This window comes from Eubalaena glacialis, chromosome 1, assembly GCF_028564815.1.
Source record: "Eubalaena glacialis isolate mEubGla1 chromosome 1, mEubGla1.1.hap2.+ XY, whole genome shotgun sequence".
NCBI lineage: Eukaryota > Metazoa > Chordata > Mammalia > Artiodactyla > Balaenidae > Eubalaena > Eubalaena glacialis.
Genome location: NC_083716.1, coordinates 60,354,475 through 61,378,388, shown reverse-complemented (window position 1 = coordinate 61,378,388; position 1,023,914 = coordinate 60,354,475). Strand labels below are relative to the sequence as shown.

General features: G+C 38.3%; 10 protein-coding genes and 1 long non-coding RNA gene across 18 annotated transcripts; 5 read left to right on the top strand and 6 right to left on the bottom strand.

Moving 5' to 3' along the window:
• The first annotated feature begins 12,484 nt into the window (after window positions 1-12,484).
• PLAU (plasminogen activator, urokinase) lies at window positions 12,485-19,128 on the top strand. The gene is made up of 11 exons (XM_061180327.1): window positions 12,485-12,594; window positions 12,927-13,014; window positions 13,486-13,519; window positions 13,663-13,770; window positions 14,090-14,264; window positions 14,453-14,544; window positions 14,747-14,960; window positions 15,178-15,326; window positions 15,949-16,089; window positions 16,428-16,576; window positions 17,262-19,128. Exons 2-11 carry the CDS (start codon window positions 12,958-12,960, stop codon window positions 17,436-17,438), a joined length of 1,296 nt encoding a protein of 431 aa, XP_061036310.1. The 5' UTR covers window positions 12,485-12,594; window positions 12,927-12,957; the 3' UTR covers window positions 17,439-19,128.
• A 69,002-nt stretch (window positions 19,129-88,130) lies between these two features.
• VCL (vinculin) lies at window positions 88,131-183,788 on the top strand. Of its 2 annotated transcripts, XM_061180314.1 has the most exons (22): window positions 88,131-88,443; window positions 117,106-117,176; window positions 138,508-138,658; window positions 138,838-138,946; window positions 141,860-141,982; window positions 143,398-143,558; window positions 151,337-151,427; window positions 152,410-152,557; window positions 155,609-155,762; window positions 156,611-156,786; window positions 158,929-159,119; window positions 160,339-160,538; window positions 162,419-162,547; window positions 166,291-166,440; window positions 168,387-168,495; window positions 169,631-169,933; window positions 171,540-171,664; window positions 173,307-173,492; window positions 176,486-176,689; window positions 178,702-178,905; window positions 179,304-179,408; window positions 181,702-183,788. In XM_061180314.1, the coding sequence occupies exons 1-22, from the start codon at window positions 88,276-88,278 to the stop codon at window positions 181,846-181,848; spliced, it is 3,405 nt and encodes a 1,134-aa protein (XP_061036297.1). In that variant the 5' UTR covers window positions 88,131-88,275; the 3' UTR covers window positions 181,849-183,788. The 2 variants fall into 2 exon arrangements, with proteins under 2 accessions (XP_061036297.1, XP_061036287.1); XM_061180304.1 differs by lacking the exon at window positions 176,486-176,689 and having other exon boundaries at window positions 88,134-88,443; window positions 181,702-183,787.
• A 175-nt stretch (window positions 183,789-183,963) lies between these two features.
• On the bottom strand, window positions 183,964-208,335 carry AP3M1 (adaptor related protein complex 3 subunit mu 1). Of its 5 annotated transcripts, none has more exons than XM_061180264.1 (10): window positions 208,209-208,335; window positions 202,685-202,779; window positions 198,501-198,776; window positions 197,631-197,802; window positions 193,658-193,795; window positions 191,497-191,582; window positions 190,366-190,499; window positions 189,284-189,491; window positions 187,684-187,828; window positions 183,964-187,213 (listed from the first exon to the last, which is right to left on the bottom strand). In XM_061180264.1, the coding sequence occupies exons 3-10, from the start codon at window positions 198,771-198,773 to the stop codon at window positions 187,113-187,115; spliced, it is 1,257 nt and encodes a 418-aa protein (XP_061036247.1). In that variant the 5' UTR covers window positions 198,774-198,776; window positions 202,685-202,779; window positions 208,209-208,335; the 3' UTR covers window positions 183,964-187,112. The 5 variants fall into 5 exon arrangements, with proteins under 5 accessions (XP_061036247.1, XP_061036257.1, XP_061036237.1 ...); XM_061180274.1 differs by lacking the exon at window positions 208,209-208,335 and adding an exon at window positions 207,734-207,805; XM_061180254.1 differs by lacking the exon at window positions 202,685-202,779 and having other exon boundaries at window positions 208,209-208,334.
• Window positions 208,336-208,684: 349 nt separating this feature from the next.
• On the top strand, window positions 208,685-712,503 carry ADK (adenosine kinase). 2 transcript variants are annotated; one of them, XM_061197285.1, is made up of 11 exons: window positions 208,685-208,787; window positions 257,970-258,044; window positions 283,091-283,144; window positions 398,356-398,434; window positions 479,031-479,203; window positions 482,079-482,187; window positions 571,256-571,426; window positions 627,595-627,630; window positions 636,661-636,775; window positions 682,582-682,668; window positions 711,846-712,501. In XM_061197285.1, exons 1-11 carry the CDS (start codon window positions 208,723-208,725, stop codon window positions 711,968-711,970), a joined length of 1,089 nt encoding a protein of 362 aa, XP_061053268.1. In that variant the 5' UTR covers window positions 208,685-208,722; the 3' UTR covers window positions 711,971-712,501. The 2 variants fall into 2 exon arrangements, with proteins under 2 accessions (XP_061053268.1, XP_061053279.1); XM_061197296.1 differs by lacking the exon at window positions 208,685-208,787 and adding an exon at window positions 235,420-235,548 and having other exon boundaries at window positions 711,846-712,503.
• Window positions 220,500-220,765, bottom strand: LOC133095577 (small ribosomal subunit protein uS14-like). The gene has a single exon (XM_061197271.1). It carries the CDS (start codon window positions 220,739-220,741, stop codon window positions 220,571-220,573), a length of 171 nt encoding a protein of 56 aa, XP_061053254.1. The 5' UTR covers window positions 220,742-220,765; the 3' UTR covers window positions 220,500-220,570.
• Window positions 420,499-421,038, bottom strand: LOC133095572 (proteolipid protein 2-like). The gene has a single exon (XM_061197257.1). It carries the CDS (start codon window positions 420,997-420,999, stop codon window positions 420,541-420,543), a length of 459 nt encoding a protein of 152 aa, XP_061053240.1. The 5' UTR covers window positions 421,000-421,038; the 3' UTR covers window positions 420,499-420,540.
• An 86,093-nt stretch (window positions 712,504-798,596) lies between the features above and the next one.
• LOC133095567 (uncharacterized) lies at window positions 798,597-811,711 on the top strand. The gene is made up of 3 exons (XR_009701637.1): window positions 798,597-798,767; window positions 808,530-808,599; window positions 811,629-811,711. It is a non-coding gene; the product is annotated as an uncharacterized LOC133095567 (long non-coding RNA).
• Window positions 811,712-811,780: 69 nt separating this feature from the next.
• KAT6B (lysine acetyltransferase 6B) lies at window positions 811,781-981,746 on the top strand. The gene is given in 18 exon segments (XM_061180240.1): window positions 811,781-812,507; window positions 916,863-916,971; window positions 926,271-926,386; window positions 926,614-926,695; window positions 929,164-929,296; window positions 932,141-932,726; window positions 932,728-932,761; window positions 932,764-933,072; window positions 934,063-934,184; window positions 935,743-935,858; window positions 937,956-938,097; window positions 941,320-941,481; window positions 944,596-944,689; window positions 971,726-971,957; window positions 972,274-972,433; window positions 973,022-973,354; window positions 975,621-975,912; window positions 978,573-981,746. Coding segments are annotated over 18 exon segments (6,177 nt in total). The 5' UTR covers window positions 811,781-811,886; the 3' UTR covers window positions 981,107-981,746.
• LOC133095562 (ATP-dependent 6-phosphofructokinase, muscle type-like) lies at window positions 840,349-842,737 on the bottom strand. The gene is given in 2 exon segments (XM_061197237.1): window positions 840,349-842,484; window positions 842,486-842,737. Coding segments are annotated over 2 exon segments (2,343 nt in total). The 5' UTR covers window positions 842,693-842,737.
• Window positions 871,001-872,547, bottom strand: LOC133095559 (heterogeneous nuclear ribonucleoprotein A3). The gene has a single exon (XM_061197222.1). It carries the CDS (start codon window positions 872,515-872,517, stop codon window positions 871,381-871,383), a length of 1,137 nt encoding a protein of 378 aa, XP_061053205.1. The 5' UTR covers window positions 872,518-872,547; the 3' UTR covers window positions 871,001-871,380.
• Window positions 981,747-987,892: 6,146 nt separating the features above from the next.
• Window positions 987,893-1,023,036, bottom strand: DUSP29 (dual specificity phosphatase 29). Of its 2 annotated transcripts, XM_061197207.1 has the most exons (4): window positions 1,022,969-1,023,036; window positions 1,011,124-1,011,357; window positions 997,155-997,375; window positions 987,893-988,137 (listed from the first exon to the last, which is right to left on the bottom strand). In XM_061197207.1, the coding sequence occupies exons 2-4, from the start codon at window positions 1,011,321-1,011,323 to the stop codon at window positions 987,893-987,895; spliced, it is 666 nt and encodes a 221-aa protein (XP_061053190.1). In that variant the 5' UTR covers window positions 1,011,324-1,011,357; window positions 1,022,969-1,023,036. The 2 variants fall into 2 exon arrangements, with proteins under 2 accessions (XP_061053190.1, XP_061053180.1); XM_061197197.1 differs by lacking the exon at window positions 1,022,969-1,023,036 and having other exon boundaries at window positions 1,011,124-1,011,365.
• Between the last annotated feature and the right edge of the window lie 878 nt (window positions 1,023,037-1,023,914).

Below are 1,023,914 nucleotides of genomic sequence, written 5' to 3'. Positions count from 1 at the left end.
TGTCTTTTTCCATGACTCTTGCTTAGAACTTCTTTTTTCCTGCTCTCTACCAATCCTAATATGACCCATCTTTTAAGATTTGTTCAGGTCCAGGAAATCTCTAATTTCAGTGTCTCTGTTCTCTAAGTTTTTACTGCATTTACGGTCAGTGTTCAGAATGTTTAATGTTAACAGGTTTTTTTTGTAATTGTGGTAAAAAAAACACATAACCTAGAGTTTACCATCTTAATTCTTTTTAAGTGTACAGTTCAGTAGTGTTAAGTATATTCACTTTGTTGTGCAACAGATCTCCAGAACCTCTTCATCTTGCAAAACTAAAGCTCTAAGACAGAGAGGGCCCAAATAAATAAAATCAGAAATGAAAGAGGAGAAGTTACAATTGACACCCAGAAATACAAAGGATCATAAGAGATTACTACGAACAATTATATGCCAAAAAATTGGACAACCTAGAAGAAATGGATAAATTCCTAGAAACATACAATCTCCCAAGACTGAATCAGGAAGAAATAGAAAATATGAGCAGACTGATTACCAGTAATAATATTCAATCAGTAATCAAAAAACTCCTAACAAACAAAAGTCCAGGACCAGACAGCTTCTCAGGTGAATTCTACCAAACATTTACAGAAGAGTAAACACCCATCCTTCTCAAACTATTCCAAAAAATTGAAAGGAAAGGCATGGTTCTAAACTCATTCTATGAAACCAGCATCATCCTGATACCAAAACCAGGCAAAGACACCACACAAAAAAGAAAATTGCAGGTCAATATCACTAACTAACACATATGCAAAAATTCTCAACAAAATATTAACAAACTGAATTCAACAATACATTAAAAGGATCATACCCCATGATCAACTGGGATTTATGCCAGGTATGCAAGGATGGTTCAATATCCATAAATCAAACAATGTGATACACCACATTAACAAAATGAAGAATCAAAATCATATAAGCATCTCAGTAGATGCAGAAAAAGCTTTTGACAAAATTCAGCATCCATTCATGATAAAAACTCTCGAAAAAGTTGGTATAGAGGGAATATACCTCAACATAATAAAGGCCATATATGACAGAACCACAGCCAACGTCACACTCAATGGTAAAATGCTGAAAGCATTTCCTCTAAGATAAGGAATAAGACAAGAATGCTTATTCTCATCACTTTTAGTCAACATAGTATTGTAAGTCCTAGCCACAGCAGTCATACAAGAAAAAGAAATAAAAGGCATCCAAATTGGAAATGAAGAAGTAAAACTGTCACTATTTGCAGATGACATGATGTGATTTATAGAAAACCCTAAAGACTCCACCAAAAAGCTATTAGAACTGAAAAATGAATTTAGTAAAGTTGCAGGATACAAAATTAATATACAGAAACCTGTTGCACTTCTAGACACTAATAACAAACTATTAGAAAGATAAATTAAGAAAACAATGCCATTTACAATTGCATCAAAAAGAATAAAATATGTAGGAACAAATCTAACCAAGAGGTGAAAGACCTGTACTCTGAAAACCATAAGACATGGATGAAAGAAATTGAAGATGACACAAACAAATGGAATGATATACCATGCTCATTGACTGGAAGAATTAATACTGTTAAAATGTCCGTACTACCCAAGGCAATCTACAGATTCAATGCAATCCTTACCAAAATACCAAAAACATTTTTCACCAAACTAGAACAATCAATCCTAAAATTTGTATGGAAACACAAAAGACCCCAATTGGCCAAAGCAATCTTAAGAAAGAAGAACAAAGCTGGTGATAACACAGTCCCTGATTTCAAACTACACTAGAAAGCTACAGTAATCAAAACAGTATGATACTGGCACAAAAACAGACACATAGATCAATGGAATAGACAGCCCAGAAATAAACTTATTCTTATATGGCCAATTAATCTACAAGAAAGGAGGCAAGAATATACAGCCACTTCAATAAATGGTGCTGGGAAAACTGGACAGCTACATGCAAAAGAATGAAACTGGACCACTTTCTAAAACCATATACAAAAATACACTCAAAATGGATTAAAGATTTAAATGCAAGACTTGAAACTATAAAACTTCTAGAGGAAAACATAGGCAGTACATTCTTTTTTTTTTTTTAATAAATTTATTTATTTATTTATTTATGTTTGGCTGCATTGGGTCTTCATTGCTGCGTGCGGGCTTTCTCTAGTTGCGGTGAGTGGGGGCTACTTTTCGTTATGGTGCACGGGTTTCTCATTGCAGTGGCTTCTCTCGTTGCGGAGCACGGGCTCTAGGCACGCGTGGGGTGTGGCCTCAGTAGTTGTGGCTCACAGGCTCTAGAGCTCAGGCTCAGTCGTTGTGGTGCACAGGCTTAGTTGCTCTGCAGCACGTGGGATCTTCCTGGACCAGGGCTTAAACCCGTGTCCCCTGCATTGGCAGGCGGATTCTTAACCACTGTGCCACCAGGGAAGTCCTAGGCAGTACACTCTTCAACATCTGTCTTAGCAATATTTTTTTGGATCTGTCTCCTCAGGCAAGAAAGACAAAAGCAAAAATAAACAAATGGGAGTACATCAAACTACAAAGCTTTGTACAGTGAAGGAAACCATCAAAAAAAATGAAAAATCAGCCTACTGAATGGGAGGAGATATTTGCAAATTATATATTTGATAAGGAGTTAATATCCAAGATATATAAAGAACTCATACAACCCAGTATTAAAAAAAAGTTTGATTAAAAAATGGGCAAAGGACCTAAATAGACATTTTTTCAAAGACGACATGCAGGTGGTCAACAGACACATGAAAAGATGCACATCACTAATCATCAAGTGATGATTAGTGATCATCAATCATCACTAAAAATCAAAACCACAATGAGATACCATCTGATACCCATCAGAATGACTATTAACAAGAAGACAACAAATAACAGGTGTTGGCGAGGATGCGGAAAAAAGGGAACCCTCATGCATTGTTGGTGGGACTGTAAACTGGTTAGCCATTATGGAAAAGAGTATGATGTTCCTCAAAAAAATAAAAATTGGGCTTCCCTGGTGGCGCAGTGGTTAAGAATCCTCCTGCCAATGCAGGGGACACGGGTTCGAGCCCTGGTCTGGGAAGATCCCACATGCCGCGGAGCAACTAAGCCCATGCGCCACAACTACTGAGTGTGTACTCTAGAGCCCGTGCTCCACAACAAGAGAAGCCACTACAATGAGAAGCCCACGCACCACAAAGAAGAGTAGCCCCCGCTCGCCGCAACTAGAGAAAGCCCGCACGCAGCAACGAAGACCCAATGCAGCCAAAAATAAATAAATTAAATAAATTTTAAAAATAAATAAATAAAAATTGGAACTACTATACAATCCAGGAATTTTACTTCTGGATATTTACCTGAAGAAAACAAAAACACTAATTCAAAAAGATATTTGCACCCTTATGTTCATTGCAGCATTATTTACAATAGCTAAGATATGGAAGCAACCTAAGTGTCCATCAGTAGATGAATGGATAAAGAAGATGTGGTGTACTTATACAATGAAATATTACTCAGTCATAAAAAAATCTTGCCATTTGCAATAACATGGATGGATCTAGAGGGTATCATGCTAAGTGAAATAAGTCAGAGAAAGACAAACACCAAATTATTTAACTTATATGTGGAATCTAAAAAACAAAACAAACAAATAAGTAAAACAAAATGAAAACAGGCTCACAGATACAGAGAACAAATGGGTGGCTGCCAGAGGGGAAAAGGGTGGGGGGTTGAGCGAAATAGGTGAAGAGAATTAAGGTGTTCAAATTTCCAGTTATAAAATAAATAAGTCACAGAGATGAAATATACAGAATAAGGAGTATGGTCAATAATATTGTAATAACTTTGTATGTGGACAGATGGTTACTAGATTATTATGGTGATCATTTCATAGTATATTTAAATGTTAGATCACTATGTGGTATACCTGAAACTAACATAACATTGTACATCACTATATTTCAATTAAAAACAAACAGAACTTCCCTGGTGGTGCAGTGGATGAGAAGCTGCTTGCCAATGCAGGGGACACGGGTTCGATCCCTGGTCTGGGAAGGTCCCACATGCTGAGAAGCAACTAAGCCTGTGCGCCACAACTACTGAGCCTGAGCTCTAGAGCCCGCGTGCCACAATTACTGAAGCCCGCACGCCTAGAGCCCATGCTCCGCAACAAGAGAAGCCACTGCAATGAGAAGCCCATGCATTGTAACAAAGAGTAGCCCCTGCTCGCCACAACTAGAGAAAGCCCACGCGCAGCAATGAAGAACCAACACAGCCAAACATAAATAAAATTAAATCTAAAAAAAACCAAACACAAACAAACAAACAAAAAACTGAAGCTTTATAGCTATTAAACAACAGCTCCCCAATTCTCCCTCTCACCAGCCCCTGGTAACCACCATTCTTTGTCTCTTCAAATTTGACTACTTTGGATACCTCTATATCTATAGATATGTGTGGAATCATATATGTCCATATATGATTTTTGTGACTGGCTTATTTCAATTAGCATAATGTCCTCAAGGTTTATTGATGTTATACAGCAAGTGACAAGATTTCCTTCCTTTTAACGACTGAATAGGGCTTCCCTGGTGGCGCAGTGGTTAAGAATCCGCCTGCCAATGCAGGGGGCATGGGTTTGAGCCCTGGTCTGGGAAGATCCCACATGCTGCGGAGCAACCAAACCCGTGTGCCACAACTACTGAAGCCTGCGCGCCTAGAGCCCGTGCTCCACAATAAGAGAAGCCACCGCAATGAGAAGCCCGTGCACCGAAACGAAGAGTAGCCCCCGCTCGCTGCAACTAGAAGAAGCCTGCACGCAGCAACCAAGACCCAATGCAGCCAAAAATAAATAAATAAAATAAATAGATTTATTTAAAAAAAAAGAAAAAAAAAGAAATAAGGAGATGCTTTAAAAAAATAAAAAATGAAGACTGAATAATATTCCATTGAATGTATACACCACCTTTGCTTATCTCTTCATCTGTCAGTGGACACTTGGGCTGCTTCCACTTCTTGGCTATTGTGAGTAGTGCTGCTATGACATGAGTGTACAACTATTTCTTCAAGACTCTGGTTAAGTTCTTTTCGATATATACCCAGAAGTGGGATTGAGGGGCTATTTGATAGTCCTAGATTTGATTTTTTGAGGAACTGCCACACCAGTTTTCATTGTGGTTTGCAACATCTTACAATCCCACCAGCAGTGCACAAGAGTTTTAATTTCTCTGTATCCTTTGCCAACACTTGTTATTTTCTGGCTTGTTTTTTTTTTTTTAGTAGCCATCTTACCTAGTGGCTTTTTAATCATTTCATGTGTATTCATTTTTTCTTCTTTACAAGATTTTAAACTTCTTCAGGGTGGGGATCATGTCTGTTCTGTGTGCCCTCAGAGACTAGCATAGTGCTTGGCACACCTTAGGTATTTGAAAGTAATTTTTAGTTCATTGAATGAAATGAACAGTCTGAGTTGAGCTCAGTTCTTTTATTTTTAGAACTTAGGGTCGAATTTTCTTTACGAATAGAATAGGCTGACTGCCACGATACAGACTGAATAAGTCTTTAGGACACTATGCAATGGAGCAGAGGGTCTGCATGGGGAGAATGACACTGTTACTTCCTTCTTGACTACAAATGCAAACGCTGTGGTCATCCCACAAGCTGCTGGGTCCACTGGTGATGGGCATAGTTCCCACACTCCTGCAAAGGGACAATGCTCTGGAATCCCAGTTCTATTCAGGTGGAACCAGAAGAGCCTAGGGGAAAACAAACAAACTGACCCTGAGAGCTCAGAATTTGGGCCAGCACAGGAAATGTGAGGAAATATCACAGATAGAAAAGTACCAGTAAGTACAAGTATTCTCAATTCTGCTTTGTTCTCACGTTTACTCAGTTTCTCCCAATTTTCCTGAAGTCTTGGGGAGTCAATTTCTTATCCACTGCCATGACTTTGAGGGTTACTCTAATTCCCCAAGTTCTTTTAGCTTCTACATGGAAAAGTCCCTCCATTAGCCATCCATTTGGCATTTTTTAAATGAAACTATCATTAGGATCTGAAAAAAGAACAAGTACAGAGGTGCTGAAGAAATTAACTTTCTGAGAACAGATTCTTTAGAAATATCACCTCAGGGTGGCTGGGTTGGCACAAGGCTCAGGTGTACATCCCCTCCTTGATTCATCTCTGTGAAACTCTGTCCAAAAGTCAGCCTTCCTGCCCTGAACCTTTCCCACCTCTGCGTTCTCCTTTGGCCCCCACCTCAAAGGATGGGGTTAAAGTAGAAACCCCAGTCGATAGAAAATTTGTGATTTAGCTGGGCATTCCTAGGTGAAAAATAAACTAACACTCCCTAGGTATGCATTGGCTGACATTTTCTCCAAACTTGTTTGGTGGTAAGAATCCTCTGGGACGTATATTAAGAATCACTCCTGGGCCCCCTCCTGGACTTAATGAATCAGAAAAGGAAGTAACCTGAGATTCTGTATTCTTTAAACCTTTAAGCCAGGTGATTCTTATCATCAGACAAGTTTGGAAAACATAACATTAGTGAATATTATTACAGATTCCCGGGCACCTACATAACAGGGTAACTTTTTTTTTTCCTCAGGAAAGGGTAAAGGGACACCATTGATATTGGCTTGGTTGTGTGTCCTTAACCTCTGAGGGCTTCAGTTCCTTATCCATTAAGTGGGGTTGATATTACATCTCCCTCACTGAGGATTAAATGAGAGAATGCACACAGAACGGTTACCAAATGCCTGCTAAATAAAATGCATGTTCAATATAGAGATGCTATTGTTATTTCCCCACAGAAAACCCCTAGGTATCCCTGTCATATAAATATGGCTGAATAACGGCTTTGAAGAAGGGAAAACTGACAATTGATGTTTCCAGAGATCTACACAGATATATAAGCACAGGCAGAAGACCCAGTGATCACTTCTCTGACTAGACCCCGCAGATACAACTGTGGCTGGCTTTACTAAGCAAAAGGAGGAACATTTTAATCAAAGTCTGGCTTGAGCTACATAGACAGGAATCAACCCAGACATGACTTGGACAGCTGGGGCCACTCTGGGATAACAACATGGGTTAGAATAGGGAGATTCCCTATTAGGTATAAGGACCAGCACCCCCACCTTCCTGAATGAATGTGATATTGCCTCAGAGGTAGTTCTCCAACCCCTGGAATCAACCAACTCTGGGTGTGAGTCCCAACCCTACCATATACCTACAGCGTGACCTTGGATAAACTGCTTAAATTCTGGGAGCCTCAGTTTTCTCATCCACAAAATGGTGATATTAATAGTACCTTCCTTAAAGGTTGTTGTTAAGATTGAAAAATAAAATGAATGTAGGTAAATAAAAGTTGGCTATTATAATCTGTCTTCAACAAGGGATAGATTATAATAGTCCCTTGGAGAGAACAGACTTCCTTAGTTTCTGTCATATTCCCCACCATCTCTGTTCTCAGAGTAAACAGGAGCCTCCTGGTTAGATTATCCACATACTATTCCTTCTCTTCACTCTGCATACACACCTATTTAAGGGGCTCCCTGCCATGCCCCTGCTCCCTCTTCTCATAGACTTCCACACATTTCATCCTCTAGTACCTTCTAAAAGGACACTGACCTCTCCCCAAGACTTGGCTGCCTCATCACACTGTTATCAATCACTGCTTGGAGAAAAGAAGCACCTTCTGCAGGTGGGTAGGAAGACAAAGAGACTGAGGGTGGGAATTGAGGGTGGTCAGGATGGGAGGAGAGAGGATTCAGAATAGGAGGGGGAGGGGGGGAAATGTGTCACGAAGTTCCTCAAAATCGGTGAATTCTCAGTCTCATCATTTTCAGTGAATGAACTCAGATGATTCACTTCCCTTCATCAGCCCTCTATTTTCCTCTCTGTGTAATGGAAAGGGAAGTGCTTGCACTTGTGTTAAAGGCAGAGAAGCATATAGAATCCAGCTTGGGAGAGTCATGAGCCCATGAAATTATACATCATACGGGCTGTGGATGTTATGTTGGTTTTCTTCTGAACAATATTTTTGAGTATACGAGCTCCTGGCTGAACATATTTCCTTTAATATCATTGACTTTTTGGCAGTTTTTAGCAAAACCACCGGTTCCTGGTTTCCCATTCCAGCCCTTTTTTCCTGGGTATCCCATTTAGCTTCCGGTTAAGCAGCCATTGCCATCCAGCATGGTAGCCTGGGCTCTAAGCAGAAGTTCTAGGACCAGGGCCTAGCTTTTGTTCTGGTGGGGGCCTCAGAATCCAGAAGGTCTGGAAAGCCACGACCAACATTCTTTGAGATAGTAAGTTCCTGATTTAGGGAGTAACCAGGTTTAGATTAGGGACAAAGGAAAATCTGGCCAAGGCTCAAAATACTCATGCAGAGGTCTGAGCTCACTGGCTTGGGTGGGGCTAGGAATTGGGCCAGAGATGATGAGGCGGAAACGATGAGAAAGGGTAGGGGTCATAGGCTGAAGCTGGAGGGTCCAACTTGGCCCCTCTGTTCACTGACGAAAGAGTATAACCTCAGGGTGCAGCCCCTGTGCTCTTTGCTTTCCATGAGTAAGGAAGCAATTATGTGGCTTCCCCCGCCCTACTCCTGCCACAGGCCGCTGGGGGCCTAGCAGCTCCAACACCTCCCCTATCATGTTACAGGCCCCAAATGTGGCTTCCAGTGCCTGCTGTGAGACAGTATCCTTTCCCTCAGCATTAAACATGCAGAGAGAAGGAGTCCTCAGACCCAAGCAAACTATGTGACCAGCATTCACCGCCTCCTTCCCAGGACTGCAGAGGAGTCTGTGCCCCCCATGAGTAGGCGAGAAAGAAGAGCTTCAGGCCACGAACAACTGGAGAGGAGGAGGAGAGAGTGGGAGTCAGGGATGTGGGGGTGAGCAGTGCACACAGCTGGCCAGTTGCTGGGAACTGTTGGTTAAGGACACAGCATCCCCACTTGACTGGAATCCTGGGATGGACTCCCAGGAATGGCCTGGACTTCTGGGCCAGGACAGTCATAGACAGGAAGGCAAGGCAGGCACTCAAGGTAGGAATTACAGTTTACAAAGTTCATCCGTGTGTCTCTAGCATCTAGAACTGCGCCTGACACATGTTAGGCCCATGATAAATCCTTGGTGAGTGAATAAAGGAATGAATGAATGATTTCACACACAAGTATGATCTCATTCAATCTGCAAAGTGAGGCAGGGGCAGGGCAGGCGTTGCCTCTTTTTGTAGATGGGGAACCGAGACCAAGAGAATTAAGCATCTTGCCTGAGGTCATTAGACTTGGATGTGGCTGACCTGTGGCTAGACACTGTACTCTCCACACAGTACCAAACTGAACATTCTTGGTATAGCAACCCAGGAAAACATCCTGTGACTCGACATGAACTTCCCTTTGGGTCCTGCTGGTCAGAAAATAGCCCTTCAGTGGTCCTGTTTCCTGGACACAGTCTCAGGGCCAAGTTCGACATCCTGGTCCTCCTGGCACACCTGGCATCTGCCTGCTTTTTTATGAGCCGCTCCAGGAAATGGGGCTTCTCCAGTAGTCTCTGTTGCCACATCTAACATGGGAGATCTGGACCACTAAGATGTGGAGGCAGGAGGCTGGTGGTTTTACTCTGAGACTCAGGAACAGAATGAAACCACATGTATTCAGTTCCTTATTCTCTCACACTTGATAGAAACTTCAGATAGCCTAGACCACCAAGTTAGTTTCTGGAACTTAGGCAAGCAACTAACTCATATTATAGCCAGGGTCTCCCAGGAGCTCAGAGCCCATAGTCCTAGGCACGTTTCTGGAAGGAGGTCTCCAAAGCCAGCAAGAAGGCTCCCCTGAGCTGGAACATCTTACAGCATCTGGCCCTTCTCTTCACAGCCTTCTGTTCTGAATCCTTCTCTTTGGAGGCAGTGAGGTATAGAGCACAGGAACAAGGATCAGAAAACCTGGGTTCTAGCGCTGGCTTTGCCACTCATCAACTATGTATCTTCTCTCCACCTCATTTTCCTCATCTGTGAAATGGGAATAACGATTCCCAGCTACGTAAGGCAGTTGTGAGTTTAAAGAGGAATGGTTTGTATCAAGGTGCTTTTTAGCAAAAGACAGAAATGATGTCAGTACTATTTTTTTATGGCAAGGAAAAAAAAAAAGACAAGGAGAAGGGAAACTTCCAGGGAGACCCAAAGCGCTCTGTTCTCACCTGTTCACGGATTCATTCATAATAAAGCACCTAGGTGAACAAGGCATGCACCAGGTGCTGAGGGAGAGAAAGATATTTAAGATGTAGTCTCTGCCCTAAAAGAACTGAAAGATAGCACAGACTGTGCACCAAAAGACGGACACAGATTTCAGAGAGTGCCAAAGATCACAGAGTGGAAAGGATATTCTGTCTTCACAGAGGCTCTAGGATTGTTCAACCAGGTGAAGAGCCCACAAGAGGAAGGAGGGGGAAGAGGGGTGTCATGCTGCCTAACGGTCTCCAAAGTCTCTTTGTCCGGGAGGAAATGAGGTCATCCTGCTCTCAGAATCAGCATGACAGCCTCCAGCCAAGTAATCTGGAGTCATGAGAGCTGCCGGGGAAGCTCAGTGAATCACAAGAGTCAGTGGGGAATTTCCTGATAACTAACCTAAGAGTTTCAGGGTAAGTCCTCAGGCTGCAGCTCTGTTTACATTTTGATCACGTTTATTTACAATTAATGTGTTCTAACTCCAAACAAAACATATCACAGTCTTCTAGAGGAAGTAGCCCGGCTGGTTCTGAAGCCTCTAGCACCTCTGACTCAGTCCATCCCCTGGGAGGCTGGCAGCTCAGAGCTGGGCACAGAAAAACTCTCTCTCCGGAGGATGATGGGTCACCTGCCTCCTAAGCTGGACGGTTAACTTGTACTTTCCCCAGGCAGAGGCTGGCATCCTGAGACCTCTGGCTGGGGCAGAGCAAAGAGGCTTTCCTTCTTCCTGCCCTCCTGGCACTTTCTCTGCCCTCTTCCTGCCCCTCTCAAGGGGACCCAGACCCAAGGTCCAGGTTTGCCAGGCAGCAAAACGCTGTAGGCCTCGGCAGGCAGAGGGACAAGCCTTGGGCCCCTTAGTGAGTTACAGGGAGTCAACCTCCTCCCCTTCCATTGAGGGAGACAGTCCTTCAGGGTGGACTTAAGTGACCCCAAGCCCTGGTTCCCAACACTAGGGGAAAGGGATGGGGGTGACTGAACTTCAGAGTCCCTACTGTAGTTCTTCAGCTCTGCCTGAGAGATATGTGTGTGTGCATGGACTTGTGCGTGTGAACACAACTGTGTGCGCTCACTCTCAAGCAGGAAGCATAGGTGGAGTCCTTTACACATGGTCTGTCTTTCTGGAGGCCAATCTTATTTGATGAGCAAATATTTTATCTTATTAGAAACAAGGCTCTATGATGAAGTAGAATACTAAATACACCTGCATTTAAAAATCTGTAATTATCTTTTTGGAACGGGTGATACAAGGATGTGTTTTCAAAAATTTAAACAGTGTAAAAGGCCATACAGTGAAAAATAAATCTTCTCATTCTTGTCCTCCAGTTCCCCAATTTCTCTCTTCAGAGGTGAAAATAGAACTTTCTACGTTAATAAGGCTTTACTATTCTATTGTCTTTATTAAGTGACAATACTATGGCCCAGGCAAATAAATGAATAGTTCAATTTAGGAACTTCCTGAAAAACCTATCAACACTTCAGTAGAAAGCGTCAACAGTTTGTGCCCTAAGACTTTGTTCTCACAATCCTACAATATCATATCACGACTCTTATCCAATCCTTATCAGACCCTCACTTTCAAAGACCTGCCTTATACCAAACTGCAAATTCTCAATAAAATCCGACCCCCTCCCCCACCACTACCAAACTACCTTACCGCAGTAAGCAATAAACTAAGCTTTGTCTTATCCACTGGTTGTGTCGATTTTCGGGGAGCTGGCATACTACTTGGAGGCAGCCCCTGTGAACACGCTTTTTGTCTGTTTCAGCGACCTGTATTTTCACATTGAGAAAGAGACTTCACAGCTGTACGAGCTGCAGACTATGCCTCTAAGCCCAGGGGTCCGAATCAGTGTCCTAGGCAGTTGGGGGCCGAGGGTGGAGAAGAGGTTTAGGGGATCTGGGAAGAGGCATCAGAGCTGGAGGAGAGCGTCTCCCTAGCGCCTCTCCTTTTGGCAAATCGGGGGATGGGGGGTGCTGCACGGGGGCGGGGCTCAGGCCAGGTGAATGGGAGGAGGGGGCGGAGAATTTACATGTCTCTCATACCTCAGTTCAGACCTGGTTCGTCCCCTCCAATGGGGACCGCGCTGCCCCTCACAGTTTAGGTTGTGGAAGCCTGCGGGGTCCAAGTCGCGGCGGGTCCTCAGGGAAGGGGAGGGAAGGGAGTGGACGGGGCGATCCCGGGCTGGGGCGGGGCCAGGGCTGGGGCGAGTCGTAATATAGAGCCAGCACTGCCCGCTAGCAGCACAGCGCGGAGACTGGAGCCCTAGGGCCCGCCCGAGCATCAGAGTGTCCACTAGTCCCCGCTATCCCGGCCCTGCGCCCCTCCGGCCATAGCTGCGGGTGAGTGTGGACCTCCCTAAGAGCGCAGGGTGGATGCGGGCGACCCAGCTCTTGCCGGCTTTACTTCTCCTTACTCGCTGCCCCGGCTCGGCTGCGGCTGCACGCTGAGTCACCGCGCTCCGTGCCCATGTGTTCCCCTGCGGGGACCAGTGCAGGCTACGCCACGACCTCTGAGCCTCCAGAGAGGATAGACGGCCGGGCCTGGGGAGCCTGGTCACCGCGGGCTCTTCCCGCAGGGGACTTAGGGGCTCCAGCCCTGAACTGCAGTAACCCACCCGGTCCGCCTTCGCGCGCTCCTGCGCTTCTTCCCCTGACTTCTCCTTCCCTTGTAGAGCCGCTGTCTAGAGCCCCAGCCTCGCCACCATGAGAGTCCTGCTGGCATGCCTGCTCCTCTGCGCCCTGGTCGTGAGCGACTCCGAGGTGAGTGGCTTCCCTGCTTTTGACTCTTGGCGGCAGGAGGAGGGGGCTTGCAAGACCCCTGAAAAGTGCTGGGGAAGGAAGGGGCTGCATAGGAAGCTGGAGTCCTCCGAATTCCATCAACAGCAGGGCCAGACCCTCCCCGGGAAATAGAACAGGTGTGGCATTGGGGCCTTGAGAACCAAGGGAGCTTGCACTTTTTGGCAAGGGAGGAAGAAGCCGCAGGGACTGCCCCAACCTGCTGGTATCTGATTTGTGAAGCTTGCTTGAGTCAATTCATTTCTCCCTGCTAGAAGCTGATGATCTTCCATTTGAGGGATAGTTAGACATGAACAGGGTAAGGAGAGAGGGAACTGGAGGGAAGGCTGAGTTTGGGGATTGGGGCCAGTTTATCCTCACCCTGGGGTCCCAGGAACATGGGTCCTTTGGTGAACTTTTCCTTTCAATCTCTCCCCCCACCTGCATCTCTTCCAGGGCACCCATGAACTTCATCAAGTGTCTGGTGCATGTGAGTATCCACCCCTTGCACAATATCTGGTTGCACAGATATCTTGGAAAAGCCTCAGGAGGCAGCCCCTCCCTGTCCCTGCTGGCTCCCCCTTTGCCTCCGCCTATGCTCCTTGCTTACCCCCCAACCTTTGTGTTCTCCAGCGAAGTGTGGCTGTCTGAATGGAGGAAAATGTGTGTCCTACAAATACTTCTCCAACATTCAGCGATGCAACTGCCCAAAGAAATTCCAAGGGGAACACTGTGAGATAGGTATGGGGATCCTGACTCCAACTGGGGAGGAGGGGGCACCAGAGACGTGGGGGCAGGGAGACATGGGTGGGATGCAAGAGCAGGCAGGAGTTAGGAGGTAGAGTGGGGGGCATCCTTATCCTCATGTGATTCACAGTCAAACATGAACACACACTATCTCATGAAGCTGGGGCTGCACAAATGTGAGGTGGGGATGGAAGGAGGCCCTTTCTAGTATCTTCTGCCTCACTGAAATCATGTGAGGCCTGACAGGATCTCTAAAATGCCTGTCTGAACTTCCTTCTCTTTCTAATATTCTCATCCTCACATCCTCCCGTAGATACATCGAAAACCTGCTATCAGGGGAATGGTCACTCTTACCGAGGGAAGGCCAACACTGACACCAGCGGCCGGCCCTGCCTGGCCTGGAACTCTGCCACCGTCCTTCTGAAAACGTACCATGCCCACAGACCTGATGCCCTTCAGCTGGGACTGGGGAAACACAATTATTGCAGGTGAGGTGGGGGCAGCAAGGACCCTCCTCATGGCCTCACAGAAACCCTCGTTACCATCTTTTCTGCTTGCCAAGTGCTGGCCATAGCATGAGAAAATTAAGGCCTCTGGCTGAGTCTTCCCTGGAGGGGAGGACACAGGAAAGGCATTCTGGGTTGGAATGGCACCCTTCTCCCCTCTGTATTGCCAGGAACCCAGACAATCAGAGAAGGCCCTGGTGCTATGTGAAGGTTGGCCTAATGCAGATTGTCCAGGAGTGCGTGGTGCACAACTGCTCTTCTGGTGAGTGTCACTGGCCTGTTTATGATGGTGGGTGGAAGGGGACAAACTCATTTGTTCCCTTATTCCATCATAGGAGGGATGAGGAGGGAGGCCTGCAGGAGGAAGGCCTGCCTGGCCCTGAAAAACTGGAAGGTCAGAGGACCAGGAGAAGGACACTTTATCCTCCTTCCCTCCCCAAGATATCACTTTCTTTCTCCTCCAGGAAAAAGTGCCCTCTCTCCTCCAGAAAAGTTACAGTGCAGCCAGAAGGCTCTGAGGCCCCGCTTTAAGATTGTTGGGGGAGAATTCACCACCATCGAGAACCAGCCTTGGTTTGCAGCCATCTATAGGAGGCACCGTGCAGCCTCTGTCACCTACGTGTGCGGTGGCAGCCTCATCAGCCCCTGCTGGGTGGTCAGCGCCACACACTGCTTCATGTATGTCCCTCTGTCTCTTCTCCCTGACCCTCCTGCCCTACCCCAAACAAATCCCTTCCTCCTTCCCAGCAAAAGATTCCCCTTAGTTCTACCCCCTCGGCCTCTCTCTCTATGGCCCATGGCCTTGGGGACAAGTGATGCTCTGAGGTCGCTGTGGTGGGGAGGGGGAAGTGACAGGATCTCATGAGATCAGACTGACTGATCTCCCCTCCCACAGTGATTACCAAAAGAAGGAGGACTACATTGTCTACCTGGGTCGGTCAAAGCTTAACTCCATCACGCCTGGCGAGATGAAGTTTGAGGTGGAAAAGCTCATCTTACATGAGGACTACAGTGCTGACACCCTTGCTCACCACAATGATATTGGTGAGTGGAAAACCCTCATCTGCCGTGATGATGATAGCTGTGGGAGTGGGGGTCTGAGAAGAGACCCAAGTGTGAAGTTGGGGTTGTAGGGGAACTTGAAGACCCTGCTTTACACAACAAAGGAGTGGTGGGGAAGGGTTCAGAGTGGAAAACATGAGGGGCCTGGTGCTCCTCTGTAGAGTCCCTGAATTTCCAAACAGGTATCCTCCTCTGGGTGGCAATGGTCCTGATGGCATATAGCTTGGGCTGGGATGCCCCTTCCATTGCTGGATGGAACCTCTGTCTGTCCCAGGATATAGAACTTGGAGAGATTATTGGGCTGGATTTCAGCCCAGCTACCTCAGCCAGGGCTTTATGAGCTGTTTTTTGCAGGAAAAAACTCATACAGCTGTATGCAGTTGCCCTGGCTGTCCAAGGCTTTGTCAGCAGCTGGAACAAAGTCCTTGAAGCATGGGACAGGCGAGACTTGTTTCAGGTGACAAGCTACCAGCAGACCTCCCAGGATGACCTCTGACTCTGACATAGGGATAGACAGCCATTCCCTCAGGGTTTGGAGGGGAGAGATGGTGACCACCTGACTAGGTGGTGATCTTTCCCCTCTGACCCCTTCCTGCTCCCCCAGCCTTGCTGAAGATCCGTTCCAGCACGGGCCAGTGTGCACAGCCATCCCGGTCCATACAGGTCATCTGCCTGCCCCCAGCGAATGAGGATGCCCATTTTGGCACAAGCTGTGAGATTACTGGCTTTGGAAAAGAGAATCCCTGTAAGTGACATTTGGGTCTGGCTGAGAGGGTCCTGAGGGAGTGTTGTAACCTGGAAGTGAGCTCAGCTTGATCAAGGGAGGACTGTGGATGTAGAGATGGGAGCACCGTGGAGGCAGCAGGTGGGTCCAGGGATGGAGTAGGGAGCATTGTTTAGGGAATGATGAGCCATAAAGTTAAGTGGGTGAGGGATGAGAGAGTATAGGTGGGGTAAAGACTTAGATGTGGGTGGAAAAAAATAAGGGCTTTCCCTGGTAGGGACACTTTTTCATCCCCTCCCTGGCAGACAGTCCCAATAGACACATTTTAATGTACATTCCTCCCTGTTTCCTCCATCTAGCTGACTATATCTATCCAGAGCAGCTGAAAATGACTGTTGTGAAGCTGGTTTCCCACGAGGAGTGTCAGCAGCCCCACTACTATGGCACTGAAGTCACCAACAAAATGCTGTGTGCGGCTGACCCACAGTGGGAAACAGATTCCTGCCAGGTGAGAGTTCCAAGCATCTTTCTCCATCACCCCTAGATCTCCCAGGGCTCCTGGGCCTGTCCCTACCAGCTTTGGGGAGCCTCTCTCCAGTCAAAATCCCAAGAAGCCAGGACCAGGGGTTCAGGTCTTAGAAGGTTTAAACCAGTCCTTATGTATTTACCAAACATTTGTCAAGAGCCTGGCTCTATGCTAGGCACTTCAGACTCAGGAAGGGAGGGGGACTAAGACCCTAAGAAAGAGAAAACAACAGAAAATAACACAATTCAGTGCTCAGAGTGTGGTGTGAATTATAAATGATCAGCTGTTTAGGAGAGGGATGTGAGCACCAACTAGATGGTCACCGAGGGGGGCACTTTAGAGAGAATGTGACTCAATAGGAATTTGAGGAGGCAGAGGAAAGAAAAGAGAGCATTTCAGTTGCAAGATACAAAAATGAGAATGAGCACGGCATATTTTGGGATGGGAAGGAGAAGTAGGGTCTGAAAATGTAGGTGGAACTGTAGATAACAGGACTTTGAAAGCCAAGCAGGGGATTTTTAAACTTGATGTGGTAGGAGATGGGGAGTCACTAAGGACTTTGACACTAGGAAACTCTCCCTTCTCTCTCGGGCATGACTGGGTGGTAGGATCAGATGCCCCTTCTCACTTCTCCCAGGGCTCACCTTTTGTGTCTTTGGCTTAACAGGGAGACTCAGGGGGGCCGCTGGTCTGCTTCACCCAAGGCCGCATGACTCTGACTGGGATTGTGAGCTGGGGCCGTGAATGTGCCATGAAGGAAAAGCCAGGCGTCTACACAAGGGTCTCAAGCTTCATGCCCTGGATACACACTCACATTGGGGGAGAGAATGGCCTAGCCCTCTGAGGGCCCCCAGAGAACCAAGGGAAGAGACGGGTACCACCCACTCCCACAGTGACCGTCACTTTTGCAGTAGGGCCATCTGCACAGCTATATGTAACGAAGAGACTGAGGAAGATGAGCTCTGCAGAGGTGGTTTTGCTTGTGCTGCCCATCAGGGTGAGTGACAGTAGCTTCACCCTCAGATACACGTCTGGGTGCTGGACACCCAGATCTCCCCTGGCTAGGATGGAAGGGTGGTCCTCAACCAGAATGGTATTGTCATTTTCTGGACTAAAGCTTCCTGGAGTTAAAAATGGCATCTTCTGTGCATAGGTGGAAGGAGAGCCAGCTCCCTGGCAGTGGGCCATTCATGAGGCCCACTGTTGGGAAATGAATAATTTCCCAATTAGGAAGTGTAACAGAACTGAGGTCTCTTGAGAGAGCTTGGCCAATGCAGGAACAGTGGTTTGGAGAGTAAGGACACTAAATGACTTGAGGGAAGGGCTCTGACATTCCATGAATGTATCAGGAAATGTTATATACGCGTGTGTATGTTGGCACACTTGTGCACAGGCTGTGTCAGTGTAAGAGCTGGTGTTCTGTGTCTGACTGCACGTCTAGATACTTCCCCAAATCGTATGGACTGTGACATCACACAGAATGGCCTGTTTGGAGAGGTTGTGGGGCCTCTTGGGTCTCCCAGGCAATGATACATATAAATGTATCATTCTGGGGCACAGACTGTGACCAGCACTAAATTTCCAGTTTCACATTCACATAGATGTCCATTCTTGGCCAGTTATCCCTTCTGACCTTCCAGCCGAGTTCATCCAATCCTCACTGAGTGAGGTGAGGACCATTCCTGTACACTGAATATTTAATAATTATATTCTGGTATTTTTATTTATATCTATTTTTGTAATTTTGAATAAGTATGATTGATCAAATGTGATTTTTCTGAAGATTTTGGCTCTTCCCTCGTGCTTGTATGGGAGGGAGTTGGGAGCATAAAAAGTAGAAAATGACGATGGTGGAATGCACCCGAGTTTCCTGTGGGGCTATATCTGGACTTAATGGGGCTTTGGGAGGAGAAGCTAGGAGACTTGTAGAACAGACCCTCCATAGCACATAAGGTACAAAAATGTGCCCCAGGCCAGAAGTCCACAGCTTGGTAAATGGTGTGCAGGCTTTGTCAACTCCCAGTTCCCTCCTCAGCCTGATGCCTTTGTGCAGTGCACATCTTGTACAACTTTACACGGTGATCCTACCATATACTCTTCACTCTGCCCCCAACAATCCTTGGGCTGACTTCAACCAAGGGGGACATGTGCATGAGTGAAAATTGATGATCCCAAACCCAGCCCAGCTTGAGTCTGTGGCATTCAGGAAACAGAAGACATAATTTCCCATCATCTGTGCATGGGGCTGGTGCTGAGTTTCCTCAGTGTGTGTTAATGAAGCTCATGACCAGCCTTTGCTATCCCTAATATCAGGGAGCTCAGAATCTAAAGCTGGGTGATATCCTAATGGGCGTGTACATATATTTTGAACCAAACATCAGCTTCTTAAGAACTGGATGTAGAAGGCAGGTCAGGAGTTACAGTTGGATGCCAAAATTTTGGAATTTCCAAGCTATGCTAGTGAGTTTTGGCAGTGTTTGTTAGCCAAGTCACCTGCGAACTTAAAAAAAAAAAAAAAAAAAAAAAAATATATATATATATATATATATATATTTATATGTTTATGCTCCACCCACAGAGATTGTGATTCAGGTCAGGGCTGGTGCCAGGGCTCGTGATTTTAGAAAAATTCCCTAGATGTTTCTGATATGCAGCCCTGATTGAGATCCATTGGCGACAATTGGCCAGATTATGTGAAGGGCCCAATAAATTCAAGATGTGGTCAGCATATGTTCTCTGCATGAACAGTTAGATTTCTGAGTGGGGTTTGGGGGCACAAGGTCTCCTGGGCTTCCTGTTCAGAGGATCCCTAGACAATGGACCCCTGGAGGGCAAGGACCCAGAGCATTCAGCTTTTAATCCCCATAATCTGGCATGTTTCATTCAGTATGATGCAGTGGTTCAGAGCATAGATTTTGGAGTCAGGTGGCCTGGACTAGATTCCTGGCTCTAAAATACTAGCTGTATGACTTGGGAAAAACTCTTAACCTTTTGTGCCTCAGTTTCCTCATCTGTATAAAAGAGATATCTACCTCCTAGGATTGTTATAAGGATTCATGCGTTCATAAATCTCTTAGCCATAATCCTGGCACCTAGTAAAGGCACAAAAACAGTGGCTACTATTACAAAACTCTGTAAATTCTCATAGAACTGAATGGGAACCCCTTCCCCTCTTTACCCCAGGATTGCATAGGTGTATTTTGTGGAAGCTGAAACCTGCTAGGAGAGAAAAGGCAAGATGTGAAGCTAAGGAGCCCAGCCCAGGCTGAGTTGCTGCTCAGCCTCTGCATACCCCCCAGGGGCCAAGAAAGATCTTGTTCCAACATGAACAGCGCCAGCATCAGGGCTCACAGACACTGAAAACAGGAAGTATGAGCCCCACTGGTGGGTTGAGCAATGCACTGCTAACAATCTTCAGACCATTTCCCAGCCACCTGACCGACCCCCAGCCAGCTGCTACCTCTTCCCAGTCACAGACCTCACTCCGGGCTAGCAGGGATCAGCCACTTCTCCAGCAACCAGTTTCAAGGCTCCAGATACGACCCTGTCACTCACTTTAGGGACTGCCTTTTTCTAGTGCTCCCTAAGTGCTGGACATTGTGCTAAGTTCTTCACCTATTATCTGGTTTAATCCTTATAACAATCCTATGGGGAAGGTGCCATCCTTAGCCCCATTTAACAGCAGAGAAAATGGAGATACAGAGAGATTAGGTGACTTGCCCAAGGCAACGTGGCTGGTAAGTAGCAGAGCAAGGGTTCAGACCCAGGCAGCTGGCTCCAGAGTGCACAGGCCCAGCACTCTCAGCAGGGCCCAACCTGAGGGAAGGTTAGCAGCCCTCTTTTCAAGCTCCCTACTTCAGGGATGCTGGGTGCAGGGAGGCTAAGTGTATCAGAATTTCAACCCTGGCCTAGATTATAATTCTTTCCTCTTAAAAGATTCCCAGGCCAAATGAGCAAATCACACTCAGCCACCAGTTTCAAAGTAAAACTTTACCCTTCTCAAGCAAACCTCAGCCTTTTTGGTTGAAACCTGATTTCATTGAAGTGGTTTTTGTTTTCACCAGAACCCCTCCTTCTGAAATAGTCTGTGGCTCATTCTATTATCAGGACTCAACTTGATTTCCACTCATGCTCTGCCTTTCCCAAGCCAACCCCGCACAACAACAACACCCCTGAATACACACCTCCACCCTCACCCCTGTTTGTCCACCTTCCTCCCCAGCTGCTGACATTTGAGCCTGCCCTTTGAATCACAGTGAGAGGAGTTTGCTGAGGCGTTCTTTAAATAACAGTACTACTGAGGTATACTAAATCACATAGCATACAATTCACCCATTTAAAGTGTGCAACTCAATGATTTTTAGTATATTCACAGAGTTGTGCAACTATCACCACAATCAATTTTAGAACATTTTCATCACCTCAAAAAGAAACCCCATACCGGGGAAGAGGGATAAATCAGGAGCTTGGGATTAACATACACACACTACTATATATAAGATAGATAACCAACAAGGACCTACTGTATAGCACAGGGAACTCTACACAATATTCTGTGATAACCTATATGAGAAAAGAATCGGAAAAAGAATGAATATATGTATATGTATAACTGAATCACTTTGCTGTACACCTGAAACTAACACAACATTGTAAATCAACTATAATCCAATAAAATTTTAAAAAAAGAAACCCTATACCTATTAGTAATCACTCCGATTTTCTCCCCAACCCCCTCAGCCCCTAATCTACTTTCTGTCTCTATGAGTTTGCCTATTCTGGACATTTCATATAAATAGAATCATATAACACCTAGTCTTTTGTGACTGACTTCTCTCCCTACCATGTTTTCCAGTTTCATCCATGTTGCAGCATGTATTAGTACTGATGCTGAGTTTTAAGTAGCAAATTGGGAGAAAAGATAGTCTAGGCCCCCTTCCGACCTTGCAGTCCCATTGGGAGTCATTCAACAACCTTAAAAAAATTTTTTTTTTAAGGATCTTGACACCAGGCACTGTTTTAGATGCTGGGGATACAGGAATAGTGCTAGTCCTCAAGGAGCTCACAACTTTGCGAAGGAGACAGAACGATGACCACAGTTTAATGTGATAAAAATTGTAATATTTTTGCTATAATAAAAGTATGTATAAATGTGTGGAACAATGATGAGGAAGCAAGTAATTCTGCCTTGGCAAATCAAGGGAGACTTTCCAGAGGAGGTGATATTTTACCTGGGCCTGCAAAGATGCAAAGAAATTTGCCAAACAAGGAGGAGAAAGGCATTCCAGGCATAGGGAAGATAATGAAGGCATGAAAAGAAAAGCAAGGTGTTCTCAAGAAGTGATGAATAAACTGTTGTGGTAGAGGAAAGAGTTGGAGGGGCAGTGAGCAAGCATGGAGTAGGGGTGGGGGTAAGGAGCTGCTGGGATCCAGCAGGTGAGGACCCTTAGGCAGGGCTGATACTTAGTAGCAGGTGCCAGTACTGCTCAATCTCTAAAACACTGATGTCCCAAGATCCACACACACCCCACCCCTGACATGGTCCCCTGCCACCCAGCCTCTTTCCAGTTCTTCATAATCCAGCAACCACAGGGTTAATGCCTGGCAAAGGGCCCCTAGCAGGGGCCTCTGAGATTCCTTCCCTCCTCCAGCTGCCTTCCATGTGTTGGTACTCTGAAGTCCTGCTAGTTAAGTATTTTGAATATCACTTCTTGCCCTCAGGTAGTAAATCTAGAAGGTTAATTAAGGTCAAGGAGGCATAAAAAGTTTTTTTTTCTCTGAACTAAAAATTTCCACCCAATTGTAAAAGTAACTATAAAAGTAAAATGCTTCCATAGCATTCCACAGCCATTTTTTAAAATTAATTTTTATTGGAGTATAGTTGCTTTACAAGGTTGTGTTAGTTTCTGCTGTGCAGCAAAGTGAATCAGTTATATGTATACATATATCCACTCTATTTTAGATTTCCTTCCCATTTAGTTCACCACAGAGTATTGAGTAGAGTTCCCTGTACTATACAGTAGGCTCTCATTAGTTACCTATTTTATACATAGTAGTGTATATATGTCAATCCCAATCTCCCAGTTCATCCCCCCTTCACCCCCCCAGCCATTGTTAACATCTCTAGCTTCTTGGGTCTCCTTTGCCATCTCAACCTCCTCTACTTGGCCCTGAACATTGGGTTCCCCAAGACCAGACCCTAGACCAGCTCCTCTTCCCACCCTAAACTTTCTCCCACACAGTCTTATTCACACCCAGGCTTAAATTACCATCAATCAACAGTTGATTTACAATGATTATCTCCAGCCAGACCTCTCCTCTGAGATCCAAACCCTTACTTTCCATTGTCTACTTGACGTCCTCTTTTGGTTTTCACATATAGGGCACTTCAAACTCAACCTGCCCCGAACCAGCCCTGTCTTCAGGCCCCAACCCGATGGGCTTCTTCCATTACTCTCTGTCTCGGGTAATGGCACCACTTCCATTCACATCCAGAAACCTAAGAGTCATCCAGATGCTTCTCTCCTTTCACCGCGCACCCCCTACCATCCCATCCATCTCCAAATCCTGGCAATTTGCCTAAGAGTTCTTTAAATTTATTTTATTTATTTATTTATTTTTGGCCCTGTTGGGTCTTCGTTGCTGCGCGTGGGCTTTCCTCTAGTTGCGGCAAGCGCGGGCCACTCCTCGCAGCGGTGTGCAGGCCTCTCATCGTGGTGGCCACTTCTGTTGTGGAGCATGGGCTCCAGGTGCGCGGGCTTCAGCAGTTGTGGCGCACGGGCCTAGTTGCTCCGTGGCAGGTGGGATCTTCCCGGACCAGGGCTCGAACCCGTGTCCCCTTCATTGGCAGGAGGATTCTTAACCACTGCACCACCAGGGAAGCCCTGCTTAAGAGTTCTTGAGGTCATCCATGTCTCTCCATTTTCACCACCACCATTAGCTGAGCCCATCCCACCATCAACTCTTGCCTAGACCACCACAATAGCTTCCCAACTGGCCTCCCCCATTGACTATCTCTCTTTTCACTCTCCCCACACCCCCACCAATCCATTCTGCTCATCTGAAGCAAGAAATCTTTGAAAATGCAAATGTGCTTAATAACTCCCATTGCTCCTGGCTGGCTAGCTTGGGCAGGGTCCAGCCCCTACCTCCTCTTTAGCTCCACCTGGCACCAACCTCTCCCAGGCTTGCCCTACTCAGCCATTCTCTTACTCATCAGTTCCTCTCTCACCACAGGGCCCTTGTTAGTCATGTTCCTTCTGAGTGGGACTTTCTTTGACTGGTTAAGTTCTTCCTCATGCTTCAGAGATCTCTTTGCCAAGGAAGTCTTTCCTGGGTTGCCTCTAACTATAGAAGGTCTCACTATTTTGTCTACAGTCTCATTACACTATGTATCATCTCTTTGATGCACTTGTCACTGTTGCAATTTTACTTCTGCTGCATCACTATTTGATTAATGTTTGCTTTTCCCCACCAAAATGTAACCTCCATGAGGGACAGTGTGTGGTTTTTTTGGGGTTTTTAAATTAGTTATTTATTTATTTTTGGCTGCGTTGGGTCTTCGTTGCTGTGCTCCAGTTTTCTCTAGCTGTGGCGAGTGGGGGCTACTCTTCATTGTGGTGCACAGGCTTCTCATTGTGGTGGCTTCTCTTTGGCTTCTCTTGCTGCAGAGCATGGGCTCTAGGCACGCGGGCTTCAGTAGTTGTGGCACATGGGCTCAGTAGTTGTGGCTCGCGGGCTCTAGAGTGCAGGCTCAGTAGTTTGTGGTGCACGGGCTTAGTTGCTCTGCAGCATGTGGGATCTTCCTGGACCGGGGATCGAACCTGTGTCCCATGCATTGGCAGGCAGGTTCGTTAACCACTGCACCACCAGGGAAGTCCTGACAGTGTGTTTTGATCACTACTAAATCCCCAGCATCAAGCATGATGTCTAGAATATGGCAGATATTTAATAAATGTTTACTGAATGAATGCATTCTGATGTTTCCATTTTTTCTCTGTTTCTTTTTTACATAGTTGTGTTCACACTCTATACATAATTTTGTATCTTGTCCTTTGCTTTTGTCATATTTTGTCATAAGCCATTTCCTGTGGTATTGCAAATCTCTCCAAGAGAGAGATTATGTACAATGTAGTTAATAACACCCATCCAACCTACCTTTCTGGATTGAGGCATCATAAAGTATGTGAAAGTTATTTGTAATCTATATGTACATATGAGACAGTATTATTTGCATTTAAAAGGAAATGGGGGTGAAATTTCTCTCTGGTGCCCTCCCCACCATTGCCCTTATACCTCTTTTCCTCAGGCATTTCTTTTTTTTTTTTTTTGGTGCCCTTGTTCTGCCTGACCACCTTGTTAAGGTCTAAAATAACTCATTAACTTTAATATGCTACCAGCCCAAAGAGTTTACATTTTTTAAAAGGACTTCTAAATGAAGGGCATTACAGCCAATTTGGTGAGGTTTGGGGGCTGAGAGAGGACTCAAGATATTCACTGATTCATTGATTTATTCTCACTCATTTCACTCATTCATTTAACAAACATTTATCGAGAGTTGGTCATGGGCCTGGCACTGTGCTGTGTACTGGGTGTAGAGATGAAAGCCCCAGTCTCAGCTTCAATGGGCTAAAGGTAAAGTGAGGGACAGACAAGCAAATGAACAGACTACAGTGAGAGCATAGCTATGAGGAAGATGTGTGAGATGGGCATGGAGGGCTAACAGTGGAGTCTCAAAGGGCAAATATGGAAGGGACAAATGACAATCTGAGTACAGGAAACAGTATGTGCAAACGTAAAGAGGAAGGAGAATGCATGGAGCCCTCAAGGAACTGCACGTAGTTCAAGTGGATGGGCTATACAGGGCCAATGTTAGAGAGGCAATTTGGCTGGAGGAATTGCCGAGAGCTGAAACCTGAGGGCCTAGAGGACCCTGCCTGCCACATGAAGGACTTTGGATTTTATTGTAATGGGGAGTCATTAGAAAGTTTGGAGCATGTGACAGCAGTGTGAAAGATTTGAGTAAAAGAAGATTCTTTGGCCTAGATGAGACTATGGGCAGGGAAAACCAGCTCAGAGACTAGTACAATTAGCCAGGTAGGAGCTGAAGAGTGTCTGAACCAGGGCAGTGGCAGTGATGTGGGAGGGGAGGGTACAGATATAGGAGATGTGGGGGGGATAGAATAGACTTGGAGTCTGGATGGGGTGAAAGGAGGAGAAGGACGTATCATTTGGTTTAGCCTCCTGCCTTTGGATAAGTAAGATACTGCATAATTTTACAGGTGAGAAACTGAGGTTTCACTGTAAGTGATTTCCCTAAAGCCATATCTAGTAGGTAGTTGACCGAACTAGAGTTACTACTGGTGCAATTTTGAGGATCAGTATCTACAGGGCAAGCTAGACCTGCTGATGATGGCCTATGTGACTCTGTCCACTCAATTGGAAAAATCCTCATCACCATAATCACCAAGTGGTGATGTCATCCAAACCTGTGGGGGTTGACGCTTGTTTCCTAAACATCCCAGGTCTGTTCAGCCCTGTGACTGTGGTTCTGACTGAAGGAATTTCTCCAAAACCTCCCAGTCCTGTGATGCACTGTCAGTGAACTGGTGGATGGGTCTGTGGTATGTATAAGGGGATTAGCAGATGCTGTATCTAGCTGTTTGCCTTATGGCTTCCTAGAACTGAGACATGACTTCTGGTGTTCGGGAAGATCATATGCACTTGGCACATAACCAAGTTCTGCATGCAGGGTGTGAAGGTGAAGTCGATTTTGTAAGAACTCTGGCTGATGGTGTTTTCAACCCAACCCCTCCATCCCCCTTTTCTGTGGTCTGCCAATTGCCTTTACTTTCTCACTCCCTCTGAATATAAAGGAAAGGGAATGACTTTCCTTTCTCACCTGGCTCTTCTCATCCTCGCTCTGCAGTCTCTTTAGCTCTCTCTTTCCAGAGCTGGCGTCAGTGCCATGGGTGAACAGGACTCTAGCTCCAGTTGGGCTTTCCCCCTGATTAGCCTGCTGACATGGGTCAGCCCCTACCTCAGATTTTCTCTTACTCCTCACTACACCTGTATACCTCTTTCCATCACAGGCTGAGAGGCTCTGCCTGGGGAACTCTAAGCTTTTGAGCCCCAGGGGAGCTGGACATATATGTGGAGTTAACAGCTATCGATCAGATCACTTTTATTCTCCACTGGAATTTGGCCACCATCCCTGGCCTTGGAGAGCTATTAGAATTCTGCCAGATGCCCCAATGGTAAGCTTACCAGAAGTCCTGCTCTGACAGCCGCCCCTTCTTGTAGCCCCATCACATCAACACTCCCTCAGGCACTTACCTCAGCCCTTTCTCTCTCCTTACCTGGACTACTTCATGGCTGAGAGAATGAGGAGGAAGGATGGACAGAGGCACGGGGTGGGATAAACACTTTGCTTAGAACATCCATCTAAAGCAGTGGCTCTCCAAGTACGGTCCTTAAATCAGCAACTTCAGATCACCTAGCACATGTTAGAAGTGCAAAATTATCAGGTCCCACTCAAACCTACTGAATCAGCAACTCTAGAGGTGGGGCCCAGCAATCTGTGTTTTAACAAGACCTCCAGGTGATTCTGTAACATACTCAAGTTTGAGAACCACCCATCTAAGGCACTGATTCTCAGACTTCAGTATGCACACTGAACCACCTGGGGAGCTTGTTAACCATAACGTGGTTAAACAAAACTGGATTGGTATCTGGGCAACTGTATTTTTAGCAAGCTCCCTAGGTGATTCTGGTATTCATCAAAGATTGAGAATCACTGATCTAAGAAATTCATTTTACCAGTTAGCTGAGTCTCCTGGGGAGGGAGCAGACAGAAGGCTGTGGAAATGTCTCTCAAAGTTCCAAATGCCACCTGCATCTGAACTTCTGGGGAGCTTGTTAGAAAAGCAGGATCTGAGTATCAGATGTATTGACCCCAAATCTCTGGACCTGAGGACCTGGCAGCCACATTCAGAGTTCTCCAGGTGATTCTTATGCATGTGAAAGGTCCGCAGGCATTCTGAATGATGGATGCATGTTAGAATCACCTGGGGAACTTTAACAGTGACCTGATATCTGAACCCCACCTCCAGAGAGTCTGATTTAATTGGTCTGGGATGGGGCTTCAATATTTTATACAAGTCGTCCCTCCCACCCCACCCAAGTGATTTTAATGTATTGTTAGGGTTAAGAACCATCAGGTTAAAGGATGATGCAGATCTGGGAAGAATCAGGAAACAAGAGAAAGCGAAGGAGTGCCAAGGAAACAATTGGTGGAATCCTGTGGGGGAGGTTAGAAATGTCAAGTTGGAAATCCGGGAGGAGATAGAAAGGTGGGAAGGGCCTCAGGTGGGAGGGGGAGCAGGTTGGCTTGAGTGGTGTGGAGCTTGGTGTAGGAAAAGTGTTAGTGTATTAGTTTTCTACTGCTGCTGTAACACATTACCACAAATTTAGTGACTTAAAATAACATAAAGGCATTATTTTACAATTCTGGGGGTCAGAAATCCCAAATGGGTCAGCAGGGCTGAATTCCTTCTGGAGATTCTAGGGGAGCAGAATCCATTTCCTTGCCTTTTCTAGCTTCTAGAGGCTACCCACATTCCTTAGCTCATGACTCCACATCACTCTGACCTTTGCTTCTGGCATCACATCTCCCTCTCTCACTCTGACTCACCTGTTTCCCTCTTACAAAGATCCCCTTATACATTGTGATTATGTCAGTCCTACCCAGATAATCTAGAATAATCTCCCCATCTCAAGATCCTTAACTTAATCACATCTGCAAAGTCCCTTTTTTCATGTAAGTTAACATAGTCATAGATTCCAGGGATTAGGATGTGGATATTCTTGAGGGTCATTATTTGGCCTACAACAGTCCGCTCTCTGGCCCCCAAAGATTCACAATCATCACATATACAAAATACACTCACCCCCATTCCAACATTCTCCCAAATCTCGACCCATTAGAGCATGAACTCAAAGCCTAAAATCTCATCACCTCAAAAGCCCCAACTTTCATTATCTAAATATTCTTAAATAAGGTATGAGTGAGGCACTGGATATAATCCATCCTAAGACCCATGTTCTCTCCATCTATGAACCTGTGAAACTCAAGAAACAAGTTATCTGCTTCTAGGAATAGGCATAGGATAATAGTTATAGACATTCTCATTTAAGAAGGGAGAAAATGGAAGGAAAAAAGAAGTCACTGGTCCCAAGAAATGTCAAAATACTGCTGGGCAAACTCCCTTAGGTTTCAAGGACTGAGAATAATCCTCTGTGGCTCAAGGTTCTGTCCTCTGGGGTTGCCCCTCCTCTCTCAGAGTCATTCTTCCTTTTACTTGAAGGGTAACTTATGTTTGCAGCAAGAACTTTTATCACCCTGTTTCCTGCCTGTGGAATGTTGAGAGTCTGATAATCTTCTTTCATTTTGTCTTCTCTGTCACTTTCAGTCCAAATTGACAGTGTTTCTACTGATATAACATTCTTAAGAACCTTGTGGGTCTCCCATGTATGTCATAGGCATTCACTCCATTAGATAAAAGTCTCCTCCACAGATTTTTCTTGGATGATCCCATCTCTATCTCTGGATTCTGCTGAGATGGTTGTGGGGATCCATGAGTAACATGCCCAATCCATTGTAAGAGCATTTTGTAGTAATAAATGCTCTTTTTGTATTAGCAGAAGGTCGTCCAGCCACAAATTAGACTTTCTCTCTAGAGTATTGTTTCCTGAGAGTGAATCTGCTAATTATAACATCTTTTCCAATCTGGATAGGGTGAGAATTTCCCAGACCACTAAGTCCTGGTTCCTTTTTATTCAGAGTTCTTCCCTCAATTTACTTCTTTCCTCTCACATTTTACTATAAAGATCAAACATAAATCAGATTGCACCTTCAACACTTTGCTTGGAAATCTCCTAAGCTAAAAACCCAAGTTCATTCCTCACAAGTTCTGCTTTCCATAAAACTATAGGATACAATTCAGCTAAGTTTCTGCCACTATATAACAAAGACATCCCCCTCTCCAGTTTCCAATCAAATATTCCTCACTTCCAGGCCTTCACCAGCTGTACCTTCAATGTCCATATTTTTACAAATATTCTGTTTATGATTTAGATATTATCTAAAACAATATAAGTTTTCTCTACTGTGCTCTTCACTTTCTTCTTATCCCTCACCAGTAGAGTTTTTAACATCCATAGTTCTACTAACAGGCTGTTCAAGACAACCTAGGCTTTTTCTATCATGCTTCTAAAAATTCTTCCATTCACTGCCTACTGCCCAATTCCAAAGCCACTTAGTTTTTAGGGTATTTGTTACATCAGTGCCCTACTCCTGGTACCAAAATCTACATTAGTTTCCAATTTCTACTATAACAAAGGACCACAAATATAGTAGCTTAGAATAATACAAATATATTATCTTACAGTTCTAGAGGTCAAAAGTCAAAAATGAATCAGCAGGACTGGAGGGTCTAGGTGGAATCTATTTCCTTGCCTTTTCCAGCTTCTAAAGGCTGCCCACATTCCTTGGCTCATGGTCCCATAACACTCTGACCTCTGCTTCCTTCATTACATCCCTTCCTCTCACTCTGGTCCTTCTGTTTCCGTCTAAAGGACCCTTGTGATTATATTGGGTCCACCTGGATAATTCAGGACAATCTCCCCATCTCAAGATCCTTAACTTAATCATATCTGCAAAGTCTCCTTTGCCATATAAGGTAACATATTCATAAGTCCCAGGGATTAGGATGTTGACATCTTTGGGAGGCCAGTATTTGTCTACTATAGTTAGCACAGCTTAATGGGAGTGGAAATAGTTGCTTCAGGGACACTGAAAGTCAAGCAGAGGTGAAGGTCCCCAGTCTGCAATCCAGCTTCTCCCAGGGCTGGGTTGGTCATGTCTGGCTGGCTCCAGGAAGCCCCTGGCGTGGCTGAGATGTTTGGTCAGTCACATGTTTATTGGGGTTCCTCAGGCCCTGGACTTTCTCCTCTACTCAGAGAGAGGAGAAGGGAAATAACATTTACTGAGGGCCCACCAAGTGCCTGGAACATAGACAGGCAAAGGAGCCCCAGATTCTTGATTCTCTATCCTAAGGCCTTGCCCCTGGCCTGGGACTCCAAAGTCCCTCGTAGAGCAGGGGTTCTTAGCATCCACAATCAGACTTGTAGTGGTCCCTGCAACCCCCAACGGCTAATCTCCTTCCTGGGCAGGCAGTTGTGTCATGTTGGGCAGCACCTTTCCCTCCCAGGCACCTGTGTGTGACTCAGACCCCCAGGTAAAGCCCAACCCAATGGGAAGTGACTAAGCATTGAACTTGCTTCCTCTTATTGGGGAGAGAGGAGGAAGCCTGAAGCTGGGCCTGGCCCTCCCCCTCACTCAGATTTCTCAAGATAGTCAGGGAGAGGGTGGGGCTTTGCAGGTGACCGCACCAGGGAAGGTCCCCTAGAGCATCCCCACACTTCTGCTTTTACTGTGTGTGTGTGTGTGTGTGTGTGTGTGTGTGTGTGTGTGTGTGTTTGTACAGTTTAGGAGATTTGAGGGTGGTGGGCATGCTGGGATCTACCAGATTTTCCCACCTTCTACCTTGCTGCCTTTGAGGAGAGTCTAAAGTTTGTTTCCTGCACCCAATGAGACAATTTTCTTGAGTATGGAAAGTGGGATTTGGGGAATCAGGAGGACTCTTGCCTATTGCCCAGGCTGGAGTCCTGACAGTGCTACATTACAAAGGCTCTGTTTAAAATGCATAGTTGGACATCTCTGGAAGGTTGCATGGTACTGTAGTTGTCTCTAGGAAGGGAAAGTGGGTGGTTGGAGGACAGGAAAGGGAGCCTTACTTTTCTCTCTTACTCTTCTTTGATAACTTTTAAATTTTGTTCCATTTGCAAGTACTCCCTATTCAAACAGAAAGAATAATACATGGTTACCCGAGAAAGAAGAGAAAAAGAGAATCCTTTTCCATATTAGTGTTAAAGTAATTCACAGTGTTAGTCATTGACTGGACAAGCACTATGGCATCCTGTTGGACATCAGGCACTGTACTAGGTACTGAAGACTCTGCAGAGAGCAATGCAGCATCCCTCGCTTCACAGAGATCCCCGTCGGGAGAGTGATTGAGACAGAGAACCAGGCAATGACCACGCAATGTCAGAAGCGTGATGATGGGGAAGGTGCAAAGAAGGCTCCTCTGGCCAGACTCGGGGAGAGGAAGCCTTCCTGGACCTGGTGCTGTCCATGCTGAGACTCGAAGTGTACACAGGAGTTAGCCAGGGGAGAAGAGAGAACCAGGCATATGGAACATCACAACAAGTACAAAGACTGCAGGGGCCATAAAAAAATCTTGGTTGCTTCCCTGGAATTGCAAGCACTCGATAGCTCTGGAGTGTGGAGTTTGGAGGGAGTGTTGGAGAAATGAAGTTAAAGAGGTAAGGTCAGATCATGAAGTGTTTTATAAACAAGTTTAAGATCAGTTAGTGGTCACTTTGAAGGCAGGTGTGGAGCACCTAGGGACAGGGGTTAATAATAACCCACAGGTATTGGAATGCACTTTTATGCCAAGCACTATAATCTTTTTACATAAGTTTCTTCATTTAATCCTCCCAGCAAGCCTGAGATATTTACCATTATTTTTTCTCTATTTTATGAGTGAGGAAACTGAGGCTTAGAGAGGTTAAATTCAGTGGGAAACATTACAGGGTCACACAGGAAATACTATAGATGTCTCAGCACACAGCTAGCCCAGGGCAAAGCTGGGGTCTCTCCGAGGCACTCACTCAGTCTGCAATGCTACTTCCTCATTCAGATAGAGCAGTGGTTCTCAACAGGGAGTGATTTTGCCCCTCAGGAGACATCTGGCAGTGTCTGGAAACATTTTTGGTTGTTACAGCTAGGGGGATGCTACTGGCATCTAGTGGGTAACTAACATCCTACAAAAGACAGTCACACACAGCAAAGAATTATCTGGTCCCAAATGTCAATAGTGCCAAGGTTGAGAAATCCTGAGACAGAGAATGAATTGTAAAGGGCAAACATAGGGAGGTAGCCAGAGGGTGAGCGTGAGAGTTTTAGAAAAAACTTTTTTTTTAAGGACTTGTGTATACTGTACTTACAGCAGCAAGAGACAGGGGTCAGTGGCAACAAAGCCCCGGATGGACCGGACACATCCTTTTCCCAGTATGCTCCTGCTGCTCCCAAGCACCACTTTTAAGAGTTCAGAGAAAACCAATGATGAATTATCCTAGAGTTACCCAGAGCTAACTCTGAAGAGTTTCCCGCCACCTGATGGACCCAGGACTGTTAAGGGATATTAGCCAAGATGACTGCCTCCTCACAACCCTATTCTGATAGGCCAGGGCTCCCAGCTCTGATCCCGATGACACATGGTATTGGAGCCCAACATTTTTGGTCAATGCATAATTTCAACAAATGATAACAAGCAGCAGCCAAGAGACCAGAGACACAAGAAGAATATTGCAAACCTTATTGCCTGAATATGCTATTCTCACAAGTATCCCTTCCACCTGGGTCAAGAGAGAATATTAGGTGGGTTACCTGCCTATTCACTGATTTAACACACAGGCCAGGAGCCCTCCCTTGTCCTTCTACCTGTAAACTCCAGACTCCTATAAAGTGGGTCTTTATAGGAAGCATGTAAAAACTCAGAGGATGAGGCAAAACACTGCCTTAGTTTCGAGGATGTTTCGTGTTGGGTACTTGTACTCCTGAGTGCTTTAGATCAGCGGTCCCCAGCTTTTTTGGCACCAGGGGCCGGTTTCATGGAAAACAATTTTTCCACGGACCAGGGGTGGGGGTATGGTTCTGGCAGTAATGCAAGCGACGGTTCAGGCGGTAATGCTAGCGATGGAGAGTGATGGGGAGCGGCAGATGAACTTCGCTGGCTCGCTCTCCCTCCACTCACCTCCTGCTGTGCGGCCCGGTTTGGTTCCTAACAGGCCAAGGACAGGTGGTTGGGGACCCCTGCTTTAGATCCTGCATATCTCTCGGTTTCCAATCTTTACCTGAACTCTTAACTGTTTCCCTCCTGGTTCTTGTCTGGCTCTGCGGTTTGACTCTCAACAGATGTGTCTGTCCTAATTGGGCTTTCCAGCAGACCTTGTCCCTGTTCCAGGCCTACATGAGTCATCAAAGTCTTGCCTCTGTCTTCCCTATTATAGCTTTTCATCTTGCCCACTGTCTTAGCCCTGAGAGTGAGGAAAAGTTGTCCCTAGGGCCTAGGATCTAAGAGTGCTCAGGAAGATCCACCTTTTCCTACATCTGAGAGTCCATTCTTAGACAGTTAAATTCTTCTAAACATCCTGTGTTTCCCAAAGTGTCCACATGGAAATTCCGGGAGATGTTAGTAGATACTAAGTGGAACAAAGATTTTTGTAGCCAAATAAGTTTGGGGAATGCTCTATGGACTTAGTTTCTTGTCTACAACAAGGCTTCTCAGAGCCCTTGAAATACTATGTTCAGAATAAAGGTCCAATAAGGGCATTTATACAGTTCACAATCCATTACCCCAAACCCTTGGGATGAGATGTATTTGGAATTCAGAATTTTTCAGATTTCAATAAGGTAATGTGGTGAATATGCTATTTATCCCCTAGCATCCCCAGCAGAGTGGGACAGGCCCTGTAATCACATATTTCTGCAGAAAAACTTCTGGATAGTCACACTAAGTAGGTTAAATAAAGAATCTGAAAACTTACAGATCAATTTAGGTCAGGTTCTGTCCCTGAGTTATGAAAAAACTTTTGGTTTTCAGGACTTTTTGGACTTTAACATTGTGGATAAAGGATTGCGAACCTGTGTATGAAGCCCCACCAAATATATTTTGAACCCCCCTTTTCCAGGAGCATGCAGTAGGAATAGCATCCCCAGACTCTTGACACCCGAGCTATTGGTTTGCAAAGCAACTTTCCCAGGGGAGGGAACACACTGTGGCCTCGCCAGGCACTCACATTAGCCTCATCATCTCTGGTGACAACTAGATGAGATGTGGATTCTAATAGCTGAACAAGGAGGTGGAGGTTGAAAGACTGAGCACCCACCAGACACAGCAGATCTGGTTGGGTAGTCATGGTGCTCAGCCTTCAGGTCCTGGGTGGAAAAAAGGGGCATGAGGAAGAGCAGCACTGTGGAAACATGGGCTAGTGCTTTCCTCCTAGCACTCTTCCACATTTTTCAAATTGCTTTAAAAAACTTCACTTTTTTCCCTCCCTGGTTATTGTTTTCTGCTGCAAGGAGTTGTTCTGAGTGCTGCTGAGGGACAGAGGCAGGCCCAGTGCTGATGTTCACCCTGAGGGCAAGATGCTGGGTCCCTGGGAAGATGGCTTCCTGTTGCTCTGGCATCATTGTTCTAGCCCAGAGTTGAGGTGCGGTTGTGGGGCGCACATGAGGCCAGTGTCCCCTGGGTTAGGAGGAGGATGCTGGATTTCTGGAATATTTCCAGGAAGACTTCCTGCTTTGACAAAAACAACACAAACACAGGAAAAGGGTCTGGGGCCTAAGGGGAGGGAATAATGAACCAGAGTGGAGACTTTGGGATGGAGGCTTGTACAGAGAACAGCCAGGTACAGAGAAGCTTTCCCCTCGCCATCCAGCTATGCTCCTCCCGCCAGCGGAGAGCATTTCTCCACTGAGGGTGACAGGTTGGGAGCTGGAAGAGGGGGACCAGTAACTCTTGAACCCTCTCCACCTTCCTCTTATCCACTCTGCACTTAGTGTCATATTTCACTGTGGCCTGGTCCATGGAGGGTGGGGGTGGAGAGGGGACAGTGGACCAGTGGCCATTTAGCTAGGGCCTCACGTTTATGAAGGGCCTCAAATACAGACCTTAAATGTGTGGGGTTTTAGATCCATCAAAGAGCTACACTCAGCCTCACTCACTGGGATTAGCAGAAAACATGCATCCCAAACTTGTCCCATTACCAGATCACCAGCTGTAGTGTGCTGTAAACGATTATTATTTTCATATGGCTTGTGAATTGCACCATTATGCTGCATTATATGTGTGTATGTATGTGTGTATGGGGGGGGTCACAAGCTTTAATTTACTAAGTATAAACATTTGAAATAGACCACAATTTAGTAACTATTTTTTGGCAATTAAAAAACATCAGGAGCCAAAAAATATGGAAGTAGTAAACATATTTTAAAAAATAATAAAATGGAAATAGTCTGGCCCTATCTTCACATCTGAGAAGGATAAGGGGAACTCCAAGCAGGAGGCTCAGAGCGCTTGTCCCAGCTGGGTGCTTGGACTCAGAGCTTCTAGAGGACAGGGTATTCTGCCAGCCTCTGGGACCTCCTTTCACTGCTCTGGCCAACTCTGGCTTCATCTGCATCACTCTAGCGGCCTCTGCTGGGTTGGGGGTGAAAGGCGACCAAGGATCAGGTGGCGCTCAGAACTCTGGCTGGGAAGCTGGGTGGAATTGCCTAATGGGCAGTGCGAGGGCCTTGGTATCAGAAGGGACTCAAAGAAGATAAGATCTGATGACCTCAAGGTTGTTTATGCCATGCTCCGGTTTAACAAACTGTTCTGATAGTGGTGCTGAGGAAGGGAGGCAAGTCCAGATCTGAAGGCAAGATGGCTGCACCCAGGAAGAGAAATATTCTACTGCTGGGTGGGGATTCATGACCCAATTTCTTCTCTTCTGACTCCTTTCTCCATATAATGACCACCAAAGGGCCTGGCCTCTCTGAGAAGGGCAGCCATCCCCCTCCATACAGCTGGTCATGACCCCTCGGATTCAGAGAGAGAGACCAGGAAGACTTGCTGAGGCCTCCTGGCCACGGCTGAGTTCTGTGATCCAGCTTTTACTAAGGGACCTTGTTCTGAGGGCAAGTGGGAGCCTTACCCAGCCAGTTAATGAAAATCCTTCTTGTGCATGTGGCATTTATCCCTGTGAGGTAGATGGTAGCGTTCAGGCCCCCAAACCCTTCTTTGAACATACTGGTGACCAAGTGGGTCTCAGTGAGTATTGGGGATAAAAATAACACACGGGGGCCCACAGCTTAGTGCAGCTGCCGTGGCTAGTGACAGAAGCTGGTATCAGGTTATTGAGAAAAGAGAGCCTTTTAGGTCTGGCCAAGGCTCACTTCAAACAGAGAGGTTGTCATCATCATGAGTAAAGCAGTTTACACCCCAACAGCTTGCTTTCCCTCTTCACTCTGTTTCTCATTCAACATTGCAGATGGAAACTTTAAACTGTAGAAAAAGCAGCTTAGTTTCATATGGACTAAGAACACTTATGTGTGAACTTTGGGTCCTTAAGTCACTAGTGGTAGCAGCCTTCCCCAGTTCTGCCTGTTTCTCTTGCTTTGTATATTACCCAGGGCCTATGAGAGCTGTGGCAGAGCTAACCCCTCAAGGCCATGGGCAGGTTCAGAGGTTTCTGAAATCATGCCATTCCTCTACTCATATGCCCGGGTCAGCCCGGGCTGCTTGATGGCACAGGGCCTTATCACAGTTGTGGATTTCACAGAACAGAGACGGTGGCTCAACCACAAAACGGTGGTTGGCTTTATCAATGGATAGTAAAGAGGAAAAGCATATTTACAGTAATTGAAAAAACCTATTTCTGGAGCAGTCTGTATCTAGGAATCAGATTTGCTCAGACTCAGGATTACTACCTGCAATGTACAGGAAACTCCCGAAGATCAACAAGAAAAAAGACCAGAAATCCAATGGAAAAGTGAGCAATGGATAAATTAGGAAATCATAGAAGGGAAATCAGAAGAGCTGGCAAGTGTGTAAAGATATGCTCAACCTTAGAAGCATTCTGAGTGATGCAAATTAAAACATGATATCACTTTGCATCATTAGATTGGCAAAAATTAGACAAGTCATATATCACTTACCAAGTGTTGGCAAGGATGTGGGGAAAACGGAACCATTGCTGGTGGGAGTATAAACTTGTAGAACTATTCTAGAAGCCATCTGACTCTATTTCATGAATTTAAATATGCTATACCCAAAGAGCCAGCGATCCCACTCTTGGGTATATTGCTCGCCCAAAACTCTCAAACAGGCCCATAATGGAACATAAACAAGTATATTTGTCGGAGGATTGTGTGTGGAGGCAAACCTGGGTGTCATCCCTGGAGAAATGAAGCAGTGAAATGTGTGGATGCATGCTTGGAAGTACTGTGTAGCCACCAGACACAATGAACCAGAGGTACTTAGAGCCACACATCAATCTTAAAAACATGTGTCATGTAAAGAAGAAATACAATAAGATCTATGGTACAATAACATTTATGTAGACTGAAGTCACATCTATCCATAAAAGAGCACTATGTATCTTTTAGGAATACCTATATACCTGTGGACGTACATTACACATATTATAGTGAGTGCCCTTTATAGGGTGGGGAGAAAAATAAATGGTTAGGGGAATGAATGGGAAAAAAATAAAAGAGGGCACCTACCTACCAATGATGAAATGATGTACCATCAACTGAAGAGATTTGTCCAACTCTCTGTGCCAGAGACAAAAAAAAAATTGCTGTCAGAAATTTTCATACAGGGATTTCCCTGGTGGGGCACTGGTTAAGAATCCGCCTGCCAATACAGGGGACACGGGTTCAATCCCTGGTCTGGGAAGATCCCACATGCTGCGGAGCAACTAAGCCTGTGCACCACAACTACTGAGCCTGCGTTCTAGAGCCTGTGAGCCACAACTACTGAGCCCGCATGCCACAACTACTGAAGCCCGCGTGCCTAGAGCCGGTGCTCCACAACAAGAGAAGCCACTGCAATGAGAAGCCCGCGCACCACAACGAAGAGTAGACCCCGCTCGCTACAACTAGAGAAAGCCCACGCACAGCAACAAAGAACCAACGCAGCCAAAAAATAAATAAATAAATTTATTAAAAAAATTTTTTTTCATACAGATGGTCGAAAATAAGGGCATCTGGAGCTTCCCCTAATGATTTGAAGAGTTGGTGGCTATATAAAGTTTGGATACACATTTCAAAGGAAGGACCACGAAGATCATCACAAAATGCTTCAGGCATCTTGGAGGCATTTTAAGGTGATGCAGGGATTGTATGAATGAGAAAGCAGGTAAAGGGTTAGGCCCCCAGGTGACATGCCCAGGGAAGTCATGGAGTGAAATTACAGTGGAAAGTATAGGGAAGATGCACAATGAGGGAAGCCAGAACACAGTGGGTCCAGTCCTGTCCTGGGTGAGATGTCTCCTGATGGGCAAACCTCTGGCTCCTGGAAGCAGTCTACTCAGAGAGGGGGCAGTGAGCAGGATTTGTTTGACTAAAGGAATCTTCATGGAGACCTCATATCTATCGGGTCCCTAAAGGCAGTCTATGGAGAAGCACATAAGGAAAGCAAATGATTGGCCTGAAAGCAAGGTGATAGAAAAATGAAGGAAGGCACTCTGACCCCAGGTTAGTGCTACATGTGGGGAAAGAAAGGGAGCAACTTAAGAAGCAGGTGAAATTTGTGAAAACTTATTTGTCCCAATGCAATGTGGTATGCTGGACCAGAAAAAGGACATAAGTACACAAAAATCTGAACAGTGTCTGAATTTACATTTATAGTACAGTACTAATGTTAATTTCTTAGTTTTGACAAGTGGACCATTCTTAGGTGTATGTAAGGTGTTAATATTAGGGCAAGGTGAGTGAAGTTCAGACAGGAACTCTCTCCTTGCAAATTTTCTGTAAATCTAAAATTATTTCAAAATAAAAATTTTTTAAAGGTAAAAGCTCCAGTCCAAAGGCATTTAAAAAGAAATGGAAATAAGTAAATATATCAATCAGGTATATATTATATCTAAGATGTGTGCATACATATGTGTTTATATGCACATATATATGTGCATATATATGTGTTTATAAACGTGTGAATTTTAAAGTTTGGGAGAATTTACACCAATATGTTATTAACTCTAGGTCATATTATAACTAGGATGTGGATGCTATAGGTTATTGATTCTTTTCTTCATAGTTTTTTGTATTGTCTGAATATTTTAAAATAAAAATGTGTAAATGTTATAATTATGAGAAAAATACCTCATCTGGGTCTGCCTGAAAGAACAGGGTGCCAGGCTCAGAAACTTCCCTGGATGTCTTGCACAGATTCCAACCCCCACTGGGTCCCAGGCTCCATTTCTCCCAGGGCCAGGTTTGAGCAAATCTCCTGCAGATGAGCAGCCTTCCACTCCCTCTGCGAGGTCATCGGTGAAAATGCGTGGTCCTGTGGGTGTTCAGGGAGAAGCACTGATGCTCTTATGGGTGGTCAGAGAGCTATGAGCATGTTCACATTCTGCCTGTTACTGGGCATGTGTGGGATGCAGAGTGTGGACTGTATGTATAGACTGATAGTGTTTATTCCTCCTTTCTCTCTCTTTTTTTTTTAACATCTTTATTGGAGTATAATCGCTTTGCAATGGTGTGTTAGTTTCTGCTGTATAACAAAGTGAATCAGCTATACATATACATACATCCCCATATCTCGTCCCTCTTGCATCTTCCTCCCACCCTCCCTATCCCACCCCTCCAGGTGGACACAAAGCACCGAGCTGATCTCCTTGTGCTATGCGGCTGCTTCCCACTAGCTATCTATTTTACATTTGGTAGTATATATAAGTCCATGCCACTCTCTTACTTCATCCCAGCTTATTCTTCCCCCTCCCCTTGTCCTCAAGTCCATTCTCTATGTCTGCGTCTTTATTCCTGTCCTGCCCCTAGGTTATTCAGAACCTTTTTTTTTTTTTTTTTAAGATTCCATATATATGTGTTAGCATACGGTATTTGTTTTTCTCTTTCTGACTTACTCCACTCTGTATGACAGTCTCTAGGTCCATCCACCTCGCTACAAATACCTCAATTTCGTTTCTTTTTATGGCTGAGTAATATTCCATTGCATATATGTGCCACATCTTCTTTATCCATTCATCTGTCGATGGACACTTAGGTTGCTTCCATGTCCTGGCTATTGTAAATAGAGCTGCAATGAACATTGGGGTACATGACTCTTTTTGAATTATGGTTTTCTCAGGGTATATGCCCAGTAGTGGGATTGCTGGGTCATATGGTAGTTCTATTTTTAGTTTTTTGAGGAACCTCCATACTGTTCTCCATAGTGGCTGTATCAATTTACATTCCCACCAATGGTGCAAGAGGGTTCCCTTTTCTCCACACCCTCTCCAGCATTTATTGTTTCTAGATTTTTTGATGATGGCCATTATGACCGGTGTGAGGTGATACCTCATTGTAGTTTTGATTTGCATTTCTCTAATGATTAGTGATGTTGAGCATCCTTTCATGTGTTTGTTGGCAATCTGTGTATCTTCTTTGGAGAAATGTCTATTTAAGTCTTCTGCCCATTTTTGGATTGGGTTGTTTGTTTTTTTGATATTGAGCTGCATGAGCTGCTTGTATATTTTGGAGATGAATCCTCTGTCCGTTGATTCGTTTGCAAATATTTTCTCCCATTCTGAGGGTTGTCTTTTCATCTTGTTTATGGTTTCCTTTGCTGTGTAAAAGCTTTTAAGTTACATTAGGTCCCATTTATTTATTTTTGTTTTTATTTCCATTTCTCTAGGAGGTGGGTCAAAAAGGATCTTGCTGTGATTTATGTCATAGAGTGTTCTGTCCATGTTTTTCTCTAAGAGTTTTATAATGTCTGACCTTACATTTAGGTCTTTAATCCATTTTGAGTTTATTTTTGTGTATGGTGTTAGGGAGTGTTCTAATTTCATTCTTTTACATGTAGCTGTCCAGTTTTCCCAGCACCACTTATTGAAGAGGCTGTCTTTTCTCCATTGTATAGTCTTGCCTCCTTTATCAAAGATAAGGTGACCATATGTGCATGGGTATATCTCTGGGCTTTCTATCCTGTTCCATTGATCTATATTTCTGTTTTTGTGCAGTACCATACTGTCTTGATTATTGTAGCTTTGTAGTATAGTCTGAAGTCCAGAAGCCTGATTCCTCCAGCTCCATTTTTCTTTCTCAAGATTGCTTTGGCTATTCGGGGTCTTTTGTATTTCCATACAAATTGTGAAATTTTTTGTTTTAGTTCTGTGAAAAATGCCATTGGTAGTTTGACAGGGATTGCATTGAATCTGTAGATTGCTTTGGGTAGTATAGTCATTTTCACAGTGTTGATTCTTCCAATCCAAGAACATGGTATATCTCTCCATCTGTTTGTATCATCTTTAATTTCTTTCATCAGTGTCTTATAGTTTTCTGCATACAGGTCTTTTTTCTCCCTAGGTAGGTTTATTCCTAGGTATTTTACTCTTTTAGTTGCAGTTGTAAATGGGAGTGTTTCCTTAATTTCTCTTTCAGATTTTTCATCATTAGTGTATAGGGATGCAAGAGATTTCTGTGCATTAATTTTGTATCCTGCTACTCTACCAAATTCATTGATTAGCTCAAGTAGTTTTCTGGTACCACCTTTAGGATTCTCTATGTATAGTATCATGTCATCTGCAAACAGTGACAGTTTTACTTCTTCTTTTCTGATTTGGATTCCTTTTACTTCTTTTTCTTCTCTGATTGCTGTGGCTAAAACTTCCAAACTTCTGTTGAATAATAGTGGTAAGAGTGGGCAACCTTTTCTTCTTCCTGATCTTAGTGGAAATGGTTTCAGTTTTTCACCATTGAGAACGATGTTGGCTGTGGGTTTGTCATATATGGCCTTTATTATGTTGAGGTAAGTTCCCTCTATGCCTACTTTCTGGAAGGTTTTTATCTTCTTTTCTCTTTTGATCTTTAGTATTTCTTAATTACAAAAGTAATTAATAGATGTGCCCTCTAACAAATTTAGAAAACATGAATGTGTAAATAAAAAAGTAGAAATCCCCCATATATGGCTCAAGCACGTTTTCAAAAATAGACTTTTTTAAAGAAAAGTTTTAAATTTACAACAAAATTGAGTGGAAGTTACAGAGATTTCCCATATACTCCCTACCCCCATCCACACACAGCCTCCCCCAGTATCAACATCCCCCACCAGAGCAGTATATTTGTTACAGTTGATGAACCTGTGCTGACACATCACAATCACCCAAAGTCCATAGTTGACATTAGGGTTCACTCTTGGTGTTGTACATTCTATGGGTTTTGACAAATGTATAGTGACATATATCCACCATTTTCATATCATACAGAGTAATTTCACTGCCCTAAAAATCCTCTGTGCTCTGCCTATTCATTTCTCCCTTGACATTTTTCATATCAGTAAATGTATATATTTGTCATTCCTTTGAATGGTTACATAGTATTCTATTGAATGATGTACCATAATGTAGGCATTTTCTAAGCCTCTGCTAATACAAATGCATCTATGCACATACTTGCACCTGTATCTTGGGCAGTCATGCTATTTCTGTGGGAGAGATTCTTTCCGTGGGACTATTGAGTCACACATTTACAATTTTGAAAGAGATTGCCCTCTAAAGGCATTCGTTCATTCAACAAATATTTATTGGGTACTATTTTGCATCAGACATTTATGAGACCCTAGGAATTCAGCTATGAATAAAACACAGTTCCTAGTAGAGGACGTTATCACTAAACAAATAATCACACATACCAATATTATTGCAATTGTAACTTCTCTGAAAGAAAAGAAAAGGTTGTTGGAGAATGTAGACAGAGGAACCTAATTTATACTGGGGGTTCAGAGACAGCCTCCATCAGGCTGAGAATTCAAGGATGAATAGGAATAGACTAGGAAGAGTGGGGGTCCAGGAGATGACTGGGAGAGAAGGGGCCTTCCAGACAAAGGGAAGGCCTGTGTGGAGGCCCTGAGGTGGACAGTGTGCTGAGTTGGAGGAACATGAGGGCCAGTGTCAGGGAAATAATCTAGAAGCGAGGCTAAAGAGGAAGGCTGGGCCAGGTCATGCTTGGTCCTCTAGGCTGCCTGATTTACAGTCTCCCTAACAGAGCAGGAAGGGTTCCATTTCCTGTACCTTTTAGACCAGCAATGCTTAGAGGTGTTTTCTTCCCTCCATTCTATTACTGTGTGAACATTCCTTGATTGTGGCCATGACTTGATTTTCAATACGAGCCTTTTTGAGAAGTGTGTAACAGCTCATGTTGAGATTGCCAGATTCAAAATGCACATCAAATGTACTTCACAAAGTTAACCAAATTCCCCAAATCCCTGTGCATCCCAGCATATTTATTCTATTTTAGGACTTAAAGTATGAGAGAAATTTCCTGTTTCTGTAAAACCAATCTGTTCATCTAAAGCAAATGGTACTTGTTCCATTCAGCTCACGTTCCAGAAGCTCTCTCTGGGGGTCCTGGATCCTGCCTTGTTCCAGACAATGACATGCAAGACCTGTGTGGGAGGAAGAGTGCTGGGCAGCTGGCCTTTTTGAGTCACGCTTTCAAGTTCCACTCTTGTTACTGCAGGTGCTGCTGTCAAATACCGGCCTCCCAGTCTGTGTGTCCCCTCTGGGCTCCCACAGCATCCTGGGATAAACCTGTCATCGCAAGGTCCACACTGTTATTTAATCTTTCCTATTGGTGCTCAATAAGTGTTTATGGAACAGATATATTGCATTAGCAGAAGGTAGAAAACATCTAAATCATGGTATATCATTTAATGGAATACTATGCAAGCATCAAAAAGGGTGGGGTAGATATATATTTACTGATGTAGAAAGATGTCCATGAGCTACTAGGTGAAAAAAGCAAGTTACAGAACACATATAGTACAGTCTTCTTTTTCTTTTTTAAAATTGTACACACACATATATACTTACATGTATGGAAGACATTTATGTTTTTATTTATACATTTCTGTATTGTCTGAATTTGTTACAGTGCACAGATGTGAGTTTTGTAATTAAAATGAATAAAGGAATGAATGAATAAGGGACTTTTTAGGATTTTCAGAGGGGTGAACGGAAAAGAAAACTCACTCTTCAGGTTCCTCTCCCTGACCTATTTACCAAGTCTGAGACTTGTTCTTTCAACTTCTGTTTGAATAATATTTTTTAAAAAAATTACTAAAAGGGACTTCCCTGGTGGCACAGTGGTTAAGAATCCGCCTGCCAATGCAGGGGACACGGGTTCAAGCCCTGGTCTGGGAAGATCCCACGTGCCGCGGAGCAACTTAGCTCGTGTGCCACAACTACTGAGCCTGTGTTCTAGAGCCCGTGAGTCACAACCACTGAGCCTGCGTGCTACAACTACTGAAGCTCGCATGCCTAGAGCCCGTGATCTGCAACAAGAGAAGCCACTGCAATGAGAAGCCCACGCACAGCCATGAAGAGTAGCCCCCGCTCGCCACAACTAGAGAAAGCCCGTGCGAAGCAATGAAGACCCAACGCAGCCAAAAATAAATAAATAAAATAAACAAAAAATTTTAAAAAATTACTAAAGGGTGTTCATAATATAATAAGTAAAAAACAGGCTCAGAAAACCTGAGAAAAATTTGTATATGTATAGAAAAAGGTCTCAGAGCAAACTGCTTATAGAGCTATCCCTGGGTATGGGGTGGATTAGGGGAAATCTTTACTTCTATTGCTTGAATATTTTGCAATATGTATATATTTCTTTTATATATATAATAATAATGAAGGGTTAATTTCCTTTTTTTTACTATTTCCATACTTCCTTTTCATTCAAGATTTATTCATTCATCCAGTAAATATTTACTGAGCAACCGCTATCAGCCTGACACAGTGCTAGAAGTTTTTCTTCTTTTTTTAAAGTAAAAAAAAATTTTTTTTTATTTAGCCATTCTAGTAAGTGGTACCTCATTTTTTTAGTTTTGATTTGCACTTCCCTAATAACTAATGAGGCTGATCATCTTTTCATGTGCTTATTGACCATCTGTATGACTCCTTTAGAGAAATGTCTATTCAAATCCTTTGCCCTATTTTTTTTTTTTTTTTTTTTTGGCCACACTGCATGATTTGTGGGATTTTAGTTCCCCAACCAGGGATCAAACCTGGGCCCTCCACAGTGAGAGCGCCGAGTCCCAACCCACTGGACCTCCGGGGAATTCCCCAGAGGATTTTTCTTTAGGAGCTCATGGTCTAGTGGAGAAGACTCACAAGAAAACAGTGCGATGTGAGAGGATGTATAACACCAAGTGTTATGGGGGTCTCCATCTGCCAGGAGAGTCAAAGAATGACCAGGGAGCGTTTCATAGAGGAGATGGTGCTTATGCTGAGTCTTAAAGAATGAGGAGGTGGTTGCCATTTGGACAAGGTGAGGAAGGGTATTCCACAGGAAGAGAATACCTTGTATGAAAACACCTTTTATAAAAATCTAGAGGAGAAAAAGAGGCTAGCCTGCTCATGAACATTAAATAGGTCAGTGTGGTGGAGACACAGGGGACGTGGGGAGAAGATGGGCTGGAGAAAGACACCCTAGGAAGAGTAAGAATCCTTTGAAGAACCTTGTGTGAGCTATAGAGCAGCTATATAGCTGCCCATTTAATAATTGAATAAACTGAGTCACAGAAGGGCTAAATGACTTGCCCAAGCCCACATTACAAGAGGAGGCCAAGCTGCAACATAGTTCTAGGGTTTTTATGCTTCAGGCTACAGTGCTTCCTGGGCCAGGCCCTATCCTTGAGAGCGTTCTGATGTTCTGGCTTGAACCACTCCAAGTTGTTAGCAAAGAAGAACAGGCCGACCTCACAGTAGGCTCTGACCACACTGGCCACATACTTGGCACACCCTTGTACCAGAAGCCACAGGAGAGCTTTCTCTAAGAGAGCTTTTCCTAGAAAATGACATATGCACACTCAATCTTGAAGTTGGTGGACACCCCTCAGAAATGATGGAGGAGGCACCTTCCTGGCACCCAGCTGTCCTGGGGAGCCACTTTCCATTCTTGCTGCCAGCATGTAAGTGGTACTTAGGCCACTTGTTCCCACCCAAGCCAGAGAGCCATGGATGTAGCAGTTGCTCAGATCCAGAGCTTGATGATGCTGCACAGGCTCTGAAATCAGAAAGAGGTATTTCTCACACTCACTCTAATGGCTAAAATGAAAAGACTGACAATTCCATGTGTTGACAAGGACACGGAGAAACTAAATGATTTGGCAGTATTTAATAATGTTAAATATATTCCTACCTAAGAAAAATGTTCATGACAGTATTATTCAAAATGGCCTAAAACTGGAAACAACCTAAATATTCACCAACAGGAGAATGGATAAATAAATTAGGTATATTCATAAAATCATATACTATTCAGCAATAAAAAGGAACAAACTCCTGATACATACAACAATGTGGATAAATCTTAGACGTACTGTATTGAGCAAAAGAATCCAGAAACAAGAGTATGATTCCATTCATACAAAGTTCAAGAATAGGAATCAAGAATTTCATTTTGAAGTTCTAATCAAATCTATGAGGATAGAAGCCAGAATATTGGTTACCTTGGAAGTTAGAGGGAGTGGGTATTTGCTGGAAAGGGGCATAAGGGAATGGAAGTGTTCTGATTTTGATCTGGGTGGTGGCCACATGGGTATATGTATATTAAGTGTATTAAGGGACAGTGCAATACAGTACTGTGAGAGAGAGAGAGGGAGAGAGAGAGAGAGAGAGAGAGAGAGGGAAGTAAGTCTTGATTCTAGTTCCCAGTTCTACTACTGTGGCTTCTGGGCAAGTTACTTAACACTTATGATCCCCTTGTCTCATCCATAAAATGGGGATAATAGTACCCCTCTCATAGGGTAGTTCTTAAATTAAATTTTTATTTTTATTTTATTGTGGTAAGAACACTTAACATGAGATCTACTCTCTTAAGAGATTTTTCAGTGTGTAGTACAATATAGTTAATTATAGTCATGATGCTATACAGCAGATCTAGAACTTATTCATTTTGCATTACTGAAGCCTTAAACCTATTGATTAGCAGCTCTTCATTTCCCCCTCCAGCCTGCCTCTGGCAAGCACTGTTCTGCTTTCTGCTTCTATGAGTTTCACTATTTAAATTCCTTATACAAGTAGAATCATAGAGTATTTGTCCTTCTGTAACTGACTTATTTCACTTAGTATAATGTCCTCAAGGCTCCACCATGTTGTCACATGTTTTTAGGATTTCCTTCTTTTTTAAGGTTGAATAATATTCCATTGTATATATGTACCACATATTCTTTATCCATTCATCCTTTAATGGACATTTAGATTGTTTCCACATCTTGACTATTGTGAACAGTGCTGCAGTGAACATGGCAGTGCTAATACCTCTTTGAGATTCTGACTTCAATTCTTTTGGATAGATACCCAGGAGTGGGATTGCTAGATCATATGGCAGTTCTATTTTTAATTTTTGAGGAACCTCCACACTGCTTTCCATAGTGGCTGCACCATTTTGCATTCCCACCAACAATGTACAAGGGGTCTAATTTTACATCCTTGCCAACACTTTTTTGCCTCAGGTAATTTTAAGAGTCGAATGAGATAATGCACAAAACTCTCTTAGTCCAAGAGCCTGAAAAAAAAAAACTGAGTTTGGCAAAAGTTATTCTCACTGTTGCTTCTCATCCACCACTTACCTCACCAGGAACAGGTCCCTGAAGCCTCACCCCCCAAAAAAATAATTCATCACTGGGTTGTGTCAGATCCCCAGGCAGCGCTCCCAAGCCCCACAGCACTAAATGTTGTCACACTTGCATTATCCATGAAGCTCCAGTGACTAGAAAGAAGTTTCATTGAGTTCTGAACAGGAAGCAGCAGTGGCAGCTGGTAATCTGTGACCTGAATATAGCTATCCATTATCTCACTGTGGTTTCTTGTTTCCCTGACAGAGGAAACGCCTACGACTTTCTTGAAGTTATTCTAAACACTCGGTTCCTTGTTTAGCTCTGGCAGGATAATGTTACCCCTGGGCACTCCTATGCTTTGGGCTGTGGCCTCCCTGCCAGCCTGGAGGTCCCAGCTCAGTAGCCAACCTGTGGGGTAACTGTCCCCTTTGCTTGGGAGGGTGGTGACAGGAGCAAAAGGGGAAAGAGGCCAACAGTATCTCTAGCCGTTGGAAGAGAAAAATAAAATAAAGCAAGAAACATTTACCACAATATCCCCTTTTTGTTCCTCTTTAAGAAACCAGCCAGGCAGAACTGGCTGGGAGGGAGGGTGTCACCAGTTTCTTCTCATCACCACTAGTTTCTGAAATGCTCTCCATCTCCAGTTGCTTCTCTCTGGTTCTGTTCTTCTCAGGGAAGTAAATCTGTCCTCCTGGTGAGTCCGCCCTCCAGTGAGGAGCAGAGCCGATGCCCAAGCTTCAGACTTGAGCAGGAGAGCCCTGTTGAATCTTGTCCTTGTGAAACTCAGAGCCCAGGAGGCTCTGGGACAAATTGCAAATGAGGCAAAGTTTGTCTTTGGCTTCTCATCCCCCTGGCTGCCCCATGACCAGCCTGTTCTCGACCAAAGCTTTTATGATACCAACTCATTTATCACTGCATCTGGGGGATCATTCATTCTGAAGAATTAAGGATTTCAGGTATTACCTCTCTTAGGAGTGCTTATATTTTAAAAGAGAACTCGAGATAGTAATGCTTAAATCAAAGGACTACATCTCTGACATCTGGGGAGCTGTGTTTGGTGGGGAGGGGAAGGCCTTTGGGCTTTTTGCACCATTCCTAGTAGTTCTGCTTCTCTGATTAAACACTGACTGATACAGGCATTAAGAAGAAAACCAGAGACTTCCCTGGTGGTGCAGTTGTTAAGAATCCGCCTGCCAATGCCAGGGACACGGGTTCGAGCCCTGGTCTGGGAAGATCCCACATGCCGTGGAGCAACTAAGCCCGTATGCCACAACTACTGAGCCCATGTGCCACATCTATTGAAGCCTGCACGCCTAGAGCCCGTGCTCCGCAACACGAGAAGCCACCGCAATGAGAAGCCCGTGCACCACAACGAAGAGTAGCCCCCACTCGCCGCAACTAGAGAAAGCCCGCGCGCAGCAACGAAGACCCAACGCAGCCAAAAAAAAAAAAAATCAATCAATAAATAAAATAAATTTATAAAAAAGATAGAAGTTTATTATAAAGATTTGACATTTTGCAATTGTGGGAGCTGGTTTAACAGCTTGTGTGTGACTGTTGCGTATGCTTCTGGTGCTGGGCCTGAAGTCAGGGGGGCAGGTGGTCAGGAAGAGTAGCTAGACATGAAGTATGGGAGAACAAAGTCAAACTGGAACTTGCAAAAAAAAAATGTGGTACCCACAGGGTGAATTGGAAGCTGTGTTAGTCTCTTACTGGGTCCTTTGTCATGGAGCTAAACATACATTTGGCCCAGGAGTTGGAAAGCCTGAAGGATGAGATTTGGTGGGAACTGAAGGAGTTGTGGGCCTAACTGCTATCCCAGGGCCAACAAGGTGAGCCAGCAGAACTGAGACAATGTGTGTGAGATACAACAGTGCCTGATTCTACACCTGACCATAAACATGGGTGTTTTGCTTCTGCTCTCCAGACATTGTGCAAATGTTCTTGTGGGCAACCCTAGCCCAGAACCAGACAAGGAAAGCAATTCTGTAAAACATAGTTCGAACATTTAGCTAAGTTGACATAGTACAAATCTACCATGATTCCTTTCTATATTTGCCAAACCTTCTTCGATTAGCATGTATTACTTTAATAACCAGGGAAAACAACTTTAAAGAGTCCCTAAAATATTTAAATGTCTAATAAATATATGAAAGGGTACTCAATTCACTAACAAGCAGGAAAATGCAAATGAAAAGCACGATAGGATATCCCTACACACCCACCAAAATGGCCAAAATGAAAAAGACAGACAACACTAAGTGTTAGTGAGAATATGAGCAACTGGAACTCTCATTCATTGCTCGTGGGAGTGTAAGTTGGTACAACTACTTTGGAAAACTGTTTGGCAATATCTGCCAAAGTTGAACATATGTGTACCCTATGATTAGCAATTACATTTCTAGAAATACAATACCAAAAGACACGTATAAGAATATTCACAGCAGCACTATTTGTAATAGCTAAAAACGAGGAGCAATTCAAACGTCCACCAACAATAGAATAGATAAATAATCCACGGTGAATTCATGTAATCCACTATCCAACAATGAGATAACTACATACAACAATAAGGGTGAATATCACAAATATAACATTAGGTGGAAGAAATCAAACACAAAAGAATACATAGTCACAATTCCATTTATGTTGAGTTCAAAAACAGGAAAAATTAATCTATGCCTTTAATCTATGAATAGGGATTTCCTTTGAGTGATTAGTGGCTAGAATGGGGTCAAAAGAGGGCTTCTGAGGTGCTAGTGATGTTCTGTTTCTTCATTTAGGTTTTGGATACATAGCAATGTTTGCCTTTTGAAAATTTATAGAGCTGTATATTTATGATTTGTGTACATTTCTGTATATATGTTATACTTCCACAAAACGTTTTAAAAAATTAGTAATCCCTGGTTTAGGGAACTAAGGATAACTACTCTTATTATATCACAAGTTGAGAGGATCAAATTCCACAATGTATATTACAGTGCTTGGGGAAAAAAAGAACCTGACGAATATGCAGACACAGGAATAAGGAGAGAAAATAGAATATTTAATTTGGGTTGGTACCTTTAAAAAAATTGTGGTAAAATTTCTGCAACATAAAATTCACCACTTTATAATTTTTTAAAGAGAATGTGTGTGGTTGTGTGTGTAGCAGGGGAGGTACTGGTTAGCGGGAGGTGGGAAGGAAAGATAGGTTTCCTGAGCTCCTGATGTGACAAGCATTTGCTCTGCTTGCTAAGCTAAGGTCTTGTGACCAAACAGGGAAATGTCACTGCCCCCTGAAGTCAGTCCTTTTGTTGGCTAGGGGTGACTCTCCAACCCCCTGAAGCCAGGCTGGACCAGATGACAGGAGTAACTGTAAGTTCTAGAAATGTCACTGAATCCAGGTCCCACTCTGCTCCCTCTAGTCCCACAACACACATTCATCCTCAGCTGTGACTACCTCTGTCCCCAAAGCTTCTTTCTTCATTAGCAGCCATGAGAAAGATCAGGATTACAAGTTCAGCAAGGGCTTTAAGTGGCAGTCCCAGGACAGCAGTGGTAGCATTCATTTTGCTGTCCAGAGTGATGACATGTCTGCACTTCTAGGCTCACTGGGGCAGCTGGATTTTTATTTGGCTCCAACACTGGCACCAGCACCATTTGGAGAGGGAAGGCACTCACAGCTCCTAAATACCTACACTGGAGCAGAGGCCAAAGATCCCAGAAGAATCTGTCCCTTACAGTACCACTGGAGAGAATTAATTGAGTGCTTACTGTGTGCTTGGCATGACACTCCCAGGAAGACATCTGAGCCTCTCGGACACCAGCAGAGGGCCTGGGACTCAGCCAACGTTCCCTGACCTAGAGCTTTTTAAGGGGAAGAGAAATCTGGATCAATTACAGTGGGTGACTCATTCTCCCTCTTCCTAGAAGCCTAACCAACCCCAGACTTTATTCTACTAAAATCAGGTTAAAATGAACACCACACACATGTATGTAAAGAGAAGTCTGGAAGGACAATAGCAGAGGTTACCTTTGAGTCCTGGTGTGGAGTTGATATCTCTCTCTCCTTTGTACTTTTTAAGGTAGCGTATGTAATACTTAAGCACACGGCCTTCAGAGAGCAAACACTTGTGTTCAAATCTCAGCCTTGCTGTGTACTAGCTGCATGACTTTGGGCAATTTACCTCACCTGTATGAACTTTAATCTTCTTATCTGTAAAAGGGAATGAAAATAAACCTGCTTCATAGGGATATTATGAAGTGTGAATGAAATGATGCACATTAAGTGCTTTAATACTGTGTCTTATGCAGAGAAAACTCTCCATAAATGGGAACTGTTACTGTTATATTTCTATACTGTTTGATTTTGTTTTCAACAACACATATTTTTAAAATAAAAACAGTAAAGTTTTTTTTTTGTTTTCATTTTTAAAGAAAAGAAGAATAAGGATAGCTGTTAGGGGAAGAGAGTTTGTAAGATTGTAAGAGGGCATGTGGAGACTTAGCGGGATCTGGGCAGAAGGAGGGCAGGCTCAGACATGGAGATGGGGGCGTGGCTGAAGGGGACTGTGAGCCTTTTTTTTTTGGCCTCCAGCTGAGGAGCCATCTCTTCCTGCTCTGGGATACTGCCCCCTGCACTCTCAGCTCAGACATAAGAGCAATTACCCCAATTAGCTCTACCCTGGCAACATCTCTGATTCTCAGAGAATCCTGGGGCGCACCGGCCACCAGAGGGTTTCTTGTCATGATCTGGGTCCAGGGTGACCTGGCCAGCTCAAGCACAGGCTGGTATGATTTCATCTCCTGTTCTGACAGGCTGTGTCTGTGAGCACTGCCCTAAAAGGTTAGCCTCTTGAAGATGCTCCTCGTTTGTCCCTGAAGCTCAGGATTCATTTTAATTTTAATAAGAAATTCACTGCCATGACATCATCAAGATAACTCTATACAAGGGACAGTCCTTAGGGGTGGCAGCCTCTCTCCCCTTTCCTAAGGTTTTCTGTTTCTGTTAAGTGGATGCTGGCTCTGGCCTTCCACATCTGGCCTGGAGCTCAGCACACACCGTGGGTTTGCCTTTTGTCACACTGAGCATGCCTCTTGCAACCGTGGCTGGGGCACACATTCTCCCATATTTGGGAGTAAGCCGGAGACTTGTCGGCATGTGGGTTTCTGTTTAAAATTCCAAAGCCAGCGGGGCGTATATTATCCATTTCCTCAAATCCAACATGCTGTAAAGCATGAGTCAGAGTTGGATAAGCTTCTTCCCAGGGGAAGTTGTGTCAGTTGGTTAGTGAATGTAATTAAACAAGGATAATGTTCACTGGCATTAGCTGCAGATTAATGCACAGAAAAACAGAATCTCCATCTTGAGTTTACAATATTCCTGCCAAGATAAGACAACTTCCCCAAGTGTCACTGATCAGAGAAAGCAATCCATCCTTCATGTAATTTGAGGGGCACAGGAAGACCCCACAGCAACACTCTCCTTCCACATAAATAAATAATGCAGATAATAGGACCTCTGAGGGGAGAGATGTATATTCTGATTATTTAAAGGTATTTTTGTGAGTGGGGCTACATGTCAGTAAATATCAAGGAAGGTTATTTTATCTGATTTGATCCATCATCACCAAGGGCCAGGTGGTTGCAGGCAGGCTCTGGGGGAATGGAACATGGGACAGATAAGATTTGATAAGCACTGGGGATAATATCCAGTTTATTATGCTTTGCTTACCAATGGGCCCTTTAGGAGGTTCCTCCAGGAAGCCAGAAAGCAGCACTAAAGCCCTGAACTCCAGAAGGACTGAGAGGGCAGGGGTACCAAGAGGGAAGTTAGGAAACGAGGGGTGGGTCTAGAGAACATCAGAAACCCATGGTTTTTATAGCATATTTTAGCCTAGACAAGCCCTTTCCTCAATCATGGAAACCATAAATAGAAAGTCAATTCTGGAAAGGCTGTTGGAAGTCATTTAGTCCAACCCCTCTTCAGAGAAGAGCAAACTGAGGTCTACTCAGAGAGGTTAATTAAGTTGCCCAAGTTCACCCAGCAAGTTAGTGGCAGACTTGAGACTTAAGTCTCCTCTTTTTATTTTTCTACCAAACCGCTCCCAGGCAGTTTCTAGGAATGACAGGAGCCAACACTCAGGCTGACCTCACTGGCCCATATCTGCAAATATCTACCCTGCCTTTTCAAATATAACCTCTACTCAGGGTGTGAGAAGCAATGCTAAACCATATCCGAAAAGGTATAGTCTTTTGCCGGCATAAATCAACAATTTCAAAATGTATTTTTTCTTAACTCCAGTAAAAAGTGTGCTCAATTTCATATAACTGAGATTTAAAGCTTATTGCTAACCAGAAAAGCATCTGGAGTTAAAGAAAAAGCGATGTGTGAATGTTCTTTTACTCTCTGATGAAGCAATCTCATCCCCCGCCCCTCACCTTCCACCTGAAAAAGCATTTAGAAATATACTTGATCTTTTTGGCATATCTCTGTGTTTTAGTGTTTTCGAGTGCCCCTTCTGATTCAGGTCAAAGCATCTTGTTTTTCTTAAATGTGAGATTGTATTCTTTCTGCCCAAAGAGGATGGAAAAGACTTTTCCAAATAAGGAAGTTTTGCTGGAGTGTGTGTGGCCCAGGCAGCAGTAGTTGCTGGAGTCTTAACTTAGTCACATACGGTAGCTCCACTAAGCCGGGAAGCATTTAGGGACTCATTAGCACTACTGCACAGCAGAACCATGGGGGTCGGGGGTGCTGCCAGCAAGTGATTGTGGTAACCAGGGGCATGAGAAAAGTTTGTAGAGAAGGCAAAGTTTGGTTTTGCACAGCCCTGCTCTCCCCACTCCCTCCTTCCCAGCCCCAGAGTCCCACTAGTGTCTGCTCTCTATTCAGAACAGAAAGAGGATGCTCCGATTCTTTGGAATCAGATAGACTTGAATTAAAATCCTACCTCCTTACATAGAATCTTTGTGACCTTCAGTAAATTACTTAACTTTTTGAACCTTTTTCCTTTCTTTTAAACTAAAAATAATAGTGCTTATCTTATGGAGTTGTTATGAGGAGTAAATAATCTAATAAATGTAATGTGTATAGCACGTTCTAAATTCCCCTTTTTAGGTTCTAAAATTACAGTTGACCCTTCAACAACTCAGAGGTTAGGGGCATTGACCCTCAGCACAGTCAAAAATCTGGGTATAGTCAGCCCTCTGTATATGTGGTTCCTCCGTATCTGCACTTTCCCATCCATGTATTCAACAAATCACGGATGCTATAGTACTGCAGTTTTTACCACTGAAAAAATATTTGTGGATAAGTGGACCCGTGAAGTTCAAACCTTGTTGTTCAAGAATCAACTGTCCTCTTCCTTCCTTTCTTTAGTACCTCCTCTACTATCAGAACACCTTAGTTTGAGTCAACTGTATTTAACCGGGGGTTAGGAGGAAAATGTGATTATTAAAGTAATTTGTGCTAAGGTGTGAGTGACTACAATAAAAATTTATTAGCCCATGGGACTTCCCTGGCAGTCCAGTGGTCAGGGCTCTGTGCTTCCACTGCAAGGGGCACAGGTTTGATCCCTGGTCGGGGAACTAAGATCCCACATGTCACGTGAGCGGCCAAAAAAAAAGAATGTATGTAAATACTGAATTTCACTAAAACCATATATTAAAAAAAATAAATGAAAAAAATTTATTAGCCCATATGAACTTCTGACTTCTGTAACCAGGAACGTTGTTATATTGTAAATGAGATGAAGAATTTCCTTGCGATACTGGGGACATTTTATTTTGTAATGCCCCTTAATTTATACCACTATGCCTTGTCCACCTGCCGCTAAAGCCTACTCAGCTTCTCAGGGTGAGAAGAAGCAAGTGCTCCATAAGAGTCTATAGTATTCTGGAAACTTGATAAATAGGTTCATTCTTTTTCTTTCTAAACAGTGGAATGCTAATCATTTTATTTTTTTAACTTTAAAAAAGGGTAGGGCTTCCCTGGTGGCGCAGTGGTTGAGAATCTGCCTGCTAATGCGGGGGACACGGGTTCGAGCCCTGGTCTGGGAGGATCCCACATGCCACGGAGCAACTACGCCCGTGAGCCACAATCACTGAGCCTCCGCGTCTGGAGCCTGTGCTCCACAACAAGAGAGGCCGCGATAGTGAAGAGGCCCGCGCACCGTGATGAAGAGTGGCCCCCGCTTGCCGCAGCTAGAGAAAGCCCTCTCACAGAAACGAAGACCCAACACAGCCAAAAATAAATTAAAAAAAAAAAAAAAAAAAGGGTGAAAATCTTTGACAGAAGTTTCTTACCTGAACAGCAAAGGCCTGTTCCCGAGTCCATACCCAAATGGAACAATTAACCCCAGACCAAGTAGACCTTAAGATAGCCTTGATGTAAAATGGTACAGCCACTTTGGAAAACAGTTTGGCAGTTTCTCAAAAGGTTAAACATAGAGTTACCATATGACCCAGTAATTCCACTACTAGGTATATACCCAAGAGAAATGAAAACATATGTTTGGGACTTCCCTGGAGGTCCAGTGGTTAAGACTTTGCCTTCCAATGCAGGGGGTGTCGGTTCGATCCCTGGTCAGGGAGCTGAGATCCCACATGCCTCAGGGCCAAGGAAAAACAAAACATAAAACAGAAACAATATTGTAACGAGTTCAATAAAAAGACTTTAAAAAATGGCCCACATCATTTGTATGGAAACACAAAAGACCCCGAATAGCCAAAGCAATCTTGAGAAAGAAAAACAGAGCTGGAGGAATCAGGCTCCCTGACTTCAGACTATACTACAAAGCTACAGTAATCAAGACAGTATGGTACTGGCACAAAAACAGAAATATAGATCAGTGGTTCAGGATAGAAAGCCCAGAGATAATCCCACGCACATATGGTCACCTAATTTATGACAAAGGAGGCAAGAACATTCAATGGAGAAAAGACAGCCTCTTCAATAAGTGGTGCTGGGGAAACTGGACAGCTACATGTAGAAGAATGAAATTAGAACACTTCCTAACACCATACACAAAAATTAACTCAAAATGGATTAAAGACCTAAATGTAAGGGTAGATACTATAAAACTCTTAGAGGAAAACATAGGCAGAAAACTCTATGACGTAAATCACAGCAAGATCCTTTTTGACCCAGCTCCTAGAGAAATGGAAATAGAAACAAAAATAAACAAATGGGACCTAACGAAACTTAAAAGCTTTTGCACAGCAAAGAAAACCATAAAAGAGACAAAAAGACAACCCTCAGAATGGGAGAAAATATTTGTAAATGAAGCAACAGACAAAGGATTAATCTCCAAAATTTACAAGCAGCTCATGCAGCTCAATATCAAAAAAACAAACAACCCAATCCAAAAATGGGCAGAAGACTTAAATAGACATTTCTCCAAAGAAGATACACAGATTGCCAACAAACACATGAAAGGATGCTCAACATCACTAATCATTAGAGAAATGCAAATCAAAACTACAATGAGGTATCACCTCACACCGATCAGAATGGCCATCATCAAAAAATCTAGAAACAATAAATGCTGGAGAGGGTGTGGAGAAAAGGGAACCCTCTTGCACTGTTGGTGGGAATGTAAATTGATACAGCCACTACGGAGAACAGTATGGAGGTTCCTCAAAAAACTAAAAATAGAACTACCATATGACCCAGCAATCCCACTACTGCGCATATACCCTGAGAAAACCATAATTCAAAAAGAGTCATGTACCACAACGTTCACTGCAGCTCTATTTACAATGGCCAGGACATGGAAGCAACCTAAGTGTCCATCGACAGATGAATGGATAAAGAAGATGTGGCACATATATACAATGGAATATTACTCAGCCATAAAAAGAAACGAAATTGAGTTATTTGTAGTGAGGTGGATGAACCTAGAGTCTGTCATACAGAGTGAAGTAAGTCAGAAAGAGAAAAACAAATACTGTATGCTAACACATATTTACGGAATCTAAAAAAAAAAAAATGATTATGAAGAACCTAGGGGCAGGACAGGAATAAAGACGCAGACATAGAGAATGGACTTGAGGACATGGGGAGGGGCAAGGGTAAGCTGGGATGAAGTAAGAGAGTGGCATGGACTTATATATACTACCAAATGTAAAATAGATAGCTAGTGGGAAGCCGTCGCATAGCACAGGGAGATCAACTTGGTGCTTTGTGACCACCTAGAGGGGTGGGATAGGGAAGGTGGGAGGGGGACGCAAGAGGGAGGAGATACAGGGATATATGTAAATGTATAGCCGATTCACTATGTTATAAAGCAGAAACTAACACACCATTGTGAAGCAATTATACTCCAATAAAGATGTTAAAAAAAAAGGTCTACATCAAAAAAAAAATCTTAAAAAAAATAAAAGAAAACATATGTTCACACAAAAACTTTCACATGAATGTTCACAGCAGCATTATTCACAGTAGCTAAGTAGAAACAACCCAAATGTCCATCAACTGATGAATGGATAAACAAAATGTGGTATACCTATACAATGGAATATCATTCAGCCTTAAAAGGGAATGAAGTACTGATATATGCTACAACATAATGAATGGGCCTCTAAAGCATTATGCTAAGTGGAAGAAGTCTGACGCAAAAGGCCACATATTATATGATGCCATTTATATGAAATTTACAGAATAGGTAAATTCACAGAGACAGAAAATAGATTAGCGCTTGCCTAGAGCTGGGACGAAAAGGGGAGTATTGTTATTTGGTATGGGGTTTCTACGTGGGGTGATGAAAATGTTCTAAAATTGATTGTGGTGATGGCTGTACAACTCTGTGAATATAGTAAAAACCATTGACTTGTACACTTTAAGTGGGTGAATTGCATAGTATATAAACTATATCTCAATAAAGCTGTTATATACACACATAAAGATAGCCTTAAGAACAGTACTTGTTACCTTGTAGGTACTTACAGGTTGGTTGGTTAAAAGGCTACAGGTCTCCTAAGGTCTTGAAAATGGTCCTGGTGTCTTGTTTGGAGATCCTAGTGAGTGGTAACTTATGAGTCGAAGCATGGGTGGTGGGAGGAACCAGGGTGAGGACCTCATAAGCTCTTCATTCTGTACTCCTGTTCTTCTGACCAGAAACATGAATAAAACAGTAGAAAATAGGCCAGAAAATGGCTTCTAGAGTACATTTTAATAGTTATTTCTAGTATTGCTGCTGTTTTTTCTTAAAAATCTAATTTCTCTTTAAGCCCCATAAATGGAACAAGCCTTATTAGATGGATATTATTATTTAAGATTGGAGTCACTGGAGAAATCATATGATTACTAGCTCCACAGGCAACGAATTAAAATGGGATGCTCAAATCAGCTATAGGGAGTTGAGACAGGATCTTTGGCAAGATGCTAGATTATTAACAGAGTTCTTTTGCACTAAAATGAAAAAGCCTTAGGAGTCAGAAAAAGTAGTTAGAACTGCTTTGCTTCAAAGATCCAAGTGATTGATGGAATAATAAAGGCAATTCTTTGTAGACTAGGAAATTTAATATTATTAGTATTTGTTTCAGGATCAATTTTGGTAAAAATGGCACCACAGCTTCATGAATTTTTATTATTTTGCCCAGGAAATTCTCCCTCTTTGATTTGTAAAATGGAAAAGAATAACTAAAGCACAATTCGGACCTTAAGCCATTAGTCTCCATTTCCTTAGTGAATCTAAAACGCAGGCACAAAGGAAGCTGGATCAAATCTCTATTTTCCAGCTTGAAATGGTAATATGAGTATTTTTTGGTAATATGAGTGCATTTAAATTAGTAAACATGCAATATTAAGGTTGACTTCACACATTTTAAAATTGCTTTTAAAATTTCAAATGCAATGCATGGTCATAATAAAAATGTAAAACTGTGGCAGTATATAAGTTATTAATAAAAATTACTAACAATGAATACATATTTACATTGTGCCCAGCACTAGGTTTAGAGGTACCTACTTTAATCCTCACAGTGCTCTTATGAGGTAGTTATTATTATTATATTTTCCTCCATTTTGCAGACAAAGAAACTGAAGCTCAGAGAGGTTAAGTAACTTGCCTAAGGTCACACATCTTGCAAGTGGTAAAATCAGGATTTTAAACCAGGCAATTATATTTCAATAGCTAAGCTAAGTTCCTTTATACTTTGAGTGAAGTTCTTATCAACTTCTCCAATCCTCTTCCCCCAGATTATTATTTGCAGTTCACTGTACATTAGAAAGATGAAGTTTAATAACTGGAAAATAACCATTAGCTTTCTCATAAAAAAATCAATGGATCCAGGCATATTATACAATATATAAAACTAATTAAACATATAAATGTAATTAAATACAATTAATTATATATAATTAATTGTATAAAATTAATTAAATATATAAAAGTAATGTATTATAAAATACATCAAAATATTCACAGGCCCAGGACTTCCCTGGTGCCGCAGTGGTTAAGAATCCAGCTGCCAATGCAGGGGACACGGGTTCTAGCCCTGGTCCGGGAAGATCCCACATGCCGCGGAGCAACTAAGCCCGTGTGCCACAACTACTGAGCCTGTGCTCTAGAGGCCGCGAGCCACAGCTACTGAGCCCGTGTGCCACAACTACTGAAGCCCGCACACCTAGAGCCCATGCTCTGCAACAAGAGTAGCCACCGCAATGAGAAGCCCGCTCATTGCAATGAAGAGTAGCCGCCGCTCGTGGCAACTAGAGAAAACCCGCGCCCAGCAACGAAGACCCAATGCAGCCAAAAATAAATAAATAAATAAATTTATTTTTTTTAAAAATTCATAGGCCCAGATACCAACACCCCACAATGAAAACCCACATTCACACAAAAATGTGTACATAAATGTTCATAGTGGCATTATTCATAATAGCCCAAAAGTGGAAACAATTCAAATGCCCATGAACTGCTGATTGATAAACAAAATGTGGTGTACCCACATAGTGGAATATTATTCAGCAATAAAAAGGAATGAAGTACTGATACATGCTACAACAGGGATAAAACTTGAAAACATTATGCTAATTGAAAGAAACGAGTCATAAGTGAGCACATATTGTATGATTCCATTTATATAAATTGTCCAGAACGGGTAAATCAATAGAGACAGAAAGTAGATTAGTGGTACCTACTAACCTGGGAGTGGGTAAATGGGGAGTTACTAAAAACAGGTAGCAGGTTTCTTTTGGGGGTGATGAAAATATTCTAAAACTGATTGTTGTGATGGTTACATAACTCTGTAAACATACTAAAAACCACTGAACTGTATATTTTAAATGTATGAATTTTATAGTATTTAAATTATATTTCGATAAAGCTGCTAAAACTTCATTCATGATAGTGAATGTAATAATCAAAATCCATTTGGTTATTTCAACCTGTCCTTGAAACCTAAGGAATAAATAAAAATATAATCAAGAATACCTTCATAAGGACTTCCCTGGTGGTCCAGTGGTTAAGACGTCACCTTCCAATGCGGGGGGTGCGGGTTTGATCCCCGGTCAGGGCACTAAGATCCCACATGCCTTGGGGCCAAAAAACCAAACCATAAAACAGAAGCAGTATTGTAACAAATTCAATAAAGACTTTAAAAATGGTCCACATCAAAAAAAATCTTAAAAAAAAAAAAGAATACCGTCATAAATCAAGGTAGTTTGCTGTTCAGATATGACAAGGTTATAATGAGAAGAGAAAGCAAAATTTTAAAAACCACAAGAAACAACCACAACTTACATACTAGTCACATAGAAGGAAGAAGAGGTGGCTTGTACAAAAATCTAGAGCATGTCTCAGCTTTATATTGCTTTACTTCACATTTGGCTTTTAAAAGACTACATACTTATTTAACATGATTTTGAAATATAACACATTTTTGGCAAGGAGACTGGTAAATTAGCTGTGATGGTGTGGCAGCTAAGCCCCAAAGATGGCCCCTGATACACCTCCTGCTATTCATGCTTTTGTGTAGTCCCCTCCCACATAGAATCTGGATTGACCCTGTGACTCAATTTTTTTTAACTACTAATAATTTAAATTTGATTTAAAATGTCATACAAAAATTTGAAGCTAGGTGATGGGTACATGAAAGCTCATGTACTTTTAATATGTTTGAATATTTCCCCAATTTTTTTGTTTTGTTTTAACCAATAGAGCACAGTTAAAGTGATGACTAGCTCTAGACCTAAGCCTTAAGAATACGTGGCAATTTCTGCTTTTGCACTTTTGAAAAGAGTCTTGAAATGCCATGTAAGAAGTCTGGCTACCCGCTGGAGAGATCACGTGGAGAAGTGACTTAGAAAGGTCATGTAGAAAGAGAGAGACCCTGAGACTGAACGGAGAAAGAGGCCCAACCATCCCAGCAGCCCATCTGAGTCCAGCCTTCCAACCGTCCTCACCAAGGCACCAGACATGTGAATGTGCTGTCTTGGATGTTCCAGCCTCACGCATCCCCCAGATAACTGCAGCCCTATCTGACATCTCATGGAGCAGAACTGCCCAGCTGAGGCCAATCAATCTGCAGAATCATGACAGGTAATATATTGAAGCCACTGAATTTTGGAGTGGTTTATTATGCAGCCATAAATAACTGAAGCGAATATTTTTGTTTTGTTTTTCCTAAACCTCCACAGGTGTTTGTGGGCTTTGCTGTTCTTAGAGCTATTCGGGGAATAAACTGCCATAGTTTTTCATTTTTAAAACTTTTTATTTGGAAATAATTTCAAATTTACCAAAAAAAAAAAAAAGTTGCACAATAGTACACAGATCTTCCAAATATTCACCCTGATTCTCTACTTATTATTTCTGAATCATTTGGGAATAAGTTGTAGACACGATGTGCCATTACCCTTTAACATCTCAATTTGTGTATCTTGAGTGTAAGGATACAGTACAACAATCAAAATCAGGAAATTAACATTAATCCAATAATATCATCTAATCTACAGACCCAATTTAAATATCACCTAATGTCTCAACAGTGTCCCTTACAGGTCCAGGATTCAATCTAGGGTCTCATGTTGCCTTTAGTTGTCATGTTTCTTTAGTCTTCTTCAATCTGGAGTAGTTTCTCAGTTATCTTTCATGATCTTAATAGCTTTGAAGAAACCAAGCTAACTGTTTTGAGAATGTTCCTCGATTATGGGGGTTTGCCTGATGTTTATAATTTTTTTTTTTTGGCAGGAATGTCACAGAAGTGAGGCTGTGTTAGTCTCTGGGCATCGTATGAGGAGGCACATAATGTCATTGTTCCATTATTGGGGATGTTAACTGTCATCACTTAGTTAAGATGGTATCTGCCAGGTTTTCCACTATAAAGTAATGAATAATTATTCTGTGGCAATAATCTTTGAGATCATGTGACTATCTTGTTTCTCATCAAAATTTCCCGAGTTTTAGCATCCATTAATGATTCTAACCTGAATAAATTATTACTCAGATGATCACCAAATGGGGATTTTCTAATCCTATCATTCCTTCTATATTTATTAGATAGGATAGGGTTTTCTTTTCTCCCTAATTAAGTAATTAATTAATATCATGATTAATTACCTAATTACGTAGGGACTCATGATTTCTCTTTTACTCACAGGGCTACAATCTGTTATCATTTTTTTTTTTTGAGACTTAAATTGTCCCAGACTTGGCCAGTGAGAGCCCCTTCAAGCTGGTTACTTATAGACATGTCCCCATCATTCTTCGAGCACTTCTTTACTTTCTGGTGTCATAAAATGTTACTAACACACCTTGTGTTTTCCCTGCTCCAGTCCTGGAGTCAGCCATTTAATTAAGAGTCCTGGTTCTTTTTAGTGGATAATGGTATCTAGAAACCAAGATCTAAATATGCTCATTGTTATTGGAATGCTATTGCTTCTAGACCCTCTCAGTAAACAAACAAAACACACACACACACTCACATAAAACTATATTTGTCTATCTGTCTAATCAGACCACGATACTGGCATCTCCAATTCCTATGCAACACTCCAAGGTATATTCTACACTTCTCAGTTTCCATAGTTGTAATTCTTTTCCCAGTGAGAAATCTGTATTCATTTATTTGCTTAACCCCAGACATGCGAACCTCCTTACAGGGTACCAGTGGAAAGGTTGGCCCCAATGAAGGGGAAGAGGAAGAAAAAAGGCTTTTATTCCTTAGTGTGTCAGAAACTTAAGCAATATATTGCAAACATTTATATATATTCAACTATTTTGACCATGCAGTTCAGAGACCATTCATCTTCTTAAATAACAAAAAGGACAATTAAGTTTGCTTAAATCTCCATATATTATCATTAACAAAGATTTTAGCAAACTAGATTTTGTTTTCTTTGTTTTTGTTTCTTTTTTTTTTTTTTGGCTGCACCACACGGTTTGTGGGATTTAGTTTCCCGACCAGGGATGGAACCCCGGCCCTCGGCAGTGAGAGGGTGGAGTCCTAACCACTGGACTGCCAGGGAATTCCCAAACGAGATTTTTTTTTTTCCTTTTTTAAAAAGAATTTATTTATTTTTATTTATTTATTATTTTTGGCTGTGTTGGGTCTTCGTTGCTGCACGCAGGCTTTCTCTAGTTGTGGCGAGCGGGGCTACTCTTCACTGTGGTGCGCGGGCTTCTCTTGCTGCGGAGCACAGGCTCTAGAGCGCTTGGGCTTCAGTAGATGTGGTGAGTGGGCTCAATAGTTCTGGCTCGTGGGCTCTAGAGCGCAGGCTCAGTAGTTGTGGCGCATGGCCTTAGTTGCTCTGCAGCATGTGGGATCTTCCATGAGCAGGGCTCGAACCCGTCTCCCCTGCATTGGCAGGCAGATTCTTAACCACTGTGCCACCAGGGAAGCCCATGCCTTTCTTTTTTTTTTTTTTTTTTTTTATACAGCAGGTTCTTATTAGTCATCCATTTTATACACATCAGTGTGTACATGTCAATCCCAATCACCCAACTCATCACACCACCCCCACCCCCCCCCCGCCGCTTTCCCCCCTTGGTGTCCATACATTTGTTCTCTACATCTGCGTCTCAATTTCGTCCCTGCAAACCAGTTCATCGGTACCATTTTTCTAGGTTCCACATATGTGCGTTAATATACGATATTTGTTTTTCTCTTTCTGACTTACTTCACTCTGTATGACAGTCTCTAGATCCATCCACGTCTCAACAAATGACCCAATTTCATTCCTTTTTATGGCTGAGTAATATTCCATTGTATATATGTACCACATCTTCTTTACCCATACGTCTGTCGATGGGCATTTAGGTTGCTTCCATGACCTGGCTATTGTAAATAGTGCTGCAATGAACATTGCGGTGCATGTGTCTTTTTGAATTATGCTTTTCTCTGGGTATATGCCCAGTAGTGGGATTGCTGGATCATATGGTAATTCTATTTTTAGTTTTTTAAGGAACCTCCATACTGTTCTCCATAGTGGCTGTATCAATTTACATTCCCACCAACAGTGCAAGAGGGTTCCCTTTTCTCCACACCCTCTCCAGCATTTGTTGTTTGTAGATTTTCTGATGATGCCCATTCTAACTGGTGTGAGGTGATACCTCATTGTAGTTTTGATTTGCATTTCTCTAATAATTAGTGATGTTGAGCAGCTTTTCATGTGCTTCTTGGCCATCTGTATGTCTTCTTTGGAGAAATGTCTGTTTAGGTCTTCTGCCCATTTTTGGATTGGGCTGTTTGTTTTTTTAATATTGAGCTGCATGAGCTGTTTATATATTTTGGAGATTAATCCTTTGTCCATTGATTCATTTGCAAATATTTTCTCCCATTCTGAGGGTTGTCTTTTCATCTTGTTTATGGTTTCTTTTGCTGTGCAAAAGCTTTGAAGTTTCATTAGGTCCCATTTGTTTATTTTTGTTTTTATTTCCATTACTCTAGGAGATGGATCAAAAAAGATCTTGCTGTGATTTATGTCAAAGAGTGTTCTTCCTGTGTTTTCCTCTAAGAGTTTTATAGTGTCCGGTGTTACATTTAGGTCTCTAATCCATTTTGAGTTTATTTTTGTGTATGGTGTTAGGGAGTGTTCTAATTTCATTCTTTTACATGTAGCTGTCCAGTTTTCCCAGCACCACTTATTGAAGAGACTGTCTTTTCTCCATTGTATATCCTTGCCTCCTTTGTCACAGATTAGTTGACCATAGGTGCGTGGGTTTATCTCTGGGCTTTCTATCTTGTTCCATTGATCTATGTTTCTGTTTTTGTGCCAGTACCATATTGTCTTAATTACTGTAGCTTTATAGTATAGTCTGAAGTCAGGGAGTCTGATTCCTCCAGCTCCGTTTTTTTCCCTCAAGACTGCTTTGGCTATTCGGGGTCTTTTGTGTCCCCATACAAATTTTAAGATTTTTTGTTCTAGTTCTGTAAAAAAGGCCATTGGTAATTTGATAGGGATTGCATTGAATCTGTAGATTGCTTTGGGTAGTATAGTCATTTTCACAATGTTGATTCTTCCAATCCAAGAACATGATATATCTCTCCATCTGTTTGTATCAGCTTTAATTTCTCTCATCAGTGTCTTATAGTTTTCTGCATACAGGTCTTCTGTCTCCCTAGGTAGGTTTATTGCTAGGCATTTTATTCTTTTTGTTGCAGTGGTAAATGGGAGTGTTTCCTTAATTTCTCTTTCAGATTTTTCATCATTAGTGTATAGGAATGCAAGAGATTTCTGTGCATTAATTTTGTATCCTGCAACTTTACCAAATTCATTGATTAGCTCTAGTAGTTTTCTGGTGGCATCTTTAGGATTCTCTATGTATAGTATCATGTCATCTGCACACAGTGACAGTTTTACTTCTTCTTTTCCAATTTGTATTCCTTTTATTTCTTTTTCTTCTCTGATTGCTGTGGCTAGGACTTCCAAAGCTATGTTGAATAATAGTGGCGAGAGTGGACATCCTGTCTTGTTCTTGATCTTAGAGGAAATGCTTTCAGTTTTTCACCATTGGGAATGATGTTTGCTGTGGGTTTGTCATATATGGCCTTTATTATGTTGAGGTAGGTTCCCTCAATGCCCACTTTCTGGAGAGTTTTTATCATAAATGGGTGTTGAATTTTGTCAAAAGCTTTTTCTGCATCTATTGAGATGATCATATGGTTTCTATTCTTCAATTTGTTAATATGGTGTATCACATTGATTGATTTGTGTATATTGAAGAATCCTTGCATCCCTGGGATAAATCCCACTTGGTCATGGTGTATGATCCTTTTAATGTGTTGTTGGATTCTGTTTGCTAGTATTTTGTTGAGGATTTTTGCCTCTATATTCATCAGTGATATTGGTCTGTAATTTTCTTTTTTTGTAGTATCTTTGTCTGGTTTTGGTATCAGGGTGATGGTAGCCTCATAGAATGAGTTTGGGAGTGTTCCGTCCTCCACAATTTTTTGGAAGAGTTTGAGAAGGATGGGTGTTAGCTCTTCTCTAAATGTTTGATAGAATTCACCTGTGAAGCCATCTGGTCCTGGACTTTTGTTTGTTGGAAGATTTTTAATCACAGTTTCAATTTCATTGCTAGTGATTGGTCTGCTCATATTTTCTATTTCTTCCTGGTTCAGTCTTGGAAGGTTATAGCTTTCTAAGAATTTGTCCATTTCTTCCAGGTTGTCCATTTTATTGGCATAGAGTTGCTTGTAGTAGTCTCTTAGAATGCTTTGCATTTCTACGGTGTCTGTTGTAACTTCTCCTTTTTCATTTCTAATTTTATTGATTCAAGTCCTCTCTCTTTTTTTTTTTAAATTTTATTTATTTATTTATTTATGGCTGTGTTTGGTCTTCGTTTCTGTGCAAGGGCTTTCTCTAGTTGCGGCAAGTGGGGGCCACTCTTCATCGCGGTACACAGGTCTCTCACTATCGCGGCCTCTCTTGTTGCGGAGCACAGGCTCCAGACGCTCAGGCTCAGTAATTGTGGCTCATGGGCCTAGTTGCTCCGCGGCATGTGGGATCTTCCCAGACCAGGGCTCGAACCCGTGTCCCCTGCATTGGCAGGCAGATTCTCAACCACTGCGCCACCAGGGAAGTCCCCTCTCCCTCTTTTTTTGATGAGTCTGGCTAATGGTTTATTAATTTTGTTTACCTTCTCAAAGAACCAGCTTTTAGCTTTATTGATCTTTGCTATTGTTTTCTTAGTTTCTATTTCATTTATTTCTGCTCTGATCTTTATGATTTTTTTCCTTCTGCTAACTTTGGGTTTTGTTTGTTCTTCTTTCTCTAGTTCCTTTAGGTGTAAGGTTAAATTGTTTATTTGAGATTTTTCTTGTTTCTTGAGGTAGGCTTGTATAGCTATAAACTTCCCTCTTAGAACTGCTTTTGCTGCATCCCATAGGTTTTGGATCATCGTGTTCTCATTGTCAGTTGTCTCTAGGTATTTTTTGATTTCCTCTTTGATTTCTTCAGTGATCTCTTGGTTATTTAGTAACATATTGTTTAGCCTCCATGTGTTTGTGTTTTTTACGTTTTTTCCCCTGTAATTCATTTCTAATCTCATAGCGTTGTGGTTAGAAAAGATGCTTGATATGATTTCAATTTTCTTAAATTTACTGAGGCTTGATTTGTGACCCAAGATGTGATCTATCCTGGAGAATGTTCCGTGCGCACTTGAGAAGAAAGTGTAGTCTGCTGTTTTTGGATGGAATGTCCTATAAATATCAATTAAATCTATCTGGTCTACTGTGTCATTTAAAGCTTCTGTTTCCTTATTTATTTTCATTTTGGATGATCTGTCCATTGGTGTAAGTGAGGTGTTAAAGTCCCCCACTATTATTGTGTTACTGTCAATTTCCTCTTTTATAGCTGTTAGCAGTTGCCTTATGTATTGAGGTGCTCCTATGTTGGGTGCATATATATTTATAATTGTTATATCTTCTTCTTGGATTGATCCCCTGATCATTACGTAGTGTCCTTCCTTGTCTCTTGTAACATTGTTTATTTTAAAGTCTATTTTATCTGATATGAGTATTGTTACTCCAGCTTTCTTTTGATTTCCATTTGCATGCAATATCTTATTCCATCCCCTCACTTTCAGTCTGTATGTGTCCCTAGATCTGAAGTGGGTCTCCTGTAGACAGCATATATATGGGTCTTGTTTTTGTATCCATTCAGCAAGCCTGTGTCTTTTGGTTGGAGCATTTAATCCATTCACGTTTAGGGTAATTATCAATATATATGTTCCTATTATCATTTTCTTAATTGTTTTGGGTTTGTTTTTGTAGGTCCTTTTCTTGTCTTGTGTTTCCCACTTAGAGAAGTTCCTTTAGCATTTTTGTAGAGCTGGTTTGGTGGTGCTGAATTCTCTTAGCTTTTGCTTGTCTGTAAAGCTTTTGATTTCTGCATCAAATCTGAAAGAGATCCTTGCCGGGTAGAGTAATCTTGGCTGTAGGTTCTTCCCTTTCATCACTTTAAGTATATCATGCCACTCCCTTTTGGCTTGTAGAGTTTCTGCTGAGAAATCAGCTGTTAACCTTATGGGAGTTCCCTTGTATGTTATTTGTTGTTTTTCCCTTGCTGCTTTTAATAATTTTTCTTTGTCTTTAATTTTTGCCAATATGATTTCTATGTGTCTCAGTGTGTTTCTCCTTGGGTTTATCCTGTATGGGACTCTCTGTGTTTCCTGGACTTGGGTGGCTATTTCCTTTCCCATGTTAGGGAAGTTTTCGACTATAATCTCTTGAAATATTTTCTCTGGTCCTTTCTCTCTCTCTTCTCCTTCTGGGACCCCTATAATGTGAATGTTGTTGCGTTTAATGTTGTCCCAGAGGTTTCTTAGGCTGTCTTCATTTCTTTTCATTCTTTTTTCTTTATTTTGTTCCACAGCAGTGAATTCCACCATTCTGTCTTCCAGGTCACTTATCCGTTCTTCTGCCTCAGTTATTCTGCTCTTGATTCCTTCTAGTGTAGTTTTCATTTCAGTTATTGTATTGTTCATCTCTGTTTGTTTGTTCTTTAATTCTTCTAGGTCTTTGTTAAACATTTCTTGCATCTTCTCGATCGTTGCCTCCATTCTTTTCCCAAGGTCCTGGATCATCTTCACTATCATTATTCTGAATTCTTTTTATGGAAGGTTGCCTATCTCCACTTCATTTAGTTGTTTTTCTGGGGTTTTATCTTGGTCCTTCATCTGGTACATAGCCCTCTGCCTTTTCATCTTGTCTATCTTTTTGTGAATCCAAACAAGATTTTTAATAGCATCTCTGAAAGCAGTGGAAAGACATGAGATTGTGAGCTAGAAGGAGCTGGGTTTAATTTCTGTCTCTAAGACTTAGTGGAGCAATCTTAGGTAAATTTCCTAATTTCTCTGAAATGTAGTTTCCTCTTCTGTAAAATGGAGATGAATGAAAGACATAATTATTTTTAGGATTAAATGAGACAATATATGTGCAGTGATTATCTTGATAGAGACTGGATTTTGAAATTTGTAAAGTGGAATAAAAACAGTAACTTAAAATTTACAAGCAGTTCCTTCCTGGTAAGAAGTGAAGATTTGGATACACATTGAGAATCCACTGCCCTCTTTTCTGGAAGAGTTGCCACTTTGTTTTTAAATTATGCAAATGTACACAAACTATCCACCCATTGTTCTTGGGAGAAAAATTGAATACAGTGACAGAACTCAAATATAGTGGTTTTCCATAAAGAAATTATGTGTTTGATAATGTAAATTGAGTGTACCTTTTAGCTACCTTGAAGGGGAATCTCTCCTTTCCTCTATGAATTTAGGCTGCCTTTTGCCCTATAAATTATTGCTCACTCTTGGAGAAGAGTGTAATTTTTTCCAGTTGTTTTTTATGAGGGAACCCTGAGAACTGTAGGAGGGACTGCAGGCATGAACTTCATCTCATGTCGGAGGAGAAACTGTACACAGTGACAGCTGTTGTCAATTGCTGACCTTCACAGAGTAGTATTTTTGTTTTTTGTTTTTTTTTGAGTGGCTCAAACAACAGAAATTTATTTTCTCCTGGTTCTGGAGGCTGTGAGTCCAAGATTAAGGTGTCGGCAGGCTTGCTTTCTCCCAAGGCTTGTCCTTGGCTTGAGACGGCTGTCTTCTCCATGTCACAGAGTAGTTTTTAAGACACAATAATCCAGAATGTACTGATGCTGGATGTGTTAGTCCAGGTCCTCTGAGAAGCAGAATCAAGATGGTATTAAATGTGTAAGAAATGCATTAAGGAAGATGTCTGACAGAAAATGGGGAGGGAACCAAGAGAGCTGGGGCAGTCATTTTCATACTGTGGATGAAAAAGGAAAGAGAGTCAGTACAGAGGGAGGAGAATGAAGCAGGAGCCCTGAGAAGATACAGATATAGATAGATATCTGCCATTGTACTCGACCACTCCATAATCCCTTTTGTTCTGTCACTGATGAGGCTAGGCTGTACCTCCTAACTTTGATTCTTTGAGATATTCTTCTATCTATGCAACACATGTCTTTTTTGGGTTTGTTTGTTTAAGTGCATTTGACTCCTAAGAACTGCCACGTGTGGGAGAGGTAGATAAGAGCAGAGCAACACCCCTTTCCTGATGCCAGACCGTGGATACCCGTGGGGAGAACTGGGGCAGAGGTGTCCCCTGCCTTGATGGTCTCATCAAGGTCCCTGAAAGAGACCACAAGGTGAGGAGGCCAAAGCAGAAGAATCCTACAGATCTATTCCTGACCCCTCAAGAGATAGCCCTTCTCACCAGGTCATATTGAAAAGGTGACTTTTTGGCATTCGGAGGAATGAGTATTAAGTATTTGTTTTAGTATTAATGGACACACGGCTGAAATTTGTAACCTTAGGCTGATGAAACCCAAGCATTTGGGTTACCTACGTAAAACGAGCGCTTCACAACAGGCCTATAATTAACGCTAGTTATTTTCCACCTCCTTTCCAAGATTCTCTGTCATTCTATAAAATGCCATGCTCCAGGGTCGATTTATCTACGAATCCACTCTGATTTCTGGAGAAATCACTTCTGAGCACATAAAGAGTAATGCAAGTCTCCCTTGCTTAGGAGAATGAATTGCATTTTAGGAATTTTGCTAAGTGGCTTACATTCTCTCGTTGACTTCCATTAAAAAATTACCAAATCAGGGCTTCCCTGGTGGCGCAGTGGTTGAGAATCTGCCTGCCGATGCAGGGGACACGGGTTCGAGCCCTGGTCTGGGAGGATCCCACATGCTGTGGAGCAACTAGGCCCGTGAGCCACAATCACTGAGCCTGCGCGTCTGGAGCCTGTGCTCCGCAACAAGAGAGGCCGCGATGGTGAGAGGCCCGCGCACCGCGATGAGGAGTGGCCCCCGCTTGCCGCAACTGGAGAAAGCCCTCGTGCAGAAACGAAGACCCAACACAGCCATAAATAAATAAATAAAAATTAAAAAAAAAAATCTTAAAAAAAAAAAAATTACCAAATCAGGGGGCTCTAAAACATGCTGATTATAAGTATCCTTAGAAAACGTTTCAAAATAAAAATAAAACCTCTTTATAAAAAGCAAGGTTTGTATAGGTCACATATTGGAGAGAAAACAAGAGTTCTCTTAGAAAAGATAGTAATATAATTATTCACAATACTCCAAACTATAATACTGTGCCGTTCTCAAAATGAGTCCTCAAATAAAAATATTAAATGTGTGCCTGATGCTGTAGGGTGTGTATTGGGGGTGGTAGGAAAAGGGAAGAAATACCTCTCCTGTTTGGGTGATTTGAATACCTTTATCTTCTCAAGCTGGTGCAAGCCATTTAGTATACAGTTTTTTCCCTTTTCTAAGGCTAGGGACACAGACAAGACTGGGGAATAGCAATGTGTGTTAACCAGGGCTCTTCTGACTGCTGATGAGAGAATCCTAACTTAACTTAGCTAAAGCCAAAGGACATTTATTGGTTCTTACATTTGAGTGGTTCAGGGCAGGCTCTGGCTTTAAGCATAACTGGATTCAGGGGCTCAAACAATGGGACAAGGTTTTCTTCTTTCCCTGTCTTTGTGCCTTGCTTCTCTCTGTGGTTTGGCCTCATTTTTTTCTACTCTAGATAGGACTCTGGGGAAATTGTCTTCAACAACTCCAGTTTCACATCTTTCAAGTTTAGAAGGTCCAATAGAGAATTTCTCTCTGTCTCTCACAATATCCATAAGTCAATTTCAGGGAAGGGTTTAGATTGGCTCTGCTAGGGTTGTGTGTCCATTCTTGAATGGTTGACTATTACCAAAGAGGTGGGATATTATGATTGGCCGGTCCTTGGTATAGTCACTCTACTTTGGTAATCGTGAGGGGAAAAGGTTAGAGAAAAGGGAAAACTGTAATTAAGAGCCCCACCAGGTCATATGAAGTAGGAGAGGAATTCTCCAAAGCAAAAGGGTATGTACATTAGGAGGAGGATAGAAGAAACATACTGAGTGTTAAATGTTATAGCTCCCAGAGGGTAAAAGGTGGAATCCAATCTAGGTTTTTCTACCTTTGGTCTCTCTATGTCTCAGTTTCTTGGGTTGATTATAATTTGCTTAAGCTGATGAGATTCTTTTCTTTAGTTCCAAACCACATGATAAAATACTTTTTTGTTTTTTCTTCCTATAGCTTTTGAACTTACTGCTCCTTCCAGACTCCTCTGCTCAGAAATATCTATACAAATTGTTAAGTTACCTTTGGACTTGAAGAGACAGTGGCATCTAACTTCAAGATGTAAAGTCTGTGAGAAATGAATTGGGTTTTAATTTTATTTTTTATATTTATTTATTTATTTATATTTATTTTTGGCTGCGTTGGGTCTTCGTTGCTGCACTGGGCTTTCTCTAGTTGTGGCGAGCGGGGGCTACTCTTTGTTGCGGTGCGCGGCCTTCTCCTTATGGTAGCTTCTCTTGTTGTGCAGCGTGGGCTTTAGGCATGAGGGCTTCAGTAGTTGTAGCACATGGGCTCAGCAGTTGTGGCGCATGGGCTTAGTTGCTCCGTGGCATGTGGGATCTTCCCGGACCAGGGCTCAAACCCATGTCCCTTGCATTGGCAGGCAGATTCTTATCCACTGCGCCACCAGGGAAGTCCCTGGTTTTTTATTTTAAAGCCCTAATCAAGTTTCTTCAACTTTCCTTCTGCTTTGACCAAAGGCTACTTAGAAAAGATGCAAGAACAAAGGCAATGACAGGAAGTACGTGGATGCTATGCTGTGTGTGAACATTTTACCAAATTTATAGATTTCAGGCTTTCTCTTAAGTGAATTTCTGAAAATCACAGCATTCCTGTACCAGCCAAGAAAGTTTTCTTTATAGACACATAGAAATCCACACTGTAGCAAGTATTGTTCTTACAGATGGAGTGGGTAGCTTCCTAGGTTAGTGTTTACCAAATGCCAGAGCTGGGACTGACTGTGTCGGGATCACCAAGGGATCTTACTAACAATACAGATACTTTGGCCCCATTACAGACCTACTGAGTCAGAGTATTCTGGGCAGAGCCTAGAAATTTGTATTTTGAAGAAACTCCCTTTGTTGATTCCAAGGTGTAGTCAAATTTTAAAACTACTGACCTAGATGTCTGGAAGACTCCATGCCCCTAAATATTTTGCCTGTCGTCCTACCACAATGCCTGAAATTCTCATGTTACACTTAAATACTGAAGATTACAATTGACATGCAAATGTTATCAGTGTGTTTTAATCAGGGCTCCTTCAGTTGTCAGTGATACAAACCTAACTTAGAGCAAATTGGCTGACACAACTGAGAAGAGGAAGGAAAGGTTTTTCAGTCATGGCTTGCTTTAGTGATTCAAATGATGTCATCAAGGATTGGATCTTTCCCCGCTCTTAGACAGCTCTCTCCATGTAATGGGGAAGAAAGCTGTTGTCAGGCCATGATTCACAACGTGGATGGGGGGTGGGGGAGGGAAGAGAGAGAAATTGTCCAATAGCTCAGCATGAGAGTACCCAAGAATCTTTGGCCAGTCAGAGGTCACATGCTTATTTATCATTGAGTGGGAAAAGGGGTGTGGTCAGCCTCATCTGGACCATCTTGAATACGTTCTCTTTAGGGAAGAAGGGTTTTGTCACCAAATAAAGATGAATGTGATGCTGGGAAGTCAAAATAAGAGATGAATGCTACAATATGGTATGATAGGGGCAAGGAACACATGAGCATGGACCAGTGGTTCAAAGTATAGTCTAGAGACCTCTTAGAGTCTCTAAAACAGTTTCAGGGGCCCACATTATTTTTCATAAAAATTATGTTATTTATGTTAACATATGGTGGGTTTATTATGGTTATTTTAAAATGAATAAATAAATATGTAAAAGTTTGATAATTTCTTTAAAGCAGTAAATATTGATAAATATAGTCACATAAACAAAAGATCTTTGGGGTCCCCAACAATTCTTAGGAGTGTATAGAGGTCCTGAGACCAAAAAGCTTGAGAACTGCTGGCATATGCCGAAATTAGTTAATCAACACTTTTGCTATGTAGTGGCTTTACTCACTAGGGTTAATCTGGGATGTGCAAAAACATTGCTGAAAGTTCTCTGTGCATAAAAATCTAGGACTGAAAGTTCCATTTGATGGATTAAGAAAATCCGTGAGAATGAGTAAGATATAAAGAACTCATCTGCACACCTAAAAAAACAGAGCGTCCTCTGATTATTCCTTTACCATTATAAGTACTTGTACAAATTAAGCGTTGTTTAGAGATGCTTAAAAGGTATGATTGCGTTTACAGTCATTTTCAAAAGAATAGCAGGACAAATTAATAAGTAAAATATCAGAGTAGGCAGTTGCATGGGAAAGTTAGAAGCAGCAAGAAATATTACATGAAAAAATGGCTTCTGGACTTCCCTGGTGGTGCAGTGGTTAAGAATCCACCTGCCAATGCAGGGGACAAGTGTTCGAGCCATGGTCTGGGAAGATCCCGCATGCCGCGGAGCAACAAAGCCCGTGCGCCACGACTACTGAGCCTGCGCTCTAGAGCCCAAAAGCCACAACTACTGAGCCCACGTGCTACAACTACTGAAGCCTGTGTGCCTAAAGCCCGTGCTCTGCAACAAGAGAAGCCACCACAATGAGAAGCCCGCACACCGCAACGAAGAGTAGCCCCCGTTTGCTGCAACTAGAGAAAGCCCGGGTGCAGCAATGAAGACCCAATGCAGCCAAAAAATAAAATAAAATAAATAAAATTTATTAAAAAAAAAATAAGGGAGTTACCTTTTAAAAAGAAATGGCTTCTAAGAAAAATGAGTGTATCTCTCCAACCAAAAGACATATATGAGTGTTCATAGAAGTTTTATTCATATATAGCCAAAATTTGGGAAAAAAATCAAATGTCCACCAACAGCAGAAAGGCTAAATTTTGGTATATTCATGAAATGAAATACCATACAACAACAAAGAACAGAATACTGCAGGATGTAAGCATCTGGATGAACCTCACAGCTATAATGATGAGTGGAAGAAGCCAGGCACAAAAGAGTACATACTGTGTGATTCCATTTGTATAAATATCAAGAACAGGCAACACTAATCTACGATGATGATAGAAATCAGATTAGTGAGTACTTCTGGGGGAGGGGTGTATTAGATATCTATTCCTGTGTATCAAATTACCCAAAATCTTAATGGCATAAAACAACAAAAACCATTTATTATCTCACATAAATTTCTCTGGGTCAGGGATTTGGGAACAGCTTATCTGGGTGGTTCTGATTCGGGGTCTCTCATGAGACTGTAGTCAAGATGTCAACCAGGCTGCAGTTACCTGAATGTTATGTTTTAATAACATTTTTTTTTTTTAAAACAATGACCTTCCTACACACGCTGCTAGACTGTAAGCTCTGTCTTCATCACCACTTCTGTGCACCTGGCACAGTCTAGCACACAATAGGTGCCCTGTATCAAGTTAGCCTCTTTTGGTTGCAAGTGAAAGAAAATCAAATCAGGGAGTTCCCTGGTGGTCCAGTGGTTAACGCTCCGAGCTTCCACTGCAGGGGGTGTGGGTTTGATCCCTGGTGGGGGAACTAAGATCCTGCCTTTCATGTGGTGTGGCCAAAAGAAAAGAAAACCCAAATCAAACTGACTTAAACCACAAGACTAATTTGCTCAGTGTGCTGGTTAATTTTGTGCCATCTAGACTGGGCCATGAGGTGCCCAGATATTTGATCATTTTTCTGGGTGTTTCTGTGAGGGTGTTTTTGGATGAGATTAACATTTAACTTGGTAGACTGAGTCAAGCAGATTGCCTTCCCTAATGTGAGTGGGTCTCATCCAATCAACTGAAGGCCTGAATAGAACAAAAAGGGTGAACACCGCCCAGGGAACAGAGAATTCTTTCCTGCTTGCCTTCCAACTGGGACAAGGCGTTTTTCCCTGCCTTTGGACTAGAACTGAAACATGAGCTTTTCCTGGGTCTTGAGCCAGCCAGCCCTTGACAGGAATTATACCACTGGCTCTCCTGGTTCTCAGGCCTTCAGACTTGGACTAGAACTAAATCACTCTCCTGGGTCTCTGGATTGCCAATTCACCCTGCAGATCATGGGACTTGTCCTCCTCCATAATGAGCCAATTCCTTACAATAAATCTCTTTGGTTTCTACTGGTTCTGTTTCTCTGGAGAACCTTGATCAATATACTCAGTAACTGAAAAATCCTCAGGTTAGACTGGCATCAGGTGAGAATTGAGTCCAAAATAAAAATTTCACTGAGGACATATTTCTCTCTTTCTCGCTTTCTTTCTCCACAGTGTTGCCTTCATGTTCAAGCTCTTTATGGTGTTCCTCAGAGCTCCAGACTCTCCCACCATGGAAGGGAAATGGCTGCATATGCTTCCATTTTTACACCATACCTTGAGGGAAAAGAAAGCATGTCTCTGGTAGCTCCTATACCTGGGAGTCACTCTTTCTCATATTGGAACAAATTGGATTAATTGCTTACTTTTTTTTTTTAACATCTTTATTGGAGTATAATTGCTTTAAAATGTTGTGTTAGTTTCTGCCGTACAACAAAGTGAATCAGCTATAAGTATACATATATCCCCTTATCCCCTCCCTCTTGAGCCTCCCTCCAACCCTCCCTGTCCCACCCCTCTAGGTCATCACAAAGCATCAAGCTGATCTCCCTGTGCTATGCAGCAGCTTCCCACTAGCCATCCATATTACATTTGGTAGTGTATATATGTCAATGCTACTCTCTCACTTCGTCCCAGCTTCTCCTTCCCCCACTGTGTCCTCAAGTCCATTCTCTACATCTGCTTTTTTATTCCTGCCCTGCCACTAGGTTCATCAGTACCGTTTTTCTGGATTCTATACATATGCGTTAGCATATGGTATTTGTTTTTCTCTTTCTGACTTACTTCACTCTGTATGACAGACTCTAGGTCCATCTACCTCATTACAAGTAACTTAATTTTGTTCCTTTTAATGGCTGAGTAATATTCCATTGCATATATGTGCCACATCTTCTTTATCCATTCATCTGTCATGGACATTTAGGTTGCTTCCATGTCCTGGCTATTGTAAATAGAGCTGCAATGAACGTTGTGGTACATGACTCTTTTTGAATTATGGTTTTCTCAGGGTATATGCCCAGTAGTGGGATTACTGGGTCATATGGTAGTTCTATTTTTAGTTTTTTAAGGAACCTCCATACTGTTCTCCATAGTGGCTTAGTTCTCCAAATTGAATGTATCAATTTACATTCCCACCAACAGTGCAGGAAGGTTCCTTTTCTCCACAGCCTCTCCAGCATTTATTGTTTCTAGGTTTTTTGATGATGGCCATTATAACCGGTGAAGTGATACCTCATTGTGGTTTTGATTTGCATTTCTCTAATGATTAGTGATGTTGAGCATCATTTCATGCGTTTGTTGGCCATCTGTATATCTTCTTTGGAGAAATGTCTGTTTAGGTTTTGTGCCCATTTTTGGATTGGGTTGTTTGATTTTTTGATATTGAGCTGCATGGGCTGCTTGTATATTTTGGAGATTAATCCTTTGTCTGTTGCTTCATTTGCAAATATTTTCTCCCATTCTGAGGGTTGTCTTTTCATCTTGTTTATGGTTTCCCTTGCTGTGCAAAAGCTTTTAAGTTTCATTAGGTCCCATTTGTTTATTTTTGTTTTTATTTCCATTTCTCCAGGAGGTGGGTCAAAAAGGTACCTGTTGTGATTTATGTCATAGAGTGTTCTGCCTATGTTTTCCTCTAAGAATTATATAGTGTCTGGCCTTACATTTAGGTATTTAATCCATTTTGAGTTTATTTTTGTGTATGGTGTTAGGAAGTGTTCTAATTTCTTTCTTTTACATGTAGCTGTCCAGTTTTCCCAGCACTACTTATTGAAGAGGCTGTCTTTTCTCCATTGTATATCCTTGCCTCCTTTGTCAAAGATAAGTTGACCATATGTGCGTGAGTTCACCTCTGGGCTTTGTATCCTGTTCCATTGATCTATATTTCTCTTTTTGTGCCAGTACCATACTGTACTGATTACTGTAGCTTTGTAGTATAGTCTGAAGTCAGGGAGCCTGATTCCTCCAGCTCTGTTTTTCTTTCTCAGGATTGCTTTGGCTATTCGGGGTCTTTTGTGTTTCCATACAAACTGTAAAATTTCTTGTTCTAGTTCTGTGAAAAATGCCATTGGTATTTTGATAGGGATTGCATTGAATCTGTAGATTGCTTTGGGTAGTACAGTCATTTTCACAATGTTGATTCTTCCAATCCAAGAATATGGTATATCTTTCCATCTGTTTGCATTGTCTTTGATTTCTTTCCTCAGTGTCTTATAGCTTTCTGCATACAGATCTTTTGTCTCCTTAGGTAGGTTTATTCCTAGGTATTTTATTCTTTTTGTCAATTGCTTACTTTTGAACCAATCACTATGAGCAGGTGTAGAGACTGTATTGATTGACTCATGTCCATCAAGGACTACCCCTGGAGCTATGTTCTTGTGCATTAGAAAGGGGCAAGTATCTATCTCAGAAAAGCAAAAGGTTTTTTAGATCTCTGAGTTTGGTTTCATTGGGCAGAATTGATCCCTTGGCTATTCTAGCTGCAAGAAAGCCTGGGTAATTTAGTATAGTTAGCTGAGTTCTGATAGGAGGAAGGGGAAATACATTTTGGGTGGACAACTAGTGGTATCTTTTATACCAACAACAAAGAGTGGGATTATCATACTTGGTTCAGAGAAAGCATTGTTCATCCCTTAGGTTTGGGGAGGGGCCCACCTTCTCTCAGCATATTTGCCTCCTTTGACAGATAACACTTTTCAAATGTTCTCCTTAAATGTGAATTGATACTTCTCCATCAAGAAGTGGGTCTATGTTCCCTTCCTGGAATCTGGGAGGACTCATGTATGATTCAGGTGAGAAGTGATATTTGTGACTTTCAAGGCTAGGTTAGAAAAGGCAATACAGCTTCTGCATAGCTCTTGATCTCTTGGGAGATGTGCCTTTGGAATTCTGAGTCCTGTAAAGAAGTCTGGCTACCCTGAAATCATCATGCTTGAGAGCCCATGGGAGGGACCACATAGAAATAGAAAGAAATGCTTGAAGGGCTCCATCACTTAAGCCCCCATGGTCTTCGAGTCTTCCTAGTCCAGGTATCAGACATATGATTGAAGAAGCTTTTGAGATGACCCCAGCTGTAGCTACTATCTGACTGCAGCCTCATGAGAGACTCTGAGCTAGAACTTCCCAGCCAAGTTACTTCCAAATTCCTGAACCACAGAAAACATGAGAGAATAAAAGATTATTGTTTTGGAGTAATTTACATACAGCAATAGATAACTAATATACTTCTCCAAAGTATTAGATTCTACAAGCTAAGGATGAAGGAGAGAATGCCTACTGAGTAGGTAACCAATGGTGTTTGTTCAACTCATAAGTAGTAAAGGTGTTAAAGCAACAATTCAATGCATATGAAAATAAAAACTCAAGGCTATTTTTCAAAGCACTATTTACAATAATAAAAAGTTGGAGACAACCTAAATGTCCAAAACTAGAAAGTTGTTTAAATAAATTATGGTTCTTGCACACTTTAAATGTAATATGTCTATAAACTGACTACAAAAATCAAGGTTTGAAGAATATTCAATGTCATGGGCATATGTTCTTGATATAATAATGTTAAGGTGAAAATAGCAGGAATAAAAATTGAACACTATATTTTAAAAGGGTGAATTTTATAGTATGTAAATTATCTCAGAAAAAAATTGTATAAGAAAAAATTTAACATACACATAAAAATATATATGAACAGAAAAAAAGGCTAAAAGGGAATATATTAAAATGTTATTAGTAGTTATCTTTGGAAGCTGAAATTCTACATAATATTTAATACCATTCTTTGTAGCTTTCTCACACAGTGAAGAAGGTTGAAGTGCAATAAAAAACTGAGAAAACTGGAAAAAGGTGTAAAGTTGAAAATGATTTAAATTCACATTGAATTTTTAAAAGCTTGGTCAAGAAAGAGCAGGATCATATGGTAGTTCTATTTTTAATTTTTGAGGATGCTCCATACTGGTTTCCATAATGGCTGTACCAATTCACATTCCCAAAAGTGTATAAGGATTCACTTTTCTCCACATCCTCACCAACACTTGTTATTTTCTGACTTTTTGATAGGAGCCATTCTAACAGATATGAGGTGATATCTGTGTGGTTTTGATTTGCAGTTCCCTGTTGATTATTGATATTGAGCACCTTTTTGGATGTCTTCTTTAGAAAATGTAATTCTACTTCTGGGTATATATCCAAAGGAAACAAAATCTAACTCTTGAAAAGATATCTGCACTCCCACGTTCATTGCAGCATTATTCACAATAGCCAAGACATGGAAAGAACCTATGTGTCCATGCAATGATAAAGAAAATGTGGTATATGTATACAGTGGAATATTATTCAGCATTAAAAAAGAAGGAAATTCTGCCATTTGCAACAACATGGATGAAACTGGAAGACAGTATGCTAAGTGAAATAAGCCAGACACAGAAAGATAAATACTGCATGATCTCACTTACATGTAATATCTAAAAAAGTCAAACTCGTAGAAACAAAGAGTAGAAGGGTGGTTACTATGGGATGGGATGGACGGAGTGGGAGAAATGGGGAGATGTTGATCAAAGTGTACAAACTTTCAGTTATAAGATGAGTAAGTTTTGGAGACCTAATGTACAGTGTGGTGACTATAGTTAATAATACTGTATACTGTTAATGTATTGTTAATGTATTGTATACTTGAAATTTTCTGAGTAGATCTTAAGTATTCTCAACATACGTGAAAAATAGTAACTATATGCGATGATGGATGTGTTAATTAGCTTGATTGTTGTGATCATTTCACAATGTATCTGTATATCAAAACACCACATTGTACACTATAAATATATATATACATATATGATACCATATATTTTATGTAAATAAATAAATAAATAGTCTTTATTTGTGAATTATACCTTATTAAAGCTAGGGGTAAAAAAAAAGAACCACATTGTTTTCAAAATGATGGCGGAAGTGGTTGTGGTTTTGGGTGGGGGTGGAGGGTGGGGTGGAGTGTGCATGCAGCATTTGGGGAAGGAAAGGAAGAACTACTGATTGAGCCACTGTGTGGTTCTTATGTGGGGACAGCGTGGGGAAGGGGCTGGTGACGTGTTCTAGAGAGAGAAGGTACATCCGTGGTGAGATGGGGGAATGCAGTGTGTATGTGTAAGTTGTAGATTGACCCATGTGGGCGTAAAGTGCACTGGAGTGTACTGAGTAGGTGTAAGTAAATCCTTAGACACATGACCGACATACAGCAGTCCAAAACCTCATCAGGAGGAGAACACAAACACGGAGCGAAACTGAGCATCCCAACTAAATATAGAAGAATCTCTATCCTTGACTAAGATTTCCACAAATTGTACTCACACTGACAGTTGCTACTATGTCTCAATTTCCCAGTCTGTGTAACAAAAGAGAACTGTACTTCTTGTTTTCTACCTACCTCAGAGAATTGCTATGGACTTAAAAGAATCTAAAGTTTCCCATGTCATTGGCACTGTGTAAAATAACTGCCAGCATCGAAAACTCTTCCCCAGTTTCTTCTAACTGGAAAATGCTAAATTTTTACATATCTTACAATGTTCCCTATCATTAGTGGCCTTCAGACTAATTACACGGCAAAGAGTAATGTTGAGCTAGCCACGACCACAAGCAAATGTCACGCAGTCCTTAACCTCTGTAGATTATAATCTTGTGGAAATTTACCTTTTCACCTTTATCTTTGAGTTGTATGAACATTCACTTCCGTCTAACTAATTTGATCACTCTCCCGAACATGCTTCCCTCCAGGTCTTGCTCATTCTGGAATGTCTGCCGCCTTGCCTGCCTAACCAAACATTATTCTTCCTTTGAGGCCAGATTTAATTCCACTATCCCGTAAACTCTTTCTTACCCTCAGGCCCATGGTGAGCTCCTCTTGCTTGGAACTTGATCACATGATCTTCACCACATTATTTTTGACTTACTTTCATGATGGTTCTTAGTCTAGTGCAGGTTATGAATTGACCTCTCTCTCTCTGGTAACATTTTTTGAGTGCTTATTATGTGCTAATTCTTTGTATTCAGTAAGACTGAAAACATTATTATCCCCATTTTAGAGATGAGAAAACCGAAGCTTTGTAACTTGCCAAGTGTCAATTTGAAACCGTGTGGCTAAGTGCCCAGCTATAAATCTGGGGTTCTGTTATTATAGAGGAAGAGCAGAACAGATATTGGGGACATCTAGCAGCCTCTGTCATAGAGAGATGTGAGAGAAATGTAAAACGGTCATCTAATAAACGGAAAATTGTGATAAGTGCTATGAAGCAGAAAGGATTGTATAAAGAGCTCATGCCAGGGCTTTGCAGTGGGAAGTCATAGAGAAAGAACTAGAAGTGGGCCTTGAAGATAGGTGCATTAGTTATTCTATTGCTATGTAACAAATTACCTCACAACGCCCATTTTTTTATTTTTTATATCAATTTATTTATTTATTTTTGGCTGCGTTGGGTCTTTGTTGCTGCGCGCAGGCTTTCTCTAGTTGTGGCGAGCAGGGGCTACTCTTTGTTGTGGTGCTCAGGCTTCTCATTGCGGTGGCTTCTCTTGTTGTGGAGCACGGGCTCTAGGCGCGCAGGCTTCAGTAGTTGTGGCATGTGGGCTCAGTACTTGTGGCTCGCAGGCTCTAGAGCGCAGACTCAGTAGTTGTGGCACATGGGCTTAGTTGCTCCGCGGCATGTGGGATCTTCCCGGACCAGGGCTCGAACCCATGTCCCCTGAATTGGCAGGTGGATTCTTAACCACTGTGCCACCAGGGAAGCCCACAACGCCCATTTATTATCTCAAAATTGTATATGTCAGAAGTCCTGTGTGGTGAGGCTGGGTTCTCTGCTCAGTATCACAAGGCTGTAATCAAGGTGCCAAATGGACTGAGTTCTCATTTGGAAGCTTTGGGGCGAATCTGTTACCAAGATCATTCTTCTTGTTGGCAGAATTCAGTTCCTTGCGGCTGTGGGAATGAGGTCCATGTTTTCCTGCTGTCAGCCAGGGCCAGGCTTAGCTCCTAGAAGCTGCCTGCACTCCTTGATATGTGGCCTCTTGCATCTTTAATCCAGCAATAGCTTGTCAAATCCTTCTTGTGCTTCTAATTTTTAATTTCCTCTTCTGTGACCAGCTGGAGAAAATTCTCTGCTTTAAGGGGGCTAATGCGATTAGGCAAGGACTGCCTCGATAACCTCCCCATCTTAAATTCAACTGTACTATATAACGTCATCTAATCATGGGAGTAAAATCTATTATAGTCATAGTCCTGGGGATTAGACCAGGGGCCGTAAATCTAGGGGACATCTTAGAATTTTACCTACCAGAGTAGATAAGACATAGACAAGTAGAGAGAAATTTCTAGGTGGGAAAGAAATGCAGGCAAAACTCAAAAGTGAAACTCCACCACAGATTTTTGGATATTAGAATATGTCTGTTTGTGACTGCTCCAATAATAATAATAGCTTCCTTTTACTGAGGTCTCCTTGGTGTTTACACAAATTCATTCACCAATCTGTATATCAGCTCTGTGAGGGTGGTATCATTTCACTTTTACAAAGAAAGATATTCAGGCAGAGAGAAGAAAAGCCACTCACCAGAGTTCTATCCCAATCAAGTTGTAAAGCTGGGATTACGGCTTGAGCTCTGGATGACTTCCGAGTTTGTGCTCTTTGCATTGTGTAACCCACCTGACTGTGGGTCTGGATGGGAAAGCAGAAGGCAGTAATGTCGGTCTGAGCCCAGTCTGTGGAGGTATTGACGTTAAAATGTATTAAAATGTGTTAACAGGTGCCATGGAAGATTTTAGAGGGTGCATGTGAATTGTGGGGGAGAAAGGGGACAGAAGTGGATATGGATGTGGATGGAGGGGAACACATAGACTGGATATGCAATATGGTATTTTAGGGAGGTTAATATGGTCAGTCAGGAGGAGCCTGGATTACAAGATTGTAGGCAGGGATCATATGTTACAGTTGACAACTACATGATCGAGCCTCTGAATCTCGCTGCCAACTTGCAGGAAATTCACAGGACAGAAGAACGTGTTAAACAGCACATAAGTATACAATCAGCAAAGTGGAGGCAGCGTGAGGATTATAGAAAACAAATCGTATACAGTTCCATCACCCAAATGTTATTATTACTAATGTGAAATAGTGAACAGAGAAAAGAGCTTTGGTAGCTATGGTAGGACTAGAGAAAAATTTTAATAGATTTGATAAGAAACTCCATAAGGAATGGAAGTTCCTAGGGAGCTGTTTAGTAATTAAGTCAGTCATGGTCAGACCTATGTTACCAGCTATGTAACTAGGGTCAGGTTCATGAGTGCGCAATCAGTGTAGTTACACAGGGCCCTGCACTCAGAACTTCACATTTGGGGTCAAATGCTCTGCAATCATTGTCTTTATTCTCAATAATTTTATCTTTGAGTTTGTATTTTAGAAGAGAAGTCCAATGGGACAATTGGAACAGGCACTGGGGGCTTGGAACCTCAGCTTCTACATGGTCCTCCCTTCTACCACCTCTCTTGGATGGGTTTTCAGCTGCTTGCTCTCCCAACCTCTGGCCCCCTGACCTCACCCAGCCTCCCCTGCCCTTGTTCAGTGACTACTTCTACCCTCTACTCTACCTTGGGCAGGGCTCTGTGTGTGCCACCGATAGTATCTAGGGGTTAGGCAAGAAGGTGGTCATTCTCAACCCAAGGTATCAGTGTCACTGCATTTTTTTGTGCTTGACTTGGTGGGGGGTGAGTCTCTTGCCTTCCTTTGTCCAGTTATTGAGAGAGTCTCAGTGTGGAGGTTGTAATACCTTTGGAGGTCACCCATTTGCTGTGGGTTGGGAAGGCAGGCCTGTGGTAAGGGGAGATGCCTGGTTTGGCCTCCTGTCCCTTGCTGGGAATAGTATGTCAGTCCAGCGGCTAGCAGGAGGGGGCTTCAGGCAGCCAGTGGGTTGCATGGGCCCCCAACTTCCTATGGGGGAATCTGTATTTATCCCAAAGGTATCTCCCTGCCCAGGAGTGTGACATTAGATAGCAAATAAAAAATACTATGACAGGTTGAGAGACAGAACACCAAAGAAAGGAGTAAGCTTTACATTTTAGTATCTTTAACAGCACTTTTTTCTGCTTTTTGATCCACATTTTTATTTTGCACTGGGTCCCACAAATTGAGTAGCTCGTCCTATGTGTGACCTTAGAAATTACAAAGTACCAAATTTAAAGTTTCTTAGAATTTAGAAAGTACCAAATAAACGTTAGCTTAAAATAGAGAGAGAAAGAAATCCATTGCCTCTAAGGACATGAAAGCAGTAACAAAAAAGTGGAAGTATTATGAGAAGGAAAAGTACAGGACTTGGTAACACACACAGCAGAAACAGGGGATATATACCACTAGGCAAAAATAATTTCAAGAATTGCACAGGGCAACACACACTAGTTTAGTCTCTTGCAAAACATGGGTGCTTGAGAAATATTTGCATTTCACTTGAGTATCTTCAGCTTGGAGGTATCAGCGAAACTGTTTCCTCTTGGAATGGGGAAGCTTAGGCAAAAGAGATTTTGAGGTGAGGCAGACATTTAGAAGATGTCTTCTACATAGCATGCTGTGAGAGGAATAGGCAATTTGGTCTTATCTATCAAAATGTAAAATGTACATAGTTTTGCATTTTCACTTCATTTCTAGGTCCTCGTTAAATACACATGTGTACAATACAGAAGCAAGTACAATGATATTCATGCAGAATTGTTGAATAGCAAAAAACAAAAACCAACCTAAATGTCCATAACTAGGAAACTGTTCGATTTCAGGCAATGGCGTACCATGCAGCCATTAAAAAGAATGAGGTAGACCTGGACCTATATTTACCAGGAGTGAGACAACCAGGGGATTTTAATTAAGGGGAAAAAATATCAAGTTCCAGGAAAATGATTAATCCCATTTACTTAGAAAATATATATGTACAAGATAATGAGTAGATAAAGGTCTAGAAGCCTGAACACCAAACTTTAAACTGTGAATATCTCTGAGCTCGGGAGTGGGTGGAGTGTGTGTGTGAATGAATGGGACGCTTATGCTTTCTCTGTGCACTTCTGTGTTTGAATGTATTACTAAGAGGAAATGGAAAGTGTATTTTGAGGGCGTCGTGTGAAGGGAAAAGTTGGGGAGCAGGGTGAAGACTTACAGCTCCCTGATCTCTTCAGACTCCAGCGCCGTCTGAGGTGAGGAGACCCCGCCCCGCTGAGGTGATTCTGCAGAGGGGCGGAGCTCTGCAGAGCCAACACTGGAGGCGGCCCCGGGGGGCGGGGCCCCGACTCCAGCCGCACGCTCCGCTCCCACCATGCCCTTATAAGGAGCGCCCGGCGTTAGGGCTCGGGAATCCGGTCGCAAAACCCGCGGCTCAGCCCCAATCCCAGGCCCCTCCCTTGGGAATGGGGGCGCGGCGGGGCCTTGGCGGCGCGGTTGCGTGGGCGGAGCATCTCAAAGCGGGGCCAATAGGAGTGGAGGCCCGGGTCTGAGCGGCGCTGCCATTGGGCGCGGCGACGAGAGGGGGCGGGGCGCCCGCGAGGCTGGTTACGCCGAGGGAAGCCCGGACTCCGTAGTCGCTGCTCAGGGTCCGTCTCTCCGCGGATTCCCGGCCCCGCCGTTCTCAGTTCTCTGTAGCCCGCGGTTCGCCGCCCCGCTCGCCGCCGCGATGCCGGTGTTTCATACGCGCACGATTGAGAGCATTCTGGAGCCGGTGGCGCAGCAGATCTCGCACCTGGTGATCATGCACGAGGAAGGCGAGGTGGACGGCAAAGCCATCCCTGACCTCACCGCGCCTGTGGCCGCCGTGCAGGCGGCCGTCAGTAACCTCGTTCGGGTGAGCGCGCTGGGCCTGGGATGGGGAACGGGGGCGGGAGACGTCCCTGGGGTTCCTGCTCGCCTCGCGGCTCCCCTGCGCTGCCTGTGGCTTTGCCGGTGGGCTCGGGAGCCAGACCGCCTCGGGTTTGAATCCTGACGCCCCCGCGTTGTGACCTTGAGCAAGCCCCCGAGCCTCTCTGGGTTTCAGTTTCCTCATCTATAAAATGGGGGCAATCATAATAATGCCTGCCTTGCGGGTTTGTTGTGAAGATTCAGCGAGGTGGTATTTATAAAGTGGCTAGCGCAGCTTATGACCCATAGTAAGCGCTCAATAAATGATAGGCGTTAGGATATCTGATAGCCCCTTTCCCTCAGCAGGCTGTCGCCCCTCCCGTTGCCAGCCTTGCTTTCAGCTCCTTTTTAGGCCTCCCCAGTCTGGCCTCTGGGCTGGCGGGCTCCTCTGCTGATTCCCTGCCTTTCCTTCCAGGGATTCTTATTTAAGCCACGTTGTTCTCCTTTCTAATACTTCTGCCCCTCACCTTGAAACCCGCCTCACCCACCTCTGAGCCCTCCCCAGAGCTCCCCGCGTCCGGCCCTTCTGTCCACTTGTCTTAGTGGCCACTCGTCCCTGTCTCCTCCTTTCCCGGGCATTCTACTTCTGCTCACACCTCTGGCACTCACAAACACCGGGTGATCTCTTTATGCAGTAATGCATGACTACGAATCCCTTTTCCCCTTTCGCTTAACCCTGTTGCCTTTCATCCGCCTCCTCCCCCTCCAACTCCCGTGGAGATTTCCACCTGGCTTTACCTGCTGTCAAACGGCTTCCTCCCACTGGGGCCTTTCCAGACTCGGGGGCCCTCCTCGTCGGCCCCTCCTCCTGGCAGGAAGCAAGATGGAGCTGCTGGGAGAGGCCTGTGGAATCTGGGATCTGCGGCCCCTGCCGGAGAAAAGAACGGGGCGTCTCCTCCCCGAGCCACAACTTTCCTAGATGGCGAAGTGGCTCTGCAGACCCCTGTAGCCCACAGCTGTGACTAATAACTGAGGTGATTCCTGGAGGAGGCGGAGTCCACTTCTGAAAGGGGAAAAGAGGTGCTGTGACCAGTCTCCTAACGCTCCGCTGGCTAATAGCACACTTTTCTTTCCCACCCTGGGTGGGTGACTCAGGCTGCTGCTGCCTGTGAGGAACAAGTTTGGAAAAATTTTATACGGCTTCCCCACTGAGCTGTGTAACTAGTGTGTTCCAGGGTAGTTAGGAGGCTGGTAGGCAACTGTGGGTCTGGGTGGGGCTTGGGCTCCTTATCTGATTAGAGCACTGCAGCGCACTTCAGTTGCTGAAAGTCTTCCTCAGTCTTCAGGGGCCCAGTTCAGGAGACAGTTCAGGAGACGGGTAACTAGGAGGACGCTACTGACCAAATTCCCCATCTGCCTTCTGTGTAGATTTAGTTAGACTGTATTCAGGAAGAATACTGAATTCATTCAAAACGTCTAGTTCTACACTGTTCTTGTTCTTTTTATAACTAATTTTAATCTAAGACTCCGGAGTACATTCTTATGTAGTGTTGTCTAACATGGCTGCATTCCAGGCCTCCATTTCTCAACAAATAGAAAACAATGTAAAGAGACAAGGTAATAGTGTCCCTCCAAGGAGTACTTCAGGAAATGAAATCTTAAAACCACATGTTGCACTTGGAACACAGCTAGTGTATAGTCTAGTGGCTGATATCTGGTTAGGCTATTTAGAAAAAAGTTATTTATGAGCTTCAATGCATGAATTAATAAGAATTGAATGTCTGCTATATAGGGAGCATTTTAATAAATCAGTGGTTCTTAGGTTGAGATGTGTATCAGAATCACCAGTGGGGCTTTTTAGAAATAAAGATGTCCAGCTCCCACCCCAGACTTACTGAGGAGCTGTTTAGGGGGTCAGGTCAAGGCCTTTGTGTTTTTGAGAAGCTCCATAGGTGGCTTTGATATAGTCCCTTAGTTAGGAAACACTAATAGATACTGTGAGACAAATACCAAAAAAATGAGGCCATTGATAAACTGAAAACAAAATTACATGTAATTGCAAACTTCCCAATACATTACAAAAGAAGGGACTTGAGATTGGTGGTAGATAGGAGTTAGCAGAGAGAAAGTGGGGAGGGTTGTGTTGATAAGTAGTTAATCATGAATAAAGGTACTTGTGAATAAGTGACTTCCAGATTACAGCAAGTAGATTGTCTTGCTTAGCTCAGGAGGCAAGTTGGAGAGAAACTGGAGATGAAATTGGTGCATGCCATATGGGCACTTTAACAGAAGTCCATTAAGACGAACAAAGAGAATGGAAGGGATAGGATGAGGACAGTGTGTGAGGGAGACTGTATAGATTGTGTTCTGGGGAGGCCCGAGGACCTACCCATTGCTTGGAATCCTGGGTGTCAGTTGTGGCCCTGTGTATATGCTGCTGAATATTGTGATGAATCGTGTACATGTATCAAGTTCCCAACTAGATTGTGTCTGGAGAACAGGCCTCATATGATAGGTATGTGCTTCCCAGTTCCTACCCTCAACATTGGCACATGGGATGGCTTGATATCTTTGAAGGAAAGAAGGAACTATGGGAAGGAAGATAAATTAGGAGACTTTTAAAATTGGTTGGTCATGAGGAAAATGAGGGCCTGGACTTTGGGTGTGGCAGGGAAAATGGAGCAGGAATTAAAACCATATTAGAAATACAGTAGAAGAAGAATTAGTAGAGCTTGATAATAGAACTCTCAGGAAAAAAACACACGGTGCTACTATAAATTAATGAATCTGATTTTTGAACAAATATTCTGGAATTTATACAATTCAGGTTTCTTTCAGTTACCTTGGGAGGCTATATCCTTATTCCAGTGCTTCTCTTTGGGAATTTCTTACTGATTATTTACATACATATGTCAAATTAATTTGTTTTATTTTGGTCAAGAAAATTTTGCCTGCAGTGGGCATTTCTTAACCCTACTACTTTATGTACCATTCTTGAGTCTAAAGTGACTTTTGGATATTTCCAAAATTAAAATTTACCAGGTGATGATGAAATTCTGAATTGTTAAGCTATAGTCATCCACTTATCAGGTAGGTATTTATTGAGACACCCCCCTTCTAACATCAAAGCGATAAGTATGATATTGGGCAGAATAAGTATAATACTGGATTGAAGGTCCTAAGTGGCCCGGAGGAAGTGAAGTATCATGGAAGTTCAGAGGAAGGTAAGGTTACTCTTCTTGAGAGCATGGGGAAGGCTTCATGGAGGAGGTAACCTCTGAGCTGGCCTTAAAGAAGGTGGGATTGGAACTTTTAAAGACATGGTAAGAAAGGCATTACAAGTGGAAAGAATACCTAAACAAAGGCATAGAATTATTGAGAATCTGAGGACCAAGTTTTGACTTAGGAAATCATTAAGCAAGACTCATTTGGATTTGTAATTTTTCATGTGTATTTGTTAAACAAAAGTAGTCTGGTCACTTTATATATATATATATCATCACAATTGAGTCATCACTTTTACTCCACCCTTAGGGAGAGGGTAGGATGGGATTATTTACATGTCCTTTTTTCAACTGAATAAGACGATTTTTTAAAAAACAGCTTTGTTGATATATAATTCACATACCATACAATTCACTCATTTAAACACTCAATTCAGTGTTTTTTTTTTTTTTTAGTATATTTACAGAATTGTACAACATCACTACAGTCTAATTTTAGGACAGTTTTGTTCCCTCAAAAAGGAACTTCATACCCATTACAGTCACTGATTCTCTCCCATCCCCCAGCACCCCAGCCCTAGGCAACCACCAGTCTGCTTTCTGTCTTTGTGGATTTGCCCTTTCTGGACATTTCATATAAATAGAATCAGAAAATATGTGGCCTTTTGTGTAGGACTTTTCACTTAGCATAATGTTTTCAAGGTTCATCTGTGGTGTAGTATGTGTCAGAAATTCATTCCTTTTTGTTGATGAATAATATTCCATTGTATAAAATAAGGCCATTTTAAACACAGAGAATGATTCTAATGCAGTAACAAAACAAGGAGGGGGCCTAGGAGAAAGATGGATAGGAGAGGAAAAATAGAGGAGGGGTACAGGTTCCAAGGATGGGATTCAGTCAGCAGTGTGAAAAATTCAGAAGTCTTAGACTGTCTGTCTTGTAGCATGGTATATAAGTTTTTCTTTTTTCCCATTGAAGTGGCCCATAGAAATCTGACAGTCTTTGTGACCATATAGTCGTGCCAGTTTTATTAATGGGGGTTCATACACTTTGCTTTCTCCATTGCATCTGAGGGCATGTGTTGTAACTACTCCTGGGGCTCATGAAATATTTATTTCAGACGTTTTTGTGGCCTTTACTTTTATGAGCCTCAACCATATATCATACCCTGTTGGGACCAGCTCTGGGACAAATAGCAGCATTGTCTTTAAACTGATAGATGGGAAAGACTGTTCTGCTCTTAAAAAGAAATCAATTTTGTCGTTTATAAATTATCTATATTAACATCTGAAATTATTCCTACTTTAATTTCTTTTGGTTGATGTTGGACTTATTTCAATTAAAATAAATAACAGTGTTTGGGTAACAGGCCTGTGAGTGATTTTCTTCTTCATATTCTGTATTTTCCAATTTTTAAAATGAACATATAAATTCCTATATTAAGGAAAAAATTAATAAGGTAAATAATAAGAATGTATAATTCTTTATGGTTTATAAAATGCTTTCATATGTGTAATCTCATAGCAGTCCTTTAAGGTAGGTATTGCTATGGTCTGAATTTTACAGATGAAGATACTGTAGATCAGGGAAGTTAAGTAACCTGCCCACAGTGGCACAGCTAGTTAGTGGTGGAGCTTAGACTTGAACTCTGTTTCTCTTACTCTGGACCCTCTGCTCTTTTCACTCCACCATTCTGTGTCCACTTAGAACAAAGTTGTTAAATATCACTGGAAGTTTTCTAGCTTGAATCAGAAGCAAAGAGAATGTTGTTAGTCAAAGAGTTTCCATTTGTCCTGGTCTTGGCAAGATTATCTGTTTAAAGGCTGGCTTTGGCATGGCCTGTGTGAAGGGCCTATATTAAAAAAAATGATGTGAAGGTAGTGTTCTGTTTCACAGTGACATTCAATTTTGCAGCATTAAAAAAAAAAAGAATAGATACAGATAACACAAAAGTATTTATGTCTGCCAAACACGTAAAGGCTTTTCTAGTATTTATGGCTGCTTAGCTTGAAGTCTATGAGAACTAAATAGTATTTAAAGTAGGTTTGTAGGATTTCTGTATTTAAATAGTATTTATAGTAGGTTTGTGGATTCTTTGGGGAATCGTGAAGTTTCATTTGAAACACTTTGTTTCTAGATCAAAAGAGATATACAAGTAGGACTTAGCATTTACTCATGATCGAGAGAATGGAAGTTTTGGAGATTGTATGTTTCTACAACTATGTTTATAATTTTAATGGAGCCCCAATTTAAATATTTGTTTATATATATTGACACGGTGGAAAGTTGGGCTTTTCTAAAGCTGTTTTATAAATAGCACTGGTATAACAATGGACAAAATAAAAGTTATTTTATATTTTATGGACAAAATAAAAGTTAGAGTAAAAGTTTTGTGGTATCAACCACAGTATCATAAGTTGACTCCTTCTGCTATAGTCAGGAGTAAGGGCAGCATTAAGGCAACTGTTTTTATGGAGATGGGACTTATTTGGATTTTAATATTTCTGGTATATTGGTTAAAAAAGGAGTCTGGTTATTTTATATACTTAGTTACCGGACACATATATATATACATATATGTGTGTGTATGTGTATATGTATATATAAAATACGTTTTATATGTATCACAACTGAGAGGGTCATTATTTTAAAAGCTTTCTGACAACTTCCTGGTCTTTTACTGGCACACCTAGAAAGAGGGTAGGATGGGAATATCTTAATTATCCACAGTCTAAAGTCCAGCATAGCATGTATTTTTTTCTCTTGTGACAGTCATTATACTTGGTCAGTGTTTGTCTTCATTGGGTTGTAAGTTTCTCAGTGGCAGGGGCCATGTCTGTTGTGTTTGCCCCTTTCAATGTCAGGCTGGTCATAGGTGTGCAATATAACTTTTTTTTTAAACGAACTAACTATATATATATATGTGTGTGTGTATACATATATATATATGGCATTCATTTTTTAAAAAATAAACTTATTTATTTTTATTTATTTATTTTTGGCTGTGTTGGGTCTTCGTTGCTGCGGGCCGGCTTTCTCTAGTTGCGTGAGCAGGGGCTACTCTTCGTTGAGGTGCGCAGGCTTCTCATTGCGGTGGCTTCTGTTGTTGCAGAGCACGGGCTCTAGGTGCGCGGGCTTCAGTAGTTGTGGCATGTGGGCTCAGTAGTTGTGGCTTGCAGGCTCTAGAGTGCAGGCTCAGTACTTGTGGCGCACGGGCTTAGTTGCTCCACAGTATGTGGGATCTTCCCAGACCAGGGCTCAAACCCGTGTCCCCTGCATTGGCAGGCGGATTCTTAACCACTGTGCCACCAGGGAAGCCCATCATTCATTTTTTTATGCACAAAATATTGTAATAGGAATTTTTGTGCAGTGACAATTTTCCATCCCCAGCTTTCAGACATCCGGTATAGCTGAATTTGAACAGTCTCTTCAAATTTATAATGGGCCTTGTCTGAAACAAGTAGAATATATACTAAGAGGGAGGAATGAATGGCTAACTGCCCATTGTTTGAGATAACAAAAGTGTTCAGGCTATTTTGGGTTGTGGTTCTCTGTTTCAGAGTCATTTCAACTATGCAGGCCACTTACTAAATTCATAATGTGAGAATATGTTGCCTCCTATCTGAAAGTGGCATTGGGATTTTGCATTCTTTTTGTCTTTTTAAAACATAACAGTTTAGACCAGGTGTTGATATATTATTTGAAACTCTGCTGGTTACAGTGTAGTATCATACGGAGTCATGAATTCCTCATTAAGAGATCTTTATTTTCTTGAACCATATGGCAGGAGACAAAAGATATCAGAAAGTTGATCTGCTGCTTTTTTGTTTTTTGGCTGATCCAGGCCCAACCTTTTCACTGAACCTTATGTCATGGTCATGACAGTGGGGTATACTTTTTACATAATAAACCAGCATTAGAGCAGTATCAAAAGAAGTAGCAGTCCTTAAAGAGTGAATATCAGAGATTAGCTGGTATCCCAGCAAGGTTTCTCTCTAGGATAATGCTCTGTGCTCAGGACTGTTGCTGAAAAAGGGCCGTTCTATTAGTTTATGTTGCTTTCAGGCCAGTCTGCTCTTAAACCTTCCCATATAGACAGGACTAAAAGAAGAAAACAAATTTCAGCCTTGGCTTTTTTAAGCTCCAATAGCCTTCAATGCTATGTAGTATAAATACTTCAGAGTGAAATTTAAGGAGTAAAGTTCAAATCTGTAATAAGACTCTGAAACACCCAGAGACAAAAGTTGGTATATGGGAGGAAGGACCTCCCATTGCAGGCTTTCATCTGTCTTTCTGTTCCTTGTACATTGGACCTGTAGAATTCTTACAATATGCATTTGGGTAGATTGGGCCAGATAGACAGTTTAGTTTGGATAACGTAAGTTTTGAGTTATCTAGGCGCCTGCTTCTCTGTTTTTTTCTGTCATTTTCGTATTTGTTCAGTTTCCGTTGGGAATGATTATGAGAGGAAGGCTATCTTACCTGTTTCTTCTTAACAATCTGCAAAAAGGTTTGTTAGGGAAGGAAGTTGAAATAAATATATAAGTAGGGGATTTTTGTTCATTTGTGTTTTTATCATCATTAACGTTTTATCTTTAACACTAAAAATAATACTAGTGAACAGTATACTATTAATAATCATTTTTGTCATGCTGAGCTTCCTATAGTCTTTCAAAAAGAACAAAATTTCTCTTGTTACAAAAGTATTACATTTTTATTGTTGAAATTTATAAAAATCTATCTTCAGTCACAGTCGTCTCACAGTGTTTCTCAGCCTTTTACAGTCTATTTGAACTTGATTTGTCTTTTTGTCTTTTCTCTCTACTCCAAACCAATTTGTTTCCCTAGATATAAATACAAACTTCACTATATATAGATGCACCAGCTCTTATCCCTTTTCACCATTAACACCCTTCCCCCTGCAAACTGTTTAATTCACTTTCCTGCTCAAGAATTTGCAAAGAAAAGTGAGGAAACCCAGTCAGTTACAACAACCCATGACTTTCTCTGTCATGTGCTGTTTAGGGAGCCATGCTGTACTTGGCTAACTGCTCTTTCAGTAAGTGTGGAATGAAATGAGTTCAAAATAATGGGCTAGATCCTGAAAGAACTTCTAATTTCAACATCCTTATTAAAGATATGGGGTCTTTACATTGATTAAATCTATTTAAGTATGTGCATTATGTGCAGACAAAGGGATAGAGTATGATAGAGTAATGGATAAAAGGGGACTTGTATAATTAGACATAGGCAGTTGGGGATTCCTCGCCTTCCTTCCAGTCTCTTGGTAAGGCTTTGTAGGTCTTGTGTCCTTGTATGCTGGGTCATCAGTCTTTGGATGATTGAGTTTATTGTGTGTTTGTTTGTTTGTTTTCCCCTCCTTCCTTACTCCCCTAGGGTGTCTCCCTTTAAGACTGTTGGTTTCTGGAGGACAAGGACTGGGTTATATTCTTCTTGATATCCCTGGTGCCGTGCTTATCCCAGTTTCTTGATCGTGGTATTCCTTTGATAAGTGTGTTGTGCCTTGATACTCTGTATACCTGCTAGTCATTCTAGGCTCATTCATGACGAAGCTAGCTCACTATCTCTTGCCTCCATTGGATGGCTTGATGACTCTTCTTCTGCGCTCAAATGTTGCTATATGCAGATGCCTGCATAATCTGCCGTGTTTGCCCCTGATTTTCAGCACCCATCAGAGTGCTTGGCACATAGTAGAGTCTTGAGGAATAATTGTTGAACAAACAAGTGGGAAGACCGTTTGCTGCTTCCGTACCCCAAACTGTTTTATGCTTCTTTAGACAAATGTATATCATGCTGTGGGTGAATCTTGGTGAAATTTAACTGCGATTAGGAAGCAGCAGCAAATCATTGCTTAGCACAGGGTATTGCATGCAGTAGGATCATCCAATTCATGTTTCCTGAATGAATTAATTCCAGGCATAGAGTCCTGGAGTGCAGATGGCGATAATCCTGCCCAACATAGGATTATGCAGGATATGTAAGTTTAAAGAAATATAGAACATGGGTTTGGGATTCTCTATTAGTTTTGATGCTTTGCAAATGAACAGAATAGCCGACTTTGGCAAAGTGCATCTGGTATGAGTTGGCAAATACCAAAGTCAGACTTTAGATATAGATATAAGATAAATCACCTATAGTGTAATGGTTAAGTGTAAAGGCTGTAGAGCTGAACTCCTGAGGTTTAAATCCTACCACTGACTGACACCTGCAAAGTATGTAACATTGGAGAAAGTATTTAATTTCTGTTTCTCATAGTCCTCTTCTGTAAAACAAAGCTAATCATAGTATCTGACTTGGAGTGTATTATTGTGAAGATTAATGAGTTTGTAAAAATGTTTAGAACTATGCCTGACACATAGTTAAAGATTTCAGTGAGTGTTAGATATATTAATATATTTTTCCATGATTTTTAAGTCATTTTAAATGTTAGTCTAATGAAAAGGCAGTGTTGATTTTTTTCTTTTTTAATGTCTAAGTATAACTTCTAACTTTTACTCAACAAGGCAAAGTGCCAGTGAAAGCTTTCAGTAGAATTCCATATGTTGTGGAATATACAGTTTTATCAACTGTGGGGAAAATATCATTCACAGTTTAGGTGCCTGAGCCTTTGATTGCCAGTTTCCCATGAAAAATTCAGACATCTGAATTTATGATTGATATCTCCTTTGTTTGGAGCAATAGTGAGGGTAAAATTGTATCTCTCCCCTCTTCCACCCCAGTTTAAAAGCAAAAATTGGGACTTAGGATTTGGGATTTATCCCAAACATTCATTGTCCTATTTTCTAAAAAAGAAAAAACTGAAGGGGTAGTCACTAAAGTAAATGGAATCGGCCCTTCCAGGTAGAGTTAAAAAGTACAATGCATTTGTGAAATAGAATTCATCTTGTTCTGGAACAGCCAAATTAATTTAACAAATATTTAATGACTACATATTATGCTGGATACTGGAAGAGGTTAGTATCTCTAGCCTGAAAGGAGGGATAGAATCTCTTTCAGATGTCCTATTGATATAGGAGTAATAGAGTTGAATGTAAAGGTCAGGAGACCTTAACTACTAGTTTGGAAGGTATACCTGTCTGAATAAGTGAAAAATTTACCTGGTTCAAAATTTAAAAGGTACAGCAAGGTATATAGTGAATAGTCTCCCTCCCACCCTTGAACTCCAGCCACCTGGTTTCCCTCCTCATAGGAAACTAATGGACAAAGGAAACCAAATGTCTTGGGTGTGTTTCTAGAGATAGTTATGCATATTTAGGCAATATGTATTCCTCTTTTATACAAAAGATGACCTGTTATACTGTCGTGTTCCTTGATTTTTTTTCCCTTAACCTATTTGGGAGAACATTTCTTATCAGTTTGTATAGAGCTTTCTCTTCTTTTTTATTTTATTTTATATTTATTTATTTTTAATTTTTGGCTGTGCTGCATGGCATGTGGGATCTTAGTTCCCTGACCAGGGATCAAACCTGCACCCCCTGCAGTGGAAGTGCAGAGTTCTAACCACTGGACCACCAGGGAAGTCCCGTCTTCTTTTTTTTTAAATTGAAGTATAGTTGACGTACAATATTATATGTTATAGGTGTACAATAGAGTGATTCACAATTTTTAAAGGTTATAGTCCATTTATAGTTATTATAAAATATTGGCTATATTCCCTGTGCTGTATTACAATATATCCTTGTAGCTTATTATATACAAGCTTTCTCTTCTTTTGATAGTTACATAATATAATCCATTGGTGGTTGTAACAATTTATTTAACTAGACCCTTGTGGAAGGACCTTATGTTACTTATGATCTTTTACTAATTCAGACAGTGTGGTAATGAATGACATAGATATGTCATTTTATGCACGTGCAAGTACATTTATAGGATAATTTCTAGAAGGGGAACATTCTAAGCACTGGATGTCAGGCAATGGAGGGATTTTAAGCTGAGGTATAACGTGGATAGCTTTGGGTTTTGGTAAGATATCCCTGGTAGTGGCGAGGAGATAGATTGGCAAGTCAGACACAGGAGCTGGAGAGCCATCCATCTAAGATGGTAAAGGTTGCCTCAAGCAGTGGGAAGAATGCAGATAAAGAGGGCCAAATTCTAGAGACAGCCTCTTTATTACTTAATTTACATTTGGATTCATAGTATTCTCAATGTCAAAAATACATCAGTAAAACAAATTATTTTATTTATCCTCAATTATTTTATTTATACTATGTGGTTATTACTCTCATTTTACAGGTGGGGTAACTAAGGCTTATAGAGCCTTGAGCTAGTTAGTGGCAGGACCAGAGCTTAAGTATTTTAATTATACAAATGAGATCACTTTGAAATTCAGGACAGAAAACCTAGAGTCCTTATCAAATTTAAAAGAAGTCAACAGCGATTTTATTGACACAACAAGTTATACCCATACCTTTTTGTTCTCATGTGGATGCAAGAAAAATCTTGGAAAAAGACAAAGAAAAGATCAAATTGAAATTGGGAGCTCAAAGGAAGGTCTGTAAGGGAAGGGCTATACTTACCCTTGAACTCAGGTATGCCAGTGGTTTTTAATCATTCCAATGTATATTCCGAGCTGGCATGGAAAGATATCTATGCTAAGATGTTATGCAAAAAACAGGAGGCGGATATGTTTAGAATGATCCCATTTTGTATTATTTTATATGTGAAAGAGCATATACTAAAATGTGGTGGGATTGAGTGGTGGGGTTTCAGGTTAAAATTTTTTGTTTTTCTTACCATAATTCATGTTTGTCTCCTAACAATAAACATGTACCACTTTTGAGGTAAAAAAATAAGTCCAGTGTTTTCCCACGTCTTTTTATTGTTATTATTTGCACTATTCTCACTGCCTGGAATTATTCTTCCTCTCATGTTAAAATGGGCCCAGTGTTGATGCCACTTTCTCTATGAAGCTCTGTCCAGGCTGCTTAATTGAAATTAATGTCTCCTTTTGCTGTGTTTCGGTGAGGTTTGACTATGTTTCCTATCAAATTCTACCATGAGTTAGAGCTACTATGTGCATGTCTGTTTGCACCCCTTCTTCCTCCAGCCCCACTCAGCTTCCAAATTTGAGTTCTAGAAAGCATGTAGTGCTTCCATCGAGTTGGATTACTCACACTTGATAGACACTTGAATGTTGAATTGGTTGTATTTGCAGCAGTGCAGTTTTTTCCTCTGTCAGAGCAAGGAAAGATAGATATAAATTCTGAGTCACAGTCAGCAGGGTGATTTTAAAATTCTCAAGGCAATGATATATCTAGGTACACTGGATGAATACTCTTTCCTAATTTGTGAAGGCTGCTGAAAATTCTCTGGAGTAAAAGGAGCCATAAATAAATAAACATAATCTCTAAAACTGCCATATCTATTGCATCTCTAAAACCAAAACATGAAGGCTACATTTTACCTGATACATACCCGAGAACTCTTATCTTGGAACTGGAAATTCCAACTTGGGCTGTTTGTTTGAAAGCTTCCACAAAAAGGCAAATTCCTTAATCTGCTGCAGTCATATACTCTACTGAAGGCACTGAGGAATGGCAATGCAAAAATCACCTTTTCCCCCCTTCTTGTCTGGAAATTGACCTCTTTTATTACGTTCGTGAAATAAACCTTTTCCTCATCTTTTTTCAAGTAGTATTTTGTTGATTCTTCCATATCTTTTTTTTTTCTCCTTTCTCAAAGCTACCAGCCTAGATTAGGCTTAATATTTTCAGTTCTTGATAGTTATCTACTAATCTCTCACTCCCATCCATTATTGCTACATAAAGCTTCTAATACAACTCTGATCTCAACACTTTCTTCCCAGAAATTGGCACCTCCTCCCATTGTTTTCTAAATTAAATTCCTTTTTCTAGCTCTTTTTAAAAATTGGATATATTTGCTATAACATTGTTAAAATTTAAGGTATACAATGTTTCTTTGATACATTTATTTATTGCAATATGATTGCTGTTGTGATATTTATCACATTATATTATTATAGTACAATATTGTCTATCTTATTCTAGCTCTTGAGGGCTATTACACGCTATCCCTTTCTGTTCTTATTTCTCTGTGGAGTGGAGAAACCAGCCTACAGCCTGTGGGCCAAATTTTATACTGCCCAGGAGCTAAGAATAGTGTTTACATTTTCAAGTATTTGAAAAAAATCAAGAGAAGAATAATGTTTTGCTGCACATGAACTTATATAAAATTAAAATTTTAATATCCATAAATAAAGCTGTATTGGAACACAGCCATTCCCATTCATTTACATATTTTCTGTGACTGCTTTCACACTACAGTAGTGTTGAGAAGTTGTGGCAGAGACCATATGACCCACAAAGCCTAAAATATTTACTCTCTGGCCCTTTATGGAAAAAATTGCTAACCCTCAACCTAGAGTCATAGAGTTATAAAGTTGGAAATAAGATCTCAGAGATCTTCTGATCCAACTCTCTCGTTTTAAAAATGAGAAAATGTATTCTCAGATGTAATCAACAATATGTCTAAGGCAGGTACCTTTGGCAGTGGAAAAGCCAAAATCAGAGTTCATTGCTGGTCCTACTCCACCGTATTGCCCCTCCTATGAAGCCTGTACTAGCCCAGTAGGACTGCTGGCTGTTTCATGAACAAACTCCAGGTTGTCTCACCTCTGCTTCTATGTACATGCTGCATTTCCTTCCATCTAAGATGCCTTCTTCCCTCCAGAAATTTTATCTGTGCCTTAAGGCTCAGCTCAAATACTGAAAACTGCCCTTATCTCAGCAACTGGTTGAGCTGTCTGTCCACATGCCCCCAGTAGTGCTAAGTTCTGTCTCCCCATTAGCACTCACCAGAGTCATTTATGTAGTTCTGATGCTATTCCAGGCCATAAACTTCCCAACTGTGCATCTTTATGTCACCTGAGGAAGTATCACATGCACATTGCCTTACACACAGAATTCTTAGGACATAATTTAAAGAATGAACCAATCTAAAAATGTAAGGATACCAGAGACACCTTCAAGATCTCTGGTGTACTTCTCTTCTATTAAAAAAGAAAGAAAGACTATAACACCACTGAGTAATATTTTTTGATGGGATCAGCTATATAGAAGAATTCGTAGGGAGTTTACTTACACCATGTCCACCTAGCAATTGATGAAGTATATACACCCTGGAGAGAGAACTTGGATTTGTCCTAAGGAGGATTACCTAATTGTGTGATGATTATTTAAGCCTTTAGTATATTTGTTGATTACTAGGCTTATAGAAACTTACCTGCTAAGGTAGGAATTCACACAAATTCAACAATGAAAACCTTCCACATTCTCTTTCAATCTCCAGGGATTCTCTGCTGTTATACCTTCCATATAAACTCTCAGTTTGGGATGGTTTCCATCTATGAACTAAATATAGACTTGTATTGTTCTGTGATGAACCATTAGGAGTGAACTTGATATTTAGTAAGGACTGAAGATAAAAGAAATGTAATTTAGTGTTTAGGTGCATTGCCAGCATTGTCTTTACTTTCCTTAAAACAATAACAACAACAAAACAAAGCCACCCCCCCAAATAAAAAAACAGATGAATGGATTCTTATTATGCTGTAATTCTCTCAGTTCTAATTCTATTTCTTCCTTTTGCCCAACTGGGAATAAGTTATCTAAGATGGTAGAGCCAGAACTTACTAAAGGTTTAGTTGTCTGTGGCAACTGTTGAACATCTAGGCTGCATCATTGATAGTTTGTATTAGGAAGCAAGTGAAACAAAAGGAAATCAACTTTAATATTCCTGTAAAAGTCTTTCTGTTGGTTAGACAGAGGCTATGTCTAATTTGTTAATGTTATACGAAGAATGGTGATGAAATGCAATCTGCAAAACGCACAAACATGACTAGTTGCTGGGGATGGTTGATAGCTTTTTTCTGTCTGTACATCTTAGCCAGTTTGGTCTGGATGTGCTGTAGCTGTTCTCTTATTTCACTTTTCAGCATGTTTAGAATTAAGTCTGTGTTCAGCCCATATGTAGTCACACTAAATTATATTTGTAGTTGTTGAGAAGAAAAAGTAAAAACATTAAGAAGAAAAGCCTAAAGGTAAAACTTTGGGGATTTTCTAGGTACCATAAAACAGGAGTTTTCCCTATGAGCATTATAATTGGCAGCCTTAACCATTTGACACATTGATGTTACAAAACACTGAATTTCCAGTTCTGGCTGCTTGTAAGAAGTGTGTTTGTAGCTTGAGCTAAGAAATAGAGTAATTTTACTTATGGCCCTAATTTAATGGGTCAGAGTGTCTCTTACAGCCTAGAGCCAAATTCAGTTACTGTACTGTAAAAGTGACTCTGAATAATCTCCAATTACCAAGCAGGATGGTTCCCAACAGTAGTAACAATACTTACTTTTGCCATTGGGTTACTATTTCAAGTTTTGACCACACCTATTAAAAAAAACAAAAAGGTTGCATTGTTAGTCCTGGTTCAATTTTGAAAGCTAGTTGCAGCCAGGTTCACTCAGTTGATCATCTCTAAGCAAATAACAGTTAAGGAGCTTAAGCAGCTGAACCCCTAGTGACCCTGACCCATGTTGTTGTGGAAACCTTCCAGCTTCTGGGGAGGAAAATCAAACAATTGGACATCAGTAGTTTAAACTGCATCTTGATGGTTTATATTTGCCCGTTGTGAGCTTGAAGTTTTTATATTTGCCTGGTTGTGAGCTTGAAGTTTTCTTATCCTTCTTGCCATCTGAAAGTGCCAAAGAATTGTAAAATCATGCAGTATTACAGCAGAAAACTTTAGGCATCATTAAATTTGTTTTCCTCATTTTTGAAAAACAGTATAGTGGCTTAGGATTAGAGCATGGATATGCTGAAGTCAACACCACTATCTGAGTGATTTTAGGCAAATCAATTAACCTCTCTGTGCCTCTGTTCTTCATCTGTAAAATGAGATAGCAGTGGTACCTCCCTCATAGAGTTGTTAGAGGGATTTAATGAGGTAATAAGGGGGCTCCTGACTTATAGCATGTGCTCAATTAAAAAAAATTTTTTTTCCTTTTAAAGGATAAAATGGAAGTCACAAATGAGTACCGCAATGGCAGAGGGAAAGAAAACAATGTTTATTTAGCACTGTTATCTTTCAGGCCGTGGAAGATGCGTATGTATTAGGTGATTTACATGTGTATTACTATATCCTTTAGCCATGAGAGACATTTTACTTTTTCCATTTTACTGATAAGGAGACTGAGGCTTAAAGAGATTGTTGCTTGCCCCAGGACACAGAACTAGTAATAACAGAGCAAGGTAAGATTCATTCCAAAGCCCCAATTCTTTTCCCACCACTCTATGTTACCTTCCAGGATGGGCCCTCCGTCTCAGTTTTCCAAACATAAAAATGGGCGATGTTTCAAAATTCATTTACAAATGGATTTGGAGTTATTTTTCCATAGGGACAATGTTACAAACGATATGTTATATACCCAGGCTTATCTGCAAAAGCTGCAATGTAATTGAAATCCTTCACATTTGTGAGCTAAATCTGTTAAGAAAAAAATGCATTTGCTAAAAAAAGTGCATCTAGCTATTAAAGTAGGAAAACAAGAAAAATAAGAGTGTATTTTAAGTTCTGTGGAATGTTTGAGAAAAGCAGATTTGGTTAGAGGGCAGTGAGGAAGATACAGACTGTTTTGATGCTGATGGGGCCTCTGGGATACTTAAGGGACTAAACATTTATATAACACAGAGACATCCTGCATTTGATAACACCTTAATAGTGTACAAACACATTCGTATGCATTATTTCCTTATAATCATGTATGAGACAGGACAGATGGTAGAGTTGACCTAATTTCTCTTAGCAATATTTAGCTTTCTTTTTTTTTTTTAACGTTTTTAATCCATGATTTTTGTTTAATGGCCTGTGGGAGCCCAGCTAGTCATCTTAATAGAGCCATAGAGGATTAGTTTATAGGTATGTTGAAGAAATAATGATAATAAGAGAATGGAAGATCTTTCTGAGTTAATTGTGGGAGAAAGTGGGTGATGGGGAGAAGTTTCCTGTGCTGATGATTTGCTTGCTTGTTAAATTGGTGGCCACCCAGAGCACAGGTGTCTGTGGTTGTGTCTACAGAAGAATCCTGAGTTGAGGGAGAGAATAAAGTATTTGCAAATTGGAAGCCTGCCCACAGTATCTTCATAAATAGGGATCTGGTGAGCAGGGCTTCTCTGCTAACATTTATCTAGCCTTAATTGATACACTCAATCTCATGTTGTGTTAGAATAAGCAGCTGCTGCCAAGGCAGCTTAACACTAGTTGTAAGGAAAGTATGTTGCATCAAATGAGCTTGCTTGACATTAGAACTTGCCACCCATGTAGTTCACCTGCTCTTTAACCCATTTGATTGTGTTCTTATTGATGCACATTTAAGTTTTTGGCAGTTGGTCAAAATTTGAACCTTTTAGGCACTGGTGGTGTCTCACTTTATAGATTGTTGTGTACCAAGAATATTGTTAGTACATTTTAGAAATTTAACATATATTTTTCTGATTATGAAGGCATTGTATACTCATTTTTTAAAAAATTTGGAAAGTTGGATAAGGATTAAGAAGAAAATAAAAATCATCTGAAGGTCTACTCTCCATGTTGTAATTCCTTCCAGTCTTTTTTTTTTTGATGTGGCTATATATTGGGGAGAGAGTGGGATGTTTCATTATTAGTGAAATAGCTGAGGCATAAGTAAAGTTTTACATGACACTCATGATATTGCGGAGCTTGCCTCCTGTACTGTGCTAATTAAGAACGGAATCTTTTTGCTAAATCAGGTGGCACAAACTCAAATACCTGCAGGGTCAAATAGGTAATAGGTAATGAGTGAATCAGGTGGGTTATAGGGCACCAGGGAGTGGTAGGGACTGTGGTAAATTGAAAAATGCAGGCCCTGATTGAAGAAAGCTGCTATCTTCAGCTTATTGTTGCCATATGGTAACAGGACCTAGTGTTACCAGATCTTCCTGATAGTCAATAAAATCTGGAAATCTCTATTTCTTTCAATGTGAAATTGCCCATTTAAAAAGAATACTGTGCAGGTCAAACAAAATAGGTCTGTGGGTTGCACTTGCCCCATACACTCTCATTTTGTCATTCCTGACATAAATACTTCTCAGTCTTTCTCATAGCTCTCACAAGAGGAGCACTTTTAGAAAATATTTAGAGAGGAGCTGGATAAGGATTTTCTAAGAGTGGCTTCAGGAACTTTTCACTGTGTAGACACTGAGAGGGTTGCCTAGTACCGGAGTGAAAAACTCGGATACTCACAGGGACCAGGCAGTGACATAAACAAGTGAAATGGTCTGGATGTTAAGATTTTAGGGAGTGATGCAGGAAGTATATTCCCCATATGGAACATTTGGGTTCCTGCACATTGTTTCCTTACTGGAATGCAGATCTCATATGGCCAAATCTTTTGATATTTCAAGAGATGTCAGAAATTTGAATTGTTGTGAAGTTTTTTGTTTTTGTTTTTAAAAAGGACCAAACAAAAATCACCCTTGGCCCAAATTCTGCACAGAGGCCACTAGTTTGCAACTCCTGGCCTAGATCACCATTTCCCTAAGTATATCCTACAAATTCTAATTCCGCCATAGGTTAGTAGGTGTTAGAAAAGAAATAATTCTTGGTCAAATGAATTTGGAAAATAATGGATTAAACAAAATTAAACCGATTTCTTGTCTGAAGGTTATCTTAGATCCTTAAATATACTAATATGCCTTGTAAATTCCTAAGAAGAACATATAGCCCATAGACTCCACAGTTATAGTTATCTCCCTATCTCCACTTATTTCTCCCACTACCCCCTTTGCCTCTTGAGGAAGAGGTGGCTTTCTTTCTGGTAAAGGCTGGTCTCTCTACCTACTCTTCAGATTCTATCCCTGCCTCTTCAGAGTCCTTGCTTCATAATCAGGGTCTGGTTTCCTGCCTCCTTTCTTTCACCCTATCAACATGCTTAATTTTCTCCTATTTAAACAAAATAATAACCCTTTCCTTACACCATACACAAAAATTAACACCAAATAGATCATGGACCTAAATGTAAGAGCTAAAATTATAGAATTCTTAAAAAACAAAGGAATAAATCTTCGTGACCTTGGTTAGGCAAAACCTAAGATACTGTATCAAAAGCACAAGCAACAAAAGAAAAAAATAGATAAATTGAACTTCATCAAAATTAAAAACTTCTGTGTTGCAAAAGGCACTATCAAGAAAACAAAAAGACAACTCACAGAGTGGGAGAAAATATTTGCAAAAGACACATCACCTAATTAAAATATGAGTAAATGGTTTATTTATTTATTTATTTACTTATTTATTGGCTGCACCACTTGGCTTGTGGGATCTTAGTTCCCCTCCCTTGGCAGTGAAAGCGCAGAGTGCTAACCACTGGACCGCCAGGGAATTCCCCTGAGTTAAGGGTTTAAATAGACATTTTTCCAAAGAAGATATACATATAGTCAATAAGCACATATAAAGATATTCAACATGATTAGCCATTAGGAACATGCAAATCAAAACCACAGTGAGACACCACTGCACTAGAATCGTTATAGTAATAAGAAAGGCAGCTAATAACAAGTATTGCCAAGGATGTGGAGAAACTTGAACCCTCATACATCACCTGTGGGAATGTTAAATGGTGCAGCCTCTTTGGAAAACAGTCTAGCTGTTTGTCAAGTGGTTAAACATAGAGTTACCATATGATCCAGCAATTCTACATCTAGGTATATGCTCAAGAGAAATGAAAACATATGTCTACCCAAAAACATTTACACTAATGTTCATAGTAGCATTATTCAAAATAGCTAAAAAGTGGAAATAATCCAGATGTCCATCAGCTGATGAATGATAAACAAAATGTGGTATAACCCCCATGCAATGGCATATTATTTGGCAATAAAAGGCAATGAAGTACTGATGCATGCTACAACATGAAAGAAACCATTCATTAAAGACCACGTATTGTATGATTTCATTTACATCAAATATCTAGAATAGACAAATCTATAGAGACAAAGTAGATTAGTGGTTGCCTAAGGCTGGATGGAGATGGGGAAAGGCTGGGGATAAATGAAGGGGGTGGCTGCTAATGAGTTTCTTTTTGGGGTGATGAAAGTGTTCAAAAGTTGATTGTGGTGATGGTTGTATAACTCTGTGAATATGCTAGAAACCATTAACGTCTCTCTAGCAGTCGACACTGTTTTTCACTTTCTTGAAACTCTCTACTCCTTTGGCTTTCATGACACACAGTTCTACCATTCCCCCTACCCTGCTCTCAGACATTCCCTTCTCAGCTCTTTTCATCAGCTGGTTCTTCCACCAGCCGCAATCTATTTCTTCAGCCCAGGCAAGTAAACGGAGGAACCGTCTCTATGATTCCTCCTCTAACATTTCCTTATCTCCATCTGAACATCCCATACTTTCTGATTAGTTTCTTTCTCAGAGCTGGCTTTCTTCCTCCATTGCATGTATTACCAAGTCACTTGAGTCAGGAGTCTGGGTGTCTCCATTACCCTCTATGTGGACTGAGTGTCATGTAGATGGATTTCTTACATCTACCCTCATATCCATCCATACTGCTGCTGCTTTAGTTCATCTTTCACTAAGACTCTAAGCTCCATGAAGTCAGGGGCCATGTGTATTTTTTTCACCACTGTCTTAATATTTGGCACTGGTATGTTATATAAATATTTGATTGAATAAATGAACTAACAAGTGAACTTGTATTCCTAGTTTTCTTCCCTCTGCTCCATTCTTGCTGCTGAGTTTATCTTGCTGAAATGTAAACCTAAGAATGTCTTTTGCTTAGAACCATGAAATAATTTCCCACTGCTTAGAGAGTAAAGTCTAAGCACATTGCACACAGGGCCCTCCCTGATGTGGCATCTTTCTGCTTCTTCAACTTCCTATTCTCTATACCTCTTCTCCACCCAATACCCTGTGTTCCAGCCAGGTGGGTCTGTGTTCCCTGAACTGGCCATACTTTCACATATGCTTCTCCACTATTGGAAACCTCTCCTTTTTCCCCCAAATCCCATTATTCCTGGAGAACTCTTATCAGCCTTCCTAGAGTTTCTTTTCCTCTGTGAAACTTGGATATAACTCTTGTTAGAGCATTACCCTGTGTTACAATGATTTGTTTAAGCATTTGTCCTGTCTGTGAAGGGCGAGGCCTGAGTCTCACTTATTTTTTGTATTCCCATCACACACAGTGTTGTACATAGTGCCTACCACATGGGAAGTTCTCAATAAGTGCTTGATTAAATGAATGAGTGAGTTGGAAATCAGAGTAGCTTAGAGAGTCCTGGTTTTTCTGGTATATATGGCTTTTTTAAACACTTGGCTCTGGTGTGTTCTCTGTGAATGATACAAAAGGTACGAGTGAGGGGGTGGATAGATCACAAGTCCATCACCAAGCACTGCAGGAAAACAACCAAAAGTGTTGCTGATGTTGGGTCACATACATTATTATTATCCTTGTATGACCCACGCGTGGTACTGGACACAGCTGCCTATCAGAATGGCTGTTCAGTATAATAGATTGATACTTATGCCATGAGAAACACTGATTTGAGCCAAACTAATAGGCAGATGGATGCACACTCCCTTGTCTGGTCATAATCAGTTGGTCAGTCAGTTGACCCCATAGCTTGGCTTGGCCTACTGTAACTTTAAGTTAGGCTTACATTTTCATCATTTGTATCTTCTTGTCTAAATACATTAGCAACTTCTGTTGATTACCATCTCCCTGCCACCTTTTTAACATAATGCTCTATAGTTACCACTTATACTGTACAAATCGCTAACACAAGTCCTCCCTGCTGTGTTTTGTCTTCCTGTTTTCTTATACTTAGTCTAGCTAAGGGAGACATCTACATTAACATATTTTTTAGTCTGGGTAGTGACTTGAACCAGCCAAGGTTTTTTTTTTTTGCTGGAAAGAAACCAAACTCTCTACTGAATTACTGAACCAAATCGGAGTAGATGGTGATAAAAGGAGTAATAACAACAGCAGAAGACAAAAGGCCTCTCATGTAGAATTTTGAACTAAAGTCATGTAGTGAACAAAAGATATTTAAATTAACTATGGAACAAAGTAAGAGCTCTTCAAAAGAAACATCTTCCTGCCAAGCCCCCTAAAATGCCCCCAGGCCTTTTACTCATTCACTACCATTATTTCAGTTCCTATGTCTAAGGATGCTTTATTTCTTATCTCATTCTCTTCCCACCACCTAGTGGACACATAGTTGGCACTTACTGCCTGTTTATTGAATTGAATGGAATTGGGCCTCAGGAGTTAGAAGCAATTCTCTGAAGAAGAAAATAAAAGATATAATTTTAACAGTGAATAGAACCAACAAATCTGAGTTTCAGCAATGGAATAAAGTTTGGAAGCAATAAAATGTATTTACTGTAAAGTTAGATTACTTTGAAAGGGTTGTTGTTAAATGCTGACCTGGAAAACCTGCTGAGAACTTAAGACTATAACTAAGACCTATTTGTCATTCTTTTCTCTGGGTTTTTTTTTTTTTTTTTTTTAAGTCCTTTAACATATAGGTCTTTTTTTCAGAAGGAATAAGACTTATTTTAAGGTTAAAAAAATCAGGCATCTACTTTAGTTTAATCTCACACTCATAAAACATACAGATAAAATGTGTGGGAAGTGAGAGCTTTTAAATTTTGTATTTATTAATCGTTTTATACCTTGTTCTGCAAAAGAATTTGAGGTAGAAAATGAGGACTTAAGGTAGAAAATATAAATTTAAAAGTAAGTTTTCTTCATCAGAGAGCTAAAAGGGAGTTTGGCCAACACACAGTAGACAAGTAAGAAGACCCCCAAAGAGATCACGTAGTATAGAAGAAATAATTGAGTAATCAAATGATTTATTTGAGGTTACATAGCCGTTTATTAGCTAAGCTGGAACTAGAAATCAAGTCACCAAATTCCCATACATGTGCTCTTAACATGTATGTAGCAAAAACACTTGGCTTAACTAGCCAAGAATTTTGATGACCTGGTGCTGCACAGGTTCGAGAAGCATTTGTCAAGTTGATCACTTCCCGCTTGTTTGCAAAGTTGTGGCCTGTACTAGGCATATGCTTCCCCATACTAAGGTTGACCTCCAGGAATAATGTTTTACCACAAGCCATGAAGATTCCTGCTAGTTAACAAAGAGCATTTTGTGAATCCCTTTCTGAATTGCTCTACTGTTTTTATTTGGAAAAGATGGCTGCTGTAGAAACTTTTTGTTTTGATAGTGTGGGGAGAGAGGAGGAAAGCTCATTTCCTGTCATCTCCTGGTCGATGGCTTAAAAAACGGGAAGTTTTGTCTCCAGCTCTCCTCAATAGGTTTTGCCAGCTGTTTACACATAGAAGATGCGTTTCTGGTCCTGCATATCTTTAGAAACTGGCTTCTTTGGAAGTTCTTGACTTGATACTTGATACAGCGATAGAACACTGAATTGAAAAGATCTAGATCTAGAACAAAGGATGACAGCCTTTGAATAAATGGGCAGGTTAAGTTACATAATCCTCTCTGCCTTCCCTTGGTACACAAAGCCCTTCCCAGGCTGACTCCAGCTTTCCTTTCTAGCCTCATTTCCTTTGCTGAAGGCACACCAGCCTGTTTTTCTTGTCTAGTCAACCGTGTGTGCTCAAACACATTTGAGGCTTGGCCTGTGCTCTTCTTTGTGCTTGGGCTGTCTGATCCCTCTCTCCTCCATGTGGCAACTGCTGTCTCTCTAGGCCCAGCTCCCTTCTTCTCTGAAGACATCACGTAGCAAAGGTAAAAGCAAGGTTAATCTAGCAGCCGTGTGAAGAGTAAATTAGAAGAAGGAAGTCTGGAGGCAGGAAGACCAGTTTTAGGAGACAGTGCAAGTCCCATAGACCTGAGCTGTCCAGTATGGTAGGCACGTGTGGAATTTAAATTCAAATTAAATTAAAGAAGACGACCTGAAAAGGCTATATACTTTATGATTCTAACTATATGACGTTCAGGAAGAGGCAAAACTATGGAGACAGTAAAAAGATAAGTGGTTTTCAGAGGTTTGGGGTAGAGGGATGAATAGGCAGAGCACAGGATTTTTACGGCAAAACCCTGTGTCATACCATGATCACGGATACCTGTCATTATACATGTGTCCAAACCCATAGAATGTGCAACACCAAGAGTGGAATGTAATGTAAACTATGAATTTGGGGGTGATTATGATGTGTCAATGGTAGGTTCATCAGTTGTAACAAAATGTACCACTCTGGTGTGGGGCATTGATAGTGGAGGAGGCTATTGGTATGGGGGTGGGGAGTATATGGGAAATCTCTGTATCTTCTCAATTTTGCTGTAAACCTAAAATGGCTGTTTAAAAAATAGTGTTAATAAAAAAGATTAAAATTAATTAAAATTAAATAAAAGTAATAATTCAGTTTTTCAGTTGCACTAGCCATATTTCAAGTGCTCAGTAGCCACAAGTGGCTAATGGCTACTGTATTGGATAGCACAAATTAAATAGAACATAAATAGAACATTTCCATCATAACAGAAAGTTCTATTGGACAGCATTGCCAAAAATCAATTCCCCAAGTAAAAATGGCATTCATTCTACATAGTCACGTTTTATGTGTTATGCCTTAAAAACAGGACCATTCATTGTGTGTAACCTAATTATAGGCTGAGTGTATTGAAGATCAAAGTGATTATGGATACTGTCACTGCAGTTATGAATGCAGCTTAGAATAATAAATCACATTTAGTGCCCATCACTTAAATACTTAAAAATAGTTTTAAAATAAGTAGCCCTTGAGTATGTTTTTATTGTCTATTTCTGTTTCCTCACCTACCCCCTACCTTTACAAAAGAGACCTAAAATAGTTAAATAGAATTCATTCTTTAGTAATTACCTCTACTGGGGTCAGAATAGTTGCTATTGAAAAACTGTTTCAGTGGTTTTGCCTGGTTTACTCATGATTGTTTTATCCTTTCATGTTAAATCTTTGCTATACATCAGCCTTTTAGCATTGCTGCTTTTGAAGACATTTTACTTAATTGATCTATGTGTTATTTTAAATTTTTCTTTCCCTCAGTCCACTCCCCAACCCCTACTTCACCCATTCCCAGAGCAAGTCCCATTAGCTCTTCCTCCAAAAGAACTAATTCTCCATGTCCACTTTCGCGTCTTGTTTTAAGTCACTACCGTCATTCCCCTGGATGACTACAGTAGCCTCCTAACTGGTCACTCTGCTTCTCCTTGCTTGCTAAGATCACTTCTCTTTATAACAGGCAAAATGACCTTTAAAAAAAAAAAAATCATGTCAGTCTCTTGTTTAGCACTTCTGCTTTCTGTTGTACTTAGGAAAGATTCCAGACACCTTAACTTGGCCTAAAAGGCTCTTTTGTGATCTGACCCTTGCCTTCTTACCGAACCTCATCACCACATCTCCCCCCCTCACTGAGCTTCAGCCACTCTGGCCTCCTTAAGGCTCCTTTAGTATACCCAAACTTTCCTGCCTTTGGGCCTTTTTCTTGCTTCTCCCTCTTGATTGTTCTTTCCCAGCTCTTACATGAGTGGTTCCTTTTCAGCTTCAGAATCTCAGCTCCAATGTTATTTCTTTGTCCACTGTTTTTTTTTTTTTTTTAATTGGATTGTTTGTTTTATCACTATTGAGTTTTTAAAAAAATTTATTTAATTTATTTTTATTTTTGGCTACATTGGGTCTTCGTTGCTGTGCAACGGGCTTTCTCTAGTTGTGGCGAGCGGGGGCTACTCTTTGTTGGGGTGCGCGGGCTTCTCATTGCCGTGGCGTCTCTTGTTGCGGAGCACGGGCTCTAGGCATGTGGGCTTCAGTAGTTGTGGCACATGGGCTCAGTAGTTGTGGCTTATGAGCTCTAGAGCGCAGGCTTAGTAGTTGCGGCGCACGGGCTTAGTTGCTCCGCGGCATGTGGGATCTTCTCGGACCAGGGCTCGAATCCGTGTCCCCTGCACTGGCAAGTGGATTCTTAACCATTGCGCCACCAGGGAAGCCCTGTCCACACTTTTTAAAGTAGGCTCCCTCTACTCCTACCCCATACTCTTTGTAGCATCATCTTTACTATTACCTGGAATGATTTTGTTTATTTATTTATTTATTTACGTGTGTGCTCTCTCTCTGTCTACTCCCACTGGAATATAACTTCTATGAGGGAAGGAAACTTATTTTTACTCCCGCTCTGTCTAAAGTACCTGGAACAGTGACTGGCACATGTAGTTGCATTCAATAAATGTTTAATAACACTGAATAACTGAATACTTTCTAAAGCAGATATAAGAGGAATTCTCCCCACTCCCCTGGCTTGCTCACTCTCTCTCTTTCTCTCTGCCCCTGTCTCTCTTTGGCTCTCTCTATGTATGTACACATGGGGTGTAAAATAAAAGGAATTGCCATTGCTCTAAGTGTGAATATCCTTCTAGACCCTTTATGCTTAGTATGAACTAGTGACTTTGTTGCTGCACTTCATCTTTTCCTTCATGAAGTCATGGCCCACAGCTTTTTGAATGGCTGATTTTTGTTAGAAACTATGGTGAACAATACATCTGGAAATATTCTGTCATGTTTTGATCTGAGGAACTCTAGAGAACCAGCTGCTGATTTGAAAGGGTTTTATTATGATACAGACAGTCTATTGTCTACAAAAGCACTGGCTATTACACAGTGGTATATGTGTCTTGCTTTTTTCTGAGCTATTAACTTGAGAGAAAAAACTTGTATTTATTAACTCATGCCTGACTGGTATTCCCTGAGAATAGTTTATTGTGTTATTTGCTTTAGCTGCTTTACTGTGCGTTTAGGAATTTTTTAAACTCGTTTTTCTTCTTTAAACTCAATAAAAGTTAAACAGTTAAATAATAGGATTGAGATACTTTCCATTCTGGATTTTAAAAATTTCACAGATTTCTGCATTAAAATGTGGTTTATATTTATGATTTAATATTCCTAAATAACTTTATATTGATAAAAGGGTGAATTTCACTATTCCTTATATTAAAGTTTACTTCTTTTAGAGTGCTTTGTAATATATGATATAGTTAAAGAAAAATTGACATCCAAGCCCTACATAGGAATGACTTTAAAGAAAGTGAGTATGTATACCATTTGTGGTATAATAAATACATGTGTACATGCACACAATCTGGTCAGTGTGGCAGTATTTTGATATGTTTTTAAAATTTTGGGCCATTACTTTTGGGGAAGAGTTATATAAAATGACAGATAATTAATAAAATTTTTAGGTAGGAAATAATTACACTTAAGTAACCGAGAGTAACATTTTAGTATTACATTTTAAATTATAAAAATTATATATTCTCATTTTAGAAAATTAGAAAACAGGAAATACAGATACAAATTCACTCAAAATTTCGCAAACATTAATAAACACATTTTGTTTTATATTCTTTCAGTATTTTGCCTTGTACATAATGAGTTTTGGGTTTGTTGTAATCATAGTGTATTTATTATTTTTTATTCCTCCTTTTAAACGAAGTATAATGTCATAAACATTTTCCCATAGTGCTGAGTCTTTATAACCATTGTTTTAATGGCCCCGTAGTACTAAGTCTAAAGATATATCTTAATTTACTTAACTGTTCCTCATTGTTGGATAAGTTATTTTGAAAATGTTTTTGCTTTTTTAACTAACATGATAGTGAATATTTTTGTAAATATTGTGGTTACCACACTTGGTATTATTGCTTATAGGGTATATTCTCATAAGTGGAATTCCTAGATAGGACGTTTTTGTCTGTTAACACATACTAGCAAATGATTTTCCAAAGAGAATATACCAGTTTACATCGCTACCAGCAGGGTGTAATACTATTCCATTGCAACATTTAGCATTATATATTATTTCTTTTTAAGTTGCTCTATGATTAGGGAAAACATCATGTTGATTACTAGTGAAGTTGTGTACTTTCATATGTTTGGTTTCTAGTTTCAGATATTCACATATTTTCCCAGTTCCAGTAATGTCAATTTTTTTCTGAATAGACATTTTAGCCTACCTAACTGGATTCATGTACTTCATGTACTCTTTCAGAGGTGTAGCAGTTTGTCATTAAACATAAATATACACAAACATATATATTCTCAATGATGAATTTTTTTTTCTCACTGTGCTCAATGATGCCTTCAAATTAATTACTCTGGAACAGGGTTAATACATTATATTTGCACTCTATATTGTTATCCAGGTGTATTATGGAAGCATATGTGGGAGCAATCTTGATAATTTCAAAAAATCCAGAAATTTTCTTCAAATCTATCATTTTCAATGATAGAGTATGTGTAATGTATGTGTTTCAAATATGTTTAAATAATAGTTTTAAAAGTCTGAGAATTTAAATTTGAATTGTGAATCTTTTTTCCCTGTAGGTTGGAAAAGAGACTGTTCAGACCACTGAGGATCAGATTTTGAAGAGAGATATGCCACCAGCATTTATTAAGTAAGTAATTAAAACATTCTTCTATTGCTAAGCAGGATAATCCTCTTGTTAGGAAAGGAAATATACTGACTGTAGGAGCAATTTTTTTTTTTTTAAATATAAAGCTCTGTTTACAGTTGAAATTGCAATTTTTCATTTTTCAACAGTCAAATTTCCTACTGTTGATTTTATTCATTGGTGTTAGGCATTTTTGACATAATTTTTAATCAAACTATGACTTCTGAATTTTGTTTTTCAGAATGGAAGGGATTCAGAAACATTCTGACCTTAGCATGCATGAGTCTGGATTGTGTACTAAATACCTTTGCTTGGAGATAACAGTGGATACAAACTTAAAAAAAAAAATGTGTTTTGTTACGTATTTCAGTAGCGTTTTAAATTTAAGTTATATTTACATATCACTTAATACTCCTACAAATAATTTCTAGACATTTTGGCCTATCCTATGTAAAGTAAGCAGAGATGCTAACTTTTGATTAGTTAAAGCTTCTCAGGTTCTTGATTATGTTGTCTTTGATTAATGACTTTGTTTTTTATGGCAGTCAAGTCCTAAGTAAAAGTAAAGCCTGATGCATAAGACAAAAAAAAAAAAAAAAAAAGGTAGAACCTCTACAAGTCAATAAGAAAGAGATAAGTCTATTCAGTTTTAAAAAACAAGGGCAAAGAATTTGAATAGGCACTTTAAAAGAGAGGAAATCCAAATGGCCAGTAAACCTGTGAGAAGGTGCTCTATCTCAGTAGTCATCAGAGAAGTGCAAATTGTTCTATTATAAGCTCCTAAATTAAGAAGTCTGATAATGTCAGTTGTTGGTGTGGATGTGGAGCAATTGGGACACTGCTGCTGGGAATGTGAATTGGTGCAGCCACGTTGGGAAACAGTTGGGCATTAGTAAAGTGGAAGATAGGCAATTTCACTGCCTCCCAGTATATTCCCTAAAGAAACTTATGCCCACGTACACTAGGATCCATATACAAAAATACTGGTATCAACATTGCTCATGATGATACCACTGGTCTATCTACAGTAGAATGGATAAAAACGATCATGGTATAGTCATCAATTGGAATATTAATCAGTAATAAAAAGGAATGAGAATATTTCATTTTAAAATGGTTAATTTTATGAATTAAAGAAAGAATGAATGAATCTGAAAAATAATTAAGGGAAGTGAATGATAGAGATATAGATATGTAGATAGGTTCCATTTATTTAAAGTTCAAAAACATGTAGAAATAAACTGTTGTTTAGGGATGCCTATTTATAAGGTAAAAAGATAAAGACGAATAAGGAAGTAATGAACACAGAAGTCTGGGTAGTGGTATCTCCGGGAGGAAGGAAGAGGGCTGTACTCAGGGAGAGGCATGCAGGGGCTTCTAAAGTGGTAATAATGTTCTATTTCTTGATTTAACTGTTCAGTTACGTGAGTGGTGGTTTTATAATCACTCATTATATTATACATATGTTTTGTGCAATTTTCTGTATGTATGTTATATATCACAATTTAAAATAAAGCAAAAAGTGTTCCTTTATTTTTATCCTCCTTATGGTCTATTATTTTCATTCAACAGATGAGAATTTCACCCATATTGGTATCTTCTTATTTCTAACTTACTTTAGTGGGTGCTTCTACAGAACTATGTTTCTCTTAATTCTGCAAAATGTTCATATGTCAGGAAGTAAGGTACCAGAAGCATCTGTTTTTTGCAGAGTCTGTTTTGTGGGAGTCTCTTTTTAAACTTGCCCTCTTTGGACTTGGTGGCATCCTGGGTTTCTTCCAGCTCTAACCAGTACGAGCCTACTTTGTTTACGTGCCATTTCATCAGCATGGTAATATTAAGAGTCCTATGCTGTCAGTTAAACATAGTATAATTAAACTTGCATTTACTGTACATTAAAAACACAGCTCTAGGGCTTCCCTGGTGGTGCAGTGGTTGAGAATCTGCCTGCCAATGCAGGGGACACGGGTTCGAGCCCTGGTCTGGGAAGATCCCACATGCCGCGGAGCAACTGGGCCTGTGAGCCACAGCTACTGAGCCTGCGTGTCTGGAGCCTGTGCTCTGCAACAGGAGAGGCCGCGATAGTGAGAGGCCCGCGCACCGCGATGAAGAGTGGCCCCTGCTCGCCGCAACTAGAGAAAGCCCTCGCACAGAAACGAAGACCCACAGCCAAAAAAAAAAAAAAAAAAAAAGTTAGTTTTCAAAGAGCTTTAAACAAAAAAAACAAAAAAACACAGCTCTAGCTTGTACCCATTTGCCCCTCACCCCCTGGAAGGTACAGAGCATGGTGAGATAGTGTATAGGGAGATTCAATATCAGGGAAGTATGTATATGTATAGCTGATTCACTTTGTTATAAAGCAGAAACTAACACACCATTGTAAAGCAATTATACTCCAATAAAGCTGTTAAAAAAAAATATTGGGGAAGTTGGACTTGATGACCCTATAAAAAGTTCTTTTTAACCCTTCACATTCAAGCCTATGAATATCATTTGGTAGATGAATTTCTTCAGGAAACTCATTTCTACTTATTCCCAGAGATATACCTTTGAAATATGCTATGTGCTCTCTCACAGGCTTCCTTGGGGACTTAGAAAAATTAAGGAGTATGCTAGTTGTGATGATATTTTCAGAAAAGTGGGTAACTTTAAAACAAAACAAAACTTCATTGATCACCCTTGGTGGTAACTAGGACACCAGCCCCTTACTCTGGTAATGGGAAATTTAAAGAAAAGAGGCATTTGTCCTATCTTTCCAGAGGTTCGTCAAAAAATTAAAAATAGATATATCACATGATCCAGCAATTCCACTTCTGGGTATTTATCCTTTTTTTTTTTAATTTTTAAATTTTATTTTTTTATTTTTGGCTGTGTTGGGTCTTTGTTGCTGCGTGCGGGCTTTCTCTAGTTGCGGCGAGCGGGGGCTACTCTTCGTTGCGGTGCGTGGGCTTATTGCAGTGGCTTCTCTTGTTGCGGAGCATGGGCTCTAGGTGCGCGGGCTTCAGTATTTGTGGCCCTCGGGCTCCATAGTTGTGGCTCGCGGGCTCTAGAGCGCAGGCTCAGTAGTTGTGGCGCACGGGCTTAGTTGCTCCGCGGCATGTGGGATCCTCCTGAACCAGGGCTCAAACCTGTGTCCCCTGCATTGGCAGGTGGATTCTTTTTTTTTTTTTTTTTTTCTGCAAAGCCCAAGAAGGGCGAGCCCCGGGCACCGGCAGCAGCCTGTAAATAACTGCACAGACGGCCACCACAGGGCCCCCATCCCTCCCAAATAACAGCACGTCACTTGCCGAGCAAACTGCTCACCTTAGGGATTCAGGGCACCAGATTTGGCAATGGAGGCCTGATCCTCAACACTAACAGCAGCAACAATAATAAAAATATTAATGATTGCAAATACTTAGTGCCTACTATACACCGGCACTTTCTAACAGGTTTACATATTATCATTTTATCTTCGTAAGAGCCCGAAGAGGTAGGTTCTATTATTACCCCCTCTTACAGATGAGGAAACTGGCCCAGAAAGATTAAAGACGTTGCTTTGCGTCACACAGCCAATAAGCGGAGGAGACCAGATTTAAATCCTAACGCGAGTACAACGGCTCAACCCCCCAAAGCGCACCCGGTGGCCCAGGCGTCTTCATTGCTCCGCAACCCAGTTCCTGAGAGTAACCTCAGGGGTGTCCCGAGCCCCGTCGGAAGGTGCTCACACTGCCTGAGACCTTTCCTCACCTCACCTGGTATGTGCGCAGTCCCCCACCTCCTTGCGCGTACCCTCACTCGCAAACGTTGCCCTGCCGGCCCAACCTGGCAGGTGGATTCTTAACAACTGCACCACCAGGGAAGTCCCTGGGTATTTATCTTAAGGAAATAAAATCACTTATCTTGAAAAAAATATCTGCACCCCATGTTGATTGCAGCATTATTTACAATAGTCAAGATATGGAAACAACCTAAGTGTCCATCAATGGGTGAATTGATAAAGATGTGATATATATATAATATATTATTCAGCCACAGAAAAGAAGGAAATCCTGCTGTTTGTAACAACATGGATGGACCCTGAGGGCATTATGCTAAGTGAAATAAGTCAGAGAGAGACAAATAACTATATGATTTATATGTAGAATATTTAAAAAAATGAATTCATAGGTACAGAGAACAGGTGGGTGGTTGCCAGAGGTCGGGCGGTGGGGGGCTGTGCAAGATGGGGAAGGGAGTCAAAAAGTACAAACTTGCAGTTATAAATAAGTCATGAAGATATAATGTACAGCATGGTGAATATAGTTAATAATACTGTATTATATATTTGAAAGTTGCTGAGAGTAGATCTTAAAAGTTCTCATCAGAAGAAAAAAAAATTGTAACTATCCTTTCTCTCTTAGGCATACTTTATTTCGCAGTAACCTAATAGCTCTAGTTGATGGGGGAAATTCTAACCAATAAAAGTGGAATAAATGACAGAATTAGAAAGTCATGATTACACAATGTTTAATGAAACCACTGATTTAGGTAAGGATCATCAATGGATATGAAACCATTTAGAGGTTTTAACCTTTATCATGCCATGCGGGGAGAACCCTGGTCACCTTGAGGAGTCAGGGAAAAACATTGTGTTATGAGCAACTGAAATATTTACTGAGCAGTGTTTAAAAAGTACACGACTTAATATGCCACACTCTGAAATGTTACCTGAAAATAGCCTGGAGTACAAAAACAATATGGCTGTGGTTATCAAACAAATTTGGGGGACAAATAAGTATTCTGCAGTTTAAAACATGAGGGCTCTTTATGCTTTTCTTTAGAATGCAAAATGAAGCAAAAAATAACTTCACTAGGATGGGGAAGGGACAGAGAGGGAAACAGATGGAAGCAATTAATGACATCCTTGGAACTGTTGAGTAGGACATTCTTTTGGGCTGTTTGGTTGATGTTTGGAAGTTTCCAGGGCATGACAGACTGATGCTTCTGCTGTCTCTACTTTCACAAGGACTTCTAAATAGTGTCTGCTTTGACAACGCTAAAAAATAAGTTTAAAAATTTATTCTTAGACCAATCTCTATTCCTAGAATGTTAGAATGTCAGGGCTAGAGAAAACAGAAGACTGTTGATCTATAGATGGATTTATACATAAGCAATCTGATGTAGATTTAGAGATTTTTCAGGGAAGGATATGTCATTTTCAGAATTTTTGACATTTTCAGGATTTGGGGGGGTCTCAAAATCAAACCATAGTCTATTTGTGTGACTGGCAATTAAGGGCACGTTGCAATGTTGGAGAATGGTTTAATATCAGTTAAAGATCATACATTTGGGTTGTAACTGTTGATGAGGGACTCCAATGCTTGGGCAATTCCTTACTGTAAAAGTGAGGGCCATTTTAATATAGAACAAGATTTGCATTGTCACAGGAAAGCTTTCTCTTGGGTGGAGCAAAAGTTATCTGATCCCTGACTGCACTGGCAAATAGAGTTTACAATTTACTAATTTTACCAGATTGCATTAATAGCCACAGTGTTGCACAAGAGGTGTAGGGTTGCGTGATGATTGCCACAGAAACTGCTGTGATCTTTATAGACTTCAGGAGTGCCACGGTCATGCTGTACTGTTAAAATAGTGGTTAGACTCACCCTATAAGAAGTCATTTGTTCCTTTAGAGACTGTCCGCAAGAGATTCAGCTACTGTTCTTTGTGTTTGTACTTTGCGTCATCGTCATCAATCATTATCATCAGGCAGCTGCAGCAGCTGTAATAGTTATGTGCGATTGATTAATGGGCTAGACACACTAATTGGTTAATAGAATATCTATTGATTGCTTTCTATGTGTCTAGCATGCTAAGTGCTACATAGAATAGCAGTTTTTAATCGTTCTTATTATGAATGATCACTTGTAAGATGTATTACAAGTTATTTATTAATAGTAATAAAGTGCCAAAGTTTGCAAATGCTTTATTTAAAAAAAAAAAAGTAAATTGAGCATATTCGAGATCACCTATATAATAACATTCCTCTCATTCCCACTCACTAGGTTTTGGTTTTTTCCTTTTAACTTTTATTGAAATATAATATATTCACTGGCTTTTTATTATGCTTTCTTTAGTGCAGGAGAAATTAGTGGAAATATCGCTGTTGTGGCTGGAAATTGTGCATAATCGCAGGTACACCCAAAGGGGTAGGTCATATATTGAGAGTTTTATTCTTCTGTGTATCATGGAGGCACTAAGGTGAACTGCTGCTACAGAGAGATTTTTAAGAAAGTGCTTTAAGAAATTTCAAATTGAAGAGCTGTAAAACAGACTGACTTTATAATAGGAATTCAGAGAAGGAGTGCTATCATTGTAGGTAGGAATAGTAGAAAGAGGCTCATGTAGGAAGTGGGACTTGGGAGGACAGATGTAGGGAAAAAGGAAAGTACTGGAAGTGGGGACAGGTGTGGGAAGAAAGGAAAATACTCCAGGTGGAATGAGCAGCATGGGTCAGTCATGGGGGCTTTGAGGAGAGGAACAGTCATGGTGGGGGTGGTAGGAACTAAGCTTAGGTAGTTGGGTCAGGTGATGAAGCCCTTGAAAGCCAGGCAGAGGAATTTGGAATTGGGTGATAGGGAAGCTTTGCGCTTCTTGAGCAGTAACTCGAATGACAAGATGAAGGTGGTTTTTCAGGAAGAGTCATAGCCAATACAGGATGAATAATAGGTGCTAGTGAAGGAGAGTAAGCTGTGTGTCAGACTGACCAGATTCATTTCCTGTCAGCAGGGATTTGCTTCAAGCTGATTTCTTAATAGGTAAAAAATGTTTGTGGCAAACTTTTATTAGCCTCGGAAAAACTGCTATTGCAGTATACAGTGGAATTTCATTCTTATTTCTGCAATGGAGCAGAAATGGATAAGGAAGGCAGTTCTTGGCCCGTATCCAGGGGTGTTCAGTATCTGAATGTACCAAAAGGTGTCACTTGTGAGGTGGTCTCCTGGTATGAACTCCTTAAAAAGGGCATAATGCGCTTTGTCTGTTGGCAGGCAAATAGTTTCATTTTAGAACTGTGAAGTGTTACCACTCTGTCTCAGTACTGCTCTGAACAGTCTGCTTGAAATCATCAAAACTTGGATTGATTCACCAGTTTGGACTATTTTTGAAACATATTGTAATGTCTAAGCCTATTGAATAAAAGAGTGTTCCTAAAATACTTTGTGAAAGGGTGTATGTAGTGGCAATCTACATGATTGCCATTAATCATATTTCCTAGGAAATTGCCATGTTTTAACCCTTAAACTTTATTAGTTAAGCACAATTATGGTCTGTATTTGTACAATTTTACCTTGACTGATATTCATGTACAAAGAAGAAATTTGAAAAGGATTTAAACATGCTTACACTTAATTTAGATTTCTTTTCACTTAAAGTGGTAGTGTCATATTTTTAGATCATAAGCCCTCATATTTAGCTTTTTTCTTTCCTTTTGATCTTGAACACTGAGAATAATTTGTGATGAAATTTGAATTTTCAAACACTTTTTGGTGAAAGTGGCCAGAATATCTTTTTAAAGTATTAATTCTTTGAGCATGCACTGTGCTTCTCTGGGGCTAATGTGTGATTCTAATTTTTGTTTTTTAAACTTTGAGTTTTTAGTGATCCTTCCATTGCTACTTTAAGAGAAGATTTTTGTTACTTAACATAGATGACCAAGTAACTATGAGATAATTATTCACATCTGTCAGCTGACTTGTTGCACTTTTGACCTAGAGCAAGCACTCAAACTTTAAATAGTTCACCTTTGAACTTGCCACATTAAACATAGTTGAGTACTACTATTTTTCACTTTCTCAAGCAAAAATGATTTAAGTTTTGAGTCTTCTCAGTAATGAACTCTGGGTATTTTATTAACTTGTGGAAGAGTTCTAAACAACTTGGCAGGGATTTAACCCTTATTTTACTTTGTATACACTTCATGATTAAGAAGTAAGCAAATAATACTTTAAACATGTAATACTTTGGTTTCCATTGTCAACAGAGTGATCAGTCACATGATTGAAGGGAACTCAAGGGGCCGAGGGAACTCACATTTATTAAGTATGTATTATTGGGAGAGGTACTTACATATTTTTATTTTCTCATGTAATTCTGAGAACATCAACTTCAAGGTATTAATACATTCATCTTACAGATATGAAAACTGAGGTTTGACAAACTTTAACTCACCCAAGTTTGCTCAGCATGTAAGTGGCAGAACGTGTTTCCTGTTGGTGGTCTCGTGGCATCCAAGTCCATGTTCTTTCCATAATCTGACTTCCAAGAAGTCAGGTGGTCCACCCCTCTCTTTCCAGGCACTACTAACTTTATACCACTCTTAGAGGATAACGATTTACAGTTTTCCTGAGTATTTCCAAAGAAGGAATTTTATGGATGTAATTTGTGATGTACTGCAGTGTCTTACACCTCCTTAAGCTATAAAGAAGTTAAAGTCATAATATTTTAAAGTTAAAAAGAATCATAGAGATTATTTAATCCAACTACTTTATTTTATAGATGAATTGAGGCCATTGGCTGCCCCAACCCTACCCTGCAAATACAAACAGAAACACTAAAAGTAATTAGACACTAGTATTCCCTTAATGATTACCTTGACTATATAGGTCCAATCTCAAATTAAGAAGTTCTCAAGGTTTAAGTTTTTTTTTCCTACCTCTATTTAAAATCTTTATTGTTCTTTCCTTCATAGAAGCAAAAGAGCCTTATAAAAATAGCTCTATTTCTTGAGTACCTTTTATGAGCTGGGTACTTTATATTGTGTTTTTTAATGCACCTCATCTTGCAGATGAGGAAGCTGAGAGTCAGAGAAGCTCACAGTAACTTGTTGAAAGTTACCTAGTACATAAATGTCAGAGGTAAGATTCAAACCCTAAACTATCTGACACCCAGGCTTGTACTCAATCCAGTATGCTAAGACTCTTTCTCACCCTTCCTTATAAGAATCTCTTCTCATAATGTAATAGTTATTGTGAGGCTTAAATGAGTGAGATAATGTATGTGAAAGTACCTGAAAAAAAAGATATTTGGTGAAAATTAGCTTTCTTCTTGAGCTTCTCAATCTTTTTTCTCAATCATTTTCTCCAAATAAACTCAGTTACTTTTTAAGCTTTTTCATAGAAAAATTTCCTCTCATTTATTGTCTCCTGTAGTAAGACCTTGTAAAAAAAAAAAATCACGATTGCTTGTTTTTATTTAATACTTTTTCTGTATCTGTTGAGATAATCATGCAGTTTTTATTCTTTCCTCTATAAGATGGTCTCTGGTCTACTCCATAAGTATCAACTTTTCTGATGGTGAACCGTCTATGCATTTCTTTCTTTCTTTCTTTTTTTTTTTCGGCCACACTGCACAGCTTGCGGGATCTTAGTTCCCCGACCAGGGATCGAACCCCGGGCCCCGGCAGTCAAAGCATTGAGTTCCCCCATCTATGCATTTCTAAGATAAACCCTATGTAGTAGTGATTTAGAAAAGAAAATACAATGGTAAATCCAACTTTAATGTTTTAAAAAGATTTTGCTTCTTTGTTCATGAAGGGTCTTGATCTTTAATTTTCTTATTCTGTTTCTTATTCTGTTATCAAGGTTATTTTAGTTTCATAAAATAAGATTTCTAGTCTTTGAAACATTTTATATAAGAAAAGGATTGTCTGTTCTTGAAAGTTGGGCAAAACTTGCATCTAAAACTTTCTCTGGGTCTGGTGTCCTTTAGAGGAAGTAATTTGATTACTCTTTCAGATTCCTTTTATTATCTAATTCAGGTTTTAAATTCGTTTTGAGTCAACTTTGATAATCTGATACTTTTCTAAGAAATTATGCATTTCCTCTATCCTTTTTTGTTCAGTATTATCTATTTCTGCCTTTTTCTTTTCTTATCACTCTTATGGGGGATTTATGTTTTATTAGTTTTTCCCCCAAAGATCTATTTCATTAAATTCTGTTCTTAGGTTCATTATTTATTTTGTTAAGTTTATTATTTGAATATCTTATTTTCAATATTTCTGTCTTTATGTTTGGTATTTCTTGTTTTTAAATAAATATAATATTTTGGGCTCTCAATTTTGCTCTGACTACAAGTTTAGAAACAGCCGTATAGATACTTTAATAGTTGTTCAGCCCTAAATATTTTGTAATTTTGGTGTGAATTCCTCTTACCCATGTGCATTATTTAGTAGTACATTTAAAGATTCTTTTTACTACAGGCATACTTCAGAGATGTTGCGTGTTCAGTTCCAGATTACCACAATATTCGCAATAAAACAAGTCACATGAATTTTTTGGTTTCCCAGTGCATATAAAAGTTGTTTATACTACACTGTAGTCTGTTAAGTGTGCAATAGCATATGTCTAAAAAAAAATGTACATACCTTAATTTAAAAATATTTTCTTGCTAAAAAATGCCAAAACAATTACAGTAATAACATCACAGGTCACCATGACAAATATCATAACAATGAAAAATTTTGAAATATTGTGAGAATTACCAAAATGTGACACAGAGACATGAAGTGAGCAAATGATGTTGGGAAAACGATGCCTGTAGTCTTGCTCAACACAGGGGCCACAAACCTTCTAATTTGTAAAAAACACAGGATCTGCTAAGTGCAATGAAGTGAAGTGCAATAAAATGAGGTATGCCTATATCTTTTAATTGTTATATTTCTAATTTAATTGCTTTGTGCCCAGAAGTCTTGGTTGGTATGTTATCAATTCTTCGAAATTATTCTGTGACATAATAAGTGGTCAGTGTTGGTAAGTGTACTGTGTGTGCTTAAAAAGAAAGTGTATTCTCTTCTGCTTGGGTATAGGGTTCTCTTTTTATCAATTAGGTCAACATATAAGTATTATTGATCAGACTTTTATAGTCTTACTATAAATCATAAACTGTTTATGATTGAGGTCTGTTGAAATCTATAATAATTGTAGATTTGTCAATTTTCCTCATAATTGTTAGTTTTAACTTTATATATTTCAAAGCAATATTATAAGTGGTTACAAGCTTATGATTCTCTTGGATCCTAAATTCTCTTAATTATTTTGTTATTATCTTTTTTAGGATGATTGCTGACTGATGTTAAGCCTACTGTTGACTTTTATCTCCAGATTTTGTTCTTTTTTTTTTTTTAAACCACATCCTAGTTTTTGTCAGTTTTCTTCATAAGTAAAAATATTCTCTTATTGTGTGTCTATTCCACTTCACTTTGTGTTTAGGTATTTACACCTCTAGCTCATTCATTACATTCTGCTGTAGAACAGTGATTGTCAACTTTTTTCAGCATAAGGACCTTCAAATAATAATGGTGAGACTCTTTATTATTAGTTGATTAAGAATGTATAAGAATGAAAGTCACAATGAATTTGTAATGTTTTAAAATAGATTTTTATTTTATTCATCACGACAGCATCAACATACATTTGAAAACTACTAGTATCTGTAAGACACACTTGCTTATATGTTTATCTGTTTCTGCTGTAACCGCAGCATGAGATGGAGGAAGGACCAGGGGAGCTGATAGACCTGTAGGTAGCAGAGTTCTTGATTGAACCTTGCAGGATCAGAATCTCTTCTCCCTTCACAGATGCTAGATTTGAACAAGGGGTGAAAGAAGGTGGGGAGAAAGACTAGGACTAGTCATTCAGGCTTTAAAGGATTCAAAGGTTGTGACTCATACTCTGCCTTTCAAATAAGCTGCCACCAAGACTTGAGGAGGATGTAGCTTGGGCAGCAGTGACACTTCGAACCTTCCCATCCCCGACATGCTGCTTCCCTTTCAGTTATCTCTGGGCTCTGGCAGAATCCTGTTTTGTTTGAAGGGAAGTTGAAACTGGCTACATACCCTCCTAATCTCATCTGAAATAAAAGAATTTAGTAAGCCTTTGATGTTTATGTGTGTTTTAGCTTTGTTATCTCAATGTACATGTTCTAGCAAAAAGAGTGTGGTGTTGCTGTTAAAGGGTTTTGAATGTTTTCAGTATGACTCATTGTGGTTTTTAATTTTAGTTTTGGGTGTACACATGCAGTGTCCGGTACTGTCACTGAGTTAGGTCAGGGAAAGGAATAATTTGTGGATGAGGCCTGTAGGATCTTTCAATCTAGGAGCACAGGGTTGGAACAGCATGTTTTAGTGTTACCACACAGTATACACAGGGGTGAGTTGGTGCTGGGCACTTGCTACTTGAACTAGATTAAAGTTTGTCATTGTACTCAGTGTTCCTAACTCCCTCCTAAAAACTGTAACTGCTTGTAGCCTTCACTCAGGTTTCTGAATGACTAATGGCCAAGACTCCTTGACCTTTCTCAAAATGGCAGTGCCAGGAGCAAAGCGTATTGGCTGGTACTGGGAAGCCACGGAATGACTCTGCTTTTTGCTATTTTAAAGTGAAATTAGTGCCAAATGGCTAGTATATAAAAGAATACTTTATTTTCACACATCTCCCTGAGTCTTTTGAAATCTTTACATATATTATCAGTTTTAAAATCATATGTATATGCACAGAAAGATACGAGGATGGAATGAGTTGATTATAGAGGCCATACTTCCTATTTGAGGGATACTAGAAAGACTGCATTATCAGTTGCTAATACCTGGAATTTCATTAGAGCTCATTCTTCAGGTTAACAGTTTAAATGCTTGAATACATAGTGAAGGGAGAATCTTTGAGTCATCAGCAGTCATTTTTACTGATCTGGAGTTAGGTTCTAAATGTGGGGAAGCAGAGTATTTGAGGGCCTGCCCCTTACCCCCAACCCCTGGCCTCTCACCCAGGCCTTATATTTATGAAGGGCCTAGACGTCAATATTTTCTTCAAATGATATATGTAGTCATAGAGGAAGAGAGGGATTCTTAAAAGAAGATGTTTATCATGCAATTAAAATTATTCAATGTAAAGACTTAAATATACCACCATGTTTATGACCCTGTTTTGGCATTTCTTCATTTTTAAATATGATGGGCTTCTCAAACTTGGAAGTAATCTGGGCCTTTCTTGATCTCTCAGAGACCCTGCCCAGATAGGAAGGGAAGGAGAGTCTCAACATGGGTTAAGAAGACAGCAGGAATAGCCCGGCCAGTCGATTTTGCCTGCCAGATAAATTATGCCAGGGCCAGCCTGGTTGGAAATGGACATGCTGGGTGCCATGGCCACAGTGGCGGAAAGCCTCACCCACCAGCTGACTGTGTTCTTTCTTCCTCCCACCTGTTTTCTTCCTATCTACCAAGTGTTGTCTGTGCTTTTTGTGATCGGATATGCTTGTGGTCTGACCAGCTCTCTCGAAAGGACAGGTCCCAAGATGTAAACACCTGCTTCCTTGGATGTGCTCCAGGGTAATCTGACTTCCATGATGTCAGATTTTCAGGTGTTCTGCTCCATAGCACTGCAGTCTTTAGTAAGCAGAATGCATTTTTTGTGACAGTGTTTATAACCTAAACGACTATACTGTCTAAGGTCAGGTTTTATTAAAACAGTGAATTTGGTATGGGGTAGTTTCCACCACCCCCCTCCAACATGTTTTTTGGGGGTGGGGTGAAAGTTTAACTTGTTGAATGTTTTAGAGAGCTTTTTGATTTAAAGTTATGCAGCAGTATATGTCTAAATAGGCCCATCAGACTCTCTCCTTTAAGGAGGTGTACCTTGTTTCATTGCACTTAACTTTATTGTGCTTTGCAGATACTGCATTTTTCACAAATTGAAGGTTTGTAGGAACCCTACACTGTCAGATGATGGTTAGCATTTTTTAGCAATAAAGTATTTTATAATTAAGGTATATACATTGTTTTTCTTGGGCATAATGCTATTGCATGCTTAATAGACTACAGTGGAGTGTAAACATAACTTTTATATGCATAACATTTATAGACTACAGTGGAGTGTAGGCATAACTTTTATATGTGTGTATATGCACACAAAACATTTGTGTGTCTCACTTTATTGTGATATTTGCTTTATTTCTGTGGGCTGGAACCAAACCCTCAATATCTCCAAGGTCTGCCTGTATTCTTTTGTCCAAAGCTGTCTCTCTCCCTTCCTCATCTAAATCAGTGAGCTGGGATATGATAACTGATTTTGACAGAAGCCGACTGAGATTGTTTGGCTTCAGGGTGAGGAAGTTACCTGTCCTTTGTGATAGTGAACTGCCCTCCCTAGTCAAACCAGGTCTATTGCAAATGCATGTTATTGTTCACAGAAAGGACTCTCGACTGTGTGCGTGCATGTGTGTGTTCGTGTGTGTATGTGTGTGTGTGTGTGTGTGTGTGTGAGAGAGAGAGAGGTGGGGGGAGCGGAGAGAATGTTATTCCATTGGAAAAACAACTCAAAGAGATGCTGTGAGGAGAATCATCATTATAAGTAGTGCTGAACTTCTGAGGGCAGAAGCAGTGTCGTCTTCACCTTCTCTACCACAACTGTCCTAATCTCTTAGGTAAAAGTGACTACTTCCACTTTTGTGTCCCCTCAGCATGTGCTGGGCATACTTTTAAATACTAATTTGTATTTGTTTATATGTATGTCTTGTCCTACCAAGGTGGTAACCCCTTAAAAGTAGGGACTTAAAGTCTAGGGAGTTCCCTGGTGGTCCAGTGGTTAGGACTCGGCACTTTCACTGCTGTGGGCCTGGGTTCAATCCCTGGTCGGGGAACTAAGATCCCACAAGCCGTGCAGTGTGCCCCCCCGCCCCCCGCAAATCTAGTTCTAGGACTTGTGTAGCGTGTAGTAGGTCCTCAGTATGTTAAATGAACAAATATATGAAAGAATTAAACTAAAGGAATTTAAGATTCTCACTTCTGGATGCAGTCTAGAAGAACCTTTAAAAATGTCTTGTGGCAGTGAATCTTTATAATCTCTAGATCTGTTTTCCTCTTATTTTTCTTAAATAAAAAATTCAGCATAAGTTAAAGCGTCTTGATTAGTGATAATTGAAATCACATGGAACTGAGTAGTTTGGAACCTTTCCATCTCTTAAATTGTATGGGCTTATATCATGTAGTAATTCTGTGAAGAATGGATTAGAGGGTTATGAGTGGGTCCTGTGAAGCTGTCATTGGTCCATTGATCTAAAGCATAAGAGCTTCCTATTAACTTAGGTTGAAGACTCAGAGGCAGAGGGAAGCCTTAAAATGTGCTAGTTGATTGGTTTAAAGTAGCTGAATCAATATTATTAGTATATAGTCAAGATTTATAATTATTTAGGAAATGGACTTTATCCCTACTGTCATTCTCTAAAATGCTTTTTAAAAATTCAGATTTGTATTAAAAAGTAGAAGATCACTTTAAGAAGCCAGGCAGCTTGAATGTTTAAATAAAATCTCATTTTCCACAGACAAGACAGACTCCTTCCTGTTTCTGCCTACTGGTTAGTCATGGTGGGATTTGTTTGGCTTTATGAATGCCATTAAATTTTAATGTACAGATCAGATGTCTCATTGTAGGTAAAAGGAAAGGGCGTAGTGTCTGTTTTGGCCCTATCATTTTACCACACAAGGGAACCATTAGTGGAGAATCAAATTGATTCCTGTAAAGCTTTTCCATTTCATCTTTTTTTTTTTTTCTTGTTTCCTTTCTCCATGATGGTTATTCCTTCCATTTATTTTTTGCTTTTTCCAAATTTGAAACACTTGTGCAGTAACTGTATCCTTTCAAATAGGTGTAGTGTGATAGTTGCATTCTGTGGTGCTTATGTTTGTTTGCTATAATTTCATCAAGGTTCATGTTACCTGGAAATAAAATTAAGTTTGTGACCTTTTAAAGTTAATGATTTCTATGGCCAGATGGTTTCATGATCTCCTGTACTTGGTGAAAATCCATTCATTCATTCAATAAATGTTTACTGAGCATTTATTATGTGTCAGGGATTGTACTCTGTGAATATAGGATATATAGGGTCCTTGACCTTGCTGAACTTACAGTCTTGTGGGAGATAGAGAAAACAAAATTGGGAGGGTTTATGTCTCATGGGAGCACATAAGAAAGGTACTTATAGATTTTGGATGGTTTCATGAAGGAACAGTCATTTAAAAATGGCACCTAAAAGAATAAGTAGGGGTTAGTCAAGCAAAAGAGGGGAGAGAGAGAGAGAGAGGGAGGGAGAGAGAGAGAGGGAGAGGGAGAGGGGGAGAGGTGTTTCAGCTAGAGGGAATGGCTGTAAAAAAATACCTTGAAGCAGGAGGCCAGTGCTCTTCAACTAGTGGTCTTCAATAAGTGGCTGACATCCCTAAAAGACTTTCGAAACACTTGAATATTTTTGAATACCTTGAATATTTTAAAGTTTTCATTTAAATATTTTTAAATCATAAGTTTAGTTGCAAAGCATGTGTTTTCTGCCATGTTGTGTGTTATATACACATCTTAAATATGTTTCCCTGTAAATTTAGCTCATTTACTTTGTGGAAAACATCTGCCACAGTCATTGGCAAAACCAGTTCTCATTGTCTAACTAGTCAGCCGAATCAGATTTACTTTTTTTTAACTTTGTGTTTTAAAAAAGTTCTTGCTTTAGTCAGTCAATTATCTTTTAAAGATTTAAATAATAAGAAGAAATGTGTTTATATGTTGATGCACATATTTACCATTTTGTGCTCTTCATTTGTTTCTGTAAATCCAAACTTCTATCTGGTATAATTTTCTTTCTTCATGAGGGACTTCCTTTAACCTTTCTTATAGTTCAGATCTGCTGGGTGATGAATTCTTTTAACCTTTACATAGCTGAAAAAGTCTTTATTTTGCCTTAATTCTTGAAATATTTTCTTTGGGTCTACTCAAAGTTCTTTCAGTGCTTTGCTCTACTGTTCTCTGGGTTGCATTGTTTCCAGTGAGAAGTCTGTTGTTACTCTTATCTTTGTTCCTCTGTAATATAAAGTGTCTCATTTTTCTCTGGCTGCTTTTAATATTTTCTCTTCATTATTGGTTTTAAGCAACTTCATTATGATGTACCTTGTTGTAATTCCCTTGATATTTTTTGTGCTTGGGTTTTACTGAGCTTTTTGGACTTGGGGCTTTATAGTTTTCATTAAATTTGTAAAAATTGTGGCCATTATTTCTTCAAATATTCTTTTCTGTCCCCTTTTCTGTCCTTTGGGGACTTCAATTGCACACATATTAGGCTGCTTGGAGTTGTGCCACAGCTCACTGATGCTCTGTTCATTTTCTTTTAAGTTTTGTTTTCTCCCATTTTAGATAATTTTCATTGCTAGCACTTCAGTTTCAATAATCTTCTTCATGCAATATCTTATCTGCTAGTAATCTATCCAGTGTATTTTTGTATCTCTAGTTGTTCTATTTCAGTATTTTTTATATCTTTCATTTATCTACTCAGTCTTTCCTTTAGCTTTTGAACATATAGAATACAGTTATAGTAACTATTTTAATGTTCTTGTCTACTAATTCTGTCATCTGTCATTTCTGGGTTGGTTTTGAATGATTGTTTTTTCCTCTTTGTTATGGGTGGTATTTTCATGCCTTTTTGTATGCCTGGTAAATTTCAATTGGATGCCAGTGTCATATTACTCTTGTAACAAACACAGTACAAATGTTTTATCTTACAATTCTGGAGGTCTGAAGCCCAGAATGAGTTAGCAGAGTTGTGTTCCTTCTGGAGATTCTAGGAATGGATCCATTTCTTTGCCTTTTCCAGCCACTAGAAGCTGTCCGAATTCCTTGGCTTATAGCCTGCATCACTCCAACCTCTGCTTCTGTTACATCACTTTCTGGTTCTGTTGTCAAATTATAGTGAGGTAATACCTTCAATGTGCTGATAAAATAATTGTCAACCAGAATTCTGTACTACTGAAGTAGTCTTTGAAGGATGAGGACAAAGTAGGCATTTTCAAACAAACCAAAATGGATATATTTTGTCACCAGCAGACTCTTACTAGAGGAAATGCTAAAGAATGTCCTTCAGACAATAGTCAGATGATTCCAGGTATAAGGCCTGAGATACAAGAGGGAATGATTAGCCAACATATTGGACAGTTTGTTGGTAAATATAAACAAACTTTGACTTATATAATAATGTAATGCCTAACAAGATTTAAAAGTTGAAAATAAAAGATGCAGCATTTTGTACCTGAAAACAATAACATAAACATGAAACAAAACTTGAAAACAATAGCATAAACGTCAGGAAAGGGATGATTGGGAATTAAGTATGTTAAGATCATTCTGTTGTTTGGGGAGGAAGTAAAATTATTGACTCATTTTATTTTATTTATTTATTTTAAAAATTAATTAATTTATTTTTGGCTGCGTTGGGTCTTCGTTGCTGTGCATGGGTTTTCTCTAGTTGCGGCGAGAGGACGCTACTCTTCGTTGCGGTGTGTAGGCTTCTCATTGTGGTGGCTTCTCTTGTGGAGCACAGGCTCTAGGTGCGTGGGATTCAGTAGTTGTGGCACGCGAACTCTAGATTGTAGGCTCAGTAGTCATGGCACATGGGCTTAGTTGCTCCACGGCATGTGGGATCTTCCCGGACCAGGGCTCAAACCCATGTCCCCTGCATTGACAGGCGGATTCTTAACCACTGTGCCACCAGCGAAGTCCTCATTGACTCATTTTAGATTGTTACCATGCCAAGTATGCATGCTAAACTATTTAATGAACCACAAAAGTAATAAAAAATAAAGTATATGACCTATAAAATAGTAAAGGGAATAAAAAAATATAGAAAAAGACTCTCAATCCGCCCCCCGAAATATATCAATAATAATAAATTTAAATGAGCTAAGTTATTAAGTTAAAAGTTGCTAACCTGGATTAAAACTGTGTACTTATATGTATATATGTAGTTATAAAGACACATCTAAAATATAAGGATACTGAGAGTTAGAAAGTTATATACCAGTCAAATAAAATAGTCAAAGAAAGCTGGTTTACAATATTAATATCAGCAACAAACATTATTGGAGATATAGAGAGGTGTCACATGATGATAAATAGGTTCAGATTACAAGAAAGATATAATAATTGTAAATTTATATGTACCTAATAAGTTAGCCTCAATATATATAAAACAAAAACAGAGCTGCAAGGGGATATGGACAAATCTGTTGTTATGGTGCGAGATTTTATCATTCAGTAATTGATAGATAAAACAGACCAAAAAAATCAGCAAGGATATAGAAGATTTGAACAGCACAATTAACAAGCTTGAGCTAATAGAATATGTGAAATATTTCACCTAAAAATTAGAGCAAACTCATTCTTTTCAAGCACACAGAAAATTATACCCTTTAAAATTACTAATTGTATATTATATAAATTTTACCTCAAACTATATTGAAGTCAATTTTGGTCTATCATACTGGTAAAGATACATAAGTCTGATTATACATTGAGTTGTTGAATCTGTGAGGAAACAGGTACTGTCATCCACTGTGGTGGGAGTGTAAATTGATAACTTCTGTGGATGGCAATATGGCAACGTTTGTCAAAATTATTAATGTCCATACCTATGACTCAGCAGTTCCATTTCTAGATAGTATCCTACAGACATATACATTTAAAAATGATATTTATTGGGAATTCCCTGGTGGTCCAGTGGTTAGGACTTGGGGCTTTCACTGCCGGGGCCCGGGTTCAATCCCTGGTTGGGAAACTAAGATCCCACAAGCTATGTAGCACGGCCAAAAAAAAAAAAAAGATGTTTATTCAAAGTGATTCATTGCAGCAGGCTAATAAATTAGGGACTAGTTATGTAGCTGTATAAAACAATGAGGAGGCTCTTTGGGTACTTCTACTAGAACATCTCCAAGTTAAATTAAGTGAAAAAATCAGAATGCAGAGAGTATGCATAGTATTATCCTATTCGTGTAAAAAAGGTGGAAGCCTATGCTTTTGTTTCTTTGGGCATAAAGTGTCTTTATTTTGAAGAATACAGAGGAAACACATAACATTGGTTGCAAGTAGATGGAATTTGAATGCCTAGGGGATAGTGGAGGGAAGAAAAATTTTCACTGTATGCCTTAGGGTTTTATATATGTGTATATGTTTTTGTCATATGTATGGGTATATATATATATATATATATAATGTAATTTCAAATTAAATTTTAATTTTAATTTAAAAATTTAAGAGGAACAGAAAATAACCAGTCATCTAAGACTGATCAAAAGCCACGTCAGTGAGGTCTTGCTCTTTGCTGATATTTATTATGTGCTGCCTTATGGCTCTGAAGTTTGTGAATTACCAAAGTATGCTTCTTGAGAGTTAGAATAGTGTTTTTTGCATCTTTATATACATACCTATAGTGTCCATAGGCCAATGCTTTTTATGTAGTTGAAATTGATATGTTGGTTTAATTCTATTTTTTAACAGTGCAAGACTGTGTTATACTTGTTGAGTTTTTATATTATTTCATTTGATATAACTCGCTGTGAAGTGGGCTTTTATTTGCATGGGACATTTTCTGTGTTTCCAAATAAGAATGTGTAATTTTGGCTAAATATTTTAACTTAAAGTAATTTGTTGCATGTAAGTTACTCAGTGATAACATAATGGATTTACTGAATATGAGGAAATGATCTGTTAGGTCCTTTTCAACTCTGTATAGAAGAATAATTGAATGAATGAATACATTTTAGTAGTACAAGAGGGTCAAGGAGAATACTTGCTTTATGCATTTCGGGTTCCTTTTTTAAATGACCCGTTCCGCCCCCCCCCAAAAAAAGACACCTTTGGCTGATCAGGTCATCTGTGTTATTAAACTATATTATATTAAACTATTACTAACTGATTCAGTTATTAATGCCAGTGACATTTTAATTAACAGCATAGTTTTATAGGGTTGTTTTCAAACTGTCCAGTTTGTCAAACAAATCCATTTGGCTAGATGAAAGAAAAATTTATGCATTACCTCATACTTTTGCTTTGTGTTTCCTCCTATTTCTTTGGTTTGTCTGATTATTAAATTTCACTTAACACAGTGCTTTGGTATTTTATTTCCAGATGTTGAATCTGAAACTGTTGTCAGGGATATCAGTTCTTTGTGTAAGTGTCTTTTAATGGCAGTGTATGTAGGGTGAACAGGAAGGAAACAAAGGAGTTACAGAGATATAGCAACCTAAAGTAAAAGGTCCAAAACTTTTTCTCATTATTTTTTGTTGCCAGGAAATAATGAAGAACCAGGGCTTAGTGCAGTGAATGAAAGAATGTGCTGCCCTTAATTGTAAATTTTAAAAGCTGGAAACTTAGGTTCTATTATAAATTGGTCTTGGCTATTTTCCATATAGGAAAAAAATGTGAATTTATGTCCATTTACATTCTTTGCATTTGCATGTGATATTCTTCTGCTTGGTTCTGCCAGTGAGTTAACTCCATGTTCCTCCCCACAGGGTGGAGAATGCTTGCACCAAGCTTGTCCAGGCAGCCCAGATGCTTCAGTCAGACCCTTACTCAGTGCCTGCTCGAGATTATCTAATTGATGGATCAAGGGGCATCCTCTCCGGCACATCAGACCTGCTCCTCACCTTCGATGAGGCTGAGGTAGGCAACCTGAGGCCCATGCAGACCTCTTCCAGACAAAAAGCCCAGCCTTAAAGATAATAATGGAGGATTGAGGATTGTTTAGGATGACAAAATGTTGACTAGCTATACATCTGAATTATTGTGTTTTCTACTTATCGTTTACTCAATTGACTGAATACTCTGAAATATATTTTCAGGTTCGTAAAATTATTAGAGTTTGCAAAGGAATTTTGGAATATCTTACAGTGGCAGAGGTGGTGGAAACTATGGAAGATTTGGTCACTTACACAAAGAATCTTGGACCAGGTTAGTCATACCCTATTTTTATAACAGAATTTTTTATGGATTGTCCATGTTTGATCAAGAGGAAAGGGGCACTCCTCCCTACTTTTTTTGTGGAAGATAGGTAATGATGCATTGAACTTTTAGTTGTCTCTACTCTGTTGATGGAGCTGACTCTGTGCTTCTACTGAAGAGATATCATTGTCTCTGAAAGCTGAATCTGCTTTCTACAGATCCTGGCCCTGTCTAATAAACTAAACTAGACATTGCAAATGTTGCTGGAGAATGTAGGAAATACTTTTCTATTACTGCAGTGCTTAAGGCCACCCTGAATCCTGACCTCTTCATTCCACATTATACAGCATTCCTTCACTGTCTGCCAGCTGGCCTGTAGCTCTCTGTGACCTCTTAGCTTGCTAATTAGCCTGCCTACCATTATGGATTCATGCCCTTGCCCAAGGCTGCATAATATAATCAGACCTAGAAGGAGAGAAGAACTTCTGTGGCTAAATTTCTGATTGTGTAGTCATCTGAGAATTCAGTATTCAAAATACATGAACAGATACCAGCTTTTGGTGTTATAGACATATAACATGAACTTGAGGCTCCTTAAAGTATGAATGAGACCAATGACAAGACATATCAGATGTTTAATTTGTTAGTATTCAGAATCACATATTACCTTATAAAATTCTTTTGTCTTACATAAAATGTATTTTCTTGAGGTTTCAGTGCAGTCATCCTGTAAACTTATGGCAGTTAAGAATTTCTCTGAGCTGTCATTGAAAATCGCTGGGAAATAGCTTTAGAGCAGTACCCTTTAAACTTTCTCCTAGCACTGTGAAGAAATTTTATTTCTTCAAATGAAATCTTATGCAGATGAATTGGGAGATTGGGATTGACATATATATACTGCTATGTATAAAATAGATAACTAATGAGAACCTACTGTATAGCACAGGGAACTCGGTGCTCTCTGGTGACCTAAATGGGAAGAAAATCCAAAAAAGAGGGGATATATGTATATGTATGGCTGATTCACTTTGCTGTACAGCAGAAACTGACACAGCAGTGTAAAGCAACTCTACTCCAATTAAAAAATAAAATAAAATAGACAAGCAACAAGGATATATTGTATAGCAGGGAATTACAGCCATTACCTTGTAATAACTTTTAATGGAGTATAATCTGTAAAATACTGAATCACTATGCTGTATACCTGAAACTAATATTGTAAATCAGCTATACTTCAATTAAAAAATCTAATGAAATAATGAAAAAAAAAATCTTTGCAGAATCCCAACATATAAAAGACAGAAATGGAGCTACTCTGGATGAAGCAGAGGCAGCCCCACCCTTTCCATCTCCCTTTGGGTGCCCCTTGACAATCTGTGAACCTGCTTAAGAAATTCTAAGAGCAGTTTGAAAACCAAAGTGTTAGAGAATCACATAGTACCCTTGAATAATAACCAAAGTAAACAAAACGTGCTAGCATGCTAACTCCAAAACACCAGATGCTTTCAAATGCTGTCATCACCATAATTATTATTATTATTATTATTATTATTTTTTAAATTTATTGTATTTATTTTTGGCTGCATTGCTGTGCGTGGGCTTTCTCTAGTTGCGGCGAGCGGGGCTACTCTTCGTTGCGGTGGGCGGGCTTCTCACTGCAGTGGTTTCTCTTGTTGCGGAGCACGGGCTCTAGGCGCGCGGGCTTCAGTAGTTGTGGCACACGAGCTCCAGAGCGCAGGCTCAGTAGTTGTGGCACACGGGCTTAGTTGCTCTGTGGCATGTGGGATCTTCCCAGACCAGGGATCGAGCCCATGTCCCCTGCATTGGCAGGCAGATTCTTAACCACTGCGCCACCAGGGAAGCCCCCATAATTATTTTTATTTGTTTCTAATTATAAAAGTGATACATCCTTATTTTGGATAAATTGGAAAGTATAGAAAAATTTAAAGATGAAAACAAAACACATTATTGTAATTCTTAAGATTTTTTTCAGCCGCTAGATTCTTAGCCCAGGCACACCTTGCTTCACTTTCTTGCGCTTCACACATACTGCGTTCTTACAAATTGAAGGTTTGTGGCAACCCTGTCTCAAGCAAGTCTTTTGGCGCCATTTTTCCAACAGCATTTGTTCACTTCATGTCTCTGTGTCACATTTTGGTAATTCTCACAATATTTCAAATTTTTTTCATTATTATTATATTGTTATGGTGATCTGTGATCACTGATCTTTGATGTTACTACTGAAAAGATTATGATTCATTGAAGGCTTAGATGATAGTTGGCATTTTTTAGCAATAAAGTATTTTTAAATTAAGGTATGTACATTGTTTTTTTAGACATAGTGCTATTGCACACTTAATAGACTACAGTATAGTGTAGATATAACTTTTATATGCACTGGGAAACCAAAACATGCCTGTGACTCGTTTTATTATGATATTCACTTTATTGCAGTGGTCTGGAACTGAATCCGCAGTATCTTTGAGGTGTGCCTGTACTAGGCTCACATGAGATTCTTATACACATAGGCTCAGTGGCCAGGTACATGGCATGAAAGCTGGTATGGTAGCCAGGCAAAGTATTTTTCCCCCCACTTGTGAATTTTTTTTCAAATATATATTTACTAATTTCAACATTTAAAAAATATTTGTGAATGTATTTATGTCAAATGTGTGAAAATTATGTCACATTTAGGATTTATATTTAATAAATTGCTTTTAATGAGAAGAAGAAAGTTGCATTAATTTAGAACTGTCCTGAAAAATTCTATGTCATAAATGTTAGAGTTCAGTGATAGTATCTGTTGTTTAATGGCTTTTATGTTTGGACTTACACAGTAATTCATAATGGATTTAGGCTCAGAAAGCCAGACTCTGGATTGTTTCACTGCTCACTCTGTACAATTTATTCCCTGTGCCCCAGGAATGACTAAGATGGCCAAGATGATTGATGAGAGGCAGCAGGAACTGACTCACCAGGAGCACCGAGTGATGTTGGTGAACTCAATGAACACCGTGAAGGAGTTGCTGCCAGTTCTCATTTCAGGTATTTTCTGTCTGTACTTTATTTTTCAGAAAAAAAACACGTTAACATGTTCTAAACTCTGATGTTTATTTTCTTTTGCTGTTTAGTTGCATGTCTTTCAGCCTGAGTAAAAATGCAGCTGATTAGCTAAGAACCAGTATTTATCTTCTCTAATGCTCTCCTTCTCTTGCTCTTTGTTTGAAACTGCTCTCCTGTTGCCTCGTACTGTTCTCTTGAAGTTCTAACAGGCCCTTTTCTCCTCTAGAAACTCTAGTTTTGGATGTATGGATTTTGACACCTTTATTTGTACTCAGAAAAATCATTTAGGAGCTGGAATGGATATTATAGAGCACTGTATAGTAAGGAAGTGAACCCACAGCCCTTTCCTAGAAGATATTTAAGTCTTCTCTACGTTGAAGAGCAGGTGGTGTACACCAACTAGGACCACGTTCTCATTGGGCAGAGCCCAGAAATGCAAACATGGTGGCTGCTCTCTCAACTAGCAAAAGGGAGTTGCACTTATTGAGTGTCTAGTATGTACCAGACATCTCATGGTTTATGTAAATTATCTTAGTCAAGTTATGGGTTAGTTGGTTTAAGTCTCAGAGGGCAGCTTTATTTTCAGAATTTTATAAGGCATGTCACTGTAATCCGCCAGCTACTGCCTTCCTGCTTTGTAATTTCAAGTAGTAGCTAAAATAGGAGATGTGAGTGTAAGAGTTCAGAAAGCCCTTACATGAACTAGAAAACAAAAATTTGTAAATAGCGCCTTATAATCTTCTCAAAAATATGTTTTTGAGACCAACTGTTCCATATGGCAGAAAGGTTGTTGGGAAGAATCTTTCTTTCTAATCTGGGTAACTCAATAAAGTGTTGATTAATCTTTGTTTTTATAATTTAACTTAGTTTATAAGAAGATATTCTCTTCTCTAATGTTTCGTTATTATTTTCTTCTTCTTCACTTTTAGGGGTTAGATAGTCCCTGCTATATGTTAAGAGAAATCATGGAAGATAAACTCAACACTTTGGGATCTTCCACTAGGATTGGGTCAAGCAGCATACTTTGGTTACAGTTTTACTGACTGTTTTTATCTCGTCCCATTAGGTTTGTGTTTGATGGGGCCAGTGTTAGGGCTGGGATGATAATTGAGTTAGAAGGATAGTGGATATTTTGTGACTGTGGATCTTCAGTATATGTATGTTAAATTAGTTTTCTGATCATGATGTGGTAATGTTTTGTACCTTGAGCTTTCTTAACAGTGAAGGTTGCTGATACTGGAACTTTAATGGCAGACCTGCAGTGTTTGTTTTCATATTCTTTTTAAGACCTTAGAAGCCCAAAACATGTTCACAGTGTGGAACATCTTGTGTGAATATTGTAATACAGCAAGATTAAATTCCAAGCTTAGTTTCTGATCTTTTGTTTATTTTTACAGCTATGAAGATTTTTGTAACAACTAAAAACTCAAAAAACCAAGGAATTGAAGAAGCTTTGAAAAATCGTAATTTTACTGTAGAAAAGATGAGCGCTGAAATTAATGAGATCATTCGTGTATTACAACTCACTTCTTGGGACGAAGATGCCTGGGCCAGCAAGGTAGGTGTTATTGGGGGAGAAATAAGCAAAATCCCCAATTTTCCCTTCCTGGGGATGTGACTGTCTCACATTTTTTCTTGTAATTGTGTGTAGCATAAGACTACTTAGATATTATGAAAGTAATTTCTTCTTTACTTTTGTAAAATAAAGGGTTATGGGTTACTTCCTGCTTTTGCACTTTTCCTTTGCTCTGAGGTAGAACAAACAAGTAGGTATGCGGGGTGAACGTTGGTTGAAAGCTGAGATGTATAGCTTTTCCTTCAAGCTGGAGTCTCATGGATTGGGCTGGTGGAGAAATTCTGTTGTGGTGTATACTCCCCTGGGTGGGAGCCTTGCCTTTCATGTGGGTGGTTGTTGCTAGGTGACTAAGTAAGATACAGAATATGCCTATGACTGAATTTTATGGAAAACTTTTCTTAACCAATTTTTGACCCAGAGAAATCTACAAAGGAGACTCTTGGCATTTCTAGGTGTGTCCCTTCATCATTCTGTTTTCCCTAAAGAGAGCTTAACTGAAATATTAGTTTTCACGTTTGTCAGTTAGTTTGAGGGGGCCCTTTACCCTTGGTCTAGAATTTCCTCTTGAATTCCAGAAGGGTTGGTGGATTCCTCCTAGAGCCCAGCAGCGGTGGTTTGAGGTGCTGCTGCTCTGGTCTGCTTCTCCTTGTCTAGTGATTGGGAACAGAGACACTTGGGTTTACACTTCCCTTGTAGGAGCCCAAGATGCAGGCAGTGGGGGGAACACATTGTCTCCAGGATCCAGCTTCCCCCACCGTGTGGACCCAAATGCTATCTCCAGGGCCACCCAGCAGGCTGGTGGCAGACTACAGAGGGGATTTGGTAGTATGATTTCCACTGGGTGCCCAGTAGGGCTCTGTTTGTCCTCCAGGACACCTATAAGGTAAGGTCAAAGCTGGGGCTAAGATCACCAACTCTTTCTTTTGTTGACCAGAAAGTTAAACTAAGATTGGAGGAGAAATTAGTCAGCTTATCTTAACTATGGATTTGTTTTCAGAGGCATGAAGTTCTTGAACAAGTTCTAAGACTGTACTTTAAATCCATATTGTAAAATCATGTAACGTCTTTGATATTTTACTTAATTTTGCTTTTGCATATTTGATAACTTTCACTTCCCTGTTATGACTTCTTTATGCATCTTTTTTTTGTTCTCTTGTTTGTTTTATTCTTTTTCTCACGTTTAGAAGGTAAGCTTTCTCTTGCCCTCTAGTTTCTTTTTTGCTTAAAAAGAGAAAAAGCATGTCTGTGAGGTTTTCTTGTGCTGTGTGCCGTGCCTTATTCCGTGTGCCGGTGTGTAACACTGTGCTCGAATATGCGTCAGAATTTGACTTAATACGGGACTCGGGGCTGTGCTGGGCAGACTGTTTGGCTCATGTTTGGAGCTGTTTCTTTGGGGAAAGCAAAAGGAAAGACATTACTATGGGATGTCAGGCTTTCTATATTTGGTGGGTGCTTTCCTCTCTTTGAGCAGGCTCCTTGGAACTGTTTTGGTCTGGTCATTCCCAGTGACTTCATCTGAGGGGCAGATTTCCCCAGGTAGCTGGGTGACCCCTAAGTTACCAGTGGACCTTGCTCTTAGGAAAGGAAACTTCCAGCTGATGCTATCTCTGTATTTGCCTCTCCTACCAGTTTCCTTTGCAGGCTCTGGAATTTGACTTTTGGAGATGCATCACTGAGGTTTTAAGCCATAATGAAAATGGCTAGGCTAGAGAGTTTAGATGGAGCACCTGTCCTTCACAATAATCCTAGCATTAAAAATCAAAAGGAAAAAAGTCAGGTGTACCTAAAGTTTTTCCTAACTTCAGTACCTGGCTCACTGCATGTTCTGCTATCTAAACTGTGAATCAGCTGTAGTTCTCCATGATCTCATGTTCCCCTAATCTAATCTCTTTCCTTATTCTCTTCCCTTTGCTCCTAGCAGATGAGAAATAGTAGAAAAAGAAAAGCAGGCCTTGCAACCTTAATGTTTCTCTATTTTTGGAGGGGAAAAGTCATCCATCAATTAGTAACTAAGTGTGACTGAGCTTTATTTTGTGCAAGTGCCGACAGCTGCTTCTTTAAAAACCAAAACCAAAACCAAAACCAAAACCGTGGTCAGTTGAGTTTTTCAGGAGGAAGATTAGGCATTTGGGGGCATATACAAGGGAAATATAAATCTGGTCCCCACTGTGTACAGTCTAATAGCTATCTCAGTTTTATGCTGATGTGGAAGGAACCAGACTGTTAGGATGCTGTAAAACTATCAGAATGAAAGGAAATAAATAAAATTAGTTCAGCTAAAAGAAGCTTAAGTACATAATGACATCAGAATGAGCAAGAAATGTTTATTTTTTAACTTCATTTTGCTTTTGTTTTACATTTACCTGATTCAAATATCAAAATGCTATAAAGGGACTTCCCTGGTGGCGCAGTGGTTAAGACTCCGTGCTCCCAATGCAGGAGGCCTGGGTTCAATCCCTGGTCAGGGAACTAGATCCCATATGCATGCTGCAACTAAGAGTTCACATGCCACAACTAAGGAGGCTGCCTGCCACAACTAAGGAGCTGGCGAGCCACAACTAAGACCTGGCACAACCAAATAAATAAATAAACAAACAAACAAACAAATAAATAAATATTGAAAAAATGCTATAAAAGGATATGCGTGACACAGCTCACTCTCGTCCCCATCCCTATCCACTCTACCTCCCTTACCCCCTAAGAGTAATTGTTTTTATTAGTTGCAAGAATATTTAGAAAAAATTTTACCCTGAAAATGGAAATTGGTAACTAGGGTTTGGTTATTTTTCAGTTTAGTAGCATTATGCATCTTTCATTGCTCTACTGTAAGCAGTGAATTAATCAGACCTTGTGTCTGTCTGTGACCCCTGGGTTCCCATTCTGTTTAATACATACGATATCTTTTACCTCCTCTCACCCCTGCCAATAAAGAATTAACTTTGTCTTACCATACTTGTTTCATGCTTCCCCACTGGTGCAGTTTTCTCCTGGAAAGTGATGGTTCCTCTAGAAAAGTGGGGGAAGAAAGTAAGTGGAAAAAATTCTTGGTAAAAGTGCGTCTTGCCGAATAAGATTTTAAAGAGGCAATGCAACAGCTGATTATTTTACGTTTTATACCTACATTCAAATGGCCGATTTACAAGTTTACAAGTACTTTGACTTTAAACACTTCATTGTATTTTGAAAATAAAAAATTTCCCCTCCTAAATCAACAATCATAATGATTATTAAAAACTATTTTCGCATTTTTCCTGGGAATACATTATGAGACAAAAGAATTTGGGGTTTAAACACAGTTCTAATTTTACCCTTTGTAAATTTAGCAATCTATATTTAATCTCTTTTTTTTTGGTATTTATATTACTTGTATCTTGATGCATGCTGAGAATAAAGAGGAAGTGAGAAAAATTTAAAAAGCATTTCATTGCTAAGAATCTTTGAACCCTATGTAGGTGTTCCTGTAACTGCATCTTGAGTCATTAGATACTATTATTCAGAATTCGTCCCTGTGGTGTGTCTCCTACCACTGTGGGCCTAGGTTGGTGGTGGGTAAATGTAGTGAGTGACTCAGATGTCTTGCACAGATTACTCTAGTCTACCAAAGAAGGAAATACTGGTTAGAACATGCGATCCTATAATAACTTGCCCTTACTGCAGACCATTGAGGATTTAAGGGTTGATTTTTATTTGTTTTGAAAAAAATAAGGTTATATATGAGCTTTTTATGAGTCTTTTTAGTATTCTATTATGCAGTATTAGTTTTAGTATTCTAGTATGCAGCTAATACAACAAAGGATTTATCTTTTGGAGTTTGAGATAAATAGTTAATTTAGGCATTTATAATATTTTATCCTCTCCCCCCAGCCAAAGGAGAAAAGCCCGACATGTTACCGGAATTGACATTTCCCTTCTGATCCAAGTGATCTTTTAGTTGGTATAACTGATTGTGTGTGCATAGGTGGCACAGAAGCCCTGAGAAGGTATTCTTGGAGGTGAGGAACTGATGCCTGGGAGGGTAGGTTGCCTGAAGGCTCAGGGCTAGGTGACTTTCTCTCCAAGGTTAAATGTAGTTTATAAGATTTTGTTCTACTGCCCAATTTATCTTTCCAGAAACATCTTTGTTTAAAACACGGACTTGAGGGTAGAAATGTGGTCAGGAATGGGCTGGAGTGGGAAGGGTGGGGGCAGGAGGTGTTAGTGGAAAAGGGAGAGTAGCTTGGGCAGTGAATGAGAGGGGGTCCTTAGTCCCAAATTTAAAATTTTCAAGAGCCTGGGAATGCAGAAGCTCACTTTCCCTACCGCAGTTCCTCTTGATCGTCTGTGGGAGGAACTCAGTGGTTCTTGGTATTATTCAGTGTTCTTTAGGTCTGACTTTATATTAAATTTCAGAAGTGTTTCAGTTCCTGGAAAAGCATGTAAAAAGGAGTCTTTTAGGTTGTCCTTCTGACTTTTGGTATATGTGGCAGAGTGCCAAGGCACTCTGGTGCCTTGCACTATAGTGCCTGGCACTATGGTTTTTCTCATTTAAAACTTGAACTCATCAGAGTTTTACAGTAAAAGGGACCAGAGCAGGAGGGTGTCAGATACCTGACAGCTGTCCCCAAAGCTACATGACTAGATCTGGTCTTTTTTATATTCACTCTTTAAAAAAAAGAACAACAACAACAACAAAAACAGAGAAGAGATTGGTGGAGACTTTTCTTGTTCCCAAATTTGAGATTTTACAGAGAACAGTACTTATTGAGGGTACAGTTTTTTTCTCTTCTATTTCATACCCAGAGTGTATTCTGAGTACTTAGACCTACATGACAAGGTTTAACAAAAACCTTTATGGTACATAGTGTAGTTGACCCCAGAGTTATGATTATTTTTACCCTTTATAAATATATCTCCAAATTGCTTCTTAGTCCTAGTTGTTCATTGAATTTGTTTATATTATAGCCGGTGTTAGTATACTTCTTTTGTTGCTTATGTCAGAATTCTGTCAATTCCATAACAAACAGTACCCTTCAAAAGAAATTCTTATGAGATTCTTAGGAGACCAAAATATTTGTTCCCATAGACATTTTTGCTTTTAATAGATATGACATTAAAATGTATTGTGTTTAAATGATTATTTACAATTTGCTCTATTCCAGAAAGAATTTAAGGTGGCCCTCTCAGTAACTGTTTTAAAGCTCCAAAATTGTCTAAAATTCATGCTATTAAAAACTTTGGTAACTAATTGAAATTCCCAGTGTTAAAATGCAGCTTCATTGCAAATTTGCCATTGATTATTTTTAGGAGAAAATGAGCATCTCTTAATGTTAAGTTCTTGATATTCTCACATCTCATACTCAGGACTAAATTAGTCACATCCTGAGAATCAGATTCTTTCCTTGAAGCATGTTGACCACGCTTTATTAGGGAGAAAAAAGCAGTGACTTTTGAGGATACTGAATAGAGCAAAACCAGTTTTTCTATTGTGTTTCAAATCATTTTGGGGCAGTGGAGAATAAAAGCAGTTATTTAGGTTAGTGAGGATTATGAATTTGATTTATAGAGCTAATTTTCTGGGCAGTATTAACCAAGCCAAAATTGGCAAGGCAAAAGATTTGCTGACTACTGTAAAAGGTTAGTGGAATCTTTGGCAACTCTCTTTGGTAAAAGAAAAAAATTCTTGAATTTCATCTAATAGAAAATAATGAGGTTTGAGATCAAACTGTGTTTCTATGACTGAGCCGCTTAATTTATAAAATTAAATTACATTAAAAATTGAAGTTCAATGAAGCAATGAGGGAAAAAATGCCTAAAGTAGAACCTAACATGTAGGAAGTGCTCAGTTAAGATTAGTTTCCTAACTAGTAGCCTTTAATGCTAGAATAGACACTGAAAAATTTCTGATCTTTGTTTCCCCTTGAATTGAGATTTTTGAAATGTAATAAGTATCTATTGTTTTTTTTCACTGAAAATATAAGTGTATTAGAGAAATGGTTATTAATAGATTTTAAATTAAGTATTTTTACATGGCTATAATTTCTCTTCTTCAGAGTGTGCACAATACTTCCTAGGTGAGAGATCATGAATTTTTTTTTTAATCTGTATCTAGACAAAGTCCTATAACTTGTATTAGACCTTAAAGGCTATCCAGCTCTCTGAGGTTGGGTGTTGCCTGAGACTCTCTTTAAAAAGATATTGATTTGGGCCTTGCTAATTTGGAATTAAGCTAAAGTTGACTTTTGAAGACAAGGTTTGCTGTACAGATTAATTTGAACTAGATGAAGGGAGAGCAAATATTTAAACCATTTGAGAATCAAAGCACTTAAAAAATGCCACTTGTCTACTTACAGTACTAATTACAGATGGATTTTGAAATAGATCCTCTTATGACTGCCTTTTATTGATAGATAGCTATCATAATTTCATATAACTTGATAATAAAAATATTTTATTTCCATTTTTTCAGTAATTTAGTTCACTTCTTTTCAGTTGCCATGGCTGAGAATTTGTTATTTAGAGCCTTAGATAGCCAAATCTGTATCTGTTTAGATGGGGAAAGAGGGAGTCCAAAGCTGAGAGTCCTGTAATTTGAATAGGTACTTTGGAAAAGCTGGGGTCAGGCTGCTGACCTTAAGCCTAATTATGAGTGCTCCCAATGCTTATTGGTGCTGCTGCTGGGTTTTGTTTGAATTCGAAGTGGGGATGCTCCTAGTGCCCCCATGTGGAAAACTGGTGGCACCACACCTTGAAGAACCCCGGTTTGCAGGACTGGAAATTGAAAAAAGGTAGGGATTTAAGGCATTGCCTAGAGTTTCAGAGGTTAACTCTGTGCTTTGATGGATGGACTCTGTAAGAGCCAGTTCCCTAAGCAAAAGGGAGAGAGGCTGTCTTTTAAGGTGTTAAATAGACTTAAGAGATGGCCAGTCTGTCAGTTGTGAGGATGGGTACGTGCATATTTGTTATATTGTTTTCTGTATATCTATTTACTTAAAAAACTTTATTAAAATATATATATATCTTAAAAGTGATTACTCTGTTGTTTGGACTTCTCATGCTACATCCTGGGAGATTTTATGCTAGTTTTATGCAAGTCATTATGAATCCTGATTGTAAACAATAAATTGAGACCCACTTATTTTATCCTGCCTCTTCTTCCAGGTTAGGGACGGTAAGGGAACTAAGGATGAGGAGTGGCAGGGAAGGCCCGAAAGACACTTCTTTCTTGTACTACATTTAGTGGTTTATTTGTGGAATTAAAACTAAATTGCTAGATTAAAATTTTCAGTTTTCTTCCAACCAGTAATTCCAGGTTTTTCAGATTAAACATAGTGAAACATCAAGCAGTGTGTGTATATTTCAAAACAAGATGTAGAAGAACTGTGGTTTGTGGTGCCACATGCTAATGAGGCTTCCCTGAAGCCGGGAGAGCTTTGGCAGGGCTGCAGTAGATGATTGTTGACTAGTGGAAAGGCTGATAATGAGGCATGTGACAAGAGGGCTTTTTCTGGCTGAAGACATTGAACATCTTTTGGCTTGAGCAGTTTTACCAGTTTTCACAGTTTAGCAATAGGGAGACTAGGAAACAGAATTAACTGAAGATTTGCATGCAAGATGCTGCATTTTGACAGAAATAAGCGTTATGCTGTGATGAGAATATTTTTAAGGCTGTTGTAGGACTACTGTAGCTATTGTATGTTAATGGTGTAACTTCTCTGTCTTACTTTGTATCATGGTATCTTAGTTTTTGCAAAGAAAATACTTGTGGTATTTTTCTTCAAAAGGACACTGAAGCCATGAAGAGAGCGTTGGCCTCCATAGACTCCAAACTGAACCAGGCTAAAGGTTGGCTCCGTGACCCCAGTGCCTCCCCAGGTAACCCTCTGGTTCTACTTTTCTGATAGATACAGCAAAAAGCTAAAAACCAGGCAAACAAAAGAAAAAGAAAAAAAAAAGAAAAATCATTTCATAATCTCATAATCCTGAGATAACTACTGCAACATTTAGGGGCATACTCCATTCTCTGATAGTTTTGACTAATTGAAGTATTACTGGTCCTTAAAAGGATGAAGGGCATAGACTACCTCTCATCACGGAGGAATAAACCAAAGTAAACTGGGCATTCTTTGCCAAATTATTGGTTCACCCCTTCCCTGAATCAGAAAGGTAATTACTTTGAATAAAAGCTCTTCTTTTCTAGTTCCCATTGGGCAGATTTCCATTTACGTCAACAGAGTACTTAATTAAGCAGATGAAATGATGACGCTAATAAGAATTGGGAAGCAAAGTTGACTTGTATAAAGATAAGACCCAAATAGGTTATTGAGCTAGGCATTATGGATTTTCTAATCTAATATTTATTCAGTTTTAGATTAATATTTGAATGAATGTGAAAAGCCTAATGGAGTTTAGAGGCGTTGAGTACTATTAAATTGTTAGAGTCTACTTTCATCATTCACATGCTTGCCACAAACTGCTTATTATCTCCAGATGGGTATGGTTCCAAGGATCTTTTTGAGCAGTCTCTGTGGTTAAAACCTCACCCTATGGTTGTAAGGGCAGTGCTTGGCTGTTAGCTATCAGATGTATTGCTTTCTATTCACTTGTCTTTTCATTTAAAATCATCCATTCCTTCATGAATGAAATGACTTGTAAAGCATCCTTTCTAAATAATTAATGGATCAACAATGTAGATATTGAACAGCTCTCTCTCTCGTTTTTTTTTTTTGGCTGTGCCACCTGGCTTGAGGGATCTCGGTTCCCTGACCAGGGATCGAACCCAGGCCACGGTAGTTAAAGCCTGGAATCCTAACCACTAGGCCACCAGGGAACTCCCTTGAAAATCTCTTTGTTTTAGGTGATGCTGGTGAACAGGCCATCAGGCAGATCTTAGATGAAGCTGGAAAAGTTGGTGAACTCTGTGCAGGCAAAGAACGCAGGGAGATCCTGGGAACCTGCAAAATGCTAGGGCAGATGACTGATCAAGTGGCTGACCTCCGAGCCAGGTAAAGTTCCTCTGCTCTCACCAGAGCAGTAGTGGTAACAGTTGGGATCTCGCTCCTGATGGAGTGATTCAGAAAACAAGTTTCTGTGAATTTTACTGAGTTCTCTTTGGCTAATAGATAACGTAGATATTATATTCTACTAATTCTTTTGAGATTGGAGTGAATTTTCCTTTTGTTGAACTTTTAAAATATGTAGATGCCTTATCGTAAAGTTGAAATTGAAATAGAAATCTGTTTTTTTAGTTTCTAGCCATAGGCTTATGAAAAATAAGGTGCATAGATATCTTTGAAGGCTGGATAGAAAAAAAACATAAAGAGTGAAAACGTTGGAATTATTTCACATGTCATTTTAAAAATCAGTTAAATAGATTGTCCTCTACGTTGGTCATTTCTAGGCTCTTTTGAGTTTCTATTTCATCATTATTCATTTGGTTTTATAATTCTTTTACCTATCTCTTACCCACCTCAAGTCTTGGCTTTTAGGATCCACCCCCATTCCCCCAAATTAAATATGTATAGTTTGCTATTAAGAAAACTCAGTATAATATAGGTTTGTTTGGAACTCATACATATAGTTAATGAAGTTCTAAAAGATTCTCATCTTTATGGAATTTTATAGTATGGACATTGTGAAAAATTGAGGTATGATGACACACTAGTATAAATGAAATTTAATTTTGCTTCAAGATTGTCATGAAACATCTTGAGATAATTGGAATACAGTATAGGGTCTCCCTACAAACTAAGGCTTCAGGAACACGCCTTGACGTGTTGCACACCGTTACACCTGGCCTCAAATGTATTAACATAATGGACTTAAGAATATAGTTCTTAAAGGAGTGGTTCCTGACCTTTTTTGGACCAAGGTCATTTTTATAATTTGATGAAAGCCATTAATCTCTACCTAAAAAGACACATATAAATATGCCCGTACAATATTATATGTAATTTCCAGAGGTTCATGGATTCACTGTAGCCCTGGAAGCTCCACGGGCTTCAGGTTAAGAGCCTTTACCTTAAAGGGAAGAAGGAACAGCATAAATAAATGTGATCTCATTGAGTGCAGTGGGCCTTTTCTCTTGCTGTGAAGCAGTCTCCTCTGCCACGAGCATGCCAAGAACTTTACAGAAAGGACAAAAAAGAAGTTCTGTTCCCATTTGGAGAAATGCCAATGCAGTTTGACAAGATTCTTGGCTCTTCTGATTTCTCACTGCTGGCTCTTTTGTCTGCAGCCTTTTCACAGTGTGGTAGACAGTTTTCAGTTGGAATTCTCAAATACACAGTTGTATGTATTTAGAGAAAGATGAATCTGAGCAAGAGAACGAGGTAGTTGCTGTACGGGATCGACCATAAATCTGTAAAGAGAAAAGGTTGGAACAGTGAGGAGCCCCAGTGGGCCTGCTTCACACTGGAGTCTGCAATAGCCTCTCACAATGAAAGATTACAAAGCTGTCTCCTTGTTATCCTTTCTTAAATATGCCTAGCTTTCTAACAGCTTAGTGGCTGAAACTCAGTAACAGTTTCCTCTTTGGTATTCTTCTATTCAGTCACCTAGAGTTTCTAGGGTTGTGAGTATATATTTTCCCCTCCATGGTACTCAAACTTCTTATTTTGAATGAAAAATTATGTAGCCCATAAATATTTTTACTTTTTCACAGTTGGACTCTTATACAAACAATGTTCCTCATAATGAATTACTAGATTTGAAGGAAAAAAGCAAATTAAAACATAAAAAGTGTATTTCCAAAAGTCTTAGACTCCTCTGCCATGTAAAAGGGAGGTGTCAAGTACAAGTAAAAGGTATATATATATACCTTTTATATACCTGGCAATAAATATTATTGAGTTCACTACCTCAAATATTGGTATACATGAAAAACATATAAATTTAAAAAGAGGATAGATAGATGAATGACAAACCCATACTATTATTAAGGGAAGCAAAGATGTTTTGTAGTTTATCCTAAAATCAGAAGCTCAGATTATGATGATCAGCCATTCCATTCAACCAAATGATAAAGTTGTCACCCCTATCATTGAGTTTACCAGGCTGGGTGGATTCAAAAATGTGAGTATAAAAAGATGGCAAATCTTACTTTGCTATGACCTGGGAAGTCTCTTACAAAGGGAAAACAAGTTTCTACTAACTCACATCATTTTTTTGTGGTAGTAGCATACCACTTCTGAGAGAGGAAAATAGTGAAATTAGTTCTTTAGGAACATGATGAGAAATAACGGTTTCTTGTCCCTGTGTGCCCTTTTCCCTCAGTACTATCTGGTTTGGATACTTATAGGTTGCATAGGAGTGGAAGGTAGATATTTAAGGTTACCATTAGGTTATGATAATGACAATTCTGTAATAACAATAGTTACATATGTGTATTGCTTTATTGCCAAAGTATTTTCAAGTATTTCTTTTTGCTTGACGCCACTCTGTTTGATGAGCAGGGCCAGTATTATTACCTACCCACCCCTCATTTTCTAAGTTAGAAAACTGAAGCCCAAGGAAGTTAAACATTGTACCCAAGGTTCCTCAGGTAGCAGGAGCCAGGATTTGAACAGAGATCTACTTGGTCCCAGTGTGGTGCTTTCAGTAGCACTATGCGTGCTGCCTCCTGAAACATTTTCAATGTATACTTGCCCATAAGTAAGATAATCTAATGGGCTGTTTATTTCTAAAGCATACATACTATGGTAACAAAACCCTCCATAGCAATAAGGTCACAAGCACATTTCCCCCCTGAAGATTAGGTTTGATTATGTAATCACCACCAAGAGGAAAATCATTATTATCAAAATGTGCAAGTCTGGTCTTTAAAGTGGTTATGCAGTTCCTTGAAGCTACTGTGTATTATTTTTAAGAGCAAAGGAGAAATTAGATGGTTTGGGTGTTTGCTTTGTCTCTCTCTGTGTTTCCTTGTGTTATCGCAGATTTAGTAGAAAAGGAAAAGGACAAACATGTTAGTAAAAGAACATATACTGTGCTTTTAGTAATATTTTGCCATTAAGAATTTGAGAGAGTACAACAGCGGCATCTATCTGTTTGAGTAGAGGACAAGGAGCCTCACCGGTGGCCATGCAGAAAGCCCAGCAGGTGTCTCAGGGTCTGGATGTGCTCACAGCAAAAGTGGAAAATGCAGCCCGCAAGCTGGAAGCCATGACCAACTCAAAGCAGAGCATTGCGAAGAAGATCGATGCTGCTCAGGTAGCGATGACGATTTTTAGGAAGGGTGGGAAGTAAAGGAGAAAGAGAAATGTTCCATAAATATCCTGTATCCCTCCCCCCCTAATTTCTATGGGTGGATAATGGGTGTTTCTAAGTGATGACTGATACCCAGTAGTTGCTAATGTTAACACGTCCCCTACCACCACAGGCTTAAGACTAATGTTTATCCATATTTTGAAATAGAGATCTTAATTTTGAATACTTCAGTTAGTTAAAAGTAAGCATTCTGAGTACCATTCTCCTAGTTCCTGATGGAGATTACAGTATGTTAAACCTGTTCTTCATCTCAGAATCCACAACTGTGTTTGGTCATAGCAATGTAAAAGGGTTAAAGCTTTCTGATATTACTCTACTGTAAAATGATTTTCAAGCATTTCATGAAGAAACATAAATGTTTAAGAAAATGAAGAATTAATAAGGTGTGATTAATTCAAAGATAAAGGTCATGAAGATATTTTATCCTAATGAGAAAGAGAAAAATCATTTTTAAAAAGATGAAGGGGGACTTCCCTGGCAGTCCAGTGGTTAAGACTCCGAGCTTCCACTGCAGGGGGGTGGGTTCGATCCCTGGTCTGGGAACTAGGATCCTGCATGCCACACGTGCAAATATTAATATCTCTATAAATAAATAAATAAATAGCTGAAGGATTGATTTGGTTTTGCCTGAGTAAGAACTGATGTAAAATAATAAGGATCAGCATTATAAAAACAATTGCTGGTATGCCTTATGATTACTTTTGAAATATTTCTGATGGCCTTGTTAAGTTTAGTAAAATTGGTTCATGAGTAGATCACAGCGTGCTTCTTTTCTATTTCTGTGTTTGTAGAATTGGCTTGCAGATCCAAATGGTGGACCAGAAGGGGAAGAACAGATTCGAGGGGCTTTGGCTGAAGCTCGGAAAATAGCAGAATTATGTGATGATCCTAAAGAGAGAGATGACATTCTACGTTCTCTTGGAGAAATATCTGCTCTGACTTCTAAATTAGCAGATCTACGAAGACAGTATGTATTTAATCAATTAAATTGTCCTTTAATCTCTCTCTTTTTCCCCCTAAGCACGTATATTGTTGAAATTTATAGGTTAAATGCACATATGATACTCCTCCATTGTATTCTTATTGATTCTGTGTGACGTGGTGAGGGCAGATATTTTTAAATTAATAATTTTAGGATACTAAGAACTATTTTTTAAAAAAATATTTTTAAGAGATCTATTTTTTTTAAAATTATTTATTTATTTATTTATTTATTTGGCTGCGCCGGGTCTTCATTGCGGCATGCGGGATCTTTAGCTGCAGCATGCGAACTCTTAGTTGCGGCATGAAGGATATAGTTCCTTGACCAGGGATTGAACCCAGACCCCCTGCATCGAGAGCACAGAGTCTTAGCCACTGGACCACCAGGGAAATCCCTGAGATCCATTTTTTTAAATTTCTAAGCTAGGACGTAGTACTACACCATGTTTGTGACTTGTCTGTTTCCCAGGCATATGAGGAAAATAACTTTTGTGGCTAGCTATGAAAAGCTTTGTGTGCGTGTGTGTGTGTGTGTGTGTGTGTGTGTGTGTTAGGGGGTGGGATGGGGAGGCATAAGAAGATACTTTCTTCCTGGACCAGCAGTGTTACTTCTTATGTAGCAATTATAAAAGATCCTTAAATATGACATCCTCACTGCAGGTTCTTCTCTTAAGGGGAGTTTTTTGTTTTAATCGGTGAGACAGATAAGGCTTTCATAGCATCTACTTTGATTGTATAGAAAAGAAGTGTCACTTTCTCCTTTTGAAAGATATTTTTCTGTCTTAGAAAAAAAAACAACTGCATCATATGCTAAAAGAACATTAAAAAAGTGTACAACGGCAAAAGTAAGAGTTGCTTCTCTCCCACCTCAGTCCTCCAGTCACTTCTCCAGGAATAACCATAGTCAAGTATCTTGTGAGATTTGACTTTTCATTTAACTTGTGTATTTCACTTCTTATTCTTCCACAGGAGAGTGCCTAACCTTTTCCCAAAGAGGTACTTTAGAGTCCTTTCAAATCTTATATTGGCTAAGAGACCAACGTTAGCTAAGAAAGCAAACTTCTGCCTCAGACCTTGAAATAAGAATGAGTGGGAGCAGGGTGGACATACTTTAGGCAGGAGGTTGTGGTGATAGAGAGCAGCTTAAGTAATAGCTCAAGTTTGATTCTATATCAAGCTCAGTCATTTGGGGGGTCACTATTTTATACCCCAAATATAAAATTATGTAGGTGGGAAAATGTATAATTGGACAATTGTAAAATAATATATGTCTACAAATTTTGGTCTCTGTTTATTAACATTAGCTAATTAATATAGTCTTTACATTTTTACTAGATTTAAAAATACTCAGAGGAGGAAACTATGTTCTCAGGATCCTAACACAAGTCCATATATATAGCAGGCACTCATTAATGTTTCTTAATGATGAAGAGAGAATTAATGATAATAGTGATAACAGCAGACCAAGTTTGGTCACATGCCATCATTACTTATTCCTATTATCTATCTATCTATCTATCTATCTATCTATCTATCTATCTTTCTATCCATCTATCTGTCTATCTAAAACTTCCTGGCAGCAGGAGTAGCTATGATCAGAACCATAGTAATTACCTTCTTTGTCCAGCTTTATAATGGAGAAAGTATGAAAGTTTAGAATCATAAAGGAACTCTTAAGATAGTATCTAAATTAGTCATTCTGTCAGGTAGACTAATATTTGCCTTTTTATCGGTGAGCCAGATATGATTATCCTGAAGTTTACTTTTCTATGACCTAGTGGACTGGAGATATAAAATGAGTCAGACTTGAGATGGCAGGCTCAGGGGTCAGCTAACCTAGTGATGACTGATCGAGCTCAGCTTACCAAATGGTTGAGCTTGGTTGAGCCAGACTGACCAAACTCATATTTAACTACAACATATTTAACTGTCTTAATGAGGCAAAACAATCAGAATTTATATTATTAATTGCTTATTTAAGGGTCAAATAGATAAATCCCTCTCCTTTCAAACCAAGTTAATAATAATCATTAGCAGTTTGTCATCTCATTAGCATTTGTATTAGCAATTAAGTCATCTCAATGTAAAGAGTGTCTTTGTGACAGGATGGCTATATTTTTCTCTGCAGGGGAAAAGGAGATTCCCCAGAGGCCCGAGCATTGGCCAAACAGGTGGCCACGGCCCTACAGAACTTGCAGACCAAAACCAACAAGGCTGTGGCCAACAGCAGACCTGCCAAAGCAGCTGTCCACCTTGAGGGCAAGATTGAGCAGGCACAGCGGTGGATTGATAATCCCACAGTGGATGACCGGGGAGTTGGTAAGATCATCACTGCACTTAATCCTCATTAAACTTATTTCAGTGAAGATAAGCAAGTTGTTGATAGAGATCCTGTATCATCTGTAATTAGGTACAGAAGGGATTCTTTAGCCACTGGTGAGTAAGTCATTCCACAGTGTGACTCCATCTCCAAATGTAGCCAATAAAATTCCTGTGATTTAATCAAGAAGTATTAATAAATAAATGATTTTGCTGCAGGCAAATAGAAAAGTCCTCAGGTTGCAGTTGAAACTTTCAGCTAATTATTTCCAGTCTATGTATACTTTCATTCTGTTGTATTTCTGTTATTACAGTCCTTAGTAAGTTCACAGTTAAATATAATTTTTGAAAATAAGTAAAAGACACTTAACTACCAAGGTTGTTTTCAGTTGTGAGGGCTCCTGTACCACACAATCACCTGTAGAATTGATAACCTAAAATTTTGATTTTTGAGAGATTTTAGGAATGCATCTATAAGAATTTAGGTCGTTTTATGATAGCAAGCCTGTTGAAGCTGAAAGATCTATTTATTTCATTTGCTGTATTCATTGGAAAAAGATAAAATTTTTAATTGGTGATTCCCAGTGTTGGGGAATCAGGCAGACATATAATTTACTGGTGGAGGAATAAATTGGTACAAATTTTCTGAGTGGCAATTTGGAATTATATGTCAAGAGCTTTAAAAAAGTTCATACCCATTGACTCAGCGATTTGACTTACAGGAATTTATTCTAAAAATAATTAGAGATGTTTCTAAGGAGTTACATATGAGAATATGTAAATAGCGTAAATATTTAATAATATTAACAATTATGGTTCATATGATAAAATGTTGCATAGATTTTAGATCATGGTTTTTGAATAATATTTAATGATGTAGAAAAATGCTCACGTTAAATAAAAAGAAGCAAGGAATAAAAATTAATGTATAGTATGATCCTGGTTTTGTAAAAGAGAAATGTATGTATGTATAGGAGCATGCAATGCATTAAAAAAGACTGGAAGGAAATGTCAAATATATCAGTCTCCAAGTGATGGGATATGGGTGGTTTATATTTTTTTACGTTTTTTATATTCCCCCAGTTTTTTGTCTTGATAGGGGAAAAAACCCCACTAACCCCACTAAATGTGTTATTAAGAAAAGAAATCCTTACCAGAATGGCACGGTGGTTGGCTTCTCCTGGTCTATGTGAGTTTCAGTGTTTTCCTCTTGGTGCAGGTCAGGCTGCCATCCGAGGGCTTGTGGCCGAAGGTCATCGTCTGGCAAATGTCATGATGGGGCCTTATCGCCAAGATCTTCTTGCAAAGTGTGACCGAGTGGACCAGCTGACGGCCCAGCTGGCTGACCTGGCTGCCAGAGGGGAAGGGGAGAGTCCTCAGGCGAGAGCCCTTGCATCTCAGCTCCAAGACTCTTTAAAGGTAGAACTTGGGAGCACATATCATTACATTTCTTTCTTTCTTTTTTTTTTTTTAAAAATAAATTTATTTATTTAATTTTTGGCTGCGTTGGGTCTTCGTTGTTGCACGCAGGCTTTCTCTAGTTGTGGCGAGCGGGGGCTGCTCTTTATTGCAGTGCGCGGGCTTCTCATTACGGTAGCTTCTCTTGTTGCAGAGCTTGGGCTCTAGGCGTACGGGCTTCAGTAGTTGTGGTGCACGGGCTTCAGTAGGTGTGGCACGCGAGCTCAGTAGTTGTGGCTCGCGGGCTCTAGAGCTCAGGCTCAGTAGTTGTGGCGCACGGGCTTAGTTGCTCCGCAACATGTGGGATCTTCCTGGACCAGGGCTCAAACCCATGTCCCCTGCATTGACAGGCGGATTCTTAACCACTGAGCCACCAGGGAAGTCCCTCATTACATTTCTTATGCTTACTATTATTCAAAAACTAGGAGGGAGAGTTTTTAAAAAATATAATTTCTTGAGTCTAGGGAAAGTGAAAAAGGTGTGACCAAGAATATAAGGAAATCCATGGACTTCCCTGGTGGCGCAGTGGTTAAGAATCCGCCTGCCAATGCAGGGGACACGGGTTCGAGCCCTGGTCCAGGAAGATCCCACATGCTGTGGAGCAACTAAGCCCGTGCGCCACAACTACTGAGCCTGTGCTCTAGAGCCTGTGAGCCGCCACTACTGAGCCCGCGTGCCACTACTGAAACCCACACGCCTAGAGCCCGAGCTCTGCAAGAAGAGAAGCCACCACAATGAGAAGCCCGCGCACCGCAACGAAGAGTAGCCCCTGCTCGCCACAACTAGAGAAAGCCTGTGCACAACAACGAAGACCCAACGCAGCCAAAAATTAAATAAATTAAAAAAAAAAAAGAATATAAGGAAATCCAGAGCTTATTAAGGAAAAGCTTACTAGTGTGTGATAGCAATTAAAATTGTGTTTCTCAAGCTTCACTCAATCAAGAGCTCTTTCATATTTGCTCTACCATGTATCACCTATACTTTTTTATTTAGTCAGTATTTTTCTTAAAATGGACTCCTTTTTTAAACTTTATTTAAAAGAAAAGTTTATAAAAATCCTGAAATCAAGAGTTTGAGGAGTTAGTTATATTTTTTCTAATATTCTGTAAAAGAAACACACAATTATTAAAATAAAAACATTTGTCTGTATAACACCTAAAATCATCTCAGATACTACCAGCCAGTGCATGCCACCCACCTTGAGAAACAATGGGGGTGATTGATCCTTCTTCGAGTATTAATCTAGAATAAAACTTAGATTGGACAAAGTGTGATAATTATGAAAAGGAGTTTTTTCATGACTTCTGAGGATCCTCTTCTTTTGACCCATGTTAAAATAAAAAATGGATTCATATATTGGTTATCAAGTTTTTCTAGAAACTTATTTGAAATATCCAGAAAAATTCCATTATTGATTTCTTTCCTCTCAATATAAGAAATTGCTTAGAAATTTGGCACTGCACCCACCAAACAATCCTTACAGTTACTGTAATCATGTCAGGCCCCTCCAGCACTGGGATTGGTGAGGAACTCTGTCTCATCTCCTGGTCTTCTTTGGGCTCAACCCCATGATTCTTAGTATTATTCTTAGGGGCCATCAAGAAAGAAAGTAAGATTTCTTGTTTGGGTGGAACAGTCTAGGGAAATGTGGGTCATGTGGGCAGGATTCACTTCTTACACCTGTTTCATACTAGCTCAGTGCTTTGTACACAGTTGATACTCATAGCTGATAAAGTTGAATGAAACACTGAATGAATGAATGTGTCAGTGAAGAAAGGACAATGGTGGATGTGCTTTTTGGATATTTCTGGAAATTTTCATTTTTAAACAATGTTTTTAAGGATCTGAAAGCCCGGATGCAGGAGGCCATGACTCAGGAGGTGTCAGATGTTTTCAGTGATACTACAACTCCCATCAAGCTGTTGGCAGTGGCAGCCACTGCCCCTCCTGATGCACCCAATAGGGAAGAGGTGGGTATCTGAGGTCTTCCATTTCTTCTGTTGGCCAGCCATATGTGTATGTATATGTATGTGTATATGTATGTGTATATGTATATGTATATGCATGTGTATGTGTATGTGTATGTGTATGTGTGTGTGTGTAAAGGTAAAATATGACTGCAGTGTATGTCAGGAGTGGTTGGGAAATTGTGGATGAAGGGTGGAAAGGTAGAAGAGGGAAGAAAGGCCTTGCTACTTCTTCTTTCAGTCACCAAGTATGTCACATAGGAATGTCTTTAGGACATGTCTTCACTTGCAAGCAGTAGAAGACCTGACCATCAGAGATGAAAACAAATGGGTTTTATTTTCATCACATAACAAGAAACATGGAGCTAGGTAGCCTTGGCATTGGTTCAGCAGCTTGATGCCATGAAAGCTGGCATCTCTTTGATTTTCTTGATCTTTTCCTCATGATGTGAGATGCTGATGCAGCCCTAGGCATTATGTTCAAGGCAGTAAGAAATGAGCAATGGGGGCATTCCAGTCACAACTAGAATAACTGTCCCTCTAGATATAACCTTCCCTTTAGTCTTCCCTTAGGACACTTTATTCTCCAGACAGAAGTCAGGGCAATTCTTTTAAATCATTTGATGTCATTCTTTTACTGAAACCCTTCAGATTACTCCTCCCTGTCCCAGAGTGAAGCCAGAGTCCTTACAATGAACAGTAAGGCCAGTGATGTACTGGTAGACACAGGAAAAAACAAAACAAAACAGAAACAAAAAACAAAAGGCCCTGATTTGTAATGTTTGTTAATTTCCATGATGTAAATATTCCCATGATGGCTGTTTCAATGTGAAGTCACCGTAAGCAGAGTCGGGAAGAGATGGGCACGTTTGGCTCTTATGAGCTTGTGTGAGTTGGTACCAGCAGCTTCGTCACACCACTGCATCTGGTCCCCCATCTACTTCTCTGACCTCATGTGGTGCCTCTCTTCCCCCTCATGCTCCTGTCTCTGCATTGACCTTCTTGCGTTGTATTCCCAGTATTCCTTGTTTATGTTTGTATGTTCTAACCTTGGGGCCCTTGCTGTTGTTCTCTCTGGTCCTCCCACAGATAACTGCAGGTATTGTTCACTCACTTTCTTCAGCTGTCTACTGAAATGTCACTTTGGGGTCACCACCTAAGATAGCAACCCCACCCTAAACCCATCCCAAGGAATTCCCTAATCTCCATATCCTACGTTTCTCCTTCGTGTTTATCAACACTTACATATTTACCTCATTTTCCTCACGTTAGCATGAAAGCTCCATGTGGGCAGGGATTTTGTTTTGTCATTACTTTATTCCCATTTCTTAGAATAATGTCTGACACATCATTGGTGCTGAATAAATGAAAGTAAACGCTCTCCCAGAAACCCTCCAGGAGACTTTTGTGCATGTCTCATTGGCTAGAATGCTGTCACATGGCTACCTCACTGCAAAGGAATCTAGGAAAGCAAGTATTTGGTTTTCCATCCTCTATAGTATTGGTAGTGAAGGAGAAGGGGTTGGGTCAGGCACCCAAGACAATGTAGAACTGGTGAGCAGAGGTTTATGTTATTCTTATTTGATAATGACCCCCCTTTTCTTTCTCTAGCCTAGGCTACTGGGCAGTTCAGCTCATGGTCCCCTTAGGCTGGGGTGATGTGCTGTGTTTTCATTCCAGACATCTGAGTGTCAGATGAGCAGACAAAACTGTCTGCTGGTAATCTCTACCTAGATGCTGCATGGGTACCTCAGCATGTGTTGTCCTCCTGTTTTCTTCCAACTGGAAATTTGTGAGTCGCCACTGACTCTTCCCTTCATCTTCCCACATCTATAATGTAAGACAAGCTAATTTGATCTCACAAATACTTCTTGAATTCTCTCTAATTTCTATTCATGTTGCCACAGCTCTAGTTCTGATCCTTGTTCCTTGCTGCCTTTGTAACTACACAGCTGAGACTGGTCTTTGAATCCATCACTAGGGCACGAATAAAATAAAAATATGGATCTGACCCTGATATTTTCCTGCTTAAACCTTTCATCGGCCCTTCCTTTTCACATAGGAGAAAGCCAGAGCTCTGTGATCTGGCTTCTAATACCCCTCTACCCCTGTTTCCCACAAACCCCGCCTCTCAGTTCATGCCCCAGCAATACCTCATTGCTTATAGTTTCCTGCGTACTCTGTCCTTTCTTTTCTCCATGTCTTTGTTCTTTCTGTCTCTCTACCTAATGATTGTCCCCTTATCTCTTTTGGCTAATTTCTGTTTATCCTTTATTCTAGTATCCTTTACTTCCTGGATAGTCTAAGTGCCTTTCTTTTTCCTCCCAAGTGTCAATGCTTAGTTTTATTATTGCACATAGGACACAACTATTGTAGGTATCTGTTTATGGGCCTTTTTAACCCTGCTAGGACGTGAGATCCTTGAGATGCAGAAATTATGTCTTATTCATCTTTGTATCTTCAGCACCTGTTCCAGGGCCTGGCACATAGTAGGTGCTCAGTACAGTTTTGTTGAGTGACAAGGAAAGCAAGCTAAGCAGTAGGTTAAATCAGAGGGAGCAGCAGACATAGACTGGGGTTGAGATGGTCAACCAAAGTTGGCAAAGCGTTATAGATTCAGAGTGTGGGAGACCAGCCATGGAAAGAAACAAGGATTGAGGCCAGGAGAAGAGGACCAGGAGGTTAGAGATTTAGGAAGAGATCCTGAGCATTAAATGGCAAGAACCCAGTTGGCTGAATCCAAAAAAGAGGTCAGAATGGGGAAGAGACTTGAGTGCATAAACATAGAACCCTGGCAATGAGACTAAGAGCCTGCTGTTGGGCCAAGAGACCTTCAGAGATTGTCTGCTGGGAGCCAAAACTTGTCTCCAAGTATGGGCTGGTAGACCTCCAGGAGGAGGCAAAGAAGAGGGTAGATTCTGCCAGGCAGTTCCTAATGTGCTCTGTGTATGATATAAAGCTCACCCAGGGCTGTTGGATATACCTTGCCTCAAGCATCAATTCTAATAATGTGATCCAAACAAATGACAGAAGAACTTTTGTCGTCTAAGTTAAATTGTCCCCTTCATGGTATGTGACCTTGCATAATATCCATGTCGAAGAAAAAGTTAACTTTTTAAAAATGTGTGAACTGAATGAACAATTCAGTAGATGGTTTTGCATTTGGGGTGATGGAAGTCAGCCATCCTTACCCTTGTGTCAGGCCTGGGTGTGAGCACCAGCTATCGTTTTTCCCATAGAGGTCAGGGGCAGAGCTTTTACAACATTAATGGTAATGGGATATGTGAGGGAAGCTGCCCGGAGGAGGCTGGAGCTCTGGTTAGGACTCTGGATATTCTTGGCCTTCAATGCATCCAGCCACCTGCACTGGAACCTGGAGTAGGTTTTTCTATACTCTTCAAACTAGAGGATAAGCCTTTTGTGAACAGGGATTATTTAAGTCTTTGGATTCTGTGAACTCCTTATTGCAGACTGCACAGCACTGTATGTCCTGTTTGCACTTGGTAAGCATTGATTGCACTGAAATTCAACGGTGTGTGTGCGCTTGCCTGCATGCTTGTGATGCTTATGGCCAAACCTCTGAGGAGATACGGCAAGGCCGAGACTCGATGTGACTGTTGTCTTATTAACTTGTGAAGTCTTTGCTGAAGCAGTGGCTGCCTCTGCTTAAAGAGAGACTTTTTCTCAGGCTGCCTGACCCATTTAATTGCAATAAATTTTCTTAATGTCTTTGTTTGTTCCTCAAGGTATTTGATGAGAGGGCAGCTAACTTTGAAAACCATTCAGGAAGGCTTGGGGCCACGGCAGAGAAGGCGGCTGCTGTTGGAACTGCTAATAAATCAACGGTGGAAGGCATTCAGGCCTCAGTGAAGACAGCCCGAGAACTCACACCCCAGGTGGGTTTCACTCCCCCTTCATCATGTCAGTACACACCATATTGAGTAAAGAAGGTTAACTACAGAACAGTTTCTATACATTTTTGAACGCTTACTATAAAATATCATGAAAAAACCCACACATACCCTTAATGTCGAAATCATTTTTATATTGTTTGAATTTTTTACAGTGATCATGATTAGTTTTGAAAGTAGAAAAAACTAGTAAAGCACCCCCCTCCCATGCATAATTAGGGAAAAATTCCATAATCTTGAGAGGTTCGTTTGTTTTGATTTTAGAGCTTATGCCTTTCCCCACATTTCTTTGATGGTATTTAAAAAATTTTAGATGTGTCCATAATTTTTCTTTTCTCTTTAATTATATAACCAAGAGGTAGCTAATGTACTGTAAACAGAATATTGGAAGAGTGGGAACAAAAGAAAACAACTTGGACAGGAATTAAAGTTCTAGTACATGATAGATGTTCTTAAAAGATCACTTCAACATCGTTTAGTGTGATGTTTGTGCATTTTTTTCTTCCAATAAAATTACAGAAAATTCATTATCTTTTCACTCATTTATTCAGCAGATATTTCTTGAATGCCTGTGATACATTAGGAACTGTCTGGGCTTTAGAAATCTGTGATACTAGATTTGGTGGGGAGCTTGTAGGCAGAGACAGGGGAAATAAGCTTGTCTCTTAATTGTTCAACTTTTGCCCATGTGGCATGTTAACAAGTTAGATTCTCTTGAAAAATCATACTTGTATAGCTTTTTAAAAAAAAGTCCATAAAATATGAACATGTCTAACTTTCCTTAAAAATTTCCATAAAACATAGAACATAAAACATAGGATTTCTCTATAAAACCGAGATTTCTAAAAAAAACAGAAACAGAGCACTAGGCTTAAGACACCAACTATGGAAAGAGCAAGGACTTTGGAGACAGATCTGGACTCGAATCCTCTGTCACTTTGAGTTTCCTTGTGTAAAATGCAGATAATCCCTTCCTAGTGGATTGTTTTGAGGATTAAGAAGATGCTTGTACAGCCTGTAACTTATCAAATACTCAGTAAGTGTTAGTTCCTTCCCCAAGTGCTGCAACTGACTAGCTGGGAGCTCTTGAGCAAGTCACTTAAATTTTCTGCGTCTTGGTTTTTGCAGCTGTGAAGTGGAGAAATTACTGTCCTGTCTCTTTCACAGGCTTGTTGTGAGGATTCAGTAAGACATTGGATGTGAAAGCACTTTGTTAACTGTGGACAGTTATTATTTTTTTAAAGGAACATTTATTTATTTATTTATTTATTTATTTGCTGCATTTCTCTAGTTGCGGCGAGTGGGGGCTACTCTTTGTTGTGGTGCACGGGCTTCTCATTGCAGTGGCTTCTCTTGTTGCGGAGCACGGGCTCTAGGCGTGCAGGCTTCAGTAGTTGTGGCACGTGGGCTCAGTAGTTGTGGCTCGTGGGCTCTAGAGCGCAGGCTCTGTAGTTGTGGCACATGGGCTTAGTTGCTCCGCGGCACGTGGGATCTTCCCAGACCTGGGATCGAACCCGTGTCCCCTGCATTGGCAGGTAGATTCTTAACCACTGCGCCACCAGGAAAGTCTGACAGTTATTTTTAATAAATATTCGTAAATCTGTTTTAAGTAATCTTTAGTATCTTTCTTAATGGTGCTTTTTAAGATGAGGACATCAAGGGCTTAAGTATCACTCCATTTTGTGTATGTTCAGAAGTATCAAGCAAACACCCGTTTACTTTGTCACTTTATTACCTTCTTAAAATCAGGCTGTGACTGTAAAATCTTCTGTGAGGGCCCATTCTGGGGAGCTGTTTATGAGACCAAAACTAAAGGGCTTGGTCTGAAAAGAGACTTGCTGATTTTTGGCCTTATAGTGCCACCTGTAGGTCAAGAGGGGGAAGCTTTGCTGAAGGTTTATATTTGAGTGGTGTTGTTTTGTCATTGCCAGGTCGTCTCAGCGGCTCGCATCTTACTTAGGAATCCCGGAAATCAAGCTGCTTATGAACATTTTGAGACCATGAAGAACCAGTGGATCGATAATGTTGAAAAAATGACAGGTAGAGTTGTGTTCAAGATTCTTGCTGTCTGATCCATGAGAAATGAGTTCTGAGAAACTCAAACAGGACCAGTTATGTTACTCAGCCGTAATTGGATAAAGGGACCGTCATGTGCTCGACAGTGTACTTGGCCCTGATTAAGGCCGCTGAGCAGCAGCGGCTTCTCATTCAAGCCTTGCAACTTTGTCCGAAGAGAGACTCTTTGAGTCTCTTTGATTTTAATGTGGCCCTCCCGGTGTGATGTTTATTGTTACAGCTCCTATCTTCTCTGAATAGTGTCTTTTCTCTGTCTGAGCCAGAGTTTGGTTTCAGAGGCTGAGAGGCAGTGTTTGTGGATACAGTAAGTGTCCCTGTCATTTTCAGCAGGTTCACATTTCAAGGAACCACAATAGCTACCATTTAATACAACTTGTCTCAGAGTTTCCTCCAACTTATCAACTACGTAGTTTTTTTTTTAAAAAAAGGAGACACCAACAACTGACAAACCTGTGTCTGTGCGATTGAGGTGGCACCTCTGAATCTTCTTCATTCTCTGTGGAGGGAGGGATGGGAGAGGAAGAGATGAGGAATGTAGGCTCTTCGGCTTCCCTGCAGAACCTGCTGGGACAGGGGTCCATAGCAGCCAGAGATGAAAGTGGAGCTCCTGAGGTGTCTGAAGAGAGGTAACAGAAACAAGAAACAGGCTGTTAGGGTTATTGGAATCCTCTGTGTGGCTCATCTTGGGCACTACAAGCTGCCAATAAGCAACAGATGGCTGGGGAGTGAGACGGGAAGGGAGAAAATACTGTTAACAGATAATGTGGTGCTGATGCGGTGAAGGTTTCAGACGCAATCCTTGTTTCCTCCTGATGTCAAAGCGTTTCTGGTTGTCTATGGTAGATACAAGAAGGCTGGCGACCACGGTTGGTATAAATGCTGTGAGTCTGTATGGCCTCCTGGGCTACATTCTCACTTTTTTTTTTTTTTTTTACAATGGTGATCACCTGGAAGCTTTTGATTGTAAGAAGGGTTTTGAGCTGAAGGTGAGAATTATGGGTGTTGTACTTTCACATGAGAAATTTGAGTGGACAACAGGGTTTTGGAGTCTCTGTTCTTCTAAAATAGAAACTAAATTCCCTTTCTGTTCTCCGGACAGGGCTGGTGGACGAAGCCATTGACACCAAATCTCTGTTGGATGCTTCCGAAGAAGCAATTAAAAAAGACCTGGACAAGTGTAAAGTCGCCATGGCCAATATTCAGCCTCAGATGCTGGTCGCTGGGGCAACCAGCATTGCTCGTCGGGCCAACCGGATCCTGCTGGTTGCTAAGAGGGAGGTGGAGAACTCTGAGGATCCCAAGTTCCGAGAGGCCGTGAAAGCCGCCTCTGACGAATTGAGCAAAACCATCTCCCCAATGGTGGTGGATGCAAAGGCTGTGGCAGGAAACATTTCTGACCCTGGTAAGCAATGCATGGTGTGGTTCACCTCAGCTCAGAGGTTAATTCAGGAAGCTGACAGGGTGGGGAGAGAAGATGTACCCCACAACCACGACATGCAAAGTCTGGGAGCAAAAACTACAGATACTTAGTTTGAGGATACTATATTAATCTTTTTCTGTTCAAAATATGTTGGACAGAATATTTTCTGCAATATTGGCAGGGTTATTGCAAGTTAGTTTCTCTGGACCGACCTCTCTGTGCTTTTTTTAAAATTTTTTTTTAAATTTGTTCTTGGCTGCGTTGGGTCTTCGTTGCTGTGCGTGGGCTTTCTCTAGTTGCGGCGAGCGGGGGCTACTCTTCATCACGGTATGTGGGCTTCACATTGCTGTGGCTTCGCTTGTGGAGTATGGGCTCTAGGCACGTGGGCTTCACTAGTTGTGGCTCGCGGGCTCAGTCGTTGTGGCTTGTGGGCTCTAGAGCGCAGGCTCAGTAGTTGTGGCGCATGGGCTTAGTTGCTCCGTGGCATGTGGGATCTTCCCGGCCCAGGGATTGAACCCGTGTCCCCTGCATTGGCAGGTGGATTCTTAACCACTGCGCCATCAGGGAAGTCCCTCTGTGCTTTCTTAATGTCTGATTAAATAACTCCTGGTCCTGTTTAGTCATTATTTTGGAAATTTCTCAAAAGATGCATAATAACCAATTTATCAACCATTTAGCTTATGTAACTGGCATACCTTCTGCTTTTCTTAAAATGCTTTTTCTCTGGACAACATTCTTTATTTCTGTCAAATCTGGAAGGCCTAAGTTAACCTGTGGGTCTCCTAGGTGATTATCTTGATCCTACACCAAAGAATTTGGGTTTTCTTTAGCTGAATTTTGATCATTTTTTCATTACTACTAAAGATGTAACCACTCCTTTTTGGTCGGAAACATCTGAATTCCTTCCTCCTGTGAGCCTCTAGTGTTTCTAGCCTCTTCTATGAGTGGAATCCACTCAGTGTGAGAGAGTGGGAAGGAGGGGCTGCCTTGTTCGTCCCTAGCCCAGGTAAAATCTTTCTGGTTTTCTCAACCCACCATCACTGAGGACGTGCTCAGTTTCCTAATTGGAGTTTCTAATAGCTTGAGTAGATTCCTTAATTCTGGGTGACTGGACACAGTAGCAGCAGCTCATTGTAGGGGTTAATGTGCTGAATGCCAAGTGGAGCAAAGGAGTAGGGAGAAAGGTGAGAAGTACTCCAGGGAATGTGTGCCCCATCTGAAACTTGACATCTCCCCTGTTCTGAGTGGGGCAGGCTTATCTCTCGACTGCTTTATCATGAGAGGTGATGAGCACCACCTGAGCCCAAAGTGTTCATGGCCCAGGAATGTGCTGAGTACTTGTTAGCTGTACAGGCAAGAAGGCACCCTGAGCCCTACAGGGATCAGCTTGTTTGTGCCACTTCTAACTCTTTGCAGGCCTCAGGGCATCTGCCTGGCTCTTACCTCCCTTCCCCTTCAGGCACTGCCTGTGCTGCTTACTGGCAGCTTCATATCCAGCTTTTGTTACTGGAAACCAGTTCTTCTCCTGGACAGACAGTGCTCCAGGGCACTGACCTACCCAACTGAAAGTGAGGGCGTCTGTGTTTAGGCCTGCAAAAGAGCTTCCTGGACTCAGGATACCGGATCCTGGGAGCAGTGGCCAAGGTCAGAGAAGCCTTCCAACCTCAGGAGCCTGACTTCCCGCCTCCTCCGCCAGACCTTGAACAGCTCCGAGTAAGTAAATTCAGAGAGTTTGGGAGAATTGAGCAGCAGGGTGTCGGGACTGTAGCAAGAGAGAGGTAGGCTGTTCTGGAGCCTCGGTCACTAGGTAGCTTTGTTTAACTTTTACTTGAAGCTCAGTCAGAGGCACAACTCGACTTTCATTCTTGAATCTGGCGGGGTATTAACCGAGTGCTTATGCATGGAGTGTGCTGGGTAAGTGGGGGTCTTTGGTGTTGGCCTGCTCTGATGGGAAGTGACTGGAGCAGAGGAGCTGGCTGTGGTAAGTGTGGGTGTGATGAGTGATGAGTTAGTGGGGCAAGTTAGTGAGGAGTGGGAAAATAATCTGCACAGTTTGTGGTGAGAATTTATGTGTTCCCAGTTGACGATGACAAAACTGAGGTGGTTAGACTCTTGTGTACATTCTTCTTTCCTTCATTTGACTTTTTTTAGTAGCAAAAGTAATAAAATCCTTTTTTAAAAAAGAAAAGTTAATTTTTCCCTAACTATAATTTAAAATCTTTTGATGCCCCACAAAGTACCATGAGTTTTTTCTTCCATAGGTAGATGGTTTAGGGGGAGGAAAGCTGAGCAAGAGCTTGCAGATACAAATCCTAGAATCAGAAATAGTCATTATTTTTAGACATTTTCTCTGACAGTATTGGAAATAGCTTGTCCTTGGGAATAGCTTATCAAGGCAATAATTTGATTTACTGTCCCTGATATACTTTCCCATATTTAATGTCCCAAATTTACTTTTCCATATTTAAGTTTCTAAGTTTGTTGAGGACAAAATTGGGTCACTGTGCCCATAGCTAATGAACAGTGCTTCCCTAGCCTTCAATGCTTCTTTTTTTTTTTAAAATTTATTTATTTATTTATTTTTGGCTGCGTTGGGTCTTCGATTCTGTGCGAGGGCTTTCTCTAGTTGTGGCAAGTGGGGCCACTCTTCATCGTGGTGCGCGGGCCTCTCACTATTGTGGCCTCTCTTGTTGCGGAGCACAGGCTCCAGACGCGCAGGCTCAGTAATTGTGGCTCACGGGCCCAGTTGCTCCGCGGCATGTGGGATCTTCCCAGACCAGGGCTCGAACCCGTGTTCCCTGCATTAGCAGGCAGATTCTCAACCACTGCGCCACCAGGGAAGCCCCAATGCTTCTTTTTTGATTTGACTTGATTCTTTTCAGCTGGGCTGTTGGTGGGTGGTAAGGGAGGGCTGTTCTGGGGAATGGATTCTTATGTGATCAATAGAATCCTGACATTTGGAATCAAGAACTTAGAGGTCATTTGGTCTAGATATTCCTCATTGATAAATGAGGAACGCAAGGCCCAGGGGAGAAGTTGTATGCTTATGCAGCTGCCCGTCAACAGAGTCAGGACCAGAACTTAGATCTCCTTTGAGGATCCTTGGCCCGGTAGTGCTGTGCATGCCTCCCTGGGATATGTGCAAAACAGTAGGTGCTAACTTTTTGTGGAGAAAAAAGGAAGAAAATATGCTTCTGTTGAGATTGAAACAGGTGGTCCTTATGATCAGTGTGGATGGTCTGAAATGGAGTGAATGTGGGTGGCTTTTTTGGGGATGCTTTTTAAAGGAAAGGAAAGAATTCTGGTGGGGAGTAGTTCCTAGAGCCTTACTTACAACCTGGTAATTCTTTCTTAGCTGACAGATGAGCTTGCTCCTCCCAAACCACCTCTGCCTGAGGGTGAGGTCCCTCCTCCCAGGCCCCCACCACCAGAGGAGAAGGATGAAGAGTTCCCTGAGCAGAAAGCTGGGGAGGTGATTAACCAGCCAATGATGATGGCTGCCAGGCAGCTCCATGATGAAGCTCGCAAATGGTCCAGCAAGGTAAGTAACGAAGCTCTTCTTGTTGAGAAAGGATGAAGAACCATGCACACAGCCCAGGAAGTCTATTTGGAAAATCATCCTCTCTCTGCTTTGGTTCCTGTTATTGCCAATAGCACAATCCTCTTCTTTCTTGTGGTTTAGTGAGATGTTTCTGGTACTTGATGGTTTCTCCTTCTAGCAGCTAAGGTGAGAGCTAGGATACCTGTAGTTAGAGATGAAAGTTCTTTTCCTTCTGTCCTCTAGAGTGTCAGCTGCCCTGATGCTGGACATTTGCTCTTTTAGAAATTGCTCTTCTTTCTTGGGGTCACTGAATGTTTTTAGATGTTCTCGTGCTAATTATCCACACTACAAACATGGCACAGTCTTCTGTAGGCTCTGCTATAGCTACATGAAATATTTGCATTTTCCTTCTCTTTTCTCATAGAAGCAGGTAGATTGGTGTCTTAGAAGCCATGTGCTTTGTCCCTTTCTCAGAATCATCTTACCCTTCAACTCAAGACAGCTCCAGGCTAACTCCTACTAAACAATCTGGAAGTGTAAATATTAACATGGTTGGTGAAAATTTGGATGCTGCAGCAGTCATGCCTCGTGAGTGATGAAAAGTGAGTGGTAGCTTTTCTAGACAAGAGCTAAATATTATTGTTAACCCTGCAGTGGAAGGTGGTTCTAAGTCAGTTCTAAACTGTTTCTACCATGAACCTACATCTTTATTCCCAACATCTATTGGCCTGTGTTCATTTCACACCTTCAGCCACCTCAAGCTCTTGTAGTGAATGTAGTTCCCCAGGGACCTCCTGCACATGCAGCTGATCTTGGGTTTTTTCAGGCTGGGAATTTGACCTTGGTTTTTTAACTCTGTATTTTTCTGAACTGTTAGCTGTGAGCCCACGTCCCAAGAAGGAATGGTGACCTTGCTGGTGTTGGACCTGACCCGTGGAATCACGTATAATCATCTCTCTCCAGCTGGGGCACGCACACCCCTGGGACCATTAGCAGAGTCCCAGTGCACATGGGGAGTGGGGTGGGGGTGAAAGTGAAGGTTGGTTTTACTTAAAGATTTTAAAGAAAATTTTTATTTATTTATTTGTTTGTTTGGCTGTGCCACGCAGCTTGTGGGATTTTAGTTCCCTGACCAGGGATTGCACCTGGGCACCCGGCATTGAAAGTGCCGAGTCCTAACCACTGGACCGCCAGGGAATTCCCTAAGGAAAATTTAAATTTCTTTATAAACCCAGATATACTCTAAATTATGGATGTTAAAGATTTGAAATGTTTTGTACTTTTATTTTTATTTCTTACACTCTTTTCTTTTATATTGATATCTTGCCCACATTTTAAATAAATGTACTTTTGAACTTAAAAAAAAAACCAACGCAGATACATTGTGCAGTGGAACACAAAATATACATGAATTTAAAGACAAACAAAACTTAAGGGGCAGACAGCACTGGCCTACATGTTTATCCCACTCTGCCATTTGTCGCCAAAAATCCTTAGGTCTGACTGTCTCTGGAGGTTTGGAGCATCTGGGGATTGCTGACTTTGAGCTGTGTGAAGTCAGGAGCTACTTGAACCATGTGTGTTTAGGGAGGACGGGTGGTGGTATGTGTTTGTGTATCTGTCGGTCTGCCTTGTACTTTGGGACTCTGAACCCCAGCAGAAGTGGGCTGGCCTCTCCTCTAAGGAATGGGGGTGAGTTGAGTCCTGGTTGAGACAGTTTAGGTGAAAGGATTTAGAAGGTACCCAAACCCCTTGTTGGCCCTGAATCCTCCAACTTAATAGTCAGCTTTTGGAGGCAGGCTTCCTGTGCGGATTAAGACTTTCAGGAGTCGTAGCAACCTCAAATAAAATTCCACACAAACTCTTACTTCCTCTTCGTTAGAGATGTTTGATATAAAGAACCTGTGCATATAAGTGGTTTGGCTTCATTGGGGCAATTCCTTTCATTCTCTTTCCCCCTTAGCCTATTTTCAGCATCTGATCTCTCTGCTTCCTTCCTGGCCTTTCAGAATGCCCATGCCTGGTATTAAATTAATTCTCTCCCCCATCATGGGTCCTGTTTTCTCATGGGCACCAGTTTTGAGCTCCTCTGAACTCAGCTTTGGTCAGTTGACAAGTCCACGTGTTATCTGTGAAATATCAATAAATTGAGTTTGGGGTAAGTGCAACTGGAGAGATTCAGGGTGTACCCGAAGAACAGCTTTCTTCGTCGGCTAGTTACGGATGCAATGTGAAATTGTGAAGTGTTGTCTCTGTAGACCTTAGATAGGGAGAGCTGCTCTGAAGTGTGGGTTTTCCCTAAGGTGGTTGCTGGATGAGATGTCTTCTTGAGGCTCCTTCTAGCTGGGTGATTGTGGGGTATTTGATAAGTCCTCTTCACTCACCATTGTGTTTTTCTTGCCTCTTTCCTGGTTTGATATCTGTTGCCTCAAATTTATCATTTTCAATTCTGGAAGTTTTAACCCCTGAAGGAAGTAATCTGTGTCTGGCAGCTGCAGAGCTGACCCAAGACACTTTCTGTTTCCTGGAAGCTGTGGAACAGTGTTCATATGAGCCAGCAGTTGTTCACATTGTTCTGTTCAAAGCAACTTGTGTGGTTCCATTTACTTTTTCCCTCTGGATTCCTTTTAAAGTTAATAAGCTACTATTGTTTGGTCGTTTGGCTTCTCAAAAATGTTCTGACCTGAGAATTACTCTTTGGTAGTAAGTGTATACAAAAGGAATGCCACTTTCTTTCTTTGTATAAATATTTCTCTGGAAACCGTTTGCTACTGGCGTAAGCCTCTTTCCTTTACTGTGAACAGGCCGGTGCCGGAGGCTGAGAATTCCCCCTTCTGTGGAGCTCGGTTCATCTGACTCCTGGAGAGTCTCCATTTTCTTTCCCATCCTAGGCAAGCTTTGGTTACTAAACCAGCTGAAGCTCAGTTGCCCAAGCCCTATACTGCTCTTACTAACACTGTCCCTGTTTCTCACCCTTCCTGCCATCGACCAAGCCGGGTAACCCAGCCGCTGAGGTGGGTGTAAGTGCTGTAGCTGAGGCAGATGCGGCTGCTGCTGTTGGGTCCCCTGTCCCCCCTGACATGGAAGACGATTACGAACCTGAGCTGCTGCTAGTGCCATCCAGTCAGCCGGTCAACCAGCCCATTCTGGCAGCGGCTCAGTCATTGCATCGGGAAGCTACCAAGTGGTCTAGTAAGGTACTGATTAGCGCCCCCAGCTGGGGCTGCTCCATATGCATCTGGCCATGTGCAGCCTTGACACATTGCATCACTCATGATCTGTGCGGGTCCTGTGAGTCTGAGCCGGGCGGGCATCTGTCTCTCTGCACCTTGTTGTTAGGACTGGCTTCACAAGTTTGATAGGTCTGCTAATGGCAGATTAACTGGATTGCATTTATGTTTGGGGGTTAGAGAGATGGGGTCACTTTTTGAAAGGATTCCTTTTCTTACTGACCTTGTGGCCAATATTGGAACCTTAAACCCCTTGGGAAGCCGTGGACGCCTCTCTCAGTGACTTTCAGGTCAGGAATCATTGTAGACCATTAAGAGGTCATCTGGCCTGATCACTGGACTTTGCCTGTCCCCCACCCATCCCTCCTCCCCGCTGACCTCTCACTGATGGCTCAGGCAGAGTTGATCAGCGTGAGGAGGGTTTCTGGGGAGGGCTGCTTGCTGTCCTGCACTTGGCTGTGGGGCAGATGCTGGCCTTCATGGGAGCCCACGGGGAAGGGGGCTTCACTGACTGGCTTGTTCAGGGGTTTCAGTGGGAGAGGGGGTGTGAGTGGGGAACAGATAGCGCTCAAGTCTGCAGGACAGGAACCAATGGAGCTTTGGCCTTAGGGAGTGGGGGATGGGGGCAATCACTTTTTTCCCTTTGAAGGTGGCATGTTGCAAGAAGAAAGGGTTTGAAGAGTGATGGGTAATAAATAACTAACCCTGGCACTACACTAACCAAGTGGTCCTCTAACCAAGGTCACGAAATCCTGGAATGATCCCAGGTCTGCACTGGAAGAGGTGGGCCCAGCCAGCCTTGTCTAACATACCCCTATTCTCATGAGTTCTTCCCATGCCTGTGTTCTCTCTGGCCTCAATTACTGCCCGAGATGTTACACACCCTCCAGCGTAAATGATCAGCCACTCATGGTACCTGTGGAGGTTTCTCACAGAGCACCCTGCAGTGGCATGGTTTGTGTATGTCTCACTGCATTGTCTAGAAATTGAAAAGCATGAGGGGAAAAATGCATAGGGCCTGGCCTTTTAGGTAGTTTTGAACATTGCATTTGTTATTTTTGGTTGTTATCAGCCAAAATATCCGCCTTTTGAAGGCATAAATTACTTGTACATTTCCTTATTATGACCCATGAGGGTTTTAATGAACCAAAATGCCCAGTGTAAGATAAACTGCTGTTAGTTGGAGTGAGGGTTGCATTTACGGCTTGACTCACGATTTTTATTTTCCCAGCGCCTCCTCTGGCATCCTCTTAACTGTGAAAGTTTCTTTAACTGAAGCCACTTAGCTGAGAGGACTGAAGAACTGATTCTTGGCCTTTTTAAACGTGAAAAATTAAAATAACATGTTCCTTTAGGCTGAGAGTACAGACAAGAGGCAGTTGAGGGAGGGCAGGAGCAGACTAGGTCAGAAAAAAATTTTTTTTCACCAAGGCTAATAGTTACTTGGTTTAAATTCTAGTTCAGCAGCGACAATCATTGGCTGCTGTTTGTAACAAGGGTAAGGATAAAGAGAATGATTTCAGCATCTGGAAAGGCTCATCTGTATTTTTCCCTTCAGGCCAGCTGTACTGCTTTCCCCCCACAGAAAGGAAAATGCCTGTTTAACCAACTTCTTGGGCCCATCCCCAATTTATTGACATGATTAACCTGGAAATGCTGAAATGCTTGTTTAGTGCTATGCCTGGGGCTCACATGTTGCCCTTTCAGATTAATATCCAAGTCTTTTTTGGTCCGGTGACCTCTCTCTCTCTCTCTCTCACTCTCTCACTGAGTGCTGGGGTGAGTACCCTGGCTCACTCTTCTCTTTATTTCTCCTGTGCTATCCATATCACTCAAGAATAGTCTGTATATCTTCTTCTCACCCTTCCAGAGGACTGCTAGAGCAGCAGGCTCCCTCCTCTCTTCTCTGTGCTTCTACTTCCTTCCCTAACTTGGCCAGAGTATGGGCTGAGCTCACACTGTATCTTGCTTCTCTCTAGGGCAATGACATCATTGCAGCAGCCAAGCGCATGGCTCTGCTGATGGCTGAGATGTCTCGGCTGGTCAGAGGGGGCAGCGGTACCAAGCGGGCACTGATTCAGTGTGCCAAGGACATAGCCAAGGCCTCAGATGAGGTGACTCGGTTGGCCAAGGAGGTTGCCAAGCAGTGCACAGATAAGCGGATTAGAACCAACCTCTTACAGGTACTTAGGAAAAGTGTGTGTGTGTGTGTGTGTGTGTGTGTGGTCGGGGGGGGGCAGGGGGTAGGGTGAAAAGCAGGAGAGAGAAAACTGGGTGAGCAAGGAGGAGGAGGTACTTCAGAATGGGAAGAAATAGCAGAAAGGGGAAATACACATGTGTATTTGGGAAAGACAGGTACAGGCAAGTTTATTTCTGAATCAAATGAAAGAATTTTAACGCTTCCATGTCTGGACAGAAGGACTATACTGATCCTAGGGGGAAAACAATTGGAATCCTGCTGCTGATTTACTGAATGCTTTCTGCTTGCCAGCCACTGAGAATACAGAGGTGAATTAAGTCTCGTCCTCAGGGAGCTTGTGGACAAGAAAAACAAACATACTAAATTAAATTTTCGTTTTAGGTATGCGAGCGAATCCCAACCATAAGCACCCAGCTCAAAATCCTGTCCACGGTGAAGGCCACCATGCTGGGCCGGACCAACATAAGCGACGAGGAGTCTGAGCAGGTATGTGCTTCTGACTTCTCGCCAGCAGCTTCTATGCCACTTGATAGCAATTTAATTCAGTCTTGAGGAAATGTTACCTGTGAAATGGGTATTCAGTATGTAGGATGGAGTCTTCAATTCTCTCAGAAGGGCATCTATGTTGGAGAGATGCATCAGAAATTTGGAAAGGGAAGTAAAAAGCTCTTGTGCAACTCTTGTCATTTTACAGATGAGAAATTGAGGCCTTGGGAGGTTAGGGAGGTTAAGTGAATCAGCAGCAGTTAGGACTCTACTTGGTTCTTTTCCTCCCTGGAATAGGTTTGGCTCTGTCGAGGCCTCCAATGCCTGTTCAGTCCTGCTCACTCTATCCTTCTGGCTGGAGAATTTCTGTTTCCTTGTTGTCTGGGTGATAAGTACCTCAGGGAGGATGAATAGTGTAGGCTTTTCAGGGGCATGAGGTGGTTAGGCCTGTGCTGAGGCTGAAATGACATCTCAAACGAGGTGCTTCTCTTTTGGTTTCTTTGACAGAGAATGAAATAAAGATGGTGGGAGTGTTTGCTTAAGTGTTTCTTGTATGCATCTCGGCAGTCACAGTTTTTTCTCTTCCCTGCCTCCTGGAAACGTGGCTCAGGTCTTCTCAGAAAGCCCTCATTCATTTGAGCACCTCTCCCTCTCCTTATTTCCTCTCTAGTAGGCTCTGCTATGAGCCAGACTTACAATTTCTTCTTATGGAAGGTAGCACATCTTTTGTTGAACTGCTCAGACAAGGCTCATCATGCAATGGGATATGTATGTGGCACTGTATTACATACTACGTAGGGGAGTTAACGAAATAGACACAATCCCTCTCCTTGTCCAGGCCAGGAGACAGAGGTTAGGAGCACTTTAGAGGAACGAGGAGGCTACTTCTCTTGGTGTCAGTAGTGCTGACATGGTAGTCTCTTAACTACCATGTTTTAATTCAACAGCTCTCACCACAGCCCTCTCTTCTCCCAAACCATGGGAACTGGATTTTAACCTTTAACTTCCACGTATTCTAGGCAGGGTTTGGGCACTAGGCTATTTCCTGTCATGTGATCTCTCCTGCCCCAAGAAAAGGAAATAGAAAAAACAGGGAAGAAAGGGTAAGACTCAGAGTTTCCGACCTTATCAGTTAATCAATTAGCCAACAAAAATGTATCTTGGGAGTATCTACTATGTTCCATTAAATATTCCAGTTAAAAAAAAGGAAGAAACTGACAGTGTGGTAGAATGGAAGAAACACAGGATTGCAAGTCAGAAGTTTTGAGGCTCATCCTGACTGTTGTGTGAGTTGGGCTGGCAAGTCCCCGAATCACGCTGGGCCTCAGCCTCTTTGTTGACCAAGCAAAAAGATTAACTGATTGGGAATTCTAGTCCATAGTTATGCCTCTCAGAGCCCATGAACCCTCTGAAATTGCACGTACAAATTTTGTGCACGTGAGCAATTTTTTCTGGGGAGAATCCACAGCCTTCATTAAACCCTCAAAGGGTCTGTAGCTCAAAAATATTTAAGAATTAAAAAAAAAAATTACTGAGTTAATGGATTGATAAGTTAGTTACTAGTGTGATCTCAGTCCTGTATTTTGTATGTTTACAAGATTTACTTATTTAGATTTTCATGGATTTATAAGGTGGTTGGTTCACTTGGTTATTTTTCATGTGTTAATTAAATGTTTATGGAATACCTCATGTGACAGGCACTGACGTAACACTAGGGTACAGCAGAGAACAAAATTGACAAAAATTGCTGCCCTCATGGAACTTAAATTTTAGATAAAATTAAATAAAACATAGATAAATAACCTAGTTAAAACATATAGTACATCAATTAGTGATGGTAAGTTCTGTAGAGAAAAGTGAAGAAAGAATTGGAGGATGAGGCATGCTGGGAGTTGGGAAGGTAGTTTGTGATTTAAAATAAGGTGAGCAGGAAAAGCCTCAGCAAGGTGACAACTGGGCAAAGATCTGAAGGAGGTGAGAGGTGAGCCATGGGATACCTGGGGGAAGAGCATTCTAGGTAGAGGGGACTGCAAGAGCCCGAGGTAGGGGCTTGTTTGAACACCAGGAAAGGAGTATACACTAGAAGCCATCTGAGGGTACAGTATACAATCAGTGATGGTCCAGTTTTGGGTTCTTTTTGGTGATCCAGCTATAGACCACCAGTGATGTGACAAATAGAAGGAATGCCAGGTACAGGTAGGGTAAACTGAGTTCCATTCCTGGCTTAAGCCTGTTTCAGAGGCAGGGCTCCATCAGGGACTGTTAGTAATGGAGAGCTCCTCTTTCCTTACAGGCCACAGAGATGCTGGTTCACAATGCCCAGAACCTCATGCAGTCTGTGAAGGAGACTGTTCGAGAAGCAGAAGCAGCTTCAATCAAAATTCGAACAGATGCTGGATTTACACTGCGCTGGGTTAGAAAGACTCCATGGTACCAGTAGACACCTGGTTGAACCTGGCTAACACAGAAGCCCCTGCTGAACAGAATGAAAATGATCGGAGTCCCAGGAGCCACCCAAGATTATTGGGGGGTTGAAAGCCACATCTTGGCCTGACATAACAGAAAGGAATGGGGCCTCTTCACATTAGAAAACATTTATACTCTTGTCATGGACACTTTGAAATGTGTCTCCGTATAAAGCCTGTATTCTTGAACACGGCTTTACTTGTGCACACTCTGTCCCAATAGGCAGATGGGGTTTCTAGCCCATGGACTTCACATAAGCTCAGAATCCAAGAGTGAACACTAGCCAGACATCCTGTTCTGCCCTTGTTCCCTAAAGGACAGTTCCCTTTCTGCCCCTGTCCCCCATTCTTTCCGCCAGGCTCCCAAGACCCAGGGCCCAGGCAAGTCAGTTAAGGAAATCACTGTGCCTCCAAAATTTTTTTGGGCTTTCCATGTTGCTGCTGACCCTGCCTGCCTTCCCTGGCTGTGCTACCTTGGTCCTTTTCAGGAGTGAGCTTCGCTGTTGCAGGGGAAGGTGGCCTCTGGGGAGCCCCAGCATGTGGGGCCTGGATTCACTTCCTGCCCTTCCCCAATTTAATCCTTCTAGTTTCCCACAGTACAAAACCAAATTTCACTTTGTCAGGAGGAAATCACCAAATCATGTGATTCTGTCTTTACCTCGCTCCAGAGCAATGTCTGTGCTAGGGAAACTTTCCGTCCCATATCCTGCCTCGGCCTGCCAAGGTAGCCATCCCAAAAACACACTGTGTGTCCTGGTGCTCTCTGCCACTGGAGAGGCAGAGTGGCCGGGGCGTGGCCCTGCCCATCCTCCCAGCAGGGCCACTCCCAGGCACTCCACGCTTTGTCACTGCCTGCAGAGATCTATGCTGAGGCCTTATCATTCATTCTTAGCTCTTATTGTTCTTTCTGAGCTGAAATGCTGCATTTAATTTTTAACCAAATCATGTCTCCTGTCCTGGCTTTTGTATTCTTCCCACACCCTTCCTAAGCAAGGTTTTAAAGATATATGTTTGTTCTATAATTTTGAAAGATCGTTTTTATCCTTTTGAAATTCAGTCCTGAGAATTGGTGCTTGTCCCCAGGAGTGTCTAATGGAAAGGCAGTCCTGTCTGAAGGACACTTCCTACCTAAGGGAGGTGGTACTTGCAGACTGGAATTCTGGCACTGCTGGGGATGAATCGATGGGAAATAGTCCTCAGTGATTCCTACCTCCCTCAGCCAACAACAGCCAAGCCCCTTGCATCCTACCCTCCCTCCTAAGTACAGTTGTTAAGAGAGTAATGGGTATAATATTTAATTATCATCACCATAGTAAGTTTCCTATTAGCAAAGTGAGAGAAGGCAATTTTTCCTTTCTTGTACTTATCACTGCTGTCTAAGCATTCCCCAGCACATGAAACTATATTTCTTCCCAAAGCCAGAACTGGATGAGTAAAGGAGTAAGAACCCTTGCCTGAATGTCCTCCCCACCTCCAGTGTGTGTTAGACCCTAACATCAAATGTGTAAAACTTGTCTTAAGTTGGTACTGTACACTCAGGCTTCCTCTGTTTCCTTTTAACTGATGATTATTTTCAAGGCCCTCAGCATCCTTGTATAGTTGCTTACCTGATATAAATGCAATATTAATGCCTTTAAAGTATGAATCGATGCCAAAGATCACCTTTTGTTTTACTAAAGACTACTTAGAGGAAATAAGAAAAATCATGTTTGCTCTCCAAGTTCCTCCAGTGTTTTGAGACACTGGTTTACACTTTATGCCAATGTGCTTTTCTCTAATATCAGTGCTCAAGACACAGTGAAGCAAATTAAAAAAAAAAAAAAAAAAAAATCCCTGAATGCTGATTAGACATCACCACTAAAAAACTACATTTATAAGCTAGGATTTGTTATATGCAAATATTTTCTGCCTCTTCTGTTTAAAACAATAAAGTGCATTTATATAAATAATGCTTTAAATGATGGGTGTTATTTCAGCAAGAGCTTTTAGATCAGGTTTCTCCTTTGTTTTGAAGAATAGCCAGTGAAGCTAATCCTCAAAATGTGGGAACTAAAGATTTTTATTTAACCCAAATATTGTACTGGAAGAAGTAGAAACCAGCGGTAATATATTTACTTAACAAGATCTTTGTAATAAAGGACAACACTGGGGATTATAAACTAGAAGCAGCAGAAGTGACAAAAGGTTAGCAGTAAGAGGAAAACAGCCAGATGATATAGATCATCCCCTGGTTGAAGTAGTCCATCTTAGAAGATTCTGGCTGTATGTGGAGGCCATCACTATCCCCTAAGCTAAAGCTATTACATGTGCAGGAATATTGCAGGTCTGTATTTAATATTCTAAAGCCCAATACAGAACAACAGGGTTGTCAGGGATCCACCAGAGTTATGAGGCAGAGCTAGCTTTTGGGCACATATTCCTCTTCTTGCTTGAGGAAGCTCTAAGAGTAGGAACAGGTTCTTGAAGTAGAGCTGGGACATCAGTATTTTTGCCTTATTTTCCAGATCTGAAAGTGGTAAATATCACTAAAGGGGGATAGTACTGACTACATTTATCACTGCTTTAACTTAGAAAAGTTGCTGACTAGGGAGGCAGATTCCAGCTGTCTGAGTTAAAGGGAACTGTCCAGAGGTACTGAATTAGCTCAGCAATATCTGAAAACAGTGTTCATGGTCTCATTTTTTCTATTTACCATACGTTCACTGGTGCTGCCTTCCTGCTGCATTATAGTTTTTCTCAAGTCAGATGACTCTAAGGACACCAGGACCAGTATTTTCCAAGGTTCTTCTATAGCAGCACTTAAGGAATGAACCCATCATATGAACTCCCTTTGAATAAAATGATGGTGACTCCTTTATGCAGAAAATGAGCTTTTGGGTTATACTCCTTTAAGAATTTAGAAAATGAGGCTATTCTGGAATTATCTGGAATTCTGTGCTTGAAAAATATTTCAATACTACTAAGAATTCATGGATCTTTGTTGTTAGTAGGTGGTGGTAGGGAGAGTAGCTTTCATCACTTATTGTTCAGTCTGTGGCTAAAAGGGTGATGGTTAGAGAAAGTATATAAGGCTGAGGTCAAGAGAGGAGCACTTGGAAGTGCTCTGCAGCAACCCTCACACCTTGTGTGATGATGCAGAGTAAAATGTGACCACGTTCAGCCTGCCCTAACACTGAGGCATGCCCAGCTGAGAATGCTCAATTAACCGTCAAGCTAAAAAATCAACTTGTTGCTTTCATCTTTTTATTGACAGTGTAGCCAGAGCTAGAGAAAGGACTTACTGGATTCAATCAAATTAATAAATACAATAATTTAATTGTAAAAGGAAACAGTCTACTTGGAAGTTTTAGCAGAAATTGCTAGAAGCAAGGGACTCTTGGCATACAATCTGCTTGTATATGAGAAGATAGCACAGAAAGAAAATTAGTCCATATATGGATGATTGAGATTAGGGATTCTGCAGAAAGAAAAGTAAATGTATTGATTGCTCTTTTGAGGTATGAACTTTGAAGAGGAAGACATTAAAATGAAAAGCAATTGAACTGGGTATCCAATCTTAGGCAAAGGGAATAAATATTTGGCAACATCTTAATTTTAGCTGCCAAGCTGATATTGGTTACCCTAGAAATTACTAAGTTGCAAAAAGTAACCTTTCCTATTAGATGAAAGGCAGGCTGGGTGCCCTAGGCAGGCAAAGGTAAGAATGCTGCTGTACAGTGGGCTCCCTGTACCAGCACCAACCACTAGCCCTGACAGCAGAATGGGATGAGTGTAAGGGCTACGGTTAGCATGATAACGGTAAGGGATAAGTTGACAGTGAAAAGAATGGACTCACAAAGAGAAAGCTAATAGCAAGAACAAGCACTTACATCTTAACTTTCTCCATTCTTCATGTCTAATGAAGCAAAATAACTGGGCAAGGACTTCTAAGTCAATCAAGTTAAATGATAACAACTGTGGACTGACTTGCCAACCATGAAGATCAATACAGGTTTATCAATGTTACTGAGGATTTTGTTTCTGCCTCATTATAGTGTACTTTCATGTACTTTGTCAGTACAGTAGAGACATTTAAGTACTCCAGTGACAGTTACAACAATAGTTTCAGGAAGGAATCTACTGACTTTTCATATTGTGAAAAGATTAGGGAATTGGGAAGCACAAAATATGAAAAGGGAGTTCCCCTGAAGACAAGGAGTGTGGGCAAGTTGAAACCCTTAAGAACAACAACAAAAAGAGATAAAAGCTTAAAAAAAAAAAAAAAAAGATTGACAACAGTGAGGCAGGCACATTTTCTTCCTTTAGCTGAACTAGGGCATGAGGCCTTCAGGCTAACTGGTTTTAAGTGGTGTTGGATAAGCTTTATAAAACATGAAGATGGCAAAGGTTCACTTAAGTTTCTCTTTTACTACATTAATTTGCTTAAAATCTCAAATGCTTGTGCTTGCAATAACTTCCTAAAAGCAGAAGTAGTGTTCCCTTTTATTACCTTAAAGCATTCGCCCCTTTGATACAAATCATTTTTACTGTGCTAACAGCTGAACCAAGTGGCACAAAACTGAGATGGTACTTACTGCAGCAAGGTCCCTATAAATCAAAATCTGAGCTTTACATAAAAATCTTATTTATAAAAAATACAATATCAAATACAGTGAGAATGGAGCATGGAGCAGCAGTGCTCCCTGCCAGGGCCATGTGAAGTGGCTTTTGCTACAGTGCTTGCTTAATGGCATAAGTGAAAAGCTGAATAAGGCAAACACTTGAAGAGGCAGTTTTCTGTAAACTTTTTGGGGTGGGAGGAATTTTTCCTGTGTTGGGACAGAAGATTAGGGATGGCTAAGATCAAGTGTGACATTTGGCTGCACTTGATACATCAATTACAGACTAAGATAGCTCCTGCTGAGACCAGCTCACTTGTTTTAGGAGAGAGGTTATCACTGTAGACTTTTGCCTTGACTGTTAAAATATGCAGCCTCCAGCTGGTGTCTCCCTATGGAGGAAATCACCTCTACAATCTTCCTAAGTGACAAGATACAAATAAGCTAAGTCATTCAGAAGTTTCCTTAGCTTAAAGCTCCTTAAGAACCCTACATTGATTACTAAGCAACTCTGTTAGCGGTGTGTGGCTTGACACAAATGCTTTAACTAGAATATGTATTCCCATCCAATTGGTACCTAATGGTAATAAACTGTAATGACACTTGAAAACAAACATATCTTGAGGAATTCTGGCCTCTTCTCATGTCCTCACTTGGAACTTTCCAGCTTTCGTGACATATTTGACTCCTTTAAATGGCTTATATTTCTCCCCATACATGTCCAAGCGGTTTACTTTTAAGCCTGTGTCAAAAAGAATAGGTAAGGAAAGGAATAAATTACTATCCTGGTAACACCAACCAATACAATATTTGCTTAGCAAATAGAGTTTACTACACAGTAAATCTGACATTAACCAGTGTCCTTGTCACCATTTGGAAGCAATGTTCCTTCTACCATTCACAGATTATAGCACTATGGAAGTATGGTTTTAGTTCAGATTCCCATGTGGACAAGCAGTGTCTTTTAGGATAATTCTACTTTCTGTGAGTATGAATGACTCCTTTCTTTGTGCTTGAATGAGGGTAGGGGTGAAGGGAAGCTGTGTGAAATAAGGTGCTCTCCAAAATCACTGTACGCATAGCACAGAGTGAAAGGCATGCTGCAGCTGTTGCTCTTTGTAGAGACGGAATGTCAGTTACCCTTCTAAGATCCTAGTAGCTGACCTCAGCAAACCTCAATTACCCTTAAACACAAGTCAAATTTCTCCTTACCTGAAATGGCAAGCTGCTGGATCTTGAACTGTATGTTGAGGCTTGGATTCTCTTCTGGCTTGGGTGCTCCAGATTGTAAATTTACCAGTCCTTTAAGACTGGGGAGCTTTTGTGGAGTGATTTTTCCCACATCCCACGTTAGTACCTTAAAAAGACAAAAAACAAAAACATTCTGAACTATTTATTAAAGACATATGTTCAAAGACAAGGTGCAAAGACACCATAAACTTCTGTACAAAATAAAGCACAGTGTCTTGGAAACAGACCTGGGATTTCCACTGAGTTTTATCACTAATTAGTTCTGTGACTCTGAATGGAGAGTGAGGGTAGAGAACCAATGTTTGTTAAGCATCTACTTTTGGATATAGCACTGTGCTTAGCACTATTCATATGCTGTCTCATAGAAGACCTGTAATGTGAATTTTGTCTTCTTTTAACAAAGAGGAAACTAAAGCTCTGAGGTCAAATGACTTGCTCAAGGTCACACGGCTAGTTAGGGGCAAGGCTGGGATTTGAACCTACAGCTCTCTGGTATCAAATGTTCTTTCCACTATACCACCTTTACTGTTTATCTCTGGGCCTAAGTTTATTTTTCCGTAAAATAAGAAGATGGGCCTAAATTGGTGTTTTTAAACTTTTAGTGATGGAACCCTTTGTTCAAATGAAATCTTTAGTGAGGAAGCTCAGTAACAGATGAGAAAGTGAAGCTATTATGTTTGAAGCTGCGGTGAAGGGCCAGGGATCTGGAGCTCCCCCTTCACTTCTCAGCCCTGTGTGGTCTCTGGGGAGATTCTTCAAATCCTCAGGATTGAATTAGATTATCTTTAACATTCAATGATTTTACTAAAAAAAAAACCAAAACCCCTTTTCATTTACCAGGTAGCTCAATGACTCTACTGAGGAAAAGAATCATTTTTTACCCAAGCAGGAAGCAGAGAGAAAAATCATCTTTTACAATTCCTCTGAAATCCTTCTGCTAGAGGCAAATATATGTAGGGTGAGAAGGCAGCTTTCCTAGCCAACATCCTCTGTGGAAGAGTATGAAACAATGCTTTTAAATTAGAAAGGAAGAGAAAGGTCTTAATTTCTACAGAAAATTTAACAATTAACAGATAATAGCTATTAATAATTAATAGATCATTATATCCACATAATGCTTTTCTCTTTTTAAAAAGTTTTTTACCAGATAGCCTTAGGTTCAAATCCCAACCTTGCCTCTAACTAGCTGTGTGACCTTGAGCAAGTCACTTGACCTCAGAGCTTTAGTTTCCTTGTTTGTTAAAGGAAGACAAAATTTATATCACAGGCTTCTATGAGACATCTTCCTCATTGAAGAGTGAGTGAATCTCTGGATAAGTAAAGGCAGACTCTGAAGGAAGAAAGAATGAGTCTCACTTTTCTGTTCGTCGACTCAGCAGCAGATGCAGGATTCCCTCTTCAGGCAGTGGCAGAAGCACAGCACAGTACGCATTCTAGGTTTTGTTAGGAACTTTAATTTTAACCAAGACATTAGACCCTTCCCTCTGTCCACCCACATCCCCAAAGCACAAAATAAAGATTGCAGAAACACTTGCTCACTCTTGATTTTAGGTGGCTGTACCTTGGTAACTGGATCAAATGTATAGCTGCCTTGTGTTGGTGTCAGGTTCATATTCAACACAACCTTTGGCATGTGAACTGTCACTGTGATTCCTTCAATAGTTTTCCCCATATTTTGCTTTGGTCCAATTGTAATATCAAATCTACCACAAGAACTGTTCTCCTTAAAACTGATGCTATGTTTCACATATACTGGTATTGCCACTAGACTAAAAAGAGAAAGAAAGACACAACCACAAAAACATACAATTAATAGTGTGAGTTCCAGAGGTGGCCTGAAAACCTCAGTCCAGAGTATCCTATACCCCCAGAACTGCAGATTGAGTATGTGTACCAGGGCAGGTTGAGTATAGCACAGTGTTCTGGAACCACTCTGCTAGGAATTATACAATTTCTGAGCAGTAAGTATACAAATCAAGATACAAATCTGAAGCTTAATTATAGTATAAACAATTGGGGCAAATAGCCCTAGTTTAAAGAAATGAATTAAGATCCCATAGAAAGATAATTTAAAATTATACATACTAAATAAATCAGTTTCTATGTGGTAAGGGCCAAGAAACAATTCCTCTGCTTTTAAGTCCTGTTCTGATGTTACCAAAATACTCTGATATTTTCAAGGGACAAACCAGCTACAACCCACGATGCTAAATCATTTAAATCATTCATTTAAACTTCAGTGCAGAGAAGAGTGACTTCAAGCCAGTTAGTTGAAGAATGTCCTGGAGAGCTACAGGTAAGTCTGTCTCCTTCTATCAGCCATGACGTCCACAGACCACAGTAAAATTATGGCATGGGTTCACAGTTTCGCCCAGGTTATGCATGGTCCAAAATGTTTGCTCTCAGGTATATATTTTTACTACAGTCTAATTTACTACTACTCTATACTCTTAAGATTCGAAGTATACTGATTATGTTAGACACACATTTTCACCAGTTCTTCCTGGGTCTCCTGGTGAGCAATGGCTAAAGGGAGCAATGATGAATTCAAGTACCCAACTTGTCAGAATGAAACAGGGAAAAGTGAGTTCTATGCAGTACACTGATATACGACAGGAGATTCTGATTGATGCATCAACATACTTTTGTGAGCTGACACGATATGATATGAGTCGGAAGTTTCCATCTGGAGGAATAAATGACAAAACTCTTTCAGATTCCCAACGCTTGAACCGGATGCAGGGGTGGAAGCTGACATCATCTAGAAGCCTTGGGTTCTGCCAGGGAAACAGAAGACAACTATATTTATAAAGTATAATGGGGCTTCCCTGGTGGCGCAGTGGTTGAGAATCTGCCTGCCAATGCGGGGGACACGGGTTCGAGCCCTGGTCTGGGAAGATCCCACATGCCGCGGAGCAACTAGGCCCGTGAGCCACAGCTACTGAGCCTGCGCGTCTGGAGCTTGTGCTCCGCAACAAGAGAGGTCGCGACAGTGAGAGGCCCGCGCACCGCAATGAAGAGTGGCCGCCGCTCGCCGCAACTAGAGAAAGCCCTCGCACAGAAACCCAACTCGTACAGAAGACCCAACACAGCCAAAAATAAATAAATAAATATTAAAAAAAAAAAAGTATAATGAATATTGCAACTCTAATTCAGATATTGTGAGAAATTAATATGCTTCATCAAGATAGAGAAGTCATGTAAGAGTTTATTATGATCACATCAACACAACTTTACAGTTTCACAATGCTTTAAAGTCTGCAAATATTTTATATACATTATTTTATTTGAATTTCAATAACTCTATGAGGTAGAAAATGTGAGTGGTATCATTTCCATTTCATAGATGAAAAAACAGAGGTTCAAAGAGCTCAGGGTCAGGACAAGTTAGAGGCAGAGGTAGCATCAGAGCTCAGTTCTCTTTACGGTTCTTAGTAGTGTATCATGCTGTATCTAAAATGATGCAAAAGATCAATGCCCTTTCATGTCAACAAAGCATGTAATAATTCAGGAAAAGCAGCACCGCACATTTGCAGACGCCAGCCAGCCATTTAAGCTACTTCTAGCATACTCAGAGGCAAAGACCCCTCCTCAGCCTTTCCATAAAGGCAATGCTCACCATGTAAGCTACTGTCTTTGGAAGCTGTGTTAGGAATATTTCTTAGATAATCCTTTGCAATCTAAAACAAACATGTCTCAGTATTTATCATTTCATTTAGTACTTCACATGTATTAGGCTTGCAAGGAGCTACAAAACAGGAGAAAAAAACTTACCATGAAAGAAAGGGAAAGGTCAGGCATTCCAGATAGCTTAATGCAAGCATCAATTACCCCCTGAATTTCTGCAAAGACTGTAGATCCTAAAGAAAGAAATAAAGGTGATAACATCATTGGAATCTGTATCTTTACTAGAGCTATCACTGTATCTGAAGTAATGGAGATATCTCCTGGGTGTCAGGCATACTGAAGCTTTGCACATCTATTAAAAGGTTAGTGGACAGAGGACCCATTACACTAGTTCAGATAGCTTCTTTACTGAGTGCCATGGCCTGTACCTATCTCTGGTTAGAATATAATAATTCTAAGGAAAATCAAACCTGTCCCTATCTTTATAGCATCAACCTTGTAAGACTGCTGGATGTGAAGTTAAAATACTTTTTTTCCAGTGATTTTTAAAATTAAAAAAAAATTTTATTCAATTTTTAAAGGTTACTTTTCATTTACAGTTATTATATTAACTGTAAATTAAACAGTTAAAACATTGGCTATATTCCCTGTGTTGTACAATACATTCTTGAGCTTCTCTTACACCCAATAGTTTGTGTCTCCCATTCTCCCACCCCACCCCACAATGGTAACCACTAATTTGTTCTCTATATCTGTGAGTCTGCTTCTTTTTTGTTAAATTCAATAGTTTGTTGTATTTTTTAAGATTCCACATATAAGTGATATCATACAGTATTTGTCTTTCTTTATCTGGCTTATTTCACTTAGCATAATGACCTCCAAGTCCATCCATATTGCTGCAAATAGCAAAATTTCATTCTTTTTTATGGCTGAGTAGTATTCCACTGTGTATACATCTTCTTTATCCATTTATCTGTTGATGAACACTTAGGTTGCTTCCATATCTTGGCAATTGTAAATAATGCTATGAACACTGGGGTGCATGTATCTTTTCAAATTAGTGTTTTTGTTTTCAAAATTAAAATATTTTAATGACCTTTTTTTTTTTTTTAGATTCCATATATATGTGTTAGCATAGGGTATTTGTTTTTCTCTTTCTGACTTACTTCACTCTGTATGACAGACTCTAGGTCCATCCACCTCACTACAAATAGTTCAATTTCGTTCCTTTTTATGGCTGAGTAATATTCCATTGTATATATGTGCCACATCTTCTTTATCCATTCATCTGTCGATGGACACTTAGGTTGCTTCCATGTCCTGGCTATTGTAAATAGAGCTGCAGTGAACATTGTGGTATGTGACTCTTCTTGAATTATGGTTTTCTCAGGGTATATGCCCAGTAGTGGGATTGCTGGGTCGTATGGTAGTTCTATTTTTAGTTTTTTAAGGAACCTCCATACTGTTTTCCATAGTGGCTGTATCAATTTACATTCCCACCAACAGTGTATGAGGGTTCCCTTTTCTCCACACCCTCTCCAGCATTTATTGTTTGTAATGGCTCCTATTTCTTAAAAGTTAACAGGAAGCTTAGTCCATTTCATTAGAAACTTGGCTAATGTTATTTAAAATATTTTAACAATAAATCAAAGTTAAAATATTTTAAATAAAATTAGCCAAGTTTCTAATGAAATGGACTAAGCTAGCTGTTAACTTTTAAGAAATAGGAGCCATTATTCTTTAATAGTACAGCTATTATTCCATACAATGGAATTTTATAATAAAAAGGGCACTCACTGTAGAGATAGTGTCTATAATTCACAGTAACTCATATTCACACACCAACTAGCTGTGTGACCTTGAACAGATTACTTAACTCTTCTAAGCCTCAGTTTCCCCATGTATAAAATGTGAGGGTTGGACTAGATGTTTTTAATAAAACGTTATGATTCTAATACAGTACTGTTCTTTAGTCTGGGGTCTTTACTAGAAGGACTGCACATAAAGTGGTAGCAAAAAGTATGGTGCATAGTAGATATACAACAAATATTAAACTGAATAAATGGCAAGATGGAAATGAATATAGGGTAATAATTGGCTTAAAGTAAGGTGGCATGAGATCTGATTTACAAAGGTTTGGCATTTCTCAACTAGAGGTTATGAAAATAATATGTAACCTCTGGACAAAATAAACAGATTTGAAAATGAATGCCTTTCCACTGAAATGCATACTGCCAAGGGATTTCGGTTTTCTATTCAGCTTATGTCAGCTGAACTGTTTTTTCCCTGATAATATGCACACAATTACCTGATTTATCTATAATTGCATCTATTTCTTCAACGACATCAAAATAGGCTTCATTGTTTGTGTACTTTACCCCTGCTCGGCGCCATGGGATGTTGGACAGCTGCCCAGTGGGGAGTGTGTCCCCAACATTACTACTGCCTAGAAACCAGAAAAACAGAAAGCAAAGCTAACACATAAGATGCTCATGAGAAAAGCTCTTAACAGAAAAAAAACTCAAGTACTTTAGCTGCTTCTTTAGTGTTTGGGTTTTTCTCCACTGAAGTTGTGGATGGTTTACAGAATTGTCAGAGACATATCCATACCAATGTGATCAAATTTCTAGAAGACAGAAATAGGCCATGTGGTCCTGTGTCTATCTGCCAAACCAGGTTAAATTCATTTACTTATCTTTTGCTTCCTGTGTGTTAACAGTAACCTAACCTAATTCCAGTGGCTCAACAACAGAATCTCATCCTGCTACCACTGATGAAAAAAGAGGCTGGTTGTTTCAAAACCCTCTGCTGATAAAATGTCTGCACTGAGAATACAGAGTGATAAGTAGGCCATTTGGTATTCAGCGTAAATTATACATGAGATGCCGCCAAGCAGAGTTAACTGGCTGAAGAACATACTCTGGCCGTTTCCCATTTTAAGGTCAGCACACCCATATGGCACATCCACATGCAATATGGCTAATGTTCAAAATCTGGCTAATTTCCTGGTAAACTGACATATGTCTGAAAATAAGTCTGGTTGTCCAAAACATACACCCTTGAGCTGTGACATATTTAACATTCTGGTTAATTTACTTTTCCAACTCAAAAGTAGTACATGCTTAACAATAACAACATGTGAAAAGTTCAGAAAAGTAGCTAAAAAAAAATCTATCTTCCTATCACCGAAATACAACTACCATTAACGTTTTGGTATATTTCTTTAAACATTTCCCTCAGAACAGGTTGCATTTATTATTTTTTTCTATTTTGATAATTTTGCTTTTTTCAAATTTCACTTTAAAATATACAATTGGCCCTTGGGACTTCCCTGGTGGCGCAGTAGTTAAGAATCCACCTGCCAATGCAGGGGACGCGGGTTCGATCCCTGGTCTGGGAAGATCCCACATGCCTCGGAGCAACTAAGCCCGTGCGCCACAACTACTGAAGCCCGCGTGCCACAACTAATGAAGCCTGTGTTCCTAGAGCCCGTGCTCCGCAACAAGAGAAGCCACCGCAATGAGAGCCTGCTCGCCGCAACTAGAGAAAGCCCACGCGCAGCAACGAAGACCCAACGCAGCCTAAATAAATAAATAAAATAAATAAAAATTTATTAAAAATAATAAATAAAAATACAGTTGACCTTTGAACAACGCAGGGTTTAGGGGTGCTGATCCCTGTGCAGTTGAAAATCCATGTATAATTTTACAGTTGGTGTTCTGTACACATGGTTCTGCATCAACAGATTCAACCAACTGCGGATTGTGTAGTACTATAATATGTATTTATTGAAAAAAATCTGACTTTAAGTGGACTTGGGCAGTTCAAACCCGTGTTTGATTGTAGTTGCAGTCAAAGTACGCATACAACTTTGTAGTGTAATTGTGGTTGGTGTTCCTGTCTCCAACCCTGTTGCCTTCCAGAATTTTCTAAAAACACTGCTTTAATCTTCCTGTTCAAAAACTTTAAACGTTTCCCCACTGGCTTTATGATTAAAGCTAAATATTTAGACTAGCGTTCTAGGACTTCCTCAACTTAACTTTTTAATTTTATCTCACTACTCAACTGAAAAACAGCTCTGCTTCTATTAAACAGGTTAATACAATTCAAGATTTTTCACTGTGTGTTTTTTCTCATACAGTTCCATCTATGAAGAATGTTCTTATTCCTCCCTCTCTTCCTAAATTCTATTGATTCTCCAGGACCCTGTCCTAGGGCCACCCACTACAGTTCAGGAGAGATTACTTTATCCACTGAACCACTCTCTTGATCTTTATAATGTATTGCCTTAACAATCCATGTTATGGGACTTCCCTGGTGGTCCAGTGGTTAAGACTCAGCGCTCCCAGTTCAGGGGGCCCGAGCTCGATCCCTGGTCAGGGAATTAGACCCTGCATGCATGCTGCAACTAAGAGTTCGCATGCAGCAACTAAGAAACCCACATGCAGCAACTAAGAAGCCCGCATGCTGCAACTAAGATCCCACATGCTGCAACTAAAGATCCCACGTGCTGCAACTAAGATCCGGAGCAGCTAAATAAATAAAAATAAAATAAATAAATATTAAAAAAAATAAATTTTAAAAAATTTTATATTTCACTAATTTTTTTCTGACTATAAAATACATGTTCATTTTGGAAATCAGAAAGTATAATGCAAAAATAAAGATAACATGTAGTTCCTTAGCTGGAGATGGTATTATAAACTTTAGAACATTTTTTGTGGGAATATTTATGTATAATTAAGAGTAACTTTTTATGGTTGTGTGCTTTTTTTTTTTTTCTTTTTTGGCCACGCTGCACAGCTTGTGCAATCTTAGTTCCCCGACCAGGGACTGAACCCGGGCTCCAGCAGTGAAAGCAAGAAGTCCTAACCACTGGACTGCCAGGGAATTCCCTGTTTGTTTGTTTTTTTCCATTTAATATTACACCATGTGTACCCTCCAGTGTCACTACACTATCTATAAAGTATGGAATTGCTTTTCAAAATCTTATACTGTTATTTATGTGTTTTAATTTTTTTTTCCCAGTTTCTCATCCAGAGTTTATGTTTTAGGAGCAAAGACACCCCATCTTATCTTTCCTTAAATTTCTCCTGACACTCAGTCTTGCCCAGAGGATGAATAAAGGAATGATCACTTTCTTATAGGCCTCTCTTACCCCATTTTTTAGGTCAGTGCACTTGGAAAGGGGTTTGCAATGGTGGACAGTATAGCTGAAGTGGCATATAACATTTCACAGAAATCTTTCTCTAGAAGACTTTGATACTTTCAAAAGTATATCGTCCTCTGGATGTACCTAATTTCTAGCTATACTCAAGAATTAAACCAAAATTAGAAGTTTGTAACACAAATACAAGGCCCACAATGCATGAAATCTCACAAATAGACTAATTTTCTCTTTTTAATATATCTTCTATATGTACAAAATAAAGACTTGGAGAAGATGGCATGTACTCTGTGGTGCAGTCTTAAATTTTCTATACTCTAGTAATTGTGGGGTATGCAGCATAATGCCAGTTTTATAATGCTATTTTTTTTTTTAAATTTAATTTATTTATTTATTTATGGCTGTGTTGGGTCTTCGTTTCTGTGCGAGGGCTTTCTCTAGTTGTGGCAAGCGGGGGCCACTCTTCATCGTGATGCGTGGGCCTCTCACTATCGCGGCCTCTCTTGTTGCGGAGCACAGGCTCCAGACGCGCAGGCTCAGTAATTGTGGCTCATGGGCCCAGCTGCTCAGCGGCATGTGGGATCTTCCCAGACCAGGGCCCGAACCCGTGTCCCCTGCATTGGCAGGCAGATTCTCAACCACTGCGCCACCAGGGAAGCCCTATAATGCTATTTTTTAATTTTATTTTTTTCCCAGCTTTACTGAGATATAATTGACATATAACATTGTATTAGTTTAAGGTACACAACATAATGATTTGATATATGCATATATTACAAAATGATTACCACAATAGTTAACAGCCGTCACTACATTGGCTTCTTTATGATTAACTGGGATAATTTATTCAGTCTTACTAGTTAGTGTTAAACAATAGTAATAATATTTTTGTAGTCTTGTAGCAAAATAACAGAAGAGTAATAACCAAAAGTTCTGTATCATTTAAGATATAGTCTCTTTTCATGAAAAGAAATATACATCCATTTTAACATTATCACTAACTATAATTCTGGCCAAAATGGACTACCTTAATAATCTGCCAGATCATAAGCAAAAATGAATTGTTTATGAAGTTTTAATGGCTCAGTTCCTAACAGAGTGTGTTTCACCTTACCTGTAATAGAGTTGACGACAGAACGCAGAATTGTTGGTGGTTTAATCAATTCTTTCAAAATGTTAGATTCAGTAGCCAGTGGAAATCCATTGTCTAACATTTCTTCCAAGAGCTCATATACTATGACCACATTATCCTTAATTGCAGCCTCCGAACACTCACCAAAGTAGTCCTAACAAAATGTACATAACATTGCACAATGGAAGACATGAAGACAGGCTTGCTAAATACTTTTTGTTCTAAAGGGTAAGCTTACAGTAGCGTAATTCATTGTTTAAGATGTTGAAAATATGTAAAACAGAGGGAAAAAAACCTCCATAGTTCTATATACTATTTCTCAATATTTCCTTAATATTTTTAAATTGAATTGAATTCCTATTACATATTATGCCAGAAAGTACACTGAAATGTTAAAACAGAATGTGAACTATAAACTTCATTCCCCGATTAGGTACTCCAAAAAACAAAGATCAGTTTAAAATTATTGGTATATTCAGCAAGACAAGAAAAAAATAAAGTGTAAGTATTAGAAGATTTCATAACCAGTAAAAATCGTGGTACTATTCAGAGAAATGTATGTGGAGGGCACTATTATTTCCTGATGACATAATTTATAATACATAAAAAAAATACAGCTTCTATGACCATGAGATTGTTTTGTTCTTCTAAAACAGTAACTGGAGCACCATGTGTACTACTGTATGCCCTACTAAAAAGGTTTATGTTTATGAACTTATGCTTAGTTGAAAAGAAGAGGGAGAGAGAGACAGAGAAACAGACAGACTACACACCAAAAACTGGGTATTTAAAGAATATAATCATAATATAACTTGGATAATTCAAATTCAAAATATCTGATGAATAACCAACCTGAAAAGTATCAGCAACTCGATGTAGGAACTCAATTACAAAGAGAGGTGGCACTTCAGTCTGTATGACAGAGACAAAGAAGAGCTTATCCCGGTAGATACTGATGAGGTAGTGGTGAGGTGTTGAAATAACAGGTGGTACATTTTCAACATCAGCTGCTTTCTCTTGAGCTTCAAAGAAATAATCACAGACAGACTGGCTCACAACACTCTTCCAGTGTTTCTCTAGAAATATGTCACCGGAACAGTTTATGAGAAATAGACTGTGGATCATTTTCTGGGGGAGGAAAAAAGTTTAAATTTAGTATATTTCAAAAAAGTATCCTTGTATTATCTGGACACCAAAACCAGACAAAGGCAATACAAGAAACTACAGACCAATATCAGTTAAGACTATAGGTGTAAAAATCCTCAACAAAATACTAGCAAACTGAATCCAGCAACATATAAAAAAAGATTATAACCCTGACCAAGTGGGATTTATTCAAGAATGCAAGGTTCGTTCAACATATGAAAATCAATCAACACAATATACAATATTCATAAAATAAAAAACAAAAAATATAATCATTTCAAAAGGCGCAGAAAAATCATTTGACAAAATCCAACAACCTTTTTTAATTAAAAACATTTAAACTAGGAATTGAAAGAAACTTCCTCAACCTGATAAAGAGCATCTATGAAAATCCCATAGCTAGGGACTTCCCTGGTGGCGCAGTGGTTAAGAATCCGCCTGCCAATGCAGGGGACATGTGTTCGAGCCGTGGTCCGGGAAGATCTCACATGCTGCAGAGCAACTAAGTCTGTGCGCCACAACTACTGAGCCTGCGCTCTAGAGCCAATGTGCCAAAACTACTGAGCCCGTGTGCCACAACTACTGAGCCTGCACCCTAGAACCCATGCTCCGCAACAAGAGAAGCCACCGCAATGAGAAGCCCGCGCTCTGCAACGAAGAGTAGCCCCCGCTCTCCGCAACTAGAGGAAGCCCGCGCACAGCAACGAAGACCCAGTGCAGCCAAAAATAAATAAATAAATAAATAAATAAATTTAAAAAAAAAAAGAAAAGAAAATCCCATAGCTAACATTTAATACTTAAAGACCAAAAGCTTTCCACTTAACATAAAGAACAAACAATGATGTCATTTTCACCACTTCTATTCAACGTGGTACTGGAGGTTCTAGCCAGGGCAATTAAGCAAGAAAATGAAACAGAAGGCTTCCAAATTGGAAAGGAAGAAGCAAAACGATCTCTATTTCCAGATGATATTATCTTGCATGTAGAAAATTCTAAGAATTACACATACACACGCACACACTAATTACTAGAGCAATAAATGAGTTAAGCAAGGTTGCAAAATATAAAATTAATATAAAATATCAAGTATTTCTACGCATTAGCAATGAATAATCTGAAAATGAAATTGAGAAAGCAATTCAAAAGCATCAAAAAGATCAAAATATTTAGGAAAAAATTTAACAAAAGAAGTGTAAGACCTGTACATTGAATATTATAGAACATCACTGAAAGAAATTTAAAAGACCTAAAAAAATGGGAAGACCTTTCATGCTTACGGATTGGAAGACTTAATACTGTTAAGATGACATGACTCCCCAAATTGATCTACAGATTCAATGCAATCCCTATTAGTATACCAGCTGCCTTTTTTTAATGGAAACTGAGAGGCTGATCCTGAAATTCATATGGAGATGAAAGAGACCAAGAATAACCAAAACAATCTTGAAAAAGAAGAACAAATTTGGAGGACTCACACTTCCTGATTTCAAAACTTGATGTAAGGTACAGTGAGGTGCTGGCACAAAGAGAGTCATACAGATCAATGGAATAGAATTGAAGGTTCTTAAAATAACCCTTACGTATACGGTCAACTGATTTTTGACAAGAGTGCTAAGACCATTCAGTGGGGGAGAGGATAGTCTTTTCAACAAATGGTGCTGGGACAACTGGATTTCCACATGCATAATAAAGAAGTTGGACTGCTATCTCACACCATATACAAAAATTAATACAAAATATATCAAAGACCTAAATATAAGAGCTACAACAATAAAACTCTTAGAAAAAATATATGCATAAATCTTCATGACCCTGGATTAGAAAATGTTTTTAAGATATGACATCAAAAGCACAAGGAACAAAGGAAAAAAACAGATAACCCAGACTTACATCAGAATTAAAACCTCTGTGCTTCAAAAGGCATTATCAAGAAAGTAAAAAGACAACCTTCAGAATGAGAAAATAATTGCAAACCATACATCTTACAAGGGACTACTATCCAGAATATATAAAGAACTCTTACAACTCAATAATAAAAAGACAAATAACCCAATAAAAAATGTGCAAAGAATTTGAAAAGACATTTCTCCAAAGAAGATATACAAACAAGTGGCTGATACGCACTAGAGAAGATGCTCACTATCTTTTCAAAATATGAACTAAAATCACAATGAGATAACATTTCATATTCTCTAGGCTAGATATAATCAAATCAAAAGGCAGACAATAACAAGTGTAGACAAGTTTGTGAAGAAACTGGAACCCTCATACATTGCTGGTAGGAATGTAAAACAGTGCAGCTGTGTGGAAAGCAGTTTTGAGTTCTTTAGAAAGTTAAAGACTGAGTTACCAAATGACCCAACAATTCTACTCCTAGGTATACACCCAAGAGAACTGGAAACATATGTCCATACAAAAACTTGTACACGAATGTTCTCAGCAACATTATTTATAATAGTCAAAAAGTGGAAACAATCTAAATGTCTATCAACTGATGAATGGATTCATCAACTGATGAATGGATTCATCAACCAATGAATGGATAAATAATAAATATCCAAAATGAAATGTTATTCAGCCATAAAAAGAAATGAAGTACCAGTACATGCTACAACAGGATGAACCTTTAAAACATTATGCTAAGTGAAAGAAACCAGATACAAAAGATCACATATTGTATGATTCCATTTGTATGAAATGTCTAGGATTCAGGCAGATGCACAGAGACAGAAAGTAGATTAGTGGTTGCCAGGGGCTGCTGGGTAGAGGGGGAAGAATGGGGAGTTACTGGTTTTTGTATTTCTTTTTGAGGTGATAAAAATCTTCTGGAATTAGAGGAACTTCCCTGGTGGTGCAGTGGTTAAGAATCTGCCTGCCAATGCAGGGGACACGGGTTCGAGCCCTGTTCTGGGAGGATCCCACATGCTGCGGGGCAGCTAAGCCCGTGAGCCACAACTACTGAGCCTGTGATCTAGGGCCCATGAGCCACAACTACTGAAGCCCATGTGCCTAGAGCCCCTGTTCCGCAACAAGAGAAGCCACTGCAATGAGAAGCCCGCGTACTGCAACGAAAAGTAGTCCCCGCTTGCTGCAACTAGACAAAGCCCATGCGCAGCAACGAAGACCCAACACAGCCAAAAATAAATAAATAAAATAAATTTATAAAAAAATAAAAATAAAAAATCTTCTGGAATTAGAGATTTGTGAATATACCGAAAACTACTAAACTTCACATTTTTAGAAAACTGCAGTTTAGTAGTTTTCAGTCTAAAAAATGCTTAGTTTTAATATAATTATTTTTTCAATTAATAAAAAGTATTCTTTAATACTTTGTAACACACAAATCCACTCCCAGGTGGATTAACAGAAATGCGTACAAATGTGCACAAAAAACATGTATAAAAACATACTGTAATAGTGAAAACTATTATTATTTATTAATAGTACAATGGGAAAATAAACTAGTGTGTTATTAAAGGGAAATACACAGCAATGAAAATGAATCAACTATTGCTACATGAAACAAATATGGACGAATCTTACAAACACAATATTGAACAAAGCCAGACACAAAAGGATACATACAGTATGATTCTATTTATATGAAGTTCTAGAACAGACAAAGCTAATCTATAGTTTGAGAAATCAAATGGTTTCTTTTAGGAAGGAGAGTGGGGGTGATGACTGAGACAGGAACAGGGTTGGTCTCCTAAGGTGCCGGTAATGTTTTATTTCTTGATCTAGATGATGGTTACAAGTTGCGTTCATTTTGTGATAATTCATTGGGCTTTATGTTATGGCTTGTATACTTTTCTGAGTGTTAGTTATGCTTCAAATAAAAAGTTTATTGTCCTTGTAATATGGGAGACAGTGGACAAATATCTAATTACCTTAACTTGCTCCTTTCTTTTATATAGATAACATCAGTATCAGGTGTTTAGTGGTCCATTCATTCAAAATTACAGTAGTGAATGATAAATGTAGCCTAAGGAGAAAGAATATAAAATCTATGAATATAATAATTTCTATGTATGAAGATAAATTCCAAAGAGGAAAGGAAGAGTTTCCAGAATGAATTCATTCAATTCTATTGACACAGAAAACAATGACATCAACCTGACCAGTTCTTTTTATAGGAAGTCATTTACTTAATGAAAGCAGTTGACATTTAAAGACTATTTGGTGATGATTTCCTCTTCCCATTTGGTGAATGTTCAATAGTTATTAAGTAAATAATACTAATTACTAAGATGTGCTTTAGCAATTATTGTATTAATAAAGTATGGATGCTGTTAATATTGATACTTTAGGGTTCCAGTTTATTAGAAAAAGAAAATGTTTCTTTGTTCAAAGGCACCTCTATTTAGCCAAGTAATCAACCTGAGGTGGCAGCAATAAACGCTGATACCTCAGGCTTTGGACCTACTAAATTTTTCCGGATTAATATCTGGAACCTCCTAAATCTTTCCACTTTATCTAGTCAGATGCTTTGTTTAATAGGTTTGCTTTGTGTCAGTTTCTATTTGAGTGTTAAAATAGTGCCACTGGAATACAGAGAACCTACTGACTTTTAACCTCTGTTCTCTGATACACTTTAAAAAAATAGAACAGGAGTACCCAGCAATAAGATCTGCAACTAAATTTGCATTATGATGCCTTTTGTGGAATAAAATTTTCATCTGAAATATAAAGTACGATTTAAAGTGGAACATTGGAATCAACTCAATGAGACCCATATTTGAGCACTTCAGGTGAGCCCCCTATGGAATACAGCATCCTTCACAATAATTAATTTTCAGCTTCATTCAAAGTGTTTTATTCATTAAAGATAAATGAATTAATAATATCTAAAATTGAGTACTTACTGTGGGCCAGACACTATCCTAGGCACTTTTCTTATATTATCTTATTTAATCCTCACAACTCAATGCTATAATACTGTTCTTATCCCCATTTTACAGATAAGACAATAAAGTCTTGGAAATGATAAGTCAATTATCTAAGATGATACAATAAGTATCAGAGCTAGGATTCAAACCCAGATCTAGTTGAATCTTGAGCTCCTGTTCTTACCTGCCTCTTAGAAACTAATTATCAGGAACACACTCTATTGCATCAGTGTCCAGTACAATTTACTGCAATAATGGACATGTCCTCTATCTGTGCTGTCCGATACAGCAGCCACTAGTCACATGTGAGCACCTGAAATGTGGCTAATGCAACTGAGGTACTGAAGTTTTAATTTTAATTAAATTTAAATAACTACACGGAGCTAGCTGTTATCATATTGGACTGGGCAGCAAATGTGCTGTTTGAGCTTATAATTTAAGAGGAAGAGTTGAAGGATATGCCTCTTGTTTAGTTAGAAACCAAAATGTATTCTAATAAATTATTTAGACCAGAAATTATATTTAAGAGAGCTGACATAGGTTATCTTCTTAAACTATTCATCCTAAAGAAAGTGTAGTTCACATGGATCTGTGGTACTCCATTGCCACAATATACCCTAAAAAAGCTGCTTATTCTTGAAGCAAGTGACTTTGTAGTTTCTTTATTTGAGCCGCCAGATTCCTACTCATCCTCTTAAGCTGGTGAAAAATTCTTTCCAGGAAAAGTTTCCACCAAAGTTGTTTTCATTGGCAGTAGTTCAGGTCTCAGAAGAATAGAGCAAGTTAAACTGCCATCTGGATTTATTGCTGTTCTCCTCAGTGCTGAGATGAAAGCACAGCACTTGTAGCTTTCAACAGTGCTTAGCTTCAAAACCTATCTTAACCTTCTATTATAGGAAAAGAAAGCTTATTTCTTCTAACCATGTTAAGACCAAGGACTTAATGCAAAAAACAAATACCACATGCAGCAGTGTAAATTTGCTTGTTTCTTTAGCTACTTATCCTTTGAGTAGCTGCAGTTCTCTTTCATTATTTTAATAAACTTTCTGGGAAAGCTACCACCACAACTATCTTTTTGTTCCTAGTGACTTCTGAGTCAGAAAACAGAATTCTCCAAGCTTATTTTAAAGCCACTTAAGAAACTGTGTTCAGAGGCAGTTCCATCAGAGCTTTGACTGCAGCTTAAATACTTCGTAAACCCTCTTTACTGAACGTTGAACACACTCACCGTGTTGATTCACAAGCAGTGCAATTACAATAGTCAAAATATCCTTGGAAGAGAGTGTCTAAAAAAGAAAATGTATTCCTTCTGTATATAACAGAATGGAGGCATAGAAGGGCCTGTATCTAAGGTGAGAAAATGAAACCAGAATATAATCTAGCTATTCTGATTTTTAACCAATATTTTGACCCTGTTCATTCAACAGTTTTGAATGTTTTATATATTAAGCAATGGGGATACAAGGTGAACAAAATAAGAGTCCCTGAACTCACAGCATTTAGAGTTCAGTAAAGAAGGCAAACAATTTAATACAGTAAGATGATAGGGGAAATACAGTGTGCTATAAAAATCCACAAGGCTTCAAGGTGAGAAAGAACATAAGACAAAGAAATCCAGTACAAATTTAGCAACTTCAGAAGGAGGATGGAAGTGATGAGATGAGAATGGAGAAGAAGATAAGCAGAGATTGGTTCACTTTATTCTCAGTGCAATGTAAAATCATTTTTTATGGTTTTATGCAGGGGATTCATGCAACCCAATTTACAGTTTTAAGATCGCACTGTGGAAACTGGATAATTGGGCAACTGAATGTTGTGACACTAGTTGAGAGATGAGTTATGTGGTGGTCTAGACTAGAGTGTTGATAATAGGGATGGAGTAAAATGAAAAGATAAGAGAAACATTTAGGGTTGAGAAAAGTTTGGGGGGTGGGGAACAGGCAGTGGAGATGAGAGGGAAAACGAGGGATTCAGCCCTGGTCCTATATAATCTGACCCAATTCTAGATATATTTGACCCCAATGGATATATTCAAAAGACCATTGTATATATAGGTCTGGTGCTTCAGAGAGAAGCCAAACTGGAGGTAGATTTCTGAGTACTGTAATCATGATTTTTTATTAATGCAAAATATAACTATAAGGAGACTAAAACTACAAAGAGAGAATGTGTATAGTAGAAGAGAACCTATGGAAGGAACTTCAAAATCTGAGTAGCATGTGGGTCAAGGAAGTGGACCTGGAAAAAGACTGAGAAGACATGGCTGAAGAGGGATAAGCAAAAAAAAAGGGGGGTGGGGAGTTTACTAACCAGAGTATGTTAGTGTGTTTCCAGAAAAAAGGAGTGGTAAACATTTTAAATGGCACAAAGAGGTCAAGCTACAAGGAAAACTGAAAATGTCTGTTATTTTACAGTGTTTCTCAACTTTCATTATTGCATCCTAAGGTGTCTTTTCAGACTCCCCTTCACTCACACCCCTCCTCCATAAAATTTTAATACCACAGAATATTTCTGTACACCTCTTTATGTACCATAAATACCTGTGCTTTATACATAAAAGTATGATTTTTTTTTTTTTGGCCTCAAAGGAAGCAAATTTTCAGCCTGATGAGAACGTACAATTTAACACATAGAGGCCATTTGGCGATCTTAGTAAGGGCAGTTTCAGTGGTAGCTCAGTGGAATGGTGGAAACAAGATATACTGCAGTGGGCTGAGAAATAAATAGCAAGAAGTTGGAAAAACAGAGATGAGAGTAGATGATCCATTCAAGAACTATAGCTATGAAGGAGAGAAAAAGACAAGAAAATAAATGGGAATAGTTCATAAAGTTAAGAAAGAATATTTTTAAATGCTGAAGGAAAAATGTGAGTAGAAGGGGAAAGGCTGATGAATTAGAGAGAGGAAATAACTTAACCAAAAAAAAAAAAAAAAAAGACCCTGAGAAGGTAGGAGAGAATGGCACTGGGAAACTAGGTGAAAGGATTTGCCTTCCCTAAGGAGAAGGGACACTTTTTCCTCTTTAAACAGAAGGGTAGTAGATTTGTATATTTGGTTGCAAGAAGATGATGGCTTCTATTTTCTCTGTGTAATAGGAGAGAAGGTCATTTGTTGAGAGAGAGTGAATTCCTTTTCTCTACAAATACCATTCGTTATGTATGAATTGAAATATTATTGGGCTACTTAAAAATATCTAGTCTGCAGGGAACTCCAATAGTCTATTATGTTGACTGTTTAAAAACATTGTAAAATCCTAAGATTCAGTAAGAAAAGCTAATCTTATTGCCAAGAGAGCATTCCTACTAAAGGTATGTTAAGATTCAGGTAATTTTTCATTCATTTCAATCCTCCACTTTTCCTATGGTCTCAAATGAAAGTGTCCTCCGTTCTTCCTAACACTAATTTTTCCACTTGTAATTTTGATCCCATATCCTTTTCTCTCTTCCCAAGTCTTATCTCCTGTTTCTTGAATGTTTAATGTTATACATTAGTTACTTGCTTTCTGCTCTCACACAGAACAAACAAACCCCAAACCTTTTAGGGACCTTGCCAACCATCTTTCACTTCATGCTCCAAAAGAAGAAGCATTAGTCTACACTTGCAGTCTCTCCTCTCAATAACTGACTCTATTAAAGCAGTTCTCTCAAATGACCCAATGACTTCCTAATCATCAAATCCAACGACCTATTCTCAGACTTCAACTTCCTCCTTTGATCCTTGCAGCATTTCATGTCACTGATAAGTTTCCCCAAAACAAAACAAATACTTCTTACCAAATTATACGGAACTTCACCTGTCTTGGTTCTCCCCTGGAAAGTTTCTTTCTGGCTTACTTAACAGGATTTTTTTTAAAAATAAACTTTTCTTTCATCTTCATCTAAACTACTGTTTCAAACTCGATATATTCCAAGCTCCACAAAATTCCTCCTTCTCATGTGAGGACTCCTAATTTTATACAGATATCAAGTTCTTAATCAAGCTTCAGCTTCGGGTTCAAGCCAAATCCACCAAATCCAACCAAGCACACCGTTTATCACTTTTCCATACTCACTGTCACCTCCTCAGTTTAGAATCCTATCAACTCGTTTCTGAAGAACTGCAACACCGTCCTCACCGCATTACCCCAGGCTCATCCAGGCGCCACCCTCTAACAGGACGTCCGCTCAGGACAGTTAAGGATTTTGTCCTCCACAGCAGAAGCCTAGGGCTGAGGTCCGAGTCGTCGGTACTTCAGCTCTCCGTGGGTGACAAGACCTTTTTCCCGCGTCAGAGCACGGTGAGGGACCCCAATGAGCCTGAACCTCTTGAGTCTGAGGGCCTGAAAACACTGGGCTGCAGGTGCACCGTTCCCTTCCGGCCCAGCTGGCAAGAAAGACCGGAAGACCGGGAGGGAGGCGCGGCCCCGGGCCACAGCACCGGAGACGCTCCCGCACCCCAGACAGCAGTCCGGAGCCCGAGCTATTCAGCCTACGTCCCAGTTTTCGTGATGCCCCCCTGTCCGCAGACCCCCAGCCCCCCACACTCACCCCGACTCCTGGGCCAGTCAGTGATTCGACGCGGGGTCCTCTCCGGACGGAGGCCGAGGCAGCTGAGATCGTGAGGACCCCGCAGTTGGGATGCCGGATAGATTGCCTGACTAACAGCTTCAAAGTAACCAACAGTATTGAAAAGAGTAAATGAGTGAGAAGACGTTGAATGAGGAGAAAGACGTCTTTTGAATTTTAGGATATAATCTTCTAGATCATCCAGAGTCTAGATGAATGGGAGCTTTCACATCTTCTGGACTTAGGCGCTCATCCGCAGCCTAAACCAGTCAGGGTGTCCCCACAGTCGGGAGGGCGGGGTTAGGAGGAGCTGTGTACTAGCCAATGGGTGAGGCCGAGAGGTAGAGCCAAATGGCTGTGGCTGGGAGAGGCACGAACTGGGAGGAGCCGAGAGGGGCGGGGTTTCGAGACGAGGAGGTGATGCGAGGGGGCGGGGCCTTCGAGAGCCGAAGGGGTGGGGCGAGCGCTGGAGCTTAAGTGAGGTGGGAGTGCGAAAATGGCAGCGGCTGAGGAGGAGCCGAAGCCCAAAAAGCTGAAGGTGGAGGCGCCTCGAGCGCTGAGGTGAGCGCTACCTGACATGGGTGGAGGGTGACTGTGCCTGCTGCTAACCAGGGACCACGTGGGGTTGCGCGACCGAGGCGCCGGGTGGTAGCCTCACCGCTGGCATGGGGCGAACACACGTGACCGGTTGCTCGGGTAGCTGCCCGCCTGGCTGCGACCTTTTGCCCGACGCCCTCCCAGTTTGGCCGAGTCGCCGCCGGCTCCGGAGACGTTCCGCCGCCCTTGGCCAATCAGAACGCCGGCCGGGGGTGCAGAGCCGGCTTTGGGCAGGCTGTGGGCGCCACGTGGGAGCCCGCCCGCGCTGAGCTGGTGCGACCCGGGAGGACCGGACCCGACCTGAGCCGAGTCACTCGCGGCCACCTCCTCTTCCTTGGGGGATGTCGAGGAGAATGCCCAGCGACTGCTCTACCCTGGGGCAAAGACAGAATTCTTGGGATTTTTCGTAAAGGTCGCGGAAGGGCGCCTTGACCTTCCTTTTCGTACGTACATCGAACCGAACGGTGTTATCTTTGGAGACCCTCTACCGGGGACCAAGACTCCCCCTCCGAGGCTTTGCGGAGGTGGCATTTGCCTAAACGGTTAGGAAAGCTTGATTTTTCTTTTTTTCTTTGCACTTTTGGCAGCAGTGGAGATAGTTCTGCACCTAACATTTGTTTCACATATGATTTGATATTGCAACTTTTACTTACAAAAAGTTATTGGTTAAAATAGTCCTTCCTAATAAGTATAAGGTGCAGTATGCCCATTCCTTGATGATTTTGAAATGTTCCTTGGAAGGCAAAGATTTTTGTATCTAAAAATAGACATCAAACTGATTGAAAACTGTTGGGACACTCCTGATTATACAAGGCAAATCTCATTTCTAACAGCATTACCCTTCTTCACCTCTGAAAAAACGAATCTTTCATAATTGACAGGAGAAGATCACTTAGGGATTTGGTGGTGTGTTAACGCTGTTTTGAATGGATGGTGACCAAATCCCTGCCAGTGCCTTTAATGTATTCCTATTACTTTCAAAGGGTCAAAGGGTTAGTGTGCCTGCCTTATGTGAAGAAAATAAACTTTTTTTTTTTTTTTAAACGACTCAGGATGTTCCTTTTTCGTTTTAAGCTTTCAAACTATAGACTAAAGCAAAGGCTTTTGAATCACACCTACCTGGGTTCAAGGCATGTGCTTTCCCTGGTTGGCCCATTTTTAGAGTATTTCCTTAAAAAGTACCTTCTTCACAAAGTTTCCTCTACCAAATTGGAAGACAGCTGCAACTTTCCCCTGCTGTCCTACAAAACATACAGCCCTTAGATTTTCTCGTATGGTAATCTGTTTTCAAAGTGCTTTCCTATTTTACAGATGAGAAAATGGAAGCCCAAATGAAACAATTAGTTAAGGAACTGAAGTTTGAACATAGAGCATCTGGGTGCAAGTTCATTGTTTGACTTTACTGTGCCTACTTTTATACAACCGCCCAAGATACGCTTCTCTTCGCCTATGCAGCCTTAAAAATAACGATAAATAATAATGTTTAATATGTATTGTTTCAGCATTTTATCTATTTTAACTCATTCAATCCCACAACAACCCTACAAGGTAGACACTATAATTATATACATTTTAGCAAGGAGGAAACAGGTATAGAGAGGTTAAGTAACTTGATCAAGGTCAACTTTATTAACCTCACACAGTTTGTCCAAAAGGCCTAGTGAACTGTTCACTCCGCTTTTGTTTCTCTACTTTCCCATCTGTTCTTTGTTTTGTTTTGTGGTTAGTGTACATAACTTTTTATGTTGTTGCAATATATGGGTATATGATACATAAGAATTCTCAAACAGGTATAATGTTATTTTACATGTCATTAGTGTCTATGTAAAACTTGTAAAAGTCCTTAGGCAACTAAAACTCATTTTATAAAATATGTAGTTAGTACCACCTGTAGCCATGAAGTCAGGATTAGACACTTGAGTACTGGGATAAATCTCCTCATTTTGTGTGAAGACCTTTTGGGATTGGCTATTCCTACTTTCATTACATTAGTTTGGCTTTAAGGGTCTCAGTGTGGTAATGCACTGAGTGGTTAGACTGCATGCATGATCTATGATGACAGTTTTGGTTAACTTTTAAGAGAACGGCTTATAGATTGGGATTGACATGTATACACTGATGTGTATAAAATTGATGACTAATAAGAACCTGCAGTATAAAAAAACAAACAAAACAACTAATAAAAAAAGAGAACGGCTTATAAAGTCTAAGCATGATTTAATGTGTAGAATCAGTTCCTAGGGAACAAATAAATTTATAATATATATTTGTAGATGTCAAGAAAAGGATTTAGGGCTTTGTGAGAATTTCAGTTAGTTCTAGGGTAATAGTTCTCAAGCAGGGGAAGTATTGCCCCCCAAGGGACATTTGGCAAAGTCTGGAGACATATTTGGTGGGGAGGGCTAATGGCACCAAGTGGATGGAATTCAAGGATGCTGCTAAACATCCTACAATGCCTGGGAAGCCCCCTAAACCAAAGAATTATCCAGACAGAAGTGACAATAGTGTGAGGCTGGAAAAAACTCTGCTTCATGGAGAGCATCTGACAAGTCTAACTTCCCTTTCTCAAATATCCATTCTTTTTCTAGGCTTTTTAGGGTATAGCAGTTACTGAAGTTGCAAAGAAATAAGCTAGCTCTATCATGTTTTCACATTGGGTTGAGGAACATTAATTGAGTGCCATACATTATACTAGGTGCTTTATTTATGCTATCTCATTTAATCTTCCCAGCAACATGTGAAGTAGGAATAATGATCCTTGTGTTACAGATGATGTATTTAGGCCTGAAAGAAGTCGAGAAGCATTTTTGGGAACTGCTCCCTAGATGAAAATGTTCCATGATGATTACCTGTATTTAGGACCACTTAACTTTCTTTTCTCTCCTTTGGAAATATCATCCAAGTTAATTTCTTCAACGGTCACCTCTAAGAGGATGGAGTTCCTTCCAAGGCTTGTTGAGCACATGCCAAGTCTGTTCTTTTAGTCAGCCTTTCAAATGCCTGCTATTTTAGGCATGGTGCTAAAAATAAGGTACATAGAGTGAGAGAGCTAAGACCCAGGTACCATCCTCTTGGTGGAAAATGAGTAGGGTTTGGGAAAATGATACCTGAGCATACTGAAAGATGACAGAGAGCTAACCAGGTGTGAAGTAGGGTGTCTGGCTTTATAGAAAAGTTTGTTTGGAGGTAGAAATGGCAGAGAGCTGCCTCTGTTGGGGAACTACATTTGTTTGGTCTGACTGAAGCAGAAGGTGTAGGAGGGTCCAGGCTTTGTACTGAACACTTTCACTTGTGTGATCTTTCTATCTCTGTATCCTTCAGCTCTCAGACCCTAATTTTAACTGTCTGCTGAATATCTCCTTCTGAGTGTCTTGCTGACACTTCAAAGTCATATATATCAAACTAAATCCATCTGCTGTCCTAAATCTGCACCTTCTTCCATGGTCCCTACATCTGTTAACGGCACCACTAACTTCTCTTACTCCGAAGTTTGGAACCTAGATACCTGATTCATCTTCCCTCTGCGTATGGTTATCAAAGTTGGTCTTTTCTTCTTCAGTTATGTCTGATAAATTCCTTTTCTTTTCCATCCCTGCTGCCACAACTCAAGTTTAGACTTTATTTTGCTTAGACTTGGTATTGGCTTCTTAACCAGTCTCTCCACCTACAGGTTCAAGTTCTGCCTAATCTTCTTCAGGAGTAGCTCTACTTATTCATCATAGCAAATATTCATAAGCTCTGAAGTCGATGTTAGGAAGGGTTGAATCTGAAGAGCCCACATTGTAACTGTCTCTGATGTTTTAGCAATTACACATTGTTCTGGATCATGACTTTTAATTTTATATAATTTATATATATATAAATTATATATAATTTTAATCTCTATTAAAAAGGAGACAAACTGCACTTCTCCAGTCAGCAAATGTTGCGCTTTTCTCAAATTATTGCTTCCTAACCATTTCACTTTCATGGACTCCTTTTAGTCTTTCCTTCTGTCTTTTACCTCTCACTAGGACCCTGTGTTTTAAAATTGTGTATTAAACCTAGGAATAAAAGTCTGTAAGTATTTTAGATGACCAAGCAACAGTTTTAGTAACCTCTTCTTTTTTTTTTGGTGTTTATTTATTTATTTTTTAAATACATATTTATTGGAGTAAAATTGCTTCACGATGTTTTGTTAGTTTCTGCCATACAACAAAGTGAATCAGCTATATGTACACACATATCCCCATATCCCCTCCCTCTTGAGCCTCCCTCCCACCCTCCCTATCTCGCCCCTCTAGGTGGTCACAGAGCACCTAGCTGATCTCCCTGTGCTATGCAGCAGCTTCCCACCAGCCATCCATTTTACATTTGGTAGTGTATGTATGTCCGTGCTACTCTCTCACTACGTCCCAGCCTCCCCTTCCCCCATGTCCTCAAGTCCATTCTCAACGTCTGACCTCTTCTTTTAAAACACATTTTTTTTCTATTTCAGGAAATTCTCCAGAAGATGATTTTTATAAACTGAGCATACTGTTCCCGGAGTGGCCTGTTGTGAGGATTAAATGAGGAAAATGTATGCATACTAGAAAAGAGAAAGGATGATCGATTGTGCATCCGTAGTGTATTGCTCAGTGCCTGGTCCTTAGGAGCTATTCAGTTAATGTTTGTTGGATAAATTATCAGTGCAGCATAGAGTGGGACTGATAATCTTTACTTTTCTAGACCTTATATTTTTAACAATGAAGCCTAAAATTGAGTTTGGCTCTTTTCGGGTGATATTGCATGTTGTTCACTTATATTTACAAATTTAATCCTTTAAGATTAAAACTTTGGTTATGAAGGAAAATGAAAAATGGAAGTCTCCTGAGGTACTTTCTATGAATCCCTTAATAAGGTCCTTTACTAGACATTATATACTAGGGCAGAGTGAGGGTGGTGAAAAGGCAGAGTCAGAGGAAAGCCTGCATGGATTGTCCTGGGTATCTAGAGGTAAACATGAAATGCTTGGAGCCCAGGGAAAGTGAGAAGGGCTTTTGGTAAAAAGACAGGCATTGAAACTATGTTTCTGGTTTTAGGTATAGGCCTAGACTGAATAACACTAAAACATGAGGCCAATATGCTACTTTCTACCTGGAATATGGCTCTACTTCCCTTCCATCGATTAAAATCCTGCCTGTATGCAAAATGTTCAGAGTTAAGTGGGAAAAAAAATAAGAGAGAGAATCAAAATTCTGAAGAGTGTTCTGGTCAGGATGGAAGCCATTAGAGCAGTGGTTAAGACCTTTGGTTTGACTCTTGGTCCTTATTAGCTGGTAATCTTGGAAAGATTGTTTACTGGCCCCATGCCTCTGTTTTCTCATCTTTGAAATGGGTATAATAAAAATACCTACCTCAAAAGATTGTTGAGAGGATTTCATGAAAAAATAAATATAAAATTGGCACATAGTATGTTTTCAGTAAAAGTTAGCTGTTGTTATTATGGTACTCTTTATCCTGCTTTTAGCTCCCTACCCTGCTCCAAACACTGCAATTACAAATTTAAAAAGAAAAAGAAAAGATATAGGTATACTCAAGAACAAGATAACCATCTCCATGGACTGAAATAGACAGCAAACATGCATTTAGATCCTGGGTTCAGGAGCAAGTGGAAATAACTTTGTGCAGGGGAACTGGAGTCAGATACCCTGGATGAAACTTGGAGCTGGGTTGGGGCTGGATGAAAAGAAGGCTGAAAGCCTCTGCTCCTGGCTGTTGCTTTAAAAAGCTGTGGCTCTGAAATGGCGACACAGAAGTGGCTGAGCTGCCACATGGCTCAGAGATGGGAACTGTAATTTCTCCACTATCACCTGGTACAAGAGCACTGAGCTTGGAGGTCATGGGCTCTCGAAGAGGGGTGGCTTACCTCAAAACCATTGGAAAAAGGAAGGGAAAGTCTGAGCCTGCAAACAGATGAGGAAGACTATTACTTAGAAAATAACAAAAGCACTAGGAGATAAACTCACTTAAAATCTAATGGAGCAATTTCAAAATGACTTTTAAGTATTTTAAATATCTTTAAAAAGATAAAAGAAGTAATAGTTATAAAAAAAGCATGTTAAAAATAAACAATAGGTAAATGTGAAGTAAATGGCTATATAAAAGAAAAAATGGTGAAAAATTTAAAAAATTTTAAAAAGTTGGTTAAACTCTGGTCCAAACGTATTTAAAGCAAAAATTAGTGAGTTGGAAGATAGTACTGAGTAATTCACCCTGATGTAGCACAGAGAAATCAAGAAAACTCAAGAGAATATTATATATATATAAACACATACATATATTGAGAGGCACCAACTAACATCTAACTGGGAGTTCCAAAAAGAGGAAAGAGTGTGAATGGTGGAGAGGCCTTGTTAGAAGAGATGATGACTGAGAATTTTCCAGAATTTAAGAAAGATCAAAGTCCTCAGGTTGAGAGGGTATTCCAGGTGCATATAAGTGATATCATACAGTATTTGTCTTTCTCTTTCTGACTTACTTCACTTAGTATGATAATCTCTGGGTCCATCCATGTACCTGAAAATGGCATTATTTCATTCTTTTTTTTATGGCTGAGTAATATTCCATTTTGTGTGTGTGTGTGTGTGTGTGTGTGTATGTGTGTATATCTAATATCTTTATCTATTGATCTCTCTATGGACATTTAGGTTGTTTCCATGGCTTGGCTGTTGTAAATAGTGCTGCTATGAACATGGGTGTGCATGTATCTTTTCAAATTATAGTTTTCTCTGGGTATATGCCCAGGAGTGGAATTGCTGGATCATATGGTAACTCTATTTTTAGTTTTTGGAGGAACCTCCATACTGTTCTCCATAGTGGCTGCACCAATTTACATTCGGATTGTGGGTTATTTTATTTTCTTTATTCTTTTTTTTTTTTTTGTATTTTCCAACTTTTCTACACTGAACATATATATTAGGACTCTTGATTTTAAGCTGGAGGAACTTGATGTGCATTAAATACATATTTTGGCCAAGTGCTGAGTGGCTAAATATCATCATTACAGAATGGACCTCTGGGATACTAAGTAAATCTGAAACTTTGTAAAACAAGTATTAGGATTTTATTATAGGTTGTAATCTTTTCATCTGTATTTCTGAAATCCCAAAAGCTCTGAAAACTGGAAATTAAAAAAAAAGTTTGAGATGAATTAATTTGGCAGCAAAACTTTAATGGGTTTGAGGCCCCCTGTAGTATTTATTTGTCTGACACAAATGTGTATGTTTTGCTGTAGAAATATGTGTTTGTTAATGGCATGCTGAGTGAAACCTTCCTGGGCAGTTTATAAAATATATAGTACATACAGTGCATTACCTTCCTAAAATTGACAAATTTCTAAATCCCATAAAATTCTGGCCTCAGAACATATCTTGCCCCAGGATTCAATAATAGGATTGAGGGCCTTTCTAAAAATTTAAATATTCAGTTTTTAAAAGCTTGCTATTGTGCAGGAACGACAATTTCTCATCAGAATCACTTGCTAAAATTTTCCTGCAGTCCCCATTCTACATGTTGATGATACTAAATAGATGCTTATTTCAATGGTCTTGTTTGGCTAGTTCTACCATAATACTGGTGCTGGTTATGTAATTGAGTTATTAGGCTTTTCTTCCTTTCAAAGAGTAACTGACTAAGGTAAAGACTTCTCTTCAATTTTTGGACTTCAAGATTTGGAAAGCTCATTTCACTGAAGTGGTCTCATGAACTAAAGTTTCACATACTGCTTGAAGATGATACTTTTTGAATATTTTCCAAAGTAGATTTAAAGTTGTTGCCCTCACTTATATGTTTTATTTCTTATGTTTTTGTTTGTACTTGTTTGTACTTGTGCCCTCATATGATTTCTTTAAAAATGTATTCATCTAGGAAACAATAATTAGCTTTCAACATAAGAACATCTTGAGTTTCCATTTGCATTTTGGCTTTCATTGCATACATGCTGATTTCAGCATCTTCTGTAGAATAGAATAAGAAAATATGTACAGCAATTATGTAAGAAACTCTTACCTTCTCAAGACACAGTTTGGTTACTGTATTAACAGGATCTCACAATTTTGTCAGCAAACCACATTTAGTTACTAATAAGCCCCGCTATTTTGCTATGTTAGGCAAATACAGGATTATAGGTATGAAGGTAGCATATGTGATTACTGATCACTCACAAAATTAGGGGTTATCAGAAATGATACTGAAGTGGTTACTTGGCTTTTTGCCTTCTAGAGGCTGAGGCTGGACTTTGGTGTATCCCTAGTAGAACCATTAAGTCTCTAAGAGACTCAGTTGACTAAAAGCAGGAAGTCTAGCCAAATATGACTCATTTTAGGAGTGCATCTCTTGCCTCTATTGTCCTCTGGTATTGAATTCATTTCTCACACAGCCCATCTTAATGTAACAAGAAAGATGGCATTTTTCATCCCTAAGCCAAAAATCTCATGAGCCCAAAGGCAGAGACTTTCCACATCTGTGTATCAGTTTTGAGATTACTCTGATTAGTCCTGCCTGGGTTACATACCCACCATTGAACCAATTAGTGTATCAGAGGTGGGGATTTTGGCCAGCCTTGGATATACTCTCAGCCATTTTCCTGTGTGCACGTGTGCGTGCTTGCGCGCACACCAATGGTGTTTATATATGTGGGGGAGTGCATGGATGTTGAGGAGGACGCTCTAATCAACAGCTCCACCAGCACCTTGTAGGGTGTAGGAGGTGAGGTGGTATCATTCTCTCAGCAAGAGAAAAGTTCATTATAGCATATATAGAATATATTTATGAAAACCTCATTCCTCAAGGTCCAGCCACAGTCTGTCTTCCCTATAAAACTTTCCTAATCACCGAGCCTGGAAACAGCTCCTTCACTGGTTGTTTGTACTTTATACTTTGCATTATTGCAGTGCACAGTGTATGCATGTTTTATCTCGTCTAGTGCTACTTGAAGTAGGGAAACTAGTTGAATAACTCTTAATGCCTTATAACTAATTACTTCATTGCAACATAGGCTCTAAAATTTTATTCAGTGAATTAATTCTTAAACTCTTTAAAGATGTTTTAAGGTTATGTTTGTAGTACTCAGTGGCACATAATGGATTCATGTATTGGCTGTAAATTCTTATCTATTCATAAGAGTTGATAGAACTCGTACCTGAAAACATTTCATGGTTCTTGGACCTTTCTTTTTTCTTGTTACATGGAGTGAGCTTGTGTGTGAAATAAATCCAATACTGGAAGACAGAGGCCAAGAGATGCACTCCTAGATTACATTTCTGTTCTTTCTGGTGACTATAGTGAGCCTTGACTATAATAATCATTTCTTGCATTTGTCCATGGGGAAAATTCCCTCAGAATATATATATTACTCCTATATAAATAGTAACATTTTATTTTATTTTTTTATAAATGTATTTATTTACTTATTTATTTTTGGGTGTGTTGGGTCTTCGTTTCTGCGCGAGGGCTTTCTCCAGTTGTGGCGAGAGGGGGCCACTCTTCATCGCGGTGCGCGGGCCTCTCACTGTCGCGGCCTCTCTTGTTGCGGAGCACAGGCTCCAGACGCGCAGGCTCAGTAGTTGTGGCTCACGGGCCTAGTTGCTCCGCGGCATGTGGGATCTTCCCAGACCAGGGCTCGAACCCGTGTCCCCTGCATTGGCAGGCAGATTCTCAACCACTGTGCCACCAGGGAAGCCCAATAGTAACATTTTATTAAGGCCATGTGGTCAGTGTTTTCTTTCTTAAAAAAAAAAATGTAGTAGAATTGCTTATTTGGTGGAGAAATAAATTTTCTGAAAGTGAATTTGCAAAGAAGAACTCAGTGACCTATCAGAATGATCAGTCTTTTCCCTATGGGTTAGCAGGTCCTTAATTAGTGAGCTTATTTGCATTGTAATTAGAACTCCAAAAGCACTGAAGGTCAGCAACATTGTTCTTAATTTCATAGCATACTGTGTAACAGTGTACTATGTAACCAATAGGTAATACCGCAAAATGGTCTTTTTAAGAAATTTGTCTGTTGACTCATCCAAGAGGGGTCACTGGAAAACAAAATATAGCAAAAGAATCAAATTCACATGTCTTAGGGTTCTCAAATTCCTTTAAGCTTGATGTAGCAAAATAAATAGTTTTACTCTTTGAGCCCTTGAGCTGAAGTCTGGAAAGCCACATTAAATTTCTGAGTAAACAAATTGAAAAACAAGAAAACTATCTTTAAAAAAAAAAAAACCGGTTCAAATGTGTTGTCTTTGAAGTTAACCACATTAGAGATTTGAACATTTTCTTGTTTTATAGGCATGACTGAGGAGGTCTTGGGTTCCTCCTAAAACAGAGTTTTTCAGAAATTGTTTTTCCTATGCAGAGCTGAGACCTTAGCTATCATTTTTAGTTCTTAGTTTTGGTGAAGATTAGAGCTGTTAAGCTGTAGAAGTGATGCAGATTTACACCCTTGGTTATGTCTCTGTTCTCACATACTCAAGATGAACTGATTATATAACATTTTAGCATGGGATAGCATGTTGATCCCATTCAAGTATACTGACAATTCTACTTTGTCTTGTTTTACATAGCACTTGCTTATCCAAATGTACAGAGCTGGATTGTTTAGATTTGAAATATTATAATAAAACATAGTTACATTATTAAATTAAGTAGTACTAATATTTAGTATTAAAAAATAGTATTTTAGTAAAAAATAGCTTGAAAAGATTTTTTTTTTTTTGAAGGTACGGGAGTTAGGTTCTTCTCTACATGGTAGGTTTGACTTCTTTGGGTATATTCATCCCTCAGTTTGAATATTGTAAAGATGCTCTGTAGAGAAATATATAAATTTCTAGACTTACACTCACAAATCCTTAGAATTGGGAGCAATGTTAAGTTATCTTTGCCCAGCCTCCTGCATTAGACAGGAATCCCTTCGTTAGTACCCCTCTTTCCCTATTTGTGTAGCATTCCTCCCCTAGATTCAGCGCAAATAAGGGAAAAGGAGTACATTTTTTCACTAATGGAAAACACACACACACGAGACCTTTGATCTCACTTCTACGTGAAGCTTGAATAAACTACATTCCTTAGAAAACTTGTTAGTATCCTGTAGCTATCAAGTCAGATTCAGAGCTCTTTAAATGATTTCTTGTTGGTCAAGATATTGCTTCTTTATACTCATAAAACAGGTTAAAGCAGGCTTTCTTAGCCTTTGCCTTTTAGAAGCTACTTTGGTATTTCCAAAGGCTGCTTGGGAATGCTGGTGGGAGCAGGAATGGGAGGAGATGGCTGGGTGTGCAAATCCTGAGGTTGGGTAGGATCTTCTATAGCTGAAGTTTCCAACAAATCATGGAGCTGAAGTGTGAAAACAACAGCAAATCTCAGTATTAGCCAGATGTGGCTTTGAGATGGTAATTTACAATTTCATGTGATTTTTGAAAACTCTTTGAACATGTTTTAGACTCTTTAGATTGTTGGTGCCTGAGGAGGTACTTAAAAATCAAAGTCTGATATTTACATGGTTGTGTTTAGAGAATTGAAGCCCAGTGAGGTTAAATGTCAATCAGGTAACAGCTAGTAAGTATCTGAGGTGAAATTTGATCCGAAGTCTTATAACTTCTCATTGTCCTACTTTCTAGAACAAGAAGTGAAGTTTAATTTTTTTTTGAAGTTTAAAAATTTTTATTTTATATACAAAGAGTTGTTATTGTTTCTGAGGAAGGTAGATATGCGTGATGACCCATTCAAGAAGTTCACACTTAGTCCAACGTAATGAAGCCAATGTCCTTCGCGTACTGGCGGAAACACTGGCGGCACATATTGAGGCCGTATTTCCGGATCAGACCGTGCCGGTTTGAGCAGACGCGGCAAGAACGAGAACCCTGGCCGAATTTTCTCCGATGGCTCCAGTAGAGCTGCTGGTGCCCCATGTTGCTTTCTCGGCTGCAACGAGGCAAAAGGCAATTTTTTTTTTTTAAAGATAAAAATAACATATTTAGGACTTCCCTGGTGGTCCAGTGGTTAGGACTCCGTGCTCCCAATGCAGGGGGCCCGGGTTCGATCCTTGGTCAGGGAACTAGATCCCACATGCTGCAACTAAGACCTGGCACAGCCAAATAAATAAATAAATGTTAAAAACAAACAAATAACATATTAAAGAATATGTCAAGCACTTTTACCTTTTCTTACGGATCCTCATAAGGCCACCAGGTAACTGCCTTCATCTGAGGAAATAGACCCAGAGAAGTTAAGCATCCCTAAGTACTAAGCTCTCATTCTACACTCAGGACATCTGATTCACATTTCTTGCTGTTTGTATTACACTATGAAGACACAAGTTGAGAACTTGTCAAAGTGAACTCTGTATGTGCTAGATAAGCACACTATTTAAAGAAATTCTGTGGTAATGTGTTTAGTGTTTAGTAACCTTGTTTAGATTTTTGTCTTTCAAGTTCTCTTATTCACACATGTAGGTACCCTCCCACCCCCACCAAGAATAAATATCCCCTTGTGGGATATACTTAATTGTATGCTTTGTAATGGATTAACTCACTAAACTTCAGTTTTGAGCAGGTTGTGTTTTCCGTTAAAAGCCTTGGGCAAACCAATTTTGCTTATGTTTAAGAGTCAAAATGTTCCAGTTAAGAGAACAATTTCTGGTAAGTTTTTATTTACTTCAGAGATTTTGAAATTTTCCCTGATATTGATAATTTGAATCTTATGACTTAGCATTATTAATTATTATAATTATATGGGATAACCGTTACTGTTCACATAGTTTAATATGCTCAAGATTATACAATAAGTGGCAGAGATAGGATTCAAACCTGAATCTGATTTATTTTTAGTGATTAGCTCAAATATTCAGGTATTGTATAAACAATAGAACAGGAATCAACAGTGATTTGTGTGATCAAAAAAAAAAAAAGCAAGCCCTTTGCTTCAAAAAATACTATGTTATATATGAAACAATTACTAGTAATCAGCTAAAAAGCTGTTAATCTTTTAATATTATTAATTCAAATTTTATGAAAATGTTCTACCAGATCTGAGATGGCAGTGATGAGAATTCTGTTTCATTAAAAATGACCTACAGCCACAACTAGTCTTGGACCTCATACAAAAAAAAAAAAGCAACATTTTTAGAGAAATGATAAAATGTTCAGTTAGCCTACTTTTAAGAATATGACTATAACATTTCATTAAGTTCAACTAATATTTAAAAACCTTAGTTTTATAATGCTTGATAACCATAGGAAAAAGGAAGTAGGGGTAGGAAAATACAGATCTGTGAAAAGAAGGGGGGAAGTAAAGGGAAGTGATAAAAAAGGAAAAGGCTCATTCCTCTTAGCTATTTCTGATTTTTACATAACTTCCAACATCAGACATCTCTGCTTTTCAGCTTTTCACTCAGCTCTGAGGTGTGTATGTGAGTTTGTCAGAAGCTTCTTATTATGAACCTGTGGGCTGTTAGCATGGGGCAAGGAAAAAGAGCTTTGTATTAGGAATCAGAACACCTGGGTCCTATTAAGGTTTCTGTCTAGATTTGTGTATGCACCTGTGAAGTGAGTAGAACATTAAAATGCTTTTCAGACTAGATCATGAATCAATTTGGGTGTAGAAAAAGTGGTATTTTATAAAAGGAAAATAGAAAAGGTCAATGCATTGAATATGGTAAAGGTAAGTATTGCTTTGTGAAACGTTTCCATTATGTATATTTATGGAGTATTAGTTGCAATGCAAAATGTATTTTTCACAATGAGTTTGGTTTTCTGTCCTAAAATTTAGTGGCTTAAAAGAACAGCCATTTTATTAGAGTTCATGGTTTTGTGGGTCAGGAGTAGCTGGTTGATTCTTCTGCTGCATGTGCTATTGACTAGGATCACTTGGAGGTATTTAGCTGATAACAGGTCTGGTGTGAGGGTACAAGTTGTCTTTCTCATTTGCCTGGTGTTTTGGTAGTGGTGGCTGGCAATCTTGGCTTAGCTGGGTTCCTCTCTTTCTCTGTGTGGTTTGAGGGCCTCTCCATGTAGTTTCCTCAACCTGGTAGTTGGACCTCTTAGATGGCAGCTCAGGGCTCCAAGAGACCAAGGCAGGAGCTGGCAGTCCTTTAAGGCTAGCCTGGAATCTGGTCAAAGGAGTCATAGTTTAGCCCATATTTAAGGGGAGGGGACACAGACTCTTGTCTCCAAGAAACTGTGGCCATTTTTAATCTGCCACAATTATAGTAAAATAATTTTGAAAACCATGACTGAATTTATCCAACCTTTTAATTCTGTTATTGCCCTTTGAAAGATGATTAATTTCAATAGTCTACTCCCCTGCACCCTGCCACGCGTACCCCTAACATTGGAAAATGTGTCAATTTTTGATTTCAAAGTGCAGAGTTTAATTTCAATATGTATAGTATTTTTCCATGGAACTGTGAGTTTTAGGTTTTGTAGAAATAATTTAAGGTCTAAAAATTTCTGTGGAGTTTTAAGATAAGTTTGCTACCTAACACTACCTAAAAAGTCTATTTGGCATTCAGTAAGAACTGCCTTCTTACAATACCTGAAGATTACATTTGGATTTAATTACTTCTTCCCTTCACGTACAGGCAGTCTGAAGCTGTTATGTTTTTGTTGAAATCTGAAAAGGTGAGAAATCTGCTCCCCCCAACCCCCATTCCACCCCTCAGTAAAGAAAACAAAACCATTAAACGTTTTTGTTAAAAATCTAGAAGTTGTTATCACAAGAAAAAAATCTTTGTAACTATTTATGGTTATGGATGTTAACTAGACTTATTGTGATGATCATTTTGCAATATATACAAATACTGAATCATTACGTTGTACATCTGAAGCTAATATAATGTTATATGTCAGTCATACCTCAAAAAAAAAAGCATTAATTCTTGTAAAATGCAGGTTTTGTGGTGTACTGTATCTTTAGGTGACAGAGTGGTTTCCAGAAGAGGACTATTCCCTGTGACAGAGCTGTAGGGATTTGAGGAAATGTCCATGTCAGAATATCTGCTCATATTTGGAATATTAATAGCACTTTCTTAAGATATAAGCAAAAGGACTTATCTTCTCATACCCTTGGCTATTTAGAATCCCAGATCTTGAAGCAGTGTTTGGGTTTAACCCCTGGCTTTTGGGGAATGGGTTGGGCTGGTTGTTTGACTAGTTATGCTGCAGAGTCATTCTTCTTTGCCTCTGTCTGCAGACAAACGTCCTGTTTTTCAGATAAACCACATTCATCTTAATGCTCCTCCACCCCAGTCTATTTTTTTTCCCACCGAGGAAGACATGATGATGGTCAAGATTTCCTTCAAAGTAATTAAGGAGGAGAATGTGAAAAATTATAAGAGCTTAGAATGAAATTCTGTGGGTTTAGATGCTAGTATTTAAAAATGACTATTTAAACCCACCCCCAAATGAAATGGGAATGGGAGAACTTATGTGTATTTTAAACTTATAAACAGGCATATGAGGATAAATGTCTTATAGATGCTTAGTTACACCAAAATAACAACTTTTGGAATCATATTATATATACATACATACCTATGTACATAGTTTGTGTATGTGAACATATATCAAACCCTGATATTGGTAGTCCCATCACATTGCATTTCTTGATGAACTTATATAACTATTGAGGCAATAAAAAAAATTTGTTCTTAACGTTTCCTATATCTGATTCTCTCATATATGTAATGAATCATTAGGAAATCTGCACGACGACCCACCCCAAAAGCTAATGATCCTTCCCCTTTAACTTGAGATTACATGATCACATTAAGTAACCACTGGGTGAAGTAATCTCCATTGAAAGCACTCCAAGGAGTGCTATGGTATATATACTATATTTATATCTATAATTTTAATTCTACTTGACTGTTGTGCTGCATAAGGAAAGACACTTCAAAGATTACATTTTCCCCAATACAACAGTTTTGGTGGGCTCTTTGCACTTCTCTCCCTCCCAGGTTTCGCAGTAACACTGAGACTACTATCACTACCACCTCCACCACCATCACCACTGTATAAACTTCCAAGTCTTTCAATTTTAAATATCTAGTTATTGCAGAAAAGCAGTCTACCCTATTTCCACAAGGAGGGGTTACACTCTAAATATTTCACTATTTCTCTCTGCACCCTGAAATCCAATTTCAGGTCAGTCTTTAGGCAGATGAGAGCCAGTACCAGTCTGTGTCCTGTCCCACAGACTGTGAGAGAAGATGGCCCTCTGCCCATGTAGTAGGGTGGAAGATAGGGCCTTCAAATCTAGGTCAGTCCTCATCAGCGGAGACTATGAAATTGCTGATTCCTATTATTAGGATACTCTCTTAGAAAAAAAACCCCCAAAAAACATTGAATAAAAGAAAACTTTTTATAAAACCAGTTCCATCATTTCTCAAGCAACCCGTTAGAAATTTCTATTTCTTAGGACTCTTTTTGGATAAAACTGCCTGTTTAATTTGAGACCACATTTATTTTTACTCTTATATAGTAGAACATGATAGGCACTAGGAGTTAGAGGATATACCCAAGGACTAATATAAGTAAAAAAAAATTTGTTTTTTTTACAGTGGAACCTTTTGTGGACATTTGTGGTTTCAACTTATGAGTCTTGAAAGATCTTGATAAGAAATAATTTGTAATTTTACTGAAGCCTAAATTTGATTTGCATAAAGTAAATGGCTGGGGTGGGAGACTTACTTAGTTTTATAGTAAATTTAACCACTTGCTATTCATTGTGTGCCCCTAAATTCTTGCAGAGTGGTAAAAAAGATGTTTTTCTTTGTCAAAAATCAGTCTTGTGATTTTGACAGAAATGAAATTGTGGTTGAAATTTTTAAAAATGAAGAGGTCTAAGAAATGATTCTTGGTGGCAATTAGGAGTCTTGGCTAAATTAAAGACAAAAATGGCAGATTCATTGGCTGCTCAGATTTAATCTCTGAATAAGCACATATGGAAATAAAGGAAGCAATTTCTGAAAGTATTTCATATGATGCTCCGGCTAGTAAGAAAGCTGTTACTGGACTACTACATCTTATGGGTTGAAGTCATAGTGTGGTGTTCTGAAATTTGGGTGTTTATAAAAGTCTCAGACTTATGTCAGTCTGTCTTGGGTTTACTTTGGTAACACTGTACAGTGGTAATTAGCCCCAGTTCTGGAGTCAGGCTACCAGAGTTTGGATTTCTGTTCTGTAACATGTGACTTTCAGCAAATTATTTAACCTCTTTGAGCTTCAATTTCTTTACATGTAAAATGGTGATAATAAAATATCTTCTGATAAGGTTTTTGTAAATTCAAATGAGATAGTACTTGAAACATATATAGCATGGTGTCTGGCACATATTAAGCACTCATTAAGTTTTACCTGTTATTTTACTTATATACATATTTAGTGGCTGCTAGCAGGTGACTGCTAAGGTAGAATGGTTCCCCTCTTAGGGTGTTGATCAAATGAAACTGCATATACAATTCTGGACAACTATTTTTAGTCTATTAATAGAAAGCAGTAGGCACTACAGAGTAAGAAAGACTAGAAAGAAAAATCTGTTTCCCAAGTCTTTATCCCTGACCTCCCCTGGAACTTGTCCTTTGAACTTCTTTCTTGTCTTTCCCTTTTATCTCAGTAACAGCAGCGCCATTTACTCAATTTAGTCCAAATTTATCCAATTTAGTCTAAAATCTAGGAGTTACTCTTGACTCCTTTATTTTCCTTAGTCCCCCATATTCCTGTCATTCTATTGGATTGGCCAAAAAGTTCCTTCGGTTTTTAAGTAAAAAAAGACACATTTTTCATTTTCACCAAGAACTTTATTGAACAGCGTATTCCCCATTTTGTTCCACTACCTTCTGCCATATTTCACGCAACTTCACAATGCCATCTTCCCAAAACTTTTTATCTTTTTGAGCAAAAAACTGTTCCAGGTCCCTTTTACAGTCTTCCAGGGAATTGAAATTTTTTCCATTAAGAATTTTGTAAAGACTGAAATAGATGGAAATCTGAAGGTGCAATGTCTGGTGAATACGGCGGATGATTCAGAACTTCCCAGCCAAGCTGTAACGGTTTTTGCCTGGTCATCAAAGAAACATGTGGTCTTGTGTTATCCTGATGGAAGATTATGTGTTTTCTGTTGACTAATTCCAGACCCTTTTCGTTGGGTGCTGCTTTCAGTTGGTCTAATTGTGGGTGGTACTTGTTGAAATTAATCCCTTGGTTTTCCAGAAGGAGCACATAATAGGGGACTCCCTTCCAATCCCACCATATACACAACATCACCTTCTTTTGATGAAGACCGGCCTTTGGTGTGGTTGGTGGTGGTTCATTTCATTTGCCCCACGATCTCTTCTGTTCCACATTGTACAGTATCCACTTTTCATCGCCTGTCACAATTTGTTTTAAAAACGGAATGTTTTTGTTATGTTTAGGTAGAGAATCGCATGTGGAAATATGGTCAAGAAGGTTTTTTTTTGCTTAACTTATGTAGAACCCAAACATCAGAGCGATTAACATAACCAAGCTGGTGCAAATGATTTTCAACACTTGATTTGGATATTTTGAGTATGTCAGCTATCTCCTGTGTGGTATAATGTTGATTGTTCTCAATTAACGTCTTGATTTGATCGCTATCAACTTCATCGGGTCTACCCAACCGTGGAGCATCGTCCACGAGAAATCTCCAGCACGAAACTTCGCAAACCACTTTTGACACATTCGATCAGTCACAGTACCTTCTCCATACACTGCAGAAATCTTTTTTTGTGTTTCAGTTGCATTTTTACCTTTCTTGAAATAATAAAGCATAATATGCTGAAAATGTTGCTTTTTTTCCTTCCAACTTCAGTATTAAAATGGCTACACAAAAATTCACCAATTTTGATGTTTTTTTAAAAAATGCACTCTGATATGACAGCTGTCGCAATACAATCTAACAAAATTGTTTCGAATGAAGTTAAAGACAACTAAGGGCTACTAGAGCCATCTTATGGAAAAAACCGCAAGAACCTTTTGGCCAACCCAATACCTCCAAAATGTCCATTTACATCTTTCTATGTCCACCACTATCTTCATTGTTCAAACCACAATTATTTGTCATCTTTATTACTGTAATAGGCTTTTAATTTAGTCTTTCTGCTTTCATGCTCCTTTGATCCATTCTCTACAGTATAACCAGGTTGATCTTTTAAAACAAAATCAGATCATGTCATTCCTCTGTTTAGAACTTAATTACAGTGGCTTCCTGTCTTGCTTATAACAAAGTCTAAACTTCTTAGGCTCATCAAAGCTAAGACGTTCTGCTTCTTTCTCTGACCACAACCTTTTGCCCCTCCCCTTTTTTTCACACTGGCCTTCCAGTTATTTTAGTGCTGTCTGTCTGTCTGGAATCCCTTCCCCCACCTTGCTCTTCCTTGTCATTCAGTTTTCTCCTACTGGAGGTCTTCCCTGACTACCCACTCTAAAGAGCCTTTCTCTATGTTATCTGCTGGTTTTAATTCTCTGCATAGCACTTATGATCATTTAATGTTCTTGTTTATTTGATTATCTATATCTCCTCACTAGAATATAAGTTCTATAAGGGCAGTACATGTTCTTGGTCATTGCTGAATCTCTAGTATTGAGTAGTAGAGAAGATCTCAATAAATATTTGTTGAGGGCTTCCCTGGTGGCGCAGTGGTGAAGAATCCGCCTGCCAATGCAGGGGACACGGGTTCGAGCCCTGGTCCGGGAAGATCCCACATGCTGCAGAGCAACTAAGCTCGTGCGCCACAACTACTGAGCCTGTGCTCTAGAGCCCGCGAGCCACAACTACTGAGCCTGCGTGCCACAACTTCTGAGCCTGCGTGCCACAACTACTGAAGCCCGCGCGCCTAGAGCCTGTGCTCCGCAACAAGAGAAGCCCCCACAATGAGAAGCCCGCGCACCACAGTGAAGAGTAACCCCCGCTCGCCACAACTAGAGAAAGCCCGTGCGCAGCAATGAAGACCCAATGCAGCCAAAAATAAATAAATAAAAATAAATGAATCTATTTAAAAAAAAAAAATTTGTTGAGTTAATGAGTGATTGATTCCTTTTTTTTTTCTTTTGGCTGCATGGCGGCTTGTGGGATCTTAGTTCCCCAACCAGGGACTGAATCCGTGCCCTCAGCAGTCAAAGCACGGAGTCCTAACCACTGGACTGCCAGGGAATTCCCAAGTGATTGATTCCTAAAAGCTTGTTTGTGAAGTACCAGATTTATGGTAAAATAAGAAAAATCTTTTATATAGAAAATATACTTCATAAGGTTACCAGCAATACTTCAGGTAGTGCTGTTTGTTCTGTGATGTCCTTTTTACATTTTTATGTTAAAATGCCCTTTTGTGAAATGATAGTGATATATTCAATTATATAGTTTCAAAATATATTCTTGGCAGCATAAATAATTGGGACGCACTGTTGTCCTATACTTCTATTTTTTTATTTTATTTTTTAAAGAATCAATTATTTATTTATTTTATTTTTTGGTTGCGTTGGGTCTTCGTTGCTGCATGCCGGCTTCCTCTAGTTGCCGCGAGCGGGGGCTACTCTTCGTTGCGGTGCATGGGCTTCTCACTGCAGTGGCTTCTCTTGTTGCGGAGCATGGGCTGTAAGCACGCGGGCTTCAGTAGTTGTGGCACGCAGGCTCAGTAGTTGTGGCTCACGGGCTCTAGAGCACAGGCTCAGTAGTTGTGGCACACGGGCTTAGTTGCTCCGCAGCATGTGGGATCTTCCCGGACCAGGGCTCGAACCCATTTCCCCTGCATTGGCAGGTGGATTCTTAACCACTGCACCACCAGGGAAGTCCCTGTCCTATACTTTTAGATTGGAAGTTTTCTTTGACTTTTAAAGATTTGTGGTTCACTGAAAATATAGAAGCACTGTGTAGGTGTTCTTGGGAGGGAGTTTTGCTAAGAATTCTTAGTAAGTAAAGTTCAGTCAGTCAAATGTTATTATATTCTTCAAATTCTCCTGGGAAATAAATTGTCAGGTTCCATTTAAAGATTATATTCTGTTTGAATATGTCATGTTAAAGTGAAATGTGACATAAGAATCTACAGATAATAATTAAAAGGAAATAAAAATAGTGAACCTCTTATAATATTTTTTGGGGTAATACATTTAGCAATGTTTCTTTGAATAACTTTGTCCATAATGAAAGCTAAGTAAAATTGCATGTGTTTTATTTTCATTAAAACTGATCAACTCTTAAAAAAGCAACCCAATTTGTATTGTTACAAGTGGACAGTTTTTTTCTTCCACTGTCCATTAAGAACTGAAAGGGACCTGAGATGTCACCTGTAACAAACTACCTGGTGTTTCAGATAAGGAAACTGATGGTCAAAGGACATACATTTTTTTGGTAGGCCTGGGATTAGAATTCCCATCTCTTTATTCCCTGGCTCCTGAACTTTACTCTGTGGCACTAATTATTTTAGGGAGACAAGTCTTAAGAAATTTCTCTTTTTGGAGTATGGTATAGATTGCTTTAAAATCTTATTTTATCAGTATTTTCTTTTCGTTTTAAAAATATTTATTTATTTGGTTGCACCGGATCTTAGTTGTGGCAGGTGGGCTCTCCAGTTGCGGCATGTGAACTCTTAGCTGTGGCATGCATGTGAGATCTAGTTCCCTGACCAGGGATCAAACCCTGGCTCCCTGCATTGGGAGTCTTAACCACTGCGCCACCAGGGAAGTCCCAGTATTTTCATTCATATGAAATGAGAAGATGTATTTTTAAGTAACATGCAGGGAAAATATTCCACATTCAATCTTGTGACAGCTGGCCTCTTAAAGGCTATGCAAAGCTCTAAAAGTGGTACTTATGCTTTTAATTTTTGTCAAGTTAAGATTTAAAATTAAATAAGAAAATCATAAAGACATTTTATTTTTGTTATTCCTGTCTTAAAGAATCTTTACACATGAAAAGATGAGACATTTATAAAGTAAGCGTAATTCCTCTAAAAATAAGGGTAGTTTTGATGGTTGTGATTTAAAAAGACACAGGTTTTAAAAAAGAGCAGGAATAAGTTTTGTATTTTTAAACCATTTCAGAAAGGCCATTAAAATTTAATAATACAAAAATTTTATGCTAATAAAACCAACATGTAGTAGAAAATTTATAAAGTAGATCAATATAAATAATAAAGTCAAAACGACACATAATTCTACTTTCCAGAGAATCCAGTAATAACATTTTGGTGTGTTTCTTTCCAGTCTTTTTTCTGTGTATATATGGCATATATATATATTTTTAACATAGTCAAGATTATACTCTACATTCCTTTTGTTGGATTGTTTTGCTTTTTTCACTTAAGATTATATCATGAGCATTTTCCTCTGTCCTTAAAAAGTCTATGAAAACATTTTATAGTAGCTTCATAACATTCTTCTGTAATTTATTTAACCATTACTCTATTTTTGCTTATTTAGGGATATAATAAATTTTTGCTACTATTAATGTGAAATGAATAACTAGGTATACACATCTTCTTTCATGTTTGTTCTATTTTATCTATGATAGTTGCCTATAAAGTGGAATTGGTGACACATATTGCCACAAAGCTTTCTAGAAATGTACTAATATATGAAAATACTTGTTTTATTGCACACTTAACAACAAACTGGTTGTGTTTGAAGAGAACTTTGCTATTATTTTGGGTTTGGAAGCATTTGTTGAAAAGGTTAGTCTACATATTTGTTATGCTATCCATAAACATATTTGTTTAACTATTTGGGGTTAGCTATCTAGGTGCTTTTAGTGGCAGACTAACCACATGATTAGGTAAAGTAGATAGAATATTTACTTATCTATCTTTCCAAGAGCAAACTATTCTGACCCACTGATCTTGATTCAACTATTTGAATTAGAAGAAAGTTAATGAAGGTTAATAATTCAAACTGACTGCTTTTCCCTAAAGTGAAGAATAGGATTGAAATAAATTGCTTAAAAAATTGATTGAAAGAGTTTTTTAGTGGTTACTCGGTAGCTAACTGTGTGTGTGTGTGTGTGTGTGTGTGTGTGTGTTTGAGAAAAATTGGGTGGAAGAGAAAAAAAGCATGAAAGGCTGAGGAAAGGAACGTGCTGTGAATTAAAAAAGCCGCTGTCTTTATTTGGAAAAACATGTCTTTTATCTCTACCTGATTGACTCTGAAAGAACAATCACACGTGAGCCCTGTTTACTGAAATAGCATTTTTGTATCTGTACCTGCTGAAATGAACCGTTACCTACGTACATTTTAAGTAATACACTTTTTGAAAGTTGTGTTGACTGATTATGAGTAAAAAAAATCAAAGTTTTGATTGTTAGATGCAAAGTGTCACTTCTCAAAAATAAGTAGCTTTTTAAAAAATCTTTGAATGTGATATGGCTTTAATTGATTGAATATTTGAATATTGCAGGCTTTTATCATCCCTTAATGACATAGAATATACTGTATTTGTTAAAAAGCAAAGTTTCAAATCTAGCTGTTTTGGTACCACAATTAGTTTTTTGTTAAAAATCAAAAATAGGAGTCAACAAAGTATGTTAGGCATGAGTAAAAGTTCATTTATTTTTCACAAGGCCAAGTTCATGTTAGCTTTCATATCATGCTTCCCAGAGATGTAATTTTAAGAAGTGTGGTAACAATGAAGTAATAATCATGTCATGTGCTGAGGACTCTATTAGACTTTACTAGAATTAAGTTTTAATCTTCCCAATGCCCTGAAAAGCATGTAATGTGTAAACGGAGGGACACATAGGTTAAGAACCAGCCCAAGGTCATGCAGGAAGTCAAGCAGGGGTTCCAAGTCACTTCTGTCTTGCTATCTTTACAATCTTGCTACTTCCCTTTACAGCCTTGCTACTTAGCATGGCCCACGGACCAGAAGCAATTGGCAAAATCTGGGAACATAAAGGAATGCAAAATCTTGACCATAGAGACTCGCTGAATCAAACCCTTACTTTAACAAGATCACTCAAGTGATGTGTATGTATATTAAAGTTTGAAAAGCACCATACTCCATCCCATATTAAAAGTTACATGGAGGTTTTGAAATTTGTTCTAAGGATTATTCCTGGTTTTACTTTAGTTCATGTGGGTTACCTATTAACATTTTCCATTAGAGGAGGAGGCAAACTGTTGAATTAGTCAGTGTCTCCCCTGCTTCAAATTGCTATTCTGCTGCTGCTTTGATTCAGATCTTGTTTAATCCAGAGGAACAATTGACTAGTTCTGCTTGTGGACATTTGGTCAAAGTCCCAATCAGCCAAGTATAGCTCTGTTTTTGATAGCATTTACTCATGGACTGAACACATCAGATTTATAGTACATGGCTTCATTCTAGGTAGGATTTTCCAAACTAAAGAGAAAAATGCTAAAAAAAAAGCGCATTTTCGAAGGAAACTTGAAATCTTTTGGAATACTTGATGTTGCAGATGGTTAGTAAGGAACGACAGATTTGTATAAATTGGTCTCTACTAATTTCATTTAGTGAACATAATTATTCTGTCACGGGGCAATGATAAGTAAGAAAAAAGCAAGGCTAACTTAGTAGAACAGCACTGTCAGGTAGAAATATAATGCAAGACATAAAATTAAAAAATTTCTAGTAGCCACATGAAAAAAGTAAAAAGAAACAGTTTAATTTAATCTTAATATATTTTATTTAACCCAGTGTAGCTAAGTATTATTTCAACATGTAATCAATACAAAATTTATTACTGAGATATTCTGTATTTTTTTTGTACTAAGTCTTGAAAAATTCAGTATGTATTTTATATTTACAGTGTCTCAGTTTGGATGCTAAATTTTTCACAGTTAAAAGGTGAAATGTAGTGCAATGAAAACAAAATTGTGTTTAATGGAAAAATATTTTACCTTTTGGTTTTAAAATTTAAGCTAATTAAAATTAAATAAAAATTCAGTTCCTTCAGTCACAGTATGCACACTTCAATATCACATGTTGGATTGTGTTTTTTTTTTTTATTTACTTTATTATTTATTTATTTTTGGCTCGTTGGGCCTTCGTTGCTGTGCGGGCTTTCTCTAGTTGCAGCGAGTGGGGGCTACTCTTTGTTGTGGTGCATGGGGCTTCCCATTGTGGTAGCTTCTCTTGTTGCAGAGTGTGGCTCTAGGTGCGCGGACTTCAGTAGTTGTGGCACGCAGGCCCAGTAGTTGCGGCTCGCGGGCTCTAGAACACAGGCTCAGTAGCTGTGGCTCACGGGTTTAGCTGCTCTGCAGCATGTGAGATCTTCCCCCATGGGGGCTTGAACCCATGTGTCCTGCATTGGCAGGTGAATTCTTAACCACTGCGCCACCAGGGAAGCCCTGGATTGTGTTTCTAATGTAACTGATTTCACACTTATGGACTTGATCACCATCCAAATGGTTAGTAAATGAATGCCACTGGAGGTTGTGGTCTATTTATATAAATATTTGCACAGAGAATAAAGAGGGAATAAATAAAAGCTATTTAGGTCATAAAGCGCTTACTGATTATCCTCCATTCTGTCCTTCCCGCAGTTGGAATTGTTTTACCTGTCTTATTTATTTATTTATTTATTTTTGGCTGCGTTGGGTCTTCGATGGTCACATCGAACCCGTGCCCCCTGCATTGGCAGGCGGATTCTTAACCGCTGCACCACAAGGAAAGCCCCTTACCTGTCTTTTATTAGTGGTTCAGAATCAGTTTCTTAAATCCTTTAACCCCCACTAAATTGTAAGGCTAGCTCCAAGAGTTAGGGTTCTTCCAATTTTTCCCTATGGCATTAGATGCTTACTTCAGAGCGCTTCGTACTTTTCAGAAAAGTGAGGAAGTCTGACAATTAGTGTGTCAAGCAGGTAGTCTGAGTGGGCTAGTTTGGCCCAGAGGCTTTAAAACTTTACACGTGTACCTGGATCACCCGGGAACTTGCTAAAAATACCAATGTATGGGCCTCACCTTTCTAGGTTCTGATTCACAGGTTTATAGTGAGACCGTGGACACTTCTGTATTAAAGAGCCTGTTTTAAGTGTTTCTGAATTTCAAAAACGTTTGGGGACCACAAGACTCAGCATTTGACTCTTAAAAGGCTGCGAGTTCGAATTAAAACATGTGCTGCTGTTGCCACGCGATCGCTTCTACCCGGGCTGAGGTTTCCCAGGCGGCTGCTGCTTTTCTGCAGATGGGTTTTCAGGCTGTTAAACCCCATCCCCGAAGATTGCCCTGACTCCGTCCCTGTCCCAAGTCCTGTTAAAGCGACCTGGGCTGGCCGAGGTAGACAGGGCCATGTGACTGACAAGCCGGTTGCCTTTCGGGGCGGCCATTTTTGAGGCGGGCACCCATCCTCGTGCCCCGTAAGCCAGGAGTAGGGGGGAACTCCGTTACCAGGACTCAAGATGGCCACCGCACCCGCTAGCCACCCCGATAGCCCGCGCGCCGGCGAACCTGCACGAGACGCGCGGGCGACTTGCAGTTGCCCGAGGCGGCCTCGGCTAGTCTCGGGCCGCGGGCCCGGGGCGGAGCGCCCGCCCCTTCCGGGCTCGGCCAATCAGCGCGTGCGGCTGGCTTAGCGGGGGCCGCCCGCGCGCGGGGTGTGTGAGGACGCGCTCCCCGTTGCTGAGTGCCTGAGCCCAGGAGCAGTGGCTGTGGTACCTGCTGCTGCCGTCCGTGCGGACGCAGAGCATCGGACGCAGAGCATCGGACGCGAACGCTGTTGCGTGGGGCAGGAAGGTGAAGCCATGACGGCCATCAGGTAATGAGAGCGGCAGCCTAAACTGCGCGCTTGCTGGGCATTAGCCTCCTGGCTGCCGGAGAACTGTCGCCCCTTCTCTTGGGTGTTCTGGAGCCTCCCAGTGCCACCGGTCCCCCTCATGTTGGAGGCTCTCTCTGCACTTTTCATTTGGTCATTTCTGCCTTCCTCAGAAGTTTTGGGGGCTGAGGCACATGGCGGAGCCCTGCGAGTAGCCGCACCGCTGAGGTGACCCTTACCCAGATTACAGGGTTTGAAGCTTGCTGGTGAGCGTAGTGGGTTTCTTGTGAAAATGTAGCTATTTTCCCTCCCCCGGGATAGCCCGAGGCCTGGGGAAGTGTGACGTGCACCGGGCGTGTCCATGCCCGCGTGTCATGCCTTCTGACAACTTCGTTGGTGGCCCAGTGCAGACCTGCAAAGTTGGCCCTTTGATGCAGGTAGATTGCTACCAAGTTGTGAAATTGTGTGTCCCAAAAATGTTTGCTTATGACTGGAATTAGTACTCTGGTTCCCCAGGTACCATCTGTTTACCTACTTTTATGTGAGAGTCACACGCAATATGGGTTTCATGAGGTAGTAGGTATACAATGAGATCAATAAAAGTGAGGCTTCCTTCAGTTGCTCTTCCAGAGTTTGGAAGGTTCTTTTTTGGTAATGGCGACAGAATAATGGCCCTGTCCAATGTCTGCGGGTAGCATTGACTGAATGTTTACCTTATGCTAATGAAACTATTTATAAAAAGAGATAAATTGCCTTATTTACTCAGTGTTCTGAACTGCCTCTTTTATAGTAGACCTTGGCCTTCATTGTCCCAGAGAAAGGGAGGCCCCAGCACAAATGTGAAGAGAATAAAATTAGTTAAATTTTGGTCTGTGAGCTTCCAGCAGCCTAAGTCGTGGTGATTTAATGGTTTCTCAGTGGTGAATTTGACTACACAATGTTTAAGAAATGACTTGAGAACCTGACCCTCAGGGAAGTTAAAGTAAGATACGTTAACTGTGCTGAACTGGGATGCAGTTTCTCTTAATCGGCGTAATTCTATATTAACACAAAGAGTATTTACCTCATTATGCAGAAGGAGGAATTGGGGTACTGAAGTGTGGAGATCAACATGGAAAGATTTCACAATAAATTGTATTGGGACATATAAGTCTAGCTTTTAATGCTAACAGTATTTTATGATGAATTAGGATTATGCTGTTAAACCTAGTCAGTGCTCCCTCTTCCCACTCCCAACTCCCATCATTGTAGCCAGCTACTAAGGAGTAGCTGTGGGTCAAATACTTTCTAGGAGTGTGGGTCAAATACTTTCCATGTTAAGGGCCACTTCTTATGTGGAGTCAATATTAATCCATCATCGTATTCCTGGCTACTCTTCAGTGGAGAAAAACCCAAATATAAAGCTTCTGCTGCTCGGCCAGTGACAGTAGGATGTATTTTTTAACGTAGGGGTTGAATGGTGGTTGTATTAAAAAGACTGATTTAAAGGTTAATACCAGCCTTATTTGACTTGTGGAAGGATAGGTAACTACTAATAGTTACATTTATTCTTGTTTCTTCAGATGTTAGTCTACATTTTACGTAGACTTCAACTATAGTGACATGACTCAAAAAAAGATTTTTAGATATTATCTAAACCCAGCTACCACATTTATACCTGAGGAAACTGAGACCAAGAAGACTTGAGTGCCTTGTGCAAAATAAGTTAGTGGCAGAGTTAGGAACTGAATCCAGATATCCATGATATAGTGCTCTGCATGATACCTTTATAAAAACAACATACTAAAATTTCCTGAAAAAACTGCTTCTGTGAACAAAAATTTTAGAGTATTCTGAGAGACATCTATAGTAACTCTCTTGCTTTCTGTAGTCCTCCAAGGAACTTAATAACTTAGGTTTAGGAGTAGGCAGGGAGACTACTGAAGTTGAAGCAACTCTATATATGTGGTGACAGTTTTAAATGGGTTGGTAATCCTACAGATAGCAGCTGGTTCCCAGTGAGGACTGCATTTAATGCAATTTTGTCATACCTTTAGTTTTCACGTTTATGATGTTAGGCATATACCCATTTTGTACCCAGTTTAACGGTAGCCGAAAGGATGGGTACTACCTACTTGCTTTTAATACTGGTGCGGAGAATGATCAAGGTCACCAAGCTATCAAAATCTGACTTTGTGTCTAATGTTGTTTTTTATACCACACTTAAAATAATTGCTGCTAAATATAGTAATATGTGACTCCTCGCAATGACTACGACAGAATACATCAATAGGATTGGAAACAAGTGAGGGCCAGCGGTCAACATACCTAGGTTCTAATTGAGGGTATTTTTCTGAGTTACTGATCTTCTTTTTCTCTTTTTTCCTTCTCTGGACATTTGTTTAATGAAATACTCAGTGATGGTGATACAAATATGTATTCCACAGCGTTGCTGGTTAGATATGAAAGTGTTCTTATATTTTAAGGCGTTTTATAAATGGAGTATTCTCTTCTTGTTGAAAGCAATTTGGTCCCCTTAGAGAATGGTGTCGTCTGAAAATAAATGTTTAAATCTTAGATTTTTTAAACAGGAAGTGAACTGACCTAATTCCCTCATTTTACAGTTGAAGAAACTGAAGCCAAGAGATACTGTGATTTGTTCAGGTTCACACAAGTAGTTGCATATCTTGAACTAGAACCCAGATCTCTAGATACCTAGTTCAGTGCCCTTTCCAGTATAGCATTCAACTATTATGAATTCCTAAATATTTAAATCAAAAGAATTTAAAAAAAAATTTTAAATCTTTGAATAAGTTTGGCTGGAGAATTTCACTCTTTGACTTTTACTATTATTTGTATTCTACTCTACTACACCATTACTAATGAAGAGTTTACATCCTGTAAAGCCGATTATCAGATTACGTATATCAGATTCCAGCTTGTCTTCATGTGAGAAATAATAAAACATTTTTAATTGCCCCAACAGGAAAGTTGACACTTGAGTTAAAATTCAGGAGACATAGGAAAATGTAGAATGTCAGGACTAGAAGAGAATCTTAGAGAGCATTTTACTCTTTTTTTTTTTTCTCTTAATTTTTTTTTTTTTTAATTTTATTTATTTTTGGCTGCGTTGGCTCTTAGTTGCTGTGTATGGGCTTTTCTCTAGTTGCGGCGAGCGGGGGCTACTCTTTGTTGTGGTGCAGTGGCTTCTGTTGCGGAACACGGGCTCTAGGTACGTGGGCTTCAGTAGTTGGGGCACGCAGGCTCAGTAGTTGTGGCTCGCGGGCTCTAGAGCACAGGCTCAGTAGTTGTGGTGCACGGGCTTAGTTGCTCGGCGGCATGTGGGATCTTCCCCAACCAGGGATCGAACCCTTGTCCCTTGCATTGGCAGGTGGATTTTTAACCACTGCACCACCAGGGAAGTCACCATTTTACTCTTTTTCTTTTTCTATACTGGACCTTGAGGCCCAAAGTGAAGTGATATATCCTAGTTTGGCAGTGATAGAGCTTAAGAGAGAATTTAGGTCTCCTAACTCCTACATTATGCACTTTTCAGTGAGCCAACAGTATTTCAAAATACTCCTATGAATATTGCCTTCCTGACATGAATGTCTCATCTGGTTTTGGGCATTGCTTACAGCTTGAGTTTGTGCCAGGGAAGACTGGGAAAATGAGGTAGGGAGACAGGGAGGGTGTTTGCTGTAGAGCTGAGGAACCCAATTCTTTGGCTTTCCCAGACAGGTCAGGTTTGGTTTAAGACTATTCTGGGACTTGACATGACTGCCCTACATGATAATTCTGTAACCACTTCTGTGGGTTAAGCCTACATTGGGAAATTTATGTGGGCTGTGGGTGGGGTCCTGGGGTATTTTTCTCCTAACACTCAAGACTTTGAGGTACATCCAGTAGGATCTGCCAAGCCACTCAGATGGAGAACATTCATATCGAGACTAAATTCTGGCTAAGACTGAAACTGCCTTGTTTTGTTGATTTGGTATCTTTAGAACCTTTAAACAGAATTTTCAAACTCACTTCAGGACTTGTGTCTTAAGAATTATAAATTTCATATTACTGTACGAACTTTTTTATGCCATGAGACTTCTTAGTGAGGCTAATGAGTTTTTAAAATAAAATGAAAAATGAAATTGTTTCATTTATGAAATATTTTGAAGAACTAAAGCAGGAATCCTTCCCTTGGAGAACTGCAATGTCAGCTGTTAATACTCATTTATAAATAGGTCATCTTTGTTTGAAAAAGCATACAAGGTTTTCTAATTCCAAATCTTTCCAGCCACAGTATTGCTATATTAAGCAGAACTGTCAAAGATGAAATGGAACCAAAATGTGTAGACTGTTTAAATGTTAACCCTTTCCTGTAACATTGGTTAACTGCCTATTTACCTCTTCATACCTACTCGGTTTTAAAACATTATTTTAAAAAATACTGTAATAAAACGTAAGTCTGAATTCTTATTTTCACATAGCATAGCTGGCTTATAAATAGGATGACCATATGTCCCAGTTTGCCCAAGACAGTCCTGGATCATGCCTTTTATCCTGGCATAATTATTAATAGCTCTTCCTTTATTCTCAAAAGTATCCCATTTGGATAATAAATTATCTAGTTACCTACTTACACACTATAATAATTTTGTTGTAGTAGATTTTGGTTGTTTAAATGTTACTTGAAATACGACCATAAGGTGATGGAATATTAGCTTATTTTGGCTAGATTTGGATATTTTGCATTGGTCGGACATTTTTATTGTGTTGAGAGTTCTTACTGTCTCAGAGTAGTATATTGAACAAGAAAGCACATGATTTGAAGTTAGGTATCATTTATTTGTTGTCTGATCTTTGGCAGGTTATAGAACTTTGCTGAACCTTTTGTTTCTCTTAAACAGATAATAGCAATACCTACACTACAGGGTTATTGTGAGGATTTAAAGGCAATAACATACATAAAAATGCTTTATAAGCTGCAAATTGCTATGTAATTGTTAGTCATTAGTATGTCACACATGTGCTCCTGAAAATTGAATTTTAAATTAATGAGTTTATCTTGTTTAGGGAACCTTGCTATTTAATAGCACAATCTTTTAGAAGTGTTTTTACTGTAATGGGGAGCAGGGAAATAATAGTTGGAGATATATGTGTCTTTGAGGTTTTTTGGGAGGGAGGGGCAGAAGTTTCAGCATATTTGTATGCTGAAAAGAATGATACAGTAGAAAGTGAAAAAACAGATGATGCTGGACAGAGGGAAGAGATTATTTCCTTGAGTTTGCAAGAAGGCATGCCAGTATGCACAGGCTTAAATGGAAGGACTGGCCTTACATAGCCTAAGGGACACAGATATTTTCCTAGTTTGTTTACTTTTTAAAAAATGTCAACAATATAGTTCATATATAGTAAAATCACAGATCCTAAGTTCACTGTATTTTGGGGGAAAAAAAGTATTTGTGTAAAACACCACCCAGATCAACTTACAAGACATGTTCATCTCCTAGAAAGTTCTTTCCTGCGTCTTTTCTTTTTTAAAAAATATTTATTTATTTATGTATTTATTTATTTTGGCTGCGCCCAGTCTTAGTTGCTGCATGTGGGCTTCTTAGTTGCAGCATGCTGACTTCTTAGTTGCTACATGCGAACTCTTAGTTGTGGCATGCATGCGGGATCTAGTTCCCTGACCAGGGATCGAACCCAGGCCCCCTGCATTGGGAACCCGGAGTCTTACCCACTGGACCACCAGGGAAGTCCCTCCTGCCTCTTTTCAATCAATCTCATTCCCTGCACCATCCAGGCAATCATTTTCTGGCTTCTATTAGTAGAGATTAGTTTTGTATATTCTATAACTTCATATAAATGGAATCATACGGTAAGTACTATTTGTGTCTGATTACTTTTATCTGATTACTGTTGTTCAATAACAATTTTGATATTCATCCATTTTGATGTGTGTGTTAATAGTTTGTTCCTTTTCACTGCTGAGTAAGATTCCATTATATGGATATAGCAACAATTCTGTTGATGGACTTAGGCTTGTTTTCAGGGTTTGGTTATTGTAAATGAAGCTGCCATGAACATTCGTGTGGACGTGGGTAAATGCCCAGGTGTGGAATTGCTGTGTTCTAGGGTAGATGGATGTTTAACTTCAGAAACCACCGAACTGTTTTCTAAAATAGAAAACAGAATACATTAAACATTCAGTGTTATAAGAGTTCCAGTTACTCCACTTTCTTGACAATGTTTGGCATTTTTGATTTTAGCCATTCTGATGGGCGTGTAGTTATATTTCATTTGTAGTTTTAGTTCATTGATTGCTAATAATGTGATTATAGACCATTTGCTTATCTTTTCTTTTGAACTGCCAGTTCAAGTCTTACCCATATTTGTAAATATGGTATTTGTAAGTATAAGTTGTCTTTTTGTTGCTGATTTGTAATTCTTTCAATACTTCAGATACAAGTTATTTGTTAGATATTACAAACAAACATACATACCTTCCTATGTAGCAAATATTTTCTCCCTGAGCCATGTCTTTTCATTTTCGTAACAGTGTCTTTTGAGAGCAGAAGTTTTAAAATTGAATTCATTGATTTATTTTATTTTATGTATATTACTTTTTGGGTTCTTAGAAATCTTTCCTTCTTCTATCCCAAGGTTGTGAAACTGTTCTCTTATGTTTTCTTGTGGAAGCCTTGTAGTTTCAACCTTCACATTTAGGTCTAAGATCCATCTTAAGCTGATTTTTTGCTATGGTGTAAGGGTTTCCTCAAAAGGATTCTCAGTCAGTAGATTAGATAGATGTAGGACTTTCCTGGACTCACTGTTCTGATCTGTTGACCTATTTGTATATTGTTACACCAATACCACACTTTCTTAATTATTGTAGCTTTGTAAGCTTGGTACTCTTTCTTTAAATTTTTGATAGAATTCAGCAGTGAAGCCAACTGGGCCTGGAATATATTTTGGATGAAGGGGTGAAAGGTTTTAAATTACAGATTTCAATTTCTTATTAAAGAAATGATAAATGAGTATTCAGATTTAACATTTTTTCCTGTGTCAGTTTTGGTAAGTTGCATTTTTAAAGAAATTTATTCTGAATTGTTGGATTGTTAAAAAGTTGTTTATAGTATACTATTACTGCCTGTAGGAACTGTTTTATGTCCCCTTTTTCATTCCTGGTATTAGTACTCCTCCCACGCCTTTTTTTTTTTTTTTTTTTTAACTTTTTGGGATCATTCTTGTTAGGGGTTTATCAAACGTATTAATCTTTTCAAAAGCCCAGATTTGGGTTTTGTTGAACTTCTATTTTTGTAATAGTTTTCTATTTCGTTCATTCATTCATTTATTTAATCGATTTCATTTATTTTTGCTGTCATATTTTTATTTTCTTCTCTTTTGGATTTAATTTACTCTTTTTCCATTTTGTTTTGAGTTAGAAGTTTAGACCATTGATTTTAAACCTTTCTTGTTTTCTAACATGTGCATTTCATATATAAAATGTTCCCCTCAGTACTTTTTTAACTACATCATACAAATTTTGATATGTGTGTTTGGTTCAAATTATTTTCTAATTTCTAGTATGATTTCTGTCATCCACAGGTCATTTAGAAGTTTACTGTTTAATTTCTAAATATTTGGGGAGTTTTAAGTTATTTTTAAAAATTGATTTTCTATTTAATTCCATGATATTTGGAGAATATATTGTTTACACATTATAAGCATATATCTGTATTATATGTATAGAGAGAGAACATAGTGTTACGTTTCAGTCCTTTGATATCTATTGAGATGAGTTTTATAGTCTCATCTATGGTCTGTTTTGGTGAATGTTACATGTGTGTTTTTTTTTAAATTTATTTATTTTTGACTGTGTTGGGTCTTCATTGCTGCATGCAGGCCTTCTCTTGTTGCGGCGAGCGGGGGTTCTCTTCATTGCGGCGCGCGGGCTTCTCATTGCGTTGGCTTCTCTTGTTGGGGAGCACGGGCTCTAGGCACGCGGGCTTCAGTAGTTGTGGCTCACGGGCTCTAGAGCACAGGCTCAGTAGTTGTGGTGCATGGGCTTAGTTGCTCTGCGGCATGTGGGATCTTCCTGGACCAGGGCTTGAACCCGTGCCCCCTGCGTTGGCAGGTGGATTCTTAACCACTGTGCCACCAGGGAAGCCCTACATGTGTTTTTAAAGTCTTTAATTTCACTCAGCAATATTTTGAGGTTTTCAGTGTAGTTGTTTTACACATCGTTTATTCAGTAAATGAATATTGCAGTTGTTGGGTGTATTGTTCTATAAATACCAATTAGTTTAATTGTTTTATTTACTTAATTATTAACTAATTATTATTAATTATTAAATTGTGATATAATTCACATGCCATAAAATGTACCATTTAAAACTGTACAGCTCAGTGGTTTTTAGGATATTCAGGGTTTTGCCTCCATCACTACTATCTAATTTCAGAACTTTTTCATCATCCCCAAATGAAGCCTCATACCTGTTAGCAGTTACTCTCCATTTCCCCTGCCCATCCCCTGGTAACCACTAATCTACCTTGTCTCTGTCAATTTGCCATATTCTGGACATTTCATAAGTGGAATCATATATTTGGGCTTTTGTGCCTGGCTTCCTTCACTGAGTATAATGTTTTCAAAGTTCATCTATGTTGTTACATGTATCAGTATTTCATTCCTTGTTATGGCTGAATAATATTCCATTGTATGTATAGACCACATTTTGTTTATCCATCAGTTGATTGATATTTTTATTTCCACTTTTTGGCTGTTATGAATAATGCTGCTATAAACATTCATGTCCAAGTTTTTGGACTTAGGAGTGGAATTGCTGGGTCATATGGTAACTTTATGTTTATTTTTTTGAAGAATTGCCAAACTTTTTTGCCAAGCTGGCAGCATCATTTTATGTCTCCACCAGCAATGTGGATTCCAGTTTTTCTGCGTTCTTGCCAATACTTGTTTTTGTCTAGCAGTATCTGCTGAGAGGCTGTATGTGCTTGATGAGGCATACCTTCAGTGCCCAGCCAGGCTTACAATGCTGCCATAGCCTCTATTTGCTGCTTGTGCAGAGCCTCATGCTCAGAGATGATTGCTTAGTACCTTTTCAGGTCTTTCTTGAGCATGCCCACAGGCCAGGGCATATGTATAATACATGGTCTCCTAGATTCTCAGGAATATTCAGAACTTTTCAAAACCCCTTATGGATAGCTCATGCCCCACTTTTCCTTTTAAGTTTTTTTGGTTAGCTGCTTGTTTGCCCCAACTGCTTCAGATGGCTGGGGTGTTAAACAATTGCAGCTGATTGTTTTTGACAAATGCCCCGGGGGAAAAGGCTGTTAGTACTGGGGAAACTCTTAGTCAGGTCAAGTAATGAGAAGTTTTGGAGTAGGAGTTTTTCGGGTAACTGCCAGTAAGCTCAAATAATAGCACTTTTCTGAAAATGGGGCTTTGAAAGAGCTCCAGTTCTGTTCCAACTCATCCAGTGGCTGGTAGGCCCCTGGTTTCCACTGTGTTTTGGGGCTGTTGCTTTTAAGGCTGCCTTGGAGCTGGGGAGGGGGGATGGGAATAGGGCAAGTTAAAATGCCACAAAGCTTGCTGTTTTTACTGAGATTCAGCCTTTTTTTTCCCCTTGAATAAATGTTCCTCAGGTGTTGCAAGCCTTTGGTTAATATGTGGAGTTCTGAAAGTGTTGATTTTGACTTTTTTTGCTAGTGTTCTTGTTGCTTTTATGGAAGAGAGGAGTTTTGGAGGCCCTTATTCTGCCATTCCTGATGTTATCACCCTAATTGTTTCTTAAACATTTAAAAATATTACTACTTTTTCCTTATTTTAAAATACAAGTTTCTTTTTTTTTTTTAATTTTGAAAGACTCACAAGAAGTTGCAAAAAGAGTACAGAGAGTTCCTATGCACTCTTCACCCAACTTCCCCCAATGATAAATCTTACATAACCACAGTATCTTACCAAAACCAGGAAATTGATGTTGGTTTAGTACTATTAAGTTGACTGTAGATGTTATTAGAATATCACCAGCATTTGCATACACTGTCTTTTATTGACATGGCGGTGGTGTGTAGTTCCTCGAAATTTTATCATGTCCAGATTCCAGATTAACACAATTAGGGTATTAAACTGTTCTGTCACCACAAAGAAACTCCTTTGTGTTATCCGTATATGGTCACACCCTCCCCCCCAGCCTTAACAGTTGGCAACTCCTGATCCGTTCTCAGTCAATGTAATTTTGTCATTTTGAGAGTCGTATATAAATAGAATTTTACAGTAGGTAACACATAGATAAGGCTTTTATTTTCACTCACTACAGTGCCTTTGAGATCCATCCAAGTTGTATCATAGTTCATTCCTTTTTAATGCTGAATATTAGTCCATTGTATGGGTGTACCACAGTTTGTTTACCTAGTTACCTATTGAAGGACATTTGGGTTGTTTCCAATTTTTTACTATTAACAGTAAAGCTGTTATGAACATTTGTGTACACATTTCTGTGTAAACTTAAGTTTTCATTTCTCTAGGATAAATATCCAGTAGTGTGATTCCCTACCTTATTTTTGTGTTGTTTGTTTTACTAACTACTAAAAGAGGGGTGTTACAATTAACTAAGACTGTGAATTTGTCTATTTCTTGTGTTTCTCTCAGGTTTTCTTTTTTTTTTTCCAAGTATTTTGAAGGCATTTATTTTGTTTCTTGGTGAATTGACCTGCTTATTTTTATGAAATCCTTTTATATCTGGTGATGTCTGCCTTGTTTGATATTAATTATAGCCACTGTAGGTTTTTTATGATTAGTGTTTGCATGGTATGTCTTTTTATCCAACCTTTTTGTTTTGTTTTTTTTTTTAAAAACATCTTTATTGAGGTATAATTGCTTTACAATGGTGTGTTAGTTTCTGCTTTATAACAAAGTGAATCCGTTATACATATACATATGTTCCCATATCTCTTCCCTCTTGCATCTCCCTCCCTCCCACCCTCCCCATCCCACCCCTCTAGGTGGTCACAAAGCACCGAGCTGATCTCCCTGTGCTATGCGGCCGCTTCCCACTAGCTATCTATTGTACATCTGGTAGTGTATATATGTCCATGACACTCTCTCACCCTGTCACATCTCACCCTTCCCCCTCCCCATATCCTCAAGTCCATTCTCTAGTAGGTCTGTGTCTTTATTCCCGTCTTGCCACTAGGTTCTTCATGGCCTTTTTTTTTTTTTTTTCCTTAGAGTCCATATATATGTGTTAGCATACTGTATTTGTTTTTCTCTTTCTGACTTACTTCACTCTGTATGACAGACTCTAACTCCATCCACCTCATTACAAATACCTCCATTTCATTTCTTTTTATGGCTGAGTAATATTCCATTGTATATATGTGCCACATCTTCTTTATCCATTCATCCGATGATGGACACTTAGGTTGCTTCCATGTCCTGGCTATTGTAAATAGAGCTGCAATGAACATTTTGGTACATGACTCTTTTTGAACTATGGTTTTCTCAGGGTATATGCCCAGTAGTGGGATTGCTGGGTCGTATGGTAGTTCTATTTGTAGTTTTTTAAGGAACCTCCATACTGTTCTCCATAGTGGCTGTATCAATTTACATTCCCACCAAGAGTGCAAGAGGGTTCCCTTTTCTCCACACCCTCTCCAGCATTTATTGTTTCTAGATTTTTTGATGATGGCCAATCTGACCGGTGTGAGATGATATCTCATTGTAGTTTTGATTTGCATTTCTCTAATGATTAATGATGTTGAGCATTCTTTCATGTGTCTGTTGGCCATCTGTATATCTTCTTTGGAGAAATGTCTATTTAGGTCTTCTGCCCATTTTTGGATTGGGTTGTTTGCTTTTTTGTTATTGAGCTGCATGAGCTGCTTGTAAATCTTGGAGATTAATCCTTTGTCAGTTGTTTCATTTGCAAATATTTTCTCCCATTCTGAGGGTTGTCTTTTGGTCTTGTTTATGGTTTCCTTTGCTGTGCAAAAGCTTTTAAGTTTCGTTAGGTCCCATTTGTTTATTTGTGTTTTTATTTCCATTTCTCTAGGAGCTGGGTCAAAAAGAATCTTGCTGTGATTTATGTCATAGAGTGTTCTGCCTATGTTTTCCTCTAAGAGTTTGATAGTGTCTGGCCTTACACTTAGGTCTTTAATCCATTTTGAGTTTATTTTTGTGTATGGTGTCAGGGAATGTTCTAATTTCATACTTTTACATGTACCTGTCCAATTTTCCCAGCACCACTTATTGAAGAGGCTGTCTTTTCTCCACTGTATATGCTTGCCTCCTTTATCAAAGATAAGGTGACCATATGTGCGTGGGTTTATCTCTGGGCTTTCTATCCTGTTCCATTGATCTATATTTCTGTTTTTGTGCCAGTACCAAACTGTCTTGATTACTGTAGCTTTGTAGTATAGTCTGAAGTCAGGGAGCCTGATTCCTCCAGCTCCATTTTCATTCTCAAGATTGCTTTGGCTATTCGGGGTCTTTTGTGTTTCCATACAAATTGTGAAATTTTTTGTTCTAGTTCTGTGAAAAATGCCAGTGGTAGTTTGATAGGGATTGCATTGAATCTGTAGATTGCTTTGGGTAGTAGAGTCATTTTCACAATGTTGATTCTTCCAATCCAAGAACATGGTATATCTCTCCATCTATTTGTATCATCTTTAATTTCTTTCATCAGTGTCTTATAATTTTCTGCATACAGGTCTTTTGTCTCCTTAGGTAGGTTTATTCCTAGATATTTTATTCTTTTTGTTGCAGTGGTAAACGGGAGTGTTTTCTTAATTTCACTTTCAGATTTTTCATCATTAGTGTATAGGAATGCAAGAGATTTCTGTGCATTAATTTTGTATCCTGCTACTTTACCAAATTCATTGATTAGCTCTAGTAGTTTTCTGGTAGCATCTTTAGGATTCTCTATGTATAGTATCCTGTCATCTGCAAACAGTGACAGCTTTACCTCTTCTTTTCCGATTTGGATTCCTTTTATTTCTTTTTCTTCTCTGATTGCTGTGGCTAACACTTCCAAAACTGTGTTGAATAATAGTGGTGAGAGTGGGCAACCTTGTCTTGTTCCTGATCGTAGTGGAAATGGTTTCAGTTTTTCACCATTGAGGACAATATTGGCTGGGGGTTTGTCATATATGGCCTTTATTATGTTGAGGAAAGTTCCCTCTATGCCTACTTTCTGCAGGGCTTTTATCATAAATGGGTGTTGAATTTTGTCAAAAGCTTTCTCTGCATCTATTGAGATGATCATATGGTTTTTCTCTTTCAATTTGTTAATATGGTGTATCATGTTGATTGATTGGCGTATATTGAAGAATCCTTGCATTCCTGGGATAAACCCCACTTGATCATGGTGTATGATCCTTTTAATGTGCTGTTGGATTCTGTTTGCTAGTATTTTGTTGAGGATTTTTGCATCTATGTTCATCAGTGATATTGGCCTGTAGTTTTCTTTCTTTGTGACATCTTTGTCTGGTTTTGGTATCAGGGTGATGGTGGCCTCGTAGAATGAGTTTGGGAGTGTTCCTCCCTCTGCAATATTTTGGAAGAGTTTGAGAAGGACAGGTGTTAGCTCTTCTCTAAATGTTTGATAGAATTCGCCTGTGAAGCCATCTGGTCCTGGGCTTTTGTTTGTTGGAAGATTTTTAATCACAGTTTCAATTTCAGTGCTTGTGATTGGTCTGTTCATATTTTCTATTTCTTCCTGGTTCAGTCTTGGCAGGTTGTGCATTTCTAAGAATCTGTCCGTTTCTTCCAGGTTGTACATTTTATTGGCATAGAGTTGCTTGTAGTAATCTCTCATGATCCTTTGTATTTCTGCAGTGTCAGTGGTTACTTCTCCTTTTTTATTTCTAATTCTATTGATTTGAGTCTTCTCCCTTTTTCTCTTGATGAGTCTGGCTAATGGTTTATCAATTTTGTTTATCTTCTCAAAGAACCAGCTTTTAGTTTCATTGATTTTTGCTATTGTTTCCTTCATTTCTTTTTCATTTATTTCTGACCTGATCGTTATGATTTCTTTCCTTCTGCTAGCTTTGGGGTTTTTTGGTTCTTCTTTCTCTAATTGCTTCAGGTGCAAGGTTAGGTTGTTTATTCGAGATGTTTCCTGTTTCTTGAGGTAGGCTTGTATTGCTATAAACTTCCCTCTTAGCACTGCTTTTGCTGCGTCCCACAGGTTTTGGGTCGTCGTGTCTCCATTGTCATTTGTTTCTAGGTAGTTTTTGATTTCCCCTTTGATTTCTTCAGTGATCACTTCGTTATTAAGTAGTGTATTGTGTAGTCTCCATGTGTTTGTATTTTTTACAGATCTTTTCCTGTAATTGATATCTAGTCTCATAGCGTTGTGGTCGGAAAAGATACTTGATACGATTTCAATTTTCCTAAATTTACCAAGGCTTGATTTGTGACCCAAGATATGATCTATCCTGGAGAATGTTCCATGAACACTTGAGAAGAATGTGTATTCTGTTGTTTTGGGGTGGAATGTCCTATAAGTGTCAATTAAGTCCATCTTGTTTAATGTATCATTTAAAGCTTGTGTTTCCTTATTTATTTTCATTTTGGATGATCTGTCCATTGGTGAAAGTGGGGTGTTAAAGTCCCCTACTATGATTGTGTTGCTGTCATTTCCCCTTTTATGGCTGTTAGTATTTGCCTTATGTATTGAGGTGCTCCTATGTTGGGTGCATAAATATTTGCAATTGTTATACCTTCCTCTTGGATCGATCCCTTGATCATTATATAGTGTCCTTCTTTGTCTCTTGTAATAGTCTTTATTTTAAAGTCTATTTTGTCTGATATGAGAATTGCTACTCCAGCTTTCTTTTGATTTCCATTTGCATGGAATACTTTTTTCCATCCCCTCACTTTCAGTCTGTATGTGTCTCTAGGTCTGAAGTGGGTCTCTTGTAGACAGCATATATATGGGTCTTGTTTTTGTATCCATTCAGCCAGTCTGTGTCTTTTGGTGGGAGCATTTAATCCATTTACATTTAAGGTAATTATCGATATGTATGTTCCTATTCCCATTTTCTTAAATGTTTAGGGTTTGTTATTGTAGGTGTTTTCCTTCTCTTGTGTTTCTTGCCTAGAGAAGTTCCTTTAGCATTTGTTGTAAAGCTGGTTTGGTGGTGCTGAACTCTCTCAGCTTTTGCTTGTCTGTAAAGGTTTTAATTTCTCCATCCAATCTGAATGAGATCCTTGCTGGGTAGATTAATCTTGGTTGTAGGTTTTTCTCCTTCATCACTTTAAGTATATCCTGCCACTCCCTTCTGGCTTGCAGAGTTTCTGCTGAAAGATCAGCTGTTAACCTGATGGGGATTCCCTTGTGTGTTATTTGTTGTTTTTCCCTTGCTGCTTTTAATGTGTTTTCTTTATATTTAATTTTTGAGAGTTTGATTAATATGTGTCTTGGCGTGTTTCTCCTTGGATTTATCATGTATGGGACTCTCTGTGCTTCCAGGACTTGATTAACTATTTCCTTTCCCATATTAGGGAAGTTTTCAACTATAATCTCTTAAATATTTTCTCAGTCCCTTTCTTTTTCTCTTCTTCTTCTGGGATCCCTATAATTCGAATGTTGGTGCATTTAATGTTGTCCCAGAGGTCTCTGAGACTGTCCTCAGTTCTTTTCATTCTTTTTTCTTTATTCTGGTCTGCAGTAGTTATTTCCACCATTTTATCTTCCAGGTCACTTATCCGTTCTTCTGCCTCAGTTATTCTGCTATTGATCCCATCTAGAGTATTTTTAATTTCATTTATTGTGTTTTTCATCGTTGCTTGGTTCCTCTTTAGTTCTTCTACGTCCTTGTTAAATGTTTCTTGCATTTTGTCTATTCTATTTCCAAGATTTTGGATCATCCTTACTATCATTATTCTGAATTCTTTTTCAAGTAGACTACCTATTTCCTCTTCATTTGTTAGGTCTGGTGTGTTTTGACCCTGCTCCTTCATTTGCTGTGTGTTTTTCTGTCGTCTCATTTTGCTTATCTTACTGTGTTTGGGGTCTCCTTTTCACAGGCTGCAGGTTCGTAGTTCCCGTTGTTTTTGGTATCTGTCTCCAGTGGCTAAGGTTGGTTCAGTGGGTTGTGTAGGCTTCCTGGTGGAGGGAACTAGTGCCTGTGTTCTGGTGGATGAGGCTGGATCTTGTCTTTCTGGTGGGCACGTCCACGTCTGGTGGTGTATTTTGGGGTGTCTGTGGCCTTATTATGATTTTAGGCAGCCTCTCTGCTAATGGATGGGGCTGTGTTCCTGTTTTGCTAGTTGTTTGGCATAGGGTGTCCAGCACTGTAGCTTGCTGGTCGTTGAGTGAAGCTGGGTCTTGATGTTGAGATGGAGATCTCTCAGAGATTTTCGCCGTTTGGTATTACGTGGAGCTGGGAGGTCTCTTGTGGACCAGTGTCCTGAAGTTGGCTCTCCCACCTCAGAGGCACAGCCCTGATGCCTGGCTGGAGCACCAAGAGCCTTTCATCCACACGGCTCAGAGTAAAAGGGAGAAAAAATAGAAAGAAAGAAAGAAAGAGGATAAAATATAGTGAAGTAAAATAAAGCTATTATAAAGCAAAGCTATACAGACAAAATCTCACCCAGAAGCATATACATATACACTCAAAAAAAAAAAGGAAAAGGGGAAAAATTAATATATCCTGCTCCCAAAGTCCACCTCCTGAATTTGGGATGATTCGTTGTCTATTCAGGTATTCAACAGATGCAGGCACATCAAGTTGTTTGTGAAGTTTTAATCCGCTGCTTCTGAGGCTGCTGGGAGAGATTTCCCTTTCTCTTCTTTGTTCGCACAGCTCCCGGGGTTCAGCTTTGGATTTGGAGCCGCCTCTGCTTGTAGGTCGCCTGAGGGCGTCTGTTCCCCGCCCAGACAGAATGGGGTTAAAGGAGCAGCTGCTTCGGGGGCTCTGGCTCACTCAGGCGGGGGGAGGGAGGGATACGGATGCGGGGCGAGCCTGCGGCGGCAGAAGCCGGCCTGACGTTGCACCAGCCTGAGGCGCGCCGTGCGTTCTCCTGGGGAAGTTGTCCCCTGATCACGGGAGCCTGGCCGTGGCGGGCTGCACCGGCTCCCGGGAGGGGCGGTGTGGAGAGTGACCTGTGCTCGCACACAGGTTTTTGGTGGCGGCAGCAGCAGCCTTAGCGTCTCATGCCTGTCTCTGGGGTCCGCGCTGATAGCCGCGGCTCGCGCCTGTCTCTGGAGCTCGTTTAGGCGGCGCTCTGAATCCCCTCTCCTTGCGCGCCGCGAAAGAAAGAGGCAAGAAAAAGTCTCTTGCCTCTTCGGCAGCTGCAGACTTTTTCCCAGACTCCCTCCCGGCTAGCTGTGGTGCGCTAACCCCTTCAGGCTGTGTTCACGCTGTCAACCCCAGTCCTCTCCCTGCGATCCGACCGAAGCCCGAGCCTCAGCTCCCAGCCCCCGCCCGCCCAGGCGGGTGAGCAGACAAGCCTCTCGGGCTGGTGAGTGCAGGTCGGCACCGCGCCTCTGTGCGGGAATCTCTCCACTTTTCCCTCTGCGCTCCTGTTGCTGTGGGATCCGCGCTGATAGCCGCGGCTCGCGCCCGTCTCTGGAGCTCGTTTAGGCGGCGCTCTGAATCCCCTCTCCTCGCGCACCGCGAAACAAAGAGGGAAGAAAAAGTCTCTTGCCTCTTCAGCAGCTGCAGACTTTTTCCCGGACTCCCTCCCGGCTAGCTGTGGTGCACTAACCCCTTCAGGCTGTGTTCACGCTGCCAACCCCAGTCCTCTCCCTGCGATCCGAAGCCCGAGCCTCAGCTCCCAGCCCCCGTCCGCCCCGGCGGGTGAGCAGACAAGCCTCTCGGGCTGGTGAGTGCTGCTCGGTGCCGATCCTCTGTGCGGGAGTCTCTCCGTTTTGCCCTCCGCACCCCTGTGGCTGCGCTCTCCTCCGTGGCTCTGAAGCTTCCCCCCTCTGCCACCCGCAGTCTCTGCCCACGAAGGGGCTTCCTAGTGCGTGGAAACCTTTCCTCCTTCACGGCTCCCTCCCACAGGTGCAGGTCCCGTCCCTATTCTTTTGTCTCTGTTATTTCTTTTTTCTTTTGCCCTACCCAAGTACGTGGGGAGTTTCTTGCCTATTGGGAGGTCTGACGTTTTCTGCCAGCGTTCAGTGGGTGTTCTGTAGGAGCAGTTCCACGTGTAGATGTATTTCTAATGTATCTGTGGGAAGGAAGGTGATCTCCGCGTCTTACTCTTCCGCCATCTTCTTCTCCCCGCCTCAAGTAGTCAACCTTTTTGTTTTTAAACTCTCTCTGTCTTTATATTTAAAGTGTATCTCTAGTAAATGGCATTTTTTTTTTAATCCTGTGTGACAGTCTTTATTTTCTAATTGCAGTGGTTATCCATTTACATTTAGTGTGACTACTAATATGGTTGGGTTTGACTATACCATCTTTTGCTTTCCATTTATCCTGTGTGTTATTATGTCTTTCCTGCTTTTTTTTTCTAAATTGACTATATTTTAATTTTTCATTTTATGTTGTTTATTGGGTTTTTTAGCTATACCTTGTTGTGTTATCATTTGGTGATTGCTTTAGGAAGTGCAATATTCATTTTTAACTTATCACAACCTATTTTTTGTTGTTGTTGTTGTTGCTTTCTTGTTGGCCATGCTGCGCAGCTTGTGGGATCTCAGTTCCCTGACCAGGGATTGAACCCGGGCCACGGCAGTGAAGGCCTGGAATCCTAGCCACTAGGCCATCAGGGAACTCTATTACAACCTATTTTGAATTAGTGTTCTATTATTTAACCTTTGACGTAAGTATCTTTAAAATTTAACCTTACTCTAGACCCAGCCCTGATCTATGGGAGCCTGAGATAAGCAGCAGTCTGTTGATAGAAGTCAGAACCTAGAATCGCAAAATCCCTCAAGGCCCTTGTGATTATCATATGCCAGCCATTGAGAATACAAATGTAATTAAGGTTAAAAAGACAAACAAACAAAAACTTTACCTTTTATGTTGAGATAAGTTGATTGAGATAAAGTACAAAGCAACCCTTAAAATCAATTAAAAGTTCATCAAAGAACTTAACAGAACCTAGGGAGGAGGAATGAGTAAAACTAGGAGGTGGGCAGCAGTGCCTTAGTTTATAGGAGCTATCATTCACATTGTGAACTGCACCCTTTGAAGTTGTGCAGGGGACAGCCTGTATACTTTTACTTGGGAACCCTTGGTACGAGTTGGGCAGAAAAGATTTTCTAAGAGAGCTGGCATACGAGAAATTTTAAAAAGATGAATGGGCGTTTGCTAGGCACAGAAGTATAGGGGAAGGACCTTACAGTCAGTCTTTTTCAGGGCACAGTGAAGTATTATGATTAGAAAATGGATTGTATGCGTTAGAATGGTGAGAGATAAAGTTAGAGAGGCACTGTATTTCAGTGGTTGTAATATGCACATTTCTTCACATTTTAACAACCCTTAGATGCATTTATGCCTTGCAATCTCCATGGGAAGTTGGAATTTTATGATTCATGGCATCTCAGATTTGATGAAATATTGTAGGTTCCAGCTAGACTCAATGTCCTTTATGTTAAAAAAGGCTTTTGTATTTTATCCTCTACATAGTTGTAAGGGGAATAACTTTTAAGTGGAAAAATATCATTATTTGTTTAAATAATATAGTTCGGTGATATTGTACAGGATTTATTGTGGCTAAAAAAATAGCAGCAGTGTAGGAATTTAGGCAAGGTCTGTAGAGGACCTAGTTAAAGGCAGCGCCAGTCGGATATTGTGGGGTTCCTGGTAGATGAACTGTTGGAACAAACCAAGAAGATGCAGTCACTACTAAGAATGGTGCTTATTGATGGAGGGAGAGGAATCACATATGAAGTTGAGTTTTCTGAATTTAAAAAGGGGATGATTGCTGTAACAGTTAAGGACACTCATCAATAGTGTTTATTCTGGCACCAGATGTAACTAAATATTTTCGCTGACCAGAGGGCTAATCAATATAAATATATCAATAAACAAGACAAAGTTTTCTCAGGATCTTTTACTGTAATATCTATGTCGGTATATAGTGTTTGTAGGTTGTCTAACAAAATAATAATTATAGTATAGGTTTATGTTGGATGGAGCCTGAATTATGAGACACTTCAAAATTACTGACCAAAAAAAAAAAAAAGAAAGAAAGAAAAAGTCATCCAGAATCTTTCACCCTAGCATCCATTCCAGGAAAAAGACATTGCTAACATTTGGAACAAAATAATAATCCTAGTATGGGTTAGTCATAGTTTTTGGCCATAGACCAGCCCCCATCTTGTTCACATCTAATAGGACAAGTTCAAAATAAATGCTTACTTAAATAGTATCTTTATTGTTTAAGAAGGGTGATACAGTATTTACTGGCCTGGACACTAGTTTATATTTAGGAAACTAGCCATTTTGAAGAATTAGTGTTTTTAACAAAGTTAATTTGTTATATTAGAATGAAATCATAATAGTTTCTCATTTACGTACAGTGATGGAGAGGAAAACGACGTGAATAGTTTAAACTTATTTGCTTTTGGAAATAATTGTATAGTTTTTACTTAACTTACTGTTTGAAGACACCTTTTATCTGCTATTTTAAATTTTATTGTCTCCACCTGTTACCTTAGCCACTGTTGCTGCAACAGGTTCCACACAGGCTCCGGACAATTCCAACTTGACAGCATCTCTCATCAGGGCCCATGCTGTGTACTTCTTGCAGTGAGGAACAGTAGTCAGTGTATAAGTTCTTCCTCTTTTGTCCTTTACACACGGAGCTCTGAATCACATTTTACATATTCTTGTCCATTTTTGTTCATAAGCAAAGGTTTTGTTGGACAAATAAGTTTAGGAATGAGTTTAAACATGGTTATTGTGATTCAGTGTGCTCATTTTCCCCCATAATTCTTTGTAGAAACCATAGGCCCAGAGAGGTTGAATTAATTTGGTAATATTATTTTTAATAAATTTTCAAATAGAGTGTAATGAACTATTTTGAGAATGCAGGAGATGTGCAAAGGACTGACTTCTTAAAAAGAAGTATCACAGTTACATTCCTTAAAACCAAGAGGGGACCAGTTGGGGGTGGAGAGACTGACATGGGGACAGGAGGATATTTTTTTGTGATGATGGAAATGTTTCATATTTTGATTTTGGTGGTGGTTACATTACTGTATATATTGAACTGAACACTTAAAAAGTGTGAATAAAAAGAAACAACGAAGCAGCTCCCCTGTGCTTTTTTAAAGAAAAATAAACAAGTTTTAAGAGTTTTTATTGTTTGACTAATAATACACAAATCAGGCAGAGAAGTCCCTAATGAAATGATGGTCACGTTTTACTGTATCTGCCTGTTGATCCTTCATTTTCTAAGCACTTATTTTCTTTTTATATTAGACTTTTATTTTGATTACAAATGCCTGTGTGAATAAATAAATGCATTGTCTTTTATCCCTCCCCCATCATCTTTCTTTAAATAGAAAAAGGGACAAATTTCTCTTAATTGCATATTCAGCCATAGTTGCCCAATCTGTGATTCTAATAAGAGACTGTAATTCAGTCTTCTAAATCATTTTACACTATAATTGTAGGCTATACCTCATTCTCCTAAAGAAACTTTTGGGTATCAGTCCTATTGATATTACTAATAATCTCCAAATGGTGAGGATGGTAACTGGTTTGGAGGCAACTGGAAGAGAGCTTGAGCAAACTAGATACCAATGGGAAATTACACAGAGGCAAATTTTATTGCATAAACTAGAAGAATGGCCCTCATTGAGGCTGACCCAGCTATGGCCTCTGGTCCATTTCTTGCTGTCAGTTGTTATCAGTTGTGGTGGAGTTCTGTCTTTCCCTCAGTTTTGAGCCGTATTGTAATCAGTTATGGAAAACAGACTCCCTCAAAGTCTGTTAAATGTAACTGAAAATTACACTATCTATGATACCCATTGTGAAGGTCCCACCCCAGTCATTCAGTTTTTCAAGGGTAAGGCTGTTGCCTGGATTCCTCCAGGACTTGCTGTATGCTCCCTAATAAACTTTCATTAGTTCAGTATTTTACTGTCTAGAGAGAGTTAAATATCTATCATGTTTGTTGAGTATAAAACTTTATTGTGATAGACCTTAAAAAAAAATTGAATTTAATTAGCTTTAGTCATTAGCTGTTAAATATTGTGGAAAAAAATCACATGATCTGGTTTCTTCTTTTGTTATGTTTTATTTCATCCAGTTTAAAAGTCATTTTCCTTTCTAAATGGCTTTGTGCTTCCTCTAAAATGTTGTCCTACATGTAATAGGCAAATCAGAGGTTTAATAAACTAGTATGTTAAGTTTATTTCCAAGGTAAAGTGAAGATATTTATTTTTATATTTGTGCATTTTACACATCACTTTACTTTCAGAAGTATTTCTAACTTGTGCTTGTATTTTGTGTTTTTTTAGTGAAAATATTCTCTTTGGACTGGGAAATCCTCTTCTTGACATCACTGCTGTGGTGGATAAGGATTTCCTTGATAAGTAAGTATTAAGCTCTTTGTATGTACTATGTGAAACTTACATCTAAAGAAAAACTGAAAATTTTGGAATTGAATTTACTGTTTAACATCTTCAATTGGAGGAAAATTCAGGAAATTTAAATCTGATAATAGCAAGTGCACCATTATTATTTATTGAGTAATTGACCGTAGTTCTCCCTGGGAAAACTTAGGTACATTTGTTCATTCCTGTTGCTACTTTCACTTGAAATTTATTTTTTTATTCTTTGCAAGGAAGAAGTATGTGAATTACCTAATGATTTGATTTCCACATTTTAAAATTACTGTCAATGAACTAAATCTATAATGGTGCCATAACATATGGGAGAAGGAATAGGATTAGAGAGGGCAAGAAGAATATGTAGGACTTAATTCAAACACCATGAATCTCCACTATTTCCCCCTAATAATAACTTTTGATGTTGTTAATTTAGCTGAGAAATCATTTTGTGTTTATTTATCTGTGATGATTTGGTGCAAGGAAAAAAAAAAGTACTAAAAAATATTTAATAATGAGAAATTAAGATCCCCTTCCCCTTGAACACCCCAAGTTCTATGCCCAGGGGCAACCACTTTAAAAAAAATATTATTGAGGTAAAATTTACTTAAAATTAAATCATAATTTAAACTATTTTAGAGTGTATGATTCAGTGACTGCTAGAACATTTGCAGTGTTGTGCAACCGTCACCACTATCTAACTCCAGGACATTTCATCACCCCAAAAAGAAACTCGTAGCCATTAAGTGGTCATTTCAGTATTCCCACCTGCCCTCCCCACCTCTCCCCAATCTCCTGGGAGCTACCAGTCTGTTTTCTGTCTCCATGGATTTGCCTGTTCTGGATATTTTATTTCATATAAGTGGAGACATACAATATGTGGCCTTTTGTGTCTGGCTTATTTTATTTAACATGATGTTTTTCAGTGCTCTTCCATGTATCATCAAAAGTTACTATTAGGGGGAAATAGTGGAGATTCATGGTGTTTGAATTGTGTCCTACATATTCTTCCTGCCCTCTCTAATCCATGTTGTAGCATGTGTCAGTACTTCATTCCTTTTAAGGCAGAATAATACTCCATTGTTTGTATATACCACAGTTCATTTATGCATTCATCAGTTGGTGGAGCCATTGGTTGATGGACACTTGGATTGTTTCGGTTTTTGTCTATTATGAAGAAAGCTGCTGTGAACGTTCATGTACAAGTTTTTGCATGGGTATATATTTTCATTTCTTTTGCGTATATATATTGGAGTGGAATTGCTAAGTCAGATGGTAATTCTGTGTTTAGCTTTTTGAGGAAGCATGTCCTCACCAAAACGTGGTCTTTTCCCTTTTTAAAATTATAGCCATCCTGGGACTTCCCTGGTGGTCCAGTGGTTAAGACTGTGCTTTCATTGCAGGGGTCACGGGTTCGATCCCTGGTTGGGGAACTAAGATCCCACATGCCGCGTGGCATGGCCAGAAAAAAAAAAAGGAGAAAAAATAAAATTATAGCCATCCTAGTGGGTGTAAAGTAATATTGTGGTTTTGATTTACATTTTTCTAATTACTAATGATGCTGAGCATCTTTTCATGTGCTTATTGGCCATTTGTATATTTTTGGAAAAATGTGTATTGAAGTTCTTCACCCCTTTTTTAAATTGTTTTTTGTTGTGGTTGTAAGAATTCTTTATATACTCTTAATACTAGACCCTTAATAGATTTATGATTTGCAGACACTTTCTCCTATTCTGTGGTTTATTTTGACTTTCTTGAGAGTATCCTTTAATGTGTAAGTTTTAAATTTTGATGAAGTCCAGTTTATTTTTTCTTTTGTTGCTGTGCTTTTGCTGTCATATCTGAAAATCTGTTGCTAAATCTAAGGTCACAATGATTTATGCCTATGTTTTCTTCTAGGAGTTTTAGTTTTAGCTCTTAAATTTAGGGCTTTGATCCATTTTGAGTTAATTTTTGTATCAGATGTGTGGTAAGGGTTCACTTCATTTTTTTGCATGTGGAAATCTAGTTGTCCCCACACCATTTGTTGAAGAGCATTTTCTTTTCCCCATTGAGTGGTCTTGGCCCTCTTAAAAATCAGTTGACCATAGGTGTTTGGGTTAATTTCTGGATTCTCGGTTCTATTCCATAAGTCTGTATGCTTGTCCTTATTCCAGTACCATGCTGTTTTGGTTACTGTAGGTTTGTAGTAAGTTTTGAAGTCAGGAAGTGTGAGCCCTCCAACTTTGTTGTTGTCTTTCAAGGTTGTTTTGGCTATTCAGAGTCCCTTGCAATTCCATATTAATTTTAGGATCAACTTGTCCATTCCTGTAAAAAAGGCAGTTGGAATTTAGAATGGGATTGCACTGAATCTGTAGATCAGTTTTAGAAGCATTGCCATTTTAACAATATTAAGTCTTCCAATTCATGAACAGGAGATGTCTTTCTTTAAGTTGTTTCAACAGTGTTTAGTAGTTTTAAGTTTAGAAGTCTCGCATTTCCTTGGTTAAATTTAATCCTAAGTATTTCATTATTTTTGATGCTACTGTAAATGGAATTGTTTTCTTAATTTCATTTTTGGATTGTTCATTGCTAATACATAGAAATACAACTGATTTTGGGGGATAACCATTTTTAACAAATTCTGTTTTTTAATGTCTTGGAGATTATCTCTATAACTCTTTATCTGTATAAACTCAAGTGTCAAAGGATCAGGCAAGAATTTATAAATGTGTAAATTTGGCCTATTGTAATATAATAGGAAATAGGTTGAGGCGCCAAGGACTAACTGGAGAATGTGTCTTATCCTAAGAAATTCAGATACAAATTTTTAAAATATACTTTGCTAATCAGAAACACTCCTGCATACAATTATGGTAATGGTTTTACTTCTGGTTACCTTGTACTTTTAAATGATATAATATACACACATTAAAATTTTTTCTTGTATCAACTTTCAATAGAATCCTTAGACTCCTTATTATATAGAATTAGAAGTGCCTCTATTCTTCCATCTGCTGCTTCCCTACTTTTAAGTTCTGTTAACCTTCTACTTTAACTCCTGACTCTAACTTCTACTCTAACTTTTTTTTTTTTTTACTTTAACTTTTTACTTTCTAACTTCTGTTTAACTATATTTTTTATTTTAATAAAGATTGATATGTTTTCATTCTGTTAGCTATCTATCATTGTCTTACCAACTTTGAATACAAAGTGGTAGTGAAGATTGAAAATCACTTAAACATACTTAATACTAGTATCACTGTATTTATCCCTTTTTTCAGAATTAAATAGTGTACTAAGAATGTAGAGTAGGTGTAACATTTGGAATGTAATTAGAGCACTTAACTCTATTAACAAACTAAAGAAAGAAAAATCACATAGTCATCTCAATAGATAGAAAAACCATTTGCCAAAACTACTATCTATTCCTGATAAAGTTTCTTATAGCATTCTTAGAATAGAAGGGAACTCCTTTAACCTCATAAAGTTTAGGTTAGGGAAAAGCCTACTAATAACATAATTCCTAATGGTGAAAGTCTGCATGCTTTCCCTTAAGATCAGAAACAATTCAAGGATGTCCGCTCTGACCACTTCAAAATGTATACAGTGGTCCTGAAGATTCTGTTCAGGACAATCAGGCAAGAAGAAGTAAAAGACATCCAGGTTGCAAAGGAAGGAATAAACTGTTTTTATTTCCAAAAGGCATGATCATTTATGTAGAATAACTGATGGAATCTACAAAAAAAGCTACTACCTGATTTCTAGAATTATTATAAAGCTGCAGTAATCAAAACAGTGATATCAGTGTAAAGTTTGATGGCATAGAATAGAAAGTCCAGAAATAGACCCACACAGAAATGGATGACTGATTTTTTTAAAATTAATTAATTAATTAATTTTTGGCTACGTTGTGTCTTCGTTGCTGCACGCGGGCTTTCTCTAGTCGCAGCGAGCGGGGGCTACTCTTCGTTGCGGTGCGTGGGCTTCTTATTGCCATGGCTTCTTGTTGTGGAGCACGGACTTCAGTAGTTGTGGCACGCGGGCTCAGTAGTTGTGGCTTGCAGGCTCTAGAGCTCAGGCTCATTAGCTGTGGCGCAAGGGCTTAGTTGCTCAGCGGCATATGGGATCTTCCTGGACCAGGGCTCGAACCCGTGTCCCCTGCATTGGCAGGCGGATTCTTAACCACTGTGCCACTAGGGGAGTCCCTGGACGACTGATTTTTGACAAAGGTGCAAGGCAGTTCAGTGGAGAAAGGATTGTCTTTTCAACAAATCGTGCTGGAACAATTGGATATCAACATGCATAAAAATGAATTTGGATCTGTATTTTGTACCATATACAAAATTAACTGATAGAACTAAATGTCAAGCCTAAAAGTATAACACTTCTGGATGATAATATAGGAGAAAATCTTTGTGATTGTGGTTTAAACCAGAATTTCTTAAATATAGAACACCAGAAGTATGTTCTATAAAAGAAAAATTGATAAGCTGGACCTTTTCAAAATGAAAATTTTTACTATTGGAAAGATACTGTTATAAGAATTAAAAGGACAAACCACAGGTTTGGAGAAAATCTTTGCAAAGCATATGTCTGATAAAGGACTACCAGTCAGAATACATAATGAACTCTCCAAACTCAATCAGAAAAGAAACAACCCAATAAAAAAATGGGCAAGGGATTTGAACATTCACCAAAGATATATGGATGGTAAATAACCACATGGAAAGGTACTCAGTCTCTTTCATTATTAGGGAAATGTAAATTAAAGATACAGTGAAGTACTACCACACAGTTGTTAGAATGGCTAAAATTTTAAAACAGAGCATACCAAATGTTGGCTAGATAATGGAGGAACTACAACTTTCTTCTCATGAGGAGTTAAAATGCTGCACTGAATTTTCAGTATAAAAAGTTAAACACACATCTATTTGATAAAACCATTTCATTCTTAGATATTTACCCAAGAGAAGAGAAAACGTGTGTCCATACAAAGACGTGTTCACTAATGTTCATGGTGATTTTTGTTTTTAATAGCTAGAACCTGAAAGTTATCTAAATGTCTATCAACAGGTGAATCATTAAACAGATTGTTTACCCATACATTAGAATTCTAGTCAGAAATAAAATAGGAATAGAGTATTGTTTGGATGAAACTCAGAATAATTGTGTTCATTGAAAGAAGCCAGACAAAAAAGAATACGTACTGTATCATTCCATTTATATTGAGATTATAGGGAATTCAATTTATAGTGACAGAAAGCAGATCATTGGTTTCCTGTGCATGTGCCAGGGTGTGGTGGAGGGCAGGAAGGAGAGATTACAGAGAGACAGGAGGGAGCTTTTAGGAGTGTGTTCATTATCTTGATTGTATAATGATTTGATGAGCATATACATGTATCAAAACTTATTAAATTGTATACTTTAAATAGGTAAGATGTATGATGTATGTCAGTTACATGTCAGGAAAGCTTTATAAATAAAACAAAATAGAATCAATTGACATGAATTTATGCATTTGAAGTCAGAACTCCTTTGTTTGCTTAGTGTGAGATGTTTTGTCCAGGAAATCAACTAATTGATTGTCACTGTTTTAAAAAAATTCTAATAGCATATAAAAGTACAAAGAGAAAGTAAAAAATTTGAAATTTTATGACGCGTAACCAGTGTTAAACTGTTTTGATGAACATGCCCCAGACATCTATGTATAACCCAGAGAGATATTGTATATGTTTGTGTTTATGGGATAATACTATGTGTAGTCCTAGGATATTAGCTTTTTTTTCACTGTATACTATGTTTTTAAAGGTTCATGCAAATATGATCAGAGTGATTATGATCTGGCAGCTGTGTGCTGACACTATTGGGAACTCAAATAGCTTGTTTCACTAGCAGCTGATCCTAAATGGCCAGCTGAAGTCTTATTCTTTTATTTTGGGAGGGTTTTAATCAGTAAAACTGACTTTTGAAATCAGTACTTGGAGATAAAAAGCACGTTTTTGAACTCTAATCATAAAAAGTAGAGCATTCTCTTTCTTATATTCCTGACCATTTCTTCCATAATACACTTGAAAGTGTTCCTTATCATTTCAACAGACTATGTTTAACTTACATTTTAGACCATGTTTAGATGAGTGTTTTATATTTGCACTGTGTAAAAATAAATTATCCAGGAATAATTTGCTAGGTACTATAACAAATGAATTAAATATATACTTATTAGTATCTTACACTATAAAAATGAGTTAACTGTTAAAATTCTTATAAAGTATTTGTTTTTCTGATTCTGAGTTGTTTTAAAAAAGTATTTGGCCTTTTCAGTTAAAAAAATAATTATTGTAAAACTAATACTAGTTAAAAAGTAAGCTAGTACTGAAGGTTTTTAAGGAAAAAATCAGTTCTTTGCTGCATCTTCCATCTTTCCCCTTGCTTTTACCCCATTCTGCATAAGTGCTGTTTTTCCAGAAGATTTTAAATTCTATTAGCTGTTTTTTCCTGCTGTCTGCCTATTTCTAAATAATATGCTAGTATTTGTGTGATTTTTCATAAGGGTGATTGATTGGAGAGGCAAAGGATAAAAGTTCCTTTAATGTAAGGAAAGGATACAAGAACATGATTCCATTAGGAAGGATTCCAGAATAGAGGATACAATAGCACTGTGTGGAGGGGCACACTTGGTCTTCAAGTCACTAGGAGAGTAGATGACCAAATCTTGTTACTGGGTGATGGTGGAGAGGATTCCCTCTGACCTTCTGAGAACTTTGCTTTTGCCATTCTCAACAGGATTTATACACTCTCTTGATTTTTTTTTTTTTTTTAAATTGTTGGAGGATCTCTGATTACTTTTGTCCTTGCTGACCAGGTTCTGGTTACTTGTCAGAACTCCTGTGCATTCCTGAATGCTTACTGGGAGAATAGGTGAATTGGAGGTTAATGTCTCATGAATACCCATCCACCTAGCTGTCCTAAGCTTAGGGCTTTCTGAGGTCTCTCTCTCTAGCTATTTCAATATTATATATAGTCTCTGTTATGATACCTAAGGATTTAGCTCTCTTTTACTCACACCATTTCCTCTTCTTCGTCTTCCCCATTTTGTTATATTACATTAAAACATTTTAAAAAAGGGTACAAATGAACCTATTTACAAAACAGAAATTGAATCACAGATGTAGAAAACAAACTACGGTTACCAAGGGGGAAAGGGGTGGGGGGAGGGGTAAATTGGGAGATTGGGATTGACATATACACACTACTGTATATAAAATAGATAACTAGTAAGAACCTACTGTATAGCACAGGGAACTCTACTCAGTACTCTGTAATGACCTATATGGTAATAGAATCTGAAAAAGAGTGGATATATATATATGTATAACTGACTCACTTTGCTGTACAGCGGAAAATAACACAACATTGTAAATCAACTCTATGCCAATAAAATAATTAATTAATAAAAATAAATAAAATTAAAAAAAAACCAGATCAGTAATCATTGTGAACAGAATTGTAGACTTTGATTACTTATAAAACTTTTTTTTTCTTTCAGTGACTTATTGCATCCTGTGTTCATTTGCACTATTTTCTGTACACTTATTCAAATTTTCAATGGCCACTCTGTTAAGTCTGTCATGTGCCTAATAACCATTCTCCCCTCTACCCCTCCTCCTCAAAATCAGTAAGTCTATCAACCTCTTTTCCTCTGGTGACCTCCCTTCTTCAGTTCTCCATCTTTGTGCTCCAAACTGAACTGGTTGTGTTGCTAGACCTGTCTTTTTTTTTTTTTTTTTTTCCTTTTTTTCCCTTTTAAACAGCAGTCTTCCTTTATCTCATATCTTCTTTATTGGTTTTCTGTGTGTGTGTGTATGTGTGTGTGTGTGTGTGTATAGCATATCCTTCAGAGAAAGAGTGCATAAGCACATGTAAGGTAATTTTTTGAATCTTTGTATATGCCTGATGATCTTTTAAATTTTTTTCCCGTCACGTCTTATTGATTGGTTAGTATAGAGTTTTCTTTGAGAATTTTGAAGGCATGTGCCATTGTCTTCCAGCATCTAATAGATCTCTTTATATCACCAGTTTTTTCTCTATGGAAGCTTTTAGAATTTTTTTTTTGACTTTGGTATTAGTAAATTATCATTATGTAACATTTTGTTCTTGTGTTATGGATGCATTTTTTTCCCTTGTCTGTCTAAGTATATTAATTAGAGTTGGTTTTGTTTGGTTTTTGAATGTCTTTTCTTTCCTGCTTTATCTTTGTTCCCTGTGGATTGCTCTTTTCTGGTTGTTTATTGTGGCCTTTCTCCTTTATGGTGGAGACTTTCCTCCAATATTAGGTGATCTTTGGCTGTCTGTTCTTATTTAAGGGTAAGACATTAAAAAAGCTTATTCTGTTTATTTGCAAAGGAATAAGAAAAAGTCTGGAAGGATATGTTCTAAACTCCAGTGGTCATGGGAGGGTGGGTTGGCTAGGGTGGGTACTTTTATTTCAGAATTCTATACAATTTAATATTTTTGTAACAATCCTTAATTGCTTTTATGAGTTTTTTTTCTTAAAGCTTTAATGAAGTTATCTGTTGCTGTGTAATAATAGTTACCTATTGCTATGTAATACATAACCACAAAACTTGGCAGCTTAAAGTAACAAACATTTAGTCTTTCACACAGTTTCTGAGGGTCAGGAATTTGAGAGTGTAGCATCGCTGGGTGGTTCTGGCTTAGTGTCTCTGATGAAGTTGTAGTCAGTCTGTTTGCCAGGGTGGCAATCATTTCAAGGCTCAACTGTGGCTTCCAAGCTCGTTGATACTGTTGGCTGGCCTCAGTTTCTTAAGCGCTGTTGGAGTGAGGGCCTCAGTCCCTCACTTCATAAATCTCAGAGTGTCCTAAAAATGTGGCAGCTGTTTGCCCTATTGTGAGTGACTTGAGAGAGAGTAATAGTGTAATTTTCCCTAGATGGAAGCTGCAGTCTTTTTTATAACCTATTCTTGGAAGTAACATGTCATCATTTTTGCCATATGCTTGTTATTGGTTATACAAACCAAACCTGGTATAATGTGGGAGGGCACTACACATGGATTTGAAAAATAGGAGGCAGGGATCCTTGGGGGCCAGAAGGCAGGCTATGATAGTCAGCCTCCAAGATGGCTCCTGATGATCCCCTCTTCCTGGCATTCTCTTGAGTAGTTCCCTCCCACATTGCACCATGGCTGATCTGTGTAACCAGTGGCATATGGCAGAAGTGATGGTATCCTACTTCAGAGATTATGTTGTAAAAGACTGTGTCGTCCATTGTGGCTGCTCTCTTCTTTCTCTCTCTCGGACATTCAGACACCTTGTGAGAGGCTCAAATGACTGGAGGTAGAAGCCTCAGGCCTATAGCTAGTGAGGAACTGAGACTTGCCAACAACCATGTAAGTGAGCTGAGAAGTCGATTCTCCATTCTCTGTTGAGCCCTGAGATGATTGCAGCTCTGGCTGACAGCTTGACTGCAACCACGTGAGAGACCTGGAGCCAGAAAAACTCAGCTAAGCTACTCCTGGATTCCTGACCCTCAGAAACTGTGTGGGATAATGACTGTTGTTTTAACCTTCCAGGTTTTGGGTGAATTTGTTACATAGCCAAAGAGCACTAATAAATAAAGCCAAAAATTTTTTTTTCAAACACACATACACACCCATACCCCACATTCAGAACCTCATTGGCAGGTTGGTATATGTGGGTTTGAAACCGCTAGGTGGCGTTTCAGGGGGCTCCGAGGAGCTCCGGTTCTTTATGTCTCAGCACAAAAAGAAGTCAGTGAGAGGGAAAATGATAGATAAGAAGTGAGTTATTAGAGTAGGGCGCTTGTGAGGCTTTCAAGTGGGCAGGTGAGAAGGTGCTGTGCCCCGAGAACTTAGTGGGCTACAGTTTTATAATCAAAGAAAAAGTGGGAGGGGGAGAAGACCACCTTCTTTCTCATTCTTGAGTAGACATCACACTTCCATCATCAGTTCCTTCTCTGTGTCGGGCGGGGGAGTTTTCTTGCCCCTACGTGGTCAAACCGGGACTGTCATGGCACTATGGAAAAATTATTCCGTGTCTCAGTACAATGAGGGTCTTTCACTTTGAAATGTCACCTTTCCATAAATTACTGTTTTTTATGTGTGCAGAGAGCATGTCCAAGGGGTCATTAACTTACTGAGCTCACTGAGCAGGATGTGGGTCTCATGCCACCATTGTTTTATTGTGGGGGCATGTCTCATGCTTCTGTTGCATGGTTTTGTTGCTAAGCAAGCCAGCTTGGTTTTGTGGTTAAGCAAACCTTCTTTCTTGAGTGATCAATAACTTATAGGGGTCTCCCATACTTTTTTCTTTACTTACAATCCTCTAGTAGGATTAACTATTTCATTACCTACTTCGTCCCTTTACTCTGTCCCTATCAGGTTGGACTTGTTGACTGATGGGACTTTATTGTGGCTTGGTTATGCTAAAAACCTATTTTGGGGGGCTGGGGTGTGACCCTTAATGTTAGTATCTGGAAGTCTAAAGAGTCTGTTCAGTTTCTTTACAGAAAAGTCTTCCATTTTCCTTTCTGAAGGTTTAAGCTTGGCTGCTTTATTCTGAGTTGGCCAGGGAAAGGGGGCTAGAGGTACCATAATTAAGTAGGCAGTTTCACCTGTCCCTCCCTACTCCCCCTGGTTTGCCTGTTGTTCCTTAGTTCCGAGGTGCTTCTCTTTGGTTTCTTGAGGGAATAAACCTCTAATTTATCTCTGATTTACTTTAGGAATTGTAAGTTGTGATGGTGAGATGGTAGTCCATTCCCTTACTTGTAGCTCCATGCCTTATCTGTATCCTCTGAGATTTAGGGTTTCTGCAGGTGGACTAGTCTTGCTTATCATAAGTAGCCTCTTTCAGTTGCAAATGAGATTTTAGTTTCTTTAGCGCTGCTGAGTTCCTCAGCTGCTTTCCTTTTTCTGAAAATTTGTGGAAACCTTTTGACCATTAATGCTTAATTACATTAGTATTCTTTTTGATCCTGTAGGTGTTTGCCCTTTTTGTGCCTTTATTATCATTTTAACAGTCTTGGAAGGAAGAGTAGATAATCTTTCTGCCTTATATAAGTGGAAGTCCAAGGAGTGTGAGTGTGTGTATTTCACTATTATTATATGTACTATAGCAGGAAATGTATAACCATGGACTCATAGGATTTTTGAGACAAATTGGAATTTGGAGATAATTTAGTCCTCTTTATTCATTTTACAACAGAGGAACAGGCTCAGCAAAGTTAGATGTTTTGCCCTTGATTACAGTTAGCAGTGCAAGCCTGAGATGGAATCTGTATCTCCTGACCCTATTTGTTCCTTTTTCTACCATGCCACACTAACTACCTTTATTTTTTAAACAGATGATTAAATTATTAACAATTTAAACCTATTGTACAAACTAAGAATTAATAACTACATGCCAGATTTTGGGGATTCAAAATGGGTAAGCCTGGTTTCTATGTCAGAGCAATCTCTGGATAAATAAAAATGATTTTCTTACTTTCCTTTAGTTCATATCTTTTGTTGATTACTGGCCTCATCTTTTGTTTTAACTATTTAACAATTTGTGTAATTTATGTGATGATCTTAACTTACGATTTGTCAGACAAGCAGTGTTTTGAATAAAAGAGAGGTTTTTTTCCCTTTAATTTACAATTTCCTTTGACTTTCTTGGCTCTCATTACTCTCTTCTGCTTTCTAGTTTCTTGAGAGGAAGCTCAATATTATTTTTTTGTACTAGGTTTATAATTAAATATCCATAGTATAAGCCTTGCATGCAGCGTTTATAAACATTGCTGGGGAGAGAGGCAATTAAGGAAAGTATCTTAGTAAATCTTTTCTATAGACAGTAAGCTCTTGGTGCAAAGGAACTGCACTATGCTTTTTTCTTACATGACCCTTAGCATGGTGCTGGATACATGTTAGGCACTTGGTAAATAGCGTTTGACTGAAAAACATTTTTTTATGAAAGGCCTTTTTAAAGTGGAATTTTAAGTGTTCAGTGTTAAAAGTTAATGAGAGAATTGATATTTTCTTCACATACATTTTTGTGAAGATATATTTTTCACATGCTATGTTTGTCAAGCTTTTCAGAGCAGTTTTTTAAAGAACAAGAAACATCATATTCTAATGGTCTTTGCACACTGGACTGGTATACAACAAAGGGTTGAATCTAAAGAAGGGCCATGGAGAATCCATCTGAAAAACTTTCAAGAGTAAGGAGGAAAATAAGAGTATAATAATTTTTAACAATTATTATCTGACAATAAAGCATTTATTCAACATGTATTAGGTACATTTTTATATGGTATTAGTTTAGTCCTCATGACAACTTTGTGAGGTAGTTATCCTCGTGAAAAATAACAGAGCTTAAGACATTTGTTCATACCAAAAAATGTATCAGTCATTGTGCAGTAATTTGAAATACATGCTTGTTTTAATTGTAAAACCTGTATTCTTTATTCTCTACTATCTTACTATGGAAGTATTAATTTGAAAGTGAAAAACTCAATTATACATCCAGATTTTTTGAGTGTAAATTAAGTAGATACATAAAGGCTCATAAACTTAATGAAATTCTATTTTCCTTTTAGTATAGATATAGTGTAGATGAGAAAAATGTGTGTAGTTTGCTCCAAAAATTGTTAACATTTAGTTTTAATTAGTGCATCAGAGTAGATTAATAATTTCTTTGTGAGAGATTGAAAGACTCAACAATTCTCTTTTTGACTGAACTTTCAAAACAATGCATTTCTTATGTTGGGAGGGTGGTGTGTTGTCTACAATTGACCTGTTTCCAGAATAGAGCAAGCATTGCCATGATTCAGAAATATCAACTAGATAATTATTTGATATTCAAAAATTAAATTTCTTCTAGAGTATGCTAGTCTTTATTTGAAGATTGTAAAGCTGGTTTTTCCCTTGAATAAGAAAAAATTAGGATCTGAGAAAAGCAGAATTAAGTTAGTTAGTTTTGATGTATCCAATTTGCCAAAATATTACAACTGAAAATAAGTAAGACACTTGTGGTAGGAAGTAGGCTATTGAGAATAATCTTTTCCAGCATATTGAAGAGACACAGTGGGTGTGAGGGGAGGAGGAAATATGGAACATATAAATACTTCCAGATGAGTATTGGTGTAATTATGGGGAATAAAGGAAAGGAATGTATTAATAGGGATGGAAAACAGAGGGAAGGAGTATGTAAGACAGATTTGCCTTAATTTTTCCTGACACCAGATAAATACCACAGAAGTAAGAGGAATGAGAGAATTAATGAAATGGTAATTGGGAAATAAAAATCATCATTAGAAATAAAAATACTCAGTTTTAAGAAGGGAAGCTAGAGTAGTTCACGAAATGTGTTTCTCTCACAGACATAAATCCTTAATAATATAATGATATGAACCTTAGGTAAATCTTGATTAATGTAAGCATACATGAAAGATATTACTTAATGTTTACTCCAAAAATACTCCAAGTAATAATAGTTGGTCATAAATTTCAACGCTGATTATTCAATGCCAGAAATTTACAGGTGAATTATTTGTATAAGTTAAGGTGAATTACTTTGATAAATTATGTATATTAGGTTTGAAGGTGAAACAATATTTGGAGTGTCAAGTGAGACTCCTTATATACAGTTAAAAGGTATCAGTGTTTTGTTTAAAACTAATTGTGAGATGCTCTGACACTTTTGTAGTTAAGTCTCGATATAGCTACTTTGCAATATTTTCTTCTACAAGTTGTAACATTATGCTTTGTGTATTTAGGTCCTTAATTGATCCTGAATTGATTTTTGTATATGTTGTGAGGTAGGGATCTAGTTTTTAAAAAGGTTTTCCTTTGAGGGAATCAGCTATTATATTACTATATTGTGAATAGGCCAACTTCTACCCACTGATCTGCAATGCCAGTTTTTATTTATCTATAGTTTGGTTTCTGGCTTCTTAATTTTTTTTTTTCCCCCCTTCTGGTCTGTTTGTCTCTCCTTGAACTAATACAGCCCTATTTTTATTTTGTTACTAAAGCTTTACACTAAGTCTTGATGTCTGATAGGGCAAGTCCCTCCACTTCGTTTTTATTCAAGAATTTTCTTAGTTGTTCTTGGCTCTTTTCTTTTGTCCACAGATTTTAGAATAAGCTTGTCAGGTTCTACAAAAATTCTTTCTGGGATTTTGTTTGGAATTGCATTACCTTTATAGATGAATTTGGGAAAAATGAGATCTTTAACATATGAGTTTTTCTATCTATACATGTATTTCTCCATTTAGTTTATGTATTCTTTTATATATTTCAATAACACATAGGCTCTAAGTACATTAAATACAGGGTTGCAAAATGAATAGTTTTATTTTTAGACTTACACATCTTATGGAGTGATCATTGCTAAATTTGTTAGCTTCAAAAATTATAAAAATAAATGATTCTTGGAAAAAATTCAAACCATGTAGAGGCGATTAAAAGTAAAAATGAAATCTGGGGTAACTTACTGTCTCTGCAGCAGCGGTCCACTAGTACTTTCTGCAGTGCTGGAAATGTTGTATATCTGTGTTTTCCAATATGGTAACCAGTAGTCACATTTAGCTTTGAATGTTTGAAGTGTGGTTAGTGCAACTGATGTGTTTTTTTTTTGGGCTGCGCCGCAAGGCCTGTGGGATCTTAGTTCCCCGACCAGGGATCAAACCCGTTCCCCCTGTAGTGGAAGCCCAGAGTCTTAACCACTGGACCGCCAGGGAAGTCTGACCACTGATGTATTGAATTTTTAAATTTTATTTTATTTTAATTAATTTAAATTCAAATAGTAATGTGGTTAGTGGTTATAGTATTAGACACTGTAGCTTAGGTCTTATTGCAAAATTTCGTTTTCTTCATAAGTGTACATTTTCGTTAGGTTTATTCTAGGTATTTTTAAAATATAGTTGTTGCTACTGTGAGTAGAATTTTTTTTCAATAACTTTTTTAGATTATTCGTGGTATTTGGAAAGGCTACTGAATTTTGAATATTTCCTTTAACTTAGTTACCTTTGCCCTTCATTAAAAGAAAGATGATCTTCGGCTATTTTGATTTTTTTTTAATGAATTCTAGATTCTTAGAATTTGAAATAAACTGGTATTGAAATTTGAATTTGAAATAAACTCTGAATCTTTATATTATTTCATATTAAGTAATTGGTTTTGAGTTGTTCTGGAGCTTCTTCAAATAAGACCTAAATTATGGATGCTGAATGAACACAGACTCATTTATGAAGACTTCATTTTGCCCCAGATATTATAAGACAGTATTCCTTGTGGCTTCTCTGATTTTCAGACCTGACTTTTTTTTTTAAACAACCTTGGCCTTTTTTTTTTTTTTTTAATATTTATTTATTTATTTGGCTGCACTGGGTCATTAGTTGCGGCATATGGGACCTTTAGTTGCGACATGTGGGATCTAGTTCCCGAACCAGGGATCGAACGCAGGCCCCCTGCATTGGGAGCACAGAGTCTTAGCCACTGGACCACCAGGGAAGTACCTCCAGACCTGACTTTGAATATTGAGGAAAATGGTATTCCTGAGGCTTACCTAAGCATGGATTCATTTTTAACAGTTCATTTGAGCTCAGTATACATTTTTTGGAGCACCTGCTTTGTGGTCAGCATTTTTCCAAATACTAGGACTACAGTGTTAAATAAGTTTCTTGCCTTTAGGCAGCTAGAAGTGTAATTGAGGAGACAAATGTAGAAAGAAATTGATTCATATACTGTGGCATTATAGAATATAGGTTAAGATTGTGCTCTGGAGTGACTTGTAGTTGTGTGACTTTTGTTATATTTCTTAATCTGTGGAAGCTCAGTTTCCTTGTGAATAAAATAGGAGTATTATAGTAGGAATATTAAAATAGGAATATTATAATGTGAGGATTGAATGAGATAATTTATGTATTTGCCATATGCTAGCTAATATTATTGGCTACTAGAGAGCTTGGAATGTCTCACATCTCTTTTACAGACAATGGAGACAACTTGAGGGGGGTTAATAAGCAGGCGGATGACATGGTCAGATTCACGTTTAGAATTCTATAAATCACTGTGTCTGCAGTAGGTCAGGGAATTTGAAGAGATAAATTAGAGGAGGCTGTAGTGATAGACGTGTTGAGAGATGGTGACCTAATCATTACAGTTAGGAGAGAATGGGAGAAAGTTCAATAATACTTCAGTGTTATAAAGGTAAGACTTGATGATTGATTTAATGAAAAGGGCAAAGGAGTCAGGGATGACATTCCAATGTTTAGTTTTGGTGAATGACTAGATGTTGTTATTTATAACTGAGTTAGGGAGTATGGGAGGGGGAGGACCTGTTAGAGGGGATGGAGAGATTGAGTTGTTTTGTTCATGCATGAGATGAATGTGTGATATCTAAGTGGGTATATTTAGGAGAGAGTTTGATTTATGTTTCTGGTGGGTAGAGGATTCATGGTGGAAGAGACGTGTAATAAACATTATATTTAACTGTAATTTGACATAATGCCGTTCAATAAATGTTAGCTATTGTTACCATTATCATCATCATCATCATCACCACCACTGCTGCCACCATTATTATATACGTAGTGTTTAAAGCAACCAATAGATAAGCCTTTCTAGAGGAAGGGCATAAAGTAAAAGGAGAAGTGGGGTGAAGATAGAAGATAATGGATGGGTAGATGAAGAAGTATGGTAGGAGATGGAGAAGAAATGGTGAGCTTGTAGCAGGAGAACTAAGATAAGGTCTCACAAAGAATAGTGACTTTGTATGACAGAGTGGTTAATAATATCAGATGTAACAGATTGTTAACATAAAGCCTACAGGAGTCCACTGGATTTGACAGTCGGATGTCAGTGGTGACCTCAGCTAAGTAAATCACAGTGGAGTGACATGTAGGGACAGAATCCAGATTAAAATGTACTTAGAAATATATAGGAAGTGTGATACAAAGTGGGCTAGTTTTGTTCAGGTGGCCCAAGAGCCAAGTGGTGACATCTTACAAGTACCAAATTTAAAAAATTTCCTTTAATGAAAATATGTGGCTGGTTGTTATGAATAATTATCAACGATTTTTTTTAAATACAAAGAGTATAGTTCTATGTGTTTAGGTTTAAATCTAGCTTAATTATTATTTCCTCCAGCTTTCTCTAATTGAGTTTTAATCCTCATCTAGTTTTTTAATGAGAATTTAAGATATTATTTTCATAAACCTTGTAACTTATTGCGGTTATTTGCATTCTAACCCCATGGTTTACTTTAAAAAAAAAATTAATTAATTAACTTTTGGCTGCCTTGGGTCTTTGTTGCTGCCTGAGGGCTTTCTTTAGTTGCGGTGAGCGGGGGCTACTCTTCGTTGCGGTGCGCGGGCTTCTCATTGCGGTGGCTTCTCTTGTCGCGGAGCATGGGCTCTAGGTGCACAGGCTTCAGTAATTGTGGCTCGCAGGCTCTAGAGCACAGGCTCAGTAGTTGTGGTGCACAGGCTTAGTTGCTCTGTGGCATGTGGGATCTTCCTGGACCAGGGCTTGAACCCATGTCCCCTGCATTGGCAGGCGGATTCTTAACCAGTGTGCCATGAGGGAAGCCCCCCATTGTTTACTCTTAATCTGTTTCTTTATAAGCCTCTTAAATTTCAACTTCAGTGAAAGCTGAAAGATTAGTGGATTAACACTTTTGATCTCCTTTTTCTTCCTTTCTAATGTTTTTTTTTGTATTTTTTTAAATTGAAGTATAGTTGATTTACAATGTTGTGTTAATTACTGTTGTACAGTAAAGTGGTTCAGTTATACATATATATACCTTCCTTTTTTAATATTCTTTTCCATTATGGTTTATCGCAGGATATTGAATATAGTTCTCTGTGCTTTCTAATATGGTTTTTTTTTTTTTAATTTGCTTTTTTTTTTGGCCGCACCACGCACTTTGCGGGATCTTAGTTCCCTGACCACGGATTGAACCTGGCCCCCAGGCAGTGAAAGCACAGAGTCCTAACCACTGGACTGCCAGGGAATTCCCTCTAGTATGTTTTTTTAAAAAAATATTTATTTTGGCTGCACTGGGTCTTAGTTGCACCATGCGGGATCTTCGTTGCAGCATGCGGGATCTTTAGTTGTGGCATGCGGGATCTTTAGTTGTGGCATGTGAACTTCTTAGTTGCACCATGCAACCTCTTAGTTGTAGCATGCATGCAGGATCTAGTTCCCCGATCAGGGATCAAACTGGGGCCCCTGCATTGGGAGTGTGGAGTCTTACCCACTGGACCACCAGGGAAGTCCCTCTAATATGTTTGAATCAACTTTTATTTTACAATTGCAAGAGCCATTTAAACGTTACGTTGCTTAAAATCTCACTATATCCACACTATCTGTATGATTGATTCTGTCAACTTTATAAAACTTAACAGGAACCATTAGGGTTCTTTGGTTTATATGGTAATATTTGTAGATTTCTATAATTTTACTCATTTAATTCTCAGAGGGCAATCTTAGTTGCAAGTATTTATGGAATATTTTATTATCATCCTGCTATATAGCAAGTCTTAGCTTGACATTACTATCTGTGACATTGGTAGGGCATTTCATTTATGACTGGGCTGTTTCTGGACTTCACAGTCTCTTCAAGGACCTTTCTGAGCCTGAAATTCTAAGTTATGCTAATCTTCAGGGAAAGAACACATTTGAATAAATAGTGTCTGTTTCAGTCTTACAAAAGGCTCCAACTTTGTTTTATTACTGTTAGTTGTATACTACTGTTGTTCTAGCGTATCTCAATAGTTATCTATAATGTATTAATACATTTTATTTATGTGTTCTGATATTTAATTATAAACCTAAATAACAGTACCATTTTCCCATTGCCCATGGTAGGAATGCCATTATTGGATTTTATTCTTTTTTTTTGCTTCAAAAGTGTCTTCCTTAAATAGCTCAGACAGGATTGAGGGAAGTATTTCTCCTTCTCCTCTCCCCTCCTCCTGTGTCCCCTCTCCCCCTCCTTTTCCCTCCCTTCCCACTTCCCTTCTTCCTACTTACTTGTCACCTGTTGCTGTCAATATTTATAAATAAAGTATTTAAATTAATTTAAATTTTTTTGTACAAGAAAAGTTTTCATGTAATCTTTGGAGGCTTACAAGTTCATTGGTTGAAAAGTTTAAGTGGAAACTGTATCCGGATGAGTATCATAACCACATTCTAAAGTGTTGTATGTAATTGTTTTTAATATATTTTTTCTAATTTCAAAATAATATCCTTATTATGTACATTTTAAAAACACAAAAAAATAAAAATCATATGCAATGATATATAATATTTTGATATATATGTTTCCAATTCTTTTTGGGAGTATATTGCAATCTTTTTCTTTTTTTAAAAAAAAATTATTCATTCATTCATTTATTCATTCATTCTGGCCGTGCTGGGTCTTAGTTGCGGCATGCGGGATTTTTTTTTTTATAAATTTGTTTATTTTATTTATTTATTTTTGGCTGCGTTGGGTCTTCGTTGCTGCTCATGGGCTTTCTCTAGTTTCAGTGAGTGGAGGCTACTCTTCGTCGGTGCGCGGGCTTCTCATTGCAGTGGCTTCTCTTGCTGCGGAACACGGGCTCTAGGCTGCGGGCTTCAGTAGTTGTTGCACACAGGCTCAGTAGTTGTGGTGCACAGACTTAGTTGCTCTGCGGCATGTGGGATCTTCCTGGACCAGGGATCGAGCCCGTGTCCCCTGCATTGGCAGGTGGATTCTTAACCACTGCGCCACCAGGGAAGTTCCAGGATTTTTTATTTTTTAGTTGTGGCACGCGGACTTCTTACTTGTGGCATGCGAACTCTTAGTTGCAGCATTTGTGCGGGATCTAGTTTCCCGACCAGGGATCAAACCTGGGCCCCCTGCACTGGGAGCACGGAGTCTTACCCACTGGACCACTAGGGAAGTCCCTCTCCTTTTTTTTTTTAAAAACAATATTGAACCATTTCCCCATGGTTGAACTGTAATTTACTGATGCAGTTGGGTACTTTTTGGATGGTGTAATAGTTTACAGTTTTACTTTTCCATAAATTATGCTGTAGTTGACATCCTTGTATACAACTGTCTGATGTTTCCTTAATGGAAATTTGTAGTTGTGCAGTTGTTTCAGAACAAGTGAAACACTTTAACGACCCCCGCAATCTATTTTTGAGCTAATTTAATTATTCATTTGGTAGAGGTGGAGGCATTCCAAGAAAGGGGGAGGGGTGAGCATTTATACCTGTTAAATAATGTGCTGGCCCCTTTTCAAGTATTATCTTTTTTTTTTTTTTTTTAAATTTGTTTATTTTATTTATTTTTGGCTGTGTTGGGTCTTCGTTGCTGCCCGGGGACTTTCTCTAGTTGTGGCGAGTGGGGGCTACTCTTCGTTGTGGTGCGTGGGCTTCTCATTGGAGTGGCTTCTGTTGTTGTGGAGCACAGGCTCTAGGGGCACAGGCTTCAGTAGTTGTGGCACATGGGCTCAGTAGTTGTGACACATGGGCTTAGTTGCTCCGCGGCATGTGGGATCTTCCCAGACCAGGGATCGAACCCGTGTCGCCTGCATTGGCAGGCGGATTCTTAACCACTGCACCGCCACCAGGGAAGCCCCCTGAAGTATTATCTTTTTTGATCCACATAGCAACCCTGTCACATAGGTAGTTTTATCCTCTTTAGAGAAATTAAATGGCTTGTCTACTTACTGGCAGAATCAGGACAATGACACAGGTCTTAGACTTTCAGTCTAATGTAGTTTCATTGACTCAGAGGCTGTCTTTGTGGAGACTAGAGGCAGGGTAAAGAGGGCCCTTCCCTGTGCTCTCTCCTGCTTCCTCATTTTCTGCTGATTGGTGTGTATTTCTTTTCCCTCTGGTAAATTCACGTAGAAAAAAGGTTGAGAACTACCACTATACCATTTTGCTGTCTCTGGCTTTTTTAGGGACTATGTTCATGTTTGAATCAAGAAATGGATATAAAAGCAGAACATCTGTTTAATCACGTTTTTAGGAAACAAAACCCAACTAAAAAATAGTCTGTGCTTTGTATTATTCTGGAAAAGACATAGTAGAAAGTTGAAGTATAGCGCTCTACTTTCTACTTCCTACTAAGTTGAATTTTCCCTTTGACGTTTAGTAATTTAAAACTGAATATTCAGAGAATAAGTTAAATGTAATAGATTCAAAAGGCTGTGTATCTTTTTTTTCTGCCAACAGCAGTTAGGTTGGCAGAACAGCATACATTAAATGAAAATAAGAACTACATATAATTATAGCCCCACATTTAAACAAACATTTAACAAACATTAACATTAAATGTTTCAGTGAGAAATAGCTCCATTTCATTAGTAAGAATTATGGACCTGATGATATATTTACTTTTACATTTATAATTCTAATTTATATCTTGCCTACTTCCAAAATAAATTTGAGGCAGTCCTTTTAGTATATAACTGTGTCCTCAAACCTAGCAGTTTGGCTGATTCTGGGTAGTATATGTATAGGTCAGGTTCTTAAGAAGAAGGGTGCAAGAGTTAAGGAAGAGATAAGCAAGATAAAATTGATAAAAAGCAGCAAAGATGAAGAAAAGTAAAGGTTATTGAGATCTGATGGAAAATTCCCTGGTTTGGGGCAGGGGAAAATCAGATCAGAGAAAGAAATACTATGGGAAGACTGAACATTTTGAAGTTTGGGGTTAGAGAACTAATTTGCCTGGAGGATAGTGCAAAATGGATCTTGCAGATTTATTGTTGAGGACCTGAAGATGTACTCTGTGAATCTGGAGAGTAGAATTTCCCTTTGGGTGATTTGATCACAATTAGGCTATCCTAGTCTGCTTCTTGCCTATACTATGGATCTTTTTTACGGGCCACCTTAACTATTCCCTTCAGATTCTTGTCCTCAGACTTTAAAAGGGAAGGTTGTTCATGGGGAAGGAGCAAAGAAGAGATGAAATGGGAGAGGAAGAGAAAGTTGGGCAACAGATAAAAGCTGTCCATTTTTTGACTCTCTTATGAAGGAGACTTATTACTCCCTCTTTTGTTTATTATAATAAACATTATACATTGTACTTAACTTTATTGTAATACTTATCACACTGTGAGCAGTTACTTTTATTCTGATTTGTCTACTAAATTGTGAGGTCCTTAAGGGCAAGAAATGTTTGTTCTTTCCCTTTTACTAGCCAGCTAGAGAAAGAAGGAAAGTAACATTGATTGAGTTCCTATTTTATATGTACCAAGCACTTTGCTAAGACATAGATATCATCAAATCCACTGGTTGCAAACTTTTTAACTTCCATAAAAATATTTTGATGAACAAGTACTTCCTCACTCATTAAGTGAATATTTATGATTTTTATATTGTAACATTAAATAAAACTGATAAATCACTCTTAGTGGATGCTAAATACCATTGTGGTTTGATATCTACCATTATTCATTTATAAAAAGACACAAACAGGCTCTTTTTAAACATTTAAAAAATTTATATTCCTTTCTCTGTTTAAATTCTTATCTCTATTACACTTTTCCCCACCAGATTTTATCCTTATGTGGTGTATTTTTATGCATGGATTATGTTTTGCATGTAATATACTATGCATACATTATGAAGGCAATATATTTTTATGCATGAAAGCCTTTCGTGCATATTGATCACCCTATTGTATGTCTCTGCAACATATATATATGTGAAGTCACGTTTAAAAAAAATTTCCTAGTTTTTAAATTGTAATTAGCATATAGTTAGTAAAACAACATAAATGTATTAAAATGTTAAATCATTATTAAACAAGAAAATAAGAAGTTATTGGAAATGCATGTTTGAATGAGATGGGTGAAGCTGATCTTCAGTGTTTTTCAATTAATTCAACTTTTTGTAGATAAATAATACTCAATGCTGCAATAAGACAATGGTCAGCATCAATTTTATTTCCCCCTTTTTTCTTTAAGAGGTGTAAATTCTGAGCAATTTGTTTACATAATTAATTGAATGGTAATGCACAGTTTTGTTTCAGCAGTTGTCACTCAGTTATTTGAACTCTTCTGTCATCAAATGATTTATCATCAAAATTATTTTTATTTATCTGTCAGCTGATAATTTAAGTCCTTCTTCAGTTTCGTTGAAAGCAAAGACTAGAAACCACCTGACTTGCCAGGGTCATTAGAGTCATTAGAGACATGCAATTCCGGGAAGTATACCAAAAAAGGCTTTATTAAGTCTTCTTAATAAAATTATATTAAGTAGTAATTATATCTGTTAGTGTTTTACTTATAGGTATTGTTCAGGAGGTATTGAGAAAAGCTAAATATTGTTAACTTCAGTATACCTATGTCAAAAGGATTTTTTTTGATAAGATGTTTTTATCAGGTGCCTTAAACATGTTTTAACCAAAGCCATTTATTCAGTTTAAAGCCATTGTCTGCCTTGGAACCTTGTTGGCAAAACTGTTCTTTCATTGTCAAACCAATCAGATTTACTTTCATGATATAAGAAGTCTGACTTTATTTTTCAGTTCAAATAAATGATTTGATTTGTGTTCCTGTGACAACCATGTTTGATATTTAATCCTTGGTAGATAAATGGAAGGCAGGGAGACTTGTTTTAAAAGTGTGTTGCTTGGAAGAACTGTCTTTCTTGTTCTTTTTAGAAACTCTCTGAGTTTTGCTTCACAGAACTCTCCCTGAAAAGTAATGTATTCTTTGATGATGAACATGGGCTAGAAATGATGAACTTTTTAAATAAAAATTGTAACCAACTTCTGCCCCATTCTATAATATATCTGAAAATAGAACATCCTATCACAATTACTCATTTTTAATTTCTATCTTCATTCTTTACAGTAATAATGTATAGAACAGGAAGCCCTATAGTCAGTTTATAGTACTTTAAGTAAAGAAGGCTTTGCAGACAAAATATTATGAATCATTCCTTGTTTAATACTTCAGAGATTTTTATACCTAGGCAATGCAGTACGGTTTCAGTCAGGATGGACAAGAGGTATGCCATTCTTTTTATAAAGTGAGTAAAGACTTGTGGAAGGGGAGTCAAGTAAGGAGAATTTGGATGACCTCTCCGTTTGGACCTCTGATCCATTGTCAGGCAGATTAGTTTTAGGAAAGGAATGAATACAAGTGGAAATTGAAGACCTGTCCATTGTTGTTTATCTATTTCTGTGTACTCCTCAGAGAGTCTGTTTACCTTCAGTAGTGTAAATATATGATATTGGAAGATCCCTGTTCTAATATTTATGGTAGCCTCTATTTTATAGCCAGGGAAACTTAGACTTAAAGAGGTGAAAGAATTGGCTGTGGTCATTAAGCTAGTGAATGGTTTAGTCAAGAACTCCAAAACTTACTTTTCCTCATGTGTCTCACTACCTAGTACATAGTCTGGTACACATAGATGTTTGCTATGTATTTAATAAAAGAATAACTTCATATTGTTTTGTGAACTATTAAATACTTAACATTGTAGTAGTCTCTTGAATTGTGAACTGCTGGGTGAAAGTAACATAGATGATTCACTACAGAAGAATATTGAGGATAACTCATATTTTTAAAGCATGATCAAGTTCATCTCCCTTTAGTTCTTGAGGTGGTGTCTGTGGAAGTGACTAATAGACCATCAGAGAACTTAGGCACTTTGGGAGACTTCCCTGGTGGTCCAGTGGGTATCCGTGCTCCCAATGCAGGGGGCCTGGGTTCGATCCCTAGTCAGGGAACTGGATCCCGCATACATGCCACAACTAAGAAGTCTGCATGCTGCAACTAAAAGATACTGTGTGCTGCAATGAAGGTCCCACGTGCCTCAACTAAGACCCGGTGCATCCTAAATAAATAAATAAATACTAAAAAAAAAAAGAACTTAGGCAGTTTTAAATGTTTTATCAATTAAGATAGAGACCTGTTAACAGTGTAGTAGTGTTTATTTGATAGGGGTCAACTGGCTGTATGTTGATACCACAGTCAGATGTCCACGAGGCAAACATATGTTTATATGACCAGTATATTTTTGTTTCTGTGTTAACAGGTATTCTCTTAAACTGAATGACCAAATCTTGGCTGAAGAGAAACACAAGGAACTGTAAGTGCATTAAACTCTAGGCTGTACATAATTTACTCTGTCTATGGAGTAGATGCATGTAAACAATCTGATTTTTAAAATTCTGTGGGGTATAAAATATAAAGATGTAATCAATATTATGATCTTAATCCTAGTAGGATTAGCATAATTTAAACTACAGAAGGTTAACACAGGAAATAATTCTTCCTATGCACACATTAGAATATGGAGTATTGTATCCCATCCTCTAGACTAAGGGCATATTCGGAAATAGGTCGTTTCATTTTCTTTCCCCAGATAAAATGTTAAACTGTCATTGTTAATTTTGCCTCTTGCTCAGTTGACTTCCACCCTGTGCTTAAGGTGGAGAAATATGATTTTGTTTGTTGTCTTATGAAAAAGTAAATGCCTAACTCTGTTTAGCACACGGTAAAACACTTTAAATATAAAGTTTTAAATGTGAATAAAATTTTGTTCCTTTAAAAAATTTTAATGTTTGTAGGATCCTATCTTTCAGGTAGGATAGCTGTATACATGATTCTGGGATATCTCTGTTGCTATTTTTCTGCCCTGTGGTAGTATCTAAAAAGATTACTACCTCACAGGAACTGTGAGGTTTTTAGTTAAAAATTACAGACTTGGGAGTTTTAAAAATTCATCTCTGGGACTTCCCTGGCGGTCCATTGGTTAAGACTTCGCCTTCCAATGCAGGGGGTGCGGGTTCGATCCCTGGTCAGGGAGCTAAGATCCCTCATGCCTCAGGGCTAAAAAACGAAAACATACAAAACAAAAGCAATATTGTAACAAATTCAATAAGGACTTGAAAAAAAATGGTCCACATCAAAAAAAAAAAATCTTAAAAAAAAAAATTTCATCTCTTTTCAATATCATAGGATTGTCCAAAGAGGGAAGGTAAAATAAAGTATATGCTTCTGTTTTCTAGTAGGCTACTTTTTTTTCTCCATTGTGCATAAGAAAGTTCTGATAATTGTAATTATTATTGAAACACCTAATGTCAAATAATAATGTAGAATTAAGTTTGAGGAATTTGAGGCTAACTACACCTACAGGTTGGACCTCACTTATTATTATTATTATTATTATTTTAATTGAAGTATAGTTGATTTACAGTGTTGTACGGACTGCGCTTATTATTGATGATAGTCAAGGTTCTATCTGTCCTTTTCATAAATACATTGGTGAATTTTACAAACTTCCTTGGGAGTTCCCTTAATGTTTGACACTCCCTTATGTTAAAGATACTTTGATATCTAACTCAAGTCCCTCGTGGTTTAGTTTAAATGTAATCTTCATTTGTACTCAAGTTATGGAGAATAACTTTTTCTGTAGATTGAGTGCTTCAAGACTATTATTTTCTTCTCAAGGTTAAGTAATGATTTTTCTGAGTACTTTTTAAGGTGCTATTTAAAAACTCTGTCCTGAATCTTTTCCAAATTATTTTCTTTCCTCTGTCTTATAGAAGAGATTATAGTAAGTGTTAATCGTAAAATGGTAGGCTCAATGTTTAAGAAAAGGATTTAAGAGTTCTTAGAGTTGATATATCCCATTGTTATGCTAGCCTTTCATCAGTATTTTTATATTTGTTATGTCTTCATTTGATTATAATCTCCATCGTGGGTTCTCAAATTTATTGTTAAGGAATTTTATATACTTTCTTTCTTTACTGCCTAGTCAATGAGGGTAGGTGATTGTCACTGTACCGTTGGTTGGTTGCTTACTTATAGGTTTGGTAACAGAACTTTTTTGTTTTGGGAATTAGGTAGTCAACCTAGAGGTTCCTTTGGCCCTTGGAGACTATGACCAATATTAAAAATACCAGAAAACTGCAATACTGTGAATATTTTCATATTATTTAATATGTAACCCATATGAATGTGTTAATTCATTTACAGTTTCTTTAGCTGTCTGTGATATAGTTCACCCTCATGGATAGACTGATTTTTTTTCTTAGATTTTATTATGAAAAATTTTAAATGTATATTATGTAACTACCCATATACTCACCACCTAGATTTTATCATTAACATTTTACTCTCTTTTTCACCTTATCCATTCTTTTGTCTATCCATTACTTCATCTGCTTTTTGAATGCATTTCAAAAGTAAATTGCAGACATCAATATGTTTCCCCATAAATATTTCAACATGCATACCATCACCTAGAATTCAATAGTTTAGAGTTTTTTGTCTTTACCTGTAAATATTTTCATACAGTGAAATGCACAAATCTTAAGTGTACATTTGCTGAGTTTTGAGAAGTGCATAAATGTTCGTAACCCAGTCCTCTATCAAGAAATTCCCTTATGCCTCTTTGTAGTCACTCTCTGCTCCTACCCTCCGAGAGGTAACCCTTATTATGATTTTTTTTCTACTGTAGATTAAGTTTTTCCTGTTCTGGAATTTCTTATTAATGGAATCATATGTATGTTATGTTTTATATAATACTTCTTTCACTCAGTATAATATTTTTTAGATTCTTTCATGTTGTTGCATATATTAGTTAATTTTTTTTATCACTGATTAACATTCCATGGTTTATCTGTTCTCTTATTGGTGGACGTCTAGGCTGTTTCCTTTCGTTTGGCTACTATGAATAAAGTTGCTGTTAATATTTTTGTATAAGTCTTTGTGAACATGTTTTTATTTCTCATAGATAATTACTCAGGAATAGATTTGCTGCTGAGTCACGAGGGTAATAGTATATTTGGTTCTATAAGGAACTACTAGATTTTCTTTCTTTTTTTTTTTTAATTTACTTATTTATTTTTGGCTGCGTTGGGTCTTCGTTTCTGTGCAAGGGCTTTCTCTAGTTGCGGCGAGCAGGGGCCACTCCTCATCGCGGTGCGCGGGCCTCTCAGTATCGCGGCCTCTCTTGTTGTGGAGCACAGGCTCCAGACGTGCAGGCTCAGTAGTTGTGGCTCACGGGCCCAGTTGCTCCGCGGCATGTGAGATCTTCCCAGACCAGGGCTCAAACCCGTGTCCCCTGCATTGGCAGGCGGATTCTCAACCGCTGCACCACCAGGGAAGCCCCTAGATTTTCTTTTAAAGTGGTACCGTTTTACGTTCCTACCAGCAATATATGAGAGTTCTAGTTGTTCTACATCCTCATCAACATTTGGTATTTGTTGGTCTTGCTAATTTTAGCTATTCTGGTGAATATGTAATGGTATCTCAGAGTGGTTTAATTTGCATTTCCATGATGACTAATGATATTGAGTACTTTTTCATTAGCTTATTGGCCATGTATATTTTCTTTGGTGAAGAGTCTGTTCACATCTTTTGCTGATGAAAAAAATTAGATTGTTTTGGCCTTTTATTGATGAGTTGTTGGAATTCTTTATATATTCTGGATACCAATCAATGTCAGATGTATGTTTTACAATTTTTTTTCTCTGGTCCCAGGCTTACCATTTTTTCTTAATAGTGCCTTTTGATAAGCAAATTTTAAATTTTTATAAAGTCTAATTTATCAGTTTTTGCCTTTATGATTATTACTTTGTTCATCTAAAAAACCTTTGCCCTCAATTTATGAAGATACTCTTATTTATATTTTTCTTTAAAAACTGTATGGTTTGAGCTGTTTTGTTTAGGTCTGTGATCTATTATGCATTAATATTTGTATATGATGTGAGGTAGATGTCGATGTTCATTCTCCTTTATCTATATGGATATCTAGTTATTTCAGTACCATTTGCTGAATAGACTTTATTTGTCCACTGAATTGTTTTGATGCCTTTGTTGAAAATAAAATAACTGTAGAAATATGGGTTTATCCTGTTCCGTTGATTTACTTGTCACTCTTTATGCTAGTCACACAGTATAGTAAGTATTGAAGTCAGTTGCTGTAAGTCCTCCCACTTTGTTCTTCATTTACAAGATTGCTTTGGATGTACTAGATCCTTTACATTGCCATATATTTTAGAATCAGCGTATCAGTTTCCTCAGAAAAACCTTTTGGTATTATCATGGGGATGTTGAATCTATTTGAGAGAGAATTGACATTTTAACAGTATTTAGTCCATCTTTAATTTCTCTCAGCAGTGCTTTGTAGTTCTCAGTGAAGAAGTTTTGCTTGTCTTTAGGCCAAATGAATTTTAATACCAGCCTTGCTTTATGACTATGAATTTCGAAACAAAAGATTGAGGGTTTCAAATTATATTTTCACCTAGAATGTGTTAAATTTGGATAGATGATTTTTTTCTTCTCACAGTGCCTAATACGTCTTCTGGATATTCCGTACCAGACTTTTGGTAGGGCAATCCTGTCTCGTTAACAGTATCAGGTATAAAACATACTAGCTGAGTGTAAATAATATGTACTTTTCCAGAATTTTCTTTCTTTTATGTTAGGCCACTTGGAATATCTTCTGGATTTGATTGTTATATACTTTTTCTTATCATTCTTCTTGCAGATTTTTATTCCTCTTTGAATATATTACATAGTAATTATTTTATAAGTTAGCATTTATCACTAAAAGTATATTGGAGTTATTATTTTTCTACCATAACTACATATTTAGCTGTGTAGGAAAATTAGTGATGTCCCTAATCTTTGCCAGTTATGGTTAAAATGAATATCATTAGGCCATACCACAGACTAGAAAAGAGAGGTAGGTATTTAGCTTAAATCTGTCATAATTCTTAGAGAAACTCTTCAAGGCATGTAGTGTGATGATAGATTAATAGCTCAAATTTTTATTTATTTATTTATTTATTTATTTATTTTTGGCTGTGTTGGGTGTTCGTTGCTGCGCGTGGGCTTTCTCTAGTTGCAGAGAGCGGGGGCTACTCTTCGTTGCAGTGCGCGGGCTTCTCATTGCAGTGGCTTCTCTCATTGTGGAGCACGGGCTGTAGGCGCGTGGGCTTCCGTAGTTGCGGCACATAGGCTCAGTAGTTGTGGCTCACGGGCTCTAGAGCACAGGCTCAGTAGTTGTGGTGCACTGGCTTAGTTGCTCCGTGGCATGTGGGATCTTCCCAGGCCAGGGCTTGAACCCGTGTCCCCTGCATTGGCAGGCGGATTCTCAACCACTGCGCTACCAGGGAAGCCCCTCAAATTTTTAATCTAATGGAAGTGCTCTGGAAAAAAAATTGTATGGCATTATGACAGGAAAATACATTTTATTGATTGAAGCAGATTTTCAGGTTAGACCTTTTCTTTTCTCACTATTTAGCATTAAAAAATCACATCTTTTCTAGGTTACTCTTTGCTTTAATTACTTTATTTCAATTAAAAAAAGATGTTGGAAAGGAGTCTAAATCTTATTAGGAGCCAAATGACCTGTCTTTTAATACTTAATATATACACATTTTACAGAAAACACAAAATTTTCAATTCTCTTAAAAGGCAAGTGCCATACTATTGGATTAATCTTAAATGAACTATTCTCTTTTTCTAGTGCAATTAACTAAATTAACTCTGTGGAATATTATGCAGTTACTTATTTTATTTTATTTTCTTTAACATCTTTATTGGAGTATAATTGCTTTACAGTGGTGTGTTAGTTTCTGCTTTATAACAAAGTGAAACAGCTATACATATACATATATCCCCATATCTCCTCCCTCTTGTATCTCCCTCCCTCCCACCCTCCCTATCCCACCTTTCTAGGTGGTCACAAAGCACCGAGCTGATCTCCCTGTGCTATGCGGCTGCTTCCCACTAGCCATCGATTTTACATTTGGTAGTGTATATATGTCCATGCCACTCTCTCACTTTGTCCCAGCTTACCCTTCCCCCTCCCCATGTCCTCAAGTCCATTCTCTAGTAGGTCTGCGTCTTTATTCCTGTAGTGCCCCTAGATTCTTCATAACCTTTTTTTTTTTTTAGATTCCATATATATGTGTTAGCATACGGTATTTGTTTTTCTCTTTCTATGCAGTTATTAAAATGTTTTTAGGAAAATATTTAATACCGTGATGATTTAAGTAGGTGAAAAAGATTGCTTGTAGATATCATAAAAGAGAATTGTAGTAGAATAGTAGATCTGTGGGTGATTGATAATGGGTGAATTTTAATTTTTTTCTTTGTACTTTTATGTGTGTTTTATTTATTTGTTTGTTTATTTATTTATTTATGGCTGCATTGGGTCTTCGTTGCTGCACGCGGGCTTTTCTCTAGTTGCGGCAAGTGGGGGCTACTCTTCGTTGTGGTGTGTGGGCTTCTCACTGCAGTGGCTTCTGTTGTTGTGGAGCATGGGCTCTAGGCGCACGGGCTTCAGTAGTTGTGGCATGCGGGCTCAGTAGTTGTGGCACACGGGTTTAGTTGCTCGGCGGCATGTGGGATCTTCCCAGACCAGGGCTCGAACCTGTGTCTCCTGCATTGGCAGGCGGATTCTTAACCACTGCTCCACCAGGGAAGCCCTTTAGGTGTGTTTTATGTGTGCTTTTCTAATGGGTTGTGTTATTTCTATAACCAGAAAAAGTAAAGAATGAAAGAAATTATAAATTCCCTAAATTTTAATTGGTTATTAAATATACTTATCTATTACAAGATGAACTTTTTCTATTTTATAATCATAATTGGTGAACTAAGTTAAGAAACATAATGAACGTCTAGAGGTTGAAAGGGTACAACTTAATTTTTTTTTTTTTAAGTATAACATGAATTCTTGTTTCTTAATGACTAGTGCTTATATAACAAGGATCTTACACTTGTTAGTATATGCTTGATTGATTTGGCATTGGTTGATTATCTTAATTCTTTTGGCTGCTGGCTCTCTGCTTTGTAGTTTTTGACCTGTACACTAAAGAAAATTCTTAGATGAGTATGCCTCTATAAGAGCAGAATATTAATTAAAAAAAACTCAACACCAGCCCTTCATGAAAGCTGCTCATAAATAATTTCATTTGTGTTTTTACACTTAAAATAGCTAAGATCTCTTTGTGCTCAAGACCAAGCTTTTAAAAATATCATAAGAAATGTAGCTATAAAACAAAAATAATAATCCAATTAATAATTCCATGCTTTATTCTCCTAAAACATTATTTGCTTCTTAGTTCTAATCTGCTGAAGGTAATCTTGATTCATCATGATATTGTAAAAATGCATTGGCACCATTACATTAGCTGGCTTTTTGAAAGTGTACCTTGATTCTTTGTATACCAATAGGAGAGTATAACTCTAATTATTTTGATATTATTTATGTGGTAAATATTAACTATGCTTTTATTTAAAATATTCTTAGTTCCCCAGATGTTGTGACTCAGATTCCATATACACTTAGCCACTCATGCCTCATACTTCTACTTGTTATTTCCCTGTCTGGGGAAGACTGACATGCAAGGAAACAGGGAAGATTGGTCAGCAACGAAAGTGACACTTGCTTCTTTAAGCATAATGGTTTTTCTCAGGTTCTTGTTTTCTGTTTTTCTACATACTGAAGATTCTGAGGGATAATTTTTAAGTAGGGAAGGCCAAGAAATTAAATTTGTGATCTGATTAATCCAAAACTATGGAATTTATACTTTGCTCTGTATGTGGTCCAACAATGAACTGGTTCCATTAGTCTTCTACAAATTTTTCTCAGTCTATCAGAGATTTAGTTTTCTAAGTGGAGATATTTAAAATAAATTAGAAAAATATCACTATTTCATTGAATAAATATTTTTTTTACCTACTTACCAGTTGCTATGCTAGACACTATTTAAAGGAAAGATACTGACTTCATTTATCAATGTAGACTTACTCTCCAATTAATATTATTTCACATTTTAAAACAGTTTCGTAGTTGGAGATTTTGTAATAGTGGGTTTTCTTATTGTTGGACATATCTGCAGTTACAGAAGATAGAACCCTTTTCATTTATGAATATCTAAATTCTGTATTACGTTGAATAGAATATTGAGATCAGAACATAAAGATTGAGATAAGGAAAGATAAAAATTGGCTGGAGTAAGAGACAAATTCCAAAGGCAAATATAAATAAATTCAGAAGTATCCATGCCACTTAACACAGACAGAAATAACTTGATATCTGAGAATTTTTTTCAGTTTGCTGTACTACATAAAGCATGGGGAAAGCCTCTTCTTAAAAGAGATTCACATTTATTTACTTGGCTTTTCAAGATAGCTCCCAAGATAAAGGATGAATTTTTACAAGCAGTTTATGCTGTTCTAATTTATTTATTTTATTTATTTATTTTTGGCTGTGTTGGGTCTTTGTTGCTGCATGCGGGCTTTCTCTAGTTGCAGCGAGCGGAGGCTACTCTTCATTGTGGTGCGTGGGCTTCTCATTGTGGTGGCTTCTCTTGTTGTGGAGCATGGGCTCTAGGCGCCCGGGCTTCAGTAGTTGTGGCACATGGGCTCAGTAGTTGTGGCACACGGGCTCAGTAGTTGTGGTGCGCGGGCTTTAGAGTGCAGGCTCAGTAGTTATGGCACACAGTAGTTATGGCACACGGGCTTAGTTGCTCGGCGGCGTGTGGGATCTTCCTGGACCAGGGCTCGAACCCGTGTCCCCTGCATTGGCAGGCGGATTCTTAACCACTGTGCCACCAGGGAAGCCCTATGCTGTTCTAGATATGAAGTATATTTTCCCTTTTGTTACTGAATGAATTCTCCTTATTGACTATTCTTTTATGTCAAAATTGAATTATTTTGTTAGAATTACCCCTTGAATTTAAAGATTTTATCTTGGAATACGTATGTTTAAGTTTTTATTGGTTTAGGATTATGATGAAATGGGAGAAAATAAATGAATTATGTAAGAGGTATGAAGCAGGAGTATTGGAAAGGACACTCTTAGACCTTAATCTTTGGTTCAGTGTAAAAATATTATAATTTCTTAGAGAACAATGCCAATTTCTAAACCAGCAGGGGAGATTTTTAAGTATTTAAGTGGCATGTTTCAGAACATGTTCAGAGCCCTTAGAGACAATCAGTAACATCTGATATGCTCTTAAATTCATTATTATTGATGGTGTGGCTTAGTAATTCTTTGAAAATATCAAGATTGTCTTGTAAGAGTAGCGTGAGAACTGATTGCCTATAAAGCTGCTAGAATTTGTTCATGGCAAATGCCAAAGAGAAAAAAAAAGCCTGGGAAGTGAAAAGTCAAAATTGAAATAAAGAACATCTAGGACCAGCAACAAGGTTAAGTGGTTAATATGATTTCAATATTCATAAAAGCTGCAGTATTTTAAATACCATGAACATTTTTATGATCCCTTTCTCAGGGCCCACTTTCTTTTACGTATTTTAAATTATAGAATTTAAGATTCTAGAAATGAACCCTAGAACTAATTATTGATATTTTATGATGAATGGGTGAGATACACATGATAAAGTGACTTGCTATAGGTTACATTGCTCTTTAATGGCAACGCTGGACCAGAATTCAAGTCTTGTGATTCCCATTTAAATGCTTTTTCTATCACACCAAGCAGCTCCCTAAAAATACAATAATTTTTTTAAATAAAAAGGATTGATATTCAGTGCAAGTCCCAGTACTAACTGATTATAATGAACCCAGTGGCTATATCAAGGCTCTCAATGGCTGATTAATTTTACAGTATTATATTATGGTTTAGAAACCACCTCAGACTCATTGAGTGAGTTGAGGAGAGTCAGGTATACATAGTATTCCAAATGCAAGGCACTTCTCATTCTTCCAAGGAGATGGTATAATACAAAGCTTTTTGGCCAAGTTGACTCTAAAAGCTTTTAGAGAAGTTTATGAAATAAGTCAAATTTATACTCGTAATTTAGGTTAGTTATATACATTTTACAACCACATATTATGTGAAATAATTTTAAAATTCTTTTTTCTTTTTTACTTCTCATTTGTTTGAACATTCAGAATTTTCATAATCTTTGTTACCAGTAGAAGAATCCTTTTCTCTAGAACACAGCAATCTTCTTTGATCGAAGTTGTTTGATTTCACGTATGATCCTTTCATTGGACATTTTATCCTAAGCTACAAATGCCTCTTACATGGGAAACATTTTTGTTGTTGTTGTTGTTTGTGAAACATTTTTGTAGTTGATTTTTTAATATATAGTCATGATCTTTGTACGGTAGCTGTTTACTGTATTGCTTTTTAAATTGATCTTTAAAAAGCTCTGCAATAACATTCACCATTTGTGCTTATGAAGCTGTGCCTCCAGGAATAAGTACTAAATGTGTGTTCAAATTCTTTGCTCTTTGTTTTTTTTTTACTAATATCATCAGGTGACTTCTGTAAGAATCCCAAACTAGCATTGATTGAATTCATTCCAGGCAACTACTAATGGTTCTAAGCTAATCTGTGACCAGAGTTCACCCCTTTGGTGAACTTTTGACTGTGCTCTCACTTTAGAATTCTAGGATTTCATAATTTCTTCTTATCTGTTGTTAAAACTGGATTATGAAACTTTCGAAAGGTTTGCTTAAATATTGTTTAAAAGAAAATTATTAACCCTGACATAAAGAAGTACTCATTACAAGAGATAATTTTAGTATTAAACTTTGTCATATATTCATGCATACATGATAGATGAATGAAAAATGTATGTTATTAGTGGTAAAACCTTAAAAGCCTCAAAGGATTAATCCTAAATTACCACCTTCTGTTTTTGAAGAAATGTATGGTGCTCTGGATTTAGCACTAGAAGAAACTGAGTTTATGTATGTTTTGCCACAGATTGTATCCTTGGTGTATCAGGTAAGATTCAATTATACTATGAGTAATAAGAAATAAGAAACCTATTATAGGGATTAAACCTTATTCATTGCGAGAAAAACTAGGGAAGTAGAGGTCCAGAAAGGATTAGAGAAAAGTCACTAACCAGTCCTGGTGTGTGGATTAATGAATTGGAGCTTTCAAGAAGCAGCTAGGCATGTCTGTCTGCTGGAGTGAACTGTGAGGAGAGTTGGTGGATTGTTGGCTCTTTGAAGCTACCACTTCTGTGAGTTTTCAGTGGAGCATTTGGTGATGGGCTTAGGCCTAGTTGGAAAGGTAAGCTGGAGGTGGAGTGGGGATACATAAGGATAAATTGGAATTCCTCCCATACCTTTCTGTCTTCACTACCTCTAACCAGTAACTACCCTTGGAGTGAAACAGCCGCTGCTTCACTTGTACCTCCCAAATTGTACACAAATTTCTCTTGTGGCTAATCCCAACCTAAAACCACATAGGGAAGGAAATTTCTGGGGATTGTAGTTTTTAGTTGACACAGTATAAAACTACCATACTTGGGTTAATCACTTAATCTCTTGAATATAACATCGTCATTTGTAAAATAGTGATAATTTCATTTTATCTTGTTAGGTTTAATGAGGATTAGATGAAATTATATATGTGAAAAAGTTTTGATCTACAAAGAATCATAAAGGTTAGTTGTGATGTAGGTTTTTTTGAGTATGATGATGTTTATAAAAACACTCTTGAACTGGCTTCGGCTCTTAGAGAAGCTTAGCTGTCTATATCTAAGCTCTTAGAGAAGCTTAGCTGTCACATATCACTGTGGGTTTAGATTAGTGCTTTGCTATTTCGTTATTATCCATTAAGCAAATAGTTTCTTTAATTAGCTACTTCTCTTTTAGTCTATTCCGTAATCCCTCTGAATATAGTTTTCGAGTTTCAGGCATAAAATTGTTCAGAAAAAAATGGTAGTGGTCTTTTTTGCTTTCTACCTCTTTGATTTTTTTAGTGGGGAAGGGTAAGGTGGTTCCTGAAACTTTATCCAGACCTTTTCAGTCCAAGTGTAGTTCATTGATCTTTTGCTACAAATAATTTACTTGACAGTATTTTACTATGTGGTACCAATGGGGTGAATTTATTAGGGTCAACATGGGTTGGAGAGAGTAGAAATTGCTGTGTTGAATTCTTTTTTCTTCTTGGTCTACAACAGACGCAAGAATATTTTGAGAGTGCAGCTATGACAGATTATCTACCTGAAAAACAATGTAAGGGTTATGCCGACATGGTCTATATTCCCTTAAGGATTGAGTCAGACTATTTGGGAATGATATGAATTTAGGAGTTTTGGGGAACTTTTAGTATCTGTTAGCAGCTAATCTAGTTCTTGAAAACTACTAACTATATATAATTAGTATTTTCTCTACTAACTATAATTAATGTTTTCTTTTTGGAAAGTATTGAAAAATTGAATAACACAAAAGAGCAAGGAAAGAGGGCATTACTTTAATTACTCTTATGCTCTAATTTAATCCTCACAGCAACCCTGTGAGGTAGGTATTATAATCATTCCCATTTTACAGGAAACTAAGGCTTGGAGAGACTCTATTACTTTTCTTATAGTAGGAAAGGTAGGCTCCAATTTGATTTCAGATCTTTTTTATTGCTTTTTACTTTGCCTAAGTTCAGTGACTTAGGAAAAAGAATATTCTAAAAAATTCTTTAGAAGAATATTATTTAAAACACACATTTACGTCACAAACTGTATTTATGGTGGATGTTATATTTCATTAGTTTTAATATGATTTACTAGAAAAATACCATAGTTTGTAGGTAATACTGTGGTTTTTGGGGGTTGGCTGATGGCTAAGGTGTAAAACCTTAGAGGATAATCTGAGCTTATGTTGATGACTAGAAATCCAGTATTTCCAACCAAGTAGGTCTTTTCTTGAAGTTCTGTGTATTATAAATTTATTCCTTGTGATGCTAGCTCCCTCTGTAGAACTTCATTAAGATTGCAACTTGGCTTTTTCAATCATTTTGCAAAGTGATTGAAGCATTATCTAGAATAGATTTTAAATTTTTCTTATAAAATTTTACTTTATATTCTAATCACTTCCAAGTGTTTTTTCTTGTGAAGATGTTACCTTTTTAAAAATGTCTCACTTTGTATATACTAAATTTTAGTAGCATATACAAAGGGAAACCATCTTCCCCAAATATTCCTACTACTTTAATGTTTTTTTGTTTGTGAAAGCCAGAGACACTTGTGATTTCTAGGTCTGTAGGGTCTGTGTTGGGTAAGACCAGAGGAGGTAGAAAAAAACCAGTGGAAGATTTGAAAAAAAAATGTTTTTGGAAGTGTAACTGGTTTCCATATATCATATTTGAAATGATCTTTTTTAAGGAGTTTTTTCATTGTTAAATTGGATGAGAAAATGGTCATTAAGGGAATTTTTTTGGGGAGAGCGTCTTGCAGAAAAGGAGACAAACAGAATTTCTGCGTGCTAGAAAGATTCATTTCTTTTCAAATTGAATTCAACAAAAAAATTCAAAGAAATGCAGAAAATATGCTTCACATACACAGTTTCCATAAACTTATGTTCTTGTAGGAAAATCCTTTATTATCACATCCTACCACCAATTTTCCTCTGTGTGAGTGTGGATACTTCTTTCATCACTACTTTTTCTCCTTTCTCTTCCAAATTATTTTCTATTTAAATATTAAATTGTATAATTATCTCTTCAGAGATGCTTTCCCCACTAGAATGAAGGCAGAGGGAATGTGACTAGCTTCCAAGATGGAATTTGGAAAAATGGGCGAACTGATGTCAACTTTAAAGCTAGGGACTAAAACATAATATGAGGATAGGAAAGAACTAAAATATATATGCTCTTTCAATTAAAACGAATTAACTATACTCTATTCTAAATAGGATTGAGGGACATTATTAGGATGATGCACGAATTGGCTTTTAAACAATTTTGTAAGATAATTACCTTTGAACCTTTTGTTAATTCTAAACGTATTTATTCTGTTAAAGTATAATATAGTTTACACAAACACAGGCGTGCATTATGGTGGCACAAATAACATCAAGGATGATTCTTATTTCTTTTTTATACTTGTTTAGCTTGACTGAATTTGATAACAGAATTGTTTGAAAGAATAGAATTGAGCTATTTTATTAATATAACAGTATCCTTCATTATCTATAAAAACATTGAGATATAACTGACATGTAATGTTGTATTAGTTTCAGATGTACAATATAATGATTTGATATATGTATATGTTGTTTTTTTATTAAGTATTTTTTTTTTAACATCTTTATTGGAGTATAATTGCTTTACAGTGGTGTGTTAGTTTCTGCTGTATAAGGAAGTGAATCAGGGGCTTCCCTGGTGGCACAGTGGTTGAGAATCTGCCTGCCAATGCAGGGGACACGGGTTCGAGCCCTGGTCTGGGAAGATCCCACATGCCGCGGAGCAACTAGGCCCGTGAGCCACAACTACTGAGCCTGCGCATCTGGAGCCTGTGTTCCGCAACAAGAGAGGCCGCCATAGTGAGAGGCCCGCGCACCGCGATGAAGAGTGGCCCCCGCTCGCCGCAACTAGAGAAAGCCCTCGCACAGAAACGAAGACCCAACACAGCCAAAAATAAATAAATAAATAAATAAATTTATAAAAAAAAAAAAAAGAAAGTGAATCAGCTATATGTATACATACATCCCCTTATCCCCTCCCTCTTGCATATTAATTATTGATTTACAATGTTAATTTTTTTGTACAGTAAAGTGATTCAGTTATACATATATATACATTCTTTTTTTAATATTCTTTTGCTTTATGGTTTATGATAGGATATTGAAGATATATGTGTATATTGTAAAATGATCACCACAATACTCTAGTTAACATCCATTACCACATATAGTTGCAGATTTTTTTTCTTGTGACGAGAACTTTTAAGATCTACTCTCTTAGCAACTTTCAGATATACAGTTGACCTTTGAACAATAGTGGGGGTTAGGGGTGCCCACCCTTCTTACAGTGGAAATTCCACATATAATTTATAGTCTGTATACGTGATTCCTCTATATTTGCAGTTCCACACCTGTGAATGCAGTCAACCTTGGATTGTGTAGTACTATAGTATACAGTGGACCCAAGCGTGTATAAGTGGACCTGCACATTTCAGACCACTGTTGTCCAAGGGACAACTGTACAATACGGTATTACCATATTATATCCCTATGACCTATTTATTTTATAACTGCACGTTTGTACCTTTTGACCATCTTCATTATCTTTAAAGCATATATTACACCCTTGAAACAGTACTGTTGTTTTACTTTATTAGTAAAAAATTGTAGTGCTATATAAGCATTTTTCTAGAGGTACTAATAGTTTTTATTTTATTTATTTATTTATTTATTCATTCATTCATTCATTCATTCATGCTGCCCTGGGTCTTAGATGCAGCACACAGGATCTCCCTTGTGGCATGTTTAGTTGTGGCATGTGGGCTCTTAGTTGTGGCATGCATGTGGGATCTAGTTCCCTGACCCTGGATCGAACCCAGGCCCCCTGCGTTGGGAGCGTGGAGTCTTACCCAGTGGATCACCAGGGAAGTCCCGAGACTTTTGTTTTTATATCTGTCTTTGAATATAATCAAATTTAACAGCAGGCTTCTTCAAGAAAATCAGATAGACTCCTAAGATACAATTAGGGGCCTATCTTGTTATTCCTTAAATATTACCAATTTAAGTTTTGTTAGCAGAGAACAAAATCCTTCTGTTTTTTCTCCAACAATTGGAATGACTTTGTATATAAGTACCTCTAATTCTAGCAGCCAGCTAGTGTCAGTGATCAAGTTTGGAATAACTTCTATGCCTGCCCTTTTAAGTCTGGATTCTGAGAGAATTTTTTTAATGCCAGTTTTAGGTTTCTTTAATTATAATCTTTTTCCTTTAAAATATGTGGTAGGTGAAAGCATAAACTTTTTCAGAACTGGTTTTCTCTAAAGTCAGGAGATTTATATACTACCTATATTGTGATGCCTTTGGTCGTGAGTAACGGACACTCAAAACAAAATGACTTTATATATAGAAAATTTTATTATTTAACCCAATTTTATTATTTTATTATTTAACCAACCCTTATATGGAGGTAAGGGTTGGTTAATTCGGTGCTTCAGGAACATCATCAGGGAGACCTGGGCCTTTTTGTTTTTCTGCTTACCATCCCCAGTGTTCTTTTAGGCTGTTTACTCCTCATGGTTACAAATGGCTATTTGCAGTTCCAGAGGTCAGATGTAGTTGATGATATCTAGAGACGCTCAGGAAAATCTTGTTCTTTTTTAAGTGCAAGAAGAGCTTTCCCAGAATTACCCCAGCAGACTTCTCCTTAATTTATCATTGACTTCCATTGCATTATATATTCATTCCTAAACCTCTGACTGGCAAAGAAGATAGAATTACCATGATTCTAATCAAGAGTCACTCCATGGGTCAAAGCACAGGCTCCCTAATAACTGAACAAAATTTGGGGTTCTTCTGGAAAAGGGAAATAGCTGTTGGTTGGAGAATTAACAATGCATTGCTTACAATGCTTAAAAATAAAATGGCTATGTCACATTTCCCTGGGTACACAGCAACCAGAGTCAAACTTGCAAACTGCCTCAGTGAGAGATTTTGTAAAACTGTTTTCTGCTGCAGTCTTTATTCCTTGTTACTGTGCACATTGAAGAAAATTAAAATTTTTAAGAATTGAAAATTTAAACCCATTCCCTGATAGTAGCCAAGATATAAAAGTGTGTGAATTTGAGTGAATATTTGTTTAAAGCATGGGACATTTGTGTTATACTCAGACTTGAAAGGGGATATGCACAATTATGTGACCTCATGGGAACTATTGCTTCCTTTTGTCTGACGTAATTTTCAGCCTTTTCTTTGATTTCTTTGATCATCCTCAGCAATCCAGAAGGACACCTTTAAAAATAAAGAAACAAAATTATTTACTGTTCTCTAAACCAGGAGAGGTAGAAAAATACATTCAGAAGAATGGTATACAGTGTAAACTGCTGCTTTGGTTAGTGCTCTATATTTGATATGCTCTATATATATATTTTTTTTTGATATGCTCTATATTTGATATATATATTTATATTGAGATGTGTATTTTTAGAGGATCATAATGGGGAATATTTCTACTGCTTCCTGAAAACATCATTATAATATGGTTTTTTTTGTGTGTTTTTTTTAAAGTTTTAGTAGTTTGGGGAATTTTATTCCAGACTATTATAAATTATTATTCAATATCTTGTTTCAGAATTATTTTACTGAGTCACCTGACAAAGGTAGGATTATATCTTTTCCATAAAATGAAGAATATTATCTCCTATTGCAAAGAGGTATAGATTTGCCATGGATGAGAGCAATGACTCTGGCTTCAGTCTACTTTGAAGAAAGAATAAAAGTAGAATTGAGTAATCTGTGGAAAAAGGAAGATGGACTGTCATATTCTAGTACTTACTATATTAAGAATGTTTAATATTAGTAGGTGATTTTATAATTAAAGTATTCTAATTTAGGGTATCTTTGTTTTTTGTTTTTTGTTTTTGTTTTTTTTTTAAACATCTTTATTGAAGTATAATTGCTTTACAATGGTGTGTTACTTTCTGCTTTATAACAAAGTGAATCAGTTATACATATACATATGTTCCCATATCTCTTCCCTCTTGCATCTCCTTCCCTCCCACCCTCCCTATCCCACCCCGCTAGGTGGTCACAAAGCACCGAGCTGATCTCCCTGTGCTATGCGGCTGCTTCCCACTAGCTATCTATTTTACATTTGGTAGTGTATATATGTCCATGACACTCTCTCACCCTGTCACATCTCACCCCTCCCCCTCCCCCTATCCTCAAGTCCATTCTCTAGTAGGTCTGTGTCTTTATTCCCGTCTTGCCACTAGGTTCTTCATGACCTTTTTTTTTTTTTTTCCCCTTAGATTCCATATATATGTGTTAGCATACTGTATTTGTTTTTCTCTTTCTGACTTACTTCACTCTGTATGACAGACTCTAACTCCATCCACCTCATTACAAATACCTCCATTTCATTTCTTTCTATGGCTGAGTAATATTCCATTGTATATATGTGCCACATCTTCTTTATCCATTCATCCGATGATGGACATCTATGTTGCTTCCATGTCCTGGCTATTGTAAACAGAGCTGCAATGAATATTTTGGTACATGACTCTTTCTGAATTATGGTTTTCTCAGGGTATATGCCCAGTAGTGGGATTGCTGGGTCGTATGGTAGTTCTATTTTTAGTTTTTTAAGGAACCTCCATACTGTTCTCCATAGTGGCTGTATCAATTTACATTCCCACCAACAGTGCAAGAGGGTTCCCTTTTCTCCACACCCTCTCCAGCATTTATTGTTTCTAGATTTTTTGATGATGTCCATTCTGACCGGTGTGAGATGATACCTCATTGTAGTTTTGATTTGCATTTCTCTAATGATTAATGATGTTGAGCATTCTTTCATGTGTCTGTTGGCAATCTGTATCTCTTCTTTGGAGAAATGTCTATTTAGGTCTTCTGCCCATTTTTGGATTGGGTTGTTTGTTTTTTTGTTATTGAGCTGCATGAGCTGCTTGTAAATCTTGGAGATTAATCCTTTGTCCGTTGCTTCATTTGCAAATATTTTCTCCCATTCTGAGGGTTGTCTTTTGGTCTTGTTTATGGTTTCCTTTGCTGTGCAAAAGCTTTTAAGTTTCATTAGGTCCCATTTGTTTATTTGTGTTTTTATTTCCATTTCTCTAGGAGCTGGGTCAAAAAGGATCTTGCTGTGATTTATGTCATAGAGTGTTCTGCCTATGTTTTCCTCTAAGAGTTTGATAGTGTCTGGCCTTACACTTAGGTCTTTAATCCATTTTGAGTTTATTTTTGTGTATGGTGTTAGGGAGTGTTCTAATTTCATACTTTTACATGTACCTGTCCAATTTTCCCAGCACCACTTATTGAAGAGGCTGTCTTTTCTCCACTGTATATGCTTGCCTCCTTTATCTAAGATAAGGTGACCATATGTGCGTGGGCTTATCTCTGGGCTTTCTATCCTGTTCCATTGATCTATATTTCTGTTTTTGTGCCAGTACCAAACTGTCTTGATTATGGTCAGTGTATTTTTAATATGAAAGCTGTATAAATTGAGATGTTCAATTCCTTTACATTAGGAAACAACAGCATAATTAAAAGGGAGATGAATTGCTCCATCTGCAAGGTGCTCAGAAAGTGGAGAGAAAGATAGCTACATTGTAAGCTCCATGAGAGAATGGGTTTACATCTTTGTGTATTTGTCTTTCCTTTCCATTGTATACATAGTGCCTAACTTTGTGTAATGTAGTGTGTGGTTAACCAATAGTTATTGAAAAAATATAATATGTAATTTAAAAAATCATTTTAGATAGAAAGTACATCAAGAAATATGCTACCCTCTTTTGGGCTTTTTAGTATTTTGATCCTGCTCTCATTCTCCATTTCACCTTTAAAAGCCTGTAATTAATGTCCTGATTTTTGTCTTTAGTTTGTTTATATTCCTTTTCATAGTTGTTACTGTTAGCTCATAAAATTATGACCTAATTTATGTTTTCACCATTATCCAGCACAGTTAGTATTCAGAAAGATTTTATTGTTAATCAACCTTGAGATCAGCCTTAACTAATTTCAGTTGATTTGGACACACCTATTTTTTTAAAAAATCAACCCTGATATAAACACAAACAACAGAGAACACTGTCTTTTCTGAAGATTATGTTCACGTTTCATCCTCTTCATTGAGTAGTGTAGATGTATTATTTCAAAAATAAAAATTATTTTTTGTATTAAAAATTGACATTTCTTTTCTTTTTTTTAAACTAAGACCACAAGGTTCTGAGGAGATTTTATCCCGAATGATCTTAGAATAATGGTTAACTTCTTAGTAATTAAAAAACAAAATAATGCTGCAACCTTGGTTCAGTTTTCAAGTATACTTTTGCTTGCTAGTCAAGCCATTTTTTATTATTCATTTGTAGTACTTTAAAATGAGTCCCTATTGTTGTGCAGGTTTTCCAAAATAGTATTAATAATGTAAATGTAGAAATTTATTTTAAAACTAAGGTGATACCCACCAGATGGTGCTGTTTTGCCTGTTTTGTCTGTGAAAAAAAAAAAAAAAAGGAAGATGGATGAATACAGAACTTTTAAAAAGTGTATGGAATATCTCCTAATATTTTGGGGGACATAATATTTTGGGGATAGAGGAGTTCAATGGAGAGAAGTATTCAAGTGTTATAAACTTACAGAATGTAGAATAAATTTACATATATGTTATACTAATATGTTTATCTTAATAAAGGTAGAGACCATTGCTAGAATTAACATGGCTGAGAACTTTCTATTTAGTGTAAAAATATTAAGTAGATATTCTTAAGGTTTACATAATGCAAATGCTATCAACTGTCATAATTCCATAATCATGAAAAATGTAATTATTTATAAAAGGAGGTATTACCAAAATTTATATTTCAGTTTTCTTTTTATTTTGAAGTAAACAGTATTACTGTCCAGCGGAGTTACGTAGTTATTTACAAATAAGAAAACATTTTGATTATTTTTTATGTTCTTGAATATTTCTCAGATCAAGGAGAGAAGATTAGGCTTGAATTCATTATTTTTACAAAGGAAAAATAACTCTTCTAAATTAATTTGTATATTAGGAAGAAGGCAGCCATGCGGCACACTAGTCATTTAGATGCTGCAATTGAGTGATTGACTATCCATTATAGTTTAATTGGCTAGCTAATATACTTTTCAGTGATGTATGAAAGATTCAGCCAGTGTTTCTAGGATTTTAATATACTTTTTTCTGCTCTTATTATCACTCTGTATTTGCATCTGGCCATGAGACTGAAGCATAAAGGTGTGTAGGTGCTGTTATAAGTATTTGCCAAAGTCATTGTTGATTATAACAACAATGATTTTATTTGCATGTGTGAAATTAGAGATTAAACTTGCTTTTATGTCTTACATTTGAATTTTTCTCCTGGAAAGGTATGTGTATTACTTTGTAGGGGAGGAAGATTTTTTCCTCTACTCTTCTTAGTTATTTTGGCTGGTCTGCTAATTCAGTTGACAAAAGACGATTAACAGGAGAAAAACAAATTTAATTACGTAGGTATGGGAGCCCCATAAAAATATGAAACCCAAGGGCGAGTCTGGCAGTTGAGGCCTTCCTGAGCTAAGGAATGGGATAGGGGACTGGGGCTTTAAAGGGGAGGAGGGGTAATTCACAGGACAATAAGAAGAGCAGATGTTTGGTAATTAGATGCCATACAGATAGGTCTTTCAGATAAACTGTTATCTCTGGTAGCTCTCTCTCTGAGCCAGGCCCCTTATGCAAATATTTTTAGGTACTTAAGGGAGAGGTAAAAAGGTCTTCCTGAGTCTTTTGGGCCTTGGTTGTCTTCAGTTCAAAGTAATCCAAATGCCAAAGTGGCACATTTTGGGGAGGCTTGTTCTGAACCCCTTCAACTTTGGATTCAGTGAATGGAACTTACCTCTATAGGCTAGAAAATACAGATAGTAGATTTTCTTGTATTTCTAGACTCTGTGAATGAATAGTTTAATCATAACTATATTAACATTGTTGACATTCTCATAACAACCTGAAGATTCTGAACCACCATATTGCTTTATCTTAACTTGTTTTATAGCATTTTAAAAAAACTTTGGGTTATAGTTTTTGAGTATACCTCAGATCTCTCTTGCAAGAGTATAAAGTTCTTCCTGCTTTATTTCCCTCACTCCACTTAGCACAGTGCTTTATATATAGTAGATGTTCTGTGTATATTTATTACAAAAAAGAGTTAATTTTTTCATGCCTAGTATTAGTAGTAGTATTATAATACAAAGGAAGTTATTTAGATAGCTTTTCCTCCTTGTAGGGATTTCCATAGTAACAGAGTATACTATATTCTGTTATTTTTAATCTTAAACATCTTTTCTTATATGACTTTTTATAGTTGGTTTAAAAGGACCATCTCACCAAAATCTCTTAAAATCGTACTAGTGATGCATTCTATCCTGGTGAAGATAAGTGTATTTTCAGTTTTCTTAAAAATAAAAAATCTTGTCATCAGTCTAGTTTCATGTGGATCTTGAGAATTAAGAGATGGTCTGGTCCAGTAGTTCTCAAAGTGTGGTTCAGGGCCTCTTGGGGGGGTTCCTAAGACCTTTTCAAGGGGGTCCACGGGGACAGAGCTATTTTCAAAATGATAGTAAGACATTGTTTGCTTTTTCATACTCACTCTGTCATGAATGTAAGTAGTTTTCCAGAGGTTACATGACATGCGATATTGATTGAATGTGTAAGCATATGAGAATGTAGCTGTCTTCTATTAAGCCAGACATTAAAGAGAGTTGCAAAAATTATAAAACAATGTAACCCTTGGCACTAAATATTTTTAGTTTGGAAATAGTTTTTTTTTTTTTCTTCTATAAAACGTTACTTGTTTGACATTTAATGCTTCTATTATTAAAAATAATAAATTAATAAACATTTTAAAATATGTTTTAATTTCTAATATGGTAACCAGGGATAGATATAAAAGCTCTTTGAAGTATTCAATACTTTTTTTTAAAGTATAAAGAGGTCCTAAGATCAAAGCATATAAGAACTTCTGATCCTAATTCTTTATCTTCATTTCACAGATGAGGGTACTCAGTGGCCAGAGAGGTGAAGTGGTTTAATCAGGTATACTCAGCCAGTTTTTGGCTTAGCTGGTACTTGTGTCACTGACTTCTGACTGCTTTGATTTATTTTATTAGCTGTTTTGATATTTAGGTATTTTCCAACCTAATACCAGTTCTGAGTTCCTTAAACTGTTTTTTAGTTTGATATTTTAATTGACTTTATTCAGTATATGAATAAATTGGGAATATTGACCTGATTTTTCAGCTACAATAAAAAAGTTTTTTTAACACATAAAATATCTAGTATAACCTTGCTATAAAGTATGAACTTCCTAGCAAGGAAAGGGAATTGATAGATGAAAAAGTGTAGCCTTAGTGTCAAAAAAAATAAAGTTGAGGGCAAAGAGGTAGCCTCTTGTGTTTTAGAGACTCTTTTACTACTCTTTACTTGTTTTCTTCCCATTCATCCACAATAAAACATTGGTTACAGGCTTCCCTTGACATTTATGGCAGTCCACTCATAGAAGAATGAAGTGTTCTATTCTTAGGTTTCAAAAATTAATAGTATAATAATTCTACATTGCTATTTTGGTGGATATGCATTATTTCTCATGTTGAATTTCATGCTTAGAGGATTGAATTCTAAAACATTCTCCGTTTTTTGAAATTGTTGAAGGAATTTAAAACCACATCATGAAGATAGATTGAAAACCTGGATAGTCTGAGCTTGAAGAGAGAAAATCAGGAGATCATATATTAGCCATCTTCATTTGAAGGAATTTCTTTATGTGGAAATAAGATTAGATTTATTGATTTATATGTGAAACCTCAAGGATAGAAGAACCAATGGGTGTGTGACACAGACTGAATCATTTTAGCTCGTTAAAGGGAAAGTCTCTAGAAGTAAAGAAATACAAAAATAGAATCAGCTTGTATTGGAGGTAATAATTTCCCTGTGTCAGGAGGTGTTAAATTGCAGACCAGATTCCCTGGTAGGAATGTTGGCAAATGAATAAAGGAGTTCTGGTTAATTGGGTTAGATGACCTTTCGTAAGATTCTTTCTATTATTATCTGTTTTGGTATACTTGTTGAAAATAACTTGTTTTAATGATAAGAGTTTATTTTAAAAAGGTAATTGGTTTAGCAGATATATTCTACTTTTATATTAACTAGTCAATAAACTTTATGGATCTGTGGTCTTGCCATGAGCAGTATAATTGATTCTCCTAGAAGGAGTGTGTGTTTTCTTTGTTCCTTTTATTGCAAGCCATTTGAAGAGATGATGGATTGGTAGCAGAAATTTAGAAGCGAAAGGAATGATAAACGTTAGAAAGGAAGATGAAAGCCATTTTGAAGATGTACATTGAATTGATGATATTTTGAGATTTATTTTAGTATTTGCTCATTGATCACAAATATTTTCTGCCTTTTGTTACTACTCTTTTCCTGTCTGTTCCTTTTCCAAGTATTCCAACAAAGTAAACTATTCCGTAACTAATATTTTTGTGAAATTCTTTCAGTTGTTGCTGGTTTTATGAGTTGTAGGCTCCTTTATAATATAATCAAAATGATGACTGCATTAAAACATTCTTAATTTAACAGAGTATGGGTCAGGGGAGGATCTAGGCTAATATTTTTAACTCTTTTTCTTGGCATACTAGATGAAAAGGCATGTTCTTACTATTCCTAGAAGTAAATGGATTATAGCAAAATATTTGCCTTTATTTTCATTTGTGAGTGGGTGTCTGTGTTTTTGTGTCTATGCATGTATCTTTCTCTATATATCATGTATATTCTTAATACTTCCAAAAATAATTTGAGATCTTATAATGTCTTAAGGTACACATACACACACACACACAGTGTGATTCATTTTTCATCAGACATTTATTGAGGGCCTGGCATAGGAGTTAAATTAAATTATTACAGGGTTCAGGTAGGAAATGAATGGGGGAAATGAGCCAAGTTGGAGCAATAGATTTTGATTGATAGGTAGATTATAGCCTCTCTTCAAAATAAGATTTGTCGCACTGTGGAATCTTGCCCTCTGTTATACAATGTAAATAACATTGTTGTATGTGATATTTAAATAGTTAAGAAATTCTACCAGAACTTAATGAAAGGACTTCTTGGTCAACTTGTCATTAGACAAATTAAGTAATATACCCATTCTTCAAGTATGCTGAGGTTTTAAAAAATTTATTAATTCATGTATTTATTCATTTCATTAACATTTATTAATCTCCTACAATGTGTAAAGCCTACTTTAGACATTGGATGCAGTATCAGACAGTAATTTTCCTTCACTCATAGCATTTATAGTCTAATGGGGAAGACATATTTGAGCATTAAATTTCTTATTCAATAAATATTTCTAGTAAAGCATAAGTAAAAAAGCAGAGAACTTGGAGTCTAATGATTTGAGTTCTTTCTTTTTTTCTTTTTCTTTTTTTGATTTTATTTATTTATCTATTTTTGGCTGCGTTAGGTCTTCATTGCTGCGTGCAAGCTTTCTCTAGTTGTGGCGCACGGGCTTCTCATTGCGGTGGCTTCTACAGGCTCTAGGCACGCTGGCTTCAGTAGTTGTGGCTCGTGGACTCTAGAGTGCAGGCTCAGTAGTTGTGGCACACAGGCTTAGTTGCTGCGCGGCATGTGGGATCTTCCCGGACCAGGGCTCGAATCTGTGTCCCCTGCATTGGCAGGTGGGTTCTTAACCACTGTGCCACTGGGGAAGTCCCTGATTTGAGTTCTTATTCAGCTACTATTTACCTCTTCATCCAGTTAATGCTTGTTATTAAGTGTTTATTATATATACCCGAAATGTGGAAATTAGTAAGATATAATTCTGCCCTGAACAAGTTCGGTGTCTCCAAGATTATAGACAGGCAATAGGTAGTGATAACTTCTGTGGTTGAATTATGTATAAAATCCTACAAGAGTAGTACATTCCTCTAGCTATGAGGGATACAAGAACCTATCTCAAAAAGCTGATATTTGAGCTAGGCCTTGAAGGATGAGTAGAAATTATTTGGGAACAGAGGAATCCGTGTGAACAAAGGAGGAGTTACCCTTGTTGACTGAACAAAAAAAAAACACCCCACAATGTGAGGGCAATGAGTTCAGTTTTATTTGGGACTTACGGAGGAGTATAGCACGGGAGACAGCCTCTCAGCTCTGAGGAGCTGCTTCGAAGAGGTAGTGGGGGAGGTCATTATATATGTGATTTTGGTCAAGGGGGTATGTGCAACCAAGCACACATCTAAGCAGAAGGTTGCTGCTAGTCACAAGAAGGTTGCTTCTAGTCACAAGGAGCAGATGTCTTCGTTAATGATTTAAGTGCTTTTCTAGGTATGAGAATGTGCAAGAAACTGGATTCATAAAATTTTCTACTGAAAATATCTAACCAACTGAAGGTCTGTTCTGCCAGTTTTTCTCAGAGCACAGAGTACCTCATTCCTGATCTCCACCATGAAATCCTTTCAGGGTGTGTTAAAGTTCTGGGACTACAGTGGCTAGTGACTTCATTCTCTCTCTCTCTTTTTTTTTTAAAATTATATTTTATTTTTGGCTGCGTCGGGTCTTCATTGCTGTGTGCAGGCTTTCTCTAGTTGCGGCGAGCGGGGGCTACTCTTCGTTGTAGTGCGCGGGCTTCTCATTGCGGTGGCTTCTCTTGTTGCGGAGCACGGGCTCTAGGCGCGCGGGCTTCAGTAGTTGCAGCATGCATGCTCAGTAGGTGTGGCATGTGGGCCCTAGAGCGTGCGGGCATCAGTAGTTGTGGCGCGTGGGCTTAGTAGTTGTGGTACACGGGCTCTAGGGCACGCAGGCTTCAGTAGTTGTGGCACGCGGACTCTAGAGCGCAGGCTCGGTAGTTGGCGCGCAGGCTTAGTTGCTTCGCCACATGTGGGGTCTTCCCAGACCAGGGATTGAACCCATGTCCCCTGCACTGGCAAGCGTATTCTTTTTATTTTTTTCTTTTAATTGGAGTAAAATTGCTTTACAATGTTGTGTTAGTTTCTGCTGTACAATGAAGTGAATTAGCCATATGTATACCTATATCCCCTCCCTCTTGGACCTCCCTCCCACCCATCTAGGTCGTCACAGAGCACTGAGCTGAGCTCCCTATGCTATACAGCAGGTACCCACTAGCTGTCTATTTTACACATGGTAGTGTATTTATGTCAAACCTAATCTCCCAATTCATCCCACCCTCTCCTTCCCCCCTGTGTCCACATGTCCGTTCTCTACGTCTGCGTCTCTATTCCTGCCCTATTTAGGTTCATCTGTACCATTTTTCTAGATTCCACGTATATGTGTTAATATATGATAATTTGTTTTTCTCTTTCTGGCTTACTTCACTCTGTATGAGAGACTGACTCTAGGTCCCTCCACATCTCTGCAAATGACCCAATTTCGTTCCTTTTCATGGCTGAGTAATATTCCATTGTATATATGTATCACATCTTCTTTACCCATTCATCTGTTGTTGGACATTTAGGTTGTTTCCATGTCCTGGCTATTGTAAATAGTGCTACAATGAACATTGGGGTACACATGTCCTTTTGAATTATGGTTTTCTCACGGTATATGCCCAGTAGTGGGATTGCTGGGTCATATGGTAGTTCTGTTTTTAGTTTTTTAAGGAACCTCCGTACTGTTCTCCATAGTAGCTGTATCAATTTACATTCCCACCAGCAGTGCAGAAGGGTTCCCTTTTCTCCACATTCTCTCCAGCATTTATTGGTTGTAGATTTTTTGATGATGGCCATTCTGACCGATGTGAGGTGATACCATGTTGTAGTTTTGATTTGCATTTCTCTAATAGTTAGTGATGTTGAGCATCTTTTCATGTGCCTCTTGGCCATCTGTAGATCTTCTTCAGTGAAATATGTATTTAGGTCTTCTGCCCACTTTTTATTCGGTTGTATGTTTTTTTTTGATATTGAGCTCCATGAGCTGTTTGTATATTTTGGAGATTAATCCTTTGTCCGTTGCTTCATTTGAAAATATTTTCTCCCATTCTGAGAGTTATCTTTTCATCCTGTTTATGGTTTCCTTTGCTGTGCAAAAGCTTTTAAGTTTAATTAGGCCCCATTTGTTTATTTTTGTTTTTATTTTCATTACTCTAGGAGGTGGGTCAGAAAAGATCTTGCTGTGGTTTATGTCAAAGCGTGTTTTTCCTATGTTTTCCTCTAAGAGTTTTGTAGTGTCCGGTCTTATATTTAGGTCTTTAATCCATTTGGAGTTAATTTTTGTGTATGGTGTTAGGTTGTGTTCTAAGTTCTTTTACATGTAGCTGTCCAGTTTTCCCAGCACCACTTATTGAAGAGGCTGTCTTTTCTCTGTTGTATGTTCTTGCCTCCTTTGTCATAAATTAGGTGACAATATGGGCATGGGTTTATCTCTGGGCTTTCTATCCTGTACCATTGATCTATATTTCTGTTTTTGTGCCAGTACCATACTGTCTTGATTACTGTAGCTTTGTAGTATAGTTTGAAGTCAGTGAGCCTAATTCCTCCAGCTCCATTTTTCTTTCTCAAGATTGCTTTGGCTATTCAGGGTCTTTTATGTTTCCATACGTATTTATTTTATTTATTTATTTTTGGTTGTGTTGGGTCTCATTGCTGCACACGGGCTCTCTGTAGTTGCAGCTAACAGGGGCTACTCTTCATTGCAGTGTGCGGGCTTCTCATTGCAGTGGCTTCTCTTGTTGCGGATCACGGGCTCTAGGTGCGCAGGCTTCAGTAGTTGTGGCGTGCAACCTCAGTAGTTGTGGCGCATGGGCTTAGTTGTTACCCGGCATGTGGGATGCTCCCGGACCAGGGATTGAACCTGTGTCCTCTGCATTCGCAGGCGGATTCTTAACCACTATGCCACCAGGTAAGTCCCTTGTGTTTCCATACAAATTGTAAAATTTTTTGTTCTAATTCTGTGAAGAATGCCATTGGTAGTTTGATAGGGATTGCATTGAATCTGTAGATTGCTTTGGGTAGTATAGTCAGTTTCACAATATTGATTCTTCTAATCCAAGAGCATGGTGTATTTCTCCATCTGTTTATGTCATCTTTGATTTCTTTCATCAGTGTTTTATAGTTTTCTGAGTACAAGTCTTTTGCCTCCTTAGGTAGGTTTATTCCTAGGTATATTATTCTTTTCGTTGCTATGGTAAATGGGATTGTTTCCTTAATTTCTCTTTCTGGTCTTTTGTTGTTAGTGTACAGGCATACCAGAGATTTCTGTGCATTAATTTTGTTTCCTGCAACCTTAACAAATAAATTGATTAGTTCTAGTAGTTTTCTGGTGGCATCTTTAGGATTTTCTACATATAGTGTCATGTGTCTGCAAACAGTGATAGTTTTACTACTTCTTTTCCAATTTGTATTCGTTTTATTTCTTTTTTTTCTCTGATTGCCGTGGCTAGGACTTCCAAAGCTATGTTGAATTGATAGTGGCTAGAGTGGACATCCTTGTCTTGTTCCTGCTCTTAGAGGAAATGCTTTCAGTTTTTCACCATTGAGAATGATGTTTGCTGTGGGGTTCTCATATATGGCCTTTATTATGTTGAGATAGGTTCCCTCCATGCCCACTTTCTGGAGAGTTTTTATCATAAATGGGTGTTGAATTTTGTCAGAAGCTTTTTCTGCATCTATTGAGATGATCATATGGTTTTTATTCCTTAATTTGTTAATATGGTGTATCACATTGATTGTGTATATTGAGGAATCCTTGCATTCCTGGGATAAATCCCACTTGATCATGGTGTGTGATCCTTTTAATGTGTTGTTGGATTCTGCTTGCTAGTATTTTGTTCAGGATTTTTGCATCTATGTTCATAAGTGATAGTGGTCTGTAATTTTCTTTTTTTGTGATACCTTTGTCTGGTTTTGGTATCAAAGTGATGGTGGCTTTGTAGAACGAATTTGGGAGTGTTCCTCCCTCTGCAATATTTTGGAAGAGTTTGAGAAAGATGGGTGTTAGCTCTTCTCTAAATGTTTGATAGAATTTGCCTGTGAAGCCATCTGGTCCTGGACTTTTGTTTGTTGGAAGATTTTAAATTAAGGTTTCAATTTCATTACTTGTGATAGTTCTGTTTATATTTTCTAATTCTTCCTGGTTCAGTCTTGGAAAGTTGTACCTTTCCAAGAATTTGTCCATTTCTTCGTGGTTGTCCATTTTATTGGCATATAGTTGGTTGTAGTAGTCTCTTATAATCCTTTGTATTTCTGCGGTGTCCGTTGTGATTTCTCCGTTTTCATTTCTAATTTTATTGATTTGCGTCCTCTCCCTTTTTTTCTTGATGAGTCTGGTTAAAGGTTTATCAATTTTGTTTATCTTTTCAACGGACCAACTTTTAGTTTTATTGATCTTTTCTGTTTTCTTCGTTTCTATTTCATATATTTCTGCTCTGATCTTTGATTTCTTTCCTTCTACTGACTTTGTGTTTTCTTTGTTCTTCTTTCTCTAGTTGCTTTAGGTGTAAGGTTAGCTTGTTTATTTGAGATTTTTCTTGTTTCTTAAGGTGAGATTGAATTGCTATAAACTTCCCTCTTAGAACTGCTTTTGCTGCGTCCCATAGGTTTTGGGTTGTCGTGTTTTCGTTGTCATTTGTTTCTACGTATTTTTTTATTTCTTTGATTTTTTCAGTGATCTCTTGGTTATTTAGTAGTGCACTGTTTAGCCTCTATGTATTTGTGTTTTTTACAGGTTTTTTCCTGTAATTGATTTCCAATCGTATAGTGTGGTGGTCTGAAAAGATGCTTGATGTGATCTTAATTTTCTTAAATTTTTCGAGGCTTGATTTGTGACCCAAGATGTGATCTATCCTGGAGAATGTTCCCTGTGCACTTGAGAAGAAAGTGTGTTCTGCTACTTTAGGGTGGAATGTCCTATAAATGTCTCTCCTGTTAAATCTGTCTGGTCTGTTGTGTCATTTAAAGCTTGTGTTTCCTTATTTATTTTCTTCTTGGATGATCTCTCCATTGGTGTAAGTGGGGTGTTAAAATCCCTTACTGTTATTGTGTTAATGTCAGTTTCCTCTTTTATGGTTGTTAGCATTTGCCTTTTGTATTCAGGTGCTCCTATGTTGGGTGCATAAATATTTATAATTGTTGTATCATCTTCTTGGATTGATCCCTTGATCATTATGTAGTGTCCTTCCTTATCTCTTTTAAGAGTCTTTATTTTAAAGTCTATTTTATCGGATACGAGTATTGCTACTCCAGCTTTCTTTTGATTTCCATTTGCATGGAATATCTTTTTCCATCCCTTCACTTTCAGTCTGTATGTGTCCCTAGGTCTGAAGTGGGTCTCTTGTAGACAGCATATATATGGGTCTTGTTTTTATATCCATTCAGCCAGTCTCTGTCTTTTGGTTGGAGCATTTAATCCATTTACATTCAAGGTTATTATTGATATGTATGTTCCTTTTACCATTTTCTTAATTGTTTTGGGTTTCTTTTTGTGGGTCTTTTTCTTCTCTTCTGTTTTCTGCCTAGAGACGTTCCGTTAGCATCTGTTTTAAAGCTGGTTTGGTGGTGCTGAATTCTCTTAGCTTTTGCTTGTCTGTAAAGCTTTTGATTTCTTTGTAGAATCTGAATGAGATCCTTGCCGGGTAGAGTAATCTTGGTTGTAGGTTTTTCTCTTTCATCACTTTAAGTATATTTTGCCACTCCCTTCAGGCCTGCAGAGTTTCTGATGAAAAATCAGCTGATAACCTTATGGGGATCCCTTTGTATGTTATTCTTTGCTTTTCCCTTGCTGCTTTTAATATTTTTTCTTTGAATTTAATTTTTGTTAGTTTGATTAATATGTGTCTTGGTGTGTTTCGCCTAAGGTTTATACTGTATGGGACTCTGTGCTTCCTGAACTTGGGTGACTATTTCCTTTCCTGTGTTAGGGAAGTTTTCCACTATAATCTCTTCAGATATTTTCTCAGACCCTTTCTTTTTCTGTTCTTCTCGGGAACCCCTATAATTCGAATGTTGGTGCCTTTAGTGTTGTCCCAGAGGTCTCTGAGATTGTCTTCAATTCCTTTCACTCTTTTTTTCTTTATTCTCCTCCTTGGCAGTTATTTCCATCATTCTGTCTTGCAGCTCACTTATTCGTTCTTCTGCCTCAGTTATTCTGTAATTGGTTCCTTCTAGTGTATTTTTCATTTCAGTATTGTGTTGTTCATCTCTCTTCTTTAGTTCTTCTAGATCTTTGTTAAACATTTCTTGTATTTTCTCAATCCGTTCCTCCATTCTATTTCTGAGATTCTGGATCATCTTTACTGTTGTTACTCTGAATTCTTTTTCAGGTGAGTTGCCTATTTCCTCTTCATTTATGTGGTCTTGTAGGTTTTTACCTTGCTCCTTCATCTGTGACATATTTTTTTGTCATCTCATTTTTTGTTTTTTGATGGGTGGGATTGTGTTCCTGTCTTACTGGTTGTTTGGCCTGTGACTTCCAGCACTGGAGTTTGTAGGTTGTTGGGTAGAGCTGGGTCTTGGTGCCGAGATGAGGACCTCCAGGAGGTCTCACTCTGGTGAATATTCCCTGGGGTCTGAGGTTCTCTGTTAGTCTGGTGGTTCATACTCAGAGCGCTCACCGCAGGAGCTCTGGCCTGACCCCCGGCTCGTGAAGCAAGATCCCGCAAGCCATGTGGGGCAGCGAAAAAAGAAAAAAGAAAAAAAGGAGCAGAACAACAACATAGAGTAAAAAATAAAATAAGATTAGAAAACTAACCAATATCTTAGAAAGTAAAAAAATTAAAATATAGATGAAACAACAACTGGAAGGTAAAACAGAACCACAATAGTAAAAAAGAGGAGGGGGGCAAAAAAGAAGCCGGAAAAGGCCTTGTCTGTAGGGGGTGGGGTGTAGGTAGGGGTGGGATTTAGGTGGTGGATGGGGCCTATGCTTAGGACCCACAGGGCTGGAAAAGGCCCTGGGGGTGGGGGTGGGAGGTGGGGCTTAGGAAGCCATAGGGTCCCAGGAGTGCCTCTGGCCTTGGAGGGCTGAGGACCAGGTCCAGGACCCCAGCAGGCTCAATGGGCCCGAGTGGGTGGGCTAAACACTAGGTGTGTTCCCCCATCCTGCAGTCCTGGAGGGCCCCTCCCCGTTGGCCTTTTTCTCCCCCAACCCATGCCCCTAGGACCCACGTGGCCGGAGGGGGTCCCAGAAGGCAGGGCACCAGTCCCAGAAGCCCAGCAGGCTTCCTGGGGCCCAAGTGGGTGGGGGAAACACCCGTAGCATCGCCCCTGATCCTGTGGTCCTGGAGGGTCCACCCCCCACCGTCCGCCTCTCCTCCTCTTCCCCCTCCTCCCGCCCTCCCATGCCCCTAGCACCCACGAGGCCGGAGGGGGCCCCGGAGAACAGAGGACCAGGCCCGGGAGCCCAGGAGGTTTCCCAGGGCCCGAGTGTGCAGGGAAAACACCCTCTGTGCCTCCCCTGATCCTCCGATCCTGGAGCGCCCCCCTCCGTCCGCCTCTCCTCTTCTCCCCCCACTACCTCCTGCCTCCCTCCTGTGCCCCCACGACCAACATGGCCCGGAGGGGGCCTCAGAGGGCGAAGGACACAGCTGGGAGCCCCGCAGGCTTCCCGGGCCCGATTGGGCAGGGGAAATGCTAGGCATGCTCCCCCCTGATCCTCTGAACCCCTCAGCGTCCCTCCAGGTGTAGGAACCCCTCCCCCTTCTCATCCACCCCTCAGTGGTGCCAGTCCTGTCTGTCCTCCACCACTTCTCCCCCCTCACTCCCCCCACATCCTCCCTAGTCGCTTGGGTGTTCCTCTTGTCTCCTTGGGCGTCGAGGTCCCCCACCAGCATCTGGCAGGCGCCCTAGTTGTGGGGAGACGTGCCTGGCAGACTGATTCTTAGCTGCTGTGCCACCAGGGAAGTCCTGTGACTTCATTCTTTAGAACCAGATGGCAAGTGACATTCTTTAGTTTGCACCCCTATGCCCCAGATAGAGGGATCGACGTGAACACACAGAAGCATGAATGAGCAAGGTGTATGTAGAGAATGAGGAAGTATTGTTTAGTTTGGTTTTAACGTTAGGTATGCTATGGAAGGAGAGGTAAGGGAAGAAGCTACACATGTAGGTTGGAGCCAAATTATGAGAGAGGTCTTATATACTAGGCTAAGTTTTTGGGTAAAGTTGAGAGGTATGTGGGACCTGTGAAGGCTTTAAAGCAGGCAAACCTGCTTAGTCTGCATTTTACAAAGATAATTGATAGAATACAGGATGAAGTGGAGAGAAGTTGAGGCTGGAGATGGGTGTACTAGTTTAAAAACTCTTCATAATAGATATGAATGAGATACTGAGGATCTCTTACAGGGTAGTAGTAATGACTTCAGAACACAGGGAATGAATTTGAAATATAATTCAGAGGTTGAATTGACAGGATTTAGTGACTGATGAGGAGCAAGGACATCCAGGAAGGTTTTGAATTTTTGTCTTTGGCATCTGTATAGGTAAATGATGATGCTATTAAATTTGAAAGGAAAAGCAACTTGATTTGGGGGAAGTAATAAATTTGGTTTTGTAATGTTGAGTTTGGAGGAGTGAACCTAAAAGGAATGCTATAAGGTATTTAAGTTGTTAAGTGGATAAAATGCCTATTATAGAGAAAGAAGAGTTAGGAGAGAGATAGCTAGCTGTTAGGTATGTCGTTGAATCTCTTAAATTCTCAGTTGAGCAATTCTCAGTTGTTATTTATAAACTATGGGAGGTGGGATCAGTAATTTTTATGGTTTGGAAATAAGCAATGTTTTAGTTATCACAAGTTCTAAATTAGTGGTGCAAAAATCACAATAATTATGTATGTTATAGACTAATAATATTAGTTAAAATTTATCGAGTGAGTTAAAATTGAGTGCTTCCTATGAAGCTTAGCTGAAATGCTAAGCATTTTATGTTCATAATCCTGTTTAATTCCCATAGCAGCATGAATTAAATATTACTACTATCTGAATTTTCAGAAGAGAGAACAGGAAATAAGTGGCAGGATGGGTATTCAAACCCAGGTTAGTCTAACTTTAAAATCCAGGCTCTTAACCAGTATGCTGATTGCCTGTCTTTTAGAACATGAGAGCTGTAATAGATCTAAAGACATTATCTAGCCATGCCCTATAATCCAATATATGTCATAGCTAAAATCTGTAACTAATGTTAAGATTAGCTCTCCAATTTACTTAATAAAAAGCTTACCCAGCAGCCATTCATTACTGCTGTTGTCCTTGAGGCAGATCTTTCTTGTGTGTGTGTGTGTGTGTGTGTGTGTGTGTGTGTGTTTACCCCTCTACTGTGTGACTTGAGTAAAATCCTTATCAGTCTAGGCCAGTCATGGTTTGTCCCATTTTTTTGTGCTAGTAATTAGTTAAGATGTGGGCATGTGACTCATATCTGGCCAGTGAGAAATGAGGGGAGGTTTGATGAGGGGCTTCTGGGAAAGTTTTTTCCCCACATATTTCTGGATGTTATCCATCTCTGTGGGTACTTGGAATTGTGGGGGTTATTTTGTAACCATTTGAGGACTAGTTGAGCATAAAAAAACAAAAACAAAAAAACCCCACTGTATGGCAGAGTGAAAAGTTGGAGAGAACCTGGATCCTTAATGATTTTGTTGAGCTGCTAGATTACCCAACCTTAAAGCTACTCTGCCTCAGGACTACTAAGTCTTATGTGAAATTCGAGGAAATTTCTTACGCTATGTGAAATAAATAAGGAAATTTACTAGGCCATTTTGTTTTTTTTTTTTTATTTTATTTTTTTTTAATTTTTAAAAAAAAAATTTTTTTTATTTTATTTAATTAATTAATTTATTTATGGCTGTGTTGGGTCTTCGTTTCTGTGCGAGGGCTTTCTCTAGTTGCGGCAAGCGGGGGCCACTCTTCATCGCGGTGCGCGGGCCTCTCACTATGGCGGCCTCTCTTGTTGCGGAGCACAGGCTCCAGACGCGCAGGCTCAGTAATTGTGGCTCACGGGCCCAGTTGCTCCGCGGCATGTGGGATCCTCCCAGACCGGGGCTCGAACCCGTGTCCCCTGCACTGGCAGGCAGACTCCCAACCACTGCGCCACCAGGGAAGCCCTACTAGGCCATTTTGAATTGGATTTTTCTTTTTTTTCATAAGTACCACTGAAGGAAACCCAATTGGAGTCTAAACTATTTACCCTTGATCTGAAGTACAATAGAAAACATTACAAGGCTTGCATTACTATTAAGGTACAATTAAAACAGGAATAATAGTTTTTAGTGTCAGTGTGCCTAATTTAAATGGGGTAGAAGCTAGAGATGATTATGTTCTAGAAAATAGATGTTATAGGTTAAAGTAGGAACGTGTCATTGAGGAAATAAGGCTGCTTTTCTTGACAGTTTCTGTAGTTAAAAGGAATAGAAAATAGGTCTTCAAATTAGCATAGGGAATAGAGTTGGATTTACTTTGTAGTCAGTTAACTTAAGTTTCAGGGTTTCTCACTTACATAGGCCTTTCCAAGGCCCTGAGAGGATCCCAAGCAATGTGTTTGCATAGTTTTTTGTTTGTTTGTTTTTTGTTTTTTTTTTTTGTAAAATTTGCAAGTGTTAGATATTTTAACCAGTTAAAACTGTTGTCTCTTTTCATTTTGACTTTCCCTCTGTCTAGCACCCTCATTGGAATGGCATTAGAGTGGCCAGAGGCACTTTTGGGATCTAGTTAAAGGGAAGTTTAGTAGTGGACATATTTATATGGAGTATGTGGTTTGCAGTTTTTTCTGTGTATAGTTATTACTAGCCATTCTGGCATAGGTATGACTTACAGGAATATTCTTATTTTCCACTGATACATAGATGCAGGGCCAAGGGTCTTAGAGCAATGAGTACGTTCTTTGTGTCTGGTACCAGAAGTATCTAGGCTAAGGAAGGGAAACATGATTTAAGTATATGGAGTCAGAAGCTAGTCTGGAAAAAATTTCCAAATCTTAGAAAGATTGAAATATATGAAAGAAACTTTGATAGGGGTTTTCCTAAATCCAACATTTCTAACAATGCACATGACCTTATCTGTAGTAAGTTGTAAAACTGATATAAACTTTCCTAAATTATTAATTGTAATCATTGATCAAATACACTAGCAGAAAGAATTGTCTTTCTATTCTCTTGATATTACAAAACTGTTATATGAAGAGGCAATAGAATATGCAACCAGAAAAGTAGGAAATACGAGCATTAGAGAGGTTGGTCAGGTAGTTGATAAGAATATGCCATTCTTTCTGAAATTTATGACGTTTGTGGCCTCTGCCAGCTTTTTAAAGTTTGTAATTTGTTGTAATTTATTTTCACATTCTAATTAAATGTTTACTTCATACCAAATTTTGTATTCTTTTCCTTAAAGAGAATTCCCCAAGTTGTAAAAGATTCTGGCCCACAAAACCTGGATCCATTCCTCATAGGAAACAAAAGCTAAGATTTGTTTCGTAGAAGTGTTGAAATAACCAAGTCAAATGACAGTTAAGCGAGTCCCATGTTTCATTATTACGGCAGAATAAGATAGAGGTAAAAAGTTAGAAATGAACACAGAGAATTGGGGGGTTTTAATAGCTATGGTGGGTTTGAATGATAATAGTTTCCCTTAACATTTTGTCAGATTATTTCCGGTACATGGCTGTGGCAGCCTTGATGATATTTTCCTTTTTTTTTTGATCTTATGACATAATTATCTTATTTTCATCATGTCTTATGTTTTCAAGTATAAGGCTGGAGTCTGATTCTTTATTGTTATCCCAAAATACACAGCATATTATCTTGTTCATGGTAAAAATACAATAAATATTTGCTAAATGAATGACAGTCTCCATTGTTTTGCTTTCTTAAAAAAAAAAAGCAGTCATTTGTAGCTGCTTTAAAGTGACAGGTTGTTTTAGCCATCTTAGACTTTATCTCAACCACTAAACTATGCCCTTGACTAAGATGTAAAAAGGAATAGTTTAAGGAGATACTTTCTTCACTAATATTCTTCAGGAATTGGAATGGGAGATATTTGATGAGCGGAAAGAAGGCCTCTACTGCGTGCCAGCTAATGAAGAACAGACAGAATCACTCTCTGTTGTATAATAAAGAATTTGTTTGGTTTTTAGTTGCTGGGTCCTGGGTTCCTGGTACTGAGCAACTAAAACCCTTGGAATTTCCCAAGTGATGGAAGTGTCTTTGTTATTCATGAGCTGCTTGGATCACTGTACTATCACTGTCATGCTAATGAGGTGATGCAGGGTGGGCCCCTAGATAGCTTCAGGTGGGGGTGCGCTGGTCCCCTGGGAAGACCAGGCCATGTGATTCCAGGGTTGGGACTTTGAACCACCCCACCTCTGGGAAGGGGGCTTGTAGATTGTGTTCAGTCATGTGGCCAGTGATTTAATCATTCACTGTACATGAAATCCCAACTCTGGGCATTGAAGCTCAGTGGGATTTCCTTGTTAGTAAACAAAGTAGGTGCCAGGAATGTGTCCAGGCCTGATTCCACAGGGGGAGAGGGCATGGAAGCTCCCTGTTTGGGATCCTTCCAGAGCTTATCTTATATGTCTCTTCATTTGGCTGTTTCTGAGTTGTATCACAGGAAAACTGTAAGTATGGTGCTTTCCTGAGTTGTGTGAGTCTTTTTGTGAATTATTCAACCTGAGAGGGTAACGGAAACCCCTAAATTTGTAGGCCGTCAGTCAGAAGTGTGCGTGGCATCTTATGAGAGGAAATCCTGCTATGAACAGTGTCCTTTAACTTGTGGGGTCTGCACTAACTCTGGGTGGTTGGTGTCAGAATTGAATTGCAGTACCCAGTTGAAATTGGAGGAGAATACCTCCAGAAAGACAGATTCTAAAATTAGGTGCCAAAATACTGAACACAATTTAGGACTTAGTGGTTTGCAGCACCAAAACAAAAAACCTGAACGGACAACTCACATATGAGAAGATGTTCAACCTCATTCATAAGAGATGGAACTTTTTATTTTTTGTTCTATTATGTGTTTCAGTGTTTCATTTTCAGGAGAATGTTAATCACCAGTTCACACTGTAACCGAGCAGGAAACTATGGGGCCTTCCCAGGACAGGCCTTCCCCCAAATCCTCTGCTTTAGCTCCTCTCTAAAGTACCTAGATAATAATATTTGATGCAAATTTCCTGAGTTGTTTTGCAGATGTGAACCGCCCCCCCACCCCCCCCCAAAAAAATGGAAGAACTACTTGATGATCATGAGCACATAGCCCTAGGCCTCCTGGAGCCTAAGGACTGATAATGTTAACCCCTGCGACACCACCCTGCAGTCTCACCATCAGCCAATCAGAGAATTGTGCACAACTGATCACGTATGCTGCGACACCCTCTCTCCTGGCCTTTAAAAATGCTTTGCAGAAACCCTTTGGGGAGCTCGAGGCTTTTCAGGGCATGAGCCACCTCATCTCCTTGCATGGCCTTGCAATAAACCTTTGTCTGCTCCAAACTCCGGCGTTTCAGTGTTTTTGACCTCACTGTGCGTCAGGCACACGAACTTGTGTTAACAACATGTTATGTCAGTTAGGGTTGAGTTTGCATATACTAGGAAGTCCAAAATCACAGTGACATAAACAAGATAGAACTTCATTTTTCTTTCATGTAAAAGATATCTAGAGGTTAGCTAGTCCAGGTTGGTGTAATAGCTGCGCAGTTATCAGGAGCCCAAGCTCCATTTTCTCTGTGCTGGCTTCCATTTTCAGGTTCACTTCATGGTGACTGTTACTTCAAGAGATGTTAAGTCTTGTGCCTGGTCCTGTCGTTAGAGTAGTCTGTAAAAAGACCAAGTCCCTGACCTCCTGGAGTTTATAATGAGCGAAGAAGCAGCTTGTAAAATTGAAGATGTAGTAGTAGGCATCAAATAGTGGCTTCTCCTGGGGAAGGCAGCTAAGGAGAAGGTGATTTCTGAATAGGGTAGATTAGGAGCAAAAGTAGCGATAATTATAATATAATCAGAGAACTGTGAGTGAATTTAATTTAAACAAACAACAGTAAGATAATCATATAGTATGCTAAACGAAATAATAAAGGAATTTGTATATGATACCAAGCCAGCTTTGAGGAAGGAATGATTAACTTTGTTGGGGTATGATCAATGATTCAAGATCAACAGGGCAGTCTTTCAAATGACTTGAAAACCTCTATCTAGTTTCTTCCTTAGCCTCTTATTTATTCAGGCTTTCATTTTCTGGTTAGCCTCAGGTACACTATTTGCAGTTTCTTTTTTTTTTTTTTAATAATTTTTTTATAGATTTATTTATTTTTATTCGTTTATTTTTTTGGCTGCGTGGGGTCTTCGTTGCTGCGAGTGGGCTTTCTCTAGTTGTGGCGAGCGGGGGCTACTCTTCGTTGCAGTGTGCAGGCTTCTCATTGAGGTGGCTTCTCTTGTGGAGCACAGGCTCTAGGCGCGCGGGCTTCAGTAGTTGTGGCACACGGACTCAGTAGTTGTGGCTCGCGGTCTGTAGAGCGCAGGCTCAGTAGTTGCGGTGCATGGGCTTAGTTGCTCCGCGACATGTGGGATCTTCCCGGATCAGGGCTCGAACCCGTGTCCCCTGCATTGGCAGGCGGATTCTTAACCTCTGCGCCAGCAGGGAAGTCCCTATTTGCAGTTTCTTGATTGTGCCCTGACTTCACTGCTTATATGTAATTCTCTGCCTGGAAGTTCTCCCCACAAGGCTAATTTCTGTTTGTTCTTGAAAATTCAGAATTCCTTAAAAGGTTACCTGAAAGCCTTTCCCCTGTCTTCCTCCCTCCATCGTGCTAACCTCTCCTGCATTCCCATAGCATGTTATTGCTTTTTTGCATTGTATTTAAGCTGTTTTCAGTTTGTTGCTTCCTAAAAATTGTGTATTATTTGAACATAGAACCTGTGTTTGAATTATTTCATCTCTTCTGGAAATAGTAAAACATTTACATGAAAAAAATTTTTTTAATGTGGTGTACTCACCTGTACATGCTTTCTCACTGTCTCTGTATGTCTAAATATATAAAGAACTACTATAATCTTTAAATATCTTAAAGTATAATTTTCTTAAAATATCTGGGCCTTTTGGTCACTTTTGTACCACGTAAGTTATGTAATTTTATAAAATCTATTTAAATGCATTTGTACTGAACATGTACATAAAAGTTTTGTTGTACATTTGAAAAATACTAGTATAACCAAACTATTAATAGCTTTCTCTCTGGAGAGTGTGAATGCAGTAAACTCTCATTCTATTTCTTATTTTTTAATTATTTTAAATTACAGTTGCAAAATTAGAAAAATTCATTATTCTTTGGTTCCAGATACAAGCATATTGCATGTTCCTTGTGAAGGATCAAGATGATTCATAAATATATAGAAAGCAGAAGTTCCCCACAATTCCTTATCCATGAGACAACCAATGCCAATAACTTGGTATATATTTTTCGAACATCTTCCTTAAAAGTATTTGATATAAACAAAATAATAGGTGTAAGCCAGGCAGAGAAAGACAAATACTATGTGTGTTCGCTTATATGTGGGATCTAAAACACAAAACAAATGAATAAATATAACAAAACAGAAACAGGCTCACAGATACAGAGAACAAACTAGTGGTTGCCAAAAGTGGAGGGGGGTGAGGGGTTGAGTGAAATAGGTGAAGAGGTACAGACTACCAGTTAAAAAGTAAATAAGTCACAGGGATGTAATGTACAGCAGAGGGAATATAGTCAATAATATTGTAATAACATTGTATGGTGCATAACTATAAAAATAACAAATCACTCACACAAAAAGAATATGTATAATGTTGTGAAGCATACTAATGAAACTGTCATGGACCCATCACCCAGTTTAAGAAGTAAAATGTTTTTAATAGCTTTGAGACTCCTTGTGTGCTCCCTGTGGGTCATACTCTCTAAAATCCCCCACAGAGGTAACCATTCTCCAGAATATAGGGTTTTTTTTTTGAGGGCGGGGTTTGTTCTTACAGTTCCCTTTCTGTGTAGTTTTATTATCAATGTATATTCCTAAACAATATGTTCTTTAGTTTTGCTTGTTTTGAAACTGTAAAATTAATACATTTTTGTGTTTCTCTGATTTATCGTTGTTGATACATATAGCTGAAGTTCATTGATTTTCATTGTTGAGTAACTCGTATTCCATTGCATGAACATACATCACTTTATTTTTCTATTCACTGGTTGATGGACATTTATGTCATTTCCAGTTGTGTGATTATGAACAGTAATTCTGTGAACATTCTTATTTGTGACTCCTGTTGTACATATGCAAGAGTTTTATTTAGGGTAGTGCTTATCAAAATACTGTGAACTGCAACTTGGAGCAAGAAACACATTTTACATTTCAGTGCATGCATGCACACACACACTCCTACAATTGGAACTAACTGCTTACTATTACTAAATATAATAAAATAAAAATATAAAAAGTTAATGACAAATATGATTTTAAAATCTCCAGAATGAGCAATAAAGAAATTAATGTTTAGAAATATTTTGTTTTGGAACTATTTATACAGTTTTCGAAATTTTTATTATAGATATTCTTGCCTATTCATAAATTCATTTCAATTCACTGCATAGAAAAACAATGTAGTATGTTTAGTTGGTACACTACTAGTATGAAATCCTTGTTCATTCTAGTAGGTTGTTGTCAAGTGGTAATATGCTCTTTCTACTTAGAAATTTCTTTTTGGTCCTAATCTAAAATAATTCATTCTGTTCGGGCATCAAATTTAATGTAATGATTGATTCAAGGTTTAAAAAACTGGATCTATTATCCAAATGTTTTTCTTTAAAGTTTCAAATTTCTCATTCAGAAATTAATCATGAAATGTTTTACACAGAGAAGTAAGAATTTACAATACAACTATTTAGTTCAAACCTGTCTTCGTTAATGTTCTCTTCAGTAAGCTAGGGAACACTGTCTTTTGGTGTCCTTGGCTATGTCTGTTTTATTAAAATATATCATTACTTGTTCCCTACAGTTTGACATTTATTTAAGAGTGTTGAAAATAATCAAATATGCCTATTTTGTCCCCCCAGGTTTTCAGTAATATTTGCCAGAAAAGATTTTTTTTCACTTGAATAAAAAAAAAAAGGTATCTTATTGCTGCATTTCATATCATCCCCTCTGCTTAGTATTTTCTTTCTCAACAACCAATAAATGCACTTCAAATGTAATTCTAAGTGGGTATAGTTAGTTCCAATCTCTGAACAAAATATTTTAGAAAGTCAGCTATTCAGTTTGCCTCTTTTCATTACATTAACAGCTTTTATTACATTTTACCCATGAGATTTGGTGGAATTTCTGTGCTAAAGCTTTACTACATAGAACTGTGATTCCAACCAACTCTTTGTTTTAGTAGCCTCGTAATTTTTAAGAATAACTCTGTTCTTTTCCAGACAGATTTGCTGCTCCATCACTTATAATTCCTGTAAATTTTTTTTAGTTTAATTTATATTGATCAGCAGTGCACTTTATTTAAAATTTTTTTTTTACATTTTCTGTAGTTTTATTGGAAATTATTCTAGTAATTTGTCCTAAATATATTGTCTAGTGTATCTGTAGTAGACCTTTGATATTCATGAGGGTTATACCCGTTATCTTTATGAAACCCCAGACTACCAAATGCTTCTCTAGCATATATTATCACCCATAAAATGAAACCAAGTACAACTCAAAAACGTATACGCGACTCTTTTAGGTCCCGTTCTATAAATAAGGAACTAAACCGTTAATAAAGCTGTTAAGTGTTGCCAAAGCAATTGGATGAATTGTTTCTCTTGTTTGCTTTGGACTTTATCACATCAGAGGGCTGAGCCACCTCTGAATGCTACCTTTTTAATAAACCCAGTCATCTGAAATTTAACATGTCCAAACCTGTTCCTCCCACAGTCTGCCTCACTTTAATAGATAATTCCACAGCAGAAAACTGGAAGCTATCCATGGCACCACCCTCTCTCTCATTCCCCACCTGCAGTCCAACAGCATGTTTTGTATATTCTTCTTTCAAAATGCCCGAAGTCCGCATACCTCTTTGTATCTCCACCTGCACCACTCCAGCCTCTTCTCTTTCAAGAGCCTCCTGTCTTCCTCTTGCTAACACTGCACTTTATAATTCAATAAATATATTTAAGCCAGTTGTATGAGAGGTTAAAATTGCTACAGTACAAAAATCTTACATTAAATGATCTTCCCACATGTATCTGAGATAAATTGAAGGAATTCTTATCAAGTTGGGTCATGAAATTTATGCCAGACTAAAACTGAGAAGTAAACACTGTTTCTTGATATTTTGCAGTAGTACAGATTTTATGTAGTTTAGTAGTATATCATCACCAAAAGATATAGCTATTAATTTATCAGCTCTTTCAAAAAAATACATTTTTTGCCTGTATAATGCTAAAAGTAAAAAAATGTTCAGTGGCTGTATGAGTCATTTTCTTTTGCCAGAAGTTAGGCAACTAAATGATGATAATAAGAATGACTAAGAATTGGTCTTAACTGTCTTTTTTCTTTCTCTGAAACTATTTCAGGAATGTAGAACATGCTATTTTTCCAAGTATCTTTACTTTTGAAGAGTTTAATCTTTTGTTTATAAAATATCATTATACTCTTGGGTTTACCATTTTTATTAATTTATTGATTTTTTTGTACAGTACTTTCAGTATTTACCCTTCTGGGTCCAGCAACTGAATTTGAATATGCGTCTTTATTTTTTACTTCATTTTTTCTTCTAAAAATAAAACAATCTATTTTAATGTCAGTGTATTTTTTTAATTAATTAATTAATTGTTTTGGCTGCATTGGGTCTTTGTTGCTGAGTGCGGACTTTCTCTAGTTGCAGGAAGCACGGGCTACTCTTCGTTGCAGCGCATTGCGGTGGCTTCTCTTACTGTGGAGCAGGGGCTCTAGGTGCGCGGGCTGCAGTAGTTGTGGCGCGCAGGCTCCAGTAGTTGTGGCGCGCAGGCTCAGTAGTTGTGGCGCACGGGCTTAGTTACTCCGCGGCATGTGGGATCTTCCCGGACCAGGTCTCAAACCCGTGTCCCCTGCATTGGCAGGCGGTTTCTTAACCACTGAGCCACCAGGGAAGTCCCAGTGTCAGTGTATTTTTGTTTAAGATGTTTAATGTTAAAATTGTTGTGAACTTGAAAAAAGTTATTATAGAATATACTTCAAAAACGATTTTTAAGCAAAACATGGTTGATACTTTTGTGGCTGATGGATAATAATTGTTCCAAACTTTTTCATAACTCTAGTGAATTTTGTTAATATTAAATTACGCTATACGATATTAACCCTCATTATAGTGATGGTAAAAATGAACTATCAAAAAATTAGATGAGACATCAGTGAGCAAAATATTGAACAACCTATTTTCGTCTGGTATGTATATTGATGACAACATTTTCACTATATTAATGCCATCCCTAGACCCTCTCACAGCTCTCTCTTGGCATTTAATAGATCTTAGTTGAACAAATGAAAGTGGGGAATAAATGAACTGAATGTCACATAACTTTAAGTTAATTTTTATCAGAATTGCCACCAACAAACTGACTAACATTTGGTACTAAAAGGAACTAATAGAGCAAACTTAACTTTTGCAGTTATATCTCCATGAACTGTCAGGACAGTTATTCTTCATTTATCAAAACAAAACATCTCTAAGACCATTCATTTGGCACTATAGAATGTTAGTTATTTTTCTAGACATTTATTTGTTTATTAGTCACCTAATATCAAGTGCAAGGGATTCAGAGGTAAATAAGGCAGTGTCTCCTTTTTGAGGAGCTCCTAGTTTAGTGGGTAGCCAATGAACTGTCACAGTGCAGATGTGGAATTAGTGTTTAAGGGAGTACAAAACTCTGTGGGTGTTGTTACCAGACAGGCAAAGCTTCACAGTGGAGAAGGACTTAGGCTTAGTTGAAAGAAGAGTAAGATTTCATGAAGTGGAGGTGGAAGAGATAGCCTTCTGACATAGACAGCATGTGAAAAGGCAGGGAAGCCTGAATGCAGCATTTTTATTAGTTGTGTCTCCCTGGAGCATTTTGTAACTTGTATTGAGTATTCTGAGATGACAGAAAAGTGGGCAGGGTTCAGTTCATAGAGGGTGATGCTAAGAAAATTAGAGTATTGTAAGCAGGTGATGTGTTCAAATTTTTTAAAAAATAATTTTAATTAATTAATTTATTTTTGGCTGTGTTGGGTCTTCGTTCCTGCGCATGGGCTTTCTTTAGTTGCGGTGAGTGGGCTTCTCATTGCGGTGGCTTCTCTTTTTGTGGAGCACGGGCTCTAGGTGTGTGGGCTTCAGTAGTTGTGGCACGCGGGCTCAGTAGTTGTGGCTTGTGGGCTCTGGAGCGCAGGCTCAGTAGTTGTGGTGCACGGGCTTAGTTGCTCCTCGGCATGTGGGATCTTCCTGGACCAGGGCTCAAACCCTTGTCCCCTGCATTGGCAGGCAGATTCTTAATCACTGCGCCACCAGGGAAGCCTGATGTGTTCAAATTTGCAGTTTTGAAAGGGTGCTTGATATTATCCTGGTTATACTTTTGGCAGTTTTGGCAGGAACTGATTTTTACGATTTGATAGTAAATTAATACAAAAAGGAATTTGGAATTCTCTTTGTCTTCAGACACCATGAACATTATCTAACCTAACTTTATAAACTACTTAGTGAGTTAGATGTCTTTAAGAAAAAAAATTTTTTTTCTGAAATTTTAAACATTTAAACCTTTTCAAGGTTTATCTTTCTCAGATAATTGGACTAATGAGTTACGAGCAGAAATGTGTTTTTCTGGGCTGGAGCATTTAATTACCAGTGCAGTTCTGTCCAGAGCTCTCTTTCTATCTATCCTGATGACTGGCAGAGCTTGAGATGGTGATTGCTGCATCATCTTGGGAAGTGAGATGAAAAGCCATGGAATGGAGCCTTTAGGAAGACCCATGAACATCTAGTGTAAGTGAGAAAAGGACCTTACCATCTTAAGCCACTGAAATTTTGCAGTTTTTACCTGATAAATGTTACCTGAACCTAGCCTGGCCTTTCTTCATTGATGCAACCTGTATATTAAAAGTCTTAGCTTATAAATAAAAATATTTTAGAAGGAATCATTGTAATATAAAAATATGTAGATAAAATATTCCTATCTGATTTAGAGATATTTAAACCACAATAATTCATGTATGTTGTAATGTAAAAGTTTTCATAATATATGTAGACTATGAGTTATTGCAAGTATCTATAAGAAAAGTCATTTTGAAAGAGATTAAAATGACCTTATCTTTAATTTTTAGGATAAATACAGTAAATGTGATATAAATCCATTACAAAACTGGGTAAAAATTGGAGACAACTGCAATTTTATAAGGCACTGAATTAATTTTTACACTCGATAATTATTTTCCAGTAAGTATTTACATAATCAGGAACTTAAGGGGTTCGTATGTACTTTGATATTCAGAGTTCCAAAGTAATCTATAGGTACATTTTAAAATAAGGAGTGTGATGGTGTTAATATTTATTTGAAAATAAGAGTTACTAAAGCAGTTCACACTTCATTGACATCATGTAATCATTTTGGATAATCATCATTATCCAGTATCATTAGGATAATCATCTATATAGATATAGGTAACTTAATCTTTATATAAGACACTTTTGTGATATTTTGGTTATTATCCTAATAATAAATAATGAGTAAAAATTTTACTACAAAATGTACAAACCAATATATGCTTAGGATTGTTACCATTTACTGATAGTAAATTAGATTTCCACACTAAATGATTTCTGCTTATCTAGGCAATACATTTAAACTATAGGAAAAAAATGCAGTGTAACTTGTACTGTAAATAAAATATTAGTAATGAGCATCACAGTGAGAGCTGGTAGTATATGAATTATTCACTGCAAACTTATTATCTCTATGTCATTAGCATGTAAGATAATGAACCTAATTACCATGGCTTTAAACTCAGGGGAGTTAGCAGTTTATGTGTGGAACTTTCTGGGCTGTAGTTACCACGCACAAGGGTATTGAGAGAACTGCAGATACTACTTTTGTGTTTTGTTGCTGAGATACTCTTTCTCCTTACTTGCTTCTTTGTTGGTAAATTAGTTTTCGTTTATTTTTAGGTTAAGACGAGATTTTTCTGTTTGAATACCTTTTAAAGGAGTTACGAGAAATATTCAAATAGTTTAATATGGTTTTTTTTTAGTGTAATTTAAGGTAGTAGGTAGACAAAATATTATTGGTATGCTTTCATTAACCCACATAGGTTAGCATCACCTATTATAGTAGATTACCATAAATAGTGTAATTACTTGAAAAATCTAGGCTAAAAGGTTAATCAATTTTTTCCTTTTATAGAACTTGGGGTAAAATGCTTTACTTTCAAAGTACTTGGTATTAGCAAATAGCCCTTTCAAATCTATGATATTGCGTCTCCGATCTTAATTTAAGGTTTTGATGAACTTCTTGATTTTTATTTTCTTATATTATAGTGTAAATTATCTGTAATAAGCCATTTTAATTAAAGTTGGTACATCTACAACTGCTTCAATTATACACTAATCAATTCTACACTAATTTAATTCTACTTAGCAGGGTACGGCACATCATTAATCGGTTTCAGGCTTAATACAACAGATTTAGAAGTACTCAATAAAAATTTTTTTTTAATTAATTTATTTATTGGCTGTGTTGGGTCTTTGTTGCTGTGCGCGGGGGCTACTCTTCATTGCGGTGCACGGGCTTCTCATTGCAGTGGCTTATCTTGTTGCGGAGCATGGGCTCTAGGCGCACGGACTTCAGTAGTTGTGGCACACGGGCTCAGTAGTTGTGGCTCGTGGGCTTAGTTGCTCCGCGGCATGTGGGATCTTCCCGGACCAGGGCTGGAACCTGTGTCCCCTGCATTGGCAGGCAGATTCTTAACCACTGCACCGCCAGGGAAGCCTGAAGTAATCAAAATTTTTGAAGTATTTTATTTAGCTGGGACAAAGTGAAGGATCATAATGTCAAGTAATTCACATATTGATTCTGCTAAACTAAGAGGTTCATCACTTTAAAAATGAAGGCATGCAGCTGCGATTTATGTTCATTGTTGAGTGCTGTGGGCTGCGAGAGTGATTATATAATATCTTTAGATATTAATAATATAGTAGTTTTATATTCTACCCTTAAAATTTTTGTTACCAACTTAATTTCTATAGCATGGTTTTATCTCTGTATCTTATATGTATATTATATATATAAATAATATATGAGTATACCTTAATTCATTGCTTTTCAACCTTCTCCTTGTCATGGCCCACACAGAATATTTATTAGTAGTTGGTTTTGAACATGTAAGCATGTGCTAAAGTGTATTTTTTCCAGAATTATGTTAAAGAAATAAGGTGATTAAATATAATTAACTTAAGTCTTTAGCAAAGTGATCTTTTGTTATGGTTTTATCCTTGTTGAAGTGGTGACTTAAGTGTGCCTCAGAAGTCTTAGGAATGAGTTATGAACTCAGTGTAATAACTTTTCTCAATTAACTGCTCACTGAATTAAATGATTCAGATTAAATTTCATTATTCATTCATTCTCTGCATGTTCATATTATTAGGAATACTCCTTGCCCTGCCCAGCTTTCTTCCCAATAAATTCTTTGTAAGAATATTATAGATGGGGGTTTTCTAGGTTGTGAAGACTGTGTTAAATGCATTCCACTCTTTTGAAAAAGTTATTTTTGGTAACAAGTTTAAGGGAACCCCATGGGCCTTTGATCCATTATATCTCAGGGCCACTGTAAAAAAAACTCCAAGTTAATATATGCACATGGTTAGAATTCAGATAGAACAGATGGTCTTATAATGAAAAACAAGAGAAATCCTACCCCACATTTCCTCTTCTCACTCCCCCAAAGGCAGCTACTTCTAACTCAATCTGTTTTGAGTGTTTGTTGTGGTTATCTCTACCTATGGTAGAGATTGTATATTATTTCTTGATATTTCTGCTCTTCTATGTTTTTCTGTGATTAGATGAATCTTTGTCTCATACAATCTCTACCTTTCCTAGTTTTGATCAGTTTGTTCTTAAATTGTTTACTTTGTATTTGAAATAATAATGGGAATGTTACATTTCATGTTTTATTAGCTGTTCCCTGATTTCTTTCTCTCAGCTTCTTTTAATTTTAACATTATCAAAGTTGATAATATCAATACTAAGAATGTTTTTGTATTAAAATAATTCTTGGCCTTCCCTGGTTGCACAGTGGTTAAGAATCCTCCTGCCAATGCAGGGGACACGGGTTCGAGGCCTGGTCTGGGAAGATCCCACATGCCACGGAGCAACTAAGTCTGTGCGCCACAACTACTGAGCCTGAGCTCTAGAGCCCGTTGAGCCACAACTACTGAGCCCGTGTGCCACAACTATGAATCCCGTGGGCCTAGACCCCATGCTCCACAACAAGAGAAGCCACCTCAATGAGAACCCTGCGCACGGCAACAAAGAGTAGCCCCCGCTTGCCACAACTAGAGAAAGCCTGCTCACAGTAACGAAGACCCAATGCAGCCAAAAAATAAATAAATAAAATTAATTAATTAATTAAAAAAAAAAAGAAAGAAAACTGGATACCCTTAAAAAAAAATAATTCTTGCATATAGGTAAAAAACTGATTAGTGCCAAAAGGTTTACAATAAAATATAGCAGTTTCCTACCTTCCCCTCAGTTTTCTAGAAGCAACCGCTTTTAATGCTGTTAGTTTCTTCCTTATTATACCACTTTATTTCTAAATAATATGGTTATTCAGCTTTTCTTGATTAACCAATTTTAGATGTAATCTATTGACCTTTTTATGGCAATTTGTGATTTGGATCATATTATGCACCTACTCCTCCAGTTTAAAATATATATATATATATAATAATTTTGGTTAAATCTGTGAATAATCTGTAGTTAATATTTACATTATAATGACCTCGTAAGCATTGAATAACTAATGCACTATATTACATCCATTAACTTAAGCAAATGTTTGTGTCCTTTCCACCTCCTGTATGGTTTATTGCCTTGGTTATTCATTTGCTTAGTTTCCTGTGGACTAATTTGCTAATTTTTCCCTCTGTTTCAACAGATCTCTTAGGCACTGCTCAATTTTTTGTGTTTAAGTGTAGTTGTAAAAGCTCAGTTTTTTATTTCCCCTAGAGCTTTCTCTCCCTCAACCTAATGTTTTGCTTCAGTCTTTTTTTCCCAGTTTCCACAGCCCTGATCCTGATCCTCTGACTTGCTTTTGTTGGATAATTTGCTTTTTTGGTGGTGTTCTCTCTTATTAGTTTATTCCCTCATTTTACTGAAGCATATCTTTTGAAGATTACTAAAGAAAGAATGTGTGGAAAAAAATTTTTTTGAGGACTTGGAAGTCTTAAATGTCTTCATTCTTTCTCCACATTCGATTGGTATTTCAACTAGGTATGGAATTGTAGGTTGAAAGCAATTTTTCCTCAAAAATTTGAAGGCCTTGCTTCATTACTAGCTAGTGTTGCCCATGAGCTTTTATACATGACCTGCTTTTTCTCTTAGGAAACATTTTGCTAGAATCTTTTCTTTCTCTCTGGTATTCTGAAATATCTTTATGTGATTTTTCTTAGGAGGATTTGATAGGCCCTTACTATCCACAAACTTTAATGTCCTTCCTGCCATTTTTTTTTTTTTCTTTTGGCTGTGCTGCACAGCATGTGGGATTTTAGTTACCCACCCAGGGATTGAACCCACGCCCCCTGTATTGAAAGGCAGATTCTTAACCACTGGACCACCAGGGAGTTCTCCTTCCTGCTATTTTTGGTAATTTCCTCTCTACCATTTTCTCTGTTCTTTCTCTGTAGAACTGTCAATTATCTTTATTAACCAGTTTTCTATTAATGAACACTTTGTGTTTTTTTAGTTTTTCATTACCAAAAGTACATTTATTATCTTCTTGCATGTATTTTTACACAATTGTGTCAGTTTTTAAATAAGATATAACTTAAAAGGATACACGTTCTAACTCTTGAGAGATGCCAAATTGTCTTTCATAGAAGTTGTATCACTTATGATAGAGTATAATGGTGTATATTTACACATGCTGCCAATGTGACAGGTGAAAATATGACATTTATCAGTTCTAATAAGCTTTCTTTCCCCTGATTGTTGCTGAGGTTGAGAACATTTTTGTTTTATTGGCCATTTATAATTATATATTTTGCCAATTGTACTCAGTCTGCAGGCAGACCTTTTGGGCCATTTTCTTCTATATTTATAACCTGTGATTGGTATTAGCCTTCTAATAGGGAGAAACATCATGAGAGAATCTATTCAAGTGTTAATGGGGCAAGGAAAAGATCTCTTTTCCTTTAGGGTGAGAGTGGCTGGCCTAAACCATCCATTCCAAGCCTTTCTCCTGGCTTTGTCATTTTTCAGACAGAGGGATTGTTCCCAAGTTTAAATGTACCAGCAGAACGGAGCACTGACAGAAGACCTGGCTATAAAACACGAGATTTTAACCTTAAAATCGGGATTGGGCTTTCACCCTGTTTATCAGTGCTTCCTCTGAGAGGTGGAGGGTTGGGGGGCAGAAGGCAGAGAGAGGGAGAAGTTTTGAGGTTCTCCTACTCATATTCTGGTGTGAAGCTCCAACATGTAGAATTACTTTTTCAAACATGTTTATTTTCAGTTTTTCATATTATTTTGTCCTATCAAGTCATGAAGCATAACAAACCAACATGGAACACATTTGATACTGATAATAGATAGTTTCATTCATTGATTATTCATTTATTCATTCAGTCACTTACAGTAACACTATACTTGATCTCATGGAACGTACAGTCCTAGGGATTGGTAGGAGTCTAATTGGCAAAACATGTAGTTTGTGCTTCTTGACAATAGAAGGATTGAATAATTCAGGAAAACTTGAATCGGACACAGACTTGCTTTAAAGTGGAATGTCATATTTGCTTGTTTGTATTTTCATAAATACATTTCTTAGGTTTTGATTTTTAAAGCTAGGAGAGAGCAGAGTGTCTTGGTAGAAAGACCTAATGTGTGATCCTTATGAGTTTCTCAATTGTTGCAAAACATAAAACATGTAATAAGGCATTCAACAAAGTAGATTAAATGTTATTTAAAACATAGCTTATAGTTGACCTAATGGCTAAATGGCCTGGTTTATGAATCTATGAATTATTCCAAGGGTAATTCTTATGTAGCAAAGTTTTTTGTTTTGTTTTGTTTTCATGCTGAAATACTTGATTTCTACAAATACTACATAGGGACTTGAATAAGAAGTCAAAAAGTCATAAGAAAAAGAGAAACCTTGCCTTTTTAGTGCTTTAGCTAAGACATAGAGAACGATTTTAGTTAACAGGCTACGCTTCATTGTGAAAATACAGTTGGGTGTTTTAGGCCTTCACAAATTTGATTTCATTGTGTTCAGTGATAAATGTTAGTAAGCTGAATGAGATGGGAAGAAATTAAACAGGAACTCTCAGACTGTCATGTGGTTGTGTTGTACAGTTTGTAGCATGGATTTTCTTGTTTTTAGATTTTCCTTATGAAATATTTTTAGTATAGAAGAATTTAACAATACTGAAACATGCACCCATGTACCCAGTATCATAACACTGTGCTATGTTTGTTGACGGTTTGAGTGTGGCAGCAAGAGGGAACAAAACAGATACAGATACAGTTAGGACTTTGTATATGCCAGTCTGCAATCCCATTCTCCCTCTTATCCCAGGTCACTGGTATTTTTAGCTGTTTTACATGTTTTTTGTTGTAATACATTTCTTAATACTTAAAGTGAATATATATGTATCCATAAACAATATCAGGGGTTGATTTGAAGGTTCTAAAACATTATGTAAATGCTGTTTTACTGTGTCCTTCATGTTTTTTTTTGGTACAGTATTATATTTTGAGATTTATATATGTTAAAATATTATTAGTATGTTGTATATATTTTATGAATATATATGTTATAAAATATTTATTTTCTATATAGTACTGTATGAATGTGTCACAATTTATACTCTGGTTGAAGACTTTAAAAGTTTTTCAGTTTTAGAAACTTCACTGCATTTAAGGTTCTTATATTTACCAATGTATGAGTATGTGAAGGATTCTCTAGGACTTACTGTCCACTACAGTAGCTACTAGTCACATGTGGATATTTAAATTTAAATTAACTAAAATTTAATAAAATTAATTAAGTTCCTCAGTTGCACTAGACACATTACAAGTGCTCAGAAGCCATATGTAGCTAGCAGCTAATGTACTGGGTATTGTAGATATAGAATATTTCCATTTTTCCAGAAAGCTCTGTAGGACAGTGCTGCCACAGATTTATACCTGTGTGTAAAATTGTTGGTTGTGCACATCTTGCACTTTACTACATATTGCTGAATTGTTTTTGCCAACAGCATCTGAGCATTCCCTTTCTCAACTGTCGTGCGAAGAATTGCTGTCAATAGAAATTTTAATTTATTTTTATTTTGATAGGTGTGAAATGTGTCTCATTGTGGTTTTCACATGCACTTTAAAAATGTCTGGTGAGGTTGAGCATATTTTCCTACATGTATATTTGCCTAAAGATTCCTGTTTTGTGATTGCCTCTTAGTGTCCTTTGCTCACTTTCTTTTTTTGCTATAATATTTAAAATTACTAATTTATATATTTTTGTATTTTATGGATGCTCATTCTTTGATTGTATTTGTTACATATATCTGTCTGTGCCCTGTGTGTGACTTGTCTTTGTGGTATCTTTTGTTTCATGTAAGTTTTATAATTTGATGTAACTAAATTTACCAGTGTTTTTCTTTTATGCTTTATGTTCTTATGCTTTGTTTAAGAAATTCCTTCCTACCTCCAGGTCAAAGAATTTCCTATATATGCTCTACAGAGTTTGATCTTTCATCCATTTGAATATAATTTTTGTGTATGGTGTAAGGTAGAGTTTGAGACTGAATTTCTTTGTATGTGTATAACCATTTATTCTGGCATAATTTTTTGAACAGTCCACTGTCATATATTGAGTTTATAAATATGTGTGAGTCTGTTTCTGGGTTTTTATCTGTTTCATTTGTCCACTTATCCCTATACCAATATTTCTTTTTAATTTTCTTAAAAGAACAATAGTGGTTAAGTCTAAGTCCTCCAGATCCCAGAGTTGATTTAACTGATGTTAAGATGGAGGATAATACAAAATATTAGAAAATGATATTAGTATACCCAACAGAAGTGAACAAAAACTTGTGATGGTATTTGAGGAAAGCTTGGCTTAATTTTTGAGGATTGGGAAAAAAAAGGATAACATTTTGAAAGTCAGAACTTCTAGACACTTTAAAGTGGTAGATTAAATTTTTTAAAATCTTATTTTCACTTTTAGTGCCTTTTGTTTTCTTCTGATACACAGCTGAATCACTTGTTACCAGTTTTATAAATTGAGTTTGTGGTTTGGTCATAGTATGAAAAGGAGAATTAAGAAAAAGCAACATGGGTCTTATGAGTAGTAATTAAGCAAATGGGTTTTGGAGTCTTACTGTCTGTCCAATGATTTGTGATCTTGGGCATGTGAATGGGATACTCAGAGTAGTGACTTCACAGAGTACTTGTGATGATGACCTACATTAAGCACCAAGTGCCTGGCAAAGGTAATGGGCATTCTAAACAATTGTTCCTAAAGTATCTGGACAATTATTGAGAGAAGGATGAGGGGAGACTTAGGATAACATGTATGTACATATGAATAATAAAGCAGTGGACTTTGGAATAGTTATTAAATACAGAACAACAATAGGAGACTAGCCTTTGCTTTAGCTGCAAAGGGAAGTAGAAGACAGTGAGTCTCAGATAGTGACCAGTGCAGGACACTAGGTGGTGCCATTAGTCTAGACTGCTTATTTGATCTCTCTGGAGGCTGAATAGCCTCAGGGTAGAAAGATAGAAAGGCAGTCACAAATTAAAAGGTTAGTCAGGAATTGCTTGTATATTAAAGTGTGAATTGTTTTATTAAGTATATTTCAAAGTAATATGATAGTTCTTGATATTTTTTCCTCCAGTGATCATTTTGAAAAATTTTGTTTTAAAGCAGTTTGTTACTTTTTAAATAGTTTATTTGGTGGACAATCATTTGTTTCTAATTTTAAATTAAAGATTATATATAAAAATGTATTTCTATTTAGAATTCATGGTAAAACAACAGGTTTTCAATTGAGATGATAAAGTCAAAAGGAATTTGGTGTTTTAATAAGGTTTAGTGACCTTATCTCGGATTGGTGTACAATTCCATTAAACTTTTTGAAATACTGAAAATAGTTTGTTGATTCCTGTTAATTTCTTTTAAGATTCCAGATTGAGAATAATTAAATGCATTATTTGATTTCTGTGGATGATTTACACCACTAAGTTTTTATTGAAACATGCATTGAACAAGTGACAGAAACCCCCAATTCAGACTGGCTTAAGCAAATTTATTGGGTCATGTAATTTAAAAGATCATGGCATTGCTGATTTTGGGTGAAGCTTGATCCAGTGGTTTAAATAACGTTTTTGGACCCTCTTCAACTGTTAGCTGTGTTTCTCTTGGTATTGGCTCCTTTTGCGAATAGGCTCTCATCTCCTGGAGGTAGGGTAGCTCTCAGCAGCTATAGGTTTATATCCTTCTCATGTTTTTGCATCTAATTGCTACAAGAAAAGTTGTAGCATTAGATCATGTTAAGTCTGTTTGGCTTGGCTTGGGCTACATATCTGCTCCTGTGATTGGAGATAGAATTAGCACTCCTGGAAATTTAGGAATTAAGAGTGTTGGAGGGATGGTTTCTCAAAAGCAAATTTGAATCTTGTTATGGGAATAAAGAATGGTTGTAAAATGACAGTCATTTCATTAAGAAGGTTGTCTTTAAAACTGTTTTCATTCCTTTGATTTTATTTTTCCTAGAGTTTGTTTTTACTTTAATCCCATGTCTGCTATTTATTAGTTGTGCAACTTCTCAGAATCCATTTCCTCATTGGCAAAAGTGGGAATATGACACCTATTGCTATAGTTATTGTGATGATGAAATAAGATAATATTTGTGAAATACCTAGTCGAGTGCCTGGAATATATTAGATATTCCAGAAATGTTTGTTTACCACTAAGCATGGCTATTAGCCAGACACTTTTGGGTTTAATCAACACTTAATGTGTATCTCATATTAGTCTATAATCAGTAAATATTTTAAGTGTAGTAACTTTCAATGATAAATTTCTAAATTCTTAATGTAATTTATTGATTACCACTTTAAGTGATTAAAATGATAGTTGATAGATACCATCCTATTCATGACTTACCTGTATTTTTTTAATATATATAAATTTATTTATTTATTTTTGGCTGCATTGGGTCTTTGTTGCTGCGTGCAGGCTTTCTCTAGTTGCAATGAGCGGGGGCTACTCTTGGTTGCGGTGTGCGGGCTTCTCGTTGTGGTGGCTTCTTTTGTTGCAGAGACGGGCTCTAGGTGTGCAGGCTTCAGTAGTTGTGGCACGTGGGCTCAGTAGTTGTGGCTCACGGGCTCTAGAGCGCAGGCTCAGTAGTTGTGGCGCGTGTGGCACACGGGCTTAGTTGCTCCGCGGCATGTGGGATCTTCCTGGACCGGGTCTCGAACCCGTGTCCCCTGCGTTGGCAGGCGGATTCTTAACCACTGCACCACCAGGGAAGCCCCTACTTACCTGTATTTTTATATTTGCATTGAATGTGCAGATTTAGCTCATGAAGATTTTTGTGATTAATCTATGTTGGGAAATATTAATTATCTTTAAAGACAGCAATAAATATAGTGAAATTATGATAAATGTTTTCATTGTTTGGGGAAATAATATAAACCGTTTCATGTGTTTGAAGAATAGAAGGAAGTTGGCAGCGAGAGAGAAAGATGAATGATTATGGTTTAAACTTGTTTTTTTAATTAAGGTGCTTTGTGCTGTGTGCAGTATTCAGAAATGTATTTTAAATGTAACATTAATTTTCAACTACCATTAATCTTTATTAGAAAATATTACTTATATTTATCATAATATTTTTTCACCAACTGTATGGCTTTTATAATCCATTTAGGTTAACTGGTGTGTAGTCTCAAGAAAAGAACTTCTGTAATGGTTTTTAAAGTATTTGAACATTAGATATTTGGTAACCTACATTTCTAATAACTAGCAATATACATAAAACTCTTGATAGTGATGGCATAGAACTAATTACTTTCTTTATAGTATAACATAGTGGTAAATGTAGTTAGCAATAAACTGTGTTATACTGAAATGTTTTATTCAGAAGTGACAAATATCAATGACAAATAAAAAATATTTCACTATATAAAATTTTGTAACCAAAAATAAAGGCACATCAGATCAAGGGATATTGTAAACTGATGTGGCCCATCATTTTATTATTGGTTATTGTGTTTATTTATTTGTTTGTGTCTTAATTGCAATTTATTTTTTAAAACACTGTATTAAGTATATATAAAAGCAGTAAAAATATAAAGTGCTAATAAGGAGAGAGGTATCAATCTGATGGTAATTATAAGTAGAGAAAATTTTTTTAATTGAAAATGGTGAGGGCTTCCTTGGTGGCACAGTGGTTAAGAATCCACCTGCCCATGCAGGGGACACGGGTTCGAGCCCTGGTCTGGGAAGATCCCACATGTCGCGGGGCAGCTAAGCCCGTGCGCCACAACTACTGAGCCTGTGTGCCACAACCACTGAGCCCACATGCCACAACTACTGAATCCTGCACGCCTAGAGCCCGTGCTCTGCAACAAGAGAAGCCACCACAATGAGAAGCCCGCACTCCGCAACGAAGAGTAGCCCCCGCTGTCCGCAAGTAGAGAAAGCCTGCGCACAGCAATGAAGACCCAATGCAGCCAAAAATAAATAAATTAAAAAAAAAAAAAAAGGGAAGTGATGAAAAATTAGTTTGTGCAACAACAGGAATTATTTTGAAGACAAAGCCAGTAATTAAGTATGTGAAAAGTAGTGTGCCTGTGCCCCAGAGAGCTCTTGCTTCTTGGTTATATCTCTTGATATTTACCATATCAGAAACTAACACGAAGACATTTAAATTACTTATTAATACATTTAAAGATAGCTGTAATAAACCCATTATATGTTAATATAAGTAACATATTTTGTGAAAAATGATTATGTTTTCCAAACAGAAAATAATATAAAAAGATTGGTATTGTTTTACTTTTTTTTGTTTGTTTTACATTTTTGCTAATCTTTTTAATGTCTGACATAATATATCATAATAGAAGCAGGTGGATTCTCATCTTCTACATTCAGTCTCTTGCAATATATTGTTTTGATTGAAGTATACGGATGAAATAATGGCCTCACACCGAGATTATAGCAGGTATAGCTAGTAAGAGCACATTATAGAAGTAGCAAGAACAAATTTATTAGTTAATCTTTGAAAATGCACATATTAACATCCTAGGTATATTACCTTAAAAACGTCTCAAAACAAAATGGAACACAAATACATAATCATTCATTCCATTAGCCACCAGAGTGATGTCATCACGTATGTAGCCTCTGCAAAACTTTGCTATATAATCGTGCAAGAATAAGTTATAAAAGGAAAATAATTTTAACCTGTGGATTCTCTGATAGAATTGTAGGGACTCCTGTGGTCCATGGACCACACTTGTGAGAATTGCTAGCCTACACAATTTAAAATAATCACTATGAGGCATTGGTAGAAATTCTTTCTAATTTACAGTAAAGTTTGGGAGTTAATATTAGATGTCTGTTGATTTTATGTTAAAAGACTAAGCGTTTGAGAATTTAAAGTCCAATGCACAGTGTGTGTGCTGCTGATCACATTTGTCACAGCCAGGGATAGTCCTTTAGGGTTAAGGCCCTTTAAATTTATGTGATACCCAAGTAAGTGGCGAGGCAGCGATTGTGGATACCATAGCTGCTAAAAAGTTTCGTATGACACTTGTGCAGAAATCATCAAGAAGAGAGAAATTACGTCATGACCAATTTTTACTGTGACCAAAACTGGAATATTTTGGAGAAAGAGGCCAAATTAGAATACATGTACCAGCAAGTTAGGATTAGAGGATAACAATGTATTCTTCTGTTTGACAGGGCTCTATATAGGAGCTGGACATGTTTGATTAAGAAACAAATGGGATTGAACCTACTTAACATATATGGGCTTCTGTATTGAGATCTTTTCTTAGTATAACATAGATTCACCCCAATATCAAGTTGTGGGGGATTTTGATACCTCCAAACTGGCAGTTGTTCAGCTGAGGCATGGAGACAAAACAGACCTTGGTTAATATCTTGCAGTAATTGTCATTTCTAATGTTGGAAATTTTAGCTCTTAACACTACTGGTTAAACAATTTAACATTTATGTTTTCATGCTTAGAGATTAAAAGTATTTCTGTTAATCTTAGAGATTAAAAGTATTTCTTTTATCAGGTATGTTTTAAGGCAATTTTCTTTTAAGTGTATCGTTTGTTTTTCTTTCTTAATAGTGTTTATCAAAACTAATTATTTGGTATGACAAAGCTACTTGGCACTGTCATATTAGCTTAAACTTCCCTTTGTTATGTCCAGCAAATAAATACTTGCTTTTCCTGAGTAGAACTCAACTATACTGTAAATCCATTGATACTAAATTATTGCGGAGATTTATCATGTAGGGAAACCTTAATTATGCAGAATATACTTATGTTATGAAGAGTAGATGATTTGTTTATTGTCTTTAACTCAGTCAAAATACATATAGATATCTGCATAAAAGCAAAGTGTCGCTAATATATTTTGCATTACTTAATGTAAAATTAATTTTCCTTGCAAGAGATGTGAGATCTGGCAAGATCTGAAAGTGCTGGCTTATCAGCTTTCAGTCTCAAGTATTTACATAATTGTTTAACAATCAACAACAGATTAAGTAGGAGGAAGAATGGTTGATCCTGACAGAGACACTTTGAATATAACTCTTACCTCACTTAAGAGCACTCTTGCTCACAATGCTTCAATGATGCTGATCTTTGTTTTGTTTCTTGAACAGCTGCTGATTCCTACATTGGGAACTTTGCATATGTTTCCTTTTTCTGGAATACTCTTCCTTTTGGTTTTTTTGGGCTTCCTTCAGTTCTCAGTTTAAATGACACTTCTCATAGCACTTACCGATATCTGAAGTGACTTTGTTTCCTTGTTTATTATGTGTCTCGAGTATAAGCTCCTTGAAGGTAGGAGCTCTGCCAATTGACTTCTATATATATTCTGCTTCTAGGAGTGGCGGGCACACAGTAGGACCTTAAATATTGTTGTAAGAAGAAAGGTTATATTTAAGTGTTATAAGATGAAATCATTTAAAAATGCCTTATTTTCTAATTCTCATTATAATTAAAAGATAGTATTATAAATGCTTAATTTTATAGCCTCCAAATAGTGATATTTTACTGTTACTTGTTGTGATGGATAAATTATAAGCCATCCTGTGTTTAATTCTAGTTGGGTTTAGTGGAAAAATTTTCTACTTTCAGAAGTTTGCTGTTAGATCATTTTGTCAACTATTCTTATGTAATTACTTATTTCATTTACAGGCTTAGCTAACAATTTACAAATAAACTTAGGTCGGTAGGGCCTCCTGTTGCTCCTTCTACCCATATGCAACTTCAGTTTGCCCACAGTCTGTAGTGTACCTCTTGTGAGGTCTTTACAGTGCAGAGCTTATCTGCTTGGGCTTTTGCCTTAAGCAAGCACAAGAGTATAATTAGAAGTAGAAAAGAGGAGAAGGGAGTAAAGTGGAAGAAGGAGAGGATTTTCAGAATGGATGAAATGGGTTCCTAAGTGGAAGCATGGTAGACATGGAGCTGTGCAGCCCAGATCCTTCTTCAAGGAAGAATTACAGCCCAGATGTGCAGAAGAAGGTAATCAGAAAGGCTTCAGCTGTCAGCTCCGTCAAGGTTAGCCTCTGGTAGAGACAGCCTCCTTGCCTAAGGTCCTGCCTTTCCCAGGGCACCTCTCATCATGCAACTGAGCAAGGCAGAGGTATAAAGGCCCAGCCCTTTTGTTCATACCTGAGACAACTCTGACAAATAGTTACCTCCAGAGATCCCTGCCAGGTTTCCTGAGGCTTTGTGAGGTCTGTATTGTAATTTGACTTCTCTATCTCTCTGCAATCCTGCTTCTCCCCCTCCCCCCGACCCCCTTCCTTTCACAGGAATGATCCCTAGTAAACATCTTGTACCCCAAACTATTTTCAGTGTCTGATTTTAGAGAATCCTGGTTGCAACAGAGAGGTGTATGGGCATCATGTTGTCCTTGAATCTTCAATAAAATTTATGCAAATTTGTGTGTGTGTGTGTGTGTGTATGTGTGTGTGTATCATTCTGAGAGGGTCTACAGCTTTCATGCTATTCTTAAAGCTAGATGGAAAACTACAGGTCTTTTTTATCAAGGAATTAAGGAGGAAAGGCTTTTGATTTTTTTGGATTCAGTGTCAAAGTAAATATTGTGAACCTCTGATTTTGGTTAACATGTAAGCCAGAGCTCTGTTGAGAGGGGAGCATTCTCCAGTGATGTAGCAATGTAAGCACCCTGGCAAAAGCCATTGGAGCTGGTTCTAATATGCTGCTGTAGTGGCTCTTGGAAGCTTGGGAAAAGTGATGGCCAATGTTAATTGAAGTAGATATGTGAGAGCTGCATGGCAGACAGTGGGGCAAGGGATCAACAGGCTCAGAGAAGTGAGCATGCTAGAATGGACCTACTTTATGAGACTGGAAAAACACTCTGTTTATCAATAATGTACAAGGAAATGCAATAATGAGGGGGCACCAGCATCATAGAGAAGCCTCAAGTGGCTGTTTACTGTAGATGGAGGCTGATGGTAGAAGATGCCTTTACAAAACTGGACTCTCTAGTAGCAAGGGAGAAGATGGGATCCTGGAATAGTAAACCCTAGGGAGCAGCAATTAACTGTCAAGCAAGGAAGGTATATTAGTTTTCTGTTGCTGCCATACAAATTGCCACTAATTTAGCAGCTTAAAACAACACCCATTTATTATTTCATAGCTCTATAAGTCAGAAGTAGATACAGTGTATCTCACTGAACTGGTTCTCTGCTTCAGGTTTCATCAGACTGAAATCAAAATGTTGGCAGGACAACATTCCTTTCTGGGGTCTCTAGAGGTGAATGCTTCCATGCTCATTCAAGTTGCTTGCTGAATTCAGTTACTTGGAGTTGTAGGACTGAGGTCCCATTTGCTTGCTTGCTGTTGACCACAAACTTGTATCTGTTGAATCTCTGTTGTTTCTGTAGTTATACATGTGTGTGTTTTCTAAATTGATCTCTGTTGTACCTTGCTTTCTGTTTCCTTGATTTGTGCTCTTATTTCCTTCTTTTTACTTTCTTTGGCTTATCTATTGTTCCTTTTCTAACATCAATGAACACTTGGCTTATTCATTTACAGATTTAGTTTTTTTCCTTTTCTAAGATTTGCAATACAGGCTATACGTTTTTCTCAGAACACCTTTAGTGTGGTATCATCTACATTTTGAGAGATAGTGTTCTAATTATCATTCATTTCTAAGTATTTTAAATTTCCCTTAACAATTTCTTTTTGACTCTTTAATTGGGAATCTTTTAAAATTTGAAAAATGGGCTTTAAAGAAATTATCTATTTGTTTTTTAATTTAATTCCAAATCGTAGTTACAGAACAAGTTACATGGGATATTTGCTCTTAGAAATTTTTGTAATTTGTCTTATGTCCCAGTATACAATTACTTTTGTAATGTTTTATGTATACTTGATAAGGATATACATTCTCTAATTGTTGGATGAAAAATTCCGTATATCATTATATGATCCACTCATGGTCTTATTATTTCTTGCATATGTGTGTGTGTGTGTGTGTGTGTATTTGTTTATGTGCTTGACTGATCAATAATGGAAAGAGGTGTGTAGAAATCTACTGTGATGCTAGATTTTCAAATTTCTTTTTCAGATTCTTTTATTTTTGTTTAATATAGTTGACCATTTTATTAGGTGCCATATACTTTTAGAATTACTATTCTTCCTTGTAAACTGAGCTTTTAAAAAATCATTATGTAGTGACCCTTTCTATCCTAATTGATATCTTTATTGTAAAGTTTATCTGATAATAGTTACAGTTAAACTTATTTCTTTTCATTAACATTTGACCAGTATATCCTTTTCCTCTTTTTACATTAGAACGTTAGATGTCCTTATGCTTTTTTGTAAACACATTTCTTTCTTTATTTTTGGCTGCATTGGGTCTTCGTGGCCTTTCTTTTTAGTTGGCGGCAAGCGGGGGCTACTCTTCGTTGCGGTGTGCTGGCTTCTCATTGCGGTGGCTTCTCTTGTTGCAGAGCATGGGCTGTAGGCGCACAGGCTTCAGTAGTTGTGGTGTGAGGCCTTCAATAGTGTGGCTCGTGGGCTGTAGAGCACAGGCTCAGTAGTTGTGGTACATGGGCTTAGTTGCTCTGCCGCATGTGGGATCTTCCCAGACCAGGGCTCAAACCCGTGTCCCCTGCAGTGGCAGGCGGAGTCTTAACCACTGTGCCACCAGGGAAGCCCTGTCCTTATGCTTTTGATGTATCTTTTATAACAGCCATTAGTTGAATTTTTTCTTTATCTTAAAATCTTTCTCCTTTAGCATGTAATTGTGCCTTTAAAATTTGTCTTCTCTTTTTTTCTCTTTTCTTGCCTTTTTTAAAAAAAAATTGAGTGCCTTTAACCTGGAGTCTCACCAACAGAGTTGTTAAACTTCTGATTTCTTTTTTCCAACTTAATCACTAAAAAAGATGGTGTTTCAGCCTACTTCTAATTTGTGTGTTTTTAAAATGAGTGAAGTTGAGGATCTTATTTAAAAACCATTTGCTTCTCTCTCTCTGTGTAATGTTTGCTCATGTATTCTACACCACACTTTCTCTTTTGGTGAATTGTTGATTTTTTTTAATGGTTTCTGGGAGCTTTTTATATGTTAGGAACTATAAGTTCTTTGTTTGGATATGTGTTACAGACATTTTTACAAGATTATAATTTAGATTTTTTATTTTGCTAATTTCATTTTTATTGTTATACAGTTGGCCTTATTATTTCTTTTAAGACTTGTAAATTCAGTTTTTTACTCTTAAATATTTGATCCATTTATAATTTATCTTTATACATAGTATAGGATGTGGATCCTACTTTATTTTTCATAACTGGTCATTTAGTTGTTCCATACTGTTTACTGACTACTCCATTACTTCCTCATTATTTTGAGATACCACTTTAGCCATGTTACTGTCATATCTAAATTTCCATGTTTATTTTGTTTTACTTTTGGACTTTCTACTATTTTCCATTGGTATGGCTTTTTATTCATGTGCCAGTTTAATTATTGAAGGTATAGTAGCTTTATTCTTAATTGGGCTACCCCCTCTTCTTAGCTTTAGTTTTTCAGAGTTTCTCATTTTATCCTTATTTGCTTATTTTTCAACATTTGATCATGTTGTCTCATCTGCACCACCCATCCCACAAAAAACAGACAAAAACCCTGAAACCTGTTGCTCTTGATATGGTTATTATGTTAAATTTAGAAATTAACTGAATGTAAATTGACATCTTAACATTGAGTCTTCCTAAGCAAGAGAATGCTGTGTCCTTTTATTGCTTCACGCCTTCTGTTAATGCCTTCAGGAGTGTTTTAAATTTATTTTCTTATAGGTATTATAAATTTTTAAAGTCTATTATCTTTTTTATTGGTATTGTGAATCAAGATCTTTTAAAACTGGCTTTGGTTTATATAAATGAAAGTTACTGACTTTTATATGTATTAATTTTTTAACCCATTTCCCTTATCATATTCTCTTATTTTCTTTATTTATTTTCTTTATGTTTTTGGCTGCGTCGAGTCTTAATTGCGGCATGCAGGATCTTTTGTTGCAGCGTGCAGGCTCTTCCTTGTGATGAATGGGCTTCTCTCTAGTTGTGGTGCACGGGCTTCTATCTAGTTGTGGCATGAGGGTTTTCTCTCTCTAGTTGTGGCGCGCAGGCTCCAGGGCGCGCGAGCTCAGTAGTTGCGGTGCGTGGGCTTAGTTGCCCCGCGGAATGTGGTATCCTAGCTCCCCGACCAGGGATCAAACCCGTGTCCCCTGCACTGGAACGTGGATTCTTTACCACTGGACCACCAGGGAAGTCCCACCACATTCTCTTATTGTTCGTAAGTTTTCTATTAATTCTTTTTCAATTTTTTTTAGCTATGCAATTATTTTAAACTATGACAACATATTCCAACATATCCCAATATTTATACCTCCAATTTCCTTCATTTTGTTTAATGTTGTGGGCTAGTATTCTAGTATGATGGTAAATGGTGATAATAGACTTTCTTGTTTTATTTCTAACTTAGTAAATGAGTGGTATGTTATGCGTTTCATGGTACCCCTCCCACCTTCAAAAAGTATATTTTCACAAACTCGTTTCAGGGAATTTCCACCAGTGAACTGCCTTGCCACACTTTGTGCTTTCCTTCCTACTGCATGGCAGTTGCTTTTGATAGCTTACAGTGTGTACTTTTAGTTGTTCCATACCATCATTGATTACTCCATCTTTTTCTTATTAATTTGCAGTAGTATTTGTCTCCTACTTTTACTGAAAATAAGGTGCTGTTTTCATTATCCTTGATGTTGCATGATTTCCAGTAGGAGGAACAGAGTGTTCCATGAACATTAGAAGTTCTAGTCAGAAGTTTCTAGTAGACTTGGGAGCATCCTACATTAAACCACAGCTCCATTTTTCTTGTTCTCTGTATAGAATTGAAATATTTAGAGTTGCCGAGATTTGAGTGCTCTTACTCCTTTCTTGGAGTACTGGCTATTGTAAAACCAGCTTACTCGAGGCGAACATTTTTGGTGCAAAGCTATTCTAAATCTCAGTAGTGTATTTTTTGCCAAAATTGCCTTTGTGTTTTCAAGGCAATGCTCCATTATCTTCGAGCTTTCAGTGTTGCTGTGATGAAATCCGATGCCATTCCAATTCTTTATCCTTTGTTCAAAACAGTTGTTTTTTTTCTGCAGAAAGCCTTTAGGCTTTGTCCTGATAATGTCTTTGTATGAGTCTCTTTTCATCCATTTTGCTGGACACATTGGTGGTGGATTCTTTTGATATGAATCATGTCCTGGAGTTCTGAGAAATGTTCTTGAATCATTTATATGATTTATTCCTATTTTCTCTATTCTCTTTTTGGTTGGGGACTCCAGTTATTTGGATATTGGACATCTTGGATTGGTCCTCTAAATTTTCTCCTCTAATTTTGTTTACTTTTTGAGAAACTTTGATTTTTACTGTCATATTTTTGATTTCAAAGTGTTCTTATTTATTCTGATACTTTTTTTTTTAGTAACATCTGTTCTTGTCTCATAGATGCAATATCTTATCTTTGAGGATTTTAATGATAAGATAGGTTACTTATCAAGGTTTTTTTCTAATGTAGGTCTCCCTTTCTTCCAAGTTGTTATTTAAATTTTTTGTTTGTTTTGGCTTTTGTCTTTCACAGTGGAGAGTTTCAGATGTCTCGCAATATTCACCTCTTTATTTTTAAGAGTGGGAAATTGAAAGGCAATAACTGTGCATGGGTAGGAGTTGGTCACTGTTAAATGATCTGCTGTGCTGTTTTGTAGCAGAATTCCATATTGATGTCATTAGACCATTTCTTAGACTAGGTTGATTATAGGAAGGTTCCTTTTCCAACTTCCTGCCTTCTGGAGCCAAGAAGAAGAAAATTGGAGGCCTGAAAGTTTAGTATATCAACTTTTGGTTAATCCTTGTGTTTTCAATATGTTTCCAGCACCCTCCTGTCTGTTTTAGAAAATGGGCCTCTAGTCTTCTGCATGGCTGAGAAAGAGGGGCATGTTCCCTGATGTGCAGAGTACAGGGAGGGATCTTAAGCAAACCTTTATGCCCTACCTTCACTCCCATTCCTAGAAATTCCCAGTGCTACCTAGTGTGGTGCCTTTTGGGAGTATGGCAGTGTAAATTTGATTACTCCCTGTTTCCTTCTGCCTTTTCCACTGTTGTTTGCTTTAACTTCCTTGGGTCTGGAAAGTGAATCACTACCCCCCACTCTGTTTTCTAGTGTCCAGATTTTTGTCACCATTGTTTCCTTTTCTGTAATTTTTGTCCTTGAGAATAGTTTTAGTGGGGTTCAGGAGGAATCAGAAGTTAATGCAAGTATTCAATTCCTTTTTTATTTCCTGAAAGTATGACACATTATTGCTTTAACTTATTTTGTCTCTGTTAATTTAGATGGAAAATTATTGCATTATAGTTTGTTTTTTTAACATCTTTATTGGAGTATAATTGCTTTACAATGGTGTGTTACTTTCTGCTTTATAACAAAGTGAATCAGCTATACATAGACATATATCCCCATATCTCCTCCCTCTTGCGTCTCCCTCCCATCCTCCCTATCCCACCCCTCTAGGTGGTCACAAAGCACCGAGCTGATCTCCCTGTACTATGCAGCTGCTTCCCACTAGCTATCTACTTTACATTTGGTAGTGTATATATGTCCATGCCACTCTCTCACTTCATCCCAGCTTACCCTTCCCCCTCCTGGTGTCCTCAAGTCCATTCTCTACATCTGCGTCTTTATACCTGTCCTGCCCCTAGGTGCTTCAGAACCTTTTTTTTTTTTTTTTTTTTGCATTATAGTTTTCTAGTGAGATATTCAGTTAATCAGAGTTGAGATTTTAAGAGTTACAAAGAGGGTTTTCCATATTGTTATATATAATGTTCATTTGAAGTATGTAAAGGAAATAATGATTCTTGTATATTATATGCAGTGTATGAAAGTAGTGTTAATTTGATGCTTCACTTTTTTTTTTTTAATAAATTTATTTATTTTATTTATTTATTTTTGGTTGCATTGGTTCTTTGTTGCTGTGTGCGGTCTTTTCTCTAGTTGCGGTGAGCGGGGGCTACTCTTCGTTGCGGTGCGCGGGCTTCTCACTGCGGTGGCTTCTCTTGTTGTGCAGCACAGGCTCTAGGTGCACAGGCTCAGTAGTTGTGGCTCGCGGGCTCTAGAGCACAGGCTCGGTAGTTGTGGCGCACGGGCTTGGTTGCTCCATGGCATGTGGGATCTTCCCGGACCAGGGTTTGAACCCGTGTCCCCTGCATTGGCAGGCGGATTCTTAACCACTGCGCCACCAGGGAAGCCTGATGCTTCACTTTTTATACAGTTGCTTTGATACTTAGTTTTTATCACTTATCAGATGCCCATGTGCTTTATGGGAAGCTAGGTTTTTCTTTACCTTCAGGGGCTGAATCTGAATTAGTCTAAGCCGATCATTGTTTTTATTTTTTTAATTTTTAAAATTTTATTATTTATTTTCATTGTGCCGGGTCTTAGTTGTAGCAGGCGGGCCCCTTAGTTGTGGCATGCAAACTCTTAGTTGCAGAATGCATATGGGATCTAGTTCCCTGACCAGGGATCAACCCGTGTTCCCTGCATTGGAATGCGGATTCTTAACCACTGCGCCACCAGGGAAGTCCCATAAGCTAATCATTGTTATTTCATTCCTTTTGATTAACTTAGTAACAAGTGGCCAATGACACTTGAAGAAATTTATTGGGAAAGTTTTTCTTCACTTTTTTTTTTTTTCTTTTTTTTAATGTAATGCATAAGGAAGGGACCGTCTCTCTCCTGATCTTTGGACGTTAGGTAAAGTGATAACTGTAACTATTGCCGCTATCTTGGACCATTAAAGGACAAAAGTCATCACACTAAGGATGGCACAGAGAACACATAGAAACAACCTAGGTCAATGATGATGATGTTGAGTCATAAATTAACTAATCCTGGAGCTGCTCCAATTCTGGTGCTTTTTATGTGAGATGATAACTCCTCTAATTGTCTTAAAAAAATAATCAAAATAACCATTACTTGTAGCTAGGTAAAAAAAAGAATCCTTAGTAAATAAACATTCTAAAGTTCAAATTACATAAATGTTAAAGCTTAAAACTGCAGGTTTCTGAGAAGTTTGTGGTTCCCCCCCCGCCAAGTAAGCTGAATTGGGAATCGGGAATTTATATTGCATTCTTTCATTAGTACTGTCTTTGCCCATAACTTGTGTGGCTCTGACATTTTAGTTGTTTGGTAAAACTGGTAATTTTATTCTTTTGTTGTGGTGTGATTCAGGTTGACCTGACGTTTTAATAAATCTGACTCCTAGGACTGATTAAAGAAACATCTTATTTCTTGAAATATGTACATTTTCTTCATGAAATTGGTTGCTTTTTTTTTTTTTTCTTTTTTTTTGTGACTTGCCGTGCCAAAGCTTTGGGATCATATGTTTTTGATACTGACATTACATTTTTTTCCTTTTTTTAAAAAAAATAATTAATTAATTAATTTTGGCTGCATTGGGTCTTCATTGCTGCACACAGGCTTTCTCTAGTTGTGGCGAGTGGGGACTACTCTTCATTGCAGTGCGTGGGCTTCTCATTGTAGTGGCTTCTCTTGTTGCAGAGCACAGGCTCTAAGCGTGCGGCTTCAGTAGTTGTGGCACATGGGCTCTAGAGCGCAGGCTCAGTAGTTGTGGTACACGGGCTTAGTTGCTCTGCGGCATGTGAGACCTTCCCGGACCACGGATCGAACCCGTGTCCCCTGCATTGGCAGGCGGATTCTTAACCACTGCGCCACCAGGGAAGTCCCTGATGTTACATTTTTAATTAATATTTAAATGCAAAAGATGACAGGTTAAAAGATAGTCTTGTTAGTGACTTATCCTTAAAAGCAAGTGTCATTTGGTTTTATTTTACAATAGAATTTAATCTTACATGTTTTTTGTTATAGTAATGTTACCAAAAAATCTCTTATTGAACTATTTGTGGTGAGCTTTTTAAGGATGTTTAAGATTTCACATGCAGTTTAACTGATCACAGATGAAGTTGTAAATTAATACCTCATGAGTGTATTTGACTACAGAGCATTGTTTGTGAATCAAAACTCCTTTCTTCCTGTAAACTGTGAAAGAGGTTTAAGCATATGGATTAGAATTGCCTGGTGATTCCAGTGTACTTATGAAAAGACACTGTAGTTGGATCATTTAAAATGTACTAAAATATTATGAACAGCCATAAATCGTAATAATTCCCTTAAGCTTTTAAGGGTTGTAAGGTTTAGTTGTATTCCTTTGTTGGATTTAACCACCTTAATAAGAAATTGTTTTGTTGCTTTTAAAGCTGTACATAGTAATAAGAATAACCATTGATATAGTATGGTGGTAATAAGAATAGCTGAAGTTTCTTAGAGAACACTTAGAGAACATGTATTTTTACAGAAGTGTTCACAGTTGTATCAAATACACACGTGAAGTTTTTTCTTGTTTTCATGTAAGTCATTCTGTTAATAAAACCTGTAGAGTGAATAATTGTTCATTGATACCTTCTAGTATAAGATTATTAAATGAGCATTGTTCAGTGTAAAATCAGATTTTTTTTTTTTTTTTTTTTTTTTGCTGTAATATTTGTTTTACAGTATGTGAAAGTCACCCGATGTGGATTGTGCTCTTCTGGTTATGACAGACTGTCACGTATTTATTGAAAAAAATATCAAAAAACAGGGACTTCTGGAAGGCAGTGATAGGTTAGAGGAAGCAGAAAGAAGCTTTAGTTAACTTCTTTGAGCAAATAAGGCAAACACTAGATCTTACTAGGAAAGGTGGTTGGGAAGCTTTTGGGGTTCTGATATGTGTCACCCCTTTAGGCTCCTTCATTCTTTGAAAACTTTGGTACCTGTTTTACAAATATTCTCTTTTCTGCTGTCTTCTTAGTTCCCATGTGGATGACATTTCCAGTACCAGTCATCACACTTCCTTAAACTCCTCTATTATAACTACCATTTTGTTCATTCCACTTGAGCAACCCTCTTTTCACATTCTGAACTTACTCCCTGCCCAGAACTGCTTTAACAAAAAAGATTCTATATTTTCCTTTTTCATTCCTATTTTCACCTTCTTCTCTTTATCTAGCCTGAGTGGCATGGTTAGTTATTTCAACTACATCTTACCATTATCTTCAATTCTCTCTCCCCTTTGACCAAGCCAATTTCTAAACCTGGGTCAATTTGTGTGCCTTGCTTTTTTTTTTTTCTTTTTTCTTTTTTATTAATTTATTTATTTTTGGCTGTGTTGGGTCTTCGTTTCTGTGCGAGGACTTTCTCTAGTTGCGGCAAGCGGGGGCCACTCTTCATCGGGGTGCGCGGGCCACTCACTATCATGGCCTCTCTTGTTGCGGAGCACAGGCTCCAGATGCGCAGTCTCAGTAGTTGTGGCTCACGGGCCCAGTTGCTCCACGGCATGTGGGATCTTCCCAGACCAGGGCTCGAACCCGTGTCCCCTGCATTGGCAGGCAGACTCTCAACCACTGCGCCACCAGGGAAGCCCTGTGCCTTGCTTTTTGACTTCTTATCACAATTAACTTATTTTGTCATACTAGACATTTTCAACCATCTTTAATCCTTCTCCTTAAGCCTTCATAAGCAGGTTGTTCACCATCTGTTATTACCATCTGAAATGGATATCAAATCTCACCTCTCTTTGCAACTTTCATGTTTACTACCCATATTATCTCTTGGATTAAGTACTGTAGCCCTCTCCTCTCTGGTTTTATTTCTCCAGTGGTTCTCTCTTTCCACTTTTTCTCTCCCAACAATATATAAGGGATTAGATCTCTAACCCTTTCCCCCCTAAATTAAGAGAGTCTCCCTTCAGTAGTAATTCTCAATTGAGGTGCCAAATCCTCTAGGTCTCTGTGGGGTATGTATTTGGTTTTGAAAACATCATAAAAGCAATTCTCTTCTTTCTGAAATGTCTGTTGCAGGACTTCCTTAATTGCATCATCTGTAGTGCTACAGAAGTCGTCTTTCTGAAACACGGATTTTTTTTTTTTTTGGGAACCAGGGATTGACCCTGGGCTCTGGCAGTGAAAGTGCCAAGTCCTAACCACTGGACTGTCAGGGAATTCACTGAAACATGGATTTAGTTCATTTTACAAATGTACAGCCACTTATTTTTTGCCATGTACTAGATTAGCTGCTGGAGTAAGGAAGATGAATGCTAAGGCGTTTGTCTTTTTTTTTTTTTTTTTTTTAAATAAATTTATTTATTTATTTATTTATGGCTGTGTTGGGTCTTCGTTTCTGTGCGAGGGCCTTCTCCAGTTGTGGCGAGTGGGGGCCACTCTTCATCGCGGTGTGCGGGCCTCTCACTGTCGCAGCCTCTCCCGTTGAGGAGCACAGGCTCCAGACGCGCAGGCTCAGTAGTTGTGGCTCACGGGCTTAGTTGCTCCGCGGCATGTGGGATCTTCCCAGACCAGGGCTCGAACCCGTGTGCCCTGCATTGGCAGGCAGATTCTTAACCACTGCGCCACCAGGGAAGCCCTAAGGCGTTTGTCTTTAAGAAAAATATTAATGTCACAGTACATCTGTCATTTAGTGGAACTTTAACAGGTACTTCCTGCACTTGTCTTTATAATAGTCCTTCAGTGTAGATATTGTTAGTTGCTCTACAGATGAGCAAACTGAGTCTCAGTGAATTCTAAGTAATAAACAAGTGATTAATGTTATGATAAATACTTGAAAAGGTACCTATGAGAGCATCAAGGAGGGATATCTAGTCTACGATTAGAAGATTAACAGTTAAGGTTGGCTTCACAGAGAAGATGGTGTCTTAAGCTGAGTCTTTAAAGACAAGTATGAAGTTAGACAAAGAAAGTGATAGGTAAGAAGGTATGTGTGTAGCATGGTTATACTGTGAACAGCCTTTGCAAAAGACATGCAGAGACATGAGAAAGCATTTTATGGGAACACCTCAGTATGACTGAAGCATAGTGCATGAGTTGGGGAACTGAGAATGACTTTAGTAGATAAAAGATGTTAAACCAGGCTGCATTTTATATATATATAAAATTCAGCCTGGGGTGTGTGTGTGTGTGTGTGTGTGTGTGTGTGAGAATCCTGCTAAAACGTTTAGATTTGTTTTTAGTAAGTGATGGGAATGATTTTAAATAGGAGAGTTAATTGATTAAACAGTGTGGAGAATGGATTAGGATTAGACGAAGGCCTTTCTGCAATCATGAAGACATCTTAGACTGTTGGAATACCCCAAATAAGAAATATGGAGGCCCTGAAATGTGGCAGTGAGATTGAAGGGGAAAGAGGTGGAATTTAAAGGCTATTTGGGAGCTGAAATCAAAAGACTTGGTATAAAAAGTGAGTGAGAGGAATGATTTCTCAGGTTATATTCAGTGTGGGAGAGTGGTTGTGTCAATCTGAGATAAAGCATGTTAATAATATATAGTACGTAATGTAGACGTGCTTAAGGCATTAATAGGCTCCGAATAAATATTTGTGGAAGCTGCTTCCTAAATTGTCTCTCAATTTTTATTGGAGTGTGTTCTTAAACATCTGTACAGCTGTGGCCACTAAGCCTTTTCATTTATCAAACCTTAACTAAATAAAATACCTAGGGCCCAGTTATACTGTGGTTCCTGGGCGGGGTGGGGGTGTGTGGGGGGCACAATAGAAGTTCTAGGACTTGCCTATCTAATTGAAATTCTTGAGTTTAAGCAGCTTAGGAACTTCCAGTTTTCATTTTCTCCAGCACTGAAAACTAACTTACTGGAGGTCATGTAAGTCACTATTGTGGTTTAAAAAAAAAAAAAAAAAGTGACCATAATATGTAGAAGGAAACTTTTAAAACTTCACTATAAAGGCGTTTACCTGAAAGTCTCATTGTTTTTTGCCAAAATTTATATACTATTAAAATATTACAGTGAAGATGAGCTGTATTAAAGTTATCTCTTTAGATACCTCTGGAGTGGAACCTTTATAACTAATATAGTAGAAAATATGATCTAAAATGGGTAACAGGGTTACTTCACTTTTCTTTTAATATCCATGGAAATTAGTTGGCCTTAAGTTATTTGAGAGATTGTTTACATGAAAAACAAGTAATGTTTTATAAGCCTCTGTTGCAACTGATTAAGGCAGGAAAAGAGGAGAAAATTTTCTCCTCTCGTTTTTGCCTTAGTGCAGAGACTAGGATCTCCAAGCATAACATTCAGACTGGGGGACGGTGAGTACTTTGAAAATTATGTCAATAGGTAGGAAATGAAAATATCAGAATGAAGCAGTTTACACGTCATTGTTGAATTGAGCCATAAGGTTGTGGCATAATGCCTGGATTAAACTTTACTGCAACTCAAACATGCCTCACACATACACACATATACACACACATACACACATATACACACACATACACACATATACACACACACACGCACACACACTCTAAGCACATATATATTCACTGAGGTCTATGGTTTCTTCCATGAACTATCGCTGCAACAGAGAACTTCAGAGCCAAGTTTTTTGAAAAGCGCCAATGTAAGAAAGTAAATTGATAGCATGTCACTTTTTTTTATGACACTCTTCTTTACATATAGTCAGTATTTGATAAACATTTGTTGAATTGAACTAAATAAACACTTTACTTCTCAAAGTTATGTGAAGATTAAGCCTAAGTAAGGATGTCTGTTGAACCACGATGAAGGTTAAAATTACATGAAATGTACTCTTAATTAAAAAGTAACGTTTCTTTCTGATTGTTGAGAATTTGGCAAATACATAAAAATACAACAGAAAATATAAAGATCATCAGTAATTCCACCATGAATAAAGTACTTCTGTTACCATTTTGTATTCTCTTCCAACTAATTTTTCTGTTAAAAATGGTACTACAAACTTGCAGTTACAAAATAAATGAGTCATGGGGATGAAATGTAGAGTGTGGGGAATGTAGCCAATAATAATATAATATCTTTGTATTGCTTAAGGTGGTAACTAGACTGTGGTGATCATTTTGTAGTGTATAGAATTGTTGAATCACTATGTTGTGTATCAGGAACTAACATAGTGTTGTAGGTCAATAGTACTGTAAAAAACAAATGAACAAACTTATAGAAAACGAGATCAGATTTGTTATTACCGGAGGTGGAGGTGGGAGGAGGGTGTTAGGGAGGGGGAATTGGATGAAGGTAGTCAAAAAGTATAAACTTCCAGTTATAAGATAAGTAAGTACTAGGGATGTAATGTATAACATGATTAATATAATTAATACATTAATTTCACATATGTTAATATGCAAAAGTTGTTGAGAGTAAATTCTAAGAGTTTTCATCACATGGAAAAAATATATTTTTTCTTTTTATTTGGTATCTATATGAGATGATGGATAGTCACTAACTTACTGTGGTAATCATTTCATGATGTATGTAAGTCAAATTGTTATGCTCTACACCTTAAACTTATACAGTGCTGTTTGTCAATTATATCTCAATAAAACTGGAAGAAAAAAAGTGGTACTACAGTTTTGAAAGAGATGAGTACTTCAGGAAAGTTGCCGTCAATTTACTTTCTTACATTGGTGCTTTTCAAAATTTGGCTCTGAAGTTGTCTCCTGTAGTGAGTCTTATTTTGATGCTTAAAAAAACCCAAAAAACTGGCCCCTTCCCCTAAAATAAAGGAAATGAAGTTCTCCTTTGTGGAAAAAAGAGAAGATGGAAAATATGTATGTCATCATATACCTGAAAATTGATGCATTTCTGTAAATATATGGACAATTAGTAGTTTACTCTTTCTTAAAATAGTATTTTTACATTCTATTAAGATTTTTGGGTACATGTGACAGTAAACTTAACTAGCACTAGCTTAGTCTAAAAACGGAACTTAGCAACTAGTCACTAAAACTGCATGCCGACAAAAAGTATGTGTACAGGTTGGGCCTTATTAGTTCTTTCCTTTGTCTCTGAGAGTTATTTTCAGTTTGTCAGACTTCTGTGTTTTGACTTTGACTTACTGTGTGTGCGTGTTATGGTCTTCTGCTGGCTTTCCTTCTTGCTTATTTGAAAAGCTGTCAGTACTGTTGATTAGTAATTTCAGATATTATTTTTTACATTTTTATTTTATTTTACTTTTTTAAAATTAAAAAAATGTATTTACTTATTATTTAGTTAGGTATTTTGGCTGCACTGGGTCTTAGTTGCGGCACGTGGGATCTACATTGCGGCACACGGGATCTTTATTTGCGACATGCGGGATATTTTAGTTGTGGCATTCAGACTTCTTAGTTGCGGCATGCAGAGTCTTAGTTGTGGCATACATGTGGGATCTAGTTCCCCAACCAGGGATCGAACCCGGGCCCCCTGCATTGGGAGCGCAGAGTCTTACGCACTGGACCACCAGGAAAGTCCCTACATTTTTATTTTATTTTATTTTTAAAATTTATGTATGTATGTATGGCTGCGTTGGGTCTTCATTGCTGCGTGCGGGCTTTCTTTAGTTGTGGTGAGTGGGGGCTACTCTTCAGTGTACGGGCTTCTCATTGTGGTGGCTTCTCCTGTTGTGGAGCACAGGCTCTAGGCGCGCGGGCTTCAGTAGGTGTGGCTCGCGGGCTCTAGAGTGCAGGCTCAGTAGTTGTGGTGCACGGGCTTTGTTGCTCCGCAGCATGTGGGATCTTCGCGGAACAGGGCTTGAACTGGTGTCCCCTGCACTGGCAGGCGGATTCTTAACCACTGCGCCACCAGGGAAGTCCCTACATTTTTGTTTTATATGCAAGGTAAATATCCAGAAAAAATAATTTGATTTGATATTTTTGTAAGATTTATGGTGTATTTCATTATTCTTCCTCAGAAGAGTAATTTCAAGTGAAATAACCATGACTGGAGTCTCATTTGTTTAATGGCTGAAAAAGCCTTTCAATTTACACTAGGGACCAGCTGATAAATTTTAGTATTTGTGACACCAGTATTCATATTCTGAGGTGTTAAAATGCTTTTATGAAAGAGGTTAAGTGTTTTACTTAAAGAATGAGGAAAAAGATTCATTTTTGTTTTTTGTAATTTGCAGTGTTTTTCCATTTTTTGCTGAATGCTTTAAAAAAAAAAAAAGCTTTGCATTGTTCCAGGTTTTTCTTCTTGCTGATCAACTAATGTGCTAAATGTGTTTTGTTAAGGTGACCCTTTAAGATCGCTCTTATAGACTAAGGAGAGGTGCTGAATTTTCTAATGTTGTAGAAGAGATTATATTTAGTTGTTGGTATTTCAAGTAGGAACACTTCATTCTACTTTGCCTTTAGTTAATGAGTCATCTGGAGAAAATGGGCGACCTCTTGCTTTTAGGAAGAGTCTGTAGCAAATAATAAGTTAAACGCTGTGGGAGATATTCTGCCAAATAAACTTAAAATGGAAAATGTTTCGTAATACATTTTAATGCCCATATGTAAGATATAAGCTAAAGGATATAGAAGCATTTTGCTCATTATTATCTTCAGCTGATAAAAACAAACAAAACATAATCCTGATGTCACATATAACAAAAAGAAAGCTTTTTTTTTTTTTTCTTTTTAAACCAAAGCACTTTCTGGATTGTTATCAGTTACAGACAAGTGGGAAGCCAGCTTAGCTCTATGAAACTCTTTGATATACAGGATATACTGCAGTGGTCAAATCTGAATAATTTTCAGGGATTGGGGAAAGTATTGTGATGATAGAAGTACTGACTTTTTAAAAAATATTTTTATATTATATCTGCTTAATTTTTACCCATTTAAAAAAATTGTGGTAAAATACATATAAAATTTGCCATCTTAACCATTTTTAAATGTACAGTGGTATTGAATACAGTCATAATGTTGTGCAGTCATCACCACCATCCATCTCATAACTCTTTTCATCTTGTAAAACTGAGTCTCTATGCCCATTAAACAATAACTCCTCTTTTTCCCTTTCCCCAGCCCCTGGCAACCACCATTCTGCTTTCTGTCTCTATGGTTTTGATTACTCTAAGTACCTCATAGAAATGGAATTATACAGTGTATGTCTTTTTCTGACTGTCTTATTTCACTCAGCATAATATTCTTGAAATTTATCCATGCTGTAGTATGTGTCAGAACTTGCTTCTTTTTTAAGCCTGAATAATATTTCATTGTCTTTATATTACCACATTTTGCTTATCCATTCATCTTTTGATGGACACTTAAGTTGTTTCCATGTTTTAGCTATTCAGTAAATAATGCTGCTCTGAATATGGATGTCCAAGTATCTCTTTGATATCAGTTGTTTTGTGTATATACCCAGAAGTGAAATTGCTGAATCATATTGTAATTGTTCTTTTAATTTTTTGTGGAATCATTATACTGTTTTCCACAGTGGCTATACCATTTTACATTCCCACCAACAGTGTACAAGTGCTCCAAATTCTCCCTGTTCTTGTGGAACACTTACTGTTTTCTGGTTTTTTGATAGTAGCCATCCTAAGAGGTATAAGGTAGTATCTCATTATAATTTCGATTTGCATTTATCTAATGATTAGTGTTGTTGAACATCTTTTCCTGTGCTTATTGGCCATTTCTGTAATATGTTTTTTGAAAAATGTTTTATTCAGGTCCTTTGCCTGTTTTGAATCAGGCTGTTTGGTTGTTTCCTGTTGCATTTTAGGAGTTCTCCGTAAATTCTGGATCATAATCCTTTATCAAATATATGACTTATAAATATTTTCTTGCATTCTGTGGGTTCTCTTTTTTACTCTGTGGAAATTATCTTTTTTTGTTGTTTAATTTAATTTTATTTTTGGCTGTGTTGGGTCTTTGTTGCTGCACGTGAGCTTTCTCTGGTTGTGGCGAGCGGGAGCTACTCTCCATTGTGGTGTGCTGGCTTCTCATTGCAGTGGCTTCTCTTGTTGTGGAGCATGGGCTCTAGGCGCGCGGGCTTCAGTACTTGTGGCACGTGGGCTCAGTAGTTGTGGTGCATGAGCTCTAGGACGTGTGGGCTTCAGTACTTGTGGCACGTGGGCTCTAGAGCAAAGGCTCAGTAGTTGTGTTGCATGGGCTTAGTTGCTCCACAGCATGTGGGATCTTCCCTGACCAGGGATTGAACCTGTGTCCCCTGCATTGGCAGGTGGATTCTCAACCACTGTGCCACCAGGGAAGTCCCACTCCGTTGATATTATCTTTTGATGTACAAAAGGTTTTAATTTTCACAAAGTCTAATTTGTCTATTTGTTGTTGTTGTTGCCTGTTCTTTTGGTGTCGTATCCAAGAAATTATTGCCAAAGCCAATGTCATGAATCCTTTGCCTGTGTTTTCTTCTAAGAGTTCATAGTTTTAGATCTTAAACTTAGATCTTTGATCCATTATGAGTTAATTTTATATGTAGTGTTAGGTAGTCCAACTGCATTCTGTTGCATGTAGATATCCAGTTTCCCTAGCACAATTTGTTGAAAAGACTGTTCTTTCTTCATTAAGTGCTCTTGGCACCCTTGTCAAAAATCATTTGACCATATATGCAAGAGTTTATTTCTGGATTCTTTATTGTATTCCATTGGTCTATATCTCTGTCTTTATGCCAGTTCACACTATTTGATTATTGTAGCTTTGTAGGAAGTTTTGAAATCAGGAAATGAGTCCTCCATCTTTGTTCTTTTCAAGATTTTTTTGGCTATTTGGGGTCCCTTGAGATCTCATATGGATTTTAAGGTGTGTCTTTTTTATTTCTGAAAAAAAGGTCATTGGAATTTTGAAAATGTTCTAAATTTTTATAGTTTTCTTCGTTTCTTCGTATTTGGTTTAGTATGACAGCTTTGCAATGTTAGCAATTCTTTGAGAGAGTAGCAAAGGATGTGGGAGATACTGATTCTAATTTTGGTTACCTTTATGTTATTTTACTTTAGTTTTCTCATCTGTGCAATGGGATATTTGCAACTTTAGTTTACTCATCTGTGCAATGGGATAAAGAAAAATATATCATATTGAAAAACAGGAAGTTTTAAGATCTTAGAGTTCAAATTTTTAATACAAAATGTCTCTTTTGAAGTAAACTTTCCAAGTCTTCCCTTGGGCACAGAATGACTACATCACTAGCACCATGAACTGTGAGGTTTTTTCCCCGTTTCTCAAATGTATTTATTTAACACGCATCCATCTACCTATGTATCTATCTATCTATCTATCTATCTATCTATCTATCTATCTATCTATCTATCTATCTGTCTGTGACTATTGTGAGCCTAGTGTTGTCTGCTATACCAAGGATACCAGTCCTATACTCATTCTATTCATTTACAAAGATCATATGGAATATACTGGAGGGGAATTTGGGTCTTTTGGTTCTGCCGTAGTAAAGCCTGCATTTTGGTTCACCCTGCACATGGCAGTCCAAATATAGGACGGTTTCTGCCATAGAAAGATGGCACCTGCTGTGACGTCTCTATCCTTTTTGGTGGATCTCATGGATCATTTCTTTGCAGTGAAGTAGAGTGTCCTATGACATAATTCTGTCCTTAATCATAGCAATTTTGGAATATTGGAGAATCAGTCATGTTTGAGAGATTTTCTAATTGGTTTGTTCTTTCAGCATTTATTTAATGAATGTGCTTGTATTTTTGATATCCTAAACTCAACATATCCCAAACTGAACTCCTGACCTTTCTCCAAAACCTGTTCCACCTGCAGCCTTCTTTTTTTCACTTCATGACAACTTTATCCTTCAGGTTGTTCAGGCTAAAAAACCTTAGCGTTATTCTTGATTCTTCTCTTTCTCTGATAGCGCATATACAATCCTTCACAAATCCTACTGGACCACCTTAAAATATATCCTGAGTCTAGTCAGTTGTTTTTTTATTTAAATTTAATTTTATTTATTTATTTTTATACAGCAGGTTCTTATTAGTTATCTATTTTATACATATTAATGTATATATGTCAATCCCAATCTCCCAATTCATCCCACCACCACCACCATCCCCCCACCACTTTCCCCCCTTGGTGTCCATACGTTTGTTCTCTACATCTGTTTCTCTATTTCTGCCCTGCGAACTGGTTCATCTGTACAATTTTTCTAGGTTCCACATACGTGTGTTAATATACGATATTTGTTTTTGTCTTTCTGACTTACTTCACTCCATATGACAGTCTCTAGATCCATCCACGTCTCTACAAATGACCCAGTTTCGTTCCTTTTTATGGCTGAGTAATATTTCGTTGTATATATGTACCACATCTTCTTTATCCATTCGTCTGTCTATGGGCATTTAGGTTGCTTCCATGACCTGGCTATTGTAAATAGTGCTGCAGTGAACATTGGGGTGTTGGTGTCTTTTTGAATTATGGTTTTCTCTGGGTATATGCCCAGTAGTGGGATTGCTAGGTCATATGGTAATTCTATTTTTAGTTTTTTAAGGAACCTCCCCACTGTTCTCCGTAATGGCTGTATCAATTTACATTCCCACCAGCAGTGCAAGAGGGTTCCCTTTTGGCCACACCCTCTCCAGCATTTATTGTTTGTAGATTTTCTTATGATGCCCATTCTAACTGGCGTGAGGTGATACTTCATTGTAGTTTTGATTCCCATTTCTCTAATAATTAGTGTTGTTCAGCAGCTTTTCATGTGCTTCTTGACTATCTGTATGTCTTCTTTGGAGAAATGTCTATTTAGGTCTTCTGCCCATTTTTGGATTGGGTTGTTTGTTTTTTTTAGTATTGAGCTGCATGAGCTGTTTATATATTTTGGAGATTAATCCTTTGTCCGTTGATTTGTTTGCAAATATTTTCTCCCATTCTGAGGGTTGTCTTTTCATCTTGTTTGTAGTTTCCTTTGCTTTGCAAAAGGTTTTAAGTTTCATTAGGCCCCATTTGTTTATTTTTGTTTTTATTTCCATTACTCTAGGAGGTGGATCAAAAAAGATCTTGCTGTGATTTATGTCAATGAGTGTTCTTCCTATGTTTTCATCTAGGAGTTTTATAGTGTCCGGTCTTACATTTACATCTCTAATCCATTTTGAGTTTATTTTTGTGTATGGTGTTAGGGAGTGTTCTAATTTCATTCTTTTACATGTAGCTGTCCAGTTTTCCCAGCACCACTTACTGAAGAGACTGGCTTTTCTCCTTTGTATATCCTTGTCTCCTTTGTCATAGATTAGTTGACCATAGGTGTGTGGGTTTATCACTGGGCTTTCTATCCTGTTTCACTGATCTATATTTCTGTTTTTGTGCCAGTACCATATTGTCTTGATTACTGTAGCTTTGTAGTATAGTCTGAAGTCAGGGAGTCTGATTCCTCCAGCTCTGTTTGTTTCCCTCAAGGCTGCTTTGGCTATTTGGGGTCTTTTGTGTCTCCATACAAATTTTAAGATTTTTCTGTTCCAGTTCTGTAAACAATGCCACTGGTATTTGGATAAGGATTGCATTGAATCTGTAGATTGCTTTGGGTAGTATAGTCATTTTCACAATATTGATTCTTCCAATCCAAGAACATGGTATATCTCTCCATCTGTTGGTGTCATCCTTGTTTTCTTTCATCAGTGTCTTATAGTTTTCTGAGTACAGTTTTTTTTTAATTTTTATTTATTTATTATTTATTTATTATTTATTTATTATTTATTTTTGGCTGTGTTGGGTCTTCGTTTCTGTGTGAGGGCTTTCTCTAGTTGTGGCAAGTGGAGGCCACTCTTCATCGCGGTGCGCGGGCCTCTCACTATCGTGGCCTCTCTTGTTGCGGGGCACAGGCTCCAGACGCGCAGGCTCAGTAGTTGTGGCTCACGGGCCTAGTTGCTCCGCGGCATGTGGGATCCTCCCAGACCAGGGCTCGAACCCGTGTCCCCTGCATTGGCAGGCAGATTCTGAACCACTGCGCCACCTGGGAAGCCCCTGAGTACAGTTTTTTTACCTCCTTAGGTAGGTTTATTCCTAGGTATTTTATTCTTTTTGTTGCATTGGTGAATGGGATTGTTTCCTTAATTTCTCTTTCTGGTCTTCCTTGTTAGTGTATAGGAATGCAAGAGATTTCTGTGCATGAATTTTGTATCCTGCAGCTAATTCTACTTCTAACTAATTCTAACTAATTCTAACTAATTTCTCTTTGTCTCTTTGTCCTTTACCAAATTCATTGATTAGCTCTAGTAGTTTTCTGTTGGCATCTTTAGGATTCTCTATGTATAGTGTCATGTCATCTGCAAACAGTGACAGTTTTACTTCTTCTTTTCCAAATTGTATTCCTTTTATTTCTTTTTCTTCTCTGATTGCCATGGCTAGGACTTCCAAAGCTATGTTGAATTGATAGTGGCTAGAGTGGACATCCTTGTCTTGTTCCTGCTCTTAGAGGAAATGCTTTCAGTTTTTCACCATTGAGAATGATGTTTGCTGTGGGTTTCTCATATATGGCCTTTATTATGTTGAGGTAGGTTCCCTCTATGCCCACTTCCTGGAGCGTTTTTTATCATAAATGGGTGTTGAATTTTGTCAGAAGCTTTTTCTGCATCTATTGAGATGATCATATGGTTTTTCTTCTTCAGTTTGTTAATGTGGTGTATCACATTGATTGATTTGCATATATTGAAGGATCCTTGCATCCCTGGGATAAATCCCAATTGGTCAGGGTGTATGATCCTTTTAATGTGTTGTTGGATTCTGTTTGCTAGTATTTTGTTGAGGATTTTTGCATCTGTATTCATCAATGATATTCGTCTGTAATTTTCTTTTTTTGTAGTATCTTTGTCTGGTTTTGGTATCAGGGAGATGGTGGTCTCATAGAATGAGTTTGGGAGAGTTCCTCCCTCTGCTATATTTTGGAAGAGTTTGAGAAGGGTAGGTGTTAACTCTTCTTTAAATGTTTGATAGAATTCACCTGTGAGGCCACCTGGTCCTGGACTTTTGTTTGTTGGAAGATTTTTAATCACAGTCTCAGTTTCAGTGCTTGTGATTGGTCTGTTCATATTTTCTATTTCTTCCTGGTTCAGTGTTGGAAGGTTATATCTTTCTAAGAGTTTGTCCAGTTCTTCCTGGTTGTCCATTTTATTGGCATAGAGTTGCTTGTAGTAGTCTCTTAGGATGCTTTGTGTTTCTGCTGTGTCCGTGGTAACTTCTCCTTTTTCATTTCTAATTTTATTGATATGAGTTCTCTCCCTGCTTTTCTTGATGAGTCTGCCTAAAGGTTTATCAATTTTATCTTCTCAAAGAACCAGCTTTTAGTTTTCTTGATCTTTGTTATTATTTTCTTTGTTTCTATTTCATTTATTTCCGCTCTGATCTTTATGATTTCTTTCCTTCTACTAACTTTGGGTTTTGTTTGTTCTTCTTTCTCTAGTTCCTTTAGATGTAAGGTTAGATTGTTTATTTGAGATGTTTGTTGTTTCTTGAGGTAGGATTGTATTGCTATGAACTTTCCTCTTAGAACTGCTTTTGCTACATCCCATAGGTTTTGGATTGTCGTGTTTGCGTTGTCATTTGTCTCTAGGTATTTTTTGATTTCCTCTTAGATTTCTTCAGTGATCTCTTGGTTATCTAGTAACGTATTGTTTAGCCTCCATGTGGTTGTGTTTTTTATGTTTTTTTCCCTGTAACTGATTTCTAATCTCATAGCGTTGTGGTCAGATAAGATGCTTGATGTGATTTCAATATTCTTAAATTTACTGAGGCTTGATTTGTGACTCAAGATGTGATATGTCCTGGGACTCAAGATGTGATCTGTCCTGGAGACTGTTCCTTGTGCACTTGAGGAGAAAGTGTAATCTGCTGTTTTTGGATGGAATGTCCTATAAATATCAATTAAATCTATCTGGTCTATTGTGTCATTTAAAGCTTGTGTTTCCTTATTAATTTTCTGTCTGGATGATCTGTCCATTGGTGTAAGTGAGGTGTTAAATTCCCCCACTATTATTGTGTTACTGTCGATTTCCTCTTTTATAGCTGTTAGCAGTTGTCTTATGTATTGAGGTGCTCCTATGTTGGGAGCATATATATTTATAATTGTTATATCTTCTTGAAGACATACCTATTATATCTTCTTGATCATTATGTAGTGTTGTTCCTTGCCTCTTGTAACATTCTTTATTTTAAAGTCTATTTAATCTGATATGAATATTGCTAGTCCAGCTTTCTTTTGATTTCCATTTGCATGGAATATCTTTTTCCATCCCCTCAGTTTCAGTCTGTATGTGTCCCTAGGTCTGAAGTGGGTCTCTTGTAGACATCATATATATGGGTCTTGTTTTTGTATACCTTCAGTGAGTCTGTGTCTTTTGGTTGGAGGATTTAATCCATTTACGTTTAAGGTAATTATGGATATGTATGTTCCTTTTACCATTTTCGTAATTGTTATGGGTTGTTTTTATAGGTCCTTTTCTTCTCTTGTGTTTCCCACTTAGAGAAGTTCCTTTAGCATTTGTTTTAGAGCTGATTTGGTGGTGCTGAATTCTCTTAGCTTTTGCTTGTCTGTAAAGCTTTTGAGTTTTCTTTCAAATCTGAATGAGGTTCTTGCTGGGTAGAGTAATCTTCGTTGTAGGTTCTTCCCTTTCATCACTTTAAATATATCATGCCACTCCTTTCTGGCTTGTAGAGTTTCTGCTGAGAAATCAGCTATTAACCTTATGGGAGTTCCTTTGTATGTTATTTGTCGTTTTTCACTTGTTGCTTTCAGTAATTTCTCTTTGTCTTTATCTTTTGTCAGTTTGATTACTGTGTGTCTCGGCATGTTTCTCTTTGGGTTTATCCTGCCTGGGACTCTCTGTGCTTCCTGGCCTTGGGTGGCTATTTCCTTTCCCATGTTAGGGAAGTTTTCGACTACAATCTCTTCAAATATTTTCTCCAGTCCTTTCTGTCTCTCTTCTCCTTCTTGGACCCCTATAATGCAAATGTTGTTGTGTTTAATGTTGTCCCAGAGGTCTCTTAGGCTGTCTTCATTTCTTTTCATTCTTTTTTCTTTATTCTGTTCCATGGCAGTGAATTCCACCATTCTGTCTTCCAGGTCACTCATCCGTTTTTCTGCCTCAGTTATTGTGTTATTGATGCCTTCTAGGGTATTTTTCATTTCAGTTATTGTATTGTTCATCTGTTTGTTTGTTCTTTAATTCTTCTAGGTGTGTGTTCTTTCATTCTTCTAGGTCTTTGTTAAACATGTCTTTCATCTTTTCGATCTTTGCGTCCATTCTTTTTCCGAGGTCCTAATTCATCTTCACTATCATTAGTCTCAATTCTTTTTCTGGGAGATTGCCTATCTCCACTTGATTTAGTTGTTTCTCTGCCTTTTCATTTTTTCTCTCTTTCTGTGAATGTGGTTTTTCTTCCACAGGCTGCAGAATTGTAGTTCTTCTTGTTTCCGCTGTCTGCCCTCTGGTCTGTAGTCACTTCTTAACCATCAACACCACTACAGTCATCTGTCCCTTGCTTTGTGCCACCATCATTCTTTGCCTAGGTTGTTTTAGTAGTCTCTGTTAGTCTCTCTTTTTCTATCCTTCCCACCTTCATTATGTTCTTGGCACAGCAGATGGGTTGAGTTTTTAAAAACAAAAGTTAGATCATGATGGTCTGATAAAAATAAGGTATAGAAATGGTAAAGAAAGGAAATATTATTTGCAGGTGAAATGACTGTTTTTGTAAAACTCAAAAAAAGTGAACTGACAAATAATTAGAAACAACATTTACTTGGTGGAGGATTATAGAATTGATACATAAAAAATATTTTTTATACTTTTCTGTATACAAAGAACCATAAATGATAAATTAACAGCAAATGAACAGAGTACAACTAAATACCAAGAGAGTAGTACCAGTGGGGTTTATTCTAAAATGAAACGATCATTCAGAATTAGGGAATCGATGAATATCATTTACCATGCTGTCCCCAGCTGCTTCCCAGAGGTTATTATTGTTCACTCGTCAACTCCAGACCAGCTAAACCAACGAACCCTGCTATCTGGTGGCTGAACCACACCTTCTGAAGTGAAGTGTGATCCTTTACACGTTTTTTCCTTCCTTAGGCATTCTTCAGTCAACCCTACAGTACAATATGGAGCTTTCTTGTATCTTATAGTTACTCTTTTATCATAGTTAATCCTTTGTGTTAAAATTCCCCCATTTAATTTACTGTGGTTTTAATCTTTTTATTGATCAAACTACTGCACTATATTTAGTAGGTTTTTGGAGAAATTTTATATGATTATTTTCAAAGATGCTAACAGTACATTTTCAAAACTCAAGATTCATTCTTTTATTAACTTTTTATGAATTGAAGTATAACACACATAGAAAAGTATACAAATCATAAGTGTACACCTGAAAGAATTACCGCAGAGTAAACATACTGTTTAACTGCCATCCAGTTCTAGCAATAGAACTTGGCCAGCAGCCCAGAAGCACCCCTGGTCCCCCTCTTTCTTCCCCAAAGGTATCCACTATCCTGACTTAAACACCAGAGAGTAGTTTTGCTGTTTTTGAACTTTAAATAAATGGAAACATATAGTATGTATTTTTTGTCTCTTGCTTCTCTGGCTCATCTACGTGTGATTTATCCACATCATTTTTGGTAGTAGTGCTTTATTCATTTTCTTTTCTATGTCCTATTCAACTGTAGAAATACATCTTAGTTTACTTTTGTATTCTACTGTTGATGGATGTTTGGGTTGTTTCTAGTATGGGTCTATTTGAAATAATGCTAGTGATGAACATTATTGTATGTATCTTTCGGTGTTCATGTGCACACATTTCTATTGGAATTATATGTAGCATTGGAAATACTGGGTCACTGAGTATGCTTGTCTTAAATTTTACTAGGTACCATCAAAAAGATTTCCAAAGTTTTGTATTCCCATCAGCAGGACTGAGAATTCTAGTTTTTCCACTGGTGTTTTCAGTCTTTAAAACTTTTGTTTTAGCCATACTGTTGGGTGGGTTGTGGTGTCTCATTAGTGTTTAATTGTATTTCCTTGACCATGATCACTAATGAAGTTAAGCATTTTCTTTTTTGTTTATTTACTGTTTGTATATACTTGTCTGTGCATTGCATGTTTAAGTTCTTTCCTCCAGTTTTCCCTTGGGTGTTTAATAATATTTGATTGATTCGTAGGAAATTTCTATATATTCAGGTTATGGCCCCTTTTGGTTGGCAAATGCCTTCTGTGACTTTGAGACTTGCCTTTTCACTCTTTTAAAGGTATCTTTTTATAAATAAATGTTCTTCATTTTAATCTGGATCCTCCTTTTGGTGTTCTTCTCTGTTTTTACTCTATGATTTTGACTGTCATTGGTGTTATTTCATTCTAAAATGTTGTGTAGAATTTAGTGATAATGCTATCTCGACCTGGAGTTTTCTTTGTGGGAATATTCCATTAAAAATAGGTAAAGGACTTTTTATATTTTTCTATTTATTCTTATACCACTTTTGGTAAGATTTGTATTTATAAGTATTAGTACATTTTGTCTAAATATTAAAATGTGTTGGCATACCCTTGTTCATAATATCTTCCTGTGATTCTTTTAATTTGTATATAATCTATGGAGATGTACCCTTTTGCATTTCTTCTACTGGTTATTTGTTACTCCTAAGGGTTGATCAATTTTATAAACCTTTTCAAAGAACCAACTTTGGCTTTGTTGTTCCCCTACAGAGCATGCTTGTTTTCTGTTTCTACTTATTCAGCTCTTTGTTATTTTCTTTTTTCTACTTCCTTTGGGTTTAGTTTGCAGTTCTTTCTTTTTACCTTCTGGAATAGACACTTGACCATAAAAAAAATTTTTTTTTATACATGGCAAAAAGTTTGCATAAAGTCAGAAGACAATTTACAAACTGATTAAAATAGTTGCCAATTAAATCAGAGTCCAGGTCCTAATTCTTTAATATGTAAAGAGCTTCTAGAAGTCAATATGAAAAGAACAATTACATATTAATAATGAGCAATGTCTATGAACAGATAGATGATGGATAGAAAAGTTAATATTAATGGCACTTAAGCATATGAAAGGATGTTCATCCTCTCTCATAAGAGGAATTCAAAATAAACATATTGTGATAATTCTTATATAATATATTGGCAAGGATATAGAGAATAGGCACTTGCATAATATGGTGGGGATATAAACTGCCACAACCTCTTTGAAGGAACAATTTATATTATTTATCAAAATTTTAAAAGCCCTTTAATCTATGAATTTTATGTATGCATAAGGATGTTGGTTCCCTTATTAACCGTAAAAGCAAAAAAAAAAAAGCTTAGAAAACACCTATATGTTTATGTAGCTATGCAATGGAGCTATGAAGCCACTGAAAAGAGGTAGACTGTAGGCGCTGGTTGTTATGGAACAAGCTCTAGGAAAGATTGGTTGCTGAAAAATGTATCTTGTTAAAAGAGTTTATGGGTGAAGTGTCTGTGTTTCATGTGTGCATAGTGAATTTCTGAAGTGCCAGTTAGTGTCCGTTGTGCAAGGTAAAGGCTGTTTGTTTTATGTTTATGGAATTGAATTGACTTCATCTGGTATTTCACACAGGCTATTCAGCATTTCTTTTAGTTATGTTGTATTTTCTCACTTATATTGTAAACTCAATGAAAATAGAAGATATGGACCATGTTGTATGCTCATTATGTGCTCTACACTGCCTGGCATAATACATTGAATGCTGTACAGTCAGTATTTTGTGAATGCAAAATAGAATTAGTTGACACTCAGACACTCATTTATTTTATAGTTTCAGAACCTGGTCACATATTTAGCCCCCTGTGGTAGATAGATACAGCAGTCATTATTTTATTTTCATGTTTCAGAAGAGTGAACTGAGCCCAAGTGATTAAGTGATTTATCTAAAGCAGGGATTGGTAAAGCCTGTGGGACAAATCTGTGCCATCACCTGTTTTTGTATGGTCTATAAGCTAAGAATGGTTTTTATATTTTTTAATGACTGGGGGGAAAAAGAATAATATTTTATGACATGAAAGTTATATGAAGTACAAATTTCAGTGTCCATAATTAAAGTTTATTAAAAGATATCATAAACATTCATTTATGTATTGTCTGTGGCTGCTTTCCCACCACTGTGGCTGAGTTGAGTAGTTGCAGTAGAGATTTGACGTGGTATTCTCATTGATTGCTTCATTCACACTGCTGCCTGACACACTGCACATCTCAGTGATGCAGTTGTGATTCAGTGGTGTTTCAGGTGTCATGCATATTGCTGTGCCATACACTTTATTTTTTATTACTGTTGCATATCCCATTATGTCAAAACAAGAAAAGGAGAGAAAAGGGGGCTTTGAATCTTACGGTTTTAAGGGAGCATGGACTGTGGATTATTTTATTAAACTAGATGGTAAAACATTGGGTTTATTATGCTCTATTAAAAGAATATAATATACACTGCCATTACCAGGCTAAGTACTTACAGTCCAAACACAGGAAAGCAACTCTCATAAAAGTTAGAAAATTTAAAATATTTCATCATAGCAGATTTTTTCCACAAGTACAAAAATGGTGAAAATGAGTTGGCAGTCAAAGTAAGGTTTGGAGTGGCTCATTTGTTAGCCAAGCAAAGAGAACCACTTACCAACGGTGAGCTAATTAAACTGTGTTTTTTTGTAGTAGCCAAAGAAATGTGTTCAGAAAAAATAAATTTGTTGAAGACTATTAGCCTTTTGGCGACAATAATTGCTTTAAGAATCAAGGACATTGGTAGCAACATCAGTAGTCAATTAAAGAAGAGGATAATGATTTAGACTGGTTTTCCTGACTCTTGATGAGTCAACAGATGTTTACTGAGAGTGTTCAGTTGTGTATTCAAAGAGGTAATGCTAAGTTTCAAATGACTGAAGAATTAATTAGCCTCCATGATAAGTGTTTGTAGAACAACTGCAGGCAAGATTATTTTCAAAGAAGTTGACAACATTATTTCAGTATAGTCTGAAGTAGAATATTAAGATGTGTTACAAGTGATGGCGGTAAAAAATAATTGTGGAACAGAAAAAAAGTTATTTGGACAAATTTACAAAGTTTGTGAAAATGTAAAGTTTTTAAAGCCTATGGTTATTCATTGTATTATTATGATTACAAAATTGTGGAAAACATTTGTGTTTGTCATTTATTATTGAACCAGTAATATAAATAGTGAACTTCATTTGATTTCATGAAGAGAGAGTTCCAGTTTTTGTCAGAAATTTGAGCTATTTGACATGGCCTACCCCCGTAAGTTTGATAATTACAATTTTTTGACCTCACGGTCAAGATTCAAATTTTTCTAGACATGAACACGCTCGTTTTACTACTCTTACGGAACACTGAATGGCTTGAACATTACCTTTTGCTTCAGTCTTTATATTGTTTCTTACCGATATAATTGATAGTGTTTCTTAATTATGAGGCAAACCAGCTCTTATATGTGAAACTTACACCATGGTAGTCATTTGACAGCGACTGAGGTAGTTTGAATTACAAGTAGTATCAATCTGTATACGTCACATTCCGTCAGAAGTTAAAGCAAAGAGTCATATCTCCATTCACACACACATTTGTAGCAGATACATTTTCCAGGCTGAAACTACAGTTCCAACAGTATTTTTCAGACCTTGATGGAAGTGCAAAGAAACTTCCTTATTTCAGAATCTTCTAACCATGCAGTTGAGGAGCCTCTACTTAACCTTAAGTTAGAAGTGATTGATCTAAAATGTAGTGACATGCTAAAAGGCAAATATCAAGAGACCTCTGTAATAGAATTCTGTAAATGCCTTCTAAGTGATGAATATACTCAATTAAAATCATATGCTTGTGGATTGATATCAGTATTTGGCAGTATATCTGTGTGAAAAGACATTTTCAAAGTTGAAATATGTAAAATCTCATTATAGATCAGTGTTAGTAGGTGAACATTTGCACTCATTTTTGATGATAGCGAGCAGTAACTTTGAACACCCATTAAATGAAATGTTATTCCCCACAAAAGAATTACGTTCTACTACTAATAGTAGACCTGAATTACCAAAAATTTTTTGGAAATTTTTTTCTCTTATTTTATAACTACCTAAATAATACTGTTATTATTTGTTTTTCTCTTTATCCACAAAGCCCAAAATATTTATTACCTGACTTTTTACAGAGAAACTTTTCTGAACCCACTCTCCCCCTGAAGGAATAATAGTATGTCTAATTAGAAACCAGTTATGCATTGAATTGATTGTCTTTTATTCTCATTTTAGATTTCTTGCATTTAGAAAATACTAAAAATGTTCAAATTTGGAAAAGTTTATTGTCTATGTAATGTAATTTAAATCTCTGAAGTGTTGGAAACAAAATTCACCTGTAAATTATGTCAGTAGAGTATATCCTATAGGGTTTCTTGCAACAAACACTATTCTGTAGTAGCTGTCTAACTTTGGAATTCACAGCTTTGCCTTCTTTACCTTTTTTTGTTTGCTTTTGCTTCCAAATTGACTGATGACCATTGTTCAAAGTTTTTTACTTCTGAAATCCAGTATATACTGAAAAGGATTTTTATTCCACATTATGCTGAGTCTAATGTTGGCGGTTGTTTTAAAAAACAGTATGGGGACTTCCCTGTTGGTGCGGTGGTTAAGAATCTGCCTACCAATGCAGGGGGCATGGGTTTGAGCCCTGGTCCGGGAAGATCCCACATGCCACGGAGCAACCAAGCCCGTGTGCCACAACTACTGAGCCTGCGCTCTAGAGCCAGTGAACCGCAACTGCTGAAGCCTGCACACCTAGAGCCCGTGCTCTGCAACAAGAGAAGCCACCGCAGTGAGAAGCCTGCGCACTGCAATGAAGAGTAGCCCTCACTCGCCACAACTAGAGAAAGCCCGCACGCAGCAACGAAGACCCAAATGCAGCCAAAAATAGATTAATCAAGTTAAAAAAAAAGTATGAATACCTCCTGCAAATTACTAAGCTTCATGGGCAGTTTTATTTTAAATTCTGTGAGAAATAAGAGTTTTAGGATCTCATATAACATGCCTTGATACATTCTATAATATATATATTGGTAAATAATCTTTTATGAAACACATTTACATTCATATCTTGATGCAAAAGAACAATACATCTTCAGGTTTTTAATATAAATTAATCCATTTTTTCCTTACAGTAGCTTTCTGAGAGCTTATTGCTATCTCTTGAGAGTTTACATCTTTGACAAGAATATTTGTAATTTGAACTCATCACCCAATATTGTTCAGTTAGCAATTACAAAGGATTATTGACAGTCACCTTCTGGTCGCTGATCCTTTTAAAATCGTTATATTATCATGATTATTTTGTAATTAAGTCCTATATATTGAGCCCTAGTGTTTGTTTTTCAAGTTTTCTTTTATGGAGCAGTTTTGTCTTTTGGTACTTTACTTCTGAATTATAGTTCCTTTTTTCTTTTTTTAAGTCTGTTTATATTCAGTGGGATTAAAAACACACTTCCACTTTTAGAGCAGATTTATCATCTACCCTTCAGGCTGTTCTTTAACATGGAACTCTTAAGAATGAATATCTTAAGATATTCCCCAGATGTTTTAAACTCCAGCAAACTTGTGGTTTTCTTTATTGGAATCTCTGTTGGTAGTATTCAGAAGATGAAAGAAAACATCTCCTCAGTCTCTAAACACTTTTCATACTGATTTTAGTGTCTTTTGCTGGGAAGACATGCATAAAATAAAACTTCTATACTGATAAATTTTCAGAATCCTTCTTTTAAAATGTAATATCAAAATGAGAATTGCATTAACAATAATGTAAAAAATAATATTGTGTGTTGCATGTGCTTTTGAATCAACTTTGTTATGTGATTCGTTTTTGGTTTTTTATAGCTGTGACATTTGGTCAGTTGTTTAACGGGTTATGCAATAGATTTTATTCTTCATTACTTAGTAGAGATTGAGGATGTTTTGCTTCAAGTGTTTTTCCGAAATGTTGGGAAGTTTGAATTTAAACTTTTAAAGATGTCAGTCATTTAGTTCTTTTTTTAGAGGGTAGCCAAATTGCAAAGTCTTTGAAAAATCAGCAACTAAATTATTCCTCCATAGTTATAAAGATAGTTGGTAACATTTATTGAGTGCTTACTATGTTCAAGGCACTGGCATAATACTCCCAACAGAGTGGTAATCGAAAGATAATAAAGTGTTAATAAATGAAAGAGTGAAATAGTGCACTACAAACACAGGGGCTTTTCTCATCTTGAGCCTGTTGTAAAGGAAGCAAGTAGGAGCATCTTATCTGATCTCAGTTGTTTAGAAATAATCTGATTTTTTTCTCACCAGGTAACATCATATCTAAGTGTTAACCTAAAATTTGTCTTACAGTTAAATTTCTCTCTAATAACAATGTTCTACATTCTTTTTTTTCTTTTTTTTTTTTGAGTTCTTTTGCCTTCATAGTCCACCTCGTGTCTAGTAGGTATGTGGGACATAGGCAAAATCACAATCAATGTCAATATTGGGTTCTTTTAAAAAATACTTAATTTCCTTAAAATGTGTACAGGTTGGTAATCTGTACCTTCTTAAAAATCCAACACCACCAGCAGCAGTAGCAAGAAGACTCTCATTTAATCCTTCCAGAGTTCATCCATCCATTTATTTATCAAACTACTTTTTGGCGTGTATGTGGCGTGTCAGGCACTATGCTTAAATATTGTGGAATGCAAAAACAGATAGGGTCTTTAATACCATGTTTTATGAATGAGGAAACCTAATCTTAAAAAATAAATTCCTTGCCCCATGTCAGACTACTAGATGAACATGAAGTTAAAGCCAGGTCTGTCTATACCAGAGCCTTTGCTTGAGGAACACTGCCTGTCCTGATGCCTTGCAGTGTAAAATCATATTTTGACCATATTGGTATCAAATTTGTCTTATATGTCCTTAGTAAGGAATTTGACTATGCTGGATCGACCTTCCTTCATCCCTCCCTCCCTTCCTCCTTTCCCCCCCTGCCTTCCTCCTTCCCCTCCCTCCCTTCCTCCTTCCCCTCCCTCCCTTCCTCCTTCCCCTCCCTCCCTTCCTCCTTCCCCTCCCCCTCCCCCTCCCCTCCCCCTCCCTCCCTCCCTTCTTTCCTTCCTTCCTTCCTTCCTTCCACCTTTTCCTCTTAAATACTGATATTCCACCTAGTTCCACCCTCTGGGTTCTTCTCATTTGTCTGGGCATGGATTTCTTTGGCTTTATAATATTTGGGTTTTTTGAGCTTCTTAAGCCTGTAAGAGTGTGTCTTTAATCAAATTTGGGAAGTTTTAATAATATGTTATTTCTTCAAAACTTTTTTCTGCACTGCATTTTTTCTCTTCTCCTGACACTCTCTGGTAACATAAATGTTAGCTCTTTTAGTATTATTTCATAGGTATCTGAGTATTTGTTCATGTAAAAAAAATCATTTTTCTCTCTGTTGTTCAGACTGTAACATTTTTATTGATCTGTCTTCAAGTATACTGAGTTTTAATTCTGTCTTCTCCATTTTGCTGTGGAGTCCATCTAGTGAGTTTTAAATTTTCACTTATTTAATTTTTATTTGGTCTTCTTTACATCTTATATTTCTTTGCTGAGTCTTTCTTTTTTTCCAGATATTTCAAGAGTTTTAGTAGTTTTGGTTCCATGGAGTTCTCCTCTTTGGTCCTCTAGCCAGAGAGCTGGGGCTTTATTTTCCCAGTTCTGCCACAAACTTCCGTGACTGAGACTTGTCTGGGGCTAAGTAATAGGAAGATATAGAGAGAATATTCTAGGTTTAAACTTACTCAATAAATTCTTAAACTCATATATCAAATTATTCAGTTCTAGATGTTTACTCTTTTTTACAATTTTAATCCTCTGTTGAAATTCTACATTTTTTCATCTAGTTTATGCATTCTTTTCTTTACTTCCAGTATCTAAATCATTTTGAAAACTTTTTCTAATTTTGTTTTGTTTTGTTTTTAGTTTTTAATCAAATTATTTTGCCTCTTTCCATAACGATCAGTTGTTTATTGTTTGCCAGACACTTTATATAAGAACTGTTGATCCTTCAGATTGTATATTCTACCAGCGTGTTCACCCTTTTGTATACAAGGCTGATGTGGAGTGACAGGAGAGCTGATCACCTTAATAAAGTTAAGGATTAAAGCTAGGTCAAAGGTGATTTTCAGTTTTGATAGATTCAGTCTACACTATTTGCCTCTGTTTCTAGAGCTTGACTCTCTAGGACTCTTAGTTTAGACCACTGGGGTCTTTGTCTCATCAGCTGTGTGAAACAGTTCACCAGAGCTGCTCTCAGAGGTTTCTAGCTTAATTCTTCATCCTTCTGCCCAGCACACCTTCAAAATTTGGCAAATAGCTCAAGTGGGAGACTGACATTAAAAAATTTTTTTTTTAAAAATTGAAGTGTAGTTGATTTACAATGTTGGGTTAGTTTCACCAGTACAGGACAGTGATTCACTAATACATATATTCTTTTCCAGATTCTTTTCCCTCATAGGTTATTAAAAAATATTGAGTATAGTTCCCTGTGCTATACAGTATGTCTTTGTTAGTTATCTATTTTATTAATAATAGTGTGTATATAATAATCCCAACCTCCTAATTTATCCCTCCACCCCCTTTCCGCTTTGGTAACCATATGACATTTTGTTTTAGACCCTCAGTTTCCAATTTTATCACTTTAGTACTATGTAATAACTAAAATTCCAACTTTTTTTTTAAACCCCCTTGCCTTCCACCTCCATACCATTGTTCTGCTAAACCCAAAGTCTGAATTTTAAGCTTCTAGATATAACCAGGATAGATACATGTCCTCTCCCAGTCCCCAGCAGAAGAGTGTCTTAGTTTTTATTCTCCACTCTTCCTAGGGATTTCATTTCTTGCCTATCATGTTTTTAGTTCCTTTCCTCTTGGCCTTTGTTTTGTATGCACTGCCAAACTGGGCAAACTTTCTGGTTTTTAGGTGATTTGGGTTAACCCTCTTAGCTTACATTTCATTTTCAGAATTCAGCAAATGTGTTATGGGACAAACCAGCTGTGTGTTTGAGGTCCCTGAAATGTCAAATTTTGTCTTTCTAGCCTCATGCTGCTGAGTAGAAATTTGGACAGGTCAGGCAAACAGCTACCAGTGCTGGCCTACCCTTTGAACAGTTCTAACCTCCCTGGAAATTTATTCATTTGGTGCTCGTTGCTTCCATAGATCTTTTCTACCTTTAATGATTTATAATTTGCATGACTTTTCTAGTTGTTGTCAGTAGGAGTGCTGCTTATGACCCACTATATGGTACTCAGAATCAAAAGTTCTATATGTTATGTTTGGATAAGAGATTTAAATGTTTGAGTGTTTCTGATGAGTGATATTTTTTATAGTTGTGTAGAGAAAAATGATTAATTATTGCTTGAATACTATCCATATCTGTTACATATGTTTATAGACTTTTGCACTCAGAGTAACTAAGGCCCATTACAAACCATGTATTCTGTGATAGAAATAACAGCCAAAACCAAAGCAGTAAAGGAGGGAAAAAGTATAATTTGTGTTTTGGAAATTCCTGTGGACATACGGATGACATTCTAGGTTTATCAAGAGACTATTCATCTCATTTTGAGAAACACTGTCTTACAGTATTTCTCTTTTCCTTATATATGGCTTTTTCCTGTATAGTTTAAGAGTAAATATCAAACAGTTTTACTGTTTAATGAAAATTATACTTTGGTTTAGTGAAATTTTGTTGTGTGTTTGTATAATGGGTAGAAACCTAATGCATATGCCGTGCATCTGAATTTAGGAATAATTCATTTTATCTTAATCATCTATACTTATATACAAAGTACTTTTCAACAGTATATTTGATTATTTCATGTGCAAAAATCTTCACCTTCAGAGTTATAAATGGGAATAATTAAAAACTAAAACATTTTAGAATTGAATAAGGACTTATCTAAGCAACACATGCTTAAAACTGCTTTCTTATCAAAGAAAATAAAATTAGAGGTTGGAGAAATACCTTTAAATTACAATCCTTATGAACTAATAGCTTAACCCTGGTTTTGAATGACTGTTACTTTTTCCATCTTTTAAAAATATGCTTAAATATAAACACATGTGGGAAATGTTCTTTTGGCTTTTATCAAACTGACATTTAAGTGAATTTTTTTGAACCTCACTAAACATTCGTGGTAAAAGATTTCAAAGCTTTGAATCTTTCTATTTGCCTATGGATTTTTTCCCCCTGTGTTATTCTATTAACATTTGGTCTTAATAAGTATAACCTGTTTAGAATTACTGATGTTTTTTCATTTATTATTTGTTTAGATGAGAAGTTTAGGAAAGAACTTCATCAAAAACCCTACTTGGCAGTTATGAATGCTTTCTTAAGGAAGTTAAATTTTTTGAGTTTTACTCTAACGATTTTACTTGTGTCTTATCCCTAATATGTCTTCTTTATGAAGTTTTCAAAATCGTTGATGTTTGGTTTCTGTGCCATGATGTTAGCACAATGTGAGATCTCCTTTATCTTATGATGTATGATGAGCTCTCTCTCTCTCTTTTTTCCCTCCAAGACTGGGGTAAAAGAGGCTGTAGTTAACTGTGAAAGTGGGAAGCAATTGCCCTAAAATAGAACTAGAAATTATAAAGGATGGTTTTATGGACACTTTCCTATTGATATTCTTTCTTATATTTTACTTATAAGGACTTTTTTTTTTTTTTTTTTTGCTTAAGGATGATTGGTCCTACATTAGGGTAGAATCATGAAATCTTTCTCATTTCAAGTAGTATTTGTTTAATATCAGATAACTAGAAAAATTACACATTAAAATTTAAGGAGCTATTTCTATTCTTTAATTTCTTCTCTCCCATTTTTTTTTTTTCCTTATCATTCTTCCTTTTATTTTTCTGGCTTTTTAGAATGATTTTCTGGATTCATCTTAAAAACAAGCCCCCAACTGCCTTTTTATTAAAAAGTAATTCATTTAGTTTTGGGCCACAAGGTGTTTTATTCTAAATAGTCTTATTTTTATTTTATATGATTTTAATTTTTTCTTAATTTTTGGATGGATCTCCTAGTCCTGAGTCTGCCACTTACTAATTGTGAGAAATTCATCAAAAATCATTTAACTGGGCTTGGAGGATAAGGAAGGTGGATTTACTCATTCTTCTTAAAACAAGGAACACAAATAGAATCACACATAACCTGCACTTCAGAATTGCTAGGAGACAGATCATACTAAGAACTCAAATTTCTTATAAGTATTGGAAGAAACATCATGTTGCAATAGAGCAAGCTCTTACTTACTCCTGTACATCTTTACCGCTGGAGAGCAGGGGTGGAGGGTGGAGGGCCTTAAGAGCCTATGAAAAAGAAGGGAGAGATGTGGAGAATGTAGTTCAAGAACAGACACAATCATTCCTGAAAAGAAAAAGTCCAACACATGTTCCAGACCTGTGTTTTAAACGTGGAGCAGGATCAGACAGGCCCTCTCACCAGTCAGTGCGCCATCCCCAATCCATTCCAGTTAGATTTCTCTTTTTGCCCTTTAAGTGGCTTGCTTAGGAAAGCCACTGAACCCTGTCCTGATCCTTAGAGCAAGGGATCTCATTATTGAAGAGAGAGAGTTTTGGGGAATTTCCTTTGGTGCCCCCCTAGATACTATGTTCTTTTTTTTTCTTAATTTAGTTTTTAAATTTATTTATTTGTTTATTTATTTATGGCTGTGTTGGGTCTTTGTTGCTGTGCGTGGGCTTTCTCTAGTTGTGGCGAGCGGGGGCTACTCTTCGTTGCGGTGTGTGGGCTTCTCATTGCAGTGGCTTCTCTTGTTGCGGAGCACTTGCTCTAGGCATGCAGGTTTCAGTAGTTGCAGCACGCGGACTCAGTAGTTGTAGCTCGTGGGCTCTAGACCGCAGGCTCAGTCGTTGTGGTGCACAGGCTTAGTTGCTCCGCGGCATGTGGGATCTTCCTGGAACAGGGCTTGAACCTGTGTCCCCTGCATTGGCAGGCGGATTCTTAACCAGTGCGCCACCAGGGAAGTCCTTTTTTTTTTTTTTAAATAAGTCAGGTTTATTGAGGTATATTGAGATATACTTGACATAGAGTAAAACTCACTGTTTTTATATGTAATATTCTATGAGTTTTCACAAATGTACACCGTTGTGTAACCAACATCACCAAATTAGGACATTTCTGTTGTCCTCCAAACTCATACTTCTTTGTAGTCATTTTCTCCTCTCTGATTCAGTTCCTGACAATCACTACTCTGATTCCTGTCCCGATAGCCTTGCCTTATCCAGAATGTCAAATAGATGGGATCATATTGTTTGTAGCCCTTTTATGTCTGGCTTCTTTCACATGGCGTAATACTTTTGAGATCCACCCATGTTCTTGAATGTGTGGATGTACCACAATTAGTTTATCCATTCACTGATGGACATTTGGGTTATTTCAAGAGTTTGATGATTATAAATAAGGCTGTTATAAACAGTCACGTACTTGAGTCAGCTGGTAAGTATATGTTTAACTTTTTTTAGAAATTGCCAAATTGTTTTCTGAAGAGACTGTACCCATTTTTCATTTCTGTCAGCAATGTGTGAGTTTCAGTTACGCTGCATCCTTGTCAGCACTTAGTATTGTTATTTTTTTAAAAGCCATTCTAATAGCTGTATCTCCTTGTGGTTTTAATTTGGATTTCCCTAATGACTGTTGATGTTAGAATCTATGCTTATTTGCTGTCTATATCCTTTCTTTGGAAATGTTTCTATTAATCTTTTGCCCAGTTTTTTTTATTGGATTGTTTGTTTTCTCATTACTGAATTTTGAGAGTTCTTTATGTATTCTGGATAGTATATACTTCTCAAAGTTAATATTTATAATAAATGTTGAAAAGTATTTTTATAACAATAAGTATATTTTTGAAATGGTAGGTCAGTACTGTTTAAGTCATTATGAATTATGAACACTGCTTTAGCACCCTTAGTTGCTAGGTTCACTATGACATATTCAGACTGAGCATAGCTTGTCAGACTTGTCAGGAATTAATATTATATAATATGAAAAATATCATTACTTGGTAAGTCACTTTTTTCAGGAATGTTAGAGAATAAAAAGTTTATATTTCTAAAGTTTTCTTTTAAAATTCTCACATTTATATCTTTGCCATTTGTCTTACCAATTTACATCATTGATTGGGTAATTTATTTAGAGTTTAAAAAGAGGTATATTTGGAAGAAATTTCTTAACCTAAAAACCGAGTGATGATAGGAATTAAAAATGCCCTAAATTCTAAAACTTTCTTTGGATCTTATAAATTGAACTAGATGATGTTTGATCCTCAGATTACAGGAATAAGACTTAGTTTTTCATTCATATCCTTATGTGTGGGTCACAGTCAGTGGAATTAAGCGTACTGTGATTGTTTTTCTAAGATATAGTGAATATGCATTGTTTTATTATCATCTTCCAACAAGTACTGTTCTCCTTACTCTTCACACTCCTGATTTTCTTTACTTGTGTGTGGTGGGTATTCTTTATTCTTGAGTGCTAAATTTTCTGAGCAGAACATAATATATCCCATTGGATATATTATGTTAGACTCTGCTTGTGTTTACTTCTTACAACTCATTGAAAAATCATTCACTGTTTGTTCCTCACTCTAACTTTGTAAAGTAGAAACTAGTTGGAAATTTTATGAAACGAACAGTACACTATATTAACAAGCAGCAAAATGTAGATGCTTTCTTCAGTATAGCATCATAATGCTCTTCCATTAAATTTTTCAGTTATTGACTTTCCCATAACCTATCTGACCATGTTGTAGTTAGTATAATAATTACTGTTTTTGAAAAGGTGAATCTCTTTGTAGTATACTATCCTGCATTTATTTCCATTAATACTTGTGGCTTGACTTCAATGCCAAAATGACTTTTATGCTAAAGGATGGATTATGTTAGCTAAGGATGGATTATGTTAGCTTGCCTATGTTTACTTTGGTCATTTAGTCACTGCCCAGCTGTTCCACAATTAGAAGCTCTTGCTGCTGTGAGTAGCATGCTTACGATCATCAGTATTATTTTTATTTTTATCAGAAGTCTGTGCTATCTTTTTTTTCAATTTATTTTATTGAAGTATAGTTGATTTACAATGTTGTGTTAATTTCTACTGTATCGCAAAGTGACTCAGTTATACATATATATATATATGTATTTTTTTTTTATATATACATTCTTTTAAAAAAATTTGTTTTGGAGTTTAGCTACTTTACAATGTCCTATTAGTTTCTTCTGCACAGCAACTTGTATCAGCTATACATATACATATATACCCTCTTTTTCTGGTTTTCCTTCGCATTTAGGTCACCACAGAGCATTGAGTAGAGTTCCCTGTGCTATACAGTTATGTTCTCATTAGTTATCTCTTTATTATACATAGTATCAATAGTGTATATATGTCAATCCCAATATCCCAGTTCATCTCACCCCAGCCCTCCTTGGTATCCATACATTTGTTTTCTATGTCTGTGTCTTTATTTCTGCTTTGCAAATAAGATCATCTATACCATTTTTCTAGATTCCACATATGTGTGTTAACATATGATATTTGTTTTTCTCTTTCTGACTTATTTTACTCTGTATGACAGTCTCTAGGTCCATCCACATCTCTGCAAATGACCCAATTTCATTCCTTTTAATGGCTGAGTAATATTCTATTGTATATATGTACCACATCTTCTTTATCCATTCCTCTGTTGATGGACATTTAGCTTGTTTCCATGTCCTGGCTATTGTAAATAGTGCTGCAATGAACATTGGGGTGCATGTGTCTTTTTGAATTGTGGTTTTCTCTGAGTATATGCCCGGGAGTGGGATTGTTGGGTCATATGGTAGTTATATTTTTAGTTTTTTAAGGACCCTCCATACTGTTCTCCATAGTGGCTGTATCAATTTACATTCCCACCAACAGTGCAAAAGGGTTCCCTTTTCTCCACCCTCTCTCCAGCATTTATTGTTGTAGATTTTTTGATGATGGCCATTCTGACTGCTGTGAGGTGATACCTCACTGTTTTGATTTGCATTTCTCTAATAATTAGTGATGTTGAGCATCTTTTCATGTGTTGGCCATCTGTATGTCTTCTTTGGAGAAATGTCTATTTAGGTCTTCCACCCATTTTTTGATTGGGTTGTTTTTTTGATATTATGTTCTATCTTTTAATAGACTTTAAATATTCATATTTGATCATTTTCATATGATACCTTTTCTGTGCATACTACCATTCTGAGGTATGGTCTAATACTAAACCAGGATTAAAAGACTAGTATTTAGTCATTGCTTTCCCTACCACATTAGTGTTTGAAATCTTCTCCACTCTCTTGTATTTTACTTTTCTTCTCAGAAACAAAGCAGATATATAGATAGCTTTCATATTATTGTCAAGAATTATCAATTGTTTATAAAGTATTTAATAATATGTGATATGAGAGTGGAAAGCATTACTTAGAATTTAAATTCTCCTATATACTATCAGCACAAGTATTAAAAATTCTTTATAAGTATATGGTGTATTGCTTTCTGCTTTTTCCATAAGGTTAGTCTTCCAAGAAATTCTGAACTACATTCCAGTGACATTCATTTTTATTTAAAAGTTTTCTTTAATAAAAATACTTCCATTTAAAAATGAATATAAATACATGATCAAATTGTAGAAAGTATCGAAAAGGAAAAGGCTTATGTCTAAAACACTGATGGGCTGTTAATGCAGTTCTTCTGTTCATTTTTGTTAAATTCTAACGAAAAATACTGAACATTTTGTTAAATTCTAACGAAAAATACTGAATACCTTTTTATATTCTGATAATCTCTTTGAACAGTAAATATAAGAACATCCCTTATTATATTTTGGTTTTCATAAACTACAAATGTTCATTTCTTACATTTTGTGTTCTTTCGACTTTATCTTAATTTGCTACCTATATTTTCAATGTCATTTTCATACATTTGTTTATTTACTCACTCTATTTTAATTGTATCATCATAAGCTGCCAGAATTCCTTCCTAGAATAGTACAGCATATAAACAATTATAATATGAACTATATTATATTCTGTCCAATGATAATCATTATAATTTAATCCTTCCACTATTTTTGAATATTTTGTTTTAAATTTTACTTTATTATATCTTATGGTAATATGTTCAGCTCTTGCATATAGCATTATTTATGATTTGGATTACTTCCTTAGGGTAGAGTCCTAGAAATGGATTTTTATGATAATAGTATATAAAAATTTTTGTGATTCTTGATATGTATTGCTAAATTACCTTCCAAAAGAGTTCTGTCACTAACACTGTATGGTTATATCAGCTTTTTCACATCTCTAGTAATGCTGAGTATTAATTTTTAGTGTGCAATTTAATGTGCAGAAATCTGTTTACATGTTTTTGATTACTAGTGATTACTAGTGAATCATGTTTTTGATTACTAGTGAACGAAGCTGATTCTTTTTCAACATTTATCATTTTTCTTTTGTTTATTGTTCATTTGTCCATTTATATGAGCCATAATAGTTTCTTTTTCTCATATGAGAATATTAAAATAGTATTTAAAAACTATTGAATCAATAAATTCATTAAAAGTTAATGTTAAAATATATAAAACGATAATTAAAATATTTTAAAAATCTTTTGGGTAAAGATAACCATTTTTCATATTTGTTAAACAGTTCTTATCCTTTATATTTTAAGTTTTTAATTTGTTTGAATTTGCTTTTATTTAGAAATGCTTTAAATATTTTTGTTATCAAATTTGTTGTTCTTATTCTTTGTTTGCTTCTGTCAACTGCAAACTCTCATCCAGAAGTTTGATAAGCACTGGATCCAGTTTTCTCTGGCATTTTATTTAAGTAATGTTGCCTCTGGAATTTTTTAGCATCATAAGACCTGCATACTTTATTAATTTGAGCTTCATAAATCCTACCAGATTGCTGGTAGGAAAATGTATCAGCTACTGTTCTTTCAATTGTGTTTTTTGTTTGTTTGTTTGTTTGTTTTTGGCTGCATTGGGTCGTCATTGCTGTACATGGGTTTTCTCTAGTTGCGGCGAGCGGGGGCTCTTCTTCGTTGCGGTGCATGGGCTTCTCTTGTTGCGGAGCACAGGCTCTAGGCACACAGGCTTAAGTAGTTGCAGCACGTGGGCTCTCGAGTGTAGGCTCATTAGTTGTGGCGCATGGGCTTAGTTGCTCCACGGCATGTGGGATCTTCCCGGACCAGGGAACGAACCTGTGTCCCGTGCATTGGCAGGTGGATTCTTAACCACTGTGCCAACAAGGAAGTCCCAGTTGTGTTTTTTGATTGAGGTGTTTGATATGCCTACTCCATTCCCACAGAGAAGCTCAACCAAATGGAGAAAGTAAGAATGTATCTATAAAGTACTAAAATTGCCACACATCTCTCCCTATAGAAAAAAATCACGTACTGGAAATATATAGAAGTTCCCTGCAAAATATAAAGACATCATAAACTCTGTCATCACTAAACAACTTAGAAAATAAGGTTTTTATATAATTGATTATATCCCTATAAAGCTGTAATCATGGTTTTGAGGCTTATTAATGTTTTAGCCTGAACTTTTTTGTTCTTTCATTAAAGATACACAGTCCTTCATCTTTTCCTAGCATTTTCCACTGTGTACACTGATAGTTTTGACACAGATAATGTGGACCATTCATACACAAACCGGAGATTTTGTATCAACTAGAAAAGTGTGTAGAGAAAATGTGCCGAATCCATGCAAGAGATTAAAGAAACTAAATTTTTCCTCAATGCAGTTAGTTCCGTAAACAGAAAATTTTCTGGGTTTGATAATCAACTACTTAGGAGTTCCCTTTTTTTATATATGATTTTTCTTCTCTCCTCTATTTCCTTTCCTAACACCATCCAACTGATCATCCGAAGTAGAGGTCTCAGAATTGTTTTCCCTCTGCCACATCTTTCACCTCCAGTTATTTATCACATCTGATGTCTTAAACTTCAGAAATGATTCCTTAGCTTGATCACTTCCCTGTAGCCCCTTAACTCAGCATCTGATCTTCGGTATGAACTTCTCCAAAGGCTGGCGATCTGCCTCTTTTTATTCTACCCTGTCCTCAGAAGAGTGCTATCATCATTCAAAAAAAAAAAATCTGCCTTTCACACTATTAGTAAACAGATGTTAAAAATTCCTAGTTGCCTACTGAAGAATGTCTAAATTGATTAGCCTGGCACAGAGAGTTTTGTCAGTTTTTACTATTTTACCTACATTACCTGTAACTTATTTTCTGAATATGTTAGAGTTTTTGTTTTACCCCTACCGTTGAATATTTTTTCTCCCTTATTTGTCAAATTATTGTTCAAATGTTAAACTTTCCCTACCTGTTTCATTCGGAAACACTTACTTCTCTGCTCTGTGTTTTGTTCTGTATATAGTTCTATTTATATAATTGTATGGAAAGTTGCTGTTTTCTTCCATTATAAGATGAAGTAGATTTTAAAATGTTTTTATTAGAAAACAATTTATATGCTGATTACACAATCAAAACAAATGTATATAAGATCCATAATTGCTTGTACTTTGGAGCGAACCACTGTTAACACCTTGGTTGTAGTCTTCCAGGTCCTTTTTAGTACACATGTATATTGGATAATTTTGTTTGCAATATACATATATATATTGCACTTTTCTTGGATTATATTGTGCGTATGTTTTGGTTAATTAATATTTCTAAATTGAAATATATGGAAAATATCTATCAGTAGTATAAGTCTACAACATTTAAAAATATTTAACTCTTTAGTAGAAGCAATGCATACACACAGTAAAAATAAATCAAAGTGAAAAATTAAGCATTTCTCTCTAAGACTTCCAGTTTTCTGAAATGGACCTACCCTATCATTCATCAGAATTCATCAGGATTTATAAGGCCAAAATTTGGAATAAGCCTAATTTGTCCATTGATTCTCACTGCTATTTATTCTCTGTGCATATTATGCTGGAGGTTGTAGTGTCTGCACTAAGGCAGGAAAAGAGGAGAAAAAATTTTTTTCCTTATTCACAATTGATGACTATATATGTATGGCAAAAACACAGATAAATCATTGCTATTAATTAGAGATGTTAGCAACTTGGTTGGAAAAAAATATTGATGTAAAGATTATATTTCTAAATACCAGCAACAAATAAAAATTAGGTTTAAACAAATATCATTTACAGTACTGTTAAAACGTAGGAAGTATGAAGTCGTGACTATAAGAGAGGAGCAGCATTTATGGCATGAATTATGAAACTAATAGATGTTAAAGACCTAAATAAATATACTGTGGTATATACCGTAATCATGGATTGGACAATTGTCGGGGTGGTGGGGGGGCTTGCTTCATGGATCTTAATTGTGCAGCATGTCAGCTACAAGTGGACAATTTAATATTGGAAAGATATCACTTTTCCTTGTGTGTGTGTGTGTGTGTGTATATATATATATATATATAAAATTGTAATCCTAGTCAAAATTCTGACAAGTTTTGTTTTTTGTTTTTTTTTTGGAAATTGACATCTAGTTGTGCATTTATGTGGAGGTCCAAGAGGGCCAAGAATAGTCAAAGCACTCATGAAGAAGAACATGAAGAGGGCACTTGTCCTTCCATTAAGACTGATAAAACAATAATATATAAACAGAAATGGAATTTTCGCAGGGCATATAGATAGGCATATAGATCAATGAGTCAGAATAAAGAGCGCCCCCCCCTTCTATACACACACACACACATATAGTTGTCTGTCTATTTGTCTGTCTGTCGGTCTTTGGTAGTGGTGATGGTCATGGTAGTTACACAAGCGCTGAATTTCAAAATACTATTTTTAAGTTGTATATTTATTTCAGATACCTTTAAGAAATTTATAAAAAATAAAACAACTAAAAACGAAGAAACAATTTTAAAAAAACCTTCCCTTCTCCACTCCATACAGGGGCAAACACTAACAGGTTTTATTTTTTAATTAAAAAAAATCAGTTAATTAATTTATTTTTGGCTGCGTTTGGGTCTTCGTTGCTGTGTGTGGGCTTTTTCTAGTTGCAGTGAGGAGGGGCTACTCTTCATTGGGGTGTGCGGGCTTCTCATTGCGGTGGCTTCTCTTGTTGCGGAACACGGGCTCTAGGCACGCGGGCTCAGTAGTTGTGGCTCGCGAGCTTAGTTGCTCCACGGCATGTGGGATCTTCCCGGAGCAGGGCTCAAACCAGTGTCCCCTGAATTGGCAGGCGGATTCTTAACCACTGTGCCACCAGGGAAGTACAACAGTTTGTTTTTAATAGTTTACCGTTATAAATATAAACAATGTAGTTATGCCCCATTTTTTGAAGTAACAGAGTTACTTATCTATTGACTCATCTGAAAGCTGAAGAATATAGTGCACATATTACTGTTTTTTCTTTTTCCTGCCTCATTGTCTTACTTATGTTATTTTAGATATTTTAATTTTTCTACTGACTTATTTATTTATTTATTTATTTATTTATTTATTTTAAAGCTTAGGGGAAGTCAAGCGACTTCTTCGCAACGGGATGGAAATTTTATTTTATTTTTTATTTATTTATTTATTTTTGGTTCCGTTGGGTCTTCATTGCACACGGGCTTTCTCTAGTTGCATCAAGTGGGGGCTACTCTTTGTTGCGGTGTGCGGGCTTCTCATTGCGCTGCTTTCTCTTGTTGCAGAGCACAGGCTCTATGTGCGCGGGCTTCAGTAGTTGTGGCACACGGGCTCAGTAGTTGTGGCACATGGGCTTAGTTGCTCCGCGGCATGTGGGATCTTCCCAGACCAGGGATCGAACCCGTGTCCCCTGCATTGGCAGGCGGATTCTTAACCACTGCGCCACCAGGGGAGTCCTGTGACTTTATGACTTTAAGCAATATACTTAAAGCCTCTTTTTTAAAAAGTTGATCATTAACATGAGATACTTGTGGACTCTTTTCAAATGAAGGAATGAGAATAAGAAAACTTTACATCTCTCCATTCTTCCATCTTCAAAATGTCAGTGTTATAGATAATGTTTTTACATTCTGTTTTATAAGTATAATTAAATGTTACATATTTTATCTCTGCATAGATTCCAAAGTTGAAAACCAAACAAAACATCATTACTGAATGACTAGGTAGATATTTTTCTCTGTAGAACCAAGTAGTGTGATTGAATGAACTCTTAGAAGAGAAAATACAATCCTTTGTTATTAAAATTTTTACTGTGTAGGGGAGAATTTTACATGAAAAAAATATAATAGACCCTCATTTAAATTTCTTTCAAAATACACTTTTCCAAAGTCATACACAGTTGTCACTTTTTCCTTTTTTTTAAAAAACCCCATGCAATTGTTTTTCTTCCTCCCTTCCTCCTTTCCTTTCTTGCTTTCTATCTTTCTTGGCCGTGCTTCAGGGCTTGTGGGATCTTAGTTTCTTAGTTCCCCGACCAGGGATTGAACCCCGGGCCCTCAGCAGTGAAAGCACCAAGTCCTGGACCACCAGGGAATTCCCTCTTATGTTTCTTTTTGATTTATACACCAGCATAGAGTACAGTAGTTCGTTGTCTTTTAGCTTTCTATATTAAGTCTGGTGTTATTCTGATTCTTATTCCTTTTTATGTAGTGTGTTATTTTTCACCCCAGAAGCTTTTAAGTTTTCTCTTAATATGAGAGTTCTGAAATTTAACAAGGTACGTCCAAGTGTGGATTCCAGTCCCTACTTCCGAGTATAATTGCTTGGTGTTTGGAGATATCTGAATATTATATATATACATTTTTTCTCTTTTGATGACTTCTTTTTTTCCTAGTGTTTCTTTCTTACCCTTCATTATCTCTGTTCTCCTTTTCTGTCATTCATATTAAATGGATCTTGGACCATCTAATTCATTCTCTGTTCCTTTTAAGTTTTCTTTCATACTTTTCATCTCTTACATTTTTGATCCAATTTCTGGGTATTTTTCTTAATTTCAGTTTCGTTCTCTTCATCTTTTTAAAATCTGTGTCCATTTTAATTGCTTAGGTCATTGATTCAACTATTAATTTTAAAAATTCAATGGTGGTGAAGTTAATTTATAGCAGCTCTGTTATTCTCTAATTGTTCTTTTTTCATATAACTAGACAGGTAGGTTTCCCCGAATTGTCTCTGAGAAAAAACTAGGCAGAAAGTGAGAAACAGTGTGAGAGTTCCTCAAAAAGTTAGACTTAGAGTTACCATTTGACCCAGCAGTTCTACTCCTATGTATATACCCAACAGAAATGAAAATGTTATATCTACATAAAACCTCATACATGAATGTTCATAGCAGCATTATTCCCAATAGCCAAAAGATGAAGGCAACCCAAGTGTCCATTGTTGGATGAAGGACTAAACAAAATATGGTATATCTATAATGGAATGTTATTCAGCAATTAAGAGGAATAAAGTACTTATATATTCTGTAGCATATATGAATCATGATAACATTATGCTAAGTGAAAGAATCCAGTCAACAATGCCATACACATATATATTATTCCATTTATGTAAAGTGTCCAGAATAGGTAGAAATACAGAAGATAGAAAGTAAATTAGTGTTTGTTTAGGTCGGGGGAAGATGATGTAAGATTGGGTTTTGATAGCTAAAGGGTATGGGGTTTCTTTCTGAGTTAATGAAAATATTCTAAAATTGATAGTGATGATGGTTACAGAAGTATAAATATATTTTAAATGATCAGATTGTAGACTTCATATGGTTGAATTGTATGATATGTGAATTATATCTCAATAAAGCTGTTATCAGAAAAATAAAGAAAAAAGAAAAAGGCAGGTGAGGAATCTACACAGTTGCTAGATAAAAGAGGACTTTTTCATGACATTAGAGCATGTAAACAGATCTGACTCTTGTGGGTAAGGTAGGAGTGGTTGGGCAGCTACCCTCGTGTACCAAATATAGTATTTAAAGAAATTGCTCTTGCTGTTATGTCTCCTGTCACTGCTTTGTCAATTCTGTTACATTTGCTTTCTGTTAAATTAGAATTTATTTCTCAAATTCGTTGTCTGTGCGTGGCATCTTTCCTTGCTTTGTGGTGCTGTTATACTTTTGTTCATTTTCATATATAAAAAACATACTTTTTGACATTCAGTCAGATTTGGAAGGGGAAGCAAACATACGCTTCCTCTTCCATCCTGAAATGTGAGGTTCTATAATTTTTATACCCCTTGAACTAATTTTAGAGATAACATTAATAAGCAAAATTTTGGTTTCTGTAGAAAACTCTTAGTTGACTGGAATGAGGAGAAATACACTGATTTCTATGTGTTTGTAATTAACAAGTAATTCTGAGACTGCAGTTCTGAATTTGACTAACCAGTGAGTTGTATGTGACCTTTGTTGGACAGTCTGCTCAAATACTTTATGCCTCACTTTCCTTGTTTGTTTGTTTGTTTGTTTTTAAATGGCAGACATAGTGAGGCCGGCGAAGCCTCAGCCACATCCTTCTGTTGCTTCTTTTTTTAAATTTTATTTATTTATTTATTTATTTATTTATGGCTGTGTTGGGTCTTCGTTTCTGTGCGAGGGCTTTCTGTAGTTGCGGCGAGCGGGGGCCACTCTTCATCGCGGTGCGCGGGCCTCTCCCTATTGCGGCCTCTCTTGTTGCAGAGCACAGGCTCCAGACGCGCAGGCTCAGTAATTATGGCTTACGGGCCTAGTTGCTCCGCGGCATGTGGGATCTTCCCAGACCAGGACTCGAACCCGTGTCCCCTGCATTGGCAGGCAGATTCTCAACCACTGCGCCACCAGGGAAGCCCCTCCTTGTTTGTTAAATAAAGGCATTCTGTTTATCCCTTTTAGTTTTAAAATTGATCATGTTTACAGTTGACCCTTGAACAACATATGTTGAACTGTGTTGGATCCACTTAATAAGTGGATTTTTTTTTCAATAAACATAGTTTACAGGTCTTTAAGTGTGGGGAAAAGTTTGTGTTTGGTTAGAGATTACAGTATGTGGAATCAAAAGAACTAGGGTTTGAATCCTGATTTTATCCAAACTGCTTTAGCATCCTGCCCTTGGGTGAGTCATTTATCAATTCCTTTATTTTTGAGGCAGAGATAACTGTCCCCGGGTTTTTCCGCAGAGGGGTCGGGGATTGGTGTGTTGACGCCCCTCTTCCCCTTCTATCCTGCCTGAACAACTCGCAGTGGAAGACCTTCACATAACTTTTACAGTCTGCCTTCAGTGTCCATGGTTTTACATCCATGGATTCAACTAACTGTGGATTGTGTTGTACTGTAGTATGCAGGTATTTATTGAAAAAAAAATTGAAAAATATAGGAGCTAATAGTACCCACCTCATAAAGTTGTGAGCATTTTAAAAAATGATGATTTGGAAAAAATGTTTAAAACAATAATTTTTGGCACACATAATAAATATTGTATAAATGTTAGCTGTGGAACCTCACCCTAAAACGTCAGAGGGTTCTGAAATCCTGTAAGTTTTAGAAAAACTGAATAATAGTCAAACAGGTTTCTTTGTTTCAGATATCTCAGTGCCTTTAATATGCTGATATGCACTATGAAAATTCAAGATGGAAATAGAGTACACACATTTACTACGCTTATTTGGTCACATAATCCTTTTTCTCTAGAGCGTCTTGCAAAGCTAGTGTTCTTTTTAAACCGTAATAGTCTAGAACCATGTTGGTCCAGTAAGGTAGCGGCTAGCCTTGAGGTTATAGATACTCAAATTTAAGTTAATAAAGTTAAATAAAGTTTAAAATTTTATTTAAGGTAAAACTCATCAGTCACACTAGCCACCTTTCAAGTGTTCAATAGCCACGTGTGTCTAGTGGCTCTCAAACTGGACGCACAGATACAGAACATTCCCACTGGAGTCAGAAAGTTCTGTTGGATGGTGCTGGTAGAATTTGATAACAAAAACAAAGTAAACAATAGAGTATGTAGTTGGTTTACTGTAATTTTAGTATCTATAATAAATTTACGCTCATCTAGTTCTTCCCGAAATATTATAGTTGTTTGATTCTTAGTCATTGGAAGGAAGAAATTAATGATGATGGAACGCAGAAGACTATAACTTAAGGAAAGTTCTTGAGAAAGTGAGAAAGGATGGTGTTGCTGTAACGACAACAGACTGGGTGGCCTACAACAGAAATTTATTCTCTCAGTATTCTTGGGAGGCAGAAGTCTGAAATCAAGGTGATAGCATGCTTGCACTCCTTGTGACGAGCCTAGGGGAGAATCCATCCTTGCCTCTTCCAGCTTTTGGTGGGTGTTGGCATTCCTTGGCTTCCTTGGCATATGGCCACATCACTCCCATCTCTGTCTCCATTTTCACCTCGTCTTCTCCTCTCTGTCTTCTCTTTTGTCCATTGTAAGAAGACCTGGCATTGGATTTAGGGCTCACCTGGGTAATTCAGGAGGGAGGATCTTACCTGAAGATCCTGAACTTAATTATGTCTGCAAAGACCTTTTTTTCAAATAAGATTACATTCACAGTTTCTGGGGGGACATATCTTTTTGGAGAAATTGGCTTTTGAAAGTGGAATGACCTCAAACGAACATGGCAGTTGATCACTGTATGTTTACTTTGTCTATTCATTCTTCCTTTCTCCTCCAGTCTCTAATATCACTCTTAGCTGTTACATAGTTCAGAAAGTAATTAGAAGAGAACATTTCCTAAACTACCACAACTAGCCACCTATCTGCATCTGGGACTATGTGCTTTGTTTTCTCTCCTGTTAGTATTAGGTGAATATTATTAGTGGTATACAAATAACTGCTGTCAGCATTTTGGCAGGTTTGCTAATTGTGTTTATTGGCATCTCAGGGTTTTATAGATGGGATCTGAAGGCAATTGGAAGTATGGAAGTGGGTATAATAACTGTGTTTTTCCTACTCCTAATGTAACCATCTCTGTATTTATCTCTTTTTATATTTGGAAGTTCTGTGAAATGTTTCATTTGAGTAAAAAGATCTACTTCCATACTTAAAAATTTAAAGTTTTGAAAATACTTTCCAAGACTGGCATCTTTTTTGAATACTCTATTCACATCCCAATCTCTCTCTTCTTTGACTGATCTTCTGTAGCACTTGCTGTCTACGTTGCATACATTTTGTTGGTTGATAACTTGGTATTTTAAAATTTTCTTTTTCATGTGTATTCATCCTTTTGTCCCTCCAAAGCTTGTAAATTCTTTGAAATTAAAGTGTATACGTATGCCCTTTGGTTGTCTCCCACAGCGTCTAACATGTTAGAGACATGTAGTAGGGAATATTGACTTGTGATCTGGATTATTAAATGCTATGTAATTTGAGACTTATTAGAATCAGTATCCATAGCCCTTTGTCTGGGTATGTGTAATTCTAGGGGTTTATATGGATCATCTTGTATGAAAAGTTTTATGTATAGTTAGTATATGTATTTTCCTGGAGAGAAGTTCTCTAGCTTTTATCAGATGCCAAAGTAATGAAGTATCAAAGGTTTAGTTCGTCTCTCTCTGCCCCTGTATTTGGCAGATACAGAAATTGTGTCACTAAGCAACTTTCCTAGAATCACACAACCCAATGTAATTTCCCAATTCTTTAAGTTATAAACCAATAGCCTTTATGATATCTAAAACTTTTAGAACTTATTAGAATATACATGTGTAAGGATTTTAGAGTTCAACACTTAATATAGGAAGATATGCATTGCTTATAAATAATAATTTACAAAGTTTTATTTTTACGTTCTGTTTAGTTTAATGGCTAATTATGGTCAGCCTATATATTTTAAATTCTTATAGTTGTACACTTGTAGAAAAAATTTCTTAAGTATGGAAATTTAGCAAAGTTGTTTTTTATACAACATTTTAATTCATTTATTCAACATTATTATGTAGTTCCAAAAGTTTCACTAAATGTGATTTAACGAACTTCTAATCAGAAAAATTTGCATTGTGACAACTGACAAATGCTAACTTACTTTTTTCTACTGTGATTTCCTTTTAGGTTTGATGAACTTGTAAAAAAATTCAAAGTTGAATATCATGCTGGTGGCTCTACCCAGAATTCAATTAAAGTGGCCCAGGTTGGTTAATTATTTTAAAGGTGATAAAGAAATGGATTCAGAATGATTCTAGACTTTTGGTCATTGTGCATAATTATTCCAATCTATATTTTGTTGCTATATAATATTTTTGTTGGTTTTGAATGTTTATTATTCATTTACATTTCTTCTTAATTTCTTGTGGAATCCTTTGATTATTATTTTATATTTCATGTTATTGATTTGTAGAAATTCTGCATATTTTATAGATAGTATTCTTTTTTATTCTATAAATTGGAAGTATTCCTTATTTGTCATTTGTACTTTAACCCTGCTTATCATGTCTTTTACTTTGCCAAAGTTCTTAGTTTTTTTTAATATAGTTAAACTTTATGGCTTCTGCATTTCATATAATACTTAGAATGGACGTTCTTACAACAAGATACTATAAGTTTTCTTGTTGTATATATAAATACATACATACCTATATATCTACATAGTTGTATGTATGTATGTGTAAATTTATGTATCTGTGTCTATATCTATATACGTCTTCCAGAGGGTAGTTGGATAAACTCATTTTGACATATACTCTACAAGTTACCAGTGTGACCTAATTTTAAGTGGGAGTGTTAGTGTTCTATTTAAAGTTCCAATTATGAAGGACGTGAAAAAGCTTTACAAACTTCTGGTTCTTACCTCTACGATTTGTAAACTAGCTCAAAATCCCACTAACTGCAGTCAAAGGTCAACTCTGAGGGACTCAGGTCATTTTGATTGTTTTATTGATTAATGCTTTCCCTTTGAATTTTAATTATGGGCCAGAGAAGTGGAAAATTGACAAACAAAGGTTGAACAATTTCTGGTTTTTTGAACTAACTTTTATTAGATTTAGACATACACTGTAATTATCCTTCATACTTCCAAAGCTCAAATTTAATCATAGTATTAAAATATTGTAGGTTGTAAAATATTGTGTGCAGTGGCCTGAGGAGATGAGGTCTTTGTATTTGTCAGCTGATTTTGTTTGTTTGTTTGTTTAACATTCTGGTGGTCACTTTGAGAGCTCAGGTTAATGGAAAAAAGACAGTTTACTTCTGTATTAGTTTTCTCAGGCTGCTGTAACAAAATACCACTGACTGGTTAGCTTCAACAACAGAAATTTATTTTATTACAGTTTTGGAGGCTGGTGCCATCTAAGATGAAGGTGCTTCCTGGCTTGTAGATGGCTGCCTTCCTGGCTTATAGATGGCTGCCTTCTCACTGTGTCCTCATGTGGGGGTGGGGTGGTAGGGGGAGCGTTCGGTTCTCCAGGAACCAAATCAACTGTATCTTAATCTTGGATTTTCCAGCCTCCAAAAAAATTTTTGTTGTTGTTCAAGCCATCCAGTCTATAATATTTTGTTATGGCAGCCTGGGCAGACTAAGACAAGTTATATACCCAAAAGAATTGAAAGCAGGGTGTGGAAGACATACGTGTAAACCCATGTTCATAGCAGCATTATATTCACAATAGCTAAAATGTGGAAGCAACCCAAATGTCCTTCAGTGAAAGAATGGATAAACAAAATGTGGTATATGCACACAATGGTATATTTTTCAACCTTAAAAATAAGGAAATTCTACCACATACTACAATATGGGTGAATCTTGAGCATATATACTAAGTGAAATAACCCAGTCACAGAAGGACTAATGATGATGATTCCAGTTATAGGAGGTACCTAGGTTAGTCAAATTCATAGAGATGGGAAATAGAATGGTGGTTGCCAGGAGTTGTGGGAAGGGGAAATGAAGAGTTATTGCTTAATGGGCATAGCGTTTCACTTTTACAAGATGAAAAGAGTTGTAGAGATAAATAGTGGTGATGGTTGTACAACAATGCGAATGTACTGTATGCTTTAAAATGATTAAAAAGGTAAATTTTGTATATGTCTGTTTTACTACATTTAAAAAATAAATCAAAAGTAGATTCTAGAAATGCTTCAAAAGGGAGTGATAACAACTTGATTCAAGTTGTTGAATCAAGTTGATTTCATTTGTTTATTCAGTAATCAGTGAGGTGACATAACAAGTCAAAAGCATGGGCTTGCTCTTGGGGTCATAGGAATACATTAGAACTGGGTTTGAGTTCAAGCTTTGTCACTTTATTGGCTATGAAAGCATGAGCAACTTTTATGGGCCTTTCACCTGTAAATGGAGGTTAATGCTTATTGCAGGTGGAAGTTGTAAGGATTTATGAGATAATGAATGCTTAAAAAAATTATGCTTCTTTTTGTTTTAATTAATTAATTTATTTATTAATTTTTTTTGGCTGTGTTGGTCTTCGTTGCTGCGCGCAGGCTTTCTCCAGTTGCGGCGCACGGGCTTTCTCTAGTTGCAGTGAGCAGGGGCTACTCTTCATTGCAGTGGCTTCTCTTGTTGCAGAGCACGGGCTCTAGGCATACGGGCTTCAGTAGTTGTGGCACATGGGCTCAGCAGTTGTGGCTCACGGGCTCTAGAGTGCCGGCTCAGCAGTTGTGGCGCACGGGCTTAGTTGCTCCGTGGCATGTGGGATCTTCCCCGACCAGGGCTCGAACTCATGTCCCCTGCATTGGCAGGCAAACTCTTAACCACTGCACCACCAGGGAAGTCCCTATCCTACTTTTCAAAAGAAAGTTTGGAAAGTTTGGAAAGGGCTTTTTTCCCCCCATTTTTCTGAATTTTCTTCATCTTAACAGAATGTAAATTTACCCATTCATGAACAGAACAACCAGATTTTTGGCTCTCATTCACTTAAAAATACTTATTTCAATCTAGTCTTCAGTTGAACATCTTGTTCGGGTTTTTAGTTCCCCTACTATTTTGAGAGGGCTTTTCCTTTCCATCTGATTGATGACTCAACTACATAATTGCCCAGTTATAATTTATGACTAGGGTAACCACAGAGTTTTGAAAAACATTCCTTTAGAAGTACTCTTCTTTAGAAGGAGAATTCTTAAGATTTTCCTTGGCAGTTATTAATAGGAAGAACTGATTCCTTTGTACATAAAGCAGATATTTATTGGGCATCTGCTATGTGCTAGTCATTGTGCTACGTAGTAGCTGGTGACATAAGCTATGCCATCTAAATTTTAAGTAAAATGTGATAAAATATTTAGAGCCTTAGAGTGAACAATCTTGATATAATCTTGCTTGAATCTATTGTGGTGAATGAATGAGGTTGAGCTTTATGCTGTTTAAAAAGTCTCGCCAGGGACAGCCCATCCGGGAAGGTTCTGGTTTTTGTTTTCTGTTAATGCACTTGATTGGTTGATTTTGGGCTTTTGTGTTCTTTTCTTATTCATTTGTGTCTCCTTCACCTCTGAGAACAACTGGATTACAGTCTTCCATTTTCTCTATCACTCTAGGTTACTGAAGAAGCAAATACTGGACAACAAATACCAGTTCAGCGTAGCTACACTAACTGAATGTATGCTAGGTGCTGTGAACTGTAGATCTAAAATTAGGGCCAAGAATAAGAGTAAGAATTCAATCATCATCAAAGTATTCATAAACCATTTTTTTTAAGATTTTTTTTTTTTTTTGATGTGGACCATTTTTAAAGTTTTTACTGAATTTGTTACAGTATTGCTTCTGTTTTATGTTTTGGTTTATTGGCCGCGAGGCATGTGGGATCTTAGCTCCCAGACCAGGGATCGAACCTGCACCCCCTGCATTGGAAGGCAAACTCTTAACCGCTGGACCGCCAGGGAAGTCCCCATAAACCACTTAATTCTATATGTTTTTCGTTAGCATGTGCCATCTGTAATATGTGTTTTTTGTTACAGGTATTTTGAAAATAATTCAATTCTTCTGTAAAGACAAGAAGAATAACAAGATAGATGAAATTCATAGATAGTAACCTGGTAGCTTTTAAGATTGAGGCAAAACTCATAGGATATTTTAAGTATAGATAGTAAATAAACAAGTAGCTTGGGAAACGGGCAAAGTTGATACAATTTGTTAAATATAAATAGCAAGTAAGTTTGTAACCTGTAAGACTGCTAAAGACAGAATAAAGAAAAACTGTGTTGTAACAAACAAGAGTATTACTGATAAATACAAAGAGATGGAAAGACCGTATTATGATCATATACCACTAGGCTCACCTCTCCAAAGATCACTCATTAGTGAAACTTACTATGTTCTCATTCTAACCTCCACATGCATATAACCCAGGAAAGGCAAATAAAGCCATGACTGTTCAGGCTCTTTTCCAAAGTGTTCCTGATTTTTAATATCTCCCAGGGACTCCTGTCTGTGGCCCCCTTGCTCAAACTGTGGCCCTGTTCTCATAATGATACCATCATCATCAGGGAAGGCAGATGAGGTGAAAAGCAGATGATGTTTGAACATTCAGGCAGTGTGGTCCTTAATACTTGTTTGCACCCTGTGTGTTAATTTATTCCAACTCTCTCCCTTGCTTCTTGTGTGTTTTAAATGGATACATCTGTGATTTAAGCATCTTAATTTGGTTGGTAGGCCTTTTCCGTCCTGTGTGCTCTGGGATAGTTTGCTTATGTATGTATTGATACTTGGAGTCTACCAGGGCTTTAAGATGATTTCCCCACATCACACCAGGTTTAGATCGATTTTTCCTTGTTCGGTAGTTTAACAACAATAACTCATGGTAGCTATGGAAAAATATGCTGAAACATTGAAAGAGAATGTTACTTGGCAAAAATCATCACCTCTATGAAAGAAGAACTGGAAGTCATATGAAGAGTAAAGGTTAACATTGACAATGTAGAGCTCATTCTGTCAGATCTTACCAACAATCATACTTTGATATATCAAGTGATGTGACAAATCATGTCAACAAGAAAATCTTCCCATAAGCTCTTAGATAATTTAATTTGTTAAAACATGTTTTTGAAGATTTTAATGAAACCACAGGCAACATAAAACAGTATTGTTGATATCATGTCCAAATATAATTTCTAGACTTTTCTCACCTACATATTTGACAGTGCAAATTTAAATTTTGACAAATTCTATTCAGTGTAAACTTGTTACTGAAAATAAAGATTTTATCTTCTAAATATCCTGCACACCTTGTATACAACACTGCTAAAAAAAGGGATGTGATTTGCTTACCTATGATATTGATGCTTTCATAGTGAACGTTTTTGGTCACTTTTCTGTTTTTTTAAAAAGTACAGATGCACTTAATGTGATTTTTGACTTAAAAAAAATGGAAGGAGATGGCCTCCTTGGACATGTGCCTAAAAGATGGCTATAATTGTTGCTGGACCTAGAAAATATGTCCTGCAGTATAATATTTTTAGAATGTGAGACAAGAAGAATGTCCTTATCTAATGTGGCAATACATTGAAGATGAGAATGCAGAGAAAGATTACAGTAAAACAAAAATTTATATGCCATTTCTCCAAAAGTGTTTGATGATATTTGAAGAGGCCATAAGGAGGCTAGGAAAAACTCATACAACAAACAAATGGCTCGTTTTTGTGTAATATGACTGCTTTATATCTCAAGAGGGGGAAAAGTTCACTATAGAAGGGCAGCCAACTTAAATAGGGCTTTCTCAATGTCTTAACTAAAACTGTAAGTTACTTGGAATCCAGCTTTGATAACAGAAATTGCAATCACCATTGTAGTTTGGAGTGTTTTGAAATAATGTTCATTTTAGGCATGGATAGTATATGTAATGAATCTATAAATGCAAAGGACATGATTGAATAAGCAGTTGGAATACCAAAACAAGCATTTAGATAGATTCAAGGTAGATGAATATTTTGTAGAGCTAGAAACTAATTCTTGTATATGTAAATGCTTGCTATTGCTAGTAAATAAAATCCTAAGTATTCCATGCTCAAATGCTTTTGTTGAAAGAATATTTAGCTTGATGTCATCACGTTGGACTGACACCAAGAATGTGGAGATAACAGCAGAGCCATAAGTCAAAGTGAAATTTACTTTTAACTATATTCAGTTTTACCACACATTAAAGAAGGTGTCCTATGGTTTTAATCAGTTCAGAGAAGTATTATTGGAAAGGAAACACACATTCTTTTATTTCATGGGACAAAAAGGAACACGTCATTGTTATTTTTGTCTAAATTTTCTAAATTTTGGTAACATCTGTTTAATCCAACTGTACTTACTCTTCTTTTTAAAAATCTTATATTTATGTACGTTAAGAACATACAATATGGCCTATAGAAATTTAAATACGTAATAGTTTAAAAAAGTTAAAATAAGTTGCTATATTTATTTAAACAAAAGAAATGACTGTTATATTTTCCCATACATATACTGTTTAGTTAGTCCTTCTTTTAATTATTACTAATTGCCACTTGTTAATTATTCATATTGTTTCATTTAAATAATAGCACTTATGTAACAGAAAAGGAAATAATACAGAATAGTATATAATTTCAATTAAGTACTGTATAGGTTTGCTCAGGCTGCCATAATAACCATGGACTGGGTGGCTTAAACAAGGGAAATTAATTTTCTCACAGATCAAGGAAGCTTCGAAGTCTAAGATCAAGGTGTTGGCTACTTTGATTTCTTCAGGGTCCTTTCTTCTCTTGCTGCTTCTTCAAATATTTGTCCTTCTGTGCATACCCTTCGTGTCTCTCTGTGTGCTCCTATTAATTCTTATAAAGACACCAGTCAGATTGGATTAGGGCCTAACATAAATGCCTCATTTTAACTTAATGACTCCTTTAAAGCCCCAATCTCCAAATATAGTTGCATTCTGAAATCTTGGAGGTTAGGGCTTCAACATACGAATTTTGGGAGGACACAGTTAGTCCATGACAAGTACTCATTTGTTTATATTTTTTATTTTTGGTAGTATACCATTTTGATTCCCATCCTCTTTACTTTTTTGTATGTGTTTTAGTTATTTTCTTGGTTAATTTGAGGATTACAATTAACATTCTAAACTTATAACAACCTAGTTTGAATAGTACCAACTTAGTTTCAGTGGCGTAAACACTGTGCCCCTTTATATCTCCATCTTCCCCCTTTATATTGTTGTTGTCCCTGATTATATCTTTATACATTGTGTGCTCATTAACACAGATTTATAATTATTGTATAATTCATTTTACCTTTTAAATCCTCTAGGAATAAAAGAGGAGTTGCAGACCAAAAGTGTGGTAATACTGGCTTTTTTTTTTTTTTTTTTTTTTTTTTTTTGGCCTTAGAATTCTTCATTTATTTTCTTCTTCAGGGACTACTTGGCCATTTTAAAGGCACATCAAGTTTTTTTTTTTTTTTTTAACATCTTTATTGGAGTATAATTGCTTTACAATGGTGTGTTAGTTTCTGCTTTATAACAAAATGAATCAGTTATACATATACATATGTCCCCGTATCTCTTCCCTCTTGCGTCTCCCACCCTCCCTATCCCACCCCTCTAGGTGGTCACAAAGCACCGAGCTGATCTCCCTGTGCTATGCGGCTGCTTCCCACTAGCTATCTATTTTACGTTTGGTAGTGTATATATGCCCATGCCACTCTCTCACTTTGTCCCAGCTTACCCTTCCTCCTCCCCATATCCTCAAGTCCATTCTCTAGTAGGTCTGCGTCTTTATTCCCATCTTGCCTCTAGGTTCTTCATGACCATTTTTTTCTTTTTTTTTTAAGATTCCATATATATGTGTTAGCATACGGTATTTGTTTTTCTCTTTCTGACTTACTTCACTCTGTTCAGCCACTAGGGAGAACAGTATGGAGGTTCCTTAAAAAACTAAAAATAGAACTACCATACGACCCAGCAATCCCACTACTGGGCATATACCCTGAGAAAACCATAATTCAAAAAGAGTCATGTAGTGCTTCCCTGGTGGCGCAGTGGTTGAGAGTCTGCCTGCCAATGCAGGGGACACGGGTTCGAGCCCTGGCCTGGGAAGATCCCATATGCCGCGGAGCAACTAGGCCCGTGAGCCAAAAACTACTGAGCCTGCGCGTTTGGAGCTTGTGCTCCGCAACAAGAAAGGCCGCGATAGTGAGAGGCCTGCGCACCGCGATGAGGAGTGGCCCCCACTTGCCGCAACTGGAGGAGGCCCTCGCACAGAAACGAAGACCCAACACAGCCATAAATAAATAAATAAATAAATAAAGGGGTTCCTTTAAAAAAAAAAAAAAAAAAAAAGAGTCATGTACCAAAATGTTCATTGCAGCTCTGTTTACAATAGCCAGGACATGGACGCAACCTCAGTGTCCATCAACAGATGAATGGATAAAGAAGATGTGGCACATATATACAATACTGGCTTTTATATTTTCCTATGTAGTTACCTTCATCACTGTTCTTTATTTCTTGTTATGTTTTTAGGTTACTGTCTAGTGTCCTTTCATTTCAGTCTGTAGGACTCCTTTTAGCATTTCTTGTAGGGCAGGTCACTATTAACTACCTCCTTAAGCTTTTGTGTTTATCTGGGAATGTCTTAATTTATCCTTTATTCTTATTTATTTATGTATTCGCTGTGCTGCACAGCTTGTGGGATCTCAGGTCCCCAACCAGGGATTGAACCTGGGCCACAGCAGTGAAAGCCCGGAATCCTAACCACTAGGCCACCAGGGAACTCCCTATCCTTTACTCTTAAAGGATAGTTTTGCCAGATGTAGAATTCTTGGTTGATAGTTCTTTTATTACTTGAAATATGTCATAGCGTTGCCTTCTGGATTCCATGGTTTCTGATGAGAAATCAGCTTGCTTGCTTATTTATTTATTTATTTATTTATTTATTTATTTATTTATTATTTTTGGCTGCATTGGGTCTTTGTTGCTGTGCACGGGCTTTCTCTAGTTGCAGCGAGTGGGGGCTACTGTTCATTGCGGTGCGGGGGCTTCTCACTGTGGTGGCTTCTCATTGCGGAACACGGGCTCTAGGCACGCAGGCTTCAGTAGTTGTGGCGCACGGGCTTAGTTGCTCCGTGGCATGTGGGATCTTCCCGGACCAGGGCTTGAACCCATGTCCCCTGCATTGGCAGGCGAATTCTTAACCACTGTGCCACCAGGGAAGCCCTAGAAATATTATTAATATTATCGAGGACCCCTTATTCTTGACAAATTGCTTCTCTCAGCTTTTAAGATTCTTTCTCTATCTTTTGATAATTTAGTCAAGTCTTGGTGTGAATCTGTTTGGGTTTATTCTCCTTGGAGTTCATTGAGCTTCTTGGATGTATATGTTCATGTATTTCATCAATTTGGGAATTTTTTGGCCATATGTCTTCAAATATTTTTTTCTGCTCCTTTCTCTCTTCTGCAATTCCTACAGTACATATGTTGGTGTACTTGATAGGGTTTTGTTTGTTTATTTTTGTTTTAATGCTTCTTTGGAAAGAGTTTGGAGCTGCATACCCCATTAAGTTGCTCCATAATTATCATTATATATGTATTTTTTGGTCTGTTATATTTGTTCCTGTGTTGGGATTCTAAAAAGTTGGTCACTGTTTTAAGGCCAGTGGCCTATTGTTTCTATTCTTATGCTGGGCTATTGGTTTTCATAAACCTTACCTACTTAACTTATTTGTATTACCTCTTTGCAATCTTTATTTTATACTATTGTATGCTCTCTCAACCTTTAGAGCCTCATAACAGCCTGTGAGATAGGAAAAAAGATGTGATCTCATTTTAATGAAAAGGATTCTGATTATATAAGATAGATAAAAATGCCATGGTTGGTAACTAAGCAGATCAGAATTAGAACCCAGGTGTTCTAACTGGAAACTTCTGATTGCTCTCCTTACTGGAGATTTCTCTCTCTTCCTTAATGGACTTCAGTTTTGACTTGTCCATATATGTTAGATTTGAGTAGCATTTCACATACTCTCTCCAGTTTTTACAGTCTGCTTCAATTTGGGAAGAATTGGAGGTTGTCAGAGAGAATCAAGTAGCCATCATTTTTAATACAGTTCTAATTAAACCAACTCTTTCCTTCATGCTTCTGAGGGACAGCAGTTTTTTTGGTGTTTGGATATCTTTTTGCTCCATGGCAGTATATGCTTTTTTCTGACTCGTGTTTTTCAGAAGCCTCATGACCAGCTACATGTGGTATTCCTATATTGTTTTAAGTTATATAAGTTCATTATTAAGCTTCCTGCAAATTGATTTACTGATCTTTCTAATGTTCTATACCTGTTAAAAATTAGTCATTTTTGCATATGTTCTGGGCATCTAATCAAATATTTTAAGTGCCTTCTTAGTCTGTTACCTGAAGTATAAGTAGATCATCGTTGGAATCAATTATTTCTTCTTCCTCTCATCCCCCAAAGTGTTGAGGCTATATGGATTTTTATGATTTGCTATTCAATAATAAAGAGTAATCATTTTCTTATTGCTTTAATAACTGCCATTTTTTCTAAATAAAGTAGATTTTTCTTATTTAAAGCAAAGATCTTAGGGATAAAATAGTACTTCTTTCTTTGCTGTAACTGAAATCATTTATTGAAAACTGCTAAATGTGTATATGTTCCTTGCCAAATAGCCCTCTCTCCTCCATTTTTCTTCAGGAAGTAAAATATGTTCCTAATTACAAATTTTCTTCCTTAATCATTTATATAAATCCATCAGTAACAGATTTGATTCTTTTCTTCACATAAATATTAAATGTTTCTCTTGGTCACTTGAATTCTTATATCCTCACTTCTAATTCCTCACCTGGTTCTCTCATTATTGACTTTTCAATCTTTCTTTTTCTCATCTCTCTCACAGTTAGATAAGCCTCTATGTTTAACTTCTAGTGAAATTTTAACCAAGCTTTTGTTTTGTTTTGTTTTGTTTTGTTTTGTTTTGTTTTTAATGAAATTTTGAGAGAACTGTCTTGTGCCAGTATTTTTATGTTTTATACAGGATGGCTGCTGGGGTGTGTGGAGGGGGGAGGGGTGCTTTAATTGTTTTTTTCATACAAACATCATGTAATGAACCAGTTTTCAGAATTGTGTTTTAAAGTTTTCCCAAACTCTTTGTATATTGAATACCTAAAAACATTTTTTATAAAGTTTATACAATTATGTTTGAATGAATAGAAACATGTTCAACCCAGAATTGTAAAGTTGATATTTTAAGAACCATGTAGCATTTCCAATTAAGTCATAGTATTTAGAAATTAAAGTTGATGAAAATTGAGAGCCTCATGTTTTCTTTTTTAGACCTTTTTTTTTAAAAAAAAACAGTTAATCTGTGTGGCTTTCCTGTATGAATAAATATTATTCTGATTATCTCTTTTTATGACCTATTTCACCTGAAAAAACTATATAGAGATTAAAAGGCATTTTAGTAGATATATCTCGGAATCTGGGAACAGTGCAGACTGCTTAGATCTAAAGAGAAGAAACGACATTGGAGTGATCAAAGAGAATTCTCCCTTCTAATGCCTTACACCTGGAGCAGTTGCAGAACTGTCAATAGCACAACTACATTTATAAATATCAGAGCAGGATGTGGCAGACGGTGATACAACACAGAGTCTTGCCAAACCTTTATGTCACTAAAGAGGAGGTTCCTTTTAGTGCCAATTTTAAGATTAATGAATAATTTTAGGTAACTTAGGTCTTACAAAATAAAGTTGACTATTAAAATTGTGAATTTCTCCTTGCAATTGAAAAATTTAAGTATGAATTAACACCTCCCTTCTTTGGTAATCTTTTTCTTTGTTGAATAAGACTGTGAGAGATTTTAGTAGCTAAACTAAGGTGAAGAAAGTAGTGTTTTGTTTTCCTGAAGGATATTTTTAATGTGTTTGTGACATCCTTCTATGTTAAGTCAGATTCTTTAATGTAAAGCAAAACCTATATTTTCTTTCTTCCTTCCTTATCTCCCCCTCCTCTTTTCTCTTTCCTTCTTCTTTTCTTTCTGCTTTTTGTCCTTAAGCCTTATTTTATGTCTTGTGTTAAGGGATTCTTTTGCCACTGTTAGTAAAACATGCTTTTAGTTTTGTCTCAGTAGTTAAGGTGTGCTCTGAGGTTGTATAGTATAAATCTACACCTACACATCATAAACTATCCACTTTGTGAAAGAAAGCATACCTTTTACACTTATGAACCTTAATGTGGTGCATTGTCCTGCAGTATGACATTAAACACGGGTACAGTTTGAGACTGTGTCTCTCCTGCCTAAGAGCAAAGCAACAAGTGCTTCAGTAAGGAAAACCACAAGTTGCAGGATCTTATTTCATTCAGGGGATAAAATTCTTGCCTTGATTCCATTCCTTTTCATTCTATTTTGTAATTAGATTTCAGGAACTTTTAAAAATAAATGTCTTGTTAATTAATATATTTATTTGAACTGAAAAATAAAATCAAATCTCTTCTGGGAGAGAAAAATGTCTCATTTGTTTGGTTGGTTGGGCAATGAATATGGTGTTTGCCATTTAAATTACATAGTGGTACTGTCAACTGCCATGTTTTTTAAGACAAGCTTTTCTAGAGTATTTCTGTTTTCTTTGGTACTTTTGGCGTTAAGATACTTGAGAGAAAGTAAAAAAATAGTCTAAATTTTAGCTTAGCACAGCGTAGTGGCTTAGGGAATGTGCTGTGCAATAAGCAAAGCTGGGCAAGTACAAACTTGGGCAAGTCACCTAACCTTTTTTTCCTGTAATAATATGTTTTATTTATTTATTATTTATATTTTATTTATTTATTTTTTCACACACACACACACACACACACACACACACACTATATTTTATTTTTACAAGAGATAAATAGACTGACACCAAGCATTGTACATGGATGACCACAACAAAAACAACAATGATTGCAATAACCAAACATGAAACACACTCATACTATGTCATAATATTGACATTCAGTCCAGTAATCCTCCACTGTAACAGCTCCTTTACTTTGCAGTGAAAATTGATTTGTATATTCTTTGCCTCTGAGTCCTTGTGGGATTTTTTCTTTTTTTAAATTCAAACAGAAAGTCACAAAAATTATACTCATCCTCATCAGTTCACTCAGTCCCATGTAATTAATTTTTTTTTTTCATCTTGATCTTTTGTTAGCACTTTTATGAGCTCATCAGTTTTTCATTAGAGTTCTGAAAATGCTTATTCATTCAGTTCAGCAGTACAGTCAGGTACCAGAAACCTGTACTTGTCAGAGTCTTTTCCATGAATTTCCTGAAGATGAAACCCTTTTATAGGAACATATTTACAAAAGCATCAGAGTACACCCAGAACTGTCTGTAAATGACAAAAGACTTAAAAATGACCACGGTTAAAGATTTGATGAAAGTTCATAATAATGCAGTTGACAAGAAAATTAGTTATTTCTGAGATATACATTTTAAAGTAATAACTAGGATTATGACTTATAACATTATACCAGAACATATAAGATTTTTAGAAATTTCATGTAATGTCTGAAACATTTATATTAACATATTTCCATACAAATAACCCAATGAAAGTTTAGTATTAGTTGTTTTGTTTGTTTGTTTGTTTATACTGCAGGTTCTTATTAGTCATCAATTTTATACACATCAGTGTATACATGTCAATCCCAATCGCCCAATTCAGCACACCACCATCCCCACCCCACCGCAGATTTCCCCCCTTGGTGTCCATATGTTTGTTCTCTACATCTGTGTCTCAACTTCTGCCCTGCAAACCGGCTCATCTGTACCATTTTTCTAGGTTCCACATACATGCGTTACTATACGATATTTGTTTTTCTCTTTCTGACTTACTTCACTCTGTATGACAGTCTCTAGATCCATCCACGTCTCAACAAATGACTCAATTTCGTTCCTTTTTATGGCTGAGTAATATTCCATTGTATATATGTACCACAACTTCTTTATCTATTCGTCTGTTGATGGGCATTTAGGTTGCTTCCATGACCTGACTATTGTAAATAGTGCTGCAATGAACATTCGGGTGCATGTGTCTTTTTGAATTACGGTTTTCTCTGGTTATATGCCCAGTAGTGGGATTGCTGGGTCATATGGTAATTCTATTTTTAGTTTTTTAAGGAACCTCCATATTGTTCTCCATAGTGGCTGTATCAATTTACATTCCCACCAACAGTGCAAGAGGGTTCCCTTTTCTCCACACCCTCTCCAGCATTTGTTGTTTGTAGATTTTCTGATGATGCCCATTCTGACTGGTGTGAGGTGATACCTCATTGTAGTTTTGATTTGCATTTCTCTAATAATTAGTGATGTTGAGCATCTTTTCATGTGCTTCGTGGCCGTCTGTATGTCTTCTTTGGAGAAATGTCTATTTAGGTCTTCTGCCCATTTTTGGATTGGGGTGTTTGTTTCTTTAATATTGAGCTGAATGAGCTGTTTATATATTTTGGAGATTAATCCTTTGTCCGTTGATTCGTTTGCAAATATTTTCTCCCATTCTGAGGGTTGTCTTTTCGTCTTGTTTATGGTTTCCTTTGCTGTGCAAAAGCTTTGAAGTTTCATTAGGTCCCATTTGTTTATTTTTGTTTTTATTTCCATTACTCTAGGAGGTGGATCAAAAAAGATCTTGCTGTGATTTATGTCAAAGAGTGTTCTTCCTATGTTTTCCTCTAAGAGTTTTATAGTGTCCAGTCTTACATTTAGGTCTCTAATCCATTTTGAGTTTATTTTTGTGTATGGTGTTAGGGAGTATTCTAATTTCATTCTTTTACATGTAGCTGTCCAGTTTTCCCAGCACCACTTATTGAAGAGACTGTCTTTTCTCCATCGTATATCTTTGCCTCCTTTGTCATAGATTAGTTGACCATAGGTGCGTGGGTTTATCTCTGGGCTTTCTATCTTGTTCCATTGATCTATGTTTCTGTTTTTGTGCCAGTACCATATTGTCTTGATTACTGTAGCTTTGTAGTATAGTCTGAAGTCAGGGAGTCTGATTCCTCCAGCTCCGTTTTTTCCCCTCAAGACTGCTTTGGCTATTCGGGGTCTTTTGTGTCTCCATACAAATTTTAAGATGATTTCTTCTAGCTCCGTAAAAAATGCCATTGGTAATTTGATAGGGATTGCATTGAATCTGTAGATTGCTTTGGGTAGTATAGTCATTTTCACAATGTTGATTCTTCCAATCCAAGAACATGGTATATCCCTCCATCTGTTGGTATCATCTTTAATTTCTTTCATCAGTGTCTTATAGTTTTCTGCATACAGGTCTTTTGTCTCCCTAGGTAGGTTTATTGCTAGGTATTTTATTCTTTTTGTTGCAACGGTAAATGGGAGTGTTTCCATAATTTCTCTTTCAGATTTTTCATCATTAGTGTATAGGAATGCAAGACATTTCTGTGCATTAATTTTGTATCCTGCAACTTTACCATATTCATTAATTAGCTCTAGCAGTTTCCTGGTGGCAGTTTTAGGATTCTCTATGTATAGTATCATGTCATCTGCAAACAGTGACAGTTTTACTTCTTTTCCAATTTGTATTCCTTTTATTTCTTTTTCTTCTCTGATTGCCGTGGCTAGGACTTCCAGAACTATGTTGAATAATAGTGGTGAGAGTGGACATCCTTGTCTCGTTCCTGATCTTAGAGGAAATGCTTTCAGTTTTTCACCATTGAGAATGATGTTTGCTGTGGGTTTGTCATATATGGCCTTTATTATGTTGAGGTAGGTTCCCTCTATGCCCACTTTCTGGAGAGTCTTTATCATAAATGGGTGTTGAATTTTGTCAAAAGCTTTTTCTGCATCTATTGAGAGGATCATATGGTTTTTATTCTTCAATTTGTTAATATGGTGTAGCACATTGATTGATTTGCATATATTGAAGAATCCTTGCGTCCCTGGGATAAATCCCACTTGATCGTGGTGTATGATCCTTTTAATGTGTTGTTGGATTTTGTTTGCTAGTATTTTGTTGAGGATTTTTGCATCTATATTCATCAGTTATATTGGTCTGTAATTTTCTTTTTTTGTAGTGTCTTTGTCTGGTTTTGGTATCAGGGTGATGGTGGCCTCATAGAATGAGTTTGGGAGTGTTCCTTCCTCTGCAATTTTTTGGAAGAGTTTGAGAAGGATAGGTGTTAGCTCTTCTCTAGATGTTTGATAGAATTCACCTGTGAAGCCATCTGGTCCTGGACTTTTGTTTGTTGGAAGATTTTTAATCACAGTTTCAATTTCATTACTTGTGATTGGTCTGTTCATATTTTCTGCTTCTTCCTGGTTCAGTCTTGGAAGGTTATACCTTTCTAAGAATTTGTCCATTTCTTCCAGCTTGTCCATTTTATTGGCATAAAGTTGCTTGTAGTAGTCTCTTAGGATGCTTTGTATTTCTGCGGTGTCTGTTGTAACTTCTCCTTTTTCATTTCTGATTTTATTGATTTGAGTCCTCTCCCTCTTTTTCTTGATGAGTCTGGCTAATGGCTTATCAATTTTGTTTATCTTCTCAAAGAACCAGCTTTTAGTTTTATTGATCTTTGCTATTGTTTTCTTTGTTTCTATTTCATTTATTTCCGCTCTGATCTTTATGATTTCTTTCCTTCTGCTAACTTTGGGTTTTGTTTGTTCTTCTTTCTCTAGTTTCTTTAGGTGTAAGGTTAGATTGTTTACTTGAGATTTTTCTTGTTTCTTTAGGTAGGCTTGTATAGCGATAAACTTCCCTCTTAGAACTGCTTTTGCTGCATCCCATAGGTTTTGGGTCGTCGTGTTTTCATTGTCATTTGTCTCTAGGTATTTTTTGATTTCCTCTTTGATTTCTTCAGTGATCTCTTGGCTATTTAATAACGTATTGTTTAGCCTCCATGTGTTTGTGTTTTTTACGTTTTTTCCCCTATAATTCATTTCTAATCTCATAGCGTTGTGGTCAGAAAAGATGCTTGATATGATTTCAATTTTCTTAAATTTACTGAGGCTTGATTTGTGACCCAAGATGTGATCTATCCTGGAGAATGTTCCGTGCGCACTTGAGAAGAACGTGTAATCTGCTGTTTTTGGATGGAATGTCCCATAAATATCAATTAAATCTATCTGGTCTATTGTGTCATTTAAAGCTTCTGTTTCCTTATTTATTTTCATTTTGGATGATCTGTCCATTGGTGTAAGTGAGGTGTTAAAGTCCCCCACTATTATTGTGTTACTGTCGATTTCCTCTTTTATAGCTGTTAGCAGTTGCCTTATGTAATGAGGTGCTCCTATGTTGGGTGCATATATATTTATAATTGTTATATCTTCTTCTTGGAGTGATCCCTTGATCATTATGTAGTGTCTTTCCTTGTCTCTTGTAACATTCTTTAGTTTAAAGTCTATTTTATCTGATATGAGTATAGCTACTCCAGCTTTCTTTTGATTTCCATTTGCATGGAGTATCTTTTTCCATCCCCTCACTTTCAGTCTGTATGTGTCCCTAGGTCTAAAGTGGGTCTCTTGTAGACAGCATATATATGGGTCTTGTTTTTGTATCCATTCAGCAAGCCTGTGTCTTTTGGCTGGAGCATTTAATCCATTCACGTTTAAGGTAATTATTGATATGTATGTTCCTATGACCATTTTCTTAATTGTTTTGGGTTTGTTTTTGTAGGTCCTTTTCTTCTCTTCACTTAGAGAAGTTCCTTTAACATTTGTTGTAGAGCTGGTTTGGTGGTGCTGAATTCTCTTAGCTTTTGCTTGTCTGTAAAGCTTTTGATTTCTCCATCAAGTCTAAATGAGATCCTTGCTGGGTAGAGTAATCTTGGTTGTAGGTTCTTCCCTTTCATCACTTGAAGTATATCATGCCACTCCCTTCTGGCTTGTAGAGTTTCTGCTGAGAAATCAGCTGTTAACCTATGGGAGTTCCCTGGTATGTTATTTGTCGTTTTTCCCTTGCTGCTTTCAATAATTTTTCTTTGTCTTTAATTTTTGCCACTTTGATTACTATGTGTCTCGGCGTGCTTCTCCTTGGGTTTATCCTGTATGGGACTCGCTGCGCTTCCTGGACTTGGGTGGCTATTTCCTTTCCCATGTTAGGGAAGTTTTCGGCTATAATCTCTTCAAATATTTTCTCTGGTCCTTTCTCTCTCTCTTCTCCTTCTGGAACCCCTATAATGCGAATGTTGTTGCATTTAATGTTGTCCCAGAGGTCTCTTAGGCTGTCTTCATTTCTTTTCATTCTTTTTTCTTTAGTCTGTTCCACAGCAGTGAATTCCACCATTCTGTCTTCCAGGTCACTTATCCGTTCTTCTTCCTCAGTTATTCTACTATTGATTCCTTCTAGTGTAGTTTTCATTTCAGTTATTGTATTGTTCATCTCTGTTTGTTTGTTCTTTAATTCTTCTAGGTCTTTGTTAATCATTTCTTGCATCTTCTCAATCTTTGCCTCCATTCTTATTCCAAGGTCCTGGATCATCTTCACTATCATTATTCTGAATTCTTTTTCTGGAAGGTTGCCTATCTCCACTTCATTTAGTTGTTTTTCTGGGTTTTTTTCTTGTTCCTTCATCTGGTATATAGCCCTCTGCCTTTTCATCTTGTCTGTCTTTCTGTAAATGTGGTTTCTGTTCCACAGGCTGCAGGACTGTGGTTTTTCTTGCTTCTCTATATTTTATTTATTTATTTATTTGTTTTTAAAATTTTGTTTTTGGCTGCGTTGGGTCTACTTTGCTAAGCTCAGGCTTTCTCTAGTTGCAGTGAGCTGGGGCTACTCTTCGTTGCGGTGTGCTTCTCATTGCAGTGGCTTCTCCTGTTGCAGAGCACAGGCTCTAGGCACGTGGGCTTCAGTAGTTGCAGCACGCGGGCTCAGTAGTTGCGGTACGTGGGCCCTAGAGCGTGCGGGCTTCGGTAGTTGTGGTGTGTGTGCTCAGTAGTTGTGGCACGCAGCCTCAGTAGTTGTGGTGCACGGGTTAGTTACTCCACGACATGTGGGATCTTCCCGGACCAGGGGTCAAACCCATGTCCCCTGCATTGGCAGGCGGATTCTTAACCACTGCGCAACCAGGGAAGTCTCAAGTCACCTAACCTTTTCAAGTTTCAGTTTCCTCTTCTGTAAAATGGGAATAATGATAGTACTTTTATAGGCTAACATTCTTAAAAGGGAAAATGGGACTCTCAGATATGAAATGAACACATGTCAACAATTTTATTTAACTCTAATTAGTGTACAGGTAAGATGTTGCAATTTATTTAAAGGGGAATTCAAAGACTGGAGATATGTGTGATCCATGAAATCAATCTACAAATATTAGAAAACTGACTTTGGTGGGGTGGCGGATTTCATTTGTGTCTCTACAGGGCAGATTTTATTTTCTGATTTTTTTTTTATAGGCAATAATTATTGCTATAAGTATTATACAATTTACAAACTCATGAAATAGCTCAAACATATATGCTTCATGATAGGGAAGAATAATTCTAATCCTTGTATTTTCACAGATTTTATTAAGAATAGTTGTTGAGTTGGTAACATAATTGTTTTCCCTTTTTAGCCTATTGCTATAATTTATTATTTTAATATTTTTCCTTCTTTTATTAGTTTTGTATTCATTAAAATATAAGCATCATGAGGGCAGGCACTTTGTTTTGTTCCCTACTGTGTGTCCTCAACATCTCCAATAATCTCTATGACTTGGAAGACTTTCAGTGAATACATTTTGAGTGATTGAAGTGATTAATAGATATAACCCTGTATGAGAAAGTTGTATTTTTCTTTACTGCTCGATTCTCTGGTTTGTATTAGTTTTATTTAGTGTTTTGACAGGGCAAAAGCACAATTTCTGTACAAGCATAGGTATTTATTTTAATCTAATTATTGAATTTTTTTCTTTTAATGTCATGCGTTGGTGTATTTTGACAGCAATATAAACAAAGTTTATAATGAAGAGTATAATCTTTGGAGGCAAAGATCTGGATTCTAGACCTGGTTCTTCTCTTTCATACTGAGTGGCCGTCAACTCTTTGAGCAGTAGTTTCTTCACAAGTAAAATGAGATGATAACTCAAAACACTATAACCTTGTAGTTTATTAAGAGAACTAAATGTGGTAATACACATAAATTACCTAGGAAGGTTCATGGCACATGGTAAATGATCAAAAAAGCTTAGCTGTGCTGTTAAACTATTATTATTTTAGTTGGGTTTGATTTTTGGTGTGTTATTTCATGGAATTGTAAAAGTTTATATTTATTCTGTAAAAGCAGTCATTTCAATAGTGTCCTAAAAATCTGTGCTTATATATACAGTTAGTTATATAACTGTCTCTGATTTGAAGGACTCACACGTGTAATGTAATACAATGGTGATTTGTCACATAAATAATAGATACGATAAAGTAAAATGTGGGACCCTAATGAATACCCTTCTATAAGTTGGTATTCAAGATGTTTACATTCTTTTTAATACATGCTCTCATAAGATATTCACCATACTGAATGAAATAACATTGTGATTGTTACTTGGAACAATGAACAATTTAGCTAACTTCTGAGGCTTAAATCAAAGGTTTGAATTTTGCTTAACAATACATTTTGTGCTATATAAATAAGGAATTTTAAAGCATTTGCTAATCATCTAAGGTTCCCCATTAACCCTGAATTTAGTTGATAATATCCAAGACAAAGCGTATAGGAAAATAATGGTTTTTTAAAATTTTAAGTTGAGTATTATTGCAAAATGTTCTTGATTCCACTGGAAGAAATTCAAATTATGTAAAAGAAAATGTTTAAGACAGTTTTTATTGTAACAGTACTTTATGAATAGGCTCTTGAATATAACAGCTTATTGATAAAAATTTTGAATTTGTAAGTGAATCAGGCATCTGTCTTAAATCTTAGGAAATTGCTCTTCATTCTTCATAGATATAGTCTGTGTATTGCAGTTCACTATCAACTTCTGGAATCTATAATAATGAATTGTCAAATTGAGAATCTGTGATACTACTTTCCAGGTTCTACTAATTTGCCTGCTAGTCATCTTTAACTGTAAGAAAGTGAGCCAAAATGCTGGCTTCCTAGGTACTACCCTGTGCATTGCTGCTTATAGGTGACCAAATACTGAGAACCCATATTCCCTACTTCTTGTCTTTTGTTTTCCCCCTCAGAGGCATTGTTGCCATCCATTAAGAGTCAGTAACTTCCTATTTTCTAATTTTATTTCTGTACCAGTCAATATTCTTATTCCATCTTCGGCATTTTCAGGAGCATGTATTCACATTGATTCATAAAGTTATTTAAATATGTACCTGTTTAATATTTATATTATTAGGAAATGAAAGGCCTGATCTTCTGTTAATGAAATTTGAAATAAGTGCAAGGTAAATAGGATGAGGTATATTTTCTCTTTTTGAAATTAAACTATGTGTATGTTTGGCCCTAAAGATAAATATGTATGCATGTATACACGGAGTTTGTGAGGTAAAATGAAGAATTGACCTAAGGAACCTTATCTCATTCTACTGTCCTGCCTGGATCCCTCCCATGTAAAGCGTTTAGAATCCAGTATGCAGTGATACAATCCTTGGCCTCATTTTCATAGACCTTACTTGGTAGTAGTTGCTGTCCATCCCATCATGACAGCTATAATTTCCTTCTTTCACAAAATCTCTACGTGAAAATTAACGGCTATGCAGTGGGCTTTTCAAATAAGGGAGAAGAAGATTGGCTGGATGGGTGGAAGTTAGCTCACCATTGAGAAGCTCTGTTCTTGGTAGGCGTAGCAGGTTGATTGCATGTGGTGTCTAGTTAAATTGAAGAACTTTGCCGTTTACTGTTTGTGTATTTAGAACTGATTTAACAACATGTGACAGAAAACTGAAAATTTTGAGGATTTAAAAATTTGAGATCTGGCAAAATAAGAAACTTAGAGAGGTTTGATTTTTTTTTCCCCCTAATAATCTACTTATTATTTATTTATTCCTCCACAGAGCCCCCTTCCCCCACCCCCACCCCCCCACACACACACACGGACACTGAGGAGGTTGTTTGGAATGGGTTACAACCTGGGGCCTGGAGTCTTGAAATCTGAGGCACCCTCTTCCGTCATTTTGTGGCTTAGGTGGGGGCATTGTCGAGGCAGAACTGGTGTCTCCGTTTGGATACTGCAGAAGGAAGGGGAACCTAGGCACACCCATAAAGGTGGCCATACCCAGAGGAGTTGATTGGCAGTCTGGAAGACAAATTTTCTCGATAAAGGCACTTTTACCTCAGTTGTGAGCTGGGAGGAATTATTTCGATGGCGGTGTTATTTGCAGGTTGCTGAGAGAAATGAAGGGAGTTCACCTACGTTGGGCCATCTGCAGGGTCAGTAGGGGCTGCTGTATGTCTTTGCTGCTGCAAGGGGAAGGTAATGTAGGCATCATAGCCAAAGAGGCATGCAGGGATTAGGCCCAGTACCCCTGCGACGATTTTGGAGTGGTTTCCTCTCTCAACAAGCACAACAATGGAGGTGATCAGGTAGAGGATGACCGCTATGAGGGTTCGGAAGAAATCACTCCAAGGCCAGTTGATGATCTGTATCTTGGTGTGCAGGTCACACATGTAGACGACAAAGAAGAGAGTAGCAAAGATCATCTCTATCACTGACAAGGAGGAGTATCCTGATGTCGAGGCACCGAAGCAGATCAGAATCACCAGGCACAATATAATTTCAGCAAACAGGAGAATTCCGTGTCGGGTGCGTGAGAAGTTGGAGCAGGCGGCCCAGCAGCCGGGGGCCGAGAGGCGCTCGGAATCCGCCATGGCGTGGACCGGAGTCCTGAGAGGCGCAGAGGATCTGCTCTCTTGTGGGTTCGAGGACGGTGCACACCCAGCCGTCTTGCCTGCCATCCCCCCGGGACGGGGGCCCCAGGGCGAAGGGAGAGGTTTGATTTTATGAAAGCAATACCAGTTATAGTCCTTTATGAAGATGGCATACAATTTAGGCAAATATGAACAATTAAATAATATGTTTCATTAGATAGATCAGATTACTTTCAGTTATGTTCAGAATAGTAATTATTCATATTTATGGACCACTAGAGATTCGTGCTTTATGTAACAGTTGTCACCTTCTCTCTCTCTTTTTTTTTAAATAAATTTATTTATTTTTGGCTGCGTTGGGTCTTTGTTGCTTTTTGCACAGGCTTTCTCTAGTTGCGGCGTGTGGGTTTCTCGTTGCGGTGGCTTTTCGTTGCGGAGCATGGGCTCTAGGTGCGTGGGCTTCAGTAGTTGTGGCATGCGGGCTGAGTAGTTGTGGCTCACAGGCTCTAGAGCGCAGGCTCAGTAGTTGTGGCGCACGGGCTTAGTTGCTCCGCGGCATGTGGGATCTTCCTGGACCAGGGCTTGAATCCGTGCCCCCTGCATTGGCAGGCGGATTGTTAACCACTGTGCCACCAGGGAAGTCCCAGTATTATAATTTGTTTAATGAATCTCTTACTGTTTAACATTTAGATGGTTTACAAAGATACTTTAGGAGTACCTTAATATGCATGTTATTTTCCATCTGTATATCTTTTTTTTTTCCTATGTGGGAGTCACATAGAAGGTTACATCTGAATAGGTTTTTTTGTTTTTGTTTTTTAATATTTATTTATTTGGCTGTGCCAGGTCTTAGTTGTAGCACACAGGATCTTCGTTGTGGCATGCAGGATCTTTAGTTGCAGCATGCAAACTCTTAGTTGCAGCATGTGGGATCTAGTTCCCTGACGAGGGATCGAACCTGGGCCCCCTGCATTAGGAGCGCGGAGTCTTAGCCACTGGACCATCAGGGAAGTCCCTTCCATCTGTGTATGTTTATAATTTAGTCCTAGAAATAAGAATTGCTGGCTGAAAGAGCATAAGCATGGTAAATTTTTATACAAATTGTCAAATTTGTCCACATAAACATTTTACCAATTATCATTTCTATCAGAACTGAATGCATATGTTTGTTTTAATACATCCTTACCAATTCAGAATATAATCAGGGTCTTCTTTATCAGTATGATGTGTAAAAAGTAAGGTCTCATTGGAAGTTTACATTTACATTTCTCTGGATGACATGAATTACTTGGATGGAGTGAACTATTTTCTGAGAGAAATAAATTACCAAAATTCATTCTAAAAAGAGAAAAATCTGTGTGGTGTAATGCTCATATAAGAAATAGAGCAGATTATCAAAGAGCCTCCTCTCCACAAGAGTAAAAATCCTAGGTGACTTCACTTGGCAAATACACCAGACTTGTGAACATCAGATTATTCTAAGATAATTAAACCATTGGGCAGCATAGGAGAAAAAAAACCCTTCCAGATTCTTTTCTTTCAAGCTGGTCTCCTATTGATACCATAAACCAACAAGGATAGCAGAAAGAAAAATAAGGAAGCCTAAAACTAAAAGTATAGATTAATACTATTTATGACTGTTGTGAAAAAAAGCCCAAATACAATATTTGGAAATAAATTTAGTACCACATTAATAATTGTCAGTGACCAAGTTGAGAAGTTAATTCTGGGAATGCAAGGATGGTTCAGAGTTACAAAATCTGTAATTTGGTCTCATAGCAATAAAACAAAAGAGAAATAGGATCTTCTATGGAGATGCTAAAACAACTTTCATTAAAGAAAATAGATATATGTTTTCTTAGTAGAATCTGTCTCTCTCAACTCCAATGCCAGTATCATATTTTATAGATAAAATAGGAAAATAAAATTAACACTACCTTTGTTGAGTCTGTTTTGGAAAACCCCAATAGAATGAAGTGAATACTGTTGTAAACAAAGAATTAATAAATTAGGTGGATTTAAAATTAAAATATTTAGGTGCTTAAATTAATAGACGGGATAAACAAACTATAAACCTCATTTACAATAGCAACCAAAAAGATAAATACCTTTTGGACAGCCATTGTTTTTATTCTGGTTTTCTGCAGTCTCTCCCCCACCACCCCCCCTTTCATATTTCCTGTTTTTATTTAAGCGTACTTTTTCTTTCCTCTTATTTTTATTTCTATTTGTTTTCTGTCTCTATCCTTCCATTGTCATGTGACTTTATATATTTATTGCTTTGAGCTATAAGAATAATTTAATACCAGAAACATTACAGGTAGCAATATTACAATGCATACAGAAAATGTAGTTAATATAATTTACTATTGTAGCTTACATCAAAAAGTACAAAAATAAGCTAATTCTTGGGCTAATTTTTGTTTTTTACAGATGCAGGGAAATGCCTGAATTTCAATCTTATATACCACAATGTGTTTTGAAAGTTTCGTATCATGCTTCTAGTTTTGAAAACCATTCTTAATTTTTATTTCTCAGAAATATGATACTCTAAAATAAATATATTGATAAATGATTATTTAAGTCATTCTACTTCAATTGAAGTAGGAAAGCCAGAATAATTTAATATCCCAGAAGAATAACAAAATAAAAATCAGTGGTAATTCTATGTAACATTAGCCTATATTTCTATTTCTTTAATTTGAAATCGTTTGTTGCCTTTAGCTGGATCACATTTCTTGAGTTTTACTTTAATAGTAATTTTGCTAATGTAAAAATTTACTATATAATGTCATTAGTAATGCCATACTCTATCAAGCTGATGTTCTCTTAAAAATTGTTGATGATAACAATATGAAATGAGGGAGGTATATGTAGTTATGAAAGACCTTAACATTACTGTGTATCTTTTTATTTAAGTGCAAAGTATACTCATATTGTTTCTATCACCAGTATTTTTTTTTTAATGGTATAAGCACAAAGAACTATATTATGATGGTGAGACTATGAAAAGGTAAATTTATGGTTAGCTTCCAAATCTGCTCTAGTGTTTATTACCATCTGGTCTCTTTGGAGACTATTATAATTATTCATGGGAGTGTTTTCAACACAAAAAAAGGATAGTTTGTGTATTGGCAGAAAGCAAAAAATACCAGTGGTTTAAACCATATGTAGTTTTCTTAGAATTAGGCAAGGGAAATGAACTGAAGAACTAATTGAGAATCATTAGTAGTTATGTGGTTTATCTCAATTTTGTCAGAATTCATTCATAAAGGACAAAATATTGTACAAGAAAAACTGAAGGTAGTAGAAATACAACAAAAACTCCATTTGGCATATTATTTTATTTTCGTTTTAATCAGTGAAATGTTAAGATGGTCTCAAATCTTGATGTAAACCTCAGAAATAAAATGAGGAATATATGTCAAATTTGAGGACTTTTTAAAAATAAAAACAAAAAGATATTCATGTTAAAATAATTATAGAGATGAACACTTGAAGAATGCCTTTATTAAAGGTATTTGTCTTGAATTTAATGCAAACATATTATTTTAAATAATTTTATGTGTGTCCTGGACTTACACCACTCTTAAGGAGTAGAAGTAGTTTACAGTGTTTTAAGCTTAAGTTGATTTAATAGTAAAAGGATAAAAAGAAATATCTTTTCACTTTTCCATTCTAAAAGTTGGAGAGAGCTCTATAAAAAAAATGAGATGACAAGTCAAAAAATTGAATTCATCTATTTTTATTCAGCAGTTTTAAACAAAAAATGTCTGGGGGGCTGGGAATATACAGGAAATTTAAATTTGTGATCAAGAATAAGAAATGCATTTGTGGTTTAAAAAAGAAATACCAGCATGTCACATTAAAGTTATGGTGTCTACAGTATTGTACAGTTAGCAGGAAAATGTATTACATCAGGGGGTATGTTGCACTTTAGAGAGCTAGTGTGGGGATGCGGATGAAGAGAATAACTCCATAGAAGGCACAACCATTAATAATCCAGTCAGAGAGGAAGAATTTTGCTGTCTCTCATGTAACATAAAACAGATGTTACATTCTATTAAAAACCTTCTTAACTAAAATGAATGTTTAGATCACTGGCCAATAGGAGAAACATGAACAATGGCAATTTAATGATTTTGAAAATTTATTGTTTGTCAGTTAATATTGGTAGGGAGGGTGAAGGGAAACTTGCTAAATGTTATGGTATTTTGGATATCTTAATTTAGAAAGCTGAAAGGCAACAGTGAACTATATTTTTAATTTATTTTACAAATTTAATTTAAGCTATTTTCTTTCTCAGAAATTGTTGTAAAAACCAAGAGATTTAGAAACTGTGAGTTCTGATTTAATAAGTCTGAATAGGTGATTTAAATATATCTAAAAGTGTTTAATTTATTAACTTTGAATGAATGCTGGAAACATTGTTAAGTAGTTGGCAATCGAAAGAAGACATATGGAGAAAAGGCCACTGGGGATGTTTCCGCAAAGTCCTAGGTATTGTTTCCTTTTCTTTTTTAAAAGATTTACCTTTTTTCCCCCACTATTGTTTTGCATAAAAAAATTTTAGGTGTAACGTACATAAAATAAAATTGACCTTTTTAATGTACAGTTGTATAAGTTCTGACATAAGCACACAGTCATGTAGCCACTACCAGGAGCAAGATATGTTTTAGTTCCAGCACCCTAAAACTTCCCCTGTGCTCTTTTTTAGTCAGCCTTTCCCCACTGCAGCTCCTAGCGATCACTGCTGTGTTTTTGTTGGCAGAGACAGACCTCCTTGCTTGGTGTGCCAAGACTGTAAGGCTCTGACTGCTCTCTTTCCTAGGACATTTCTCAGTATTATTTATATAGCTGGTGGACTTAAAACATGAGGTAACTGTCTCTCCCCAGACAAAGAGCAGACTTAGTTACTGTTTGCTATAAAATTGGTAGATTCCCCAAGCTTTATGTTCCTCACCTGCCAGTGCAAACCCAGTGAGTGCATACATAGCATCTATCTGAACCATCCTGTTACCTGCATAGGACTTGGGGCAAGGGGAACTGGTGCAAATATGCCCATGTTCGTGTGCCTTGACTTGAGTAAAATACAATCTTTTGCCTTTCACCCAGGGGTCTCGTGTCTTCTGCCCTTGTCTGTGAATCAGCATCAAACCTTTTTTGTTGTTGTTAGCTTTTAAAACAAGGTAAAATCAAATTCCATATCATAGTTTTCTGTTTCTACAGTTTTGCGTTTTCCAGTGTTTCACATTGATGAATTTAGCTCCTGGCCAAAAACCTGTGTGTGATTTTTCAGGCCAATCATAGGGATCTACAAAGGTTTTACTTGGTGGGGTTTATGTGGGAAAGCTGCCTTCCCCACACCAGACTCGGTGTAAAGCCAATGAATTGCTGTCTCTGAAGGGAGTTGCAGTCAAGGACTCATCCCACCTGGCCAGCTATGCTCTTACACATGTCAGTATTCCTAGCCCAAGCACCTTCATTTGGAGGCCCCTTTATCTGGGGCTTTTCTTTGAGGCCTGGCTTAGATGCCTCTGTCAAGACTTTTTTATTAGGGAAGTGACAAAGAACTTTGGAGACACCTTTCTGTACTGTGATTTAGAACTCAATACTATTCTACACCTAGCTCTCCCCCTTCCATCTTACCCCAGACCCAGGGTCTTAAAACTGCAGGACCCTTTTTTGGGGGCTCCCTTGGCAGTGAAACAACTCCCGCATCTGTGCAGATTCACCTGATCCTTGACCAGTGTACTGGTCCTTGGGGGAAAGTGGAGCAGTGGGGAGCTGACACTTTCTCTGATTCACCATCTTTCTTATAGTATCACAGTAAGTGATGAAAGACTTAATTATTACTTTCACTTTGGCTTGTCTTTTTTTTTTTTTTCTTATGTCGCGAGGCTTGTGCGATCTTAGTTCCCCGACCAGGAATTGAACCTCACCCTGAGCAGTGAAAGCGCAGAGTCCTAACAACTGGACCACCAGGGAATTCCCTGGCTTATTGTCTTAATCGACTACTCTGAAACCTGGCAGCTCGCCTCTCTCCAACTCACTTGAGTTCCTGACACATATAAATAGAATCATATAGTGCATAGCTTTTGAATCTTGTTTCGTTTAGTTGGCATAAGTGCATCAGAGATTGTCATCCCTTTTGTTGAGTATCCGTAATTTGTTTCTTTTATGGCTGAGTAGTATTCCGTCATGTTGATGTACTGCAACTTGTATATCCATCCCCAATGAAGGAATATTTAGATTGTTTCCAGTTTTGGTGATTACTAATAAATCTGCTATAAACATTTCTGTATAAGTTTCTTTATACAGACATACATTTTCATTCCACTAGAAGTAAGATTGCTGGATCACATGCTTCATAAGGAACTGCCAAAGTGGCTGTATCATTTTACATTCCCACCAGCAGTGTATGAACAGTTTTATTGGCTTCACATTCTTGCCAGCACTTGGTATTGTTAGCTTTTGTTATTTATTCACTGTAACAGGGGTAAAGTAGTATCTCATTGTTTTAATTTACACTTCCTAATGATGTTGAACATATTTTTATGTTTTTTTTGCTATCTGTGTATCTTCTTTAGAGCAGCGTTCAGATCTTTTTAAAAAATCGTGTTGTTCATTTTATTATTGAGTTTTGAGATTTGTTTATATTTTCTGAATATGTCTTTTGTCAGATATATGATTTGCAAGTATTTTCTCCCATTATATTCTTGTCTGTTAATTTTCTTAACAGTATCTTTCAATGAGCAGAAGTTTTTACCAATTTATCAGTCTGTTTTTTACAGATAATGTTTTTATGTGATACTCTTTGCCTAATTGAGGGTCAGAAAGATATTCTTCTATATTTTCTTCTACAAATTTTATAGTTTTAGTTTTTACATTTAGGTCTGTGTTCCATTTTGAGTTAATTTTTGTGTCTGTAGGATGAGATATGGAACAGTGTTCTTTTTTTAATCCCCACTTTGGCATATGGGTATCCACTTGTTCCAGCCAGTACCCTTTCCTCAAGTCTTTTTAAATCGCTTTAATTGCCTTTGTACTTTTTTCAAAAATCAATTATATGGTTGTTTTTCTATACTGTGTGTTCTGTTCCATTGATCTATATGTCTATCCTGTCTCCAATATGCTGCCCTGATTACTGCAGCTTTCTAATAACCCTTGATGTGTTTGTTTTCTGTGGTCTCTATAATCATGTTACATTGAATCTAGAAGTTGAAATTATTACATTTCACAGGTTGAAAATTTCTTACATTTGTAGTCATAAGCATCTATAAATTTTCACTATTGAATTTTGATTTAATTTACGTATTAGAAATTGTTTCAGTATGCAAAGTGCTGTTAACTTACAGTTGAAGAGTTTTGTAATAGTGACTTTATTTAATACTAATAAGTAGAAAAATTAAATAGATAAAGGAAAATTTATACATCTTATTGTCACTACTTTTTTGTCACTACTTTTTTAAAATGTTTTTATTTTTAATGAGACTTACTTTGTTTTTGTGGGTGGTTTAATTTTTATAGGTTTTCCCAGCAGCAGAACCTAGAACAAGGATTTTAAAACAAATAGCCAATTTGGAAGATGTAGGTAACTTTGGCAAGGGTGGCAGGAGGTGATTCAGGGAACACAAAGCAGCTAATAAAAAGTCATTAATCGAACTACCACGATAAGTTACTGGGGCTTTATCCTGTGGGGAAATTTTGAGAAAAATCAGTGTTGAAATCGATTTCAAAATTAACTCACTGGAAATGCAAGTATATTTCCTGTTATTGGCTGTGGAGTGCAATTTGGAAGGCTGTGCACCTGCCTAGTGCCCAGGTGGGCATAGCAGCTTTCACCAGTTCAGGAGAAAATCCCTCTGGCACAGAGAGGAAGCTTCTAGCTTTTGGAAGCCTGGAGCCAGGGGAAATTGTTAGGTCCAAAGGATATGGGAGGGGCACTGACAGCATCTGATGCGTGCCCTATGACTTTTAAGTCCCTTTTCTGGGTTATCATAATAAATAGCTTTAATCAAATGATCCCTATAATGATATTTTCTAAATAAATTAGATTATATTTTCTGTACTTATGTGTCTGTCTCCACTTTTTATTCATAAAGCTTCATTAACTTTTTGTATATTTATCCTTCTCATACTATGTAAAAGAGCTTATTAACTACGCACTTGGAAATATTGTATATTCCCTTTTCAGGTAATGTTAAAATGTTAAATGATAAAGGAGGATACATAAGATGGCAAATAAGCATACAAAACATTTTCAATATCTTTAGCCATCAGAAGAGTGCAAATTTAGAACATGTGATAATTAGCTAAAATTTTTAAATGATGACAGTTACAAGTGCTGATGAGAATGCAGAATGACTGGATCTCTCATACATTGCTGGTGGGAATGTAAAATGACACAGCCACTCTGGAAACAGCTTGGCATTTCTTATAAAATTGAACATACATTTTCATGACTCATCAGTCAGATTCCTGACCATTTGTCATAGAGAAATGAAAACTTACGTTCACGCAAAAACTTGCTACACATATAGTCATAGCACTTTGTTATTGCCCCAAACTGGAAACAGTACGAATAACCTTCAACAAGTGAATGGATAAACAAACTGTGATACATCTGTACAATGGAATACTACTCAGCTTTAAAAAGGAATAAAATATTGCTACAGACAACTTGCATGGATTTCAAGGGGGTTACACTGAGTGAAAAAAGCCAATGGCACATATTTACATTCTGTATGATTCCAATTATATAATGTTCTTGAAATGAAAAAAAAATTACAGTCTTAGAAAATGTTACAGTGGTTGTCAGAGGTTAAGGATGAAGGTGAAAGGTAGATAGTGTGAATGTAAAGGAGTTGCACAAGGGACTTTCTTGGTGGTGATGGAAGAGTTCTATGTCTTAACTGTGGTAATGGTTTCACAAACCCATACAGCGTATAAGATCTCAGAAACTGTACACATACAGAAATGAGAGCGCATGTAAAAACTAGTGAAATCTGAATGGGGTCTGCAGTTTAGTATTGTACCAATGTCAAGTTCTTGGATTTGAAAATGGACTATGGTTATGTAATACGTTATCTTTAGGGGAAGCTGGGGGAAGGTAATGTGGGAGCCTTCTATATTATTTTTGCAACTTCTTGTGAATCTAAAATTAGTATTTGGTCACTCAGTATGTTCTATTTATTGACATTCTTTATGTCTTATATTTAAGCTGATTATTTCTTCATGACAGAATAATCTCATGATATGTACTTAAAATTTTTTTTAAAGTTAGGGCTTAAAAGACTATGAAACTAATTGTATGAAAATTAATTTTGTAAACTATTTTTCCCTTGGGTGTTACTTTTTTAACCTTTTCACAGAATTTCAAGATTGCAAATATAATTAGAATAGTTTTATTTATTTATTTATTTATTTAATTTTTATTTATTTATTTATTTGTTTGTTTGTTTTTGGCTGTGTTGGGTCTTCGTTTCTGTGTGAGGGCTTTCTCTAGTTGCGGCAAGCGGGGGCCACTCTTCATCGCGGTGCGCGGGCCTCTCATTATCGCGGCCTCTCTTGTTGCGGAGCACAGGCTCCAGACGCGCAGGCTCAGCAATTGTGGCTCACGGGCCTAGCTGCTCCGCGGCATGTGGGATCCTCCCAGACCAGGGCTCAAACCCGCGTCCCCCGCACTGGCAGGCAGACTCTCAACCACTGCGCCACCAGGGAAGCCCATAGAATAGTTTTATTTTTTAAATGAACTCCTTTATAGACTATATTAGAGGACACTCATGATGTCTTCAGAATTCTAGGCTATAAATCAAAACTTTTGGGGGTGACCCATCTCATTGATATAAACATGTAATTTTCTCTTCCTGTAACATTCTTTTCCTTCATTTGACCAATTTGTGCCCATTTCATATGTCTCAGCTTAAATGTGACTTTCTTGTGGAGGTCTTACTTCTGACACTCCTCTTTCCCCCAAAATCTGTCTTTGGTGCTACTCAGGTATGCTCCTATACCAAGTTGGATTCATTTTACAGACGTACAAAGTGACCAGATAATGGGCAAGTTAATCAGCCAACTGAGACGGTGGCATTTGGCATAAAATTTCAGAATACATCCTAAATCTTAAATGTGTGAATCAATTATTTAAAACAGGAGACCACCCAGCCTATTCTAGTGATGCTTAACAGAGATGTATTTGTAACTGGTAGAAGAAGAATCACTCCCTGGGTACAAGATCAGTTGCTGTTCATTTTATTCACCTTAAGATAAATTGCTTTCTCAGATTTTGCAGACTTCCTTTTCCTAAAAAAATGATTTATTAAAGTGGAGGTTCCTTTATTACATCAATGCTGGCTTATTCTTCGCTTTATAATACTTTTATATTGAAGGAAGCCCAGAGGTCAACAGTAAGTAGTGTTGTCTCTTCTGCTCTTTATTTCACTGTTATTTTTAAACCAGTTGGTGAAATTCCCTTCCATTTTGAAGAGCCATTTTTCACCTACATATGAGGGAATTTAAACTATTTGAGCTGATATTAACATTCTATTACTATAAATTATCTTTGGTTTGTTAAAAAAATATATATATATATATAAATTTATTAAGTGTAATTTTAGGATTCAGATCTATTGACCAGAAAAAATAGTGTTTTTTGGTATGAGGGAAAGAAAAGGTATAAAATACTGGTTAATAATCTAAGGAAATGTTTTCAATGTTTCATTGTGTATCTGAATTTTGCATTGTTTATATTATATGAGAAAAACTTGGTTGTTTCCCTATGTTCCCATATATTTTTTGACAGTTTGAGAAGTATGACAGTTTTCATTTCTGCACCTAGTAACTTTTCATTCTTAAAATATATTTTTAAAAATATTTATTCATTTAAATATTTGTTTATTTAAATATTTAAATAAATATTTTATATATATATATATATATATAGCTAGCTGCACCAGGTCTTAGTTGCGGGACATGGGATCTTCGTTGCGGCATGCGGAATCTTCAGTTGAGGCATGTGGAATATAGTTCCCTGATCAGGGATCTAACCCAGGCCCCCTGCATTGGGAGCATGGAGTCTTAGCCACTGGACCACCAGGGAAGTCCCTTAAAATATTTTTTAAACAAGGTTTCAGAAGATGTATTCTGGTTCCTAGTTTGGGAACTCTGAATGTTACTATTCAAAACTGTAAGCAAATAGATCTTTTATGAAAATGAGGGCATATGTCCCATTTGCTTTGATAAAGTGAATAGAAATATGGGCTATTTTGGAAAATCTAGGATATATAGTTTCAATGTATATATATAATCTAGGTACATAGATTAACATTGGGGGATCAAAATAGAGTCAAGAAATAAGCTCAAATAGAAATGGAAATTCAGGAAGAATATATATAAAACTGGCAACCAGTGGAGGAAAACTAAGGAATTGCTATTTGTGGGAGAATTTTTTTCCACTCATAGTGTGCTTTCTTACTGTTTTAATCATTTTTATAACATGCTGTGTATTACCAATTTTAAATAAGTACATAATTTTGAAAAATTAAAATGAGTGGCAAATTTTTATAGGAGCAATTTATTTAATCAATATTCAATTGTCCATTTGCAAAATATAATTATACCAGGATTAGTATGATCTGTAGAACATTGGATGCTGTCTTTCAAATACTTTTTAAAAAAATAGTCAACCTTCTTCCATAAAAAATATTTCTTAGTAATTAACTCTATTCATTAGACATTTACCATTATCCTTTTTTTTAAATAAACTTTTTTTTTTTTGATTAATTAATTTATTTATTTTTGGCTGTGTTGGGTCTTCGTTTCTGTGCGAGGGCTTTCTCTAGTGGTGGCAAGCGGCGGCCACTCTTCATTGCGGTGCGCGGGCCTCTCACTATCGTGGCCTCTCTTGCTGCGGAGGACAGGCTCCAGACGCGCAGGCTCAGTAGTTGTGGCTCACGGGCCTAGTTGCTCCGCGGCATGTGGGATCTTCCCAGACCAGGGCCCGAACCCGTGTCCCCTGCATTGGCAGGCAGATTCTCAGCCACTGCGCCACCAGCGAGGCCCTACCATTATCCTTTATGTCAGAAATTTAGAATGAGAGAAATTTTATGACGACCTGATTGATGAACATTTGTCATCATTTTCTTGTGCTATAGCCTTTGTGACATCCAAAGTTACAGTCTTCTACTTACAGTTTTTTCCCTTCTCTTTGGTAGTATACTAACACAAGTATATTCAAAGTAATGTCTGTCTTACTTTCTTTTCAAAGTAATGTCAAAAATCATTTAAATTTTAATTTTTACTATGCTTTTGCCAAAATTTCTTATACTTGCCATAGTGTATTTTACACATTGAAATAATTTTTGAAATTATTACTTTTGCTTCTTGCTGTCTCTGGTTTTGTTTGTTTGTTCATTTGTTTTGCTGTCTATTTATGCCCTTTTCAGAGTTTTATATGTGTTTGGACTTACTTATTGCAAAATCCACCATGTGTTAGCTCTCCTAATAGTTCCCCATGTCATGCAGTTGCTTACATAATACAAGTAACTGTTCTTGGAGTTTTGTATATTTACTTATTTGGCTGTCATTTTATTGAAAATTGTTTGACAGTTGTTTATTTATGAACTTCCTTAGTACAGAAATATGCAGTGCAAGACCAGTGTGCTCAGGTTTGTGCTGTTGTGGTTAATTGTTGCTATATGTGTATTTTCAAATTTTTGAAGACTTAAAGAACAGTAAAACATATACTTAGCATAAATGTTACTGCTCCTTGGTACCTTTAAACTGTTCTTTAACTTTTTAAACCTTTGTTCTCATTCTACTTTAAAAAATAGTTTTATGGCAATATAATCCACATACCATACATTTCATCATTTAAAGGGTACAATTCCATGGTTTTTAGTATATTCATAAATATGTGTAGCTACCACCAGTGTCAATTTTAGTACATTTTCATCACCTCAAAAAGAAACCCCATACTCTTTAGTTATCACTCCCTGGTCCTCCCCCATCCCTATTCCACATGAATTTTGGAATCAGCTTGTTCATTTCTACAAAAAATACAGCTTGGACTCTAACTAGGATCAATACAGGTATTATTGACCGTATTAACAGTGTGAAGTCTTCTGATTCATAACATGGGGTGTTTTTCCATTTATTTAGATCTTTAAATTCTTTCAACAGTGTTTTGAATTTTCAGAGTATAAGTTTTGCACGTTAAAGGAAATATTTGGTATTTCCAAATATTTTTTCTTTTTGATGTTATTGTAAATTGAATTGTTTTCTTAATTTCATTTTTGGATTGTTCATTGCAAGTGTATAACGACACAATTCATTACTTAAATATTGATCTTGTTTCCTGTACCTTTCTGAACTCATTTATCAGTTCTAATATTTTTCAGTGAATTCTTTAGAGTTTTCTGTGTACTAAATATGTCATCTACGAATAGAGAGTTTTACTTCTTCCTTTCCGATTTGGAAGACATTTATTTATTTACTTATTTATTTATTTTGCTTAATTGCTTTGACTAACACCTGTAGGCCTCTAGTATAATGTTGAAGAGAAGTGGTGAGAGTAGACATCCTTGTGTTGTTCCTCGTCTGAGGGCAAAGGTATCCTGTCATTCACTATGTTGTTTACTGTGGGTTTTTCTTAAATGCCCTTTATTATATGCAGGAAGTTCCCTTCTATTACTAGTTTGCTGAGTCTGTTTAACTTGAAACAGTGTTAGATTTTGCCAGATGCTTTTTCTGCATCTGTTGTCATAATCATGTGAGTTTTGTTTTCTGTGCTATTGATATGATTATTATATTAATTGATTTTGGGATGTTAAGCCAACCTTGCATTCCTGGGATTAAATCTCACATGATGGTGTTATGTAATTCTTTTCATATGTGTCGGATTCATTTTTGCTACATAGAATTTTGAGAAGTGGAACAAAAAGGGTATATTGTCCTTAGAAGGATTTTTAGCATTGCCCAACTTTTTCATTAAGATATTTAGCCCTTCTGACTCAGCACTGTCTCATTTTTTTCTTTTATAATTTAGTTAGTTGTTTTTATCTTCAGTTGAAATTTGGACAGTTGATCCATATCTTTTCTAATTTTCATTATATTTAAAATAGGTTTCCTCAGTTTTATTTTCTTAAGCATTTATTTGTTGGTAAACATTAGGTACTATTTATAAATTCCCAATTCTTGGGTATAGTGCTACTTATTAATCTTATGATATTACTAAATGCATATGTTTGTCAATCCGCACTAAGAAATGCAGTTTACATTACTTCCAAGGATGCCTATGTGTGTATATATGACTGAATAATTCTTACCTTTGGTACCTTGCAGTACATTTTGATTTTTTTATTGTATTCTGTTACATGTAAAAATGATGGTTGTGAAAAATTACAGTTAACATCCACTAGCACATCACAGACTACAGCTTGAAAGTCACTATAAAAGAGGTTGATTCGTATAAATGGAGGAATCTTTCTCATCTTGTTTGTATAGGAGAGGTTATTAGGTTATTTCATGGGATACTCACTTCATAGGATGGTTTGTATCTTGTTATACATTGTGGGGTTTTTTCCATTTTTTCCTTTTGTACCAAGTGAATCAGGAGCACTCTTGTTCTGTGCATCTCTAGCAAGCCTAGTGCAATTCCTCCTTTCTCAAATAGTTAATTATTCCATATGCTAGACACTTTATTAGGCACCTTACTTCTAAACCTTTTAATACTTCAGTGTAACTTTACTATATCTATTACCCCCATTTACAAATGGCTGAATGTTGGGAGATAATTCATGGATTTCTCATATTCCTGCACAGTCTGTGTCTTCTAAGCAAGGGCATTTACAGTTCCCATGTTTGTATAAGTATAAATTCCTGGATAGTAAAACTAGTACCATGTCCCTCCTTGGAGACATCCCAAGGAATTAAATATAAAAGACCTCAGTTTTCCATCTCCATAGGAGATTTGTGTAAACAAATCTTCCTCGATTTACAATGGGGTTACATCCCGGTAAACCCATAATAAGTTGAAAATACATTTAATACACCTAACCCACTGAACATTATAGCTTAACCTAGTCTACCTAAAACATCAGCCTGCAGTTATGCAAAATTATGTAACGCAAAGCCTATTTTATAATAAAGTGTTGAATGCCTCATGTAAATTATTGAATACTGTACTAAAAGTGAAAAACCATGTTTGCATGGGTTCAGAATGGTTGTAAGTGTATCTGTTGTTTACCCTTGTGACTGGGTGCCTGATTGGGAGCTGCAGTTGCCCAGTATCAGGAGAGAGTATCATACACCATATAGCTAGCCTGGGAAAAATCAAAATTCAAAATACAAAGTACAGTTTCTAATGAATGTGTATAGCTTTCACACCATCATAAAGTCAAGAAATCATAAGTCGAACCATCATAAGTCAGGGACTGTCTGTATTACTAGAGAAATGAATAATCTTTCTTTCTGGAGCAGAAACCCTGTGAAGATCAGTTTCTAAATTTTGGGATTACTCTCCTGAGATGCTCTTCGCTGGCACTAGTAACATCCAGCCCTCACTGCATGCCCCATGAGGATTGGTGCTCAGGGAAGCAGCACTAAGATATTGCTCTTGCTGCTGTTTTTGCCATGAGTAATAAATTGTCTTTGTCTCTGATCCAGAGGTCTCATGTCTTTCTGTTTCTTTGTGTGTGTGTGTGTGTGCGTGCGCATGCACACTCATGTGCCTGGATATAGAAAAGGGGAGAAAGAGACAGATAGGCAAACACTGGCTGACTACTTTGTTAGCATGTAAGTACAGTTAAATAGCAGACCCTTGATGGTTTTTGAATTAACACTTGTTTATAGAAGAAGTGCAGGGCCTCATGCTTAGTAAGTAGCAGAACTGCAATTTGCACCTATACCTTACGTAGGTGGATAATATAACTAGAAAATATGGTGCTAATGACTAGAGTTTGGTGTAAGCAGACAGAATAAATATTTTATATCACATTTGCATATTTTTGATCTATGACTCATGAGCAGTGTGAATGTTTTTCTTCTCATCCCCATATGTTAAACTAAAAAAGTGATAGGCTGAGCCTGGAATATCTAGGGGTGAAATTATTTTTATAAGAATAAAGTTTCCTATATATGTACGTACATTTCAGAACATATTGAAAAATAAAAGTGTAATGACCTTGAATAAAAAAAGTTTGTTAAAAGAATCTAATCCCCACAGAATAAAAGTACTTCTAGAATTTTTTAATTTAATATTTTTTTCAGTAGCTAAGATTGTAATGCAAAGTAAAAAACTGGACTTAATTCACCAATTATTTATGATAAAAAGTTTTAAAACTAAAATTTTTTCATGATTGTGACAGATGTAAAATCTTTAAGGAATTCCCTGGAGGTCAGTGGTTAGGACTCTGTGCCTCCACTGCAGGGGGCACGGGTTCAGTCCCTGGTTGGAGAACTAAGATCCTGCATGCCGTGCAGCCAAAAAAAAAAATTAGAATATATCTTTATACTTGTTATGGAAGTACCATGAGGTAATATCCACAAATAATTGATTTTAAGTGACCCTCCTTATGTGATATTCTAGGTATTAATCCTGTGTTTTGAGGAGTAATTTGTAATATGTTATCCTTATAGAACACTTAAGAGAAAAAGCCCTTAATTTAGCATTAGCATAGGCTTCTAAAACGAAGTGTGATGTGTTAAAATGGTTGATTTAACATTATCTGGGTCTAATACAAACCTATGGGCCATTTATTTCAAATTTCATTGTAGGATATCTATATCTATATCTATATCGAGATTAAGTTTGTGGCCAGAAGAATATAGCTCATTCTATTTTGAGAATGTAGAAAATAGTTTACACAAAAGCATACGGATTACTTCTATATGAATATGGTTTTATATTAAAAACCCTTTCACAATGTATATATAGAATATAAATTTCACATTATATATAGTTCATAGTAGGAGATAAGAAACAGACTAACGCTTGCTTCCTCAGAGTGAGGAATTCTTTATCCTATATTTGGCTGCAGGAGGAGGGCAAAGGTGTTTTTGTTTTAAATAAGCTCTCATCAACAAATACTTATATCTGTCTGTACAGATCCATTCAATATAGCCACATTTTCTGAAATACAGGAGGAACTGTCTAATGTGGTTAATTATGAAAAAAATTTAAGCAGCATATGTAATTTGTAAATATTGTCTAGTTATTTGTGGTATTCTGAATCATAGTTATTTGAAATTGCATATCTTGCCAGAGGAATCAGGGTGATAGCAGAATAAGTGATGGGTAGAGACTTGCATACAACCATGCTGTTTGTACATAGGCAAAGTAACTCAGTTTTCCAGACTAAGTTGGGCCCTGAACCTTCTTTTCTTTTCTCTTTTTTTCTTTCTTTCTTTTTTTCTTTCTTTCTTTCTTTCTTTCTTTCTTTCTTTCTTTCTTTCTTTCTTTCTTTCTTTCTTTCTTTCTTTCTTTCTTTTTCTTTCTTTCTTTCTTTCTTTAATGGAGGTATCATTAATTTAGAGTGTTGTGTTAGTTTCAAGTGTACAGCAAAGTGATTCAGTTTATGTATATATGTATTATATATATAGATACTCTATATATTCATTCTTTTTTAGCTTGTTTTCCATTATAGCTTATTACAAGATACTGAGTATAGTTCTCTGTGCTATACAGTAGGTCCTTGTTCTTTACCTGTTTTCTATATAGTAGCGTGTATATGTTAATCCCAAGCTCCTAATTTATCCCCTTTGGTAACCATAAGTTTATTTTCTATGTTTTGTGAGTCTCTTTCTGTTTTGTAAATAAGTTCATTTTTATCGTTTTTTAAAAGTCCACAAATAAGTAATACCATATGATATTTGTCTTTGTCTGACTTACTTCACTTAATATGATAATCTCTAGGTTCATCCATATTGCTGCAGATGGCATTATTTCATTCTTTTTTATGTCTGAGTAATATTCTGTTGTATACATATACCACATCCATTCATCTGTCGATGGACATTTAGGTTGCTTCCATGTCTTGGCTATTGTAAATAGTGCTGCTATGAACATTGGGGTGTTCAAATTAGAGTTTTCTCTGGATATATGCCCAGGAGTGGGATTGTATGATCATATGGTGACTCTATTTTTAGTTTTTTAAGGAAACTCCATAATGTTCTCCATAGTGGCTGCACCAATTTACATTCCCACCAGCAGTGTAGGACGTGAACCTTCTTTTCAATTCTTTATTTTGCTTGTAGTTAGCTTTCTCTCTTATTTTCTCTAGAATTTATGTTAATAATTTATTCCTATCCCCACATCTACCCAGTCTCCTATCCCTCTATCAGGAGACAACTTCCCAACTTCTCAACCAAGCAACATTTTGGCTTCAAGAAGTGTTTTCAGTGTCTTGTGCAGTCACACTTAATTACATCCATACCTTTACTTTATTGTTTCTACCTAATATGTGAGAATTAGTTATTCCCCTTCTTTCATTTTATTTCTGACATCCCTTATTTGTGCTTTTCTTCTCATCTTTGAGTCTACCTTCAAATCTTATACCCTCCCTGACCTTCACTATCTTTGTTAAAAATGTGCTTTAATTCTCTCCCATCCCAATATAAAATAAGAAAATCTCTCTCCAACATCTGCCTTATGTGTCCTCTTTCCTTTTTGGTTGAATTTCTTGAAAATGTAGTCTATACTTCTGTATCTCTTAATTGCTCTTACCACTGCTCTGAAACCTAGGTAGTAGGAGCCACATTGTCAAATCCACTGAACACTTTTTAGTTCTCACCTCATGTGACTCATCTATGGCATTTATCACTGTTGACCCTACCACCAGTTTGAAACTTTTTTCCTCTCTGGCTTAGCTTCTGTGATACCTCTTCTTCAGACTTTCTTCCTTTTCTGATTCCTCTATCTTTTCCATAGCTGGATCTTCCTATTGTTTTAGCTCCTACAGTGTTTCTTTCCTTCTCCTTTAAATCTTTACTCCACATTTTCTCTTGGGTTCTCATAGCCTCTCTCTTTTTTTTTGTTTGTAACATCTTTATTGGAGTATAATTGCTTTACAATGTTGTATTAGTGTCTGCTGTATAACAAAGTGAATCAGCTATACGTATACATATATACCCATATCCCCTCCCTCTTGTGTCTCCCTCCCACCCTCCCTATCCCACCCCTCTAGGTGGTCAAAATGCACTGAGCTGATCTCCCTGTGCTATGCGGCTGCTTCCCACTAGTTATCTATTTTACATTTGGTAGCGTATATATGTCCATGCCAGTCTCTCACTTCGCCCCAGCTTACCCTTCCCACTCCCCATGTCCTCAAGTCCCTTCTCTACGTCTGCGTCTTTATTCCTGTCCTGCCCCTAGCTTCTTCAGAACCTTTTTTTTTTTTTTTTTTTTTTAGATTCCATATGTATGTGTTAGCATACGGTATTTGTTTTTCTCTTTATGACTTCACTCTGTATGACAGACTCTAGGTCCATCCACCTCACTACAAATAACTCAATTTCATTTCTTTTTGTGGCTGAGTAATACTCCATTGTATATATGTGCCACATCTTTATCCATTCATCTGTTGATGGACACTTAGGTTGCTTCCATGTCCTGGCTATTGTAAATAGAGCTGCAGTGAACATTGTGGTACATGACTCTTTTTGAATTATGATTTTCTCAGGGTATATGCCCAGTAGTGGGATTGCTGGGTCGTATGGGAGTTCTATTTTTAGTTTTTTAAGGAACCTCCATACTGTTCTCCATAGTGGCTGTATCAATTTACATTCCCACCAAGAGTGCAAGAGGGTTCCCTTTTCTCCACACCCTCTCCAGCATTTATTGTTTGTAGATTTTTGATGATGGCCATTCTGACTGGTGTGAGGTGATACCTCACTGTAGTTTTGATTTGCATTTCTCTAATGATTAATGATGTTGAGCATTCTTTCATGTATTTGTTGGCATCCTGTATATTTTCTTTAGAGAAATGTCTATTTAGGTCTTCTGCCTATTTTTAATTGGGTTGTTTGTTTTTTTGATATTGAGCTGCATGAGCTGCTTGTAAATTTTGGAGATTATTCCTTTGTCAGTTGCTTCATTTGCAAATATTTTCTCCCATTCTGAGGGTTATCTTTTCATCTTGTTTATGTTTTCCTTTGCTGTGCAAAAACTTTTAAGTTTCATTAGGTCCCATTTGTTTATTTTTGTTTTTATTTCCATTTCTCTAGGAGGTGGGTCAAAAAGGATCTTGATGAGATTTATGTCATGGAGTGTTCTTCCTATGTTTTCCTCTAAGAGTTTTATAGTGTCTGGCCTTACATTTAGGTCTTTAATCCATTTTGAGTTTATTTTTGTGTATGGTGTTAGGGAGTGTTCTAATTTCATTCTTTTACATGTAGCTGTCCAGTTTTCCCAGCACCACTTATTGAAGACGCTGTCTTTTCTCCATTGTATAGTCTTGCCTCCTTTATCAAAGATAAGGTGACCGTATGTGCGTGAGTTTATCTCTGGGCTTTCTATCCTGTACCGTTGATCTATATTTCTATTTTTGTGCAGTACTATACTGTCTTGATTACTGTAGCTTTGTAGTATAGTCTGAAGTCCACAAGCCTGATTCCTCCTGCCCTGTTTTTCTTTCTCAAGATTGCTTTGGCTATTCGGGCACTTTTGTGTTTCCATACAAATTGTGAAATTTTTTGTTCTAGTTCTGTGAAAAATGCCATTGGTAGTTTGATAGTGATTGCATTGAATCTATAGATTGCTTTGGGCAGTATAGTCATTTTCACAATGTTGATTCTTCCAATCTAAGAACATGGTATATCTCTCCATCTGTTTGTATCATCTTTAATTTCTTTCTTCAGTGTCTTATAGTTTTCTGCATACAGGTCTTTTGTCTCCTTAGGTAGGTTTATTCTAGGTATTTTATTCTTTTTGTTGCAGTGGTAAATGGGAGTGTTTCTTTCATTTCTCTTTCAGATTTTTCATCATTAGTGTATAGGAATGCAAGACATTTCTGTGCATTAATTTTGTATCCTGCAACTTTACCAAATTCATTGATTAGCTCTAGTAGTTTTCTGGTAGCATCTTTAGGATTCTCTATGTATAGTATGTCATCTGCAAACAGTGACAGCTTTACTTCTTCCTTTCTGATTTGGATTCATTTTATTTCTTTTTCTTCTCTGATTGCTGTGGCTAAAACTTCCAAAACTATGTTGAATAATAGTGGTGAGAGTGGGCAACCTTGTCTTGTTCCTGATCTTAGAAGAAATGGTTTCAGTTTTTCACCATTGAGAACGATGTTGGCTGGGGGTTTATCATATATGGCCTTTATTATGTTGAGGTAAGTTCCCTCTGTGCCTACTTTCTGGAGGGTTTTTATCAAAAATGGGTGTTGAATTTTGTTGAAAGCTTTTTCTGCATCCATTGTGCTGATCATATGGTTTTTCTCCTTCAATTTTTTAATATGGTTTATCACATTGATTGATTTGCATATATTGAAGAATCCTTGCATTCCTGGGATAAACCCCATTTGATCATGGTGTATGATCCTTTTAATGTTTTGTTGGACTCTGCTAGTATTTTGTTGAGGATTTTTGCATCTGTGTTCATCAGTGATATTGGCCTGTAGTTTTCTTTCTTTGTGACATGTTTGTCTGGTTTTGGTATCAGGGTGATGGTGGCCTCGTAGAATGAGTTTGGGAGTGTTCTTCCCTCTGCTATATTTTGGAAGAGTTTGAGAAGGATAGGTGTTAGCTCTTCTCTAGATGTTTGATAGAATTCACCTGTGAAGCCATCTGGTCCTGGACTTTTGTTTGTTGGAAGATTTTTAATCACAGTCTCAATTTCAGTGCTTGTGATTGGTCTGTTTATATTTTCTATTTCTCCCTGGTTCAGTCTCAGAAGGTTGTGCTTTTCTAAGAATTTGTCCATTTCTTCCAGGTTGTCCATTTTATTGGCATATAGTTGCTTGTAGTAATCTCTCATGATCCTTTGTATTTCTGCAGTGTCAGTTGTTACTTCCTTCCCCTCATTTTCAGTCTGTATGTGTCCCTAGGTCTGAAGTGGGTCTCTTATCAACAGCATATATACGGGTCTTGTTTTTGTATCCATTCAGCCAGTCTGTGTCTTTTGGTGGGAGCATTAAATCCATTTACGTTTAAGGTAGTTATCGATATGTATGTTCCTATTACCATTTTCTTAATTGTTTTGGGTTTGTTATTGTAGGTCTTTTCCTTCTCTTGTGTTTCCTGCCTAGAGAAGTTCCTTTAGCATTTGTTGTAAAACTGGTTTGGTGGTGCTGAATTCTCTTAGCTTTTGCTTGTCTGTAAAGGTTTTAATTTCTCTATCTAATCTGAATGAGCTCCTTGCTGGGTAGAGTAATCTTGGTTGTAGGTTTTTCCCTTTCATCACTTTAAATATGTCCTGTCACTCCCTTCTGGGTTGCAGAGCTTCTGCTGAAAGATCAGCTGTTAATCTTATGGGGATTCCCTTGTATGTTATTTGTTGTTTTTCCCTTGCTGCTTTTAATATTTTTTCTTTGTATTTAATTTTTGATAGTTTGATTAATATGTGTTTTGGAGTGTTTCTCCTTAGATTTATCCTGTATGGGACTCTCTGTACTTCCTCGACTTGATTGACTATTTCCTTTCCCATATTAGGGAAGTTTTCAACTATAATCTCTTCAAATATTTTCTCAGTCCCTTTCTTTTTCTCTTCTTCTTCTGGGACCCCTATAATTCGAATGTTGGTGTGTTTAATGTTGTCCCAGAGGTCTCTGAGACTGTCCTCAATTCTTTTCATTCTTTTTTCTTTATTCTGCTCTGCGGTAGTTATTTCCACTATTTTATCTTCCAGATCACTTATCTGTTCTTGTGCCTCAGTTATTCTGCTATTGATTCCTTCTAGAGAATTCTTTATTTCATTTATTGTGTTGTTCATAATGGTTTGTTTGCTCTTTAGTTCTTCTAGGTCCTTGTTAAACGTTTCTTGTATTTTCTCCATTCTGTTTCCAAGATTTTGGATCATCTTTACTATCATTACTCTGAATTCTTTTTCAGGTAGACTGCCTATTTCCTCTTCATTTGTTTGGTCTGGTGGGTTTTTACCTTGCTTCTTCATCTGCTGTGTGTTTCTCTGTCTTCTCATTTTGCTTAACTTACCGTGTTTGGGGTCTCCTTTTCGCCGACTGCAGGTTCGTAGTTCCCATTGTTTTTGGTATCTGCCTCCAGTGGCTAAGGTTGGTTCAGTGGGTTGTGTAGGCTTCCTGGTGGAGGGGACTGGTGCCTGTGTTCTGGTGGATGAGGCTGGAGCTTGTCTGTCTGGTGGGCAGGACTGCGTCCTGTGGTGTGTTTTGGGGTGTCTGTGACCTTATTATGATTTTAGGCAGCCTCTCTGCTAATGGGTGGGGTTGTGTTCCAGACTTGCTAGTTGTTTGGTATAGGGTGTCCAGCACTGTAGCTTGCTGGTAATTGAGTGGAGCTGGATCTTAGCGTTGAGATGGAGATCTCTGGGAGAGCTTTGGCTGTTTGATATTATGTGGAGCCGGGAGGTCTCTGGTGGACCAATGTCCTGAACTCAGCTGTCCCCCCCTCAGAGGCACAGGCCTGACACGTGGCCGGAGCAACAAGACTCTGTCAGCCACACGGCTCAGAAGAAAAGGAAGAAAAATAGAATGAAAAAAATAAAATAAAGTTATTAAAATAAAAAATTTAAAAATTATTAAAAATAAAAAAGTTTAAAAGTAATAAAATAAAAGAAAAAAATGGACAGACAGAACCCTGGGACAAATGGTAAAAGCAAAGCTATACAGACAAAATCACACAAAGAAGCATACACATACACACTCACAGAAAGAGAAAAAGGAAAAAAAAATATATGTCTTTTGGGAAGTCTGAGGTCTTCTGCCAGCATTCAGTAGGTGTTCTGTAGGAGCTGTTCCACATGTAGATATATTTCTGATGTATTTGTGAGGAGGAAGGTGATCTCCACGTCTTACTCCTCCACCATCTTGAAGGTCTCTCATAGCCTCTTAGCAAATGAATTCCAACTCTTTTTCTGATATATTCTATCACTAAGCTGGAGTGTCACAGGCCCTCTTTGTGATTTCCTTTCCTTTATCTGCCTGGCAGTCTTAGAAAGTCTCCCCCTGGGTATCACTGTTCCCCACTATCTTTCTCTGACACTCCTTCCTCCCTTACCCTAGTTTGTTCTCTTCTCTTCCAGGTTATAGAATGATTTTCCTCTGTTTTATCTTCAGCTAATGTGGCTCTCCACCAATTTGTCTTCTAATGGAGCTGCTGAAAACCCTACTAAAAGACAAATTTTGTCATGTTACTCCTTCAGAATGCTTCAGTGGGTAACATTAATAGTTAGGATAAAGGGTCTTATCTTTCTTTTTTATGTTCTTTTTTTTACTGAGGTAAAAATTCATATATCATACATCACTTAAAGTGCAATTCAGTAGAATATACTGCGTTCACAGTGTTGTACAATCATACCCCCATCTAGTTCCAAGATGTGTTTTTATCTCTCTAAATGGAAATCCCAGAATGAAAGCAGTCATTCCCCTTTCTCCCCTCCTGCCAGCCCCTGACAGCCACTGGTAGGTTATCTTTCACTATGGATTTACCAATTCTGAGTGTTTCATGTAAATGAAATCATTGCTTTATATGACCTTTCCTATTTGGCTTCTGTGACTTAATAATATTTTTGAGGTTCATCTAGGTTGTCATATGTATTAGCACTTCATTCATTTCTGTAGCTGAATAATACTCCATCGTATGGATATATTCTGTTACCTGTTAGTCGATGGACATTTGGGTTGTTTAGATAATTTAAATGCCTCTTTTTGATTCGTATGATTATATACCTAGGAATTTAATTGCTGGATCATATGGTAAATCTGCATTTAACTTTTCAAGGAACCACCAAACTGTTACCACAGTGGCAGCAGTAGTATACGTTTTCACCAGCAATGTATGAGGGTTCCAATTTGTACACATTCTTGCCAGCACTATCCCCCCACCATTTCTTTTTTCTTTTTTCTTTTAATTATGAACAACCTTATGGTTATGAAGTGGTATTTCATCATCATGTTTTTATTTCCCTTAATGACTAATCATATTGAACATCTTTTTATGCACTTGTTGGCCATTTGTATATTTTCTTTGGGGTAATGTGTATTCAACTTATTTAACCATTTTTTATTAGATTTGTGTTTTGTTTTTAACTCAGAAGTACCTTTTAAATGATCAGATCCACCATATTTCTAGACTTAATGATTATCAAAGAAGAGTTACATTTTGATCTTTGAAGTTCTTTATTATTATAGTCTCATTTTTAATAACTATTTGAACATTATCAGCGTGTCTGGACCCTCTGTACTTAAAATGCAGCAAATTATTTTTTAATCTTAGTACTAAAATATCCAGTACCTTTTGATAGTTTTAATATAGAACATTTCCACTTAACAGTTCTTCATACCCTAATGAACAGTTATATAAAGGGTGTAATTTCCCTTGTCGATTAACTAGCAGTCATTGGTTAATGCTCAAGTAATTGGTGATATTTCTCCATTGTTCACGTTTTTCTCTTTTTAAAAAATACTACTTGCTTTCTTGTTAGTACTTCAGAAACATTTACCAGATTAATGTGTCAGTTGTAAATCAGATATAAAGGTGTTTTTGGCAGTCATACTTTTGGTGGGGGGGGGGTGGCTAAAGGGATAATGGATTACAGTCAACAATTTTAGATATTTCATATGGCAAGAACCAAATAAATTATAAAGCTGATGTAAATATTAATGTGCTGTGAAACCTCATAGCTTGTGTTCATATTACGAGAACTGGAGCATTTTAAGAGCAAGAAGAGCTTTCTAAATTAATATATGTATTGTTTTTCTACTTATGTTCTGTAGATTTTTTTAAAATAGTAATTCTGCAAGAAAAATTTGTTCTGGAAAGCATGAAAGCCAGAAATTTGTTTTAATCTCTATGACACTATGTATTTTATCTAGTTGGTAAACACCACTATGCACTTTCATTCAGAAAATGTAAGCTGATGGTAGGGACAGCAGTGAGTGTTTTGTGAATTTGAAGAGTTAGGTAGTAGTTGAAATCTAAAATGGTTATCAAGGGGTGCTTTAAAAATTCTTTTCCTAGAGCCTCTAAAGCTGGCATTTTAGAAACTATGGTTTAGATTGTCAGTTGTAGTGGAGGTCTGTTTATGGACCTATAGGAAGTCCATAAATCCACTGAAATTATAATTTTTAATGTGATTTTAAAAGGAAAATACAATACTTGTATCATATTCTCAAATGAATCCAAGATTTTATAATTGGTTACAAACCACTGATTTAAAATGTTGGTAAAGGCCCACTATATATACAACTGATCCTCGTTATTTGTAGATTCCGTTTTTGTGGCTTCATCTATGCAGTAAAAATTTATTTGTAGATGCAAAATTAGTACAAGGGGCACTTTTATAGTCACTGATGTGCACAATACTGTGTGAAGTCAAACAAGGTGACACTTTGCCTTTTTGTTTCAAGTATCTTCTTCGAGGTGTGTTTAACGCTATGTTTTTTGCATTTCTTTTTGTGGATGATTTTGTTGCTTAATATTGGCCCCAAGCATAGTGCTGAAATGCTCTCTATTGTTTCTAAGATCTAGAAGACTGTGATGTGCCTTATGGAGAAAATACTGTTAAGTACACATTTTTCAGACATGAGTTATAGTGCTGTTGACCACAAAATCAATGTTAATGAGCCAAATATAAATTTGTGCATATATACAGATAAATATTTTACATGCAGTTATGATTATATATAGATATATTTATATAAGTATAAATATGTGTCTAAACCGAAACACACGTAAAACAAAGTTATGTATTGATGTTGGTTGGAACAGTGGTTCAGTATTCATGAATTCAGTGTTCATAATAACTTTGTACAACGTAAGTACCTTGAATAACAAGAATTAACTGTAATTGGTTAGAGCCAGCGAGGCTTATCTAGTTGACCTTTTGAAGTCTTTTTTTTAACTTAATATTTCTTTATTTTTCTGTGAACATTTATATAAATGAGGCTATGCATCATTCATCTCTTAATATCACACATCAAATGCTTCTAACATAATCATGATAAATGCTTTTGACGTAAGTGAGCTTCATATTTACACTTTCTACCTCTGCCAGAATTCACTGGTCTACTTCAAATTTCTGTTTGAAATGTTATTACCACTCATCATACAGTATGTTGGAATATAATACATGTACCATATTTTGCTATGGGATATTGGTAACTGTTCATACTGACATTAGCCATTTTATCTAAGGGCCTGTTAATTCATTAACAGTTAAAGAGTGAGAAGTGGGTCTTTAGCAAATATTAGCTGTGTATTTGCATACTTACTTTTTGATTCAGTGAATGCACTTATCTTTTTCATTATTCACAACTAAAGGAATTTGGGGCTCCCTTTTTCTAACAAGATGGAGTAACAAGTACTGGATTTACCCTCTCACCTGAAATAATGATCAAGGGAAAACCATATGATCATGTCTTATAGATGCAGAAAAAATAGTTGACAAAATCCAACATCCATTTCTCTTAAAATCCATGAAGAACCAATGGTAACACTGTACTTATTGTTGAAAGACTAAATGCTTCCCTGTTAAGATTAGGAAGAAGACTAGGATGTCCACTTTCACCACTTCTGTTCAAAACTGTACTGGAGGTTCTAGCTAGAGCCATTAGTCAATAAAAAGTAAAGCATCTAGATTAGAAAAGCTGAAGTAAATCTGTCATCGTTGGTCAGTGATACGATCATTTCTGTTCATTATCCTATAGAATCTACAAAAAGTTACTAGAACTGATAATTGAGTTTTAGCACGCTTATAGGATTCAAGATCAACATTTTAAAATCAGGTGTATTTTTCTCTATTAGCAACAACAAATTTGAAATTTAGTAAAAGCAATGTTTACCATAATGTCCATAATATAAAACACTTGGGGACAAATCTTTCAAAAGATGTACAAGACCTGTATATATACATAGGTCAGAACCTACACAATTTTATACCTTATATTCATATAAATAAATTTGTATCATTTAAACCTCTGTGAAACGATTTAATCAACAAACACCGGAGAAAAGTAAAGGAATTTGTGTCAACATAACAGTAAGTGAGTTGACTAAAGTCAACTCAATTTTTAATCACAAGATCTCTAAAAAATGACTAAACATCACTGAACAAAAGTTATGAGTGTAGTATAGAGTGTTGGATACCAGTCAACATTATTTCTTTGCAAAGCACAACTAGCTTGAGTATTCATAGCCTTGACCAATTTGTTTTCTTGTTAAGTGTGATGTTTTGGGTCAGCATTCCAAAATTTGAGTGAGCAACATCTTTTGAACCTTTTTGACTGTTTTCCAGTTTCTTCTGGTATACAGTTTGTCTAACAGATTAGGGTTAGAGGTGAGTTTGAGATATGTGTGTTTAGTGTAGAGGATATTTAAGAATTATTTATTATTAAGAATCTTTGATTAATATTTTTGAAGATTATATAGAGTAATTTTGAGGTAATTTGAAAATAATAAATTGCAATTTGTTATCATGGAGATGTGTTAAACTGTTGGTTTGGGTGTACCTTTACTGATTGTCTAGTATGTTTTTAATCATGGTGTTTCCTTTTCAAGCAACAGATTGTGATGAAAAGTAAATTCACAATGAAATGTATATATTAGCAATTGTAACTTTTGGATTTGGAAAGGAAAAATTATAATCTGAAGTTTTCTTCACCCCCCACCCCAAAGATAGTAAATTACCCTCAACTTTCTGAAGTGTTTTAGATTAGATTTCTAACATACAGATTTTGAAAGGTCATATATTTATTTTGACTTATGTTCAGGAAAAACTGAAAGGCTTAGCCATAATGCTAAATGCATGAAAGAGATAAGGTTTTGCAAGAGAGAATTCATATATCCTTTAATATCTTTTATGTTACCTCCAAATTTTTCAAAGATGTAATAAATCTGACATCTACTACTTTCCAAATGAAAAGTTTGTAGATATAACATTTTTCTGCTTTATCTAAAGGGTTTACTTTACAAACTTAATTTGAATGTCTGTTCTCTGTCATTGCATGTAATTTCTGGAGACTAATTACATCTTTTTGTTTGTTTGTTTGTGGCTTTTAAAAATTACATCTTTTAATAAGGTATATGTCTTAGCTATCAGGGAATTTTCACCATGTACCAGTTATTTCTGAGAAATGGGCAATGAATTATTCGGGAACAGAAACATTCTATTTTTTGTCTACTTTTCCAAGTAGCAGTTTCTCTGAATAATGGGCTTTTTTGGTGTCTATTAATTGGTAACTTTTGATATCAGTTGACTCCTGGGAAAGTGTTTGTAGTTGTTAAAAGTTAACTAAATGAAGAATTATAATCCTTGATGTAATAGTTGTCTGTTTTATACTCTATTTTTAGTTATTGAGTGCCCCATGATCATTTGTTACTCTTATTTAAATCCTTAACTTATCTAATAAATGGGACATTTATGATAATCAGTATTTTTTATTTTAGTAAAAATTCCATTCATATTTTCACATCACTTATACTGTCAGTTATTGTTTTTTCTTGCTCTGCTCAGAACAATGACGATATTCAATCCCAGCATTATTTTGTACATATGTTTCAGATCCTTCTATTCTGAGTCAGTATGCATTTATTGAATGCTTAGTATTTCTTTATAGCATTGGTTTAGAATATGTTTCTTGAACGTTCAAATCACTTACCTTACTTTTTTGAAGAAATAAAACATTTTTATGAATAAATACTTTCAGTTCAAGTTAATGATACTAGACATTATTTGAAAAACAAAGAATATAATGTGAAATGGTGATCTTGATCTAATATCCCTTTTCAAGACAATTTAACATTTCCCTCTTTTGGCAATCATTTTTTTAAATTGTATATTTCTTATTGGTCCAACAGAAGCAGGAAAAATGCACATTTTAATTTTCCTTTTATATTTTTGAAGTCTAAAGATCTTTAAGTGAATTTTATTGTGGCTTGTAAAGGTATCTATCTAGAATTTCCCAACCAGAAGGTAAGGGATAATTTAGCTGTTATGAACCCAGCCATCATCCATTTTCAGAGTTTGTTGAACCTGGTTCTTTTTAAATCATTCTCTATCATGTCTACATGCTGTACACTGTCATCCCTTACAGTTCTATGCATGAAATCTAAAAATCTCATGTTCTGTGATGACATAGAATTCTCCTAACCCTTGCACCTCTAAGTGTCACTGCCCCCAAATCTGCCATTTCACTGCACTTAGTGCATTTGAGTGCACTTAATTTTCTCTCAAACTTATGTAAACAAATTCTCTCAATTTTTGTGTCCTTTTATTTCACAGTGCCTAGCCACCAATTCTAGGTCAGTCCAACTTACCATCTACCACTCTTACTCCTTGGGTATTGAGATTATTAGATGAAAATCATAGTACTATTTTATGGGTGGATCCTGTTTCAAATTCCTGGTCTCCAAACCCGCACTTAGTTCTGCCTGTAACATTTTTTGAAATGGTAGCTTTTATTTCTAGAAATTCTTTTGAAGATTAATATTAAAGTCTTATATAATTTAAGTAAATACTTCGTTATCTATCCACTTGGAGGATACTGACTTCCAAAATAGGAATACATTCTAGACAGTTGAAGAATATACAGTTGACCCTTGAACATTGCAGGTGTTAGGGGTGCCGACTCTCCACCTATAACCTTATAGTCTACCCTCTGTATCCCCAATGTGCACCAACCATGGATTGTGTAGTACTGTAGTATTTATTACTGAAAAAAATCTGTGTATAAGTGGACCTGTGTAGTTCAAACCCATGTTGTTCAAGGGTCCACTGTAATTGATATGTGAAAACACTACTCTTTTTTTTACTCTGCTTGCAAATGGAAATGTATCCTTTTATTTATCACTTGAGTTGAATATCAACAAACCATGTCAAAGAAATTTTGCAAAAAAAAATGTTACTTCATGACACAGAGAAGATTTTTATGATATGTGGAACAAACACTTCAAAACATGAAAGCAATTTCATGATTTTGATAATTTTATTATTGTTATATAATGTGTTAATTTTATTATAAACATGTTAATATAACATGTGAAAGGTATATGAGAATTCTCTGTATTATTTCTGCAACTTTTCTATAAGTATAAAATATTTCAAACTAAAATGTTAAAAAATAAAAAAAAACTATTACTTCATTTTTAGTTTTTTAAAATAAACTTATTAAAATTTTATTTTATATTGAACTATAGTTGATTTACGGTGTTAGTTTCAGGTATACTGCAAAGTGATTCAGTTATACATATACATATATCTTTTCTTTTTCAAATTGTTTTCTCATTTAGGTTATTACAGAATATGGAGCAGAGTTCCCTGTGCTATACAGTAGGTCCTTGTTGGTTATCTATTTTAAATATAGACAGTGTGTACATGTCACTCCCAGACTCCCAATCTATCCCTCCCCCCAACTCATTCCCCCGGTAACCATAAGTTTGTTCTCTACGTCTGTGAGTCTGTTTTGTAAATAAGTTCATTTATATCATTTTTTTTTAGATTCCACATGTAAGTGATATCAATGATATCTGTCTTTCTATGTCTGACTTACTTCAATTCGTACGATAATCTCCAGGTCGATCCATGTTGCTGCAGATGGCATTATTTCATTCTTTTTAATGGCTGAGTAATATTCCATTGTAATGTGTACCACATCTTCTTTATCCATTCATCTGCTGATGGACATTTAGGTTGCTTCCATGCCTTGGCTATTGTGAACAGCACTACAATGAACATTGGAGTGCATGAATCCTTTTGAACCATGGTTTTCTTCAGATATATGCCCAGGAGTAGGATTGCTGGATCACATGGTAGCTCTGTTTTTAGTTTTTTAAGGAACCTCCATACTATTCTCCATAGTGGTTATACCAATTTACATTCCCACCAACAGTGTAGGAGGGTAAACTTCTTATTTGGAATAATTTTAGATTTACAGAAAAATTTTGAAATAGTACAGAGTTCCTATGTAATCCTCACCTAATTTCTTCTCAGTGTTAGCTTATTAAATAAAAATATCATTTTCAGTGTACATTTAGTAGCTGAATACATTTAGTAAAGTCTTTATTCTAACTCCATTTAGATATAAGCTTTACCATTAATTAGCAATTTTAATACTTTTTACTTTTGCTTCTATTATGGAAATGATTTATTGACAATTATTCCTGGTAATATAGTTTAGATAGAAACTTGACTGATTAAAAATTTTTTTCTTATATTATACAATATAATATTTTAAGTTATTATTTCTAGGGTTATATATGTATTAAAGTATTATTAAATGCCTTGAGAAGTTAAAGATTCCATTTTTTAAAAAATTTTATTTATTTATTTTTGGCTGTGCTGGGTCTTCGTTTCTGTGCGAGGGCTTTCTCTAGTTGCGGTGAGCGGGGGCCACTCTTTATCGCGGTGCGGGGGCCTCTCACTATCGCGGCCTCTCTTGTTGCGGAGCACAAGCTCCAGACGCGCAGGCTCAGTAATTGTGGCTCACGGGCCCAGTTGCTCCGCGGCATGTGGGATCTTCCCAGACCAGGGCTCAAACCCGTGTCCCCTGCATTGGCAGGCAGATTCTCAACCCCTGCGCCACCAGGGAAGCCCAAAGATTCCATTTTTAATGACATTTACAAATTTTAATAGCTGCCACTTCAGCAACTTGCCAAGCCCTTATCTGAAAGTTTTTATCTGATTCTATAGAAATTAAACAAAGTAGAATTATATGTTCTTCTTGGGAAATCATGTTACCATGTAATCATCATATTAGTGTACTGGTTTACATAAAACTTATATATTAAAAACTAATATAAAAACTAAGTTTCCTGAAGCATGTATATTTTTTGGTTATCCAAAATTTGGTCATATTTTATACTCATTCATTGAGCCTGTCTATATGTAAGCATTTTCTAGGCATTGTAAGGGACTCACACATGTCTGCATCTACAATAATTTCAGTTTCTACTCCAACTCTCATTTCCTTTCTGTTTGTTCAAATCTTTCTCAGTCTCCTGTACCATATTACCCTACTCTCAGCAAGCTACTTCATCCTACTCTATAAATATAACAGAAATCATCAGGTTTCAACTTCTTCACCTTCTCTCCCCATTGCCTTCAAACTTGTTTATATAATTTTGTTTTTAAAATTCTATTCCATTTTCTTTCTCATTCTCTAGAACTGCAAATTGTTATCCTTTCCCCCTTCACTTCATTGCCAGATGTCTAGACAGAGTAGTTTACCTTCATTTTCACCACGGCTTTACTTCCCACTCATTCTTTATTCACTAACTGCATGTGGGATCTCAACCTTATCTCTCTTCAGAAACATTTTTTTTTTAACAAAAGTCACTAATAATATAATTGCCAAAACCAAAGACCATTTAAAAATCTGAATCCTAATTGACCCACTTGAGGTTATTTCATTTGATGATTACTTCCTCAATTTTAAAACTTTCTTTCTTCCCTTAGCTTTCAGGACAGATAGCAGTCTTTCTTTGTTCTTACTAACTCTTTCAGTTATCCTGTCTCTTTACCTTTACTGGCTTATCTTCCTTTGTCAGTTTCTTACTGTTGTTTCTAATCTATAAGTCATAAAGATTAAAGTACATAAAAATACAAAAACAAAAGTAGGTGAAAAAAATCATAAACAAAGATGAAATGAAAGAAAATATTTGTAAGATGTATCAGGTAAAGAGTTAATGTCCCTAACATGTGAACTGATTCTTGGGATCTTGGCAGCATTAAGAAAAGAAAAACCCAACTGAAAAAGTAAACAGGGGCTTCCCTGGTGGTGCAGTGGCTAAGAATCCTCCTGCCAATGCAGGGGACATGCTTTCGAGCCCTGGTCCGGGAAGATCCCACATGCTGCGGAGTAACTAAGCCCGCGAGCGACAACTACTTAGCCTGCGTGCCACAACCACTGAAGCCCACGCGCCTAGAGCCCGTACTCTGCAACGAGAGAAGCCACTGCAATGAGAAGGCCACGCACCACAATGAAGAGTAGCCCCCGCTCACCGCAACTAGAGAAAACCCGCGTGCAGCAACGAAGACCCAATGCAGCCATAAATAAATAAATAAACTCTATCTTTAAAAAGAAAAAGTAAACAAAGGATATGATGAGTAATTCAATTCATATAAGAAAAAATATGAATTGCTAGTAAGTAAATGAAAAGCTCCTCAACCTAATTAACAATAAAAAATGCAAGTTAAAATAAAAGTCACCATATTTGCATATTACTTTGTTGAAAATAAACTGATTAGAATTCAGTGTAGAGAGATTTAAAAGCAAAGGACAGGGGACTTCCCTGGCGGCACAGTGGTTAAGAATATGCCTGCCAATGCAGGGGACACTGGTTTGAGCCCTGGTCCGGGAAGAACCTACATGCTGTGGAGCAACTAAGCCTGTGCGCCACAACTACTGAGCCTGCGCTCTAGAGCCTGTGAGCCATAGCTACTGAGCCCGAGTGCCACAACTACTGAAGCCTACAAGCCTAGAGTCGGTGCTCCGCAGCAAGAGAAGCCACCGCAGTGAGAAGCCTGTGCACCACAACGAAGAGTGCCCCCGCTTGCCACAACTAGAGAAAGCCCACACGCAGCAACGAAGACCCAACACAACCAAAAATAAATAAAAACCAAAAATAAATAAATAACAGCAAAGGGCACTTTTATACCCTTCTGTATGGGCATGAAAACAAGGTACACCTTATTGTAGAGCCGTTTGGCAGTATTATTACAAATTTTATATGTACATAATCTTTGACTCAGTAATTCCTAGTTTAGGTATCCTATAGTAATAGTTAGATATGTGCATAAGTAATATGTAAATATATTTAGACAGTGTTTATAATAAAGTAATCTGAAGACAATCTAAACATTCAGCAATAGGGGAAAATTACAGTCATGATATATTTGTGTATGGAATGCTAATTTTCCAATGATAAAAAAATTATGCCACTAGCATTTATTGAATGTCAGTTTTATATTAAATCTGTGTATTTAAAAATCCATTGGTAAGACAAAAGTTAACGTTAAGCTCACAGAGATTTTCTCCCGTTTTCTTCTGGAAGTTTTATAGTTTTAGGTTTTGCATTTAGATCTATGATCCATTCAGAAGTATTTTTGTTTATGGTATGAGGAGCGAATGGAAATTTTTGTATATGACTATCCAATAATTCTAGCACCATTTGTTGAAAAAGCTATTTTTTCTCCAGTGATTTACTTTTGTACCTTTGTCAGATTTAGTTGTCATAGATTTGAGGGTACAGAAATAAATTCATCCATTTAAGGTTAACTGATTTCTGACAAGAATATCAAGACAATCCAGTAGAGAAAGAATGGCCTTTTTAACAAATGATGCTGTGAAAACTAGATATCTACATACAGTAGAATGAAGTTGTACCTCTACCTCACACCATATATAAAAATTTTGGTGAGGATGTTGAGAAACTGAGCTGGTATGATTATAAAATGGTGCAGCTGCTTTGGTATATAGTCTGGCAATTCCTCAAAAGACTAAAGATAGAGTTAACCATATGACTCAGCAATTCTAGGTATATACCCAAGAGAGGTGAAAACATATCTTTACATTAAAAGTTGTACATGAATATTCATAGCAGTATTATTCATAATAGCAAAGTGGAAAAAAATACAAGTGTCCATCAACTGAGGAATGAATAAACAAGATGTGAAGTATCTATACCACAGAATATTGGCAATAAGTAGGAATGAAATACTGATTCATGCCACAATATGGATGAATCTTGAAAACATTGTGGGAAGTGAAAAAAACCACTCACAAAAGTCCACATATTTTATGATTCTATTTCTGTGAAATGTCCTCAGTATGCATATTTATGGTGACAGAAAATACAGTAGTTGTTTCCTGGGGTTTGTGGGAATGGGGGTTTGGGTGTATGATGGCTAAGTGATGAGGGATTCTTTTTGGGGTATTGAAATGTTCTAAAATTGATGTGGTGACCCTTGCACAACTCTGTGAATATACTAAATGCTATTGAATTGTTCACTTTAAGTGTGAATTGTATGTATGTGGACTGTATCTCAACAAAGCTGTCATGTTAAAAAATATATATCCTTCTCTTTAACTCTTTGGATAGAAATTCTGCCCACACGTGACTTTTACTGTGGTGCATTGGTCATTTGTAAAGTTTTTGTTCATTAAATTATGCAGATCTTCCAAATGTAAAATGTCTCATTTGTCGATATCACTACCAATTTCAAGAAAAGAGTCTTTTATGTATTGGGAATCTCACAGTGGTGAATATGTGATTTACACAATTATAATTTTCAGTTGAAAGCTCAAATTTTATTATTAGCAATAAATCCTAACAGTTATTTTTTTAAATGACAGGCTTAACTTTTTTTCATTTTTAAGAAAATATCTGCCAAATACTCAAGTCTGAATAACTATCATTTGTCTGTCAATCATTATTTCAAACAAAAATAGTTTTCCATAAAGAAAGCAGTTGGTTCATGTACAATAGAAACTCAACAGCACAAGTGTTTTTCCTCAGGAAACCATTTTACTTCATTCATACTTTCCAATTTGTTACACAGATTATTAAAAAGATGTGTATTTAAAGCTCACTGTTTAATAAAAATCAATGATTTTTGCTGCTTCAAAAAATTCTTAAATTAGCATCTTTAAAAAAATATTTTTTCCTTCCAGTTTTATTGAGATATAATTGACATACAGCACTGTGCAAGTTTAAGGTGTACAGCATAGTATTTAGACTTACATACAACATGAAATGATTACTACAATATTTTTAGTGAACATCAACCATCTCATACAGATACAAAAAGAAAAAGAAAAAGATTATTTCCTTGTGATGAGAACTCTTAGGATTTATTTTCTTAACTTTTATATATAACATACAGCAGTGTTAATTATACTAATCATGTTGTACATTACATCCCTAGTACTTACTTATCTTATAACTGCAAGTTTGTACCTTTGACTGCCTTCATCCAATTCCTCCCCCCCCTTACCTCCTGCCTCTAGTAATCACAATTCTGATATCTTTTTCTGTGAGTTTGTTTTTGAAGTATAATTGACCTACAATACTATGTTAGTTCCTGGTGCTCAATATAATGATTCAATACTTCTATACATTACAAAATGATCACCATGATAAGTCTAGTTACCATCTGTCACCATACAGAGATATTATATCATTATTGAATATATTCCCCATGCTGTATGTTTCATAAATTGGTATCATTATTTATTTTAATTAATTAATTTATTTATTTTTGGGCTGTGTTGGGTCTTTGTTGCTGTGCGCGGGCTTTCTCTAGTTGTGGTGAGCGGAGGTTACTCTTCGTTGTGGTGCACGGGCTTCTCATTGCGTTGGCTTCTCTTGTTGCGGAGCACGGGCTCTAGGCGTGCGGGCTTCAGTAGTGGCACGCGGGCTCAGTAGTTGTGGCTCGCGAGCTCTAGAGCACAGGCTCAGTATTTGTGGCGCACAGGCTTAGTTGCTCCGCGGCTTCCCGGACCCGGGATCAAACCCATGTCCCCTGCATTGGCAGGCAGGTTCTTAACTGCTGTGCCACCAGGGAAATCCCTCGCTCATTGTATTTTGTTTCCATGCTGCTTCCTCCACTAGAATATGAATTCTTCAAGGTCTTAATTTGAGATTGTATTTCTTCACAGAGGACTTTAGATATAATAAGGGCTTGATAGAAGTTTATTGGATTAATAAGTGTATAATTCCATGGTGGGTGCCCAGTAACATTTTTATTTTGATGATGGTATAACTGAGCTGCTAATAAGATTCTCCTTGCAATCTCTGAATGTAAATCTTTTCCCTAAAAAACACTATACATTTTAATTATTTGATGCTACTGTGTAATTATCTGATGTTACTGTGCAAAAAATACACATATTTATTGTTGATTGCTATTGAATATTTCATTTTAAGAATAGATACAGGTGGGCTAAAGCATAGGCTTGTCAGAGATACGGCTATGCCTGAGAAATTATCCTTTGATTCACGTGGCCTCACAGATGATATAGTTGTTACCACTTATTCACACTCGGTGGATAGACAGGCTGAAAGCTAAAATCTCTGAGTCAATCAGGAGGGGCCAGAATTGCATAAGCACTTCAGCAGTATGACGAGGATGGCAAGGGTAGCTTCTTGAAAGACATATGGCATCCTCCCTCTGAACAGGAAGTAGCATCAACAGTGGTGTCCTTAATGCAGATTTGAAAGCCAGTGAAGTTTTCTTGTTTTTACAGTGTTGCTGATTCTTACTGTGTACAGCCTCTTGATATTTTAAATGCTTGTATTCTTTACTTACATTAAAGGAATATATGTATTATTGCCTAGGTATATGGGCATCACTCTGTCAAGCACCACCATCCTTGTGACAACCTTGCACATTTTTTTCTTATTGATTTTTGAGAGTGCTTTGTACCTTAAGAATACTGACCTCTCCCCACCCCCTGCCCCTCTCTCCTCCTGTGTAATGATCTTAAGTTTAAATCTAGTCACAGCTATCAATATTTTTCTTTATAGTATTTGGCGTTCATGCCATGGTTAAGGAAATCTTTCTTTGTCTTAAAGTTATTTTTGAAGTAGCTGAATTTTCTACCTTCTGGTTTTCTTCTTTACATTTTTTGGTTAAAATATGAGGAGAGGGAATTCCCTGGCGGTCCAGTGGTTAGGACTCCACTCTTCGACTGCTGGGGGCCAGAGTTTACCTAGTCGGGGAACTGAGAACTAGCAAGTTGCGCGGCAGGGCCAAAAAAAAAAAAAGTAAAATAAAATTATTAGCGGAAAGAATCATACCCCTACCCCCTGCCACACACCAAAGGCTGTGTAGTTAACCTGGCTCACTGTATTGAATAACTCCCTTTTTCCCCATCTTAGCAAAATGTCATCTGTATCCTATGCTGTGTTGCCATCAGTACATGAATCTGTGTTTGAACTCTTTTTTTCTTTTTCCATTGATTTCTTTCGATGTCAATACCAAATAGTTTCAATTACAGTTGCCAAATAATACATTTTAATGCCTGGTAGTAAAGCCTCCCCTCCCCCCATCATTATGTACTTTCCTATTATCCGCTCAGGTGAATTTAAGGACCATATTAATATTTTCAAAATATCACATTAGGGTTTATAGGGTTCATTGGGATGAAATAACATTTTTATAATAAATTTTTTAGGGTAAATGTCTTTTTGTCTTACATTAATATTTTCATTTTAATTTCCCATTTTGTATATATATTTATATTTTTAACATTTTATTATAGGAAATTTCAGACCTGCATAGAAGGATAGAGAATAGTATAATGACCTCCATGTACCCATTATCTAGCTTCAATAATTATCAATATTTTGCCAAACTTGTTTTATATTTCTCCTATGAAGCAAATTCTAGGTATCTTGTCATTTATCTATAAATCCTTCAGTTTGTCTCTCCAAGAATGACACTTTAAAAAACCCAATAATACCATACTGTTACCTTAAAATGTTAATTTCTTAATGTTATTTAATACCCAATTCAGAATTCAAATTTTCATAATTGTTAAAAATCCATTTGTGATAGTTTTATTTGAATCAGAATCTAAACAAGAATTCAAACAGTGTGTTTATACCTTATATGTATTAGTTAGCTGTTATCTTGCTTTTCTCCTTGTTAAAGAGTCAGTGACTTTTTTTTTTTCTTTAAGAGCAAATGGGTTATTTGTACTGTAGACTGTCTCACTTTCTGGATTTGGTCTATTGCTTCATATTTAATGTTTGCTTGTAGTTAGTGCTAGAGGTTTAGTTAGTTGCAGATTTGTTTCTTTAGGCAAGAATCTTTTAAAAGTGCTATTCTATCATTTTATTATATCTCCTTTGTAATCCATCATGTCTGGTTGTTCCACTTTTAGCAATCTAAGATTAAGCAGTGGGTTCAAGTTTGGTTTCTTCTTGCTGCCATTATATGTAGTATTTGTACCTTTTTTGATTTGTTTGTTTTAACATTTTTTCCAGTTTTATTGAGATATAATTGACATACAACACTTTGAGTTTCAGGTGTACAGCATAAAAGTTTGACTTACATATTTTGTGAAATGATTACCGCAGTGAGCTTCGTTAACATCCACCACGTCAGAAAAGCGCAGTAAAAAGAAATGGGAAAAACAAAAAATTCTCCTGTGATAAGAACTCTTAGAATCTACTCTCTTAGCAACTTTCATGTATATCATATAGCAATGGTAACTACAGTCATCATGTTGTACATTACATCTCTTTATTTTTTTCCTAATAAGTTACGATTAGTATTTGGGGAAGTTTTTAAAGCACATGTTTTAGTAACTGAACATATTACCAAACTTTCTTTACTATTTCTAATAATTTTTTGTGGATCCTCTTCGGTGACCATTACAGAAAAGTGGTTAAGACATGGGCCTTGTTGGTACAGTGTCTAGATTTAAGTCCTAGGGAGCTTATTTGACTCAGTTTCTTCATCTGTAAAAGGGAGATTAGTGAGTTATTTCCCATAATAGGCAGAAAATAAATTGTGTTTGTTTGTTTGTTTATGGGGTTTTTTGTTTTTGTTTTTGACCACACTGTGTGGCTTGCGGGATCTCAGCTCCCCGACCAAGGATTGAACAGCGCCCTTGGCAATTAAAGTGCAGTCCTAACCACGGGACCACCAGGAATTCCCAAAGTGTGTGTGTGTTTGTGTGTTTGTGTTTTTAATGTCCTTTTCTTTTTCAGATTGTGACATTATATTTTCACCTTTCAACCTTTTTAGTGCTTTACTTAATTTTACAATGTAATTATACTGGCTGTGACAGTGTTAAATAATGGCAGTGTTAACATGCAACCTCCAATAATATTAATAGCTAATATTTATTGAAGTATTATCTTATTCTTGTTTTACTCTTATTCTTGTTGTATAATAAATAAATGTGTTATTTTAGGAATATGCAATGATATCATCAAAATAAAGTTTTTGGTATCTACTGATCCGCTAATAAGATACTATTAATCAAATACCTATTGGGTATCTACTGTGTGTCACTTGCTGGGGATACATTGATGAGAAAACAAATAAAAATTCCTACCTTCATGTAGCTCATATTTTAGTGGGAGGGAGAAATACAAATAATGTCATATGTAAGTGTTGACCTAAAAAATATTTCTTTAGCAAAATGGGTTTATTCAGGATCAACAAAGAATTGCAGTTGGGCATCTGCAACCATGACAAGCCTTGTGCAAGTCTCTGCACATGAAGGAGGGAAGGACTCTTAAAGAGGTGAAAAAGAAGTTGGGGGGGGCTATAGTAAAGGAAGAGTCCATTGGAGGAACTGAGAGGTCGAAGTAAAGTAATTGAGGTTTCTGTTTATTAAATTTTACATAAGCAAAATAATAAAAAGTAGAAGAGTATGGTATTGGGAGTGTTGGAACAAAAAGAACATTTTACAATATTAAATAGAGTGTGTGTGGAACAGTTTTGTTGTGATTTGAGTAAAGACTTTCGAGATGAGGCAATAGCTTTCTGGCTCACTGGGGAATTCCGGTCTAGTAGAGATGTCAGTAGTTGCTACGGGAGAACATGCTTGGCATGTTTCAAAATCCTGCATGGAGTTCATTGTGGTTGGAGCAAGATATGAAGAGTAGCAGAAGATGAGGTTAGAGAGGCAGGAGGAGGTAAAGAAGAGTGGCTTGAACCTGTAGGGCCTCACAGACTAATGCAAGGAGTTTTGCTTCTTACTGAGTGATCTGGAGAGCATTGCAGGGTTTTGAGCAAATAAATGACATCTGCTGATTTACGTTTTAAAAGGAAAATGTCAAGAAAGGAGGCAAGGAGATCAGGAAACTATTGCAGTAATCCAGGCAAGAGATTATGGTAACTTGGATGGGTGGTAGCAGTGGAATTAACAAAAAGTGTTTGGGAAAAAAAGTAGTTAAAATCTGGAAATATTATGAGGATAGAGCCAATAAACTTTCCCAAAGGACTGGATGTGGGATGTGAGAAACACCCTCCTAACTGATCTCTTTGTTGCCTCCGTTTATGTATACTATAAAAATCCTTTTATATACAATAGCAAAATTGATCCTCATTTAAATTTGATAATTTGGCTTTGTTATTTAAAACCCTTCAGTGGCATTCTGTTGCACCCTGTATAAAATTTATTCTCCTTACCATAGTCAGTAAGGTGTACCTGATCTGGAACCTACGTATTTATAAAAACTTAGCTACTATAAAAAAAAAAAATTTTTTTTTCTTCAGTTTTTTGAATATATGCCAACCTCTTACGTGCCTTAGAAGTTTTACACTTGCTTCTCTTTCTGTTTGGAAGAGTCCCCAACCTCCAAGCTTATTTTTTGCCTGTTTTAGCTTATTTTGCATATTTTATGTCTCAGCTTAGTTTCTTAGACCTATTTAAAGTAGATTATTTCCTTGCATCTGTCTTCCACCCCATTGTCCTTTTCAGCCATTTTTTTTCCTTCATGGCATTTCGTGCAATTATTTTGTTTCTCTGTTTAATGTTTTTGTTTTGTTTGCTTTGCATTTGTTTGTTTGTTTGGGATCTCCATGAAGCAGAGACTATGTCTAACTTGTTCAACCTTGTGTTTCAGTGCTAGCCAGGTGTCTGGCTCATAGACTTATTCAATAAATAGCTTTAGATTGGATTGACTGACTATATTAATGAACAAATGAACAAACAAAATGTTTACTTTATATGCCAGAGTAGCAGCCCTGGACATTACACCTAACTTAGATTTTAATTTAGTCTTGTTATTTTGATACTCCTTCCTTAATCAGCCATCGCATATTGCTAATTGTAAGATGGTCATACATGATTCTTTATCACTAGAAGAAAATTTCTTCCTTGAATTTCATTTAGTTATTAACATGTAGGCAAATCCTTATATTTCAGAAGGTAACTATAGTCATATAGTTATACTACCTGTCACGGAGATGTGTCAAAGGAAATGTGAAGTAGCAGCTTTAAAGATGTCCCCTACTCCCACCCCTTTTTTCCCTTGAAGCTGTTATCCTAAAGGAAGGAAGGGAAGAAAGAGAAATCTATGGTGTGAGTTCAGGTTTACTACTGTAAGTGTTTAAGAAAGGCCCCTGTTACCATGACAACAAATGCATGTATTTCAAGTGGAAAATTTTCAGCATAGGGGACTGATAAAATTATAGCATCCCTATTCTCTTAGTATAGAATTGCTCTTTGTCAAGTTAAAAAAAAATTCTGAAATCCCCTATTAAAATTAATTTTTAAATGTTCCTATAATATTGTTTTAAAGTCATTTATTATGACTTAAAATTATATCAAAAGAATATACTTTCATAGATCTGTCATGCAGAAAGTTAAGCATTTGATTTGACATTAAAAATTACTTTTCTAATCTGTACTAGATCTTTGCTTAAATGGTAAATAGTTTACTGTATTGGGAGTTTTTGACAATAGAAAATGAGCTGCCACTTTATAGATTCCTTTGCCTTAAATGCTATCTAACTCCAGTGGAGGAAAGCTGTTAAGCTTTAAGTGCTCTGTCATATTTGCAGGCTTTTATAGTCGAAGAGAACAGCAGTGAGCAATGATGATGGAAAACGATGGAAGGTAGACTTAAAACACCATAAAACACAGATGATTGTGTGTAATGCCTTGAATTGAATCCTTTTTGAATGAAATGATCAGCCATATGTGCCACCCTTATGGACCCTGTAAGAAGAGGAGAAGAAATGTGCCCTGATGCTAACTGTGCATGAAATTGCAGTGTTAGGAGATATTGACCAGATGTTTCAATCTCAACAAATAGCTTGTTATGTGACTGAGTGAAAATATCTTTGCTGCTTTGATCACATACACCTTGAAGGAAGAGGTAATTTAATAGAAGCTGTCATAGTTCATCATTGTCAATAAACTTTGACTTGACCTTTGCCTTATGCTTTTGATGTTGCTTCTGGTAAGTGTTGATGGGCAGATGTTTACTGCCTTGAGGGATTTTTCTTTTTATAAGGTGTATGCTAGAAATAGTAAAGGAGAAGGATTTTTCTCAATTCTTCTCTTGCTCTTTGGTTATTAGTTGGCATGTTTTTCTGTGGATTTTGTAGAATTTCTGGGCAAGTGCATCTGAGTGACATTTTTACCTCTAAAGACCCACTGTGGGTTTTTCTCTAAAGGTTTCTTACTCTGCTCACCTCTCTGTCCCAGTTTTAATTGGCCACAGTAAGCTTCTGTGGTGATTTTTTTTTTCTTATTTCATATACCGTACATTCTTCTGTTTTTTTCGTAGCTTGAAGTGATGGATCTCTTAGAAAATCACCGTAATTTCCTGACTTTTACACTTGAGAACAAAGATAGCTAGAGAGATTACGCTACTTTTTCAAGGTCACATGGTTACTCTTTTCGAGGCCAGCTGTATTTCTGAGAACTGATGACACTCTTTCCAGTAAGATTTTCTTTACTTCCCTTTCTTGCCTATATCTAGAGTAGTGATTGAGAGTATACCTTCTAAAATCATACAGACTTGAGCCTGCCACTGACATACTTTCCTCATCTGTGAAATTGGAATAGTAAGTATCTGCATTGTGTTTGGTGGTTCAGATTAGCTGAGATAAGGTAGTAGGTAAAGAATTAGCAAATTGAAGTACTCAAAGTAAGTACTCACTAATTTAGCTCTTAATTATGTTTTTGTTTCTAACTCATCTTTGGTTAATTATAGTGTTTTTTAGCTGAACTTTTGGTTTATATTTGTTTTTGTTTTATAAATTTATTTATTTTTGTCTGCGTTGGGTCTCGTTGCTACGCGCGGGCTTTCTCTAGTTGTGGCTAGCGGGGGCTACTCTTAGTTGCGCACGGGCTTCTTATTGTGGTGCCTTCTCTAGTTGCGGAGCACGGGCTCTAGGTGCACGGGCTTCAGTAGTTGTGGCTCGCAGGCCCTAGAGCGCAGGCTCAGTAGCTGTGGCGCAGGGGCTTAGTTGCTCCGCGGCATGTGGGATCTTCCCGGACCAGGGCTTGAACCCGTGTCCTCTGCATTGGCAGGAGGATTCTTAACCACTGCGCCACCAGGGAAGCCCCTTATATTTGGTTTTCAGTGCAGTTTTTCTGAAATTGTCAGGGGGAAGGAAGTATTTAGACTATATGGGGAAAATGAAAATGATTTTAGAAATTATTTTTAAATTATGGTAAATATATAGATAAATAAAATGTCCTTTAAACTAGAGCAGCCGTTGCTACCATCTCCTTTACTTTGAAGTTTCTTGAGGATTGTAGGGAAGGAAAAATTTTCCTTGACCCTCTTAGGGTCCTGGCTGGGTCTGAAAATTAAACTGATAAAACATACAAATTTATTTAGTATAAGTTTTATGTGACATGGGAGCCTTCATAAGGAAATGAAGACCCAAAGAAACAGCTTGACCTGAGTAGCTAGGTTCAATCAGAAATATGATATAGGTCAGAGAGTATGAAGCAAGTGTTAACTGGGGAAAACTTAGCAAGGTCTTTTTGTTAGGATTCTTCTGTGCATCCCTTTGTCTTTGGAGATAAATGTGCTCTTTTCCTGCAGATACTGTGAAGGCACCTCTCACGTGAGGGTTTTATGACCTGTATCAGGAGAGAAGGAGAGCGATGGTCAGAGGGACCTTTCTACTTCTGCCATTTTCTCAGATTCCTTTAGCCAGTATGCCATAATTTGGAGTAGTGTGTCCTACACCCCCTCAGCGTTTTGCCGTATATATTTACAACATCATTTCACTATGTAAGGGAATTTAACAATTTCAGTTAATGTTGTGGAAATGCTATATTGAATTCTGTTTCTGCAGACACTTTCTGGCAGGTTTTTTTTTTTTTTAAATTACAGATCTCATTTCTCCTTATGAGATATCTTTATTCCAACCTAAAAGTGAGACTTCATTGTGCATAGCAAGAAACTTAAAGAAAAGATAGGCATGATTTTTAAAATCTTGGGAGAATTAGAAATAGAATATATATTATCCATTGGGTAGAAATCTTGTTGCTTAAAGGCTTCTGTTGAAAGGCAGATTGAATAAAAAACTGAAGCCTGTTGTAGCACCATATTCAGGTGCTGTGTTATTTTTTATCGCCTAATTTTGGAGACTTTTGGAAATAAATCTAGGCTACTTATTTTTGGTAGCCAAAGAAATTGAGTAACAATTTCAGTTAATATAAGTTGTTTAAAAAACATAACATACAGTATTTTCTAATTTAGATAAATAGCTTTGGATCAATGGTTTTCTTGGTTAATTTGGTGCAGTCCTATTAGAAAGAAAAAGGCGTCCACCCTAGCTATAGCTGTATTCTCCCTATACCATTCCTCTTCCCCCCTCCTTCCTCTCTGGTGTGAGTGGCCTAATCCCTTTTAGGAATCTGATCAAATTCATGAATCTTCTCCTCTGAAAAATACATAAAAATTTCCTTACATTTCAGGGAGTTAATGGATTCCCTGCTTCCTCGCACATATACCTTGCCCTGATTGGGGCCCACAGACATAGTACAGGCTACAAATCTCCTTAGAAAATAAAATTCAAACTCCTTCCTAGAATTCTAAATATTTAACAATTTGCCTTAGAAATAATAGTGTTATTGCTACTCATATAATAATTACAATAGTAGTAATTATAAGAATAGTTAAAATTTATTCTTTGCCAACCTTATGCCAGGTCTTCTGCTGAACCTTTAACCTGGACTAATGGTTATATTATTAATGATATCTCCATGTGGACTATATCCAGTTTGCATTTATCGTGTGCTTTAGAAAATATTGTATCTTTAGAATACAAATTGAAAGAGGAGATTATAAGCATTTTGATTCTAACACCTTATTTATGTTCATTCATTGCATTTATAAGGTATCAAAATCCTTTTTGGAATACTGAATTTATTTTTAGTTCTTTAATTCCAGTACTCTCTTTTTTGCTTCTGAGCCTCTTTGTCATTCTTCTTCCATGGAAAATGAACTATCCCACCCAACACCCACCATGTCCCTTAATTCCTACAAATTTCAGTTTGGACACAGGTTCTCATATTTCCCTTAGGAGATCTTCTTTGGTCACTCTCCAAAGTCTAATGTACTTGCTACTCCCATGTGCTGCAATAACATTCTCATTCTCTCTCTCTCTGTCTCTCTCGCTCTTGTTACCTATCTATCTATCTGTCTATCTAAATAGATAGGGTGTGAAGAGAATCCAGGCTGGGGAACACTCAAGAATGGGGAGAAGAAAACAAGCCTACAAAAGAGATAGAGAAATGTTTCTTTATCTGTTATTTACTACAGTAATGTCCAACAGATGGTAAGTGATCAAAAAATATTTATGGAATGAGTTAAATGACGTTACGCTAAAATTTATTTTTATCATATCTCAGTGCCCTGTTATTAACAGCAGCAGCAGCACTCTTTAATAGGCACTACTTTAGGCACTTTGCTTGCATTATCTTACTCAAGTCTCACAATAATTCTGCAAGAAATATAATTTCTCACAGAGTATATAATTTATCATCCTATGACTAGATGAACTTACATATATCTGAGTCTAAAGTTTTTTTTTTTTCTAGTAGGCCAAAGTTTCCCAAAATCTCTTCTGAGCAATAGATGTTAACAGGTATTTAACAACAAAAATAACTAAAAAAACTATTGCTGGGATAATAGTAGGATTATTGGGAATCAATTTTACTAATAGGATGCATGCCAGCAGGTGAAAATGGAGCAGTTTTGGCAGGAAAGGAGGCTAACGTTACTAGTTACTGAGGGAGAATGGATTCTTAATAATATTTATGAAAATTTTCTGTTTCACCCTGACTCACTTGGTAGCTTAGCCGTCATCTGAGAGAATCAATCCTTTAAGCTTTGTGATATATGCTCTTGTCCTAACCAACTACTTCAGTTTTGATTTCTTCATCACCCTTTGCAATCTGCTTGTTCCTGTTATTTCCCAGTTTTGACATTTAATTTCTTTTAGTTGTGCTTTACAGTTTTCTTGAAACGCCTCATTGGGTTTTCTTGTATAAAATTTCTTAGGCTTATCTTGCAATTATTTTAGTATCTAGGTGTCTTTCTTTATTATTCTGTTATGGATTGAATTAAAGTACATAGCATTATTTTAGAAGTGGCTGGTTCTTGAGCATCATTGTCATTTATATTGTCCTAAATACTGCATTTAGGTGACAAAGCGGAAATTCATCTGGAAGGTGAAGTTAATATTAATAGAAATCTTTCCATATGTTGTTAAAGACTCTTGATGTGAAGCTCAAAATGTGAAGCTCATTTTTTCAGCCCCTGTTTAAATTCAGTTGTAAATTTTCTCCTCTTGGTTTCTTACCTTAATGAGGTATCATCTCTTATCACCTAACTTCTTTGCTCAAAAACCCTCCTGTGCACCCTTCTATCTACAGAATGCCACCTAAACTTCTTTAAGTGGTATTTAATGATCTGGCATAGATCTTTTCTCCATTAGTCTCTTCCCTCACACATAGTGCTCTGTCATACTCCTAACTGACAAATGTTTATTTTCCTTTATTTCTCTTTCTTATTATTTTTGTTAACACTATACTTCTTTTATTTCTCAAACTGTGTGCTAAGGCCTCTTCGCTGCAGACCCACTTTGGTTCCATAGGATATTTTAAATTTTCTAGGGAAACAGTGACATCTATCAGGTACAGCACAAACCACTAACTTCAGATATTTTCATTTTAAAATTAGGTTGCTACATTCCTTTTGGTGATCATATACTTTGTAAAACTGGGTTTCTGTGATTAGAAAAAATAAGCACTGCTCAGAAATCAATGTGAGACAGGAAATGAGGGTGGTGGTGACCAGCCTGATTCCAAGGTTTGAGAATTTTGCAGTGCTAGACAAGTACTAAATTGTTAGGAAATAAATACTTAAGTTGTTTAGAACTAACTACTTAATAAATAGAATTTCTTTTGCCTTAGGGACACCATGATAAAATTCATAACACAGTACAGGAGGCATGTGCTCTATGCTTCTACTTTCTTTCCAGTTCATAGCCATTTTTAAAAATTATACCTATCCTTCAAAGACTACTCGATAATGTCACCCATCTCTGGAAGCCTTTTCTGAGCCCCCAGCCGCAATTAATCTCCCTCCTGGGTGTTTTCTGATAACATTGTAGCTTTACTATTGCTGTTAAAATTGAATTCAACTAATTATTTATTTAAAGTTAACAGTAATGGCTTTCTGGTTCTCTATTTAGGTGTAGTTACTTACAGTATAGTGAGAGCCCTTTCATCCTCTGTGTAAAAGTGAAACAACTATATTATTAGGTATCATTTACTGAACTAGAGTGCGTGTCTTGATAGTCTGTTTCTAATTCTTAAGCATCTTTACAAGATCACAGGTTATATTTTACACATTTTATATTTGAAGAAATTGGAATTTAGCAATGTTGGTTTCTGTCACACTGACATACCTCCTAACCTTTGGCTATTCTAGTTACTTCTCCTTTTACTGTTGATAGAATCAGCTTTTTGATATCCGCAAAAATCCTATTGAGATTTTGACTGGGGTTTGCAATGACTCTATGAATCTATTAGGGGAGAATTGCTGTTTTAAGAATATTAAGTTTTCGGGAATTCCCTGGCAGTCCAGCGGTTAGGACTCCGCGCTTTGACTGCTGAGGGCCCAGGTTCAGTCTCTGGTTAGGGAACTGAGATCTTGCAAACTGCGTAGGACGGCCCCCCAAAAAAACCAAAAAAAAAGAGTATTGAGTTTTCCAATTCGTACACATAGGCTCTCCATTTATATAGGTGGGGGTTTTTTTCCCCCTCAGCAAACGTATATATAGTGTTCTGTGCATAGGTCTTGCACGTGTTTTCTTAAATTTTTCCCAATATGTTTCATTTTTTGATGTTATTATAGATGACACTGTTTTCTTAATTTTAATTTTCAACTGTTCCTTGGTAGTATATAGAATCACATTAGATTTTTTCTTGAGTCCTGAGACCTTGATAAACTGACTTTCTAATCCTGGAGCATTTATATAAGATTCTTTGTGATCTCATATATTCCGTAAGCATGCACAGATAGGTCCCCAGCCAAAGCCTCAAGAGTTACTCTATATGGATTTCAGCTCATTCCTCTCTGAAACTCTTTTTTGCCATTTCCAGTCTCCTGACTCCTTGAACACTTATCTCTGTCTGCTTAATTCAGTGAGAATGCCAGGCTCTGTTTGGCTTCTTCCTCCCTGCTCCACAGTCTGGAAATGGCCTCCTGGCAGAGAGTCTGCATGATGTCAGGGCTCACCTTCTGTCTTTTCTATCAGAGATTACAGTCCAGTTCTGCCTGTTGGCCAATGTCTGAAAATTCTGTAGTCGTTCCCTTTGGCTTTTCTTTTTAGTTATTCAGAACACAGGGGTAGTTCTGGACCCTGCTACTCCCTCAGGGCTAGACTGGAAGTTAAAGATAGGTGTTTAACGATGTTCTGTCTGTATATAAACAAAGAAAAGTTGGGCAGTTTGTTTTACCTAAAAAAAGGCAGCATAATCAGGTTATGAACAAAGTTGAATCTCTTTTCTAGAGAATCTGACACTGTAAAGATTTTGATTTCGTATTAGGGACACTGTCATTTTCATCATTTTTTTCTCTAGTATACATGTATTAAATGTTTACTGATCGCATGTCAGAAGGGTAGGAAACAGATTGGTCACGTGTTGGTAACATTGTGTTTGAGACAAAGTTGGTGTACTACAGTTTTAACAGAATTTAAATTATTTATACCTCCTTAGGTAGGTTTATTCCTAGGTATTTTATTCTTTTTGTTGCAGTGTGAATGGGATTGTTTCCTTAATTTCTCTTTCTGATCTTTCCTTGTTAGTGTATAGGTATGCAAGAGATTTCTGTGCATTAATTTTGTATCCTGCAACTTTACCAAGTTCATTGATTAGCTCTAGTAGTTTTCTGGTGGCATCTTTAGGAATATCTCTGTATAGTATCATGTCATCTGCAAACAGTGACAGTTTTACTTCTTCTTTTCCAATTTGTATTCCTCTATTTCTTTTTCTTCTCTGATTGCCTATACTCAGAAAGCTGTAAGACACTGATGAAAGAAATCAAAGTTAACACAAACAGATGGAGAGATATACCATGTTCTTGGATTGGAAAAATCAATATTGTGACAATGACTTTACTACCCAAAGCAATCTACAGATTCAACGCAATCCCCATCAAATTACCAATGACATTTTTTACAGACCTAGAACAAAAAACCTTAAAATTTGTATGGAGACACAAAAGACCCCGAGTAGCCAAAGCAATCTTGAGGGAAAAAAATGGAGCTGGAGGAATCAGACTCCCTGACTTCAGACTGTACTACAAAGTTACAGTAATCAAGACAGTATGGTACTGGCACAAAAACAGAAGTATAGTTCACTGGCACAGGATACAAAGCCCAGAGATAAACCCACGCACCTGTGGTCAACTAATCTATAACAAAGGAGGCAAGGATATACAATGGAGAAAAGCCAGTCTCGTCAATAAGTGGTGCTGGGAAAACTGGACAGCTACATATAAAAGAATGAAATTAGAACACTCCCTAACACCATACACAAAAATAAGCTCAAAATGGATTAAAGACCTAAATGTAAGAACAGACACTATAAAACTCTTCAACGAAAACATAGGAAGAACACTCTGAGATAAATCACAGCAAGATCCTTTTTGACCCACCTCCTAGAGAAATGGAAATAAAAACAAAAATAAACAAATGGGACCTAATGAAACTTAAAAGCTTTTGCACAGCAAAGGAAACTATAAACAAGATGAAAAGACAACCCTCAGAATGGGAGAAAATATTTTCAAATGAATCAGTGGACAAAGGTTTAATATCCAAAATACATAAACAGCTCATGCAGCTCAGTATTAAAAAAAACAAACAACCCAATCCAAAAATGGGCAGAAGACCTAAACAGACGTTTCTCCAAAGAAGACATACAGATGGCCAAGAGGCACATGAAAAGCTGCTCAACATCACTAATTGTTAGAGAAATGCAAATCAAAACTACATGAGGTATCACCTCACACCGGTCAGAATGGGCATCATCAGAAAATCTACAAACAACAAATGCTGGAGAGGGTGTGGAGAAAAGGGAACCCTGTTACTAAGTGAGAGAGTGGCATGGACATATATACACTACTAAATGTAAAATAGATAGCTAGTGGGAAGCAGCCACATAGCACAGGGAGATCAGCTCAGTGCTTTATGACCATGTAGATGGGTGGGATAGGGAGGGTGGGAGGGAGACGCAAGAGGGAGAAGATATGGAGATATATGTATATGTATAGCTGATTCACTTTGTTATAAAGCAGAAACTAACCCACCATTGTAAAGCAATTATACTCCAATAAAGATGTTAAAAAAAAAAAAAGGGAACCCTCTTGCACTATTGGTGGAAATATGAATTGATACAGCCACTATGGAGGACAGTATGGAGGTTCCTTAAAAAACTAAAAATAGAATTACCATATGACCCTACTATGGGCATATGGTAATTCGACTGGGCATATACCCAGAGAAAACCATAATTCAAAAAGACACATGCAAGCCAATGTTCATGGTAGCACTCTTTACAATAGCCAGGTCACGGAAGCAACCTAAATGCCCATCAACAGACAAATGGATAAAGAAGATGTGGTATGTATATACAATGGAATATTACTCAGCCCTAAAAAGGAACGAAATTGGTTCATTTGTAGAGACGTGGATGGATCTCTAGACTGTAATACAGGGTGAAGTAAGTCAGAAAGAGAAAAACAAATATCGTATATTAACGCATATATGTGGAACCTAGAAAAATGGTACAGATGAGCCGGTTTGCAGGGCAGAAATACAGACACAGATGTAGAGAACAAAGGTATGGACACCAAGGGGGGAAAGTGGCGGGGGGGGGGATGAATTGGGCGATTGGGATTGATATATATATACTAATATGTATAAAATAGATAACTAATAAGAACCTGCTGTATAAAAAATAATAAAATAAAATTTAAAAAATTTTTTAAAAATTATGAACTTTTAAAAATTTATATATTTAATCTTTTTCAACTTTCTTGATTATAACATCTTGATTTATTCAACTAGATTAACTGAGTACTTTGAACAGTGAACATTGCTTCTGTTTCTTTAGTGTGTCTGCTTTGGCTTACTAAACTTTCATTTTAGATTGACTAACTTTTGAGTGGAAATCACTGATCAAGAGTAAGGGTATCATATTTTGTTAGTATGCTGATAATCAGATATTTCCAGAATGTTAGCCAGTTTCCTGTGATGAAATACTCAATAGTGGAATTATAACAACCTGCTTAACAGTTCTATTATTTGTCCATTTTTTTGTCTTGCAGGTTCAAGTAGTATTGATTTGTAAAGGAAACATTTCCATTCATTTAAATCCTGCTTATGGAAGGGTTGAAAGTCAGATTTAAGCCCGATAGTGAGTTGTTATAGCCCTTTTTTTCAGACTAGTTTGAACATGTGAACTTTGATTATAATTAAGCTGAGTTACATTATAATAACGTCACTTTCACTGATGTTTCCTTTTATTTTGATGGCATTTTAAGTTATTTAAATAATCATAGTAAAATTTGCTATTGACTTCGCCTTTTTTTATTTTACTACCTAAAGCAGACATGGTTCATCATTTAACCATGCTTCTACATGAATAAAAGTAAATTATAGAACAACATACAGGTATTTTCTACTGTTAAATGTATTATTTACCTAAGCATGGTTTAAAGGATTTAAAAGCTATTAGGTATGGATATTGATGCATTTTAAGATATTAACTGCTTCATGTGACGGACTCATTTTAATAAATTGATTGATAATATTAAAGACTGAATAAGCTAATTTTAAATTATTGTTATTTTTAAATGGAATGTTTGATTTCATTACAATATCTTTAACCCATCCTTTAATTTTGAAAATTTTCTAACTTACATAGAAGTATAAAAAACAGTAAAAGGAACTTCTGTATACCTGTCATAGATCTACCAATTTTCATTTTATTTTATTTTATTTTTTGTTTTTTTTAACATCTTTATTGGAGTATAATTGCCTTACAATGGTGTGTTAGTTTCTGCTTTATAACAAAGTGAATCAGCTATACATATCATATATCCCCATATCTCCTTCTTCTTGCGTCTCCCTCCCATCCTCCCTATCCCACCCCTCTAGGTGGTCACAAAGCACCGAGCTGATCTCCCTGTGCTATGCTGCTGCTACTTCCCACTAGCTATCTATTTTACATTTGGTAGTATACGTATGTCCATGCCACTGTCACTTCATCCCAACTTACACTTCCCCCTCCCCGTGTCCTCAAGTCTCTTCTCTACGTCTGCGTTTTTATTCCTGTCCTGCCCCTAGGTTCTTCAGAACCATTTTTTGTTGTTGTTGTTGTTTTTTAAAGATTCCATATATATGTGTTAGCATACGGTATTTGTTTTTCTCTTTCTGACTTACTTCACTCTGTATGACAGACTCTAGGTCCATCCACCTCACTACAAATAACTCAATTTCATTTCTTTTTATGGCTGAGTAATATTCCATTGTATATATGTGCCACATCTTTATCCATTCTTCTGTCGATGGACACTTAGGTTGCTTCCATGTCCTGGCTATTGTAAATAGAGCTGCAGTGAACATTGTGGTACATGACTGTTTTTTTTTGTTTTTTATTTTTTTAACATCTTTATTAGAGTATAATTGCTTTACAATAGTGTGTTAGTTTCTGCTTTATAACAAAGTGAATCAGCTATACATATACATATATCCCCATATCTCCTCCCTCTTGCGTCTCCCTACCACCACCCCTATCCCACGCCTCTAGGTGGTCACAAAGCAATGGAGCTGATCTCCCTGTGCTATGCAGCTGCTTCCCACTAGCTAGCTATTTTACATTTGTTAGTATATATAAGTCCATGCCACTCTCTCACTTCGTCCCAGCTTACCCTTCCCCCTCCCCGTGTATGTGACTGTTTTTGAATTATGATTTTCTTGGGGTATATGCCCAGTAGTGGGATTGCTGGGTCGTATGGTAGTTCTATTTTTAGTTTTTTAAGGAATCTCCATACTGTTCTCCATAGTGGCTGTATCAATTTACATTCCCACCAACAGTGCAAGAGGGTTCCGTTTTCTCCACACCCTCTCCAGCATTTATTGTTTGTAGATTTTTTTGATGATGGCCATTCTGACTAGTGTGAGGTGATACCTCATTGTAGTTTTGATTTGCATTTCTCTAATGGTTAATGATATTGAGCATCCTTTCATGTGTTTGTTGGCAATCTGTATATCTTCTTTGGACAAATGTATATTTATGTCTTCTGCCATTTATGGATTGGGTGGTTTGTTTTTTTGATATTGAGCTACATGAGCTGCTTGTAAATTTTGGAGATTAATCCTTTGTCAGTTGCTTCATTTGCAAATATTTTCTCCCATTCCGAGGGTTGTCTTTTCATCTTTACTGTGGTTTCCTTTGCTGTGCCAAAGCTTTTAAGTTTCATTAGGTCCCGTTTGTTTATTTTTGTTTTTATTTCCATTTCTCTAGGAGGTGGGTCAAAAAGGATCTTGTTGTGATTTATGACATAGAGTGTTCTGCCTATGTTTTCTCTAAGAGTTTTACAGTGTCTGGCCTTACATTCAGATCTTTAATCCATTTTGAGTTTATTTTTGTGTATGGTGTTAGGGAGTGTTCTAATTTCATTCTTTTACATGTAGCTGTCCCGTTTTCCCAGCACCACTTTGAAGAGGCTGTCTTTTCTCCATTGTATACTCTTGCCTCCTGTATCAAAGATAATGTGACCATATGTGTGTGGGTTTATCTCTGGGCCTTCTATCCTGTTCCCTTGATCTATATTTCTCTTTTTGTGCCAGTACCATATTGTCTTGATTACTGTATCTTTGTAGTATAGTCTGAAGTCAGGGAGCCTGATTCCTCCAGGTCAGTTTTTCTTTCTCAAGATTGCTTTGGCTGTTCAGGGTCTTTTGTGTTTCCATACAAATTGTGAAATTTTATGTTCTAGTTCTGTGAAAAATGCCATTGGATCTACCAGTTTTTAGCATTTCAACATTTGCTTTCTCTTTCTTTATATAAATAAATATATATATTTTTTCCCCTGAACGATTTTGAAGTATTTATCCTCTGTTTGAGAAATTTAGAATTTATACAATCCTGTTTTCTGATATATTATAGATATTCCAATCTCAGTGATTATTCTAATAGTCTTTTATAGCTGTTTGATTTTATTCTCAGTCCAGCATCTAGTAATGATTACATGTTGCATTTATTTGTTGTATTTCAAACGGCTTTTCTTGTTCTTTTTTAAATTGTTGTGTTGTATTCCATTGATTGGATTTATCATATTTTATTCAACCAGTCTTCTATGGATGGACATTTTGTTTCCAACATTTTGCCATTACAAATAATGTCTCAAACAATACTTCTGTATATGTTGTTTTATATTTGTGGACATGTATCTTCAGGATAAAGCCCTAGAAGTAGAATTGGACTACTAGATCATCAGTTACTGTATCTTTATCTTACAGATTTCTCCTTGTTACCTTTTGTTACTTTCCTCATCCCTTTAACACTAAATATACATGCATTTCTTTTATACTCCAGATATTTGGAAGTAATGTAAGATTTTGATATCTTTTGACTTTGCATATTGAGTATTTTGCTAAAAAGTCCTAGAAAAAAATAGATGCTGTTTACAATAACTAATACAAGTATTAGAAACCTCAGGAATTTGAGCCTAATTATAAAAGATAACATACAAGGGAAAAGTATGCATTTTAAAATAAATACACTGTGATTAATTTATAACAAAGAAAGTTTTATGAGACTAATGAATTAGAATTTTTAATACTGTTTATTTCTGAATAAATAAGTTGTTTGTTTATTTATTTATTTTTGGCTTCGTTGGGTCTTCATTGCTGCGCGAGGGCTTTCTCTAGTTGCAGCGAGCGAGGGCTACTCTTTGTTGCAGTGCATGGACTTCTCATTGCGGTGGCTTCTCTTGTTGTGGAGCATGGGCTGTAGGCGCGCGGGCTTCAGTAGTTGTGGAGCGTGGGCTCAGTAGTTGTGGCTCGCGTGCTGTAGAACACAGGCTTAGTAGTTGTGGCACTTGGGCTTGGTTGCTCCACAGCATGTGGGGTCTTCCCAGACCAGGGCTTGAACCCGTGTCCCCTGAATTGACAGGTGGATTCTTAACCACTGCGCCACTGGTGAAGTCCAATAACTTGTTTTTTAAACAACTTATTAGACATGAACGTAGTTTAGCATATATATATATGTGTATATATATACACACACACACATATATATATGAAGTACAATAATAGTGACAACCACAGCTAATATACATCATCTACTTTGTGCCTGGTACCATAATGCATATACATTAACTTAAATTACTTAATTTAATCCCCAACAGCTTTATGAGGTGTATTTATAATTATTTTCCTCATTTACATATGAGGACAATGAGGCATAGAAATGTTAAGTGACATGGTCTTACTTATGCAGCTAATTAGTGGCAGAGGCAAGATTTGAACCCACACAGTATTCAGTATAGATTCTGGGCTTTTAATGACAGCGCTTCACTACTTCTTTTGGACTCAGTATTATTTTTCTGTATCAAGCCAGTATTGACCTAAGGTCTGTGTATGACTTTGAGTTCTTAACCACTGTGTTCTCTTTCTTTCCCTGAAGGAAGTATAATAAGATTTTATGTGGTTGTTATATCAAATTTGTTATCATAAGTGGTGATACAGGATTGAAATTCCATTCCTAACAGCCACAGCTGCTAACAAAGCAACCCTTTTATGACACCGTCCTTGGCAGAATACTGAACTATGTGTACCATTTTTCTGACCCATTAAAATTATTTATGTTCCTATTTTTCAGTGGATGATTCAGCAGCCACACAAAGCAGCAACATTTTTTGGATGCATCGGGATAGATAAATTTGGGGAGATCCTGAAGAAAAAAGCTGCCGAAGCCCATGTGGATGCTCATTACTATGAACAGAATGAGCAGCCAACAGGAACTTGTGCTGCATGCATCACTGGTGGCAACAGGTCAGTGTTATTTCAAGGGAAGCACTGTACTAATTGACTGTTTAACCACTTTTAAAATCTGAATTCAAATCTGAGTTTGGAATTTAGACCTCATGTTTGTAATTGATTTTAATGTTTAATAAACTCTTCTTCCTAGTATCACTTTTCCTTAAAAACTTTTTTTTTACCTTTCTTGAACCTGTTATCTTCATGAAGCGTAATGAAATGAAAATTTTGAGATTATCTAGTCCAGCCTCTACTTTTTATAATTAGGGTCAGAAAAGGAGCGCATTTTATTTAGTGTTTTGTAGCTAGGTTCTTGCCGAACTGGCATTAGGAAGAATGTTCTTTTCAACCTATCCTGAGATTGGAATATTAAAATACATATATACACATATATATTTTTTAACATGTATAAAATATTACATTATATCCAGCCTCATATAAATCTAAAGCATTTCTGGCAAACAGTCATCTGTCCATACTAAACAACTTCCGTCGTGGGTAATACACCACTCAAAAAACAATCTATTACATTTCTATACAACTTTGCTTATCAGAAAGTTTTTCTTTGTGTGAACTTGAACTCTGTCTCTCAGAACCTTCCATGCATTGCTTTTTTTGGTGCCTTTTGCAGCTACATGGAGGTATATCTTCAGTACATTCATGCTTTGCTAACATCATTATTAGCATACTGCTTATCAGCATGGGCTTTTTTCTCCTTTGGAAAGGAAAAAAAATAATTTTCCTAGTTATTATATTGTTAGAATCACCAAAGATGATCTCTTTTAAAATGGTGATTTACTAGATACTTTACATCCCTTATAGCTAAAAATATTGTCTGTCCTCCACCATTTCCTATCTCCCTTTCTTCCCCTTCTTTCTTATTTGCCTCTTTGTCTTCTTTTCCTTATTTCCTCCCTTATCTCTCCTCCCCTTGCTCCATTCCTCCTTTTTACCTCATTTGTTTTTGCTCACTCTTTGACCTCTCAAATGTATGTTAAAGACCTGACACTATTCTGGACAGTAGTCATTAAATAACTAAAATGAAACTTTCAAAAACAATTAGGGTACCAAAGCCATTTTCAAACTTTCCTGTAACTTTATTTTTTGGGTGTAGGAGAAATTTATGATTTTAAGGTTTTAATAAATAAAACCGTCAGTTCAAACACTGAGATATACTTATTTAGACCTTTTCCCTTTTCAGTTTTTCTAAAAACCAACTTTAGTAGGCAGGTGCAGAGTTTTCCCATTGGTGAGAAATGTGTCAACTTTTGCCTCTGATACCACTCTGGCTACAGTAAAATTGCTAACTTGTTTTTGTATGTTAAGTTGTTATTTTAAAGAACAGGTATGATAATATTAGGTCTTCCAGATTTCAGCAGCTTAATTTATATACTCATATAATGGTTATGGTGATCAGTATTAATTAGGTGCTATTGGAAGTCAGAAACTGAGGGAAACCCTCGCTGTCTAATTCATTATGCAAATTGTTGAACCTAATAGATTTGGATAAGTTGTTTTAAATAGAACTAGGAACTCTCACTTCCAGTGTCCCAAACTCAGGTTAAGGGAATATTCTTAATCCACAGAATAAGAATCTTCTTATTCTCCACAAACTCTGAACCAGATAGATATACTTGGATAGTAAGAATACCTGTATTTTCTTTTGGAGGAACTATTTAGTTTCCTATGAAAGAGTAGTTTTTTTTAATCAAAATAGAGTTTAGTAGCTCATACCAGAAGTATTTGCTTTTATTTAGTAACCATTTTTTGTCAACATTTTGCAAGAGTCATGATTACTAAAATATTTTTTATAAATTAATTATCCTTAAATTTGTAATATATTTTGCATATACATGTATTGATGAATATCACTCTTATTTTCATTAATTTAATTGAGCATAAACAGAATGTATCCTTCAGTTAGTCAGATGGCATATGAGTGAGTAGATATATGTTTTGGAAGAGAACTGATTTGTTTTTTTCAAAAGAGAATCTAGCCATATTACCAAAATCTTAAGTGATGAGATGATGTATTTGTGGGATGTTTTTAACCACAACTGTTACTAAAAAAAATTTGAAAAATTGGCAAGTTTTCTTTTTTTAATTTGTGGGTCAGAAGGAGGGGGAAAAGTGTTTTTATTTCTTTGTCTGTAACATAAATAATTATTGTATTAAGTTTAATTGTTGGGCAATAATAAAATGCTCTGTGTGGCACTTGGAACAAGATTTTAAGTGTAGTATTCTGCTTAGATTTTCAGCTACAAAACTGGAACAGCGCAGGGAGTTTTCAACTATGAAAACTAATTTTAATTTATTCTAGTCCATAAAATGTAATGGTTTTATGTAATGTAATGTAAAATGTAATGGATTAATAAAATTAATCCCTCATAGTAAATATGGTCTACATTTATATGTGTGTTTTGTAAAATTAATCCCATACTTGGCTTTTAAAGCATTAGATTAAATATCAGTGGATAGTGTGTTGATACTTGAAAACTGAAGTTTTTAGTTGCATATATATTTTTTTGTGTGTAACTACATAGTAGCTATTTCTTAACTGCATTTTGAACTATTAAAAATGTAGAAAGTAGATAATTTTATCATTTTAGTATCAAAAGGAAGCTTAAATGCCAGTTTCTCAAAATACCAGATGATATTTAGAGCAAGGATTAATGTCCTTGTTTATCTCAAAGGCAACAGAGAAGTCTTGAAAAGTTTTCAAAACAAAAGTAACTTTATTTACATTTATTAAAATCAGTATACGGCAGTTTGAAGAATTAAGAATAAAATTAAAACAAAATTTACAAAAATGTTTTTAGTTAACTGTATAGTTATAAGACAAGTTTGACTGTATGTAAAACTTACTTACTTTTTGTTATTGTTGTTTTAGATCCCTTGTAGCTAATCTTGCTGCTGCCAATTGTTATAAAAAGGAAAATCATCTTGATATGGAGAAAAACTGGATGTTGGTAGACAAAGCAAGAGTTTATTATATAGCAGTAAGTATTTGCCTAATTCAAATTTCTGGTACATATTTACACTATAAATTATAGTTGTTAGCTGATGTACATTTAAAAATAATTGTCTCTTATTATCCTGTAAATTCTTTACCCATCTCAAAGCATATGCTAGGTTCACTATTACAAATACAGAACAGAAATATGATCATTCTGTGGTAAGGTGATTTGTATTATTTACCTTCAAATATACCTCTTTTTGCATACATTATACATAGATGTTTTTAAACCAAGTATCAAATTCTATATTAAATCTTAAGGTCTTTTGAAGTAATTCTGGAAATTTATATTTTGTATTTTTAAGCTACTTGTTGTGAATGATGCCATGCATTGTGTGCGGAAATATTATTAGCAATATAAATATTCACTGCAAACAGTTTGAGCTTATTTGATGAAAAAACTTAATTACTATTTATTCCATAGTAATTACCATGACACCTTTTAAGTTAATATTTTAGAAACATTGATCATGACAAATCTTTTAAATATCAGAATATGGGCAGCATGTAATTTGAATTATTAAGCCTTCTGGCATAAAAAATAATTGGTTAAGAATTCATTTCTAAAATAAGACTGTACTAAAAATTCTCCTGAATTAATCACCCTATGAATACCTTGTTTTTATTTAATATGAGTTAAATGTGGCTCATCACAAATACTAAGTAGATACCTATGAAAAATTAAAAGCACTTCATTTGCATATACGGTTTTGATATAACAGCTGCTGCCATTTACTACCTGAGCTGTGAAACAGCTGGTAAGATGCATAAAAAATTGATTATCCAGTAGGAACATGTTTATTGAAAATATAATTATTTCTTTCAGTCTAGTGTTAATGTCTCCTACAGCATGTTTATGTGCACTGCTGTAGGCTTTACAAGGTTATTGATTCCTCTGTGTAGCAAATCCTACCCCTTTATAACTGTCAAGTAAATGCTTACATTGAGAGGATTATATAGAGGAAAGTCATGTTATCTCTTCTTCCAGCCATCTTACATTTGAAAGTCAAAGAGCGTATGGTTTAAAGTTTGGTGTTATTTATGTTATATGTACTGACTGAAACATGACAATATATTAAGTTAGAAAAATATTTTTATCCTGACAATTACAACTCTTTGTATGTCAGTATATAGTAATTGGGCCCCAAATTAATGAGCTAACTTGGAAACAAGTCATAATTTTAACACTTACGTACATGTAACACATCTAGCCAGTTTTGTGTGAATGAAATTTTTGTAGCAGTATAGACCCAGCTTGTAACCAAGTAATAGTTTTAACAATCATGTAACTATAACTCATCTAGCCAACTTTGGGTGGATGGAACTTTTATAGTAGTGTTAACTTTTCAAGTACAGTTTTGTATAAAGTGTAGAGTGATCAGTTTTGGTCAAATTAATAAAATTGAATTACTTTTGAGACTTGTGTGGTATATTCAGCCAGAAACAAGTATCAAAATGTATTCCAGTTGATATATCTGATTGTAGCTGTTAGCTCTTAGTTTCTGTTTCAGCTGTTTCATAAAAGAATGCTCTTTCACATTGCCAGGTAAATCTATAGTTTGTTCAGAGTTTGGCTATTTTTAAATAGTTCTGAAAATAGTAGACTCATACTGGATACTTGGGATGCTGTAGATGCTGTATATTCTTGGTGAACATTCAACAAATATTTATTCTGCTAACAACTAAGAACATACTTCTTATTCATCAAAATCTGTGAAATTTCTTCTGAAATGTAAAATTATTTCCACAGACTTTCAGCATTTCTTTTAAATCTTTAATTCCCTTTCAGCTCAGAGCATCCAGTCTAGTCTTAATAAGAAAACTGCAAATTTAGATAGAGTAGATATGTATGTCTATACTTATTTCAAGAAATCAGGTTGGCTTCTCTACACTTTCAGGTTCTGTAGTGTCAGCAGTCGTCTTACATCATCATCATAAACTTCAGAGGTTCAACAACTTGAAATTGTGGGAGCTCTTTATACAAAAGGTTCTTGATCTGAAGAAGCAGCTCAATATATCTAACACATTTCCATAAGTAAGATGTCTATCTGCATTACCTAAAATAAACTAGATCTACATACTCAACTCTTCTTCTCACTGTTCCATGAATTAATAATGGTCACAAGCGTTAAGAAAATTCAAAACCTTCCTCATATTCTCTGTCACATAATGCATTGAATCTGCAATTCACAGCAAAAACTTTCCTAATAAAAAGTCGAAATGGAATATGCATATACCAGTATTCTCGTTCGGTTTAAATGAAGTGTTGTCATCTTTTTTACCTTCATAGCAGGTGTCCCACTTACGGCATATAAACTCAGTTTTTCCATGTTTAAACTGAATTCTTTGTTAGTAGGTTTTTAGGAATTACTGGTTATGTCAATAGCTAATTACATGTTGAAAACTTAAATCTTAGTTGCTCTTTACCTTTATAATCAGATTGGCATATGTCTGTTTCTTCTCTTATATGAAATATTTCTTACACTGGCCCTCTAAGACTGTGATATTTAGGAAAGGTTTATGAAAAAGATGAGGAAATTGGAGCCATTAAATTTCTAAACCATATATTTTCTTTTTTAAGCAATATTAATGTGCTGTGAAAAGTGAGAAAATTAGCACTCTAATTTCATCCTGCCTCTTGATATTTGTAGTTATTTTCATTTTATTTTTATATTTTCAGTGTTTAAACATTTGGGCCTTTTTTTTACTCCTGCTCTGTCTGCTTTACATACTCGTGTTGCTGTCTCCCATTTCTAAAGTTACGGGATATAGTTGTAACACCTGTTTTAATGCCCTTGTCTGCAAATTCTATCATATGTGTTTTTTTCTGGTTCTTGCCATGGCATTGGGTTGTTTCCTCATGCACATGTGCTAAAGACTTGGGAAAGTCCTGCAGATCTTGAGTTCTCATTTTGTACCTCTTTCTTCAAATGGCTCTCTCCTTTCCAGTATGCTGCCCTTGCACGTGCTAGCTACCTTGGCTTTCCTGAATGGAGACTACTGGACTCTGTTTAGGTTCTCTCTGCCCTGACTGCAATCTGGAAATTCTCTCTAGGAATTAAGTTTGAATAATTGTAGGGATCACCTTATCTTGCCCCTTATTTGATTATTGTCCAATTTCTCAAAATTGATATTTCCTATATTTTGTCCAATTTTATAGTTGTGTAAGTTGTTTAAATCCATTCCTCATTCTTTTTGTCTTGGTTGGAATTAGAAATTTCCTGGTTGGTTTTGTTTTTCCTTTTTTTTAGATGACTCTCTGTTTCTGCCAGATTGCCTGACTTTTTCTTTGAATTTGAACAGTCTTAAGGTTGATTCAACCTAAGAAACTCCCTAAATTACTGTTGTAGATTCTATAAAATTCTGTCACTTTATCATTTAAAAATAAATTTAAAAGCTCTTAGCTAGTAGATAACTGTTCATCCATGTATAATTACTAATGTTATAGTAATTTTTCTAATATTGTCAGTCAGTCCTTAATAGTGTTTTGAACTACATTGTGAGTACAGTGGGATTTGGCACAGAAATTTATGCATTATTTCTAAAGACTTTTTAATGAGAAAAAGGTTCCAAGTTTCAAATACATGGTAAAACACTAAGTAGCTTGCAAGTTTAGGCCTATATAGGGAGAAATTTTAACTTTAGAGATCAAACAGATATTTAAGAAATAGGTTAACAAAAGCTTCCAGTGCCATGTGACTTACTTTGCATAAACTGTCACCCAATGTGTGTTCTTTTTTACTGATTCAAAATTAAGCACTGTAATGGAAGAATAGGGAATCATAGTTTGTCAATAATTGTTTGAGAATACGGGACCAGTAGTTTGAATTTTCCTTTGACTCCTATGCATATTTCCTTCTTTCTGTGATTTTTCCAGTTCCAGTGGCTTATTACAGATCTTCTTTTACCCTGTCTGTCTTTAATTTATAACTCCATCTGACCGCTTTTATCTCTTTTCAGTCTACAGTCTTACCATTTTGGTTAATATAGTTTTTGTGAAGGTAAGGTTTTAAATGTTACTAATATTTGCTTCTGGAATAACGGGAGATATGATCATGGATAATTGGAGGAAACATGGTTTGGAGAAGTGTACAACCTTGGAGGAAAGGAATAGAGTTCCCATATTTGGTAAGAAATAGGAGTTTTTGCATGTAAAGGACAAGCAGTAATCAATAACATCTATTTAGGTCTTACATCTCTCACTTTGTTTGTCCTGGTTGGGTTTTCTACTAAAATTCTTAATGACTCCATGAGTAATAATTTATCTTAGAACTGTTACTTAGACTCACAATTAAATATCTTTGTCAGTAATGTGAAAGCAATAACTAAATTCATTAAAATGAGGTGATAAATTATAAGAAATCTAGTCTATGAGATCATTATTTGGAATTTTACATATTAGAAATTTTTTCAGTGAATGTTGAATAACAAATTAGAATGAATGTATAATGAAATAATATAATTGCTGTTTTTTTAGGATTTGGTTTTCTTTTGATAGCATTTACTAAAAAATACTCTACAGTATAACATGATTAGGAATTTTAAAAGACATTGGATTATGTTCAAAATTGTATCATCTAACATTCTAACTTTGTCATGAAAAAATTTGAGAAAGGTTCTAATGAAAGGGAATGAATTTGTCTTGTAATGGTGACCTAACAGAAATTAGAGTAATGTACAAGGAAATGAAAGATACCTATTAATTTAATATATATGTATGAGATTTGTACTACTCCCTCCCCCCCAAAAAAAAATCTGGATAGGTGAAAATAGAAAAGTTTTGCTCACTTATGGACAATTACTTAAACTCGTTGCCATAAAACCTTATTACACCATAGAAAAAGCCTTTGTAATATCATCTTGTGAGCGCTGTACTATTATAATGAATGTACTTTGGCAAAATAAGTAAACAAATGGATTTTTTTTAAGTTTAAGCTATTTAATTGTGAATGATAATTGATTTAATAGGTCACCGTTCTTTATAAAGCATTTAGCTATGAATGAATTCAAGGCATTTTTGGAATTTATTAATCTTCATAATAGTCTTCTGAGATTATTAGTTAAGGAGTTGGATGGTTGAACTACCTCTGACTTTTCATTTTATCAGTGTTCTAAATGCAGTTTTTGAACACTTATGTATTGGAGCTCCCATTGTATTGGTCAAATCAAAGATCATCATTTGGCTTTATTTCTGCATTTTTTTACTTCAGGTTTTTGACTATACTATTCTGGATTGCTTCACTGACTTCATTAGGGAGTAATTGTGAATTTTTAAGCCTTTTTTAAAATTTTTAAAAATATCCTTATAGGTGACATTAACTATTACATTTATAAATTCAAAAAATAAAATAAGAAAAATGTGTTTTTTTCCCTTCTATCTGGAGCATTACATGTTTGTATATAATTCCTGACATTTAGTATAGTAGTACACCCAACCCCTGCCCCTCCTTCCAACCCTTATCCGCCGTTCTACTTTTTGTGGTTTCAGTTACCCATGATCAACTTCAACCTGAAAATAGTAAATGGAAAATTCCAGCAATAAACAATTTATAAGTTTAAATTGTGCACCATTCTGAGTAGGCTGATGAAATCTTGTGCCATCCTGCTCTGTCCTTTGTCCAGCATACCCACACTGTACTCTACCTGCCCTTTAGTCACTTAGTAGCTGTCTCAGTTATCAGATCAGTTGTTGCAGTATCACAGTGCTTGTGTTCAAATAACCCTTATCTTACTTCATAATGGCCGCAAAGTGCAAGAATAGTGCTGATGAAAAAAACGTAGTATATAAAGGGTTCAGTACTGTTGGCAGTTGCAGGTATACACTGGCGTTCTTGGAACGTATTCCCCACAGATAAAGGGGTGGTTGTATATATATGAATCTTTGTCTTGCAGGAATTTAGAGTTTTATGTACCAATTTGATACCCCTTCAAGTAAAGCCCAAAACTATGTGGTAAAAATGTCTATCTTTAGCTTGGATATAATATAGAGAGAAAGAAAAAGACTGTTAATTGTATTGCTTCTTAAGCATTAGTATTAGAGTTTAATTTTTAACTTAAAAAAATTTTTCCTTATGTTATTGATGTCCAGTGAGTTACACAAATGATTACTGTTCTTACTTCTTCCTTATTAGAGACAATCTTTGATTCATACTAGAAAATTTTTCAAACAAGAATGTGATTTTTAGAAATTCTATTTGTACTTATTTTCAGTTTGTCTAGAATTTTTTTCTGGCAAGTTAAACTCTAACAGTATCATTTTTTAGACTAATACTTTGAATTTTTATAGATAAATATTTTCTCCAAGTTGAGCAGTTTACTCCTATATTCCTGTAATTTTTCTTAAGTCTTATTTTTAGCAGTTGTCAAAAATAAAACTCTACTAGGAGGAGGGAATCTATGAAATATTAAAGTAAGGTTATTTTCAGCTAAACAGAATAATCTTTTTACTTAGTAGAAAAGTAAGAGTGTTGATTAAAGAAGCTTTGGGCTCTAAAGATAAAGATAGGAAGTTTTTGTGTTTTGGATTTGTGACATTATAATGAAGTCTTGGAATTTTATGTGAGGTTGGAAACCACACTATGTGCTAATTGCCTTAGAAGGTAAGAAAATAAACGTATGTATGGCAATTAGTTATTAAGACAGTAGGTTCTTATATAGAGCCTCAAATGAATTAACAAACCATCTACTGAAATATTTACACTTCAGTTTACTTTATTTATATATTTCAGACCACTCAGCAATTGCTTGAGAAAATGTTTACTAAATCTCTTTAATAAACATCTTTGAGAGGGAAAATTTATAGACATTGTGATGACAGTATACATTTTTTTTTTTGACAGTATACATTTTTATGTGCTAGTTGTCACATGTTTGAAATTGTGTATAAATTGGACATAGTCTAGTATCTGTAGAAGTATATCTGTTTTCTAACATATTTTACTGTATACAATCTTTATAGCTTAATATGATTTAACCCATATGTTCTGTTGTCTCTATTCTTCTAGATAAATTGGATTTAATCTCTTTATAGCAGCTTTATTGAGATATTTATATACTGTAAAGTTCACTGGTTTAAAGTGTACAATTCAGTGATTGTTAGTATATTCATGGAGTTCTGCAACCATCACTGTAATCTAATTTTAGAACTTGAACATCACCACAAAAAGAAACTTTGTACCAATTAGCAATTATTCTCCATGGTCCCTGCATTCAATCTTTTATCCACATCTCATAATGGTTTCAGTGATATTCAGGTATTATGGCTATAAATTATATAATTGTTCCTAATTAGACAAATAATGAATTTATGTCTTTGTTCTTTGACATATGTAGTGGAAGTCATAAGAAGTCTTTTTTGTTTTCTTCCTATTACCTCTTTCTCTTTTGCAGGTACTCTAAAGAGTGTCTTCTAAGCTTTTGTTCTCATTTATTTGTTCTAGATACAATGTTACCGTGATTTGGGGTCAGTTCTTTAAAATGTCACTTCATTTTTTTTTTTCTGATTTGGGTGAATGACATGTAGTAGATGAAGATTTTAAAATTATATTTGGTAAAGTGGGATGAAAAATGAGAAAACAGTGTTCTTCTTTCCAGTACTTACTCAGGCATATTAAATCCATATTTGCTGTTATCCAGCTTCAGACCAATACAGGTTTCTCAGCTTTATAACAGGGCTCATTTGACTCTAACCTCTTGTGTCTGTCATGTGTTTTCTCTCTACCACTTGGACATATTCATGTTAACTTTTTCACTGACATTGTCCTGATACAGTTAGAAACATTAACAAATCCTAAATAGTTGAAGATATTCTGAAAGATAGATTGCTGCTTTTCCAAATTGCATTCCTCTTGTACTCTATACAGATTGCTGACACAAGTTTTTCTTTAAATTTTGATAAACCCTTGAACACTTTTCCCTGTAACTCTCTCCCATCTTTCCCTATAATACCCTTAGCCCAAACATAAATTTTGTGTAACCTCCCACCCCTGTTTAACTCTGCTGTCCTGACTAGTCATTTTGTGTATTCATTTTTCGAAGTATTATTTCTTTCTTCATTCTATAAACAATTTAAGACCAACTTTATTATTGTTAAGTTTAAGGGACATGACATAAACTGTCACTATCAAATAAAATATAAAATGTATAGTAACCCACCAAAAATATTTTGATTCAGTCTTTTCAGAAAGATGCACATATACAAAATAAAAGAGCACCATATATTCTGTTACTCATCCTACAAAAATAATTATTTTTACAGATATGTAGCTCCTTTAAGGTTAACATTTGACAGCTATAATAAACTAAATTGAATCTTAAAAATATTATTTTGCTTAAGAATGTTGACTAGCGTTTCTGAGGTAGATTGATGTGCTTAGTGTAGTAGATTTTAATCTTTTCTGAGTTTTGAACCATTCCAGAAAAATTTATTTACTCATAAAATTTTTATATAATTTTTGGTAGTTCATAGATTCAAAAAGCTTTCTGCTAATTAATGGAGCCCAGGTCAAGAACCTCTGTTATAGTAAATAGTGAATTAAATGATACATTATTCAATTATAGTTCCATATTAGAAAATGTCCATGCTGGATTTCTAAAACTTTTCTAGTGTGACTCTATACTTGTTTCCTTATATCAGTCAAGAATTGTTTTTTGTAAAACTGTGTTAAAGTGGAGAATCAGACTTAGTGGTGAAATGATGTATTTAGTGCCAGTGATAGAAGAGCAGAATTTATAAAATTATTCAAATATCTTTGAATCATTTGCTCTCTTTTAAAAATATCTATGTTTTCATTACCTGAATATAACCAAAGACCTAATAATGCTAGTGCTTCTTTGTAAATATTCCCTAAAGTCATTTTTATTTCAGTCTGTCAAGGTGGTCATTGTGATGTTTTCAGGTAGACTGTAGCATTTTTACTTCCTCAGATGAGCCGAATTGGGACTATACTTTGTGGAAAGTTTTTTTAATATAGTATGTAGACATTGGTAAGAATCGGAATGTCCACTGACTTATTAGTTTCACAGATGCTTCCATAATACTTAGTGTACCCTTGGGTATGTTAAATTATCATATCCTGACAGCAATCCTGAAACATGCCAGTCTTATAAAGCCATATTTCTGAGAACTAAAGCAAGGTTTCAGCGAACCATCTCTGACGTGCCATGTTAATTTCCATAACTATCATTACTGGAAGTGGTAGTATTTCTAAGGCATGGAGAATCTTGATAAATCTACCAAGTAAAAAAAAATGACAAAATATCTACCTTATCACTGGGTTTCCAATTATGAGGTTTGGTTTCTTTCAATCCCAATTGAATCATTTCAAAAATAATGATAAGCATATTTTTTCTCTTACCTTGAGTTATAGAATAGTTATTTAAGTGTACAATATATCAAAACACAATAACTTAAATTAGTCTATTTTCATTGTATCTAGTGTTCATATTGTGAATGAAAACCTCATTCTGTCATCTCATAGTATATTTACATATACACATGATTTTTGCCTTAAGTAGAAAAGAAACAGCTGACAGATATATAGGTTAATTTCCTTTTTAAAATTGCAGCAAACTGTTCTATGATTCTTTTGTGTGTTTGGGGCTGTTTTGTGGAGAAAGAATTTGTCAAGCAACATTTGAGGGACATTGGCCTTTTGTACCCTTTCCTAAATAAAGTTAAACAGAAACCTGTCAACTCAAGAATAAAATATTTCTTTGTAAATTCTCACCTGCAAATTATTGATAATGGAAGGAGCACCTTTTTAATCCTTATATCCCCCTACTCCTCAACAGCTTTTAGATTGTAGATAAACTTCCCAGCTCAGTAATTAACTGAGCTCAGTCATCGCACCCCATATCATGTGATTTTTTTTTTTTTCAGTAGAATACATTAGTAGAGCACTTACACAGCCAGTCTAGCTGCAGCAGCCCAGGCGGCAACAGCAGTGCCATTTTTCACAAAGGAAATGTTGAACAGGAGCCAAATGTTTGGTGGCAGTCTGTTGCTAGGAAATCAAGGTCCTGAGGCGATTAATGACAAAGCAAGCAATAACAAGAAGGCAGAATTACAGATTTAAAAGAGAAAAAAGTGGTTGGTGTTATAATTACCCAAAGAAATCCGCACTCATTAAATTGGCTGTTTTTATGATTGACTTTAATTGGAGGTTAGCTCAGATATTTAGCTCCTTTCCCACCCCTTTAAACACACACAGGCACATAATCTGTAGAACTGCAGACTTGTTTTTCTAAGCATTGAGAGGAGCTTGCCCTGTAATTTGATCCCCACTGACAGATGCATTTTCTATGCTGCCATTTTGAATTAACCTATTGTAGAACAATTTTCTTCAGCCCTGTTGAATAAAACATCTAGTCTGATTACCTCCGATGGATTTGATAGAGTAAAAGAATGTACTTCTCATTGAAGTAGATTGTTTGCATGGACTCTACTGATTTTGAACTCTGCCAGTAAGCACAATCATTTGTAATTAATTTTTGAAGAAATTTGTGGGGAGGAGGTAATGAGAGTCACCCTTTTATAGTTTAATGTTTGGGCATCTGCATCAAAACAGTATTATTCTTACAAGAAAGTGTTATTTTTCCAGTAAGATGTTCATATGCATTTGAAAATTTTTTGTGAATCTTCATCTATACTGTTGATAATTTTAGGAATAGAATCTTGTACTTATGTGCTCTAAAATGACCATTCTTCCTCCCCACCCACAGTATTTTAATTATAGGACTCAATATGCTTCAAAACAACCTATTGTGAAACTGTTTTTAATATATAAAATATTTAATTAAAATGATTTTAAGATGTGCCTGCTTCAATAAATCTTTGATGTATGTATCAAAAAAAAAATTCCTTTATTTAAATTTTCTATGGTTTGATAAAATATATTACCAGAAAATCATTGATCAGTCTTTCATGTACAATACCAGACGAAGCATCACAGTTTATTTACCTTTCAGAGGCCTTAAGAATAAAGTTACATGATGCCACTGCTCTCCAGATTTTTAATCAAACCCTGGAACAAAAGAGCCAAGCACATTCTATCTGACAATACACACAGTGCTAATCAGATGCCAATGCCAAGCTGTCTGCTTTGTTAAATACTTAGCTTCCTAGAGGCAGGAAGACAGCTGCTATAAGTATGATGAAATTTGGTAGTTCAATCTATTTTTACTACCCTTGGGCTGCTAAGATACCGTTAATTTAGACCACCCCAATTGGTACACTTTAGGAAGTTTTTTAAAGAGTTTGTCATTAAGATGATAAAACATCGTTATTACATTGAAAACCTTCTGTAAGTTTTACATTTGACAGATACCTACTGAGATAACCCCAGCATGTAATTTACAATGATATAATGGTTGTAATTGCATTTTGGAAAAAAAAAAAAGAGGAACTATAGGAGACAAGTGCTTCCTTTAGAAGAGGCCAAATATTATTTAAAACGTTAACACAGATACTACCACCAGGGGGAGAAAGCTAAACTTGAAGTCTTTAACTGGTGATAATACTGCCAGTAAGTGGATTGTGCTGCTTAGAACCATATAGTTAACCATATCTCCAGATGATACTGCCTTTGGGGACATGATTCTCAAATTGTATGTGAAATCTGTACTGATTTAACAGACTACTTAAATGTAAGTAAAATGGAAACTTCCAAACCTCATTTTTTTTTTCTTTTAAGAGAAGGTACAAATAAGCAAGCTGAAGATTTTTATTATATTTTTTTAACTGTCAATCTACTTGAGCTATCCTTCTGAAATTGAATTCTTCAGATCTATGATATTGGGTAGCTGTCAGTGTATCCACTAAGATTAAATAGTCACATAATTGATATACCAAATTGAGTAGTCTGTAAGATAATTTTCTAGTTTATTGTCCCTACACTGTAGTTGTGGGTTTGTTTTTGTTTTTGTTTTTTAAAATGTTTCTAGTAAACCATTTACAATTCAATCCTAAACATTTGTGTGAGAAAAGCTTAGAGGGTCCTTTCTTGGAGAATATTTTCTAAATGTATAAAATAGTTGCTTGGGACTAGAACCCAACTCCCAACCATGAACAATGTCAAAGTTGATCTCATACTCTCACATGTCTTTTCTCCAGTCTAGAACTCTGAAGTGATAGATTATAAGCACTCAACCATAACTTTTAAGCATTGACTCTCCTCACAGTTTTAGGTTTTATTTTGTGAAGAATCATGAGTTTTAATTTTTACACTCTGATTTTTAATCATTGAGATGTTAAAATTACAAGTGATGGGGAAAGAAAATCATTAACTACAAAGAAGACACACAGGTTAATTTTTTGGGTGATAGAACTGTTCTTGTATGGTACTATAGTGGTAGGTACGTGATTCTGTGCATTTGTTAAAGCCCATAGAACTGTACATCACAACAAGTTAACTTGCAAATGCTTTTAATGTTGGGAATCCTAGGATTAATGCAGACTTTGACAAATGAATCAACCGGTGTTACAAATATATGACATCACCTCACTGAAGGGGCGTAGAAAAAAGGAGCTGACCTAAGTAACTTTGGAAAATGGTGTCTTGACTGGAAAATGTTAAGTTAAATACAGAGGAACACTATAGAAACACTGTATTCTACTGGGCAGATTTGTTTCTTATAGGAGTATGAGTTTTAATAATTCTGAGCCCACTTTGCATATATACTGGGGTTGGATAGATATCTAAATAGATGATGGATGGTGGGATTCAGGTTTCTCACTGTCAGAGAGTGATGTTACAGATAAACAAGATAAGCCGGGGGGAAGGCTAAAATAAACCCTGTGGTACTGAGTTCGAGTTGGAGATAATAGTATGAATTCATGTTCAGCTTAATATGTATAAATGGGTAGATGCAGAAATAATTACAGGTACATGTGTACACATGGGTTAGTGTACATACATATATTTCCTAGCTCTGTCACCTGAGAAGGCTTAGAAGCAGTGATACCCCAATAGCAACAGACACACCCAGCACCCCGATCTGGGTTTGAAAATACTATTCTCCACTAACAGGATCCAGGGTTCCTTGGAGAAATGGCTGATTCTAGGACAGGGAAGATGAACTTGTAGTATCTTGTATTCTTCCATGAAACCCATAGCCCTGATCTAATCATGAGAGCATCAGACAAATCCAAACTGATGGAAATTCTACAGAATACCAAACAGTACTCCTCAGAACTCTAAAGGTTATAAAAAAATAAGGAAAGACTAAGAACTTGTCACTGATAAGAGGAGACTAAAGAGATATAACAACTAAGTACAAAGTGGTTTCCTGGATTGGAACCAGAACAAAAAAGGACATTAGTGTAAAAACTGGTGAAATCTGAATTAGGTCTGGACTTTAGTTAATAGTAATACACCAAAGTTGATTTCTTAGTTTGGACAAATGTGCCATGGTAATGGAAGATGTTAACATTAGGGCAAACTGAATGAAGGGCATATGCAAACTCTCTTTATTATGTTTGGAGTTTTTCTATAAATATAAAATTATTCCCAAATAAAACTTTATTTAAAAATTAAAAACCTGGGGACTTCCCTGGTGGCGCAGTGGTTTAGAATCCACCTGCCAATGCAGGGGACACGGGTTCGAGCCCTGGTCCGGGAAGATCCCACATGCCGTGGAGCAACTAAGCCCATGCGCCACAACTACTGAGCCTGTGCTCTAGAGCCCGCAAGCCACAACTGCTGAGCCCGTGTGCCACAACTACTAAAGCCTGCGCGCCTAGAGCCTGGGCTCCGCAACAAGAGAGGCCACCACAGTGAGAAGCCCGCGCACGGCAACAAAGAGCTCCCGCTCTCCACAGCTAGAGAAAGCCTGTGGGCAGCAACTAAGACCCAATGCAGCCAAAAATAAATAAATAAATAATTTAAAAACCTGTGTACCCACCACCCATCTTAGGAAACAGAACATTACCAGTATCTTTGAATCTCTATGTGATCCTTATGATCCCATGTCTCTTTCCACCCCCAATGTAACCATTATCTTGAATTTTATGAATATTATTCCCATGTTTTTCTTTATAGATTAACCACATATGTATCCCTAGTCATTCTATCACATCCCTTAACCTTTTAACATAATTTGTCTTCTTTGCTACTTTCTGGATAATTTCTTCAGATCTATATTCTGATGTTTCTAATTGTGTCTTCAGTAGTGTCTAATATTCTTTTATGCCTGTCCATTGAGTTTTAATATCCAATACTTTATTTTTCACTTTCATTTCTTTCAGATGTGCTTCTTGTTTCATCATTTTGATAAACTCTGACTCCTTTCTTCTGTTTCTAATCCTTTCATTTCTTTACATACATTAATCTTATTTTCTATTTTGTGCCTAGCCTAATAGTTAAAACTTTTGCAGTTCTGATTTTGTTGTCTATTGGTTCTGCTGACTCTTACTCAGGCTCCCTTATGTTTTGTTTGTGAGCTGATATTCATTATTTGTAGTAATTTTGAGGCTGAGATGAAGATACGTTTCCTGAGAGAGGATTTGCATGGGAATCTGCCAAAAGCCTGGGGATACTGGTGGCCTGGGAACGCATTCAAATAAATTTTAGGCTTAAAGTTTTGTGGGCTGCATAGGTAACATGAGTTGTAGACACATAAACTTTCATGAGGGTGGGCTTGTGGTTAAATTTTCAGGGAAGATATTTTTACCTCCACCTAGCATCAAGTTTGAAACAGGCGAATTTCCTTGTGATTCTTTCTTTGGGAAAGGCATACTTCTGTTTCACTCTTACACTAAGTGTGCAGCTCTTCAGAGTTCCAGCTTTATGTGGAGATCTCTATAGACTCCCTATCTTTGATATACCTAGGATTTCTCTCCTAAACCTTGGGCTTAGTAGTGTGCTGGTAAATACTTTGAAACTTGCTCTCTAGAGGGAAAAAAAAAGTCCTGATATTTAATATTTTCTAATTTTATATTACGGCTGATTTCAAGCTACCAGTGTGAAGTCATTGAACATGAATTTGGAAAAGATATGTATAGTTTGCTTTCACAAGCCGTTTTCAGCACACTACTGGCAGCTCTATACATGGCTGTGAAACCTAAAGCTCAGTTCACGGGATTTGGCATGTCCCCAGAATGAAAGACATTTGAGTATTTGCTTATCTCCCTGGATTTCCATTTTTACTTTGCTTTAGCTTTCTGAGTATTCTGTGTTAACCTAACAATGCATTTCAAAACAAAAAAGTTTTTTTTTTTTAACTCATCTTTGTTGTTGTTTTCAGCAAAAGGGCTATGTTATGATAACTGAGTCAGCTTGACTACCAAAAATAGAACTCTTCCTTCTAATAATATAATTTGTGTTTTATTTTTCTATTACAAGCATAATACATGATGATTACATTAAACTTGAGACATGTAAAAAAGTATAGAGAAGAATATTAAAATCCCCCATAATCCCATCACACATTTATTTTTTTGTGCATACATTTGTCCCTTTGAGTTTTTATATAATTTACATCATACTGTATCTACTGTTTCATAATATGGTTTTTGTTTCTTAATATTTAATGAATGTTTGCTTGTCATTAAATATTCCTCCACAAGACCCCCACACCCCATTACACATGAGAGTAAAGAAAAACATCTGCACAGATAGGAATTAGTTTAATCCAGGAATCCAATCCTTATGGCATATTAAAATAATTTGCTAAGGTTATTTATTGCAGCATTTATAATTTAGAAATATTAGAATCTATATAAATGACCAATCATAGGAGATTCGTTGAATAAACTATGGTACATACACACTATAGAGTACTATGCAGCTTTTTTATAAACAGATGTGGATTGATTTCCAGGAAATATGACGCAAAAAGCGCAAAAGAACATATATAGTGTTACCTTTTGTGTAAGAAAAAGGGAAAATAAAAAATGCATATATGCAGGAAGGGTAAAGTAGAAAACAATACAATCAGTAACCTATATGTGGCAGAAAGAGTGATGGAAGAGATGTGGGTGAGCATGACACTTCTTGGAGTTTATTTTTTTGGTATAGTTTCAAATTTTGATAGCATGTTAATACCCTGCCTATTCAAAGGTTAAAGGAAAATGAATGACATTGGTAGGATAGGGGATGTAAAATTGTAAGCATACTAAAACAAATTAACTTAATTGTTTATCAAAAGTCAAATGAATACTGTATACCGAAGGATAAAGAAGAAAGAAGGGAGGACTCAGCCAAGTAATTTATGAACACAATATTGGATTATATGTCCTCAGTTTGGGGCAGAGTGGGAGAGGAGAAAAGTATTGCATATAAATCCTGAACTTTTTTTTTTTAAGGTTTGTTTATTTTGGTGGTATGGGCAAACTAATGCTGAAACTATTTTGAGCAAATGAGTAAGTGACTTAATATTGTTTGGATCCTGCATTATCACTGTGGAAAAATGGACACACAAATATAGAATGAGAGAAGACAGAAAAGAATGCTGTGAGAATGGATTGGATTAGAGGTATCTGTGTAAATATATACATTCCTGTGTATAAGTGATTTATGTGTGTGTGTACTTGTATATGTGTGTGTTTTTATGTGACTATATATGTGTTTATTTCCTAGCTCTCTTGCCAAATGGGCAAAAGAGCAAAGTCGCTCAAGTAGTAATGACACAGCTAGCACTATTTCCCACTCTATTAGTTTCCTAGGGCTGCTGTAACAAATTACCAGAAACTTAAACAACAGAAATTTATTCTCTCACAGTTCAAGAGTCCAGACATTCGAAATCAAGGTGTTGACAGGGTTGGTTAATTCTTGATCTTGGAGAGACAAAGGGGGAATCTGTCCCATGCCTCTCTCCTAACTTCTAGTGGTTGCCTGCAATTCTTGAAGTTCCTTGGCCTGTGGCAACATAACTCTAGTCTCTGCCTCCATTGTCACGTGCATTTTCCATGTGTCCATGTCCAGATTTCCCTCTTCTTATAAAGACATCAGTTATTGGATTAGGGCCCACACAGTGTGATCTCATCTTGGTATGTCTGCAAAAACTCTATTTCCAAGTTAAGCCTGCAGTCACAAGTAATACCAGCAGTTAGGCCTTAAACATATCTTTCTTGTGGGACACAATTCACAACACCTCTAAAAGGAACCAGGACTCAATGTTGAAATGGCAGGTTCCAGGTCTAGGGCCAAATACATACAAGGTGAACATCTTGTAATGTCAACAAAGGAAGTGCTCAAAACAATGATGGAGGGTTTATCTTAATTATATAGGAGATAGCTTGAAGGTATCCCATTGGCGAAATCTGGGACAGTTTGAGCATCGATATAATTAAATACAGTAATGAATTATAAACCACTGGGAAAAAAAGAGTTTTATGAGATTATGCCAATCATAGGTGGAAGGGAGGAAGAAAAAGGAAGGAAAGAAGGAAAAGGAAGGCATCTTGCCGACAGTAGAATGCTGAAAGTTGAATGGCAAATGTGAAAGGTGTGGTGGAGTTGGAAAAAAACAAAAATGAAAACAAACCCGATATTATTTTTGGATAAAGATTAGATCAGGCAAAAATCATCAGTAGATACAACATCTAAGAGGACGGGTTGATGAGGAGCAGGATGTTTGCATGGTCTTAAAGTGGCTCCCCAAAGAATGTTTATTAGTTGTAGGGGCAAAAAGAAATAGCAGTAATGCATTGGTTATGTCAGACCCTAGTGATCAAAATTATGATCACCAGTGAGGGTCGGATGGCCATTGTGTGCCTACTGATGAGGTTCTCTGAGGAGGACACAACTTCACCTATGCAATATTCTGGCTTAGAATGCATAATCTCAACTTAATCACAAGGACATATTAGAAAAATACACTCAAATAGAGAAGGAATACTAGCAAGTGCAAATAAATAAGGCAAATGAGGTAAAAATATTAACAGGGGAATCTGGGTAAAAGGCACATGTATAGGGGTGTTCCTGTACAATTTTTATTTTTGGAACTTTTTTACATTTGAAATTATTTCCAATCAAAAATTTAGATAAATTATTCTTTAGTAACAGAGGAGAAATTGAGGAGAAAAACATTTTAAAGTGCACTCAGATAGTGGAGAGTCCCAAATGACACTTAGCCAACCTTCTAAGTGAATATTATTCAAACTATTCAATTAGGAAACTGATTTTGGTGTAATTGTGAAATGTCTTATTACACTGACTTTATGCTTCTTACAGCATCAAATTATGTTACCTAGAATCACCTTGAGATTTAACATGATAGCAGTTTAATATGTGGTTATATGTATAGTTAATATATATTATATATATAGTTTAGAGTTAATATATAATTACACAGTCGTCTCCCAGTATCTGTGGGGAATCGGTTCAGGAGCCACGTCCCCCCACCAAGGATACCAAAATCCTTGGATGCTAAAATCTCTTACATAAAATGGTGTGGTACAATCAGCCCTCCATATCAAGGTGTTTCTGCATCCACAGATACAGAAGGCTGGCTATATAGTCAATATATGCTTGTACTGTAACTTGAAACAAAATATCTCAATTCTTTCCATTAATTCTGATCAATTTTTATATGCATAAAAGAGATTGTTAGAATTATTTGAAGAAACCTGCAAATTCTTAAGTGGCCTTATTAACCACAATTCATATCTGTAGTAGATATAGAGAAGAAAGAGATTAAAAATATACCCATCAGCTCTTTCAATCAAGTTGGATATAATATGAATGGATGTTAAGCCAAGAAAGATTTCATGAGAAGGGAAGAAGGAGAAACTCTCTAATACAGAGGAAAATTTTTGTGGTCATCCATAATCAGTTATACAAATATAAAAACAAAGTTTGACAGGTGATATTCTCAAACTTGGAGATTCAGAAGAGTGAATTTATCAGTGTACTAGAAGCAAATACATCTCTCAGGAGCATTCATTTGTTCAAGTGCTTATCATGTGCTAGACAGTGTTTTAGGCACTTAGAACATAGTTGAGAATAAGGATTGTATTTATAATAGACAATATAACAGAAAATATTCTCTGAAGAATTGTTAATAGTAGATCATATTTGTGTAGCACTTACTCTGTGCCACATACCGTTCTAAGATCTTTACATATATTAATTAATTTACCTTAAATAACCTTATGAGTATAGATACTGTTACCACCTCCATTTAATAGTTGAAGAAACAGAAGCATGGAGATGTTAATTAACTTGCTCCAGGTCTCACAGCTAGTAAGTGGCTAACCCAGGATTTGAACACATCGTGTAGGCTCCTGTGTCCAAGCCCTTTTTTTTTTTTTGAATTTTGGTAGGAACTTTATAAATTTATTTATTTATTTTTGCTGTGTTGGGTCTTCGTTTCTGTGCGAGGGCTTTCTCTAGTTGCGGCAAGCGGGGGCCACTCTTCATCGCGGTGCGTGGGCCTCTCACTATCGCAGCCTCTGTTGTTGCGAACAGGCTCCAGACGCGCAGGCTCAGTAGTTGTGGCTCACGGGCCCAGTTGCTCCGCAGCATGTGGGATCTTCCCAGACCAGGGCTCGAACCCGTGTCCCCTGCATTGGCAGGCAGATTCCCAACCACTGCGCCACCAGGGAAGCCCCCAAAGCCCTTTTTTTAAATAAAATTTTTGTTTTGAAATCATTGAAGATTCACGTCATCGTAAGAAGTAATACAGAGAGATCTCATATACCCTTTACACAGTTTCCCAAAGTTAATCTCTTATAAAGCTATAATACAATTTCACAGCCATCGTAATGACAGTGATATAATTCAGATACCAAACATATCCATCACAAGAATCTCTCATTAAGAATGCTCAACATCATTAGTCATTAGAGAAATGCAAATCAAAACTACAATGAGATATCATCTCACACCGCTCAGAATGGCCATCATCAAAAAATCTACAAACAATAAATGCTGGAGAGGGTGTGGAGAAAAGGGAACCCTCTTGCACTCTTGGTGGGAATGTAAATTGATACAGCCACTATGGAGAACAGTATGGAGGTTCCTTGAAAAACTAAAAGTAGAACTACCATATGACCCAGCAATCCCACTACTGGGCATATACCGTGAGAAAACCATAATTCAAAAAGAGTCATGTACCAAAATGTTCATTGCAGCTCTATTTACAATAGCCAGGACGTGGAAGCAACCTAAGTGTCCATCGACAGATGAATGGATAAAGAAGATGTGGCACATATATACAATGGAATATTACTTAGCCATAAAAAGAAACGAAATTGAGTTATTTGTAGTGAGGTGGATGGACCTAGAGTCTGTCATACAGAGTGAAGTAAGTCAGAAAGAGAAAAACAAATACCGTATGCTAACACATATATATAGAATCTAAAAAAAAAAAAAAAAATGGTCATGAGGAACCTAGGGGCAAGACGGGAATAAAGACACAGACCTACTAGAGAATGGACTTGAGGATATGGGGAGGGGGAAGGGTAAGCTGTGACAAAGTGAGAGAGTGGCATGGACATATATACACTACCAAACGTAAAATAGATAGCTAGTGGGAAGCAGCCGCATAGCACAGGGAGATCAGCTTGGTGCTTTGTGACCACCTAGAGGGGTGGGATAGGGAGGGTGGGAGGGAGGGAGATGGAAGAGGAAAGAGATATGGGAACATATGTATATGTATAACTGATTCACTTTGTTATAAAGCAGAAACTAACACACCATTGTAAAGCAATTATACTCCAATAAAGATGTTAAAAATAATAATAATGCAATAAACAAAAAGCGTCTCTCATTGTCTTAGTTCAGGCTACTATATTAAAATGCCACAGACTGGTTGGCTTAAACAATAGGAATTTATTTCTCACAATTCTGGAGGCTGGGAAGTCCAAGGTCAGGGTGACAGCATAACATGGTTGAGTTCTGATGAAGACCTTTTTCCTGACTTGCAGATGGCCACCTTCTTGCTGTAGCCTTACATGGTGGAGAGAAAGGACTGTCTCTCTTGTCTATTCTTATAAAGGCACTAATCCTATTCATGAGGCTTCCACCCTCATGATCTAATAGCCTTGAAAGGCCTCACTTCAAAAACATCACACTGGGGATTAGGGCTTCAACATACCAATTTGGGGGGGGGGGAGGACACAGACATTCAGTACCTAGCACTTATGTTGCCCCTTTATAGCTACACCCGCTTACCTTCTGCCCCACCCCCTTAACCCTGGCAACCACTAGTCTTTTCTCTATAATTCTGTCATTTCAAGAATGTATAAGTGGAATCATACAGTATTTCACTTTTGAGATTGGCTTTTTTCACTCAGCATAATCCTGTGGAGAATCATCCAGATTCTTGCATATATCAGTAGTTCATTCTCTTCTATTAATAAATAGTATTCCGTGGTATGGAAGTGCCACAATTTGTTTGTTCACTCATTAAAGGACCTGTACATTGTTTCTAGTTTGGGGCTATTACAAACAAGTTGTTATAAACATTAGTTTATATTTGTTTTTATTTTTCTGAGCTGCTTTTAAGCTTTATCCATCCCATTTTACCATCTCTCAATAAATTGAATGGAGAATGACTTGCTGGTAAGGTGACATTGAAAAGAAGCCTGAGGAATTAAGGGAAAATGCCATGTAGCTCTCTGAGGAAAGCACATGTCAAGCAGGCGGAAGCAGTGCAGAGACCTTGACGTGGGAATATGCCTTTAGTATTTGCAACACAGCAAAGGAGGACAGTGAGACACACTGCAAGGAGAATGGAAGGAGATGAGCTCTGAAAGGCAGCTGTGAGTTAGATCTCTAAGATACATAAGGTTTTAAATTTTTCCAAAGTGAGACAGGCAACTATTGAAGAGTTTGAGTAAAGGAGTGGCATATTCTGTATTATATTTTAAAATCACTGTAGCTCCTTGAAAGAAAATAGATGGTACTTATGCCAGGGAGAACAATTAGGAGGCTGTTACAATAGTACTTGCAAATACATGATGGTGGCTTACACTAGTGGTGGAGATGTTTAAGATGGGTCAGATTCTGGATATATATATATATATTTTTTTTAATAAATTTATATGTATATATATTTTTTGGTTGTGTTGGGTCTTCGTTGCTGTGCGCGGGCTTTCTCTAGTTGTGGCGAGAGGGGGCTACTCTTCGTTGCAGTGCACGGTCTTCTCATTGCGGTGGCTTCTCTTGTTGCGGATCACGGGCTCTAGGCACGCAGGCTTCAGTAGTTGTGGCACGCGGGCTCTAGAACGCAGGCTCAGTAGTTGTGGCGCATGGGCTTAGTGCTCCTGGACCAGGGCTCGAACCTGTGTCCCCTGCATTGTTAGCAGGCGGATTCTTAACCGCTGCACCACCAGGGAAGTCCTGGATATATTTTTGATAGGCTGGTTGTTGGATAAGAGGAAGAGAGGTGACAGGGATGATTCAATTTACCAAGTTCAAAGTGATATGTGAAAACCAATAGATCACCTTACTCTTTTACAGTAGGAAACATAATTATCACATTGCCCAGATATTTGTGTTTGCTTAATCTGCACATTCTCTAACCATGGATAAGTTTGCATTGGAAATTAATATTTTGTCTCTGATGATGTAGAGTCAGAGGAAGGAGACTTCAATAAATTCATCTTCAGTAGCACATGAATGTGACACATTTATCTCATCAATAGTGACCTAAAAAATTAAAGTTCATGGACCTCAGTTCCTGAGCTCTTGTTTAATAGGTAGTATTAACATTTGCCTTTCCCTTTCTTTCATAACCTATCAACACTAACATAACTCCTAACTTCAACATAGTCTTTCTCTAGATCTGTTCATGTATTTAGATAGGCCATATTGCCTATCTCATCCTACTTTATTGTTTTATGGTTGACTAAAAGGCAGTCTGAATATTTCTTATTACATGTTATTGAGGGATGTCTCACACTGCATCATTGTACTGGCAACAGTGATAAAATGACTAGACTTTTTTTTCATTTGGATAAATTTAGTATTGCAATTAGTATTATTGAAACTTTGTTCAGCGATATATCATTTATCCAGAATTGTCAAGGACAGCAGTGAATCTTAACAAACAAACGAAATATTGAGTGAGACCTTTTCTAAATTTTTTCTTTCAGATAAAGATGTAGCTGTATAAATTCATGGTCTTCTTTATTTATCAATTCTATGAATATAATTGTTTTTCTCCATGTCTCAAGATTGTGATATACAATATCTGTTATTATATTGATATGTTCTACGGTACATTTATTTGCTTTTAAGTGGCTCCAAACTGCTATGTATTTTGAATATATATAGATACTTTGTAATAATTTTACCACTTCTGGAGCTGGTAATGTATCATCCTTAACCAAACTCCTTTTAGTATTTCTAATTTTTTAGGGTGTGAAAAATCTAATTAGGTAGGTGGCATTTTTAGAGAAGAGTAAATAAATCCAGTACTAAATATTTAAGTATTTAAATACTCTGGGAACTTTTCTGCTTCCTGATTCTCTTTTGTACTCTGCATTTCTGAGGTTTCCTTTCATTAAGTGTAAGGCTTTACAAGGTAACTCAGCAATAGCTCCATTTATCATTTAGTTGGAAGTCCTTTGGTTCAGTGGAAGCAAATACTGCCCATTATAAGCAACCCGACAAAGAATTATTCTGTTGATGAGAAAATTAGCAAATTGTATCATCCATAACTGTTTATACTGCCAACAGTGTATCAGAAATGTCATAATCTCATTTCATTAAGAAATTTACATACACACAGATTTTAGAGTACTCATTCATGATGAAAGTCTACTTGCACCCTGTTTGTGTTTGGAAACATTCAATAGCCAGGCTTGAATTTAAAAATTTAATTGAATGCTTAAAGAATTACAAGTGTTCCTTTCCTTAGCTCTAATGCTAACCAGAGTGCTTTTCTAAACTGCTGAGAATGGACTGAAGATTCTGCTGAGGGCTGTAGATACTTATCTGCCTAATTGAGCCATCATTTGTTGACAGGAGGAAAAAACCACGTGACCTGCTTTAATGCATCTCTCAGTAACAGCAGGAGGCTAGAATGTGGTTCATCCAAGAGTAAAACCAGCAGCAGTGTTACTAGACATGGGAAAATAGCATTGGTTATGGAGTGGTTTTAGTAAAAGAAGAATAGTAATATAAAAGCATATAATCATAAACAGTATAGAGAGTGATTTTTTAATTTTCAAAGTTATTTTGAATCCAGATATTTTAATCATTTAAGTTAGTCATTCATTAACTATTTACTGATGTTTACACTTGCTAGGTATGTTAAGGGAATTGTTGACTTGTCAGAATGATTTGTTTAAGTTAGTGGTAAAATTTGAAATTGGTGCTATATCACAGTGTGCTAAACCAATTAAATAGTATTGAAAGTTTTTGAGTAGATAGGGAAGTAGTTGGATCAAAACTTTACTGGCTACATTAACCTGACCTGGAGTGAGAGACATTGGTTACAAGGACATTAATCAGCAAAGTGTTACTTTAGTGGAGGTCAAGGCAAGAGAGTATAAGAACCTTAACTAAGATACCAGTAAGAAAGCAGGAGATAATATAAAAGCCTTTGGAAAAGAATGTGTGTGGCAAACTAAAACAAATTAGAGATTACCCTCTTGAATGACTTGAGAGAATCGTGGCTCCATTAGTAAATCCAGAGGGAGAAATGATTTTCTAGATACACAGTAAGTTTGATTTAGGACATGTTGAATTAGAAATACCAATGAGATACCCATAAGTAATCTAAATGCAACTATGGTTCTTGGGAAGTGAGTTGGAGCTAAAGGTGCAGCTATGGGAGTCAGCCATAATGATGGATTTGGTAAAGCTTCTAGAGTATTGAGATTATCAAGAGAAAGAATATAGAAGAAGAATACCAAAAGCAGTACTTTGAAAAGTGCTTCCTAATTGGTGAATGAAGAAATTAAAACTAAGAAGGTAGAGAAGAATGGTTCTGAAAGATAAGAGTTCATCACTGAGTAAACCAACTTACAGACTTTGATTATATCACTGGTGACAGTTTAAAATAAAAAAATCACTAGAGCAGAGTGTAGTTTGGGAAACATTTGATCCCAGTCTGCAGTGAATTAAATACAGAAATCAAGAGTAATTATTTAGAAGCTTTTTAGCAAGTTTATGTTGCTAAATGTCAGTTCAATTCCTCATTGAATAGGGAATGGACAACTTCAAATGTTGGGAAACATTGTGGTGAGTTTCCTGTAGTACAGTCTCTAAACAAGTCACGTACAGTAGTGCTATATATGGGTTCATGCTGCAGTGGGTTAAAAAACCCAACTTGTCTTTCACCACAGAGACTTTGAGATGTACTACACCAAAGAGATGGTGATAGTAGGCAGATTCCATAGAGTTAAAGGGTATTGGATGAGAAGAAAGGTTTGTTTAAAGACATAAGAGATCTGAGTTTGTATATTGTCTGAAGAAGATATGATAGAAGTCTGATGATGCAGTATGGAAGAATGATAACTAATAGATGGAATGAGATGAAAGGCATATAGATGAAGGCTTTATTGCTGGGGGAAAATTTACACTTAATATTTTGTGTGTTGTTTTTATTAGATGTTTATTTTGGTCCTTACAGGAATCCAGTGAGTTAGGTGGAGTATAATTGGTATAATTCATTCCCTTTTTCATGGAAGGAAATTGAGGGAAAAAAAAAAATTTAAGTGCCTTATCCATGATAACGTGGTTAAAGAATGGAAATATTTTGATGCCAAGTTCTATACTAATAACTACTATCATGTCTGAAAGTAAGAACAAAAAAGATATTTGAAGAAATAATGGCTGAAAACTTCCTAAATTTATTGAAAAACATTAATCAACACGTCTTAGAGTCTCACTGAATGCCAAGTAGGATAAATGCAAAGAGTAGATAAATGTAAAGACACACGATAGTCAAAATGTTGAAAAACAATCACAAAAAGGAAATTGTGAAAGCAGCAAGGAAAAAAAAAGTCATCCCCTAAAAGGGAGCACCATTAAGATTTTAAGCTGGCTTTTCATCAGAATCAATGGAGACCAGAATGCAGCGAGATGACATATTTAAAGTGCTGAAAGAAAAAAATTATCAACAAGTAATCTTCTGTCCAGCAGAAATACCTCAGAAATACAAGCAAAATAAAGACTTCCCTAGATAAGCAAATCCAAGAGCATTTGTTGCTAGCAGCTCTATCTGCCTTACAAGAAATGCTAAAGAAAGTTCTTCAAGGTGAAGGTGACAACAGACAGTAATTCAAATTTATACACACTAGAACAAAGAGCACCAATAAAGGTATTATGTAAGTAATTATTATAAAAGACAATGTAATTGCCTACTTCTTTTTTTCTCTTAACTCATTTAAAAGCAAATGCATACAACAATATGTATGTAATGTATTGTTAGCCCTATAACATATCAGAATGTAATATATATGACGATAACAGCACAGAGGGGGTGAGTGGCAACAAAGCAGTATTGAAGTAAGAAAATGATACCAGATGGTAACCTAAATCCACAGGAAGAAATGAAGAAAACCAAAATGATAAATAAGAAGGTTAATATAACAAACGCCATAAATACATACTTGCTCTCCTTTCTTCTCTAAGAGACATAAAATTATATAAAGTAATACATATAAAAATGTATTGCTGGGTTTGTCACATACATATAGGCTTAATATGTAATAATAATAACACAAGAGAGAGGAGGGAATAGAGCTATATAGAAATAAAGTTTCTATATCTTACTAGAATTAAGTTAATATGAATCTGATGTAGATGTAGTTAAGATGTATATTGTAAGCCTTGGGACAACCAATGAGAAAATCACAAAAATTATAGTTAATCATTAAAAGACCCATATAAATATGTTCAACTAATTTTTGACAAAAGTACAAAATCAATTCAATGGAGGAAGGATAGTCTTTTCAAAACATTGCATCAGGAATAGGACATTCATAGGCCAAACAATGAGCCTTATATAGAAATCCTCATACCTTATACAAAAATCAAATCAAAATGGGTCACAGACTTAAATATAAAATGTAAACTATAAAACTTTTAGAAAACAAGTGGGTGAAAATCTTCTTGATCTAAGGCTAAGCAAATTTCTATTCTACATTGTACTAGAAGTTCTAGTCAAAGCAATTAAGGAGGAAAAATAAACGACATCTAGAACAGAAGGTAAAGCTATCTGCTATAGGTTATTTGTGTCCCTCCAAAATTCATGTGTTGAATGTTAATAATGTAATCCCCAATGGTATAGTATTCGGAGGTATGGTTTTTGAGAGGTGATTGGGTCTTGAGGACAGAACCCTCATGAGTGGTATTAGTGCACTTAAAAAAGAGGCCCCAGAGGCATCCCTTGCCCCTTCTGCCATGTAAGGACACAGCAAAAAGATGGCCATCTATGAAACAGGAAAGAGGCCCTCACCAAACACTTGATATTGGTCTTCCCAGACTCCAGAAATGTGAGAAATAAATTTGTTTTTTTACAAGCCACTCAGTCTATGGTATTTTTGTGATAGCAGTCTGAATGGACTAAGACATTGTATTTGCAGATAATATGATTTTGCATATAGACGATCTTAAAACATCCACTAAGGAAAAGAAAAAAATGAGGGAAGGGATATGATAAACATAAGTACAGAAAGTAATGAAATAGAAAATTAGATAAATCTAAAACCTGGCTTTTATAAAATGAGTAATCAAAATAGATAATATTAATTATCTGATAATATTAATCAAGTGAAAAAAGGAAAAGCACATTAGCAATGTTAGAAATGAAAGTGATGTTTAATCAGTAAAAAGAAGAAAAAATTGGGGCCAATATGTTTAAAAGTTTGACACATTCTGAAATTTTCTCATTTATTTATATATTATCTTCACTTAATCTTAGCCATACTCATGGCTATAAATACCATTCATAGAGTGATGATTTCCAAATATATTTTTTAGTGCATATCTCTTTTCTAATCTCCCACTGGTTACTTGATTATATGCAAACAGAAGTCTTGAAGTACACTGTTGATCTTGTTTCTCCCTCGCATCTATTGATAATACATCTCTGTACATGGTATCACTGTAGGGTTTTGCTCAAGGCTCTCTGGCCAAACGCTAAGAGTCATCCTTGATTATTCCCTTTCCTTCAGGAAGTATCTATCTTTAAAGTTTATCTGGAATCCAGCTATTTTTCGTTTATCTGCAATTACCTTTCTATTATAAGACATCAGTATTTTACTCTAGGCCTACTGCAATAACTGGTCTCCTTACTTTTTCCTGTTAACTCTTTCCAAACCATTCTCCACAGAATAATAGGAGTGATCTTTTAAAAATGCAAATCAGCATAAGACACTTTGGTGTTTAAATTCCTTGCATGGCTGCCAGTTGCTTATAGAATCAAGTCCAAACTTCATGCAATGATATATAAGACCCGACATGTCTTATGGCTTTCTCTTACCAGTCATACTGTTTTATGCCATTCCTCCCTCACTGACCGTTTCTTAAACATCTAAGCTCTTTTCCTTTTCAAGTTCTTCACTCTTATTCCTTCTTCCTAGAATTCACCTGTCTAAAATTGCTTCTCCTGCTTTTTCTTGCTCCTGTTATTATACATCTCCAACATACTCCCCACCTGCCCTATAATCATGTTTGTTACCTTTATTGAGTTATCTCAATTGGTAATTATCTTGTCTTGATTCCTCCTAAGATGCTAACTAGATGAGAAGGTAAAGAAAGTCCTTGCCTGTCTTAACCACATTACCTCTAGCAACTAGCATAGTGCTTAGTATTTAATGAATGTTCAGTATGCATTTGTAGAATCTTATTTTTCTTTTTATATACTCCACAGTGCTAACCACATTGTTGGCAGCCAGGTATTGAGAGCGAGAGAGAGAGAAATATTGTATTTCTCTTGATTTTCTTTGTTGTTTTATAGTGGGTCCCTTCCTTCCTTTCTCCCTTCTTTTTTAGATCATATAATCATTTGTATTATTGATTTGTCTTCAGTTTCATGTGGGCCTGTTCAAATGCATACCTATGACCAGTATTCTTTTCTCCCTAATTATATGTCTTCTGAATAAAAATTCTTGTCTTTCTATCATGATCACCTTTTAAAGAATTCTTTTATGTATTCTACAGAATGCCTCCTATTTTTTGTTCTTGTTGTTAGGTTAGACTGCCCAATTCGGTGTCAGATGGATTTGCTGCCTTTGGTACATGTTCTGAACCAAAATTTAATTCTAGAGCTTGGGATCAGCATTTTTCCAAATGTGTTAAACTGTAATCCTTTATAAAATGTTATATGTAAAATAGTGAGCAATTTTGAATTTACTAAAAGCTGAGAAAGTTATTACTTTAGCTTTCACCAAGATGACTTAAAGTTTATCAAAAAGGATTATATAAAGAACAGATTTATAGCAACTGTCTGATATATGACCAGAATCCCCATGTTCAACTAAAACAGACTTGCCCTAGGCTTTCTAGAGCATAATGCCCTTAGCAAGTAGCTTTCAACAGCTTTTTCAGGAAGCAATATTTTCCTTCAGTAAAAGGGTCACTGTACTGTTTTTCTTTTTCTTTCCCCTGTCTTATCTTTTGAGTTCAGGAAGTACTTTAAATTTACAGGCAGCTTTGAAGGCATGAAGCAAGTTCAGGCCCAGAAGTATTTCCTGTTATGGCATTAATCTAATTCCATGAAAGTAGAGCTGATTTTTCATCTGTAAAGTAGATAAAGTGCCTAGAGCAGCCGACCATTATTCTGGGTTATCATGATAAAGAGGCTTAGTTTTGACACGAAAGAGTTTATCAACCTAACCAGTGGAAGATTTCATCCTTTTTGTTGAAAGATATATTAATGGATTATAATCTGTCTTGGCTTCCAAAAGAAAGTTCTCCTTCATATTGAAAATGTTTACTTAATTCAGCAAATATGGTTCTCATGTTTATAAAGTATATAATATACAATAAATCAAGCAAACATATTAAGGGCATCACATAAAATTAAATGTTAAACCTGTTAAACCATTTTTTGTTACTTAGTGTTCAAATTAATGTCCCGATTTGAAATATTCACAACTTTTTCTTACAAATCCATATGACTAATTTCAGTATATAGACATGCATAATTTCTTCTAAGCATTTATGTTTGATATTAGTAGCTCATGTTATTAGGTCCTATAAACTCTTCTGTCAACTTATAAGTATTTTTCTCATAACAATATATTCCATTTAATAGTCAAGTAATTAAAGTTATTTGTTTATGTTTTTGTTGACTTACTTTGAGTATATAAAACATGCAAATAATATGTAATTCAAAAAGTACAAGTTCATCTTTTTCCCATGTCTGTCACCTAGTTCCCCACCAAGCTAAGATGTTTGGATTAATCCTAGTAGCTTGGTATAGGTTAAAGAATTTTTTTGTTTCAAAATTGATTCCATATTGGACATACTTACAACGTTTCCTTGAATGATAATAGCTTACTTCAACATATCCTGCTACACCCCAGTACATTACATATTTATTCCCCTTGATAGCCCTCTGAGTTAACTTCTTTTATCTACTTGAAAAATACAGAAACTGAAGTTATGAGAGGTTAAATAGTTTGCTCAAGGTCACCCAACTAGTAAGTGGTAGATTTGGGATTGGAACTCAGGCCCTCATTATAGGTTCATGGAAGTAAACAGTCATTCCCCAATTCTGCCTCTTATACTTGATAGGAACAAAGATTCTACTCATCACTTATTTCACAGTTAATGAGAAAATTAATTAAGCTTTACCATATCTTAATGAGATGGTACCTAGTTTTATGTTCATTTTGTTTAAAATAAGTGAACTACCTATTCATCTCGTAAACCAAAATAAAGACATTGCTTTGTTACTGAAATGAATATTTTAAAACCTAGATCATCTGAACCAGAAAAATCTCTGGCCTAATCAAAGACATACTGAGCAGTAAACTTGGGATTAGGAAATTTGGAGTTTTGTTTTGGTCTCACTAATTCAAAGCATAATTGTCTGTGATCATCATTTTTCACATGGAATTTGAATACTATCAGTCCATTATATCTTAGAGGTATTTGTGAAGTTAATATGGGAACACATGTTAAATTTATTAATTTAAACATCATTCATTGAGTCTGCCTACTGTGTGTATTCTATTAAGTAATGGGACAGGTACAAAGATGTAGAAAACATGGGTGCTGTCTTTATTAAACTACCAATCTTCTAGGAAGGATAAGATCTATTGCAATATAAATTAGAGTGATGAGTGCTTACTTAGTATATGTGAGGGTTTCCTCAGCTAAGCTGTCAAAAGTAACAAGTTAACTGTAATTCCATCGCCTTTGTACTAATCTATAGCTCTACAAACTCAAGACCTTACATCCACTTTCTGAAAACACATACATACATATATACACAAAGTAGAGGTTTTAACAAACACATGAAAAAATGTTCAACATCATCAGGCATCAGAGAAATGTAAACCAAAACCACAATGAGATTCAATTTCCCACTCACTAAGATTGCTGTAATCAAAAAGACAGATGGGATTTCCCTGGTGGTCCAGTGTTTAAGACTTCATGCTTCCACTGCAGGGGGTGCGGGTTCGATCCCTGGTGGGGAACTAAGATCGCACATGCAGAACGGTGTGGCCAAAAAAAAAAAAAAGACAGATAATAGGGGAATTCCCTGGCAGTTCAGTGGTTAGGGCTCCACGCTTTCACTGCCGAGGGCCCGGGTTCGATCCCTTGTCAGGGAACTAAGATCCCACAAGCTGCATGGCATGGTCAAAAAAAACAAAAACAAAAGACAGATAATAACAAGTGTTGACAAGGATGTGGAGAAAGTGGAACTCATGAACTACTGGTGGGAATGTGCCAGTTCCTCAGGAGGCTAAACATAGCGTTACCATATGACCCAGCAATTCCACTCTGGCTGTATACCCAAAAGAAATGAAAGCCTTTGTCTACATAAAAATTTGAACACAAATGTTCATAACAGCATTATTCATAATAGCCAAAATTAGAAACAACTCAAATGTCCATCAACTGAAGAATGAATAAATAAAATGTATTATAATCTATGGATTTATACACTGGAATATTATTCAGCAATAAAGAGGATCAAGTACTGACACATGCTACAACGTGAATAAACCTTGAAAATATTATGCTCAGTGAAAGAAGCCATTTACAAAGTGCCACAAATGCATGATCCCACTTATGTGAAAATTCCAGAATAGTTAATTGGTGGAGACAGAAGTTAGGTTGGAAGTTGCCTGGTGGGGCGGGGGGGATGGGGAGTAACTACTAATGGGTACAGACTTTCTTTTTGGGGTTACGGAAGCGTTCTAAAATTGATCATGGTGATGATTACACATCTCTGTGAATATACTAAAACCACTGAATTGTGTAAATGTGTGCATTGTATGGTATGTGAATTAGAGCTCAATAAAGCTGGGATTAAAAATAATAATAAACATGATGTTGCAGAATGTTTAGACTACTTAGACCACTTGGCACACCTAAGAACAAAGCATCTAAGAGATTAGTACATAGAAGTATGTTTATTTGTAGTATTAAAGGCATAGAGTTAGAGAGGGACACCTTGGAGAAATGTATAATGTAAAAGTAGGGCTTCCCTGGTGGCGCAGTGGTTGAGAGTCTGCCTGCTAATGCAGGGGACACGGGTTCGAGCCCTGGTCTGGGAAGATCCCACATGCCGCGGAGCAACTGGGTCCGTGAGCCACAATTACTGAGCCTGCGCGTCTGGAGCCTGTGCTCCGCAACAAGAGAGGCCACGATAGTGAGAGGCCCGCGCACCGCGATGAAGAGTGGCCCCCGCTTGCCTCAACTAGAGAAAGCCCTCGCACAGAAACGAAGACCCAACGCAGCCAAAAATAAATTAATTAATTAATTAATTTTTAAAAAAAAGTATTATTACTGTTGTTTTATTTACTATTTTCATCAAAACCATGGTGGTGGTAATTTACTCATTCCACTGTAGTCCCTATTGGTTAAATACATGATAGTATTTAGAATGAACTCAAATGTTGGTGATCCAGTGAGGAAGAATTGATATCAGAATTTTATAGATCATCTGTCACTTGCCTCTCCATCTCAGGTATATGCAGCTGACCTACCTATTAATACGATGATCTCTTTGGCACTTCATCAGTCATTTGCCAGATGATCCAGTGTGAACAAATGAGCAACATGCCCAAAGTTTATTTGTAGTTTAGTTGTTTGGAGCTTAAAATGCATTTCCCCACAGAAATTATCCCCCTGTGCAGATGCTGGTTAGTTCCCCACACTATTTCATAAATGCTTAATGCTTAATACAGCTAAATTAAAGCATTAATTAGGTAGGAGGGAGTGAAAGAGGAGGAAGAAAAGTCTCTCCTGAGGATAAATCCTGGCCCCAAGGTTTTGCACTTTTAATGGGAAATATTTGTCTGTTTTTTTGAGGAACACATATTTCGGAGTTAAATAGACTCACTGGTCTTCTGTTTGATCCCAGTCATATAACTGATATGAACCTCTATAGAGTAAACATCTCTAATTTGTTCTCTAGCCTTCCCTGTTAGAATGAAAGGCTTCTTTCTTTCTGGAGTCTTTTGAAGTGAAATGAGTAGACATGGAAAAGTAGCAAGGGATGGTAGGAATGTACTCTAAGGCAGCTTCTCCCTTGGGCAACATCTCTTCTATGACTATAGTAGTATCAACAAGTTATAATGTGGTAAAAAGATGATTTGGTCTTTAAATTCAGAGTTAAGGGGTTTTGATCCTTTTTCTTCAGCATCCAGCAGTGAGTTCAGGGGTGGTGGTCATTAATATCTTGATCCATTACTTTTCATAAAAAAATACAATTTTTTTCTGATAATGGTTCATTTGTCTGACTGCTTTATTTCCCACCAGAAATCACAAAATCCATTTCCTATGACAGTATAATAATTTTCATAACATCTGATTATAGTGGCACATACACACAGAAGATTAAAAATATGGGTTAGAAAAGAAGTAATAAGACATTGAGAATAAATATCCTGGTAGAATTAATTTTTTTAAAGTCATAATCACTAATTTAGAAAAACAAATGTAAACAATGGGTGTAAATAGATTGTTTGGTATTTTTCTAAAGAATTAGTTCTTTGCATACACACTTAGTTTTTACACACTTGCCCAGAAGTTTTTCCAAAAAAGTTTTTCCTCTCCCTATTCTGACATGAAAATTGCAGATGTAATGCACAGCCTCTGTTGAAAAGACCTTCTGTTAAAATCAGCTGCCCCTTGACAAATCTTGAGTACTTAATGATTAACATGTTAATAACAAGTGTGAATATCATTAATGTATCTACATTTAATTTCATTACTAACACCTCATGTTTCTTATTATTCATTCCTCAGAATGAAGAAATTGCCAGTTTGTAACTAAGTGGTAATTATATTTCTTTAATTTAATAAAGAATAATTTGCTGCTGATAGTATTAATAAAAACTCCTATATTTGTTTATAACATGCTTTTTATATTCATTCTTTTATGTATTTCTCCACTATTATGCCATATTTTTAAGTGCCTTTGAGTGAATGAAAGTGGTTGAAATGTAAAAGAAGCTACTTGGAATGTCTGTAATATCACATGCCCCTCATATGTTTACACCTGCTTGAAGGAGAGAGTAAATTATTTCCTGAGAACCCCACAGTTATATAGCTAGTCTCACCACTGATCTGCTCTGAGGCATTTAACCTCTCTTAACCTTGGTTTCCTTATTTAGAGGAAGTGGCTGTTGAGCTTTACCTAAATCATAGAGTGAGTGCAAGTAATTGTTTACTGAGAATTCTAAGAAAGGGTAATGGAAAATGTCAAGTATAAATGAAAGAGTTATAACTGCTCTCCTCTCTTGAAGGAATTACAGTTCACTGATTGAACTATCATTTTTAAAACTTCTACCTTTTAAAAAAAAGAGCTGTTTAAATATAAATACATAAATGAATATATATGGTGTTTTGATTTGTTATCTCAATAGTGATTTTGAATTAATTGAAGAATACAGCATAAACATGTTTTTTATTACATGTAAATAGTAGGTTAGCCAAAACCCAGTAAGTAATTTTGGAATAGGTTCTGCCAGGTGAATGGTAAAATGGATGGTAGGTACTTTAAAGGGCTTTAACTTTTCTTTTATACTGATTTAAGACTGATATTTTTTCTCCTTACTCATTCTAATTACTTGAAATTGGGGGGAGGGAGGGTGGTCTGCCACTAATTGTGTGACCATTGTGTAAGTTACTTTCTCAGAAATCCTTCCAACCTTCCCCCTCCCCTTAATATGCTAATGTTCATTTTGAATTTGCACGAGGGAGCTATGATATGCAGCTCTTAAAATCTATTTGCCACTCAAGCCTTTTTTCAAAGACAGCTTATTAACCTCTCCTGTGGAACAGATTGTGAAATACTAAGATAGGTTGCATGGTGAAGAATGGTAGGAGGTGGTGGTAGAAAAGTAGATGACGGTAGGAAATATAAAAGTTGGGAGGACCTTATATCCCATGGTTGAAAGTATAAACTCCATAGTATGAGCAGTTGTAACCGTAACATCTTTTGAAGAAGGAATGTGGTATAAGAATGTAATTTGGAAGAATACTAGTGAGAGGTTAGATAATTGTACATTTGTATTTAACCCTTAATGCTAGTGGTTCCCAAATATGTACGTGAATGAAATGTAGAAGAAAGGTCTTCAACTATTCCTGTTTCATCAACTATATTTTCTCTATTTTAAATATTACAATGATTTTAAGCAAACTTTTACATTGATTTTATAAGCCAAAAGTATATATGGTTAGTCTCAAAGCACCTCATGTTCCTCATTAATTGATTTTCATTGAGGAAGCTTTGGGTTTTTGTTTTTGTTTTTTTTATTGCTTTACTGAAAGCATTTCACATCTTCTACCCTTCCAGTTATAATTTCTATCAAACATCTCTTATTATGTTTGTGATGATTGTTAACTTAGTAGTTATACTATATATTTATTTATTCATTTATTTGGCTGCACCGAGTCTTAGTTGCGGCATGTGGGTTTCTTTAGTTGCCGCATGCGGGCTCTTAGTTGCTGACTTGCAGGATCTAATTCCCTGACCAGGGATTTAACACGGGCCCCCTGCTTTGGGAGTGCGGAGTCTTAACCACTGGACCACCAGGGGAGTCCCAAAAGGTGCTGTAGTTTTCTCCTACTGAGTATAAATATTTGTTTGGATTAAAGGTTTATTAGATAGATGGTTTAAAGGGGTTTTTTGGGTTTGTTTTGTTTTGTTTTTGTTCTTGTTTTTTGGCCGCACAGTGTGGCTTGCGGGATCTCAGTTCCCTGACCCAGGCCACGGCAGTGAAAGCCCAGAATCCTAACCACTAGGCAACCAGGGAACTCCCCTAAATGGTTTAAAGATTAATTAACTGTGCTATCTTTTTACCTTCCTATTTCATTTGTAGGTCAGTCGTCTGTTAATACACAGAAATTGCCTTATTTCCCACTGTGTTCCCACTTCTAAGTATCAAAAATATCAAAGGAAAAACAACTGGACATTTTTTTCCTTTTTTGTGCTTTTAAAATTTTTAAGAATTATGGCTCTACTGCTTATTTTTTGTAGTTAAATTAATTTTTTCCTGGGATCTTGTGAAAAAAGTAAAATATTGGTTCCATTTATTTAATGATTTTCTTTTCAATTTCCTGATTTTATAATATCTAATCAATTGGATACTATAGAGATTTCCTTGTGGGGAGCAGGAGGGAGCAAAGAATATCTTACTCTGATGGCTGTTTAGTGATTTTATTACTAGAAAGAGAGACATTGCTTTATTGTTTATTTTAGCCAGTAAAGTTGTCTGCAAACTAGGTAACAAAATGCAAAGCAGTGTATTTACTTTTCCACCTTTCCGCAAAGAGACAATAAAAGCAGTGTTCCAGTGAAACAATTCGCTAACTGCGCTTTCTTGGCAGGTACTGGTAGCTTTTATCACATGATTATAGATATAGTGAAAAATGCTAATGATGAAAGATGACTATGATTTCTATTCCTTGAAATATGACTAAAAATTTAGAAATGAAACCTGTTTTTCTGAGGCGACATCTAGATTTGCAGTTCATTTTCAACAGATGACCTGATCCACTTTTTTCAGCAATTCAGAAAAAAAGGTGAGAGTGGGAGGGCTAATATATAGCAAAGCTACTAAAGTGACTGAGTATTTCATTCCATCTGTCAGAGCTTCACTGGTATCAAGAATTTGACAGAAATGGATGTAATTCATTTGCTTTTTACAAAAAAGTAAATGATGGAACAGAACTACCCTAAAATGAAGGAGTAAAATGCCAGAAAGAGTGAAAGTGAAAAGAAAACTAAACATGGTATTCTTTAAAAGAATAACTCTTAATGTAAAAATAATGATTATTTTAGTGATTATTTGCTTTTTTCTGTATTTGGTATTTTGGGGAAAGGAACTTGAAAGTACTTGATCGGAAAGTACTTGATTAAACATTGATTAAACATCTCATTTGACTGTTTTGCTTGTTAATGGTGGACCAGCTATAATTAATTATTCAGAGTACAGACATGATGTGTTGCACAAAAATTAAGCTATGTATAATCATGCATAATTAAAAGAAAGATACACCTTACCTTGAACAAATAATAGTTATTTTAGTAAATTTGCAACTAAGAAAATAGACTTGGTTGACAAGAAAATATGAAAGATATATTTCAGATAAATGTATTTAAAATTTTCAGATTAAGCTATAATTTTATCTGCATTTGGATTATGTCATTAGCTAAAATGTAGAACTAGGCATTCATTCTACTTTTTTCTTAAATTTATTTATTTTATTTATTTATTTTTGGCTGCACTGGGTCTTTGTTGCTGCACGCAGACTTTCTCTAGTTGCAGCGAGCGGGGGCTACTCTTCGTTGCAGTGAGCAGGCTTCTCATTGTGGTGGCTTCTCGTTGTGGAGCACAGGCTCTAGGCGCGTGGGCTTCAGTAGTTGTGGCTCGCATGGGCTTCAGTAGTTGTGGCATGCGGCCTCAGTAGTTGTGGCTCACGGGCTCGAGAGCGCAGGCTCAGTAGTTGTGGCGCACGGGCTTATTTGCTCCGCGGCATGTGGGATCTTCCCAGACCAGGACTCGAACCTGTGTCCCCTGCATTAGCAGGCGGATTCTTAACCACCGCGCCACCAGGGAAGTCCTGGCATTCATTCTACTTATTGACAGCTTTTAAAGTACTGAATTTATGGTATAAAGCTTTTTGGTGCTGCCTTCTTTTTAGCTGTTAATGATTTGCTGTTTCTTAAACAATTTTTGAAGTCAGTCTGTAATTAATTGATCAACACACTTGAATGTGGTAGGAAGAAATGAGGTTAGGCATATAACCTTTATTTTTATTTCAACACTATAAAACCATGAATTTATAAATAGTTATAGAAATAAAATCCTTTGGATATATTTCAGGAAATTTATAAATGAGAGCTTCATTTTGCTGTAGAACAGTAATAATAAGAATTCTTTTCAGTTGTTTTCAACAGCACTCTTTCATGGCCAGTTGATTCTGGTTGAACATTTTCATGTTAATTCTAGTTTATCTTATGACTGGCCACAAGTTTTTAATATAAACATTTAATTTTAACTACCACATACACTTAGTGGTTATAATTAGAATAGCTCTTAAATGAAAAAATTCATTTTGAACAAGTAATGGACAAATTTGGTTTGCTTCTTGCTGTAGACTTAAGAATTTTTCCCGATTTTTTTTAGGTTACTATAACCTCTAAAGTTTAAAGCAATGAGAGTGATAAGTGTCTAGATTTTACTGTAATAAAATTTAGAAAAACTTATATAAGCTTCGTACTTTATAGATGTATATAAATACTTAATCAGATATACTAATTTTTAAATTGTCTTCATTTTGCAATTATTTTACTTTTGTGCAAACCATGGTTTATCATATGGACAAGTGATTAGTTTCATGGTAACAGATATGTTTAACTAAAAATCAAGCAAATTTTATAAATCTTTCTGAAAATCATACAAACGAGATGATTTCTTACAGGTTCAAGAAGTTATTAAATTTTTAAAGTATAAACACCTGGTACCATCCAGATGTTTCATTGAAATTTTCTTTTAGCATAAGTCCAACTAGTGAATAGCTTAATTCATTCAACATTTAAGATGCATTTCTGTAGGACTAAGAACCTGCACCCCATCTCCTTGACTATGGTTCTAATTACCTCAGCTTGGACTGATCAATATTTGATCTTTTTCCCACCATGGAAACATGTTACTTTGTCTCTTTCTCTTCCTTTTGGATAATTTGCAGCCATGTGAGAATGGTTCATTTTGTTTGTTCGCTCTGGCTAGAGGCCAGGGGTCTCTTATTAGTATAATGCAGTTCATTGATGTGAATTTGTTGATCTCCTGGGTAGTTTTTCACAAATTTAAGGCAATTAAAAGCTTTTATATGGCATTTCACTTGAAGTTATTAGTGGCCTTTCAGTGATTTTGCTTTTAATAATTACTTCATCATTTTATGATTATTTCCTTTCCTTCTCATTTCTCTCCCCTTTCCAACCTATAAAACTCCAGAAAAAAGGTTTGAAACAACCGTTTCATTGATTGATTTCATAAAAAGTAACAACTTATAAACTTGTAATTCAGTAATTTAGTATTTTAATTAACAGTTTTTACAGGACTAATGAAATTTTTTGTTTTGTTTTATAAGACTTGTTTATTTTAAGCTTATGGATGTTCATAATAGAAGCCATAATGAATCTGGAGAACAACAACAGGAATTGGATCTAAAAATTATTTAGTAAGTGCTTTTAAAAAAGCACATGTGTATATATATATTTCAAGCTTTTGAGGCAGTATGCTTTCTAAATTAGAGCTATATTAATACCTTAACATTTTCTTATATGTAGCAGATGTCCATATTTTTGGTTCCTTAACTTTTGCAGTGAATGGACCTTTCTTTACCACATCAGAAGTAAGAAATGTTGAAGACCACCTAAGTCTTTAGGAATGCTATAGCATTGATTAAATTAAAATCTTTTGGCTTCATTTGTACATATTGGGAATCATTGCTACGATTTCTCTATTCTTTTCCCATTAAAAAATTGTTTATTAAGAGTTGTTTTCTTGGTGTTTGTGAATTTACAGTACTTGACTCAGTTTGTTTCATTAGTATACTTGATTATCGTAAAGAAACCAAAACTAGAGAGCATCTGAGGTAACTTGGAAAAGTTTTGAAGTATTGCAATCAGTATATGAAATGTCATATTCATTTATAGAAATATTCTTGATGTTTTACACTTTTTATTTGAAAATATGTATAAAAATAATAGCAAATACTTAATAGGAACTTCCTGCTATATTAAGGCAAGAATGCATTGTATTGGTTGAGAGGGTATGCCTTGGAGTTAAACTATCAGGATATAAATCCAAGTATCACTACTGAACTAACTATGTGAGCTTGGGCAAATTAACTTCTGAACCTCATGTTCTTCATCTCCAAAATAATACGTATCTTATACAGATAAATTGAGATAATATATGTAGGTTGTTAAAACATGGTGTGGCCCACAGGAAATACTCAGCAAATGTTTGCTCTGAAGATATTTTTATTATTTGCCAGACTCTATGTTAAATTTTATACATGTTTAGGGGAATTCCCGGGTGGTCCAGTGGTAAGGACTCCGAGCTTCCAATGCCGGGGGCACTGGGTTCAGTCCCTGGTCGGGGAACTAAGATCCCTGAATGCCACGCAGCACGGCCAAAAAAATTAAATGAATAAATAAAACGTCTTTAAAAAAATTTTATGCAGGTTTATTCCAAAATTAAGGGTATACCAAAAGAGATAAGTTGAATCCCAATAAAAAGAAAATCTATACATAAAAAAAAAATAACATTTGACAAGTAGCTTATTTGGTATAATAAAAAGAGTTCATTATACTTCATTGAAGTCGAACTGTGTACAAAGGAAGTTCACAATTTAGAAAATATAGTTAACTCTTTGACTTATGATTGAGCTATAGTGAGTAAATAGCATCTGTCTATTCCTTGGCTGATCAGGAGCACCTCAGAGAGTTGACATCTTTTTTATACAAAAAGTAAAGTTATTTGTTAATTTGAACAATATGATCAGAAGCTTCAGGTTTGATTTCATGATTCATAAGTGAATTTCATTCATGTAGCATAGGAAATATTTAACTTTCTTTTTCAAAAATATTGCTTCATCTAAATTAAATGAGTATTTCTGAAGTGATTGTTATTATCTTGCATTGCAATGGCCTGCCTTTAAGATGCATAAAACTATCATCTGCCTCTTCCTCTAAGCAAATCTTTAAGGGAGAATTTAATGTAAAAATCTTTTTGACTTCCAAAAAAGGCCTTTCCTTGACTGATTTCTACCTGCCTCTCTTGCCTGTCTTCAGACAGTGTTCTCTGAGCTCCAGCCACACTGGACTTCTTTCAGGTTTTATTCTTCTCTGCTGAAACAAGTCTCTCATGTTCTCACCTTCCATTATCTAGTTAACTCTACAGTTCTATCAGATTTCATCTCAGTCATCACTTCCTGACTTGGTTAGTTTCATTTAATATACTCTTGTTATCCTACCAACAACATTCACGCTTTCAACAGCAGATATTAAATGAGTCCATACTGTATGCTAGGTACCGTGTATATACTTCAGGAACAGAAATTTTTGCTCCCAGGAATATTTCATTCTAGAGAGGCAGGGGAAGGGGGGGTAGGGCACAACAATTATATAGTATATATATTCAGGTGGTAGTAGTACTTTATGGAAGTCATGTGGCAATAAGTACTTTATAAAAGAATAAATCAGGGAAATTGATTAGCATTTGACAGGCAGGATTGGGAATGTTCTCTTTTAAACATGGTATTCTTAGAAGATCTCTTTAAGGAAAGGATTTTTGGCAGAGACAAAAATTTTTTGAGGCGAAAATCATGTATGTATCTGAATGTTCCAGGCAGATAGAACAGAGAATACAGCATGCTTGATGTTTTTGAGGAACAAGAAACCTTTGTGATGAGAAGGGTGGCAATATTTTGTGGCCCTTAAAATAGTGGTTAGCACATAACCAGTAAATATTTGTTGAATGATAGACTGATATTTGAAACACTGGCCCAGATCATTATTTTCCTAGCAAAACAAACAGATTGTTTATTTAATAACTGTTCTCTTGATCAACTTAAGCCCCTGCCTTTCAAACTGGCTTGAAAAATATCAGAAGTTTGTCACATCTTCTTGGATGTAAAATTGGGAGTAAATGATTTCTTAAATGTTGTATGAAAACATTTTAATGCAGAATTCTCATGATTTTTTAGAATGATGACCAAGAATTTTTAACTTATGATTTATCCCTCAGATTCCTCATGTTCCCACCACATCCCAGTTTGAAGTTTCTACTGTTTTCTATCATTCACAAGTGAGTACTCTGAGACCTATTCCAGAGGAAAGCTGTATATCATCATTCAGCTTGGCTTTAGAAATTTTTTTTTTTAGTCTTTTCTCAAAGCTTTTTATTTTATTTTATTTTTAGATTACAAAATCCATTTATTTATTTAAGCTTAGTTTTATAACTAGCATCACCAAATCAGACTGATCACAGATATCTGATGTATTCTGAAGGTATGACTTTGGAAATTTTTTGTGCCATACTTTATAGTAAGGTCCTGTAGATCCAGATTGGTGTAGGCCGTTCCATTTACCACACCTGTACTACTAGCTCCCACTTGTCTCAGCTCCCAAAACAAACAACTTCTTTTTCATACTGCTTTCTGAAATACTCATCTACCCTACCTTTGGGACCAGCTCACAGACCACCTGGTGGTTCTTCCCTAACCACAGAATTCTTTAGATTAGTTAATATTTAACATGAGAAAGATCAAGAAATGATAAAGCAAAACTTGATTAAAAGATTTTTTTCTTTAAACATACATGTATATACCCTACCTTAACATATGATGAAAAGCAGTTTTTCCTAAATTATATTCCATGAGAAAACAGTTTCATTTCCAAATTGCTGGAAAAATTTAAGGATAGGCAAAAATTGAACAGATTTCTTTACTGTGGAACAAAACCCTTTTTTCACGGAACATCTTTTTACATGTCAAGGGACACTAGAGTTCAGCAGGACACTATTTGGAAAATACTAGTACAAAAAGAATAAGCTCTCCGTAGTCAAGAGTCAAACATTTTCACTGCTAAAATAAGGCAGATTTTTTTTTTTCTCCTTGCTTAATTGCCATACCAACCTTTATTGGTTCTTTCTTCTCTTACAATGATTTAATAAAGAAAAAATACCTAAATATGTTCCCACCCCATCCCCAACCTCATGATCACTTCTTGTTTTTAGCTTCCCTCCAAGACTATTTCTCCCATTAATTGCTCTCACTTTAAGAAATGGAAGACAGCCTGTTTTATTTTGAAATTACAAATTAGAAAGAGATTTGGGTTTGGAAGCTGTTTCTCTGGCTGCCTAACTGTTCCTCTACCCCAAGGGGAAAATACTGTGAAAGAACACCTGCTATTGAGTGCTCTTTGAACATTATTCTCCCACGCTTACCTCAGATAAAGCAGGGGTTTTTTTAATGGAAAACAAACAAACAAAAAAAGCCTTGTGATACCTGTGTACCAAAAGGTCCTTTTGACATAAGCTGTGTGATACTAACATAACACACACACACACACACAAACTCATTTTGGTTGTTGTGGGTGGGGAGCTTATTTCATTTGTTGTGCTTATGAGTCTGCTGTTCTGCAGTTGTGAAATCTCAGTTATTAGTATATCCAATTTGTTGGTTTGATATTTATTTATTTATTCATTTATTTATGGCTGCGTTGGGTCTTCATTGCTGTGCACGGGCTTCTCATTGCAGCAGCTTCTCTTGTTGCAGAGCACAGACTCTAGGCACACGGGCTTCAGTAGTTGTGGCATGCGGGCTCAGTAGTTGTGGCACATGGGCTCAGTAGTTGTGGCTCGCAGGCTCAGTAGTTGTGGCGCACGGGCTCTAGAGCGCAGGCTCAGTAGTTGTGGCACACGGGCTTAGTTGCTCCGCAGCATGTGGGATCTTCCCAGACCAGGGCTTGAACCCTTGTCCCCTGCATTGGCAGGCAGATTCTTAACCACTGCGCCACCAGGGAAGTCCTGTTGGTTTGATTTTTATTTCTTACCTCACTCACATGTGTAGTATTGTTGCTATTTTTTTACAAAAAAGTTGCATGGATGTAAAAAGGTTGTAGTTTTTTTAGATGTTCATTAACCCCATTAGTTTTTTTGTATAATTCAAATAATGAAGAGATTTCTATTCAAGGATGCTTAGTTTTTCCTAAAACTTCAGTTATGATTTTATATTCAGTGTAATTGGTTCCATCTCAGTGCCAGATTATCCTATTTGCCTTATCAAATAGGCATGTACAATTTAGACACTGCAAACAACTGTAGTATAAGCAAAATTGTTCCTAGCAAACATGAAATCTGCAAAGTTTGTGTTTGTTCGTAACTTTTCCTCTGTCAGGTTGTCCCTCCAGGGTAACATGATATGATGTGGATGTTCTAGTGGAGTGTTCCTTTTGTTTTGTTTTTTTAAATCATTATTGGAGTATAATTGCTTCACAATACTGTGTTAGTTTCTGTTGCACAACAAAGCGAATCAGCCATATGCATACACATGTCCCCATATCCCCTCCCTCTTGAGCCTCCCTCCTGTCCTCCCTATCCCACCCCTCTAGGTCATCGCAAAGCACCAAGCTCATCTCCCTGTGATTAGTCCTGGTGGTCTCCATTTTATTGAGAATACCTTTGTCAGAAATTATGTCATCACAATGGACTGTTAGCCAGGAAGTTCTGTCAAGCAGATGAATTAGGAGTACTGATTTATAAAAGACGCTACTGTAATATTGAAAAACTGCTGATGGGGGTTGCCAGTTTTCTGTCTTTAAATTTACAGAACATCTTCTGTGATTAAGGTAAGGAATACTTAGAATAAGTCCTTAGAGTAAACCAACTCTAAACTTGAGAAACCAGAAATAGAAAATGATATTTCCTTTTAATAATGCCATTTAAGTTCCCAACTTCTCTTGCTTCAGCTGCCAGACACTTGTTTCTGTGTCTCAAAAACTGCTAGCAAAAAACAATAAATATACTTCTTGTTTTACTCAGCTAACATCTGATTTTATCTGTACATTGATTCCATTTTAAAACTTTTCTCACCTTCCTAGTCTGAATGGCTTATGTAGCCCTGTATTGTTACGATTGTCAGAACAAAGACTTTCATTCTTTATTTTGGGAAGGAAAAATATCCTGACAGTACTATTTGCACTTCATTTAATTGTTTCCTTCCAATTTAAAATATGAACAATTTTAGATACTTCTCTGATCCTTCCCTATCTGAGTATTCATTTTTTTGGTAATTCCTATTGCAGTAGCATAACATCTTGCAAACATATATCCCCTTTATGAATGACATAGAGCTTTACATATAGCAGTATTCAGCATAATGGAAGGTGATTTGGAACTCATACATTTTCTAGGCTAAATATAACCTGCTGTTTCATCTACTTTCTTAACTAGATTTATTTTAACAGTTACTAGACTTCACGGGTTTCTACAATTAATGGTAAATTCATTATGCATTATCTTCTGTAGTAAACGTAAAAAAATGTTTTTGCAATATTGTTCCCCAAATCTTAGCTTCCTGACTAATAGTAAAATATCTTATATGTACTAGAGTTTTATTGTACAATAATTACAGCTTTTTCTTGTGCTATATCATAGCCTGTTAACTAAAAATAAATGGGTACTTAAAATGGAAAATGAAATTATCCTGTTGCTTGAAAATATCTGAACTCGGGTTTTACTACAGGTTGCATATGGTATCTGTTAGAACTTTGAACCTATCTTGGTTGTTGAATTATTATGTGGATTAACTGTTGCATTTGAAAGTTCTTGACTTTAAGAGTATTTATCTGTTTTAAATCTTATACAAATGCTTTACAGGGTTTGAGAAGAATCTAATCTCTTTGCTGTATATCTTTTTTGTTTGTTTGTTTTGTCTTTATACCAGAACTCCAAGTCCTAAGCACCAGCAAATTTAGGACATTGCTTTGTATAATATGGTATTATTAATATATTTTTTAAATTAGATAAAGTCTATCTACATTATTGATGTATTATAGGGAACATGACTAAAATTTTAACAGTTTGGAAAAATGAGGAGAAGTTATACAGCATAGTAAGAAAACAGTCTTATCATGGCACTCCCAGGAGAAATAAAACCTCTTTAAGAGTACATTTGAGGAACTTTTCTAAAATTCTGTAGGTTAATCTACAGAGAAAAAAGTATAGGAAAAAAGTTTTTAAAAAATATGGAGAGACTGCATTTTCTCCTAAAATTAACTACTGAAGTTTCGGAAAGTAATTTTATTAAATAATGTGTGTTTCATATCTAATTTCAAAAATCCAAGTAATTTTTATTTTGGCTATCAGGTAGAAATCTTACAGTTTAGTCATGGTTGAGTGGGTCATCCACTTCAAAATGAAAGAACAAGATAGTTCTTGCCATTCACAAATTTAGCTTTCACAGTTTGACTCACCTTTGCCATGATTTTAGGTGATGAATGAGTCTAGTCAACTATCTAGCATCCAGTGTGACATATTTTGTTGTTCCCTACGGCTTATCAAATAGCAATTGCCCTTCTGAAATGATGAGAATTTGGATTCTTTCTGAAAAATTACCTTTCAATGAGAAGAGTAGATTATGGTAGGGTTAAAAACTGATTAGCTTTAAGTTTAGAGATGCACATTAAGGAAAGATGACTCTCATACAAAATTTAGGATAAAAACAATTTTTAATTAACTTCTCCATAATTCATAGATTTAAGGATTTGTGATGGTCTCCAACTGTCTTCTGGAATTCCAAGAAAGCGATGACTCAGATTTCATCAATAAACATGGAAAACTACATGTTTCTGAGAAATTCTTGAGAAATTTCTACCTAATGTGATTATTTCATCTTCTCATTTTTAAAACAGAGAACCTCTATACTGTTTACAGTTTGCCAGGCTTTGTACATTTTCAATTGTTTCAATGTATTTTTCCTTTTTCTCATGGTTATTAGAAAACTAAAAGCAAATCTCTCTTGTGCAGCTTATGACATTAAAGGTTTATTCTGTTTTCTTCTTTACCACTAACTTTTAGTCATGATCTTATCTTTTTTACATTCTTCTCAAACACCTTAATCCTCAAGGAATTAGGCAAAGTGTAAATAAAATACTTACAAAACTCAAGGAAATGTTTTTAGATTGTTAATTGCCAACATATAAGATCCTAAATATAAGAGAAAAATCATAAGCAAAACTTATTAAAGCAGTGTTTACTGAGTTAGAAAGTGCTGTTACTTTTATGATTACTCTGAATCGGTGTATTCTTATAGACACCCAAAGATTCCTGTATACGTGTGTTCCTTGTGTGCTTCCAAAGTTATACATATAAGGCATTTGTACTAACAATGACCAGTAAGAAAATTTTCAGGAATACACTTAGGATATATTTTATATGTGACACCTTTTCCTGTGTCCTTTGTGTTCTAGTTTCTAGAAATTTTCATCTTTTTAAGAATAGTATTTAAGTGTTTTCTTAATTCTATGTAAATAAGAATCTGTAAACAAACAATTCATGGAATGATATTATTTTAGAGTTTTACTTTATATTTGTTTCCATCATACTTTGAGAGAATATTTCATGAACTTTTAGTCATTTTTATTCAGGAGGTACATGAAATAAGTTCAAAAGATACCTTACCTTTAGAAATGTACTTAAATTTAAACATTGTTTTATGTGTTTAATTCATTCCTATTACAAGCTTACTATGTACCTGGCACTTTTTATAGGTGCTAAAAATATAGTAGTGACCAAAACAAATAAAAATCGCTGCCCCCAAGGAGCTTACGTTTTAGTGTATAAAGACTTCAACCAAAATATATAATGTATTAGATGATAATAAGAACTATGGAGGAAAATAAAATGGAAAAGGAGTGCAAAGGAGTCCTGGGGTCTGGAGAGAGGGATTGTACTTTCAAATAGCCCCATTAGAGAAAGTCTCATTCAAGAAGGCAACATTTAAATAAAAATTGATGAAGTTAAATGAGCCAGTCATGCACATCTTAGGGAGAAAAACAATCAAGACACAGGGAACAGATAGCAAGTATAAAGACTCTTTGGGCCTTCCCTGGTGGCGCAGTGGTTAAGAATCCACCTGCCAATGCAGGAGACACGGGTTATAGCCCTGGTCTGGGAAGATCCCACATGCTGCGGAGCAACTAAGCCAGTGCGCCACAACTACTGAGCCTGCGCTCTAGAGCCGGCAAGCCACAACTACTGAAGCCCGTGCGCCTAGAGCCCGTGCTCCCTAGGCCTACCGCAACAAAGAGTAGGCCCCGCTCGCCACAACTAGAGAAAGCCCGCGCACGCAACGAAGACCCAGCGCAGCCAAAAATAAATAAATTAAATAAATAAATTTATTTTTAAAAAAAGACTGTGCGGGGGGAGCATAGCATATTTCAGGAACAACAAGGAGGCAAATCTGGCTGGAGTGGAGTAAGAAATGGGCAAAGTAGTAGGAGATGTAGTTATAGAGGGAAAGAGTTGAGAGGCATATTGAATATGACTTTACACACCATAGTAAAAACTTTATTTTTTTTTACTCTCAATGAAATAAAAAGTCTTTAGAGGGTTTTGTGTGGAGGAGCAACATAACCTGACATATTTTAGTGTAGGGTTATTCTGGCTGCTCTATGGACAAGAAACTGAATGGGGCAAAGATAGAAGACAGGAGATAAATTTGAAGGGCATTGCAGTAATGCAGGGAAGAGATATGGTGGCTTGAACTTGGATATTGGCAGTGGAAGTGGTGAGAAGTGATCCGGTTCTGAATATAGTTTGCAGGTAGACGTAATAGAATTTGCTGTTGGATTGGAAGTAAGGTATGAGAGAAAGAAAGAAGTAAAAGTTGGAACATCCATTAACTGAGATGGGGGAAATGGGGAAAATTTGGTCCAGTTTTATATAAACTATGGAAAGTTTTAGTCTCATAGCCCAGTGTCCTATGGCTGATACAGTCCCTTGTCCACAGTGAATGAGTGATAAGTCATTTAATATTTCTTTTTGTCTCAGACTTGGTTTAGACTTAGACTTTGATAAACTTCTATGTTTATGATGAGGAAACTGGTCTTTTTAAGTTCATTGATTCTATTATTTCTATTTTATAATGGAATTTGAGGCACCTTAGTAGAAACACAGCTTGAAGTTCTTTTCTTTCCTTACTAACATTAAAAACAAAAACAAGTATATATAATGTCTTTTGTCTTACTAACATATTTGTACACCCTCCCCCTTCTTGGCAAACTTGTTTGAAAGTCTAGTGTTACACATTATGTCATGGGTATACTGGAGCACATGTGTTCAATACAGTTCATAAGTGGAAGCAGCTGGTTTCCTGTGCAGTTAAGAGAAGGCATGCACACAGCTGAGGTCTTCAAACTTCAGAATTCGTTGGATTCATTTTCTATCTTGTGTAATCATGCTGTGATTTCAATTAGTACAAATGTGTAACAAGTTACCTTAATGGCTTAAAAAACTATTTTGTTTCAATAGTTGAACTGCTAAACCTGGTTAATGTTCTTTCCTCCTGCCCTGTCCTAACTCACCCATCCTACCTCTTAAAAAAGCACATTACACCTATAGTCTTAGTTTTATATTTGATTCTGAAAAGGCCTGGGCAAGGGGAAAAAAAGTTATCATCTCTAAGGGAAAAGCTGAATTCATACACAGGAACTGCAGGATTACTTTGGCGTTTTACTAGTCCCTTGTAACACTAGCAAGTCCCATAAATACCTAATGGAAAAACAGCAGAAAATGAGATCTGCAGCAGCCTTTTGAGATCGAATTTATGTTGCTGAACATTTTTCTGAGTTTGAGTGTAAAGGTCAAAAGAAAGTGGATAGATTAAAGTTGCTGATTTTTGTAAACTTAAGGCCATGTTTAAAGGTTCCTCTTTCTGTAGCAAGAAAATTTCAAGATAAATGGCTTTGCTTCATTAGCTGAAATGTCATGTCTTCATTTAATATCTGTTATATGAGACATTTGGTGATTTAGTAGTATTTACATGCAGTAAATAAAATCCTCAGTCCAATTTAACAAATGTAGATAAAGAAACTAGTTATTTAAAATCCCAAGAGGAGTAAGACAATAAGTGAATATATATGATTGTGTTAATGTGTTTGTATATTTTTTAAATGAATGATTTTAGATATTTTTGGTAAGTATAGAAGGAAAAGATAGAAGTCAAGGTTTTCCCTTTTGTTAGTATAGGTTATTGATCCAGCAATAAAATTACCATCCTCCTTTTAAAAAAAATTATTTTATCTATTATACTATTTCAGTGAAGGTAAATGACCTCAAAGAAAGGACAGTGGCATCTTTTAGCATTAAAATAAAATTCATAGATGTTTTTACTGGTCCCTTTACCTTTTGAATAACCTTCTATCACTATATCACTGTTGTAAGTCTGTATGAAAGAAAATGTGAGTTACCAGCGTACTTCAGACTTGGTACAGTGAAAAACATTGAACTACCGTCTGGACGCCTCTATCTTGAGTTGATAGTACACAAAGCCACAACAAATATTAACCTAAAATTATGGATTATTTATATCTCCAGGGCTTTCCTTGTGTCTTTGATTCCACAGTCTAGATTGCCAGTCATTGATACTTAGACTCCAAAAGAATAAAATAAAATTTTTTGACCTATTACATTCAGTGCTACATTACAGTAAAAAATTATAGAATAATATATTAAATCTTTTTTTTTTAACAGTAGTTGAGAATTACTAGTAAAACTATTCATTTTTATCTCTAGGAAGTGGGATTATGGACAACTTTTCACTTTCTATTTTATGTTTTTCTCTATTTGCAGTTTTCATGGTAAACACCTTTATAAGGACAGTATTAATTTTCATTATTCATTTTTTTTAAACATCAGCTGATCTTATAGTACCCTGGAATCACAATTTATATAAAAAGTTATTTTTGTGTGATAGGTGAGTTTGCAGTCTCAAATGATCTCTATTAAATAAGGTATCTTCTTTTTGCAGCTAGATAGAGGTCACATCTCATGACACTGACAGCTGGTTCTTAAACCCAGGTACCCTATCTTTTTTCCTTTATACCACATTTCCTCATTAGTTCTCACTGCACTATACAGGCAATTTCCTCCTCTTAACTTTCTGTATTTTATTACGCTGTTAAAGCAGAACTATGCTTCTCTTCTCAAGTTCCCTTTTCCATTCAGTACTGTTTCTATTCAAGGGTCCCAAGTGGTCAGTGATTCTGACTGGGGAGAGGGAGCGGGTGGTATTGTAGCTAGTGGGATTAAAAGGTCCTCAGGAAAGCAGGTAGATGTACACTTATGCCTCTTAAAAAGAGCCTCCTCTCACGTTCTCAAGACAAAGGCTGTGCCTTAACTGACTTATTGCCATTCTTATTTATGAAGCCACCCATTGGGGACGTCTTCGGACTGTTATTGAGGTGAGGAACTCAAAGAAAAATGAACCAAAGGTCCTTTACTTTTACAGTTTTAATAAACTTATGTTCTCCACACTTTCACAAGTCATGTTTAGGGATCCTTTCAAAAAGTATGACATACTGTCATTTCAGTTTTTAGTGATAATTGTTAATGGAACAATTTTAAGTATTGTAGTATTAAGTAGTATTTAAGTATTAATCATAGTTTTGTCACTAATTTATATTATGTGCAAGTTTAATAAACTTTCTAGGCCTACATTTCTCATAAAATTGGAAGGTGAATAGGGTTATCTTTAAAGTTTCTTTCAGCTCTAGAAATCTGTAATTATTTGAACATTTTATTATGGAAAAATTGAAATCATACACAAAAATAAAATAGCATAATGAACTCCTATATTCCCATTACCCACATTCATATGTTATCAACATGAACAGTAGCCCCTAGTGTATTCAAATATCTGGTCCATATTAAAATTTTCATATCATCTCAGTAAAAATAATTTTCATTTCACAATTGTTTTGTTCAAATCATAATCCAAATAAGGTGTGTGTATTTATCATCTAGTTTTTTGTTTTGTGTGTGTGTGTATTCAAAAACACCTAACATAAAATTTATCTTCTTATCCATTTTTTCATGTACAGTGCTGTAGTGTTAACTATAAGCACATTGTTGTGAAACAGATCTCTAGAACTTTTTCATCTTTCAAGACTAAAACTCTATATCCATTAAACAACAACTTCTCTTCTTCCCCCAGCCCCTGGCAACTACCATTCTACTTTCTGTTTCTAAGAGTTTGACTGTTTCAGATACCTGGTATGAGTGGAATCATCTGTATTTTTTTTTTTTTTTTTGTCACTGGCTTATTTCACTTAGCATAATGTCCTCGAGGTTTCCCCATGCTGTAGCATATGACAAGACTTCATTCTTTTTTAAGGCTGAATAATATTCCACTGTACATATATATCACATTTTTTTTTTTTAAACATCTTTATTGAAGTATAATTGCCCCACAATGGTGTGCTAGCTTCTGCTTTACAACAAAGTGAATCAGTTACACATACACATATGTTGCCATATCTCTTCCCTCTTGCATCTCCCTCCCTCCCACCCTCCCTATCCCACCCCTCTAGGTGGTCACAAAGCACCGAGCTGATCTCCCTGTGCTATGCGGCTGCTTCCCACTAGTTATCTATTTCACATTTGGTAGTGTATATATGTCCATGACACCCTCTCACCCTGTCACATCTCACCCCTCCCCCTCCCCATATCCTCAAGTCCATTCTCTAGTAGGTCTGTGTCTTTATTCCCATCTTGCCACTAGGTTCTTCATGACCTCTTTTTTTTTTTTTTTCCCCTTAGATTCCATATATATGTGTTAGCATACTGTATTTGTTTTTCTCTTTCTGACTTACTTCACTCTGTATGACAGACTCTAACTCCATCCACCTCATTACAAACACCTCCATTTCATTTCTTTTTATGGCTGAGTAATATTCCATTGTATATATGTGCCACATCTTCTTTATCCATTCATCCGATGATGGACACCTAGGTTGCTTCCATGTCCTGGCTATTGTAAACAGAGCTGCAATGAATATTTTGGTACATGACTCTTTCTGAATTATGGTTTTCTCAGGGTATATGCCCAGTAGTGGGATTGCTGGGTCATATGGTAGTTCTATTTTTAGTTTTTTAAGGAACCTCCATACTGTTCTCCATAGTGGCTGTATCAATTTACATTCCCACGAACAGTGCAAGAGGGTTCCCTTTTCTCCACACCCTCTCCAGCATTTATTGTTTCTAGATTTTTTGATGATGTCCATTCTGACCGGTGTGAGATGATACCTCATTGTAGTTTTGATTTGCATTTCTCTAATGATTAATGATGTTGAGCATTCTTTCATGTGTCTGTTGGCAATCTGTATCTCTTCTTTGGAGAAATGTCTATTTAGGTCTCCTGCCCATTTTTGGATTGGGTTGTTTGTTTTTTTGTTATTGAGCTGCATGAGCTGCTTGTAAATCTTGGAGATTAATCCTTTGTCCGTTGCTTCATTTGCAAATATTTTCTCCCATTCTGAGGGTTGTCTTTTGGTCTTGTTTATGGTTTCCTTTGCTGTGCAAAAGCTTTTAAGTTTCATTAGGTCCCATTTGTTTATTTGTGTTTTTATTTCCATTTCTCTAGGACCTGGGTCAAAAAGGATCTTGCTGTGACTTATGTCATAGAGTGTTCTGCCTATGTTTTCCTCTAAGAGTTTGATAGTGTCTGGCCTTACACTTAGGTCTTTAATCCATTTTGAGTTTATTTTTGTGTATGGTGTTAGGGAGTGTTCTAATTTCATACTTTTACATGTACCTGTCCAATTTTCCCAGCACCACTTATTGAAGAGGCTGTCTTTTCTCCACTGTATATGCTTGCCTCCTTTATCAAAGATAAGGTGACCATATGTGCGTGGGCTTATCTCTGGGCTTTCTATCCTGTTCCATTGATCTATATTTCTGTTTTTGTGCCAGTACCAAACTGTCTTGATTACTGTAGCTTTGTAATATAGTCTGAAGTCAGGGAGCCTGATTCCTCCAGCTCCATTTTTCGTTCTCAAGATTGCTTTGGCTATTCGGGGTCTTTTGTGTTTCCATACAAATTGTGAAATTTTTTGTTCTAGTTCTGTGAAAAATGCCAGTGGTAGTTTGATAGGGATTGCATTGAATCTGTAGATTGCTTTGGGTAGCAGAGTCATTTTCACAATGTTGATTCTTCCAATCCAAGAACATGGTATATCTCTCCATCTATTTGTATCATCTTTAATTTCTTTCATCAGTGTCCTATAATTTTCTGCATACAGGTCTTTTGTCTCCTTAGGTAGGTTTATTCCTAGGTATTTTATTCTTTTTGTTGCAATGGTAAACGGGAGTGTTTTCTTAATTTCACTTTCAGATTTTTCATCATTAGTATACAGGAATGCAAGAGATTTCTGTGCATTAATTTTGTATCCTGCTACTTTACCAAATTCATTGATTAGCTCTAGTAGTTTTCTGGTAGCATCTTTTGGATTCTCTATGTATAGTATCATGTCATCTGCAAACAGTGACAGCTTTACTTCTTCTTTTCCGATTTGGATTCCTTTTATTTCTTTTTCGTCTCTGATTGCTGTGGCTAACACTTCCAAAACTATGTTGAATAATAGTGGTGAGAGTGGGCAACCTTGTCTTGTTCCTGATCTTAGTGGAAATGGTTTCAGTTTTTCACCATTGAGGACAATGTTGGCTGTGGGTTTGTCATATACGGCCTTTATTATGTTGAGGAAAGTTCCCTCTATGCCTACTTTCTGCAGGGCTTTTATCATAAATGGGTGTTGAATTTTGTCGAAAGCTTTCTCTGCATCTATTGAGATGATCATATGGTTTTTCTCCTTCAATTTGTTAATATGATGTATCACGTTGATTGATTTGCGTATATTGAAGAATCCTTGCATTCCTGGAATAAACCCCACTTGATCATGGTGTATGATCCTTTTAATGTGCTGTTGGATTCTGTTTGCTAGTATTTTGTTGAGGATTTTTGCATCTATGTTCATCAGTGATATTGGCCTGTAGTTTTCTTTCTTTGTGACATCTTTGCCTGGTTTTGGTATCAGGGTGATGGTGGCCTCGTAGAATGAGTTGGGGAGTGTTCCTCCCTCTGCAATATTTTGGAAGAGTTTGAGAAGGATAGGTGTTAGCTCTTCTCTAAATGTTTGATAGAATTCGCCTGTGAAGCCATCTGGTCCTGGGCTTTTGTGTGTTGGAAGATTTTTAATCACAGTTTCAATTTCAGTGCTTGTGATTGGTCTGTTCATATTTTCTATTTCTTCCTGGTTCAGTCTCGGCAGGTTGTGCATTTCTAAGAATCTGTCCATTTCTTCCAGGTTGTCCATTTTATTAGCATAGAGTTGCTTGTAGTAATCTCTTATGATCGTTTGTATTTCTGCAGTGTCAGTGGTTACTTCTCCTTTTTCATTTCTAATTCTATTAATTTGAGTCTTCTCCTTTTTTCTCTTGATGAGTCTGGCTAATGGTTTATCAATTTTGTTTATCTTCTCAAAGAACCAGCTTTTAGTTTCATTGATTTTTGCTATTGTTTCCTTCATTTCTTTTTCATTTATTTCTGATCTGATCTTTATGATTTCTTTCCTTCTGCTAGCTTTGGGGTTTTTTTGTTCTTCTTTCTCTAATTGCTTCAGGTGCAAGGTTAGGTTGTTTATTCGAGATGTTTCCTGTTTCTTGATGTAGGCTTGTATTGCTATAAACTTCCCTCTTAGAACTGCTTTTGCTGCATCCCATAGGTTTTGGATCGTCGTGTCTCCATTGTCATTTGTTTCTAGGTATTTTTTGATTTCCCCTTTGATTTCTTCAGTGATCACTTCGTTATTAAGTAGTGTATTGTGTAGCCTCCATGTGTTTGTATTTTTTACAGATCTTTTCCTGTAATTGATATCTAGTCTCATAGCGTTGTGGTCGGAAAAGATACTTGATACGATTTCAATTTTTTTAAATTTACCAAGGCTTGATTTGTGACCCAAGATATGATCTATCCTGGAGAATGTTCCATGAGCACTTGAGAAAAATGTGTATTCTGTTGTTTTTGGGTGGAATGTCCTATAAATATCAATTAAGTCCATCTTGTTTAATGTATCATTTAAAGCTTGTGTTTCCTTATTTATTTTCATTTTGGATGATCTGTCCATTGGTGAAAGTGGGGTGTTAAAGTCCCCTACTATGATTGTGTTACTGTCGATTTCCCCTTTTATGGCTGTTAGTATTTGCCTTATGTATTGAGGTGCTCCTATGTTGGGTGCATAAATATTTACAATTGTTATACCTTCCTCTTGGATCGATCCCTTGATCATTATATAGTGTCCGTCTTTGTCTCTTGTAATTGTCTTTATTTTAAAGTCTATTTTGTCTGATATGAGAATTGCTACTCCAGCTTTCTTTTGATTCCCATTTGCATGGAATATCTTTTTCCATCCCCTCACTTTCAGTCTGTATGTGTCTCTAGGTCTGAAGTGGGTCTCTTGTAGACAGCATATATATGGGTCTTGTTTTTGTATCCATTCAGCCAGTCTGTGTCTTTTGGTGGGAGCATTTAATCCATTTACATTTAAGGTAATTATCGATATGTATGTTCCTATTCCCATTTTCTTAAATGTTTTGGGTTTGTTATTGTAGGTGTTTTCCTTCTCTTGTGTTTCTTGCCTAGAGAAGTTCCTTTAGCATTTGTTGTAAAGCTGGTTTGGTAGTGCTGAACTCTCTCAGCTTTTGCTTGTCTGTAAAGGTTTTAATTTCTCCATCAAATCTGAATGAGATCCTTGCTGGGCAGAGTAATCTTGGTTGTAGGTTTTTCTCCTTCATCACTTTAAGTATATCCTGCCACTCCCTTCTGGCTTGCAGCGTTTCTGCTGAAAGATCAGCTGTTAACCTTATGGGGATGCCCTTGTGTGTTATCTGTTGTTTTTCCCTTGCTGCTTTTAATATGTTTTCTTTATATTTAATTTTTGATAGTTTGATTAATATGTGTCTTGGTGTGTTTCTCCTTGGATTTATCCTGTATGGGACTCTCTGTGCTTCCAGGACTTGATTAACTATTTCCTTTCCCATATTAGGGAAGTTTTCAACTATAATCTCTTCAAATATTTTCTCAGTCCCTTTCTTTTTCTCTTCTTCTTCTGGGACCCCTATAATTCGAATGTTGGTGCGTTTAATGTTGTCCCAGAGGTCTCTGAGACTGTCCTCAGTTCTTTTCATTCTTTTTTCTTTATTCTGGTCTGCAGTAGTTATTTCCACCATTTTATCTTCCAGGTCACTTATCCGTTCTTCTGCCTCAGTTATTCTGCTATTGATCCCATCTAGAGTATTTTTAATTTCATTTATTGTGCTTGTCATCGTTTCTTGGTTCCTCTTTAGTTCTTCTACGTCCTTGTTAAATGTTTCTTGCATTTTGTCTATTCTATTTCCAAGACTTTGGATCATCCTTACTATCATTATTCTGAATTCTTTTTCAGGTAGACTACCTATTTCCTCTTCATTTGTTAGGTCTGGTGTGTTTTGACCCTGCTCCTTCATCTGCTGTGTGTTTTTCTGTCTTCTCATTTTGCTTATCTTACTGTGTTTGGGGTCTCCTTTTCACAGGCTGCAGGTTCGTAGTTCCCGTTGTTTCTGGTATCTGTCCCCAGTGGCTAAGGTTGGTTCAGTGGGTTGTGTAGGTTTCCTGGTGGAGGGAACTAGTGCCTGTGTTCTGGTGGATGAGGCTGGATGTTGTCTTTCTGGTGGGTTCGTCCACGTCTGGTGGTGTATTTTGGGGTGTCTGTGGCCTTATTATGATTTTAGGCAGCCTCTCTGTTAATGGATGGGGCTGTGTTCCTCTCTTGCTAGTTGTTTGGCATAGGGTGTCCAGCACTGTAGCTTGCTGGTCGTTGAGTGAAGCTGGGTCTTGATGTTGAGATGGAGATCTCTAAGAGATTTTCGCCGTTTGGTATTACGTGGAGCTGGGAGGTCTCTTGTGGACCAGTGTCCTGAAGTTGGCTCTCCCACCTCAGAGGCACAGCCCTGATGCCTGGCTGGAGCACCAAGAGCCTTTCATCCACACGGCTCAGAATAAAAGGGAGAAAAAATGGAAAGAAAGAAAAAAAAAAAAAAAAGAGGATAAAATAAAATAAAATAAAGCAATTATAATAAAAAATAAGAAAAAAAATTATTAAGAGTAAATTTATTAAGAAAAAAAATTTTTTTAATTTTTAAAAATAGATTTATTAATTTTTTATACTAAAAATAAGAAAAAAATTATTTAGAAAAAATTTATTAAGAAAAAAAATTTTTTAATTTTTTTAAAATAAAAAATATGAAAAAACTTATTAAAAATTTTTTTAAAAATAGAAAATAAGGAAAAAATTATTAAGAAAACATTTATTAGGGAAAAAAAAATTTTTTAAGCCAAAAAAAAAAAAAAAAAAAAACGGACGGACCTAACCCTAGGACTAACGGTGAGAGCAAAGCTATACAGACAAAATCTCACCCAGAAGCATACACATCTACACTCACAAAAAAAAGGAAAAGGGGAAAAGTTAATATATCCTGCTCCCAAAGTCCATCTCCTAAATTTGGGATGATTCGTTGTCTATTCAGGTATTCAACAGATGCAGGCACATCAAGTTGTTTGTGGAGCTTTAATCCGCTGCTTCTGAGGCTGCTGGGAGAGATTTCCCTTTCTCTTCTTTGTTCGTACAGCTCCCGGGCTTCAGCTTTGGATTTGGACCCGCCTCTGCATGTAGGTCCCCTGAGGGCGTCTGTTCCCCGCCCAGACAGAACGGGGTTAAAGGAGCAGCTGATTCGGGGGCTCTGGCTCAGTCAGGCCGGGGGGAGGGAGCGGTACGGAGGAGGCGGGGCGAGCCTGCGGCGGCAGAAGCCGGCGCGACGTTGCAGCAGCCTGAGGCGCGCCGTGCGCTTTCCCGGGGAAGTTGTCCCCGGATTACGGGAGCCTGGCCGTGGCGGGCTGCACAGGCTCCCGGGAGGGGCGGTGTGGAGAATGACCTGTGCTCGCCCACAGGCTGTTTGGTGGCGGCAGCAGCAGCCTTAGCGTCTCATGCCCGTCTCTGGGGTCCGCGCTGATAGCCGCGGCTCGCGCCCGTCTCTGGAGTTCATTTAAGTGGCGCTCTGAATCCCCTCTCCTTGCACGCCGCGAAACAAAGAGGCAAGAAAAAGTCTCCTGCCTCTTCGGCAGCTGCAGACTTTTTCTCGTGCACCCTCCCGGCTAGTTGTGGTGCGCTAGACCCTTCAGGCTGTGTTCACGCAGCCAACCCCAGTCCTCTCCCTGGGATCCAACTGAAGCCCGCGCCTCAGCTCCCAGCCCCCGCCCGCCCCGGCGGGTGAGCAGACAAGCCTCTCGGGCTGGTGAGTGCTGCTTGGCGCCGAGCCTCCGTGCGGGAATCTCTCCGTTTTTCCCTCTGCGTCCCTGTTGCTGTGGGATCCGCGCTGATAGCCGCGGCTCGCGCCCGTCTCTGGAGCTCGTTTAGGCGGCGCTCTGAATCCCCTCTCCTTGCGCGCCACGAAACAAAGAGGCAAGAAAAATTCTCTTGCCTCTTTGGCAGCTGCAGTCTTTTTCCCGGACTCCCTCCCGGCTAGCACCGAAGCCCGAGCCCCAGCTCCCAGGCCCCGCCCGCCCCGGCGGCTGAGCAGACAAGCCTCTTGGGCTGGTGAGTGCTGGTCGGCACCGCTCCTCTGTGCGGGAATCTCCGCTTTGCCCTCCGCACCAATGTGGCTGCGCTCTCCTCCGTGGCTCCGAAGCTTCCCCCCTCTGCTACCCGCAGTCTCTGCCCACGAAGGGGCTTCCTAGTGTGTGGAAACCTTTCCTCCTTCACAGCTCCCTCCCACTGGTGCAGGTCCCGTCCCTATTCTTTTGTCTCTGTTATTTCTTTTTTCTTTTGCCCTACCCAAGTACGTGGGGATTTTCTTGCCTTTTGGGAGGTCTGACGTCTTCTGCCAGCGTTCAGTGGGTGTTCTGTAGGAGCAGTTCCACGTGTAGATGTATTTCTCATGTATCTGTGGGGAGGAAGGTGATCTCCGCGTCTTACTCTTCCGCCATCTTGCCCCTCCCCCTGATTTTTATATCACATTTTTATACCACATTTTATCCATTTATCTCTTGATGGACATTTAGATTGGTTCCACCTCTTGGCTATTGTGAATAATGCTTCATTGACACTGGTGTGCAAATATATCTTCAAGATCTTGCTTTTAGTTCTTTTGGATATATAATCAGAAATGGGATTGATGGATCATTTGGTAATTCTATTTTTGTTTCTTTGAGTAGCCTTCATACTGTTTTTTCATAGTGGTTACCATTTCACATTCCCACCAACAGCATACAAGTGTTCCAATTTCTCCAGATCCTCATCGACACTTGTTATTTCTTTTCTTCTTTTTTCATAGTAGTTATTCTAACAGATGTGAGGTGATACTTCATTATGATTTTGACTTGCATTTTCCTGATGATTAGCAATGTTGAGCATCTTTTCAGGTGCTTATTGGCCACTTGAATATCTTCTTTGGAGAAATGTCTATTCAAGTCTTTTACTCATTTTACAATTGGATTGTTTTTTGTTTGTTGAGTTGTAGGAGTTCATTATATATTCTGGATAATAATCTCTTATTAGATATAAGATTTGAAGTTTCATGTAGTCCCGTTTGTCTATTTTTGCTTTTGTTGTCTGTGCTTTTTGTGTCATATGCAAGAAATCATTACCAAATTCAATGTCATGAAGCTTTCCCCCATGTTTTCCTATAGTAGTTTTGTACTTTCAGGTCTTATATTTAGGTCTTCAATCCATTTTGAGTTACTTTATATACGGTTTAAGGTAAAAGTCCAACTTTGTTCTTTTGCATGTGTCTATCCAGTTTTCCCATTGCCATTTATTGAAGAGACCATCCTTTCCCTGTTGTGTAGACTTGGCACCTTTGTCAAAAATCATTTGACCATATACATGAGTTTGTTTGTGGGTTCTCTATTCTGTTCAAAATAGAGACAGAACACATCTATCACCCTAAAAATTCAAAAGTATGGCTCCTTTATAAATAATCCCTTCCCCCATTCAACTCCTGGAAAGCATGAATCTGTTTTTCTTTCTCTATAGTTTGGTATTTTCTAGCATGTCACTTAAATGGAATCATAAATATATAGCATGTTGGATTTGGCTTCTTCACTTAGCAAAATGCATTTAAGATTCACCCTTGTTGTGTGAATCAGTCATGTTTATTATGTAAAATATATAGTTAAAGCAGATATTTTGGGGATGAGTTCTGTAATTTTATATTATGCTTTCTGTTTATGAGGTTTTTTTTGTTTTTACCTTTCATATGGTCTCTTTTCCTTCTCCCTAACCCCCCTACTTCCACCCTGGTTTGGTTTGTTTGTGTGTGTTTTCCATAAATTTTTAAGGCTTGTATTTTTATTCTAATGATTCCCTTGTGATCTGTAACTTCATATAAAATAATTAAGTATTTTTTTTGTATATTAACTGTTGCTTCTTAGAAATTCCACATTCTCTTTTCTTACACAGTGTTTTTTTTTTCTTCTCCTTTGTATTTTTAAGTATACTTAGACTACAATTACATGGTTTATCAGCTTTTCCGAATCTCCTTGACCCCTGACTTTGAAAGAAGAGGAAATCTTAGTTAATATCATTGTTTCTCACCGTTCTCTCAATTACTGAGAGGAAGAGAGAGCATGCATGCATCAGGTTTTATAACATTTACATTCTGATCTATAACCATAACCACTCATCCACCCAAAATTTTTGGTCTTATTCTTAACAGTTAAAAAGAGTCAACATTCATTGCCAAGCTTTTCGTAATAGTAGTCAGGTCATCTCTAGTTTGCTAAAGTTTATTCTCAGTGATTTCTTCAGAAAGTCACTAGACACTGTATTCCCCTAGTTCTTTTAGTTCAAAGATTTTGTCATTTCATTTATACTTAGCTGGTAATTTAATCAGAAATAAATTTCTTTAACTAAGGAGTTTCTTTCCTTGAGGAGGGGATGACCATTGCTTCATTATCTTGCAGCTTTAGATGATGCTTTGAAGAGTCTGCACACTCACATATATTTCTTCTCTCTTCATGGGTAACTCTTTTCCTTTACCCGGTTTCATTTTTCTACCGTCTGGTGTTATGTATTTCTTGGTTTATTTGTTTGTTGTCTGTCTCCATCCGATAGAATGAAAACATCAATAATAAAGGGATTTGGTATGATTTGTTCACCGCTGAATTCCAAGAACTTCTGTTAGTGTTCACTACTTAGTTTCTATCTAATAAACATTTGTTGAATTAATGAGATCAAACTGATTCTGTCCCATATTCCAATTCTCTAGGTAGCTTGATGTTTTTGCTGGTTCACCAGAGGATTTTTTTTTAATTACTGTACCTTTACTAGGGAAGAAAGGAGCTAACTTAAATAAGGCGGCAAACAGTACTTTTTTTAGATACCATAAGGCTAAAGACATAAAGAACTGTGCATATATACACTGTACTTTCACTGATTAATTTGTTTATCAAAGGTACAATTTAGCAATTTTTCAACTACTTTACAGGTACACCAGTAAAGTTAAGTTCTACTATTACTATTTATTCTGTGCCCTGGTAATACTGAAGACATGGTCATGTATTTTATTTGCATTGCTTGTTGTTACTGTGGCCTATTGAGAGAAGATGAATAGAAGTTTAGTGTAGGGGGAATGCTGTTATCTCGAAATACATTTTTAACTATTTTTCTGTTCTACTGTTTTATGTTTCTAACTTGTAGTCTTACCGCTCTCCTCAAGCACTTTATATTAGATTTCTTTTCTGTTAAGCCTTGATGATATCTGGGGAAAATTTGCCATAGTTTTTTAATCACTTTCAGCTATTATGGAAGTACTCTTATTTTTGGCCATTAAAATTTTAAGTCTAGTATCAAATACCTCAGTCTTATACTATTCATAAACTGAAAATTTTAATGTCATTAAAAAGGTCAGTTCTTCCTACAGTGAGACATAGAGTCAATGCCATTACCATCAAAATTAAAATGTTTTGGGAAACTTTACCATAAGTTTTATGGAATAGCAAAAGCCAAAAAAATAAAGATACTCCTGAAGAAAGACAGTGAGGGGAGGTGTGACATAGCCTACCATATACCCAAACTATTGGGTATTGGCACAGAGGCGGAACATTGGAATAGGATAGAGAGGACAGAGATAGACCCCCTCATACATAGTAACTTGATTTATGAAAGAGCTGGCATTGCAGCTTGGTGAGGAAATGGTTGATATTCAATAACTGTTGCTGGGATAATTATTTTTTCATAAAAAATGAAACTGAATTCCTGTTTCTAAAACAAACACAGAAAACAATTTCAAGTGGATTGTCGATCTAAATATTTAAGTAAAAACAGCAGAGCTTCTAGAAGGTAACATTGAAGACTACTTTTATGACTTTGTGGATAAAGAATGACTTTTTTTTTTAACATCTTTATTGGAGTATAATTGCTTTACAATGGTATGTTAGTTTCTGCTTTATAACAAAGTGAATCAGCTATACATATACATATATCCCCATATCTCCTCCCTCTTGCGTCTCCCTCCCATCCTCCCTATCCCACCCATCCTCCCTATCCCACCCCTCTAGGTGTTCAGAAAGCACCGAGCTGATCTCCCTGTGCTATGCTGCTGCTTCCCACTAGCTATCTATTTTACATTTGGTAGTGTATATATGTCCATGCCACTCTCTCACTTCGTCCTAGCTTACCCTTCCCCCTCCCTGTGTCCTCAAGTCCCTTCTCTACATCTGCATCTTTATTCCTGTGCTGCCCCTGGGTTCTTCAGAACCAGTTTTTGTTGTTATTGTTTTAAAGATTCCATATATATGTGTTAGCATACTGTATTTGTTTTTCTCTTTCTGACTTACTTCACTCTGTATGACAGACTCTAGGTCCATCCACCTCACTACAAATAACTCAATTTCGTTTCTTTTTATGGCTGAGTAATATTCCATTGTATATATGTGCCACATCTTCTTTATCCATTCATCTGTCGATGGACACTTAGGTTGCTTCCACGTCCTGGCTATTGTAAATAGAGCTGCAGTGAACATTGTGGTACATGACTCTTCTTGAATTATGGTTTTCTCAGGGTATATGCCCAGTAGTGGGATTGCTGGGTCGTATGGTAGTTCTATTTTTAGTTTTTTAAGGAACCCCCATACTGTTCTCCATAGTGGCTGTATCAATTTACATTCCCACCAAGAGTGCAAGAGGGTTCCCTTTTCTCCACACCCTCTCCAGCATTTATTGTTTGTAGATTTTTTGATGATGGCCATTGTGACCGGTGTGAGGTAATACCTCATTGCAGTTTTGATTTGCATTTCTCTAATGATTAGTGATGTTGAGCATCCTTTCATGTGTTTGTTGGCAATCTGTATATCTTCTTTGGAGAAATGTCTATTTAGGTCTTCTGCCCATTTTTGGATTGGGTGGTTTGTTTTTTTGATATTGAGCTGCATGAGCTGCTTGTAAATTTTGGAGATTAATCCTTTGTCAGTTGCTTCATTTGCAAATATTTTCTCCCATTCTGAGGGTTGTCTTTTCGTCTTGTTTATGGTTTCCTTTGCTGTGCAAAAAGCTTTTAAGTTTCACTAGGTCCCATTTGTTTATTTTTGTTTTTATTTCAATTTCTCTAGGAGGTGGGTCAAAAAGGATCTTGCTGTGATTTATGTCATACAGTGTTCTGCCTATGTTTTCCTCTAAGAGTTTTATAGAGGAATGACTTCTTGGGGAAGATACAGAAAAACATAAAGGAAAAGATTTTTAAATTTTTATATTTCTAAATGTTGTCAAAATTAGGATTAATAACTCTTACATATTTTTGAAATAATGAAAGTAAGGGAAGTTCCAAAGAGAAAATTGCAAGAAATAGTAGAACAGTTAAAAGAGTATATTGAAGCTCTAATAGAAAATTATCTTTCACAGTCAACATATTATTTGGCTTATCTAAAAATCATATATTTTTAACCAACCAGGAGTTTTAGTCATTATATATAATCAGTTAGAAAGGGAACCTTATATAAAAATTAGGGAGTTACCCTAACCACGTGATTTCAGTATAACATCTTTAATAATAACTTAATGTGTTTCCCAAGGCATACAGTGAGAAGTACAAAACATCACCTTCTACATTGCCTAGAACACTGAAGTATTAGACCGGTTTTGACTGTGGAGCATTCCATAAGACAATGGCCTAGAATCTCAAAAATGCCACTCTCGTGAAAGACACAGGGGAGAGGGTAGAAGGAGTCTTTCAGAATAAGGGACACTGAAGAGACTTGACAAGCAAATTCAATAGTTGATTCTTGATGAACCTGCATCAAAAATTTTTCAGTGGAAGAAAGGAACTTGCTGCAAAGAACATTTTTGAGATGGTTGGAAAATGTTAGGTATGGACTGTATGTTAGATAATATTATTGTATCACTGTTATATTTTGTGTTTATATGGGAAAATGTCTTTGGTCTTTAAGGAGATAAATACTAAAGGACTTAAGGGTCATGATGTTTGGAACTTATTTGCCAGCAGTTCAGGGAGAAAAAAAAGCCCTGTGTCAAACATGTTGCAGTCGGTAAATACAGATGCTCTAAGAGTGTTCATTGCACTATTCTCTCAACCTTTTCTGTAAGTTTGTTATTTTTTCGAAACCAAGAGTGGATGAATAACCTACAAGGTAAAAAATACATTTTCAAATATGGTAGCAATAATAATAATAAATTAATACACTAAATATACTTTTGTAACTTTTATGAGTTATATTTTTAGAAATCATGTTTATATGGCAAAGATTTTTCCCTCTTGGTAACTTTTTAAAAATAATTTTCCAAACTTCCGATACTGGAAATGGAGGAATCCAAAAAATGTTTTTCATTTCACATCTAAATGCTAATGAAAACTGGCCTTTTAAAACATTAAAGGCATTTAATTTATCTAACTGGGATTCAGTGTTTAGCTTTGTTCAACAGGTAGTATTGAACATTTAGGTGCTGTGGAAAGTGGCTAATCTCTATAACTGTCCAGGTTTATACCCTGATGCACTGTAGCACAGGGGAGTCTTCTGATGTCAGTGGCGTCTGTGCCTTAGTCTCCTCAAATATCAAATAGGGTAAGTATAGCACCTATCTCCTAGAGTTTTAGTAATGATTAAATGAGTTAATATATTTGGAGCACTTATAAGTGTTTTAAAAAGTAGAGTTGCTGCTGCTGCTGTTGTTGTTATAACCTGGATCTTTGCTAAGAAAGGGTAAGACTATAAGACTGGACTGCCACTGAGGAGTTCATAGTGTAGTAGTTTGACTCAAAAACAAGGTAATTATACATTTTATATTAGAAGTTCATATGGAAAGTTCATATAGAACACTGCTCATATGCTTAGTCATGTTTTCAATCAGATACTGAGTTCTACAATATAAAACATAGCTTTCAGCTCAAGAAACAGGTAAGGATATACTTAGCAGAGAGTTTATAAGTGTCAAAATAATACTACTCCGAGAAATTCAATGAATTAGCATCAATAAAGGAAGTTCATGAATTTTGGATAAAGATTAGAGAAATGCTGAAAGGAGACATTGCCAGCTGGGATAATGAGTTGGGGAAGGGTACAGATACATGTAGTACATCCAGTGGATTAGAATGTGTGTGTGTGTGTTTGTGTGTGTGTGTGTGTAAATGTATATGAAAATAATCTTCAGAATGTTTAGATTTGAATTAAATTCTGATTTTAAGACTTCATTTTCTGTAAGCATCCCATTTTTGATAGCATTCTGTTTCCTAAGTCATACTTTGAAACAGGGATACATCTAGTCCTGAAAATGCTGCTATTATTGTGCCAGAATCAGAACAGGATAGGATACTTTTCTGATTATTCTCCAATTGGATCACAGTATGATGGCTCAACCTAAGTTCTATGCATAACTACTAAATGCTGACTCACAGAATTAAACCTATTTACATTTTACTCTGTCAAAATGGAATTCCCAGATTCTACTTTTTTAGACCTAACACACACCTTATATATATAACTTACTGAGACCACCAAAGTTCAGGCAGGAAAAAGTCTTGTGTAAATAGGAATAATATACTGGGGTTTGAAATGCTCTTCTAAGAGACTCTTTAAAAATCATATAAAATGATTTGAGTTTTTATAAGTTTCTTGGAACACAAATGGCCCACATTAATGTTATCTTATTATAATAATGTTTTAGCCCATATTTTTGAACATGTTAGAGCATTTTACCAAATATTCTGAAAATGAATCATTTTTCCAATCATAATCTCTATACTTAAGAATTCCTTCCCTTTATTCCTTCTTTTCAAATTCATAGCATCTATATTTGGAAAATATTTCAATAAGGAAGAAAATAAGCATTTTTAATGTGTTAGAAAAGATTTTCCAAATTAGATAAAAATGGTTGACAAAATAAAATATGCATGCATGCATTGCAATACTGATTTTATCAATGTGTTTCTGAAAAGATACTTACATAGTAACTTTGAATAAGTTCAACATATGGTATATGTTATATAATTAATGATAGTATAGAACTATGTTAACCCACAAAATATTGTCAGAGATTTACCAAAGCCACAAATTATATAGAAGAAAATTGCAGTTGAAAATGCAGTCTTTTTGTCTTTTTACATTCTCTCTTTATATCTAGATGGTACCAGAGATATTATATCCCTATGCAGTATGTGATCTCCAGAATACATTGCCAAAATTAGAACAAAGCTTCAGAGCCTAATAGTTAAAATTATTTTCATAGTGCTAGTAAATAAGAGGAAAAACATCTTTGATCTAGTGTCTCAGCCTAGATCTCCTAATTTAAATGATCCAAAAGTCCAGAGATTTCAGTACCATTCATCTCTGCCTAATAACAAAGTTTTTTGTTTTTGTTTTATCCTTGGGCATGTCACTCAGTTCATCTGTGTCTTGGTTGTCTTAGTTTTCTGCTGGTAGGGTTGAACAAGGTGATCCTCAAAGCTTCCTCTAGCTTGAGAATTCTGTTGATTTTTCTCTGTTAACTCACAGATAGCTTCCCAGGATAAAAGTAGTATTGTACACCCTGAGATATCAGATATTCAATCAGATTTGCACCCATAGATCTGTGGCTATTTTAATTTTTACTTGTTACTTACAGGAATTGTATACTTCTATGGAATGTAATGTCTTCTTTTTATTTCAAAAATATGACACATTGAGTCACCAAAATAATGACCCCATAGGATTCTAATAGTAAGCTTTTATCAGTTAAATATTACTGTGTCAGCTTAAAATGAGCATAAGGAAAAAACATTTCTTTACTACTTAAGCTATTTATAAAAGTCTTGATAGTTCTAATCTGAGATAAAGATCATACAGTGCATTTTTTCACAGTGCCTGGTAGACAGAAGATACTCAATTGAGTGTTTGTTAAGTAAATAAAATGTCATTTCATTTGGTGCATTCCATTTCCTTAAATTTTCATTTTATTACAAAAGTTTTCAAAGATACACACAAAATTGCAAAAGTTCTATAATGAATCCACGTCTACCCATTACTAAGGTTCAACAGTTACTAAGATTTTGCCATCTTGCCTTTATAAACATTTTTACATTCAAAGATTTGCTTCAAAATACTTGACCTCTTTCCTTTTTACCCTATATACTTCATATTTTAAAGAAGGTAGTAATAATTTTTTACTTTCTTTTTTCTTTTTTTCCTGAAGACCTTCCTTCTGAGACCCTTCATTTCTCTGCTTCAAGCTTTTACTTTTCCTTCACTATCATCCTGAAATTCCGTTCATCTCTGATCTGTGTTGAATCCTTAGTTTCTAGAATCCCGTGAGTTCTTCCCTAGTTAAATTCTTGTTTGAAAGACACACATTCTCTGTTAACTTTCTGAGAAAAATACAAGGGAGATAAATACTTGGAGACCTAATATTTCAATCTCTACCATTTACTCTCACTCTAGATTAATAGTTTGGCTGCATATGGAATTCTAGAAAGAATATTTCATTTTGAATGTTGAAATAATTGCTCTATTATATTCTAACCTCAAATGTTGTTTTTGAGAAGTCTCAGTTCATTTGTTTCCTAAGCTATTGTATGTGATCTGATTTTTCTCTAAAAGCATTTATAATCTATCTTTATCTCTGGTTTTCTAAAATTTCCTGATAAGTAGTAATGGCATAGGTCTCTTTTAATTCATTGTGTTAACTTACTGGTTCCTATAAATCTAGGCAATAAGAAAGTTCTGGTGAATTTTAAAATGTAATTTCTTTTAAAATTTCCTTCCTACAATTTTTCTATTCTTTCTTTTTGCAATTTGTGATAGAAATTTGACTTCCTGGAATGACCCTTTACTATTCTCATTCTTTTTCTCTTGATTTTTTTCCCCCATTTTTTCTGTTCATTGGGATTCCTTTTTTATATCTTCACTTTTTGTTGGAGACTCTTCTCAAGTATCTGGTAATCCTGGTTGTCCATTTATATTTAGGAGTGATGCATTAAATGCCTCATTAGACTTTGCACAAGATGGGACGTTTTGACCTTCTTAGAGTATTGGAATAAAAGACAGCTTTTTCATGGGAGAGGTAATTTGTGTCTTTCCAGGGCTATTTAGTTTCTCCAGAGTAGATTGGATCCTCCAGTTTTCTGTTTGGGTGAACTTGAGCCTGAATGCTAGCCAGGAAAAGTGTCTGAAGGGCTGACAATTTAGTATATAGATTTTCACATAACCACCTTCACCTTGGCCTGATTTTAGCATAGCACTTCATCCTGAATCCTATCTTCCTTTATGCTTGGAGTTCCTGAACTTGAAGCTTTTCCAGTTCTTTCCTAGCGTACCTTCTCTCCATTGTCCTTCAGAGATAATGGAGGAAATCAGGAAAGATATTTGGCTCTATGGGGTGTGAATGGGAACCTGAAAGTTCAGCTCTTAATCATCTCCCCAATTTTTCAGCCCCACTAGATAAATGGTACTACCACTTCCTGAACTTCACAGGGTTCTTAGGATGAATCAGCTTGTTTCTTGTTGGAATCTCTGCCAGCATTTATACTTTAGCTTTCTTTACTCTGCTAATCTAGGTACTACTTCTCTGTATACTTTCTGCCTTTAGATATTATAACCCATAATTGCCAATATCTCCTAGTTTTATTTACAAAGGTGTTTTGTTTTAGTTTCTCATTCTCTTTATTATTTTGAGGTAATTTTTGACAAGAGACTGTAGGAAATGTCTATACTCTGGCATCAGAAATGCTATCTTAAAACCAACTCCATATCTTTCAATTATCTCTCATTAAAGTCTGTCAATAGTTAGAAATAGCTATAATAAATGAAGTTTTCCTTAATCTTTGACTTTTAATGATCTAATCCATTGAAATAAGTATTTAAGAATCAATAATATTTTATGGTTGGAGATGGGTAATATTCTATTTGATCAGAGCAAAATATGACATTGTTTTGGCAGCATTTTTCAATTAAAATAATAACATACTGTTAACATTTGCCAAAAACAATGATCTATCTCATTTCCATATACATTTATGAATCACCTACTATTTGCCAGAAACAGTGGTGTTTCTTGCTCATTGAGTATGTGTAGTCCTGCCTAGAGAGAAGAAATGACTTTTTTGAATGTTATTACTCAGTTCACTTATTAAGTTTGCCTATGAAAAAAAACAAAACTTTGTTTGTAAATTAAAAATTAAATGTTTTGTGTGTATTTATTGAGTTTATTTATATTTTGGTTTTAGTGGTTACTGTTATACTTACACATTTTCTAATGTTCTTTTCCGAGTCCTCTTATTTTATTTAACCTGTTACTATCTGGTTTATCTGGTTTTATTGGTATCCTGTAACTCTCATCTATCGCCTGTGTTGAGCTTATTCTGTTTCCTTCTCTCTCTTTTCTTCCCTTTGTTAGTTACATTATTTCTACTTTCTCCCAACATATAAAATGTGTACTTTAGTCTTTTATATTTATTCCTGTTTTTGTTTTAGTTATAGATGTACATGTATATTTTTTTTTAAATTTTATTTATTTATGGCTGCGTTGGTTCCCCGCCTCTGTGCGAGGGCCCCCTCCAGCTGCGGCAAGCAGGGGCCACTCTTCATCGCGGTGCGCGGGCCTCTCACTATCGCGGCCTCTCTTGCTGCGGAGCACAGGCTCCAGACGCGCAGGCTCAGCAATTGTGGCTCACGGGCCTAGTTGCTCCGCGGCATGTGGGATCCTCCCAGACCAGGGCTCGAACCCGTGTCCCCCGCATTGGCAGGCAGATTCTCAACCACTGCACCACCAGGGAAGCCCACATGTATATATTTTTAATGTTCACCCCCATTTTAAAACTCTTCCTCTAAAAAATTTTTCGGAAAGACTCATGGGTACAGAATTCCCTAAATTCTGTGTGTTGAAACAGTTTTTCTGTAGTCTTAATATATTTAAGGGACAGCTTAGCTGGATATAAAAATCCTTGATTGACTCTTTATTTCATTGAGATTTTAAAAATTTGCTGTTCTAGTGTTGCCTTGCTTTACATGTTAGTTTTGAAAAGTCTCATACCACTCTAATTATCTTGCCTTTAAGTTATTTGACTGGATGTTTGGAAGATTTTGTCTTTATTCTTGAAATCTAATGGTTTTACTCTGATATATCTCTAGGTTGCTCATTGTTGGTTATTAATTTTCCCAGCTATCTGATGGGCTCTTTCAATGTCTAAAATCAGGTCCTTTCTTATTTTTCAAAAGTTTTCTGGGACTATAGTTTTAAATATTAATTCTGTCCACTTGTATTATTTTTTTAGGGACTCAAACAATATGAATGTTATTCCTCCTTTTTCTGTCTTCCTTTTCCATTATTTTCCGCTGCCTCTTTTTACTTCCTTATTATTTCATTTTCATTCTCTTTTACTTTCCTGTCTTTTTTTTTTTTTTTGGTGTCCGTTATTACATTTTCATTTGAGTTTATTCTTTCTTGAGAAACCTATCTTTGTCTTCCTTTTTCATTCTGAGTTCAATCCAGTCTTTTTTTGTTTTGTTTATTTCTGTTCTTAAGTTTTTGAATTTCAGATTTATGGTAAGTTTTCATATCTTCAGATGCTTACTTGAGTATACTTAATTCCATTTGTGGTACTAAATTGTTATTTTCTTTTGTTTCATGGTTGGTTTTCCTTTGTGGAATTTTCCTTAGTTGAAATGTGTTGATTTTCACTTCTGATGTTTGCTAGCTATCTGTTACTCTGTCTCTTATTCAAAGAGAGAGCGTGTGTGTGTTATTATGGTGCTTTAAATAACTCCTGGTGTAATAGTGTCCTTTTCCATCAGTATGGCAAAGTGCAGATTTATTAGTGGATTTGTTTGGGGGTTGGGGGGGCAGGAGTTGTTTTCAGTGGGTTTGTTTTGTGAAGGGGTTAGGAATTGTGAGTTCTCCTACTTTGTGCTCTCTTTCAAAACCCTAAATTTTGCCCCTTTTGATTCTTATTCTCTTCATGACTCGATTGCCAAAGGGGCTTCTTTTTTTGCCTCTTTTCTCCCTTAGAAAGTATGCATTTCATAGAGTGCCCCTTCAAATTTTTGTGCTTTTAAATTCCTCCTCTGATCTACCTGGATACCTATTAAATATTTTCATATTTAGGGTGGATATCATCTTTCTGACAGTTGTTTTAGATTGACCTGAGGACCAGTTACCAGCTTTCTTCTCCTTACCCAACATTTTCTCTCAAACTACCTTTGCTCTCCACAAGGCCTCATGGTGGAATGGAGGTGGGGCATGAATATAAGAAAATCTTGCAGTGGAATTTGGTGATTTTTCTCCTTTTACTTGTAGTTATTTTATAGTTTAAGCATTCTTTTTAATAGCCACTTCCTAAAATATTCTCATGTGGTGCTTAACATATTGAACACTGATTAATACAGGAGACTATGCTGTCCTCAACAACTCCTCAATAGCAAGTTCAGTCTATTTATCAGTGCATTCTTCAATGAAAGACTAAGCACCGAGCTGATCTCCCTGTGCTGTGCGGCTGCTTCCCACTAGCTATCGATTTTACATTTGGTAGTGTATATATGTCCATGTCGCTCTCTCACTTCGTCCCAACTTACCCTTCCCCCTCCCCATGTCCTCAAGTCCATTCTCTACATCTGCATCTTTATTCCTGTCCTGCCCCTAGGTTCTTCAGAACCGTTTTTTTTTAAGATTCCATATATATGTGTTAGCATATGGTATTTGTTTTTCTCTTTCTGACTTACTTCACTCTGTATGACAGTCTCTAGGTCCATTCCCACCCAGTCTTAACCTGTTCTGACTTATATTTTCCCTCATCCTTTTTTTTCAAAGTTGCCTCATTAATTGTGGAACATGAATTGTGGAGTGTATAAACAAGTAAGCAGACATACAAGTCAGTAGACTGGAGTGCAAGTGCCTCCTCACATCATTAGTTGTATGACCTTAGGCAAATAGAGCAATCTCTCTGGGCTCTAATTTCCGTATCTGCAGAATGGGTTTATAGATCAAATATTTTTAACTGCAGAACCCTGTTTTCATGGGAAGTTACTCAGATGCCCAATATATAAATCAGATAATAGCAGGATGTGTTCAGGCCAATGCCATAGCTGCAGGGAAACTAATTCTGATTTTTTTTTAATCTAGATAATATCAGTGCTACCTCTTGGAACAAAGAAACACAACCCTTTTTCCTCCACTACAGCCAAGTTTTATATTTTGTGGCGGCCCCCCCCCCCTTTTTGCCATCTTCATAAAGATTTTGAGTTGCTCTGTGATGGAATAAAAGTCTTAAGGGTAATGAGTAGGCATTTCATTATTCTAAATCAGTGGTTTTCATACTTCAACATGCATCAAAATCACCTAGAGGGCTTGTGAAAACACGGTTTGCTGTGTCCCTCCCACACTTTCTCATTCAGTAGGTCTGGGGTAGGACCAAGAATTTGCATTTTTAGGAAGTTCCAGGTGATACTGAAGCTGCTGATTTGAGAATTACACTTTGAGAACTGCTGTCCTATATCAGTGTTAAATATACATTTTAGTCAGTTTTCTTATTTTAAAAATTATATCAAATCATGTAACAATAACAGCCAGAAGACAAGTAATGTATAAGTGATATTTGTAAAGTAAGATAATTAACATCCAAAGCTTCTAATGTCCTGAAGCTTTCATATCTAGCAGTAAGGGCTATCTATACCTTTTTGACTTCTTGTGCTACTGTTATGAGTGGATAGATACTAATCTGGCAGCAATCAGGGTTGGCTTCAGCAATAAAGAAATTATTCAAGTCTAAAAGCAGTCCTCTCCTTTCGACATGCTGGAAGCACCTAAGAAGAAAATGTCAGAGTCAATATAAGTGCATTTACTGACAGTTTAGCTCTTTTCTATGTCACAGAAAATGGTTTGAAATTTGGCTTTTATCAAAAACAGAAACACTGACCACTCAGAATGATAAAGCAATAGCTTTCAGCTTAGTCATTTTCCATTTATAAAGTAATACTTTTATAGAAATATACAAGCAATGGTTTATTTTTGCATAGTTGCATTTTCTCCATTTTTGAGCTCAGATTTAAAACAACTGTGTCCAGTAGTAAGGGAGAGAAATCACTACTTTGCATTACATTAAGTAACAACTAAAAGATCACTTCAAGATAAAATATGACCCAAAAGAACAACCATCTCTGTGTAGTTTCTTACAGATCACTTGTGTTCTCTATTCCTTCTCTTTCAGAGCCTGGTTTATGTATTTCATAAACTTTTCCATCTTAGATAGAATTTTGTATTTTTTAATTTTTCACTAAATCCTCAATTAGTTACATGAATCACAAGTTATAAGTTGCATTTGTGGCTCACTAAGAGTTGTCAATTTCTGGATAAAAGGGACACCCTCCCTCAGAATATCCTTTCAGACCTTTTTTAAAGTACAACTTTGATATGTACATGTTTTTTATGTTATTTGTTGCTTCCAAAATTATTTTAAAAATCATCAAAATGAGACAGTGTTGAAAAGTAGAAAGATTTTCTTTAATGAAAATATATTCAAGTTGATCCATATTCAGATATCTTGTTTAATACTCAAAATTTGTTCTTCACATTTGTTTAAAACTATTATAAAGGTACGTGTCCTTTGGATTGTACCTTTGTGTTTGTATCATGAAAGAGTCAACTGAGAAAAGCAGTCAAACAAATAATGTGAAAGTTGTTACCACCACAGCATGAATGTACAATTGTATTAACTTTAATCCACAGGAAAAAAAATCAGATATGGAAACAAGAAAAATGTCCATAGCCAGATAGATAAACACACTGTGGTATATCCATGCAATGCAATATTATTCGACCATAAAAAGGAATAAATCTACTATGTACTACAATATGAATGAATTTCAAAAATGTTATGCTAAGTGAAAGAAGCCAGGCATAAAAGATCACATAATGTATGATTCCATTTATTTGAAATATCCAGAATAGGTAAATCCACAGAAACAGAAAACAGATTGGTAGTTGCCAGGAGCTAGGGGCAATGTGGAGTAACTTCTTAATGGCTATGGGGTTTCTTTTGGGGGGTGATGAAAATGCTTTTGAACTAGATAGAGGTGATGGTTGTACAACATTATGAATATGACCACATGACATGAAATTGTTCACCTTAAAATGATTAGTTTTGTTTTATGTAAATTTCACCTCAATTGGGAAAAAAATCAGTTAACTTAAAACCTAACTGAATTCCAGAATTTTTGAGATGGAGGGGCTTCTCAAGATCATCCACCCATTCTCCTGTCATGAAGAAACTGAAGTTCATCAAGATTAAATATATCACTCAAGTATTTCAAGGTAGCTTGTCCAAAACCTAGACCAGCATTTGAAATCCTGAATTTCTAGTCCAGTCACTTTTTTTTTAAGCTATGACATGCTGCTCTATTATCTGCTACTATTTTAGATATTTTAGGGGAAATACTACTCCAGTTGTCATTATACATAAAAATAACAACAAAGAAACATAGCTTCATTTGTGCCACTTATTAAAAATGCAGGAACAGCAGGTGTTTGTTTCAATAATTTGCCAAAAAGCAGGCCAGAGCTTGAGTTAAAAGAGGATTCTCTGCAATACATCAAAGAAGGCATATATTTTAATTCTAGTCCACAGTTGTCTGGTTTGTGAACCCTGTGGTTCTACCATGATTATGATTCATTTCTGAAAGTTCAAAAAAGTCTTCAAAGGGACTTCCCTGGCCGTCCAGTGGTTAAGACTCAGTGTTTCCAATGCAGGGGATGTGGGTTTGAGCCCTGGTCAGGGAACTAAGATGTCACATGCCACGTGGGGTGGCCACAAAAAAAAAAAAAAAGTCTTCAAAAACTTGGTTAGCTTTCTACCACTTGGCAATTTTTGTTTCTCCAACAGAGAAGAACACTCAGGGTATAAAAATTATATAAGTGTTTCTGCCTAGCTTATGGCGACTAGAGGGTCTGTTTTCAACAGTTATCTTCAGAGGCACCTAGGGAGAAGCATTGAGTGGGGTTGAGGGGTGGAGATAGAGAGCAGCAACTACGAAAACAAGATAACTTGTATCCCTTGGAAATTGAGTCTTCTACTCAAGTGTAAGTAACTTGTGTTGATTTAATGCTAGCCTCAAAATAGTCTGTGTTCTCATTTCAGGGGAGGACATGAGGAAATATAATTACAGTTTACCCTTGAGCAATGTGGGAGTTTAGTGGTGCCAACCCATGTAGTCAAAAACCTGCATATAATCAACTATACTCCAATAAAAATTTTTTTTAAAAAACCTGCATATCACTTTACGGTCAGCCCTCCACATGCATGCATATGTATCCATGGATTCAACCAACTGGGGATCATGCAGTACTTTCACATGTATTTATTGGAAAAAAATCCACGTATAAGTTGATCTGTGCTGTTAAAACTCTTGTTCTTCAAGGATCAACTGTATATTGTTTTCTCCTCTCTAAGCCCACTTTGACATTCAATTTCATCATGCTCTTTATTCTTTTGAGGAAGCTGTCATTATACTATATTGGATTTCCTATTTTTCTCTTCAATATTCCTTTTATCTGAGTAGTATTTTTACTTGGTAGTATGTATTTCCTTCTTTTCCTTCAGTTCATGGGTCAGCAGAATATGTCACCTGGGCCGGATTTGGCTCACTGACTGTTCTTGTGAATAAAGTTTTATTGGAACACAGTCATGCTCATGCTTTTATGTATTGTATATACCCACTTTAGTACTAAAACAGCAGAGTTGGGTGGTTGCAGTAGAGATCATATGACCCACAAATCTAAAATACCTACTATTGGGCCTTTAACAGAAAACATTTGGCAATCTTTGCTTTTGTTGTCCAAGTGGAAGGTGAAGAACAGATTCTACAGAGTGAATAAATATGGCCCGCAAAGGAGAGGATATAGGGAAATATAGAATTTGTGCTTAAGCTAGCTAGAAGCTCTGTGTGGTCAGTGTAAAAGTTTCTTGAAGGTGGATCATCAGAGAAAATGTAGACAAGATAGATTACTGTCATAATTACAGGGGTTTTGATGCCATGTCAGAAATTTGAGATGTATTGTTTAGGAAATGAGCCATTTAAGGTTTTTGAGCAAAGGAACTTAGCCAAAACAGGAAACTTGCAGTAATGTTTACAAGGCAAATGAGGGTTGTATTAATGGAAGATTAATACTAATGTTGTATACATGTTAATGGGAAAGAGTATAGTTCTAAGAATTTCTAAAGATGTAATTGATAGGACATTTGATTTGGGGACAAAGAGTTAATAATTCTTAGATTCAAACTTCATTGAGCAGAACAGAAAATTGTTTGTACATATTTGTTTGGGAAGTGAAGAACTAATTTTTATGGAAGGTTTAAGTTAATGGAGAGAGATTATAACATTATATAGGATAAGAAACAAATTAAAATTGTTTACTAGGTATCAGCATTACCAAAGTTGTTAGGGCATCCCAGCCAAAGGCAGTTTTTCATTGGCCATATTTTACCTTCAGGGTATCCCATTGCTATCATCTAATTGGGGTCCATCTCTTCATAAAATCCTCTTACCTCTGCTCTCCAGAATGCCACCCTTATACTCCGATTTACTTCTGTTGTCTCATGCAGAGTAAATTACTGACATTTTCTAAATACTCTGAATCATACCCAAGAAGGGCTTTAGGTCTCTCAAATAAAAATGCTTATCACAGTATTTTCTTCAACTAGAGCCACAGTTCCCAGACTGTACACTGAGACACCCCACGGTCCTGCAACAAACTCACAAGAGTTCCATAGGGTATTTTATATATCAGGGTAATGCATATCTTCAATATCAGATTGTGATACATTCCTTTGGGATGATGTCCTATCTTTGGGAATGGTTGCTGTGATTTAAAAAAAAAAAATCCTGAAAATCAGTGCAGAACAGGAAATGAGGGTTGCACTATTCAGTTAGAATCCAAGGCTTGAAGAGTTGTGCAGTGCCCATCATCAGCACCATATCCCATTAGTAAGCGTTGTGGTGGTTTTTGAATGAAGTAAAAAAAATTTTTTTTCAATTTATATACATTATTTTTTCAAACCAGGTATTAAGTTGTTAAGATTATCAATACTTACTAAGTTGTTCAGACCTGACTGTTACAAAAAATAGAACTGTTAGGTATCTCTTAGGGCACCATGTAAAAGTTACTCATTCACCAAGGGTGCTGTGAGCTGAGAAAGTTCAGATTCTTTGAGCTAGAGAGTTATCCAACTCTAAAATAAATATACTCTTCCTTTAACATGTGAAAATGCAGCAGTCCTTTTTTTTTTTTCCCCCCCCAAAATAGCATTTCATGGAGTCACAGATGTAGAAAACAAACATAGGGTTACCAGGGGGGAAAGGGGGGAGGGATAAATTGGGAGATTGGGATTGACATATACACACTACTATATATAAGATAGATAACTAATAAGGACCTACTGTATAGCACAGGGAACTCTACTCAATACTCTGTAATGACCTATATGGGAAAAGAATCTAAAATGGATATATATACATGTATAACTGATTCACTTTACTGTACACCTGAAACTAACAAAACATTGTAAATCAACTATACTCCAATAAAAATTAAAAAAGAAAAGAAAAATAACAAAAACAAAATAGCATTTCAGTTATATGGGAATTTATGTAGAATCTCAATAAGAATTTAATCAGATATTTTTAAATTATCTGTACACTGTACACTGTTCTTTGTGCTGTAGCAAACATAAAAATAAAAAGTACTCTTGCCCTTAAGGTTACAATGAAGTTTGGGAGGTAAGACAAATGCAAGTTGCTTATATTAATAAAATAAATACCCTTGGTTATTTCATAATACATATTACGGAAGTTCAGAGAAGAACGAGTACATCTGTTGGTGGGAATGCAGTAAGACTTTGTGGGATGAAAGTTTGATTTTAAGTGGACCTTGATGGAGGGGTGAAATTCCAACAGGTGGAGGTAGTGGATATTTCAGATAGAAAAAACAACATAAAGACCAGAAGATTTATTTGGGGGGAAGCAAATCATTCTGTATCACTGAAGCAAGGACATACATTGTAGAGTAATAGAGGTTACAGCTGGTATGCTCTGTACATTGGAGTACTGTTGTGGAGAGCTTTGAATGCTGGGGTGTGAGGCATTTGGATATAATTTACTAGTAAAAGAAGAGTGATTAGGGTGATTAATCTGTCAGCAGGATATAGGATGATTAAATCAAAGAGAGAGAGGAGACAGGGAGAGCTTTTGGAAAGGGAATGATGGATCTTGTTTTATGTGTTTGTATTTCAAAGGAAATACCAAGCTCTATATTCAAGTTAAAAAGCATAATTTTGATAAGCATTAGAACTAAGAGCTATAACATAGAACTCAACATTAATGGAAAAACAAAACGTTCTAATGCTCTTGATATTACTACAGAAATAATGTTAATACAGTGTTAATATGTATGGCGTGCATGCTACATACCAGGCATTGTATTAAGCATTCATTTAATTTTCGCACCAACCTTAATAGCCATTACTATTCCCATTTTTTAGATGAGAACAATGAGACGTAGGGAAGTTACATAGCACAAGTCATGTATCTAATAAGTACCAAGACTGGCAAAACTGTTAAAAATAAGTATACTAGTTTGTTTAAACTCTGTGGTGCTGAGAATTGAGTGAATCCATCTCAGATCCTGACGGATTATTATTATTTGGCTTAGGTATGGCTCCTCTCTTATTATTTTAGTTTTCCCTATCATTCCTGATCCCTAATCCTATTCTTCTCCCCACCATGGGTACTCCAATGTGTTTGATATGTGTCCTGCATCCTTGAAAAGTGTATCATGATGTTTTAGGTATGCGCACATGTGTGTACATTATACACAACATATAAAAGGATGAACTATATACAATATGATGTATATGTTTCTAATATATTACTTTAAATCTTTATATAATAGTGTACATTCACCACATTTTCCGTATCTTTTCCCCTAGAAATAGACTCCCAGAATGCCTCACACTCCCTTTTACTTTCAGCAAAGCTGTGATAAATATCCTCTTGTATGTCCCGCTAAAACCCATCTTCTTTCTACTATGTCTTGCTGCCTCCTATTACATGCTTTTTGAGGTGTTTATTTCAGATGGAAGAAAAGCTGACATCTATGTTCATGGTATAGGTAAGATTGCAGGTTTTTTAATCCTGAAAAAGATTAAAATATATGTGGAATAGGTGATTTCATTGATGCTTCCAAAAGGAGCCACACAGGCAGGAAGATCTAGGTGAATTATCCTATTCCATTGATGCATTATGTTCAGTCAGTGGTAACATAAGCATTACAGCATGACTAGTATATTTGTTCTGGCTTTCTTCTTGTAGTATTCTTTTGCTGTCATTGCTATGAAGTAGTGCATATCATAACATTGTAATAGTAAACAATTTATACATTATCTTAATGTTTGTCAAAGTCATTTTCCTTACAAGCAAATAGGAAGTATGTTTTATAATAATTCACATTTGGGGCTTCCCTGGTGGCACAGTGGTTAAGAATCGCCTGCCAATGCAGGAGACACAGGTTCAAGCCCTGGTCCGGGAAGATCCTGCATGCCACGGAGCGATTAAGCCCATGTGCCACAACTGCTGAGCCTGCGCTCTAGAGCCCGTGAGCCACAACTGCTGAAGCCCGCATGCCTAGAGCCCGTGCTCCGCAACAAGAGAAGCCACCGCAATGAGAAGCCCGCAAACCTCAACAAAGAGTAGCCCATGCTCACCGCAAGTAGAGAAAGCCCACGCACAGCAACAAAGACCCAACGCAGCCAAAAAAAAAAAAAAATTCATATTTGATCCTCACACTCCTACAAGGAAATAGATTTTATACTCTATGAGAGATTTGCAAAACATGTAGGACTCATTAAAGGGAAGAAAACTTGCTATATGGTTTTTGTATTTGTTATTTTTGGCTTCTAATTTATTCTTTCTCTCGACCCGTTGTCTTGACTAGTATTACTATGGCACGTTCGTTATGACATGGAAAACATACTAATTATGTTCTTTAGAATAGACAACTGTGGTACATCTTGAGATACACCATCTGGTACTCTCACCATCCCTCATCAGTGATAGTCTAGGTTTAGTGGGGTTCTCTAGTTGTCCAAATATTTTTCTGTTACTATACATTCTTCTTTATTTTCTCTTTTGCCTCTATGAATAGTGGTTTATATTTACTAAAGTCACTTCATATTTAGTTTGTTCCTTTTTAAGCCGTCTATCTACTTGAAGAAATAATAGACTTACTCCCAGCTCTTGATCTGTTCTTACTCTTGTTTTTTGAACTAAACTTCTCACTATTTATAAACATCTTTTCTTTGAACAGAGATTTAATTCAAGTGAACAAAATATTTTTATCTTTTAAATAATTTTTATCAGAGAGTAATCAAACCACTTCACTGAAATTTGAAAAATAAAAATATTAAAATTATCCATAATTTTTCTACTGAAATTTAACCATTTTTGCTTTTGGTATATTCTCTCCCAGTTTTCTTTTCCTATTGATATAATATAGTTTATAACCATATTTTGTACATACTACTTGTATATCTTATGTTTCATTTAACATTTGTGTATTATAAACATTTTCCACTTTGCCACTTAGTTTTAATAATCATCACTTTTATCATCTTCAAAGTATTCTCTAGAATAGCACTATCCAATGGAAATATAAAACAAGCCACATAAACAATTTTAAATTTTCTAGTAGCAACATTAAAAAAGTAAAAAGAAACAGCTAAAGTTAATGTTAACAATATATTTTATTTAACTTCAGATATCTAAAATAATCCTCATTTCAACATGTAATCATATAAAATTAATTATATTTTAACATTCTGTTTTTATACTAAGTCTTTGAAATTGGTGTCTGTTTTACATTTATAACACAGCTCAGTCACTAAATTGTCAACAGTCAAAATGAAGTGTAGCCTACCAAAACAATAAAATTGTGTTTAGCAGAAAAATATTTTACATTCCTTCCATTTTGAATTTTTTTTCAATTAAATTAAATTAAAATTCAGTTCCACAGTCACACTAACCACATTCCATGTGCTCATTGGCTACATGTGGCTTTTTACATTTAAATTACAATTAAATAAAATTTGAAATTCAGGTCTTCAGTTGCACTAGCCACATTTTAAATGATCAATAGCCAGGGACTTCCCTGGCGGTCCAGTGGTGAAGACTCTGCACTTCCAATGCAGGGGGTGTGGGTTTAATCCCTGGTTGGGAAACTAAGATCCCACATGCCATGTGGCGTGAACAAAAAAAAAGAAACAAACAATAGCTCCCACCTCTTAAAGACCATAGATATGTGAAAAAGAAAGATAGGCTGTAAAGTGTTTACCACAGTGCCTGGCATAAGAAAACACCCAATAAATGCAGAGCTATAAATAAATAAAGAATTTATAAATAATAAATATTTTTTTAAAAAATAAATAAATGATCAGTAGCCAGATTTAGAACGGGTATATATGCCAATTCTTACTTGACTATTTATTCCTCTATTATTGAATATATTGTTCCTAGGTTTTCAGTCAGATAAATAGTATACTGATATGTTCCTAAATGAATATTTTCCATATTTTGGATTATTTCCTTAAGGTAGACTCTCAGAAGTCTATTCATATTGGGTCAAAGAATATGAATTTGTTTATAGCTCCTCGTGTGTATTTTCAACTTATTTTCTGGAAAAAGTGTCAGTTTCACTCCCATCAGTGGTATTAATATATTAATTTCACCAACCTTTCTTCATCATCAAGTTACTACCGCGTTTCTTTTTTTTATATTTTATGTATTTTATTTTTTTAACTGAAGTATAGTTGATTTACAATATTACATTAGTTTCAGGTGTACAACATAGTGATTCTATATTTTAATAGATTATACTTCGTTTAAAGTTACTACAAAACAATGGCAGTATTTCCCTGTGATGTACAATATGTACTTGCCTATATATTTTATACATAGTAGATTGTATCTCTTAATCCCATATCCCTGTCTTGCCCCTCCCCCCTTCCATTTCCCCACCAGTAATCACTGTTGTGTTTTTATATCTGCAAGTCTGTTTCTGTTTTGTTATTACATTCGTTTTAATTTTTAGATTCCACATATAAGTGATAACATAGAATATTTGTCTTTCTCTGTCTGACTTATTTCACTAAGTATAATTCTCACTTGGTCTGTCCACATTGTTGCAAATGACAGAATTTCATTCCTTTTTATGGCTGAGTAATCTTCTTTATCCATTCATCAGTTGATGGACACTTAGGTTGCTTTCATATCTTAGCTACTGTAAATAATGCTGCTGTGAACATTGGGGTGCATTTATCTTTTTGAATTAGTGTTTTTGTTTTCTTCGGATATATATCCAGCTCTGGAATTGCAGGATCATATGGTAATTGTACTTTTAGTTTTTTGAGGAACCTCCATACTGTTTTCCATAGTGGCTGTACTAATTTACATTCCCACCAACAGTATACAAGTCTTCCTTTCCTCCACATCCTTGCCAATATTTGTAGACTTTTTGATGATAGCCATATTGACAGGTGTGAGGTGATATCTCACTGTGGTTTCGATTTGCACTTCTCTAATAATTTGCAGTATTGAGCATCTTTTCATGTGCCTGTAGGTCTGTATATCTTCTTTAGAAAAATGTCTATTCACATCTTCTGCCCATTTTTTAAATCGGATTGCTTATTTTTTTATATTGAGCTGTATGAGCTCTTTATATAACATTTTGGATATTAACCCTTTATCAGTAATATCATTTGCAAACTTCTTCCATTCAGTAGGTTGTCTTTCCGTTTTGTCAATGGTTTCCTTTGCTGTATTAAAGCTTTTAAGTTTAGTTAATTCCCATTTGTTTACTTCTGCTTTTATTTCCTTTGCTTTAGGAGACAAACCCAAAAAATATTGCAGTGATTTATGTCAAAGAGTATTCTGCCTTTGTTTTTCTCTAGGAGTTTTATGGTATCCAGTCTTACATTTAGGTTAATCTATTTTTAGTTTATTTTTGTATACAGTGTTAGAGTATGTTCTAATTTCATTCTTTTACATGTAGCTGTCCAGTTTTCCCAGCACCACTCATTGAAGAGACTGTCTTTTCTCCACTGTATATTCTTGCCTCCTTTGTCATAGGTTAATTAACCATAAGTGCGTGGGTTTCTTTCTGGGCCCTCTATGCTGTTCCATTGATCTATGTGTCTGTTTTTGTGCTGGTACCATACTGTTTTGATGACTGTAGCTTTGTAGTATAGTCTGAAGACAGGGATCATGATTCCTCCTGCTCTCTTCTTCTTTCTCAAGATTGCTTTGGCAATTTGGGGTCTTTTGTAGTTCCATATAAATTTTAGGATTATTTGTTCTAGTTCTGTGGAAAATGCCTTGGGTTGTTTGACAGAGATTGCAGTGAATCTGTAGATTGCTTTGGGAAGTATGGGCATTTTGACGATATTAATTATTCTAATCCATGAGCACAGACTATCTTTCCATTTTTTTGTATTATCTTCAGTTTCCTTCATCAATGTTTTATAGTTTTCAGAGTGTAGGTCTTTTACCTCCTTGGTTAAGTTTATTCCTGGGTATTTTGTTTTTGATGTGATTTGAAATGAGCAGTTTCTTTTCTTTTCTTTTCTTTTAGTATTTTAAATATTTCAATTACTTACATTCCCCCATGTTTAAACTACCCTGAGAAATCCTCAGAGTGGCTGAATGACAAATCTACATACTTGAGATTTCCAAGTTTTAAGTCTGGCTCTGATAAAAATGGTTCTTCGGCTCTGTCTTGGTCTTTCCCCTTTCCTCCTACTCCTGCCTTTTTTTTCTGTTTCAGTTTCCATTTTAATGGATAAAATTGTCTCACTTCACCCTCAATTCTGATTAATATTATCCAATCTCTAAGTGTTAGACTCTCCTTTGCTTTTCATTCGTCCTAGGGCCAAAGAATAGCAGGGCTAACTCTTGTATCTACTGAGATCCCTATTTTGAAAATTACAAGATTTTTGTTGATAATATAGAGTATTTTTCTAAACTACAGCTCTATAAACTATTGGCCTGTTTTTATTACAAACCTGTTACTTGAAAAAAAAAATTTTTTTATAATAGTGTTGTTTTGGTGATATGATGGTCTGGAACATGTGGCCTAGCAAAGGGTATAAATCTAGAAAGAAAAATTATGGTTGGCATCAATTTTAAGTCTTTACACTCTAAGAGAGCACAAATCCTAAATTGTTTTAATACTAAATATTTACTTAAAGAAAAACAAGAAACCATTCAAAAATGGAATTAATTTAAATTGTGTATTTGCCTCAATTAAAAGCTGATGGTTTTTTGTGTATTCTTTGTAAAATTAAGAAAATGGAAGTTCTACTGTCCACATCACAATTCTCTTGTGTTGCATTGTAAAGTAAAACACACATACAACATACACACATTTGGAATGAGGCCAGATTTAGACTCTGGGGCATACTGTTCTGTACCTTAAATTACAATCAGATGTATTTTAGCACAGATCAAATTTTCAGTCTGAAGTTGGTGAGAAGCCTAATTATTTGACCAGGTTACTATTTATGTAGACCATTCTATGGCTGTCTGTGGTTAATCCACAGCTGGCAGAATGCTAGCTCTGGGAGGTTTTTATTTCATGCTTAAACAGTTTGGGGAGAAATGGTGGGGGGGGGGGGGCTTTAAACTCTCCAAATTAAATGAGAGACTAAAAAGCAAGTACATACATATTACTATGGAGACAAGATGCTATAGAAACTGTTCATTTTAATTCTCCAAGTGACATAAATAGCAAAGCAGCTTGGATGCTCATAGTTTGCAAGTGACATGGTATTTGGTTTAAAAAGTAAGATGAAAACATTAAATGATGTTACCTAAGACTTGTTTCCTTTTAGAACAGTTGAATATTGGTAAAGAATTAATGGTTTAGAATTTTTAAATGATGAGAAAATTTTATGTTACTGTGATAGGAAAATGTTTTTATTAGAATTTCATTAGCAATACTTTAGTAAGAGACAATTATAGTATAAAATTCTCTTAATATTTCAGAATTTGTAAGGGCAAGAAACCCTTCAAAGGTGGATCCCAGTACACATGACTCCTGCCAGAAAATTAATTTTTTAGTGTTGTTTTAATATTCATTTTGAAGTTTGAAAATAATAGAAAAAAAATCTTGTTTCTCTTTAAACTCTTTGAGTTTGCAAGATAGAAGTGGTTAGTCCCTCAGTTATAAGTGAATATTTCAATAGCTCTTTTGTAACTTTTAAAAGAAGTTTCCTTTACACTCTGATGGTTATTTCTAACATAAGGTAGCTCTTCTCCTCTTCTCGTTCCCATTTCCCTACTTCCTCTGGTTCCTTGCTCTAATTATCCTCCCTCTCTTGCTTCTTCATTCTTCTGTTTCTCCAGTAGATCCTTCATTGAAGAGCAGAAATGCTCAAACTTTCCCTGTTCTTAAAAACAACTCTCCTACTCCCCTTCTCCCACTAAAATTATCTTTTTGCTCTTTTCTTCTCTGTTATCTACTAAAACTAGGGCAATTATATCTGGACTCACTTGAATTCAAACTCCATCACACATAAGCTGTAGGACCTGGGAAACCTTTCTTAACTTTCCTATCTTGCCTTCTTTATTCATAAGAAGAGAATAATAACAGTATCCACCTCATAGGTTTATGTAAGGAAAAAATGATAACTAAGTTGATATACGTAGAGCTTTTAGTATAGTGCCTGGATTGTAAGAATTGCTCAGTGAATTTTAGATGATTCTATTATTATTCACTGATAAAACTCCCCAAATAATTTATCTTTACCCTTACTTTCTCACCATTCTTTTTTTAAACAACTATCTGTTTCTACCTTCCTACCTTAAGTACTTTCTCCTAACCATCAAATCCTGTGATTTTGGCTCAGTTCTTTCCTCTCTACCCATTGATAGCTTTGGTGCCTTAAAGTATCTTCTTAAAGTTTCCCTTGTTGGGTTTCTCTCTCATGGCTTCTGTTCTTCTTGTGTACCTTCCTCTTGTACTCTACTTTTTTCCTTTCTTCTGTCCCCTGATTTTGGTTCTTCTCCATTCTGTCCTTTGCCCTCTTCTTTTTCTACCTTCTCTTTCTTGGTAATTACAGCTCCTCTTTTACCATCTCCTTCTTCCATGGCCTTTCTCCTGAGTCCAGCTTTCTGATATATTTGGAAGTCCCTTAACACCTCAAATTTAGTATGACCACAACTAAACACTCTCTTTGACGTCTAAGCCAGGTCTTGTTCTGTATTTTTCTATTTTTTTTTCTTTGTTTTTGGGGTTTTTTGTTTGTTTGTTTGTTTTTTGGCCGTACCATGCAGCATGTGGCATCTTAGTTCCCTGACCAGGGATCAAACCTGTGCCCCCTGCATTGGAAGCGCAGAGTCCTAACCACTGGACCACCAGGGAATTTCTGGATTTTTCTATTTCTATTAATAGTAGAACCAGATTCAAAATCTTAGTAATCTTTTGACTCTTTTCTCCTTTGTCTCCCACATCTTAAACAATTGCTAAGTCCAGTATGTAATACTCCCAGTATGATTTCCTTTTACAAAGCCAAAAGCAGGCTTTTATTGACTGTTGCTGTCCAGAGTAACCTTCCCTTGAATTCTCCTATTAAGCTTGTTATTCCTTTCTTTCAAGGAAAACTTCATTACCCTTCATTCATCCCCACTCCACCTAATAGACTCCTGAACTGCCACTCAAGGCCCTTCGTGTTCTTAACTCAGCTGGGCTTTCAAACTTTTATCTTCTTTTGCCCTTTGTGTACTCCTTCATTTCCTTGCACATCATCCAAACCAGATTTCTATATAAGCATCCATGTCTTTGCTTATACTTTCTTGCATCTAGAAAGCGTAAATATATATTTTAAAAGACTTACTAATGTTTAAGATACAGATAAATAGTATTTTAAAATGTAGCTTTCCTGACAATAAGAATCCAAACTGTTTGTAAGAAGCTGTAAGGATCTAATCTGCCTTCATTACTATTTCTCTAATTTAAAAGTAATTATTGTCCTGAATGAGACCTTTCAAATATTTTTTCTTATGTAGATTCCTAGAATTCTTTCAGTATTGAATATACAAATCTAATATGAAATAAATAATGTCTTGTTCTCTAATGTAATGGCATATATCAAGCATATAGTACTCATATGATAAACTTTTCTCCTAATCAAATGCTATTTTCTGCCTTGCATTTTATAATTGTATTTTTAAGGTTTACATTATATAGGCTTTTGTATTTTGTATAGGTTTCTTTTATTCTCACTGAGAGTGACTCTGTGGAGATAGCATTTCTAATTTCCCTTCCTTTTTTTCTTTATCCAGGGTTTTTTTCTCACAGTTTCCCCAGAGTCAGTTTTAAAAGTGGCTCACCATGCTTCTGAAAACAACAGAATTTTCACTTTGAATCTGTCTGCACCATTTATTAGTCAGTTCTACAAGGAATCATTGATGAAAGTTATGCCTTATGTTGACATACTCTTCGGAAATGAGACGGTGAGTAATTTTTTTTTTAAAGTACCTGGTTGTTTTGGTTTCTCTTTGTGTATATGTTTAGAAATATATAAATAAAAACTGTGTACTTGAGAATTAAGTAAAACTGCCTCAGTTTGGACCACTCTAACTCAGTATTTTTAGTATTTCCTTCAGAATATACTAATTTCTTACACAGTAAAAAATTAGTCTTTTAAAGGATTAGGTTATTCAGGTTTATAATTTACATGTAGTAAAATTCACTCTTCTTATACATTTCTGTGAGCTTTTGCAAATGCATACCTGTCATGTGACTGTGACCACAAGCAAGATAAAAAACATTTTCATCACATTTATCAGTCAACCCTTGCCTTCATCCTTAGCCCTTAACATCAACCTCAAATGACCTTAATTAAAAAGAAAATGAGGAGGAGCCTTAACAAAAATAAAAAGCATTGGAGAGCACACAGAAAACTCTTTAATAAGAGCTCACATTTGTAAAACATATGTAAAAAAGATGGAAAGCATTTATATAACCAGGGAACAATGCTAAAAGTTTGGCAGAGACATTGAAGAATAGAAAAGAATAGAGGCCCAAGAATAATTAGGTTTGCAGAAAATGCTGATGATATCAAAATGGTCTTCATTGTTTAAAAAAACTCCAAAAGTACAGTCAACAGAAAAAGTAATTGGACTTCATCAAAATTAAAAACTTTTGTGCATCAAAGGACACTATCAGGAAAGTGAAAAGACAACCCATGGATGGTAGAAAATATTTGCAAATAATATATATCGGTTCAGGGATTAGTATCCAGAATATATATCTTAACAACTCAAATACATCTCAACAAGAAGAAAACAACCTAATCTAAAAATGGTCAAAGGACTTAAATAAATATTTCTTCAAAGAAGATATATCAATACAAAGGGCCAATAAGCATGTGAAAAGATGTTCACCATCAGTAATCATTAGAGAACTGCTTATGAAACCAAAGTAAGATATTAATTGACACCCAGTAGGATGGCTGTTTTCAAAATAAAAAAATGGAAAATAACAAGTACTGGCAAGGATGTGGAGAAATGGGAACTCTTGTGCATAGCTGGTGGGAATGGAAAAGGGTGCAGCTGCTGTGGAAAACAATTTGGTGGTTATTCAAAAAGTTAAAAAGAGAATTATTACCATATGATCCAGCAATTCCACTTCTAGGTATAACCAAAAAACCTTCAAAGCAGGGATTCAAATGCTTTTACACCAATGTTTAGCAGCATTATTCACAATAGCCACAAGTTGGAAACAAACCAAATGTTCTTCAACAGATGAATAGAAAAATAAAATCTGGTATATACATACAATGGAATATTATTCAGCCTTTAAAAGGAATGAATTCTGATACATGGTACAATACGAATGAATCTTGAAAACATTATGTTAAGTGAAATAAGGCAGATACAAGCAGACACCTATTGGGTTTTCCTATAAGGATTCCTCTGAAATGAAGAATCTGGAATAGAAAAACTGATAAAGAAGGACAGCAGAATAGTGGTTACTAGGCACTGGGGGGAAAGGGGAGTTGGGAGTTATTTAATGAGTACAAAGCTTCTATTTGGGATGAAAAAAAGTTCTGGAAATGGATAGTGGTGATGATTGCACAACATTGTGAATATATTTAATGTCAGTGAATTTAACACTTAAAATTGTTAAAGTGGTAAAATTTTACTTTATGTATATTTTACCACAATTTAAAAAATTGATTGATTCTACAGATTGGTAAAGTTAAAGTTTGGCTAGAACTTAGTACTGTATAGATTATTAAAGAAATTATTTTTCCCTACCTAGAAGAAGAAGTAGTAAAATTACAAGCTACTACATGGCTACAAGTCATGCCAGGATAACTTTTTACTTTTTTTGTATGATTGCTATTCATATGAATTCAACAGATATGTAGTACCTATTATGGCAGACCAATAAACAGTAGATGTATAGTATATTTGAGATGATTTGTCATAATATGGATTATAGAATAATAAATATTGGATACAGGGCAATTAGATATATTTGATAGTTTACTGAACCAGTCTCAAAAAGTCCTCCGATAAATTAATAGATTTCTAGTGATATGCTTCAGTGTTTGCTCAAGTAAACTATCAGTGATTCAGATAAAGCAGTATTTGTAGATAATGCAAACGCACAGAATGTAAATAATGCCACACGTTAATAGATACCAAGTAAGTTGAATGTCAAAATGAGACTTTCAGCAATTTTAGTAGATTTGGAAATACCAGTTAAGTGATGAAATTTAATGAGGATAAATAAAAATGATACCATATTTGATTATAAAAAAGCAAATATGTTATTATGAGCTTTATCTCTTTAATCTCATATTTCATTGTTCTCCTTGAATACTCTAGTAATAATAAACTATCTTCAGTTCTCTAGGAAAACAAGGGACATTTCTTTTCTAAATTGCAATGAAGTGTGAAATATATTTCTCAGGGAATACACACAGGATTGCTTTGTCCTTCTCCCCCTCTTTCTCCCTCAAAAGAAAAAAACAAACAAACAAACAAAAACAAACAAATCTACTGTGCTTAATATAAATTCTCAAAATGTCAGCACTTAGCTAAAACCAAACGCACTTGGCTCTTATTTTCTACCTAGTGCCACTTTCCTTTTCATAGGATTGTGTACTACTAATGATGTTGTAAAGCTTTTCTGATAACCTCAGAAAGTATATTTTAAAAAAAAAAGAACTTGTCCACCAAGGCTATCTCTTCACAGATAATGAAGGACAGTGATCCTTGTGAGACAAGAAATAAATGAAATGAGCCCTATGATTAACCCAACTTACCACTTGAAGAGAATTTCTAGGCCATTGCACAGAGGAGAACCCACGTAGAGCTTGGCAGTCTCTTTGAATTGAAGAGATGGAGCTGGAAGTTCAGGAAATCTAACAGCTAGCCAGCTGGAGTTTGCACTTCATAGTACCCGAAAGGAAAGAGCTGCATAGAGAGAGAACACAGGAGATTTGCAGAGTCCCACCCAAGTCTTTCAGCTGAGTACTGATCAGCTGTGAGGAAACTAATGAAGGCTGGGAAAAGAACCACCTGAGAAGATAGCCTGTGACCATTCTTATTCTACTAGCTAGAGTAGAGAACCTCATAATTCATGAGCTTCAGAGTACTTAGAACACCATTGGGGCAAAATTAGTCTAGAGTGAGGCTCCTTTTGTCCCTCCGAACAATATTATCCCAATATGCATACAGTGCCCTGTATTGGGTTAAAGAAATTCCCTTCTATTCTTAGTAATCTGAGGGCTTTTTATCTGGAATGGATGTTGGCTTTTGACATTCTCCCCCCATGATTTTAGCAAATTCAATCCAATAATAGGATAATTCATCATGACCAGGACTGTAGGGTTGGTTTACCAATCAATATAATTCACCTTTGTAAAAATAAAAAACATCACCATCTTAATAGACACAGAAAAAAACCTATGTCAATACAGTGTGGCACTGGCCTAAAGATAGGCAAATAAATCCATGGAACAGAGGAGATAGTACAGAAATAGACCAACTATTGATTCTTTAGCAAAATTTCAGTAGCAATTCTGTAAATAATAGTCTTTTTAACAAATTATGCTATAGCAATTGAATATCCATATCCAAAAAAGCAAAACTTCAGCCCATACAACATGCAACAACTATTCAAGTGTCCAGCATTAAAAAGTATGACCATACGAGATATTTGCACGAGCTGCTAGAACTGTCATACACTGCTGGTGAGAATGCAAAATGGTACAACTACTTTGAAAAATAGTTTTCCAGTTTCTTACAAAGTTATATATAACCCACCATATGACCTAGCTGTCCCCCCGCAAGAGAAATGAAAGTATATGTACATATAAACACATACACAAATGCTTGTAGGAATTTTTATTTGTAAAATCCAAAGTCTAGAAGCAACTCAGTGTCCATCAACTGGTGACGGGATAAGCAAACTGTGGTATATCCATACGCTAGAATACTAGTCTATAAAAGAAATGAAGTATTTATACATGCACCAACATGGATGAATGTCAGAATATTTATACTGAGTGAAAGATGAGCTGCCAGACAAAAAGTACATTCTGTGTAACTCCATTTAAATTAAATTCTAGAGAATTCAAGCTGTAGTGACAGAAAGCAGATTCATGGTTACCTGGGAAGGAGTTGTGCTGTGAGGCAGTGATCACAAATGGACGTAACAAAACTTTTGGACGTAATGAATGTGTTCCTTATCTTGATTGTGATTGTAGTTTCAGGACTTTATGCATGTGTCAAAACTTATCTAATTAGATACTTTAATTTGTGCAGATCATTATATGTGAATTATACCTTATAAAGCTTTTTTGAAAGAATACGTATTGTGTGATTCCATTTACATAAGTTTAAAAATGGGGAAAATTAGAGTTGTTCATATAAAAAGCTCTAAAGAACCAATGTTAAATGAAGACATGAGGGACTTCCCTGGTGGTCCATAGAAAGTACTGTTGACCTGTGAAAACCACAGGGGGTTGGGTTGCCACCTCTAAAGGCAATAAAAATTCTGCATATAATTTATAGTCGGCTCCCTGTACTCATGGTTCCACTGCACCTGAGGTTCCAACCAACGGCAGATCCTGTAGTTCTGTAGTATTTACTGTTGAAAAAAATCTGCATATAAGTGGACACGTGCAGTTCAAACTGGTGTTGTTCAAAGGGCAACTGTGCTCAGTTTTTGTTATGTAGTGTTGAAGGTGTTCTTAGCAGTATTGATATTATTCCTCTCTTAAGTTTTCACTTAACTAACTTGCTTGAATAACATGCACTCTCCATTCCCTTGATAAAACATAGTAAGTAGTGCCAAGTGAATAAGGAAAAACTATAACGCTATTAGGCTGTTCTCTGATAGACCAACTTCTCTTCCTACAAATTTGCTTTTAATGATTATATAATCTGATAAAATAGAATAGAGTGCAAATAGAATGAGAATTCGTTTAATGAATTAAGTTTGGGTACAAAACTCAGTAAAGACAAATTGCTTTAAAAAGTTGTTCTTGAATTAGGTGTGGGCATGAAAAGTTTTAAAGATTAAAGGAAGAAGAAACTAAATATCTGCACTCAGGAGTACTCCATAGAAGTCTTCAAGTTTTGACTCTCCTTTAAAGAAACTAAAAGTGAAATTCATAAACCATGAATTATGGATCTGATTCTATAAGAAAGGCTCTAGAATATCAGTCAGCATACACACATTAAAAGTCTTGACCCTACTTTAAATATTAGCAAATGATATATCATTATATATTAATAAAATGTTTATAGACTTTTTAAACTAAATTTTTTAAATTTAATCAATTTGCTGATTTATTAGCTAACTACTGTTCCTTCCATTTCCTCCTATGTAAAATGAAGGATTTGTGTAGAAATACTAGAAGATCTTTTAAATTTTTTCTTAGAGCCTAAAAATGTTTTTTACAAAAACTGTGGATTCATTTTTCTCAGATGTTCTAATAGTAACATTGACCAATTTTACTATAAATCAGCAAGTCCTTGTTCTGAAATCTAGAATAATATAATCCCAAACATTAATTTTAGATAGTTATTCTTTTCATTGTTAACAGGCTCAACTGTAATGCCTTACAAGCTAGATTTTTTTTTCTCTTCTTTCACCCCTACTGTTTCTTTTCTCTGTTTGATTTGCCCAGGGAAAAGGGTATTCTTCTCTAAGGAATATCTGAAAATATTTGGTTGAGCTCATTCTGAAACAAAATAGAAGTATTCACAGGAATACCGATACTCCATTAATATGATAAAAACAAAGTATAAATTATTAACTGATGTAATTTACTTTTTTTCTTTCTTTTATCACGGTAAAAAATACATAACAAAATTTACTGTTTTTGAGTGTATAATTCATTGGCTTTAAGTACACTGACAGTGTTGTGCAACCATCACCACTATCTATTCACAGAACTTTTTTATCTTTCCAAAACAGTAGCTTTGTACCCATTCAACAATAACTGCTAATTCCCCTTTTCCCCCGGTGCCTGATAACCACTATTTTACTGGATTTCTCTATGAATTTGCCTATTCTACGTACCTCAAAAAGTAGCATCACACAATAGTTGTCTGTCTGGCTTATTTCACTGAAGATAATGTTTTCAAGGTTCATCCATGTTGTAGCATGTATCAGAGTTTCCCCTTTGTTTATCCATTCATCCATTGATGGATATTCAGTTTGTTTTTACCTTTGACTTTTGTTAATAATGCTGCTGCTGCTGCTGGTATACAAGTATCTGTTCAAGTCCCTGCTTTCAGGTTTTTTGGGTATGTAGAAGTGGAATTGCTGGATGATATGGTAATAATCCTCTTTTTAACTTTTTGAGGAACCACCAAATTGTTTTCCACAGGAGCTGCACCATTTTACAATTCCCACCAGCAATGCACAAGGGTTCCTATTTCTCTACATCCTTGCTAACACTTGCTATTTTCCATTTTTTTGGCAATAACCATCCTAAGTGGTGTAATATAGCATCTCATTCTGATTTTGATTTGTGTGACTTACTTTTAACTGAGATTCAGAAATGCATAGCAATAAATTTTTATGTTGGCTCAATTAAAAATTCTTGGTAACCTGTTAAATTGCATTTTATACTTTTAAACTACACATCTGAATTTATTGGTTGTCCTTGTTAAGGTAGTTTTGAAACTACCATAATATATAAATTATTTAAATGTTACATTGTAGTTTTAATTTGTTTCTGACATCTTCAACGTTTAAAGCATTTCCCTTCTGTGACAACCGTTTGTTACCTAGACAACCATTTGTTACCTAGACTCAGCTTAAAAAAGGACATTCTACATGCAGGTAATTATATTCATTGATGCCTGCTAATGCAGTCTGCTTTGTAGTCATAATCTAGCAGTACATGACTAAAGAACTTGATTATTCTTGTTTTTCATTTTTATTAAATTAAGAACTTTTTTTGAATAGTGTCCTCTTGCAAATGGTTCTTAAGAGTAATACTTTTCAAGGCTCCATAATGACTAGATGATTAACCTGCCAGGATTAAGTACACTCAACTTTGCTTCAGGATACTTAACTCTCAAACAAGGTCAATTATCTCACGATAATAACTGCTTTGTCAAGAGTTACCACTTAATTCCACAGTGAAACGTCACATTACCCGTACAGTGCGCTTTAAGATAGAGTTTAAACAGTAAAATACAGCTTGAAAATTGGGCAGAAGAATTCAGTTTAATTATTTCATACATATTAAGAATGCTACATTTTAGATAAAACTCTCCCACATAGACCTAGTGTCTTGAATCTCACAGATGATTTCTGTTTATAAAGATTATGTGTTACTCTGTTTCATCCATCCTTCTGCTGGCATTATTCCCACACTGTACATTTTCTTTCAGGGAAATCCATTTTAAACCTATTGATCCTACAGAGGATTCAGTATGTTAAAAACCTCTAGTGCAGACTAGGAAAATTGAAATTACTGTCTTTCCTAAGTGATGATTTAACTTTTTAAAAAAATATCTCTTATCAATGAATGAATTACAAAGCAATATACAAAATTCTGCAGTTTTTTTGTTGTTGTTTCTGTTGTGGCTGAGTAGCTCTTAAATCATATTAGGATAGTGATATATAGCCAAAAACAGGAATGCTACATGATGTATCGGGACATTCTGAAAGAAATGTATAATTGGCTTTAATTACTTGAATCCATGTTTTCTAAACCTGAGTAATGGCTATGTTTCCTTATAAGTAAACCCTGATCATCTTTTTACTAAAGCAGATGGATTAGGTTAACTTTTTCTTCTTTTACATAGTTTGCTGGGAGAGGAGGGGGACATTTATTGATATTTATTGTTTACACTGTTAAATCCTTAATCTTTCTAATAGCCATTGATTCTTTTTAAAATAACAATATAAAAATTAATAATTGGAAAACAGCAATAGTGCTTTAATTGTAAATAACCTTTGGTAAACTCTGTCTTATCTGAAGTAGTCTGTCAGTGTCTATACAAAGATGTCATTTGCTGTTTCACTATGAAAATCTGTGTAAATCTTTAAATTATGTGCACCAAATATAGTAAGTGCTATGAATGCATACATCTTCATCCAGATAGTCTCTCTTTGGTTAGGAGACTTACTGTTCTTTATAAAGGTATTATTTTTAATTATGGGAAAAACTTCCTTTCTCTCTAAGTCTGTACATTTTATCCTCAGGGAATTCCTTTTTGAATTGTTACATCTTTTTGTTAAATCTAATTCCTTAGGATACATGATTTCCAAACATTTTCAGAGAGGCAGGCTGTCACCAGATCCATATTCTGACAGGAGAAGAGATGGTCTTTTCTTTCCTCATATCAAGGTGTTTCCAACATGAATGTGGGGAATAGGGCTATACCTAAAATGGTAATTCTACCCTTGTAATTATACAAAAGTGCCTAGTTTCTTCCAAGGAAAGATGGAAGTCACCTTCCTGAGACTCTTCTTATAGATCTTTCCATTCCTCTCTCTTTACTATAAGCAAACAAAGTGAGAGGAGCCTATGATACAGATAAAAATCTAAGGTTGTTATAAGATCAATCCAGGAAAGTGGGAAATGATGTTTCAGAGAAGATACGTAACCCCTTCAAAAAAATTAAAACTTATGGTGCTCATATAAAATTCTGATGTATTTTCTGCTAAGGATAGTGAAATTTCAATTAAGATAGGGCTGTGGCATTGTAAGATTGCTGCTTAGCTCCTGGATTCAACTTTCTCCTTTGGGTCTTTCTGATATATTTTACTCACCTGGAAAAAAAAAAAAATGAGATTCACTGTAGCACAAGGGAGTCTTCTAATATCAGTGGCATGTTGTAAAGATGTGCTGTGGGAAGGATTTGGAAAGAGCCAAAGGCTATTTAACTATAAGCTTTGTGTGTCTCTTCTTTCCTTTCTACTTAACTCTCTCCTTTTCTCTTCCAGTCCCCACCAACATACCCTTCCTTTCTTACTCCCTTCATCTCCCTCCCCTTACCAAGCTACACTGCCTCTCTAAAGATGAAAGGTTTTCAAATCATTCCCAAACTCATCATTGGCTTAAAAAAAAAACAAAAACCCTGTAATTTGAAATGGTTTGAATTGCTATGGAGATAATCATATTTTATGCAGATGTCTTTCTGTGTTATTCAGTATTTCAATTACTCTTTTTATTTGAATGTTTTAGATACTGTACTATAAATTTGTGACTATTTTAGTATTATTTGTCTAGTATGCCATGATATAAAGGTAATGAGTTAATATTTAAACTTTCTATTTAATGAATTTTAAAATTTTCTTATTACTAAAATTATAATGAAATTGACTTATGCTTGTAAATAAAAACTAAATTTATATGACAGAAGAAGGAGCCCAGGACTATATTTAGAAAATCCATTTTTTGACTCAGCTTGAATTTTTCTGTGCCTTTCTTCTTTGACATTAGGAGGATAATTGGCAAATTTTAAATAGGTTTTATAGATTAGTTAATAGTATTTTATCAACAGTAATTTCCTAGCTTGGATGATTCTAAAATAGTTATGTAAATGTCCACATTTGGAATACTCCTAACCTCCTTTTTCTGATCCAGATCCAATCCAGGATCTCAGTTATCATTTACTTACCATGTTTCCTTAGTTTCTTTAATCTGGAGCAATTTCTTAGTATTTCTTTGTCTTTTATGACTATTACACTTTTGAAAAGTACAGGCCAGTTATTTCGTATTGTATGGGAGGTCCTTCGATGTAGGATTAACTGATATTTTTTCATAATTCTTTTTGACAAGAATACCTCAAAATGCTGTTGTCTTTTTTCATACATTATATCAAGATTTCAGCTTGTCTCATTACTGATGATATTGACTTTGATCACTTGGTTAAGAAGATGTTGATCCAGTGTATGCACTTTAAAGTTACCATTTTTCCCTTTTAATTTAAATAATAATTATCTTGGGAAATATTTACAAGAGATTATGTACATATTTTGTGTCTTCAATGTACTTTCACCCACTACTTTTAGCATTCATTGATAATTCTTGCCTCCAGCACTTACTGCCTCCAGCACTTACTGCGTGTTTACCAAATGGTGATTTTTCTATTCCCATCATTTCTTCTACATTTTTAAAAATATTTATTTATTTTTTATTATTATTTTCTCTTTTTTTGGCTCATTGGGTCTTAGTTACGGCACACGGCCTCTTCGTTGCAGTGCACAGGCTTCTCTCTACTTGTGGTGCTTGGGCTCCAGAGTGTGTGGGCTCTGTAGTTGCAGCACGTGGGCTCTCTAGTTGTGGCGCAGGGCTCAGTAGTTGTGGTGAGTGGGCTTAGTTGCCCCGTAGCATGTGGGATCTTAGTTCCCCAACCAGGGATCGAACCGGCGTCCCCTGCATTGCAAGACGGATTCTTAACCACCAGACCACCAGGGAAGTCCCTCTTAAATTTATTAATTGGGATTCTGTGTAAGGAAGAAATGCTCCCTCTCCACTTATTAATTTATTTGTTTATATCAGTATAATTTATGGATATTTATTCTATGGGCTATATTCCTTTTAAAATCATTAATTGTTTCTCCATTTATCTCGGTTTTGGCCATTAGGAGCTCCCTCATCTTGGCTCCTCTGTTCTTTTGACACGCCCTGATTAATTTTTTAGCACTTCTTTACTTTCTGGCACCACAAGTTGTTCCAAGTTCATCTTGTATTTTTGCCTGTCTCAGCCCTGGAATCATCTGTTTCTTCGTAGAGTTCTGGTTCCTTGAAGACTGGTTTATTAGAAATTGTACTTAGAAACCAAGAGCTGGGAACTAGGTGTGCTCAGTGCTACTGGGTATCTTCTGGGCCCTCTCAGCAAACAGACCTAAGAAATATGTGTGTGTGTGTATACACACACACACATACACACTTTTATATTTGTCTGTCTACCTACCTACCTACCTAGCTATATTTGTATTAAAAATCATGAGGCTGAAAGGAAAACTCAGATTGCAATCCAGCATCACAAGGTTAAATCTAAACTTTCTTCTTTCCTTATTCATATTTTCTTTCCTTGGCAGTAAGACCTGGCTTTCATTATCTGCAATTTAATGACTCATTTGCTCAAATCTAAAATACCTATAGTTTCAGAATTGCAAAACCACCCTTAGGAGAAGGTGAGTGTATTTTGTATGCGGGAGGGACATGAATTAGGGGCTAGAAGACGGACTATGATAGACATCCTATAAAATATTCCCCTTTGATCCCTTTCTACTGGTATTTATGATCTCATGTAGTCCTCTGTTTTTGACTGTGGGGCTGGAGCTAGTAACTTATAACAAATAGAATATGGCAAAAGTGATGACATGTCATTTCCAAAACTAGATTACAAAAGTTCTATGACTTCTATCTCATTTTCCCTCTCTTGCTCACTTTCTCTTGGAACCCCCATTCTTTTTTTTTTTTTTTAAGATTTTTTTGATGGTGGACCATTTGTAAAGTGTTTATTGAATTTGTTACAATATTGATTCTGTTTTATGTTTTGGTTTTTTGGCCCCGAGGCACGTGGGATCTTAGCTCCCTGACCAGGGATCAAACCCGCACCCCTTGCATTGGAAGGTGAAGTCTTAACCACTGGACCACCAGGGAAGTCCCTGGAGCCTTCACTCTTGGGAAGGCAAGCTGCCATGCTTTGAGTTGCCCTAAAGAGAGACTCATATGTCAAGAACTGATGTCCCCAAATCAGTAGCCAATGAGGACCTGAGAGTTACATGAATGAGCATAAATGAACTCAGAAGCAAATGTTCCCTTAATCAAACGTAAGATGACTGCAGCCCTGGCCTATACTTTGTTAGCAGCCTTGTGAAAGACCTTGATTAAGAGGCACCTAGCAAAACCATGCCTAGATTCCTGATCTGTAGAAACTATGAGATAATGTGTTTGTTGTTTTAACTCACCAAGTTTTGGAGTAATTTGTCATGCAATAATAGATAACTAATACTTGCTGAGAAAAACATATTTATGAACTAGAATTCAGTATTTGTGTACAGTTTTTTTTTTAAGCATGCGACACATTTACATGGTTCTAAACATAAGAACTATACAAAAAAATTTCCTCAGAAGTGTCCCAGGACCTCTTCTCTCTCTGCTTCTTTCTTCCTTTGTTTCTTCCCACCTACCCTGTAGATAATCTGACTCACATTCCTATATTTCTCTTAGCACAGATAACCAGCAGAATGTATATTTTTTCATATCTCCTTCTTTGTTACATGAAATATAGCACACTGTAGGTTCTCTTTGAACTTAGTTTTTTGTTTTTGTTTTTTGGGTTTTTTGTTTGTTTGTTTTGCTTAAATATATCTTAGAAATGTTTGTTTGTTGATTTTGCTTAAATATATCTTAGAAGTCATTCCATAAAAGCTCATAGAGATCTTTCTCATCTTTTTCATAGCTGTATTTACCCAACTATGTGAATGTACCATAGTTTATTCAATCACCCTCTTGTTATGGACATGTAGGTTATTTACAGTATTTTGCAGTTAAAAACAATCTTTCAATAAATAATCTTGTGCATGCATGTTTTTATGTTGTTAGAGGTATTTCTTCAGAGTAACTTCCTAGAGGTGGGATTGTTGGGTCACAGAATAAGTGCATGTGTAGTTTTGTTAGATACTGCCAAATTCCTCTCCACGAAAGATACAACAGCAGTATATGTGAATATTTTCATTCCCAACAGCAGTATATGTGAATTTTTTTCTAATGGGGTTATTTTAATGTTTGGATATTAACTATTCTTAAGGCACTGCCATCAAATAGAATTCATTAGAAGTGTCCAATTCTAGCCTTATTTCAAAAACTTGGTTGCTGCAAGAATTAAACTGAATTAAGACTATAACATGATTCAGCACCTATCAGCCAATTCATTTTAGCACAGGAAAAATAATCTAAAAAATAAAAAAGTGATAATTTTTTAAGGTATAGACTGTAAAGACTTCCATCTCATTTTTCCTTGTTTGTCTAAAATCATTCAATGAATATGAATGAATCCTCATCATATAGTTTTATTTTCTGATCCTATATTTTTATCTTCATTTTCTTTTCTCCTACGAATCCCTCTTTCTCCTGCACTACCTAACTACTCATGTTTTCCAGAATGCACCATATTTATTTTTGCCTTCATGTCTTTTCATATTCTAATCCTTCTGTCTTTATCCTTACCCCTCTCCAACTCTGTCTGGCTAACTTCTACTTATCCATTAAAACTCAGTTCATATATTACTTCCCTCACCTTCTCCTCTCCTTCTCCTCCCCCCCCCACCCTCATTCACTTAGTCATTTTTTAAATTTGATTTTTTGATATTTTGTGTGTAATTATAAGACATTTTTTTCTTAATACTTACATTGTTTAGTAATTACTTGTTAATGTATTTTCTCTTACACTAATGTATTCCTTTACAGCAGACTTCTGTTCATTATTATAGTACTACTGCCTAACAAATAATATGTATTTATTAAACATTCAATAAATGAATGAATGAGTTTTTTCCTTTGCTGGGAGAGTTTGAACCTTTGCAAATTACAGAGAATAGTTGTCTTTTTAAATATGATTGACCTGCTTAATCACCACTTTTGATCTTAGAAAGATTTAGGATTTAAAATTTGATCTTAAATCTGAATCCACCAAACTAAACTTTGTAACTATTTTAGACTGTATCTAACACATTGAAAATATTTTTAGGTAATATAATATTGTCCTTCAGTTTGACCACGATTTATTGAGAGCATATTCTACATCAGGCACTGTGTTCTACATCTGTATTCTAAAATCTTTTTAGAATGTTAACACTGCTGTTACACAGTCACTCACTTATCACCATCTTTTTCCTCTCAACTTTTTTCAAAATAAGAATCTGCAATGTGTTTTCACGTATGGACTTCAGGTCCGGCTTAGAGGTCCCAGTCCATGTGAATCGTTTTAAGAGCCTCAATTTTGTGGTAACCCTGTACTAATTTCACAAGCCCAGGGGACCCTGGTTTCCACCAAAAGTATTTTGTCAGTCCTCTTACTCTCTGGTTTCAATCCATACTGTAGAGAAGGGAGACTAGGGAACTGAAACTTCAGCTCCCTCTTTTCACATTTCGCTATCTAAAAAACAGAAGATTTAAACCTATCATCTTTTCCTATAGTCAAGAGATGATTGGTTCCTCCTATTTTCAATTCCTTTTCCTTGGAATGGTGTCCTAACGTTCTTTCTAAAATATGACTGCTCATAGGATTGATGTTAGATATTTTTAAGCCAAATAGGTATGCTGTCCACATGACTGTTGTTATAATGTTAAATTACTATTCCTTTTGAACATTATATACTGAATAATACATTTTGAGAGGCGATGTGTGTTTTCAGTAACTGACCTGAATAAAACTAAATATTAAGCATGGAGACATTAGTTAATAGAGTGGATATTAGTACTAATTTATTTATATTAGTACTAATTATTCATATTAAGTTAGAATTCTTAATTTCACAAATAGAGTTCTTTTATTACAGCATCAAGCCAACTAGGGTTGATAGTTAGTACAAAATTAATTTTTTACAACATGGGGAAACACACGTTTTTCTCTCAGCATGGTATTAATTTAAAAATGACCTCTTCGAGCAGAAGCAAGATGAACTACAATCCTGCAGCCTGTGGAACAAAAACCACATTCACAGAAAGATAGACAAGATGAAAAGGCAGAGGGCTATGTACCAGATGAAGGAACAAGATAAAACCCCAGAAAAACAACTAAATGAAGTGGAGATAGGCAACCTTCCAAAAAAGAATTCAGAATAATGATAGTGAAGATGATCCAGGACCTCGGAAAAAGAATAGAAGCAAAGATGGAGAAGATGCAAGAAATGGTTAACGAAGATCTAGAAGAATTAAACAACAAACAAACAGAGATGAACAATACAATAGCTGAAATGAAAACTACACTAGAAGGAATCAGTAGCAGAATAACTGAGGCAGAAGAATGGATAAGTGACCTGGAAGACAGCATGGTGGAATTCACTGCTGCGGAACAGACTAAAGAAAAAAGAATGAAAAGAAATGAAGACAGCCTAAGAGACCTCTGGGACAACATTAAACGCAACAACATTCGCATTATAGTGGTCTGAGAAGAAAAAGAGAGAGAGAAAGGACCCGAGAAAATATTTGAAGAGATTATAGCCGAAAACTTCCCTAACATGGGAAAGGAAATAGCCACCCAAGTCCAGGAAGCACAGAGAGTCCCATACAGGATAAACCCAAGGAGAAACATGCTGAGACAGATAGTAATCAAATTGGCAAAAAGTAAAGACAAAGAAAAATTACTGAAAGCAGCAACGAGAAAAACGACAAATAACATGCAAGGGAACTCCCATAGGTTAACAGCTGATTTCTCAACAGAAACTCTACAAGCCAGAAGGGAGTGGCATGACATATTTAAAGTGATGAAAGGGTGGAACCTACAACCAAGACTACTCTACCCGGCAAGGATCTCATTCAGATTCGATGCAGAAATCAAAAGCTTTACAGAAAGCAAAAGCTTAGAGAATTCGGCACCACCAAACCAGCTCTACAACAAATGCTAAAGGAACTTTGCTAAGTGGGAAACACAAGAGAAGAAAAGGACCTGCAAAACCAAACCCAAAACAATTAAGAAAATGGTCATGGGAACATGCATATCGATAATTACCTTAAACGTGAATGGATTAAATGCTCCAACCAAAAGACACAGGCTCGCTGAATGTATACAAAAACAAGACCCATATATATGCTGTCTACAAGAGACCCACTTCAGACCTAGGGACACATACAGACTGAAAGTGAGGGGATGGAAAAAGATATTCCATGCAAATGGAAATCAAAAGAGAGCTGGAGTAGCAATACTCATATCAGATAAAATAGACTTTAAAATAAGAATGTTACAAGAGACAAGGAAGGACATTACATAATAATCAAGGGATCAATCCAAGAAGAATATATAACAATTATAAATACATATGCACCCAACATAGAAGCACCTCAATACATAAGGCAGCTGCTAACAGCTATAAAAGAGGAAATAGACAGTAACACAATAATAGTGGGGGACTTTAACACCCCACTTACACCAATGGACAGATCATCAAAACAGAAAATTACTAAGGAAACAAAAGCTTTAAATGACACAATAGACCAGATAGATTTAATTGATATTTATAGGACATTCCATCCAAAAACAGCAGATTACACTTTCTTCTCAAGTGCACATGGAACATTCTCCAGGAGAGATCACATCTTGGGTCACAAATCAAGCCTCAGTAAATTTAAGAAAATTGAAATCATATCAGGCAACTTTTCTGACCACAGTGCTATGAGATTAGAAATCAATTACAGGGAAAAAAACGTAAAAAACACAAACACATGGAGGCTAAACAATACATTACTAAATAACCAAGGGATCACTGAAGAAATCAAAGAGGAAATCAAAAAATACCTAGAGACAAATGACAATGAAAACATGACGATCCAAAACCTAAGGGATGCAGCAAAAGCAGTTCTAAGAGGGAAGTTTATAAGCTATACAAGCCTACCTCAAGAAACATGAAAAATCTTAAATAAATAATCTAACCTTAAACCTAAAGGAACTAGAGAAAGAAGAACAAACAAAACCCAAAGTTAGTAGAAGGAGAGAAATCATAAAGATCAGAGCAGAAATAAATGAAATAGAAACAAAGAAAACAATAGCAAAGATCAATAAAACTAAAAGCTGGTTCTTTGAGAAGATAAACAAAATTGATAAACCATTAGCCAGACTCATCAAGAAAAAGAGGGAGAGGACTCAATAAAATGAGAAATGAAAAAGGAGAAGTTACAACCAACACCGCAGAAATACAAAGCATCCTAAGAGACTACTACAAGCAACTCTATGCCAATAAAATGGACAAGCTGGAAGAAATGGACAAATTCTTAGAAAGGTATAACCTGCCAAGACTGAACCAGAAAGAAATAGAAAATATGAACAGACCAATCACAAGTAATGAAATTGAAACTGTGATTAAAAATCTTGCAACAAACAAAAGTCCAGGACCAGATGGCTTCACAGGTGAATTCTATCAAACATTTAGAGAAGAGCTAACACCCATCCTTCTCAAACTCTACCAAAAAATTGCAGAGGAAGGAACACTGCCAAACTCATTCTATGAGGCCACCATCACCCTGATACGAAAACCAGACAAAGATACTACAAAAAAAGAAAATTACAGACCAATATCACTGATGAATATAGATACAAAAATCCTCAACAAAATACTAGCAAACAATCCAACAGCACACTGAAAGGATCATACACCATGATCAAGTGGGATTCATCCCAGTGATGCAAGGTTTCTTCAGTATACACCAATGTGATACACCATATTAACAAATTGAAAAATAAAAACCATATGATCATCTCAATAGATGCAGACAAAGCCTTTGACAAAATTTAACACCCATTTATGATAAAAACTCCAGAAAGTGTGCATAGAGGGAACCTACCTCAACATAATAAAGGCCATATACGACAAACGCACAGCAAACATCATTCTCAATGGTGAAAAACTGAAAGCATTTCCTCTAAGATCAGGAACAACACAAGGATGCCCACTCTCACCACTATTATTCAATGTAGTTTTGGAAGTCCTAGCCACAGCAATCAGAGAAGAAAAAGAAATAAAAGGAATACAAATTGGAAAAGAAGAAGTAAAACTGTCACTGTTTGCAGATGACATGATACTATACATAGAGAATCCTAAAGATGCCACCAGAAAACTACTAGAGCTAATCAATGAATTTGGTAAAGTTGCAGGATACAAAATTAATGCACAGAAATCTCTTGCATTCCTATACACTAATGATGAAAAATCTGAAAGAGAAATTAAGGAAACACTCCCATTTACCACTGCAACAAAAAGAATAAAATACCTAGGAATAAGCCTACCTAGGGAGATAAAAGATCTTTATGCAGAAAACTATAAGACACTGATGAAAGAAATTAAAGATGATACCAACAGATGGAGAGATATACGATGTTCTTGGATTGGAAGAATCAATATTGTGAAAATGACTATACTACCCAAAGCAATCTACAGATTCAATGCAATCCCTATCAAATTACCAATGACATTTTTTACAGAACTACAACAAAAAATCTTAAAATTTATATGGAGACACAAAAGACCCCAAATAGCCAAAGCAGTCTTGAGGGAAAAAAACGGAGCTGGAGGAATCAGACTCCCTGACTTCAGACTATACTTGTTTACTACAGTAATCAAGACAATATGGTACTGGCACAGAAACAGAAATATAGATCAATGGAACAAGATAGAAAGCTTGGGGATAAACCCACGCACCTATGGTCAACTAATCTATGACAAAGGAGGCAAGGATATACAGTGGAGAAAAGATAGTCTCTTCAATAAGTGGTGCTGGGAAAACTGGACAGCTACATGTAAAAGAATGAAATTGGAACACTCCCTAACACCATACACAAAAATAAACTCAAAATGGATTAGAGACCTAAATTTAAGACCAGACACTATGAAACTCTTAGAGGAAAGTATAGGCAGAACACTCTCTGACATAAATCACAGCAAGATCTTTTTTGATCCACCTCCTAGAGTAATGGAAATAAAAACAAAAATAAACAAATAGGACCTAATGAAACGTCAAAGCTTTTGCACAGCAAAGGAAACCATAAACAAGACGAAAAGACAACCTTCAGAATGCGAGAAAATATTTGCAAACGAATCAACAGACAAAGGATTAATCTCCAAAATATATAAACAGCTCATGCAGCTCAATATTAAAAACACAAACAACCCAATCCAAAAATGGGCAGAAGACCTAAATAGACATTTCTCCAAAGAAGACATACAGATGGCCAAGAAGCACATGAAAAGCTGCTCAACATCACTAATTATTAGAGAAATGCAAATCAAAACTACAGTGAGGTATCACCTCACACCAGTTAGAATGGACCTCATCAGAAAATCTGCAAACAACAAATTCTGGAGAGGGTGTTGAAAAGGGAACCCTCTTGCACTGTTGGTGGGAATGTAAATTGATACAGCCACTATGGAGAACAGTATGGAGGTTCCTTAAAAAACTAAAAACAGAATTACCGTATGACCCAGCAATCCCACTACTGGGCATATACCCAGAGAAAACCATAATTCAAAAAGACACATGCACCCCAATGTTCATTGCAGCACTGTTTACAATAGCCAGGTCATGGAAGCAACCTACATGCCCATCGACAGACAAATGGATAAAGAAGTTGTGGTACATATAGACAATGGAATATTACTCAGCCATAAAAAGGAACAAAATTGGGTCATTTGTAGAGACGTGGATGGATCTAGAGACTGTCATACAGAGTGAAGTAAGTCAGAAAGAGAAAAACAAATATCGTATATTAACACATATATGTGGAACCTAGAAAAATGGTACAGATCAACCAGTTTGCAGGGCAGAAATTGAGACACTGATGTAGAGAACAAACGTATGGACACCAAGGGGGAAAAGCGGCAGCAGGTAGGGGTGGGGGTGTGATGAATTGGGAGATTGTGATTGACATGTATACACCGGTATGTATAAAATGGATGACTAATAAGAACCTGCTGTATAAAAAAGAAAAGAAAAAAAAATAAAGCAACATGACTGCTAAAAATAAATAAATAAATAAAATAAAAATGACCTCTTCAGTTTTTGCCTCTGCCAGGAGGGAAATTCTGGTTAGGAGGTAAATTCAGTTTACTCCTTCATAATCAAATTTCCCTTTTGTTATGCTAAACTGAGAGTTTACATTTCTTGATATGCTGAACCCCGAAATGCACCACAAGGAATACCACAAAATGAATTAGTAGAACTTTTGTTTGTTGCTCAGGATGTTTAGATCAGCTACAAAATGGGTGAAAAGACACAAACCTATCAAGCAGTGTTGTCACAACTGAATGGTACTTGGTACTGTTTTTCAAATAACAAATGGAAGAAGTGGAGTATTTAGGAAAGGGGAGGATTTAGGAGGGGCCTTTTAAACTGTGATTTTAATGCATTAATTACTGTGTGGCAAAAGCATGGGAAGAGTTAGGCCTTTTCTAGAAATATTTTTATCTCTATTTGTCTAGCTACTCTCAGATTTATACTGAGTTCTGGATTTTGTTTCTTTTTCTTTTATTCTAAGCAATCAGAAAAATACTCCTAAGATGTCACTGATTTAGTTATCAGATTCCCTTTATCTCTTTGTATAGTAGGTAACATGAGTACAGGGAATGTTTCTAGAAAGATTGCTCATGCCTAGATCAATTTCAGGGTGGAGCCTTTAAAAATTACCTGTGTTGTGAGAAAATAGAACATCCTGGATAGTAGAGAGAAGAGTAGAAATAGAAGTGGAAAAGAAGATGGACAAACTTCCAGATGATTTGATACCTTTTGGGACCCCCTCATTCTTAAGACAGTAATTGAGCATGTATTCAGTTTTCTAATTTATTTTATAATGATCTTTAATATAATGTTAAAAATAAATTTTTATTCTGGAAATTTATAAATATGACAAATTCACAAGTCAAAATTATATATTTCATCAAAGTACCTTTAAGTGATTTTTAACAGTTTTCCAACTATGATAATAATACATGCTCATTTTAGAGAATGAAAAATATAGAAACATGCAAAGAAAAAAATTAAAATCAACATTCATTATATCATCTAGCATTAATTATTCTAAAACATTTTTGTTTTTCCTTGCAGTGTTTTTTTCTGTACATATATTTAAACTTTTTATTTTGAAATGATTTCAAATTAGAGAAGAGTTGTAAGAAGAGTACAAATTAACTTCTACCATATGCTTTAAGCATTCTCTCTTTCTGCCTGTGATACACAGCATATATTCAAATTTTTCTTGTCTTCCAGGAATGTCCTTTCTAGTAATTTTGTTCTTCTACTTCAAGATCCAATCCAAGATTGTGCATTGCCTTTATTTGTCATATCTCTTTGTTTTCCTTTAATCTGGAACAGTTCCTTGGTCTTTCTCTGTCATGACATTGGCATTTTCAAAGAGTGTAGCCAACTTTTGATATATGCAAAGTTTTAACAAATTGACATTATTTCCATTATTATAATTTTATTTCTCCTTTTCTACTTGCATTATATTTTTGTCATTTTCCAGCGTCATTAATTGTCCTTCAAGTATCATTTGGGGTTGCTGTATAATATCATTTATTTTTATTAGTCTTGTATTGTTGAACGTTTTTAATGTTTCTGATTTTTTCAGTATTCAAATACAGTTCGGAAGAACATCTTTGTAAATAAATTTTCAATGTAATTTTGATTTCTGAATTCATCTATCAAGTATTTGTTAAGTGCTTACAACATGGAGCAACAAAACAAAAATCCTACGGAAGACAACAATTAAATTAATCTCTATGGTTAATCTCTATGTTAATCTCTATGATTCTGAATATAATTAAAATGGAAATTTGGAAAGGGGGAAAAGTACCAGATAATGAGGTTGCCAGATTCAGCATAGAGAAATACAGGATTTCCATTTAAATTTGAATTTCAGATGGTATTCACAATATTTGAGGCATAATTACACTAAAAAATTATTAATTACATATATGAAATTCACGTTTAACGGGGCATCTGGTATTTTGTCTGGCAGCCATACCAGAAGATTGAGTGTTCAGGAAACCTTCATGGTAGAGGTGATGGAAGGGAGTAAAGAAGATGTTTTACACAAAAGGAATGGCTTCAGAAAGCCACTGAATGTAAGAATGGAGCATGCTCCATAAGGATAAAAACTTTGTGTCTCATTCACATTAGGGATACTTAGGTGAATAAGAACAGATATGGTCCCTACCCTTATGGATTTTACAGTCAAGTGGGAGTGACAGACATTATTTAATTAAGGTACTTCTTAATTTATAAGTATCAACACAATCAAATATTATGAGGGGAAGGTACTTTGTTCTGAAATTATTTAAAATACGGATGTAGTCTTAAAAACCTGACCAGGTTCAACATGGAGTTATGTTGTGTCTTGAGGGATTGACACAATTTCTTCTATGAAGTTTTCCTTCGTTCATTAATTTTCCCCCTGAGTTTATAGAATTCTCTTTGGGCTGTCACACTTGGTTTTTTATCTTTTTATGTGGGTGATTTCCTTTACATAGTAGATTGAATATTCTTTGAGAAAGGAGAGATTAGGATAGGCAAAAAAGTATTTAGATTTACTTTTATCCCATATAGTTTCATGTGTATAGTATCAATAGGTATAAATTATTTATATGTTGATTCATTGAAGTTATAATGGAGCTTCTGATAGCTGTAGATATGCCATGTACATTAGGATTGAGACTATTTCTGGATTCTTTGAACATCTTGAAGAAGGTTGTGATGTCTAGTTGTCATTGTTAGTTTGTAGACCTTGAGTGGCAGTTTTAGGTCGGAGCATCTATCCAGGGATTTGCAGTCAAAGGAGCTTTGATAACCATTGTCACATTAATCAAAATAGTTGTTTTGAATCTACCTTCAATATATATTGAAAATCTGACTACTTCATACCACGTCTACTATCTTCCTCCTAGTTCAAGATGGTATTATCATTTCCTGGATTATTTCAAAAGACTCATAATTGCTCCCCCCTGGATCTTGTCCCCTTGCAACAATAGGAAGATATTAGAGGTTTTTAGGCAGTGGTGGTAACATTATTAGATCTGTGCTTTGACATGGCTACATTGTGCTTAATAGATTGGAATAGGAATAGGGTAAATGTGGGTTGATTTGGAAAACACTAATAACAATCTTAGTCTTTTTAGTTAATTTGCATCTTTTTACTTATTAATATTCATTTGAACCTTAGTTTATAATGTGCTATACTCAAATATAATTGCATTACTTATTAAGTAAACTTTTTTCTTACAGTTTTATTGAGATATAATTGACATACAGCACTATGTAAGTTTAAGGTATACAGCGTGATGATTTGACTTATATACCTCATGAAATGATTATCACAATAAGTTTAGTGAATATCTGTCACAAACTGGGAGATTAGGATTGTCATATATACACTACCATACATAAAATAGATAGCTAGCGGGAACATGCTATAAGCACAGGAAGCTCAGCTCGGTTCTCTGTGACGACCTAGATAGGTGGGATGGGGGGGATTGAGAGGGAGGTCCAAGAGGGAGGGGATATAGGTATACATATAGCTGTTTCACTTCACTGTACAGCAGAAACTAACACAACATTGTAAAGCATTTATACTCCAATTAAAAAAAAAATAGAAAAAAATTTTTACGATGAGAACTCTTAGGAATTACTCTCTTAACAACTTTTGTGTATGACATACAGCAGTATTCATTATATTTATCATGTTGTATTCATATTTATTATTACATCCCTAGTACTTATTTATCTTATAACTGGAAGTTTGTAGTACCTTTTGACTACCTTCATCCAATTCCCCCTCTCTCCCCACCCACCCCACCACCTGCCTCTGTAAATGTAAATCTGGTCTCTTTTTCTATGAGTTTGTCTGTATGTTTGTTTTTGAAGTATAATAGACCTACAAGACTATGTTAGTTCCTATTACACACCTAGTGATTTTAGGTAAAATTTTTTTTATATTAAGACAATCCTATATAACAAGAGTAACTAAGACAGTGTGGGATTGACTTAAGGATAAGCTAACAGACAAAGGATAGAAATAGACCCATACATGTACAGTCACCTAGTTTACAACAGAGGTGCCACTGGCGAATAGAGAGCAAAGGATGGTGCTGGGGGTCACTTGAATGTTCATGTGGAACAAAATTAACTTTGATCCCTACCTTACACCAAAAATCGGTTCTATATGGATTGTACATAAATATAAAATGTAAAACAAAAGCTTCCAGAAGAACTCAGGAAAATATCATCATGGTCTTGAGTAGGCAAAAATGTCTTATGAAGGACACAAAATGCTAACAATAAAGAAAAATAAATTAGAATCATTAAAATTAAGGAATTCTTTTCATCAAAATACATCATTATGAAAGTGAAAAGGTAAGATACAAAGTGGACTTAAGAATCATGAGAAGTTCAGCAGGGGAGACTAGTGAAAGGAAATATGGTCATGCATGATTTTTTTCCCTATATAAGAAATATGAAAAGTAGAGAATCCTGCATTTAACTAAAGCCAGAAAACATTTTGAATCCTTACTTGTTCTGATTTTATGCCTTTTACTTAGTAAATGTACATACCTTAGGCTTATAAATTCAGGCATATGTTATATACATCTTTTAGGGTCTTTTTAATGGTTAGAAAACTTGGGTTTTCTTTCCCCAACTCTTTTTAATTCCCAGCCAACTATGAAATATGCCACATTTATCCTCATTAAATAGTGAGATATCTTAGCCCTTTCCACTAATTTTTTACATTGATAGAAAGGATTTAGTTAGGTGGTAATGTTAGATAAACCTAATAAAAAATTGTTTTCATAAGCCACTGCTATCAGCTATTATTTGATATTTTAAAACATTTTGTACTTCTTATTTTTACTTTACATTATTACCTTACATTTTTAAAATGGCTCATTAATTCAAAATGTCTTTTATGTCTAAAGCAGTTCAAATAGTAGACTGGGAGTAGAAAGAGATTGACTATTAACGGGCATGGAGATATCTTTTTGGGCTGATGGCAGTGTTCTAAAACTGGATTGTGGTGATGTTTGCAAAAATCATTGAATTGAGGGACTTCCCTGGTGGCGCAGTGGTTAGGAATCGGCCTTCCAGTGCAGGAGACACGGGTTCAATCCCTGGTCCGGGGAGATCCCACAAACCGTGGAGCAACTAAGCCTGTGCGCCACAACTACTGAGCCTGTGCTCTAGAGCCCACAAGCCACAGCTGCTGAACCTGCGTGCCACAGTTACTGAAGCCCATGTGCCTAGAGCCAATGCTCTGCAGCAAGAGAAGCCTGTGCACTGCAACAAAGAGTAGCCCTCACTCACCACAACTAGAGAAAGCCTGTGCGAAGCAACGAAGACCCAACACAGCCAAAAGTTAATTAATTAATTAATTAATTTTTTAAAACTTAAAAAAAAAATCATTGAATTGTGCACTGAAAACATGTCTTTTATAGTATGTAAATTGATACCCTAATAAAACTACTTTTTCTTGTTTTAAGGACACCATTAATATAATGAGTAGGCCAACAACAAGTTAGGTGAAAACATTTACAATTCATGTATCTGATAAAGATTTGTATATAGTATATATAAAGATATATATTACAAATTAAACAAACAGCACAACAACAACAACAAAAAGTGGGCAAAAGACTTGGACACGTCACAAAGAGAAATGATATAGTGGCCAATAAGCACATGAAAAGGGGCTTAGTGTCATACATCATTAGGGAAATATAAATCAACACAATGAGATAACATTCCCCACCAACTTTAGTGGTTAAAATTAAAAGAACTACCAAGTGTTGGAAAGGATATGGAACAACTAGAGCTCCCATTCTTTGCTGGTAGGACCACAAATTTAGAAAACTATTTGATAAGGTTTTTAAAAAATATATGTAAGCTTAATCACGCACCTACCCAGCAAGTCATTTATCTAAGAGGAGCAAAAATATATGTCCACAAAAATACTTGTGCACATTCATAGCAGGAAACAGGTGTCCATCAAAAGGATAATTTTTCAACAAGTTGTGGTATACTCATACAATAATACATTACTAGACAATAAAAAGAAATCAACTACTGTTACCCACAACCACGGGGATAAATCTCAAAGAAGTCAGACACAAAATAATATTTGTGTTCTGTATTAATCCATTCAAATAGGCAAAAGCTATCTATGATAAAAATCAGTAAATAGTTTCCTTTTTGTTAAGCAGGCATAGAAATTGACTGGTAAAGGGCAATAGAGACCTTTCTGGGATTATGGAAATGTTCTACACCTTGTTTTGAGTGAACATTTGAGACCTGTGCATCCTGTTGTTTGCAGAGTGTACCTCAATTATAAGAAAATACAAAATGCTATAAATAACAGCCAATTGCAAGCCAACCAAGCATCTCTCATAATAAATCTCATCAGTTTTTACAAGAAAAATAAATCCTGTTTCTAAAAAAAGGAAACAGTTTTATTTAGTGCTATTTTACATATGCTTATATATGACAGATTATAAAAAGATTATCTAAACAAATGGAATAAAGATCCTCTATGAAGAAGGGTGAGTTTTTTGCCTTATTGTATATGCTCTTACATTTAGTAAAACAAGGTGGTTTCCTGTGGTAGCCTCTTATACTCTGTTTTCTTATGCTTTCTTGTGGGAAAATGTGAACTGTGATGTTCTGCCCAAGAAAGGGTAATTATACATCTGTGTACTCTTTTTCTCTTCTCTTGTCCTTTTTCTTTTTTCTCTTATTATGAAATTGTTAATATGTATCAAAGAACATACAGAACATATATGTTACAAAGCAGATGCGTCTGCCTCTCTCCCCATTTGATTCATTTAAAACTCTTGCCAATCCCCTGCAAAGCTAATACCTATTTTGACTTCTACATTTTTATTTTCTGAAATATATGTGTGTGTGTGTATACATATGTATATATATATCTTTATACAGTATATTGTTTTGCTTCTCTTTTAGCTTTATAGAAATGGTATAATATGGAATGTAGTGTCCTGAGTTTTGCTCTTTTCATTCAATAATAGGGTTCTAAGATTCATCCATGTTGCTATATATAGCTGAAGTTTATTAATTTATGTTGCTATATGATATTGTTGAAAAAAATTTTGGTCCTTTTTCCTTTGCCCTCTTTTACATCGTTTGACTACACCTGTAGCAGTAGTTAAATCAGCAAAATCATGAGTGACTTCACATGTATGGAACACTTCTAACATTATGACTTGGAAATATAGATACCATTAGAAGTCCCTTCTATTTCTACAAGTATAGTAAGCTATATGATTTGCATTTTCATAGTAGGATATGAATTATATAGTTATACTGACAGCTGCAGGGTAGAAAGTTTTAACACACTAGAATGAAGTGTATCTTGGAGACATTTTTTGGTATCTGAAGATCAACATGCTCCATATGGTGCCACTGAACCAATGAGCTTGAAGAAAATATTCCTATTGCTCAAACAGCACAACGTATGGATTACTCTTTTGTATACAAGTTTGTCTTTCTATATGATAGTTGTATGTATAAAGTATATTGATTATAAATATAACCTGCTTTATTTAACCTGTATGTTTCCTCCGAGTTCTAATAAAATGATACTGTATTTTCTAGGTTAGAAAGTTTATTACAATTAAAAAAAATAACAACCTCCAGGTCAAAGTTAATAGCAAGTTATTCAATATAGGATATGGTAAAGCTTATAACATTGTCATTTACTATGAATAATAAACATAATTCTGATGGGTTTTTTCAGTAGTCCATCTTGATGTTAGTATTTGTTGTATTTAGTAGTGTTTTATTTCCTACAGAATATGGTTCTTTATAAAAGAACCCCAAAATGTTTATTATATAAAAACATAATTTAAGTCATTATGTGAGATCCCTTTAGCTGTCTCATAAGTCAGAATAATGGATTGAAAGAGAGGGAGGGAGGGGTGAGGTGAGGGAGAGAGAATTGGCAGAGAAACTTGTTAAGATTTATACTCCTAAGCGGCATCATACAGAAAGTTTAAAATTAAATATAGAATATTATAAACATATTAAAATACAGGACAATCAGACACTGTTCTAAAAGTAATCAGTCTTAGGAGGATCGTGTTTCTAGGTTGCTCTGGCAAGAAAGCACTTAGAAGATTGAAATAACACTGGTGCCAAATCAGAGATTTCTCCCGCTGTAATCAACCTAAAAATCTGACTTAGTTGGTCCTAACAGTAGACTCAGACCCCTAGAGAAGATAAGCAGAGCATTTTTCCTATTGACCAAGGCTGAGACTTCATTCATCCTTAAATCACATGGGACATTGCACATACTTTTTTAGAAGCCTAGATCAATAATAGTAGTAGTAGTAGTAGTAGTAGTAGTAGTAGTAGTAGTAGTAGTAGCAGTAGCAGTAGTAGTAGTAGTAGCAGTAGCAGTAGCAGTAGTAGTAGTTCTTTAGGAAGCAACTAAAACCCTGTGATGAAAGACACTATTCATTTGTTTTCTTGAATGGAGGAGGCATTATAGGGAGTGAAGGCTTATTAAACCTCATTTTTTAAAAAGAAGGTGTAGAATTTTATTCTAATAAGTCATGCAACAAGGAAATTTAAGTTACTGCAGCTCCAGGGCAGCAATTACTTATATATTGACAACTTATACATGTTTTACATGCCCGTTTGCTCTCCTGTTCACTACTGAAATGTAGTTACCATAGCAATGAACACATCACATGGTTCCTGTGCTAGTTCTAAAATAGAGAACAGCAATATGCCATATGAGCCATGCTTATTTTCTACATAAGGACTGCATATACAACTTGAGGATATTCCATGCCCTTCTCAGTGCAGATAGCTTATCATTGATTTAGAAAGCTTTCAAAGTAAAAAGCAATTGGCAGGAGTATATTTCAAGTCTCCAACCTCTCTTGTATTATATAGTGTGTATTCTTTGCCACTGAGCTAAAAGAACAGCTTCACTAGCTTTGACCAGCGGGGACTCTGCTATTGTGTATTCAACCAAATATCTTCTGTTGGAATATCTCTACCACTCAGGAGATTTGGCAGGAGGGGCATATGTAGCATTCACGGAAACATTTTCTCAGTCTTATTGACCAGTCCTTATCCAATCTTAGCTTTTCTCCTACTGCCTTCTTTTATGTATCAAGTTAAAAAAAATATAGGAGTCTGTTTTAGAATTTGAGAAGAAGAGGATGCCAGGCACAGCTGGAGGCATGCTGTTAGTTCCCTTTTAGGACCACTATTGCTCTGTAAGATTTAAGCGTAGGTTACACAGCAGTGTATCTGTAAAAAAAAGGACTTCAGATTTCTGTGATTGGTGCTGTCAGGTCCTCACTTCTGCCTCTTGCATTCTTTAGAGAAGGTAGTAGGGTGTCAGACCTCAGAAATAAAATACAAGCACACCCCTGTTACTGTGGATCTTATCAGATATCTATTTGAAACAGTCCAAGAACTGTGACAGATTAGAGAATGGTGCTACTCTGTAACTATTTCTAATGTGTATAAAATAAAAATAAATTTCTACTTGAGCTGCCAGCTATGTTACACCTATTGTCACTGGAGCTATGAATTAAAATTTTTAAATGTTTTTATTGAAACTACTAGAAACAACTATACCGTAGATAGTAGAGGAATCTGGTGCTTTATTTTCCTCATATTTTGCCTTATACTCTGGACTGAAGTTTGTGAGAGGTGAATTGTAGGTCTTCAAACACAAATAAGTAAATTTAAGAAGCAAAATAGGCATATATTTGACTGGCTATTACTGATGGGATATATGTTGAGTGTATAATATTTGTGTTTGCCCTTTCATCCCCTTTGTAATTTAAAAACCATGTAACTTAGTATTACATAAATTATATAGTATCAGATACTTCTGTATCCAAATAGTATAGAACAAATGACTGAAGATGTCATTGTTATATTGTACTTGAACTTTATTTCTTTTTTCGTGGTCATTGTTAAAAACTTGGCCTTTACAAAACTAGATAAAGGAAACTCTTTCATAATCCCACCACATCTCATAGTAAGATAATCTCTGTTACTAGTTTTGGGTATGCCCTTCCAGATTATTTTTTGTCATAAAAGTATTTAAAATATTCACTTTAATGAGATTGTACTATAATTCTGCTTTGAAGCTTTTTACCTAACAAAATACATAGGCCTCTTTTCTTGTTAGTACAGACTTATCTTCCTTACTTTTTATAATAGTTATATTATTGTATGAATACACCATAGTTCTCCTCTTGAAGGCTGTTGGGGTGTCTTCTGTTTTTTTGTTATTATAAATAGCTCTATAGTGAATATATATGTCTATGTACTTTAGTGTAAATTTTTCTATAGGATAAATCTCTAGAAGTAGAGCTGCCAATTCTGAGGAAATAAATATTTTAAGTTTTGATAAATTTTTCCAGTTGCCCTCCTGAGTGTTTCTACCAATTCGTATTCCCAATTTAAGTGTGTTTTTAAAGTTTGCCAAAATGATCAATTTAAAGTGACATCTCATTGTTTTAATTTGCATTTCTAAAGTTATTGTTGAAGTTCATAAGTTGACAAGCTATTTGTATTTTCATCTGTTATCTCCCAAATTCTTTGCTCATCTTGCTTTTGGATGGTTCATTTTTTTTACTACTAACTTTTTTCTCCCCATTCCCCCCCACTTTGTTTATAAGGGAAATAAATCCCAGGTGACTTGTAAGTATTTCTTGCAGTTTGTCTTTTGACTTTATTTTTGGTGCTTTTTGTATGTGGAAGTTTTTCATTTATTTGTAGTCACATTTGTTAGTGTTGTCCTTTGTAGCTTCTGACCTTTATCAATACCAAATTGTATGTTTCATCTGTGTCTAAGGTACTCATTTTATTCACTTATTTACAGAATCTAATCATTTGAGTCCTATAGTATACCAAGTGTCTGAAGATGATAGGTCAGTACTGCATGTACAGTCTAGGAGTATAATCATATTTGCAACAGTGATGTTTTAGCCTAGCAGTAGGCCAAATTCTCTAGAATGGCTAGCAGCTGCTTCTGAATATTGCTGTAAAGCAAAGTAACTTGTAACATGACCAAATTCTCTAGAATTATTAACAATTACTTCTGAATATTGTCATAAAGTAAAGGTAACATGTAACATGTAAAGCCAAAGTAAAAAGCTACATCTAACAAACAATCTGTCCTTTTCTGAAATTTAGTTAATTTAGTCTCTTCTGTGTCTTTATATTTACTGTTAGGTTTGTGGCTAATATATGGACATCTTTCCAAGTTAATGGTGTTATTATGAAAGGCATGACTACTGGCATTTCACACAGAACAGAAAAAAATTCCTTTAGATAAAAGCCAAACTCCAGTTATCCTCATTTTACATACTATTCTGCAAATTATCAAATTAATAAATACTTACTGAGTACCTGTTTTATTGCTAGGTTCTTACAAGAAAAAGCACTGGTGAGTTGTTTTTTTGTTTTTTGTTTTTTTTCAAGGTGTGAGTTGTAAGTCTCTCTTCAAAGAGCTCATGATCTAGTTTGGAATACATGGCATAAGTACATCAAAAGTTAAATAATAAAAAAATGATAATTGCCCAATAATATACGAAGACTCCCCCCCAAACCAAAGTAAAACAGAAAAAAAAAAAGTATCAGTTTCTTCTGTAGCAGTATTACGTGCTAAGGAAATGTTACCGGTGTGGAAGCTTTGGCTGCAATCATTTCTAGAATGTAAAGTGAATAAATCATTAAAAAAAAACCTGAAAGTAGCCAGTTTACAGGTAGGCAGAATAAGTGGTCATTTAAGAGTTTGTGAATTTAAGTATGCCAGAATATACTTATTTTCTTGCTTATTTCACCCTTTGCCAGTTACTCCTTTGTGTTCAGGCTTTCACTTTTATTAAAGTACCTTGGGAAATTTTAGCATACTAAGTATAGTCAAATATTAATACTACAGCGTGAATAACTTTAACATCCTTTCCTCATCTCAGTTTTGGATAGGGAAGAAGAGAGACAATGAGAATACTAGAAGTCTGAGGTAAGGGGAGAGGAACAGTATGAATCTGGGGAAAGGGAACCTTTGCACACCTCAAAGTTTCATCTGAATATACACTTCATCTGCCCAATATATATGTGTCTACTCCTCATATCCACACGTTTTATTGAAATTGATGGGAACAGTTAAAATATTTTAAGGTGTTCACTGTTTATAGCTTATATAGCATCACTATATGATGTCATTATATGAGTCAGTTGAAGCAGAGGAGCAGAAACAGTAGAACCATACAGATGCAGATATAGGGACTTGTTACAAGGAATTGGCTTATAGAGTTCTGGAGGCCGGCTGAGTTCAAAGTCCATTCAGGAAGGGAAGATCATGAGCAGGTTGAAGCCCTGTGGGTAGGGGCTTCCCTGGTGGTCCAGTGGTAAAGAACCCGCCTTCCAATGCAGGGGACTCGGGTTCGATCCTTGGTCGGGGAACTAAGATCCCACATGCCTCGGGCAGCTAAGCCTCCGCACCTCAACAAGAGAGCCCACGTGCCACAAACTACAGAGCCCATGCTTCCTGGAGCCTGTATGCCGCAACTAGAGAGAGAAAAAACCTGCACACCACAACTAGAGAGAAGCCCACGTGCCACAGCGAAGACCCAATATAGCCAAAAAAGTAAAAAAGAAAAAAAATGGTATATAAGAAAAACCCTATGGGTGTATGTGTGATAGAGTCTCAGGTCAGGGAAGGCCTAGACTCTCTTTTATAGAGGTCACCTAATTAAGTCAGGCCCACCTGGGATAATCTCCCTTTGATTAACTTAAAGTCAACTGATTAGGGACTCTAATTTCATTTGCAGAATTCCATCCCAGCAGAAGCTAGAATAGGACTTGGTTGAATACCTGGGGAAGATAGCTCAGCCTAACCAAGCTGATATGTAAAAAAAAAAAAAAAGCCATCTTAATCATTTAGACATAATTTAAACAATAATTCTTATCTCGGCTGTAATTCACAAAAAATAGTTTCCCTACAACTGGTAACCCTAATAATCATTTACAGTAGTGCCATTCACACTCAGAAAATAAGCTTTGTTGCTGGTCATAAAATAGAAGAGTCTCCTCAAGAGGCTATCTGAATCTATCCCTTCATTTTGCAGGTGTAAAATCTAAAGCCTAGAAAGGCTGTGAAATTTTTTTTTTTTTAATACTTGAAATATCTCATTTAGGGATATAATATTTTAGTTGAGTTAGTCTTTCACCTAAAGACCTGCAAGGTTTATCTAAGAATATAGGTAGAACACTGAAAGTACTCCATTTTTAGTTCAATTAAACTAATTGCCACTTTGTAATGTTATTATGTATGAGAGATCCTGGTATGTAGAAATATGTTTCTTAGGGTGCACAACTGAAAATCTGTATATTTAACGAACTTTGTAGAGGTGGCTTTTATGAGAATGAATTTTGTCCTCTTTGGAGGATTAAAAAACATGTTCTAAGAGATCTCAAAAGGATTAGTGACACAGTTTTACTGTTTCTCCATTGCCTTGCCTCCTACCTTTACCTTGTAATTTTTTATAAAGGAACCCTAGAATTTAGCCTTTGATATTATGGTCTATAGCTTAGTTTAACTGAAATTTGGTTGTGAGTTTTTTTGTGCTTAATTGTTTATATTTGATGTTCTTGAGCATTTCCATAACCTTCTCACCACTAAAGGTTTGTAAAAACCATTTAATTCAAAAAAGATTTAAATGTCTGCTGTGTGCCTAACACTTCTCTTGATACAATGGTGAGGAAGATTGCAGTCTAGTAGGAAAGTGAGACAGGGAAACACCAGCATTAATTATGGAAAGTATCAGTACTGGGGAAATACAAGGACATGATTCATGGTGGGGGGGGGGTTGTTTGTTTGTTTTTAATGGCCCACTGCCTGACGCATAATAGATACTTAATAAATGCTTTTTGAATAAATAAGTCCAAATGGCATTTTTAAAGGAATATAGACCTTTTTTGTTAAAGTGTATGTCTGTAGGGTACTTGACAAAGAACTAGGGTAATTGGAGCAGGTAGAAAAACAATGAAGGGCTCTGATTTAGGGATGATTCAAGGACTAGAGTATATTGGAATGCGTATAAATACACTTTCACTGATTAGCAATTTGTTTCGTTTTCATAGTCCTAGTCTCCTTGTTCCTGACCTTTAACCTTTGTTTTGAAATCAGTGCATTGGTTTGAACTAGTTGGAATTGCCAGTGACCAAGTGCATATAACATAACTATAAAAGAACACAAAAATTGAAGTCCTTGTTATGTTGCTGCATCACTAATCCAGGCTTCTAGCTAAATGCCAGAATATAAATTAGATCTCTTATCAAATGTGGCACATAAAATTTTAGGATCCTTTTTAGTGTGGTACATGTGCTTTCAATAAATGCCTGCTTTGGCAAGAAATTAAATCAGCATTCTTTGTGTCAAGTACACTTGCATTATATTTTATGCTCTATAACTTTAAAACTGTCCTTACAAACCAGGTCAAGGGCAGAATTAAATTTGGTTTCTGGATTTTTTCCTTGTTTGGTTACGTTGTGTCGTGGGCATTTGCTTTATTCTGTTTTTTTACATCAAAGAAAATGCAGAATTCATAATACCGTCTCTCCAAAAACCGATCTCCTGCCAGTGCTGGCCCATTTCCAGTTTAAAAACCATTGAACTCTTTCTCCTCGCAGACTCTTTGCACATGCTCTCACCTCTGTCTTGACCTATTTTTACCCCGTTATTTAGTATTATTCACCCAGCTAACTATTATTCATTCTTTAGGTGTCAACTTAAATATCATTCTCTTTAGAGATTCCTTCCTCATCCACACCACCAAATCTCAGTTAGGTCCCCCTTAATAGTCTCTTCTATATTACTAGTTCCTAATAGTTCCTGGTACATAGTGAGTGCTTGGTAAGTGAAAGGATGGATTAATATATTGAGCACTTACTATATACTAACTGTATAAAATGCCCTCAAAGGGGACTTCCCTGGTGGTCCAGTGGCTAAGACTCCAAGCTCCCAGTGCAGGGGGCCCAGGTTCAATCCCTGGTCAGGAAACTAGATCCCACATGCTGCAACTAAAAGATCCCGCACGGGGCAACGAAGATCCCGTGTGCCGCAACTAAGACTCGGCGCAGCCAAATAAATACTTTTTTTTTTTTTTAATGCCCTCAAGAAACTTTCTTAAGTCTGAGTTCCAAAGGGCCATGTTACTTTGTAAATGATATTCTTAGTTTCACTTCAGGGGACAAAATTAGCAATTCTGAATGAAATAAGTATAAAAGATATAAGAATGTACATTTATAATAAATGCATGTATACATATGTCTGTGTATGGCATGTTGCAAAGTAAAGTGAATATTTTACTGTGGTTGCTGTCAAGAAAACTTGAAAGCTACTACTTTAGTGGATACTGTTGTATAATAATTTCCTAACAATTACTTCTAGAAAAACCACCCATTTCACTTATCAACTTCCCCAAGCATCTCTCTGCTTCTGCATCTTTGGCTTCTAACAGTTCTTTGCTTAGAGTCAAAAGCCAGAATCTCAGAAATCTCCCAGAAAAGGCTATTTAAATTAAATGAGCCCATCAAGATTTGGAGGAAAGCCACTTGAAAAAAGAAAACACTATATTACATTTTACCTTTAATTTTCAAAACCTGAAAACCTTCTCAAGCCCAGGAAAACTAATGGTGTTTCATCTATTCTCTTTGATGGCCCATGTGCCCCAGTCCTGTGATTCTCTTAGAATTCTGTAATACTTATACTTTTATGCTTTTGCTTTGTTTTTCTTCTCAGGATGCTCTTTCAAGGTCCAACACAGAAATCCTTTTTCTCTAACAAACCTTTCCTGACTAACCTTATTCCATTTTTTTTATAGCTCTTTGAATTTTCTCACCATTTTGGTATATTATTTCTCAACTTTTATATATTATACTATCATGTACTTGGTTATATGTACATTATTTTGTATTGGAAGTAGGCTTTTGTGTGTGTGTTTGTTTTGTTCTAGATCCCCAACCCTTAGCCCTTAAAGTTCAGTGGCTCTGCTCCTTCCTCGGCGTGAAAGTTCTGGCTAAGGCTGGTGACTTTAGTAGCTTAGATCTAATTTTCTGTGTTGAATATTTTCTGTTGACCCTTCAAGATTGACTTTTTGCTCTCTTCCTTCCCTGTTTTGTGCCCAAGGGCCCTTAGAAAATTGCTGAGTATGAATAGCATGGAGAGAAAAGGTCCTTGTGAGGCCCTAAATTATTTAAAATATGGTTTTAAAAGGTCAGGTGAAAGTAAACAGGTTCAAAAAGGGGGAGTTAGAGCCTGGAAGGTCAAATCATGGGTCTTAGAATTCAGCCTAGCTCCAGTACCATAGTGCTCCAGGAACATTACTGGGTCCTTCATATGGGCTTGTTGAGTTGTCTCAACTAACTGAATGAGACAGTTAAAGATTTTAACAATTCAAGATTATGATACTGCTTATGATACTGATGATTTTTAAACAAGTGGTCATATCAACAATAAAGCATAACTCTTGTCTTAGGAAGGGGAACAGTGTAATAAGACCCCACTTGCAATTCTATTTTTCAGATAAATGAGTGTGATTAAAAATAAGATAGAATAAAAATTTTAGAAAACAGTTAAATAAAATCCAAATTGGATGTGGAATAAAGGCCAAAATGTTATTTTTCACTCATGTGGTGCATATTTCCATATTTCTAAAAATGTGGAAGAAGAACTTGGCATAAAGTTCTGCTGTAATAACTTCTGCTTCTTAAATGACAGGTGCCTCATCTTTTATTGTATTAATTCAGAATCCTATCAAGTATGAAAATGCATAGTACAAAAGATAAATTTGTAAGCATTTGCCTCAGAATCATTACTGTACTGCATTCACTTTCAGCCTATTTCTATATCCTTCCTCTCTTTCACCTTCTGGCCTCCTTATGTCTTTATTTTCTCCTTTTCGTTTTAACCACAATCACTTCTCTGTCAGATGGTTCTTGTTTCTACTTCTGAATACATTTAAATGCCATTTATAAAATCATAAATTCTTATTGAATTTATGTTTAAACCTAATGGGATTCAGCAGTAGTTTGAAATTGCAACATAATTATCAAATGTTGGTTTTAATACCAGTGATGATTCACATTTTCCAACCTCCATATTTTGCAGTTTGTTTTTCTTGGCAAGGGTTTGTTTTAAGTATACATGAATAACGCAAAAGGTTTCTTGAATTTTGGCTTTTAGCAAGAAGGAATGAATCTTTTACTGTCTTCTGAAAAGTTACTTTACCTTTTACAAAAAGGTATGGGCAGTAAATGACAGATATTTAAATCTCACTGATTTAGGCCAGTCATTTCTTAATAGAGTCTCTGGACTTTTTGCTTAAGGAACCCTCCCTGTGGTTGTTAGAGACCTTCCAAAAACTCATTTTTATGGTCCCTGAATTTTAGACTTAGAAGGACTTTAGAAAGTGTTATAAGCCTCTCATTTGCAAGATGAGGAACCTGAGAAAGAGAGTTTATGTCTTGCCCAGAGTCACACTAGAGGTAAAGTAAGAAGCAAAGTAAGAACTAGAATCCAAGTTTCTTCATTTTAAGTGCAGGATTCTTTGATTTTATTTCATTATTTTATGGAACATGGAAGGAAAGCCTAAAAAAGATTGCTTGCCTAAAATTCATTATATTGTGTTTATCTCATAACTTGTCATTTCTGTACTTTGCTCTTTGAGTTAAAATATTTTGTATTTATCACCTGTTTTCTGATCTGCCATCTAAAAATCTTCACTTGTCTTCCCTTTTACATGCAGTCTGTATATTGCTGCTAGATAAATTAATCTTTCTGAAATGTAGTCCTAATAAGGGTACCTACCCGCTCAGAAACCTTAATATCTCTCACCTTCTCCATCTACCTACCACATAGTTAAATGAATTAAATCCAGTCTCCTAACTCATTACAGAGTAAATCTACCTTTAAAATCTTAGTGTTTTCCTGTCCTCTATTCATCCCTTATTTGACCACTTGCTAGTCTCAGGACACACCTCTCATTTTCCATACCTCCCTGTCCTTCCTTATATACACCTTCACCTAAAATTTTACCTATCCTTGTATTGATAGATTTATATCAAATTCTGCTTCCGCCATAAAGCCTTTTCTTTTGTTTTCTTTCCTTTTAACTTCCATTGCAGCATACTGTACTCTGACTTTAATTTTTGCTTTCATCTTAATTCTTCTTTCCTTATTTTTGATTAATCAGATGAGTCTAGCACAGTGCCATATAACTATGGAAATAAATGGTATCTAATATGTTCATTGGTTGCTAAAATTCTTGAAGCAGATGTACGATGGTTATTGCTACCGCCTCCCTTTATTCCTACAACAGATAATCAAAAATCTGTCCAGGTCATTACAACCAAGAGAAGTCCAACAACTCCCATGCCTATCCAGCTCTCAATAGTATCTGACTAACATTATCATAGTGGTTACATTGAGGCTGGAGATATTCATCAATTATGAAATGCCTGTTCTGAACCTATTACAGTTACCAAATTTCACATTTTAGGCAATATCTATAGAATATCCAATGTATATGTTTTGCTTTGGGGATACTAATGAGAGGGCTTATTTTTCTTACACAATTACACAGAAAATTATGCCATGTTCTGTGGCAACTATGTTCTCAGATGCTGTGTCCGATAATACACTGAGTAATTTAGGATGCTCCTGAAAAACCTTAAATAGAACTTGAGTATGTTAGTATTTTTTCATATGTGCAGTTTTTGTAGTTTCTTTCTCAAGAATGTAGTGTTGCTTTTTCGTGACTCTTGACTTCCCTTGCCATCCTTTCAAAAAAAGAGAAATAGATTGCCATCACCTATTGATTAGCAGAGGATAATGTAAAGGTAGCAGAGCAGGAAGAGAAGTTATTGATAACTGAAAATCTCTATAATAACAAAACCATTGTTAAGTGTTGGTTGTCCAGGTGAAGGTTAACCATGATAGTGATACAGTGAATTATTCTCTTTGAAGTGGAAGTGGGAGATACAGCAACACACTCCTAAATCCAGGCTCCTTGCCTTCATCCCTGCTACTGTTAATCCAATACTGCCTAATTACCAGACTCTGCTGGGTTGGTGAGCACGTCTCAGGCAGGCCCCTGTTGTGTCTAAACCATCTCTAATCTACTCTGGCTAATGAAGAATTGACTTTCCTTGTTTGTGAGGTGTAGTGCATGTTAATTAGAGATGTAACTCAGATCATTCCTTTCACAACAAGGTTTTTAGGATTGTTACCATTGCTCCTAGCTTTGTTTCCAAGGGATTTGCTATCTGACTCAGATCTTGTCCTTCAAACACTTAACACATAAGATCAATTTATGTATATAATCTCTTCTTTTGAAACAAGAAAATTTAGCATTGGGTCTTGAGCTACACATGTATGGAGTGGTGTCTATAAGGATGTGTGCACTGGCAGTGAAAAAATGACATATATTACAATGGAGGTATTAGCATTTATTCGCTAAAGAAAAAAAAAGTGTCATTTTAAAGTTGTGAAATGTACTGTAATGGGTTGTGGCTGTTTATAAGCTAATTTGACCTGTGTTTCTATCCCACATGCTATAAATTTTCTAATTACCATGCATTTCAGCAAAATAAAATAGTAGCTTGTCATAAAATTGCTTAGTTGATAACTTACGAAGTCCTCAAACTGAGTTGAGACTTGCTATTTACCCATTATTTAATCTGTATGTAGGGGATTGTTTAGTGGGTTTTGTTTAGTTATTTTTGTTGATTTTTCGCTATTCTTGCTACTTCTATCATAAATATTGGTGCTTATCTTTGTTGAGCTATATTATACCCTTTAATATCCAGTATCTGCCAGTGATGTCTACAATGTATATATCTTTGAAAATATAGTTTAATATTTCAGAGTCAATTATTCTTCCAGGAAAAACTATTTCCCTGATTATTTGTGTGATCCTTGGAAAAGAGACAAATGCCAAAATCCTTTATGGTAACTTCCCAAAACAGGAGAACTGCAGAAATGGCACGATTATACGTATTGCGTGAATACTCTCACGGAACACATCAGGCTAGCAATTTACTAAGTTTTTAGCCAAATCTTAGATCCTATTCTAGAAAAGCTCAATACACATGAGTAGAAAGATCTTTTACCTTTTAAAATAAGATTCTTTTAAATCAGTATAACTCATTTCAGCGCTCGTGTATTTAATTCATACTATGTGTGAGGCACAATTCTAAGATATGATATAAAACTTAGTTCTTATGAAACTCATAAGCTAGGGGAGAAAATAGACCATGTAAGTAAATTATAATGCAGTGGAAGAAATAACGTAATAGAATAATATACAGAGCACTGAGATCCCTAAAATAAGAGTATGAAGCACAACAAATCAAGTCATTGCTGACCTAATGCAGAGGTATTTCTTCTTTGCTTAATGTAGGTGAGTGCTTTGTCCTTATCATTTGGTAAATCAACAAGGATTTATTATCTCTTCTGGGCAGAGCAATATGTTAGATGTTTTGAGGATACAAAGTGAAAAAGAGTTTCTTCACTAAGAGTTTATAATCTAGTAGGAGAGATAAACTGTCTATACAAATAACTATGTTTCCAGTCTGTACCTAACTGCCATAAAAGAAGCCTTTACAAATTTAGCAAAACTTCTGCAATGCATAAAGCCACTTCTGGAGGTGGGAAAGGAGAGACCATGAACAATTTAAGAAGGCTTCCATTAAGCGGAAGATGGCTGAACTAACCCTGGAGGGACTGGTAGTATTTTGACAAGGGTGGTTGAAGGGTATTCTAATTCATTTAGTGCCTACATGTGCAAGGTAGCATGAAGGCAAAAAAGCCTGGGGCATGTTCAGAGAATAGCAAGTATTCTAGTTTGAGTGGCATCTGGTACATGTATAAGGGAATAGTAAAAGATCAGGCTAGAAATGAAAAGTAGGGGCACTTTATGGAGGACCTTTGAAAGTCAGGCTATGGAATTGGGACTTTTCTCAGGAAGTAGTAGGTAGCTTTTTGAACAAAGGCTAATCAGAGTTGATATTTAGGAAGGTGGATCTAATGGTCGGAATGTAAGGATACATTCAAACTGAGTGTGATTGGTACTAGAGACTGATTAAGACACTATAGCAATAATCTAGGCAAGAGGTAGTACAGGCCTGACCTAGGTTTCTGTCAGTAAGAATGGAAACAAGACTAGATATTATAGGCCTTGTGCTTGTAAAATATACTTGGCAGAATTTGGAAGCTGTCAAGTGCAAAGCGACTCTGGAAGTGAGGCAGGATATCTGAGAATGATACCAAACGAAAGGAATAAAGGAAATTACCCCTAAAAACTATAAAGAGAGGAAAGATTGAAAAGTTGATAGCTGAATTTCTAGATAAGACTATATAGGGCAGGTAATGAATGAGAAAGAAGATAAGCAACAGAAAGGTGAGAGAGAAAGGGAAAATGATATGCAACAGAAAAGTAGGGAGGAGTGTTTCTAGGAGAGGATGGCAAAATTTAAACCCTAAAGCATCAAAAAGAGTCTCATTTTTTCACCTATTAAATTATCCAGTGGAATTGGAAAAATCCAAACAAAAGGGCTTAAATGTGCAGGAGTAAGTGGGGGAAACTGACCAAAGACTTGAAGGAGGGAAAATATTTACTCAGGAAATAAACAGTAATTTGTGATGCAGAGAAATTTAGAGAGAGATTGAAATTACACCTCTGAAGGGATAGAAGGAAACGAGTACGCATTTTATTTCTTAAAATAATTATTCCTAAATTTTACACTATGCAGAAACCCTTCATCCCTCTAGAAAAGTCATCAAGTCCTATTCGAAAAAGTCAAAAAGAAAGGCCAAGATTGGTGACCAATGGGAAAAGTTTCTGAAATGGATATAGGCAGAAGCCAATTTGTAATACTACGTGTGATAAGTCAAAATTGCTTTTAACAAAATCCCATCTGTTAGCCCAATCACTTTATAATGTTCAGTACAATAAAAATGCTGGCACTGACCAGAGGGCAGACAGCAGAAGCAAGAAGAACTACAGTCCTGCAGCCTGTGGAACAAAAACCACATTCACAGAAAGATAGACAAGATGAAAAGGCAGAGGTACATCTATGTACCAGATGAAGGAACAAGATAAAACCCGAGGAAAACAGCTAAATGAAGTGGAGATAGGAAACCTTCCAGAAAAAGAATTCAGAGTAATGATAGGAAGATGATCCAGGACCTCAGAAAAAGAATGGGGCAGAGATCGAGAAGATGCAAGAAATGTTTAACAGAGACCTAGAAGAATTAGAGAACAAACACCTAGAAGAATAAAAGAACAAACAGAGATGAACAATACAATAACTGAAATGAAAAATACACTAGAAGGAATCAATAGCAGAATAACTGAGGCAGAAGAACGGATAAGTGACCTGCAAGACAGAATGGTGGAATTCACTGCTGCTGAACAGAATAAAGAAAAAAGAATGAAAAGAAATGCAGACAACCTAAGAGACCTCTGGGACAATATTAAATGCAACAGCATTCGCATTATAGGGGTCTGAGAAGGAGAAGAGAGAGAGAAAGGACCCAAGAAAATATTTGAAGAGATTATAGTCGAAAACTTCCCTAACATGGGAAAGGAAATAGCCACCCAAGTCCAGGAAGTGCAGAGAGTCCCAGGCAGGATAAACCCAAGGAGAAACACACCGAGACACATAGTAATCAAATTGACGAAAAGTAAAGACAAAGAAAAATTATTGAAAGCAACAAGGGAAAAATGACAAATAACATACAAGGGAACTCCCATAAGGTTAACAGCTGATTTCTCAGCAGAAACTCTACAAGCCAGAAGAGAGTGGCATGATATATTTAAAGTGATGAAAGGGAAGAACCTACAACCAAGATTACTGTACCCAGCAAGGATCTCCTTCAGATTCGACGGAGAAATCAAAAGCTTTACAGGCAAGCAAAAGCTAAGAGAATTCAGCACCACCAAACCAGCTTTACAAATGCTAAAGGAACTTTTCTAAGTGGGAAACACAAGAGAAGAAAAGAACCTACAAAAACAAACCCATAACAATGAAGAAAGTGGTAATGGGAACATACATATCGACAATTACCTTAAACATGAATAGATTAAATGCTCCAACCAAAAGACACAGGCTCGCTGAATGGATACAAAAACAAGACCCATATATATGCTGTCTACAAGAGACCCACTTCAGACCTAGGGACACATACAGACTGAAAGTGAGGGGATGGAAAAAGATATTCCATGCAAATGGAAATCAAAAGAAAGCTGGAGTAGCAATACTCATTTCAGATAAAATAAACTTTAAAATAAAGAATGTTACAAGAGACAAGGAAGGACATTACATAATGATCAAGGGATCAATCCAAGAAGAAGATATAACAATTATAAATATATATTCACCCAACATAGCACCTCAAACATAAGGCAACTGCCAACAGCTATAAAAGAGGAAATCGACAGTAACACAATAATAGTGGGGGACTTTAACACCTCACTTACACCAATGGACAGATCATGCAAACAGAAAATTACTAAGGAAACACAAGCTTTAAATGACACGATAGACCAGATAGATTTAATTGATATTTATAGGATATTCCATCCAAAAACAGCAGATTACACTTTCTTCTCAACTGCACAAGGAACATTCTCCAGGATAGATCACATCTTGGGTCACAAATCAAGCCTCAGTAAATTTAAGAAAATTGAAATCATATCAAGCATCTTATCTGACCACAGCGCTATGAGATTAGAAATCAATTACAGGGAAAAAAACGTAAAAAATACAACCACATGGAGGCTAAACAATACGTTACTAAATAACCAAGAGATCACTGAAGAAATCTAAGAGGAAATCAGAAAATACCTAGAGACAAATGACAATGAAAAGACGACAATCCAAAACCTATGGGATGCAGCAAAAGCAGTTCTAAGAGGGAAGTTTATAGCAATACAAGCCTACCTCAAGAAACAAGAAAAATCTCATATAAACAATCTAACCTTACACCTAAAGGAACTAGAGAAAGAAGAACAAACGAAACCCTAAGTTAGTAGAAGGAAAGAAATCATAAAGATCAGAGCAGAATTAAATGAAATAGAAACAAAGAAAACAATAGCAAAGATCAATAAAACTAAAAGCTGGTTCTTTGAGAAGATAAAAAAAATTGATAAACCATTAACCAGGCTCATCAAGAAAAAGAGGGAGAGGACTCAAATCAATAAAATTAGAAATGGAAAAGGAGAAGTTACAAACGACACCGCAGAAATACAAAGCATCCTAAGAGACTACTACAAGCAACTCTATGCCAATAAAATGGACAAGCTGGAAGAAATGGACAAATTCTTAGAAAGGTATAACCTGCCAAGACTGAACCAGAAAGAAATAGAAAATATGAACAGACCAATCACAAGTAATGAAATTGAAACTGTGATTAAAAATCTTGCAACAAACAAAAGTCCAGGACCAGATGGCTTCACAGGTGAATTCTATCAAACATTTAGAGAAGAGCTAACACCCATCCTTCTCAAACTCTTCCAAAAAATTGCAGAGAAAGGAACACTGCCAAACTCATTCTGTGAGGCCACCATCACCCTGATACCAAAACCAGACAAAGATACTACAAAAAAAGAAAATTTAAGACCACTATCACTGATGAATATAGATGCAAAAATCCTCAACGAAATACTAGCAAACAGAATCCAACAACACATTAAAAGGATCATACACCATGATCAAGTGGGATTCATCCCAGGGATGCAAGGATTCTTCAATATACGCAAATCAATCAATGTGATACACCATATTAACAAATTGAAAAATAAAAACCATATGATCATCTCAATAGATACAGAAAAACCTTCTGACAAAATTCAACACCCATTTATGATAAAGACTCCAGAAAGTGGGCATAGAGGGAACCTACCTCAACATAATAAAGGCCATATACGACAAACCCACAGCAAACATCATTCTCAATGGTGAAAAACTGAAAGCATTTCCTCTAAGATCAGGAACAAGACAAGGATGTTCACTCTCGCCACTATTATTCAACATAGTTTTGGAAGTCCTAGCCACGACAGTCAGAGAAGAAAAAGAAATAAAAGGAATACAAATTGGAAAAGAAGTAAAACTGTCACTGTTTGCAGATGACATGATACTATACATAGAGAATCCTAAAAATGCCACCAGAAATCTACTAGAGCTAATCAATGAATTTGGTGAAGTTGCAGGATACAAAATTAATGCACGGAAATCTCTTGCATTCCTATACACTAATGATGAGAAATCTGAAAGGGAAATTAAGGATACACTCCCATTTACCATTGCAACAAAAAGAATAAAATACCTAGGAATAAGCCTACCTAGGGAGACAAAAGACCTGTGTGCAGAAAACTATAAGACACTGATGAAAGAAATTAAAGATGATACCAAGAGATAGAGAGATATACGATGTTCTTGGATTGGAAAAATCAATATTGTGAAAATGACTATACTACCCAAAGCAATCTACAGATTCAGTGCAATCCCTATCAAATTCCCAGTGGCATTTTTTACAGAACTAGAACAAAAAATCTTAAAAATTGTATGGAGACACAAAAGACCCTGAATAGCCAAAGCAGTCTTGAGGGGAATAAATGGAGCTGGAGGAATCAGATTCCCTGACTTCAGACTATACTACAAAGCTACAGTAATCAAGATAGTATGGTACTGGCACAAAAACAGAAATATAGATCAATGGAACAGGACAGAAAGCCCAGAGATAAACCCATGCACCTATGGTCAACTAATCTATAACAAAGGAGGCAAGGATATACAATGGAGAAAAGACAGCGTCTTCAATAAGTGGTGCTGGGAAAACTGGACAGCTACAGATAAAAGAATGAAATTAGAACACTCCCTAACACCATACACAAAAATAAACTCAAAATGAATTAGAGACCTAAATGTAAGACTGGACACTATAAAACTCTTAGAGGAGAGCATAGGCAGAACACTCTCTGACATAAATCACAGCAAGATCTTTTTTGATCCACCTCCTAAAGTAATGGAAATAAAAACAAAAATAAACAAATGGGACCTAATGAAACTTAAAAGCTTTTGCAAAGCAAAGGAAACTACAAACAAGATGAAAAGACAACCCTTAGAATAGGAGAAAATATCCGCAAGCGAATCAGTGGACAAAGGATTAATCTCCACAATATGTAAACAGCTCATGCGGCTCAATATTAAAAAAACAAACAACCCAATCCAAAAATGGGCAGAAGACCTAAATAGACATTTCTCCAAGGGAGACATACAGATGGCCAGGAGGCACATGGAAAGCTGCTCAACATCAGTAATTATCAGAGAAATGCAAATCAAACTACAATGAGGTATCACCTCACACCAGTTAGAATGGGCATCATCAGAAAATCTACAAACAACAAATTCTGGAGAGGGTGTGGAGAAAGGAGAACCCTCTTGCACTGTTGGTGGGAATGTAAATTGATGCAGCCACTATGGAGAACAGCATGGCGGTTCCTTAAAAAACTAAAAATAGAATTACCGTATGCCCCAGCAATCCCCCACTGGGCATATACCCAGAGAAAACCATAATTCAAAAAGACACATGCACCCCAATGTTCATTGCAGCACTGTTTACAATAGCCAGGTCATGGAAGCAACCTAAATGCCCATCGACAGACAAATGGATAAAGAAGTTGTGGTACATATATACAATGGAATATTACTCAGCCATAAAAAGGAACGAAATTGAATCATTTGTAGAGACGTGGATGGATCTAGAGACTGTCATACAGAGTGAAGTAAGTCAGAAAGAGAAAAACAAATATCGTATATTAACGCACATATGTGGAACCTAGAAAAATGGTACAGATGAACCAGTTTGCAGGGCAGAAATAGAGAAACAGATGTAGAAAACAAACGTATGTACACCAAGGAGGGAAATGACGGGGGGGGGTGATGGATTGGGAGATTGGGATTGATAAATATACACTAATATGTATAAAATGGATAACTAATAACCTGCTGTATAAAAAAATAAATAAAATTGAATTTAAAAAATTTTTTTAAAATGTCAGCACTTCATTACTACCTCTGTGCTGAATTACCTTCATTTCCCAGCATTTTGTTAATATGTAATGAAAACTCATACTTTGTTACAGAGACAGCGAAACACACAGTGAAGCACTAGGATTAGAAAATGTGTTATCTCAGATTCTGACAAAAGGTTTGTGAGGAAAAAGGGTGGGGGGTGGTATTCCCTGGCGGTTCAGTTGTTAGGGCTCCACGCTTCCACTACAGGGGGCCTGGGTTTGATCCCTGGGCAGGGAACTAATCCTGCAAGCTGTGTGGTGCGGCCAAAAGAAGAAAAGGAAAACAAAAAAATGTTTGTGAGGTAGAAAGATAGACATTTCTTGATTCTAGTTTGTAGACTAATGATTGGCTCCCACTTCATTATCAAATGCAGTACTGGCATTTCAAAAGTATCTTTTTAAACCTATTTATCATAGAGGAAGGATAGGTGAAATATGCTTTCAGTTAATCATTTATGGAGTGCCTGCTACATACTCTGTTGGGTGTTTTCTGTCGTCTTTCTGTGATTATTTTTTTAACAGCCTGACATTTGTCTGATTTGTTTTTCATGCACATTAGATTTTTTTTCCTTTGACTTCTTTGTAGTTTCATTTTTGGTGTAGGTTTTGTTTTTTTTCCTTTCCTTGAGAGAGCTGTATTCATTGTTACTGCCATGGCTATCTTTGTTACTTCCCACTGACCATTGTGAAAATTCTAAGTTTGTCTATGTTGGACTTGTTTCTAAGACATAAGTATTACAATACACTCTGTGCATAATTATTGTGAGTCACCTAGTAAGAAGGAAGAAAATAATACTGGTTATTGGTGATACTTGAACGGAATGTGTTATGTACATATCCATAGGTTAAAAATTCTGACCTGGGGAGGAAGACGAACTGCCTTTCCTGCCCCCAGCCCCCCTTCCCCACTAGAGGTAGGAAACTAGATGCTTCTCTGTTTTTTACTATATTTTGTTATGCTAATAAGTCACAGTGTAGTCCTATAAGTTTCTTTCTTAATTTAATTCAGTAATATTTTGGGTTGTGAATGTTACTGTGATTTCCAATTCTATTTCGTCTTCTCCCTCAAAAGACCAAGAGACTCAAAGAGTAGAGGAGCTTTTATGACAGGTTCTGCTGTTAGTGTCATCAGAGTGGCCACAGAAGGTCGCATTGATATGGCAGTGATTATCACACCTTGATACTTTAGGAAGCTTCGTGCATGGAATATGGAAAATGCAAAAGACACTGGTGCACATTTGACAGAGAAGAATTATTAAAAAGACACTTAGTAAGAATGCCAGTTTCTCCCCATCATGAGGCCTTCCTTTCCGTTTTTGGTCTAATGTTTAGCACTGATCAGTAATACCTTTCTCATTGCCCCATGTAAACATGTGTCTAAACTTGTAAGAATTGGTTATTTATCTTGTCTTTTACTGTCTTTTTATTAATATAAGTGATTTAGGTTTTAGGGGGTTTTTTGGCCAGTGAATGAAGGAAACAAGACCTGTCTAAAGATACACATTTTACTTAAGGCTAACAAGCTGTAGCCTGCTCTCCATAGGGCCTTCAGTTCCTCACTGGTAATTCAGTAAAGAAGAAAAATGTCTGTTTTAAAACTTATAAATATTTTACTAATAGCATAATACAGGGGTTGGCCAACTTCAAGTGACCTAACATACATTCTTGGAGTCCTGGAGAGGAGAAACAGAACAATATTTGAAGTAATAAAGAGTGAAAATGTTCCACATTTGAAGAAAACTATAAACCCACAAATCCAAGAAACTCAACAAACTGCAAAAGAAACAAGGAAAAAACTACACGAAGGAACATCATAATCAAGTTGCATAAAATCAGTGATAAAAAAAATCTTAAAAGCAGACAGGTTGGTTTTTTTTTTAAGACATATTCTGTACAGAGAAACAAAGATAAGAATGCATCTGAAACAATGCAAGCTGGACTTTAGAGCACTGAGACAAAAAATTGTCAACCTAGAATTCTATAGCCAGCAAAAATATCTTTCAAAAATGAAAACGAGGTAAAGACTTTTTCAGACATAAAACAGCTAAAAGAGTTCATCAGTAGCAGACCAGCACAAACCACTTGGAAAGCCTCAGATCCAAATGCCAGCTATTACGATTACTTGTTATTTGGTCTTGGACATATTTTAATGTCTCTGAACCTTCAGATTTTCATCTGTGAAAGGAGAAGAATACCTATTTTATGGGATTTTCATGAGGATCAAATGAAATACGGAAAATAATTGACATTTGTTGAGTGCCTTCATTATGCCAAGCACATGCTATCTCATTAAAAATGGAAATAAAATACCCAATAAGAGGCCTGCTACCCTAATGATTTTCTTATGCTAGCATCTCTTTTTTCTTTCTTCAGCAACTGAAAAACTTGGATTATTCTATAAGTTAGCCAAATAGCTAGTCAGTCAAATTTTGATGAAGCACTTTTCCTAAACTTGTTTTCCTTCAGTTACCACCATTAAATATGCTTAACAGTGGGAATTAACAACTTTCCTTAGTAGAATAGACACATCTAGTAAATCATTTTGTGAAAGGGTTAAGTATGTTCTAAACTAAACCTAATTTTTTTTGGCTTGTAATTTGTCTGAGTAGTTTTTTTTCAGTCATGTTTATGAAGGTATAATTTATATACTGTTTATCTGATTTTTATTATAAACCTAATGGATAGGGGCCATGCGTGCCTTTATAGTTTATACATTGCCCCACGGAGTTTTTGGCACTCAGTAAATGTTAAATAATATTTCTATTCAGCATTCTGCAGACAGGAAGCATATGGTAATAAATGTCAGAGTACAGGTTGAAAATCTCCCAAAAGTTGTATGTTATGTTCTTTGGAAAAACCAGTACAGATATTTTTGTAAATGAAACATTTTAAAAGGGGTTTCCCAGATTTATATTTTCTTTAACAATTTTCTCTTGGCTTTGTTTACTTTATTTACAAATTAAAACTTTTCCTCTTCAGAAATAGTTTAATATTAAAAGTAGTATAACATTAATGCAGTTTCATGAGAAAATATATAAATGATTTTGTAGATAGCATAAAGAAGAAGTAATTCATAGTCTGAAGGATAGCATGAAGAAATATTTAGAGGCTTAAGCAACGTAAGTCTTTATAATATATTGTAGGAAAAAAATAAACAGCAGATAGTTCTTTATCATTAAATGTCAGCATGATTTAGAGGTGTATCACCGCTACAGCTAAGAAATGGTTACTCATAATCAGGTATACAAAACCATTTAGATAGTATGTATCTAAATTATCTTTCCATAATTTGCTCACCTACGATTGATTTGTTAGCCACGCTTGTTTGATTTGATTTTTGTGACCTTTTTTTAAGGATTAGCATAATCTGAATGGAAAGTATCTGAATTGGGCCATGTTAGTTAACCTCTCTAAGGCTTAGGTTTCTCGTGTATAAAATGTGGATAGGGAATCCAGGCACAGCTTAGTTTGGTGCCTCTGAATCAGATTCTCTTACAAGGCTGTAATCAGGATGTCAGCCAGGGCTGTAGTCATATCTCTGCTTGGGAAGTATTCACTACCAAGCTCACTCACATGGCTATTAGCAAGCCCTAGATCCTCTCTGGTTGTTAGTCATGGGCCGCTCCATAGGAGTCCTCACAACATGGCAGCTTATTTCCCCTAGAGCAAGAGCTGAGAGAGAGCGTGTGAGTAAGAGGATGGACAAACAGGGCATCCCATCACTTTTGTCAGATATTTGTTAGAAGCAAGTCACTAGGTCCAGCCCGCATTCAAAGGGGAGGGAATTTTACAAGAATTTGAACATCACCAGTTAGGGATCAATGTAGTAGGCAACCAATTCAGAGGCTTCTCTACTACACATATGATCCACAAATAGGATAAATCATTGAATGTACTCTGGATGCTCTGAAATTCATTTGTTTAAATTATCCTAAGATCTTACCAAGAGCTTGAATTCAATAGGCAAAATGATTTTACAGTTCACATTAAATATTTTATTTATTCCTAGCAACAATCCAGTAGGTTTTGTTGACCTCAGTTGTGTTGATATAAACTGATATACTGAGTGACTTGCTCAAGATTACATATCAAATGAGCTGTAAAACAACAACCTTAGTGTAGGTCTTCTGATTCTAAGCCCTGTACTCTTTCCATTTGGCTGTAACTGCCCCCTGAAGCAAAAAAAGGGAGAAGACCCAACTTAGGCCCAAAGAAAGGTAACTTGTGACTATCCACTGAAAGCAGCCCATCCATTCAAAACAAACTATTCTGTTACCCCAATGCAAACAGGAAGCATCTTGCATTTAAAGCCCTTCGAAAAAGGCATTATACATCTAAATGTATATACAAATTTAAGAAATTTATATAGAGAGATTTTTATACATAGATTTATACAGAGAAAGGCAGACATAGATAACATTCCATCTTAGACTCTCATGTACACCACACCATTAGGATTTACAGTATTGTTTCAAATATTATCAAGTCAAAGTCTAATACTATTGTAAGGTCTACAACAGCTGTAGCACTGATATACCTCTAGCATAATAGTATCTGTTAGCCTAAAACTATCCTTGCTGGGTAAATTCTATTTGGATGGAGAGATGAACAAACAAAACAGCAGAACTGTTTTGGTGGCTCGGTTCTCCCTTGGCTTCTCCTAAAGCCCTGGACTCCTATGACTTGAGTGAAGACCATGGGAACTCCAGTGAACTTTCTGCTTCCTGTTTGCATTGGGGTAACGAATAGTTTGTTTTGAATGGATGGGCTGCTTTCGGTGGATAGTCACAAGTTACCTTTCTTTGGTCCTAAGTTGGGTCTTCTCCCTTTTTTGCTTCAGTCCATGAAGTTTCAGCCTACACCCAAGACCCCTCATGTCCACTGTCAGAAAGTAGAGTGGTAACATAAGCAAGCAGATAATAGCTCTAACTGGGTTCAGTGCCTTGAAGTGTAGAGCAGGAAGTGGGAGAGCAAGGGTTATGAGCTATGGTAGTGGTGGTAGTTAGTAGTTATACCCTTCAGATCACCCTGGAGAAAAGAGAGGTAATTTTTTTTAAGGCATTTGCTAAATTCTTAAAATAACTTTGTAGTATGGTTAGTAAGAACATCTTTCTTTACAGGAGCAAAAGAATAGTTCCTACAGCTAATAAGCGAATTTGGCAAAGTGTCAGGATATAAGGCCAATACACAGAAATCATTTGTATTTCTATATAACTAGTAACAAATAATTGGAATTAGAATAACAATATGGACTAGTTATGGTTTTAGTTTGTGATTACAGATAATTCTCTATAAAATAAAATCAGGGTATTATCAGACAAAATGCAGAGAAAACAGTTTTCTTCTAAATTGAATATAAAGGAAATTGTTGTCTTTCATACACACAGACACACACTTGAGTTTTTCCTTCCTTTCCTGTATAATCTGAGGATTGTGCTTTTTGATAGTGGTTTGCTAATCCCTTTAAATAACTCGTATTGTAAGTATTCCATAGTTTTCATTAATCGCGAATTTCAGCTTTTTTTTAAACCTCTACTCAAAAAACCATACTTGGTTGTTGTTTCATCCTTTTAGCCTGGTTGGTGAAGCAGCAAGCCTAGTGCAAATCCTAAATAGCGTGGTGTAGATGAGAGCCTAAGACTTTAATTATATGTCATTTTATTCACAACACTCAATTCCAGGAAGGAAAAAATGGCTTTGTTGTTGTAAAAGACATATTATGTGAGTATCATTCATTGTAAACCAAAAATGATACTGTATTATAGCATAGACAACAATGGGAACTGATTTTGAAAATGTGACCTGTATAAGAAACTGAATAATAGTGAAAGTTATCAAAATGGAAAGAAGTGTTAATGTGAAATCCAGCCTTCTCAGAAATACTCTTTCCTGGCCTTTTGCTTTTGTTGCTTGTCATGCATGAATGAAAGTGCTGCACTCTCTGGGGAGCAGGAAAGCCTCTGTGTCGGTTGTTTATTTCCTTAATCCCTCCTCCTTTGTGATTTTTGATGTCAGATCTAAAATGGAAAGCCTGTAAATATAATGATTATCACATGGATAATCACCTGCATTAGGAACCGCTCTGCTTCTCTATTCTAACCCTAGCTGTTCTCCACATGTCACATTCACTCTGTGGTTGGATTTTAACTTGACTGCTTCATTAGATTTGTGAAACTCAGTACGTGGCGCCCTGGGGCAGCACAGATGGGGACTTGCTTGTTTTCTTTTCTCACTTTTACTGCGAAGGCACGCTAAAAAGTCCTTTTCAATTTAGTGTGATCAGTTGACTTGGAATTACCCTTGATATTTGGAACCTGCCTTACTATTCTGCCCACCATTTATGCCCCTTTTTTCTTCCCTGATTTCTGACCTAATGCCTTTTCCTTCTGTCCCTCCATGCAGTGAATCTGAAGACGAAAATTCTGCTTAAAATTCTTACTGGGTCAAACTGTTCCCCTGTGTTGTTTTATTTGTTTTGCTGAGAGGGAAAAATAAATGTTGTTCCATCATTGTATCTACAAACACCTTCAGATCAGAGGTTAGCTGTGGGAAAGTCTGCAGTGATGTGAGCCAGCTGCCTTCTCTAATGGAGTGACTGGGGGCACCAGCCCAAGATCAAAAGAAGGTGGGAGGAAGTCAGGAGATAAGATCTTTTTAAGCCATGGAACAAGTGCTTAGCTTTTCAGTGATAGGGCACAGCTCTGCAAACCTGTGTGAGGGGGCGCTAAGATAGAAAATTGAGTTGACTTTTCTTCAGCATGTCCTTCCTCAGTCAGAAATATGTTGGTGCTTGGAATAGTTTACAGATGTGGAAGTGTCCTAGGGCCCAGTTTCCTTAAAGAATAATGATCTGACATTTATAAATGTGCCTTCTTGCAATTAGTCAGTTCTACTATACCGTAACAGATCACAGTCGATAGCTTCTTACATTTGTGGGAGCAGAACTGGACATTAAAAAGGTAACTTAACTACTGTATGTGAATTTTAAGTTTTTACGTCTTAGTGCAACTTCAGTCATACAGATTCTTCATATTAACTTTGTCTTATAGTCCTCTAGGTTTCTTTTGTGCCTCTGATAAAGTTCCATGTAAATAAGTAGTTCTCGCAGGGTTTCTTAGTTGTCTTTTCCATGTAAGAATTAGCTTGGTTAGTTCTTGAGTTGGACAGCTTGGAAAAGTTCTGCGTTGATATCTTTTGAACTTTATCCTTTTCCTTGACATCCAGGCTAGCAAATATTATTGACTGTGTGGTATACAAGATTCTAGTGTAAGTAAATTGTCAGAGAGGCTAACCTTGCTTGCAACAATTGTCAAGATCATAATTCCATTTTTTTTGAAATCTATATCAAGTAAGGTTAACTCAATCAGCCTTATGCTTCTGTAGTCAACAGCCTAAGGAGTTGTACTTTCAGCTTATCACTTTCTATTAACTTCAGTGTTCAGCTGTAATGGTCTATTTCGACCTTTTCAAACCCTCAAAGTGGTTCTTTAAATTTATATGCTATTAGTATATTGGACCATAAGTGCATACATACTGTTCTTCCCTGTGTTTTCCTTAACATGTAGATAGTACCCAGATTTGTGCTGGAGACATTAACTGTAGTTTCTGCCTTACATGGTTTGGTGCAGCAGTCGTTTTAGTTGGATCTGCTCACTACTCAGGCTCACATCCCATCCTTCTATTAATATCTCTTGGCAAAGATAATTTTGGAGGAATGTAAGTTAAGATGTAGAGGCTCTTGACAGTTGTCTGCAGTTTTTTTTTTTTTTTTCCATTTTCAAGGGGGAAGTGGAATGGAAAAGTAATATTGCCTCCATTTTCTGTATCAGTATAAAATGAAAATATATATGCAAAGCAGAGTGAAGAAAGGGAAAGGATTTGGTTACACAGATGTGTTTTTTGTCATTTGATAACCTATTATAAGGGCATTAGAGTATATAATAAGGTTCATCAGATTGTGCCCTTAAGATATATTTAATATCCAGAAAAACATTGTTTTAAGATTTTTAACTGTATTTTTAAAATGATGTTCAACTTCTGTTACCCTGTCATCTTATATCAAAGAGAAATGGGGGGTGGGGACTTTTTATTACAAAAATTTTCAAACAGGCCAAAAAAATAGTAATACTGAATACATCTAGATTCAGTCATTAACATTTTACCATTTTTGCTTCACTTTATTTTTTTTAAGTTTTCTAAAATAAATTACATATAGCATGCCATTTTATCCCAGAATACTTCAGGATACACCTCTAAAAATCTAGAACATTTTCCTTATCAAATCGATAATTCTTAATATTATCTAATTCCCATTTCATAATCAAATTTCTCCACTTGTCCCAAAATGTATTTTATAGCTGGTTTCTTCAAAACAGTTTCCAATTAAAATCTGTATATTGCTTCTGGTCATTTTTCCCCTCCCCACTTTATCATAACATTGACTTATTGAAGAGACCAAGCTACTTGTCCTGTATAATGTCCTGCATTATGGATTTGTTCATTTGCTTTCTCAGTGTATCATTTAACTTGTTCTCCTATCCTCTATATTTCCTGTAGACTGCAAGTTATTGAATAAAATTTTTATTAATTCATGTTAAAAACTTTATAGCTGATGCTGTGTACCTTATACTGCATCATAACAGAAGACACGCTATTTTTGGTGATCCCATTATTAATGATAAGTGATAGGATCGATCGCTGGGTTAAAGTGATGACAGCTTGATCCTTCCATTATAAAGTTATACTTTGCTCCCTGTGACCAGCATGTGATCTTTGATACTTTGATTCCATGAAATACCCAGTTCCCCATCATCCTTTCACCTAATGAATTTAATATCCATTGATGATCCTTGCCTGAATAAATTTCATCAGGGATTGCAAAGTGGTGGGTTTTCTGAATCTATACATTTTTTAGCAGACGTTTTTCTCTACAGAAGAGTTTTCTGAAAGGTATTGTTTTAATTAAAAACATAACCATCAGCATCTTCCTTAGGTTTCAAATGATTTTCTTTGCTGGGGTCAAAACACCTGAACTCACAGTGACAGCTACAGTAAAAACATGTACTATATCTTATTTCAACTTGTGAAGTGTGTTGACATTATGCTGCCTTTTTTTTTATGCCAAGGTAAAAAGAAATCTTTTTTTTTTTTTTTTTGGTGTAAGAATAAAAATTGAACTATGTGGATATATTGAGATAATTGTGTAAAAAGAAGACTGAATGAGTTTCAAAATGGATTATTTCTTCATTACCTAGCACTTTATAATTAACTGTTCTTTTTTTTTTTATTTCAGGAAGCTGCCACTTTTGCTAGAGAGCAAGGCTTTGAGGTGAGTTAACCCACAATTGTACACTAAACAGATCCTAAAGGTTTTTTCTAGCTGATAATGAAGTTCTTTTGGACAGTGATTGATGTGCTATTATACTCTCAGAGCCTCGCAGCAGTTGCCATGGAAACTTGGCAGTCGTCATGGTTTCTTTGTTCTGCCAGCACAGTGTTATGACGCACTCTGCTAGGTCTGCACCCAACATCGCCTACAGATGTTATTTATTGAATTTTGAAAAGCCTCTTGGGAAGCCAAGAGGTTGGGCACAGTTTCAAGCTGCCTCTGCAGATATGGGGCCTGTCAGTTTGTTCAGTTAAAAAGCTACCTCATTAGCTGCATTACATTTCATAAGGATTCACTGCTAAAGCAGTGGTGGAGCAAGACTAAATAGTGAAATATAATGTCATTTAAATAATTTCAACCCTACCACATGTAGATTATCATTATGTAAATTAATTTCCAAAAGTTGTACTTAACAGTTGTTAGGAACTGATTATTTTAAATACTGCTCATGTAAACTTCCTGTTAGAATCTCTTTTTTTCTTCTCTTTTTCTTCTTTTTTTTTGATAGCATAAAACATATACATTTTCTGAAACAAAATATTGATACTTGCTTTACTTTCCAGATAATTGATTCTGTTTTCCTCATAGAAATATTATCTTGTCAAGATTCCAAACTCCATGTGGTTGTTGTTGGCAAAATTAAGATAATAGACAAGACTATGTTTTTACCTACGTAATATCTACCTTCCAGTCTATCGTTAGGAAACACTGACTAATCTCAGCGCAGGTTAATTGACAGAGAATTCACTGAGTTTGTGAGTTTTATGACTATCATATTTATTTAGCTAGAACTACATAGAATACTGTGTTCTCTACAGCAACTTGGAATGTTTCATGGTAGTAATTTTTTAACATTTAATCTGACTAGAGCTGGAACATACAGAAACTCTCTCCTTATTTGCATACTCAGTATTGTCTACCATCTACAGAAGCTGTGAGCATTGATTGGCTATATTAGTAAGCTCACTTTGAACTCTTTAGAGAAAGGTGTTGTATGAAATTGTGATGGAAATGTTATTTAAATATACTAAAGACAGATTCATTATCAAGCAACAAAGTGATACATGTGTATGTTATCCATGTCATAGGACTTGACAACCAGGCATAGGGCTTCCTTTTCTTGGAGGAAGATAGTGAGCATGTGGTATAAGTATTCTACTCTCAAGATCTTATGAAAAAAACTGTATCAGGGTATGAAACTCTGCCTCATAATGCTCAATTAATGGCAACTTTGATAGTTTCTTGGGAGTTTGCTTTTTTTGTTTTAACATATTCTCATGAATATGGGGTTGAGTCACATGAAGAAGAAGGAATAAAGATTTCCAAGTAATTTTTATCTAATTTAAGTTTCACTTTGTCATTTCCCAAACTGGCAATTGATATACAGGGCTAAGTGTAATGAAGGGAATATTCAATTTAAAAGTCAAATGTTTTGATCATGAAACTATACGTAAACGTTTTCAGTCATGTTTTAGTTTCACTGATGTGAAATTTCAGTATTAACAATTAATACTCTCTGTTGTTACATCAAAATTCTCCAAAGATAAAAGCCTGCAGAGTATAAATTTGTGTCCTATTTTCTATGCTAACATTTAAAAATGTATTTTGGTTCTAGAAAATAACCAATTTTGTAGATGTTTAGAAATATAACATGTTGTATAACAAATGATCATGATTCAGTAGTACCTTGATAGTAATTTTTAATAGTTTATTAAACCTTACTAATTCATAGTTTTATTGCCCCCTTGAGCTACATGCTTTGTATATGCCTGGTTTAAATACAGTCTTAGCAACAAACTACTTTTTCTATTTTCTACTAACCAGCACCATATTAACCTTTCCGTTAGTTCTTACTCATTGATTCTAGAGTTGTTTCTTTTTACCATAAATCTGCCATAAATGATTACAGCATATAAACGAAGTGATGATGATTATAGTAGGATACCTTATTACCTCCTGAAATAGCAAGATGACTCAGTTGTTGATTTGACAATGATGTGTTAGATTGGTTAAAGCACACAGTGTCTTGACGTGTCCCTTCATGGGTTCCCTAAAATATTATACGCCTCGCAGAATCTGTAAGAGCCATGAGTAGAATACCCTGAAATAAGTATTGTTAATAAAATATAATCCATGTATGGAATGCTATCTGGAGAAACTGAATGATTTTAAAATGTCATGAAAGTTTCCTTAGTCCATTAGATAGGAATATGAAAGCATAGGTTTGAAACTTGGTATTTTTAAAGACTCAAACAAGAATAAATCACTTAACAGTTTAATGTCTATGGAAATGTGTCAGTGCTCTCAAGTCTAGTGTGACAAACTAGACAAAATCTGTGTCTTATTCTTCCCAACTTTAATTTTACCTCTTAATTTGGGTCATGAATGAGAGGAGAGAAATGAAAAAATTAAAAAAGAAAGGAAAGGTGGGCATTTTTTTCTTCCCACAAATCCACTGTCCTACCCTCATTTTCTATTATAAATCCCAATCAGTTCCCAAAGCCACTGAGTGTTGCCACTAGTGATCTGTCTGCTAAGAGACCAATCTAAATGCCTCTAAAAATAACCAGTGTTTATTCATCAGGAAATATCCTCAGCAGCATTGTTTATGATATTCTGATTAGCTCCTCTGCAAATTTTAGATAATCTTTCTTTAAGAAAAAAATCTTTAATCTTTAAAACGAATTGGGCAATTTTCAGTAAGAAGAGACAGCTTAGGAGGGCACTGGAGAATGAGATAAAAACTGGAGCTGGGCAGAGCACAAAGCAGAAGAGAGAGGATTTTTATATATATATATAGGTTGATGGAAAATTGCATAGTGCCCTGATTTAAATGACAGACCTGCTAAGAATTTAAAATGACAATTCTTGGGGTAAAAAGTTTCGTGAGGCCTTTTATTATTTTGGAAAATCGGTTCAGACTGCAGTGTGTTTTTAAATCAACCTTATCTTGAACTGAACTGATTAAAGGTTTGTATTTTTAGAACCTAAATAAAAATAAGGTACTTAGTAACATGTTTCATTATGAAACCTTTTTAAAGCAGTATTGAAAATTGATTTAAAGTGAAGGACATACCTCCAAAACCGAAATAAAAATATTTTTTATATTTTCATTCTCAGTGAAATAGAGTATATGCCAAATGATGAAGAGAACTCATACCTTTTCTATTGGATCAGTTATTCAGTTTTACTCCAAGCAACAAATTTTAATTTTCTTACTTTAGATCTCTAAAATACAATACTTCTAACCATAGAGGAAATAAAGCAATCTTTTAACATTTTCCTACTTTCCCTACAGCCCATGATTCTACCCAGAGGCTTCCAGGCTTGTAGTCTTTCTCTGACCAATGACAACTCTATCATCTTATACCACTGAGAGAGGAAAGTATTGAATTGTGCTATCCAATACGCATCTACTAGCCACGTGTGGCTATTTAAATTAAAATTAAATAAAATTTAAAATTCAGTTCCTCAGTCTCTTGGCACATTTGAAGTGCATGCATATGTAGATAGGGACTACCATATTGGACAGAGCAGATATAAACGTATACATCATGACAGAAAGTTCCACTGATCAGCACTGGATAGCAAGTCCAGAGAGTTTCAGGAGGTATTGATTCCCAAAGAATTCTCCAAGATTTTTCTAAGGTTCCTGTGTTCCTTACAAATACAAAGAATGCAGTGAATGATCACCAAGAGTTTCTGGAAATAAGACACTAAGTCAGGTCATGCTGGCCAAGAGAGTACAATGCTGCTTCCCTAGGTGACTGAGTCCCAAATGACAACAGTTTTAAAACACTAGATTAACAGAAAGAGATACGATAGTCTTCAAATTCTCTTCATTTAATCACTTACTCATTCAACAAATATTTGCTGAGCACTAACTTTCTGCCTAACACTTTGAAAACTTGAAAAATACAAATATCTAGCTATGACAGAAAAAAACAAAACAAATAAACAATAGGGAAACAAATTTCAAACAGAGGGAACAAGAGTACACAGGCCCCCAGACATGAAAGAGCATAATGTACTGTGTACTCCAGGAACTGACAGGAGGCCAGTGTGACTGGAACGGAGTGAGTGAGGAGGAAGTAGTATGAGACAGGACGGAGGCTGACACATCATATGAACCCCATAATTATTATAGGAATTCCTATTTCGGAAACAAAGCAGAATACGCTGTGGTTAAGTGAGGCAATATATGCGGACACCACAATTGGTATTCTATAAGAGTAGGTAGATTGTGACAGTATTGTTTAACATTTGTATCATCAGCTTGTTAAAAATGGAATGAAGAGAATATATTCTGTTTTGTTTTGTTTTTTTTAGTTTTGGCTGTGTTGGGTCTTTGTTGCTGCGCGCAGGCTTTGTCTAGTTGCAGAAGGCAGGGGCTACTCTTCGTTGTGGTGTGCGGGTTTCTCATTGCGGTGGCTTCTCTTGTGGCGGAGCATGGGCTCTAGGCGTGAGGCCTTCAGTAGTTGTGGCTCGTGGGCTCTAGAGCGCAGGCTCAGTAGTTGTGGCGCATGGGCTTAGTAGCTCCGCAACCTGTGGGATCTTCCCAGACCAGGGCTCGAACCCGTGTCCCCTGCATTGGCAGGCAGATTCTTAACCACTGCGCCACCAGGGAAGTCCCGAGAATATATTCTTTAATTTGGAAAACAATGCTAAATTTAAGGTGTGTGATCACCAGTGACAATAAAAGCATAATTCAACATTTATAAAATGATTCACAGTTTATAAAACCTTTTCTAACATATCATCGATACATTTAATATTCATACAAACCTGGTGGGTCGGGTAGGTAGGGCATGTATTGCCATATCAGTTGAACAGAAAAAATAAGCTGCATGACTTGTTCAAGGTCATGTAGCTAACAGACAATAGAGCCAGAATCAGAGCTCAGCTCTCTGAGTCTGGTACTCTTTACTATATAAACTACACTTCTTTCCTTCTCACATTCTAACATACTGGAGGAGGAAATTAGATTTCCAATGACCTTGGAAAATGAGAAATATCTGGACATTCAGAAGATGAAACTCACTAGGGTAAAATACAAGCCAGAATAATTAAGAAAAAATATCATATTTAAATGCAAGATCAGCAATGACTTGTGAATGTGGCATAAAATGATTTAGGATAAACATGCTCTAGTTTTTTGGTTACAACAACAGAAGGCACATTGCCAGAATTCATAGAAGCAGTATAGTCTGTGGATAACATGGAAGAGTATAATCCCTGGAGTTAGACTTTGTGGGTGCTAGTCCTGACTCCACCTCTTAGTATGTTTATGACCTTAGGAAGTTACTTAACCTCTCTGTGGCTCAATTTCCTCATCTATAAAATGGGGATATAGTAATAGTGCCTATTGCCTAGAGCGGTTAAGATTTAATGAGTACTTTAGATCTACATACATGGCTCTTGGTTTCTACATCTATGAAATAGGGATATAGTAATAATACCTACTGCCTAGAGTGGTTAAGATTTAATGAGTACTTCAGAGTGCTCATAGCTATTTATACATGGCTCATAGCTAAATTGTGTGAGCTTTCTTCTACTTCTCCTTCCTTTTTTCTCTTTGTCCTCCCTTACTAGATACCATAATTGAATTCTCGATACTCAAAACTCTTGAGGCCCTTCCTAGAGATTTTGAGGCAACTTAGGATTTGACAATTTTGGAAAGTATTAAAATGACAGTAAATAGAGGAAATAAATTAATATTTATTAAGTACTTGGCATATGCTAAATATTGCATTAAGCTCTTTCACTTACCTTATCTTTCATCCTCACAAAAAACCATTTTTAACTTTTTATTTTGAAACAATTTTAGATTTAGAACATTTGCAAAAATAGTACAGAGAATTTCCAGATACCTTCACTCAGCTTCCCCTAATGTTAACATCTTACATAACCAGGATGTAATAATCAAAGTCAGGAAATTAACATTTGTACAGTGTCAGTAACTGAACTACAGAATTTATTCTGATTTTGCCAGTTTCCTCTAATTTCCTTTTTCTGTTCCACAATCTAATCCAGGGTTACATGTTGCATTTATTTGTCATATTGTCTTAGTCTCTTCCTATCAGACAGTTTCTCACTTGTTCCTTGTTCATGAACTTGATACTTTTGAAGAGTACCTGTCAGTCATTTTGTAGAATGTCCCTCAATTTAGGTTTGTCTGATGTTTTCTCATAATTAAATTGAGGTCATGCATTTTTGGCAGAAATACCACAGAGATCACCCTTCTCAGTGCATCACATCAGGGCTGTACATGATAGCCCAGTGTCTTACTGTTTGCCAAGTTAACTTTGATCACTGGGTTAAGGTGGTACTTATCCTCTGTGAAGTTACTGTTTTCCCACTGGAGTTAATAAATATCTTGGGGGCAATATTTTGAGACTGTGCAAATATCCAATTTTACCCACTAATTTTAGCATCGCTAAATTTGATCACTGGGGTGAAGGGATGTCTGTCAACTTTCTCCACTGTAACATTTCTGTTTTTCCTTTTGTAATGAATAAGTATCTTAGGAGGAGATACTATGAGCCTATGCAAATATCCTGATTCTCTTTAGACTTTTGCCCACTGATTTTAGCATACTTCACTCCCAACATCTTTTAACACAAATATTATTGTCTTAGTTTTGTAGGGAGGTTTATTTACCTGCTTGAGAGGTTTATTTACCTCCTTGAGGTCACACAAATAGTAAATCCAGCTGTGTCATACTCCCTTGTAATTTCATCATTCTGTTAAGATATGTTAACCCAGGTATATGGGAGAAGAATCTACCAGGGGATAGGGGAGGAGAGGCTACAGAACTCGAAATATATATATTGTTGGGAAGACAAAATTGAGATTTTAAGAAAAGTTTTTATACTAGATGGGAATCAGCTGTTGAGGGCAAAGCAATGACTCCTCAAAGCATAGTGAGAAATTTAGATTTGGTGCACACTGACAGTGATCCAAGAGGGACAAAGGGGTTTTGCACGAACTGTGGATATCGATACAAATATCAATAGAAAATATAGCTTAACCTTTCTGTAAAGATTTATCTTTTGTATTTGAAAAGTTTGTTTCCATCTTGAATTGACATTTTTATAAGATTTAATCTGAGACATTAAAAAAAATATTTCTTTGATTAGGATACCAAAACTACCACAAAAAATATATCTTCTCACAGGGTTGGTATAAGACCACCGAATCTCACTCTTAATTTATTCCTTATACCACCTTAAAGAAGGACCTCTACTTAAAAAACATCCAGTACATGCATAAGATTCCACTCCCAAGATGGTAAAGTGAATCTTTCTGGAGTTTGCCTCTTACCTTTACTTAAGATGAACTGTACTCAATCATAAGCAAAAATCCTACAGCAGTAAAATATGTGTTTGATAAGGAGACTGAGAGAATATATGTAATTTTTTTAATGTATACATTTATTTGAGAGAGTAAAGACATTATTATTATAAGACATTGGCAATAACTAATAATAAGGACCCATTGTATAGCACAAGGAACTCTACTCAATACTCTGTAATGACCTGTATGGGAAAAGAATTTTAAAAAGATATGTGTATGTATATATAACTGATTGACTTTGCTGTACACCTGAAACTAACACAACATTGTAAATCAACTATACTCCAGTAAAAATTTAAAAAACAAACAAACAGAAAAAAGACATTGGCATTTTGAGGGGTCCTTTCAACTGTTGTCAGTCATTTCTAATAGTCTTTCCCCTCAAACTGAGGGAATTTCTTCTCATGTTATCAGAGTTCAGGCTTAGTTCTCTTCTAAAATAAGCAACCAGAAGTGGAATAGTCAGCATGTTTGAAAGGTCAGCGCATTGTCCAATCACAAGTGGCTATTCTTTTCAGAAACCAACAGTCCTCTGGAATCATGATGTTAGGTATAGGAGAAGCTTAGGTTCATATATCATCCAGAATTTCTTAAGTATTTTGTGAATAAACAGCATACAAATATTTCACTGATGACCATCATACTTTTAAAAACATCGTGGTTTCTGATGTTGTCTGTAACCAATGTGACTTGTCTGCCTTACTTACCTAAATTCTTCTGTCCTGTATCCTAATTAAATTATTTTCTTAGATATATTTCCCCTCTGGTATGTGTTTCTCTCTCCATAACTGTTTGAAACTTTACACAGTGATAGAGTAAACTACCAGCAAACCCCAAACCATGGGCAATTGTAGAGGCCCACTGAATTCAGACATGGGTTTTTAAGTTATCTAAAATTGTTGAAAACATGATTCTAAAAATCTAACCCATAGCTCAAGAGTTAGATTTCAAGACAGACATTTATGATGTAAAACTTCGCAGCCTATGTGATATGCAAAATAGCATGAGGGTTTCTAGAATTAATTTGTAATTTTTAAAACTTTATCTTTAAAAAAAGTAGTTCTTTCTCTTATTTTAGTTCTTTGAAAAATTTGTCATTATAGTAACTGCATTATTTCCAGAATCAGCATAATTATGCTCTGTAAACCTCTAAAATAATTTAATATTACTCTTTTTACAATCTCTCATTAATTAGAAATTTGAAAACTGTTTTTGTTGATATCAAAGAAATGTTAATTTTTAAAAGTATGATAATAGTTATATGGTTATGTTTGAGTCATTACCTTTCAGAAATACATACTAAAGCATTTACATGTGACATTAGTATATGAGATTTGCTTCAGAATAATATGAAAGGCAGGTGGATAAAGGTATATAGATGAAATAAGTGTCATCATAAATTTAAAATTGTTGCATCTTGATGGTGGGTTCCTTGAAGATTGTTATACTATTCTGTTTACTTCTGTATGTGGTTAAAATTTTTAAATAATAACTCTTAATACATCTTCAGGTCTCTCTTATTTTGAACATGAGAAGATAAATCCTTAATCTACTAATAAAATTTTAGTTTATTGTATTGGTTATGAGAATTTTTTTCCTCCTTTCTATTAATAGACTGAAGACATTAAAGAAATAGCCAAAAAGACCCAGGCTCTTCCAAAGGTGAACTCAGAGAGGCAGCGAATCGTGGTTTTCACCCAAGGGAGAGATGACACCGTACTGGCTACAGGTACATGTGGAAACTGTGGGAGAAACCCAGTATTATGGAGATGAATCATTCTAACAAAATTCTATATTTTTTCTATTATAATTTATTCAAAGCAATGTACTTTTTCTTTTTTTTTTTTTTACCACCTTCATGCCTTTCACCCCATCTCACCTCCACCCCCATTTCCGCCTCTGGCATCCACCAGTCTGTTCTCTGTATCTATGATTTTGGGTTTTGTTGTTTTTTTTTTTAAATTCTTCATATAAGTGAGATCATACAGTATTTGTCTTTCCATGTCTGACTTATTTTGCTTAGCATAGTGCCCTGAATGTTCATCCATATTGTTTCAAATGGCAGCATTTCCTTTTTTATGGCTGAATAATATTTCAGTGTGTGTGTGTGTGTGTGTGTGTGTGTGTGTGTGTGTATACCACATTTTCTTTATCCATTCTGAAGTCTGTCCATCCTGAGTGTCTATCAGTGGACACTTAGGTTGTTTCCATGTCTTGGCTATTGTAAATAATACTGCAACGAACATAGGGGTGCAGATATCTCTTTGGGTTAGTGTTTTTGTTTCCTTTGGCTAATTGCTCAGAAGTAGAATTGCTGTATCATATGGTAGTTCTACTTATAATTTTTTGAGGAGCCTCCATACTGTTTTTCATAGCAGCTACACCAATTTACATTCCCACCAACAGTGCACAAGGGTACCCTTTTCTCCATGTCCTTGCCAACATTTATTTCCTGTCTTTATGATGACAGCCATTCTAACAGGTATGAGGTGATACCTCAATGTGGTTTTGATTTGTATTTTCCTGATGATTAGTTATGGTCAACACCTTTTCATGTACCTGTTGGCCATCTGTTGTCCTCTTTTGAAAAAATGTCTATTCAGATCCTCTACCCATTTTTTAACTGGATTATTTGGTTTTTTGCTATTGAGTTGTATGAGTTCTTTATATATTTTGGACGTTTACCCCTTATCAGGTGCATGACTTGGAAATATTTTCTCCCATTCCATAGGTTGCCTTTTCATTTTATTGATGGTTTCCTTTGCTGTACAGAAGTTTTTTAGTTTGAACTCCCACTTGTTTATTATTGCTTTTTTGGCCTTTGCTTTTGGTGTGCAATTCAAAAAAAATCATCATTGATCAGTATCAAGGACAGTATCCCCTTTGTTTCCCTCTAAGAGTTTTTTGGTTTCAAGTCTTACCTTCAAGTCTTTCATCCATTTTGAGGTGATGCTTATGTATGTTGTAAGATAGTGGTTCAGTTTCATTCTTTTGCATATGGCTGTCTGGTTTTTCCAACGCCATCTATTGAAGAGACTATCCTTTCCCCATTGTATACTCCTGGCTCTTTTGTCATAAATTAATTGACCATACATGTGTGGGTTTATTTCTGGGCTCTCTGTTCTGTTCCATTGATGTATGTGTTTGTTTTTATGCTGCAGTACTATTCTGTTTTGACTACTATCTTTGTAATATCGTTTGAAATCAGGAAGTGTGATGCCTCCAGCCTTGTTCTGTTTCTCAAGATTGCTTTGGCTATTCGGAGTATTTTGTGGTTCCCTACAAATTTTAGGACTGTTTGTTCTATTGCTGTGAAAATATACCTTTTACTGTTTTTTTTTTAATAAATACACCTATCTTCTCTCAGAAAAGATTTCATTTTCAAGAACTTAATTTATTAAAATTCAGTTGAGTAAATCCACATTGATTTAGTTTATTTACTTTGATATTTTGGAGATAGTGTCAGTCTAGAAATGTCTTTCCTGAAAAAAAAAAAGACATTTTACTTAGCAAATACCTGTGCTTGAATAAAATAAATTTATCTGATTATGAGCAAATAGAATTCAGAAATAAGTTACTTCCTTAGTTTTAAACTTCAAGAACAAAACCTCACTTCTGTTTTTACTCAGCCATCTATTTTATAGCTCTCATATAAATAGAATAGAGGGAACTTCCCTGGTGGTCCAGTGGGTAAGACTCCGTGTTCCCAGTGCAGGGGGCCCAGGTTCGATCCCTGTTCGGGGAACTAGATCCCACATGCATGCCGCGACTAAGAGTTCACATGCCGCAACTAAAAAAAAAAAAGATCCTGCATGCTGCAATGAAGATCCCATGTGCCTCGACTAAGACCCAGTGCAGCCAAAATAAATAAATAAAAATATATATATATAAATAATTTTAAAAATAAATAAATAGAATAGGAATTTCAGCTAGTAAACAAACATTTATTGATTAAAATAAGTAATATTGTCAATATGATGCCGCCTACTATTAAAGCCAAAATACAAACCTTTAAATACTCTCTGAACCCTTAGGATTAAAACCAGTTAATTTATAATTATTATAAACAGTAGCAATTATTACCTTTATGTTTGTTCAGTACTCTGCTGAACACTGAAATTTAAGATAGCCTTAAATATCTAACTGGAACATAAAATTGGTACACATCAAAGTATGAATACAACAAAGTATAATTATATTTCTTAATTATTGGTACAGAGTATATGGGTTGTATTGACTCAAAGAAGGAGATCAGTAAAGCTTGAAGAAAGAAATTATAGTGAATATGGAGTAAATTTTTTATTGAATTAAATATATAAGCCTGAAATGGGTGAAAAAAGAAATTATTGTCAAATTGTGGGGAGAAGGAACCCTACAGTTAATTTATTTCAACTTTCTTATTTTAGAATTGTCAAAAGCAAGATTGAGAAATTTACTTCAAAAAATATGTTTCAGAATAATTCAGTGAGTGGTAAATAGTGAAGTGGGGTTATAGATGAAATGAGATTTGTCATGAGTAAATAATTGTGGAAGCCATGTGATGGATATATGGGGGATGGTCATTATGCTATTACTTCCACTTCTATATATGCTTAAAATTCTCCAAAATTAAAAGTATATAAAACAGAAAGAAAAGTAAAAAATAATTTTTCAGACACAATTCAGAGATATTAAGTGGTTTTTCCCAAGACACATTGATATCCTTGCTAAGCCTTGAATTTTAGGAAGGATTTAAAGAAAGGAGGGCAGTCCAGTTAAAGAGGACCATGTGAGCAAAGGCACCAGGTAGTATATAATCTTTAATTATTGTGACAGGAAAAGCCATGTTGTTAATTTGTACAAGAAAGAAAAGAAATAAGTCATGAAAAGATATCCCTTCATTGATAATAACTATCTGGATTGCTGTCTTCCTATAGTATGTGGCCTGTTCCTGTCTTAGCAATGAACACTGTTTGGAAAAGTGAAAAACATGCAGATTTCTTATAGGAACTGTTATACTGCCTTCAGATACATAAAATGCAATTTGTTGCTCTTTATGGAGACATTTATTTTAAGGCTTTATATATTCCCGATCTACATATTGTACAAGTGTCTTCCTCATTGTGAATTTGCACAATTTTCCCAAAATTGAAACCTTTAAAATTAGCTTCCCCTTCCTGTGACTGAATTTCCTTGTCAACTCATTTTGTTCTTTATTAAATCTATTAAACCATTCTTAAGGATGCTTACCAGCAGGAATTTATTTGAGGAAAGACACTGGCTAATCTTTGCTGTTCCTACTATATGAAAATGAACTTAAATTAGAGGATGCACTATATCTGCAATGCATGATAAATACAAGATGGATAGAGAATCTGTTCAGCGGTGTCAGCTACAAAAGCAAACATGATAAATGTTAATGCAGTTTTGAGCCCTGGGATAAGCTATTCAATGCACAAGCATAGCTGAATCTCTTTGCTATGTTGTTATTCATGGCAGCCAAATAAATGTCAATAATAAAAGAGAATTAAAGATTTTCATTTCCCAGAGGCAATCCTCTAATACGGCTTGATCTTTCATTTCATTTGTAATTCGTTCTCATGTCAGGATGCAATCATTCGCCAGGCTCTGGGTGTCATGTTAAGTCATTTAATAATGATTAAGAACATAAAAATGCTTGGCCTGTGGGGCAATTCACAGAAGAGATGCCAATTTGTTATTGTTTTTCCTCCTTTCTTCTTGAATATGGATCAGCTTTTTCCCACCTCCTAGCATAAAATACTAATGGAAGATGGGGAAGGAGTGTGTCCCTTAATTTACCATAAGTGACATTCCAGAACAGCACAAAGCAGTGCTAGCACACTTATTAAAACACTAATTAGTAATTAGTGTTTTAGTTCCTTAAACCTCACACTGTAGAGTACTTTTAAATGATCACTGCTAAGTTTGTGACATTTAGCGATGATGTAACAAAATTAGTTTCCTTGGTATTTAATTCTAGAGACCTTTCTCCTTTTGAAATACAGAGTCTGTAAACTACTTTCTCTTATTTTATAAATGTAATTCTTTGAATTCCTCTCCTATAAATTGCTTGTGAATCTAAAGCCTTTTTCACTTACCCTATTATTTTGGTCACCTCTATTTCATTTGGGTATCCATCCTCTATCCTTCCAGCCCAGAGGTTTTGTCACATCATTGGTTCATTGCTTACAGGATAATTGAGTTCCGAGCTTTTTGGAGGGTGAGGGGACCTGAGGGGGACTGGAAAGTAATGAGTAAGAGACTAGGGATGAAGGGCAGGAAGGAAAAGATGATTCTATCCATTTTGATCCTTTTAATGTTGAATGAACCTGTTAGAGGAATGGGAGTCAGGTTAGGGAAATCGTTTCTGTGTCTATAAACTTTAGAAAAACTAATACTACAGATTACCTACTGGAAAGCAGCTGCTAATAAGGTCTTCATATATTAACATCTTACTATGATAAGGACTGTAGTGAAAAAAATAAAGATTTTCTACATACACATGTGTAAATATATATACATATACATATATATGTCCTTATAGGAAGTTTAAATTTCTCCAAGTTTCCATACTAAAGTTATCACTAAAAATTGGAGGAAGCAATAGGACTTTTGTTCTAAATTGAAAATAATGCATTTTACACAGTGGCTGTTATGAGACAATAAAATAGGTCCACTGAAGAATAAACTGTAGACTTTTCTGAATACTTTCAGAATGCTTTCTGGGCTGTTTGAATTGTAATTTTGCCCAGACAGAAAAAACAGACTAGGTCAGAGGTTTTCACCTGGAAGACTGGTGCTGTTATATTAGAATCACCTAATGGGCTTTTGGTAAATAGAGCCCTCCCTTCATAAAAACACCTTCCCCTCAACCTGATACATCCCTGTGAGGAGTTAGAATATACATCCTCAAGAAGATGTATAAGAATGGGGGTGATAGAGTCTGAGGGAAGGGGAGTGTAGGATTGTGTATTTGTTGAAAAAGCTCCCTTAGGTGATATAGCAGTGCTGTCTATCCTCCATCTCTCACGTTGAGAACCATTGGATTAGGTGATTTAATAATGTTTCTGTGAGTTCTATGATCCTATGGGATAATGGAAACAAAACCTTTTAGCAACTAAGCATCTAGTACTTCAATAAGTCAGGCCTTGTTGAATGCTTCTCTTTCTCAATAAATCACAAAGTAACAAGGACCCATCCACAATAACAAGCAATCTACATACTACTTTAAATAGTCTCCTGCCTCTGGCATGCTTGTAATTTAAGATAGTCACATTGTAGTGTCCTTTGTCATTTCATTACGGGTAAATGGGGTTATTGAAGTTTCTTGCCTTCATGTTCTTGAGTCCTTAAACTTGTCACCCCATTTGCTAGTTAAGTTTTCATGTTCTTTGAAAACACTCAGTGCTGTCCATTGCCCTCTAAGAAAAGATCAGTGTGATTTGCAGTTCTGGTAGGCATAAGGCACAGAAGGTGTGCAAAAGAAAATGCAAACTCTGAAGGAAAACAATCTCAGCAGCTGGAAGAATAATGTCAGCACATCATCACAACTCCTACTGCTACAAAATATTATTATAAATCACTTTGAAAATGTTATCTCTACTGCAGCCAAACCAATTTTAAATCATGTTCTTGTTGGCATAGGTTGGTAATGGCGTGGATGGAACAAATTAAGTAGCATTCTTTCAGAGTGTCTGTGTATGGCATTCATAGAAAAAAGTTCTTACCAGATGAGATTTTACAGAATATATATCAATATTTCTTAACTATGAATATAAACAAGTAAGTTACTAACTCATGTTCCATTTTTAGATTTTTGTAACCATAAAAGACAAAGTCCTTTAATTAGCCAAGAGGTCGAACATAATTTAGAATGACATATGTGGAACTGTCACATTCCTGACAAAGTAATATCTTTGGGGCATGGTATGTGTGGTTTAGTGATCTCAGGCCTGTCAAGAAATGAGACTTCTTTCAACTCCCACCTTTCTGTCAAAGCTAGAAAGCAAATTGGGAGACAGCCTACACTAGGCAAATGTTAGCCTTATTATAGCATTTATTTTTGGAAGGACCCTTATTCAGATTTATTGAGGTATAGATTACATGTAGTAAAATGCAGATATATTTCACCAAATAACGTGTAACCACCATAATCAAAATATAGAACATTTTGTATGGTTTATTTTGAAATATAGTATGGATACAAAATTGGTACAGATTTTCACTATGTCAACACACCTGTGCCAACTACCACCAGATCAAGTAATAGAACACTTCTAGCACTTTAGAAGCCACCTCTTGTGCTCCCCTCCTAATCATTACCCCCACCAAATGTACTTATTATTTTGGCTTCTGCTGCTAACAATTTGTTTTGCTTCTTTTTAAAATAGAATCACCCAGTATATAGACTTTTTATCTTGCTCTGTCCCCATACTTTTTTAAGGACTACCTTACTTTTGACAACATAAGATGCTCTAGGCTCTTGTATTTACCTACCTCGGTCCAAGAATCGACTACTTCTTCAAATAACCCCGGTTCCTCTTATTAGCAAATGGTATTTAGAAACCCAGATCTGGGTGCTAGATATGTTCATTGCTACTTGAGAATCATTGCTTCTAGGCCCTCTTACAAATAGATTGGCAATATATGTATGTATAACAACCCATGAATCTATACCCATCTATACTTATTCCTATATCTGTCCATTTATATATTTAAATTCCATGAGTTCAAACTGATACCTTTGATTCCAGTCCAACAAGAGTTCATTCTAGCCTTCTCCCTTTCCTTATTTATAACTTCCTCTGACATTGAAAGTTCTGGTTCTCATTATATAAGATACATTTACTATTTGTTCTGTCTTAAAGTAGTTTTGAATTGCTTACCCATACCCTTGTGTGAAACATATTTCCTTAATGTACAGTGTTAGATTATAGTCCTTTTTGTCTTTGGCCCTACAGTATCTAGTCAAAATACTGTTATCCAAAAGTAACTTTTTTTTTTTTTTTTAATTTATTTTTGGCTGTGTTGGGTCTTCGTTTCTGTGCGAGGGCTTTTTCTAGTTGCGGCAAGCGGGGGCCACTCTTCATCGCGGTGCGCGGGCCTCTTACTATCGCAGCCTCTCTTGTTGCGGAGCACAGGCTCCAGACGCACAGGCTCAGTAGTTGTGGCTCACAGGCCTAGTTGCTCCGTGGCATGTGGGATCTTCCCAGACCAGGGCTCGAACCCGTGTCCCCTGCATTGGCAGGCAGATTCTCAACCACTGCGCCACCAGGGAAGCCCCCAAAAGTAACTTTGTTAGTTCTTTTATTCTATCCACTTCAGTGTGGTTACATTATTTATTTGTAATGCAGTTATATTCATTTGTTAGAGTTTGTATTCCATTTTGGTTTCCTTTCATATCTGTGTTGGTTTTTTTAATAAGTAAAATTCACTCTTTATGGTGTCAGGTTCTCTGTGTTTTGACAAATGCATACGTTTATGTAACCACCACCATAGTTATAATTCAGAAGGGTTCCGTTTTTCAGTTCCAGTTTTCCAAAGTGATGGTACCAGTTTATACTCCCACCAGCAGCATATAGAATGGCGTTTTCCGCCCACATCTTCACCAGTGTTTGCTGCTATCCACCTTTTTAGTTTTGTCATTCTGGTGAGTACGTACTAGTATCTCATTGTGCTTTTAATTGGAATTTTCCTATTGTAATGAGGTGGGATACCTTTTCATCTGCTTCTTAACATTTGTATATCTTCTTCTGTGAAGTTCCTGTTGAAGTCTTTTTTTTTTTTTGGCTGCGTTGGGTCTTCATTGCTGCACGCGGGCTTTCTCTAGTTGCAGTGAGCCGGGGCTACTCTTCGTTGCCGTGTGCGGACTTCTCATTGCAGTGGCTTCTGTTGTTGCCAAGCACGGGCTCTAGGCGCATGGGCTTCAGTAGTTGTGGCACACGGGCTCAGTAGTTGTGGCTCTCGGGCTCTAGGGTGCAGGTTCGGTAGTTGTGGCGCAGGGGCTTAGTTGGGCATGTGGGATCTTCCCGGACCAGGGCTCGAACCCGTGTCCCCTGCACTGGCAGGTGGATTCTTAACCACTGCACCACCAGGGAAGCCCTGAAGTCTTTTGCTCTTATTAGATTGTCTTATTGATTATGATTCTTCTTACAGTCAGCATGCAAGTCTTGTTATAAAAGCCTTTAATTTTAATATAGTCCAATTTATAATGTTTTCTCCTGTGGGTAATAACTTTTCATGTTCTTCGAAGAAAATCTTTGCATATGCCAAGCTCGTGAAGATATTTTCCTATTCTCTTTTTCTATAATTTTTATTTTTTATTTTTTTAATCTAGATCCACAGTCCATCTAGAATTAGAATCAGTTATATATGGTGTGGGCTAGAGGGCATGATTCATTTATTTTGTGCGTATGAGTAACCAGTTGACCCATCATCACTTATTAAAAGGAACATCCTTTTCCTAACTGCACTGAATTGGTACCTTTGTCACATTTCAAGAGACCTTATATCTGTGTCCCTTTTTCGAGACTTTATTCCATTGTTCTCTTTATTCTCGTACCAGTTTACACTGTCGGTTTCTTAGTTTATAATCAGCCTTTTTATCTGGTAATGTCAGCTTTCTAATTTTGTTCTTCAGGATTGTCCTGGTTCTTCTTGGCCCTTTGCATTTCTAGGTAAATTCCAGAATCAACTTGTTGTCACCACCCCCAAAGTTTTTTTTTTTTCCAAATCCTTAATAGAATTTTTATTGAGATTATATTGAATCTGCATTTCAATTGGAGAGAATTGACATCTTTATACTATTTTAGTCTTATTCTTTGAATAAGGTATTTATATAATATTTCCATTTTCTCTGACTGCTTTTTGGAATTTCTCTTTGACTTAAACTTTGTATTTGGTTTTGGTGTTCCTTGTATTTATCCTGCTGGGGGTTTTAGTGTTTCTTGAATCTATGGTTGATGACTCTTAACAGTTTTGGAAAATTCTCAGTAATTATCTCTTTAGATACTGCATCCCTGATTTTCCAATTGGAGACCAATTACACATATCTTAGGCCTTTTTTATTGTGTCCCATATGTCTTTTATGCCTTTTTTGTATTTTTTGTCCTTTTTCCCCGCCTCAAGCTTCAGCTTGTGTGTTTTGCGGTGACCTAGCATTTATTTCACTAACCCTCTCTTTTTTGCTTTGTCCCATCTGTTGAGTTCCTTATTTCAGTAATCACATTCTTCTTTTTCTAAATTATTTGATTCTTTTTTATTGATCCCAGTTTTATAGTGTAATCCTCTACCTTCTCGTTAATTTTTCAAACATATTAATCACTGTAATAGTAAATTGCATGTCCAAAAACTATAATGTCTCAGTCATCTGTTGGTCTGTTTCTTTTGTTCCTAATAAATTATAGCATTTCTGTTGGTGATACTGTTTTTCTGTAGAAGGTAGCTAGAGTAAAGCTAGATCAAAAACTGAACTAGCTCAAGGTTTTGTTGCAGTTTTTATAAGGTTCGATCTACTTCCGGTTTTTTTCCCCACTCCTGAAATGCTGTCTCTCTCCTGAAATCTCACCTGAAATCCTGGCGTATTTACTAGGGTCCCTACTCATTGGTAGGTTCTCTTTGGCACCATATAACTGCCAAAAAATTACTCTGCCTTTTAGAGGTCTTCTGCTTAGTATCTTGGCCTTTTGTCCTGCTGCCGTACAAGTTTGGCAAACACCTCAAAGGAGAAAACCCCTGAGTATGAGGCTTACTCCACTGTGTTCCCCTTCAGGATCACGCCACTTCAATTCTGATTGCCTTGGCAGCCTGAAACTCCAGTTTTTGTCTCACCAGCCCTGGAGACTGCCAAAAGCTCTGTTGGCTTTGCTGCCTCTTAGCAAGAGCCAATTGCGTAGATTCTCAACCTCTCACCCAGCACCAAGAATTTGCAGGTCAACTTTTAGCACATTAGCCTAGGTCTTTAAGGTTCTCTTTTCTCAGAGATCTTGTCCCATCAAGTCCTGCCTTCATTTATTGTTTTAAATTTTTTTTCTTTTTTAATTTTTGCAACTTTTCTAGCTGTTTATGGTGTAGGAGTTGGTTTATTACAAGCAGTAGCATTAGAGCCTAAGTTAAAGTCCTTAGTCAATATTTTTTATTATAAAATAGAAAAATATATGGTCCTGGAAAGTTAAGTGGGCTTAGCTATTTGTTATATAAGGTTGTTAACTGATTTAGCAATACTACCCTCCATAATCCACTTTGAGAACTGCCAGATTAGGTAATTTCCCCATGATCCCAAAGTTAGAGACAAAAACAGCTGGATTAGAACCCAGCCTCTTGAATCTCAATCTAGTCTAATCTGTTCTATACCATGCTGCCTCATTTGTTTACAGCAGTGGTTCTCAACTAGGAACAGTTTTTCTCCTCACTTTTGGTTGTCACAATTGGATAGGTGGTGGAGGGTGGGGGAATTCCACTAGCATCTAACGGATAGAGGCCAGAGATGCCACTACACATCCTATAATGCACAGGACAATCACTCACAACAAAGAATCATCTGAGCGAAAATATAAATAGCATCAAGATTGGAAAACTCCTGGCTCACAGTGTAGCTCAGAATGTATATTTAAAGGATCACTGTCTACTTCCCCATTACACATTTAACCATAAGATCAATACCAATAGACTTTAGTAGGATAAATCTTCTTGTAGGAATACATCCAGGGGCCCCGTGATCGAAGAAAGCATCCATGTATGATCTAGTCCATACTTGGTTAACTGTGTTTTTAGAACTCCTTCCAAATAATCTCCAATTCTAAGACTTCTCTTTAAGTAGAATCTCTTAAGATCTGGAAAACATTATGATGAAGAGGTGGGTATACATATCTTATAAATTCATTTTGTATATGTGAATAGATATCTAGATGATAGCTGTGTTTACCTACACATTTATAGTTAGATAGATAGATAGACATTAACTTAAATGGTTCTTAGAGAATGTATCCATCATGTTTTAAAACTCCATATAATCAATTTCTATAATTGAAAGCTCTTAAAAATATACAAATGGATATTTATCTAAGAAGTATATTACCAAATATTTTTCAGAATAATTATTGTTTGTATCCAGTGAGTGATTTTTCTGAAATTCAATTAGACACCAAAATTCATTTTTCAGAGCATTACAACTTGGTGGCAAATTTTTATTTTGGCTGAATCACTGCATGGAAGTTTTTGGCTCAGATAAAAATCTTTGGAGGTGTAGCAGATAAGTATGATTCAGATAATTGAACAGCTAAAATTTTCCTTAGTTAAAAGGAATAAATTGTTTGCACATTGAATATGAAAAGCTACTTAAATGAAGACTTAAGTATTGCCTTATTCCTTTTATTAGGATAAAGACAGTTTATCCCAATTAAACTTCTTTAGAAGCTCACATCATTTTTGATTTATTCATTTTTAAAGTAGCCCTGTAGAAGCCAGCATTCCTGAGGACTTCCCCCTTTGTTTAATCTTGGTCCATAACGTTTATTTAGCTTTTCTCTGCTTCTACTAAACTATTTTAAGTTCTTATGTCTAGAGTTTTTCTGGTTCAATAAACAATCAAGTCTCAAGAAAATGGCCTAGTTTTTTTGTCAAATTAATTATTTCACACTTAGCCATCTATTTAATTTACTCATCGTAATAAATTTAGCCTATACTCTTAATGATTTCCTTTAGTCCTAGAATTCCACCCATACTCACCTATAACAAAGGGGAAATTTTTAAAAATGTTTTTTGAATAAGCAATACATTCACATGGTTCAGAATTCAAAAGGTACAATAATTAGGGCTGTTCAGCTGTCCAGTACTTGTGAGGAAATAGGCAGTTTTTCATTATTATGATAACCATACAACTTGTCATCAAAACCTAGATACTTTTGGAAGTGAAAGGGGGTGCTATTAATTGTAATAGGACTATTCTGGGCAAACCAGTCTGTGTGGTCATGCGAGTCATTATAGATATTTAAACAAAGGTTTTTAGTAAAATGAATTATTGCATTGGTTGACGTTTTGAACTGTGTTAATTTCTAACATTTCTTCGAACTCACAGATTTTTGATCATGTGCTAAGAATATGCCAGATAATATAGAACTTAAGCCTGAGAATCTATAAGTGCAAGCAGGACAAGTTGGAGAGGCAAGACACCGATAGATAAAACATAAAGTAACAGTACAAATGAATTCAAGTCAGTGTGGTTTTATTGAGTGCCTTCTATATGTCGAAAATTGTAGTTATGTAAGACAAAAACTCCTTTTCTTAAAATCTAGGAGAGACATAACCCACTAATACAGTATGAGAAGTGGTATACAATTTTTATGAACTAATTTATATAGGATAACAGAAGGAAGAAGAAGTTGGGGAAAGTTTCACAAAGGAAGTGATGTTTGAATTAGGCTTTGAAGAATACTTACAATTTTGGCAAGTTGAGATTACAAAAGAATGTAAGTTAACGGAATAATAAGATCAAAAGGCAAAGAAGCCTGAAAGGGTGTGATGTATCACAAAGAAAGTCACATATAGGGGAGAGGGGTGTGGGTGAGCATGAAATGGTAAGTTGTAATAGGCCTTTGAATGCTGTGCTGCACAGTAAAGTGCTTAAAGTACATACTGAGAAGGAAGAGATCATTTGGGTCGAGAAACATTTTGTGGTCAGTTTATCATAATTCAATAAAAGAAAGGAACTATACTTACACTTGTTTATAAAGCTCTGTTTCAGAGGGATCAACAAATACTAAAGATGAAGTGTTTTTTTTTTATTAAATGCCAAAGAATAAAAGCTGCAATAATCCCTCTAAAAAGTATTAGTGATGAACAATCCCATGGGGTTAGAGTGAGACAAATTTGATAGGGTTAGAGAAATTGTAGAGAAAAGGAGCTATATATAAACTGTGGTGAAAGCACTAGGGAAAACGCCTTAGAAAATTAATGAAGATTGGCTTGGTTTAAAGATGATAAACAGAGACTAATGCAAAAGGCTAATGAATTCAGTCATGGAGAAAGTTTATACTGAAGTGCTTTCAAATAGAATTGCTGCTGGCCTGGTTTTTATTAAGCATTTTTTTCCCTTAAATTAAGGGGAAAATTTAAGTAACCCATTAATAAAATTTGCAGTTGATACTAAATTAGGAGATACTGTAGCTGTTAATAAAATTATGGAAATTCTGATAATAATTACTGGAAGTTGGATACAGAAGTTCAAAATAGTGTTTAAAATAAGATAAAATATATTCATTCCATTTTTAAACCCACATGGAAGCAGCAGCTAGCATTTGAGAAATGTCTCCATTTCCAGGAGATATTCCTGGTTTAAGGGTTTTAAGAACTGAATGGTAGAGTCACCTAAAATGTAGAGCTGTAGGAATATGTCATCACTAAAGAGTCTATGTTTATAAGATGTATAATGTGATTATATTCTGTGATTCAAAGTGGATTTTTTGTGAAGTTTTTCAGATAAATCTTTGTGATTGAATTTTGTATAGAACATTTACTTCTGACTCAGATTTTAATGAAGGAAATGTTTTAAAATTCTTACTCCCTCTAGATGTTGTTTATATACCTAGAGGATATCTAGGTCTTAAGGAAAGTTAGATGAGGAACAATGGGTGGAGCCCTAGGCAAAAGGTGTAGCTCCCTGGAACAATTTATAAAGTTCCCTTAGCAAGGTTCATATTTCTGTCTAAACTGCTAGTTGTACTTAATATGCCCGTGAGTCCTAGAAGGTGAACCATGGCCTTCATTTTCTGTATCTTGCAGAAGGTTTTACCATAAATTAGAGATTATAGCACGATTATTGTGAAAGATCAACAATGTAATTTATTATGATCAAATAAACAGTAGTTTTGCAGTCAGCTGTTCTGGGATCTGTTGAAGCATTTAGACCTTAAGCCCTCATAGCAAATCCGTATAGATTTAAACTTTTTAGAGCCTTGACTCTAGCTACTTTGAAAATTTGACGCAAGGGGTAATCAAAAAAGATTTCTTTTGAAATGACCTCAGATTTATCAGTCTCTATCTTTATACTACTCTATGAAGGCTCTCTATATTCCGATTTATTTGATTGGAGGTTTTATAAGTACAGAGAACCATTTTGGGGAAAAAAAGGGAGGAAGGGAGTTTTGTTTGTTTGTTTGTTTGTTTTTACCTTAATGGAACAGTTGGCTGTAGTAAACTTTTTGAAACCTGCACATTGGTGTATCAACTTAAGAAGTGAATCATAAGGGAGGTCATGAGGTTTCTTTGACACGTGATAGCAAGAACCCAACCCAGCATGTCACTTGTAAGCTTATCTGTAAAGCATGGAAGCATTTGTCACCACTGACAGTACTAACATTTAATCTGGGATCTGTTTGCAACTCAGCTTTCCCTGTGTTCCTGTGTATATGGTGGTCTCAATTCAGTTTCAAAGCATAGCTCACTTTTTCCTTCAATTTATTCTGAATTTTACCTAACAGAGGAAAATAGAAATATTAAATAGATACTATTGGGGTGATAATTTTTCTCCAGATGAGTCATGCCAACCAGAAAGGTTCTGGGCATTGACCTCTTGTGCTGTTTCTATAATTCACAAGCCAAAGCTGTGATAATTTAGATTACAGTAAGTTAGATTAATGATCAAGGAAGGAGGCATAGCAGATCAGTTAAATAGGAAAGTCAGGAAAGCCGAGACAGCAGGGACTGAAAAAAACTTAAACCACATGAGGCAGATGTTGAGATAGGATGTCCTGGTTACAGAGGTTGGTAGCAAATCTGGTGTCAAGTCAGTTTAAGTACAGTCTCCACAGGAGTACAACAACCTGAGGAATTCTGGTGTAAACACACCAAGATATTATGTGAGTAGCAGTGGTAGTGGGAAAATGGAAAAAGCTCTTTCTCAGGAGGAAATCAGTGTCATTCAGAGAAGTCTATTTTTATATAAAAGGAGCTGTATTGGTCTTCTAAAAGGAAAGGTTGCCAGGAGCCGGCAAGCACTAAAATGCCTAGCAAACACCTTGGAGTGAAAGGAGTCTAGTTTTAGAAGATGGAGACTAGACTGTTAGGAAGGATAATACTCAAGGCTAAGAATAGGGAATCTAGAGTGAAGCTCAGTCCAGTTCCCAAGACTGACTGGCACAGAAGACAACTTATTAAGATAGAACAAAGCTTTGTGGTCACAGTTGGGCCACCACAGCTTACACCTGAATGTCTAAAGTTATTCCATGCCCTACTCTTGGTAAGTATTCTGCCCTTATTAGGATTAGCTTAGAGTTGGTGCCCAACTCTGCAAGTGCAGCCTGAACTACAAAGAACTAGGAAAGATGTAAGCAGGGCAAAATGAAGAAGGACTCATGCAAGTGAAATCAGGACTTAAAATGTCAACAGATAAGGTATCTGAACATGTCATGGCAGAAAGCAAGTTGCAACTTGTTTTAACTACTACAATGCTAAATTGAAGACCGCTATGTGTAACCTACCATGCTGGGGTAATATTGGAAACAAAGGTATACGGCCCTCACTTCAGAGCTTGTACTTAAGTAAGGCAGGTGAGATATACACTAGAAAACAGAATAAGAAAAAATTATGTGAATTTTATCCAAAAATGTACTGTAGAAATAATGCAAGCATGAATTCACTTTACACTAGTGATCAGGGAAATGATATATTCTAAAACGGACATGTAAACTAGTTTGTGGAATATCAGTAAGATTTTGATGCAATAAGAACTAGAAATGATCTTAGAGATCATCTGGTACATCTTAGAAATTTGAAAAATAATTGTGACCCACTGCTGGTGGGAAAAATCTTGTACAGCTTTCCTGGAAGACAGCTTGAAAATACATATCACAAACCTTAAAAAAATGCATAACTTTGACTCAGTAACTTTACTTACAGGAATTAATTCTATGGAATAATTTAGCATATACACAGAGATTTACACACAAGGATGTTTGTAACAGCATTGGTCTTAATTTTTAAATTTTTTTTAACTTCTCATTTTGCAGCAGCAAAGTTGTAAAAACAGTAGAGATTTTCCATATATCCTTCCCCCAGCTTTCCTAAACATTAACATTTTATATAATCAAAGTACAATTATCAAAACCTGGAAATTAATATTAATATAATACTATTAATAAAGCTACAGGCCTTATTCATATGTTGCCAATTATTACTAATGTTCTTTTTTCTGGCCTAAGATACAATCCAGGATGCCACATTGCATTAGTCATTAGTCAATTCCTCTTATTCTCTTACAGTTCAGCATAGTTTTTCATTTTTTTTCTTTGTCTTTCGTAACTTTGACACTCTTAAAAAAGTACTGCCCAGTTATTTTGTAGAATGTCTCTCAATTTGGGTTTGACTAATGTTTCCTCAAGATAAAATTCAGGTTATGCCTTTTTAGGCAAGAATACCTCACAAATAATATCTTGCTCTTCTCAGTGCATCATATCAGGAGGCATACGATATCAATTTACCTCTTTGGTGGTGACATTAACTTTGATCACTTGGTTAAGGTGGTACCTCTCACGTTTCTCCATTATAAATTAGTGTTTTTCCCTTCTTAATGAAGAAAATATTTTGTGGGGAGACACTTTGAGATTGTGTCTTTCATCTTTTTCCCCCCCTCTCATTATACTTTTGCCCTCAAATTTTAACATCCATTGATTGATCAGTAATAATTATTACTGTGGTGTCAGCCAAATAATGATTTTCTGTTTTTATTATTCCTCATGCTTTATTAATTGGAATTCTGTCATCAGAAAGAGCATACTCTTCTCCCCATTTATTTGTTGATTCATTTACTTATTTATATCAGCATGGACTTACAGAGATTTATTTCATTCTATGGATGCACATTCATTACTGTCATTATTTGTTGCTCGGATAGTCCTAGATTTGGCCATTGGAAGTACCTTCAGGTTGGCTCTTGTGCCCTTTCGACATGCTCCCATCGTCTTTATTTCCTTATGTTCTGACACAATATGTTCCAAGATCATCTTGTACTTACCCTGCCCTACCCATGGAATCAGCCATTTCTCTAAAAAGCCTTGGATCCTTTTGTTGGCACTGGCCGTTCTCATTTCTACTGGATTGTCTTTATTTATAGACTTCTGTGGGTGAGATTAGGAAATATATGAATGTATAAACACATCTATCTATATCTATTTCTATATCTGTGTGTATGGATTTTTAAAATATGAGTTCATACTGATATTGCCTACTCCAATCCAACACCACAGAGTTCCCCCCACATCCTGGTTAATGTTAACATTTTTATGGTATATGAAAAGTTACCATGACTACCTACATACTCAGTGAAGTGTCATTCTCCACTCATTCCTTCTTTTGCATTCCCATTTTCCCTCTCTTTCATACTTTTTCCACCCACCTCTTGTAGGCAACCGAACTCACTAGTTTCTGACTTATTCTTCCTGTATTTCATCTTTTTTTTTCTAATAGCTTTATTGAGATAGAATTCACATAACATACAGTTTACTCATTTAAAATGTGTAATTCAGTTTTGGGGGTATATTCACAGAGTTGTGCAACCATCACTGCAATCAATTTTAGAACGTTTTCATCACCCCAAAAGATACTGTTTACCTCAGTTCCTCCAACCTCTCCCAGCCCTAGTCAACTACTAACCTGTCTCTCTATATATGCCTTTTGTTTTTTGAATTTTGAATTTATTAATATATCCATATGGCAGAAATTGACTTAGTCATAAAAGTGTTTTTATTAACATAGAAAGATATACACAATATATTCTTGTATATTTTTCTGTAAATTTTTAAATAAATTTATGTTTTCAGTATATAATATTGTCACACAATATGCTCTCTTTTGTATCGGTCCTCTTTCATTTAGTATATATTTCAAGGTTCATCCATGTTATAGCATCTGTCAGTACTTCATTCTTTTGTATTGCTATATAATATTGCATGGCATATTAGTTTCCTAGGGCTGCCATAACAAATTACCACAAACTGGGTGACTTAAAACAACAGAAATTTATTCTCTCACAGTTCTGAAGCATAGCAGTCTCCAGATATCAGCATATAGAGCAATAAAGATATTAGCGGGGCCATGTTCCCACTTAAGACTATAGGGAAAAATCCTTTCTTGCCTCTTCCTAGCTTCAGGTGGCTCCTGGCAGTCAATCTTCGACATTGCTAACATTCCTTGGCTTGTAGCTGAATCACTCCAGTCTCTGCCTCTGTCTTCACATGGACTTCTTGTATGTATCTATGTCCTCACCTCTTATTATAAGGATACCAGTCATTGGATTTTGGACCTACTCTAATCTAGTATGACCTCATTTTAATTAATTATATCTGCAAAGACCTTATTTCCAGATAAGGTTACAGTCTGAGGTTCCAGATGAATGTGAATTTTGGGGGGACACTATTCAACCCACTGTATATGAATTTACCACATTTTATTTATCCATTCATCAGTTGATGGACATTTCATTCTTATGTTTCTTTATGCCCAAAGGAACAGATAAATCAATGTTTTCTTATTTCCCCTTCTTTTTATTTGAAAGGTGGCATACTATTAATACTCCTTTGCACTTTGCTTTTTTCACTGAGTAATATAACCTGGAAGTTGCTCCATATTACTTCACAGAGGTCTTACTCATTATAGTCAGACCCAAAACAGTGGATACTGACTTCCATCTTAGACAGAGTAGGAATAGCTCCTATCAAACCAGTCCTTTCTCAGGTAGCAATTATAACTCTGGACAAAATATTAGAAAAGCAAATACTGGGAGATACTAGAAAACAATGAAAATCAGGCAGAAACTGAAAGGGAAGACCTGTAGTCTTATAGACTTTAAGAGCAGAGAAAGAGTTTGGGGTGACCACATCAGGTAGAAAGTGAGCAAAGAAATTCCTGGAAGGAGAGAACCGTAGAAGACTAGCCTGAAACTCTGCATAAAGACCCTGCCCAAATCTCTGTATGATCCCTGAATTACACATATACAAAGTAGTTTTCTAGCAGCCCAGCTAAGGCTAAAAGAACTGAATGATGATTTCTGTTGTTGTCTATTGCTGGGGCCAGGAGTTTAGAATTTGAGTCTAGCCAAGTTTAACTGCCTACTTTTTAAAAAATTAATTCTCGTCACAGGTACACAATTGACTAGTCTCTACAACAGAGGTCAGCCAACTTTTTTCTAAAGGGTACAAGAGTAAATATTTTAGAATTGCAGGCCTTGTGGTCTCGGTTGCAACTACTCAACTATGCCATTGTAATGCAAAACCATCCATAGGCAATACATAAACAAATGGACATGGCTGCATTCCACTAAAACTTTATTTACAAAAGCAAATGACTGGCCCTCTGGTTGTAGGTTGCCAACCACTGTTCCACAACATCTCGTTCACGATATTCAGGATATAATCTAAAATTACAAGATTTAAAAAGAAACATGCGTACTGGGACTTCCCTGGTGGTCCAGTGGTTAAGGCTCCGTGCTTCCATTGTAGGGGACACAGGTTCAACCCCTGTTCGGGGAACTAAGATCCTGCATGCCACATGGTATGGCCAAAAAAAAAAAAAAGAAACATGCATATGAAGAACAAAGCAGTCAGTGGAGACCAGCTCTGAAATGACCCTGATATATCAATAGAATTAGCAGACAAGAGTTTTTTTTGTTTTTTCTTTGTTTATTTATTTTGGCTATGTTGGGTCTTCAGTGCTGCGCACTGGCCTTCTCTAGTTTTGGCTAATGGTGGCTACTCTTCGCTGTAGTGTGCTGGCTTCTCTCATTGCGGTGGCTTCTCTTGTTGCGGAGCACGGGCTCTAGGTGCGCGGGCTTCAGTAGTTGTGGCACGTGGGCTCAGTAGTTGTGGCTCGTGGGCTCTAGAGTGCAGGCTCAGTAGTTGTGGTGCACGGGCTTAGTTGCTTGGCGGCATGTGGGATCTTCCTGGACCAGGGCTCAAACCCGTGTCCCCTGCATTGGCAGGTGGATTCTTAACCACTCTGCCACCAGGGAAGCCCCCAGACAAGAGTTTTAAAGGAAATGTTTTAACTGTGTACTCCAAGATGTAAAGTAAAATATGCTTATATGAATGAACAGTTCAAAAATCTCTGCAGAGATATAGAAACTTAAAAAAATAGAAATTCTAGAACTGAAAATACAACTTCTGAAATTAAAAATTCACTAGTTGCTCTTTGAGCAGTTTAGATATGATAAAAGAACTAGCAACCTTCAATCTTGATCTATAGAAATTATCAGGTCTGGGGAACAGAGAGAAAAAAGATTGAAACAGAATGAATAGAGCTTCTGAAACCTGTGGGACAATATCAGAGGGCCTAATGTATGTGTAATTGGAGTGCCAGAAGGAAGGGCGAGAGAGAATGGGGCAGGAGAAATATTTGATGAAATAATGGCTGAAAGTTTCCTAATTCTGATCAAAGACATGAAATTATGGATTTGGGAAGCTCAATGTGTACCACGAACAGAATAAATACAAAGGAAACCACAACTAAACATATTATAATCAAACTACTGAAAACAAAAGGTAAAGAGAAGATATTAAAAGCTGGCAGAAATAGCACATTACATACAAGGGAAACATTATATGAATAACTGCAGATTTCTCCTCAAAAGCACTGAAGGTCAAAAGAGAGTGGAACATTTTTCAAGAGCTCAAAAAAACCTGCCAACCCAGAATTTTTCTTCAAGGATGAAGGTGGAATAAAGTCATTTTTATGTAAACAAAAGACTACATACTATGTGAATCCATATATAGAAGAAGAAGATAGAAGTCAGGTTACCTTTAGAGGGAATTAGTAATTGCAGGAAGGGAATGTTTCCACATAACATGCCACCCCACAAATTAGTAGCTTGAAAGAAAAGCAGTTTTATTTTCTCATGATTCTGAAATCAAGGTTAGGCTCAGGTGGGCAGTTCTTCTACTGGTCTTGACAGTAGTCACTTGAGTGACTGCATCCAGCTAGTGTGTTGGCTGCAGGCTGGATTCATTAGGGATGACTAGAACCCTCTCTCTCTTTCCATTTAGTCTTAGAATCAGTATGTCCAGGGTCAGGCTTACAGTTCAAACCCTTTTTATATATGTGTTATACCTCAGTAAAAAGTTTACTTTCAAATGGGGTGCAAACAGTAGAGAAATAATGTTAAAGAATAATGTAACAAAAATAGAGACTACAGAATATTCCAGAGAATACAAGTACTTTTTATCTGACTAGTGTAAAGTTTTTGTAAGGAAAATTAATAGATGATAAAGAAAAAGAACTTAAGTTTATGTTACAGTTAGATTTGAATGGGTCTGATTAGAAAGGATGTGAGAAGCTATTAAAGGGTTTTGAGCAGAGGAATAATGTGATCAGAAGAGTAGTTTAGTAGATATAATTTCATGCTAGTGTATAAAATCAACTGGAGGAGGGAGAGGTTATAATCATGCAGACTTATTTGGGAGCAGCAATTAAGAGGTGCACCAATAAGAATTTGAACTAGAATGATGGAAAGTTAATGGGAAAGAAAGTAATAGAATTTATTTGTTCCATATACAGGGATTGAGAACCTACTATGTTCCAGGCACTGGGTAAGGAACTCACAACATATGAAATAACAGGTGTAGAGAACTAATCACAGTTTGTTGTAATAAGAGTTTTAATGGATGAATGTTAGGACTTCTCTGTTGGTCCGGTGGCTACGACTCCATGTTCCCAATGCAGGGGGCCCGGGTTCAATCCCTGGTCAGGGAACTAGACCCCACATGCCACAACTAAGAGTTCGCATGCCGCAACTAAAGATCCCGCATGCCGCAACGAAGATCCTGCACACAGCAACAACGATCCCGAGTGCTGCACCTAAGACCTGGTGTAGCCAAATAAATAAATATATTTTTTTAAAGTAGATGAGTGTTTAAGGTGTTAAGAACCCAAGAAGAGGGAGCAACTAATTGTATGGAAGAGTCTAAGAAGTGCTTTATGTAAGATTAAACATTAGATGAGTATTTGAAGTTTGCCAGGCAAAGAAGAGTAGAGCATCATGGCATTGAGGACATGGTTCAGTATGTCTGTGTGTGCAAGCTAAGCATAGGTACAAGAAGCTAGAAAGATAAAGAAGGATCACATCGCTAAAGGCAAAAGGTGTCATGAAAGAAGGTTTAATAGAAATTAGTGACAACATAAGTTAGCAAAAATTACCCTAAGGTTTTGAATTTAAGTGACTAGAAGAATGGTATCGGTAATACAAATAAATGGGAACTCAGTGTTAAGAATTATATAATCTGTAGATATTTTTCATCTGAGTGGACCTGGAATACCCAGAGGGTATTTTTTCATGTATGTTTGAACACTAAATGTGTTTCATCAGTGAAATTCTGAATATCATATGCTCATCATAGGTTATTAAAGCCAATCAACAACCTAGAATTGATTCTTAACCATTGGCGCAGTTTTCTTCAAAATTACAATCTGTAAAATAAAAGAAAATTCACCTGAATTTTTCTTAACTCAGAAGAAAAGAAATAGGTTAACTGAATAAGAAACAGAACTGTTAGGAATGTTCCAAAGGTTTGGTTCTAAATTATCAAATTAATTCCTCTTTCATTTGTTTTAAAATACTGTTGTTTCAAGAACCACCAATTATCAGCTAATGCTAGATGTATAATTATGTGTTAATGTATGACAAGGTTGGCAGTCTCCACAGAAGACTGGCACTTAGCAGATGATTGAAGCTCCTGTTGGTCCAATGAATCTGTAGCTCAGAAATTTTCCTAGAAGTAACCTCTATTGTTCAAATTACATATCCATTTTTTGAGACACAACCCACTGACTACAGGCATTATTACCTGAATTATTACAAAGTAATTGATTAGAAATCCAAATCAAACTTTGACACTATAGATCCATATGAGTGGTTGTCTGAGAACTAGGGGGCAGGAAAAGGTAGGAGCTTACTAAGAAAAACACAAGAGAATTTTTGGAAGTAATGGATATGTTCATTATCTTGACTGTGGTGATGGCTCCATGGGTGTATACATCCTACAAACTTAACAAGTTACACACTTTAAGTATGTGCAGTTTGTTGTATGTCAGTCTGTTACCTACCTAAGTCTTGGACTCTTTAATCAGTAGAAATTGATAAGAGGCCAGACGAGAAATTCAGGCAAGGCTTTATTGGTGCTCATACTGTAGCACAAGGGATTGAAAACAAGTTGCCTTGCTCACTCCCCTATGTGGGGGTGAGTTGGTCCCTTAAATGGAGTGAGAGTAGGGGCGGGTTGGTGGGTGGGGCCTGAGGGGGTGGCTTAGGTGGTCTGCCCAACCCCTTCGTGGTGCTGTGTGCAGGGATCATGTACAGTATCCTGCTTTTGCTCTGGCACCTCAGAAGTAGCAGTTGGGGCTTTGCCTTTTTGTATCTTGCTCATAATTTGCCCCAACTGCACATTTGTGCAGTTATTTTTAGTCCCTTATAGTTTCTTTGTATTCTTTTGCTCTGGGAGACATTTGTCCAGGTACACACACTCCAGTAAAGGGTCCCAGGACTCAAGTCCCAGCCTGTCTCAAATCATGCCTCAGTATAGCTCTTATTAAAAGAAATAAATTTAATCTTAGAATAGTCAGATATAATATTTTGGGTCCTGCACCATTATTCATATAAAAAAGATCTAGCCAGTTTTAAATGTATATACACAATTTGAACAAATCTAGGTTACCTGAGTTATAATGAATTGAGTGTAGTGATTTTTAACCAGAGTCTTAAGAGTAATACACTTATATAGATTTGTGTATGTGTGTTTGTGAATCTGTGTTGATTCTGGATGATTTTTTTTTTTTTTTTTTTTGAGAATTGGTGACTGTGGATTGAATGTTAAAGATGTTAAATTGGCTTTTAAGCAGATTTTACAATACATCAGTACCACCTTAGTTTGAGTATTTTTTCCGTGTGAGAGATGCAGAAAGATCAATGTCCCAGGTGCCCCAGATCATAATAAATATTTTTAGTAATACTTTTCTTTACCTTTGTACACTTTTATTAATGAGCTTTAAAAAAAAAAAGTCAGACTGTTAATGGCTTTCTGACAATGTCATCCTGGCTGTGGTTGAGACCAATGTGAACTCTAATTTTTAAAGGTTAATTCTATACATAGAACACAGATTTGCTAGAAGACATAAGGACTTTGATAAAAGATCAGATTAGGTTATGTGATTGATATAAGAGGATCTTTTAAAAGAATTGCTATTTGATGTTTGGAGTGTGGTCAGTCAGATGCCTTTATAATATTGCTAAAATATAAACAGGTGAAAATATTCATATCCTTTAATACAGTAATTTCAATTCTTGGAATTTAAATAATCAAAATAGCATCTGTATGTGAAGATATTTATGTCATTTTTTATGTATAATAGTAGAAATTAAGAGAAACCTTGATGGAACAGATAAAGTATGTTATTTACTGGATGCTACCATTAAAAATAATGCAGCAATTTGAGACTATCCTTATGTATTGTGTTAGATAAAAAATGAACCAATGCAAAGCGTTCGTTCATTTTGTGAAACTTCATTACTTAAAATTTGAGGACTTTTCTATAGTATACAAAAATCAGAATATAAAATTGCCTGCCACTACAATCAAAACAGCAAGAGTGATTATGTTGGGGGGTAAGATGATAAATACTGTGTGTTTTCCATATCTTATTTTATATATTTTTTAAATTATCAGTTGTTTTTAAAAGAACACACGCCTTTTAATTAAGTGTACAAATTTAGCTACACTAAAGTAATATAGACTACTAGTGGCTGAAGCTCAGGGGTTTCATTAGTACAGTAATGACTTAATTAACAAATCCTCTATGAACAAAACCTCTTTCCCCAAGACTGGCCTTGGTGCAGCAGGCATGAGGGAAGGATCAATTTTCTCTGAGTTAGATTGGTGGCAGCAGGGACTAATGAGGCAGGGCCTTGAAAGTGGCGCTCTCTCAGATCTAACTCCTCAGGGGTTGGCTAGAGCTGATGCTAAGGGCACTGCTGTACTCCTGGGACCTACACAGCCTGGTTACCCAGGTGTTAAGAAAACAATTTCTGTGCCAAGACCATATGTGGCTTTTAAGAGACTCGGCAGGACTCTTGATTTAGGCAGAGCATTCCTAGTGTGGAACGAGTAGGCTAGAAAATAGCAAAGAGGGAATCCCATGTGCTAGGAAGCTTCCACCTGTCTTCTGTGTGCTCAGTGTACTGCTTTTTTGATTCCCTGGGCTTCATTTTATTCAACTATAAAATGAAAGGGCTGACTAGAAAATCTCTACTGTATCTTTCAGTTCAAATGGTCTTTATGTCCAGCGTGTTCTAATGGTCTATGTGTCTAGATCAGGAGTCAGCAACCTTTCTGCAAAGGGCCAAATAGTAAATATTTTCAGCTTTGCAGGACATACGATCTCAGTCGTAGTTGTTCAACTCTGCCTCTAGTATGAAAGCAGCCATATGTAAGAATACGTAACCAAATAGGTCTGGCTGTGTTCCAGTAAAACTTTATTTACAAAAATAGGCAGCTAGCTAGATTTGGCCCATAAGCCATAGTTGGACAACCTCTGGTCTAGATATTAATGTAATGGAGGTATTAAAAGAATTCTTAGGGGGATATGATATAAATCATATTTCAGAGGGACCATTCTCTCAGACTTTTTACTTTTAAAGGTTAGTCAAACATAAAATGATATTTCAGGGAATTCCCTGGTGGTCTAGTGGTTAGGATTCCGGGCTTTCACTGTAGTGGCCTGGGTTCAATCCCTGGTTGGGAACTGAGATCCTGTAAGCCGCGCAGTGTTGCCAAAAAATACATTAATTAAATAAAATAAACTGATATTTCAAAGTCAGGGTTTAGCAGCATGGAGAAAAGGATAAAAATACCCTGTCACCAAACTATTATAGTAATTTCTCTGCAATAGAGGAATCCTGTCATTCCCAATTAAGGAAGAAATGGTGTCTGCAACACTTGTGACTAGATTCTTTCAAGTCTCCAAAACTGTGAGCCTAGTAGGAGAGAAGTTCAATGGCCTGTTAATTTTGTTTCTTATAAAATAGGCTAAATCATACCTTTCATGGTAGTGTGGGCTTCAGACCGTGTGTGTGTGTGTGTGTTTCCAGAAAAGGGCAACTGCCATGCTAGGCAGGCTTCAGGTCTCCATCTGTCTTGGGTTGGGCTTATATCTTGGTCTTAAGTTACCAGGATTCTAATATGGAGATCAGACTGTCATCACTTTGGAGACCTTTGTTAGTTCTCCCACTTCAGGCCTCATCCAGTATCCTCTATCTAGAACATTTATAGCAAACTTTACTTTTGTTTGCTATAACAACAAAGCAATCATAGTTTGGGTTAATTAATTCAGGCCTATTATTACATAAAGGAATCAGCATAGTGACACTTTACCTGCCTAGGGAAGTCTAAAACATTCTTGTTAGCCAGCTTGCTTTCATCTAAGCACTTTTTGGGATCTTTTACTTTCTAAGCTTTAGAGCATTAGCTCCTTACTGGCCTATCCCACTAAACAGAGCAGAACTGACATATTCTTTCAGTTACAGCTTGTCCAGAGAGAGCAGTTCTACCATCCCAGCATGGGGACAACTATAGCCCTTACTTTAATGCAGCAGTTTTCAAAGTGTGGACCAATTGGGGGTCTCCAAGACTCTCCAAAGCGTCTCTTCCGTGAAATCAAAACTATTTCACAATAATACTAAGATATTGTTTGCCTTTATGACTCAATTTCAGTGAAGTTTTCCAGAGCATGCATAATATGTAACATAGCAACAGATTGATTACTAAAGCAGATATGAAAATCCTGCTGTCTTTTATTAAACCAGACATTAACGAGATTAGCAAAAAATGCAAATGCCACTTTTTTCAATAATATTTTTGTTTTTAATATATTATTATTTTTATAAAAATATGTTAAAATGTAATAGGTCTATTAGTAAATATTTTTCAGTTCTCTTTTTAAATTTCTAATACAGTAAATATTGATAAATATAACTCACATAAAGAAAGGCAGTTTGGGGTCCTGAATCTTTAAAAGTATTTCAGTGGTCCTAGAAGCAAAAAGTGTGAGAACTCCTACCCTAATGTAATACCCTTAGTTGCAATGGTCTCATCTCATGGTTACTGATAACACCCTCAGCATATTCCCATACATAAAATATCCACTGAAATTCCCCCATTCAGAGAACAGATGTTAACAATTTAGTGCTTATCCTTCCAGACATCTTTCTACTGAGTGCTTGCATGCCCACAGTATATAATTTTACATATATAGGATTATACTATACTTTTCCAGACCTTTTCTCATGAGACAGTTCAGTTTAAATTTTCTCCCTGTTAGCTCTCTGAATTCTTATAAAATCCTAGTGTCTTAAAAAGAGCATAAGGATCATCTTATCTCATTCCCAACTCAATTCAAGAATCCTCTCTAAAACATTCACTGCCTAGCAGATTATTCATTTTGGTTTTATAAACCCTAAATTGTTAAAAAGTTTTTCCTTGTGTTGAACAGATATGTACCTTCTTATAACTTCTCTTCATTGGTCCTAATTTCACTTTCAGGAACTATGTAGAATCCTTCTTATCCATCTTCACTATGTCTCTTTCTGGCTGCTTTCTTCTGACCTATCTTCCAGTTCACTAATTCTTTTCTAAGCTGCATCTAATTCTCTATTAAACATATTCATTGAATTCTTATTTTCAGTTTCCATTTAAACTTATCAAATTCTTAATTTCAGTTTCTATTATTCATAGTTTATAGTCCTCTACTAAAATTCTCAGCTTAGTTTTTAACTCATGATCAGTAAGTATAGTTATTTCAGAGTTGCTGTTTGGTAAGTTCAATATTTGGAACCACTTCGGGCTACTTTCTGTTCTATGATTTCTGCTGGTTTTAATTTCTTGCTTGCCTCCATATATTACTATTTTTTATTGTGTGTGAGACTTTGTATTTGGAAAATTCTTTGTAGAAATAATTTGAGGCATAGGATGATTCATGTTTTCTTTTGGCAGGCACAGGAACACTAGCATACTAGAATCATCTTGATCTAAGTTCAGGGACTTAGAATGATTGGAAGCTAAGCCACAGTTCATTGCCTAGGCTTATCTACCCCCTGTATATCCTTAAGCCTAGCTGCCGTCCTTTGGGTTCCAAACTTAAGATGAAGAGGTTTTACCAGAGCCATCTCTCTTGACAGACTCTAGATTCCAAATTTTGTCCTCCCAGCAATATCAAACATCAGACTCACCTCTCTGATCTCTCTCATCCCTTATGTCCTACCCTGGTAATTCTTCATTCTTTTGTTAGGCCATCACTACCTTCAAGCACATTTTTTAAAGATACATTTTGTCCACACGTAATTGTTCTTGATGAAATGGTTGGTACAAATTACTTAGTCTACTGTTATCAAAGCCCCTAGAACCTACTTAAATTCATATTAATATTTCTCTATCTTTCTGGGTTGCTTAGGAAGCTGTTAGGGAGCAGGCATAACCCTGAAAGGGCATCCTCGTAGACACATTTTACCATCTGTACCACATTTATCCAGAAGCTCTTTAAGAGCACATATTGAATGTTTAGTCTGATACTACATTTCGGTTCAGACAAACTGGAGGTATTATCAAATTCAAATAAGCAGTTATTCTATAGCCTTCATCTCATAATTTTGAATTCTGTTAAGATTAATGATTGCAGAGCTACCCTTTTTCTATATTACTTGGGTTTATTACCCAGGTTAGGCTAAGGCAGCAGCCTAACAAATAACCCTCAAAGTCTTAATGACATTCAGTAATAGATATTTTTTTCTCTTGCATTCTTTTTCTTCACTGTAGCTGAGGCCCTACTCCATGTTTTCTTCTTTCTAGGACCAACACTGAAGGGCAGCCCTAATCAGGAGCATGCTAGTTGTATTAGAGGAGTAAAGACTTGATGAAAGAACTACACAGTACTTATATCTCTTGTATCACTTCCTCTGACATCTCATTAGCTGAAGCAAGTCATGTGGCCAAACCTGATAATAATCAGGTAGGAAGTACAGTCCTTATTAACAGAATATAGTTCTCCCAAGGGAATGAGCCGAGTAAAGAGGAGCAGTGAATACAGTGTACCTGTGTCCCCATTTTCCTTCACAGGTTTATATTCTAGGCTTCTTGAAATAAAACTAATGGTCTCATTATAATTTAGGATTTAAACCACTAAAAACAAAAAAGTCAAAACAAACTATTGCTTAAACCTTGAATTAAGGTAAAGAATTGGGTTTGTTTTAAAAACCACTCAAATTGCCCTTCTTTAAAATATTAATTCCGTGTATGCACAGTTTCTTTAATCTGGTGTTTCTCTAAATTCCTTTATCCCATCTCTTATCCCACTAGTGATAAAGGAATTTGCTCTTTGGGGAGTTAAATCTTTAATATTGACCTCTAGGTATTACTCGCAGCCCAATTGTTTTCTGTTTTGTATTACACCTTCATTAGCACTAAATTTTTTATACTAGCTTTTCTAGGATTTTTATTTTAACAGGTTTTTTAAAACCTTAAATTACATTCTTCCCATTTATTTGCACTTCTTCTCTCTTCTAATTGTTTCATTGTCCACGCACCAAAGATACATTTACTATCTCTTATTTTTTCATTCATCATATATGCTCATAAATTCTAAATTCAGAGATTCTCAGTTCTGCCTTATAGTTATGGTGTTTTTCTAGTTGTTCTCCTATTACTGTTCAAAATGTTTTTGGAATGTATTGGGATTTTCTTCCATGTTTGAGGTTCTTTAGCATGTTCTTTTATTTTCATGCATCAGAGCAATTCCTACTATATTTGTATGGGATCTCATAATTTTTTTAATGAGCAAAAAAGTACAATATTGAACAACATTAAAGATTTTATTATTCCTTATTCTAAAATATAATATTTATTTAATAGTGAGATGAAAATACAGGTTTTATGAAATATAATTCCTGTGTCAAAAAGCTGTAAGTGCTACCACTGTTTTGTGACCCCCTGAATGATATCTGCTCTCTTTGTACTAAGTCTAATAGTAATTGATCCCAAATAAAATCATGAAATTCCCTTTTGTTAGCTTTAGAAATGCATTGATGAGTACCTTGTTTGATGGGATAAAAGCTTCAGTAACTGATGCCCCCACCTGAGTGGTTAATTCCAAAATATTATTTGTCTGACGCATTGTTGTCAGTGACAACTGAACAAGAACTTTTAGGATCAGTTGGCTGTCCAATAATCACAAATTTCAAGGCTATGTAAATGGTGCCAGTTCAGCCCAGCTCTTTTCTCTATTATCATATCAATTGAGTCAGTTCATAGTAGACAAAGCAAGGTTATGGGAACCACCTAGAGCATCATGCACCATTTAACATCAATGCAGCATACAAGAACATCTGCAACTTCAATCTTATTAACAGAGGATAGAATGGAAGGCAATAAACAGCTTTCTTCACCATTTAATTGCAAAATAGTATTTCCTAATGTTTGCATTGTTTATCAACAGGAACTTCATCAATAATTGTATAATTATGGTTGCCTAGATTACATAGGCAACCCTCATGCATCTTGTCATTTATTACAGAGAGGTCTGAATTTAATCTGAATTTGAACACACGATTCAAGACTAATAATATAAGTCCTTTGAAATGTGAGTTGCATAATACAGATATTTTGTGCAGTAGGAGAATGGCAGTTTATGATTCCTCAGTCACTTTGGGGATTAAGTTAACACAGAGAAAAGACTGAAAGGCAGTGAAAAATGAGGGGAAGCCACTAGTTAGATTCAAACATAGATCCACTGAACATGAAAGTAGGTTATGTGCTTTAGAATTAATCACGAGTAATTAGATGTTTGCTTTAGGCCAAAATTGGGCTGAATTAAAGCAGAATTGTTATGCTGGGGTCTTCCCCTCAGTTTCTATGCTTAAAGGGAGAAAATGGCAGAAAACGACAAGTATACTGAAAAAAAACTATGGTGGCCAAAGTTAGAAATTGTAAATTCAGAGGGAAGACTTGACATATCTGTTCAGTCTTTGCCTTTATTGCTCTTTGAAGCCAGATAACATCACTACTCCTAACCAGCAAAATGTTAGTGTTCGCAGCAAGCGGCCAAGTGCGTTCTTCAGGCTCTGTGGAAGCAGAGAGTTTCTTTTGGCACACAGTGCAAAATAGCCAAGAAAAATGAGAGGAAATAATATAAGTTCAGTAACAGTTATTGGTGTGGTCATTGGGAGTTGTCTCGTAATAAAACAGGAGTAGGAAAATGTAAAAAATAAGGGATGCATTTAAAGTAGGTGAGGCAAGGGGCTGGTCTGAAAAGTTTGTGTGTCTTTTAAACGTGAAAATCTCATATTTTTACTTAAGTTTATTTTGTATTTAAGGAAAACCTGAGGCCTGTTCATGAAATTGTGTTTGAAACATTTCAATATTTAGAATATTTTCTCCCCCTGATTAATCTGTATTTATACCTTTAATAATTCTCCATTCATTTTCTAGCAGCAAATTTTTCTTCCCTTCTCAGATTTTTTTTTTTAAGATCACATAGGAAGAAAAAAAATCTACTGTAGTAAAGTATCCACAGAGTAGAGGAAGATATAGTGTTTCTGTCCCCTTTTTTGCTGGTTCTGAGTGTAGTGAACATAGCAGAAGCTTTCTTAACATGATAGTTGATCTATCATTGCCTCCATCTGAGGGATACCAAGAACTGGTTTGTTGGAGGTAATTGTTTGACCTGTAATTACTTAACATTATGCCTAAAGACTTTTTAAAAAGTAATTACAGCCTCTACTATAAACTTGAAAAAGTTCTAGCTCTGCAGAATGAGAGTGGAGATTTTGTATACATACATACATACATACATGCATATATATGTGCCTCTCACTTAAATACCTCAGGAAAAACATTTTTCTAGGCTGGGGCTTTGCATAAATGGGCAGTACCAATTCTGACACATGAACACCTTTCCTTTAAAGAACTTATAGGCAGACATTATTCAGGAGCCTTTTCTAGGAGCTATTTATCAAAACTGCTATGATAATAACTTTGTCCTAATGAGTCCCAGTCTCTGTTTAGGGAGTAATCGATAAACTGCAAATTAATGTTCCATAATTCACATTACAATGCACATGTAATTATTTGAGATGAGGCAAACCCTATGCATTTAATTTACAACTATAATTAAGTAAACTCATTTGATACTAATTAGGTGAGCCTAAAAGGATCATAGGTTTGTATATTTAATTATCAAAGTACAATCAGCAACCAGTTTCTGAAAAGCTTTCCTAGCTTGAGCTCAACATTGATCTTTGCCCACCCACACTACAATTTTATCTTCTTGGACCTTCAGTAAATTAAAATGCATGGTGAATCGTGGAGAATCTACTTGGTGAGTTAGCTTTTTTGGTTATTAGATTTGTAATTCACCATCTGAAAAAACGGCTTAAATATAAAGAAGTTTTATGTCTGATAAAGCAGTTCATCAGAAATGAGGGAGAAATTAAGACATTTCCAGTTAAACAAAAGCTAAAGGAGTTCATTACTGGTAGACCTGCCCTATAAGAAATCCTCCAGGGCTTCCCTGGTGGCGCAGTGGTTGAGAATCTGCCTGCCATTGCAGGGAACACGGGTTCGAGCCCTGGTCTGGGAAGATCCCACATGCCGCGGAGCAACTGGGCCCGTGAGCCACAATTACTGAGCCTGCGCGTCTGGAGCCTGTGCTCCGCAACAAGAGAGGCCGCGATCGTGAGAGGCCCGCGCACCGCGATGAAGAGTGGCCCCCACTTGCCGCAACTAGAGAAAGCCCTCGTACAGAAACGAAGGCCCAACACAGCCATAAATAAATAAATAAATAAATAAAATTAAAAAAAAAAAAAAAGAAATCCTTCAGGCTGAAATGAAAGGATGCTGGACAGTAACTCAAAGCCATATAAAGAAATAACGCCAGTAAAGGTAACTGCATAGGTAAATGTAATAGCCAGTGTTCTTGTATTTTTGATTTCTAACTCCTCTTTTATTTCATACATGATTTAAAAGACAAATACATTAAACAGTAATTATAAATATATGTTAATGGATACACCTGCATAAAGATATAATTTATAACATAAAGGGGGAAAGGAGCAATATAGAAGCAAAGGTTTTGTATGTTGTTGAAGCCAATTTGGTTTCAATTCAAATTAGATTGTTATATATGTATAATGTTAATTGTAATCCCCGTGGTACCCACTAAGAAAATATTTGAGGAATACAGAAGTTTTCTCTATTTTGTTAAAATAGTATATAAAAATTAGTTTGTCAGAAAATATACTTGTTTGCTAGCTTAGAAGTCTTTTAAATTCTACTGTCAATCACCAAGTATTTACTGCATACCTAATATAATGGGCTTTCTGTTAGGTTTCAATGATTATCTCCATTTCTTCCCACTAAATGTGTAAACATATAATCAAGAAAGAAGCGTTATATGATGTCTCCAGTGACTTCCTAGTCTTGGAATATGCTAGATAAAATGTTCTTATCTCCTAGCTGCATTTATGCTGTAAAGAATGTGAACGCTTGTGCCCATGACTTTCCCTAAAGGTGTAAAAGATGTTTCTATCTCCAACCTTTAAAACCAAGGTACCTGAATGTAAGGAGTAGAAGGCACCTTTATGATGCAGTATATGTTCCCTTAACTCTTAAAGTATTTAGGGTATTGCCATTACTATCAGAAATTGTGAACCTTACCCGCAGACACTCAAATTCTAAGCTTTCAGAATGTGCTAACCGGAACATGAGGGTTTTTCCCTTTCCTTATCAGCAGCCTCTATAGTAAAATAGAAAGTAATTGCTGATGCTTATGTTGCTCACATAGAACACTTACTTACATGATCTAAAATAAGGTATTAAAATAGGTGGGCAAATTGATATCTGGCCTGTGAGGCCGTTGTTGCTTCTTTTATTTCTTTGGGGATACGAGTGCAATTTGTCAGTACATTAAAAGAGACTTTTTTTTTTTTTTAATAACAAGGCCCAAGTTTCTTCTGTCCAGATGTAACCAATGTCAAGAATTCACACACTATACAATTAATGACACCAGCCTTGCTGCACTGACATCTATGCCTGACCAGTTTGTGTCTTGTCTCTGGGTCATCTGAGGAAGTATAAATAGTATTGTGGACTATGAACAGCCCAAGTCTAGCAGGTGCCATTTACATGGACTAGAGTATAAATAGTGTCCTCTGAAGCTGTACAATGTGGTGTTCTTAAATTGAATTATCTCTCATCTTCTTCCAGTCTCAGAAACAAAGATACTGATTTTTGTATCGTTTGAAGAACTATTTGCTAGTTCAGCATAACTAGCAAAGTATAAAGATTTGACACCTAATGGCTTCTGTTCTATCCCCTCATGGTAACAATTATTTGGTGGATTCAGAAGCGTAGTAGACATTTAGAATGATACTTTGGAGAGGGGAATGGAAGCACCAACTAGGGATTATTAGTAGGACCAGTTCTGAGAGGAATTAGCAGTAATTGGCACAGTATTGGATGACAAACACCAGCCCGTTTGGAAACAGGATCTTCATCATTTTTTTAATAGGGTTGTGCGGTTCTTCTTAATCTACTGAAACTTTTCAAAAATCTGATGCTGCAAATTATCATCCCTACAAACCAGATGGCACTAAACATCAGTGGTATTTCAGCAGTGCTTTCTTGCTCTGAGACTTCTTCTAATCCATAATGAGAAAAAAGAAGCCATTGGTCATCTCATATCTGATGCAGCTTTTCATTTGTAAGCTAAATAACATTTGCCATTGCCACCATCAACAATTCAAACAGAAATCTTACCAATAGAAAGCCCATGATTAGAAGTAGTGGCATCAATAGCTTCATCTTTAATAATAGAGAACAACTTTGTACATGCATATCCATTTTTAAAATCTGTTGGGACTGTTGGGACTTCCCTGGCAGCGCAGTGGATAAGAATCTGCCTGCCAGTGCAGGGGACACGGGTTCGAGCCCTGGTCCAGGAAGATCCCACTTTGCCGCGGAGTAACTAAGCCCGTGTGCCACAACTACTGAGCCTGCACTCTAGAGCCTGCGAGCCACAACTACTGAGCCCGCATGCTGCAACTACTGAAGCTTGCACACCTAGAGCCCGTGCTCCACAAGAGAAGCCACTTCAATGAGAAGCCCGCACACCGCAACAAAGAGTAGCCCCCGCTCGCCGCAACTAGAGAAAACCCACGCGCAACAACGAAGACCCAACGTAGCCAAAAATAATAAATAAAATTAATTAATTAAAAAAAACACAACAGATTTCCCTGGTGGCACAGTGGTTAAGAATCCGCCAGCCAATGCGGGGGACACGGGTTCGAGCCCTGGTCCAGGATGATCCCGCATGCCGCCGAGCACCTAAGCCCGTGTGCCACAACTACTGAGTCTGTGCTCTAGAGCCTGCGAGCCACAACTACTGAGCCTGCATGGCCACAAATACTGAAGCCCGCACACCTAGACGCTATGCTCCACAACAAGAGAAGCCAGCACAATGAGAAGCCCACACAGTGCAACAAAGAGTAGCCCCCGCTCACCGCAACGAGAGAAAGCCCACGCACAGCAACAAAGACCCAATGCAACCAAAAATAAATAAATAAATAAATTTGTTTTTTAAAAAAAAAACATGCCTTCAGAAGGAGCAATTTTAAGTAAGACCTGGTCGCCTATACCCAGAAGTCTTATTTTAAGATTAATAATATTCTTGTCCATTTATTCATTAAATGCTTACTACGTGCCAACATTTGTCCTAAGTGCTTTACATGTATTAACTGACTTAATGTTTGCAAAAACCCTATGAGATAATTACAATTATTGCCCCCATCTTACACATGACAAATTGAGGCATAGAGAGTTTAACTTGGTTATGATCTAGTAAATGGGAATATGAACCCAACAGTCTTGTTCATATTCTTAATCACAATGTTATACTGCCTCTGTTCTTTATGGAGTATTTATTTACTTAATTTAGTCAAATTTAGTTATCAGTACAGGGCTTAAAAGGGGAATTTAAATGTCAGTAAACTGTTACATACTGTTTAATCAAAATCTGTTTTTTTCCATTATTACCTTTTTTCTGGAAAAAATGGTAGCAACATTGCTCAAATGGCAGCTTTGGAATTATATTTTACTTCTCTCTCATTCTTTTTGTCCCAAAGTCCTACTTTGCTCTGGGACCCTGGGTAGTTGACAGCGTCCGTGAGCTTCAATGTCTTCATTTATAAAATCAGGTCAATAACACCTAACTCATGTGATTGCAGTGAGAATACATGAGAAAAAGTATATAAAGCACTTGGTGCGGTACCTGGCTCACAGTAAGTATTTGAATATCGCTTTTCTGCTCAAAAACTGCAGTTGCATCCCATTTGCCTCATGTATAAAGTCCAAACATTTGTCTGGCTTTCAAAGCCTCCCTAGAGATGGCTGGACCCCACCCATCTTGCGTTATTTCTTGCCTTACCTGACATATAAGCGTCCTTCTTTCTCTGTGCCTCCTGGGATATATATACCTTTCTTTTCCTCTCCTTTTCACTATCCACATCAAAACCCAGCTTTAAGTTCAATCTTCTCCATGAAACCATCACCAGTTAATTAGACTCACATTGTTCTTTTCCTTCTTTGAGCTCCTGTTGCAGCTATAAATATTACATTGTATAATATTTCACAAATTCTTCCACATATGCTAGATTTCTCTTTCCATCTAGATTCTTAAATTCCTTCAGAAGACAGACCATGTCTTAATAATTCTCCTTTATCTGCTTCCAAAGGATCTAGCAGAAAATGAAGAGCTCATAGTGAGTGTTCAACAAGTACTTATTGCCTGATTGAAGATAATAAGCTCCTAAAAACACCTTATAGAATTGTATAGGGCTTTATATTTGACAGGGTGATTTTATTAATGTTTATGCTTAATCCATATAATAGTCATTGAAAATAGCTAAAGCAAGAATTATCCTCATTTTCTGAGCAGTAAGACAGAGTTTAAGTTACACTGTGACTTGTATAAGGTCTCTTGGTTAAGTAGCATCTTAGACTCCGTTCCCAACTCCCACCATTCAGTCCATTCTCTATAAGGCTGCCAGAACAATCTCTTTTGACAATGGGATCGTGTCACTCCTCTCTTTAAAACCTTCCAGTGGTTTCCCTTTTTATTACATAGAATGAAATTCTACCAGCTCTTCTCCCCCACCCCCGCCCACACACACACACAAATTTGATCTCCACATACTCACTGTACTCTAGTTACAGTGGCCTTCTTAACCTTAAACAGGCCTAGCTCACCAAGCTTGTTGCTAGCCCAGGGCCTCTGCACTTGAATATTCCACCCCTGGATCTTCACATGGCTGGCTCCTTCTTGCAACATCACCTCCTCAGTGAGGAAGTAACACCCATCTAAATTAACCCTCCTCCCCAGTCATACTTTATCATCTGTTTTATTTCCTTCATGGCATTTATTGTTATCTCAAATTATCTTCTTCATTTTTGTGTTAGTTATATATTATCTATCCTCACTAGAATGTAGATCCTGTGAGAGCAGGGTTTTTGTTTGTCCTATTCACATCTGTATTCTCCTCTGACAGAGGTCCTGACACATGATAAGCTCTTAATAAGTATTTGTTGAATAAAGTAGCTGAACAAAAACCAGACTCAAACCGTGGGTCTTTTGAGTCCTAATCCGGTGTACTTGCCATCATTCCATTTATTCTGCCTTTCATGAAAGCACTTATACTTTTGGAACTACAATAAGAATCGATGTTCAGAATAATGACATTAACATGTGCTGTAGGATTCTCTATTATCAAAGAAAATTTTCATTGAGTTCAATAAACTAAACTAATTAAAGCAAGGATGTCATGGTATGTTATTATATTAGTACATTTAGAAAGATTTCCAACTAAAAAGACTTTCTGCTTTTTCTTTAGTTAACCAGAAAATTAAATTAACCCAGAGCTCTTCATTTCCCCCAAAAGTCCTTGTTAATTAGGATTGTTCTATAAATCTCTATTATTAGCAGAATTTGTCATCTGTTTCATTATCCTGTTTATTAGGGCAGTCTGATTAGGGTGTCTTTGCTCATATCCTGATATGTGTATCCCAATGAAAAGAAAAAGCATTTCCTGGATTCTCTTTTTTTTCCCTGTTCTGTGACACAGGCATATTTCATGCTGTTTGTATAACAACTTAATTTCTTTGTGTCAGTTCCCAGTATAAAGTAGGAATGATATTCTTGACTTGGCTATTAAGTAAAATAATTAAATTTAGAGTCTACTTAAAATAAAAGCATTAGTGCTTTGAAACATTGTTTGTGATAACAGAAGATTGAAAATAGCCTAAAAGTTCATCAATAAGGGACTACTTAAGTAAATTATAGTATATCCATCCAGTGGACTATTACGCAGTCATTAAAAATAATGACATTCTTTGTTTACCAATATAAAAAGATCTCCAAATGAAAAAACATGGTCCAGAACAGCGTGCATATAGTATGATACTTTTTTTTGTTGTTTAAAATAAAAAGGAGAAAAAGAAGAATGTTTTGCTTATATGTGCATAGAGAAATTGTGGAAGGATATACAGGGAAGCAATAACAGTGATAACCAGATTGAAAAATAGTGGGGCTAGAAACTGGATGAATGGGAGAGATAAGAGGAGAAGGGTGGTTGTACCATATATTTTCACATATTTATATTTGGGGACTATAGTTATGCATTACCTATAGTAAAAGTTAAAAGGTTAAATTTTTTAAAAAAACAAGCACAACTAAAAGTATGTGGTTCTGGACTGCATCCTGTACTGGATGAAAAAAATTGCTATAAAAGACATTAGGACAATTAACAAAATTGGAATATGGAGTATAGATTAGATGAAATAACAATATTAAGTTTTTAAATTTATCAACTATACAATGGTTACCTAAAAGCATATGTTTGTTCTTAGGAAATACACCAAATAAAATAAATTATTAAGGAGTAAAGGACATGATATATGCAACTTATGCTCAAATGGCTTGAAAGAATAAATAAATATGTATGTATATATAGGAGGACTGATAAATTGTGACAAAATGAAAAACTGGTAAATCTGGATAAACGTTACATGGGAGTTCTCTGTATTTTTCTTCAAACTTTTCTGCTTGTTTAAAATTATCCCCCCAAAAAAAGGTTAATAAAAAACAAGCAGGGCTTCCCTGGTAGCTCAGTGGTTAAGAATCCGCCTGCCAGTGCAGGGGACATGGGTTCGAGCCCTGGTCTGGGAAGATCCCACATGCCACGGAGCAACTAAGCCCGTGTGCGACAACTACTGAGCCTGCGCTCTAGAGCCTGCGAGCCACAACTCCTGAGCCTATGTGCCACAACTACTGAAGCTCATGCTCCTAGAGCCCACGCTTCACAACAAGAGAAGCCACTTCAATGAGAAGCTTGTGCACCACAACGATGAGTAGCCCCCGCTCGCCGCAACTAGAGAAAGCCTGCACACAGCAACGAAGACCCAACGCAGCCAAAAATTAATTAATTAATTAATTAAATTTTTTAAAAAGCAAACAAAAACATTAATACCCTGGAAATACCTCATTATAAGAAATCACCAAGGTGCAGGAGCCACTTTTCAGAATCTTAGGAGTTCTGGTTTTTAAACAGTCGTACTTGTCACTTTCTGGTGAAGTTTTTGCCATCAGTTTTCTGTTTTTTTCCATGGCTGGTAATGCTCATCAGAGGCAGTGGTAGAGGTGGTGACTACAGTCTACCTTGAGGCTGAAAAACACTTGCCTATCTGCTTCTCGTCCTGCTTTGTATCCTCTTCAGTTATATCTTCACTACAATTTAGAGGTGACATCAGTAAGACAGTGACAACACATGGCACTTTAATATACCTTGAACAAAATTTCCTAAGGATATTAATTATCTTGAGACTGTGTGTGTATACAGTACTAAAATGTATAGTTAGTTTGGTAGCAGTAAAGCTGCAGGAACATTTAGTCTAATTGTTTGGCATTGAATGAGTGGATTTATTTTTTTTTTTTTCAGTTAGATATTGTGGCATTTGTATGAACTAACCATCTCTACTATAAACGACTTAACATTATAGTTGATTCTAGCCAGACTGGCCTCTTAAGAGACTGGGTAGTAAGGCTTATGTCACAGTAAAGTGAAGAGTAAATTACCTGTTTGTATAAACTGTCCAGAGACTGTTTGATTTTTATTATTTTGTATTTTAAGTACATTAAATTTCATTGTTCTGAGTGAAGATGCCATGAGGGTCTTATCCAATAAATGACACTAAGCAAATCTGTTATCAGCTGAATTGTTAGTGTTTGTTTCCTGTCTGCTTGGGGAAGCTCATGATTTTGTGCTGTTGTAGAAGTCTGGAAAATAAGAATAATAATTATTCCCAATCCTTTTCCTTCTCACTTTATAAAGAATTTGGGAAGAGACAATGGCACTTACTTATCTTAAGCTCTTGAGTAGAAGTACTTGATCAGAACTAAGTGTCATTTTTCTATAACTAAGGCAGAAAGCTATTTTTGCTACTTGTTCCCACAGCTACTCCAGTCCCGTTTCACACCTAAGAAAACAAGGTCCCAGTAACAGTGATGTGAGTGTCTTGGGCCTCATTGGCTGAATAATGCCCATGCCTATAAGTGTGTCTTAAGATTTAGTTAGGTACTTCGTATGTTCATACAATAAATTGACTAGAAGGCTATGGAATGGGTCATGCTGGTGAATACCATTTACTTAGTTTGTGGGAGTTTTTTTAATAATTCTGTAAACCAGCTTAGATCATTGTATTTCAAAATAAGAATGTACCAAAAACATAATTGAACTTGAATATTATTGAACATTGTTTAATCCCTTTTCAATGATTTGGAACACCATTCAAGATGTTGCAGATTTTCAGCGTTATTATTTTGAAAGGAGTTCTCATAATATAGCTCTCTGGATGCAGAAGATAATAGAGCCTGGACTGTGTACCAATTTATGACAGCTCTTTTTACATTCTTAATATTCTTATATATTTATTTGAATTAATAAGTACAAAAAGTGGAAAATATTTCTACTTTATGTTTCAGGAAATTGAACTTCATATGACACCTAAGGATAAAGGATTTCAAGGATCTACACATATATCCAGAAAAAAGTGGAGTAAAGCTGCATTCATTTAGAATTTTTGCTAATTTAGACAAAAAGTCATGATTCTTAAGAACAAAATTCAGATAAACTCTTCCATTGTGAATTAGGTTTTATTCATAAATAAAGATTTATCCAATCAAAAATCAATAACTTTTTTAAACAAAGAACTCAAGGAATTATATCTAATTGCAGCTTACTTATCATTTATATGTGATTATTTTAATCTGTAATCCAGGAATTAATTCTTATATTACCTAAAATGTTTTATAGATATGTTATATTATTACATAATATAACCTTATTATAAATGGTAATGGTTTCATTAACTTAGCTCATTTTACTTGTTTAGCGCCTGTTTGTTCTTAGTTTATAGTTGTTAATTCCCTTTATAGTATGACTTGTACTTGGAAGTAATAAAATCAGATTTCTTTATAAATATTTATGTTACAGACCTTTCCCTAAACCAGACTGTAGCCCTTTCCTTTCCTAATTATTTCTAATAAAGTCTGCGTATATCTTTTTGGCCTGCGTAGCAGTCTGTACTGCATACTCCCTAGAAAATTTAATCCTGGATATTTATGCCTTAACTTCCAATTAATCAAAATCTTGTCAACTTCATGTAGGTCTGGTGTTACAAAGTGTGGAAAGGTAGTACTTAAAGAGTTTAAATAGGTACTTCTAATATGGAATCTTCTTAGCATCTACAGTCAAAAGGCATCACTAAGTGAATGAGTCCTCTTCTTGAATATCAATCTTTCCAGAGGATCTTTTTTTCATTATCATTACTTTGTTTATCTCTTGTTGAAAGTATCCATTAGTAGCAGGTAGCAAAAGGCAGACAGAACATGCTTTTTGAGAGTCTTAGATTCTTTATTAAGACCTTAAAGTTTCCAAGATTTCCTTTTCTCTCCTTCTTGATCTTAGATGAGATTGAAGTTTATAGCTCTTTGGCCACATTTGTCCCCATAAAGGATGCAAATTTGTGGTTTCAGAAGTTCCAGACACCAATGAAAAGCACTATTCAGTCTGTTACAAATGTCCTCTAGGCCAGATTTCATCACAGATACAGTAGTCTCCCTTACCTGCAGGGAATATGTTCCAAAACCCCCATTGGGTTCCTGACACTGTGGATAGTACCAGACCCTATATATACTATGTTGTTTTTCTTCTGTACATACATACCTATGATAAAGTTTAATTTATAAATTAGGCATAGTAAGAGATTAACAACAATGACTAATAATAAAATATAACAATTATAATAATATACTGTAATAAAAATTATGTGATGGGAATTGCCTGGTGGTCCAGTGGTTAGGACTCCACGCTTCCACTGCAGGGGACCAGGTTTCCATCCCTGGTTGGGGAAATAAGATCCTGCATACCACACGGCATGGCCAAAAAAAAAAAAAAAAAAATTTGTGAATGTGGTCTCTCTCTCTCAAATTATCTTATTGTACTGTACTCACCCTTCTTATGATGATAGGATATGATACAATGCCTGTGTGATGAAATGAGGTGAGGTGAATGACACAGATATTGTGATGTATCATTAGGGTAACATTGACCTTCTGATGATAACGTCAGAAGGAGAATCATCAAGCCATGATGATGTCGATGGTTGGATATCAGCAGCAGATGATGTCCATGGTTGGGCATCCTCAATAGTTGAAGGGTTTTTGTTTGTGTTTGTTTATTTGTTTCACTGAAACCTTTTGGAAGAACATTGTAATTAGAAGTTGTCTCTTTTTAACTCATCAGTGTTTTGCTACAGAGGTTGAATCCTTCAGTGATTATAAGGGTGACTTTAATGCTGCATTCCATCCAAGGATCTTATTCCCTAATTTTGTCCTTTAAAGTCTATGCAATTTGAAACACTTCAGCAGATTTTGGTAATGTCCGAGTTGCTGGTTCTGCTTCACTTTCTTCTTCATCATCTTTCTCTTCCTCTGTAGATGACTCAACAAGTTCTTCCACTTTCTCATTTGTTAACATTTCTCCATGGTCTTTGATGTGTTCTGCTTCTTCATCAAGCATCTTGGCAAATCCTTCTTACTGTGTGAATGATTTTCCTAACTTCACTGATCCCCAGGAAGCCTTTAAAATCATTCATGACTGCAGGCCTTTACAATTTCTGGTTTTAATTCATCCACTGCAGCTTTGATGAATGTTATTGTGTCAGTAATAATGAATGATTTCTAGCACTGCATTGTGTCCAGATTAGAGTCTGCATCAATTGCTGATCAAATGTGATCAAATACAGGGTGGGTGTATGTGACCTGAACAAACTGAATGATGCCCTTGTAAAAAGGGTGAAGCAGTGAAGTTGTATTTGGAGATAAAATTCCAACCTCAACATTTTCACGTTTATAACAATTCAGGATGACCAGGTACGTTATCTGTTATTAATAGGACTTTAAGTTCCACCCTTTCTTCTTCCAACTATTTTTTCACTTCTGGGATGAAGCATTGGTGGAAGCATCCCATAAATGAGATAACTGTCACCCATGATTTCTGATAATTTTTGGTTTTGTTTTTGAGAGCACATGGGTTCTTCACCCTGAACACTACGCACACCACGCCTGGCTTTATCATATGCCCTGCAGTGTTGCCACATAGTACCAGAGTTCATCTGTCCTTCCATGTTTTGTGCCCTTGTGCCTCCTTTGCACTTTTATGAATGTAGCTTCTATTGGGCATCTTCTTCCAGAAGAGCCCAGTTTCATCACCTTTGAAGACTTGCTTTGGATGGTATGCTATCTCCTTAATCAACTCCTTCAGCACTGCCAGAAATGTGGCAGTAGCTTCTTCATCGGCAGACACAGCCTCTCCAATAATTTTTATATTTTTCAGTCCAAATCTTTTACTGAATCTGTGTAACCATCCTTTACTTGCAGTAAATGGCTTGGCTGTCACTTGTTTCAGGGGATCCCTTGCTGAAGTGTTCCTATAGGCTCAGTGTTTTCTGGCGCAGCACGTTGCCGTCAATAGGAATAAATTTTCTGTTCATGTCCTCCACCCCAAAACTTAATGCCTTTTCCATCTTAATTAAGCACTTGTCACACACTCTGGCCATAACTTTTGCAGTTTGAGGTGCGACATCAAATCTAACACAAATTTCTTTTTCCTTCTTCACAATTTCACAGATAGAAGCTTCATTCTTACTGTAGATCTTAGCAACCTCAACATATAATATTTTTTTCTTTCCTCATTAAGTCGGGAACTTTCACCTTTTCACTTAAAGGAAGCACTTTATGGGTTCTCTTTGGCATATCCAAATCTCCAGCATCACCACTCTTGTGCTTTGGGACCATTAGTAAGTAAAATAAAGGTTACTTGAGCACAAGCACTGCAGTACGGTGACAGTCAATCTGATAACCGAGGTGGCTACTTGAGTGACTTAACAGGCGGCATACGTAGGAATGATTCATATCCAGGGCAGGATGGATTGGGACGGTATTCAGAATGGTGTGGAACTTAAAACTTATGAATTGTTTATTTCTGGAATTTTCCACATAATATTTTCAGACTTTAGCTGACCGCGGGTAACTGAAACCGCAAAAAGCAAAACTGTGGATAACGGAGACTACTGTAATGCCATTCCACTGTCATGTGCCAGGTTTAAAGTAGTGTATTAGGTTACTCTGTAGTCAAAACAACCAAGCCCTGGTCCAGACTGCTGTAAGACAAGAGCTTATTGCACTGTCCATTTTGTTCTGCCCATGCATTCAGTGGTAGCTTTCCCTTTTGTTATTTGACTGATAGTTTGGAGGAAATAGTGACTCCGTTGTAAAAAGTAACCAGATTAGGTTATCTGTAATAAGCCAACTAATATCAGTAATCCTTGACATTGGCATCAAGTATTATTCAGAATAGTAGTTATATTTTTATTGTGCCATTGTGATTTTCTATAGAGAAGCACTCAAGACTCATTATTTGTATTTTTAAAATTTACAACTCTTTAACTATATCCAAGATTTCATTGCCAGGAATGTAGCCAGGCTTGATGCTTTATTAGAGATCCATGATCTAGTGCTTAATACTTCCTTTAGCTCATAGTTTCTGTTCACGTATTTTTACTGTTCAAAAAGGTACTGCTACCATTTACAGTTGTTCCTCAAAAATGTGAACTACCTAAGTATAACTCTAACAAAACACATACAACATCTGTATGCTGAAAATACCAAAAAGCATTGCTTACAGATGGCTTTTCACCTTGGTTCCCAAGTGCTCATGTACAGAATATGGGCCTCATGTTCTGTCTCTCTCTTTGGCTGATGTAGGAGCTTCAAGCTTTCCTGGGTGAGTTTGTATATTGAGTGTTTACAAAGAGAAGTCAGTCTGCCTTTCTTTGGCTCTAATTGCAGAAAGTGAAGTCACCGCTTTTGCTGTCTTGGATCAAGACCAGAAAGAAATTGTTGATACCAATGGAGCTGGAGATGCATTTGTTGGAGGTACAGACTCATTTATTTCATACTTACTTACAAGTTAAACATTTCCTTTAACCCTGTCTCTGCCACATAGCCAAGATTTATAAATATAGTAACTTTTAATTTCTGCTTTTAAATAATTAATTCCTGATGTTTTTTCCATATGCTACTATCATTGTGTTATGAGGGTATATTACTACAGGAAAATATGTATTTTGGGCTTAAAGATAATTTACTGTTACGCTATATCCCAGTCATTTTCACAAGATTAATTGTGTCTGTCAGAATATTGCATAAACAGGCTGCATCAAGACAGTACATAGTATATTCATAGCCCTTCAGGCTTAAATGTTAACAAATTGTTGTTCTTTAAAACACATTGTGAATATTAATAGTACGCTAATAGCTAAGGATGATGTCTTTGGATTATATCCTTTAGTTAAAACATCTGTTTCTAACATAATAGTTGGATGTTTATTGTACCAGGAAGGGTTAAATTTTTGTCTCATTAAGGTTCAATAAGAACTGGCACAATTTATAAAAACAAAGTCATTTTCAGAGTGAGTAGTCAAAAATAAGATCAAGACAACTGGAAGAGTTTTGGCTTGATAACTTAGATTGATCTAAAATCGGATTCAAAAGTTCTTTTCATATGTCTGAACTCCTTCTAGCTAAGTGTAGTTAATCTAGGTTAAGATCTCTAGAAAGCTTTAGACTCCTGAGTGATAGCCCAGAAGAGTCCCTCCTGATCTTTATTTCTCATAACATCAAGCAAGACAAGGAAAAAAAGGCAAATGGAGCTGACCCTTGTCTTCCTTCCCTTGGAAGATAAGTTGAATTATGGGAAACTTATTTAAGACTGTATAATGGTTTGAACTTAGTGTTATTTAAAATATTTATATTCTTTTATTTTAATGTTCACTAGCATAAATTTTTCATGTTTCTTTCTTTGAAACTTTTCATGCCTAGTCTTAAATGAGCTGTTTACCATTAGACTGGTAGCATGCCCCATGCCATCTTTTTTGGAAAGAGTACATACAACAAATAATGTTCTACTTTACTGTCACGCACGCATCTTTTATTCCTTTGCTCTGAAAGGCTTCATCATTGATTATTTTGCAGCTATTTTTCCTATTCCATACCGCTTCAGAACTGTAAACCCATGTAGCCTAAAAATACCTTATCCAGAATTGGGCCAAATTCTGCAATACATTAAGGAGACACTATTGATTTCCTGGTTAGAAATTGGTTAAACCAGGAATCTTAGTACAGAAACTTTTAAATTTGTAACCTGTGTGTGTATTATTTAAGCACTTTAAAATACTTAAAACAGTAAGTATTCTCTTTCTTTGCTATTTAGTTGGGTACATCCTGAGGCTGTCATAGATACGATGGTGACCTAATTAGCCACTGCTCCTGGGCCTGAGGCCTGGGGCTTCCTGGCCTTGCAACAACAGATTCCTTTATAGATCCCTAACTACCTGTAATGCTTCCACTATGAGGTAGGAATATATAGACTTTTTGAGGAAGAGAGAAGTCATTCTTAGGATACTAAAATAGGAACAGCTAGCTAGCCATTTGTATTACAGTTAGAGTGATAAATGAACTATATCATTCAAAGCCCTTGGGCTCTTTGTTACAGGATTTTCAGCCTCTTTCTTATCTCACTCTACTTAACCCAGCCTCATTTATATACTTATTCTTGGGGTACAGTGAGGTAAGTAAAAAGGAAAGAGTGTGGAACAGGGATCTGCAAACCTTTTTTCCTAAAGGGCCAGGCAGTGAATACGTTAGGCTTTGCAAGCCGTATACTGCATATTCTTCTAGTTGTTTTCTTGCTTGCTTTTTGTTTTGTTTTTGGTTTTTTGCAGTACTCTAAAAATGTAAAAACCTTTCTTCGCTCTCCAGCTGTATAAAAACAGAGCATGGGCTGGATTTGGCTCTCAGGCTATGGTTTGCCAACCCCTTTTGTAATACGTTGGCAGCTTCCTCACTTTATTCACTTTCATCATACCCTGGATTTCACTACACACTGTTGAAATCAGTATAGAGAAAGTGGAAGTCAAGCTGAAACTAGGCAGAACTTTACTGGTAAAACCTCAATTAAGTAGACATTTTTCTCATTTTAACCCTACTGTCATCGGTTCCCAGGATATTCAGATCCTGAAGGACTGAGTCATGCAATGAGATGAATACTCTAATGTCATATTAACAAGGAATACTTATGCTGGCATGTTCAGCACATTCTGTCTATGTACATCAAGCTATATAGTAATAGCATAGATAACATTTATGCAGCACCTACTAGCCAATTGATATCTTAGGCACTTTACATAAATTAACTCGTTTAATGTTCATAAAAGCTCCTTGAAGTAGGTTATTTTTAACCCCATTTTACTGATGAGAAAACTGAGACACAGAGGGGTTAGATAACTTGCCCAAATTCTCATAGCTAGAAAGTAGCAGAGCCAGGATTCAGACCCAGGCAGTCTGAACTGTACTGCTTCTCTAAACTTTTAGGGAAATCTCACCATTAGGACTCAGAACCACAGACCAGCCTTACTAACAAAAGCTGGTTTTGCCAGAGAGAATCTTCCTATTGACTGAATAGATGACTTCATTTATTGAACAGGAGCTTTTGTTACATGATAGGATTCTTAGGACTCTGGGGTAAGATTGTTGCAGAAAAGAAAGTGAAAGGAAAGAGAATCGAAGGACTGTAATCTCCGGTGAGTTTGAACCGGGAGCTTTTTGCTAAGCAGTAGAATTGATTGCACTACAGAGATACAGAAAGCCAGATCATAAACTCGCTTGGTCAGCATGGAATCCGAATACAGGGAGCTATATGAATCAACTGTTTAATAGCACCAGGCTGATACATCCATCTTACAATAGAGATTGTCTGGTTAGTTGGAAATACTCTAAAATCCATTGGCTGAAATCCCCTACTCCCATCTCTACACCAGGGAAAGGCTTTCTAGGAGGATTGGAAATACTCTATCTTTTGAAGCATACTCCTCTACCTTGATCATGAATGGAGAGGCAATGGCAACTTTTGCGTTTACTATGTAGTTTCTTTTTCTTTGCTTTATTGCCTGATTAACGTATCTCCTTTCTGATTGACACATTTTATCTTTAGATGGTTAATATATTCCTCCTATTACTTTCAAGTTTTGCTGGCTTACAAGCATTTCTTTCTTTTGTGACTTTGCATAACTATATTCCAGTCCCAATTTCAAGTTCTTAGGTAAACCATGACTTCACCTACCATGTGCTGATATTACATATCCCAATACCAGAGTGCCATGCGTTCTTATTAGCCACATAAGAGATACATGACTACATCATAGATTTTCATGTATAATTTTAAAATGAGTACCCCAAATGAACATAAATTAAATTCATAGTTCCATCTTGAGGGTTTGGTGACAGTGACAAATCCCTCTAACCTCTACAAGCGTACCTCCTTGTTCTATTTGGAGATCTTAAACACTTTCTAATGTCTGCCCTTTACTTGTCACTAGCCAGCCCTGATGGAACTACCCTTTTCACATTCTCCCTCAAAAGCCAAAGCGCCACGATTGTACCCTTGGAAATGGAGACAATTCTATAATCTCTAAGTATGATTTCCTAATTTCCCAGGTCAGTAGAAAATTTCTTCCTGTTGTCCTGCTGTGCTTTGTCACAGCAGGTCTGCCTTTTCATTTGGAACCCTCTTTGTCACTGCCATAGTAACAAATGGAAACATTGAGAACATTTTGTGACAGGCACTGTCATTGTTCCCTGTGAAATCTCTTCCCCTGTGTCTTCCCAGTAAATGAAACTGAGAAGAAAAATCATAACAAATAACATGAAAGGAGACCTAATCAATATGTTCCCAGTGAGCTGTCAATACCAGCCTGTGTTAATCTAATATGATTTAGTTGTATGTTTTATGGCAGCTGTAGGAATATGAACTAGACCTACAAATCATCTTTAGACTAAAAGTGAGTACACCTTTGACAGATTATACCCAGGCACATACATATAACTCTCAGAAAAAAGACTAGAGACCTTACCCAAGGACCAACATTCTTAGGTTTAAAAAAGCTTCATTAAATGTTAAGAGCCATATATAGCTTAGAATAGTTTATTTGAATGATAGTAAAGTAACTGTGCTGCCTTTAATACTTTTATTTTCAAATTTCTCATGACAGCTTTATCAGGGAAAATGTATTATCCTAAACGATATTACCTACAATATGCAAATGACTTTTAAGGCCACTTAGCAATCACAGTGTAAATAATTATCCTATTTCCCATCTAAGAAAAAGGAGCATTAATTTCACTTTCTAATTCATGTTCAGAAAAGACTTTTTGTTTAAAAAAAAAAGATTTAAATTACCAGAGCAAGGATATTACTTCCTTTTTAAATAGCACCTGTCTATACTTCAGAGAACCAGAGGGAATCTCTAAGTTATGTTTATGTTTTCTATTCTCATCTTGCTTTTTATTCCCAAACATTTGTAACTTACTCTCCCATTCTTCTTAACTGCTGCTTCATTGTGCTGTACAAAGAAGTGGTGTAGAATTCTTCTGATTTTTTTTCCTACACCACCCCCTTCCTTTGCTGTCAACTCAGAGGACTAGAAAATAACTTGGTGAGTGTTGAATATATCATTTCTCACACTTCTTCACCCCAAAACGAAACCTTCATATGACCCACTGTATGCAGAAGATTTACTTGTGGGTGGTAACCAAGATGATTGCTGCACACTCCTACCCCATCCCACAGCAACAACGATCCCTTTCCCTGTCTTTCACCTCTAGCAGGACATCTTTGGTGTTTGATTTCTTAAGCAGTTTCCCTTAAAACCATCAAATGAGGTATGGGATTGACTTGGTCATTAGGAATTTGAAATACACCACAGACAGCAGCTCAAGTTCACACAGGGGGAAAGGGAAGAGAGATTCACACCTTGCACAGTCTTAGGATGCTTCACGCCATGCTACTCTGATGTTTCACATCCAAAGATTTTGATGAGTTGACATTGGACCAGGACCAAATTTCAAGAGTCTTGCCTAAGATTATTTAAGCCTTTGTGGGTCTAAAGAGGTAACGATGATCCTCAAGCCATGACAAAAATGAGAAATAACTTTCATTAACATGGGATACAGGATGATTTTAGGATAAAGTCTGGAATTTTTCACAAACAGGAATGTTCCCTCAAAGATCTAGTATCCTGGATGGCCTCCATCTAGAAGCAATTGTGAATAGATAATGGAATTCAAAAGACTTTGTCTTCTGGAGATTTGGATAATTCAGAGACAGTCTGAGCCATGGAGGCTATCAGACCCCAGAACTTAAATATGAACCTTACATCTCCTATATTTGATGGTTATTAAGAAATGCTTATTCTAAGAAAACAATGTTGGTATTTATAAGATTTCATTTAGTAGCAGAGGGCCAGAAGAAATGTCACAAGCAAAATACCTGAAGTTAATTTTGTTAGACAGAATTGTGATATGACAAAATATATGTATATCAGTTTCCTGGCCTACGATATTTGTGAGTCAAATGGAACTCACTTGAATCCAGTAGCAGTCCAAGCTGCTCTTACATGGATTTGGTCAATTTTACCTGCCTTATCTGTCAGATTCATCCAATCTGTATCAGTTAGGTTTTGCTGCATAACACACTACCCTCAAAACTTAGTGACCTAAAACAACAACCATTTTTTTAGCTCCACAAATCTGTGAATTGGCAGCTGGGCCTAGGCTCAACTGGACAGTTCCTCTGGTCTCAGAGTTTCGAGAGATTAAGTAATTTGCCCAAGGTCACAGTGAAAGCCAGGATTCAAACTCAAAGTTTGACCCCAAAGTTCTTACCTCTGATGATTTTGTTATATTCCATTCCATTAGTATCCTCTTGTCTTCCCCTCCAAGTGAGGAAAAATAGCCAAAGTGCTTTTCTCAACACTAGTCTGTAGACTGGGGCCAATCAATGACTTAACAGAGATTTCATCAGTCAGTAGCAAAATGAAAAAAAGGTAGGAGCAATATAGTAAGTTTTCGTAAAGCTGAATGTATTCAATTTAAAATCTTGTCTCATAGATGTTTGAATTTGTTACAATGTGCCTTTATTGGTTTTGTAATTAATATAATCAAAATAAATGAAATCACATGTCGGTAGTACTGATGCATAGCCTGGCCAACCTTGTGACCTAGCAGAAGTCTTACCAATGGTGCATAAGTTATTACAAACAACTTCCCAAACTGTATGAAAATTTGTATGAAGTGTAACCTCTGATGTTATATGGCTATTTACTATAAACAGGGGTCTGAATAAAACAAACAAAAATTATCAATGCAATTACTAAATTTACAGCTATTCTCACTTCAGATATGAGTTCCCAAACCTGGGGTATGAACACAGGATCTTAATTTATTTTTCATTTAATTATCCAGTTTACATTGACATTTTATAAAATTAAGATATGTATGTTTTATTTCTATCCCATGAAATAAATGGAAAATTAAAACCAGTTTCTGTCATCAAGTGCTCTTTGAATTTTAGAACCACCCTGCTGTGAGAAATTGTCAGTTGATCAAATACAGGTTTTTGAATTGAGTTAAATAGTAACAAAATTAGTTATCTTGCTTATGAATTAGGGCATAAATAAGCTTACTGTCATCTCCTTATTCTAACACTCTAGCAGCTATGACTTTGTCCTGGTAAGTCTTTTTGTTTTTAATTATATTGCTTAAAATGTTAATGCTGAAAGGGAGTATTTTTTAAAATCACGTTTCTGGTTTTCAGGTTTTCAAACTTTCAATAGTGAAACTATGTTCAAATGAGGTTTTATCTGAATCAGAATGAAATGAGATTAAACAAATCCCCATTTGACCCTATCCACATTTTATCTGGTTGCTCATAAAAAGCAACTCTCTTGAATGAGTTGATGTTAGGTATGAAAACCTAACATGGTCTATTAAAAAGCCCCCATTTGATGGATGAGGAAAGGGAGTTAATTGTAAATATGCAATACTAGAAGCCAGATCTCCTGGCTCATTAATTCATGATCCAGTGATTACATGTGTTCATAACCCAAATGAAAATTGTCAGTTAAGTAGTCTGTTATATAGGCCTTTTGGAAATATATAGGTCAAGAGTTGATACCCCAAATGGATAGAAGCCTTTGATGTAGTTTTTTTGGTATGTGGGTATCCAAGATGTTTAACTTTAACAATAAACAGAAGCATATGCTAAACTTTTATTTTGGGAACCACATCAAGAGATCACACATTAGGTTTAAAATTCAGATTCTAACATTTTTGTTCCGTAAGGAGGAATGATCTTTAAAGCAGTATTTTGAAAGGGGTTGGGGTGCAAGGGCACCTTATCCATACAAGTAAAACATACTGCTTAGTACTCTTCAGGAGCTTCTTTCCTGAATTAGGGGCATAGAAAGGTTTTTTTGGTTTGGGATTTTTTTTTTTAATTCAAATGCAATATCCCATGCCATGTTAATACAGTTTGGCAAGTTTCCATTTTCATACACCAGAAAGAGCAGATAAGTTATCCTCATTGTTATAGCACTGACCACTGCCTATATATTATACCATACTGCTCAGTTGCTCACTTTGTGTGGGAGGATGTATTGTGCTTAGCTGTCGTGAAGGAACCTTTGCTCTGAATTGACTTCCTGTGCATGTCAGTCACTACACCATCTGACACCACTTAGGCTTTGGTTTTCATTATGCAAATACCTGCTAGGTCAGACCTTACCCTGATAGGCACAGTAGCTTTTTAAGTTATTTCAAAATTTAATGTTTGTTGATTTCCTTTTCCCAGAAAAATCTGTGTTTTCTAACATATGAGTCACAAGTTGTTACTTAAGTTCATGACTAGTTGGTAGTCAATATGAAGTCAAAACAAAATAAAATTTTACTAACTAAACTACATAAAAAATGAAAGGAAAAAAAAGTTTACATCTGAGCCTTTTTCAGCAGGGGGAAACCATTACTTTGTCACATCTGGGTAGTCTAAGCCAGCCAAATTGAAGTGGGAATTTCCTGCCATATGTTAGTTCTTTGAGCAACCTGTAAACATCTAAAAGAGGGTATGTGAGTTCTTGTTTGGTAGAGCTGTAGCCACTGTGGAGGCTTGCTCCTAATAGGTAGCAGACATTTTTATGTACTACCACTCGTCAAGAGGTTATATAGCCTGACTATAGCTAACACTGTTTGCTCTTGTTAAATGCATTAATTTGGAAGGCCTAATTTGGAAGGTACAACATCAGGTCTCACCAACATTATAGCAAGAGTGAACACTGTGTTGAAATGACCTCCCAAATGTGGATGACAGAAATTTTGTTTCATTAATAAAAAGAAGGTAAGACTAAGCCACCACGGGTATTCCAGGTAACTTGAATAAGGTCATTTTATAAAGTCAATGAAGACCAAAATAAGCCTCTTTATATAAAGGAAAATAAAGAATCTGAAATGGTAGGAGAAATACCAAGTATTTACATCAGCTTCCTGTTCCAGATGCACATGGGCATTAGGAAGCAAAAATTTCATTCAGAAGAGTTGTACACAAAAAGTAGAAATGCTTTATCCAGTTGAAACAAGAGACATTTTTAAGGGGGAAGAAAAGACTTTCCACATAATCTCACTGTTTTTGTCATCCTCTGTAAGGGAAAATATTGACATTTACCAGACTGTTTGCTCCAGCTTTCTGATCTCCTGCAGTTTATTTTTATAACAGCCTTATCGATGGGCCTCTTACCCAGCTCTCTAGGTTTAACTGAGTTGAGTCGATTTGTTACCACAGCTTCAAGTAGCTGTTACAGAACAAGCAAGACATCCTAATAAAGCTGTAAACGTGTTTACTCAGAGTATTGATTTTACTTGGAGAGGGAGAAGCTGGTGCTTAGCACAGTGTCAGGGTGGATGAATTTCACTGCAGTTTTTCATTGTCATCTGTCATGGTTGTGAAACACTAAGTAAAGCCATCAGAGGATAATTAGAAGTACCAGAAATTTAGCCCCTAAAATCCGTTAACCATTTGGGAGTTTCATAGCTTAATTAGCTTTTATTAAAAATTTCCTCTAGTAATAATAGTCAAGCACTTTTAATGGTGCTTTCAGGTAGAGCAAGATTTCAAGGTTGTAACTTGTTAAATATATGAATTTAATGGCTAAAGGTTTTTCAGACTTTTTCTCATTCTAGTAATTAGGCTAACACTAGAACACAATGTAAAGAGACAGTGATCTGTACTCATATCGGCAGAAGTACACGGTTTTTCTGAAAACTCAATTTTAAGGAAGTGATAAAGCAATTATAAAATATTTAAAACACATCCTATAAAGGAAAAAATACCCAGTTAGCATCTTTATTAAACATTTAAGTTTAAATGTTTAACCTAAATGACCTAGACACATAAAACTGTCAATGCCACCCCTGTTTTCTTAATACCTTCCTTCATTAAAGAAGAATCTAAAATATTCTAGCCTGCTGTAAGTTAGTCGTCATCTTAAAGATAAAAGTTGATTGAACAACTGTGGAAAAGACACAGGTCAGATTGAGAAGTTGCTTACCTTCTAGAGAAACTGTATTAGCTATTGAATTTGATGAAAGGTATTCATATAAACACTCTACCTGCTGTCTTGCAAATGACTAGAAAAACACCACAGTTGAAATACGTCACCTAGGATGATGAGCACAAAACTGAAAATTTATTAAAAATAAGTTTTACCGTTATATTTAAAATTAGTCTTCTTCCCATATCTACAATCATTTATTCAGTGCCTTACAGTAAACTCATGCTTTCTTGCACTACTGCCCCAGCTTGCCTAAATAACTCATAAAAATGATGGTGTCTGAGGGATGAACAATTCTAAAGCCTAGGAGTAACAGACTCTGTCAAAAAGAACAGTGGAAGGTGATGGGGAGTTTTCTTTGCCTTTGAAATGCTATATAGTTATAAGCCAAATTCTACCCTGAGTTAAGCCTTTAAGCCTTGGAGTAGCAGGTTGTAAAATTTTGTTACATAAGTGGACACCACCAGAGCTCCTTCTTTTAATTTTTCAGAAGGTAGAGGAAGAAATTGGTTTTTCACAGTTTATTTCAATCTCTATTCTATATTGAAGTATTCAAAGACAGAGGAAAAAGAAATGATATAGATTTATGATTATAATATATCATTCTGTTTTATATATGTGCATTTCAAAATCCCCACAATACAGTAATTTATTTTGTTCTATTCAATTTTCTTAAGAATGACAACTATGTGAGGGAGCTCGTTGTCATGGAAGCAGGGGCAGGGGTGCAGGATCTAGTAGGGCAGCCATACTTTGGCTTTAAGGCACTATTTCATCAGACTCCTTTGGTCAAAGGAACAGAAACCCGTTTCATCTGGCTCAGAATAAGGAATTTTTTTTAAGGAAGCACATAAGCATTAAGAGAGACATTATAAAACAGTGGTTAAGACAATGGGTCAAAAGACATGGATTTGAGTCCTTGTTCTGGCATTAACTAGTTGTGGGACTATGGACAAGTTATTTGACATCTCTGAGCCTCAGTTTTCTCATCTATAAAAATGAGGATAAAGTACCTATCTCATTTGGGTTATAGTAAAAGCTGAATGAAATAATGTTTATAAAGGAACAGTACCTGACACATAGTAAGGATTCATATGTGTTACCTGTCATAAAAGGAATCTCAAGCAATAACCAAAACTGGACAAGTTTTTACTGAGAGTGGAGCCAGATGATGATTCTAGATTCCATCAGTTCTAGAGACCTCAGCAGCAGATATTCATGGATCTTCACTCCATTGCTTACACATTAATGTCACTCAGCTGCATTGCATGTCTGCTTCTTCCTTCCTGGTCTTTCTGGTCCTTCTTTGCTTTCCATTCTGGCTCCTGAAAGAGAACAGTAGGTTAGCTCAATTCACTTTTTGTGCCATTCATAAATAGGATACTGGAAGAACATCTGGGGTCAGATGCCCTGGCCTTGGTCCAGTTAGCAGTAAGCGTTGATTTACATGCTCCAAATACATCAACTGACCCCCTCAACAATGCTGGAGGTGAGGCAGTTTTTCTTAAAAGGGTAATGGATGGGTGGGCTCTATACACATGTATGTTTGCATGCTTTGTCTTTGCCCTTTTTCTCATACTTAGAGTTCTGAAAATGTTCCCTACAGCATGATCCATCTATCACACAATACATGGAACATCAAACAGCTTATATCTTAAGGTGGAAACCTAGGAATCATTCTTAATACCTTCCTTTCCTTTTGTCCAAACCTTCAGTGAGTTCTTTTGACTCAATTTTAAGGATATATCTCATATCTGATCTCAAATCAATCCATTTCTCTGCTTTTTCTTTTCTGCCACTTTAACTCAGGTCTGTTTTTTACTTACTACAGTAGCTTCCTAACTGAGCTCCATACTTTCAGTCTTTTTTGCCTTCTATTCCATTTTTCTACACAGTAGCCAAAGTACTCACTTTAAGGAGAAATCAAATTATTTCACTCCCCTGCTTACAACCCTTCAGTGGCTTCTAGTTGCACTTAGACTAAAAGTCTAAACTCCTATAGTGGCCTAAAAGGATCTATATGAGCTCCTATCTCTGAATCTGTATTTCATGCCACTTTCACCTTTGCTTGCGTGCAGTGGCTATGCTGGTCTTCTTTAAGGCCTTAGACCCTTTGCACGTGGAGTTCCCTTTGCCTAATATGCTCTTCCCTACTCTACATGGCTGTGTCTTTCCCATCCTCAGTCTCAACTTAGAAGTGTTCTCTAACCATCCTATCTAACATGGGTCCCTTCACTATTCTGTACTGCCACACACAGTCGTTTTCCTTAATAGGACTTAACATTCTCTGGAATTATCTTATTTACTTTTTTATTATCTTAATTACTAACTTATTACTTCTTTAAAAATCTCCCCCATTAAAATATAAGCTTCAAGAGAGCAGGGACACTATGTGTCTTATTCACCAATGTATCCTCAGGACCCACCACAGTGCCTGGCATAGAGTAGATAGTAAATTTTCGTTGTATGAATGAATAAGTCAATTAATCACATGCATAGCTACAAACAAACTTACCTCCTACCATCAGATAGAAACCATTCTAGTCAGTATATCTAAGAACTTGGTTATTGAGGGATTTTGTCAGAAAGGGAGTGAGTCAGGAAATGGCAGGTTAGGCCATACTTTCGTATCAGGTCACCTTGACTTAACATTAAACTATGCTAGAATGTATATGTGAATAATCCAGTGACAGACTGATCACAGCTACCTTTTCTTTACTGTTATTTAAAATGGATGTAGATGTGGAGAGAACACATGTGTTAGGAAAGGAAGCAAGCAGCGTTTAATATCTATTTCCCTTAACACCTGTAGTATGAATATGAAAACTGATTCTCAAGATCATAATCCTGAACATCAGTTCCTGCCGTTAATAGACAATAGCATACAGGTCAGAGGCTCCTGGCAAGATTTCATAGAACGTATTGAAGTTATCCAGTAGATCTCTAGATTCGATTTGCCAAAATGCCCAGTGGAATGTCCAGTGCCTCAAATAACAGCACCCTTGTCATGTCCTACCTAGGATCTTTACTGCTGTTTCTTACTGGGAGTGGGGTAAAATGTAGCTCCTTCACAGGAAAAGCAATGAGACTCTGGTGAAGAGCACTTGACATGAACTGAGCCTGGGACATACTCCATGTTTCATTTTCCACATAGTTTCCTAAGCTTTAAGCCACAGAATTGTTCTTAATTTTTTTAATTTCATCAGCACCCACATCAAATCACTATTTATTCTCCATCCTATCCTTATTATCTGTCACCCTAGAACAATGGTTCTCAAACTTGAGCATGCATCAGAATCACCTGGAGGACTTGTTAAAAGATAAATTGCTGGGTCCTGTCCTCAGAGTTTCTGATTCGATAGGTCTAGGGTGGGGCTTAGGTCACACTAAAGCTGCTGGTGCAGGGACCACACTTTGAGAAACGCTCCTAGAATATTCCAGTAGACTCCTACGAGATCTCTCTGCCACCAGTCTCTTTCCTAGTAAATTCATGCTCCACACTTCTGCCAGGATTATTTTTAAAGTATTTATGTGGCTTTCTCTCCTAAAACTATAAAATCCTCAAGGATTAACACTATGTTTTATCCATCTTTGAATCCTTTGGTGTCTAGCACAGTACCTAGTGATGGTAGGCATTCAATAAATGTTGGTTGATTGAATAAATCAAAATACTTTTGATAGCGTTCTAGGTTTTTACTTTATTTTCATTTGCTTCTTACACAGGTTTGCATATGTATACAAGTGTCAGAGTGGTAGTGGCATAAGTCTAGTAAATTGAGGATTCAGATTAGTCAACATTTTAATTTATATCTTATTCTGTCTCTTAAAGTAGGCACAGGTAATAATAATAAAACTACAGCCTTTTAAAAAAAGTACAGCCTTTAAGTTTACTGTCTCATGTGCCGTGTGGCAGCATGTATCTGGTAACCATTGGTTTAGAAGGTACAGCAGGCCAGTCTAAGAGAGCCCATAAAATCATCACTAAAGTGTAGATATCTAAGAAAGATGGAGAATGAACAAAGAACTGAAAAATCAAATTGATCCAGAAATGACAGCAAATTTTTTACAGGGAAAAGGACAGGGAGAATATAGAATTCAGCACTCTTAGTTGCTGTAAAATATTATATCAGGTTTGCTTTAATTACATGATAATGCCTCTGAGAACAAAGGTAATTACATGATAACTTATGTTACTACTCCCACATTATCTCTTAATAACTATGTAATTAACTTGTCACTACTGTACAGTGTGTAGTTCGATATTACTCTTGTATAAAGAACATTGATAAATTAAATGAATAAGTTGGGGTGGGGTGAGGGATGGAGACAGTAGGGAAAGCATAGTATTATAGCAATCTGGAATGCAAATGATTCATTAGATCATTGACCCAGTCCTCAAGGCTCTGAACCAAAGCCGTGGAGATTACCAAAAGTGTCTGAAGTGAATCATGTAGCTTTCTGAAGACAGCAAACGTAAAATATAGTAGGTTCACCAAGCAATGAAATAGATAAGTGAGTATGGGATATAAGGCATATACTTTTATGTTTTGAGCGGTTTTTATTTTTAAGTATTAGGAATTTGTTTTTAACACAAATATAGATCAATGGAACAGGATAGAAAGCCCAGAGATAAACCCATGCACGTATGGTCACCTTATTTTTGATAAAGGAGGCAAGAATATACAATGGAGAAAAGAAAGCCTCTTCAATAAGTGGTGCTGGGAAAACTGGATAGCTACAGGTAAAAGAATGAAATTAGAACACTCCCTAACACCATACACAAAAATAAACTCAAAATGGATTAAAGACCTAAATGTAAGACCAGACACTATAAAATTCTTAGAGAAAAACATAGGCAGAACACTCTATGACATAAATCACAGCAAGATCCTTTTTGACCCACCTCCTAGAGAAATGGAAATAAAAGCAAAAATAAACAAATGGGACCTAATGAAACTTAAAAGCTTTTGCACAGCAAAGGAAACCATAAACAAGACGAAAAGACAACCCTCAGAATGGGAGAAAATATTTGCTAACAAAGCAACTGACAAAGGATTAATCTCCAAAATATACAAGCAGCTCATGCAGCTCAACATCAAAAAACAAACAACCCAATCCAAAAATGTGCAGAAGACCTAAATAGACATTTCTCCAAAGAAGATACACAGGTTGCCAACAAACACATGAAAGGATGCTCAACATCACTAATCATTAGAGAAATGCAAATCAAAACTACAGTGAGGTATCACCTCACACCAGTCACAATGGCCATCATCAAAAAATATATAAACAATAAATGCTGGAGAGGTTGTGGAGAAAAGGGAACCCTCTTGCACTGTTGGTGGGAATGTAAATTGATACAGCCACTATGGAGAACAGTATGGCGGTTCCTTAAAAAACTAAAAATAGAACTACCATACGACCCAGCAGTCCCACTACTGGGGATATACCCTGAGAAAACCATAATTCAAAAAGAGTCATGTACCACAATGTTCATTGCAGCTCTATTTACAATAGCCAGCACATGGAAGCAACCTAAATGTCCATCGACAGATGAATGGATAAAGAAGATGTGGCACATATATACAAGGGAATATTACTCAGCCATAAAAAGAAATGAAATTGAGTTATTTGTAATGAGGTGGATGGACCTAGAGTCTGTCATACAGAGTGAAGTAAGTCAGAAAGAGAAAAACAAATACCATATGCTAACACATATATATGGAATCTTAAAAAAAAAAAAAATGGTTATGATGAACCTAGGGGCAGGACAGGAATAAGGACGCAGACGTAGAGAATGGACTTTAGGACACAGGGAAGGGGAAGGGGAAGCTGGGACGAAGTGAGAAAGTACCATTGATATATGTACACTACCAAATGTAAAATAGCTAGCTAGTGGGAAGCAGCTGCATCCCACAGGGAGATCAGTTCGGTGCTTTGTGACCACCTAGAGGGGTGGGTTAGGGAGAGTGGGAGGGAGATGCAAGAGGGAGGAGATATGGGGATATATGTATATGTATAGCTGATTCACTTTATAAAGCAGAAACTAACACACCATTGTAAAGCAGTTATACTCCAATAAAGATGTTTTAAAAATTTTTTTTAATTAAAAAAAATTTTTTACAGAAAGAATTTTTTTTTTAATGGAATAAACATTCTTTCACCCAGATCGTTTAAGCAGCATCTTGAGTTCGTATGTGTGGTCTATAGGGTGAGTATGTGCAGCTCCAGGAATTCTTCATTCATTGCTGATAGGAATGCAAAGTGGTACAGCCACTTTGGAAGACAGTTTAGCAGTTTCTTACAAAACACAGTCTTATCATATGATCCAGCAATCACGCTCCTTGGTTGCCCAAATGAGTTGAAAACTTATGTCCACATAAAAACCTGCACACAAATGTTTATAGCACTCTTTTCTTAATTGACAAAACTTAGAAGCAGCCAGGATATCCTTCAATAGGTAACTGGATAAACAAACTGTGGTAATATCCATACAATATTATTTACCAACGAGCTATCAAGCCATGTAAAGACACAGAGGAAACTCAAATACAGCATGCTAAATGAAAGAATCCAATTTGAAAGGGCTACAAATTGTACAAATCCAACTTATATGACATTCTGAAAAGGCAAAACTATGAAGACAGTAAAAATATCAGTGATTGTCAAGGGCTGAGGGGGGAGTGAGAGGGATGAATAGGTAGAGTACAGGAGTTTTTTGAGGAGTAAAGCTATTCTGTGTGGTATTGTAATGGTGCATAATAAATCATTATACAGTTTCAAATCAAATAGAATGAACGACACCGCGTGAACCCTAACATAAACCATGGACTTTCATGAATCATTATTGGCTCATTAATTGTAGCAAGGTACCACACTAATGCAAGATGTTGATGATAGGGGAAACTGAGGGATGGGAAGATGAGAGCTTATACAGGAACCCTGTACTTTCTGTTCAATTTTTCTGTAAACCTAAAACTTCTCTGAAAAATAGTCTATTAATTTAAAAAACAAAAAAGGCCAAAATGGAAAAACCTTTCTTCCACCCACCTCATTTTACCAATATCTTCAGTTTGTGTGTGTGCCGTATGTTTCCCAACTTCATCAGTTACAGTGTTCTGAGATGCTAAGGCCAGTGTCCTATGGCCAGTGACCTCACCATTTTTACCAAAAGCTTGTTATATTGATATCACATAATGACCACGCTATCCAAGTACAGTGATCCTTTCTGCTTAATTCTGTGAGGAATTCTCCCAGAATCTCTGCTAGGGAAACATTGGTCCTTGAATTTCCATTTCAAAAGATGCAGACTGATTTATTTGGCATATGCCTTCTAAAGATGAAAACTTCATGTGGGGAAGAAAGATTGTGCTAAGGTTCCCTCAAAAACTCTCTAAGATGCCTCCTCTAACACTGCCTGTGTTTCCCTAAGCCTAAGAGTACAGAAAGTAGTGAAGATCTTTAGTTTTGAGGAATCTTTCTAAGAGTGACCAATTTCATTGTACTTAACACTGATGCTTATACTGATTTACTTTGCAGAAAGCTCTGTTCCCAAGTAGCTACAATTATTAATAAACTCTAAAAGCATGAATGGAAAACTGTCAGAATAAAATATCACTTAGCTGAAATTCTTGAATGCATTGTTCTTAACCATTTATCTGAATAGCTAAATGTTCCCATGTTATTCTTTAAAATAATGTTTATTGGCTTTTTTTCTGATTATAAAAGTAATATTGCTTATTATAGAATATTTAGGAAATAAAAGTAAACAGAAAATAAAAATCGTCTCTGAAATCTGGAAATGATAATAATTCTTCAGACACATAAGAATTTTGCTTTTTTACTGTTTTGAATAAACATGTTTCTAAAATGCATTGCAAAGATTTGACCAAAGAGCAAAAATGGAAGAAAACACATGTAGGAATTTAATAAAGTCAGGATGAGTACAGGAGTACTCTGTACTATCTTCGCAACTCTTTTTTAAATCTAAAATTATTTCAAAATAAAATGTTTAAAAATGATAGGAACAGGGCGGATTGCTTAAGATATGGTAGTGGAACAAAAATACAACTCTTTGGGAAAAATGAAGGTTGATCACTCCCAATCATCATACTCAATATCTAGATGGAGTAAAAAAGTTAAATGAGCGTTAAGTGAACTAAGAGAAAATATAAGATAATATTTATTTGACCTCATGGTATGGAAGACCTTTCTCAGCCTAAATTCAGTGGAAAAATTATTAAAGAAAAGATAAATATATTGATGTAACAATAGAAATAAAAGGCAAATGACAAAATAACGGGAAGTATTCACAACATATGTAGTAGACAAACTGGGAGAATATCTCTTACAAATCAGTAAAAGAAGAGAAATACCCCAATAGGAAAATAGGTAAAAGCTGTCATCAGACAGTTCATAAAAAGAAGAAATACAAATGGTCAGTAGGCATACAAACAAAAAAAGTTTTCAACCTCCCTAATAAACAAATAACTAAGTTAAAACAAGATTCTGCCTTTCACTTTTCAGATTATCAAACAATTTTTTTATAGCAAGACTGCTATTGGGTATATACATTAATAAGATAATTTTGAAAAGGAGTTTGGCAATGTGGCTATAAAGCCTTAAAATTAATTACCCTTAAAGAAATTTATCCTAAGGAAATTAAAATTTTTAAATGTGCACAATGATAAATGTTATTAAAATGTTATAAAGATATTCACTACAGTGTTAATTATGGTAGAAAACAAAATTGGAAAAAAACTAAATATCCAAAAATGGGATTAAGTAAATTATGCTACATCCACATTTTAAATGCATGGTCTCTAAGAATATTTAAGGGTATGGGAAAATGTTTCTAATCTACTTTTTATTGCAGAAATAACACCTGTAAGCAGTAGAAAATACAACAGCACAAAAAGGAGATACATATATATATATCATAGAAGTAGTGTATTTATATATAATGAAAAGTAAACATTGCTCCTACCCCAGTCCACTAATTCCCCTCCATGAGGTAGCTTTGGTTGCTAGTTTCTGTTGAATCCACCCAGAAATATCCTGTGCTTGTGCAACTTTGTATATGAATACATATCCCAGTTTTCATCGAATGAAAGTATACTGGGCTTACTGTTCAATCTCTTGATTTTTCATTTACTCATATCTTGGAGGTTGTTTCTTAGCAGCACATGAAGATCTAACTCATTCTAGTTAACTGCTTTCTATTATTCCATTGCCTGGATTTAACTAGTCCCCTCTTCAAATTGTTCGATTTTTTTTAGACATAAGCCGTGTAACCATATTTGATGATAATCAGAAAAGCTAACTCATCCTTTTTACTGCGAATGTTGAATGAACAGTAATGGAGTCTACTGGGTTTTTAGTTCCAGCCACCATGAAAACTATTAGTGCAGGAACTATATGGAAAAGAAAAAATTGATCTGTAGACTTTGTTCATTTCCTTTTAAAATATCCCTAGCTCTTAAGTGTCTTCATTAAGGCTTTCATACCTACTGACGATATTTCTCAGTTCTCTGTAAATGACACTAAGAAAATTCTAAATGTTATATCTCTTCTACACTAACTACATGGAAGTTAGGAAATCATATTGCCTTCTGCCCACACCAGCCATCCCACCTCTATGTGCTTTGAGGAAAAAACTAGCTTAGCACCTCGGCACAGTTTAAATTATGTCTCAGGCCTCGTCTCCAACACTGGATTCAATTATGCTAAAATTGATCACTCTCTTTATTTTTTTTTTTAACATCTTTATTGGAGTGTAATTGCTTTACAATGTTGTGTTATTTTCTGCTGTATAACAAAGTGAATCAGCTGTATGTATACATATATCGCCATATCCCCTCCCTTTTGCGTCTCCCTCCCCCCATCCCTATCCCACCTCTCTAGGTAGTCACAAAGCACCAAGCTGATCTCCCTGTGGGATGCAGCTGCTTCCCACTGGCTGTCTGTTTTACATTTGGTAATGTATATATGTCAGTGCTACTCTCTCATTTCGTCCCAGCTTACCCTTCCCCCTCCCCGTGTCCTCAAGTCCATTCTCTATGTCGGGGTCTTTATTCCTGTCCTGCCCTTAGGTTCTTCAGAACCAATTTTTTTTTGTAGATTCCATATATACGTGTTAGCATACGGTATTTGTTTTTCTCTTTCTGACTTACTTCACTCTGTATGACAGACTCTAGGTCCATCCACCCCGCTACAAATAACTCAATTTCATTTCTTTTTATGGCTGAGTAATATTCCCTTGTATATATGTGCCACATCTTCTTTATCCATTCATCTGTCGATGGACATTTAGGTTGCTTCCATGTGCTGGCTATTGTAAATAGAGCTGCAATGAACATTGTGGTACATGACTCTTTTTGAATTATGGTTTTCTCAGGGTATATGCCCAGTAGTGGGACTGCTGGGTCGTATGGTAGTTCTATTTTTAGTTTTTTAAGGAACCGCCATACTGTTCTCCATAGTGGCTGTATCAATTTACATTCCCACCAACAGTGCAAGAGGGTTCCCTTTTCTCCACAACCTCTCCAGCATTTATTGTTTGTAGATTTTTTGATGATGGCCATTGTGACTGGTGTGAGGTGATACCTCACTGTAGTTTTGATTTGCATTTCTCTAATGATTAGTGATGTTGAGCATCCTTTCATGTGTTTGTTGGCAACCTGTGTATCTTCTTTGGAGAAATGTCTATTTAGGTCTTCTGCACATTTTTGGATTGGGTTGTTTGTTTTTTGATGTTGAGCTGCATGAGCTGCTTGTATATTTTGGAGATTAATCCTTTGTCAGTTGCTTTGTTAGCAAATATTTTCTCCCATTCTGAGGGTTGTCTTTTCGTCTTGTTTATGGTTTCCTTTGCTGTGCAAAAGCTTTTAAGTTTCATTAGGTCCCATTTGTTTATTTTTGTTTTTATTTCCGTTTCTCTAGGAGGTGGGTCAAAAAGGATCTTGCTGTGATTTATGTCATAGAGTGTTCTGCTTATGTTTTCCTCTAAGAGTTTTATAGTGTCTGGTCTTACATTTAGGTCTTTAATCCATTTTGAGTTTATTTTTGTGTATGGTGTTAGGGAGTCTTCTAATTTCATTCTTTTACATGTAGCTATCCAGTTTTCCCAGCACCACTTATTGAAGAGGCTTTCTTTTCTCCATTGTATATTCTTACCTCCTTTATCAAAGATAAGGTGCCCATATGTGCAGATCACTCTCTTTAACATCAGTAAAAGAAAATTCCAAATGAAATTTACCAGAAGGTGATAAGCTGTACCAGTTGTTAATGGACAGAGGTTTATTCTGAGAGCTCTGGGTCTGTGATTGTTCCAGGATTCAGAGCCAGCTGGTACTAGCCCTAGGAACCAAATTCAGTGTCATTGAGAAGCCTTCACCTACTTTGTGCCTCAACAGCTGGAGACCCAAGGTCCATGACTTGGTCTAAAGTTGGGGAAAGTCTGAGAGGCCCTGGGATAAGCCTATCTGTAAAAGGATCAGAGGGGAGTTAGAGGTCACAGAGAGAATGAACCAAAGTAAAAAGGTAACAACAATCGCCTCAGCATATGAGTTCTTGATTTGGAAACCTGTATTGATGTTTCTTGTTCTCCAGTGTTATGCCTCCTGTTCCTCTTCTCATGGCTGTGCTGAAAGGCATATATGCAGAGCCTTACCCTTCATTTTCAACATGATGTACTGACAAGGACCGTAAGCTAATGGCCCCCAAAAAAGAGCTTCTAAGGTACTTTTTCATATTGAGTACACAAGCCAAGTCAGTTATTTAAGATTTTACTTCTTGACTTCTTGTTAGGCCCAAAATCTTTAGTAAAAGAGTGCAAAATTCTTTTTTAAATTTATCTGCAAGCCATATTTATCTGCTATAGTGTCTGCCAACCACACTTTCTATAATTCACCACAGTCAGTGAATGAAATATGAATAAGCACTTTGTTTACTTACTGGCACAGAATTTGTATATATTAATAGCATATTGTCATTATTTGTATTTTTTTTACCTAAAAAATACTTTATTGGAATAATATTCTAAAAATGCAGAGAACTTTTAAAAATTGGGGGCGGGGGGGCAGAGGAGACCAAAAATTCTATAGAAAAATAAGCAAAATATCAGAATAAACAACTCACAGAAAGAGATTTGTTCTTTACACATATAAAAAGATGTTCAACCTCACGCATAGTAAGAAAAATGCAAATTAACGTTACATTGAGATATTGTTTCTAACCCATCAGATTGGCAAAAATTCAGAAGCTTGGCAGTATACTCTCTTGTTGAGGCTGTGGGGAAGCAGACACCCTCAAACATGACTAGTGGAAATGCAAAACAGTTCAACCCCAAGGAGGGGGAATTTGGCAATATCTAACAAAACTGCTTATGTATTTACCCTTCAACCCAGAAAATTCTACTTGTAGAAATTTATCCCAAAGATAACACACACACACCCAACAACACAAAAATATGTATGCAAAATGTTATTCATTACAGAATTATTTGTAATTTCAAAGCGTTAGAAACTATGTGAACATTCACACATAGGAGATGGAGTGAATAAACTATGGTATATCCATACAATATGGTGCTATGCAGCTGTAAAAAAGAATAAGGAGAATCTCTATGTATTAATATGCAGTGATTTCCAGGTGGTGTTTTAAGTGAAAAAAGCAAAGTGCAAAAGGGCATGTATTCTATGCTACCTCCTTTTGCGTAAGAAAGAAGAGGAAATAAGAAAATGCACATATATCTGCTTACCTTTACAAAAATAAACAACAGGAAGACAAACCAGAAAACAGTGAAATTGGGTACATACACTGGGGACGGGCACAGAGGGGCACAGGGTAAAAGGAAATGACACTTCTCTGAGTATACCTTTTTTAGAGTTTTTACTTGGAAACATGTTAATATTCTACATATTTTTAAAGACATTAAATTAACAAGGATGAAAGTGGGGAATGAAAACTGAAAGCAAACTGAAACGCACGACCCCAACATTTTTTTCAGTCTTAAGTAAAGTGAACCATTCTAAAGTGGAGTAAAAAAGAGAACCAATCTAAAGAGCAAACTGAACACAGTATTTGAGTACATTGGAGAACAGCAAACCAATTCCAAACTCTTTTTAGTAGATTTGGGTTTTCGTAGAATAAGTGGTGAAGCAATTTTGAAGCTGTTTTAGAGACATTTCAAAACTGAGCCAATTGTAGATCAACTTATACTCCAATTAAAAAAAAACTGAGCCAATAAATAAATGTGTTGATATTGTTGGGAACTAGGGTTTTCACTATAGAAGAAAGTACAAAATCATGATAATGGAAGGGGGGAAGGTAAGAAAGAACTCTGGGGGGAAGGTAAGAAAGAACTCTGTGGGGATGGATTGGAATTGGAAATATTGGTGTCAACTCAATTTCTAAAATAGGTCTGTGTGTATATGTATATACATATGTACACATTTATGTCTGTGAGTATGTATATCTGTGCATGTGTGTACATGCATACTTCCTAGCTCAATTCGCTGACAAGTTCAAAAGCAAAGAATGCACTTACCACCCACACTTTGGTCTCTAATACCATTCCACCCTAATAGGAAATAGGTATCCTTGGAAAAATGGCTGATTCCAGGGCTGGGATAGGGTGGGTTTAAGAGCCCAGAACATAATGCCAGAAAGTAAGGAAGTGCTCAAAAATAGTGTGAGGGCACGTCCAAGGACACCTGAGCCAGCTTGAAGGTGCTCCTACTGGCAAAAAGTGGGACATTTTGATCACCAAATTAAGGGCTATAATGAATTATAAACCATTGATTAAAAAATAAAAGTCTGTGCTCCTTATTGATAAATAAATAGATTAAAAATAATAAATGGGAGAAAAGGTAAGCTCTTGCATATAGTAAAATGCCAGAAGCTGACTGGTAAATGTGAAAGGAGTGCTGGAGTTAGAAACTCATCACAGTTTAAGTTGCTTCAGTTAAGAATCATGAGTGAATACTAAATCTGGGAGAAGAGATTGGGATTCTTGATGGGGAGTAGCATATTTGCATGGTATTAAACTGTCTACCAACAGACTCCCTGTTAGATGCAAGGGAAAATATAACTATACAATGGAGAAATAGGACAACACCTTGATCAGGTGATGAAAATTGTCACCAGTGAACAGCAGCCAGACATAATATGCTCCTAAATGTGTGATACCCTGAGAAGAATAACATAATTTTTCTAGTATTCTGGCCAGGAACGCATAGTCTGAATTAATCATGAGGAAATACCAAACAAACCAAAATGAGAATCACTCTATTAAATACAGAGTAGGGGAAGACTGTATTCTTTGAAAATGTCCTTTCACAAAAGTCAAAGAAAGACTGAGGAAATGTTCAAGATAAAGGAGACTAAAAATATGACAAATCCTAGACTAAATTCTATCCTAGAAGGAAGAAAAATGCTATAAAGGACATTATTGGGTCATTGACAAAACTGGAATATGGACAGTCGATTAGATAACAGTATTCTAACAGTGTTACTGAAGTTGATGACTATGGTTATGTAAGAGAATAGCCTTATTCTCAGGGAAGACACATAGATATATTTAAAGGTAAAGGGAGATGACATATGCAACTTCCTCTCAAATAGTTTGGGGGAAGATTGTATAAAAAGAGAGCATGTGCACAGAAGGAACAAAATGTTGACAATAAGTGCATCCGGGTAAAGGATATGTGGGTACTACTTGCGTTGTTTTTATTCCTGCAAGTTTTCTCTGAATTTGAAATTATTTCCAAATACAGTTTTTTAAAAATACATTTTAGGCCAGCTAATAATTAAAATCTAAACTTAAAAAATTATATTGCAAAACATTATGCTAAGTGAAATAAGCCAGACACAAAAGGCCAAATATTGCATGATCCTACTCACGGGAAGTACCCGGAGTAGGCAAATTCATAGAGACAGAAAGAATAGCATTTACCAGAGGCCAGGAGTAGGGGGAATGGAGAGTTTAATGAGTATAGTTTCTGTTGGAGTGATGAAAAAGTTCTGGAAATCGATAGAGGTGATGGGTACACAGCATTGCAAAATGTACTTAATGCCATGAATTGTACACTTAAAAATGGTCAAAATGGTAATTTTTAGGTTATGTATATTTTACACAATAAAAAATGTATCTTGGGAATGTTTAATTCCTATTATAAAGGGATTCCCTCTGATTCTTTAATATAATATAATATAAGCTCCCTTTATTTAAACTATTTTATACAACTTTTGAAGATTCACACCAGCTACTTTATGAAGGTTCCACTTATAATTGATTGTATAACATCTGTAGTTCATCTCAGTTCATTTTTTAAAATAGATTATTAAAGAACTGATATTCACCTGGGGCAAAGGTCTTAGCTTTTTTCTGCATCCAGGTTTTCCACTTGTCAAAGAAAATGTCTCTTCAGGGGACTTCAGTCATCAGCTTGCTCTTCTCTTAGAAAGAGGATGCTGGTATTTAGGCTTCACAAAAATATTTCATAAACATAAGCTTTCTCTTCTCTCAAAGAACATACCAGGAGGAATGAGGAAAACAGATGTTCCTTATAAGTCTTCTGATAGACGTGTTTCCATTGTAAGCTGATCTGACTAAATTTGGCATCTGCTCCATTCACTGTGTGGGCTGAGCAGTTTAGTCTCACAGTTTGGCTGAAAGTTAATATCGACCTTTGACTGTTACCTGAAAACCCATTGATAAAATACTCTAACTAAATCTCTTGAGAGAGTGATTTCACATTCTAAGCAAACGTCTCCAAAATACATCACTCCGTTAACCAAATTAATTATTCTTAGGTTGGGCGTACTTATTTATTTTATTGAATACAGAGCATTCCCCAAATCTGACAGGGAGAAGCCTGTGTGGTCAGAATGGTAGAAGAGAAAGAACATAAATCTCTTATAATGCTCTCTACAGGTCACTACACCACAGCTTTTAAATTAACCTTCACCCCGCAGCTGCCCAGGGGCTATGGGAGGGCCTAAAAGTCTGGCTGCGGAACAGTTTCTCATTATCATCTGTTCTTCTGAGTATTTCAGTACTGCTACAGCAGCTTGGGTTTTCCTTAGAGGGAAGTAGCCCCAGATTCTTCTGTTCTTGACTATCTTATTTATAACTATAACAATTTTTTATATAGTTTTATTGCAGTGTAATTGACATACAGTAAACTGCACATGTTTAAAGTGTACAGTTTTACAAATGTTGAATTATATATACACCTATGAAACCATCACTATGGACATATCTACTGCTTCCATGCTATTTGGATTATTTCCAGTTTTGGGCTATTCCAAATAAAGCTGCTCTGAACATTCATTTACAAATCGTGGTATGGAAAAATGCTTTCCTTTACCTTGGGTTAAATACCTAGAAATAGAAAGACTGAGTCATATAGTAGGTGTATGTTTAACTTTTTAAGATGCAAGTAAATGGTTTTCAAAAGGGGGCTTATCATTTTATAGTCTCACAATCAGTATATGAGAGTTTCAGTTGATCTGTACCCTTGCCAACACTTGGTTTTTCAGTCTTTTTAATTTTAGCCATTCTGGCGGGTGGGCAGTGGTATCTAATGGTGGCTTTAATTTGCATTTCTCTAATGAATAATGATATTGAACATCTTTTCATGTGCTTGTTTGACATCTGTTTATCTTCCTTGCTAAAGTGTTTGTTCAACACTGTTGCCCATTTTTTATTGGGTTGTTTCTTGTTATTGAGGTATAAAAGTGTTTAATTTGGCAAAGTCAAAATTATTTTTTCTCTCATAAAAGTTTACACTTTTTATGTCTTAAGAGATCTTTGGCAAGTCCAAAATCACTAAGATTTCCTCCTAAGTTTTCTTCTCACAGTTTTATGGTTTTAGCTCTTACATTTAGACCTATGTTCCATTTCAAGTTAATTTTTGTGGTTGATGTGAAGAAGAATAGAAGTGGGGGCTTTTGTTTTTGGTTTTTTTCACATATGGCCATCAGCTCTTCTAAGAACATTTGTTTAAAAGATTATCCTTTCTTCATTGAATTACTTAATACCTTTGTAAAAATCAATTGACCATATAGAAGTAGGTTTATTTCTGGACTGTCTATTCAGTTGCATTGATGTGTCTATCTTTATGCCAATACCATAATGTCTCAATTACTTTAGTTCTGTAATAAGTTTTTTAATCAAGTAGTCTTTTCAAAGTTGTGTTTTGATTAGTCTAAGTTCTTTGCATTTCCACATAAATTGTAGAATCAGCTTGTCAGTTTCTCTTAGAAAAGTCTGCTGAAATTTTGGTTGATATTACGTTGAATCAGTAGAGCTGATAACAATATTGAATCTTCTGATCTCTGCACACTTTGTATCTCTTCATTTACTTAGCTTTTTAAAATTTCTCTCAGCATTGTTGTTTTGTTTTCTCAACACTGTTTTGTCATTTTCAGTGTAAATAAATGTCTTACACAGCTTTTGTCATATTTAGCCCTAGGTATTTCACATATTTGATGGTATGGTGAATAGTATTTTTAATATCAATTTTGCTGGCATGTACAATTGCTATATACACATTACTAGTACAGAAATCCAATTGATTTTTGCATAGTGAGTTTGTATCCTGCAGTTTTACTAAACTCACTTAGTAGTTCTAGTAACTTTTTTCTGGATTCCATAGGATTTTCTACATAGACCAGGATTTCTCAGTCTCGGCATTATTGACATCATAGGATATTTAGCAGCATCCCTGGGCCCTACCCACTAGTTGCCAGTAGCACCCTCTGCTGCAGGTTTGACAACCAAGAATGTCTCCAGACATTGGCAATTTTGCCCCCCAGAGAACATTTGGCATTGTTGAGAATCGTAGCCATAGACAGTCATGCCATCTGCAAATGAAGAAAATTTTACTTCATTTTCAGTCTTGATGCTTTTTCTTCTTTCTTTTGTTTGCCATATTGCACTGGCTAGGGTCTCCAGTACAATGTTTAAGAATGAACATTCTTTCCTTGTTCTCAATTCTAAGGGAAAAACATTCCATCATCCACCATTAAGAATGATATTAAATGCAAGTTTTTCACAAGTGCCCTTTATGAGGTTGAGGAAGTTCCCTTCTATTCCTAGTTTGCTGAAAGTTTTTTTTAGAAACTGATCTTGGATTTTGTCAGATGCTTTTTCGGCATCTGTGAAGATGATCTTATGGTTTTCTTAGTTAATGTGGTAGATTACAGTGATTGGTTTTTGAATGTTAAATCAACCTTGTATTTCTGGGATAAATGCTACCTGATTATGATTTACTATCCTTTTTAAATATACTACTGGAATGGATTTGCTAAAATATTTGCATCTTTTCTGATTTTGGTATCAGAGTAATGCTGGCCTCAAATAATGAGTTGGGAAGTATTCTCTCCTTTTCAGTTTTCTGAATAGTTTGTATAGCATTGACATTATTTTTCTTCCTTAAATATTTGGTAGAACTCACCAGTGACACCATCTGAACCTGGAATTATTTATGTGCTTGTAATGTACTTTTTAATTATAAAATCAAATATTTAATAGATAGAAGGCTCTTCAGGTTATCTGTTTCTTCCTGAGTGAGCTTTGATAGTTTGTGTCTCTCCAGAAGTTTGTCCAATTTAACTTGTCAGATCTATTGGCATAAAGTTGATAATGTTTCCTTATTATCCTTTTAGCATGTGTAGATGCTATAGTGATGTCATATCTCTTATTACCAATATTGGCAATTTATATCTCCCCTCTTTTTTTTCCTGATCAGTCTGTGTAGATGTTTAATTTTATCCTATTTTGACTCCCAATTCCATCTTCTCAAGTCAGTGAAACTGTCAGGCTCTGCCTAGGCAGAGTGTTGTGGCCATGTATTGTGGCCTGGTAACTTTTACAGTTTACCTCATTTGTTTCCCTTCTTTCATGGATCTTTTGTGGCTGAAGTACAATATTTGAAAAACTTTGTTGCATATACTTTGTTTTTATTTTAAAGTTGTTTCTGGAGAAAGGGTAAATCTGGTTCCTTTTATTTCATGTTGGTCAGAAGCAGAAGGCCTCAACACTGTTTCCTACCTTACCATATTTATTTTAATGTCAAGTCGGTCCATGGTGCTTGACTATAGAAATTATTTCACTGTTACTTCTGGGAGTGAAAGAGGTATAAGGTCATTCATAACTTTTCAACTCTCAAATTTGTTCTTGGAGAGATATCCAGGTATTTTTTCCAAATAGCAATTTTCTAGGAATAACAGCAATACAGAAGGAATCCAGAGAGATAGGCAGAGGCATAACTAATAATTTCTCAGCTGTAAAGACCCAATATAATATTATTTGGCCAGTATTTCTTACTTATAACCTTTTAATCTCAGAGTTAAAGTCTCCTTATCAAGGAAAGCATGATAGTTTAGGCTTAGAAAGACTAGGTTGACTTGGTGGTGAGTTGTCACGTCCCGACTTGAGCTCTTTAAAAGAAATATTAGGAAAGAACTCTCTAACCCTAGAGGTTTGACACTTCACTCTCAAGACTAAAGAAAGGCATAGGTATGTAGACCATTTTTCGTTCTGACCCATATGACATTTCTGATGCTGTTACACAATACTCATGTTTTTCCCTTTTGTCTGTGTTCCAGGTTTTCTGTCTCAGCTGGTCTCTGACAAGCCCCTGACTGAATGCATCCGTGCTGGCCACTATGCAGCAAGTGTCATAATTAGGAGGACTGGCTGCACCTTTCCTGAGAAGCCAGACTTCCACTGATGAAAAAGCAGGAAACCGCAGCCCAGGAGTACAGACACTGCCCTGATGGCTTCCTGAGAATTCCCATATTAATAAAGAAGAAAATTAAATGCTACCTTTCCTACTATAATAATGTTCATCTTAATTTAGAGGGTACAGTAGTACGCACTAGAATCTTTATTCTCTCAACAACCTAAAATCGGAGGTTTATTTCCATAGTTTGATAGTGCCACATAAATGTCAATTAAACAGGAATATAACGTTTCAATAGAAATTTTGTTTCATTTTTATTACTTTGTAAATTCATGTGTACTTAGTAAAGTGATCATTTTTTTACATTTCTGCTTTGAATGCAGACGCAATTTAATATGATAGATTTTTTTAAGGAATTAAAGATAATATCAGTATATAAATCTTTAGCTTTTATACAAGTATATTTAATTCAGAAGTGTGTATACACATATATACACACATATGTTCATATATGTACCACATATATACATGATAAATGGTTAAATAAGGTACAGAAATATTTATCTTGCCAAGTTATGCCAAGTAATTTCTTCAGTGTGTACTCAAACATGTAATAAACTTTGGATAATTAAATAATTTGCCAAATTATAAGCTATATTAAATATTCAAGTCATAATCTTATATTTACTTATGGTACTCTGTAATTTGATACAAATAAAAACTTGTCATATGGGACTTTTTTTCTGTCTTTGCCCTGTGCTCCGCAAACTAAGGAAGAAAGATCATTGTTTAATCCTGGGTCCTGAAATAATATCTGTTTTGTTGATGGAGACAGAAAGAACAACATAACACATTGAAAAATAACTTAGTATTAGAGACCAGTAAGCCACTGTTTTAAGGAACACAAAATGGTATAATAGAACCTCCAGGAAATTCCCTGGCAGTCCAGTGGTTAGGACTCTGTGCTTCCACTGCAGGGGGCACGGGTTCAATCCCTGGTCGGGGAACTAAGATCCCACATGCTGTGCAATGCGACCAAAAAAAAAAAATCTCTGAAAAAAAAGAACCTCTGGAGTCAGACTTAATTACCTTGATATGACCTTGGGCAAATTACTCAGCCTCTTTGAACTTCAACTTCCTTTCTATAAAATGGGATCATAACCCCTATGTACAAGGTCATTGAGATAATTTGAGAGAGAATACTAAGTATAAAATGCTTGTTACCTGAAGTCTAATAAGTACCTACTATTGTTATCATTATGATTATTGTTGTTGAAGAAAAAAAAGATCATAGTTATAAAACTGAATTCAAACCATAGAAAAGCATTCAGGTTTTTGTTTCGTTTGTGTTTAAGTCAACTTTTAGGTCTCCTATGCTTGTTTATCTTTTTTATCATTATTGAGATATAATTCATATACCATAAAATTTTTCATTTTAAAGTATACAATTCAGTGGGCTTTAGTATATTCACAAAGCTGTGCAGCTGTCACCAATATCTAAATCAAGACCACTTGCATCACCCCAAAAGGAAACCCAATTCACTCCCCATTCTCTGGTAACCACTAATCTATTTTCTGACTCTATAGATTTGCCTATTCTTGATATTCATAAAAATGTGTTCTTTTGTGTCTTGCTTCTTTCACTTAGCATGTTTACAAAGTTTGCCCACCTTAGGACATTTTCAGTACTTCTTTTTATTGTCAAATAATATTTCTTTGTATGGATATACCATATTTTGTTTATCCATTCATGATGGACATTTCAGTTGTTAACACTTTTGGGCTATTGTGAGTCATGCTGCTATTAACAATCACATACAGGTATTTTATGTGGATGTATGTTTTCAGTTCTTTTAGGTATATACGTAGGAGTAGAATTGCTGGATCACATGGTAACCCTATGCTTAACTTTTTGAGAAACTTCCACACTTTTTTCCAAAAGGACTGCATCATCTTGCATTCTCACTAACATGGTTTGAGGGTTTCAATTTTTTCACACCCTTGCCAACATTTGCTACTCTCTGTTTGATTATAGCCATCTTGGAGGGTATGAAGTGCTATCTCATTGTAGTTTTAATTTGCATTTTCCTCTTACTAATGATATTATGTTTATTGACCATTTGTATTTTATTCTTTGGAGAAATGTCTATTCAGATTGCTTGCCCATTTTTTAATTGAGTGCTTTGTCCTTTTGTTGTTGAGTTGTAAGCGTTCTTTATATATTCCGGGTATAAGTCTTAGACATATGATTTACACATATTTTCTTCCATTCTGTGAGTTGTTTCCACTTTCTTGCAGGTATCCTTTGAAGCACAGATTTTTTTGTTTGTTTGTTTTTGTTTTGGCCATGCTGCACAACTTGTGGGATCTTAGTTCCCCAACCAGGAATGGAACCCGCATCCTGGGCAGTGAGAGCTCGGAGTCCTAACAACTGGACCTTCAGGGAATTCCCCAGATGTTTTTAATTTGTATGAAATCCAGTTTATCTTTTTTCTTTTCTTGTTTTCTTTTTGGTCGATTGTGCTTTCGGCTTCATATCTAAGAAACCATTGCCTAATCCAAGGTCATGAAGAATTACACCTATATTCTCTTTTAAGAGTTTTTTGGGTTTTGCTCCTACATTTAACTCTTTGATCCATTTCGAGTTTATTTTGGCATATATTTGAGTTGGGAGATCTAAATTATTTTGCTTGTGGCTATCCAGTTGTCCCTGTACCTTTTTTATTTTTCTCTTTTTAATTTACTTTTTTTGGCCACCCCTTGCGGCATGTGGGATCTTAGTTCCCCGACCAGGGATCGAACCCGTGCCCCCTGCAGTGGAAGCTCAGTCTTAACCACTGGACCACCAGGGAAGTCCTCCCTGTACCTTATTAAAAAGACTATTTTATCCACTACTGAATTGTCTTGGCACCCTTGTCAAAAATTAATTGACCATAAATGTAAGGTTTTATTTCTGGACTCTCAGTTCTGTTCCATTGGTCTATATGTCTGTATGTTATCCTTATGCCAATCCAGACTGTCTTGATTACTAGAGCTTTGAGTTTTGAAATCAGGAAGTGTGAGTCCTCCAACTTTGTCTCTCAAGGACCATTAGTTTAAGTGCTAGAGTATCTTTATCATATTAAAACTACTGCAGAATATCTTTCTCTTAGATCAGTAGGTGAGACACTAATAAACCTTTCCTATTCTTTTTTTGATAAGAAAATCCCTTACCCCAAGGCTATTGATCAAGTGCCACTCACCAGCTAAACTTTTATGACAGTTGCTATTATAGCAGGTTCCGAAGTATGCCTACTGGTAGTAATTAACATGCACACAGATCACGTAACTTTTTTTTTTTTTTTTTTTTTGGCTGTGTTGGGTCTTCGTTGCTCTGCGCAGGCTTTCTCTGGTTGCGGCGAGCGGGGGCTACTCTTCTTTGCAGTGCACGGGCTTCTTCATCGCAGTGGCTTCTCTTGTTGCAGAGCATGGGCTCTAGGCGCGCGGGCTTCAGTAGTTGTGGTGCACAGGCTCAGTAGGTGTGGCTCACAGGCTCTAGAACGCAGGCTTAGTAGTTGTGGCGCATGGGCTTATTTGCTCCGCGGCATGTAGGATCTTCCCGGACCAGGGCTCGAACCCGTGTCCCCTGCATTGGCAGGCAGATTCTTAACCACTGCACCACCAGGGAAGTCCCACATAACTTTTCTTCTGTTAAAAAAAGTCATTAGGTTGTGTATTTTGTTCTTGGGCTTATGGCATACTTTTTTAGTTCTCTGTTTTGGTAAAGGACAAAGGGAAAATAATGGCTAGCCTAGCTGACTGGGTCTCAGGAAAACTGCCTTTAATTGGTTGTTAGGCATTCTCCTCTCTGACCTAAGTTTTTCCATCTTGGAATGAGGAGTAGTCAACCTAGTCCCACTTTATAGCATCCTGGTTTAACAGATAGTTGAGGGAAGTCATACAGGAGGGGGGAAGAATAATGAAGTTGTCAAGAAGACATGGATTCTGGGCTTCCCTGGTGGCGCAGTGGTTAAGAATCTGCCTGCCAATGCAGGGGACACGGGTTTGAGCCCTGGTCCGGGAAGATCCCACATGCCGCGGAGCAACTAAGCCCGTGTGCCACAAGTACTGAGCCTGCACTCTAGATCCCGCAAGCCACAACTGCTGAAGCCTGTGTGCCTAGAGCCCGTGTTCCTCAACAAGAGAAGCCACTGCAATGAGGAGCCCGCACACCACAACGAAGAGTAGCCCCCGCTCACTGCAACTAGAGAAAGCCCACGCACAGCAAAGAAGACCCAACACAGCCAAAAATAAGTAAATAAATAAATTTATATTTAAAAAAAAAGACGTGGATTCTGACCTCAGGTTCCCTTCAAATAGTTGTGTAACCCTCTTATTCTATGTAATTCACAAAATGTAGATGCTTTGGTTGTGACATCCCTAAAGTATATTATGTACTAGTGGTTTTAACAAGGTTGCCTCTCTGAATGTGGGAAAAGAGGGTTCTTACCAGAGGAGTGAGCCACAAAGACTGAGGCCATTCATTTGTGTGTTACAGTTGGGTAAATCAGGTGGGCACAGGAGACTGATACTTCAAGGGGGAGCCTAGGTGATCTGGAGAGTTAGAACATTGAGGTTGGCCTAGTCTCAGCGAGTGATCAATTTTGCTTGAAAACTGCTTCCATGAGGTGGAAAAGAAGGTGGTACCAAACATTTGGAGACAGGCTGGATGCCCAAGTATTAGTATAGCAGAGTAGGAGAGAAAGAAAAAAGAGCAAGAGTGGCTATAGAGTTTTTTTCTAGTTTTTATATCTATCTTCATGATATGTACCTTTACGTACTGCTTTATTTCCTCGAATCAAAGAGTAACTTTCTTTTTAGATCAGAGTGAGAGAAATACATTCTTTATCTTAAATAAAGTCCAAGCAACCTTGGCTGAAAGCTATTATTCTTACCCATTTTGCAAAGCAAGTACTGTAATTCTTTACCCTTTCAAAAAGAGATGCATAATATAGATTGTCTTAGACATACACAAGCCTACAAAGAAAGCATATGTTCGGCTGGCAGTCTGATAATACCACCAGTGCTGAAATATAAAAACATGCACTTATTTCTGTTACTCCATTACCTTCAGAAAAAGTGTCCATTTAATAATATTTCCACTGGATAAAGTAGGTTTAAAATGTAAACAATTTCTTTATGATTCAGTAATAGTTCTATGTGCACGTCCTTCGCTTTGTGTCCCCTTGGTCAAGTTCTTGAACTGCCCTGAGCCTTGGTTTTCTCAACTCAAAATGAGGAAAATATATCCACCCCCAGTGAGAAAGTTAAGAGAATATGAAAGTAAAAACATTTTATGAATAGTACAATAAATTTAAATGTGAAGTAGTTTGATATTTTACAAAAACACCAAAGCAACCCAATGGGAAAAGGAAAATCTTTTCAATAGACAGTGATATTACAACTTGATTTTATTTTTACTTTTTATTGGAGTATAGTTGATTTACAATGTTATGTTAGTTTCAGGTGTACAGCAAAGTGAATCAGTTATACACATACATATATCCACTCTTTTTTAGATTCTTTTCCCATATAGGCCATTATAGAGTATTGAGTAGAGTTCCCTGTGTTATACAATAGGTCCTTATTAGTTACCTATTTTATATATAGTAATGTATATATGTCAATCCCAATCTCCCATTTTATCCCTACCCCTTTACCCCCTAGAAACCATAAATTTGTTTTCTACATCTGTAACTCTATTTCTGTTTTGTAGATAAGTTCATTTGTACCCTTTTTTTTGATTCCACATATACACGATACCATGATATTTGTCTTTCTCTGACTTCACTCAGTATGACAATCTCTAGGTCCATTCATGTACAACTTGATATCTTTATGGGGAAAAATGAACCTTTGGCCCCTTACCTTATACCATACATAAAAATTAAAGATGGATCACGGTCATAACATAAAAGCGAAAATGATTACGCTCCTAGAAGAAAACAGGAGAATATTTTCACATCTTGGGGGTAGGCAGAAGTTTCTTAGGACTTTGAAAGCACTAACCACGAAATAAAAAATATTGATAAATCGAATTCCAAAAAAAATTTATAAACTATTTGTTCATGAAGACAGCATTAAGAGGGAGGGTGGGAGGGAGACACAAGAGGGAGGGGATATGGGGATATATGTATACATATAGCTGATTCACTTTGTTATACGGCAGAAACTAACACAACATTGTAAAGCAATTATACTCCAATAAAGATGTTTAAATTAATTGATTAAAAATTTTTTTTATAAAGACACCATTAAGAATATGAATAAACAAGCCATAGGCCAGGATAAAATAGTCGCAACACATATAATGTCTAAAAAAGAACTTATATCCAGAATATATTAAAAACTCTAACTCAGTAATGAAAAGACAAAAGAAAATATATGAATAGCCAATAAGCACATGATAAAGTATTCAACATCATTAGTCATGAGAGAAATGAACATTAAAACCTCAGTGAGATACTGCATTAGAATGACTAAAATTTAAATGACAACACCAAATGTTGGAGAGGATGTGAAGCAGCATTGCCAGTGGGAGTGTAAAATGGAACAACCACTTTGGGAAAAGGCATGGAAGTTTCTTATAAAGTTAAACACACCTATTCTTTGACTCCAGCCATTCCACTCCTGGTATTTATGCAAGAGAAGTGAAAGCATATGTCCACATAAAGACTTGAATTCGAATATTTATAGCCTTTTTATTCATTGTTGCCAAAAGCTGGAAACTGGGTAGTTGTCCAACAGCAGGAGAAAAGATATAAAGTGTGGTATATTCAAACGATGGAATAATACTCAGCAAAAGAAGGAAATTACTGCTAATACAACATGAATCAATCTCAAAAACACTTTAAGTGGGTGAAAGAAGCCAAATACGAAAGAGTGCATACTGTAAGATTCCCTGTATGTGAAGTTCTAGAACAGGTAAAACCAACCTACAGTGAGAAAGACCAGAACAAGAGCTGCTTTGTGAGAGAGGAGGGAAGTGGAAACTGACTGGGAAGGGAAATGAGGGGACTTTCTAAGCTAATGGTGATGTCATCATAGGGGTTACACAGGTATATGCATTTGCCAAAACTCAGAGAATGTCCCACTTAAGTTGCATGATTTTTAAATCTCACACACACACAAACTAAGCTAATGTTGAACTCTAGTTAATGATATGCATATTGATAGATTATGAAGTGTATTGATGTCTTTAACTTGCAATGAAGTGCATCAAATAATAAGATGAATGGAAAGAGGGATGGTAAGATGGGTAGATAAGTGATAAGGCAAATACAAGAAAATGTTAATTGTAGAATCTACGTAGTAAATATAGGTAGTAAATAGTTGGATGTTTGTTGTATAATTTTCAATATTTCTGTACAGTTGAAATCTGTCCTAATGTTCGAAGAATATAAAGTACTTAAGTAGGAAAGCCTAATAAATTTTTTAAATTGAAGTATAGCTGATTTACAATATTGTATTAGTTTCAGGTGTACAGCAAAGTGAGTCAGTTATATTTTTTTAGATTATTTTCCTTTTTAGGTTATTACAAGATATCGAATATAATTCCCAGTGCTATACAGTAAATCTTTGTTGCTTATCTGTTTTACGTAGTTTGTATCTGTTAATCCCATACTCCTAATTTTACCTCCCTTACATTTCCCCTTAGATAACCATAAATTTGCTTTGTGTCTGGAGTCTTTCTGTTTTTTTTTTGTTTTTTTTTTTAATTTTTATTTATTTATTTATTTATGGCTGTGTTGGGTCTTCGTTTCTGTGCAAGGGCTTTCTCTAGTTGTGGCAAGGGGGGGGGCCACTCTTCATCGCGGTGTGCAGGCCTCTCACTATCGCGGCCTCTCTTGTTGCGGAGCACAGGCTCCAGACGCGCAGGCTCAGTAATTGTGGCTCACGGGCCGGGCCTAGTTGCTCCGCGGCATGTGGGATCTTCCCAGACCAGGGCTTGAACCCGTGTTCCCTGCATTGTCAGGCAGATTCTCAACCACTGCGCCACCAGGGAAGCCCAGTCTTTCTGTTTTGTATATATATTTCATTTGTATTATTTTTTAGATTCCACATATAAGTGATATCACATAGTATTCATCTTTCTCTGTCTCATTTATTTCACTAAGTATAATATTCTCTAGGTCCATCCATGTTGCTACAAATGGCAATATTTCATTTTTATGGCCGAGTAATATTCCATTGTGTATGGAATACACAAATGGGGCACTTGGATTGTTTCCATGTCTTGGCTATTGAAAACCTTTTCAACTTGATTGATGGCAGCATCTCATGAAGAAGATAAAAGACCACATGATACAAAACCCCATATAAATTTACTTCAAAGTAATTTTCGCATGAATTCCATGACAAAATTAGCCAGTCCTGGGCTGCTGCAGGGTTTCTTGGGGCTACCACAACCTCCAAGCTCCTCTTCTGAGTACACCCTCTCCTCATCCCCTAACCCACCTGACAATTGGAATATTCATGAACCACCTCTGCAAACACCAACCAGACCTCTTCCCATCCAGACTCCTAAACTCACTGCAAACTGCTTCTGCCTTCTCTGAGGCATCCCTTCTCCTGATCTCCTGATCTCCTCCTCTTATTCCCTTGACTTTCACAAAACCACTTTTTCCTCATTATCTTGCCTCTTTTACAGCCTCTTCTTAGTCTGCTTTAGGAACACCTCTGTCCTTCTCTTCAGTGTCAGGGAGCCTCCACCCCACAAGCTTTTTGTCACTCAGCTCCTCCTAGGTGTCCAATTTGACTGCCACGAATTCACCTATCATCTAATTACTCTCAAATCTCTGTTTCTAGCCCTGATCTCCTCCCAAGCTTTAGGCTCAAAACCTACAGGTCAACCCCTTGGGATATTCTGTAGACAAGTTGATTATCAAAACAGAACTCAACTTCTCTTGAACGCCCCAGCCCAGTCTATTCTTCCTACTTGTTCTATCTTCATTAATAGAAGTAATTCTTCCCGACTTTTCCCTTCCTCACCCATTTATCTGATTGATCACCAAGTTCTGTCAGTTCTACCTCTCCTAAATCTCTTCCTCACCTCCTCATTCTCTCAGGTGTAATTTAGACCTTTATCATGTCTAACTAATTTGCCCAACTCTAGTTCTTCCCCTTCATTAGTCATCCTCCCTCACCATGGGGCATGCCTTGCTAAAGAAGACACACAGTCATATTCCCTGGTCTGTTCAAACTCCTTGACCATCCACCCCTTAACCACTGTAACAGCCTTCCTACTGCCATCCCTTCTCATAACCCTTCACTCCAGCCCAAACATACCTTATAACTACACTCATGCCTCCATCTGGATTACTCTTTTCATACTGTAACTACTCAAGTTTAAAGATCCAGTTCAAAAGTCAAATCCTTTAAAAAGTTTTCTCTAAACCTCTCAGGCGATTAGTTGCTGCTCCATCTTTTCTATGTAGCTCCATTCTTAGAAGTCTGTCCCCTAAGCAAGCAAGAGAAAAGAGTACCCAGGTTGCCACAGTTGGACCGTCTTCTCTCCCCCTCCCCAGTCACATAATCTACATGCACATAAATGAAACGTGATCGTGTAATCTGGTGTAAGTTTTTATCCTTTGTAACTTTGATCCTTTTTGAACTCAGAAAAAGCTAAAGTGTAGGAGACCTGGAATTTGAGGACTGAGCTCTAGTCTAATCCCTGCACTGCCTAGCAAGTGAGGGGGGAAATGATCCCACCACTCTGAGCTTCAGTGTCTCTTCTTTAAAATGACTTGGAGTGAGACATTTGTAAAGACCTAGCACAATGTATAAATATGCAGTAGTTATTTATTCAACAAATATTCACTGACTGCTTACTAAGTATCAAGTAAAGTGCTAGGTGCAGGTATATAGCCCTCAATAAAAATGTGAGTTTGTTTTCTTGTAAATGTGTTTTAGACTTTTTTTTTTTTTAAATATTCTGTATAGTACTGTTTCCTCCCCACCCTGTCCTCCCTTGGCCAAAATAATTTTTCTCTGAATTCCTCCTTTAAGGTCTACTAGGTAGCATGGAGTGGTGGTTAACAGCATGAGCTTTAAACCAGACTTTCAAGGTTTGAATCCTGGCTCTACCATTTTTTAGCTGTGAGACTTTGGGTAAGTTGCTTAACTTCTTGATGTTTTGCTTTGTGTGTTGTTAAAGTACAATAATACCTATTCCATTAGGTTGTTATAAAGAACAAAACTGTTAATACATGTAAGTCTTAAAATGTTATCTGGCATTAAGTAAAGTGCTTAAGAAGTGGTAGCTATTATTATTTGCAACCTATGGTTCATAGTGTCCTCACCTTGCCATGAAAATCATTTCATGGCAAGGTATAAGAAAGCAATTAAAGACCTCATTTTTCTTTCTTTAAAAAATATATTTTTAATTTATTTATTTATTTTGACTGCACTGGGTCTTACTTGCGGCACATGGGATCTTCGTTGTGGCATGTGTGATCTTTTTAGTTGTGGCACGTGGACTTTTAGTTGCTACATGTGAACTCTTTTAGTTGCGGCATTCATGTGGGATCTAGTTCCCCGACCAGGGATCAAACCCGGGACCCCTAATTTGGGAACATGGAGTCTTACCCACTGGACCATGAGGGAAGTCCCCAAGACCTTTATTTTTCATTTATATTCCTTTAAATAACTCTGCTTAGAAATTTTCTTATATACCTGCACTGTCCAACGTGGTAGCTACTAGCATTATGTGACTACTGAGCACTTGAAACGTGGCTGATTGGAAGAGTAGGGCTGCAAGCAAACCAGATTTTAAAAACTTAGAGGAGAGACATCAGTGAAAATAACAGAGTAAGGAACACCTAAATTCTTCTGCGCTAAAAGTGCACCTAAAATCTGGCAAAAACTGTCAGAATCAACTTTTTCAGAACTCTGGACAGTAATCAAAAGCTTGAAGCAGCTTGGGGGACTTCCCTGGTGGTACAGTGGTTAAGAATCCGCCTGCCAATGCAGGGAACACAGGTTCGTGCCCTGGTCTGGGAAGAGTCCACATGCCACGGAGCAGCGAAGCCCGTGTGCCACAACTACTGAGCCTGCGCTCTAGAGCCCGTGAGCCACAACTACTGAGCCCGCATGCCACAACTACTGAATCCCGCGTGCCTACAGCCCATGCTTCGCAACAAGAGAAGCCACTGCAATGAGAAGCCCACGTACTGCAACAAAGAGTAGCCCCCGCTCGCTGCAACTAGAGAAAGCCTACGCGCAGCAATGAAGACCCAACGCAGCCAAAAATAAATGAAATAAATTTAAAAACAAACAAACAAACAGACTTCTCATTAGACTTGGAATAGAAAGGAACTTCCTCAACATGAAAAAGAGAATCTACAGAAACCCTAAGTTAGCGTCACATTTAATGGTGAAAAACTGAATAGTTTCCCCCTAAGATCAGGAACAAGATAAGGATATCTGCTCTCCCCATTTCTATTCAACATTATATTAGAGGTACTGGCCACTGCTGTCAGGCAAGAAAAAAAGAAATAAAGCAGCCAGGTTGGAGAAGTAAAACTGTCTATTTGCAGACAATACAATTGCCTATGTAGAAATCCAATGGAATTAGAAAAAAAGCAACTGAAACTAATAAGTGGGTTTAGCGAAGTTGCAGGATACAAGATTAATATATAAAAATTGCATTTCTGTATTCTAACAGTGAAAATGAGAAATTAAAATTAATAAAATGTCACTTACTAAAACATAAAATATGTGAAATACTTGGGGATAATCTGACAAAATATGTGAAAGCCCTTTACACTGGAAACTAGAAAACACTGCTGAGAGAAATTAAAGAAGACCTAAATAAAAATAAATGATAGACCTTTATGGGTTGAAGAAAACACTGTTAAGATATCAGTTGTCCCCAAGTTGATCTATAGAAGCTATGCAGTCACAATAAAAAATCCAGTACTCTTTTTTATGCAAACTGACAAGCTGATTCTAAAATTTGTATGGAAATACACAGGACCTAGAATAGGCAAAACAACTTTGAAAAAGAAGAGCAAAGTCAGAGGGTTTACATTACCTGATTCAAGACGTATTCTAAAGCCACAGTAATCAAGACAGGGTGGCATTGGCATAAAGATTGACAGGTAAATGGAACAGAGTCCAGAAATAGAACCATATGGATATGGACCAGTGATTCTTTAACAGCTTTATAAATATAATTTACAAGCCATACTATTCACCCATTTAAAATGTACAGTTCAGTGTTTTTTAGTAAGTTCATAGGGTTATGCAGTGATCCCCGCTATCTATGGAACTTTTTTTTGTTTTTTGTTTTGTTTTGTTTTGGCCACACAGCGTGGCATGCAGGATCTTAGTTCCCTGCCCAGAGACTGAACCTGTGCCCCCTGCAGCGGAAGTGCAGAGTCCTAACCATTGGACCGCCAGGGAATTCCCATCTATGGAACTTTTTTTTTTTTTTTTTTTTAATTAATTAATTTATTTATGGCTGTGTTGGGTCTTCGTTTCTGTGCAAGGGCCCTCTCTAGTTGTGGCAAGCGGGGGCCACTCTTCATCACGGTGCGCGGGCCTCTCACTATCACGGCCTCTCTTGTTGCGGAGCACAGGCTCCAGACGCGCAAGCTCAGTAATTGTGGCTCACGGGCTTAGCCGCTCCGCGGCATGTGGGATCCTCCCAGACCAGGGCTCGAACCCGTGTCCCCTGCATTAGCAGGCAGATTCTCAACCACTACGCCACCAGGGAAGCCCTATGGAACATTTTTGTCCACTGAAAAAGAAACCCTGTACTTATTAGCAATCGGTCCCCTTTTCCCCTGCTACCTTCCCCTTAGCCCTAAGTAACCACTAATCTACTTTCGTCTCTCCAGATTTGCTTATTCTGGACATTTGGCATAAACAGAATCATATAATATTTGATCTTCTGTGGCTGGCTTCTTTCACTTTGCATAATTTTTTCAAGGTCCATCTATATTATACCATGCATCAGTACTCCATTCTTTATGATTGCTGAATAATATTGTATCATAAGGATATATCACATTTTCATTATTCATTCATCACTTGATGGACACCAGGTTGTTCCTACTTTTTGGCTACTATGAATAGTGCTGCCATGGACATTTGTGTACAAATTTTTCTGTACATATGTTTTCATTTCTCTTGGATAGATATGTAGGGGGTGGAATTATTGAATATGTTTCACTTTTTTTTTTTTTAAACATCTTTATTGAAGTATAATTGCTTTACAATGGTGTGTTAGCTTCTGCTCCATAACAAAGTGTGTTTCACTTTTTAAAGGACCTGCAAAACTGTTTCCCAAAACAGCCACAAAATTTTACATTCCCACCAGCGTTATATTAAGGTTCCAGTTTCTCCACATCCTGACAACACTTGTTATTGCTTGTCTTTTTTATTATATCCATTGTAATAAAAGTGAAGTGGTATATCTTTTTTTTTAATTGTGGTAAAATATATATAACATAAAATATGCCATTTTAAGTATACAATTTAGTGGCATTAATTACATTCACAATGTTTTGCAACCATTACCACTATCTATTTCCAAAACTTTTCCATCACCCCAGTCAGAAACTCTGTACCCATTAGGCAATAAAATCCCATTCCCCTTGCTCCCAGCCCCTGGCAACCTCTAATATACTTTCTCTTGCAATTAATTTGCCCATTCTAGATATTTTATACAAGTGAAATCATACATTTTTTGCCTTTTTATCTCTGGTTTGTTTCACTTAGCATAATGTTTTCAAAATTTATCCATGGTACGGCACGTATTAGGTGTCATTCCTTTTTAGGGCAAAATACTATTCCAGTATATGTCTATACCACCTCTTGTTTACCCATTCACCTCTTGATGGACACTTGAATTCTTTCTACCTTTTGGATATTGTGAATAATGCTACAGTAATTATTATCATACAAGGATGTGTTTGAGTTCCTATTTTCAATTGCTTTGGATATATACTTAGGAGTAGAATTACAGGATCATCTGGTAATTGTATTTTTAATTTTTTGAGAAACCCCCAAACTGTTTTCCATAGTGGCTTAGCTATTTTACATTCCCAGCAGCAATGTGCAAGATTTCCAATCTCTCCACATTCTTATCAACATTTTTAATTTTCTGGTTATTGTTGTTTTTCAGTTTTGTTTTTATTATTATAGCCATCCTAGTAGGTGTGAAGTGGTATCTCATTGTGGTTTTGATTTACATTTCCCTAATGATTAATGATGTTGAGCATCTTTTCATGTGTTATCAACCATTTATAAATCTCCTTTAGATGAATATATTTTCAAATCATTAGCTCATTTTTTAAAATTTATTTATTTATTTATGGCTGCGTTGGGTCTTCATTTCCGAGTAGGGGTTTTCTCTAGTTGCGGCGAGCAGGGGCTACTCGTTGTTGCGGTGCACAGGCTTCTCATTGTGGTGGCTTGTCGTTGCAGAACACGGCTCTAGGCTCACGGGCTTCAGCGGTTGTGGCATGCAGGCTTCAGTAGTTGTGGCTCATGGGCTCTAGAGCACAGGCTCAGTAGTTGTGGCGCACAAGCTTAGTTGCTCTGTGGCATGTGGGATCTTCCCGGACCAGGGCTCGAACCCATGTCCCCTGCGTTGGCAGGCGGATTCTTAACCACTGCGCCACCAGGGAGGCCCCTAGAATCAATAGAATTTTTAAAACTGACCATATCAAGTATAGGTGAAGATGTGGAGGAACTGGGACTCTCATACACAGCTGGTTGGAATATGAAATGGTGCAACCACTTTGGAAAGGAGTTTAGAAGTTCCGTAAAATGTAGGATATATACCTACCACATAATCCAGACTTTCCATTCAGATATTTACCCTGCCAAAATGCAAGTGTATATCTATATAAAGACTTGTACATAAATGTTCGTAGCAGCTTTATTTGTAATAGCCCTAAACTAGAAACAACCCAAATATCCATCAACAGGTGAATGAATGAACAAATTTATATATATCTATAAGTACTACTTGTCAATAAAAAAGAATAAATTATTGATCTATTCAACATGGATGAATCTTAAAATAATTATACTCACTGAAAAAAGCCAGACAAAAAGGAGTACATATTGTGTGATTCCATTTATGTAAAATTCTAGAAAATGCAAACTAAACCATAGTGACAGAAATCAGATCAGTGTTTGCTTGGGAATAATAGGGTGATGGAGTGGGGAGGGATGGGAAGAATGGATTTCAAAAAGGCATGAGGGAAATTTGGTAGTGATGGATATGATCATTATCTTGATTGTGGTTATGGCTTTACAGGTATATATATATATATGTCAAAACTTATCAAATTAAATACTTCATATAGGTACATAGGTACATTTCATTATAAATCAATTATACCCCAATAAAGCTATTTTTAAAATTACATACGTGTTGATACTATAAAGTGGTACAGCCATTTTTGACAGGCAGTTGCTCAAAAAGCTAAATGTGGAGTTATTGTCTAACCCAGCAATTTCACTTCTACAAAACTATCCAAAAGAAATAAAAACACGTTCTACACAAAGAATGCTCCAGAGCAGCATTATTCAAAATAGCCAAAAATCAGAAGCAACTCAGATGTCCATCAACTGATCAATGGATAAACAAATATGCTATATCCATACAATGGAATATTATTTGGCCATAAAAAGGAATCAAGGACTGATAGATGCTACAACATGAATGAACCTCAAAATATTTATGCTGAGTGAAAGAGCCATCACAGAACACCACATATTATATGATCCCATTGATACAGAAAGTCCAGAATAGGAAATTCTATAGAGATTGAAAGTAGATGAGCAGTGGGCTAGGCCTAAGTGTAGGGGAGAATGGGAAGTGACTGCTTATGGGTACAAGTTTTCTGTTGGGGATGATGAAAAGTTCTAAAATTAGATTACATGATGATTGCACAATTCTATAAATATACTAAAAAACATTGAATCATATGCTTTAACATGTGAACTTTATGGTATGTAAATTATATCTCAAAAAAACTGTGAAAAATTACATATATGGCTGGCATTCTATTTCTGTTGGACAGTGCTGTTTCAGAGAAACACAGCTTGGTGCAAAATATGGGCCAAAGGTAAATAGGAGGACATAGTGGTGCTCATTATATGCCTTCCCTGCATATGTTAAGTGTTCTATGAATATTTGCTCATTGTTAACATAGGACAAATGCTGCAGGCAATAAAAATATATTAGAGGTAATTTTTTGACCCCAGGATTTTTTAAAACTATCATGTGTAAAAGATTTTAAATACTCCATTTACATTTGCTAAGCAATAATTAAATTCTCTAAAATCGGCTTGAATATACAAATTATATTCAAGTTTTGGATAGTTTTTAAGGATTTTTCTGTAATCGCTAAGGATGCTATCCCCAACTCTACCCGCCCCCCGGCCCCCCATCTACATTAGAGTTTCCTTTCCATCTTGTAGATTGCTGCCTTGGAAAAATTCAGACAGAAGCAAGTTTTCTAATCAAGTGCCACCTAATGGTGTGTCAGTATTTGGCTGTATCAAATCTTAAATCCACCAAACGAATTTTACTAAGTTTGATGCCAGAATCAAACCACTTTATAGGTCATAAGCTAAAAGCATGATGTCTATGTGAGTTTTGGGCATGATGGTGGCTGGTAGTTTATTTTTTCCAAAGGGGTGGAATTGTCTTCCACTTCTTCTTCAAAGAAAATGATGATTCTAAAATATCCTGCATAGAAAATAGAGATGAAAGCTTTGATAAACATAATGGTCCCACACACAAAGATGTCTAAGCCCTAATTCCTAAAACCTATGAGCATATTATGTAACATGTCAAAAGGAACATTGCCGATGTAATTAAGGTTGCAAACTTTAAAATAAAGATTATTCTATTTGATCTGGTGAGCCCAGTCTAATCACATGAGCCTTTACAAGCAGAGAACTTTCTCCAGTAGGAGGCAGGAGAGCTGAGGCAGAAAGAGAAGTGAGACAGACTCGAAGCATGAGGACTCAATGCATCATTGCTGGCTTTGAAGATGTAGAAGCAATGTGACAAGGAAAATTTAAGGAGCTGAGAGGGGCTCCAGGCTGACAACCAGACAGGAAACTAGCCCTCAGCCATACAACCACAAGGAACTGTATTTCACTAACAACCAAGGTGAACGCATAAGTGGATTCTTCCCCAGAGCCTCCAGAAAGGAGGCTGCTCACATCTTGATTTTGACATTTTGAGATCTGAAGGTGAGTACCTTGCCAAGCCCACCAGACTTCTTTTTTTTTTTTTTTAAATAAATCTATTTAAATAAATCTATTTAAATAAATCTATTTATTTATTTATTTATTTTTGGCTGCATTGGGTCTTCGTTGCTGCACGCGGGCTTTCTCTAGTTGCAGCGAGCAAGGGCTACTCTTCGTTGCAGTTCATGGGCTTCTCATTGCAGTGGCTTCTCTTGTTGCAGAGCATGGGCTCTAGGCATGCAGGCTTCAGTAGTTGTGGCACACGGGCCCAGTAGTTGTGGCTCACGGGCTCTAGAGCGCAGGCTCAGTAGTTGTGGCGCACGGGCTTAGCTGCTCCGCAGCATGTGGGATCTTCCCAGACCAAGGCTCGAACCCATGTCCCCTGCATTGGCAGGCGGATTTTTAACCACTGCGCCACCAGGGAAGTCCCCCCACCAGACTTCTGACTACAGAACAGTGAGATAATAAATGGGTGTTGTTTTACGTTTGTGGCAATTTGTTACACAACAATAGAAAACTAATACAAGAGCTATTGGAAAGGGGTTTAGGAGCCCCATGTGCTTAAAAAGTTCTTAAGGAAGGTAAGGGGGAAGGTGCTTAAATTTAAAAATTGGAAGACACATTCAGGGATATAAATAAAAACATTATGAGAAGGATTATATTATATCACAGAACCAGGGTTTGGGACTCACGGGTTGGCTGTGATATTGAGCTCTGCAGCAGGCATGGAACTGGCCTGATAGATTTAGCTACCGTTGTACAAATTCAGAAAGACTCATAGAATGAAGACAAGAAGTGGGACCCTTATTTATGCCTGATGTCGGGGGATTCTTTGAGAAAGTAACAACAATGGTACTACTGCTTTTTGCCCTGAACTTGTCATTACTGGAGTTTTCTACTTAACTCGTACAAAGCCAATCAGTCACACCTACCTCAAAGCATCAGTCCAGTCTTGTACTGGCCGAGAGTATGAACAGCTCTAAGATGAGGGCATACTTGGTGTCCTCCCTGGAAAAAAAGCCAGTCCTTTCAGGAAGTGAACATACAAGGCCTCTGTTCTCCCCTGAGGGGACAGGACCAAAACAAGAAACACATTTTTTTTTTCTATAGTACTTCTTTTTTAATGCATTCTTTTCTTTTCTTTTTCTTTTTTTTAATTTATTTTATTTATTTATTCTTTTTTGGCTGCATTGGGTCTTCGTTGCTGCGTGCAGGCTTTCTCTAGTTGTGGCGAGCAGGGGCTACTCTTTGTTGTGGTGAGCGGGCTTCTCACTGTGGTGGCTTCTCTTGTTGCGGAGCATGGGCTCTAGGCGCGTGGGCTTCAGTAGTTGTGGCTCGCGGGCTCTAGAGCGCAGGCTCAGTAGCTGTGGCACACGGGCTTAGTTGCTCCACGGCATGAAGAAACACATTTCTTGTCATCTGGCTTATTGTTTTCAAATCTCTCTTCTGTCCCAATTCCATAAATTATTTCAAAGGTGTGAGATTCAAGAAACCTGGGGCCTTTTCTCAGGTCTAGTCTTCTAGTTTGAACTTTATGATTTAATGTGATTGTCAAGGAATAAGAATGAAACACTTAATTCCAGTGCTATATAAACTATAGAAATAATGGCAAGGTTTTCAGTTTATTTTGAAGCTAACATACACACATGCACACATACACGCAATCCAAATCAGACTAGTCTCACTTAAGTGACTTATATGGAATTTATAAACATACATCCAAAGTGGAATACTATCAAATCTAATCCATTAGTACAATATATTAAAATAATAACATTCCATTACCAAGTAGGGCTTGGCCCAGAAATGCAAGGATAATCAAAACTTTACAATTTATAAGTACTATACACAGACGATGTCTGTTTTGTACTAGCATAGTCCTGCTGTTTAGCACAGTGCCTGGCACACAGTGGACAATAAGTATTTGCTGAATGACTGAATGAATATTCATTGTCAATAATCCACTGGAAAATAAAGTGAGAAAAAGCTCCCATTAAAGTAGCAATTACAGCAATTTTATATAAATACATAAAAATGTATACAAGTATGCCTTGTTTTATTGCACTTTGCTTTATTGTGCTTTGCAGATATGGTATTTTTTTTACAAATTGAAGGTCTATGGCAACCCTGTGTCGAGCAAGTCTGTTGACGCCATTTTTCTAACAGCATTTGCTCACTTTGTGTCTCTGTGCCACGTTTTGGTGATTCCTGGAATATCTCAAAATTTTTCATTATTATTAAGTTTGTTACGGTGATCTGTTATCAGTGATCTTTAATGTTACTATTGTAATTGTTTGGGGGTGCTACAAACCACACCCATGTACGACGCTAAACTTCATTAATAAATGTTGTGTGTGTTCTGACTGCTCCACCAATTGGCTGTTCCCCCATCTTTCTCCCTCTCCTTGGGCCTCCCTATTCCCTGAGACACAACAGTATTGAAATTAGGCCGGTACTAACTCTACAATGGCCTCTTAACTGTTCAAGCGAAGGGAAGAATCATATGTCTCTCACTTTAAATCAAAGGTAGAAATGATTAAGCTTAGTGAGGAAGGCATGTCGAAAGCTGAGACAGGCTGAAAGCTAGGCCTCTTGAGCCAAACAGCCAAGTTGTGAATGCAGAGGAAAAGTTCTTGAAGGAAATTAAAAGTGCTACTCCAGAAAACACACAAATGATAAGAAAAACAGCCTATTGCTGATATGGAGAACGTTTTAGTGGTCTGCATAGAAGATCAAACCAGCCACAACATTCTCTTAAGCCAAAGCCCAATCCAGAGCGAGACTCTAACTCTCTTCAGTTCTCTGGAGGCTGAGAGAGATGAAGAAGCTGCAGAAGAGAAGTCTGAAGTTAGGAGAGGTTGGTTCATGAGGTTTGAGGAAAGAAGCTGTCTCCATCACATAAAAGTGCAGGGTGAAGCAGCAAGTGCTGATATAGAAGCTGCAGCAAGTTAGCCAGAAGATGTAGCTAAGATAATTCATGAAGGTGGCTACACCAGATTTTCAATGTAGGTGAAACAGCCTTCTATTGGAAGAAAATGCCATCTAGGACTTTCATAGCTAGAGAGGAGAAGGCAATGCTTGGCTTCAAACTTCAAAGGACAGGCTGACTGTCTTGTTACGAGCTAATGCAGCTGGTGTCTTTAAGTTGAAGCCAATTCTCATTTACCATTCTGAAAATCCTAGGGCCCTTGAGGAATGATGCTAAGTCTACTCTGCCTGTGCTCTGTAAGTGGAAAACAAAGCCTGGATGACAGCACATCTGTATACAACATGGTTTACTGAATATTTTAAGTCCACTGTTGAGACCTACTGCTCAGAAAAAAAAGATTCCTTTCAAAGTATTGCTGCTCACTGACAATGCACCTGGTCACCCAAGAGCTCTAATGGAGATGTACAAAGAGATTAGTGTTGTTTTCATGACTGCTAACACAACATCCATTTTGCAGTCCTTGGATCACGGGGTAATTTTGACTTTCAAGTCTTATTATTTAAGAAATACATTTTGTAAGGCTATAGCTGCCATAGATCGTGATTCCTCTGATGGATCTGGGCAAAGTCAATTGAAAACCTTCTGAAAAGGATTCACCATTTCAGATGCCATTAAGAACATCCGTGGTTCATGCGAAGAGGTCAAAATATTAGCATTAACAGGCGTTTCAAAGAAGTTGGTTCCAACCCTTATGGATGACTTTGAAGGGTTCAAGACTTCAGTAAAGGAAGTAACTGCAGATGGAAATAGCAAGAGAACTAGAATTAGAAGTAGAGCCTAAAGATGTGACTGAATGGCTGCAACCTCATGATAAAACGTTAATGGATAAAACTTGAAGTGACAATAAAGGATTTAGAATATTACATAAACTTATTTGATAAAGCAGCAGCAGGGTTTGAGAGGATTGACTCCAATTTTGAAAGAAATTCTGCTGTGGGTAAAATGCTATCAAACAGCATCACATGCTATAGAAATTCATGAAAGGAAGCGTCCATTGATGTGGCAGACTTCATTGCTGTCTTATTTTAAGAAATTGCCACAGTCACCCCAACCTTGAGCAACCACCACCCTCATCAGTCAGCAGCCATCAGCACCAAGGCAAGACCTCCACCAGCAAAAAGGATCAGATGATCAAGGATCACATGATAGTTAGCATTTTTTAACAATAACGTTTTTAATTAAGGTATGTGCATTTTTTTATATATGATGCTATTGTACACTTAATAGACTATAGTATGATGTAAACATAACTTTTATATGCACTGGAAAAAACAAAATATTTCATGTGAGTCACTTTATTGTGACTTTCACTTTATTGCAGTGGTCTGGAACTAAATGTACAGTATCTCCAAGGTATGCCTGTATATATGTGTGTATATATATTTGTGTGTGTGTATGTATGTACATGTATATATATCACCAGAAATAAGTACTTAACTTAAAGTTTAAAAATAAACTTAGGGCTTCCCTGGTGGCACAGTGGTTAAGAATCTGCCTGCCAATGCAGGGGACACTGGTTAGAGCCCTGGTCCGGGAAGATCCCACATGCTGCAGAGTAACTTAGCCCATGCGCCACAACTACTGAGCCTGCGCTCTAGAGCCCGCGAGCCGCAACTACTGAGCCCGCATGCCACAGCTACTGAAACCCACGCGCCTAGAGCCCATGCTCCGCAGCAAGAGAAGCCACCACAATGAGAAGCCCACGCACTGCAATGAAGAGTAGCCCCTGCTCGCTGCAACTAGAGAAAGCCCGCGTGCAGCAATGAAGACCCAATGCAGCAAAAGATAAATAATAACTTAAAAAATAATAATAAAATAAATAAATAAACTTAAAATAAAATGTATGAAGATCTACCTGAAGGAAAGAGGTAGATTTTACCAAGGTACATAAAAGAAGATAAATACATGTAAAACAATGTGACAATATATATATATTGCCGCAACTAGAGAAAGCCCGCATGCAGCAACGAAGACCCAATGCAGCCAAAAATAAATAATTAAATTTATAATAAATAAATACAAACAAACCATTGGGTTAAAAAAAAATGTTGGCAGTATGACATGTAGACAAATGCTTAATATGCTTAATTTTAAAAACACTGTCAAAGTAGAAGGAAAAAGACATATATCCCAGTAGAAAAAAATGAACAAAAGGCAATTCACAAAAGTAGAATACAAATGAAAAAAAGAAATGTTTCCCTCACTAACTAACATGGAAATGCAGATCAACATAAGTTACCTTTTTTTACATCCAAGATTGGCAATGATTTAAATAATGATAGTATAACTACTGGGAAGCAAGGACTTCATATTTTGCAGAGGTGGATAAAAACCTTAAAAACATGACCTGGAAATACGGTATCTAGAATTTTCTTCTGAAGAAAAGACCAAGTGACACATGTAAAGATTTATATCCACAATTAGAGACCTAAATATAAGACTGAACACTATAAAACTCTTAGGGAGGGCTTCCCTCGTGGCACACTGGTTGAGAATCTGCCTGCCAATGCGGGGGACACGGGTTCGAGCCCTGGTCTGGGAAGATCCCACATGCCGCGGAGCAACTGGGCCCATGAGCCACAACTACTGAGCCGGCGCGTCTGGAGCCTGTGCTCCGCAACAAGAGAGGCCGCGATAGTGAGAGGCCCGCGCACCGCGATGAAGAGTGGCCCCCGCTCGCTGCAACTGGAGAAAGTCCTCGCACAGAAACGAAGACCCAACACAGCTAAAAATAAATATAAATAAATAAATTAATTAATTAAAAAAAAAAAAAAAACTCTTAGGGAAAAATATAGGAAGAACACTCTGACATAAATCACAGCAAGATCTTTTTTGATCCACCTCCTAGAGTAATGGAAATAAAAACAAAAATAAACAAATGGGACCTAATGAAACTCAAAAGCTTTTGCAAAGCAAAGGAAACTACAAACAAGATGAAAAGATAACCCTCAGAATGGGAGAAAGTATTTGCAAATGAATCAACGGACAAAGGATTAATCTCCAAAATATATAAACAGCTCATGCAGCTCAATATTAAAAAAAGCAACCCAATCCAAAGATGGGCAGAAGACCTCAATAGACATTTCTCCAAAGAAGATATACAGATGGCTAAGAAGCACATGAAAAGCTGCTCAACATCACTAATTATTAGAGAAATGGGAATCAAAACTACATGAGGTATCACCCCACACCAGTTAGAATGGGCATCATCAGAAAACCTACAAACAACAAATGCTGGAGAGGGTGTGGAGAAAAGGGAACCCTCTTGCACTGTTGGTGGGAATGTAAATTGATACAGCCACTATGGAGAACAGTATGGAGGTTCCTTAAAAAACTAAAAATAGAACTACCATATGACCCAGCAATCCCACTACTGGGCATATACCTAGAGAAAACCATAATTCAAAAAGACACATGCACCCCAATGTTCATTGCACCACTATTTACAATAGCCAGGTCATGGAAGCAACCTAAATGCCCATCGACAGACGAATGGATAAAGAAGATGTGGTACATATATACAATGGAATATTACTCAGCCGTAAAAAGGAACAAAATTGGGTCATTTGTAGACACGTGGATGGATCTAGAGACTGTCATACAGAGTGAAGTAAGTCAGAAAGAGAAAAACAAATGTTGTATATTAACACATATATGTGGAACCTAGAAAAATGGTACAGATGAACTAGTTTGCAGGGCAGAAATTAAGACACAGATGTAGAGAACAGACGTATGGACACCAAGGGGGGAAGTGGCGGGGGGGTGGGTGGTGTGATGAATTGGGAGATTGGGATTGACATATATACACTAATATGTATGAAATGGATAACTAATAAGAACCTGCTGTATAAAAATATAAATAAAATAAAATTCAAAAAGTATCATCAAATAGAGAAGATGGCGGAGTAGAAGGACGTGCTCTCTCTCACTCTTGCGAGAGCACCAGAATCACAACTAACTGCTGAACAATCATCAACAGGAAGACACTGGAACTCACCAAAAAAGATACCCCACAACCAAAGACAAAGGAGAAGCCACAATGAGACAGTAGGAGGGGCACAATCGCAATAAAATCAAATCCCATAACTGCTGGGTGGGTGACTCACAAACTGGAGAACACTTATACCACAGAAGTCCACCCACTGGAGTGAAGGTTCTGAGCCCCACGTCAGGCTTCCCAACCTGGGGTTCCGGCAATGGGAGGAGTAATTCCTAGAGAATCAGACTTTGAAGGCTACTGGGATTTCATTGCAGGACTTCGACAGGACTGGGGGAAACAGAGACTCCACTCTTGGAGGGCACACACAAAGAAGTGTGCGCATTGGGACCCAGGGGAAGGAGCAGTGACCCCATAGGAGACTGAACCAGACCTACCTGCTAGTGTTGGAGGGTCTCCTGCAGAGGCTGGGGGTGGCTCTGTCTCACCATGAGGACAAGGACAGTGGTGGCAGAAATTCTGGGAAGTACTCCTTGGCGTGAGCCCTCCCAGAGTCCACCATTAGCTCCACCAAAGAGCCCGGGTAGACTCCAGTGTTGGGTCGCCTCAGGCCCAACAACCAACAGGGAGGGAACCCAGCCCCACCCATCAGCAGACAAGTGGATTAAAGTTTTACTGAGCTGTGCCCACCAGAGCAACAGCCAGCTCTACCCAGCACCAGTCCCTCCCATCAGTAAACTTGCTCAAGCCTCTTAGATAGCCTCATCCACCAGAGGGCAGACAGCAGAAACAAGAAGAACTACAATCCTGCAGCCTGTGGAACAAAAACCACATTCACAGAAAGATAGACAAGATGAAAAGGCAGAGGGCTATGTACCAGATGAAGGAACAAGATAAAACCCCAGAAAAACAACTAAAAGAAGTGGAGATAGGCAACCTTCCAGAAAAAGAATTCAGAATAATGATAGTGAAGATGATCCCGACCTCGGAAAAAGAATGGAGGCAAAGATCGAGAAGATGCAAGAAATGTTTACCACAGACCTAGAAGAATTAAAGAACAAACAGAAATGAACAATACAATAACTGAAATGAAAACTACACTAGAAGGAATCAATAGCAGAATAACTGAGGAAGAAGAACGGATAAGTGACCTGGAAGACAGAATGGTGGAATTCACTGCTGTGGAACAGAATAACGAAAAAAGAATGAAAAGAAATGAAGACAGCCTAAGAGACCTCTGGGACAACATTAAACGTAACAACATTTGCATTACAGGCGTCTCAGAAGGAGAAGAGAGAGAGAAAGGACCCGAGAAAATATTTGAAGAGATTGTAGTTGAAAACTTCCCTAACATGGGAAAGGAAATAGTCACCCAAGTCCAGGAAGCACAGAGAGTCCCATACAGGATAAACCCAAGAAGAAACACACTGAGACACATAGTAATCAAATCGGCAAAAATTAAAGACAAAGAAAAATTATTGAAAGCAACAAGGAGAAAATGACAAATAACATACAAGGGAACTCCCATAGGTTAACAGCTGATTTCTCAGCAGAAACTCTGCAAGACAGAAGGGAGTGGCATGACATATTTAAAGTGATGAAAGGGAAGAACCTACAACCAAGATTACTCTACCTGGCAAGGATCTCATTCAGATTCGATGGAAAAATCAAAAGCTTTACAGGCAAGCAAAAGCTAAGAGAATTCAGCACCACCAAACCAGCTCTACAACAAATGCTAAAGGAACTTCTCTAAGTGGGAAACACAAGAGAAGAAAAGGACCTACAAAAACAAACCCAAAACAATTAAGAAAATGGTAACAGGAATATGCATACCGATAATTACCTTAAACGTGAATGGATTAAATGCTCCAACCAAAAGACACAGGCTCGCTGAATGGATACAAAAACAAGACCCATATATATGCTGTCTACAAGAGACCCACTTCAGACCTAGGGACACATACAGACTGAAAGTGAGGGGATGGAAAAAGACATTCCATGCAAATGGAAATCAAAAGAAAGTTGGAGTAGGAATACTCATATAAGATAAAATAGACTTTAAAATAAAGAATGTTACAAGAGACAAGGAAGGACATTACATAATGATCAAGGGATCAATCCAAGAAGAAGATATAACAATTATAAATATATATGCTCCCAACATAGGAGCACCTCAATACATAAGGCAACTGCTAACAGCTATAAAAGAGGAAATCGACAGTAACACAATAATAGTGGGGGACTTTAACACCTCACTTACACGAATGGACAGATCATGCAAACAGAAAATTACTAAAGAAACACAAACTTTAAATGACACAATAGACCAGATAGATTTAATTGATATTTATAGGACATTCCATCCAAAAACAGCAGATTACACTTTCTTCTCAAGTGCGCACAGAACATTCTCCAGGATAGATCACATCTTGGGTCACAAATCAAGCTTGGGTTACAAATCAGTAAATTTAAGAAAATTGAAATCATGTCAAGCATCTTTTCTGACCACAATGCTATGAGATTAGAAATCAATTACAAGGTAATAAAACGTAAAAAACACAAACAGATGGAGGCTAAAGAATACGTTATTAAATAGCCAAGAGATCACTGAAGAAATCAAAGAGGAAATCAAAAAATACCTAGAGACAAATGACAATGAAAACACGACGATCCAAAACCTATGGGATGCAGCAAAAGCAGTTCTAAGAGGGAAGTTTATAGCTATACAAGCCTACCTCACAAAACAAGAAAAATCTAAAATAAACAATGTAACCTTACACCTAAAGGAACTAGAGAAAGAAGAACAAACAAAACCCAAAGTTAGCAGAAGGAAAGAAATCATAAAGATCAGAGCAGAAATAAATGAAACAGAAACAAAGAAAACAATAGCAAAGATCAATAAAACTAAAAGCTGGTTCTTTGAGAAGATAAACCAAATTGATAAACCATTAACCAGACTCATCAAGAAAAAGAGGGAGAGGACTCAAATCAATAAACTTAGAAATGGAAAAGGAGAAGTTACAACAGCCATGGCAGAAATACAAAGCATCCTAAGAGACTACTACAAGCAACTGTATGCCAATAAAATGGACAACCTGGAAGAAATGGACAAATTCTTAGAGAGGTATAACCTTCCAAGACTGAACCAGGAAGGAATACAAAATATGAACAGACCGATCACAAGTAATTAAATTGAAACTGTGATTAAAAATCTTGCAACAAACAAAAGTCCAGGACCAGATGGCTTCACAGGTGATTCTGTCAAACATTTAGAGAAGAGCTAACACCCATCCTTCTCAAACTCTTCCAAAAAATTGCAGAGGAAGGAACACTCCCAAACTCATTCTATGAGGCCACCATCACCCTGATACCAAAACCAGGCAAAGATACTACAAAAAAAGAAAATTACAGACCAATATCACTGATGAATATAGATGCAAAAATCCTCAACAAAATACTGGCAAACAGAATCCAACAGTACACTGAAAGGATCATACACCATGATCAAGTGAGATTTATCCCAGGGATGCAAGGATTCTTCAATATACGCAAATCAATCAATGTGATGCACCATATTAACAAATTGAAGAATAAAAACCATATGATCATCTCAATAGATGCAGAAAAAGCTTTTGACAAAATTCAACACCCATTTATGATAAAGACTCTCCAGAAAGTGTGCATAGAGGGAACCTACCTCAACATAATAAAGGCCATATATGACAAACCCACAGCAAACATCATTCTCAATGGTGAAAAACTGAAAACATTTCCTCTAAGATCAGGAACAAGACAAGGATGTCCACTCTCGCCACTATTATTCAACATAGTTTTGGAAGTCCTAACCGCAGCAATCAGAGAAGAAAAAGAAATAAAAGGAATACAAATTGGAAAAGAAGAAGTAAAACTGTCACTGTGTGCAGATGACATGATACTATACATAGAGAATCCTAAAGATGCCACCAGAAAACTACTAGAGCTAATCAATGAATTTGGTAAAGTTGCAGGATACAAAATTAATGCACAGAAATCTCTTGCATTGCTATACACTAATGATGAAAAATCTGAAAGAGAAATTAAGGAAACACTCCCATATACCATTGCAACAAAGAGAATAAAATGAATAAAAATAAAAGAATAAAAATAAACAAATGGTACCTAATGAAACTTAAAAGCTTTTGCAAAGCAAAGGAAACTACAAACAAGACGAAAAGACAACCCTCAGAATGGGAGAAAGTATTTGCAAACGAATCAACGGACAAAGGAGTAATCTCCAAAATATATAAGCAACTCATGCAGCTCAATATTAAAAAAACAAACAACCCAATCAAAAAATGGGCAGAAGTTCTAAATAGACATTTCTCCAAAGAAGACATACAGATGGCCAGGAAGCACATGAAAAGCTGCTCAACATCACTAATTATTAGAGAAATGCAAATCAAAACTACAATGAGGTATCACCTCACACCAGTTAGAATGGGCATCATCAGAAAATCTACAAACAACAAATGCTGGAGAGGGTGTGAGGAAAGGGAACACTCTTGCACTGCTGGTGGGAATGTAAATTGATACAGCCACTATGGAGAACAATATGGAGGTTCCTTAAAAAACTAAAAATAGAACTACCATATGACCCAGCAATCCCACTACTGGGCATATACCTAGAGAAAACCATAATTCAAAAAGAGACATGCACCCCAATGTTCACTGCACCACTATTTACAATAGCCAGGTCATGGAAGCAACCTAAATGCCCATCGACAGATGAATGGATAAAGAAGATGTGGTACATATATACAATGGAATATTACTCAACCATATAAAGGAATGAAATTGGGTCATTTGTAGAGACGCAGATGAATCTAGAGACTGTCATACAGAGTTAAGTAAGTCAGAAAGAGAAAAACAAATATCGTATATTAACGCATATATGTGGAACCTAGAAAAATGATACAGGTGAACCAGTGTGCAGGGCAGAAATTGAGACACAGATGTAGAGAACAAACGTATGGACACCAAGGGGCGAAAGCGGCGGAGGGGGGTGGTGGTGCTGTGATGAATTGGGAGATTGGGATTGACATATATACACTAATATATATAAAATGGATAACTAATAAGAACCTGCTGTATAAAAATAAAATTAAATTAAAAAAAAAAAAAGGTCAAACAGAGGAGGAAGCCAGCTTTAACACCAAGTCCTTAGTATCTAAGAGAATGTACATTATCAGCAACATTATATTCATGGTGACCTCAACCCCATGACTGTGCTTTTGAGCCAACTCTCTGAGCCAGGAAGGACCATGAACCAAGCAGGAGAAGAGACCTCATGTCTACTGAATAGGCAATGCGTAGAATAATTATGCTTCTGTGTTTCCTCCAGCATCCTTAGCAGTGTGCTGTGCAGACGGTAGGTGACTGAACGTCTTCAAATCAAGAAGATACTTTAAATTATGTCTCCTTCATATCTATATGGAAAATTGCATGGCTGAGAAGCAGCAATGAGTGGTGGAAGTCACTGTAGACATTCTATCACATACAAAAAAGCCTCCAACTAATTCTAAATCTCAGTTTCTTCCACTGTGAAATGATAATAATAATCCCTTCCTTGCTTATTTCACGAATTTGTTATGAGCGTCAAGTAAAATAAATAATATGATAGCAATAATAGCATCTTAGATAATAAATATATGCAAAAGAAAAGAAAGTATAATATTTTGAACAGTAGCAGCATACTGAAATAAATGTACACAGCCTTGAAAGGTGAATTCTTTAGGCCACAAGACGCATTTAGATGTAAATGTTCTGTTAAAGCAAGGGTCCCCAGCCCCTGGGCCACGGACCGTTACTGGTCCGTGGCCTGTTAGGAACCGGGCCGCACAGCAGGAGGTGAGCAGCGGGCGAGCGAGCGAACCTTCGTCTGTATTTACAGCTACTCCCCATAGCTCGCATTACCACCTGAGCTCCACCTCCTGTCAGGTCAGCAGGCGGCATTAGATTCTCATAGGAGCCTGAACCCTACTGAGAACTACTCATGCAAGGGATCCTGGTTGCATGCGTTCCTCATGAGAATCTAACGCCTGATGATCTGAGGAGGAGCTGAGGCGGTGATGCTAGCACTGGGGAGTGGCTGCAAATACAGATTATCATTAGCAGGGAGGTTTGACTGCACAGAGACCATAATAAATCAGTTGCTTGCAGACTCATTTTAAAACCCTATCAGTGGGACTTCCCTGGTGGCGCAGTGGTTAAGAATCCGCCTGCCAATGCAGGGGACATGGGTTCAATCCCTGGTCCAGGAAGATCCCACAGGCCGCGGAGCAACTAAGCCTGTGCGCCACAACTACTGAGCCTGCATTCTAGAGCCCGTGTGCCGCAAGTAATGAAGCCCGTGCGCCTAGAGCCCGTGCTCCGCAACAAGAGAAGCCACCACAATGAGAAGCCTGCGCACCACAACAGAGTAGCCCCCACTCGCCACAACTAGAGAAAGCCCATGCGCAGCAATGAAGACTCAATGCACCCAAAAATAAATTTAAATAAATTTAAAAAAAAACAAAAACCCTATCAGTGAGTGGCAAGTGAAAACAAGTTCAGGGCTCCACTGATTCTGCATTATGGTGAGTTGTATAATTTTTTCATTATATATTACAATGTAATAATAATAGAAATAAAGTGCACAATAAATGTAATGTGCTTGAATCATCCCAAAACCATCCACCCCATCCCCAAACAGGTCCCTGGTGCCAAAAAGTGTGCAAGTATATTTTGACGTTGTAACTTTGTAGCCATTCTCTAGATGGCCCACCTCAAAATACCCTTAGTACTTCATTCATTCAACAAACTTTCTGGATACTGACTGTGTGCTAAGCACTGCCGCAAGCTCAAGGTCTTTACCCTCTCAGAGTGTTTTACTGTGGTTGGAGGACATAGCTCACCTCCCCATGGGCACTTTGGCAGGTTCCTAAGTTCTGGAGGGCCTGGCGCTCAGTCATCCAGGAAAAACCCAGGCTTAGCTCCTAGAGAATACGGAGTCCTTCCCCTGCCTGCCCCACACGTGCGTGTAACCCCAGTAGCTACACTGTGACTCTGGACCTCAGTCTCCTCATCTATAAAATGAGAGCATTAGAGAGAGAACTTCCGTTTTTTTCTTTTTTATACCACAAGCCAAAAGAAATTAGTTGTGACCCAGTACATACAGATATATACACACAGACACACAAAACAGAAAGATGTTTCATGAATACCAGGACCACTTCCAGCTCTGAAACGTTTGTTTTTCTTGTGGAAAAAGATCTGGCAAGGAACCAAAAGCCCTGGTTGTTGGTGGCTGCCAGCCTTTTGGGATCTCAGGCAGCTTATTTCAGCTCTTCACGCCCTTCTCTATGAAATCAGGTTCTTGGACTTGGTGATCTCTGAAGTCCATCCATTTCTGTAATTCTGTTTTGTGATCATTTAATTCTTTTAAACAATCATTATTGAGCGTCCTGTGCCAGGCACTTTCTAGGCCCAGGAGAATGATTCACAGACCCCACCATTTCAGGACCCACCATCTTATTAAGTGAGAGAGGGTGGGTAGCACAAAGATGGAAATGGGTGTATATGCTTGTTCCAGAGCTGGTTTATAACGTGCTGGAAGGTCCTTAATAAAAGGCCATGATCTCTGCCTGTCTCCTATCTGGGCCTCAGCCATTTTTGTAGTCGAATAAATGGGCATTAAATGCACTGAGTCACCAAACACATTTTTCACCACATTTCCACCACCCCCCATCCAGCGAGCCCTGGTGACAAGGAGAAATGCTTGCATATGTGGCATGAGCTGCAAGTTGTGAAGGACAAATACAGAATACATAATATAGCTGAGTGCTGAGTTAACTATCTTACTGAAGTCCAAATGTTATCTTTCAGCCCTCACTCCCCCATCCTGTGAGCTGTTTACTTTTATCAGTTAGATTTTTAAAAATCAATGTCATGCAAAACATAATTATATTCATAGTAACCCAAAATGTTTCTTCATTTAAGACCCACAGCCATATCCATGTGACCACTCTCCATCAGAAGATACTGTTGGAAGTGTCAGCTCAAAAGCTCCCACTGCCCAGCAAGGCCAAATGCCAACACACAAAACAATCCTCCAAGCCAGTTGAGTTTATGTCTAATGTCAAACACAGCTTTGAAATACAGGTTTAGACAGCACGTGAACCGCTGGTGAAGAATTGCTTCAACAGGATCAGCCCTTTAAGGGCCAAAGGAGTAAACATGATCTTCCATGTGGATGAACTGCAGTGGCTGTGTATTGATGAGACACATTCAAGTTTTACCTTCAGCTGCGCAGTCAGAAGTAGACTCTTTCCTTGCTTGGGTGTGAAAGCCCATCTATAACCAGCTTTACCAGCTCTGTGATGCCAGACAATCAGACCACTGAAAGACAGGATGGTAAGTGCTGCCTATTACCAGGGATTATTCTGCGAGGCTCAGCAGAAGTCGGGTGCTTTGTCCTGTCCCCCATTATGTGAGTAAACATCTCATCCTTCTAGGAGCCCCTGCTCCTTCTCTTAGTCTCTTGCTGCTACTGTTTAGCCATATCAGCCGCAGGGAAGCAAAAGGTAGAGGAGCCAACCGCAAAACAGGCCCATGCCAATGCCAGGTGGGTAGCATTCTCTTTCTAGGAATTGCTGTTTAGCCACGGACCCATTACTCAGAGTGAACTCAGGGTGGTTTAGGGTAGAGTTTTTCTGGGAAGCAATAAAGCCATCCAGGGAGCCACTGTAAACCACACAACCCAAAAATGTTCCTTAAGACCTAATATATACCAACAGACTCCAGGCCCTGAGGATGGGCTCCCTGCTCCCTGCTCTCATGGAGCTTAATGAGACAAGAACGATAATAAATAATTACATCATATGCCATGTGGTTTTCAGGGCAAGAGAGAGAAATCAGGACAAGGGGAAAGATGTTATTCTAGATGGACTGCTCAGACAAGTTTCCTCTGACAATGCAATACTTGAATGAAGAAATTGAGTCACGCACATATCTGAGGCAAGAGTTTCAGGCAGAAGAAATAGCAAGAAAAAGCCCTGGCTGGAGATGTGCTTGGCATGTTTGAGGACCCGAAGGTGGCGCTTTGAAGACATGGTGACAGAAATTCTTCCTGGAGTGCCTCTTACAGGAGACATTGAGTTAGATGGTGAATAAGGGGCTTCTTAGTAAAATTGCTAGTGATGTTCTCTCTGTGTGAATGGTGGGTTTTGCTCCTGCCTGTAATGTGTCCCCACATCTTCTAATCCCTCCATCCAGTCTCCTCAGCATGTGTTTTTTCAAAGGGCCAAAGTTTCTGAAACCCAAGCAGTCTCACAGGCAAAGCCACAACAGAATGAAAGAAGAAAAATAAGTCTGGTCTTAAAAATACTTGTAAAGAAAAATAAGTCTTTGGTTATTTTCTGTTGATCATCTACTAAGATACAAACACTTTCTTACATATCATTCTGTACATCGATGTTATTATCCTCATTTTACACATGAGTAATCTGGATCAGGATTTGAACCCAGGCTGTCTGACTCCAGAGCCTGTGTTCTTTTCCACTATAGAGCATCACCTCCTGTGTGCTGTGATTATGTGCATTGGATACTACAGACTCATTGCTAACCCAGTGGTACAAAGTGTTGTCAGAGAACAGACTTCCAGATTTGGTTCGAGACTGTGCAGGGACCCCCCAGTAACTGTCAAGTAGTTTGTATATGATGGCTGCCAGTTCCCCAAAGCCTATGTTTCTCCTAAATGTGTGTCATGTCTCCATTGCAAGTTCCGCCGTCCCACAAACCTAGGGGATGGAACAAAATGCCATCTTCAGCTCAACTCACATATGAAGCCCTCAAATGATGAGATTAAGGCAGGGCACGCTTGGCTTTGAGAGATACTGCCATATGCTTTCACAGTTAACCAGTGCCTTCTTCTAAGCTAGCACAGTATGTGTAGCTCCCACACATGAAATGGCACAAATAAGTTAATACTCATTTTCCTTTCTTTAAAGAGACTTCTAGCGCTTGCTTCGGCAGCACATATACTAAAGAGACTTCTGGAATCGAGGAATGTGAGCGTCAAAATGGACCTGAGGTTCTTTGAGACCCATCATCCTCTGATGGTTCCCTTACTGCCCCATCTTTTTGCCCAGTGGTCATCCAGTTCATGCTTGAACACTCCAATTTCCAGGGAACACACTACCTCGTGAGCAGCTCTTCTGTCTCTGCGTGGCTCTGAGCAGCTTCCTTACACTGTGCCAATATCTCTCCTCCCTTAGGCTCTACCCTGTGAAATTAATTCATACTCTTCCTGGGAGGCTATGCAGTACATCTCTAATCCCTGTTACAAGGAAGCCAAATATTTGCACTATACTTCTATTAACGTAACCTAAAATCACAGCCTTTTTTGGCACTCACATTATACTATTCATTCACATCGAGGCTTTCATCAACTAAAAGTTGTGGGGGCTTTTTTTTTAGTTTATTGCTGTTAAGCCATATCTCTGTGTCCTCACTAGTACAGTCAACTTAATGGACAATTACAAGACTTCATCTTTATTAAACTTTCACTAGATGCACATCTGTTTACGAGATCTTTCTAGATCTTGATGTTTTTATCCATTTTCTTGCTATTCCTCTCACTTTCACTTCATCTGTGATAATTTGGGGAAGCATCTGTCAACAAGGCTTCAAAATCAAATATCTGTAGAGACCAAGGAGTAGATCAATGGGGCTGGGTGTAAGTGTACACTCTGGGTGAGTGATGTGGGCTCTGTGAACACGGGAGCTCCCCCTTGGCAGAGGGGCAGCTACTACTTACTTCAGCTGACTCTTGCTCTGCAGGAATGCAAATACACTATTGCCTGATCTCCAGCTTCTTTTAGAATCTGGAATTCTGGATTTTTTTTTTTGAGTCTCCTGATTTTAAAACATTGACTCTCTTTTTTTACCATCATGTGGGATAAAAATGTCTAGGGACTTCCCGGGTTGCACAGTGGTTAAGAATCCGCCTATCAATGCAGGGGACACGGGTTTGAGCCCTGGTCCGGGAAGATCCCACATGCCGTGAAGCAACTAAGCCCGTGCGCCACAACTACTGAGCCTGCGCTCTAGAGCCCATGAGCCACAACTACTGAAGCCCGGGCGCCTAGAGCCCATGCACCACAAGAGAAGCCCCCGCTCGCCGCAACTAGAGAAAGCCTACGCGCAGCAACGAAGACCCAACGCAGCCAAAAATATATAAATAAATAAATGTTTAAAAAAAAATGTCTATAGAACAGATGTCCTATGGGCCACCAGTTAAAATCAATTAATTCATCATTAAAGTAATTGAACTGTCAGAGCCTGTGACACCACTAGAAACTACCCTCCAAGGCATTCTGAATTCATTCTCCAGCACTGTCTGAACGTGGTCCTTCAGCCACTTACTAAACCACCTAGTTGGGTTAACATCCAGCCTCTCATTTGCCGTCTTGCCCAGATACCCTGGGAACTGCTCCATAGAGGAATCGTCTCACTTCAGAAGGGAGTATATACAGTGCAGGCAGAGTTCAAGCCCTGGAGTCAGACATGGCTGGAGTCTCATCTTCCTCCTGCTACTTCCTGGCTGTGTGACCTTGGGCAAATTCCTTCACTTCTCTGTGCTTTAGTTTTCTCTCTGTAAAATGAGGATAATAATAGTGTCCACTTCAGAGAGTTGACATAAGTATTTTACAAAATCATACATGTAGGGTACTTAGTTCAGAGTCTAGCACATGGGAATTGTTCAATAAATTTTACCTATCCTTATTACATTTATGGTTATATACTTAGTACTATTGTTATTAGTATGAATCACATTATTATATCTGACACCTACTGCAAATGTGACTGGACAACGAGGACAACCCAGTGAGCACAGCTGGATGTTAGAAACATCCCCAACCTTTGTCCTTCACTCGTGACCCCTTCAGCCTGGAAACCTTGGCACATTGCTAAAGCTCCTCTTAGAGAAAATACCTCCAATGGTGAGAGCAGAAATCCCCATTTTGCCTTCATGTGGCACAGAGTAGATCATGCTACTCCTCTCCTTGAAAACTTGCAACAAGGGTTCCTCTTTCTTGCAGAATGGAGTACACACTCTTTTGTCTGTCACTCAAGGTACTCTCCCACGTAGTCTCTGCCCACATCTTCAGCTCTTCCCTCAGAACTTCCCCAGGAGCCTCCACCTAAGGAATTCTATACCTACAACTTGCCACTGCCAGATGTGTCCTGGAACCTTCTATACCCATCCTGTGAGCTCATCTCCCTCGCCTGGCCATTCACTGACTAGATCCCATTCAGCTTTCAAACCCTGTGAAATTCAAGTCCACTGTGAGAAGTTCTTCCTTAGAAATTATTTAGCATTTACTGTTTCTACTACTTATTTGGCTTTAGCATATTCTGCTTTCTTTTTTTTTTTAAACACTGGTGGCATTCTCTCTTTTTTTTTAATAAATTTATTTATTTTATTTATTATTTTTATTTTTGGCTCTGTTGTGTCTTTGTTGCTCCACGCGAGCTTTTCTGTAGTTGCGGTGAGCGGGGGCTACTCTTCATTGCGGTGCACAGGCTTCTCATTGTGTTGGCTTCTCTTGTTGCGAGCATGGGCTCTAGGTGCGCAGGCTTCAGTAGTTGTGGCATGCGGGCTCAGTAGTTGTGGCACATGGGCTTAGTTGCTCCTCAACATGTGGGATCTTCCCAGACCAGGGCTCGAACCCGTGTCCCGTGCATTAGCAGGCGGATTCTTAACCACAGCACCACCAGGGAAGCCCCTACTCTGCTTTCTTTTGTTGCTTGACTGGTAAGCCACAGAAGAGGGTCTGGGTCTTGGTCTTTTTTGTGACTCTCCCCAACATACACACACACACACACACACACACACACACACACATACACACACACACAGCATAAGGCAGAGAACATTGAGAATGCTCAATAAAGAAACATTTTTGGCCTGAATCAGTGGCCTGAAGGACTGTTCCTTTCAACAGTTATGGCCCAATAAATTATACCGGCTTTGCTCCTAGAGAGAAAGGCCACACTAAGGCTCCACAGATGGGGAAACTGCTCTGTCTGCCAAAACCCAGATGCAGGGCAGCCTTGGCCCTGTTTGGCTGTCTACCTGAATCTGGGTTTAACAACTTGGACTGCAGTTTTACAGTTTAAGTCACCAGGCTCAGCACAACAGCATGAGTTCTTTGTCCACATGCTGGTGCCTGGTGTTAAGGGAACTGGTTCACCCTGCTGAGGAGACCTGCGGGGGCGGAGGGGGTGCCTGTGCTCCAAGCTGTAAGGCAGGGGGCTTGTCTGCAAAAGGAGCCTTCCTCTGGACCCTACACAGGAAAAAAGAAGCGAGGGAAGTTTGTAGCATGAGGATCTGGGCTGGATGCTGGGGGAAAGGGGTGGGGGTTGAGGTTGAGGACAGGGGAAATAGAATGACCTTGAAGATCATGACTGAACAGGACAAAACAATTGGCCTGTAACCTTCAAAAATAACGAGGACATGAAAGTCAAAGAAAGCCTGAGGAACTGCCAGACTGAAGGAGAATAGACACATGATGCCTAAATGAACACGTGATTCTGAGCTTGATCGGCTTGCTGTAAAGGACATCGTTAGGGCTATAGACAAAATTCTGTTGGAGTCTGAGGAGTTAATGGTATTAGTATTAATTTCCTGATTTTAATGCCTGTGTTGTGGTTACATAGGAGAATGTCCTTGTTTGCAGGAAAACACACACTAAAATATTCGGAGGTAATGGGGCATCAGATTGGCAACTTACTCTCAAATGGTTCAGGGAAAAAGTTCTCTGTACTGTACTTACAACTTTTCTATAAGTTTGTGTTTGTATCAAAAATGTGTTATCAGGTAATTGATATAGATTTATGATTTTTAAGTAGAAATCTTACCAAGTTTATATACAGTAGAGAAACATTTCAGAGAAATTAGATTCACCATATCTATATGCTTAATTTATTAGATTTATAAAAATTACTTAGGTACTTGGAAGGGTTTGTCAGTTAAATAATTGAAGTACCTTTAAAAGGAAATAGAGGGACTTCCCTGGTGGCGCAGTGGTTAAGAATCTGCCTGCCAATGCAGGGGACATGAGTTCGAGCCCTGGTCCGGGAAGATCCCACATGCCGTGGAGTTACTAAGCCTGTGCACCACAACTACTGAGCCTGCACTCTAGAGCCCGTGAGCCACAACTACTGAGCCCACGCACCTAGAGCCTGTGGTCCGCAATCAGAGAAGCCACCGCAATGAGAAGCCCGCATACCGCAACAAAGAGTAGCCCATAGCTCACCACAACTAGAGAAAGCCTGCACGCAGCAACAAAGACCCAACGCAGCCAAAAGTAAATAAAATTAAATCTTTAAAAAATAAAAAAATAAATAAAAGTCCTTAAAAGTAATTGCTAAAATTTTCTAGGTTTATAAATAGAATAGGGCCTTCAGCTGAACTTAAAAGTCTAATGAATATTAACTTTTTAAAGCCAGAGTAAATACAAATAGTTTTCCCTGGGTAATATAAATTCAACAATTAACTAGCATTGCTTCAGCACTGATTTTGTGCCTAGAACTGCTAGGATAAAGAAGAAATGTAAAACATAATCTCTGACCTGCTAAGGAGATTATAACTAACCAGTGCCATGAGATGAGCACAAAGGAAATGATAACAAATAAGACATGGCAAGTATCGGAAACTGAGATTATGTGGCATATCCTTGTGTACACCTGTATAACCCTAGAAAGCAGAACTCTAATCAAGAGGAAAATAAATGGAGGGACTTACAGTATTCAGCTTTAATACTCAGAATGGGATAGTCTACACTGCAAGAACAAACCAACCTTGAACTCTCAGGAGCATAACACATAAAATTTGTATCTTGCTCATGCAAGGTTAAATGCAGGCCAGAGTAGCTATTTGCCGTGCAGTGATTTAGCGATCAAGACACCTTTCATCTTATAGTTCCACCGTTTCCAACCATTGCTTCCAGGGTTGCTGCAAGAGGAAAACAAGAGAGTGGAAAACTCACACCTGTTCTTAAATGCCTCAGCCTGGAAATTACACTCACAGCCTAGACATAGTAATGCAGTCCCACCTAATCACAAGGATGCCGGGAAATGTGGTCCTCCTGTGTGCCCACGGAGGAGAAGAGAATCAAGTCTGTTCTCTTCCACAACAGCACATTTGAAGAGTATGATGATTAGGAACACAGCCTTTGGAGGCAGATGGACCTGGTTTGAACCTAGATTCACACAGTTAAAGTAATGTTGTGTGTGACTTTGAGCGAATAACTTCTTTGGGCTTCTCTGTAAAATAGACTAAGAATAACTACCTCAGATGGTTGTTGTAAGAATTAAAAGATGATATCTTATCACAATGTAAGGACTGAAAAAATAGTTGTTGCTGTTATTATCATTGTCATTATTATTACCAAGCCATCCACCAGTTGAACTTATAACTTAGAAACCAGTGAGTTTCCTCTTACTAGGAGGTATCTAAAGAGAGACAGGGGCTTCCCTGGTGGTTCAGTGGTTGAGAATCTGCCTACTAATGCAGGGGACACGGGTTCGGGCCCTGGTCTGGGAGGATCCCACATGCCGCGGAGCAACTGGGCCCGTGAACCACAATTACTGAGCCTGCGCGTCTGGAGCCTGTGCTCCGCAACAAGAGAGGCCACGATAGTGGGAGGCCCGCGCACCACGATGAAGAGTGGCCCCCGCTTGCTGCAACTAGAGAAAGCCCTCGCACAGAAACGAGGACCCAACACAGCCAAAAATAAATAAATAAATAAATAAATTAAAAAAAAAAAAAAAAGAGAGACAGGGCAGCAGTTTATCCAGGATCCTGTGGGAAAGGTTCAAGCTTCAGAGAGTCAGTCAGGCTAAACCTATAAGAAACTTTCATGGAGATTCTGTTCTGTTCTAAGTGCACTAGAAGATGAAGGAAATTGGTGTGGAGTAGAGATGAGTCTTGAAAGATGAGAACAGTTGGTCATGGCCACCATCAGCACTTGACTGCAGAGTAACTCTTCGTCAGGTGGCCCCAAAGGAAAGCATGGAGTCAGAAGACCTGGCTGAGAAGTTTTCTTTTGCCTCTTTCAAATGTAACACTAGCTTCTTCCTTAAGAGTCTGTGTGCTGTCATTTCAACAGACGATGCTGGGATTACTGGTTATTCACATGCAAAAGAATGAAGTTGGACCCCTTCCTCACATGCGCCATATGCAAAAATTAACTGAAAATCGATCACAGACCTAAACGTAAACGCTAAAACTCTTATAAGAAAACATAGGTGTTGGGACTTCCCTGGTGGTCCAGTGGCTAAGACTCCGCGCTCCCAATGCAGGGGGCCCAGGTTCAATCCCTGGTCAGGGGACTACATCCTGCATGCCGCAACGAAGATCCTGCGTGCTGCAACTAAGACCCGGTGCAGCCTAAATATAAAATAAATAAATAAATATTAAAAAAAAAAGAAGAAGAAAACATAGGTGTTAATCTTCATGACCTTGGATTAGGCAAGAAGACACAAGCAACAAAAGGAAAATAGACAAAGTAGACTTCTTCAAAATTACAGACTTTTGTGCTTCAAAGAACACTATCAAGCAAATAAAAAGAGGGACTTCCGGCGCAGTGGTTAAGACTCAGCCTGCCAGTGCAGGGGACACGGGTTCAAGCCCTGGTCCGGGAAGATCCCACATGCCGCGGAGCAGCTAAGCCCATGCACCACAACTACTGAGCCTGCACTCTAGAGCCCGCGAGCCGCAACTACTGAGCCTGAGTGCCACAACTACTGAAGCCCGTGGGCCTAGAGCCCATGCCCTGCAACAAGAGAAGCCACCCAATGAGAAGCCCGCGAACCGCAGTGAAGAGTAGCCCCCGCTTGCCGCAACTAGAGAAAAGCCCACACGCAGCAACAAAGACCCAAGGCAGCCAAAAATAAAAATAAATTAATTAATTAAAAAAAAAAAAAGAAAGTAAAAAGACAACCCAGCAAATGGGAAAAGGTGTTTCCAAGTTATAGATCTGATAAGGGTCTAGTATCCAGAATATATAAATAACTCTTTCAACCAAATAACAAAAAGAAAAACAACTCAATTAAAAAATGACAAAAAAAGACAGTTCTCCAAAGAAGACATACAAATGGTGAATAAGCACATGAAAAGATGCTCAACATCATTAGTCATTAGGAAATGCAAATCCAAATCACAATGAGATACCACTTCACACCCACTAAGATGGCCATAGTAAAAAAGATGGGGACTTCCCTGGCAGTCCAGTGGTTAAGACTCACAGGGAGCATGGGTTCGATCCCTGGTAGGGGAACTAAGATCCCGCATGCCGCAGAGTGTGGCCCAAAACAAAGAGATGGAGAATAATAAGTGTTGATGAGACTATGAGAAATTGGAATCTTCACATGTTGCTAGTGGTATGCAAAATTGTGCTGCCATTTTGGAAAACAGTTTGGCAGTTCCTCAAAAAGTTAAATATAGTTTTACCATATATGACCCAACAATTACACTCTTAGGTATATACTCAAGAGAGATGAAAACATATGTCCACACAAAAAGTTGTACACAAATGTGCATAGCAACATTATTCATAATAGCCAAAAAGTGGAAAAAGCCTAAATGTCCAACTGATGAATGATAAACAAAATATGATACACCCATACAATGGAATATTATTCAAACACATAAAGAAATAAAGTATTGATAAAAGCTACAATACAGATGAACCTTAAAAAATTATGCTAAATGAGAGAAGCCAGTCACAAAGCATCACATTTTATATGATTTCATTTATATGCGATGTCCAGAATAGGCAAATCTATAGAAACAGAAAGTAAATTAGTGGTTGCCTAGGGCTAGAGGTGTTGGGGGGAAATGGGAAGTGACTGTTAATAGTCTTGGGTTTCTTTTTGAGGTGATGGTATTCTAAAATTGGTTGTGGTTACGTTTGTACAACTCTAAATATACTAAACATCATTGAATTAGACAGTTTAAAAGGGTGAATTGTAAGGTGTGTGAATTATCTCAATAGAGCTGCTATATTTTTAAAAATTGCAAAACACATACCTGAGAAAGGAATTATATCCACAACATGCAAAGAGCTCTTAAAACTCAACAATAAGAAAACAAACAACCAAGTTTAAAAATGGGCAAAAGATCTGAACAGATCCTCACCAAGTAAGTTATGCAGATGGCAAATGAGCATGTGAAAAGATGCTCAATATAATATCTCACTAGGGATTGCAAATTAAACAACTGCGCACCTTTTAAAATAACCAAAATCCAAAGAACAGACAATGCTAAATGCTAGCAACAATGTGCAGCAACAAGAACTCTGAATGCAAAATGGTATAGCCACTTGGGAATACAGTTGACATTTTCTTACAGTGCCAAACATACTCTTACCATACTATCCAGCAATCACACTCCAAGGTATTTACCCACATGAGTTAAAAACTGATGTCTAGGGCTTCCTTGGTGGTGCAGTGGTTAAGAATCCGCATGCCAATGCAGGGGACACGGGTTTGAGCCCTGGTCCAGGAAGATCCCACATGCCCAACTAAGCCCGTGTGCCACAACTACTGAGCCTGTGCTCTAGAGCCCGCGTGCCACAAGTACTGAAGCCCGTGCGCCTAGAGCCTGTGCTCTGCAACGAGAGAAGCCACCGCAAGGAGAAGGCTAAGCAGCACAACGAAGAGTAGTCCCCACTGTCCGCAACTCGAGAAAGCCCACGCGCAGCAACGAAGACCCAACACAGCCAAAAGTAAATAAATAAATTTATAAAAAAAAGAAAGTCTACACAGAAATCTGCACATGAATGTTTATAGCAGCTTTATTCATAATTGCTAAAAAACTGAAAGCAACCAAGCTATCCTTCAAAAGGTGAACAGATAAATTATGGTAATCCATAAAGTGGAATATTATTCAGTGATAAAATGAAATGATCTATCAAGCCCAAAAAACCATGAAAGAACCTGAAATACATAGTGCTAAGTAAGAGAAGCCAGTTGGAGAAGGCTACATAGTATGTGATTCCAATTATATGACATTCTGGAATAGGCAAAACTATAGGGACAGTAAAAAGATGAGTGGTTGCCAGGAGTTTGGGGGTGGGAGAGATAAATAGGTGGAGCACAGGGGATTCTTAAGGCAGTAAAACTATTCTGTATTATGCTATAATGGTATATACATGACATTATGCATTTGTCAAAACCCATAGAAAATGTACAATGCAAAGAGTGAACCTTAATGTAAACTATGCACTTCAGTTAATAATAATATATCAATACTGGTTTATCAATTCTGACAAATATACCACATTAATGCAAGAGGTTAATAATAGGGGAAACTGTGTGTGTTGGAGGGCATATATGGGAACTCTCCCTACTATCTGCTCAATTTAGTGTAAACCTAAAACTGGTCTAAAAATGGTCTATTGATTTAAAAAAAAAAACCAAAAAACTAAGGAAAAGAATATTGCAAACAGAAGGCAGATTAAAAATACACAAGACTAACACAGATCAGGCCAAAAAATATGAACAAATGGTACTCTGTTTTAAAATTATTTATTTATTTATTTTGGCTGCGCTGGGTCTTAGTTCAGGCACGAGGTATCTTCGTTGCGGCATGTGGGATCTTTAGTTGCAGCATGCATGTGGGATCTAGTTCCCCGACCAGGGATCAAACCCAGGCCCCCTGCATTGGGAGAGTGGAGTCTTACCCAGTGGACCACCAGGGAAATCCCAGTACTCTTCAAAAATAATTTAAATTTTTTTCGGAGTCTGTGTGCATTTCAGATACGTGCACTTTCAGGTTCATTATAGCATTATTCACAGTAGCCAAGATATGGAACCAATCTAAATGTCCATCAGTGGATGAATGAATTTTAAAATGTGATATATACATCCAAAGGAATATTATTCAGCCTTAAAAAAAGAAGGAAATCCTGCCATTTACGACAACATGGTTGGACATGGAGGACATTATACTAAGTGAAGTAAGCCCAACAAAGAAAGACAAATACCATATGGTATTACTTATATGTGGAATCTAAGAGAGTCAAACTCTAGAAGCACAGAGTCAAATGGTGTTTACCAGGGGGGGCTGGAAAGAGGGGTAAATAGGGAGGTGATGGTCAAAGGGTACAAAGTTTCAGTTAATGCAAAATAATTTCTGGAAATCTATACAGCATAGTGCCTACTGCTAACAATACTTTATTGTACACTCAAAATTTGCTAAGCGGGTAGATCTTATTTTAAGTGTTCTTACCACAAAAAATAATAATAAAAAAATAGGGGGAATGGGAGGAAACTTCAGGAATGGATGGGTATGTCTATGGCTTGTATGGTTGTTATGGTCTTACGGGTGTACATTTATCCCCAAACTCATTGAGTTGTATGCATTAGTAGGTACAGCTTTTTTACGTGTCAATCATACCTAAATAAAGTGGTTTTATAAATAAATAAATAAATAGCGTCTATGTGCTTGCCAGCTATGAGGTTTCTTCTCTTGCAAAGCACAGATAATGTCATGGCACTGTGTCTCCCTGTTGCTACTCAATGTTCAGAACAAAAGCAATGCCACAGTAGGCATCAGAAACTCTCCTGACAGCCACAGGAAGCCAGGGAGACGTCTGCTACAAAAATTTAACTAGGGAAAAAAAAGCGTCCTCTATCTTTATCCCGAATTTAATAATCACTAAGAGTTATTCTGTGTCACCATGATCGGTGTTCTTTTTTGGTATGTGTCCATTTAGAATACAAGCACGGGGAGAAGCAGCCATCATGGGCTCACATAGAACCAACTTTCTTTCCTTGCTCTGCCAAAGCTGTGAGAGGGATGCTGTCCCTGACAGGCAGGAATAAACCAGAACATGCTTGTCCACTTAGGTCCTAATCAAGAAAAGAGCAAGAACTACACACATCACCAGTGAACTAGGGACCATAGGGCAGTAGTTTTCTACCTGGCTCTGCTTGGACTCGCTCAGGGATCCTGTCAAAATCACAGGTGCCCGGCCCTATGCTGTTCATTCAGTCAACAGATATTTATTAAGCATCTTTATTTTGTGCCAGGCACTGTTCTGCTTACTTAGGATATAAGACTGCCAAAAAAAAAAAGACAAAATTCCCTGCTTTTGTGGAGCTCATGTTCTAATGGAGAAAAAAAGAAACAATAAACACAATAAATTAGTAAGTGGTATGGATGTTGTAAGGAGCTAAGTGCTATGGAGGAAAGACGTAAGGCAAGGAAGATGGAGCGCGTTAAGGAAGGTGAAAGGAGCTGGTTGCAATTTTAAATCTCGGGGGCAGGGTCAGTCCACTGGGAGGACTAGACCCGAAGATGGGGGAGTTAGCCACCCAGCCTCAGGCAGAGGGAGCAGTATCTGAGGCTGGGGGAATGGGGCCTGGTCTCTTGTAGAATCTGCAAGGACTGGCCTTGGCTGGAACCCAGATGTCCATCCTCTGGCACTTGGAGATGGATGGTCCCACCTGGTTTCCCTTTCTCTATCTTGGGGTTTGAGAGATGGGTATGCGACCATTAGGAGCTCTTCTAACTTGAAACTCTGGTGACAGGTTGGAACAAGGAGGAGAGAGATTGGAGGGGCTGACACCAGTGGAAACGCCACTTCTGACTTGTCAGAGTGAGTGACAGCGGACACGAAAAAGCCCGAGGCAGCCGCTGAGTGCTGGGTGCTGTGGATGCAAGCTCAGAGCCAAGCATGGGATCGAAGGTGTGGTGTGACAGCAGAGGCAGCTGCAGCTTAAGGCGAACTCGACAGTATGTGTGGTCCCTGCCTAACTTATTTACTCATTAAGTGTGGAAGCTACTCTGATTTCACACGGGTTAGGTTTGCATAAAACATATGACATCAGTGTGTATATACTTCCAACCATTGTTTCAGGAGAAACCTATTGGTGTGGGGAGTTTCATCTACAAAGTTCATGGACGTGGAAATGGCAGCTATTATAAAAACTGAACGCATGCTTGAAACAGAAAAGGTGCTAAATATGACTTCACTCCACACAGCAGGGTGCTAGTCAGGATAAGATACGTTACCAACAACCCAAACCTCAGTGGTTTATAACAACAGAGGTTATTTCCACTGGATCTATGTGTCTATCATGAGCTGGCTGGGGCCGCTGCCCCACATCTCCTCATTCTAGGACCCAGACTGGGGAAGCAGCTGTCATCACAAACATTGCCGGCGCATAGCAAAGGGAAAGGGATCTTGGAAGGGTCTCGTACTCAAAATTAGATGCTTGAGCCCAGGCATGGTGCTTCCACTCAGGACTCAGGAGCTAGAAGGAGCTACATGGCCCTACCCAACACAAGGGGGCCAGGAAATGCAATCCTACCAAGGCCGGGGCAGCAGAAAGCTGGAAGTATTTGGTGAATAGTGGGAGTGACCATCCTAAAATATCAGCGCTGTCTGGTGCTCAGACAACTGGCCGCAGGCAAACCCAGCCAGCCGGCCCACAGCACCCCCTGGAGGTCGGGGTATGGCCTCTGAGATGTAAATTGCCAGCCAGTGCTTCTTGATGCAGGTTGGTAGGAACAATTACCTATGAACAGAGACAAATAATAGAATGGTTGTACTTGTCACCAAAGAACATCTAAGCAAGAGACAACATGACAAGGGTAAACTTTGTATCAGGTTACGTAAAGAGACAAAAAAGCAAGCCTGCCTTCTCTAGCCCAAGACCTGTGAATGCCACCTGAATGTCTCAGGAGCCGGGACTCAGAAGAAAAATATCGTGTTCTGTTCTAGATGTGCCAAAGTTTGAGAAAGCAGAATGTCTAGAGGGCTGGATCCAGCAAGCAGGTAGCGATTTATTTCAGGTGAGAAAGATGGGCTTAGAGACACATGTTCAGAGGTCATCTACATTGAGCTGAGAACCAAACCAGGAAGAATGAGGAAAAGGTCAAGGACAAATGCCTATGCCCTCGGACACTGGCAAAGAGAGACCAGGATGTCAGAGGACCCAGGAGGGCACGTCCAGGATGAGGGTATGGAGGGGAGAACAGCCATATGGATTTGGTCCCAGGGGTTGAAGGGGTGCATGCAGGCAGAGGGAATACATGAGCAAATGCCAGGGGCCTCAGCTTAGACATGGCAGCCCAGGAAAGCCTCCAACTTCCCTAAACTGCATCAGCGGCCCCCTTGCAGTCTGCCCTTCGCCCCTCCCTATCCCTCTCCTTGGACCAGGGCTTCTGGGCACCTGGGACAGTGTTTTGTTCACTGTGACCTTCCGACACTTGGAAGGAACATGGTAAATGCTCAAGAAATGAAGAGATGGACGAGGAGAAAGAGAGGTATATCCAGAAACTAGTGACGACTGAAGCTAAGGGTTCAAATGGAAAAATAGAAAACAAGGAAGCAAAGATAGATGCAATTTGGTTTAATTCGACACATGCTGTCCTCAGCCCTCTGGGGGAGGGTGTGGAGGGATACAGGGTGTGAGAGAACACAGGGCCTATTTTCAGGGTGCACACAGCCCAGTGGGGAGAGATCGCAGGCCACACAGAACTCCAGTATCACAGAATGAGGGAAGCTCTAGAAGAAACTCACAGAGTGCTATGTAAAGTAAGGAGAGACAGAAGAGCAACCTGAATGAGATGGCATTTGAGATGTGCAGTTGAAAACAGGGATGGGTTTTCCAGGTAGATGAAACAGAATGATGAAAGGCACCAGCCCGGGAAACCGTGGCCTCCCCAACACACGGGACATCGGCATCTAGAGTTGGGAGAAGGAATCACCGGTTTGTTAATAAGGAAAGAGCGAATTCTTCTTCATAGGGATTATTCTGTGTGAACGCCAAAATGTGAGCAGAGGGGAATGACTCAGACCATAGGCAGCGGCTTTGCTCTTTTGTGTGGTCACTAAGCTGCTCTCACCCAGGAACAAAAATGCTCAAAAGGACAAATGCAAACAGCAGGTGTCAAGAGGCACCTTCCTTCCCCTTCTCACCCGCTTGAGAAGACCTACATGAGGGAAGAAGAAAACCACTTTATCGTTGACTTCACTGGTGCCCTAAAAGAAAAACTTCTGGCTTGTATTCTTTCAGAGAGTCTGGATGGAATTTTTTTTTTTTTGGCCAGGCCTCACGTCTTATGGGATCTTAGTTCCCCAACCAGGGATTGAACCCCGGGCCCTCAGCAGTGAGAGCATGGAGTCCTAACCACTGGACCGCCAGGGAATTCCCTGGATAGAATTTTTAGACTTTATATTTCAAAATTAGTGCCTGTGATTTTTTTTTTTAGTTAATGTACTTTTTGGCTGCGTTGGGTCTTCGTTGCTGCGCGCGGGCTTTCTCTAGTTGCGGCGAGCGGGGCTACTCTCTGTTGCAGTGCGTGGGCTTCTCATTGTGGTGGCTTCTCTTGTTGCGGAGCACGGGCTCTAAGCACACAGGCTTCAGTAGTTGCAGCACATGGGCTCAGTGGTTGTGGCTCGTGGGCTCTAGTGCGCAGGCTCAGTAGTTGTGGCACACGGGCTTTGTTGCTCCGCGGCATGTGGAATCTTCCTGGACCAGGGCTCGAACCCATGTCCCCTGCGTTGGCAGGCGGATCCTTAACCACTGTGCCACCAGGGAAGTCCCAGTGACTGTGATTTATTTGCCACAGTCACTTGTCAGTTTGGGACACTGGCAAAGTAACCAGCCTCTTCGATTAGCCAGAGGACCTGTCCCTCTCACAAGGGCCCCCAAAGTTCTTCCAAACAAATTCTGCAAGAGGAGAGGACCAATGATGCTGACACTAGTGGCCACTTCATGCCAGAACTGAACTGTGGCAACCAGAGCCAGGGAGCCGGAGCAGAGTTGGGGGCAGGACCCCAGGTGGAGGACACACTTCCAGGCAGGCTTCGGCTCTCCCCTAGCAGAGCACAGGAGAACAGGTTCTAAGCTCCCTGTCACCCAGCAGTTCTGCTCCTCAGAAGGAGGAGGGCCTTCCCGTGTTCGGCAGTACTTATCCCTGTGAACGAAGGCAAACCTCCTGAGTATTTCTTTGTAAAACAGCCTTCTATAACTGTGGGAAGTGGACAGATCAGAAAGTGTACCCTCTCCAAAAGCAGATCAATATCCCTCCTTGATCTAAATAAAGTGACTTAACAAGTTTTCACTTAATATAGAGAGAGGATTTGCATCCAGTTCAACAATCTACCTGCCAAAAAGGCACTTTATGGAAACTAAAGCAGAGTTATGAACCTCTCAGCAAACTTGTGTATAATAGAAATTATAAATCAGCAGCAATGATATAATTATGAAGGATATTTTACAAGAAAAAATTTCTCCTAGCATGTTTAGAGATACTTTATGTTCCGTAACATAAAACACTAATCCTGGGCTAATTGGAAACAATGACATGGTACATAATAATGACATGTTTTGTTTTTTTTTTCCCTTTGTGAGTCCAAGTATTCATCTGAGCCCTTATCCTGATCTTCCTGGGTAATCAGATTTACAAATCTTAAAAATCTAATGTCTTGTGCTCAGAGGCAGGTCATGGCAGCCTCACTCAAGGTGGGGGAACCAAAGGGGTGCAATGAAATAAGAAAAACCAAGGACCAAGCCCCAAGGGCAGCAGAATGCACAGCTGGGCACCAAACCTGATGGGTTCTTCCAGACCATCCTGAGTTGACCCCATATAAATTCAAATTAAGTGAAACCAAAAAAATTGTCTTTTTTTTTTTAAACCATCATGTTGTTTGTGATTTTTTTTAATTAATTAATTTATTTATTTTTGGCTGTGTTGGGTCTTCGTTTCTGTGCGAGGGCTTTCTCTAGTTGTGGCAAGCGGGGGCCACTCTTCATCGCGGTGCGCGGGCCTCTCACTATCGCGGCCTCTCTTGTTGCGGAGCACAGGCTCCAGACGTGCAGGCTCAGTAGTTGTGGCTCACGGGCCTAGTTGCTCCACGGCATGTGGGATCTTCCCAGACCAGGGCTTGAACCCGTGTTCCCTGCATTGGCAGGCAGATTCTCAACTACTGCGCCACCAGGGAAGCCCAAAATTGTCATTTTCCATAGGATATAACATCTGAGCCCTTGGGAAGGAGGAGGACAGGAAAAATCAGAAATTCCCATATGCCATGTAAATGGCCAGTATATTGGATGGGAAAAATGCTGAATGAGAAGTAATATTTCCCAAAGTATGATACCCAAGATCACTTTAGGGGATACACAAAGGAATGTTTTTTTTTAATTTGGAACATTCATATGTGTATGTTAATGAATAAAGACAAATGATACTGGCTTTTCATCTTATGATACTGACATAAAATTTCCCTTCTGCCTACATTTCAGTAAAGCAGCAAGTTCACTTAAATAAAACTTTTAATAAATAATAGCATGGTCAGCCCTCAGCTAATGGTAAAACAGTGATACTGATACCCATTGTGAGGTCTGGGAAACAGGGAACAGAAACAGGTATCCTGAGCCTGCTGGGTACGTCTTTCTGTCCCAGAGTGGGAAGAGTTTCTTTCATTCATCCATTTGGCTTTTAGCAAATGTTTTTTGGGTCCCTGTCGTGTCCAGACACTGTTCACTGACATCAGATGGCGACCAACACATGGTCCGCCCTTGAGGAGCTACACATTAGAAGGGATACAGACAATTAGAGAGACGGGGACCATATGCCATGGTAAGGGGAAAAAAAGGATCAAGACATGACGTAATAAAAGAAATAGATGCTTTAAAACAATAGATAGTAAATTATACAAATATTTAACAGTCAGAAAAAAAGGAAACAAAATAATAATATAGTCATAGCAAAAATAACGATGTATAATACTGACTTTATTAATGAATAAAGATAATGTTTCAGGGGACTTCCCTGGTGGTCCAGTGGTAAAGAATCCACCTTCCAATGCAGGTGATGTGGGTTCGATCCCTGGTTGGGGAAATAAAATCCCACTTGCTGTGGGGCAACTAAGCCTGGGCACCACAACTACTGAGCTCGAGCACCTCAAAGAGAGAGACCACGTGCCACAAGCTACAGAGCCCACGTGCCCTGGAGCCCACGGACCACAACCAGAGAGAGAAAACCCACACACCACAACTAGAGAGAAGCCAGAGAACCGCAACAAAAGAGACCGTGGGCCACAACGAAAGATCCCGCATGCCTCAGTGAATCGAAAAAAAAAGATAATGTTTCAATGTAGTACAGTTTACCATGTACCAATCTTTGCATATATTATTTCATTTATTCCTCACCACAACATTGCTACTTAATTGTTATTAAATCCATTTTACAGGTGAGTAAACAGTCATCCCCAAACACACAGCAGTGCTGGGATTCAGACTCAGATCTTCTTGCTGCCAAAACCCAAGAACATTCAGTAAGTCATGTTGCCTGACTAGAGCAGATGTGGGAGGTACAGGGGAGAGAGCAGGGAATTGGAAGTAAAGTGTACAGCAAAGAGGAGGAAGAAGAGAGAAGAAGCAAAGAGGAAAAAGAAGTAAAGGAATGGATGAGAAGAACAGGAATGCAGATAAAGGAAGAGGACAAGGAAGTGGCAGGAAACCTGTGTCTCTGTGATGAGGGAATTAAGAAGGAAAAGTTGATTCCATTTAGGCAGAGGGGTGGGCTGGGTATGGTGACCAGGCCAAACCCATTGTCCAAAAACCTTTAAGTTGAAGACATGGAATGTTCACAGTAGGAAAATATATACAAAAAGAGAATACATTTGTGGTTGCCCGTGGCTGGAGGCTTTGGGGTAAATGGGGAGTGACTGCTATGGGTACAAGATTTATTTTTCAGTGATAAAAAGATTCTAAAATTAATTGTGGCGACTTCCCTGGTGGCATAGTGGTTACGAATCCACCTGCCAATGTAGGGAACATGGGTTCAAGCCCTGGTCTGGGAAGATACCACATGCTGCGGAGCAACTAAGCCTGTGCACCACAACTACTGAGCCTGTGCTCTACAGCCCGCAAGCCACAACTACTGAGCCCGCATGCCACAACTACTGAAGCCCGCATGCCTAGACCCCATGCTCCACAACAAGAGAAGCCACCACAATGAGAAGCCTGCACACCGCAACAAAAAGTAGCCCCCACTTGCTGCAACTAGAGAAAGCCCGTGCTCAGCAATGAAGACCCAATGCAGCCAAAAATAAATAAATTAATTAATTAAAATAAATAAATAATTAAATTAAATTAAGTTAATTGTGGTGATTGTTGTAGAACTCTGTTCTTAGAATACTAAAAACTATTAAATTGTATACTTTGCATGAATTGTGTGGTATGTAAATTGTATCTCAATAAGTTTTTATTTTTAAAAAAAGAATCAGAGAACTTGAAGATAGGTCAGTTGAGATTATTCAACCTGAGGAACAAAAAGAAAAATGATTGGAGAAAAAGAACAGAACCTCAGAGATTTGTAGGAAACTTTAAAGTGTATCAACATATGCATAAGAAGAGTCCCAGAAGGAGAGGAGAGAGAGAAATGGGCAAAGAGAATATTTGAAGAAATAATGGCTCAAAATTTCCAAAATTTGAGAAAAATCAATAATCTACATATCCAGGAAGCTCTGCAAAATCAAAGTAGGATAAATTCAAGGACGCGCAAACCTAGACTCAGCATAATTAAACAGTTGAAAGTTAAAGATAAAGAGAGAACCTGGAAAACAGCAAGATAGAAGCAACACAATCACATACGAGAGATCCTCAATAAAATTAACAGTTAAAATCTCATCAGAAACCATGGAGGCCAAAAGGCAGTGGGAAGACATATTCAAAGTACTGAAAGAAAAAACTGTCAGCCAAGAATTGTATATCCAGCAAAGTTATCCTTCAAACATTAAGGAGAACTCAAAAGATATTTGTATATCGATGTTCAAGCAGTATTATTCATAAGAGCCAAAAGGTGGAAACAAACCAGATGTCTGTCAACAGATGAATGGATAACAAAATGAGGTATACAGACAAAGGAATGAAATTCTGACACACACTACATGGATGAGCTGTAAAGACATTATGCTAAGTGAGATAAGCGGGACACAAAAGGACAAACACTGTATGATTCAACTTATATGAGGTACATAGAGTAGGCAAATTCATAGAGACATAGAGACGAGTGGTGGTGCTTGCCAGGGGCTGAGTAAGAGGGATTGGGGAATTAGTGTTTTTGTTTTTGTTATTCTATATGCTTTTGTTTTTTTTTTTTTTGCTGTGCCACGCAGCATGCATGTGAGATCTTAGTTCCCCGACCAGGGATCGAACCCATGCCCCCTGCAGTGGAAGAACAGAGTCTAGACTGCCAGGGAAGTCTGGGGTGTTACTGGTTAAAGAGCACAGAGTTTCAACTGGGGATGATGAAAAAGTTCTGGAGATGGATGGTGGTGATGGTTGCACAACGATGTGAATGTACTTAATGCCACAGAACTATACACTTTAAAATGGTTAAGGGACTTTCCTGGTGGCGCAGTGGTTAAGAATCCGCCTGCCAATGCAGGGGACACAGGTTTGAGCCCTGGTCCAGAAAGATCCCACATGCTGCGGAGCAACTAAGCCCATGCACCACAACTACTGAGCCCACGAGCCACAACTACTGAAGCCTGTGCACCTAGAGCCCATGCTCTGCAACAAGAGAAGCCACCGCAATGAGAAGCCCGCACACCACAACGAAGAGCAGCCTCTGCTCGCCACAACTAGAGAAAGCCTGTGCACAGCAAAAAAGACCAAATGCAGCCAAAAATAAATAAATAAAATGGTTAAAATAATAAATTTTATGTTCTGTATATTTTACCACAGTAAGAAAAAATACAATGTTAGATTAAAATAGCAAGAAAAAATTAAGGAGAAATTATGACATTCTCAGATAAACAAAAACTGAAAGAATTTGTCAACACACCTATCCAACAGAAAATACTAAAAGGATTTTTTCAGGCTGAAATGAATGAACACTAGAGAGTAACTTGAATCCACATGAAGAAATAAAGAGCATTGGAAGAGGTACTAAATAAGTATATAAAAGACAGTATACATGTATATTTTGTTTGTAACTAACTTTCTCTCCTATCTGATTTAAAAGACAACTGCATAAGCACTAATTATAACCTAATTGTGAACGATACAAACTATATATTGATGGTCATATATTGTATAAAGATGTATTTGCAGGCTTCCCTCATGGCACAGTGGTTAAGAATCTGCCTGCCAATGCAGGGGACATGGTTCGAGCCTTGGTCCAGGAATATCCCACATGCCTCGGAGCAACTAAGTGCATGCTCCACAACTACTGAGCCCTTGTGACACAACTACTGAAGCCTGCACGCCTAGAGCCCATGCTCCACAACAAGAGAAGCCACCACTGCAACGAAGAGTAGCCCTGGCTCGATGCAACTAAAGAAAGCCCATGTGCAGCAACGAAGACCCAATGCGGCCAAAAATAAATAAATAAATTTATTTTTAAAAATAAATTAATTAAAATACATAAAAAATATAGATGTATTTGCTTGACAATAATAGCACAAAGGGAGGGGAGGAAATAGAGCTATGAAGGAGCACAGGTTTTGTATAATTTTGAAATTAATTTGGAACAGTTCCAAACAGGGTTGTTTTAAGTTAAGATGTGAATTGCAATCTCCAGGGAACCACTAAGAAAATAACTCAAAAAAATATAGTAGAAGAAATGAAATTAAAATTGTACACTAGAAAATATCTACTTCACAGAAAGGAAGTCAGTAATGGAGGAACACAGGAATAAAAAATACTTAAGACATATAGCAAACAGAGAGGGCAGAAAGCAGAAGCAAGAAGAACTACAATCCTGCAGCCTGTGGAACAGAAACCACATTCACAGAAAGATAGACAAGATGAAAAGGCAGAGGGCTATATACCAGATGAAGGAACAAGATAAAACCCCAGAAAAACAACTAAAAGAAGTGGAGATAGGCAACCTTCCAGAAAAAGAATTCAGAATAATGATAGTGAAGATGATCCAGGACCTCAGAAAAAGAATGGAGGCAAAGATCGAGAAGATGCAAGAAATGTTTAACAAAGACCTAGAAGAATTAAAGAACAAACAAACAGAGATGAACAATACAATAACTGAAATGAAAACTACACTAGAAGGAATCAAGAGCAGAACAACTGAGGCAGAAGAACGGATAAGTGACCTGGAAGACAGAATGGTGGAATTCACTGCTGCAGAACAAAATAAAGAAAAAAGAATGAAAAGAAATGAAGACAGCCTAAGAGACCTCCGGGACAACATTAAACGCAACAACATTTGCAGTACAGGCATCCCAGAAGGAGAAGAGAGAGAGAAAGGACCAGAGAAAATACTTGAAGAGATTATAGTCGAAAACTTCCCTAACATGGGAAAGGAAATAGCCACCCAAGTCCAGGAAGCACAGCGAGTCCCATACAGGATAAACCCAAGGAGAAACACACCGAGACACATAGTAATCAAATTGGCAAAAATTAAAGACAAAGAAAAATTATTGAAAGCAGCAAGGGAAAAACGACAAATAACATACAAGGGAACTCCCATAAGGTTAACAGCTGATTTCTCAGCAGAAACTCTACAAGCCAGAAGGGACTGGCATGATATATTTAAAATGATGAAAGGGAAGAACCTACAACCAAGATTACTCTACCTGGCAGGATCTCATTCAGATTCGATGGAGAAATCAAAAGCTTTACAGACAAGCAAAAGCTAAGAGAATTCAGCACCACCAAACCAGCTCTACAGCAAATGCTAAAGGAACTTCTCTAAGTGGGAAACACAAGAGAAGAAAAGGACCTACAAAAACAAACCCAAAACAATTAAGAAAATGGTCATAGGAACATACATACCGATAATTACCTTAAACGTGAATGGATTAAATGCTCCAACCAAAAGACACAGGCTTGCTGAATGGATACAAAAATAAGACCCATATATATGCTGTCTACAAGAGACCCACTTCAGACCTAGGGACACATACAGACTGAAAGTGAGGGGATGGAAAAAGATATTCCATGCAAATGGAAATCAAAAGAAAGTTGGAGTAGGAATACTCATATAAGATAAAATAGACTTTAAAATAAAGAATGTTACAAGAGACAAGGAAGGACACTACATAATGATCAAGGGATCAATCCAAGAAGAAGATATAACAATTATAAATATATATGCTCCCAACATAGGAGCACCTCAATACATAAGGCAACTGCTAACAACTATAAAAGAGGAAATCGACAGTAACACAATAATAGTGGGGGACTTTAACACCTCACTTACACCAATGGACAGATCAACCAACATGAAAATAAATAAGGAAACAGAAGCTTTAAATGACACAATAGACCAGATAGATTTAATTGATATTTATAGGACATTCCATCCAAAAACAGCAGATTACACTTTCTTCTCAAGTGCGCACAGAACATTCTCCAGGATAGATCACATCTTGGGTCACAAATCAAGCCTCAGTAAATTTAAGAAAATTGAAATCATATCAAGCATCTTTTCTGACCACAACGCTTTGAGATTAGAAATGAATTACAGGGAAAAAAATGTAAAAAACACAAACACATGGAGGCTAAACAATACGTTACTAAATAACCAAGAGATCACTGAAGAAATCAAAGAGGAAATCAAAAAATACCTAGAGACAAATGACAATGAAAACACGATGATCCAATACCTATGGGATGCAGCAAGAGCAGTTCTAAGAGGGAAGTTTATAGCTATACAAGCCTACCTCACGAAACAAAAAAATCTCAAATAAACAATCTAACCTTACACCTAAAGGAACTAGAGAAAGAAGAACAAACAAAACCCAAAGTTAGTAGAAGGAAAGAAGTCATAAAGATCAGAGCAGAAATAAATGAAATAGAAACAAAGAAAACAATAGCACAGATCAATAAAACTAAAAGGTGGTTCTTTGAGAAGATAAACAAAATTGATAAACCATTAGCCAGACTCATCAAGAAAAAGAAGGAGAGGACTCAAATCAATAAAATTAGAAATGAAAAAGGAGAAGTTACAACCGACACTGCAGAAATACAAAGCATCCTAAGAGACTACTACAAGCAACTGTATGCCAATAAAATGGACAACCTGGAAGAAATGGACAAATTCTTAGAGAGGTATAACCTTCCAAGACTGAACCAGGAAGGAATACAAAATATGAACAGACCAATCACAAGTAATGAAATTGAAACTGTGATTAAAAATCTTGCAACAAACAAAAGTCCAGGACCAGATGGCTTCACAGGTGAATTCTATCAAACATTTAGAGAAGAGCTAACACCCATCCTTCTCAAACTCTTCCAAAAAATTGCAGAGGAAGGAACACTCCCAAACTCATCCTATGAGGCCACCATCACCCTGATACCAAAACCAGACAAAGATACTACAAGAAAAAAAAATTACAGACCAATATCACTGATGAATATAGATGCAAAAATCCTCAAGAAAATACTAGCAAACAGAATCCAACAACACATTAAAAGGATCATACACCATGATCAAGTGGGATTCATCCCAGGGATGCAAGGATTCTTCAATATATGCAAATCAATCAATGTGATACACCATATTAACAAATTGAAGAATAAAAACCATATGGTCCTCTCAATAGATGCAGAAAAAGCTTTTGACAAAATTCAACACCCATTTATGATAAAGACTCTCCAGAAAGTGGGCATAGAGGGAACCTACCTCAACATAATAAAGGCAATATATGACAAACCCACAGCAAACATCACTCTCAATGGTGAAAAACTGAGAGCATTTCCTCTAAGATCAGGAACAAGACAAGGATGCCCACTCTCACCACTGTTATTCAACATAGTTTTGGAAGTCCTAGCCACGGCAATCAGAGAAGAAAAAGAAATAAAAGGAATACAATTGGAAAAGAAGAAGTAAAACTGTCCGTTTTGCAGATGACATGATACTATACATAGAGAATCCTAAAGATGCCACCAGAAAACTACTAGAGCTAATCAATGAATTTGGTAAAGTTGCAGGATACAAAATTAGTGCACAGAAATCTCTTGCATTCCTATACACTAATGATGAAAAATCTGAAAGAAAAATTAAGGAAACTTCCCCATTTACCATTGCAACAAAAAGAATAAAATACCTAGGAATAAACTTACCTAGGGAGACAAAAAACCTGTATGCAGAAAACTATAAGACACTGATGAAAGAAATTAAAGATGATACCAACAGATGGAGAGATATACGATGTTCTTGGATTGGAAGAATCAATATTGTGAAAATGACTATACTACCCAAAGCAATCTACAGATTCAATGCAATCCCTATCAAATTACCAGTGGCATTTTTTACAGAACTAGAACAAAAAATCTTAAAATTTGTATGGAGACACAAAAGACCCCAAATAGCCAAAGCAGTCTTGTGGGGAAAAAAAGGAGCTGGAGGAATCAGACTTCCTCACTTCAGACTATACTACAAAGCTACAGTAATCAAGACAATATGGTACGGGCACAAAAACAGAAACATAGATCAATGGAACAAGATAGAAAGCCCAGGGATAAACCCACGCACCTATGGTCAACTAATCTATGACAGAGGAGGCAAGGATATACAATGGAGAAAAGACAGTCTCTTCAATAAGTGGTGCTGGGAAACCTGGACAGCTACATGTAAAAGAATGAAATTAGAATACTCCCTAACACCATACACAAAAATAAACTCAAAATGGATTAGAGACCTAAATGTAAGACCAGACACTATAAAACTCTTAGAGGAAAACATAGGAAGAACACTCTTTGACATAAATCACAGAAAGATCTTTTTTGATCCACCTCCTAGAGTAATGGAAATTAAAACAAAAATAAACAAATGGGACCTAATGAAACTTCAAAGCTTTTGCACAGCAAAGGACAACCCTCAGAATGGGATAAAATATTTGCAAATGAATCAATGGACAAAGGATTAATCTCCAAAATATATAAACAGCTCATGCAGCTCAATATTAAAAAACAAACAACCCAATCCAAAAATGGGCCGAAGACCTAAATAGACATTTCTGCAAAGAAGACATACAGATAACCAAGAAGCTCATGAAAAGCTGCTCAACATCACTAATTATTAGAGAAATGCAAATCTAAACTACAATGAGGTACCACCTCACACCAGTTAGAATGGGTGTCATCAGAAAATCTACAATCAACAAATGCTGGAGAGGGTGTGGAGAAAAGGGAACCCTCTTGCACTGTTGGTGGGAATGTAAATTGATACAGCCACTATGGAGAACAGTATGGAGGTTCCTTAAAAAACTAAAAATAGATTTACCATATGATCCAGCAATCCCACTACTGGGCGTATACCCAGAGAAAACGATAATTCAAAAAGACACATGCACCCCAATGTTCATTGCGGCTCTATTTACAATAGCCAGGTCATGGAAGCAACCTAAATGCGCATAGACAGACGAATGGACAAAGAAGATGTGGTACATATATACAATGGAATATTACTCAGCCATAAAAAGGAACGAAATTGAGTCATTTGTTGAGATGTGGATGGATCTAGAGACTGTCATACAGAGTGAAGTAAGTCAGAAAGAGAAAAACAAATATCGTATAGTAACGCATGTATGTGGAACCTAGAAAAATGGTACAGATGAGCTGGTTTGCAGGGCAGAAGTGGAGACACAGATGTAGAGAACAGACATATGGACACCAAGGGGGGAAAACTGCAGTGGGTTGGGGATGGTGGTGTGCTGAATTGGGCGATTGGAATTGACATGTATACACTGATGTGTATAAAATTGATGACTAATAATAACCTGCAGTATAAAAAAACAAACAAAACAACTAATACTAAACTTTCATTGGGTTATTTGTATGGAAATATGTTAATATAAATGTTTCAGACATTACATGAAATTTCTAAAAATCTTATATGTTCTGGTATAATATTATAAGTCATAATTCTAGTTATTACTTTAAAATGTATATCTCAGAAATAACTAAATTTCCTTGTCAACTGCATTATTATGAACTTTCATCAAATCTTTAACCATGGTAATTTTTAAGTCTTTTGTCATTTACAGACAGTTCTGGGTGTACTCTGATGCTTTTGCAAATATGTTCCTATAAAAGGGTTTCATCTTCAAGGTATTCATGGAAAAGACTCTGACAAGTACAGGTTTCTGGTAACTGACTGTACTGCTGAACTGAATGAATAAGCATTTTCAGAACTCTAATGAAAAACTGATGAACTCATAAAAGTGCTAACAAAAGATCAAGACAAAAAAAAAAATTAATACATGGGACTGAGTGAACTGATGAGGATGATTATAATTTTTGTGACTTTCTGTTTGAATTAAAAAAAAAAAAAATAGAACTACCATATGACCCAGCAATCCAACTACTGGGCATATACCTAGAGAAAACCATAATTCAAAAAGACACATGCACCCCAAAGTTCATTGCAGCACTATTTACAATAGCCAGGTCATGGAAGCAACCTAAATGCCCATAGACAGACGAATGGATAAAGAAGATGTGGTACATATATACAATGGAATATTACTCAGCCATAAAAAGGAACGAAACTGAGTCATTTGTTGAGATGTGGATGGATCTAGAGACTGTCATACAGAGTGAAGTAAGTCAGAAAGAGAAAAACAAATATCATATATTAACGCATATACGTGAAACCTAGAAAAATGGTACAGATGAACCGGTTTGCAGGGCAGAAATTGAGACACAGATGTAGACAACAAACGTATGGACACCAAGGGGGGAAAGCGGCGGGGTGGTGGGGAGGGTGGTGGGTTGAATTGGGCGATTGGGATTGACATGTATACACTGATGTGTATAAAATTGATGACTAACAAGAACCTGCTGTATAAAAAAATAAAGAAAATAAAATTAAAAAAATTTAAAAAAAAGTTATATTGTACCTGAAGACACAAGGCTAAAAAAAAAAAAAAGACATATAGCCAACAAATAATAAAATGACAGGTATAAATCTTACCTTATCAGTAATTCAATGTAGATGGACTAGACATTCCAATTAATAGGCCAAGATTTTCAGAAAGGATAAAAAAAAACTATATACTGTCTACAAGAGGTACATTTTAGATTCAAAGACACAGATAGGTTAAAAGAAAAGAGATGGAAAAAGACATACCATGAAAACAGTAAGCAAAAGAGAGCTGAAATGTCCATATAAATGTAAGACAAAGTGGACTTTATACTAAAAATTGTTACTAAAGACAAAGAAGGAGATTATATAAGTATAAAGTGACCAATATATAAAGAAGACATAATAATTATAAACATAGATTTATTTTATATATATATCAGAGCCCCAAAATTCATGATGCAAAAATAGTCATAACTGAAAGGAGAAATAGACAACTCAATCATAATACTTGAAGGCTTTAATATCCTATTTTCAATAATGGAAAGAATAACTAGGTAGAAGATCAACAAGGAAAAAGAAGAATTGAACAACACTATAAATCAACTTACAGATATCTATAAAATATGCTAACAATAGCAGAAAACACTTTCTTCTCAAGTGCACATGGAATATTTTCCAGTATTAGATCATACATTAGGCCATAAAAAATTTCTTCAATAAATTTAAAAGGATTGAAATCATACAAATATGCCTCTGATCACAATGAAATGTAAGTACAAATCTATAACAGAAGGAAATTTAGGAAATTCACAAATGTGTGGAAAACATACAATACACTCTTAAAAAACCAGTGGGTCAAAGAAGTCACAGGGGAAATTACAAAATACTTTGAGATGAATAAAAATGAAAACCCAACATACCAAATCTTATGGAATGCAACTAAAACAGTGCTTAAGAGGAAATGTATGGCTTTAAGTACTATATTAAAAAGAAGAAAGATCTCAAGTTAATCACCTAACCTTTCACCTTAAGAAATGAGAAAAATACCAAAACCAAAGATACAAGAAAGGAAGATTACAGGCCAACATCTCTGATGAATATAGATGGAAAAATTCTCAGCAAAATATCAGCAAGCTGGGGCTTCCCTGGTGGCACAGTGGTTGAGAGTCCACCTGCCAATGCAGGGGACACAGGTTCGAGCCCTGGTCTGGGAGGATCCCACATGCTGCAGAGCAACTGGGCCCATGAGCCACGACTGCTGAGCCTGCGCTCCGCAGCAAGAGAGGCCGCGATAGTGAGAGGCCCGCGCACCGCGATGAAGAGTGGCCCCCGCTTGCCGCAACTGGGGAAAGCCCTCGCATGGAGACGAAGACCCAACACGGCCAAAAAAATAAAAATAAGTTAAAAAAAAAAAATCAGCAAGCCAAATTCAACAATAATTAAGAGGATCAAAATCTATTTATTTATTTATTAAAATTTAAAAGTCGGGGGGGGGCTTCCCTGGTGGTCCAGTGGTTAAGACTCTGTGCTTCCATTGCAGGGGGCACAGGTTCTATCCCTGGTCGGGGAACTACGATCCCATCCCACATGCCGCACGGTGTGGCAAAAGAAAAAAAAAAAAGGGACTTCCCTGGCTGTCCAGTGGTTAGGACTCCACACTTCCACTGATGGGGTGCCGGGTTCAATGCCTGGTCAGGGAACTAAGATCCTGCAAGCCACATGGTGAGACCAAAAAATAAAAAATAAAAACTACAGAAATCTGTTGCGTTTCTGTACACTAATAACAAGCAATCAGAAAGAGAAATTAAGAAAACAATCCCATTTACAACTGCATCAAAAAGAATAAAATACCTAGGAAAAAATATAAGGAGATGAAAGACCTGTAAGGTATAAACTATAAGACATTGATGAAAGAAATTGAAGAAGACACAAATAAATGGAAAAGACATTCCATAGTCATGGGTTGAAACAATTAGTTTATTTATTTATTTATTTATTTATTTATCTATTTTATTTTATTTATTTTTGGCTATGTTGGGTCTTCGTTGTTGTGTGCAAGCTTTCTCTAGTTGTGGTGAGCAGGGGCTACTCTTTGTTGCCGTGCACAGGATTCTCATTGCAGTGGCTTCTCTTGTTGCAGAGCACGGGCTCTAGGTGCGTGGGCTTCAGTAGTTGTGGCACTCGGGCTCTAGAGCACAGGCTCAGTAGTTGTGGCACACAGGCTTAGTTGTTCCGCAGCATGTAGGATCCTCCCGGACCAGGGCTTGAACCCATGTCCCCTGCATTGGCAGGCAGATTCTTAACCACTGCACCACCAGGGAAGCCCAATTAGTATTGTTAAATTATCCGTACTACCAAAGGAATCTACAGATTCAATACAATCCCTATCAAAATTCCAATGGCATTTTTCACAGAGCCAGAACAAACAATTCTAAAATTTGTATGGAACCACGTAAGACCCCCAAATAGCCAAAACAACCTTGAGAAAGAAGAACAAAGCTGGAGGTATCACACTCCCTTATTTCAAACCGTGTTACAAAGCTATAGCAAACAAAACAGTATGGGGCCTCCCTGGTGGCGCGGTGGTTAAGAATCCACCTGCCAGGGCTTCCCTGGTGGCGCAGTGGTTAAGAGTCCGCCTGCCAATGCAGGGAACACGGGTTCGAGCCCTGGTCTGGGAAGATCCCACATGCCGCGGAGCAACTAAGCCTGTGAGCCACAACTACTGAGCCTGCGCGTCTGGAGCCTGTGCTCCGGAACAGGAGAGGCCGCAACGGTAAGAGGCCCGCGCACCACAATGAAGAGTGGCCCCCGCTCGCCGCAACTGGAGAAAGCCCTCGCACAGAAACGAAGACCCAACACAGCCAAAAATAAATAAATAAATAAAAATAAAAAAAAAAAAAAAAAAAAAAGAATCCACCTGCCAGTGCAGGGGACACGGGTTCGAGCCCTGGTCCAGGAAGATCCCACATGCCACGGAGCAACTAAGCCCATGAGCCACAACTACTGAGCCCATGCGCCTAGAGCCTGTGCTTCGCCACAGGAGAGGCCACCGCAATGAGAAGCCTGTGCACCGCAACAAAGAGTAGCCCCCGCTGACCACAACTAGAGGAAGCCCGCACACAGCAACGAAGACATAACACAGCCAAAAATAAATAAAATAAAATAAATAAATTTAAAAAACAAAACAGTATGGTATTGGCATTAAAAATACCCACATAGATCAATGTAACATAATAGCCCAGAAATAAACACATACATATTATGGTCAATTAATTTACAAGAAAGGAGCCAAGAATATACAATGGGGAAAGGACAGTCTCTTTCAAGAAATGAAAACCAGACAGCCACATGAAAGAATGAAACCAGACCACTATCTTACACCATGCACAAAAATTATCTCAAAATGGATTAAAGGCTTGAATATAAGACCAGAAACCATAAAACTACTAGAAGAAAACAGGCAGTAAGCTCCTTGACATTGTCTTGGTGATGATTTTTTTTGGACTTGACACTAAAAGCAAACGCAACAAAAGCAAAAATCAACAAGTGAGACCACATCAAAATAAAAAGCTTCTGAACAGCAAAGGAAACCACCAGTGAAATGAAAAGGCAACCTACTAAATGGAGGAAAATATTTGCAAGTCATATATGTGATAAGGGGTTAATATCCAAAATATATGAAGAACTCATACAACTCAATAGCAAAAAAACAAACAATCTAATTTTTTAAATGGGCAGAGGATCTGAAGAGACATTTTTCCAAAGAAGACATAGAGATGGCCAGTAGGAAAATATGTTCAACATCCCTAATCATCAGGGAAATGCAAGTCAAAACCACAATGAGATATCATCTCATACCTGTTAGAATGGCTATGGCCAAAAAGACAAGAAAAAAAGATGTGTTGGCAAGGATGTGGAGAAAAGGGAACTCTTGTGCACTATTGGTGGGAATGTAAATTGGTGCAGCCACTATAGAAAACAGTATGGAGTTTCCTCAAAAAGTAAAAAATAGGCCTACCATATTACCCACCTGGGTACTTATCCAGTCGGGAGGTCAGGAAGGGGAGCTCTCACACATGTACCACTCAAGTCAACACACATCCCAACAGGAAGAGATGGACCTTGCATCTCCAGGAGGAAGTGACACTACTCTACTACTGCCGGCAGGAGGAAGAAAGATTTTCTCCTCGCCTGGCAACAACTCAGCCAATGAGAGACTGTCACAACTCAGCCAATGAAAAGCCACTCTACCTCAAACTTCTTGTTTCCTCCAATAAACGTTTTGTTTTTAACAGCCCCTCCCAACTTCTCCTTCTCCTCTATAAAAGAGTTTCCTTTCCTTTGCTTTATTGGACTTACATGTGGTTCCCCATAGTTGCAGGTTCTAAATTGCAATTCTTTGCTGCTCCTGAATAAACCCATTTTGCTGGTAAAAAAAAATAACTGGCTATTTTCTTGTTTTAGGTTAACAGTGAACATTTAAATTGCCTCCTTTTTTATTATACAAAATACCACAGTAGACATTTAAAAATTTGTACCTTAGAGCACATGTGGGAGAGTTTTTCTAGGAGGGAAATTACTGGATTGTGGGGTATTTGCTTCTTAAATATTATTAGCTATTGCCAGATTGCTCTGCAAAGAGCATGTCCCATTTTACACTGGCACCAGTGTATATGCAAGTTTCAGTTGCTGCACAGCCTAGCCAGCTCTTGAAATATCTCTTTGTGGTTTTAATTTGCATTTCCCCATCCCTGATAGTTGAACACCTTTTCACATGTTTATTTGTGGTTTAGGCTTTTCTTCTAATTGCCTGTTCATGTCCTTTGATCACTATTCTACAGAAGTATTTCTCCCTCTTTTTAAATTGATTTTTTAAAGTTTTTTAATATATTCTAGATACTAATCTTTTGTTGATTATACACAATCTGTTGTTGATTATATGTAATGCAAATATATTCTCCCCTTCTGTGGTTTGTCTTTTTTTTTTATGACATCTTTTGTTGTACAGAAGTTTTTAATTTTTATACGGTTGAATATTTGAATCCTTTTCTTTTAAGGCTTGAGATTTTTGTGTCTTGTTTAAGAAGTGTTTCTCTATGCCAAGGTCATAACATTTTCTCCTATTCATTATTCCTTTATATTTGTTAATACAATCAATCTGGTTAGTGTTAAGAGGGAAGGGGAAGACTGATCTGTCCCTTTAGAGGTGACTTTGCATATCTTGCCTGGATTCTTTAATGCTGATTTCATGGTTTAACTCTCTGTGGGCAGTTGTATTCTCCTTATTTCCAGGCTGCAGGGAAAGCTTTACTGAAACTTCCAAATCCTAGGCAGATTTTTATTTAATAAGCCTGGGATGGGGCCCAGGAATCTGAATTTTTGATATGCAATTCAGGTGATTTTGATGCAAAATCCTTTTAAACTCCTAGGTAGTGCTTAGCCACCCTTCCAGGTGTCTGGAGACTTTGAAATGAACCCACTTTTTGCTAGCTGATGGCTTAGCCTCACTCTGCCTCCGGTTCCTCTTTGCAAAAGTCCCTCCCTGGAAGAATTCTTCCGTGAGTGGTGAGTCCAGTGTATGAACACTTGGCCCGGGCCTGGCATGTGGCAGGGCTCAGAAAACGATGGATGTTCATTAGCCCTGAAGGTCTCAAGTTCTGGGGTGAACTGTCTCTGCCTCCCTCCTAGACTCATCTCCGACCATGCTCCCCATCTTGGGCAAGTCACTTAACCCCTCAGAGCCTTAATTTCATCATCTGTAAACTGGTATTAATAATCCCTACTTTACGGGACTGTTGGAAAAATTAGAAATGGCATATAAAATGCCCAGGACAGTGCCCAGAACGTGGTAGGCAAACTGAGCAGTTGTGTTTTTAATTCTGGAGAAGCTGAAACTTGAAGTTCAGAAGCTCTTCTTACTAGGTAGCCACAGATCCTGGGCAGTCCTGGGGCATCTCCTATGTCCCCTCCCAGTACCTAGAACAATCCTGGACGTACGGGCTTTCAGTAAAGTTTGATCAGTTCATATTTCTTTCCAGTGTAATAGACAATTCTTACATTTTGTCAGCACCTCCAAAGAAGCCACAAAACTGGAAAACTATTTTTATTATTTTACTTAATAGGTGTTTGTACAGAGCTTATAATTTGTAAGGCCCTGTTCTAAGTGCTTTATGTTAATTAACTCATTGCATCTTCATAATAACCCCATGAGGTAGATACTATTATTATTCCCATTGTATAAATGGGGAAACTAAGCTAAAGGACAGCCCTATACGGAGTGAATTAAACCCTCCACGTGTGTTGCATTCAGAATAGTGGAATTAGACACCTGGAAAGAAGGTGCTACAGCCTTCTCAAAGCTTTCTGTCTCTGATTGAGTGGCTTAATACGAGAGGAAAATAACCTTTTGAATTGAAAATCATATTCTTCAACAATATTAGTTGTAAAAATTTTTTGTATTTTATTTATTTATTTTGGGCTGCATTGAGTCTTTGTTGCTGCACACGGGTTTTCTCTAGTTGTGTCTAGTGGGGGCTATTCTTTGTTGCAGTGCATGGGCTTCTCGTTGCGGTGGCTTCTCTTGTTGTGAAGCATGGGCTCTAGGCACGCAGGCTTCAGTTGTGGCGCGTGGGCTCAGTAGTTGTTGCTTGCAGGCTCTAGAGCACAGGCTCGGTAGTTGTGGCCCATGGGCTTAGTTGCTCCGCGGCATGTGGGATCTTCCTGGACCAGGTCTCGAACCTGTGTCCCCTGCATTGGCAGGCGGATTCTTAACCACTGCACCACCAGGGAAGTCCCAAAAATTCTTATATTTTAAAACCCATCCTACCACATCATAACAATTGAGATGGCTACTGTAAAAACTAACAAATAAGCAAACAACATGAGAAGCGTTGGTGAGAATGTGGAGAAATTGGAACCCTTGTGGTGCACTGTTGGTGAGAATGGTGTAGTCGCTATGGAAAACAGTATGGCAGTTCCTCAAAAAATTAAAAAATAGAGTTACCATTTGATCCAGCAATTCCACTTCTGGGGACTTAAAGAAATAGTTGTATATCCATATTCATAGCAGCATTATCACTATAGCCAAAAAATAGAAGCAACTCAAGAAAATATGATATATCCCTGCAATGGAATGTTAATTCAGCCTTTAAAAGGAGGGAAGTTCTGACACATGCTACAAGATGGATGAACCTTGAGGACAGTATGCTAAGTGAAGTAAACCAGACACAAAAAGACAAATACTCACAACATTGTAAATCAACTATACTTCAATAAAAAATTAAATTACATTAAAAAATTTTAAAAAGACAAATACTGTATAATTCCACTTATATGAGGTACCTTCATAATCAAATTTATCAAGATGGAAAGTAGAATGGTGGTTGCCGGGACCTGGGGGGGCGGGGTGAAATAGGAAGGTATTATTTAATAGGTATAGAGTTTCAATCTTGCAAGATATGAATGTAATTAATGCCACAAAACAGTACACTCAAAAGTGGTTAGGATGGTAAATTTTATGTTATATGTATTTTACCACAATAATAATAATAAATTTTTAAAAGAGAAAATAAACTACTTATGTGATGGTGGAAGAATGGATCATAGGCACCAGGAGACCAGTGCCTTGTCCATTCTATTCATTATCGTGTGTACTCAAACAGTGCCTGGGCTTGTTGTTAACTACTTAAAGATATGGATGAATAAACGAACATTAGAAAACAAATCCTCCTGCTAACTCCTATAGCCCATTAGGGAACCCTACAAGAAATGGAAAGTAGTGTTGGGAGGAATGGAGAGGAAAAAGTGGAGTCAAGTTCAAGGCCAGTTATTACAGCCACACTTGAGCCAGAGAAGAGCCGGCTAAAAGGCCCTTGCCGAGGTTGGGAGGTTTCCCTGACTGGGAAGCAGATAGAAGCTGGCGCTCAGGAAACTGATCTCTGTCTGGGTCTGTTGGCCCCACCAGTCTCCCAGGGGCCCTGAAGAAGGACTGAGATGTTACCTGGGACTCCTCTCTCACTTCCCCACTCCTCAACAGTCACCATGACTTTTCCGTGAGGCCTCCATCGCACCTCTAACTGATCCTTCCTTTCTACCTTATTGCTACTGGCCTGTAGCAAAGTGGTTTCTAGTCTGTCTTCTCACCTCTAATCCTTCTCTCCTCCAACCCAAATTATACAAAGTAATCTTTCTAAAATCAGTTTTCATACTTTAACAAAATCAATAATGAGCCTCATTCTCTACCTACTAAAATCTAGATATTTAGAGGACTCCATGGAACTCCATCCTTTCCCAACTGACAAGCAGGCGGTGCTTCCTCTTACCCTACCTATCCTAGGATTTGGGGTGTTTTTTTTTTCTTTTACTTTTTATTATGGAATATTCTAACATATGCAAAAGTAGAGAGTACAAAGGAACCCCTATAGACCCATCCCGTAGCTTCAGCGTTTGTCAACATATGGTCAGTCTTGCTGCATCTGTACCCCAACGACTCCCTGACCCCAGACACTACCATTTTTTTGATTCATGGGCTTTTGAATTCTTTGTTTGTTCCCTGATTTTCAAATAATATTTCTTATAAAAATTTCAAACATCACAAATGTACAGAACAAAGAATGTGAAAGCCTCCCATAATCCCACATTCCTCAGATAATAATCATTGTTCATAGTTTAGTGTAGGTGTTTTTCAGATTTTTTTTTTTGCTGTGAATATATTAATGTATAAACTAGTTAATATTTTTCACAATATTAATAACCATATTTAATCTAATTTGCAAATTGTTTTTCCATTTAACAATATATCTTGGACAGGTTCCATATTAGATCATGTAGATCTGAGGCAGGAGACAGATGGGCCCCCAGGACAAACGGTTTGAGTTCATTCCTTGTGGACCGATACTCTGAGACGGGAATAACAGGACAATTAAGAGAGGAGGCTGGGCCCTGCCCAGATAGAAGATAAGAGACCACGTATTCCTCATTCTCGAAGTCAGAAGACCTCCCGGACTACACATGTGCAGAAAGGCTCCTTGGAGGTCAAAAGGGGAGTGATTCCAACTAATGCTCACTTACCCATAGGCCTCTTTGGTAGAATCCATCTTGGCTAAGAGATGCACGCGCGCACATGGGAAAATCCTGAGCTATACCAAATATGGACTTTGAACCAGGCAAATCAAAATGACTGGCCAAAGGAAACCCAGAAGAAATGCCCCATAAAAGTGATTCAAACTGCCACTAGGGCGCGACACTGTCTCTCTGAGCCCGCCCGTGTGTCTATCCACACGTACTGTACTCTTTTTTTCTCTTAATAAATAGTTTACTTGTTTCACTATTTTCCATCTTTGTGGGAATTCTTTTTTGGCAAAGCCATAGGGCCAGGGCCTTGTCACTGACCACTGGTCTAGTGGCTAGGATTTGGTGCACTCGCCACTGCGACCCGACCTCTATCACTGACTGGGAACTGAAACCCCGCTTCAAGCTGCTGCAGGCCGAGGCCACCCGAGATCAGATCCACCTTGTTCTTTTTAACAGCCAGATTGTATTATACTATATGCTGTGCCATATTCTATCAGGTTGGCCAAAAAAGTTTGTTTCTGTAACATCTTAGGGAAAAACCCAAACGAAATTTTTGGCCAACCCAATATTTAACCAGCCCCTATAGATGGACAGTTGAGAGAGCAGTTTCCATCTTTTCATTGTTACAAAAAGGTTACAGTGAACATGCTTTTACATGTTTTTTTCTGCACTTGTGTAAGTATTTCTATAGGAAACAGTCCCAGAAGTGGAATTGCTTGGTCCTCAGATGAAGGCATCTTAAGTTTAAACAGATGCTGTAAAATGTATGAAAAGTGTATAAAAGTGCTTATTTTGCCATATTCTTGCATATAATTAATCTTTCTCATCTTTGCCAAGCTAATAAATTTAAACAATTTCATTATGGTTTAAATTTTTTAAATTCTGAGTTTAAGCCTCTTTCCTTCTATTAACCAAGTATCAAAACTCCTGGGAGGGGGTGGATGGAGAAGGCGCGTTGCTGGCAGAGAAACAAGGGGGAGGGAGAGCCTGAGCCTGGAGAGGTGGGCAGGTTCTAGATGGCAGGTGTGTTGAGCTTCAGGTTGACGTAGCTGGACCATACTACAAGTTAGAAGGTTCGAACCAAGGAGTGACTAGGTCCAATTCTCTGCATTCAGACTTGGTGTCCTTGAGTAGAGCCTGACAGCCCCCAGCCTGCCTCTGCCTTTTTTTCTGGGAGGAGACTTTCTCCAGAAAAGCCTGACTTCAGACCACCAACACCTTCCTCTCAGCCTTCCCCCTTCAAATGCACCAGGGCTCAAGCAAGGTTTCAGTCAAAGATGGTGGACTTTGGGCTCATCTTAAGATTGAGACACTTAAATCATTAGTAGAAGACACTTTTGTAAAACTGTAATACCTGAATTTCTATATTTCTCAATGTGTACAATAATTAATAGCAACCAAAATTATTTTTTACATAGGACCTGAATTCAGAAAATTCAGTGTGTAGCCACTAAATTCATTCACTTAGTCAACCAACGTTTCCCGGAGGTTTCCTGAGTGGTACCAGTTATTGTTGCTAGATCCAGAGATACAAAGGAGAATAAGAGAGATTTGGAACAACTCCTATTTAAATAAACTGTCAATATCCAATATTATAAACAGATACAAAAAATAGAACTGACTAAAAGAGAATGAGTCAGCAAGAGAGACTCCCTGATCCGTGTTCAAAAGAATAAACACTAAATGCAAAAAAAAAAAAATTTTTTTACCATGTTTAAAGATTACCAAAAGGAGATAGTGCAAAAATACAGAAAATAATGTTTTAGACAGTCAGCTGCAAGTGAATATGAACTATAATGAAAAAAAACTTGTTTCAAAATGCAACTCATCTGATAATTTGGTTATAATATACAAGAATCATGAGCAATTAAAAATATTTTTATCAAAAATGTATAATCTGAATCTAATCATAGAGAAACATCAGACAAACCCAAACTGAAGGAAATTCTACGAAACAACTGGCCGGTAATCTTTGAAAACATCAAGATCATAAAGACTAGGTTGATTAAAGATGTTAAAAAAATTAAAAAAATAAAAAAATAAAAATAAAAAGAATAATAGTTTACAGTAAAAAAAAAAAAAAAAAGACTAGGTTGAGGAACTCTTCCAGATTAAAAGAAATTAAGAAGACAAAACAACTAAATGCAACCAAGAATGGATCCTGGTCTGGGAAAGAAAGAGCTATTGAGGGTTTTATTGGGGCAATTAGTGAAATTTGAATATGAACTGCAGATTAGATAACAGTAATTTAACAATGTTAAATTTTCTGAATTTAATAACTGTACTGTGATTATTTAAAAGGATGTCTTACTGTTAGCAGCAAAGATGAAAATATTTAGGGGTAAAAGTCTACAATTTGCTCTCAAATAGTTCATTAAAAAGATAATAATAGTATATATTGTAAAGAGAGTGATAAAGCAAATGTAGCAAAAATAAGAACAACTGGTGAAAATAGATGAGGAGGGTTGGGAGTTCACGGAATTGTTTTTGCAACTTTTCTGTAAATTTGACTTTTTTTCAAAATAAGAAGTGAAAAATAAAAAAGCCTTGGGAATTCCCTGGCTGTCCAGTGGTTAGGGCTCCGGGGACTAAGATCCTGCAAGCCACGCAGCGCGGCCAAAACAATAAATAAATAAAAACAAAAACTAAAAAAGCCTTTAAGATATGTAAAGATATAAAGAAATTTCCAATATCTCTGGTATGGGAGGGTCATTGTTTAGACTGGGTCCATCATGCTTTCTGGGAAGAGGAGGCTAACCATTCAAGTAAAGCAGAATTGGACGCCCGAACACAGCCCTCTGATGTCCCTTGCTCATGGAGTGCAGCTGTTAGAAAAGAAACGATACCAATGGCTGAGCTCCAAAATGAAATCAGCTTTGGGGACAAGGTTTATCTTTGTACCTCTGCCCAATTTTGCCCCTGAACAGCAAGCGGTATGTGAGACCCTGGCAGCAATTCCTAACCTGGCCCACCTCTGCCAAAGGCTGAAAGTTGTCTGTACTCTCTTCCTTTTCCTTTTTTTTAAAATTTGAATTTTCTTGATCCTTCCCCGTGAGGCCAGGAATGCTCTGAAGTTTCCATAGATTGGAGTTAATCATTTGCATAACACAATCTGGGCCACCCTGTTCTTTGCTGGTGGAAAGGAACTTTGCTTTTCCTTGTAGGTCCCTGAGAAGATAAGTTGAGGGTCTTCTGAAGCTGCCCCAGGCCCTGCGGATGGAGATTTGCCCACCAGCTCGCTCAGCAGGGAGCCAGAGCACAGTGAGTCCCCACGGGCTGGGAGAGTGTGTCCTACTTGGGGCTAGACTGGGTGGGACTGGGCCAGGTGGGAGGCTGCGGGTGGACTTGTCAACTCTCAGTGTGACCTTGAACGTTGAGGCTACTGACCTGTGAGGCTGGGATAATATCTTGAAAATTCATTACATTTTCATTAAAGTTGACCATGACTGTTTCATGGAAGAAGTTGATAGGTCAGGAGACTATTTTTCCCTTGTGTACTACGCAGATTTACCTAGGAGGCATGGGTTCTTGGTACTCACTCACTAAGTGGAACTACAGTCACTGACCAGGTATCTTTTGGGTGCTTGCCAGAGGTTCAAGTGGTCAGGGTCCCTGCCCTTAAGGAGCTCAGAATGAGGGAGAAGAGTCAATGCGTTAGGACAATACACTGTGTCATAGCACAGAGAGAGCAATTTCCTAGAACCTTGACAATATGTTTTTTTATTTTAAAGCTGAATGGCAAAAGCCACAAAAAAATTAAAAGATAAGTGATAAACTAAAGGAAAAGGATTTGCATATGTGTCAACTGAAGAGCTAAATGAATGAAAAAAAAAAAAAAAAAAGACCTATTACTCAATAGAAACTGAGGCCAAAGCAGACAATTCAATGAAAAGGAAGCACAAATGGCTGTTAAACATATGAAAAGGTGTTCAACCTCACTCATAATAAGAGAAATGCAAATTGAAATTTCAACAGGATACCACTTTCACCTTGGGCAAAAACGAAGGTCGATAACGCTGTTGTGGAGAACTGCAGGAACAGGCCCTCTGATATTTCTGTCAGAGTGTGCACTGGAACAACCTCTGTGGGGCAAGTTGGCCATAGCTGCAAATTTTTAAATGCACATCTTTGACCCAACAATTCCAATGTTAGGCACTTATCTTGCAGACACGTGTATCTTGCGAAATGTTACACTGTTAAGTGAAAAAAGCAAGGTACAGAACAGTGCATTATCATATGCTATTGTTACCGAGTCCAAGCTTGCTCTGCTCGCCTCACGACAGGCCAATAAATTGGAGACGAGGTTTGGAGGCAAGGAATACGACTTTATTTGGAAAGCCGGCAGACCGAGAAGATGGCAGACTAGTGTCTCTGAAAAACCATCTTATTGGGGTTTGGATGCCAGTTTCTTTCATAGCACAGAGAAGGGGAGGAGATGAGGAAGTAAAGTCAAAAGGCCATAAGTTTTGCAAATATCACCTGGAATGGGCAGCCTTGGGGAGGGGATGTGTTAATTTCTTCTTTCTGTAGCCATCCACAGGTGGAACAGGGTCCGAATATTTCCCTGAACAAAGGCACTTTGGTTTAACATTCAGGAAGAGGGGCAGGGTTCCCCAAGGCAGGCCATTATGTATAGACAGTATCCTTTTAGTGAACAAAAGCAGCTGAAAGCAAAGGTTAAAGTAAAAGAAACAGGTCCAACATGTAATCCGATTTGGCTCTTGCCTGTTATACTATCAATCGAGTTTATATCTAAAACCACGTGGCTGTACCATAACTTTCTTAACTTTTCCCCTAATGCTGGGTGCGATGTTTCCATGTTTTTATGATTATAGGTAATGCTGGATAGACATCTTTTGTACATGAATCTTTGCCTACATTTCAGATTATTTCTTTAGGACAGTCCAGATTACTGCCTCAAAGAGAATTTATGATAACAACCACTACAGCTACCATCCCTGTTTGTCAAGCAGCCTGTATTTTTTCCTTTCATCCTCACAACAGCCCTGTGAAGTAGGGAGAAGCATCCCATTTTTCTCATACTTGAGGAAACAGGCTTAAAGGAGGCCAAGTGACTTGTCCTGGGGTACACAACTGGAATGGTGAGGATCAGGACTCACATCTGCTTGGCTCCCACGCCCCTGCTTTAGAGTCCACTCATCTGCGCGGGGCATTTTTAAGGCTCTTGATAAACGTTGTCAAATTACTTTCCACAAACCTTGCATCAGTTTACGCTCCCAGAGAGAGTGCTAAACTTGCCACACCCAGGCCAATGTGGGGGGGGATTCCATATTTTCATTTTGCTAATTCGGAAGGGAAAAAAAATAGGGTCTCACACGTCTTCAATAACTAGTAGATCTGAACATTTTTCATATGTTTATTAGCTATTTGTACTTTTCCTCATTTGTTAAGTGTTCATGTTGGACTATGTATTCTTTACAATATATCAAACTTTCTTTAAAATATATCATGTCAATTCTTATCTAGTCTCAGTCAAAACACTGGCTCATGTGGGCAAAAGCGGCAGCCGAGGCAACGTGATGGGTTGTTCCAGCTCCTGTGTCCTTGGCTTCACACTGGAGGTCCAAATCCAGCAGGTTTATGGGACCTCCGTGGGAATAATCAGGCATGTTCAGATTGAGAAAGGTGGCAGCAAGGAGTTGGATGTGATGCTTAAACAAAACCCACACTACAATGCCCCAGCTACGTATTTATTGCTTTCTGCTAGAGCAACAAATGTCTGGGGTCATCCTCACTGAAATGGCCCTTTCCTTCTGCATGATTGCTGATGTCAGGCTGGTGATGACGCTCTGGCTGGGACCCCCGCAGAGGCAGGCACATTTTCAGCACAGAGCAGAGCTCCTCCAGGTGGGAACCTGCCAGTTTCCAGAACCTTCTGCCTGATTTCCTTTCTTCCTTCTGTGCAGGCCACTGGGGTCATGTCCAGCCGGGAGGAAAAAGGCTGGGCGCGGGCTCCCCAATGGCGGAGACACGGAGGCCACGCCAGGCCCAGGTCCTGCCGCGCTGGCCCTTCCCGGGGAGGTGGTGGCACAGGGCGTGGGGTTCCCCGAGGCGGCCTGGGGGGGAAGGGAGGCCGAGGCACCGGGCACAGGGAGGGCTCCTGTCAACGCCTGCGGCTCACTGCAAGTTTGGTGCGCCTGACAGCGGCCCTTCGGCAAGGTGAATTCTTTCAGAAAGGGACTCATTTACACGCTGCCAAGACATTCGCGACCTAATCTTGAATTCACACAAAAAATTAGAAAACAGAACAGCAGCCAGGCTAATTTAGCAACTTGCAGAGATGCCCCTGATGCTCCTTCGCGCCGAGAAGGGGCCTTCCGCCTCCGGGAGGTCTCACCGGAGTTATTTTGTGTCCTGCGGCTCTGGGCCTGCCAGTGACAGCTGAGTGACTTAGCTGGCACCGTGGGATGCTGAATGACAAAGGCGCGGAACATCGCCGGGTGGCTGGCAAGGGAGGCCGCGGCGGGCGCGAGTTTGCGCCCAGGAGCCTCTGCCCCAGCAACCGTCTGCAGAAGCGTCGTGTCCTCGCTCGCGGCGTCGCTCCTTCCACCTCTCTCTAAAAGAATTCTTGTCGGAATTAAATGAGAGGCTTTGGCACGCCGAAAAATGGTTGTTCCGGAGTCCTCACGGCCTGGAAGTGGTCGGGCCTCTGGCCTCCCTGAGGCCTGGCCTGGGCGGTTCTTCTCTTTCTCCGTTCCGTCGAGTGCCAGGACTCCTTGCTTCTGCCTCAGAGGCCGCTTTGCCTTCCTGGCCTCCTGCCTTCGTGCCTTCCCTTCCTTGGTGGAGCCAGCCTCCTCTCTGGCCGAGAGCCTCCGGCCTCGGTGCCTGGGTGAGGTCACGGGCGCCGCAGTGTAGCTTCTGGTTCGCGGGAGGGCGCCGTGTGGGCGGTGTGAGGAGGGCAGGTTGCTCAGTGCCGGCCTGGACTCCTGAACAGCCCCGCGGGGCCACCCTCATGGGGCAGTGGCTGGAGCCCTGGGCTTTGAGTTCAGACCTCACTGACGGGCCCGGAAGGGGAATTCTGACCTCCTGCCAACCACTCCACACCTCAGGGCCGCAGTTTCCTTGTCTGTAAAATGGGGGATAATAGCAGTATTTAAAAAGGATTTTTGTGAGGATCTAATGAGCCAATTCAGGGAAATCACTTAGCCCTGTAAGTACTCCATAAGTGGTAGCTATTATTAATAATATTGTTAGGCCAAGCACTCAAAAGCCATGCTCAGCCAACATGCTCCCGCAGTCCACTTCAACATCCCTTATTCCCCCACTGTTTATCCTAAGAGGTTTTGAGTGGAGCCACAGAATTACACAACACCATGCCCAACGATTGAGTCCCCTACTCCTTTAATTGACAGGAACAAAATGCACTTCTCCTAGTCACCTTGCAAATCAGCTCCTAGGTCGTTTGTCATTTCTTAGAGCTCCAAGAGTAGGCCGAGAAGCTGCAAAAAAGGGCGCTGAATGGACTGGGGCAGAATTTCTTTCCCTTAAGAAGCAGCCATTTTTCCATTTTTGAGTTTCAACAAACTCAACTTACAGTGGTGACAAAGTTAATTATTTGGAAGCCAACAAAGCTAATCACTAAGGTGATTCCAACTTACTTCTTCTACTGTGTTCAGAAACACAGTAGATTCTAGCCTGAGAATGACACTACCGCCCCAGGCTTTCACAGCTTTTATTTAATGAAGAAACGGATCCACTTTTTAATTCTCTTCATCTCACCAACAGTTTTACTAAAGCATTCTGGAGGAAGTCCAACATAATGTTATATATCTGATATACCCATCAGATATACTACGGCCAATGGGCAGTCAGCTGGGGTGCTTGGAGAAAAGGATAATCAGGAGGGAAGTGCTTTTACCTCAAAGACACAGTTACTGAGATTTTAAAAAGGTATTTGTAAAGTACTGCATTTAGGGAATATATTAATTGAGGTTCTCCAACTCTACTACCTGCTGTAGTAGACAGACTTCAACACACATCTCTTTGGCTTAACACAACAAAATTTATTTCTCCTGTTACACATTAAAACCAATTGTGGGATTGGGGGAATCTGCTCCATTCAGTCACTCAGGGGTCCAGGCTGATAATGGCTCTGCCGAATTGTACAATAGCTTCTCATCTGTAAACACATGGCTTCTGAGATGCTTCAGCAGAGAAAGAGAGAATGGAGAACGACCACCCTGGTTCTTAACTTCCTTGACCCAGAAGTAGTACATACCACTTCTGCTCATAGTGTGTTGGCTGAAACTAGCCACATGATCTAACCTGACTGAAAGGAAGGCTATGACATATAGGGGAGGATAGGGAATACTTGGTGAACACTAATCTCTCTGCCATAGGTTGAGATACTACAAGCTACAAATAAACTGAACTTGGAGTTGTTATTTTAGGTCATCAGTTATGATTCAGGAAACAAAACAGGAGCCATTATAGACTATTTACTAAAGGTTATCATTCGATGTGTGGCATTGCAATGGAAAGAAAATGGAAGATATCAGTCCCAACTAGTAGATATGCCAAGTCATATCAGCCGCTGAAGTGAGCCACATGGAGCAGAATAATAGGTCACGAACTCCAGAAGTGGGTAGCTAAAACAGTTGTGGGAGTAGAGAGAAGCTCCTCAAAGTATGGTATTCTTGATCTTAGAAAGAGTAACTGAGATGGGAGTGGTTTCAAGTCTCTCTCTCTATGTGTGTGTATATATATATACACACACACACACACACACACACACATATACATAGCAGAGAAAAACCAAATGTAAAATGTATACAATAAATAAAACACCCACTGATCAAATGCTGAAACGTTAAATGTTTAAAGACACTCCCCAACAAACATACATAGCTTAGAAAAAGTGGTTTTAGATTAGGTAACAGGAAGTACAATTTTACAGTGGTTAGGGAATGTATTCATCCAACCTTCATATATTTAATGAACGTCTATGATGTATATCACACTATACAAGAAATATTTAAACTTATGAGGTTTACAGTCTAATTTATGAATTTTATAAGAGGTTTTAGATAAGCAGATAGATAACAGATCCTTAACCTTTTTACGCAACATCATTTTTTGTTGTTGTTGTTGCGGCATGTGGGCTTCTTAGTTGCGGCATGCAAACTCTTAGTTGCGGCATGCATGTGGGATCTAGTTTCCCGACCAGGGATCAAACCCCGGCTGCCTGCATTGGGAGCGCAGAGTCTTAACCCACTGGACCACCAGGGAAGTTCCATCAACATCATTTATTAATACCATGTGCAACACAATTTGGGGGATATAAAGATAAACCCAATCCCAACTCTGAAGGAGTTTCTGGCCAAGGTTGTTATGATCAAGCTCAACCATGGTCTCCCACAAGCAGTCTTGTTACTAATACCGGGAAAGATATGGAGCTGGTTAAATGGCTCACCAGGCTGATCCTCTTGGCCGTCTTTGGGATGTTTTTAACTTGCTAACTTGAATGATTGGATGTGGACTGAAATGAGGACCTTATAGCTGAAAAGGCTAATTCAGGCCCTCTGTCTGCAATTCTGTTGAAGAATTGGAGTATTTCCAGACATGGAATGATTATCATACATGCAACCTGTCTGAGAAGTCTCAGTATCCTAGTAAGTCCTAGTAAGTTACTTTTTACTACTTCAGTTTCCCTAGCTGAAAATTTTACCGCAAACTTCAGTCACAACAGAAATATTGACTGAGGTAAAAAATTAGAATACACACCAACATATTATCTTTCAGTGTAAGGACCTACAACTAATTCTTCCCCTTTCCCCCCTCTTTTTCTTTTTCTTTTTTTAAAGATTTATTTATTATTTATTTTATTTATTTTTGGCTGTGTCGGGTCTTAGTTGCAGCATGCAGGCTCTTCCTTGTGGTGCGTGGGTTTTTCTCTAGTTGTGGCGTGCAAGCTCCAGGATGAGTCGGCTCTGTAGTTTGCAGCACGCGGGCTCTAGCTGAGGTGTGCTAGTTGCGGCCTGCGGGCTTAGTTGCCCCGCGGCATAGTGGGATCTTAGTTCCCTGACCAGGGATCAAACCTGCGTCGCCTGCATTGTAAGGCGGATTCTTTGCCACTGGACCACCAGGGAAGTCCCCCTCTTTTTTTTTATTATCCACACTTTCTATGACAAATATGTATAAAAATGTTATAATTTTAAAATGCAGTAGGAAAAAAAGAAAGGTATTCAGCAGTTTCACTCTTTCATCAATTCTTTAGACACTTTACATACGAGAATGATGACCTTTTGGGAATCACAGGGTAAGCCAATAATAAATTACTAAGAGCAGAGATTTGTAATTTACTGTTTAAATATGTTGTAGGATTTGGGGCCTGGCCAAGACTTTAGAGATGATGTAAAATAACTCTCTTGATTTAATCTATTCATTAATTTAACAAATATTATTGAGCATCTGCTATGTACCAGGCATTGTACTAGGCTCTGAGGACAAAACTGTCCATACGGGGCTTACTGTCTCATTGAAAACCTGACTTTTAAGACATTGCCACTCTGTGATTTGTCCAAGGACACGTATTAGTTGGTGGCAGAGATGGATAAAAATCTGGTACCTACTTTTATTTTGGTGCTCTCTTCCATATTCCTTTGCCACTGCCTTTCTGAGCTATATATTTTCTTTCTGTATTAAAGATAGAATAAGAGAAAACCATCTTCAATTAGTTGAGCACACTGAGTTGGGCATATTGGAGAAAATTGTTAATGATTAGATTGAACATGATCTATATACTTCTTACCCCTGGAAAAGTGTAAAATAGTCCAGTGATTCCTAAATGCATTCTTGTTGGGTAGCCAGACTCAGAGGTAAAGTTTCACTCTCTGCATTGAAATGGAAAAAAAAAAAAAAAGAGGAAGAGAGAAAATGTACATGTTGATGTAGAGTCATCCACTTTCATTTCATGGGCGGGACTATCCCTTATTCAGAGAGTTCTTTCTTTTATGTAATGATGCAAATAGTGGATGGCAATTAGTTCTTTTTAAAAATGTCCTTATTATCAAAATTAAAAGTTGGCAACTTTGTCATTTTCCCCAATTTCAAAATCCAAAGGACTGGGAATCATTAAATTAAATATTGGTGTAGTTCAATTTTTCTTTGGTATAGCCTGGTGCTAAAAACCGCATCTTTATTAAGACTCTCAAGTCTCAAAACAACATCAAAAATATCCCTGAGAACTCTGTCCTCTCAGCAACATTTAGCTAATTTTATGATCTTTTACCACCCTCCTGTCTTCTTCAGAATTTCTCACTTGATGCTGAGGCATCCTCCTGGTAAATATAAACCAGTGGTTCTGTACTGGGATTTCACAAGGTGCTTAAAAAAAATACTGATAAACAGGCCCCACCCCCAAATATTCTTAAGTGTCCTCAGGTGGGACTTGGTGCTAGGCAGATTCAAAAGTTCCTCAGGTGATTCTAATGCGCAGCCAGGGATGGGAACCACAGGTGTGGATGGTGTTTATTAAGTAGCTTCTATGCGTCAGGCTCTAGGGCAGTTGTAAGATGAACAAACCAGGCTAAGCAGTAGAAAAAAGTTCATTAGGAAAACAGACTGGCAAAATGTGACAACAGAGTGTAGTAAGTGCTTTCTTTTATTCCGTAATTCAACAAATAATAACAGAGCACTTAACAAGTGCCAGAGCTGGAGTAAAGGTTTGCTTCACGTCCTGTGGGCTACCTGCAAAGACCAGGGAAACTTAACAGAAGAGCCTGCAGCCAAGCAGGGATTTGGAGGAATCTTTTTCCAAGGTCTTCATCAGATAAGCTAAAGAGGGCGGGCACGGCTGCAGAGGGAACAGCGTGTGCTGGGCATGGAGGAGTGCATGGGGCTGGGAGTAGCCGGAGATGAGATAATGGTTGGGTGCAGATGTGCATAGCCTTAGAGGTAGACTGAGGAGTGTAGACTTGGTCCAGAATGCATGTAAAAGACACTAAAGGTTTTTTAAGCTGGAACGAATGGGCTGAGAGTGCAAAATACTGCTATTTAAAACAATGCAGGCTTCTCATACACATCTGTAGCTTGGATTTGCTAGCTTACTTAAAACTAATGGTTTGACTGATCATCCCCCACCCCCTTTGCCCTTGACTGACAAAACCGCACTGTGACCTTGTTAGGATACAGTTTCCAGTCATGTGGCAGGTGGAAGGACAGTATAGACCAATGGTTTTTAAGTGACTAATTGAATGTGAATAGAATTCATCATGGGCTGTGGCCTGGACAAATCAGTTCAGGGTCCCTGCTTGCTGCCTCCCTTACCCAATTTCTTTCAGAAGGACTTGTTAGTGCATCTGTGGATGTGATCCCTCTTATCAGAGTATTTGTCTGACTTGCTTCAGAGCAGGTAAGCAAACGCAAAAGATCAAACCCTCCAGGTTCCCTTCAGCTCCTGAAGCTACTCTGCATTCTTTTTTATCCTTACTCAGGACTCAGGGACAAATAGGTCAGACCATGGAATCATCTGAGTACTAGGGACTATAGCCTTCTGGCTAAGAAGCTCACAAAAGAAACATTCCTTTGCAGTTGGGAAAGAAGGGGATTCAGCCTAAGCCAGTGGTTATGATCATAAGCTTCAAGCCAAGTCACGGGCTAAAAATGTAGATTTGGGAGCCTCACTATAGACCTACTGAATCAGAATCTGGGGTTAGGCCAAGGAACCTGTGTTTTAAGCACTCATTCCCAGATTATTTTGATGCCACTGATCTGTGGACCATACTGAGCAGTTCTGGTCAGTGGTGCCCATTGGCAACTATTTTGGGGGAGGGAGGAGGACTGGTCAGATGGGCCCCTGGATTCACAATCCTTCAGTACAGTCAGCTTTCAAATTTTGCACTATGCTTGGTTTTCAATTCAAGTTATTTCTAGGTTAACTTCTTAATTGAGCTGTTTAGCTCAGCCAAGGATTTGAGATATCACAGATAAAGAGAGGTTTAGGAGGAAGCATTAAGTATCTCTGGCTGTGTCTCTGTTATCCTTTCCAGTCCCACTTATCTGAAGAGCCAGGATTTCTCAAAGGACAAGTAACCTTGGAGGGAAGTATCACTGGGAAAGCAACACAGTACCTTTCCTTGCCATGCCCATTAGAGAACTATGTTTGTTAAGAAAAGAACCTCAAAAGACACATCAAGATGTTGTATAAAGATACTTCCCTTTTCTGTGTTTGCCAGCTCCTGGGATTACAGGAGCACAAGTTTAGACAAATAAGACCCATTTCTATCTAAGGTATCTGTTCAGGTCTTGATGCACTGGAAATCCATGTGGCTAACTCATTAGTGATAACAAGTGTTAGATGCTCATAAATCTCCCACGATTCATTGGCTGAAGACATCTTAAATGTGGACTTATGGGTTTTATTGTCTTTGGTTGCTTCTTTAGCATACTCTGAGTGTACAGATTTGGGGTTTTGAAACTTGTTTTTAATTAAGACATGGTTTATTTTTATTGCTTGAGATAAAATGCAGGCTAGGAGACTCAAATCTAAGTTACAAAATAAAGTGCATCTGGGCAGACCATAGGAAAAAAGAACATAAAGGCTGAAGTGTGTGCCAGGATTCTCAAGTTTACTTAGTAATTTCTTGGGGAATAAAAATCCCAGCACCTGCATTATAAAAAAAAGCACACCTTATAAATGTCCTTCTCTTTGAAATACCTAAATGAACTAGACTGAATTATAAACTAATGGCTTGTAAAAATTCACCTTGAGTCAGCTACTGAAGATACTAAATAAAAGAGGTAGAGACTCTGAGGAAACCCAACCTGCTGTTTGTTTGTTTTATCAGTAATGTAACTCAAAAGTAGCCAAGCGAATGGCGGATGGTGGAGCTTTCCCTGTGTTTTGTTTCCCTGAGCTGAGCCCGTGAATGCCAAGATTTAATCTAAAGAGGTTTGTGTTTTAAAAACTAACAACCAAGTAATAAAACACCTATAAAAGGGATTTATAATGGAACCGGTGACAGTTTTGAGTGTAGTATTACAACTCTTCTGCTCCCCCTCTCCCTTTTTCTATCCTTTCATCCAACTCTGTGCCCTTTGTCTTAGCTCCTTTCTCACCTTGCTGCCAGGAAGCATATCAGTAGGGGCAGCTCACACTCCAGAGAAGCAGACCATCTTTAAAAAGTGAAGTGTGTGCTGAGCTCTGCATTTGATGACTGGGCTGTGCTGCTTGTTTTGTTTGAGATAAGCTGCTCTAACAAAGTACCTACCTAGTCTGTACAATGGTTTCTAATGGGAAGTTGAAGATGCTGCTGTTGCAGTGTCAGTGCCATGAGGATGCTGGAGCCAACCAGGGGACTCCTCTCCCTGGGACCATGTGTCACCCTGCCAGGGCCCAAGATAGCCCTGGGACAGACTTCAGTCAACAGGTGGTTTTCCACCTAGGCCACCAGGCCTGAAACTTGGTTCTTTTACAAAGCCGTAGTTCTCCTCCCCCTCGCCAAGAAATGGCGCCTCGGAAGGGAAACTTCGTACTCAAACTCTGTAGAAGCCATTTCTCGAGCCTACTTTTTCTATTTTCAGACGTTTCCCCTGCCAGCATCCCACCCATCTCCGGGAAGAACGAGGGACTCTCTCTTCGGAGTCTGGAGGGCGATGGGAGGCATGTGGGCAGCGTCAGAGTGGCCTCGCCTGGGCGGCCAGAGGAGTCCCCAGCCTCCCTCTTGTGGGCCTCAGGAACTCGGGGGGCCCAGGGGAAGCCTGGAAAACCGAACTTCGCCATCAGCCTTCCTTCGAGCGCTGGCTAGAGGAGAGGGGGAAGGGCCCCCCAGCCGTCTCCCCCCGCCCCCCAACCCCTCTGCCATCCGGATGCACCGCCCAAGAAAACACTGAGAACGCAGCTTAGAGCTCTCCAGCTCCTCGCAGCCCGGGAGAGGGCATCTTGAGGGGCAGCTTCCCCCTCCAGCCCGCGTGTGACATCCCCACTCCCACCCAAGGATGCCGCCGCCGTGCCCTGTCCGCAGTCGCTGAATGTCACTGCTCCCTCTTCCTCCTGATCAGGGTAGACACAGCTCCTGAGGCATCCCCCACCCCAAAACTGCCGCGATCGCCCGAGGGTACAAGGCCCGGGCGGAGGACGAAGTTTGGGGCCCACAGCGGCGGGGGGGGGGGCGCGTTGGCGAGGACCGCACCTCTCAGTCCCAGCCCTGGCGGGCACACTCCCCGCCCCAAACGGCCCAGGCGTCCCCATCCTCCCGCGGACACCGGCATCCCCGCCCTCCCCCGAGGGCGGCAAGCGGAGCCCCCCAGGGCGGAGGCAGGTACCCCCGGGGCGGGGACTGGGCGGGCGGGGTCCAGGCTGCGCCCCCGGCCGGGCCGGGCGGGCTAGCTAGCGGCGCGGGGGGAGCGGGGCTGGGCGGCGCTGCCTCGGGCTCTGTGCGCTGCAGCCCGGAGCCGAGGAGGAGGAGGCGGAGGAGGAGAAGGAGGCGGCGGCGGTGGGTCCCGGGCGGGGGGAGCGCGGCGCTGCGGACCCGGGCGGCTGGCAAAGGACGAGGCGGAGGCTGAGGAAGGCAGCGGGGAGACCCGGGCTGCAGCAACAAAGGGCAGCAAGCGATTGGCCGGGCTGCAGGCGAGGTTAGCCGGGGACCGGGGTGGCTGGAGGCAGCGGCGAACGGTGCACGTGCTTGCAGACACTGGCGAATGTGCAGCCGGGGGGGTGCACGCCCGGCGGGTAAGGGCTTGCTCCCCCTCGGCATGGGATGGCGAGGAGGGTGCAGCTACATCGTACTGCCAGCACCCGGCCTGAGGCTTGCAGGGTAGGGGTGCGTGGGGGGTAAGGATGCGAGCCAGGGGGCGGGCGAGTAGTCGCCCGGGACGGGACGCGAGAGGGTGGAGGAGGGGGCGGGATGGAACGCTCCAGGAGGCGCGCTCGTCCGCGCGCTCCACCACAGGAGCTGGCGACTGAGAACCTCGAATTTTAACTTCGCGTGCCCGCCCGCGCGCGCCCGCCCGCGCCCACCCCTAAATCCTGCGGCCGCCGCCAGCGATCAGCTCTCACACAAACTTTAGCTGCGGGCTAGGGGCTTTGGGGTTGTGGGGGAGGGGAGAGGGACTAGGCCCTCTGATTGGCGTTGTCTGCAGCCAATAAGGCCAAGTGCCTCTCCTGCGAGTACACCCAATCCATTGCTAGAGGTAGAAGGGGCGGGTAGGTGGAAGTAGAGGTGGCGCGGTGTCTGGGAGAGAGAAAAAGGGCTGGACCAATAGGTGCCCAGAAGAGGCGGGCCCAGAGGTCTGTTGATTGGTACTGGCAGTGGACCCTCCCCCGGGGTGGTGCCGGAGGGGGGGATGATGGGTCGAGGGGTGTGGCTATGCGGAGGCGAGATGACCGGCAGGATCCTACCCCAATGGGCTGCAGAGTGGTTACTGTGTGGGTGACGGACAGACCCTTAGGCCAACGGGTGGCCCTAAGTGTCTGCGGTCTAGCCCAATGGAGCAGCGCCGGGGCGGGGCCGCGGCTCGGGTTTAATGAGACTCCATTGGGCTGTAATCAGTGTCATGTCGGATTCATGTCAACGACAACAACAGGGGGACACAAAATGGCGGCGGCTTAGCTCCTACCCCTGGCGGCGGCGGCAGCGGTGGCGGAGGCGACGGCACCTCCTCCAGGCGGCAGCCGCGGCTTCTTTCTCAGGCAGCGGCAGCGCCCCCAGCAGGTGCGGTGGCGGTGGCGCGCGGCCAGGTCTGTCACCCACCCGCGCGTTCCCAGGGGGAGGAGACTGGGCGGGAGGGGGACGGGCGGGGGGGGGGAATCGGGGGCCTGTGACGCCCCTCCCACAGGCCTCTGCGCGAGGGTCACCGCGGGGCCGCTCGGGGTCAGGCTGCCCCTGAGCGTGACGGTAGGGGGCGGGGGAAAGGGGAGGAGGGACAGGCCCCGCCCCTCATTGGGGCCTCCAGGGCAAGGGGCGGGGCTCGAGGGTGGAGGGGGCGGGGCGATATGGAGTGGGGGCGGGGCTCGGGTGGTCGGAAGGCGGGGGTTTGGAGGGGTTTTCTGAGTGGGAGAGACCCAGTAGGAACGGTGGGGGGGCCAGTGAGTGTCTGGGAAGTACACTCCCAGTGAGGGGGTGGGTGGGAGGGGAAACTGGAGGTGTGCAGGCAGGTGCAGAGGGGAGAGTGGGGAGAGTGCAAAATTGGAGATGTGGAAGGGGGACCGAGGGGCAGGTGAAATGGTGCAGAAGGGTGAGATTGCAGTTATCTGGGGGCAGAGTAAGAATGGATTTGGGTGTGGTAGATGTGGAGTAGTGTTGAGAAAGCGATACAGAGTAGATATTGGATTGGAGGAAGTATTGGGGAAACTGAGAAACAGGTACACTTATTGTGGTGGGAAGGAGGTATGTGGGTGAATCGGCATGTTGGAATAGAAAGGTTTGCTAGCTTTGGGGAATAGGAAGCATTAAAAAAAACATGGAGAGATGGGACGGATATTCTCGGGAGTCTCTGAAAGATACGACAGCACAGCAGACTTAAATGTGAAGGGAGGCTACTTAGAACTTAGATATATGCAAAATATGTCTAGCAGAAAATCTCACGGGGTCAGGGGATTGGAAAGGGTGACAGGTGTGAAGAAAGATGGGTGGGGCTGGGTGAATGTGATTTGGACTGCACCCAGAGTGAGGATGGGGCAGCAGAGAAAGGTGTTAGTTTGGGATACAGGGTTGTTTGATAGGCTGGATTTCTTGGGTGTAACTTGAGCTGGGGTCAGGAAAGGGGGAACAGGGTGTCTGTCTCAGAAGGAGGCTCCCTGAGTACTACCTTGGGAAAGGGCATTGTGTAGTTTTGAATTTGTAAGCACTTTGGTCTGAGGTGAGTGCAGGGAGTGGTGTGAGACAAGGGGCAAAGGCAGAGGAGGGATTAGATTACAAACGTGGAAAATAGAAAAAGAGAACCAATGAAACAAGTTTGGGGTGGAGGTACCCAGAAATTCAAGGTAAAGAGAAAGAGTATATGAAGACTCCTCCATATAGGGACAGGAGGTGGGAGTAGCTAGTGGGAATGTTGGGATAGTTACGTGGTACTCCAAAAAAGGTGTGTGTTTGTTGGCTTGTTTGTTTTGTATGACTATGAGTAAAGTACATTCTTCCTGTCTTGTGTACCCTAGATTTTCTGGGATAGCCCTGAAGTAAAACACTCCATTCTTTTTTTTTTTATCAATTTATTTATTTATGTATATGTTTATTTTTGGCTGCATCGGGTATTCATTGCTGCACGCGGGCTTTCTTTAGTTGCGTGGAGCGGGGGCTGCTCTTTGTTGTGGTGCGCGGGCTTCTCATCGTGGTGACTTCTCTTGTTGTGGAGCACAGGCTCTAGGCACGCGGGCTTCAGTAGTTGTGGCACGCAGGCTCAGTAGTTGTGGCTCAAGGGTCCTGGAGCGCAGGCTCGGTAGCTGTGGCGCACGGGCTTAGGCGCTCTGGGGAATGTGGGATCTTCCCGGACCAGGGCTTGAACCCGTGTCCCCTGCATTGGCAGGCGGGTTCTTAACTACTGCGCCACCAGGGAAGCCCTCCATTCTTTTTTTTATTCATAAATTCTTCACACATTTATCAAAATGAATTTGGGCAGGGTTTTTTTTTTTCTTCTTCATGTTTTTAAGAAGGAAAGCATAATGCATGTTTCAGTAAAGGATAAGATTCTTACCTGAGAACTTATACTTAGGGTTGAAGGTTGAGGTGAAGTGATGGTTAAAGAAAAAAAGCAGAAGAAAAGATACAGGCAGAGGAAGGTTTTAACATTAAAGGAGGAACTTAGGGGAATGACTGGCTGGTGGTAATGACACGGTCCGTTGAAATTTTGCCTACCAGCCAAACCCAGGCCTCTGAGTAGAGTGGATGTTATGTCATTGCCGTTACACCAAATGTTTGTCTCTGCACTGCTTGTCAGATGTAAGGCATAACGGGAATGAAAGGTAAAATAGGGTGAGTATTGGAAGGTAGTTGAGAAAGTTCCATAAATAATGTTAATGTACTTCAGAAACTTTCATGGACTTTCGAATACCAGTTAAAAGATTTAGCCAACCGATATGGCTTTATTAAATGCCAGGGTTCCTCACAGGTGACTTTTCAGTCTCTTAGATAGTTTTCGACACAATAGTTTCAGTTTTCGTGTATACGGATGCCTGTATTTTTATCAAGCGAGAGAAAAGGAATTGTTTTATGAAAGCAGGGATGTGTGAGCTATAGTGATCCATCTTTGCTTATAGAACAGTAAATGACTAGTGGATGGGAGAAGTGTGAGGAAGGGATATTTCTTCCCTGTAATGTTTTAATTTGCATTTCCAAAGCACCTTTAAGAGCCTTTTTTTAGGACTCCCACAATCTTCCACAATTTTTGTATCATCCATTCCACTCTTGCTGGATATTTGAGTTGTTTCTAGTGTTGGGAAATTGTGAACTAAGCTGCTGTGAGTGTTCCTGTATCCGTCATCTGGTGCGCACGTGCACAGTCTCTCTGAGGTGTACACCTAGGAATGGAACTGCTGGTTCACAGGCAGCGTGACCGTTTATGCTGGTTTATGCCTGTTGTCCTGGTGTAATTAGTAGTATAGCACCTTTAATTCTCAGCAGTGTCTGGATTTGGATGATGAGCTGTATGGTTGCCCTAGTCACGGGGTATGCTTGTCTTCAGCTTTACTAGGTACCAGTCAGACTGTTTTCCAAAGTCTTGTACCACATTATACTCTCTCCAGTATATTACCACATATATATATATAAACATAATATGTGAGATCCCTGGCTTCTCATCCTCCCCAACTTAGTTTTTTCAATTTAGCCAATCTGGTAAACTTCGCATTTACCTGATCAGTAAGGAGGTTGAACAGCTTTTCATATATTTATCGGCTCCCTGGATTTCCTCATTTGTAAAGTTCCTGTTTAAGTCTGCCTCCACCCCCACCGGCCTTTTTGTAAATTGGTCCTTGTATCTTTCATTGCTATTTAGAAGTTCTTTATTTACTCTGGATACAAATTCTTTGTCCTGTGTGTGTGTTGCAAATGCCTTCCTCCATTCTCTGGCTTGCCTTTTCATTCTCTTTATGGTGTCTTTTAATGAACAGAACTTCTTAATTTTAATGGAGTCAAATTTACTGGTCTTTTCTTTATGGTTAGTGTTTTTTGTGTCTTGTTTTAAGACTCTTTTCCTACCCTCAGGTTAAGTAGATATTCTCCTATCAGTATTCTAGAAGCTTTACTGACCTTAAAAGATGTATGATTATGAGTCAAATACACTCTTTTGCCCCATCCTCGCCATTACAAATCTATTTTTGCTTTTCTTCACTTTCTTCTGTTCTCTGTCTTGAATTTTTACTTGTCTGCAACTATAACTAAGAGCCAGGTGCTGACTTTCCCTGTCTCATAGGAGAAAATGGTCATATAGACAGAAGTTCAGCCAGGTTAGATTTTACAGGTCTCCAGCTGACTGAATTGCCCTTTTTCCTTTTATGAGCTAGCATTTTATTCTGTTCCTGCTATGTGTCTGCCACCATCCTTGGTTCTTTCATATTTGTTATCTCAATTATTCCTCTTTACAGTTCTGCAAAACTGTACATTTTTCTCATTTTTACAAGCGGGAAAACTGAGACTTAGATTGATTCAGTAACATGTCCAATATCCCACAGTTTAGGTAGCTGACAAGGTGGGGACTTGATTCCTGAACTCTCTAGATCCATCCCATCATAGCACATCACCTTGTTAATAAATAAGATTTCACAAGCCTGTTTGATAAGATCCAAAACCGATGAGAATAACTTTCTTTTAATGTAATATGTCCTACTTTAAGCACTCATAGAGATAATTATTGTGAAACTGGATAAAACTGTTGACCTCTCTGATCTGTAATTTTCTTGAGATTCTCAGAGGGCAACCCTAATGTGTTTTAAGGCTACACTGGATATCCTGTTTGAAGACATCTGTGATAAAGTTAATGTAGAATTCTGAAATGAGGTGTATTTTCAAAATAATCTTTAAAAAATTCAGATGTCAGATTTTTTTCTTAATATGTCATTCTCAGTCTTTGTCATTAAAACCCAGCTAAAGCTCATTTGAGATTTGGAAGAAAACTAGGATTGAATAGCAATTTTAAAATGCCAAAAAAGACGCTCTAAATTTAGTTGATTATTTCTTAAGTGAAAGTGCTTAGTTATAATATCATCATTACTAATCAGTGTACCCTGGCTCCAAAGGCCTGATGACTTCACAGGACTTTTCATCTTGTCTCTAAAATCTTCTGTTTTACAAGGGATCAAATTTCCTGTGAGGTTCCTAACAGTGTGATTAAAGTTTAGAGACTGAAACTGTTGAGCACTTAAATGCAAGGATGACTATGCAAACGTAATTCATGGGCTTCACCAGGAGATTTGGGACATGTCTCTACTAATTTATGATGATGATGTTGAAACTAATCTTTGCTAGGGATTATGGAAGCCATAATAGTTTATTGATGGTTCAGTTATTGTTTGTTGAAGCAGATTTACACAATTATAGTTTAATGACATAACAAGGATATTGTCAACTAGGAGCGCATGACATGAAAAATTAAACTTCCAATTAATATAATATGTATTAGTTGAAATGATAATTTTCATGGTGATTTAGCCTCTTAGAAATCCTTGGAAAACATTATTAGCTTATGAATTGAAAACTCTCTATGTTAATGAGTAGTGAGAAAGAACTTAGTATTATTCTAAAAAGATGGGAAATTAAATATTCAATTCAGCTAACATTTATGGAGTGCCTACTCTGGGCTTGCTGCTGAGTTAGGCTCATAAATATAAGTTGAACACGATTGATATGTGGAGAGAGGAAATACTGGTTGCTTTTGTTTGTTCCTTCAGTCATACTTCCCTCCAGCCTATACTGGATGGATACCATTGCCAGAATTATTCAAACGTTCAACAAATTTGTGTGTGCGTGCATGTGTGTGTGTGCTTGCACTCCACTATACCTTATTGTGTCACTACTCCTGCAGTGGCTTTCTGTTACTTCATCTGTCATGTTCACACGCCTCAGCCTGGCTTTTGTCACAGCCAACTTTATTTCTTATTCCTCTTCAACACATCCCCGCTCCAGGCATGCACATGGATTAGGTATCCCTTTGGTCTGACAGCTCATTCTTAGCTCTGTGCCTTCTCCTAGATTCCCTTCATTCATTTACTGATGCATTCATTTAACGAATAGGCATTGAGCCCCTCTTATGTTAAGTTGTGGTCCTGGGAAGTCTTGGGGCATGCCAAGATGAATCAAACATGAGTCCTGTTCTTAAGAATTGTACAGTCTAGTAGGGGAGACGAGGTCCGTGTATGAGTAAGCAAAATACAAAGTGGAAAATGAATGCCAAATAATAAGAAAGCTAAAAGCTTCCTGTTAGACAAAGTGACGTAGGACTTCTGAGAAGGTGTCTGTTTGCACTGGGCCACAAAGGATTTGAATTGGGATGGAGAGGCCAGGCAGTTGTCCAAGTTCTGCCTTGTCTTGCAAGGTCCAGTTTAAGCCCTCTCCGTCCAAGGGATGTTCTACCCATCCACACTCAACAAGGAATAGTCACGGTTGTTTTCAGACTTTTTTCCTTCTGTATTCAGCGGAACCCTTTCTTTGAAGTGAATCTTATGGAGAAGCCCATTATACATAGAATAGTTAAGGTAGAGATGCTTTGTTTGGTGCAAAGGATTATGGTGGCCCTAGTGTTTAACCCACAAGGGCACCTGCAGGTGGTGCCCATACCCAAGGCACTTTCTCACAAGAGATCGAAGGAGCCTAGTTTGAAAACCAATGGAGAGACAGGAAAGTGTTTAGGTTTTAGCATCTGAATTAAAATCTTTCATGACTTAGTGGTCTGAGGTCTTGACTGTCAGGAATCAGTTTTTCTTTTGCAAAATGAGGGCAACAATGCTACCTTACAGGGTTATTTGAAGGTTTACTGATAATCTATGTAAAGTGCCTGGTCCACAGTAGGTGTGGACAATGGTTGCTATTATTATAGTTTAGTGCTTTATTTCTTTTTTAAAAAAATAATTTGGGGTGAAATTCACATAACATAAAACTAACCATTTTATTTTATTATTTATTTTTATAAATTTACTTTATTTTTGGCTGCATTGGGTCTTCGTTGCTGCGCGTGGGCTTTCTCTACTTGCAGCAAGAGGGGGCTACTCTTCGTTGCACTGCGTGGGCTTCTCATTGCGGTGGCCTCTCGTTGCGGAGCTCGGGCTCTCGGTGTGCAGGCTTCAGTAGTTGTGGTGCATGGGCTCAGTAGTTGTGGCTTGCAGGCTCAGTAGTTGTGGCGCACAGGCTTAGTTGCTCCGTGGCATGTGGGATCTTCCCGGACCAGGGCTCGAACCCGTGTCCCCTGCATTGGCAGGCAGATTCTTAACCACTGCGCCACCAGGGAAGCCCAAAACTAACCATTTTAAAGTGAACAATTCAGTGACATTTAGTATATTCACAGTGTTGCGTGACCACCACCTCTATGTAGTTTCAAAACATTGTCATCATTCCAAAATAAAATCCCTTACCCATTAAGCAGTATTTTCCTAACCACTTCCCCCATCCCTGCCCAGGCCCCACCAATCTATGTTCTGTTTATAGCTTTATCTGTTCTGGATGTTTCCTATAAATGGGATTATTATGATATGTAACCTTTTGCGTCTGGCTTCTTTCACAACATATTTTTGAGGTTCATCCATGTTGTAGCATGTATCACTGCTTCATTTCTTATTATGACTGAATAATATTCCAGTGTATGGATATATAACATTTTCTTCATCCATTCATCTGTTGATGGACAATGGCCTTTTTCCACTTTTTGGCTATTGTGAATAGTGCTGTCATGAACATGAGTATATGTGTACTTATTTGAGTACCTGTTTTCAGTTCTTGGGGTGTATACCTAGAAGTGGAATTGTGGGGTCATACGGTAATTTTATGTTTAACTTTTTTTTTTTAAATTAATTAATTAATTAATTTATTGGCTGTGTTGGGTCTTCGTTTCTGTGCGAGGGCTTTCTCTAGTTGCGGCGAGCGGGGGCCACTCTTCATCGCGGTGCGCGGGCCTCTCACTATCGCGGCCTCTGCCGTTGCGGAGCACAGGCTCCAGACGCGCAGGCTCAGTAGTTGTGGCTCATGGGCCTAGTTGCTCCGCGGCATGTGGGATCTTCCCAGACCAGGGCTCGAACCTGTGTCCCCTGCATTGGCAGGCAGATTCTCAACCACTGCGCCACCAGGGAAGCCCTATGTTTAACATTTTGAGGAACCACCAAATGGTGCTTAATCGCTTCTTATACCCACAGCATCTACCATAGGGCTGTACTCACAGAAAAACATCTCACTAAGTATTTGTTGGTTGTTCTTTGATTAGTATTTATAACCTCACCTCCCAATTCACATGTTTTGGGCCTTGAGCATTAATTTTAAGGGAAATATATGCATCGAGGGCTTGAAAGTTAGCCAGTATCACCGTATGGATGTATCTGATGTTGTCAGACAGCAGATATTTGTTCACCGAGGATGCTGTTTGGAGCAGCTGTGCTAATCGTCTGTGTTGGGTGGTTACAGAAGAAAAGAAGTTAAGGTCCCTTCCCTTAAGCAGTGTATGTTCTGTTTCAGAAGATATTGTTAAGATTTGTGGATCCTCACTCAATTACATAGCAGGCTATGAAAAAATCCAGGAGCCTATAAAAGTGAGAGAGCTAAAAATAACTGTTAGCAAGTGAAACTCAGGATGACAAAAGAGTAAACTCTACTATTAATCTTTATTTTTTTCTACCACTGTTTTTGGCTCATCCACAATCTCATGACTTGAGTGTTATGACATTGATTTTGAAACAACACACAGCTTTAGCAAAAGCTTAGAGGAGGCTTCACATATTATTTATGATCCAGGATATTTTGACTCTTCTTATGCTGACATGTGTATTTCTGAATAGTGTTGATATTTATGTAATAATAATGAAGCCAAAAGCTCAGTGTTGGACTAAGCATTTCTCTAGATCTGTTTAGAATAGTGTGTAATGAGTGATGTAAATAGTGTTTTACTATAAGACTGTATGATACAACCATATAATTTACTGATGTTATTTTGTAGTTAAAAATAAAATGATTCAAAACCTTAGAAAATAAAATAATTTAATTTTGATGTAGCATGAGTCCCCAGAATTAATTTGGAATGACTCATTCTCATTTTGATAGCCTTTTAGTCCAACTTTCAAGTTTTTATAGAAAAAAATGAAAAGAGAATAATGGTTTTTAGGGTCATACTTGTAATAGACTATGCTATCTACGTATGAAACAAATCCTAGGGCTCTGGAAAAGAGAAGTGGTATGGATAATTCTGAATCAGGGGAAGAAACATTTCTATTTGCCTTTTGAATGAATTATGCATATTTTTCCTTAGATTTGTCTTTCTAGTTAGATACTGCTTAGACTAAAATTAAATTGGTTTTCAATCTATTCTCTTAGCATATACCAATTTACAGTGGGGCCAGTGGGATGTCAGAAACAAACCAGCCTAAGATTAAAAAATTTGCAGTGGATAATATACAAAGTGGATAATATACATGTGTTTAGTTGAGAATTGGCTGCAGATAAGAGACTTCTGATTTTGTTCCTCTCCTAGCTCTGTGTGTGTGTATGTTTTTAACACTGATTCGGCTTGTAGCAAAGAGCTGCTGAGTTACATCTGCTTCTGCCTAATTAACTCTGTTGGTTGGTGTCAGATGAGAGCTAATTTTGAGATTAAATTGAGGAGTGGGGTGTGTGTCTGTGGCTGGGGGAAGGGAGAAGGAGGATCCAAGGTTGCTTGGTTGTTTTGTACACTATCAAAGTGCAGCTATTCACAGTGTTGTTTTACATTTTTTTTTTGCCTTTGAAGTAAAAATGATCACTACTGCCCTGAAATGTGGCCTGTACCAGCACATACTTACTATTGTGGAAAATGGTGCGTCCTTCTCTTAGGTGCAGTTATTGGCCATATCTTGATAGTTCAATCAGTACCTAGATGCCAGGTGACCTTTGGGACAAATAGTGAATGTTGCCTGGGAAAGTTAATATTGACCTTTAAACAATGTTCGACTTTTTTTTTTCCTCCAGACAAAATGTTATACCTGTCTGTCTATTTGAGTAATAGTGGGATTTTTTTTTTTTTTTAAATGATGGAATTCTTTTTTAGACTCCATCACAAACCTGATTTTTTAAAATTTGGAGAACAGGTCTGGCCTTAAAGAAGAGTGAAAGTTTACTTCTTTAGGCACTCGCTGTGGGGCTTCATGTCCTGTCCTGAATTCCGTGTTCTTAAATACCCTTTAGTGGTATGAAAGAGCTAACATACCACCAAACATAGTATACCAGTAAATTCACTGCAGCTGTTTGGATTGAATAGTTGTGGAGATCCATAGATGGTTGCTGAACTTTAGGTATGTCCTTATGCCCAAATTAACATTTACATTTTTTTCTTTTGGCAGATTTGCCTGAAGATCTGGACAATCTTCTTTTTTGTCATGGACTGTTAAAACACTTGGAGTTCCAATTCTGGTATTTTCCCTTGTTTTATTATATTTTTAAGATATAAAATGTCAGTCTTGTTGAAATGTGTTGGTAATGGAGATGAACAATTCTTTTGATTGTGGTTAGGATTGTGGTAATAGCTTGTCATGAAGGTATATTTTAAGTATTTATTAGTTATGAAATGTGTTTTGTTTTAATGTATGTTCATTTGCTTGTGTAACCAAAATGCCTGAAAGCAACTTTGCAATATTGGATACTTTTCTGTGACCTCTTTTCCTGCTTCCTGCAGTTTTATTTTGTGCAATCAAATTAAATTAGTTGATTCATCCTGAATAAATGATGAAAGATGAAATAATTATTTGGACATGGTGAAATGTCTTCTAATGAAATTTTGCCCCGAACCATTTTACTTTGGAAAGATCAGCTTCCTGTTTTAAACTTACTAAAGCAGAGTGATTCCTGTGTTCTATCGTGAAAGTGGTTGTACTATGAAAGCCAATGATTTCATTCCTAAACACACCATGTTCCAAGTCTAACAGTCAGTAATTTATATAATGACACAAAGGGGAGTGCTTATTAGATTTGCAGATGACATAGATGACAGAATCAAGATTCAAAACAATTTTTAACAAGTTGGAAGACAGACTCAAACCAACAAGATGTACTTGAACTGTGATAAAATTTAAAAATCCCAGCATTTAAATTTGCGTAAGGAAGAGAATGAAAAGACTCGGCTTGACAGAATTTTTGAAAGAATATCTGGGTGTTTTAGTTGGACTGCCTGCTTGGCATGAGCCAGTTGTATGGCAGGGCTGGTAAGGAAGTTCAGGTTACCTTGGGTTGCATTTATAATTGGATAATGCCTGGAATGCCAGATTTTAAGATGGGCATTAGCCAAACTAATGAGTGACCAAGAGGAGGAGGTGCTTGGAAACCTGTGAGAATGTGGGCATGTTAAGGAACTGGGATATGAGTGGTCCAAGGTGGGGCTGGAGGTAGAATGGGGTTTGATTGTAGCAGTTTTCAAAAGATACTTGTTTTCAAGTATATGAAGGCTCCTCATATTAAAGAATTTCTTGAGATTGTTCCAGGGGAACTAGGACTAGTGGGTAGAAGTTATGGGAAGGCAGATTTTGGCTCCTGTGAGCAAGAAATATATTACAGTTAGAGCTGTCCAACAGTGGCATGAGCTGTCTTAAGAAGTGACAAATTCTTAATCACTGGAAGTATTTTGAGACTTTATGGCCTATCTGTTGGGGATATTGAACAAGGGATCTTTTACTGTTTAACTAGAGGTTGGACTGGATAACCTCGAAGGTCCCCTTAGCCCCAAGTTTCTAAATCTGAGGGGAGAAAAATGGAGTGTACCTACAGCTTACTGATTGCAAAAAGGACAATCCTTTTTAAATTGCCTCTTTCAAGCTGACTGAACTAGTATAGTTCAACGGCCTAATTGTTTTCAGCAACAGAATCTTTGAGAGCAAATGTTAAATTCTTCAGTGTATCTGGCTAAAGTTTTGAGGAAAGACATTATTTTCCCCTTTGAGGTACATTAAATGTAAGTAAACAACCAGAGATAACTTTAATTTTATATTTTATGAGAGATTTTTCGGAGTGTGTAGACATTGTATTGGATGGAAGTGATGATAGCTATTATATACTGAATATTAGATACTGTATTCACTTAATTGTCTCAACAATCCTGGGAGGGATATACTGTTATTTCCCTACAGGTAAAATGATGGAAACGTAAGTCATTTTCCCAGGGTTTCTCCGCTAGACATTGGTAGGGCTGGCATGCATACTATTAGTCTAATTGCAGAGGCAGAACTAGCTAGAGCAGGCAGTCGTGGCTCAGGTGAAGATAGCGCTGACTTAGACTTTAGAATAATGGCATTTGAGCCTTGAGTCTACTACTGACTGTTATCCTGAGTGAGTTCCACCTTCCCCTGAGCCTCAGTTTACCCATTGAGTCATCCTGCAGATTACATGACAAGTTATACGCAAGCACACTCTGTAAACTTTAAACTATAAAAAAAGAGTTAAGATGTGGATATTATCTGTGAAGAGCAAGGTTAGAGCCCAGATATGACTCAACTCCCAGGCCAGGATGCTTTGGCCTGGTGCTCTTGGCAGGTGTACTCAATACCAGATTGGAGACCTAGGGGATTTTTGTGTACACCAGGAGGTTCTCAGAGAGCAGTATCACTCCCTACCTGGTGTCAGATTTGTACAAACCTTGCTCGAATTGAGCAGTTTCATGAGCTAACTGGGTAATAAGACACCTAGAGTTTTCCATTGTTCAAAAGGTGACCGGTTATGTTACTACATTAGTTTCAGTTTTCCAACCTGTGGGTTAGAGAATGTCACCGACCCTCTTCAAAGGGATGGGAAAACATGATTCTGTAGAAATGGCTCAATGGGAAATTTTCTTACTTGTGAGACTTGGGAAATAGAATGTTTAGCTGAAATAGAAGAATCAGGATCATTGCTTTTTTTTTTTTTTTGGCTGCACTGCGCATCTTGCGGCATCTTAGTTCCCTGACCAGGGTTAGGGATGAAACCCAACCCTGCCCCGTGCAGTGGAAGTGCGGAGTTCTAACCACTGGACTGCCAGGGAATCCCCTCTTTTTTTTTTTAAGTTTCAGATTTTTTGAAGTAAGTTTAATGTACTTCCATCAAATTTTTTGCGTCATAGACTTATTCTTTGATGTTGATTTTATGTTTATAGTAGACATATATCTTGAACCACTGTCATGTAATTTTATTAATTTCAATAAAGGTTATCCATTAAATATATAGCTTAGATGTGATCTCTTAAATTCCCCATGAATGACTCATATAAATAACGTGTAAAATCCTAAAAGAAATTCCTTCTCAGACTGTGACCCAGTTTCTGGTTGGCAAATATAGTCGCTCTGGCTTTGTTACATAATACCTGCCTGTCATTACTTCTGTGGTCATTTTGCATCTGAAAAGGTAATACTAAAGAGTCTTTTAATTTATTTTTAGAAGTTTCATTATTAAGAGCCTTTCCCCCTTTTTAATCCTTTAAGGTCTTGATTTCCTGGTTAAAGATGTTCTTCACCCGAATGCAGTTTTTCCTGTTGGTCAAATAAGACAACTATCAACATTGCCTGTTTGTCCTCTTTTTAATCTCTAAAGGATGGATGTTTGTAAGATGTTGCTTAATATGGTCTGGAATACTCTGGCCATTTGTTGAATTGTAAATGACTTTCAAATGTGCAAGTTCTGTTAAATACAAGGAGAACCTCTATGGGTAACTTTTGTATTGAAGAAGTCATTTGTCAACCATGGTAAAACTTGCAAACCCACTTTATACAGAGTGGATTCTTGAAGCTATACAGAAAATAAAAAAGCAAAAGCAAAGGCCCTCTGAAGAGAGAATCTGCCATGCAGTCAGCACTTCCCATGGGTTGGATAAGAAGACAGTCTCTGAACAGCTGGAGCTCAGTGTTCAGGATGGCTCAGTTCTCAAAGTCACCAACAAAGGCCTTGCCTCCTATAAGGACCCAGACAACCCTGGGCGCTTTTCATCAGTTAAACCAGGCACTTTTCCTAAGTCAGCCAAGGGGTCTAGAGGATCATGTAATGATCTCCGCAATGTGGATTGGAATAAACTTCTGAGGAGAGCAATTGAAGGACTTGAGGAGCCCAATGGCTCCTCCCTGAAGAACATAGAGAAGTATCTCAGAAGTCAAAGTGATCTCACAAGCACCACCACCAACCCAGCCTTTCAGCAGCGGCTGCGACTAGGGGCCAAACGTGCGGTGAACAATGGGAGGTTACTGAAAGACGGACCGCAATACAGGGTCAACTATGGAGGCTTAGATGGCAAAGGAGCTCCCAAATACCCCAGTGCTTTCCCATCGTCGCTTCCACCTGTCAGCCTTCTACCCCATGAGAAAGACCAGGTAAGTGCAGAGAGAATGTCAGTACACTGTAAATATTGCCTATTTGACTTGTACAGTTTCAGTTAAGTTTTATACGGACATAAGTTCTGAGTTAAGTGTGAAAAAATAAAATGTTTTGCCTCAGAGCAGGCTTATATATTTTAAGAGGTATATATTGTTTTACAGTATAAATTGTTCTATATTGTTTTACAACGTATTAAGGGCTTCCTCGCTGGTTGACTAAGAATTTTTTTTTTTTTTTGGCTAAGAATTTAATGTGATGATTATGTGGTTTGTTTTTTAAACTATAATTGCTAATCCGTGGGTGCTTGAAGGGACCAGGATAGATAACTTTAATCTTCCTTCCTCAAGGCAGTATCATATATATTTCAAAAATCCAAGAAAGGCCATTATATGTTTTTCTCTTTTTAAATTATTAATTATGTTTATTTTTTTAGCTTTATGAGGTATAATTGATATATTTTTCCCTTTATTGTTATTTCAGAGAAGAAGAATCTATAGACTAATTATTTTAATACTGATAGTCTGTGCATTACTGGAACTGTTTTAATATGTGACCTAAATCCTGCCTGTTTCAATTTAAAGTCATTTGTTATTGTTCACTTCTCAGCAGGTGAAAGTGAATGTTTATTTTGTCTCATACTGTATCTTATAATCTTTGGTTTCTCTGGGCCTTCTGTCATTTCCATAATAGTTATACGTATATGGCAGATTTCTCCTTAAGTTACTGCTACACTTTAAAGTCTTTGGTTAAGTAGGATTTTCCTTTGTTTTATTTCAAAGCTATTGAAATTACTGCCCAAACTAAAACCAAAACAGAGCAGTAGCAAATTGTTTATAATGGTTTCGGCCCTCCAGTTTGGGGGCTTGTTGTCTGTCCTTTGGGTGAGTGGATGCATTGATAGCAGTTAACTTTACATCTTGTAAGCCATTAGCCATTGTTGATAGAAAGGGTGGTGGTTGTATGTGCTAACTGCATTTTCAGAAGTGATGGAAACAGTGTTAGGAAAAGCTGTGCTCTTGATGACTTGTTTTTCCTCTTTGGATACTGTTGCCCATAAGATAGACCCTGCTTCCCTTCTTGCCTTAAGCTGATAGAGGCCCAGCTCTACAAACTGGGTGGGACCAGGTGATTTGCCTTTCCACAGACCAATCGAAACCCTAGAATTTCTTTCTTTTTCTTTTTTTTTAAAAAAATGTATTTTTTTTAACATCTTTATTGGAGTATAATTGCTTTACAGTGGTGTGTTAGTTTCTGCTTTATAACAAGGTGAATCAGCTATACATTTACGTATATCCCCATATCTCCTCCCTCTTGCATCTCCCTCCCATCCTCCCTATCCCACCCCTCTAGGTGGTCACAAAGCACCGAGCTGATCTCCCTGTGCTATGTGGCTGCTTCCCACTAGCTGTCGATTTTACATTTGGTAGTGTATATATGTCCATGCCACTCTCTCACTTCATCCCAGCTTACCCTCCCCCCTCCCCATGTCCTCAAGTCCATTCTCTAGTCTCTATGTCTTTATTCTTGTCCTGCCCCTAGGTTCTTCAGAACCTTTTTTTTTTCTTTTTAGATTCCATATATATATGTGTTAGCATACAGTATTTGTTTTTCTCTTTCTGACTTACTTCACTCTGTATGACAGACTCTAGGTCCATCCACCTCACTACAAATAATTCAATTTCGTTTCTCTTTATGGCTGAGTAATATTCCATTATATGTGCCGCATCTTCTTTATCCATTCACCTGTCAGTGGACACTTAGGTTGCTTCCATGTCCTGGCTATTGTAAATAGAGCTGCAATGAACATTGTGGTCCATGGCTCTTTTTGAATTATGGTTTTCTCAGGGTATATACCCGGTAGTGGGATTACTGGGTCATATGGTAGTTCTACTTTTAGTTTTTTAAGGAACCTCCATACTGTTCTCCATAGTGGCTGTATCAATTTACATTCCCACCAACAGTGTAAGAGGGTTCCCTTTTCTCCACACCCTCTCCAGCATTTATTGTTTGTAGATTTTTTGATGATGGCCATTGTGACCGGTGTGAGGTGATACCTCACTGTAGTTTTGATTTGCATTTCTCTAATGATTAGTGATGTTGAGCATCCTTTCATGTGTTTGTTGGCAACCTGTGTATCTTCTTTGGAGAAATGTCTATTTAGGTCTTCTGCACATTTTTGGATTGGGTTGTTTGTTTTTTGATGTTGAGCTGCATGAGCTGCTTGTATATTTTGGAGATTAATCCTTTGTCAGTTGCTTCGTTAGCAAATATTTTCTCCCATTCTGAGGGTTGTCTTTTGGTCTTGTTTATGGTTTCCTTTGCTGTGCAAAAGCTTTTAAGTTTCATCAGGTCCCATTTGTTTATTTTTGTTTTATATGTATGTTTTGTTTATTTATTTACTTTTGGCTGCATTGGGTCTTGCTGCATGCGGGCTTTCTCCAGTTGCAGCAAGCAGGGGCTACTCTTCTTTGCGGTGCGCAGGCTTCTCATTGCGGTGGCTTCTCTTGTTGCAGAGCATGGGCTCTAGGCATGCGGGCTTCAGTAGTTGTGGCTCGTGGGCTCAGTAGCTGTGGCTCGCGGGCTTTAGTGCACAGGCTCAGTAGTTGTAGTGCACAGGCTCAGTAGTTGTGGTGCACAGGCTCAGTAGTTGTGGTGCACGGGCTTAGTTGATCCACGGCATGTGAGATCTTCCCAGACTAGGGCTCGAACCCGTGTCCCCTGCATTGGCAGGTGGATTCTTAACCACTGTGCCACCAAGGAAGTCCCTCATTAAATATTTTTATAAAAGCTTATGCCATGAGGAAATTCCTTAAGGGAATATAGAGCCATTTCTTGATGGCTTTGGATATCTGTTTTAAAAATATATAAATTACTCTAAGGTATATTAAGGTTTTATAATTATCAGGTGCATGGACTAATTCAGGCAGCTTTAGGCAATTTAGTAGCATGTTTTAATAATTTTGTGATCCAGGGGAGTATCAACTTTTGATAGAGGAATCACTACAGATTTTCCACAGTCCCTTTCCTATCCTTCTCTTTAACCTTGCCCATCATTTCTTGACATCCTTATATTTTTTTCATACAGCATCTATACAGAAGTATTTTTAGTCTAAAGGAAGACTCATGTCTGAAAGTGTCTAGAATTGAGAACAGAGTGATTTATTGCTTAGCATGCAGTTGTTCCTGCTCTTTTTATGATGCTGATCTTTAAATTGTCCAGTTAGCGTCATCATATAACAAGGAAAGCTGAGAAAATATGTCCTAGAATTTTTATTTGATGAAATTTGGGGATTAGTTGTGTTGAGTAATCATAATCTAATTTTTAAAAAAGGACAAATAAACATAAATGAAAATCAGATTGTCGATTTGGCCAGAATGTATTGTACTGTTTCTATTGTATATTACAATAGCCTTTTCCCTTGAAAAATGTAATAAAAAGTACATCAGAATATATTGCCCTTTAAGATTACAAGGGGTAAGTAGTTTAATACCCTGTAAACTTTCTAGGTCAGTGTAATAGAAATTCTTAACCTGGGTCCATGAATGAGTTTGGGGTAGGTGGGCTAACAAATCCCCTAAAATAGAACAGTCGTTTGTATCCACACGTTTTCCTAGGTTCAGGGTCTATAGTTTTTATCAGATTTTCAAAGGAATCTAAAGTGTCAAAGAGCCAATGTGAACATTTTTGTACTGTAGAAAATATTTTGAGTTTCTTATACTAAAACCATATATGTATGCTGGTTGTTGGCTTTTGATTATTCTTGCTTCAGCTGTTGAACTTGGATCTATATGTAGATTAGTTGTACTATAGCTTCATGTATATAGGACTTGTTCTCGTATCTTTGAAAGGCAGATTATCATTGTTCTTGATGTGCTAGAGGTCTGTAAAATTCACATTGTGGGAGGACATTTATGATATAAATGGCCACTGTACAGAGATGAAGTCATTCAATCACAATTAGCCGACTAATGTCTTTCAAGAAGCTGTTATTCTGGTTACCTTTGTTGAGCAGTTTCATTTAATTGTAAAAAAGAAAATAAAAATGGTAAAAATAATAACATTTTTTAAGTGTTAAAATGCTGGCACTATTCCAAGTGCCTTACATTTATTGTCTCCTTATCACAATAACTGTGAGGGCCATAGACTATTATCCTTATTTTATAGATGAAAAATTGAGGCTCAAAGCCTAAACAGTTTGTCCAAGGTCACTTTCAGAGCTGGTGCGTGGTGAAGCCAAGATTCTAATGAAACAGTCTGACTCCAGACCTCTTTACCACTGGGCTGTATACTTGGTCAACAGGGGTGGCTTTTCATTAACAGTGAAAGTATCTCTTCCAGTTCCTCAAATGCTTAGAAGCAGTTGTCCCCCAACAAATAGATTTCTGGCATTTTAAATTTGGTAGTTGCAATGAGCTTATTACAGTTTTTAAAGCAGGCACTATTTATAATATTAGCAATATGGGAAAGCAGTAGGGAAAATAGTAAATCTGTGTCTAATTAAATGTAACATCATCATCATTCCTATGCATGACTGCTAGGAGGAATACAATGCAAGTTAAAATAGAAGAGCTCCTTCCTTTCTGAAATGTAATTGCACATCTTCTGATAGTCTAGAATTCAAACTGGATATTACCATACTGGCTCTTTAGCATAACTTCTTTGTATTTATTTAAGAAAGCTCTCTTTGGTGAGGTGATATGGAAATGAATTAAACCACTGAAGATAAAACTTTATCTTTGACTTGGTGAGGGAACTCCTAAAGGATAGTATTAGTGTTTCTCATTAAAAATGGTAAAGCTCAATTAGGTCAGATTATGAGGACTTTGGAAAGTCAGATATTCTAAGACAGACTTCAGTTATTACTATACATTTTGTAGCATTAAGATTCCATTTGAACATTTGGGCTTTAGCATTTTTATAAAATCAGTTTGGTTCAATTTTAAACATTCCTTGGTATTTCACTTTATTGGGAATATCTTCCTAAAATTTATTAAGTGTCAAATCTTGGTATGTTTCTAGTGCAGTGCATAATATGGGAACTCTCATCCTAGGCAGCTATATTTGGAAAGAGAGACACTTCTAATACCAGGTAGGGCTTTTGATGTTTTTTTCTTGAAGAAATGAAATAACTGTATTACAGTCTTACGAAAAACCTTCTGACGTAATTACCACAACGATACTGTCAATAAGAAAAAAATAAAAATAAGTTTCAGAAGGAGCACAGATGATCAGAAATGGGGCTGAGAGACAGAACTATATTAAAAATCACTTTTTGTGGTCTTGGCCTGTTCAGTTGTTTATTCTATTTGTCCCCCACCTCCTTTTAGGGAGGTATTTTATTAGGGTTTTTGGTGGGGTAATTAGTATGAAATATTTCCATAAATAGAAGATTAATGTACAGCCTACATTAGTTTATCGTGTTGTGTAAATGGCATAATTTAAAGAACTTTATATTTACGGACTTCCCTGGTGGCGCAGTGGTTAAGAATCCGCCTGCCAATGCAGGGGACACAGGTTCGAGCCCTGGCCCGGGAAGATCCCACATGCCGAGGAGCAACCAAGCCCGTGCGCCACAACTACTGAGCCTGCGCTCTAGAGCCCACGAGCCACAACTTCCGAAGGCCGTGCGCCTAGAGGCCGTGCTCCACAACAAGAGAAGCCACGGCAATGAGAAGCCTGCGTACCGCAAGGAAGAGTAGCCCCTGCTCACCACAACTAGAAAGGCCCGCATGCAGCAACAAAGACCCAACACAGCCAAAAATAAATAAAATAAAAAATAGATAAATTAAAAAAAAAACAACTTTATTTTTAGATTTTCTTTTCTTCAGTTTTCACCCTGCCCTAGAGAGACCCTCCTCATCCCCCTCTGGAACTTTTCCAATCTCCCGTACTTTGTGAAGGACCATTCACTAGTCCATATTGTTCTATGATGTGGCAGGCGTCCAGAAGTCTCTCAGCCCTAGGAGAACTGTTCATGGTCTCAGACAACTCTGGATCTTTTTGACAGAAATGTGTGTATTTTTTATCTGCTAATTATAGAGTCCAAATGACCTCCTCTCTGTTGTCCTTCTCAGTCCTCCTTTGAATTGGTGTCCTTTGTATTGCAGATGTCACATTTCTCAAAGTGCTTAGTTGTGTGCATTCAACTGAAAGTTGGATAAAGGCCTAAATCCGGCAGAATACACTCTTCCGTATTCTGTAACCTGAATTTTGGGATCAGTATGAATGAAAGTCAGTTTTAGAATGACTGAAGTCGGACAGAAACCTATTATGTGAATGACTAAGTGGAATCCATAGTGCTGTTTCAGGGTCAGGGAAGGAAGAGGATTGTGTTATGTTGTTCCTATGGTTAAGCTTCAGAAGTTCTTCAAAATAGCACTAGGACTGCTTTTGTGAGCAGATAGTACCAGTTGCTGAGGTGTTGTTGAGAGTGCCCTCGGATTGTCTAAGACTAGTTAGTTGGGTCAAGGGAAGGATGCGTCTTTCTCTCGCACTCAGAGGAGTGACAGCATGTTCCACTTTTGAGCTTTTATCAAGATGGGACTTGTCTAGACTTCTAATGAAATAGGTTTCAGGAAAAATAGAAACATTATGTCAGAGGATTTTGGACTCTTAAAATGAGTGTTAAGTATTCTTTTTAACTCTTTGGATCTTAGATATGTTTGATATTACAGCTGCCTTTTCCTGACCTTGACATGAATGATACGTAGAGCACTCTATTTTTTGATTTCCTAATGGTATTTTCTTCCAAGCATTAAGGATGCTAAGGGTGTAATTTCTTGACTAATTTTGGATATTTTCAGCAGCTTTCAGGAATTTACTGTTGTGTTCCTTATACCTATTTGGATTATAGCAGCTGTATTTGTTATACTTTGAGTGCTAAGAAAAATCTATATTTTGTAGCTTTGAAGTTATTTAACAGTTAAGTGTTGTTTGCTGATTTATTCTGACCATATCTTGGATGGCGAAGACTTTTATTCATCCTTTCCTTTCAAACTTTATTTAATAAATAGTACATTTTAATGTTTCTCAGAATGAAGGTCTATATTCTTTTTATATATTTTATCTTTGTAATGTAAAAAGAATACACGAGAAAATGTGATTGTTTTATCACTGCAATAGCAAATTTTGATTGGAAAATTCATGACTTTTTGTTTTGTTTATAAACTTAATTTTCTTGGCCTATACATTAAACTACAGTAGATTTAAACTGTTCTTCTCTAGTTACACCAGCATTTCACATGTGAATCTGCATCTTCTCAGGTATTTTGATCTCTCCAGTCTATTAATGTTTCTGAGTACATAAACATCAATTAGCTCACTAAATTAAAGTTTGCAAATGAGTCAGCCATGTAATTTGTGACATTTTCAGTTAGCAGGGCCATGAGGAAAGTGTGTTTTTGTTTGTGTGTGGGTGCTCTTATCTCACTGTCTTCAGGTGGTGATGGGGAGTTTATAGAAGTAAGAGAAGGAGGCCTGGCAGGGCTCATTGTGAAATGCCAATCACTGTTATCATGCTTATGCTTAGGACTGGACTGCTTTCCCAGAGAAGTCTCTAGGAGTTGCAAACTGTATACTGTTGTTCTTCCTTTTATAAGCGAACCTTTTAATTAGCAGAATATTAACGGTAGAGTGTAACTTTTTTTTTTTTTGCTTTGTTTTGTGAAATGTAATGCATTGAAAACGCTGCAAAGTGAACTATATAGGCAGAGTTCTAGAGTAAATGATATTAGATTTAAACTGTGAGGCTGGTTTCTTCAAAGATACAAAATAAATACTAATCAGTGGTCTAAGCAAAATCCAGGAAGGATTTGTGTTAATTTGACAAGTGGGTTTAGAATTCTTTAGCCATTATTTCTTAGAAACCAGCTTTGTTCGTACATCCTTTCTCTAATTTGCTTCACTTTTGATCTTTGATAAAACCAGCTGCAATTTTGTTTCATTAACAAACTTAACTGGTTAACAGATGTTTGTTTTGGCTTGATTGTGTCCTTTCTATTAGAAACAGCATAAGCCTACATAGAAACCATGCTGGGCCTTTTCCTGTCTGTAGCTAGACAGGCATTTCAGAAGAGCAACTTAATTTTATTTACAAGTTCAATTTTTGTTCCTCTGTGCTATTATAGTAGGTACACAAACATTTTAGCTCTTGTTCCTCCTGTCAGGGAGGTCTTTTGTTCCTAATCCTCCATCTATTAGTCCAGTACCACCACCCCCCTTTTTTTTTTAGCATTCCAAAATCTCAGCATGCAGAAAAAAGTATTGCAGAATTGGTAATTGAGATATCAGTGACTCTTCCACAGTTCAAGGGAGGGAATGGGACTAGCCTGGTAAATTTAGATAATTTCTTCCATCTTCTTTGATGTTGGGAAGCTGCCATATGGAGAGCAATGAGGCCTACAGGAAGGAGGTGAGCCTTGGTCTGGGCTGCCTGTGATACAGTGGTGTGGGCTGGGAGCCAGAGGCCGCGCTTGAATGTGTCTGTAGTAGTTTCCGATGCTGCCAGTTTTGATTTTTGTCCATGGTTGACTGCCATGCTTGTGACCGTCTCAGATCATAAGTGCGGATGATGAAGTTCAAGAAAACAGAGAGTAAAGATTATATGGGGTAAGAGAAACAATAATAAGAGAAGCAAAGAGTGCTCAAACTAAAATCTAGTATTAAGGACATGAAATGATGATTCTTGTTTGATATTTGATCAACTCGTTTCCCAAACCGGTATTTTAATATCATGTACAAGCTTCTACCTTATATCGAAACCCAACTGCAGCTATTGAGCCTTGAGATGTGAGTGAAGCAGCAGAACACAGAATCTGCTAGTGGAAGAGTGTGGGCAGTTTGAAGAATATAAGCTGTTCCAGCTACAGTACTGGCAGGGCGTGAGGAGTCTGGGAAAAGCAGGCAGTGGTGGGAGCCAGGAAGACGATTCCCCCTTAACTTTGTATTTACGAAATTACAATACTGCAGAAAAGTTGAAAGAGTAGTGCAATAAGTGCTATATTTCTTTCACTAGATTCACTGATTTTTAACATTTTTCCACATTTGTTCTTTCTCTCCCGTGTGTGTGTGTGTGTGTGTGTGTGTGTATACACATACATACACATATTCACACTTTTTGGCTGAACTGTTTGAAAATGATAGCAAACATTATGATATTAAATTATAATTATATATCAAGGAACATTCTCCTATATAACCACAATACTTTTATCTCATGTAAGAAATTCAACAGTGAAACAAGAGTGTTATATCTAACAGATAGTCCATATTTCTTCAAATGGACCCAAAATGTCATTTATAACTTTTGTTTTTCAGCTAGGATCCAGTTAAGAATCTTGCATCACATTTAGTTGTCATGTCTCCTTTAATAGGGAACCGTTTTTCCTCTTTTTTTACTTCTTCTGTCAGTGACAGTTTTGAAGAGTCTAAGCCAGTTGTTTTGTAGGATGTCCCACAATTAGTGTTTGTCTGATTATGTCCTCATGATTAGGTTCAGAGTAAACATTTTCGGCAAGAATACTGCATGGGTCATGTTGTGTATTTCCTTTTTTGTCACATCCTTTCAGGTTGTCTTGTTACTGGCAGTGCTTATTTGATTAGTTGGTTAAGGTGGTGTCTGCCAGATCTCTCTTTATAAAGGCACCTTTTTCGTTTTGCAGTGAATAAGTAATTTGTACAGTGATACTTTGAGACCACGTGAATAACCTTTCATCCTTTGTATATTAGTTTTCTATTACTTGCTGTGACAAATTACCACAAACTTAGTGGCTTAAAACACCACAGATTTATTGTCTTCCAGTTCTGTAGGTTGGAAGCCCAACATGGGTCTCATAGGGTTGAGATCAAGGTGTCAGTAGGACTGTGCTCCTTTCTGGAGTCTCTAGGGGAGAATCTATTTCTTCACCTTCTCCAGCTTCTACAGCCTGTCTGCATTTCTTGGCTCATGGCCGCCTCCCTCTGCCTTCAAAGTCAGCACATCCCATCTCTGACCATTTTATCATAGTTACATCTTTCTGTGACCAACCGCCTGGGCAGCTTTTCAAGGATTCATGTGGTTAGATTGGGGCCACTTACATAATCCAGGATAATCTCCCCATCTCTAAGTCTTTAACTTAATCACAGCTATAAAGGTCATTTTGCCATGTAAGGTGACAGATGGACAGGTTCTTGGCATTAGGGAGTGGATATTTGGGTGGGGGGGGGGTGGCATTATTCTGCCTGCCACACAGTGGTTTCAGTATCCTCACCTAAATCAGTTTTTGCACTAGAGGTTCCAAATCTTTGAAGGTTTTGGAGCTATAGTGTAATCACATGGTCTAAGTGCTTGGAAAGGAATGAATCACAATTTATGGGAGTAATGCTAACTGAACGCTGGGAGTCAGGCAGCCTGAGTTCTAGGTCTGGTGGTACATCCTGAATCATTTCCACGAGGGCAGAAACAGGGGCTGCCTCCCACTTCCACGTAGTGTTTCTGTACTCCGGAGTCGAAGAACTGAAGAATGGATTTGGCAGTAATAGCTTGAGAGTTTTTAACAATAGGAGTTTGGATATCCAAAACGTTTTCTTTTTTTATTTATTTATTTTATTTATTTATTTATTTTTGGCTGCGTTGGGTCTTCGTTGCTGTGCGCGGGCTTTCTCTAGTTGCGTTGAGCGGGGGCTACTCTTTGTTGCGGTGCACGGGCTTCTCATTGCGGTGGCTTCTCTTGTTGCGGAGCATGGGCTCTAGGCGCGCGGGCTTCAGTAGTTGTGGCGCACGGGCTTAGTTGCTCCGCGGCATGTGGGATCTTCCCGGACCAGGGCTCGAACCCGTGTCCCCCGCATTGGCAGGCGCATTCTTAACCACTGCGCCACCAGGGAAGCCCCAAAACGTTTTCTAACAAGTACATTTAAAGTTGTAGTCAAGGATCTCTCATTTAAATGCCCACAGAGTGCATGAAGATATGTAAAACAACTTAATAAGAGAGGCTCTTTGGTGACGTTTTGAAGACTAAGTAACATCTGAAGAATTTTATGTCTATTATTTAAATTTGAATCCTCAGTTAGAGAACTCTGAACAGGCTAAAAAAGAAACTGACTTATTTAAAAAGGAATAATATCATTGTCACAATGTTATATGTCAGTTATACTTCAATAAAGTTGGGGAAAAAAAGAAAAATATCATGCAGTTGGATATATATTATATTCTTTTAGTTCTTAGTAAAAACTTGGAAAAAAAAATCACATCAAAATTCACAAAGGCAGTTAACCTTAACAATTCTTCATTTCCTTTCATTCCACAGTGTTTTAGTAGACTCTTCTGCAGTAGCTGCAGTTAGTTGGACTGCTTTGGTAATACTGACTGTTCCAGTTGGTAAAGAATAACTGTTTAGCTATCAGCCTGTAAATGTGCTTGCTAGAACTGATAAAAAAAAGATGATCTTCTCATCTGATGAGCTCTGACACTATAAACCTCCCTTCCAACTTATCTCATTTTTCCACCAGCTACTGAAATATAATAAGATGCCAACAATTACATCCTCACAAAGCATTTATACCAACTTATATAAAATCATCTCTGCATTGGAAAATTGTGTAATATCTTGATTTCAATTTAACATAACATATTGGTTAGCAATAAATCTTGCTAGGGTAGGAACAAAAGCCTACAGGCAGTTTTGATCAGGGGCAAATTATATGTATTTTTCCAGTTTCTAAAAATTTCAGAGCAAAATGAAATAAATAGCTGTCAAGACCGCCACTTTTTAGGTCATTTTAAAATCTCACGTAATAGAACATCACCATGTATCTTGCAGTAAGTGCCTTGACTCTCCTGAAATGTGTGATTTGTGCCTGTGACTATTTCAGTTCTCAATTCTGTCTGTGATACACAAGAGCAAAAGAACATGGTTAAAAACTTGTACCTTGTAAAGTATGCGTAATAAACAGTTCATATTAGATTTGAAGGCTCTCCAGAAAATATGCAAGAAGATATTAGTATTAAATACTTAGTGCTTACTATGTACCAGGTAAAGTTCTAAGTATTTAACATATACAAAATAATTTTACATGAACCCTGAGAGATAAGTACTGTTACTGACAGAATTTTACAGATGAAGAAACAGGCCAGAGATGGTACCTTGCCCAAGAGTACACAGGAAGTGTCAGAGCAGGTGTTTCAGCCTGGTGCACAGGTTGGAGTACAGCCACTTGATCACCGTCTAGGCCTCTCATTTATTTGGATGGAATCAAAATGTATCTATTGAATTCTTTTTTTTTTTACTATTTATTTATTTGGCTGCACCAGGTCTTAGTTGCAGAATGTGGGATCTTCATTGCTGCGTGCGGGATCCTTAGTTGCGGCATGTGGGCTCTTTTAGTTGTGGCACGCATGCAGGATCTAGTTCCCTGACCAGGGATCAAACCTGGGCCCCCTGCATTGGGAGCGTGGAGTCTTAACCACTGGATCACCAGGGAAGTCCCCCTATTGAATTCTTTTTTTTTTTTTAATAAATTTACTTATTCATTTATTTTTATTTTTGGCTGCGTTGGGTCTTCGTTGCTGCGTGCGGGCTTTCTCTAGTTGCGGTGAGCAGGCATTACTCTTCGTTGAGGTGTGCAGGCTTCTCATTGCGGTGGCTTCTCTTGTTGCGGAGCACGGGCTCTAGGCCCACGGACTTCAGTAGTTGTGGCACGCGGGCTCAGTAGTTGTGGCTCGCGGGCTCTAGAGCGCAGGCTCAATAGTTGTGGCGCACGGGCTTAGTTGCTCCGCGGCATGTGGGATCTTCCCGGACCAGGGCTCAAACCCATGTCCCCTGCATTGGCAGGCGGATTCTTAACCACTGTACCACCAGGGAAGCCCCTATTGAATTCTTATAACATATAAAGAGCTCTGTACTAGGCACTATAAAAGTTACAAACTATAAGCTATATTTAAATTGTAGTTAGAATTACCAGTTGAAACATGCCAAGACATTCATTTTCACAGTGATTGAAAATTTATTTTCTTTAGGAATGAGTAACAACAGCCAACATTTTATATATTGCTTACTGTGAGTCAGACAGTACTTAAAGTGCTTTAAGTATAGCAACTTGCCTGTGAGGTAGTACTTCTTTTCATTCTTACACGGGAGGGGACTGAGGCACATGAGGTTGAAGGACTTGCCCAAAGTCACATGGCTGTTGTATGGGGAGTGGAGGCAGGATTCAGGCCCAGGCATCTTGGCTCCATAGTCTGTATGCGTAACCATTATGCTACACTACCTCATATTTTCCCTCATGAAGAAAAACTTCTTTTAAAGAAAAGGTATTGAAAAGAGTTACACATTAGGTTCTTATAATGCTGGACCTCTAAGTGCCTTTTTAATGTTTGTAATAGGAGTTGCTGAAAAGACTATTAAAATTTATAGTGTGACCTTATTTAAGGTGGCTTTTCCCAAACCACGTTCTGAGGTAGAAGGAAATGGTACTCTTTAAGATGTTAAGGATGCTAGTAACATTCTGAGTTCTAATGTCCCTGAGAAGTTCTGGAATTTAGCTTGCTTAGCCCACAGTTTCCCAAGATGATTTGATAATGGACCCTCTCCTCTCCCTTTCTCCTCACTCCTCACAGTAGCCATTCACTTATCTAGAAATCTTTACATTTGGTTAAACACAGTGCTGATGTGATAGTGCTGATGTCAGGTTATACTGCTAATTCCTTTCCTCTTTTCTCCCAAATACTCATCCCAAAGGAAACCATTGACTAATTGACTTAGGCTTTGTGCTTCAGAACAGAAAACCAAAAATCATCACATTCATTTCTTGTCTCTATTATGAATTAATGTAGTAAAACTGTTGTATCATAATTCTTCAACTGTAGGATAGCATTTTAGAGAGGCAGGTGATCTTCAAGGTCACCAAGTTCAAGGGTTTTAAGCTGACATCCAAGGACTCCTTTCAGTGGTTGTAAACCCTGAAATTCTATACAGAATGTTGGGCTTATATATTTATGAGTATTTTTCTGGAGGCTCTCTCCTCTCCCCTCCTTCAGCAGGTCATTTGACTTAGGCCAGTGGTTCCCAGACTTTGCTGCACATTTGAATCATCTGAAGAGCTTTTAAAAATTCTGATGCCCAGACCATACGACGCCTGTTAATACAGAATGTCAAGGTGGGAGGCAGGCATTAGAACTTTTTCACATCTCTGGGAGATGCCAGTGTGCAGCAAAAGTTTGGGAATTGCTGCCCGAGGCTAACTTTCTTCTTTTATAGATGAGCAAACAGGGACTTTTGTGGTTGAGGAAACAGTCTAGATACGTTAACTGGACAGGGCCCTTGTTGTTGCTAAAAGAGACCTTAGAGATCATTCGAAAGGAGTCTTAGGAGGAAGAGACGCTGGGGGGCAGAATGCTTAGGTTCAAATCCTGACTTTTCCGCTGGGCAAGTAAGGTCTTTGTCTTGGTTTCCTCAGCTGACAAATGGAGATAATAAAAGCACAGACTGCATAGGGCTAGTTGGCTACAACCGTGGGGCCTTGAGATAGCGAGGCAGCAAGCCTTTCCTGGGCCGGGCTAGAAAGGGCAGCTGAGCAGAGTCCAGCGCTGTGGGAGGGGTAGTTGCCCTGGCATTTCCTCCCTGGCCTTCCTGCACTTGAAGGAAAAGTGCAAATGGATACCCTTGTCCCCTTCTGCTGAAGGCTGCCTCTCCTATTGGAGACTGGCTGTAGTCACATAGGCCACTAATGGCTAAAACTAATGTTCCTTTGTTGTTTTCCCCCACTTCTTGTTATTTAAATAATGAGGAAAAGAGTATGTTTTCAGAGTAACACCTGCTTATTGTACAGACTTCGAAGAATACAGAAAAGTTCGGAGGTGCTATACTATGACTGCAGATTTCACTCTAAAGATAACTACTGTTAAAAGTTTGTATTTTCTTCCAGTCTTTTTTTCTCCTACATGTACATTTGTTCTATTTAAATAAAAAGATGTTAGCTGTATAATTTTGTATCTTGCTTTCTACATTTAAAACATGTTGTAAACCTTTCCCCGTATTCTTATTGATTCTTTGACGTGTGCTTTTATTTTACTTTATTTTTTATTTTTGGCTGCATTGGGTCTTCATTGCTGCACGCGGGCTTTCTCTAGTTGCAGCGAGCAGGGGCTACTCTTCGTTGCGGTGCACGGGCTACTCTTTGTTGCGGTGCGCGGGCTTCTCATTGCAGTGGCTTCTCTTGTTGCGGAGCGCGGGCTTCAGTAGTTGTGGCATGCGGGCTCAGTAGTTGTGGCTCACAGGCTCTAGAGCGCAGGCTCAGTAGTTATGGCTCACGGGCTCTAGAGCACAGGCTTAGTAGTTGTGGCACACAGGCTTAGTTGCTCTGTGGCATGTGAGATCTTCCCAGACCAGGGCTTGAACCCGTGTCCCCTGCATTGGCAGGTGGATTCTTAACCACTGTGCCACCAGGGAAGCCCCTTGAAGTATGATTTTAAATGGCTGGTAGTATTTCTCATGTCTTTGTTGCTCAACATTTAGGGTGTTCCTGACTTTTTTGCTATTACGGATAATACTGCTACTAAAAATTTGTGTATGCATGGGTAATTATTTCTTATAGGATAGATTATTAGAGGAGGTACACTGGGGCATAAACATGAATTCTTTTTCTAAGACTTTTGGAACGTATTGTAAAAAGTGTTCCAAAAGGTAGTACCAGTTTATACTCGGGCAGAGTATGAGAGGCCTCGGGCATCTACTTGCTTCCTCACCTGTACTTTTTATCTTGCTAATGTGGTAGAGGGAAGAGTGGCTCCCTCTTTGCTTTGTATTTCTTTGATTATGAATGACTTGTTTTTTGTTTAATGGTCATTGCTCAATAGCTGTAGTGTTGCAGTTAGCTCCCCATCCTTCATTCCTATGCCCCGGAGGCAACCATCTTCAACCCTTCAACCATATTTAGTCATTTCTTCTGGAAGTTAGAGTTCCGTGTTTTTAAACAGCATTCTTATAATGCTATTTCTTGAATTTCAATTTTAGACATTTTTCTATTGACTTCTTGCCAGGGAAAATAAGGATAAAGGTCTCTTATACACATATACCCTTCCCTTTCCCATTGCCCTTCTCATCTCAATGTAATTGTCTTCATTTTTGTTTAAGTATTTGTATTCAGTGTTTATATTTTTACCAGTATGCAAATATTACTTAGTTGTGCCATGAAGTATACTGTTAACAATTTTTGTGATTTTTTTCTTGTTTTTTTTTGTTTAGAAAATTCTTCTCCATCCTACCATCCTGAGCTCAGAGAAGCATTTACTGATATTTCCTTCTAATTTTTGTTTGTCTTTAGTGGTGTTATACTTAAATCCTTAAAGTCTTCTGCAGTTTTAATTTTGGTTAATGGTGTAAGAACCTCTTGTTGTTGTGTTTTTAATAGCTGACTGATTGTTCCAGGATCATATAATAAAATTCTTACTTTCCCCACTAATTTATGATGCCTTAAAAAAAAATCACATCATAACTTTATATTTATCAGAAAGCTAGATCTCTCTTAATACTCAGCTTTGCTTTTACCTTTGAAAATTTTAATTAAATTAACTTTGCAACTTTTATTTCACTTAACCTCATTTAGCCTGTGGAGCTGTCTCCAGTTTTGCTTTGGAATGTAGGGGAGGAGGGAGGAGGCAAAAGGCAGTGGCCTCATGGTACAGTATTCCCATTTTCAAAGATTTCTGGAATACATGTCACTTGAAATCATTTGCTCCCTAAATTCTGTGGATCTCTAGAGAGTCTTAGCTAGCCCTATTATGTCAGCCTGTGTTTCACTAATTCCTTATGACCATTTTGTGAAACTGAGGGTTCAGGGAAGAGTTTATATTAGCTGATTAGCTGTTGGTGTTTTTTTTTCTTTTTTGGCTGTGTTGGGTCTTCGTTGTTGCACACGGGCTTTCTCTAGTTGCAGCAAGCAGGGGCTACTTTTCATTGTGGTGCACGGGCTTCTCATTGCGGTGGCTTCTCTTTGTTGCAGAGCACGGGCTCTAGGTGTGCCGGCTTCAGTATTTGCAGCACGTGGGCTCAGTAGTTGCGGCATGCGGGCCCTAGAGCATGCGGGCTTCAGTAGTTGTGACGCGCAGGCTCTAGGGCGCGGGGGCTTCAGTAGTTGTGGCTTGTGGGCTCTAGAACATAGGCTCAGTAGTTGCAGCCCACGGGCTTAGTTGCTCCGTGGCATGTGGGATCTTCCCGGACCAGAGATTGAACCTGTGTCCCCTGAATTGGCAGGCGGATTCTTAACCACTGCGCCACCAGGGAGGTCCAGCTATTGGTTTTAATGACCTAAAAATGCATTTGTCAGAGATCCTTGCTGTATTAAACCTGACACAGTTGGAAGTGAGTGGGTTTCCTGTTGGGCATGCCTTGAGCTGTTGCCCACAGACTCTGTTCCCTACCCTGCCATCTGATCTTTACAGCTATCTCACTTTCATTCAGTATTGCCCAAAGGTTTATACTGGGCTGTGAATTTCCTAAATTTACCTCTGTTACTGATTTCTAATTTCATTCCATTGTGGTCAGAGAATGCAGTTTATATGATTTCAGTCCTTTTATATTTATTGAGGCTTGCTTTATGCCTAGCATATGGTCTGTCCTGAAAAATGTTCTGAGTGCAATTGAGAAGAATGTGTATTCTGTTATTGTTGGGTGAAGACATCTGTAGATGTCTGTTAGGTCTAGTTGGTTTGTAGTGCTGTTCAATACTTCTATTTCCTTGCTCATCTTCTGCTTGGTTATTCTATTATTAAAAGTGTAATATTGAGGACTTCAACTGTTATTGTTGAATTGTCTGCTGCTTCTTTCATTATTGTCACTTTTTCTTAATGTCTTTTGAGGCTCTGTTGTTAGGTGCATATGTATTTATAATTGCTATGTTTTCTTGATACATTGACCTTTTCGTCATTATACAATGTCCTTTTTTTCTTTCAGTAACAATTTTTATGTTAAAATCTTTTTTCTGATAGTAATATAGCCACTTCACCCTTCTTTGGTTATTATTTGCATGGTGTATCTTTTCCATTCTTTTATTTCAACTAATTTATGTCTTTGAAGTATATCTCTTGTATACAGCATAAACAATGCTGCCATGAACACTTGTGTAAAAGTATTTGTTTGTACCTGTGTTTTCAGTTCTTTTGTGTATATACCTAGGCGTGGAATTGTTGGGTCATAGATAACTCTATGTTTAATTTTTTGAGGAACTCCCTAGTTGCTTCCAACAGTGGCTGCACCATTTTACATTCCTACCAGCAGTGTATGAGTGTTCCAATTTCTCCACATTCTCATCAACACTTGTTATTCTCCCTCTCTTTCTCTTTTTTTCTTTCTTTCTCTCTTTTTCTTGGTAGGCTAATGCTCCATTATATTCCTTTTCAGACTCTTCATGGCTAATTGTGCTTGCTTGTTTTCCCACACAGACTTTAGAATCAGCTATTTAATTATTCAAAAGATCTTGTTGTAATTTTATTAGAGTTTTTAGGGCATTCTAATACTGAGTCATACCAAAGAACAGATGTATCTTTCCGTTTTTTTTAATCCTTCCATTTTCTATTACTCTATTACTTAAAATTTTTTATTGTGTAAAAATTTTTTTAAAGGATTTTTTTCTTTTTTTCTCATTATTTATTTTTATTTTTTATTTTTATTTATTTTTTTTTAATTTTTATTTTATTTATTTATTTATTTATGGCTGTGTTGGGTCTTCGTTTCTGTGCGAGGGCTTTCTCTAGTTGTGGCAAGCGGGGGCCCCTCTTCATCGCGGTGCGTGGGCCTCTCACTATCACGGCCTCTCTTGTTGCGGAGCGTAGGCTCAGTAGTTGTGGCTCACGGGCCTAGTTGCTCCGCGGCATGTGGGATCTTCCCAGACCAGGGCTCGAACCCATGTGCCCTGCATTGACAGGCAGATTCTCAACCACTGCGCCACCAGGGAAGCCCTGTGTAAAATTTTAAGCATATGAAAAATCAAGAACAATGCTCACCCATTACCAGCTATGACAATAATTGCCTCATGACCTCTCCTGTTTATTTATATCCCTACACATTGCCCCACCCCCTGCCACTACTGAATTATTTTGAAGCAAATCCCAGACATACATCATTTTGTTTATAAATATTTTTGTAATATGACCATTATCATCCATTCAAAGTCTTTTGTATGTGAATGTAAGTGTGTAGAATATAGAGTATGAGTATAGAGTATAGAGTAGCATATACTGAAGGATTTTAACTTTCTGTTAAATTAATTCCTAGATATGATCTTTTTGGGCTGCTTTGTAAATGGAATCTTCTGTTACACTTTCTGATTGGTTCTTTTCAAAATACAGGATAGTTATTGATTTTTATATATTAGTTTTGTACCTAGCCACCTTACTGAGTTCTTTTCTTATTTATAATAATTTTTAGCTTATTATCTTGGGTTTTTCAGGCAAGCAATGCTGTGTTGGCAAATAATTTTAATTCTATTTCCTCCTTTCTAATTTACATATCTTAAATTTTTCTATTGTCTCTTTTTATTGGTATATCTTATTACATATCTTAAATTTTTCCATTGTCTCTTTTTATTGGCTCTAGTACTTCCTTAATGACGTTAAACAGTACTGGTGATAGTGGATATGTTTTGGGGGAATACTTCAGTATCTCCCAATTAAACATGTTGCTGGCTTATGAATTTGACATGTTGTTAAAGAAATTTCATCAGGTATAGATTTTTAATTTTATTAAATGTTTTTTCAGCATTTATGGAGATAATGATTTTTTTCCTTTGATCTTTAATATGATTAATTATATGATTAATTATAATAACTGATTTCCTACTATTAACCATCCTTGCTTTCTGAGTATGGATCCCAGGTGTTCATGGTGTATTATTTGTTTAATGAGTGACATTCCTTTGAATAGTAAATTTTCCTGGCATATTTAAAAATTTCAGTCTTAGTAAATTCATCCACAACATTTTAGAAACATGTCTATTCAGTAAAGAATTGTTCTTATTAGTAAGCTTATTTTCTGTTGCCCATCCTTTTGTTATGCTCATATTAGGGGGCTAGATTGTGTGTGTGTGTGTGTGTGTGTGTGTAGGTGAGAGAGAGAGAGCGGGAGAAAGAGAGAGAGTGTGCACGAGTGCACTTAAGGGAGAGGGGAAGGAGGAAGAGAGATACAACACAATGTTGGTTTTAGAAGCTACGGTATGATAAATTGTAATGCACAATATATCCAAATCTTTGTTGTAGCAAACTATAATATAATAATTTTTTACCAAAACAATTTAAACTAAATATTTTTATCATTAAATTGAAACCAAATATGTCTAATGGATGAGAGTACTTGAAACATACTGGTGACAGTATAGTATGATTGAAAGAATATGGGCATTTTAAATTTAAAATTTGCATTTTTTGACTTTTAAGAAGTTATAAAAGTAATATATACCTAATGTCAAAAATTTAAACGTATAAAGTAAAAAGTAAAAGTTGTTCCTCATTGGCCCTTCATGATCTTCCCCTAAAATAGCTTTCCAAAGACAACCACAGCTAGTGGATTTGTGTGTATTCTTCCAAGCCCTTTTAAAGCACTTGTACATAAACATTTGTATACATATTTCAACAAAAAATAAATTCATACTTTTGGTAATTTTTGTTCTTTTGAAAAAACATGTTTTTGAATATATAAGAAATGTATTAGCATGTATTCTTGAAAAAGTTCTAATAATAGAAAGAAAACAAGCCCCGTACAAACTCCCTGAGTCTCAGTCATCTCATCTGTAAAATAGGAATAATAAAATATTTTTCAGAGGTGTGTCAATTAGGATTTAATGAGATAATGCATTTGAGCACCTGACACTGTGCCTATTCAATAAAAGAGATGAGCTAGTTATTTTGAACATGTATCAGCTCTGAAAAATTTTTGAAGATTAATTATTTTATTTTTAGCTTTGGAATTTTTAATGAAGCACATTTTGGCATATACCTCTATGTTCTGACAGTGATCTTTTGACTTACTCTGTCCTCTTTCAAGGTCTAATCAAAAAAGAGAAGGTCTTAAATATTTTCCTTATAGCTTTGTGTGCTATAAATGTAAGTTTAGTTTAATAGCAGAGGTTAACTTTTTCTTTATTAATTATTTAGATTACTTCTCCCCTACTCCTCTCAAGTTTTTGGTTAGTTCAGTGTTTTTTGGATCCAAGTGTGCCTTCATCACAGTTTTTGCCACTTTCATATACTGTTTATTAGTTATGTTCTTAATATTTTCTGTCATATTGCTCCACTAAAGAGGCATAACAACCAAGTGCCATGCATGAATTCTGTACTAGAACTGGGGGATAATTAGGTACATTTGAATTTGGACCAGATCTTAGGGCAAATTAAGCCATTAATGTTAATGTTCTTTATGTGATAATGGCATTTTGGTCATCTAAGATTATCTCCTTATGAGTTAGGAAATGCCTTCTGAAGTATTTTGTGGTGAAGTGTCATGCTGGTGCAGCTTACTTTCAAGTGGTTCATCAACAACCATAACAGAAGTATGTGTGTATAAATATATATGTGTGAGTTCAGATAGATACAGGTGTAGATAGAGCTGTGAGGCAAAAATCTTAACAACTGGTGAGTCTAGGTGAAGGGCATACAAACATTCATCATACCTCTTAAACTTTTCTGGAGGCTTGAAATTTTTTAAAAATGTAAATTTGGAAAAATAAATATAATCAGAATGCTCATTAAAAATTAAATTGCTGGTGGCGCAGTGGTTAAGAATCCGCCTGCCAGTGCAGGGGACACGGGTTCGAGCCCTGGTTCAGGAAGATCCCACATGCCGTGGAGCAACTAAGCCTGCGTGCCACAACTACTGAGCCTGCATGCCGCAACTACTGAAGCCCATGCACCTAGAGCCCGTGCTCCGCAACAAGAGAAGCCACCGCAATGAGAAGCCTGCTCACCGCAACTAGAGAGAGCCCACATGCAGCAATGAAGACCCAATGCAGCCAAAAATAAATAAATAAATAAAAATTTAAAAAAAAATTAAATTGCCTCACTTTCTTTAATTTGATAAATCTACTGAAAAAGGAAACTTTATCATTACCATAAGTGGAAAATACATATTCCTCTTCATTAACAGAAGGTATATAGTTGTAAAATTATTATTAAAATTTTTAAAATTAAAATGTGTTTGGATACTGTTATGTGCCGAGGCTCTCAGCTCAGGCCTTGGTCTCTCAAAGGAAGATTAGCAAACATTAGAGAGGCGTTAAAGACATATTAGCACCAACTGAGACTTTCTCCTTAATGAGAAGGTATGAGAGAAAATTGAAAAGGGAACAACAGCTTTCTCACTCTGTGTGATTTAGATCACTTCAAATTATCTTGCATCTCACCTGAAAGCATCTTGAATCCCACACTTTGGGAAATACTACATCCATTGATTTTAGTGTGGTGTGTCAGAAAGAAAATAAACTTGTATACCGAATTGTTTATATAGTGCCCATTATATCTTTGTCTTTAAACCTTCTGCGTTGAGTTATCATCATCATCATTATTTGGTAGTTTTGATTGCTACAGATGCATGTTTAGCTGAATGACATCCTGGCCTAAGGCAGATGTCAAATTTTGCAGTCTAAGTCATTACTAGTTTCTTGCTCTGAAGTTGCTCCTTTACTTGGGGTTTTGCTGGTTTTTTGTTTTGTTTTGTTTTGTTTTTCTTTCTCTCTTTCTTTTCTTCCATGCTACATTGTTCCTGCTGTTATTTGGAAGCCAGTAGGTCGCTTTGCGTCTTGAACAATGAAAGGATCCAGATCGTGTCTGTCTCACATTATGTTATCCCAGTACAAGACTCAGTTGAATAAGACATATTACCCATCTGGCCTGGAAATCTCAGTGGCACTCAAAATAACTTACCAACAAATTGTTGGATCATGGTATCCTGAAATTTTTCTGAAAGTTCAGCTTCTTTGTAGCTGTTGCTAAGAGAGAAACGTCATAGACATGAGGAACACGAGGAAGTGTCTGCACACTGCCAGTTGTTTTATAGGCATTTGGCTCTGCCGCTTTGCAGATGGTTAGACTCTGGGTGGTGGGTAAATGTGTGCCGATTATCTTATTGAATTAAGGTAACCTTTTGTCATTCATTGAATTCTGCAGACCAGTTGGTCAGTGAGCAGCTGCTCTGTGTGGCTTGGTTTGGGTTTGGAAGCACACAAAGACTATCTTAAAGGGTGGTCAGTCTAATCCAGGTATTCAACAAAGCAAGAGTGAAAGCCTTCTTCCTCCTTTGATACTGGTTTCTGTTCTGACGGAAGCAAATGAACAAAAACGTTTTTACTTCTTGCTCAGTTAACTAAATGATTTAAAGCAGTGGTTTATTGAGTGTTTGGATGAATGCATTTTTTAACCTAATGTTCTAAGTTGAAGAAAATATACTATCATAATATTTGATGTTAGAAGCATACTAGTTTTATTGCAGAGTCTGTGTTTGAAGAGGCATGATAGACTAATGGAGTTGTTGTCTTTTTAGTTTATTTTCACAGATATCCTGGAAACTAAAAGCATGCCTTAGCGATATCATCTCTTAGCAAATTCCAGCTGTATAATTTTTGTAGGGCTATTTTGTTTTGAATCTGCCGTATTTTTATATGGATTCTATCTCAGTTTCTGGAAACTGTTTCAGGAGGCTTCATTTTTAATAAAGGGGTTCTAAATTGTTTTTAGTAAATTGCCAAAATTGTGTGGCTCATTTCTCCTTTAGGAAAACTTTTCTTGGACTCATCTTTTTGGCTTTACTCAGAGTACAGTGTAGGGGGTCTCAGAGAAAATGACTGTGGCCACCAGTTGATTTCCTTATTATCAAAGAGAAGTCATTTAACAGTGATTGATGAAGAGCCATCTGATTTCTCTAGTTTGGTCATCTGTTGGGCCTGGGAGACTTTTGATTCAAAGCCCACTTCTTCATTTGGATTTATATGCTAGTAATGATCATAATGTCTATCAACATTTATTAAGCACATATTCTGTGCTGGGCTTTGGGCTTGGTTCTTTACATATGCTCTTTCATTTTATCCTGTCAACAGCTTTATGAGGTGGATCTCATTAGCTCTCGCTCAGAGATGATAAGACAGTCTCCCAGGGAGGGTAAGTAACTCGTCCAGTGCCACACAGCTCATTAGTGTGTGGGCCATACTGCAGTACAGGGCTCTCAGCCTCCAAGGCTCCTGCTCTGTTCTTCCGTGCTGCTATTTTAATGAAGATCTAAGCCCCAGATTTTCCATCAAGCTTAAGAGTAAACAAAAAGTTCTCCTTTAAGGCTTCAGATTCTATGCCTATGCTTGTCTTAATTATCGTAAAAATAATATAACAACGTTAAAGAAAAATTTTGAAGTGTGAACCTTGTCCATAATCTTGCCACCCTAACACAACCATTTTGTTTTGTATTTTCTTTTCCAGATTAGTCTCTGTGCATGTCCTTTTATATAACTATAATCAAAGCATATCCACAGCTATATATTCTGCTTTTTTAAGCAACATACTATTAATTCATAAATATTTTTGATTGTAAATATCATTCTTTAAAAAGTCTTTTCCTAAAAAAAAAAAAAAAAGTCTTTTCCTAATCTCTTTGAACCTCCCAGTCGAAATGAAGTCGTTTAGTAATTCCAACAAAGTACCCTATACTTTCTCTTACTAGCACTTATTACAGTTTATAATTATATATTTATTTGTCTGGTTATTATTTAACTTCAGTTGTCCCCTCTAGATTGAAGAGCTCCATAAAGATGGAGGCCTGGTCTCTTTGATCACCTCTGTTGAGTGAGTGCAAGGAATTATGTTATTTATTAGCTAAAGTTAAGTTTCCATTTGTCTCTTACTCTACTGCAGAAACATACAATCTGTCCAGAAACAGCTGGACAGATTTTGACCAAACTTGGAGGGTTTTGGGAGAGTGTGTTTAGGATGATCAGGAGACATGTGTCATATGTTTTCTGATCCTGTGTCTGAGGTAATGTACAGAGATTTAAGAAATGAAACCTAAATCGAAAGTCCTAAGGGCAGATTATTGGAATTGCAGCCTGTGGTTTGCATTTTAGAGTTGAGTAGCTTCTCACTTGGGCTACTCCATATCTTGATCTAGGATGAGAGGCAACAAGAATCTCTTTATTTATTGATGACCAGTGAATCTCACAATCACATATCGGCTAATTTCAAATAGATTCATTTGATCTTTTCATTCTCACTTTCCTTCTTTAAACATACATTGTCTATTGAAGGAGATGATTTTTATTGCCATTTCTCTTCTGTGAAACACTTGTGAGCTAATGAAACAAATTAAACAATACAGGTGTTTATAGTACAAAAGACACGGTCTATCAATGTCTGAGGCTAGAATTTGGTTAAAAGAAGAGACTTTGATACTGTACAGCACAGGGAACTATATTCAATATCCCGTGATAAACCATAATGGGAAAGAATATGTATGTATAACTGAATCACTTTGCTATACAGTAGAAATTAATACAACATCATAAATCAACTATACTTCAATAAAGCAAATAAATAAAAGAAGAGACTCTGTGTTTTATACATAACCCTGTGAGATCTATAGTGATTATTAGGAAGGTCAAAAATAAATTAGGTACTTCAGATCTGTAAGCAAGCCAACTGCCCGGTGATATAAAAATCTTGACAAGGCCATCTGTAGACATCTGCACCTGGAAAAAAGTCAAAAGAGTCAAATAAAAACAGAGTTCGTTTTCAATCTCTGACATTTTAAAAACCAGTTTTGAATTTAGGGTAGAAGATTGCCCTTTGAGTCTTCGGAGAACAAGTGGAAACTGGAGTCCGTGTCCCAGCCACCGCCCTCTTTGGTTCTGCGGGCTGTGTTCTGGGCACGCTCTGCTGCCGGAGCCCTGTTGTTTCTCCTGCAGGCTCGCCCCGCTCCTCCAGCTCCCGTAGAGGATTCTTCAGTCCTTCCTCTCTCCTTCCCACCATCCCATGCCATCTCACTCCACGTAGCAGACTGTTTGCCAAATAACCACATGCTCTGGAACCTGTGCTGGATGTTAAACCAACACTTAGACGTGCCTCCTGTCCTGGACATGTCAATACACGGCCACGTGTGTCAAGCCGAGGCCAGAGCCAGCAGCACAAGAAGAAAACTACCACCAATGTTCATTAGCAGAGGATACACTCCTCAAATAGCCTTACGTTACATACAGGCCTTCGCATCCTAGCAGACCTTTCCCCTCTTCTTGGACAGTCTCCTGGCCTCCTCGGAGCCGCTGTAGCACCGTGAGCTTTACTGTCCGTCCTGCTCCTTGGCACTGTCTGTAACTCTTCAGTTCTGTGGGCCCTGACATTCTAGGCTGGCTGTCAGTTCCTTGGAGATTGAGACTAGAGCTTAAATTGATATCCTCCATGCTGCCTACCACAGGGACATACTTAATTCAATTAAGAAATCATAGAGTCTCAAGGTTGAAAGAGACCTTGTGAGTCGTGGAGCTGAGCCTGTGCTTGAATCGCTTCCGCAGAATCCTCCCAAGTGGTCGTGCAGCCTCTGCTCCCACCGCTCCTAGGATGGGAGCCCCTGTGCCCAGAGGCAGCTTTTGTCTCTGCTTTCTGTTGGCATCTACTTGTATATTTTGAGCTGCTCTCTGCTCTGGGTCCAAATAGGGCTGAACAAGAGTGAGACAGGAAGTGTTGAGAGCCTGGTCTGTGCCAGACATGAAGCCGGGCATCTCACTTAGGCTGTTGATAGGAAGTGATCATTTACTGTTGCTCAGCTGTGTGCCATAATTCACTGCCTCCTCCCCTCTATTCAGAAGCCTGTTTTCCTTGTAGTTTTAAAGGACCTGCCACCCAGTATCTTTCTTGCGGCATCCTCTCCTCTCAGATGGACTAAGTTAAGCGTTATCCTTACTAGACGTATGAGGAAATGAAGGCCCAGAGAGAGTTAGGGCCACACAGATGGGCGGCCAACCCTGTCTTCTGACTTCAGAGCCAGTCCTTTCTCTGGAACGCTGTGGGCTTCCTCTTTCAAGCTGAGGACGTGAGTCTTTCTAACACTTGAAACCACCTCGTTCTGGCCTGCTAAACCCTCTTGTCGTCTTTGGTCTTGGTAACCTTCACAGTGCTTACCTGAGGATGAGCGTTCACGTTGACAGCACCCTGGCTGTGCCCACGTGCTGTGTTGTCCCTTGGAAGGGAAGGGGTCTCACTGACGTGTCCCTTTCGGTGTGCAGCCTTACACAGCAAAGTCTTGACAAGGCCACTTTTAAAAAAAATTTTATTATTATGTAAAAAAAAAAATTTTTTTTTTAATGTTTCATTTTTTGGCTGCACTGCACAGCACGTGGGATCCTTGTTCCCCAACCAGGGATTGAACCCGCGGCCCCTGCATTGGAAGCACGGAGCCCTAACCACTGGACTGCCAGGGAAGACCCCCACTTTTTTTTTTTTTTCACAGTGACCAGTTGGCATTTATTAGTGTAGTTATGGTTTGTCACTGTCATAAATGTAGTAGAGGAACCAAGACTTTGTTATCACAAAGAAATAAAGCAAGCTTATTTTTAGGAAAATTCTAACCGAGTAACTGAAATCGAGCAGTAGCACTAGAGGAGCCCAGCCTCGTGTGACACATGAAGCCGGGGCAGAAGTCAGGATGAATTCTACCTACAAGGAGCTTACGCTTACTGCCCCCTGCCCCAGCTCCCTGGCCAGAGCTGACCATGGCTGCAGTTACAGAATAAAAGGAAACCTAATTGAAAATGAGCTGAGCTGAAACACTTGAGAATGCATGGACTTGGATCTGTCGGGGTGAGCTGACCATGATCAGACGATCCGTTCCTCACTGCAAAGGGGTTTAGACGGTAGCTTCTCCGGACCGCTTCCGACTGACGTGCTCAAAGTGGGCGTGCTCTGAGGTATCCAAGTCAATCTCATACTTGGCTAGGATTTTGAGGATGGGCCTCAGCTTCAGCCACCACTGTTCCTTGGGGATGCGGTGCTCAAAATCTGTCTGTTCCTTCAGCTCAGTCACGGGTTGAAAGACCAGGGCCCTCTTACGCATCCCCAGAACACAGCCTGAGTCTGGGGTATTGGCAAAGATCCGCCCATTACGGTAACTCTCTTTGATTTTCCCAGACATCCAGTTCATAGCCTTTGCACCCATCTTAGTGGCAAAATTCCTGTCAAATGGAGTTGGGCTCCCACCCTGCTGCATGTGGCCAAGCACATTCTTCCTGCTGTCGAAGATGCCCTTCCCCTCCTCAGAGTACAAGTTGAAGATGAAGTCAGTGGTATAGTTCTCATTGCACTTCTCATTCCTTAACACCAGTCCCCTCTTCACAGTTGTTTTCATCTTTTGTACCAGATGTTCCACATTCACCTGCAGGTCTCGAATGGTGAAGGGCTCCTCAAAAATATAGGCAGCATCAGCCCTGGCTGCCAGGCCCGCCATGGTGGCCAGGTAGCCGCAATAGCCACCCATAGTTTCAATGATAAACACCCGGCGATTGGTGCCTGCCGCTGACTGCTTGATGCGGTCACAGGTCATGCAGATGGTGTTGAGAGCCGTGTCGGTCCCCACGCTGAAGTCCGAGCCGGGCACGTTGTTGGAGACCGTGGCAGGGATGACCACAAACGGGATGCAGAGCTCGTCATAGTGCTTCCTGCCCTCCATCAGCTCTAGGCCCCCCGTGTAAGCCTCAAAGCCCCCGATGAGGACAAGGCCCTGAATGTTGAACTTGGTGATGTTGGCACTGATCTGTTCGAAGCTCTTCTTGGGTAGAGTTCTTTTAGTTCCAAGTTTAGAACCACCTTGGCCAGTCCAGCCCCCAACATAGCTCCAGCCAGCCTCCTCGATCTGACCCTTGGCCAGGCCCTCGAAGCCGTCGTGTACAACCAGCACTCGGTTGCCCTGGATGAGACCGATTCTCACGGTGGAGCGGACGGCGGCATTCATGCCTGCGGCCGGGGCCCCCACATTCATCACGGCCACTGTGTAAGAGCCACTCTTAGATACTGGGGGTCTGACATGAGCCAGAAGCTTGCATACCTCCCAGTTGTTCATGAAGCTCCGGCCTCTCAGCTTCAAGGCTTCATCAAATCTCCTCTCATCCACGGCCTTGGTCACGTCTTTGGTCACCTGGACACACTCCATGAGGGGCAGGCGCACAGCCTGGTTACCAGAGAGGCTCACCACACAGGCTGGGGTGTCCGGGGTCCCCTCCAAAAGTGCCATCACTGCTTCCACACCCATCCTGCTGCCCAGGATTCTGTCAAAGGCCGACGGTGTCCCACCCCGCTGCACATGCCCCAAGACGGTGACCCGGGTATCATATCCCAGATGCTTGACCACCAGATTTTTGATGTCTTCTGAGCTGATTGGTTTCCCATTCTTGTCAATTGCACCCTCAGCCACAATGATGATGTTGAGACGAGAACCACGGTTCCTTGTCTCGCTGAGCCGGCGACAGAGGTGCTCCTCCCAGTCATCATCTGGTGGACACTCAGGAATAAAAACCCAGTCGGCCCCACAGGAGAGAGAGGTGACAAGGGCCAGGTATCCGCAGTGCCGGCCCATCACTTCTAACACAAATGTCCTCTGGTGGCTCTGAGCGGTAGTGGTGATGGCATCTACAATCTCTATGATCCGGTGCAGGGCAGAGTCAGTGCCGATGGTCATGTCAGTGCCGCAAAAGTCGTTGTCAGTTGAGCCAACCAGACCCACAATGTTCAGGTACCTGGACTTGGCAGCCTCCTCCACAGTGATCTTACCTGATTTCTAGAGGTCGCTCAACAAGTCACTCCACTCAGAGCGGAAGGTGTCGGCCCCGGTGAGGCTGCCATCACCCCCAATGACGCACAGGTTGGTGATCCCGCGCTTCACCAGGTTGTGGGCAGCTCGGAGCCGGCCCTCTCGTTCCCGAAAGTCCTTGCACCGGGCGCTTCCAATCACCATGCCTCCCAGCTGAAGCATCATCGAAACACTCTCCCAAGGTGGCTTCCCTGATGTTATCTCCACCATCTACCAGGCCTTGATAACCCTCATGGACAAAGAAGACACGGGCGCCAGTATAGATGCCAACTCGAACCACAGCCCTGACAGCAGCATTCATACCTTGGGCATCGCCACCGGAGGTTAACACGGCCATGGCTTTGCCAACCCCCAGGGTTTTGGCTGCATGGTGCTCTTCATGGGTCATGATCCACTAGTCTTAGCTCTCCTCCGCCCGGTCTTCCTTGCAGATGGTCCTCCCACTTTTTTTTTTTTAAAGCAATTTGTTTATTTATTCTTTCATTTATTCACTCAAAAATATTTATTGTCTACTCTGAGCCAACCACTATTCTCAGAGACACCCCTCCTTTCATGGAATTTATATTCTAGTGGGAGAAGTAATGATAAGCAAATAAACCAACAAGGTAGGGACTTCCCTGGTGGTGCAGTGGTTAAGAATCTGCCTGCCAATGCTGGGGACACGGGTTCGAGCCCTAGTCCGGGAAGATCCCACATGCCACGGAGCAACTAAGCCTGTGCACCACAACTACTGAGCCTGCGCTCTAGAGCCCGTGCACCACAACTACTGAGCCTGCGCTCTAGAGCCCGTGAGCCACAACTACTGAGTCCATGCGCCACAACTACTGAAGCCCACGCACCTAGAGCCTGTGCTCCGCAACAAGAGAAACCACCGTAGTGAGAAGCCCGCGCACTGCAACGAAGAGTAGCCCTTGCTCGCCGCAACTAGAGAAAGCCCGCATGCAGCAATGAAGACCCAATGCAGCCCCCCAAAAAACCCCCAAAAAACAGCAAGGTAATTACAGACTGTGTTAAGTGACAGGAAAGAAATCAAGAGTGAAGTGAGAGAGAGAAAAGCCAAGGATGTGACTGTAGACATTGTGCTCTGGAAAGTCCCTGAGGAGAGATGAAAAGATGAGGAAGGGTCAGCTGTGGAAAGAGCTGAGGAGCTCAGGGAGGGAAGGGGTCCTCCCTTGTGTTTGAGGAAGAAAAAGGCAGCTCCTTTAGCTGTAGCAGAGAGAACCAGAGCAGCAGAGTTTAAAGTTGGGGAACAACAGGATCTGGTTTGTGTTTTTAAAATCACCAAGAGACAGGACAACTAAATGAGATGTGTGACCCTGGATGTTACTCTAAAGGACAGTGTAGGGATAAATGGCAGAATTTGAATATGGCCTGCCTATTAGATAATAGTATTATATCAATGTTAAATTTCCTGAATTTGATAACGCCTTGTGGTTATGAAAAGATGTTCTTGTTCTTAAGAGGGGGGAAGAGTTGTGATCTTTGCAACTTATTCTCAAATGGTTCAGAAAAAAAAGGGAGGAATAGAAGATGGCAAATTGTCTGAGGGCCTATGGGTGTTTATTGTAATATTCTTGCTACTTTTCTGTAGGTTTGAGGTTTTTTTCCAAAAGTAAAACTTCAAAGGTCTCTGAGGCTGCTGTGTGTGGGAGGAATTACAGGGCGCCAGAGGAGGGGTAGGCAGACCTGGGAGGTGGCTCTTGGGATGATGGAGGCGTGGTCTGGGGTGTGACAGTGGGAATGGAGAGAAGAGGACAGATCTGAAATGTGTTTTGGAGGTAGAACTAATGGAACTGGCTGATGGAGTGGATGTGGTGGCCGGGGGAAGAGCAGGAGGTAGAAATTGCCCCCGTATGGTTACAGACTGAATTCCAAAAGAATCTTCTCCTTCCCAAGGTGCTCTCACCCCCAATCCGTTCTACTCAAGGCAGCCACTCCATGAATAGTTAACACAGCGATTTAACACACCCCACGGGTGAGGTGAGGCTCAGGGATGTGAAGTGACTCCTTTGAAGTTGTCAGGTGTAGGCAGAGATTTTACTCTCTTTACCCAGAAGACCAAAATAATAGGCATGAGTTTAGTGTTCTTCAAACTGAATTCTGCCCCATTAGTTGGTTGGGAAATCAATGTAGTAGTTGATACCGAATTCTGTCCCATTAGTTGGTTGGGAAATCAACGTAGTAGTTGCTAGCAGCATTAAAAAAGAAGAGAAAAGAAACATTATAGCATGTCCCACTTGGAAAAGATAAGTAATGTTTCATGAAGCTTCTGTTTTAGTTAAATATGCACATAGGTATATTCTAGGTCACGATGTAAAATGTGTTATTTACTTTGAGTTACCATTGAAAGTTGGAAAGCCATGCACAGGATTATTGTAAACAGGTCTTGCAATCCCCATGAGAATAAGAGAGCAAAAGATAAACTCACTTGGGTGGCTACTGTTGGCTGTCCTGTGTTGTTTATTTCCTTAATGATCGATGGGTTATAAGTCAGTGTTTTCTCAGTTGACTTCATAGTCATCCTCTCTTTCCAGTCTTGCAGTCAATAAATATTGAGTGCCTGCTGTGTGCCAGGCACTGTTTTAGGCAACAGCAGTGAGCAGAACAGATCTGACCCTCAAGGAGCTTACCTTTAAACATGTTACCAAGTGAAACCTTAAGATTTCTTCAGGTTTTGGAGTGATAGGTGCTCTAAAGATTTAGGAAGACTGATCTGGGAAGGCCTCTCTGTGAAGGTGACATTTGAGTTCAGACCCGAGTGAAACTGAAGATGCAGCTTTGCTTCAGGGAAGAGTGTCCCAAGCAGAAGCAGCAGCCCAGGCAAAAGCCCTGAGTTGGAGGGACGGAACTGTGGCGAGGGGATCCAGGGAGAGTGGAAGGAGAGGAGGTGAGATTTAGGACATTTTTTTGGAGATGAAACTAACAAGACCTATCCACTATATAGCACAGGGAACTATATTCAATATCATGTGATAAACCATAATGGAAAAGACTATGAAAAAGTATACATATACATATATTTATATTTATATATATATATATATATATATGTATAACTGAATCACTTTGTGTACAGCAAAAATTAACACAACATTGTAATCAACTATACTTCAATAAAATTAAAAAACAAAAAAAGCTAACAGGACCAAATAATGGATTGGATGTAGAATGTAGAGGGAAGGGATGCAGGGATGAATCTAGGTGGATGATGGAGCCATTTACTGGTAGGGAAGGCTGGAGGCTGATGTAGAAATGTGATTGTAGAGAAAAAGAAATCAGTAGTTCTGGGCATGAGTTTCAGAGGCCTATTGGACATACAAGTGGAGACCCAGTGTGGTCAGTTGGATGATCAAAGTCTTAGGTAAGAGTCTGAACTGGAGAATTTGAGAGCCATCAGTATATAGCTGGTATTTAAAGGACTGAGACTGGATGAGCTTCCGGGGGTGGAGGGTTGAATGGGGGGGGTGGGGGGGGTGGGCTGGGAGTGTGGATCAGAAGAGCAGAGGCCCTGGGGCCAGAGCCTCAGAGCAATTAAGGGAAAGAAGGAGGAAAGTTAGGTGGGTGCCTAGAGAAGAAGTTTTGTGGAGAGGGAGGGGAGGGCCCAATATCAATTTATGTAGTGTTGGTTCCCCATTTTTGAGCTCTGGACCTATTAGCAGTAAGTGAATTTCCTTCTCTGTGTGAGATACATGTGCTTTTAAATTTTTAAATTTTTTATTTGATAAATTGGGGAGAATAGTACTCATTTCACAGAACTGTTTGGTAAATTAAATTAGTTAATACAGAGTGCTTCAAACAATCCCTGGCACATAATAAGAACTCAGTAACTCATAGGTGCTTGTTGCAGTGGTGCTTATTTTAAGAAATCAATTCAGGCTTAAGGTCTAGATTCCAGATTAGTATAGAGGTAAATAGTAGCAATAGTGGCTGTTCATCTGTGTATGCTGTGTGATAATCAGTTTTGTTTAGCTGGTTCTCTGAGTAGCATATTAAAGCAGTCTTGAACAATGAGGGGACCCTGTTAGTGGATTACCAGTAAATGGTGATATCAAGTGACCCTAAGATCAAAGTAATGGAAAATTGTCTTCCTTTTTCTCAAACATTTAATTTGTTGTTTCTTCATCACACATCATCATCCTTCCATACTTTCAAGGTCAGGGGAGATATTAATTTTTACTGTACTGCTACATTGTCACACAAATTATCATCTGAAGGAGCTTCTTAGATTTGACAAATGAAATCTCATGAGGAACTCGTTAAACCAATACAATTCAAAATTCTAATTCCTGCTGCTTTCTAGTATGCACCATTTTATTCATCTCAAATAAACGTACAAATTCAAGCATCCTATAAGGCAAATAGATTCCTTTTTAATTAGGGGTTCTATATACAGAATTTTATGACCATGAAATTTTTAAACCAAGAAGGGAACAAATATTTACAGTTGCAACTTCACGTCAGCTTTGCCCACTATTTGAAGAGCTCTGAAAATGGAAATGTATCTCCCGTTTTTTCACTATGGCAGTAGAAAATTAGGCTTCGACTTCTTAGGAGCATGTCTGCTCTGTTATGTATGGAATGTGGAAGGTACATAGGAGTGTTCTTTCTTTGTGACTGACATTACTTTTTTTATGCAGAGATTTGTTTTATTAAAAGCTAATCTTTGCTTTTGTGTGTGTGTGTGCTTTTCGTGGTACTATTTCTTAGGCATCTCCAAGTACTAAAGCAAAATTTTATTTTGAGGAGTTATTGCTTTGGTAATTATTGTACAGAATTATTTCTCAATTTAAGTAGGCCTTTTATTCCAAGGCAAAATTAAGCCAACCACAGGGGTTTCTGGGAGCAGAATAATGTAGTGTTAAGGAGTTGTGTGTCAGTGTGGGCAGTCTAATGCTTTACAGAAGAAGATTTTTAATGATGCTTAAATATGTGGTGGTTTAAAGATCCCAGTTGAAATGAAGCTCATCAAAATGCATTGAAATAATTTAGAAAAGGGGGGATGCTTTTGCCAAGATTTGAGACATATATACTTTTTTCCAAGGTTTTACTACGGGTTTGATGAGGCAGAAAGTGACTTTGCCTAATTTCACCTTTATTCATGGTGGTTATACCATGCCTGGATCCAAGAATGATTTTAGGTGACTTAGGTGATTAAAATATATTTAATATACTAATCTTTTTCCAAAGCATCACAAATAATTAAGATGAAAGACTAGATAAATGCTATGTCTAGAATGAATAATTTAGTTGTAAACATCCCAAAAGCTAAGGGGAAAGAGAGATGTGGTTTATAAGATTCTCATTGTCTGATATGGAAGCCTAGAAGTTTGAGGAGAGAGAATGTTTTTCCAGCTTTTTCTGAATTTAAGGGTAATTTGTTTTGGATTCTAATCCTTTATGATCAACAATGAGTAATAACATTGACAGTCTTTCTTCCCACTCTTTTCTCTCCTCTCCCCCCAAAGGGAAATACCTGATTGTAAAACTAATGCATGTTGGTTGTACAAAAAGAAAAAGTTAAAACAAATCAAAAATACATATACTGAAATGAAGCTTCCCTGAATGACACCAAACCTCTGTCCGAGTAGACATTTCTCATTTCTCGGTTCACAGAAAGGGATGGCATTAAATCACAACTCAATGGAGATATTTTTGTAAGGAGCTGTGATGATGTTGAGTTTAGCAAACATTTATTGGGCATCTGAGATTTGCCAGTGTTAGGGTTACGGAAATGATTAAGACAGCACTCTTTCCCTTAAGAAGCTCAAGGTTAAATGGGGTTCACTCTTTCAGTCAGTGACCCATCAAATATTTTATATCCATTCATTTGCTGAGTACCTGTTATGGGTATAGTAAATATTTTATATCCATTCATTTGCTGAGTACCTATTATGGGTATAGTACGTAGTGGTCAACCAAAGAGAGTCTAGTGGGGTGCATCAGTAACTAACCATACAACTAATGCTAATGCTGTGTGCTAAGTAACTGCGCTTGGCATGAATAAGTTACCCTGAGGGCACAAAGGAGGAGAAATTTGTTTTGCTGGGGAAGGCTTTGCAGAGGGAGGAACTTTTAGGTTGAGATTTAGTGTCAGAGTGCACCCGACAGCCCAAAAGTGGGGATGGCATTCTAGGCAGAGGGAATAGCGAGCCCAGAGTGTGATCCTGGAGGTGTGATCCAGAATGCATGTTTGGGCAACGGATAAGAAGCAGATGGCCGAACAGAGTGTATGGCTCAGAGTAGGGGAAGTGTGAGGGAAGATGAGGCCGCGAGGATGGTAGAGCTGTGTCCAGTGAAGAAATTTGGACTTTATTCTGTCAGTAGGCTTTTAAGCAGAGGAGGAGAGATTTATATTTTAGATACATAACAGGTGGAAGCGTGAGACGCGACTGTGGGGCAGAGAGATTGGAGGCAGGGAGTGATGTGTAATTGAGGTAAAGGAGAAGCGAGGTCTTGGGTGTGGAGCAGTATACGTGGGTGGAGAGGACACACCAAAGTGTCAGGACATTTCTAGTCTGTTGTGTGGGATGAGGGAGAGGAGTCTGGGGGATGATGGTTGCTGAGGAGAGGACAGGCTTCTGGGAATACCGACATTCAAGGATTAGCCCAGGAAGGGGGCCTGGTCTTCATTTTATTGAGTATTTTGAGCAATTTTACTTTTCATTTTCTTCTTGGTAAGTAATAATTGTATTAGTAAATATCTCAACAGACTATTTTATCCACAAGATACCTTATTATCTAATATATACATATATACATATAAAAATCTTTAAGGGTAAAGCCTGTTTATAATAAAATCAAACTTGTTTAAGCCATTTTTTTTTTTTTTTAAAGAAATCGTGATGAAGTTATATGTGCCACTGTGTGGAGCCTCATCTCGTCCTCTCCTTCATTTCAGCAGACGGGTGCCTTTTTTTTTTTTTTTTTTTAATATTAACTTTTAATTTACTTTTATTTATTTATTTTTGGCTGTGTTGGGTCTTCGTTTCTGTGCGAGGGCTTTCTCTAGTTGCGGCAAGCGGGGGCCACTCTTCATCACGATGCGCGGGCCTCTCACTATCGCGGCCTCTCCCGTTGCGGAGCACAGGCTCCAGACGCGCAGGCTCAGTAGTTGTGGCTCACGGGCCCAGTTGCTCCGCGGCATGTGGGATCTTCCCAGACCAGGGCTTGAACCCGTGTCCCCTGCATTAGCAGGCAGATTCTCAACCACTGCGCCACCAGGGAAGCCCGGGTGCATTTTTCAAAGCACCCAGTCCATCCCTTACATCCCTGGGGCAGAGGCGGAGAGTCTTTGGGCTGGTGCTAGGTCTCAATCCTGGCTCCTCTGCCTTCTAACTGAGTGACTTCGGGCCTTTCAATTCATCTCTGAGCCTTAGTCTTCTCATCCGTGAAGTGGAAAGATTAGTATCTGTTGAAGCTTTAAAAGAAAAAGCATTTATTGATTCAAAACGGAATATTTCCAAGAAAGCTACATGACACTTTGAAGAGGCCATTTTGATGTTGTAGACTTGACATTCACACCTATTTCCTGACCACAAAACAAACTATTAACCTTTCAGCTTTAAAACATTTACCTAGTTGTATACCCAGCAAACACACCCATCCCAGGTCTGATCCAAGCCTTGCTCAGTCCCTGAGCTTTTTTTTTTTTTTAATAAAATATACATACCTGGTATAAAAAATGAGAACAATTCACTTTTTAAAGTTGTTTCTCATGACTTCCTTTAAGCCTGGAGTGGCCTGTTGGCTCTTTCTTAAGAAGTTTCACAAATAGTTCAAGTGAGGGGTAGTAGATAATGGATAGTAGAGACCTTCAGTGGAGGTTGAACAGGCAGGGGTTCTTTGTCTCTTGCAGCAGCCAGGGGTGGGCGCTCCAAGGCTACCATGGTGCTATGATGCCGCCAGGACTCGGGGTCTTTGCATCTCTCTGCTTCACCATCCTTAGCGTTGAGGCCTTCCTGACGCTCTTCTCATTCTCATAACACAGCTTCTTCATGTCTAGACATCACTGCTTTGTTCCAGCCAGGAAAAGAGGGAAAGGGCCAGAGGTAGCAGCAAAAGCTTTCTCCTGGTGAGGCTTTTCCTTTCTGTTCAGGAAATGAGGCACCCTGTCCTCCACCAGGGGCCTCTGCTTATATTTCATTGCCTTGAGCTGAGTCACATGGCTGTCACTAGCTGCAGGTACTCTGGGAGATCAAGAACTTAGCTTTCTAGCCGCTTTGGTTAGAAGGCAAAGGAAAAGATGGTGAGAATGAGTTTGCATCAGTCAATCTATACGGTATCTGCCCTCATTAGGGCAACATTATTTTGGTGTAGATACAAACTTCAGGGTCTTCTGTAGGGTGATCAACTGTCTTTTTTTGCCTGGGACTGAGAAATTTGGAATGCAGGGCTTTCAGTACTATAGCCTGGACAGTCCTAGGAAAGCCAGGGTGGTTGTCACCCTAGTCTTACAATATTCTCTTTGGTCTAAAAATGTGGAAGTAAGTTATCTCTTGAGGATGAAACCGCCTTGACTGGGCTTACAAAGATTGAAAGACAGCTTAATAATTTAATTTTAATAATAATTTAATAATTTCAAATGGTTATTTAATTATAAATTATATAAAACAATTATTAAACTATTAAATAATAATTTAATAATTTACAATGAGAAATAAGTGATATTGGATCCGTGGAGTATACTGGAAACTGAAGCTGCTTAGTGCATGTGAGGTTTGGACAAAGGGTCTTAGGGCTGCAATGTTACTCAACCCTAGGGGGCTCTGCTCACAGCATCCTGGGGAGAATTCTGTAGCATCAATGCTGCTCAGAAAAGCCTTTCCAACAGGACCAAGTTCAGGGTTCCTTGTCTCTCTGCTGGTGAAGCTTCTCCTCTGGACACTGCCATTTTTGTGTGTTCCCCCTTTCTGAGCTTCTGTTGCTGACAAGTCTCCCCTTCTGATGGACAGTCTTTGGATATGTTATTGTCTTCAGGCAAATCTTTTTTCGAAAATTGAGGTATAATTCACATATCCTAAAATTCACCTTAAAGTGTACTAGTTCAGTGGTTTTATTAGTATATTCACAAAGTCATGCAACCTTCACCACTACCTAATTCCAGAACATTTTCATTGCCCCAAAATGAAACTCTGTACCCACTGTTCATTCCCTGCTTCCCTCAGCCCCTGGCAACCACTAGTCTATGTTCTGGCGCTATGGGATTTGCCTCTTCCGGACATTGCATTTAAATGCAGTCATACACTGTGTGGCCTCTTTTGTGTCTGGCTTCTTTCACTTAGCATAATGTTTTCAAGTTCATTCAAGTTGTAGCATGTAGCAGTAGTTCATTCCTTTTAAATGCTGAATAACATTCCATTGTATGGATATACCATATTTTGTTTATCCATTTATAAGTTGGTAGACATTTAGGTTGTTTCTACTTTGTGGCTATTTTGAATAATGATGCTTTGAACATTTGTGTACAAGTTTTTGGGTGGACACACGTTTTCAAATCTCTAGAAATATACCTATATTCTCCCAGAATATACCTAGAAGTAGAATTGCTGGGTCTTCAGGCAAATCTTACTCTGATTCTTTAAGGATACTCTTGTATAGCTTATAGTTTGATTCTCACTGGACAGCATTAGTTTTCCAAGATTTGGGGGTAGATTTACATCAGAATTACCCTCATTGATTCGCTCCACTTCAGCCGTAGGGTTATTGTGAGGCTTTTCTGAGATAAACCTGTATAAAGTGAGGTGCTGGCCCATAGCTGCACATCACTCGGTTCTGGCATTTCCATTGCCCTATGCTTCCCACCTTTGCCTTCTGGCCACCTTCAGACACCCCAGACCTTCTGTTCTCTGTCTTCTTTCCTTCTGTCAAAACACAGGAATCTGATATCATTCACTGATACCTTTGCTTGATTGACTGATGATACTGAAAACTATTGTATGTTATCTCAGGCATAATTTACATGTTAAACCCTATGTTGCAGGCATGTGCCAGCTATAGCTAGCACCTGGGTGGGGGTGGAGTTTTAGACACCAGAGGTCCTCCTGTCACCCAGGCTTCCTGCTGAGGTTGACCTTGAAAGTAGTCTTAATGTAGTTAGACCCTTGGTGGGTGACCTGGGGTGAGAGAGTAGGATTGGAAAGACCTTCTCTTCCTTCCCCACTCCTTTATCTGTGCTGAGACCCAGACTGGATGTGTCTGCTTGGGCTGCCGGAATCCTCCTCTTCACCTCACTTAGAGCCTAGAGCTCTGCCCCATCTTCAGGATTTCCTCTACTGTCCTCCCTTCCCTGTTCAAACATAGATTCCTCTTATTTCTCCTCTTGCTGTTGAAGTAATCTGGCTGACCGCCTCGTTTACTTAACCTCATCCTCAAACTGTCTGATGCATATTTTATATTTTCTTACATGTTTGACTTTTAGTTAATATTTAACGATAATTTCATTCTGCATCCATCCTCTTATCTGATAGCCTGGAACTCATCCCTGGGCCTCTCAATTCTAGCCTCTGATAATTAAGTTTTTTAAAAAAGAAGTGTGATATTCAGACATATTCTCTTATTAGTAAAGGTATTACTGAACGTGAGGCTAATGCCGTGCATCTATAACAAGCTGTTCCGCTCTGTGAATACTAATGTAATTTAGAGAGAACCCTTTCTTTGTTAAAGACTTTTTCTCCATGGGCCACATGTTTCCAGACTGATTTCATAGTAATTTGTGGTTTTTTAGGTATGTCAATAGAGATGCTATAGCCAGCATGCCGGGATTCTGTTAGATAAACATTTTGTACGATTGCTTACTTTTAAAAATTGTCTTTGTTTAAAAAGTTAATTTCTTCCCTAATGTCCCAGTAAAGAAATTTTTTAGTAAATCTGATAAATCGAGGTTAAAACATTTTGTTTTTTAATGTTTTAAACCTTTTAAACCTCTTTTCTGAAGGTTGATATGTTAATGCTTTTTTTGGTCCACCTACTTTCTTCTGAATTTTAAGAAATCTGTACCAGAATCTGTAACATGCTTATAATATACTTTTGATGATCATATGTATTTTCTTTATTAAAAACAGCTACTAAAAAATTCAGTGAATGATAGTGTGCATATGGTCACGTATTCCTCATTTATACACTTTTGAGAGAGTGACTCATGCAGTGTTTTTGCTTGAGTTTCTGAGAGTTTATAAAAAGGTTACAAACAGTTGGCAATGGAATTGAAATAATGGATGTGTAAAATGGGAGAGAACATTGTTTCTCATCTGTTTCTCTCTTACCTGGATGAAATTTTAACCTCTTAAAATTTTCCAGTGAAGTCAAGGTCAGTATTGTGAGCCCAGTATGGTTCTACCCATCATGGTCTAAGGATTTCCTGTCTTGTCGAAGAACATGTATTTTCCCAAAGGAGAAAATACAGTTTTATTTCATGATGATAAATAGCTCTTTAAGGACAAAGGAGTCAGGTATAAAAGGATGATCACTGTTTTAGGACTATGACATGCTGTGACAGAAAAAGGGAGATGAAAGTTAAAGCTCCCAATTGTTGGCTGCCTGTGAGATCTCCAGCTGCCCTCCTGGCAGTATTTTAGGGATATATTTCCTTTGACCTTCTGTTAGTAGAAAATCACTGGCCTTAGGATCCAGCAGAAAACTGACCTGAAAAGAGTTGAGTTGTTTGAGTGGTCCTTAAGGTAGGGTACATCCTAGTAAGAAGTGGTGAATGACCTTGGGTGGTAAGTAAAGCTCAATTTCTTAGACAGGGTGGTGGACAGCCCAATGAGAGTGTCACAAATACATACTGAAAATGTGTAAAATTCAGACTCTAACATACTGTTTTATTCCTTGACTCTTCTGGATAAGTTGTTATCTTGTCTTTTACCTTCAGGCCTCCTGTTTTGTCCATCATTATCCACCTTGGCTTTGATTTTTTTTTTTTTTTTTCCATTGTGCACTTATTATCCCACTTATTGATTCACTGTAGGGGAAAACTTTTCTGTCAAAGTGATGTAACTTTGATGCCTGGGCCTTTTACCTTGAAGTCTTAATGTTCCTAGAAGTCTACAGAAGACACAGAAGATCACTTTTCTCTAACTCCCTATGTGGGTATTTTATTTGTTAAGGAAAGTTGGCATTTAGTGGGGAGGTTGTGGGGGGATGACCCACATAGTAGAGGCTTTCTTTGTTCTAATTTACATACTTAACATATTCCTGGCAACCTTCCTTCTAGCTTCAAATTCTGAGCTCTTAGAGGACTTTGATATTTTGGTTTTGTATGCATATGTGTTGGAATCCCTGGGTTGAAAAATTTCTAGATGTTTGCACACTCTACTCAGCCTAGGACATTCAGGGTTATGTAAAAATTAGTTCCCTAAATGACCATTAACTAGAAATTTTATCTGTCCAGAGAGAGGATTCCTCTAACTTCAAGTATGCATTGCCCTCTGCCTAGCATATTAACTTTGGCAACCAGAGAAAGATGAGAATTATGCTGTGTTTAAATTTTTCATTGTGATGAGACAAATCTATTATTATAAAAGCTCTACTCATCAGTGAGAGGGTTTCCTTCTGTTGCTTTAATTAAAGGAGTGGTGGTATTTTTTAATTTAATTATGACACTTTGATGATCTGATACTTACTGGCTACAAGCTAAGAATTCTTCGGATTTTCAAGATTTACATTGCATCTAGTGTGGTGCTGACTAAAAGAATGATGGAAATGTTCTATATCTACACTGCCCAGTGTGGTAACCACATGTGGCTGTTGTGTACTTAAATGTGGCTAGCAAGACCGAAGAGTTAAATCTTAAGTTTTCTTTAAAATTAAATAGTCACATGTGGTTAGTGGTTACCATATTAGACAACAGAGATTTAGATCATGTAGAAAATCACCATTTAGTGTAATGACATCCTGAGCTGTCAAGGTTTCTTGTTTTGGGTTGGGAAGTTGAAGCTGGTTATATTTGAGGCTAGTTAAATTTGAAGTTGATGATGGATAGCGTTGCTGTTAGCCACAGGGAAAGACTTCTTTAACAAAGACTTAAGGTTATCAGACTTAAAGGTATTAGAAATGAACTCTGAGAAAGCAAATCATTCCAAAACAAATTCCAATATAATTAATTGAACAAATATTTAGAAAATACTTCCTGTGTGTAAGGAACTGCTCTAAGTGTGGAGGCCTGAGTCAGTGGAACTTAGGTGGTCCCCTCACGGAGCTTTCTATTTGAGTCTTACTTGGGAGGCTTTGATAGGCCAAAGGGTGAGCCCTGTCCAAGGGGGTCTCTTCTAGAGCACAGAATGCCAAGTAGGGTATCATCATCAGGCTATTAAAGTCAGCATTTGGCTTTAGTTCTTTGCAGCATGGCTGAGGCTGTAACAGCACAAGGAGGAACTGTTTACATCTGGGAACATTAGGATCCCGACATGCAAGATTAATTTGGGATGAGAGAGGGTTGAGGTGGGATTGGGATTTCTCCAGGTGTACACTGTGAGAAGCTCTGATGAGTTCCAGATGTGTCTGAGCAGGCCCCTTAGGTCTTCACCACTTCTGGGAGATGGACCTTCCCAAGACTCTGGAAAGCTGGAGGCAGAGGTATTGGACAGGAACCCCCCCGCCCGCACCTAAGTGAGGAGGAATTCTCGATAATGCTGAGTTTGGCTCAACAACCAGGATTATCTAATATATATAAATATTCCCTTAAACAAAACTATAGCGAGTGTTAGGTAAGCCAGATTTTTTTAAAGCTGCAGCAAGAATTCAGCTTTTTTTTTTTTTTCTCCAACCTGGCAAGATCCCACCTGAGTTCAGTTGGCTGTGCTGTTAGTTGGAAACCTAGGGGCAAAGAAAAAGCCACAGGAAAACAGGCTGCATCTGCTCCTATTCTGTGCAGCCATCTCACTTGCCCGTTAAGTTCTGTGATTTTAGCTAAATAAATCATGAATTGAGAGCAGAGGAGGGTGTGTCCCCACCAATCTGTGACCCATCTACAGCCCCACATCTTCCCACCAAGCCACTAACCAGAACTCACTAGGCTCTGCTTGGAAGCAGGGAACTCGGAACATGACTGTCCTGGGCCCTCTTTCTGGCAGTTGGGTGAGTCATGAGGGCCTGAAGGGTGAAGCTCAGGCAGGCAGGGAGCAGTAGGTTAAAGACGGAGAGAGGGAGGCCGCATAAACAGTGGGGAGCTAGAGTTAATGATCTGATCTCATGGTGCAGATGTGGAGGGAGAAGAGCCAGCCGTTTCCCCTGGGGAAGGAGACCGTGTCACATGGGCTGTGTCTTGGCAGCTGGGCCTGTCAGGATCCAGTCACCAGAGTTACCCACTGTGGGTACACACTGTCACTGTGGGTTTGTTTTTGCCAGGTCAAGGATGTAGTGCCACATCCCTGTTACAGTCTGTTACATCTGAGGCTGAGGAGGTGGTGGTGGTGGTGTGTGGGGAGGTGGGTTGGCAACCTTCACACAAGGTGTCCAGACACTCGTGGTTCGGGAACTCAGCCACAGAGAGTGGGATGCTCGCCTCTCTTGTGTGTCTGGTCCTTGGCCTCTGGCCTTGGGCCATGATGTCAGGCTGCCCAGGTTGGCACACATAGCCTGGAATGGGTTAGGCTTCTGCCTCAGACATTAAGGAAGGGAACTGGTTAGTCCTTCCTGTGCCCACAGGGTGGCAGAGCACTGACTGGCACCTGCCCCTTTCAGAGGTGGGCTTAGGATAGCTGTGGAAATTTTCTAGCGTTTGGGTCGTGGGAGTGTATCCCATCTCCCTCTAAGCACTGCCAGGCCAGAACCCAGTGGAATTGCAAAGAATGAGTTACCTCTTAGAAGAAAATATTACCTACGTGTAAGTAATCTCAGGTACAGATGGGAAATGATGAGCAAATTTGACTTTCCAAAGATTTGAAATCTCTGTATCACCAAAGACAAGTATAATTAAAAGACAAATAGGAGACTAGGAGAAAATAGACCATGTGTAATAGACAAAGGATAAATATAGAGAATATATTTATATTTATTTATTTTATAAATTCTGCGAAACAATCAGATATGATTTTTTCCTGTTAGATTAACAGAAGTTAAAAAGATTAATAATATTCTCTTTTGGCAACAGTGAGAAAAAAATGGGTATACTTTATATATAGTGAGTGTATAAATTGTTCAGACCTTTTTGGAAAGCAGTTTGACAGTATCCATGAAAATAAAGTTACATACCTTTGGTTCAGTAATTTTGTGTCTAGCACAATATACATGGGCACACCCTTATTCTATCATTGTTAGCATGGGTGAAATATTGGAATAACTAAATGCACAGTGGTACAGCCAGCATGTAGAATATTATGCCACACCTAAAAGGAGTGTGGTAGATTTATATGCAACTGGTATGGGAAACTCTCCCAGATACATTCTTAGTGAGAAAAATAAATTACAAAATTATCACATTTATGTAAAAAAACCCTCGGAACTAGATATATTTCTATATGTATTGCATTTCATGCATTCTTTATGTATTATGCATATAAAATCTATATATAAGATAAATTCATTTTGGTTCTAAGTGTATTTTGTGGATTTTGAAATGTGTTTTTCACATTTTAACATTCCTGAAATCAGTGTATCTAACAATTGGTGGCATAGTTTAATAGTTAAACTTTTTTTTTGGTAAAGCATAATGTAAATCTTAAGTGATAAGATCTTAGACTTAAGGGAAGATGGTAGGTAAATGCATTGATCAAGGACTGTAAGGAAGCAATGGGATGGGATTGAGGTGGTGTCAGTAGAGACTTCATCTGTATTATTTGAATTTTTTTCACAGTGAAAATGTATTCACTTACTGTGTAATGAAAAATTATATATATATATATCAGAGGAGATAGATAGAGCTGATTGGTTATCTGTGTCATTTGGGTCACTTTTCTGTCTCTACCTTTTGCTTGACACTCAGCTTCATCTGAGACTTTAAGGCTTGCATGGCTGAGAGATTGTTCAGCTCCATTAAGAAGTTAAGTAGTGGTGAAGATTCAGTGGGAGAGAATTGAGTATGAGGTCCAAGAAAAGCAGGGAGCAGGATTCTTGAGCCCAGGGCCAGTTGGTCCATCATAACCTTCACTGTCAGTGTGAAAAGGCTGAAGGTGTCAGTCTGAAAGGTGGTGCCAGGTTAGCTAGGGGTAATTACTGTAGGGTTACTCATCTACCAACTGGGGGTTCCCTGGGACAAGCCTGGTCGGTGGTGTCCCATCCACTGTTTGGATAAGGTAATTGTATGGTGAGGCAGAAAATAGGTCAGACCACAGAGTGTTACTCAATGCTGTTGAAAGGAAAGTGCATTGTCTGGGTGGAGAACTAAGCCCTAGTGGTGAAAAGCCAAAGGAGTTAAGTGGGCTTTTAAATCTGAGGGGCGTAAAAAGGCAGGCAGGAGCCGTAGGTTGGAGGCAGGGTCTGCTCTGTTCTGGAGGCCTGAGCAGGGAACCTTTGTACACAGAGCAGAGTGTGGGTGCCTCTCCGTAAAGCAAGAGCTACATTTTGAAGATAAACACGGAGAGTTTAGTACAAACACTATAAACAGAGATGACTATTAAAAAAGTACAGAGTGTAGCTTATTGTAAGAGGTCAGCCAGGGCTGTGGGAGCCAGAGGAGGAAGAGAGCACTCTCTGGGAAACCCAGGAAGACTTCTTGGCCAAGATGTCATTTGGGGTAGTCATCGGAGGAAGAGTAGAATTTGAACCTGTTGATTTTTAAGGAGGGATGTGGGAGGAAGGGAAGGAGGGCTCATCACTGTGAACAGGGGCACAAAGGAGAATATGAGGAAGTGTGAGCAGTACAGTTTCTTGGTACAGGCATATAAACAGGTAGATGGAAAAGGTCTATAAAAGGGAAGCAGTAGGAAGTAAGATTTTATTTTATTTTATTTTTAATTTATTTTTGGCTGCATTGGGTCTTTGTTGCTGCGTGTGGGCTTTCTCTAGTTGCGTCGAGCAGGGGCTACTCTTCGTTGTGGCATGCGGGCTTCTCATTGCGGTGGCTTCTCTTGTTGCAGAGCACGGGCTCTAGGCGCGCGGGCTTCAGTAGTTGTGGCGCACGGGCCTAGTTGCTCCGCGGCATGTGGGATCTTCCCGGACCAGGGCTCGAACCCGTGTCCCCTGATTTGTTTGGCAGGCAGATTCTTAACCACTGCGCCACCAGGGAAGTCCAAGATTTTAAAAGGTAGGTTACAGCCAGGCCATGAAGAGCTGAAGGTGCCAGTTTAGGAGTTTGACCTTGATTCAGTAGGCACACGTTTTATATTGAATCTTTTGATTACCAGGTATTTTTGTACCATCATTGGTTTGATTTTTTAAAAATGTGGTCACTTTAGATTTTTCTGAGAGTTTTTTGATATATGTTCAAATCTTGTGTTAAAAGTATGTAGAGGGCTTCCCCGGTGGCGCAGTGGTTGAGAATCTGCCTGCTAATGCAGGGGACCCGGGTTCGAGCCCTGGTCTGGGAAGATCCCACGCCGCGGAGCAACTAGGCCCGTGAGCCACAACTACTGAGCCTGCGCGTCTGGGGCCTGTGCTCCGCAACAAGAGAGGCCACGATAGTGAGAGGCCCGCGCACCGCGATGAAGATTGGCCCCCGCTTGCTGCAACTAGAGAAAAGCCCTCGCACAGAAACGAAGACCCAACACAGCCAAAAAAAAAAAAAAAAAAAAAAAAAGTATGTAGAGCACAGGGTTGTTTTTGTTTTTTTTTTTTCAATCAAATGATGGAATTTCAAAATTACATTTGTTCTACAAACTTTGTTTTTACTCTCTGCCAGCCAGCATTTGCAAATAACCACCTCCCTTTCACAGGAGATCATAGGAGACCCTAGTTTTTATCTCCATTCAGTGAAAGTGAGGAACTGAGCCCTGTATGAAGAGGTGAAATTGAACATGAAAGATTTACTGAGTAAGATTAGTGGCAGATGAAAATGGGCGAGCATTGTTTAGAGAAAGCTGTGATCCTCATTACCTTTGCTGTGGTATGATTTGGAACAGCTTCTCTGGTCCTGGCAGTTCCTTACAGGCTTTCTATTAAACCTGACCACCCTTCTGTTGCCAGCTCACCCTCGATGTTAGCTGGAGCTGCTGCTTCGATGGCTGTCTTTGGCAGGAAGCCTTCAGTCAACTTTCTGGATTCTGGTTTTGGCTCCCCAGGTACCTTGCTGAGCTGAACTGACCTTAGGAATCTGAAATGTGGAGGGTTAGTTTGGGGTAGGGAAGTGTGATAGCAATTCTTGCTTTTTCTGCCACAGTATTACTTATCAGGTCTTCTTGTTTTCCCCTAAATGGTACAAGGGGTTGCACTGAAATGGTTATTCATCTGTGTCTGTGATGCTTTTAAAAATAATAATTTCACTAATATGTCACAACATGCATTGTTTATTATTTTAGTAAATGGATAGTTTAAGAAGCAGCAATTTACAAATTTAAACATGACAATTAACATGATCTGACATAAAAAATTAAATAATCCCCTGGCATCTTTGTCATCAGCGTTGCATTAATGATTTTAGCCTTTCTGGGAGCTTTCATTTTTTGTTGACTCTGACTGATGATGGCAGACTGTGGTAGTGATATGCTTTTATAAATTATTTTTTTAGTCAGAATGCTATTAGCATGTAATGTGGACTGGCAGAAATAACATTGTTTATCATTGCCAGGGTTGTTTTGAGTTATGAGTTCTTTAAGGAAGAAGATAGGGAGCATCTATAACAGACATTTGGCATCCACTATGGGTTGCCCTCTGGTGGGCCGTGGTAGAGTGTACCTTCTGCTGCGGAAGTTGGCTCAGGTCAAATGGGCATTTCCTGGCCTTGCCTCCTGGGAGTTACAGGGGTGGGCTCACTACTTAGGCTCAGCCTGCTGACTGCTTTCACCCTGGAGTTTGAATCTGGAGAGAATGGTGTGAAATGCAGGGACAGTTAGTAGTGGCAGTAGAGTTACTAAAATTGCCAGGATTCTTCTTCCCTGGATAGTCCTTGTCACACACATGAGTGTTAATACAGGTGGGCTTAGCCTTTACTTTTGTACGTTTTGCACTGATACCTGTAACCAGCTTTTGTGCACGTAATCAGAACCCTGAGCCTTGGTGACAGACAGTTCAGGCTATTGCGCGGTGACACTGCCTGCCAGCCAGCAGCTTGCGTTCATCAGGGTTGACTGCTTTTTCTGTGCAACAGTGCTTATTTGTGCAGTTATTTGAATACTTAATAGAGTTGAATTTCACACTGTCCTTAGAGGAATTGTCCACTTCATGGAGGTACCTTAGATACCTGATAACAGGGTACCTCAATTTGATATAGTCAGTCTCATTTTTCTGTCCTATTACTATACAAATATATATGATAGCATGTTAAATGTGAGTTTTCCGTTGCCTAAAATTCTGGCCAAGGTCCCAAAGCTGTAACCAGTCGGCAGTAAGTACCCACATAGTCTCGAGGGATTCTAGAAGCATCCATTGTGGGGCTTGTCAAGAGGTGGCTAAATGGGTCTAGCGACTATCACACCCTCCACCCTATAACCCAGCCTGCATCAGGAAGACTAGAAATGGATTTCATGCGAGGAACTCCTAGTAGGAGAGACTGCTCTTCCCCAAGGGAAGTGAAGGTTTCTTCCTCTCTGTCCTTCTCCCACTCATTTGAGAGAGGCCTCAAGAGAAAAAGGAAAGGTCGGGGTTGATTGCAAAAGGAGATGGACATTTTATTGAACTGCAGTCACCAGCCAGGTGCTGCTATGGGATTAGGATGGAATCCCGAGGAAGAGTTCCTGAGGGAGTGTGGCGTGTCTCTCCTGAAGTTTGGAGGTGTCTGTGAACAGAGCCTGGTGTCTTCCTCTCACCTGGAAGCAGCTGTGTGGCTGGGGCTACCCGGGGTGGGGAGTGGGGGGAGCAGTGTGTGGAGAGGGGGCAGCAAACGCCTGACACTTCCTGCTGGCCAGGAGGTCTGCCTGGAGGCAGCCGCTGAGTCACCTTGAAAGACCTTACCTGCAGGTGCAGCCTGTCTGCTGGGTGTGAGACCCCAGGGGAAAGAGGCTGTGGGTGAACCACAGGGGCAGGAGCTGAGAGGAGGCTGTGAGAGACAAGCCAAAGGCCCTCCTTGCCTGCATCAGGCAGCATGGAGGTTCCAGAGACAGGGTCTCACCAGAGAGATCTGGCATTTGGACTCTTGCAATCGGCAGATGTTATACAGGCCGGAGGACCACAGACAAATGGATGGACATTTCCGTTTCCTTTTTCTGACATTTGCCTCTTCTCACTCTCTGGCACCCCACACTTTCCTCACTGTTGGTCTTAGGGGAAAAGCTTCACAGTGGATGAAATTAGTTTTGATTTAGATTAGATTGGACTTTTTAATACTTGAAAGTTTGGCTTTATTTATTTAAGATAATTTCTTTTTTAAACTCTAACTACAAATCGGTAGTTCTGTTACTGAACTTGGAAAAAGCCTTCCATGATGGCACAGTCAGTGTTCTCAGTACCAGCAGATTAGAGCTGGGTTTTACAGTTAAGTGCAGTTTCACTTATTTTGTACCCTGAAGATTTCAGGTGTACAACTTGCCAGCAATTACTTTGTCATCTGAGAAAGTTGAAATTTACTGTAAGCTGAACATTGTAAACTTGCTAACTAATTTTATAGCTAGTACAAGTCATGTCCCTGTATTGGCATTTGGAACCCCTTATTTAAAGTGTGGTGAAAAACGTAATAAAATTTACCATCTCAACCATTTTTAAAGTGTAAAGTACATAGTACAGTATATTTTTAAAGTGCATAGTTCAGTAGTGTTAACTTTGTGCACATTGTCATGTAACAGATCTCTAGAACTTCTTCATCTTGTAAAACTGCAAATCTGTACCCATTAAACACTATTCCTCTGCCCCTTCCCCCCTCCCCCAAACCAGTGGTAACCACCATTGTGCTTTCTACTTCTAAGAGTCTGCTTATTTTAGATACCTCATATAAGTGGAATCATGCAATATTTGTCTTTTTGTGACTGGCTTTTTTCACTTAGCATAATATCCTCAAGGTTCATCTGTATTGTAGCATATGACAAGATTTCCTTCCTTTTTTTAAGGCAATAATGTTCCATTTTATGTATATACCACCTTTTCTTGACTCATTCATCCACTGATGGTCATTTGGGTTGCTTCCACCTCTTACCTATTGTGAATAATGCTGCAATGAACATGGATGTACAAGTATCTCTTTGAGATCCTGTTTTCAATTCTTCTGAATATGTTCCCGGAAGTGGGATTGCTAGATCATATGGTAGTTCTATTTTTAATTTTTTGAGGAACCTTTATACTATTTTCCATAGTGGCCGCATTACATTCCTACCAAAAGTACACTAGGGTTCCAATTTATCCACGTCTTCACCAACACTTGTTATTTTCTGTTGTTTTGATAGTAGCCATCTTGATGGATATGAGGTGATTCCCCATTGTGGTTTTGATTTGGATTTCTCTTATGATTAGTGATGTTGAGTATCTTTTTTTTTTTAAATTTTTTATTTTATTTATTTATTTTTGGCTACATTGGGTCTTGGTTGCTGTGCACGGGCTTTCTTCTAGTTGCAGCGAGCAGGGACTTCTCTTTTTGCAGAGCACGAGCTCTAGGTGCGAGGACTTCAGTAGTTGTGGCACATGGGCTTGGTAGTTGTGTCTCACGGGCTTAGTTGCTCCATGGCATGTGGGATCTTCCCGGACCAGGGCTCGAACCCGTGTCCCCTGCATTGGCAGGAGGATTCTTAACCACTGCGCCACCAGGGAAGCCCAAGTATCTTTTCATGTGCTTGTTGGCCATTTGTATATCTTCTTTGAAGAAATGTCTGTTCAAGTCTTTTGCCCACTTTTTAATCAGATTATTCGTTTTTGGTTGTTGAGTGTAGCAGTTCTTTATATATTCTGGATGTTAACCTCTTATCAGATACATGATTTGAAAATATTTTCTCCCATTCCATAGGTTGCCTTTTCACTCTGTCCTTTAATCATATTTTTTTTTTGCAGTTAAAACACTAATTATAATATTAAATATTTTGAAATACTGAAAAATTTAGGAAATAATAGGACATTTTGATCAGATCTTCAACATTTTCCCAGTAGGCCTTATTGAATTAGGGCATGAAGCTTGAATTAATTCCATCATTTGACTAAAATGCTCTTGCATAATCTGGTTCCCATCAACCTTTCCAGCTTTGTGCACTCCATCATCATTCCTCCTTATTCTTTCCCACTCCTCCTCTGTCCAAAGATTCCCTAAAAATATTCGGTTTCGTCCTTTTGTCTGTACCCTTTCACACACTGTTGTTTCTTGTCTATGGAATATGGAGAGCCTTGCTTTCCTTCTTGTTTTACCTTTTCAGGCTCATGCTCCTTTAAGACTCAACCAGTCAATCAGCAGCTTCCTTCTCCCATAGCTTCTTACATACAGCCCAGGTTCCAACACTTGTCTGGAGGTATTGTGAGGATTTTTATTACCCGCCCCCCCAACCCAGCACTGTAAACTTTTAGCGCACCCAGCTTTGTCTTGTCTTTTTAGTCCTTCATTCCTGTGGACCTGCCACAATATCTGGCCCAAAGTATTTGTCTTCTTTAAATGATTATGGATAGAAAGAAACAGAAAATGCCTTTCTAGAAGTAACAGAACTTTTTTCCAATTATATGTCTGAAATATCCTTTCTCTTCTAATTTTATCTGGTAAGAGTTTGGCAGCTAATTGTAGATTTTATGAACTTACATTGGGTTGCTTTTGTCTTCTGTTGTAAAAGCAATAATTAGAGGAAATGATTCTTTTGAGAGGTTGCTTAATGAATTCTGTTTCTTTTAAATGTGCCGCTTTAAATCTTATTTCAAATAAACTGAACTAATGCCCAAATTATTGCACTGTAGATCAGTATTGAACCCAAAGTATTATGATGATTAATTTCCTTCTGTTAAGTTCCTTATAGTCTTTTCTTTGGTGGTGGTGCTGATTGGGGGGAGGGTTCAACAATCAAAAAAGAATTTATTGATTTTACATTTAGTATGGTTTACTCTGCTCGATTATATTGTTCCAGTGTGAGTTTGTGTGTGATGTAAGATTGTGCCGTATTAAAATTCTATTTTCTCTTAAATTACTTTATGGTTTATTAACGACTGGTGTTTAAATTTAATGGTTTAGGATTTCGAAAAGCCTTGTTTCGTAAGTCTTCAAGTGTTTTTATTGTAATCCTGCTGCCTAACCTTCTGGTTTCACTGCATCCTTCCCCACCCTTGAAACAAGGTCAGGCACAGGCACACGCTCCGGCGCGCACCCCGGTGAGCCCATCCGCCTCCCCTGCTCCTCACCCGCACCTGACAACACTGAGAGCAGCGTGCCTAGAGTGGTGGCCCAAGTCCAGTGGCCGTGGTACTGCAGCTCCCCTCCCCACTGTGGTGTCCCACAGACAGACCTCTTATCTTCAGTCCCAATAGGCTGGTCAGTTCCTTTTACTTCCATTAAGCCTGTGGGCAGTGAAAATCCAGTAAGTCACCACTAGCCGGAGACTTTCTTTTTTCTGTTACCTCTCACAAGGCGTGCTGCTTGCATCCTACAGAATATAAGAGATGAGACCAGCATCTATTTTGTGTCTTAGCAGTGAACTTCATCCAAGACGGTCTTGATTTTTAAATGATTTTAGCTTGCATCATGATTTAAATTACTAGTCAAGAAATTTCAGCTTTTCTATAAAAAATACATTCTATTAAAAATTTAAATGTATTCCTCATGGTTTACATTCAGTAAATGAACACTGTGTACCTATAAACAGGGATCTATGTTGCTTTTTAGGCTTTGCAAATTGAAAATTTGGGGGTTATTATGTTTCTTAGAACTTGAAAACTCCATAGGAAATTCATGTAATTCAGTTGCAGATATTTTTGCCATATTAAATTAGAATTTTAACCATACCAAGCACAGAAGACAAACAGACACTTTCAAATTAGTTTGTTCAACTAAACACAGTAGGTCCTTATGTGTATTTGCTGGACCTTTTCTTTGTTAATAATAAACTGTATGTTTGTTTAGTAAAAAAGAACAACAGCAAAGTGCTTCTTATAGAACGTTCATCCTCTCAACACACATGAAATGCATTTGTAAACTAGGTGAAGCCACCTAGAATTTGGATCCTCTCGAGTCAAGGTATGTAGCCTCCTTGTTCTGAAGTCACTGGAGGCAGGGTCGTGACGGGAAGAATGGGGGCTGTTGTCTGACCTGCTTCTTGTACCCGCTCTATGACTTTGCACAAGTTAGGTTTAACCTCTTTGACAAAGCTTTGTTTTCTCATTTATAAATTGGAAGAGGATTAAGATCATGTTTGCACATAGCACATGATATGAACTAATTTATTTTCTCTAGACAGCAACTTATATTTGTGAATTGCTTTCAGGTGATGCTATTTTATTTATTTTTTAAACTTCATCTCATTGGGTCTTTACTGCCCACTTAGACGGTGGGTAAGGCAGGCATTACTGTCCTTGAACAACTAAGAAAACAGGTTCAAGAGAAGTTTTGTGCTTTGTATGTCCTATCTTTTTCATGGCCAGTCAGTGACGGAGCAAGAACTCGAGCTTGGGTCTCCTGGTCCACATCCCATGGTTTCCCCATTTTCCCCACTGACGTGCTGTTTAATACTGTGCAGTGGCAGAAAAAAGAAGCATACAGCAGTTCTCTGCTGATAGTCACCTTCATTTTCCAATGTGATTATATCTTTGGGGAAAAAAAATGAATCTTTGATTTTTCATCTCCCAAATCATTCTTTTATTTATAGTCAATTAGTCCAAAGAAAGGAAATGTTTTTCATATATTTATGGAAGCAACCGCTATTTCTATGAAAGGTTAGATAATATATCACCATTCTAAATGGATTTTTAAAAACTCCGTAATCCAACAAATAGTTCTTGAATAATTCTTCACCTGAAGCGTGTAAGTTGGATTGCAAACGTTTTATCACTTAGGGTCTCTGCACTGTCACCACTGTTCTTTGGGTGTGAAGTTGACCTCCACTCTTGAGAAAATGAGTGATAGTCTCTTTTCTTGAAAAGAAACCTGAATATATGAGGTATGGCAATGTTGTAATGAAACAGACTCCACAAGTCACACATCAATACCAGCGTCGTTAGTTTTGGCCAGATGTGCATTACATAGCTAGAATTTATCATCCTTATCCTAGTCAAACTTAAAATATCTTAGATTTAAGCAGCCTTTATATTCTTTTTAATATATAGCAACGAGATTTAAAACTTTAAATTAATTACACAGATGAAACAGTAAGAAAACAGTGCAAGATAAACATCTGTAGGTAATGTTGTAGAAGGTGAAGTTCTGTAGAACTTCAGAAAAGAAAAAGATCAGTAGGATTTCCTAGAGGAAGTGTGAGTTTAGCTGCGTCTTGGTCAGAATAGCTTTTTTCTATTATCTTACTGCTAATATCTAAACACAGGTAAATCTGGCATTCACTAATGTTAATATTGTCTGGAGACAGCTAATGTTCAAAACATTAGATGAGACGGATTAGGCTCAATTGGCTTCTGTTGCTCAGAGGATGTGTTCAGGGCTGTTTCTCTGCATCTCGAGCTCTGCTCCCTCTGTATATGGGCTTGCTGTGCCTATAGGCGCTCTCCTTGGAGATGGGAAAATGGCCACTCATACATCTTGCCAGGTGAGCAGTTCCAGCCCCCAGAGACTTTTCTCTCCCAGCACATATATAGAAACAGCCTTCCTGAAGCGTGTGCCCGCCCCTTAGACTAGCTACTGTCACTGGAGGCCTGGGGACTGTGGTTTGGAGGATGTCCCCATCCATGTGAGTAGGGGCGAGGACACTATGATTGACAGTTCTCCAGGACCAGAAGTGGAAATGGGTTCCCCAGAAGAAAGGGAGTGATGTACCAGAGGAAGAGGAGAGAGTGGAAATGTGCACAGCAGCATAAATAATAGCTATCATAGTCTATGACATAGGACTGCAAAACAGTTTTTAAATTGTTCAGCGGGTTCAGGTATGGGGGTGTTAAACGCAGGGGAATACTCTGAGTAATTCTAGACAGTTGGTCCAGGTGTCATTCCCTGTTATAGTTTTTAAAGTAGCAGATCTTCAACTACTCTTTTACCTAATGCACCATGAAAGTATATATTTTGAGTGTCCCAAGTGTTTGTTCTTTGAAATATTTATATGTATCTTTTATATTTGTGCTTTTGTAAGTTAAAAAATATAATCACCATGGCCATCTATTTGGATGTGACAGCCCTCCATTTTATAAAATAATTACTGTTGAATCAAAATTTTTGCTCAACGTGTGCCGTCAAGTTACCTATCAAAGCCAACTGAATGAATGATTAAAAGGTTCAGATCAAAAGCAACTGGCTTAACTTCATGGAGATTTTCATCCTTTAATTTAAAATGTGTCTATGTCTAACTGATTATCTCTCACATTTTATAAAGAAATATTGACGTCCTGTGAAGTATGCAGTGACCTCACTTCTGGCTGTGTGGGCAGGTTTCACTGCAGGCCTCTGAAGCATTGATATTCCTGTAACCTTTGAGGCAAGACGTGTGTGTAGTGTATTAATGAGCTGGTGGAAGTGATGTACAGTAATTTCATCCTTGGGTAAAAACAGATGTGAAAGATTCTGTTTTAATATTTAATCAGGCTCCAAGCCTCTGTTGGCTTGTTTAAGTTGACCTGACAGTATTATACCTGGAAACACTTTGAATTAAACTCTGAGTGCTTGACCTTGTTCAAACGGTTGTAATTTAATAAGGCTGCTGTCTTGGTGGAGATAGCGTGGCTAATAGGCAAATCCTCTTTTGGCTGGGATTATTGTGTTTGTGAGTGCTGTGGATGAGGAGGGCCAGAGATTCCCACGTTCTCACCAGCTTTGGGGAGGAGCTAGATTTGAAGAAGCCCAAAAAGTCTAAATTAAGAAATTGTCTTTTAAAAGACCTTTAAGAACTGGTCTTTTGTTTTAATTTTTAGCCTTACAGAAGTAATGTTTTTAATGTAATTTTAGTTGGGCTCATTTTGGTTGAAAGGAATGAAAAATCATTTATTAAAAATGATTCCAGGTAACACACAATGTAACGCAATTATACTCCAATAAAGATGTTAAAAAAAAAAAAAAAAAAAAGATTCCAGGGACTTTCCTGGCAGTCCAGTGGCTAAGACTTTGCCTTCCAATGCAGGGGGTGCAGGTTCGATCCCTGGTAGGGGAGCTGAGATCCCACATGCCTTGCAGCCAAAAAATAAAAGAATGAAAAAAATGAAAAATAAAACAGAAGCAATATTTAAACAAATTCAATAAAGACTTTAAAATTGGTCCACATCAAAAAAACAAACAAACAAAAAAAAGATTCCAGCCAAGGGGGCTGGAAAATTCTCAGAAATCAAAGGAGCCCTAGGAGAAGCGGATGCTAGCTATGGCTCTCTGTCCATCTGTTTGTCCGTCCTTCCATCTTCCCATCTGTCTGCCCACCCATTCCCTCTGGTCTCTGTGTTGTTGCCTTCCTCTGCATGTCACGGGCTCTGCTCTCCACTCTCACCTGCTGGTTTCCTCACCCTCTTTCCATCTTTTTCTCCACCCCATAGCTTCTTGTTTACTCAGCATTTCTTTTCTCTCAAGCCACCGATTTGTTGTGGCCCCTGTTAGTTTCAGCTCTCTTGTATCCTTTCAGCTCTGGTTCCTGCTGTTAACAAGTTTGTTTCCTTATTCAGATTCCAGATAGTCGGGTGCTGTGTCAAAGCTACTGTGTTTTCTAGAGCAAGGGGTATCCACAGTATCGGTTTTGGCTTGAAAGAAAGTTTGTTTGGACCAAATACCAAGACTTGCCCAATATAAATGCACATATAAATATACATATATTTTTTTTTCTGGTTATGAAAGTGCTGTTACATGCTTATTGGGAAAAAAATGAGAAAAATTAAAAATTAATAAAAATGCAGTTAAAATCTCCTGTGATTCCCACTATTCAAATAGCTAATAACCACTTTGGTATATTTCCTCTCATATTTTTTCTTGTTTACACATTAAAAACTGAATATACATTAAACACCCCCCCCCAATTTAGAATCATATTGGTAATATTTTAAAGGTCTTCATATGTACTACAGTGACATTTGTAGGAATACTCAGGCTGTGAGACTTGTATTAAAAGCTGTGCAGTTTGGTGTGAATATTTTATTAATTCTTGGCCTTCTGACTGATATTAAGTGTGGCATCATTAATCATTTTATATTATCTTCTCTTTGACTTGCATTATTTATCAATCCGTTCGAGAAGAGTTAACTTGTATATATTTCCATCTTTCACAGTGCTTAAGCCAGTGCCTCATATTAAATAGATGTCCAGTAAGTATTTGATCTGTGCTTTTTGCTTAGTTTTTGTTAAACTTAATTTATGTGTGTGCTCAAAATATACTGATAAAGTTCCAGCTCAGAGGAATAAAAGTATCAATACACGTATATATGCTAATATGCTAGGAATATGGAAAAGGAATAGGGAAATATACTAATTGCTTTAAAACTAATGGGAATTTTGAGTCTTCTGTAGAAGCTAGCTAGTTCTTTTTTAGGAGCCCTTCCAGGGTGGCATTCATTTTCTTTTGGGTTTGCTGTGGTCCAGTGTGGTAGGCAGAATGCTAAGAATGACTCCCAATGACCCTTGCCCTTTGTTGTTTTTTTTTTTTTTGAAAAGTTAAAAATTCCTTAATTTTTTATTCCTGGTACCACTACCACAATTTACAGGGCAATATACCTGATGTAATGAAAAGAAAAAGAAAAAGACAAAGCTACAACAGATAAAAGACCTCAGGAATGTACATCTAATTGACACTACATTGCATTAATCAATAGCTGCACTTTTTGCAAACTGTGGCTATGACAGTCCTGAACAAGAAGGGTTTCCTGTTTAAGCTGCAGTAACTTTTCTGACTATGGATCATCGTTCCTTCTGTGGCAGATTTTTACAGTTCCTCTAATGCATTTGGGACGACTGTCTCAAAGTAACCTGCAGCTTTCCTGACAACTCCTCGCTCTCTCTCCTGCTAAGAACTGTAGCCCTTTTCTTCTGAGTTTTTAGAACCTTCTGCTACCATATCCACCACTTCCACCACCAGATCCATAACCACCACCATAGGGACTTCCCGAGCTTCTTCCACCAAAACTTCCCCCCTTCATGGGTCCATAATTTGATTGCTGTTGTCCACTATAATTTCCAAAATCATTATAGCTCCCACCACCACCATAGTTACCTCCAAAATTTCCTCCTTCATTGTAACCATCATATCCTCCACCACCGCCACCATATCCACCACCTTGGTTTCCATATCCTGGTCCACCACCACCATAGCCTCCTCTACTACTGTAACCAGGACCACCGCCATAGTTACCACCGTCGCCTCCAAATCCGTTATATCCACCATCACCTCCTCCATAACTACCTCTGCTGCCACCACCCCCACCACCATAGCCTCCTCTTCCACCAAAGTTTCCACCACGGCCAAAGTTACCTCCACCACCTCCAAAGTTTCCTCCACGACCCATAAAGTTGCCAGATCCACCTCCACGACCTCTTTGTGATCCAGCAGATTGCATCTCTTGTTTAGAAAGGGCCTTTTTCACTTCACAATTATGCCCATTAATAGTGTGGTATTTCTGAACAACAATTTTATCAACTGTATCATGATCATCAAAAGTTACAAAAGCAAATCCTCTCTTTTTTCCACTCTGCCTGTCTTCCATAACTTCTATGGTTTCAATCTTGCCATACTTTTCAAAGTAGTCTCTCAAATTATATTCTTCTGTATCTTCTTTAATACCACCAACAAAAATTTTCTTCACTGTTAGATGGGCACCAGGCTTTACAGAATCCTCTCTAGAAACAGCTCTCTTTGGTTCCACTACACGCCCATCAACCTTGTGTGGTCGAGCACACATTGCTGCATCCACCTCTTCAACACAAGAGTAAGTCACAAAACCAAAGCCCCTGGAACGTTTTGTTTGGGGGTCTCTCATCACCACACAATCTGTAAGTGTGCCCCATTTCTCAAAATGTTCTCTTAAGCTATCATCTGTAGTTTCAAAGCTCAGACCACCAATAAACAGTTTTCTCAACTGTTCTGGTTCCTTTGGATCATGGCCCTCCTCCCCCCGGCGGCGGCGGCGACGGCCGGAGTCGGGCTGGGGGCGACCGGGCGGCGGTTTTACCTCCATTTTGAGACCGAACTCGCCTCTTCCAACTCGAGTTCGACCCTTGCCCTTTGAATAATCCCCTCTCCTTGAGCATGGGTGCAACCTGTGAATGTGTTGAGCTAGCATTCCCATGATTATATTACCTTGCACGGTGAAAGTGGGCAGGATCCAGGTGGGCTAATATAATCACACAAGCCCATTAAAAACAGAGCTTGCTCTGGCCGATGAGAAGAAATAGAGATTTGAAGCTTGAGTAGGATTTGATTAATTGTGTTTTGCTGGCTTTGAAGATGGAGGGGACTATGTGCTGCAGAACGTGTGTCGCTTCTAGAAGCTGAGTGTGGCCCCCAGCTGACAGCCAACAAAGAAATGGGGACCTCAGTTCTAGAACCACTAGGAACTGAATTCTGCCAGCAACCTAAATTAGCTTGGAAGTGGGTTATTCCCAAGAGGCTCCAGATGGGAGCCCTGCCTGGCCAACACCTTCGTTTTGACTCTGTGACACCTTAAGCAGAGAACCCAGTCCAGTCCAGCCTGCCTGGACTTCTGACCTACAGAACTGTGAACTAATAAATGGGTGTTGTCTTAATCCACTGTTTGTGGCAATAGAGAACTAATACAGCCCAGGGTCTTGCTGATTCTTAGCTTTGTCAAATTTTATTTTGATTTTCTCTGCCTATCAAGGGCAGAGCTCTCTCTCACACAGACTCACATTAGCCTAGCTAAAGAAGTGATGTATGAAGTCAGGGGGCTAGTATGTTTATCTGTTTATTTGCCGAAGAAGTAATTGTCCCAGGGACCAGGATACTCCTTTTGAATGGTTGGTTTATATTATGTCCCTGAAGGCAGACCTGTGTAGGAAGCCAAGCTTGTATTAGTGAGCATGGCATCTAACCTGAAGAGTAGATGATTATAGTTTTTCTGTCTCACAACAGGGATGCCTGTGTCCTGGACAGTGTTTAGATGGATGCTGCCAACTTATCTGGAGACTCACTCTATTAGTTTTCAATTGCTGTGTTAACAAATCACCACAATTTAGCAGCTTAAAACAACATATTTGTTATCTCACAGTTTCCATGGGTCAGGAGTCCTGGCATGGATTAGTTGGGTCCTCTGCTCAGGGTCTCACCAGGCCAAAATCATGATGTTGGCTGGGGCTGTGATCTCTTCCGAAAGTTGGGTTCCTCATCCACGCTCACTGGCTGTGGGCAGAGTTCAGGTCCTTGTGGTTGTAGGACTGAAGCCCTTTGCTCCTAGAGGCTGCCCTGCCACATGTCCTTCTCCACAACATAGCTTTTTGCTTCTTCAAGGTCACTTTGAGAATCTTTTATAGACTTACAATCTCTGATCCTTTGAAAAGCCTCCATCTGATTATCAGGTTCACCCTAGATGGTCTCCGTCTTGATGGACTTGAGAACCAATGGATTTGGGGCCTTAATTACATCTGCAAAATTTCCTTACCTTGGTCATATAACTTAACCTAATTATAGGGGGTGAAACCCGTAATATTCATGGTCCTGCCCACACTCAAGGGAAGGGAATTATAGAGGATGTATACACTAGGAGGCCATCCTAGAATTCTGCCTACCACTGCCTTAGTCTCTGCATACATTGCTGACTGACTACCTGCTGTCTGTCACTTTCTTCTTTAGTTGTGTTAATACATCCAGTGTTTGGAAGTCTGGGCTTGGAAGCTGTTTTTGCATCTCTAAAGCTACTACATGGTTCTATTCATATTCAGTATGTATTGATTTTTAAGTTTAAATTTGTGAAGGCAATTTCTCTTATCTTTTCCCTTTCAGTAGTTGGGGGATGGCATGAGGGAAGATGTCTTCACTGTAATTTCCAAGGTCCTGACAACAGTGACCTCTCTTGGTAGTTTTTGTTTGTTTGTTTTGTTTTGTTTTGGGGCTGTGTTGGGTCTTCGTTGCTGCGCGTGGGGTTTTCTCTAGTTGCGGTGAGCGGGGGCCACTCTTCTTTGCGGTGCGCAGGCTTCTCATTGCGGTGGCTTCTCTTGTTGCAGAGCACAGTCTCTAGGCACGTGGGCTTCAGTGGTTGCAGCATGTGGGCTCAGTAGTTGTGGCACGCGGGCTCTAGGGTGTGCAGGCTTCAGTCGTTGTGGCTCGCAGGCTCAGTAGTTGTGGCGCACAGGCTTAGTTGCTCCGCGGCATGTGGGATCTTCCCGGACCAGGGCTCGAACCCCTGTGTCCCCTGCCTGCATTGGCAGGCGGATTCTTAACCACTGCGCCACCAGGGAAGTCCCTCTTTGTAGTTTTATGGTCTAAAGATTTTATATTATTAGAGAAATTCTGCCCTCATTGAACTTTTGAGGACTGTAACTTAACATTCTACTTAATAGATGGAGAAACTGAGGAGAGGAAATGAGTTGTTTACATAGTTAAATTATTAACCATTGAAGAAATGCAAGTACATTGTTTCTTGCTTATTTACATTCTACATTCTCTCAATGTGATGACTTCCAGTAAAAGGCACAGTCTAAAATTAAAGCAATTCAGAAAAAAAATTCTATTATGGCAATTTTGACAGTACCTAAATAAACATAGATGTCATTGTTCATTAAAATGAATGCTGGAGAAACTGGGGGTTTCTCCTGTCTTTTGCTCATTTTCCCTGAGTGGTAGTAGCTTGTAGGTTAAACATGCAGCCCTGGTAATCAGGCTGCCTGGGGTAAATCCTCATGCTCCCATTTACCTCAGTCTCCCGAGCCTCTCTTTTCCTGTCTGTAAAATGAGGGTTAAAGGAGAGTTCGTGTAAAACACTTCATGTGATGCCGAGCACTAGTACTGACGGTAGACCAAGGAGAGATGGCTGAGATGGGAGGCATCAGCCCCAACAGGGAAGAGTCAGAATTGTTTAGAATTGCCAGTGCAAAGTGATAATAAGCAGCAGACTGACTGTAGTCAGTTTATTACTGTTTTTAAATTCTCTACAGACAAGGTGTACCCCCTGTTGCCTGTACCCCGGGTGGACCACTCCTTCCATTCAGCCCCTTGAAATGCCACTGCCTTGCTGGTAAACGCCCCCAAAATGTTTGCTGTTACTGCTTTTCTCACATTTGAGCTGAGGTGGGTGTTTTCATTAGAGAGGAAATGCAAGGTAAACATGGGCTAATAACATTTGTGATAGAAGTGTATAGAAAAATTGATGTAATAAAAATAACAAGACATTTTTAATATGGCTTGTAAACCATTAAGAGTAAAATGTAGCAAAATCTGACCTGAAAGAAAAATGAAGCAGCAACTGATTAATCAAAACATGTTTTTGCTTTTTTCTTTGTCTGGATCCTAAACATGGTGATACTTCAAACATGTGCATGAAGACATGAACTATCCCTTCACTTATTATTTCAGTCTTCCATTTTGTCTATAAACTATACTTAAAAGACTATAGTGAGGGCTTCCCTGGTGGCGCAGCGGTTGATAATCTGCCTGCTAATGCAGGGGACACGGGTTCGAGCCCTGGTCTGGGAAGATCCCACATGCCGCGGAGCAACTAGGCCTGTGAGCCACAACTACTGAGCCTGCGCGTCTGGAGCCTGTGCTCCACAACAAGAGAGGCCGCGATGGTGAGAGGCCCGCGCACCGCGATGAAGAGTGGCCCCCACTTGCCACAACTACAGAAAGCCCTCGCACAGAAAAGAAGACCCAACACAGCAAAAAATAAATTAATTAATTAATTAAAAAAAAAAAAGACTATAGTGAACAAACTTACAGTGTCAACCTGAGCTTGGCAATCAAGATGGTCCTTGTCCCTAGTCTTGGCCTCAACCCACTTTCTCTGACTCATCACCCCAGACTCTGTTCAAATTCATTGTTTCTGGCTCTGCTGGGCTGCTTCTTGGGCTTCAGCCCCTGGAATGCTCTCCATTCTGTGTCCCTAACTACTACCTAAGGCACAGTTCTGCAGTTTAAGTCCCTTTAGCTCAGTGAAGCCTTACCTTCCAGACCCTGTTCTGCATTTTACTGGTGCTAAATCCTTCCTTTAAATTTATAGCAAGCACTTGTTTATAGGGCTCATTTTTTCCCCCTGCCTGCAGTGTTTGTTGAGATTTCACTGTGGTCAAGGCAGGATGATCACTCGGTTCTGCAGAGAGTGGGCTGAACATGGTGGAAATGGTCATTTACTTGCCTTCCTGAATTTCTCTCGTCCCATTCTCTTTTCAGGGTACATTCCTTTCAAATCCACCTGTCTTAAACTCACCAGAAATTGCTTAGACTAAGTGGGCAAGAACTTTCAGAATATTCAGAAGGGACTTTAGGGACCACCCAATACAGAAATCTCTTGAGGGGGGTTACCCTGATCTGTTTGTTTGCACACTCCATTTGCTCTGTCAGAGGTGCATCCTCCACACTGAGTCTGAAACTTCTCTTCATTCTGGTGCTGTCCAGTGTAGTTACACTGAATTTTTCAGTGCAAAGCACTGTGTAAGTTATTCATTTGAACCTTATAAAATTGCTGATACTGGACTTTTTTGGATCTATGAAAATGGCAATTTTATGTGGGTCAATCCAATATAGTCCTCCTGATTCTCTGCTTTTTTTTTCAGTTTATATATTCTACTAGTTTAAATAACCTCCTATCACTTAAATTATAAGTTCATAGTCCCTTTTTTCCTTTTATATATTTTTTATTATTTACGTTTATCCTTACTCTGGGAGACCGCAGGGTTTTGACCCACTGCAGCTCAGATTCTGCCTTGGCTCCTCGTCCCCAAATCAACTGCGAATTCTTCCCCAACTTCTCTCCTTTTTGCACTCTGAACCAAGGTTTCTTTTTTTTTTTTTAATCAATGCTATTTTTTTTTTTAATCAGTCATCAATTTTATACACATCACTGTACACATGTCAATCCCAATCGCCCAGTTCAGCACACCACCATCCCCACCCCACCGCAGTTTTCCCCCCTTGGTGTCCATACGTTTGTTCTCTACATCTGTGTCTCAACTTCTGCCCTGCAACCCGTGAACCAAGGTTTCTTAATCACAATATCCACAATATATATATGAAGAGGTTGGCGGGGGGCAGTCAGTAGTGGGGACATGAGACATCTGAAAAGTAATAGTAAAGGTCGTCATCTTGGCCTTATTAATACGTAAACGAGGCCAAGCCTGTTCCCTAAAATCAGTTTTAGAGTTTATCCTCTTGATTGCGCAGGAGAATTATTCCCTGTCTAGCTCTTTATTGGCTAGATACCAGGTGGAACTGCTCAGATTTGGGTTAGCGTTACACCAAAACTAGACTCCCACATCCTTCTGGGTAATCCCCCTGCTTTGTGCGAAAGCTCCTGGCTCACCTCCTCCCCCTCGTGGCTGTGTGCATCTTCCCCTTAGCTCTCTTGGGTTCTGCATGGATACTGGCCTTCTGATGAGGAGGGGGTTCTATGGCAAAAGGTACTTTCTGACTTAAGTTTGGACCAGCTTGAGTTCTACAGCAGGCTTAAATTTCTTAAGGTTTTTCTTCATATTTCATGTGTGCTTAGTGTTCTTTACCTGTTCTTATTTCAAAGGAAATTTCATGGAGCAGTTGTAGTCCTTACAGGATGAACAGAGGGCCCAGCTTCCAAGCCCCACCCCAAAGCACTTAGATCCCAAACTACTTTGAGGGGGGAGGTTATTATGCTTTTGAATTCAGCTATCTCATCTTTCCTCACGTTCTCACTGTTTTACTCCTGCTTTATTGAGGTTATGTATTTATTGAGTAGGATAGGGCAAAGGGAGACCTCCCTCCCATTGTCATTGCTTTACTAATCAGTCTACTTTGGTTATTTATATTTTAGTCTTTCAGTCAGTTAGTGAATTCACCTAACTGCCTTACACTTATTTTTCTCTCTTCTCCATAATTATAGCTTGAAAATAATTTGTCACCTGCCTTATTAAGAGGAGAATTGAGCTTAGTTTTTGAGGTTTAGTGCCTAAGTAACTCCATCCTGGCGTTTAAAGATATTGATACTTTACTTCTGGGTACGCAGAAATAATCTGTTTAATTTTTTCTAAAGTTTTTTGCTGAGAGTGAGTGCAGTATTTTCTTGCCTGTTATTTTCTGAATTTTCATCCTTAACTTTGTTGTTGTTGGCATTTGCTCATATTCAGACTTCTGGCATCTCAGCCACTCTCCTTGACTTTAAAAACTTAATTGACTGCAGGTCTGCTACCTCCCTGGTAAGTCCTCTCGGGTTTAAGAGGAAGTTTGCTGAGACCTGGAAACTTGAACTTGTATAAAACAGATATCAACACTCATCTTTTATGGATGAAGGCAGGGAGTAAATACACATACATACAGAAGCTAGGTCCTCTGTTAGCATTTCTTCCCTGATCTTGGGCTTGAGCTGTTTGTCTTGTCTAGCCTCCCCTTTGCCATTTTCAAGATCCTTTCCTTTGATTCTTGATAGAGGATCTTGGGTATTTTTCTTCATTCCTGAAAGAATATGTTTTTAAAATATATTTTGAGATTGGTACTTTATTATGTAAAGCATCTTTCCTCTAAAATCTTCAAAACAACTTTATTTTTCTTTACTGTGGGTAGCCTGGCGGAGTAGGATATGTGTCAAGATATTTGATAAACAATGTTTGCATTCCTCTGGGATTCATGCTCTTAAATGACAACATATATGTGTGTGAGACTTGTGTGCATGTGTGAACATATTTTTTTAAGTTGATTGAACATAATTTTTAACTGTCTTCACTTACTTTAGAACTTAGTCCACCTGCTGTTCCATGCCATTTTTATAGAACCATGTCATTTTCTCTTGATGCATTCCCTGTCTTTCTTCTCATCATGATTTTTAATTTTTATTTATTTATTTATTTATTTAGGCTGCGTTGGGTCTTCGTTGCTGCATGAGTGCTTTCTCTAGTTGTGGCAAGCGGGGGCTACTCTTAGTTGCAGTGCACGGGCTTTTCATTGCAGTGGCTTCTCTAGTTGTGGAGCACGGGATCTAGGTGCACGGGCTTCAGTTGTTGCGGCACGTGGGCTCAGTAGTTGTGGCTCACAGGCTCTAGAACACAGGCTCAGTAGTTGTGGTGCACGGACTTAGTTGCTCCGCGACATGTGGAATCTTCCCAGACCAGGGCTTGAACCCATGTCCCCTGCATTGGCAGGCGGATTCTTAACCACTGGGCCACCAGGAAGGTCCCATGATTACTTTTTTAAAAGCAGATTCTATTTTGTAAAATTATATTCCCTTTTATATTACAAAGGATTTCTAAACTGGTTTCCTTCTAATCGTGTCTTCAGTAGCTATTGAGTTCAGCCTTCAAATATCCTAATTTCTAGGCTGTTTGGGCATGTTACTCAACTGTTTTGCATATATATGTGTGATAGATAAAGGTTGAAGAGGATAGGGTTGGAGGAGGAATCCTAACTTTCAGTAGGTTTTCTATTAGTCATTCAGGTATATCATTTCCCATATTGTGAGTATGTTAACGCAGCTCAGCCATGTATCTTGTATTTAGCTCTCTGCCTGTATTGTAGAAAGGTTATTTATTATATGAGCATTTGCTTTCTCTTATTTCTCCCTCTTTTTGTCAGTTATCACAGATATGATTGCAGTTTATAGTATGGGCAGCCATGTCTAATTTTTAGGCTTTTGGAATTACAAAGGAGGCTATGATATATTGGCCTGTAGCGTTGCCTAATTACAGTCAAGTTCATTAATGACCCATGTGAGTTAGTGCTCTACCTGATGTCTATGTCTGTGTGTGTGTGATGGAGCAGAGTGATCATGGCACATGGGGCAGACCTGGCAGGACTCTCCAACATGGTGCCCCAGCATTGGCCCCAGGGGAGCCAGCAGCTGGAGCAGCATCTGCTTTTGACAGCAGGGTGTCCTTGTTGCTATTGATTGGGTTGTTCAGTCAAGTGCAAAAAAAATGGCTCTAACCATAAACGGTAGTTATATGATAATCCCGGAGATAAGTGTCATGTGAAGTGTTACTTGCATTTGAGGGTGTAAAGAGAGGGAAGGGGGTAGGCAGGTGGTTGGAAGGAGAAGTTTGGTGTCACAAGCTATTCGGTGGAAACTCTGCAGATAACTTTTGTTAGGGAAATCTGAAGTCAAGCACCCCCCACCTAAACTTCGAAATAGATTTCAAAATATTCACATGATGTTAATTGCTTCTAGAATTCACAAGGATTGAAATAGACTTGGGTCTTGCTGCAGAAGCACATTACCTGACGTTAGTCGAGCAACAACTTGTATTTTAGAAATTTGCCCCTTTCAGAGAGTGCACAAAGGTGGAAGAAAACTTGTATGCCCGAGTCCCGCTAACAGATCTATCAATACATTCAGAGACAGGAAGCAAGCTGACCTGCGGAGATCACCCAGGCCTTTCCTGCCAGAGGGCTGCGCCCAGTGCCTGAGTCTCCTGTTACCCAGTTCTCTTAGGCCAGTACAGTAGACCTGTCCTCAAGCCCAGCATGAACTTTACGTGTTATTTATTTAGCAAGTCTGTAGCATTTTCTTCATACAGTCTATCACTGTGCTTTCTCAACATATAATTAATTAACCCAGAAATTAAAAGACCTGTGACAGAAAGCAGATGCTGTTCTCACAAAAAATGAGAAATAAAATTCAGTCAGGTTTATTATTTAAATGAATTCTTTTTAAATTGAAGAATTGTTATGTGGGTAGCTTTCAACATAATTTTCTTGATATTAGATGTGTAGAACTAATTTGGATTTGGTTAATTCAGTATTTATCACATTTAATTATTATTTACTGCCAAGGTTAAAGCAATTTATTTCTTCTGGAAAATTTTAGGATCTTATGAGTAAGGGACTTCAGCCAGACTTGGTAACTTTTTCAAAGTAGCTGGCTGAAGAAATTAGGAATTTCTTTAATAATGAGCCATCTTTTTTTGAATTCAACAATTTAAAAGGCCTGAATAGTTAGGTTATGATTCTAGTGTACCCTTAGTGCAAATTGATCTTTTTCCCCCTGTTGACATATTCTGCTTTGTTTTCAAAGTCTAGTTTATGCAGTTTCCTTAAAAGCAAAGCAAACGTCTTTGAAATACAGCTTTTCATTAAAACCTGTTCTTACTTCGGCAAAAGTAGTGATAATCATAATGATAAACCAGTACTATATGTAGCTTAAGAAAAACATCCTTATAAGTCTCTCTGTGTTTTTGAAAATCATGCTATGGGCTGATAAATGCATATACTACCGCATCCCACTGTACATTCTGGCATTCTGAATTCTCCTCACTTCCTTGATCTGCCATGCTCCATGTGCTTCCAGATCTTCCTTCATGTAAGGCGCCTTACCTGCCAAGAACCCCACTTCCCACCTTCACTCTCTTTGTCTAGCCAACTCTCACTCATCCTTTAGACCTCAGGGTCAATGTAAGGTATCTGGGAGGCCTTCCCTGACCAGGCTCTGAGCTTCCATTGCCTCCTGTTTCTCTCTCACATAACATCATCACATTTATTAGTGCTGTCTCATTATAAACCCCAATAAGGCAGGAACTGTATCTTTCTGTGTCCCCAGTACTACCACAGTGCCTGGCACATACTAAGTTGCAGTGAATATCTGTAGAATGAAAGACTGTTTCCTTTCTTGTCACCAGTCTTTCAGATAAAGAATTATCTAGTTACCTTTGTCTTAAATTGAAAATAATTTAAAGGTTACATGTGCTGGCAGATCAATTCAAATACACCGCGCTCCAATATTGCTGCCCATTGCCACTGTTATCGGTATTCCAAAGGTGATTTAAAATTCACTTACATTGCTTGGTGATATGTAAAATGTATAATTTTTTTATACTGGTGTTGCCATTGTAGTGACCCTGCGAGATATCATAATGCCTTAATGGTAATGTGTCTTGTAGATCCGTTTGCATTTTCACTTATATCTATAGTTCTAAATGTTTTGTTGAATTGGTGCTTTCTTTGATAATTCTCATTTTTCTCTAAGTTAAACTGACCTTCTCACATTTGTATTTTTACAATCTCAACAGTTTTATCAGGGACATAGTTTCCTATTGTATTCTCTAGCATGGCACAGTGCTTTTATATAGAGCTTGGTTTCATGTGCAGTGATGAGTCAGAATGAAATATCTGCACAGTAGTACTGGATTTCATGTAGTTTGATTTCCATATTCTTCTGTATATCACCAAGTTCCACGTTATCCAGGGAATGCTTATAGAAGTGGCTCAGAGTCCAGTATCTTTATTGACTGTGCTGGCCATAGACATATTTGCAGATATATTAAATTTGCTTTGTAGTTTTCATATACTTTATTTGCTTGGCTTTGTTTTTTAATTATACTTGATACATGTGTATATGAATTCATTCTTGGTAAAAATTCAGATAGTGTAGATCTGGTAATGGTTCCTTTGACCTATCCCATTATTTATTTACTTTGTATATCTGAACACTTTGTATAAAACTGAACATTTCTTTGTGATGTTTCTACAATTTGATAAAATAACTCAATCCAGCAAGCACTTTAAAGAAATTATTTTGAAAATAATACAGAAAAGTTACAAAAATAGTAGAGTTTGTATATACCCTTTACCCAGCATCCCCTAATGTTAACCACTTACATAGCTGTAGTATGATTATCAAAACCAGAAGTTTATTGGTACAGTACTATTAAACTAAACTACAGTCCTTATTTGAGTTTCACCAGTTTTTCACCTACTGTATTTTTTTGTCTCAGGATCCAATCTGGGATCCCACATTGCCTTTAGTTGTTGTTTCTTCTTTGTCTCCTCCAGTCTGTTACACTTCCTCATTCTTTCTTTCATCACCTTAGCAAACAGTTTTGGATACTCACTATGTCTTAAGCACTAAGATTGGTGCTTGGGGGTAGGGAGATAAAAGAATGGAAAAGATATGGCCCTTACCTTCTAGGTCTCATGAGGTAGACACCATATACAAGTGATGAACATAATGTAGTACCTTCTATAAAAGGCCTTTGTACTATCTGAATAAGAGGAGAGAATTAATACTAACTCATGGGGTGATAGTGTTGAGGCGGCCTTTTCAGAAGAAAGGACATTTGATCTGGGTCTTAAAAAATGAGAGAACTTTTCTTCTTGGAGAACTGGCATGGAAGAAGACATTGTAAACAGAGACAACAGTATTTGGCATGAATGCATGACAGACAGACTGGTGACTGTGTAGACTGGCACATCACTTAATAGAAATGGAGCATAGGGTATGTGGAGAACAGAGTGAAAGATGAAACTAGTAACACAGTTAGGAACCACCTTTTTTCACTGCTTTTTAGTAATGTAGATATATTCTCATACTTATGAAGTAAGTTTTGACTTTTTTAAAAAATTTCAAGTTAACCATGCTTATGGGCATTTAATTTGTAATTAGTGTTTCTAATTTTAGAATGTATAACATAGAGATTTTATTGTCTGGACAAACAAAGGGAACAAATAATTATGTTCAGCTCTTGTAGTAGAGCCTAAAATCTTTAAAAATATCCGTTAATAATACGAATTTATTTTATAATATCTTTGAGCACCTATTATATGACATACACTTTTTTAAGTGAGGGATATAGCAGCAAAGAAAACAGAGAAAAATTCCTATTCTTGTTCCAGTACATTCTAGTGGTTCTTGTTGTAATATATTTGAGTTAACATGGCAGGGCAGTTTGTCAAACATTTGTTTCCTGCCTACCTTATGTAATACACGGGATTAAAAAAATGAATAAATATATGACTGGGTCTTAAAGAAGAAAAAGAGTTTTATTGAGTATAAGTTTGCTGGTACAAATAATTTTATCTTTATCTTACATTCATTCTTGAAGATTAGTTTTGCTAGGTATGGAATTCTGGGTGGTTATTTTCTTTGAACACATTGAAGATGTTCCATTGTCTTATGACTTCATTTGTCAAACTAAGGCAAATGCCTTTTCTCTTGTTGATTTTTAAACTCTTTTCTTTGGTTTTTATCTTTGAAGTTTTGCTATGATGTGTCTAGATATGAATATCTTTTTATGTATTCTGCTAGGGATCTGAAGATTGGTATCTTTCATTAGTTTAGAAAAATCCTAAGCCATTATTTCTTTATACACTGTTCCTGCTTCATCGTCTTTCTTCTCTCTTTTTGGGTTTCTATTAAAAGATATGTTACAATTTCTCACTGTATACCCTGTGCCTCTTACCCTCTCTTCTGTATTTTTCACCTTTTTCTCTGAGCCATACTCAGGATTTCTTCTCAATTGCAGTTTACTAGTTCATTCTTCAGCCGTATCTAATAAGCTATTAAACTCATTTATTGAATTCCTAATTTCAGTTATTGTCTATTTCAGTTATAGAATTTTTATTTAGTTATTTTTCAAATTTGTCACATTTTATAGTTGACAGTTCCCTACCAAATCTTTAAGCTTGGTTTTTATCTCTTTGAATATAGTAAATGTAATTGTTTTTTAATCTTTGCCTGTATTTTCAATACAGGCAGACCTCAGAGATATTACAGGTTTAGTTCCATAACACCACAATAAAGTAAATATTGAAATAAAACGAGTCACAAATTTTTTGGTTTCCTAGTGCATATAAAAGTTAGGTTTATACTATACTGTAGAATATTAAGTGTGCAATAGCATTATGTCTAAAAGAACGATGTACATACCTTGATTAAAAAAATTTTGTTGCCAAAAAATACTAACCATCATCTGAGCCTTCAGCAGGTCATAGTAACATCAAAGATCACCAGTCACAGATCACCATAACAAATACAGTATTAGTGAAGAAGTTAGAAATATTACGAGGATTACCAAAATGTGACACAGAAACATAAAGTGAGCAAATGCTGTTGGAAAAATGACTGTGATAGACTTGCTTAATGCAGGATTGCCACAAACCTTCAATTTGTAAAAAATGCAATATCTATGAAGTGAGGTATGCCTCACTACAATAAAGTGAGGTATGCCTGTATCTGAAATTTCTGTGGGTCTGATTCTGTCCTTTATTGTTTCTGCTAGTTCTGACTTATGGTGTCTTGTCTCTTCATGTGCTTGATTATATGTTGGATATCGTTTTTGAAAAAACGTTTATAGAATTTTCATGTGCTCTGCCTTAATGCCTAGATTGAGCAGTTTAAGGCCTCTTCAGCCCAGGTTCACAATTCAGGTGTTGTGAGTTGGACTGCAAATCCATGTGTAAGCTGGTTGCTTATAGTTCCCTTCCCCCCATACATGTGACTCAGCTTACAGTAGGGGTTGGCCTACTAGAGACCCCAACTTCTTAGGCCCCAGAGGCCACCACAATTTCATCTCAGCTTCTCTTCCTGGATTGGTAACTAACTTTAGGACAAAAGTGGCTCTGAGTGTTGGGCTTATCTCTCTGGCCTCCTGTCCTCACCAATCTTGGACAGATAATCCAACCCTATCTTCTTAGCTCTTTGGTGCTTGTATGAAGATACATTTCTGTTATCCAGCTTGTTACGTTGTCTTTAGCAGGAGGATTGGTATGAATTGCCTATTCTCCCATCACCAGAAGGGTGCCTCCGGTATTTACTGCCTCAGCTAGACAGTTCAGTATTTTAGTTGGATTGTTTGTTTTTTAACATTTGTTTATCCTGGGTTTTTAACCAGATCATAAGCTTTGTGGATAACGCTTTGCCTGATATTTCTTATCCATCTCACATAGCATTTAACATAATGGTAAGTAGATAGTTGGTCCTCTACAGCTATGTCTTGGTTGATTGGCCGATTAAGGGGCAATTTTCCAACCTCCAGTGTTTTCTCCTCTGTGTTCATAAGGCTGCTTTTGTCCCTCAAAGAGAGATTTGTTATAATTTAAAAATAGCCATGTCGATTTTTCTCTTCTCCCTTGCTGTTCCACCTGAAAGGTGGGATAACCCCAATTAAACTAACCACTAAAACCCTGGCACAAACTGGTACCCAGGGAGCTTTTCTTAATTTTAATTTGTATGTATTATAAAAGGAAAGATTATTTGGATGTTTTAGAAATTCAAAATTTTGGTAATGAAAATATTTATGTAATGATTTCTCTTGAACTTGATTTGCTGTGGATTTATTTTTGTTTCTTTCATTTTGCCTTAAGATCCAGTGGTTTCCTAATGTAAATGGATTACTGTAATCCAAGTATTTTTTGACTGTAGATTTTTTTAAGCTTGCAGTTCTCAAGTACAGCTGTCTCTTGCTCTTTTTTGTGCATGTTTCTAGTATATTCTAACCACTGAGTAAGAAGGGTGTCACCTAGGAAGTTGTAGATATGCTTTTCTTCTTTTATTATCTTCTGTTAACATACACTGAATACCTGGTATATTACAAATGGACTTGCCTATTATATTTTCACTTCCCTTCCAAATTCGTCCTTACTTTGGTGGGTGGAGGGCAAAAGCAGGACAGCAAGACCCTTATAATTCCCCCTCACCACTGGTTCTTCTGTATTTTTGGCAGTTCTCTAGTGGCTGCTTGAACTATTGGTTGTCAGACTGACCTGATTTGTTTCACTTGTAAACAAAATGGCTTAAGCCACTGTTGATTTTTGTGGCAGCTCAGTTGCTTGGAGCAAGGTGCTAATGAGACATGGGTCATAGGTCTGGGCTCTGAGTGGGTTGGTAAGCTTTGCTCTGGCCCATGGCCACAGACCCTGACTCCCCCCTTACCAGCTGTCTTGCACATGTATGCCATGGCTCATTATGGGGACAGAGCAGGGGGTGTAGATAAGACAAGGCAAATCTATCATCTCTGCCAGAAAAGACAACTCCTACTGATAGGTCAGTAACCTTTTCGTTGGAAGAACAGCACATTAGTATTAGCTTCCGTGGATGTGTCCATCTGAGTCTTTTTCTTAAAATAACTCTTGCGATTGTATGGGCTGTCTGAAGCAAGTTTAGAATACTGCTCACATTTTAAAACATGTTTGAATATAAGAATGGCCTTTTAGTTTGTAAAAGATCATTATTCTCAATCAAGAGATTTCTTACTATCAATCTCTAAAATAGAAAAGTAATCTTTAGAAGTCAAATTGGATAAAGCACTAGAAATAAACTGTAAAATTGCTATTAGGAAGAAATCATCAAGTTTAGGAAATGTCTCCCAGGTCTTTTTACCCCAACTGACCCCCTCCTAAAAGAAAGGAAGGAAGGAAGAGAAGAAGGGAGGGAAGAAGGAAAGAAGATAGATATAGATAGGTAGATGCTCAAAAAAAGAACTTATCTAGAAAAGCTTACAAGTTTACTCTTTACTAGAGCATTTTAGCAGATAATATCTTGCAAAAGGACCCAATGGGTAATTGAACAGATATTCCCTGTAGGAGCTTAGCTTTGATGGTCTGAATTAATCTGACTAGGAATTTAGACATTTCTTCATGATATGTTTGGAGTCTATAGATGATCTGATTCTTTTGGGACTTGAATTCTTAACTTACATGGTGTAAAGCAAAGGGGAGAGTGTGTGTGTGTGTGTGTGTGTGTGTGTGTGTGTTACTTCCTAAAGGTATTGCAGGCCTCAAGATAAACTTTTTGGCTTATATCAGTGTATGCTGGAGTATGGTATTGTACCACTGGTGGTGGACCATAGACAAACACTTCATTCCTGTGGTCATACTTTTATTTTTATATGTTTTAGGGGGGCAAAACCTGCTTCAGACCTATCATTTCATAGATATTACTGCTAAAGATGAGTTTCTTCTTAAATACATTTTTTTTAATGTATTTATTTTTATTTATTTATTTTTATATATTTTAGGGGGGCAAAACCTGCTTCAGACCTATCATTTCATAGATATTACTGCTTAAGATGAGTTTCTTCTTACATACATTTTTTTTTTAATGTATTTATTTTTGGGTGCGTTGGGTCTTCATTGCAGCACCCGGGCTTTCTCTAGTTGCGGCGAGCGGGGGCTACTCTTCGTTGCGGTGTGCGGGCTTCTCATTGAGGTGGCTTCTCTTGTTGTGGAGCACGGGCTCTAGGCGCACAGGCTCAGTAGTTGTGGTGCATGGGCTTAGTTGCTCCGCAGCATGTGGGATCTTCCTGGACCAGGGCTTGAACCCGTGTCCCCTGCATTGACAGATTCTTAACCACTGCGCCACCAGAGAAGCCCTACATACATTTTTTTAAAAAAGAGCAAAAGTGAGCCAAGTTAAAAACATTGTTAAGAAGATAATAGCACTGATGATGTGTAGATGAAGCAAAATTGCTGAGGATGGTCTGGGAGTGACTGAGGATTAGAAAACGCTGTCTGGATCGTACCCTGCCACAGAGGAAGCTACAGGCCCTCAGAATCAGGCAGAGGTTATTGGAAAGATTCAAGTCCCTAATGTTTAGCTAGAAGGTGAATAAGTTGGTTTCTTAAGTTCCTCGTTATTTATTAGGTGTACCCTCAGGTAGGATAATGAGAGTTATATTTAAAACAGATCTTTGAGAAATAAACTCAAGACAATTTTATTGACAAATCATGGGCAAATAATTCTATTACTAGAAGTAGTATGGAGAAGGAGTGGAAGGAGAAGGAAAAGTCTGGCATTTATTCATTTATTTATTCATTAAATCAACTGGTATTTCCTGAGCACCTGCTGTATGTCAGGCTCTGTTGTAGTCATTGGGGATACAGCAAGGAACAAAACAGGCATTTCTCTGCCCTCATGAAATTCACTTACATTCTAATGGGAAGAGACAGATAATAAACAAGTAGATATATAGCATATCACCTGGTGATGAGTACTACGGAGATAAATAAAGCAGAGTTAGTGAGTGACAGGATTGGGGAGGCAGGATTGCTATTTTAATTAGTTTGATTAGGAAAGGCCTCCCTGAGAAAGTGGCATTTGATTCTGAAGGAAATGCGGGAGGGAGCATGCCGTGCATGGGGAAGGGAGTGTTCTAGACAAAGGGAATAGCAAGTGCAAAGACTCTGATGATGGGAGTGTGCTGTGAACTGTCTGAGAAACAGAAGGGAGGCCAGTGTGGCTGGAGTGGAGGAGGAGAGTAGTAAGAGATGAGGACAGAGGGGAAGAAAGGCCCCAGCTTATGCCAGGCTTTGGGAACCAGTGTAAGGCCTCTGGCTTTTCTGGGACTAAGATGGGGAGCCTTTGCGAGGTTTTGAGCCATGAGGGCCATGATCTGACTGACTTAGTTTTAACCAGATGTTCTGGCTGCTGTGTTGAGAAGAAACTGTAGGGTGGCACCAAGGAGGCCAGCTAGGAGGGTAGGGCTGTAAATCAAGCAGGAGGTAATGGCTTAGGCTAGAGTGATGGTGGAGAGTGGTGATACGTGAACAGATTCTGGATATATTTTGAAGTAGAGCCAACAGAATTTGTAGATAGACTTCGACGTACAGTGTTAGAAAAAGAGGAGGCTTCAAGGTTATTGGCCTGAGTAACTAGAAGGATGAAGTTTTCCTTTACTGAGATGAACAGAGGAGAGGAAAGGGGGGAAATGGCAAAAGGAGAAGGTGGACTGTACCTTTAAGTTTTTAACTTATTTTTGTTTAAAATAGCCACACCTCTCTACCCCGTTGCACACAAAGGACCTGTACTTGCCTTTATTCCGAATTTGTTACTGTAGATTTCCTGGAATGCTTTTTAAAAACTATAAATAAAGTAGTCATAATATAGCTCATTTTGCAGATTTTTAAAAACGTCCTTCATAAGCTGTTGGCCTCCAAATAGCAATGTATTCTGCCAATTTGGTGACTAATTGGGTTAGAGGTTAATAGCAAGACATTCTTAGAAACATCAAAGGGAGTGGTGTATCCAAACGAAAGCTTGTATTAGGCAAAGATTCAAAGAATGGGAATGACTAAAAAACATGGTCCAAGCCAAGTAAATATGAAGAGTCTTAACTTTGAAAGGAAGAGACATCCTTGGAAATAACTATCTTAGTTGGATGTTCTCATGGTCAGGTTTTAAAAATGAAAAGGTATTGATTACCATCAAAACATCACTTCTTAACCATGAAATTGCCTTTTTAAAATTAGAAAGTCTATGACATGCTCTCTACTATGATGTCTGGACATTTCTCCTTTTGCCAAAAAACAGTGTTGGATGTAGTGCCTTCCAGCCAAGAGAACCACTCTTCTATCTCTCCATAGGCCAGTTAAACACTTCTCACTGCTCTGTGATGAAATCTGTCAGTTTGCTCTACTGAATTTTTTTCCAACTTTGTTTTAATTGAGCCTTTGGGGCATAAAGTGTGTTTTAACATCTGAAAGCTAAAGGTCTAATATGGTGGGATAATCATTCTATACTTCCTCTCCCCCTAAGCCACCCCCTTTCCCCCACCGAAAATTTTCAATGAAGAGGATTTTCTGAGGAGGTCTAGAGGTTAGTCTTGTTCCAGTCTTTCTATATAGTAACATTTCTTTTTCATAATCCTCACAAAGGCACTGATAATCACAGTGGTTGGCAGAGAATAAAGCATTCTGTGAAACTTATACCTGGAAATTGAGTCACTTTTACTGCTTAAATTTCCTTCACAGAATAACATAGTTTCTGTTGGAAGAGTATTTGTTATAAAAGCAAATTATTAAGGGTGGAAACTGTCTATACAGGGTGATGGTGTAGGAGGATATCTGAACTAGATTATTTGCTCCTTTGTGTTTTCAAAGCTCTTTAACAATAACTTTTATAACACTCATTACCTAGTATTATTAATTTTTAGGTGTCACTCTATTCTGTAGCGTGGGAATTCTTTTATAACATAGTGCCCGCTATACATTCACTCATTCATTCATTGGAAGAGTGTACTGAGTGCTCCTCATGTGCCGGACATGGACATGGTGTGTGTGCTGGAGGCACAGTAGTAAGCAAAACAGACGCAGTCTGTGCCGCGTGGAGCTCACAGCCCATGGTGGGGTGGAGGGCAGGGGTGGGCAGTAAACCTGGGCAGTTACAGCGGTGATAGGTGCAGGGCACAGTGAATGTGTAACTCTGTACCTAATATGTATATTAATATGTATGCTGTGTATACATATTAATATACACCATTGTGGGGGGGAACACCATTGTATGTATACTGCCTATAAGAGAAAATATAAACTACTTATTTATTTTATTCTATTTATTTATTTTTTAAGATAACCTGGCCAAAGTTCTTTCTTGGGTCCACGCCTCTGAACATGTTCACATACGTATTCTAGTCTTCTTCACTAGCAACACCCACTCACCCTTCCAGACCTAGCCTAAATGCCACCTTGTTCCTTCCCTGTCATCTCACAACTCCCTTAGAACAAGGACTATGTTATATGTATCTGAAATTCTAGAGCTTGGTCCATCATTTCCCATGGAGGCGTCGGACAGAGGTTTGTTTAAGGAATGACTCTGTTTCCTTACTTTCCTCAGTGCACACTGGAGACCTCTGTTCTGGCTCTCAGGAAGGAGTGACCTCTAGTCCGGTCAGCCCTGTGTCCTACTCCTTCATTTTGGGGTATTTATTCTTGCTCTTCTCAGACAGGGTTGTGAGGATTAAATGTAGTAATGAAGTAAGAGTTAAGCATGTTCAGTAAATGTTAGGCGGTGGAATCATCATAATCAACATTAATTATTACTACACTGCTGTTGTTCCTTACAATACACATTCCAGAAATGTAATTACAAAATCTATCTGAAGACGCCAGCATTCTAGGTTTGACCTAGATGTTAACGTAATAAACTATTCTCTACCAATTAGTGTGCTGGCCCAGTAGAGGTGCTTGACAAGGCCCCTTTCAAGCTTCTGTATATCACTTCAACCCCTCGCTCCAGTAGTACAGGCTGCTAATGAATTAGGAGTCATATTTGTCAACTGGCAAGGGGCTGCCTAGAGCAGTTCCCTGTGGAGTGAGACCGCGCTGTTTCTCTGGGTATAAAGAAACCTCCAGGAGAGCCTGAATGATTCAGAAAATCTGAAGTGGGGAGCCAGCGGCTCAGCAGGAGGCACCCCTCCTTGGCTGACTAGAGCCGGCTGTAAGAAACCTTTTTTGGGGGGACGGGGGCTCTGACAGACTTGTTGTGGAAATTGAAAATCTTCTTTTTAAGAAACAGATAATTTAAAATCCTTTCTGATTCAGAATGTCAGCAAGCAGTGATAGGCTGGATTATTCACTGTTGGGGTTGGGAGGAGGGGGAAGCCTCAGGGAGCTCTGGGTTCTCTCAGTAGCCCAGCTCCCCAGCTCCTTGCCCTTCCTCACGTGTCTTTCTCATGCTAGCTTGGAGTGGATGTTGTTTTTCCCACACAGCCGCCTTTGTTGGTGTCCTTTGCCGTTTATAGGCATCCAGCACCACTGCAGTGCTGCTGGGGAACTATTGCATGGCTTCCACAGTGATCTTTGCCCTTGGACCGTGTGCTCTCCAACCTGGGAAGTATGCAGACCAGTGGTCATGTACTGCTTTCCAATGCTGGGAGGTAGAGAGACCCTCTGAGCCACCCTTAACTCAGAGGACTCCACAGGCTTACGTAAGCTAACCCGCGTCGTGAGTCAGGCATCTGAACTCAACAAAGAGTGCTCTTAGGAGAAACAAATGGTCTACCTGGCATTTATTATTTGTACATTTCTTTTAGCTGGCAGTCCTCTTATTTCATCAAGGGTAATAATGCAAGAGTGTACAATGCAAAACTCAAGGAAAAGTAATTGTATTTTGTTTGACTGTAATACCAGATTTTTTACTCTGCTCAAAATTTGTAAAATTGTTAATCCCACTTTATGAACCAGGATACTTGAATAAATCAAGTATCCATTGTTTATGCCAGATGCAAGAGTTTGCTTCTCTTGCCATGGTTAGATTATCACTTACTTGATAGATAAGTAATTTTTAAAAAATCTTATATCCTAATGGTGCATTAGGTCCCGAAGAGGATATAGAAAGTATAAGACCCTCTCTCAAGAAACTAGTGGTATGATTAAATGGATAAGATTATGCATGTGAAACAGAATACTTGATATTTTGAGTAGTAATCAAGTGTAATAGTGTATGATTGATTTCAGCTTTAAGTGCTATGTGTGCAGGAAGAGAGAGAAAAAATAGATATTATTTAGTAAAATCCACTACTACAGAAGAAATAAATATTAGTAACATTTTCTATTCTCCTGTCAAGAAGAACATCTTGAATCACTGATTTAATCACTGATCGAGAGCCTGGGTTTTATTCAGTACCTTACAGTTTTTAGCTCATTTACGTCATTTGACATATGAACTTACCTTTTTGAAGAAAAAAATCTTTAGTTTTTATACATAGTTGTTGAAATTTTCAGAGTCCTTTTCTTGAAAAATTAAGACATCAAGTCAACAAGTATTTGTTGCGCACTGACCTTGGACCAGTGCATGTACATTTTTTCGTTTTAAATAACAGCAGAGTATAACCCTAGAATAATGCCTCTTAAGATGACTTTGATAAGTACAAGATGGTGAGTTGAGCTTTTAGCCAAGAACCTTTGTTTTCCCTTGCTGAATATATTTCTCTTTTCTTGTGTGGTAGAACTTGAGTTAGAAATGTTCAGACTGTTTCTGTCCAAGCTGCATTCTCACTATTGTCAGGATTTGTTTAGTGATTTATAATTAATTAGAAAAAAATTCGCAAAGCTTGTGAGGCTCTGTAATGGGAAACACTACATAGTATGAGGTGCTGGTGGTGGTTTGGGCCTCATCTCGTATATCTGGATACATCTTTCACGATTTTATGCCTATCTCTGCAAAACAGAGATTCTTTCCTTTTAATGGAATTTGAAAAAAAGTCATTTATCTTGAATGAAATTGGTTTCTTCTGTTTACTGCTGGGAGATTTAGTTTTCAACCAGGATGTCTGATCTATTTTATGTGCCTGCCAAAAAATCCCAAAATACTGGCCGCCTGAGTTCTGGCTAATGTTTCCAGGCGCTCTGTTTTGAAAACATTCCGTTTCTACCCTGTGTTACAGATGCTCTTGCATACAGTGAAATCCTGTGATAAATATTTTTCAGTGAACATAAAGTATTTGAAAAATAAACGAATGGCAGTGTTATCATTAGTCATACATTGACTGAGCGCCACCAGTGTATTCATCATGTACAGAACATAGTCCAAGACACAATCCCTATTTAGTGGTTTTATAGTCTAATCTGTGAAATGGTGATGTCAAAAAAAACACAAAACTAACTAAAAACAAGGAGCCATCAGTTGGGCAAATTGTTTGCAATTACGATTAATAACCTGCTCTGGGTAATTAATAGGAAAATATACGTGGTTCATACTGGGCTGCTAGTTTCAGATATATAAGCAGTAAGTGTGTATTCAAAATAATTCACAGTAAATAAAATAATTCTTTTTAATAATCCTAGGTTGGTTCTTACCTGTATTTTAACCCACTCAAGAAAAAAGTGAGCACAGGTAGGAGGTATCTACCATTCTTTATAGTAATATTATTTAGGTCTTAAAATCAGTCAAGAGCAAATTGTATTATTTGAAAAATGATTGCTTTTCAGAGACTGATTATCCTTGCTTTTATTTATCCTTTCTTGATCATTTTAAGGTACTTCAAAATACTTAATACCCATTTTGACTTCTTTTGTATTAGAAATAAAGTATTTATTGTGCATTAGATAAAATGACAATGTATTAAGTTTGGGTCTACAAATGCAAATATCTATTTAAATTCAGTATTCAGATTGGAGCTTTGTGAGCAAAATATTTAACAAAGTTTGTATTTAATTTACCTGTTCTTTTGACTCACATAGCTGAAACGAGATATAGTGAGTATAGATATAAAAATTTATGTATTTGAATAGGATTTCCCCCATCTATTTGCAGGTGCAGTTTTTTGATAGTTTTCTTTCAAGTTTGACTGTGCAGTCCACTTGATTTCATTATAGTAGAAGCTTTTGTATTTGATGTGATTAAGAATTGGTTGGTTAACCCAAAAAGCTGGTTAAAAGTAGGGAATAAAAAATTATATCTGTATATATATATGGCAACATTTTATTAATATTTTATCTTATAAAATATGTATCATGTGTATATATTTGCCAGTTGTTTGGTGGAGGCTCCAGCCTTTTCTTTGAGCATAGGTCGGAGTTCCCCATCTTTTTCCTCTACAACTTTCAATCTCAGTTTCCTTAGATGCACTTGTGAAGCAATTCTTCTAGTTGTAATTTCCTCCAAGTCTTGTAATAATTTTTTTCACTGTTAGTCAGATCTGTCCAAAAACATTCAACAAAGTGTCCATAGAGACTACAACTCTCTCTGTACACATAGTTTATTGGGTGTTGGATAACAGTGTTTAATTAAGGTACTTAATTATAGTAATAGGCATAACTGACATAAACAGATTTGAAAACAAACACAATTAAGCATAGAACTCAACAGGTGGAAGCAGAAGTGCACGGGTGTCCTAGACAATAGCTTATTAGCCACCAGTGTTGAGCATTTTGTGGGGAAATCAAGAGCTCTGGGCTGGTGAAGCTGTGACATGGTGGTCAGTGAGGAGAGCTTTTTTTTTTTTTTTTTTTTTTTTTTTTAACTTGAGGCTCTTGCTAACTTGGCTCTTCTTCTAAAGGACCTCCTTTTTATCCTGTCCCCGCATGAATCCTTGCTCAAGTCTATGTATTTTCATCATTATAGCTGCCGCCTCTCCCCTTTCCACCCAAGTCTGCTGCCTTTAGCCTCTGCTGTTTGTTTCTACCTGAAATCCCTCCCATCCTCCATTTGAAATTTTGCATCAAAATTCACCCCCTTATAGAAGCCCTATGGATTGACTCTACCCAACTTTTATACTTCTGTTGATAATTTATATACTATCTGTATAGCTTTAATGAAATAAAACTTCAAACACTTGAATTTTAGTATTAAATATAGTGTCCTTTATGTATAGTAAGTGCTCAAATATTTCTTTAGCCATATGAACCTATAAAAGAAAATAGGACAGTTCTTTCCCTGCGCCCCACCCCCAGTTTTATTGAGTTATAATTGACCTGTGACAGTTCTTGAGGTGTTTAATTTTCAATTTATGCTCAGTAGGAAGCCTTGGGAAGGCCTTGTTAGAAAATGAGAGAATGCGAGACCAAGCATGGTACTCTCTGCTACCCAATGAGAAAAATATCTACTTAACGCTGGTGAACTCTTTCATTTTATACATGTAACACCTGAATGGGGATGGTAGAGTTATCAAGCTCTCACATCTTATTGCTGGGCGACATTGGGGAGCTCTTTTTTTTAGGATAGCTGTCCATCTGTTCTCCTCCAGGAACTCCTGGATCTGTGCCACTGCCACTTGGCTGCTGGCTTCAAGAGAGCCTAAATCAGTGAGTTGCTCACACCAGGCGGAACAAACAGGCTCTTCTCCTTAAAGTGTCTGTAATTATATGACCATAATTAGAAATAAAACCTTCTTTAGATAATTTGCAGCTCACCAGGAAAGACTTTCTGCTTACACACTATTTTATCCTCTATTGTTTTGTATGCTAATCGGGAAACAGGTTACTTGGCCTAACAATAGACCGTTGAATCGAGTGGAGAGATCCAGATTCCCCATACTCCCTAATTTTGCTGTGTGGCCTTGGGGTCATCGGGTGCTCTTTCTCAGCTTTTGGTTGGTAGTGTTAACATGATGTAGCTAATGTATATAGGAAGTGTTGCATGTGACAACCTGAATTCCTGCTGTTAGTTCCCTGGAAAAAGAGATAACCTAGAAATAAATAACTCATGAGTAGAAACAGTAGTTTTGGTGGTTGTGGTCAGGGTTCAAGATTGTTGTCATTATTGTAAATGATAACATTGTTTAGGTGGTTCTACAGTGTTCAAAAAAATGTAGGTCACTGTTGATTTTTGTCTGATGGTTTGAGTTAGAGTAGATGATGACTAATTCATAAGCCCCAACTGCAAGGTAGATGTTCAGTATTGATTAGACCTATGCCCCTGGTTGTATGTTGTTAAAAAGGACTCAGTTGTGAACTACTCCTAAAGCTAAATCAATAAGCTACAAAAGTTGTTTTTCTGCCATAAATATTTGTATTTTATCCCTTTAACTAAATGAGAAGGACCATGAGGAATTTCTGTGATCTGGGCTGTTAAGAAAACCAGCTGTACCTTTGGAACAGCATGCTCATATGTTAACCATTCCAGGTGAATATAAATTATTCACATGTACATCTTAGCTGAGGATAACTCTGGCCCAATAGAGGAGACAACATAACAGCTTTCTCTGGAAAATTATCATCTTTTTTTCTGGTGACATGGGTAGAGAACTTGGCTCAGAGCACACCCAATTACTGATACAAATTTCAAGGGCTTTGAGACATAGGTCCTCACAGTGTAAGTGTTCAAAAATGTCTACAATTTCTGTGATGCTCATGGCCAGTAATTGTTAAGCGATTAGCTGTACTGGCAGAGTCACTAGGAAGTTTTCTGCCTTGGCAATTTTTTCTGAAGACTTTATTAAATTTAGAGCAATTTCTGGCTGACTTTTCTTCCTCAACATACAGACTTGTCCAGAATAACACCAGTCTTTATGAAATCATCATGAAATCCACTGAACTCAGTAGCTTCTAGGCCTGTCATTCTCCTCTCCTTGCCTCCTCTTCCAAGTTCCTAGAATGGGCTGTTACCTCCTGCCGGGTGGACTTCCTGACCACGCCAACCCCTTCCTTAAATCTTTACAGGGGCTTCTCATTTCCTTTTGCATCTACTCTGGCTGTTCGCCCCATGCATCAAAGCCAGTCTCCGCAGGCTCTGGATTATCTCATTTCCCTCATCTGCTGCTCAGGTCCCAGCCTTCTCTCTCTCCTTTCGGCTCAGTTCCTCTAGGTAGCACCTTCCTTGTGAACTCATTACATTAGTCTTTTGAGCTGTCTCCCAAGCATTGTCATTTTCTTAGATTCTCTTCTCAACAAACTGTGCTTTTTTCTTCTGTTCTAAATAACTCCTGAAAGCCAATCTTCTGTAAAAGTCATTTTGAATTAAGTAGAGAATTGCTGATGGTCTCCTCTTCATCCACTTTGACAATAAAAAACCTCCTGTGGCTTCTTCCTCTAGTATCTACCCCTGTTATAAACTCACCTCTGCTTCCCACTTCCAAAACGACCCTTGCCCTTGACTTATGTGTGTATCCCATTCCTGCTCTGGTGACTGTTCCTAATTTAGAGGCTTACACGGGGGTGAAGAAAGCAGGTTCTGAGGTCAGTTGCCTGACTTGGAATCTGATCTCTGCCAGTTGCAGCTGTGCTCCTTTGGGCCCATTATTTAACCTTTCTGTGCCGCAGTTTCCTTCTTAATAAGACTGGAACAATAAGAACACCTCGCTGAGATTGCTGAAATAATTTAAGCACCTCATACAGTATCTGGCACATGGTCACATGCAATAAATATTAGCTGTTATTATTATTATTTTTAACTAGGGGAGAGAATGAAGAACACACCCCTATTTAATATGCCCATATCTATATCTACACACATATACACGTACATACACACATGTACATACATGTATACATATGTGCACACACATCTACATTCACATACATAGTTACATAGTTTTGGGAAAACATTCAGAATATCATTTCTTTTTTAGAACGTGAAAAATTACTTATTTTTAAATGCAAAACACATAAAGTTGAACAAAATCTTGGCTGGCTAGGCAAGGGTTTCAACAGAGGTGGGGAAGTACACTGTACCATTTGTTTCTGCACACCTACTAAAGGTCTGGCATTAGTGGTTTGGTCTTTGTTTAAAAGCACCAGAGCCTCAGATGCATGTATGGGCACTTGGCTTGCTTTTGAGTGACCATGATTAGGGTGTCAGGTTTTCCTTAGGAAAGTTTCAAAAGCAGGAGCTAGTCCACCCAACCTTAAGTAAATGAAGGAGAAATTAATTTTTTAAAAAAGGATAGTGTGAAGGAGAGCATTCTTTTAAAAAATGACTGTAGAAGGGAACTATTCAGATAAGTCTGTCATGAGTTTATGCATACCCCTTTAAAGTCTGATGTATCTTCAGTACAGCCATTATTTAATAAGAGGATAATTAATTGCTTTTGTTTTCCTAGTTTTGTTGCTTATAAATATTCTGTTAAGGAATTTTATAAACGTACTGAAGGTAATCCTGGGCTGATGGGTATATTTTCTAAATAGAATACTTACCAGGCTTATGTTGATTATTTATATTTGAAAATGTTGACTGTAGATATCATTGGATTGCTTTCAAATTAATCACTTATTCCTGATTTACCAGGGATATATCAGTGAAACATTTATTTAGAAAACAAATGATTTTAGATATGAAAATTGAATCTCTTAAAAATTATAATAAATGATTTAATATACCAGTGTTTTTGGTGTAATATTGAAGGACCCAGAAGTATGCAGTGTGCATATGACTTTATTTTATATATATGTGTGTGTGTGTGTGTGTGTGTATTGCTATTTATCATATCTTAGAGGTTGCTACTCTTGTAGATATAAAAATTACTTGGATTTCCCTATTTTCATTTATTTATGTAATTTTATAGCTTACATCATTTTCAGTTGTTTTATTAATGCCAGTTTTATAAAATAAAATAATTAGAGAACTTATGAGGAAGGGTGCCATGAAAGAGGTGACCAGAGTTACACTGTTTCATGTTTGTAACTTTCGTTTCTTTTCAAATGCAGATTTATTCCTGGTGATACAAATTGCTGTTTTCCTTGGCAGGCATTAGAAGCAAGTCTATGTGAAATTATGTAATGTCTGAAAAGTTATATTCATGATTAATTGGCCTCTCCTAGAATGGTATTTGTGTGTGTGGAATAAGGCGATCATGCTTTGCTATTTGGCAGTGAGTTAAAGTGCCCCTGCTCAGATCAGGTTACTCGACAGGGCTTTTTGACTGAGAACGGTATATTTAGCTTGATCTCTTTTTAGGAAGCGTAAAATGTAGCTTCGAAGCCAAATATGCTGGAATTCATATTGTAACCAGTGTTAGTCTTTGGATAACTTCAAAAGCAAGCCATTCCACTCTGTCACACCTTAGTTAACAAATAAAGCCAGAAGATTTAAAACAACAGCATTATCATCTCTGGGGCCTCTGAACTCACAGCCACTCTTGATTATCCAAAGTAGATTGTCTGTAGTGTCAAATAATAGGTTTAAATTCTTCCTGACCTTGACCCAGACTGATCAGTTACAATGATCTATTTATTTATCTAAGCTGGACTTTACAGGAGCTAGAAAATAAGGCCTTTAAACAATTGCCCCTTCCCACGTGTCAACTTGAGAAATGATGACATTCATTGCTAACAACACAGTGATTGTGAACTTGATAACCGGAGAGGTACTGCAGTGGTCCTGGAGCCTAACTGTTTGGGGAAAGTTAACTTCTGTTTTCTCATCTGTAGTGTGGAGATAATAGTACCTACCTTCTGGCATTTTAATGATTGATTAAGTGCTAACCTGAATATCTGTTCTTAGTGCTTTTCAAATATTTGCTGCTGCTAATTACTGTTACTCCTGCTGCTGCTGCTACTACAAGTGCTACCACACCAACTACTGCATTACTGTGACTAATAAAATAGTTCCTCCGGCAGGGCATTAACTCCAGGGCTCTGCTCTTCAGTGAATCCTCATATTGAAATGGTAAAACACATCCCAGAGTTGAATATGAGTAATTTGGGGGTTACTTTTTTAAAGTATCTATATTCTTATTGCTCAAAGGTGTGGACCACAGATCAGCATTAGTATCATGCGGGAGCTTCTTAGAAATGCAGAATCTCTGGCCCCATTCCAGCATTACTGAACCAGAACCTGCATTTTAACAAGATCTCCAGGTGTTTTGTTTGTATATTAAAGTTTGAGAAGTATTTATCTCCATCATTTCCTGGCCCCTCCCCCATCCTCAAAATCATCTGAATAACTTAGAGATGACTACCAGCAGTGGACCACCAAGCAGTATCACATGAGCCAGGCCCTCAAAACAGACAGGCAGTTAATTAGAAAGAAGGGAAGATAAAAGAAAGGAGGGAGGAAGAAAAACCATGCCTGACAATACTGTTACTGTAATTCTGTAGGTGGGTCTGTGCTCACTGACTTCAGATTGTTCTTTGTTGTAACACAGACTGTGGAAAGAAGTACTGAAATTTTATGGGCTGCTAGCAAATTTCTGTGGCTCTGTAAGTTCCAGTGATCTGTCAAACTTACCTTGCAAAGTTTCCTTTTAACTCACGGTCTCAAAAATTAGTATGCACCGCTTATTTTCTTAAACACACACATACATAGTGCAATCCGCTTATAATCATGCTCCATTTAGCTTTTTGATGCGAAGATGATGTTCTTAATGTGCTGATCCTGAAAGATCAGTGGATAGGAGAGTAGAGTTTCATTGACTTTCCTCACTGTCCCTTGGCTAGAGCTTCCACTTTGGTTTGTTTACTCCAATGTAAAGGTTGTGAGGATGTATAAGAACACTGGTCTTTGATTAACCATGAACTATGGATGGTTGTGGAGGCACAGCTTTATTTGTATTATCACATACTAGGGGATAAAGAAAATTACTCGTTTTTTTACTTAATATATGACCTTTGAATCCATTTTTTAAAAGTTAATTTGAGAAACAAATTTAAGTTAAAATATGGTATCGTTTTCAACTGTTAAATTGGCAAGGAAAAAATTTGATAAAACATGTTAGGAGTATAGAGTGACACAACCTCATGCAGTTAAAAATGCCTATGTTCTGTGACCCAGGAATCTCACAGCTAGGCATTTATTCTGCAGGTGTATTTGCACATGCAAATGCACATGTGTACATCTCCGTAGAAGCAAAAGAATGGTATTAACCTCAATATCTATTAGAATAAAACTGGTTTAGTACACCTCAACTTTTAATTTTTTTTAAGATGAAAGTGTCTCAGTGAACCTTTTGAAAGGGAATTTGAGTGTCCAGGGATTAACCATAGGAGGGAAACCTATTTTCCATTCTGTATATCTTTGTGCTATTTGAATTAAAACACACACACACACACACACACACACACACACGTGTAACTTTAAAAATCAACAAAATAGCCCTCGTATTGAAGAAATTTAAGCCATGTTTTTGACGCATATGTATTTTTCCCCCTACCTTTAAAGCATGTTCATGTGACATAAACTTATTATGTCTCTGGGGCCCTCAGACCCACAGTTTTTAGGAGTAGGCAACAAATTCTCAGTAGGCTCTCAGCTCTGTATTTACTCTTGTGCTTCTCAGACTCTTCTGAGCATAAACTGCCAGATGTCCTAATCATTCAGAGCTGTGATTCTCAACCTGGGGTACCACCAGAATCTCCTCGAAGCTTTTAAAAAAATCAAGATGCCTAAGTCAGCTGCAGACCTATTTAATCAAAATCCATGCATGTGGCTTAGGCGTGTACATCCTAATGTTCATACCTGTTTAAGAACCACTGTCTAGAGAGCAGTTCTTGGTAGGGTTCCTCTTCCACTAAGGCACCAGCTGTTACCTCCTCCCTGCTCCAGCCTCCCAGGAGTTGATGTGGCACCAGAGTAGAATGGGTGGACCCTCTGCTCTACAGCCAAAGAAAAGGGAATGGCATTTTGAATAACCACATGGCTCTAGCTGTTGTATTAGAATAAAAATGATAATGATAGTGATACTAACAAATCAGGTTTCCAGATAAGAATCAACATTTTTCCTCATATAAAGAACATTGAAAGTAAATAGGGGATATCAAAAGCTGATTCTTTGAAAACATCGATAAAATTCAGAAATTTCTAGGTAGGCCAATGAAAAAATAAAGGGAAAACACAAATTACCAGTAACAGGAATGGGAGCGAGGATATCACTGAAGACATAAAAAGAATAATAAGGGAATATTATGGGCAATTTTATGCCAATAAATTGGGCAGCTTAGATGAAATGGGAAAATTCCTTGAATGCCCAGATCACCACAGCTGACACATACATACAAAATAGAAACTCTGAATAGCTCTATATCTGCTGAAGAAATTGAGTTCAAAATTTAAAACTGTGGTACAAAGAAAACTCTAGGCTCAGACAACACACAACTTTAATGGTGAAGTCTCACACATTTAACAAATACAACTGTTAGATAAATTCTTTCAGAAAGAAGGAGGTAACACAATTGTATTTTCTATAGTAGCAATGAACATTCAGAAATTGAATACCATTTACAATAGCATCAAACAATATGAAATATATAGGGATGAATTTAGCAAAATACGTACCCTGAAAACTGTAACCGTTTCTGAAAGAAAGTAAAGAAGACCTAAGTAAATGGAGAAATGTACATTTCATGGGTTGGAAGACTCAATAATGTTACCAAGTCAACACTCCCCAAACTGATCTATACAGTCAATACAGTCACAATAAAGATCCCAGCAGGCTTTGTTCTACAAATTGACAAACTGATTAAAAAATTGATATGGTAATACAAAGGATCTAGAATAGCTAAAACAAATTTTGAAAAGGAAGACCAAAGTTGAAGGACTAATTCAATGGGAAGAAGAAAATCTCAGCTAATTGTCCTGGAATAACTGGATATGCATATGGAAAAAAAGTGAATCTTGACCCTTACCTCACTCCGTACATAAAAATTAACTAAAAATGCATCATGAACTTAGTTTATAAACTAAAACCAGGAAACTAAAAGAAAATATAGGATAAAGCCTTTGCAACTTTGGAATATGCAAAGATTTCTTAGATTGGACATAAAAAGTAGAAAAATAAGTAAATGGGACCTCATAAAAATTAAAAACTGATGTTTCTCAAAAGAAATTATTAGGAAAATGAAGAGACAAGCCACAGAATGAGAGAAAATATTCACAGTACATATATATATATTGTTTTTAATAAATTTATTTATTTTTGGCTGTGTTGGGTCTTTGTTGCTGCGTGTGGGCTTCCTCTAGTTGCAGCGAGCGGGGGCTACTCTTCTTTGCGGTGCAGGCTTCTTACTGCAGTGGCTTCTCTCATTGTGGAGCATGGGCTCTAGGCGCGCGGGCTTCAGTAGTTGCGGCACGCGGGCTCAGTAGTTGTGGCTCACGGGCTCTAGAGCACAGACTCAGTAGTTGCGGCACACGGGCTTAGTTGCTCCGGGGCATGTGGGATCTTCCCAGACCAGGGATCGAACCCGTGTCCCCTGCATTGGCAGGCGGATTCTCAACCACTGGGCCACCAGAGAAGTCCCATAGTACATATATTTTATATGTTATGTATATATGTATACAAAGGACTTGTAGCTAGAACATATATATATATGAAGGTCTTGCAACTCAGTAAGACAAACAACCCAATTTAAAAAATAGGTGTTATAGGTTGTGTTCATTAGGAAGCAAGCACTGAGATAAAGTTTTATAATTATGTGGATATGTATGTTTGTCCAAACTTTAAAAGGGTACATATTATTATTGTAAATTGCACCTCAGTAAAGTGTTTTTTTTTAAAGTAAGATTTAAGAAGAAGAAAAACAAATGAGGGTTTATGTTCATGTGGGGTATTGGTTGTTCTTTTAACTTTCTTTTTTTGTAATGTTTTTATCCTATTTTGATATCAGAATTATGCTGACCTCATTAAATGAGCAGAGAAATATTTCTTCCTTTGTTTTTTTTTTGGAAATTGATCATTTAAGATTGGTATCAAAAAAAAAAAAAAAGATTGGTATCGTAATCTTCTTAATCTTTGAAAGAATTCACCAGCAAAGCTGGGGTTCGTTGTGTGGAGGTTTTAAGTTATGAATCATTTTCTTTAATGGATTTAAAGTTATTCAGATTTTCTATTTCTTCTTGTGTTAGTTTTGTTGGTTTAGTCTATCAGCGAAGTCCATTTTACTAAGTTGTCTAATTTATTGGCATAAAGCTGTTAATAATATTTCCCATCATTTTAATGTCTTCAGGATTTGTAGTAGTATCCCCTGCTTACTTCCTGGTATTGCTAATTAGCATTTTTCTTTTTCTTAATTATTCAAACTAGAGCTTTCTAATAATAAAATTAACCATCTACCTACCTTATGACCCTGCATTTCCACTCCTAGGTATTTACTCAAAAGAGATGAAAACACCTATCCACAAAAATACTTAACACAAGAATGTTCAGAACAGTTTTATTCATTTTAGCTCTAAACTGAAGAAGACTTAAATGTTGATCAACTATAGAGAAAATAAATAAATTTTTGTATATTTTACAATAAAATACTACTCAGTAATAAAAAGAAATGAATTGCTGATATATGCGACAGTATGAATGAATATGATAATACGGTGAGTAAAAGAAACCCTATACAAAAGAACTCAGTGTCTGCTTCCATTCATATGAAGTTTTAGAACAGGCCAATCCAAACTGTGGAGGTAGAAATCAAGAATAGTGGTTGCTTGGGAAGGAGAGTGGGAAGGGGTTGACTGGGAAGGGGCAGGAGAGAACTTTCTGGGGTTATGGAGTGCTCTATATCTTGATAGCAATATGGGTTACATGAGTGAAGGGGTGTTTTCAGAACTCTCTGAACTGTATCATTGTATATAAAATATATCTAAACTTAGTTGTACAATGTTGCGAATATACTTTACATTGAACCATACACTTAAAAATAGCTAAAATGGTACATTTTATGTTATGTGTATCTTACAATATAAAAAATGTAAGTGGGTGGATGTGATATGAAGGTTCTAAATGGACATTTAAAGTGTTTATTTTTCCTCATATAATGTGCTGTTTTATTATTATTTCTTTATTTACCATTTATATACTAAAATAAGAATGTAATTTAGAAAATGATGAGAAAGAACCATGTATGAGAAATAATGTTACATTTGTATATTCAACAAATATTTATCAAATAGCTACAGTGTGTATAGTTCTTCATTTTGTGTGTTAAGATAAAGCAAACAAGGATCTCCTTCAAAGAGCTCATAGTGTACTAAGCTTTGACTTAAAATATGCAAAAAAAAAATTTGATTTCACAAAAATAAAGAGCTTTCTTCAACCTACTGTATACCCTTTAGTAGGTTTCTGTAGACTCTTGAAGTTCTAGGGAATCGAGCTTAAAAATCCTTGCCCTGGGGTAAAGCCTGTCACTCTGGTGTTTCTCTTCCTGGCCTTGCTGTAGTTTGCATTGACAGGGGAGGGGTTTATGTTTTTGCCCTCCCTACATAGCCTGCAGTGATGCTAAAGGACCAGAGAGCAGACTTTCACTGATAATGTACCTGTAAGTGCTGGGTTGGTGCCTGGCCTAAAGCATTAGTGGATCTAGAACCTCCACCACAAAGAGTTTTAGGGCAGAGTCCAAAAAACAAGGTCAGAGCTCTTGACATTCAGGTAGTAATTACCATCCTCCTTTCCTACTTCTTAGGACTACTGTAATTGAAAGGGTCAGAGGTACTCTGAATGTGAAGAAGACAAAAGCAGAAAAGTCAGGGGCATAGAAATTCTACCCACCAGTGGGTTTAATGTACCCACCGGGCAATTGGAAATTAAGTGTGATAATGGAATCACACAACTATTATTGGTTCTGTGAGGACAAGCACTTGGAGTACCAGTTGTATTCTATTGGCATACTTGGGTGCTGAGTAAATATTAGTAACTTGTTGAATAGTGCCTAGCATCTCACTGCCATGTAAATCTCTGTGAAGGCAGGACATTGTTGGAGGGAATGGTGGTGGTGATGGTAATCTTATTGAGAAAGTGACTACCATGTGACTTTTCTAGCTTGTTAATATCCATCTACCTATGCCTCATCTTTTCATTCTACTTCCCTGTTTGTATCTCATTACAATCAATTCAGTTGCCTGTGTCTCTGAGCAGTTAATTCAGGTTTCTCTTGGTGGAACTGGTAATGAGAATATCTATGTTCACATCACGCCTAGGTGGAGTTGTATGTAGGCACCATCTAGATGAAAATGGATGCCTTGGGACAACTGAGCAAGCCGCTGTATGATTCCAACTAATATATGACATTCTGGAAAGAGCAAAACTATGGATACAGTATAAAAAAGATCAGCGGTTAACAGAGATTAGAGGGGGGAGGGAGAGATGAATAGGCAGAGCGCAAGGATTTTTTGGGGGCAGTAAAATACTCTGTATGATACTACAATGGTAGGTACATGTCATCATAAATTTGTCCAAACCCATAGCATGTACAACACAAAGAGAGAACCCTAATGTAATCTTTGGGTGGACTTTGGGTGATAATGATGTGTCAGTGTAGGGTCATCAGTTGTAACAAATGTATGAGTCTGGTGGGGGAATGTTGTTAATGAGGGAGGCTGTGCACCTGTTGGGACAGGGGATATGTGGGAAATTTCTGTACCTTCCTCTCAATTTTCCTGTGAACTTAAAATTGCTCTTAAAAAAGAAGTCTAAGAAAAAAAGAAACTATTAAAGATTTGTGAAACTTGAATATGAATTGATTTTAAAATTCCATTTTTCAAAATCTAGGGTAGGGTTTATATTATATTGCTAATATTACGACATACTTGCTGAAGAGAATAGTTTGTAAATCCTAAGCTGACTTCCTATAACCATGTGTTGAATTTCCAGCGGTGTTGAATCAGACTTTGATCCCTCTTAAGAAGATAAATGCAATATCTGCAGTTTCTAATGGTAGGGGTGTAGGAGAGACTTTCAGATGAAATCTTCAAAGCCAAGTCTCTGCCCAGATAAGAAATTAAAGACCCTAGGGAAGGCAGTTATTTCATTGTCCTACCTCCTTCCCCCTCCGCCCAACTTGTAGGCCTCATTTATTTACCGCTGCCCCCCCCAAAAAAAAGAACAAATGAGATGCTATTGTTAAATGCAGTGTGCAGGATTAGATTTGTTTCCTTCCAATAGAATCACTTTCCTTAATCAGCACTCTTATAAATGGCACACCTGCCTAATTAGAACAAGTTCTAGACGACAGGATACAGTGTGAGCATTTCAGTTAGCTCCACACATTTGATAACTATTGTGACTGATGTTCTTAGAAAGTCCTCTTCTTATTCCTCTGTGGCTAAGCTTTTTATAATTTTATACTTCTGAATCAGCCTTTGATTGTGGGAATTTATCCGTATGTGGTCATTGATATTGGTTTTGTTTCTAAGTGATTCCTTTAATGAAAAAAGAAGTGATGTATTTATGCTTATGTGTAGGGATGCTTTTAAATATTTTTATTAGATTTAATTTAGTTGTTGTCACTCTTAAAATACAGAAAACTCCCTTGACTGTGACAGGGAGGTAAAATACAGCAGTCACGTTCAAGATCTCCATACATTAGCAATAATAAAGCCTTTTGCCCTGAGTAATAACAGAAACTCAATTTAGAGCCAGTGGGGATGACGTAGTGCTCCCTCACAGTACCAATCACCCACAGAGAAGTATAATGAGCAGGGGAGGTGATACAATAAAACCTGTATGGCCAGAGGAAAATTATGGTAAAATTGTTGCTTATGAAAAGTCTTGTAATAAGTATATCTCCAGTTATCTTCCAGAAGAAATTATTTAGGCATCTATTCAGGTCAAGATTCATGACAGAAGTGCAAGAATAGCCTTAGAATAAAGCAAAAGGGTACATGAGTGTAGAGAAAATGGCAGTGGACATGCTGTGAACAGAGTTCTGTTGTGCCTGAAGGATCTGAAGTAGCCCCGGTGCTGCTGTGAGGGCGTGCTGCTCACCAAACCTTGCAGAGGGATGGCTGCACTGACCACTGTTACAGCACATGCTGACGGGGACAAGATAATGCTCTTAAAATACAAAATGGTTTAGATTATCACAGGAATATACTCTACTTTCAGAGTTAGTGTATTTCCCAAGACCACAGCTTAAGCAGATTGCTGTAAAGGAAAATCCTGAGTGGGCATGATCCATATCCTAATTAGGAGTGGGCTTGATCTGTTCAGACATATATCAGTTGAATAAGTGGGTTAAGTGGCAAGAAATGAAGTCTAGCTCTTTATTAGATAAGTGTCAAGAATAGTGCTGAGGTGGCTAAAAAAAAAAAAAAAGTTAGTATGTTACCTAAAACAACATGAACAGTTTCAACCTGTGTTGTCCCAGTGCTATCTGTTGTACAGTCTGTGGAAAACAATTCATTACCAATAATAAAACACCAAAGTTTGTAAAATATTTTTTAAATAGATTGAACAGATAGATGCTTTTTTATAATTTTGTTACTCTCACTGCAGTGTATTCATCTTTCTTGATTTCTTTTTTTTCTTTTATTGTGTTATTTCTTGAGAGGCAAAGGGGGGTGGTGGTCACAGTTAGGTACTGGCAGCTGGGCGTGGCCCCAAAGCTATCTTGCATACAACCTATAGTGGCTATTAGTGAGTGAGCCCCAATAGTTAATACTTGTGGGAGTGGTGAGGCAATTTCCCTCCCAGCTGATTTTAAAATTTTGGTTCTATCTTGTCAGATTAGACCCATGGAAGTATAATTATGTCCAAACATAAGTGCCATTCATTATAAATGGTCAGAGTAGGAAAAAAGCATTCAGATTAGACAGTGATGGAACCCACCTTGCCATCAATGGTTGCTTCATATTGTAGTCATTAAAAATATACATTAAAATAAAGAACAGTAGTCAGTATTTTGGGACCTGTTGAACCGGAGGAACCAGTTCCAAACCTGAAAGCAATCTGTTCATTTGTTCATTCATTTATTCCATGAATGTACTTTGAGACTGGAGGTACAGCAACTAATCTCTGCTCTCTTAATGTTTTTAGTAAGCGAAACAAAATAGATGAATGATACATCATATGTCAGATAGTGATGAGTGCTATGCAGAAAAATAAAGCAAGGCATGGAGGATCCAGAGGTGCGGGTGGAGTGCAGTTTTAGAGGGAGTGGTCAGGGATAGCCTTTCTGATAGGTGATAACGTGAATCCAGCTCCAAAGGAAATGAGGGAGCAGCTGTGGGAAGCGAAACAGCTAAGAGCTTAGAGTCAGCAGGCTGGGCTCCCTCTGTCTTAATAGCTTTGTGACCGTAGGGAGGCATTTAACTTACCTGTGACACGGAGACAGAAAGAGCCACTGAGCCTATTTCACAGGGTTTGTGTTCGGCACAAGTGAGACACTTGAGAAAAGCATTTTGGTAAAGGAAAGTAGTACCTCGACTTCAAATTTCAGCGTGAAACGATAAGAGGGTATAAATTAAAGAGATAAATACAGCAGAGTCTTAAAACAGCCCTTCCATACAGCTTGTTGTGGAGTTATTGAATTGAGTTGTCTGAACTAAAGTGTAGAGAACATTCTCCAAAGATGAACTGTTTGATACTGGGGTGTACAGGATTTATATTCATCTTTGTTTGCTTTTGTGGTATTATTAGTTTAAGATTTTATATTTGTTTGTGCTTTTCTTCCTCTGACATCTTTTTCTTTTCTTTTCCTTTGAAGCTTTCCTTTTATTAAATTAGTTACAGGCCTCTTGACGCTCATTTGAGCATTTTCTACACTGTTCCTGTACTCCCTGATTAATTCATTAAAAACAAAAACCAAAAAAATCCTCTAAGATGAATACTTTTCATGGGGGCTTACAACATCCATCTTTTATAGAGTAATTCTAAACTCCAGAACAAATTACTTGCACTGATGTTTATTAAGGACTTGAAGTTGTTTGTTTGCTCTGTTTGTTTTTATAGCCAGAGTGAATTTTGCAATAATTGTTAACAATGTTTGAATAGAACCTTATAGTTGACAAAGTGCTTCACACACTCACTCACATGGGAACTTTAGCAACCCTGGAGCAAGACAAGGTGGACGCTATTGTGCCCTTTCACAAAAGAGGGAACCCAAGGCTCAGAGAACAGAATTTAAATTCAGGTCTTTCCATGATACAAGTGTGAATATATGAATGAAAAATGCTGAATTGTTTCCAACACTTGGAATTACTAAAATGGTATGTTTTATAAGTAGATGCAGGAAATTTTGTAGATGACACCAGGAGAAGAATCCTTAAGGGATTATGGAAAGAGAGGGCTGTGTCCCTGATCATTGTGAGTGGAGACCGTGGAGGCAAAACCCCTTTTGGTGTCTTTGTCAGGAAGAGGATGTGAGCCTGGATGCCCATGGCTCTGATCTGTGCATGAACTAACTCCCTCCCTCCCTCCCTCCCTCCCTCCATTCCTTTTTTTTCCCGTTTCTTAGACTAACAAGACTAACAAGCATCTTTTTTTCCTTCAGGGCAGAAATAAAAGTAACCATATGCAAATATAAAACTTATCAAAGACGTGTTGTCTTGGATTTAAGAATGTTTCCTCAGAAAAGGCTGTCTTATTTTGATATCAAGCGTCCTGAAGACTCTTAAAATGTCTTTTAAAGTATAATAGAAGCAATGAAAAATTAGAGATGAGTTGGGAAGGGCCTTAGAAATTATCCAGCCATGGAACCATTAAACTATTTGATCTGGAAAGGACCTTTGAAAAGGTCCCAGATTCCAACTCGCGGGAGGCTCCTTCGTCCACCGTGGCATCCTCGCCATCCTGATAGGGTCCGTGCAGTATCTCCATGGCTTCTGGTTACAAAGACTGTGTGAGTTCACTTATATGAAGTACCTAGATTACTCAAACTCATGGAGACAGAAAGCAGAAGGGTGGTTGCCTGGGGCTTGGGGGAATGGGAAGTTAGTATTTAATGGGGACAGAGTGTCAGTTTGGGAAGATGAAAAAGTTCTGGAGATCAATGGTGGTTGTACAACATTGTGAACATACTTAACGCCACTGAACTGTGTACTTAAAAATGATTAAGATGGTGAATTTTATGTTTTTTATATATATATATGTATATAGGTATGTGTGTGTGTGTATGTGTATATATGTGTGTGTGTATATATATATATACACACATACATACATACACACACACATTTTACCACAGTGTAAAAAATAAAATAAAGAAGCAAGAAAAAAATTCATTTCGTTGCTGGACAGCTCTGTTGGAAAGTTGGAGTCTAAGATGACTCACTGGGGCATGGAGGCATGGAGAACAAATTAACCCCTCCCCCTGGATGATGACACCCAGCTTGTCCCCTCCCAACAGTCTCTTCCCAGCCAACCAGCCCCAAGTTGCTTCAATAGGTCATTTTGTTTTGTTTTACAGTTTATTTGAATCATAATCAAGATAAGGATTGTATGTTGTAATTGGCTGATAAGCCTTTTAAATCTCTCTTAATCTATTGGTTCTTCTTCCATATCTGTTTCTGTCTCCCTCTCTCATTCTGTCACCCTTTTAATTTACTTGTTGAAGAAACTGGGTCATTTGTCCTCAAGAGTTTTGGTACTTGCATCCCTCTGCTGTGTAGATTGACATGTTCCTCTGTCCTCTGTATTTCCTGTGAAGCAGTAATTGGATTGAGATACTTTACTTTAGAAATGTTGTAATCCAACTATATAATAACTCATTCTGTATCTTTTTTTTGAAAGTGCCCCCCAGCTTTTTGCTTGGAAAATTGTAAGCACTGAAACAAATCATTAGACAATTGAACGAATAATGTCATGAACATCCAAGTACCTTTAGATTCACCAGCCGTTAACATTTGCCACATTTGCTTTCTCTCTTCCTCTCTGCACACACATACACTAGTAATACACATAGGTTTTTCCCCCTGCATCATTTGAGCTCAAGTTATAGACATCATGACACTTTACTCCAAAATATTTCAGCACATAACTCCTAAGACAATTCTTACATAATCACAGTCTAGTTTATGTGTTGTCTGCTGTTTAGTGCATGTTACCCTAATTATCCAAATAGTGTTCTTTACAGCCGTGAGTTATTATTATTTATTTTTTTAAATTTATTTTTAAATTTTTTTATTTATGGCTGAGTTGGGTCTTTGTTGCTGCACGCGGGCTTTCTTTAGTTGCAGCGGGTGGGGGCTACTCTTCGTTGCGGTGCGCGGGCTTCTCATTGCAGCGGCTTCTCTTGTTGTGGAGCACAGGCTCTAGGCGCGCGGGCTTCAGTAGTTGTGGCTCACGGGCTTTTGAGCGCAGGCTCAGTAGTTGTGGCGCACGGGCTTAGTTGCTCTGCGGCATGTGGGATCTTCCCGGACCAGGGATTGAACCCATGTCCCCTGCATTGGCAGGCGGATTCTTAACCACTGCACTACCAGGGATGCCCCATGAGTTATTTTTTTAAAATTCAAAATCCAAGCAGAGATTGCAAATTGTATTTAGTTTTCCCACCACTTTAATCGCCTAAATTGGTTCTGCCCTTTTTTGGGTCTTACATGACATCAACATTTTTTGAAGAGTCCAGGCCAGCATGTCCCTAAATTTGGATTTGCCTGATTGTCTCCTTATGATTAGATTGAGGCTAAATGTTTCCAGTAAGAACACTGCATAGGCAGTGCTGAGTCCTTCAGCGCCACGCTCGGGAGGCATCTCATGTCAGTTTGTCCCATAATGGCTGATAGGTTCGATTGCTCAGTTAAGGGGTTGTCTACCAGACTTTTCCATTGTAAAGGTACCATTTCCCCATTGTAATTAATAAATAATCTATAGCATATTAAAGGTTGCTTTTTTAATAGTTTAAAAAACATATGCCATTGGTCATGGGAGAAATTGGATGGCAGAGATTATGAGCACATTAGAGTTATTACTGCTGATGGAAAATAATTTTTAAACATTGGTTTTTCTTGAGAGAGGAGAGATAAGGAGGGGAGGTAGTAAAGGTGAGAAATGGGCTTTACCGAAGACAGATTTGTGTTTGAATCCCAGCTCCACACTTGAACCTCTGCAACTTTAGAAAAGTTACCTCACTTCTCGGAGCCTCAGTTTCTTTCCTGTGATGGGCATAATAATATACATTCCTGGCAGGGTTGTTAAGATGATTAAATGAGCTAGTGTATGAGTGGCCTCTAGCCTAGCAGCTGCCCCAGGACCATCACATGGGAGGTGAGGAAGAAATGCTTCCCTAGCAGTTTGCAGAGTTTAAACCTGTCCGTGAGTGTTCGTTCTCAAGATCAGATTGAAATATTCAGGCATGTTGATAAGAAAATGTGATCAACAGGTTAGGTGGTGGTATGAAATTTCAAAGAAAGGACTTCAGAACTGGGAGATGTTTGGTTCCATTTTCAGACCTCTTAAATATGATTTGTCTGTAGTGGATTTATGTAGAATTGAGTTGCCATTGATTCAGACCTCTTTCTGACTGCAGTCCATTTTAATCTATTACCAGGGATTATTTTTTGAAACAGTTTATGTGTAGTCTGATCGAGAATAGTGAATCATAATAATTCTGTGACCCATTTACGTGCATTACTGTAAAAGTTTCATTTCATACAAGTGACAGCTTTTTAAAGTTAATTAGACTCGGCTATACTGAGGTTAGCAAAAAGTGCTTTGAATTATCAATAATTCAGCAGGGCAGACATTTCTGTATAATGTAGTGGTTTTATAGAGTATTGTGAGACAGTTATCCCTAAAAGAAATGGTTGTGAGCATACATCAGCATGGTGGGGCTCGCTTGAGTGTGGCGTGAAGTGATATCATCTATGCTTTCTATTATTGAGCAGAGTGTGGGACATCGGTCTTTCTGGCCATGAACTACTAGCAACCTTTGTCCTTTGTGTTACCTTTAGTTAAAAACGAAAAATGAGCATGAATGCTGGCTGATGGCCATGTCTTTCTTACAGCTAAAGATTCATCTGGGAAAGAAAAATGGGATTGCAGATTTGGATTTGTTTCATTGCATGAATGATATGTGACATTTTGTAAATTATTTATCAGTGCAAGGATGGCAGCAATGGCTTGAGCATTGTTATATCAAATGAAAGCAGGAATCCCATTAGTATAAGGACTGGGTTTTAGCTAGAATCTATCAGGGGAATGTTGTCACTTGAAAACCAGATTGTTCTTTTAATTGCTATTTAAAGGAACAGAAGTGTTCCCAAGGTGCTGCAGTTGAGCAGTTGCGAGTAATAACTATGGATCCATAATTATGCAGTGCTGATTATCTGGCATTTAAAAAATGGTGGCAGGAGTCAGTGACCAGTTTGTTGTAGCTTGTCTTTTTTGGTTTTTCTAATACAGTGTTTTATACTCTGCTTTTTAACAGGGGGTACAAAAACGCATTTGCATTGTTACCTCAGAAAGTGAAACCTGTGCATATTAAAAGAACAAATTAAACCGAAAATTAGGGCAAGGTAATGAACACTTATATTGTAAGATGAAATTAACAGTCATATCGAACAGTTTCGCAAATGCTTGGTCATAAGGTGAATTCTGGTTTTTGATGACATGTCACATTGAACCAAGACGTTTGTTGGAATCATTATTACCATTTGAAATATTATTTTAGAGATAAGTGTTTTTAAACTAGCATATGTTTCTTTCATTTATATTCAAATATATTTTTATATAGTTAGCAAATACATTTTGAGTGCCTGCTGTGCATCAGGCAATGTATCAGGCGTTTGGAATAGAGTGGCTGAACAAATGAGGTTTATTTTACGCTGATGTATATTTAGAAAGTTAGGCCTAGCAAAATCTTGTTTTTAATTTACATTAAAAAAAAATTTGTGATTATACTAAGCTTTCTTGCCCTAAATTTTTGATTCATGAAATTCAAATATAAATACATTATAGTTACATTCAGATGGCTAGCAGACAACATGTGTGAAGCTTGGAATATGAAATAAAATTTTAGTTTTCATACAGTTTGGCTGTTCAAAATAATGTGACCAGATCTGTAGACACAGTCAACTCTTCATTTGGATGGGAATACTAGTGTTGCTGGTAGTCATAAATAACAATGGAGGCACTAAAATGTATGCAGATTTATACATTGTTAGAAGCAATTTCCGTAGTGAGAGTTAAAGGGGTGCTAGGGGGTTAGACAAATGTTTTGTTCTTTCTTTTATTGAAAGTGGGAATGTCAGAGATTGAGAGTTTGTCTCCTTTGTGTGGCACGGTGTGGTTTACTTTTGAAGACCTTGGTGCCAGAAAGGCCTTGTTAATGGTCTTTTGATCATCTCAAGTGATCCCACAGATTTTTAAAGTTCTCGCTTAGTTCTAATGCTGTTATTATGTCACCTTTTAACATACCAGTATTTTATGTCAAATATTTAATTGATGCATAATAGTAACCTGTACTAAAACATTTGATAAAGTTTAATTAAACAATCTGGTCTGACTAGAAGATACTTATAGACTGTAATACTGAATAGGTGAATCAATTTATAGTAGGCATATAGATTAAGGGAACAATTGAGACTTCAAATGAATTCTTAATGTTCATTTCAGGAAGGTAGTGTAATATATAAAGGTTTTAGATTTCATTGGCTTAATGAAAATTACTTCTGAGTCTTATACATTACACATAAATGCATTATTCTGGCAATACCTTAGTGTCAAATAATTTGAGGGGTTTTTTATTAGCAGAAAATGTTGATATGAATACCTTATTTCAGCAGTTTTTCTTTGGTAAAGAAATATGTAAGAAGCTTTTGATTTTAATGTTTTTTTTTTAATTTTGAAATGGCAAACTAACAGTGTTTTTTCATTTTAATTTTTTTCGTAGCCCCGTGCCGATCCTATTCCAATATGCAGCTTCTGTCTGGGGACAAAAGAATCAAATCGTGAAAAGAAACCAGAAGAACTCCTCTCTTGTGCAGATTGTGGCAGTAGTGGTAAGTTGGTATTTTGTGTATGTGTGTACAATGACTCCCCATTATAGCTACATGCAATTTCTCTCTATCGAAAAAAAATCTGTTATTTAAAGTAATATTTGATAATAGAGTAAGCTTTAAATTTAAAAAGTAAATGCAGGTGGGGGGGAAGTGTGAGTATATTAACACTGACATAAACCATATGTCATAAAATAAATAAATTTTTTTTAAAAAGCTTAAAATATTATTTATTTATTTATTTATTTATTTATTTTTGGCTGTGCTGGGTCTCCGTTGCTATACGCAGGCTTTCTCTAGTTGCGGCAAGCAGGGGCTACTCTTGTTTGTGGTACACAAGCTTCTCATTGCAGTGGCTTCTCTTGTTGTGGAACACAGGCTCTAGGCACGCGGGCTCAGTAGTTGTGGCTTGAGGGCTCTAGCGTGCAGGCTCAGTAGTTATGGCGCATGGGCTTAGTTGCTCCACGGCATGTGGGATCTTCTCGGACCAGGGCTTGAACCCGTGTCCCCTGCATTGGCAGGCGGATTCTTAACCACTGCGCCACCAGGGAAGCCCATGTATTCATATTTTAAATTAAGCTTTGATTTCATACCAGCATTGATAATTCAACGTGGACTATTCTACATTGCAGGTAAATTCAAGGTAGAGAATTCTAAACTTTCATGCTGAATGCACCTAGAATCCCTAGTTTTCTATAACCTGAAGTCTCAATTTAAGACGTTTCAGTTGGAATACATAGTGTTTCAGGTCCTGACACCTACTGGTGAAATATAATATTACAGCCCAGCTCTGTGTGACAGCTGGAAAGGGATGGACAGTATTCTGGAAACCACATTGATAGAATCAAGAAGTCATCAGGCATGAAAGAAATTCAAATTGCCCAGGATAAGAAAGGAAAAGGGTGGTCTATGCAGAAGGTGATGTTGCAATCAAGGAATTGCTGGGTAGGGACACTGGGCCATTGGCAAATTGCAATACCCAAAGTGCTTTCAAGGTTGCTGTCACCTCTTTTTCTCAGCATAGGATTTTAAGACCGCACCTCCACTTTTATAATGGAAATTAAAACTCAGATTGTGCTTACACTAAAAGAATTTGTCTTACCAGCCAATCTTCCTTCCTGTTAAGCAGGTGATAAGTTGGCCAGGTGAGATATATATGGTTATATGTATGTATGTATACACACACATACACACGTGTGTGTGTGTGTGTGTGTATACATATATATGTCTCTCAACAGAGTGAGTAGCAGTTACTGGGTTTTTAAAAATTAATCTCTGTGTTAATCTTCAAATTTTCTTCTCCCAGCCTACTGAAACTTTTCTCCCCTAAATGTTATTTTTAAATTAATTACCAAGTATTTCTCTGGTTACAGTTAATTCTTTAAAAACATCAACAAATCTGCAAAACACGATAGCATACTCTCATTTAGGAAGTCAGTATAGTATAGTGCTTAAGAGCAAAGTAGAGAGGCAGCCACAACTCCTCTACCTTGAATGAGTTACTTAACCATTCTGAGCCTCAGTTTCCTTATTAGAAAGCTAGAGATAATGGTGGCACCTACCTCTTGGGTTGTATGGAAGTTAAAGGAGAGAACACAAGTAAATAGCCTAACATAGGGTCTACAACAACTCTGGTAAGTGTGTTATAAATGTCAGCAGTTGTGGGATTTTTGTTGTTGTTGTTGTTTGGCATGTTTGATATTTTTCTTGATTGCTGCAAGTAATTTAAAATCTTCTCATTTATGACAGCTGCTTGATGGTTGGATAGAGGAAATGTTTCACACTGATGAATGGCACTGTTGTGTAATGATTCTTCCTCCTCCTGTGAAGGTTTAACTTGATAGGCCCTAAATGGTTCTGCAGCTCTCAGAACCTGACTAAGAGGAGAGAGCCTTGGAAATAAGACATTTCAAACTCTGCTTGAGAAATGCTTTCTGACAGTCTTTTTGATGGGCTTTACAGATTCATTAAAACTCTTTCACCTGCCCATGGTATCATAGCTAGTGACAAAAGGGCATGGAAACATTATCTGTATGTTCAGGTTAATAAATTTCAATCCTGCAATCTCCTTGTTTTATCCTGGTGAGATAGTGCCTCACTCATCAGTTCTGACTCTGTAGTTATCTTTTGGGTTTTCCCACGAGGCTCATTCTGAATGAATTATTGTTTTGTGTAACTGCCTGATAAATTTAGTGGTGTTCTCTTGTCTAGGGTTTACCCTTTGTGATTTTTAAGGTGGTACTTTAAAAACACCCTTAACTGTTTCATTTCTTGAGTATCTATTTGTCTGGGCGCCTAGACAGATTAAAGACATACTTAAATCTGGAAAGAAAAGTTCCCTTCATATATTTCCTTACCTCTGGTGATACACTTACTTGAGTTGATAAGAGATCATTATCTCCTAGATCATAACTTCAAGGCCTCTTTCACAGGGTATATAAAGGCTTGTAATTCTAAACAGGTAGATCTTAGATTTTCTGATGTAACCAATCTCCCTTCGTCTTTCCCAGATGGAAGACCTGCCAAAGGAGAGGTTTGATTTCCTTTATACTTGGAGGTCACTGAAATATTTTTCCCCCTGAAGTTTCTTACTTTTCCAGGGTGTATAGGTGTAGTGTTGTGTTTTCTCTTTTCAAAAATGATCTCGTTTTCTCTTTTAACACATTATTGACTGGGGGATTTTTGCAGAAACTAACGCCTGTGGCCTTAATACGTCTCCGGCCAAGAATGTGTTAACAAATGGAGAAGAATGGATTGTGGATGCTATCTAGAAGGCTTCTATCCAGAGTCATTTTGTGAGCCTCCTCCCTTCAGGTAGAATGAGCTAGAGGCTTTGGAGTTGAGATATGGGTTATGGCAGAAATTCAAGCCCTGGGGTCATCATGTCCCTTTGTTTAGGATAGAGGACGGCTCAGAGTGCTTCTCTGGACTCCACAATGTGATCTGGCTCTAGTGTTAAGGTTCACTTAATCTTCCCTTGAGTGTACTGTGCCAGTCTGGATTTAGCCACTTTAGTCTCCCCGCCACCACCCCTGCCCCCCGCCACCCCCACCAAAAAAAATTTTTTTTCCTAACTCAGGGAGATGCACTGTAGACATTTACTTCATCTGGTAGATGAGTGGACTTTGCAATTTGCTAGTCTTTAAATAGAAGGATCAAAATAAAATATGGTTCTTCTTAGAGAGCTTGGAGGGATTTTGTAGTTATAATGCTCTGTTGTGACACGTTGGTGATTATAGGGGAAAAAGAATAAAATAGGCTGGACACTGCTGGCTCAACAGTGTCCTCCAGTGATGGTGAGAGCCCCATTGTCATGGTCCAGTTCAGTTTCAGAAGTGGGAATTACAGAGTGGCTGGTAGCCCTGGTTGGCCTCATGGAAATGGCCACTGTCTCACACTCTAGAGAGTCCACTGGTTCTGGGATTGCATTGAGACTGTTTGTAATGATCAAAGGAATCCCTAATGTAAGATGTTTCTGTGAAAAAAATACCCATAGCAGTATAAAACCCAAAAAAGGAAATATAGATGGCAGCCCATAAGGAGGATCACTCTTAAATGTGTTTCCCATATGTGCCTGTAGGTTTTTAGTCACCTCTATCTGAAGTACCATTTGTATGATATCACATTTAGACTCTGCTTAGATTTCATAGACCTGAGTAATAAGTGTTTCCTTCTGCTTACATCATAAAGTAAAGCCAATTAGAAATTTCTGTGTTTTTAAAGATGGCTCAGTGCTGCAAATGGGCAGTATATTCTTTAACTATGTTTTTCCTGCTAAAAGTTCTTTTGAGAAAAATAATTCAAGTTTGCAGGTAGTAAAAATGTGAAGTGAGGTACATAGTACAAGGAGACCCAAATGTGGTGCTCCAGTCCTCTTTGCTTGCTGGCTATGGAACTGTAGCTTTAGACATCTGTGAAATTCAGAGGAAGACGTCTGCACCCCACATCTACAGGGCTGTTGTGAGGATCCAGTGAGATAATGCTATGAAGATTATCAGTAACTATAAAACATTACCCAAAGATGAAAGATTATTCGAAACACTGAAATGAATGTGGGACTCATTACACAGTCTTCAGGTCTATGGAAATATTGGGACTAGGAAGTGATTTTACTTGACTTTCATGGATCAGCCTACTTTGAAATTAACACTGTTATATTCTCTTTGCCTCATTAAGACCAAATTATCTTTAATTAGCTTCACATAAGTATTAGATATTATACCAAATGAAATTTTGTGTCTGCTGCTCAGATTGCTGGGTGGTTAAATCTTACTTACAGATGAGTTGTGTGCATGTGTGTTTTCAAATTAGCAAATCTAAGATAAGTGCACAGTTCAAAATTACAGCATCATTCTAAGTGGAAGCTCATTGACACTGGAGACAGCAAGGCTGCTGTGATGCAGCTGGGAGAGCAGGAAGATCACCTTTGTACAGTAAAGGGAGCCAGAGCCACAGGGTCCAATGTCAGCCCACCCTCAGGAGACCTGAAGTCTCTCCTGGGTTCGTCTTTATTTGTGTGTTAACCCTGAACAAAACTTGCCTGCCTTCTGTTCCCAGAGTGAGCTTGTTGGTGCAATACACGGGTATATTGATGTGTGTATAGTGTGTGTGTGTGTGTGTATTTTTTTAATCACTAGTTTCTTAAGGTTACTGTGAGAAAATGCCCCAGGCATTTTGTTGGTTAGTCATCCAGTTTCACACTGAGTAGACACAGAAATAATTAGGTTTGGAAGGAGACCCTTGACTAGAAAGAAACCTCAAGATGGACTCCAAAGAGGAATAGACAGGGATGGAGGAGGAAGGGTTGGTGAGCCCCACTCTCCACAAGCCCAAAGCTGGATTGACCATCCAAGCAGAGTAACAGGAAGGAGAAGCCTTGTTCTGGCCTGTTACTTCGCTAAACTTATGCTGGTATGATTAACAGTGACCTCCATGTAGCAAAATCTAAAGGTGCCTTCTAAGTTTTGGTCACAATCTAATGGACATCTTTCAGTCCACACCAGATATTCCTCTCAGCCATACTTGACTTGTTGAGAATATTTTTCCTTGAAATGTTCTCATCCTTTGGCTTCCGTGATTTCATAGTCTCTGTGTTTTCTCTCTACCACTTCTTTCAGATCTTTTGTGAGCTCCTTGGCCTCTCTTCATCCCCTCATAGTTTCTTCAGGATTCTGTCCTTGGTCCTTTGTTTCCTCACTGTGCTTCATAGCTTCTCCTGAGTTCCAGACCATTAGATATAAATGCCTCCAGAACTTCTCCACTTGATACCCCGTAGGCTCCTCAGAGATAATATCCAAAACAGCTGATGAACCTTACACTGCTCCCTCCCCCACCAAAAAACAACCACCACAATAAAAACGACAGAAATCTTAGCAAACAGACAACATCCTGCTTCTCCTCAGGGATTTCCCGTTTCAGCAAATGGCATCCCACCAGCTACTCATTCAGTTCTACAAGCCCTCCTCTGTCCTATTCTCTCATAGCAAGAAATCACCAAAAATGCATGGGCTGTACGTCCTAATATGTATCCTACATCCTCAGTATATCCATAACCCGCACCAGACCTGCTCAGAGCTGCTATTATAATAACCTAACTTTAATCTTTACCCTCTTTCCCCTCATCCATTTTCCATATACTTAGGCCTAAGTTACTTTTTAAAATTGTAAATCTAATCACAGAATTTTTTAGTGTCCACCAGTTAACCTTAGGAAAAATCCAAGCCCAAAACACTCTTCTGGATTGGGCTCCTGTTGACCCCTTTGCACATCACCATCCCCTTCACACTAGTTATATCAAACCTCTTTCCTCTTCTTGAATGTCACCATGTTCTCCTCTCCCTCTGCACATGCCGTCTTCTCCCACCCTGCTCCCCTTCTGGTCCCATCTGTTCCCACTTATCCTTTGGGTCTCTTCTTTAGGAAGGCCTGCCTCTAACCTCCTGCTAGATTCACCCATATCTCCAAGCCACCCCATCCTAATTCTTGTCTAATGGTTGTCTTTCCTGGTGGACTGTGTGATCTGAAATGTCTGTCTTTTTCCTCACTGTGTCTCAGATGGACAGATGGTTGGTCAGATAGCCAATCCGAGGGACCGAGTGTCTTGAGTCTTTCATAGTTTTCCGTTGTTGCTATAACACATTGCCACAAAATTGTTGACAGAATTCAGTTCCTTGCGTATGCAGGACCGAGATCCCCATTTTCTTGCCGTCAGGTGAACGGCAGTCCCTGCTTCTGATGGACACCCATATCCCTTGGCTTGTGTGTGGCTTCCCCCACACTGGGTGGAGTCCTTCTCCTAGTTTGAACCTCTCCTCCTCCTTTCATCTCATCTTACTAACCCAGCTGGAAGATTCTCTGCTTTTAAGTACTCGTGATTAGATTGGGCCTACCCAGATAATTCAGGATAGTCTCCCCATCTCAAGGCCTGTACCCTTAGTCACGTCTGCAAAGCCCCTTTTGCCATGTCAGGTACTATATTTGCAAGTTACAGGGGTATAGATATCTTTGGGGGGCATTATTCTGTCTACTACAGAGCCCATGTTTTTTTTCTCCCATAGTACTTACTCCAAAAATCATTTCTGCTGGTTTGTGGTCTCACTGGTACTTGTTTAATTTTAAACAGTACTCCTCTGGTTTTGCTAGATAAAACTGTTATAAGCTACCAGTGCTTAATATGTGCTGGTAATAGGAATGAATGAGTGAATGAATATATATATTATGTTCTCAAATCAGATACATTGCAAACCACAAAAATAAAACAAACTCCAGAAAGGTAAACCACCCTGAATTGTGTCATCAGAGAGAACCCAAATTTTAGGGGGAATTGTTGAATTTATGGAATGGCTAAATGGGAGGTAAGGACTTGCATTATCAATAGTATTGTTGTCCTTTATCTAATTATTATAGATTGTGTAGTAGTATGTCAAGGTTTAGTTACCGTCTTTTGTGTTACTTTAAAGTTGGCCGTGAGAAAGTAAAGTGGAAATGTTTCTTCATCCCTCAGCATCCTTTACAGAATCATAGAAATTTAGAGCTGGAAGGGATCTATGGCCAATTCTCTTGAGCTAAATAAAGGTAAGATTGCTGCCTAAAGAAAAGATAGGCTGAAGATTTTAGAATTTGATAGGGTAGCTTAAGTGGTAGTAGTTGAGATATAATATTACTTTGAGAGAAAGCAATAAGAGGAAGCATATTCCTTGCTCTTGATTAAAAGTGGCTGAAATCCATTAACTTTCAAAATGTACAATTAATTATTAAAAAGTATTTTTCATAGGATATCTGCGAGAATAAATAGTAAGCTATATAATATGATGTGAATTACCTTAGTTGCTGGATATTGAGCTATAAAGTACAAAAGCAGATTTTAATATAGAGAAAAATTTAGTGCATGAAATTGAGGTCATATGTGCTAGTGATGTATGACTTACAGGAAGTAATAAAAAGGGAGAAAAAAAGAGAAGTAAATGGTATACTTTTAAGCTGATGGGACCCATTTTAAGGGTGGAATTTAAATTGCTGTTCTTTAAAACTTGAGTTTTTACCCCCCTCACTACCTAAGGGGGGAAAAAAAACCTGATCAAAGTAGAACTTCCCCTCCCCCTTCAAGAGTGTACTTCTTAAAGTCGAAAAGCAAGCTGTCTTTGCTGTTCCTGAGCAGACAGAGGTGATTGATAACCATTTTTATATATTTAAACTCTTCCCCCCCACATTCATTTGAATGAGAGAAGCCCTTGTAAAAGAATAGTGTCATAGGTTAAATGCATCTGCCTGGGTGTCTCTCCTGCCTGAGGTCATAATCCTATGACAACATTTTATTTGCTCAACATCTTAAATACAGATGTTTAGATTTTTTTTTAAACTCAGGAATAGTGTGCTTTTATTAACAGTATTGATGATTGATTTTGAATGTTTTTACTTCAAAAAGCCAAGTCTCCTGGTGGGTGGAATTTCATGAAGCACCTGTTAAGCTTTAGGAAGGAGGACCTTTTTGGCAGCAACCCAAAATACATATTTAAACAATGAGCCTGCCAAAGTCAGGAAATTATAAAACAGTTTTGAAATGGCAGGATCTGCTTTTTTTTTTTTTTTTTTTTTTTTATTACCCCTCAGGTTTCTTTTGCAGCTTGGTTATAAGTTCTTTCACATGGGATTTACTAACGTTCTTACTGTTTTAAGACCAGATTTAGAAAAATAAAATCAAATTTGGAGATCTTAGGTTTATGTGATAAAAGACCATCAGATTTTAAACTGAACTGCCTTCCAAAGAGTCTAGGCTCACACTCCCCCAAAACCTTTTGGAGCAATCTATTATTCAGCGTAGCCTGGCCGGCTTCCTTGAATGGCGTTGCCCCTCGGGGTCTCCAGTTTTCCTCTGTGAGGTGAGAGGTGCTAGATGAAAAGTGTGTCCAAAACAGTGCAGAAAAGCTGAACACTCAGAAAAGTGGGGGAACGCTTGCTAAGGGTATGTTTCTTGGCATATTCCATTTAGCCTGGATCTTGCAACTTCCAAATTCACTGTTTCTATTCCTACTTACAGATTTTAAATTCAGCGTCCCAGGGGCAAGATGGCAATAGTTTCTTCTTTGTGTATCCCAGCAATGGGACATTCTTTGTATCCTATTGGATTTTTTTTTTTCTTTTTTCCATTTGTTTGTTGTATTATGTTAAGCAGCCACAGATTTTTAGTTAGTTAACTGTTGTTTTAAGATTTCATTATACGCAGAGAGCAGGAATTGTTTGAACTTCGGCACTCTTCTCACAGGCTGGCAAGCCAGGAAACTTCGGAGTAGATGGTGATCGATGAAGAGGGCGAGGTCAAGACATTTAACAGAAGGCACAGGCCTGAGAACATGATCTTGAGCATACGTTATCTTCAAGTTCTCCAAGACTTGTGATTAGAATTGGTGTAAATTTCCCAAATTTCTCTTAGGGAAAACATTTGTACAGTCACTCTCTCACATATGGGGGTGGGGCGGGGGAGACAGAAAGGAAAGTGTAATTTGGATTCTTTGATATATATATATTTTTTCTGATACGGTTTTTTGTTTGTTTTTTGACCTCACTATGCGGCTTGTGGGGGATCTTAGTTCCCCAACCAGGGATCGAACCCGTGCCCCCTGCAGTGGAAGCTCGGAGTTCTAACCATTAGACTGCCAGGGAATTCCCTCTTTGATCTTTTTGTACTTTCAAGTTCCTAAGGTTCTTTGGCTGGCATCATCACCATCTATTAAATATTAGGGAACGGGAGTTTAAAAAATTGAAGGCACCAGTCCCATAAAGCAATTTGCTTTTTATTCTTATAGGACACCCATCCTGTTTGAAATTTTGTCCTGAATTAACAACAAACGTAAAGGCCTTAAGGTGGCAGTGCATCGAATGCAAGACATGCAGTGCATGTAGAATCCAAGGCAAAAATGCAGTAAGTATGGCTCTCAGTAGTCTGTCTCCAGGTAAATTGTTAGTTTTCAGTGTTAAGGTTTTTCATTTTTGTAGATTGTTGCTATTTTTAAATGTTTAAATACATTTCAACAGGGATCGTGGTGCTCCTTCCTTATATTTTATTTTTGTTAATTGGACAGTATAAGAATTTGTGGCCTTTTACAGTTGACTTCAGTCTCAATTAGTCTCTAATATGTTATATTGCAGGATAATATGCTTTTCTGTGACTCCTGCGATAGAGGATTCCATATGGAGTGCTGTGATCCCCCACTTTCCAGAATGCCAAAAGGTGAACTTTTAAACCATATTTAAAAATGTGTTTTATTATGTCACATTAGCCTTGTCCTAATGTCTGACAGCTCAGAAGTATACAGGTTCCTTAAGCGTTTTTTTCATCCCTCCTACCTTCCCTATACTTGTGGGTTTGGCACAGGTTGTGAGCAGAGAAGTGTAAAAGCATTTAGTTTGGGGTTAATGTATATAATAAATACTCTAATTCAGACACAGGACTAAAAAGACCATTCCTCTCCTGAAACCACTCCCCTATTAGAATAAGTTTAGATTAGGTAGGTCAAAAGTTTAGAGTACTCTCCATGTTATTCAGTACAGTGTTCAGAGGTAAGAAATTACCTATTTTCGATGATGGTGATAATGATGACTCCAGAAAAGTCCTATGACAGGAGCCATCACCATTTTCTTGGCCGTTAGTTGATAATTTTGAACATGAGGATCTGAACTATCTTACATGGGTATATCCATATAGAATATGGATTTTCTTTTCTATTTATCGGGTAGTCAGCCAAGCTCAGCCTTCTTTTTCTCATATGATAATATATTAAACATTAAAAATAACTTTGCGTTCTTATTACAAAATTTATACATTTTCATTATGAAAGATTTAGAAAATATAGATTGACAAAAAGGGATAAAAAGAACAATCAGTTAGAAATTCCTTCCCTGCCCCCACCCACCCCTTTAAAAAGAAATGGAACATTCTGTACATGTTTATGGTTTTTCCCTCTTAACAGTAGCTTCTCACATTCCCACATCATTAAATGTTCTCCTAAACATACTTTTTAATAAGTGTGTAGAACTCCATAGTACATAGAGCAGGGGTTACAAACCTGGTGACTGTGGGCCACAGAAATGTTTTGTTGATTATCTATCTATCTATCTATCCATCTATCTATCTATCTATATCTCTCTATATATTTTTTAAAGACTTCTCTTAACTGCGTTACAGAAGAGCTGGTGCAATATTTTTTAAATTTTGAATTTGAATTGTCAGTGCCCCATTCTGCCTCAGTCTCACTGCTACCTGTTGCCTTACCTTCCAGCTTGCTTCAGTCACATATATTATACCTGCGTGGTTCCTGAACATAATTGATTTTGCAACCCCATGTAAAGAAAAGAATAATTTATTTAACCAGTCCTCTATTTTGGATATTACAAATGTTTCCAATTTTTTCCATCCACAATTATTGCCTTAAGATAAATTCCTCCGGGAGGAATTGCTGGATCAAAGACTGTGTACGTGAAAGGTTGTATCAGTTTTCAGACCAACCACCAGTGTATGAGAATACCTGTTTCCCTGTATAAATGACCAACACTCACTATTACTATATTTCATTGAATCTAAGACACACTTTTTTAAAAACCATTTTAACATCTTTGAAATCAGATGCATCTTATAGTCAGTGGTATCTTAGATTCAATGTAATACAGTGTTATTATTCAAAATTTTTACCAATTAGGTAACAGAAAAAAGATGTCTGATGATTTTTTTCTTTAAATAGTGAAATTGAACTTTTTTTGTGTTTGATTATTGGCTGTTTGTATATCATCTTGTAAAGCACCTGTTTTTATTCATTAATCATTTTTCCATTGGGGTTTTCACATTTTTCTTACTGATTTGCAGAAGCTCTTTATATTTTTATGTAGTCAAATCCATGAATCTTTTTCTTTATGGCTTCAGTCTTACATGTCAGTCATGCTTAGATTATATTAATATCCACATAGTTTTCCTGGAGCTTGTAACATTTAATTTTGCCATATAATATTCATCTGCCTAGAATTTGTGTTTATAAAAGATAGGAAATAATTATTTTCCTTCCAGATAGACAGCTATATGTTCTATCACCCCTTACTGAATCGTTTCATCCTTTCCCCACTGATTTGAAATACAAGCTTCATGATATGCTAAACTTTTCAGTTGTTCTGGCCTTTCAATTCTTATCTATTGACCTGCTTCCATATGCCAGGTACATAGTTTTAATTATTGTAGCTCCATAGTACTTAAACATTTTACGTTTTACTTTTAAAAACTATATCTTATAATTGATTTAGTTAGAAAATTTTCAAAAAGAGATGATAAAACAAATACTTTTTCCCCAGAAGTTTCAAAAAAACAATTGACTTGAAAATGTCTCCCTCAAATCAAAAGATATATAATATCTGACAAGATTGGGTTTTCGTGTGTGTTTACATGGTCGAGGGAAGCTTGGTGACATGTTGGGAAAAGCCTATTGGAAGAGTTCTGAGATGGGTCAGCCCTCTGCTCTCAGCACCTAGACCCTGGGGAAATTGACCTTTAATGACAGCTTCCTGAGGAGAATGACAGAAGGGAGTGATCCATCTTCTAGGGTCAAGTTCTGCATACAGGCATCCTTGGGCAGCTTATTACAGCTGCAGTTTATATTTAATCTCTCTCCTAAAATCAAACATTAAAATATTTTTCTCATATATATATTAATTCAGGGATGTGGATTTGCCAAGTCTGCAGACCAAAGAAAAAGGGAAGAAAACTACTTCATGAGAAAGCTGCACAAATAAAACGACGATATGCAAAACCCATTGGACGACCGAAAAATAAATTAAAGCAACGATTGTTGTAGGTTGAGACCTTATCAAAAGAAATCTTTTATGTTGTGCTTTAAGATATAGTTGATTGTAACCCCCTTAGATTCCATTATCTTTTTAGTATCATTTTTACAAACTCAAGGGATGAGGAATATTTCTCCTTTTGCATAAGCTGTGGAAATTTTTTTTGAAAATAACATTTTAAATTACAGTTGGCATTTCGGGGTCTTCTGTTGGCAGTATCTGTGATGCTAAGTGACATTTTTCAAGCAGCAGGATAGAAGCAGAATGTAAGAATTGGAAACAGTTATTCTGTCTACTTTATTATTGGCTGAACATTAGAAGAGGTTACTTATATGAATATTTTTTCCTGGGGGTTTTTAAAAGAAGAGAGGGATTTGTTCACATCTCTAGTGACTCTCTTTTGTTGCCCCAGATAACTTTTTAGAAAAATACTTCTCTTTTCTGGTGCTAATTTAGTATTACAACTTTTTAAGATCCCTTTTCTGAAATAGGAGCTTCTAAGAAACCTGCAAATGACTGTCCTAATTTGCCTCCAAAGAGTTAGACAAGACCATTTGGTATGTGCACATGTGTGCAAACATACAGACAGAATAATATATTTGCAGTAGCCTGCAGTTCTACTATGATAGCCCCATTTCCTCTAGCCTGTTGCCACATAGATGCCTTTAAAGCCAAGTAGAACATTTAGCAGGAGTTACTTGGAGAAGTAGAAAAAAGATAAGAGGAGAAATGGATGTATTTTTTTAAAACCTATATAGAGTATAGAACTGACTATCAGCATTAGGTAAGATGTTTAGAAATGAAATCAGTAGACTTGCATATCTGAAGCAGCTTTATCAATAAGACCGTTGCCCTTCTCTTTAGGCTTAGTGAAAGGGTCACTGTGATGTAGAAATGAGTAGAGCTCTGCACACACAGTGAAGAAACACCAGGTGTCTAATTCACTTGCTTACTCTTCCCCCCCTAATTTTATCTGAAGCAATTCACTTTATTACCTGCTCTCAGAAAAACAGTATCGTCCCGCACCTTTATCTCCCAAAGGAGAAATAGAAAAATGCATGCTCCTTTCTAGAGTGTTCTGTGAAACGTTATGAAAACCTTCTAACTGATGGACATCTTAATATGGAATTTGTGTTAATTTCTAGAGGCAAACATGAAACCTATTCATGAATAAAATCTTTCATATTAGCATCATTTGAAGTAGAAATTATATGTTTTTGCATTCGTCCAGTGTAAGCATTTTTCCCGAAATGGGACTGTATCCTCAGGGCCCAATTAAAAAAACCAAATTAGGATATAAACTTTCTAAACAAAGGACACAGCTGAAAATTGCATCTGGCACCAATCCTAACTTTTTGTTTGTCCAAAATTGTCCTTTGAGCTTAGGAATTTTTAAGACAGTCTAGGGAGTTTTCCTTTTTACATGCTTTATAAGCATATTATCCTTTCTGGGCAATCGATTCCAGATACAGTCCAAATGTAGCATTCTGATGTGAAACATTTTAGCCTGGATGAGTAGTTTATTGGTAACTCTCACTGTGACACTGGAGATCTCTAGCTCTAACCTGATTTGGCTGACTCGGTGGCATTGGGTGAAGCTCCTGGCGGTTGAGCTGCTTCGGATGAGCCTAGTAGCTCACTCTGTTGATCTGTGCCAGCCTCCCCTTTAGCTGACTGCCGAAATTGTTCATTAAATCTCTGTGTACAGGATGACCACTAAGCTATGCTCTTCTATTTGTAATTATTTAAGATATTTTTATAATTCAAGATCATATCATTTTCAGGCTTCCATTTCATCATTACTAGCCTTCAGCTCAGTTGATAATTTTTAAGCTCCATTCTTGGGCCCCAGCACTGCCATAATTCACATGCAAATGTTTCTGTTGAATAAAATTCTGCTGCAAAATGGGTAGCTTTCCGAGCCCTAGCCTGAGGTGAGGGCAGGCAGCTGCCGTTCCTGTAAGCAGCTGTGCTAGTGGAGTGACCTCCGGTCTCCATTGACCACACAGCTGTATGGGCAGAACCAGCATCAAATGAACTGAAATAGCAGTCAGAACCAGTGTATAAAGATTCTGATGCCAAGTGTCTGATAATGACCATGGTAAATGTGCTGCTTCTTCACCAGACTTTCCATGTCATGTCTGACCCGCTGTAGCTTTTCTTTAATCATTTCTTCAGTTTTTTGCTATTGTTGTCCTTTTTTCAGCAGTATTTTATGCTGTAACTAATTGTCTCCTCTACTTAGAGAGTATTATTGGTTATCTTATCATCCTAAGCATAAAGTGCTAAGTGGAAGAGGGTATCTTTTAATGTTTTCTTTAAAAAAAAAAAAAGTACTAATTTATAGATGTAACCAAATTCTATTTATATAAATTTTCCATTTGAGTAAAAATTACTTCTAACTAGAGATTAGATAAGCTTCTTCTTTTGCTTCTAGATAATACTTATGACTTATTTCCTTTCATACTTTAAAAAAGACATTTCAGGAAATCATAATTACTTGTGATGACACAAGGGGTCACGTTTTTATTTAATTATAATGAAAGCATTGGGTGATCTTTTAGTCTCTTCAAAAATTTTCTTATCCATATTGCCCTTGGTTCCACATGATTCTAACAGTACCTGTTGGATGGGCCCTGGGAGAATCATGACATGCCAATGTAGGGGCTGCAACCTGTTTCAACAGAGAAACACCTAGGTGGAGGCACACACACACAAGCAGCGCTTCGGGTTGCAATTCAGTTTCTTAAGTTTAAGCACATTGAATGCATCTAGTTGCTATAAACTTGTGTTAGATACCTTTATAATTCTATTATTAAATGCTGATACTATTCTCTAAATTTTTGCCTAGGTCTGTAACCAGTGATGAAGGATCCATGAATGCATTCACAGGAAGGGGGTCACCTGGTAGGGGTCAAAAGACTAAAGTCTGTACCACACCTTCATCTGGTCATGCTGCATCTGGGAAGGACTCAAGCAGCAGATTGGCTGTTACAGACCCCACTCGGCCTGGTGCCACCACCAAAATCACCACCACCTCCACCTACATTTCTGCCTCTACACTTAAAGTTAACAAGAAAACCAAAGGGCTCATTGATGGCCTTACTAAGTTTTTTACACCATCACCTGATGGTCGCAGATCACGAGGTGAAATAATAGACTTTTCAAAGCACTATCGTCCAAGGAAAAAGGTCTCTCAGAAACAGTCATGCACTTCTCATGTGTTGGCTCCAGGTACCACACAAAAGCTAAAACCTCCACCTTCTTCACTCCCACCCGCAACCCCCATCTCTGGTCAGAGCCCCAATTCACAAAAGTCCAGCACTTCTGTTTCTTCTACCTCTCCCCAGAGTTCTTCCAGCCAGTCCAGTGTGCCCTCCTTTAGCAGTCTCACTAATAACAGCCAGCTGAAGGCACTCTTTGATGGGCTCTCTCATATCTATACCACTCAGGGACAGTCTCGCCAAAAGGGACACCCAAGTTATGCACCACCTAAACGTATGCGTCGTAAAATCGAATTCCCTTCCACGGCAAAATCGAAAGCCCATTTCTTTGGAAAAAGAGATATTAGAAGTAGATTTATTTCTCACCCCTCCTCCTCTAGCTGGGGGATGGCTAGAGGACGTATTTTTAAAGCAATTGCTCACTTCAAGCGAACAACTTTCCTTAAAAAGCACAGGATGCTAGGCAGGTTAAAATATAAAGTGACCCCTCAGATGGGGACCCCCTCACCAGGGAAGGGGAGCTTGACAGACGGAAGGATTAAACCTGATCAGGATGATGGTAAGCAAAAGGTCAAAGCTCCAACCAAACCTGCGTCCCGTCCCTTTCTCCCCAACCCCCCCAAAAAAAGAATCAGTCAATTCCTATTTGTCACATAGGTCTTAGCTATTTCTCTTGTTCTCACTTCACTTTCATACAGAAGCAGTGAAACTTTGACCTTTTTCTAATGCTGACTAAACCTCCAAAATGTTGTTTTTCCAACTAATACTCTCCCACTTTTTATGACTTATTTCCATTTGTAGTGACACTAGGACCCCCCAGATGCGTCCGTAGCATTGCTTATGGCTTTGTAGTCCCGCATGAGTAGCCACTGTTAACGCCTCTGCCATGTTCCTCCCCGTGCTACCTCTTCAGCCACAGCGCTGCGTGGCCATGTGCTGTCCGTGCTTCCGGCAGCGGGGACATCAGCTCCTCGTCTCCCTCTGTCCATTGCTTTCTCATGACAAAATTCATCCTGCTTCCTTCTCAACAAAGCCTGATCTGTGACTCTGTGAAGTGTGCTTTTGGATGTGAGTGTGTCTGTGTGTGTATTCACCTCAGGGAGAAAACTGATTTCATGATTTCATTTAACAAATTGGCCCGTTACATTTGCTATCCTTTATAAAACAAAAGCCAAAAATGTGTCATTTGGACAAAGTGGTAGATTTTATTATCTCAAACGTGATCATGGGAATTCTATACCTAGACATTGATATGCCTTCTAATCTTGGTTGAAAACTATGATTTTGCTTTGTATTGCTCGCTCTTTCCGTCATTTATTTGTCGAAGCTATAAAAAGATGACAACAGCGATAATTGAAATAACAATTTGAGTACAGCAGGGAAAAGGTACTGCTGGATCTGTGAGCAGTGCTTAGATGTAAAAGCTAATAAAGCTTTAAAAAAATCCATATTTGCCCACTTTGCTAATTTGGTGCCATTTTGATAATTATATGGTGGTTATTCATGATGCAAGTCAGTGAATACACTTTCTGCTGGTTTTAAATGACAGATACAGAAATCAAAATAAGCATCAAACAAGAAAGTACAGATATAAATGTGATTGGAAACAAGGATACCGTTACTGAAGAGGATTTGGATGTTTTTAAGCAGGCCCAGGAACTGTCTTGGGAGGTAAGGCCAGGATACTGCATTCTAGTAATGAGGATAATACGTGACCTTTATATATGAGTACTATAAAATTAACTGCCTTGATTTTATAACGAATCCCCCTCAGAATCCTTTGTGGTTCTTTAACTGTTACCATCATTTTTGTTGACTCTACATTCGAAAGTAATGACTTTATATAGAGTTGTCTCCACTCTTAAAAGTTGGTAGTGGCTCAGCGGGTCTCACAGAATAGGCCAGAGTAGCAGTTATTGAGGCAGATTTTGAAAAACGCTTCTAGGGGTGAAGGAATAGATTTCTGATTATTTCTGCTCAAATTAAGAAAATAGCCCTTTTAAATCGTTCACAAAAAGAAGAACATCACTTTTAAATTGACCGATGTTTCTTCCAGCACAGGTGGCCAGCCATATGAAAAATGTCTCCTGATTTTAACTGTTGGGCATTGGCAAAGGCAATATCGTGTTGCATGATCAGTTGTAATCACTTTTATTTTCATTGTCCAGTAATTTCTTTAAATGATTCCCCTTAAAATATTAACTCTACATAGCTTATTGTCAGCAAAACATTGAAAGGAAAGGCTGTGGGACTTCTCAAAGACAAATTTATTATGGATTGTGAATTCTTCTGTCAGTAGACCACATTCTGTTACCAGGGCACCACATTCATGGATAGATTCCCACCCCCACCTCACTTCCTTTTATGGGGAGTAGGGGGCTATCTATAGGCTCTTAAGCTTTGCTTTTTGTAGCAACCACTTGGGCTAAATACTTGTGCTTATTTCTACTTGAGGGGCCATTGGATATTTCCATTCCTCATTCTGCATTCTTTGTAGTGTTTCCTTTGGCTAAGATAAAATGTTAAATCCCACCCCCCCCGCCCCTCCCCACCATCACTGAGATTTGAAGTCCTTAAATATTACCATTTTGGGGGACCGTATCTGGCATTCGTATATAGATGTGATGAACAGCAGGCAATTACCTGGAAGTTACTGCTAAATCTAAGGCCCTTTCTTTCCAACCTGGTAACACTGGCGTTTTCATTCAAGAACATTTCTTGTCCGTGTCAGGCACTGGGCTAGACCCAGGGAATGCCATGGTGAATCAGGCCGGCAGAGTTCTTAACCTCCTGCATGGGAGTAAAAGGAGATGGGAATCAAACTGCAAACTTCGCAATTGATTATTTATCTACAGTCGGGTTAAATATTGCTTGGTGGAGGAACAGGGGACTGTAACAGTGTGACAGTGTGTAACAGCCACATCTTCTTCTAATTTCCTCAGTTTTAATACATTGTAGCAGATTGTTAAATTTAGTTCAATAGACATTTGTATGTATTAACAGGTATTCATTTCCTATCTTGTAATACTGTTTCTTAGGGTATTTATATATGAATCTTATACAAAGTTGATTATTATTTCACAAGGGCCTATAATGTTTTTTTTCAACAACATGAAAATTCACGATTACGATCAGTATTCTGGTCTTGATAGATTTTCATATCCACTGGTGAAAGAACCAAAATGTAAGTGAAGAAATCCTCATATTTTGTTTTCTTTCTGTCTGACAGAAAATAGAGTGTGAAAGTGGAGTAGAAGACTGTGGCCGGTACCCTTCTGTAATAGAATTTGGGAAATATGAAATCCAAACCTGGTACTCCTCGCCTTACCCACAGGAATATGCAAGGTAATGGAATAAGCCTGGCAGGTATACAACCTTAATGTCTCATATGTGAGGAAGGAACATTCTAAAGCTGGAATTAGGTGATTTTTAGGACATAAATTTTAATAGTCAGTTCTTTTTTTTCTTTCGGCAGCAGTGGTTCTTCGTTTCTGCGTGTGGGCTTTCTGTAGTGGCGGCAAGCGGGGGGCTACTTTTCGTTGCGGTGCACGGGCGCCTCATTGCGGTGGTTTCTCTTGTTGCGGAGCACGGGCTCTAGGTGCGTGGGCTTCAGTAGTTGCAGCACGTAGGCTCAGTAGTTGTGGCTCTCGGGCTTAGTCACTCTGAGGCATGTGTGATCTTCCCGGACCAGGGATCGAACCCACGTCCCCTGCGTTGGCAGGCGGATTCTTAACCAATGTGCCACCAGGGACGTCCCGATAGTCAAGTCTAAGTGCTTCCAAAACTATTACTTTCGCCAGTACCTTCTTATAGTATTCACTGTTATATGTAAACACCTTATACTGCTTAGTTACACAGGTGTTGTAAATTTTGCCTTTTAACTTTTAGATCGTTTTTTTCTCTCTTTGGTTAATTGGGGAAGTATTGTTTGTGTAAGAAACCAAATCAAGAAAAAAAATTAGCCATTGTAAAATATTTGGTAGTTTCTTCTCAGTTGCCTTTTTCATTTTCCTAATTAGGCCTGTTAGTTTTATCTCTGATTTCTGGCATTTTATTGTCAAGTTTTTTTAGAGAAATTATAGCAAAAGAAGGAAAAATGGGAGAAAGTAGGTGGGCGTGGGTAGCCTTAAGAGACCCTTCCCCAAATCTTGACTTTTAGAGCCATTTGTGACTAACTTGTTAAAAATGAAGAGAAAATAATGGTACTAGAATTTTCTTTTGTCTTGAACTAAGATTAGCTGTGAAATTGTCTTGAACTAATGTATCTAAAAATGGGTATCCTGTGAACAGATTTCTTCCTTCAGGTATGTCAGGGCACAGTTTATTAGTATCTCCTCAAATGCTTTAGCCTGCAAAGTTTCTGGTAATCACAAATTTGCTTTTCTTCTAGAATAGATATCGTCCTTTTCTCTTTCTGGTGGGTGTCTGCCCAATCATCAGAGAAAACGGGCAGGGTGTTCTAGAAGTTAAGTGACAAACTAAGAGGAGTCTTGGTTTCTCTTCCCAGTTCATATCACGTAGCTGTATGTTCCTTAACAACTTTTGAAAAACACCTGTGAGCTTTTATTTGTATGGGTAATCATAAGTCATGTGTTCTAAGAGCTTTGAATAATTTTGCATATGAATCCAAGATTTGAGATTACTGTGCTGCATATGTATCTAATTCTTCCCAAAACACTGCTCCCCATTTTTATACCCCAAAGACGTTGAAAGTGCTTTTAAACATTCTCTTGTAAATATTAGCAATGTCCACTTAAGCATGATAGGGCACAAGTAAAAAATGGTATAATTTTTAAGGTGGAGAAAAAATCAGCAGAGGAAAGAAAGCTGTTTGTCTAATGTTATTCAAAGAGTCAGTGGAATTGGTAGGAACAAATAAGGTCTTTTGACTTGACTATATTTACTCCTTTAGACCATGTACAACTGATGATAACTTTAAAGTTACCTCATCCATAAGAAATGAAAACAACTAAATTCTGGGACTTCTCTGCCTTATAAGTACACAGATCATTTTAAAAATAATGAATTCACTTCTCTCTGAGTAAAAGATTGTTATAGTTACACCACTGATTACACGTACTGTTGAAATTATGACATTAAGTCTGAAATTTAAAAAATATGCATGGATGACAGGACGCCAATGTTTTTAGAGTCATAGTTCCAAGTCTGAAAACCTTTCTTTCTATAGGACATTTCTAAGGAAACAAATTATTTGTCCGCAAAGTAAAGGCAGCAAATATTATTAGATTGAAAAATAATATAAGGTTTGTACGCTGTCTTTACTACTGGCTTTCTTTTTTCTTTTTCTTTTGTTGAAACTACTTCTTTCAAATACTATTATACAGCCTTTTTATGGCTTAGAGAAAATAGAACAATATTTAATATTTTTCCCCAGGAGTATAATCAATCTGATTATATTCTTTGATTTTAAAATTTCAACAGATTACCAAAGCTTTACCTGTGTGAATTCTGTCTTAAATATATGAAAAGTAAAAATATTTTGTTAAGACACTCAAGGAAATGTGGATGGTTTCATCCTCCAGCAAATGAAATTTACCGAAGGAAAGACCTTTCAGTATTTGAGGTAAGCATGTGTAAATAAAAAACTCAGCATTTGAAACCTAGTGTTTCTAATTGTTGACTATGTACTGATTTGTTCGTAGAAGGTACAAAGTATATTCGGTTTTGGCACTGAAATTCAGACTGCTTTTTCAAACATCTCCATGTTTTGGAATGTTTTTCTAACCATATTAAGCAACCGTTGAGATTGATGATGAATTCCTACTCCATCACATTAACTTTTTTGTCTTCTCCCAAATCCCTGTCTGCACCAGATATGTTCGCCAGTGAATTTATGGTCTCCTCAGCTCTTTGTAAATTCTACTTTCTTTGGCAGGAGAAATTAGCTTTGTTCAGCAGCTCCAGCCAATGTCTGGCAGGTGCTCACTCTTCCAGGGAATTGAGCAGCTGTACATAGCTCCTCAATACACAACCACCTGTGTTTCCATCCATTTCTTGGCAGGGTAGATAATCCTTTTGGTGAGACCCCAGCAGATGTTGGGACTCCCCCGACCCCCATCTGGGTAGATGGCCACCCCTGGAGAACTCTGCTGTTCACAGGAACCCCTTGTGGCCATGTGTCTGTCATTGTGTGTTCTTGAAGACATTTTGTGTTTTCAGAATTGATTTAGTAGCAGAAGGTCTTTGCCGCTATATCATTTCATTGTTTCATCATGTTCTATTGTCAGTTTCAGGGATCGAGCTTAGCTGAGTCAGTTGTACCTTGAGGAGGCCATGCCTTTTTTTCCTGTTATTGCCTAGTCACAGGCCTTCTTAATTCTCTCCCTCTGGTTGAGCACTTCCATTGCCCTGCCTTATTTTCTTCTCTGTTACCCATCTTGGTACATTGCTTTCATTCCTGGATGCTCAGAACAAGCCTTCCTTGCACAGCAGATATGATATCTTCTTTCTCTGAAATACAATTTTACTTTAGGATTCTCTTTTTCTGAGTTGTTCAGATTGGAAATTTATTATTCTGCCCTACATTTCTCTTTAATTCTTGTCTGTAATGTCTTGCATTAAATTTAACGTAGGGGAGGGCCATACATAGGTTTCTCTCATGGACCAGGCTTCCTCTCTCAGACAGTCTTGGGCCCATTACTTTTTTCCCAAGACTCATCAGAGAACGCATGTAACTCCAACTGTATCTTATGATTTTTTAAAGCTCCTCTTCCTGGTTATATCAGGCTCTTTTGGCAAGCTTGAAGGAAGAAGGGTATTGTTGCTAGGAAGATTTGATAATATGTTAGTTCTTACTAAACGGGAGGCACAGGGTTTCTCAACCAGGGGACTGTTCACATTTCAGGCTGGATGATTCTTTGGTGTAGGGGGCATCCCGTGCATTGTAGGACGTTTAGCAGAATCCCTGGCCTCTGCCCACTAGATGCCAGTAGCAGTACACCTCCTCCAGTCAGAACAACGAAAAACATCTCCAGACATAGCCAATGTCCCTTGGGGGACAAAAGTCACCCCCAGTGAGGACCACTGGGCTAACGAGAAAGCCAAATGCAAGTCGCTGTCCTCCTGTTGTTAGTATTGGGAGGCTACCTGGCCAGCCCCAACAGGTTGAGACAACAGAGCTGCTCTCAGTTGAACCTTAATTAATGAATGTCACAAGTTCCACTTAACTTTCGGCGCCTTCCTTGATGCCTTGGAAGCTTTCTTCTAACCAAAAGAAAATGAAAATCATTGTCTCATTGTTTCTCAAAGGACGAAACACATTTTTGGCTTTAAGTAATTGTTAAATAAATGAGCATAACTCTTGCCTGAGGGGGTGAAACTCTCATAAATCCAGAGAGAGTCTTCTCAGGGGTAAGAGAGACTCAGTCTTGTTAGCCTGATAAGAATGGTCTATTTCAGGGTAGGTGCTTTGGGACCATACAGAGATGAAAGGGGAAAAATCAGAAGCAGATCTGTAAAATTTATGCATAAAAATTATTGAAGGAATTGGATTGGATAAGTGCCAAGGTCCCTATTCTAGAATCTGAGTTAATACTAAGAGTACAGCATGTAGGAAGTTTTCTCTTAGCAGTGTCCTAAGTAACTTATAAAATAAATGAATAATAATCACAGATTGCTACTTTCCTATCTTTTCTTTATCCCTCTTGAAAGCATGCCATTTTAGACCTTTCACAACCGATAAGAATTTTGCTTCAGCATTGTCATCTCTCTATTTTTCTGGTTCAGGGATACATACATCTCCGTCTTTTTGTAATACGCTACCATTTCCAAAAGGACCATCCTCCCAAATACATAAAAACTTCCTTTAATTAAAGAGAGAATTGTATCCTCTGTGCCCCTTGCCCATATTTGATTATGTTGCCATGTGTGGGACCTAGGTCTCATCCAAGGGAAATAGTTATATGAAGTCTAAAAATAATTTGCAATATGAGAACCTGTATGGTCCACAGGAGACTTGAGAACGGTCAAGTTCATTGTTAAAGAGCTCTGGTTAGCAAACATCCATTTCCCGTAAGAAAAGTGCTCGGGAAATTCTTCTTGAATCTGCTGTGCTTTCTGTTTTCAACAAGTAACTACATTTGATCAAAGAAATTGACATTTGTGCCTAGCCTCCTGTCTGTAACCGTCAGTCTCACAGCTTGATTCTTTTATTTTGAAGAGAAGTAGACTGTAATCATGGTACTTATTGTAGGTTGAAATTCATCTCACTTTCTCTGTAAGTATTCCCAACACAGAAATTTTATCTTTTCCAATTATATTTAAAATGATGCTTGGAATAAAACCAAAATGGAAGCCTCTTTTGTTAATCCACACTTCTAAGGAATCAGGATAATACAGTTTATATTTATTTTATTTTTATGTGAAGCCCTTTTGAAAACAACATAAAGTTTAACTTCCTCGAGCAGTATTTTGATCGTTTTACATTTCTTTAATTCCAGTTTACCTGGTTCAAGCAGAGAGGACCTGCCTAATCATTTTTTACTCGTAATAAATTGCAAATAAAAATTACTTCTTTGTTAGCAGTGTGGCCTTTCTTCAGGTAGTGTAAAGAGAAATTTAAGCTACCTAAAATTTACCCCAATATAAGAGAAAAGGAGGAATTCTGATTTGCCAAATGACAGCTATTTTCTGGTAAACTTTATACTTGGTTAATGGAGTGTTTTAATCGCTCAGTTTGGGATTTGGAAATAAAATTATATACTTTCCAAAATACCGTATAAAAGAAACAATTTTATATTGAGTGGTATTTTTATGTTAAATAATGTTGTCTGTTTCTCTTTGCTAGGTTGATGGGAATATGAGCAAAATTTATTGCCAAAACCTTTGCTTGTTAGCCAAGCTCTTCCTGGACCACAAAACGTTGTATTATGATGTCGAGCCATTCCTTTTTTATGTCCTTACAAAAAATGATGAAAAGGGCTGTCATCTGGTTGGATACTTCTCTAAGGTAAAACAAGAGCCAGTATGACCTTCATTTTCTTTTTCAAAATGTTTTTGGTAGAGCCCAATTCTTCAAACAGGGCTTTTTTATGACTCTAATTTGAATAAGTGACACATGTTTCTGAAAAGCTCAGATTCTTGTTCAGAGCTCATTAAAACCAACAACAACAAAAAAAAAACAATAAGCATCGTGCCTAGGAAGTGTGTAAAGGGCCTCAGCACTGTTTGCTGTCTCGACTGTCAGCATTCACGTAACGTTATAATTGCTGCCTTGCAGACCACCTAGCATCTTTCATTTTCTAAATGTTAAGCTTATTTCCCTTTTCCCCCTAAGTGGTGTCAACATGAAGGTTTCAATGTAACGTAGCATTTAAAAGATAATTCTCATTTCTCCTTGTTGCATTCCCTCTGTGGTCATCAGTATCTCAGTGAGTTAGAACGTTGGCATTTGGACGGTTAAGCTAATATAATGGCTGGTTTTACTCTTTTGTCTCTTATTCTCTGTGCTATTGTTTTAAGATCTAAAGCAGCCTCACCTTTAGAAAGCCTAAGTTATCTGCAGCTGTTAACATAGGGGAGCCCTTGACATAGTGAGTGGATGTAGTTTGTCTTTTTCACTGGTTCAGAGCAATTCTCTCACATTCTTCTGTTCAAAGGCTTCTGAGAAACAATAACTTATATGCAATAAAGGAAATCTGAGTTTGGAGATATTTACCAGGTAATGAGCTTAACTTTTCTTAGGTACTTAGGAAATAGTTTAATATACCAGGATGGTAATTATAAGACTTCCAGGCAGAAGGTAAATGATCCAAACCCTGTATCTTATTTTTTTTATGATGCATGTGTGCATATTAGGTGATAAGTGAATTTCACTGACTCTACTGTTGCATAATGTAAATGGAATGCCTAATGGAAGTGTCATTTTCATGGAAGATCAAAAGATAGAATATATATGAAGGTCCTTTGCATACGGAAGTTTTTCTAAATTTAAGAATCAATCCAGAGACCATAAACAAAAATAGGAGTAAGTGACAGCACTCGTGGGAAACAGCCTCAACGCCTTAATCCACATATTTGGTAAAGCTCTAAAGCGAAAAAGAAGAAAGTCAACTTTATAGGTTATGGATTCAAAAGATGATAGAGAATTAACACAAGGTGAAACAATAACTAGGAAGTCTATTTATATAACTTATAAAACATTTTACGTTCTGTATACATGTGTAAACATCTTTTTCTCCAAAGAGTTGAAAAGAATAGTGGTCATAACTGTCCTTCCTGTGCGAAAATGGTGTTTCTTTAAATGTATCTGAGTTTAAAAACAGATGCTCAGTGGTGCCTGCTGCCCTTGTCCTGCCTTGTTTCAAGCTGGCCTCTGGGTCTCAGTTCATGGTAACTCTTGGGGTTCGAATCTCTGCCTCTCTTCCTCCCAGGGAGCCCAACATTTTACTTAGAACAAGCTAAAGTTTTTACATTTTGTCACAGTTTCTTTTATAGTATGGCAGCAACTACTATCATTTCTTACTATACCTGGAATACTATTATATTCTTTGGCAGTGCAGTAAAACAAAAATTAATCTAAAAAAACAGCCATGTTAAAAGACTAGACGCAAATTAAACCATATTCTAACATGTCAATTGGAGTGTGAAGGACTATGGCCCTTTGGGGTTATACTTAAACCAAATTCTAGATGTTATAGCCAGAGAATGGCCAAGATGACCTAGAAAAGTTCAGTGTAAACCATTACATGCATGTGACTTTCCAAGCACATAATAGATGACACAAAACAGGAAGGAAAGAAGGAGGAGTTATTTTATCCATAGATTAGAGTTTAGCTGTAGTAATGTGTTAAAGGGCAGGGGGCAGGGGCTGGGGGGGGGAAGGACAACTCTTGGGTGGGATTTCCAAAAATCTTATACAGGTAAGAATAGTTTGGGACAAAGAAAAGACTGGCATCAAGGATGAATCCTTAAACCCAGAGTACATCTCTTTTTAGATTTGTGACCCATTTGTCTGACTTTGCAAAGTAGACTAATTATTTGAATCTTTGCCACAGATGTACACAGCCAGTGATGGACAATCCAGTTTCTTAGGAAAATTGACACACATCATTTCTTCCTCCTCATTTCTTGGAGACTCCACAGACAGCTACAAATGTGCAAAAGTCGGGAGCACATCTTTTTCACAAAGGAATCTTTAATTCTTCCCTGTAGGGTTTTTTCTACAACCATTTCCTGTGATCTTTCAAATAGGTTCATTAAAGATCTGGGTGTTCCTAAGTAATTCTTCGGTGTGGTTAGTACCATTTGTGGTCAGTCTAATTTGTGGTTTATATTTGGCCAGAGCATTCACAACCTCAAAAGCCTTTTCCAGATCTCCTCTGTGTAGGTTTTGGCAGCTTCTGTGTACCCTGAAGAAAATATTGCTGCTCTGATGCCATATCCCATGAAAATTGCAAATTTTTCCTGAACTATAAGAGCCATTTCCCACCATATTCTTTCCAGTCTTCCTCCTGGTTTCAGACTGTTGGTAATATTTTGGCCTCCACTTTGGTTTGGAGGCTTGGGGATTTCTTGTTGCTGTTGTCTTTTTTGTTTTGTTGTCCTACTTTGAAATGCAGATTAATTATTTCTCCAGCTTTTTACTTTGACTGTTTACTCATAGGAGAAATGTATTTATGCAAGTCTACCCACACATACAGTATTTTAGTTTCACTGGGGCCTTTCACAAAGTATTCCTAACTGACCCCGCTGGGTGACTCTCTGGATGGTTTTTTTTTTTTTTTTTTTTTTCCTCCCCATCTCCCAGGTTGTTTGAACACGGAAAACATTTCTTCCATACTGTCTGTGTCCTGTTTCATTTGACTCACATTTCCTTGGATTCTTTATTCGTATTTCATGGTACTGACATTCAAGAATAAAGATGTAATTGAGAGGCATGCCTGGAGTGGGTAGTTTGTTGTTAGCTGATAGTTTGATTAAGACGGTAGGATTATTCTGCTTGATCCTGACCTAACACATTGGCCCACCTTAGTGGACCGTGGTACAAGGACGATGGCAGGTGCAGGGAATTGCCCACTTCAGCAGCGCTCTCACATACTTGTTCTGTCTCTCTTTGCCTCAGGAAAAGCTTTGCCAGCAGAAGTATAACGTCTCCTGCATAATGATCATGCCCCAGCACCAAAGGCAAGGATTTGGACGGTTTCTCATTGATTTCAGTAAGTGAAGCACTTTATTTACTTTCATGATCCAGGGAGCTGATGGCTGTTAAAGGAGAGTAGCACATAAAACTTTATTTAACCTACTTTGTTGTTTTTATCAATAGATAACGGGTTTTCTACTTATATTTACATAGGTTAGAAAATCTTCCTCAAGTGAAAAATGTACTGCTGCTCAGTATTATACTCTAGGAAATTGAGACTCGATCTCTCGGCAGTGTCACCAGCTCGCAAAGCCATTACCCTGAATGAACCGGCAGAATTACATTCCATCCTGTGGGGCTCATGCTCATTAGCACCAAAAGCGGCAATTATTTGTGATTAAAGCCAAAGGAATTGTTATTTAAAAGGATTTTCAGCTTTCTAAAATTTTGCCTATAATCTTGTGCAGTACAGAGCAGGAAAGGGATCTTTATCTTCAGAAAAACAATTCTTTAGGTAGCCTATCCTTCTAGGCTGTCTGGTAAAAATAAATATCTTGTTTTGTTAATTTCCCTTTTCTGTTACAGAAATTATTACAATGTTCGTATCTAGAGGTTGCCCAAGAAATATTTTTTATACACATTTGTATCTTCTGAGTCTCCTCAGTGAAAATCAGAATACTATTTTAACGTACGCATAGGATAATGTTTTTAAAAAATTGGTAGTTTTTTTCTCCTTGTTTATATTATACTGGATGTGTTAATGTAGTATTAAGGCTGCATTTGGAGAATGGATTCAAAGTATCCAGATAACACGAAGGCGGGGTATCCTGTGATAATAATCACTTGTAAAAATCTGTCGCTAGGAACTGTGTGCTTCTTCATTACCAGATTTTAAACTGAAAGAAGGAAAATATAGCAGATCATGTAATCTTCATAAGGTACCTCAGATGCAAAAGCAAAATGTAAACGTCCTCAAGGAAAACCATGAAGCAACATGTTGAGTCTAAATCTATATTATTAGATGTTGAAATGTTAAAGTTTGGGTGTAAGATATAACCGTATAGCAGCTTTGGACGGATTTGTATAATTTATTGACATTGAAGGATATTCTTTTTTGAAGTATCTTTATTGATTATTTTTACATTTTCAGATGACATTTCTAGTTATTTAATTTGTTACCCTAGTCTTACTCTTCTTTTTTTTTTTTTTTTTTTAAATTTTTATTTATTTATATTTATTTTTGGCTGTGTTGGGTCTTCGTTTCTGTGCGAGGGCTTTCTCTAGTTGCGGCGAGCGGGGGGCCACTCTTCATCGCGGTGCGCGGGCCTCTCACTGTCGCGGCCTATCTTGTTGCGGAGCACAGGCTCCAGACGCGCAGGCTCAGTAGTTGTGGCTCACGGGCCTAGTTGCTCCGCGGCATGTGGGATCTTCCCAGACCAGGGCTCGAACCCGTGTCCCCTGCATTGGCAGGCAGATTATCAACCGCTGCGCCACCAGGGAAGCCCCACTCTTCTTTCTTGATCTAGTTATCCCATGGAGGGCCATCTTACCAGAAGTTTACCATTTTTATTTTACAGTCCTAGTTGTAATGAGTTCTAAGGGCAAATCCAATTGTGTTGTTTTGGAGTTTTTTGGGGCCACTGTTCACAAGTTGTTCCTAAATACTATAATTTCTGGTATGCATAGCAGCCATTCGAGCCTTGAACTTTGGATAGTATCTGCATGCTTACAGAGTAAGGCAGACTTCTTAGCTCAATATTCAAGATCTTCCAACAGCTAGTTCCAGCCTATGTTTTAGGCTTTTTCATGTATTATTTCATATATTAATCTCCATTTGCTCAAATATTCTGAGCAGGTTCCCATACTTCCATTCTTTGTGCAGTCCCTTCCTGAAATGACCACTTCTTCCTTCTCCAGCCTCTGTTCAAAATCCTACCCATTGTTAAGCTAGCTCAGGAGCCTCTTCTTTTTGATCCCACCTCCTGGAGTTTCATCCCGTTCTCTTCTTTGCTCCATATCTCTGCAATATAGCACTTAGACTCAATTCATTCTTTTGTGGTAATTATTTGATCTAAGTGTCATACTTCCAACTTACTGTAAACTCCTTGGATACCTTTTTTGTATTCAGGTGGACAGTGCACTCAATAATCTGCATTAGATGTATTTTTGTTAAGTTGTATTGAATCTCGCAAGTGATATGGTCACTGCCCACGATAACTTTCCACCTAAAATTTAAAAGGGACTGGTACTTACCGGGTAAAAATGCAAGTCTCTAAATACAGTAGCCTCTTACTTGTACAGTGTGATCTGGTACTGAGGCCTTATGCATAAAATAACAACCCAGGAACAAAGACGTTCCCTTCAAATGCTAAATCTTTATGTTAGCCATTTTAGTGAAAACTGTATTAGAGTCTACTCTGTTTTTTTAAAACATGAACTAGGAAACACAGTGGAACCTATCTGGATGGCTCAGGGCCATCATGATAAATGCCATCCATTAGGGTGCATCCAGGCAATGCAGTGCTGCAGGTGTCATTTTAGATTTTCTCTTTCATATACCCTTGGTATCACCCTGCACTGGAGTGGGTTAAGGAGTATGATGAATGATTTGAATAAAGTTGAAAGGGAATTGGTGCTATTTCTTCAGAGAAGAGAAGACCAGGGGAAGAATTTTATAGCACTCAAAGAAAATGGGGACTGGTGTAAACCCAACAGAAATTCAATTTAAAGTGAAAAAATAATTCCTTGGCTACACAGGTTTTAAAGAAGATAGAGTAGGCTGCTGAAAAAATTGATAGCATCTCCTTCTTTGGAGTTACTTAAAATAATAGTAGATAAATATCTTTCTATGATGATTAGATCCAGTCTTTTGCAGAAGTAGGAGATAAACCCCATGACCTCGGATAATCCTTGTCAACCTTACATTTCAGAACTCAGGGAAAAACAGATAACTGGGGTTACAGGTTTTCTAAAATCTGCTCTGTTTTTTAAAGGAAACTTTTAACAGTTAGATTTATTTTATTTCTGTTTGTACGTGAGCCTGAGGGTCTTTTGGTCGGGGAGGTATTTTCAGTAATTCAAAGAAAGTTGTAAGGCAGGAAATCTTTATTTTGTCTATAATCACTGCTGGTTCAGGAAGCCAAAACAAGATAACAACAGAAGGAAAGCTGTTCTCTGCCCAGCTGCCCATTGGCACACTGGATCATAGACATGAGCGAAAAATGATGTGTTGTGTGTATATAAAGAACTGTGACTCCAAAGCTTTGAACACTGTTCTCCAGGACAGTCAAGAGGTGGAATGGTCATCCCAGGACCAAATGCTGTCCTTGGAATAATGTTGTTGTCTGTCTCCTCCTAGGACAGCTTGTCTGGGATGTGTCTGAGCAGGGCTTCCCAGGAGGTCATCTGCAGAGCTTTGCCGGAGTGACTAAAGGGCACCAACTCCCAATCTGCTCATAAACCAACTCATGGGTTTTGTAACTCTGCCCAAAACTTAAGTGGCTAGAGGAAGGAGTGACTTGTCATGGGTTGAAGCTGATACTACATCTCTTTTTCTCTCCTGGTTTCTGAGATTCCCTCTCTCCCTCAGTCAGAAAATTTTAAAGTCCTCCCCATCTCTGTCTACACACAAACACACACACACACACCATTCTCCACACACACACACACACACACACACACCCACACCATTCTCCATCCCCACCAGGCATCTCAAAACTTCAGAGAAGCCCCGGCCCCACGAAACTTTTGTGATTCCTGCTTCTGAGCCTCCCAGGACAAGGCAAGTAGCTGCTTTTCCTCCCAGGGTGTTGCTGGATCCTGGGGCAGCCGCGTGTTCCCTGCCAGGCCATGCCCTGCCCCTGCTGCCAGAGCTGCCCAACAATGCCTTATCCAGCTTACTATTTTTCCTTTAATTTTGAAATAATTTCAGACTTAGAGAAAAGTTATAAAAATGGCACCAAGAATTCCCATATACTCTCTACCCCAGTTCCCCAGATATTGACATTTAATCACATCTGCTTTTTGCTTTTATTTCCCTCCCACTCCCTCCCCATCCCCCTCTATCATATTGAGATGTATTTCTTTTTCGGAATCATTTGAGAGTAAATTGCAGACCTGTAGCACCTTTACCCTTACTATTTCAGAGTGTTTTTCTAAAAACAAAGGTGCTCTCACATGTAAACACAAATTATCAAAACCAAGAAGTTAATGTTGATTCAGCACTATTATCTAATCTCTCTACCTTGTTCAAATTTCAAATTTTGCCAGTTTTCAACTAATGCCCTTTTCCAGGGGGAAAAAAAATGTTTTTTCCCCTGTCCAAGATCTCATGTTGAGTTATGTCTCTTGAGTAATCTGGAATAATACCTTAGTCATTTTTTTGTTTGTTTTGTTGTTACCTTGACATTTTTGAAGTGTACAGGCCATTTATTTTGTACAATGTCCTTCAATTTGGGCTTGTCTGATGTTTTCTCATGGTCATATTCAAGTTCTCAATTTTTTGGCAGGAATACCACAGAAGTGCTGTTGGGTCCTCCTCAGTGTCTCTTACCAGGATTACATGGTCATTTATTTGTCCCATCACTGGCTTAAGGTGGTGCCTTTCCGGTTTCTTCATTGTAAAATAACATCTTTCCCTTTGTAATCAGTAAATATCTGGTAAGAAGATACTTTGGGATTGTGTAAATATCCTGTTTCTCATCCAATTTTCACCTACTACTTTTAGCATTTATTTATGATTCTTAGCTAAAATAGTTACTACTTTGGTAACTACCAAATGGTGATTTTAAAAATCCCATTGTATATTCTACTTATTTGTTGACATTCGCTGTAGGGAAGAGCTTCCTTTATTAATTTTTTAGTCAAATAATTACTTCATTTATTTCATTAGTCTTTAATTTATATAATTATGGACTACTCATGGATTTTTATTTTATTCTTTGGATTATAACCTGTTGCTGCCATTATGTATTTTGATGTTCAAATTGCCCCAGATTTATTCAGTGGGAACTGCTTCAAGCTGGCTCCTGTGTCCTTCTGACATGTCTGATCCTTCAGCCACTTCCTTTGCATTCCAGATCAACACCACTGCAAGGTTGTAGTCTATCCTTCCACGTTTCTGCGTTTGTAACTCTCTTCTCCGATAGTGAGAAACCTGACTTCCATTACCCACAGTATATTTATTTATGTGCTCAGTCCTGGAATACACATTAAGTAGTTTTAGAATTGCGAGCTCATACCACTGTGTAAAACAAACCTCCTAACCAGAGGTCAGTTTTTGTATGTAGCTCTTTTTGACTTTACCCTGAGTGTATTTTTAGTTAAAGTACTGTTTCCAAATGTTAGTTAGGTTAGTTCTTTTTAATTTTTCCCCCTTCAAGGAGGTTATATTATTCATTTGAAATACAGTTAGGCTTATTTGTTTCTGTTTGTTATCCACTTTAGTCTTTCTCTATCCTTGTGTTGTTTTTTTTTTTAAGACTGTAAAACATTAACATGATTTTCAAAGTTGAAACTATATTAAAAGGTGTACTCAGACAAGTGTCACTCCCCTCCTCCACTCCCTCCCCCAGTCCCATTCCTGACCCTTTCCTGCAGGTCGCCAATCTTATTAGTATCTAGTTTATCCTTCCTGTGTTTCTTTTGGTACAAATGAGAAAATAGATGTGTGTCTTCTAATTTATCCTCCTTTCTTACACAAAAGGTAGCATACTATAGATAGTCTTTTATGTTTTGCTTTTTTCCGCTTAAGAATATATCCTGGAAGTCACTCCATACTACTGCATAGAGGTCTTCTTATTTTCTTCTACAGCTGCATAGTTCTCCAATGTGTGGATGTATGTACTTTATTCACTTAGTCTCCTAGGTATAGACATATAGGTTGCTTCCAATATGTCACAATTTTAAAAGTGCTATAGTAAGTAGCTTGGGCAGATTTTGACTGATACATTCTTACAGAGCGGTGAGAGTCTGTTATATATACTTTCAGTTTTTTAGGACTCTGCTTGGCTGGGCCATTGCCCAGCAGATAACGAGCTTTTACTCAAGTCTGCAGAGCCAAAACCCTGCCCAGGGAGCAGGATATAAAACCCATGCTCCTTGACTGACCTGGGAGAGACCCAGGGAAAGCAGCTGATTCAGCAGTAGGTTGCAGGACATTGTGCCAGGTCATGGTGAAAGAGGCTGGCATCAGCACTTACTTGTGTGTTTGTGTAAATGCATTTATCAGATTCTAAACTGGATAATGGAGGATGAGAAGATTCATTTCTTACCTCTTCATTTAACATTTGTCGATTGGGGCACCTTTGTCTACACTCTGCTATATACCAGCAACAAAAATGAAGAAGACATAGCTCTTGCCTGGTGGTCAAGTTCAATGACAAGCCATCAATTGCTGGGCAGTACCTTTCTACAGTAGATATTGAGAGCTTGTGGCATGAGAAGTTAAAGTGAAAACATTCCAGGCTGAGGGAAACAGCATATTCAAAAGCGTGGCCATGTAAGGAAACATGTTAGATGTTTGGATAACAACAAAAGAAACTCCAAGTAGATTAAAGACTTAAGGATTAACAAAAATAAAAAATAAAGACATTAAAAAAGAAGAAGAGGGGACTTCCCTGGCGGTCCAGCAGTTAAGACTCTGTGCTTCCAATGCAGGAGGTGCAGGTTCGATCCCTGATCGGGGAACTGTGATCCCACATGCCTCGCAGCCAAAAAATTTTAAAACTAACTAACTAACTAAATAACTAACTAACTAAATAAATAAATAAATAATTTTTAAAAAAAGAAAAAAAGTAGAAGAAAGGATATCTAATTATTTATCTGATCTTTAGATGGTCAAGGACATCCTAAGCATTAAAAGAACGAAAGAAGTCACACAAAAAATACATAAACTTCACTGTATAAAAGTGTAAAACTTCTATGTAGGAAAAAGTATTAATATTTAAAAGTAAACATAATGGGAAAGATGTTTGCAACAAATATACCAGGCAAAGTATTGATATCTGTAGTATTTTAAAAAATATAAAAGTAAAGGTTTGATAGTGTTAAAACATAAACCCTAATGGAAAAATGAGCAGAGGACATGAACACAGAATGTGCAGAAAACGAAAATCATTGGGGGCAGCAACATTGCTGACATTTACTGAGTGTCTATATGTGCCAGTCACTGTCCTAGGAGTCCTGACTCATTTTGTCCTCACATCAGCTGTTGAGATGTGTGCTTTTAACCTCATTGTACGGGTGAGGAAACTACTGACAATGGAAAAAAAAACAAAAACAAAAACAGAATAACCTCAGTATTCAAAGGTAAGAGAGAACCATTCCCCTGAGAAAATTATGGTACATTCATATAATGGAATATTATTAGCCATTGAGAATTATGTTTTGAAGAATTTTTAATAAAATAAGAAAATACTTATGATAAATAAGTGGCTTTCAAAATTGTATATATAATATGTTCTCAATTATGTGAATAGTATATGGACAGAAAGAAAGGAAGTACACTTCCAGATTATCTCTAGAATTAGAATTACAGGCAATTTTAATTTTCTTATACCTTTTGTTGTAACTAAAAAGCAAATTAATTTAAGAAGCAAGAGTCAGGGAAGGCTGATGTAGGGCAATGGCAATGAGGATGTGTCGAAACGAGGCAGGTGTTTTCCTGTTTGTTCCGCAGCAGGTAGAACTCTGCCAGGCACCTGGTGGTGCTCAGTAAATACTAGTTGAATAAGTGAATGAACTGAGCTTGGAAAGGTAGTGAGTGCAGCTTTGGCCGTGTTGCTTTTGCTGTGATTTTAGGCATCCGTGTGCAGCTTCCCATGGAGTTCAGAGTTCAGTAAGGGTATGCAGTAGGGGGAGCCTACAGGGAATCGTGGCGTGCCATAGTGGTTGAAACCATAGGTGTGAATGAGGACAACCCAGGGAGAGTGTAGGGAAACAGGGCTGAGGATGGCGTTCTTGGAGTTCCAACATTCCAGGGGCTAATAGAGGATGAAGTCATCAAGAAAATTGTAAAGGGTCCAGAAGTAGGAAGAGGATCAAGAGAAAATGGTGTCAGGGAAGCCAAAAGAGGTCAGTATTTCAACAACAATGGTACTCATAATGATAGCTGACATTTCTAGAGCACTTACTGTGTGTCAGGCACTGTCACCCGAATCACACACATTAACTCGCTTAATCCTTGCAAAGACCCTAGGAGGTTGGATACTGTTATCATCTCTCTTTGCGGGTCACAGAGACACTAAGAAACTTGTCTAAGGTCACTCCCCAGCCACTGTTCAGTGCCCCAGAGAAGAAGGTTAAGATAAGGTGTAAAAAGTATACTTTGGAGGACTGTGTATAAGTGGAATTTAAAGAAGTAGATTCAAAAAGCTCGACTGTTAAGGGCTGTAGGTTGTTTTTGTTTTTAAGCTAGAGAGACTGGAGCATTGGCGGAAAGAAGAGAGGGGAGCACTGATGGATAAAATCAAAGAGAAAACAAAAAGTGATAACCAGATGGGTTGTTTAGTACAAACTGAGAAAAGGCATTTGATGAAATTCAATACTCTTTCCTAATTTAAAATAATCAAACATACTAACTTGAATTATAAGAATTCTAAATCTTGTATTAACTTTTTCTTCTTTGTTTCAGACTTGACTTACTCTTAGGGGAGCTATAAAGGGTAGATGACAGTTGGGTCCAAGAGTCTACAAACGTATATCTATAGTTTTCTTGAGAATGGTATACAGATGACAAGTTTGTCAATTACATAAATTGTCAGTTAGCTGTACCTTCAGTCATTTTAAAAACGACTGTCTGTTTATTTGTAGGCTAATCATAAAAGTTTGTAAGCAGCTTCAGTTCTTGGCTTTCTTTATTCAATATTGAAATACTGTACGATGTGTCAGGGTTGTACTTAACGGCACAGAACTCACTCTAGAGGAATTAGGAGTGGTGGAATGACTTAGGCACTCATTTCAGGAAATCCCCTTTGCTGTTCTTTTCTATGATCTTATATGTTGAGAGGTTTCACTTTGGCTTTCATGGGGAATGTATACTGTTTACAAACTGAGTCTGTCATTAGTGTGTGCTGCTAGAAGACGGCTGCAGATGACCCAGTTTTGTGCCTACAAGTTATGAACTTGGTCACGTCGCAAGTGTGGTTAGCAGTGTCCTTGTACTTGTTCCGATTTCTTAAGAATGGTGTGTGTGCGTGGCCACACACACACACTCACACACACACACACCTGGACTTAAGGAAAATAAGAAATACAATAAACTTTTATGGAAGGATGCTTCTGGGTACAATTTAATATCTAGTTTCACTCTCACTGACAATTAATGGGTTAATTTTCCATGCCCTCATTCTTTCGCCGGTCTGGTTCTAATGACAGAGATCTCTTCGTTAGGTACTTCAGAGAGTCCAGACCTAAGCTTGTCTTTCCTTTAGCCTCCTTATAACTCTTGGTTGATTTCTTGAGGAAGCACCACTTAGATGAGAAAGCATCTTCTCTCTGCTTTCCTGCTGTCCCTACTTCTCTGCCCTTCTAGGTCCATCAAGCAGAATTAGAAACAAAGTCACATCCTGCATCTCTGCCTAGAAGGGTGTGATGTTGAGAGGCTAATCATGTTAACTCTCTCAAAGAGAAAACTTCTTCCCCTGTATCTTAGACGCTAGCTACTAGCTTAAATGTTATATTATATATCTAAATAGAGGAATACATTTCATAGTATCTCAGGTTATCAGCTAGCAACTTCCGGTTTTAACAGCCTTCAGTAGATTACTTTATTTATTTATTTATTTTTTTTTTTAATTTTTATTTATTTATTTATTTATTTTTGGCTGTGTTGGGTCTTCGTTTCTGTGCGAGGGCTTTCTCTAGTTGCGGCAAGCGGGATCCACTCTTCATCGCGGTGCGCGGGCCTCTCACTATCGCGGCCTCTCTTGTTGCGGAGCACAGGCTCCAGACGCGCATGCTCAGTAGCTGTGGCTCACGGGCGCAGTTGCTCCGCGGCATATGGGATCCTCCCAGACCAGGGCGCGAACCCGTGTCCTCTGCATTGGCAGGCAGATTCTCAACCACTGCGCCACCAGGGAAGCCCCGATTACTTTAAAAGAGCTACCACTTACAAACTTTTTTTTCAAAACACAATTTAAATAAAACTGAAGAATACTATTAAGCAAAGATTTAGAGTAATTTCATCCTACCTGAAAATTGCTTTTTTTGGAACGACTTTTTGATCCTGACTGGCCTATCTCCTATAGAAAGTAGGAGTTTTAATTTAGAAATTTGGTTGGTTGGGTTCCAGTGTACCACATTTTACCTGTTAGTAAATTCTAAAGAACCAAGACTGGACAGGAGTCACTAGCTTCTCTCGGAGGGCAAGTTGAGTACAACATCAGGGCGAGCCCGCAGGAGCTGGGTCCTAGCCAGACAGGCCCTGGTGAGACACCCGATGCTCTAGCGAGGGTCTCTGGGCATCTCTGCACCATTGTGGTTGACTTAGGGCTACACTTCCCAACAAGTGACCCAGGAACCAGTCCAGGTAGCCAGAGATGGTGCTAACTTCATAGTTCCGGTGCCAGTCACCTCACCCCGAGCAGACGTATCCTTTTACCCTGGCAGGCATGTGAATCCTGTCTTCCCCCTGGTCGGGTAGAGGTCATGCAGCACTCCCTAGGGGCATAAACTCTCTGTTGGGTAGGCTGCAGCGTAAATATTTCACTTTCCCCCATTTGTGATCCCCATAAGCCAAGCATCAAAGATGTGTTCTGAGAGACCATGACAGTGTGTCTTAGGTACGTGATCTATGACTGAAACACTCTGACCCCCTGTGAGGAGTTAAGCAAACTGAATGAAGGAGCTGTATATTTGACATGTGGTATTTACCTACTTACGCAATTTTCATTTAATAGTTTTCTCTTTTTTCAATGGCACTGACCATAAAAAACATGTTCTAGGCTAAGTGCAAAATCATTTAGAAAGTTGCATATGTCTTATATATTCATGGTTTATTACCCATGATGGAGGTAGAGTCTTTGTTCTCAGCTGTAATCTCACCTTCTGGAAGAGCCTGGCACTGAGTAGGTCCTTACTATTTATTGAATAAATGTTAAATGAATTACCTCTGGAAGAGCTTTCTTAATGTACTTTCTCTTCTCACACATGATTCTTAGGAAGAAGAATTTTATATTATTAGAACATAATTAATCAGGTGTGGTTTGCTTACTTCCAAATGATGTCGGGTACGCCCTGCCTTCTTTTGAGGTCCGGTATTTTTGTTCAAGGGCAGCCTCTATCTTAGGGTCATATAAGTTGCATCAGAAAGGAGGCTGTCGTTAATTTACTATAAACCTTGGGCAGAGAAATGAGAGCTGTGACAGAATTCACATTTACACACAGTTGGTCGAAGAGACACTTATCTTTTCCTTACTTCTATCAGATAATTCGTTTCTTCATGCATTTATTTTGGAAGGAGAATTCCAACTTTAGTCCTTGGAAACTGTCAAGAAGGCTTCTCTCTGCAGAGCTTTCCCAGCAGCTGTCCTCCCTGGGCGAGCACAGGCAAGGCAACCATTAAAGAATAATAAGTTATGCTTTTGAAATGGTGCTCGAGTCCTTTATGGCCTTTTCTGAGAAAATAACTGCTTCCCCACCTCCACCATGACACTTGTTGGAAGATAGAACCAGCAGCTGTATCCTCAGACTTCTGCTGGGTTTTAGAAGACATGTTTCGACCTGTGTAATCAAGTATAATGATGACATATATTTTAATAGACTCCTAGTTTATAATATAATAAGGAAAATGGCTATTTTTCCTTATTTTCTCATTATAATATGTTGCACTAGAAGCCTTTGTCATGACTGCTTTATTACATTGGGCTGAAGTACACTATATTTTAATATGCTAAAGATAACATCAAGGTTGAAAATTGAGCTCTCAGTGATTTATTCAGAGGGTGACTTACTGAATACATTGAAATGAGTTGCATGAGGCAGTGCAGCTAACGATTTATTTATGTATCTTTTTTTAAACTAAGCTTGTCATAAATAAGAGCAAATAAATAGCTCTTATAGAATAGTTTGTATTCATTGCTTCAATGAAAACATTGTAAATATGAAACATACGGTCTGCAGCTACCGTTTTGCCTTACATAGCTGAGAATTTTTCAAGTTTTCGCATGCAGGTGGATTTTTTTTTTAACAAATCTTTTGTCTGTTTAGATTTCTAACATTGACTGGCATTTTCAGCAAGTCATTTTGAAACCCACTACCGGGCAAATTCCACTCCAATAATTAGTATGAGAAAACCTAGCCATCAAGAGTAAAGGGAACCCTGGGAATACCCTGGCGGTCCAGTGGTTAGGACTCCACGCTCTCACTGCCAAGGGCCCGGGTTCAATCCCTGGTCAAGGAACTAAGATCCCACAAGCCGTGCAGCGAGGCAAAAAAAAAGTAGTAAAGGGAACCCTGGCAACACCATCACGGGGGCTAGGACTTGTTCACTGCCAAACTCCAAACCACAAGCACAGTGCCACGCACGTAGGAGGCCAGCCCGCAAAAGGTTTGTTGAGGGAGTGAGTGAATAAATGAATCCCCAAATGTAGTCAGTCCTCTTCTTTGTGTCACTGACAACACCTGCCAGATTCACCCAGCCAGCTTATGGCAGAATTGGTGCTTGATCTCAGATCTCCTGTCTTTGTTTTCCACTCATTGATCCCTTTGTCCTTTCCTTCAGTCAACATGCTCTGCCAGAGTTGGCCTTGGTGATGAGACCATCAGGATAAATGCTCCAGTTCTTGCCCACAGGGAAGTGGATAGTCAGACACACCGAGGATTCACCCCGCCATGTATGCCGTGTGTGTGGGGCTCCATCAGTGCAGAGGAGGAAATGCTTCCAGCTCTCGTTTCCATTTTCCCAGCTAAGATAATATGCAAGGGAAGCATTTTTCCATTATTAAACCAAGAGCAAGAAAGATTTTGTTCTGATTGGTGGAAATTAGTGCTATACCTGGTTTTGGTTTCAAGGGAACTATATTCCCCATAAACGTATTTTCCAGCTTGTAGTAGTATGTTTGAAGTAGAATTTTCTAAGATAATAGTTTGATAACGTCCTCTCATGAGGGTATTTCTAAATAATATATTTATAATTTCAGCTGGTTGTAAGGTAGTAATTTTTTAATATCAATTTGTTTTGGGTAAAGCAATTTTCTTGCATTTGTTTAGAATTCTGTTAGGAAAATACTAGTTAGAAATCTGGGGAATTCCCTAGCGGTCCAGGAGTTAGCCCTCTGCGATTCCAGTGCTGTGGGCCCTGGTTCGATCCCTGGTTGGAGAACTAAGACCCTGCCAGCTGTGCGGTGCAGCCAAAAAAAAAAGAGAAAGAAAGAAATCTGATTTTTTTTCTCCCCCATAGATTTGTGTTTAATGTGTTTCTGCTCTAATATTAGTGCTATATTTTCATGTTTGCCAATATGAAAACCTTGTTTTATACTTATGCATGTTGAGTCCTGCTTTGAATTAACATCATGGAGGAGCTCCTTTTTTCAACAAAATTGTTTTAAATTAATGTTTATAAAGTGCTTAAAAATAGTTGGGTGGATTAAAAGTAATTCAGTTATGCATTTATCCACATTGAAAAAAATACAGCAGAAGGTATTGAAAGAAGTGTTGCTGAAATCTTGAGGAAAATGTAATATAAGTAGACCTCAGTATACCCAATATGTTTGCATATGTCCTTTTCGGGGGCCAAATTGAACCATTATTTAAAATGAAGTAGAGGGACTTCCCTTGTGGCGCAGTGTTTAAGAATCCACCTGCCAATGCAGGGGGCACGAGCCCTTGCCTGGGAAGATCCCACATGCCGCGGAGCAACCAAGCCCCTGCGCCACAACTACTGAGCCTGCACTGTAGAGCCCGTGAGCCACAACTACTGAAGCCTATGTGCCTAGAACCCATGCTCCGCAACAAGAGAAGCCACTGCATTGAGAAGCCTGCGCACTGCAACAAAGAGTAGCCTCCGCTCACCGCAACTAGAGAAAGCCCGCGCACAGCAACAAAGACCCAAGGCAGCCAATAAGTAAATAAGTAATAAAATGAAGTAGAGAATTCTTTCTGTAAAAGGAGTTTTCCTTTATTTCATACTAGACAGCAAGGAGGCAAAAATTATATTAGGGTCTTGTCAAAAGGACTCAGGATTCAACTTGAGGAGGCTCCCACTAGACATTAAATATAATAATAAAGATAACAGTTGCAATTAATTGAAACTCATCAAATGTATAACCTCACACATTCATGATGACATTTTAAAACAAACAAAAGAGGATGATGGGAACTAGTATCTTATCTTGCAAACTGGTAAATAAAGCATTTAACCTGCCTTTCCTATATTAACTATACCACTAGGTAACCAAATAGTAAATGAAGGGAAGCATCTTTTTATAAACGTATTCCAGGTAATAAATGAAATGAAATGATAGAATTAAAATGATAGAATTAAAACATCACATTTTGCAGTTTGGCCAGTGAATTAATGGATCTAGACATTGAACAAGAGCAGCAGCAAACATTGCAAAAAGGGGGACAGAATTTATGTGCTTCGTGATCAAGGAACATACCATCATCTGTAGTTTTGTCAGTGAATCGAACTCAAGTCTGATCAAGCCTCTGGATCCAGCTGCCATTTTGCAGGAAAACAGAGGAAAAAGGAACAAATTGAACTGCATTGGATGTATGCAATCAGGAAAATCCAGATTTAGGAAACTCTGTAGTCAAATGGCCCCTGTTCATCAGCAGATAAATTATAAGGAAAACAAGGGAGTGGAGGGGGGAACCCATAGATTAAAAGAGACTTAAAAGACATTCCTTATTCTTTTTTTAATGGACAAGATTATATTGTAGTGCCTGGGGACATTTTGGTGATAAAAGTATGAAGAAACACAAGGGATTACTATTAGTCACGATTGTGGTCACTTATGAGGGAGAAAGGAGGGGTGAACGGGATGGGACAGATGGGAGGTTTTTGGGGATAGCTGGCAAACTTCTATTTCTTGATCCTGAGTGATGGTTATAAGGGTGGTTGTCTTATAGTAATCCATTAAGCTATATATATTTGTTTAATGTAGTTTTTTGTATCTGTGTTTTATTTTTGCTTTTGTTGTTGTTCGTTTTTTAAAGAAAGTGGTGGTCTTAAAATAGGAGGTTGTGCCCTATGGTGTTGTTTTAGGGCTTAGATTTTTGTAACTCTTAGAACTGGAAAACTTTTTTAATTTATTGGTGGCATTGTATTAGTGATGTTTTTAAAAGATGTAGTTTTTCACCTTTTCTGCTTTGAGATCGAAACATGAGTACAAGGGTATTTGGTGTATTGGTATCACCTTTATGTCAGACTTTGCAGAATCATTTTTATGTGAAGGAAATGTACTGAAATTTACTAGAATCATATCCTCTCACGTGTTGAGTCAAGTCCATTAGAAAAATAGCATACCTGTAAATTACACTTCCACTCTTAAACCTAGAGAAACATAAATGAAGGGCTGTGTGTTAACACAGCTGATAAAATAGAGGACTTGGGCAAGGAATAGCTGTGCAGAACTGGGGTGGACTGAGGAGAAAATATGGACGAGAAAGGCCAAAGAGATACAGAGACACTGCAGCATTGGGACTTTTCTCTTTCCTCCCTCCCTCCCTCCCTCTCTTCCTCCTTCCCTCCATCCCCTACCTTCCATCTTTCCTTCCTTCCTTTTTTTTTTTTTTTTTTAATCCAAAACGAGGGAAAGCAATACTGGAAGACATTGTAAGTGTAGGAAATTGCCCTTCCTTCCACCTAGAATGCCGGGTGTTCAGCAGTTCTAATATTTGGGGAAGATTTTTAGGCACTAGAAACAGCACTTACCGAAGAGAAAAGATGTTAAAAACTTAGATTTTAAGAAAGGGAAAGAAAAAGGCCAGAATGTCTTAAAATATGCTGAAACAAGGTTCTGCTGATTATTTATTGCAGAAACAGGCTTCCTCCTTCTTAAGAAGCAGATGATTCTCTGTTCATAGATTAGAAGTCCTGCCCTGTGGTTTGCCCAGTGTTGGAGCTTTTCCCCATGATTTAAGGAAGCTAATGAGATTTTTTTTCCTACCAAAGCAGAAGACGCGTCTGAGGGCTCTGACAGCCTTCTACCCCTGCAGCTTTCAGTTACATCCAGTTAAAAACTTGCAGACCATAAAGAATGTTTTTAGAGAGGAAATAAAATGAATGATGCCTGTGAATTTGTTTTAAATGTTGTTTATTTTACCAGATAATTTAGATAAATCTTTCTTGAAAAGGAAGAGAAATCCTCAGTTTTCGTGAATAATCTGGAGCTTTTCAGAGGATCACTTTGAAATACCTCCCTGCCAACTTTTCATAAATTAAGCATAAACTTTCTTTGACCTCATCACACATAATTAAATAGCTGTTGAAGGGTTAAAACCAAATAAAAAGCGATTCTGTATCTCCATCCACATTCTCCTGCAAAACTATACAGGAAGTTTCTTTTGGTTCTCAAGCAGGGTAATTACAAGAGACAGTTATATAATTTACAGTTTCAATCTGTTCGTCCTTAATCACATACTTCCACCTAGTTGTATATACCCCCACGAGTATCCGCATCATAGTTTGATTTGTAAATGATGATTGCAGTGTAATTGATTGCTTGCATGTAGCATATTGAATTGATTCTTAAAAATGAACTTTAGCTGTTAACATGTCTATTTGAGTTCCTGTTATTTACGTAGTTTGTGGTTCTTGTGTTCAACAGTTGCATACTGGTTAACAAATTAAACTCCCAGAGCTTTTTTGCTTATTAAATTTGGAAAATGGAGTGTCTGTCTACAACTTAACTAGAAAAGTGCCTAGAACGCAGTGGGCACTCAGCTGCTAAACGCACTGCTAAACCATCCCAACGCTTGGAAAGTTGGATGGACATTCTTTGATTAACAGTGACCACAGAGTATAAAGGCTTATGGGGGTAGTATTAATATATTGTTACTGAAGTCTCAGCTCTAAGTACTGCTAGAATTAGGGAGCCAATCTAGACAGTGGACTTTGAGAAAGGTATCACCCACTAACTGAAGGGGTAAAAACTGATGTCTTTTCATACTGCTAGTGATGATATTGCATAGGTTTTTGTTTTTCCAACAGCTAACATCTGACTGTAGCCAGTTTGGGCTTTAAGATCCCTATAGGATTAAAGGCTAGATACCTACATGATACCAAGTCCACTGGCAAACCAGCCAGTCACTTGACTGAATACCTCACCCCAGCCCAGCTCCCTACCCCACCCCCCGAAGCCTATGCATCTGTCAGGATGGGCTCATTAGTAACCCTGTGGGGATACCAATTTATTGCCAGAGGCTTTTTACCTCGAATCCTGTTTGAAAGCTTATAGGAGGTAAATAAAAAATAAATGAAAAGAGAAGTTTTCGACTTATGTAGACCAGCGGAATAGGACTGTTTGTCTAGATGACCTGAGGACAACTAGAGATAGTTTCTCTGCCTTACATTTTCAGCATTAGGTGATCAATCAGATTGAGAGATAGGCCGTGCTTTGATTTTAGAAAGTTGTCTCAAAGACTGACAAATCCCTTTTGAAATGTACTTTGAAAACAAAGAAAAATTTTAGAGAGATTTCTCTTCCCACTTTTTTCTTTCTTCAGTCTTGCTGTATTCTTGCGTTTGCCGTGTGAAAGCTTATCACCCAGGATTAGCAGGTAAATACACACACACACACACACACACAGTATTTTAGGGGAGTTGTGGGAGAGCAAATGGAAAGGCAAGTTGCTCTTCTAACTGTCTTATCTCCAAACTTGGTCTGAAATCAGTGGCCAGTGTCCACATTGGTTTAAATGCCCCGCCTCGGTCGGCCGGGAGGATTAGACCAGACAATGAACTATCTCAGCTACCCCCCAGAACCACAGAACCTCAGTGGTCAAAAGAAACTCCAGTTTTTGGTTTTAGTACTTTACTTAAAGGAGAGTTCAGTTGTAATGTTTTACAGGAGAATGGTCTCACAAGTGAAGTATTATGAGTACATACAGTTACTTGCTCAGAGGAGATGCTTTATTTGAAGTGTGTATGGGTTTGATGCGGTATTTAAAATGTTGTAACTGTTCAAAGATAAATTCTTGTTACCAGGATGTTGTAACTTAAATATGAAAATTTTATCCAGGTTTCAACTTGGAAGAAATTAGTTTCTGAAATAGTTTTTCAGATTGAATCTCCAATGTGGACCTTTGCCTATTTACGAGAAAGGACATAATTTTTAAATGCCAAATTACTTCATCGTAAAAAAATTTTGGGGGGTAAATTTGTTTTTCCCAAAACTTTCCAGAATTTAAAAGTGGTTTGAACTGTGGAAACCTATAAAAGGTCAAAGAGGAGGGCATTCTTCTGACATGTCTTTCTAATTTCTGTCACTTCAGAGGTCATGGTACCCGTACTGTATTGCTGTTACCTAACCAGAGGTGCCTCTGAGTGATGAGTCAGAGCTTTACTTAATTTGCAATAGGCAAGGGCCTCATGAAGAATCTGGTTACTTCCCAAATATATTTAAGGAAAGATATTTTTTAAAATTCTTGCCTTCCCCAAATGATTTTAGTTTAGAATAAGTGATACTGACAAAGTATAACATCTCTCATTCCCTGATCATTTTATCCTTGTCAGAGGTGCCTCGTTTTCCTAACAAGAAAATTGAGAGACTGAATCTACTTCATACATGATCATCTTCTTAGAAAGAAAAATTATATTGTTCTAAGACACCAGACCAGGACCTTGCTGGTGTGGTGACATGCCATACATAAACAAATGTTTCTCAGTTAGATGTTTAAATAAGTGAAGCTTCTGTGAAGTCTATCACAGAGCTCTCTGCCAAGTGACCCTCTCCTCCCTGGCCTCAACTCTTAGATGTCTCTGTTTTGCCCAAGATTCACCTTCTACTTGCTATAACCACAGCCATTTGGGGAGACAGAAATGGAGAAGTAGGATTGGTCTTGCACCCCAACTTAATATTCTGGCCAAGGTATAGTCCCCAAGACCCTTTGCCTAATATACCCCCTAACACATCTGAGACCAGAGTGGCTTGAGAGGCAAGAGTTGAGACTGGGTGGGATACGGACATCTGTAGTTTTTTAAAGGCCTTGAGTGATTCTGGTGTGCAGCCAGGGTTGAGAACCATTGGGCTAGACCAGGAGATAGAAAAAGGAGAAATAAAGCGATGCAGTCTCACTCAGGTAGATTATCAGTTATAGAACACCATTAACTCATCTTTGGCCTGTGGCTGTCTCACAGGGGTCTGTCTCTAGCCCTGGTCACCCCCAACTTAGGAACTCATTCACAGATGTTCACCCTCCTCAACACAAGGGCACCACAGAGGGAGGAGAGTCCCCTTTCCTGCCTCCTGATGCCCTGCTTATGAGTTTGTTTTCGTGAGTTCATATAAATACCTACCTTTTCCCTGAGTGACTGACACACAGAATGACCACCCCCTTCAAGAGAGGCCATGCCCGCTCACAGAATCATGGAACTCATCTGGTAAATTCCAGCATGGTCTTGTAGGCTTGTGCGCACACACACAGCGTAGCAGGGGCATCATGCCCCAATCATACAGCTTCCCCTCATTCCTCTTCCACTAGACTTGGGAGAGAGGCGGGGGTGTTCAGTAAGAAAGACCAGTGGCCCCGCTGCGTGACTGAGGGAGAGCCCAGCACCAGAGCAGTCTGCGGAGGAACTGGTGGGATCTTTGAGAAGGGAGATTTTAAAGGGCGGCTTACATAAAAAGAAACGAAATTGAGTTATTTGTAGTGAGGTGGGTGGACCTAGAGTCTGTCACACAGAGTGAAGTAAGTCAGAAAGAGAAAAACAAATACCGTATGCTAACACATATATATGGAATCTAAAAAAAAAAAAAAAAATGGTTCTGAAGAACCTAGGGGCAGGACGGGAATAAAGACGCAGACCTACTAGAGAATGGACTTGAGGACACGGGGAGGGGGAAGGGTAAGATGGGACGAAGTGAGAGAGTGACATGGACATACATACACTACCAAATGTAAAATAGATAGCTAGTGGGAAGCAGCCACATAGCACAGGGAGATCAGCTCGGTACTTTGTGACCACCTAGAGGGGTGGGACAGGGAGGGTGGGAGGGAGGCTCAAGAGGGAGGAGATATGGGGATGTATGTATACATATAGCTGATTCACTTTGTGATACAGCAGAAACTAACACACCATTGTAAAGCAATTATACTCCAATAAAGATGTTTAAAAAAGTAAAAAATAAAAACAAAATAAAGGGGGGCTTAGAGAAACAGGGTGGCATGTGACCCAGGGCAGCCAGCCCTCCTTCTCCAAAGACTTGCTGTTTCCATTCTCTGGGTTTCACTGGCTCGGGCCATTTTCCCAGGGACACACTTGGGTCTTCTAGAACATTTGGGTCTTTGTTTCATCTGTCCTGGGACCGTCCCTGGGTTCTGCTAAAGCCCTCCAGCCATCATTGTTATTGTGGTTTGATAGGCTTTCTGTTTCCTGAGGGTAGTCCTTGAAGTTAAGGACTTAAGGGCCAAAGGGAATTTAGGGAGCATAGAACTGTGCTTGCTGGGAGCTTTCAGCCGCCAGTTTCTTAAGATCGTTCCTCAAGGCAGAATATGTTTGTTTGTTTGCTTTTTCATAGCTTCTTCCTTTAATTAAATTTATATTTGGGTGGTTAGATGGGGGTGGGGGTGGGAGGAGAACTGTCTGAGGCAGTAGAGTGGGTGGAATGGTTTTCAGGCGTCTCAGGCAAAAGTAGGAAAAAGGAGAAGTAGCTCTTCTCAGTCTGACTCCATACAGCAGCCTGTCTCCTCCTTCTGTCCAAATTTTATTTCCCCTACAGTAAGGATATCTAGTCACCAAATGATCACCTTGAGATTTTATTCATTCAATATGTTGAATAATAATAATAGCTAACACTCATATAGGGTTTCTGTAATATGCCAAGCACTGTTCTACGTGCTTTGTATTAATTCATTTAATTATTATGACAACCCTAAGTGATCAGTATGATTACTCTCCACATTGTATGGATGAGGGATCCGTACAAGAGATTAAATAACTTGCCCAAAGCCACATAGCTGGTACACGCAGACCCTGGATTACGTTGCAGGCAGTCTAGCTCTAGAACCCTTGACCTTAACCAACCTGTAGTGCCTCTTATGATCTGTTATACTGTATTCAGTAAGTGCCATATTGTTTTAAAATACTTGTGGCCTTGTTGCCCATCTTTTAAAAATTCTTCTCATCTTTTGTTTAATGCAGATGGTCTCAAAGTATGGTCAAGGGACCCCTGGGGAATCCCTAAGGCCCTTTCAGGGAATCTGCAAGATAACTATTTTCAAAGTAATAGTAAGATACTATTTGTCCTTTTCACTCTCATTCTCCCGCGAGCGTTCAGTGGAGTTGTCAAGAATTTCATGACCTGTGATATCACAACAGATTGAATACCAAAACAGATATGAGAATCTAGCTGTTTTCTCTTAAGCCAGTTGTGTGAGAGTTTGGAAAAATGTGAAACAGTGCCACTCTTCTCACTATTTTTTTTGTTTTGTTTTGTATTTTAGAAAATCATGTTAACACATAATGGGTTTATGGGGTGTGTTTTTTTTTTGAATGAATGAATAAATAAATATTTGTCACATTTCTCTCTAAAATTAATATCTATAGCCCTTATAAACAGAAGCTCTTAAACAACTTGTTTTTAATGTAAAGAGATCCTGAGACCCAAAAGTTTGAGAATCACTGATTTAATGTATAAACCCTTGCTCTTCAAGTGTGGTTCATGGTATAGGAGCTTGTTAGAAATGCAGAATCTCGGGCCCCACCGCACACCTACCAAATCAGAAACCAGTTGTAACAAGAGGTGATTGTTTGCATAGTGAAGGTTGAGAAGCATAGGCATAGAAGCTATGGACAAAGGCACTCTGCGACTCAGTGACCCTGGCTGAATTTCAGTATGGTGGGGCTTTGGAGATTCCTGTCCCCAGTTCTCTACCACCAAGGATCTGGGTGAGGTCTCCTCACCTGAGATTCTTCAGTCCCACTGTCTCTTCATTGGCTCTCCTACTGCACAAGGCGGTTTTCACATCCCCATCAAAGTCAGCAGCCCCACAGCAGAGTTTATGGTCCTCAAACTTGTGTGCATCAGAATCACCTGGAGGGCTTGTTAAAGGCCGGGCACTGGGTTCTGCCCCCAAAAGTTCTGATTCATAGGCCTGAGAATTTGCAGTTCTAACAAGTTCCCAGGTGATGCTGATACTGTTAGTCTGGTACCATGCTCTGAAAACCACTGGTCTGTAGACAGTAGACTGAGAAGTCAAGCAGTGTTTATTCAAGTTGTTACATAATTACATCAAGCCCATATAATTATGGGAGCGATGTCTTAAACTTTCACATTTTCAAAACCAAGCTCTTAAAATACAAAATATCTCAAAAATTCAAAATTTCCAATTTTACTGGGGACGCATCTGTATCTTTTAATAAATGGAAAGCAGTAAGAATTCAGGCAGGTCCCAGATCATTTAGAATACCCCTATTCTCTTAAAACAGTAGGAAGGCTAAGGTTCAGCTTCCTTCTTTACTAATTGCAAAATCACCACAAAATTTCAGTGAGGAGACATAAATAGCCTGTGAAATTCATTTATCTCCACTTTTTAAACTGATAACATGCCATTTGTCCACTTGGTCACAGAGCTGCTTAACCCCAGAAACCAGTAACAGATGAGCGTGGACCAGTGAATTTCCGTCCCCAGTCATGAGATACATAGTTAGAGCCATTGGATTTCCTCTGATTGAGAGCGGCCATAAATCCCTGGCCTGCTGTTAGTTCCCAGGCTTGCAAACCCAGTGCTGACTACTGATAAGAACCCTTCAGCGGGGTTTGCTGAGCTAAACAGGTGTCCGATGAAAAGTGTATAATCCTTGAAGATTATTTTTTCCCTAAAAGCAGCTAGTTACTCCAAAGCCATATAATCCAGACAGAAGGGATTTGGGAGTACCTTGCCAAAGTCTGCCCTTTTGTCTTTGAGGAAGTTCATATGGTTTGGCTCCAGGTGGTAGAAGAAAAAGGTGTGCAAGGGTGAGGGTGGCTGCCTTTGGGAGGAAAATCCTTACCTGTGCCTACCCCCTTGCTGAGGAACATTATTCCACTCTGGTCTAGTCTAATATTCTTAAAATATTACTTGTTTAAAAGGAAGGAATGTTTCATATTAAGCAAGGGTTAACCTTGCATTTAATATGCTGGGAGTTCAGTTAATTTGGGAATTTAGGCTGCGAAAACAAATCGTGACCTTGTCCAGATAGTTCCTTCCTTATCCTAATGGATCTGACTACAGGAAGGCAACTCTCTACCACTTTTTTTCCGACCCCTAGGAGAGAGTTAACCATTTCAAACATTAGAGATCAGAGGTAGTTAACATGAGGACTGATTATCTTACTACAAGTAGGTCAGCCTTAACAGAGGTGAGGTTAAATTTGGGTCCCATGCAGTACAGCCTAGAAACGTTTACGTTTTTGCAGACATCACCTTGTTCTTACTTTCCCTGTAAGCAAATACCTTGATAATCTTTTGAATATAGTGTGTGGTCCATACACTGAAACTCAGACCTCACTTTCCTTTGGGTAAGTAGTTCCAGTGAAGCAAAAGAAGCAGCTAGTTTCCTCGAGATAGTTGATGTGGATGAGGGGTATACGGGCCAGTCAGCTTTCAGTTACAAGTCTCCTGATCACAGAGCAAGTGCTGTTCACCAGCACCTCTGGCTCACAGACAATTTAAAGGGAATAATTTCACCAGTGATTAATTATACTGCAGCTACTGGGATTTGTCCTCCAAACATCACTGTTTCCAGTCTGAACAGCCAGGTTTCCCCAGGGGTAGTTCAGGTTTTCTGATTGAAAGTATCCTGAGTTAAGGAAAGGTGTTAGAGCACCACGGGAATCTATTCACCAGGGGTGTATTGTACTTGTTTCAGATGCTTCAGGATAATACACCGGCTTCCAAGATAAGTGCTTTTTATTTCCCTGCATCTTAGATCAATTATTTGGAATCTTTTTGGTAAGTTAAATTTAAGAGCTGTAACTTAAAGCACCACATCTCTATAATCACTCAATAAGTAAATGTTCTTGCCAAAAATTATTCTGTCAATGGGCTCTATAGTAATGATGATTTAAGGAGCCTAGAAAAAGTAGAAGGAAACAAAAGATGGCAAGAAATTCATTATTTAAAACATTCCATGTTATGGAGGTCAAGTCATGAAGCTCCACCAGCTACAGCTTTTTTGAGGACAAGTGCCTGCTGCAGGTAAAATTTAAATCATGTATTACATCAACCTCGTGCACAAATGGAGTAGAGGAGACATAGCACAACTTTTCCTGCTAAGCTACTGTACATATTTTAACATATTACCAGTGATTTCAGTTAACTCGTAAGGAACCAGAAATTTGTCCTTGGTCATTTTGGTTGTTGAAATGGATTCCATTTAAACCAAAAATTTCTCCTTCAGGAGGAGACTTCGTGGGCTTACAAATGGCTCTTAGCATAAGTGTAAGTTCCTTCCACTGGTGTAAGCTCCTTGAGGGGCTCGTGAGTCCGAGAGGAGAAGGGAAAACTAACTGCAGGCAGTGCAATGATGCCTTCGGACAGTGGCGTTGTGTGGTCTGTAATGTTGGTGCCCATCATCCCTGAAAACCTGCTTGATGTTTTCTGGCTGGAGTTTGGGTTTGCAGTTTTTCCTCTCCCGCATCCAAGAAAGTATCACTTCCTGGCAGGTGTCGGTAGCCTTTGCAGCCTTCGCTAGCGCGGTACAGACGTGTTCGCTGTCAATGTCTGGTGGGCTCGGTGTACGTGGGCTCGGTGGGGCTCAGTCACAGACCACGGACTGTGTCCAAGGGAGTGTCCCAGGAGACAGCCACTTAACACAGGGGGAGCAGCAGGTGCCGAAAGGTCCATGCCTAGATGCTCTCTCTCCACAGACCCCAGGTTGCCTGAGAGTTCCAGTGGCCTAACCCATCTGGTCTCAGGCCCTGAGAAGGTATATGCTACTACCTCAGGGTGTAAAAGCTTGCACTGTGTAAACTACCTTTGGGAGGGATTCTGGCTGCTTTCTCTTAGCCCAGTGTAGGGCTTGTGGGAAGAGAAGACAGAACAAAGAAATACATGTGCTTCCTGGGTAAGGTTGCTCATCACAGTGGGGACATAAGGTAGGGAGGGCACATACTACCTTCTGACCACTTTGGTTGTACAGAGATTTTTTTCTGCTGGGCTGGGGTGGTGGCAGGGGGGCTTTCTGTCCCCAACTGTGGGGTTCAGATAAGAACCAACGAGGGGCTAGGGAATTTCACAGTCACTGCAGGAGACTTTTAATGGCGGGGTCTCTTGGACAAAAGTGGATGGTCCCGTATCCGCGATACTGTGGCTCTTTTCCCCTACCCTCCCCCCAACCCGCTGCCCCAGAAGTACGGAGCTGGGACCTCCAGCCGACGGAGTAAATTTCTCAGCATGTGCCAGGCACTTAGGGGGCAGGTAACAGATGTGCCAATTATCTGTGTTCTGAAGTTTGGGCACGCTTTGTACTCTGGTGACAGAGAGCTCTTCTCCACATTGAGGGGGCACGATCTGGGCTGGATTCTGCACAGTGGCCGTCAGCGTTAGCATTCCTGACATACTGCTCTTGAAAGCCGTGGTGTGCAGCCGAATGATGTGTCGACAGTGGTTTGACTGTCAAATTTTGTGGTGCTTGTTTGCATTCAATCAAATACTTTGCACTTAAACATGAGTTAAAGAGACAAGTCAAAAAGACTTCAACAAAACCTAAAGTTAAATATATGCCTATCCTTTATAATAGCGTTCAGATTAAAACCATCAAAATGCAAAATGTTGTGGTTATACCCCTCCAGGGTCAGAGTGAATTTCTTGTTCTATATTTTTGCATTTACAGTGATTCTGAGAGGCAGGAAAATGCATCAGAGGCATTGATTTCTTCTAACAAAAAATCCAAAATTGAGAAAATTCTTGAAAATGTGGCCATTTTGAAAATGTAGATAAAGAAGAAAAATGCTGAAGATTTGGGTGGTTTACAGAGCAGCATGATTTTGTAATTGCTGCCACCTACTGTATGTGGTTGATGTTTGTTTAAATTTAGGAAGTTCATGAAGGTGAGGCTGTTGAAATAGATAATTAGAGCAAGGTAGACATCATTAGTTTATAACATTTCTTCTCTACTCCATAAGTGGCTCTTAATTACCGAGACAGCCGCCAGCTTTCATTCATTACCTTCAAGTGGGTTTAAAGTTTTTCTCATTTTAAACTTCCTCTGCCAAGGAACCTTCACAGCAATGCTGTCGAGTGCACGTTCAAAAGCTTACCGTGCTCAGGGCTTTTCTGAGTTCACATGAAACTGTGTGTCTTAAGGAGGTTGTTTTGCTTTAATTTGTAGGAGCAACGGTTGGATTATAAATTAATTTCCATGAAAGAGGTGAAAATAGAGCTAGTGGAGCTGGTATGAGTTGCAGCAGTTGACTTAAAAGACATTATTTTATTAGTCCTAAAACAAAGCTTCAGATCAGCCGCTAGTTAAATGTAACAAGCAATATAGGATCTCAGTCAACAGAGGCCCTTCTCTTTTATTAAGACCCAGCTGTCAAAGGGTCATTCGGTCCTTCCTGTGGAAAACAACTCGCCCATTAATGTTTGGGGTGGTCCCTCGACAGGATTTCTGAGTGAGTGCCTGACATTTAGTTTTTGAAGGGATCTAAAGCTGGGGCACTTGGACGTTGAGACTTATCAGAAGTTATGTGTTCAACCTTAGCTTCGTTAAATATGCCACAGTGTATGTCTGGAATGCTGCCACCAGCTACGTGAATTGACTTACAGGGCTGCTATAAAAGATTCAGGAGCATAAACTTCATGGAGATCAAATCACTGTAGCTGGGAAGAGACTATACATAAAATTAATGCACTTCTCTGATGTGATGTTTTTACCTTGTTGCTACTTATATTATTTCAAGTGGCCCCTGTTCCAATGTCTGAAAACACCACAGTGAGGTCCACTTTTGCTTTTTCTGCCCTAGGCTATTTGCTTTCTAGAAGAGAAGGCCAAGCAGGATCTCCTGAAAAGCCACTCTCTGATCTGGGCCGTCTCTCCTACCTGGCCTACTGGAAGAGTGTCATCTTAGAATATCTCTACCACCACCATGAGCGGCACATCAGCATCAAGGCCATCAGCAGAGCTACGGGCATGTGCCCACATGACATCGCCACCACTCTGCAGCACCTCCACATGATTGACAAGAGGGATGGCAGGTGAGTACTGGTGCCCTGGGCGACCCGGCTGCCTCTTAAGCATCTTACATCAGAAAGGGTCCCTAAAGTTAGGTGGATTCATTCCAATTAAAGATAAGAGGTTCCTCAATGGTATTATCAAAACCTTTCTCCTAAGAAGAAAACAGGAAATGACACTTTTTTGCTGGCCAGATTTCAATTTGCTGTACCCTTTCATTGATGAGCTTTCTGGCTTTTCCTAACCCAGGTAATATTAGTGCTAGCATACATCAATATGTGAAGGTGAAATGAAATTTCAGCTTTTGATTGCACTTTGTTCTGCCTCCTCACATTACAGATTTGTCATCATTAGACGGGAAAAGTTGATATTGGGCCACATGGAAAAGTTGAAAACCTGTTCCCGGACTAATGAGCTTGATCCAGAGAGTCTGAGGTGGACCCCAATTTTAATTTCTAATGCTGCAGTTTCTGAAGAAGAACGAGAAGCTGAAAAAGAGGTAATTTGGCTTCATCAGCCTAAGTTGTGTAACTTCAATCTTGTAGCATTCTGAAGCTAAGAAAGTCATTAACATCATTGTCAAAAGCTTGGTTATCTAGAGAGCTCGTGAAATGATAGGGCACTAATTTATCCTAACTGAGGTTGCATGGTAAGACATGATAATTTTATTGAGTATGAAAAATGAAACATTTATCATTGATCACAAAGCAGCATTTTTCACTACTGACAGCATGTAATCAGATCAAATTTGGTGCTGAGCTCCAAGGCTGCAATGTCAATCGATTCTTTGTGTTTATGAACTTGCTTAAAGTGCTCCATGCCAGTGAGCATGTAATGTAGTGATAAAGGACTCAAACCAATTCGCTGCATCATTAATACTGCTAAATATCCCATGAAACCCAATCTTCTTTGATTTGTTATCCTAACTGATGCAAAAGAGTTCTGAGATGATGCAGCTGGAATGCTGCTTGGCTGGCTGACTATCCTGATCAGAAACGACTTAGAGATCCTTTGCCTTTGATCCTTAGAGGCTCTGGCTGTGTAACTGCCCTCTCACTGGCCCACTATTTTTACCCTCCCCCCTTAGGCTGAGCGGCTAATGGAACAAGCTAGCTGCTGGGAAAAGGAGGAGCAAGAAATCCTGTCATCTAGAGCTAACAGTAGGCAATCACCTGCAAAAGTACAATCGAAAAATAAATATTTGCATTCCCCGGAGAGCCGGCCAGTGGCAGGGGAGCGAGGGCAGCTAATGGAGCTGTCTAAAGAGAGCAGTGAAGAGGAAGAGGAAGAGGAGGAGGAGGAGGAGGAGGAGGAGGAGGAAGAGGAGGAAGAGGAGGAGGAAGAGGAAGAAGAAGAAGAAAATATTCAAAGCTCTCCTCCAAGGTTGACTAAACCACAGTCAGTTGCCATAAAGAGAAAGGTATGTGTCTGTTTAGATTTTCCATCCGAGTCAGTTTCAATCACATCTTATTTGTCATTGCAAACATTCTATCTATTAGTATTTGTTTCACTCTCCATTCTTTAGATGTAGTTTATTTGTATCCAGTCCCACTGATCATGTATTGTCATCGTTTATCTTACAGTCATGATTGTGTTTATTCTTTGTGGTTTGTTAATGCTGTGACAGGAAACCAGGGACAGGCAGGCTTGCTAGTCTGGTAGCTACTGCCACCTGCTGGTTCATGGGACTGGAGTAAATCAGGCTATGGGAACAGAAAAGGGCCCAGGGGAGCACTTAAACCACCCTTCAGTGAATTTTGATGAAAACACCAAGGCCGAGAGAGGATAGGAGACTTGTCCAAGGTCATACAACTCTTTAGAGATGGAGGCAGAACCAGATGAGTGCTCAGACTCCAAGCCCAGCACTCCTGATGCTATTTCTTGTTCTTGGCATAGAATTGTTAGAAGGTATTTTAAGCCCTTCAGTTTAATGCTATTTTGCTTTATGCAAGTACACATTACTGAAATGTCTCATATCTTAGTAGCCTGGTGGTTTCTCTAGATATACATACCCTGTGCAGAAAGTAAAAAATTGATTTTGTCTTTAGGTAACTGCTCAACCCAGAGCTGATATCTTTGTCTTTAGTATCTATCTGTGACATAGAGAGGGACCAGACACTGTAGCATAGCCAAGACTAATAGTGACAGAGCAAGTTAAGGCTGTGCCCCAAGGCCACCCTATGTGGTGTCTGTCAAAGAACCTGCTGTTCTGACTCCCAGCTTGGCGTGCCTTTATCTAAGCCTGGCAATCTTCTAGTGGAAGGGCAGCTGTGGGGAGGTGCTAGAAAGGAGCATCCCACAGAGTGGACTTTAGGCTTATGAATAATATTTTGATTTCTTACAAGGAAAATGTATTCATGCATTATGTATACAACAAAAGAAATTTGTTTTAAAAACATAAAAAACCAGAATTATCCAAGGCATGATAAATGCCTACTGTCATATAAATGGACTCAACCTAAAGAAAACCAGTTCTGTATATTGGCTATACTTATGTTTGGGAAAATTCTAATGGATTAGGGAGAGAGCAGGCCAGCTGGGGGGATTAATAATTTTAAGTGTTAAATTACAGAATGTGACTATCAGGATTTATATGTGCACTTCAGTGAACATTCAGACAGTTAAAAATGTGAGACACGATAATTCTTGGATACATTTTACTTAGAGTTTGAGTTTTAACCAAGCATATTGAACCCTTCTTTACAATGTATTTTCAATAATTTTTCAGACCCATTATTGACAGATTACATCTTAGCAGCAAATCTGCCTATTCTTCTTATATTTGAATTTTGTATCATTGAGTACTTTTTGCTTGGAAAAAAAATACATTTTATATTTGCAATTATGGAGAGTCATTTGTGCCAACCCGTAGAACAATTAGAAAAAAAATTTTATATCTTATGTAAATAAGACACTTTCCACATGTCTTTAGATTTTCTTTAGATGCCATCTATGTTGAAATATTTTGGGGAATTCCCTGGCGGTCCAGTGGTTAGGACTGCGCGCTTCCACTGCCAGGGGCTAAGATCCCACAAGCCTCGCGGAACGGCCAAAAAAAGAAAAAAAGTAAAATTATCAGTGATATCCCTGCAGCCACCAATACATGACTCTAACATTGTAAACAGAGTAATTCTTTCTTCAAGTACCCTTTCTTCTTTTGCATCATTCCTGACGTCCTGTGAAATGGGGAACAAGTAGGCTAGTCTTGTACACCATCATATATCTTACAGTGCTTTGCACATAGTAGGTGCTCCTTGAACAGTTATCAAGTATTAAAATGCGTGACCCAGTGGCTAGTTGATTGTTGAAACGAATATAGAAACATTGGTGTCCATGATGACTTAATCACTGTGATATACGGGATTTTGAAGCCAGCAGGTACTACTGGAAAATACATGCTAGAAAAGCAAACCTTAGCTTTTAAAATCTACAGTTCAGCTGCTAGGATGTTCCCTCTCAAAGCATCTGCTTGAGTAAACAATTGTTTTATTTGGAAAGCACTTGCCTCTGTAGTAGGAGCCCGAGAGGGATGTTAAACATCAAATGGAAGGTTAAGTACAAAGACATTACAGAAGTTTTTACGTGTAAGAGTCTCAGACACGCGTTCAGTACATGTTTGCTGCATATCGACTCAACACTGTAATTTCTCATGAGCTCTAATGTATTATGTTTGGCATTAATTTCAGAGGCCTTTTGTGCTAAAGAAGAAAAGGGGTCGTAAACGCAGAAGGATCAACAGCAGTGTAACAACTGAGACCATTTCAGAGACGACAGAAGTACTGAACGAGCCCTTTGACAACTCAGACGAAGAGAGGCCAATGCCACAGCTGGAGCCTACCTGTGAGATTGAAGTAGAGGAGGATGGTGGGAAGCCAGTGCTGAGAAAAGCATTCCAACATCAGCCTGGGAAGAAAAGACAGACAGAGGAAGAGGAAGGAAAAGACAATCATTGCTTTAAGAATGCTGACCCTTGTAGAAGTAAGTGGAGGAATTATAAAAACCTTACCCTTGTGAATATCTGTCTATTATTGCCAAAAAGCAGGCACCTGAATTCTACCCAAAGGCATTTCTGAGGCTGTACCGACCCACCAGAAATAAGTGCTCATCTGTCCTTTCTCATTCATAAAAGGTTCTATCCCTTCTTCCTGGAATTGGATTTTTATGTTCAACAACTTTAGAAGTTTAACATAGACCAGAACATCCCTCTAGGTGGGTTCATCTTACTTTCCAGAAATTGGCTTATCCTCAAAAATTTTGAAGTCTGTCAATAAGAAACACATTGCACTTCCTTGATTCTAATATGTACTTTTTTTCACATTTAACATTTCTGAAATCAGGGTATATATTATTATTGATGTGAGCATTGAATGCAGTAGTTTCTTTTTTCCTGAAAAACAAATATTAGTAAATTGATGATGTATCCTATAATCAGTGGTGTCTTTGTATATGTTCTTATCAAGAATCATCTAAAACCTACCCACACCATCACTATTAGCTTTGATAATATAGGATAATGTGGAAATCAGGAGATTATCCTTCCTTTCAAATTACTGTTTTACAGTTGCTATTGGCAGGGACACCCCACCCCATCCTCTAAAAAAAATATTAAACACCACTGACTCCTCTTTGATGCCCTATTTAAAAGAAACCATCCCTTGCCTGTCAGGCTGGGAACTTGAGCTCCCAGCTGAATCATGAGGATTTGTGGGACAGTCTGTACTCTACAGTGGAAACGACTCTATTCAAAACCTTACTTTATTTCAGTCTAGAGAACAGGCCATCGCACGTCCCTAGAAACCACAGGTTATCACTCTTGCCTTTGAAAAGCCACAGTTTTAAGAACGTGAGCAAGCAGCTCCTTGACTTTCTTAATTAACAAGAATACTATTGCCACATACATACTTCGCTGAGGCAGTGACATTTCACCCTGGGTATAGAGGAACCAAGCCTTGTTTGTTAGTTTCCTTAAACAAATAAACATACAAAAACAACTGCAGAAAGAGGTCATTTTTTTGGTGTGGAATTTGAGCCTTATTTCCACTTCTTAGCTGTCTTCTCGGGAGCCTGTACATGAATCATCACTGCCTTCATGCTCCACTTTGTGCCACTTGCCTTTAAAAATTCCAAGTTGCCATATTATACCTGATTCCTTTCAGGATCTTCTTTCTTAAAAAATAATTATTGGAAAACTCATCTTCTGACTTAGAGGGGTTTCCTACAAATGCTGATAGGTCTAGTAGCACGTGGAATAAGAATGTGGAATCCGAGGTCATTGGCATGCCTGTTGCCTGTCCATACGTATAGACATATGAACATAGTGAGATGTCTATTAACTGGAGATTGTACTTTGCACTTATGAAGGAATCAGTCTACAGCACCGTATCTTTTCAGCTAGCCAATTTGAATGTAATACATTCAGGTAAGTTTATGTGTAATCCTTTTATTACATAAATGAGCTAAGAGCTTACCCTGTTCTGCACTGATTGGATTAGATATCCAATCTGGCAAACGGGATCTCTGTTCCACACTGGTTATTAGATCTTGTTTTTGTTCTCCAAAATAGTGTTTCTAATAAGGCTATTTCTCTTTGTGAAGCTTTTCCTTTAAATTGACCCCTCTAGGAGATCAGTATAATCTTTAATTTTATAAAGATCTTAAGACTTGGGTGTTTTATATTTGTATTTATTCATATATTTACTTGTTTGCTTGCTTATATTTATATAAATACATTTATAATATATAAATATATTTACATATTTATATTCATATGTGCATATAGGTACAGTAAAAATAAGGTTAGCTGAGCTAAAATGAACTTGACAGTTACGGTTTGTTTCTTATTTAATATTCAAACCATACATTTGCACATTGATCCAAAATGCAATGTGGATAGAATTAGTGATAAAAAGAATACCTGTATTTTAAATGTTCAATAATTTCATGGTAATTACATTATAGTTTGTGTCATCCAGAAATGATGATCCTGGAGTAGATTACAGATGTATCTATGTTCTGGTTATTTAGTTATTTATTCATTTGTTTCAGAGGTACATAGTTTATTTTTATGCCAGAGAAAACATTCAAATCAAAGTAAATAATGTCATCTGAGATCATTTCAATCCAGTAAATGTCCACAAGCTGAAGTTCACTTTCTCAGGATAAATATGCAAGTTAGACTTCTATTCATTTCTCCAGTACAGTGGTGATTGGGATATGAGCTAACTTTAACCCTTTCCCCTGCATTTCCTAATTTGCAAATATTCAAATTGATTCTTTTCACATTGTGGAATTCCAGGCTTTTGTATCAGAGAATATCTTGTTTGTCAAACTCACATAAGTTTATTATAGTGGCCTGTATCCATGTGCTTCCTATAAAAAGCACAACTTTCTGTTAAGAGTGGGTTGTGTGTGGTGTGTGCACCATATATTGTTTTCCAGGCCTAGGTTATTTACTCCGTTTATACCACAATATTATTCTGTATTAGGTTTGACTGTGTCGTTAGCATCAACTCTTAAAATGCTGAATTGAAAGCAGTATGTGCTAAATTATTTAGAAAAATGAATTCAAGTTGTTCATGGTGATGCTTTCTAAGATTTTATTTTCCTTCCTCTCTCTTTCTGTCTGTCTCCTCACTAAGACAATATGGATGATGATGCAAATAACTTGAAAGAAGCCAGTAGAGACAATCCTGAACCTCTAAAGTGCAAACAGTGGCCAAAAGGAACAAAGCGTGGTCTATCTAAGTGGAGACCAAACAAAGAGAGGAAGACTGGATTTAAACTGAACTTGTACACCCCGCCAGAAACACCCATGGAGCCCGATGACCAGGTAACAGTGGAAGAACAGAAGGAGCCTCCAGCAGACAAAACCAGCCCCGCTCCCACCAGGACTGAGGAGGAGGTCAAGGAAGCCGTGGAACCCCTGCTGCCTGGGGACGAAAACAGAAGGGAGGAAGCGTGTGCACCTGTAAGTCCAAATAAATCGCCAGGTGAAAAACCTGAAGACGATCTAATCAAACCCGAGGAGGAAGAGGAGGAGGAGGAGGAGGAGGAGGAAGAGGAGGAGGAAGAAGAAGGAAATGTAGAAAAAGACCCCTGTGGTGCCAAAAGTCAGGAAAGAGAGGAGCCAGAAGTCTGCACGGACAAAGAAGACCCTGTGCGTTTGGATGATCATGAAGAGGAGGAGGAAGAGGATGAAGAGCCATCTCACAATGAGGGGCATGATGCAGACGATGAAGATGACAGTCACATGGAGTCTGCTGAATCAGAGAAGGAAGAACGCCCAAGAGAAGCCTTCAAAGAAGTACTGGAAAACCAGGAGGCTTTTTTAGACCTTAGTGTGCAGCCTAATCATTCAAACCCAGAGGTCCTAATGGACTGTGGCGTTGACCTTACAGCTTCGTGTAACAGTGAACCTAAGGAGCTTGCTGGAGCCACTGAAACTGCCCCTGAATCTGATGAGGAACCCACAGGAGAAGAGGCACAGGAGCAGGACCAAAAGAACAGTGAAGAAGTAGATTCTGAGTTCAAAGAGGGAAACACAGCAACCTTGGAAATCGACTCTGAGACCGTCCAAGCGGTTCAGTCCTTGACCCAGGAGAACAGTGAACAGGACGATACCTTTCAGGATTGTGCCGAGACTCAAGAGGCCTGTAGAAGCCTACAGAACTACACCCACACAGACCAAAGCCCACAGATCGCCGCCGCTCTAGACGACTGCCAGCAGTCAGACCACAGCAGCCCAGTTTCATCCGTCCATTCCCACCCCAGCCAGTCAGTACGTTCTGTCAACAGCCCAAGTGTCCCTGCCCTGGAAAACAGCTATGCCCAAATCAGCCCAGATCAAAATGCCATCTCAGTGCCATCTTTGCAGAACATGGAAACCAGTCCAATGATGGATGTCCCATCCGTTTCAGATCACTCACAGCAAGTCGTAGACAGCGGATTTAGTGACCTGGGCAGTATCGAGAGTACAACTGAGAACTACGAGAACCCCAGCAGCTATGATTCCACGATGGGTGGTGGCAGCATTTGTGGAAACGGCTCTTCACAGAACAGCTGCTCCTATAGCAACCTCACCTCCAGCAGTCTGACACAGAGCAGCTGCGCTGTCACCCAGCAGATGTCCAACATCAGTGGGAGCTGCAGCATGCTGCCGCAGACCAGCATCAGCTCTCCCCCGACCTGCAGCGTCAAGTCTCCTCAAGGCTGCGTGGTGGACAGGCCCCCGAGCAGCAGCCAGCAGCTGGCTCAGTGTAGCATGGCAGCTAACTTCACGCCGCCCATGCAGCTGGCTGAGATCCCCGAGACCGGCAGTGCCAGCCTTGGCTTATATGAACGGATGGGTCAGAGTGATTTTGGGGCTGGGCATTACCCACAGCCGTCAGCCACCTTCAGCCTTGCCAAACTACAGCAGTTAACTAATACACTTATTGATCATTCATTGCCTTACAGCCATTCCGCTGCTGTAACTTCCTATGCAAACAGTGCCTCTTTGTCCACACCATTAAGTAACACAGGGCTTGTTCAGCTTTCTCAGTCTCCACACTCCGTCCCTGGGGGACCCCAAGCACAAGCTACCATGACCCCACCCCCCAACCTGACTCCTCCTCCGATGAATCTGCCACCGCCTCTTTTGCAACGGAACATGGCGGCATCAAATATTGGCATCTCCCACAGCCAAAGACTGCAAACCCAGATTGCCAGCAAGGGCCACGTCTCCATGAGAACCAAATCGGCATCTCTGTCACCAGCCGCCGCCACCCACCAGTCGCAAATCTATGGGCGCTCCCAGACTGTAGCCATGCAGGGTCCTGCACGGACTTTAACGATGCAAAGAGGCATGAACATGAGTGTGAACTTGATGCCATCCCCAGCCTACAATGTCAACTCTGTGAACATGAACATGAACACTCTCAATGCCATGAATGGGTACAGCATGTCCCAGCCGATGATGAACAGTGGCTACCACAGCAATCATGGCTACATGAATCAAACACCCCAATACCCTATGCAGATGCAGATGGGCATGATGGGAACCCAGCCATATGCCCAGCAGCCAATGCAGACCCCGCCCCACAGTAACATGATGTACACGGCCCCCGGGCATCACGGCTACATGAACCCGGGCATGTCCAAACAGTCTCTCAATGGGTCCTACATGAGAAGGTAGGCAAAATGGGCAGTCACAAAACCCCTGGGCATCACCCTCGGATTGATCTGCACAAATACCTTTGAAGAGTACGATTTCAAAACCAGCAATTGGTGTGAATGCAAAAACATTTGTTGGCACCATTTATTTAAAAAAAAAAAAAAAAAAAAAGCTGTATGCAGCAGAAAGCCTTATACAAGTTGTTTTTCTTTCTTCTTTTTTCTTTTTTTTTTTTCCTTTTTCTTTTTTGGTACCTTCGTTTCTGTTACTTTTATATGAAATTCTCTGCAAAGGAAGGCCTCTCTTTGGACTACAGTTTGGAGGCAGCCACTTGCTGTGCCTGCTTCCATTAAACAATGTGGATATCAAGCCCCGTGCCCCAGCCCACCCCCAATTATCTGTTTTAATACTGAACCTAGAGTTTTTTTTTTCTTCCCCGTCTACTCCATGTAAATGCCTTTAGCATTTCAGTTATTGTATATTTTGTTTGAGGTGACACTTCAGCATGCCGCTAATGTCTTTGTTAGTGACAGTGCATTTTGTAGTACTGTACAAGTGTTGTGCTAACGGTAAGCCATTTCTTAAGTTTTTTGCCTTGATTAGGGTGCCCTAATTTGAGGGTTTAAAAAAAACTATATTTTTGTTAATTATAAAACTGTAAAGAGCTATAAAAGCTATTCCCATTTGGTTAGTCAAAAGGGTTTTATTGCTAAATGTTTGGTGTAAAGTTGAGACCCTTTTCCATTTTGGTGACAGATTTCTTTGGGGAAAAAAAGGCAGCTTTCTGTTTTATAAATGCAGACTTCTGTTTATTGAATGAAGCATATCTCAGTGTTTATCTGTCAGGTTTTGAAACATTTCATATATGTCCAAATACTTGGCAGGATTTAAAAAAAAATAGTGAATTTGGTGTAAAGTTGCTATTTTATGGAAATGCCTCTAACTTTACATTTTCATTCCATCTGTAGATTTTTCTATCTTTATAAAATATTGGAGTTATTTTTTAAGGAAAAATAGAGAAGTAGCTTGTGAATAGCTCAAACTAAGCTTACAAATCGCATGTAAAAAAGCAAAAAAGTTATTTGTGTCTGTTTATATTGCTTCCTTTTTTGTAGCCTTTGTACCTGTACAGGGTGACTGTAAGGGCCAAGCAGGAGAGGCGTAATCCTTGTATAAAATAGGAGCCAGCGACACTCTTGTATTTATCTGTTCTCTTTTTAGTCAGTCACTTCAAAAAAAAAAAAAAAATGAAAACAAAAAAAACAAAAAAAGCTGTACATTTTAACATAAAATAAATTATGATGAGCCATTTTTAGCCTCTTGTGTCCTGTCATATTATGATTGATAGAGAATGACCAATTGAACTGTATCATGTGTCACATCTCAGAACACATACACATTTTGGGAAAATAAATTATTTAGTGTAAATCGGAGTTAAGAGATTTTCTGATTTGTTTTGACTTTGTGGGAGGGGGTTGGCAATAAATAAGAGTAATATCTAATAAAACCATCACATATACCAAATACCTATTTAATAAATTAATTTATAATGGATTTTAATGCTTTTCATGAAAGTTTATTTTATGCTAGTGCATACCTTCTGTATGCCAATCATTGTCTTTAAAATAAAGTGAATTTGTTTTTTTCTTTTTGACTTTGATCTTCATTTGCAAAGGGATCCTGCCCAAATATCCAGCTGCCTCATTTATACAGTCTGTATAAACTCCCCTCAGGGCCTAGTCCAGTGGTAACAAACTTCATTTTTTTAAAGATTAATACAAAAAACACCCAATTTGGACTTGTATGTTTGAAAAATCATTTTCTTGAAAAAGGCGTGAAAGTTTTGCTCTGTTGTGAATGAGTGATTGGATGTTATTTTTTAGAATCTAAAGTTTAGATTCTAAAAAAGAAAAAAAAAGTCATTGTTCACAAACGTTATCTTACGGCATTCAGAGAAAGTTCTGTCTGACCGTTAAAACATTTGCTTATTCAAGTGACAGGCCTTGAAATGAATGCTTGACTTGGCACCCATGTGGAAAGGAGGACAGTACATACAGCCCCGAGTCACAGGTCCCGATGGAGGGAGGATGCCCGGCAGGGTTTTGCCTTCTGAACTCACCCTTATTATCTTTTCCCACAGTTACGAAGCAGTCTGGGCTTAGTGTCAAGATTTTATCTTTTGGTCCCTTCTCCCCACAACTGCATAGCCAGTGGGGGGAATATCTGTAGTGGCTGAGGAGGGCTTCCAAGAAGACGCGTCTGCAAGGGCTGTCATCACCACGGGGAGAAGAGAAGCTTTAAGGTGCTTTGCTGGTAGGAAAGGAAACCTCTCATCCCCCTTCAGAGCGGGAAGCGATGGTGTGCTGCCTGTTGGAATCAACTGCTGGCATCTGTTCGGGAGCTGCCGAGGATCTTAGCAGCCCAGTGGATCCACACCTCAGGCAAGAGGCTGCCCCAGCCTGGAAGCGGGGGCGGGGGCGGGGGCGGGGTGGGGGGGACATGCTAACCAGCTGAAGGGAAACCAGGCAGAACTTCCCACAGGCCCCACCTTGAAACCTTCTCATGTTTGGTCTCTTCTCTTGGGTTAAGTAAGGTTCTTTGGGAACTGAGATGGTCCTCTGTTCCATGTGTTGCAATGGCTTGTAACCACACACGCTTGTGGTTTGTGTGGCATCTGGGCTTCCCCCACTCTGCCTGCCTCATAGTCCTCCTGGGAACTTGAGGACAAGTCCCAGTCACTGCCCCAGACCTGCTGCACCAGAATTTAAGAACAGTACTGGGGACTCCTTGTGTTTCACAGGCTCCCTAGGGATTGCGGCATAGCCAGAAAGGGGAGACCCTCTGCTGGCCCTAAGTCCTAACGTTCATTGACAGAAGGGAAAGGCTTGGTGTAGGAGGGAAACTGCTGATCTGAGGTGGCCTCAGATCACCCTGCCCGCTGCTCTGCACTTCCTTACTCTCACTTAGAGAAATCAGCTCAGCCTTAAATGTGACACCAGCAATCTGGGAGAACAGGAGCTTGGATTCATCAGGACTGAAACAGAGTCACCATTAGGTGAGATTCATCAGCAGGCCACATCTTGTAAACCCAGTAATGTGTTCTTTCATTTATAAGAGGCTTAACAAGTGGTTGTCAGTTGCAGCCTTTATTTTTTACCGGCACAGGTGGTGCCTGCCCAGGTGTGAAGGCATCGGCTTTCCTCGCCAACATTACGTTTTAGAAACAATGGCTCACAAATAGTATCACAAAAATAATGACTCACAAACATCCACCCTATGTAGGAAATGGGGCAGTTTCTCCAATTTACACATGAGGGGATTGAGGCTCAAACAAGCTAACCTAATTGCCCAAACACACTCAGCTGAAATCTGTGAGCAGAAACAAACTCGGTTCTCTCCAAATCACAGCCCTTTGTCCTAGAACACTTCACTCTGGGAAAAAGCCCTAACTTGTCATCTCTCTGATTTAAAGGCTTAGGTAACAAATACATGATGCTTTTAAAGTTGTTAGGTGCTCTACATATATAGGTTACTTTGTTGTTACAAGCAGTACTGGTTTATAGTACAAGTACTGTTATATTATGAAGCAGGACCTTCAATTTCTCGGTACCCACACTCCTGGTTTTCCTTCCCCCTCCTCCATCTTCTTTCCTGGATCTGCCCCCCAACAAACAAACACTGAGGCCTGGGGCTCCCTCTCTGTTTTCTCTCATTATCTCACCCAGTACAATGACTTCCAACACCACCTCTATGCAGATAACGCCCAGGAATTATGTCTCTAGTAGTGGACCTTCCTTTGAGCTCTCTCTAGATTCAAGGTGAAATGACATGGGACGCCTTTTGTATGTCTTAGACATGATATAACTGGTGATGTCCAGCCCCCTACCCCCATTTCTGGCCCTGTCAACCCCATCTCAGTATTAAGGCACCACCAAGAAACCGAATCACTATCTTCCAAGTCTCTCGCCCCTCCCAGCAGGTTCTGTGTATTCCCCAAGATAATTCCAAAATAATCTTGAATACTAGTCCCCTGGCACTATCTTAGTCCAGACCATCTTCCTCCTTCCTGTCAACAGTTCCACAACCTCCTTACTGGTTGCCTCCCCCCTACAGTCCATTCTCTCTACTTCAGTCAGGGTGATATTTTTTTCTTTCCAGAATGATCTTCTTAAAACAGATCAGACCATTCCGCTGCTTAAAATTCATTGGTGGTTCTTATTTGCACTTGGAATAAAGTCCAATCTCTCTACCCTTCTGTGTCCACCTGCGCTCTCACCCACAAGCTCCAGCTTCACTGATGGGCAGTTCCTGAAACACACCACTTCAGGTTAGAAACACATCTCTTTGCCACTTTGGTGCCACTTCACCTCTGCTGTTCCTCAGCCTAGAATGTTCCCTCCCCATTTGGCAGGTGCTCTCCTTCAAGTCTCAGCTCATCCCATCCACTCAGGTCTTCTTCAACCACCCCATCTAAAGTGGGTTTTTCCCCATCCCATCCCCATGCTTCTCCACCTCAGTACCTGCTTCCCTCATTCCACTTTATCACAGCATACATTTTTGCATTGGCCTCCTAACCCAAATTTTAGCATGTGGTAGGTTCTCAAGTACTTGTTGACCAAATGAATATTTTATTTCTGAAGAATTTAAATGCTTTTGCAAAAACTTCTGTTCCTTGGATTTCCCTGGTGGCTCAGTGGTTAAGAATCTGCCTGCCAATGCAGGGGACATGGGTTCGAGCCCTGGTCTGGGAAGATCCCACATGCCGCGGAGCAACTAAGCCTGTGCACCACAACTACTGAGCCTACGCTCTAGAGCCCGCAAGCCACAACTACTGAAGCCTGTGCACCTAGAGCCCGTGCTCCTCAACAAGAGAAGCTACCGCAAGAAGCCCGTGCACCGCAACAAAGAGTAGCCCCCACTCGCCGCAACTAGAGAAAGCCCACGCGCAGCAACGAAGACCCAACGCAGCCAAAAATAAATAAATTTATTAAAAAAACAAAAAACTTCTGTTCCTCCTTTCTCCTATCCCTGGCTCCCATCTTAAAAAGACCAGACCTCCAACTTCTGCTTTCCTCAGCAGGACTTACAGCCCCACAAAGAGGTGGGAACGTGTGGGAAGGTGGAGAGAGAACACGGAAAGAGCACTCCAAGGAACACCAGTACTGGACCTGTCCTTCCCACATACGGATTCATTTAAATGTAAATACTTCATTATGATGGATAAAAGTAACATTTTATTAAAATGGAAATATTTCTTTCTTTCTGGATAAGTAATAGATCAGACCTAGGAGATAACTGAGTTTAGAGGGGGCTATTGGGATCCTATGATGGGAAGGTTCTAGGTAGGCGCCACTAGAATCCCTGTTGGTCTACATCTCTTTCCCAAAAGCCTGTGTATATGGCTCCCCTTACACCCAAATCTGAGTCATTATAAGGACCCATTATGGGCCAAGGTGACCATCCCAGAGCAGATACTAGGCAGTCCCAGGAAGCCCTACCAGCCACAGGGGCCCAGGCCACAGGTCCTCCTCTCTGGCACAAAAGCAGGGCAGCCGCCCTAAGGTTACAGGGTGACCCTCAGGTGGCTTTACAAAGCTGCTGAGCCCCTAGTGGGCCCCTTTTCCTGTTTTCCCCGTAGGCCTTTATCAGGCAGTTTTGATTTCTGGTCCTGGACTGCTGGCATCTCCATCAGCATCTCTCTCTCTCTGGGTTCTGTCTGATTTCCAGTTCCTGGTTCTAGAAGCCATCTCCTGCTGCTGTTTTCTCCTTGGTTCCTGCTTGGTTCCTGCTGCTGTTTTCTCCTCAAGACTGAGAATCACGCGGTCATGGTGACTGGCTTAGCTCTCAGGGGCGGGGGCATCTCCACACCTGAGCTCACCCGGCTGCCTGGTCCTCTCATTCCAGGGCAAACACCTTTGCAAATACTTTCTGCCGGGACTGAAAACAAGCTCATGTTGCTTTGACTAGAATCAAAACAAAAGAAGCTTCCCCAAGTTCCGGTCCCCCAAAGATTGTCTCCTTCCAAAATTATAAAGTCAAACTCTTGTTCAAATTTACCAGAATTTGTTGAATTTTTCTGGGTAGTGGCGCTTCTGGCTAAGATTCTGAACAGCCCTGGCTCCCTGAGGAAGGTAGGGGAGCCCAAAGCGGGGGGCCTCTGTGCAGGGGACCGCCACTCCCTACCCCTACCAGATGAATTGCTCTCTGCCGCTTCCAGAGAGCAGCATCTATGGATGGTGACCTGAGCCTGGGGATTCCATCGAAAGGAAGATGCAGGAGCCACCGGTAAGGAAATGCGCGTCCTCCTCATGCCCACCCCCAACCCCGGACAGCCAACTCACTAACAAGCGGTGCAAACTCTCCTGTAACAGCTCTCGCAGGCACTTTTCTGTGGTTAGAAAATCAAGTTATATTTTAAAATTATTTTTTAAAGAATGTGACTTTCAGACAAAGCCAAATATTTAATCACAGCACAATGTCTACGCATCTTTAAATCCTTTTCCGCATCCGTCTTACCAAAAAAAAAAACAAAAACAAAAAAACGGCGCATGCGTGCTCACTTGTAGCCAGTTCCGCTGGGAAGCCCGTCTGCCCCATTTTGCTGTGAAGCGAAGTGCTGGCCTCTTACCGGAGGCCGCTATGAGTTACCCGCTCTGTTCACCAGCCCCTGGGAAGTTTAAGATTGTTTGGAAGGAGTCAAGTTTTGGTTTCACGTCCCTTCTCTGTGACAAAGGAAGTCACAGGCCAGAGCTATTTTCAGCCTTCCCCCTTCATTCCCGAGTATCCTGCGCACCCCGTGAGGGGGCCTTACAGCTCCTTCTCACCAGCCTTCTCACCGTCCCCGCCGTGCCGGGCCTGTCGCCTCTGCTGCACCAGTTGCTTGTCCAGTTCCCGGAGCTGCTTCAGAAAGCCCCGGTTGGGTAGGACACAGCGGTTCTTGGCCACTTGTTGGATGGCGTCCACCAGGGTCATGTTCCTGTGGATCATCAGGTAGGCCAGGACGAGAGTCGCTGACCGGCTGCGGCCCATGGCGCAGTGAACCAGGATCTTATCTGCAATGGAGTGGGGAGAAGAAATACCCCCATTGTAGGGGCAGGGTGGCCCGGAGGTTGGGGCATAGGCGTGGGGCTCACGCAGAGCCAGCTCAGATCCTGACTCTCCCACTATTGTGGGACCCTGGGCAGGTTACTGAGTGGCTGGGAGCCCCAGCTTCCCCGTTTGTACAATGGGGATACTGTCAGTATCCTCTTCATTAGGGTCGGTGTGAAGGCAATTGGTGCAAAGCAACTTGGTACACTGCTTGGTGCATATTAATGGTTCAGTAAGTCACAGATGTTATTATTGTTGCCTCGGTGAGGAGGAGGAGGGATTGAAACTGATGCTTCCTACCTGCCAAAGCACCTCCAAGGGAGAGCCTTGTGAGTTTTTTTTAACGCTCACTTTTAATTTATTTATATTTATAATATATTCATATTATTTATTTACTTAATGCTTACTTATTTTGAATAGGGCAGCCACTAGGGTTCAGATTTCAAAAGGTATAAAATGATGGCATTGAAAAGCCTCCCTCCCACCCACCTCCTCAGTTCCCCAAAGCAACAAGTATTACCAATTTCTTCTTCCGGAGAATTATCTGTGCATATACTTAGCAAAAACATATTTTTTCTCTTCTCTTCTTGCCCAAAAGATAGTAAGCTTTACACACTTTTCTCTACCTTGCTTCTTCCATTTAACAATATATCTTGGAGACCTTTGTATATCAGTCTCTGAGGAGTTCTCTCTTTGTTATTTTTTCTTGTGGCTGCACAGAGTTCCTCTGTATGGATGAACCATAATCCACTTTAAACGGGGAGCATTCCATCCCGTCCACGGCTGCAGGTGGATTGTGGAGGAATGCAGGCTTTCTGCACCATTTGCAGTGCTGCTGCATTTGACCTCGGATACGGAGAGAGCACCCACAGTCCCAAAGGGCCCTTTGAGGGGCCGAGACAGAGGGTGCAGTCTGCTTGCCGTGGAGTCTGTGAGCATTCACGCGGCCCCAGGAGCCTGCAGAGCCCTGGCCTTCTCTCTTGCAGCCCTGGGTTCGAGAGTCGGTTCTGCTACTAACCACCTGGGTGTGGGGTAAGCCACTCAGCCTGTGGCACCTCGACTTCCTCAACTGTCAAAAGGGGCAGCAACCTCAGATCAGCTGTGAGCAAAGCCAATTCAGTAAAAATCACATGGTCAGATTTTTTAAAAATTAAAATAGTTTTATTGTGTCATGTGGTATAACCAGGGGATGAATATTCTTACAACTTAGGTGACCAAATTGTCATCTAGATCAGCGGTTCTCTAAGCATGAGCCAAGACCCTGTGGGTTCCCAAGGTACTCAGGAGATCTGTGGAGTTAACATTATTTTCAAAATAGTACTATGGCGGTGTTTGTCTCTTTCACTGTTTTGACATTTGCACTGATGGTACAAAGGCAGTGGTGGGAAGAACTGCTGGTGCCTTAGCGTGAATTATGGCAGGGACACTGAACTGTAGTAGTAATTGTTGCATTCACCACCAAGCACTCTTGGGGAAAAAACAAGCCAATTTCCCTTAAGAATATCTTTGATGAAGCAGTAAAAATTAATTTTATCGAATTTCAGCCCTTAGTTACACTTCTTAATGTTCTGTGTGATGAAATGGGATGTGTACATAAAGCACTTCGGCTGCATACCGAAGTACGATTGTTATCTCAAGGAAAAGCTTATGGGAGATTGAGTTGCAAGCTGAATTAGCCACTGTTTCACGAAACACCATTTTTATTTAAAAGAGTAAATGACAGAAAAACCATGGTAATTCAAACTTGGGTATTTGGCAGACTTTTTCTCGAAGGTGAACAAAGTGAGCCTGTCACATCAAAGAAAACAATTGAGAGTATCCGTTGCCAGTGATAAAATGCAAGCTTTCAAGCAAAAATTAGAATTTTGGAAAACTTGTATCTACTGTGAGATTGACAGTTTCGCAATACTCTTAAGATTTTTCTGTTAAGATCGGCAGTCATATTAACAAATGTGTCTTCTGACAATGTACAGTGAAAGTGTCAACATTTGGAAGATCTGCATAACTTAGTGAACAAGATTTTCCACATAACCAATGTGAGATATTACAAAATCATGTGTGGGTAAAAAATCCATTCAAAATGCAAGAGAGACCAATGGATTTTCATGTAACAGAGTATGAAGTTTATAGATATGGTTTCAGATTCCACATCACAACTCACCTTTAAGACGCTATCACTTGTCAAGTTTTGGTGTAGTATCAAAGAGGAATATCTACAGTTTTCTGAAAAGGCTGTTAACATATCCCTTCCTTCTCCAGCTATATATCTGAGTAAGGCTGGATTTTCTCCATATACTTCCACCAAGACACCATATCACAACAGACTGAATGCAGAAGCAGATATAAAAACCCACCTGGATTCTCATAAGCCTAACATCAAAGAGATTTGCAAAAATGTAAAATAATGCCATGCTTCTCCCTACTTTGTTTTGGAAAATATAATTTATTTCATAAAAATATGTTAATATGCAATGGGTTCACTTTATTAGTTTTAAATAAATAAATATTTTTACAATTTTAAGTTCTTATTTCTAATAGAGTAGATATTGATAGATCTACCCTACATAAATGCTCTTTGAGGCCTTCAATAATTTTTAGGAGTGTGAAAGGGATCTGAGACCATAAAGTTTGAGAACTGGAAGAACTAGAAGCATCTCCACACTGGACTTCCCTGGTGGTCCAGTGGTTAAGAATCCCCCTGCCAATGCAGGAGACACGGGTTCGAGCCCTGGTCTGGGAAGATCCCACATACCACAGGGCAACTAAGCCGGTGCACCACAACTACTGAGCCCATGCTCTAGAGCCCGTGAGCCACAACTACTGAAGCCCATGCGCCTAGAGCCCATGCTCCTCAACAAGAGAAGCCATCGCAATGAGAAGCCCATGCACCATAACGAAGAGTAGCTCCCGCTCGCCACGACTACACAACTAAAGAAAGCCCTCCACAAGAAAAAAGCTCCCTTCCGCCACTATCATGGCAACAGCTGGGCTGAATGAGAAATCCACCACTATCATGGCAACAGCTGGGCCGAATGAGAAATCACCATGAGAAGCAGCTTTCCATCCTTCATGCCTCCATTTGGTGGCGCTCTAGAGCTCACATAGCACCTCAACATGTTTTATCTCATTTCATCCTTAACACAACCATCAAGGTTTCATTATCCTCATCCCTGCTTTACAGATGGGGAAACAGCTGAGGCGAAATGACTGCTAGAGGTCACCCAGAAAGATGGTGCCATCTCTAGAAATAGTTCAAAGCAACTTGTTATTGAGACCCTACTGTGTGGCGGCTACTTGCTGCTGTGCTCTGGGGACAGAAAAAGTAATGAGATTAGCGTCTCTGGCTGTCCCCAGCACTGCCACCACTGCCATCCCAGTGGCGGCCCTCTCCTGCGGTCCTGGGATCCCTTTGCTGGGGTCAAGCTGGCTGGGGCAGCTTGAGCTGTGTGACCCCAGTGCTGTCCCTGTTCCTGAGTCTTATGCCTGAGGCCTGGAAGGATGACCAAGGAGACACTCATGGACATCACTGGGTTTATGGAGCACCAGCAGGAGATGAGAAGAGCTTGGCAAAGAACACTTCTGAATGGACGTGGCTCCCCGTGTCCCTCTCACCTCCACTCCCCACCTGCCTCATGGGACCAAGCCCAGGACAGCGGTGATGGTCAGCAACTGTGGCAGTATGAGCCGTGCAAGTGGGCCCAATACCAGGCACCAGGATTCTCTTTCCCCACCCACCCCAGCTGGAGAGGCCTGCACACCCCGCCCTATGGTAAGGACCCTGCTGGTGGCCTTTCCACACACACAGTGCTGACACAGAAGGCGCCCATAAAGAACTGTTAATTTTATCACGATTCGTTTCCACGAATCTCCACAGGCTAAGCATGCGGGCCTCCAATCCCCATTGCTGAGCTGCAAGAGTGTGGCTGCCTTTTCCCCGTGCACCTGGACCGGAAAGGCCAGAGGGCGAGAAGCAGGGCGGCTTCTTCAGTGCTGGGTGGGGTTTGGGGGCGGCTGGCCCAGCTCATGGACATGACTGTCCTCCTGGAGTGGAATGTCTACCTCTGGTATTCTAATCCCCACAGACTGTTGCAGAGGCTGCCTGGCTCCTTGCCAGCTCTGCTGATAACTAAAGCGTTTCTTCCTCCACTGGCAAAAAGGGTAATTCTTTCTGTCATGACTAAAGACTTGAAACAGACGAAAGCTGTAGTTCATTAAGTCTTTAGGGAGCCTGAAGTCTGTGAAGCGGGAGGAGGGGGAGGAGAGAGAGAGGGGGAAGGGGATGGGGGTCCTCCGCTCCAGCAGAAGCTCCTCCCGGCTGAATTTTGCTTTCACGACAGCAGCGCTAATGCCGTCCGCTGTGTGAGCTTGGTGGGCCTCCTAGGGTAGAGGACCTGTCCCCAGAGTCTCAGGGCACTGCTCCCTCTTTGCTCTGTGGCTCTGCTAAGCACCACCCTTTGGGGCCCAGCGTTGGCTGGTGAGAAACTGCTCTCAGGAGAGTTCGGGAGACATGCAAGGAAGGCTGCATTCAGCCGGTTCACAGCGTGGCCCACACCAGAGGAAGCCGAAGGGAGCATTGTCAGGCTTGGCATTTTCTAGGTCAGTGGCTTTCACACTTCTTTGTGTGACAGCCCCCTCCCGCCCCGTGCAAATCATAAAATTCACAGCTAACAAGTACATGGGTTCAGCCTACCCCATATCTTCCAAGCACTTTATATGTTCGTTGTAGTCAGTCCTCAGAACAACCTGATGAGGTAGATGAAATTAGTATCCCTGTTTTATCGAGGAGGTAGCTGAAGTGCAGGGAAGCAATGTGTCTGAGTCACACAGCTGGGAAGTGGCAGGACTTTGATTCAAGCCCAGGCCACTGAAGCCAGAGGACTTAGATGTTAAAGGGGCTTCACAGGTATGTGTGTATCAGACAAGAGTGTCACAAAATAATTTGTGCTTTTATTACATGCAGTGTACGCTGATGTCTTCTATTCTTTCCTAATCTTTTCAATTTTTGTTTTTTTTAAAGAAATCCTAGTCAAAGCCACTAAATTGATTTTACAACCCACTGATAGGCCACAATTTACGTTTGAAAAATGATGGTTTCAATTAAATATTTCTCCTTTGGCCTTCACCAAAAGGTGAATTCCCACAATCTTAGGAAGAAAAGCCAAATCCAGAACCTCTACTGTTTACCTAATGGCACGTTTTCACTGGCAACCAGAAGGTGGGCCTCTGTCACTCAAATCAGACGTATAGGCTAAGCCTGTTATCACCAGCCACCCCCCGACTTCCTTGGTTTGCGGAGGAGGCCCTTTGTCTCCCACTCACTACCTTGGAACCTGCAAAAGCAGAGTTCCTACTTCTCCCAAAATAGTTCTGCACACATGGAAGTCCTCAGAAAAAGGATGCATGGCATGTTTTAGAACTGCCAGGGGGCAGGCTTGTATGTGCTGCAGTGGGTCAGGATACCCTTAAAATACCCTGAAAATCTGGTCTGATTAAAGCTCAGAAGCGCCAGAGAAATAGTCTCTTGCTCAAACACAGACTTCATTTATTTCTTCAAACCTACCGTATCCATAATAGATTGTAAGATGGCTTCCAAAGCAGCCTGTGGACTGTTTGTTCAAGAAAAAGAAAGAATAAAAGGAGAGTGGTGATACTAAAATCTGATCTTTAGAGCCTCATGGTATCCACCCTGGGATTTCTTAGAAGATTTCATTAAATTAAAACCACAGTAACTCAGCTCTGAGGATGCTGTGCCAGCAGCAGTGAAGGCAGTCCAAATGGGGCTCCCGTGGCAGTATGTTGTCCGTACTTCTTTTTCTGATGAAGAATGACAAGTTCAGTTGTTTTAGATCCTATAACCAGCTGGAATGTCTCACCTTCCATGATATTGGGTGACCTCTTATACAGCAAAGTTACCAGATGCTCAAAATAAGGACAAAGGACTCTTCCGTGAGGCCTGAGTGACAGAAGCGATGCCCGTTGGCCCCTGATTAACTCTGTGACCCTCGGCACATCAATTGGCTTCTCTGGGTCTCTGTTTCCCCAGCTCTCAGGGCAGAACACTGGACTAGATTATCTCTAAGATTTTTCAAGAGTGTCTGAGGTTGCCTGGTGAGTTCTTTCGGAAGGGTCAGATCAGGGTAGGGCAGACACAGGAGTGGGCCCCATGTGGCTGATTACAGACCACACGTACACCTCTGTAGCACCACAAGGGATGCTTTTCAAAAAGAGGGAACGAGACTGGCTGTGAGGAGCAGTGGTGGGAAACGGTATACACTAAGCTGAAACTAGCCAAGGAAGAACAGGAAAGACAGAGAGAGGAAAAAGACATGTCTTTGCCTTTTGGCCAGACTGTCCATCAACACCTCTTACATCAAGAATATAATAAGAAACATACGAGTGCGTCTGGCTCCTAAAATGCTACAGGAGTGTCCCGTGGTTTTCCAGGGCGTGACTAGACCCGTCCAGGCTGCCTACCGCCTGTGCCATACAGGCTGAGCACACGCCATCTCCACGTATGGAGTCTCTGACAATGCTGACGAGCTTTTTATTTTGTTACTCTGACTACTCAGGGCACAGGTTACAAACTGACAGCCATTGGGTTTCTTTTGTTTGGGCTGTGCCGCGTTTTCAGAGATTTTCAATTTGTTGCCAACACTTAAAATTTGAGCAATTTTACGTTAAAATCCAGATTGGAGACTTTTTCTGAAAAGTCAGATCTACCACATTGGCACTGATTCTCACAAGACAATCATTGGCTGGGACTGAGTAGCAGCTGTGCCCTTTGGAGGGGATATGGGGCTCTCAGCTCAGCCACAATCACCCTCTCCCCTCACCCCACGGCCACACGCAGCCAGCGTCGTTCATTTATGGCCTCTGCCTGGTCCTGAAGGGTTGGGGTTTGAGCCCTCAGCTTGAGGAAGTCTTTAGATATGCAAATACAAAGGGCACAGAGAAGGGAGTCTGGCCTCCCACTGGCAACAGGGTCCTGTCCTGCTCCCCATCCCTAGCCAGCTGGTCTAGGCCCACACTCCCTGCATGTCCTCTGACCTGTGGATATGCTTTTCCCTCTTGACCCTTTCTCGGCTAGGTGCTTTCGACCACCCGGTCTACCTGTCACGATCCACACCAGCCTGACATCTCCACATCGATGCTCTGAGATCTGCCCAGGCCTAAACATATGACCCCAAAGCCCATTCTTTCCTAATCCGGCAGTGGGGGCAGACTCTAAAATGGCATGCCAGGACCCCGGCAGGCTGTCCTATGCGTGTATCATACCACTGTAGTTCAAAGTTGGAATGTCTTTTTTTCCTTTTTTTTTACCCCCTCTGGGGTTTGGAAACTTTATTATGATGATGTGCATGTGCTGGTGTGGTTATGTGCTTCGTGGTGCGAGACCTCTCTTTATCAAACACATCTGACAGCCTGCTGCGCACCAGGTTCTAGGCTAAGTGCTTTTTGTGGGTTACTGCTGATCCTCATTATAACCTTTCAAGGTAAATATTTTCATCACCGGATGGAGAAATCAAGGCTTAGAAATCACATTGTTGTGCAGCGTGAATTTGAATGCAGCCTTGTCTTCTCCAAAGCCTTCCAGGCCCCTTCCATTAAGGGGATGGTTGAAGATATAGTAACGTCAAGTTGAGCGCATTAAACAGAATCGGAAGGATCGTGTGGTGGTAGCTTTTTGTTTTTTCATGTCAAATATGTTTTCAGTTAACTTCAAATACTGTGAGGCGAATTTCACCTTATGGTGATGAGTCAGAGTCCAGTTGCTTTTTTGATCCTGCTTGGAAACCCAGAATGTGCCTAACACAAAAGATGGTCCATAAATAGACTCATAAAAAGGATGACTTTGAAATGAGGCATCCCCTAAGACAAGAACTTCAGCTCTGAGGGTTTTTTTTTTTTTTTCCTTCCCTCTGTCATAGCCTTATGAGCCAAAATAAAGACAAACTCTGGCCAGCTGCAGGTTGCAGTTCCTGAAACAGGCCAGTTGGTCAGTCACTGAGCCTTGCAATCCAAACCACTTGTGGTAAGAAAGGCCTTTAGTAACTGTATACCTTGAATTATGTGATGGCCCCATAAAAGGGTGTGACACATGGGGCTGAAGTCAGAGCACAGATCAGGGAGTTGAAGTCCCTCTGGCCTCTGTGGAAAGTCACTGAGATACATCCTGCAGTAATCACGGCATACTGGCTCAGCCAGATGCATACCTACACTGTGCCCTTCTCTCCAGAATAGCCTCGTAGACTACCTGGATTAGGGCCGCTAAAACTGCATTTTGGGTACAAGGACTAGCGCTGTGATTTAAAAGACGGTTAATTAACTTTGGGAAACTTGGACATCATGAGTGCAAAACTCAGATTCTCAAATATAGTTTTGCCACTTAGAAAGAATAGGTTGTCAGCTTTCTACAGGAGGGTTCACTAGACTGAATATGACTAGGGTGGGAGGATGAGGGAGGCAGGTATGAACTTGGTTGGCTGGCAGGAGAATCTGAAGTCTCCCCTAGATTCCCACTCAAGTCAGCTCCCTGAGGGTTTTCGAGCATCAAGGCCCTTGGCTATTAGTCTGGTCTGGACCCAGGCACAATTAGCACCTTGGCAGCATCCCACCTTTGAGGGCTCCCAACCACCCCTGGCGTTCAAAAGATGGCTGCTGTGCCTTAGGGAAGACAGATTCAGGCCAAAGGCCTCTCCTCTGAGCCCTCCTGATTCTGATTTCCCATAGCGGCAACCAAGGGCCAAACCCCAGCAGCAGCAGGCTCAGTGGTGCTCACAGCCTCCAGGGGAGCAGACATTTCCAGCAACCCTGGCAGGGCGGGATTTGCGAGGGGAGCTTACTTAAAGTGTGCAGATGCCTCTTCCCACCAGGCTGAGGGGCAGGGCCTCGGGCTGGGGGTGGGGCCTAGGGCTGGGGCGGGGCCTTGAGGTGGCCAAGGGCTGTGGGCGGGGCCGTGCGCGGGCCGAAGGTCTCTTACTGTGATTGTAGCGGAGCGCAGCATCAATGAAAGCGGCCGCTGGGTAGAAGAAGACGCTGAGGTCGAAGGTGGGCAGGTCATCGGCCTCGACGCCGTGGTACTCAATGGCCATGTCGCGGTAGTAGTCGGGCCCGGTGTCTACGTTCCAGCTGCCATGGGCCGCGTTCAGCACGTGCGTGAAGCCTGCCTTCTGCAGCCTGTAGCGGTCCAGCGCCGTCGCCCTGGGTGCGAGGGAGAGAGGCTGGTCGGCTGCGCGGAGCCTTGGCCTGGACCTGGGGGAAAGTCACGGGCAGCCCACGGGTTTCTGCTCTCGATTCCGGCTTCCAAAATAAGGCCTAGCCGTTGAAATGAAGGACTTCCCTAGTCCAAGCCCTGCTCTTACTGACCCCTGGACCACTGTGCCTTATTCTTTCATTCACCAAATACAGAAGAGCTTGGTGCTGGAGACTCCAGTGGTCCGTGGGAGTGGACTGTCAGCTGCCAGATCCCCTCTAAGGCCATCAGAATAACCTGTTCATCAGGCAAAGCTGAACGTAAGGGAGAGGGCCACCTTCATAGAGCCTCGGGGAGACCCTTTAAAGCGGGCCCCTCCTCTGAACCCTCTGGATGTTTACAGTGTTTGGAGGTTGGGGCTTGAATGAATGGTTTAAGATGGGTCATTCAGGGAATTTCCTGACGGTCCAGTAGTTAGGACTCCACCCTTCCACTGCAGGGGGCATGGGTTCGATCCCTGTGCGGAGGACCTAAGATCCCGCAAGCCCTGTGTTGTGCCCTCCCCCAAAAAAAACAAAAACAAAAACTTGGGGAAAAAAAGTAAGATGGGTCATTCAGTGTGAGGGTTTGATTGGGATCTGGCAAAATTCTTGATGTTCAAGAGATTGGTGAACACAGTGCAAAACCTTTGCTTTGATAAGTGAATCATTGTCTACTTGGGCAAAGCACTGTTCTGAAGAGGAGAGCTGTTTGAGCAGTCTGTTATTGGAATTGATTTTAGGAAGTTCTTGAAGCCAAGAATTTCCAGGAACAAAGAGTAAAAGTCATGTTAAAGTAGGTGGCCTTGGAACATGGGGCAAAGGAAGCAGGAGTTATTTCGGCCTAGAAGGGCCAGGGGATACTTTATTGGAGAGAGGGCTTTGAGCCTGCCTTACTACAAGTGTCAACACTTGGTGGTGGAGGGGAAGAGGGAGGCAAGGGCACACCCAAGCCAAAGAAATAGCACAACCTAAGGGATGGAGGCTGGAGATAATGAAGGCCTTTCAGGAAATGTTTATTATTTCCTGTAACCAATCATTTATCCCCAATTTAATGATTTAGAATCTATTGTGTGCCAAGCACTGTCCTGGGTACTGATTATGCAGCAATAAGCAGGTTAGTCAAGGTCCCTCGGGAGGCTTAGATTCTGATGGGGAAGGCAAATAAGTGGATAAATAATTTCAGATAGCAGTAAGAGCTGTGTAGAGTGACCATGGTCCTGTTTTTGGTAAGGTAGTCAGGGAAGGCCCCTGTGGGGAGGTGGCATTTAAGCTAAGACTGAGGGGTGATAAGGGCCTAGGCAGGGGAAGAGTTGGAGGGAAAGTGTTTCATCCAGGCAGAGGCAACAGCAAATGCTAAGAACAGAAGGGAGACTAGTGTGGTTGTAATAGCAAGGGTGGTAGTGGTACAAGGGGAAGCTGAAAAGGGGGGCTGGTTCACGGTGGGCCCTGTAGACCATAGGGAAGAGTTTGGATTTTACTCTAAGTAATGTGGTATGCCACATGCCACAGAGGAGTTTAAGGAAGGGCTGAGCATTGTTTACTTTTTTAAAGATCAGTCTGGCTGATGCATGGAGATGGGTTGGAGAGGAACAAAAAATAGAAGCGGGAGCTCTGTTTTAGGCTGTCACGGTTATACAGCCAAGAGAGAAAGGTGGCTGGACTAAGTCACAGCAGACTTGCTGATGGATTGGGAATGGGGGCAGGGAGGAGGGGACTGGTTTGGCCAGAGCATAGCATATGAGAGGAGAGATGAGAAAGGTCTGGAGAGGGAGTGTGGGATTTGACCATGGAGTGCTTGGATGTCAGGATCTGCATTTGGGCGTCAAGGAGAGAAGGAGAGCTTTTGATGGTGTTTGAGGAGGGTGATCCCATCTGAGCTTCGAGATGACATCTCCCTCAACAGCACAAAGCCCAGTTCTACAGCTCAGGGAAGAGGTGACAACGGTCTGGAACTATAACAGTAAGAGGCTAAAAGTGGCAATGCGCTCCAGCTGAGGACTCATCTCAAGGCCACTGGTAAAAGGACGTGGACAGAAGTGAGCATATTGGATGCCAACATGGATCAACACCCTGGGCGGGGAGGGTCCATGCAGTAGAAACACAAGCCATGGTCCCTCGGCCAAGGGCCCCTCGTCTATAGCTGGTTTCCTGGGGCTTTTTATTGGTCATGAGAGGAACCACAGTGGAGTCCAGTGTTTGGGAGAGGGAGACCTGAACACAGGCATTGAGCTTTTAGAAACATGTGCAAACAGCCCATGGGAACTGAGGCGTGGGGAGATGGGGAGTTCCACCAAGCCCCGCAGCTGGCTTTTAGGGCTGCCATCCTGACTACGAAACCCATTCTGCTTTCAATTTTTCCTCAGAAAGGTCTGTTTTTCATTTTTCTCCTCATCCCAAAGTATGTATACAACAAACATTATGCTTTGGGGACATAGATCTGCGCTCAATTAAAGCCTCCACTAATGCAGTCCATCTTGCTGAGTAGCAATCAACCTTACTTTGAGGTTGAGCTCAGTGGAAAAATTAAAATTAACTGTCCTTGACAGGAAGTTCCTACCCACCATAAAGACTGGTCTCGCTGGGTTCCGCAGCTGGGTTTCAACATAATCAAATGGCAGTAACAGTTTGCACTTTGCTGCTTTGGGGGTCAAGGATCAGGGTAGATATGCAACAAGACTCATTGCGTGACACCTCTACATTCACCTCGCCGCCCCACCAGAGCTGGTTTTGACTGTGTCTGAGGGAGAGAAAGGGGCTCATGCGGAGGATTAGACCTGGTGGGTATCCTGAAGCCCATTGCAGGTTTTCGGGCTCTGTGGCTACCTGGGCCCGGAAGGGGAGGTGGTGTCCTCACACACCCCTCTGGAGATTTCTCCCAGCTTGGTTTACTTAGAGTCCAATTGAGGGCTCTGGGTGGTGTCCACGGCAGGATGGGGATTTGCAAATACACAGAGTGACTCTCAGTAGACAGTGGCTGTTTTGGAGGCAGATCCCCAGTTGGCCCAGACACCTAGCTCATCTATCACTGGGAGTTGGGTGGGGTCGGAGGGTGCCGCCTGGTGCTGAGTTGTTTAATTTTCTTAACTTTCAGGGCCACCTGCTCAGATATGTGGGAAAGACTAAGAAATGTGCCTCTGCTGAAGGAGAAAAGGTCAGAAGAAAAACAGGGTTAAGAAGTTACTTCTAGGATTTAGGTGGTTCAGGAGCCTAAACAACAGTTTCTGGTTGTTTAAGAAAAATCCTAGGTGTAAGTAATCTATTGAGGACACGGGGTGGGAAGGGGAAGCTGGGACGAAGTGAGACAGTGGCATGGACATATATACACTACCAAATGTAAAATAGATAGCTAGTGGGAAGCAGCTGCATAGCACAGGGAGATCAGCTCGGTGCTTTGTGACCACCTAGAGGGGTGGGATAGGGAGGGTGGGAGGGAGATGCAAGAGGGAGGAGATATGTATACGTATAGCTGATTCACTTTGCTATACAGCAGAAACTAACACAACAATGTAAAGCAATTACACTCCAATAAAGATATTAAAAAAAATAAAAATAATATGTCATCTAATTACAAAAATAACACATGTTCTATGCAGAATGTGGAAAACATATTCCCTCCCACACACACAAAAAAAACACCTGTATTTCTACTCCCTAGAGATAAAGACTATTTGCCTTTTGATATAAGATCTTCCAGTTGTAAGCAGAAACTAACACACCATTGTAAAGCAGTTATACTCCAATAAAGATGTTAAAAAAAAAAAAAAATCTTCCAGTTGTTTTTCCATGAATAGATTTGTATATTTTATATAAAGGTTGGGGTGGGGGTTACAATACTATATATACAGTTTCCAAAACTTTGCATGGTGATATATTGTAAACTTTTTTTTTTGAAGCATTTTTTAAAGTTTATTTTATTTATTTATTTTTGGCTGCGTTGGGTCTTCGTTGCTGCGTGTGGGCTTTCTCTAGCTGCGGCGAGCAGAGACTTCTCTTGTTGCGGAGCAGAGGCTCTAGGCGCGCGGGCTTCAGTAGTTGTGGCACGTGGGCTCAGTAGTTGTGGCTCATGGGCTCTAGAGCGCAGGCTCAGTAGTTGTGGCACACGGACTTAGTTGCTCCGCGGCATGTGAGGTCTTCCCGGACCAGGGCTCGAACCCGTGACCCCTGCATTGGCAGGTGGATTCTTAACCACTGCACCACCAGTGAAGCCCTGGCAGGTGGATTCTTAACCACTGCGCCACCAGGGAAGTCCCTGTAAACATCTTGTTAGGTCAACATACAGCCTTCAATAGCTGCATACTATTCCATTCCATAGGTAAATCTCAATTTTACCTCACCAAGCTCCTAGCTTTGGACATTTGTGTTCTCTCTCTCTCTTGTCTCTCTCGTCTGTCTCTCTCCTGGAGAGAGAGTGATGGGTGTTACAATAAGAAACACTGTAAACAAACAACTTGCTGTGTTTCTTTGGGCACATCTCTGTGTCCTTAGGAGAGATTTTTTTGAAGTGGAATTGCTGGGTCAACGGACATGAGCATTTTAAACACAGTTGATACTCATTACTAAATTATCTTCCAGAAAGTTTGCTCAAATTAACATTCCGATTTTTGTTCATTGCTAATTTCATACACCAAAAAAATATGTCTCATTTTCATTAATTTATTTTAGCAATGAGGCTGAACATTTTCTCCCACGTTTGTTGGACTTGTACGGTTTTACTTTTGAAGAACGTTGTCACATCCCTGTTTTTGACCCAGATCTCTTTAGCTCTTGTCCCTGCCCGTGAACCTCTGGCCTCGCTCTGGATTCTGAATCTGGGTTGGAGGGCCAAGGAAGGGACTTTCTTCCTCAGAGACCTTCCCTCCCTTCCTCCTTCTCCAGCCTGGCCCAGCCTCCTTCCAGCCCCTCAGAGTTCCTCCAGGAAACTTACTTTAACCAGCATACCCTCCACGTTGAGGAGTGGCAAGTAAGAGCAGTCTCCCTGGGCAGAGCTCTTGGCATTCCACTTTTTCAGACCCCTTGGGGGCCCTCCTGATTCCCAGCCTACATACCTCAGCCCCTGTCCGGAAGTCCATTTCCCACAGATGTGTGCTCTCACAGAGAGAAGGAGGGACATGCAAGTATGCGTCTGTACAAGCCATCCACCAGCTGCCTTGCAGTGGGGAACCAGATGCTCCCGTGTTGCCAGGATTCTGCACTGGGCATTGACGAAAGTCCACTAAAGCTTGGGCAGTTCTCCGTACCCTCACGTCTGTGAGGACCCACTGAGTTCCCGCACCTAATCATGGACTCCTGTTTGCCCACGGCCCACATCCTGTAATCTGGCACCTTATTTATTCTGATGCATGTGACACTTGTGGTGGCACATCAGTTCGTGGGCGTGACCCTGATGGTGACCTTCTCCTTCTCTGGAGTCTTGACCACACCTACTCCTTGCAAGTGAATTTTAAAACAGCAGGCACATTTCTAGCTTTTGATCTCCCTCAATTCACCTGATATGAAAGCGAAATTCACTAGCTGTCTGGTTTTTTGGGTGTTCTTGTTACTTGCTGATGATGAAGCTGTTTGGTTGTGAGGCTCTGCAGAAAACACAGGGCTCACAGGTGTAGTTTGTAAGCTTGAACCGCTGCATGAACCAAAACAATGACCCTCTGGGACCCTCAGTTTTCTTTATTTGTTAAATAGAACCAATTACATTGGCAGTACTTTCCTTACAAGATTCTTGTAAAGTTGAGTGATGCGATATTCAAGTTTCTTTAAAAGGTTAAAAGATAAATTCCGGGGTGGGGGGCAAACAATAGGAAGATGCACGACAAAATGTTATCAGTGGTTATCTCTGGGTAACGGAATTATAGGGAATTTTAATATTCTTTTTGTCTGTGCTTTGTAAATTTTCAGTAATGAACATAACATATATTCACTTAGTGGGTAAATATATACCATGATTTTTATTGATGTTCTATCCTTAGTTCTCAGGAGAGACTGTTGCAAAGACATAAGGTGGTCTCGGTGTTTTTAACTCCTTAGAAATCTCTCCATCATCTTCCCCACCCCCCTAGGCTCTAGACCTCCAAGGATGGAGGCTAAGAGGGGAAGGACAATGCATGGGAAGCCTGGTTTCAAGAAATGGTGTTGTATTAATCACTAGACTAGGCATTTGGCTAACCATGAAAGGAAATGGTTGACATCGCTGGGTGAAAAGCTTTCACCCAGCATGAGAAGGCCCAGCCGGGCCAGGGCCACCGCGTCTTACCCTGGGCACCTTGCCCATGACTGGTGCCCAGTTGTACCTTAGTCGCCTTCGGTACCTGGAGGCTCAGAGTCTAGGTTTTCTAGTTCTTTCAGGTGACATTCAGCATGTTAAATTGTCAACCTTGGCTGTGTTTTTGCTGCCCACCCTGGAGAAGCGGGTCAAGTTTTAGCTCTACTTGGTGCCTCAAGGCTGAATTAGTCCTTTCTTTTTTGGGGGGAGAGATTGCAGCTGTCCAGGTGCACCAGTGAGAGGTCCTCTCTTGAGCTGAGGACCGTCTCAGCCATTGATTTGCCTTCACCTCACTCTCCAGCCTCTTCGGCTACAGGCCAGCCCCAGAGCTGCCACTGGCTTCAGAGGCTGTTGGTCTGGTTGGGAGCAGAAAAGCAGAAAGGGTGAGCTGGAGAGACCCCTGGCAAGTGAGCTCAGGCTGGGTGGAGCTGGTACAGGCATTTGAAGAGTCAGGCTTTATAGGGAGGGGCTGCTGGCTGTCGATGACCCCAAAAGCCAGACCTTGGAGGCGCCTGTAGTTATAATAAAAATAGGGCTCCCACCATTCAAGCAGAAGCAGCACAGCTTCACAGAGCCTTGGTGTTGGCTTATAGGGCTGCCTCTATCGTGAAAGGGAAGAGAGATTTCTCAATTATCCCGTTGCAGCCAAGCCTTACTCTGGGGAGCCTGTCCTGCCTGGGACTTCACAATCTCTTTGATGGTAGCCAGGATATTTCCCCTCCTGCTGACTACTGGGGAGAAACAAGACAGAAAGAAAAAAGAATGTGCTCAGAAAATGGAAGATGTGAATGAGATTTAAGTGAGAATATTTAAATTACAGAAACTTAGTGCTTTCAAGCATCCTCAAGCACTTCTGAAGCACCCACTTAGGGACTGCTGATTGATAAGAGGTGATGAATTATTCTTATCTCATCATCAATGCCGGTCCCTGGCTCTCTGGAGGGCAACCCTTGGTTAACCTAATTTGAATCTAATTTGTACGACTTAAAAGTAATAAAACAAGTACGTGCTTGAGCCTAATAAAGCCTAATTTATTTAATAAGACATTTCTTAAAGAATTTTACTTTAGAGCTGGAAGGGACCTTGGAAATCATCCCTTTATTTTACAAATAAAGAAACTGAGTCCCAGAACAATAAGATGTTTTGCCAAAGGCCACACGGAATGGCCACCCACGCTGGAGGCTTGAACTCTCTGCCCCGAATCCTGCTGGAGGGCTTTCGCTCTACACAACACTGTCCCTAAGGTTCCCACTTGCAGATTCAGGCCCCCTACCAAGTTGTGGGAAATGGGTGGGAGAGGGTGGCTGTGCCTTGAGCCCTTGAGTGAGGAAGACTTCCCCACGAGGCCATCCAAAAGGTGGCTGCCTGGCCTGGACCGACCCCCGCCGCTGACCCAGCACATTCCACACCAGCCACATCCCTCTCCTGTCGGTGGCCTCTTCTCGCCAGGCTGGGGTGATGGTGGAGTGGGTGGGAGGATGGGGGGGGACATCTCTGCTCTCCTCAGGCTGGTAAGCAACAGACACGTGGAGTCACCAGGCATCCCACTTGGTGATCCCCTTGGGATAAGCTGAGATTGAGAAAATGCTTTAGGCGTTCTGAAACCCACAGGCGTGTAGGGCTTTGATGTGGTACTGCCCCCTCAGGCCTTAGGCCACCCGGGTCCCTGGAAGGCCGGGACAGCATCTATGGAGGGAGTAGGCTGGAGAAGGCCCATTAAGAGGGACTTCCTTCCTTCCAACCTGGACTTGGGTTCATGACAGCATCTCCTGGGAGAAATTCGACCAAGGGTGTTTTCTGTCCCAAGGCTGCCCTTAGCAGAGGGACGCTGAGTGGCAAAGTGTAATGACTGTTCTTTACCTTCGTCTCACACTGTGAGTTGGATTTCCAGAAGCTGCCCGATCTCTAATAGTTCACACACAGTGGGTGTGCCAGGAACTGTGCTGAGAATCAGCTGTATTAACCCATTGAATCCACATCTTCTAGGTGAAGAAATTGAAGCTCAGAAAGCTTGAGTGACTTGCCCGAGGCCACATAGGAACCAGTATCTGACCCAGACGTTGTGGCTCCAGAGCAGATGCCCAGCCATTCTGTTCTTGAGGAGAGGGGAGTGGGGAAAGAGTGAGCTGCTTCTTGGGGGTCAGTCTGGTGCCCAGCAGGTCCCAGGCATCGTTGGTCTAGACTTCAGGAGCAGCCGGTGGCTCTGGCTGCCTCAGGACACCCATTCTCACTCCTGGATCCTAACCACCTTGACTTTCAGATCCTTGGCTTTTAAGAATCTTAGGCTTTTTTAGGGAACGGAAAAACTCAACCTAAATGCAAATATCAAGTTAAAACTGAGGCTTCATGCATGAGGAGCCAACTCTGAGCGTTTCACTGCTCTGGGCAATACCTACAAAGAGACGGAGAAACACGGGCAGCTGTGCCTGCTTTCAGCCGGGCTGTAACCTTGGTGTGGTTGCATTGACGGTGGAATTAACTTCTTTCTCAGTAAGCATCTGTGAGTCTCATTAACCTTGTTAAGTGGGTGTCAAGGAGGGACCCTGAGCAGAGATGGGGACAAGGTCAGGTGGGTGCTGACCTTGGTCCTCTCCTGGGCTGTGCACGCAGGTCACACACACTGACTGTGGAGCCTGCCTAGACTGTGCATGTGTGTGTTTGTTTGGGGGCTCAATTAGGCAGAGCTGGATTGAATCAAAAGGGCAGTGACATTCCCTTGGTTGAAGGAAGCAAACTTATGGTCGGATGTCAAGGAAGTAAGCGTATCTTATTGCGTCAAACCCTATTGTCTGTCACTCTATTACACTAGGCCATTTGTATCCTGCTCAGACACTCAGTGGCTTCCTGAATAGAGTCCCTTGGCCCTGACCTACCTTCCCAGGTTTCTTTCTCACTAAGTAGCAATAATAACAACATTTGCATTTGTCTGTTACTTCATAATTTACAAAATGCTTTCACATTCCATTATTTCTTTGAATCCTCTCAGTGACTATCTTTAGAGGCCGAGAAAGGTGAAAGGACCTACCCAAAGCCTCTGCACCTGGAGACGACTGTGGCTGTGGTACATTGTGTGTTACCGTTTAGAATGTTTGCTGCCCATCCGGAGGGGTGGGTTACACTTTCCTGCCCCATTGTCATGAGGCTTTGGCATGGACTTGATTTGGCCAGTGAAATGTGGGCATCAGGGTCTTGTGTCACTTCCGAGTCAGTCTGTGGTTTGCCATGTCTCTCTTTTCTCTCTGCTGGGAGCCTGACAATATCCCAGAGAGGAGCTGAGTCCTGAGTCCTGGAGTCGAGTGGAGAGACCATGGACATGTCACACGAGGGAGAAGTAAACCACTGTTCTGGTAGGCCAACAAGATGTTGGGGATACCTGTCATCACAGCACAGCTAAGTCTAAGCTGATCACACAGTAGTCAAACTTGGCTTAATCTCAGACCCTCTGGAAGCACACTCTCTACTGCATTCATCCCCAATGTTCCAGATGAATCACCCTGTTTGTTCGCACCTCCATGCCTTTTCTCACCCTGTTCCCTCTGCCTAGAATTCTATTGAAATCCTATCCATCTTCCAAAGCCAAGCTTAGAATTCACCTCTCCTGTGATGCTTTCTCAGATCCATAATACCAAGCACTTACTGAGCATTTACTATGTGGCAGCTACTACTCTAGCACTTCACTTGTTTTAATTCATTTAATCTTCACCTGTGAGATAAGCCTTGTTACTGTTGCCATAGAAGAGGAAGAGAGGTAGAATAACTTGTCCAAAATCACACGCTGGTAAATGGCAGAGCCAAGACTCAAACCCCATGCTCCTTCCAACCCACTACCTATTTCTCTTTCTGTTCCCTGTTACATTTCTACGCATCTCTTCTCCTCAACTGGAAAACAGCTTCTTTATCTGACTGACCACATTTTCTTGATCCTGGTTTGAGAATATACACTGCCACTGCCTGGTGGTATACCCTTGGGCTGGTCACTTAATTTCTCTCAGCCTCAGTTTCCTCTTTGTATCTCCCAAAGCTCCTAGCAAGGTGCCCAGTAAATACTGACTGACTAAATGGATGAACTCCATGAGCCTTGGTTTGCTCATTTTTTAAATGGGAGAGATAATGGTACCTCCTTCATAGAGTTGTTGGGGGGTTTCAATGATGCCTAGCACAGGGCACGGCACATGGTAAGAATCCAATATAATTTGGCTATTGTTACTATTATAAGCTGTAGGAAAGGTAAATGTAGTATGTAATATACAGAGAGAAAAATCTTACTTCTCACCATGGGGATTGGGAAAGCTAACTTCATGGCAGAAGTGACTTGAGTGGACTTTGAAGAATGTATAGAATCTGGACACGGAGATGAGGTGAAGGGAAGGGCATTTTAGGCAAAGGGAACAGCACAGAGAAAGACACAGAGACAGTGTAAATCTTTAAATCTTAATCCTCCTTCCCCTATTTATACCATTTGTAGGGTCAGATCTCAGGAAATAATCCTAAATATTAAAAATAAGTTTATGCATAAAGATGTCCACTGCAGCATTATTTATAAAAGTGAGAACGTGAAACTGACTGATATGTCCAATAGTAGGGAAAGTGGTTAAATAAATGATCTTCTATCCATCTGATATAATACATATATAATTATAGTTACTATTATATTATAATGAAATATATGAGAAGTACATAATAAGGGAAAAGTTTATGAATGATGCTATGTGGAAAAGAGACAAGATAAAATGAATGATCAATATTGTCGCAACTATATAAAAAGAATTTAAAACCAAATGTATCATGTAGAAAGTGTAGGAGGAAATGTACTGCAGTCTTAGTAGGCGTGGCTTGGCGTGATGGACTTGGGTGATTGTTTTGAGATATTTAAGTTTTCTTCCTTACATTAATCACTATTTTATTATTATAGCTAGACTTTTTTTTTTTTAATTAACTAATTAATTAATTTATTTTTGGCTGTGTTGGGTCTTAGTTTCTGTGCGAGGGCTTACTCTAGTTGCGGCAAGCGGGGGCCACTCTTCATCGCGGTGCGCGGGCCTCTCACAATCGCGGCCTCTCTTGTTGCAGAGCACAGGCTCCAGACGCGCAGGCTCAGTAGTTGTGGCTCACGGGCCTAGTTGCTCCGTGGCATGTGGGATCTTCCCAGACCAGGGCTCGAACCCGTGTCCTCTGCATTGGCAGGCAGATTCTCAACCACTGCACCACCAGGGAAGCCCTATAGCTAAACTTTTTGAGTGCTTACTCTGTACTAGGCACTGCACTAATATTTGACATATATTATCTCAATCCATACAACCCTATGAGGAAGGTTCTCTTGTTAACCTATTACAAATAGGGAAGCTAAGAGGTCTATATTTATACAATGAGTTTACATTACTTTTAAAATAGGAAAACAATATAGTTACTACGTTTATGTAATATTTTATCATTAAAAGATAAGAGATTCAGATTCCCCCCCCCCCCTTTTTTGCTACTTCAAACAACGATAAACATTGTTGTACATATTTCCTTGTGTATTGGTACTCTTATTTCTGTAAGTCACATTTCTGAAAGCGATATTTGAGGTCAAAGTGTATGCATGCCTTTTTTATTTTGAACTAGTTTTAGACTTACAGAAAGGTTGCAAAAATAGTACAGAGATTATTTGGCAATAAAAAAGAATAAAACACTGATACACACTACAGCTTGGATGAACCTTGAAAACAGTATGCTAAGTGTAAGAAGCCAGTCACAATAGGCCATTATTATTCCATTTATATGAAATGTCCAGGATAGGTAAATACATAGAAACAGAGCAGATTGTTGGCTGCCTAAGGCTGGGGGAATATGGGGAATTGAGAGTGATTACTTAATGGGTTCAGGGTTTCCTTCTGAGGTGATGAAAATGCTTTGAAATTAGATGGTGGTTGTACAACTCTGTGAATATAATAAAACCACTGAACTGTACACTTTAAAAGGGTGAATTTTATGGAATGCAAGTTATATCAATAAAGCTATTGTTTTTTAAAAAGTAAACAATAGAGTCCCTATTTAGGGGAACCCAGGTTCCCCAATGTTCACAACTGAGAAATGATTGGATAAATTACGATACAGCTATACTAAGGAATATTGAAAGTACAGAAGAGTATAATTCCTTTTTTCTGCTAAAAATTATTTAAAGGAAATAAAAACCCTTTAAATGTATGAATATATTTCCTTATGTTTGCAATAACATATATAAAGTGAGGTTAATACTGGTTACTCAGGGCAGAGTTAAGAGAGGACAAAGGGAGATTATGCAGTTGGTTTTTATAACCCTCTATTTAGTTTAATTTAGTGTAAAAGGGCATATAATTTTTGTAACTTTTTCCATTTAAAAATATTAAGAAAAAAAAAGAAAAGGGGTTCTGCCCCTGGATTTCCCGTGACTAGACAGTTATCTCTAGGTTTTTAAGCAGCAAGGTGTTTATTAAAAATCACACATGCAGTGGTCCTGCACCATCTCAGAGAGATGAACCATGAGCTGGAATCCTGGGGGATGGAGGGAGGAGCAGGAGTGCTAGTCAGGATGAAAGCTTCTGGGTTAGGCAAAACTGCATTTGAATCCCAGCTCTCAGCCACTTACTGAGCTGTGGACCTTGGGCCAGTTACTTAACTGCTCTGTGCCTCAGTTTCCTTGTCTTTAAAATGGGAGTAATTAGATGACCTCTCATTGGGCTGTAGTGAAAATAAAGTGAGGTCATGCATGCAAGATGCTTAGCACAGTGCCTGGCACATAGTATTCAATAAAGGATAAGTATAATAATTATTATTATTTACAGTAGGCACTTCCTAATTGAAGAGTGGGGAATGGTGACTATAAAAATCTAGAGGAGGGGACAGTGACCTCAACTTTGCTAGGTCTATCATGCTTCCTGACACATATGGTGATGTGCTCTTATGCCACCCACCTGAGAACTGACTTTATTCTTGCTGGTCTTATCCCCATCTAAAACAAAAGACTACATTTCCCAGCTTCCCTTGCAGCTAAGGGCAGGGGAAGTCTTGGGTGGGACTTCCCTTTGGGAAGATGTCCTTTTCCTCTTCCTTGCCTTCAGCTTTCCGGTGGTCTGGATCCTACAGTTGATGGCAGGAGCCCTGCTAGGAATGTCAGACCTTGAAGCAACCCTGAAGGAAGAAACCACACCCTGGGGATGGTGGAGCCCAAGCCTGGGAGCCTGAGCCCCTGGTGACCCTGGAGTCACTATGCCAGCCCCAGCTCGCCTTCCTCTGCACTTTTATGTGAGAGAGAAACCAATCTCTATCTTGCTTAAGCCCCTTTTCTGAGTTTTCTGTGATAGGAAAATAAACCCAGCCCTAACTAATAGAGTTCTCTCAGAACCAACCTAAAAAGCAAGAGCTCATGGCAGGAAGGTGGCGAGGGCTGTGCCCTGGGGAGGGCTGGCTACCAAAGGGGAGGCTGGGCCTGGCCACTTACTCATCGCCGATGTAGAGCTTGGGCCAGACCTCGTTGACATGCGTGTACTGGGGACCGCCCTTCCAGAAGAGACGCTCCAGCTCGAAGGCTCCGGGGGTCCAGTAATCCTCAGCCTCCCCCTCCTCCTCCACCTTCGGCAGCAGCTTCTTGGCGGACGGGTAAGCATTCTTGAGGCTTGTCTTCGGTTCTCTGGATGTCATTTTGGAGCCAAGGGATTTTCTTTCCTTTCTGCAGCTGGTCATGAAAGAGGGTCAGGATTGAGGTTAGCAGGGACAGAGGTAGGGAATGGGCTTTACAAAAAAGAGGAGGGTATAAGCTGATCTGAAGATTTGGCAGGCATCCTGCTTCCTCTTCCCAGGCCACAGAGGTCAGTCGGGAAGACCATGATGGCGGTTAAACAACACTTCCCCAAGATTCCAGTCTCCTGCAAAGCAAGCATGCTGGGCGCCCTCTGACGTGGGCATTTGCTGCAGACACAAACAGGCTTCAGGTCTAAGAAATCCCTGCAGGCTGCCTGTACTTTGCCACCTTTCTTTTAGATTTAACCCCTTTTTTGGTGCCTACTCTTTCCTTTATGTGACCGGAGTCTGCTGGCTCAGGCCATTTTGAACCTGAATAAGAAGGCCCAGGAGGTCCCTGCCATTCCAGGCCTGTGGTATTCAGCGTCTGCAGAGAGCTGTCATCCAGTGGAAAGGGCACACCTGGAAATCCAGAGCCTGTGTGGTCTGGGCAGCCACGCACATTCCGGGGCTTCGGAAGTCTTGGGGTGGAAGGAAACTTGGCTGCGTGAGGGTTTGTCAACTTGTTAGGAAGTTGAAGTCAACGCTGGCTGCTCTCACACTAGGAGGCTGGCAGTTGTGCTAGCTTACCAGGGGTTTGGAAGAGACGTTCCAAGCTAGAAAGCTGTGTCTGCAGATTGGAACGTGTATTTGCAGAGCTTGTCAGCCTCTGCGGGTGGAATGTGGGTGAAGAGTTTCCATTGTCCCCAAAGAAATGAGTTCATTGTGGAATTGGGCACCATGTGTTCCGTGAGCTGAGTGACCAATACACTCAGGCAGCCTGGGAAGGGAGGTTATACTCATCGTGCTGGGAGACTGGAGGGAAGGGGGAAAGGGTGGAGTGACTGAGAAAAGTGAGCCCAGGTGAGTGATGGGGAGGGAACGTTACTCATTTATGTAACAAATACTTATGTAGCACTTACTGTGTGCTAGGCACTGTTCCAAGTGCTTTGCAATTATTAACTCATTTAATCTTCTTAACAACCCTAAGAAATAGGCACCATGATTATCTCCATTTTGGAGATGAGGAAAACTGTAAATTGAGGATGCTTATAACACATGGTCTTAGTCTTCTGAGAAAAAAAATAATTGCCCGGAGGGCAGGGGTTGGGGTGGAGGATGCAGCGTGAGGAGGGGCAGGCCAGGGACTTGAAGAATGTAAAAAAGCCCCAGTAGCTTCAAAGACCATTAGGATCCTATCGAAAAGACCCAGAACACATCTTGAAGAGGCTCCCACTTATCAAAAATGGGACAATTTGAGCATGAATAATAAAAATAACTGTAGTTAGTAGAAACACATCAAACATTTAAATCATAATGATACTCAAAACAATTATTCACTTTTGGAAGATGCTAGAGAGCCAGCTCATTATGAAGACAGGCCAGTAAAAGAAAAGAATCTAGCATTTGTCATTCCTTTCGGATGCAAACTGTACTACTGGGTAGATGAGGGAAATTTTCTTTTATAGAAGAACTTCAGTAAAGAAGGAAGGAAGCACCATTTCACAACACCCGATGAGCTAATGGATGTAGGCACTGAGCACTGACTGCTGGCAGCATAAGAGACGTCAGACGTTACGGGCCTTCTGATGGAGAAACACACCACCACTACCACGAAAGGAGCCTCGCCAAAGGAAGACCTGGACCTTTGATCAGAGTCCTCAGAGTCTAGATCTAGCAGCCAATTTGCAGGAGATTCAGAAGACAGTTAAATTATACCTCAGGGCCTTATCTTTTGGAAATATGTAGTGAAGTGTTCACAGATGAAATGATATAATGTCTAGGATTTGCTTCAAAAATAATACTATTGGAAAATACAATAATATATTGTGTCGGGGAGAGGGGTATAGGTGGAGGTGTGATGAGGCAGGATTTCCCTAGGATGATGGCTGCAAGGTCATACTGTTCCTCTTTGTGTTTGAAATTGTCCATTAAATTTTTTTAAAAAGAACAGGAAAAGGCTGAAACCACTGCTCTGAGAAATTTGATTCTCCCAAGTTCACAGTAGGTGAATTAAAGGATCACTGGCTAGCAGTGTTTTTGGGGAAGCCTGGATCTGTGACTTTCTCCTGCAGAGTCCTGAGTTGAGGGGTGGGGGGCAATGGGCTGCAGAGGCCACCCTTCTTTGGAGTCTGTCAAAGCGTGATCTAAAGACCACCTCCCTCAGAATCATCTGGCACTTGCTAAAAATACAGATTCCTGGGTTGCACCCTAGGCCAGAGTGGGGCCTAGGAGTCTGTATTTTAACAAGCTCCCAAGTGAGTCTGTTGCTCACTAAAGTTTGATAATAATTGCCCAAGAATGTGGTTCAAGAGTCAAGGAGCTGGGACTTCCCTGGTGGTCCAGTGGCAAAGAATCTGCCTTTCAATGCGGGGGACGCGGGTTCGATCCCTGGTCGGGGAACTAAGATCCCACGTACCGCAGGGCAACTAAGCCCGCGCGCCACAACTACCGAACTCGCGCATCTCAACTAGAGAGCCCACATGCCACAAACTACAGAGCCCACGCGCCCTGGAGCCTGCAAGCCACACCTAGAGAGAAGCCCATGCGCCTTAACCAAGAGCCCGCATACCTCAATGAAGATCCTGTGTGCCACAACTAAGACCCAACGCAGCCAAAAAAAAAAGAAAAAAAAGAGTCAAGGAGCTGTTGAGTCAAGAGAAGGGTAGGAAGGGTGCTCAATATGCTTTCCATCTTCTCATTGACGTGCAGACCCAGGTCTTTAGCCCAGAGTAAGGGTGTGGGACTGGGACGAGGGAAGGGCTGGACAGCCTTATTCCAAGGCTCCTTGAAGATGCTCCTTCGTGTTGTTTTCAGCCTCGGTGTCTGACACATAAGAGGTGCTCAGAAGGTGAGTGAGGGAATGGCCTAGTGAGTGAACGGAAGGAGTGACTCGGGGTGAATGAGTAAGACTGGGGGGCCTGTGCTAGGGGCTCAGTCGGAGCTGATGAGGCAGGACGGAGCCTTGGGCTAATTTGGAGGCGGGGGAAGGTGAGCGAGGGGCAGAATACAGGATGGACAGTCCCCTGCAGCAGGGAGCTGCTCAGACCCGAACTTCACTCTGGGGCCTGGCGGCTGGCATTTGCAGTCACCAAAGGAGGTGTTATTTTAAGGGATGGCCTGAAACTTCTGTAGCAGAACCAGCCCAGACACCTCAGTCTCCTGAGAGTGGTCACGCCCTCCCCGCTGCAGGCCTGAGGCGCCTTAACTTTGAGAAGTCTGGAGTTCTGCCCGTCTATGGCACCAGCTCTTCTTGTTTCCAAGTGAGTCAAAGCTGGACACCATTTACCTAAATTTAGAGGTTTGGGCCATTTTGAACCCTGCCTGCCACCAAAGGAGGCTTCAGAAGAAGGGATTTTAGGGAGACACTGGAGTGACTGCATTCTGAACCTTCTGCCCGCCTCCTTGTGTTACTGAAGCTGACCTCACCCTTGCTGAGGCTGGTCCTCCTTCATTATACTGTGGAAGGAGCCATCCCCATCCCCATCCCCATCTCCGTGCTGAAAGCCTCGGCTGGATTTCCAGACAGAAGAGGAAGTGGTGTGGTCTACCCAGAGCGGCTTGGCACGCAGAGGGAGCTCTGGGATCTATTATCCTCCAGCATGCAGATTGGATGGGGTATGAGAACAAAGCACAGAGCCGTCCAGAAACCACAGACCTGTAATCTTTCCAAATCCTGAAGGCGGCTTGTGTGCATCCCTCTCTGCATGGCTCCCAAATCTTTGAATCTCAGAGAGGCCGGGAGTGTCTGTTTCCCAGATCACAGCCAAAATGGAAGGGGAAGACAAATCTGTTCTGTTTGGTTTCCATAGATTCGACCTGGAGATTAACTGCCAAGGTCTTGATGACACATACAATATCAATCACAGGCTAAATGTCATAATGAGAGCTGGGCAGGTTGTCAAGAGAGGCCTCCAGGTTCCTGTTACAGCTTCATATTTAAAGGTTTGGTCCCAGGAAACCAAATGCCAACTTGAAGGCTATGTGGCCTGTATGTGCAGCAGCAACCTGCCTCTTCCTCAAAGAATAGCAGACTCAGGCTCCTTCCTGGACGGGCCAGGCAGGTAACATAGAGGAGTTAAGTGCATTGGGTGTTAAAGAATAAAACAAACAAGCAAGAACCTAACTATTGGCCTCGGGTAGGAGGCATCAGGGAGTGGTGGGGACTGTGGCAGAGTAGAGAGCAAATGCCCCCACTGAAGGGGGTGGCAGCTTGCCATTCCATGTGGGAATGCAAGCCCAGATGGTCGGATAGTTTTATGAAAAGTCAGAAAGCCAGAGTTTTGTGGGAAATCTGCTGATTTTAAAATTTTAAGTCAGTAGGCAGCTGTAACAGAGGCTATCCTTGTCCTGTCACATTCCTCAGCTGAGATCACTGCAGTGTAAGTGGACAGCTCCCTTACACAAAAGGCTTCCTCACTCAAGCCCCTGTATTTCCCTGATTGAGGCTGTTTTCTGGTCTTTGTGCTGGTCAGGGAGTTACCTGCTTCCTGGAACACCTCACAAACAATTTGTTCCCAAACTCTGGTCTCAGCGTCCATCTTTGAGGGAACCCAAACTAATACTGCTAATTTTAAAGCATTTAAAGACACTGTAATAACAGAGAATGCAGGGCCAAGTGTTACTTGACCCATAAGATCTGGAGTGCCATTTTCCTCTGTGAAACAGTGCCCTTGCCTTTGAGGAGCTATTTCCAGGAATAATCAAAATAGGAATCCCTATTTTGACCCCTATCCTGACTCCATTTCAGACTTTTCAATGGTACAGCTCGTGTTTGGTTAAAGGTTTCCCTTGCCCAGTGAGGAAAGGCTTTAATCTGAATTCACAAATATAATTTTGACACCATGATTTGACTTTATGTAAAAAAAAAAAAAAAAAAACCCTTATAGAATTTAGGATTAACACATACACACTACTATATATAAAATAGATAACCAACAAGCACCTACTGTATAGCACAGGGAACCGTACTCAATATTTTGTAATAATCTATAAGGGAAAAGAATCTGAAAAAGAAATATATATATATATATATATATATATATATATATATTCTTGTATATAACTGCATCACTGTGCTGTACCCCTGAAACTAACACAACATTGTAAATCAACTATACTTCAATTAAAAAAAAACAACCTTGTATATTTTTGTTCTTGTTTTTAACTAGGAAAAAAAAAACCCAGCAAAATGTCAATACTGTGGGCAAGTGGCAGGACTCAGGGAGATTTTTTTCCTGTCTTCTGTTTTGGGATTCTTTTAATAAATAATCATATTTTATAATAAATAACCATGTCTATATTTTTTTAACTATGCTGGCCAAATAGAACAGTCTGGGCTGGAAGCTGCTTGTGACTTCTCACTCCATCTTACGTGTTCCCAGGACCTGGCTCTTTCTTGGGGCTCCTCTACCTCTCTGTTCCTCTCTCCCCACATTCACTGGCTTGTGGCTCTTCTCTGCTCTCAGAGCCCCAGCAATCACTGAGGACTCAGATCTACACGTCTTATCCTCCCTGAGCTTCGCTTTCTTCTTTAATAAAATGGAGCTGTAACAAGAGGGGTAAAGGCGATTTTAAAAACAAACAAACAAAAACCCAACCTGAATTCTTTTGCTTTCTAAGGTGGAAGATGGGAGAAGCCCAGTGGAGAGATGCATCATTCATTTGAGTGGGAAACTTAAACCCCTAAGTGGACCCCTTGAGCCTGCAGAGACTAGCCAGGTAGCCATGCCCAGGAGTGTGAGCCACAGAACAGGCCTCCTGCTTAACAAAAAAAACACAATTTAAGGATCCTTTTCTTGGGGAAAAGGTAAGTCCTAAAGCGTGATTCAGAAAGTGATGGAGTGAACAAAGAGAGCTAAATTGTTCTGTGCAAGAAAGCAAGGGGCGTTCCAAGCCTCTAGAACATCCCCAGAAGGGGTGTGAAGGACCCTGCTGCAGAGTGGCGAAGGGAGGGCTTGGGGCCAGAGACAGCCAGGTGAGGGGCATCCAGGGCACACAGCCACAGGACTCCTGAGAAAAGTGATCCCAGTGCTTAACTTTGCGGTGCCCCCTGGCAGTGTCAGCCCTCTCTTTGTCACCCCAAACCTTCAGTGAAATTGTTAGGACAGACAGCTGTGTTCGTGGTGGGCTTGAGAAATCAAAGGGGAAGAGGCTTGTGCTGGTCGAGAGAAGAGACCAGAAGTTTATGTATGCAGCAGCATGGACAGTCTGATTCTGTCCTTATACAAAAATACATGTCACCAAAATATTAACACTGGCTCTATGTTTATTTTAGAATGATGAAATTATATGCGATTCTTCTTTTTTTTTAAAGGAACCATCTTTTCTAAAAATCTCTGTGCTGAGCATATATTACTTGAGTATATGGAGGGGGAAAAAAAGCCTGTGAAAGTTGTATTTGAGAACTGTTCTGGATGTAGTAGATGCGCACCCTAAACCTACGGGCTGAGGCACAGGAAGGTGGCCTTCAGGACAAGGCCTAACCAGGTGTTCTTTACATCACATATGGCACTGAGTGCCCTCCCAGTCAGTGTGAGCTCCCCAAAGGCAGGCCTGTGTCCTCCTTGAGCCCTCTGGTGGCAGAACCAGGCCTAGGTCGTGTCACAAATTCATTCTAGTCCCTCAGTGCTTCCCGGGAAACCAGAAGGGAGTCAAGTTTTATGGCTCCTGAAATTTATACCATTTCTTTAAGAAAAAGAAAAACAAATAGGTGCAGGGCCTTAGAAGAGGCTGGTGCAAGGGGTTCTGAAGCTTTGGGGTAAATCCACCTCTGAAAGAAGATTCTTTCCCCTTTGACTGGAGGCAGACCTCAGATGAAGAGGGCAGCATCCCTCCCCATCCCTTGGGGCTCTTTGACTTGCCTTACCCTGGTCTTGGTTTAGGCTAAGTCAGCCAACATCAGGGGTGCTCTGGTGGGTCATGAGTGGGCATGGGAAGTGGCCTTGTTTTGTTTGTTTGTTTGACCGTGCCACGTGTGCAGCCTGTGGGATCTTAGTTCCCCAACCAGGGATTGAACTCGAGTCGTCAGCAGTGAAAGTGCAGAGTCCTAACCACTGGACCCAGGAAATTCCCTTGTTTTTTTTTACTTCACCTCAGATGTTCGGCCTGGCCCTGCCTGCCCCCGCATGCCTCCACATCCCTCTGTTCAGCACCAGGGATGGGCTGGGCCAGAGAGGTCTCTGCCTTCTTCAAGTTTTTGGTCTAGTAGAGCAGTTATAATCTAATCGTTTAAAAATGAGTCCTCTTCCTTTGAAGGTATTCTGTATCTGTGGATATCACATATTTATGTCCCTCGACGCATTGGGCTCATGGGGGAAAGTTAGTGTGTGTTGCATGCATACCACATTTTTTCCATGACACCACCCAAGTTGGGTTTGGAATGTGCCTTGAAAGAAGAGGGAGGGTACAAATGTTATTGTGGTTGGGAAAATTACTCTATTAGGAGAGTAATACCTACTGCCAGGGTACGTGGAGGGTCAGAATTTGGCAGCAGTATACATATATACATATACATATTTTTAATTTACTGCAAGTCATGCTTGTCCTTACTCATCTTAAATCTACAAAAACGATCCCAACTAGGAAATAAAAGTTGTGGGATTTTTTTTTTTTTTTTTTTTGGTTTAGAGTAAAAAGAATGTTTACTTAGACTTAAATAAAGGGGAATATATTGGTTGGTGGAATGGAAAAGTCCAGGACTTTTTCAGGTACGGCTGGATCCAGGGTGCTCCCATGTCACTGAGATTTGCTCTGCTTCTTTTTTTTTTTTTTTTTTGTAAAAACAGGTACAAAGTTTATTATTAGAGACATAGCACAACAAGTGGGAGAGCACACAGAGAAACAGTTTGTTTAGTTAAGACAGAAGTAAGGCACCCGGAGAGAAAGGGTGTGGGCATCCCCCCAAGGAGAAGGAGCGCAGTAAAGAGGCAATTAAGTCACTTATATAGGGCAGTTCTTCCAGGTCTCTGTTTACCTCTGGCCAATTATCTGGTTTCTTTTTCCGCACCTGCCCTGCCCTAGGACCCTCCCCAACATGCGTGTGCAACTTTTTTCCAAGATGGATTTTTAAAAAATTAAAACCTGGCAGTAAAAACCCTAGGAATTTTTTGTTGCTATAATTTAATTCCTAATGTATCAGACACCATCCAAGTTTAACAGATACTTTTTTCTTTTGGATTCAGCAAGTATGTTAATAGGAGGCAATTATGTGAATTAATATAAAATCCTTTTATTTAAAAAACAGAAATGTCTTCATTTAAAGAGGTAATTTAATATTTCTTCTAAGATGGTGTTGATGTCATTAACTTGTTTGATTAACTCTTCAGATGGTTTCAAAACGCTTCGGGGTGGTAATTTATGAACTCCTAATTGATTTTTCCAATCTCAGTTTGGCAGAGTTGGGCCTCCTGGAAACTGTGAGGAGGCTGAATGCTCACACGTGGCTTCCTTCTTAGACAAGGGAACCGGCCGGGATGGACTTGATCCCTGCGGTCGGCCCAGTGTGGTGGAGGAGGCTCTGGGTCAGGAGACAAGAGGCCATGATGTCTGACCAGGCCAGCTGTGGTGGAAACACTGCAGGCAGTTACACAGCTCATGAATTCAGGAACAGATGGCCTTTTAGCCCCGCTCTTTCGAAAATCACTACCCGCTCTGTGTCACCTCAGAACATGAGGCTTCCTTGTGTGGGAGAAAGATGGGGGGGTAGACTGGCGGGGTGCAGCCCTCACCATGGTCTCACCACCTCTCTCTTCCTGTCCCCACCACTGTTACTCACTAGGCCGGTGTCTCAGTGTTGCACGGGGCAGGCTCTGGACCTTGGGAAGGCTGTAGGCCATGCTCCCACCTCTTAAAGATGCTCACTGAGAAACCCAGGCCCTGGCAGGACCCAGCGAAATGACCAATACACTCGGTGACTCTTAACATGTGCCTGGTGATCATCTACTCTCAAAACCTCCTCGATAGGGAATAGTTGCCCCCACTTTACAGATGAGAAAACTGAGGGTCAGAGAGTTTAGTCACATGACACCAAGCTAGTAAGTGGTATGACTGGGCCTCAACCCAGGCAGCCAAGCATCCCCACCCAGGCCACTAGATAGGTCACTGTATCTTAGTCACAAGGTATACGTTCCTGAGGGTGGGCCTGGGCCTAGGCCTCCCTCCCCCCGTGAACCCCAGAGCGGTGGGAAGTTGCGGAAGAGCCCTCACCGGCCTTGGGGGCTCACGTACCCAGGCTTCAGCTTCCTCATCTGCAGAATGGGGATAACATCCGCGCCTCCCTGCTTGTTGGTTAAAGGAGATAATGTGAGTCCTTAACACATGGGCATGGACTCGGAGAGCGTGTCATGTAGGGGGACGGGGCGGCGGGGGCGGTGGGGGCGGCAGGGGCGGGGGGGGGGGGAATTCTCAGCTGTGTTGGGAGCTAAGTGCCGAGCTGAGAGTAAGGGAGCGGGGGTAAAGCAGTTTGGCAGGGACCAAGGGTTTTTGTACTTGTGGCAAATGGGTCTGGGCGCTAATGAGTCTGAACCTTCTCCTCTGAGTGATGGGGCTCCTTTGCTCATGGGTGAAGTACAAGCAAGGCTTTTGGGAGGAGGAGTAAGGCCTCTCTCCAGCCTGTTGATGCCTGGTGGCTATGCCAGGCCGTGATGAGACTTGATCCCCTGTTTACTGCGCAAGCGGTAGGCCCAGAACCATCAAGGCTCACCTGAAGCGAAAAGTCAAGCACCTCGTGCGTGCCCTGGAGTCAGGCTGAAGAGGACGAACGCAGCTAGCCCCCGCGCGCCCCCAGCCCGGCTTCCCCGGCACCGGGACCTGGAGAGGCCGCCCCCAGGCCCAGGTGGGAGTTCAGGCAGCGGGGGAAGCGAGAAAGAGAGGCGTGCCCCCGCCCCCAGCTCACCCCACGGGAGGGACACCCAAGCACAGCGGCTCTGCCGTCAGGCCCCGAGGCGCGCTGGCCTCACTACGGTCTGGGCTGTGTGATGTCGGGCAAAGCACTCCACGGCCTTGTGTCTCAGTTTCCTCATCTGAAGCGACGTCGACAAGGTACACCCCGCCCAGGGCTGCCACAGTTCTGAGGAGTAAGTACGTGAGCTACTACTTAGAAGGGAAGCTCTCGGAACCGTGCCTGGCACACAGTCAGCCAGGGCTCCTTACTGATTCGCGGGGTTGCACAGCGTCGGGGGAAGGCCAACCCTGGCTCCGTGGAGGGCAGGCTGCCCCCTCCCCAAGTGCACCCAGCTGGGCGTTGCCAGGGTTGCAGGGAACGCTAACAGCCAAGCCCCCGGCCTCAGGGCCCCTCTCAGCTCCTCGTCCCCCTCGAGTTTGTCAACAGCCGCAGGAACTCCACCCTCCATCAGGACTCAGTCCCCTCCAACCCAGTGCCACCCCAGGACCGAAAGGTCCCCCGTGAGGGCTTCCAGCTTATCAGTTGGTAGAGGACCAATGTCCCCCCCCACCCTCAGCCCAGATCTGCTTTTGACCCCGAAGAGCCTCCGACCTTCCCATCACTCCTCAGACCCTCTCCCATGTCCCACCCCCACCCCCCATACCCAAAGCTCTTCCCTTGTATGGGACTCAGTCAGAAGCCCTTCAGGTGTCGTTTGCAAATGTCATTTGGTGGGAACAAACTGCTTGTGTCATGAAGAGAACAAGGAGGGCGTCACAATGGAAGGGCAACAAAACAAACACTGAGTACCAGAGCCCCTCAGATGCTGGGATTGGAAGCGAGGAGACCCCGCCCCACATACACCCCATGCCCTCTCCCATCTTACTCAGCAGTTTTTCCCCTTGGAATGTTTTCAGCTTTTCTGAACAGTCAGAGCCCCCCACTCCTTGGGTTCCAGGCCTGTGAGGGGCCACTGGGGCCTCAGGACAAGGGCCCAGGATCTAATGGGAAAGCCCTGGTCTGAGACACAAGACATCTTCCCACCATCCTGCTTACACGCGCCGCTGTCTTGGTCCAGAGGCCAAGTCCCTCGGTGACCCAGTCTCCCCGTCTCTACCGGAGCAGTCATCCCCAACCCCATCCTCCCACCAGGACGGGGAAAAGCTCCAAAAGTAGTCACGCTGTCCAAAGGATGCCCAGCGTTACCCAGGACACAGGAAGAGTTCTCATCCCCGGGGTTTGGAGTACTTAGTTGTAATTTGTGCTGCCCTACGCTTGATGTCAGTCACTACGGGTGTCTCCATTCTGCCCCCACCTCCCGCTGAGATTTTTTTCCCCTCTACTGGCTAAATGGATAAATGGAGAACCTTGCTGGAATATGATATGCGATACAATGCATCCAGGGTCTCAGAAGGGCCCGATGAGCTTTAACCTGCCCTATTATCCTTTAGAAATGGTCATTGAACTGGAAGCCTAGATTTAGAGGAAGGGAAGTGGAGAAAATTTCTTGGAGTCTCTAGGGAAAGACGGGGCAAGAAGAAGCCTGTCAAACAGAAAAGGTGTCAGCTGTTCTCTGCCGCTCCAGAAACAGGGTGGAAAGGGGTCTTCTAATCCCCACACCCAGGCCCCCAAAGAACATTTGATTGGACCCAAGAGGTGCCAGCCTCCCACCAAAGGGGCTTACCTGTGCGCACCGGGTCCTAGCCAAGTCAGGAGGTGCTGGTCCGTGGGACGTGTGGCAGCCGCACACCCAGCCACCCCGACTGGTATCCAAGAGCCTATTTTTAGGGTCAGATCTGCTGACGCTGACCTTGTGTGCTGTCCAGTCTGAGAAGAGACCCGTGGCATCTGGTCGCAAAATGATTTGCCAGTGTGACCTGAAACCCTTGACTTCGGGAGCTCTGTACCTGGAGCCCACACGCTTGTCCCTGGCCCGGCTACAGAGGCAGGACACGCAGGCACCAGGGCGGGGACAGGCAGGGGGAATTTCCCAGCTTTGTTTTCTTGGGATGGACAAGGCCAGGTGGCTGCTCAGCACTGCCCAGGGCCCTGTCCTGGAACAGCTGGAACGGGGGAGTTTTGCCCACTGGCACGGAGCCTGTGGGAGGGTCGGGGGGCACCCAGCCTGGAGAACTCTCCACTCCAGTCTTTCATGGGAGTTTGTGGAGCCGTCTCTGGAGAGTGGATGGAATAAATGCCACATCATGCAGGGCAATCAGTGAAACACCTCCGCCTTCCAGAGAAACTCTGGAAGCTTGGGTTCATTTGCATTGTGTCACTTCCTGTGGGACCTCCAGCAAGTGTCCAATCCATCTGGACTAAAGTGGGGAAAATAATCATAATGTTGCCCTCTTATGTTGTTATGAGGGTTAAACGAGATAAAGTTTGGAAAGTACTTAGCACAATGCCTGGCACATGCTAAACATTTAAAAAATGCTGGATGGTATTAGGGTGCCAAAAATATTCCCAATTCAACAGTCATTCCCAGGTGTCTCTTCTTGGCTGTTCCTTCTCTCAATCTCCTGCCTCTTTGGCTCCAGCCTTCTTTGCTCCAGGATCCCCACCACCACCCCTACTACTGTTGTCCTCCTTTTTAGGGCTGAAGCGGGGTAGTCCTGTCCAGGCTCCTC

Coding starts and splice junctions, on each gene's coding strand:
- PLAU (XM_061180327.1), top strand. CDS start 12,958: ATGAGAGTCCTGCTGGCATGCCTGCTCCTCTGCGCCCTGGTCGTGAGC. Junction 14,545..14,746: donor GGTGCACAACTGCTCTTCTG/GTGAGTGTCACT, acceptor TTTCTCCTCCAG/GAAAAAGTGCCCTCTCTCCT. Junction 15,327..15,948: donor TGCTCACCACAATGATATTG/GTGAGTGGAAAA, acceptor CTGCTCCCCCAG/CCTTGCTGAAGATCCGTTCC.
- VCL (XM_061180314.1), top strand. CDS start 88,276: ATGCCGGTGTTTCATACGCGCACGATTGAGAGCATTCTGGAGCCGGTG. Junction 88,444..117,105: donor CCGTCAGTAACCTCGTTCGG/GTGAGCGCGCTG, acceptor TTTTCCCTGTAG/GTTGGAAAAGAGACTGTTCA. Junction 143,559..151,336: donor AAGATGCCTGGGCCAGCAAG/GTAGGTGTTATT, acceptor TTTCTTCAAAAG/GACACTGAAGCCATGAAGAG.
- AP3M1 (XM_061180264.1), bottom strand. CDS start 198,773: ATGATCCACAGTCTATTTCTCATAAACTGTTCCGGTGACATATTTCTA. Junction 190,500..191,496: donor ACCTTTCCCTTTCTTTCATG/GTAAGTTTTTTT, acceptor TTTCCCTGGCAG/AACCCAAGGCTTCTAGATGA. Junction 189,492..190,365: donor TATCGTGTCAGCTCACAAAA/GTATGTTGATGC, acceptor TTCTCTTTTTAG/TCTAGTGGCAATACCAGTAT.
- ADK (XM_061197285.1), top strand. CDS start 208,723: ATGGCAGCGGCTGAGGAGGAGCCGAAGCCCAAAAAGCTGAAGGTGGAG. Junction 571,427..627,594: donor TACTCTTCGGAAATGAGACG/GTGAGTAATTTT, acceptor TTTTTATTTCAG/GAAGCTGCCACTTTTGCTAG. Junction 636,776..682,581: donor TGACACCGTACTGGCTACAG/GTACATGTGGAA, acceptor CTCTAATTGCAG/AAAGTGAAGTCACCGCTTTT.
- LOC133095577 (XM_061197271.1), bottom strand. CDS start 220,741: ATGGGGCACCAGCAGCTCTACTGGAGCCATCGGAGAAAATTCGGCCAG.
- LOC133095572 (XM_061197257.1), bottom strand. CDS start 420,999: ATGGCGGATTCCGAGCGCCTCTCGGCCCCCGGCTGCTGGGCCGCCTGC.
- LOC133095559 (XM_061197222.1), bottom strand. CDS start 872,517: ATGGAGGTAAAACCGCCGCCCGGTCGCCCCCAGCCCGACTCCGGCCGT.
- DUSP29 (XM_061197197.1), bottom strand. CDS start 1,011,365: ATGACCAGCTGCAGAAAGGAAAGAAAATCCCTTGGCTCCAAAATGACA. Junction 997,376..1,011,123: donor AAGCTCTACATCGGCGATGA/GTAAGTGGCCAG, acceptor CCTCGCACCCAG/GGCGACGGCGCTGGACCGCT. Junction 988,138..997,154: donor TGCGCTCCGCTACAATCACA/GTAAGAGACCTT, acceptor ACTCCATTGCAG/ATAAGATCCTGGTTCACTGC.